The sequence below is a fragment of the Lepidochelys kempii genome, chromosome 12, assembly GCF_965140285.1.
Source record: "Lepidochelys kempii isolate rLepKem1 chromosome 12, rLepKem1.hap1, whole genome shotgun sequence".
Lineage (NCBI taxonomy): Eukaryota > Metazoa > Chordata > Testudines > Cheloniidae > Lepidochelys > Lepidochelys kempii.
In genome coordinates, this window is record NC_136391.1 from 38,310,129 (window position 1) to 39,461,408 (window position 1,151,280).

Consider the following 1,151,280-nt stretch of genomic DNA (forward strand, 5'->3'; position numbering starts at 1 on the left):
TTTTTCAAGCTTCAACAGGCTTCATTGACTTATCCCAGGCCATATCACTTCTCTCTGCCTTCGTTTCCCCATCTGTAAAATGGGGCTCATAATACATAGTTGACAAGGGAGTTAGAGGACAAAGCCTCATGTCTGTGAGGAGCTTTGAGATCTTCTGAATGAAGCTGATACGGAAGTGCAAATTATCTTTGTTATGGTACATTACTATGCCAGCACCCATCTGCAAGCGGAACCCTTGAAAATGCAATTCAGAGGTCCATGTCAGATGACGTCATTAGGTTTGTTTTTGCTTTTTTTAAAAAAAGACAAAGCAGGCAATTTTTTGCAAATAAAAGTTTTCAAGGCAAAGTCCAGCAACAACACTTACAATTAATATTTCTTTGATCAAATAAAAACCAAAATATTTTAATGTAACAGATTTGTTAACCAGAAACAATAAAAGAATTGAGAAATACTAGAGAAAAATAATACATTGCATTAGACATCTCATTTTACAAGGCAATTTGATTAAGTTACTAATGACTGATAGAACAGCACTCTAGGACGATCTTGGAATAACCATATTGACAAGAACGCAAACATTGTAAATAGCTCTTACTGTAGAAATATTAAGACTAAAGATATTTACCCATTAAAGTGAACAGAAAATAATCTAGATCAACCATAAAATTAGTATTTTTTAAAAAAACCAAAAACAACCAGGTGTAACAAAATCCTAACCTATATCTAGATTTTTTTGTTAAGAAAATTAAAACAACAACAAAAAACCTGTATAATCTTTAAAAGAAAAATTTCTAAAAAGTCAGATTATTCACTAGGTGCAAAATTCACCTGTTTTTGTTCAGAGGGCCAGCGCGAGGACTACACAACACTTCAAACTCCCTATTTTAAGGGCTTAAACGGGACTTAAGTCTTCACGCTGTCCTTCTGAACAAACAGGGGTCAAAGTTCTCCCTATACGTGAAATTCATCACAGTGTAGAAGACCCAAAGCCATCTGCATCACTTGGCCCCTCAACATGAGACTGCATATGGCATGCCGGACATTGTGCAGAACCTCTGTACTGGGGTGAATGTCACACTAAGGGAATAATTTAGGTATAAAGTCTCCCTCAGACTTTTCCAATTAAATTCAATATTTAAAAAAATATTTTTTGTATTAAACACTACAACTGGAGGGAGAGACATCCTTTCTAACGCAAGGAACAACAGTGATAAAGAGCAACTAAGGGCAGGACCTGTGAACAGCAGGTCTCTAAAGGGCCATCATCTTACACTAGGGACATCTAAATATTCCTCACTGTTCAAAACAATGGTTCAGCTCTACCAGTATTAGAAACATGGAGAACCCTATTAGATGGGCTGCCAGTTGCCGCTGTTACCTTGAGCACCGTCACTCTGTTCAAAGCAGGTCTGACTGACATCTTGCTTAGACCACCAGCAGCAGCCAGTGCCCATCTACACTACAGCTCCCAATGCTGCAGTGGAGAGAATGGTGAGAAACCCCCCTACCATGGACTGAGCCAGAGTGAGGCTGAACACCTGTCACTCCCAGTGGAGTCAGTGAAAACTGAGAGGAGTTAAGCATCTTTCATGATCAGGCCCCACAAACCCACTTGCTACTGTTCTCATGCAGGCAAAATTCCTATGAAAGTCAAGAGACCAAATTCATCACGGCCACAACTGGGTGTGCAGCCTCCATGAAATATTCAGCAGCCTAGGGAACTTTATAACTTCCATGGGAGTTTCACCTGAAGGAGTGTTGAGGTTTGGCCTGCAGTCAGTATCTTGAACTCCATTGTCCCCACAGGAGGATGCCACTTCCTGCAGCTGAATAAAGCAGATACTATGTGGGCTCCCAGAGTGAATACAAGGCTGTCATTGACTCCAGAGAGTCCTGCTGATGTTAAAAATGTCAGACAGCTCACTGCAAGAGCTTCAGCAAATGTCCTGGAGGAAATTAAAGCCATCTCACTTCTGGCCTGCCTCATTTCAGCTCTAAAAGAGGACTCAAACTTTAAGAACATTGTTTCAATATATTTTTTAAATTAAAAAAAAATTGTAGTTGTTCAACAATTCTTTTAGCCTTCCCTTTGATGTCACTGAAAGGGGAGTTACGCAACCGTGCCTCGTAGTAGCAGCTCTCTGGTGTTTTGTAAATGGTAGCGTTTGGAATTATTACCACTGAATACCATCTGTTTAAGGTTTCAGGGGGGTTTCACAGACAAAAAGGAAAAGACCTCCCAGTGACACCACTAAATAGAAAATGACCCTGTCACGTTCAGACAAACCTAAATATGCATTCCAGAAACATCTTCAAATCATCAGGTACCTTCTTCCTTCCAATCACTGCCAATGGCCAAGTTATTTATTAATCTGTAACTTTGAATAATACACATAAACTGAAAGACCGGAGAGGTGGAACAGGCTATGTCACGATCCAGCAGTGGAGACAAACTGACCCCAAGAAAGCCACACCAAGGAATTTCAGTTATATTCCCATCTCAGCTGTCAGCATTCGCTTGAAGCAGGGAAGAACAACAGAGCAATTTAATTCGGGTTTCAATCAAACTGGATGATCTTTAAAGTTTGCTGGACAGCAACAAGGTATGTTCAGTGGGTGCTACTAAAAATAAAGCTCTGTTTACCACAACATGATATTCGGAAGGGGAAATGCAGCATATACTGCAGGAAGTTTAATCAACCAGGATAACTTTTTTTTTTTAATACACCACCACCTACAGTATTTCACCTGCCCTCCAAAATTAACACTGAAGTCCCAGTTAAACCCCTGACACCATCTCGATGAAATCCCAGCTGGCCTGGTTTCCTTTGCATTATTTTGCCGTGATGGATGTGGGTAGTACCCTGGAAGGATGACGAAGGGCATAGTCTCATTTCAATTAGGGTGGATGTTTATGGGTTAGGGGGACAGAGGAAGAGCCCTATAATGCACTGGGGAACATACCCATTGAATCAAGCACCCCTCTCCCTTACCCTCTAGGTATCAAGGTTGCCATGAACATTCAGTGACAATTATTTCCCTGCAATTAATCCTAAAAACTAGTTGCCATGGTCCCATACACTCTATTCTATTAACACTACAGTAAGTTGTAGCTGTTGGGGTCACAACTGCACAACACTATGCTACAAAATTCATTTATAAGATACTTCCCTCATTGGGGAAATTGACTAAACGGCAACAGCAATTAGTCATTAGTCATTTACAAGTAACAATGACATTTTCACTGTGGTTTCGTTTGAGTGTGTGCAAGGAGAGGGTTAACCTCTCTCTTTTGGGTCACCCAGAACATACAATAGGATGACTGATCATGGGCAAAACCATATCTAGTCTAGATGATTTACATGCAGTCTCTCCAGACCCACTCTCAGCGCCTCATGCCCCCTATCAGCTGGCACATTTCACCCTGCTTTTGATCAGAAAGGCAGCAGAGGTCTTTCACTGGATGTACTCTCTCCTCCCATACCAAAACTTTAGCTTAACAAGTCCAGCCTCAAAGCTGGTATCTCCAAGCTTCTGAATGATAGTTATGGACCTCAGCATTGGGATGTAGATTCTACTGAGAGCATCTATATTTGTAACAGCAATTTCTTCTCGTTGCCCGAACTGCTTTCAACTTTTTTTCTCCCCAAACAAAATTCATTCAGTTTTACCCCTTTACCCATTCCCTCTCAAACCCCCAGAAATACATACATCTAGGCCACCATCCCCTGGATGAAGAGGACTACCTGGGATTCCCTTCCAAGACAATCAGTCTGGTCCCTGAAAGATGAACTTGCACACTGGGAAAACTCAGAATGAGATTTCAACCTTGGCCTACCAGATACTCCTCCTGCATCATCCTGTGATGATACAGCAGTTCTGTTTTTATGATATAGTTATTGCCATAGAAACAATGGTGATGTCACAATGGAGCATTGTGATTTCACCACAGGAGCACGCAGACTGACACAAGAGAAAATTTTTCACCGTTCGCGGATGTCGGGAAGGAAAGTTATTAAAGAGAAGCAAGCAGGTGGAAGTTTTAATTAAGACTTGTTAAAAAAAAAAAAAAACGAACTCCCCAGTGTGAAAATCCTCCTTTACACATAGGTCTTAAAGGTTAAACAAGAGGAAATCCATTTTAATCTATTCTTCACCCCTGAAGCTAGTTCAGAGATGGGTCCAAACCAAGCAACGCCAAAACTCTGGGGAGGTTTGGAGCCGGATCTGAACTTTTTATGGCTTCAGCACAGCTACTAATTTACTTCAGCTTGGGGTGGGAGAGGGATGAAAAACCCTCTCTCCTGCCCCCCCTGATAATTCTGCAGTTGGCTACATGGCACTTAAAGTCCCTGCCAGCCAAGGGGGCTAGAGCCCAAGTCAAGAAATTCAAGCCTGGTACCCCATGTGGCTGGTCCTAAGAACACTAAACCCTAAAAGAAAAGAGAATCTAGCACTAGTGAAAGGAGTCAGATTGCCCGAGGTTTCCCCTTGCTGACCTGCCACAGCACCTCAACCTTGATCTGGAGGAGGAGGAAAAGAGGAGCTCAAATTCCCTGGCCCATGAGTTGTTCACCTGTCCACTGGGAATAGGTCTGAGACCTACCAACTCACTGCACATAGTTCCCCTCAACAGCTATCGGATGTGTCACTACCGACCCAGGCTGGACTGGAACAGGTGAGCTAGCAGTGAGATGTTTTACAGGACAAATGAGCCATCCACTCCTCCACTCGTACTTTCTAAGAACAAGGAGAATTTTTTTTTTTAATGGCAGCAACAGTGCTGTTTATATAACTTGTTGATTTAACTACAACCACCGGTCATTTTCTCCAGATGGTCTTAGGAGATGCTGCTGTCTGGAATTGCTACAAGCTGCCTGCCCTCCTGGCAACACAGCTTCATAAAAGGACAGTGCATCGACTAACAGCTTCAATATGCTTATTGCCTTTCTTTCCAGAAATCTTCCATGCTGACAAAAGAATGCAAAACAAAGCAGAGAGACACCTGACAGAGGCAGAGTTCTACATCCCTAACTCTACAGGGTTACTACTTCAAAACATCTTGCTTTACAAAAAACCAGTACTGCAGGGCACAAGTTTAATTATCTTTTTCTAAGGGATGGGGTGGCCAGGCAAAAGCATAAAGGAGACCCTGGAAGTGACCAGAACAGCTCACATAAGGAAAATATGCTTTTGCTTTTAAAAGAGACCACCACCTTTCACCCAGATGAGTTCAGGGCAATTTGTTACAGAATTTGGGGCCCGTGTCCTGCTAAAGAGACAGATTTTTTTAGGTAAGGAAGCAACACAGTCCTTAACAGAATGACCCTGACTACATGGGAACATAACAGGTTACAGCACTCTGCATGCAAGCATAAGAGTCTATATTCAAGTTGGAATGGGAAAGTTGGCTCCCTATAGTCACCCAGAAAACAGAGAGACAGTCACATGGCCCGTAGAACTGCAGATCCTGGTCAGCATCCAAAGCAGTGCCACCCTCTGGGAGGCAGAACATCCTGGAAAGAAGGTCTAATGCCAGCCAACCAGAATCTGGTGCTGCAGTTTTACGTGAAGGAGCACTTTTCCAGTGCATCGCTTCTAGGAATGGTGAGAGAAACAGAACATCAGTCAAACTGATGGTAGACAGGTAGCAAAGTGACCCCGGAGGCTCCCCCATTTGGGGACACTCATGTTTCTCTCCACGCCAGTCTTACCTAGTCCCATCTCCTCTTAATACACTTCTAGAAGAAATGGTGAATACTGCATTAATAAAGACATCACAGCAGCCAATACACTCACATGCAATCTGTGAGAGTGAGCTAGGAGAATCCATTCCAAACATTCTCTGTATGACTTGTTTAAGAGCAAGCATCAATTACACTGAATGCTGATGGAGTGTGCCACTTGTTGGCATGGCACTCAACTCTGTATGTGCTTGACTCGAACCAGTCTTCAGGATAATGTAGAATGCAGCCATCTCACCACCTGGCCTTCTGCTAATTTTTCAGAAGGCAGCTTAAACTTCCCATGAAACCCTGCCCTTTGGACCCTCACCTGTACACCAGTACTAATTTACAGGAGTAGATGATATGCATTCTGGGTACTCAAGGATAACAATGGGACTAGTGTAACTACAAAAGTAGCCTGGCATGCTGGCCTAATAATCAAGAGAGGGGAACAGCAGAAAACAGGCAACTGAGCATGATCCAGATTGCTCTTTTCAGCATCAGAATGAAATCAAAATACATGTACATGCCCCATGCTCTCAGACATTCATTCTGCTTCACCTGGGCTTTCGCGGATCACTGCCATGGCACCTCACCGGCAAACTCCAAACCATCCTGGAGAATATATTTGTGTGAGTGTGTGTGTGTGTGCATGCGGGTGTCAATTATCAAACAACGCCTCTTGAACAATCTTTGCTTTGCAAACATCTCTAAGAATTTGCTAATATTTATTTTAAGTCAGTAAAAAGCAGAAACACTTGGAGTCCCTGAGTGGGGGGAAAACCCAAAACTATATATATATATTTATATATATCCAATGGATTACAGTTTTAGTATCACTAAAAACAATAATAAAAACAATTCATGGGGGGCAGCGAAGAAGTGCCAGGGATCCAGTTAAAATCAGTGCAAGTCCTTGTTTCATACCAGCAGCGTGACTGTCTCAGTCCATTTCTTTTGTCTAGCTGTGGCCAGGAGTGTTTAGCCTTCTGAAGATCTCGCTTGGTAAGCTGGTTGGGTTTGTTGCATTTGAAAGAAAATGACTGGGAGGACTGTTTTGCAGCCCTGTGGCAGTGTGAAATCCCAGTCCCTTGCACAGGCACATGTGTAACATTGACGGCATTGGAATTTCCGTTTCCTTGAGCAGATTCAGCTGCAGACTCTGTGATGGAGAAACTAAATGCTAACCTTAAATTAAAACAAGACAACAAATAAGCACAAACAGAACTGAAGTCCAGCCATCAGTCACACACACAGACACAGAGAGAGAGTGCCTGATCAGTTTCCCTCTAACTAGACGTGCTGGAGCCTCTTGAGGTTACCAGTAGAAACTCCTCTTCCTAGGCTAAATTCGCACCCCAAGAACTCTTCTTCGAAGTGTTGCTCAGCAGCCTGGCTTGTTGGTGGTGATGAGGCCAGGGAGGGGAAAGCAGGGCATATCAGGGAGTGGGGTCTCAGGGATGCAGCAGCTCTACCAAGGTGCTCAGGGTATCTAGATTTATGAGGGATGAGAAAGGTTTTCTTTTGCGTTGTTTTCAAATAATAATGTGCGTTTCCCCGAGCCGAACGTCTCTGCTTTTCCTCCTTAAGACTCTTGAGGAACCACTTCCATCAGCTTCTGGCACAGGACTGTCACGGAATCTGAATGGGAGGAAACAAGAGCGAGTTAAAGGCACCGGAATGCAAGTTTTACTCATTTCACCCTGGAGAGCTGGTTGCTTGTTTCATGATCCTCTGCCTCAAATGGCCTGACAGGGCAGCCGTCCCACTTTCTTCTTTCAAAGGAGTCTAAGTACTACATAGGTCTTCACTGCAAATCAAATACAGTAAGTCCTCGCTAAACGTTGTAGTTCTGTTCCTGAAAAATGCTACTTTAGCTTATACATGTTATAAGTTTTAAACAAACAATTTAATACTGTACACAGCAGTGATGATTGTGAAGCTTGGTTCAGGTGGTGGAGTCAAAGGGTGGAAGAGGGTAGGATATTTCCCAAGGAATGCCTTACTGCTAAATGATGAACTAGCACTTGGCTGAGCCCTCAAGGGTTAACAAATGGTTGTTAATGTAGCCACACACTCTACAAGACAGCACAGATGGAGGGAGGAAACACAGCATGGCAGAGAGAGACAGAGACACACACTGTGTGTGTGTGTGAGAGAGAGAGATGCATTGGCCCTTTAAGTAGGCTGACCCCACTCTAAGTACATTGCCTTTTTAAGTAGATCAGCAAGTTGAGACAGCTGCCACTGCCAGCAAGCTCAGTCCTCAGCCCTGTCATGTCCGGCCCCTGCTCTGTGGGGATGGGGTACAGGAGTGGGGGAGGGGAGGGGGACACCCTGACATCAGCACCCCTCTTTCCCCCTCTCTGAACAGCAAGCAGGAGGCTCCCAGGAGCAGCTCCAAGGCAGAGGGCAGGAGCAGCACATGGCAGTGGGGGGGGAGGGACAGCTGAACTGCCCGGCAATTGATAGCCTGCTGGGCAGGTGCACAGTGAACTTAGGGGAGCTGCCAGTCCACTCTGGTTCCAAGCCCCCACCAGCTCGCTCCAACGGGCTGCTCTTTCTGCAAGCAGTGGACAAAGCAGGCGGCTGCCAAACAGCATTATAAGGGAGCATTGCGCAACTTTAAACTAGCATGTTCCCTAATTGATCAGCGACATAACAACAAAACAACGTTAACCGGGACGACGTTAAGTGAGGAGTTACTGTACCAAGGCCATACGCTGCCTCAGTCCTTACCCACGACTTCCATCTGAAACAGCAAGAGTTTGTGCATAGAATAAGGGTAAAAATTAACCCGATGGTGGTGTCAGAGTATGTGTATTGACTATGTGTACATTTCTAAATCCAGTCTTATGACCTGCATGCTCATGGGAATTATCAGTTATTACTGAACATATGTGCACATGCCATTTAACACCTGTGCATATAAGTAAGGCCCAGATTTCAGAACTGTACATGCAGTTACTGCGGAGTCAGAGCAACGGTGCCTACACGTTGTGAGACAGCATTTTTGCTTGCATGGTTCTGAGTATCTGATCCTGTTCATGCATTTTCCTTAAGAACACAGCGATGTTGCACTGTCACAAGCAACCAACACAAGGGCAAATCAGAATGTGCAGCCCACTGCTGTGCTTATACACAACTGTGCAACAACAAAAGAGGGGGGCACATGCACAGTGGAGCGGGGAGGAAATTTAATTAGGAAACATTTCAACTGCAAACTTATGAGGGGAGGTATAAATTGTAAGATTTTTTTTTTTTTAAATCATACGTTACCTTGACAGTGTCTTTTTAAAGTGTGTTTCAAATGGTTCTGTGCCCTCACTGCTACACTGAGTGTTCCCTGCACATGAGACAATCTTGGCAGATACAATTAATAGGGATTCTCTTGAGCTGGATCTGATCAGATTATCTACAGCATATTAATACATATGCGGGCATAAGGCTCATGTATGCCTAATTAGACACTTGTCAGATTTCTTATTTTGTGTTCTTGGACTCTTTTCTCTATTCTCTGCTTAAAAGCCTGTCAATTAATATGCTAATTTGCAACTCAGTCGCTGTGGAAATAGTTTTACCCAGACCGAAGCCTGATACTTAGAATTAAAATAAATAAATAAAGTCCTGAGCACTGTTAAAAAGTACTTTTCTTGTTAATAGAAAGCACATAGATAAAGTTTGGCATTTCTGCTTGTGTGCTTTTCTAGGTCAGCCAGCTGTATTAGAGTCTCAGACAGATGGTGGAGTTTAGTTACTTAGACAACACAGCTTGACTTTCTTGAATCAGTTGTTCAGACAGAGAGATTAGGTGGTGCCAGGCAGAGAGCTCTCCCTCCCTGAACACTCGCTGTGGTGTCGACTTTGACAGCGGAGACACACCTATCTTACATGAACACCTTACAAATAAAGCTCCCAAGAGAATCTACCAGGATATTGTCCATTCCCTGGCTGTGCTGTCTTACGCTGATGGTAGGGAGGGCATTGACTGGACCAGGACTCGTCTCCCTTGGCTATGTGAAACAGACAACATGTTGGGGGCTAATTCTGATCTCACCTCCATTAGAATTAGCCTCTCTGCACTCAGATTTTTACACTGTATCTCCATCCCCCTTCCCAGCTCACCCAGCAGGCTATTTTCCTCTGCTAATAAAGCTACGACACTGCAGCTCTTCGGGTGGCATAAGAAAGGCAGCCTCCACAGCTCGCTGGGGATTTATGTCCCAACCCATCATTTCCCTGTTTGCGGGGGGCGGAGCGAGCTTCCTATGTTTGGTCTGTGATTTGCCATGACAACAGGTGGACTATCATTCTGGGTGCCTGGAGCACAAGTTGACCAACCCATTACCAGCTGGATTGTTTAACAGAAACCCATTATAGGCCTTTGCAATATGAATTACAGCCAGTGCTACCTGCCTTAGCATGCTTAGTAAGAAGTGAATCACCATCTATGGAGCCAAAGCCAAAGGTGCACCCTGCAAAGGCTGACGGCTGTGGCTATAACTTACAGATGCTTTGGAGGATCCACTTGGGTTTGTTTTTCCACCAAACCCCAAAGAAGTAAACGGGGATCCCACTGAGGATGATAGCAAAGCCGATAGCACATTCCACTGGTGTCATCCAGAAGGAGACCACGATCAGGAATAAGCAGGCCAGGGTGAAGAAAATGGGCAGCAAGAGGTTAACCTGGACACAGGAAACAAGAAAGGGGTGGGAAGTTAGTCCAGGAGAATCGGAAACAGAGGCCAGTTACTCACAATTGAAGTTTATGTCCCTACAATGTGTGTGCCTGGTTTTGACCTGGGAGGGGAAGTGTTTGGATTCTCAGACAGACCCTGTGCAGATCATACCCCTGACTGCTCACAACTGTGAATGAGAGGTTGTGGATTTTTAGTTTCCCATGGGAGGACAGGATGCTCTTCATCCATCAGTTGTGGCAACACCCTGGATAGCTAGAAGTATTATCACCCCTGGTTTACAGAGGACATAAATAGGGCACTTGGAAGGCTGGCCTGACTTCTGGCCCCTTTCTTCCCTGGCAGAGGTGCCTGGTTTCTAATCTTAGATGAGGAACTTTCTGGACTCCACTCACATCTGCGTCTGAGCTCTTAAGGGGTATAGTAGAGGGACCTGGGCCCACCCTCTCTATCTGGTCCCAGCCCAGGGTCCTCTGTGAAGCAGCACTGGCAGGTTCCTCTGGCAGAGAGTCTAAGTCCACTGATCTGAGCTACTTCCTACTGATGTCCCTTCAGTTTGAGGTGTGGCCCCTATCGTCCAGTCTGTAGTGACTCATCTGGAGTAGCCCGCAGGCCATCAGTGGCATCCTACCACGGCCTCAGGTCCCTCTGGGCATGGGTGGATATAAGTGTAGAAGGGGCCTAGCCTCACAATGTCCTTCCAGTCAAATAGTACAGTTTACTCAGTGCTGGGTGCTTGCCAGTCTTCTCAACGGTCTCTCTCGGTCAGGGACACAGTGCTGCTCCCTGGCGGCTGTCCCGGCCATCAGACTTGTAGTGATGCTCCCCTCACAGAGGGGGGCAGAGTGACCTTCTGCCTCTTCGCCAGTCACCCTGAACTGAACCAGCTTCTCTCCTTTCCTTCCCTCTCCAGTCCTAGAGCTGGCTGCAGGTACAGATGCATGGGGCTAGCAGGTCCCATAGGCTCTCATTAACCCTTTACTGCTGGTGTGACATTTCTCTGCTCCATCACAAAGAGGTGAAGTGACTTGCCTAAAGCCACACAGCAAATCCCTGATACACCTGGAACTGGAACCCAGGAGTTCTTGGCTCTCAGTCCCACACTCAGTCCATCCATTATATATAAAACTATAGAGTATCTCAACTAACAGTCCCGAATGCAGCAGTATGACTAATGTGAGCTGTAGTGATTTAGGTCGTTGCTTTAGAACACCACAGGACTCTTAAAATAAGGGAGCAGACCCCAGCTTTCAGCAGGGAAGCCACTTGCTAAGAGCCATCTTGGGAGCATTGATCTGGGAAGGTCTGGAACGTTTGTTGCTTTTTGGCTGTTGGCGGCTTGGTGGGGATTTGAGTGCACTCAGAAGATGACGGCAGAGAATGCCTTTGAGAAGGGCTGACTGACTCCAGTGCTTGACACGATCTTGGCCTCAAACCAGATGGGCCCATTGTGCTGCCAGGGTAGCCGAGGACAAATCAAATAAAAATATTTGTTTAAAAAACAAGCTACAGGGAAGAGAACTTTTAAGTCAATTTCACGCTGGTACAAAGCGTTCGATTGAGAGCCACACGGGCTGACGTCCTTTACTAATAATCCCCAGAGCAGGTTTAGCACGGAGAGCTTTCCTGTGTGCTGCCCTGCCAAGGTACCTCACCCCTGACACGGAGGGAATTTCCACGACCTGGGTGTCTCAGCCCTGCGCCTCTATACCGATGAGGGAGCCAATGAGATGGAGTTTTGTGCAATGTGGATTCCCACCTACCAGGAACCAGTCTGACACCAGACACTCATTTCACACAGGCCTCTATTCATTCACATCGAACTTGGCTTGCTCTAAAGTTGCACCTCTGCACAGTAAAGCAGCTGGATCTTCCACTCCTCCCTACACAGATTTTCTCACCCTTACTGCTGAGGGGGAAATTTCTATACATGGAAGTCACATCCTAGAACACAAAAGAACTGCCCCTCTCCCGGAAGTGCCGCCATAAAGCCTCCACTCCCACCACCTTCCCACTAGCATCACAGAAGCCTGAGCATGGAGGGGGAAGCTCTGTGTCTGCAGGGCTCCCCACTACGCCGCCAACACCATCCTCACCTTGATGGGCCTTTCCAGCTCTGGCTTCTTGTAGCGGAGCCATATCATGCCAACGATGGCCAGAGCCACGCAGAGCCAGTTGAAGAAGCTGAAGAAGTTGATGACGGAGAAGATGTCATTGGAGAAGGCGTAGAGCACGGTCATGAAGCACTGCGGCCAGAAACAGAAGTCATGAGCAAAGGGATAGGCAGGGGAGAACACCATACGCTACCAAAGACAAGTGTCTGAGAGCAATTGCCTACCATCCAAGAGCAGTGAAGGATTTCCAGACATACGCAGAAGAGGTGGCTTAATTTTTACTAATTTAACCAAGTCTGATCACTGCATGGAATTATTTCAAAGTGAAACTTGCAATCCAGGGGTCTACTATGAGGTTGAGGGCCACATAAACAAAACACAGAAAAAAAGAAGGGTGGGTTTTTTGAGGATGAAAAGGAGGGGAACTTTCTTAGTGCTTAGCAAACCAAGGGTCTGAACGAGTCAGACAGAATCAGCCACATTAGGAACAAGGAGGACCTATGGAACATTTCCCCACACAGCTCTGCTGAATGCACCTCCATTCTGACCCGTGCTACCCCCTGTATTCCCAGCCTGAGTGCCCTCTGTGTGGCTCACCCAATGCATTTCAATCACGACCAGCAGGGCACAGTGCTCTTGCAGTCCTTGATCCCTGCCACAGCTGTACCAGTGCCCCCAAATCCAGTCCTGCAGCACCTGCTCCTCTTTCTGTCTTGGCATGTGCTCTGTGGGGGCCCCCAGTCATGACATCCCCTGCTCCTCCCCCCTCAGCTATTCCCATTGTAGACAGAGAATTTGAAGTGCAGTCAGTCTGACAAGGATGAGTGAGGTGAGATTGAGCTGAAACATGGACTGGATGATTCAGCAGGGATCTCCACTAAACTAACTGAATCTGTGACCATGTGATATTCTATCTGCTCTTCACTTCCTCTTTCACCCAGCCACGCTTCCTCCCAAAGGTTTTTATTTTGAAGTGCAGAGACGCCCACAAAGACTGTAACTACAGCCACTGTTCTACAGCTGTGGGTGCTCTGAGAGCGTCAGGGAACATCCGGAGAACGCAGATCAGCCAGAGGAAAGTTGTGACACCAAAGTGACACACATTTTCCCCAGGGGCCACCCATGGCTTTTCAATTTACTGGGGCTGGTGGCAGTCTGGATTCTCTGCTGCAAAACTTCTCCCCTCCCGCAAGTTCCTAGAACTGTGACTTAACGTACAGTGGTAACAGCTGACATTAATTTACATGCTAAGAAACAGCATATAGCCTCATCAGTGTTGCCTGGCATTTCAGCTTCCTGTGTAGTTCTGCGGTCCCACTAGGATATCCTCACCCCATGCGCTTCATTAAACCTAGAAGGCAGGTGGGGCCTGGGAGGACTACTTCCTATGGCATACTGGCACAAGGAGAAAGAGGAGGTTCACCTTCCACTGGGACAACAAACAGTAATTGCTTATTTGGGTTCAGTGGAGTATCCCACAGTCATTTTCCTGCCACCCCAGGAGGGGCAGGCACTGATGGATCTTGGCTTGCTCCACCTTCTTGACTGGTTGCGTTCTCTCTGCCACGCGTCACCTTAATCTGAAAGCCCATAGGACACTTACTGTGAAGAGAAGAGATGGCACTGGAGTGAGAAGCTTGGGGTGAATCATGGACAGGACAGAGGGCAGGTGACCCTCCCGGGATCCCACGAAGAACAGCCTGAGGGCAACAGAGCAGTTAGTCCACCTGGCACAAGTGTTGGCAGTCACTCACTCAGTCCAGGTTTGCATTCAGTACAAAACACGGTACAACAGCGTGACAGAAGCATAGGCGTTTTGGAGTGAGCCAGGCTGAAATGACACTCTGAACCAACCTCTAGTATGTAAGTATTTCCACACTAGTGGTGCACTGCTATTCCAAGTGGCAATTTTCTGCCACTTGAGCTCCCCACCCCTGCTATTAATTATTTGCATTAGAGTGGCACCAGTTGAGAGCAGGGCCTCAATGTGCAGCTTGCCCTCTACATCGAGAAGGCAGAGTGTGGGAGGAAGAAAGTATTATCTCATCTCCATTTTACAGACGGGGAACCAAATCAGAGTGATTAAGGGCCTTACTGCAGGTCATACAGGGACTCTGTGGCACAGCCGAGATCTGAACCTGGCTCTCCTGGGTGTCAGTCCATTCCCATCCTCTCTCCTCTTTTTGGGGAATCCTCAGTCTTTGTTTTTGAGGCTTTATAAGCATCTGGGTTTACATTAAAAATGCTTTCTTGAGCACTGCTGTTAAAGTCCAAGTCTGTATTTATTAGGGGGACCTGACAGCAAGTGTGAAAAATCGGGATGGGGTGGGAGGTAATAGGCACCGAATATCGGGACTGTCCCTATAAGATCGGGACATCTGGTCACCCTGCTATTTATTTAGTCTGCAGCCGAAGACACCCAATGACTTCAACAGGATTTTGTCCAAAGACCGCGAGACTAAGGCCTCCGCAAGGACCTGGGATTTGGCCTTTGGATGCTATTTAAGGCAACGATACTCCGCTCATGAGCCACGAGTGGCTCTTTACTGTGGCCCCTGCAACCGTCTGCAGCACATGATCTTAAACCACAGTGTGACCTAAGTTGTTAACCAATCAGGATACTTTTACTGTGTTATCAATCAACCGCAGCGGATAAAATAATAGTTGGCCCGTCATTTTGCTCTGAGGATTACATTTATTTATTTTTACAGGCAGCGTGCCTAACCGGTCTTCATTTGGAGCTGTCCTCACAGGAGCGTAGATATAGATAGATACATTATACATTTTAAATGAAACACTGAATTCACACGACTGTGGCTCTTTGGGGTAATGTGGTTCGCTAATTTGGCTCCTCGGGCACTGAGGTTTGAGTATCACTGATTTAAGGCTTTACAGAAAAAATGATCATTCTCCCTCCTTACATAGTGCACGGACCCTTCCCTCTCTGCATCTGTCCAGCGGCAGAACCTCAGAGACCTTGCTCCTGTGAGGACAGCTCCAAACAAAGACAGGTTAGGCACAGTGCCTGTAAATGGGATCTGCAGTACTGAGCAAAAAACATACCGAGAAGAAGTGAAGAGGGATCCATTGACAGACCCAAAACACGATAAGCCAACGAAGATGGGTATGATCCAAGACATCATGCCAAGGTGATAGTTCCCAAAGTCCTAGAAGGAAGCAACATTTCATCAGCAACTTGCCTACAGGGACTTGTATCTATTTACCCAGACAAGTTTTTAACATAAAATGCCCCATTCAGGTTGACTGTACACACACAGACTGCTGAAGATTTTTCATACTGTTTTTTTCACATGTCCAGAACATTTTACGGAATTACATGATAGATAGAAGGCACTTCCCTGACATGCAACCATCTCTGGGGCAGAACATGACATCCATTAGAACAGCTTCAGCAACACCACACAATGGTTTAGGACAGAAAGTCTGGGAAAATACTGGATCCAGCTGCAACAGCAGGACGATTCAGATATGCAAAATGTCAATTTAGTCCAGGACACTGGAGCAGACACCCCTGTTTTGGCAGGAAGTGCCATGTTCTCTTTAATGAGTCTCAGTTTTACATCTCAGCCTGATTCATCTCAGTATTGCTCCAATTTTATGCCAGTGCAATTCCGCTATTTTAGTGGAGTCATGTCAGCATAAACCTGGAGTAATGCAACCAGAGCTGGTATCTCTAGCAGCCACGGCACCACAAAGCACCGTGCTGGTGTCTGGGTTCAACGTTACCCACAGGAGAGAATGCTGCCTGTTGAACTGCCAACACCAATTTATGCAGGGCTGGAGGGTTCCCCTCCAATACGGACCACACCCAGTCTTGCTTAGCTTCCAAGCTCACACAAAGCTGCACACTCTCCATAGGGCCAGGGAGCCGGATTTGTGTGGGTGCTTTAATTTTAACTATTCGAATAATGCTTATTTGTTTTTTAAAAAAAAAATCAAGTGCAGACTGACCCTTGGAGAGATTAGCCTGGTTCAATATTGACGGTGCGACCTTTTCCCATAAATGTCACACTCTGGTAACTGATTGGACAGTTACATGGCCAGTAGCCGGCAGCTAGGGTTATTTATGAACAACAATGCCATTTATTTCCCTCCCCCATCCTTGCTTATTGCTCTGATTAATCCAGCTCAGTGTCATGTGGGGACAACCCTTCCCCACCTCCCACCTACTGTCAAACATCAGCTTCTTGTAAGCAGCCAGGGTCAGTGTTGAATGAATGGGAAGATCCAACTAGAGATAGCACGAGGGATTCAGGCAGCGTAGAGAAATAGATAAGAGCATTTTTGATGTGACTCATCTTACCACGGCCACAGCTTCAGACGACAGCATTTGTTCTGTTGACAGGGTAGTGAAGTAAGCCAAGTTCGTCAACACGTAAACTAAGGTGACTATGGGCAGTGAAATGATGATGGCTAGAGGCAGGTTTCTGGGAGGAAGAGGGAAATCATAAAGTATTAGAATCTGGGGCTCTGAAGATCAGTTGGAGACATAATTCAAGAGACAGCATGCTAGGGAGAGATGCTGCTGTTGCAGAGACCAGCCTTTCTGAATAGGTTTTTGCATTGGCTTAAAGACTGCCCAATTTATTCCGCTTTTCTTTGGTCTTGCAGAGGGTCCAATCTGGACTCCATCCTCCTTGGAGAAGTTGGGGAGAAAATTCCAAAAATAGAAGTAGCCCAGCCTGGGGGCTGGGAGGTAGCAGGAGATGGACTCTTGGGGAGAAGACAGTTTGTGAGTGGACTCTGGCTGAGCAAATGGTTCTTGGGTTCAATGCACAGACTTTCATTTCAAAAGAGCTGACATGGGCCTCCTGCCAGATACCAATGTTAGAACACGCACAACAGTCTGCTGGCCCGAGGATAAGCACTTGTGCTTGTGGCTGTCTAGCAAGGAGACGGGAAGATCAGGGCTATAGCTGGCAGTCACCAGAAAGCTGGCTGGACCCCTGCAGCCCATGGGAACCACGTTCAGCTGTAACCTAAACAAATCCTCAAAGAGAAGCTGGTGCGAAGGCAGATTTGCCCTTCCTGATAGGCTAACTTAGTTTGTGCACACTAATTTAAAAAGGAAATCCTTCTTAATGCAGCAGACAATCTGCCTGTGGAGCTCAAAGCTGCAGGAGGTCAGGGAGTCAGAGTGGCTGCATTCGGAAAGGGAGTGGACAATTACCGTCCACAAAAACATGTGTAATTACACATGTCAAGGAAAGGGTAAATGAATCTCATGCTTCGCAGCATGCTGATCACCACAGGGGTCAGGAATTGGCCTAAAGTGCAGCCAGCGGTGCCGCTGGCAATCACGCACGGTTTGCACCTCCTTGCAGGCATCAGGGATTTGCCAGAGATGTTCTGCTCTGGCGAGATCAATCTCATGTTACCAGATCCCCTCATATAACCCTGACACAGACAAGCTATGGAGAGAAAGGCCCATGCTTTGGGAGGAAAAAAATGCAGAGGTCAAGTGTGCGTGGCAAACAGTAAAACTACATCCTGGCAAGCCCCCTGGCATTTTGGTGAAAATATATATTAGATATAATTATGAAATTGCAATAGAGCAACAAAGAAAACCCCCTTCTGCCAGCAAGTCACAACTGTGAAGGAGCGGCTGCTGAGCCAGGCCAAGGAAATGGGACTTTCAAAAGAGACTAGAGGGGGAAGGTGGTTTAACAAGGGCTCCTCTTAGACAGAGATTTTCTTTTCCCCCTTCCCTGCAGAAAACCCCATCCTTTACTAACGAAGAGCAGTCTCATTATCTAGCATGCATCGCCCTCAGCAGAGGTTTTGTTTGCCCCCAAAGCGAGAGTTTGTTTTACATTCCCTGGGATGGCTAGTGACGACACTTGCTGCACACAAAGGATGGCTTTACGTTAACGGATGGAAGTGGCATTTAGAGGGTGAACAGCTGGTGAGTTTCCCTCTCTAGCCAAGAGCTCACCATGTGGTGCACATACCTGTAGGGGTTTATCATCTCCTCAGTGACAAAATTCAGGTAATTCCTGCAATTTAAAAGACAATGGTAATTCTGGTTACAGAGATCAATGAAGTTAGACAAAGACTCCAACAGCCTAACCCTAACCTCAACATGCATACGCAAGCCCCACTAGAGACACACAAACCAAAGCATGCTCTGCAAAACCGAGGGTGGCCGTGTCTCAAATTTATGGCACAAGGGCTGAGGCTACCTAAAAAACCTTCAAACAGAAGTGTTCTCTGCAGGTCCCAGCATGCAATGCAACCAGCTTGCTTGGAATAAGACGGATCACTGCATGCCGGAGACTTATGGTCAGCTAGCAGCGCCTCTGTATTGCCAGAGGAGGGCCACAATCTGCCTTTATTTTTATTGCAAATAAAGAGAGCCCAGGTTTCTGGGAGCACACATGAGAGTGTGAAGGGATTAATGAAGAAACCTGTAGGAGCTTTGGCTTGGAGTTGTCAATTGGCAGACTGATGGGTCAGAACTGACAGCTGGTGGTCACAGCTGCTGGGCCCACGACCTCTACTTTGACCTTTGCTCCTACACAAGCCACTGGCACGGTTTTGCCAAAATCCAGCCAGTTTGAACCAATGGCCCATATACGGCATATTACCTCTGAGTTCCTGCCCACAATGAGGGATGGAGCCTTCTCAAGCCCAGAGCATGTGATGAATCCTTTCTCCCACGCTGCCTTGGTTAGCTGGAATAGCCTTGCTGTCTCGCTGCACCTAATTGTCCCCTGACTCTTCAAATATCCTTCTCCGTCTGAGACGATTCTGGCCCACCCAGACAATCCCACCTTATTTAGTGTCTCTTGGTTTCCCTGGAGTTCGCTCACCATATAACCTGGGCATTTTACCAGGTTGCCCCTATACTTGCTCCCTGTTTTAAATACTGCCACTGAAACCACTTTCTTGTACTTGCACCCAGGGACTAGGGAGGGGCTGTAAGGATTGAGCATGAAACACGCGAGACAAAAATGAAGCAATTGCACTGTTACCTTGGTGACGAGTAGAGCTAGACTAGAAGTTCTGGGCCGTGCCCTCCCTGCCAACTCTCTCAAAGAGCTGAAGACAAAGAACTAAACTACACTGTCACTGCAATGAGTAATATGCCAGCATCTTACCAGCCTCCATAGGCAAAGAGACCGCTATACAAAGCCAGAACGATGTTCCCCACATCAACATTTGTGCCTTCGAAGGAGTGTTCAGGACTCAGGTTTGACACATCACCTACATAGGGACAACAAACAAACCAGGACAGAATATTAAGATGTGAGAAGCAGACAAAGGCTGAATCCCAGAGACTGTTGCAGGTTGACACAGACAGGAGTTAGGCAGCGAAATGGTCTGGCAACACCTGGGGACAAAAAATCTGCCGATAGGGCATTAGTTGTGTTGATGCAAAGCAGGCTGCGTTAGAAAAGGTGTAGATAGGTTTCTATTGGGCTCATCTCCTACTGCGTTACTCCAGTTTCACATTGTGTGATTCCACTGTACTAAAACTAGGATAAGTGAAATTAACAACTAACTACAGCAAGAGTTCTCACAACTTTCCCACAGCGTGGATCATGCAAACAGAGAAGACCTCCTAGACACCTCCCCTCCCATTCACCGCTGCACAACATCCCATCTGACAACGGCGACGATTGCTTACGTGGGAAAGTCACATGAGGGAGCTAATGTATTTTTAGCTTCTTTTGATGCAAGTTAGCAAGCGGAAATCAGGAGATGAAAGCCCCATGAAAGCAGCCAGCTTTCCTAAGGGCACCTCTGAGCACCTAATCCCCAGCACCAAAGCCCACATGCTGTTTCTCCTGGACTCACCACTGCTGGAACTTGGGCTACACGACAAGTGCTACAGCGGTGCAGCTGCACCGATGCTGTACCGCCCCGGCGAAGACGTTCTACGCTGACGGGAGAGTGCCTCCTGCCAATATGGCGCTGGCTGGCCAGCGTGTAGGTTGCTGTAACTTGCATCTTTTTCACACCCCCGAGCGACGTAAATTAGATTCACTTAAGTTGTAGCGTAGACCTGCCCTAAGACACTTTATGTGCCAATAACAGAGGTTGGGGCCTTGATGCCATTGGCTAAATTCCAAGGGGAACAATTCTATCCTGCCTCCCAAAAGCTCCCCAGCCGTTTCAACCAAATAGGGGATCCTCGCTTATTCCCTGTCCTGAATGGTTGTGCAGAAATGCTGGGTGGCTGTTAAACAGCTGCTCCTTCCATCCCAGCGCTAGCTACATTTGTGCCGCGGTTGAAATGATTCCTGTATTATGCAGCTTGCAAAATGCTTTGGGATCCTTCCGGATGAAAGATGCTCAAAAGACTTTGCTATTATATCATCCTTCCACCAAAGGCTGCTTTTTCTCGATAAAGACCTAGGATTTCTTCTAGTTTCACCAGTGACGCAATAAAGCAGCAGGTTATGGTATCCCCTTTGAATTGTGGGAAGGGAAGTCAGCTATCTTAGGGTCTAAATATCAAAAGTTCCTGTTATTTATCCACTATTGAATTAAAAAGCCATAAAAAGAGGATTTGATTGTAAATTTACTGAAAGCCCTTCCAGCACACCCACAGGGGTTATTTGTTTTGCTTTAAATCTCTCTGAGGTTGTTTTGTTTCATGCTGTTTGATCTGGAGCCTAAACCCAGCCACCTCTCCTTCAATGAAACAAGTGCGCTCCTTTGTGAGGGAGGAAGACAGGGGAGCAGCACAGGATTTGGTGAGGCACCTTAGCATCTGATCAGCTGGGTTGCCTCCCATGTGATTCCTCTTACAGCAGGGATCTGCATTAATCACACAGGCAACTGTTATCACATGGCAATCAGCAGCGCTCCGGGTTAACCCTTCTCCCTTTGGAAGGCTACATTCTACAGATTCATACCAGAGAAGGAAGAAAAGGGGTATTAAAAGCCAAGGCACCACTTTTTGCTTGCGCTGCAAAATTTCAGCTCCCACGCACCACCGGGCTCTCAGCAGCATCACGTTTACCCAGGCTGGCTAGAAAAGGAACACACAAAATAAAGCCGGGTGACAAGGAGACTGCTAGAATCTAGCACATTTTCATCCAGTAGCACTTTCTATCAATGAAAAAGGACAACTATCCCCTGCAATATGATGAGTCTGAGCTGGTTTGCTGGGGTGAGCTCTAAGTAAGTGCCAATGGGAGTTACCCAACTCAATGGCCTGTTTCGATATTTGTCCCTTCCACCTGACCCAATGCCTTTCATCCCACATGGTCTCTCCTTCACTGTCTGTCTCTGCCCTGCTGCCACTGCTCCCTCACCTTCAGCTGGGTTAAACCAATTAAGCCTTTAGCAGGCCCCTAGTGCCAGCAGCAAGTTGTGCCCCCCATTCTCTGAGTCTGCTCCTGCTGAGACCCGTGCTCTGATCGGGACACCTCCTGCATGCTGTGCTTACCATTACGTGTTCCTCTGAATCACACGAGGCAGTCAGAGTTGGCTAAGGAAGCTAGGGCCAAGTGGCTCTCTATCAGATACTCTCACAATTCAGAATTGCCACCAGCTAAGCAGATTCTTCCTTTTGTAAGGAGCGTGGTTGCTTGCATGGTGAGAGTACACAGAACAACGAGATCTCTATGCATGAAAGAAATCAAATAATCCTGGGCCTGATCTCGGGACAAGAACTTGTCAACCCTCAAAGCGATAACTGGAAATTCTTAAGCAATTAACAGAATAAATAAATAATTGATAGATCAGGCTACACTGCAACCTACTCAAGTGCATGTTTCTTTACACCCCAGAACCTTGCCAAGGACGTTGAGTTGATTACCGCGGAAGGACTGTTATACTGATAACAGACTGTTCAGGGCTCCAGCACTTCTTTATTCCCCAACAGTCCATAGATCTCGGTCTGCCTTTCCCCCGGCTGCAGCACACAGTAACTGTCTGTTATCAAGGCCAAGCAGAGCTGCAACTCACAAGCTAGTGGCCAGGAGCACAGAATCCCTGAGTTGCCAGCCAGAAATCTGTGCTGCCAATGCAGGAAATATCCCCCAGCTGGGAACTTTATAGCTTCTGTGCAAAGAGAGTTTGTATAGTTTTAATCCGGATTTGGTGCTGTGTTGTGCTTCACAGATGCCTTGGCTTGGTGTCAGGGAGATTGGCTGCCTCTTCAGGGCACATGATCAAACAGAAGTGAAATGAGCCACAGAATATGTGCTACAGAAGCAGTGTTTAAGCACCACAGGAAAAATAAAGCATAACTTTTCATTATTCCTTGGTTGGGCTGTGTGGGTGTTGGGGTGGGTGAACGGATAGGACATAACACACACACACCCCTGCACTTGCCATAGCATGTACCTAGCCCATGCCTTTGCATCACCGAGCTGCTAGTCAGCAGGGATGGAGTCAAATAATAGCTGTGTAGACGTTGTGGCATGGGCTGGAGCTCAGGCTTTGAAGCCTAGGGAGTGGGGTGGGCTTCAGAGCCCAAGCTCAAGGCTGATCCACAACTTCAAAGTGCCGTCTACACCAGTGGTGGGCAACCTGCGGCCTGCATGCAGCCCATCAGGGTAACCTGACTGCGGGCCGCAAGACATTTTGTTTATGTTGACCGTCCGCAGGCACAGCCCCCCGTAGCTCCCAGTGGTCGCAGTTCGCTGTTCCCGGACAACAGGAGCTGCGGGAAGCGACAGGCCACAGGGACCAACCACTGGTCTACACAGTTATGTTTAGGGCGGTAGCGTGAGCGCAAGTCTGTCGACTGGGCTGGAAGGCTCGATTCCGCAGACGTGCCCTGAGTGGTTTAATGACAGAGCCTGCCTTCCCATTCAGTAGCAAACGTGCTCTGGAGGGCACACCCGCCAGAGCAGACATCTTCTTCCCACCCTGCACCAAAGTTCCATCTCCCCATATCAGGCAGGAGCAGCACATCCCTAGGGACATGCTTAACTGCACCAGCAAAGCCATATTTGTACAGACGCGGCAGCCAACGCGTTACACATTGTGGGACAATAAAGGTCACACCCCAGAAGTCAGTCCAGAAAGGTCTGCAAGTTATTTCTCCCCCACGGGCCAAGCCCTCGAAGCCTCACTGATGAGCCTGTCTGACTTCATCCGCCCGTCTTCAAACAAAGCCGAACAATATTCGCTAAAAAGGGCCCGGCATTTAAGCTGGAGATTCAGGGAATTCTGTTTGACACAGACAAGCATAGCATCTCCCACCCTTTTACCGCACGGCTCACAGTTAAAACTGCTGCACGTGCTCAGGAATCTGTGCAAAGGTACCCGTTCGCAGCTCAGACTGCCAGGGCCCACACATGCTCAATGGTGTCCAATACTCCCACGGAGCAGGATGTTACTATACAGGTGTAGAACACCGGTTACAGTGCTCTGTTTATACCCACTTGCCCTTCCTTCCAGTGGATACCCCCTACTCAAAATACCGTCTGTTAAGAACACTGGCCTCACCTCATAGCAACAAGTGCTATAAAGGCAACATCCTTGCTTCCCCCTGCACTCTGGTTTAACTGGGTTGTACAATTACACTCTGCTCACAAATTAACCACATTAAGGTAACGAGTTCTGACACAATCCCTATTTGACGCCTGTAATTGTACCTGTAACCTCTCTGCCACCTGGGGCCTTCGTACAGAAGGAATCTTTCATTCCACGTGCTGCATGTTCAGACCTTTTCTTGGAAAGCCCTCATAATCGTATCAGGTCATGTCCATTCCCGATTTAATAATGCAGGCTCTTCTATTGAGGTTAGGCAATTCATTGTAATTAAACCTGTATAGCTGGGCTAACTGGCAACGAGAGGGGAATGCAGCCATCGAAGTCGAAGAGCGAAGGGGAGCGATGCATGGTTTTCCAAGTGGGTCTAACTCAGTAATGAAACCGAGCAAAGAGAAACATACACTAGGGAAAGCTCCCAGTGATGAGAGCTACTCAGTTGGGGCAATGGCGGGAGCCCATCAACTGAGTCATTTAAAACAAGATGGGCTGAAGCATTAGTGGGCCTATTGTAGGGAAAGCCATTCTATACTTGCCCCCGCAAGGCAATGGTTTAGATGGGACTCACATGGGTGTTGCTACCTTCTCATTTCTACAATCGGCCTATTCCTAGTGCTGCTGCCGTACGTCTAGCCTTGCCTGCTCTTTGTATGACCACTGCAAGTGAAGGATCCTCATCTCTTCTCCTGAGAGGTGACCGAGCTTGAGAGACTCTATTTCTGGCTCTGAAGGCATGCACTGGGGATTTCAGCAAGAGGCAGAGCTGCCTCGCTGCTTGTCAGTCAGGACTCCTGGGTTCCATTCACGGCGCCTGCCACCGATTGGCGTGGCCTGGGGCAAGTCAGAGCACATTTCTGCATCTCAGCTCCCCCTTCTGTAAAATGTAATAACACTTCCCTCCCCCGAGCGCTGGGAGGGTTAGTTAGCTAATGTTCATAAAGTGCTATTATTAAATTATTATTAATAATCATCATCCTCAAGACCTGGAGGCCCAAAGGGCATTCTGGTTGCCAAATTCCTTCCCCTCTAAGTGCATCATTATCTTCATCACAGAGCTCTGGGCTCTCAGAGGAGTCCAGAGTAGGAAAGAACTACTTGTCCACTCCAGCTCTGCTCCTCTGTAGGCTCATAAACTAGAAGGGGCAAAGGCTGCCTACCATCTGCCTTCCTAACCACTGCATCAAACCACTCATCTGGGTGTGACTCCTGCTAGATCAGGACCAAAATGGTATTCTCTTAGCCTCAGAAAACAACCTTCTTGATAGGTTATTGAAAGCTGCAAAGCCCAAGGAATCCATTTCAACAGCATCTTCCATACACCACCACTGCACACACCACTGTGTACACACAGCTTTGCTCAATTGTTTGTCTCCTTTGCATTTTGTTGCTACCAAGGAAGCATAATCAACCCCTTCCCCTGTGCAACCTGCTTCTGATTTCTTACAACTTTTGTATCCACCAGTGTGGAAGTTGCTCTTAAAAAATACAGAACTATTGGCTCCACACTTATGGGGCCATGTAGGCTGGGTGTCACAGGGCAAGCTTTCTTTGGGAATTAGAGAAAGCAAAGGTGGTGGTTAGAGATTTTAGGGAATGTATCAAGTTACTTCCATTTTTATCTTAGGTGCAGATGGGGTACTTCACAAATAACCCCCACCCCTTTCCCATTAGGGCAGGCTAATGGCAAAATGCAAACTCCAAACAGTCTAATGCATTTCCAGCCATTTCCCACAAGCTTATTTTATTGAGCACAGCAGGTTTAATCCACATCCATAGAAACCTGTAGCGGAGTAGGGGGTGGAGTGTGAAGGGAAGCCAGCCAACTAAGGTCCTGAATAGGGACTGATTTAAGGCCAACCAGCTTGTTCTGTAACAGAACCAACGACCCTTGGGGATGGCATAGCCACCTATCTGTTGCTTGTACTCAGTTTCCAGGATTGCAATTATCAGAAGCCACAGCCTTTAATCATAGCCCCATTTCAGTAAGAAGCTGTGGGGAAAGTACAGGGTAAACAAGAAAAGCTACCGATTGCATTGATCCATCAGTGGTCTGACCTGCTACTGCTACAGTCAAAGGCTGTTTGGAGGTAGACAGAGAAACTGTGCGGGTTGATGTGGAGGAAAAAAGAGCAAAATATGCAAGTTTTTAGTGCCATACAGTTAACAGTATTAGCACGGCTGTATTTTAAAAATGGAACCTTTAATCTGATTTGCTGTTTTGAATCTACCCTAGTGGCCAAAAGTAATTTTTCCTTGGCCAGTTTGCAATGAACTGGTGGGTCCCAAAGCTTAAACACCAACTTTGATGCAGCTAGGAGAATGTAGTGCATTTTGGGTACCTGCAAATAAGCACCACTCAGCTTCTCAAATACAGACAGACAGATGAGCACCCTGAAGAGGTAAACAGCCATAGGCACAAGTGTTTTGCCCATTTAGGGCTTGCAAACATGGTGTAGCCACATGGTGGTGACGATGGATACACAGGGTGTACTACACTGCCTATGATCGCTCCCTTCAAGCAACATTAAAATGTTGAGTCATCGCCTACACCCCCATTGCGGGACAGTCTTCCATGTGCACCATGCATAACTGCAATCACCACACACACAAACGGGCATTTGACCATACAGACCCTATGACTGGAAGAGAAATCACAGCAATTGTGCCTGTATTTTTATGCACGTTAATTTTTTTGCACCGGCAACTGCACATGGGCAAAGTCTAGGGGGTCACTAATCCTGCCCTTGGTCACCAAGAGCTTTAACACAGCAGCTGGCAAGAACAAACTGGCTGGGTAAAAACTAATTATGCCTCCTTTCAAACTAGAGCATGCAAACTGTGCAACACATTAACCTGCCATGCCTACCTGACCTCAGGCAATTGGCATGTGCCTGCATCAACTATGCCCACTTGGCCTCAGACGTTAGCATTCATCTTTGCTTGGAGATTAAATTGGTGGTTAGAGAGCAACAAGCCCATAAAGCAATCCTGCATAATTGTGTTATTCACCCTCCAGTGTGAAATGCCTGATTAAGTCTTCAACCTGTGGCCAGCCCAATATGATTTAGAGCTGCATAGAATACTGTCTGCTTTTCCAGACTCTCCATTCACTCTCCCATTTTGATACCTTCACCCACTTCTCTCTCTCTCTCTCACACACACACACACACACACACACGATGACAAAGAGGAACACTGAAGTTTATCTTGTAACAGCAGTTTTCCTTGAAACCTCAAGTGCTGGTAGAAGGTGACCGACTGACAGCCATGGAAACAGCCTCTCTTCTCATCATACCCACACAACTGGAATAGCATGGGCAACAACAGGGCAAGCTTTCCTTACCCCCATTCCCGTACATGCCTCAAGTGTGATCTGCAGGGCCAAATTCAAAAGATGAGAGGGGAGTTCAGTTTCCATAGCCCTTGGCCTCTCTGCTAAAGATCTGAAAGTGGGGGGAAAGCAGGAGGAAGTTGTGGCGCTGGGTGTTGCCATGTGAGCACCTGTCCACTAGGTATTTGCACTCTGACTCCCAAACTCATTCCAAACTGTCAGGAGTTTGCCACCATTAGATCTGCATAAGTGAGCTTCATGTCCAAGGTCTATGCCCCATTACTGGTCCCCTGAGTCAGCCAGCCAGCCAGCAGGCATTAGAAGAAAAATCTACTGACTGTTGTAACAATGTTAATTGTCTGCTGCTCTCTGAATGATTACGTAGAATTAACTCTGGGTATGGAGTGCAGGGAACATGGACAATGAAAACACTTGTTCAATCTGTGGCCCTATGTATTGTCAGTATCTGTCCGCAGTTTATCCTCTGAGATCCTTCAAGCCTGAGATTTTGTTAAATTACCAGCCAAGCACTGCAAATTTCCCTGTCAATTCAACAGAATATTTCTTAGCTTCTCTTTCATGGGACTCCAGAACAAACCAGACCTCTATAACCTGACCAATCTTTGCTATTCACAAAGGTTTCTTCACTCCATCCCTTGGTCTCATTACAAATTTGTCCTGACAGGCTTTTTCAGTGCATTCAACTGCCATTATTGCCAGGAGAGTGGAAGAGAGTAAACTTTCCCTCCTTCAGATCTGTTCTAATCAGGGGATTTGTCACAAACAAGGCAATTTTCTTTTTCTCCTGCCATGGAATTAGCAAAATGAACCTCACTGAAGGAGGTAGATCAAAAGGGAACTTCCTAGCACAAGGGAAAGAGATTCAATTAAAAATAAAGATACATTTACAAACACAAAGCCAAGATGTTGCCTTGCAACCGGAGTAGGTAGATAATATTTCTACTGGGCTTTTATGGATTTATTCTGTGCTGCTTTGCTTAGTCTCTGAAGGTTTGGCTCTTCAGTGCCTAACTCTTATTTTAAAAAGAGTCCCACGTACAGTGGGAAGTTTGCCAGACACAATCGTTCTTTTAAAGACCGTTTTACCCTGAACAATGAACCAGTCCATGAGGTGGGGGACCCAAGAGTACAGGATTATATAGTTTGCATATGATTAAAGGAAAAAATGAGGTTTGGGGGCTAATCTAAACCCTCCATGGCAAATGTTTGAAATTCAGCCTACCTACGTCTGTCCTTAATTCACCCTGTGTCGGTTCAAAAGCTGCAGCTCTCTGTGTTAGGTCTCTGAGAACACAGTGAAGTGAGTTAAGGACAGAATGGAAGCCTTAATTCTCAGTATTGCCACCACAATTGATTTAAGGCAGTCACTTTGAGGCTCACAGGCAAATGATTTAAAACCAGAATTCAAGAATTTTTTAAAAGTTGTGACCTAACAGAAATCTGAATTTAATTACTCACCCTTCACACATGCACCCCTCCAAAAAAAAAAATTGGTGAGAACAAGTTTTTGGTTTGGGTTTAAGCATGCCACAGCAGTGTCTGTAACCAAATATTGCAGCATTGGGCACAAGAACCAGAAATTGAATGTGACTCTTTTCACCGACCACTTTTTTTTTTTTAACACATTGAATTAAATCACCCAGCATCAATAGAAAAAAGGAAGTTAGGATTTTAAGAATGTTCAGTTTTAATAATTAAGAAATTTAAAAAAAAAATTAAAATCTGGTTTTTGACTTTAGAATGTCCTCTTCATGTTTTCCACGTCTAAATATACCAATGTATTCTTATGTGGTGCCACAGATTAAAGGTGCCAGCTTTAAAACTGCCCCAGTGAAGCTATTATATTTTTTCTTTAAACAAATCCTTACAGTCTGATTTCTTTAAGCAGGCCTTCAATAGAGCTATGGGTCTAAATGCAACAGCTGCAGAACTGCAACGGGAATAATCAGGATACAGTTTATGTGGCTCACTTCCTCGGAGAACTTTATGGCTTTATCAGATCAGATCCAAATCCAAGATCAGAAGGTAGTTCGCAGGCAGTCAAGGCCACCCCAATCCTCTTGGTTTCTCCCTTCAATTTTGCTCCAAAATACTCATCATCCATATAATAACTTTAATTGAAACCATAACAAACCAGAGGTAGACCCAGGAATATAATTCAAGAACCAGCTGCTGCAACTGGTTCCGTATGGTCAAACCCCTGAGCTCCACGGATGACTAGGCAGTCTTCCAGCCAAACAAATCTAGATGCAGACTCTAGCCCCAAGTGTTCAGACTCCCAGCACCTGTTCTAATTGCTAGATCACATTGCCTCTTCACTAGGCAATACCTGGCCAAAAAGCACCTCGACATGCTTGGAGAGAAGGTACTAAGTAAACATTAGCATATCACTAGAAGAGAGAAAAAAGACAGTCTGTAGTAGCAGTGGAGGAAAAACAGGGGTCACATCTATATTAGAACGTTCTCTCCCTTTAACTATATTTATATAGTTTAAACTGGTACAGCATGGATGCAGTTGTGACCTATTCATGTACAGGAAGCAGAATAACTATACTGACATAAGATACCCTTATACTGGCATAAGTGTGTGACACCATGACTCCCCAATATTCACCACTGTCATTAGGATATGTTTTGTACGAAGTATGCCTTGTGAGGTATCATTGTAAAAGTCTTGATCTGCTAGACATTAACCTCTCATTGAATTGTATGTGCTATCATCATATGTGAAGTTATGAAGTTTGGCTATGTAGGTGTTACTGAAACCCATTCTGAGGTTGAACACACCCACAAGCAGCCTTTCAGGTACAACAGTAAAAAGGCCAAACAATGTGAATGGTTTATTGAGAAAATGCACACAAGCACCAGGATTACCCCAGGAACTGTGTAGAACAGAAACCTCTCAGAGATAGCACTACACAATGGGAACTGTTTGACTCAGGTCACAGCAAAAGAGCTTTCCAGCAAGTGGGAAGAAGATCTAAAAGGGGGACAATGACGTCATGATGGTACCTCACTCTCCTCACAACAACACACCTGGAAACACCTGAGGGGCAAGGACTGAACTGGGGAAGTGATGATCCCAGGTTAGAGGGATTTTTAGCCTGTGTATGAAAGCCAATGGAGCTTGTGCCTTAGGAATCTGCCAGCCTGTTTATCACTCAGGGTGAGAATTTGCTAATTCATTTCCTACCTATCTAGTGTGTTAAACTCAGTCTCCAGCTTTGTTTATTTACCAAGATAATCTGCCTTGATCTGTTTGCTATCACTTAAAATCTATCTTTTGTAGTTAATAAACTTGCTAATAAACTGTCTAAAACCAGTGTGTAGAAATCATATTTGGGGCAGAAAGCTGTTGCATATCTTCCTCCATATTGAGGGAGGGGGCGAATTTCATGAGTTTACGCTGTACAGTTCCCTGTGCAGCAGAAGATGGTATAATTCTGGGTTTACACTCAGGGTGGGGGAAGGTGCCTTAGCGACAAGGAGATGCCTTAGCTGAGCCTTCCCATGCAGAGCCAATCTCAGCATCTGTGTGAAGCTGCAGCTGGGTGTATCCCTACCTGTGTGTGTGTGCTGGTGAAAGAGCAAGCTTGGAAAGCTTGGCAACTTATCATAGCACCAAAGTGCAAAAGGGAGCCCAGGCTGGCGGGTCAGGTGGGCTCAGTGGTACCCCAGTTCCAAGTGGCACCCCAGGGGCAATGCATCACAAGTGCATCCACATTAAGGCTTTTACCAGTATAACTATCCAGATTTAAAAAAAACAAACCAAAACATCTCATCCCTTTCTGTCCCATAATAGTAATACTGGTACAACTTTTAAGTGTAAACCAGGCCCTAGGTGTAGGAATGGACTTTTGCTCTCCTTTTGGATCTGCATTAGAGATGTAAACAGAAAGCTCATAAGAAAATGCTATTTTGCAAAGGGTAATATGGTCACATGTTTTCTTTGCCATAAAATTTTATTGCTGTTCTTAATGTAATAAAAACACTTCACAACAGAAAGAAAAGACAGAGCCAAGGACTGGGGGGGAATTGCAGACAGACAGGCTATAAAGTCTCCAAAGTTTCCACATTTGAATACGAGACTACAATATTGTTATTTTCCACTGTTTACTGATCATGTAAATATAAAACAGTCGCAGGAAAAATATTAATGAAAAATAGTTAATTAACTCCATTCAGACACAAAATGAAATGTCATGGGAACATACCAACCCTTCTACCTCCCAGACCTCAGAGCCAGCCAAGTTGCTGCAAAAAATATTTCGAACTTGATGTGTACTTTGCTACAATTGACAGCCAAGGATCAAATTCACGGAGTTCGTACCGCTAAGAGTTCGTTTTGTCCAAAGAGTACAGTGATTGGTCTAAAAGAAAACAGGGACACACAAAATAGAAATGTATTTCCTTTGGAAATAGGATTTATTGTCACCCACCTACTCAGAATTTAACAGGCTTTGAAAAAAATTACCCATTTTAAAGAGCCAGCACTTTATACAGAAGGCCTATTGATATTAGCCTGCAAGAGATCCAGCAACTAGATGTTGTGCAACCTTGTGTGATATGAGCGTACTTCTGTTACTGGAGAAAGAAGAAAAATAGTCCTCTTGCTGTATCATTACTGTAGCAGGCTTAGAGCTCTGTGGTGATATTCGAGGAGAAGTGCTAGCTTTGGGAAGGTGGAAACTAAAATATGAATGGAGGATAAGAAAGGGCACATGAGAGGAATAAGTGAATGTAGCAGACTATCAGTGAGACAGATCACTTGCCTCTTCCATTATGTGGCTGGTGAAAGTAAGTATTAGACAAGGAAGATTTCTCTACCTTGCATTTTGTTAAAGAAAAAACTAAACAAGCAAGAAGCGTAGGTCTCTTCAGTTAGGCCAACTTGTAGATATGGAATGACTGCGAGACTCATCTATTTCAGGGCAAGAGACTCTAAACAAAAGCTGCCTAGAGAAAAAGGCATGTGCAGTTCTACCTCACCACCATGTGAGTAATGAGAGTCTCCTGCCCAAAACCCACCATGAGTTTCAATTGGATAGCTTTATCATCAATTATTTGCACAGTGGTAACAGCCAAAGGTTCCAGTCCTGATTGGGGCCCTATTGTATTGGGTGCTGTATGAATAAAAAGGAAGACATGGTCTCTGCCCTAAAGGGCTTATTTGTCCTATTTGATTCTAATTGCGTTACTCTTCACTTTCTGTCCTAAATGTACTTCAGCAAGAGCTGTTAAATGTGCACTGTATTCCACACCAGAGTGGCCTGCAAAGTGCCTTAGAAATGCAAGATCCCATGGAACTGATCCTGACATGTCTGGGATTTTGCAGGATGTGGGAAGATCAACCCACCAAAAACTGGACATCCACATTTAACATCTTCCATGCAAACAACATCCCAAAATGTATTTACAGAGATAAATATTACCCAATATATTCTTATATTAGCAAACCACCATTTTCATGAAAGAACAAACAAACTGTTTACAATCCAGTCAACCTCTGACCCCTACACCCTGCCCTGTTTTGCATCTCACAGGCACCTGTTAAAGGGGCAGAAAAAAGGAGCATCCAGCTCCAATGAAGAAGACTTTGCTGGAGGGACTGAGATATAAAACACCCCTCATATGTTGGCAGAAATATTGCTTGTTAACACAAGTATGCACTAATGCTGGAGAGAAAAATGAAGAGGCACAGAGACAAGGAAGAAGGGAGGTTTATCAAGTAAGATTGCAAAAGAGACACAGAGTAGAGAGGTGATAAGGAAGATATAGGATGGTTGCTACATGAACAGTGCTAAATTCTACTCTTGGTTACACCTGTGTGTCAGTAGAGTTCATGTGGATTTTACACCTATGTAACCAGGAGCCAAATTTGACTCATACTCTGCAAAAGACCTGAGAGTAAGCTTTGTGTGGAGTAAAAGTGCTCCAAAGACGTACAGCGGTATTGTTATTACGATAATAAATAGAAAATAAAAAACAAAGATTTCACTTGGCCCAGGGTAATTGCTGGGAAATTGGAGGAGAGGGTTTGTTTGTGTTTTTTTCCTTCTTCTAAAGGTGATAAAGTTCAGCAAAGCAGGAAAGGGGAGGGAAATATATTTTGCAACAAAGCCTTGAACAATGTTCCTCTAGAGCGGCAGGCACTGAGTTGAAAGGGGAATCAAATCCTCTGAAAAACCAAGGAATTCTGCAAAGACAGCAGTGTCTCCCAAAGGTCAGGCAAGAATTTAAAAGGCCGGGGGGAGGGGGTGGGGGTGTGTGAATTTGCCAGGACGAAGCTAGGAGGGACAAGTTATAAATATGTTATTGAACAAAAAAAGTGCCTGTATAGCTCCCTGAAAGAAGTTTTTTTTCATAAAACCCAGATTTCAAAATTCTCATCCACTTTTATCTATTCTATGGAAACGCTTTTTATAAGGTTTCAGAGTAACAGCCGTGTTAGTCTGTATTCGCAAAAAGAAAAGGAGGACTTGTGGCACCTTAGAGACTAACCCTCACTTTAGCTCACGAAATCTCATGCTCAAATAAATTGGTTAGTCTCTAAGGTGCCACAAGTCCTCCTTTTCTTTTTGCAAATACAGACTAACACGGCTGTTACTCTGAAACCTCTCCTTACAATGTGTATGATAATCAAGTTGGGCCATTTCCAGCACAAATCCAGGTTTTCTCACCCTCCGCCCCCCCCGCCCCCCCCAAACTCACTCTCCTGCTGGTAACAGCCCATCCAAAGTGACCACTCTCTTTACAATGTGTATGATAATCAAGGTGGGCCATTTCCAGCACAAATCCAGGTTCTCACCCCCCTCCCCCTTTTCCAAAAACCACACACACAAACTCACTCTCCTGCTGGTAATAGCTTATCCAAAGTGACCACTCTCCTTACAATGTGTATGAAAATCAAGGTGGGCCATTGCCAGCACAAATCCAGGTTTTCTCACACACACCCCCACACAAACTCACTCTCCTGCTGGTAATAGCTCATCCAAACTGACCACTCTCCTTACAATGTGTATGATAATCAAGGAGGGCCATTTCCAGCATAAATCCAAGTTAAACCAGAACATCTGGGGGGGGGGGGGGGGTAGGAAAAAACAAGAGGAAACAGACTACCTTGCATAATGACTTAGCCACTCCCAGTCTCTATTTAAGCCTAAATTAATAGTATCCAATTTGCAAATGAATTCCAATTCAGCAGTTTCTCGCTGGAGTCTGGATTTGAATTTTTTTTTGTTTTAAGATAGCGACCTTCATGTCTGTAATGGCGTGACCAGAGAGACTGAAGTGTTCTCCGACTGGTTTATAAATGTTATAATTCTTGACATCTGATTTGTGTCCATTTATTCTTTTACGTAGAGACTGTCCAGTTTGACCAATGTACATGGCAGAGGGGCATTGCTGGCACATGATGGCATATATCACATTGGTGGATGTGCAGGTGAACGAGCCTCTGATCGTGTGGCTGATGTTATTAGGCCCTGTGATGGTGTCCCCTGAATAGATATGTGGGCACAGTTGGCAACGGGCTTTGTTGCAAGGATAGGTTCCTGGGTTAGTGGTTCTGTTGTGTGGTATGTGGTTGTTGGTGAGTCTTTGCTTCAGGTTGCGGGGCTGTCTGTAGGCAAGGACTGGCCTGTCTCCCAAGATTTGTGAGCGTGTTGGGTCATCCTTCAGGATAGGTTGTAGATCCTTAATAATGCGTTGGAGGGGTTTTAGTTGGGGGCTGAAGGTGAGGGTAGGCTTGCTCGCTAATCAAATCTGAGATAAAGCATTTCCCTATCTTTGAGAAAGTTGTAAGTTCACAGGGTAACTATACAAAGAAAAATAAGCAGAATACTTCCTTTGTCTTCTCAAAGAGAAATCTTTTATGCTTTTTAAAGCTGATTTTTTAAAAAAATTTCAATTGATAGAGAGTTTCGTGCTAGTGTCAACTGATTGCACTGGAGACTAAAATCCTCTGATAATTCAGTAAATTAGCACCAGTGCCGTTTATCCCTCCACTGACCAGCCAACATACCCTCAACCCAGTCCTGGAAAAGCCATCTCTGGGGCGACACGATATTCAGTGCCCCATTTAATCCTTACCTTCTCTGCAAAGACTGCCAATAAACGGGCTGAGTACTAACAGTATTACAGTAGTGCCCACTGTGCGCTAGGCACTTTCCATGCACACAAGACGACACAGTCCGGCCAGGATGAGTTTACAATCTGAGTGCACCAGCAACCCATGAAAGGGGGCAGGTGGGCAAGTGAGATAAAACATACAGCCTGAGCATTTTTACAAATCAGCATCAACTACCCCCAAGTGTGCCTACCTATTATTAGTTGGTCAATTTCTTATAGTCATCATACTAGAAATGGGTCTTGGGGAGGGATATGAAGGACGACACGGGAATGGCCTTACAGACTAGTCCAGGGAGAATGTTCCATACAAGAGGGATGATGTAGAGAAAAGTGCACAGACAGTTCTGGGAAGATGACGACAATTATGGGGGTGTTTCTGCCAACGCAGGATACTAGGAAACGGATGGGAACCCACGAACCAGTTACATAAAGGACACAAAAGAGTCATGGCATAGCAATTCTCAATCACTGCAGATCTTGGCTGGTTTCAACCTAGTAACCTAGAAGTGACAGGCCACATGTCCAGCATCAATGAACAGAGTTGCCTGATTCCCCTCCTGCTGACACACATTATACCTCTGCCAAAAAAATCCATTTGATTTTCGATTCTCCAGCAAGCAGGCAAATTGTACACAAGCACCGGGAACAAAAAGCTGGGCACCTGGTTGAACAGTAACTCTCTGTACTGCCATTGGCATTGGATGCCTGGCTCCTTGCTCCCTGTAGCATGGTTCGAGTGTACTGCAGAAGCTACATGTTCAGCTTCTTTGGGAAAAGGAGCCCCGCACTTCTCTTCCAGTAGTCAGTTGTGAGCAACATGGCTGTGCTACAGGCCCTGGGAAAGCTCTGGTCCCATCTGCTCACCCTCTGGTTTGCTTTCAGCCATCAATAGAGGGCACAATCTGATCAGTTACAATTGTCCGTCTATGTTCGTGAAGACCTGCAGGAGCCAGCATTGTAAGGGGTATCCCATTTCTGTCCTGCATACCTCATGGATGCTGAATACACAGACTGGTGGACGATTGTCAATAGACAACTGGGGCAGCTCAGGTCTCCGCACAAAGCCTGCAGTTCACATTTACCACTGCAATGTGCAGTGTGTGACCGACAGCCAACAGCAAACAAAGATAAGGGCTTTGATTAGTTCTTGATGAATGAACATGATGACCCTGTTGGAAACTGTCTTGGCTGCCGAAGGAGTGGTGTGCTCAGGTCACCATTGGGACAGATATTGCAATCTTATGCACTATCTTCTCTGTAACGCTTTTACCTTATAAATAAATGTATTTTGCTTTGTGGAGGCTGGTTGGTAGGTGGTGTACACTGCTGTGAGCCCTGGAGAAAGGATAACCACAGGTGCTGGACCCTGATAGGGAAATCACAGAGAGGAGTAAAGGGACTGCAAGCCTAAATTCCCGGTCTGGAGCAGGAGAGATGTCTCTGCCCGAGAGAGGTGACGACTGGGAGCCTGAAACCAATAAATGTTCCTGCACACATGCTAAAAGATCACCAGGTGTCACCCATCAATCTTATGGAGTCCTAGTAGGCCCTGAGTCAGTTTAAAGTCAGCCTTTTTATGCCAACAGCCCTTAGGTTGTCTGTTGGTCTCTGGAAAATCCGGTTTGAACCAGTATAGGGAAGTCTTCTCAGGGCATGGTACCTCTCTGGGGGTGTTACAACCCCAGTGATTTGCCACAGCCTCTGCAAAGAACTAAACACAGGGGACGGCAATTAAGGCAAATCACTGGGGTTGTAAACACCCCCAGAGAGGTACCACGCCCTGAGAAGGTTTCCCTATACTGGTTCAAACCGGATTTTCCAAAGACCAACAGACAACCTAAGGGCTGCTGGCATAAAAAGGCTGACTTTAAACTGACTCAGGGCCTTCTTTCTGACCCAGCAAATGGACAGGACCAGCTGTCCAACGGGGGGACACCAACCCTGGCGGAAGTGTTTGAAAGACTTTGACCTACTAGGACTCCATAAGATTGATGGGTGACACCTGGTGAGCTTTTAGCATGCATGCAGGAACATTTATTGTTTTTTGTATGTCTTCTCTGTAATGCTTTTACCTTACAAATAAATGTATTTTGCTTTGTGGAGGCTGGTTGGTAGGTGGTGTACACTGCTGTGAGCCCTGGAGAAAGATAACCACAGGTGCTAGACCCCGACAGGGAAATCACAGAGGGGTGTAAAGGGACTGCAAGCCTAAATTCCCGGTTTGGAGCGGGAGAGATGTCTCTGCCCAAGAGAGGTGACAACTGGGAGCCTGAAACCTTAAGTGGATGTCCTTGCAGAAGGCAAGGAGGGGTTCAAAGGTATAGTTAACCTGAAACTGTGAGAGTTATACAGCCCATTTAAGGGAATTTCTGTTCTCTCACGAGCTAAACATGTATCTGGGCAATAGCAGACTCCACACAAACACTGGGGTGGTTTTAAATATTCAAATATATATTTTTAAAAGTCTTGGTGACAGAAAGTTGGCACTTGGTGCAACAATGACCGACAGCAGGTCCCTGCTCAGACAGGAGTGCCCATTTTGCGTACAAGTTGTAAATTAACCAGGATTTTCTATTCCTCTTATTCCAATAAAGTCTCTTCTTATCACTTGCATGGAATTAAAGCAGTGGGTCAATTATCCACATGATCACTAGGATCCCTCTCACACCCTGTCTAACATGTCAGGGCTTACAGAAATATTAGTCTCCTTTAGATGTACCAATCTTTTATCATGGAGACTCTCCCCTGGGCTCTCTGATTTCATTCAGAATTACAGCCTTCCCTTTTCATTAAAGGACAACTTTGTGCAGGCAGTGATCAGGTTACCCAATAACATCAGGCTAAAGAGATCAAGATAAGAAGATGGACAGCCTGTTATTTAATAAATGTTATTTGGGCCCTTAGGTTTTGACAAAATTAACCAGGAAACCAAATTAACCAATGGCTGAATTCAGTGGAAGATACCTTGCATGGTGGAATACTTTGTGTACCATTAATATAAATTCTAGCAATCCCTTTACAGATATAAAATATGGCAGCTCATCCATAAACAAACCCATACACACCCCATCACACACTCACCTGCCTTTATAAAAGGACTTCTGGAAATGTCACTTAAGCTCACAGGAAGAGAACACAAAAAGAAAAGGAGTACTTGTGGCACCTTAGAGACTAACAAATTTATTTGAGCATAAGCTTTCGTGAGCTACAGCTCACCTCATTGAATGCATGCAGTAGAAAAGAGAACAGACTCTTGTAACGCATTTATGATAGCTTTTGAATGCACCTTTGTATAATTTTTTCTGGGGACAAATTCTCTAGAGCAATTCATATTTCTGGACCCATCTGAAGGTCACTTTAGTCTATTATGATTTTTAAAAACACAAAAATATTCTGGAGGGGAGAGCACATTCTGAAAAGCTGTGTAGCTACAATACCCCGCGAGGGAGAGGGGAAGGGGAATTAGACTGGATTATAATATTGCTATTACTATCAATTTATTTTTATTACTGTACTGCCTAGATATATCCTGAAATTTGCGAAACAGCCTTGCAGCCTACAAGCCTGACCCTCAGGACAATGAAAGAAATCCTGAATTTATTTTTAGCATCAGAAAGAGGCTAAACTCAGTCATCAGGATTGAAACAATATGGTGCCTGCAATTTCATGATGTAACAGGGCAAAAATTTTGTTCCACCACTGGTGGAGAATCAACCCCTGATCTTTCCCAAGGTGAGAGGCACAAGTGGCGCCATGTCAGTTATTTGGCAAGAAAACTGATTCAGTCATATTGAGAACGATGGAGAGGAGGAAATAACCTCTCCATATCATCTATAAATCCAGGTGTGAAGGTATCACGGCTTAGCATGTACACTAGGTTGGAGTTGGTGTGTTTATTTTTAAAGACAGTGGAAGGAATTCAGTTAAGGTGGCAACATAGCACGTAATTATTTGTCTCAAAAAAGAGTTTTATGTGCATTACTGATTACATTTATTGACTTAAAAAAAAAAAACCCACCAAGATCACACAAGAAATAAGTGGCAGGGCTAGGAGAATCTAGGAGCCTGAACTTCCACTCCCTGGCTCTAACCACCAATCTGCACTCTCTCCCTCAGCAAAAACAGGAGACATACTCACCCTTCCCAAGCTGCACAAAACCAAGGATGATGATCAAAGCAAGAGCCAGCAGTTTCGCCGCTGCAAAAGCATCCTGGACACGGGTAGCAGCTTTCACGCTGTAACAATTCACCGCTGTGAGAAACACTAAAAACAAAGACATAAGGAGAGACAAATCAGTTTCCACTGCAACAAGTCTTTAGAACACAAAACATACCATGGGACTTCCCACCGGCCTTTGCTTTCTGTTAAAATTTAGTAAACACAAATTGCTTCAAAAGAAAGAAAGAAAGAACGAACGAAAGAACAGAGCTCACAACTGCATCCATCTTAGGACTTTCCTGCTTTCTAAAGACTTGGTAGAAAATCTCTGTATTGGGGTGGGCAAATTTTTTGGGCTGTGGGCCACATCGGGGAGACGAAACTGTATGGAGGCCCAGGTAGGGAAGGTTGTGCCTTCCGAAACAGGCTGGCCCCTGCCCCTATCTTCCCCCTCCCACTTCCCGCCCCTTCACTGCCCCCCCTAAGAACCTCCAACCCAACCAACCTCCCTGTTCCTTGACCGCCCCCTCCTGGCATCCCCTGCCCCTAACCATCCCCCCCCCCGACCCCCTCCCCGCTCCCTGTCCCCTGACCATCTCCCCCCCCCACCCCGACAGGCCCCCCGGGATTCCCACGCCTATCCAACCGCCCTGCTCCCTGACCGATCCCCCCCCATCCCCCAGAACCTTCACCCCATCCAACTGCTCCCTGATAGGCCCCCCAGGACTCCCATGTCTATCAAACCACTCCCCACTCCCTCCCCCCAATCGCCCTTCCCGAACCTCTGCCCCAACCAACCGCCCCCTGCTCCCTGACTGCCCCCCAGGACCCCTTGCCACTTATCTTGTCCCTCCCCCCCGCTTCCTGCCCCCTTACCATGCTGCTCAGAGTGGCAGGACATGCTTATTGGAAAGCCTGGGAGGTGGGCGGGCGCAAGGCTGCGGGGGAGGTAGGACAGTGGGGGAGGGCCCGGGGGCAAGCCTCCCTGGCTGGGAGCTCAAGGGCTGGACAGGACAGTCCCGCGGGACGGATGTGGCCTGGAGGCCGTAGTTTGCCCACCTCTTCTCTATATTATTATTATTAGAGGTTTCAGAGTAACAGCCGTGTTAGTCTGTATTCGCAAAAAGAAAAGGAGTACTTGTGGCACCTTATGCTCTATTTATGCTCAAATAAATTGGTTAGTCTCTAAGGTGCCACAAGTACTCCTTTTCTTTTTATTATTATTAGAGTATATTATATTAAGTAGTAACCCTATGTTATTTAATGTAGTAGAATCCCTCCATATTATCCACAAAGTCAGAGATCTCTAGTCCCTGAGAATACTTATCTGACACTGGGTCTACATACTCCCTGGAGTATATTTTTCCGTATAGTCAAAGGTTACGGGTGAGGGACTAAAAATAAATATTTAAGATATAGTTGTTTTGGGATGAATCCCTCCCCCTTCCTATTTCTTGTCTTCAGATGGTCTCTGCAGATTACAGCTCTCTGGAGCAGAGACACATCATAAAAATAGTACTAACAGTAATTACTTAGAAGTATGACAGGTTTCAGAGGAACAGCCGTGTTAGTCTGTATTCGCAAAAAGAAAAGGAGGACTTGTGGCACCTTAGAGACTAACCAATTTATTTGAGCATGAGCTTTCGTGAGCTACAGCTCACTTCATCAGATGTTTACCGTGGAAACTGCAGCAGACTTTATATACACACAGAAATCATGAAACAATACCTCCTCCCACCCCACTGTCCTGCTGGTAATAGCTTATCTAAAGTGATCATCAGGTGGGCTTCAATACCTCCTAAAGCAACCCCATTACTCCTGTGGTCAAGCCAGCTTACATATAATAACCAAGGAAATACAGACTCCGGGAGCTATTTCTAGCGTTAATATATTACCTGTATTACAAGAGCACCCAATTGAAATTGAGGCCACATTGTGCTAGACACTCTGCAAACCCACAGGAAGAAGACAGTCCTTGCCCTGAGGTGTTTAAAGTCTCAGTAAACAAGACAAATACAGAGAGGGAGGGAAAGGGAAAGGAAAAGGAACTTGTGCAAAGTCACAATGCAGCTCAGAGGCAGAGCTGGGAATAGAAATCAGGTCTCCTGACTCCCCGACCCGCAGTGCACGGTCCACGAGATCACACTGCCTCCATTTTGCCACCTTTAATGTCAAAGAAAGCTGCTCACTAACAAAACCTTTTATTTCCTTTTAAGACAGTAAGGGATCACAACAGTTTTCACCCTGTGGTCACTCTCCGTGTCCAGCTCCCCCATCCTGCTGGGGAGATGGGCAAGTAGTGCCAGGTGAAACCAAGGTTAATGGTATGCCATATAGTGAGCAGGAGCCCACAGTCTGTTCTATAGAACTCTCTTCTGTTTGAACCCAAATCTAAGCACATCACCTCTCCCCAATGCAGAGACACCCTATGCTTGCCCCAGAGCTTGGATCCAGTACTGCACCCAGCTCCCCCCTGCTGGCTGCAGGCCTAGATCCAAGCAGTCACTGAGTTGTCTCTGGGGCAGCTGATCTTGTTGATGTTTTTCTTGAGCCATGATTTTGCAAGCAGGTTAGTTCTGATCTTCTCACATGTGGGCTGTAATGTATATTTTTTTAGTCTTCAGAAGCCTGATGAGTTTTCTAACAAGACAACAGAGGAGAAAGTCAGCCAAGCAGGGTGGTATATGTTCCAGGATGGGTCAAACTAGACCCCAGGCTACTGGACATCCCAATGCATGGCTGTCACCAGTTTACTTTTTGCAACAGGCATCTGCCTACAAATCACAAAGCAACCCCCATCCCCTATCAAACTCCTGTCAACACAACCTGGACTCACAGGATCCTCAGCCAAACACAGCAACACTTCCCCAAGATATGTAATATACAAGTCATTCATTCACTTCCCAGTTACACCTTTCATGCTGTGGGTAGGACTGGTGTGATTTTGGAGGCTGTGGAACAGAAGAGAGTGAGAACGGGCTACAGATTCACACACACCAGCTTCCCCGGCAGTCTGATCAGAAAGAAAAAGAGAGACAACAAACAAGAGTCGCTGTCAGCACCATGTGACAGTCCTGGTCCGGACTGCACTCGGGTTTTCTCTGTGGAAAGTAGGGGAGGGGCAACATGGTATCAAGCGTGCCCAGCTGACTGTCCTGGAAGGAATTAACGGGGGACGTGCCTGTGCAAAGATAGGGTGGATGGCAGAGAGCCATGCAGTCACACCACCAAGGAGAATTATTATATTCTTCTATCCACAGGCAGGGATGAGACAGTCACATTTTTATCTCTTTCCACTTTGTTCTGATGAAATCAAGGCAACACAGCCTACCACGCACAAAGCCTTCCCCAAGGGTCTGGAGGGCTAAGGTGGTCCTACCCCTCCAACTCTACATCTTGCTGACCAGCTCTTCTCCTTCCACCCACCCACTGATGAGGTGCAGTAAAGGGTTCTGTTTCAGAGGTGGGGAGAGCTGATTTGCAGATGGGAAACCCCCAAGCCAGGTGGTACTTTCCACAGAATTTTTAAAGAAAGATGTGATTATTCTCTTAAGTATTCCGCCCACCTCCCCCCAGGCTAGTCAGTGACCCCTCTCAGCTCCCTGCACTCAGCCTGGCCAGAGAAATCCACAGGAGCTGGAGTCCAAGAGCACTGAGAGGCAAGGTCCTATCCAGCACTGCCAGCAGCTGAACTGCTTTATCACTGTATCACAATAGTGCCTAGGCACCCCAAGAAGGGAGCTGAGCCCAATGTGCTAATATCACTATTGTGGATATTAAGAAAAGATGATCCCTTCTTCAAACAGCTGTTTGTGCAGGGCTGTGAAGAGCCTTACTGAGCCTTCTATCCATAACAGGTCAGAGTTTACATTCCAGGTACAGCAGACATAGCATGGGTGAGATGCTTGCGTGCATTGGAGGGGGTTTTTCATTTTCAAATATTGGTGGGGGGCTCATTTCCTTTTCTTTGGGGGGGGGGAAGGAGGGGGAACATAGGGGCTGAGATCTTGAATAGTATAGTCACCCATGGACTTCCAGCCTGAACACTGAAGTGATTAAAAAGCTGATTTTTCTCCTCTGGCCATTTGAAATAGCCACCCCAGGGAGAGCTGTGCAGAAAGTTTAGGCATGTGGAAACTGCTTAGATTGCACAAATTGCTAGACACATTTGTGCAGGCAGTGACTTAGATGGTGCAATCGGGCATGCCATGCAGAATTTGAACAATGCTGAAAACAGAAAAGGAGTACTTGTGGCACCTTAGAGACTAACCAATTTATTTGAGCATGAGCTTTCGTGAGCTACAGCTCACTTCATCGGATGCATAGCTCATGCTCAAATAAATTGGTTAGTCTCTAAAGTGCCACAAGTACTCCTTTTCTTTTTGAGAATACAGACTAACACGGCTGTTACTCTGAATGCTGAAAACCTGAACCTCAGCATTGATGTACCCCAAACTGGCAGAATCACACCACAGAAGCCTCCAAACTGTATTAGTTGATATTCTATAAGCCAGCTGGTAGTAACTTTCCTCCACCTACGGACTAACATCCAAAGGTCTCCAAACAGTTAACTAAGCCTCGCAGCCGCCCTATAAGGCAACAAAGAGAGGAAAAGCTGATAATCTAAGTGGGGTGGAGGAGGGAGCAGAAAACACACACATATACACACACTTAGTATTTTGCTTTTAAATGTTCTAATTTGTTAGTTCCTGACTTGCATCTGATGGGGTCTAAACATCTGATAAAGCTTTGCCTTACTCTTCCTGGGAACATCATATTCAGAAGAAATACCCAGTGGAAGGCAAGTTCGGGGAGTTACATGACTACCATGCTTCCAGAGCTGAGAATATCGTCTGTGGTGAACGTAGGTCTGCTTGCCTAAGGCCGCTCAGTACCTGACTACCATTTCCTGTACATTTGAGGGTGCAGGGACACACTATGCATGTGTGGATCTGACATAAATGGTTAGTGTTGCTCTTAGTGCTTGAATGAATCATCACAGTGAGTGGATTTCCTGGTGACTCAGCACAACTGAGCAAGACGGAACCATGATTGCATCATTCATTCAGACAGTATGAAAAACTCATTGTAGCACACAGCATGGTAAGGATGCTGGTCGTTCTAATGCCCAAGCTCTGCCCACCCAAGGACTGCAACAGAAGCTTGGCAGCAGCTTCAAGGCTGACCCAAATTTGTATAAAGTAGAGCAGATCACAGCCACCACTGTGCAACTTTCTACCGACGGCCGTGGTGAATTTGCCATCACTGGCCTTTTTAAATCAAGACTGGATGTGTTTCTAAAAGCTTTGCTCTAGGAATTATTCCGGGGCAGCTCTCTGGCCTGTGTTATGCAGGAGGTCAGACTAGATTATCACAACAGTCTCTCCTGGCCTGAGGATCTACGAAAGACAACGGGTACTAAAATGAAATGCTCGTTGTTGCAACTCTCTTGACAGTTAGAGGGGTTTCTTTTAAAGCTCCTGTTTCTGGAACCACGTGAATATGTGAGAATTTCAGCATTCATTTAAAAAAAGAATTCTGGCCCTCATGGTTGTAGAGAAAAGCATGAAAGTGTGACCCAATGTAGCCTAAAGGCTCAAAACTAAAAGAACCCAAAACGTTTGTATATATCAGGGGTCAGCAACCTTTCAGAAGTGGCGTGCCGAGTCTTCATTTATTCACTCTAATTTAAGGTTTCGCGTGCCAGTCATACGTTTTAACATTTCTGGAAGGTCTCTCACTATAAGTCTATAATATAGAACTAAACTGTTGTTGCATGTAAAGTAAATAAGATTTTTAAAATGTTTAAGAAGCTTCATTTAAAATTAAATGAAAATGCAGAGCCCCCCTGGACTGGTGGCCAGGACCCTGGCAGTGCGAGTGCCACTGAAAATCAGCTCGCGTGCCGCCTTTGGCGCGTGTGCCATAGGTTGCCTACCCCGATATATATCGTAAATTTTAAGCCCAATCTGGTGGTTTTGGGGGGACACAACCCATAAGTTTGAATGTTGGGGGTTTACAACACAAACGTTCCATCCTGACCCAGAGCTGCTCCATGCAGGACCTAAAGTTTCCCCACATGGTTCCTTTCAGGGCGGATGTAGTTCTGCACTGCATCCTGCATGGGCTGTGCTTTGGCAGACCTGCTTTAATGTTGTCAAGGTTCCTTCCCCACTCTGAACTCTAGGGTACAGATGTGGGGCCTGCATGAAAGACCCCCTAAGCTTATTCTTACCAGCTTTAGGTTAAAGCTTCCCCAAGGCACAGATTTCTTTCTTGCCTTGGGAACCAGGTTAGGTTAAAACCCTGATACGCTGCCACCACCAAGCGATTTAAACAAAGAACAGGGAAAGAGCCCACTTGGAGACATCTTCCCCCAAAATATCCCCCCAAGCCCTACACCCCCTTTCTTGGGGAAGGCTTGATAAAAATCCTCAATTTGTACAGGTGAACACAGACCCAAACCCTTGGATCTTAAGAACAATGAAAAATCAATCAGGTTCTTAAAAGAAGAATTTTACTGAAAGAAAAGGTAAAAGAATCCCCTCTGTAAAATCAGGATGGAAAATACTTTACAGGGTAATCCAATTCAAAACATAGAGAATCCCTCTAGGCAAAACCTTAAGACACAAAAACAGGAATACACATTCCCTCCAGCACAGCAAATTTACAAGCCAAAAAACAAAGAAAACCTAAAGCATTTTCTAGCTAGATTACTTACTAACTCTATAGGAATTGGAGAGCTGGCATCCTTGATCTGTTCCCGGCAAAGGTATCTCACAGACAGACAGGCAAAAGCCTTTTTCCCCCCCTCCAAATCTGAAAGAATCTCATCCCTTCATTGGCCATTTTGGGTCAGATGCAGCGAGGTTACCTTAGCTTCTTAACCCTTCACAGTTGAAAGGATTTTGCCTCTAGCCAGGCGGGATTTTATAGCACTGCATACAGAAAGGTGGTTACCCTTCCCTTTATATTTATGACAAACGTAGAGGAGAGAGCATAGGATTGGGAATGGAAGGCGCTGTAGCAAGCTGAAAAACCCTTCCCCCCGCGGCAATTAAAACCCATATAACACGGCTCCTTTGTTACATATTGGTCAAGGGAGATAAGACATATCCCCGTCCCTCATTACAACACTACCAAGTGGCCTGACTTGGAGGTGATTCAGCAAAAAAAGAAGCAGGCAGCACCATCACAGCTCAGCAGGAGCACGGCCAAGAGACAGAGCACTTATCATAGTGTAACGAGTGAACACACAGCATCTACATCAATGTGTTTTCTCAGAAAGGGCACTGTCAAGTTAGCTGTTCTGCAAAATAGCTCCCTGCCTGGGTAGCTAAGGCAACCTTAGGGTATGTCTACACTAGGGAAAAAGGTGTGTTTAAACATGATCATTAACACACAATAGCTTCCACCTTTTAAACACACAACTCGGTGGTGAATTCTGGGGAGAACCTAGCATTCACCTCAGCTAGCAAATGTGTTAAAATACAACAACTAACCCTGTTTACATGTGGATTTCAAAACATGAGCTAACAAACACCCTTTCTCCCCGAATGTAGACAGGCTCTTGGAGCGTTAACATTCATTTACTCCTATTCATTTAGCCATTTTGTTTCCTTTGCGACATTCCCTTTGGCCTGCACGCTAAACACTGGTCTCTTTTGTGAAAGTAGAATGAATTATATAGAAATTATAATTCATTAAAGAAATGCTACTTGAAGGGTTTGTTGAAATATAGTTGTCAGGAAGAGAAACATTAAGGAGTGTGAGACAATGGGTCCTCAAACTAATTAACTTAGAGCTCCTACTGAGCTAGGAGATTGGTAAACGTTAGTATGCAAATAAGACATGTATGTATATTTGTCAGTTTCTGCTTTCTTTTGTCTCTTATGTTAAATTGGCTTTGGCTTAGCTGTATAAATAAGTTATCTTGAGCCTCAGAGAGGGGCTCACATCTGGGTGCATTAGCAAAGCGGTTTGCTAATAAACAGAGTGGTCTGACAAATTATGTGAGTCCTGAATCTGACTTTGACATTTTCTGATCCCTCTGCATCTCTGGTTGCACCCCAACCAGCGAGGTTGTGCTACAGACTGGAAGGGGCTGCCTAAGAACCCTTCACCTGGTCTTAAACATAAAATGTTGTGGAAGTGTTTGTATTCATCTCATTTTTTAAATTCACCTTAAGTACCACCCGTGATATTGGGCATTAATAGAGAAATGACTTGCATCAGTTCACAGGGCTAAGAATTCCTACAATCTATGCCAGGCTCACACATTTTATGGGCTGGGGCAAGTCAGGACTTCAGTATGCCTCAGTTTCCTCATCTGTGAAACAGGAATAATACTACTTGCCTACCACACAGGGATGCTGCAAAGTTAATGTATGTAAAGTGCTTTCAGTGTTAGAAGTGCTATTCAAAGCGTTAAAGAATACTGTCTCATCTACTAGAGAGATGGATACATCATAGACCCAAGGGTGTGTCTACACTACAAAAAACGCCACCCCAATGGCAGAATCTCTTAGATCCTGGTCAACTGACTCAGGCTCGGAGAGCTAATGCTACATGGCTAAATAGCAAAGTAGATATTCCCGCTGGGGCTGGAGCCTAGAGTCAAGGTCCTCCCCCCCTCACCGGGTTGCACAGGCTAGGTGGACATGTCCACGTTCTTATTTCTAGCCCCGAAGCACAAGCCCTGCAAGTCAGTTGACCTGGCGGCTCTGAGGCTCACTACTGTGGTGTTTTTTCTGCAGTATAGACATACTAAATAGAACAGCACCTGGGCAAGTTTCACTGAGTCTTGAGGACAAATTTCAGTGATGTTCCATTTCTTAGGAGATCTCAAGTGGAAAGGGACAGGATTCTTTAATGCCTAAAGGTTTATTCCTTTGATCTGAGGCACTATGCATTAGAAGCAGGGCTTGAGTGGAAGATATTTACCCAGGGAAATTTCCATTCCCTTTAGTTCCCACTCAGCAAGTCCTAAGCTAATCACTCTATCTGAACCAAGGGGAATGGTGGTTGTCCCTCCATTAAACAGAGTCCTAGCTGACCACTGCTTTAATGGGAACAGGCGTAAAGCAGACAAGGTCATTCTAAAAAGGAGAATTTCAGCCCATGTTCAACATACATAGTGAGCTGATCCATCCTGTCTTGCTGCAAGAGCTTTACCGAACTGGGGTAACAAGAAGCTGCACTGATCTCAAGAGAGGAGACAAAGCAAACTGAAAACATTTTATTGTAAAATCCCCTCAGAGGAGGGTCTGCTCACAAGGATCCATGCACCTCTTCACCCCTTAACATGAGGTTCCTGCATTGTCCCCTCAAGAGATTTTAAGGGCAGCAGATTCCACAACGAACTGGAGGGCAAGAGGCAGAACATCCTAGAGCCCAAGGCTTTCAAGGAGAGACAGAGTGATCTTGTGGTTAAGGCATTAGATTGGGAGTCAAGGGCTATGGATTACATTGCCAGTTTTGCTCCAGTCTCCTAGCACGAACTTGAGCAAGTCACTTAATCTGTGCCTCAGTTATCCAGCTGTACAATGGGGATAACACTTTCTTACCTCACATGAGAGGCTGAGGACAAATTCATTCATGTGTGCGATACTATAGTGATGGGTCTCCCGCACCCCCTGAAGCACTTAGAACTGACCACCACTGGGAACTAGCTTTTGCTAGCCTTCTTGACGTTGCCTATTATCCACCCTCCTTCCCTGCTAAGTAGAGGAACCATACTTTCCTTCTTCTTTCTCATGCTCCTAATGCATTTCTTGCCTTTTATGTCTCTTGCTAGGTGTAACTCATTTTGTGCCTTAGCCTTTCTCATTTTGTCCCTACATGTTTGAACAATTCTTTTGTATTCATCCTGAGCAATTTGCACATTTTCACTTTTTGTTGGATTCCTTTTTGATTTTCAGGCTATTAAAGAGCTCCTGATAGAGCATGTCAGCCTCTTACTATTCTTCCTATCTTTCCTTTGCATCAGGATAAACAAATTCCTTTAAACAGATTCCAAAGGGATTTTATTTTAAACAGGATCACTAGCTGACAGCACCATGAATAAATCCCTTCAAAAAAGGGCCTAAAAAGGGTATTACTGTGCTCAGCCAGCACAGGAGAGCCCATATGGACACAGGCTCTGGGTGTTTGTAGAGCAGAGAATCCGTCCGTCTGTCCGTCCAACCTGCAGAGGTGTGGCCCTGCCCAAAGCAAACATGACATTACTTATACTGGCTTGCAGGCAAACGAGGGCAACTGCATCAGAAACACCATGACACAAACGCACGGCAGCTACAGTGCCACACAACACCTTAGGAATGCAGGAGAGTGAAGGAGTCACACCCAAGAAAATTTACAGTAAATTCTAGTGAACTATGGATACTGGATCTGGGACAGAAAGCCAGAGCAGTTAGGACAACCACAAGGGAATACTCTTAAAAAAACCCAACAACACTAACAAGCAAACAGCAAACCAAGAGCCCTTTGGCTGTTATACTAACCCTGTACATAGGAATGGGGGGCGGGTGTGTGTGTGATCTGATCATGTGCCATCACAGAACAGGTGCCGTAAGGGAATGGGGTTTGCTAAATATGTGCACGTGAAGCATAGAGCACTAATGCCTACCTTTCGTGTCAGGAAATCAATGCTCTTTTAAACGTGAATAAAATCTCCAGACCCTGGGCCAGCGTGTAAATATTGTAACTGCATGTAAAACAGATGGGACGCAGTTACACAGTGACTCAATGGGAGAGCTGAGAGCGGGAAAAGAAAGTCCAGATTCTCACCGGCCTGCTCTGACTTGTACAGTTTACAGAGACTAGACACTGAGTGCACCAGTCACTGCTGAACTCCAGAAATGATGACTATCTGGTTTACTATATAGGTAACCCAGTATGGAGCTATAGCAGTGGTTCTCAAATTTTTTTTTTTTTTTACTGGTGACCACTTTCACATAGCAAGCCTCCAAGTGCGACTCCCTTTAGAAATTAAAAGCACGTTTTAAAATATTTAACACCATTGTAAATGCTGGAGGCAAAGAAGGGTTTGGGGTGGAGGCTGACAGCTGACGACCCCCCCATGTAATAGCCTCATAACCCCTTGAGAGGTCCTGACCCCCAGTGTGAGAACTCCTGAGCTATAGGAAGGAAGCCCCCCCAGCTACTTCTTTCCTCCTCACATTTCATTAGCTGTATGAGTCTCAGTTTTTGGACTGTGGTGGTTACCATAATACCCTACATTTACACTGCGCTCAGGAGCCATACATTGCTTTGAAGATGTAAATTAAATGAATCCTACACTTCCATGAGAGGCGGCCAAATATCCCCATTTTAGAGCTACAGAAAGTAACGTCCTTTTCCGTCCACCTCACCCATCCAGGACCACAGGAACAAGATGTACACATCTGTCAGGTCAGGCAGGGGTACCATACTGTCTCCTTGGAGAGGAAAGGGCCAACTCTGGGTTTATGTGGCGGTGATTTAGGGCAAATCACAGCCTCTCTACCTTAGCTCCCCCATCTGGAACACTACGCAAAGGTGTTGCAAGGATTCACGTTGGAAATGTGCTTTTAGTACTGAGCATTAATTGGAAAGCCACACTTGGTCGTACTCATCTGGTGCTTATATTCATCCTTTGCTACAACTGCTCCTGAAACAGTTCCAACCTGTTTACACACAGCCCCATCCTACAGCGTAGGCTGTTCCTCCTGCTGTTCCCAAGTGTTGATTGAGGCCAAAACCGCTTTACTGGAAGGGATGATGCACCCACGTTCCAAAATACGTAGGAGAGATCAGATGAGTTGAACCAGGAGATGAAGAATGAAGCAGCCAACAGGAAACAACCTGGGAATGAAATGGGACCTGACACTTAGAGAGAACACAGCCTGGAAAGTGCCATGCTGTAAGCCAGGAGGAAAACAGTTGCTACGTGGAAAGGGAGGTTACGTTACCCCACTCCATTTGGGACAAACAGGGGCGGACATTATTCTGTTAAACACAGGGCATGACGTGGTTTGAACCACAGAACACTCAGTCGCAGAACTACCCACTGAAGGTAGAACAACCTGCTGTCCCCTGCAGGGCTCGTCTCAGGCCTAGGTACATAGGGACCCACCACATGAAGTTTAATCCCCATGGCAACAAGATGCATCACCCTGCTGAGCCCTCTCCTAGACACAAGAGAAGCTACTCTCTGACCTCCGATACTAGTAGTGTGGTTATACAGTAATGTAACCCCCGCTAGTCTCCAGTGTCTGTTTCTGGTAGCACCTCCAGCACTGCACAACCGAATTGTTTGTAGGGTCTAACACTATGCTGCTAGGGGTAGGAGCATGACATGAGGTTGGTGTAAGAGGAGACAAGACTAGCGATGAAAGCAGACAGCAGGGAAAGAATGGGGAGAACAGGAGGTGAAGGACAGGGGTAACTCCAATATAAGATTACTCAAGTGAGGGCTAGCACACAGCAAGGTGGTATAATTTCTTGGTGGAAGGTGTGATAGGGAGATTGGCGGGCCGGGAGCACACCCACCCTCCAGCCCCGTACCCCTCTGTTAGGATGGTAAAGGTACATGTTCCTGACCTTAAGCTGGGGATCTTCAGCATTCCAACCACATCTAGGTCTAGGCCCTTAAGGAGCTATAATAAGGAAACCTGGGCCCTCCCTTTCCTGTGTCCCAGCCCAGGGCCCTGTTGGATCTAGGAGTTCTCAGAGGGGGTAGTGGGTGGAGAAGGCACTACCTGTGGGCCTTATCTGCCCTGTAGACCCCTCAGGCTCAACCATCTGTCTAGCTTCCTAAGAAGGATTCCTCTCTGCTGCAGCCTGTCCTCTACACTTTACCTGAGCTTCCTACCTCCTTTTAATCCCCTAGTCAGAGCACACCGGAGGTACCTGGACCAAGTACCGTCTTCTAACCCCTTCCGGCTCAGTATACCCCATCACAGGGGGTCGTAGGAAGAAACGTGAATAAAGAAAGACCCAAGATCTGCAAGCTAGCTCAGGATAGGAAAGTAGAAGACATACCTACACTGTACCAGGTGACTGGAGGGTAGCTAATGTAATGCTGATTTTTTAAAAAGGCTCCAGAGGTGATCCTGGCAGTTATAGGGGGGTAAGCCTAACTTCAGTGCCAAGCAAACTGGTTGAAACTACAGTAAAGAACAGAATTATCAAACACACAGATGAACACGATACACTTGGAAGAGTCAACATAGCTTTTGTAAAGGGAAATCATGCCTCACCCATCTATTAGAATTCACTGAGGGTGTCAACTAATACATAGACAAGGATGATACAATCAGTACTTGGACTTTTAGAAAGCCTTTGCTAAGGTCCCTCACCAAAGACTCTTAAGCAAACTATGCAGTGATGGGATAAGAGGGAAGGTCCTCTCATGGATCAGTAATCGATTAAAAGATAGGGGACAAAGGGTAGGAATGGTCAGTTTTCACAATGGAAAGAGGTAAATAATGCAGTCCCCTAAGGATCTATAGTAGGACTTGTGCTGTCAACATATTCACAAGTGATCTGGAAACAGTGAGGTGGCAAAGTTTGCAGACGATAATTACTCAAGCTCGTTAAGTCCAAAGCTGACTGAAGAATTACAAAACTGGACAACAAAATGTCCAGATGAAATTCAATGTTGGTAAGTGCAAAGCAATGCACACTGGAAAAAATAATCCAAACTATACATATAACATGATGGGGACCAAATGAGCTGTTACCACGCAAGAAAGATCTTGGCGTTATTGTGGACAGTTCTCTGAAAACATCTGCTCAATGTGCAGCGGCCGTCAAAAAAAAGTTAATGTTCGGAACCATTAGGATAGATAATAGAAAATATCATAACGCCACTATATAAATCCATGGTACGCTCACATCTTGAATACTGCATATAGTTCTCGTCACCTTATCTCAAAAAAGCTGTGTGAGGATTGGAAAAGGTAAGAGACGGGCAACAAAAATAATGAGGGGTGTGGGACAGGTTGGGCACGAGGAGAGATTAAAAAGACTGGGACTGTTCATCTTAGAACAGAGACAATGAAGTAGCAACAGGATGTGTGCAGAAAGTGAGCAGGGAACCGTTATTGACCTCTTCACATCACACAAGAACCAGGAGTTACCCCAAATGAAATTAATAGGCAGCAGGCTTACAACAAACAAAATTAAGTACTTCTTCACACAACACACAGTCAGCTGTGAACTTGTTGCCAGATGGTATCGGTTTCCCCTGTGCAGTTCTTGGGTGTCTTGGTGGTGGGGTGGGGGTGTGTGATCGTTGCGGAGCCCTGGAGGGCGGGTGTGTGCGGGGGTCTGGACGCAAGGGGGGGCCGATGCCCTGTTTCCTGGCGGCTGGTGGCCTGGCCCTTCCCCCCGGCAGGGTGGGAGCTGGAGGGTTGGAGAGCGGGGGAGTCAGGTGACCTCCTGGCCCGGGGGGAGATGGGGCCGGGGGAGGGGGGGCTGGCGGGAGTTTCAGTTTGGGGCTGGCTGGAGACGTGGGGTGGGGGGCGGGTGTGGTTATCTGGCTCCCGGCCCCCCCAGGGTGGACCCAGCTGGGGGGTCCGGTTCTCTGCATCTGCGGGCTCTGTTTTGGACCATGTTCCTGTCACCTGGTGGACCTCTGTTTTGCTGGCTGGCTGAGAGTCACGTCTGGCTGCGGGGTTGGGGTGCAGGACCCTCTGGCTTCCCCAGGATCCCGCCTGAGCTCACACAGCTTCCACCTTCCTGGGTCTGACCTTGGAGCATTTAGCATCCTCTGCCCCTCCCTGCGCTTCCCACAGCGAGTCCGCTCGGGCGGGGCTCCTGCGGGGTCCTGCGCCCCAGCTTCACAGTCGGGCATGGCTCTCGGCCGGCCAGTGGAGCAGAGGTTTGTTGGACGACGGGACCATGGTCTAGAGTGGAGCTTGCGGGTGCGGTGGGCAGGGCCCCTTGGCTGGGTCCATTTTGGGGGGCGGTGTGCTGGACGGCCACGTATGCACTTTGCTCCATGTCTCCAGCCAGCCCCGAGCTGACTCTCTCCGGCCCCCCCTCCTCCGGGCTTTGTCCCTTTCCCGGGCGGTCGCCTGGTTCCTTTGTTCTCCGGCCCTTTGACTCTCGCCTTGCGGGGGGGGGGGGGCGGGCCGGGCCGTTGGTTGCCAGGGGGCAGGGTGCTGGCCATTCTCTGTGTCTAGGCCCCTGCACGCGCCTGCCCTCTGGGCTGCTGCGGTGGTCGTGCACCCTTGCCCCACCGCCTGGATGCTTGGGAGCTGCGTGGGGGAGCCCCCGCACTGTTCAGAGGAGGCATTGAGAGCAGTCCCACTTCGTCACACAAGTCATGCCTGACTAATCTAATTGCCTTCTATGACAAGGTAACTGGCTCTGTGGATGAGGGGAAAGCGGTGGATGTGTTGTTCCTTGATTTTAGCAAAGCTTTTGGTACGGTCTCCCACAGCATTCTTGCCAGCAAGTTAAAGAAGTATGGGCTGGATGAATGGACTCTAAGGTGGATAGAAAGTTGGCTAGATTGTCGGGCTCAACGGGTAGCGATCAATGGCTCCATGTCTAGGTGGCAGCCGGTATCAAGCAGAGTGCCCCAAGGGTCGGTCCTCAGGCCGGTTTTGTTCAATATCTTCATAAATGATCTGGAGGATGGTGTGGATTGCACCCTCAGCAAGTTTGCAGATGACACTAAACTGGGAGGAGAGGTAAATACGCTGGAGGGTAGGGATACGATACAGAGGGACCTAGACAAATTAGAGGATTGGGCCAAAAGAAATCTGATGAGGTTCAACAAAGACAAGGGCAGAGTCCTGCACTTACAACGGAAGAATCCCATGCATCGCTACAGACTAGGGACGGAATGGCTCGGCAGCAGTTCTGCAGAAAAGGACCTAAGGGTTACAGTGGATGAGAAGCTGAATATGAGTCAACAGTGTGCCCTTGTCACCAAGAAGGCCCATGGCATTTTGGGATGTATAAGTAGGGGCATTGCCAGCAGATAGAGGGACGTGATCGTTCCCCTCTATTCGACATTGGTGAGGCCTCATCTGGAGTACTGTGTCCAGTTTTGGGCCCCACACTACAAGGATGTGGAAAAATTGGAAAACGTCCAACGGAGGACAACAAAAATGATTAGGGGACTGGAACACATGACTTATGAGGAGAGGCTGAGGGAACTGGGATTGTTTAGTCTGCGGAAGAGAAGAGTGAGGGGGGATTTGATAGCTGCTTTCAACTACCTGAAAGGGGGTTCCAAAGAGCATGGATCTAGACTCTTCTCAGTGGTAGCAGATGACAGGACAAGGAGTAATGGTCTCAAGGTGCAGTGGGGCAGGTTTAGGTTGGATATTAGGAAAAACTTTTTCACAAGGAGGGTGGTGAAGCACTGGAATGGGTTCCCTAGGGGATGGTGGAATCTCCTTCCTTTGAGGTTTTTACGGTCAGGCTTGACAAAGCCCTGGCTGGGATGATTTAGTTGGGGATTGGTCCTGCTCTGAGCAGGGGGTTGGACTAGATGACCTCTTAAGGTCCCTTCCAACCCTGAAATTCTATGATATCATGAAGGCCAAAAGTATAGGTAAGTTCATGCAGAATAGGTCCACCAGTGGCTATTAGCCAAGATGCTCAGGGATGCAACCTCACAGTCTGCTGGTCTCTGAACTCCTGCGTCTCAGAAGCTGGGATTGGAGAGACAAGGTGGGTGATGTAATATCTTTTATTGGACTGACTGGCCTGGATGACGGGCACGGATCACTCAATTTCCCTGTTCTGTTCATTCCCTCTGAAGCACCTGGCACTGGCAACAGTCAGAAGACAGGATTCTGGGCTAGATGGACCATTGGTCTGATCCAATGTGGCCATTCTTATGTAAGAGAGTTGGCAACGATTGTCCTCTTACCCTTCTTTAGGCAGGGAAAATCCGTCTCTGGGGCAGGCAAGCTGGCACCTTTGACCAGAACTCACACAGTTAGGAGAGATAGAGACACCCCACTTTCCCAATCAGGAACAAAGACTCTTGCTTAGTCACAGATGAGAAAGTCTGCCTTCAGCAAAGCTAAATCTTGCATGGGGAGGTAAGAGATGTGATAGGATTGAATCCCTGGAGCTAGCTAAAGAGGACAACGGGAAAAGGGAAAGCATACTCCCTAATAAATGCTGACTGCTCCTTATGTTGCTGCCCAGACACGAGCACTTTAAATTCACAGAGGGAACCTGGCCAGATTGGAATCACAGGCATGAAGGGCAAACCTAGGGTGAGGTGAAAGTGCCAAATGGAGATGGTTTCATACAGATCATCATTTTTTGTAAACATTGGGAAACCTGCTCTCTAAATGAAACCCAGGTCCGGTAAACATGGACACTAGTAAGTCCTCACTTGGATTCATTTCCTGGAGAGCAGTCTGTTGCTCTGTGAAGAGTTTTAGTGTGAGGTGAAAAAAGTGTTGTCATTTAATAGATCTATTCTTTCACCTGGTCAGCTCTGTATGCACTACAGCCAGTGGGGCACTGGTGCTTGTTTAAAAAAAAAAAATAAAATAAAAAAAAAATCCCTGTTAAGTGATTCTATCAACGGTGGGCTTCATGCAGTTTAATTTTTCTTACCCCCTCCATTAATTGTACATAAAAGGAATTTGTTGTTTTTACACCCTAGATGGCACTGACATGGCTTCTATGGAAACAGAGTCCCAACAGACTGGTGTTTAAACAGAAATGGATTCCTGGAGATTCAAACAGGGGTAACCTATGGAAATTATTGACAAATCCTGAGTGAACAGTACACTGGAAAGAGCAACTTTCAGATACTTCAGTTCAGAGGTGATGCACTCAAATCAGAAATGGATCACTGGCTGTGCTTTACCATGAAACCTCCTTGTTAAACACTGTGATGTTCAAAAACAGGCCTCTGTCTCTCATCCAATTGCTCCTCCGTCTGTGAATTCACAAGACCAGATTTGTGATGTCATAATCAATGTAATGGCAACAGACATACATCCTAAAACCAGAAAGACTCAAATTTTTGGTTTAGACACAAAACTGAGGTGGAGGAGGAAAGGACAAGGCATTTAAATGAAACAGAAATGCAACTTTTCTTTTAAAAAAAAGGCAACATGCTGTTTTACTCCAACCAACTGGACATCTTAGTATGTAAACGGACACAGCTCTCACATCAGTGGTACACTTCTACAAGAAGGCAGAGGACCTTTCCAGGCACACTAGCAGCTCGCAAGCAGAACCAAAGGGAACGATGATCAGCAGTTTGTAAATGCAGTTTGTAAATCAATAACGCCTATACGCCCCTCATCCTTCCTGTGCCAAAACTCTTTGGCTTTTTCTAATAATTTATCTAATAGTAAAAATCTGCTCTGTGATTGATTGACTGGGCAGAAACCCAGCTTGCTGTAGACAGTGTAGATTCGTTATGGCGGGCTTAACATGCTCATGAAGAGCCAGCATGAACAGTTTGCTTGGAATGGAAAGCAAAGTGATGCTGTGGTGACTGGAACACACCAGGGCATCACCCTTCCCTTTCCAAAGTGGGAGAATAATCCCACAGCACCAGTCACCGGTAGTTTCTCATGAATCCATACTTCGTTGATAATATGGGTCAGCCTTCCAAGACAGAATCCTCACCATGCTTCATCAACTCAGCAGCTACGCCACGAATACCAGCAGCATGGGCATTCTTGATCTTACAGGCTGCACATCAAACTTCCTCAACTGTAACATCCCCTGAATTACACTGAGGGGTGGTGACTGGACTCTTCACATCCTCCTGGCGCTGCGGATCTGCAGCTCTGATGGGGCAGTTGAGAAGCTCCTGAAAGCATTCTTTCCATCTCTTCAGACATTGGAAAGAGGTCATACCTTCATATTTAAATACACACTACCTAACAGCACTGACAAGAGATGGATCCTAAAACAGAGGACAGAGTAACTCTGACAGCTGCCTTCCAATCTGCATGCTGCAAGTGCTCAGTCACTATTCAAGAATGTATTACACACATGCCCTGTGTAACTGAAAATATCTGCTGATAATTTCTCAGGACACTCACAGATTTCATAATTATGTGAAAAGAAGAAGAAAATATTTCCAGCCTCTTCTGAGCTGGGCAAACCAGCACAGCAAGTGCTCATGCTGCAACAGTCAGCATTTGTGCTGCCGAAGAGAAAAAAAAGTGATCAAGAGTTCTACAGTATATACACAACAAAACTCGCAGAACTGACTATTTGATCTTAGGTGCATTTACAAATGTCTATCGCCATAACATCTAGGAATAGAACAAAAGCAATATAGTATCACAGAAGCATAATATTAGAGTTGATTGATCCTTGTAAAAGGATCACTGCAGTTGCCAACTAGTTTGGCTCATTGGTTAGAGCCAATTTTTTGTTTGTTTGTTTGTTTTTCCAGTGGGTGGTGGTAGGTGATTAAGAGGTGGCCATCCTTAAAGCGGAGTCTGACCCATAAAGGGTGGGGGGGTGGGAGGTGAGGGAGGAAATGCCTCCACACTCACATAACTTGAAAAAAGCAGATCCGATTTCAGTTAAAAGATGAATAATTTTTTTGAAAGTTTAAGTGGTAGATAATACAACTTAGCATTGTTAACAGGGTTTTATACGTACAAAGTGCTCTGTTGGGATTAGCTTCCTGATCCTCAACAAATGTCAAGTAGGTGGGTGAAGCATCAGATGTGCCAAAAAAAAATTATGTTTCATCTGGCATGCAATTTTCACTATTGCCATGAGGAATTCAAGATAGCTGCTTTGGATGCAGACAAGCATTTTGCAATTTCAGACAAAAATATCACTCGTATGCCTTTTTGATTTGTATCGATGTGTACATTCATGGCACGAGAATTTTTGGACAGGTTTGGAAATTCAGCCAGGTGAAGTTTGGATAGAAGAGGGATGGGAGACAAGAAACAATAACTAGACCAAATGAGAAACTTCAGGATTTCATAAAGTTTTACTCAAACTGAATGCTTCCCTCATTCTGACCCCATTCTTAAAAGCACCATTTTTGTTTCCAAAGCTACAAAACCACCTTTATCTTCAAGATTGGGCTACTTCTGATGCATTCTCCAATTTCATTTTCAGCAGCAATCTTTGGGAAGGTGGCTGCACTGTAGCATCAATCAACAAATTCAAGGTTGTGGACTTTATGAAAAATTCCAAACAGGTTTCGGCCTGAATCATGCTACTTAGCTTGCCTTGCAAAGAGCCAGGAATCAGCTCCCTATGCTAGCTGGCAACAGTGTGCTTCATTACGCTCATTTTGACCACGGGACTCTTGGAATGTCTGAAATCCCCCAGTTAAAGTCGCTGAGAGGGATCCTGGTGGGTTTCTCTGGAAAAGTCATTCCAATTCACAAGAAGTTTAGAAATCAAAACTCTGAAGGACTCTGCGGAAAACACAGAGTATTTAAATGCAATAAAATGTAATGGGATATTTTTGTGGAAACCAAGTCACAAAGGCATCAACAAGTGCAAGCTGTGCTACCTGAGTCCTCCCTCTCTTCCCATTTTTGTACCTAGCCCTGTCTAGTCTCAGCTCTGTTGCTGTCAGGAGCTAATATTACTCTTCAAAGCATCAAGCCACCCTTGCAGGGGCAGGTTAATTCTGAACATCAGTGGTGCAGAATAAACCCACCCAAGACGGACCAGCGGAATATTTATTTTGTGCCTGTCCACTGACTGCAAATACCAAATGAGTTTGCAATCCAGCAGACGGTTATTTGGTCTGCTGTTTACAGTGAAGTTAACGAAGCATCACACTTGCATGATATAAACACACCTGTTCCACAGCAAATATAGTTTTCAGCTGAAATGCTGCCATTGAATATTCACCTTCTTATAGGCCTGGACCATGACTCAGCATAGCACTTAAAGCTAACAGGGTGTTTAAATCTTTTGCTGAATCAGGGTTTTTAATAGAATGCTCATTCTTAAGCCCATCTGCGAGGATAGCTGCTAGTAATGTCCATACCTCTCATCTACTCCATGTGTCTTCCCACATGCTCATGAAGAGCCAGCATGAACTATAAACGGACTGCTGCAAATTCTTCAACTATTAGACTCTTTCCAGAAAAAAGACAGATGAAAAGTAATTGATCATTTAACTCGCAGTGATGTGCTTGCATGAGGGATGCCTGCTGCGTTATTTGCAGGGGGAGGAAAGGGAGTTTGAGAAGTCTACATACCAGATGATGACTGCTACAGTTTTGGCAGCGGCAGAGTTTGTCATTGGATTATTAGCAGGAGATTAACATAGGCAATTAATGAGTGACAAAATAATTTAAAAGCTAAAGAAACAGTCACTGTTTTGACACTCAAGGTCAAGAACAAAACAAAAGTCTGTATAAAAGCAGCATCAGCAAAAGAGAAGCGGAACAGAAAATTGTGATTTCAAGTATTTTGTTGAAAATAGTTTAAGTGGAAGTTAAAAGGTTGTTTTACACAACCAGCAATATATAAAGCATATGCAGCAGGCCATATAAACTGGGAATGGAGTTTGTAGAGGACACAAGGGTTCTTCTATTTAGAGCGAAGTTATATGTAAAGTGACTACCTTACACAGGATGTTTAGTGTCTTGACGAGTAACATACCCAACTCCCAATTTAAAACTGTTCCTTGAGTCATCTCCCCTTCAAGCATAGTTTTACCTGCCTCCTTACTCACCACCACTAACATTTGGATTGGGGAGATTCTGGGGGTTCAGAACCAGTATATCAAGGTCCTCCAGCCACAAGTGTGTGAAAGGCCAATTTCACTGCCTGTTGAAAGGCAACCTTTATGAAAAATGAGTTTAAGGTCTTTGAAGCCAACGCAGTTCAAGACCAGTGAATAGGCTTCAGCTCCACAGCAAGACATTACCACTTCAGAACAAGCACCTGGATGCCCATCTTACTTCCCAAGACAACCTATTTGTTAACGTCTCCAACATGTATGTCCGAAGACCAAATTTCTCATATCCTAAACTCTTGAAAAAAAAAATCTCACTGCAACACCAAGCTCTCAGTGCAAACATTTAACAAACTGGCTTGTTAGGAAATCACACAGTAGCTCTCACTTGTTAATTCCTCAGACCAAAATTATAAAACCTACCTTCTGTTATACCTACAGGTTTTGGCACCTTGACGGCAACCAAGCAATTCCAGAAATCAAAGGTGTAGAAACTAGCAGGAGAGAAAAGTTCACTACTAGATGCATTGGATAACAAAGTAATCTTTTAAAGGAAAAAAAAAAAAGACATATGCAAGGATTTAACCCGAAGTATAAACAGAATGGTACCCTAAGGGGAAAATAAAGCTTAACGAAGAACACATGGAAATGATGCAGATCTGTAAAACTAGCAAGTTCTTTCCCATGGCATTTCGTACTAGATGTACAAGACCAAACTCTGCTCCAGGGAAACCATTAGTTCTAATGACTGTGTAAGAACAGTTCGAACACATTAATATTACCGATCAGAGAAGCAAAGCAGGCTAGAGCAGTGGGTCCCAACAAGGGGTATGCAGAGGTCTTCCAGGGAGTACATCAACTCATCTAGATATTTACAACAGGCTACATAAAAAGCAGTAGTGAAGTCAGTACAACCTAAACTTTCATACAGTGATTTGTTTATACTGCTCTACATACTATACACTGAAACGTATGTACAATATTTATATTCCAATTGATTTATTTTATAATTATATGGTAAAAATGAGAAAGTCAGCAATTTTTCAGTAACAATGTGCTGTGACACTTGCGTATTTTTATGTCTGATTTTGTACGCAAGTAGTTCTCACGTGAGGTGAAACTTGGAGTACGTAAGACCAGCTATACTGGGTCAGACCAAAGGTCCATCTAGCTCAGGACCCTGTCTTCCAACTGTGGGCAATGCCAGGTGCCCCAGAGGGAATGAACAGAACAAGTAATCATCAGCTGATCCATCCCGTCACCCATTCCCAGCTTCTGGCAAACAGAGGCTAGAGACACCATCCCTGCCCATCCTGGCTAATAGCCATTGATGGACCTATCCTCCATTAATTTAGCTAGTTCTTTTTTGAACCCTGTTATAGTCATGGCCTTCACAACATCCTCTGGCAAGGGATTCCACAGGTTGACTGTGTTGTGTGGGGAAAAAAATACTTCCTTTTGTTTGTTTTAAACCTGCTGCCTATTCATTTCATTTGGTGACCCCCTAGTTCTTGTGTTATGAGTACGCAAGACAAATCAGACTCCTGAAAGGGATACAGTAATCTGGAAAGGTTGAGAACTACTGGGCTAGAGGATTGGGAGTCAGGTGAGCTTATGTTATCATCCCTGCTCTGTCACTGAACACAGGTTGCAGCTTTGGGCATGTCACTCCTTGCATCTGTTTCCCAATCTGTAAAATGGGGATCGTTACCTTAGATCACAGGGTGCTGGGAGATCTAATTAATGTACAGAGCTTTGAAGATGAGAAATGTTAAGCAGTATTACTACCAGAGTAGGGCTTCTGATTTTAGATTTTAAACAACAAACACGACGACACACCCTCCCCCCCGATTAAAAAAAAAAAATCCCCACAAAATCCGTGTTTACCCAATAAACACCAGAAAAACACCGGCCATGGCTAGTAGTATCTAAGGGCTAGTCTACACTGAGCTGTAAGGTGGACTATGGGGGTGTGATTTCTAAATCAAGATCAGATGTTTTTCTAAAAGATCTGCTCTAGAAATTATTTTGGGAAAGCTCTATGATCTGTGCTACACAGGAGGTCAGATGAGAGACCACAGTGGTCCCTTCTGGCTCTGGAATCTATGAATCAAAAGCACGCCAACATGTTGCCCATTAATTAGCCATGCAGACTCCGCTGGTGTGCGTTAAACTTTCCCTAGTGCACTTTAACATGGTACTATTTGGCACACTATGGAACATTACAAAGAGATTACTCATTACAGCAGGGGTCTCAAACATGCGGCCCTCGGGGTTATTTCCTGCAGCCCGCCAAGCTCGCCCTCCCCCCGCTCCCCGCAGTGTGCCATGTCCCCGCTCCTCTGCCTACCTCCAGGCACTTAGTGCTTTCCAGGAAGGGGAGAGGAGTAGGGAGCCCTGTGCTCAGGGGAGGAGGCAGAGAAGAGGTGGCGCAGGGATTTGGAGAAGGGGTTGGAATAGGGGCAAGGAGGGGGCGGAGTTGGGGTGGGAACTTTGGGGAAGGGGTTGGAAGGGGACAGGAAAGGGGTGGAGTGGAGTGGGAGTGGGGCCGGGGGCAGAGGGTGTCAGTGATGCAGCCCTCGGGCCAATGTACTAATCCTCATGTGGCCCTCCTGGCGATTCGCGTTTGAGATCCCTGCATTACAGTATATATAAAGAGAAAGCCTCGAAAAAACCTCAGCTTTTGGGACAGCTATATAAAAATCAAAAATTGCTAAAAATAACCCCCCAAAAATGAAATTATAAACTCCCAAAAAACAAACCCTGTACACGTTCAGCACTCAACTCTCAGCCCTGCACTGCAGTGATTCAGCACAAGTAATCAAGGAATCTGTATTTACGTTACTCTAAAGCTTGTCATTTTGTGGCAAGCAAATAATTTGAACACAACATACATACACACTCTCGGTGGTATGTATCATTTGCAGCATAAAACATATTGACATCAAGGCCACCAGTGCAAAAGATGCCTGATGCAAGTTTGAGGAAATCAACAGAACTGTTGTCTGAGGCTTCTCATTCTCAAGGAGGTGACACTTTACCTATATTGCCCATGACGTACATACTTCAATCTAAAAAGAAAAGGAGGACTTGTGGCACCTTAGAGACTAACCAATTTATTTGAGCATGAGCTTTCGTGAGCTACAGCTCACTTCATCGGATGCATGCCGTGGAAACTGTAGCAGACTTTATATATACACAGAGAATATGAAAAAATACCTCCTCCCACCCCACTGTCCAGCTGGTAATAGCTTATCTAAAGTGATCATCAGGTGGGCCATTTCCAGCACTGTGCTGGAAATGGCCCACCTGATGATCACTTTAGATAAGCTATTACCAGCTGGACAGTGGGGTGGGAGGAGGTATTTTTTCATATTCTCTGTGTATATATAAAGTCTGCTACAGTTTCCACGGCATGCATCCGATGAAGTGAGCTGTAGCTCACGAAAGCTCATGCTCAAATAAATTGGTTAGTCTCTAAGGTGCCACAAGTCCTCCTTTTCTTTTTGCGAATACAGACTAACACGGCTGTTACTCTAATACTTCAATCTAGTTTATTACAAAATTAGACAGGGGAGGCATGTGGCCATGGCTTCCACTAACCTTGACACTCTTAACAATTTAGCCACCAGCTGAGACACATCAAACGTCGTTCAGACAATGTGAAAAACTGATATGCGCAATCTACAGTCTGGCTTGCCAGCCAAGCCAGTTTTGCAAGGTACTTGTGAAGCAACAAGGCAGCTTGCGCATGAATGAATTCATAGAGACTGTCCCCTCCCATAATGCCCAACTGCTGCACCTTTCAATGGCCAGCGATCCTCAAATGGTACAGGAGTCTAGAAGAAACATGGGCCATTTAGAAACCCCAAATAACTAGAATCCTCTCCAAAACCCTTTAAAAAAAAAAACCAACACACACACAAATAACCCAATTGTAAAGTCAGTCACTCACCTTCGTTTGTAAAGTGCTTTGAGAACTAGAGACGAAAAGCACCATATAAGAACTAGTTTCAGAGTAACAGCCGTGTTAGTCTGTATTCGCAAAAAGAAAAGGAGTACTTGTGGCACCTTAGAGACTAACAAATTTATCTGAGCATAAGCTTTCGCGAGGTACAGCTCACTTCACTGGATGCACGAAAGCTTAAGCTCAAATAAATTTATTAGTCTAAGGTGCCACAAGTACTCCTTTTCTTTTTGCATATAAGAACTAGGTACTATTATTAGACCTAAAAAACCCACATGCAAGAAAAACCTACTCCAAAATAAACCCCAAAATTCCTCTTACTATTAGGAGAGGATCTAGAAGTGAACTAGAGGGTCAAACTCAGATCAAGTGGCAATGGAACGAAGGAGGAAAATGGCCCTAAGTTCAGAGGTATGGAAGTCAGGTTAACATCCCATTTAATGGAGCAAAGATTAGTGTTCCTAGATTTTGGCAAAGCTGCAGACTTCAAGATAGCGGAGGAGGGAAGGAAATGGTCTAGATTTCAGCAGTAGGGCAAACTTTAGGCTTTTAATGTGCATAGCACTGGCCCTAGATTTAGCAGGGCAATGTCAGATATCACCCTTACCACGATGTGCTTTGTCTACCTGAGGAAAAAGCATCCTGTGACAGCGTCAGGTGCAGCTGAGGGAGGTCTACTGGGAGCCAAGGAGGAGTTTAACCACTCTTTCAGAAATAGTGCTGAAAACAGTTTGCTCTTGGCTACATCTGCCACAAAACCACTTTCAGCACCAGTTCAGCTGTACCCAACTGACAGCCCTCCTGGCACAGAGTACCTCAGTGCTTAAATCACTCCATTGCCCAGGGCATAGAAATGCCTTGCCATAATGAATGGATTTTATCCTCACAACGCTCCTAGATGAGACAAAAAACTTCTCACCCCTAGGCACAGATGGGATGTGCACTGCACCTGTTACATGCTGCACTCCAAGGCCATTTCTGAAAGTCATTTCAGAAAGGGGGACGCCAAGGGGTCTGTGTGGTGGCTTTTTCCGTTTAAGCATCTTGATTAGAGCCTGCTGCTCAAACCAGACTGGGGGTTGGTGTCTCTCCACAAAACAGAGAACACAGGGCAGGTGGCCAGGGTGCCAAAAGAGAAGACAGCACAAGTGAGCGCTGGGATGAATTTGTCCCCCAGCGAGCAATGAGATGCAAGAGAAGACCCAGTTAAGCGTAGTGAAGCCACACGGGCGAGTAACAGAGCTCGGGGCAACAGACCGGGAGCTAGCCAGAGAGGGGAGCCAGATGGGCCCACAGAATACAAGGGCAGCTGGCGGCCGGGGGCAGCTTCGGGGCGGCTCTAGAGGGGGCATCCGCAGCCAGAGGCGACCGAGCGGGCCGGAGCGCTGCGGATACTCACGGATGCAGAGACAGGCCACCAGCTTGGCCCCTTGGTCAGGCACCGGGCAGCTGGGGAAGAGCGGCTTGAGCAGGTAGGTGGCGAAGACCAGGGCCACGATGTACTGGGAGGAAGGCCGGATGATGAGCAGCTCGATCCAGAGCTTGAGGAAGGCGGGCAGGGAGCCGTACACCTCCAGCATGTAGGCGTAGTCTCCCCCGGACTTGGAGATGGTGGTGCCCAGCTCGGCGTAGCACAGGGCGCCCACGATGGAGAAGAGCCCGCAGACGGCCCACACCACCAGCGACAGCCCCGGCGAGCCGGCCTCCTTCAGCACCCCGGTGGGGGTGACGAAGATGCCCGAGCCGATGATGGTGCCGACGATGATGGCCACGCCGTTGAGCAGGGTGATGGAGCGCTGCAGCGCCACGCCGCCCCCGCCGCCCGGGGGGCCCAGCTCCCCGCCCGGGCCCCGCGCCCCGGGGCAGCCGTTCTCATGGGCCCCGCCGCCCGGCGCCGGCATCTTCTCCAGCGCCTGCCGCTCCTCCTCCTGCGCCGAGGCGGCCGAGCCCCGCTTCTTCACCCCGCCGCTGCCCGACATGGCCGAGGCCGCTGCGCGCCGGCTGCCGGGGCCCCCCCGGGGCAGCGCGCCGGAGGGATGCTGGGGTCCCCGGGCGAGGCGGGGAGGGCGCCGGGGCCCGGCTGGCGGACCAGCCGCCGGACTCGGGGCGGCGGCGGCGGCCTGGCGGGGAGCGCGCTACCGCGTGGGGCGGACCCGCGGCCGGGGCCGATGCAGGAGGCCGGGGCTGGGGCGGCCGGGGAGACGAGGCCGGGCCGCGCTGCGAGCCGCGGCTGCGGATACCCGGGACTGGCCGCCCCGCGCGCCGCCGGCACCGTTTTGTCCGGTCCCGAGGCGCCGGGAGGCGGACGCAAGATCCGGGCTCGCACGCGGCGGGGAGGAGAGAGGGGCCGGGGGGCGGGGCCGGGACCGCGGGAGCACGTGCGTTTTCCGCCCCGCGGGGCACCGCGCCCGCCCGGCACGGCGGGGGGGGGCGGTAGCTTTACTCACCGGGCCCACTCGGGCCACGGTCCTACTAGCTTATTTGGCCCCATGGCTAGCCTCTGAGCAACTCACAGCCTTTACCAGGCTTCTCCTCACCCCCTGCCTGAGGCCGGGAGAGTGCTCTTATCCCTGCTTTACAGGCGGGGGGCAGAGCGCCTTAGGGTACCCACAGCCTGGGTGGAGAGACTTGCCTCTGGGGGGCTTCTGCGGGCACTCTGGAAAGAGCGGGGCTTTGAAGGTGTAGCTTGGGTTGGCGCTCAGGCTTCAAAGCAAAGGACGGGGTGGGCTTCAGAACTCAGAAGCCAGCCTCGGCCCCTCAAGGAGCTGTCTACACAGCTCTTTTGAGAGTGCTAGCACAAGGTTCACGGCTGCGGGCTGTGTAGACCGACCCTCAGAGAGGAGAAGTAGCTTGTCCAAGGTCAGGCCAGACGCCTGTGGCAGAGCACAGAATTGAACCTTGGTTTCCCAGTACCCTAACCCCTGGAAGATCCCTCTGCTCCTGAGTGTTGTTACACACATGCTTAAGTTTCAGAGTAGCAGCCCTTTCAGTCTGTATTCACAAAAAGAAAAGGAGGACTTGTGGCACCTTAGAGACTAACCAATTTATGTGAGCATGAGCTTTCGTGAGCTACAGCTCACTTCCTCGGATGCATTGGTTAGTCTCTAAGGTGCCACAAGTACTCCTTTTCTACATAGAATCATAGAATCATAGAATATCAGGGTTGGAAGGGTCCTCTGGAGGTCATCTAGTCCAACCCCCTGCTCGAAGCAGGACCAATTCCCAGTTAAATCATCCCAGCCAGGGCTTTGTCAAGCCTGACCTTAAAAACCTCAAAAGAAGGAGATTCCACCACCTCCCTAGGTAACGCATTCCAGTGCTTCGCCACCCTCCTAGTGAAAAAGTTTTTCCTAATATCCAACCTAAACCTCCCCCACTGCAACTTGAGACCATTACTCCTCGTTCTGTCATCTGCTACCATTGAGAACAGTCCAGAGCCATCCTCTTCGGCACCCCCTTTCAGGTAGTTGAAAGCAGCTATCAAATCCCCCCTCATTCTTCTCTTCTGCAGGCTAAACAATCCCAGCTCCCTCAGCCTCTCCTCATAAGTCATGTGTTCCAGTCCCCTAATCAATACATGCTTAAGTGTTGGCAGGAGTGTCAAGGGGCTTGCTTGTAAGATACTAAGTTTAGCTACCACTAAAGTCTACATCTTCCTGGAGAGACTATTTAACTTTTATTTTTAAATAAAACTTCCAACTTTTAACATCAGACTCTCTTAACACTTGTGCGGGTGAGTAACTCCGTTATTGGGACAACTCACATGTATCAAGTTATTTACCTGCACAAATGTTTGCAAGATCTCTCCCTCACATTGTGTTATCGTTTCCCCAGTCATTTTCTTAGAGCGTTTATCTCCACTGGGAACAAGAAACAAAATATTGTTATCAACAGAATGTGCCATCTAGTGGTCTTTGAAACATGAGTATTTTAAAAAGTTTAAATTATTTAAACAAGCATTCACCCACATCTCTGTTTATGCACATATAGAAAAAAAATTAGAAAGACATTACCATTGCACCAGCCAGACTTCTGGAATCATTTAATTTATATGCATCTATCACAATTTGCAGTGAAATTACAGTATTCATGTTAGACCCAACTTTCTGACTGTATACAAAACAGTTACACCAAATTATTTTTTGAAAGAAGGGCAAAGATTTTCAAAGGTGACTTGATTTTGGATGCCTTGATTTTTGGACATGCAACCTGCAACACTTTGCATGGGCTCAATTTCCAGTGAAAGGGTGCACATCACCTTTTGAAAATCAGGTTCTTTCAAGTTGGGTACTCAAAAAATGAGGTATTGAATAGCTACTTTTGAAAATCTTAGTAAAAGTTGAAGAAATCTGGACCAACATTTCCTTAGATTATTAAACAAAGAACTTTAAAATCAAATTTAGTTTTCACTATTTGTGGTGTTTGTTTATTTTTGCACTTCATTATCCTTGGACAATGAAATTAAATTTGCTATTTTTAGTTTTGTTTATAGACACTTTTATGTATGTGTTACCGTAATCATAGAAGACAAACATTTTCACTTTCTAGTTTTCATACAGAAGTAGGATGCTGCAAAAATTGGATTGCAAACACTAGAGAAACATTATTTCTAATAAAAATGGACTGTTCTGAACAATTGAGTGAAGATATTCATACTAATGTTGTTTGTAAAAAATTTGTTTTTAACAAAACCTGAATTGACCTGCACCTTTAAATGAAATATAGATCTACCTAGTGCAGAGGTGGGCAAACTTTTGGGCCCGAGGGCCACATCTGGGTATGAAAATTGTATGGCGGGCTATAAATGCTCAGAAAATTTGGGGTTCGTGTGTGGGAGGGTGTGATGGCTCCGACTGGGGGTGCGGGCTCTGGGGTGGGGGCAGAAATGAGGAGCTCAGCGTGCTGGAGGGGGCTCTGGGCTGGGGCTGGGGTGCGGGTGGGAGGGCTCCGGCTGGGGTTGTGGGCTCTGGGGTGCAGAAGGGTGGGACCGAGGGGTTCGGAGGGTGGGAGGGGAATCAGGCCTAGGGCAGGGGGTTGGGTCACTGGAGGGGTCAAGGGTGCAGGCTCCAGGCAGCGTTTACCTCAAGCAGCTCCCAGAAGCAGCGGCGATGTGGCCAGGCAGCTCTGCACACTGCCCCGTCCGCAGGCACCACCCCCGCAGCTCCCACTGTCCCCGGTTGCTGGCCAATGGGAGCTGCGGGGGCAGCGCTTGTGGCAGAGGCAGCATGCGGAGCCCCCTCTCTGTGCCTACACGTAGGAGCTGGAGGGGGGACAGGATGCTGCTTCCAGGAGCTGCATGGAGCCACGGCACATGTGGAGCGGGGTAAACCACAGACCCCGCTTCCCGGAAGGAGCTTGAGGGCCAGATTAAAACGTCTGAAGGGCCTGATGTGGCCCCTGGGCTGTAGTTTGCACACCCCTGATCTAGTGCATTTAAAATTAGCCAACTTGTGTAGGCATTGGGAAAAATAGAGCAGTTTCTTTACTGAACACTAGGTTTTGAATGCGAAGTATTTCTTGTGTAAGTTTAGACAGGCTATGTGACCCTGGGACCTGCACTGGCGGAGGGCACAGGTGGTGCCTAGAGTTGTACAGGGATCCTGTGGGCTAGATACATGCAGTTCACCAAAGGGTGGCATGTGAGGTCTTTAGCAAGAGATGGACTAGCCCCCTGGTCATCATAATCATTGTGAAATGTATGTACCAATGATATTTAAGAATTATGTAGCAATGCTGAACAGGTTCCTTTCGGGCATGTGAAACAGACCTTTATGTTCCCGTCTGATCATACATGTATTGTCCACCTCATAACGCATGTCTGTTTGCCTACTGAGCCTGATGCTAATCAAGTGATTAAAAATCAACAAGATAAAAGCCACAGGAAGAAGCAATCAGCAGGGCAGTGTCCTGTTTATGAATTAGGACTATGGGTTGTTAAATCATATCTAGGGGTATCAAGAGACACCATGGATCCTTCACTGAGGAGACAAGCTAGCAGTGTGGTTGTCTTAGGAAAAGAGCATCACACCCACCCTGGCACTAACATGGTGTAAGGACTTTGGGTGAGCTAGTTATGACAGTATCTTGTTAATTAAGTCTAGGCTTTATAATGGGTGTTATTTTATATGTAACCATTTGTTTCCAATACTTCCACTGGCTATTGCTTTGAATCTGTTTTGTTAAATAAACCTATTCTTGATTTCACTGTAAACATACCTAAGTGCTGTTTATTAAGCAGAGCAGTGATCTGAGGTAGAACTGGTAAGCTGAGGTGTACCGTTTCTTTGGAAGCAGCAGATCCTGAGAGTGGCCAGTGGAACACGGGCTGGAACACTCCAGGGAGATGCTTGCAGGGCTCAAGGGTGGGGGTGTGCCAATCACTGACCTGCAGAGTGACAGAGAGGCCTGTGAGGCCTAGAGGAGATTGCTTGTGTTGTCTGTGGCCAGTGGATTTGGGGAGGTGACCCCTGGTAGGCACAGCTGACACTTCTTCATGCTAAGGGTGGGTGGTAGCAAGGTGCCTCCCAACCTTGGGTATCCCAGAGAAGCATCACAGATGGAATAGGTTTATTGTGAACATCCACCATTAACTGGATTTGGCATTTTCTTTTAACCCCATCATCATGTGTAAGTGGTGGTTTGCAAATCCAAGTTTAAAAATAAAACACGAAACACTTTCACAGCAAGATCTTATGTGCCAGCTTCTTGCTCCGAGCACAATATTTACAGAACTGCAACCATAGGAGTTTGTGCATGAACTGAACTGCTGTAATAGATACAGCTAATCATAACACACTTCACCAGAAACTAGCAGACAGGATCCAGAATAACTGAGTCAATAAGTCAGATGGCACATCATGTCTTGTAGGGATGTACACATTTAGTTACACAGCTACATAAACAGGACCACTTGTCACTGGATTTATTTTACCATTGGTTTAGACTAAATTCTTACCTTGTGGAGTTAATCCACTTACATTAAAGAGTGCACCTTTTCCCCAAATTTTATGTCCAGTTCATTTGCATCAGTGACATTGTTTGTCCTTTATCCCATTGCCCAAAGCTTTCTTGTGCTTTCAGCGTAGGTTCCGAGAGCTCCTCCTTCATCCAAAATGTGCTCTATTTATTCTATTTCTATACAATCCTGGTCCTCTTTGGTGCACGGGGGACCTTGCTAGCCGCAGCGTAAGGACTACAGCATTTCTCCACCCTGTCAGCTAGGCATACTTATCTCTTCATAAGACCCCAGTGGAATGCTGTAGAGTGACGCTAAAGGCCAGTTCAGAGAGCTTAATACTACATTACACAACGAATTTAATCTAATTACAGAAACTGGAGTATGATATACTTAATTGGAACACTTAATTTAAGTTTACTACATCTGAAGTTGAAAAAACATTTGCTTAATTAAAATGCATTGGCAAACTTATGCTTCATCATCATGTCCCGCATTAATACTTGCCTGTTGTGTAATCAGACTCCTTTAAAAACACTGCAAAACTGGAAACCTGAAAGTATATACGCTGTACTTCCTCTTAAATAAATAGGGCGGGTCTGCTCTCATACCAGTATTTACGTGTCGTTTGGATTTTATGGTTAATTTTGCTGCTGCAAGTGCAGGTTAACAGCTCCCCTCTCTTTAGGTTAGGGATCACATGAGACAAAGTAGACTCGTTCAACAATCACTGTGGCTCACTTTAAAATAGTACCTTTTGTCTCATGGATTCAGAGCTACATAGTTGCCTTATTCCTACTGCACAGGATATTGCCCATTGATTCAGAATGACCATCAGCTTCTCTTCAGGGAAAGGTCTAGTGGGAGAACAGGATCTCCCAACTCTGACATCAGTTCCTTCTGCAAGGCCCCAGTTCAGCAGGCACATGTCAAACTTTAAGCATGCAAGTAGCTTCACGGATTGCAATGGAACTATCCATATTCTTAAAGTTAAGCACATGCTTGAATACCTTTCTGGATCAGAGCCTTAATTCTCCGTAGCTCAGTTTCTTCACCTGTATAATGGGGAGAACACCAACTGCACAGGGGTGGTGTTGGAATTAGTTCATACAATGCTTTGAAGATATAAACCAATATGTAAGGGCTAACTATTTGTATTACTTCTGACTGCTAACTTATTAGGTCTCCAAGTTATTCTGCAGAATCTTTGATGATGATTTGATTAACCAATCAATCCTCCATATGTTAATACTCAGACAGGGTGAGTTTGTCACATCAAAAGGACCTCCATAAGAAAGGCAAATAATGACCTGTACCGCAAGTAAATTGGCCTTTTGGTTATGAACACACAGGTTACTTCTATCAGGAAAACTGCCTTGATCATAAAAATCAGTTAGTCTACTGTAATCAAATAAGCCAATTCTCCAGAAAACATCTTGGATATACAAGTCTATTGTGTCTAATCAATTTCAGGCAGGAACAGTTAACCAGTATCTTAAATTTCCCGCTTTCACATCAACAAATGTATGTTTAACAAAATTAATTCAAATGGGAATCCACAATATCCATATGACATCTGAATCTTAAAGGTGCTATGGTATGGCAGGGTAGGACTGAAATTTCCTCATAGATTTCCTTCACAACTTCAGCTACAACCACCCATTTACTAAACTCTCTCTAGAACACTCCCACACCAGCATCTGTGTCCAGATACCATGCTCAGCTTCAACAATGGAACTCTACAGATAACGATATATAAGAAACCCGTATATCACCACATGTACCTTCACTGATCCAGTAACCACCACAAACAGACTAAGAAATCAGTTATCTACAGTCAGACACTCAGATACTGCAGAATATGCTCTGAGGAGGAAGTCCAGGATATACACCTTGACACAGTTCAAACTACCTTCACCACACAAGGACACTCCACCAGCAAAGTAGATTCCATCATGGAACAGGCCACCCAAATATCCTGAGAGAACTTGCTTCAATACATAAATAAAATCCCCTGATTGTACAGCCCTAGTTGTCACCTACCACCCAACACTGGAGCTCATACGGGCTATGTCAAACAATTACAACCCACACTCGATGGGGATTCCAACCAGAAAAATCTTTCCTGAGCCCCCTCCTTCTGGGCTTTACACAATCCCCCAACCTCGCCATGCTCATCATCCAAAGCAAGCTCCCCACAGACCATGACACTCCATTTCGAAGCACCACCACATCCTGCCAGAACAACAGATGTGAAACGTTAAAACATATCTTCACTGCTACAGTGATCAACACTCCACAGTACACACCTTTCAAGATCCATGGTTCCTACACATGCCAATCACAACATGTGGGGTACCTCATTCAATAGCCTCTATGTGGGTGAAACGAGACAAACACTATGCTCTCGAATGATCACTTTCCTGTGTGAGTTCAAAGACAAGAATATTGTCACCTTTGGGTGAACACTTTTCCTAAAGCAAACACTCTATACCTGACCTCTCCATCCTCATCATCAAAGGAAACCTGCACAACACCTTCAAAAGATGAGCTGGGGAGTTTAAATTCATAATTCTGCTAGACACTAAAAATCATGGACTGAACAGACACACTGGATTTATGGTGTATAACAAACTCCCCCCCCCTGCCATTTTTTTCTCTTTTCTGGCTGGAGAGGAGTTAATAGGGCACTTCACTTTCAATGGTCCTTTGAAATGTGTGTTAACTACTTACACCAATAAACTTGTTAGTCTCTAAGGTGCCACAAGTACTCCTTTTCTTTTTACTTATACTAAACAATCTGTTCCACCCTGTATTTAGCTGTGATACTGGGAGTAAATCTGTCACACGTGAAGAAGAGCTCTGTGTCAGCTCGAAAGCTTGGGTCTCTCACCAACAGAAGTTGGTCCAATACAAGATATCATTTCACCCTCATGGTCTTTCTAATATCCTGGGACCGACAAGTCTACACACCACTGCATATAAAGAACTGCAAAACACAAAATGTGAAGGTCAGGAAATTATGAGCTATAGCAATAATACTTAAGTATGTTCAGTGTTAACAAATATGCAATATTAAAAAAGGAACTTAGCTGACAGTTTCTTTAGGTGATATCTAATAGTAACTGATGAATGAAATAGTAGAGTAAATGGATATTCAAAATGTACAGTCCTCCTTTCACACGGCTCAAGAGGACAATGAACCATCAAATATTCTTCAGTCAGTACTGCTTCTACACAGCCAAGTTCATTGTTTCAGAATTCCAATTCCAATACAGTTCAGTAGTGTCTTTCACAGCTTCACAGATCACAAAATGTTTGACATCTGCTTACACTCTACACATGATGAACCAGTTCATTGTTAGGGAGCAATTACATTATTTTATTGAAAGAAATTTTGCAGAACTGAAAAAAACCTTAGTTACACAAATACACACGCAGATTCTCTTGTACTATTTTATTGTGTATATATGCACGAGTTGAATATTTTCAAAAAATACAGCAGCTAAGAACTTCTTTATATCAGGTAACTAAGAATAAATGCATTTATCCCAGGAGAATAAAACAAGCCTAAAATATTCCATGTTACCAGATGATTCAATAAGTAAATAATAATTATGAGCATAGGATATACTCATACATATGTTAAAATACACAGTGCAATAACTGCCAAGAAAATAAGTACAGATAATGAGGAACATAAGGTTAAAAATGAAGGCTTTCAAACTTGACAGCAAATATGAATATTAAATAAGGAAAACCACTACAATGTTAGTTACATTATCAACACCTAGGATTACCAGGAAAAAAAAGGTCCCTTAACATGAATAATGAAATTCCAGTACTCTGGTAGCAAGCAGACTTTTGAGAGATCAATTTAATCTCCCATATAGGTATGCATTTCAAGGCAAGAAGAATTCTCTTCACCAAGACTTGAGGTCAAAAACAATGCAGCTCAAGTATAAGATAAGTTAATCACACACTGAATAGTGCTCTGAGAATTCTGGAATGTAGCAAATATTTTGTTGCAAATACAGTCATTCTAACATTATGAAGCCACCAAACAGCTAGGTTTTTATCAGAGTGATATTTAACTCACAATAATACTCCCTGTGCTGAGTTTGCCATGTTACTGCGCACAAGTTTGACAGTAAGACTGGACAGGTACTGCCCTGCAGTTACAATCCTCATTTCAGCCTTCCCTATCTTAATACCACTAACTCCAAGGTCATCTTTACCCTGCAGTAAATTAGTGCCACAGAAGTCCCCTCTTCCACCAGTTCCCAGGGGTATAAGCTGCACATTTCCAAAAAAATGCGGAAACTTTTAATTACAGCTGTATTAAGTAACTAAAATGGTCATCATACAAGTCAGAACAGAATTATATATTCACACCCCTTTACACTGTGCCATCTAAAGTAAGTTAAGCCTTAAGATAACTATGTGGACATCTGTCAGACTTAATGCAGCCTTGCAAAGTCATCATGAAATGTAATTACACACTATTAGCTAACACATCAAATCATTTGCTTTTTACCATGATGCTGGAGAAATGAGGGGAAAGGCTGATGTCCCTCTTGCTGCTCCTGAAAGAACAACTCTTCCTGGGTGAACACAATTTTGCAAGGCTGATATAATCACCATACATGTAAAAAATAAAAGTCAAGCTTCTACTAATTGTATGAACATGGGACAATTTACCCTGTAATTTAAATATATATTCTTTCTTTGCCACACAGACACACAAAACCATATGAACATGTAAACACAGATGCAGACACAAGTAGTTGTGAAACTGTAACAGAAAAATCCCTGTAAAAAACTTGTTTATTGTGCTAAGAAAATATAACAAGAGTCTTTAATATTGACATCTGCTTCCAGATATTTTACCCTCATCAGAGCATAGACTATCTAACTGAAATGTACCCCCTGACTGCAGCTTATCATCTGCATAGCTGGCATGTGTGCACGTTTACGATAGACCCCGAAGAACAAAATGTATTTTGCATCTATGTATATTATGAAAGCTGTATCAACTAGTGAAATAATCTTTGCAAATCAAAAGAGAACAAGAACTTGCTAATAACTCATCAAGAAAGCTAAAATGCTTAAATCCTGGGTATGAAATTATCTAAAACCTGCAAAATCCATTCCACTGCCAGTGACTTAAAAAAAAAAATTTAAACCAGTAACTAGTCAGAAAAGTAACTTAGAGAGGCGATTGTGGAGTTCTGACTTATTTCAAACTAATATTCACTCCGTTTTTCTACCATAAGTAACCATTTTACAATCACTTCTCTCCATTATACCCATGTGAATATTTTAGATTAATTTAAGATACATTCAAATAAGATAAATTCATGGAGGATAGGTCCATCAATGGCTGTTAGCCTGGATGGGCAGGGATGGTGTCCCCAGCCTCTGTTTGCCAGAAGCTGGGAATGGGAGACAGGGAATGGATCATTTGAGGTTATGTATTCTGTTCATTCCCTCTGGGGCACCTGGCATTGGCCACTGCCAGATGACAGGCTACTGGGCTAGATGGACCTTTAGTCTGACCCAGTATGGCCGATCTTATGTTCTTAAGATTTATTTACTTATAGAATCCTAGTCATCATTAGCCTTTAAATGTAAAGGCAGCAGCATTAAGATTACAGAATACCGTAGCTGGCAATTTTTAACAGTTTAAATATCACTCCCTTACTGGGAGAGTGGCCGTGATCAGGGAAGGCATAAAAGATACCTTTAAATGACTGATTCAAAGTTACTGTCATCTTCAATGTGGTTCCACTCGGAAAAGTAGTTGTAGGAATGGCATTGCTGAGCTTCATGATCACTTTCAATGAATCCAGGCCAAGCATGCTCAGTTTAAAGAGCAAAGTGATGCTTTTCCTAGCTTGTTTGCACTGTTGTTCTAGCAGTGTTGGTCCTAGGACGAGAGAGACAAGGTGGATGAGGGAATATCTTGTTATTGGACCAACTTCTGTTAGTCAAAGAGACACGCTTTCAAGCTACACTGTGAGTACCTTTCCCAGACCTGACGAGCAGTTCTCGTAGCTCGAAAGCGTGTTTCTCTCACCAACAGAAGCCGGTCCAATAAAAGATATTACCTCATCCACCTTGTCTCACTTTTCCTAGCTGTGAATGCAGCAAACTTCACCTCGTCTCCAAGAGTCACACTGGGATCTTTCATTCTCACGCATAATCATGCATATAAGTTGTTCTACAGACCAAATTATGGCATCAGTTACTCCTTTCAGCCCCATAATATTTAGATGATGCCCTCAGTGACATCTGTGCCAGCCACTGTTTTCAGTTACAGGTGACTGAAAGTTGTTAAACCATGCTGTTGATGATGCACAAGAAGGAATGGAATCCAGCTCAATCCCACCAAGCTGTGGGGGCTCTGAAGGGCTAACAGATGTGAAAACGCTTCAGTGCGCAGATCGGATCTGACTACACACAGGACAGCAGATCTAGGAAACGAGAAGAGCCATTTACACACTCTTGCATTTTAGAATAGACCCACACTTTAAGGCAGATGGGGAAATTTTATTCTCAAGACAAAAAGGCCATCAGCTAGAGGCAGGGTTAATGAAGGAAGCAAGGACAACACTAAGGCACTCAAATTAACTAGGCAAAAGCCCACACTCAAAATAAACAGAGCCTCCCACCCCTCCACCCCACACCAAAGTGTTTTCGAATCAAATATGCAAACCTGAAACTCTGTCATAAGGCTCAAAATTTAGCATTGAAGGGCTAATGTACTGATCTCACTCACACCGAGTGACCTCAGTTATTGGAGTCTTTGCCATTTACTAGCTAAGGTCAAGATTTCTCATTTGTTTTCCAAAATGACTTAAACAAATCTATTCCATATAACTTCTAAGGTCTAAAGACAGACTTAGTTTCCATCAGAAATAAAGTGTTATCCATTTGTACACAAATTTCACCCACATGATGGACATTAAACAAAGTAAAATATACAAAGTAAGTGAAACATGATGAATACAGAGAAAACTATGGCTAGCAGAGGTAGATAAAAAAAGGCCATCTGGACCATACTTTAGGATCAGCACCACATTACTCAAGAAACTGTTTTCAATCTTTACAAAGTGTATCCATTTTCTTTTTGCCTATAGAACGCGGTTTTCCCCTCCTCCCACAAAGTAATCCTACAATGGACATGATCTGTTATCTATGAGAGACTTCTTTTTGTGCCCCCAGTCTGCTAGTGTTGCTCTGTTGGGGTTATTAGTTTGAACAGAAGTCTTTAAGCAAAAGCATTTCATGAGATACAAACTAACCATGACATGGGATAGGGTGGTGAAACCCCACTCCCTTATTTTGCTTTAAATTCTGAAAATAACCCGATACATGCTATGAGTTATTGCTACTTGCTTTAGAAGTTTGGTAAAAAATAAGTATGTACTGCTACAGAAAAGCTGACCCACTGAAGGTGAAATGCCAACCAGTAAATCTCAAATCCCTTCAATGACTGACCATGAAATTCTATAGCATATACACACACTACATACAGAATTTTTAAAAATAAAGTGTCTGTTACTAACTTTTAGATAGTGTAACATGTACTGTCTCTTTTTAGGCTACCCTATGGGCTACGTTGGTGGGCATGTTCGCTGGGTCTTGTTTCAATGTTCAATAGGTGGTGGTTTCGGAAGGATGAACGGACAGTCCGATTCATCAGCGGCTGAAGCGGGCGGAAGTTGTCTACCATCCTCTTTTCTTCCTGCCCAGCTGAGGTAAAGAGCAGCATTCGAAACTCCTCAAGCTGGGAATGAAAAATGGTGAATGAGTGACTTAGCAGTCAGAAGAACAACCGGAGTAAAAGGAATACAGGATCACTCAGGTTTGGAAACTATCAGAGCTCGCACTAAACTCAGGTACGGAGAGGTCTGGGCATTAACTTGCAGCATATCTTCACCACCTGCTGGTAAAGAACATGTTCTCAACTATATCAGTACAAGATATGAACTGCCAATCATCTGTCATCTTCAGGTGAACTACATCTTTATTCACTTTTTATTTCTTGCCAATCACAAAACAGCGACGAGTCCTGTGTATTCCTGGGTTGGATATGCACCACCTTTATATAAATCTTTCTGTACTTCAGCCTTCTTAGATTACATCCTGCCTGCAACTTCTGTTCTCCTAATTCAGAAACACACATGTTGATGCATGGGAAACAGTAAGTCACATGTGTTGCTGCTAGCTCTCAAAACCCAGGCATCCAGCAGATGACGTTTTTAGTAGTTTCTTTAAGCCCATAAGGGAATTAGTGTCCTGTTCTCTGTCATAAAGGATGGGATTTTTAGGGAGCGAAAGGGAAGAGACAATACAGAAGAGTCTGAATTGAAAAAGGGAACACACTACACCTCAAATTAAAGTTTTCTTCTTTGCTCTGTTATACCTTTCTCTTCCTTTCAAGTCACTCTGTAACTCTTGCATTCCCCTTTGTGTAACATAGAGCCATATGCCCATGTATACTCCTATTCTTGACAATTTGGAATTTCTGAATTTATTGTTGGACATTAACTTCCCACGGAGTTTGTATTGGGAACTGACAGTCTTGCCATGTGTCATTGTAAAACCCTCAATAACTTGGTGAAAATGAATGAATTTGCCTTCAGTGCCTCCTAAACTAGGAGGAATTGTCAGGTCAGATCATGTGTCATTCAAATGGCACATTTTCCCATTTTTCCTAGATCTGAAACAAATCACTTTAATTCAGAGTGGTAGCCGTGTTAGTCTGTATCAGCAGAAAGAACGAGGAGTATTTGTGGCACCTTACAGACGAACAAACTGTTACTCACACCTTCTTGTCAACTGTTTGAAATGGGTCATCCTGATTATCACTACAAAAGTTTTTTTTCTCCTGCTGATAATAGCTCATCTTAATCGATTGGTCTTGTTAAGAGTTGGCATGGCAACCCCCATTTTTTCATGTTCTCTGTGTGTGTAAAAATACATCTTCCTACTGTATTTTCCACTGCATGCATCTATCTGATGAAGAGGGCTTTAGCCCACGAAAGCTTATGCTCAGATAAATTTGTTAGTCTCTAAGGTGCCACAAGTCCTCCTCGTTCTTTCTGCAAACACTTTAATGCCAAAATAATTTGGCCATTCTTGATGCATGTTTGTTTGGATGGGTGGAGAATACTGAAGAGTGCCAGCAAAAATTGTAATTTTAGCCTCTTGCTGCTCCTAATCTCTGTGCCTCTCCTGCCAGTTTGGAACTTCTCCACCTCTATTTCATGCCAAAGAGCAGTATTAAACTGGCAACTTGAGGCACTACAACTAACAGCAGCAGGTAATACACAGTGACAAGAACTGGATGAATGTTAGAGCACTCAAGTATAAATATCAACCTAAAACTGCCAAGTTCCTATTTGAAGTGGCTTGTAAATAGTCCACTTGCGGGCACCCCTTTTTTTTTTTTTTCCCCCCAAGACTGTCGCTCTAACCAACTATTAACAAAACAATCCCTCAAAGGGCATTAAAAAAAGCTGATAAGCTTTGAGCTCACTGCACCTTCAGCAGTCAGAAGAAACCAAAAAGCAATTAGGGACTCTCCCCTTTTTTTTTAAAATATATCCTTGGAACCTTGCACAAGGGGAAGGGAAGGAAGGGTGTGTATCCCCAGTGCTCTGTAGAGGATTCTGGAAGTTTATAATACAAGTGCCTGGATTCCATGAGCATGTATAAGCAACGCTCACTGCCACAGGAAGACACTGAGGGCAAGAACTTTGCAAGACTCGTAAAAGAATTAGACATTTCTCTGGATAGTTAACACTATCAAAAAATTTTGAAGAGCTATTAAACGTCATGCTTAAGCCAATTTCTTAGGTCAGGATGAGACCTCTTTATGGGGCAGATTATCCCACATCTGCTACTGTGAGGCTCTTATACCTTACTCTGAAGCATCTGATGCTGGTCCCTGTCAGACACAGGTTACTAGACTAGACAGACCTTGGGCCAGGTGGCAATCTCTATGTCCTCCGCCTTACTGGTAAGTAACTTCTCTTTCTGTGGAGTGTTTATTTCCCCCTCTATCCCAGCCGGCAATAAACCATCTTTATTAAAAAGCAAACTATTAGCATGATAAATACCTGATTTTGATCAACTTCTATTGGTGTCTTCTTAATAATCCAGGTGACAGATTCAGTAAGTGGTGGAGTGGTCAAAGATCCATCATAGGTCCAATAATCTGGGCATGATGGCACCAAACAGGAGGGGTCAAAGACATCAAACTCAACAATTGCATCCTAGAATCCAAGAAAATTCATGTATTAAATATTTTAACTTCTGAAAAAAAACCTAGAGGATATATTTGAAAAATCTAAACAGTGATAAGATTAGGAACAATACAATTTGTTATTATTGATTAAATGCTGTCAATATTATTATTGAGCAACCGTAAAAAAAAAGTTAAGCACTTAAGTCCGCTTTCAAAAGTCCTGAGTGTGCTTTGACTTCAATCACAGGAGCAGAATGCTCAGTCTTTTGGAAATCAGGCCACTTACTTGGGAACCTAAACATAAATACCTATTTTAAAAAATGTCGGCCCAAGATTATTTCAGTTGTATATGCTGAATGTGTATACACTCAGAGTTGAGCATTCTGTAGAATGTTCTTTTCAATGCACTGGAAGTTCTCTCTGAGCATGCTTGGTCAACATTTATTCAGAGGGGCTTTCATGGCATAAAATATATATATAAATATTTTTTTTCTCTGGAGAAAATTCTCTCTTAGAGGGTCTATTACAGGAAGAGATGAGGAGAGATTAATAAGACTGTGACTTTTCAGCTTGGAAAAGAGATGCCTCAGGGGGCATACGATAGAGGTCTATAAAATCAAGACTGGTGTGGAGGAAGTACATAAGGAAATGTTATTTACTCCTTCTCATAACACAAGAACTGGGGGTCACCAAATGAAATTAATAGACCGTAGGTTTAAAACAAACAAAAGGAAGTATTTCTTCCCACAATGCACAGTTAACCTGTGGAACTCCTTGCCGGAGGATGTTGTGAAAGCCAAGACTATAAGAGGGGTAAAAAAAGAACTAGCTAAATTCATGGAGGATAGGTCCATCGATGGCCGATGGCCATTAGCCAGGATGGGCAGGGATGGTGTCCCTAGCCTCTGTTTGCCAGAAGCTGGGAGTGGGCAACAGGGGATGGATCACTTGATGATTACCTGTTCTGTTCATTCCCTCTGGGGCACCTGGCATTCGCCACTGTCGGAAGACAGGATACTGGGCTAGATGGACCTTTGGTCTGACCCCGTATGGCCGTTCTTATGTTCTAAGAGTGATTGCAAGTCATTGGGTTGATATATTTTCAGTACTCTAGGCGGCAGGTCAGGCATGGGTCAACGTAGGCTCAGGTTCAATGACATTTGCAAGAGGGACTGGAAAACTTTCAGTGTTGACACTGCGAGCTCGAAAGGCACAGCTAGCAACATACTACACTGAATCACTGCACTATATCAGAGAATCAAAGAGGTCACTGATAAAACGCGTAAACAGCACAGAGCCAAGAACCAATCCTTGCAGGACCCCACTGGAAACACACCCGCTTAATAAAATCACCCTTAATATCAGCTTCCTGACTGCGAAAGTAGGGGCTGCAGAGACTTCAAAGTTATGTTCAGATAAGAAATCCTGACTGTAGGCTTTGATTAACAAATGTACACAGGAGAAAAATAATGGATACCAGAAAATCTAATATCACAGGCAGTAACCACTGACTGTCTCTCTTTACAGCACTGAGTGATTCTCTGAAAAAATTGGCTTTTAGTTACCATGTGAACATTTTTTAGTAGTTTGGCTTTGTATCAGAGGTCCTCAGCCTTCAGGTAAGGAAAATACTAAGCATGTGTCATGCCCCTCTGCAAAGATACAGTCTACATGCTTTTCTTGATTCAGGCAGATTAGAAAGCGATCACATAAAATCTGAAAGGTTAGTGATTTTCTCTACTTGAATCCAACAACTTTCCCTGTAGTTTCAAAATGCCCTAACCTCAGTCCAGTCCCCAACCCACACACATCAATGACAGTAATAAAGAGTTTATTAATGCCTTGATACTATCAAAATATTCTGTATGTTGATAAACTCACTAACAATAAGGATAGTGAGATGCAGTGGAATATTTAAACATTTAATTTAAAAATATGTATTACCTTGTGTTTAACTGCTGGTAACGCATCTACTAACTTCTGTAGTCCTGCATGATGAGCTCCCAGCTGCATTACACAGATATAAATGTGCAAGTCATCAAGAACACATTACAGAAATACCAACCACAAGAAGTTTAATAAAAAAAAGTATATATATTTATCTGTTTTAATTTTTTAAAATTATATATAAAATGCATCACTACAGATGCAGTAACAGTTTACCTTCAAAAATACTCCTATGACAACCAAACCATTATTCTCCATGATAGCTTCTTCAAAGCTTGTGGACTTGACAGGATTCCAGTGTACTAAATGTAGCTGAAATACAAGTGAATGACAATTTCACACACATACACCAGACAGACAAACAGAATCAAAACAAATGCAGTTTGTCCTGGTCTTTGTCCTACATTTGACCCTTGACAATTTGAGATGTATAGCAGCTACCTTAAAAATCAAAAGCCACACAATGGGAAACAAAAAATATACTTGAAACTAGTATTTGTTTCTTTAGCTGCTTTTTTTTAAAAAAAGAACTAACCTCAGCCCCATACTTTGCATTTCACAGAAGACTGATTTGGTTTGTGGGTGACAGATTACAAGACTGTTATTCAAAGGTGCAGAAGGAAGTTAGCTGCATTAGGCACCTAGCTCCCCTTTGTGCCTTTAAAAATCAAATGGAAAATTTCTCTCATTATAAGAAAGAGATGAGAGATATAGAACAGACAGCTCTCCTAAGGTTAAATCCACCCCAGCCGAAGAGCTAGCCCAGCACAAGACCTATCTGCACAACTTTAAAGTGCCACGTAAGCCTTCTCAATAAGGAACTTAAGTCTTGTGCTAACTCTCTACATGGAGGTTAATTTGACATCTTATTCATAGTCTAGTTTTTAATAAATCTCAAATTACCAAACAAATAAGCAGACCCCACTATGGCATCATCAACTGGGGGGGAAGAAAGAGGAGGAAAGAACCATTTTCAAGTCCATCTCCATTTTCGTTGAATAAAAAGAAAATTATTTTCACATAAGTCACACTTTCCTCTCTGAGCCCAATGGGTATTTTCTCCCCTAGTCCCACCTCCTTTATTCACTGCTCTCTAATCTTAAATTTCAGAGTAGCAGCCGTGTTAGCCTGTATTCGCAAAAAGAAAAGGAGAACTTGTGGCATCTTAGAGACTAACCAATTTATTTGAGCATAAGCTTTCGTGAGCTACAGCTCACTTCATCGGATTGTAGCTCACGAAAGCTCATGCTCAAATAAATTGGTTAGTCTCTAAGGTGCCACAAGTCCTCCTGTTCTAATCTTAAGGCTTGTCTAGACTAGAAAGTAGTACTGCTTGAACTACGCTGATATAGTTAAAACATCTCCCCTCCCACATGGTGGATCCAGTTATACTAGTATAAGAATGGCGTTTACACCAGTTTGTAGGCTGCTGGCCTGTTCACTCAGCCCAGGAACGACTGAAACCATGCCCAGAGGCTGGTTCAGGCCCTTCCGAACAAGAACATTCAATACAATTATCCCTTCCCCACTAACCCATGATCTCCTGAAGGATCCTTACTACTCTCTGTGACGCTCTGTACCTCTGGGGAACACCCTACACCCCCATGTTCATCTTTATAAAATGATTGTGTGGTATCCAATGGAAAGTTTGTCATGTTGGGTGTCTTCGGAAGGCTCATAATGCACTGAGCATGGTTGTTAAATTATTGTTACAGTTATGTTATAATTTAATGTATTTAGTTATGAGGCTGAAAATGTATCCTCAAGGCTTAAAGCGACTGAACCACTGATCAAAGGGGAGAACCTGGCTGAAGAGCAGCTAGCCAGCCTGTGGTGAGAAGCATCTAAGTTTGTAAGGACATTGAAAGTGTTAAGATCAGCTTAGAATGCTTTTATTTCATTTGACCAAATCTGACTTGTTATGCTTTGACCTATAATCACTTAAATCTACCTTTATAGTTAATAAATTGGTTTGTTTATTCTACCTGAAGCAGTGCGTTTGGTTTGCAGTGTGTCAGAGACTCCTCCTACATATCAATTTCTTTGTTAAATTGATGAACTTATATAAGCTTGCAGTGCCCAGTGGGCATAATTGGACACTGCAGGATGGAGGTTCCTAGGGTTGTTTCTGGGACTGGAGATATTGGCTAGTGTCATTCGCTTGCAAGTAGCTGGGAGCAGCTTACATGCCAGATGAATCCGTGACTTCCGTGACCTCCATGACAAATTTGCAGCCTTAGTTATAGTTTATTCCAGTCTGAGAAGCAAAATAAGCTCTACCAGTGTAAAGCACCCTTACACAAGTATAAGTTCATAACAGTATAACCGTCGGTTCAAAAATATCATTCTCAACCATCATAGTTAAATCGGTATAGCTTTTCTAGTGTAGACCAGGTCTTCGTCTCATCCCCTCTATTTTCTCTTCTACCCTTTCCCCTAAATGAGAGTAACACAATTTGGGCAGAGACACAGTCCTGCCATCCAAAGCAGCATGGACAGTAACAGCAGTGACATTTTGTTGCATGCCAAGCGCTCATTCTGTGGCTTTCATTGTCTGCATTCAAAGAGTGCCATGTACCAGAAAAAAAGTGTTACTGGAATTTTCATTCAAGTAGCCAACAACCAATTTTAGGACCATGTGCTTTTCTGGAATGTATGGCAGCTCTCAGCTTATTAATGGGACAATGGCTGAACTTTGCTGCTAACTAGGACGGACAGTTACTGGTAAGCAGCAGTTCTGTACATTGACCACAGCTCAGTACTAGCTTTCTAGGCAGGATTAGGGCTGGAATCACTGAGTTCCAGCCTCCTCCTTGTGCAAATATCAGATAGGAGTACTGTTCAGCATTCCTCCCCGTACCTCGGCTGGGAAGACTTTGCTGTCAACCATGTGCTCTGAGCCCCATTCATTTATGGCTCCCCAGTGAAAGTGGAACTGCTTTAGCCTGTAATGATTTTCCAAGGGTCCTCCCATAATTACTAAAAAAGAAAAAGAAAAAACAGAAAAACAGTTACATTTAGCTGATAACTGATTTAGAACTGCCTCTGTGACATGTGAAAATAATACAGCTTTCTTCTCTCCTTGCATTGTATTTACCCAGGAAAGCTCAGATGCAGCAACTGCTTTACAGTGATGTTTTCCCCTTGGTTAATTTTACAGCTCAGTTCGCTAAAGCATCTAAACAAAATTGCTTGGGGCAAGTGTGAGACTTTAATTAGCCCACAGATGAACTCAAGCTAAAGTTAATTTATGACCTCCCATTTTATACAGTAAACAAAGCTTCTTCACCCAACTCCCTGCAAGGGAAAGAATCTTTACAAGTTCAACCAGGATTTGTCTGGCAGAGTCATGGTGGCTATACAGAACACCTTCTCTGAGCAGGTGCATCAGAAGTGGTTCACTGGGTTTTCACTGAATATTTACAACATCAGGATTGAAAGACAAAAATAGTCTCTCCATCTATGACATGATCAGTGAAACCTGGAATTGTAGGAGATACTGGAATTTCTCAGGTGACAATACAAACCATGAATATCCTCCAAATTCTTATTCTTGTACTAATACAATTAGTACATTTTGACAAACATACAATTTTAAATCTTTTTTAAATGTTACAGAAATTTAGAAAACGTGACTCTGCAAGAACTGTGATAGACACACAATTTTAGCATATCAGTCCAATATTAAACTATTTCCAAAATGCCTGTAAATATGCTGATATTTTGTATGTTGAAAACAATTTGGGTGATGATCAGGAAGAATCGAAACACTGTCTGCATATGTGCAAAAATCCAAAGCTTGTTGAAGTTAGACTGTATTATTTACAAGTGATATTTTGTGACCTTTGGTCACAATTGAATGTAATTCTTCTTAGCCTCATATTTATTAAATTATTAAAATAGCAACTCAGAATTTAGTTTAAGTAGGCGATAGACTTTTTGTAATTGGTATACTCACCAAAACTCAAATTATGTATCTGGTTTTGAATTAACTCCTGATGTTTACCTTTTTTCCTGGTGGGAATGATTCACTGGGTCACTCCAGATTAAAACACAGGATCCTCCTGATTCTAAATCCCTTTTTGCTAGTCACTAGATCATAGCACCTTCTAAATTACTGGTACCAATTACATCTAAAGGACTATTAACTAACATTATTATGTGCTTTACAAACTGATTTACTGATGTTAAATACATAGTACATAATTACTATTTTATATCAAACCACTATATGGATTAATTAATCCTAACCTCACTCTTGGAAGGAGGGGAATTAATTCTTTCCAGAGGAGGAGAAAACTAAGGTAGAGGGATTAAAGCCCAAATTTTCAGAAGTGACCAATGACTTTGGCTGCCCAATTTGTAAAACCCTGGGCCTGCTTTAAGCGAGCACCACAATGCCATATCATCCACTGACCTCAGTTGGAGTCATGAAAGTTCAGCATTTTTGAGAACTTTAGGCAAGTCACTAAAGACAGAGCAGCTGAGCGTCAGAACTTTGATTAGAACTCAGCCATTCTTGGATTTTAGTTCCATGTCCAGTCCACTAGACAATGTTGCTTTTCCAGCCATAGTTAAACCAGCCCAACATCTTGGCCTTGGCCTTCCAGAGTAGGTGTACTCATTTTTCAGAGCAAAATGCAAGACTCCCCCAGCAACCTTTCTATACGCAGGGGGAAGCAACTCTAGAGGTCAGAGTACAGACCAAGAGTCACATGACTCATTTGTGCCAAAGACTGACTATATGACCACTGGCAAGTCACTTGTCCTCTCTGCTGCTCAGTTTCTTCATGTGCATGCTAACACTTGCTCACCTTTATACACCACTAGGATCGGGGGGAATAAAAGGACTATGGTCTTGATCCTTCAGCATGGAAGCCAATGGGAATTTTGTCACTGACTTCAATGGTAGCAGGATCAGACCCTATATAATACAAGGGTGTCATTACTAACAGAGATAGTGATTTGTTCGCCTCCTGGCTAAAGGAAAGACACTTGAAAACAGCTGATGGAGCCATGTCTTTTTAAGAAGAATTTCATGCATTTACCTCAAACTTCCACTCACACTGTAAAATCCTAATTATTTGTTAAAGGAGCAGTATACCACCAAGATGTACAACTTGACATTTAACTCATCCAACACCCCAAGGCTAGTTATCTCAGCTATTTCTTGGCATCAGTGAAAAACTGAACATTAGTTTTAAAATACATTAAAGCTTTCTCTCTTCATTTTTTAAAGAGGTTCAGAGGAGACAGTAAAGCACAGTAAGTATAATGAGAGAAAAAAGAAAAGGAGTACTTGTGGCACCTTAGAGACTAACCAATTTATTTGAGCATGAGCTTTCGTGAGCTACAGCTCACTTCATCAGATGCATATCGTAGAACCTGCAGCAGACTTTATATATACACAGAGAATATGAAACAATACCTCCTCCCACCCCACTGTCCTGCTGGTAATAGCTTATCTAAAGTGATCATCAGGTGGGTCATTTCCAGCACAAATCCAGGTTTTCTCACCCTCCACCCCCCCACACAAATTCACTCTCCTGCTGGTGATAGCCCATCCAAAGTGACAACTCTTTACACAATGTGCATGACAATCAAGTTGGGCTATTTCCTGCACAAATCCAGGTTTTCTCACATCCCCCCCACCCCCATACACACACAAACTCACTCTCCTGCTGGTAATAGCTCATCCAAACTGACCACTCTTCAAGTTTAAATCCAAGTTAAACCAGAACATCTGGGGGGGGGGGGGTAGGAAAAAACAAGAGGAAACAGGCTACCTTGCATAATGACTTAGCCACTCTAAGTCTCTATTTAAGCCTAAATTAATAGTATCCAATTTGCAAATGAATTCCAATTCAGCAGTTTCTCGCTGGAGTCTGGATTTGAAGTTTTTTTGTTTTAAGATAGCGACCTTCATGTCTGTGATTGCGTGACCAGAGAGATTGAAGTGCTCTCCGACTGGTTTATGAATGTTATAATTCTTGACATCTGATTTGTGTCCATTTATTCTTTTACGTAGAGACTGTCCAGTTTGACCAATGTACATGGCAGAGGGGCATTGCTGGCACATGATGGCATATATCACATTGGTGGATGTGCAGGTGAACGAGCCTCTGATAGTGTGGCTGATGTTATTAGGCTCTGTGATGGTGTCCCCTGAATAGATATGTGGGCACAATTGGCAACGGGCTTTGTTGCAAGGATAAGTTCCTGGGTTAGTGGTTCTGTTGTGTGGTATGTGGTTGTTGGTGAGTATTTGCTTCAGGTTGCGGGGCTGTCTGTAGGCAAGGACTGGCCTGTCTCCCAAGATTTGTGAGAGTGTTGGGTCATCCTTTAGGATAGGTTGTAGATCCTTAATAATGCGTTGGAGGGGTTTTAGTTGGGGGCTGAAGGTGACGGCTAGTGGCGTTCTGTTATTTTCTTTGTTAGGCCTGTCCTGTAGTAGGTAACTTCTGGGAACTCTTCTGGCTCTATCAATCTGTTTCTTTACTTCTGCAGGTGGGTATTGTAGTTGTAAGAAAGCTTGACAGAGATCTTGTAGGTGTTTGTCTCTGTCTGAGGGGTTGGAGCAAATGCGGTTGTATCGCAGAGCTTGGCTGTAGACGATGGATCGTGTGGTGTGGTCAGGGTGAAAGCTGGAGGCATGCAGGTAGGAATAGCGGTCAGTAGGTTTCCGGTATAAGGTGGTGTTTATGTGACCATTGTTTATTAGCACTGTAGTGTCCAGGAAGTGGATCTCTTGTGTGGACTGGACCAGGCTGAGGTTGGTGGTGGGATGGAAATTGTTGAAATCATGGTGGAATTCCTCAAGGGCTTCTTTTCCATGGGTCAAGATGAAGATGTCATCAATATAGCGCAAGTAGAGTAGGGGCTTTAGGGGACGAGAGCTGAGGAAGCGTTGTTCTAAATCAGCCATAAAAATGTTGGCATACTGTGGGGCCATGCGGGTACCCATAGCAGTGCCGCTGATCTGAAGGTATACATTGTCCCCAAATGTGAAGTAGTTATGGGTAAGGACAAAGTCACAAAGTTCAGCCACCAGGTTAGCCGTGACATTATCGGGGATAGTGTTCTTGACGGCTTGTAGTCCATCTTTGTGTGGAATGTTGGTGTAGAGGGCTTCTACATCCATAGTGGCCAGGATGGTGTTATTACCAGCTATTGTCCAGCTATTACCAGCAGGACAGTGGGGTGGGAGGAGGTATTGGTTCATATTCTCTGTGTATATATAAAGTCTGCTGCAGGTTCCACGATATGCATCTGATGAAGTGAGCTGTAGCTCACGAAAGCTTATGCTCAAATAAATTGGTTAGTCTCTAAGGTGCCACAAGTACTCCTTTTCTTTTTGCGAATACAGACTAACACGGCTGTTACTCTGAAACCTATAATGAGAGAGCACTGGGGGGGAGGGAATTAAGACCCCACTCCTATAATGACCTCCACACCTGATCCTATTTGTTCATGTGCATCCGTGAGTACTTAGACTCATGCGAATAGCCCCATTCACCTACACAGGTTTACCCACGTGAATGAAGTTACTCACAAGCATGTCTATTTGCAAAATCAGACCCTTATGATGGACATGATAGATAAAGATAATAAACAGGGTTTACAATCCCTTTCCAGTCACTGACACTTTTTGGTTTTTCATGGCCTACAACAATGCTGATTGGTTTCACAACACCACACTTTAAAGGGACTCCCTCTTTTTTTCTAAAGCAGCAGCAGCTTGTCTGAAACTTTTTTTTTTAAACCTAGAAAGACAAGGTGGATGAGATAATATCTTTTACTAGACCAACTTCTGTTGGTGAGAGAGACAAACTTTCAAGCTCAGACAGAGCTGTTCTTTAAACTGACAGGTTTCAGAGTAGCAGCCGTGTTAGTCTGTATCTGCAAAAAGAAAAGGAGTACTTGTGGCACCTTAGAGACTCACAAATTTATTTGAGCATAAGCTTTCGTGAGCTACAGCTCACTTCATCGGATGCATTCAGTGGAAAATACAGTGGAGAGATGTATATACATAGAGAACATGAAACAATGGGTGTTACCATACACACTGTAACGAGAGTGATCACTTAAGGTGAGCTATTACCAGCAGGAGAGCAAATACTCACCAGCAGCCACACACCACACAACAGAACCATTAACCCAGGAACCCATCCTTGCAACAAAGCCCATTGCCAACCGTGTCCACATATCTATTCAGGGGACACCATCATAGAGCCTAATCACATCAGTCACACTATCAGAGGCTCGTTCACCTGCACATCTACCAATGTGATATATGCCTCATGTGCCAGCAATGTCCCTCTGCCATGTACATTGGCCAAACTGGACAGTCTCTACGTAAAAGAATAAATGGACACAAATCAGACGTCAAGAATTAGAACATTCAAAAACCAGTCGGAGAAACGTCAATCTCTTTGGTCACTCAATTACAGACCTAAAAGTTGCAATTCTTCAACAAAAAAACTTCAAAAACAGACTCCAAGGAGAGACTGCTGAATTGGAATTAATTTGCAAACTGGATACAATTAACTTAGGCTGGAATAGAGACTGGGAGTGGGTGGGTGATTACACAAAGTAAAATATTTCCCCTTGTTTATTCCCCTCCCACCCCCCACTGTTCCTCAGATGTTCTTGTCAACTGCTGGAAATGGCCCACCTTGATTATCACTACAAAAGCCCCCCCACCTCGATGGTAATAGCTCACCTTAAGTGATCACTCTCGTTACAGTGTGTACGGTAACACCCATTGTTTCATCTTCTCTGTGTATATAAATCTCCCCACTGTATTTTCCACTGAATGCATCCGATGAAGTGAGCTGTAGCTCACGAAAGCTTATGCTCAAATAACTTTGCTAGTCTCTAAGGTGCCACAAGTACTCCTTTTCTTTCTTTAAACTGAGTAATGTTACAAGTCCATTTCCATCCAATAGATGGCAGTGGTGCATATAAATAACCAGTACATTACATACCTTTCCCACACTCTCCTCCCCCCCCCCCCCCGACTTCTCTTCATTCTCCTGTTCTGCTTGTCTATAGCACCCAATGGCAGAGCTAGTCTCCTCTTTTGCAAGAGGCATGTTTTTGTCTAAGGTCAGGAATTCAGCATTTCTGTTTACCTTGGATATGCCCTTCTGTTTTCATCATTTTTTACTTTTCTTCAACATTTTCAATCTTATTTTTCAACTCCATTGCATTTGTATCCATGTTGCTTTCACCTCTCTCTCTCTATTGCAGCTGAATGATAGAAGCTGGGAGGAAGACTAAGCAGAAAGAGAAACCAAAGATAGAGGAAGAATAAGAGAGTGAAAAGCAGACTGTGGGGGAAAGAGGGAGAGAAGTTTAGAAAGTTGAAAGGTATATAAAAGAAAATCTGCCCAACTAAAAGCAGAACAGGTTAGAGTTTTCGTGCACTAAGTACAATACAATAGGATGGATAATGAACTTGTGCTGCATCTAAATAGTGCAATTATCCTAGACTGCTCCACTGTAACTAGAACACTAATAGAATTACACACTACACTGTAAAAACATGAACGTGCTACAGTGTGATTTCCTTGTTTAATGTAGACCTGGATGATGGATTAATATACAACAATATTACATTTGTGAAATAGTGACATGGGTTGTTATAACTTCAAAGAGGAACCTGGAAAGACACAGGGGTTTCAGAAATGGTGTACAGAAGTTGTAGCAAATGAGGTCTACACACGAAGTAGTTACATGACAGGCATTGCAATTTGGCCTGTAGGAGATGTTTTAGTATGCATAATCAGTTTGGGAGCGACTTTAGGATCTTCTGTTCCCAAAGACAGAAAAAAGGGAGTGATCGTCATCAAATGACATGAGGTGTTAACACTTGCAAATCTCTGCTAATAGCAACAGAAGTGCAATGCACAAATGTTTATGACAATAAGGAGGGGCAGCCAGGTGCTTGACACTCAATTTTGAGGGGAAATGATGGCTCAGAATGACTGGATAAATAGAATTCCCACACTTCCCACCATCAGGAGATCTGTTTCTGTGCTTGTAATAAGTGAGAACAGGGACAGTCTCCACTTCAACATCTGAATCCCAACACTGCAAAAAAGCTTTCTGTAATGCTATTAATTGGGCAAATGTTGAACTTGTAAATCTTCCTTTTCTTGTTAACCTGGGGAATCCAGCATTCAAAGAACCCACAATAACGAATCTTTTTTATAACATTGTTTTCTCAATCCCTCTCCAAACATCAGCCAAAAAAAGTGTTGGTATCATAGAAATAAGATATTTATGAATATAGCATTGGGACACCTTCCCCAGAGTTTTTCTGACAGAAGTATTAAAAGTGTGAACCTCCTAAGCTAGAGATGTTCACAAGCATTTTCTGCCTGCCCCACAAAAGAGTCAAGCCTTTCCTGCACTGGAGAAATACTCATCCCAGACCACCTGTCACTCTAATTGGGAAGGTCTGAACTCATCCAGCTCTAAATATTATCTTTCCACACTGACAATTTGGATAACTACAGTGAATCAAATGCTATCCAATATCTGTGACCAACTGCTACTACTTAACAGAAGTTATTAAATATTCTATTCATACCTAATTGTAATAGAAAACTGCACTAATATGCTTTTGTCAAGTAGATTTTAAGAGGATCAACGATCAAAAACCTTCAGTTTAGCAGTAATATCTTGAATTTAAACTCACTTGAATTTTCAGTCCAAATTTTAAAATGTATCTTGCAGAGATAAAGACAAATTGGAGGAGTGGGCCAAAAGAAATCTGATGAGGTTCAATAAGGATAAGTGCAGGATCCTGCACTTAGGACGGAAGAACCCAATGCACAGCTACAGACTAGGGACCGAATGGCTAGGCAGAAGTTCTGCGGAAAAGGACCTAGGGGTGACAGTGGACGAGAAGCTGGATATGAATCAGCAGTGTGCCCTTGTTGCCAAGAAGGCCAATGGCATTTTGGGATGTATAAGTAGGGGCATACCGAGCAGATCGAGGGATGTGATCGCTCCCCTCTATTCGACATTGGTGAGGCCTCATCTGGAGTACTGTGTCCAGTTTTGGGCCCCACACTACAAGAAGGATGTGGATAAATTGGAGAGAGTCCAGCAAAGGGCAACAAAAATGATTAGGGGACTGGAACACTTGACTTATGAGGAGAGGCTGAGGGAACTGGGATTGTTTAGTCTGCAGAAGAGAAGAATGAGGGGGGATTTGATAGCTGCTTTCAACTACTTGAGAGGTGGTTCCAGAGAGGATGGTTCTAGACTATTCTCAGTGGTAGAAGAGGACAGGACAAGGAGTAATGGTCTCAAGTTGCAGTGGGGGAGGTTTAGGTTGGATATTAGGAAAAACTTTTTCACTAGGAGGGTGGTGAAACACTGGAATGCGTTACCTAGGGAGGTGGTAGAATCTCCTTCCTTAGAAGTTTTTAAGGTCAGGCTTGACAAAGCCCTGGCTGGGATGATTTAATTGGGGATTGGTCCTGCTTTGAGCAGGGGGTTGGACTAGATGACCTCCTGAGGTCCCTTCCAACCCTGATATTCTATGATTCTATGATTTAGCTACTATCTATTGGTAGAGCTTGGAGATTTTTTTTAAAGCAACTTGATCACATGTATTTGCTTACCACATTATCAAATCAGCATTATTTATTTTCCTCAAGAGTTTACTCAGATTAAATAGTTCTAACAGAACAATGTTCTCTTCAAAAAGGAACATGAACCTTGCTGGCTAATTATCTCAAATGCATTACTTTTATGTTAACACAAAGAGATAAACAGCCGAATTATTTCATTAATGTTTAATTCCAGAATTACAATTTTAAAATCAAGTACATTCATGCAAGCACTAGCTAAAAAAGACAATAAGATAAAATCAAAAGGAAGGACATACAGGCTTGTGCAATAAGTGTAGAAGGTTTGCACAAGGCACAGCTGAAGCCCTTAATACAGGGCAGAACCAATGCATTGTGATACTGATTACAATGAATCCTTGCTTAGAGAGAAGCTATTCCGTAAAAAGGGGAGAAAAGGCACCTTCTTTAGAAGAGGGTTATACTCTAACTTGGTTTTCAGCCTTTGTTTTCTGATTCTTACTAAGAGAGAGAGACAGATCTTACAGTATGGCATGGACAGGATTTTTCAGCAGCAGACAGAAATAACACATTAACCTGATCTTGTTGCACTCCTTACCTGATTTGTCTGTGGAATCGTCAAATTCAACCTGGAATGAGTACCCATTATTCCAGATATAGAGACATGTGTCTGGGTCATAGTGGATTTTCAGGGGCTTCAGTTGAGGGTCGTAAACACTGTCTCTCCACTGGATGTTGATTGGAGACTGCCGAGTGCCCCCAGAAACTGAAAACTCGCTCTGCCAAAGCGGATGCACTAAAAGCAGAACCCAGAATCAGTCTCTAATGTGTTGTACAGAATTTATGACAGAATGTTAGATCTTTTTGGCAACAGAAAGTGCCTCAGAATAGCATTTTCAAAGGCTAGATTCACATCAGCTGGTCTATAAGAAAATAAAGAAAACAGTACATTCCCACTTGTATGACTCAGATTTACCCAGAGAAGTGTAGTAACTTGCTTCATAGCTGTATCTGTCACAATAATAAAGCTATTCAAAGCAATTTTGTTTTCTCTCATTTGTCAGGGATAAATTTTTCCTCAATTGTCAATAAATTTACATAGGTCTTCTGTTTCGCTACTTAACCTATATAGAGCTGTGTCATGCCACTTTATTTTTGCTGATGTGTAGGCGTGGCAGGATTCAATTTTAATTTGGAACTATCAATAAAATGTGGATTTCAGGGGACACACTGAAATCAACAACAACAACAACAAAAGTCAGTCAGTAACAATCAGCATACCTGCAGGGATCAGGTATCACCCCTATGCAGGGAGCCCTCTCTAGCCCTGCTGATACAGGAGTAAGTGAGCAGGTCCATGAAAGCAGAACTACAGAGCTATGTTGCCTCAGGGCTGGTAACACCCATTCCTTGCAGGAACAAGGTGTGGGGGAGGCTGTGTTTGGCCTGGCCCAGTGGAGCAGAGACCCCTGGTCAGGACTGCATGGAGGATGAGCCCCCAGTTGTGGGAGAGGCCATCCTGCTGCTGAACAGTTCCTGCCAGGGTGTGGCTCCCACACTCCCAGCTGGTGGGTTAGCGAGTGAGCAGGGGCGGTGACACCCTATCCCTACAGGCACAAGGTGAGGGGAAGGCTGTGATCCTGGCCTGGTGAAGCATTGACTCCCCAGTCCAGAACTGCAAGGAGTAATCAGCGTCGTCATTGTCCCTGGGAGTGGGGAAGGCCACCTTGCTGCTGAATGCCTCAGTCCCCAGGCAGGAACCATTGAACAAAGGGGTGGCCCCATGGCCAGCGAATCCTCCTCCTTGCGGTCTTGGCCAGAGGTTTCTGCTGTCCCCCGCACCTTGTGCCTGTATGGATCTTGTGTCACCAGGCCCAGGCAGAGAGCCCTCAGCAGGTCTGCAATCACCATCCACAAGTGTGGAGCCGACTCTAGGCAGGAACTCTTCAGCAGCAGGTTGACCTCCCCTGTAGCCACGACTTGTCATCCTCCTTACCGTCCTGCCCAGGGTCATTGCTCTGCCAGGCCAGGACTTCTGCAGCCTCCCCCATACTTCGTGTCTCAGTGTTTTGGGCCTCTCCGCTGCACAGGGAGTCCCCTGCAGTCCCATGGTCAGCAATGCACTACCCCATCCCCCACAACTGTAAAAACAAAGTTAAAAATAGAAAAAAAAATTGAAAATTGAAAAAAATCATCACAATTAGAAAAAAAATTGAATTCTGCCAAGCCTCCTTACATACCAGTATGACCAACTGATATCAGCTCAGCTCCAGAGGCAGCAGGTAAACAAGAATATTCTTTGGAGGGCTCCATAAAAACTGGGTCTTTTCTCATCACCCTCCTCTGTTTATGTGGCACATGGCTGGAAATGGATCCCTATTAAGCGCTTTTAAAGCACTTATTACAGCATCATCACTGATCTCACAAGGTGGAATAAAAAGGCAGATCTTTGTGCCTGCAAGGAGCCCCACTAACTGCCTAGGCAGATCAACTCGCAGGATAGGGACCTACGCATGTACTCAATTTCCAGAGAATCAGATTCAACTCATGTAAGGAAATGAGAATCAGGAGCCTGACAAAACCTGCCTGGATCTGGGAAGTTGCACGTGCTAAATGACTGAAGGACAGTGGTTCTCATAGTCGGTGGATCCCTGGAGGTCCACCAACAAATTTCTGGTCATTTACCAATTGGTCTGAAAATGAACCATAAAAATCTTGGAGGTGAGATGGGCTCAGATACTTTATTTAAAAAAATTGTACAAATTTACCTGCCTTATTTTCTTTTCTGTGAAAGGAAAGCTTAAATATTGTAACAGACCATTCATGTGACAGGTGACTACACTGTTTTCCCTCTAGCCTCTCAACAAGAACCTGAGCTCACTGAAGGTCACTGCTGCTGAGGAAGCTTGCAGCGCTGCAGCTCACTTATAGATCAGCCAGTCCCCAATCAGAACCTCACCTCTACAGCAGGGTGGGTTGGGACCCCTCAGAGGGTTGCGAGGTTATTACATGGGGGGGTCGTGAGCTGTCACCCTCCACCCCAAACCCTGCTTTGCCTCCAGCATTTATAATGGTGTTAAATATATTAAAAATATATGTTTTTAACTTATAACTCAGAGACTTGCTGTGTGAAAGGGGTCACCAGTACAAAAGTCTGAGAACCCCAGCTCTAGAGGAAATGCACACATTTTTCTCCTATTATTGTTAACACTGTTTCTGGACACTGTAATCAGGAAAAAGAAAAAGGAGGACCTGTGGCACCTTAGAGACTAACCAATTTATTTGAGCATAAGCTTTCCTGAGCTACACAGCTCACTTCATCGGATGCTCAAATAAATTGGTTAGTCTCTAAGGTGCCACAGGTCCTCCTTTTCTTTTTGGGGATACAGACTAACAGGGCTGCTACTCTGAAACCTGTAATCGGGAAAGTGTAATTAACAAGCTGCTGTAAATCTCAGCCCCTTCTATGTAACTTTTGAAGAACAGTCAGTCTATCAAAAAACGTGGAACTTCAAACGTGAGTTTAAAATTAAACAGAGACAGAAAAAGTGGTGATGTTAAACCAGCCCAATTCTGCAGGAGGAGAAGAATGTTGCTGACAAGGGGGCTGAGCCTGCGGCTGCATCAGCCCAGGATGTGATGGGGGAGCGAGAGACCTGCAGGAGGGAGGCTGACTGCTTCCACCCTGGGTGTCGGGCCGTGCCGAGTGCCCTGGAGACCGCCAGAGAGGGTGCAGGGTGCCCAGGGGAGAGGCCGGGGTGCAGGGGCTGCCCTGGGGCAGAGCGGTTCAGGGGGCCTGGAGGTTTCCAGGGGACAACAAGTGCTGGGTGCCCCCGCAGGCAGAGGCTGCGGCAGGATGCCGGGGGGTTACCGGGCAGCGGGTGCAGGGTGTCTCGGGGGGACGCCCCGCGCACCATCCCGGGGAACGGGGGCCCCCGAGGAGGGACTATCCCGGGCCGAGGGGGGCCGGAGGGCTCTGGGGCGCACGGCCCGGGGGACCCGCGGGTCGGACTCACGGGCGTCGCGGAGGCGGTAGGAGGAGCAGGCGGCCAGGCTGCAGGGCCTCGCCCCGCGCGGCTCGGCGCAGGGGGCGGCGGGCGGGCGGAGGCGCTGGGCCGAGGCCGCCAGGGCCCTTCGCAGCAGCTGCAGCGGCATCTCGGCGGGGCCGACAGGGCCGCGTCCGCCCTGCGCCAATCCCGGCCCCGCCGCCGGCTCCCCGGGGCCTGGCCCTGCCTCCGCCGGGCCCGCCCTCCCCGGGCCTACGCGGCCGCCGGGCCCGCCCGCTCGGCGGGCGGCCAGAGCCGAGGGCGGGGGGCGGAGCTGGCAGCCCCGGGGCCCTGGGTGGGAGCTCGGCGCCCCTCTGGCCTTATCCCCTCTCTGCCTCTCCGCCTTGGCTTGTCCTGCCGGTAGATTGTCCGTCTGTCTGTCTGGCCTGGCCCGTGCACTCTCATTGTCTGTGCCCGGTCTATCTGGCCTTGTCCCGAGACCCTCCGTCTGTCTGTCCCCCCGTCTGTCCGTCCTGCCCCGAGACCCTCCGTCTGTCTGTCCCCCCGTCTGTCCGTCCTGCCCCGAGACCCTCCGTCTGTCCATCCTGCCCCTAGACCCTCCATCTGTCCATCCCCCCGTCTGTCTGTCCTGCACCGAGACCCTCCGTGTGTCCGTCGCCCTGTCTGTCCCCCCTGCCCCAGACCCTCTGTCTGTCTGTCCCCCCATCTGTCCGTCCTGGCGGAGACCCTCCGTCTGTCTGTCTGTCCCCCCGTCTGTCCTGCCCCAGACCCTCCGTCTGTCCATCCTGCCCCTAGACCCTCCATCTGTCCGTCCCTCCGTATGTCTGTCCTGCCCCGAGACCCTCCGTCTGTCTGCCCCCCTGTCTGTCCGTCCTGCCCCTAGACCCTCCGTCTGTCTGTCCCCCCCTCTGTCTGTCCCTGCTGGTAGATTATCTGTACCCCCTGTCTGTCTGTCTCTGGCTTCCTGTCTGTATGTCACTGGCCCGTAGAGTTTCATTGCATGTTCCTCCATCTGTCTGTGCCTTTGATTCTCGCCATGCCTACTCCTGTCCTGTTGTCCCTCCCTTTGACTTTCCCTCTGTCTGTCCTACAGTCTGACTCTGAAATAGAGGTTTTGCACATTGCTGCATCGTCCCCCAGAACGATAATGTTGTGGCAGGTCACATCCCACCGCAGCGCAGTCTTGCTTCAATAGTTGAGATGCTTCCGTGCATGTCACAAGACGAGAAAGTCTGGACAGTCCTGCAAACGGTAGGGCAGGTAGCAGCCTTGCTGTGCCCCACTCCTCCAGCTTTAGATCTCCGGGTGCCTTACTGATGTGAATGAATTAATCCTCATAACTCCCTGTTATCAGAGCAGAAACTAAGTCATAGAGAATGTGATTCATTTGTTCTTAAAATCTCTGTTATATTAGCACTAGTGTAGCCAGGGCGCAGGCGCTTTAATCATGGTGTCTGTGGTGGAATAGGTGCTGCTCTGTAAACATGTATGAGTGCTGTATGTCAGGGGTTCTCAACTTTTTTCTTTGAGTCGATGCCCCCTCCCTCCCCCCCCAACATGCTATAGAAACTCCACGGCCCACCTGTGCCACAATAACTGGTTTTCTGCATATAAAAGCCAGGGAAGGCGTTAGGGGATAGCAAGCAGGGCAATTGACTGGGGCCCCATGCCACAGGGGCCCCCACAAAGCTACATTGCTCAGGCTTTGGCTTCAGCCCTCAGTGGTGGGGCTCAGGGCCCTAGGCTTCAGCAGCATGCGGTGGGGCTTCAACTTTCTACCCTGGGGCAGAGCGAGTCTAATGCTGGTCCTGCTTGGTGGCCCCCCTGAAACCTGCTCATGGCCCCCCAGGGGGCCCCGGACCCCTGGTTGAGAAGCACTGCTGTATGTTGATTGCGGGTATTTACTATGTGAGTATATTGATATAGTTTAGTAGGGAGCTGTAAGGAAAGACAAGCAGGAAGGAAAAAGATGGCTCAAAATAAGCCAGAAAGGTGTAGTTTGGGAGCAACCAGGCTGCAGGAACCAGGAACAGGGACTACACTGGGGTATTTGCAGAAATTAGTAGGGCTGTCGATTAATTGCAGTTAACTCAAGCAATTAACTAAAAAAAATTAATCGCAATTAATCGAACTGTTAAATAATAGACTACCAATTGAAATTTAAAAAATATTTTTGGATGTTTTTCTACATTTTCAAATATATTGATTTCAATTACAGCACAGAATACGAAGTGTGCACCGCTCACTTTATATCATTATTTTTGGTTACTAATATTTGCACTGTAAACATGATAAACAAAAGAAAAAGTATTTTTTAATTCGCCTCATACAAGTACTGTAGCGCAATCTCTTTATCGTGAAAGTACAACTTACAAATGTAGATTTTTTTTGTTACATAACTGCACTCAAAACAATGCAAAACTTTAGAGCCTATAAGTCCACTCAGTCCTACTTCTTGTTCAGCCAATCGCTAAGACAAACAATTTTGTTTACATTTACAGGAGATAATGCTGCCCACTTCTTATTTACAATGTCACCATAAAGTGATAACAAGCGTTTGCATGGGACTTTTGTAGCCGGCACTGCAAGGTATTTACTTGCCAGATATGCTAAACATTTGTACACCCCTTCATGCTTTGGCCACCATTCCAGAGGACGTGCTTCCATGCAGATGACGCTTGTTAAAAAAATAATATGTTAATTAAATTTGGACTGAACTCCTTGGGGGAGAATTGTATGTCTCTGGCTCTGTTTTACCTGCATTCTGCCATATATTTCATGTTATAGTAGTCTTGGATGATGACTTAGCACCTGTTCAATTTAAGAACGCTTTCACTGCAGACTTGACAAAACACAAAGAAGGTACCAATGTGAGATTTCTAAAGATAGCTACAGCACTCAATCCAAGGTTTAAGAATCTGAAGTGCCCTCCAAAATCTGAGAGGGATGAGGTGTGGAGCATGCTTTCAGAAGTCTTAGAAGAGCAACACTCAGATGTGGAAACTACAGAACCTGAACCACCAAAAAAGAAGATCAACCTCCTGGTGGCATCTGACTCAGATGACGAAAATGAACATGCGTTGGTCCGCACTGCTTTCGATTGTTATTGAACAGAACTCATCATCAGCATGGACGCATGTCTTCTGGAATGGTGGTTGAAGCATGAAGGGACATATGAATCCTTAGCACATCTGGCATATAAATATCTTGTGACACCAGCTACAAAAGTGCCATGAGAACACCTGTTCTTGCTTTCAGGTGACGTTGTGAACAAGAAGCGGGCAGCATTATCTCCTGCAAATGTAAACAAACTTGTTTGTCTGAGCGATTGGCTGAAGAAGAAATAGGACTGAATGGACTTGTTGGCTCTGAAGTTTTACATTGTTTTATTTTTGAATGCAGTTATATTTTTGTACATAATTCTACATTTGTAAGTTCAACTTTCACAATAAAGAGTTTGCACTACAGTACTGTTATTAGGTGAACAGAAAAATACTATATCTTTTGTTTTTTATAGTGCAAATATTTGTAATCAAAAATAAATATAAAGTGAGCACTGTATACTTTGTATTCTGTGTTATAATTGAAATCAATATATTTGAAAATGTAGAAAACATCCAAAAATATTTAAAATAGATGGTATTCTATTATTGTTTAACGTTGCGATTAATCGCGATTAATTTTTTTAATCACTTGACAGCCCTAGAAATTAGGCCTGCAAAGGTTATCATCAGGGTAGGTAAGACTTTAGGTAAGGCAGGTATGTACATAGACTGTTGTTTTAAAAAAACCTTTTTCTCTAAATGCTTTGTTTCTAATGCAAAATAAACAATACTTTGTTAAGAAGGCTGTTTTGTCACTGTCAGAGACTCCTGAAGCATTGGTGCCTGAATTCACTTGGATCTGCTGGATAACAACAATTGATGCATAAGGTACTGTAACTCAGGGCCCAGCCTAGGAGTAGGGGAATCGTGGGATTCCACTCCGGAATAAGTAAAGGTATGAAGCTCAATACCAGGAGGGGGTATGCTCAGGCCTAGTTTACACTAAAAATTATGTTGGTTTAACTACGTCAGTCTGGGATGTGAAAAATCCACACCCCTGAGTGGCATTGTTAAGCCAACCTAAGTAAGTAAGACAGAGCTAGGTTGATGGAAGAATTCTTCCATCAACCTAGCTACTACCTTTTGGGGAGGTGGATTACATAGGCCAATGGAGAACCCCTCCCCTCAGCGTAAGTAGTGTCTGCACTGAAGCAGTGTAGCTGTACCGCTGTAGTGTTTTAAGTGTAGACAAGACCTCAGAGAGGCCACAAAGGGGACAGAGGTGCAGCCAGACCTGTAACCATGACAGTGTCATTTAACGCTGCTCAGAGCAGGTCTACATAAAATGGTTTAAAATGTCGGCGGTTGCTGTTGCCTGATCTATATTAGGGTCTTGGGCTGCAGGGCTAAAAATTGCTGTGTAGACATTTGGGTGTGGGCTGGAGCCCGAGCCTGAACATCTACATGGCAGTTTTTTAGCCCTAGGAGCCCAAGCCACATGTGCCGGAATCAGCTGACCCGGGCCAGCTGTGGGTTTTTTAGCCCCGTGTAAAGATACCCCATATGGTTAAACGCTTTGCTTGATCGCAGTGCTCAGCTTTTTGCAGGGTTGAGCCTTGAGTCCTTCTGATGAGACTGCCCTGTTACCAGACCTAGAGAGTTCTATCCCAAGAACCAACTCCAAAAATGCTGTATCAGATAGTCACAAAAATTAAGAAACATAAAAGGCAGAAGCAATTTCTCAAGTAACCAGGTCCCAGGCTATTGTTGGTAACACTGGTTGTGACTAGCACCTAGAATTGCACCCAGAAGCAGAGAGAGCCCATGAACAGAATAGAACTCAGGTGTGATATGCTCACAGTGCCCCAGGTCCCTTCACTCAGAAGGCAGGTAGCAACACTCAGCAACAGATTTAGCTTCAGGGTTCAGCAAAAAGGCAACTTAATCTCTTTCTGAAAGGTATGTGAAATGCTGTACCAAACTTGCCAAACTGGTACCTGTTGTACTGCATTTTTTAAAATACCTTCAGGGCATGACTGAATCTTAGTATGTGTGTGTACATACCTAACCAAGTGGGCCCGAATTGACCCTTATTGGGGACTGGTTTCAGAGTAACAGCCATGTTAGTCTGTATTTGCAAAAAGAAAAGGAGTACTTGTGGCACCTTAGAGACTAACCAATTTATTTGAGCATAAGCTTTCGTGATGCATCCGATGAAGTGAACTGTAGCTCACGAAAGCTTATGCTCAAATAAATGTGTTAGTCTCCAAGGTGCCACAAGTACTCCTTTTCTTTTTGTGAATACAGACTAACACGGCTGCTACTCTGAAACCTGTCGAAGTGAGTCCAAGTCTAGATCTGGGTTCTATTCCTGGCTCTGCCACTGGACTGCTCAAATAAATTGGTTAGTCTCTAAGGTGCCACAAGTACTCCTTTTCTTATTGGGGACTGTGGGCACTAATATACTGCAAACAGTACAAATTAATCAGAATAAATAAATGTATTTGCTGCAATTTTTTAAATGTTATGTCCCACATGGGAATACATACTGCTCAAATGAAAACATAGATTTAAAAATCCTCAGATGTCTATTAATTACCAGTTGTGTCTATGGATGGTATATAGGCTTTAGAAGGCTATGAAGGGGCACCATTCTGCCCTCAGCTATGCCCTTGCAACTCTATCCACTTGAAGGGGCTGATGATATAGGTGCAGCAGATTAGAAGCTGGCCCAAGATACATTGTTTTAATTATTTGTCAATTGTCTTAGAAGTTTTATTCTAATGTAACTAAAAGGGGACACTAAATTCAACAGAATGACTCAGTGAGAAGAGATTAAAAGGACTGGGACTGCTCAGTTTAGAAGTGAGACGACTAAGGGAATATATAAATCATTAGTGGTGTAGAGAATGTGAATCAGGAAGTGTTATTTATCCCTTCACATAACACGAGAACCAGAGCAATTAAATTAATAGCCAAAAGGTTTAAAACAAACAAAAGGAAGTATTTCTTCACACAATGCAGTCAACCTGTAGAACTCGTTGCCAGGGGATATTGTGAAGGCCAAAAGCATAACTGGGTTCAAAAAAGAATTAGATAATTTAATGGAAGATAGGTTCATTGATGGCTATTAGCCAAGATGGTCAGGGATGCAGTGACATGCTTTGGGTGTCCCTAAACCTCTGAATGCCAGAAACTGGGAGAGGATGACAGGATGGATCACTCCATAATTGCCATGTTCCGTTTATTCTGTCCTTTCCCTCCACTCTTTGCTTTGTTTGTTACCTCTTTGTCATGTCTAATGTAGGCCCCAACCCTCCTCCTTGAGGTAGGGTCCTGTCTACCATCTGTCTGTTAAGTACCTACAGTACTATGTTGGTGTAGGAATAATGATGAATATTGTAGACCCAGAAAAGATCTAAATGCAACAGAACAAATCTCCTATATATGTTATACCCTCTGAACAAGTGCAGTGATATTTGATTTAAATTTACTCTGTTATATAAGCATCTTTACTCTCTGGCATCATCATGTCCTAGATTTTTTTCACCTTTGCTGTTTGAGATTGATAGATTAAGACTACCTGAATGGCTTCAAATGTCTTTGAATTGTAATTAGTTGCAGTTGCAGGGATTTTACCAGAGCTCTTTGAAATCACTCTTGAAAAATACATTTGGTGCTGATGTCAGAATCAAAAGCCTTAGGGAAAGCTTCTCACAGACGTTTAGTATCTTCAGAATTTACTAAAGAGGTGGGCTGCAATATTTAGGGTAGGTATTGAGACTGGTGTATTATATTATTCAGACTTTAGGATCGAGAATCAATCATTGGTAAGATCTAATGGGTTCTAGTTTGACAAATTGAAAGCGGAAAAGTTGAAACACTCTTGTTATTTATGTTGAAGTTTGAACTGCCCAGAGCCATGTGTGCTGCCAGACAGTTATTATAACTTATACAAACTTCACAGAAAAGAATTTGAAAGCCTGATTCTAATCACAAGTAGTGCAGTGTAAATCCTTAAATAACTGGATTTACTCCAGATTTATACTGCTGTAACTGTGATTAGAATTGGGCCCTACATCTTTTCAATGATATATCAGAATTTGCTTTTGGCAGAGACAAAATAACTTGCACTTATCTACAGTTTCCTTAGATACTCCTGTGAAGAAGAAAATCAATAAGAATTTGGGTATGAAATTAGAAGAAAGAATATTAAAATTAATCCCCCTGTATTTCAGAGGAGTGAGAGGGTTAAAACGACAATTCCAGTTGGTTCTCAGGTTTATGGGTGGTCAACTTTCTTTATTCAACTGATCTTTTAAAATTGCTTTTTAGTGGACAATCTTGGTTTGTTTCCATGGGGAATCCCTAGAACACACTGTACGCAACTCTGAATCAAAACAGTGGGGACAGGGTACCAAACATTTGGCAAACTAAACATTTTGAGAACCACGCCCAGCTTGAGGGGGAAAAAAAATGCTAATGCTGAGCTGGTGGTGTACTTTCCATGGCAACACCTTCCAAATGGGGGGATCCACAAATAAACATATAACCAAAACAACATAAAGAAACCAAAGAAATGGTGGCTTTGCTTCAACCACTTGGATTGAATGTTAACAGAGAAGTCCAGAATGGGTTGATCTCTTTTTATGGCTCATAAATGTCTAGATTTGCTGGGTGATAGCATTGATTACTTGGCTATGTTCCGTCCCGACAATGTGTTGAAAAGTTTTGTTGAGTTTATGTCAGTTTTGGATTATGTTGCAGGCCAGTTTATTGATGTAAACAGTCTAATGCCTTTACTTTTATCAAATGGTATGTAACGAGTTCTGTAAGCTTGTTAGGAAAGCAGCAGCGGATTGTTAAAGGTTGAGCTTCTCTTTGCTTCCGAAGTGTGTGGTTAAGATAGGAACCTGATAAAAAGCAGGTAATTCCAGCTGGCAGGGTAAAGCTAATATGGACTTAATCTTCACTACAGATACACTGTTACTGAAATCTTCCACTCTTTATCAAGCAGGCTCAAAAACTTGGGGAGGTTTTGGAGCTTGGACTAACACTAGCATGGGTCATTCAACATGTCTTCATAGGTGACTAGTAAAGAAGTTTATTTGTTAATTTATTTTGACTGAGAAGAAATAAAAAGCACCTGCTCACAAGCTCTGGGTGCCCTGCCAATTACAAAAACACAATACAGTGCCATCAGCTGAGCTTTCTCCTCCAGCCGCAGCACCTACTCAAACACTGCCCTCCACCCCGTACAGTGGCCAATACCTGAATTCACCTAGTCTAGACGTGATAAATCGACCCCCGAGCACTCTCCCATCGACTCCTGTACTCTAGCTCCGTGAGAGGTGCAAGCGGAGTCGATGGGGGAGCGGCAGCAGTCGACTCACCGCAGTGAAGACACCAGGGTAAGTTGATCTAAGTATGTCGACTTCAGCTACGTTATTCACATAGCTGAAGTTACGTAACTTAGATCGATCCCCGCCCTTACTGTAGACCAGGGCTAACACATACTTCGGAACATGCTACATATAGTAAATCAATTCACTTAAACTCTTTGAAGACCTAATAATTGATAAGGTCTGATCTTTCTGATTTTAAAATGAACACACCATCACTCTTCTTCAAACAAATGAACAATGCCTTAATCTTTTTTTTAATATATGTTTTTAAATGGAATAAGTCAAGCTTCCTGAACAGTCCTGCAATACAGTAGAAATAAAACTAGCAGGGTAGCAAGTACAAAACTTTTAAACAGACTGTCATCTTGTGCTAAGAAAACATCTAAAAAAGTCAGAAAAGGGAAAAATACTGTCATCTGACTAATTCAAACTGTGCACTAGAAATAAATTACTAGATTTTTTTGTGGATCTTTTTCTACATTAACAAGGTCTGGCGCTAAGCTAGGCTCTGGAGAGAGAAAGTATGCATTTTTTCCAGATTAAAAAGTAAAAGACGTTTTTCAATGCTGGTGAAAGACCTATAGTTACAAGTTGTGCCACTTGTTGAGTGACTTATTCTGTCTGTTCTGAGAGGATTTAGTGCAGCTTTATTCACTGAAGTTTTCAGAACACAATGAACCAACTTTACATTTTCTGTTCTGTGGAGGACAAAGCAAGGAATTGGCTGAAATTAATTCAAATTCATTAGGGTAACATGGCACTTTACATCCTTGTAAAATTATATTATGAATTAATATGGAATTGCTGAGTGACAAAGAGTCTTGCATGTTGTATGTTACATAAGGATTCCATGCTCTGGAAGATTTATACAATACAATAATGCATCACTGCATTTGGAGACCAATCTCACAATAACCGGCTTATTGAAATGCCAAGCAATCAATGGCAGAATATTTATTTTGTGGTTTCAGAGTAGCAGCCGTGTTAGTCTGTATTCGCTAAAAGAAAAGGAGTACTAGTGGCACCTTAGAGACTAACCAATGAGCTCATGCTCAAATAAATTGGTTAGTCTCTAAGGTGCCACTAGTACTCCTTTTCTTATTTTGTGGTGTTACCTGCCAAAATGCATTTATGAATGAGGAACTATTAAAGTCTGCATTCTGCTTTGTTTTCTGCCACCCAGGTAAAATAAGGCTGTTTGGTCATTACGCAGGTGAATATAAAGAGTACTGTTTGATGATTCAATTGAACAAAGTATCACCTTTCTCTATATTCAAACAGGGCCAAAATTGCACTTTTTGAGAAAACTCAACAAAACTAATACATTTACAGAAATGAAAAAAGTATTCTGGATGAAATGCACTTTCTATGTGTAGGGTTTTATTATTTGTTATTACCCTGTGACATGATCTGCATACAAGTGATTAGACGTGCCTACCTCATGAGGAGCCCAGCCGCAAGTCATTTGTAGATATGTTAATAGTATTGTATACCACTAAACCCCTTGTGTCACCCAATCTTATTTTGCATTTTAGTAAGGAATTTAATGTGGATCTTCTATACAGCCCATTTGGGGGCTTTGTGTATTTCTATCAAATTAATAATTTCAGTGTTTAATCTGTATAAGCCTGATCCAGAGCTCTTTGAAGTCAATGGGAATCTTTCCATTTACTTTGATGGGCTTTGGATCAGGCCCTAAAAGTGGTTTCAGTTACATTTACAAATATGGCTTTCATGGAAATCAGTCAGAGCATCAGATAGAAAAAATACTGCTTTTGCACCCTGTGCATGGTTACAATTTAGAATCATAACCAGACCAATGACACCCATTGGCTCTCACTGCACAAATACTGAAGAATGATGTTTTAATCTCACACAACCAGGAGTCAAGGAAATAGTCTAGATATCATCAGGCTTTTCCATCTCCAGTTTCTCTCATTCTGTTATCTTTTGAAATTCTACTTTTGTTTTTTTGCAATCTCTTTTCAAGGTCTCAAGTTCCCTGTGTTGGTCTCTACTGCTGTATTAGAAAGACAGTGAGAGCAAAACTTATTATTCTTATTGTCTGTGCCCCTCTTTGATAGCCCTCACTGTTGCTAACTCATACAGGTGTTCAGGGCACTATTTTAATCAAAATGAAATATACTCACATGCAGCATTCCTGTTTATCTGAGTGCAGGTGACCATGCTGCAGGGTCTTGCTGGCACCAATCGCTGCCCCCGAATAGTTTTCAGCTGCTTGCATAAATGTGCCAGACTAATTACCTTTATGCTGTTCATTAGTACAATCCTGGCACCTTGGTCAGACTTACAGCCAAAACAGCTTTCAAGAGCCTGGCAACCTATCAACACAAAGCAGAGATAAAAAGCTATGCAAGTACAGCTTTAAGATAACCAAGTGATCTCCGATCCTTTTTATAAGCCATTCTAACTGCATGGTACACACCTTTCTTTAGGGGGAAAAGAGACAACCACCCCGAACAAACAGTTAAATTTCAACAGCTCCCTGGTCTGGCTTCCTCATTGGTTGTAAAAAAAAATTTGGGGGGGGCAGGGCTAGTTGATGATTATTCTGCATGTGCTTTTCATGCCTCTTTTTTTGTCTGGCTCTGCAAACACTGCAGATTTGGAGAAATCATTCTTGTCATATGGAAGGAAAGGTTTCTTATTCATAAATATTACAATTGCTTCAAAAATCTTCATGTTCTATTACTTTTGTGGTGTTAAATTGATCTTAATTTTGTTTTTATAAAAATCACAAACATGACAATTGCTTGTTACTCAAGCTGAGCAATTTAGAGAAGGCAGCTGGGGCAGGGGAGATATAAAGCCCTTGCAGGAGAACAGATGGAGAAAATATTTTAATACAACATGCCATGCAGTGCAATCTGATGCATTTCAAAGGCTATGAATTTGTTCTTTAGAATTATCTCGATAAGACATCCCAGGAGAGGAGTAGTTTTGTAGTATCTAGGGACAAGGATGAACTTTCCCAGAATCAAGGAAATCTCCCTCACTGTCCTTTTCATGACAGTTCAACCACTGTATCAGCCAGGCAGTACTGTTTTCATTTGGGGACAGATTTAGGATTTTTCCATCCTGTATTTTTAGGAATAAAAGCACAAACATTCTATTCCCTATTTGCAAAAAGAAAAGGAGGACTTGTGGCACCTTAGAGACTAACCAATTTATTAGAGTTTTTTATTAGAGACTAATAAATTGGTTAGTCTCTAAGGTGCCACAAGTCCTCCTTTTCTTTTTGCGAATACAGACTAACACGGCTGTTACTCTGAAACCTATTCCCTATTTGTATTCTTTCACATATTTTTTCCAAGAACTCTATTGCTTTATATGACATGACTGTATGTAAATCCCTTCCTTTCATTTCTTCATTTCCCCCTCACAATGCTCAATATTATGACATGGCACTTGGCTTCGGAATCTCTCTGGTGGTACTGATACAACAAGTAGCTTCTGGAGCAGGGTTTCATTCAGGCTAGGTATGCAATCTTGGGCAAGCGTTTCACTTGGTAATGGCTATTCATAATGTTATAAAGTAGCAACCAGGCCTGGATAAAGTGAAGCTATTAGAAACTGAACCCCCTAAATGCCTGATGGCACCTTTCATAGTTCTCAAACAAGTGCTTACAGAAATTACATGGTTATGTGCGTATTGTAGGGAGAGTTTCAGGAAGAATGTATTTATAACTGTGTTTAAGGAAGAGGAAAGTTATTTTCTGAGGAAAGTTCCTCAGGGTAAAATAGAGTCATTTATGAATTGGTAGCAACTGTAAGATGTTGATTAAATTGTGAGGTCAAATGTGTGTTGCTTTATTTTGATCTTAGCCCTCAATCCTCCCTATGTTGCTGTATGTTAGAGTCTAATTAGAGGAAGAATGAAGAGGACCTATGTAGGAGACAATAGTCCCTGAGTTCTACCACACTGTACTGCCCCCTCAATTTGTCGATGTGTGAAACTAAAATACCAAATAAACTAAAGTGTCAGTCTTCATCTAATGTAACTTTTTCCCCACAATAGGACCTAACCAATAGGTCAGAGAGCCAATGACTGGCATGGTTCAGGTCAGATCCTCAGCTACTGAAAAATCAACATAATTCCACTGAAGTCCATTGAACATAGCTCCATTGAGGTAGATCTGGCATTTTGTATGGCTGTATAACACAAATGGCCGTGCAGTTTGGATGTTTTGCAAAATCCTATATGTTAGTATCTACTTCTAAGCTTAGAGCTGCCCCCCAAAATGTCCTTGGCTGCAAGACCTGGTCAACAAAGCTTTGGAGCCAAAGCAAGCTTATTTTTGGCTTCAGCCAAATATGGCTTTGGTTAAGTGCACCAGAGTTTCCAATTTATGCTTCCTGCAGTGAGTCTAGTTTAGCAAGTGGGTTTAAAAATATTTGCTGATCTGTCTTTTCAGAGGCTTCTCATTCCAATACCATATTTTAATCTCTTTCCCAATTAATGAGTTAGATTAATTAATGTCTTCAAAGCACTTTGAAGATGGAAAATGCTACATAAGGACTCTTACTATTAATAATTTAAACAAACTTTCTCTACAAAAAGGAATATTAGCAAAAATAATAAACACACATCTGACCTACTTTTTCTTATGTTTGTTTGCAAACTCCATGCAGTTTTAATCCCACAAAACAATTGCTTCAATTAGTACTGTCCACTCATTATTTTATGATTAGTCTCACAAGATTTGGGGTTCTCTTTAAAGCTCCCTCCCCGCTCGAAGTCAGGGGACTACATGAAAATCTCAGCATTAATTTAAATAGAAAGTAAGTTTCTAGCCTTTATGGTTGTAAAATAAAGCTTGGAAAATATGACCACCCCCTGCCCGCGACTCAAAAACAAAAGGCAGATGAAAAGTACTCATAATGTACTGGTAACCAGCTCTTGATTTTTAGGGGCTGACTCACAATTTTTGAATGCTTGGGCTCAGTAATATTTGTTCAATGCCCATTTTTCCCCGTAAACACTGAGGAACTGTATGCTAGGTCAGGCCAATAGCTTACCTATGACAATGCAGATGTAATAGGAACGGCCAAAATCTGCTCTTATTTACCCGAGTGTAAATTTGTAGTATCTTCACTGACATCCACCGAGTGCAAGTGAGAGAAAAATTTGGTTTATATATTTTGAAGCATAGAAATTCATCACAGGAAAATGGAAGTGAGGAATTATGAACTTTCAGACCTAAAAAAAATATTTTTTAATTCACTAAAAGTAAACGTGAAGCGTTTTTTAATGTTCTTTTTAAAATCTGTTGAAGCACCTCCTACTCAGTCTGGCTTCAGGCTAACTAATGCCTCAGTTTCCCCCACTCAGGTCGGATCCCTTGACCTTCCCAGGAAGGATACACTCCCATGCTCAAATTTCCTTCCAGGCACAATTTTATTCTTCTAAACATAAAACTTTGGCAAAACCATCAAAACCGAAATTGTTCTTCTGCCCACCACAGGTTATAGATCCCAGGGACTTTTCCCTTTGCCTCTCTCAAGGCTGAAAGAAAACACCCTTCCTTTCAGTCACAGAATCATAGAATATCAGGGTTGGAAGGGACCTCAGGAGGTCATCTAGTCCAACCCTCTGCTCAAAGCAGGACCAATCCCCAATTAAATCATCCCAGCCAGGGCTTTGTCAAGCCTGACCTTAAAAACTTCAAAGGAAGGAGATTCCACCCCCTCCCTAGGTAACGCATTCCAGTGCTTCACCATCCTCCTAGTGAAAAAGTTTTTCCTAATATCCAACCTAAACCTCCCCCACTGCAACTTGAGACCATTACTCCTTGTTCTGTCATCTGCTGCCACTGAGAACAGTCTAGATCCATCCTCTTTGGAACCCCCTTTCAGGTAGTTGAAAGCAGCTATCAAATCCCCCCTCATTCTTCTCTTCCGCAAACTAAACAATCCCAGTTCCCTCAGCCTCTCCTCATAAGTCAAGTGTTCCAGTCCCCAAATCATTTTTGTTGCCCTCTGCTGGACGCTTTCCAGTTTTTCCACAGCCTTCTTGTAGTGTGGGGCCCAAAACTGGACACAGTACTCCAGATGAGGCCTCACCAATGTCGAATAGAGGGGAAGGATCATGTCCCTTGATCTGCTGGCAGTGCCCCTACATATACATCCCAAAGCGCCATTGGCCTTCTTGGCAACAAGGGCACACTGTTGACTCATATCCAGCTTCTCGTCCACTGTAACCCCTAGGTTCTTTACTGCAGAACTGCTGTCGAGCCATTCGGTCCCTAGCCTGTAGCGGTGCATGGGATTCTTCCGTTGTAAGTGCAGGACTCTGCCCTTGTCCTTGTTGAACCTCATCAGATTTCTTTTGGCCCAATCCTCTAATTTGTCTAGGTCCCTCTGTATCGTATCCCTACCCTCCAGCGTATCTACCTCTCCTCCCAGTTTAGTGTCATCTGCAAACTTGCTGAGGGTGCAGTTCACACCATCCTCCAGATCATTAATGAAGATATTGAACAAAACCAGCCCCAGGACTGACCCTTGGGGCACTCCGCTTGATACCGGCTGCCAACTAGACATGGAGCCATTGATCACTACCCGTTGATAGTGATCAACTATTGATCACTAGCCCGACAATCTAGCCAGCTTTCTATCCACCTTATAGTCCATTCATCCAGCCCATACTTCTTTAACTTGCTGGCAAGAATACTGTGGGAGACCGTGTCAAAAGCTGCATCAGGGCCTAGTACAGGAGCCCATTTCCCCTCCCCAACTCCTCTCAGCTGATAGCCCTCTGTTCTTTACAGGGATCACCTGACACACACCCTCCCCCTTCCCAGCTGGGTCTGATCACTGAAAAGGACTGAATTGACCCACCCCCTTAAAGGTGCAGATCACCTTGTTACAAATTCACTTATAACAAATGTGGTTTTGAATAGGAAATGTCTTTCCTTGCTGAAACTGGTTTTTGTTCATCATGCACATGTACTTCAATTTGTTATTGTAGGGTTCCTCATCATGAATGCAAAGCTGAAGGTGTTGGTTTTATGCCCTTTACTCTCATTTGCTTTTGTGTTCTACTGAAGTTGATTTATCTGTGGTATTTTTCTTTCTAAAACCTACTGCTTAGGGTGAGTTGTCTGCAGGGGTGAAAGTAATTTAAAGGACTTACTGGTATGCCGAAGTCCTGGGCAAGGGGGCGGGGCCTCAACCGGAAGGGGTGGGGCCTTTAAATCCCCAGGGCCTTTAAATCGAGATTTAAAGGGCCTGGGGCTGCGGTAGCAGTGGCTGGGAGCCCCGGGCTCTTTAAATCACCGCCGGAACCCCATGGTAGCGGTAGCGGCCGGGAGCCCCGGGGCTCGGGCAACGATTTAAAGGGCCCGGGGCTGGGAGAGTCCCAGGCTCCTGGCCGCCGCCGTGACCCCAGGGCTCTGGCAGTGATTTAAAGGGCCCGGGGCTCCACTGTGGTAGCAGCTTCCGGAGCCCTGGGCCCTCTAAATTGCCGCCAGAGCCCCGGACCGCCACCGCTACCACGGGGCTCCAGCAGTGGGGCTCTGGCGGCGATTTAAAAGGCCTAGGGCTCTGGCCACTGCCGGGAGCCCTGGGACCTTTAAATTGCCGGCTTGGGGAAGCTGGCCCCTGCCGGTATGGTTGACTATGTACCACCAGACCGGCTTACTTTCACCTCTGGTTGTCTGTTAATACATTGCTTCACTACCCCTTAGCCGCTAGCCTGGAATCAAGGTGCCTACAGGCCACATGAAGTCAATGAGAGTTCTGCCTCCAAAAGGATGGCAAGATCAGGCCTTTAAGCATGCTCACAGTTATGAGTGTTTGAATGCCTGCTGTGTCCCTGAATTGTGCGCAATGGAGACACACTCTTTCTCTTCATGGAAAACTGAAAATCTGTTGTCGTCACTGTCAATTTCACTTTTTCTGGGTGTACTTTTCAGATTGCATCGGGCAAAGCTGATGCAATTAATTAAATATTTGCTTTCTTTCAACATACAACAGGGTAGTGCCATTATGTAAGCCCCGGCCAGCTCCAAACCCATGATATTAGTCAGAGGAAAATAGTGCCCGAATTAGGATTCCACTGGTTTGGAATTGTCCCACTTGGTTTTGGACTGAGAGAGGAAGAAATGTTACGAATATTCTTCTTCATGTACCAGGACTTGGAAACAACAGGTGCCCACCCACAGACCATACCAGCACCTCTCTGAAGCTACTGTCTTTTTCTCACAAGCTCAGCTTTCATTCAGAAAAGAAGATTCAAGCTGTTATGGTCGCAAAGAAAACCTCAAAATAAATGAACTGAGGGCTTGTCTACACTTGAAACGTGACAGCAGTGTAGACCTGGCCTGAGTGTAACAGATACAGAGATGAGTCTGCGGAGAGTCTGGAACAATAGCTCTGCAAGGGCTGAACTGCCCCATTGATATCAACGAGGTGTTAACTCAGATGCTCAGTGGTTATAATTTGAAAGTCAACATCATTGGCTATTTAATTATGCATGAAAGAGAAGAGAGGGTGAGTCACAGATGTGCACAGTTTACTCTGAGTCTCATTTCCATGCCATAAGTGGGTGATGTTGGGGAGGTGCCAACACTCTTTTTCCCTCAGTCAAGAAGGAACCAAACCCAGGAACCCGGGAAAAGCCCAGTGAAACCAAGCAGCACCGACAATTACATTCAGTATATTTGCACAACCTACTGTGAGCCATGTCTCATTAAGGTGATTCTCATGAGTGGAGCTTTCTTGTTCAGTGTGATCCCTGCCATGCAGAGACGACCTGTACCTGCCAATAATGTTGGGGCAGAGTGAGGGCAATGGCTTCAGCAGATGTTACTGAGCATGCTCAGTCTGTGTGAACATGCTCAGTATAAGCCAAGCTGCAACTCTGGGGGAGCACGTGATCTGCCATCATTATTACAGACTGAATTAGTTCTGTTAAAGTAATCCTACTCAATTAGTCCTATTAAAGTAATCCTGAGTCTTCAACTTTCCTACAGAGAGCTGGCAAAGGATGATATAAATTTCATTGTTCACAGCTGTTTCTCTCAGGCCTTGATCCTGCTTGGCATGCAATTGTGAGGGCAAAGATGTTGCACTCCAAACAAGCAGGAGTGGAAGCTAGATGCTGGCACAAGGAAGGGTAACCATGATGCTTAGGTTGTGTCTACACTGCCCCAGTTCAGACTCTGGGGGTGTGAACAGAAGTGTGCCCCAAAGTGCTGCATTGTAACTCGCCCATGTGGATGCTGCTTCGAGATTGGATTGACGTAGTCCTGTTTGAAGAGAATTATGTTAACGTGAACTAGCAAGCTTTTAGTTTGGGCTGCAGCATCCATGCGGGGGAATTACAGGAAGCAGTTTGGAGTACATTGCTGTTCACAACCCTGCAGTCCAAACTGTGGGGCGGCATAGACAAGCCCTCAGTCTTCTGCACTGAAGTCTCAAGCCTTCAGCATACCAGTTTCTTTGTAAGTAAGCAGGGTAAAAAGCTGGTGGAAACAAGGGGCATCCAAAGAGTTTAGCATTTCCTTCATTGGCCTCACCACTATTGCCCGGTAAAAGTAACCTCATGACTCACGTCCTTAACTCCCTATACTAACTTCCCATAGAATTCTGAATCAAGCTCAGGGTCTCAATTCTTATCTTCAAGGTGCTCCATGGCCTGTACCCAGGACACCTAAAAGACCATCTAAAACTCTTGGATTAAGATCGCTCCTCTACCACAATGAAACTTTCCAGAATAACAGTACAGCTGGTCTGTGCAAGAGACAGAACTTTCTCCAGGGCCTATGGGCCATCCCAGACTGGAACGAACCCTCCCAGGAACTGACCACCACAATCCTCTCCATCTTCTGCTCCAAATGCTTTTTCTTTAACATTGCCTTCTCTCACATATCTCTAAAAGCAAATAAATCCATACCTAAACGAGACACTCCACTGCACATGATTCTTCCCGCCCCGGCAAGAGGATGAAAGAACAAACAACACATGACAGATGTTGGTCATATTGCTTAATGCATGACTGGAAGTCCCTCAGAATCCATAGTGATATAAGAGCCTACATAGAATAAAACAGCTGCATATGTTAGCAGTGTCCTCATTAACATGGGATCTGATTCCCCTGTGCTCCCTTCGTGCTCAAGACATTGTTGATTCAAACTCAGCACTTTAGGGAATAGTTACTCGTGAGCAGTTATTTTAAGGGCACAATATTTTACTGTTAGAAAGACAGTTAAAGTGAATGAAATAGACACTTAAAACAATGATCAGAAGAAAAGAAGCAATGGCTGCTCAAACTTGCTGGGTACATTTTAGATCTTAGGATCATAGAAATGTTGGGCTGGAAGGTGACCTTGAGCAGTCATCAAGTCCCGCCCCTTGTGCTGAGGCAGGATCAAATAAACCTAGATCATCTCTGGCAGGGGTTTGTCCCACCTGCTCTTAAAAACCTCCAGTGATGGAGATTTGACAACCTTCTTTGGAAGCCTATTCCAGAGTTAAGCTACTCAGAGGGCACATCTTCACTAGCAACCTTAAAGCACTCTTGTAGCTCTGGGGCACTGTCTACATGGGCACTTTATAAGCACTGAAACTTGCAACACTCAGGGGGGTGCTTTTTCACACCCCTGAGCGAGAAAGTTGCAGTGCTGTAAAGTGCCAGCGTAGACAAGCCCTTACAGTTAAAACGTTTTTCCTAATATCGAACCTACATCTCCCTTGCTGCAGATTAAGCCCATGACTTCTTGTTCTGCCTTCAGTGGACATGAGAACTATTGATTCCTGGCCTCTGCATAACAGCCCTTAACGTATTTGGAGACTGTTCTCAGGTCCCCCCTCTGTCTTCTTTTCTCAAAACTAAACATGCCCAGTTTTTTTAACCTTTCCTCATAGGCATAGGTGCTGACCTTCTAGTGTGCCGGGGTGGGGGGGTGCTCTCCCTGGCTCCACCCGAGCTCCCCCACTCCACTCCTTCCCCAAACCCCACCTCCATCCTGCCTCTTCCCGTCCCCGCTATGCCTCTTTCCACCCCGCCCCTGCCCTGCCTCTTCCTGCCCCCGCCCTGAGCACACCCCACCCTTGCTCCTCCCCCTTCCCCACTGCATACCCAGTGCGTCCTGCGCACCGTGGAACAGCAGATCCATGGCAGGGGGGAGAGGCTGGGGGGAGGAGGAGTCACTGATGGGGAGCTGCCAGTGGGTGCTAAGGACCCACCATTTTTTTTACATTTCTCTGGTACCTGAAATCAAGGGGGCTACTCATGGGCAAACAGTTATGCATGTGCATGTTTGCAAGACTGAGGCCTACGAGACTCAATTGCTGCTTAGAGTAAGGCCATGTCTGCACTCCAAACTTTGGTCCATGCAAGTTACGGTAGCGTACAGCTACCAGAGTTTATACATCGCTCATGTGCATGTATATTTGGCCGCTTGCATTCGTGCTGCACATACTGACCAGGAGTGCTTGTATTGTTGCAAAGTGAGGTGCAAAGTCCAGAGTGACACAAGCTGCCATCTGGTGCAATGCCCTTTGGGAACTTTTCATAATGTGTTGTGGAATAGAAATGACTTGGCCAGGCATCTCTGAGAGCCAGCGATCAAGTTCCCAGCATGCAACTTTCTCCATCCCATAATGCCATCCAAGTCCCATAATTTTAATGCCTTTTTTTTTAATTCCACAAACCCTTGCAGCATTTTTCGGTGTCCCCCACCTCTGACACAAGTATGGAGCCTCCAAAGCGCTGTAGTAGCCTCATTAACCATGCAAATCTGGGACACTTGATTATTCTGTCTTTCCAGACCTTCAAGAAGTACCACAACACCAGAGGACACAACAATTTATTGAAGGACAGTTTGTTGAGGGACATAGTGTGACGGACAGACAGACAGTTTCCTGCAACATCCTGGGCAAACCCTATGGAATTAAGATAAACTTTACTGAACTAAATTAAACCTGATTGAATTAGGTTTAATACTTTTCTGATCCATTGTATTAAAAATACAATTGTGTATGTGCTCGTGTGGAATTGTATGTAACTCCTCTAAGAGGAGGAGGATGCTCATGAAATTTCTCTGGTTATTAGCCCCTTTGAAGCCACCCTCTGGAGAGGTGTGCTTATACTAGTTCAAACTGGATTCTCCAGGGACCAACAAACAAAGAAACGACTAATGGATCAGTAGCCTGGCTTTACACAGTCTGAAGGACTTCTTCCTGATCAAGCAAATGGACAGGATGTCTGGTCCGCAGAGGGCCCCAATCCTTAGGGAAAGGTTGGAAGAAATGGGCCTATTGAGGCCCCACAAGACTGTGTGCGCCTGTTCTGAGCTGAAGCTGTGATGAACTTGAGCCCACAAGGAAACCCATTGGGTGGGGTGTTGAAGAACGGCTCCTGCAAGAGCTCATGTTGGGGTTGGGGTGATCTCTGGTAAGCTTATTAGCATGCATGCAGGTTCTTTTATTGTTTTTAATATGTTTTCTCTGCAGTGCTTGTACCCTAAGAATAAAATGGGCTTGCACAGAAAGAGTTGTGTGGTAACTGTAACTGGGCAGTCACACTATTAACCGTCTCTGTAGAGAAAGCAAGCAGGCCTGCTTGGGCAGCCTGTCTCTGCTGAGAATAACACAGCGATGGCAGGGAACCTGCTCAGCCTGGAGATAATCCAGTCAGAAGGGAGAGCAATACATGTCTCCACCCAAGAGAGGTGATGGCCAGGGGAGCCAGAAGCCTGAGAGTGGGTGTTCTTGGTGGACCAGTGAGGGGAAATACCAGTGTAGTTGCCCTGAACTGGGACACATAATGGAAAACAATTCAAGGTTGTTGGTGGCATTCACAGCAGCTGGAAATGGTGAAGCGCCACTTCTGGGCCCAGGAAGCAAGCACTGACTGGTGGGATCCCATTATAATGCAGGTTTGGGACAATGAGCAGTGGCTGCAGAAATTTCAGATGCGAAAGGTCACATGCCTGGATCTGAGTGCTGAGCTCACCTGCCCTCCCCGCCCTGTATTGTCCTCCTCACTGTTCACAATAGGGGTCTCTGTCTCCTCCAAGGTATCCTTGTTGGTCTGTGGTACTGGTGGGGTCTCTGCCAAGTATGGTATGCAGCTCGTTATAAAAGCAGTAGGTCTGTGGTTCAGTACCAGATCTATTGTTGGCCTTGCTGGCCTTGAGGGATGCATAGCGCGGTTCCTTCACTTTCACGGAACACTGCTGCTGCTCCCTGTCATACCTCTTTGCCTGCATCCCCTGTTCATAGATGCCAGTGTTTCTACATCTGGTCCCTAGCTGTGCTTGCATGGCCACTGCTGCCCACAGGCCCAGGAGATCCAATCAATATCTCTCGTCTACTCCAGGCAGGAGCGTGTCTAGTGCAAGGACCCAGCATGGTCAGTTGGGCAGTTGCACACAACAAAGGAGAGCTGCTAAGTGTGCTCACCAAGGTGGGCAATCAGGAAAAGGCATTTCAAAAACATGTTAAGTGTCTTAAAGGGGGAGAGGGATGGTCTCCACTCCCTGTGAGCCCCCGGGCAGTGGAGTTTAAAATAGTGACCAGTGTCACAGGGAATGGGGCATTGTGGGACAGCTGCTGAAGGATTGACAGGGTCCATGCAGGTCATGCAGTATCTACACTCGCATTGCTTTGACCTCAGTAGGTCAACCGTGGCTCCATGCGATTGGAGAGGCGGTTCTCCTGTGTCACTGAGACATACTTCAGCTTAGACACGTGCGCAAATAGGTCAACGCAAGGTGACTTACCTTAGCCTATTGTAGTGTAGTTTGAGAGTGAAATACATTTAGCAGAGGTGTGGAAGCAGTACTGAAATTGCAGGAGACGCTGCAGGTTGCGATTGAGGTGCACTGACAGATATGACTGTGGGAATCCAGGTTTTCGGTATCATGGATGTTTCAGATCAAACAGATGTGACTTAATAGACAAGGCTTACAAATCTCATTAGCAGTCATAAGATGATATCATTACAGAGCTCTGTTTCAGAAATGCATATTATGTATTTTGTGACATTTTGATTGAACAGCTTTGCTTTTAATGTGCACCATATGTCAGTTCAATGTATTGCGACAGCACAATGCGCCTAGGACCATGTGTATGCTTCTTCCTGGGTGTAAGGTTTATTATCCAGAAACTTAATAAAAAGAAAAGGAGTACTTGTGGCACCTTAGAGACTAACCAATTTGTTTGAGCATGAGCTTTCGTGAGCTACAGCTCAATGAAGTGAGCTGTAGCTCACGAAAGGTCATGCTCAAACAAATTGGTTAGTCTCTAAGGTGCCACAAGTACTCCTTTTCTTTTTGCGAATACAGACTAACACGGCTGTTACTCTGAAACTTAATAAAGTTAACTCAAACAAAAATCTCCAAATATAGGTCATATTCAGATGCCATCAGTGATCCTAACTGCAAGTTCCTGACCACAGATTTTACGCATGGTCAAAGAAAACATCCCTAAGGAGATGTTGTAGCTAATGTTCTGCAGCTGCTCATATTCTCCTATCACCTCTTCTCTTTTCCGCCTATGTTGGGTTTTCATCTGCCCACAAATACCAGTTGTGAATGCCTGTCACTTGTTTAAACAAATGCCCTGGAAGAGTACATCTGTCTCTTTGGCAACCTTTGTTCTCCTCGTGCTGGTATAGTTGCAAAACTGTGTGCACAGAGAGTTAATTTTTTACCTCTGATAGTATGCTAGGCCTTGTGATTTTTTTAAGAGCAAGAAAGGGAAACTGATGAATGAGATACCAACTGGTGCCAGACATGGTGATCCATACTGGAGATGTTAGAATAGCAATTTTCCCAGGAAGTTCTTCTCAAATGAAAGCTAAAACAAGGGGGAAATAAAACAGATGTAATCTGTGAGCAAATGATTTTTAATAGCACTGTAGATAAAAGTTAGCATCTCTCTCTCTCTCTCTCTCTCTCAAAAAAAAAAAAAAAGTGGGCCAAAATTTGGCCTTTTGAGTTCAAATAACAAATCAGGTATCATTATCTGAGTGGGAATAACAAAGCACCTTCTGGTAAGACACATTTGGATCTATATAAATAAAGAATACAATTAATATCCTGAAATTCTCACTCATTTTTCACTCCTGTTGAAGTCTATTGGAATTTGACCCAAGTTAAAAACTGAGATCCAGATCAGGCCCTGTTGATCTGAGCGCAGAGGAGGTCTCCAAGGTGGATTCCCCCCAGCTTGCATGGAGGAAGTGGGAGGATCAGTTACCTCTTCCATGTGTCACCATCTATCACCACTCCTTCCCATACCCTTCAAGGGAATCCCTCTCTGGCTGTGTGGATATATATGAACAGGGAGAGATGTGGGTGCTGAGATGGCAATAGTGAGATGGAGATTGCTGTATGACTGTCTTAACAAAAGCTTTCATAAGAAAAAGCAAATGGGCACTGATGATTATAAAAATCTAAAATAACACTTCCCAGTAAACTGGGCGAAAAACCCTTAATGGAGTTAATATACTTTTATACTACCACCTAGTGGCCACATTTTGTTTTCAATAATAAGAGGTCCTAGATATTTCTTACAAACCCAACGCACAGGGAGGTATACGGGACAACAGAGCCACATTCAGCCAAATGCAGCAAGCTATTGTAACTCATCTGGTAGCTTTGAAGCCAAAATCAACGATGACATAAATGGTGGTATAAACAGGTAGTAAGATGGGTGTTGGGGTAAACTACTGTAACTTGTACAGATTTGGCATTCAGTGGCTGTGCGAAACATGTGGAACTGATAGGCCAAGGGAGGAGCAAAATAACTAACAGGAAGGTGTATGAGGGTGCTGCACAAATACACCTTCTTCAGAGTCTGGCTGTGAGCTTCAATGCTCTTCTCATGCACAACTGTTTCATACTAGACATGCTTATGTGCTATACGGTTACTTTAGAAGAAGCCCTACACCCTAGTACCAGACACTTCTCTTCAAGGCAGTGATCTTGTCAGTTCTCTACCTTCACCCACCACTAGGCCTGTCACACGAGCATCAGCTCCAATCACACCTCGGTACTCCTGGCGCACTGGTGCTACTTTTGGGGCAGCAAACGTTGCGACTGGGCTCTGTGTGATGCCCGCTGCTGTCATCTCTGCTCTTTGGAGCAACTCTTCCAGGGTCCCCCAGCTTGCTTGCTTCCTTCTCCTTATGACTATCCCCAATGATGCCTCACAGGTTTTCTTGCCTGTTGCTGTCTCTAACGTGCAGGTCTGTTGAAGTGCTGCACCTTTCTACCAGGCTAGTGCTGCTCACTTCCTCCAGGATCCTCTTGCTTGAGCAGTGCATTGCCCCAGGTCTCTCTGCTACAATAGTATGTAGAGTGCTGCTAACCCCAGAGCTCTTATTATCACTCTATTTACTATTGTTGCAAAGGGGCAGTGTGCTGCTGAAGAACAGAGCTAAGGATGGAGAGCACTCCCTGGGGCCAGTTCTTTGCTGCACCCTGGTACTTCAGTAGAGCAGGTGAAAACATCCCCTGGGTAACACTCTTCATGCTCAAATAAATTGGTTAGTCTCTAAGGTGCCACAAGTACTCCTTTTCTTTTTACTCCTCATGTGGGTATGCCCCAGCCAGCAGTGAGCTGCTGCAATGGCCATATACTTTCCTCTGCATTCCCAGTCCCTGGTGCAGGGAGAAACCAGACGCAGTAAATGGAGGAAGTACTGGTGACTGGAACACATTGCATTCTTACTCTCCAGGGCTGGTGGATAACTCCTAAAGAGACATTTTTTTATTTTTTTTTACCTGAGCTTAAACGAGAGCAGTCCTGCTGCTTCTCTGACTTATGCCAGAGCCCACCAGGGCCCTCAACAGTTTGAGAATATGGGGAAAACAAAGGTATTTTAAAGCCACCTTTGCCTAATCCCCAATTCATGCTCCAAACACGTGAATGGAGCAATGGAAACCTAAGCCCAGTGTGTTATTTTTGCCAATTCCTACTGGCAGCCTGTCTTTCGGCAACATGTTGAACCTTGCTAAATGCTGCCATTCTGTTGTTTTTCACTCAGCACACAGTCAACCTGTGGAACTCCTTGCCTGAGGAGGTTGTGAAGGCTAGGACTATAACAGGGTTTAAAAGAGAACTGGATAAGTTCATGGAGGTTAAGTCCATTAATGGCTGTTAGCTTCCTGGATGGGTAAGGAATGGTGTTCCTAGCCTCTGTTTGTCAGAGGGTGGAGATGGATGGCAGGAGAGAGATCACTAGATCATTACCTGTTAGGTTCACTCCCTCTGGGGCACCTTGCGTTGGCCACTGTCGGTAGGCAGGATACTGGGCTGGATGGACCTTAGGTCTGACCCAGTATGGCCATTCTTACGTTCTTATTTGTTTGTTTTTTTTTTGAAGCAGCACAAGTTCTGCAAGATCCAATAACCTGCCCACAGGGATGAAAATGTTGGAGTTTCCTTTAAACACACATTAGGATCTGCAGTTGACTTACAATCCACCATTTGGACATGGGTAGACTTCTTAGGGAGACTTGGGAAGGGAGTGATAGAAGGCAATGTGTCAATATGTGACAGGCTTGATGGTGGAGGACCTGTAGTTCTCATAGAGTTAGCCAGCCTGCTGCCAATTTTACAAGCTCAGTCAAGTGGCTCTTTGAATTGACAAATCTGAAGGGGTTTAAAAACACAAGACACAACACTGGGTTTTGCAAAACCCCTGCGATACCAGACCAGGAACAGAAGAAGGGGTACAGTCCAGGTTTCCAGCAATAACCAGACACAGAAGCCCCCGTGTAACTCGGCATTGGTGATTATGCATTAAACCTCACCGAGGTCGTGGGAAAATCTCCCTACTCCACAGCTCAGTGCGAAAGCGCCGCACAACGCGGTGCCAGTGTGTGAAAACATCATAATGCTGCACGATGATGTCACGTCACGTCACGTCATGATGTCATGATGCCCCAGCTCAAGGTGATGAGATTTCATGGACTCCCAAAATTCATCCTTCTGGGGATGTATTCACCCAAGAGTAGTACCTAACGGGCATGAAATGGGGCTAACTACCCGCCCCAGCTTTCACAGAAGACGATCCAGGGCTCCTTTGGACTACAACTCCCAGCAGTTACGGCGACACGCTATGGTACTACACATCCCAGCCTGCCCCACGGGAGCGCCGGCCACAAGGCAGCGCGCTTTGGCTTCTGGGAGTTGTAGTCGACATTGGCCGTGCGGCGGTTAAGGGCGGTTGCGAGGAGGCTTCTCTGGGCGGCTGCGCAGCCTCCCGGGGAGGACGGGGGAAGCAGTGGGAGCGGCGCGGCGGCGCCTGCGCAGTGAGGACGCGGAGATCTCTCGCGAGGAAGGACGCCATTATCGCAGCCGCTCGACAAACACCACGAGAATTCGCCACCACACACGGTAACCGCGGCTTCCCGCGGCCGGATGGCTCGGGCCGGCTGCTGTTGGGCCCGAGGGCCGCGGCCCAGCACGGCTTCCCCGCTGCTCACAGCGTCGGCCAGGCAACCGGGCCGCGAGCGAGAGGCTCAGGGAGGGGCCGAGCCGGGGGGGGGGCTCTGCCCCCGCCCCTACGGTTTGCGGGCGCTGGCGAGTCTCCGCCCCTCCCCCATGGGGCTGCTGGCACCGTGGTGGGGTCTCCCCGGGGGGCTGCAGCCCTCACGTCCGGGGCTCTGGCCGGGGGGGGGGTGTCTCCGCCTTGACCCCCCACCCCCGGCACTAGGCCCCTCACCGCACTGTGGGGGAGGGGCAGTTCTCTGCCTACCCCACTGCTGCCCCCCCCTCAGTCCTACTGGGAAGGGTGGGGCTCAGCCCCCCCAGGCCCATTGGATTGCAAGGCTAGCATTTAGGGGGGAACACCCTACATTTCTCCTTCCCCCATGAGTAGCACTATAATGGGGGAGCTGTTCCCACCCCCGGTTTTGTGATGGTCTTTCTGAGAGAGCTGGTGTGAGGCAGATGTAATCCCACCCCCACTCTCCCAATGTGGCACACACACTGCGTTGCCAGTGAGTTTTTATAAGGAATGCCTGTTTCTCTAGGTGCACCTTCTACCCCAATAATAGATTGTAAATAAAACTAGAGGGGGTGTTGGTGCCCTTTACCCACCCCAGGTATCACTTGTGGACTTCTGTAATGGAAAGGGGTTTGGGCTTGCACATACAAACGATTGCAAAAATTATGTAGCTGGGCATGATGTTCTTCATGCAGGTGAATGACCTTTTCCCCGCTCTCCTCATTTGAGTTGATATTTTCTGAATCAGTCTGCACTTAGCCATCAGACATTTTTTTCCTCTTGTCTTTGGACTATTAAGATGTTTTAAAAGATTTTTTTCTCCTTATATGGTGAAAAGCATGAAACTTATAACCAAATATAGTCAATTAATTCTGCTAGGGGGCTATATAGTTTGTATACTCTTTTATTTTTAGTATTCCCAAGAGAAGAGTTTTGTTTATCTTTTAACAGAAGCACAAATTTAAAGGGGCATTATGAACTTAAAAAAAATCATTTTCTGAAAACTGTTTGCCTACTATTTTTACTGATAACACTTCATATTACTGTAAGGGAAAGTTTAGAGCTTTTTTTTTTTTGGATACTTCTCCAATTAGTTTACTTTGTTTAACCTTCCTTTCTGAATAGTAAATTTCAGTTTAATTATAAAAAGAAAAAGAGTACTTGTGGCACCTTAGAGACTAGCAAATTTATTTGAGCATAAGCTTTCGTGATTAAGTGAGCTGTAGCTCACGAAAGCTTATGCTCAGATAAATTGGTTAGTCTCTAAGGTGCCACAAGTACTCCTTTTCTTTTTGAGAATACAGACTAACATGGGTGCTACTCTGAAACCAGTTTAATTATAGTTTCCCTTCTTTTTTAGGTCTTTCACACAACATACACAGAGAAATACTTAAAAAATGGCTGTAAAACAGTGGTTCTCAAACTTTTGTACTGGTGACCCCTTTCACATTGCAAGTCTCTGAATGTGACCCCCCCCTTATAAATTAAAAACACTTTTTAATATATTTAACACGATTATAAATGCTGGAGGCAAAGCAGGGTTTAGGGCGGAGGCTGACAGCCCGTGACTCCCCATCTAATAATCTCGTGAGCCCCCCCTGAGGGGTCCCAACCCCCAGTTTGAGAACCTCTGTTGTAAAACCATCAAAATATGCAGGGATAAGGGTGGTACTTGAAACTATTTTGAAGTTTTGAACACCAGAACTTAAGTTGAGTGTCCCTTTAATATTTTCTCTGAATAAAACAACCAATAAATTAATTTATTTAAATACATATTAGATTTTACACAACATTCATTTAACAACTAAAAATTCTAATTGATCCTGAAACCATAATAAATAGCAAACTGTATTTTAGCCTAATAACTCAGTTTGCAATAATACATTGGAAGATGACAGGTAGAAGAACTTGATAAATTGTTAGGGCAGTTAAAGATTGAATCCAGTTTTCATAGATGTGAACATCCTGCCTGTTTCAGAAATTGTTGGGCACATTCTGTGGATGTTGCTTTGTCCCAAAATCTAATTTATGGTAACTTACAGGTTTTAACATCTTTATGATCTTGTCAAGTTTAATTCATCAGGTGGCTGCAATACAGACCTAAAATTGTAAGGCTCTTTAAAATACTAGTAATGTTAATGCCTAATAGTATCACACTAATCCAGTGGACATTAGTTTTGGTGTCTGATAATGTTATGTTTGATGATCAGGATTCAACCAGTGCATGTTCTGCTAAATAATTTTTTTGAAATAGTCCTTGCTTATGTTTAAGTCTACGTTTATGTCAAGGAAGTCACGGAATCAGTGACTTCCAGAGACCTGGGTGACATTCTCTGCTTCAGCCCCAGGGGCTGCGGGACTGAGCTGGTAGCCAGCGGGCCCTAGCAGGGTTCCAGCGACAGGCGATAGGGGCCCCCCTGCAAGGTTCCAGCGACAGGTGACAGACTCCTGAGGGGGCCCTCCTCAGGGTTCCAGGGATGGGCAACAGCCTTGTGCGGAAAGGGGAGCGGGGAAGCAGGGTGATGCCTTGGGTGAATGGTTGGGTGTTTATTGTTTTCTCTTTGGGAAATATGGCCCCCCTGCAGCTTCCAGCTGCACTGAGCAGAGGGGGAACCCCATAGCTCCCAGCCACCAGGTGGCAGGGGAAATCATGGAGCCAGAGCAGCAAAAGTCACAGACAGGTCACGGCTTCCGTTAATTTTTGTTTATTGCCCGTGACCAGTCCATGACTTTTACTAAAATTAACCATGACAAAATCTTAGCCTTACTTATGTTCCCTGGACAAAAATCACAGACTTTTCTGTCGTGCACAAGATATGTTTTATACTGGTTTCCATTGATTACCTAAGGAAAGGTTAAATATATGAGATATGGGTCTTCATACCCTAAAAGAGTATTTGGGGTTGTCCTGAGTAAGATCCTGATTCTACAATGAGTGCAGAGTAGGTTCAACCCACATTAACCAAATTTGCATTGACTTATATGTGGATATTGTAGTTCTCTCTACCCCTTTTTTCATGTTGATTCATGTTCACATAGGAAAAAATTAGATGAATTCACAGAACATGTACATTCTCATTTTGTTTATCAGAACTTCCAAGCTCTGATATTTTTTTAATGAGGCATTGCTTGAGTTGGAATTTATGTGGTTCTTGTAAGAAATGTGTACATAAGGCTACTTCTCACAATAAAGTCAACCATTTGTTTTTAATGGGAAGAGATGGGAACTTCTCTGCATACACAGAAGCACATACAAAAATAAGACTATTCTAAAGGTCTGCAGATATTGCAGAAATTGAAGCAGGAATATATGCAAACCTACCAGCCACACATTTTTTGTTGTTTGAAGTAGTTATGCTGTATATACAAAACTCATTTCCAATAAAATCTTTTCTTCATGGGCGTAATTTCCTGGAATTTGGTACTTAGTTGCGATTTTAAATTATTGAAATTACTTATTTTTTATTTGTATTTTAGTTTAAAAAAGTAAAGATTCCATATTTTCATTTCTTAATTTCTGTGTGAAAAAGGAAATAAACAATTTATTTGAATTCAAATGCAGGGCCTGACTCACCACAGTTTAAGATTTTGATAAAGCTACGTCTAAATCCTTAATTTGCTCTGTTGCTGTGTTGCAGAACATATAGTAAGGCACTAGTCAGAATGCGCAATAAGTTTAAATTTCCTTATTTTAAGTACACTTGTATTCTGGTCTATAAATAAGACCATGTTTCGACAAATAAAATCATCCATTGGACAGAACCCTCTAATACCTTTCTGCGAAACAGTCATTTAAGGATCACTTGGAAGTTTGAACTTATTTTACTTTTGTTCTCTTACTGTAAATTAGAGCTTAATTATTTTACAATTAAAAATCAAATACTTCTTTATGTCCAGGGTGTGGATTTGTAGAAATAATAAAAATTAGGACTGGATCTGCTGCATAAACTCACTCATTGAACTTGTCTTCTAAAGATCAGTGAGTAACTTTTGAAAGTACATAAACGTTCATAGGTTTAAAGGCTGTAGCTATCCTCTTTTTTTAGGAAGACTTATGAAGTGGTATAAGCAAAATAGGATTGCCCTAGGAACATGATGTGCAATTCAGAAGCTGAGGAAGAACTTCAGCAGTGTTCTGCTCATGATTATAGATTGTTCTTCAATTTAATTATTTTGAATTATGTATACTCGGCAAGAATTTGAACAATATTCGTTTTCTCCCTGTATCTTAAAGCTCAGTCTGATAGTTACATCAGTTTCCTAAAGCTTGATGCCCTGAATAAACAATTAAACTACTTCCTTTTTGTAGAAATCGAGTGTTAGTTTGCAGGAAGTAAACATCTTAAAACAGGTTTCAGAGTAGCAGCGGTGTTAGTCTGTATTTGCAAAAAGAAAAGGAGTACTTGTGGCACCGTAGAGACTAACCAATTTATTTGAGCATGAGCTTTCGTGAGCTACAGCTCACTTAATCTTAAAACAGTTCTTTTTGAGAATAAGGAAGGGCTTCGATAAATGGAAGTAACTAACTGACTTGTTTTATAGTATATTATACAGGTTCATTACCATACTTTTTCTAAATTAGCTTGCTTGGAAGCTTGTATTAGAATGTTTACTTTTTCTAAATTGCTAGGTCAGAAGACTATTTTAATATAGAAATTTAATAATACATGCTAGAAAGAGAACAAAGTCACATTGCTCTTTCTGGTTGTGATGCATTCTGATTGAGATGAATCACATAAGAATAAAACACATTATTAAACAAATATTTCTCTCTGCTAGATGCAAGTGTATCCAAATCTGAAGTCTCTACAGATTTGTAAGAAGAATAGTCATTTTTATTATAGGCTAGTTTCCTGAGTCAAATAAGACAACCTGAGTCAGTATTTATTACTAGTATAAGTAATGGTGTCTGTCCTCATACTAAATGCCTGCTCTTTGCCTGATATGAACAACATTTCTCAAGGCAGAAACCTCCATGACACCATAATAAAGCAGCTTTACTAGACAGAGAAAGGTTTCAGAGTAACAGCCATGTTAGTCTGTATTCGCAAAAAGAAAAGGAGTACTTGTGGCACCTTAGAGACTAACCAATTTATCTGAGCATAAGCTTTCATGAGCTACAGCTCATACAGTATGCATCCGATGAAGTGAGCTGTAGCTCACGAAAGCTTATGCTCAAATAAATTGGTTAGTCTCTAAGGTGCCACAAGTACTCCTTTTCTTTTAGACAGAGAAAGGAAAACTTAGTATGCAAGCTGAAAGTTTGCAGTACTGTGTGTGGCAGTGAAAAGCCTGAATTAAGTGTTGCATCTTACAAAGCTTCCTGAATGAAGCCAGATTCATGTATGGGTCTTATTCCTGGATGGTGGCTAAGGTCTTTCACTGAAAACACTGTCTGCAGCTCCCTTCAGCCCTACCCTTATAAAATGGCTGGACAAATATAGTTGGTCTGATGGGTCAGAGGGATGCTGACCGTTGAAGCAGCTGTGCCGTAGGCTTTATACATAGGAAGTGAGCTGTAGCTCACAAAAGCTTATGCTCAAATAAATTTGTTAGTCTCTGAGGTGCCACAAGTTCTCCTTTACTTTTTGCGGATACAGACAAACACGGCTGCTACTCTGAAACATAGGACTTTGTGAGTGGTAATTATCACTTCTAATTTTACGAGGAAGGTAACTGAAACTTACTGCAGCTGTTTTCTGCACTAACTAGCGTTTCCCAATGGTCTTCCTAGTTAGCTCAGGAAGGTATTGTTCCAGTTTTCCATCCAGGCATATATATAACCTTGGTGATGACCATCTCTGTAAGGAAAAGGCTTAAACTTTTGATCAGCCAAAGATTAACAAAAGTGTTTCTGGCCACTGTTGTAAGCTGGCAGTGAAAGAAGAGTTGAATTTAGTAAGACCCAAACAGAGATGGAAAGGTAGAGAATAGAACTTTGATTGGTTTTCCTTACGTGCTTTAAAGTTTTCACAAGTGATACTGAGTAGAATTGATCATTTTAACAAAAATATTTTTGAAGAATAATTCAATTTTTGATATTTTTTTGTTTTTTGATGAAAAACTGAAAACTATTTTTTTTTTTTGGAGGGGAGTTCTTTTCTGCAAAAAAACAAAACCCCCACAAAAATATGTCATGGGCAATTTTGATGATTTTTTTCCCCACTAAACTTCTTATAAAACATTATAAGTACCTTTTTTTTAACCAGAACTTAAACTATTGAACCATTGAAACAGCATATACTGTTTTGTAACACCTGTTTTTCAACACGTTTACATAAAACTCCATTTTCCAGGTACTAATAAGCAGTATTTATTGATCTGTGAACCAAGGTAGAATTTTCTTCTACAACATTTATTACTTATTTGGTATTAACTTTAGACTTCTAAGGCAAAGTGGTGAGAGCCTTTGGTCTAAAGCATCCTCTCAGAATCTCATCCATTTACCCCAGTGGGGGCAACCCGTGGGCCCGCACGTGGCCCATCGGAGTAATCCACTGGCAGGCGGTGAGACAGTTTGTTTACACTGATTGTCCACAGGCACAGCTGCCCGCAGCTCCCAATGGCTGTGGTTCGCCATTCCCAGCCAATGGGAGTCGCAGGAAGTGGCGGTCAGCACGTCCCTGCTGCCTGCACCGCTTCCAGCAGCTCTCATTGGCCAGGATCAGCGAACCGTAGCCAATGGGAGCTGTGGGTGGCCGTGCCTGTGGACTGTCAGTGTAAACAAACTGTCTCACGACCTGCAAGTTGCCCACCGCTGATCTACGCCTTTCTCTGTGGAAATAGAGTTAGCTTGCTACCATGACTCTATCCTTCCCTTCCTCTGAATATCACTCTGTAAGGCTGGGGTTCATGTTATAGAAAGGGGTGAAAAATACGGGGTGGTTCATTTTAATGTGGCTGTATTGGAGCAAAGCTGTCTGGGGCAAGGTCTGATGAAGAGGTGCATGACCTCCATGTGTGTTTCATGTCATCACCCATGTTTGGGGGCAGACTGTGCAGCCTTTTGCACTGAGTCAAACCCTGACCTGAACCCTCTCCCCCCAGGATAAAGTTGAGGAGCTCTGCAAGGAAGAGTCCATCTTTAGAGTCCTGTCTTGTGGAGTTTTCCAAAAAGAGGGTGATTGAGCTTTTATAATTAGGTAACAACATTCATTTGAACCAGACAAAAATACTGTCTGTTTAGTTTTCTACTGGACTCAACCTATCACTGTGTTTGTTAAGCTGTATATTGTAAATGCTAAAATATAGAGATTTTTGTGTCAAAATCCGTACTTTGTTGTACTGAAACTGGAGAACGTATGTAGTGGAAATCTGAAATTACATCTGAAGATAATGAAGAATGTGGCAGTGTCTCTAAAACCTCTTCATAGGCACTAGTACAAATACATTCCAATCCAGTACAAAATAAAGTGGTTTAATAAAATATTAAATAAATAGGGATTTTTTGTTCAAAATATCAAAAACAAGGAAAGGCAACAAACAGATGTCATAAAATACCTAAGGTGGTGTGTCAGTTGTGTATTGTTTTTTAGCAATGGGAGCAAAGCATTAGAGGAGAAAATAGGATTTTAAAACAAGCAGCCTACACACACTTGTTGCCTAAAGTCCTACTATCCTTTGGTGCTGAAAGGCAGGTTCAACTTCTCCAGATCAGCAGGTTCTGGTGTCTTTCTGGCTCCCTCCAAACAACTACTGCCTCTTTCTTAGTCCTGCCAGAGTTTTTTGTTTTTCTGTGCTTGGTGGTTCATAAGTAAGGCTGCGTGTCTGTCACAGAAGTCACGGATTCTGTGACGTTCCACAACCTCCGTGACTTCTGCAGTGGCCAGTGTCAAACAAGTTTACTAGAACACCCAGTAGTTGGAGGCTGATATGAAAGAGGAATTGGGGGAGCCCACAAGCAAGGTACAGGAACACCCAGGAACATCATCACTCTATTTACTATTGTGAGAAACCTAGTTGCAACTAACCTACCCCCTGCTGGGAAGGGTGCTGTCCTTATCTTTCATATACAGAACACACATGCACGTCTGCTGGAAGCAAGATTGAACTTTCTCTTTTCCCACACCATTTTGACAGTTCACGCTGTCTTGGCTGTACTGTGGCAGAGGTCTTTACTACTTTTCTTTCTTCCTAGCTGTCTTTAGTGGTAGTGAAACTAATCAGTCTGGTTAATTTCACTCTGCTGTCACAGTACCTAGGAAAGCTGTGAGGTGCTGCAAGAAATGGTATTGGTTATTCAGTAGTGGGCAGTCTTCGTTCAGAATTTATACCAAGCCCATGGCCCAGCAAGATGTTATGAATAAAAGGGTTTTTTTGAGTTATCAGCTTTGCAGTGAGATATAACGTAAAGTTTGTAATTGAAGGTCACATAATCCTTTTCACAAGAGTAAGAGAGTTAGCCGGGGTGTTCTGGCCAAGTTACCTCTGAGAACTGTTTTCCCACCTTATTCATTTTAGAAGTTTAATAATCTTTCCAGAGCTCTTACAGTACTTTTAATCTATACTGCTCAAAGTATCATCCCCATTTTACAGATGGGGAAATTGAGGCACGTATAGGGGAAGTGACTTGTGTAATGTCACTTAGCATTCCAGTGGCAGAGCCAGGAATAGAACCCAGATCTAGACTTGGACTCACTTCGACAGGTTTCAGAGTAGCAGCCGTGTTAGTCTGTATTCTCAAAAAGAAAAGGAGTACTTGTGGCACCTTGGAGACTAACACATTTATTTGAGCATAAGCTTTTGTGAGCTATAGCTCACTTCATCGGATGCATTCTCCCGAGAACCCAGGTCTCCTCTACCAGCTAGGCAATTCTGCTTTCTGCTGTTCTGTTAGTTACATCTGATACTCCTCCTGTGTAGAATTGCTGAACAGCTGTTACATTCCACCCTGCTTATGGCTGGCTTTCATTGGTGGAAATGATCCTTTAGCATTCCTTAACTATCTCAGATAGCTGTTGTGTTTTAAAGCTTAATATTTGTAAAGTGCTTTGAAATCCACTGAGGGTCACCAGAAGTACAAAATATTTTAAAAATAATTTAAATATTTAAACTTACCACTGCTTTTGTTGTATAATTTGTTTACACACATTGCATCAATCAGACGAGTTCAAACAAAGTTTCACTAGGTATATCTTCTAATTCACCTAAAATGGTATTGTGGACAGGGAAGTCCTCTTTGCCATATGTTGTGGTTTACAACAATAAGGCAATAACAATGCAGAATTTGGGCTTAATTATATTAATGTTCCATTATTTGCTGTCTTGTTCCCACTTATTACCTCTGCCAAGAAAAAGTTAGTTTTTTAAAAAAATTGTAGAATTGAATCATCATTTTGTTGGGAATGTATGAGACCAGACCTTTCATGAAAGCAGTCCAAAATAGTATTTGAATTTATATCATGTATTCATGGCAACAAGTGAGACACTGTCTCTTTTGATTCCCTTCTGCCCTGAGACATCTTATGACCACTGAGTTTCAACTGTGTTGTGTGTGTTAAACTGAGGATATTCTTTCCCTGAACACAAACCTCATTGATTTTAATTTAGTTGAATGAAAACATGTTAGTAAGTGGAAATTTTTTTACCTCTCATGCAGTCTGCACTTTGCATTAATCAAAAATGGGTTTAAAATATATATGAACATAAACTTCAAAGCATATGATTCAGATTGGTATAGATACATATGTCAAGCTGTCTAGAGTAGCTCATGAGCATGAGTGCCAACCTCAGGGCAGATTGTCAAGGGACAGGGCACAAATCCCCAACTGTTTGTATGTTCTATAATTAGATTTCATCAACCAAGTAACAAGTGTGAACTCCTAAAGTACTGTAACAATCTTAACGTGGAGTCACAGACAGTCTCCTTGGGCACTCTGGTCTATCTTGCCACCCTGGTATGCCTGTTTTTGTGGTACGTGGTCCCTTACACCAAAAATCACAACAGTTACTTCCAGTTCCAAAGAACCAATGACTTACCCAGGTCAGTTGTCTTTAGTTTGAGATCTGAGGTACAATATTTGTAGACAATCCTATGATACCAACTAAATATTTATTAACTAAGGCCTTGTCTACACTGGCAAGTTTCTGCACAGTAAAGCAGCTTAAGTTCTGACTTCTTACCAGAGGAGGACCATTCTATTAATTGAAAGCAAACAGAGCCCTGCAAAGTAACAGGAAATTTTCTTAAACCTTCATAGTGCATCATCTGCACCAATCACAATCAACTCCTAGCATTACAAGCACTGCACTCCTGAGCATAGCAACAAATATGAATGGCTTTCAGCTTCAAATTGCTGCCTCAAGGCATCCCTGATCTGTATGGCTCCACGCTGCGCCTCTCTAACACAAACCGTTGAAAGATGGTACCAAATCCAGACAGAAGCACAGGGATTTCACGGGGCATTGGGACAGGACCCAGCATGCCCCGCGACCCCCTCTGCCTTCCCACAACTCTTAGCAGCAGAAGAGGAAGAGATGCTCTGTGGGATAGCTGCCCAGAGTGCACCACTCCGAATACCACTGCAAGTGCCGCAAGTGTGAACATGCTATTGCGCAGGCAGCTGACAGTGTGAACACACAACAGCGGTTTCCTTTCAGTGTTCTCTGAGTGGTGCTGTAACTGCCGGTGCTGTAACTCTGCCAGTGTAGACATACCCTTGAGTTATTTACAAGGTTAAAGCAGGTAAACATGCGCGCCCAAATGAGATACAGTCTTACGCTCCAAAATGTAATAGTCGCTGATGTAATACGCCAGCTCCATATGTCCTTTAGAGCTAATCTAAGCCAAACATCTTGGGGGTCCCTTGCTTATGCTTAGAAATTTTCCCTCTCTGAATTCCAAGCAGCATAAGTGATAACAATTCCTCTTTGACAGGGATTTTTATACCCTTCCCTCAGCATTCAGGCTATGATGGGACTAAGGCTTGGGGGGAAGCAATCAACAAAGTCTTTTGTCTACTGATGTCCCACAATGGCTTGTTTGGCATCTATGCCTTCTATTGTTGGGGAGAAGATGACACCTCTTGTGGTTAGTTAGCATTTCACGCTTGGTAATGCTTCTCCATTGGCTGTGGGGATTTTCAATCTTAGCAAACATTTTTATGGTTACAGAGCAAACATTTAAATGTTACCACATAACATGGCATGCATATCTAATAAGCAAGATCTTACAAGCATTTCATAAAGTCTAAACACTAAATTCACTCTTCTAACTCTGTCTGTTTTAACAATACTAACACAAAGGTGAGTCAGACTGCTTTTCAGCTGTGCATTTGTCAATATTCAGTGAGGCCCAGGGGCTTTAGCATTAGCTGGCACCGTTCTGCCAGCATCACTACATACGCACTGTTATTTTCATACCATGCTACAAGTTCCTTTCTGTTGTTTGTTTATAGAGGTAGTCTAAACATCTTGGATAACCGAATTAAAATTTGCCCAGGCTGAACTTGCAGACAGGTTGTTCTTGGACCAGAATTCACGAACGCATTTCTGAATAGGGGATGAATTAATTATGAGTAAGATTTTTTTAAATCTTGGATATTTTCCCCTTTCCATGAACATTTTTTCATATGTGAGTACTTCATTTGGTCAGAACTTTAAGGTATGGTGAATCTCCCCCCCGCTGCCTTGTTGGTATATGCCGCCACCAACTTTTCTCAAAGCAATATTGCTGAAATGTAGCCAACTTTTAACTACCCGTACTTTTATTTTTCATACCCCTACATAAGTACCCACAATGGCAACTACATTTGTTAGCCCAGGATGCCCCTTCAGGCAGCAAAACATTGTTCAGTGTTCTTTGAATGGAAGATAAAATATACTGAAATTGGTCCCTGAGGTGTCCACCTGGAGTAATATCCTTGTCTAGACCGATTTTCTGAAAATTAGGAGCAATTGTCAGTAAAGATTCTCCACCTAGTGGATGCAAGCAATACAACTAAATAACTACATCAAATTCTGTACACTGTATTAACCCTAGGAAGGGCTGTAACTGATGTGGGTGAGTAGCTCTTGTTTCATAGAGGTGGTCGATACAGAAAACTTACATTGGCATAGCTACGTCTCACAGGAATGTGGAAAATCCACACCTCTGAGAGACATAGCTATGCTAACCTAACTCCCAGTGTACTCAGTGCTAGGCCGAGAAGAATTCTGCTGTTGACGTCACGGAGGTGGATTGACCACAGCAATGGGAGAACCTCTCCTATCGCTGTAGAGTGTGTCTACATTGAACTGCTACAGTGGCACAGTTGCGGCCATGCTGCTGTAGAGTTTTAAGTGTGGACAAACTCTTAGGGTGTGGATTTTTCACACCCTTGGGAGATGCAGCTATGGCGATGTAAGTTTTCAGTTTAGACCAGTCCTGATTTGTTATCATCCAGTAATGAAACCTATGGCTGAAGTTAATTAATAGCCAGAATAATTAAGTGTTGCATACTGGCTACGGAACCTCAACGTATGCATAAACTTGGATTAATTTAGGCCTGGTCTAAACCTAAAACTTAGGTTGACCTAGCTATGTCACTCAAGGCTTTGAAAAATTCACGCCCCTGAGGGACATAGTTAAGCCGACCTAATTCATTGTGTAGACACTGCTAGGTTGATGGATGAATTCTTTTGACCCAGCTACGGCCTCTCAGACGGTGGATTAACTACTGCAATGGAAAAGTCCCTTATGTCACTTTAGCAAAGTTTCTATGCTACCATGCCACAGCAGCACAGCTGCAGCATCTGTCTGTAGACAGAAAAGGAGTACTTGTGGCACGTTAGAGACTAACCAATTTATTTGAGCATGAGCTTTCGTGAGCTTATGCATCCGATGAAGTGAGCTGTAGCTCACGAAAGCTTATGCTCAAATAAATTGGTTAGTCTCTAAGGTGCCACAAGTACTCCTTTTCTTTTTGCGAATACAGACTAACACGGCTGTTACTCTGAAACCTGTCTGTAGACAAACCCTTAGACTGATGTCATTCTGCACATACCTATCTCTGGGTATGTCTCCCTTAGAAACACTACTGCGGCACAGCTGCAGCGCTGTAGTGTAGACACGTACTACGCTGACAGAAGGGGTTTTTCCGTTTCTGTAGAAAATCCACCTCTCTGAGAGGTGGTAGCTAGGTCGATGGGAGAATTCTTCTGTTGACCTAGTGCTGTCTACACTGGGGCTTAGGTCGGCTTAACTGAATCTTTCAGATATGTGGATTTTTCACACCTCTGAGTGACATAGTTAGGTTGACCTAATATTTTGATGTAGACCAGCCTTCTTTGTTCAAAGGCCTGGTCTACACCTAAAAATTAGGTTGACCTAGCTACGTTGCTCAGGGATGTGAAAAATTCAGATCCCTGAGAGAGACAGTTAAGCCAATCTAAGCCCCAGAGTAGACAGCACTAGGTTGATGGGAGAATACTTCTGTCTACCTAGTTCCCGCCTTTTGTGGGGGTGGATTAACTACAATGATGGAAAAACCGCTTCCAATGGTGAAGCAAGTGTCTATGCACTGCTATACCTTCAAAGCCACACTTTCTACAGTTTATAAAGGAATAAAACAGTTGTGTATTGTTAATTTTTATACTATAGTTAATTGTAACCTATTGTCATTGTTACTCCATCAGCCGTAGTTATCATGGTGTCAGCTAATGTGACTCTTCACAATGATAGTTAAACATACTAACATTTTGTCATGTAGATGAGCCCTTTCAGTGTTTGGTTTAATAAAAATAAATAAATAAAACAGACATGGACAAATGGAGAAGTATCATGGGAGAGCATCCAAGCAAAGCTTAGTGTTGGGATACTGGGCAAAAGTAGAGTTTGAATGGTTAGTAAGGAGAGAAGGAAAAAGATGACCAAGCAAAACAGAGACTTGTATCAGCTAGGATGCAAAAGAGGGGAAATTATCTGAAAAGAAACAAGACAATGAACCTGAAGAGAACAAGAGTTTCTGTAGATTGTGGAGCTTTTATGGGTTTAAAACTGAATCAGTTTTATTTAAGTTTTTAAGTTCTGACTTCTTACCAGAGGAAGACCAAACTTCCAAGATCCTTTGCTATTAAGGCATCTATTTAATTTTTCCTGTTATCATTCTCAATTTTTGGGATTTGCACTGTAGCTCATCAACACCATGTCCGAGCACCACATAATCAAAGTGATATTTTTAGGTTACCTACTTGTCTTACCTTCACTTTCATGCCAATCGACACGTACATTGGGAGGCCAGATTTCTGTGCTCTGGCTGCAGTAATATGTTTCTATAACCTGCATTCCTCTCTTTTGAGTCTTTTCAATACAGAGGTTGAAAGAATTCTCAATGCCAGCTGTACAATAGTAGCTCATTCTTAAAGGATAAACTGACCAACACCTATGCATGAGGCTGTAATGACTCTCAGTTTGTCCCCCTGTCCCACTCACAGTTGCCAGAAAGACAGAAGAGAAGCATTAAATATAATGATTTTTTTAGTGAACCAAGTCCAGTATTATGATGGTGCCTGGCTTTTTGCCTACAGGATCTTTCAGGGGCATCTCATTACAGACATACATTTTGTTTTATTCTGTATAGGGAAACTGAAAAGTATCTTTGAAATTCTTTAGCACTTTATAAACTTTCATATGTAAGCCCCATAGTCCTCGGTCAGTGGTGCAATATCTTTAGGTATGGCCTAACAGAGTCAAAAGCATTTACATTACAGTTTGGAAACTAAGAACTTCCTAATATCACATGTAATAGAGCTTGTTATAATTCTTATTATACATCGTAATATCCTAGTATTTTTATAATTAAACAGTAACAGTTGTGGTCCAGTTTAGTTACAGAATATAGGGTATAAACAATGAATGTTTTTACTTACCATTTTTGAGTAATGTGGAGTGGGAAGAAGAAAGGTAAAAGTTCAGAAATTTTAAGATGCGTTTTTTTCTCTTCATAGATTACAGTGCAAGTCAATGCAGTGTAAAATCGGACTTTCTATTTAAAATACTTTTGAGGTTTCATATTTCTATTTCCAACATGTTGGTGCATGAAGTCCATAGGAGGCTTGGCAGTTCTTCTGTTTACAATGCATTTGACCTTATACACTATTTAAAAGGCTTCTTTTTATTATGTTATGTTATAGTATGTAGATATATAATGTATTTTGTGAGGGAATTATTCAGTAGTGTAGGAAGACTCAGTTCTGGCTGCCAAATGGAGTGACTCTCGTCTAGACACAGAGCCAGACTTTGGTTTTATAAAGGTTTTGAAAGTCAGAGAGGTGAAAGCCTGCGAAAAGCACTGTTGGGCCCTGATCCAGCAAATATTTATGCACTTGCTTTACTTAACACATGGTGAGTAGTTCCATTGACTTCAACGGGACTGCTCACAGTGTGTAAGGTTAAGCATGTATTTAAGTCTGTAGGACTGAGGCCTAAATCAGTAGTACCCATGCTGGATGCAGGGCAAATAAAGAAGGGGTTGACTGGTGGCATGGAGAAGAAAATATATATTTGCAACAAAAAAATAACTATTTGAAAATGTGTGTTTGTGTTTATCAGTTTTTCCTCTTCATTGGATTTATTCTTGTTTAAAGCAAAAGAAATGTAATTTAAAGTTTGGAGCAGGCAGAGGGGAAGTAAAATGTCACATTTTGGATTCTATGGTAAACTGGAACAAATGTCCTCCTGTTACATACAATTAAAGTATTGTAGCAATCTGGCCACAGTAAAGTAGCACTCAGGAACATCAGCCAATATTTGCAGTCACTGAAACAGGATCAGCTGAAGTATACATTTCATGTATTGAAACTCTACGTTTCTAAATCACCTTATTCATACCCCCCCCCCCAAATTAGTTTTACAAAGTAAAATTATGTTTAATTGATACATGTTTGTATGTTAGAAAGGCTGTTGACCACACACCTGTAACTTGTTTTCCCACAGATTTTAGTATTTTAAATTAAATTTAGCCAGAAAAGATAATGCAGTCATATACATTTACCTATAAATATTTGTGTTCTTAAAGAAACATGGAATGTAAACAAAAATAGTTCTACCCTTGTCAGCTCTACCTGTTTTACACTGGTGCTTGTTTACAGTTCAAACATCACAAATAGGGCTCCATGTATTTGTGAATAAATGCTTTCAGGTAAAAAACAGAGTTACCTCTCTGTGGGGTTTCAGGCAGCTCTCTGTCTTTGCCCCCTTTCCCATTTATGAGTCTGCACGCTTCCTAATCAATTTCACTGTTGGAGTATCAGCAGTGATAGTAATAACGTTAAAAAAGCCCAAAAGCTGTTCTCAGCTCTGTACATGTGCCATCAACGGGCCTCTCTTCCCTCCCCCCCAAAAATTTGTAAACATAAATATTCTATTAAGTTGAAAAAGAAACAAAGTGTGGGAGTCTGGAAGGTAACAATACTTCAGATATTGGCTTCATTAGTATTTATTGTTAACCATACTTGGCTCTGTACAGAACATAGATTAGGTAAGGTCCCTCAAGAAGCCTACAGTCTAGGTATTGTATTTATTTGAATTAGTAAAAATTGTCTCTTCAAGACTCAAGTTATTTTATAGTCAGTCATTCTACATTGATCCAAACCCATTAGATGGAAAAACATCAAGGTGACAATATTCAGAAAACGTGTTAGGCCACGCCCAGAGGGATTAGGGTTGGGGTGGGAGGCTGAGGAGAGAGTGAGTCTTTAGAACTGAGGAACTGCCACAGTTTAGTTAGTTCTTGAACAACAAAAAAATCACTCCAAATAAGATTAAAGCAATGCTTCATTGAACCAATCGAAAAAGGTTGCAACCATTTCTTTTGGTTCAGACTTTGTCTCAGTTTCAAACCTTATACTTTTTTAATTTGAATCTTTATCTCAAGCTCTGTTAAATGAACTTCAGTTTGGTTTTCATAGCCTTTTGCTAAGAAGAGTGTAGAACTGAGGTGAAACCAATGAACTAGGGTACACTGTTTCCACGAAGTAAGCAGATTGGTGTGCATGAGAGAGGGGACTGGCACTCGAGTGTAACAACATAGGGTGTGTGAATTGCTAACCTGCAGAGGGAAAGAGCCCAGAGCAGAGCAGCCAAAAGCCACTAGCTGGAGACAATTTCCTTTAGTGGGCACAGTCAGGGCTCCCTCCTGCTGTAAGCAGGTGGTAGTGATTTACCCCCGATACTTCAGGCAACCCCCGAAAAAGTCACAGCCAGGAGCTCCACTTGCCGCTGTTTCTTTCCACCAGCTCTGCTCCCCTGTTTCTTGCCCCATCCTCCTCACAGATATCCCAAATTTTCCTAGACCTTCTATCGCAGCCCAACATCCCCATGTTTCCTCCATGGCTTCCCTCAACACCCACATTCTAGCTCCTTTCCCCCTTCCTACTCTTCTACCTCATTCAGCTTTTAAACACTGACACATATCAATACTGATTCTTTCCAGATGGCAAGATGAATTCTGATCAGTGTTGATTTCCTCTGGAAGTTGTACCTAACTTTATCAGCCATGCAAAGAAGAAGAAAGGAAAAAAAGAAAGAAAGGAGAGTGGGAGGGGATTGTTCCTCCAGCAATAGATCTACTTCAAACAAACAAAAAACAGTACACATGCTTACTTTGCAAATCTATATTACTACCGATTAGCAAAACCTCCTGGCCTAATGATCCCTTTACAAATTACAGGAGCTATTACATTAACTTCATCCATCTGTATTTTAGAAGGTGGCATTTCAAAAAATACTTGTCTTTGTAGTAGCACTTAGAACATGAATGAGTCACTGAGATGATTAAACCTAAAGATATATACTAGTTCCTTGCCTTCCTGTATCCCAAGAAAAAATTATCCTTCCAAAATTTGGGGAAATGTTCCTAGATTCTGAGAGAGAACTGTTATCATTACAGAGGAGTAACAGACTACTGTATATTTTGATGATGGAAATTTTTAATCCTCTGAAGGTTAATAAATCTTCATCTACCAAAACTTCATAAAGTTAATTTCACTTTAAGTCAATTACAAGTTTAATTTAGAGACTGAACTGTGTTCACTATCCTGTATCACATTTAAAATATCAAAAGGCAGAGAAGGGTGATAAAGAGTTCATGGTGTTCAGATAACTGCTTGCTGAGGCAAAGTTAACAGGTTCAAAAGTACCTGACTGCTTTCTGCCATAGAGAAATACCCCAAACTGTCATCTTGTCAGATCTCATATGCAAAGGCTGCACGAGTGCTTGCAATGGGAGACTTTTAGGCGAAAATAGATGATGTTGCAGCAAACAGTCCTAGTAAATGTGTACATGGGACCTTTTCCTCTTTATCCTATATACCTTTTATTCCTTGTCACCCAACCCCACCTCTCACTTGAGCATCTGTATCTTCCTACTGCTAGTCCCTAGCCTGCCAGTCAGCATAAAGCGTTCAATGTTTGACAGCAACCTAAAATTTTAATTTTGTTTTAATTTTTCCTGGTAGGGTTTGAGCAAAATTCAGTCAGACATTTTTGGATTAGTTAAGTGGGAAGAAACATCTTCTTCTACTATTAAACAATAGGCCATTTTTATGCACAGAAAACTTGAAAACAGACGAACTTAAACATAATGCTATATGTGGTTAACCCTCACTGAGGAACTGTAATTGTTTTCTGGAACTAAAGCATGCGCTTGCTCCCTGCTGGGAAATTGCAAGCACCTTAAACTGAAAATAAGCATTAATTGAAGTGTTTCAAATAGGAGAGTGGATAAAAAGAGATTTTTTATTTTTAATTAAATACAAGTTTCTTTTTTAAAAACAAACCTATTTGAAATTGACAACTTATGTTAAGGCCTAAATTCATTATAATATATATTAAAATCATTTAAATTAAATGCAAAAAATAATATTAATCAGTATATGTCTGCTGGCAAGTTTTAAAGAAAGTCAAACCATTGAACTGGTGGAAGTCACTGACTGAGCACCAACAAATTATGGTTCCAGAAGTGCTAAACCAGCTTTTGAAAGCAGTAGGCTCTTCTGCAGGTGCAGAGAGAATATCTTCTTCGTTTCAGTTTATTCAACTAGTTCAGTTCAATGACTATTGCATTCAAAGTTAAGAAGCCAATTTGGATTTGTAAAAGCAGGAAAGCTTGTTTTCCACTTCCAATCTGTACATTAAAAACTAGATGTAAAAAGATAAGATCTTCTAGTTATAAAATCTTGCAGGACAAGGTGACCAAAAACAATTACTACTTTTGTTTAATAAGGTCTTGTGCACCCTACACAGTTTCTTCAACAAAAGCCAGCTTTTGTCGACACAAAAGAGGATGTATACACACTAAATTTAATGCTCCTCCCACCAACTCCCCTGCTATGCTGACATAATAAAACCACCTCAAGGAGAGGTGTAGGGCTTATGTCGGTGTAGTTAGGGTGATGCATGTTTGTGTAGACACTACGTTTCTTACATCTGCTGTTGGCTGTTGTTCATGTCAATTTCATGGCTCGAGCTCCTGCCTTCTGAGCCAGGCTCCTGCCCGGTCTCCGTTCCAAACCAGGCCGCCACCCAGGCTCCTGGCTTGGGCTGCTGCCAAGGCTCCCCACTCCCTGCCGGGAACATGGCAGTTGACCGGACTCTGGGTGTGGATCTCTGCACTGGAGGCGAGAATCCCTGGGTGGCTTCCCCCGGCTCCCAGCTGGGAATGCGGAGGCCAGAAGCCCAGGGCGGCAGCTGGGCTCCTGGTGGGGAAGTGTGTGGAGCTGAGCCCTGGCTCTCAATCCCCCACACTGCCCCTCTTCATGCCCCTCTTCAGTCAGTGGAAGCACTCCTGGTGAGGACGCACACCACCAGCAGAAGAAGGGTAGTGTGGACATCAGCCACTGCAGCAATTAATGCAATGGCTGTAAGTCAACCTAACATAGGTCAATTTGTCTACACTCTCCTTAGGAAAAAGCAATGAAAACCAAATTAAAGTTTATTTAACAGAGCTTGAGATAAAGATTCAAATAAAAAAAGTATAAGGGCTTGGAAACAAAAGGTTATAATTACAAGAAAAACAAAAAACACAATATATAACCTATACTTATTAACAAGTTACTTTCCTGTCTAGTAAGGTATTTCTCACCCACTGGTTCTTTCAGTGCTCGTCCAAGGAGGTGAGATCCACTGTTCATGAGACAACTCTCACTGGCAGAGTTATTCCTCTGTAATGGATAACTATTTGGGCCATTTCTTCTCGTATACAGTCACAAGCTATTGTCACTTAGCCCAGGAGGCCGCCTCTTCGAAGAACTCTTCTGGGGTTCATTTGTCTTTATAAACCTCCCGTCTGCATCTACTCCAGATGGTAAACATAAGCCCCGTCCATGGATGTTCAATGTCCTTATGTTGATTAGGTCAGCTCTTCGACTTCCCCTTCTCAGGTGATAGGTTTCACTCCCAACAGATTTGAAACATAATTTCCTTCATGTCACATAGCTCTAAAGTTGTTTTCTGTATAAATATTTCTCATTAACCATGACAATTGGCTAGTTCTTAGCTTTTAGCAGATACCACAAGTCACCCTCTTTGGTGAAATATTGAGAAGATAGTCGGACATGGGTAATACACGTGCTTGGGCCTGTCTGCGTTACACTGCTCCCTACCGGCCTGCTCAGGCACTTTTCTCATCATGGTGGCAAATCTTCCCATGCTAGTTGTCATTGTTAAATTGTAACAGTGATTGTAAACAGCACATTCTGTGATCTTGGAGGAGAAAGGAAGTGGGGTAGTAATGGGAAAGGCAAGCAATAATGCTGTTGGGAGCCTTTATGCACCCATGCCATGGGGCAGAGCTACTAGGTTTACCTCCCGCTGCTCCGGGGCCCCTGCACAACCACAAAACCCCAGGGCACTTGCACTTTTCTGCTAAACCATCTTGTCTCTCCAAAGCCCCCCCTTATCCCCTCATGCCACTGTAGGTATCTTTCTCCCCTCTGTTATAGCCCTTTATTCTCTGCTGCCCACTCGGTCTCCTTGGCTTACCAGATGTCTGTATGGAGCACAGCTGGGGATGGGAAATAGGTAGCTGAAGTGTCTGAGTAGTTCATAGATTTTTAAGGCCAGAAGGGACCATTGGATCAGCTAGTCTGACCTTGACCTTCTGTCCACTATTCATTGGGTAGCTCAAAACTTGTTCTGAATAAGAGGAATAACTTCTCTTTTTATGTATATAATTTTTAACGTTTCAGAAATGGATTCAGATTGGGACATTGAAAGAATGTGTGTGACATCTGGAGTTTGTGAGGACTGATTTTTCAACTCAAGGAGTCCAAAGAAATATTGGGAAAACAGCAACATTTAAAAACAGGAGCATTTTAAAATGTTTCCTCTGGAAAAGTTAATTTTACTAGGAAAATTGTGCAGAAAATTCTGTTGTCCACTGAAGACTTATTACGCAAAATTTGTAGACTAAAGGTAGGTTTCCAAAAGTGCTTAGTGCAGGCCTAATTCTTCTCCTATTGAAGTTAATAGGGGTTTTGCCATTTACTTCAGCGGAAGCAAAGTTAGACCAATGTTGAACTCTTCTGAAAACTCTACCCTAAATTTAATCTTTTAAAGCATTTTACTCCAGCTTTAATTTCAAATTTCTGTGCAATTTCTGTCAAGTTACCAGTGCCTCCATAATCCATGTATTGTGTGTGTGTATACAAATAAACACATTTTTCCTTAATGTTTTGATGGAGGTTCTTTCTGAGTCTGGGGGCTCCAGACTCATGTTGTGCTATGCCCGGTGAGAATGTAGAAATGGCAGATTCTTGTTTGTAAAATACTATGCTTCATCATGACCTTGACCAGTTACCTGTACGCAATGTCTGATTTATTGAAAATATGTTTAAAAAAGGTGAAAATTAATAACGTTATGAGGAAATATTACCATATATGTGTGCCATTTTATAAATTACCATATCTTGGCTGTTTTAATCCTTTATATTCATTAACTGCTAAAAGACATCTGTCTAAGCTAGGATAAAGTGGGGCTTTGTGCCTGGAATTGTTTTTGTTTTTTTTTAAACATATGCGAGTATTTCACCAGAACATGACACAAGAAGCTGGGAGTGGAGAAAGGAGGTCAGAAACGGGAAATTGTTTTTCACTTGCACTAAGGGAGGGCTTAACTAACTTGAACTAATTTTGTTATAACAAATGGATTTTGGAAGCGGAAAATGTGTGTATTGTATATCGGACTAAATTGAATTTAAACAAGTGAGTTACAGATCCCTTGAAAGTGATTTATAATATGCTGATGTATTCATAACTAGAACAGCACTGCTGGGCAAGGCTAAAATGAATCATGAAATATTTACTGCTATCTAGTGTTGTAAATACGGTTTTTTAAAAAAATCAAGATTTGACAGTTTGTCCCTTTTCTAATGTGTGGATTGAAAGATGCATCCCTTCAGATTAAGGGCAGGGTTCTGAATAGTACGCAGTTAGTGACATTATGAAACAGTAATTCTAGCACAGCTGTTTTATTATGTTAAGACTGGCCGGTTCCCAGGACTTCTGAGAAATGGCAAATTTAACTTGCCAAAATGGCAACCACATGCACTAACCTATTGCCAGTTTTCTTGGGCACCTTGCCATAGTCTATACAATCCCAACAGTTTTCATAGTGATCAGAATTTCAAATGAGTCAATATTGGCAGCAACATCATTTTGAGTAAACAACTCTGATATTCTGTGGCATCCTCATTCAAAAGATACAGGCTTTTCTAATGAGCAGCTGCTGCTGAGGCCAATCTCAGAAGTCGTTGGTGACACTGTATTGTTTTTGAAAAAATTGCACTCCACCTGCCTGGTTTAATTGCTTTCGTGTGTTCAAGTGGAAGAAGGAAAGAGGAAAATGTTTATGCATAGTTGGATTTGATTCAGTGTCAAGGTTAAGGGATAAATTGCCATTTCCATTGGTAAACCTCAAATTATCCTACTAGTATTCTTTGTGCCAGGTATTAAAAAAGACTGGTCTTCTGGCATGCATTGTCCATCCTTCTATAACTGTGGGGAAACACAGATGTGAACTGTTCCTATGATTTTAATTCAACTTTAGTAACCATATTAAGGAAAATCTTCAGCCTCTAAAGACCTTTGACAGAGAATTCTGCAGGAGCAGGGCTGAAAAATGTTTGGCTCTAGAATCAGGACCATGCTTTGGAAATAGATTTAAGCTTCATCAGCACTGAGCTGTAGAAATGCCAGGCTGAGGTTGGAGCCAAGAGAGTAAAAATTGAACTTTGGTTCAAATTTAGTTTTAATTAGCAGCAGAGAAGTCCCTAATCTCAGTGTGTGTTAACCAAGATTTTTACAGATCCCACAGGAATGTCACAGTTGCAGGGACAATGTCTCTATATATGTTTGTACGGGGCATTGCACAATGGGGGTGCAGTGTTGGTTTGGGTCTTTGGATGCTATTGCAATATAAACATTTAAATAATGTACCTGTTTTAAAAAAGCTTGTAAATGAAAAGAACCCTGCAATTTTGGAATGTTATTCCCTTAGTAAAGAGGCCAAAGTGTCTTCTGTTTTATTTCTTTCTGTAAATGTATGTGTAAGTATTGTTGTTATTTTTAAAAAATAAATTTTAAACAAAAATTATATTTAAAATAAAACACAAACACTTTACCGTGTATTTAGTGTTGGTGAATGGCATTGAAGTGCCAAACTAGGGAGTGAAGGGACTGTCTTTATTCACAGAAGAGATACAGCACATGCACTGGGATAGTGCAGGCTTTCCTCACAGGTCCAGATAGGACCAACTCAGAAGTGACAGGGGTATTTCAGTCTTGGTCCTCCTTGGAGAGCTACCAAACAAAGTGGCAATTAATGGCAGTTGACATTGTAGTTTCTGTGATATGGACATGTGACCGCTAGGAACTGGGCCAGTATTTACCCTATCTATTTCACAAGGATCGCTGAATGTTCATTAGGTGGCCATAACCAAACCAATCTGGATTTGAACCAATGACCTAAAGGTGAAAGGCTCTGATTCTCACTATCAATCCTCTGAGCCACAGCTCCTTTTAAAGAACATGAATAAAGTATTAATTTACTCTGTGTGTTAACATTCTTTTTTTTGCTGCTGTCTTTCAGGGTTGTACGAAGTGGCAGACCTTAGAGTGTGAGTTTGGGGCCTTCCGTGGTATTTGAGCGAATATTGTTGCCTGATTCTGAATGATGTCAGAACAGGATTTGGCAGATGTGGTTCAAATTGCAGTGGAAGACTTGAACCCAGATCATCCAGGTACAGTAGGGGGTAGCATTGACACAAGGAAGAGCAGTAAAATGTTATCTTCTAAACAGGGAATAAAAATCACTGTTGGGCTCATTTTACAAATTCAAAATGGTACAAAAGTTTCCTAGAGAATTTAATTCTGCCTTTAAAAATGAGTTTGTTAACATTACATTCCAGTAACTTTATCAACATGGCCGGAATTTTCCTTCTAGAACAGTTGTTTTTAACATTTTGCATTTAACATCTTTAAAAATAGAGGGCTATATCCTCTCCCTGTTCTTTGTACAGAAGTAGTTTTGTGTAAAAAATCTAGGGTTAAACATTGCCTACAGTAAGTTTTTCTTCTTGCTGAGCATCTTTCTCAGGCTTTCCTCCAAATGAGAATTGCTACCCAACAAGTTATGAACCATAACTTTATAGTTGGTGTTTATTATTTCTTCCTTTACATGATTGAAATTCTTTGTATTGTACCAAAGTGGTAGCAGATTGAAATCACCTCCAAAAGCATTATTGTGACATTCGTTGTTCTTGAGAGTTTGTTTGTTAAAGGAAAATGTCAGTATTGGATGCTAGTTATTGGCCTCAATCTATATATGGAGGTAGTGGGTCTATGTGTATGTGTAAATGTGTGCAGGAACATTTGTAGGATTGTGCCCATAATTTGGGAAGACACTGATGTTAACAAGGCCCCATTCCTGCACTCAGAATCACATGGGTGAACGAACCTCTGCACTAATGAAGAACTCCAATGAAGCTGTTTGGGTTCTGCATGTGTGCAGTGGTTTACCTATATAGTTCTCATAGCAAGACTGGGGACTAGCTTTGGAATGCGGTATTAGATGATATGAGGAAGCAATGAAACACCGAAGACATTGTAAGCCTATTTGGTACACTTTTTTTCTTGTTTTTGTCCAATATATATATTTAGGACATATTACTTGTTTGCGGGGAGCTATGTTATTTATTTAACTTAGGTTTCTGCAAGATTTATTAATGCCAAATGCATCGTCGTGAATAGATGTTAATATCCAAGTGCCTAGATGCTTTGATAGGTACCTTTAAACAACAAATGTAAATAAAGAAAATCTAGAATAAGAGAGGTCACAAAAACGTTATATTGGTACATCAATACTTTTTTGATGAAGTTTTAAAAAAAGGTGAGAGGTGTGTAGTATACAAATGTAATTTATATACTAGTGATTATTTTAATTTATAGTATTAGAGTTTGTTTGCTGTAAAATGCTATATCCATGAAAAAGATCTGGAACATTCTTGAATTTTTTCGAGTAAACATGGTTTTACATCAACATGAGGAAATTCACAGCTGAGTGTAGATCTTAAGAAGGCTGAATATTTAAAATATATTTCTCAAAAAACAGACTACAAATCCCGTAGAAATCATCAAAACATAGGGCTGGAAAGGACCTTGAAAGGACCCTGTGCTGAGGCAGGGCCAGGTATACCTAGACCATCCCTGACAGGTGTTTGTCTATCCTGTTCTTAAAAACCTCCAGTGATGTGGATTCCACAACCTCCCTTAGAACCTTATTCCAGAATTTATACTTAGAAAGTTTTTCCTAGTATCTAATTTAAATCTCCCTTGCTGCAGATTAAGCCCATTACTTCCTTGTTCTGTTTTCAGTGGACATGGAAACCAGTTGATCACCATCCTCTTTATAATGGATCGTACCATATTTGGAGACTGTTATCCGGTCCCATCTCAGTCTTCTTTTCTCAAGACTAAATATGCCCAGTATTTTTAATCTTTCCACATAGTTCAGATTTTCTAAACATTTTGTCATTTTTGTTGCTCTTTTCTGGGCTCTTTCCAATTTATCCACATCTTTCTGAAATTGTGGCACCCAGAAGTGGACATAGTACTCCAGCTAAGATTTCACATTTGCTGAGTAGAGAAGTACAGTTACCTCCGGTGTCTTACATATGACACTCATGTTAATGTATCCCAGACTGATATTGGCCTTTTTTGCAGCTGCATCACATTGTGGACTCATTTTCAATTTGTGATACACTATAACCCCCAGATCCGTCTCATCAGTACTACCACCTAGCCAGTTATTCCTTATTTTGTAGTTGTGCATTTGATTTTTAGCTTCCCTAGTGTAGTACTTTGCACTTATCTTTATTTAATTTCATCTTGTCGAATTCAGATCAATTCTCCAATTTGTCACAGTAATTTTGAATTCTAATCCTGTCCTCCAAAGTGCTTGCAATCCCTCCCAGCTTGGTATCATCTGCAACTTTTATAAACATATGCTCCACACCATTATCCAAGACATTAATGAAAATATTGAATAGTACTGAACCCAGGACAGATCCTGTGGGATGCCACTAGATATGTCTCCCCAGTTTGATAGCGAACCATTGATAACTAGTCTTTGAGTTTGGTCTTTCAACCAATTCCATCTAGAACAACTTTGCTTATGAGGATGTCATGTGGGACTGTCAAAAGCTTTTACTAAAATCAAGATATATCATGACATGCTGCACTCAGCATTTCAATGTTTCTCTTTATGAATACGCCATTAGAATTATTTCATAATTTCTCATAATATTGAGATGATTTTCCTCATTCAAAAGTAAGCGAATTACCAGTATTGCAGTAGTTTCTCTCCCTTGAGATAAGCTCACCATTATTTTTTCTAGATAATTTACATGAGATATTTAAGAAGCTAATATGCAACACATCATACTTAAGTTGTACATGGACATACCAAATATGTACAGTGCTGGATATTTTCATTAGTCCAGGTTATGTATTTTAATACTTAGGACTGACGTTGTTTCAGAGAGAAATATGAGAGCATATAATGGATCAAATAATTGAAATATTCGGTGTTCAAAAGGTGCTTTTCTTATGAAGTGCTAAGTAGAGTGCTTACCCATTGTTATTACATTTTAAAATAAATAAACAAATAACTGCTCTGCATAAAGCTAAGTCAGGCTAGAGCTGTTTTTCTCTGTGCTGCTGGATTCTTTCAGTTAGTCACTTCACTGTCTTCATAATTTATTTTGCCCCCAGAATTGTGGTGTGACCATGCTTACTTTTGCTTGCAGTTGTATTGGAGAATCATGAGGTGACAGATGAAGATGTAGAGCCTGCTCTGAAACGCCAACGGATAGAAATTAACTGCCAGGATCCCTCTATTAAGGTTGTGATAGTATACTTTTCTGTTGTTCAGAAGATCAGATACATGCAATTGCTTTTCTTTGGGGGAAAAAGGACGTTAAAAACAGAGGATGGAAAATAAAATATTAACAGTATATTTAAATGTGAACTGGGAGGGAGGGCGGGTGGTTACCCTTTTTGGAAATGTTTTAGAATTATTATTATTTTAATTATTTATCATTATTTATATGACTACAGTGCTATGAGTTATGGATCAGGACCCCACTGTACGAGGCAGAAAAAACACAGGAAAATAAAAAGGGCTTACAATCTAGGTGGTGGTGTCCGTAGTGATTGAGAAAGCAGGTAGCGGGGAGGCCTTGCGGGGAAGGGGGAGAAGAACTCATTTTAGCTATGTTGAGCTTGAGCTGATTGATAGATATCCTTAAGGAGATCAGAGAGAGAGAGGCCTGGATTCTAGCTGAGACAGATCTGGAGTAGAGAGGTAGATCTGTGAGTCATCAGCATAGAAATGTTAGTTGAATTTGTTTTGTGCGGATGAGATCACCCAGAGATGTGGTGCAGAGGGAAAAGAGAAGGGGACAAGTACGGAGTTCTGTGGATCCCACATGGAAAGCTGTAGAGGGGGATGAGGAAGACCCTCCTAAGGACACAGTGAAGAAGTGATTAGAGGTAGGAAGAGAACCATGAGTGGAAGTCAAAGAAGCCAAGTGAGGACAAGATTTCAAGAATATGTGCATGGTTGACGTGTTGAAAGCAGCTGTGACAGGTCAAGGAGATGAAGATGAAATACTGATTTGAGCTTTAACTAGGAATATATCATTAAAGACTTTGGCGAGAAAAGTTTCAGTGGCACGCAAGGAACGAAAGCCAGATTGGAGAGGGTCTAAAATGGAACTGGAGCGGAACTTCAGACAGTGATTGTAAACAGCACATTCAGGGATCTTAGAGTTGAAAGGGAGAAAGGAAGTGGGGTAGTAATGGGAAAGGCAAGCTGGGTCATGGGTGGGAGTTTTTAAGATGGGAGAGACTGAATACTGCTTGTTTGTATGGGGAAAGAGCCAGAGGAGAGTGAGAGGTGAATGAGAAGAATAAAGGAGGGGATGAGAGTAGGCATGAAGAAGATCAGGAGATGGGATGGGATGAGATGAGGTTACTGGGATTAGCGGAGGAGAGAAGATGAGAACCTTCTGCCTCCCTGACAGGAGAAAAGGAGAGAATTGTAGGAGGGGAAGGAAAGGCAAGCTATGGGGGAGGGGGAAAGTCTCATCAGATTTTGTCAGTTTTCTCTTGGAAGAAATTGGTGTGTGTTTTATTGGTAGTTAGCACAAACGCTCATATGGCTTAAAAGCTGGAGGATGGCTAAGTACCTCATTATCTTCCAGAGCCAAATCAGCTCGGTTACCTTTTAAAAACTCTTTTAAAATTATAGTTTTCTTTGAATCAGGCCAGCCACATTTGACTTGATTTCCCTGTGCTCACAGACCTTCCCCATCTCTCCCACATGTGTTTCTTATTGGTAGTGAGTATTGGTAATGTTTCAGTCTTGAGCACCAACAAACACGTAGATAATATTCTGCTGCTACACAGATTGGCGTATATAGTCTTACCTTCTTAAGATTGCCCTAGAATCTGTGAAGATCAGACAAGTCTTCTCAAATTAAGAGTGCAAGCTGGTCAGCAGCATTATCAAACAGTTCTATACTGCTCATTTTATACAATGTTTTCTGTAAGCTAGGCTAGCTGTGTAAATTTAATTTTAGATGGAGGCCACTAGGTGGCATGCTGGCTGTTTCTTAAAGTCAATTCAAGGCATATTTTATTATCACTAGGGTTGTCAGTTAATTGCAGTTAACTCACGCTATTAACTCAAAAAATTAATTGCAATTAAAAAAATTAATCACTATTAATCACTATTTTAATCACACTGTTAAACAATAGAATACTAATTGAAATTTATTAAATATTTTGAATGTTTTTCTACATTTTCAAATATATTTATTTCAATTACAACACAGAATACGAAGTGTACAGTGCTCACTTTATATTATTTTAATTACAAATACTTGCACTGTAAAAATGATAAACAGAAGAAATAGTATTTTTTCAGTTCACCTCATACAAGTTTCAACTGTTTATTGTGAAGGTGCAATTTACAAACGTAGATTTTTTGTTTGTTTGTTATGTAACTGCACTCAAAAACAAAACGATGTAAAACTTTAGAGCTTACAAGTCCGCTCAGTCCTACTTTTTGTTCAGCCAATTGCTAGGGCAAACAAGTTTGTTTACATTTACAGGAGATAATGCTGCCTGCTTCTTATTTACAATGACACCTGAAACTGAGAACAGGCATTTGCATGGCACTTTTGTAGCCGACATTGCAAGGTAATTACGTGCCAGATAGCTAGACATTCGTATGCCCCTTCATGCTTTGGCCACCGTTCCGGAGGACATGCTTCCATGGTGATGACGCACGTTAAAAAAATACTACGTTAATTAAATTTGTGACTGAACTCCTTGGGGAAGAATTGTATGTCCCCTGCTCTGGGTTTTACCCGCATTCTGAAATATATTTCATGTTATAACAGTCTCTGATGATGACCCAGCATATTGTTCGTTTTAAGAACACTTACAGTGCAGATCTGACAAAATTCAAAGAAGGTATTAATGTGAGATTTCTAAAGATAGCTACAGCACTCAACCCAAGGTTTAAGAATCTGAAGTGCCTTCCAAAATCTAAGAGGGATGAGGTGTGGAGCATGCTTTCAGAAGTGCTCCAGAAACTACAGAACCCGAATCACCAAAAAAGAAAATCAGCCTTCTGCTGATGGCATCTGACTTAGATGATGAAAATGAATATGCATTGGTTTGCACTGCTTTTGATTGTTATTGAGCAGAACCCATCATTAGCATGGACGCATATCCTCTGGAATGGTGGTTGAAGCATGAAGGGACAGATGAATCTGGCCTGTAAATATCTTGCAACCAGACATGCCAAACCCATGAAAAAAATGCAGAAATTGGGCTTGTGTTTGGCTTAATTGGCTTGTGAGTTGCTTGTTGGCCAGTTTTTCACTTGTAGCTTGTTGCTTCTTTTTTTTTGATCGGCTCCCGGCAAGCAGGGGCAAGGGGGCAGGTAAGGAGGGGAGAGAGTTAGGGGTGCATAGCGGGCCCACCACAGTCCCAGACTGCATGCTGGAGGAATCTAGTCACATAGAGTGTTGAGGTTCTTAGGGATTGGCTTGTTTTGGCCTTGTTTTGAAATGGGATTAGCTTGATTTTTGACTTATTATGAATGTTGGGGTGCTTATTTACCACATGAAAGTTGGCAACTGTGCATTGCAACGCCAACTACAACAATGCCATGCGAATGCCTGTTCTCACTTTCAGGTGACATAGTAAGCAAGAGGTGGGCAGCATTATCTCCTGCACACGTAAATAAACTTGTTTGTCTGAGCGATTGGCTGAACAAGACGTCGGACTGAGTGGACTTGTAGGCTCTAAAGTTTGATATTGTTTTATTTTTGAATGCAGTTATTATTTTGTGCATAATTCTACATTTGTAAGTTCAACTTTTCTGATAAATAGATTGCACTACAGTACTTGCATTAAGTGAAATGAAAAAGGCTATTTCTTTTATTTTTACAGTCTAAATATTTATAATAAAAAATAAATATAATGTGAGCACTGTACACTTTGTATTCTGTGTTGAAATTGAAATCAATATATTTAAAAATGTCGTAAACTTCCAAAAATATTTAAATGGTATTTTATTATCGTGTAACAGTGTGATTGTGATTAATTTTTTTAATTGTGCGATTAATTTTTTTAATCGCTTGACAGCCCTAATTATCACGGTTTAATTACATAATTTCCTCCAGAAAAATCTTGCAGAATATGCCTTTCAAAAATGGATATATTTGCTTAGGAAAACAGATCTTGTTTCTTTCTTTGCATATGTCCAAGTTAGCTGTTTGATATAGAATTAAAGTTAGCTACACTTGTTGCCTTTGAGGTTATGTTATTTGTTTTAATGTATTGATATGATCATTCTACACATTTGTAAGCAGCTAACTTTATCTTTTTGGGGAGATCTTATCAAACTTACCCATTCGTGTGTTGAAGCATGTTTATAATCTTTTCTTTTTTATGCATGAGAGCGAGCAAAATGTTTTGGCTTGTCATCTTAAACTTTGGTGTGGCAGGTGAAGTCACCTTAATAAGATGATTAGGTAAAAAATTGTTCAGTTTGGATGCTGTTGGCTTCTAAATGAAGAATTACAGGAAGTCTATGAATGGTAATAATGCTGCTGGATTTCATCAGTTTTAAGGATGGTCAAATTTTGTGACTAGAAAGGTTGATAGTGTCCCTTGAATTGTTTGCCAATCATATTTAGGTGGCTCTTGCTTTACGTATGTTCCTTAAGATACATTTGTAAGTTTCTAAAAATGGCTCTTTTTGCCTTCTCTCCTCCTCAGTCGTTCCTGTATTCCATTAACCAGACAATATGCCTACGACTGGATAGCATTGAGGCAAAGCTGCTGGCACTAGAGGCTACCTGCAAATCGTTGGAAGAGAAATTGGACCTCGTCATGAACAAACAGCATAGCCCTATCCAAGTCCCCATGGTGGCGGGTTCTCCCCTTGGTGCTACACAGACGTGCAATAAAGTGCGATGGTAAGAAAAGAACAGGCCAGTCATCAATAAACCAATGTACCTTTTCAATACTATCCCAAATCCATCTCTCTGGCAATACCAAGCTCTGCAGCTTTATGTATACCTGTCAGGAGCTTGGCATTTTGGTTAGAATGTAGAATTAATTCATCTTGAAGGCAATTGCTGTGCCAGTTCATGACGTTACTTCTGTTTAGACTGAGACTAAACATATCACATTGGTACATGAATGGCTTGGAACTATTTCCACATTTCGTTTTGATTCAGACTGATTGATTCATCCTTCCTTTGGAAAAGTCGCATCAAATATTAGATGTGTTTTTTAAGCTTTTATTTCCTTTATTTTATATTAAAATGTCTAGTTAATGTGTTTATTGATTGTTTAGGCCATATCATTCTAATCACATCTCATTTTACTTTTATCTATTACAAATTAAACAGAATTGCTTAGTTACATGTGGCTGTTCCCTAAAAGTTCTCAGGAGAATAATATCTAGTGTTTATTTCTCAGATAGAATCATAGAGGTTAGAGATGGAAAATACCTATTAAATCATCTGATCCATTTCACTGCAAATGCAGACTTGACCTACAGTATATTGACTTGTGCATTGTCCAGTATGGTTTTAAATGTCTGAAGCATTGGTAGTCCACCCTTCACTTTGAGGATTAGTCCAGTCTAATAGATTTGACTGTCAAAGGGTTTTGTGTAATGATGAGCCTAATTTTTCCCCATTCGTAATTTCATTCAGTTTTCCTAGATATGCTCCCATAAATAATTTGACCTAAATAATTAATCTCTATCCTTGTTTACAACTTTGTAATATTTTTAGAGTGTTTTCATAGTCCATCTCCTCCTTGGTCAATTTGTAGCCAAGATAAACATATTTAACTTTGCTTTCATAAGTCAATTTTTCCAGCCTCTGATCGTTTTCATTACTCTTCTCTGAACTCCGACTAGTTTGTGAATATTTTTCTGACTCATGGTACTCAGAAATAAACACTATGTTCTCGGTGGACTAAAGCATTATATAAAAAAGCTATTACCACCTTGCTTCATACTGTGAGGCCCATGAATGTACAGGTTAAAAAAACAACAACTTTGTCCTTCTTTTACTGTCATGTTGAACTGCAAATATCTGTCCAATTTTCTGGCCACTGTCATGTCTGGTTCCCCTTCAGCATTACTACTTTATAAATAAATATGTCTTTCAGCTTATATTTCCCTCAAGATACACGCTTCCATTTTTGCATTTCTGGCCTGAGGGGTGTTTGCAGCTCACATCAATTTAGTAATGGCAAACAGTTCATTAACATGTTGTTTACACCCTCTCTCAGGTTGTTAATGAAGTTGCTAAACCAGACTGGACGAAATACTGATACCTTAAAAAACCCCCATAGATTCAGATATTTTACAGACAGAAGGAACCATTACAATCATGTGATCATTCTTACTTACTGCATAACACAAGCCATATAATTCTGCCCAGTAATTCCTGCATTCATTGAGCCCAGTAACTTGTGGTGGAAGTAGAGTATATATTTTAGAAAGACATCCAGTCTTGATTTAAAGACTTCAAATGATGGATACCAGTTCCTTGGTAAACTGTTTCAAAGGTTCAAACGCATCTTTATTTCTAGTTTGAATTTGTCTAGGCTTCAACTTCAACTTTAATCTACTACTGGATAGCCTGCTGGTCACACGCAGCCCAACTGACTACTTCGGGAGCAGTTGAGAGCCCAGTACTTTTGAAAACAGGCCGCTTATTTAGATACCTAACTATGAAGTTTGGAATCTAACTTTAGGCACCCTTTTAAAAAAATTTTGGCCTCTCCTGCTTTACTGGCGATAGAAGTTACTCATGGGGGATCCATAATTGTCAGGATTATTCTTTCTTTGAAACAGGTACCTCATAATTGTCTATGATCTTAAGAAATAATTGTCAGCAATAGGTAATTCCCTTAATAGCTAAGCTGCATTTATCAGACTGTGGTCTTGTATGACAGGTGCTGAAATGTTGTATGTTAAAACATTTCAAGTATCCCGTCACCTACCCTTTATCTTTATCTATTGTTACAGGGACTTCCTTTCTTATTATTCAAACTATGTATATACATGTTTCTGTTAAATACAGATTTTTTTAGAAAGAAATTCAGGGTCCTGTATATAATTTAAAACTGTCCCCTTATAATGGGCTTTATACACAAAGCATACATTTAAAAGATTTATTCACAAGTATGTGACCTGGTTAGGAACCTATTGATGGATATCCAGTGAGCATTATCCTTCATCAGTAGGTTTTTCTAATTATACTGTTTTAATTCTCTAATGAATTTAGTGTTCAGCCTGAGGCTGCGTTCTCTCTGTAAGGCCATGCATGTCTGCTGTAGGCATTCCTATGAAGTTTAGCAGTTAATCTCTCACTTTAGGATTTCAGATTTTTGTGTCTGTTTTTCTGGTAGTCTGAAAACATTTTAGGTGATGAGGTCCCTGCTACCCTGCTTCACATATACTTTTCAGAATTATAACTGTGAACTAAATGATCTTAAATAGTTTGTGCATTTGTTATTAAATATTAGAGAAAGTGGATTCCGAATCCAATGATTTCCAGCTAGTGTGTGGCTAGCTAAAAGGTAATAGCTTCTTCGCTGCTCAGGGTAGTAGGTAGGGGGAAGAGATACTTGGTATAGCTGTGTCTGAGTGTGTTTAAAGCATTCAGTTTGGTTTTTCTATTTTGTAGAATTACTTTTGTCCTTTGATTTTAATTAAAGATAGTTAGCATAATACCCTACAAACAGAAGCATTCCCTCCATTAATTATTTTAATGAAATATGAGTGACAGGTATAGTACATCAACTTAAAAAAGTTTTAAATTTTTGACAGCAAGTAATGAATTTTTAGGAACATCTTCAGCTTTGTTGTTAAGAAAACATTGACTTTCCCTGAAATTCAGTTCAATTTCTGGGCTATGTAACCAAAAAGAAAAATAGGAGTATATTCTCAAAGGACACATGTATTTAACTTACAGATCATTTCTGCTTTAACAAATCTTCTGGAGAGTAGGTGAAGAGCTGTCAGCTAAATACCAGAGACTCATTCACTTGGAAAGCATCCAGACCTGGTTCTGAGCCAGCCCAGCTTTGTTAATGGCTGGCTCAGTTTCACTGTGATAGGATGTATCACTAAAGACCCTATCTCTCATCTCAAAGAAACCGGTTCCACTTGTTGATTATTTCTAATTAAAAACCTGCATTCACTGTTCTGTTGTAGGACTCTCTCTTTATGTTCTCCCCCTCCTTAAAACACAGATGGCGGTGGAGAACTTCCAACTTCAGTTGGTATTTCAGACACAGATTTACAGATTCTACACCTGAATGAGATCCTTCAACCCCTGTCTCCTCCTGCCATTACAGTAATACCAGTTCCTCCATTGTAATAAAACCATTGTGTGCCGATAGAAGAGCTATGTCAACCAGATGGTGTTACATTTCACAACAATATCTTAGTTGTGTGCCAGCAACACAGACTTTCCCTTTTCCCCCCAGTAAATTCTTTAAGGTTATGATATCTCCTCTTTCCCCTCAAAGCAACTTTGAATGTTGTTTATGTATTTTATTTGGTGATTAGCTGCTTGTATTAATGTGATACAGATTTGCCAAAATCAAGGTTCATTTGTTACAATATTATATAGTAGAGTGTATAAATTATAAATTCACACATCAATTTTATTGCTCTATGATGTTTTGCTATTTTAAAATACTTGTTATATAAATTCGTTCCCTAAGGTATGTCGGTTTCAAGTGAGTCTAGGCCATCTTGTAATGAGAACAAGGGTGACTTGGACATGAGCAATTTTTTTTTCCTGAGTCACCTTGTGGTGGCATCTGACAACTATAGTGAAGCAGCAGAGTTCATAGCTAAGCATCCTAGATCAGGCCATCCTAGATTATGATTTGGAATGTCATACTACCTGCTTCTGCTGCAGAGACCAGAACAAAATTACACAAGGCTTGTTTATAAGATTGAGTGATATAGTATAATCTGGCTATGCAACTGATGTTTTATAGAGCCAGGAGTCTCACTTATGTAAAAATTGGCAGCTTGAAGCTCAACTTTCTATTGTTTTCCCTTGTAAGCTGAACATGCTGATTTATTGGGATAACTCATGCTTTCCTCCTTTTTTTTTTAATGCCAATGTGTAGTTTCCAAGTTTTAAAAATTCTCATTAGGGAAATGAAGCAGAAGTTTCAAGGAGATTTGTAATAAATCACGGACCTCACTACATTATTAGCTTTCAGAGCAGAAATTTGTTGCATTCTGAATCTGATTTCTATCTTTATTAAGTAGAACTTTTCCAACATTCTTTCTTGGTTTTATTTTTTTGTTTTGTTATTCTTGAAGACTTGCTGACACCTCTTGGGAAAACTACAAAATATTGAAAAATGACTATTTCATGTGCTTTTGATGTTTTCACTAAATACATTGCATAAAAACTGAAGTCTTGTTCCCACAGTTGCTCTGTTCCTCTTGACTCCCACCTGATGACACACCAACTAACTGCAGTGCAGATGGATTTGATGTTACTCTAAAAGATTATAATCTTGGGTAGCAAACAAGCTGCATGAACAGGTGGAGTCTTGAGAAACAAAAAAGATTAATCTTCAGAACACTTAGTAGAAAGGAGCAGATAAAGAAGTCACAGAAAATCTGACACATGAGGAATTCTTTCTAAGCAGAATGTTACTGAGTTTTCCATGAGATGTTGGTAGGTTTTTAAAAAGGGACTTAAAGACAGTAAATACATACAAATAAGGCTTGCAATCATTAAAAATTAATAAAAAAGACTTAGAAAATATTTTCTTAATGCTTAGTGACTGCTGTTTAAAAATATGTGGTTTTCAACCTTATCTATGAAGCCAGGAATTTGATGGTTCCATAATATTACTGTTAATATGAATTAAACCGCCCCCCCATTTTTTTTTTTTTCAAAATTAGTGGAATAGAAAGATGTTCTTAGGCTGTAAACAGAATTGTGTTTAACTGTATAGAGCCTTAAAATAGCCAAGAACAGTACTACAGTAATGTAATAAATATCTTATTAGTAGGAGAATGTGTATTGTTTTGGTTTTCTGAGTCTTGTCTTGTCTGACGTCATTCAGCCTCTAACTCACTCTGTCCAGAATCTGACTGGCTCTCTGTCTCTGCCTTCATCATTTTTCCATAGTATGGCCATCAGCAATCCCTTACTTTTGAGGTAACATGCAACCAAAACTTTCATTAGCTCCCATAAGATTTTGGAGAATTTAAGGTAGTTCCTTCAGTTTGCTGTAGTGCAACACTTGATATCACTTAAACAGAAAGCTGCAAACTTGGAGCATGTTCAGACAGAAGAGAGGTGGTTCATAGATTTACTAACTAAATATACGGAGCTGATAGTGCAATGAAACTCATGTTTGTATATCTTTTAAAACATGTTCCCTGGAAAAATTCAACCTAGATACAGCATTTTTTTTTTTTGGTTAGCACCCTGGTGTTACCCAGTTTTTTCAACTGGACTAATCTAGGTAAAAGCTGTTCAAATGAATGGCTTCCAATCATACAGTGAAAAAAATCAGCCCATAGCTAATTGTAGTTTACCAAGATTTCCTTCTCTTTAAACTGTTACAAAGATGCTGTTCACACTGTAAAACTGAAGTTATATATTACTTTATCCTAGATCATAATGAAAACTGGTATTTGCCACTAACTTGCTACCAATACCTCTTCCCAAACCTCAAAGTATCCAGTCGGTAGATTAGATTGCCCAGCATGTGAGATTGAGCTCTTTGAGTTGGTCAACCCTGTTGCTGTGCACTTGGATGAGAAGTGGAGGAAGTTCTCTGTTCTCTTTGTGGTGGTGGTGGTGAGTCTGATTTGTACCTGGAATTTGGCACACATGTAGACTGGGTGTGGTTGATTCTTTATCATAGGGGCTTCTCGTTAATTGGTTAACTATGCCGACCCCTGATTAAAACTGTAAGGTTGTTATATTTTTCTGTACAGAACATGGACTGCAAGGCTAAATGCATTGCGCACCATTGTCAAAAGATCTCGAGTGACACCCATGAATAGGAAGATTTGCTCATGTTGACAAGGGAAAGGGGGTGGTGTCACCTTTTAAAAATGGAATTATTCTCCATAGTCTCTCCTCCAGCATACTAAGTAGGTAGCGTCTGTGAACTTAATTTTTTTTGTTTCCAAAAAGCAGTGTTTGTAGCATTTGACTAAGGTTGCTAAATAGAAAACAAAAACGGCATGACACAGTTCCACCACTAGGTGGGATTTGCAAACTTGTTTTTATTTTTATATGAGGTGTTGTTTGTCCTCTAATCAAGTAAAATCTGTCAACAGGGTGGGTTAGGTTTTGATTAATAGGATTTATTCTTCTAGTATGTATCTCCAGTGTGCCAACTGGAATGCCTTTTGGCTTTGGATGTCCCCAGTTCAAGGAGTTCAAGAACTATATTTCTGGACAAATGTTTCTTTTTGTTTTCAAGTTGTTTTGCATTCCAGTGATATGGAACATTAAAAGTTAAGAGAAAGGTTAATTTAAATGGATTTGCAAAGCATTGCAGCAAGAAAACAGAATTAGAGTACAGTTGTAATTCAGGAATAAGATAAAAGAATGTAAGATAAATTGCTGCATCGAAGGTCTTTAAGAAAAAACAAAACACGGGGGGGAAAAAGTCCAGTCTATAGAAACAGAATCTACAACTAGAATCCTAGGGAAAAAAGTAATTAAACTATATATAATATGAAAAAAAAATATTTTCTATCAACTACAATAGGAGTAACTAGCCTTACACACATGCTTATGTGCTTTGCTGGACTGGCGCCAGTAGAATCAGTGAACTAAGAAATGCAGCTCCCGGACCTCTGCAGTTCTCTGTCAACAAAACTGGTGTACAAACAAAGCTATTTTAACTTAATTGCGATGGGCCCAAATCTGTAGCTGCAGCCTACACAGAGTTCCTTTTAAAAATCAGTGGGATTTTTACATGAAAATCAGCTCCTGAAACGGCATGATTGTTCAACCCTCATGTGAACATTTCTTAATCACACAAGTCATCCCACTGATGTTAATGCATGGGAAAAGATTGGTTGATTGGGTCTATGATCTGCGCTGAACAAAATCTATCATGTTCATTTTAGGTCTGTTTGCAAAATGGGGGAATAAAACCAGTATTGCAAAATGGAAAAGGACTATCTTCAGTGTGAAAAAATAGATCTCCAAGTTTCCAGAATGTTACAAAAATAAAATGGGAAAAACCTTCAAAACTATATGGAGAATGTCTTGTTCTTGTAAGATAAATTGTATTTTTCATAACGAAGTACACCTTAAAATAATTTTCATATTAAAAAAAATTAAACCTTTAAAAAATACAGTGCAATTTAGACTGGTGAAGGTTAGTAGCATTATTCAGATGACTTTGAAAGAGAAGGAAGTTAGTGATTATGTCCTTAGAATTGCAGCTGTTCCTTGGAGGAGTTTAGTGTATATTTGTTTCTGTGATACTCCATGCCAGGGGAAATACTGTGGCTCCTAATAAAGGGATGGATGAAAATCCAAAGACACTGCAGTAGTAGCACAGTCATTCTTTGGAAGGTGATCGCATATTTGACAGTGCTGTTGGAATGTAAGGAAGGACTATTTTAATTTAATCTTTTTGAAGCTGGTTAACATATCAAAGACTGGAGTGCTGAGAGTAGTCAAGTTGTGTATCTTTCCCCATATCCATGTCACCCAGAATAGTAGAATTTTAGTTTCTCTTGGATTCAGTCTGAATGAATTCTTGGTCTAGTTAGTAAACTTCCTCATTTGTCACACGAACACTTCAGAGACATGTATGAAAAGTTTGATGTTGATTCTTCTTTTGGTGGATCATGGAGTTACAGATTTATATCGATTACCTACCTTGCTGGCCAAGCCACGCTGTGTGTCATGTGTGTGTATTCGTGCTCCAGACGAGGTGGACCTGTATCATTCTTAGTACTTAGATGCAGCACAATTCTGCACTGAAAACCTTTTAGACCAATTCTTCTGTTTTGGTTTTTGATATTTTATCATTCGTGCTAGTTTAAGATGCACAGAAGCACTCTCCTAAACTAGAGTTAGATCCTGATTCTGAATATTAGAGCTGGATACAGGTACTTCTGAATTTAACCTTTTCCATTTCCTTTATTTTAGGTATATGAAGCCTTCATAAATTCAGACTCAGTTTTTGTGTTATGAATTGTTGAACAAATACTGAAATGCTGTGTGCTTTATCATGAGTGTAGATTGCACTTCCTCGAGTGATTGCTCATGTTGATTCCAACTAGGTGTATGCGCACCACATGCACAGTCGCCGGAGGGTTTTTCCCCAGCGGTATCTGTCCGGTCGGCTGTGGAGTCCTCTGGAGTTGCTCCTTCATGGCGATGTATATAGGTCCCTGCTGACCCTTCGCCTCTTCAGTTCCTTTTGCCACCAGTGACGGTAGGTAATTGGAACAGCTCCTCTCTTGCTAACAGCCAGCGATCCCATCGTGGACTTTTTCTCATTACCTGTAAATAGTTAAAAATCTTAGTGTATTAGTTCAAATAGTCTTAGTTAGTTTAGACAAGTTTCGGTTGGGGTGTTCCGCCCCATGTTTCCCTTCCCGGGGACCGGGGCATGCCTTGGTCTCAGGGTTTCAGACCATGCGGGTCCTATCTGAAGCCTATGCCAAAGGGAGACCCACACGACTCCTGTCTGAAGTGCTTGAGGGAAGCTCATCAAACGGATAAGTGTAAGATCTGCAGAGACTTCTGACCCAGGACCAAGAAGGAGAGGGACTTTAGGCTGAAACTATTCCTCATGGAATCAGCCCTTTGTCCCCAGCCGGCATAGGCGACGTCCGACCCCAGGCCCAGCACTTCAGTGCGGAGTGTGGTCAACGACACCCACTATCACTTCACAATCCTCCCCTTTGGCCTCTCGGCAGCTCCTCGGGTGTTCACCAAGTGCATAGTGGTCATGGCAGCCTTCCTGCGGAAGTGGCAAGTGCAAGTATTCCCGTATCTAGACGACTGGCTAATCAAGGGTCGCTCCCGGGTCCAAGTGGAGGACCACATGAGCCTGGTGCGGATGACATTCTACAGACATGGCCTCATTCTGAACATGGAAAAGTCAACCATAACTCCCACTCAGAGGATAGAGTTCATCGGAGCTCTCCTAGACTCCGGTCAGGCCGGGGCATTCCTCCCAGAAGCTCGCTTCCTCACCATGGGTGCCATCATAGAGATTTCTCAGAAGATTCCCCACTACTACAGTGTGAAACTGCCTGAAACTGCTCGGACGTATGCCTACTTGCATATATGTGGTCCAGCATGGCAGGCTGCGACTCCGTGCCCTTCCGTCTTGGCTAGCTAGGTGTACAGGCCAAACTGAGATTGCCTAGACAAATTGGTCACACTCACTCCTCCAGTCCCTCCGGTGGCGGCTCGACCCACAAGCAGTATGTGTGGGAATACCCTTCTCCAGGCGTCAACCATCGCTGTCCCTAGTCACAGATGTGTCAGCGATGGGATGGGGAGCACACCTAGGAAGACTCAGGACCCAAGGTCTCTGGTCCCAGGCAGAACTTTTGCTGCACATCAATGTCAGGGAGCTACATGTGGTTCGCCTTGCTTGCCAGATGTTTCGAACTTATCTACAGGGCAGATGTGTATTGGTATTGATGGACAATACCATAGCAGTGTTCTATATAAACAGACAGAGTGTGCTTACTCCTCTCTCCTGTGTCAGGAAGCCCTCAAGCTTTGGGACTTCTGCATTGCCCACTCCATACATTTGGAGGAATTGTACCTTCCGGGCTTGCAGAACAAACTGGCCAGTCACCTCAACAGGTCCTTTCATGGCTACGAGTGGTCCCTCCACCCAGATGTCGCAATCAACATCTTCCAAAGGTGGGATTTCCCAGATAGACCTGTTCATGACACGGTGCAACAGGAAGTGTCAACAGTTCTGTTCCTTCCTGAATCATAACCTGGGCTTGCTCAGAGATGCCTTTCTTCTCCCTTGGAAGGGGCACCTGCTGTATACATTCCCGCCCTTCCTGCTCATTCACAAGGTCCTGCTGAAGGTCTGATGAGAGGGAGCATCAATAATCTTGATAGCATCAGCATGGCCACGTCAGCACTGGTTCACAACGCTTCTAGACCTGTCAGACACACCTATGACTCGGCCCCTGGTCCTGGCCTTGATGCTGCAGGACCATGGCTGCCTCCAACATCCCAATCTAGAGTCTCTCCACCTCACAACAATGAAACTCCATGGGTGAATCCATTAGAGCTTGTATGCTCAGACTCAGGCTATGTCTACACTTCCGCAGTAAGTCGACCTATGCTATGCAACTCCAGCTACGTGAATAACTTAGCTTAGGTCGAGTTACCCGCGGGGTCTACACTGCAGGGGGTCGACGGAGAAACTTGGCACCGGTCCTGTGACCGATCGGCGGAATGGGATCACCGCTCACCCTCCCGCTGGCACCTGTCACTGAGACGCGAATCCCCTCAATCAGGGAGATTTTACCGAAGATAGGCCCGCTCTGACTCCTGGTTCCCCTCTAGATCTCGGTACAGGTCAAGCAGTGTAAGGCATAGATTGCCGGTCTGTCGACACAGATCTGCAGAATTCTGAAGATCCCCAGGGTTCTGCAGGAGGAACTCGTCCCAATCGGACAGATTGGCGTCGAGGCACAGCGGCTGGCACTGCACTGAGGAGGGCCACCAGGCCAGCTGGTTATGGTCACTCCACAGCGATCACTCTGCGTATGACTCTGGTGCTGATCAGGAGTCCCTGGTTGCAGGACAGGCCCCAGCACCAGTGGTACTGTCGACCTCATTGGCACCGCACCTGACCCCGTGGCCTCTGGGCCAATGGCCGGCAGCGTGGTACCCCTGGAATCCTTGGGGGTTCACCCAGCCTTCCGTGGCCACCCGGTCAGTGGAGGGGGCCTCAGATAAGCCATCGGCTGCAGCATCCTGCCCTCCTCTGGAGGTGGAGGCTCCACATGGGAAGACCTAGGGGAGCAGCCAGTTGGACCACCAGGGGATGTGGTGGATTCCTCGGTGCTGGCTTCATCCACCTCATCGCCGGATAAACCGATTATGGGTCCCCCACATCCAGTTGTGCAAGATGACGCCAAGGCTCATCAGGAGCTTTTGAAGAGGGTTGCCTCTAACCTGGGGCTCCAAGCAGTCGTCGGACTCACTGTTCGACGTTCTTTGCTCCATGGCACCTGCTAGAGTAGCTTAACCCCTACACGAGGGGGTATCGAAAATAATTAATGCCCTATGGAAAACCCCCTCCTTGCTACTACCCATCTCAAAAAGGGGTGAGTGCAAAAATTTTGTGCCAGCTAAAGGCCATGAGTATCTTTATACTCGTCCAGCCCCAAACTCCCTCGTAGTTGAGGCCATTAACCAGAGGGAGAAGCAGGGTCAACCGAGGCCACACCCAAGAAGAAAGACTCGAAGAGACTGGACCTGTTTGAGTGAAAAATGTATTTGTCTTCCAGCCTTCAGTGGTGAGTGACCAACACCAAGCCCTCCTTGGCCGCTATGACTACAATATGTGGCAGTCTATGGCCAAATTCAAGGTCTCACTGCCTGAAGGGTCCAAGAAGGAATTCTGGGCGATGCTTGAAGAGGGCACGGCTGCTGCAAGAGCGACCCTCCCAGCAGCCCTGGACGCAGCAGACTCCACGGCTCACACCAGGGCCTCGGCCATCTCCATGCGAAGGGCGTCCTGGCTGCTCCTTTCGGGTCTGTCAACAGAGGCTCAGCAATTGATGCAAGACCTCCCTTTCGATGGCCAGGCCCTATTTGCAAGCAGATGGACAGTAAACTGCATGGCCTTAAGGACTCCCGCACTACCCTGTAAACTCTGAGGCTGTATGTTCCCAGTCCAGCCCGTAAGCGGTTCAAACCGCAGCAATCTCAGGGACAAAAGAGTCAACCCTGCCAGGAGCCCCCCCTCTCCCCCAAAGAAGAATAGGGGCTACAAGCGCCAGCTGAGATACCTGCCTCCTCTCTCTGCCCAGTTGGGCTTGACCCGCAATAAACAATGGGGCAAGCAAGCGTTTTGAGGGTGTGCTTGAGGGCGACCTACCAGACTTTACTCTGGATCCGTCTGTCCCGCTGTTCTCCAACCACCTTTTCTTTTCTTTTTTCTTCCCTGCATGGACAGCTATAACTTCAGACTGCTGGGTCCTCAATACTGTGATAGAGGGTTATACCCTACAGTTTACTTCTACCCACCCTTCCCACCCCCCTTTCCCATCCCTCTTCAGGGACCCTTCTCACAAGAGTCTCCTTGCACAGGAGGTAAAGGGGTTGCTGCAATTGGGTGCGGTGGAAGAAGTTCCTCTCCAGTACAGGAACAAGGGGTTCTATTCCCGGTACTACTTAATCCCAAAGTCCAAGGGCAGTCTGTGGCCCATCCTGGACCTGAGGGACCTCAACAAATATCTAAAGAAGCTAAAGTTCTGCATGGTCTCCTTGGCTTCTGTCATCCCCTCCCTGGATCTGGGAGACTGGTATGCCGCCCTCGACTTGACACATACTTCCACATAGTGATCTTTCAAGGTCACAGACGCTTCCTCCGGTTTATGGTGGGCCCCCACCCTATCAGTTTGCGGTCCTCCTGTTTGGCCTTGCGACAGCACCCAGAGTGTTTACCAAGAGCATTTCGATGGTGGCTGCTTACCTCAGGTATCAGGATATTCAGATCTACCCGTACCTCGATCAGTGGCGAGTCAAGGGCAACTCCAGGTCTCAGGTCCAAGACGATGTCGCGGTGCTGCAAGCCACATGCCACTTCTTGGGCCTACTGGTGAACAACAAAAAGTCTGTTAGTTCTGGTGCAAAGGATAGAATTCATCGGAGTAGTGCTCAACTTGACCTGTGCCAGAGCATTCCTGCCGCTAGAAGGGTTTCAGACATTGATGGACCTCATCGTGGAAGTCTCCGCTTTCCCCCTAACTACGGCCAGGGTTTGCCAGCACCTGATGGGTCACATGGCAGAATGCACATATGTTGTCTGCCATGTCAGGCTCTGGATGTGGCCCCTGCAGCAATGGCTGGCAACAGTCTATTCCCAGTCCAGAGATCAGCTGGACAAGGTCGTCAGCTGGACAAGGTCGTTCATTCCCCCGAAGGTACTGCGATGGTGGACAGATTGCATGATGGTCCTAGAGGGGGTTCCGTTCGACACCCCCTCCCCCTCATCACTCCATTGAGTTGGTGTCGGATATCTTGGACTTCGGCTGGGGTGCACACCTCGGCGACCTCCAGACCCGGGGCATACGGTCCCCGGAGGAGATGATGTTACACATAAATGTCAAAGAACTCCGGGCAATCTGCTTGACATACGGAGTCTTCCTACCTCACCTGTCGGTCAAGGTGGAGAAAGTCCTGATGGACAACATGGCCTCCATATTCTACATCAGCAGGCAAGGGGGGAGCACATTCATTGACTCTCTGCCAAGAGGCACTCTGTCTCTGGGACTTCTGCATCAGCCACAAAGTCCATCTGGAAGCTTGTCACTTCCCTGGCATCGAGAACACGCTAGCAGATCAGCTCAGCTGGGACTTCTCTCACCACAAGTGGTCGCTCCACCCGGACGTAGCCTGAATGATTTTCCAGAGGCGGGGACCTCCCCAAGTGGACCTTTTCGCCACCAGGCTAAACAGGAAATGCTGGAGGATTGTTCACGGCAAGGCCTGGGCAAGGACTCCCTTTCCGATGCCTTTCTCCTGTCTTGGTCAGGGAACCTGATGTACGTGTTCCCTCTGATTCCTCTCATCAGCAGGGTCCTAGCAAAGATCAAGTGAGACCAAGCATAGGTTATCGTGATCGCCCTGGCATGGCCTTGTCAGCACTGGCTCGGCACGTTCATGAGCCTGGCAGTGGCGTCTCCCTGGCCCCTGCCCAACCGACCGGACCTGCTGTCACAGGACCACGGGCGGCTCCTGCACCCCAACCTCGTGTCCCTCCACCTCTTGGCGTGGATGCTGCTTGGCTGAACCTGGAGGAGCGGAGCTTCTCAGATGAGGTCCAGCAGGTCCTCCTGGGAAGCAGGAAGCTCTCATCCACTTGGCCGGGTAACTCAGTCTGGTTAAGGTTTTGCTGCTGGACGTTCGTGCATTGCATCTCTCCCTTGCGCTCTTCCATACAGTCTATCCTAGACTACCTGCTTCATTTGAGGAACCATGGTCTGGCACACTCTTCCATTAGAACATCTTGCAGCCATCTCCACTTTTCACCTACCAATCCAGGGGCAGACGATGTGTTCTGATATGACGGTCAGATTCTTGAGAGGCCTCGAGAGACTCTTTTCGCAGGTATGGACCCCGTCCCACAGCGGCATCTTAACTTGGTCCCCTCCAGGCTCACAGGCCTGCCTTTTGAGCTGCTAGGTTCCTGCTCCCTTTCCCACCTGTCATGGAAGGTTGCTGTCCTGGTGGTGGTGACATCAGTGAGGGGAGTCTCTGAGATTAAAGCCTTGACCTCAGAACTGCCGTACATGGTATTTTACAAAGACAAGGTCCAGCAGAGGTCTCACCTGGCCTTCTGCAGAAGGTGGTGTCTACTTTCCATATGACATCATCTTCTCAGTGTTCTGTCCTAAGCTGCACAAGACCAGTGAAGAGAAGCGGCTGCACGCCCTGGACATCCGAAGGGGCCTGGCTTTTTACGTAGAATGTACCAAGTCTTTCTGTAACTCTTCATTGCCACAGTGGATAGGATGAAGGGCCTTCCGGTGTCCTCACAGAGTATTTCCAACTTGTTCACCTCTTGCATATGGACATGTTACGATCTTGTGGGGGTCCTGCAGCTGCTGATTGTCAGAGCCTACTTTACTAGAGCTCAGGCATCCTCGGCAGCCTTCTTGGCGCACATCCCTATCCAGGACATCTGTAGAGCCACGACGTGGTCCTCTGTCCACACGTTTACCACTCATTATGCCATCACTCAGCGGGCCAGAGACGATGCTGGGTTCGGCTGAGCTGTGTTGCAATCTACATGTCCGTGAACTCCTATCTGCCTATAGGGGTACTGCTTGGGAGTCAGCTAATATGGAATGGACATGAGCAAGCACTTGGAGATATGTTGCTCATGTCCATTCCCTGACCTGCCCTCCTTCCCCACCCTCGGAGTTTCTGGCAAGAAGGAACAGAGGGTGGGGGAGCTGGCAGTGCCCCTTATACCGCATCATGCGGGCACCACTCCAGAGGGCGCCAGAGCCAGTCCCCTACGGATACTGCTAAGGGAAAAACTTCCGGCACCGGTGCATGTGGTGAACACACACACCTAATATGGAATGGACATGAGCAACACATCTTGAAGAACACCAGTTATGGAAAAGGTAACTGTCTTTTCTACTATTGTTGCACTAAGATGTTAAGGAGCCAAGTATGCAGTAATTAGGTGTCAGGATATCACAAGTCCAGGAAAACATATAACTTCCAATGTAAATGTTTAGTGTTGAGTTTCACAAGGTCAATTAAAATAACCACTTAATAACAAAAAGAAAAGGAGTACTTGTGGCACCTTAAAGACTAACCAATTTATTAGAGCATAAGCTTTCGTGAGCTACAGCTCACTTCATAGGATGCATCCGATGAAGTGAGCTGTAGCTCACGAAAGCTTATGCTCAGATAAATTGGTTAGTCTCTAAGGTGCCACAAGTACTCCTTTTCTTTTTGCGAATACAGACTAACACGGCTGCTACTCTGAAACCTGTCACTTAATAGCAAAATTTCATCTGCATTTAAGAGAGGAATACAATAATTTATACAAATATGTTGCTGAATTCATCTGTCAAAACATTTTGAGAAGAAGACCTGACTGAGATCTGACCTGGGTTGATTCACATTTCCTAAGCCAATTGCTATTAGTTAAATGGTTTCTAATGAAATATTGTGAATGGTTGTTGGATGATTCAGGTGGCAGTTTATTAATGATGGCTTCAAGCATTTGAAAGATTAAAAACTAAGAACAGATTGGAGTTGACATTTTTTATTTTGGGCTTGACTTTTAATCAGGTATAAAACAAAAACCTACTTTTTAAAAGAAGATATTACTTTAATTTTTTTTAATCAAATTTAATACTGTCCAGTGAAACTTTTCAGTAACATGAACTTAACATAAACCCGACTTAATAAAATCTCTGCAAGCTTTAGACTTAGACTGATTTTATTATTTTTTAAAGGAAAAAGAAATCTGAGAAAATAATCTTAACGATAAATAAAGGAATTTACAGAAGCGCAAAGGTCTGTTTTATAATGCAACACACAGATATTTATAATAGTGCACCAAGAAACAACAGAGTGCTGAACACAAACACATAAACAATTGATCTTGACCTCTCAGAAATGAATCTAGTTTGGTTATAAGTGGCCTGAGGATGAAAATCAAGAACAAATGCCTCCAGCTTTCATTAATAAAGGTTTGGTAGTGTGACTGATTTCTAAGAACATACAGTAGAAGTGTAGAGATCAGGGTGCATTTGATTTAAGTCACTACTCAGGAAGACTCGATTTAATCATGGTTTTCTGCATAAAAGTGCATTCTTGTTGGTTCTTATAACCTTAATACATGTTCTTCAGAGCTCAGATAAAGATAGATGTAGATTTCATTTTTAGAAGGTACACACTATGCATTTTTAAACAGTGATTTATTTTGAAAATTTTTCAGATTAGTTTTACAGCTATATCAATAATGGATGATTATTTGGTTATTTCATTTACGACAGGTAATTGAAGCAGATATTTATGAAGTCATTGGGAGGTGAACTATTTCCAATTCAACAGGTTAATCATTAATATTTGGAGGATTTTCTTGCCACGCTGTATTAGGAGGAGAACATCATCAGACAGACATATAAATTGTTTTATTTAACTAAAACAACAATGTTGTGTATTCTGGATTTTTTCTTCAACAGTAAACATATAATATTTTAACAAATCAAGCATATGTCCCTCGCTTCTCACATTTGTCTCCAGACTTCTTCTCCTTGTCCAGATCTATTCTGCCCCCAACAATCTTCTGTTCATTGAACTTTTTGAAACTTTGCACTTTTAGAGAGAGGTAAGGGATTGACACTCTGTACACAGATTTGCAGAGGGATAATAGAGTTGAGGTCTGTTGTTTCTCACTTCTATATATTATTTATTTATTTTAAAACATTTTTGCTGTTAACAGGCATGTTATCTCAGAAGACACAAATCCACAGTTCGAGACCTGCAAAACTAAGCATCTCTGATGGTATCTTCTAGACTGAGCACTGAGTCCCATTGGGTAGATAGAAAGATTAACCTAAATAATCTATACAGAAGCCTGTGGAACCCCATAAGATTGGGTCCCTAATCCATGAACTATTGGAACTCATTTATAAAACTTTTCCTAAAAATTACATGAATATAGTGTCTCATACTGTAGAATTAGAATTTATAATCCCTATTCCATCATGAGATATCTTTGAGCTATAATGTATCTTAATTAAAATTGTCTTTAGATAGGTTTTTTCCTCAAAAGCATTTTATTAAAAAAACCCCGATTTAAATAAAAAAAAAAATCAAATTTTTTTATTTAAAAAAAATTATTGATTTTTATCCACCCTGGTAAAGACATAAAATACTTGGATTACAAAACAAAAGCACAGGATTGGATTAGAGGATTTGTGGGTAAATCCTAGTACCCCCATCAATTATTGGATTCTGTGAATGTTAACAAGTCATGAGTTTAAACACTTACATTAGCCAGGTGTTAGATGTGACTGACTTGGGAGAATAGTTCAAGACAGTCCCCTTCATTTATTAATTTGTTTCTCCCTCTGTCCAAGTAAATAGAAGGAGGAAGTTGTTCAGCCTAGTTAATGTAATTTTTATCTCAACAATATAAACTATTTAGAATAGTGGCTGCAATGCCTGTTATGTAAAATCATCAATAGAAATCGCTTCCTTGAGTATTTCTAAAGTGAAGAAGAGTGACTATTCAAGATAATATTATAACGTAGCCCTAAAAATTGTGATATACATTTGAAAGCAATACAACCATATCTTGGGAGCATATGTTATACACTGGGTATTGATTGATTGGGCTATAATATATTAAGTTTATAATAAACAGAAGGGGGCAGAAAAGCCTTATATATTAATTTGAGCTTCCATCATTGAGAGTTTAGAATGTATTGCCAAACATCTTTATGAAAATGCAGAATCAAGTTAAGAACCAATTTTTAAAAGCAACCTTCCTTGAAATTCATCGTATAAATCAGGGTACTTGCAACTAAGGTACCATAAAAAAAGTGAATCAGAAGAGATCATGTTACCAAATCATGACTGAAGGGGATTAACTTTCATCCCTCTTTGGCGGGCATTAGGTACATAATGTCCAAGTTGTAAATAAATGTGCAAATTATGAATTACACCAGAGTAAGGTGTCTATAACATATGTCACCCATTACAAATATCTGCCAGAAAACGAATGGTCTGATCTCGTAATTTAATTAAAGTAATATTTAAAGTTTAGGTTTCTAAAAAAAAGGAAGAAGTAATATGGCCAAAGACTGTGTCTTTGGTGGATTTCATTTAATTTCTTTGGGAGAAGTGGGTTCAGAACTTTAATGAATAGGGTGAGACAGCACAACTTCAGCAAGGTCTGTACAAGAGATTGGTGTAGTGCCATATGCTTTAGTTGGCAGTTGATGCCATTTTAATGAGACACTACCAAATGTAAAACACAGATTATTTGGAATCTGAAAGACTTTCCAAATAGACTTTTTCCTTTCTGTAGCACTGTGCGTTTTCATACATCTTTATCCCACCCTCTTTGTTCCATACTGAAGGATGAAGTATGAGAAACTGACAGGAAAACTGCACATAACTTCTCTAAAAAGTTATTTTTGTTTTAAAACTGAGTACCTTAAGAGGTAGGTAGGGGTGTGTGTGTGTGTGTGTGTGCGCGTGCACACACATGCGCATGTGTGCTGGAATGGCAGCATAATTAACCATTTTATAAAATGAGGATGATGCATTATCATGGTGCTAACTGTGGATACCTTCATGGTTAAATATGAAAAATAAAGTACCTTCCTATAATAATATCCGGGACTTATGTGGTTAAATTGTCTTTATAAATGCTGCACATATTTGTTATTCCATCTTCATTCTCACACTCTGTCTTCAATTGCTCCACTTTTCCTGGTGCTTTCCTTCGAAGACTACTGTATAAAATTGTTTTTCCCTGGGTAAGTCAGTTGCACGGTGAGCTGTGCAGCAGACATTAAAACCGCCTGGCATGTAATCATACTAATGAGTCACTGAGTAGTATTGAAGCTTTACACAAATCTTTGATCTAGGAGTAAAAATATTCTTCTAAAAATAGAATATATAAAAATATATACCAATGTGAACATAATGTTTAAAGCAAGTACAGTATTCATTGGGCCTTTTGTGTATTACCTTAGTCCAGAGAAACCTCATTAAACAGTTTTGAAGGAACATATTTAAAAATAAGCTCTGGATGTAGTGGGCTCAGGTTGTGCAACTGTTGACTTTTCTTATTTCTTCTCTCCTTGGTGTTTTTTTGAATACAATGGCTCCCTCTGACGATAACAGAGATGTTGGCTAAAAAGCCCTCAAATTGAGGATATTAATGGCATGACAGGAATAAAAATTGTCCAGTTAATGCAATACCATTCACTGAGGCACTGGAAATCTGTGGATAATTTTGAAAAATAAGCACAGATGTAATCAAATTTATGTGAGTATTAGTACCCAAGATAATTTGTCCCTTGATAGGCGTATGTCCTTTTTAGATAGTAAAGTCTGCATTACTTAGAACCATGGCTGTATTTTTTGCCCAGGAGAAGTCTGGGTAGTTAAAGTCTCCCATGAATATTGTAAACTGTAGTTTCAAGATACCTTGAGAATTGGTGCAGGAATTTTTCATTTTCTCTCTTCTACACTCTTGATGAATGATAACTTATATGTTCTGTGTTGCCGCTTCGGTTTCATTCCTTGTTTCCTTACCTGAATAATTTTGCTATCACATTCTGTTTAGTTGTATCTGTCTGACACTGCAGATACTTTTGAAATCTAAGGTGTGTAACCAGCCTTTTGCTTCTTCGCTTTTTTTACTTGTGCAAATGATATGCATCTATGTTGATATTTTGGTTATGTGAATCAGCTGATAGGTTTGTGGCATGCCCATCAGATCACTTTTAGTTCTTGCTGTTTGTTGTACTCCTTGCGTGTGAAGCTCTTTGACGCAGGAACTGCCTTTTTGTTATATGTTGGGCTCATAGCTATAGATTCAAAAATGAGAAAAGGTTAAAAAAACTGGGCATATCTAGTCTTGAGAAAAGTAGACTGAGGAGGGACCTGAAAATATGATAAGGGCTGGTACAAAGAAGATGGTTCTCAATTGTTCTCCATGAGAGAGACAAGATGGGTGAGGGAATGTCTTTTATAGGAGCAACTTCTCTTGGTGAAAGAGACACGCTTTTGAGCTACACGGAGCTTTTCTTTAGGTCTTTGTACAGCTTGAAAGCGTGTCTCTTTCACCCACAGAAGTTGTTCCAATAAAAGATATTACCTCATCCACCTTGTCTCTCTCATAGCTGTGTTTGGGCCCAGGATATAACAACTCTGCAAACAATTGTTCTCCATGTCCACTGAAGGTAGGACAAGAAGTAATGGGCTTAATATGTAGCAAGGGAGATTTAGGTTAGATATCAGCAAAAGCTTTCTAACTATAAGGATAGTTGAGCATTAGAATAGGCTTCCACAGGATGTTGTGGAATCCCTATCATTGGATGATTTTAACAGGTTAGACAAACACCTGTCAGAGATGGTGTAGGTGTACTTGGCTCTCAGTGCAGAGGGTTGGACTAGATGACCTCTTGAGGTTCCTTCCAGCCCTACATTTCTATGATTCTGCGCTACCACAATAAAAACTATACTATTTTGAGGTGGAGACTAGCAAATATAAGCACATCTTCTTTCTCAAAGGTAGTCCAATATTCTGTGAACCTAGAATGCTCCTCTATGCTGGTCTCTCTTGTCAGTCGTTCTTTTCTCTCACTCAGTGAATCAAAGAAGTTCCTCTTCACTGTCCTTGTTTCACTCCAGTTGCCAGATTTCCACTCCATGTCTAGTTGGCAGCCGGTATCAAGTGGAGTGCCCCAAGGGTCGGTCCTGGGGCTGGTTTTGTTCAATATCTTCATAAATGATCTGGAGGATGGTGTGGATTGCACCCTCAGCAAGTTTGCAGATGACACTAAACTGGGAGGAGAGGTAGATACGCTGGAGGGTAGGGATAGGATTCAGAGGGACCTAGACAAATTAGAGGATTGGGCCAAAGGAAATCTGATGAGGTTCAACAAGGACAAGTGCAGAGTCCTGCACTTAGGATGGAAGAATCCCATGCACCGCTACAGACTAGGAACCGAATGGCTCGGCAGCAGTTCTGCAGAAAAGGACCTAGGGGTTACAGTGGACGAGAAGCTGGATATGAGTCAACAGTGTGCCCTTGTTGCCAAGAAGGCCAATGGCATTTTGGGATGTATAAGTAGGGGCATTGCCAGCAGATCTAGGGATGTGTTCCCCTCTATTCGACATTGGTGAGGCCTCATCTGAAGTACTGTGTCCAGTTTTGGGTCCCACATTACAAGAAGGATGTGGAAAAATTGGAAAGAGTCCAGTGGAGGGCAACAAAAATGATTAAGGTACTGAACACATGACTTATGAGGAGAGGCTGAGGGAACTGGGATTGTTTAGTTTGCGGAAGAGAAGAATGAGGGGGGATTTGATAGCTGCTTTCAACTACCTGAAAGGGGGTTCCAAAGAGGATGGATCTAGACTGTTCTCAGTGGTAGCTGATGACAGAACAAGGAGTAATGGTCTCAAGTTGCAGTGCGGGAGGTTTAGGTTGGATATTAGGAAAAACTTTTTCACTAGGAGGGTGGTGAAGCACTGGAATGCGTTACCTAGGGAGGTGGTGGAATCTTCTTCCTTAGATATTTTTAAGGTCAGGTTTGGCAAAGCCCTGGCTGGGATGATTTAGTTGGGGATTGGTCCTGCTTTGAGCAGAGGGTTGGACTAGATGACCTCCTGAGGTTCCTTCCAACCCTGATATTCTATGATTCTATGATCTTGGCCAGATTTACAAAAGCATTTAGCAGATAGGTGCCTAGTGGGATTCATAAAAGTGCCTAACCTGCTATCTGTATCTTCAGGCACCTGAATATGTTTGTAAATTTGCCCTCTTATCCTGTCTTCCTTTTCTTGCCTTTTTTGTTTCCATATGGACTGTAATTTTTGGAAGTCTACCTTCATTCTGCAGTGTCCTCCACTCTTCTTATCATATATTTCCTATTCCAGTACCAGGAGCCAGTATACCATTCTGTACTCTTGATCTGTAATCCAGGTAAGTCTGACCAACTCCTTTCCTATGAAGAATTATGTATACCTCTTCCTTAGTGGGAAAGCTGGTGAGGATGAGATCAACCTTTCTGATCCCTAGTGGCATATGATCTTCAATGGGCTGCATTACCTGGTCATAACTCAGAAATTTAAGGCTCAGGGGATGGTTAACGACCATACATTTCTTTTTATGTTTGGGTCAAAGATTTAGTTACTTTAATTTTTACATTTATATATATAAAAACAGGTTTTGTTCACGTTAAGTTACAAGTTAGTAGTATATATTATTCTATTTTTGTACCCTTTACCTGACTGTGCATAACAGTAGAATGTTAATAGTTAAAGGAGTTAATACAATTTCTGATTGTTTTAAAATAGCCCAGTTTTCTTACACTCTGCCTATGTCAGTTGTAACACTGTCCAGAGCTACTGTTTTTTTTTCTATTTCTCTATATCACCACTCAAGAGCTGAGGCCAAAGGGTTCTTTGGAGACCACATATTGCTGTAAATTTAATTTTCAAAGCACTTCAGTTGTGTTAAAAATAACAGGAGTAATAAAGAAAATGTGTGACAGTTATAGTTATCGACACACAGGTATTTTAAACTCCCTTAAGTAACCAGCCTTTTTTTTTTTGGTGGTGGTAGTAGGATCCTTGGGTCCCTTGCACCATTATCTTACTATGGCTTAGTAGGTAAACATTTTGAAATTTTCATTTATGAGTGGTACAGTGGACCATGACAACGTGTTAAATGGCATCCCTCAGAGAACAATAAACCACAACAGACTTTGTTTAAACAGTTTTCCTCATTGGTTGGTGAAATTTGTCTTGAAACCAGTAAATCATCTCTGTGTGTTTGTCAGCCAGTTCAAAATTAACACCAGCCTTTGTACATAAACTCTGCATAAATGTCTTTTGTAATTTGGAAAATCTCTGGTTCTGACTTATATATTTGAGCTGAAAATATCAGAATGCTTAAAATGTTACATTATGTTTTAATACATGCTGTTTTTTTATTTACCTTTTTGTACTGTCAATTGCCTACACCTTCATAAATCTGTTAAATACATAAGTCGCTCTGGGATGATGGCTGGTGTACTTTGGCCTCTGTCTGTAAAGAACCTAATCATAAATGCTCTTTATAAAGTCTGGCATTCTGTGATACTCCAGATGCTAGGGACCCAAAGATAATTTTCAATGACTGAACCCTTGTTACATTTTATGAATAAAATTATAGTTCTGGATGACAGTCAGGTGTGGCCGGGGGATGAGAGATGTAAATGACAAGAATCAGTTCTGAATGTCTGTCCATATGGAGCTTTTGACACCTCATCTTCTAGACATCAGCCTGATATTTTCCTTTACCTTAGTGCATGATGCATTCATTCTCATGATCTTTCCTCTCTGGGACTTTCGGGACCAGATTTAAAAAAAAAGAATTGAATTTGTTCATTGCTTTGCATCCATCCATACAGTAATGCAAATCCCCAAGTCAGGGATTTCCCCACTCACTGGTAGTTGGGAAATCTCAAGTGCACCTACAATTCCTGTCACAAAGATCAGCCTAGAGTAGAAGGACCCTGTGAATGAAAGCAGTGTTGACCAAGATAAAAAAACCCCCAGTAATCTGCTGATCAGAAGAAGTGAAAAGATCTGTAAGAACAGATATTCTTCTTAAAGATGCACTCGGGTACCAGCGAAAGAAAAAAGATGTAGATAAAGAAAGTTAAATTTTAAAAATGTTTTCTTGTACCTTACTTATTTGTCTGCTTGTGGGTGCAGTTCTCTGATTTATGCATGCATATGTGGGATTGTACATGCAGAGTAGGCTCAAAGAGTCTGTCAAAACATGAGGCTGTGTAAGTCTCCCTCCGCCCATCCTACTTTCCTTACCAGTTGGAGTTGTGCTATAAATATCTCATCAGTCTATATAAGTGTGTCTAAGGATGCAAGAAGAAAAACTGCATGTCTGAAACGTTCCTGTCTCAGTTTTTCCGTAACTCATTTCCATCCATCTGGAGAAACTCTTGATCTTGTACCTTATGGGAGACGAAATGTCAGTTGGTTCCTACTGTTTTATTTTTCTCTCCTAATTAGAATACTGATCTGGGAAGGGGAGGAAACATTGGTTTTGGGGGTACCAAAAGTTATCATCTTTTATTGTCTGCATTCTGTATGACTGAAAGGTGATTGTCCAAGAAAAAACAACAGCTGAGACTGATGGATATGAGTCATACATTTTCCGAGTTAAGAATTACCTTTGGCAGGAACCTTCCTTTACAAAGTATACAAGGTTCTTTTGTGTGTGTGTTCTTTTTTTAAAGTCAGAGACTAAAATATAAATATTTGAAAATAATTATATTACTTGAAAATCATTAATTTTCATGTTCATTACTTGTATAAATAATACTTTGTTGGGAGGTGTCATGGATTGTTGACTTGGTAAATTTTTTTGTTTTTTTTCCCTAATCCATAAATATGTATTTACCTACAGACAATGTATTTTTTTTTTTGAAGGACATTTTTATTGTATTCAGAGCACCCAAAAATAGCTATGAGTATTCTTTTTCCATACTTCCTCAACTCCCTAATCTGTCCCCAGAAGTGTATATGCTGACAATGAGAGTTGTCTCATTCTTCCTATTGCTAGTTGATCTTTCTATATTAACACAGGAATAAACGTCACATTATTATTTGTCTTCATTGATGAATGTGCAGCTTCTGAAAAGCTCTGTCAGTTTCTGCACTGAATATTTAGTCTGTTTATTCTGCTTCCTTCTTAACTATGGAAGAGGAACAATTTTCAGAGGACTATCTAGAGATGAGAGGGAGCAAGAAGAAATTACAAAGAACCTTATAATAAAATGTTATAATATTTTCCTCTCTCAGATCTCCTAAGGCTGGCTGTGCCCAGGATTTTCATAGAATTGTAGGACTGGAAGGGACCTCATGAGGTCTTCTAGTCCAGTTCCCTGCACCCAAGGCAGGAATAAGTATTATCTAGACCCTCTCTGACAGATGTTTGTCTAACCTGCTCTTAAAAATCTCCAATGATGGAGATTCCAGAACTTCCCTAGGCAATTTATTCCAGTGCTTAACCACCCTGACAGGAAGTTTTTCCTAATGTCCAACCTAAACTGCCCTTGCTCCAATTTACACGCATTGCTCCTTGTCCTATCCTCAGAGGTTAAAGAGAACAATATTTCTCCCTTCTCCTTGTAATAACATTTTATGTACATAAAAATTGTTATCATGTCCCTTCTCAGTCTTCTCTTCTCCAGACAAAACAAACCCATTTTTTTTCAATCTTTTGACCTGGTGTAGAGCTTGTTGGTAGTTTTGTAGGTATTGTGCAGACTTCTTCATGTTGTCCCTGAAAACCTTGATCTGAAGGTCCTGTTCTCTTCTAGATTTTTCATTTTTTTTCCCTCTTGCAAGTGCAGAATTGAATCCTCATTGAGAATGGTTCTGTAGATGGCTGTTCAGAATGCTGTGGTATTGTGATTTGTTTATTTTAATAAAAAAGCGATAGCATCTGGGAGGATGGAGGAGTGTTTGTAAAGGGGCTTGATTCCACAAACTGATCTATGAAGGCACACTCTTGTGCCTGTGTAGTTTCCCATGGATTTCAGTGAAACTCCATGCAAGGGGGCCTCCGGTGTGGAGCAACTTGCAGGATTGAGGCCTTGGTGTGTAACTGTTGTCTCTTTAAAAAGTCATTATGCTTGCAGATTGGTAAAGTGGCCTAAATCATAAACTCCTTTATCTCCCAAATAGGTAATTGCTTGGGCTTGAAAACATCAGCCCAGAATAAACTTCATCTGGTATAAAGTACAGCAGCCTACCTCAGCAACATGCATTGCCAAGAGCCCATCAGCCACTCTGGTGGCTGCCCTGTAGGACACTGATCTAAATTTAAGATCTCGATCAAGTTATTTTTGAGGTTCTGAATGGACAGGAACCAGGTTACCTAAAGGACGGCCTCCTCCTCCGGACATGGATTGCCCTCAACAGCTCCGCTCCTCAGGAATGGTAGAATGCATTAAGAATTGTAAACTTCTTCATATTTAGGACCCATGTCAAATTCAATGAGTAATACCAGTGTCTTTGAACTAGTAGATGAAAGGTTTCTGTTTCCATGTTCTCTATCTACCACCAGTATTTCCTGGCACTAGATGGGGAGCTGCCTACTGTTGTTCTGAAACCAGATGTAGCCTCCCCACACCGCTAAATTAGCCAGTTCCAAAGGGTTAATAAATCTGTGTCTGGATTAGTAACCCTGGGTTAAGTGCTTGCAGATAGAGCCTCTTTCTAGCTTTTTTTGTTTGGTTTTGGTTTTGCTGTGACCCAGTTTCCTTCCCAGAGAGACTGTTGTCCCCAGCAATTGTTGAAGCGGAACAACTATTTAGTTCCTAAAGGATAACATAATAGACACAATTTGGCAGCTTCTTGCTTATAAGGTTAATCATGGTAATTGTACATGGTGTCTGTATAAGTCTGTGTGTGCACCGAGATATACAGCACTTTTTCAACAAAAGCATGTTTAGTGGCCATACAAGGAGTATAGTGGCTTAAAATCTGAATCACCGTGCTTTCACCTCACTACTTATATTCCATTTGACCCATTTAGCCAAAATCATCCCTAGTGTAAGACCACTGATTTCATGGGCTTTTACGGGGGATGAATTTGGCCTCAGACAGAATCACTGAATAAAGCAACAATGAGCAGGCTGCGGTGCTATTGCAGAAAAGGTGGGGCAAACAAAAAACTGCAGTGTATTGACAAAGCAAAATTCACTGAGGAGCCAAAACACTGTGTGGCTCTTAAATCCAATGTTAATGGCTTATATCAGGGTGTTTCTGCTCTGTTCATTTTTAAGTTGGCTTATGTTAACTAAATGCCATCAGGCACACTTTAAAATGCTCTTAAAAATGAATTAGTTATTTTTTTTAAAAATGGGTTTTTCCCATTTTAGATCAATTCTGAGTTCTAAGACTTTGGGGTGGTGGGAAGAAAGCCTGAGGACTTCATAAATAGAAGCTTAATTTTACTGCATTTATCTCTATAGCTGCAATTAATTATTCAGCGTATCCATTAAAAATTAAGCCTTGGTAAGTGACACTTTTAAATATGCATTCAAAATTTATTGAAAATGGGGGAAGTGATGATAAAAAGAACAATGTCTAAAAGAAAAATAAAATGTCTTGAAAGAGTCTCAATCTGTTCTTATAAACTTCAAAATATAACCATGTAGTACATATAAAAGATGGGAGAGGAGGGGAACAGAGACCGGAAGCAATGGGAAGGAGTGGGTAGAGCAGGGCTCTAGTGTTGCTAACTTTCATGATTTTATTGAGAGTCTCATGATATTCAGTGCTTTCTTAAAACTGCAGCTGCTGGAATCAAGAGATTACATGAGAATCTGAGTTTTGTTAGATAAAAAAATATTCTAATTACATAGTCAAGGAGAAATGCTTGAAAATGTGACTTGAGTGCACCATAAACATTCAGAACCCAGAAAGCAAATTAAAAAATTTCAAATGCATTATTTAAAACAATCTCATGATTTTAGGCCAGTCTTGTGATCTTTTGAGACCTGACTCATTTTAAACGTTTGGGGTTGGCACATACAAGTTCCAGTACATTCTGTACTTGTTCACAGTTGAATTAAACCCCCTCCAGAGTATGTGAGGTTCACAGGGCTTCAGATCCAACAGATGGTTGTCAATCTATAATGAATCCCATTTGTTATGGGCAACAGATACAATTATACATAGATTACACACACATCCTTTGGCAGTAGAGCTAGAATGCTGTTCTTTTAGCTCATAAATACAGAGCTCCATCATGGAGATGAAGAACAACTCCCTTAATTTACTGTTAGTTCTTGTAGTATGTGGCTTATCGTCTCTGTAGGCCAGTCATGAAAGGGGTGACATCACATGCATATGGAGACATACATATACACACACACATACAATATGTTAGAGCTGAAATAGATAGAATACTGCTGTTATCGGATTGCTCAGGTTATTTCTTTTCTGTGATTGTAATATATGTCAGACTAAAGTTAAGAAAAATGAATAAATATCAGTAATATTTTTCAGATGTTGACCAATAAAAACAATAGAAAAAGTGCGTACAGTGATGAGAAATTATCTAGTCTTCTCCTTGCCACCCCAGCAGGGGAAAATGTGTGTGTGTTTTAAGTGTACTGTTGAGTATAATGAAAACATTTAGTTTTGCACACCAAAACTATCGCGTACTTTTGAAAGATTTTGTAATGGCATGAGAATAATAGGATGATGATAATCTCTGAAACCAATTAAAATAATAAACTGCCTGCCAAATAATTTTATTTACTTTACCTTTATTTTTATATTAACCCAAAATTTTACCCTGTGCATTTTTTGTTTGGATCATGGAATTCTTATCCGTTTTTTTTTTAACATTAAGTGCACACAAACAATGATCTAGTCCCATCAGTAACTAAAATTAGAGTCTTTTCCTTTTTCTCTGTTCTGCCCCCATGTCCTAAAAAAAACCAAACAGATTTGTTAGAAGATCAGGTGTCTTCTCAGTTAAGCCCATCAGCTCAGTTTACAGCAGAATGCTTTCCCCCTCCTTTTCCTTTGGGGGAAATATTCCATTAAAATGTTGCTTTTTATTGTACTGTTGCCGGTTTACCTTATAAAATCTTCACCCTTGTAGTAATTCTCCAAAGCAGAAATTTGAGGGCTCTTAGTAACTTTTGTTTACAGACTTCCTCCTGATTATCTTGAGTTGGTAAATTCTTTATCACCCTGGAAGGGGTAACAGACTGTTAATAATTTCAGTGAAGCAGTCGGTCCCTTGGAACGGTATGGATGTCAAATATGTGGATTACAAGCTGTAGCATTTGATACATAGTAAACAGCTGTGATGTTGGGGATGGGGGAAAAACAAACCCAGAAACAGCCTTTCAGTTTTAGTGTAAGAGTTCATTTAAATACAAAGACTGGGTTAATGTATTAAAAATGGTTTGCTTCTTTACATTCTATTTCTCTCTGTTTTTGTCTTGCAGTGTTGTCCCACAGACTACAGTTATACTGAACAATGATCGGCAGAATTCAATAGTAGCCAAGATGGTTGGGCAGGAAGAGCCATTGAGTAGAACAGCGGATTCTCTGGAAAATATCCTTAGCAAGTTAGTAGCAACAATTGCAATCCTTCCCCTATACTTCATCATTTCTTACAGGAAAGCCAATAGAGGTCTGTCTACTGTAATTACAAGTGCAAAATAAGAACATCCTAGGCAACTGAGCCTGAGGAAAAAATATTCAAAAGTAATGAAAAGGGCCAGATTGACAGCCCTAAAAAACAAAGTCATCTATCAACAGAACAGGTACAGCGCAGTGCCTCAACGTTGATGTGGAGGGAGCATCTCTGAGGGGAAGGGTTAATTCAGTCTCTTTGGCCCACTGAGTCCTTGGCGTCCATGCTGAGCTTTCCAAGGAGGGGGCCCATTGTGTTGGGTTTCGCAATGTGGACTCTTGTCCTCTTTGAACTGTACTGAGACCTACCAACTCATTAACTAAAGGACATTCAGTGGCCATCTGTTGTTATCACTTCTGTTCTGGCCAAGGCTGGATTTGAACTAATTACTTGAAAACAAAGGCTCTGTATTGAAAACTGTTTGAAGTAACAAGCCATGCTAATTTAACAGTTATGTAAAGAAGTTTCTTTATACTTATTGGTTACATGTTGTGTATAGACATTTTGTTGATAACATTTTCAGATAGACTTAAACAGCAAACTACCTTCTGAGTAATTAACATTAGATAGTATCTATAAAGCAAGCCAAACAGCACTTACTTTTAAACAAATATTGACACTTACAAAAGGTTTTCATCTTTTAATGTGTTTAATTTATTTGTGAATCAGTATGTGTAGCTTTTTCATGCAATTTGTATAACGTTAACACATGGAAATTTATTTTAGAAAGCTGGGGTTATTGTTAAAATTTCTGACATCTGTATAAGGACATGTCTCTTTCTATAAACTTTCTTAGCTCTTTTTGGAGGCTGATGGAGTCAGTTGGGATGTCTTCTGTTCATTCTTGCCATACAATTAATAGAATATACATTTTATTTAAAGCTGCTTAACTGAATAGCTAAAAGCAATGGAGGGAAATTAGTCAATTCAGTTTTCTATAGATTGTTCTTCATCTGAACCAGAGGCAAATGGCTTTATTTTTATTTAATGTCCTACAGGGAGAAGAAGAAGAAACAAAATTCTTGTGTAGCCTCTTGTGTATTAATTTTTGTTACTATCAAAATATTTTTGGGTTTTATGTTAACTTAATTTGCAGAAATATAGTATGTATTTCATTACTTGATGTCAAAACACCTGAATGCAAACAGTTTTAGGGTTATTCTGCTACTGTAGTCTTTTCAGCTAGGTAGCTCTTAATCTAGACAGACTAGCTTTTACTAGAAGAGTCATATACTCAGTAAAAAATCAAGTTGTTAGTATTTTTTAATGCACTAGTAACAGTATATTACATTCTTTAAGTCTAGAATCATGCTTTGCCAAACTGTGAATTCTTTTTTTCTTTCTCAGTGCTGTTCCGGGTCGTAGACAGAACACCATTGTGGTGAAGGTGCCAGGGCACGACGACAGCCACAATGAAGATGGAGAGAGCGGGTCTGAGGCCAGTGACTCAGTTTCCAACAGTGGCCAGTTAGGAAGCCAAAGTATTGGGAACAATGTTACTCTTATTACACTGAACTCTGAAGGTATGTGATCAAACTGTAAGGCCATTTGAGCAAAATGAGCAGGGTGGAGGAATGAGCTAAAATTCTATGAGAAGCTCTTGAGGTCATGTCCGCAGTTCAATCCTTAAAGAACTATGAAAAAATGCTGAAGTGGCCTATCCTATAGGAATCATCAGAAAAGACTGAGTAACAAGCCAAAATAATCCAGTTTCCTTTAACTTGCTGTTCATTTTTCTAGGCGGAAGAGCAAATTAAGTGTATTTGTAGTACTTAATAGGTATGCCCCAGAGCGCAGCCCTTGATTTAACAGACTCTGTTGTATTAGCAGTATAAGAACACTTAATTTCAATGTTTTTAAATTTAAAGTTTTGCAAAATGATTACCAAATACTTTGGTCCTATCTCAAAGTTGAAATAGAGAATTGGGGAAATAATTACATTCTCTGGGAAGCATCAAAATGTTCATTGCCTCCTATAACTTATTATGCCATTCCACTGATGCTAAAGTTTTCTGAAAGTAAACAGTTATTTTGGAAACTCTAAACAGTTTTTTAACAGGAAATTTCTATAAAAAATGTATTGTTTCTAGGGTAGTTCTCTCAACAGTTTCACAGTTTTCTACAACCTCTACACAACCCAAAATTTCTGCAAAACAAAGACAGTGGAATATAACACTTTGAAATGTGTCTTCTATAGACAATCTGTTATATCAGTGGTTCTCAAACTAGGGCCGCCGCTTGTTCAGGGAAAGCCCCTGGCGGGCCGGGCTGGTTTGTTTACCTGCCGCGTCCGCAGGTTCAGCCGATCGTGGCTTCCACTGGCCACGGTTCGCCACTCCAGGCCATTGGGGGCTGTGGGAAGCAGCGCAGGCTGAGGGATGTGCTGGCTGCCCTTCCTGCAGCCCCCATTGGCCTGGAGTGGCGAACCGTGGCCAGTGGGAGCCGCGATCGGCCGAACCTGCAAACGTGGCAGGTAAACTGGCCCGGCCCGCCAGGGGCTTTCCCTGGACAAGCGGCGGCCCTAGTTTGAGAACCACTGTGTTATATGTTGTAAGTACTTAGGGTATTAAAATACAAAGTGAATTCTAGCTGCTATATTTTATGCAACCACAAAAATGTTGAAAATATAAAACAATTAGAAAGACGCATGTTTTAGGTGAAAAGTGTCATGTGAGTTTAAAAAATAAAAAAGATCACAATAAATCATAGGTTTTTTATAATTGGCTTGATTAATCATGTCACTAATTTTTAAACAGAGGCCTGTAATTTGAACCTTAGACTATAGAGTCTTTTAATTAAGTTAATTATCCGCTAGCTCTTCTTTTATTGAATTCATAAATGAACCATTCCTTATATTTATTTCATATATGTTAGTGTGTGGTTATATTCATGCACTACAGGGCAATATATTAGTATTTGGGTACTCAGTTTATCATATCTTAATGCCTGATTTTTCAGAAAATGCTGAGCATCCACCCTCTGAAAAACAGGTCCCTTTAAGGTATCTTACACTGAGCACCCAAAACCTGAGGCTCTCAGAATGACTAACAACTTTTGAAAATGTTGGCCCATGCTATTTGGGGCAGGGACTGTACATCTTTTATATATACATAGGTTATGGTCACTACCAGAAATAAATGAATAATGTTTAGACTATTTCTCATGGAGTGCTTCTTGACTCTTCCAACCTCTGACATGCCTCCCGTGACAAAATCTGCTTCCAAAAAGTAGTCTGTATTGGGGGGAAAGGCAGGAGATCCGAATTTTGAAGTGCCCACATTACAAAGTAGGCTGGTTGAAGATAGTTTTGTCATTGCCATTTGAAGGTCTTGTAGCAATGGGATTTGGAATACTTTATTTGTGCAATTGCTGATGTTTTTGGCAATTTATGTATGTATGTATGTATGTGAAGAAATTGAGTTTCACTGTTCTGGTGTCTACAGAGTCAAATTCTTCTCTCAGACACATATGTTCATGTCTTATTGGCTCCCATTGTGAGGACATTTGTTCATACTTTGTGGATAAAATCATGTGGAGTTAGTCCCGAGCTGACTACTTCGTTAGGGTGAGGGAATATCTTACAGGATGAATGCCAAGTCATCTGTTCTCAAGTTTCAGCCAGTGTCACTCTCTGAGATACTAGATGTGTTGTTTCAGAGTATCAGCCATGTTAGTTTGTATCTGCAAAAAGAAAAGGAGTACTTGTGGCAACTTAGAGACTAACAAATTTATTTGAGCATAAGCTTTTGTGAGCTACAGCTCACTTCATCGGATGCATTCAGTGGAAAATACAGTGGGGACATTTATATACATAGAGAACATGAAACAATGGGTGTTACCATACACACTGTAAAGAGAGTGATCACTTAAGGTGAGCTATTACCAGTGGGGCGGGGAGGGGCGAACCTTTTGTAGTGATAACCAAGGTGGGCCATTTCCAGCAGTTGACAAGAACATCTGAGGAACAGTCGGGGGTGTGGAATAAACATGGGGAAATAGTTTTACTTTGTGTAATGACCCATCCACTCCCAGTCTTTATTCAAGCCTAAGTTAATTGTATCCAGTTTGCAAATTAATTCCAATTCAGCAGTCTCTTGTTGGAGTCTGTTTTTGAAGTTTTTTTGTTGAAGAATTGCCACTTTTAGGTCTGTAATCGAGTGGCCAAAGAGATTGAAGTGTTCTCTGACTGGTTTTTGAATGTTCTAATTCTTGACGTCTGATTTGTGTCCATTTATTCTTTTACATAGAGATTGTCCAGTTTGACCAATGTACGTGGCAGAGGGGCATTGCTGGCACATGATGGCATATATCACATTGGTAGATGCGCAGGTGAACGAGCCTCTGATAGTGTGGCTAATGTGATTAGGCCCTATGACGGTGTCCCCTGAATAGATATGTGGACACAGTTGGCAACGGGCTTTGTTGCAAGGTTAGGTTCCTGGGTTAGTGGTTCTGTTGTGTGGTGTGTGGTTGCTGGTGAGTATTTGCTTCAGGTTGGGGGGCTGTCTGTAAGCAAGGACTGGCCTGTCTCCCAAGACCTGTGAGAGTGTTGGATCGTCCTTCAGGATAGGTTGGAGATCTTTGATGATGCGTTGAAGAGGTTTTAGTTGGGGGCTGAAGGTGACGGCTAGTGGCGTTCTGTTATTTTCTTTGTTGGGTCTGTCATGTAGTAGGTCACTTCTGAGTATTCCTCTGGCTCTGTCAGTCTGTTTCTTCACTTTAGCAGGTGGGTATTGTAGTTGTAAGAATGCTTGATAGAGATCTTGTAGGTGTTTGCCTCTGTCTGAGGGGTTGGAGCAAATGCGGTTGTATCGAAGAGCTTGGCTGTAGACAATGGATTGTGTGGTGTGGTCTGGATGAAAGCTGGAGGCATGTAGGTAGGCATAGCGGTTGGTAGGTTTCCGGTACAGATGTGTTGGGTGTACTTCCAAGTTCTGGACACCTGTGTTCTTTCTCGCTGGAAAAAGCCATTGAGAAGGAGGCTCAGTCAGATAAGACTGAGGTTTATATTGGTTAGCTGGGGGAAGCAACTGGAAGATGGGCACTGATGGCATTTGGCCTTCTGATTGCTGTTTTATTGTTTGTTTTCACAATGTGGAATTCTGATTAGATCACTGGCTGCTGCTAGATGATTTGGTAGGAGCAATGGCTAGGAGTGCATTTTCCATTTACCAATGCCTAGGAGGGTTGTGACTATTCAAATGGACGTTGCGACTGTCAGACATGCCTTTGTCACTTTGAGATTAGATTAATGCAGTATGTTGCGCGTGGGGCTACATCTTAAATACATCCAGAAACTAAAGCTGGTGCTGAATTTGGCAGCTCATTTGCTCTAAGCAGCATATGTTAGAGTGAGCATTTTACACCAGTGCTCCATGATCTGCATTGGCTGCCATTTGGTTTCTGGGTGGAGTTTAAGGTCCTGGTTTTGACATAGAAAGCCCTGAATGGCATAGGATCTGCCTACTACTCTCCTCCATGCCACATTTGTGGCCTGCAAAGATATTAAATTTGGAGTTCCTTCAGTATAAAAGATGGGAGCTGCAGACATGGTGTTCTTAATGAGGGCCCCTTTGTATATACCTCCATTGGAGCTGGGGGACTCAAGCTAGCATGCTAAAAATAGCTGTGTGGATGTTGCGGCATCAGCAGAGGCTTGGGATAGCCACCTGGTATCGGACACAGGGAGTAGAGTGAGCTTGAGCTCCAGTGGCTAGATCAGCTTCTGTTGGTGTTGCTGTGTCCACACAGCTTTTAGCATGCTAGCATGAGCTCTGCTGAGACAGGTCTCTCTTCCTGGGCTGGGGGCTTGCTCCCAGCTGCAGTTTAGACATGTGCCTTGACTTTGGAACTCATTTTCAACTCCTCCATCTACTTTTGTCTGAGTCTGTTGACCAGTAGAGTATGCTGCAAACTCTTTGTATTTTCCCTAGCTTCCAGAGAGCAGGGGGGAGGATGATGAGCAAGGGGATTTCTTGCTGTTATTTTTTTACCTGTCTGTAATTTGTTAGGATGAGTTAGGTGCAATTGGTAGAACAGTAAATTATAACAATTGTATTTTTAAATATTGTCAAAGGTCCTAGAGGATGTGCTAAACTTTTATTTTTTAAAACAGAAATTGAAATTAAAAATAAAATAAATATTTATTTATATTACTTAAGATTGTTATGTGTTTGTTTTCTCCTGAAGATGGCCTTTGCAAAAGTCTAATGTAAGTCTGACTAGTTTCTGAGGTGAGAATTTTGACATGCACACTGTTGTCAGAAAAGACAGTTTGTGACATTGTAATGCATTTATAGTTAAATACTTATAACAGCAAAAAAGTATTTAGTAACTCTTTTCTAAACTCTTGTCAGGTGGCACTAAAATGTTGCAAAGACTGTGCACTTTCTGGGAAGAGAGACCCCCTGCAATTTAAATTTCAATAATCTCACGTTTTACTGAAATTGTGCTGATTTGACAACTACTCAGGCTTTCAAGATGGATTTAATTTTCCTGGGTTTAGGGCTTTTTCCTGCAAGGGAATCTATCTACAGGAGAGGCTGATGTTGCTCAGCACCTTGCAAAAACCAGTCCCTTAATCCTCTGCTCCTTTGGAATGGCAAAATTCATCTTTTGGAACTACCACATTTGTATCAGCAAAATACAGACCAAATGGTTTATTTGTTAACATTTCATACAGCTCTGTGTCAGTTATTTGTTGCAGGGACGAAGTTTCTAATACTATGAAAAATATTTGTTGTAATCTGCCCTCTTTGACATGCTTGTTTGGCATAGGTTTGTACAGAGACAGACATTGGCCTTTTATGTGATTGTTTTATATGTAAATGTAGGTGAAACAGCTAATTCATTAATGTGGCACATCCGATTTACTTTGGACCTTTGGTAGAATCATCCCTTAAAAATCTCTCTGAGATTTATGAATGCTTTGAGAAATGGATTAGCAATTCCCCCTCTGTCCCTCCTTCGCTCCAAGATTAGAGAAAGCTTTGCTCAGCTGTAGAGAATACTAAGGAAACGAGTTTACCATATGTCACAGAAATTAAATGATTAATAAGAAAAGTTTTGCAGAATGATAGGTCTGTCTTACAGATTCATTTTCTTTATTGATAAAAGCCAAAAGTTGCAGTTTACTCTTATATTCTGCAAAGAGCAGAATTTTGAATGGCTAAAGTTGTTCAGAGGAATCTTGAATGATCATAAAAATTTGTATTATTTCTTGAGAGGCCAGAATGGCACAGAACAAGTAAGCCTATTGAGTGGCAACTAAAATTATCTAGTCCTGTCTACTTTACAAAAATAACCATGTTTAAACAGGTTTGTGAAGTGTTATGGTTTCTGTCAAAGGATAGTTCCAGTCCTGTAGACGGATCCACGTGGACTGATCCTTGTGGACCTGCACAGTTGTAAGGGTCTGTTATTGCCCGTTTAGATGCCTTTGCAGGAACAGCACCCATATGATAACATTTATATTACATGTCAGTATATACAAAAACCCATGTTATAATCATGTTGAAGAGCCATGCTTTAGCTCTTCTAGATTACTAGACTAAAACATAGTTTTCCAATATGATTGTAACGTGCTTTTTTTCTACCCACAGAGGCAAGAATAAACCATGTTAAACATAGTTTGGCCACAACTGGTTTTGAATATGGTAATTTATGTTGTGACAGTGTGGATAAGGCCAAAATTATGTCAAGACATACCACAGGCTTTCAAGATACATCATACGATAATCCTATCTGGGGGATGTTACTGTGCCTCATTCCTTGTAGTGCTTCATAAACTAACCTGGAAATGATTTCAAGTCACAATACCAAGAAACTCAGCACTATGGACCAGATGCTGTAAGGTGCTGAATGCCTCCTCAGAGGTAAGGGAACTTAGTACCTTGAAGAATCAGGTTCATAGTATTGGATAACCACATATTTAGATGTTTGTTTGCTGTTTACAAAGGCCATTTTCCCCTACCCAATAGTCTTTCTCAGTCTTAGCAACACAATTTGTGCTCCATATCTGGACAATCCAGTTATTACTAGAGGTACACTGAATCAAACCTCCAGATTCAAGAAGCTCCAAATCATGGGAATTTCATAGCTTGTTTTTATTAATAATGATTCAAAATAGTTTTGTATGTGCAGTAAAGGATATTCTTTGTTTCTTAATAAAACAGTCTGCTTTAAAAATACTCATAAAAACCTAAGGTATTTACCCATATTATAAATTCAAATTATTGCCTGCAGAATTTCAGTTTTAAAAATTTAGCAGTAATTTATATGAAAAAAAGCATGTGAAAGTGACACGCTTTTAATTTGTATATGTTAAATTTCACCCCTAAAATGGGCAATGAATGAACACCCCTTAAAATGGGGCTCACAGTGGAAATACAGACAACTTAGTGAAATACAAATGGGACTAGTAATAAAACTGTCTCATATGAAGTAATTATGCTGTATTGAAGATAAAGCTCAACAACATGTGTTTTTTGGAGAACAATATCGGTCAAGAAATTCCCAGTGTGAGTCCGCTTTAAACAGGCTGAAAGGCTTATTTTAAATAATAACCACTACTTTCTCATGTTCTTACATTAATCCCGTATTTTTTGGCATAGAAAATAGCAGGTGCATCCTTAATTAGTCCACGAAGAAATAACATTCTTTATACTGAACTCATATTTTACCCCTCAGCTATTAATAATACTATCAGCAAAGATTAGCCTATTGTCATTTTGAGTGTAGGCTTAATAAAGCGTAGTCTTGTACGGTATAGAATATCTTAGTTACAGCCTGAGTTTATCTCTTGGGAGATCAGAGAAGCGTGGTGTGTGAGGACTGGTTGTGTGAAGAGTACAAGGACATGGCGAAGCATTTTAGATTAAAAACCATGTGTCTGAGAATGGGTGATCAAGTAATGTTGATGCAAGTTGGAAACTTTTGTTCCAGAGTATCTCCTTTGAAGAGACTGCCTCTTCCAGAAATAATATTGTAAAAATAAATGCTGCTGATTTGCTAAGTGATTAAATATGGGTGGTGAATCAACTTAAAAATGGTGCTTTGCTTTGGGCCTTCTATTTTTGGAGTTCTGGGTTTAAGCCTTCATTTAATTCCTAAGTGAAAATAAGTTTGTGCTCACTTTAGTCCACATCAGAAAATCCCCCAGTCAGTTTGGCACCACTAATAGTCTCCAAGTAGAAGGGCTTTAGTTTGGAACAGCAACTGTGGCAGTGCTGATGAGGGGTTAGGCTCACACCTTCGGTTGTGTGTGGAAGATGCACAGAAACTGTTTATGCTAGCCAGTGCCATTAATCTTTTTGCTTCCATGAACATCAAATGTACACATATTTAACTAACAAAAAAGGTTTAAAAACCTCCTTGAATCATTTACACTTATAGCTGCCCAGTAATTTAGTTGGCATTGATGACTGATTCCCCCGACTGGAATGCTATCACTGCTAGACTGAAAGATAGCATGTGTTGGTTCAATAGCACACTGATGAAACAGGCTTGTATTATTGAAGTGCTTCTCTGAGTCCTTGCCATTGATTGAGTGGCAGTATAGCTACTAACTTTTTATTCATACCATTGAAAGGGAGAGAGATTTTAAGCTGAAGAAAAAAGCAGTCTTAGCCTGAGAAAGTACTTCGTCCATATGTCTCCAGACTTTTGTGCAAGCACCTTCAAAATTATAGTAGAGGTCAAAGGAATTATTGCTGAATTGAGAAGCAATGGTGAGATGCAACACCTACCACCTATGCCTAGGAGAAATGAGAAACTTGGATAATCCGAATTTCCTTTTCAGTACCGCTGAAAAGGCAGAAAGCTTTTTGAACAAACATATATAGTGCATCAACCAGAACATCTACTGTAGTGACAACTGTCAGATCTTTAAAGCGGCTAGTAATATTTTTTTTCTTAAAGATGAGACTTGTTGAATATGTGTACCAGTAATTCAAACTTCTCAAGACTTTAATGAGGGTACGTCGTCTACTTTTTAAAGTTTATCATCCATGTGTTCTTTTTTAAGATATATTTTGAGTTGTGTCTGTGTCTTCTCTTGTCTTGGTTATTATTTTGAATAAAAATCCCCAATTAACTCACTACCTTTACATAAAATATTTCTTTTATCAGAAACTGAGGTGCCAGCTAGATTTAGCTGACATGGTTTATCTGAACAGAATATAGTTTTTTTCCCCAATATTTAATCAATCACTTCCAAAGCAAATTAAGCTAAACTGAATTCTAAATGAGTGTGTCCACATAAGGGACAGTTTAATTAATCCACATTAAATTCTCATTTTTAATTCATTTGGATTAATTTTCCGGAGTGTCCCTGTGTAGACATGCCCTAATATATAAGTGAAAACAAGAAACGAAAGTTATGCAAATTTTAAAGCATTGATTACATGTATCTTTAGGAAGACAAAATAAATAATATCAACAATTACTCCATTTGAATAAATGCCAAGAATCATAGCAAAATCTCCAGTGGAATACCAAAAACATGTGATTGAAAGCTGCCTGTCTTTTATCCTGCCTTCTGAGGTTAAATCTTTTACAATCTTTTTATATATTATTTTACACTCCAGGGGGAGCTCTGTGTCAAGTGAACTCAACTAAAACTTTTTTTGATTGCGTCTAGTTTAATTTACAGACTTTTAAAAAAGAAATTAAAATGTTTCATAATGTTTGATGAATTAATATTTGTAGTTGATATTTGTAGTTGACGAGAGAGGGGAACTGAAATATAAACTCTTTTTCTGTATGGTATTTTCTTATTCTTTACGTAATTTTCCTGTAAAATTGAACATACGTTTTAATGAAAGTCCCACTCTGGTTATAATAGATTGAAGTCTTTCTAGATGATATAGGTTAAAACTTCCAGAAATGCTGAAGTGACTTGAACCTAAATCTCATTTTCAAAACAGAGTTAGGCACTTACGGGCTTATGTTTCATTGACAGTTAATGGGACTAAGGCTCCTGAGTGCCTAAAGTCACTTCTGAAAATGGAATTTAGGCTCCTAAAATCAATTAGCTGCTTCTGAAAATGTTACCTATAGACTGAAAGATGTGTGTTAAACGCTCTTTAGATCCATGACAGAGTTTGTTGTTACCCTTTCGTTGTTGAATGTGTGCTCAGGGTAACACAGAGCAGTATTTGGAGGAATCATTGGACTAGAATCGGCTAAACTGCTGGCTCCGTTGTGACTGTTTCGATTTACTTTACAGTTATGATGAGAAAAATGAACTGTTTTAGTCTTTTGCTATATGCATTTCTAGTTCTCAAGGTCATAAATATGAAGATTATATCTTGTGGTGGAAGCACATCAATGGAGTGTCCATCTGCAGTGAAGTGTTTTCATACGAGTGACAAGGTGATAGGTTGAATATTTGTCAAAAGTAGCATTAAATGTTCTTATAAATCCATTTTTTCCCTCTGAAGTATGGCTTTTAGATATTTGATGAGTTACCCGAATGTTTCCATGTGCACACTGTTCCCATCTGCTTCAGAAGTCTTTTGGATAACAGTCATTCTCTGAATATATAGACATTTTTGTTTCAGTACAAATGCTTACTTAAAAAAACATTCTTATGAGTTATAGCATGATCTGTCAAGTATTAAACAAAACATTTTGCCACGCCAGCATTTATCAATTTGAATAGAGACTGGTCTTCTCAAATGTTTTGGTGGATTAAAACCGAGTTAACGTTCATGAAAACCAACTCCCCCCCCACCCACACTTTCTCATCAGGCACTGTCCATTTTTCTTACTTTAAAGGAAACCTGAGTTTAAGTCTGTACATAGAGATCTTTTTCTTTTCACTGTTCTTAATTAAAAGTAACTTTTTTTTGACAGTGCAGATTTTTTAAAGTGCATTTTGTTTTGTTTTTTTTAAAGATGAATGGTTAGGCGGGAGAGATTTTTAGGTTGACATTAGTGATAGATAATGTGCCTTTGTTCTCTGTTTTGTTTAGCAGTCCAATATTATTGTCACATTAACATTTTCTTAATGTTGTTTTGGTGGGCAGCATATTCTCAACCTTTGTTCGACTGTTGCAGCTTTTTTGTCTGAGAACTACTTTAACTAAAAGTTTATAAAAAAAAAAACAAATTAATTGTTCTGAAAATTCTCATTTAAGATTCCGGCACCCACTTTACAGTGTCCCCGTTTATCTTCTAACGATGGGTCAGAGACCCTCACCAACTGTTACTTACGGCCTAGTTGTGCATAGAAATTCCAGCAATATATATTTTTAGGTATATAGTGCATTTACCCACACCCGGGGCCTTTTAGCTTCTATTAGGTAGGGATGGATGTGTGTCTGTTATATTTTGGGAGGGTGTTGGAGTGGCGGGAGCTTAAGGGAAGACTCATTTATCTAGTCTATCTTCTGGAAAGGCCCCCAAAGCATGGAATAAGTTACATTTCCTCTTTCTGAGTTTGTGTATCTTGACTACAGATCTGTGAGTAACTGATATTTTTGACTTGCTGACAGTTCTGAATAATCAGAAAAAAACTGGTTTGGGTTGAACCAAAACTGAAGATTTTCAGAGTTTTTGGCATATTGAAAAAGTCAGGAAAAATTTTTTGGGTTATTTTTAATAAAAGCAAAGGCAGTTTCTGAAGGAGACAGTATTAAAGGCACAACCTCAGATTACCTGATGTGAAGGAAATATAGGAAGAATACTAAGAGGCCAATATTGCCTCATCAGGAGCTCTTTAATGACCTGAATATCCAAAAGGAATCATACAAAAAGTGGAAACATGGATGAATTGCTAAAGAAGAGTACAAAAGAATAGCACAAGTGTCAAGGTTCTTTCCCCTCTCTGAGCTCTAGGGTACAGATGTGAGGACCTGCATGAAAGACCTCCTGAGATTATTCTTACCAGTTTAGGTTAAAAACTTCCCCAAGGTACAAACTTTGCCTTGTCCTTGAACCCTGTGCTGCCATCACCAAGCGTGTTAAACAAAGAACAGGGAAAGAGACTACTTGGAGATGTCTTCCCCCAAAATATCCCCCCAAGGCCTACACCCCCTTTCCTGGGGAAGGCTTGATAAAAATCCTCACCAATTTGTACAGGTGAACACGGGCCCAAACCCTTGGATCTTAAGAACAATGAAAAAACAATCAGGTTCTTAAAAGAAGAGTTTTAATTAAAGAAAAGGTAAAAGAATCCCCTCTGTAAAATCAGGATGGTAAATACCTTACAGGGTAATCCGGTTCAAAACAGAGAGAATCCCTCTAAGCAAAACCGTTCTTTGTAATTTTTCCATTTCTGATATATCTTTTTTGAGATGGGGTGATTAGAACTACATGCAGGATTCAAGGTTTGGGCGTACCATGGATTTATATAGAGGCAATATGATATTTTCTGTCTTTTTATCTATCCCTTTCCTGATGATTCCTCACATTGTTAGCTTTTTTTGACTGCTGCTGCACGTCGAGTGGATGTTTCCAGAGAACTGTCCACAATGACGCCAAGAGCTCGTTCTTGAGTGGTAACAGCCATCTTTTTGGATGTATAGTTGGGATTGTTTTCCAATATGCATTACTTTGCATTTATAATTTCATCTACCGTTTTGTTGTCCAGTCACCCAGTTTTGTGAGATCTCTTTGTGACTCTTCACAGTCTGCTTTGGACATAACGATCTTGAGTAATTTTTTATTATCTGCAAACTTAGCCACCTCACTTTTCACCTGTTTTTCCAGATAATTTATTAATATGTTGAACAGCATTGGTCCCAGTACGGTCCCTGGGGGACACTACAATTTACCTCTCTGCATTCTGAAAACCGACCATTTATTCCTCGCCTTTGTTTCGTGTCTTTTAACTAGTTACTGATATGTGAGAGGACCTTCCCTTTTGTCCCATGGCTGCTTATGTTGTTTAAGAGCCTTTGGTGAAGGACCTTGTCAAAGGCTTTCTGAAAGTCCCAGGTATGCTATATACACTGGATTACCCTTGTCCCCATGTTTGTTGACCTCCCTCAAAGAGTTGTAATAGTTTGGTGAGGCATGATTTCCCTTTACAAAGGTCAAGCTGACTCTTAGCCAACAAATAGTGTTGTTATCTATGTGTCTGATAATTCTGTTCTTTACTATAGTTTCAACCTATTTGCCTGGTACTGAGGTTAAGTTTACTGACCTGTAACTGTCAGTATCACCTCTGGGGCCTTTTTTAAAAATTGGCATCACATTAGCTACTCTCTGGTCATCTGGTACAGAAGCTGATTGAAGTGATAGATTACATACCACAGTTAGTACTGCAGTTTCAGATTTGAGTTCCTTCAGAACTACTGGGGGAATACCATCTGGTCCCGGTGACTTATTACTGTTTAATTTATCTATTTTTTCCAAAACCACCTCTATTGACACCTCAATCTGGGACAGATACTGAAACAAATTATTAATCAATCTATTTGTAAGCACCAAGAAGATACTACGGTTATGAAGAATATCCATCATGAATTTGTCAAAAACAAATTATGCTAAATCAGCCTAATTTCCTTTTTGACTGGGTTAAAGGTCTTGTGATTTCGGGGTGAGAGGAGGAAGTAGTAGACAAGATACATCTTGATTTTGGTAGGGCCTTTGACACAGTGCCACACAACATTCACATAAGCAAACTAGGGAAATGTGATCTAGATGAAATTACCTTAGTGTGGGTGCACAATTAGTTGAAAAACCATACTGAAAGAGTAGTTCTCAATGGTTCTCTGTCAAGCTGGGAGGATGTATAGGACAGGGGTCTGTGCAAAGGTCTGTCTTTGGTCCAGTACTATTCAATATTTTCATTTATGACTTGGATAATGGAGTGGAGAGTATGCTTTTAAAAGTTGCAGATGACACCAAACTGGGAGGGATTGCAAGCACCTTGGAGGATGGGATTAGAATTCAAAATGACTTTGACAAATTGGAGAATTGTTCTGAAATAAACAAGATGAAATTCAATAAAAGCGATAAAAGGTTTAAAAAACCTGATGTATGAGAAAAGGTTAAGAAAACGGGGCATGTTTAATCTTGAGAAAAGAAAACTGATAGGTCTTTGAATATGGTAAGAGCTGTTATAAAGAGGGCTGTGACAATTATTTTCCGTTTCTTAATCTGCAGCAAGGGAGATTTAGGTTAGATATTAGGAAAAAAATTCTAAATGTATTAAGGATAGTTAAGTTCTGAAATAGGCTTCCAAGGAAGATTATAGAATCCCCCTCATTGGAAGTTTTTAAGATCTAGTTGGACAAATGCCTGTCAGGGATGATCTAGGTTTACTTGGTTGTGCCTCAGTGCAGGGGACTGGATTTGATGACCTCTCAGTGTGCCTTCCAGCCCTACATTTCTATGATTTCTAAAATTCTATGAAATGAAGGGCTAGTTTCACAAAAATGGGGAGATGGTGCCTTTCTTATTACCTTTTGTCTCATGGTTAAGGCACTCACCTGGGATGTGGGAGACCAGGTTTTGAATACCTGCTCTAGAGGAGGGACTGGAATCCATGGGTTGCCTCCTCCCAGGTGAGTGCCCGACCAACCAAGCTATAGAGTCAGTCTCACTTTCTCTGATCCAGTGACTATTAAAATATTTGGTACAACTTGAAACAGATTCAACAGGGGAGATTGGGAGGGACATACCCCAGAATACTCAGAGCCGGGGGGTTAGGACACTCACATGGGAGCAGGGAGACCTGAGTTCAAGTGCCTCTAGTGTTCTCACAACAAATTTTTTGATGGCCTTAGAGTGCGGCCACCAACTCTTGCTGGTGGCCGTTATAACAGTTTTTTTAAAAAAACGTAATTGACTTCAGGAAAAGCAAATAAATATGTACATATACATGTCCAAACCATTGTAATTTATTTATGTAGGGTTGTTTTTTTTTTTGCAAATTCGACAACAACAACAACGTACAGTTGTCTCTATTCTTTACTGGACCTAAACAGAATAGAAACACAAATAAGGTGCTTTGCATGTTCTTATCTTTTTTGTTGTTGTTGTTGTTTCTTTTGCTTTTTTGGATGTTGTTTTTTTAATAGAATTGCTAGCAAGTAAGTCTGCTTCTGTGAAAAGTGATATTTGTATGTTTGTTAATATCACTTTTCACAGCAGCAGTCTTGTTAGCTAGCTGGGAGGCAGAGAAAAGCGATATTAACACAATACAAATATAACTTTTCACCCCAGACTTACTCAGCCCTGGCAAGCTGGGGAACAGATTAAGCCTTGGATCGGGGGGTGGTTAGAGAGGCACTGGAGGCCAGGGGCGATGGGGTGGATGGGTCAGGGACTGAAGAAGGCAGCGGGGGCCACAGGCGATCAGGAGGATGGTGAGCCTGAAGCCCAGTGGCTGGAGCCCACCACCATGTGGCTGCAGCTTGCCGCCTGCCAAGCCAGGGCTGAAGTCAGAAGCCTGAACCCCACTGCCCACAGAAAGGTGGGAAACTCACACTGGCTGTCTGCTCCTCCAGCGTTTGTGGCTCCAGAGTGGGGCAGGGCTCAACCCCTCCTTTCAGATCCAGGGGAGGAGCTGCTGTTTTGCCCCTTTCCCCAATCACCACCCAGGAGGCTGTGGCCACTAGAAAAGCCTCTGGTGGCCGCATTTGAGAAATGCTGTTCTAGAAGCAGGGATTTGAGTCTGGATCTCCCATATCCCAGGTCAGTGCACTTACCACAGGCTAAAGGTTATAAGGGGACTATTGCCAATACCTGCCCCTCCAGTGGTTTAATAAATGGAGCCTAAATCCTCTTTTGAATCTAGCCAGAAAAATCAAAATGTTTTGTTTTGATAATCTTGAAATGGTTCATTTTGGCCCTTCAGAATTTTTGGTTATTTTCATTTTGACTGAAGCAATTTGTGGAAATTGACACAAATTTGCCAAATGTTTCAATCGACCTGAATCTGCATTTTTCGTCAAAAAACTTTTGTCCAAAACATTTGTCCAGCTTTAATCTTGACTTCTTGACTTGATGCTGGAGGTGCAAATAGGGCCTGTGAATTCACTGTACTTAAGAATATGCTTAACTTTAAGCATATGAGTAGTCCCCTTGAAGTCATTGGAACTACTTATTTTTAAAGTTATGTGCTCAAGAGCTTTGCTGAACTGGGGCCTTAATTGGGAAGTAAGGTTTTCATTATACTCACGTCAGTCCCAGCTCCAGAGAGCTTACAGTCTGTATCTAATAGAAGGCTGAGAATGGTGTCTAGGATTTTAATGCCAGTACACCATAACCATAGCAGCATGAAGTTTAGTTTTTAAATTTTCAATGTAAAGACCCAAAGCAAACTGCTGGATCTATTCCCTCCCCCACTCCAAATTTTGTGGTGCTCTGGATGCAGGTATTGTGCTTTGGGTCTATTTCGACTGAAAAGATAATTACCTTATTTTAATTGTGGATGTTTACATTTTCATGGTTTGTAGCAGCAGTCATGACCTCTGGGTCAGGGATTTCCTGGCAGTTAAAGATTAGCTGTAAATGAGCCCAAAGCAAAATTAAAGTAGACTTGGATTCTGCACTGTAGCTGATCATTAGCTGACAGAACGTCTGACTTGAAGGTTATTATTGCTTAATTATTTTCTAGTTATCTCTCTGTATGCTTGCATAAGTCTGTTACCACACCTTGGTCATAAGGTCTCTTTTCCTACACGTTGTAAATCAGTCACATTCCATTTATTGTTATTGGGTCATGTCCGGGTTGCATTACTTCCCTCAGGACTTTTATGTCTATCATGGGCCTTTTTCTTTTGCTTATGTGTTGTTTTCACTACTAGATACATGTTTATTTATTGATACATCCTCCCCTTTGGACTGTCTTTACTTTCATCAATATGTAGCTCTCTCCTTATTACTTCCCTCCTTAGACTTGTTTGTTCAGAATCCTTGAAATAGCAATTTAAGATGACTATCGGATGGGGATGGCATATCATAGAACATCAGCAAGTCCCGCTTGACAAGCTAGTTTTTCCAAGTCCTCCTATTGCGTTCTGTAACATATTTTCTGTTTCTATGTGTATGCTCATAGCAACCCTGCACTTGTCACTGGATTTCAGACTAGGAAATTATATGATGGAAAGGGAGGTCTTGTCATGTAACTAAGTGATGGGCTCGTTCTGAGCTGTTCTGCCATTCTCTTTGGTGCTTTTCAGCTATTTTCTTTCTTGCCCTTAATGCCTGGGCAGAGGAGCCTTTAGGTGATTAGTTGTGATTTGGCATCTGATTTTTCTGCTTTTCTAATGTTTTATGTTGTCAAGCTTAGAAGGATCTATGCAGACTCTGAAAACATTTCACCAAGTTGAGAAGATACTATTGATGTTTTTGTATCTCTGCTGCAGCTAATCACAGAATTTATTTTAGCAATTGATTCCTCAGGTTTTCATGAAGTCCTTGCAAGTAGCTGCCAGGTATTTTTCTTCATTCTGATGTTAGTAAATTTGATGGTTTTGGTGTGTGGCAGTAAAGTTTCCAAGGAGTTGTCTTTCTCCTAGTTAAGTTGTAGCATGGCAACAGCAGAAACTTTCAAACTCACCAGTCTGTTCTGCAAATGCATTTGAGAATGTCATGGAAGAACTTCTATAAAACTCATTAATGAGTGAGACGTATTTGTCAGCATGAGGCGAAGCTCCAATATTTAAGAGCAGCTTTTATGTCTTGCATATTCTTTCTGCATAGCATCTGTAAGGTATGGCCTTTCCTTATTCATCCATGCGGCTAAAACTCTCATCCAGGCTCTGATTATTTTGTGTCTCAGTTATTGTAACACCCTTCTCTCTGGCCTTGACAAAAGCAATCTTACCCTATTCAGTTCTGTCCACAATGCTGCAGTAAGGATAATTTTTCTAGTCACCCCTCTCTTTGCATCCCTCTACTGACTTCTTTGTTGCATCAAACGTAAGACACTTGTCTTCACTTTCAAGGCCTTTCACAGTCTGTCCTCACCCTACCTATCGTCTCTCATTCACTGTTCAGATGTCATACCCTGCCTCTGACTGGCCCGTGATATCAGCCTCTGTTGGTTGCTTGTTAAGTTTTCAAACAAGCACCTTTGTGCTTTCTTCCATGCTGCCCCTCACATTTGGGTTCCCAATAAACATCTGCAAAATTAACTTATCTTCCTCCTTCAAAACCCTCATGATAACTCTTTTTCTGTGGTCCCTCCAAAAAGCTTGACAGTGGCTCATCCATTAGGTGTGCTGAGACCACTGCTTATCATGCTAACCAATATTGTCTCATTGTTTTCTTGTGCTCCCCTGTCTGTAGCCATCTGTAGTTTCTTGCATTATAGATATTGATGATAGATTATTAGATAGTAAGTTCTTTGGGGCAGGGAGTGTGTTGGGTTGTGTGGGTTCAGTGCCCGGCACAATAAGATCCTGGGCCATGACTATGGTTTCTAAGTGCTACAGTAATACAAATTAAAAAATATCTCATAAGCTTTTTTGAGATTCTTTTATAGTCTTTCCTTTTTCTCCCTGTTGGAGATAGGAAAAAATCCTATTTTTTTTTGTTTGTTTTTTTAATTCCTTACTGGATTCCTTGTCTTTTTCTGTTTTGTTTCCTTCTTTATTTGTTTATGGATTTAAAACAAAGTAGTCATATAATATTTAACTGGAGTGTATTGTGAGTCTGTGTAACCAGATGTCGACTTTGCAGGGGTGAGGTGGTAGGAAAGGCCTCAGAAGGGCCCTCTGTCCAGCAGTGAACTTCATCCAAATATTGTTCTTTTCCAGCTTGGAGTGTGCTGTCAACCATAGAAATGGGTACTGTAGAAAACATTAGATCCTCGACAGGTTTTAATTACATCATAGTCATAAGCCTAATTGTAAACAACAAACATGATTCAACATTTACTCTAATGTTAAAAACATAAAAGGAAAACTACAAGTGTTAAAAAATGAGGATAAACAGCCTTTTCACAGAGAAAAAATAACCTTAGGGTACAATTGCTCAGTTAATTAAATATTGAAATCTGACCATGGATTTTTGGTTCATATTGCTTCCAGACATAGGGACAAAAATTAATGAGCCAACAATGGTGGCCAACAGTTATCGTATATGTCATGGTTATATGTCATCGTATATGTCTGTCCCCTTTTTAGTTTTTCTGAACGCAGCCCTCAGGTCAGGCCTTGTGCCATTATTCCTTCTGGGGTGATTTTCTGACTTTAGACTGGGCCCTGGGCTACAGTAGTACCCTGTGTATCAACCATTCGTATTCTGCATGTCTGACTGAGTTCTGACACCTGTCATTCTTCCTTTGGGAGTCTGTGACCCATTGTGCACAGTGACAAAACAGCCTTTTAAAACCAAAAATAGTATTTATTTTGCAGTAGGAACAAAGCATTTAGAGAGAAAAGATTTTAAAATTGTACAGTCTACAGTTGTCTATCTTACCTGAAGGCTTATCATCTCAGGATGGTAACCTAGGCAGGCATAATTTCTTCAGACACCCCAACCAGGGTCTTGTGTCTCAGTCTGGTTCCCCCGAACATCTACCCCTTTCCGTGGGAGAGTGTTACTTTTTAAACTGCCAGAGGTCTTTAATCTTTTCCTGTCCTGGCATTGTCTCTTAACAGCCCTCAAGTGTTTGCAGAGAAGTGGCTTATCTTGAGCCAGTCTTTCCTTTCCTGATTGTTTTCTCCAATAGTCCCCTATTAAACTAAACAAATACATTATACCATTACTTCCCAATAACCATACAAATGTATAGTATTAATAAATTATTACAGAACAACTCCAAATCTGTCACAACATAAAGGTGTGTTTGTACAGGTACTGTCACACAGATTTGTTTGTACAGATACTGTCTGTCTGTAGAAAATTCTGGTTTATTTTGGAAGGGTAAAATTTACAGAACCCCACATTGTGGTGGAGGAAAAATATTCCTGACTCAGTCGCTATGGAGATTTTACATCTTTGTAACAAACATCAAAAGTACGACTGGCTGCTCTGTACATACCAATTTTGGTGGAAAAAAGTAAATTACTGAATTAGGAAATTTAGGTAAATTCTGATGACATTTTTAAAAATAATGTAGCAGGACACTACAGATGGATTCACACATCAAGGACTTGATTTTTAGAAATACATGTGTGCAAACAAAGTGTGTCTAATTTAAACATGCAGTTACCGTGGTTGTGTGAACAACTTGGTCAAGTGCACATGCAAGTGGTCAATTCTATAGTTATGGTTATTTGCACTCTCAGTTGTGGCAGCTGCACACAAGTTGGTACTTGAATGCACAAACTATGTTTGTCTATACATTTCTATAAATTTGGCTCAGAAATGAAATACAACTATTAAGGAAACAACATTAGAAAATTATACTCTTGGTTTTAACATAGTTTTCACTTGAAAATTCTTTTTCATACTGAAATTCTGTTTTGGATGTTTTAGGAAGCCTAAGGATTTGGAATGTGTATGTAACATTTTTTGGCTTCATACTATCTTTAGGCTTCTTTAAATTTGTTCAGTGTCAGCAGCTAACTTGCTTCAAACAAATCGAAGGATGTTCTAGCAATTCCAAACAATGCCCTAAAACCAAAGTTGTGAATGTCGCCTTTTCAGATGAGATTGCTCAGGTATAATTCTGGTATTTAACAAATACTAAAACCAGGTTTAGGCCTTGTCTACACTACCAAGTTTTGTCGACAGTAGTGATGTCGATACTCAAAAATCGGCATCATAAAAATCGGAATGTCATATTCACTCTTGCTCCCTCTGTCGGCAGAGCGTGTCCACAGTTGGGGCACTATTATCGACAGTGTGAGCAATGCACTGTGGGTACCTATCCCACAGTCCAGCTCAACATTTTCTATCACTAGGTGTTGTGGGAAAGCGGAGCAGATCGCGGCACATCTTGGGACCGTGCTCAATGTCCTGTGATGCATTGCTTTCTGTCACAGCACTCCATGGGCTTCCGGCTTCCTTTTGCGGGATTTTTCAACAGTCCTTCTTTTCTGTGTGCCCCAGCATCTTTTGTGAGAAGGGATGGATCCTGCACTGCTTTCCTATGCTCTGTTAACTGTCACAAAGACATCACGGATTGCAGTGCAGTTAATCGTGAAGTTCCTAACTGAAGAAGACTCCCAGTTGCCTGATATACTGTGTGATATGGATAAGAGCAACTTTAGATTGCTTTTGGCATTCACAGAACAGCTGCATAGGGCTTTTGGGACGTCGCTTTTGGGCTCAGGAAACAAGCACTGAATGGTGGGATCGTATCATCATGCAGGTCTTGGATGAGGAGCAGTGGCTACAGAACTTTCGGATGTGGAAAGCCACCTTCCTGGAACTGTGTGCTGTGCTCACCCCAGCACTGCAGTGCAAGGACACCAGAACGAGAGCTGACCTATCAGTAGAGAAGCATGTGGCAATTGCTGTGTGAAAGCTGGTGACTCCAGTCTGCTACCAGTCTGTCGTGAATCAATTTGGAGTCAGGAAGTCGACCATTGGGGCTGCGTTCATAGAATCATAGAATATCAGGGTTGGAAGGGATCTCAGGAGGTCATCTAGTCCAACCCCCTGCTCAAAGCAGGACCAATCCCCAGTTAAATCATCCCAGCCAGGGCTTTGTCAAGCCTGACCTTAAAAACTTCGAAGGAAGGAGATTCTACCACCTCCCTAGGTAACGCATTCCAGTGTTTCACCACCCTCCTAGTGAAAAAGTTTTTCCTAATATCCAACCTAAACCTCCCCCACTGCAACTTGAGACCATTACTCCTTGTTCTGTCCTCTTCTACCACTGAGAATAGTCTAGAACCATCCTCTCTGGAACCACCTCTCAGGTAATTGAAAGCAGCTATCAAATCCCCCCTCATTCTTCTCTTCTGCAGACTAAACAATCCCAGTTCCCTCAGCCTCTCCTCATAAGTCATGTGTTTCAGACCCCTCATCATTTTTGTTGCCCTTCGCTGGACTCTCTCCAATTTATCCACATCCTTCTTGTAGTGTGGGGCCCAAAACTGGACACAGTACTCCAGATGAGGCCTCACTAATGTCGAATAGAGGGGGACGATCACGTCCCTCGATCTGCTCGCTATGCCCCTACTTATACATCCCAAAATGCCATTGGCCTTCTTGGCAACAAGGGCACGCTGCTGACTCATATCCAGGTTCTCATCCACTGTCACCCCTAGGTCCTTTTCCGCAGAACTGCTGCCTAGCCATTCGGTCCCTAGTCTGTAGCTGTGCATTGGGTTCTTCCATCCTAAGTGCAGGACCCTGCACTTATTGAACCTCATCAGATTTCTTTTGGCCCAATCCTCCAATTTGTCTAGGTCCCTCTGTATCCTATCCCTGCCCTCCAGCGTATCTATCACTCCTCCTAGTTTAGTATCATCTGCAAATTTGCTGAGAGTGCAATCCACACCATCCTCCAGATCATTTATGAAGATATTGAACAAAACCGGCCCCAGGTCCGACCCCTGGGGCACTCCACTTGACACCGGCTGCCAACTAGCAGTTAATACAACTGCGTTAATACAATTGTGCAGGGAAATCAATTGCATCCTGCTACAAAGGACGATGTCTCTGGGAAATGTGTGTGAAATAGTGGACAGATTTACAGAAATGGGTTTCCCTAACTGTGGAGGAGCAATAGATGGCACACACATTCCAATTTTGGCACCAGACCACCTTGCGATGGAGTATATCAATAGGAAGGGGTATTTCGCCATGTGTTGTAGGTGCTTGTGGATCACCGTGGGCGTTTCACTGACATCAACACGGGGTGGTCCAGGAAGGTGCATTTTGATGCCGTCATCTTCAGGAACACTGGCCTGTATAGAAAACTATAAGCAGGGACTTTCTTTCCAAACCGGAAGATTACAGTGGGAGATATTGAAATGCCCATAGTGATCCTGGGAGACCCGGCGTACCCCTTACAGCCATGGTTCATGAAACCTTATATGGGAAACCTAGACAGCAGTAAGGAGTGATTCAACAACAGACTGAGTAGGTGACAATGGAATGTGCCTTTGGCAGATTAAAGGCATGCTGGCAATGCCTTTATGGTAGGTTAGACTTTAATGAGGATAATAATCCCATGGTCATAGCCGTGTGTTGTACGTGAGTTGTACGTTGCATAATTTTTGTGAAGCTAAGGGTGAAAAGTTTGTTCAGGGGTGGAGTGTTGAGGCAGACCACTTGGCTGCTGATTTTGGGCAGCCAGTCACCAGGGCTATCAGAGGGGCCCAGATAGGGGCAATTCGAATCAGGGAGGCTTTGAGGCAACACTTTGAAAATGAGACCCAATAATGTATATCTCTTTGATTGGTGCAATGTTACATTACATGTAGCTTTCCTAGGAAGTAATGGTGACATTTGGGGCCTTACATTCCAGCGAGCACATGAATAAACTGCCTGTGTATGTATTGGTAGTGCTTGCTATCTCAGTTTGCAGAAAGCAAATGAAGATGAGTTACCATTCAACAACTTTGCTTTTATTGCACAAGAAACAGCACACATGAAGACGCTTGGTGCGAAAGGAGGAACCTGGGAAGGGCAGACTTTCAGAGCTGTCATTATGAAAGTTGTCCAAGGGGGTGGAGTGAAGGGGAAACCAAGAAGTCCCGGCAAGTGGAAAGGATTGTGCAGGTGGAGTTTTGATAGGGGGGTATGGAAAAGAATTCTGAATGTGTTGCAGGGGAGGGCAGGCACACATCTGCTCTGTCTGCAGCATTATTAAGGACTTCAACATCTGCGTTTGCTCCTCCATTACTTTAATCATCCGTTCAGTAGCGTCCTTAAGGAAGTACTGATTTTCTTTTCTGTCCTTTCCACCACTCCTTGCATTCCTTTTTCTCTGTATTGGAGAAGTGCAGTACGTCCCGGAACATGTCTTTCTTTGAGCCGTTTTGGGTGCTTTCTTACCTGGTGTAGATGCTCGGTCGGTGTGTGTGGGGTGCTCCCGAAGGCCACATCTGCCGAAACACAAGGAACAATGCACAGAAGCATGATTGTTAAATTTATGGACAGCATTGAAACATTTCAGTAACATACACGCTTTGTATCATAACAATCACTTTCTCACTGACCCTAGTGAGGCACACATCTCTGCGAACACCCAAAGCATGTATAGCAAGACACACATTTAAAATCACAAGTGTTGGCAACAATGCAAGTTAACTTTCAGCATCTGAGTAGTACTATTGAACTTATTTTGACCTACCTGCATACTTAAAGTAAGGAACATCTGGTTAAGAACCTGGCTGAATCAGAGCCACAACTGGTAGAACTATACTTAGAGAGACTTAAAAGGTATTTGTTGAAAATATATTTATTTTTCAAGCCTAACCCTTTAGAAATTTGAAAATGATCTTTAAAAATGTTATAAATAACTCTATTCTGTATGCACATTTATTTGTTATTGTAGGGTTATTTGTGAGTGTTGGGTTGCTGACGTTGGACCTGATCCAGAGCCCAAAGGAGTCTCCCAACTTGACTACTGTGGGCTTAGGTCAGGCCCATTGACACTTTTTTTTGTTTATTTTATTAGAAAAAATAACACCATTTCCTGTCCTGCTTCTCGTCCCCACCACCATAAATAAATAAATTAAATAAATAAATGTAAAGAATTAGTTAGCAAAGAGATGATTTAAAAAGGACATCTTTATGCTTCCAACCTTGTAAGTGTGTTACTTTAAGAATAATTTCTGAAGAATAGATAGGAAAGCATCTTGACATAACATTATGCATTTGTATCTGGCAAGGTACTTGGAAAACAGCTAATGACTTACAGATTATTAAATATAATAAATAGGATTTAACAGTTAAAATATGAGATTTATTTTCCTACAAGCACAGTAGCTTGACAGGTTTCAGAGTAGCAGCTGTGTTAGTCTGTATTGGCAAAAAGAAAAGGAGTACTTGTGGCACCTTTGAGACTAACCAATTTATTTGAGCATAAGCTTTCGTGAGCTACAGCTCACTTCATCGGATGTGCCACAAGTACTCCTTTTCTAGTAGCTTGGCAGTGTTTTTCGGAATATCTTTTTTTTTTTGTTCCATTTTATTTTTTGTAAGTGTTCTTCCTGCTCCTTCTAATGCAAGGCTTTGATAGATGGTTGGAAAACATAAGAAAGCCTAAAATCAGGAAAAGGCGATAGAGGTCTGTCCTACTTTTTCCCTATTTGTTTTCCACGTACCGCTTTAAAATGGGTACTGACAAATGGATCGTATTGTCCCTAAGCACAGTGGTGCTTCTTTCAGTGGCCCTTCTTGGTAATTTATTCCAGATGTTTAGAACATCTAAAATGAAAATGTTTTTCCAAAAGTATTTGTGTTCCCAGTTTTGTAACGTTGAGATAATTTTCCTTGGGTTTGTTTTCTTGATCGTTTTGAAGAGTTTGTCAGTTTCATAAATCTCTTCATAGTGTAACGTAAAAACAATTAAGTTACGAGAAAATCATTTTTCTTGCAAAAGTCCAACAGCAAAGGAGCCAGTATTACAGTAGATGTTGGAACCAGTGTCGTGTAGAAAATCACAGAAGGGCCTGTGTGTATTGTATGTGGGATAAGTAATAACTAAAGCTAGCTAAAGAATAGGACCTCAAGGTTAATTTTCTTAGAAGTGGCACTTGTGTCATCTTCAGGGTTAGTTGATTGTGCCAAAGAAGGAGCTTGAATTCAAGGCTGAAAAATTGGTTCCAACAATTGGCTGTTTGGTTGGTGCTACTTTGGAGCTGTTTTTGTATCTGATGGTGTCTGGATGAGATATAACTTAATCAAACCACCACCAATATACTTGCAGAGAAGGACTGTTTGTCTCTTTTTGAATACTATATACCATAAACCATGCTGAAAAGAATACCGTACAGTTAGTGAGGGATAGCTAGTATCAATCAAGGTTTACTTGTAAGGCAGTAGCTAAACAGTAACAATCATTAACATTAAAGTTCACATTTGCATAGTCATCTTCTTCCGTGCAACATCCTGGCTATAGCACCTATGAAAATGTTGAACTTTCCATTGTATATCTGCTGCAGAATTGTCTCTGTTTTTGAGAGAGGGAAGCCTCTCCAAATTATTCTGTTTGGAACCTGTAGTAAATTTCCTTTAATTCATATTTCATTTCTGTAGATGTACACACCTATTTCCTGTTTGCTGCTGTGCTACATCTGCATGTTCAGCTAAAAGCATCAAGGACTTTTCCAGAATAATTACCAGTTCCTTTATTTTTCCTCATTACAGTGCTATAGTGCTTTCCGTTTAGTGGATTTATGTATTTTTTCTTTGAATCAGTTCTTCACTTCAGTACAGTTTTACATATATGTCTGCAGAGCTGCTTTTGATGTATAAGACCTCAACTATCCAAATTGTCCAAAATCATCCTTTCTAGCCTGCCATTTTAGACCTCGATCCTGCAAAAACAAACACGCACTTCATTTAAACCATGTGAGTGACCCCACTGAGGTCACTGGGACTACTTATGTAAAGTTCAGCATACATTGAAGTCTTTGCAGGAAATAGAACCATAGAATTTAATCTCACATATGAGACTTTGTCAGATGTATGTTGTATTATCCCTAAAATTAATATCTACACATAATAGGGCAAAGTTAGTGAAGCATGACTTTTCCTTCTGAAACAAAGGTTGCAATACTGTATGCTAGTTAGAGCATGAGACTTGGAGTCAGGATTCCTGATTCTAGTCTTGTCTCTGCTGTGGACTAGCCAGATCTTTCTCCACCTCCATTCATCCTAATAGTAAAGTGGAGATAGTAATTGTGGTGGGTTGGATCACAGAACCCCCCTGGGAGCTGCCACCTGATGTGCCAAGACTACTTCTGCCCCTGTTTTCCTGCCCAGTCAGCTTAGGACTCCAGCATCCTGCCTGGTTTGAGCCAGACCTGCTAGCCTGCTGCAAACCCAGACCCAGGTCTGAACCACGTCCCCCAACAGCTGTAGGCTTAATTGAAAGCAACTTAAGAAGTGTTCCTGCCTTTAACTCTCAGATGCCCAACTCCCAATGGGGTCCAAACCCTACATAAATCTGTTTTACCCTGAATAAAGCTTGTACGAGGTAAACTCATAAATTGTTTGCCCTCTATAACACTGACAGAGAGAGATGCACAGCTGTTCCCCCCCACCCCTTGGGAGCCTTCAAGATTCCAAACCACCATTAATGGCCCACACTTTGCATAACTACAGTAGGCCCTCAGAGTTCTATTTCATATTTCTAGTTTCAGATACAAGAGTGACACATTTATACAACTACAGTGACCACACTCAGTAGATTATAAGCTTTGTAATGATACCTTACAAGAGACCTTTTGTATGAAGCATATTCCAGTTACATCATATTCACACTCATTAGCATATTTTTATAAAATCCTACAGAGTGTGTCACAGTAATACCTACCTAATTTAAGAACTTTCATATCCCTTCCTTAAAAGTATATATATATATATGCTATATAAGTATAAAATGCTGTTATTATATAAACCTTGTTGGTATCCTTAATCAAACAACGTCTACCTACAATTCCTTTGTTTGATCACACAAATTGGGTTTACAGCCTTTCTGGAACCCTCACTTCCACGGAAAACAAATATAAATTAATTAATATGTTAAGAAATGTATTACATACCTTGAGGAAAACAAGCAATCATTTTGTACAAACCTCTCTCATCTCACCTTGCCATCCATTGCATCTAACCTAAAAGATGAACATTCAAACCCTTACTGACCTGAGTAGTTCTGGATTGATCAAAGAGTTCTGCTGACTTCAGTGAGGTTACATGCGTGAGTCAGGATTACTCATGTAAAGAAGAGTTTGCATGACCAGCTCCAAGATTATAAACTTTTTGAAGCTGGTAGCTTTTCTTTGTTCTGTCTATGGAGCGGCAGGAACACTTATGGCACAAACAAAAAATATTAAATAACAGCTTTTGTGTGCCTGATATCAAAACTGATGTGTAGTTGGCTTAGAATCCAAGTCCCTGTATTGACTAATAGCTTTGTAACAACCATTTTCCACTACTTGAGGCACTCTCTTAAACTGAGTGTTCCATTTGTCTACTAAAGCTTTTAGTACTCTAGGATGAGCGTGGGGTTCAAATGTGCAGCCTTGTTAATCATTGGATCGTTTAACTATTTAATCACCTTCTGGTTGGCACTTTCATAATTCTTCATTTTTCATTCTGAACTATTTGATTTAGGAAGATAAATTAAAAAGTGGGGGGAGGAAATATGCAAACTAGCTGCTCTATATCTGTTGTGTTCACTTGTCTCTGAATCCCCAGGCCCTTTCCTCAGAGGATCAATTCTTTTATGTTTGGATGCTCCTGCTGATGTCACTTGTGCTAGTGAGTTTGCTTATTTCCATTTCCCTATTGTATCAAGAGTTTTACTTACTTTCCCCCCCTTTTTAAATTAGTCCCATTCCCTTGCATCTTTTTTTAATTAATTTGATTTCTGTTGGCACTTTAGACCAGGGGTAGGCAACCTATGGCATGCGTGCCAAAGGCGGCAAATGCATGCCAAAGGCAGCACGCGAGCTGATTTTTCAGTGGCACTCACACTGCCCAGATCCTGGCCACCGGTCCCGGGGGCTCTGCTGCTGACCTGGGGTACTGGCCGCCGGCCCCCTGTCAGTCAGGGTTCCGTCTGCCAGCCCCACTTAGCCTGCTGCTGGCCCTGGTTACCAGCCACCGTTCTGGGGGCCTCTGCTGCCGGCCTGGGGTCCTGGCTGCTGGCCCGGGGCAGTGAGGGGAGCAGACGGGGCAAGAGGGGGCACAGCTCAGCACCCCCACCTTAAGAATTGTTCCAGCGCCACTGTACTGGGTTATTTTTAAGTCCTGACTTGCTGCTTACATCACGATCACACCACGTGGAACAGCGCACTGCATTTAACGTTGAGATTAGAATGTACATGCAAGAACTGGAATCAGAATTTTCTGACAGATTTCAAGATTTCCAGAGATTTGGCCCAATGCTTTCTTTTCTAATTAAACCTGAAAAGTTCAACGAAAGCGCTTTGCATTTGTCTGTATATCAGTGGATGGGTGTTGAAGATTTCGAAATGCAGCTCATTCAGTTAAAAAGCTCAGAACTGTGGGCATCAAAGTTTGGAGATCTGCGGAGTGCACTTGAAACTACTGAGAGAGATCATGGGGCCTGTATTCTGACCTGCTGGATGTCTCTGCCAGTGAAATTAAACTGTTTGAAGAAAATTAAGTTTGCAGTGCTTTCAGCATTTGGATCCACATACTTGTGTGAACCGGTATTTTCACACATGAAATCTGTCCTCTGTCCCTCTCGGAGCCAATTAACAGCTGATCACTCAGAAGCCTGTGTGCAGCTTAAAGTATCCAAATACATGCCAGACATTGGAAAACTCAGCAAGGAAAAGCAAGGGCAAGGATCACACTAAACTGATAAGATCAGCATTTTAATTTAATTTTAAATGAAGCTTCTTAAACATTTTTAAAACCTTATTTACTTTACATACAACAATAGTTTAGTTCTATATTATAGACTTATAGAAAGAGACCTTCTAGAAATGTTAAAATGTATTACTGGCACGCGAAACCTTAAATTAGAGTGAATAAATGAAGACTCGGCACGCCACTTCTGAAAGGTTGCCGCCCCCTGCTTTAGACTCTTAGATGTTTTGGAATGAATCTGCTGAAATATTGTTCCTTGCCTAATTGATCCTTAAATGATTTGCCCCAGTATTTTATATAGTTGATTCTTCTTGCCTGTAGAGGGTTTTAATAAACATTCTGCATTCCCTCAGAGTCTGCTCTTTTTAAACACAAAAAATAATACTCCTGTACTTCAGCACTCTTAACACCTACCCTTTTCATTTTTATGATGTAGTTCAGAAGTATGCTATGCAAAATGTTTGTATCAAACCTCAAATACAGTTAGCCTGAGTTTGGGCTTGACGCTTAGTATATTTCTGAATGTGGGCAAAGGTTGTTCGCACCTCCCTTCCTTGGATGAAATCCTGTCCCCATTGAAGCCTATGGGAGTTTTGCCATTGGCTTCAGTGTGGCTAGGATTTCACTCCATTGCTTTTTTCTCTCCAAATCGAATCCCAGTGAGCCCAAAGGCACTTGCCTTCATGTCATGTTCTATTGCTTTCCCCAGTTCTTTGGGGATGTTGGATGGACTGTTTACTATTTGGGAGGCCACTGTGTATGGATCACTACCTTCTTCACATCCTAAAGGGACTTTTCGAGAGAGGCACAAATAGCTTGTCTCCCAATAGTGCAACAGGAGAGGGGCAAACACTCCTATGCCTGTTGCCAGGCTGTTCTAGAGAGCTCAGGGGCATGGTGTCCCTTTGATTTTAGCAGATTTTGTCAAATTTGAATGTCCAGGTGAATACCCTGCAATTCAAATTGTAAGGTTGAATTTGCAAACTAAACCTGCAGGATTCTCAGAGCCTTGGAGTTTTTACAAATTAACTTATTTAACAAACAACCGAACATTTAAAAAAACATCACAGTTGTGACAAAACCTAGCAACCCTGTTCTTAGCTCACAATGCTGTAAGCTCTACTTGTGTGCTTGAGAGAGGGGAGAAGACAAGATAGGGCTGTAGTATTATCTTTAATGCTTTGACAGTTGTGTAGTGTTCTCACTAAGCTGCAGTAGTCTGAGTTCTTGTTAACTTTTATGCAGTGTGGCTGTTAGCCCCAAAATAAGTTCCTAATAAACAGCGATATGTATTGCAGGATGTCAATCCACAGTTCAGTTAGGAAGTAAATAATAATAAAGATGTTTTCAAATACTGTATTCAAAATTTGAGCTGTTGCTTAGTTGCGATTGTTCAGGTAAATCTCTTGCTATTGCTCCATGATTGGATGAACTGCAAATATTAGTGTGTGTAAAGGCTGCATAGGCAGTTCACAGAGTACTATTTCTACTAAGCCTTGAACTCAAACTAATCCCATCTGGAGCTTCAGAATTTTCTCCTATTCGGTCCTCTGTTACTCATAATCTGGTCAGTTCTTATTGTGCAGAGTACATCTGGGCAAATAATGCAAAAAATTGTCCAAAAATATTCATTGTAATTTTTCAACGAATTTTCTTCTGATGTGTTCATGCAACTTTTGTGCATTGCTTTCAGTGAACATTCAAGGCACTGAGTTTTACTTTTAAATATTTTTTTTCCAGGAAATCTCATTGCACAGTTACACGTCTGAGTATTGGCAGAAACGGAAATTTTAATTTGTGTACATATTTGCAGTTCATCCAGTCAAGGAACAGAAATACCATGTGATTTAAATAAGCTGTTGCAACTAAGCAACACTGCTCAAAATTTGAATGTGTGTGAACAAGCCATAGAGTAAAATATTTTAAAATATTATGATTATTATATATTTATCCTCCTATCTCATGGATTTGTGGGAAGGCTATTGGTTAATATTGGTGCAGCACTTTCAAAATCTAAAGGACTATTTAAGTGTTAAGTAATATTATACATACATTATATTTACATACTCTGTTTATGGTGTCTTGAAATATTTAGGTTACTGTGCATAAGCCTATGAAGTAGAGCTGCTGATATCCTTTGTATAGTGAATGTATTCTACATTTGGTAGGGTGCTGCATCATGTCTTTCTTTGAGATCTCTGACAACAAATGGCGTTGTTATTCTTTTTCTAGGATGAAAAAAAAAAGCATGACCTGTTCTGTTTATACCGTAAGATGCCCCATCTTTTAGTCAGTTTCTTCATGCTGGCTTAAAGGCAGTTATTCTTTTAAATGTCTAAGCTAAAGTCGAGACTTTGAATTACCAAGAAACATACTGTCTCAGCTGGTAGAGTCTCAGAGGTATGTGAAGATGCATTTTTAAATTTCAGAGCATTCCACTTATGTGGTTAAAATAAAACTGCAAAATTAGTTGCTTTAGGCTTTTAAGTAAAGCCAGGGGAGTGTGGGATCTGAAGCTTTATTTTCTATGTATTGAGAGACAGATTTACTTTTAAACATTTTTTTGGAATGTGTTATTGACACAAATTTTACAGGGTTAGTAGTAATTAGATATTGATAATACTGCCTGAAGGCAGGTATAGTGTAGGCTGGTATTGTGTAAGTTTTCTTTGCACAGCTCAGTTATTGGGTCTCAGGGCTGTCTTGCAACTAGGGTTAAAAATTATCTTTTTTGGAGGAGAAGAGGGGAATCTGATCCACACAGATTTGTTCAGCACAGTGCAAAAAGTTCTGTTTAAATATAAGTGCTTTATCACAAAAGTGCCTCTGCAACGGTTATCCCTATACTATAACCGGCCAGTGGTGTTCAGAATTTGTCACCTTCAGTTCTGGATACCAACAGCTTATCCAAATTGGAAGGCTGGAGGTTTAGGCTGGTCTGTCCTCAGGATTCTCTTTCACGTCACCAATTTAATTCCCAGTTTTTGAGTCCTACTTGCAGCAATGCTGGTTTTGTAGTGTCAAAGCTCCTTCTGAGCAGAGGCTGACAGTCACAGCAAAATCTGTGCTGATTTTGTGATTTTTAGCAGTGCCCACTGGTAACTTATTAGAGACCTTCAAATTCATTTCACTTGTGATATCAAAATTAAATCTTTATATTAAAATATGAAAGGCTGGTGCACAACGGCATTGCACCACCTAAGCCTTCACATCCTCACCCCAAAATGTTTATTTTTTACATTAAACCCAAGCTATATTATAGTAGACATTAGGATACTGAGCATAGTTCTTGTGAGAACCGTCTTTATTGAACTCCTCAGTGACCTATTAAAGCCAAATAAAACTAAAGAAACAAAACTCTCTAGCCAAATGTTTCTGCTAAATTCCTTCTTGTTTTGAAAAGATTTTTATTTATTTTTCCGATTACAGAGAAATAGAGAAATGAGGCATAATAGTGCTCAGGAGTCTTTCCAGTGTTTAAAATGACCCTAATAATAATGCAGATCCAAGTCAATAAGTGTAAAGTTGGATATAATAAAGGAAAGAGAAACTGGAAAGTGTGCATAACTTAATCAGCTTAGATTGTCTAAGCACATGACATTAAACAGTTTTCTGAGTGTATCTAAATCCACAAATGTTAATATTTTGAATGTTATCCAGGTTTACATCTAAACAATTTTAAATAATGGCTGTTCAAATTACGTTTAAATTCCCTAGCCCACCATGAGCCACTAAGTATGTGTCTCCTCTTTCTGTCCCCAATTCAGCAAGGTACTGAAGCATGTGCCTTATTTTAAGCATGTGAGTAATCCCTTTGACTTTGTGCTTAAAGTTAGGCACACACTTCAATACCTTGCTGAACTTAAGCCTATACAAGTGCTTCGATACTGATGTGCATGTGTTTTTTCCCCTTAATATATGTGGGATCACAAATAAATGTTCAGTGATGGAAAAAATAGATGATGTTTATATACAGTATTCTGAATGGCTCACTTTGTAGTGCAGTCATCTTCCAGCCTGAAGAGTATGGGTTCATTGAAGTATATCGGAGCTATCTACTTCATGTAATTCAATTTTTGGTGCCATCTGTCAGATGAGGCTTCAAACATAGGTCTCTTCTAACTATCTTTTGACATTAAATATATATTTTTCCAAAAGAATACAGGAGAAACCCAAGTGCTGTAGCCAACGTTCCTGTTCTATGAATAAACTTGTTTTATGTTTTTGTGTGTCTCTTTTTGCCTGTCACTTTTTTTGCTTAAATGTCTTTTGGAGAGCATACATTTAAAACTAGTTCTGTTGGGTTCTCTTCTGTAAGGTTCATGTTATGTGACTAGTCCTGGATTTTAACAGTGCTTGTTTTCAGTCTGCGATGCTCAAGCATAAACCTGGTTTTAACTGTGCTAGGATTGGAAGTTAATAAAGTCTGCACTCTAAAGTCTTTCCGTTAATCACTGCCACTTTGAACTCTTGCAGTGGCAAAGGAGTCAGCCTAATTGCTGGAGGTGTTTTTTGTTTTTTTTAAAGTTGACTCTCTTACAAATCTGCCAAAATATTATTTAATTTCTCTGGAGACAGGAGTTTATTTTTGTAGAGTAGGAATTGGTTTATTTTCAGAAGATTAATTCTGCTTTGTGCCTTTGTACTGTAGCTACCAGGCGTTTTCCTCTGGCATAAGTGCCAGAATTGCACCCAGCTTTGTTAGTAAAATAAATAAAACTATTCTGAATAATGGAACAAGTTAATTCTTCAAATATTTACATGGGCAGGTGTTTCACTTTCTTTTTCTTTGTTTTAAAGGGATGATTGATGGCACCTAGCGAGAGAGTGGAACCTAGCTTTGCTTCTAGTCTTATTGCTAATACTCATATATCAAGCTAGTTAAGGGAACGAATCCCAGAAGAAAGAAGTGAGTAACAGTTAAGGGTCAACCATCTCCCTGTGCAGGAAAAACACACATGCACACACATCAGAAAGTATTCTACAGAGGCTGAAACGGCAGCAAACCTTGTCTGTTTTTTGTTCTCTTGACGCAAGCATTTCTCTTTACGAAAAGTTTTAACTCCCCTACTCTGTTTCTACATCAACAAATGTTTGTGCAACAGATCCTAACACCCCTTTCACTCCACCTCTCTCTCTCACACACACACATTCTTTTTGAAGCCAGTAGAGTCTCTGGTCACAGTGAATGGCCAACTGTCTTGTGAGATGAAAGAAATTAACATCATATGGCTAAGAAGGATTTGAGAATGGTATTGAAAAGCAAGCTGCTTTTCTATGCAGTAGAATGGAGCGAAAAGAAAATGTATGATCTTGAAAGAATAGTGAAGAAGAGCTAGAAGTTCTGATCAGTGTCATGAACTGAGCTCCTGAATTAGTGAAGAGAGCAATCCAGACATAAACAGCATGTCTTAAAACTCTGTATTTAAAAGTAGCGATGAGCCTAAAAGTCCAGATCTGAACACCCCCCCCCGCTACACACACCAATATTTTGGAGAAGAGGTTCAGGATCTGAATGTGGATCCAAACCTAAATGTATACACCTAACTGCATGCACACATAACTGCTTTGCCAATATTCAGTTACTGTATGCATCTAACTCCTCTGCCTAGTCTGCTCCACCAGTAATGCCAGCTTTGCCCACCCCTTTGTTACTCTCACTTCAGCCCTTTCTATATGGAACACTCTCCTGGTGTACACATCTGTAAAGCCCCCTCTTCAAGACCCACCTTTGCTGCCAGGCATATAAGACATTAACCAATGAAGAACAGCTAGGTTGAGGGGCAGATGGGGAGAGTTGCCAATGTTTTTGTAAATATATAATTATTTTTAAAAATGTATTTGTATATTTGACTGTGTCCCTGTTCCTATACCCTTTTTGTTTCTTTTATCTTTTAAAATTTGGAGCTCTTAAGGTTAGAGTCGAGGGCTTTATATGTGTTTGTACAGCGCCAGGCATAGGTGGAACCACTGGCTACTCCAATATACACATTAAATAATAATAATTGGTTAATTGCATGTGTAGTTCCTGTAGTTAGAGTGCTGCCAGTGTTGGGAACTGAAAATCTGGCTTTTAATCTAAACTGCCTGCCCCTGTAGTATTTGTGTGCCAGAATCATTCCCCTCTGAACCCCCTCCATTCCAACTCCACTGGCCTTCATTCTTCTTTTGACTACTCCATCCGCTCATTCTTTCTTCCATGCCACTCCATGTGACTGGAACAGACACCTAACTCCCCTATGGCTAGCAACCTCCCTGTCCTCTAATCCTCTCTGAAAACTCCATCGTCTCTATGATTCTTCCACCATTCACCTTTACTCTTACGTTCTCCTCTACCACTTGCATATCAGACCTTGGCAGATGAACTAAATAAAAATAACCAAAATGGATTGAAAACTCCTTGGGGCTGGGACCTTGTCTTATTTTCTATGGGTAAAGTGCCTGTTACATCCATGATACTGTATAAATAATAATGCATATGTGTATAATAATGATACTTAGTAGCTATATAGCCTGCATAAAGTTTGAGTGTAACACAAATGCTAGCTAATTATTCCCCTGATTCTGCAAAGACTTATGCATGAGCTTAATTTAAAGCATGTGAATAGTACCATTGAACTGAAAGATAATTTAAAGTTAACAATGAATTTAAAGGTTTTCAGGATTGGGGCTTAGTATAGCAATATTATATGTATATGTAGCCTAAACTGCAAACTCATATGTGTATCCTGTATCTGAATGGTTGGCAGACCTTTTGAAGTGTCTAGTCAATGTATTTTGTAATGTTAAAGATTACAATATGTGAATTTTTATGTACACTTTTATTAAAGATATAAAGCCCTGAAACACTAAAATAAATTTAAAAAGCACTACAATATTGTAGCAACTTTTTCATAAGATGCTCTGTGGTTCTGAAATAAAATTGTACTTACGGGGATCACTGGTATGAAAATAATAAATATTTTCTATTTTTTTAAAATAAGGAAAGGAAACAACATACGTGTTTTTCTAAGAGAAGGCAGAAAAACCCACAAATGACCTGTTAAGCAACAGAAACTTAAAATATGAATGAAATATAAATGAACAATTCAGATAAAAAGTTTAACAAATTAATACCACAGTTGAATTTCTTATATTATTAAAAAACTGCCCAACCCACAGAGGAAATGCTGGTGATTGATATCATTCTGGGATTTGAATTGTTGTTCAGAATATTATAAGTAACATTATCTGTTGTCACAGATTACAGAAAAAAATTCCACTACGTTATTTGTTTTTCTTTATATTTTGGCATAGTTGTGGAATTTAGATTCAATTACACTTTGGGTAAGTTCTAGTCAAACTTGAAAACACTCCGGCTTTAAGATAATCCTTTCCTAGGTTTTTCTTATATTGTCAGTTTAAAGATAGTATGACATGTTGATTCATCTTTAGATATTTTTGTGTTTTCTGTATCTCCTCTGTGTACTGTAAGTGCATCATATTCAGGAAAAAAAGCTTCTGGATAATTTCTCCTTATAAAAGCAGAAGATACTTCAGTTTCGGTATATTCTGAGATGCAATTTCCCTGTTAATTATTGGGGGTTGAATAAAGGAAAACTAATTACACTGTCAATTTAATTTATTTGCAGAAATACTAGGCTGTTTTAACCCACTGATCTCTCATCACTGGGAGCACTTTGGTACCATTTCCAGATGTCTGTCAGTCTCGCAGAAAGGTTTTCATTTCAAAGGCAGCACTCTAACACAGAGAAATGCAATAGCCTGACACATTCAAGACGATTTTGTTTGGATTGAATCAAAGAATTGCTGTAAACATTGAGTAGAAATGTAAAAGGGCCATTGAAGGTTCCACACAAGCCATTTTTTGTTTGGAGAATTTCACATTTACCAGTCCTCCTGCTATGGGATACAGAGGCAAAGGGAGAATCTATTGTAGTATTCTGAAAGTACAATGTGAATGCAAGAGCTGAAATCATTTTTCAGGGCTTATGGTATAGGTCAGCACAATCAAGTGCTGTATTCTCTTCCAAATTGTAAGCAATAACAGTAGAATTACACATAGTAACTTCTATAATCAGTACTACTAGTAAACTTTCATTATTCTGTGAATGGAAAAAGTCTTTGATTCATATATGCTAAGTTTCAGAGTAGCAGCCGTGTTAGTCTGTATTCGCAAAAAGAAAAGGAGGACTTCACTTCACTTCATCGAAGTGAGCTGTAGCTCACGAAAGCTTATGCTCAAATAAATTGGTTAGTCTCTAAGGTGCCACAAGTCTTCTTTTTCTTTTTATATATGCTAAGATCATTCATTAGCATGGCTGCAGATGGAAAGGTGCTTTATAATTGTTATGAATTATATTATTAGAAATATTTTTAATCATTTGAGCTAAATTGAAATCAGGCAGTAGAGTTCTGATAGCAGTTTATAGAGTAGTTCGCTCAAGTTTGCTAGATTCTCTTGAAAATAAAAACATAGAAGATATATTAGAAAATGAACACAGCCATACAGTCATTTCTCTGCTTTGCCTTCTGTGTCCAGTTTAATCATTAGTAGCAGGATATCTTTTTCTAATATTATTAGATGCCAGGAATAGTTGCATTCTGAACAAGTTATAATCAATCCGAGCAATTGACTTCCCTACCATAACATGCAGATGCCATCTTGCACATTGCAAAGTGTAACTAATGCATTGCAGGCTGGGGGTATGAAAAAAAATGTAAACAAAAACAATTAGGGTTCTTCATTTTTCTAGACCAGTGACAGAAATATAAGAAACAAGCAAATTCATTAGGGAAAATTGGATTTGTCTAAATAAAAAGATAATTAGAACATTACATTGTGCTCACATTTTGATGCTCTACAAAAGTTTGATATTAACATTAATGGTTTATGTGTGGAGGTAAATATTTTCCTTTACTTACAGATATATGGCCATCTGATATTTCTGTATCAATACTGTATAATTTAACATTTATTTCATACTATCACTATTCATTGCAATAAACTTGGATCTGATACTTGCTACATCAGTCAGTCCCAGAGATCTTGTCTCAAAAGCGATCTTTAGAGCATGAGTTTCTTCCTGTGTTAGATTTTATTGCTTGCTTCTTGCACATAATTTAACAGAATGCAGGCTAACACAGTCCAATAGCTGGAAATAAAGATCATGCTTTTTCAGGGGTCACATAAGCCTATTTACCTTGAAAAGTGCTCATTCATCTAAACTTTTTCATGGTTAGCAGATGAATAGGATGATTATGAAAAACAGACATTTGTGACTTTGTGTATACCATAATACTTCACTACATACATGTCTTTAAAAAATAAATCCTATAGTTAAAAGATCTGTTTCATATTCATATCGCTTTCTGAAGATGTGTAAAAAAGCAATACAAGTGCTAGCATGGCATGAATGAATGGCATGAATCCCAACTCAGTCTCTTTTATGCGTTTTACCCCACTAAGCTGTGCGAACATTGAAATTAAATCCAAACAGTCTGTGTCAGTCATTATTGAAATGTTAGGCTTGACCACTGGGTTATTCCCCATATATTGTCAAGATTGTTACAGGAAATTTCATTTTAACTGGAACGAGCAAACAGCCTGGCTTAGCATCTCATCCAAAGGGACTGTACATTTCCTTGCAGCTGCATCCCACACTCCAGGTGTGACTCTGGTGTCCACACTGAACTTGAGTTCAATTTCTGATTTGTGGCTTGAATCCACAGACTTCTGGCACTGCCAACAAAATTTAATTTCCATTACGAATTCAGTGCTTCCCTTAGCTTAAAATGAGTATTTATTTTCCCAAACCATGAGAGGCCAGAGCAAGAGGAAAATCCACGGTCTTCTATTCAGGTATAGTGCTGGCAGCCAGTATAATGAATACATATTCTTCTGCTAATGACCTCACCCTTGACCAGGAGGAAAGAGACACTAGAGAGATGAATGGTGATTCATGCTCAGTGCTGGGGCTGGTCCTTTGGTAAATGACGTGTTTAGGAAATAATGCAGACTACCGTTCAGTAAGTCTGAAACAAAACAAAAAGTTTAATTTGAGATCTTCAGCTACAGTTGAGTGATTGTCCTTGGTAAACCCCTTAAGTAATTAATCAAGGAAATTACCCCTCATCACTAATTATTTATTTTCTCAACTTGTCAGCCTTGCTTAAGCTCATCTTGTTGCATTGCTTAAGGGGAAAATTGTGATTCAAATTTGTGAGGTTGGAGGGACAAGGCTTACCAGAAAAGTGGCTCACTCTAAGATATCAGCTTCCTTACCCCACAGACTTGCCCTTATCCTTATTTTGAGGGGGCTGAATGAGCACGACTAAAGGTCAGAAGATTTTCTGTGTTCTTTTGCTCATTGGCCTCTCTTCAGAGACTGTTTAATTTCATTTGTGAGTTGGACATCTGGACCAAGACCAATTGCTCATTTTTTGGAGGCCACAGAACAGCTGTTCATGGTAACCACTTTTGGTCACTGCTGATGTGAGTTGGATAAACACTCTTTATCCATTACAAATCTTGTGAGCCAGCCAGTCACTATGAGCTTTGAAATAAGTTAAGGGAGAACATAAAGAAAATGGGAAGAGCTGATGATATTTATACATTTTAAATATAACTGTTGCAGCCTGTGCCATCACTTAGAATTTCCTCGTTCTCTGTTTTTAGAGGATTACCCCAATGGGACATGGCTTGGAGATGAAAACAATCCTGAGATGCGAGTCCGTTGCCCCATCACCCCAGCTGACATGCTGCATATCAGCACCAACTGCCGCACAGCTGAGAAGATGGCACTGACGTTGCTAGATTACCTCTTCCACCGGGAAATTCAGGCTATCTCCAACCTTTCAGGGCAAGGGAAGCATGGGAAGAAGCAGCTTGATCCTCTCATGATTTATGGTATTCGCTGTGAGTATAACCCGGAAGTTTCTGATCTTGTGCTGTATAGAGAGATTTCCATCTGCTTTGTCTGACAATTGAGAGCAAAAGAGAAAAGCAGAGCGAAATCTTTAGAACCAAGTGTTCTAAAATGTTCATGCACATTCCTTTTTTGGTTTATTTGTCTCAATATTTTTGGGGAGGCCTTCTCAGTATTGGCTAATGTTATAACCTGCTCAGGTATTTGTATGCATCTCTTGACTCCAATCCTGCCTCTCCTTCTCCTGCTCTCTAGTCTTCTCCCTCCCCCCTCAAAAAACCCCCACAACAACCCATAGTAATTAAAATGTCCTTTGGACATCACACATTAGATACAATGTTCATTGCCCTTTACTGAAATAAGAGTGGGGCCCATTTTATTTATCCTGGTGCCATCTATCTCTCCAATTTATTTAGTCTAATCTCTGTATGAATAACCCTTCCATTGCTGTGGCACCTATGTGCTGTCATTAATTTAGCTAATTACCTCCACTTGCTTGTTGCTCAGATATTTCATTATCTGCTCCATGCTCTGTATTTTTTTGTGGTTCCATTTTGAATCTCACTATAGGAAGTACAATCCCTGAAAGATGATTGGCTGACCTGGTGACATTATTTTAGCCAGCAGCCCAAGCCTAGAAATATGGTCAGGCAGGTCATGCATCAGTCTGACCAACTCCTCCTTTACTCTACAGTTATTTTGGTCTGCACATTTATTTTTAAATAATACATTTTTATGTGGCAAAGAGAGAGTAGCTCTAAAGAACTACAGCACATTATAACAAGTCATGGTCCAACTTCATTTTTCTAATATCTGCATTTTTTTGAAGTGTGGTTCTGCTCTTAAAAAGTAGCTTCATTATGTTACTTCTTGAGTTATTTTTGTATTTTATGCTCACCCCCCATGTAACACTGAGCATACTTTGCAAGGTTTTGATTTAACAGCAGACATTATCTTCCAAATAACTTGCTCTGCTCCCCTCCCCTCTATGGCACCAAACTAGCTAATCCTAGGGAAACCTCGCTAGCAAGCTAAGTGACAGTAGATTCCAGAACTTGCAGTCAGTGGAAGTCCTGGACAAAAAATGCATCATATTCAGAATGTATGTTCAGGCGTCAGCTCAGATGTATTTCCCGTCGGGTGAGTTGTAGACAATGCTCTGCCTCCCTGCTTCTGCCACTCTCACTCTTCAGACAGACAGCTGAATGTAGGTGGCATGGTGGAACATAGAGGATGTTTGAAATTGCTTCTACTGTGGTGTTGAAGTGTGTATTGCACAGTCTTCTTCCAAAGAGCTGGGCTGAGACTGTCCATTTATGTTGGGCCCAATCCTTTTCTCACTGAAATAATTGAAAACACTTGTCTTGACTTCACTGATAGCAGGATTAGGCCAATTATCTTATTTAGAAACATGTTGTCGGTATAGCTCTTATGCTGCTGTAGTGTAGGAGGCAGGTTGGGTCAGTCCTTAGAAACACCGCATCCAAACTACAATGCTTCTTTCCATTTACTGTGGTCAGAAGCATAATGATAGGGTCTGGAAACATAGAGAATTGCAGGTTTTAAAGATTGTTGTTATATCATGACAGTTTTCATTGAGTTTCTCACAGCTCATGGTAAGCTGAGTAGAAAGACATTTATGGGGAATAGTCTTGGTGAATATTCAAACTCTGGGTTTGTTTTTTAAGTCATGAAAACATTAGAAGTAACATTAGAATTGTGCTCAGCTATCCCAAATGATCAAAATAAATTACATTCTGTCAGAGTTGGGTGTGTTTTTTGTTGCCGTTGCCACCAGACAGATGTTTTCTTAGCTTCTATTTATGGGAGGATCCTAAAGGACCAATTTAAATTAGTCTATGGTGGGTGTTTCCTAGAAATCTCTCAGGCTCTCTTTTTGGTTTAGGAAGCCACTCTGAGTTCAAACTAGTTCACAGGTACAGAGCATACCAGATGTAGCACATTTCTAGTTGAGAAATCCCAACCATGGTGGTAACTGAAATAATGAAAAAAATAATAATCAACTTGTTTTTGTTGGAAATATAGATACAGTTCACATTATCAAAATAATATGAGCTTGGATCTCAGTTTTGACCAACTGGAAACAAATGGGGAGTGTGGATTGTCTAGATGGTTAGGGTATAAATTCCAAGTGGAATAAACTCATTTTATTTTTTATCAGTATGTATCATTTCAAAGGGTGGACCTCACTCAAACTGAGATGAAGGAAATTGTAGCAGGCTCGCTGCAGTTCACACAAATGTTTCCCTACTTTAGGGAAAAGTTAAATACCATAAAGCATGTGGTTTCAAGATAGGAACTCTTAGGATGATAAAGAGTTCATATTGTTTCTCCTTGTCTAGATGAGTGTTAGAAGGCTATCACAGGCCTACAAACAGAGTTGCAATATATATTAGGGATATAGTTTTTTCTGTAGGTTTATAGGTAACCAAGACGTGGTGGGAGGTAGATTATGGTACATAAAGTGTCTAAAATGTTCTTAGACGTGTGATGGACAGCCTGACTGTGTGAGTAAGCAGTAGGCACCTTGCTGATATGACACTGTGGTTACTAGCAGCAGATTACTCAACCAATTGTTTGATGACAGCAGCCAAGTTGACTTTATAAGTATAGTTTACAGTTTACATTTCAGGCAAGGGAAACCTGCAAATGCCTTCTGAATAGCTGAAATTCTGACACAAGCCATAACACATATAGGGTACCTTTGCTATCCATACTGTCTAAAGCAGTGGTTTTCAAACTGGGGTACATGTACCCCTAGGAGTGTGTGAGCTCTTGTCAGGGGGTAAGTGAGAAAAATCCTGTAATGGTGGACAATGCATTTAATTTAGTAAGACATGGCAATCTAATCATAGATATATTATGACCCTATTTCAGATGCGGGTACATGGTAGACTACATTATTTGGAAAGGAGTATGCAGCCTAAAAAACTTTGAAAACCACTGATCTTAGGTATACAGAAATAGTAATGTTAACTTGGAATTATATGGGGAACCATTGAGCGACAATGAGCAACAGTCCTGATTGAAACGAGTTTTATAGGCAACAAACTTTGAATTATGCATTCCTGAAATTATTTTATGTAGTTCACCTACAGAGTATTACAGTGGGAATAAATTAATGTACCGGGATATTTTTGTGTGCAGTTATTATTTGGAATGCCAGCTAACTTTAATCTTAACAAAAAACCCCACCAATTAGAGCATGTTTGAATTTTTCTGAGGAATTCAATACTGCATCATTATATTTCTGCTATGGCAATGCAGAGTTACATGGAGAAAGTCTGTGGAAAGTGATTGCTAATGAGCCTGATAGCACTGTTCCTTCTTCAGGAAGGACTGAGTTTGGGAAGTACACTCCTAATGGCCTCATTTTGTTGATGATGTCACCTGACTACTGTGGTGGGGAACAGTGGGCTAAACTAGAAATATCCTGTTGAACTTGCTGCACTGTGGCCTATCATTGGTTCACTCTGTAAGAGAAAGCCTTCAAAGGCTTTCACAGTGTTGTTTGATCATGTATAAAATGCGTTGGTGGCTCTGTAAGGGCTAATAAGACCTACAGATAATTTTGTTCTTGCAAATTTTGGAGACCTCTTCAGATACTTATGTAGTGTAAATGGTACTTTTTAAAGTTACTGAATGTAACACTATTATTTTCACAAGTTTTTATAAGGCTAAATAGGTTTTATTTGAAAATTTGTTCATAAAAAAAAAACAAAAAAAAAAGCAGTGTGCTTGCAAAAAGTGCACATACAACCCCCCAAATTTAGGTGCGCAAGTGGGATTATTGTAGCCCTAAGTGCTGTTCGTGTGTGCAATTACTGGATTTGTATATGCTAAGCAGGCTTTTGAAAATGAGGCTCCTTAAGTGAAAGTGTGTGATCATATTTTGGCAATATACGACTAAGCTGATATAATTTAAAAGGGAGATTCTTTGTAAAAGTAACCCTGATTGAAGTTAGGGGTACTTTACAGCATCTAAAACAGAGGTCTGTTGGCTCCACTCAGTGTCTAGACTAACATGTTGTCTTTGTTCTGCAACAAATCCCCATGCATCCAAAGAAGAATACACTCCCTAAATATAGACAGTTGCAAGAATACCCACATACAGTGTGTTTAGGGAATCTGAAAGTGATTGTATGGTTAATGAGGCTTAAAATAACATAGCCAAGGCATCATAAAATTACTACAGCACTGAATAGGGGTATGGGTGCGGGTGTGGGATGTGGACCTTGGGAGGGAGTTTGGGTGTGGGAGGGCACTCATGGCTGGGGTTGGGGTGCGGGAGGAGGTGCGGGCTTCAGAAGGGATTTTGGGTGTGGGAGGGAGCTCAGGGCTGGGGTTGGCGTTGGGGTTGTGGTGTGGGCTCCAGGAGGGAGTTTGGGTGCAGGAGGGGACTCAGGCCTGGGCTGGGGGTTGGAGTGTGCGAGGAGGCACGGGGTGTGGACTCTGGGAGGGAGTTTGGGTGTGGGAGGGGGCTCAGGGCTGGGGTTGGTGTGCGGGAGGGGGTGTGGGCTCCGGAAGGGAGTTTGGGTGCAGGAGGGGGCTGAGGATGGTGCACGGGTTTGGATTGCGGGAGGGTGTGCGGGCTCCAGAAGGGGGCTCGGGGTGGAGCAGAATGTTCAGGTGCGGGCTCTAGGAGGGAGTTAGGGTGCGGGAGGGGGTTCCGACCTGCAGCGGGGTGGGGTGCAGGAGGAGGTTCAGGGTGTAAGCTCCAACTGAGCGGCACTTACCTCAGGTGGCTCCCTGTCGGCAGTGCAGCGGGGCTAAGGCAAGCTCCCTGCCTGCCCTGGCTCCGTGTGGATCCCAGAAGTGGCTAGCATATCCAGCTCCTAGGCACAGGGGGGCCAGGCGACTCTATGCAATTCGCACTGCCCACACAGGCGCTGTCCCTGCGGTTCCCATTGGCCTCGGTTCCTGGACATGCCGGCTGCTTCCAGGAGCCGCGGGGAGCCAGGGCAGGCAGGGAGGCTGCCTTAGCCCCACTGTGCTGCTGACCGGACTTTTAACAGCCCAGTCAGCGATGCTGACCAGAGCCGCCAAGGTCCCTTTTCGAGTGGGTGTTCCGGTTGAAAACCGAATGTCTAGCAACGCTAGTAATAATTCATAAACTCCCAGGGTGAAACCCTGTTCCTATTGAAGTCAGTGGTAAAACTCCCATTGACTTCAGTGTGGCCAGGATTTCATTCCTACAGTTTATCAATGATGCACTGAAAGAAATGCTAAGCTCTGCAGTGCCATATTCTCTTGGCCTCACCAGTCTGTAGGCCAGCTGTCTTTTATTGCTGATGTGTTGTTCCATAAACTCCAAGAAAAACTAAGTACAGCAGTAGGGTGGGAACTGAATCATATCATTGTCCTCAATATGCAGTTTGCTGCTGCTCCGTGCAGTAATACTGTGCTGCGTTTATTTTAAACTTACATGAAGATCTAATGTCATCAGTTAAGCATATGCCAATCATAGCTAGCAAGTTCAGGTCATCATGGAGATCTTTTTGTTCAAGTTTCATCTTCCAGTTTATCAGTGGAATGCTTTTCCTCCCTTTCTTTTTCTGGGGAAAAAAATAGCCAACCAAATCTGTATTTAATAGAAAATATTTTGAAAAATATAGCATGCAGAAGCTACTTTTTCCCAAATGAAGGCATGTATGTTTATTAAAAATTCTTGATATATTGCATAAGTTCTGCCATAACAGAAAGGCAGAGTTTATCTTTGGAGGTATATATTTTCATTTAATTGTTTGTGGGGTGACAGTGGTAGTGGAGAAAAAGTTTTGGGCAAGTAACCAGAACAGTTTAAATATACTATGGCTTTAAGTAGCTCATTACTTCAGCCCTACCAAAAATGTAGGGATTTTCTGGTGAAACATGATCTAAGAATGTCAGCAGTTAGGACTTTCTTTATTGTAACTGAAAATGTAGGCTTAGCTCTTATGCAGTTTTATGACAGCATCTGCAAACGTGCTTTTTTTTAAAAAAACAAACAAAACCAAACCCTAATTTTTTACTGTAGAAAGCGAGAAATGCAATAAAATGATGGATTGCTGAATTGCTTTACTTGTGATCTTAGAAAATACTATAAAAGAGGGAATTTGTTGTTGGTGATGAGCACTAGTGGAGTAGTAGTAGTGCCTTTATAAGTCACTTTCAATATTTCACAGTTCTTTTAAATTATCAAACAATATAGATAAAGCTGTTAAATGTTAGTTACTGCCTGAATGTGAAAAAGACTTGAGGTTTTGCAATTTTCTAATAATTTTCACATTAGCAAACAAGATAGCTATGAAAAAAATTCTATCATAAAATCCTCTCTCTTCTAGCTTGTAACTTTCTGGAAAATTTCTCTGTGTAGAAAGTTTAAGCAAAATCTACGCAGCCTTTTTCAAGTTCTTTCTGAAAAGAAGTAGAAACTAAATCTGAAAAATGATGAGCAATACCAATGTCGGAAGTAAGGGCATTAGATTAAAAATGTCTGTGTAATTCTGCAGAGAACTTAGTACTGTTCTGCTGAATGTTGCCCTCAGCCTATTACAGCACAAACTGTTGCTGACTTCAGTTCATGGATTAACGTTATTTCATCTTGAATACATCTGTGTAGAGATGTTTAAAATAGCATAGATCTACTGCTAAAATTGAAAACACAGATTATGTGACACTATCAAAATATATGTAGGAAAACAGGCTTCCACATTTTTCATATTATGTTAAAGTCCATCTGAGAATGTCTGATTCAGAGCTATGCTATAAAATGTCTTTTCTTTTTCACTTGGTATGTGGCTGTTAAATTTTTTTTTTTAGGAAGGTCACAATCATACTATAGGAAGAGACTTGGTTACCAAAGTTTAGTCCTTTTGTAGGTCATACTTCTAATACTGGTGAAAGTAGATCTGTCTTTCTTAGTGACCAGATTAGCTCAAAGAGTTGTAAACATAGTGCCTGATAGAAAAATGAACTATAGGTTTGTCTGGTCCAGGAGAACTAGTGTGAATAGCTTAAATAGAATTAAACACCTTACTCCTTTACAAAATTCATTAACGTGACCTTTCTTCTCATGATGCAGAGGCAGATCACCCAAATCTTTGTATTAGGAAATGCATTTGATTCGTGCCTGATTGTGTAATTTGTGCCAGTCTGACCGGTGTATGTGTATAGACATTCATTCACATAACCCAAATATATGTTACAAGTTGTGCTGGTCTGAGCAGCTCATAAAATAAAAATGTATCCTGCCCCAGCTTGCTAGGCCATCCAGTGTGTGGAGAGGCCCTGCAGGTGAATTGTGTGCCAACTGCTTTTGAGAAAAACTGAGCTGTAGCCAATGAACTACACCAATCACTGGACAAAAACTCTGCAGAGGAGAGCACAATGGGCTGAAGCAACTACTAAAACACTAGATGGCTATGTATAAGTGTTCTGCTGCATGAAATGGGGACATCTTCGCTTCTAGCCACCTGCATAATTACCCCCACCAAACCTCTTTACTTGGGCATTGCACAGTTTACAGAGACCTCAAGATGGGAATCTTATAAAAGTGAGGGAAGTGATCAAAGTGATTCCATGTACTGGGATTTTTTTGTTATTTTTTGGCCTTCTCAGGAAATATATTTGAGTATTATAAGCTGTGCATGTGAAGTCGAATATCCAGTTCTATGACTGAGGAGGCTACCCTTTAAATATTAGCATCTTGACTGGGCAACAAGTTGTCATTTAAAATACACAGATCACTATTAATTTATTGTGTCAGCTTCAGCCTCTCTCTTTCTGAGGATTTTGGTCTTAACAATAACGTAAGTCACAAATGTTCCACAGGTCAATTTCATCTTCAGTGGACACTGACCCCATGTAATATCAGAGGAGGAGCAATAGAAAGTGCTGCATTCACAGACCATAAGCCCTAGTACCACTGTGCCAATGTGACTGCTTTATAGGTTACTGCTAGTAGTTGCCATTATTATAATTATTTAATAAAGGGCTATCAAACTTAATTTATAAAATAACAGAAATAGAAAAGATCCCTAACCATTCTCCCTTAGACCTTCTCTTTACTCTCCCATCTTTTTTATGGTTTTTTGCACCCTTTAATTTTTTCCCCTCACCTCTATTTTTATGTTGTCCTTCCCTTTCCATGATTCTGCACTGCACCATGTGTGATGTCTGGACACTGATTCTATGCATTGGATCGGTCTCTGTAGTAGGATGGAATATAACCACAAATAGAGTTTAAAAGCGTTTCGACCAGATAAAACAAATGTAGCCACAAGTCTTTCGTGGGCCCAACACCTGGAGCCGTGCATACGGCACTTGGATTCCATCAGGAGAGGTAGAAACTCAAGCCGTTCTCATTTTGTTTAATATCTTGTTCTAATAAAATCCTCATTAGAGAGCTTAAATGACTCATAGAGCAATCTGTATTTTCATGCCAGATGAACTGTGTAGGGTTATGTAGATGTGAGATAAACTAAAAATCTTGCTCTTTAAAGAGGGTGGGTACTTTAACTGGGGTGGGTTAATACTGTAGGGAGCCCACTGTAGAAGGCCATATCAATTTTGTTTTTAAAAACATCCATCACACTGATTTCATCCGATCCTTAATTCCAAGACAACTGGCAAACTAAAGAGAGTGGGTCCCTATTTCATACTTAAGTTCATAGCTGGGGTATTAGGGAGAATAATAAAGGAGTATTGGAAAAACAACAGTCCAGTGAAAAGATTGGGTACAATTCAAATCCACAGTTTTTATATCTAGGCTCCATTACTTAGGATACATTTTGATGTGATTTCTCCTTTCTTCAACCCGTGGCAATGACTGATCGTTCCTTATTAGCCTCCTGCCTTACTAACAACCCTCTAATGGCTGGCACTACAGTAGAACCGCAGAGTTACGAACTCCAGAGTTATGAACTGGCTGGTCAACCACACACCTCATCTGGAACTGGAAGTATGCAATCAGGCAGCAGCAGAGCCGGAAAAAAAAAAAAAAAAAAGAAATACAGCACAGTGTTAAATGTATACTAATAAAAAAAGTAAAGGGAAAGTATTTGACAAGGTAAGGCAACTGTTTCTGTGCTTGTTTCATTTAAATTAAGGTGGTTAAAAGCAGCATTTGTCTTCTGCACAGTAAAGTTTCAAAGCTGTATTAAGTCAACGTTCAGCTGTAAACTTTTGAAAGAACCGCCATAACGTTTTGTTCAGAGTTATGAATATTTCAGAGTAATGAACAACCTCCATTCCTGAGGTGTTTGTAACTCTGAGGTTCTGCTGTATATAGTATGTGGACATACATAAGGGGCCAAAGTAGGTTTGGACGTGGTACTTTAACTACAGTCAGTTTACTGAGCAGAAATAAACCTGGCAAAAAGGAACAAAGAAATAAAAGATGCACACTTTCTTTTACCAATAACCTTTCCTGTGTTCTAGAGTAGCCCTTTGAATTCAGTCTCTCAAGACTGTGTAATGCAACAAGTGCAGGCAGGAATTGATGTGGATCCAGATGTGGTGCCTCAGGATAACCTTTATGTCTCCCACTGATGTGCGTTGCCTTCAAATATTGTAGTCTCATATTACAGCTACTAGTTTCCCCATATGTCTTGCTCTTAAAGGTGCCACACACAGTAATAATAGTGTGTTTTGTGAGTCTCCGTCTATGCCAGACTCACAGAGTATCTGAATCTGTTACAGCCCCAGCTATAGGGCGTGCGTGTCTGCACTGGTGAGCTGTTTTTAAGGCAGTGGGAAGTGCTTTTAGTGAAAGATTTCTTCTACCAGTAATGCTTTGATCTATGTCTGTTTGAAGACCCACCATTACTTCTGCCTGCCCCCTTCATAGCTTTTGCTGTTGTCAGATACCATAGTCTATCTCTATGGCTGTCAATGTGTTAGGTCATGGCTTTGAGGTAGGGCAGTGCTATTATCTCCATTTTACAGACAGGGGAACTGAGGCACAGAGAGATTAAGGGTTATACAGGAAGTATATGGCAGACGGGGAATTGAACCAGGTCTCCTGAGTCCTAGGTGAGTGCCCTAATGACCACTGCTCTGGTCTCCCTGTCTAACGAACCAGCTCCTTTTGATAGCCTCACAGCACCTGAATCATGGTTCACTCTTGGGTCATGCTCTATGGATTCCCAGTTAGTAGTGGTATTTACTACAAAGGAGGACTTGAAAACAAAGGAACAAGGAGGTGGAGGCAATGATGGCCTTCTCAAATGGAGGAGAGTGCTGGTTAGCTTAGAGCCATCCAACAGATCTTTAAAGAGAAAGAGAAGAGGCACATCTTTATGTTGCCTCTTACCCCCAAACAAATTCCATTATTTTTTGTAGAGTGTCTCAGGGAAGGGGGCTGATGCCACAATGCTGCTTTTTACAAACACATCCCATTCCTTATAAGGAGCTGCAGAAGTGTTGCTTCAGTTCCAAATGGCTCCTCCTTTGTAAATCAGTTAAATGCTGCCACATGGAGGGACGTGATAACCCTTTTTTGGGCTAGGCAAGAATATATGAAAGCATATCAAGTTTATCTCAGCACCACAGTTCTAATAAATGGCACCAGTGCTGGCGTCTGCTTATAGATTTGATCTGAAATACTGTAATTTTATATTGGCTGGTGTTCTCCTCATTTACTTTTCCTGGACAGTTACTGTTTAATAAACTGAAATTAAGGCAGCAATTTCAAGAAATAAATTATTGGCAATGTTTTTTTCTCCCTTTCCCTGTTATTTTTCATTACACTAACGGTGAATTTATTTTCCACATCTGAACACAACTGTTTAGCCAGTCAGTCATGAACATATCTTTTAGCTTGATTGCGCATAATATGCTATCAAGAAGCCATCCGTTCATCGACTTATAGAAACTAGAGATGGAAAAGACCTCTACTGTTTTAGGTCATCTACACCCTCCATTTCCAGCCAATGCAGGATTGTTCCATACCATCTGTTCCGACTCCAGTACTTTGGTCAGTCTAGTTCTAAATATCTCAAGTGCAGGAACTTCCCCCACAGTTCTGCTGGGAGGCTGCTCCTGTTGTAAAAGGCTTCAAACTAGGTTATGAACCTAAAGATAGTTCAGGTTTAGTCCCCCATCCCCCCTCAGATTTTGCGTGTCACTCGTGCATGTACAAGATCAGTTTACAGCAGGGGGAACAAAGACTATTTAGGAAACGCTGATGCCTTTAAACATGAGAATTGGTGCTGCACCTGGATGGCTGAGCTGAAGAGAAGGAGGAGGAGAGTGCTCTTTTTTTTTTAAAATGAAATCCAGGAAGCTCTTGCATTTTTTTTAAGCCCTTGTGTGCAACCCCCTCCTTCACTGCTCTTTGCCCACTGCATACTTGCCATCTCTAATTAACAATATGTAATGTGTTGCATCCAAAGAGCTTCTTTACTATACTGTGAATCTATCCATAGCCACAAAATTACAGATGGAATGGAAGTGTGTTTGTATCACAGTTCTAATCACTAATTGCTTTGCGTTAATTCTTCCATATGTAGAACTTTTCTAGGGTAATGACTATTTGCCTGTTTATTTAGAATGCAGGACAGTTATTAGAGTAAGGGAGTGGCAATGTTGCTTTAGAGTAGTGGTCTCCAACCTTTTTTACGACCAAGATCACTTTTTGAATTTAAGTGCAACCCAGGATCTACCCTGCTCCTTCCCTGAAGCCCCACCCACTCCATTCTCCCCCCTCCCCCCTGCTCTCCCTCACCAACTTTCACGGGGCTGGGGCAGGGGGTTGGGGTTAGGGAGGGGATGCGGGCTCTGGGCTGGGGCAGAGGGGTTTGGAGTGTGGGAAGTGGCTCCGGGCTGAGCCTGGGGCTGGGGGTTGGGGTGCGGGATGGGGGCTCTGAGTGCAAGCTCTGGGAGGGAGTTTAGGTTCGGGGGGGAGGGGCCTCCGGGCTGGGGCACAGTGTGGGGGTGCAGGAGGGGGTGCAGGCTCTGGGAGGGGGTCAGGGCTGGATGGGGTAGTGGGTATGGGGTACAGGAGGGGGCATGGGGTGCTGGCTCTGGGAGGGGCTCAAGGCTGGGGCAGAAGTTTGGGATGCAGGAGGGGGTATGGGGTGCTGGCTCTGGGAGGGGCTCAAGGCTGGGGCAGGAGTTTGGGATGCAGGAGGGGGTATGGGGTGCTGACTCCGGGAGGGGGCTCAGGGCTGGGGGTTGGGGTGAGGGCTCCCACCAGGCGGCACTTACCTTGGGTGGCTCCTAGTCGTCGGCACAGCAGGGCTAAGGCAGGCTCCCTGCCTGCCCCGGCCACATGTTGCTCACAGAAGGGGCCAACGTGCCCCTGTGACTCCTGGGGAAGGCACTTGGCTCCACACACTGCCCTTCTCTGCAGACACTGCTCCCGCAGTTCCCATGGGCCGCAGTTCCCTGTTCCTGGCCAATGGGAGCTGCGGGAGCAGTGCTTGCAAGCAGGAGCCGCGCGTGGAGACCCCTGCCCTCCCTCCTCCCCCTGGGGCTGTCGGGGTGTGCTGGCCCCTTCCGGGAGCAGCATGGGGCCAGGGCAGGCAGGCAGCCTTCCTTAGAGGCAACCCTGCGGCACCACCGGCTTTTAGCAGCCGGAGATCGCGATCGACTGCTTTAGGGCATGATTCTGAGATGTGCTTAGGACTCTCAACCCTCATTGACTTCAGTGGGAGCTGGTGTTTACTCACTATTTCTTTGGCTCAGGCCCTGAATAAGCAAAGTATCCTCACAGTGCTGAATGGATTTCTGGACAAGAAACCTTTCCTTAACTATCAAAGGCCTTGTAAATTATGGAACAATATTTTTATCACAGGGTTTAGAAGACAGAAAGCGTCTGAAAAGATTTAATCCCTATTGTCATGGTGAGAGGAAAAGCTGTCCAGCCACTGAATACAGTTTGTTCAGTTGTGCAAGAATTAATGTACATCTCATATGGAAAATGCATTGCTTCATGCAAGAAAAGTTATGATTTCTTGAAACTCATAGCCATTCCTCTCAGGCTTGGAAACCTACACATTTCCTTTTTGTTTGTTTTTTGTTTTGAAAGGGTTAAACAGTGAACAATGGAGATGCCAAAGGCTGATAGTTCCACTGGTGGTAAAATGTAAATAAATTCATACAGTGTTCAGATTTCTGTCATGCCAGACCTTTCCAAACCCACAAGCTCCTTCGGAAGGGGAGAAATTTTCGTTGTTGATTCATAAGTTAGTTTTTCTTGGCGGCACATATGGTGGCTTTTGCCATCCAGATGGAATTTTGAGACACTGTGGAAAGGGCTTATGTAACAGGATGTCTCAGAAAGGATTTTAAATTATATATATTTTAAAGTGACAGACCTACATTTTTCCATCAGCTTTGCTGCACGTTGTGATATCAGACTAAATTGTGCTGCCTTTTCCAGCATAAACATAACTGTTTTTGTTAATTTATCTTTCAATATGTGGATATCAGAAACTGTATAGAGCATGACTGTTGGCAACAGCTCTTCAGAATCAGAAATATTTATTTTCACAAAGAAAGCACTGTCATTTCTGTTATAGGTGATTCCTCCTACTTAAACATCAGGCTTTAATTTCAAACTGTGGATTGCCCCACACAGCTGTAAAGTCATCAGTTATTTAGTTTTGTTCCAAGGCAAAACAAAATTACATTTGAGGAACTCTGGGGATCTGTTTCTCCATAAAGATCAAATGCAGAAAATTAGCACTTACTCGCCCAGATCACAAATAGATGTTGTGATATTAGTACTTGCAGTTCAGTAAGGTAAATGTAATGACAGCACTTCGGGGGATGGCCTCCTTGAAGAATGCAAGTTCTGGCAGAGAGAGCTATGGTTACTCAATAAGGTGACAATATTTCCTTTTTGCTTGTTTGCTGTTTTAACAGAATATCTGGGGATGGCTAAGGCAAGCAACAGTTGAAGTCCCTTGTGATTCTTAACACTGTTTAAAAACCATTTTAGAGATGAAGACATTTTGAAGATCATTTTCAATCTACCATGAAAATGTTTATGAGCTATTCAGTAAAAGTGGCTTTGGTCTAATATTGTAATTACAATTTATCATTGTTTAGATATAGTATACTAGTGTACTATAGTGGTATACTTGGATGCAGATTTCAGGTAAAAATATATATTTGACAAAAGGAAATGAAATGTGAATCTTTTGTCCATTTAGAGGCAACTTCCATTGTGTGCCATGAATTCTTGGAGCTGCAAGACACATCAGAGCCTGTTTGTGCAGGATGCTGCAAAGGGAAGGGTAGATCTACATGATGGAAGGGAGGGAATTTTTGTGTTTTGTAGGGGATTAAGCTCTGTGGGCTCTTGGGCAAGTGAACTGCTATTTAGTTTTATTTTGGTTCTTGTAACTTTTGTTTGGGGCACCTCAAGCCTTGGATAGATGCTCCTTTTAATTTCTCTGTAAATCAAAATAAATCAATATATTTAAAAAAATTTAACCTATGTTACTAATGAAACCTTGATTCATTGGAAAATTTTTTAGAAACATTCCAACATATTGGGAGTAGTTGGTAGTTTGCCTTTGTTTTATGTTAGATTTTTTTAAAAATGTGGATGCTGGCTCTTTTAATGTGTTAATATGTGTCTGTGCAAGAGTCCAGCAGGAAATGGGCACCAGCATTCGAGTCCAGTGGCTTTGGTTTGTGGTGTTTTGTAGCATAATATACCACTGACAGTGCATTCTAGTCCAGAACTAGGTGCAACTGGCATTTCATCATTTTAAAGGGGGGAGGGAGAGGATTCCCATCTTGGGTTTCATTGCCGTCGCACCACCGCCCCCCCCCCCCGCCTTCCCACTTTTGCTTGTCTAGCTGTGGGCCCACTTTAAGTCAAAGTATTATAGTTTTAATTTATACCGTAGGCAGTTGTCTGGAGGGGGCAAGATTTCTGGCAATTAACTGTAAAGGATGAACAATCTGATGCCCTCATCCTGCAATTTGTTATACCGGGCAGCAGTTGCATTTGCCTGGAGCCTTTTTGACTTGAATGGAGTTCCATGGAGGTGCAGCTTGTCTGTCCTCACATAGCAAATTGCAGCCTCCAAGACTTTAAGATGGCAGAAGAATATGTTCCGATTGAAGCAGTGAAAAATATATATGCTCATTTCATCTAACGTGTGTAGATACATATTTCTGGAATTTTGAAAATTCTTTCTTGATTTGATTAAATAGTTTGGCTTTTATTATAGCTTCAGTGCAGCTTCTTGTGTGATCTTCCAAACTGTTAGAGCTCTGTTTACATAAAATTTTCATCAGTAAATTGTCTGAACTGTCTAACAATTTTTACAAATAGTTGTTAAAACCTGACAGACTATAGTTTAACATTTCATCTGGTTATCTTTAATGTTGGTAGATTAAACCATTCCCTGTTGATCCCCAAGAAATGTTCTGACCAGACAGACATTTGGTTAGAGCTCTGTTTTGTTTTGGGAGTTCAGGCAAGAGAAGATGGTTTCGAGTTAGTTATGTTGAAATGGCTACAATATGTTTTATCCATATTTATTAGAAACTAGCATTTTCATTGTAAAGAGATGGCAGTGAAGGATAGGATGCAATGTCAACCCATCACATTGCTGAATTTAGGGACTTCTCACAGAATAAGGAACAGATGGTGTAAGGACAGTTACAGTTACAGCTGCATTATTGGATTTGGGGGAACAATGAAATAGACTAACAGTTGTATGTTCAAAGCTTTATTTGAAATAGACTAATTTTTCTGCCTTTGTAGCTTTAGGGACATAGTTTCATATCCCATTCCAAACATTTTGTAAAACAAATACAAATATAATGTTTAGGGTTCAAGTCCTTAAAGCTAACGTGCAAATCTGTGTAACCTCTGTAAATGCAGTAGACCAATTACCATAGTATCTGGACGCCAGCAAAATTATGCAAAGCAATATACCATACTCTCAGAAGGACCATAATCTCCACTTTTCCTACACTTAGTCCCCAATTCAGCAAAGTACTTAATCACGTGCTTTGCTTTAAGTCAGTTGACTTCAATGAGCTCACGCAAGTGCTTAAAGTGAAGCACATGATTAAGTGCTTTGTTGAATTGGGGCCTTAATGCTATTTGTGTGTGGGGTTTCTTTTTCTTTTAATGTTGGTTGATTTCTCTTGCTTTTCTCAAGGGAAATGATTCCTGGGTCACTCTGCAATATTTATTGTGGTGAGGATTGTGCAAAGTGATGGACTCTGCGTTTTGCCATGAAGTGACATGGGGACAGGTTCATTGTGTTCTCTAGTGGGATCATTGTGGGGTCTCGGCAGAGGAAGCATTGCCCTGCCAACTGAGAGTTTCCCTTTAAATCACATTTGTGATGCACAGAGGTAATGTAATTCTCCAAATATTGCCTTTTAGAGCTGGTAACCTCCAGTTAGAAAACGTAAAGCCACGTCTGAAGGGAGCATTTAAAATATTTGATTTCATATGCCAGGATTTTTTGGTTTTGGTGTCAGCAACAAAAGGGTTCATAAACCTATCTGTAGCCACGTGATGGCATAGGACTTCCACAGTTTTTGAGACTATATTTTTAAATGGGCCCTGTATACAGTTTTCATTGTAGTGCACACATCTTGCACCCTGTAATAGTCTTTGAATAGTAAGCATGCTTCTTTGTTTGATATCTCTGGGTGTGATGGTTTTAAAAAAGAACCATGGAAATAAAATGGAAAACAAGAATTTTTACTCAGTAGCTGAGTCGTTTTAAAAAGGCCCATCTTCCCCCTTTCTCTCTTTTTGGATGTGGGTTATCTAAAGAATGAGAACACTATTCTGGGACGTGATCACCTGATGTCATAATTGACATTTCCAAAGCATGTGCTATTGGAAACATTGCCACATGTAGGCAGTTCTGCCACCTGGCCAAATACACCAGGCTAGCTTTTCCATGAATGTGCACATTTTTACTCTCTCCTCTTCCCCCCCAAACTTGAACATTTTTGGGTTATTTAAGAGAAATATATTGGCCTCCATGCTGTGGAGATGAAATATGGAATTTACAAAAAATAAAAATCTCAAACAAGCAAACAACGACTCTTCTAAAATTATTTCTGTATGGTCAGTGCATGACCACAGTTACACTTGGAAGAACTGAAACCTAAAGACACGAAACCAACTTCAGAGGTGTTTACTGTTCAGATGTGAAGTATTGCTCAGAATTTAGTTGTCACACACTATTATCAGTGCCAGTGTTAGACTCGTTGGGGCTCAGGGCACAAACCAAGGAGTGAGCCTGCAGACCAAGGCTGAAGCCCAAACCCTGGGCTGGGCCTGAAGCTCGAGCTGCCTGGCATCACTACTCGTCCCTCCAAACGTTCCTCTGCACCACCCTAGGGGAATGCGCCACACAGTTTGAAAACCTTTGCTTTAGTATAACTTATTTCCACTTTTAGAGATTAAATTACAGTAATACTCTCATTACATTTAGCTATAGTGACTCTCTAGATATGGCATAACTTAGCTTCGCTAGGCCCCCTGTGGCATGGGGTCCCGGGTAATTGTCCTTCTTGCTACCCCAACACCAGCCCGGCTATTAGTTTAGTAGAAATGACTCCAAATTTGCCACCTTCTATTAAAAAGAAAAAAGTTTTGTTAGCCAAAGTCTCAAATAATCACCCCACTTCACTGTTCCATGCATGCAGTAATTCAAAGCCTTAAATTGTTTGACTTACAGTTTTCATCTAATTCTGGTCAATATTTTGTTTTTAAAAAATGAAAAAAAATTGTGCCTCTTTTAAATTTCTAGTTTGACAATCTACTTTTCCTTCAGAAGTTGAAAACCATGTTGGAATTGTAAAAAGAAAAGAACACTTGACCTTTATTTATAGATAAAAATATATATTTATTTAAATGAATGAAAATGCAGCTATCTAGTGGTCATGGGATATGTGTATTCATTATATGTAAAAACCCAAAACAAAACAAAAAAGAAATCCCATGGTAACTAGGATCAGTGGGCAGTCAATATGGAATTCTCTCAGATACCTGAATATAATAAAAAGATAAACACTCTTATCTTTATTTTCTAAACTATCCTATATTCAAAGAGCGAAGGTGGTATTCTTAATTGTAAGTATTTATAAATAAGCAGCAAAGGCTTACCAAGAATCCTTCTCATTTTATTATTAGGAAATTAAAGCAGTTGGTATCAAGTTTTGTGTTTTAGGGGATGAAATATTGCATTTCTTCTTTTGATATTGTAATTGTATTCTCCTCCTACATTTGTTCTTAAATATGTTCCTTTCTTTAAAACTTAATGCTTGCTGTGGATTGCTTCCTCTGCTAAATGAATTCTGACTTTTAAAGAAACAAGAGGGCTATTCTTGTGTATGTACTTAAAGAAACAAAAAAAAAAGACTATCCACTTTTCTCAATACACTGCTCATCAGGTTTCTCTAGAACATGAAAGTACATGTTGTTTTTACATGTAGACTGTGTACAGAATTTTTTTTCTTATGTTCATTGCATAGATATTGTCAGGCCATCTATAAAATCTTTCAAAACATTTTTTTCTGACCTACACAAACATGGTAAAGAACAAACCTTCTAGTTTTGGAAATATGTTGAATCCTGTTTCATTTGAGTCATATTTTAACTTTTCCATATATGTACCCCATATTAGAATTCACATTGAATCCCAAATTAGAATTCAAAACCAAACTCGTACTCCAGTCCAGGGTTTCCCCTCAAAGAATTATTAAGAAACGCTTGTTTAGTTTTAGATTTTTTTATTTTATTTCCCGAGACAATTTATTTTCTTTCCTGTCGTTTGTTTAGTGTGATGGGACCATTTGTTTTATAACTTATTGCAAAAAATTGAAGACTGGAGGCAAACCAAATGGCTTTCTCTGTGTGTATTTCCAAGAACCCAGAAGTGCTCTATGAATCCTTTGTGCAGATCCCATGCTGCTCCTGCTGCTATCTGGGCCATAGAAATTGCTCAAGCTCTTAGCTCAGTTTTTTATTAACTTGTATTTTGAGTCTCACATGTATTTTATTTTAGAGAACTTTGTTTAGGAAGTGAGGTTCCCAAAGAAAGCAAACATTGGACCCTTAATGTTTAAAGACAAGCACATCCTTTGTTTGGAAAATTACCATTGACCATTCACAGCCCTAAAAGAAAGGATCTTCTGACAATACTTTCATCTGTCATTAGATAGGCTATATTCTTTACTCCCACTATTGCCTGTATAAGAGCACCTAGCCCCCAAAATACTGTTATTGTATACTCCTTTCCCAAATTGGTGAATTGTAACTGTTTTTCTGTACTTTTCATCAGAATGGTTACATGGTTCCTGCATTTATTCAGAGATGGATTCAGTTGGAATCTGTACTCTTTAGACGCCAGAACGATTATTGTATTGTCTGAGTATTCTCCATGCTGCCTTTGTCTGTAGCTGTTCTGATAGAAGATTTACTGAGTGATCCCCATGCTTTTCTAGTGTGGACTTCGCCAAGTTAGGAATCTCATTTGCAATATCTTATTTTATTCCTTCTGTGCCATTCTCTTTGGAGGGTTGGCATCACAGAGTTGCAGTTTGTATCCACTTGAGGCCCTTGACTAAATGCTGGTCTAGAATGTAGTCAGTTACTGCTTGAGAACAGAACAGAAGATAGTATTGTAGTTTTCTCATGTTATTAATGCTCAAATTGCCATTATCTGTACATGAGTCCCAGTACATCACATCCCTAATTTAAAAAAAGGAGTACTTGTGGCACCTTAGAAACTAACAAATTTATTTGAGCATAAGCTTTCGTGAGCTACAGCTCACTTCATTGGATGCATCCGATGAGGTGAGCTGTAGCTCACGAAAGCTTATGCTCAAATAAATTTGTTAGTTTCTAAGGTGCCACAAGTCCTCCTTTTCTTTTTGCGGATACAGACTAACACGGCTGCTTCTCTGATCCCTAATTTAGTTATAATGAACCTTTTTGTTAGGATGAATTTATCCACTTCTAAAGGATGCCACTGTACTTCTATTTACCATTTAGCTGAATGGTAAAAAATGTTCTTTGAGTGCTTGCTCATGTCGATTCCAGTTAGGTGTGTGTGTGCCGCTTGCACCATCATCGGAAAGCTTTTCCCCCTAGCAGCACCTGTCAGGTTGGCTATGGAGAGCCCTAGAGTCGTCCTCCATGGCGGTGAATATAGGTTCCTGTCGACCCGCTGCCTCTTCAGTTCCTTCTTACCACCAGTGACAGTCGTTGGAACTGCGGTCACTTGCTTCACAAGTGCTTCCCCTAGTCTTTCTTATTCATAGTTGTTAGTCAGTTTGTAGTTTTAATTATTATTAGTTAGTTGTTAGTTAGAATTAGTTTTAGTTGGGGTGGGGTGTTCAGCCCCACCCCAAACCCTTTCTTCTCCTCTTGGGCTTCGGGGCATGCCTAGGTCCCAAGGGTATAAGCCCTGCAGAACCTGCCACAAGCCCATGCCAATGTGACTCTTGCCTTAGGTGTCTGGGGGAGGCGCATCAAACAGAGCGGTGCAAAATCTGTAAAGGGTTTTGGAAGCCCGAGGACGAAAAAGGAGCGAGACTTCAGGCTCAAGCAGATCCTGATGGAAGCAGCAATTTGTCCCTAACTGGCCCCGGGCCAGCAGGATCCGGCACCAAGCACTTCCTTGCAGAGCGCTCCGGCCTCTGTGTGTGAGACAGTGCCGAGGAAGGACTCTGGCCATAGAGACCCTCGGCACTGGTGTTCCCCAGTACTGAAGCCTGTGGAGACGACTCGGCACTGCTCCGACTCCCAGGTTCCCAAAACTCGTGGGTGGACTACCTCAACAGATCCTTACACAACCACAAGTGGTCCATCCGTCCGGATGTAATTCACAGCATTTTCCAGAGGTGGGGAGTTTCCCAGGTTGACCTGTTTGCCACACAAGGCAACAGAAAGGGCACGCAATTCTGCTCCTTCCAGAATCACAGCCTGGGCTCACTTGTGAACGCATTTTTCCTCCCCTGGATGGAACAACTGCAGTATGTGTTCCCACTCATACACAAGGTCCTGCTCAAGATCTGCAGAGACAGGGCGGTGGTCATAATGGTGGTGCTGGTGTGGCCCCACTAACACAGGCACATCACACTCCTGGAGCTGTTAGTGGACACCCCAATCATACTGCCCCACGCCCCAGACCTGATCAACCAAGACCATGGTCGCCTTCATCACCCCGACCTCCAGTCCCTTCATCTCACAGCCTGGAAGCTTCATGGGTTAAACCCCATGGAACTGATGTGCTCCGAGCCTGCTAGGGAGGTCTTGCTCAGTAGCAGGAAGTTCTCCAGCCGGGCCACCTATCTGGCCAAATGAAAAAGATTTGCAATCTGGTGCGCTCAGGGCCGTACACCTCCAATGCAGGGGCCCATACCGCTCATCCTGGATTACCTACTGTACTTGAAATAGCAAGGTCTGGCAGCATCATCTATCAAGGTGCACTTGGCAGCCATTTCTGCTTTCCATCCGGGAGCAGCTAGGCATTCTGTCTTTGCCAACCCCGTGGTTGAGTGTTTTCTGAAAGATCTGGAAAGGCTGTACCCGCAGGTTAGACAACCGGTCCCAGTGTGGTCCCATTTGAACCCCTGGTGACTTGCTTGTATACCTATCATGGAAGGTGGCCTTCCTAGTTGCCCATATGACTGTCTGTCCATACCATTTGTAGGGCTTCCGTCATCATGTTATTTAGGTATGAATTGCATGATCTAACTGCACACATGTGCATGTATGGTTCTGAAAATCTGAGCCACTGTTCTCTCTCCCTAGTTTAAAATTTGCTTCTTGCCTCCTCACTCCCGTTTAGCTTATGAGTGCAGTGGTTTACAAAATTCTGTCTCATCTGTGAGCTATTTCACTCTAAACAGGTGTCCTCATCTTTTTCCAGTGTTTCAATATTACTACCTGTTACATTTCACCATATCATCAGTGTATCCATTATCTATTTGTAACAGAGAGAGGCCTCCTTTCCCTATTCTTCCTCAACATGGCAAATTCTGAGGCATCCTTCGTGTACAGCCCCATTACGCAACATCTGTTCCCATATGCTCTTGGCATGCAAGCACTGACTCCCCTACCATGAGCAGCATGCTGCAGCCCTGAACATCATGTCTCCAACAGCTTATGTTGTTTGATTCCTGTTTGTATAAAGTGACAGTTAGCCTGAGATGTCCCATGAATTACTTCGTAAAACTTAAACCTTGCCCTGCTGTATTATGCTGCCAGTTCCAAATACTGTATACCCTTGCCTCAACCCCAGAATCCACCTGCAATTTGTTGATTTACCTCTACTGGAGGCAGTGTGCGACCTGAAGAAGTGTTTAAATGTATTTATTAATGAAATTTGTACATACTGAAGGGGAATATATGGAAATCCAGGGTTACAAGAGTGATTGCCACAGTATAGTATGTGACAGTGTATCTTATCTGGAAAGCTTTGGCACATAGTGGCAGCTGAGATGTACTCAGAGTTAAAACGCAACTGCTTTTACTGGATGTTGTTGAAAAAAATTATAAACCTATTTCTGTATATACAGCATATTAGTTTGTAGGGCAATAGACGACACTCAGAAAAACGTGGTCTCGGTATTTACAGTACAGAATGTGCTTTCATTTTGCTGACACCTACGGAAAGGAAAATATTATACAGCAACTGATAGTTTCAGTCAATTTTCTGCCTCCTTTCTGAGGCAAAATGTAGTAGTTATAAAATGATCTCAAAAAAGCATATTTTCTTGCTGTCGGTTGCCAGTGAGAACTTGTGGGGCTTGCAGTGCTTCTGTAATGGGCTCTTTGATGCCAATTCTTTCCTGTCTTTAGTTAGTTTGCCTTTGTTCATTTTCTGGTTGCTCTTTGAACAAATATGCAGCTAATTTAGACCATCAATAAACAGAACCAGTCTTAAAAAAACGTAATGGCTTAATGCCTATAATAAACCAAATAGATTATATATAAAAGGTGGTAAGATATGCATATGAATAAATGAAATTCTACAAGAACTTCCATTTATTTAAAAATTAAAAGAAAGCGGCAAACATTATAACGTTTACAGTCTTGTAAATCTAGAATTTTAGCCCTTTCAGCCCCAATCTAGCAAAGCACTTATACACAGGTTTAACTTTAACCACACGAGCAGTCCCCATGATTTCAGTGGGACTACGCGAAAGCTTGAAGTTAAGCACATGTTTAAGTACTTCACAGGATCAGGGTCTTAATGGAACGCTTGATGGTAAAACTAGCTGGTTGTTGAGAAGAGAGACAATTTGTGTCAAGAGAGGGGGCATAGGAAACAACTTTATATTAAAAACCAGAAATTTAGACTCAAAATAATCTTTTACGTGTTGAGCCTATTAGATTGGGATATTCAGTTAAATATATTATTAGCAATCTTTCACTTAGCAAAGCCCTGTGAACAGGCCGATAAAATAAAAAGCACCAAGGAAGCCTAAAGAGAGCTTTATTGGTTAACAAAAATGGTTGTCTTTCCATTCTAGGAATTTTGAGTGACCTCATAGTCAGCTGAGATGAATTGGAAACTCCGTTCTGTGTTGCTGGGCCTATTGATTGGTTTAGCTGAGAAGCAGCCAACTCAATTTTCGATCAGAAATTGGACTAAGTCGTAGTTGTGGGTTTTGTAACATAACTCTTTCATCATTAAGGTAGTTAGATGGGATTTAATTGCAATATTGCCAAACCCAAAAGTTTAATCATGACTCAGCCCCTCAAAATCATGACATTTTAAAGAAAATATACATACCTTTTTTTGCCTTATAGTTTTTGAAACCTTAGGGTTTATTCTTTCAAGCTTTTTGTCTTCAACCGTGAGGGCTAGAAACTTCTTCTTCTTCTTCTTTTTTTTTTTTAATGAAAGCTGAGATTACCATATGATCAGATGACTTCAGGCAACTGGGGCTTAAAGAAAAACAACAAATATTGCAAGACTTGCAATAAAATCATGAGAACTGGCGATGCTGTATTGGGAACTAGTGAAAATGCTGATAATGCCTTATGTATTTCTTTTCCATTATTTTTAACCATACTGTCCTGGAAGCAGAAACCATTTTTGTTACAGTTGAAACACAACCCTATGTTTGGTGCTTGCTTCTTCTGTTTTTCTTGAAACCAGACCCATGTTTACTGCAAAGCTTGTGAACCTGGACTGAGTTTGCAACAAAACCAAACCAATGAGTTTCACTGGAAAATCTTTGTGCAGCTTAACTCACAGGATCCTTTTATTTTTACACAGTGGATGGGGAAACCAAAATACTCTGTTGAAACGGCTATATTAGGAAAGTGTAGAAAAGCTTCCTTAGAATGACCTGACTTGATAGCACTAGGAATACCTTCAAAAGGTCACTTCCTTCATCTTGCAATTCATAGTTAGGTGGTTTTGAAGAATCAGCAGACATGCTCTAGAACATTGGTTTTCAAATTTTTTTCCTCGTGACCCAGTTGAGGAAAATTGTTGATGCCCCGTGACCCAACATAATTTTATCTTTTGACTAGAGTTTTCATAAAATCATAGTACTGCAATACATTCCAGCTTTAGCCCACTTTACATAACTAACATTAGACACTAGCCTAGTATGCCTATGGTAAGGAGTGTGGGAGGTGGCCCAGCGTAGGGCAGAGGGTAGGGTGTGGGGATGAGGTTTCTGTTTGGGGGTGAGGCCTGCAGGGCGGGGCTGGGGCAGAGGGGTTCAGGATGCAGGAGGGGGCTCAGGGCTGGGGCAGAGGGTTGGGATGGGGTGGGGTGAGGGCTCTGGCTGGGGGGTCAGGTTCTGTGGTGGGGCCAGCGATGAGGAATTTGGGGTGCAGGCAGGCTGCCCCAGGGCTGGGGCCAGAGGACTCCCCCCAGCCCTCTCCCTGCCAGCAGCAGCTAGCTCTGGGGGAGGGGCCTCTCTCTCCCTCCGCTGTCAGGAAGCACAGCGTTCTGGGGAAAGGGTCCTTCTCTCTTGGCTGGCAGCAGTGAGCTCTGGGGCCAGGGGAGAGGCTTGCAGCAGCCCTGCAAGCCCCAACTTGCTCCCCTCCCCAGTTCACATCCACCCCCTACCTCTGTTCTCTCCAGGTCCCTGCTGCGCGGCCACGATCGTTATAATTTGAATCAGCAAGGTGACCCAGTGTCTGACATTCTGTGACCCAGTACTGGCTTGTGACCCATACTTTGAAAAACACTGCTCTAGAAGGCTTTTTAAAAAAAAAAGACAGCCCCTCCACTTTAGCTTATATATCAGTCCTGTTAGAGAATTAGTCCTGGCATCTAGTCACCATTAGTTTTATAGAAATTGTGACTGTAGGGGAGGTTAAAATATAGTTTTGTCTACTTTTGGCCAAGGAGCAACTCATCTATCAAATTTTCAGTACTGTGCATCCCAAACTTGATGGTGCCATTTCCACAAATGCGCATGCAAATTGGGAAATTGCATATACTGGTGGCCAGTTAAATACACAACTGATCATTTTGCACACATTCAGTTACTTGATTTGTGTGTGGTAATTTGTGTGATGGTTGCTGTAATTGCACACAACTGCAGTTTTGATAATCTCTGCCATTGAGCATCTCATATTCCTTGAGGTGACTTTGAGCACTTATCAACAGATGCTATTTCATATAATGCCTTCATCTTCTTGAATGTGTGAGAGTCCTTGCAGCCCCCATGTAGATAAGTGCATTTCACACAGAATGTGGATTTATATTGTGTCCTATCCTTTTGTGTGTTTTTTCCTCTTTCTAGGTCACCTCTTCTATAAATTTGGAATTACAGAGTCCGACTGGTACCGGATCAAGCAGAGCATAGACTCCAAATGCCGGACAGCTTGGCGGCGAAAACAGCGAGGCCAGAGTCTTGCGGTGAAAAGTTTTTCCAGGCGAACGCCTTCTTCTTCATCTTATAGTGGCTCAGGTAAAAGAAACATTGGAAAAATGGAAATTTACCCTAAAAAATTCATTTGTCTTTCAAAATACTTGAAAATAAAATTAGCTTCTATTAATCTACATTTACAAGAGGCTCATATGTAGACCCTACAAATTGCAGGATCTTTATGTAGCTATAATGCACTATCTATACTTGAATATAAACTGAGAAAACCGATGATGAAATTTCAAGTGATCATTTTGGAATAAGTCTGTGGCTTGTTGCAGCTTTTCTTGCAAGTAGAGTTTAATGTTGACGAGCAGGTGTGTGTGTGTGTGTGTGTGTTTCTGGCATGAGATGGAGGAAGGGAAGCCATCCACCAAACCATCAATAAATATGTTCTTGTTTTGAAATGAAAATTGTAACCGATTTCAGTAGGTAAGAAACATAATAGTTTCAATGGGTTATAATGTCTCGACTCCTTTCTGCAATAACGTTCTAGTTTGATTGCCCCTTCCCCAACCCCAAACAAAAATGTTGGCTGTTAAATACAAAATCCTCATATACTAATAATTTATATGCAAGTTCATGCCATTATGTAGTATACCCACTACATGGTAACCAATTGTTAAGCTTTTTAAGTAGAGGGGCTGTATATTTATCTGTGATTAAGATTCATAATAAGAATAAAAGAAAAATGAATCTTGTTAAAGAAGTCTTTTTTTCACGGTATGTTCATACAGTTTATTAGGACATGTTTAATTTTGTTCACAAAATATCTACCAGCCATCCTTAAAAATCTAGTAGGGAGTTCTATGTTTCCACATAGATATAGGCATGAACAATAATACAATGAAAAATGTTGACCTAGGAAATATTCTCATGGGGCATTTTTGGCTCATGCGTATATTAAAAGCAGTGTTGTGGGGTGTTCGTACATCATATATTAAAAGCAGCATTTTGGAGGTGAGCCCAAAGAAGAGGAAGTAAGTTTACTTGCCTCCATGAAGTTTCTGGTTGCATGTTAACACTAACCGCTGTATCTTACGCAAAGAATGTCTAAATCTGCTTTCAATGGACAATTTTATATACTGAAACTTGAAATAATTTCCAGAATCCTCAGATTAAAACAACGAATCAGCATAATGATTACCATAAATTATATTTATTGATAGGATTTTATTTTGAGGCTCTCTTTCAAAACTGTTTTCTTTATATAAAATGCAATAGTTGTGGACCTTAGAGTCACGTTAGCATGTACATATTGACTGGTGTTGGAGTTCATTATGGAAAGCTATTACTCATTAATCTGCTCAGTGAAAAAAGGACCAACAGTGAGATATAAAGCCCACAGATGCAGGTTGAGGGCATTTTGTCCTCTGAAAGCCACTATATTAACTCAAGAGGCAGTAGTCTCCTATCTAAACAAAAACTGCACTCTCTCTCTCTTTCCGTTGTAGCCTTTAAAAATGTCTTTTTATCCTGAATGTGATAAAGTTCTACTGAAACATCTGCACATTTAGCTTTCAGGGCAACGAGATTCTCTTTGCCAGTGGTGGGACACAGACAGTAATAGTAGCCTCCACCTTTGATAAATGTGGATGAAATGTTCCATGGGTTTCATGGTTTCTGTGTCTTACGTTTTCCTCAGAACATGGTTGGTCCTATTTCCTGGGATTGTTTGAGGTCCTGTGTGAATCCACCAGGTATCGTCACATCCAGGAACTGTGAAAACACTGTTAACAAAAAGTAGCAAACTCTAGTCAGGCTCTGCTGCTGCTCTGAAAACATTTATGGCATCCCAAGAACAGGTGGGAGCCGTAGTGTTTCACCTGAAGCTTCTCCAGCAGCGATTTGAAAAGAGTGGAAGAGGTATAATGAGAGCAGGAAGGAAGGGATAAGAGGCAGGATGAGAGTATAGGGAAAAGGAAGGAGGAAGGATTTTTTTTTTTAAATTGATTCATGCAGTGTTAGGAGGGGGGAAAAAGATAACTTTTGGATGACAGAGTTGTAATTCCATCTCAGTGTTCAGGTAAATACATGAACCACTTAGGCTTTGCTTTTCTGGTTTGACATTCCTGGAACCCCTCGGTTGAATTACAGGCCCATAATTCATAGGCTTCTGTTTCTTATTATATACACTGTATAATGGATGTGGCAAAATTCCCACTGCCAGCTAGTAGGGAAAATAAATAATATTTTACAGCTCTGAAGTAATCTAAGGTCTGTATTTCACAGTTATGACAACGTAGCTGTCAAATATGGCTTTTTAAAGTGTTACATATGAACCCAGACAACTTTTTATGGTAGCATTTGCTTCAGGGAGCAATGTAAGGTGAGCCTTGAATGGTCTGAAATTCAGCTACTTGAGAAACTCTCTCTTTCCCTATTGTTTGCCCATGCTGTTAAGAGAAGCTTGAGTGTTCCTTTAGTCAGGTCTTAGGATACAACACTATGGGAGAGATTGTAGAGTCTTCTCAATACCTGTCCTTCCCTCACCTATGGAACTCTCTTATTCTGCTTGTTTGCTGGAGCTGGTATATTACTGCTTTCACGTCATACTAAGGTGCACCTGCTTAGACAGGCATTTAGTTTAGAATTTTGTTCTGGGCTGGTCAATGAATGTTGCCGTTGGGCAACAATAACAGTAATGACTGGACTGTCTAGTATAGATGCTTCTGTTTGATTTAATTAAGTTGTAGATACTGTTAGGTGACTAAGTACAATGAGTGATCTATATAAATGGGTATATAATGTGTATTTTAATTAAACATCTACCTTTTAGGTAAAATATGGTAGTTGCTTCACACAGGAGAGGAAGACTATGACTTGCATAAAAAATACATCTCAGGATTAGTCTGCCATCAGAAACCGTTCAGTTTTCTTTCTGTGTTCACTGTGATGTCATCAAAACATTCTGAAGAGTGTGTGGCCTTATAGCTCAGTTTCTTGTGAAGTATTACGGTTGATCTTCCTAAACAGTAATGAACAGGAGTCCTAATATTTGCACAGTCAAGAATAATATTAATTATTATTTTCAATGCACACTTTTGTGCACTCAAATAAGTAACAAAGAGAGTCCAAGTCTGACAGGATGTGATAAGTGAGTGTCATAAACAGACCAGGAAAGTGGGGTGGGAGAGGAAGGACAAAGTTTACAGTAATATCTTACAGTTAATCAATAAGGCATGGTCATATCTACATAGTTTCTTTAAATTAGTTTCTCTGTGTTTCTTTTAATGCTTCATAGGCTTCATAAGACAAGGTGGGTGAGGTAATATGTCTTATTGGACCAGCTTCTGTTGATGAGAGAGACAAGCATTCAAGCTTACACAGAGCTCTTCTTCAGGTCTGGGAAACATAGAGTGCCACAGTTGTCTTGTAAATATTTGAGGCAGGCAGCGATGCCGTCATTGTGAGGGATGTTGGTATATCGGGAAGTGACATCCATGGTGGTGAGGATGGTATTCTGAGGGAGATGGTTAACATTGCAGAGTTTGTGGAAGAAGTCAGTTGTGTCCTGGAGGGAGATGGCCCTTTGTGTAGTGAGTGGTTTGAGGATGGGCTCTATGAGTGCCGATATTTCTTCAGTGAGAGTGCCGTGGCCAGCTATGATGAGTCTGCCTGGGTTCCCTGGTTGAAGGATCTTGGGGTGGGTTTGTGGGGGACGAGTTTGTAGAGTGTTTCTTGGAGTTGTTTGGGGAAAGATTTGATGATATTCTTAAATTCCTGGGTAAATTGTGGTGTGGGGTCTTCTTTGAATTCCATATACTAGATGGTGTCAGACAGTTGTCAGTTGGTCTCATTAATGTAGTCTTCATGGTTGAGCACTATAATGGCACCCCCTTTGTCTGTTGGTTTGATCACTATCTGGTGGTTAGATATCAGGGACTGTAAAGCTGTCCCCTTGGCTTTGTGGCAGAACCGAGCTTTTAGGATGGATGTAAATGAGGTGAGAGAGGTGGCTTGGTTGAATAGGTTTGGGGAGCTTGTCTCATGTTTAGGTGGCAGCACATAGGAAGGTATACGGTATAGTAAAATAATATATAAAACACTACCATTATGGTATTTATCAGTGAAATTATTGTACTGCAGAAATCATAGTTGAACAGTAGCATGGACGTCCAATAGGTGGATGTTATTCTTGACTATATTTTCACTTTAATATGTGTTTAGAGTCCAAGATACTTTTATCTTCCAGCCACAGATCAGTTTCCCATGATGCATACAGAAGACAAGAATGTTCGAGGTACGTATGATGGCCTTGTTGGAATGGAAAACACATTTTTTTAATAACTGTTTGTTTTGTAGATCCCATTCAGCTCTGAAATACAGCTAACTGTCGCCCACCCCAAACTTGGTAGTACTCCAGTCCGTAGTGCAGGATAGCAGTTTAAATCAAATGCATAATTCAACCAATAAATAAAAATAATATTCCAGCTATGTTTTTCTTGATGTGGACTGGAATGTGGTAGAGTCTGATCTGATCTGTCAAGGTTAGCTGTTCATACAGTTCCAAATATTTTTAACATTTTAAGCCTGAATAGCTTATCTCTGTTGTTGATGATGATAACTAGCAAGCCAGCTGTATAAAAAGTCTTTTAGCTAGTGGATTTCTGGAAAGGAAGAACTGAACTTCAAGAATCTCAGCTTATGCTCTAATAAATTTGTTAGTTTCTAAGGTGCCACAAGTACTCCTGTTCTTTTTGCGGATACAGACTAACATGGCTGCTACTCTGAAACCAGTGAATAACACATGTGTTTTAAAAACAAATAGTTTTTAACTGAGAATATCACTGATGTATTTCTTTGCACAATACAAGGCATGTGTTGACAATTGATTTGGATGCACTTCTACCATGGCACATTTTAAAATTAGTTTTAGAATTTTACATATCCTTTTGGCATCTTTTTGTAATTGTCACACTTGTTTTAAAGTTCCTGATAATTTTGAAGGTCAACACATTTTCCTGTTGATCAGATCAGTCAACCTGTGGAACTCTTTGGCAGAGGATCTTGTAAAGGCCAAGACTATAACAGGGTTCAAAAAAGAACTAGATAAGTTCATGGAGGATAGGTCCATCAATGGCTATTAGCCAGGATGGGCAGGGATGGTGTCCCCAGCCTGTGTTGCAAGAAGCTGGGAATGGGTGACAGGGGATGGATCACTTGACGGTTACCTGTTCTGTTCATTCCCTCTGGGGCACCTGGCATTGGCCACTGTCAGAAGACAGGATACTGGGCTAGATGGACCATTGGTCTGACCCAGTATGGCCGTTCTTATGTTCTTAATTAAGCAAAATGAATGAGTTTGGTAAAATGTAGCCAGCTTAAAAGCCACTATCAATTTATTAACGGCTAGACCTTTGCCCTTAGCCCCGAGTGTGGGGTTGTGTGTAACTGTGCTGCCCTAGGAGAAACTCTTTGGCAGAACTGTGACTCCCTTATTGTTCCCATGAGCTTCCAGTTTACTTTGGCTCCTCCCAGTTCATACCTCTCCTCCATCTCTTTTCCATTTACTTGTTTGCATAGGCGGGAGGGAACTAGTAGCCCTATTCAATTTATCTTCCTCCCTGTGCCTAGAGTAGCCATCTGAGCAGGCTGCCCAGTTAGGAGAGTGAGCCTTACAACCCCTTATTCCCCGTACTTCTGCCTTAGGCTGGGCCACAGTGTGGCCCGAAGGCTTTAAAAGCTGAAATGTCTCAAAACTGTTATCTGGGGAGAAATATTCTGCAAGTCTGAATATTTATTTTATTCCAAGTCCATAACACATCTCTATTTCAGTGTGATCACACCAGAGCACAGCATGTACACTGCCTGCCTGAGCTGCTCCTTACTCTGTGTGGGAGCAGCCGTCTAACAAAACACTGTGCATTTTATTCAGAGGAGAAAATAATGAACTGGGCACACAGTAGCAGCACCCTAGTGCAAGTCCCTCCAGAGCTGGGTGTAACCAACCTAGTGTCCTGGAGGAAATAAACTATACAGAAAGCTCCTGTAGTACTCTAGGATGGGGAGCAATATAATGTTTACCAAATAATGAGGGACAAATTGAAACACATTTTCTAAGCTTATAAGAAAGCATTGCAGATAATGGAGAGTGGAAAAACTTTATTGACCCTTTCACCAGGTTCAAGGTGATAAAATAACTGTTGGTTTGTAGCTTTGTTTAAACTCATTGGTTGCCAGATAGTTAATTCTTCTTGATATCCCCTTGGGAAGTGTTAGTGGGGGTTCAGAAAGTATTCTTTTGAAAATGTATTTTCTTTCATATTATTTCTACCAACTGATACGTGAAGTGGACGCACAGTGTCAGTTTGTCTGCATTGCAGCCCAGCTGTTCTGAAAACATCATTTAGAAGCTTAAAAATATTTGTGAGGGCTTGGGGTATGTATGTGTGCATGAGGGTATACTATAGTCTCTGTATTAGCTGTTTTCCTGAGTTTTAGGTTAGTTTTTTTCCCCTCCTGAGATTATTGATGAATCTTTATATGAATACAGTGAATGAAAGGCACTAATGAGGAAAAAGATCTAACGTAGAGCTGAATTACATACCGGTAATTAGCATGCAGTGATGTTTTTAATCACATATCTCTGAGGGCTGATTAATCTCAGAATAGCTTTCAATTATAAATCACAGTGTGTGTGTTTCAGTCAGGGGATGCTTATTAGTACTTTTTTTTAAGTGCTGTAAAACAATGACGTTCTCTTCTGTATGGGACATTTGCGTGCCCTTGTTCAAAACTGGGCAAGCACAAAGCAATAGTTTAATACTTTTATATTTGGGAATGGCAAATATCTAACACGTCTCACCATCATTTAAAACAATGTGTTCTATTAGTCCTGGCATTTCTTTTAAGAACACAGTGAATGAGCTGTTATACAATAGCTTTTGATGAAAATGCAGGCCCTAATTAATTTGTACATTTATAATAACCAACCGTGTGGAAAAGAGCTTAATACATGACTGGGTTAGAATGCTTAACTACATTCTTTTCGGTGGATATGTGTGGTGGACAGGGCCAGCTCCAGGCACCAGCGTTCCAAGCAGGTGCTTGGGGCGGCAGTCAGAAAGGGGCGGCAGAGTTTCCGCAGTGGCGGCAATTCGGCAGTAACTTCTCCGTTCCACCAGCTGCGGTGGCAATTTAGCGGCAGCTTCTTCTCTCTCTCCTGTCGTCCGCGGCGGCAATTCGGCGGCGACAGGTTTTTTCACTGCTTGGGGCGGCAAAAACAGTAGAGCTGGCCCTGGTGGTGGATGTGTTGAACTGCAACCATCCATGTTGATGTAGGTTGTGCTGCTGAATGGCATACTCTGAGGAGGGAGACAAGGATTATACTGAGCGTGTAATTTGTAGGGGAACTGGATGCATGGCTTAGAGGATTAGTAATGGGATCTAACATTTTTTATCTCTCGGTTGCCGGTCTATGTGTAGTTCAGGTTTGTAGTAACCAAAGCTGTTACCATCTGACAGCTGTTCAGTATATTATTTGAAATGAATTTGGTGCAGTCTAGTTCCCAGCAGACAGGTACAAAACTTGTCACTATTGTCCTCCTAGTTGGCAGTTCCAGCAGACTGGCTAAGGACTGGGGTAGCCATGAAGACTGAACTGTTGGTGGGAATGTGGAGAAGCTTACATGGTCACTGCCCTGCAGCATGTCCTATTCTGTGACCCAGTAGATGACTTCAGTCTGCAGAGCTTCTGATCTGGTATTTTTTACCATTACTGTAGTGTATTCACTTCATTTTTTAAAATTTGATTTCCTGAAACCTATCTGGCTGTAACCTGGGTTTCTTTTTTGGGGGTCTGAAGAGCCCATTATGAGAATTGAATTGTTACGTGCGTCCTTGTCAAAATGATCTGGATACATTCACATTTAAGGAGGTTGCATGTGCTTGAGTGGCATTCCTAGATGCTTGTGCTGACTATCATTAGACATGTTAAACTTTATGAGTGAAATGTTCAAACTGAAGTATTTTTCTGCTTGTGCAGTATATGACGTGACTAGCTTTATATCATATATCTTAAAATTAACAAATTTACTCTTGTCTTTTCAGTATATCACAATTAGAAGTTAACTGTGCTGACCCCTAGTCTGTGATGCCTAGGGCAGCATGAGACGGATACTATAGTTCTTAATCAGGCATTGTCAATGGGAGTTTTGCCTGAGTAACTATTGCATCAGGATACTGAAATCTTAAAAGTTCAAAAGTAACTAATCTCTAGACTAAATATGTCTAATGAAGCAGTTAGAAAAAAAATGAACTTATGCCTTTTCACTGCTATTCCCCTCCCCCCCAAGATATTCATTAAGATTGCTCTACGTTTAATTGGCTGTGCAAGTTTACAGCAGTCGCAGGATTTATGGGCTGTGTAAAGTAATTGGAGTAGATTGTTGGGCTCAGGGAGAAGTTGTATTCCCATATTTCATCTGGCACTTCAGTTTGAAAATGTCACCCTTTGTTGTGCTTGAGGTATTAATTGCAGTGGTCTGTCCTGCTCTTTTCCAAGCCAGGCTTTTAGTTCTCAACGTGTGTGTTTTTGTTTCTCGTTTTTTCTGACAAGAGCCATACACATGGCTGCCAGAATAGGTTAAGCAGATATCCTTTTAAAAAACATGCATAGTTGTTGTGGGTTTTTTTTTTGGGGGAGGGGGGGAAGCAAATTGGGTCCATTTTTATTTCTGTGAATTGTCCAGTAGAGGGTGATGTAAGGTGACGTAGCCAGTACTTGGGCCCTTTTTTTGGAAGGGTAGATATCTTTGATTTTAATCTGTTTTTCTTATTCTTCTTTTTCTAAGAAAAGAGTTCAGGCCACCAAAAACCGCCTTCCCATTTGTTAGTAGAGCTCCGATAGTGTTATGTAATAACTGTGAAGTGGAAGCGCACTCTGGATAATAATATGCAAATAAGCAGAGCAAGCGAAAAACCACTTTGCTCCAGAATCCAAACCTCCATCCTTTCTTGCCAAAACAAGGGAGCAGATCCTCAACTCATGTAAATTGTCATAGCTCCATTGATGTCAGTGGAGTTATAACAGTTTATTCCAGCTGTGGCTTTGCCGCCAGAGTTTTTGAAGAGAAGTAGAGATACACTTATGGTTTTTAGCTCCTATTTAAAATCAAATTGGGGTGTGAAGACAAATATCTACCAGTCTATTTTAGGAGACTACTTTAGAAATAAAGATGCAGAAACCCACAGGGAGATTTAAATAGAGATTAATTCAAAGAATGAATGAAGCAAAATGACAGCAGAAAAAATGATATGGGAAATGCCAGAGGTTTTTCCATTGGCATAAGGAATGTTCAAATTGATCTTAGTTGAAAGTTAAATACACACATGCTTGAAACAGTTGTGAATTACATTTGTCAGACAAATCCTATCTTCCTTTCACAACTCCTGAAGAGGATTAACTTTGAAAAATATGCCACAGAAACAAGTGTTTTAGTGGGGTGACTTTCTCAAGTGTTGAGGATTAGCCCATACAGATAAAGACCTTTTAAAGAGAGATTTACCTTTTTTTGGCTCATGAGAACATACAGTAAACACAGATTTTAAAGGGTCTAATTTTCAGTTCATGGAAAAGGAACAAGTCATTTATAACATTTTACCATTTCATAACCCTCCATTTGTGAAAAGGTAAAAGCAGCATCTTTCGTTCAAAGGAGAACTGCGCCGCTATTGCATCTGATCCACCTGAAAAGAAAGATGCTGTGAAAATACCACATTGCTGCCATAACAGCAGCAGTAACTCAACTGTTCAGATGATGTCCAAGCAAATCCTCCATTCTAAAAACGCAGTGGAAAATTTCAACAGGAGAGTTCAGCTGTACAATTTCTCAGAGCCAGGGATTCTCTGTTATGTCAAAGTTGTAAATATGAGGCCAGATAGTTTACATTATAGTGATTTATAACTGTTGACATATTGTCCATTCAAGCTGTGTGCTATTCATGTTTGTGTTTGTTTTTTATGAGGAATATTTAAAAATGGATAAATATTACTTTTGCCTGGTCAGAGCTTTAGAGGGGAAAAAACAATTATACATAAAGGATGTTTTGTTTGTAGACATTGCTGAGTTCTCTTTTCCTTTCTTCCTTTTTTGTTACTAACTCTGGCCATTGCAATGAAGCCAAAGACTGGAGTCTATTTATAAGCAAGTTTGCTTCTTGAGAGATGTACAGTTCTGAATACATTTGACCGCATTCCTCCCACTTCAGATTGAGCTTGGTATATGCAGTTCTGACCAACCCCTGTTTAAGTTTGTTGATGTAAAAATAGTTTTTAACATCTGTAAAGTAACAGCTGGACTACAGCAAATACAGGTCTCTTTGTATTACTCAGTTACAAACAAATTTCAATATTTCTTTAATGGGCTGCAGGCCTTGCTAACTCATGGATACTCTTGAGTTACAGGCTGTTCCTGGTAGGGAAATAAGAACATATTTATAATGGGGGTTTAAGGTTTTCTCTGAAATGTAGTATTTCCCTGATACAATTATCAGTTCCAGGCTATAGGAAATGCACTTTTAAAATGTTGTTGAAGTTATAGGTGAAACATATTTCTTACCCCATCATTCTGTTCCATCTTGAGTCCAACAGTTACTGAATGGAAGACTCAGGACCCAAGTTTCAGAGTAGCAGCCATGTTAGTCTGTATTCGCAAAAAGAAAAGGAGGACTTGTGGCACCTTAGAGATTAACAAATTTATTTGGGCGTAAGCTTTCGTGAGCTACAGCTCACTTCATCGGATGCATTCAGTGGACCCAAGGTGTCTGGTCCCAGGCAGAACTTTCGCTGCACATAAATGTCAGTGAGCTGTATGCAGTTTGCCTTGCTTGCCAGATGTTTCAAACCCATCTACGGGGAGATGGGTGTCAATATTGACAAAAAAGGAGGACTTGTGGCACCTTAGAGACTAACAAATTTATTAGAGCATAAGCTTTCATGAGCTACAGCTCACTTCATCGGATGCATACAGTGGAAAATATAGTGGGGAGATTTTATATACAGAGAGAACATGAAATAGTGGGTGTTACCATACAGACTGGTTTCAGAGTAACAGCCGTGTTAGTCTGTATTCGCAAAAAGAAAAGGAGGACTTGTGGCACCTTAGAGACTAACCAATTTATTAGAGCATAAGCTTTCGTGAGCTACAGCTCACTTCTTCAGATGCATATCGTGGCGATATGCATCTGAAGAAGTGAGCTGTAGCTCACGAAAGCTTATGCTCTAATAAATTGGTTAGTCTCTAAGGTGCCACAAGTCCTCCTTTTCTTTTTACCATACAGACTGTAACAAGAGTGATCAGCAGGAGAGTGGCGGGGGAGGAGGGGGCGGGGACCTTTTCTAGTGATAATCAAGTTGGGCCATTTCCAGCGCTTTACAAGAATAAAGTGCTGGAAGTGGCCCACCTTGATTATCACTACAAAAGGTCCCGTCAACCCCTGCCCGCTCCTGCTGGTAATAGCTCACCTTTCCTGATCACTCTTGTTACAGTCTGTATGGTAACACCCATTTCTTTTTACGGATACAGACTAACATGGCTGCTACTTTGAAACCTGTCAGTATTGACAGACAGTCCCACAGGGATGTTCTATACAAACAGACAGGGTGGTGCTCCCTTCTCTTTCCTGTGTCAGGAAGTCCTCAAACTGTGGGACTTCTGCATTACCCATTTGATACATTATACATAACAGCAGAACCCATTTACTCTGAACAGGGGTATCTGGTATTGGACCTCAGAGTAAATCATATGTTGGGCCTGATCAGTGACATCAAGTACTCCTTTTCATCAAGTACAAAGTCTCTGATCCTTATAACTAGTACAGAGAGATTTTGTTTTTCCTTCAGTGTGGGTCCATTCGGCCCAGGCCAAATATTTGGTCCTGATTCCTGTGAAAAAACTTGTATTACAAGATACAGAAATCACATACCCATGAAACTTCATGAAAATTGTGAGCGAGTATTTAAGCACTGACTTTCTGTGAATTAGGATAATAGTCAGCCATATGGCACACTGACCCAGCCTCCATCAATAGCAGGAATAGAACCACAATTAGAGCAGAATATGCAACAGTTATACATTATTTATTTTTCTCTTTTTGGTAGCTTTACTTGGCTGCTTTATTTATACTTTCTCTTGACTGTCTTTTATGTAATTAAATGTAAAAGTAATTTAAAGCTGCTTATTTGGAGTACAAAAACAAGTACACTTTCCACCAGATAACTAGATTCTAGCTTAGCCATATTGAGTTGGTTTTCAGTTTCCAGACTTAGGTTTAAAAGCACAAATTTGTTGTCTTGCACTAGTCTGTTAATAAAACAATGAGTGTGAGAACAGATACTAATTAAATAAACTATTTTTTCAGCGCATTGCAGCTAAAACATTAGCACATTAGGATAAAGCAGGCTCTAGTAAAAGTAGGGGGTCAGTGAATGCACCTCACATTAAGCAGGACGGGGATGACAACTGTTTACAACACTCTGGCAGTGTAAGGAATCCTCTTGAAGTGGATGTAAATGTAATTTTACACCCACTTTAAAATGTCTTTACTCACCTCTGGCAGTTAAGGAGTAGAGAGAGACAGAGTGATTTTGCTGCAGCTGCAGCTCATAGTGGGGACGCTGACCCAGGGGACCAGAAGAAAGAGGAAGTTATATAAGTAAATGCCGGGCAGGAGAAGCCCTCTTTTACCTGGATCAGGTGGAGCAGCACCCACCCTCCCACCGTTGGAAGTGGTGAAATATCAGGTATGGTCAGGATCCATTCTCAGCATTGCACTAGTCGCTCCTTTCTTGGGGAAGCTGGGAAGGAATTTTCCCCTCACCTCCAGACTGGTCTAAGGAAAGTGTGTGTGTATGTGTGTGTGAGGGCGGGCTGTTTCCTTCCCCCGCTGGTTCAGGGACGGGGGTTAGTTTGGGTGAATGTGGCACAGGAATTAGGCTATGATATCGCAACTCATTATGTTGATTTGGGACGGATGTCCAGTGCAGGTGCTGCTCAGGGAAGGGAGTGAAATCCACATTTCTAAGAATTTCCTGAATGTAAATTTATATGATTTACCAAAATAGCATAGAGAAAGTGGTTACAATCTATCAAGGAAATAAAATGCATTTAAGTTTCTAAATCCATGTTGACATGACTAGATAAATCCCTTATGGTTAACAATACTGTCTATATACATGAGACATTATGGTCTCAGTTAAACTTCAAAAAGTGCCCTCCAAATAATATTCTCACATAAAAGGAAGGAAATTCAGGACTGGTGCTGAATTTTAATCATCCCTGTTGTGTTGGGTATTTTAAGTTTCATCCAAATAGTAGATGATCTGACATACCATGTGTGCTGCAAGAACCATGTGTAACTGAGCTTTAACTAGCTGTGTCTCAGTTTGTGGGTGCACATAAAAACCTTGTCCCCATTCTCTGCCACTCTGCTCCATTCTCTTCTTTCAGAGAAGGATTCTTGACCTTATCAGTATCTCAGTATTGCTAACCCCAAATATTAGAAAATTGAATCAGGCTTCAAAAAAATTGTGATTAGTTAAAAATCATGGAATTAACAAAAATACACTTGCGATTCTTTTTTATTTATCTTCTAGTTTTTAAATTTTAGGATACATTTTTCTCTGCAACCATGAGGTCTAGAAATTTACTTATTTTTTTAATGGAAGTTGAGATTCTCGTGAAATCCTGACTCTAGCAATTGGAGTGTTAAGAAAAATACACAAGACTTGCAATAAAATCACAGGAGTTGGCAACACTTTGCCTGCTTACAAGAACAGAACAGTTTAGTCCTTCATGTTGCAATTCTGAATGCATTGCAGATATAATGTAATCTTCAATAGCTCCAGCCAGGCAATCCAAAGGAACAGCATGATTTGGTATATGTATTACAGAAAAAAGAAAAGGAGTACTTGTGGCACCTTAGAGACTAACAAATTTATTTGAGCATAAGCTTTCGTGAGCTACAGCTCACTTCGTCGGATGCATTCAGTGGAAAATACAGTGGGGAGATTTATATACACAGAGAACATGAAACAATGGGTGTTACTGTACACACTGTAACGAGAGTGATCACTTAAGGTGAGCTATTACCATCGGCGGTGGGGGGGTGGGGAGAGGAACCTTTTGTAGTGATAATCAAGGTGGGCCATTTCCAGCAGTCTGAGGAAAAGGGGGAGAGGGGGTGTGTGGGGTGGGTGGGAGAGGAATAAACAACGGGAAATATTTTACTTTGTGTAATTACCCAGCCACTCCCAGTCTGTATTCCAGCCTAAGTTAATTGTATCCAGTTTTCAAATTAATTCCAATTCAGCAGTCTCTCCTTGGAGTCTGTTTTTGAAGTTTTTTTGTTGAAGAATTGCAACTTTTAGGTCTGTAATCGAGTGACCAAAGAGATTGAAGTGTTCTCCGACTGGTTTTTGAATGTTCTAATTCTTGACGTCTGATTTGTGTCCATTTATTCTTTTACGTAGAGACTGACCAGTTTGGCCAATATACATGGCAGAGGGACATTGCTGGCACATCATGGCATATATCACATTGGTAGATGTGCAGGTGAACGAGCCTCTGATCGTGTGGCTGATGTGTTTAGGCCCTATGATGGTGTCCCCTGAATAGATATGTGGACACAGTTGGCAACGGGCTTTGTTGCAAGGATAGGTTCCTGGGTTAGTGGTTCTGTTGTGTGGTATGTAGTTGCTGGTGAGTATTCGCTTCAGGTTGGGGGGGCTGTCTGTAGGCAAGGACTGGCCTGTCTCCCACGATCTGTGAGAGTGATGGGTCGTCCTTCAGGATAGGTTGTAGATCCTTGATAATGCGTTGGAGAGGTTTTAGTGGGGGGCTGAAGGTGACGGCTAGTGGCGTTCTGTTATTTTCTTTGTTGGGCCGGTCCTGTAGTAGGTCACTTCTGGGTACTCTTCTGGCTCTGTCAATCTGTTTCTTTACTTCTGCAGGAGGGTACTGTAGTTGTAAGAACGCTTGATAGAGATCTTGTAGGTGTTTGTCTCTGTCTGAGGGGTTGGAGCAAATGCGGTTGTATTGTAGAGCTTGGCTATAGACAATGGATCGTGTGGTGTGGTCTGGATGAGAGCTGGAGGCATGTAGGTAGGCATAGTGGTCAGTAGGTTTCCGGTATAGGGTGGTGTTTATGTGACCATCGCTTATTAGCACTGTAGTGTCCAGGAAGTGGGTCTCTTGTGTGGACTGGTCCAGACTGAGGTTGATGGTGGGATGGAAATTGTTAAAATCATGGTGGAATTCCTCAAGGGCTTCTTTTCCATGGGTCAAGATGATGAAGGTGTCATCAGTGTAGAGCAAGTAGAGTAGGGGCATTAGAGGACGAGAGCTGAGGAAGCGTTGTTCTAAGTCAGCCATAAAAATGTTGGCATACTGTGCGGCCATGCGGGTACCCATAGCAGTGCCGCTGATTTGAAGGTATACATTGTCCCCAAATGTGAAGTAGTTATGGGTAAGGACAAAGTCACAAAGTTCAGCCACCAGGTTTGCCGTGACATTATCGGGGATACTGTTCCTGATGGCTTGTAGTCCATCTTTGTGTGGAATGTTGGTGTAGAGGGTTTCTACATCCATAGTGGCCAGGATGGTGTTTTCAGGAAGATCACTGATGGACTGTAGTTTCCTCAGGAAGTCAGTGCTGTCTCGAAGATAGCTGGGATTGCTGGTAGCATAGGGCCTGAGGAGGGAGTCTACATAGCCAGACAATCCTGCTGTCAGAAAGTTGCTTTCAAACCTTGAAGGAAGATGGTGTGCTGGCAGATGCTGAACAGGTGGAATGAGGATTAGAGAAGCTGAGAAAAATTAAAAAATTTGCTACTTCGATGGTCCATTCACCTTCATGACACTGCCTTCTGAGTTTCTTGTTGTAGCATAACTTGCATTTATAGCAAAAATACATGTGTAAATTTGTCATGTTTCAGAGAGTAAGCTATAACAAAAGCCTTTTTATTGTACCTCAATTTGTAACCTGACCTGTAGGCTAGTAATGAAACTGCAGGCAAAGCATAAGGGTAACATAAACATTCTGCATCTGCTTACTCTCTGTTTCTTTGTTAGTTTCCTACCTATCCATTATTGCATGGCAACTGGCATGGAGATGTGCAAATGAAATAAGGTTGGATTTTGTCTTTTCTTTTTCTTTCCAGAGGGTACTCAGAGCACAGTGTCAACATCTAATGAAATCCAGCCGAACCAGCCACAGGCCCTACATTATGCACTGGCTAATGCTCAGCAGGTTCAAATCCACCAAATAGGAGAAGATGGCCAAGTCCAAGTAGTATGTACTCATTCTTCATAATCTCCTCCAGTTTAAAAAGTCCAGAACACTGAACATTTATGTGCCACATAGCTCAGATTCAGCTCTTTCATCAAAAAGATGATTAGCTTATTCTCCACCCCCCCGCCTCTTAATCATGTTTCAAAAAATCCTTCCCTCCAAATAGTAATCCATCCATTTATGATTCACATGTCTTCCTTTTTTTGTAAACTGCATTCAAAACCCTTTTTGGACATCTGTTAGATGAATCCTTTACATGTGTGTTCATTTAAATGTATGTATATAAGCAAACGTTGTAAATATTGACGTTAAATTATAAAAAACCATGTTTTAATTAACTTAACATTTTGACCCAAATCCACAAAAGCCAGGAAATTTAAAAGTTAAGCCAGACACTACTGCAATAAGTCAAGCCATTGTGCTTTTTAAATTAATGGTGTTGGTATACTCTGAGGAAACTTTCCTTGGCTTTTGTAGTTTTATGTCACAATCTTAATGCAAGAACTATTTTGTATGTAATTAAATAATTTTAAAGGAAAAAGCAGAAGTGAGGTAAAAAAGGTATTGGAATATGTCATATTGTGGACCCCTAGCTTTAAAAATTAAGACGTTATTATCTGTATAACTGTGTAGCGCTTAGGAGGCCTAGTAATGGACCAGGACCCCATCATGCAAAGTGCTGTGCAAACAGAAAACAAAAAGTTGATCCCTTCCCCAGAGAGCTTAGTATAAGTATAAACCAAGAGAAGACAAATGGAGACAGACAGACAGAGGAGTACAAGGAAATAATGAGACAAATTTGGTAAGCATGATCGGCAGTGGTAGAGGGTAGTAGAGTGATGCAATGAGCGGGGTGACATGATCAAAGCAATGAGCCGGGAAAATGATCTTTGCAGTAACATTCTGAATGGATATAGTTAAACAAGATTGCATTTGTCAAGGTCAGAGAAAAGGATTTTAGAGTAACTGAGATGTAAGATGATGAAAGCTTGAACAAGACTCGTAACTGTGAAGATGCATAGGAAAGGCCATACCTCAGAGGTGCTACGCACAAAGGATCTTCAATACATAGACATAGCTGGCTGTGAGGACTTCTGAGTTGAAGATGATACCCTGAGTGACAGGCAGGATGGTGCTGTTACCTACTGTAATCAAAAAAGGAAGTATCAGGGAGAGGTTGCGTGGAGGGCAGGAGAGGTAAGCGTAGGAGATTAAGAACTCTGCTTAAGACATATTGAGCTTGATCTGATGCTAGGCATCCATTAAAAGATATCAGAGAGACAGGCCAAGATTTTAGTTTGGAGAGAAGGTCTAGAGTGGAGAAGTAGATCTGTGAGTCATCAGCATAGAAGTGGTGGTTGAATTTGTGTTTGTAGATAAGATTATCTAGACATAAGGTGTAGAAGAAGAAAAGGAGCTAGAGGACCAGAGCCCTCTGGAAACTCCCTCAGAAAGTTGAAAAAGGGATGAGACAGATCAAGGACAAGCTGAAGAAGTGGTTAGACTTAGGAGGAGAACCAGGCAAAGACAGAGTCAAAGAAGTCAAAGGAGGACAAGATTTCAAGAAGAGCAGCATGGTCAATGTAGTCAAAGGCAGCTGACAAGTCAATGAGGCTGAGGATAGAGTACTGATTTTGAGCTTTGGTTAGGAAGAAGTCATTAGAGACTTGGGTGAGAGCGAGTTTAGAGGAGTGAAACTGGTGGAGGCCGAATTAGAGAGGCTTTAGGATAGAATCGGAGGAGAGGCACTCCAAACAGCAGGTTCAGAGATTTTAGAGATGAAAGGGAAAAGGGGTGGTAGTTTGAGAAGAAAATGGTGTTGAGGAGATTTAAGCATGCTTGTAATGTAAGGATAACAAGCCAGAAGAGAGTGAGAGGTTAAGAGGAGGAGTAAGGGAAGGGTATGAGAGAGAGAGAATGAATCCTGGCGCTACGGGTTTGGCTTTAAGAAAAACAGCAGATACCCCGTAAGACTTGCCATAAAATAGCAAGAGTTGGCAACAGTGCATCAAGCAAGTCTTTCAGGCCTAAAGATTAAGGCAGAGCTCATTTTCAGAGGTACTAAAAACTTGCAACACTCATTGATTTGTAGATTATTATATAGGTTATTATATAATTCCATATTTAGTATTGCAACAGTCTGTAGCAATCTGTGTTATTTCTTTACGTAACATCAAGCAACTTTTCCGTGTTGTAGGGGAATTGCCTGGTGAAATAAAGCTGGCATAATCAGGGCCTGAAGTGAACATGCAGTGCACTCTGATTTTTCACGGGCACAAAAGTACCTAGGGACCCATTCTAGCCAACATAAATTAGAGCAACCCCATAGCTACTGGAATTTGTGCCCCAGGATCAGAAGGGGGAAGGAGGTATGGCTCCATGTCTGTCCTCATTTTCTCAGAGGCCCCAAGTGGTGATAAACTGGTATAAACTGTTTTTTTATGATGCGCTGTCCTAACTTGTACAGCATTGCACAATTGGCTTGATGCAATTACGAATTTTCACAGCTTTTCTTGGAGCATCATGCACAATGGATGGCAAATCCTGTATTTCTCTGGAAAGGACTGTTTCCCCCAAACAGCAACGTATCACAGGCTAATTGCTTTCCTTGAGGGTCTGTAGGCTAGATTTCCTATTGGAGTTAGTCTGTAGGCCAAATGATTAAACCTCTGGAATGTGGCAGAGCTGTAAAGAAACTTTCAAAACCAGAGGTATAAACCCTCTTCAGCAGTAAGCTTGTAAAAGAGAAACCTCCCTTTGAAAAGCAGTGTTGTTTAAAAGAACTGGGAGTCAGGGTTATTGGGATCCACTCCCAGCTCTGCCATTGACTAGCTGTGTGATCTTGGGAATTCCTTTGTATCTCAATTTCGCCATCTATTACAATGTATATATTAATTCTTACCTACCTCCCAGAGGTTTTGTGAGGTTTAATAAACGCTTGTAAAGCATGTTTGAGATCCTTGCATGAAGAGCACTCTTGAAATGCAAATTACCATTATAAGATATGTAGACAAAAAGTCTGTAGCAGTAGATGTAAAAGGTAAGGGCATACCAAATAAAACTAAATTTTCATCTATGGAATCAAAGTTTAAATCTAACTTGGAGTTTGGAAAACCTATTGCAATCCCCAGTCAAAATCTAAACATTGCTGCTATAAATCTGGTCCAGTAGGTTCTGTAGAGAGGCCCAGGACCTCACCAGATGGAAACAACATTGCACTTTGTTCTCTGGAAAATGATTTGTGTAGATCAGGCTTCGGGTCATTAGCGGGGCATAATGCATTTGTGGTTACCCGCCCTATACAGTGTGTGTGAATTGCTGATGGCCTTCAGATTTCAGCATTGCCTATGCTTGCACATTCAGACACACACAAATATTTACACGGAAAATGCAAAAACCCAAACCAACAGTGCTGGGACGGTCTGGATGCCCAGGAACTGCAAATGCAAATTTTGTTTGGGCGATAGGACTAAAAATAATAATTTTTTTTTTTTTGTGCTTGAATTGCTTAGGTGGCCATACTAAAATCATTGGCCTTGAAGGTTAACTACGTACCTGCAATGGATGATTGAACAAAGTCAACTTTTTTCTTTATTCTAAAATAATTGCCAAAACTATAAACGCAGCATAATCACACCTTTTTAATTTTCAATGCTCTTCCCTGGGAACCTCTGAGAGCTTGGTGTTAAGAAGGGAAGGCAATTCTTATCTCGACATGGATTGAGTCTATGCTCTAATTTTATATACAGTCCCTATTGTCAGTTTGATACTTTCAGTATGTTTTTTTTTTCTCCCTATAAATAGCGGTTTCCTTTCAAAGGAAATGAAACTGTTTGAAATACAGGGATCTGTGTTTCTTTGAAATTCACATGCAATTGTTCTTGTGTTATAAAATAAGAAAGGCCTTTGACGGTATTCCAAATGGATATCTTTAATCTCAGTTTCATACAGGCATATTAAAATGAAAACAAAGCCTTATAAACTCCAAAGTAGGTTATTTAGAATCCAATTTTATCAGCAGGTAAATTACAGTAGCAAAAGGTTCTTTAGGCCAGTCAGGATACACAAGGAATTCTTTCACTTTCCTCCCCAAATTTTTACCAAATGGAATACTTGATTTCTTCCAGGAGTGGTTGGTAAGGGTCATCAATGTAAAGTATCAACATTATTAAAACCACTTTAGGGCCAGATCCTCAACAGGTGTAAAAGCTTGGCCACTATATATCCCTTTTTGTATTTAGCTCAGCTGTGGCTGCATTTCATCTGTGACAGAAGATTTTTATATTTTACTGATATTATATAAATATTATATATAAAAGATTATATATTATATATAAAATATTTTTCTATTTTACTGATATATCTCAGGCTCTGATCCTGTAGTCTCTCTGAGTTGTTTACAGGTTTGGTCCCATAGTTTGTGGATCAGTTAAAATTGAAAACTGCTCTGATATCTTTTGAGGAGAGAGGCACTCTATAAATGTAATCATTATTCCCATTTGTGTCCTCTCCATCATTGGACGGTTAAATGCTTTCCCCACAAGGCGTTCTGTTCCATCTGAACTTCTGATAAAAGAATGGAGAAATATGGATACACTTAATTTTTATAAGCAATTTTTATACGTTTGTGAGTTTCAGTGAATTATTTCCCTCCATCTCCAAATACATAAAACTATAATGAATCTGAGATAATAGCATCTTCCTCTAGTTTTGATTTTCTTCTGATGCTTCTTGGTGTTTTCTTTTGTTGCGGATCCCACAGGGTCACCTCCACATAGCCCAGGTGCCTCAAGGGGAGCAGGTCCAAATCACACAGGACAGCGAGGTGAGCCAAAATGCCACATGTCATCTGAGTAGATACTGGTCAGAGACTAGGGCTACATTTCTTAAACCACTGTTCTCAGCAATGCTGAAATAAGCGAAAGAACCCGGTGAAAGTGGAACTGAATGCATGTGGTAGAGCCATATTGAAAGATGCCTCAACCTCAGCAAATGTAGCACACTCCTGCTCTGTCTATAGCTTTATTTGGCCAACCAAGGAATGCCATGTGTGTTTTGTATTAGCAAATTGTGGCTTATAGCTGATGTGCTTTTTAATGGGCTTCATGGGAGGCAAAGTACAGTACCTTCAGGGTACCACTATAGCTAGTACAACTTTTGTGCTTAACAAGCGCTGCAGTTCAGCAATAGAGGATTTTAGTAATGCAGCCTGCAGAATATGTCCAAAATATCTAACGGTGTCTTTCACTGAGCTGCAGAACTTACTAGGAGGATTTTTGAGATTCCTGTTAGTGAAAGTATTTAGAGAATGAAGCAGTTTCTAGAAGTCTGGCAGTGACCACATGCCTCAATTACAGTTCTATCAACCTCCTGTCATAAAAATAGTGCAGCGAAAAGAAAACTGATTCTCCAGAGTTATGGCCCCAGCCTTGAAATTATTACACAGGCAAAACTCCCATTGGAGCCAATCTGTCCTATGTATTTTAGAATGCATGAAATAGTATGGTATACTGGGGTCCTTTGGTGAAGGGTATGTTCTGATTCCCTGCTCTGAGCTTAAAATTATTACAGTAAATAGGAGTGAGTTTTAGTGAAAAGAATTCTCCTTTCAGGGGCTGGATGGGGTAAAGAGAAACAAGAATGAATTTTCAAATTCTGTGGCTCTGAACCCAGCTGTGGTCAGGTGGATATTTGTTGTGAAAGAGTCTTCTGTGGGCATGAGGAATCACTTCAGAGACTAAACTCCATTGACCTCAGTGGGAGTTGCCTGCATATAAAGACTCCAGGAAGAAGGCTTACGTTTTAGCCAGGCGGTCTGAAAACATCTGGATTATAATTTATTCAAATATACACTCCTTTGAAAGAAAGTGGAATTGCAGCTAGTCCGGATGGATTGATTTAAATCAAGATGATTTAATTCACCAAGTGGAAAACCTTGATTTAAATAATTGATTTTAATCAACTTTTCCATTTGTTCTTCAGTTATTTTCTAAAGAAAGGTGCATTCTAATTGGTTGATATAACCATTAAAGCATGTTGATTTACAACTAAATACAGCCTTTCCACTAGATTTGTTACATTTTTTTTGCTATCTAGCAGGGTACACGATAACTATGTTTATTTAGGCAATTATATAGCTTAATATTTTTGGATTTCTATTAATTGTACATTTTAGTATATTGGAAAATGGTGAATGATATATTGCTTATTTACTAGATAATTAACTTCTTGTCATGATTTGTGTCAAGCTGCATTAGGATGGTAACTATAATTTAATTAAACACACAAAACAAAGTTTACTTTTATTAAACAAAACAGCCTTAAATGTTTTGGATACATAAACTTTCTGTGTTTCACTTTACAACTAAATGATTTCCTAAACAGAGGGATTAACTGTAGGCAGTAAATTAAACTGATTATTTCAGGTCAGACTGGGAACATTTTCAAATATGCCTAAGTGAAAGTGACTGGAGCTTAAATTCTCTTGAAAATGAGACAGTCACCTAAGTTACTTAGACTGACCGATTGTGCCATATTCATAAAGCTTGGTGTCAAAAGTTAAATGTTTTCTTCCTGATTCTTTCTTTATATAGAAAAGCAGTCTTTAATTCAAAGTTTTTGATATTGGCTCATAGATTCAGCATATTTATTTTTTATTAAAATGTTTTAAGAGATTATAATAAATGAAGGCCTTGACATATTTTGTATTAAATTCAGATTTTATTTTAAACAGGTTTATTTTTAAAGAGAAAAACTTCTTATAATTTAAATAACAAAATAAAAAAATTGTTGATTTTTATCCACTGTGCTGACAGTAGTATAGAGTGTAAAAAAGATGAAAATGAAAGAAATCAGTATGTTTTTCTCACAGATATTTGCCATTTTACCTCTTGTGCACAGAGTGTTTTGGGGAGTTTTTTTCTTGTTTTGTTTTTGTTTCTTTTTCCTTAAACATATTTTTAAAGGACCTTTTAAAGAAATTAAATTGGGGTTTCTTTGTGTAATGAAGTTCCTTCCCTTTTTAATTTTCATAGCTAAAGGTCTTTTGCAAATAGTCTACAGCATTCAGAATCTTTGGTAATACGTGCCTAGGAAATTCCTATAATAGAACTCTTTGTTCACATTTTGGGTTGAGTTTTAATAAAGTAAAAGAAATGGCTGTTAGCACTAATGATAGCTTTGTAACAACAGACATTATATCCATTAGGAATGGCACATACATTTCAGCCAAAGATTTAAAAAATTACTCTACTAATTTTAGGATGACAAATGTTTTGAATTGTGCATGTTTGCAATTTTATAAAAATGAGGGAATATGAGAAGGGAAAATCTACCTCCATAAAAGCCATATAAACAGATTGCTACTTAATCATTTTACTATAACACTCTTTCCCCTCCACCTCCCCGCAAAGAACTGTTGTTTTAAAATGAGAAAATCAGTAAAATAGTACAGGCATCCGTTCTCTGTGGTTAAAGTGCAGGAGCATTGTATTTGTGTTTTACTGCCAAAAAACATAGACCTTCAGAAGAATTTCCTAAACTAATAGATTTCCTCAAATAAATACACATCTCCTTGAGAAGTGCTACTTTATTACTAATTCGCAAGTTCTGTTTCTTATTCTTATTTTACAGGGTAATCTGCAGATACATCAGGTTCATGTCGGTCAAGATGGGCAGGTAGGAACTGATCCTTCTCAGTTTTAGGTAGTGTTGCTGTTCAGTCTTCATAATTAAACGTTACGTATGGATTGACTTCATATTACCAAAAGGTGTTTTAATGACCAAAATGTGCGCAATGTCTTCTATTTAAATCTTTCTGGCATAAACAGAAAAAAATATTAAGCCACCAGTTGGTATTTTGCCTACTTATGATGAAACATTGTTTTCTATTTGACCAGCATTATTTCATCACTCATGCAATAATATACTTCATCCATATGTTTTATAATTTTCTTGTCTTTGGCTTCTTCATTGTTGTGCTAAACTAGACTGATTATCTTGTGCACAGGATGTTCCTTTTCAGGCTTTTGTCATTGACTGTCAGTGTAGCCATATGTGGACCATAAGCTATGCAGACATAAGAAAATTTAAGCAGACATTTTTGTATTGTAGGAATGTCTAGAGAGAGAGAGAGAGAGCGATCTTTCACATCTGGTTGTGTTCTTTTTGATAAGATAGCTTTATTAGGCACTTATGCTATGTGGAACAGGATGAAACTGAGTCTCAAGCTGCAGCAATGACTCTGCGAGATTGTTTGAATTAACATAATTTCCATATCAGGTGGAAGTGAAGTTGCTAACATCTGATCACAGGACATCCGTTACCAAATTATGTTAGGTTAAAATACCCACGGTAAAAAGTACTCATGTAAGGGAAGCTTTCTGTCCAGGCCACTTGAATGAACAACTGTTTTTGTTCATGCTGAATATTATAATACAAGCTGTGTTCAGATCTATGACCAGGGCATGAACTTTGGCAAGACACAGGCCACTTGGACTCTGAACCTCTGCGGAACTATTGGAACTCTCAATCTTTGGCCATTCCTGGCCTTTTGTGTGCTGAAACAACCTAACCTGTTAAAAAAAAAAATCTCTTTAGAAAATTAATTGTATGGATTTTAATCCGAAGTGTCTTGTTGTAGTACTATTGTTAGGCCACTGAAATAGGATAATATGGAAGTCACGTGTTGGAACAGTCTTTTTGGCATTTCACTACTTCCTTTATCCCTCATTGGCCCTTCTGCATGCAACAAAATGCCAAGTAAAGTCGTATGGGAAGAAATAGTGCATATTTAACCCTGGAGCTTTTATTTCTCTTTGATACTAACAAGGTGTGCAGATTATTTGCAATTTTCTGATATTACAAACCTAGCGGTGTTATTTCATACCACATAGGGCACAGTTTATGCCATAGTAAATGTTCTGAATCTCTGCTTCTGTAAATAGCTCCAATGCATGTCAGTTAAAATATTTTTATTATTAAAACAGTGTCAATTTACAAGCAGAAAGATTTGGATGATCACATTTTGCTGATGGTACCTATGCGGTGATGGTTAAGTGAGCCCATTAGAGTAGCATACATCCTGTGTGGCTGTTTCCCATGCTGGAATAAGAAGTTATGATGTGAATATGAGTTTTCAGGGCTGAACTATTTTTGAAAGAGTTCATGAAATTTTGTAGATCTAATAGATGATTTCTAATTGGTGGAAACTTAGAAAGGATAAATAAGAAAAAGTTATATATATTCCAGAATTAGGGTTGTATTACAGAAGAGAAGAAAAATACAGATGAATCAGTTTTGGCTTAATTAACATCAGCAGTTCATGTATACTAGGGGATTTTTCACTGTTACTGGAGTTGAACACCATTGTGTTGGTAGGAACAGTTCTGACCCTGCAGAAGTGATTGTGGCTACAATTGGTTGTAAAACTTCTGCCTACATTTTTTCCCCATTTTCTTATTAGTTTTAGTTGTGAACCACAAATGATAGTATTGCAGACATCATTGACCCTACTTTTCAAACTTCATTTTCACGGTATGTTACAGGATGCAAAACGAATAGTGTAGTCTTTTTATTGTTTTCTTCATGCTGCTTGTATGGAATTCACAAAACTAACTGCTATGCCATGTGAATCACCAGGGGCTTTTGTCATAGGACAGCTTGCATATGTATCAAAGCAAGTACCTTCCCCTAGGCACCAGTATTCAATAACTTTTGCACTTTTGGGAATACTACTTGCTACTTCCTTTTTTCCTGCAATCTTAGAAGTGTGAACAAGTATGCAATGGGTGGGGTGATACTAGCTCCATCCTTAATGAAATTTATGTGCCCCTGACTGTGTGCATATTATCAATGCTTTATTATATAGATTGTAGAAGCATCAAGTGGTCTCAGTGAGGATTGGAGCTCTGTTGTTTCAGGAAGGAAGAATGGCAGCTTCGGGAAAGGTCCTTTTGTAGCATTGTCGATGTACACTGTGCTGTGTAATGGCTGTACCTGACATTTCCTCAGTCCTTTCCCCAAACGTAGTATATTATCTGAAGGTTGAATATGTACAATACAGCCAAACATCAAATGGGAGAAGTAGTAGTGTGTGGTCTCTTCTGCTGGAGTGCTTCTCAGAACATTGTCTGCTGTATTCACCCAACTGTCCAGCACCACTTAGAAAAGTGAATTTATTTTCCCCTTTTTGTTTTTGATCTTTAATGCACCTTACCAGGGGAACTGAAGGACATCAGTAGTGAATAATTTGTCACTTTGATGGCTTTCAAGCAGGTATTGAATATTCTTGCAAACCAAGATTTTATTAGATCTTTTGTTTTGCTGCCAACAATCCCATTGGAGCACCAATCCCAGGCTTCCAGATTCCACCTATTAATGTACACGTCATTAGCACAAAGATGCAGGCAGACCTTCAGTGGGCTATCACCGTTCAGATACCGTTTTGTACTACAGCTTTCCTGATCTAAATTGTCACCCTGATCCTCAGGAAAGGGCTTTTACAGCAATTAGTCCAGGGTACAAAGAATAGGATTGTGCTAGCTCCATATTTACTAAAACAAAACATAGTTTAAATCTACCATTAAATTTTATCTGTGAAACTTTTCCAAACTGATAGCTATATTTCAAACGTTGGAGAAGCTGGCAGTACTAGATCTTTCTGCGTAATGTTGCCAGCTGTTTTTTCTTTTTTGTTTTGTTTAATTTTTTGTTTTTGTTTTTTCCTGTTGAATTTTCTGTCTTGGTCATTGCATTGAATTTGGCTCTTGCTTTTCTGGCATGGCTGTCCATGGAACCAATGAAATCATGCCAGAAAGAACTCTCTACCTACACATGTGTTCTATTAACTCAAAGTTTCATATTTCAGTGGAAGTTTAATAAAAATACCAAACTGCAAAAATAATTAGACTTTGTATTAACTAATAGCTTAAGTCCTCAGACCAATGGGAGTTTTTTTGTATTTGGCAGTGATTGTGGATTACCAGAAGTTTCCTCATTGTCTCTTTCTTTCCCTTGATTCCACCCCTCGACCCCTGCACCCTTCACTGCATTCCCTTTTTCCTTTTGCTGAGCTTTAGGGTGTTCTCGGTCCCTAAAGGTATTAGATGTATACATGCTCCACAACATATGTGAAGATAAGTCAATGGTGTTCAGAAACCCTACCCTATGTGTAGAAGTAGGCAGAAGTATAACACATTCAGCATTTCAATACCCCTTTATTTCATTTTCTAGACTTTTCTTTGTACATCCTAATGCCTTACCAGTTATCCAGTTTAGGAAGTATTTAAAATGACAAATGAGAAATGGTTTTCAGCTAGTGGCTTTTAGTTTACAAACAAAACAAAAAGTTAATGCTGTTTTAAAAGTCAAAATTTGATTGAATTTATTCCTAATGAGCAGGTAGTTTGCTATGTATGTAGGCTCTTCATAGAGGGAGCATACAAGAGGTTAGTTTGCTTCTTTATCTGTGGTGTGTGTGCGCGTGTGTGTGTGTTAGTGGCATCTAGAGAAGTAAGGAGAATCCAAAACAAACTGTAGAATCTGTCACAGGTTTAGTGAAAAGAAAGCTAACTACTATAAATTGCTGTCTATGTAATCTATCTGTTGTGTGTTTGTGTAAAATATGTTGTATACAATATTAAATAAATAAATATAATATTTTTCTACCACCCAAAAATATGCTAGGCACCGCACAGAAACAAGTACCGGCATGGCCCCTGCCCAGAGGAGTTACAATCTGAAACCAAAATAACATGCCAAATGAGGTAGGGAGTGAGAGAACCCTGGTGACATTAAGAACACATAGGTACTCAGTTCAGTGAGGTATGTATACATTGTAGTGGTAGCATTCATTTTTTTTCTGCTCTGTTTTGCCCACCTCAGTCACTCCTCATGGGCTTCAGGATAGCAGTGAGTTTAAAGAGTGGTTGACTGTGGCAAGGGAGGTGGGTCAGCAAACAGGTTTTACAAGAGCACCTCAAGCATAAGGGATGGCATGGAAGTCACAGAGCTGATTTTTGAGAGGCAGAGATGAATCAGTGTCCTTGGTAGAGCAGAGAGGGTGATGGTAGAGTAACGTGAAAGGAGTTCAGAGTTGTAGGGATGAGCTGCCTTCTGGAGGTCAAGTTCAAGAAGAGTGTACATATCTATGTAATACATTTGTGATGTTGAACTGTCAAGTTCGGGTCTGAACATCCCCAGAATGGATATGTGTCTGGTGTGCAGCTCAGACCATTTCTCACACACACTGCATATAGTATCTCAGTGTGCAATACTACACAGATGACAATATGTTAAAATGATACATAGAGATATAGGACCTCACGACCAGATCTGGAACATCCCATGTGTTTTTGTATGATCTGCTTGTTATGGTCTGATGTGAAGGACAATCTGTACATCTTTGTTAGGGGGAATGGAAGTGGCACAGAAGAAGGGGCCCCAAATGTTTAAAAGATATCTAATTTGTCTGCCAGTTGATAGATAGTATACTCCAATGACCATTTATTTCCGCTTAGCTTAAACCAAAAGGTAATTATGCTTGTTTATAAAGGAAATTATTTAGAAACCCAGCTGTTTCTGAGAAAATTGTAACCCAGTCCTGTTAAGATCTACTTTCTGTGTGTCTTTTTCCCTCAGTGCTAATTACTACATGTTAGGTGTCTCTCTTAACATGAAGTAATGGCACCTGTGACAAAGTTCCTCCTCTACCTTGGTGGGTCATGCGCTCATTGACAGATTTGCTCCCCTCGGAGATTCATGGCAGCCCTCAGTTTGGCCGTTTTCATGAACCCACAGTCCAGGTCGACTCCTCCTGTGTCTGACCAGGAATTGGGAGGTTTGGGGGGAACCTGGGCCCACCCTCTACTCCGGGTTCCAGCCCAGGACCCTGTAGAATGCACCTGTCTAGAGTGCCTCCTGGAACAGCTGTGCGACAGCTACAACTCCGTGGGCTACTTCCCCATGTCCTCTTCCCAACACCTTCTTTATCTTCGCCATCTTTATCCTTGCCTTCCTCCTGGTCTCTAATAATACTTGTACTCCTCAGTCCTCCAACAGTCCGCCTTCTCACTCTCAGCTCCTAGTGCCCCTTGCTCCCAGCTCCTCACACGCATGCCACAAACTGAAGTGAGGTCCTTTTTAAACTCAGGTGCCCTGATTAGCCAGTCTTAATTGATTCTAGCAGCTTCTTGATTGGCTGCAGGTGTTCTAATCAGTCTGTCTGTCTTAATTGTTTACAGAAAGTTCCTGATTGTTTTGTAACCTTCCCTGTTGCCAGGGAAAAGGGACCTACTCAACCTGGGGCTAATATATCTGCCTTCTATCACTCTCCTGTAGCCATCTGGCCCGACCCTGTCACACACCATATAACTGATTATTATCTCATTAAGATGCAATTTAACCTGTAACTCCAAGAACAATTTTTAATAATAATACAATTTATATTGATTTAAATTAGACTTTTGCTGAATTTTAGGCTATAGAACAAGTTAAATATAACCAATGAAAATATTGGAAATAACCTTTTACTGTCTGAAAAACATAATCATAGACGAGTAAGTAAATTTTTTTTAAACTATTTTACTAGGACTATTTTGCTAGTTAGATTTTTTTCAGGGCTATGAAAGATCATTATCAGGCAAAATGTCTGATTTATATTGATTATACACAGTATATTGCTGCGAGGAACATAACATTTGCATTGTGTTTGTATGCAGCACCTCATTACCCAGGTAGCTAGCACTATATAAGTTGAATAATGTGTGTGTGTGTTATTTCATAGCAAAATTAATTACAATAAACTGTTCTAATTCTCTTTTCTGAATACTCATTGTAATTGTTCATTTTGATACTGTAGAGCAGATACTGTTAATATGTATTAATAAGGCCTATATAAACATTTTTAATCATGCCTTGTCTTGAACAGCGAAAGAACATGTACACAACAGGTATTGTTTTGTTTCAGATACTGGGAATTAGGCTACTATAAGTTCGTGTTGAAATCTCTACTTCAAGTCCTTTACTATGACATTCTGCTCTTCCTCTGTGCCTCACTTCTGAGCAGCAGAGGGCAGTGCTGTTAAGATCATTGTCAGATGCATGTTTCCTTAGCAAAAGGTTGAGGAAAGGGGGTGGACTTCTGAATTGCAGGCACGGTGCTGCTCTGATATCCCCCTTGTGAACTGTCATACCATGGGACACAGAGACATTCATATTCATGTGGGGTTTTTTTTGCGTATGCCACCGACAGAGAGGAGTGTGAGTGAGTGTGTGTGTGTGTGCGCGCGCAAAGCCCTCAACTTCCATGCCAGCTGTGTAGTAGATTGTTGAAAAAGCTGTTTTCCTGTTTCAGCACATCTGCTTTGAATAATCTACACAGAGAAACAAACAGAATTGTTAGAAGAAAAACAACAAAATGAAAAACGCAATGTTGTACAGCTGGAAATTAGAATCTGTTAGTCTGGTTTTGAAAAAAATATAATGATTCATAACTGGCAATTCTTTGAGAATTGATTGTACAAAGTTCTTGCAGATCTGCTTTGTTCTTCAGAAATGAAGGTAATGAGCAAAGCTCATTTACTTATCTGTGCTTTATACACATTTGAAACAAAAGTGTTAAGTATTTGTGAAAGAAAAATAAGGTTGCTTGAAGTCCTTGATTGTGATAATTTTCATTGTGAAGTGGTTTTTTTGTTTTAGTTTAGCTTGAAGACCATCCCTCATGCATGCATGCGTGTGTATATATGTATATATTTATTGACATTAGTCCACACAGTAGAACAGCTGTTCCCCACATTGGGCACTGCTCTTTCAGGTCCTGTTTACCATCAGCATTCACCGAACTGCTTACATTTGAAACCTTAGCCTAGGCTGGTATAGTGGGATATTATTTTGCTGTGGAGATGAAATTTGGCAGATATTATAGCAAACTAAGACTGGAAAATGAATTTAAAATTAGTTTAATATGAAGATTTTTAGAATATTTTTCCATCTTATTTAAATGTACTGTATATTGTAAGATACAAAGTACCTCCAGAAAAAATAAGCATGGTAATGCATTAAGACCAATATAATCTTTTTTCTAAAGTGAGAAATTGGTAATAAATATCATAGAAATAATAAATTACATCTTTAAATACTGCATTTAAAAGCTATATAAAGCTTAAATATTTAGAAAAAAAAAAGAAAGTTTCTGGAAGTCTGTTTTAATCATTTACATGGAATGATATCAATCACACAACACACAAATAATTTTTCCACAGTTAATAAATGTTGATGAGGCAGGCAGTTAAAATTTGCACACTTGTACCCAGTTTGTAAAAGTTATGCATGTTTTCTATAATGGCAGACAAAGCACCATGAAATAATGTTCTGCGGTATAGTTACTGCTTTGGGATCATAGTCCTGGGCTCTGTATAATGCTCTTTGATATTCAGTTGAGCAAATTCTGATTTGACATGTAAAATGTCAACTACAGGTTATTAAATTTAATTATTGCAGAGCAAACTTATTTGTGCCTTAATAGAGTGGAAAATGTATTATATATCATGATGGCAATCAGCAAGAAAATAAAAAGATGAGTAAAATGTGAAAAAAATAAAGGACGGGAGCTGGTACTGAGGAGATATTAACTAAGCTAGATGGTACAGTATGCACACAAAGATATCAGAGAATGCTTTTGATTTTTGAATGGAAGGTACGGGATGGTATTGACTTACAGGCCAACTACAGAGCATATTTTAATAGGAATCAGAATGGTTGATTCAGTACACTACTAGTGCAGTTTTCACAAGTGCCTCGGTGACTTCAGAGCACCATGTTTGACTGGGCTTCAGCTCATCTTTTGCATTACCATTGTCAGGATGCAACTGGATTCTGAAGTGGTTGTGTAGACAGGACCACACGGAACCATGTCTTACCATATGTAACCGAGTTAGACAATTCTCCTGCCACCCAGGTATCCTTGAGAGAACATCCTAAAGTGTGTTAACAACCAGATTACTTAAAAATGTTTGAGTTCTAATTATACCTTTATAACAATTATCTATAGTAAACATCAGAGGTGGGTTGGTAGACAGGCCAACTTTGCCAGTGGTTACTGCAAGTCTGGGTTTCTCTGGGAAGAGACATCATTCCCAGACTGGCGCTTCTGTTTCTAGTTTCACTGTTTAGAGTCTGGTAATCTGTAAAATATTTTCCTTGTTTTTCTCCTAAATCACTTAAAGAATGCAAAACTTTCTGAAATTCTTGCCAGACCGATACTTTATACTCTGTTACTTTAAAGTTTTGGGTTTTTTTCTGTTTCATTTCAAGAAAGACAAAAGTGTTTGTTTTTTTAATTTTGGTAACAGTTCCATCCCATTAATTTGACCACTCCTAATAATTTCAGTCACTATTTTTCCTGCTTATGAATGTTTTAAAGATGTTTGGGCATGTTTTGGAACTCAGCAGCACTGAGACAATCACTGTTTTTTTTTTTAAAAGAAACCTAGCAATATTCATAACCTGTTTACAGAGGACACCAAAGCAATATTAGTTATAGGGGTTTTTTTTCTGCTCACTATTTCTCTTCTCACTGCACTAGCCCTCTCTTTTTTCTTCTTGTTACTTTCCCTGGAATGCACTACTATGAAGGAGTTAAAGGACTCCTGCTTCATTATACCACATAGTCAGCAAGGTCACACCCTGCAGAACTTTATCATACTGTAACATTGTTTAGCAAACCCAGACTGTCTGCACTTAACTTTTTGCAGAGAGAGTTGCTGGTTTATCACCTTGTTTTCCAAGAAGATCATCCACATCCAGTATGTTCCGATAAGCCACCAAGAACATGCTTAGAGCAGGACAAGAAACACAACTGTCTGCTTCCAATAATTTGGGCCACTCCGTAAGTTGTAGTCATGGACGCACTGATGGCACATCAGGTTACTACTTTTCACTCTGACTCTTTGCTGTTCATCAACAAATATTCCCGTTCCTCCTCCAAGAAACTGCAGGGGTGAATGGGAGCGCTTTGACGTGGCTCAGGTCCCTCTTCAGATCAGACCTATGGAGTCATTATGAGCAACTGTTCCTCCACTTCCAGAGTCCTCACCTGTGAGTCCCACAAAATTCAGCCTTCTTCCTGTGTTATCCAGCTTCTGTCTGAAGCTGTTGGGAGAGTTGGTGAGATAACATGGGCCAACGTGCTGGCAATATGTAGATAACACCCAGCTCTACTTCTCCTTTACTTCAAATATAGGCAGCACAATTTCCCATCTTTTTTGATGCCTAACTGTAATCAGCTGGCTAAAGCTGAATCTTAAGCAAAACAAAGGTCATTCTAGTAGAAAGAAGGAAGGGCTTAGAAGAATCTATCTCCTTTATGGCATCCCCCGTTATCAAGGAGATTTTCTCAGTTGTTTGTCCACAGCCTTAGCACCCTTTGGACTTTTCAGTGTGATTGGATGCCTGCATAGCCATGGCAGTAAAAAATGATCGCTTATATCTGTCATTGGCCAAAAGATGATGCTCCATCTTGTCAGACTTAGGCCTAACCACAGTGACCCATGCATTTGTGATCTCCAGACTTGATAATTGCAACTTGTTATATCTAAGAATGGAGCCATGCACCATGGAAGCTCCAAGTGGTACAAAACAGAAGGGGGAAAATGTTGTCAGGCTACTAAAAAGCATATGTAGAGCTGAGGTGTTTAAAGAATACTAACCTTTTCATGTAGTCTGTATTAAGCACAACAATAAATCTTGATGACTGATGAAAATCAGATCCATCTCTGGTCCACAATAAGGTCTCACTGTGTCGTTTTGTGCAGTGAGAATTTTGTGACATTTCAGCCAGATGTCTTCATATCAAAACCAGAAATCTTCTGCAACTCATTTAAGTGTGTTAAAACTAAAATGCATTTCTTTTTGTCTCCATCTCCCCTAAGACAATTGTTTTCTTGGGGTTTAGATTACATAGGATACAGGAAATACGCTTTTTAAATTTAAAATATAATGTAATATTCTGCACATGAAGAACACACTTATCTTTTAGGAAAGTACTAGGCGATTTGCACTGAGTTTTCAATCCCTTGCCAAATGAGTGTTTAAGATACAGTAAGGTACGGTATGATTAATTGATTGTCTTTCTATCTCTATTGTTCATCTGGCTAATCCTTTTCATAGCTTCTGTTTTTTTAAGCCAGCCACACTAGGACAAAGTACTTATAATACTTTAAATCAGCTGAAAGAACATGCAGTAATTAGGGGAATAAGGTTCACATAGCAGGGCATATCATTTTGTGTTTAACATTATTTTAGAGTTGTAGAAAGAGAAAAATCCATACAGTTTGCAGTAGTGACTTTTAATGCTCTGTTTAGAGCTGTCTCAAGCAGGGACTGACATTCTAGGACTATTAAATTACCAGTAGGTGAGTTATTTTAGACACTGAAATCCCACAGGAACAACATAGAATGTTCTCAGTTCTGATCTCAGATGATATTTTTATTAGATTTTCAAAATCGGTGTGTCTCTTACTCTAAATAAAATTTAGTACGTGTATTTGGAAAAGTTGTCACTCTGGATTGCTCAGGCTCCAAGCCATTCTTTTTTAAGAATTAGTATTCTCTGTACAAAATTCTAGTGTTAAATTGGAAGAAGCATTTTAACTTAAACTTGTTTTGTTTTTTCTCCAGCCTCCAGGGACTATTAGCTTCTGAGCAAGAACTGATCATCTACTAACAGTTCATAATTTGTATGTCTTGAAGCACAGATCAATTTTACTCACAAGGATTCTTTTTTTCTTTGCTACATAGGCTAAGCTCAAAAGAGTCTTGAGTTCTTAATGATCAAGTTTTATAAATCACTTTGTTATTTACATCTATTTTCCTCTGAAACACCTTATTCCATGCTTCTGCTGCTAAGTATTTGTGTTAAAGAGAACAAATGCTACAGAGCACAACAGAAGGAGTAATTAAGTTATTTATCCGGTTGGTGTGATGTTTCAGTTCACTGTTTTGATATTGGGCTCTAGTAAAGACAGTGAAAAAGGGATACTGCAATTCCAAAGTACTAAAACAAAAGGTCCACTGTCTTCAAATCCACTCCATCTGTCCCAGCTTGTGTTGTGCTTTCCAAGACTCCTGGGACTTTACTTCTCTCACTGAGTTGGTACGGCAGTGTTGTTTGCCAAAAATCGGTTGGTTCATTAGGTTGTCTGGTAAAAATGTTGAAGACGCCACAATTTGGTGTAATGCAATAAATTCAGACCTTGGTAAAGTTTTACTGCTACCAGCAAGTAAATATAACTAGTCTTATGAAACTTGAAGCGAGAAGAATACCAGTTAGTAAGTATTTTTAAACTCCAGAACTGCATATTTTTGTTAGGAATGAGAAAAGTATTACATTTCACTTTTATTAAAGTGGGGGAAGAGTGGTACAGCTCAGGGATATGAAAACATTATTGCTCTCTATATGCTGTAAGTGTGAACAAATGAAATGCCGTAGGGGTGGGGAGGGGAATCAACCTAGAGAAATCAGTGAAATTTCAGACACATGTAGCACAAAATGAAGTCACAAAGGCTGAACCAAGAGGCAGTGGTCTAAAGTGAAGTGAATAAGGCTCATGTAAAAATGACACAATAATTCTCCGTTGGAGTTTTGCCATTGACTTCAGTGGGGTCACATTTTGCCTCATAATGAATTTGTTTTATGTTATCTCAATGTGCAGCGATGTACTATACTGGCTTTGCAGTTTCTAGACCTAATGTATATGCTAGTACACACACTATAGTGTTTGAAAATCAGGGGAAGCCTTAGGCTGAGGCTGAGTGCGTGGCTGGTTAGGGCACCATGTCTAAAGATAATAGCAATGGGTCCAAGAGGTCCCAAATTCCTCTGCTTCTCCAATTGTGGAATTTTTGCCTACTTGGTCTTTCCCTCCCTCCTCCATTCAGATATAAAGACTGGTCACCTATAAATTGCAGTTGTGACCCATAATCCTTTGTATTGACAACCACAATGCAAAGGACTGTGAGGTGCCCACCACACATGACTGGGCAGAAGTCCTGTTAGACTGGATGAGGAAATGACGTGACTGGGGGAATAGATGAGTTGCTGAAATGAAGGAAGGGTGGATTTGAGCAAAAGGGTAGGGCCTCGAATCCCAGTTTTGCGTATGGACTCATCACACGTAGGGCTCCAGTGAAAATCAAGCCTCTATCCTTAATCGCCCCCTCCCCAAGCACATGTACTCCTACCTTGTCCATGTATCTCTGTCTCCCTCAAATCCCTACACACTTATCTGTCTCATTCACCCATTGTGAGCTCTCAAGGGCAGGTACTGTATTCTTTATTACTTGTTTGTACAGCACCTAGCCGTGGGGCCTACTCCTTGATTGGGGCCCCTAAGCACTGCTATAATACAAATAATAAATAATTTTAGTATCAACACTAAATGTTCTGTTGTTGCTAAAGACGTGATAGAAACACCATCTCTTTGGAATTTGAAATACAGAGTAACCAAAAAATGATCTCTTTGGAAATAAACAAAGCATGATTAACACTTGAACAATACGGATGGGATTTTCTAAAGCACTAGTAAAAAGAAAAGGAGTACTTGTGGCACCTTAGAGACTAACAGATTTATTTGAGCATAAGCTTTCGTGAGCTACAGCTCACTTCATCGGATGCATTCAGTGGAAAATACAGTGGGGAGATTTATATACATAGAGAACATGAAACAATGGGTGTTACCATACAGACTGTAACGAGAGTGATCACTTAAGGTGAGCTATTACCAGCAGGAGAGTGCGGGGGGGAGAGAGAGGTGGGACCTTTTGTAGTGATAATCAAGGTGGGCCATTTCCAGCAGTTGACAAGAATGTCTGAGGAACGGTGGGGGGTGGGAATAAACATGGGGAAATAGTTTTACTTTGTGTAATGACCTATCCACTCCCAGTCTCTATTCAAGCACTAGTGTTGCCCTAACTCTGCTCCCAGTGAAGGCAGTTGGAATTTTACCATTTAGTTAGTTGGGGCACAGTTAGTTCAATACTGAGCTTGTTTGAAAATCTCACCCTCAAGTCTCCCCAGGAAGAGATGCACTGTGAATTTGAAAGCATATCTTAGACCGTTGCCCCATTTTACAGACAGAATATGCTTAAAGGGGTACAATGCAAAGGAATACATGGCCCCTGCTCCATGGAGTTTTACAGCCTAAAATCACACATCTGTGAGGTTCTGACCAACTCCTTTAGGGTTGTTTAGCTTCTTTTACCTCCACTAGGATGGTAGTTGAGGACACTCCGCATTTTGCCTGATCGAACAGTAAATGGGAAGGTAAAATTATGCAGACTAGACTGGTCTGGAAGGCCAGAGGGGAAGTTAATGCAGTTTTTAAATATACTCTAGGTGTCTAAGAGTCTTTGTTAGTTAACAGAGTAACAGCCGTGTTAGTCTGTATTCGCAAAAAGAAAAGGAGGACTTGTGGCACCTTAGAGACTAACCAATTTATTTGAACATGAGCTTTCGTGAGCTACAGCTCACTTCATCGGATGCATCCGATGAAGTGAGCTGTAGCTCACGAAAGCTCATGCTCAAATAAATTGGTTAGTCTCTAAGGTGCCACAAGTCCTCCTTTTCTTTTTGTTAGTTAAGTCGATTAACACTGTTCTCTTGTTAATGACGCTCAAGATGAGAACTGTATTTTTTCCCTTCTGTGGGAAAATTAAATGAGATTAATCATCACTGAAGAACAAAATAGAATAGAATAAGCTGCTCTTTTTATGTCTAAATTGAATGCTTTTAAGTGTATATGTATTTGCATGGTTAATCATGGTTTGGGTCTAGCTGCACCTTTGACCTCTGCCTTCTTAAAGTGTTGTTTAATCTTAACATTGTCACAGTTTCAGGGTTAACTGCACCTATAGTCTTTCTCTGTGATCCTTTGAGGGCATGCACTCAAGGTTTCAGGCTCCAAGCTACATCCTCTCTTGGGCGCAGACCCGTATCTCTCTCCCTCGTTACCGGGGGTTTTAAGGCTGCACGGCCCTCGGTCATGCACTGTGACAACCCCAGCAAGCCAGTCAGCCTAAAGGCTAGCCCCCTGTGCATTGCTTTCTCTTCAAGAACAGTGACAATATTTTTACCAGTCACCATACAGCTTTTCCAAAGCAAAGGACATGTATTTTTAAGGCAAAAGCATTATGGAGAAAACACAAAAAACAATAAACAGGTTTAAACCCAGAGTAAACATACCGGAAATCACCCATCAATCTTCTAGGACCCGAATAGGCTAAAGTCTTTTGAAACTTTCAGCACAGACTGGGGCCCCCCTATCACCTAAGTCCCTGTCTGTTTATTGAATCAAAAGGAAGGCCCTGAGTCAGTGCAAGCTTATCCTTTTATACCGAAAGCTCTTTCTTTGTTTCTTAGTCTCTGGAAAACTCAGCCTGACATAGTATATGCAATTAACCTTAAGGGCTGGTACTTCTGTGGAGCTGTTTACAATCTCAGGAACTGTAGTAACCACACCCCATTGTTTTTTGGTTCCTGGAGTAGCTGTGCTAACTCTTGCCCAGTGGAGTTGCATACAATCCCCAACCCACAATGATCCATAAAACATTCATAAACGTAATAATATGGTCCCCAAAAATACAGCATGGGATTGCAATGTCTGTCACACACAAGGCGGAACAAGAGAAAAGGGTTTTAAAACAGCAAAAGTGTTACACACACACCTGTCTTACCAGAAGTCTTTTTATCTTCCACATAGGGACCATAATAGGTCTATCTTCCTGCAGACACCCCAACCTCCTGGAGGTCTGCAGTGTTCAGTCTATTCCCAAGACTCACAAAATCTGTCTCCTTCAGGGAGCATGTGTGTCTATAAATGATCCTTAGTCTTTTGATCCCCACCTTCCTGGGAGGGATGGTGGGGGTGATTCAGCCATGGGAAAAGCCTGGCTGGTGGGAGTGGGGAGAAGTGGAGGTAGCATATCACAGTTAATAGTTCTGGGTGTTTGTGGAGGAGCTATCATGTTCCTTCCTGGCTAGTTTCCTGATCACCTGGTAGTTGAATTAACCCACTATGTGCATGTGCATAGTGAACAAACATACCGAATTTCTAGATTATTACAGGCAACTCCAAATCTATCACACATACCAAGGTTTGTGCTGGGGCTGTGGACTTGAACTATGGATCATAGTATTCTTAGGACCCAGTATAGTCCAACCAGCTACCCAGTGACGTATTAACAGTCATCTGAACTAGAAGTTCAACTGTGGGAGAGAACTGATTGGCAAAACTCCAGGGGTCCTGTTTGGTTCCCTGCTTCTGTTTAAACCAAGCAGAGGGACAGGAAGTCATCTGTGCAGCTGGGTTTTCCCTGTTTAGGATGGTCTCTCCTGCCCTTCTTGCTGCCTGACTCTGACCTCCTGGTATACTGGCCTGGTCTGCTTCTGACACCTGCCTCTTGGTCTGCCCTCTGGCTTGTCACAGACTCTGATCTCCTGGTAACCTAACCCAGCCTGCCTCCTGACACCTGCCTGTCTGTCTGTCGTCTGACTTGCCTTAGATTCCAATCTCCTGCTATCCAGACCTGGCCCCACATCTCTTGGCTCCTCACTCCTGTACCGACCACAAGGTCAGACCGCCTGTGTCCTGGTCATGACAGTCTTCAACCTCCTTACACTAAATATTTACTGAAGATATTTACATGGATAATCATCTTTTGTGTGTCAAATATAGGGTGACCAGACAGCAAGTGTGAAAAATCGGGACGGGGGTAGGGGGTAATAGGAGCCTATATAAGAAAAAGACCCAAAAATCGGGACTGTCACTAAAAATTGAGACATCTGGTCATCCTAGTCACATAGCATGTCTTCTCCCTTATTATGGCAAAGGAGTGAAATGTCAACTCAGGGCCACTAGTAGCCATGGTTGAATGCTGCTAGATGGAGTAATTGTAATTTGTTCTTTCACTCCCCAATCCAGCAAAGCTTTGTTTTTCAAGAGAGCTATTACTAAAAGCCATACCAACTCTAATGAAGTCAGAGGAGTAAAAAGAATTCCTAGAATGTCACAGAAAAGCTGACCAAATGGACTATACTGCTTCCTGTTGATATTGTTACTAGTAGTAGCATTAACACATTAATATGTTTCCATTTCTTGGAGCACTTTCAGTTTGCTATGACATGTTAGTTATCCTTTGCTAAAGTAAATATTCTGTTTGCTTTCGGAAATGTTTCTGTGCAGAATTTGGAAGCAAACATATTCTGAAGTGATGTAAGGACGTTCTGCTTTAATGGAGTTTAAAAACTAATAACGCCTGTTCCATTAAATGCTTAAATCTTCTAGATTCATAATCATACTAAGGCAAATTGGTTTTGTTTTCTTAATTTTATGTTTTCCTTTCTCAACCATTTCTCCTTTGTTAAATATAAAGCAGAAGAACCTTCCTTGTAGTATCTTACTGTCTGTCAAAAAAAAAAATAAATCTATAGATAACAAAATTAGGCTACATTTACACTGTCCTGCAGTTCAGACTGCAGGATTGAATAGCAATCTGCACCAACGTGCTGCTCTGTAACTTCCTCCTATGGGCACGAACGAAAAGGTTCCTAATTTGTGTTAACATAGTGCTGTTTGGAGAGAACTTTGTTAACATGAACTACTAACCTTTTTGTTCAGGCCCACAGAGTCCACACGGGGGACTTGCAGCGCAGTAATTTGGTGCAGATTGCTATTCGTACCCTGTAGTCCAAAGTGCAGGGCAGCATCAGTCGTGCTGGAACCGTTCTTATAGTGAGGGGTGCTGAAGGCGGAAACCATTTTATTTGGGTTGTTACTACTTCAAGACGGGGGTGCAGTAGCACCCCCAGCACCTCTAGTTCTAGCAATTATGGGCAGCATGGACAAGCCCCTAGTCTTGAATCCCTGTGTGAAGGGACAGCACAAACTTTGAGTGAAGCATATTTTGACTACCTTGGTTCTCTCTTTTTGTTGCCCCCCTCCCACTCCCAAATTGTTTGCAAATTCCAGAAAACTCTTTATATTTTCTCGGTTCAATGTGCTTTTAATAAAAAAAATAAATCAGCAACCATGTAATAACAAACTAGTATGTACATGCAACAGATGAAAGTATGTTTGAGAAAGAAAATAGATCACTATTCAAAGCATGCCGCGCTTGGAGATTTATTAAATTATTAGGAAAAACCTTGAATATTTTTAACCTGATATTATGAGGTCTGATATACACCTCAGTAAAGGCAATTGAGAAGTAAAAGCTAAGACTCCATTCCTAATTCATTCAGCCTACTGCGATGAGATGATGTCCTATGTAAAGACACATAACATCCATCACCTGTTATTCTGAGCCTTTGTAAAACCTAGAGCTAAGAGAGTCTATGAGAAGCTTCAGCCAGATCAATTAATTCTCTTGCTTTCATTAATTTGAGTCAGAGGCTTACATCTGTGCATCGAGAATATTTATTTTGGATTTTTTGCCAAAATTCATACAAATGCACATATTAACTCCAAAAGCTGAATACGTTAGCCGTGGCATTTTCTGTTAAAAGGAAACGCCTTTTTCTGTATTAAAAATATTTAAAAGATGTTTCTCCTGCTCTGTTGTAACCATTTTTTAACCATGTAGCAGAGTTTGGTGTTGGTTTTATGGTGATATGTCCCAATTAAATAATTAGAGTGGATCAAAAAAGCTATATTTTTTGTGAATTTTGAAATAAATACATTTTAAAAAAATCTAATGGAATTTCTTAGTTTTTCAACATAACAAAATCCCAAAAGGTTTCAGTCTCTCCCCACACACCCAAAAAATCTAACCCCTCAGGTTTTTTCAGTGTTTCAAAACCCAACAATTTTGACCAAAACTAACATTTTTTGTATTCTAGTTATAGAGAAAGGTTGACAAGTCATCTAATTTTACAGTCATCTAATTTTTTTTCACAGTATGTTTCTAACAGGTGAAGAAATAATATTTTAAAAGAAAATTTACAAAATTTCACAGTGTAAAAATGAGTAAGAGATGCCCCTTCTCTGGCTATGATTACGTGGCTCCATCTATCAGTGTGGTTTTATGGTTGATGTGATGTTACCTGCATAGTCACTACTGGAATCTCAAAGGAAGAAAGACTCAGCAATATTAGCAATAAGGCCCTGATTCTGGAAACATGCATATGCTTAACTTTACTATCATCAGCAGTTCCATTGACTTTAATGGGGCTACTCATGGTAGTAAAGTTAAGCAAGTGGTTAAGCGTTAGCAGGATCACAGCCTAAGTACAATTTTAGTAATGCTGTGATGTGACTGAGAGGAAAGAAGGAGAGTTGTGAATTCATAATCCGCTGCTCAATGACCCTTGTAGGCTGACTACCGAGGAGCATTGGTTTCAAGGAATTTTGATAAATTCCTTTGAGCAGGTCACTTTCACAACAATACTTGTTGGATTGTAACAGCTGTGAAGAATGCCAAGTTTCAATGCATTGCCTTTGAGCTATAAACTTCTGAGTGCTGATTAACCACAATGTAGCTATGGGAGCTCTCTAGTAAACTGTTTTTATATTAGATAAGCAGCACTACCAGTCTGTAGACATCTTATTTGAAGGGAGAAATATTTGCATTAACAGATGTGTAAGGAAGAAATGTGCCTCTTTTTGGAGAGCTGAATGAGTATAATTGCTTAAACCAAAAGATAGGGGGTGAGAGAAACACTATCCAAATGTCTCTCAGCTAAGGTGTCGATCAATACTACTGCGGATTGGTGGTGCTACAGGAAATGCAGTGGTTGCAAAATACAAATCAGCTTAAAATCATTTACTTAGAACCATAGATGCTATGAATAGTTTGCAAGCTAAAGGAACATTTTCAAGTCAGTACTGTAGTTTGGAAGTCCTGTCTTTCTACAGTTTCTCAGAAAGAGGTTACGTAGATAAAGAAAGTCTTCTGGTGAACAAAAGTATTTTGTTTCAGTGAACAAGAAGCTTTGCAAGCTAATAACCTTGCCCTCTAGCTTCCTTCTTTGTTTGTTTGTTTGTTTGTTTGTTTCACAGCAGAGTGGCAATTTGAAGAGATCTGAAAAATTTGCACTCCTCAGCTTCTTTTGAAGACACTGGCTGTGATATTATTTTTCCAAACCATAAACCATGGTTCCTAAAGGATGTTATAAAACCATCATCCCCCCAAGAGTGAATGTATCATGACTGAGACCAGACCTTATTACTGATCAAAGAAAAATGTTGTCCCTCCATTCAGAAAATATATAGGAAATATGTTAAACTTAAAAATAAAGAAATTAAAAAAGAATCTTGATGCATTAGAGGTTTTAGCCATAGGAATTAGAACCATGTGTTCTCATTGCAAAAAAAGGTTAAGGTGATTGTTTCAGATTTTCATAAAAATTTGACTATACAAATTGCTTTGTTTTAGTTAATACTTAGCACAAGCAAGACTTTATTTTTTTGTCTAGAATTTAGAGGACGGCAGTATTTTTGTCTCCAGGATCTAAGAGCCTCTGTTAAATTTAATGTGATTTGATCATCTGATTCCCTTACACCCCTTTATAAATCCCAGCCTCAAACCTTAGTGATTTACCTACAAAAGCCAATTTTCATCCCTGTTATTCCAGTGTGTGCAGGAGCAGAGATGTTGGCACAATGCCATAATATGGTCCCAAATCATAATTTCATGCAAAAATTGTGACATTTGAGAGACCTGCAAGTAATATTAAAGATCAGAAAATGCAATGTAGTGTCAAGTTTTCCTGTGTTTTCATTTCCTGTTTATTGTTTTATTGATTCAGTACTCATGTCATCTTGATTTGATTGGCTGTTTCTGACCGTTTTCCTCATCACTATAGTTTGTTTGTAGTCTTTAAAAAAATGGAACAGTTTTGTGCCGTACATTTAGACTCCCCCTTCCTTGGTAACAAAATGAGGACTTAAAATCTTTGCATTTTATGAGGACATAAACATGTCAGGATTCTACTCTCTCAAATTAATCAACCCATAGCATATTCTTGCATAAGAAAACCATATTTTTATTGTACTGTACCATCTGTAAAGATAGCTTTAAAAACATGACTATAACTAATATCGGAAAGAAGACACCAATAATTAGGGTTAATATTTATGATTGTTTTATACCCAGGAAGTTATAAATGCTGACTGTCAAACAAGGCAAGACTGGACTAGTTCTCTTAATTTTTCTTTTGAGCTGATCTTTTAAGTTGAAAGACATAACTCTTCCAGTTGCACAGAACAAGCTACATTGTTTTGCCACCTTGCCCTTTGAATGAAACTTCTCTTTGTGTCCCATTTCCCAGAAGACAATGATTATCTCTGGGTCTCTGCCATTTTCATCTACTTTTATCCTTCTTGCAAGAATCTATAAAGGGGATGATTCTTTAAGTGAAAATTCTTAGTTTCTGTTTTGTTTGCGTGTGGAGCTAAAGTTCCCAGACTGTTGTTAGAATAACTTCAGATAATCTTTATCTTGTATCTCATTATTATGGTGTTTTATATCAATGATACACATCTTTATAGGAAATTGTCTTCCTAAATCTAATACCTGCCACTCACAACAATCTTTTCCAACAAATTATCTCTCTAGCAGATTTTATTCATTAAGCCTGTTTAAGACACAAAACTGACCAGAACATACAGTGTTTCACAACAGAGTAAACAAAGACAAGTTTGTGGTCACAACTATCTGACATGTTCTCTCAGTGATGCTGGGAAGCATTGGATTCATGTTCTTGTTGTTACTGTGGCTTTTAATTCCCATTGCTTTCAGGCTCATTGGAGCAGTCAATGTGAGTATGGAAGACCCCATAAATTTCTCAGCATCTAAAGTTGGAGAGTGAATCATTTCTTTCTTGGAACAACTTTAATAGACCCAACCCAATGAGAAAAATGTGTAAGACCACTTCTTCCTTTATTTGTTCTGTGTTTGAATGTTTTCTCCAAACTGTTTTTATCATGAATGCATGAGTAGTTTGAGAAACACTAGAAACTTTTAGAATTCTAACACTTGCAGAACCACAGAGTAGACTGCAAATCCTCTGCAGCACTTCAAGAAGCATTTCATTGTGAGCAAAGCTGAGCAAGAGCAGGAATTTCTGTCCTATGAGAAGTTATGCATTTCTCTGGGGAAAAAATCCAACTTGGAGCAAAAGTTGAAAATGCAAATTTCTTGAGGAACAGAAGTTTAAAAAAATATATTTTGAGAAAAAATAAAAAATATTTTTTTCAAAAATTCCAGTCTGATCTCCCTGAGGCTGCTAGGGCTCTCCATTCCTTGGCATCCTGCCTGGAAGGTTGCACTGGAGCTGGGAACCTGGAAGCATTTTGTCAAAATTGACATGTTCCTGCAGAATTTTTAGCTTGTGACAAATTGGCATTTTTCAACAGAAAAATGTTCCACTGGAAAATTTCCAACCAGGTGTAGTTATGAGTACTTTAAGAAACAGAATGAAGGTTCAACAAAGTTGAAGAAAAATAATTCGTATCTGTCATATACATAGTTCACGGATGCACACTTGCAAACTAGATATTTTTTACCCAATTTCTGCAGTTTCTGCAGTGCTTAGAAAATACTGGATTCCAGGAGTTTATTATGTATCCTTGTTGGAAAAACATATACAGCATTGTTCCTAGTTTAAAAACAACGAGGAGTCCTTGTGGCACCTTAGAGACTAACAAATTTATTTGGGCATAAGCTTTCGTGGGCTAGAACCCACTTCATCAGATGCATGGAGTGGAAAATACAGGAGCAGGTAGCAATACATGAAAGGATGGGGGTTGCCTTACCAAGTGTGAGGTCAGTCTAACAAGATAAATTCTGCAGCTTCACGTTGGAGAACTGGAATTAATTTGCAAACTGGATACCATCAGATTAGGCCTGAATAAAGACTGGGAGTGGTTGAGTAATTACAAAACCTAAACCTAATTTCCCCAATACTAATTTCTCCCTACTGTTACTCACACCTTCTTGTCAACTGTCTGTAATGGGCCACTCTCATTACCACTTCAGAAGTTATTTTTCCTCCCTTGGTATCCTGCTGTTAATTGATTTATCTCGTTAGACTGACCTCACGCTTGGTATGGCAACCCCCATCCTTTCATGTATTTATACCTCCTCCTGTATTTTCCACTCCATGCATCGAATGAAGTAGATTCTAGCCCACGAAAGCTTATGCCCAGATAAATTTGTTAGTCTCTAAGGTGCCACAAGGGCTCCTTGTTGTTTTTGCTGATGCAGACTAACACGGCTACCACTCTGAAACCTGTTCCTAGTGTATTTAACTAAGAAGTATGTACAGTACAGGAATATTACATGGCAAAAACAAAGTGCAATTTATAACTCTCAGAGGTGACGCAAACAGCTAGTTCACATTCATAGAATCCTAGAATATCAGGGTTGGAAGGGACCTCAGGAGGTCATCTAGTCCAACCCCCTGCTCAAAAGCAGGACCCATCCCCAATTAAATCATCCCAGCCAGGGCTTTGTCAAGCCAGGTTGTATTCCTGCTGCTGCTGCTTTTTCTAAAACATTATAGTGTGTTTCCTTCCATATAGCAGGGAAATGACAATTATATAGCACCTTGCACCTTGATGGATACTTTACAGGGTCCAAAGAGGGACACAGTCAACTCACTGAAGTGCAGTTTAACGATCGAAAGGAAAATTAGTCTGGTCACGCAGGGATGCTGGAACAATGTGTAGAGTGGGGGTACTGAGAGCCATTGAACCAAACTGTAAACCAGTGGTTCTCAGCCTGTTTACCATTGTGGGCCACATCCAATACTACCTGTATGGCCCTGAGGATGTCACATGGGCCTCAGCTGTGTGCTGATTGGGCCAGAAGTGGCCCACAGGCCGCATGTTGAGAACCACTGTAAATCCTGTATATGATAGAAACTACTTCACACCCCTAGCTCCAGGACCTGTGTGGTCGATAATATATCCCTACTGCCATATTCTTATTATTAGAGCATGGAATTACTATCCATTGAGATTCTGTGGTACAGTTCAGTTCATTTAAGATTTTTACTTCATTTGATTCTACGCTTTCTTTCACATATAGTGCCACTCCCCCACCAGCATGACCTGTTCTATCCTTCTAATATATTTTGTATCCTGGTATTACTGTGTTCCATTGATTATCCTCATTCCACCAAGTTTCTGTGATGCCTATTATATCAATATCCTTATTTAATACAAGGCACTCTAATTCACCCATCTTATTATTTAGACTTCTAGCATTTGTATATAAGCACTATAAAAACTTGTCACTTTTTAGCTGTCTGCCATTACATGACATAATTGAATGGGACTCTTTTTCATTTGATTGTTTCTCATCAGATTCCACCCGCATTTTATCATCTTTCACTTACTAGGACATAGAGAATCTCCATTAATAGATCTTCTCCTGAGGGATGTCTCTGTCTGAATCACGTGTTCCTCTGCACCTGTCGGCTTTCTCCAGAGCCCTTAGTTTAAAAACTGCTCTACAACCTTTTTAATGTTAAGTGCCAGCCTTCTGGTTCCATTCTGGTTAAGGTGGAGCCCATTCTTCCTGTATAGGCTCCCCCTTTCCCAAAAGTTTCCCCAGTTCCTAATAAATCTAACTAATTATATTTAACTTTTGAGTAAAGCACTTTTTTCTGAAGTTTTTAATATTAATTTGCATTTGTAAGTGTGTTTAAAAGTTTATTTTGTTTTATATATAAACCATTTACAGGGCCAAACTCCACCCTGGCATAACTTAATTGGATTCAGCAGGTGTTATACTTGGGGATGAACTTGGACCTCTGGATTCATAGTTTAGCTATATTTTCATACTGATTTATGTTTACAGTGTCACGTATTTTTGGTTTGCATTCTTTAACGGGTGTGGTGAATAAGTTTGAATCTGTGTTTTATATAAAACAGTCCAGTATAACAAACATCTTTGCTGGTCTGAAGGAAAGAGACTTTGTGATGTTTGATGGTGTGAAGGAAGGACAATGAGATCAGGAGTCAGAAAGTGTGCATTCTAATCCCATCTGTAATTCTAATCCCAGCCACTTGGTGGTTTTGGGCAAGTCATTTCAGCTCTTGCTTCAGATTTGTTGTGTGTATAATGGGAAAATAACAGTTACCTGCGTCGGGTGTTCTGCAGTGCTTGTAAATATGTAAATATATTTACAATATATTTATATTTATATTTACATTATATTTATATATATTTATCTTAGTATTACTAATATATGACATATATTTTTAGTAAAGAAAAACTAAATTACTGTTATCCAGCGTTTGAGACTAGCAGTGAGATCTCTCAGTTTGAAATCAGTGCGTCCCACTTCTTTCAAGACTTTTTTTTTTAAACAGTATTTATTACAGGGGCCTAAAAATTATACTCCAGTGATAAATCCTTCTTTTTTTTAGACAATTGGCATCAACTGCTGGCTGACTTAGAATGTTTCTTTAATGACAGTGTCTATGATCCAGCAGCGTTTGCTGAACTATTGAATAAACAAAGACAGATAGAAAAATTTGGGGGAGGAAAAGCTATTTTATTTTGTTGTTGTATTACACAACTTGTCTTTAGCGAACTACACGACTGATTTTTAATGCCGTATCTACAAAAATGCACCCAAGTTAAGTCCCTTTGTGGACTCCATACTATTTCTGGAATTTCATCACAGTGTCATCTATCTTATCTAAATTTAGAGGTGTTTAACACATGATAAATAAGTCACATGATGCTTTATGGATGTCTTGACACATCTGAGTGAGTTAAGGATAGAGGGGAAACATTATGCCTCATTTGCATTGCTACTGCTAATTAAGTTTCTCACATCCTGATTTAACATAGTTTTTCTGCATTTCATTTACCGGTTGTTTCAGAGGAAGAAAGGAGAAGTTCCAAGTTCCATAGACAACAGGTGGTAAATTGGCCAAGGCCAATTAGTGCATTTCGATATCATTAGTGAACTGCAAGCTTGTAGCCAAAAGCTAAACTGGCAGCAAATAACACTACTGGCTAAGTATGCATTTTCATACCAGTACATATTTATACCCACACTGCACAGTTTAAAAATCCTTAATACAAGTTTCCCACACCCTGCATCAGCCCTCCAACCCCCTTGATAGTCCTCCAATTTGTGTGCGGTTGGAATATTTATTGAGGGTTAAAGCAATATCTAAGTTTTAGATCATTTCATGCTGCTGTAAACAGTGTATGGTTTTAGATCAGTTGGAGCTGCTTGGTTCTTAGGTTCCTATTTTTGAAAATTTTAACCTAAAGTTAAGCTCCTAAATCCATATCTATGCTCCCAAATAAATAAGCTTGATTTTAAAAAAGTGCTGAGCACGCAGCTGTACTTACTAAAATCTGTTGATCCCCAGCAACTTTTCAAAACAAGACCATTTATTTAGGAGACCAAATATTTGTTTAGGAGCCCATTTTTTAAGGTCCTTCTGTTTGAAATCTTGGCCTAAATTGTTTTAAACTGGAAAATATTTTATCATAACACAGCTTGAGTGGGGGGACAGCAATAGTGATGGCAAGGGTATATTTTCAGCCACAGATGACCTACATCCAGGTTTACAAAGGCTGAAGAAACCTGAATGCAGGGCAACCTGGAAATTGTTGCCTGAGCTGTGGATTGTGTATTAATTATTTTGATTACTTAAGAATTCCCAGCTAACATTCTGAGGTTTGATAGGTTCTTGTCCCAAAATCAGGCCCGGGTATTATTAGAATTACTGTTCAGCTGGAAACCCCAACATGCCTGGTTGCAACACTCATGCTTAGGAAAAAACTTCTGTATTTTGTAATAGGTCCCTCTTAGCAAGTAAGAAGTAAGTCCTGAGAAAGGGATAAGAAGGATCCGAGTGAAGTTGCATAGGTAAGGGAGGATATTCCAGGCAAAAGTAGTTGTCTGAGTGAGAGAAGGGAGGACAACAACGATGGATGGCTTGGAGTCACTGGTGGAAGATGAAGACCAAGGCTCTGATCCAAAGCTCATTGATATCAATAACTGCCTTTCCATTGACTTCAGCGGGCATTGGGTCTGGTCCTTGAGAGTTAACAAGGCAATATGGGTTGATACCATGAGCAGGAAAAAAAAGAGTAAGATGATCTATGGATGTAGGAAGGACTGTACAAGATTTGGAAGATGATTAATTTGAATGTGGAAGGAGATCAGTAGCTAGTGCAGTCATTCAGAGAGGGTTGACATTCCTGGAGCAGCAGGCAAGGAAGACTTTACCTGATGCACCTTGCATAGAGTTGAGGGGTATGATATGAAAAATTGGGAAGGCAAAGAGAGAGAGAGAGAGGTTACAATGCTAAATCTGAGATCGTTACATGATATTTAGTTCCAGCTTCTTCAGAACCAACTTATTTATGAGGGCAACACTGCAAGTAGACCAAAGACCCCCATGGAGTGAGGCGCTCAGGCTTCCTCCTAGCAAACTGTAACTAGCATCAAATCTGCAACATTAAAAAGGAATTTCAGCAAACAACATGGTGCTGCTCTGGCATTACTTATCTCCTCTTATTCATAAAGAGGAGCATTAAAATAGATCAGCCACCATCAGAGCAAGAGACAGTGGGCCAAATTTGGCACTGGCACAAATCCTCTTGTAAAGTTAGGGCAAAATCTGGCACAATATGAGAGACTAAGGACCAGGTAATAGACTGAGTAAATGCCCCTTTCTTTACTTCAGTCTCTTTAGCCACTGGCTTCAAATCCAGGAGCAGTTCAAAAAAGAAAATTAGCATTATGGGCTCATCTTAATTTTCAGTTTCAACATATGGCCCATTGCTACTCACTTAAACACAGTTGGTAGTCAGGTAAACATAGCTGCCAGTACAGAAAGAAACCCACCAGGTCCCTAAACTCTGCAGGGCTTGGTAGCAGCCGGGGGCCGGAGAAACCCCATCGTTATTTCTCTGTAGAAAATATTTATGCAGGACAGAGTCACAACACAAATATTGTGAAAATATTTTTACAGTGAAAACAGCCAGTTGTATGGTATATTTTTAGAAGTCACTGTGTGTCAGAACAAGAAGGCATTTTCAGTGTATGTAAAGTAAATAACCAGCTGTTCTCCAGCTTTTAAATACCACTGTGCTATCAGCAGAAGAGGTTATTTCTACAATATGAAACAATTAGTGTGCCCAACAAAAGCCCGCCAGGAACTTTCTACAATCATAATAATTATGTTTGTCTTGGATTACGATTTATTAGCTTTGAAGGATTTATTTAGATTCTCTTCTGTTTATCTGTTGCCAGAATGTTAAAAAATGGCCTTTCACGTATAATATACTAAGCTTGATGACTTAGTATAACTTTTCCATGGTTCATATTTTCTGTAGCAATAAATAAAACTTAAGAATAAGTTATAAATATTTTAAGAATGTTTTTGTCTTTCGTTAGGTCTTCATGATTTAGACTTTAATGAGCCAGCAAAAGTTTCAGTTGGAGCTCTTCAGTCTAATGTAAAAATGATTATTCAGAATTTTACTGCTGAAAAATAAGGTTGGCACTTTAGAATTAATCTTGTTGACTGCAAAATCCTCATCTATATCAGTGCCAAGGAAAGCATTACATAGACCAAACAAAGTTAGCCAAACTCAGACGCCCAGATTGGGGTTATAGGGTTCAACTGCCCCAAGCCTCCTGACTTCCAGTCCCATGCCCTAGCTACCGGATCAGATGGATTTGTGGTATCACAGTCTCGTGTCTAGCACACAATGGGTACTTTAAGAAATAAACTTTTTTTTTTTTTTTTTTTTACTTCTCATGAATCGAGAAAAGTAACTTTCTGTACTACAGGATGAAAATGAACTCATGCAATTAGCCTCAACTCAAGAGGCTCTTGACATTTTGTTTGAGTTAAATCTGTATTTCATTTGTTGTCTGCTTTTCTTGTAAAATTTGGAAGCTAGTTTTCTGGACCAGAAGAACATGGGTGACAGTTGTAGAAATTAAACGAATGCAATCTGCTTTTACCAGTTTGTTGTTCGAAAAATGTTCTCAGAGACACTCTTATTCTGTGACCAGATGTGAAAACTGAAATGTCACCATAGATGGGATTACTCTAATCTACTGCAGTTGTTTTTTTTAGTTTGCTGTGTGGAGCATGTTATTCTGAAACACTTCCCACTGGAATATATTACTGATGTTTAGTACGTATAATGATTAAAAATATACCACCTAAGACAGTTTTATTACACTCACTAGCAATCAATTATGCAGTCATTGGATTAGTTTCCTACTGTTACCAGTCCAAAAGTAAAAGTGGAAATCTCCCCCTCTAAATCTCTTAATGTTGGCGATTGAATAGAATTTATTGATTTAGATTTCTTGTTAAAGATGGAGACTGAGTAAGACAGCGTGTTTTAAAGTAATGGTAGAATAGATAACAGAATTGTTTATGCACTGTTTTTGTAATCCACTATATACTTTGTTCCTTGGGTGACATTTTCATTGGTGACCTGTTTAATTTGTTGTTCTGAAAAATGCCCCATTACCAGCTGTCTAGAAGGTAATTGATTCAGTGAGATGAGTGTTTTCAATAGGATATTTGTGTAAAACTACATTACTATTTTAATTTTGATTAATATCTTCATATGTAAAAAATGTCCAGACCTATACAAGGCAGAAATAGGGTTTTGCTGAGTCAGTGACTAAATGGATGGCTCGAATAAAAATATTATCTAACTTTCTAGTGTTTTTTACTGATTGATATAGTCTACTTAAAGGATTTAGAGACAGAGATTTCCTATTCCTAATGTAAAACAGATCTTTTTAAAAATGAGATGACAGATTTCTGTTTTGATTAGATTCTGCAAAAGCTTTAAGTACTAGTTTTGGATTTCACAGATCACTAAGTGAGAAGAAATAGAAGTGAAAGAATTTTCTCACTAGATACCTCTGGAGGCTCATCTTAAATTCTTGTTGTTGTTGCAGAGTATGAAGTTCATATACATTAAATCAACCTCGTATAGTACCTTTATATTCTTAAATTTAAGATATTAACTATATGGTGATATATAGTAATTAGAAATTTATTTCTTCTGCTGTACCTGTTAAACAAAACTATTAGCGTGCAGTCTGCTTGCTAGAATTTTTAAACTTTATTTTTAAACCTATTATATATTTCTGTTTTCTGAAAAATATGACCTCTTATAGTGTCTGAGTTGGGCTCCCAACTACAGCTGCTGTATCTCAGTGGGCAATGTTTAAGTCAGTTCAGTATAATATTAACATTATTAATATGTAATTGGAATGAACACCCTGAAAATCTTAGTTAGCCTATAGAAATCTGCTGTGAGGAGGGTGCTCGTTTTTCATCAGGGATGTGTAAAATAAACCCATTTTAGAGAGAGGAATTTTTCCGAGCACTCATCTATATTGTGCTCAAAGACAGGTAAGAGCATGGAATTTGTAAGGCTTCTTATGAACCATTCTGCCATCTGATTTTTTGTTATATCTTTTAATATGGAGTGTATTGTCAATTTCAAACCCCTCCATTTTATTTAAGATGGTGCAAATTTATTTAATTGGCGATGCAAATTTGCAATAACCCTTTTTAAGTTTCAAAATTGGACAATCTGCACCATTTTTTTGTTGTTGCTGTTGCAATAATCCAAGTGGGCTTTGTGTATGTGTTTGTGTGTTCAATATATGCAGTGCTCAGAAACAGTACACAGGAATATTAGTGGATCGTTTTCATTTTATATATTAATGTCTATATAGAGATATGTAATTTTCAGCTATTAAAATGAAATGTGGGCTTAAATTCCACATTCCGGTTCCCCATTTGCAGAATTCTTTCTGATGTTTGGACTCTGGTTGGCCATTTTTCTTAATTCACAACAGCAAAAAAGAAAAGAGTAAGTGGATTGTTTTGGAAACATTTTATATTCATCTCAAATATGGCTTCATTTTTAAAAATATTCTATGCTCTCTGTCAAAACTTTTTTTTCCCCCTCTGACCTCTAGTCTGCTTTGTACTCCGTTCACCCTGCTATGCCTTGGTGTTGCAACAGCAGCTGCTGAGGCAAATGCTGATGTATGGTTTGAAGAGTCCTGCAGTACCTCAGCGCACCAGTGTGAGCTAAGGATGGAATGGTATCCTTAATCAAACATTTCTTAGCTTTGCTTGGTTTAAGATAGTTCCCGAATATTGGAAATTTATGTTATCTAATATATAAAGGGAGGAAATACCTTAAGTATTGACATAATAAGGCATCAGCATTAGTAAAAAAAAATCCTGCAAGAAGCGCGAAGATGAAAAATATCTCATGTTATTCTACACTAAATCAGAGCAATTAATGAAAATAGTTTTTTTCCCAGTATTTTCTTTTGTACAGTCCATAGCAGATATGAAAGGAATGAAATAGCTTTCATTCTTATATATTAATAATTTTATTAATTTTTCCAAGTATAACAAATATACCAAAACACCAGGTTTACCATAGTACAAAACATAAATAAAGAGTCTTAGGATAATTGGTTGGTTGATGATTTGGTTGGTGTTGGTCCTGCTTTGAGCAGGAGGTTGGACTAGATGACCTCCTGAGGTCTCTTCCAACCCTAATCTATGATTCTATAAAGGAAGGCGAGGGGAAGCGACATGTCTATCTTAAGGTCTGTGTTAATCATAAACGTCTAAAAAGTCAGCCCAATAGCTCTGAATTTTTCTGGCATTCCCCTTCTGCAGAATGCCAGTTGTTCTTTAGCTGCAAGGTCAGCCACATTGCTGAGCTGGACATCAGTGCTCAGTGGGGATCAACTTTTCCATTTTTGCAGGATTAATTTTTTCGCGACAAAAGTTGCATGTTGAAACCATGTTGCCTTGTTACCAGGTAACTTCCAAATATCAGGAATATATCCTAGAACAAAACTTAAGGGGCAGGGCTCCAATTTAGCATCCACTATCAAATTGGTCTTTTGACCCATGTGAGAAATTCTCGATACACGGGCACTCCCAAAACATATGAGCTAATCTAGCATCAAGGGAGTTACATTTTCAGCAATGGTCAGCATTTATGAGGCCCATTGCCATTAGCCTATGTGGGGAAAAGTATATTTGAAAAAGTGTCCTTTGGTGAATAAACCATGGTCTCAGGTCTATAGTTGTTTTTTGAACATTAGATACAATTGTGTTTCATTGAGTTGGAGATTGTTGTGTATCCAAATCTCTGTCCCAAGCAACTCTCAAATTATCAATCTTTAGCAAAGATTTTTTGGGCCATAAAATAGTAAAAGGATACTGCTGGCTGAGTAAATCCAGGAAGTTTCCTCCAAAATAATAAAAGTTCTGGAGCTCCTGGAGCTCCCAATACACTCTGCCCAAATACAGTCATAAGTGAATGCTTTAATTGAAGATATTTCCATGCACTGGAGCAGGGCAAGCCACGTTGTTCACCACCTTTGGCTGTCAGGCCTCACCCACTCCTCCATCCATGACCACTTGGCGGCATTCAGTGCCTTCCTCCCCCTGTGGATGGCTCTTCTGTTTTCACTCACCCAACCACCGTCCGCTTCTTTCATGGACTTCCTATCAGTGTGGAAACCTACCTTCTCCTGAGACCTGAATCTTGTCCTCTCTGCCCTCACTAAGCTGCTCTTTGAACCCCTCACAACCTGCTCTCTTGCCCACCTCTCCATGAAGGTGATCTTTTTGGTGGCCGTCACCTCGGTGAGACAGGTTAGTGAACTGGCAGCCACGACGGCCAACCTGCCCTTTACTGCCTTAAGGACAAAGTCCTACAGACTGTGACTTCTTGTGAGTCCTCGCACCCAGCTCCAGGCTGACCACTGCTCGCTACTCTCCCATGTCTGGAATCCATTTAGGGACCATCACTTAAAGAAGAAGGGAAGATTACTTACAATAACTTGAGGATCTTTGAGATGTGTGGCCCCTATTCGGATTCCAGTACCTGCCCACCATTCCTTCTGATGTGGACTCCATCGCTTGCTGGTAAGAGGGACCTGGAGCGGCGTTGACCCCCATAACATCTTAAAGCTGCGGGTGCACTACTTGGCCGACACACAACACACGTGCAGGTCAATGGACACTACTTCAAGCAGTTCCAGCTCCGCAGCATGGCGTGCATGTGCACCCATGTCTGGAATCGAAGTAGGGACCACACATCTGGAAAGAACCTTCAGTTACAGTAAGTTACCTCCCCTCACATCTTTTTACAATACTTTCCTACTTGGATATTAGCTTTATACACTTGTATAGTGCTAGGTCTCTTTTTACACTATATCTTTTTAACTTGAAAATCATATATTGTCTTTAAAACATCTCTGTGTGAAAACACCTGCCAGATGAAGGTGTATCTTATTTATTATTGTAATCCAGCAGAAAGCTGGGCCATTTTTACAGAAACACTTCTCAATATATATTTTCAAACAATTCACAGTCAGCCAGCCAACAATAGCCCTGGCATCTTTCAACTTTAACCTTGTCTTCCTTGAAATTCATTTAACAGCAGCAATGACATCATCATCATCTAATAACTTTTAGAATCTTTCCCATGAAATGATTGCTTTGAAATCCATATGGGGAAAAGATATTAGGAGAGGTGGGAATGTTCATCTACTTCATATTTTATATGAATTTATATGCATAAAGCTCTGTGTGTGTATGTATATATACAGGAAAGTACTGTAAAACAATGCGACAAAAATTCATCCTGTTGCTTCCTACCTCAGGTCAATTAAAATCCATGAGATTACCACATAACCCTCATTCACCCAATGAATTTGACAAAAGATATAAAAATGGGATATGGATTCGAAGGCTGAGGAAGTTCAGATCCAGAGGCTTGGTACGGGCCCATCTCTTCATTAAACTACCAAAATGCTTAATCAAAGCCTTTTAAACAATGATGCAACTCAGTAGTGCAGAGGTCCCCAAACTGTGGGGTGCACCCCCCAGGGGTGTGTGTGTGTGTAGGAACATCTGGGTGGGGGGGAGGAGCCCAGGCCAATCCTCATGGGGGCAGGGAGCACCACCCAGGCCCCGCCAGTGCTGCTCCAGTCCCACCCCCAACCGCGTCCCTGGCTCCTGACCCTGCACCTGGCCCCATTCCCAGCCTCAGCACAGCACTGGTCCTGGCCCCGCCACTGGCCACCGCTCCGTTCCCAGCCTGAGGCTGAGGGCGGGGCCAGGAGCGGAGATGCACGAGGCTGCGGGCCTGGCTGCTGGCCGCCACCGCAGCCCGACTGTGGTTTTGCTCCCGCCCCCAGCCTCAGGACCTGGCTGTGGCCCCACTCCCGGCCCCAGATCCACCCCCAGACTTGGCCCCCTTACCCCCATCCGTCCTGTCCCCCCCATCCCCAACCCGAGGCCTAGCTCCAGCTCTGGGGGAGGGGGGGAAAGCGTGAGGCATGGATACGGGTAAGGGGGGGCATGACCCTCAAAAGTTTGGGGACTGCTGCAGTAGTGCATACTGAGACATCACAACAATGTACCATATTAGTATTTAGGAAGGCACATTGCAATACCAAATTAAATCCATCCCCAGAGAATTATATGGAATACTACTATTACTTTGCTTTTCTAAATATTTTATATTTATACACACTGCAAAAATGTGTGTCCTGTAACCATTTCCAAAAAGTCTTTGACCAGCTTTAATTGTTTGTCTCATATGAATGTAGCCTGATACTTGAATGGCTAATAATTGTATTGGTTGCCAAAATGATACCAATCTAATGAGCTGGGGTCAGTAGGGTTCTAATCCCAGAATCAGACACAACAGAATTAAAACTAATAAGTTCAATATCTTGTGGGGAACCCCAGGGTGTATGGCAAAGACACTCACATTGAGGGCAAAGCAAAGTCTTAGTCACTTTTATTCACACAATCAATAAAGACAAGACAACTCCAAACCATATAAACAAATAGCAGTAATATAGTACTGGGGATTTCTTTGGTATCATTCCTTGCATATGCTCATGTACTTACATACTCACACCTTTCCTTGGGGATCTGATGGTCAGAGATAAAAGACTGGCCCTGGCATGCCAAATGAGTCCAATGATCCAAACCCCAATGCCCAAAGGTTGGTGATAGATAATAACAGTGAAGAGCTGAAGGGTCAAGGATGGAAAGCTTCCCACCCAGCTACATGGTGACCTAGCCTATTATAGGCCTGGCATGAGGATTCAGGTGCCCAGCCTTCCATGTCCATATCTAACTTCCTCACCCTAGTAATGTTGGGGTGCCGTTATCCTGTATTTAGCACATTAATGTTTTTTACCTCATTACCATATATGTCAACTATTGCTAAAGCACGTTTGTGGTTAAACTTCTGCCAATGATTTTATCCTCAAATATCCAAGTCTACTATCAGTTCAGTATTCCTGCAGTTGCCTGGCATCATTATGTACCAACTCCCCTCTTAAACAGGCTATTCCCAGTTCCGCAAAATCTAGGGTAACCGTCAGGCCATTTTACCTATGCTAAGGGTTACAGGCCTGCTTCACTCATTCTAACCTGCTTAAGACAATGTCTTGCAGGATAGAGGGCTGTAGGTTCCTTGTTTTACTGCTAAGTAAAATAAAAGGCTAAGCTAGCTGTATGGGCTACGGGGAGAATAATCTTAATGCAACAGACAAGCACACTCTGTCACTTTTCTTCTAATAAAAACGTTCCTTTCAAGCAAAAATGTTCCTGCATTGTGTGCTAAAGCAAAAACAGAAATCTTGGAGAGTCTAGGTAGCTCAGGGAATTAATCCCTTATGGAAAACCCTTCCCTACCAGAATTAGTGGAAAATATCATTTAAGCCACAAGTGAAATGGGTTTGGTGTTGACTAGTTCCAAGAAGCATCCTATTAAAGTCACAAAAACAACTGTACATCAAGTGCAGGTCAGGCAAAGGGAAATGTGGCCAAAAGAGGCCCATGACAGAATGTGTTAGATAAATATCCACTTTCAAAAATTGATCTCTGCCGGTTGTTGTGCATTGTCTGGCTTATGTTGTTTCTGAATAGGAAATGTGCATTTTTTCCCATCAGTTTTCACTGTTAAATCATATCCCTCCAAATTACGAAATCATAAAGCTTAGAACTTTACAAATATTAACTACTCCTTACAATGTCTCCCTGGAATAGGTGAGGGTTAGCTCTAAAGTGACACCGAGGCAGGAATGTTCAGCAATTTGCCCCAAGTCACAACGAGAGTCAGAATTATAAAAGAGAATTTCCTGGCTGTTAGTTCTTTGCGCAGACCACTAGACCACACCTTTCTCTAAACATAATGGACTTTAACAGTAAAGCTCAGCTGTCAGAGTAGGTGTAGGGTTCAGCAATACGTAGCCACTTCTGCTTTTTTCCATGTAACTTGCTAAAAAAAGTTAGATTTAGCAATTTTCTATGGCCTGGCACATTGAAATCATAGTAGTTTGTTCCAATTTATATGCACCAGGATCTATTTTTAGTGATACCCATCTTTCTTTTGATTTTTTTTTTAGTACAGTGAATTCTAGTTGTTGCTAGCTAAAAGTGTTCCAAGCTAGACACAGAGCCCAAGATATTCCTGGAAAATAATTCTCAGCCAGGAAGGCTTAGTTTTCTTGGAGAAAAGGAAAAACCTGAACATTTAATGACCCTAATTACTAATTAATTTTTAGTAGTTCCTGAGACTGTTGAAAATGTGTAGACATGGCTTGACGGATATGTTAAAATATTCACTACATGAAGCTTTTAGATAGCATGAGGTTTTTAGGTTTGTTCTGGCAACATTTCAAAAGGGTTTGTAATCTGATAAATGGAAAACGTGAGCACTGTTTGTGAAATGTACTTATATTTTACATTAGTACTTGCACTTAAGTGCTCTTGGCTTTCTCTTTGCTTTACACTTGAAAGGATATATTGTCCTTCTGGTACTAATAAAATAATAGAAGGCTTGAGAGCCTGGTGTTTAATATTATATTACCCCATATTGACATACATGTAGGTATTTGTGTACTCCTCTCTCACTGTGATTTATAGAGCAGTGGATTGCTTATTTATGGTTTAGTGACTCTGGTACAAAGCCAAACTCAGCAGTCGTTATGCACTGAATAGGTATCGTTAAGACTGTAAGCCTTTATATTAACACTAATTAGCCTCCAAGGTATTGTTGGAGGAAGGGAGAAACTGGCCTAGATATATACAGTAGTAGTTTATTGTTAACTATCCAATGATTTAATTGCATTTGGTTGAACATACTGTTCAGGGTCTGTGGCAAGTCCGTTAGCTTAACATGAGAGAGTTTTTTCAGTCCAAGCATTTTTAAAAAATACTATGACGTTAAGCCAGCATCTGCCTAAATAAAGAGAGATACAAATGAGAGAATGGCAGCATTCCTCAGCAATGTCTTTGTCTGAGAAAAGACTTCCTGGATCTGAACACCTCTCCAGAATCTCACAGGAATTCTCAGCCACTCCATTTGTTTGTAGAATCATAGATATTGGAGATGGAAGAGACATATGTAGTCAACCTCCTGTTGGTATCGAATTTGTTCTCTTCAGTGTATTCTCAAGAGCATCATTCAGTCCATTTTTCATAGGATGGAGGGTACGTTTTCTCCCTCCAATTATGGTTGCATTTTTGGCACTAGTTTCTACATTTCAAGAACAGGAGTGAGAGGAAAACCCGGAGAGACCTGTTTGGATGGAGTAGAATACAGTACTAATAGAGCTATAGCCAGGACTGGCTAGCTTCCAAGACTGAAAGTGTAAAATCGACTAAGGGGCTAATATTACAAAGGCACTATTAATACCAGTAAGTCACTTTTAGGGAACTCTGAGAGGGGAACAAAATGAAACTAGAGAGCTACCGACAATGGGCAAGAAGATGTGTTACACAACATATTATGTATTCTGATAAAGCAGGACATATAACAACATATGAGAAAAAGTGTTTTGTCTGGGCATTGATAAAAATAATCTTCAAGATGGTCTCCTGTTGAGACAGTTTTATTCCAAAAAGAAACTCTATGTGAGTAATTATTGTGAAATCTGGCACCCATTTGCAGACTTGGAAGAATGACCAATAAACAAGGGCAAATGTGAGATTCATTGTATTTTATGAAGACTGGTGATTCTTGTAAGCACTGAACCTGGACCCAGTAGAGCCGACAACAAAATTTTTGTTTAAAATAGCTGTTGATAAACACAAAGATCAAACAATCTGGATGACTATTACATAACCCTTTAGCATTTGTATTTAAAATCACAATTGATTAATCTGTACAAAAATGTTTGAAATAGTGTCTTTGGGAACTGAGAATTAATACAGGACTGTCTGTCTGAGAACTGAGGGCTTTTTATGAATCCCTGCTGGAGAGAGAGCCATATCACTCTGTGTGTGTTTGTTTGCATAAAAGCAAGACTGGCTAATGGAGAGAGACAAAACAGGAGGTCATGTAGGACAGGAAACAGTTGATAGAGCCCTATATGATACAAAGTTTGTATCCGATCCGCGATCTGCAAAAAATTATGTGCAGATATCAAGTGGACATCTGCATATTTGCAGGGCCCTAATGATTGACCTTTCTAAGGGCCAGTTCTGCACCCATATTCACATTTCAGAGTAACAGCCGTGTTAGTCTGTATTCGCAAAAAGAAAAGGAGTACTTGTGGCACCTTAGACTTATGCTCAAATAAATTGGTTAGTCTCTAAGGTGCCACAAGTCCTCCTTTTCTTTTTGCATATTCACATTGAGTAGTATGTTAAGCTACTCAGTGAATAAGTTTATTCAGTGCTAGTAAGGCAGAACCTATGAAGTAGATATTCAGTAAAGACTTACTGATTTTGGAACATGCAATACTATAGCTGTGAAAGAGGTTACAAATTAGTTTACCTAGAGCAGCACAAACTCCAAAGCCTATGGTTATAGCTTTCTTTTAATTGACCTGTATTTTCAGCTAAACTGGTCACATTCCTTAGTAAAGTTCTGTGAATATCAGTTAGCACTTCATTCTCTTCTCTCTGTCGTAACATGCCCTGTTGTTTCAGGATAGGGCTCATTTCTATTCCCATCAAAGCCAATGGAAATTTTTCTATTGACTTTAATTGACATCAGATTTGGACTTGAAACCTTACACTCCATCTACAGATGCTCATTTGTTTGTTTAATATTTTTTTCTCTTTTGTGTATGCTCAGTAGTTTGCAGTTGGAAATCTTGTATTGTAATTGTTCTACTTAAACTAAATCAATATAAATCTTATTAAAAAATTCCCAGTCAGCTCTCCTTAAAGGAGTTTTCCCATATTTCCCTCTTTCTCTGCAGTTAACAAAGTTCTGCAGTCCTTACAACCATAGCCGCATTCTTTCCTTTCCTTACCTTTCTCCATCAGTTAAAAAAGTTTTAACATTCCCAAATATTATGTGAAAATTCTCATGCAGTCCTTTGCATTTCCTCTCAGGATTCTGAGTCTAGGATGAAATATGTGTGAAGTGCCCTTCGGGTTCTGGGAGGAGGTAGAAACTGGTTCAAATTGGCAAAAGGTGAATGTCTGAGAACATGAGATTTTTTTTTAGAGTAACGTTAAGAGAAATTAAAAGCATGTTGAACTAGTTTACCTAATTGGCCAAGTTAGTGAAATATATATATGTATGCACATAATATAAAAAAGTGAGTACAGTACAGGAAATATTTGTATTCTATGACAAATGTAGCCATTTGTTACTATTTTATCATACTTTGGAACTAGACTATAAAATGACTCCCAGGGCTGGAAGAAATATGGTTGAGAGTCCGATTGTGTCCTACTATTCGCGAACCTGTACTAATTCAGCTATAGAATAAGATGTAATGTCAAACATGTAAGATCACTAATTACACAAAAGATAAAACCTTTTATTCTTATGTAATGTTCTACATGCAGAATGCCACAAAGCACTAAAAAGAGGATGTTGGCTAGAGCAAATACTTTATGAATCTGGATACGGCAAGTCTCAGAGAGACAGCACAGGAGAAATAACATGAAGATAGAACAGAGTTAGATAGGACTGAGATTTACAAGGATGCAGAGAAGTATTTTTACTGGCTAGTTGCTGTGAGGGGAGCAGTAGTAAGAGAAACAAAAGTGATTGAGAGTTAGAGTGAAACGTTTTAAATCAAGCAAAGATTATACATATATAATTGATCTTTTTATTTAATTGCTATGAACTCATTTACATCAAGGCAAATGCTAACCCCTCTTTCCAAAAAACTCTTACTACTGTAGCCTTTCAAAATATTGCCGTATAAACAAAGATTCTGAGTATACACCAACACAGTGTACAATACTCAGTGCATACAACATATGCAGTGAAGAGTATCTTTAAATATTTAGAAAAATGAATGTGTTGTATATGTGGCTGCCTGTCAGTTTTTCTGAATCCTGTCTCCTGGGGTTTTATATTGATTTTTTTATTATTATAATTATTATTTATTTATACCTCATTCATTTTACAACTGTAATTTTAGTCGGTCTACCAGAAAAGCCAGTATTCAGCCACATACAGAATTTGCTTTCAGTGACAGAACGCAGTTCTTAAGTAACTTTGCAAAATGTTTTTGTCAGATTTAAGTCCTGAATAATCCTTGCGAGTGAGTATGAGAAACGTCGTACTGCCAATTTTAAAATGAAAGCGCTCGTTTTTTGTTTAACCGTCTTTGCTTTAAAAACCATTAACAAGTGTGCAATAGTTGCAGCCTCAGCCTCACTGTTCAGCAGTTATTGTAACTCCATCTTTTACATTTTAACAGGCTGGGAGAGAAGACAATGAAAATAAATATGTGGGCTTGTTCCGGGGCCATAATGTCACAACAGTTTATGCACAGTATGAATGGATATGGCAGTTGCCTTTGAATTTGAAAACATTATGCAAGAGCATTAAAACATGCGACCCTCCTTAAAAGTCAGTGTATCACCACAACACTAGTAAAGTGATAATAAACAGCCAAGTTTGTGTGCAACTGGCCTACATTGGCCTGTGCATGGCACCTAAACTTTAAGTTATAATGTGAATAATGCCTAAAACTTATCCTAAACATAACATTAAAAATAATGTCAAGTATCAGGTGGGAGCTGTGTGAGTCTGTATACACAAAAACAACAAGGAGTCCGGTGGCACCTTAAAGGCTAACATTTATTTGGGCATAAGCTTTTGTGGTCTAGAACCCACTTCATCGGATGCATGGAGTGACAGTTACAGCTGCAGGCATTACTATACTGACATATGAAGAAAAGGGAGTTACCTCACAAGTGGAGAACCAGTGTTGACAGGGCCAATTCGATCAGGGTGGATGTAGTCCACTCCCAAGAATAGATAATAATAGGAGGTGTCAGTTCCAGGAGAGGCAAAGCTACTTTTGTAATGAGCCAGCCACTCCCAGTCCCTATTCAGGCCCAAATTAATTCTGTTAAATTTGCAAGTGAATTTTAGTTCTGCTGTTTCTCTTTGAAGTCTGTTTCTGAAGTTTTTTTGTTCAAGAATAGCTACTTTTAAATCTGTTATAGGAATCTTCCTGGACATTCAATAACAGATTTAACAGATAACATCTCTTACAGAACACATCTTCCAAGCCTGTCACACACGTTAACTCTCTTAACATCCTGCAAGGCAGTATTATTAACCTTGTTTTGCATGCTAGGAAATGGAAGCAGTGACTTGTCCAAGGTCACCAGAGGCAGTGGAAGTGCTGGGGTTAGAGCATGGGAATCCTTGGCTCCCTGTGCACTCAAGACATGGCTTTATACCCCTGAATGTTTGGGTAGCTTATTTTCTGCTTCGTGTCGTCAGTTGGTGTAAATTGTCATGGCTCCACTGGAAATCATAAAAACATAGGGCTGGAAGGGACCTCAACAGGTGATCGAGTGCATTCCCCCATGCTAAGGCAGGATTATGTATGCATAGGCCATCCCTGACACAACTTTGTCTGTGGAGGCATGACAATTTGCACCAGCTGAGGATCTGCTCCCATGTGTTTTCCTTACACTTTCTTAAAATAGTATGAGCTTCCAAGACTGATTGTGCAATGTACAAGAAACTTCTCCTTTAGTTCTGCGGTAACCATCAAAGCTTTCAATTTGCCAAAAGATCCTATTGTAAATCAGGAAAGCAGGGCTTCAAGGGAGGTATTCTTCCCCAGGAAAGGAATAAGGCAGTGCCCATTCTTAAAACTCTCCTTATCATTCATATCATTTTTACAGACTGCGCTGTGAATCATGAAGAATCCAATTTAATCTACGGTATTAATAATGAACCTATTACTGTGATATCTAGATTTTGATTTAAGCTTTTGATGGAAGCTCTGCTCCTGGATTTGACTCCATTCTCTGTTGGTCAGAGAGCATATACTACTGAAAATCTCTTCACCTGGCCCTCCCTTGCTCAGGACTAGTACTGGAAAAACTAGTCCCTTCCTCTTGTTGCGTAGGCACCCTCTGTTTAAACACCCCCAATATACACACTTTGCTTTGCTACACTCTCAAAGATACTCCCGAATGGACCAACTCTACATAGTTGAGGCTGCATTAGAAAGCCCTTTAATCACTTGCAATCTATTCATCAGGTCAGGTTTTAGGCAGATTCCTGAATGTCACTGCATTTCCTGGTCCGGAGTGCAGGCGACTTGGAACTATGTTTGACATATGATAATCTGTACTGTGGCATAAAGCACTTTCCTCTGTATCCAAATGTGGTGTGATTTCAGATGGGCCATAAGCATATGGTGGGAAAGTATAATTCAGTAGTTTGTGTTATTTGCTGTTGGGATTGAGGACCTTTACTTTTCTGTGCAATTATTTCAGTATGCCTTGTCTGCCTTTGGTTTGCTGAATGGTCATGTTTCTGACCACTCCATTATGATTCATTATTTTCAAAATGCAACATTTTAAAGAAGGTTTTAAATTAATGGGGAATTTTAAATGACTAGTTTATTCCAAATTTTATATTTATTTTAGGGTTTTTTCTAATAACAGAGCTTGGCAAATGATATCATACACAATTATCTAAAATACAGTACTTAATTAATTATGTCTTGGATTTTCAAAAGCCTAAGGGATTTAGGTACCCAAATCCCACTTAAATGTGTTAGCCAGGCATTTAAAAATGAGCCTATCTGTTTTCAGTACATCTATGGTGATGGGTCTACTTATGAATTATTATTTCTGAGTTTCTTTAGGATTACATTCGCTATTTACTACAAGTAAGTACTGGTAGTTTGAAGGACAATATTTCTACTGAAATACATTTCATTTTACATATCCTCAAAAGTCATACTTTCAACGTGACTGTAATTTCAGTGATATTTATTCCATGTATCATCCTTGCTTTACTATTATAACGTTGTTTTGTCTTTAGGATGTATTTTATTACACACACACATAGATGCACCTGCTGTATTAGGAAGTGCCAGTATTATGGTTGCTCATGCAATTCTGTTATGTGCATCTGCAACAACCTCCCCCACTTTAGTGTTAAGAATTCTTGAAACTTTTTTTAAGACACTTTTGCACCTCTAGTATTTGCTGCAGCCCTTTGTTTGGCTAGAGAGGATGCCTCAAGCTAGGGAAATAGCTTTTCTTTGTTGCAGGGATTTGGCTCAACTTTTGCTAAAATTTAAAGTGTTAAAAATAGCCATTTCCTTTCTCTCATTTGCATACATCACGAAAATGTTGGTAGCCATGCCAAATAATAGCATATTGTTGCCAAAGCATCCACAGCCACTCTACTGGGAACACCTTGGAACAGCCACAATGGGGAGTTGTTACAGTTATATATAACAGAATCTGTTTTACCTTTATTCTTAAGAAGGAAATTGCATATAAAAATTATGTTAAAAGAACATTATTTAGGTTCAAGCTCTGGAAAGTTAGGAAATGCCAGATTTGTGGTTGCCTGGGCAATCTTAATTTTGTCTCCTTGTGTTTCTGCATTATAATACAATATTTAATTACATGATCACATACAATTTTTGCCACAGGACCCCTGCTCCATTCAGTTCCTAGGATGAACACACAATGGGCAAAATTAAAGTTCCACAGGCAGCAGTAAATCTAGTACTTGTAACTTTCAAATGCTTGACTTTGCAACATAATATTATTTTAATGTATTTTAATAAATTGTATATACTGGACTTAACCGCCTCGTGGTGTCTCAGATTGTTTTTGTTAGCAGAGTTTTATGAGGAACAGAAGAGCTTTGATAAAATATATCATTCCCACATACACTCAATATATTACATGTCAGATTGCTCTCAGTTGCTTTATATCTATAGGTGCGGACTCCATGGGTGCTCAGGGGCTCAAGCAGCAACCGAAAAAATAGGGTGTGCTCATTAATCTTTTGAGGGCCCTTGTGCCCAGATCGAAGCCCTGCTCTGCCCTGAAGCCCTGCCCCAAAGCCCCGCCCCTACTCGGTCTCTTCCACCCGGGGCCCCGACTGCCCTGGCATGGGGGTGAAGAGTGGAGAGGAGCTCCCACTGGCAAAAACAAAAGTCAGTGCCTGTGTTTATATCCCTTGTTTCTTGTGCTCAGTTACTCATCCAGTTTCTTTACTTTATTCCGGTAATGTTAACCAAGAGTCAGCAGTAATAGCCCAAAGCCAGCAATTTGTGTCTTTTGATATTGGCTTTTAAGCTTCATAATTGAACTAGAAATATTTGTCTCTCATTAGCTGGCTGCAGAAATATTCTATTCATCTAGTAGTTGCCTAGAGCTGGAATATGAGACAGAGAAAATGAACTTCAAGTGCCATTTGTTTTCAGATAAAATAGATACTTGCTTTCAAAATGTTTTGATTAAAAAATATCAGAGGCAACTTTGGAATATCTTCTCTCTTGTTTTTTTTGCTTTACTCTTTTTCACATAATTAATTTATAAACTAATGAAAAAGGTTATGAACACAAGAAAGCTATGTACTCTGGGCCATAAGTTACAAAGTCTGTAAAAGTAGTTAGCCGTGTTTTGTTAGATATAGATGAGATAAAATGTTTTTGTGGTGTGGGGGAAGAGTGTGATAACTGAGACCCACCTGGAGTTCAGTGCTTGAGTCCAGAAGGGTCTGGATCAAATCTGTCCAAATTCCCATCTTTGCTAGATCCAGGCAGAACAGAGTAAGTTGCTCCTTAGTATCTGTCAGCAGTCTCCAGCTGGAGGATGTAGCTTGGTCAGATATTTCATCAGTTCCTCTTTCAAGGTGTTTTGCTTTTTTGCTAATCCATACAGCTAAAAACGCTCCACCTTTCATAGTCATTAAGAATACCTACTGGCAATTCCATTTGAATAGCTGCTTGAGGCCTGTAGTACCGGAGGCTACAATGAGACCATATTTGTATTTTAAAAACTCCTCTTTTATTGCAAGAAAATGTGATTTGACCTTTCTCCTGACTCTTGCCTTTAAGCAATCTTTGGAAACAAGTTCAACCAGTCTCTTTCTTTCAAAATATTTTGTCAAGGGCCTCATATTCATATGTAACTTTGATGATTTTTTGCTATAACATTTTAAAAGCACTAACAAAATTCTTCACTTTCACAGAAGTATGCTAAACATTTTAGGAATAATAATACATATTACTTATGCATCTTTTAAAAACACACCCGTCTCAGACGATAGGCACATGAGCAAGCAATATTAAATTGAAACATTTCAGATTGGACTTTGATATAATAAACTCTTCCCAGCCCACTGCAAAGTATATTTCAGCTTACTCTTGCCGCCCTAACTCAGTCCCTTCGCATATGCAGCACGACCCCAAAATCAGAAAACTCAATGTTAGACCAGGTTCCATAGTCTTGGACCCTTTGTTGAGAACGTTGTACTGTAAGTCAGCTCCTGTTTAACAAGATACTCTTCAGACATTAACATATTAGCCAGATGAATCAGAATACAGATTTTTTTCAAATGAATATTTATTAAAAATTATAGTTTGCAGTGTTGTTATAGCCATGTTTGTCCCAGGATATTAGAGAAACAAGGTGGGTGAGGTAATACCTTTTATTGGGACCTACTTCTGTTGGTGAGAGACAAGTTTTTGAGCTACACAGAGCTCTTCTTTGATTCAGAACTCCTTATAGCTCAAAAGTGTGTCTCTCACCAGCAGAAGTTGGTCCAATAAAAGATTTTACCTCAACCACCTTTGTGTCTCTATTAACAAGGCCACCTAAAACAACAAAACAAACCCTCTTGGTTTAAGTGAAAACTCCAAAAAAACCTCTTGATTTTAAACTCTTGTTTTTAATAAAAATGAAAAATCGATAACAAAAAGGTGTGAGCAAAGGAGCTAAAGACAGAATTCTTAAGGTCGACCAATTAGGAGTGTCAGTTCAGTCTTAGCCCTTTCTCTTTTTACAAAATCACACATGTGATTCTCTTAGGTACAGTCTCTACGCAAAAGAATAAATGGACACAAATCAGACGTCAAGAATTATAACATTCAAAAACCAGTCGGAGAACACTTCAACCTCCCTGGACACTCAATTACAGACCTAAAAGTGGCAATTCTTCAACAAAAAACCTTGAAAAACAGACTCCAGTGAGAATCTGCAGAACTGGAATTAATTTTCAAACTGGACACCATCAAATTAGGCTTGGAATAAAGACTGGGAGTGGATGGGTCATTACACAAACTAAAAGCTATTTCCCCATGCTAATTTTTCCCCCTGCAGTCACTCACACCTTCTTGTCAACTGTTTGAAATGGGCCATCCTGATTTATCACTACAAAAGTTTTTTTTCTCCTGCTGATAATAGCCCACCTTAATTGATTTGTCTCGTTACAGTTGGTATGGCAACCCCATCTTTTCATGTTTTCGGTGTATATATATATATCTTCCTACTGTATATATATATATATCTTCCTACTGTATTTTCCACTGCATGCATCTGATGAAGTGAGGTTTAGCGCATGAAAGCTTATGCCCAAATAAATTTGTTAGTCTCTAAGGTGCCACAAGTACTCCTCGTTCTTAAGTACTGCTACTCATAGCTAACCAACAGAATCTATAACCTGTTCAAGAATTAAAGCCTTTCTGAAACAGTTCACTTTGTTACAACTGAGTGAATAGCAGGTCTGCAATGGGTAGCAGATTAACATTTTATTAAGATTCATTTCTTTGCCTTTGTATTTTGGTTGTCCATGATGGGTTTTATCTAATGCAATGTCCCAAACTTGGGACACCTCTTGTTCAGGGAAAGACCCTGGCGGGCCGGGCCGGTTTGTTTACCTACCATGTCCGCAGGTTCGGCCGATCGTGGCTCCCACTGGCCGCAATTTGCTGCTCCAGGCCAATGGGGGCTGCGGAAAGCGGCGCGGGCTGAGGGACGTACTGGCCGCCACTTTCCGCAGCCCCCATTGGCCTGGAGCGGGCAAACAAACTGTCCCGGCCCGCTAGGGGCTTTCCCTGAACAAGTGGTGTCCCAGGTTTGGGAAACACTGGTCTAATGAAATAACACCATCCTCATATTCATTTCATTTTTAAATTCCATGAGCCACGCCTTGGCTATTAAACTGTTTTAGCTTCTCCAGTGTTAGATGCTCATTTGGTAAAGCAATATTGTCAGAGTTAAACAACCTAAAATGTAATTATAATGCATTAAAAAAACCACACATTTTTCATTTTGTAACTCTTCTCCATCATAATCCTGTATGTTAGCTCTGCCGAATGAGAATTGCAGCAGTCCCATTTTATTCTACTGGTAATCCAGTAGCCACAAACGTGGAGGGCTAGGTGGTGGTAATCCCATGTCCACTTCATTCTGCCCCTTGTAAGCAGCCAGGGTATTGAAACACATAAACATCCTGCTCTACAAATGCTTTACAGATCTGTATTCTTGTCCGTTCTAATCATCTATCAGCTCACAAACACATAGCCAGAAAGAACAAATTGACAGTAGTCTCAACAAATGGGACTCCTAGAAGTTTGTGGATGAGTTGCCAGCCTTGAATCTGGGTTAACACGATTGGCAACCCTGTCTTTTAGAAGAGCTGATAATGGGAAGAATTACCAGGAGAGCAGTTTACAACAGGAAGGGTCAAATGTAACCATCCTAATGTAACTCCACTGCAGTCAGTGAAGTTAAACCAGGGGTGGGCAAACTACGGCCCCGGGGGCTGCATCTGGACCTTCAGATGTTTTAATCCGCCCTCAAGTTCCCGCCAGGGAGCAGGGTCCGGGGTTTGCCCCGCTTCAGCTGGGGAGCAGGCTCAGAAGTTGGTCCTGCTCTGCGCGTGCTATGGCTCTGCACGGCTCCCGGAAGCATGGGCATGTCCCCCCTCCAACTCCTACGCGTAGGGGCAGCCAGGGGGCTCCGCACGCTACCCCCCGCCCTAAGTGCAGCCCCCACAGCTCCATTTGACCGGGAACCATGGCCAATGAGAGCTGCAGAGCCACGCTTCTGCATAGGAGCTGGAGGGGGGACATGCTGCTTCTTCTGGGAGCTGCTTGTGGTAAGCACTGCCTGGAGCCTGCACCCCTGAGCCACCCCCCTGGACTCCAACTCCCTGCCCCAGCCCCTGATCCTACTCCCACCCTCACCCTCCAAACCCCTCGGTCCCAGTCCAGGGCACCCTCCAAACCCCCAACTCCTCATCCCCACCCCCATCCCAGAGCCCGCACCCTCAACCAGAGCCCTCAGCCCCTCCCACACCCCAACCCCCAATTTCATGAGCATTCATGGCCCGTCATACAATTTCCATATCCAGATGTGGCCCTTGGGCCAAAAAGTTTGCTCACCCCTGTGTTAAACCATAAATGACTTTGCCTTAAAAGCTCAGATACTGGAGTGGGGCATACAGCTGAAGAGGGAACTGTCTGCTCGGGGAGGAGAAGGGGAGGTGTGCATGCACATACAAAGGGGTGACATAAGACTTGATACACTGGATCTCTGCCACCAGAGGATCCTCTTATGCTGCTGGCTATTCTGAAGCTTCTTGAAGGCCAAAATCTGATCGTGCTTCAATACAAAGCAGTCATGGCCCCAGGAGGATCTGGGCCAAAACTTTCAGTGCATGGGAAATTTTGGGTCTGTCAAACTCATGATTGTCTCTTCAGTCACACATAATTCAGCAGCATGATTTGTATCCTTAACATACAGACTGATTACTCTCTCACCCTATGGTTTGGAAGGTCAGGTTAATCGCTTTGTTTTCTTTGGGTGGAAAGCTTGTGCTGTTATCGACCTACGAATAAACAAAAATTCATTTTCAGACATGAGCCCAAATACTTTTTCTTCCTTCTTCAGTTAATAAGCTTATGTTTGAAGCTGAAGTCGAACTGCAAACTGTAGTCAAAATGGGGGAAATATTCTTCACTTTCTCTGTAGTGTAGATGCAGTATTACAATTTTCATACATTTATGCAAAGTACCCACATGGAAGACTTTGTGATCCAACCGTGCTTATATTGTACAGAAAGGTGTTGATGAAGCTGTTAAAACTCAGTGTGAGGATAGAAGGTTTTCCTGCTTCTGTACATCAGTTGTTATAGCCACATCAGCAGTTTCAAGTATGGAACTAAATGTAGCGTCTGGGACTCTAGCTCCCTTTAAATTTTTCTCAATTAAGAAAATATTGAGAACTCACTTTTGTCCTTTTGATTATATAGTTTTAATGGAGCTGGCAGAGGAAATGCAGTGTGCAATTCAAACTGCTCTTAAACTGTCTTACCATCTAGTATTTCATCAACGTCATGCCCATGAACTCTCAAATATTTACCATAAAATAAATTGACTCCATTGTACACTAAACTTATCTTTATGTACAGTAATAAAATTGTTTACAGTGTGTATTGCTTAACTGCAATAACATCATTGCTTGGCAGGAGGGTTTCTGATTGAATTTTTTCTTCGGTGTTGTAGATGATCTACCGCAGTTTCTTTGTAGAGGAGCCTGTTCAGAATCAAACACTCTTGGATTTCTTTTAACTTTCTCCACTTACACGTCTATTCTGAAGTCTGTGATGGATCATCTCTGCCTTTTTTATTAGATGCTTATTTGGATGGTATTCTTTTCAAAAGCTAAATGTACAAATGACTGTTTGAGTACGTGTGAGAGAGACCCCCTCATGTACCTGGGCACATTTTCAGATTTGTGCAGTTACTGCAGTTGTGTGCACAACCTGTACTTTAATGTGTACCATAAGGTACTTTAATAGAATTGCATTTAGTAGTTTGAGATGTCCAAGCATATGAAAACTGCTTTCCCCTCATCAGTTAAGAAATTTCAGACAAGCACACAACTAAAAATCTACTTGTTTTTGAAATCTCATCCTTGCCTTGGATTTAGGCCTCATTGAAGACAAATAAATGCCTTTTACCTGTCTGAAGAATTTTTACTTAGCAGTAACAAAGTTGATAAGTGTATCAAAACATAGCTCTGCTCATTGAAGGCACAAAGCTCCAGATGCAGGCATGCATATGCTTCCTTTGTAATCTACATGGAATGGTGTGCAAGCAGAGAGAGAATAGGTTTCTGGTCTGTTTTATGTTTTGTTCTGTTGCTCAGTAGAGATCCTGAAAACCCCTGTGGGAGCTGTGTCATGTAGCCATTCTGCTGTTTCCTTATACAATGCCTTGATAGCTTAGAAATTCATTTGGAATGTCAGATACTGTAGTTGTGTTTTACATAGTGAAACCCCACTGATTTGTAATGGTTCAAGGAAGTGCATCCATCTGTATGGAACTTGGCTCTACATTCAAAAGGATTCTTTGTAAATAAAGCTTGTAATGGGTATAGAACAGGCCTGCGTGGGCCCCTGCAAAGAACACAGTAAATGTCATAGTAGGCCAGTTCAATTATGTGAACAAAACGACAATATACTTTTACAACAGTGGAAATTAGCACTGTGGCAAATTTTGAACCCAGTACAGAAATATCAAAGGTCATCAAAGGTTCATCCCATACTATTTGCCTTGTTGTAAACATTACTTAAGGCTAACTTTTCCCCTTGCTAGAGAAAAGAGTTGGGTTGCCTCTTGATATTTAAGACCAGGGTAATATTTTCTAATGTACAACATTCAGCAAAAGACCTAGCACAAATCCATGACATATAATCTAGTATGTTGCTAGTCAGAATAATTTTCATACATGTATTCAAAATGCACGTAGGGTTTTGGGAACAGGGAAGGGACCTTAACAGGTGATCGAGTGCTTTCCTCCATGTGAAGGCAGGATTACGTATGCATAGGCCATCCCTGACACAACTTTGTCTGTGGAGGCATGACAGTTTGCACCAGCTGAGGATCTGCTCCATGTGTTTTCCTTACACTTTCTTAAAAAAGTATGTGCTTCCAAGATTGATTGTGCAATGTACAAGAAACTTCTCCTTTTGAACGTTTCATTTGTAGCTTTGAGAGTATATTGAAAAGTGACAAGTACGGGTTTAATATAAATACCTCAAGATGAGTTTGCCATCTGATTCTGGCCTGCCCCCAATAGGGAGGCCCCAAGGAGGAAACCGTTGCATTGAACCATCCTGTGATCCTCAGATCTTTTCTCTCACACTGCACGGGGACACCAGTTCTGCTGTATCTGGCAGATTCCACACTCATGGAGGGTGAGGTGAGATTTGCCCTTTAGGAAGTCCTTTCCAGCTGTCTGTCCGCACACTCAAGCAGGGAAACCCTACACAGTTGTGCTCAGGAGGTTGCAAAGCTAAGGGCTAGGAATTTCCTTAAAACACATTTTGTGGAAAATTTTATCTAAGGGTATGTGTACACGTGGAGGTGGGAGTGTGATTCCCAGCTCTTGCGGATGTATTTGTGCTAGCTCTCTTCAAGCTAGCGTGCTAGAAATAGCAGTATAGCCGAGGTAGCCTGGGCAGCAGCAAATCGTGGCGCAGAGTTTTGGTGCCGGCTAAAAACCCATCTGAGCCCCATGGGCATGGCTAGCCTGTGTCGCCACTTGCCATTACCGTGGCTACACTGCTATTTTTAGCATGCTAGCTTGATTACAGTTAGCACGACTATGTCTACACAAATTGGGAATCACACCCTTAGCTCCAAGTGTAGATATAACATAAGTCTCTCACAAATCTGGGAAAGTTTCCTGTTCACCATGGGCAAGTATGTCCGTCAAGGCCTGCTTGCTGCTGTTGACTTTTAAAGTCCAGTTATTGGCTTGCTATATATACATACAACATTAGCTACAGATGCCATGAGATGTTCAACAGTTTTCACCCCTATAGTGTTTTAGAATTATTCTTCAGTGTGTTATCCTAGCATTTGAAAATATATAGGGGATTGCTGAAGGTTTTTGCTCTGGGTATGAAAGGAAGGAGGAGGCATTTTTAAGTTAATCTTTCCCAAAGTCGTTCTGCTACTTATCTCCTCCCTGCGTTATTGACTTCTCTGTGTAGTTGCTATTCTACATTGAGTGTATGATCTAGTTTCTACGTCAGACCCATGGGATTGATCTCATTACCACTCTATGAAAATTGGTATGTGACAGCTGATTTCAAAAGGTCATGTGTGCTGAGCTCTCTCTCTCAGCGTATGCTTGGAATTTTCAAAATATTTTTGAATTGTTGTGACTTTTGTTACATCCAGTTCATACAAGTAATGAAAATAAAAACTGGATCTAGTAGAGGTCATGAGTTACGTAAACTCATATAAAGTGAAGTTTGGAGTCCTTGCATTTTTATTGCTGTCACAGTTACAACAAGATGTAACCAATTAATTTTCTTCGGGAAGACTTTGGTACATAGGGATAAGATTTGATCCTAGAAATGCTGTCTTATTTGGAAGGAAAGGAAAATGTGTCAAAAATCAGACTTTCCTGGTCCACATCAGACTGCAAACTTAGGGCTAAAATCTACCACTGTTATTCACAGAGAGTAATAATTCACTCCTCCAATAGGCCAAATGATTTCAGTGGCGTAGTTTATGGAGAGAGCATGGTACTTATGTCAAGTAACGGTGGCAGAATCTAGCCCTTCATATTTATTGATTGATTGATTAAGTCCAAAATTGTGTTGTGGTTTTCTACACAGATTTAGCATGTTCTGTGTTATATATGAAGGAAAAATGCTTTCTGTTACCACATGCTATATGGAATCTTCATATTAATAGCATCTTGGCATTTTACATTCCCAAGGCAGTCCCAGAAACCATCTGAGAGCTGCAAATCTGGTTCATAAATACTGTAATTTGTATCAGGACCAGATTTTATCAAGTCCAAATGTTTTTATTTCCAAAATGTTGAATCTATTTTAAGTCTTTATACAAATCTGTAAGAATAGCCCGCCATTCAAGGCCAAATTCGAGGTGATATGTAAAGAGCGTACTGTAAGTTACTATGTGGGTTCTATGTCAATTTTAAATTAAAGTTATTTACACATCAAGGAAGAAAGCGTAAGTTACATCAATTTAGGCTTCCTTAGACTTCCCTCATACCACTTTACATATCACCTCCGAATTTGGCCTTGGGATAATTTCTATATATAGACATATGTTACACTTACTGATAACATTATCAGGTTCCTGCATTTATCATTTTGAAGGCTACACGTTGTGAATCATTCATTTCTGCCTATCAAACGTGAGATTGTGTGTATATGCCAGAGAAGTCTATAGATTCAGTTTTATAAGTTCAATACCTGCTGTTTAGTTCACAGTTTTTCCGTATATGCTTCAATATGCTTAGATTCCTCATAATTAAACTTTTATCAGACATTTGTTCTTCCCACAGTCTGAATGGAAAAAAGTTTCATTCTGGCAGGACAAAAGATTGTCTAACAGCCTGGGGAATGTTACTACAACACACTTTTTTTTTAATCATGAGAAAAACACTCTTTAAATATGTGTGTTATAAAAAGCTTGTGTTCTCGTTGCAATAGTAAAACAAATTAAACATTTTAAAAGCAGGCTGTTTATGCTGCTCTTGTGAGTTTCAGTTTTCGTCTTGGATTGTTTGGCCACACACATGCATGAGGTATAGTTTTGAGTGTGATTTTTTTTTTCAGTTCCTTCTCATTGATATGACCTTTTTGTATGTGGGTAAAATCCTGGTCAGGTTCAACTTAATACGTACAAGTATTCCTGAACAAAAAAAGTGCTTATTGCATTTAATTTTAGGTTATGCACTAGATTTACATGATCCCAGCTGGGTATTAAACTGTGTTACAGAACTGGCAGTATGTTGGGGAAAACCAGATGTGTACTCTAAGAAAACAATAGTTTCAGGTCCAGAGTCTTCATAGAAGTCTGCTTCAAATTCACACCCCATGTTGTTCTCCTTTTCCCTGAAAGAAATTGAATTTTATTCAAAAATGTGGGGGGTGGTGGTTGTTTTTTTAAGTCCAAATGATGATTAGAAAGTTTAACATGCATGCAAATGTTATCTGAATATTGCTTCAGAAAGAAAAGAACTTTGGTTGGCCCAGTGGCTCAGCTGGTAGCGAAATGTCTTGCTCTGTGGGAGACCCTGTTTTAAGTTCAACCACAGGCCAGCAATGGCGTGAAGCTCCACATAGGTGAAGCTCTCAGATCAGCAGCAACGAAGAGATGAACTGTGAGATTGCATTATGGACGGACGTTTCCTATTGACAGGCCACAGAGTAGTCATCAAGCTTGGTTTCCACTGCAGAGGAAAATAAATATAAAAGGTAAATGAGCAAATGGCAGCCCCATTCAAACTGTGTCATATGCTTGGGAAATAAGTGTGTCCTTGATAATAGGCACATGGTTGGAGTCAAATCTGATGAACAAGGGAGAACCAATGCTCAGCTATCTGGGCCAGCTGTTTTCTACCCCATAAAGAAAGAGAGAGAAGAATTGTAAATTGTGAATGTGTTTCCTAAATATGTTTACAATGAATTGAAGTAGTTTTCTAAGATATGCTGGAGGCAAAGTGCGTAAACAATTTATTTCTGCTCTTTTGTATTTAAAGCTTATGTACAGCTAGGTTTCAGTTATCAGTAATGTTACAAATGCCTTACCATTAATTTTAGAACTTCATGGTATAGGCTTATATTGCAGGCAAGCCACAAAACAAACCTGAAAACCCCACCTCAACAAAGATTTCTCTTATTTTCTCGTCATGAAATGTAACTGGGTCTCAACACAGATTTTTAATGGTTTGTATAATTCTTTCATGTCAGATTATTGGCTCCAAGTCGAGGAAACTTGATTAAAAAAAAATGAAAACATCCATTTAATAACCAAGCCCTTCATTTTCAGAAATGGGTAAATATCATCTGTGTAACTGTAACATTTAGAACTTGACATATTCAAACAACCTTACTTTTTGTTAGGATTCATTCTGATTTTATTACTCTAAATAAGAAAGCGTATGTTTGCATCATTACAAAGGCTGGTGTGAAAGAAGCATCAATTCACAGGCTACTCTAGGGTATAATAAACATTTGTCCTGCTATTGCAGTGTCTAAAGGGAAAGCAGATGTGAAATAAAATTCCTGAGCAAGGTTCTCTCCCTGATGGAGAAATTGAATGGAAGTGATAAGGTCCTACCTGAAGAGCAATGTGTGTGTGCTCAGTGAAATCTGAATGGAGTTCAGAGGTTCTAATAAACAGAGAGCAGTGATTCACACTAGCCTTAAGGCGCCATTAAATCCCTCGGGGCGGAGAAAAGCTTCTATAGAAATTACCATTAATACAAGGGGGAACATCCAACTTAAATCAGTGTTTCAAAATTCACTTACTTCAAAACTGCTGTATTTAGATTATTTTTGATGTTCTGAATTTTAAAATGGTAATTTTATTGTAGTGAAATGTACATGGTCAGTTTATTGTAATGAAATACTATTTTCAAATACACACATTTTATATACCCATATATAAATAAAATGTAGGTATTTGCAATATAATCTTAGGGTTTTTTTGCCACCATTGCAAATTGAGTACATTTTCATTGAGCTGTTTACAGTGATACCTTTGTTTTTTTCTTGAGTAGTTACAGATAATTTAGGACCCATCAATGTGTGTAAATAAATAGTTAATTTGGATTACATAGGATTTATTAGCATGAATTTTACTATCGGGCAGTAATCAAGATTAGAGCCAGAGTTAAGCATATAAAGTGTGTCTTCTATGGAACCTTTGTTTTGTCCTATTAGTATTGAAAACCGGCTTAACCTCCCACTTCTATTTCTGAATTACTGGGTTCAATTTCCCCTTTATTTATTCTTCCATTGATCTCTTATAGTCTGCTCTATACGTGTTTTGAGGTATTTTTGCCAGATATTCTTCATTCCATAGGCCATTTGATAAGTGTTTATTTCTGGATTACATTCTGCTACCCTGTACATAGGATCTTAGATTTGTGTTTCCCTTTTTCTCTGAGGATAGACTCAGAACTGTAGCTTTTCTGCTTGCACAAACTGACATTTGTTTTCAACTTTGAGTGCTTTGAAGGTCCAAGAATTTAAGGGCCTCCTGTTTCTGTATAAACTGAGACAGATTGGATCTTTGTAACTGAGAGAATTGAGTTTTGGTCACCCTTAAATCCATTTTACTAAGACCATAACTGTGCCTTGGGTAGAAATAATTCAACCAGTGACCATATGTCCCGTTTTTGGGGACTTTTTCTTACATAGGCGCCTATCACCCTCCACCCTCTGTCCCGTTTTTTCATAGTTGCTATCTGGTAACCCTAACTGTAACAAATGTTTCTCTGAATGGTTACATGGAATCCTTCTCTTTTGCGTTTATAGGGTAGAGGTTGGGGCCTTCTAGAATGTGACCTTGGCCACAAGAATCTCAGTACCATATTTTAGGATATTTTGTTAGGCTTGGTCTTTTTGTAGTCAGGTACCCGTTCAAGTTTTAACTAATGTGATTTAATTCAGAACACAGTAATCTGAATTGTTAGATTTAATGAGCAGAAAACATAATTTTTTAATTGTAAATAGCTCATGAAATTCAGATCCACCACACTAGTTTCTAGGCACTGTGGAATAATTCCACTTTCTTCACCCTTCGCTGCAAATCATGTTTGATTGGTATAAAGGGAATAGTGTTGGCTACCTTTCAAACAACCCTAATTAAGATAACTTGGGTAGTTTTCAAAAGTCCTAAACTATTGTAATGGTTCTTCTAACTCCCAAGTACTTTCTTATGACTTTCTCACACATTAAATAAGATCTCCTGATACTGTGAGTTCATGTTCTGCTGGAGACTGGAGTTAAATTTTTGCGGAGGTATTTCTTTCCACGCTTCTTGTGAAGAAGCCATCAGATGCTTTTGTTTCTATTTAAAATATAAATTGTGCTGAGTACATAAAAAATACAGGAGGCAGTATATTTATTTTCTTTTCCTTTGAACTTACCAGAAACATAGTACAATGACTGTCCTGAGCTTCTGTGTACAGGAGGGTTATGCCACTGTCACATATCGTTTTCTCCACAGTTCTCCCAATTTATTATGAGCCTGCAGCGTGCTGTAGAAACAATGTTTTGTTACCCTGACAACAAAAGCCCAACTTTTGGATGTTATTTTGCTTGTGTTTTTGTAGATGCTGCCACTTATGATGTAAATTAAATATTTGAGGAGTTTACCTCTGCCCCCACCCCCTTTCCATTTTTCTGCTTTTTCGTTCTGGTATCAAAATTAAATCACAGTGCTGAGTGTAGATAGAGTGTTTTAGATTTTTAAAAGCCACATATTGTACGTATGTGATACTGGTAGATATTTGGTGACGAGGGCATGCTAGTTTTAGGCTGCGCATTTGCTACAATTTTTTTTTTTTTGCTTTATTTAAAAGGTATAAGCCCCATTCAACTTAGCCTCTCCTCAGAATTAGGATCCAAAATTCTACGGATAAGAAGTTATTTTCAAAGGGACAGAATATTGTTTCCCATTGAAATTGTCTGAAGATTTTGGCAAATGTCCACACTTCATATTTCTCTTAAAGGGAAGTCCTTCAGCCTGCATCTTGAACTTCTGTTTTTCAGCATAACTAATCTCGTCAGGAATTTGATGACTGGAGGATGAGACCAGCATCTTGACATTTTAGAACCCTATGTACATTTATGGGGTTGGCTGGGACTTGCCATATAAAAAGATAAAGGGAAAAATCCATGACCTTGGAATACTGAGTAATCATCTCCCTCTTGGCTCCCTTACGTCACAACAAAAGATTTCCCACCAGCCAGACACTGTGGTGACACCGTTTATTATTCACTGAAGAACTTTTATCTGTGCTGGGCAGAGAGTATGGGTCACTCTTTTATGGCTTGCTCCTCATGCTTTTGTGTTCAGCAACAGCATCCCGATCAGATTTCTATGAGGTGGAAGTATTTTTCTCTGATATATCCATCTCTTAAGCTAAAACCCTTCTTTAGTACTTCTCAAAATAGGGAGTTATTGTAGAATCATATGTAATGTCTGTTTCTGAAGCCCTTATTTATGTGGGCTGTTCTGTTGATTTTACTAGGTTTACACCCATAAGTAAGTCCTTCAAGGCCAGACCCTTTATCAGAAAATGCTGATGTTATGTGTATAGATTTAGATAATCTTTTCCCCTTTTTAGACTGAATTTATAGAAGGATTACAAGTGCATTAACCGAACCTACATGGCATTGAACTGGAATGCTTGGGTATGGAATTTCTGGAATTTTATTGATACTTTTGCTGAAATGTGTTTGATGTGTGTAAAATTATAGATCGCCTTTTAAAAAAATAAGTTTTAAACTAATTTGAGTCAGCTTCCCTTCTTCCTTATGGCAATGTTCTCATCTTTTCGACTGTTACAACATCTGCATCTCTGATAACCAAGAGAGCATAAATCTTCAGATCAACTTTGACCTTTTGTTCAGGTAGAATATGGCCTCAGGAAGAAGGACGGCCATTAGGGTTGCCAATTTTGGTTGGATGTATTCCTGGAGGTTTCATCACATGACAATCCTGGAGGGTTGGCAGCCCTAATGGTCATGTGGATTGGGAGTCTGCACTCATCACAGACTTTGAGCAGACAATTTTCTGTGCCTAAACTTCCTCCCCTGTAAAATATAAGGGTGAATATACTTCCCTACCTCACAGGGAGTGTCTGAGCCCTATTTTACTAATGTTTGTAATGCACATTGAGATTCTCCAATGCTGTAGAGACCTGATCCAGTGCCCGCTGAAGTCAGTGAGAGTCTTTCAAAAGGCATTGGTTCAGGCCTTGTATATGCAAAGTATTATGACTTTCACCAACAGTCTGGCTGGTGAAATGTCCAGTGCATTACAACACGGCATAAATGCTTTTTTGAGATATTTCCCTCACTGCGGGTGTCTAGTGAGAAAAGTCCATTCCCCCACTAGTATATCAGCAGCAGACAATAAAAAACAAGGTAAACCAGGTTCTCTAAGAATTTGTGATGAGTCAGATGCACAAATATGATTTGATTACAAACTTCTGACCTCAGAATAGCCTCTGTAATTAATTACAGAAAATGAGTCAAGATGAGGCAACTCTTCCTCCAGTAACAAGATAACATCCTAAAATTACAACCTCGCCAAATCACCAATTCATTATAAATAACTTCTTTGAGTTTGTGCCATCTTTATAATCTGATTGGAACTGTAAGTGTTTGTTTTGTCTTGTGTACATTATTGTGTCTGCTGTACTTTTTAGATGTACGGGTTGGATCTAACCCCCATAACAGTTAATGGAAAGACTCCTTTTAACCGATGGGAGTTGGATCGAAGACCAAGCACTTTGAGGAAACGTTTGTTTGTTTGTTTGTTTGTTTTGTTTGGCAGACCTCACCTGTTGTATACATTGTTTGTGGATCTGGTGCTGCCTGACTGCAGTATCTATCAGTCTCTGAATAATAATAAAGAAGTGCATTTGACGCAGATGTGAATTACTCATGCATAAGATTTCTTGTAATCTCTCTGCATTTAGATCGAATGATATAAATCTTGGTTTAGACCATTATTTCATTGCAGTTAGCTTTGAATCCTTTTCAGACACGATAATAGTTCATAGAATATGTTTTCATTATGCTGATTACCCTTGTTCCTCCATAGCATGCAATTCTCCTAGGAGTTATTATTCTGCTCGGAGCTCTCAAGCCTGTACTGCTACAGTACATTTGTCATTTCCGTTGATATAGTGAAAACAGGCACCAAAACATATTTGACTGCCACACCTTTGTTTTGATGCATTTGTTTTAGTTTAGGCATAAAGTACAAGTGGCAGGATGTGTTTTGGTACATTGGGCTGCAGGCTTTAAATGTCCATTATTAAATATTCTATCTCCTATTGTTCTAAATATTTTAGAGATTGGGCCAGATCCTCCAATTCAGCTGATCTCCTCTAGTTCAGTTCCTCAGAGCTAGTTAGAACAGCCTGAGTCCTGGTCTAATTTATGTCAGCTGACCAAAGGAACTGGTATCTGGGGATTACTGGGGCATAGGGATGTGCCCCTTTTCCTTAGATAAGCCCAAGTATCACAGGCTGGGAGAGAGGATGACACAGGTACCACTATGGTGTTACTCTGGTAATGAAGAGCGAAACTTAAGATGGTTTGGAGAGCTACTGTGCACTGCCAGCCCAGCCCAAATCAGCCAGCATGGACCTGGCCCACTGATTGTAACTGAGTTTTGGTAATTTTACTTCTTGATTGCTTTCATAGAATCATAGAATATCAGGGTTGGAAGGGACCTCAGGAGATCATCTAGTCCAACCCCCTGCTCAAAAGCAGGACCCATCTCCAATTAAATCATCCCAGCCAGGGCTTTGTCAAGCCTGACCTTAAAAACGTCTAAGGAAGGAGATACCACCACCTCCCTAGGCAACGCATTCCAGTGTTTCACCACCCTCCTAGTGAAAAAGTTTTTCCTAATATCCAACCTAAACCTCCCCCACTGCAACTTGAGACCATTACTCCTTGTCCTGTCCTCTTCTACCACTGAGAATAGTCTAGAACCATCCTCTCTGGAACCACCTCTCAGGTAGTTGAAAGCAGCTATCAAATCCCCCCTCATTCGTCTCTTCCGCAGACTAAACAATCCCAGTTCCCTCAGCCTCTCCTCATAAGTCATGTGTTCCAGACCCCTAATCATTTTTGTTGCCCTTCGCTGGACTCTCTCCAATTTATCCACATCCTTCTTGTAGTGTGGGGCCCAAAACTGGACACAGTACTCCAGATGAGGCCTCACCAATGTCGAATAGAGGGGGACGATCACGTCCCTCGATCTGCTCGCTATGCCCCTACTTATACATCCCAAAAAGCCATTGGCCTTCTTGGCAACAAGGGCACACTGCTGGCTCATATCCAGCTTCTCGTCCACTGTCACCCCTAGGTCCTTTTCTGCAGAACTGCTGCCTAGCCATTCGGTCCCTAGTCTGTAGCTGTGCATTGGGTTCTTCCATCCTAAGTGCAGGACCCTGCACTTATCCTTATTGAACCTCATCAGATTACAGCTTTGTACAGTCTCTTCTGGTGTTTTCAGGGTGGGAAATTACTGGAACTAGTTTTAATACAAGAAGCCATCATGGGATACTTTCTTGTGTCTTTCAGTGTTGCAAACTCATTTTAACAAGAATCTTGTAATACTAGGTTATTTTTCCTAAAGTTCCAGTCTCCTGGAGTCATGTTATTTCATGAGACATAGTTATTGTTTTTAAAAAAAGTAAATTTGTAGCCTTCATAGTTGCAGAGAAAAGCTTTAAACAAGTCCCCAGGATATGCTACAAGTTCAAAAGCCAGAAATCAAATAAAAAGAACTTCACATTTACTAAATAATTTAAAAATCTCATGATTTGGGGGGCTTGTTTTGTAATTTTTAAATGTTTGTGGTTAGCAATGCCATATGTTACATACAAGTTAATATAGACAAAATGTCCATACTGTAACTTGCACAGAGCCTCTATTGACTGTGGCTAGTAGAGGGTGACAGAACAGTCTCACTGTGTTGCTTGAGGTGCTGTCTTTTGGTTGACGCATAAATTGATGTCCTAGCTGTTAATGGAATGAAATTTTCGAACACAGCTTCTGAAATTGTTGCTATGCAAATGGGTAATTGTATGTCATGCAAATGGTTAATTATTAATTTAACTACACACAGGTTGAAGAGTGTGCACAATTATCATGCACAGATTTATAAGTTGGTGTGTAGACAGCTGAAAATATGACCTAAAGGTCTGGTGGCAGTTTTTGTTATAGTGGAGGTATTAATTTAAGCTTTTTGGGCAAAATCCAATTATCCTGCCTCCCACTAACTTCCTATTTGTTGTTTTAGTTGGCTATTATTCTGTGCTTCCTGTCCAAAACAATTGTGTAGCTTTGTTGCAAACTTTAGAACAATGTTTTTATTCTAAAGTTATGGGTTGTTATCTTACACATTTGAATACAAAATAAAAGTGCTATATGTCCTGTCCAGAAGGTACTGGTACTGCATCAGCCATTCTTCATTTTCAAAACGCAGCTCCTCTCCACATTTATATTCTATTGTTTGAAGCGGGGGGAGGTTAAAAACTACTATGCATTTTCCAGGCAATCATGCAGAATTAACAGGTCACAAAATATTGTTTCAGTTGATTAGAATCAAGAAAAGAAGAAAACAGATTGATAGATAGATGGATCTAATCCAGGGGTGGGCAAACTTTTTGGCCCAAGGGCCACATCCGGGTTGCAAAACTATATGGAGGGCCGGTTAGGGAAGGCTGTGCCTCCCCAAACAGCCTGGCCCTTGCCCCCATCGCCCCCCTCCCACTTCCTGCCCCCTCAGAATCCCCGACGCATCCAAACCCCCTGCTCCTTGTCCCCTGACCGCCCCCTCCTGGGATGTCTGCCCCAACCGCCCGCCCTGAGACCCCACCCCCTATCCAACCCCCCTTCTCCCTGTCCCCTGACTGCCCCAACCCCTATCCACACCCCCGCCCCCTGACAGGCTCCCTGGGACTCCCATGCCTATCCAACTGCCCCCTGTCCCCTGACTTCCCCCTGGGACTCCCCGCTCCCTGCCCCCTTACCATGCTGGAGCCAGCCATGCCGCCGCACTGCCCGGCAGGAGCAGCGGGCCAGAAGGCTGGTGGTGCAGCGAGCTGAGACTGCAGGGGAGGGGCCGGGGGCTAGCCTCCCTGGCTGGGAGATCAGGGGCCAGGCGGGATGGTCCCATGGGCCGGATGTGGCCGCGGGCCATAGTTTGCCCACCTCTGATCTAATCTATCTACAACGTGTGTGTGAGAGAAAGAGATAACATGATAGAGAAATGTGTCTATGCTATTTCTATTTTATTACATTTAGGTTCTGATACCACGCTCATCTCCGTGTTTCATGACTGTTCATGGTATTTTTAAATGAATTATTTTTCTCTCATTTGAATTATTTCCAAGAATATCTTCTTGTTTCTCAGAGTTATGATAGTACTACAATAGAAAAATAGAACAACAAAATACGATAAAATTTGTAAAAAGGCAAACGTGAAAATGGATGAAACCTTACGTTTTGTGTTTAGAGTATATTAATACTTTGAAGGCAGAAACATTATTGAATCAAATCCATATTTTCTTTGGAGCTCTATGCTGTAGCACAGTGTACAGTTTTATGTAAAATAGTTATGGAAAATACCACCTTTGCTAAAAATTGTTGATTTCCAAAATCTGTGCTTGTTTAAAGCTAGATTCCAATAATGAATGAACTCACAAAATGTTAAGAAAAAGATTTTTAGTGTTCCTCTACTGCTATCATTGGATCTTTTTACTCCTTGGGTTGAAAATTAAATGATGTAGTGAATTTGTTGGTTCATTTTTGCTGTGGGGAGCAGTAGCATTTACATGTGGAATATCCCTTATCCCATCAGATCCTGACCATGATGCATGTTAATCTGAATGGAGGTCTAGGGGGTTTCCACCATCCTTTCCCTTCTGAACTGCAGCTAATTCCCCATATCCCATTTCCCTTCTCGCAGGGCTCCATGGAGTATTGCACTGATCTCTGCAGCTCTCCCTGATACCATTAATTGGTATTTTAGATTGGTGGCAATCACTCTGAGTAGTACTCTTACTTCACCAACATAGGCTGAGAACTTTACTTCTGAGATCTCCTAGCCTTGCAGCACAAAGGGCTTAATAATCCATAGGCGTCTGAAACCTGGATCTCATGCAATAAGGTGTGCTACAGATATGTTAATATTCTTTTGAACCAGGAATGGAGTCTTAGAACTTTTAGTAAGTAATCTAGCTAGGTATGTGTTAGATTATGATTTCTTTAAATGGCTGAGAAAAGAATTGTGCTGAATAGAATAACTATTTCTGTCTGTGTATCTTTTTTGTAACTTAAGGTTTTGCCTAGAGGGGTTCTCTATGTTTTTGAATCTAATTACCCTGTAAGATATCTACCATCCTGATTTTACAGGGGGGATTTCTTTATTTCTATTTACTTCTATTTTTATTAAAAGTCTTCTTGTAAGAAAACTGAATGCTTTTTCATTGTTCTCAGATCCAAGGGTTTGGGTCTGTGGTCACCTATGCAAATTGGTGAGGCTTTTTATCCAACATTTCCCAGGAAAAGGGGGGGTGCAAGTGTTGGGAGGATTGTTCATTGTTCTTAAGATCCAAGGGTCTGGGTCTGTAGTCACCTAGGCAAATTGGTGAGGCTTTTTACCAAACCTTGTCCAGGAAGTGGGGTGCAAGGTTTTGGGAAGTATTTGGGGGGAAAAGACGCGTCCAAACAGCTCTTCCCCAGTAACCAGTATTAGTTTGGTGGTGGTAGCGGCCAATCCAAGGACGACGGGTGTAATATTTTGTACCTTGGGGAAGTTTTGACCTAAGCTGGTAAAGATAAGGTTAGGAGGTTTTTCATGCAGGTTCCCACATCTGTACCCTAGAGTTCAGAGTGGGGGATTTAGAACAACGCTTCCTCAGCTCTCGTCCCCTAAAGCCCCTACTCTACTTGCGCTATATTGATGACATCTTCATCATCTGGACCCATGGAAAAGAAGCCCTTGAGGAATTCCACCATGATTTCAACAACTTCCATCCCACCATCAACCTCAGCCTGGTCCAGTCCACACAAGAGATCCACTTCCTGGACACTACAGTGCTAATAAACAATGGTCACATAAACACCACCCTATACCGGAAACCTACTGACCGCTATTCCTACCTACATGCCTCCAGCTTTCACCCTGACCACACCACACGATCCATCGTCTACAGCCAAGCTCTGCGATACAACCGCATTTGCTCCAACCCCTCAGACAGAGACAAACACCTACAAGATCTCTGTCAAGCTTTCTTACAACTACAATACCCACCTGCAGAAGTAAAGAAACAGATTGATAGAGCCAGAAGAGTTCCCAGAAGTTACCTACTACAGGACAGGCCTAACAAAGAAAATAACAGAACGCCACTAGCCGTCACCTTCAGCCCCCAACTAAAACCCCTCCAACGCATTATTAAGGATCTACAACCTATCCTAAAGGATGAACACTCTCACAAATCTTGGGAGACAGGCCAGTCCTTGCCTACAGACAGCCCCGCAACCTGAAGCAAATACTCACCAACAACCACATACCACACAACAGAACCACTAACCCAGGAACTTATCCTTGCAACAGAGCCCGTTGCCAACTGTGCCCACATATCTATTCAGGGGACACCATCACAGGGCCTAATAACATCAGCCACACGATCAGAGGCTCGTTCACCTGCACATCCACCAATGTGATATATGCCATCATGTGCCAGCAATGCCCCTCTGCCATGTACATTGGTCAAACTGGACAGTCTCTACGTAAAAGAATAAATGGACACAAATCAGATGTCAAGAATTATAACATTCATAAACCAGTCGGAGAACACTTCAATCTCTCTGGTCACGCAATCACAGACATGAAGGTCGCTATCTTAAAACAAAAAAACTTCAAATCCAGACTCCAGCGAGAAACTGCTGAATTGGAACTCATTTGCAAATTGGATACTATTAATTTAGGCTTAAATAGAGACTGGGAGTGGCTAAGTCATTATGCAAGGTAGCCTATTTCCCCTTTTTTTTTCCTACCCCCCCCCCCCGACGTTCTGGTTTAACTTGGATTTAAACTTGGAGAGTGGTCAGTTTGGATGAGCTATTGCCAGCAGGAGAGTGAGTTTGTGTGTGTGTGTGTGTGTGTGTGTGTGTGTCCCTGGGGGGAAAAAAAGAGGGGGGGTGAGAAAGCCTGGATTTGTGCTAGACATGGCCCACCTTGATTACCATGCACATTGTAGGGAGAGTGGTCACTTTGGATGAGCTATTACCAGCAGGAGAGTGAATTTGTGTGTGGGGGGGTGGAGGGTGAGAAAACCTGGATTTGTGCTGGAAATGGCCCAACGTGATGATCACTTTAGATAAGCTATTAGCAGCAGGACAGTGGGGTGGGAAGAGGTATTGTTTCATATTCTCTGTGTGTTATAAAGTCTGCTGCAGTTTCCACGGTATGCATCCGATGAAGTGAGCTGTAGCTCACGAAAGCTCATGCTCAAATAAATTGGTTAGTCTCTAAGGTGCCACAAGTCCTCCTTTTCTTTTTGCGAATACAGACTAACACGGCTGTTACTCTGAAATCGGTGAAAATACAGTAAGCCACAACATTCCATGGTTTATCTAACTCAAACAAACTGCATTAGCCAAAAAAATTTGGCATTTTTTGGTTAAATTTGTATCATTAACCACAACAGCTGTGGTGTATGTTCTCTACGCTTCTTCAGTTGTTTGTACAGGCACAATCTCAAAGTAGACATTACAGAATAAATCTATGTTGTAATATATGCTAAAAGTAAAAGCAGATGAGATGGATGTTTTATTATTTGTTATACAAGGAAACTATACAGATAATAAAAATGCACTCGGAATTATTCTTCCCTCCTTTTTCCTCTCGGTAAAGTGGAAATTGGTTTTGGTTTTCATGGCATTTTGATTTGGCAATTCAAGAGTGGAACTCTCACTTAGATTATACTCTACAGGTGTTAGCTAATAAAGTTTTGACAGATTTAAGGTCACTTTTTACGTGGATGGATTCAAGATGCTTAGAAACACACAGCAATGGGAGTTTCTCTCTCCCTGTGTGTTGGACTTTAATGTGCTCAACCTAACTTAATTTCTTATTTCATTGGCTTATGGCATGTAAACAACGAGTTGCAAATTTATGGCCAGATTCTGAAATTGAAATTAAAGAGATTGTTGGTGGAGTGAAGGTGCTACTCTTTGTGAGTAAGATTGTATGATGAATCTGGCCCTTAACTTCCGTAGGATATCCTGATCTTTAAGAGAAGTGTATTGCTGCTATATAAATGTTTCCAGTTCATTTAAATCAAATATAGCTTTCTTGTAAAATACAGACATTTCTTTTAAATTCCCTAAGTGGTTTGGGACCTGGCTTTCTGAGAAACTACTTTTCTCACCATGCAGCACCACCACAATTGAGGTCAGATGGGGTGTTCTTGCTATCAGTCCCTAAGTTTGAATGTCTTAGGCTAGCAACAGGACATTCTCAGCAAAGGGTCCTTGACTTTGGAATTCACTTCCCTGTCACTGATGCCAAAGAGCCTAACTCTCTTACTTATGTGGGGCAGTGGGGTTATTTTTTGGCAGAGTCTTTTGTTGACTTTGGTCAGTGTGTAATGCATTTAGATATTGTTCATGCACTCAGTGAACTTTATCATGGGTACATTTTATAAATTTAATAAGTTTGTGTGAATTTTGGCACTTCAGATAATACAGAAAGTGATTAAAGTGCGATCAGGAAAGAATTAAAGGATGTTAAGAATAATTAATATCAGCCAACATGGTTTTATGGATTAGGTCTTGTCATACAAATTTAATAATTTTTTGATGAGATCACAAGACAGAGTTAAGCAGTGACTTGATTGTGATCTACAAGTACCCATATGGGGAAGAAATTTGACAATAGACAACTCTTTAAGTTAGCAGAAAAAGGCATAACGAGATCCAGTGATTGGAAGCTGAAGCTAGATCTATTCAGATTATAAATGAAGCACAATTTTTAACAGTGAGAGTAATTAATCATTGGAGCAATTTACCAAGGGGTGTGGTGGATTCTCCATCACTTGAAGTCTTTAAATTGAGACTGAATATCTTTCTAAAGGATGTGCTATAGCTCAAACAGAAATTATGGACTTGGTGCAGAGGTTATGGGATGAGGTTCTTTGGCCTGTGTCATGCAGGAAGTCAGACTAGACAATGAAGGGTCCTTTCCGGCCTTAAAATCTATGAATCTGTGAACCCCCTGGAAATACTTTTACCATTGGATAAAAAAACCAATGTTGGGTTTGTACATACGTGTCCGAGGCTGTCGTTTCTTTCCTACAGATGCCAGTTATAGTGGCAATAGTAATGAATGCAACTTCATCTTGAAAAAATAAGGAATTACGATATTTAACTCTTTTGGAGGAAGTGTCGACCTTTCATATTCTACCTGTTTCCTAGGTCTTGGTGTTATCATAATAGTTCAGTCTCTATCTTCATTCACTCCTTTTCTGCTCTGCTGATGCTGCCAAGAGGTCAGTTTTATGGGAAGTGGTCTGTGAAACCACTGAAATGGTTTTGCATCAGACACCAAACAGCCATGAGATAAGAACTTTCAGTCGCTGATGACCTGGGTTGAATCTGAACCAGCGAGGTGGAAGGATGTAACATAGATCCCATTACCAACACCTGGAAACTCTACGCCCTTCTATATTGGGTTTGGTTTTATTGTCATACATTATTCTATGATTGCTCTGCTTTCTCCTTTGGCAAACTAGCAGAACGCATTTCTCCATTGAAGTGAACAAAAAAGAAAAAGAAAGTATTCTTTATGGATGGTAGAGCCTTAGAATTCCTCCCATTTGATTCACAATTGAGTTGACATACTGTGTGTACCCTTCTGGATTCCTGAATTAGTTCTGTATTGTTTGAGAACTAGATTGGACCAGACCTCTGATTTCTTGGAGAAACCGATTAATTTACAATGATAAAATAATAAGTTAATGTTGTAAAAACTGCAGCTTATCAGAATCTGGTTGCTTCAGTTATATTCATCTACCTGCCCAGCAAATCTACTGAATAAACAACGTTTTGCTGGCACCATCTATACTGGATCTTATTAGTCTTAAGGCTCCATGAAGAAAATATTAAGACAGGAAAGAATGTGTTAATGGGTGTAATAAATCTTATTTAAGTGAGTAGATTTATCAGTTCAGCTTATTAATATTTAAAGAAACTACATGTGCTACTTTGAATGCCTTCATATTAGTTTTGCTATCATTGCAGAAGGAAAGTGCATGCCCATCTCAGAAAGATAGGCAGATGTTTCTTAAATATCTGCCTCAAGATTAAATGCAGCTTTCTATGAATCATCTAAACCTATACTTTTCTTCCTATCTTCAGGCCCAAACTGCCCTTTTAAACAAATTATTAATTGGACTGTGTCACTGGGATCTTTCCCTTTTCCTGGGTATGAGTCTTTTCTTTTGTGCAAAATTTGCTGAAACACTTATTTGCCAACAACCAGCATTGTAGTATTTTCAGACATGAATATTCTATAAACCACCACCCTCTCACTGAATCAAGGTCTCATTCTTTAAAGGAACAGCATCTTTTATTGCATTGCAGCATTAGAAATATGAAGAAATGATGGAAAAATACATTGAATTCCTATTGTGTAGGCTATTCCTATACATGTTTGCCCAGGTTAATAACAAAGCACAACACTACAGTAGCAAAAAGAAAAGGAGTACTTGTGGCACCTTAGAGACTAACCAATTTATTTGAGCATAAGCTTTCGTGAGCTACAGCTCACTTCATCGGATGCATACTGTATGAGCTGTAGCTCATGAAAGCTTATGCTCAGATAAATTGGTTAGTCTCTAAGGTGCCACAAGTACTCCTTTTCTTTTTGCGAATACAGACTAACACGGCTGTTACTCTGACTACAGTAGCAAGAATTTGACAGAAATGAGGGTGAGTAACTTGTCTTTTTTGTGGAAACAGACTTTTCCACTTTTTTCCTCTTTTGCAATTCAGGGCTTAGAGAGTAGCTTCATATAGTGTTGCTATCTAGAAGAATAATTTTCAGTGATAAGTATAAATCCTCTGAGAAGGTGATATGTACTGTGCCAAGTTTGGAAACTATGCTGGAATGATTTCAGGAGAAATCAGAAGAAAGGTGCATTTTAATCTTTTTTTTTTTCTTGTCTTGCAGTTGAATTCTAAATTGGAACTATTAGTTATGGACTGAAAGCTGTTTTTAAATGGAAAGGAGGAGAGCAGAGAATGTAGCTGGGTTTTATTATTATTATTATTATTTATTATTATTATTATTATTTTATTTAATTTATTATTTGCAATTATTTATTAATATTATTACATGCATTTGTATGGCAACCATCACCATGTTACCTGGCTCAAAATGAAGTTAAAACTTTTTTCCGAGGTTCACAGAGCTTATACCCTTCACATACCCGGTGCACAGTCAACTTCTGGAACTCATTGCTAGGGGATTCTGTGAAGGCCAAAAGTATAACTGAGTTAAGAAAAATAATTAGATAAGTTCATGCAGAATAGGTCCATCAATGGCTATTGCCAAGATGGTCAGGGACCCAGCCCTATGCTCTGGGTGTCACTAAATCTGTGACTGCCAGAATCTGGGACTAGAAGACAGGGAATGGATTACTCGATAATTGCCCTGCTTTGTTCATTTCCTCTGAAGCATCTGGCACGGGCGACGGTCAGAAGACAGGGTCCTGGGCTAGGTGGACCATTGGTCTGACCCAGTATGGCCATTCTTTTGTTCTTATCCTTCAGCAGCAAGACAGACTTAAAAAGGAAAGAGATGAGAAGAATATTGAGAGAAGACTAGATAAAAAGGAACAAGTGAGGCTGAAATTCAGGTCAAAGAGAGGATAGTGGTATAATACTGAAAAACTCTGTGTCTTTGTTATATTTCTAAGCAGCACACTCCCATAGATTGTTGCTGCTGGGAAAAGGGATAGTGTGGTTTTGTGTGTGTGTGTTTGGGGGGGATCTGTTTGTTTTGTTTTAGTTCATTTTATCTAATCTGCCTGCCTATCTGCCTATTATGTTTATCCCTATGGTATCTAGGTACATACAAAATTAAGTAAAACAATCATTCAGTCAATAAGACTGTATCCTATATTTTCTACCAGCACCAAGAGCATGTGCTTAATTTAAAAAAATAAAAAAGTTTTTCTTTCTGTCACCTTTAGGGTAGTTACTGGGGAAAAATGAATCTATAGAACTGGGTTTTATTTCTTGTTCTGAAGTTGGTGAGATCTTTGCTCTTTCTCATAGTTGGTGGGCGAGAATTCCATAGCTGCTAATCAGCTGTAAGATTCTTATTCTCCTGTCCTTGAGTCTTGTCGTAGGTAAGATCTTCTCCAGCATGGGGGCTCATGGTCACCAGGAGGGAATGGTAATCCCTGAGGTAGCCAGGGTTAGTCCATTGAGGGCCATGAAGAGCTGCGTCAGAGCTTTAAATATCTGTGCATGAAAGCACTGCTAGCTCAGGGGCACACTCACAGAAACATGTGGACCATAACCTGCCTTGGAATACCCACCTGGACTTCTAGTGAGGTGGGCCAACAAAAGGGAGAGACACTGAGGTAGGCCCACTTCCACACTGAATTCCTGCCGCTGGCTGTGGATTTTCTGGTAGGTGCCTGCACACTGTGCTAGCCTGAATTTGACCCCGATATTCAAAAATACTCTTAAAAAGAAGTTTGCTTCAATTAGTTGCAGGAAGAAAGAAAACTTTAAGACTCCAAATTTTTTTTAGCTTAGATAGGATGCTCCTAAAATATCGATAGTGTATTATGGTGATGGGGTCTTTATAAAATTTATGCAGTTATAGTGTGTTAGTGCAGAGCCTACTAATGTCTAATTAACACTGAACATGTTTTGGCATTTAGTTTTATTCCATCATAAAAGCTAAACATTTATGAAGGAAGAATTAAGTTGTAGATGCCCATTGGCAAGCGTACGTTCTGTATGAGATAAGCATTTATAAACACCATGCAATGTTATTTATTTATTTTTCAGTATTTGCTCAAGCATACTGACTGGTTGGTTTCCTTTCTTTGGTAAAAATTACCCCCATAGCTTTTCTGTTGAGGGGGAAAACATGCAGCCATTGTTTTAACTTCATGGAAATAAATTGTGAGGAATGCAACAAACGATTGTTCCAGCTTTCTAATCACTTGTCTTCTCAATCAAAATAACTCTACAGTGATGTCATGTAAGTCATCCTAAGGTCAGTGGCAGGTAAGAATTATAGAATTGAACTGGTAGTCCAGAGATCCTATGAACAGCCAAACAAAGACTGTATTCTTATCATTTGCTAAGGTTTTCACACACAGCTCCTGATATCCTAGGGTTGTATGATTTAAAACCTTCAGTATTTTGTCTCTCTTTTTTAGCATTTGCGACTTTGGTGTGATAATTTTACTTGTTTTATACTTCATCCAGGAATTTCCATGAAATTTGCAAACACGTTAATGTAAAAATCGGGCTGACTGAAGTGTCCAGGCATTAAGATAAATTACTGAACTCAAGCTACTTTAGTTGTTTGTATTAGTGGGGAGCATGATCTATCAGTTAGAGAACAAGACTGGATTTTATTGTCATCTCTGTCACTGACTCTCACTGTGACCCTGGGCAAGTCACTTCACCTCTCTAGACCTTGGTTTCCTCATGTGTAAAATGGGGATAATAATATCCACCTTTGTAAAAAGCACTTTGATTACCTTGTATTAAAAATGCTCTATATGCCTACTCCAAAAGATGGAAAGACTCCCATTGAGTTTAGTGGGCTGTGGATCAGGTCCTTTATTTGCACAGTGTTATTATTACTGTATGTAGCAAGTAGAAAGTCTGAAGATAGTTCTTTTAGTATAAGCTATTTTATAATATCTTTTTAATTTCGGTATTAAGGCAGGGATATACAGTAATATAGCTGTGTAATTTTTTGCCTGTGAATGAAGAATTTTCTGTAATGCCTACATGGAAATTAAATGGGTGTTTGTTTAATATATTTCGTCCAGTTGAGTTTTCCTCTGAAGAGGGACTTTACTTCTCTGATTATTTGCATTGTTTTATGAATACAGTGTGGTGGCTTTTGTTCTGTTTGGTAGGTCCTCTTGTCATTTGATACAAAGAAAGTGTGAAGTCATGTGGAGAGGGGTCAAGTATGCTAGGGTGACCAGATGTCCCGATTTTATAGGGTCAGTCCCGATTTTTGGGTCTTTTTCTTATATAGGCTCCTTTTACCCCCCAACCTCTGCCCTGATTTTTCACGTTTGCTGTCTGGTCACCCTAAAGTATGCTGAACTGTGACTGAATTTGGATTGATCCTCTCTTTGGCTCAACAAATTGAAAATAATATACTGCACCATTAGGGCTGCAGTTCTAGGTTTTATTTCCAAGTTCTTTTTTTAATAAATAGGGTGGGTCAAGTCAGGAATTTTCCATCTCCATTCTCATCCATTCATGTTGTAATCTCAGAAGCAGGGCAGTAGTTTGAATAGAAGTTACAAGAGTTACTTTATTTTATTTAGAATATAATCTGTAAATATTGAAGACATTAAGAACTTTCCCCTCACTCCCCTCTTTGAAGTTCTCAGTCAGCTGGTTTAATTTAGGGTTGGGATTTTTTTTTCTTGTTTTCACTTTTACTCTCTCATTTGTCCAATGGGTGTTTCACATGGTCAGTTACAGCACTTTCAGTAGTTAAGCATGATTTAATCAGATCTAAGACAACAATTAATATAATTTGTGCAGTGGGTGGGGAACATTAATAAATCATTGTCAGCATCTTTAATTCATAAATACCAGACTTGTTTTGAAGTGTTACAAACAAACAAACAAACAGTGGTTGGGCCTGGAATACAAATGTGTAAAAAGGAGCACAAAAGAGTTTTATTCGTTGACTAGTTTTGAAAGAAGGCTGTGGTCTCACTTCCAAATGATAAAATATCCTAGCGAGCCTGACATTGCGTAAGTAGCATGTTGGCACCAGAATTCCCTTTTCTAAACCACAGAATGCACCCACTGTTGCATTTTTTTGACCAAGGCTTTCTTGCACTGTGCCATTCACCTATTCTCATAGCTATTGCAGGAATATATTTCAGGTCATTATTGGTTAAACATATTGTGCACAGTGTATTCTTTTCATCACCAAAATCCTCATTATCTTTGGTGTTGTCTTTGTTACTCTTATCAATGTGGATTAACAATGAGGCTCCTGATTAAATATGATGACAGCAAGAGGTGGGAATTGAACTTAAATGCACTAACTCTATATACTGTGTACAAAAATGAGTTCTGTAATGCAGAAAATCTGAGAAAAATGCAGTTGAATAGGAAAAAGAAAGTTCCACTTAATAAAAAAAATTGTGATGGAAGGTGCATGTATGTGGGTTCCAAAAAAATGAAAATAAAAATAAAATAAAAAAATCAGTGAATGGAAATGTTACAGTATCTTGTTTTAAGTATTTAGATATTTTAATAGGCTAAGATATACACAGAAAGTCATCCAATTCATGCAGATTTACAATAGGTAGTTAACAATGGATTATTACCATCAAGGAAACAATGTCTGTTTCCTTATTTAATACTCCAGAGTGAGACTTTGGAATTTGCATAAAAGTTGAAGTGATAGCTGCCACAGTTTCAGTGGAACTGCACCTGTATTCCTCCTCTGTGGTCCACCAAAGGCACCCCCTTCAGGCTTCCTGGTCCCAGCTGGCACCTCTCTTGGGTGAACACCTGCATCTCCCACCCTTCCCACTGGGGATTTTAAGGTTACACAGCTCCATCCATGCCTTACATGATGATATCCTTAGCAAGCTAAACTGCCTAAAATGGCCAGCCTCTGTGCTTTACTTTACTTTTTTACTTTTACTTTTCATACAAGGGCTATGAGTCTGAGCACTGCATTGCCCATAGTTATAAGTTACCACACAGCTCCTTCCAAGCAAGCACAATTATTTTATGGTAAAAGCTTTACAGAGAAAACATATTAAAACAATAAAGGAACTTACATGCATGCTAAAGAACTTACTAGAGGTCACTCCCAACTCCAGCCTAGGGCTCTATTAGGTTTTAGTCCTTCAAAACCCACAGCTTGGTTTTCCCCATGGTTACAAGTTAATCCATCTTAGATCCAGAGACCAAGTTGGGCAGATCAACTGTTTCTTTATACACCTGAGTCTTTGATTATGGCCTTCTGTAACAGGTAATCAGCAGACAAAGACCCTTTCCTCGTGGTGTAGCTTCACAAGGCTGCATTTTTGCATAAGCAGCATTGGGGAATTTGCATTAACCTCTCCCTAGGGATTCCCAGGGTTGTCCCAAAAGTCCATACTTGTCTGGCACATTTTCAATATAGTGTTTTGAACTCCCAGGCGGCATTGGCAATTTCCTGGGAAAAACTAGTTAAGGGCAGAATGCTGGTAAAATACCAGCTTAAACTGGGAATAATAAAATTATTATTAGAATATACTAATAAAAAGTATTGCAAAATATTTTGCGATTTGACAATACTTTTCCAGTAATATGAACTGTTTAATTTTAGTTAAAAGAAATAAAAGAAGAGCCTCAATCTAAAGCTAAATGCTATTGAGTTGGCTACCTCAAACAGAAACTGAAACTTCTGAATCTGGGAATTCCCCTTCTTTGTTTATCAATGAAAATTTCAAACAAACAAAGAAGGGGAATTCCCAGATCCCAAAGTTTCAGTTTCTGTTTGAGGAAGACTGCCAAACTAACTGTCCAGTCCAGTACTCCGTCTCTTGATGTGGCTGGCTGGAGTGCAGCTGAGCTCATGGAGTACAGTGACTCAAATCCAAATATCTCAACATGAGCTAAGGTAGAAGACCACTTGCCCTAATTCTCAGCTATTTTGAGAAAGTTCACGAAGATGGTAAAGAGAGTGTTAGATGCAGAAATTGCAAAGAAAAAGCGATTGGGAAGGCAGACCATATGAGGAAACATTTTGCAAAGTACAGTGGGAAGAACAAAGGGACACAAGAATCACTGCCTTTGGCAAAACGTATGCAAGTATTAGAATCAGAATCTGAGGATGAAGGTAATGATAATACTGCATTACCATTGCCAACTACACCAAAACAAAGTGAGATTCAGGTCAGCCAAAGACGAAGAGGAGGAATTGTCATGGTTCTTCAACCACAAATAGATATCTTTGTAACAAAAACAACTATAGAACTGAAACAAAGGATAGACTTGAAAAATGCAGAATTTTTATGGTGGTAATATTCTCTTTTCTGCTATTGAGCATACAGTTTTTCAAGCAATGATCAGCTGCCTAGGGCCAGGCTACAAAGCACCCAACCAAAAGCTGGTAGCGGGTGAACTGGTAGACGCGGTTACTGATGGCTTGAGGGTGTAAGTACACAATGAATTACATAGAAAAGCAGTTATACGGATACAAGGTGGCTGAAGTAATATGCACAATGACCCACTAATAGTTAACTTTGTGCAGATAGGGAAAAAAACTGGTTTACTTATCAGCTGTTGATATTGGAAGCAATAAGAAGATTGGAAAGTACTGTGCTACTCTGGCAAGAGAAGTCAAGGCATTACAAATAAACTGTATAGTTATGTTCTTAAGAGCTACCTGACAAACAATTTGGAATTAGATGACGACGCTTTGGTTACGTATGGATGTGTATCACATTGGCTCAACCGACTTGGACAAGACCTTAGACCAAGTACTTTCATGAAACACGTAGATTTACAAAAGCATTTCCATAATCACCATCAACCTGGAGCCTGGTTAAAAGAATGCCTAGGATCTGTAAAACCTAAATTCCTGGTGACACATGATGGAACAGTCAACAAACGTGCCTAGAAACATACATTAAAAATCAGCCCCATTCTCTCAGAATTGTGAGTGATCGTGAGGCAGAACTTGAAAATAAAGTGACCAGTATAATTAATAATCAGGGGATTTACGAAGAAGCAAAGAACTTGATCAGTCAGTTGAAACCAGTTGTTGTGGCACTTGACAAACTCCAAAGGGATGCACCAACAATTGCTGCTGCATGCAAAGTATGGTTGCATCTATTGATAAATGAACTGCTGTAAATGGCCCACCTTGATCATCACTACAAAAGGGTTTTTTTTCCTGTTTTTTTTCTCTCTCCTGCTGGTAATAGCTCATCTTACCTGATCACTCTTGTTATAGTGTGTATGGTAACACCCATTGTTTCATGTTCTCTGTGTATATAAAATCTCCCCACTGTATTTTCCACTGAATGCATCTGATGAAGTGAGCTGTAGCTCACGAAAGCTTATGCTCAAATAAATTTGTTAGTCTCTAAGGTGCCACGAGTACTCCTTTTTGAGGAAAGAAATTCAGCTGCACAAGAAGAAACTGCAAGGCAGTGCTTGCTCATCAAAAATGCTGGCTTTCTGCCATATTTACTTGCATTTAAAGTAGAAGAAGCTCCATATCCAGAATCAATGTTTTCATCCATTATCAGGGAAACAGTATCTGCTTATAACGTGGTTGAAGAATGCTGATATTCCATTTGGCTTCATAGAACTGGTGGTGCAATTGCATCAGTGTCCAGCAACTTCAGCAAGCAAACTTTGGATATCATCAATTCAAAACTGAGGAATAGGCTCGTTCTATTCCACTGCATCCAAGTTAGTCTTCTGTTGCAGAATGCTGCGTGGCCAAATGGACCTGGGCTGGTAGTCTGCAACTCTGCATGCTTCTGATTGCTTAATGCTTCATGCCTACAACTCTGCATTATTGTTGTTTTAATGTACTCAGTTTTTAAATTTTTTCTTTATATAATATTGAACATTGAAATGAGAGTCATGGCACGCGTACCTTCCTTGAGAGAATACCAAGCCAAACTATATACAGACATTCCAATGTTCAGTATTATAATTATATATATTAGTATTACACCGACTGTAGTTTTATTTTTTGTTTGTACAATCCTCAGTTAATTTCTGAATCTACTGCCTTATGTAACCACAATTTGAATATGTAACTAAAACTAAGTGTAATATGGGGTGCATTTAATGAAACAGTTTTTAAAATAAAGAATGCCTTAAACTAGGACTAAGTAGTTTTCCTGGGGTGGTAAAAACTGATTTTTACCTGGTAAAAACCACCTTTGGTAAATACCATGCCATCTCTGCTCCCAGGTCTTACATCTGTCTCCCCCAGAGAGGTTATATACAATCATGGCCCACAATAATACATAAACTTAATAAAATAAAGTCTCTCAAGGATATTGCTGAAAATTGCCATCTCTGTCACAATAGCATCACAGCATTTACACAACAGTGAGACTGAATCAAGGGAAAAATTGTGAAACTGTGTTATTTTCTGAAATGTTGGTTGTTAGCCATTAAAGCTGTTTATCCAGATGTTTTAGAACACTGCTATTTTATGGTTCTGTCTGTGAGATTTTATAACTTGGAAACAAAGGATTTATATGAGTGATTTCCTTAACTTCTGAATTCATGAAGACATTGCACAAATATAGTGCCAGAAGAGAGGAGAAAGTAATTTTTTTTATTTTAGCCATTTATACTGACCTGTATAAAGTGACATTTTAAAAGCCATCATCTTTGGGACAGATATGGGTTGCAGTATTGCATTCTTTTCTATATGAACTGTAAAGAGCTGTCATAGTAACTCATTGGAGGCATAGTTTAATCTTAGTGTAGGAAAAGCTTTTCTGATTTAAATGCTTCTTGTGAAGGGCAGGTATTTGTTGTTATAGTGAGTGGAATCTTTGTCAGCCACGCAGATGGCTGCTGTGTTGTGATAGCCATGTTGGTCCCAAGATATTAGACACACAAGGTGGGTGAAGTAAGAACTTTTGGAAATTGGTCCAATAAAATATATTACCTCACTCACCTTTGTCTCTTTAAGCAGGTGGCTGATATTTATTCTCTGATACACTTAAAAAAAGTAAAAAGAAAAGGAGTACTTGTGGCACCTTAGAGACTAACCAATTTATTTGAGCATGAGCTTTCGTGAGCTACAGCTCACTTCATCAGATGTTTAGGGCTACCTAATCTCAAACAGTACTATTGGTCAGAAAATCTTAGAAGCATTACCTGTGGGATTGGTAACTGGTTAAAAGATAGGAAGCAAAGGGTAGGAAAAAATGGTCAGTTTTCACAAACAAGAGAGGTAAATAGTGGTATCCCCTGGAGGTCTGTACTGGGACCAGTCCTATTCAACATATTCATAAATGATCTGGAAAAAGGGGTAAACAGTGAGGTGGCAAAATTTGCAGATGATACAAGACTATCAAGATAGTTAAGTCCCAAGCAGACTGTGAAGAGCTACAAAAGGATCTCACAAAACTGGGTGACTGGGCAACAAAATGGCAGATGAAATTCAATGTTGATAAGCATAGTAATGTACATTTGAAAACATAATCCTAACTATACATATAAAATGATGGGATCTAAATTAGCTGTTACCACTCAAGAAAGAGATCTTGGAGTCGCTGTGCGTAGTTCTCTGAAAATATCCACTCAGTGTGCAGCTGTAGTCAAAAAAGCATTGGGAATCATTAAGAAAGGGATAGATAATAAGACAGAAAATATCACAGTGCCTCTATATAAATCCATTGTATGCCCACATCTTGAATACTGCATGCAAATATGGTCACCCCATCTCAACAAAGATATATTGGAATTGGAAAAGGTTCAGAAAAGGGCAACAAAAATGATTAGGGGTATTGAACAGCTGCCATATGAGGAGAGAGTAAAAAGACTAGGACTTTTCAGCTTGGAAAAGAGACGACTAAGGGAGGATATGATAGAAGTCTATAACATCATGATTGGTGTGGAGAAAGTAAATAAGGAAGTGTTATTTACTCCTTCTCCTACCACACAAACTAGGGGTCACCAAATGAAATTAATAGGCAGCAGGTTAAAACAAACAAAAGGAAGTATTTTTTCACACAACGCAGTAAACCTGTGGAACTCCTTGCCAGAGGATGTTGTGAAGGCCAAGACTACAACAGGGGTCAAAAAAGAACTAGATAAGTTCCTGGAGGATAGATCCAGGATGGGCAGGGACGGTGTCCCTAGCCTCTGTTTGCCAGAAGCTGAGAATGGGTGACGGGGAATGGATCACTTGATGATTACTTGTTCTGTTCATTCCCTCTGGGGAACCTGGCATTGGCCACTGTCAGAAGACAGGATACTGGGCTAGATGGACCTTTGGTCTGACCCAATATGGCCGTTCTTATGATGGACAATAAAGAAGGCCATTGGATTATTAGTATAGAGCAGACATTGACTCAGATTATAACCTTCTGAGATTCCTTCCTTGGACTAATCAGTGGAACAGCCAAATTGGAAACCATTCTGCAGTTAATAGGACTCTAGGAATTTGGTTTAAAATTAGGGGAAATTAATATGTGCTTTTCTCCCATCTTGACCTCCACTGAGGGAAACAGGCACCTCTGATCCCCCCAGGTTTGCATGAATAGGAGGTGATAAAAAAGGAGATATTTCTGTGTTGTAAACACCTATACCACAATCACATTTTTATCATTCTTGACATGCTAAGAAAGAAACCTTTCCCTTAATGTCTGTTCTTTCAAATTTTGGAAATGAAAAATTGAAAAGAAATAGGTCCCAAGAGAAAAGACTGAATTACAAAGTTACCCAACAGAAAGGTACAACATGAAAAGTCTGTCTCATTACGTACTCTGAGTAAATTCAATACAGAAGGACTCTCTCTCTGTTAAACAGCAAGAAGTATTTCATGTAGGTATTGATATGGAGAAATGGCAGATTGATTTTTAAATCACAAAGCTGTGTTGTTAGTGCCAATAATCTTGTCAAAATTCAGTATAAAATAACATACAGGATTATATCCCCTCCAAACTGTATGCCACTAAAATGAGTACTACTAAAGCTTGCTGGAAGGAATGCAATCACAAGGGTACAGTAGAACATACAACCTGGTACTTTTCTAAACTTTGAATTCTTTTCATGTAATATTTCTATAATATAGATATAATGTAAAAGGGATGTAGCAGTCCAGTCACCCACAGTTATTCTGGGGTTTGGCAGTCAGCGATAACATGTGCAATGTCAGAAATTGTCAAGAATTGTTGCTCTTGGCTGGTAAATACTCATAAATTCAGACCGTGAAGTGCCGCCAGTACAGCATATCACATGGTTACAAAATATAGGGCATGGAGAGGAAATGGATAAATTAACATATTCCTTTAAAAACAAAATCAAGCAGTCTTTTTCATTATGGTCTCCTTTTCTCGACTGCACTTCAGCACACCCAAAATCCCTGTGAGATTCTGAAAATGACCCTTGAGGTCACTCTAGGACAGGGGTTGGCAAACTACGGCCCACAGGCTGGATCCAGCCCGCTAGCCGTTTTAAGCCCGCTGGGTCAGGGCCGCATCGCGCAACTCAGCCCCACTCTGGTGCTCCAGCCGGGGCGCTGTGTCGGGGCTGCACCATGCTTGAGGTAAGCGCCGCTTGGAGCCTGCACCCCTGAGCCTCTCCCCGTGCCCCAACCCCCTGCCCCAGCCCTGATCCCCCTCCCGCTCTCCAAACCCCTCGATCCCAGCCCAGATCATCCTCCTGCACCCCAAACCTCTCATCCCCAGCCCCACCCCAGAGCCCACACCCCCAGCCAGAACCTGCACCCCTTCCTACACCCCAGCCCCAGCCCTGATCCCCCTCCCACCCTCCAAATCCCTCAGTCTCAGCCCGGAGCCCACAACCCCCTCACATACCCTAACCCCAATTTTGTGAGCATTCATGGCCTGCCATGCAGTTTCTATTCCCTGATGTGGCCCTCGGGCCAAAAAGTTTGCCCACCCCTGCTCTAGGAGGTCACTTCCTTTTATCCCCACTCCTCTGTGGCCATCCCCCTGGACACAACTGAGAAATCAAATTTTATAAAAACCTGGGCTAGGATAATTATTTGTTCTTTCTCTGTTGTTGGTTTTTTGTTTGTTTAAATCTGCTGATCGGTGTGGTTTGAAAAGTTTATTGTACAAATTACAGCATATGGAAGCTAATTATTTCAGCATTTGGTATAGGTTTCAAAGAAGAGATTATTGGGGAGACATTATTGATTCAATATGCCCAAAATGTATTCTGACCTCTCACTTCTCCTTATCATAAAAGTACATACTTAAACTGTTCTGTAATGAGTAAGATGGTTTCTGATTGCTCAGAGCCAACAATGAACCTAACCTAAAGCAGTCAGCATGCAGATCTATAATGATTCACTGAGCACAAACATTCATTAGAAATAATCATTAAATCTACACATTTATTATATAGTAGGAACCCAGTGTAACAATATATTGTCAAAAAATTAATGTCTCTGGCTGTGAGAATGAATATCTTGGCTTTGTCTCCTTATTTATGCAGCAGCAAGAGACTATTCTTTTGTAAGAATGTTCTGTTCCGTTGACATTCTCACATAACTCGGCCAACCGATTCAAGGCCTCTACAATAGCCACTACTAGAATTATAACCCCTTCATTAGTTATCACCGCTGACCCAATAAGGTATTACATTCAGCACCAGAGTAATAGCTGTTAAATATTTTTGAAAATGTATATAGATGTAATACACTTCCCTAATTACTAGGGCTGTCAAGCAATTAAAAAAATTAATTGTGATTAATCGCACTGTTAAACAATAATAGAACAGCATTTATTTAAATATTTTTGGATGTTTTTCTACGTTTTCAAATATATTGATTTTAATTACAACACAGAACACAAAGTGTACAGTGTTCACTTTATATTTATTTTTGATTACAAATATTTGTGCTATAAAAACAAAAGAAATCGTATTTTTCAATTCACCTCATACAAGTACTGTAATACAATCTCTTTATCATGAAAGTTGAACTTACAGATATAGAATTATGTACAAAAAATAACTGCATGCAAAAATTAAACAATGTCAAACTTTCGAGCCTACAAGTCCACTCAGTTCTCCTCCTTGTTCCGTCAATTACTCAGACAAACAAGTTTGTTTACATTTGCTGGAGACAATGCTATTCACTTCTTGTTTACAATGTCACCTGGAAGTGAGAACAGGTGTTCACATGGCACTGTTGTAGCTGGCGTCGCAAGATATTTACGTGCCAGATGCACGTAAAGATTTATATGTCCCTTCATGCTTCAACCACCCTCCCAAAGGATATGCGTCCATGCTAATGAGGGGTTGTGCTCGATAACAATCCAAAGTAGTGCAGACCGACGCATTTTCACGATGTTCACTTTCATCATCTGAGTCAGATGCCACCAGCAGAAGGTTGATTTTCTTTTTTGGTCGTTCGAGTTCTGGAGTTTTCACATCAGAGTGTTGCTCTTTTAAGACTTCTGAAGGCATGCTCCACACCTTGTCTCTCTCAGATTTTGGAAGGCACTTCAGATTATTAAACCTTGGGTCAAGTGCTGTATCTATCTTTAGAAATCTCACTTTGGTACCTTCTTTGTGTTTTGTCAAATCTGCAGTGAAAGTGTTTTAAAAACAAACAACATGTGCTGGGTCGTCTTCTGGGATTGCAGTAACATGAAATATATGACAGAATGTAGGTAAAACAGAGCAGGAGACATACTATTCTTCCCCAAGAAGTTCAGTCACAAATTTAATTAACGCATTATTTTTTTAACGAGCATCATCAGCATGGAAGTATGTCCTCTGGAATGGTGGCCAAAGTATGAAGGGGCATACGAATGTTTAGCATATCTGGCACATAAATACCTTGCAATACCGGCTACAAAAGTGCCATGCGAACACCTGTTCTCACTTTCAGGTGACATTGTAAATAAGAAGCCGGCAGCATTATCTCCTGTAAATGTAAACAAATGTGTTTCTTAGTGATTAGCTGAACAAGAAGTAGGACTGAGTGAACTTGTAGGCTCTAAAGTTTTACATTGTTTTGTTTTTGAGTGACATTACGTAACAAAAAACCCCCCAAAATTTGTACGTTGTGCTTTCTCGATAAAGAGCTTGCATTACGGTATCGTATGAAGTGAATTGAAAAATTCTGTTTCTTTTGGGGGCTGCAGGAAGGGCAGCCAGCACATCCCTCGGCCCGTGCTATTTGAGAATAGTTTGAGAATCACTGGTCTATGTTGAGAATGGTTTGAGAATCACTGGTCTATGTTGCAAGTGAAATCAATATATTTGAGAAAATGTACAAAAATATCAAAAATATTTAATACATTTCAATTGGTATTCTATTGTTTAACAGTGCAATTAAAACTGTGATTAATCACAATTAATATTTTTGTGTTAATCGCTTGAGTTAACTGTGATTAATCGACAGCCCTACTAATTATCTTTTCCAAAGTGATTTTAAGAATGTAAAAAATTGCAAATTTTATGAAAATATGGCCTATAGCATTAGCAGTACTGTATATCCTTGTAAGCTAGGGGCATCAGACACCTGGTCCATTAACAAGAGCCAGTCATCCCTTCAAAGCCCTTCTCCTGCCCCATATCATGGGCTTTAGGATACATCTATAATAAGAAATGAAGCCGAAGGTTTTTATGCAAACATAGAGTCTAGCAGAAAAAGCCCCAGCTCTGGTTAATTACAACACAGCACTCTGGTCACTGGCTGCAGGGCTCTAGCTTCTCCTCTCTTCTCACTGAACAGTTTATGTAGAGCTTCTGGGTTTCTTCTGGAGGTGTCCTTGGGACGTTAGTCCCCAGTGCTGCTTTATTACACTTATAGGAGTCCTGGGCAGAGATCTTCCTCTGCCTATTGGGATTAAGGCAGGGCCTCTGATTCTACACCTTGATTCAAAGGCCACTGGAATTAATGGACAGGCTCCCATTGACTTGATTGGGCTTTGTATTAGGGCCACAGAACAGCATGATGTAAACACTAGTGTTCCATTTTGTTTCTCTCCTCAGAATGTTGGTGTAATTCCCACTAGACTAATGGGAATTGGGTGCACTCGTTACAAGGAAAATAGGTTCAGCAGTTAGTTATAGGAAGCAGTGTGTAAGTGCTACATATTATTACCTGTTAGAGGAACAGCCTCATTCTGTTTTTGTTAATCAAAGGTGGTTTTATTTTAATTAAAGAAATGAAACCTGTAGTATTTAGCATAATCCCTCGGGATGGTTTTGTTCTGTCACTAGTGCTGATACATTTTGAATATAGAACTGTTTTGTATCATAAGCAAGGTAAACATTTCCAGCTATGTTGGCTATTAACCCTTTCACTAAAGAACTGAAGGAATCCAGATTTTATAAAGCACAGCAAAATGCTTCTGGCCTAACTGTCCTTCAGTATGAATACCATATTCTCTTGGAAACCCTTGCAATTTAACTTAACCATTATTGGTGGATAGTTTTTTGGTGGGGTTCTTTTGTTATTGTTTTGGTCTCACATCTGTTTTGTAGTTACAGATGTTTCACAATGCCTTTGTAATTATGGTTATTTACAGGATACTTTCTCTGTTGGTTTGTCTGCAGGTGTTACACGGTGCTCAGTTGATAGCTGTTGCCTCTGCAGATCCTGCATCTGGGGGCGTAGATGGATCCCCACTCCAAGGGAGTGATATCCAGGTCCAATACGTCCAGCTGGCACCAGTGACAGACCACGCTGCTACTAATCAAGTACGTATTTTTTCCCATTTGAAAGTACTTAAAAAGATGCAAATGCCTGTCAGCGTAACTATGTTTCTGTCCACAAATATTCTATTCCCTTAGGGTTTAGAATACGCAATTTCTCAACTCTAAAAATGTCTCCTAAAATGAGTGCCTCCATTTATAAACAGCCTTTGACTATTCCTGGCCTTATTCCTATCTCTGAGTCCTTGCTTGAGTGCCCCTAGAGAATAGTCATTTTAGTCATCATCATTTTCCTGAATCAGTAAAAGAGGAACACCAAGCTGATAAGATAAGAGAAAGATTTTTGCCTGGAGTCATATCAGGAAAGCTTCTTTCAGCCTGAGGTTCTCAAGTCCAGTCTTCTTGAAGGGTGCCTGCCCTTCCTGCCTGTAGTTCAATCATTTTGATCTACTGCCTGGATTTCCCACATCAGCTGCAGTGTTAGCAATTATAAGCAAGCACTTGAGGCTTTGTTTTAAAATGGAGGCATTATCCTTCATGCCAACATGAATGTTCGTGTAGCTGGCTATAGAAAACTCTTGTTTTTCTCAGGAAATATAAAGATACTTGCACTTGGCAGTGATCTCAGGCCATCTGACTGCAACCCGACAGTCACTCACCAAGAGTACATGCCTAATATTTCATCCACTCAAAGCAGTGACTGATGCTGACAGCAACAAAATGAGGCTGGTCTCAAACAGTGTCAAATTTTCTAAGGTAGTTGCTTTACTCCCAACACTGCTCGAAGGAGCCCAGAAGGAATGCAAACTGAGCTGCCAGCCGTATCATGTACAGTGTTATGACAGCAGTGCCCCTAGCTGGCTCTAGAGTTAGATTTTGTCACTATTCCTATTGTAAACCCCTATTTTGTGTGGATGTCTAACCTGGCTGCAAAATGGGCAAAAAATTGCTTTATCAGCTCTCTGGGAAAGAAAATGTTGCGTTTTGTAAGTTAAGATGTTCTCCAATATTGTGTATGTGTATTGAAGGTTACCAGTTTGACCGGTGAGTTTTGGACTGTTAAGATTAAAAAATAGTTTCAGTTTATAAACCAAAGTCCTGATTTTTTGAGGGCCTCCTGAGTGTTGCAGAGCATCCCGGACTCAGATTGGAGTGAATGCAAGTTGAGGTTGTGGCAACAAGAGAGTTTTAAATGGCCTGACTTTCACATGAATTTTGAATACAGGGGTGTAATAAGCAAGGTCTGCTGTTGACAGCGTATTTTGTCATGAGTGGAAAGAAACCCTTCCCAGGTGTGCTGGAAGTGTGCATATTCAGAATGATGTGCGAGAGCCATAAGCCTTGACATGTAACCTGAAGCTGGTCTATTGTGTCCAGGAGCTTTCTGGTGTTTTAATGCCACTGGAAAAAAAAATAATAATAGTAATTATGCATTTTTATTTATAGATTCCCCTGTGCCTGAGGGCCTCTGAACGCCAAAAGAATATAGCTAGAACTATGACTTTACAGAGAGGGACTGTATGGCCCAATAAATTATCAAACCAATGTTAGAACAAAATATTCCTGTACATTCTCTACCCATAATGTACAATAAATAAGGACAAAAATAGTGTTTTTACTAATGACCACATGGCTCTTCCAAAGCAAGGTACACTTAATCTTAGGGCAAAAGCGTCACAGAGAAAATATATGAAAACGAAAGGAGGTCCCACACGCTTACTAACCACACCAGAAATTGCCCATATTCCGCATGAGGAGGCTAGTGGTACAATGTCCTTTCCAAGTCTTCAGCAGGGGTTGGGGTCTCCCTTTGTACAGAAGATCCCATCCGTTTGCTCACTCAAAGTGAAGGCCCGGAGTCTGTTTAAACTCAGCCAAACATCTTTCTTTGTCTCTTGGTCTCTGGAAAACCGAGTTTGAACCGGTATATGCAAATCACCTCAGGGCATGGTACCTCTCTGGAGTTATTTACAGTCTTTGGTCTGGTCTACGCTACAGACCTATATCAGCATAGCTATGTCGCTCAGGGACGTGAAAAATCCACCCCCTAAGCAACGTAATTGTAGCCAGCTAACCCTCCGTGTGGACAGCGCTATGTCGGCGGGAGAGCTTCTCCTGCCAACAAACCTACTGCCTCTCAGGGAGGTGGATTAACTAACATCTTCACTGAAACACTGCAGCAGCACAGGTGCACCGATGCAGCATTTTACCTGTAGAAGTGCCCTTAGCAGCTCATCTGAGTCTGTTTTGAGTTCCTGGAGGAGCTGTGATAACCCTTCCCCATGGAGTAGAGCACAATCCTACATAAATCATTCATAAATTTAAAACAACAGTCCCCAAAGATACTGCATGGGATTACAGTGTCTTTCACAAATGTCGCAGACAATAAGCTTCTCAGTACGGGGCTCTTGCCATATTTATTTATTTAAAACCTTTAAAGTGCCATGCACACTTCTGGCTCTATCCAAGTAATAAAATACTGCTGCATCACACATTCAGAGGTGCTTGTTCATAGTAAATTGCCATTCCAGATCTGGGCCCCAGAGGGGTCCCATAAATCACTTCCCACTGAATTTGTTAGGGAGCCATTTTTTTGTGACATTATCATCCCTCTCACCTATTAGATCTGACAGGCAGTTGGTTGTCGAGTCCAGCAGTAAACATAGGCATCTGTCTCCCACACGATTGGCAACCACAAAAGGAGTCACTTTTTTTCAGAGACACTTTGCACTGTGTTAGGTTTTTACATTGTGGCTAACCTCAGAGATTTATACCAAGTTGTAGATAAACTGAAAGGAATGTAAAACAAGAGGGGTATGGAAAGAAATGCAAAAAAGGCTAAAAATAAGTTCACGGTAAATATTTCCTAGTTTACACAGACTAAAAACTAAGGAGCTATAAATGTAAATTAGTAAAACGAACCTAATATTTGCATCACCTTAAAAAGTATGCATTACTTATGAACTCATAAACAAATAACCAGTTTGGCTGAAATGATGGAGTGGTCCTGCATCGCTGGATATGAACTGATTGGATAAAGGCAAAAATATTAAATGCACATTTTAGCTCAGTAATGCAGCAGCAACATGTATTATTTATTTTTCCAGAAAGTTCTATGCAGAGATATTTTCGTGCTCTCAAACATTTTGAATCTGTTTCTGTATCCAAGCTTCTCAAAAGTGGCCCTTTTTGTCCTCCAGAGCCAAAATCCAGCACCCTGCACAAATTCCAAGTTCAAAACATCATATGTGAACACCTACTTCAGGTCTCAGAGTAGCAGCTGTGTTAGTCTGTATTCGCAAAAAGAAAAGGAGGACTTGTGGCACCTTAGAGACTAACCAATTTATTGGAGCATAAGCTTTTGTGAGCTACAGCTCACTTCATCGGATGCATGCTGTAGCTCACGAAAGCTTATGCTCAAATAAATTGGTTAGTCTCTAAGGTGCCACAAGTACTCCTTTTCTTTTTACTTCAGGTCTGAAAATCAGCCTCTAATTTCTCACCTTTGTGCCCTCCAAACTGTGCCTTATTGTTTTTGATGCCAGGTTGCACATGTAAAATTAGAGGCAGAAATGAGGCTCCTTTGAAATTAATCACTCCTTTGAATTGAACTGAAGCAGATACGACTGCCCTGATGTTCAATACTAATTTCAGTTTATTCAAGCACAGTTTTGTACTTGCAAGTTAATTTAAGGCACAAGTGTTAATAACTAGAAGTCTGACTGGTAATTTGTGCTCACAAATCAGGTACTTAGACATCTAACTACTAGTATGTCGGCAGTGCATTGCAGGCACAAAATTGCAACTGCATGTCCAAAGGTCGGGTTGACATCTGGCTGATATTCAGGGCCTAGAAGTAGTTTGCATACTTTCATGTCCTGATTGCATTATTTACTTATAGAAACTCTAATGATTCTTGACATATTATTAATTTGCAAGAACAAAATGTGGTAATATCACATATTATTTTTTTTCACTGAAATCTCCTGATTGGGGGTCAAATTTTGGTTAACACGGGGGGAAAACCACACAATGCAAGCTCACTTGTAAGCCCTTCAAACAGTCTCGTACTTCTGGCCTGATATCCTGAATCCTGGATATATAGTCAGTGCTTGTGGTACAGATATTTTTTCCAGGTGTTTAGGTGGTAGCTTTAAAGCTTAGCGGTTGACAAGCTGTTAGCATTATTCTCCTGATTGGCACTGTTGTATAGGACAAGTAAATAAGCAATCAAATGACTCGTAGAATTCCACAGGAGAAAAAATTGTAGCTACATGTAATTACTAGCAACAGAACACACAAAAGCAGGCAAGAATTAATTTCACAGTGAAACCTTAATTTAAGAAGAAATCTTTGACAAGTTGATCTTCACAGTATTTTTATTTGAATAAGCCACTACCATCCAGCAAAGTGTTTGGGTCGGAAAACCATTAGCTGTGTTTCACTCCTGGTTCCTCTGAAGCCCCATCCCAAGTGTTGACGCTAGTTTTTCCTTATTAGGAGAGAGAGGGCAGTAAATAGGGTGTCAAAAAGTATCTTTTCCTGTAATGGCAGTGTTGCTACTCTATTGCTTTTGCATCCCGTCCTGTTCCCAGAGCATCAGCTAGCTCAAAGGTACAACTTATATGACAATCTAGGTTCGCTTTGCTTCATGCAAATCTCAGGCACAATCCCCTGAGGCTCTCCACATTAGCTACTCATATGGAGGCCTCGCTTGACTGGATCAATATGTGAATAACTCCCATTCTTAACGCAAACATCTTTTTTTCTTTTTCTTTTTAAGAGTAAACTGGTTGTATGGGGTTTTGGTTTGTTTTTCTTTTAATCCTGTTCATACAGGTCTATTTCCTCTCTGTAGGAGTCAAGAATTCTTGGCCTCATTCTAGAGGGAGAAAGTTAATTTCTCAGAAAACACCAGGATTATTTACAGTACTTATATTCTTATTTGACCTTGTTTATTAGGTGTGAATTGTACTTAAATGTGCCTGTCTTGTGTTGTCTGAGAACCCTTGGAGGAGTATATAAAAGGGCCCATTGTACACGGTAAAGGTGGAATGCTACTGCGCTAAAACTTATATAAACTCCCATTTCAATTCCAGTGTAGGCCTGATCCACACACAAGTTTTGGGTTGGTGTAACTATTTTGGTTAGGGGTTTGATTCTTTTTACTGAAATAGTTGTACTGATACAACCTTTAGTGTGGATGGAGTTATACCAGTATAAAGGTGCATTATAACAGTATAGTGTATTCCCCTTTCTGTATGAGCATAAAGTGCCTTCTGCCCATCTTTGGAAAAATAAACTCCTTTAATTTTGGACACATTAGGAAGATCTGGTAATTAATTGAGATTTATATGTGGCCAAAAGGAAGATAATAAAATATTTAGCATGAAAAAAGATACAGTGTTTTAACAACACTTTGCATTTTTATTAGCTTTGTGTTTTTCAAAATGCTCTACAAATGTGTACTCAGCAGTTTTCCCTATACTCCTGTGAGCCAGGTAAGTGACATGATCCCTTTCTCTCAGGTGGGGAGGATGAGACGGTGAAGCAACTGGCATAGAAGGCCACGCAGCAAGTCAGTGGTGGGGCGGGGATTAAAGATCTTGAGTAACTTGCTTTTAGCATCTTCTTTAATGCACTTGCATTAAGAAGTTAATATGAAGTAAAATATTAATTCATTTTTTGTGTGTTTCTTTCCATAGAGCACAGATTCCCTTCAATCAACTATCCAGCCAGAAATGCAGATAGAACACGGAGCAATCCAGATCCAGTAAAACAGGAACTGTGGAAGCTTCATAGATCCAGATGCCAGTGACCACAGTCAGAAGCTAAAGGCTGCCGCCCACGTACAACAACAGGAGAAAGGATGTGACCACCAGACTAACGGACATTTTCATTTACGTCTCCTGTAAATATCACTGTTCTGTTGGTCTGTTTGTTTTTACACACATGGCTAGATCCTCACCTGGTGTAAATCAGTGTAGCTCTGACTTCAGTGGAACTACATCACTTTACACCAGCTGAGGAGTTGGCCCTCTAAATATACAGGTTCATCCCTTAGGTATTTAAGGAAAAATATTCCCTCTATGAGAAAAAGAAAAACATCTAATCAACCAAAACATTAAAACCAAATTAATGTTTTATCCCATCATTTCTTCTGTGAATCATACCACTGAATGTCCGTAGCTCTCTTATCAAACACATTGCTGCTTTGCAGTACGTGCGTTATCACATATAGAAAATCAAGAGCTCAAATATTTTTCATTGTTTAAATGGCTTTTTTATTTGCTAAGGTGTTTATAACAAAAAAGAAAATGTTTAAAAAAAACAAAACAAAACCCATACTGCAAGTATTAGCCTTTTGCTGGTGATTTCTGTTCAGTGTAATGAAAAATTGTATTTGCAAAAGACTAACAATTTTGTTTGTATTGTTGCTTAACTACTTTTCTAAGGAAAAAATGCTATCAAATGCTGTAATTATGCATTTCTAAAGAATCAAATAAATGTGTATTTATGAACAGTGTAGTTTCCCTCTCCCCACAGCCCCCCATTGTATATCCTTAGGTGAGAACACATTTTATGTTGGCTATTTTTATAACACTATAGCTGTGAAATATTTATAGATATCTGCTGTCTGTAGAGTCTGCTGATAGTCTAGTCTAGTACCAAATTCAGAGGTGAGTCTAAGTAAAGTCTACAGGGAAGATGAGGTCTAGTCTTACTTTGGTCCCACCAAATAGGCATGACGCTGTCATTAGCCAAACCCCAGTCTATGGATTTGCAGTGGCATTCCATCATGGGAAAAATTTGGTTTGTTCCAATGTGAAACTTTCTGAGCTTCAGAGTCTGCAAATTGCATCTTACCCACTAAATTTATGAAGCCATTTCAAACCAAACTTTATGAGGGTTCCTCAGAATTTTTCTCCCTGGAGTGACTCCCAACTCCTGCCTCCAGTCCTGTGGGGAATGGTGCACTTTGTACTTTCTGTGAGCAATAGGTAAGTGGATATGAGTTAAACCTGGTTAGATGATTCGTTGTCAAGAATTTAGGCTGGGATTAAGTAAATTGGAGTTGGTCACCCGACTCCTTTAGTCAATCCTCTTTGAAACCCCAGCCTTATTCTGTTCATTTTTGCTCTTTTTATTGACTACATAGTTCCTGGATAGATGTTTTCTACTTAGGAATCTGTTCTGCTGCTGCCACATATGCTTTATGCGATATGAGGGTTGCTTTCTCGGGAGGTGTTGATCTAGTTATTTATTCCAATTACTTTATCTGTGTTGAGCCAGCTGAATAGTGCCCTTTAGATTAAATCATTCTGTAAGATTTGTGATTCAGTAGTTCAGTAATGAGGTCTAATTTGGTAGTATTCATGATCTTGAAATCACTGATCTGTCTCTGTAAGAGACTTTCCTACATCCCTTTTCATTCCTCTGGCACTCTGGGCTTACTCTGCTAAAAGGTTTCAAAAAATAGAGCAGGTCCACAGTTACCTCAAAGGCCACCTCTCCACCTGCCCCACCCCTCCAGAAGTGAAATATTGACCCCATTGAAGTCAATGGGAGTTTTCCCACTGATTTCAACACACCCAGGATTTCACCCCAGATGTGTTTATTTAGTAAGCTAATTTAAAGGGAAGAGATATTGTTTTCAGGACCATTATTGGCTAATAGAGAACAGACCTGCTTGTGCGTTTCAGCCAGTGAGAAAAGTATAGTTGTTTATTTTTGTAACTGAATAAGCTAGGTTCTTATTGACAGATAATATATTATATATCTATTAAAATGTTAGTGAATGAGACATAGCCACAAATTCTATTTGGCTTAACTTAGGAAAACATCCCTCCGGAGCTGTAGGCCTCAACACCCAAGATTTCTTGCAAATATTGTCCCTGGTAAGTAATAAGTTTACTGTAAGTTCACACTTTTCATTAGGATATTTGCTGAGGCACAAGTACAATACATATTACCAGCCAGAATCTGTCAAAACTACATTTACAACAGGTTAAAGAATATGGCTACTAGCCAGTTTCTTTTTTAATAGTGCTTCCCAAACTGGGTGATGTTTAAATAACTTTGCATCCAAAGGGAAGCCTAAAAATACAGTGATTCCTGCATGTTTTAGAGTGGCTGTTTAATAAGAAAACACTATTTGGAAGTGACAGTGAAGAAGCTTGGGAAGGTGAAGCTGCTGGTTATTGAGGATAAAGCTACATAATCCTCCCTTACCATATTCCTGTTGGAGGTAAAACCTTCATGCTCTCCATCAGAAAGTGCTGCCTTTCCCCCCTGCTCTGAGACCTGAGGAGAACAACAAGTGCACATGCTGCATTGTGTAAACGCAACACATACGCATTTAAACCATAGTGTCCTCTCTCTCTCTCTGCATTTTGCAGCTAGAGTACAAGATGGAGCCGATGGCAAAGGCTTGGTGTCAAGTGATTTTTCATTAACCGTTTGAGCACTGCATGCTTTTGGCAGGAGAGGATGAAAGTGATGATAGGTGTGTGTGTGTGTGTGTGTGTGTAGATACCAGTGTGTATCTATATATATCAAAGAAGAACTAGATAAATTCATGGAGGGTAGGTCCATTAATGGCTATTAGCCAGGATGGGCAGGGACGGTGCCCCTACCCTCTGTTTGCCAGAAGCTGGAAATGGGCGACGGGATGGATCACTTGATGATTACCTGCTCTGTTCATTCCCTCTGGGGCACCTGGCATTGGCTGCTGTCTGATCAGGGTGAGTGCAAATCACTTAAAATAAATAGGAAAAGAATATTAAGGTTCTCTTACGGATTCAGATATTTAGATTGTGCACTCCTAGAGGCAGGGACTATATCTTCCCCTGTGATTGGCTAACACGTAACACATTGTAGGCAGTATCACAGTATAAATAATAGTACTTCAGAGAACAAGGGCATCAGTGCTGGATCAGGTTTCAGAGTAGCAGCCGTGTTAGTCTGTGTCCGCAAAAAGAAAAGGAGGACTTGTGGCTCCTTACAGACTAACCAATTTATTTGAGCATGAAGTTAGCTGTAGCTCAGGAAAGCTTATGCTCAAATAAATTGGTTAGTCTCTAAGGTGTCACAATCCTCCTTTTCGTAGTGCTGGATCAGATGCTTCTGTTGGTTGTTCCCCTTCCCCCAGCCTCTGTCTTTAGATTAGCAGGTCGTTGAGGAAGGGCCATCTTTTCTTGAATGTCTAGAAAGCAGCTGGTTCATTGTGGGCCCTACCATATACAAATAATACTAGTCCTGCATAGGAGGACATAGGATTCAATTCTAAACTGATTTCCCCTCCAATGGACCCCTGCATCTGTAAAGAGCTGCAATGGGCCTCTGTGCCGGTGCAGTGGTCTGTCCGTGTAGAGTTCATTGCAGGATTGGGGCCACAGTGATCAAAAACTCTGTGAGGCCTTACAGTTTGCCTGGCTCTGAATGAGGCCAAATTAGCCTTGTTTCACTTTATTTATGTCCAGAGTGGTGGTGGCTTGACCTTTTAAGCAGACCAGTTGGGAATGGAGCTTTCTTGTTATGTCTCCCTCATTATTTTTGGTCTCTGCCTTTTTAATAAGAAAATGGCTCTTTTCCCTTGCAATAAAACGTCTTTAACATCCTAATTTTTTTTTTAAATTGGATTTTTCACCATACTCCTTTTGTTGGGGTTGCAGATATTGATAACATGTGACTGCAGTTATTCATAAAGAGAGAATGTTTATAACAGAGTAAGTCCTAGTCTTGTCAGCAACTCACCTTATGACCGATGGGATAAACAATGTCTGAATAGTGTTGTATTATTTAATAATATTTAGACTTGAAGCTTTTCTGGGCAGAGACTGTGGATGACATCTTGGCCCCTTTGAAGTCAATGGGATTCTTTCCATTGCTATCAAAGGGGCCAGGATTTCACTGCTTCTATTCACACATGTCTAAAATTCCTACCACATTGTTGGTACAATTATCTACAATAATAATGAAAAATGCTTTGAGATCTTTTACCATTGGAGGCCTGGTTCAAAACCCAGCTAAATCAGTGCGTGTCTGTCCATTAACTAATAAGGGCTTCTATGGTCCTCACCCAGCAAAGCATTTAAGCATGTGCTTAACATTAAGTATGTGAGTAATTCCATTGAAGGCAATGGGATTTGTCCTTAAAGTTAAGTGAGTGCTTTTCTGGATCACGGCCTTTTCCAATTCTAATACAACTTTTCTGAGAAGGGGTAACCAGAACTGCATTCAGTAGTCAAGGTGTGGGTGTACAATAGATTTATATAGTAGCATTATGATATTTGGTCTTATTTATCCCTTTCCTAATGGTTCCTAACATTCTGTTGCTTTTTTGACGGCGGCTGCACATTAAGCAAATGTTTTCAGAGAAGTATCCACAGTCACTCCAAGAGCTCTTTCTTGAGTGGTAACAGCTAATTTAGAACCCATCATTTTATATGTATAGATGTGCATTACTATACGCTTATCTATACTGTATTTCATCTGCCATTTTGTTACTCAAACAAAATGGCAGATGAAATACAATATAGATAAGCGTAAAGTAATGCACATCTATACATATAAAATAATGGGTTCTAAACTCTTTATAACTCTCTTTTCAGTCTGCTTTGGACTTAATTATCTTGAGTAATGTTGTATCTTCTGCAAACTTTGCTACATCACTGTTTACCCCCTTTTCCAGATCATTTATGAATATATTGAACAGCACAGGTTCCAATACAGATCCTTAGGGGACCTCGCTATTTACCTCTTTCCATTGTGAAAACTGATAATTTATTCCTAACCTTTGTTTCCCATCACTGCTTGCTTTGCTTAACGGTCTTTGGTGGGGGATCTTGTCAAAGGCTTTCTGAAAGTTTAAGTACATTATATCCACTGGATCACCCTTATTCACGTGCTTGTTGACATCTTCAAAGAGTTCTGATAGATGAGGCATGATATCCCTTTATAAAAAGCCGTGTTGACTCTTCCCCAGCACATTGCTTTCATCTATGTATCTGATCATTCTGTTCTTTACTATAGTTTCAGCAAATTAGCCTGGTACTGAAGTTAGGCTTACTAATATGTAATAGCCAGGATCGTCTCTGGAGCCTTTTTAAAAAATTGGTGTTACATTAGCCATCCCTCCAGTCATCTGGTACAGAGGCTGATTTAAGCAATAGGTTACATTCCACAGGGTGAAATGCTGACTGTATTGAAGTCAACGACAAAACTCCTACTGACCCTTGAGTGGGTCCTAGATTTCATCCCTTCTGTCTGCCTGTTTTAGAGTTTTATACTGCTGCCCATCAGCATAGCTCTGAACACCTTGTATGTAAAACTGAACGCAATAGTGAAATCCGTGGAGGGCTTTGCAAAGTCTGAGAGCCCGTGCAATGTGCAACAGAAGCCAAAGGAACAGGAAAGGTGAGGTAGCTGCATTTAAACTTCCTGCAATAAGTCAAGCTTTTATGGTTTCTAATGGTGCGCTAGCTGAAAGTTCCTACAAGTTGATACAGAACTTAAGCTCAGGGATCAGAGCAGAGAATCATCTCCTGGTATTCTGTAATGCATCACTGTGTAAGTACTGAAGACCAAATGAAAACATCACAAAATGCTTTAAAATATAATAAGTAAAAGGAAGTTTTAGGAATCTTGGGACTGAGGTGAGATCGATCTCCACATCCCAGGACTGCATTTGCTGAGGGACCGGAGCACCTCTGAAGACCTACAATCTTTCTCTCCCCTTGAAGTCAATGACAGTTCAGACCTCTTAGCACTGAAAGCATCAAACCACAAGTGTATTAAAGTTTGATGGACTGGAGCTCAAGTTTAAACTATCTTAAAAAAAAATCTCTTTTTTTGATTTATCGTAGTGTCACTTTGTGCTGCAAAAATAGTAGCGGTAGAATAGACAATGGCTCACCGCGTCTGCTGTAACCCAAACGACAGCTAAATTTGTTCCTTAGGTTTGGTTTTAGGCTATTAATCCTGTTAGAATCCCTTTAAAGTAGGGAATGCTTACCAAACCCCTGGTAAATACTTGTTTCAATCGGGGAGTACCTGAAATGCATCCCTCTGAATCCTGCTTGCTGCATTGGTGACTATCTGGTTCACAGAGCTTCTTGTGAGCTTTGCATTAGGAAGTGCAATGTGGCAACTAGCATTAAAAAAAAAAATCCTTGCAGAATTTGATTTTAGACAATTATTTCTTTGGCAATCTGTGTGCCTCTTGCATTTTTAAATGTCAGACATAATAATGATCTTATATTTATAGAGCTCCCTTTGTCCAAATGGATCCTAAAGCACATTACAAGTTCTGCTGATTTAGACCAGCTATCTGCAGTCAAATTCATTTATTTGGATGAGACTGGGGATGTGAAAGTCATTTAGATACTCTGGGGTTTGGGGTAAATTGAGGCCTTTTCTTTTTTGAATGTAGTGGTACAAGATAAGGTAAGTGATCTCTCAACTAAACACAGTTTGACAGTACGTATATGAAATGCTTGGTGCCCCACAAAAGCACAACTAATTAACAATGAACAACAACAATACATAAGACTTAGGTACAGCGGTAAAGAATCCTGCAACAAGTTGAAATTACAGGGGGAATTTAAGTGGTTGGAATGTAATTACCCATTTACAATTTGGCCAGAACACTGGGGTTAACACCCCTATTCTTTCAAAAAGTACCCTGGGATTTTTGATAATGTTTTCTTCCGCAGCAGGATATATTTGGCTGGAAATGGACAAAAAAGAATTTGCTCTCAGCTGCAGCTTTACATGGGAAATCTTGATCAAGAGCAAATATTACATCTCCTTTGTTTTTTTAAACAAGATGTATTCCAGTTGTGAAAATTTTCTCATGCTTGTTTTCTATGAAAAAGAAAAAAAATGCTTAAAAGAAACTGGCAAAGGAAAATGATTCTCCAATATTGTTTAAACAAATTTGGTTTTTTGAGCTAAATACAGAGAACATGAGAAGAAAACATGCTTAAGGTTTTGCTTATTGTTACAGATACTACAGTTATCCAGTACACTGGAAAAACCCCAGAACCTCATCTAGTTTTCAGGTAAAAAATGCATGTTTTTAAGTGTTTTAACAAACTGTCCAGCAGCCTGGAGTGGGCCTGAATGACTATCCACTAAATAGCCTTCGGTGGAATATTTTCTTTCAAATTTTTAATTCAATTTTTAAACACAACAAAAATCTTTAAATAATCTGGTTGTGAAAGAGATCAACAAAAGCTAGGAAATTCTGAGTTAAACCTGACACCTCTGCACCATTATCCATGGTGTAAACTAACTAAGGAGAGATTATTCACTTTCGCTTTGTGGGTCACAGTCTGAACATCTATGGTATTTAATTTTGAAAACAAAATCACTGCTTACTCCCTGGCTCCCCACTTTTTAAAGCCAAGCTCCCTCTATGAGTCTCATTTGTATTTAGGATTCATTTGCCTTTGCTTCCCAGATTGCCCTATGCGTCATAACGTAGAACCTGGAATTGGAGCAGGGGACTGGAAACCAGAGGGACTTTCCCGTTAACCACTTCCGAAGGGGAAAAAATACCTTTCCTAAACTTATGTCTAAAAATAATCTCATTTTAAACTGTGAACTAGATATAAAATTTACTGCAGGCTTCCTGAAGAAGCGAGGCGAAGTTGGGGAGCTGGCCAGCACCAGCCCGGTGTGTGTGTGAAATATGAATTTGAACTGTCATTTTTTTCAACATACATATAAGCTGCCTAGATGCCTTTGTTGCCTGAATTTGGCACAGCCATGCCTCTCCCTTCAGAACTTCGGATTCCATTTTTAGCTGAACAATGCTGCTTTTTCCCCTCTCTTTGCCTGGATGTTTCTCCCCCTTTCTCAATAATATTTCTTTTTGAATCCAATAAAAAAATAGAACGGTTGTTACTGCATTGATCCTACCAGAGAAGTGAGGTCAACTACTTCAAATTTTAAAAAAATAAATCATAAACCCATGGGCTGCTGGGTGCCAAACAGCTTTTAACAGAGAAAACAGCTGTAGGCTTTACGTTGTGCATGGGGAGTGCTCTCTCTTGCTGCTTGGCATATTTAACAGCCAGGATAAATGTCACAGCTGGAATGTGTGTGTCAGCCATTAATTATTAATATAACCAGTTTTGTATTTCCCCCGAGCTGCCTACTGTAGCAAAATTAAACCTTCGGAGCATCCCTGTTGATAATGAGATGCTGATAAACAGTAAATCACCTTGCACAGAGAAGGCAGCTTATCTCTCAATCTAGGTTCTTAGATGGCAACCAAAATCATGATCTCAGGGATGGTCTTTCTTTCCCACACCCCCCATTTCCACCCTTGCACCTCCCCATCCACCCAACTGTCTTTCTACTCCTAGCTGAGGGTCACGCTCTTAACGACATACAGGAGTCTTAATCAGAGAGCCTGGATCATCCTGGTGCAGAGCTCTATGGTTTTGTCTCCCCTGCCCATCCCCCTAACAGTTCTGAGATTGCCTGCTCTCCGTCTGGTCGTGAGTGTCTGACTTGCATAACTGCTGTTATTTAACAGCAATTTTATTTTTCAATAATGTCACTTTAAATATACAAATATCTCTATTCCAGCCACCCTAATCCTTCTGCTCTGATTAGCTCTGAGTATTTAAGTTTCTCCCTCTCTTTTGGCAGTGACTGAGTCGAGTGAGAGTGTACAACACCTTATAAATATGAGCCGTCTTTGTGCTACAGATATGCACCTGACTAGCAAAGTTTGTTCTGGAATCTCAATTTTCCCAGGATTTGGCGGCATTTGGATCTAAGCCCCTTTGAATCTTTCCTGCATTAATCAGTGTATATTGCAGCACTAGCCTTTAAGGCCAGAGAAGATAATCTGAGAGGCCAGTTACCCTGTTCCATGTCCAGGGAAGCAAATGTAGCAGTAATTGGGACAGAGGAAGATGGTTCCAGTGAGCAGTTAGTGTCTGGGTCCTTTAAGGATCTGATAGCAGGAGTCAGTAGAGTGGTTGGGACAAGGGTCCCCTCTCTCCCAGCCAGCACAGACAGGTGTTAGTGGTTATTAGACCCAGCTGGGAAGTTCAAGAGACTGATTAATTGACCAGGTGCAGGTGGGTGACTCAAAAGGAGGCTCCAAGCTCAGTCAAGGGAGCTGCCAGGAGACTGTTGAAGGAAATGCTCAGTCTGGACACATGCCCAAGAAGGAGGGCTGCGTAACCCCAGCATCCAAGGGGAGAGATTGCAGCCTTGGGGATGGCTAGGCCCCAAGGAGGACGACTGTAAAACCATGAATCTAACAGGGGAGCTCTTGTGGGAGAGCAGAATAAATTAGACTCCGAGAGGGAGGGAATAGTATTTCAACAGCTCTGGGTATAAAGTGAGAGTTTTGCTTTGTTTTTTTAACTTCAGAGGGGAATTGAGGAAGGGTGCTTGCAGGACCATGCCGGGCCACAAGGGAGCACCCTGGGACAGCACCTATCTATGCAATGTACAGTGATCAAGTCCTCAAACACAGGGATAAGTACCGGGTAAGACTCAGAGGCGACTTGATTTAGAGTGTATAAGTATCTTTTTGGGGAGATAATACTGGTGCTGAAGGGCTCTTTCATCTAGCAGAGAAAGGCAGAACAAGAGTTAATGGCAGGAAGCTAAAATCAGACCAGTTCAAATTAGAAACTGAGTGTTAACCACTTAACAAAACTACCAAGGGCAGTGGTGAGAGGTGGTTCTCCATCTCCTGATGTTTCAAACTAAGACTGGATGCCTTTCTGGAGATCTGCTGTAGCCAAACACAAATTGTGCTTTAGTCAAACACAAGTTATTGGGCTTGATACAGGGACAAGGGGGTGAAAAGTAATGGCCTGTGATATACATGTGGCCAGGGTAGATGATCTAATGGTCTTTTCTGGCTTTAAACTCTGTGAGTCTATGAATTTACAGCCCGAGGGATGCTCAGCTCCACTTGTGTGATTAGGCCTTGATATGTGTGCAGCCCAGACAGTTCAGCTTGCGTAGGTTTTGCAGGACTCTTTCCCCTAATTTAGGAGATGGGACGGGACCTCATGTCTTGGGATATGCAGCTCTAGGTTAAGCAAACATGAGATAGCGTCCTGTAGGGAACTGTAGCATGGTACTGGCCCTTTAAGGTTAGAGGAGGTAGTTACTCTGTTCCATCTGTCCAGGGCAAGCAGAGGAAGGCCTTGACTCAGTCATTTGGAGAAAGGAAGTTGGTTTCTGGGAACAGTCTGCATCTGGGAGAACACAGGTGTAGGAAAACCCAGACCACTGTGCCTTTAAGGGCCAGGGCCCAGGAGCCTTGGAGAATGGGCAGAGCAAGGCTCCACTCTCTCCCAGCTGGCCCAGAGAGGGGCTTGGGGTAATTAGACCCACCTGGGAAGGGTCAAGTGTTCAGGTGACTGGGGGCTGGGTTACTCAAAAGAAGGCTGCAAGCCCAACCAGAGAGAATGAGCTATTAAAGCCAGGGTGGGGGAGGAAATCAACCAGGATACAGCTCCAGGCTAGAGACCTGTGTGACCCTCTAAACTGGAAGGGTGAGTTATATGCCAGGGAGGCCAGATCTTAAAGCCACAGTCCCTAGAAGAAGGGCTGTGCAAATCTCTAAGCTTAAGGAGAGAAGAATAGGCTGGGGAGCATAGGTGCCGACTTACTCAGATCCCAGAGGGGGGCAGGGCGGCTGTGTGCTCAACCCCCCGCTCTGCCCCAGATCCCACCACTTCCTCCAAGCCCCCACTGCCACTCCCACCCTGCTTCTTCCTGCCCCCACTCTGCCCCAGGCCCTGCCCCCACTCATATTCTGCCTTTTCCTGCCCCCGCTCCTCCCCCACCCCAGTGCCTCCTGCATGCGGCTGAACAGCTGATCCATAGCGAGCAGGAGGTGCTGATCTGTGGGCTGGCCCATGGGTGCTGAGCATCAGCTATTTTTTTCCATGGGTGCTCCAGAGCACCTATGTTGGGGAGGCTAGTACTTAAAGGGCAGAGTCCCTAAGAGGAAGGCTGTGAAACCCTGAACTTTGGGGGTCGGAATGGGGGCTCTTTTGGGAGCTGGATGGTGTTTAATAAATTAGATCCCCAGAGAGGGGGACTAATCACTTAGAAGACCCTTTGCTGTGAGTAAATTATTTCTGGGACCTTGGAGGGAAACTGAGGCAAGATCCCTCCAGGGCCACTCCAGGCCCCAAGCAGGCTCCCTGGGATAGCACTTGTCTGCAGGGACAATCCTGCATTGGCTGGGAGATGGCCCAGATGATCTAAGAGGCCTCTCTTTACACAAGCCTTGATAATTCCAAAAGGGGAAGGTACAAATTGTAGCTGGGAGGATGCACTCTGCAGCCTCCGCTGTATGACTGCCCTAAGAACCTAGACACCCTTGCTGGATGTTATTCCGCATGGAAGCCACTGAGCTTGTATTCTCCAAATGGCCTGCAGGCTAGGAGCAACCTGTCAGGCTAGGAGGAGCACTGTGATGGGGTATGCAACCACCCCACTGGGTTTGGGAGCTGCTGTCAGCTCCATCGGCTCCACCCTGCTGCACCTGCCCCAGGTGTCAGGCTTGTAGGGGGGGGTTAAAAGTGGGGAGCCCTGCTCACTTGGGAGCTGACTGGGAGGGATGGCAGACTTCCAGCTCTCGCTCTGAGAGAGAGGCCTAGCTGGGGCCAGGAACTGAGTGAGAGATGCTGCCTGCTCGACCGCTCTGGGGGAAGGGGGCCTGGGGAGCGCTGCTGCAGGTAGTGCCCTGCGTGAAGGGGGCAACAGCCAAATAAACACCTTTTCCCTTGTGCACCCGACCGCAAGACACAGCAGGGGTTGGCCATGAGCCCAGGCCCGATTCTGTCACAAGCGCTCGGTGCCTTTTGCCCCCCTGCCAGGCAGGGAGAGGCACTTGGCATGCAGATAAAACCAGACTTTTCTTCATAGGCCCTCCGGATTTGTGGCTTGGCAGCTCTCACTTCCCGAGGACGTCACGGCTTGTCTCGAGACCCTGTGAGGGGTATGGATCCATCCTGGAGGGCTCAGGTCAGTCATCTCTCTAGCACATCAGGTGGCTTTTCAGACTGGTTTACGGAGGCCCCTGCAGGCAGGTGTGGGGGGGAGCACGCCCTGCTGCGCTGCTCGTTCTTTAGGCCCATTTACTGGGACTCTCCCAGCTGCTCAGGAAGATCTCAGAAAACATCCTTCCTAGGAGCTAGCATGTAGCGAACCACCCGTTTAGGTGCTCGGGCCAAAGACACCTGCCTAGGCTCCTGGCTCAGCTTACTTTGTGGCCATCTCAGCTGCAGTATGGCCAGAAGAAGGGGATGGATGGCTAGGCTGCTTTCTTCAGCATGTTCAGTTAGTGCCTATTGAAGTGCTGAATGCCGCTGACTCCGGTGTCTATCCCCTGCCAGGCTAAAGCCTGGGCAGCAGAAGCGCAAAGTTCCCCAGCTCGCCCCCTCCTAATGCTTCTCATCCGTCACTGGGGTTGGGCTGGGAGCAGTTCAGCCTCTGTGTCCTATTCGGTCCATAGCCTTGACTCCAAGCCTGCCCTGGAGAACGGCAGTGAGGGCTGGTGGGGGTGACCTGTGGCAGGTCTCTGGTCGGGGAGGCTGAGAGGTTTTGGGCCTATAGTGGAAGTTCTAGCATTCAGGTTTTTCCTGTAAAGGCAAAATTCACCCAGATGCTCTGGGCATGCACAAGTCCTTCCAGTGGGACTGCAGAGAGGGCCGCTACATGTTGTGTGTTTCGGAAGGGTCTTCTCCCCAGCTCTTAACAGGCTGTTGCAGAAGGGGCCAGTGCAGGGAGCCTGGGTTGTGGGGTTGCCACTAACGGACCCTTTGGCTCCAAACCCAGATGCCGGCAGGCTGGTGACAGCAGCAGCAGCTATCCCGTCCCATCCCACGAAGCATCAGATTGGGGGCTGCGTGGTTCCTAATTGACTAGGGCTGTGTGGGACCAGGGTAAATTTCATCATCAGTGTAAACAGTTAGTGTGATAGGTTTCAGTTCACAGTTGATAGTTTGTGGTGGTCTAGAATGGGAGGAGGGGGTTGGTACAGATTAAGAACAAATAAAACTCAAGACAGAAACAAGCAATAAAAAAAAAAAGTTCCTTGGCATCTGTGATTCTCAATGAACAAAAATCCCTGAAGGTCCAGCATTAAAAAGAGTTTTCTTGAAGCCCAGAGTTAGCAAACGGAGCATCTGTGATCTTCCTTTCCCCGAGAATTCAGCCTTCCTGCTTCCTCTCTTTGCTGTCGCTGTACCCAAGAGTTTTCTGTGGGTGTTCACTCGACACTGCCAGCAGGAGGGAGGGGTAAGTGAGTGGGAAGGGGGTGGAGAGGGAATCCCAGCTTGGAACTTGAGACTTTCCAGCTGAGAAGGAAAGATTCAGAGATGCAGACGTAATTATACAACACTGCAATCAACTCCTGTGTCAAAAGAAGTCAGGAAAAATACATAAATAACTCCACAGCCACATTTAATATAGTGCAGGACATATATCAGTAATGCCACCACTTCCTCCAGGGTAAGTATAGAAAAGCTTCATGTCAAAAACGCTTGCAAATGGTTTGAATACTTTGAACTGGTTCTGTGTAGACTTCAGAAATTGAGGTAGCTTTAAATTCAAGCTTTTCTGGTACCAGCTCAAATAGAAACTCTCTAGCTTAGTGCAAGTTTCAGGCTTGCTTGCAAATAATCTCCAGAACGAAACTCTGATGTGGAAGGAAGACAAAGTGTAATCTATATTGTTTCCTGCTGTAAATTCAAAACTCCAAGTGGAGTGCCAAGAAATTGAAAAGCACACTCATTTAGTAGGAATGCAAATCTGTCTGTGATCTTTTATCTGAAAACATAAGGGCACTTCTTCCTTAATGAATTTACTCCTCGCTGCAGTCAGTTGGATTGGCTCTGGGTACCTTCCTGCTTCAGTGTAATGAGCAGCATAGCATCAGGTAATCCACATGTTAGGATGATCTCTCCTGAAGCTGTCACTTTAAGGCTCTCAAGTGTCCTCCGTAAGTCTGGCGTAAGCAATAAATTTTGCTCTGCTGCATGTATAATGTACGATAGCTTCTGTGATCACTGAGGCAGATTTGTGGTCAGTCCATTTGTCTGAATGATCCATAGGGGTTTTGTTGATGTAGGCAGAATAAAATGGCTGGAAGGAGAGGAGGGATGATTCGAACTAGATTCTCGGCAGGACACTCTCTCCCTTAGTTGGATGATGTTAGGAACAGTGACTTATTGCATGCTGATTAATACCAGTCTTTATAGAATGGCTTTTGATCAGTATGCTTCAGTTCAGAAACAGTTTCATGCTGAGGTATTTGTGTGTGCGTTTTTGTGAAATGCCTGTTTTCCATTATTAAACTGGGAGACAAACTAAGATGACTGTCATATTTTCCTAATATAAATTTCTCTCTCTCTCAAACCTCCTTGAAAACCATTAATTTCAGCAGTGTGTCCTGGTAATGCAGCTGTCAAAAAGCCACATGCTTGGAGGTGGGTTTGCAAGCCCTGTGTTTCCCTGGGTCAGGTCCTCACTGAAGGAAAGGATGGATGCCCAAATGGAAACATGGAAGGGGCGGAAGGGTTGGAAAAGAAGGATGTACAATGTGGGAGGGGAAGAGAGAGGCTCTGATGTTGAGTCTCAGATGATGTAACTCAGGTGGCGGACGGGGATTTTCCGCCCATTTCCAATCCCAAAACAGCATCCCTCTTGTCCTTCTGTTTCCTGCACTGATTGTTCTTGGCTATAAATGCTTGTCAGTTGCAGCTGTCTGGATCTAGGTTGGTTATTGATGTGAAGCAGCAATTTCTTACACCTTAGGACTAGCGCCCAGGGATCCCGGGAACCCAGCTGAATTCGCCTGGGGTCTGCACTCATTAATGAAACCAACATTTAGCCCAGGTCATGGGTCTGAAACCTTGAGCTGGTTTGGCCTAGGTTTACCTACCCCACCCCCAGACCCCTTCCTTTCGACTGTAGTAGACTACTGCTCCCTTATCAATGAAGTCTTCCAGAACCCTGTATCCAACATGCCCATCACTGTGATGTCTGCATACCAATATTCTGCAGGGCCTTCACCTGCAACCCTACTGTCTTCCCACTCTAATATGCTCTCCTCTGTAGGGATTTTCTGTGGCTGCTTCCCTCAATGATGAGTCTTCCGGGGAGCCCTCTGGTGTGACCATCCCCATCCCCCGATCCAGGGAAAGTCTTCAAGTGGCAGGAAGCACTTGCTCCCTTTGCCTCAGCAGTGACAGGAGTAGCAGTATACAGCTTCCTGTACTGAGCCAGGCCCAGAGACCCTCTGAGGTTCCCTGCAACGTTGCTGGGAGAACTCAGACCTACCCTAGCTTCACATTTGGAGCTTTGCGCTGTAGCTGGGGAATCCCTAGGCTGCTGAGATGTTGCTGGGGAAAGCCTTGATGTGCACTTAATGAAGCATCTCTGCACCAGGCCCAGTTCAGGTGTCTTATAGCAGAATTGTCATCTCCTGGATGTTGTCCTGGTTCCAGGGAAGAGTTACCCCTCCAGGCAGCAGCCCTCCACCCCCAAGGATTCTCTGTAGGGGGAAAAGACCAGCTGGCACCCACTGAAACTCTCAGGAGAGTCAGGTTGGAATTGTGGCAGTGGAGGCTGGTGAGTTGGGGTTACAGGCTGGCACAGATGCCAGCCCCAAGAAAACTTCCATGGAAAAGGCCAGGGATCCCAGTTCAGGGTGATAAACACAACCGTGTAATAAAGGAAACAAATCTGTCTTTCCGCCTTGCTCTGGAAGCATGTGGTCTTCTGCTGAGCAGGCCAGAGAGATCTTCAACTCAGATGACCTTATGCTGCAGCAGTGGGATGATGGGTAGTCCTCAGTGCACAGCACCCTCCTGTAGTATATGGCCAGTAAATCCAGTCCCATATAGAAACAGGCATTCTTGTCATTTGTACCCAGGTATGTTTTTTAGCCTAGTAGAATTTGCCACAGATGAGATTAGTCTAGGAAGAAAAAACCTCCCTGTCGTTTTGCGCGGTTGGGTGGTAGTGTGTCCAGAGCTAGTCTGAGCTCTAGTCTTCATGTTTTGGGAGCATTCAAGGCTCCTTTACCACTAGGGTGACCACCTTTTCAAAAGGCAAAAGCAGGATACATGCAGGAGCTCCGTCCCCTCTGTGGCCCCACCCTCTGCTCCTCCTCTTCCCCTGAGGCCCCACCCTCTGGCCAGGCTGGAAGCCAGAGCTGGCCTGCGGTAAGAGCTGCCCAGGGACCCCGGGCTGCTGTGGGGAGTCCTGGACCCTCCACCTTACAGAGGCTCTTATGGAGTTCTCTACCATGGCCTGGCTTGGGTGGGGAGCCTCAAAGGGAAGAGGAGAAGCAGGGGCAGGGCCTCGTGGTGAGGGGGGTCTAAGGCCCACCTCAGCCCCCGCCCCCCCGGAAAGGGGCAAGCGCCACCCCTGCGCCTCGGGCAGGCACGGAGCAGCACCATAGGGAATCCGGGACAAATGCTGTCCCAGAGTCATTCAGCCTGGGACCGGGACTTGAACTCTGCATTTCGGGACTGTCACGGAGCGGGACTCACCCCTGCGGCGCCTCCTGATGGTCGTCCAGGGAATTAGCGTTCCAGCCTCTGGAGCGCCCTCTGCAGGCCGGTGTCCTGTTTGCCGCAGGCCCCGGTGCCCCTTTTATCCAGGGTGCTGCCCTCTGGCAGTACCCCCACAGTCTCTGCGTCTCCCCTCCTCAGGGAACCCCCACCCACTATCACCACCTCTCCCCAGTCTTTGGCTACTGCCAGTCACCATTGAGCCCCCACACGCTGGGGCGGACTGCAGTGTATAAGCCAATCATCACAGGCAAGGGGGGTTTGGACCTGCTGCCTCTGCCTACCTTTGGGCTGCCCCCTGCAACCCCAATACCTATCCGGCCTTACCCTAGGCCTGCAGCCTGGGGGTTTCCAGGCCGGAGCTCCGCAGCTCCGTTGGCCTTCCCCCAGCCCTGCTCCACCTCAAGGTACTCTGGTACACTTCCCAGCAGCCAGGCCCGTCTCCCTCCACAGCTAGAGGAGACTGTCTGCACCTGGCCACTGCCCTCTTAAAAGGGCCAGCTGGGCCCTGATTGGGGCGTGGCCACAGCTGAGCCTGCTTCCCCCAATCAGCCTGGAAACTGCTTGCTCCCAGCCACAGCCCTCTCCTGGGCTGATTTCACGCCCTTCAGGGCAGGAGCGGGTGACCGCCCCGCTACAGGGACTGTCCCGTCCAGTTTGGGCTGGTGGTCACCTTAGTTCGAATTCTGCCCGTACGCTGGAGTTTTGCTATACACCCGCCTATTGAATCGTCTCTGTTCCGTTTACCATGTGTTTTCAGCCTGTGACACCCCCCCCCCACACCCCACCCTTCGGTGTTTTAAATTCAGCTGTTTTTATTCTTGGGGGAGGGGAGGTGGCACAAGACCTAGTACTGGGTCAGTTCTTCACAGTAGCAGTGCTTGAATCGAGGCCTGTGGTGACTAAAGCAGTGACTCACTGGTCTCCCTGAGGTTGTGCATTGGCAGGGTCAATGAGTCACAAGGAAGGATACATTAGAGATGGGGAGGGGGGAAATAAGCAAATGTTTCCTCGTATTTATTGCTTGTATAACAGTGCCCCCCAGAGACCCCAGCTGAGAGCTGGGGCCCATTGGGGTAGGTGCTGCACAGACGCAGGGAGAGACAGTCTCTGCCCTGAATAATTTATAATCTAAATAGACAAGACAAAGGGAATATTACCCTCATTTTACAGATGGGGAGCTGAGGCACGGAGCAATTATGTGATTTACGCTAGGGAGTCTGGTGGAGCCAAGATTTGAACCCAGGTCTCCTGAGACCCAGTCTGGTGCCTTAATCACAATCCCTTCCTTTCTCTCGTTTCAATGTCAGAATTACAAATGGAGAAACCCTGTTAGGGCTCATCTAGTCCATCCTCCTGTGAGTGAAGGATTGTTCCCCGCAGTACATGTTGATAGTGGTTTTGATTGGATTAGTTTTAAATGTTCCCAGGAATGAGTCTTCTACTACCGTTGTAGTCTAGTTGTGCTCAGTTTCAGGAAATCTAGCCAGCTGAAATTCCCTTTCTCAGCTTCATCCCTTGATCCCTAGTTATACCACCTGAAATCCATCATATTCATCATATCCATCATGCTGGAGTTTACTGGTGCCATGATTTTTCATTTAAACGAATTGCTGAACTAACTTACTTAAATGGACAAGTACAGTGAGCTGGGACTCGGGAGATGTGGCTTCTATTCTGGGATCTTCCACTGGCTTGCTGGGTGACTTTGAGCAAGTCACATTACTGCGCTGTGCCTCAGTTTCCCCTTATGTAAAATGAAGATAATGATTCTTATTCTTTTTGTAAAGTTCTTTGAGATCTACACTGAAAAACATTCTAAGATCTAGGTATTATTATATTCTTCTTGTTCCTGAGTGTTATTTTTTCCCTCCTTTAAATCTTCATACAGTGAATGCTTCTAAACACTCCAGCACTCACTAGTTTTGTTCCTGAACTAAAATGTTGGAAAGGCCATTAACTGGGGACAAGATTTTGCACTTAGCCTGACTGTGTGTCTGTTTAGGAGCATGGTGGAAACAGACAACAATTCTCAGCCAAGAAACTGCAGCCTCATTGGACAGACGTTAAATTTGATTGTTGCTCCTGGCCGCAAGGAACCCTTTGTAGAGAAATTCTCTAACAGTAGGTCAGGGATTCTGCAGTAAGTGGGATACATGGCTTGGTGTATGTGGGAAGCGGGGAGAAGGAACTAGCAACAAACAGAACAATTATTCATCCAAATTGGAACCACACTGAGTTATTTTGTATAAATCCTCTGTCACCAGGCCCAGTTTCAGATGTAGGATGCCTTATAAAAGTTTAAATTTAAGGACGCTGTGACGGATGGACCAAAGCTGGCTTCTCTTCACTGCCATCTTGGCAGAGACACGAGGGAGTGGCCAGAGCTAAAAGGATGAGCTTGTGTTAGAGAGTCAGGCTCTGTAGCTGAGGGCTGTAACAGATTCACTTCCTCTGGGTTGGGCACGGGATGTGTGTGTATGTGCAAGACACACTCACCAGTAGGTTACACTAGCACTCTTCAGAGCTGGGATCTTGGAACATGGCTGCTTCTAAACTTTCCAGAGAGAGAGGAAACCTCTAGTTGTTAATGCAGTGTCTTCTCCAAGAGGCTGCTCCAGCTTGAGCCAGCCCAGACTCATCTTTTAAAATAACCCCGGGGATGCTCAGAGCAGAACTCATCATTCTCCAGTACTTGGGCGCTAGTGACTTGGCTGCCAGGTGGCAGCCGGACACTGGAGTGGATTTAGCCAGTTAGCAAATGTCTCCAACCACTCCCCAGACTCACTGTGTCCCCAGACTCATAGCTGAGGCTGACTGGAGACCTTGTGTTCAGCAGGCTGCAAATTCTGCTAGGTGAGCTGATCTCCAGCCAAGCCAAAAGAAAATGTGCCATGATAATCTCGCTTGCAGTGCCTCTTGTCTCAACAGGACCATCCAGCCCTGCCTTGTTCCAGCAGCAAGGGCTGCTGGGACTTGTGGTGTGTGGGCAGTGTTTGGGTGTTATGGAAGCCAACTGCAAGGCATGCTGGGTAGAGAACTCTCTCTCCACAGTTGTGAGGATTTGCCGTTTCCAATAACCACCCTTACATGGGCCAAGAAGCGAGAGATGGAGCCACAGGCAGGTTTTCAACCAAGGGGTGGGGAGAGTGGTGGAACTGGGGGATATGAACTGAATTCAGTCTCAACATCGTCTCACTGCACTTGGCACCAGATGTGGGGAGAGCCTTGGCTGAGGAATCACTGATAGTGCTTTGATTGGTCAGGTTTGTGTGCATGTGTGGCCCAGGGACCCCTTGATGCCAACTGGCAGAGGACACTAAGGGCGAATAGGATTTACAGGGATCCCCTGTGTCAGATATCTGCAGAGCAGTTCTCCAAAGGATGGCATGGGAGGTCTCTACCAAGAGCCAGTAGCCCACTGGTCACCGTCATCATCGCAAGATGTATGTACGGACGTTATTTAAGGAGTGATGTATCTGTATTAAAACTCAGGTTGTTACAGTGTTGGCGTTAAGGCAGGTCACCAGGAGGTGATGTGCCTTGGAAATGTTCCTTTCAGGGACGAGATAACAGGCACTTGTCTTCCTGTCTGGCCTTTTGGGTATTGGATGCCTATTTGCATACTGAGCCAGCTGTCTCTTAGGGTATGTCTGCCCTGCAAGAAAAAGCACCCGCGCAGCGAGTCTCAGAGCCTGGGTCTGCAGTCTCAAGCTTGTGCTACAGTGCTAAAAATAGCAGGGTAGATGTTTCCACTCGGGCTCTGAGAGCCACACCGCTTGCTGGGTCTCCAAGCCCAAGCGGGAACATCTACCCTACTGTTTTTAGTGCCATAGCATCAACCTTTCCAGTGTCAACGTACCCCGAGGGCCCATGGAAGCACAGAGCTGTCGATGGGTCGTGCAGGTCCCATTTGGTGAATGCTGCCACTAGCAAAGTGCTCTGGGTAAAGTAAGAATGGACCTGAATTCTTCCTCAAATCCTTGAATGGAGCTGTTTGTGGCTCAGTTAAATATATATCCACACATCTGTGCACCAGCCCTGAGTGGGAATATCTGAATATCGTGCAGGAGACTATTCTGGCAGCATTTCTTACCTGGCCAGAACAGGAGCTATTGGGAATCTTGGTACGGGGTGATGGATGGACAGGTCCTAGTTGGAAGCTTGGCATATTTTAGCCCAAAGCAGGCATTGGTAATGGATCTAATCCAGGGCTGTGCATCATGTCTAATTTTCACAAGCCATGATTGGCAAGGGTCCTATCCTAGCTTCTTTGGCATGCCTGTGACACCCGTTAAAGCCCAGTGAGTATTTGAGTGTATTTGTGCCCTCAAGTTCTATCACTGTCAGGTTCAGGGCAGACAACCTGAGCGCACCATGTTCAGCACTGCCCTGGACCCCTCCCCTGTAGTTGGTCAGTCAATAATGGTAAATAACGAAGAGGAGAGGTCACAGATTCACAGAGATCTGGATCACCTGGTACACTGGGGGCAGGCAAACAATATGCATTTTAATATGGACTATAAGGTGGATAGAAAGCTGGCTAGATTGTCGGGCTCAATGGGTAGTGATCAATGGCTCCATGTCTAGTTGGCAGCCGGTATCAAGTGGAGTGCTCCAAGGGTCGGTCCTGGGGCCGGTTTTGTTCAATATCTTCATTAATGATCTGGAGGATGGTGTGGATTGCACTCTCAGCAAGTTTGCAGATGACACTAAACTGGGAGGAGAGGTAGATACGCTGGAGGGTAGGGATAGGATATAGAGGGCCCTAGACAAATTAGAGGATTGGACCAAAAGAAATCCGAAGAGGTTCAACAAGGACAAGTGCAGAGTCCTGCACTTAGGACGGAAGAATCCAATGCACCTCTACAGACTAGGGACCGACTGGCTAGGCAGCAGTTCTGCAGAAAAGGACCTAGGGGTTACGGTGGACGAGAAGCTGGATATGAGTCAACAGTGTGCCCTTGTTGCCAAGAAGGCCAATGGCATTTTGGGATATATAGGTAGGGGCATTGCCAGCAGATTGAGGGACGTGATCCTTCCCCTCTATTCGACACTGGTGAGGCCTCATCTGGAGTACTGTGTCCAGTTCTGGGCCCTACACTACAAGAAGGATGTGGGAAAATTGGAAAGCGTCCAGCGGAGGGCAACAAAAATGATTAGGGGACTGGAACACATGACTTATGAGGAGAGGCTGAGGGAACTGGGGATGTTTAGTCTACGGAAGAGAAGAATGAGGGAGGATTTGATAGCTGCTTTCAACTACCTGAAAGGGGGTTCTAAAGAGGATGGCTCTAGACTGTTCTCAGTGGTAGCAGATGACAGAACAAGGAGTAATGGTCTCATGTTGCAGAGGGAGAGATTTAGGTTGGATATTAGGAAAAACTTTTTCACTAGGAGGGTGGTGAAACACTTGAATGCGTTACCTAGGGAGGTGGTGGAATCTCCTTCCTTAGAAGTTTTTAAGGTCAGGCTTGACAAAGCCCTGGCTGGGATGATTTAATTGGGGATCGGCCCTGCTTTGAGCAGGGGGTTGGACTAGATGACCTCCTGAGGTCCCTTCCAACCCTGATATTCTATGATTCTATGGCTAAAGGGATACATCAAGGAACTAAGAATGCCATACTTAAAGGATGGGGGACTCTATCCTGGGAATAGTGACTCTGAAAGTGATTGGAGGGCCGTGATGGATTATCAGCTGAATAAGGACTCCCAGTATGATGCTGTGGCATAGGTGCTGGAAGTAGGGGTGCTGCTGCACCACCTGGCTTGAAGTAGTAATAACAATCCAAATACATGGTTTCTGCCTTCAGCACGCCAACTATAAAAATTGTTCTAGAACTAACTACACTGTGGCCAAAAGAGCTAATGTGATCCTGGAATTCACAAGTGGGAATTTCAAGGAGTAGAGAGGCTATTTTACCTCTGTGTTTGGAACTGGTACGACAGCAGCTGGAATCCTGTGTCCAGTTCTGGTGCCCACAACTCAAGAAGGATGATGATAAACTGGAGAGGGGTCAGAGATGAGTCATGAAAATGATTAGAGGGTTAGAAAACCAACCTTAGAGTGGTAGACTCAGAGCTCCATCTATTTAGCTTAACAAAGAGAAGGTTAAGGGTCGACTTGATTGCAGTCTATAAGTATTTACATGGGATACAAATATTTAATAATGGGCTCTTCAATCTGGCAGAGAAAGGTCTATCATGATCCAATGGCTGGAAGTTGAAGCTAGACAAATTCAGACTGGAAATAAGACGTACATTTTTAATGGTGTTGTGGCAGGGCAGGAGTAAAGCCCCTTGAATGCCCTGCCAAAATGCTGGCTAAACCCTGCTTTCTGGTAGGAAAGCCAGGTGCAGGGGCCCAGGCAGCCAGCAGAGAGCCCAGCTGCAGGCCCTAATGAGGGATGGCTCACAGCAATGACTTGAGCTAAGTAGCAGCAGCTGGGCTGAGGAAGGGAAGGGCTGTAAAAGCCCTGGAGAAAGCTTCATCAGGAGGCTAGCCTGGGAGGGGGATAGGAGGCTTACAGCTCTTTCTCCTCACCAAAGGCGAGGAGCCTTGTGGGCCAGGAGACCCTGGGAAGGGTCTGAAGGGGGATAGCTGTTGGGGGAATTAAAGGGACTACACGGTTGCTCTGTAAATAAAGACACAAGGGTGAAGCACCAAAGAAGGCATTGGGACTCTTTATTTGGCCGGCCAACACAGGGCACAGGCACGAGGAGGTGGAAGCCTGTGCGGAACCTGTGACAGGTGTAAGTAACTAACCATTGGAACAACAAGCGTGGTGGAGTCTCCATCGCTGACAATTTTCAAAGCAAGATGGGATGTTTTTCTAAAAGCTCGGCTCTAGGAATTATTTTGGGCCTGTGTTATACAGGAGGTCAGACTAGATGATCATAATGGTTCATTCTGGCTTTGGAATCTATAAATATGGTGATACTCCGTACATTGAAAACTGCATGACACTGAGCAGTAAATAATAGCTCCTTTATGCTCTATTGCTAGTACTGAAATGTTAAAGTTGCCCATTAGTTTAGGGTTCTTGCACGACAAGCCAGGCGTTCAAAGAAACTGGCATGTGCAAAAGTAGCCAAATCTTGCCTTCCCTTTTTTGTTGGGTTCATTCACTGGCTCAGCTGGAGACCTCTCTAGAGGGTTTGCACAAACAGAGCTGATGCCTGGTGCAATAAGTGGGATTATCAGGCTATTTACCTCCATGATCTCTTTACAACATGAAATGTTTGATGGGTTTGGGCACCAAAGCCGCAGGAATTGAGTTAAATTTTTTTGTCAGCCTTCCACTTGGTTCAACACCTTTTCCCAGTGGCCTGTTTCTCTCCTGTGACTGGTTTTAATTAATGTCCTCTTCCCCATGATGTGAATGGTCTTGGTCAAATTGCTGCCTTCAGATTGCTTCCATTGCCCCTCTCTCGCTAAATGCTCCCCCAAGATTTGCATGGAGTAATAGGGAGAATTTGTTCCAGTGTGGCTGGCTGGGTCATGCCTGCCTGAGTTTTCGTTTGCTTGGCATGATTTCTTGCAGCTGATTCTCTAGTCCTAAATTCTCCTACCAGTGTATTTGATGGTGCAGAATGCTGTAGGATTTGACTGTTTCTATAGCACCTTAGAGATGTGAAATGCTACAGAAGAGCTATGGACTACGCTGGCATTTATCACCTGATTCTATACAGGTCAGAACCCTGTAATCTTACTCGGGTCCGATGACATAAAAATGATGGGGAAAAAACCCTACAAATATTAGTTTTGCTTTTAAAATGAATTTATTTTTGTTGCACTAATGCCCCTCTTTCGCTGACAGACTGTGATTCAGTGTGACCCGAAAGTAAGAAAAGATCCACCTCCAGTGTTTTGAATTTCAAAGTCCCTGCATCTTGGGCCATTGAGTGTTTAAAGACAATTCGGGAACTAACAAAAGCTGCTGCACTTTTCTGCTTTTCATAGAGGTTTTCCCTACAGGAATTTAATCCAGATATCATGCACAGAAATATCCAAAGGCTACTTATACCTATGTACAGGAGAGTAAAATTTTGCACTTTCCCTTCAAAGATCCAATACCATGTTAAAGCCAAAACACACCCGCTGTCTGTAGAGAGTATAGAATATGCATGTGTTACATTACATGCACGAAAAACTCTTACAATCTGCTTTCCTCGCCTCTCTATGTGCCTGAGCAGTGCTTGACCTCGAAGCTCTTCACCCTGAGAACAACCAGTTGGGAAATACCCTACCGAATTTTATAGAAATCTGTCCACTTCCTCTGTTTTTTTAACTCTCATAGAATTGAATAGAGAATCCTTGCTGTCCAGTTCTATAGGATGGTCCCTATACAGAGGATCTCATCTTCTATTAATTTCTATAGAACCCTACTAAGTTTCTACAAATCCCTGTTAAATTTGGTTGGTCTCATTCATGATTGTGTGCTGCCTTAGTGTTGGTGGGGCATTAACTAATGAAACAGGGTAGCAGAGTAGGCTGACTAGAAACGTTTCTGTTGTAGAAAGTTTCTGTGCACAATCACTGGTTGTGGTGATAAAGGAAGTGATGGCTTCTCAACAGGTGTGGCATTAAGGATAAAAGTCCAGGGAGTTAAGGCTGGGGGAGGGGGAATTGAAGGGGGCTCAAATGCAGAGACACTGATTTAGAGTCCCTGAAGTCTCTTCGCTAAGGGCTCAATCTTGCAAGGCACAGATCACCTCTAGGGAGGGGTTGCTTTACTCTCACCTCTCGTTGATCTCAAATGAATTTATGGGTGCTCAGCAGCTCCCAGGAGAAACTCCCCATTTTGCAGGACTGGGGCCAAAGAAGGCCCAGTAGTCATTTGTCAACTTTGCCCACCCATAAATACCCCTCTGATTCGTGATGAATTAGAGAGGAAAAATTCATTCTATAACCATTGCCTCACCAGTGTATGTTACCTTATCTTATCCAGGGTATTCTGCTTCTAAGCAGAGCAGGTTGAAATATGTGAATACATTTTTTTGCAGAAGATTTGGGTATAACTTTCACTCTGCAGTTTTCAAAACGGAATGCATTTTTGTTTTTTTTAAATGCTGAGTTTTGCAAACAAATTCTCTCCCAGTGTTTTGGGGTTTGTTTTTTTGCCTTTTGGTATTTTTCCCTTTCACCCCATTTTGCCACTGAAAAAGGGGGAAAGTAAAACAGGGGAAAATCAAAAATCACTAATAGTCCACAATATTATAAGATTTTTTTTTGTATTTGTCCTTTTTTTAAGCCTTTGGGATTGCAATATCATGTGAAATCACTTTTTTGAAAATAAGTATAATTTGCAACCTAACTTTCACACCAGTAGCCCAATGTATTTAATGTTGTCAGATCAATCTCTCCATCTTTCTTTTTCTCTCTTTCTTTCTCTTTCGCTATCAGAAAACCTTCCAATGCCAGATGAAAGAGAAGCAAGTTTTTTCATTTCTTGTTAGATACATAATTAATGACATACTCTCAAAGTGGGAACATTTAGATCAGTTGGCTTTACCTTAAGTAAACTCTGACTGGAGTAAAAACACCCGTATAGTTGGGAAGAGTATAGTTGTGATTCCTTCTCCTAATGAAGCTACTGTGGGTCCTGCCACTGGGAGTCTGGTAATTAATTACAGTTACATAATTTACAGTTTAGTCAGTGTGAATGCATTCATTGTTTTTCAAAAGACCCATGTGTATATCTATCTATGTCTGTGTATACAAAAAAGTTCAAAATAATGCTTTATCACTTCTTTAAACACTTTGGGCTAGATTCATAAAGTACTTAAGCATTGCAATGCTTAACTTTTAGGTGCCGTACTGCCGAATGGAATTCACAACCTGGAGTTAGGTGCCCAGGCTCCCTGTATAATGCACAGGGAGAGTTAGGCATCCAAAATGGGATTAACAGAAGCCAGCATATTGAGCAGGGAACTAGCCAGTTGGAAATGCCCAGGAAGGGGTGGAGTCTAAGCCCCACCCGTCAAAGGGGAAGTTGATAATGAATAAAAATCAGATGTTAGAAACTGTAGAAAATTGATAAGGGAAGTGAAGGCACACAAGAAGAAATCTATGGCCTGTGGAGATAAACTCCTTATTTTCCTTAAGTTATATTTGGAACAAAAAGAATCTTGACAATTGCATCGATCCATTACTAGACAGAAATGGTTGAATTATCAATAATGGTGCAGAAAAGAGAGAGGTGTTCAATAGATATTTCTGTTGTGTATTGGGGAAAAACAGATCATCTTGTCCCAGCATATGGTGATGGTTACACTCTTTTCATTCCTCTAGTATCTCAGGAGGATGTTAAACAGAAGCTACTTTCAAGTTAGACATTTTTAAATCAGCAGGTCCAGATAACTTGCCTCCAAGAGTTTTCAAAGAGCTCTCCACGGAGCTTGTTGGACCATTAATGTTGCTTTTCAATAAGTCTTGGAGCACTGGGGAAGTTTCAGAAAACTGGATGAAAGCTAATGTGCTAATTTAGAAAAGGGTAAATGGGATTGCCCAGGCTATCATAGGCCAGTCAGTCTGACATGAGTGCAAGGCAGGAAAATGGCGCAGATGATATTGGTCTCAATTAGTGAAGAATTAAAGGAGGGTAATGTAATTAATGCAAATCAATATGGGTTTATGTAAAATAGATCCTGTCAAACTTACTTGATTTTTTTAAAAGATTACCAACTTGGTCAATAAAGGTAATAGTGTTGACAAAATATACTTAAATTTCTGCAAGGCATTTGACTTCGTACCACACGATATTTTGATTAAAAAACTAAAATGATATAAAATTATGTGGCACACATTAAATGGATTAAAAACTGGCTAGCTGGGCTCAAAATGTAACTGTAAATGAGGATTCATAGTTGAGGGGAGTTTTTCTAGTGGGGTCCTGCAGGAATTGGTTCTAAGCCCTATGCTCATAAACATTTTATCAATGACCTGGAAGAAAACATAAAATCATCACGGAAGAAGTTTGCAGATGACATAGAAATTGAGGGAGCGGTAAATAATGAAGAGGGCAGGTCACTGATTCAGAGTGATCTAGATCCCTTTGTAAACTGGGCACAAACAAAAGATATGCATTTTAAAATGGCTAAATGTAAATATGTACATGAAGGAACAAAGAATGTTGGCCATGCTTAGAGGATGGGGGCCTCTATCCTAGGAAGCAGGGACTCTGAAAATGATTTGAGGGTCGTGGTGGAAAATCAGCTGAACAAGTGCTCCCAGTACAATGGGATGGCCAAAAAAGCTAATGAGATCCTGGGATTCATAACCTGGAATTTCGAGGAGGAGGAGTAGAGAGGCTGTTTTACCTCTGTAATTGGGACTTGTGCATTGGTAAAACCCCTGATGTGGACTTGGAAGGTGCATGTAGAGAGCTCTGTGTTACCTTGTGCCTGCCTGCCCTGAGGCTAGGTGGGGACAGCATTGTCAGTTCCTTATTTACAGATTACCCAGGGCTAACCACATTCACCCATATCCTTAAAAAAGAGCAGAGGGCTAGATTGGGTGTTGCCCTGGGTTCGCATCAGTTTGATGGTGTCAGAATCTGGTCCGGAGTCTCTTAATTGGACAGCTATTTGTTCTGCTCCGAGCTGCCTCCCCCTTTACTGGTATTTCCAAAGGCTGGCCTGCTCTCTCCCTTGTGGCAGAGGTTTTCTTGCGGACACGCATTCGCACTAAGCAGATGATGATGAATTTGTTTCTACTTAAGAATTTTTTGTTTCAGTTGACACAACGGCGTACGCACCTTCCAAAGGGAGTTATTAGCTGGCTGTGGGATTTAAATGAAAATGACTTCTAAATGCACGGTTAATCAGAGACAGCTGTTACCAACAGCACCAATGGCCTCACCTCTTTAGCATCAGATTAAAAATCATTAATAATAATCAGGGGAAATCCATGGAGGAAGCCGGCAAATTTCCGCCTTGCCAAACGCTTGCACCAGCTGATCTTGATGGCTTGGGGGGACGGTGGACACCAGTGAGCTATCCCCAGTGACCGGGGCTTGTGAGTTGCAGCCAGGAGCGGGTTTGACTGAGCACACATGGATCTCGCATTCTTCAGGCACTATAAAAAGGAGCGTGAAATGAACAATCTTTGGAAAATGCTAACAGGGATGGAAGTGCAGAGCTAAGCGCTTGGCTTTGGGTTTTTTTCCCCTCCTTACAGAGTGATCTGGATTTCAACAACACAACTGGCAAGTGAGCAAATGCTCTCCCTCTCTCTCAATTCCCTCTGCTTTTTATATTAACCTCCGTCAACTTGTCCAAGTTTGTGAGTAGAACAAAAGCTTTTTTCGTGTAAAGTTATGTGCTCGTTTCCAAATACTCTCTGGGGTCCCTCTGCAGATGCCCTTGCTCCACACACAACATCTCTCACCCGCAGGCTTAAATGGGAACTCCATGCACCAGTCGAGGTCAAGCGTGTGGCGCAGTCATTGCATCCATCCAAGGTTCCCCTCGATCTGATGCTCTCCAAGGAGGCATCTGCTCAGGGCTTGTCCTCACATGGAGTTGTTCCTGAATAACTCCATCGGTGGCAGTCTTATTCCAGAACAAGAGTGCCTTTGAAAATGGATTAAACTAAACAGGCTCAAGGCTCTCTTGTTCCGGAATAAGGGTGTCCACACATGGAGTTATTCAGGAACAGCTATTGCACTTGAAAGTCACAGCTGACCTTAATCGTTGTTAGCTTTCAAGAGTAAACAGAGTGAATGGAGGTGTCTGTAAGGTTTTCTTCGGAAGATGGGATGCTGCTGAGCACCTGACTGTTGGATTCAGTTTGCAAAACAAATTCATTTTATCCAGGTGGCAGCAGTGTATATTGACGAGGAAAGATAGTTTTGTGGTCTCTGCCACAAACTCCCTGAGTGATCTTGGGCAAGTGGCTGAGGGCCAGATGTTTCAAGGTGGTGAAGCGCCTGACTCCCATAGAAATCAATTGGAGCACCATGCCTACATACCTGCTAAACATCTGGCTGTGAGGGCCTGATCCAAAGCCTATTCAAGTCAAAGCGAGCCTCTCCACTGACTACAATTGGCTTTAGACCAGGCCCTCAGTATTTCAGTGCCATCCATAAAATGGGAAGAACAGTACTTTTCTGCACTCCTTCTGTCGTATCAGTTTTAACTAAAGCTCTTTGGGCAGGTACTGCCTCTCGCTACATGTCTGTAAATCCCATGACCTGGATCTCGGTCTGGGCCTCTAGGCCCCACACAAATACAAATAATGATTGAGTGTGTCCTAGCCTGGGGAGATTGCCTTTAGATTCCTGACCCAGACTTTGTGATTACCAAAGAGAGCGAGCCTCAGAGGTCTGATATGGAGCTAGTGCAGGCTCTGTTGATGCCCATACAGTGCAGATGTGATTAGTGAAGCTCAGAGGTATGGCTCGTACTGGTGAGCCTCCGTGCGTTGATTTAAGGTCCTCCCTGTAACCAGAGACTCAACAGCACCCTCTTGTCTTTCCTGAGTTCCCAGAAGCACTGAGAACGTACAGCTTCTACTCTGTGCTCCAGGAAATCAGGCCATAACTTCGAATAGTGCAAGGAACTAAGACCAGATCCTAAAAGGTCCCCTAACTGTGGTTGAAATTGAAGGGAGTTAAGTGCCTACATACCTGTGAGGATCTGAGCCCTAGAGACCAAATGAGTCATTCTCTATCATGTGGAACTAGCTAACACCGCATTCCTTCCCCATTCCGCAGATACCCCCAGCTTCGTTCACTTACCTTGAGCTGAACACATACTGCAGGTGTAGGCTACCAGTTGTGACTCTCCCACATTGTCTGTTTCCCAGACTCCTCTAGCCGGGAGGAATGCAGCTTTGCGCCTAGTTAGCCCAGGGGAAAGAGATGCCGATAATTAGCCCTTCAGCTGCCAAATAATGCTATTATGCAAAACACAGACCTCGTACCATGAACTTCTGCTTAGGAATATCCCTCCCCACAGCTTTAATACGTCATGAATAATATAAAGGAACAGAGCTATTAAACAGCCTCTAGGTGAATTAACAATTCCCATCTCTCTCAATGACATTCCTCCAGGGAGCGAAGTTGCACTTTGTAAATGGCAGTTGCACGGTAGGATCCCATCAAAGAAGCTTGCAAACATTCAGTCCAGAACAGATAGTCCTTTTTTTTTTTGGTGACAAAGACTTCACCTGAAGCGTGTCGCCCTTGAGTGCCCAGATGCTGTCTCTCTCCAGCAGACGTCTGGCAATAAGGTTGTTACCTCTCCAGTCCCATTTCTAATTTGTCCCAGCAGGCAAATGGGAAAAGGCAGGAGGCCATCTGGATCAGCAGCTTTGCAGGCAGCACAATCTGCAGAGCAGAGTGTCTCGAGCAGATGTCTGAACCTGGAAGCAGCATCTGCAGGGATCCTGCTTCCACCGAAGCCAGGGTCGGTCTGCAGAGAACAGACTATTCCTGCGATAGACATGCCCCATGTGTTAGATGTATTTGCACAGATGCTCAACAGAGGGAGCAGGAAGCCAGGTTTCCCACCAGCCCCAGGGGAAATGACAGCCCCACCAGTTATGCTGTGGTAGGGCCAAGTACAGGAGAAGTGATAATGCCAGCTGTTGTTACACATCTCAAAGTGGGTGTGGCGGGTCAGGGGCATGTCCGTAGCCTCACCCTCATTCTGCACAAGCTGATGTTCCAGGTCTTGCCCCAGGAGCGGAGTCCACGCTGCTCTTGCAGGCACTGCCCAAGCTGCGTACAGGCAGATAAAACACCAAGCAAACCTCGGTCCAACCCAGCGAGAGCTCTGCCTAGTTTCAACCCACATTCACTAAGATTTGGAACCCAACCTGGTGAGAGTTGGTCAGGATTCTGCCAGGAACCTCTTGGAGAAAACTTGGCTGGGGCTGCTTAGCAGAACTTGCCTGAATCTGGGATGGACGAAGCGCCCTTTGGGCTGCATATCCGGAGGCAGCCTGTCCCAGAGTCTAGAGCTAACACTCACCCTCTCTGTAGCTTTGGTGTGACTACACCTACCCGATTCAGCTCTCACCACAGCCCTGATCAAAACCTCTCTGTCATGAGCTGCATCTAGGGTGACCAGATATCAACTGTGAAAAATCGGGGGGGGGGGTAATAGGCACCTATATAAGCCCTGAATATCGGGACTCTCCCTATCAAATCAGGACATCTGGTCACCCTAGCCGCATCACAGGCTTTGGGCGTCAAGCTGCTATACACTGATAAAGCTCTTTGCTCCAAGCTGCGGAGTCACTACTCAGCTGTTGACCCTCTTCCCCTGCATTTTGGGGTGAAACAAAGACATCCTTATTTTTGCCTTCCCCTTGGTTCTGCCTCTCTCCCTATTAACTCCTGGCAAAAAACCCCCCAGCCCCGGGCGATCGTGTGCTGGCTAAAGGCGGTGCATGTCGATGTCTGTGCTCGGCTGCTTCTGCCATCTGGAACTGTATGTGTCTCTCTCTTTCTGTCTCCTTCCCAACTAAGCTGAAAACACGTCTGTCCTTCTTTGCCCAGGCTTGTAATTTCTCTCTTCCTCTGCTACTATTTGGCTTCACTTGGTCACTGAAATTTAGGCCCACATGGTCTCTGCTGTTCTAGGAATTACAGCCCAGAAAGTCAAAGGGTGTTTAGGTGCCTAACTTCAATTGAGCCTCACTACTCTGAGGGGCTGGACCTACAACCCGGGAACTATTAACGTGGTGCTACCCACAGATCTCAGGCCACTCAGAGTTTGGGAAGCGTATTTACCCCCATCTTACAAATGAGGAAGGTGAGTCACACAGAGCTGACGGGACCTGCCCGAGGTCACACAGGCTGTCAGTGGTAGAGTCCAGAGTTCAAATCTTTGGATGCCGAATCCCGTCCTAGCCCTGGGACGCCAAATTCGTTCATGCAGGCAAACATTTGGAGGTTCTTTTGTAGCTATAACTCTTTAAAGCAAATTGCCAGGTACTATCTCGTTTCTGGGGATGCAGAGCTGCCCAGTTGTCCAATGTGGCTCATGCTTCCAGAGTAGGGTCCTGAGAAAGGGTGAGTTCCTGCAGCATGCTCTGTTCACAGGGAAAAAGAGGCAGGAGCTCTCCAAATTGCTGCCCCCTCCTCCCCCCCCCCGGCCATCCCAACCCATTCATTTGCCTTCTGGCCCATGATGATTTTGCTGGTTTCGCTCTACAGCTGATGCACCCCTGCAAGGCACCGATCCAAACGTGCCTTCTGTTTTCAAATCTGATGGAGGCAGAACCTAGTGCCTGGCGGGCTGCAGCCTGCTGCTGCAGCCCATCGCAATCTCCCAGTAGGCAGGAAAATATTTAGCTCCCAAAGCAGAGAAACAGAAGGCAGTTTACTGCACATAGCCCTGACCTGTCATCCGTTTCCGAGATACAGATTTCCACGGTGGCTCCAGAACAGTCATAGATGCCTGGATTTTAAAGCTAGAAGGGACCATTATGACTCTTTGATCTGACCTCCCGCCCGACACACCAGAGATGGTCACACACAGATTCCTGCATCAAGCCCATTTCATGTGGACATTCTTTAGCAAGACATTCGCTCTGGGTTTAATGATTTTAAGGGGCAGAGAATCCACCCTATCCCTGGTAACCGACCCGCCTCTTGGAAAGCGGCTCGAGGTGCACAGTGTCTTGTACGGTAGTGCCTCAAGCTGGATAGTTATGGCTCCAAGCACCATACCAGCTGCATACTTCCCAACCCACATGTCCTTGTGGGACCCATGGAGACTCGAGGAACAGAGATGAAGTGACTGGTCTGAAGTCACACAGGGCATCTGTGGCAGCACCAGGAATTGAACCCAAATCTCTGCCTAAGGCATTGACCCAAAGCCCCTCCTTCAAATGCTTGGAGATTTTTCTCCTCCTTGAGGGGGGCAAGGGAAATCACCTTTCATTTTCTCTCTCACCTCCCCCATTCAATCTCTTCCTTGGAAGCCTCCCCCAGGTCTTTAAACAGCCGGAAGATCATGCCCAAATAAACATTTCTTTAAATGCATGGGTGCCTACTCTGTGGGTGCACCGGGGCTCAAGCACCCACCCCCAAAAATAGGGGTGCTCACCACCCTCAGGGCCGGATGAATCTTTTGTGGGTCCGGGTGGCTGGACTGTGGCCCTGCTCTGCCCACGCGCCGCCTTTTCTCCCTGAGGCCCCACCCCTGCTCAGCCTCTTCCCCTCATGGCTGCATCTGCGCTCCGTCCCGAGACCCAGCCCAGCCTCGAGGACCCCCGCTTTATCCTGAGGCCCTGCCCCCACTCAGCCTTGAGGCCTCGCCAACCGCTTGCCCGGGAGAATCAGGGTAGGAGAGGAGCACCCGCCGGCCAAAACGGAAAGTCAGTGCCTGTGTTTAAATGTTTCCAGCATTCTGGGGCCCAGTCCTATGGGGGCTTCTTCCCTTCCTGCTCAGGTTGCAGGGGAAAGAGGCAGCCTGGCCTTGTCTCTCTGCAACCTTGCAAATAAAAAAAAAAATACCCCCCCTTCCAAACCAGGTGCCTGGAGCATTGAGTGATTCTTGAAGCCAACGGTGAAGACAGTAACTGCCTCGAGAGCTGCTTCTAAGCAAAGTCCTCTGAGTAGCTGTGTAGACTGGAGCTCTATCGTTGCTCTAACAGGTTACTGGTAAAAATCCTACCTTTGGCTGCAAATGCACTTTGCTGATTGCCAAGGTCAATGCAATCTTTTAAAGATTAAAATCTTCAACGAGCCACTCACTGTCCCTGCCAACATCAATGCACTTTGCTGAGTGTCACCCCTGGAAGGTTTTCGCTGCTGGTAGGGTAATGGGGAAATGCTCCCCCATATAGCCCTGGGGGCAGTCGCACACTGAACAGTCCGCAAACAGTTTGCTGCCTGAGTGCAGCTTGGAGCTCTGCGCAGAGGAAAGAACTGAATGCAGCCATCTCTCCATTTGTGTTTACCATATGATGTCTCTAGCAATTCATCAGTCTGCACAGTATGAATGGAAACCTATTAACTAGCCTTGCAATCAGCTTTGGCCCAGATCTCTCAAGATCTAGGCCTTTGTGGGAATCACAGATGGTAAAGCTAAGAAAGATGCTAAAGGGATCATGTGGTCCCTCTTCCCAGGGACTAGTATGGGATTGTTCCCTATGGGATGCTTTCTAGTGCTTAGTCCAGTCTACTTTTTGAAATCCCAAGCGATGGGGCTTCAACAAAGCCCCTTGGGAGATCATTTCACCGTCAGGGCACTGGCAAAGGAAATATGCACGTATACGATTAGTCCTTGTGCTTCTATCTCCATGAGTTTGAGCTGAGCCTGAAATAAAATGGAGATAACTTCCTGTAGAACTGCCATTGGTCTAGGCTGGGATTTTGACAGTCTGAGTGCAGCTTGAAAGGTATGGAGGCTGTGATTACACTTGGCTGCTTATCTTGGCTATCAGAACTGCCTGGGTGTGGAAGTCTCCAGAGGGATGACTCTCATGTCACTTCAGCATTTCTGCTTCTCGCCTGAACTGAGACTTGCAAAATAATGAGGTGGGGGAGGAAGCAAACTGTGTGTGATCTCTTATTCTGGGAGAGCGGTAGAACTTTGCCTTTGCTGCTTGTGAGTTCGCAGATGACACTAAGCTGCGGGGAGAGGTAGATATGCTGGATAGGAATAGGGATAGGGTCCAGAGTGACCTAGACAAATTGGAGGATTGGGCCAAAGGAAATCTGATGAGGTTCAACAAGGACAAGTGCAGAGTCCTGCACTTAGGACGGAAGAATCCCATGCACCGCTACAGGTTGGAGACCGACTGGCTAAGCAGCAGTTCTGCAGAAAAGGATCTAGGGATTACAGTGGATGAGAAGCTGGATTTGAGTCAGCAGTGTGCCCTTCTTGCCAAGAAGGCCAATGGCATATTGGGCTGCATTAGTAGGAGCATTGCCAGCAGATCGAGCGCAGTGATTGTTCCCCTCTATTTGGCACTGGTGAGGCCACACCTGGAGTATTGCATCCAGTTTTCGTCCCCGCACTACAGAAGGGATGTGGACAAACTGGAGAGAGTCCAGCAGAGGGCAATGAAAATGATCAGGGGGCTGGGGTGCATGACTTACGAGGAGAGGCTGAAGGAACGGGGCTTGTTTAGTCTGCAGAAGAGAAGAGTGAGGGGGGATTTGATAGCAGCCTTCAGCTATCTGACGGGGAATTCCAAAGAGGCTGGAGCTTGGCTGTTCTCAGTGGTGGCAGATGACAGAACAAGGAGCAATGGTCTCAAGTTGCAGTGGGGGAGGTCTAGGTTGGATATTAGGAAACACTATTTCACTAGGAGGGTGGTGAAGCACTGGAATGCGTTACCTAGGGAGGTGGTGGAATCTCCATCCTTAGAAGTTTTTAAGGCCCGGCTTGACAAAGCCCTGGTTGGGATGATTTAGTTGGTGTTGGTCCTGCTTTGAGCAGGGGGTTGGACTAGATGACCTCCTGAGGTCTCTTCCAACCCTAATCATCTATGATTCTATGAGTTATGTCCCTATCCCTCACTCACGCCGATAACTCTTCTACAGCATTGCACCAGCCGCATACCCAGGATATTACAGAATTGTCCCCTAGACGGCTCTTCCCTTGTCCTGCGTGAAAACAGCTTCAAGTGCACACCTCCTCTTTGCCTGCTGCTCAGGTGGAAGGAGACTTTGGGGAAGAGGATGTGTGTTCTAGTCCTGTCCTCACTGTGAAATTTAACTGATAATCCGAGATAGCTTAATGGCTGCTCTCCTTCCTATATTAAACCCAGCAGGGCTGCATCTGCCGTGACACTCAGAATGGGGAAGCAAGGGCTAAAGGTGGAGAGAATGGCAGGACAGGGGCTGTGAAGGGACAGAATTAGGGAGGCCATCCCAGGTTCTCCTCCCCACTCCAGCAACCATCTTTTTCTACGCTCTCTCTCTCACTTGCAGTCCATGACTGCCTCCAGTACTCTAGTCCCCACACAGGCTTTCCCAGAGCCCCCAGTTCCTTGCAAGCCCCCTGGCTTTCTGAGGCGTGCGACGTGTGGAACACCTCTGTCTCACCACCAATTAAATGTCACCGATGAAGTGCAGAGAACTTAGCACCTGGGAGCCAGGTGTGACTTTAACGGCCATGCAAACGCCGAATCCCTACCCCATCCCCAACAGTCCTGGACTTAGCGCCTGGTCATCAAAACTTACAACACAGCATAAACCTCAACTTCTTCCTAAATCTCTGGAGATTGTTTCCCTCCAGGACCATGCAGGCCCACAGAGCTGTTCTCACCCCTTTCTCTATTGTGGTTGGAGCTAATTGGAGCCATCTGGCAACATGAGCCACGACTAGTTACCCTGTTCCTTAGTGCAGGGGTTAGCACTTGGGCCCAGGCTGACTCCACAGTAGAGTGCAGCGGTTCTCAACACAGAGATCTTCCGGGGGGTACATCAGCTCATCCAGTTATTTGCCTGATTGTACAACAGGCTACATAAAAAGCAGTAGTGAAATGAATACACATTTCATAGGGACAATGCCTTGTTTATACTGCTCTATATACTATACACTGAAATGTAAGTACGATATTTATATTCCAATTGTTTCATTTTATCATTATAGGGTAAAAATGAGAAAGTGAGCAATTTTTCAGTACTAGCGTGCTGTGACACCTGTATTTTTATGGCTGATTTTGTACGCAAGTCGTTTTTTAAGTGAGGTGAAACTGGGGGTGCGCAAGACAAATCAGACTCCTGCAAGAGGTACAGTAATCTGGAAAGATTGAGAACCACTGCTACGAAGGGTGGTCTGTTACCGCCCCTTATTCCCTGTGTGTAATCTTCATGGCTAGTCACCAGCTCGCTGTTCAGTGAGGCTTGCGCAATTAATTAATTTGATATAAGAATGCAATCATGGGCAGTGGGTATTTCAGCCTCCCCTGCCCACGCTCTGCCCTGAGGCCCCCTCCTGCCTCCCACTCTTCCCCCGTGGCCCCAGCCCAGGGTGGGTCCTCTTCCCCGAACCAGGTGGTGGCACTCTGGGGCTGGGGGCACTCCAGCAGGGTGGTTGGTGGGCTGGGCTGGCTGGCGAGCCAGGACTTGGGTCAGCTGTGGCGGGGCTCCTCTGGCCATGGTGGGGGGCTTGGGCGTCCGGTGGAGGAGGGGCGGGGCCGGGGGCTAGCCTCCCCAAACAGGCAGTTTACACGCCGCCGATGAATGCAATGGGCTGGTTTGCGTTGGGTCTCCCTGTCTGCAGAAAACTTGCTAACTTTTTTCCCCTGTGTGCCAGTTGCTCTGTCTGCTGTGGGGAACCACGGTCTGGCTTGGGAGACTTTCCAACAGTCAGAGAACAGGGATGTCTCTGTTGGGGTCTCCCATGGCTTGCAAAGAGCGAGGGGTGAAGATGGGCATCGACTGGGTTCTGAGTGGCTGGATATAAGTGAGGTTGAGCATGCCCTCCCTGCACGGGGGTTAGCGTTTGGCTTTTGCCTTGCAGACAGTACAGTGGGCTGAACACAGGAAAGACAAGGGGGTGGTTTAGGGCTAAAGCATAGAGCAAGGGGTCAAGAGACTTGGATTCTGCTCCCAGCTCTGCTGCAGGCACTGTGTGACCTTGGGTGAGTCAGTTAGGGTCCTATTTTCTTGAAGTAGCTTCTAACTTTTGGTGCCCCTTAGGGCACGCAGGGCCTGATTCTTTCAGAGGTGCTGAGAACCCACTGAATTCCTTTTGAGATGCTGGATGCGTAAGACCTCTCCAAATCATGTGCTAGTTTCTGAAGTTGGGTGCCTCAGAAATTAAAGACCCCCAAATTAGAGGCCACATGGGGCCTTAAGGTCCCTGCACTTCAATTTCCCCAAATGAAAAATGAGATCTGGAGAATGAATTAGTGTTTGTAAAACACCCTGAAGGTCCCACAACAGAAGGGGTTTTATAGTTATTAGAGCTGCAATTAGGCAACATGTGCAGATAAACTTTTGAACTAGCACCTCGGTTTCATGCAAATGTCCCTTAGTAACAAGGGCTCTGATTTTCTATGGAAGCCAAATGAGTTAGGTGCCCAATGCCCACTGTAATTCAGTGGGAATTGTGTGCCCATTTCTCTTAAGCTCTTTGGAAAACCACAGCCAAAATACCCTGGCAGAACCATCTCTAAATGGAATTCTGGTGAAGTCTGCAATGGCACTTTGATCCGGAGGCGATGGGCCTGTTGGAAAGGCCTGAATAGAGAGTCTCAGTCCAGTTCCCCAACAGCCAGTTAATCACAAAACTAGCCACTCCAGCTGGCAAGGAGCGGCCCCAGCAGAGTAGCTAAGGATTGATTGACCACTGGCAGACAGCGGTGTTCTCTCTCAGAGAGGTGTTTGCTCCAGCCAAATGCTGAGGCATGTTGATGGAGCAGGCTTATGCATGCCAACTAGCTCCTGATCCCTCATGTTTGCAGGTGTGGCCGATGGGGGAACTCATACTGGTGCTGCACCTGTTCTTTGGAGCTGGCAGTCTCCTTGGCTGCTGGTCTGGCTCCTTTCACCAACGCTTATCTCCATATGGAAAAAGTGTGCTTTAAAAACGTTCCATTGGTGGCTTTCTACAAGCAGGGCAACTTCCTCCCTTGTTTCTCTGGGGAGTTGTTTCGTGCTTGGTGGACCAGGGACCAGGGTGCCTTATGTTTTGGCCTCTACAGGGTCTCTGCCTGGATGTCTGGTCCCTCCTGGGGCATAGGCCATGCTGAGCACTTGCTATTGCTCAGCTGGGAGAATTGTAAAGGAAGAATTAAGCATTTAAGCAAACAAAACCTGGAAGCTCTGATGGCCTTTGGTCAGAGGAGACACCCTATTGTGGCAGGACACCATGTTTTCGGAGTCCTGGTTGCTTTGCCTGGCTGAAAGATCCTCTAGCACATCTTGGATTTTAGGATAAACTCCTCCTAGCTGGGCATTGAATCTATTTATGTCGAGGGAAGCGATGCTGATTCAGGGCAAACCAGCAAAAGTTTTTTTTTTATTTAAAAACTGGCAATTCTTACGTGCAGCGGGGCAGAGAGTGCTTCAGACATCTCTTCTCTCCTTAGCCCGAACACCCGCTTCCCTTCTGGTCATAGGGTGGCCTGTTCAGCGCACGCCTGTGGACGAGCTGGGAAGGAGCGGGGATGGATTATAACAGAGGTGGGTCCAGGCTGAAAAATCAGGATTTTTGAGCTGCCAAAAGTGCAGGAGCTTTGGTTTGCGTCCCTTCCTTGGGCCCTTAGGACATCTTGTCCTCCCAAGAATGACTGTGGTGCAGCCCCAGATGAGGTTGAATCACCAGCTGAACAACTGTAATTTCGGCTGGGGTTATGGTTTACAGAGAAAGCACCAAGGAGAGAAATCCAGGCCATGCTAGGCCAATTTATCTAATCCCATTGCCCAAGCGGGGGAGCAGTATTGGTGGTCAGTTGTTAGCTTATTCTCCAGTGCCAAGGGTGGAAGATAGATCTACACCTTGAGGACTCCACTGGCTACCCTTGTTACTTGTGTGTGTGACTGGGCTTGCTCCAGGGTTCTTATGACTCTGACCCCTCTCAAGTGACTGAGGTTTGAAAATTAATGATCGGTCTTCAAATACTTGAAAGGCTGCCATAGAAAAGCTGGAGAAAAGTTGTTCTCTTTTGCCACAGAGGACAGGACAAGAGGCAATGCATTCTAACTCCAGCAGAGCAGATTCAGATTTAAATCTCAGGAAAAACTTCCTAATGGTAAGAACAGAAGGACAGTGGAACAGATGCCTCGGGAAGTCATGGAGGCTCCTTAACTGGAGGCTTTCAAAAAGAGGCTGGATTGCCATCTGTCTGGGATGGTTTAGACACAACAAATCCTGTGTCTTGGCAGGGGGTTAGATTAGCTGACCCTTGCGGCCCCTTCTAACCATATGGCTCTATGATTCAGTCTCTTATTACAATGGGTATCTGGGTGGTGGTAGAGTGTTAGGATGGTACTTTTCAGTGGATGAGGTGAAAAGGGCAGGAGTAGACAGCTCAAGGTTGTGTAAGTGGCATGTGTCTGTGTGTCTATGGAGGTGGGGCGGGGGGCTGCCATATTGAATCTGTGCTTCTTCAGGTCAGCATGGCCCAATGGGAAGGGTGCTGGACTGGGAATCTGGAAACCTGGTTTCTAATCTTGTCTTGGTTCTGATTAAGGGCAAGTCACACCCTTCTCTGTGTCTCAGTTTCCCCATCTCTAAAATGGCGATAATGCTACTGACCTTTCTTTGCAAAGTGCTTTGAGATCCACAGCCCCAAAGTGCTGTCCATCAGCAAAGCGTTGTTAATCGTGGTCAGTCCATCCCACCGTTATTTCACCCCTGTACCGAAGGCCAGCCAGCGTGAGAGCCAACAAAAATGAGGCTGCAGCACAGTCACAGACCCAGGGCCTCTGGGAGTCGGGAGGGCAGACGGCCGGGCAGCCTGACAAATGGAGAGAGTTGCATCCCTGTTTTGGCTGCTGTCATTTTGTAGCACCAAAAAGCTGCTCAATGTGTATAGCTTGGCCCTGCTGCAAGCGTAATCTGCAAGCGCTGATGGGTTTAATGGTCCCAGCATGACATGTGAAAGGGGACAAACTGGAAATGAATGTTAATTCTTTACTATCCACCTCTTCGAAAGCACTACATGAATGCCAGAACTAACGAGTCAGCCCTGCCTGCGTCCCATGCCCCCTTAATTGCCTCACTGCGTGCAAACCGAGCTAGTTTCTGTCAGTGAAAGACATTTTGTGCTATCTGCAAAGCATTTTTTAAACCAAGAGGCATGCAAGATAAGAACAGCAAAATATCATCCCTTCCAAGTGCTGTGAAGAAGGAGAGGGGGCTGTGGGTGGGGAAGCAGGGCTGTCTCCCATGCCCAGGGATTGCCAAGTATGTCCTGACTAAACACAGCAAACAACTAGTAAAGGGGAACTGTAGGGCTCTGAGGAATTGGATGCAAAGCCCTTCACCTCTGGATGACTGGATCGCACCCGTCCCCAGTTTGGTAGTGGTCAAGAGATGTCACTATCTGATAAACAAGATGCTGTTTGTGTCTACGGAGCAGGGGTGGCCAAACGGTGGCTCGTGAGCCACGTGCGGCTCTTTTACCATTAAAGTGTGGCTCGTTGAGCCCCCAACATGCCCCCCCCACCTACCAGACTGGGTTGGGAGCTCAGGACCTCTGACTTGCAGCAGCGTGGTGGGGTCTCAGGGCTTCTCCCCAGTGGGGATGCGGGGGGTCTCAGGGCTTCAGGCATGCATTGGCTCTCGAACATCTGAAGATTGTCGCATGCGGATTGGAGGGTCAGTATGTTTGGCCACCCCTGCTTTGTGGTATGGTGCTGGGTGCATTTATAAACACAGTGTTAGATCCTGGAGAGGTCTGTTTTCTGGTTTATGTGAAATTAGTCTGCTGGCCTCAGCCTAGTTCGTACAGGGCAAGTGTCCATTTCACAAAACCCAGCCGGAACTATTAGCACTATTTGGGATCTTTGTTGAAAGCCTCAGCAAACTGGCCAAGGAACATCTGAACGTTGGAGGCTGAACTTTTCATTCATCCTTAGTGGGTTTCTTTCCCCCCCACCCCGGGCTAGAGACGGGCTGGAGTGACAGAGTTTGGATAAGATTCCATTTCCCCAGACTGGGGGATGATTAGATTCCGTGTGGGGATGCAGGTCCAGGGTTGTATGTAGGGAAATGGGCCCTGCATTTGCCCGGGTTGTATCTGCTGGCTCCTCAGAAAGTATCCCAGGCTGTCAATACAGCCTTGTTCACCAGCGCTATATTCACTTAGATTTCTTAAAGGAGACATCTGCTCAGAAAGCTCATGAGCATAAATTTTCTCAGGGGACATCCTGTCTCCAACCAGCCTGAAAATACGCTGAGAATAACTCTTGGGATAAAGTGAGCTGTACCTCACGAAAGCTTACGCTCAAATACATTTGTTAGTCTCTAAGGTGCCACAAGTCCTCCTTTTCTTTTTGCGAATACAGACTAACACAGCTGCTACTCTGAAATATAACAATGAGGGTATCCCAGGAGCTTTTGTCCTCCTATCCCTCCCCACCTTCCATTGCCCCCGTTGCTGTTCCTTGTAGCTAAACTTAGGGCTCTGGCGGCCAGAGTGTCTCTGAAGAGGAGGGCAGTGGGCGACCCGAGGAGGAATTCTGGTTGTTGCAGACAGAGACATGCATGCTGGAGAAGCATCTTCATTGGAGAAGCCGCAGTGTTCACTCCCCTTTGTTGCAGGCCAGCTTCACTGATTGGGAAGGAGGTGTTGGGGTCACGACTCCACCCTCATCCTGCCCTCTCCCTATCTGCTTATAAGCAGCTAGCACCCCTGGAGGCATTAGCAGAGAGGAGTCAGCTTGTGGCATGCGGGTGCAAGAAACTAGGGGAAGCTCCCTGGTTCTTTTTACACTGTCCTTGGGCCATTAGATTGTAAACAATTGTGGGCAGAGACCTGCTATTTCAATGGGTCTGCACAGAACCAGGCTCCCTGGCAGCACTTAGGAAATAATAAATGGCAAAGCACTGCGTATGCTAGTTAGAAATCTTTGCTGTGCATTGAAGATCTCCCTGCTTCTCCCTGCCACCCCAGCACACAGCAGAGCCTTTCCTTCCCCTCCCATTCCCTCCTAGATCTGTCTCTCTTGGAAATCTGTCTCTGATCCTGTGCAGAGACGGCCCCCCACTGGAGTCTTTTATCTGATCCTTCCTGAACGCTGGATAAAATGGAGCCTGGATCAGAGCCGTTGCTGAGTTTGCTCTTTTTTTGCAAAACCACAACCTGACTGATGAAGTTTTGCAACCTCCAGACATCTCCCAGCTGGATGTAGCTAGTTCCTGGGGCCTGTACCTTGCCCATTCCTGCAGCTGTCTCTCAAACCAATTGCAACAGAGCCATCCCAGCTCATCACCTGCATAGGTTGCAGGGGGACAAGAGCTTAATGATGTGACCTGGTCCCTTGTATGAAGACAACACCCGGCAGGCCGAATTCCTGAATGCCCTGTGACTACTTCTCACCAGCTACGTTGGTGCAAAGGGGTTGCAAAGAAGCCACACAGGGCTCCCATGGGATAACCCTGGCAGAGTTCCTGGTGCAGGAGTTGGAGCAGACATAGCCTGAGCGTCCCTATGTTCCAGCTTCTGTAAGGCACAGCTGCAGGGTTGGCCTCATGACGATAAGGGAAGCGCAAGCTGCCTCTCCTTTGTTTCTGTACCAGATTCTGCACCACAAATTGGGCCCAGAGTATGGATTCAGACCTGCTTTTTACCCACCTGGTGCCTAGCAAGTTTTCCACCATCCTCTCCATGCCTTGCTGCAGTGTCCATTTGGTTTGTTCTTTAGAGTCAGTAGCTGGTGGCTGTTGGTGTTAATATCCTGCCAAAGACAGATGGATAAACAAGCCTTTGAGAGCTCTGTGTGTGTTGTCATCACACCCACTGAAGTCAAGGCGTCGGCGATAAACACTGCAGCCTGGCAGAGGAAGAGTCTCCCCTGTCCTATGCACCGTACACATGGGTCTGATTATAAATGTGCTTGCCTGGGTGTTGTGGCTTGGAGAGTGTAACATGCCCCACGCAGACAACCACAGGCTGGAGGAACTGCCTCTGCTGGCAGGTCTGAGGTGCAAAGAGAGGGTGTGTGTGTGGGGAAGATAATCCGTTCCATCAAGCAGAAATTGTGAAGGGGAAGGGGGGAAGATCATAGGGCTGTTTTATTTTAATTTCAACATGGCATCAAAAAACTGTCCCAGGCCCAGCGGTTTGTTCGCAGCTTATCATCATCCCTTTCCTGTCACGTCCTGTAAACAGGCCAAACAGGGAACCAGATGTTGGACAGGGAGTGCTGTGAATGAAACCAGCGAGCCATTCTGCTTTCTCTTTTCAGACTGGATCTGTGTTAGCTAAACTCCCTGGGCCTGACTCCCCATTGACCTGCACTTTGTGCAGTCATTTACACTAGTGCAAAGGATGTGAAAGTGGGTGTAAAATCGGGGGGGGGGGGGGAATCAGTCTCAGCTGATGGCGTTTGAGGGGAGGGAGAGACACTGGTTACGTTTTCAGCCTGGCAGATCAGACTGTTTGGAAGGTGATGGTCCACAGAGCAGGCAGGGAGAATGGGAAGCTGCTTTTTCAAAGAGATTGGACAGTAATGCAAAGCAGGAGGGATGTTTCTGGTGATGACATTTATTTTTACTGGCAAAGACTGTACCACTGACAGCTCTCTACAGCGGTGCTGCTCCGAGTTTCCCACGTGGACAACTGCTATGATATTCTTCTTGCGTGTGTTCTGCTGGAGGCACGTAACCTGTGCGTGGGTGGGAAAGGTTTCGGATTTGCCAAACTTGAGTCGACAAACAGTTCATCTGATCTTGTATCTTTGCCCAGCAACAGCCACTGTAATAGGATTCAGGTGAAGGTGTAACATCCAAATCTTATTACTTTATGATTTATACGTTGTCACAGGAGCTCCCGCCCGATAATGCCAATAAGTGCATAGCACTATATACCACGGAGGAAACCGCTTCTTTGAGGCCAGCCTGCGATCAGCTAGGGTTTGCTTTTAACAAGACCTGAGCATCTGCATCTCCTGCTGAAGGCAACTGGCACTATTTTGAAAATTCAGCTCCCAAGAGTCCAGACTCAAAAGGGTTGATGCACTGTAGAATTTGTATCCTAGCATAATCCCAGAAGCAGAACTGGCTAAAAAAGGGAAGTCACTATGAATGCTTCTGAGGGTATGTCTATACTACCTGCCGGATTGGTGGGTAGCGATCGATCCAGCGGGGGGTCAATTTATCGTGTCTAGTCTACACGCGATAAATTGACCGCCGAGTGCTCTCCCGTCAACTCCGGTACTCCACCAGGGCAAGAGGCATAGGCGGAGTCGACGGGAGAGCGTCAGCCGTTGACTTACCACTGTGAAGACACCATGGTAAGTAAATCTAAGTACGTTGACTTCAGTTACGTTACTGAAGTTGCGTAACTTAGATCGATTCCGCCCCGCTCCCCACAGTGTAGACCAGGCCTGATAATTGATTTTCAAAATTAGCAAATTTCCCCCCCATTGTTAAAACACATTACACTGGGAAAATCCATCTTAGATCTTATTGCGTAGCATCCCCATGCTGCCGCCATTACAGACAAAAAGGGTTGGACTCCAAAAGGACAAGAAAAAGCCAAGTTGTCTTCTTTTTATATTTACATATATATATATTTGTAATGTTGCTAAATTTATCACTCAGACCAAGGTAGCAATTTCTGAGGCCTGAAATAGAGAATCTGGTTCTGTTTTCCTCGAAACATGGCTGCGTTCTGAAAGCCATGACACTCAGTTTGCTCCCTGTATCTGCTCACCTTCACTGCACGTTAACATATGCACAGCAGACCTGCAAGCTCACCCGCAGAATGTGCAGCGTGACCTCAGTTAAGAAAACACTCCGCCTAATCACCTCCAGATCTGCCGCCGTCTTTGATCAGCTTAAATATCAATCTATCTTATGGTATAAATATGTAAAACATCCTTTTGTTTCCACACTGGATGGAAATAAATCATTGCTTAAGTTTATGCAACAGCGAGGGAGTGTGGGGAGGGGTAGCGACGGGCTCATAACTCATGAGAGGTGCAGACTTGAAGGTCATTACTTCATGAATGTTGATGTTTCCTTTTCCACCAAGTCCCCGTTCTGCATTATTTAAATATACCAGATCACCCACCCTAACCGCAGCAATTGTGAACCGTGCTGTCAAATGACATTCATGTGCTCTCCGACTTAACGTTTCGGATGAGCCTGTTTTCAATATTGCCGTGATGCATGGGATTGGCTTGGTTCGTGTGTATGTCACTGCTGCCCCCTGGTGGGAGGAGTATGTCAAGACCTGGTCATGTTTGTTACAAGTTCTCTCTTCACCCAGGGAGGTGGGGCTGCTCCTCTCGATTCCTCTTTTGTTTTTGAAGCTGGTTATGGCACTGGACTTGCCAATGACTGGCTGTGTGACCTTGGCCCAACCACCTCACCCTTTTTTCTCCTTCCCCTTCCCACCCTTGCTCTGTATTATCTGTTTAGATTCTCAGCTCTCCATAGCAGGGACTGTCTCTTGGTACGTACTTGTGCAGCGCCTTGCACAATGGGACCTCGATCTCAGTTGAGGCCTTTACAATGTACGGTGTAATACAAATAACCTGTGCAACAGGCTGCTCACCAAGATGTATGTATATGTACCAAGCATAGTTACATTATAGTCTAGCTTTTGCTTTGGATTCATTTTAATTGTGTGACTGTTGCTAGAGTTTTCCCTACACTTCTATCCCAGGCCCTAAGAAACCCATTCTTATGTCCTGGTTGGAGCCCACTGAATTCCTCTATTAATATTACTCAGCAGAAATTCCAGTGTACCTTCAAGTCGGGTTCAAGCACGTGACAACAGGATGACTCTGCAGAGTAGGCTTAAATCCCCAGAGTCTGCCAAACGTTATGCTGATCTTCGGTTGAAGCACAGAGTTAAGCCCCTCAGCATGCAACAATTCCCGTGTGGTATTAAATCAGCTTATACTAATATCTGGCAGGAAAATGGAGTACAACACAGTCAGCTGTTTGGTGTACTACAAATAAAGCCCTTGTATCAGGACATTGTATCAGGCTCAATGTCCCCACTTTGTTTCTGTCTGTACATAATAATCAGTGACTGTGTGACTAATTAGTCTGTGTCAGCTGACCTCTTCCTTGGATCAGACCCAATACTGATCCAGCAGTGCTGCTGGCTGTTTGATTGGAAATAGCAATTTGTGCTTATTCGTGCCTCTGTTTGTACGTCTTTCATTTTGCAGCCTGTTCCCTTCTAGGAATAAATACACCCTATATTTACCATATCAGAGAATTGAAATCAGTGCCAGGAAGCTCTGTAAAAATATAAATCAACATGATAACTGATGATTAGGGAATCTATTTTAATGCTGATCCATAAACCAGGAAAATAAACAGAAAATCTCTTTCCTGTGTGGGGGAAAACTGAAATCCCTAACCAGGTCACCTAATATTCCATAATATTTTTTCACACGAGAAGGGGCTTCAGGTCTAGTGTTCTGCCTTAATTCTTACTTGTGTCATATATTTTACCTGCGTAAATTCCCCATGCTGTCGCTGGGTGTTCTAAAATCCTTCACTTCCTATCTTAACCTTTAATGAGGCATGCTTGATGTTTTCGACTGGCTGATACAGCCACACACACCCCGCCCCCCGCAAGGGGGCTGCATTCTGGGCAGAGTGATTCCCATATGTAAACTTTGTGAAAAAAGCAACATCAGTAAATAATATTAAACCATATTTCACTGGTGTTATTGTTGCTCTCAGATGTCCTATAAAGAGAGCACAGAGAGCAATACGGAGATAAGATACTGTGCATAGAAGAGTGCAACATGATTAATGAACCTCTTGTCCCAATGAGTGTGATAGGATATCTTGTGCTACTGTCCTGCATCAACAGTATTTATATATCACATTTTTCTTATTATTTTTCTTATTCAAAAGGTATTTGGCTGTCTCTCATGGTTCAAGGACAGATGTGAAGCCTGGTGAGCTGAACACCAAAATCTGACATTTTTCCTGACTGAATTTTATTCTTTGACCACAAAGACCTTTTTCCCCTTCTTGTTTGTTTGTTCCATTTTCTTACCTTTGCCCTGAGCTTGTCTAGGCTTCCAGCGGTGTCCATGACAATTAAAAGCCCAGTTTATCAGCATCTGCTAATATGGCAGCACCAGCAGCTGGCTGCAAAGGGGCTTAGGCCTTTCTGGTTCCAACCGTAAAATGTACCGTAGGGAAAATCTGGTGACACTGGCATTCGGTTCCTTCCCTTGCAAAAAGTCCAAAATGAAATGAAATCCGGTGCAATGGTGCCATTTGACCTCTCCTATTTTCTGGGCATTGAGTTTTATTTGAATGTGTACCTTTTTCTTTCCACTGTTTCCTTGGCTGCTTAGCAGCAAGCTGACAGGTATTTGCCTTTCGTACAAATCCGTCCCACCTCAGGTACAAGCTGCTGCCTTTGAACTGAGCTCGAGAGCCATAAGTAACGGTGTGTTCGTTTCACATCTGTTCCCGACTTCTGTTCTTCTCCACTTGTGATTGGAGTGTGGAGCTGACCGTGCATAGGTCGTGCTTTGTGCTAGCTCCCCCTCTTCCAGGGCGAGGAGGAATTCACCCTTTTTTGGACAGGCTTTTTGTTGATGCTGGTTAATTCTTTTATGGCTGATCCTGTGACACATCGTGCAGCTGCTGGTGCTTTTACATTGTAGAACTAGCACGGAGCCCGGGATAAGAAAGGAGCCTGCCCTGACTTTAATTCCTCTTGCTAGGTCCATGTGCCCTCCAGCCAAAGTGTACAAGAAATGGCTTGTACCAGGCTATATGCAATGATGAGCTGCCAAGATCTTAACAACGGGTTCCCTCCTCACCCCATGACGGGGTCGTTGCCCACCCCCCGGGACTCTGCCCCATCCAACCCCCCTGCGTTCCTTGACGACCCCCCAGGACCCCTGCCCCATGCACCTCCCTCCCCTGTCCCCTGACTGCCCCCAGAACCGGGCAAGAGGGTCTCGTGGGCCACCGTAGTGGGTGCCCACCCCACCCCTAAGAGCCAGAGGGACCTGCTGGGGGGCGAGGTGGGGAGTCCCGGTGGTGCTTACCTGGGACCGCTCCCAGGAAGCAGCCGGCAGGTCCCTCTGGCTCCTAGGGGCGGGGGAAAGTAGCTGGGGGGGGACCAGGGGGAGCGGCTGCTCCCTCCACTGATCACATCAAAAGTGGCACCTTAGGCGCCGACTCCCTGGGTGCTCCGGGGCTGGAGCACCCATGGGGAAAATTTGGTGGGTGCAGAGCATCCACCAGCAGCTCCCCGCCCCGCGCCCGGTCCTAGCTCACCTCCGCTCCACCTCCTCCCCTGAACCCACCACCCTGCTCTGCTTCTCCACGCCCCCCCCCCCCCCCCCCCGGCCAGCTTCCAGCAAATCAGCTGTTTGGCGGGAAGCCAGGGAGGGCTGAGAAGCAAGCCGCGGCTTCCCACTCAGGCTGAGGGTGGCAGAGGTGAGCTGGGGCGGGGAGCAGTTCCCCTGCACGCGCACCCCCCAACCCCACCCCCCGGGTTACCTGTTGCAGCGTGGGTGGCCCTCCTCACACCCGCCCCCCCCCGCCCAACCTCACCTCCGCTCTGCCTCCCTGGGCCTGAGTGGGAAGCCGCGGCCTGCTTCTCAGCCTGCCCCGGCTTCCTGCACGAACAGCTGATTCGCGGGAAGCCTGGGGGGGCGGAGAAGCAGAGCGGGGCGGCGTGTTCACGGGAGGAGTCGGAGGTGGAGCTGAAGTGAGGTGAGCTGGGGCCGGGGGTGGGGTGGGGAGCTGCCGGTGGGTGCTCTGCACCCATCAAATTTTCCCCTTGGGTGCTTGGCTGGAGCACCCATGGAGTCAGCACCTAAGGCACCACTTTTGGCTGGTTAAATTTAGAAGCCCTTTTAGAACCAGTTGTCCCTCGCGGAACAACTGGTTCTAAAAGGGCTTCTAAATTTAACAACCAGTTCTATTGGGGGGAGGGATAGCTCAGTGGTTTGAGCATTGGCCTGCTAAACCCAGGGTTGTGAGTTCAATCCTTGAGGGGGCCATTTAGGAAACTGGGGCAAAAATTGGGGATTGGTCCTGCTTTGAGCAGGGGTTGGACTAGATGACCTCCTGAGGTCTCTTCCAACCCTGATATTCTATGAACTGGCTCCAGCTCACCACTGGCTGTATGCCACCCATTATGGACCCAGCGTGGATAAACCTGAGAAGGTTCACAAGCTTGGGCTGAACCTTTTAAGATGTCTTTCCTCCTTCCTTGCAGAGGAGTCAGTGGGAATTTGCGTGCTCAGGCCCAGAGATCGGTTCCTCCAGCCCATGAGTGTCTGTTTTATGGATGAAATTAATCCCAGGGCAGAGGACCTGCATCAGGTTCTTTGCACCAGCTACACCTCATTTAGAGTGAAATTCACCCGTGCAAAGGAACGACACCACTAGGCCCCACTTAAATCCTCAAAATTGGGCTTAAAAGGAACTTAGCTGATGTGTAGACTGGCTGTTGGCCCCGTACAGAGGGGTGAACTTCAGCCTTCGCATTTAGTGTCGCGCTTACATGTTGCATTGCATTATTTTTCTTGTATGAGCCCTGGGCTGAATTTCACCTTTGACCTTGCACAGGTAAGTCCCTAAATCAGCCCCACATTTCAACAATCAAGCCAAGCCCTTTTCCACCAGCAGATTTTACACCGTGGCATGAAACAATGGAGCCAGTTACTTGAGTTACCCAATCAGCTTGCTGATGTAGGAAACACAACCCAGACTGCCATTACTTGTTCCGCCCTGGGGCGAGAGTCATGGTGGTTGTTTTTTCTTGTTGCTTTTTTTTACATGGAAAAGACAAAATTCTTCCAATATTGTTCTTATCTGTTGGGCAGTTGCAGTGGTTCTGTCGTCACCGCCAGCTCACAAATCTGTGAGCCTTTTCCCTTGCAATCGAGATGTTTGAATACCAGAGATAAATATGTTACCATGTATTTCCTGTGTTGGAAACATTCTACCCAGCTGAGCTGGGCTGAAGAGCCTATTGTTTCATTTAAAGATATCCAGCGATTTGCTAATAGACACATGAACCTCGATAGTGGACTGCAAATGCTATTTGTTTGAGGTTTCCCAGAATTCAGTTTGGAAGGCGTCAGTCTCCAAGCATTTTAACTACTAGCTTAGGGGCCGCAATGGGAACAAGGATGAAGCATTTCATGGCAAAACTTGTTGGCGGGCTGAATCTGATCCTGCAGTGGTTTTACACTAGTTTACACTTCCTTTGACTTCAGGGGCGCTACTTCTCATGTATACCAGCGTACATGAGGTCAGAATTGGTCTGTTAAAGGATCAGAATAATGATGATTTAACTGGGAATTGGTCCTGCTTCGAGCAGGGGGTTGGACTAGATGACCTTCTGGGGTCCCTTCCAACCCTGATATTCTATGATTCTATGATAATAGCTTTTTAGAAAGTTGGTTACTCAGGTAGCAAAAGTGCTTGACTGTGTCCAAAGTCTGTCTCTTGATGGTGACTTGTGGCAGGTCATGTGCCAGGCCTGTATCAGGCTGATGGAGCACTTCAGTTTTCTCAGTATTGAGTGAGAGTTTGAGGCTTCAATAAGCTTGTGCAAAAATGTCCAGTGTGGACTGAAGGTCATTCTCCCGTGTGCATGAGGATGGCACAGTCATCAGCATGCTGAAGATCAGTAATGGATGCCCTGAGGACTCTAGACTTCTAGCGGAGGCATCGAAGATTAAAAAGCACCCCCATCCATTCTGTACTGAATGTCAGCTTCCCTGGGGAGGCAATCTTTAGTGAGGACCAAAATGACCACTAAATAGATGGAGAACAGGGATGGGGAAAAAATCGACAGTGAGATCCAGCATGGCATCCAATGCTCAAGTGCTTCCTTCGGGAAATTGCTCTGATGTGTTTGCACAGACCGTGACCTACAGCAGGACACCAAGATCCAGATCTACAAGACAGTTTTTGTTCCTACACTCCTCTATGGATGCGAAACCTGGGTGACCTATTGACAGCACTTCAAGAGTCTGGAGAGCTACCACCAGCGATGCCTCCGGAAGATCGCTCACACCAAGTCAGAACATCGCTGCACTAACATCAGCGTCCTCACTGAAGCCAATGTCACCAGCATTGAAGCAATGATCCTCCTGCACCAAAAGCGCTGGGCTGGACATCACGTGCAGATGCCAGACTCTCGCCTCCTAAAACAAGCCCTCTACTCTCAGCTCACCTATGGTCAGAGATCCCATGGTTGTCAGAGGAAATGCTACAAAGATAAACAGAAAGCGTATCTCAAGAAAACTGATGTGGACATCACAAGTTGGGAGGAGCAAGCCTCCAACTGACCCCAATGGTGCCACATCCTCCATCAGGCAGTGTCCCGCTTCAAGGAGAAGCACCTTGCCCTTGAAGCTGAAAAGAGAGAAAGAAAAGGAAGGAAAAAGAAAGAACTTTCTCCCAGCTGGCCCACCAGGAAATGTCTGTACCGACTGCAGTTGGATCTGTGGTTCTAGTATTGGACTCCTCAGTCATCTCAGGACCCATATGTAAATCCATGGTAGAGATCATCCTTGAATCAAGGGATCACCGATGATGATGATGAATAGCTTTTTAACAATGTCTGCTGCCTTGAAAAAGGAAGTTAATGCCTAAAAATGAAACTAAACTGAAAAAAAAAGTAGATGTTAGTTTGGGTGACATTGCTAAGCACAGTGGCCTCATTTTCTCCTATCAGGGAAAAACAAGATGAAAGACTGTGAAGCCTGTCTCGTCCAAGCAGCAATTTGAAGTGCAAATCAGAGGAAAGAATCTGCTAGCTCTCTGAGATCCAGAGCACAAGGAGACACCAGAGAACCCAACGCCCATTGACTTCAATAGGAGTTTGCCTCATAAATATCTTTTCAGGATCTCAACCCAGGTTCTTTTTCTCTTTATGGATGGAGACTTCATGCATCTCTTCTAAATCTGAGGACATTGAAGAGGGCTGTAATTAACAGAGGATTCAATTTACCCCTATGCAGAGGCCAGCACAAGACCTGTTCACCACGTAAGCCCTATTTTAATGACTTAAATGGGACTGCATTGGAGTGTAGGCCCTGAATCTGCACAGGGGTGGATTTCACTTGGAAGAAACTATAGGAAGCCCTCTGCCAGTTGCTCCAGAAGGTAATGCTGGAACCATCATTCTGACCCTTGCTAATTTTGGGGAGGTGTTCCAAATACATATCCCTGCAGATTGACCTTTCCAGAAGAGAAACTCACCAGTTCAGATCCTTCTCCTTTGTATTATATTTCAAAATTTCCTTTCACCACTCAAAAATTACACCCAGATGGCGGGTGAGTGGTGCATTAGCTGCCTCTCTGTTTTCCAAGGAGGCGTATCAGTACCGTTCTCCATACGGATACGTTGATCGTCTCCAGGGACCTACTCTTCCTCTCATTGATAATCTCAGATGCACTCTGCCTGGGGATTGCAAAAGTGATTCCCCCCCCCCCCGCCCCTGCAGCTATCTATTATATCTATCTCACTTGTAAGGCACTTGTTGTTTGCATTTTGCAGCCTCGTGCCTTCAGCAGATGTGCTGTTATCACCCACCTTCAAGTGGTGGAGGTTGAATGGCAAATCCTTTTTTTTTTTTTTTTTAATGCTGCTAATTAGAACTCTTGCTTTACGGGTTTTATTGCTCACATGCAAACCTAGACAGGAAAACTATTCTTAGCAAACACCTGCCCAGCTGGCTGGGTTCTCTATGGCATTGGCTGGCCCTGGTGAAGCCTGAGAGCATTACAGCTGCCTCTGCTCCCTTCATTTCTGGTCTACATTCCTCTCTCTGCCACATGGCGTTTCACACGTCCTGTCACTGGCTGCTGCTGTATCTTAACCTATTTGTTACACATTGGAACATAACCAAATTGCTTAGTGCAAAGAGCCCTTCATCCTTGTATCATGGGCAATGGAAGGGGAGTCTGGGCTTGTGCTGCAGTGTTGCATGGGGAAGGGGCATTTTACATGGTCTATGGATGGTAGGTGCTGGCCAAAAATAAGAGAAACTGAAACCTGGGATGGGATCTTTCCCCTTATTGTAGCTGGGCTGGACTGTTGCCATCAATCCTTGCCTTCTCTTCACCTGTCCTAATGATACCATCTCTCCTCTGCATTTTAGGTAACTCTACAGTGGAATATATATATATATATATATATATATATATATATATATAAACTGCTTTCACAACTGACCTAAGGGCTGCGTGATTTTGTGATCAGAGCGAGGGTCAGCGAGTCAAGAATATTGGATTTTGTCTCCTGTCCAGCGACTGATTTGCTGTGTGACCTTGGGCAAGTCTCCTAATCTCTCTGCCTCAGTTTTCCCAAGCTGTAAAACCTGGTTAATATTTGCCTCAATCACAAAGGTGCTGTCAGGGTTCATTAATGTTTGTGCAGCCCTTGGAGATCCTATTATTAGCTGCCTTCCTCCATTTACTATGCTTTGGCTACCTTTGCTCTGCCCTGATCTATTACCCATCATCATCCTCCTGCAATTCCCTCACTACTAGGGAAGTGGCTGGCTGATTTCTGTACAAACTTCTGATCTGCCCATTACAACCCTTGTGCATGCTTAAGGATTGGAGTGCATATGCTCCTCTATCAGAGGATCTAATCATGTGCAGAGGATAGCACGTATCAGGAGTGGACAAAAGATTCAGTTCCACTGGGATAAACACCCTGAAGTTGGAATTCTTACCCAAACCTCTTAGGCCTGCAAAATTTGGGTGGAGGAGGCAGCAAGGTCGAGCATGTAATGTGCAGGACTGGACGTCAGGACCTAAATGTCTCAATGAAACGTGTAACAATTTCCTTTTTAAGAGAGAGATGCTTTAAAATCGTGCCTTAAAATAAATGCAACACGAAAGATTCCCACTCCAGAGGAGAGAGACATGGGCAGCTCTGTCTGCTTCTTGGAATGAGACCAGACTAAATGTGAGGCACTAATTGTCTCGCAGCACTCAAAAGATCACTACATTAGAAAGCTCGTGTAAAAATGAAATACTGACCTGTGCTGGAATAGAGTGACAGGTTCTTGCATTCTCCATGCAGGCAGAAGGAAAGGAGAATTGGATTCCTGCGTGCATAGGGAGTTCAATATTTGTTGCTAAAGGTGAGGTTTCCAAAAGCCTCTGAGAGTTAGGAGCACAATTTCCATTGACTTTCAGTGACACTTGTGCTCCTAATTCTCTTAGGTGCTTTTGAAACAAATCTCCTCCTAAAGGCTTTGACCCAACTGGATAGAAAATTTCAATTAATGGCTGTACAGAGCACACCTATCTCTGGTATGTAAATACTGTGCAAGGTTTAACAGCATGATAACAGCTGCCCCAGCAAGGCCTGTTGGTCTATTTCTCCATATTCTTGTAGTTTTCAGTCCAGGCTGTTGGGTCTGAGTGTGTTATTAGTTCTCTGCCCTGCTCTTGATTCATTCATGAGCTGTTGTTATTGAACACACTCTTGGGGGTTTTTCTGTTCGGTCTCTTTGGGGAGTGCTATGTTGAAGAGGTATTGATTGCACATTAAAATTCAGGCATGACACATTCATGGGAACTGATTTTATTCCATTTATATTGTAGCTGTTTTGATTAAATTTGGACATAAATACTGGTGATTTGCCCCTTTCTTTTTATAAGAAAATATTCAGGTTTCCGTCGTAGATAGAAAGCCTGCAAAAATTCATTTCAGATCAGGAGAGGCTTGGTCTGGACAACTAGACAGGTGCAAAACAAAACTTCAGAGATGCAACCGGAGGAAATGTCTGTCTGTGTGTGTGTCGGTGAAGGCATTATAGAAACATGGATATTTTTAAAAAAAATGTTTTGAAAATTTACTATTGGGCAGAGATTTGTGCTGAGAATTACTTTTTATTATAGCTGATTTATTACCCCGTGAAAATGGGCTTTACTCCTGGAAAAATGTATACTGCGAATACCAGAATAGCGCAATCCAGTTTCCATAGGGCCCTCCAGCATTCATGTAGAGCGTTTTCACAAGGGGTGTCACAGCTGGTTTCCACTGGACCACTTTTTGCTGGGGAAGTAGGAATCTTGGCAGTCGTGATTTTTGTTGCTTCTCCAAAGGCAGACTTGACACCGTTAATGTGCCATGAAAGGTTTCTCCATAGGAATTGCACGTCCTAAATTGAGCTGTGCATATAGGATTGAAGAAGAGCTGTCATCTGCATTTTAAAACGTTTTTCGGTGTGAGGTTCTAGGCTCTGCATCCTGTATTCCCTGCACATGCCCAAATCATTGATGTAGACATTCACAGTCCGAGGAACACAGTGTAACAAAGGCAATAACAAAATAAGCCTGTTTATAACTTTATTGCAGTAAAGATTTAAGATGACTCCTTGCAGATGTGTTAAATGTAAGGGCAATAACTGACACTCAGTGTCTTGAATGCATTAGAAAAGCAACCTGTTCGGTGCCCTCTGATTGGCTCACCAGTTTGGTTAAGAAGTTCATTTCAAATGTAGTAGGTAAGGTTATAAAGGTTGCCTCTTTTTTAGCAAGACAGTATAATCTCCTTGATGAAGATAATATGACTCCAGTGGGACGCTGGTTCTGATATGAGTCCCTGCTTGTATTAATTACTTTTAGGGGTGCCACTCACATGAAGGAATTGATTGTATTTGGGGCAGGGTTAAGATAGACCAAGGTAGCATGGGAAGGACAAAATTATAAAGTGTGTCTAAACTCCCCACCCCTATCTACGCTATGTCTACACTACGTCAACATCTACACTTGGTTACAATACTGATGATCACAGCTTGGATGGACCAGAGAATCTAGGCTGTTATTTTTCTACGTAATGGATCCTGAGAAGCCCAGGACGCATGGGAGAAACTGTTCTTTCTCTCTTCTGGAGTTTGTCAGAAAAGGAACAGGATTCAGCTGAGGCGGAAATGTTCTTAACAGCTGCTGATCGTAAAGGATTTTACAACTGATAAGAGATTAAACTGCTTGTTGCCCAGAAAGTGGAGCGAGGTGGGGAAAGGCACCTCTGTGCATCTGCAGTTGACGTGCAGTGTGGATACGTGAAGAAACCATACTAAGCAGTTTTGTAGCAGAGGGCTGCGTTCCAGCTGCAGAACGAGGCCAGTTCATTTTACGAGTCATAAGTATGGCCTTCCTTGGGAGAGGGTGAACTGTGTCAGTCTTTTTATTGATGAAAAATGGGAGCTGTCTGGCAGGTCCTATGGTGTTACACTATTGCATATAGGTGTGTGCACAAGATATACTTCGCTCTTTTCTAGAGTGGTTGGAAAATTTTGACTTAGTAAAAAATCAAAAAGTAAAATATTTCAATTCAGTAATGCAACTACTGTATGTTATAGGACTTATTGTTTGGATGCTTCCTGCTCCCGTTCTGTTCTGTGGCTGGGCTACCTCTCTCATAATGCACCATGGTCTCCCATATTGGTGAAGGGAAGCTGTGCAGCTTGGGAGAACCTGTTAATGGTGCATCATGGGAGATCTAGTTAGGCTGGGGAGCCCATAGAAAAGAATGGGGACAACTGACCTATAGCTCTCATGAGCCACTGTGGCGGCATAGAAAATAAAACTATTTTGGTTTTTTGCCTGAAAATTGAAAATTTTGGGATTTCAAGCATTTACTTTTTTTTAACAAAAACCTGACATGTTCCACAGAAAGTGGATGCTTTTCAAGAAGAATTTCACTCTACTAAAACCCCAGTTTTTCATCAAAAAAACAATTTCGGCAGAAACTTTCGCCCAGCCCTACTTTTTGATTCCTTTGTAGGTGTCGCTGTGGGCAGGATGGATGGAGGAAATGGGTTTTACATTTCCTTTCAGCATTGCTGAGATCTGCATGCATCCTGATCTCTTCTAGACACGAGTTTCAAATTTCTGGGCCAGTTGCTGAGAAAACCCCATCTCGTGCACACATGAGCCTCATTCTTGAATGCAGTCCATGTGGAATACAGATATCTTGGGAGGTCATAATTGAGGACAGCAGAGTGGCCTGTAGCTTACTAGGGCCAGTCTCATAAAAGTCTTCGAAGGTGAGGACTTTGAATTTGACTAGATATTTAGTGGGAGGGAGGCCGTGCAGAGAGTGGAGCGCTGGGGTGTTGTGTTGGGCAGATGGGTTGCTGGTCTAAACCACCAGTAGCTCTTTTTAAAAGGTCAGTGGTTTCAAACCTACATGTGACCTGGTGTGTCTTTTACTGTTTTAAAAAATAAAGGAAAGCTGCTGATGCTTCATGGAGAATTTGAAAGACGTTTTCTTTTGAGTTGATTCAGCTGTAGACACTTCCATGGAAAGCACAACTTTCTTTATTATGGGTCCTATCTTGGCTTCAGTAGGCACTTGGTCCAAGGGAAGACTACAGGGTTGGAAGCTTATCATAGGAGCTTATCAGGTCATTATGTCCCATGATGTGGATGCCTTGTATCAGAGGTGTTTGCTCGGGAAATGGATATACAGTAACATCACACACCAGAGAATCACATCTTCAGGTGAGAGATAAACTCGATGAGCAGATGGTCATGTAAGAACTAAAGAAGTTGCCTACATACCTGGTAACCTTAGCAATAGAGAACAAGGGAAGAGAAACTCAGAAGGTGAAAGGTACAGTATATCAGCAGGAGTGGTCCTCAACTACAGACTAAGGGCCTGATCCAAGTCTTTCCATTGACTTCAATGAGAGTTGGATTGGACTCTGTGCTGTTTGGTCATGTCAGGGGTCCGGAACAGCGGTAGGCTGGAGACTAGATCTGACAGCCGTCTTAGTTCATAAATTTTTGCAAGACTTTTGCCAGAAGCTGGGAATGAGTGACGGGATGGATCATTTGAGGATGATCTGTTCTTTTCATTCCCTCTGGGGCACCTGGCATTGGCCACTGTCAGAAGAAAGGACACTGGGCTAGATGGACCTTTGGTCTGACCCAGTATGGCTGTTCTTAAATGGCACCTCCCTTTTCTACCAGCTTGAATGATGGAAATATCGAGGGCTCAGCTCTTCTCTTGAGATTTCTGGCTGAATTTGATAAAGTCTAGCCCTTTTTTATGGTTTTGGCTCTGTCCTAGAACCAAAACTGTTGACAGGTTCAGGCCCAGAGACTTGACATTCAGATCTGAGGTCCTGACTCTACTGTGTTCAAAACAGAATGTCTTTCACAAGGCTCCCGTTGTCCCTTTAATGTGCAGAGCAGCAGCAACATAATGTATTTCTTCATAAATGTGCTGTTGGGCTTATCCTTGAGGTTTCATGCACTATACATGACATCTACACTCTTGTACTAGGCCTTGCTTGTTTCATATGGTGCCTTGGGATGTCAGGCATGCAACCCACAGTAAAAATGTTATTGTATTGTATAGAGCAGTCTTTGATTCAACTCTGCTTTGTCCTGTGTGTACAGGGACTCCTCCGATAGAAACTTAACTTTGAATTTGGAGAAACTCTAGCATCTGGGGGAGGGAACTATCACATTCTTTAATTTTTTTCTTAACTGATTGCTTCCCATGCCTCCCCCCACCCCACCATTCCCACCCCCTTAACTCCAGATTAATGATATTTTGTTGTGGGCTCCCGGATATTATGATGAAGTCTTTTCCTATCTGATCTGTAACTTACCTTCTAATATTAAGGACCTGATTCTGAGTGATGCAGCCAGGGGAGGATGACCAGATGTGGTTTTGTGCTGTCTCAATTCTAGCCTGCTCCAGAGGGCAGTGCAATCTGTGGCATAAATTAACCCACTGCTCGATGTTCGTCTAATTTATGGCAGCCTCTTGAGGGCTGGCTGGAGGCTGCGTCACAGCCTAGAATCTCGGTAGCAACATGTACCCCATGCCCACGCAGCGTCTGCACCAGCAGAAACTCTCTCCAGCCCCCTGAGGCATCTTCCTGGTCCCCATGTGTCGCTAGAGCAGAGTATAGGGCTGCATATGGAATCTCTCCCAATGGAAAGTGTGCATGCTCAGAAGCTCTGAAATCCAGGCCTAGCAATGGGAGCAAGTCACCTGTCCCTGGGAGAGCTAGTCAGTGAGGGAATCTGCTGGGGTCAGTTAAGAGCACAAGAGCTGAATGGAGGTGACAGAGTAGTGCCTGGCTTTCTCCTCTTGGCGGTGTGCTTGGCTGACTGCAAGAGCTGGGCTGTGTGCTGCTCCGGAGGGAAGGGATTCTGCGCAAGCTGGCATGCTGGTGCCACTGAGGCTAGCTGAGATGGTGATCTTGTTTCTCACAGTTAATAACTCCCTAGCATATATAAATGAGACACATCTGGGCTGGATGGGCCTTCTGGGATGTCTTGTATTAGTGCCAGCAGGCTGACCAACTGTTCAAGCCACCTGGGGGCTAACTCCTAACTCAAAAAGCAAATTTACCATCTATTTTGTGGCCTGGCACTTCTTACATTAACCTGCAGCATGGAACTTCGGACATATTCCCAGCTATGTAACTCAACTTTTTGACACCAAAGACGTTTACAGAGAACATTGCAGCCTGCTCTGGGGTGTAGCATGGCAATTGTTTAACAGCCCACAAGAACCCCTGTGTGTTTATGTAGGCAGTAAAATAAACCTCAGAGCCTAGCACGATATTGAAGGTTATGGGGGTATTTATTACCCCCCCCCCATTTTACAGATGTGCCCTATGGGGGAGCTAAGGCGAGAGGGTAAAGGATCTACTGAAGGTCATGTGAAGAGTCCTTCTGAGAGTGGGATTTGACATCTATAGACCCTGGCTTCCACTCCTATGCTTAGTCCATACCCTTGTCTGATATTTAGCTAACTGGTCTGCAATTTACTGGTGTATGCGTAAAAAGAAAAGGAGTACTTGTGGCGCCTTAGAAACTAACCAATTTATTTGAGCATATGCTCAAGTCCTCCTTTCTTTTTGTGGATACAGACTATCCCGGCTGCTACTCTGAAACCTGGTGTATGTGTGTATTTTTTAATCTTCTGTTTATTTAAGGAACACTATCTTGCTGGACGCTTCCCAGGTTATTGCATCCAAATTGAGTAACTTTTAGGTTTGCTAAACTTCTCCAATTTCTCCATTAGCTATTGTCTGAAAGCACTGTTTGGTGCCAATCCTTTGGCCCTGGAGCTGTGAATTCTCATCACATAGCCAATTGTGACCCTATTTCAGAGGAATATTCCCTACTTTATTAGCAAAATAGTTATAATTTTTCCACTCTGTTCCTGCAAGAAACTCTCCGAATCCTATGTGTTTTGATGTGGTTTAAAGGTGTCTGTATTTTTCTCCCCACATGTCTCTCTTTAGCTTTCAAATATTGGCAGGTGGACTTGGTGAGCCTCCAAGTTTTATCATTGCCAGATGCCGATATTTATCCTCTTTGTTTTCCCAATCTTGTGTCCCTGTAAATCTGATTTAGGACAACAGCTTTCTTAAACTTAAATAATTATGTAATGTCTCTGCTATGTACCACACTTACCTTCTGCTTCTTTGCTGTCGCTCTGGAGAGGGTCCGCTTTCTTTCACTAACAGTTGTCCATTTTGTATAGCAATAAAACAAAACAAAAATACCACCAAACCCACTATTGCTCCTAGTGAAGACAGGTGGATACTGAACAAAATACACTATCTGTGTCACATGTGTGAAACTTGGTTGACTTGCCCACTCCTGTTTCCCACTCTCTCTCTTGTGGTTGGGAGACAGCGTGATCCATGAAATAAGGCACTGGACTGGGAGCTAGGAAGTCTGAGTTTTCTTCCCAGTTCTGTCGATGATCTGCTGTGTGACCTTAAACAGGTCACATCAGCTGTCAGTGCCTCAGGTTCCCCAAATACAAAATGGGACTGAAATGACCATCTCTCTTTTTGTAAAATCTGTGAGGTCTATGGCTGATAAGTGCTCTATGGGCATGATCCGAACCTCATCCAAGCGAATGGAAAGGGTCCCATTAATTTTTAATGGGGTTTGGAACAGATCCCAGAAGAGGTAAGTATTTTATGAATTCACTCTTTTTATTAGCATGGCTCCAGCTTCCACGCCGGTTTTTGTAGCTGCCCTTGTTTCTGACTGCACTGAAGTGAAACCCCTTGATCAGTTATAAATGAATAGTTTAATGAATTATTTCAGGCTGTCCATCTCAACGCAGTAAAAGTGCTCTAGGCTGACCTTTTACAGTTGTACATTCTTATAGGGATCCTTAATTTTCAGACAATACAACCACACACCAAAGTGGAAGCCACACGCCTAACTGGAGTAAGGGCTCCCCATGGGAGTTAGGCACTTCTGAAAATCCTAACTGGCATCTAGATGCATCTAAATACCTTTAAAAACCTGCCCCAAAGTTCTTTCTGTTTAAGGTTCCTCTGTTGGCCCCAGGGCATCTTTGCAAACCTTCCTTATGGTTTTCTGGAAAGTAGCTGGTGTCAATTTTAATCCATCAAAGTCTTGCTTAATTAAAGTCACCTGATGCAGTTATTTCCCAATCCTTCAGTGTTTCCTTTTAAAAGTACAGGATGCTAGCTCCCTGATCTTGTGCAGTCTAGCAGCTGGAGAACACTAACACTGCAAGTGGAAGCAATTGTTTTTTCATAGGAAACCATGGCAAAGCTCTCCCTAGCTACCTCAAACCATGCACACATTCAAGCTGCCTATGGTATCGTGTCTCAAGTTCCCCTTTCTCTAAAGTTTCCTCAGAGTATAAGAAAGATTGGGCCTTTTTCAATGTGTTATTGTGTCCCTAGCGGCAGCCGCTGTAATGGTGTCCCTAGCCTCTGTTTGCCAGAAGCCGGGAATGGGTGACGGGATGGATCACTTGACGATTACCCGTTCTGTTCATTCCCGCTGGGGCACCTAGCACTGGCCCCTGTTGGAAGACAGGGTACTGAGCTAGATGGACCTTTGGTCTGACCCAGTATGGCGGTTCTTATATGAATTTTTCACTAAACCCATACCAATTTGATAACTAGAGGGCACGTGTTTCCTTCAGAACAACATTCACTTCCTGGTACGCTCTCATTTACTTTGGTCTTGTTTCCATTGTTGGGTTTAGTGTGCAGGTGCTGGCTGGTCATATGCAGGAGGTCAGACTAGATGATCGGGCCTTAAACTCAGACTCTCTAGAGAAAACAAAATCCCCATCTTTGAGGATGGTGCCCAGGGAGGAAGGATGATCTCAGAGCTGATGCACAGGGTTGGGTACTCAGAGAGCTCAAGTGAGTTTTTGCCTCTGTGGAAATGAACAGCCAAACTTCCACTGGTGTCAGTAGGGCCAGGATCTCACCCCTCAGTCCTGCTCCTCGCTCTACCATTGACTGTGAAAGTAAATTGTTTCCCCAGTCTGAGCTTCAGTTTCCCCATCCATAAAGTGGGAACAATAATATGTACCTCCCAGGCACTGGGCAGCCTAAATCATTAAATTCTAACGTACTTAGAGATGACTGGGGGGAAGTGGGTAGAAGTGGAGAGTATTATTAAAAGGGAACAAGGGAAGTAGGAGGGAACAAGAGTAGAATGTCTGAGCCTGTGTGTTAGAGGGTTTGGGCTGGCTGTGAGAATAGACGTTAAAAACCTCAGTAGCACAGTGCATTTATTCCGAGACGCTTGATTTCCGGAACCTGAACCCATAACGTACAGGAGAAAATCCCGCCTGGCCCTAAGAGTGAGACTCTGTAGAGCACAGACAGTGGCGAGACTTTACCTCCCAAACATTCTTTCGGTGTAGCGGTGCGAGACTCACCGCCGTGGTGCCTCCTGCTGGCCATTCTGGGATTAGCTCAAGTCCTTCTGCAGGGCTCCCTCCTCCGGTGATGTCTCTCTCGCTGTTACTCCTGTTTGGCTGTCCCCACCACTCTGGGACCCACGTCGCTCCCCGGACCGTGGCGTCCTCTTCTGGGCACAGCAGGCCAGGGAGAGACTGCCCTCTGCTCTGTTGAGCAGCCCTTTATATATGGCCCCTGCTGGCCCTGACTGGCTGCTGCAACAAACCACCTCCAGATTGGCTCGCTTAGTGAGCTCTCCTCTAATTGGAGGGTTCTACGCAGGCTCCCTCTGGCCTGCTTTAAACCTTCCTCTTCCTGGTGTGAGGCAACTGTCTCACTACAGTGTACATTGTACATCTGCAGTGTGTCCAGAGTCTAAACGGCTTGCTTTCATTCGGCTTCATTCGGCTTTACATTAGAGAGCATGAAAGAAATGTGCAGACCAAATTTGATAAGATTAAGGTCCAACTGTAACATATTAGCATCCATTTTCCATAACGACCTAGGAATGCAATCTCGACGGTGAGATGGAAGTATCAGAATGTCATTTTAATGGACTCTGCAGCTGAGAAGTCACAAAATGATTCTGTTGAAATGGGATTTTAATAGACTTTTTCCCTGATACTCGCCACAAAGGCTTTTCTGCTGCAAAAGGTGCAGCAGTTTGTATGAAGATTGAGCTTTTGTGGGCAGCCTAGTTCACATGTAATTATGCTGTTGACCATTCAGTAAAAACTTGGCTCTAGGAAGCGCCCTTTTAGGAAAGGAGTTTTTTCTTAGAGATGAGAATTGAAATGGAACATTCGATACTTAAATGTCTCTCTGTTCGCTACTCCTTTACCATGCTAGCAACAACAAAAAAGAAAAGCGGATCATTGTTTTCTGTAAGGCCAGGTCATACTAAGTTTTACTAGCTTGTTAATTTCAAGTTGTTAATTTAAAGTGATGCACCCTTCACATGCAATGGTGAAGCTTAGAAATGCTCTTTGTTTGACTTTTGAGACAATTAGCTAATACAGGGAGATTACGATCTCTGGAAAGGATACTGGGTGGGGGAGGTGGGGTGAAATGTACAATAAAAACAAAAATGTGGACATAAAATTGATGCAAATGGGAAAAATAGAAAAGTCCCTGCAAAACACAGGAAATCAGATTTAACTGCTTAATGATCTGCTTTCAAATAGGCAGAGATCTCTGCCGGGCTGTTGAGTGGTGTTCTCATCTGGGAGTTTTTTGTCCTTCAGATATATTGTAGCAGGTGAGCATTGGTTGCTACCACTGGGTAAATGTTTTCTTTGTCCTATTCTGATGCCACAAGAAGCACTAAGGTGAAAACTGTTGGAAATAAAGTTGGAGCAGGTGTGTGAAAAAAACAGGTTTTTTTTGTAAATTTGGTGCCTACTTTTATGTCCGTAGGCATAAAAGAGGGTGTTTGACGGAGCTGGCAGGCATGCATGCAGATAGGTTTATTGTTTTTAAGATTTGTCTTCACAGAAACTCTTTTGTTCTAAATAAATAACATTTGCTTTAAGGAGGTGCCTGGCCACTGCTTACCTCTGTCACTGCTCCAGGAGAAAACAGAGCTACAGATGCTGGAGATAAGTCTGTAAACATGACTGGTGTGGAGAAAGTAAATAAGGAAGTGTTGTTTACTCCTTTACATAACACAAGAACTAGGGGTCACAGGCAGCAGGTTTAAAACAAACAAAAGGAAGTATTTCTTCACACAACGCGCTGTCAACCTGTGGAACTCTTTGCCATAGGTTGTTGTGAAGGCCAAGACTATAACAGGGTTCAAAAAAGAGCTAGATAAATTCATGGAGGGTAGGTCCATCAATGGCTAATACCCAGGTTGGGCTGGGATGGTGTCCCTAGCCTCTGTTTGCCAGAAGCTGGGAATGAGCGACAGGGAATGGATCACTTGATGATTACCTGTTCTGTTCATGCCCTCTGGCACCTGGCATTGACCACTGTTGGAAGATAGGATACTGGGCTAGATGGACCTTCGGTCTGACCCAGTATGACTGTTCCTTTGTTCTTAAGTCAGACCTGTTGAGGTAACCATGGTTAATTACAAGGGGCTCCGGCCCAGGGCTCAGTCTGAGAATGGGAGAATCACGTGATTGCATCCTAAGAGAGGTGATGGCGAGGGCTGTAGGTTTGTCACGGTGGTAAAAATGTCACCATAGCGTGACTTTTCTTTGTCTGCCTGTGTCCATGATTTCAAAGGCCGTGCAGCTAGGCAGAACCCCCCTGGGCTGTGGCCCAAATGCTTTTGTCACCACAGGGCTGCTTTCAGAGGTTCACCTATTGGGGGTAGCAGGTGGTGTTCCCAATACTTTTCAGGTTTACCAGAGGTGTCTGGGGGGAATTTATCCCACCTCCTTGCAGCCTGAGGGAGTCTAGTCTGTGCCCATCAGAGGAGATTCTCGGAAAGCAACCAGCTGAAAGCAACGCAAGCGCTCCACTCTCAGCTCTGCATGCCCTGCTCTGTCCCTGTGTAGACCTCATCTCGTTACAGTCGAGTGCCCAGTTCCTTGTCTTCTGGACACCCGTAACATGCACTGATCTGAGGCTTCTGTGGAAACAGTGTGTCCAGTTTACTCTCTTCACCTCAGTTCAACACAAGGCACTCGGACAAGCTTATAGGAAACCCGAATGGAAGTTTGTTTAACAAAGCTTGAGAAAAAGATTCAAATAAAAGCCAGTAAAAAGGTTAGGAAACAGAAGGTTACAGGTAAAAGAAAAACGTAAAACTCAATCTATAGCCTATACTTATTAACAAGTTACGCTCCTGGCTAATATATTTCATTCAGGCCATACAGTGCTTGTCCAATCCAGAAACTGGGATCTGCTTTTCATGAGACACTGACTAGCAGAGTTTCTCCTCTGTAATGGATAACATCTTGTGCCTTTCCTTTTCCTCTTATACAGTTCCAGGCTTTTTGGCTGTTTTCATAATCAAACTGTTTGATTAACTTCAGCTCAGCCCTGAAGGTCCCCTATTCAGAATAATTTCTCGGGGTTCTCTTGTCTTTATAAAAGCTCAGGCCTGCACCTGGTCCAGACTGTAAACCCAGGGCTGGGCTGGGTTGAAAGATTTTGATTGATCTCACTCTTGAGTGAGTTAGCAGAGATCCCACCTGCGTCCGGTGACTTCATCTCCAACAGGTTGCTTCATCTCCAGCAGTTTTGGAACATAATATTCCATGTTTTGCATATCTATTAAAATATTCCCCACATAAACATCTCACAATAACCATGGCAATCAGCTAGTTTTTAGCTTTCGGCAGAGACAATACTCTTGGCAGTGTAATTTTTTTCATATATCCCTGGATTAAACATGCCAAACTTACTTTAGAGAAAGGGGTGATGTTGATTCTTGGATTCCCATTGCTAGAAATACGAGTATCAAGGGCTTCCTGGGATATCGGGAGGATGATCAGACACAGGTGTAATGTACCGCTGCTTGGGCATGTCTGTGGGTTTTGATGGGAGAGAGCAGCTTTAATTTCCACTGGGGGCTCCATGGGAGAGTCACTGGCAGAGGCTGCAGCTGGGATGTGCTTAATTGGCTCAAACCCTAGCTGGCCACATCACCTTCCCAGTTGCCTGGCCTATTGAGAGAATTTCAAAATGCTTTGTTTGGATTTTTGACCTTTTTAAAACCTTTGTTGCAGTCTAACTCGGTTAAATTTTGAAGCAGTCATTTTGAACTGGAAAATAGGAATTTTTCATTTCAAACATGTTTCATTTTGACAATTTCAAAACTTTTTCCTCAACTCTTTTTCGAGTTGGGAAACAGATTGAGACTGACACTGTTTTGGTTTTGATGCATCAACGTTCGATGAAAAACGATTAAGTCAAATATTTCCCAACCAGCTCTCCTTTTGTGTCTACTGCTAGTATGGTGGGATCTCCTTCCTAAGTAAACCAGTCCTTGACTTCCCTACCTAACCTGGACTTTCCATTGGCACAAAGGTTTTACGGGGATCTGGTTACATGAAAACAAATCCCTACCCAAAACCGGAACAAAACATGATCGTATTTTTTTTTTTTTAAATATATAACTGCAGTTTTGGCCCTTGGAAACCAGCGGCAGGCGGGAGTGATGCAGTAGCATTGACGCTTGGTTGTTAACAATTCTGGAATGTCAAGTGTGGCAGGCAGTGTGGTTCAGTGAGTAGAGCAGGGTTCTGGGATTCCAGACATTTGGGTGCTGTTTTGGCTCTGTCGCTGACCTGATTTGTAGCCTTAGGCCAGTCGTGTCACTTCTCTCTGCTGACCTCCTTTTACAATGCTTTAATGCATACTACACACTGCAACATTTCTTTTTTTATAAGGGTAAAGACAGCCTTGTTTTCCCACATACTTCCGAAGCATGATGGGTTTTTTTGGTTCTTTGATCTTCGAAGAAGTATTGGGTTTGCGAAAGGCAGCAGCTTCCTGTTTCTGTATAAAACACCCCATTCGTCAAAACCCGCTTTGGTAGTGCCATTGAATAATATATCCGTTCCTGTGAGTAGCTGCTGACCAAAATCTTGCTTCAGTTGGTTGGGTGGAGGTTTGACTCTCGCGAGGTTCTGCCTGTTAGCGAAATGGATTTCGAAGCTGTGCAGTCTGTCGAGGTCCCACCCACATCCCAAAAAGCCATTTGTGTTCAAATTTGCTACCAGGCAGTTTTTATCGTACTAGCTGATCATTGCAGGATGTTAGGCTGTGAGCAGTGAGGAGCTTATCAACCATTTTAGGAATGGATGGGCATCTATTAATGAAGGGTATCAGTTTGTCAGATGGTGCTAAAAGACATTGCAGGTGGGGTGCTGTGTGTAAGAAGACGACAAGTGTTTTCTGGGGATGAGCAGATTTTCTGTTGTTGTCTCTTTGAAGTGCAGGTGTTTTAGAAGAAGATCGTAACAGTCATAGGCAGCCGCTTCCTATCTGTTTTATTTGTACTAGGGGAGTGAAATTTAATCCAAAGGACATTTATATTGAATTTCTGGAATATCTTTTACTGGGTGGGACACTCATGGTGTCTAGGGAAGAGTCCTGGCCCTGGAATCTAGGAACAACTGTCTGGAAATTGGACTTGATGCTGTTCTGCACTTACAGAATCTTCCATCTGTAAATCTCAAAGTGCTTTTATTGGAGCATTAAGGAATTAAGCTTCCCGGTGCTTCTCGCCTCTCCACCCTTGAGGTTGATACTGTATTTGTCATTGCGAGCTGTTGGACTGGTTCAAGAGACACAAAACACAGGCAATCAGGAGGGAGGTCCCTGAGACAAGGAGTAATGGAATTTCCCCAGCCCAGTGTCCTACAGCCTTTGTGACTCCTCCACATCTATGTCTTAAGCAGCTGACAAATATTCCTTCCCTTGGGCACCTAGAAGAGGGGAAACTGAGCTAAAGTTAACCCTTTGTTCACTGGGGTTAACCTGAGACCAGGTGCCATCTGCTCATGTATACAGTTAGCAAGAATGCACCCTATTAGGACTGGAAAACTAGAACTGAAATAGTCAACGTGATTTCGCTAGCATTTTTCCACACAGCAGAGCAAAGGGTTACTCAAAGCTCCATGTATCTGTATGTGATTCACCACCATGTGCAATCTCTCTGCCATCAGAACATTATATAAATTGCCTCTTTGAATAGTAAGATTTTCATTGAAGTCTTATTCGTCTTGGATAAAGAACAGTTCAAGCACATTTCTTAAGTCTTGATTTCATTAACATGGTGATGCAGTTCATCAGAACTCATAAATATTTATCTTTAAAAATTCTTTGCACAATTTCAAAAACATTTGCCATATTTTAAGAGGCGGTTTCATGTTCTTTATTGTGCAACAACCTTTTCTTTCCATAGATACACTGACAAATCTCTCTGATGGCCATAATGAATGGGAAGCCATGTTCTCTTCCAGGCATTTCACAAAACCTGGCATCTCATGTTTTCAGAAGCACTCCCAGAGGGGGAGTGACACACAGGGATTCCCCTGGCGCATGTCATGAGTCAAAAGGATTTGCAGTATTGCCAACCACAGCAACGTAAAAATCACGAATCAGGAGCTAAAAATCATGAGGTTTTTTTTTTTTTTTTTAACAAATAAATTTTTGTGGGGGAGTTTTTTTGGTTATTTTATTTGGCTTCTGAGCCTTTAGAGGTGCCCTTGGTTCATGTTTGCAGGCTTTTCTCTGGAGCCATGAGCCTTGGAAACTTATTTATTTTCATGAAGCTGAGATTTCCAACTAATCACATGCCTCCGGACACTCAGGATTTATGAAACACATTGAATATTGTCAGATGCATCCGATGAAGCGAGCTGTAGCTCACGAAAGCTTATGCTCAAATAAATTTGTTAGTCTCTAAGGTGCCACAAGTATTGAATATTGTGAGATTCATGATAAAATCATGAGTTGACCACACTGGGCTTGCTAAACATTGATACATTAGGGCATCCCCCATGATAGATGCAGGGCCTTTCGTTTGGTGCTAGGGACCAGCAGAGAGAAACTGATGGCCCGAAGAACTATTTACAAAGGCATGAAAATAGCAGTGGGGGAATGCACAAAATGTGAGACATTCATTTGGGTTACGAATCCAGACCTTCCTTTTCGGGTACACTACAGCCCCTTTGTATTGCTGGGGCTATTCTGGAAAACCAGGAGCAAATTACAGTTACGCCCACTTACACATCCAGAATATGGAGAGGGGCCTTACTGTAAATGAAACTCAAGCCCCCGATGTTCCGGATGTTTCTTTCAACTCCTCTTGCAATATTCCTGATATTTTCTGATGTTGGCCATGTTAAAAAATAAAATGGAAACAGCCTTTCTTGTGGTTCCTTCGCTTCAGCAGGACACAGAAGGAGCAGAGGCATCATAAAAGTGGGGTAAAAGTTCTTGAAAAGAGATCCATCTGTTATATGTATAGATAGATGTAATTTGAGATATAAATAAATCTATACATTAACCAAACTTTTATTAGTATTAAAATGTTTGATATTTAAGCAAAGTTTTTAGAAAGCTTTGGATTTTACTCCAAATAGGCTGCTCACTTTCATACATGCATACTTTTGTTTTAAAACATAGATTGGGGGGGCAACTGAGTATTTCACATTGTTATAAAAATAGTTTTTTGATTTTTTGTTTTTCACATTATGAAACAGATTCCCTGATTTAAAGAATAATTCAACATGTTATTGAAAAATGGGTAACATTGATCACAAATGGTTCAATGGAAAGTTGTTTGGCAGAGCGGGGCTGGTCACTTTTTATTTTTAATTATTTCCCCCCCACACACACTTTTTTTTTTGTTTTCCTGTCTTAGGTGGCATATTGATTCCAAGCACTGATTCCATCCTGAATGAAGTCTTCTCCAGAAGTCCTGAACCAGGTATTTATTTCTTTCATTTTATTTACATTAAAATGCCAGGACTGATTCTGCTTTCACTTAGCCCAGTGTATCTGCATCAAATTCAGCAGCATTACTCCTGGCCTCGAACCTGATCCAATGCCCATCCAATCAATGGAAGGATTCCTATTGACTTCAATGGACATTGTGTTCGTGGTGTGAGAGAGGTGAACGGAGCCCATTGGTTTGATCCCAATTCTTTATTTGCAATAAAGTGGCCAGTGTATCTGTCTTCCTAGCTGACAATTGCAGGAATTCAGTTATTCTACAAACCCTATTAGTATATTAAAGAGACACCATCAGCCAAACCTATTTGTGTTATATTTTGCTTTTTATTGTGTTCATTAAGCAGGAACCCTTTTATTATTAAATAGTTTGTTCCAATTTGTCATTGTGGCAGGTGGGGTTGCTCTGTAATCCCCACCCTATGGGACCAAATGTGGTACTGCAGGCATCCCCACCTTACTCTGTAAGTTTTGGCCACCCTGACCCTATGCCATCAGCTCGGCGTCATTTTGTTATTCAGTTGTTGAGAGACGAGCAACTCATGATTTGGCTGTCTGAGCCTTTGCATAAAGAAACAAAATCTCAAATGCAAACACTTTCTTATAGTGTTTGGAGGCAAGGCCCTGACCTAGCCTTGGGGTTCTGTCCTAGCACTGATGAACTTCTCTGTTCCATTCTTCCCCAGGTCTGCTCCTGGGGAGATGCAGGCGAGCCTTCTTAACTGTCCTGCTGGCTCTTGATTGGTCAATGTTTCCTCCAGGCCCTTCTATGCCCCTGGAGGACTGTCTTGTTGGCAATCTGGTCTGAGCGGGTTTTCTTTGAGCAGAGGGTGTCGGGGGCACCAATGCCTCCACCAGGGGGCAGGAAGGCCTGATAGACCCTCTCATGGTCATGATTCAGATTAAAATTACCGTGGAGTAGCTTTTTAATCGTTGCAGTAGAAATTGCTCTTTTTATTTTCCTTTGTGATATTGACTGATAAATGCTAGTTTTAAAATAATTTTAGTCAGTTTTAGTCAGTGTTTCATTTTTCAGCTCTCATATAGTATTTCATCTACAGGCCTCAAAGCACTTTACAAAAGAAGGTGAGTATAGTTAACCCCCTTTTAGATGGGGAAAATGAGGCACAGAGGTGAAGTGCATTACAGGAGATCACACAGTAGGTCAGTGTCTGAACCAGGCCCTCCTGTTCCCTGCTCAGTGCTCTGCCCTCTGTACCATAGTGCTAATAATTAACTGCCCTTAAATGGTGCTGACTATACACCTGCAGTGTCACTGAATGGAGCAGGGACAAACTAGCTTTCTCTGCAATGGAAAATAGCGGCACGGTGTGTGCAGGTGAGAGCTAGATTGTCATCATGGAAAATGCCAAAGGGGTGTGGCCTCGGAGCATATCAAGTGCCCCCTCCATCCATCCAGGAGAGCAAGAACGACAGTGTTAATTGATTCATTCAGTGTCAGTGAGACGCGATGAATGTGGGACAGGCCTCGGTGTATCTCCAGAAAAGAATCCTTATTTCCTTATTAACAAGGGTGTCCTTAGAATCTTCTTGTTAGCTTCCAGCACTGTCATATGCCCTAACAGGGGAGCCAGCACTCCTGTCGGCTAGGCACCAGTGGGTTCCCCTGGAGCAGGCTGACTGGGGATATGCAGCTAATTAGCTGATCAGGCTCGGGGGCTGATGAACCAATTAGCATCAGCTAAGGGGTATAAAAGAAGAAACAGGAAGGCAGTGGGGGAGAGTGGACCTGGGCTACCAGAGCACAGTGTGCGCGGAGATCCCAAGGAAGGGAGACCTCCGTTTCTCTCTGGCCATGTGGGAAAGGGCTAAAGGACAGGAAACACTGTAAACACCTTTGCTACACAACACTGTATTGGTGCAGGTGATGGCAATTTCGTGTCAGGAGCGCTGGAGCAATGTGTGCAGTGGGGGTGCTGAGAGCTATGGAACCAAACTGTAAACCCTGGATAGGATGGGAACCACTTCAAGCCAGGGGGTGCGGGAGCACCCCTAGATCCAGCACCTATGTTTCATGTGTGTGTATTTACATTCCCACTTGCTGGAGAGTCTGAGAGATGTCTGGGGCATCAGAGGGTGGCGATGGAGTGTGCCCTGTTACAGGGCCATATAACTCCCTCAGTCCCTGTCTGCTCATTTTGGTCTACTTCTTGCAAGCTGCAGGAATGGTGTCTTGTGCCTGTGCAGAGCCCCATAGACTTCCCAGATGCTGCGTATCATAGATCAAATGTGTGGAAGAGGAAAAGCCCTGCCCGTGTCTCGAGAAATCGAACATTTCTAAAGTATTTGAAATCTTGTTGATTCTTGTCATCCCAGTCCTCAATCTCCTTTCATCCCGTTAAAGTGGGGGCTGGATCACGTTCTCAAGTGACCGCAGAGACCCTGAGAGGCATGGGAAGTTCTGATTGTGCAGTTAAGCCATACTGAAGTACTTCACCTACGCATGTGATAGTTTTCATGTGCCCCTTCCTGGTGTTGTTTTTACTGTACGTTATTTATAACCCTGCTAACATAGAAATAAGTAGAGCAAGCATACAGCAACAAGAAACAATCATCTGGGTAAAATTCGCCCCTTTGCAGAGGGCCAGCATAAGAGCTATGTGTCTCTTTAATGTGGGACATATTTGGTGCACAAGCACTGAGCCATCCATTTGCATAAGAGTCAATGTCACGCTTAGTGAATATTCTTCCACATAGAAACTGCTGATCTGCTTTCCTGGTATGTGCGACTCCCTTTTCTGTGCTTGTTCCCCAATCAATTCAGATGAACAAGTTTGCATGGCAGGAACATTTATGGGAAATCAAAAACACCGAGTGTACTTGTGCAAATAAATATTCACAAGAGGATTTACATTCAAAGTGCTTGCACGACCATTTTGGAAGGCTCTTCTTAGAACTCACCAGATAGATGTGTCGAATGTTTACGAATGTTTGTGGGCAACTAGCAAACAGAAAAAGTCAGGGAGACTCCAAACTGAGTAAGCTTTGATCACCATGGCTGCGAAAGAAATGAAAGTATGTGGCTCAGGTGAGTAACTGGCTGCCATGAATAACAGAGACTTGTAGCAACTAGTTTGTGTTTGTAACAACCACAGTAGCGTTATATTTTTGTAGGTAAATTTCTGTTAAAGCAAATGAGTGGGGAATCATTTCCTCTTTTACTTACATTTCAGGGCTTTGGTCTATGGCTGTGCTTCCCCATCACAAAAATCTAGGGCAGGGTAAGGCAGGCAGCTGCTGTCAACATGTGTAGCTAGAGAAACACAGGAGCCTGAAATTGGGACTTGACAGGTTTAAAAAAAAGTTTTCCAATCCATGATGATTGGGTGAGCTAAAGTGGGGGTGCAAAACATGTGCAGTTTCCACGCTGTGGCAGATGGGGTGTGTCACAGGTAAAACAGCCAGCAGGAACATGTACCTTTTGGGAGCCAAGTCTGATGTTAGTTTTGCTAGAAAAAATCAAAAGTTACTACTCAACTCAGTGAAGTTAGGTGGAATTTAGATTGTTGCAACTCAGATCATAATCTGGCCCTATATTTATTTTCTCTCTGTGTGTCCCTGCTTTGCATTACACCTTCCCGTTAGTTGTTTTTCTTGCTACATCCCTTCCACTCCTTCAGCATTAATTTTTCACACACACTGGATGTTAAATCAGGACGAACTATGCTACTTATTACTGATACCTTTTTTCTGTCCAATTTACAAATTCATCCCTGGTATCATTCCAAGGCCCCTGATTTGTAACATTTGTATCAGTGTTGAATTTGAGGAGAGAGGCTTAGATCAGTTTGGTTAAGAGTCAAATAAGTATTCAAATGTTAGGTTTCTTATCCAGACAGAATCCAATCTCTGAACCTTTTGACATTCTCAGCACCACATGTATAACCACTGGTTTCTGCACGGCTGATTCCTGTAGCAAAATATTGGTTGTAATGCAGAGTTCATTTTATGTCTAAATGCAAGTCAGCTGCAGTGCAGTAATCTTGAAAATGATAATATTGATCATTGTGGTGAAATAAATGGTCTGACTCTGCAAATGGAAATCAGACTGGGAATTGGGATCACTGGAGTGGAGAATTGTTTAAGATATGGAAATGCTGAATTAATTGGCAGCTCTGATTCTAGCAACACAATTAGTTTATCCAGAGAAGGTCTAATTATTTGGGGCTGGCACAAGTATTTTCCCTTGTAGTGCATGATTCACTTGTGTGTGTTATCCCCTCTGCTACAGCATACTGCCCCCTGGTGTCCAGACAAGAGATGATGATTAGAGATAATAGAATCCTTTTCTGTGGTAGAAGCAGTTTTGGAAAGTCAGCAACTCTCTTTGTAAACAAGACAGACCTGTTACTATGAACCACGTGCTGCTTTAAGCTTTTTTCCCAGTCGTTAATAAAGCATAATCACTTTATATAGTATGTGAAAGTCTCTAAATTTGTGCCCCCCAATGTTGAAATACAAACAGATTCTGTCTGTTAAAACGCCAGCAGCTATACTCCGTGGCTCAGGATAGGGGATTATTATTGTTTGGGGATTACAGCTGGGTATATTACAGAGGGGATGCATGTAATCTGTAGCACTTTGGAACAGAGGAACAGTTAGCTTGATAAGGAGAGTCACCATTTGCCTACCTCTAGTTATATTAACCCTTGGTAGTCTCGCCTATTGATATGTAAGTCTTTGGAGATTCTCTCATATGAAATCTCAATTATTTCCAGATCTACAGATATAATGCTACTCATCCTCATAAACCTCAGTTTTGCTGACAGTGTCTGGAAATGGCCTCTCTCATCAAAGTTTTCACAGTGCAAATGGAAAGAAGCCAAATATTTTCAATAGAAAACACTGGCTTTTTTAAAAATTTCCTCTTTTTCATGGTTGTTCCTTGAATATATTTCATGCATTATCTTTAGTCCATCAAAGTACATGTTTAATAAAGGTCTTACATTTCTTCCTGTATCTGACCATCTAATAATGGTTCAGGGTGGCATATCCTCATTTCCATGGCAACAGGCTGTGGTGAAGGTGCAACCCGTGGTGTTTACAGTGAAAGGAAAGGATAAGAAGGAGAAAGAAGGCAGTTTGAGACTAATGCCAGCTATTTGATCCACAATGGAAAAGATATTTAAGAAATAAACTACTATATTTTATATTGCTGACTTCTTCTTGTAACTATATGTTGCATTGCAGTAATGGTAAATAGCACTGTGTTTAAATATATCATGGAATAAGGATGGTCTTGTGGTTAAGGCACTGGACTGGGAATCAGGAGATCTTGGTTGAATTCCTTGTTTTGTCACAGGCTCCCTGCGGGACCCCGGGCAAATAATTTAATCTGTTTGTGCCCCAGTTCCCCATCAGTAAAATGGGGATAACGCTTCTCACCTCGCAAGGGAATTTAAAGATAAATGCATTAATGTACAAAATGCTCATATACTGCAGCAATGGGGTCTGCAACTAAGGGTCTGTCTCCACTGCAGTTAAAAACCCGTGGCTGGCCCCAGTCACTGACTCTGGCTAAGGGGCTGTTTTAATTGCAGTGTAGACATTTGGCTACAGCCTGGGCTCTGGGACCCCACAAGCGGGGCAGGGGTCCTAGAGCTTGGGCTCCAGCCCGAGCCCAAATGTCTACACCACAATTAAACAGCCCTTCAGCCCAAGCCCCGTGAGCCCAAGTCAGTTGACTCAGGCCAGCCGGGGGTGTTTAATTGCAGTGTAGACATATCCTAAACAGACACACATTTTCTAAGCTTTCCCTGGCACTGAAATTGCTGTTGAGCCATTTTTTCATATTTGCATAACAAAGACTCTTAGCCGTTATTCTTAAAAAACAAAACAACCCAACCAAATAACCTATGTACATGTGTCTTTCAAGTCCTCTTTATATCTTCTGCTAAGTAAAATGGATGATCTTCCCAGTCAGTATGAAACATCAGAAATATTCCACTGTGTGCTGGTTGGAAGGAATATAGTTGGGAAAAGCTTTGGAAAAGTAACCAACCAGCCTCTAATCTGTGACAATTTCAGCACTGAATTGTAAAGATGTACAGTAATTTATTCCAGGATTCCAGTGAAGATCAGCTATTTTATGAGTTTGCTGATTTTATGACTAGCGAAGAGCAAATTTCTGGATGCTTGTCTGACTCAAACTTGGCTTTGGTATCTCCATCACTGGCTATAAATTAACAAGTAGACTGGAAGGATAGTTGAGCTTTGTAGCACTATTTGGAATAAAATGCTACCTATCTTTATTTTTAAAAAATGCCAACACACACGGATTAGAAATATCAGAGTGGACTTTGGCTCGTCACATTATGAAAGTTGCTATACATCAGTTCATTTTGGGCAAATTGTGTCAGAGTTGGGTGTGCTTTGGTTATGCCTCGGTGCAATGTACATACATCAGTGTTAGATTGTTGTGCAATGCCATGAAGGTATAGTCTACTGGGTGGGCTTTCCTTTGTGAACATAGTTGGAAATAATTATTCAAGGAGTAGGACTCAGATACCTGCCATGAGAATAATCTTGTTTTGCTGACCCCATCAAAGATTAACTGCTACGAAAGGAGGAGAGAGGATTCCTGTGTTTTTGGAATGCATTAAGGCCATATGTATCTGGCTGGATTTATTTAAGCTTCTATGTGTTGGAAGAATGTATGTAAAGTAAAATAAACATTGACTTGGGCATTTTACAGAGTGTGGTGCAATTTGCCTGATTTTTTGAGAAGGGTGATGCCTTTGGATGGGGGATTATAATAAGCGGACTGGTTCCCTTTGAGTTTACTTCAGTTGCTGAGATTGATGTCCAGAGAGAATGTGCTGAGTTCAACCCAAGAAAGGTGTAAATTAACGAGAATTGTATCTAGCTTCAGGCCTAGTTCACACGGGTGAACGTCCATACCCATGCTGAGTCCCAATGGAGCTCTGCAGGAGCAAGGATCTGCCTATAGTGATCTCATTGAAGGACTGGGGCCATCACCGTAAGTGACTATGTTCTCTTTATTCACTCCCATTTTACCTATAATAGATCTTTTGGCACAAACGAGGGCTCCTGATCTAGCTTGTTATGTTGGAGGGTGTTGGCAGCTGTTATTAAGTGTGTCTTTGATGTACGGACAATCACAGACCTCTCTGAAGCTGATGGGAATGCTAACTACCCTGGATTCTAGCTAAGTAGAAGAAGCAATTAAGCTCCTTTTATGGAATAAGATAGCAGAACCATGGAAGCCACCACCCAAAGCACTGGCCACATGGAAGGCCTGAGGAATAACTAACTCAAGGAGAATAAGAAGGGTTTTTCTGGGAACTGATTGCAAATACAGGGACTGGGCCATTGATAGGATTACAGATGTGTGTCAGAAGCAGAAAACAGCCAGAAAAGTAAGGAGAAAGCCATAGAAGCACTGGTAGCATGGCCCTGAGAGAAAGCCAAGCGAGCAATTCTTTTTTGCAGAGTGCTGGCTGGAAAGGCTGTCTTGGAATTGTGAGCAACGAAACTGCCTGCTGCTGTTTGTCCCTGCTGTGCTAAGGGAAATGGAAAGTTGTGTTCATTCTTTGTAAATAAACAGGATTGCACCAAGCAAATATCAGACTCATGTGAAAAATGTGTTCTCTAAATGAAAACAACCCAGCAACGCTCTGAATGTAGGCTAACTGCTGGGACTAACAGTTTATTTCTGGTATTTATTCCTATAATGTGTCTGAGTGCCTCACACACCGCTGCGATACAGAGGGGAGAGCTGAGATACAAAGAGACTAAGTAACTTGCCCAAGGTCAGACAGGAAATCTGTTGCAGAGCAGGGAACTGAACCTGGCTCTCCTCAGTTCCAGGCTAGCATCCTAACCACGGAGCTGTCCTTCCTCTTTGTCACAACAAACTAGTGTGCAAAACCTAGCCCTCATGATCAGCTATGAATATCCAGTGTGGAAGCACGTACAAGAGGAAAGACCCATTGACTAAAGGGGCTTGAAAAGGGGTAGCTATAATAAACCAGGAGTTTAAAGTGATGGAAAAATATTTTGGGCCTGTTCTTTTGAATGTTGATTTTGCTGGTATGTGGCAGTGGCTGCTGGATGGATGCTCATTTCTCTGGGTTTCTTGTCTCTTGTGGATTAAATGAAGAAATTTAATGTCCCATAGGACATAGTTTTTGTGTTTAAATGCAGTAAAGGCAATGCCATATTAACATAATCAGATTTTAACAAATGAGCGCACACACAGACTAGAGACGCTTCACTGCAATATCGTTTTAATTACTAAGAAAAGAATTACATTTTACAAATTATGATAAATTGAATTTTATTGCAGTTCATGTGAGGACTTATTTTATAGTAAATTACATTAGACACTAACAAAATCCTTTCCCCCTCTAAGGTTTATTTGAAGCTTGTTGAACTTTAACTGGAAAAATGAGCTGTGAATTGACTCCGAGGCTTGCAGAGGCAGTCCAAATGGTGGTTTGTATATACGGTTTAGATTAGTCCAGTTTAATTCCAGATTGCATGCATACATTTCTAACATCTGTGAAATCAAAACCAGACACTTCTGCTTTATTAAAATAAAGCTTCTCATGTGTCCCTGCCCCTAGTTAATTTGTTAGGATTCAAATACTGAGTTGTGCCTCTTTTGTTTTGGAGCAAATGTCTTTCTCCTCCCCTCCCCCCGCCCCTTTATTGGTTCAGTCTAGTTGATAATCTCTGGGCTCTGACAACTCAGACCTAGCTCCTGAGCCTGCTTGCAAGTCCTACAATGAAGTGGGTGGCTTTTGTGATAAGGATGCTGTGTGTTCGGGAAGAACTAGAATGAAACCACGTGGCGATGTTACACATCAAGTTACACATCACCCTCATGCGTCTTGACTCACTACTAGCATGCAGCACATTCCAGCTGGCCAGCAGTGACTTTCCTTTTTTTTTCTCCTGCATCTCCCCATTCCCATTCCCTTGAGCTACCCATTTGTCCCCAAAATCTGTCTTTTAAAAAAAAAAAAATTCTTGTTCCTCCTCTTTTTTTATCGTGGCTGTTCAATTTACTTTGTGACTGGCATTGACCTTTGATTTGTCTTGGGGTGGGGGGAACCCCACCTGCATTTAATAAATAGGTGAAACCTGTCTTGGTTCCGGTCTGACAGGACCAAGTTATCAATTGCTTCAAGGAGGTGGCGTTTAAAAAAAAGAGGGCACAAAGAGTGGACTGAGACTTGGGGGTATGGTGGGGTAGATACTTTGTGGTGATATCTCAAGGCAGTGGGATGCTTAATACAGTGCAATATATAGTCCAATGATCCATAATCCTTAATAATAACCAGATAGCCTCATTACTTAGGTTTTGGGAGGATGTAATTCTCTGTAATGTCTCCCAGGGGAGCAAGGTTGTGAAACTGATCTGTGTCATCTTGGAACTCTTCAGTAACTCATTTTAAAGAGCTTTGCCTATTCTCTGTGATTTACACCACACCATTCCCGAAGGCCCTGATGCAGCAAATCCCTTCGTATGTGCATCAAACTGAGGCCTAGGGCGCTGATTTCCACTGAACAAATACTGAGGATTTGCTTTAACAAACCAGACCGTCGAGACACGGGAGGCTCAGTCTGTTCAGTTTATCGAGATAACTTAATCTTCCTCTGTAAGTATCTCTGTGGCGAGAAAATTTCTGAGAGCAGAGGGCTCTCTGATACAGCAAACAAAGCCATCATAAGATCCAGGGGCTGGAAGCTGAAACTAGATACATTCTGGCTAGCAATAAAGCGTGGATCTTCAAAAGGGAGGGTAATTAACCATTGGGACATATTACCAAGCAATGCAGTGGCATCTCCATCACTTGAAGTCTTTAAATCAAGGCTGATCTTATTTTTAAACAACAGCAACAAAAACCTGACTCGAGCTCAACCACCAGCCATGGGATTGATGCAGGAATTACTGGAAGAAACGCTCTGGCCTGGGTTATGCAGGAGGCTGGACTAGAAAGTTGCCACAATGGTCTCTTCATAGATTTTAAGGCCAGAAATCCAGTATTCTTCCTTAGGCAGTGGCCATTACTGAAGGCTGTAGAGGAAAATGAGCCCCTCCTCACAACCACATGGCAGTGCACTTAACCAACTGTCCAGTGCTGTACCTGAGAGGAAGAGATCCCTCCCTGATACCTGCAAATAATCGGTTTATGCCCTGACGCATAAGATTTGATCACCATTCTAATGCCAGTGGTCTTACAACAAGGGTAACATTACAAGCAGTGGATCATAGAATCATAGGCCTGGAAGGGACCTCAAGAGGTCATCTAGTCCAGTCCCCTGCACTGAAGGCAGGGCTAAGTATGATTTACACCATGCCTGACCGGTCTTTATCCAACCTGCTCTTAAAAATCTCCAATGACATAGATTCCACAACCTCCCTAGGCAATTTATTCCAGTGCTTAACCACCCTGACAGTTAGGAAGTTTTTCCTAACGTCCAACCTAAACCACCCTTGCTGCAATTTATGCCTTTTGCTTCTTGTCCTATCCTCAGAGGTTAACAAGAACATTTTTTTTCTCCTTCCTCCTTGTAACAACCTTTTATGTACTTGAAAACTGTTGATATGTCCCCTCTCAATCTTCTCTTCTCCAGACTAAATAAATGCATTTTTTTCAATTTTCCCTCATAGTCATGTTTTCTAAACCATTAATCCTTTTTGTTGCTCTTTTCTGGACTTTCTCCAATTTGTCCACATCCTTCCTGAAATGTGGTGCCCAGAACAGGACACAGTACTCCAGTTGAGGCCTAATCAGCGTGGAAGAATTACCTGTTGTGTCTTGCTTACAACATTCCTGTAAATACACTCCGAATGATGTTGGGTTTTTTTTTTTCCCTTCTCCAGCAGTGTTACACTGCTGACTCATGTTTAGCTTGTGATCCACTATAACCTCCAGGTACCATTCTATAGTACTTCTTCCGAGGCAGTCATTTCCCATTTTGTATGCATGCAACTGATTGTTCCTTCCTGAATGGAGTACTTTGCATTTGTCCTTATTGAATTTCATCCTGTTTACTTCAGACCATTTCTCCAATTTGTCCTGATCATTTTGAATTTTAATCCTATCCTCCAAAGCACTTGCAACCCCTCCCAGTTTAGATGTTATCTTGGTAGACAATGGGCCAAATTTGCCAGTGGAATTATACTAGGGATGAATTAGGTCTGTTGCAGGAGAGGATCTGCAACTATTTAAGTGTATTCTATTTATCTTAAAGTGTAATTGACAATATTTATGTGCCCTGCACTGATCAAGAGGGAAGAACTAGGTTAAGACAGTCCAGTGTTTCTAATCTTGAACATATTGTGCAGTGTGAATAGACAGCAGGTTTATGCTTCCATTTTAATTGCATTCCCTAAAAAAATGTTGAAAAGAATAAAATAAAATTATAAGCAGTTACAAACATTTTCAAATGCAGTGGCCACATCAAACATACGCTGGAGGGGGGCTGTTTCATATGAGCATAATTGCATATGCACGCAGTCAGCTCAGCCTTCCCTCCAGAATGTTAGAAGACAAGAGTTTGTGTACAATTTATAATAAATTATTCATCCCCTTTTTTATTAGCATCATAATTGTTTTTTGCAGTAGCCCAAGTGAATGCTGAAGCCGTTATGAAAGAACAGAAATTCCATAAATAATTTTTCCAGGGTTTTTTTTTTTTTTCATTTAGTTACTTCCTGGATTTTTCCCGCTCTTTGGATTTGGATGATTTCAGAGAGCAATGCATGTATTGTTTTCTGTTCTGCAGGTAAAAGGCACAAAACATTTTCTCCCCCAGCGTTGTGCACTAATACTTGCAGTGCTGAAGACAGATGAAAACAGTTTTGTCAGAGAGGATGCCAGTCCTTTCCACACTCCCCTGAGAGGAACACCTAACCTGTCAGCAGCTATATCCAGCAGTATTCCAGTGCTCTGTCTCCATCCTGGATTGAAATTCTTAGCAGTAACCTCCTATGCTTTTATGTCAGCAGAGCCGCAGATTTGAGTGTCTCACACTCTATGTGTTTGGCAAACTGTCGTGCCTTAACACTGCTGAGGTCACTATTAAGGGTTTGCATTAGAGCGCAAGTTTGATGAAGTTGGAGTATGTATTGCTTTCGGGCAGCTGCTGCTGATGGAATTGAAAGCCTCATGGAGTGTTAGAGTGTGTAGCTGACAGCATTATACGCAATATGAAGGGGAAAAGGAATGCAAGCCTTTCCCCTTAACTTCTTATTTTCGGGCTTTTCGGGTTTTGGGTGGATGAAGTGTGTCCTGATGCAGTCTTAACTGTCACTAATTAATTTGAGGGGCTCCCATGAGATCACTAGGTCACTTAGACTACATATTAATAATCCTTTAGAACCCTTTCCTTCCCTATCATTTCACAGTAAAGTAATAAACTTGATTTTTATTTAACGTAGGAGGGCAAATCCAACTTCTATGGTTGGCTGCTTAAATTGTAAGTGTAAATGGCAACGTAGAAGTTCAGTTCCTTGTTTTGCATGCTTTGGGGGGGTCCTTTGCTGTGCAGATGGGGGGTTGTGCACACAGTTCTTGCATCGACATTTTTCAATAATGATCTGCCGAAGAGTAAAATTGTAACAAAACCTTGTGCCATTGTGAGTTTGGATCCTATCTGATTCAGCACTTTATTATGTCTCTGGTGCCCCAAATCTAACGTACCCCAATGAAAGTGCTCTCTGTCTTTCAGCATAGAATAAACCAGGAAGGTCTCAGTTAAGCAGTGTACTTAAGCATGTGCCGAACTTAAAGCATGTGCCGAACTTAAAGTGAGTAGCGTATAAGTACCTTGAGGCTAGGATCCATATCAGCTTCTGGCTCTTGCCAGAGCCAGACTGGTGCTTAACAAAGTCCTAATCCTCACCTGTCTCATCTCTCTAGTTTGGGTTGTATGCCGTTTGGAGAAGGGACTGCACTTCCCTCTCCATGTGCGTGCAGCGCTGAGCCCCCTGCCAATGCTCAGTAAATTCAGCATGGGCTTGGGAACATGGTCAGTTTCTGCAAGAGGATCTCCTGCTACCTACATTTCCCAACTGCAGCAGATATGGTATTTCTACTTGTGATTTTCACTGTAGAGGGGTGGAAAGTAATATCCTTTTTTGGAGCTGACCCATCCTTCAGTGAAAGCTCTGGGAGGTCTGTTTATTACCAATGAGTGACATGCTGAAATCCTGACACAAAGTACTTATGTTCCAACGTAATTATTGACTTTCTGCCAGGGAATGTGCATGTCCTCCCAAGAGCTGCTTTCATCCATGCTGTGACAGACACACACAGACACTCTCTCTCTCTCGCTCTCTTTTGAGCTGCCTTTGAAGAAGCAAGAAAGGAAGGGCATAATGTAGGTTGGACCACATTGCAAGAATCATTGCTTAGCCATGCAGCTTGATTTGGATGCAGGCATGCTGACGTTAGGCAGTCCTCTGGCATTTCAGTGGTTCTGTATCAATGCCAGAAGATGGCAGCCCCTGGAGTAGCAAAAGGTCTCCATTCCAGGGCATCCTGGCTTGCCATGAAGTTGCGTCTCCAATATCAATCAGAGCGGGAGAGAACATGTGGGAAAGATGGCAAACCTTAAACTGAGTGATGGAGCCCAACCCTTTCTCTCAGGTGTGGGTAAATGTCCTGGATTATTTGTCAATGGAAATTTTAAAATAAATGTCATCCATATTTGCCTAGAAGCAAAAGGGTTCATGAGTGAAGTGTATTGCTTGTGTAAATCCTGGTGCACCAAAGAAAATGGTGGTGCAAGGGATAGTGGCGACTCCATTAATTATTTATTAAATAAAATATTAATGAAAATAATTAAAAATAAAACAATAATTAAGATAGTGCAGGCTAGCAATATCACCTGTACTTGTTTTATACACCCACCGAATACTGAATCACTGCTCTATTCGTCTTCACCCTTTTTTTTTTTTTTAACCAACAGAACTTGCTTTCTGCATCAGGTGTTGAACATGGGTTGGTCTTGTCTCCACCAGTGGCTAAGCCTGACTGTGTTCTACCATGTTTGGAGGAAGCAGGTAGCTTTGTTTGGCATCACGTTGCAACTATTGACATGGCCTTAGAAGTGGAACATGCAAGGCAGAGTGGTGTGACTTGGCTTTTGGGAAGAAGCAGAGGGAAGCTCAGAATGGATGGAATTCAGTGGTGACACGTGCTAAGTAATCCCACCCCGGAGAAATAATTGAATTGTTCCTACACTTTTCTGTGTTCTAAATGTACTGGATCAACTCAGGAGAAAGCCCTAGATTTCTTTTGTGGACTGCTCTGTGAAGATCTCAGCTCAATGGACAGCAATGGTAGCAGAGGAAAAAGAGGTGAACAGCAATGTTAGGGTTCATTTGGAACAGAACAGAGAATAATAGGGATAATGTTATAATGCCATAATATAAATCAATGGTATATCTTCTGCTGGAATACCGTGCCAGGCTCTGTTCAACTTATCTCAAATGAGATATAGCAGCATTAGAAGGGATTCAGAGATAGGAGATGAAAATAGTTAGAGAGAGGAAAATTGAGGAAGAGCGACGGAACAAATTGGAACTGTTTACTTTAGAGAGGAGGTGGACACGAGGAAGAAAGATAAAAGCATAAAAACAATGAAGGGTCTAGAAAGAGGAGAGCTGAGAAAGGCAGACTAGCAGTTCTCTAATTTAAGAGCAAGGGGACATTCAATGATGCTGAAAACTGGCAAATTCAAAACTGATAAAAGAAAATGCTTTTTCATACAACATGTGATTAACCCGTGGAACTCATTGCCACAAGATATCATTTAGAAAGATTCAAAGAAAGATTAGACATTTATATGGATAATGAGAATGTCTGTGCCCCCGTGAGGTAGGGAAGTATTACCCCTGTGTTAGGTGTGAAAGTTAACCATGAAGCAGTCATGCCAACCAGACCAAAGTCAGGCTAAGAGAGGCTGCTGGGAAAGTCTGAAAGTAGAATGAAGGAATATTTGTTTAAGTTACAGAGAGTGAGAAAGAAGGGGAGGCTTGCATTCCTTTACTTTGTACCAGACCTTGAGATACAGAGGCGCTGTTTTCCACTCCCTGTTCTTGTGTTATGTCTGTTTTAACTCCTCGTCTCCTGGTTGACACCCATACCGATAAGAAAGTTAGTGAAGCATTACGATTTCCTAAAAGTTCTCTGCAATAAGGGGGTAGAAGTGCATGCATAATAAAGAAAGAGGATTTTAACTAACGTGGGGGGCGTGGGCTGCTTTATGAATAAATTTGTGACGCGACGGAACTGTCTATAAAAACCTATTAGTTTACTTAGAGGCGGCTGGTTCTCTTTGGAGACGGTCTATTCTCTCTTGTTGTGTGCACTCTTCAATAAAGAGCTTTGTTCGGACCTTGCTGGTGTTGCCTGTCTCTCTCCGGTCAGACAACGAACCGTGCCGTCTGGGGTTCGAGTCCTCGACACCTATTTTACAGACTGAGGACTAAGGCAGAGGGACTTAGTGACTTGCCCAAAATCATATAGTGTGTCTGTGGTGGTACAAGGACTTGAGCCCAAGTCTTGGACTAGTGCCCTAGCCACTGGCTCTTCCTTCCTAACTGACGGGTGTTAAGAATAAGCTTTGTCTGGGAACAGGTTATCCCACAACTGTCCACCACAGAATGTCTTGCATCTTCCTCTGAAGCGGCTGGTTACTGGCCAGTGTGAGAGAGAGGTTGCTGAACTAGACGGATCTCTGGTCTGATCCAGTCTGGCAATGCTGTGCCCCAGTAGCTGTCCTTCCCTAAAGGGGCATCTCTAGGAAGGAGAATTTAAAACCAAGCAGCTGCAGGAAAAGTTTTTTGATTTATTTACCTGATACATGGCCCTGTAAGTCACTGGGATCAGAACGTGGCTCTGTCTTGCTGCATACTACTGAACAGCCTCTATCGTTCACCTGTTGCTACTTCTTTCCCTCTCTTCCTATTTTCCGTCACCGTTCGTCTGCCTGTACTTAACTGTCCCCATTCTACAGCCAGGTACATACCTCAGAGGTTAATGTATGAGGAAACACAGAACTTCAGAAGAGTTGAAAATCAGTTTGTCCTCTCTCCATGTGCCTGCCATGGCCTGAGTTCAGGGCTGGAGTTTGTCTTCCAACAGTGGACAGTATTGCAGCTACCTACAGTCATCTGTCCTTCACTGTTGAAAGAAAGTTAGCAGCGATGCCCTGGTTCGATTCCAGTTTGGATAATTACATTCAGTCAAACAGGAAGTGTTGATTCTTTGTAAGAGCAGGGAACTGAGAATCAGGTGGTCTAAGATTGAAGTGAAGAGGACGGGAATTCCGGATGCCGGGGTTCCGCTGTTCTCCTTGGTTAGTCTCTCACTGCTATTGAGCTGGACAAGGAGTCTGGTTTTGCAGTTAAATACTCCTTTGTCAAAAGTAATGCCAGTGTGCAAAGTGAAGGACGTCAGTAGTCATCAAGGGCTTGCGTAGTTTCATTAGCTGAGCTGCGTGATAGGCTTTTGCGTTGCCAGCAAACCGTCTTTACTGGTGTTTGGTGTGAAGTTACGTAATATCATCTGCCCTAGTGATATACCGGAAACCATAGAATTATGGGGTTAAATCATGTTGTATACTGACCACCCCATCCCCAATAAAACCATTACGATGTAGATCGAAGTGGGACCTTGAGGTTTTAGATTTCTTAGTATCCAGCTGGTCAATTGTTTAGGTTTTTTTAATTTCAAAATATTTTATTTCTATAGGATGCAGTGAGGCTGAGTGGAGAAGGAGAAATATCCTAAGAAATACGTAGGCACTTGCAACTTGAGATGTGGGGATATTACAAGGATGCATGGTGTGGTGGTAGAGAGAAATCAAATGCCCTTAGTGATTGAATTGCATGTTTGTGTACTAGTAGCAACAAATAACTCCCCTCCCCTCCTTGTAAGGATTAAACGTAGCCAGAGAAATGCCGACCGGTAACAATTAGAGTATGACACGTAGCGGTGGGTGGTAGTTTTGCCACAAACCCTGTGTAGTGGCCAGCGCATAGTTGTGTGGTTCCGGAAACAGGCTGGAATGTTTGATTGAGAAATATGGTTCATAAGCTGCCTGCTGGTGCTGTCTCCACTACAGATTCTGTGCCAGAGCTATACTATCCTCTAGCATTGGAGGTGGCAGATGCAAGACTCCGTCCACCTAGGGCAGGGGAACGTAGCCCCCTCCTGGGAGCTGCCCTCCCCTCCTTGCTGATCCCCACGGTACAGGGCATGCCTTACATGCCATTAACCCTATACGCAGCACACAGGCAGGGGCCTTTACTCTCGCATGTATGATTACATCAAAACATTCAAACCAAGATGCCTGAGCTTAGTCTCCTAAATCTATGTATAGGCACTTACTGGCTGCACTTGTGCTTTTCCTTACCCCTGTTGCATTCTAAGTCAATAACAAATCATTTGACTGGCTGGATTCTGAGAGATTTCCCATATCTGAATGGGACACGGATATCTAGATCTGGCATGTACTTGGACACCTTACTATAGGATTTGGGAACCTATCCTCCAGCAGCCAGATTAGAAAAGACGCCTAAAAGAGAAAAATGCCCCACTGCCATTACATTTCAATGCGACGCGAGTGCCCAACTCCCTTAGGCTCTTTTTGAAAATCCTAACCACAGAGCGTAGGGTGGTGGTGTTCTAAACAGATCAAACCAAAGGATGTGTGTACTTGACTTTCTAACTCTTAAGCACACTGGTTTTTAGCGCTCTAAACTGGTGGCCAGACATGCCAGCTCGGGAAGGTTAAGTAAAGCCTCAAACTCCAGGTCAGTCCAAGTCCCTTTGCTCAAGGCTGGCTTTATTAACACCAAGAAGATTCCAACCCCAGAGCAAAGGAACACACCCCATTTGGTGACAGCCACCAGCTCTGAAAGCTCCCAGCAAGTTGGGAGGGGAGGAACAGGGAACACCTCCCCCTTAGGTAGCAGCTGCTTCACCAGCTCCCTGTTTGCTTTCATAGATGCACATGGGGAGAGGAAAGAATTGAGACAAGAGCCCACTGCATAAGTGCCTCTTGTTGTCCAGCTCAATGGGTAGCCCTGGCAAGACTTCAAAACACTGGACGTGAGTATAGTTCTCTCCACCAAACTGATGAAATTCAAATGGGTCTTCAGGACATTATTTCACTTAGGAGCAGGCAAACCAATGAATAATGCACTAGGGTCATCAAGACAAATATTTGCAGAAGAGCTGCTCTTTACACAACCCAAACACACACTGTGACCAGATGGAAAGGTGGCATGTTATGTCCCGGTATAGCAGGGGTTGACAACCTTTCAGAAGTGTCTTCATTTATTCACTCTAACTTAAGGTTTCGCGTGCCAGTCATACATTTTAACGTTTTTAGAAGGTCTCTTGCTATAAGTCTATATGATAGAACTGAACTATTGTTGTATGTAAAGTAAATAAGGTTTTTAAAATGTTTAAGAAGCTTCATTTAAAATTAAATTAAAATGCAGAGCCCCCCTGGACCGGTGGCCAGGACCCGGGCAGTGTGAGTACCACTGAACATCAGCTTGCGTACCATAGGTTGCCTACCCCTGCAGTATAGTTTCTCTGCTTGGTTTGGTTGCTCCCAATTGAAATGGCATATACTGAAGATGCATTTGAATGTAATACGATTAGGGCTTGGCCTACACTACGGACTTATGTCAGTATAACTGTGTCGCTCGGATTTTCCACGCCGCAGAGTGACACAGTTATACCAGTCGCATCCCTGGTGTCAACAGCGTTGTGTTGATGGGAGAGATTCTCCTGTTGCCATAGCTACTGCCTCTGCAGGAGGTGGAGCACCTATGCCGGTGGGAGAAGCTCTCTTGTCGGCGTAGGAAGTGTCTTCACCAAGCGCTTTCCTGGTGCAACTGCATCGGTGCAGCCTCCGGAGTGGTGCTAGCTAAGATGAAGATCGCAAGTGGAGTTGGTCAGAAAAATGTTGACGGAACATTTTTTCATCAGAATTTGCCAGTTCTTCAAAATTGAAACGTTCTGCAGGACCATGGAGATTCTGATCAAATTCCAGCGCAAACCTGCCTGCGTTCCTGCCAACTCACCCACTTGAGTCCTCAGCAGCCTGCCTGGCTCCCAGGCCTCCTTGGTCCAGTGCAGCCCACCAGACAGCTCCCGCTGGAGCTGGGGCACCCAGTAGAGCTGGGTGGAGAACTGTAACTTGATTTTTATAGAGAATTTTGAAGGTTTTGGTTTCCGTTCTGAACTGGAACTAAACCCGATTTAAGAATCTTAAAATCCTCCATGAACACCAATTACCATTCTCCACCCAGCTCTAATTATGAGGGCTAGCCACCTTCCTGCTTCAGGACATAAGCTTCCGCTGAGCTGAGGAAGAAAAGCCACCTCGGGTTACAGAACTGCAAGCCTAGGGACATCCTGGGGAGATGTCCCTACATATTCTGTTGAAGCATTGTGTGCTGCCCACTCACGAAAACAGGTTACCAGAGTATGGACCATTGGTCAGTTCATAGATTTGAAGGCCAGAAGAGACCATTATGATTATCTAGTCTGTCCTCCCGCACAACATAAGCTGGAGAATTGTGGTTCTTCTGCCTTGACATTTTATGCAGTATTATTTCTCCTTTTGTTCTTTGTTGTTGTGATTGGCTTAAGCCTAGTTTTCTTTTCTTTTTCAATCCAGTAATTTGTCAACATGTCAGTGAATAAGAATAAAATTTACTCAGGGCCAGGACAATACTGGGAGAAATGGCAATGTCAGAAGTTGGGCATCTCTTTTGTTTTAGGGGAAAGGCAGGCTCAGATCCTGAAACTAGTTGTCCTGAACTGGTAATTAATGGGTTGTGATTTACAAAAAGAGATACTAAGTAGGAGGCTCCGAAATGCTTTACTCAGCAAATAATAGGCAGTCTGTCTGTTAGATTTCAGGTGTCCTGGAACAAAAGTTACATTGAAAATTTATTTTTATTTCCATTGTCCTGCTCTGAATGCAACACTGTACCGTTTCTACTTTAAATTAGCTCTCATGCATTTTATGTTTGGGGTTCTGGTCTCATCCAAGTACCAGCATGTTAGCCAGGCTAAAGTTCAGTACCTGAGTTAGGAGTAGGGTGACCAGATGTCCCAATTTTATAGGGACAGTCCCGATTTTTGGGTCTTTTTCTTATATAGGCTTCTATTACCCCCCACCCCCAGTCCTGATTTTTCACACTTGCTGTCTGGTCACCTTAATTAGGAACCAGAGCTAGGGTTTGGTTTGATGGCATGAAATCGCATAAGATTTCTATCATCCTGGATAGTATCCAAGTCAGTTTTGGAAAACCAACCCCTCCTGGTTTGGGGCCTGATCTGGAACCAAAATTGAGAGGGCAGATTTGGAGCTGGGAGTTAAAAAATCTTACAGCGAAGGGAGAAAGGGTTTTGCTGTTGGGTACACTATGGAACTCCACCTCCCCTTCCACCATCATCCAGTGATGACAAACGGGAGTGGAGGAGGGGCTCCCTATTTTTGGGTCCCCAGATCTGCACGTGCCTGTTCAGTTCTTGTCCCAGACAGAAGGGGCATGTTTCCCAGATCTGATTGGGATGCAACGTAGGATGCAGGATATCGTGTATGATTTCAGTACCATTAAACCTGAACCCTAACTCTGGCTGAACTTCTAACCCCAGAACATTGAACCTTGGTTTGGGCCTGCCCCAGCGCTGAAGTCTGCCATCTTAGCCTGTCTCCACTATATACGTTTGATATATGAAAGAAAGAGACCTTTCCAGGCTAGAGGCTATATTGAAGCATACACATGCTTTTACTCCCTTGGCGCTTGTTATGGGAAGAGGGAGGGAGGGTTCTTCAAATAATTCTTCTGATTTTTGCCAGAGTTCCTGCTTGAAAATTACTTAGTGGGACAGATTTTTAAGGACCTGATTGTGACTGGCCCTTGCACAAATGTTCGGGATGGTGGGGGGGACACGAGTAACCTCACCCCTCTAGAATGCCCTGCACAAGTACCAGTCACAATTGCAGTCCCCACACTCAAAGTGCAAGGACACGGATAGTGCAATCTACACTCTGGCCTGTGTGCTGGGTGTCTTGGTGAAGCACTGGTGAGGAGGCATTGCACTTCCCCCTTGTGGGTCAATGCCTAAATGGCAGTGTTTGGCCCAGAAGTGAGTAGAGGATATTTGTGTTGTGGTGGCACCTAGCAGTCCAAGTCCTGGATCAGGTCCCTACAGTGCTAGTTACTGTACAAACACAGAACTCAAACTGTCCCTGCATCCAAGAGCAGCATGTGGACCTGCTGCGTGCATACTTTAGAGCATACAAGCTATGTGCAGACGCAGATAGGTCTCAGAAACCCATTCACTTGTTTGTGTACCTTCTCCATCTCTGCATGCATATCCAGTAAGTGTCCGTAGAAAAGTAGGTGTCGAGATGCATGCACAAACTATGCCCCTGGTGGATAAAAGCCAAGAGTTAGATGTTCGTCCATCCATATTTTATCTGGTCCTGGGTTTCGGAGCACAGGGGCAAGTGCACAAGTTTCTTTAACTGCTGCTGAAGTTTCCCCCCCAGCGACAGCTTTTGTGCTGGTATGTGCGTGGTGGTTACGCAGCCTGTGAGGCAGCCTGTGAATAAATAACAAAAGACGTGCAGCCAAATAGCTAGTTGCATGCCCATGTGGTTTAACTTTTAAAAAGCCGTCCATCTATTCTGGGCTTACCTCCCACTAACATTGGCGTTGTCACTTCCAGAACCCGGTGGCTTATTGCTTCAGCTTGTCTGAGAAGGAGCAAACAGGAGGGTCTCATGCTTAAAGCAACTTCACTAAGGCATAGCAATGCTATTGTTTAACATTATGAAAAATCTGTGGGTGGATAGCTGTCCTTGCTGGCTTTCCCTTTGGGTCTCTGGTATTTTGCCAGTCCATTATAGATGGGTCAGAACTAAAACCAGCACAGGATGCTTACCAGAGAGAGCTGATTGCTTTTATTGGAAAGTGGGTTTATGAAATGGGGAATCTGATTTAGCTGATACCAGGTTTTGATTTTTAGTATTGTGACTTATTTGCATTACAGCAGCACCTAGAGACTCAAACCAAGATCACGGCTCTATTGTGCTAGGCAGCAGCTTTAAAACAAACAAAGGGAAGTACTTCTTCACACAGTGCACAGTCAACCTGTGGAACTCATTGCGAGGGGATGTTGTGATTGCCAAAACTATAAATGGGTTCAAAAAAGTACGAGATAAGTTCATGGAGGATAGGTCCATCAGAGGCTATTAGCCAAGATGGTCAGGGATGCAAACCCATGCTCTGGATGTCCCTGGCCTCTGACTTCCAGAAGCTGGGAGTGAATGATGGGATGGATCAGACAATAATTGCCTGTTCTGTTTATTCCCTCTGTAGCACCTGGCATTGGCCAAAGTTAGAAGACTGCATACTGGGCTAGATGGACAGTGGTCCAACCCAGTGTGGCTGGTCTTAGGTTCTTATATATTCTTATGCTGAACATACCCAAGTAAGACACAGGTTTTATAGTTCAAATAGACAAGTCAAACAAAGGGTTGGGGAGAGGAAAAAATATTATTCCCGCTGTACAGATGGGGAACGAAGAGGCAGACAGATTAAGTGACTGTCCCATGGTCACACAAGGAGTCTGTGGCAGAACCAGGACCTGAACCCAGATCTTCTCAGTCCCATTCCAGTGCCTGAAGTGGGTTCTATTTCAGTTGGCCAAGACGAGTCTGACTGTTAGAATTCCGGGCTGGCTCTGAATTCTCCTGAAGTCTGGTAAGATGTTTGTGATTCCAAGAGTTTGGAGTGATCAAAGCTAATTGTTACCAAAAATGTAACCAGGTTTGACCAAAGCAATGGCACACTTCAAGAAGGGTAGCTTTTAGAGGCTGACCTCGTTCAGTCTCAGTGACATTCATCTTTTGCCTCCCAATGCAGCTGAACCATGTGGGTGTCCCGCTAACTTTACACCTTGTTGTACTTTAATCCTAGACTCATGGAAATGTAGGACTGGAAAGGACATTGAGAGGTCACCTAGCCCAACCCCCTGCCCTGAAGCAGGACCAAGTAAACCCAGACTGTTCCTGACAGGTGTTTGTCCGACCTGTTCTTAAAAAACTCCAGTGATGGGGATTCCACAACCTCCCTTGGAAGCCTGTTCCATCATGGCCAGCCCTGATTCAAGCATTGCCGATGGCTGCTCCATCTCACTATAGGACAACCATTCACTGCTATTGTTGTTTTTCCAGTATAGCTGATTGTAGAAACGACCGACAATTTCATCGTGACTTACATGGGAGATCACTCTCGGAGAGCTGTAGGGCAGAGGAGAGGTATAAAGAACAGCTGAACCTTCCTTGGGGAAAATGTTAGACATTTCAAAGCCATCCTGTACATTGCATCCACTGGAGTTCTCTTCGTCGTGCCTTGTTACAAAGGACATTTTCATGATCAAAGTGTGTCTTGCTTTGCCCTGACTTGCGTACCATACAGCCCCGCTAATGGCAATGGGGAATTACTGGATATAAATCAGGGCTGCATTTCACTCAGGATCTTTGTTTCTTTGGCGTTTCTGCTTATTCCCCACCTGAAGTCATAATCCTCGTCTGTCAGGTTGTCGTCATGTCCTCAGTAACATAATATTTTGATTGTTTTGTGTTGAAATGACTGTGTTGAAATGTTTTGATGTAGTATTCTAGTCTATATTATAATCCAATACAAAATAAAAATGTGTAAATGGAAACTAAATGTTTTGGTTGACCCAGAACATTTTTTCCCCCAGAATTTTCCTTCACAGAGAATTTTGATTTTTTTCCCCATTCTGATTCAGAACAAAGCCAGATTTTGAAATCTTGAAATCTCCTGTGAAACAGAACATCCGTCCTCTAGTCTTTAGCTCTGCATCTGCTTCAGTCTGCATCTTGCTCTGGCTGGTAAGGAGGAGAAGCTGCGAGTGTTTGCAGCTGTATCGGTTCAGGTGGCTGTCTTGTGTCCATTCCACAATTCTGGTTTCAGTTCCAGTGCTGGACACGCATTATTATTAGATTATGCTTGTAACTAGGGACGCCAATGATAGGCCAGGTGCTGGATACACACATAATGAAACGATACTTCCTTGCGCCAAGGAGTTTACAATCTAAGGAGTAGATGCTTCCAGAGTTCCAAAATGAACCGATACACCACAGTTGTAAGGTGCACCGTGTGCGAATGCACCAAAAAGGTTCTGTCTGCAGCAGTATTGTTGTGCAGATGAGCTGAGGGCCTGACCCAAAGCCAAAGGGAGTCTTTCCATTGACTTCAGTCAGTTCTGGATCAGAGTCTAAACCACTGCAAGGACAAGAGAGTTGCTTGCCCTCTGTGTGGAAATGACAGCCCTGCTGTGGTTTCCTGGCTTAGTATCAACACAGCATTTTTATTAGATTAAGGCCCTTGGGAAGGGAAAATTTGAAAGGGTGGGGAAACCTTCGCTTTGGTTCACCAGCTCTATATGCGCTTTTCATCTGGTCTGGTTACGATCATCATCCTGGGGAGTAACTGACCATGATGATTACTCTGTAGCAGCTCCGTCTATGACTCTTCAGTCATGCAGCTGGATCAGACTTACAACAAAAACAACCTCAGTTATCCTGTTTGGATGTAAAAGTGGGAGTGTGTTCCATGAGAAACAGCGATGCCAGAACGTAGAGGTCAATGTTGCTCAGTGTTTCTTGGCAAGCGAAAGCACCGTCATGTGGAAGCAGGTGCCTGGGGATCCACATACGGGATGAGATGAGCTCCAAAACATGACTGGAAATAATGGCACGTGGGAAGGTGACTGAGCCAGAGAAATATCGCAGAGCAGCGCTGGGAGGCAGCCAACTCACCAGCAGTCCCCCAAAACCCATCGGCCACCCTTATGTGCAATGAAGTCATTAGAAGCTACACAACTGTTTCATCGAGTGTGGGTTGCCAGGGAGAGGACAGCTGCCCCTCAAATATGTGAAGGCACCAGTGAGTTTCTGTGGTGCACCAGTGGCCAAGTGTGAAGACAAGTACGTAAGTCTGCTGCTTACATGGACGCTCTCACTACTGAGACCCCAAACACTCTTGGATCAGTATGTAGAGCCAGTGTGTTCCCTTTGTTCCGGCAAAAGGTTTGATCCTGCTTTTCTTGCATGGAGGAAAAAGTCCTTAGTGCCTTCACCCCAGGATTCATGAGGGATCCTACAGTAACAAACCAGTCTGCACAGGGGTGCAGGGAAACATCTCTGTAAAGGAACAGACTTTGGTTTCAGATATTATTATAAATAACAAGTGGAGAAAGTTATGTTCGTAGAAGTATGGAAAACACCATTGGCTGTGTTCTTTCAGACTCATTTTTAACCTCCTTTGATAGTATGATGAGGTCAGGGCACAAAGTTTTGAGTTTGGATTTTCAGTGTCCCAAGGTTCAGGGGTGTTTGGATCATAGGTGGGCTTCTCTTTTAATCTGCAGTGATGGAGGTTTAGGTTGGACATTATGAAAAAGTTCCTAAGTGTCGGGGTACTGAACAAGTTACCTAGGGAGGTTGTAGAATGTCCATCACTGTAGGTTTTTAAGAACAGGTTAGACACACAACTGTCAGGGATGCTCTAGATAATACTTAGACCTTCCTCAGTGCAGGGGACTGCGTTAGATGACCCATTTCAGGAAGGATATGGACAAATTGGAGAAAGTCCAGAGAAGAGCAACCAAAATGATCAGAGAGCTAGAAACCGTGACCTGTGAGGGAAGATTGAAAAATGGGGTTGGTTTAGTCTGGAAACGAGAAGACTGAGGGAGGACATAAGTTTTCAAGTACATAAAAGGTTGCTACAAGGAGGAAGGAAAAAAAATTGTTCTCCTTAACCTCTGACGATAGGGCAAGAAGCAATGGTCTTAAATTGCAGTAAGATAATACTTAGTCCTGCCTCGAGTACAGGGGACTGGTCTAGAAAACCTCTCGAGGTCCCGTTCAGTCCTAGGATTCTATGATTCCCTTAAAGTATAACCTTGTCTCCAAGGGGCAGGACTGGGGGATGAGGGTTGCAAACCTGGACAATAAGTGGAGCTCTTTCTACTCTCCTGGAGCAATCCAGACAGGCTTGCCCTGTTGTCCAAATTGCTGTGGCCCCATGTAATGGCCTGTAATGCAGTTTTGATAAGTTTCACATTTTGCTCTGAGAAATCTGCAGCTTTTCATTGTCACTCTCAAGAACTGGATCCACTCTGAAGTGCAACAATACATGGAAAATGGAATATTTTGCTTATTAAAGTAAGTTGGAGTCCCATTTTAGGGGCTGGCAACCAAAACTCTGAGAGCCTAAGGAGCTGGAGAGCATAATGCCGCGCCCTTCCAAAAGAAACCTCGGTGTGTGCCAGTTCTTTTATTGATATTGTTAAAATAAGTTGAGTACATTAGAAGGTATTATTAAGAGCGCAGAACTTAAAATATATCATTTTTGTTATTAGGCCTTTCTAAGTGAGGTGTCCTACTGCAACCAGATAAGCCGTCCTATTGCTGGATTACATGCTGGAACTTACTGGAAGCTTTTCGCCACAAGAATTTGAGGGAACAGATTATTTTCAAGAAAATAAATGGGAGAAAGAAGAAAATAATATCAAAATACATAACCTCAAACCACACTGGAGAAATTTCCTGACAGAAATTCTGTGTCTCATGACCACCTGATTATTTCTGCTTATATTAGGGGTTTTTACTGATGCCCTGGAGGAATCTCAACTAGCTGGGAAGGGTTTGGGTGGGGGGAAGGGGGTCAGCTGCACCTGGAAGCTTGGAATCTGGAGTCAGTCTCCCCCCTCTTGCATTCCACTCTTTTTTATTTTGCGGGAAAGAAAGCAAGGGAAATCCTGAAGGAGTCCAGACATTTTGAAGAAGTGTAAAGTAATTGACCTTACTGACTGGTCCATAGTATTTAATGTTTCATGATTTGCACCTTGACGTGAACAAATACTGATGTCGGGGAAAAGGACTCCGGTGTACTAGGGGATTTTCTAAATGAAGAAGCAATTAAAATGAGACTAGCCAGCTAAGTATTAAGGCAAGGAGAAGAGAAAGCGGTCGTAGTTAATACAGCTGCCCACAGGATGACTGGATGTCAATGTTGTCGGATACATTGCAGAGGGTAAAGTCTCTGTGCCCCACTGGATACCTGCAGCAGGGAAAATACAAGGGTTACACTTTCAAAGTTGGGTGCGCCCGTACAGGGAGATGTGTGAGCATGTAGCAGGCTTGTGCGCACAATGTATGTCCAGTTTGACACCCAAGTGGCATCTTCACATACATACTTCATGTGTGCGTGTGTATTGGGTGTTTGTGTTCCTGTTCAATAGGCATGAATTTACGTGTGCTGTGGTACATGCCTCACTTTGAAAATGTGGCCTGTTGTTTTGGCATTTGAATATGTGTAGAAAAGAGCGGAGTGTTCATCTTTGAACTGGAAACGGAGAAGGAAAAAAATGTCTGACAGGTTAACAGAGGGAGAAGTGATCCTACCCCCACACACTCCTAGCTTAGGGTAAGAACAGCGTGAAAGGCTGGTTCGCTGAATAGTGCTGCAATACAGAAATACTGTGATACTGTCCGGATGCTGCAAGCACACAGCAGGACATACAGCAAAAGGAGTTGGAGATGAGACTAATTTGATCCAAAAGGAGCGAAAAACATGTAAATGGAAATTACGATTATCCCATTGCAGGGTGCAATCCAGACCAGTGTGGGGTTGTGTTACCACCTTCCCTGCAACTTCACAATGATTTGCTGCTGTAGCTCCCAACCTGGGCCTCACACAGACATCCTAACAGCATGCAGCTCACACCCTTTATCAATTACCATGCCCCACGACTGATGCCACCACGGAAAAGGGTTTGTCTTTCTCCCCTTACAGCTAGTCTCAAATCATGCGCGTTTAGTATCTGTAATTTCTAGACTCAAATATTCCTGACGCCAGACAGAGGTCTCAGTCCTGAGAAGTATCAAAATAAATATCGTAGCAGTGCCCAGCTGTTTTAAGTGAAATACAAAGTGGTGGTTTATAGCTGTATATAAATGGGTTGGGGAAATTTTCAGACCACTTATGTATGAAAAGGTCCAGGAAGTTGTGAACGTAAATTAAAAGCAATGAGCATGTACCTTTAAATGCCTGCTTGTCTACAAAGGTCTATATTTCCACAGAAAGGGTTCATTGACTTTCAGCATTTTTCCGTCAGACCACATCAGACCTGCCTTTGATGCTTTCAGTCCCTGCAGCTTGCCTACAGCAGCGAACAACTATGAAAAGGATGCTCAGAGCCTGCGCAAAGCCACCAGCTGCCAGTGTCTTGCTGGGTCTGCCAAAGGGTGATCAGGCCCTAGAGTGGACTTAACTAATTAGCAGAGTCCCCACGCCTGTGGCTGGGTTTGCCAGTTGTGTTGGTGGCATGTTGCCACAGCTGCATTGCATAGAGCCACCACAAAGGGTCCCCCTATCAGGAGACCCACAAGGGAGTGGCTCGTTTGCCACATGGAGAAGGGCTGTGTTATGTGGGTCTTAGCAGGAAGTTGCTCTTTGCATAGCGTACATTGCTCAGCTCTGTAGCCGAGACAGAAAAATGAAGAGTGGGACTGAAAAGGCAGTGAGCCCAGGGCTATTTTACTTAGCTACGAGACAGAGTGAGTATTGCTGGTGGATGGAGTGAACCAGATGCTACGTCTATGCTACCTTGCAGTTCAGACTCAGGGAGTGTGGCTAGCAGTGTGCATGGAACTCCCCTGTGGGCGCAAACTAAAAGGTTCCTAGTTCACATTAATGTAGTCCGGTTTGAAAAGGATTCCATCAGTGGTTCCCAAATTTGTTCTGCTGCTTGTGCAGGGAAAGCCCCTGGCGGGCCGGGTCGGTTTGTTTACCTGCCGCATCCGCAGGTTTGGCCGATCGCGGCTCCCAGTGGCCGCGGTTCACTGCTCCAGGCCAATGGGAGCTGCTGGAAGCGGCAGCCAGTATGTCCCCTGGCGCGCGCCAAGGAACCTTTTAGCTCATGCCCACAGTGTCCACATGGAGGAATTACAGAGCAGCACTTTGATGTACACTGCTATTCACACCCCAGTAGTCTGAACTATGGGACATTGTGTAGACAAGCCCAGAATTGGTGGATTCGCAAACACAATCAGATTGGTGTGGGGTTTAGATGCTGCTTGTAATTATTAGAACTGGGAGCACTGGCTGTTGGGAGTCTGAATGGGGGGAAGTTGAGGAGGCGGAGTGAGAGCTACCGAGGGTGCAGCAGCAGCTTGGTAAAGAGGTTTCCACTTTAAAAATAAAGTCTTGTTGAAGTTTGTTAGTACCTTGCCCGGTTGCTACAACAATTGGTATGGCCTGCAAGATTTCAAGTGCAGAGAGAATGGTTCCCAAAGAAGACTGTTTATTCTAGTCATGTCCAAAGCATCATGGGCAAACCGTCTGATAACAAAATACTGTCCCCTTGAAAGAGAGTCCAAAAAAGAAAAGATTCATTCAATGAGGGTACCTAGGGTCTGCAGTGTACATATTGTAATTTACCAGATGCGAGGGCAGCTGTTCTCTCTATCATGGCAAAAGAGTCATGTCCTGGGGACATGCATTACTGGGACAATTATGTACATTAAATGCAAGAGCGGGTTGACCAAAAATTGTGTTTCTTTCTCTGTCAGTTTTCAAATCCTATTAAATATTTTGTTCCTAGCAGCTCTTTGCACCCCTTTCTCATTTCTAAAAGGTCTGAGGAGGTCATCTAGTCCAATCCCCTGCTCAAAGCAGGACCAACCCCTACTAAATCATCCCAGCTAGGTCTTTGTCAAGCCAGACCTTAAAAACCTCTAAGGATGGAGATTCCCCCACCTCCCTAGGTAACCCATTCCAGTGCTTCACCACCCTCCTAGTGAAATAGTGTTTCCTAATATCCAACCTAGACCTCCCCCACTGCAACTTGAGACGATTACTCCTTGTTCTATCATCTGGCACCACTGAGAACAGCCAAGCTCCAGCCTCTTTGGAATCCCCCTTCAGATAGCTGAAGGCTGCTATCAAATCCCCCCTCACTCTTCTCTTCTGCAGACTAAATAATCCCAGTTCCCTCAGTCTCTCCTCATAGGTCATGTGCCCCAGCCCCCTAATAATTTTCATTGCCCTCCACTGGACTCTCTCCAATTTGTCCACATCCTTTCTGTAGTGGGGCCCCCAAAACTGGACACAGTACTCCAGATGTGGCCTCACGAGTGCCGAATAGAGAGGAATAATCACTTCCCTCGATCTGCTGGCAATGCTCCTACTAATGCAATCCAATATGCCATTAGCCTTCTTGGCAACAAGGGCACACTGCGGACTCATATCCAGCTTCTCATCCACTGTAATCCCCAGGTCCTTTTCTGCAGAACTGCTGCCTAGCCAGTCAGTCCCCAGCCTGTAGCGGTGCATGGGATTCTTCCTTCCTAAGTGCAGGACTCTGCACTTGTCCTTGTTGAACCTCATCAGATATCGTTTGGCCCAATCCTCCAATTTGTCTAGGTCACTCTGGACCCTATCCCTATCTTCAAGCATATCTACCTCTCCCGCCAGTTTAGTGTCATCCGCGAATTTGCTGAGGGTGCAGTCCATCCCATCACCAGATCATTAATGAAGATGTTGAACAAACAAAGGGGGCTGTGTATGCCATGGCTGCCAGGGGCCTTCATTTAGCAGAGCCTGCGCGATTCAGTTGTGAATCTGGGTATGGGGATGGCTCCGTGGAGCCTGCTGTGGGGTGCATGTACCCTTACGTTCTCCACAGCCAGCTATGTGGCGGGGTTCCTTGTGCCCACGTGCCCCACCCTGCAGAAGAGATTGCCTGGTGGATCCTCTCCCTTGTAGCTCCACCAGTCATTTCCCCAGGTATGGGGTATGCAAGTGGTGGGAGGCTATTCCAGCCTAGAGGCTAGAATAATGGCATGGGAGGAGGGAAGGTTTCCTTCTTCCCAGCCGTTCACCCCCTGAGGAACTCCTCAGCACACAGTCTGACTGCTGGAGCAATCATTGTGGTCAGAGCTTTGGCCTCAGTTATTTCCCACTAAAACGTGCTCAGTTTGCCAGTGGAAAAAAAATCCATTTTTCTAACTATCAAGCCCAAAAGCTCCCCTTGGGCTCAGAAAATCCATCTGTGTCTTCCTGCCTCGGATATCCTCAACAGTCTGTGCAATCAGATCTGATGTCATCTCTGCAAACATGACCATTTCGCTGCTGATGCACAAATGGGAATAGAACCTGGCTTGCTGCATTGGTAGACACATGTAAGGGCAAGTGGCATGGGAAGTTGGGACTCTCATTGGTCTTCCTCTGCAACTTTCTTGTAAACAAATGGATGCTTCGCTTTATTTTTGTCAATTCAGATCTGATGTCATCTCTGCAAACATGACCATTTCGCTGCTGATGCACAAGTGGGAATAGAACCTGGCTTGCTGCATTGGTAGACACATGTAAGGGCAAGTGGCATGGGAAGTTGGGACTCTCATCGGTCTTCCTCTGCAACTTTCTTGTAAACAAATGGATGCTTCGCTTTATTTTTGTCAATTCCTCTAGCCTAGTAGCACAAGAAAAACAAACAAGCGAGGCAGGGAATGTCTTTTGTTCTACATTTGTACAGCCCCTAGCACAACGAGTTTGCATGGTGTCAGTATTTTTTAAAAATATTTTTATAATTCTAAAATGATTAGGCTAATTTTTGAGGGTAGGGAAATAAATTACTCCTGGCTTTGAGGTGAGGGTTTGAACTGGTTCAGAAGGACACTTTGCCACTGGTGTGAGGTAGAATGGCACAAGCAGGGTTAAATTCTCCTGGGGTAAGCAGGTGTGGCTCCATGGACTTTGTTGGAGCTGGAGTTGTTGATGTGGTCATTGTTCCCTGAGACATGAGCCAGTGATCACCTGTGTTCGTTTGGGGCAGGTGCTCAGTCATTATCAGAGTTAAAGATCCTGAAAAAGGGGCTTAGTGTGGCCAAGTTGGGAGGAAGAGAGAAAGGAAAAATAGAGAAGAAGCTTAATTATGTCCTCGATGCACAAGGTAATACTGAGGGGTGTCCCGAGCAGCTCAGAGACAGGGTACCTGCAATACATCTCTTGCAATTACCATGTTTAAGGACTTGTCTACACAGGACGCTCAGGAAGATGAACTTGAATTAACTTTTAATGTGGATTGTTAGACTGCATTAAATGCCTTTGTTCACAGTCTTATTCAGAATTAAAGGGGCCTTAATTTGATTTTGCATGATTTAATTTGGAAGTGAATTAAACTAAATCAAAGGAAAGCCGCTTCCATTCTGAATAAGAGCATCCAGTCAGGGGTTTAATGCAGTTTAACTAATCAGTTTTAAATTCTCACCTTTAGTTCATTTGGATTTACTTTCTCGAATGTCCCAAGCCCTTAGTATAGGATAGAGCCAGGCAAGTAAGCCACCTGCTGTTAGGTCACTCTGTGTAAACTACATAGGAATTGCCTTAGGGGATCAGACCAGTAGTCCATGTAGTCCTGTACCAGATACTTCAGAGGAAGGGGCAATGCCCTTTAACTGCAGGCAATTATGACCTAACCTGCACCCTCCCTTCCCCCGCCCCCAGGGAAAGTTTGTTTGTTTGATTTTTTTTTATCCTGACCTCTATTAGGCAGTTATATCTCTAAGGTACTTATACAACCTCCTTGTGGCACCTTAGAGATTAACAAATTTATTTGAGCATAAGCTTTCGTGAGCTTCAGCTCACTTCATCGGATGCATTCAGTGGAAAATACAGTGGGGAGATTTATATACACAGAGAACATGAAACAATGGGTGTTACCATACACACTGTAACCAGAGTGATCACTTAAGGTGAGCTATTACTGGTGGGGTGGGGGGGAGGAGGGGGGAACCTTTTGCAGTGATAATCAAGGTGGGCCATTCCCAGCAGTTGACAAGAACGTCTGAGGAACAGTGGGGGGCTGGGGAGCGGGGATAAACATGGGGAAATAGTTTTATTTTAATTAATGACCCATCCACTCCCAGTCTCTATTCAAGCCTAAGTTAATTGTATCCAGTTTGCAAATTAATTCCAATTCAGCAGTCTCTTGTTGGAGTCTGTTAGTCACTAAGGTGCCACAAGTCCTCCTTTTCTTTTTGCGAATACAGACTAACACGGCTGCTACTCTGAAACCCGTGGTATCTGAGCAATTCACAATATGTATTTGTCCTCACAGCACTCCTGTGAGGTGTAGGGCATGTATACGTGGGGAAACTGAGGCACACAGCAACTAAGGGACTTGCCTAAGTCACAGGGAGTCTGTAGTGGACAGAAAGTAGGGCTAGCACCGTAATGACTAGAACCATCCTGTGCCCTGATACAAGTGTATTTTCAATCTCTTCTAAAACTCCCATGTTTTTAAAATGCTTTTTATTATAATCCTGGATATCTTCACCATCCATATACATGTCCAGTCCATTTTTGAATTGTGTTAAGCTCTTGGCCTCAGTGATATCCTGGGGCAATGAGTTCCACTGACTAAAAATGTGCATTGTGGGAAAGTTAGAAAAGACTGCATGCAGCCATGAAATTGACATATCTTCCGTGATTAGCCTTGTCAATAGTGCAGACACCACCTTGGATCTTAGTGGTTAAAGAAAGAAGGGCCAGCAGAAAATAAAAGGGCTGTGTCTGTTACTATTTTCATTTCTCTGTGACTGTGTGGTTTAAACTCCTAATCCTTCATATTACAGCTTTGTTTTGTTTCCCTTCTATCCTGATCTAGGGGAAAGCTTTTCTCCTGAGCCAGATTATCAATGAGGAAAAATGAAGATGTTTTCTTAATCATAATGCATTCTCTCCTTATCCCCTGCCAGTTGGGTTCCCTTGCATCGCTGCTGCTGCATATTTCTGGGATGCAGCGAGATTTCTCCTGTTCTTTGAGGTTTGCTGCTATTTGCTTGAATTTCAAACAAGATCTTCAACAAAAATGTGCACACGGATTTAATTGTGAAAAGAGCCAGCACAGAGATGAACTGTCTCTGATTCTGTTTTGTTTATATCCTCAATGCTCTTTGGGAAAAAGCATTCACTCTCATTTGGTGCAATCCGCTTTAGATAAGACTAGATATGTTTTGTCTCTGAACAGTAAGAGACAACACTTTTGTTTCTAATTGCATTTTATGTATTTACCAAACCTAATAAATAAAGGACAAAGAGCTTCAGCATGGAATTCATATTTTTTTCTTAATTTCCTGATCCAGCTGTTTCATTATCAGCTGTTTTGTTCTCTATAGTCCGGGTTCCAGATGTGCTCGGAATTAAAGTGTCAGCTGAATTAGAGTGCAATGCAATCTTATTTTTTGTTGCTATCCACTGCTTGCAGTGAGTGCAGCAATGGTGAAAAGTGCCAGGCAGTACAGCTTCAAGCCTTCTGTTCATCCACAGCGCTGGTACCAGTGGGTCAGCTGCAGTGTAGGCATCCCACATATGCTGCCTCCTGTCAAAGTGCCTCAACCTTGTGCTGGAGGGACTTGTGGTCTCTCTGCCAAGGCATTCCTTGGTCTCTCTGCTGAGAATGCCAGCAAGGGGGGCAGCTTGTGGTGCTGGTTTTAGTACTGTGGGCACCAGTCCACAAGGAACTGGAAAAAAGACTCCCCAGTTCATTGGACATCACCCACCAAACATCAGTCTGATGGTAACAACTTTTGGTTACTACCACTTTGGCTTGGATTTGAGCTGGTGATCGGCTCCAGACTCCATTACCCGTTCTCTGAGCCCGGAAAAACAAATATTTTCTGTGGTAGATCACAGAGGAGAGACTGGGTGGGCTGGGGGCTAGAAACAGCCGTATCAGAGTTCTGATTCCAGTGGTTACACTCATGTTCTGTGTGTCTTTGGAGCAAATCTCTTAACATTGCTGTATGTTGTTCCCCAACTATAAAATGCGGGTAACACTGTAATGTCGCCAGAGTGTTGCAAGGATCAGTTGGTTGGTAAAGTGCTTTAAAGATATAAAGTACAATATAAATGCCAAGTATCCTTAATGACTAGATCAGGGTGTGGGCAACCTGGACTCCGGGATTCTATTTCTGCCTCAGTGAGCTAATGAGTGTTAAGCATTATTATATAACTCTTCACAGAAAAAAAAAACAGATATGCCATAAAAAGGCCAGTATCACTTTCTTTTAAGGAGTTCCATTTTATTATTCATAACACGCAGATCACATGATGGTAATTAAATTTGGTGTTACCAGGAACTTGAGAACATTCGGGTAGCTGCCAACAAGTACATGGCATGCGCTTCAGTGAATTAAACGTTATCAAGACAGGCTGTACTAGGGTAGGCTTTGAAGGCTGCAGTATCTAGTGCAGGCATCATAACTTGGTCAGGACAGTTTAACTCGGGGGAGGAGGGGAAGAAATCCACCCTCTGCCCCCAAAAAACAAGTAGCTTCTTATGGATCCAAATCCCTGCATCCAAACACTCCCATGGCTCCGTGTGTACATCCCAAACTCGATCCAGATCAGAATTTTAGAAAACACTACCAACTTTATTACAGGTTTCAGAGGAACAGCCGTGTTAGTCTGTATTCGCAAAAAGAAAAGGAGTACTTGTGGCACCTTAGAGACTAACCCACAAGTACTCCTTTTCTTTTTACCAACTTTATTGTGGGCCAATCCAAAAACCCTCTCCAAGTTTGGAGCATTCAGAATCTAACTCTGGAAGCATGGGCCACAGGTTTCAGAAGTTTTGAGTTCTAATCCAGATTCTGCCCCTGATCGGCTCTGGCTTTGGTTCACTTCCCCTCTTTCACTTGTCTGTAAAATGGAAATTAGGCTAATGCAATGCTTACTTAGCTACCTCGTGGAGTGTTGTGAGGATTAACTAGCCAGTGGCTGCACTGTGCTCTGAACACACAAAGTGCTACTTAAATGCAAAGTGTTATTACAACCAGCATCGGAATTTCATAGCTTCATCCCATGTTTGCTTTTTCGCACATGATGTTCGAAGCTGGTGGCACATATCTGATGATACCATGCCGACCTGTGTTGGAGAGTAGGAAGTAGCTATAGTGCGGGAATCTCCTGTTAATTTACAGAAGTAACTCTTGTCCTTTCTTTTCCTGTTGCAGTAAAATCATTGTTGTGTTCGGGTGAACAAAGTGTTAAAACTTCTTGGTAAGTGACAGAGGAGTTCACTCCATTGCTTCTTATTTTCCATCTATTTTTCCCAGTTCAGCTGGCTCCTTTGCTCATCACCCCTTTGCTCTCTTATGTCTTTGGGATACAAACTGGACCTTGCTCTAAACAACTTTAAATGCATGATTATTACAAGGTGGAATGAATCATTAGGAGGTGGAATAAAAAACCTTTATCAGGAAGATCTTCCGTGACTCCTGAACCAGGACAGCAAAACTAGTTATCAGTGTCTCCAAATGGACTGATAACTAGTGCTAGTTGGAAAATAGAATTTCCATCCTATGAGAAATTCTGATATTTTGGGGAAGAATCCTCCTGATTCATGATGAAAAGTCAATTTTTTCCCCCCAGAATGAAAATTCTGAAATATTTCCCTTTGGAGACATTGAAAAAATTAATGTTGATGATTTGTAAGCATTATAATAGAATATTACATTCTTCATATACTATATAAATATATTAAAATAATAGTCAACATGAAATGAAAGACTGCTACAACTTTGAATTGAAATGAGAAAGTCAAAATGAACCATTGAAATTGTCATGTTCCCACACAACATTTAGATTTTGATGAAAACTACATTTTCTGACAAAAAAAAAAACAAAACCACCCTGGTTCATCAATTTTTTTGACCAGCTCTATTGATACCCCTAAAATGACATTACACTGAAGTTATGTTACTGACTCTAATACATGGTTAAACAGAATCTTTCTCCCTTTTGTCATTGGTCCTTCGCTTCCTTCCCATTCTCCTCCTAGTCCTGTCTATGGCTTTGGGGCTTTTTTTAATCTATACTCTAATTTCCACAGCCCATGAACTCAATGGTTTGAATTTTAAATTGAGACAAACAAAAGAGGAGATAGGCTTTGGTTTTGCAAAATCTTACTAGCAGACACATCTCTTAGTCCTCTGTCGGCCAGAACTGCCTTTAATCCCTTTATTTACTCCCCCCCTTCCCCCAAGCTCTGATTGCCTCATTTCTGAGGCTGTGAATAAGTGTGTGCCCTGCAAAATTTCCTGCCCTTAATGGAAACTTTCTCTACAGCTTCAGAAATAAATACTGTCTAGTAACTAGTCTAGTAACTGCCACAGTCTTCTGGATAAAGAAAAGGAGGACTTGTGGCACCTTAGAGACTAACCAATTTATTTGAGCATGAGCTTTCGTGAGCTACAGCTCACTTCATCGGATGCATACCGTGGAAACTGCAGCAGACTTTATATACACACAGAGATCATGAAACAATACCTCCTCCCACCCCACTGTCCTGCTGGTAATAGCTTATCTAAAGTGATCATCAAGTTGGGCCATTTCCAGCACAAATCCAGGTTTTCTCACCCTCCACCCCCACACACAAACTCACTCTCCTGCTGGTAATAGCCCATCCAAAGTGACAACTCTCTACACAATGTGCATGATAATCAAGGTGGGCCATTTCCTGCACAAATTCAGGTTCTCTCACCCCCTCAGCCCCCTCCAAAAACCACACACACAAACTCACTATCCTGCTGGTAATAGCTCATCCAAAGTGACCACTTTCCCTACAATGTGCATGATAATCAAGGTGGGCCATTTCCAGCACAAATCCAGGTTTTAAACCTGAATTTGTGCAGGAAATGGCCCACCTTGATTATCATGCACATTGTGTAGAGAGTTGTCACTTTGGATGGGCTATTACCAGCAGGAGAGTGAGTTTGTGTGTGGGGGGGTGGAGAGTGAGAAAACCTGGATTTGTGCTGGAAATGGCCCAACTTGATGATCACTTTAGATAAGCTATTACCAGCAGGACAGTGGGGTGGGAGGAGGTATTGTTTCATGATCTCTGTGTGTATATAAAGTCTGCTGCAGTTTCCACGGTATGCATCCGATGAAGTGAGCTGTAGCTCACGAAAGCTCATGCTCAAATAAATTGGTTAGTCTCTAAGGTGCCACAAGTACTCCTTTTCTTTTTGCGAATACAGACTAACACGGCTGTTACTCTGAAACCAGTCTTCTGGATGTTTCTGGGCCCTTCAAGCTGATCTGCTCTGCTGTCAGTATGTGTGCAGAGAGACAGATGATTCAAACAAAACTCCACATCTCCTTCCCATGGCTACTTCTCCCTTTCTTTGGACTTAAAAAATCAAATGCTGCAGTATAAAGCATGTAGGTTACATTAATAACTATAGTTAACTGATACCTGGTTGTGCCACCTTTTCTGTTTGCCTGACCTAAATGTAGCAACATGGGAATTGGGTGGAGGGAATTAAGAGTTAGGAAGTGGTGTCACAAAATCGGAGAGAAAGGATGACCTAATGGTCAGAGTAGGAGACTGGGAGTCAGGACACCTACGTTCCAACTCTAGCATTGACTCGCTTAATTGCTTTGGACAAGCATCTAGCATTGTGGGGCTCTGGGCACATTCACAATATAAATGATAGAAACAAGAAATGGGCCAGACCACATAACCTGAATCTGAACTTAAGGAAAGCCTGGGTCCACATTTTGCAGATTTGGCTTCTCTCTCTCTCTTGTAAACATTGTGAGCATGGGCATTTTTTGATGCCTCTCAAAACTTCCAGATTGGATAATGCTATCTAGAGAGCCTCTTTTGCAGTATCTCATTATTTCCTGAATCTCACAGACGGGCAGCAGTTTACGAGCACAAAAGTTAATGATTTCTCTACCATCAAAAAATGCGTCTCTTCAGTTGAAATGTTGGCGATAAAGATTTGTAGGGCGGGGGCCAGTTCCTGCTCATCTTAACAAGCTGTCTCCAAATAAAAGATTTGTAATTCTAAGCAATTAAAAAAAAAACCTCTTGAAAAGAATCAAGTGGAGAGCTTCTATATTGCTGTTTTCTTCCAAATAATATGAATTCCCAAGCATTGCTGAAGAATAACAGCATAGCAGATGTGAATAATTTAGATATTGAACAATAAACCTTTGATCTACATATTTGAACGGGACCAACTTTGCTTCTATGGAATGCCTGAGACATATTTACTTCTACCACAGCAGAGTGTTAATACAATAAAATCAGAGGAGAAGATGTAATATTCTGTGACCTTTAGGCATTTTGCATTTCACTAACAAGTGTGAGAAGCATGGCCTTTGGTATAATGCTAGGAGTCACAGAGCTGGGTGGTTCGTTCTGATGTGTTTGATATATGCTACAATACATAGCCCAACACAAAATGGCATCATGACAGTGTCATGGCCGCCATCTTGCCCAACGCTATGGATTGAACAGGAATCCTGCAGAGCTAGTTGCATGAGTTGTTACAGCTTGAGCTAAAGAGCCAGATTCCATAGCTGGAGCCTGTAACAGACTCATATCTTCTGTGGATTTGGTACAGATGGGAGTGTGAAACACATGCTAACTAGCGAGTTACAAAAGTATCTGACATTACAGGCCTGAATTGTCTGCCTCCGGATGCACATGTGTGCATACACCTTGTTCTTCCCTGCTCCGTGGGGTCAGTTCCCTCCACCCCTCATGCACTTCACAAAGTCTTATCCAGAATCTGTGTAGGGAGGGGGCCAGAGACTGGGTGGGATTGAGGCACATGTGAATGAGCCAGGGATGAAGCTGGAGGCAGAACCCCTCTGGTCTCATGGAGATTCCCCAGAAAAGATAAGATAGCTTGGGCTGTTTTATCTTTTCTGCCAAGCCCCAGCAGGGTCCTATGGGTCAATGGCTCCAATGATACAGGGTGGGGCAACCAGAGGGACATGCCAAACTTAAGTCTGACCATTTGACTTCTCCATTTCCGCACCATAGAATGAATTTGGGTATATTTTTGTTAGTGTTCTCACTGACTAATATTGGACTTGTTTTGTAGCTGAGAAAGTACCATAGACTCTTTTGAAAAAGACTCTGACCGTGAATGTATCCCACGTGATTTCTGAGATGTTAGTAATTTTTTGCCTTTACTGTGAAAGATGCAGGAAGCCTGGGGGGAAAAAAAGTTTGCCTTCAAATTTCTCTAAATTTGTTGTTTTCATTGTGTTACCTGCTTAAGCCAACAGCTGCCTCTTCCTAAACGTAATCTGAAATCTTTACGGTTGTTCACCGATATTTTTTTGTTGCCACTTATGGGATTTTGAGGCTAATTTTTGCAGTTTGGGTAATCAGAATGAAAAAAAAAAAGAAAATTAAGCTTTCCTTCATGTTTATATATGGCACATGGTTGGATCTCGTCTAATCCATATGGTAGATGAGATTTGCTCCAAAAATTGTTTCCTTTTATGTCTAGCGCAAACCATAGAGACCAAAATATGAACTTGTGAACTTAACTCTATGAGCATTATTAGAAATCTTGCATAACAAAAAATATACTGAATACCAAATAATACAGTATGTGGTTATCAATCAGTGTATAATGTAAACCATTCTCATGTGTCGCTCCCAGGGATACTTTTAAATTTGCTTTGGATGGTTTTCTTCATTGGAACTAGTTTAAAATGTTGTTTGCACATATGCCAGTCAGCTCCTTAGTGTTTGTAGATGCAAAAAAGATTATGTTAAAAAAGGATTTATTTTATATATAATTTTATGATCTATATAAAAATATCAGTCCACTGCTTTAGAAATAGTTAATGGGAAAGATGTTCAGGTGGGAGTTCAGTTAGCACCCAGGTTTGTCGTCTGTGTCTGTTCAATTTGGCATCACTCAGTAATGAAAGTCAATTTGTGGTCCTATAACTTCTCACTAGTGGACTAGCCCATGTCGCAAAGCCTCGAGAAGTCATAATGCCCCTGATTAGGGTGATGAGGATGGTCTAATAGGAGCAGCACATGCTGGGTCTGATATGTAGTGCAAAAACCAAGATCACTTTAAAGTGAAAGGAATATGTGTGCTGATGGGAGATGGAGGATTGGTAGCCCCAGGGACAGAAGTCTTCTCTTTATTTGCAGAACGGCACTGCGGGCTTCCCCCCTGCTACCTCACCTTTGTGCTTCCATGTGGACTGGGAAGGACCCTGTCTGCTGGACGAAAGAAGAGTTCAGTCTCTGTGGCCCACCCAGACTTTGGCCTCTATGCCAAGACCAGCCAACAAGAGGGCTGAATGTGACTGTGATTTCTCTGATGTGCAGTTGGTAGCTGCCTCTAAGAATCAGCTGGGGGCTATCTCCTTCATCTGAACAACCCTCAGATGGGAACAATGTTTGGTCTGTGCTAAATTTAAGCCAGTGACCTAGATGTGAAGTCCATCACTCCTCCACCATGCACCATCTTCACTCTCTATTCACCTTTTGAGAGAGAAGAGGTGTGTACTCGGATAATTCAGTTTTCCCCTGCTTTTGCACCAGATGCTCGGTTGGTGTAAATCAGTGTCTGAAGTCAAAGGCACTGCACTGCTTAACAAACAGCCCTTTTCAAAAAAAAATCCTGCAGATGGAATTCTCTGTAGCATAAATTTCATTACTTAAAAATTTTGGGCTGTGGTAGATGAATGCTAAATCCAATTACGAAAGAAACCTGGAAAAGTACCCAGCTATCTTTTAATGAAAATCTAACCATTTTGTTAAGCTTTCATCAGACGCTTCAGATTGCACAAGGGACCAGTGAGTCTGCAGCTGAGGGGTTTGGTGGATCAAAGAGAATCCTAGTAAAATTTCCTACGCCCAGCTGTTTATTGTGTTTCTGCTATTGCTTATTAAACCTGAGCTGATTTGATGGGGAAAAGGCAGGCTGAAGATGGTTTAGCTGTTTTAACCGCCTGCATGCTGGTCATTTTAGGAACATCCAATGCCCCTTATGGGCTATTGAAAGGATCAGGTATTTTCTAATGTCTCATTGATGGTAATAGAATGTTAATAGACTGAGAGCAACATAAAATGGGCAATATTCAGCTCGCTTTCCTCTAGTGGTGTTAACCGTACTCATTTGTAAAGTGCTTGGATGAAAGATGCTATTGAGGACCAAAATGCTTTTGCCATTATAAAACTGTTGTCATGTGGGAATTCGGAGTTGTTGATGTGCCTCACAGGCACCTGAGTTAAGAGATTCTTGTTTATTGGTAGCAGTATAGGGCCTATGACATGGTTGTGCAATTAGGATTGTACTGGAGGGCAGTGACGTACATACACCACAGCCACTATGTTTTATTATGAGATGGGCAGGTCCCTCTGGCACGGTAACTTTGGATTACCTTCAGTTGCTGATTGATTAGAACTGAAACATTTCACATTCTTTGTGTTTACAGGTGACTGTCTGTTTTAACTGGAGATGCTCAGAAAATTTAGCAAAAAGCAGAAAATATTTTACATGAACATTTTTGAAAAAAAAAAAAGCTTCCCATTTTCTAGCCAGTTCTAATTTTAACCTCCCATCAGTGCTTCCCTTTCTTCAGCTGACTCCAGTCTTTAGAGAGGGCTTTACCCACTCCCTCTCCTTCCTGGAATGCAGGGTCTTTCTTTGCAGATGGCATTTGTTTGTACTGTGGTTACTGTTTTGAAGAAATTTTAAAAAATAATTCCTTTTTTAGGATTTGGGGGAGGACTTAATATATATCTATTTACACTTTGCATACACTAAAGCCATCACAAGCTATGCACGGCTGTAATCAAATCTCTATTCCAATCAGATAAGAGCTGAGATTTTGAGGAGTAAGTACAGACTTGGTTTTGCTTTGACGAAGGGGAGTTTACAAAGGTATAAACAAAGGAGCATGTCCTGAAAAACGGTAACATATTTCTATACTTTTCAAAAGACCTGAGCCATAACCACACAGGGCCATATTCACAGGGAATGTGTAAGTTACACATCAGTAAGTGTTCAAGTATCTGGAACAGAGTCATTAAATGCAGAGGGACTCGAAGTTAGTGTAAATTAAAGCAGGTGGTGATGAGCCAGAGGTGGGTGTGAAGACCAAAGAGTCTTGACTCTCAGTTTCCTGCTCTAATAGTTTTTCTTGTCAGTGATGTCCCCTCCATGTGAAATTCCTGAACTGCGCTATTTAAAGACTGGCTGTTCCATTCCCTTATGTTGCCAAATGCCTCTTCCCTCTGTTGGTCGTAAGTCTTCGGGCTACGATGGTAAATGGCTGTGGTAAAAAAAGGAGAATGGAATGTTGTTTTGGTCCCTACTGAGTTTTGTCAAAGTCTTGCCAGTTTCACCTCACATCTTATAGAAAACATATGTTTTAGACGTACACAGAGATAGAAATAGAGACAATCCGAACATCAAGCAGTGCATTAGAGATCTCCAGCATATCTAATTAAATAACATTGAGTCGTAGAAATGGAGGACTGAAAGGGGCCTGAATAGGTCGTCTAGTTTCATGACTGATTGAGCAAACTAATGCATTGTATTGAAGCTGCTGTTGGTTTTCAATCTTTTGACCCACAACTTCTGTTTTCTTTTTGGTTGTTTTCCCATATTAGGGGAAATCTGCACTTTTCCTCTCCGGAGGCAGCATCTGGCACAGTTTGCCTCCTGACTTTGCTCTCTTTGAAACCTCAATGTAGAGAAGAGAAACTGGATCAGTTTGGAACCCTGTGTGTTGTATCATAACATGGGGCATCAGAATAGCATTTAAGATCTCTCATTGCCTTGAATAACTCTTGTTTATAATGGCTGCTTCCAGTAGTTCAGAATCTGTTCTTCTCAAGACCTATTGCCAGTGGCAACATTTGTATGCTTTGGCATCTTTTAGTTTGGCATTAATGAAATGCAGCTGCATGGTTGGACTAAATGATGCTTGGCCAGGACTCCGTATGATCAGGCCTCTAGTGCCCTGGACTGTAATGCAAAAGTCACACACTGAACTCCCTGGATGGAGTAGGACTCAGAAAAGGAACAGTAAGCTCTGTTAAACTGCTTTCTTCCCTCCGTCTGTTCGTATCTGCTGGAAAGATAGTCCAGAGTTCAGACAGGATTGGGAGTCAGGAGACTTGCTGGGCCACAGAGTTCATTAGTCACCCTTGGCAGTGTCTCTGTATTTGGATTTTCCCCTCCTGTAAAGCAGAAATGGTACACGACTGCTTCAGAGAGTTGATGTGGAAACAAAATTAACAGAAGTGTGTGTCCAGCACTCTGACCTATAGATTCAGAGATGCAGCGATAAAAACTATAGCTCAGATAGAAGTAATGGGCTTGATGCAGAAATTACTGGGTGAGCTTTCTATGGCCTGTATTATACAGGAGATCAGGCTAGATGATCACAATGGTCTCTTCTGGCCTTAAAGTCTATGAAGCGATGAACCTTCAGTAAAAGAAGAACTTTAGGGATCATAGAGGTGGACTAAGACTAAACGCTATCTGGATTTACTGAATCCAGTCACTGTTTAAGATCAGGCTTCTTTTGAGGAACCCAGTATTTGGCAATAAATTAATAGGAGATCCAGGAATGCACCCAAGAGTCCCTGCAGGAACCATAATGAATCTACCCCTGAATAGCAGCCTTGTACCCTAAAGGCTGGACTCTTAACTCAGTGTAGGAACAAAACTTCCCTATCATTTAAGGTGTGAATGAAGAAAAGGAGGGATGGGATTTACACACCTCAGCAACTGTTTGTTAGGCTTTGGACCAGCCATATCCTGCATTTGATCCATGCATGGACCTTGCCCTGAAAGTGAGGAGCATGGTCTAATGTTTAAAAAAAAAATTGACGGCATAAAGAATAGTGAATGATGCCTGGCCTGGACACTGCATGCACATCGACAGCTAAGAGCATGAGCCCCAGCATTGCCATGCTCATCAAGAGGGACTCATAGAGGGGTGCCCCAGGAAAGAGAACATGAGCAGCTTCTCACCCCAGCCCAGCTATGGCATGGCGAGCCTCGTTCTCCTGAGGCAGTGGGAGGGAACAGAGGGGTTATAAGAAACAGCGGAAGGAGGGTAATGATATTCCATGTACTGGAAGTAGTCTGAAAAAGTAGTCTGGAGAAGAGAAGACTGAGAGGGGACATGATATCTGTTTTCAAGTATATAAAAGGTTGTTACAAGGAAGAGGGAGAAAAAAATGTTCTTCTTAACCTCTGAGGATAGGACAAGAAGCAACGGGCTTAAATTGCAGCAAGGGCAGTTTAGGTTGGTGATTAGGAAAAACTTCCAAACTGTCAGGGTGGTTAAGCACAGGAATAAAATTGCCTAGGGAGATTGTGGAATCTCCATCATTGCAGATTTTTCAGAGCAGGTTGGACAAACACCTGTCAGGGATGGTCTAGATCAATGTTTCCCAAACTAGGGCCGCTGCTTGTGCAGGGAAAGCCCCTGGCGGGCTGGGCCGGTTTGTTTACCTGCCGCGTCTGCAGGTTCGGCCGATCGCGGCTCCCGCTGGCCACGGTTCACTGCTGCAGGAAATGGCATGGGCCAAGGGACATACTGGCCGCCACTTCCCGCACTTCCCATTGGCCTGGAGCGGCAAACCGCGGCAAGTGGGAGCCGCAATCGGCCGAACCTGCAGACGCGGCAGGTAAACAAACCGGCTGGGCCTGCCAGGGACTTTCCCTGAACTAGCGGTGGCCCTAGTTTGGGAAACACTGGTCTAGATAATACTTACTCCTGCCACGAGTGCAGGGGACTGGACTAGAGACCTCTCGAGGTCCCTTCCAGTCCTATGATTCGATGATTCTTCTTCTGACACAGAGGGACTTCCTAGTCCCCATATAGATCCTCATAACCTGCCTCCCACACAGCAGCTGTGCGGCTTTTGCCCCAACTCTTGCATGCCCAGTGCAAGGGACAAGTGCAGCTGTGTCTCAGGGAGTCGGGGGTGGGGGTGGGGGCGGGAGAAAGGTCCTGCTCCAGCACTGGCCTTTTGAAAAAGCCACACAACCTGCAGCTTCTCTTCCTTATCCTGTATACAGAGCATCCCACCTACTCAGAGGCCACGGAGTGAGGGCGCTGGCTCAGGTCAAGGCTCTGTTGTATCAGCCAATAGTATCTGCAAGGCTTTTCCCAAGGGGAGAGGAGAGCGAGAGGGAGTCTGGAAGGCTTTGGCAGTCTTCTGGCTTTTTTTTTTGGTCTTAATGATTTTTCTCTGTTTTGAGCTGGAGTCTTGCCTACAGGTTGTGTCGTCGTTGTTTGTTTGAAGGAGTTAAGAAATCAAAGGGCCTTTGTGCTCCTCGCCCTTGCTGAGAAATGGAAATGTGCATGTGATTTGAAGTTTTGAAATGCCACGAGTGAGCCTCATCCATGTCTGCTTGCTCTTTATTCCAAAGTCACATCTAATTAAGTATTTTTATTGTTTAGTTGAAGGAGAAAGATCAACTTCTGGAAGTGTTTTTCAGACAGATCAAACTGCAAAGTTACCTATTTCTTTTTTCCTCATTCAAACCTTGTCCTGTCTTAATTCACTTCCTGTGTCCCACACTGTAGAACAGAGACCTGAGCCCATACTGTATCTTGTAACCTGTAGCCAATAGCCTTCTCTCCATTTGAGCATCTGAAGATAAATTACTGACAATGAGTCTGATTTGTTGAAGTCATTGAGTTTTCCATTACACACCTTAAGAACTTTATGCATGTGCATAGTCCTGTTGAACTCCATTGGACTATGCATATACATAAAGTTAATTGCATGCCTAAGTGTTTGCAGCATTGGGGCCTTAGTTTCCAAGCATAGTACTGAATGCAGAATCGTTCGTGCATGCAAGAAAGAATATGTGTATGCCAATAGCAATGTGCATGTGATTGTTTGTGCAAATAATCGTGTGTGCAAAACTAAAGGTTTAAATTTAGAGATCAGGTTTAGGGTTCTTTTGAGGACCAGACGTTTGGTAATGATAGTTTTTGAATTAGTGCCCCTATTTACAGCATATTTATATATTCAGAGGTTTACATGGTGAAAGTGGAGGCATAGCCTGCCCTTCAGCGATGGCTCAAGAATAGTGCTACTTACACACAAGGATGGCACCCAGGGATTGTTTTAACTGAATATTGTCTTGGGATGTGTGGTTTGAGACTTGGAGTTTTGTGTAGGAATGATCTTGCTTTTAAAAACATTTTGTGCCTTTATAGAAATGATCTCAGGAAGCAACCGCAGATGACTGGTTTTAGAAGCCAAGAGAGGGATTTAAAATGTGACCAGAGGGCGTAATTCTCTCACCACGTGCTTACTTTGTTACCGTGAATGGCAGTTTTAATGCATTCATGAGGGGTGAATGGACCTCCCCCCCAAACATTAATTTAATTACAATTAATGCCTTGCTATATGCTGTATGTATACTGTATACACCAGATGCTACAATGATGGGTACTTTAGAAACTACATGTAATAATGATGCCACTGTAGCAAACCAAAAAGGATAGGGCCAGATTCTCTCCTCCATTATATCTCTGCATGCCCGTGCCCACAAAATGTTGACTTGATTGTGGTAGGATTGGGAAACTTTGGTGAAAAATGTGAATCTGTTTTAGTTTATTTGTCAGCCATTGCAACACATTGCTCAACATCACCTTACTCTGAGATCAGGCAGAACTATAAGGATGATCCAGAGGACAGGGTGCTAGCCTGAGATTGAGAACATTTCCCTGTTCCCTCACAGACTTCCTGTGTGACCTTGGGCAATGTCTACGCTGCAACTAGATATCCGTGGCTGGCCCCTGTCAGCCGTCTTGGGCTCGGTGGAGCCCAAGCTCTGGGACCCTCCCACCATGCAGGGTCCTAGAGCCCAGGCTCCAATCCGAGCCCGGCCGTCTACACAGCAACGAAACAGCCCTGCAGCCCAAGCCCCATGAGCCTGAGTCAGCTGGCACAGGCCAGCTGTGGGTTTTTCAGTGGTGTGTAGACATATCCTTAGCCTCTCGGTTTGTCATCTGTACAGTGGGATTAATAGCACCATTCTACCTCACAGAGGTACTGGGAGAACACATACATTAAAGGTTGTGAGGCGCTCAGATACTCTGGTGATGTGGGTCAGATAAGTACCTCAGACAGACATAGACCAAGTTGGTTGCTGGCACTCAGGCCATGAAAGGTTGCATCATGCTGGTCTGGACTGATAAATATCTCTTAGTCTATGTCTACACCTGTGGTGGCATGTAGAGTACATACACTGCATGCCTCCCTGCAGCCCGGGTACCCAAAGCAGCGTAGACAGTAAGGCGAGTAGAATAGAGACACGCCTAGGACATATATGCTATATGGCTCTCTGCATGTGCCTCCCATGTCTACACTGCTATGTTGAGTAGTTTAGTGTCCCGCTGCACAGGGCCTTTCTCAGCTACCTCCTCCCTCCTAGAGCCTTTCACTGCAGCACACATCTACACACCGCAATGTGCATGCGGGCTGCTTTTCATTGTGGTGGTCAGCTACACATACCCTATGCACCACCGCAAGTATAGACAAGGCCTTCTACAGCAAACTGAGACTCCACTTAAACCAGTTCATAAGATGGTGACTCTGCAAAGTTCAGATGTTTTAAAACTATGTGTTGTTTTCCCACGGTGAGTTTCTCTCTTCGCTGCTGGTAGCACAGAAGACGTCAGCTGGGTTAGCAGTGAATCAGATAAACTCCATATGGATATGAGTAAGCTTGATGACTTCTCAGTGAATCTCTCCCTCTTTGGAAAAGCTCTGGCCTGGATTAACTTGGTATTTACCATTCTAATGGAAAGGCACTTATCATCCAAGTGTGCCTGTCAACTAGAACTGTTCAAAAAATTTCACGTTTTCAGCATTTTGATGAACACTCTTCACTAAAAATGTTGACAATTTTTCATGGTAACTTTTTGACTCACCCTCCCCCCTTTTATTTTTTTTACCAGCTCTGCTACCATAAATTGCTGTAACAGACTGGCAACACTTGCCTGAAGTGCCCTCTGAGTTGACATTGATCCTGCTGGGAAATGATTAAGTGGGAACTGCTGACCTACTAAGGTAAGTGACTCATCACCCACATGGATATAAGGGAAGTGGGAATGGAAAGAGAGAGGATCTAGGGTGTGGGCTGAGTCATCCTGAATGAGGATCCCTAGAAGAAGCAAGTGCTGGATAGGAAGTTTGAGCTGAACTTGTGTTCCTGTTAATTTCTTTATTAATAAAGATGCACTCCTGGAAGACCTCGTTTTAAGAAATATTGGGAAAGGCACCTGCCTCACAGTTACCTTCCTCTTTACTAGTTCTAATACTTAAGTACCTGGTTTGAGTGCAGAACAGCACTAAAAGATAAGCCCAGTCTATGGTAGGAAAGCTATTTGTGCTTGAAAGTGGTTTTTAAACCACTGATTTAGGGAGAATCTGCACTGCTGTATATAGTGTGCAGAGTTACTGAGAGCTTCTAAAATCATAGAATATCAGGGTTGGAAGGGACCTCAGAAGGTCATCTAGTCCAAGCCCCTGCTCAAAGCAGGACCAATCCCCAACTAAATCATCCCAGCCAGGGCTTTGTCAAGCCTGACCTTAAAAACTTCTAAGGAAGGAGATTCTACCATGTCCGTAGGTAACGCATTCTAGTGTTTCACCACCCTCCTAGTGAAAAAGTTTTTCCTAATATCCAACCTAAACCTCCCCCATGGTTTCAATGCATTAAGGCCATGTCTACATGGGGACACTCAGGAAAGTGAAGTCAATGCACATAAATCAAAACACATTAAACCCCCATGTGGATGGTCTCAAACAGGAATCAAGTGGCTTTAGTTCACTTAATCCCAAGGAGGGTTAACATGGGGTTGCTAATGTGCTTTAATGTATGTGCATTGACTTGACTCCTTTAATTGACTTGACTTACCTTAGCTTTGCTGAGTGTCCTTCTTTAGACAAGTCTCCAGGGTGAAATTCATCCCTGTACACCCTTCCCCCAGGACAACCAAGAGTGAATCTGGTTCTCACCTTGGTTCTGGGATTTGTCTGAAAGCTCTAAAGGGATTAATAGACAGTTAAATGCATTTCTCCTTTTTCAATTCAGTTATTATTCATCTAGGTCCTTTTTCGATTCAGTTATTATTCATCTAGGTCTGGAACACATGACTTATGAGGAGAGGCTGAGGGAACTGGGATTGTTTAGTCTGCAGAAGAGGAGAATGAGGGGGATTTGATAGCTGCTTTCAACTACCTGAGAGGTGGTTCCAGAGAGGATGGTTCTAGACTATTCTCAGTGGTAGAAGAGGACAGGACAAGGAGTAATGGTCTCAAGTTGCAGTGGGGGAGGTTTAGGTTGGATATTAGGAAAAGCTTTTTCACTAGGAGGGTGGTGAAACACTGGAATGCGTTGCCTAGGAAGGTGGTGGAATCTCCTTCCCTAGAAGTTTTTAAGGTCAGGCTTGACAAAGCCCTGGCTGGGATGATTTAATTGGGGATTGGTCCTGCTTTTGAGCAGGGGGTTGGACTAGATGAACTCCTGAGGTCCCTTCCAACCCTGATATTCTATGATTCTATGATTCTAGGCTGCAGCTCACCTGTGCAGAGAGACCCAGCACCAAGCCAGTTCACCATTTAAGCCCCTAAGCAATGCATAGGGGTGAGATCAGCCTGAGTAGCTATTCTCTTCAATGGATGTGTCTACCCTGCTTGGGCATCTGCCCCACCAGCTCCCAGAGTTCTGTCCTAACATGAGAAAGGGCTGGATTCTTTGGGAGCGTCACTTTTTCTGTCACCCCAAAGTCCTGGTTAAGAATCTGACTGCGTTTTTCCCAGCATGTCACACTATATAAAATATGTTTCATTAGGGCCTGGGCTCCACATAAGGGCATATGTGGTGGCTATTCACATGGGGGTGAAATTCATCCTCGATGAATAATAATAATTAGATCAGAAAAGGGAAAACCACATAGAGCTGTTAAGCTCAAATCCCAGAACCACGGGTGACTAATAGATTTGCTCTTCGGCAAGTTGAACATTTTCTATTTTTATTATTTGTTTGGGTGAACCAAAAAAAAAAAAAAAGTACAAAACCCCAGACTGCTCTGTGCCGACTTGAGTCATGAAAACCTTTTGCAATTCCATCCCATTCTCTGGACCCAGCCACCAGAGCCGTGGGCTATAGTGATCCAGGGCTATAGTTTGAAGGAGTTGGGTCATTTCACACTTTTGAGTGGAAACTATGTGGAACATGAGTGAGGGTTTATGTGTTTATGCGCACACACACCACCAAAAAAGGCAAAACTTGATGATTTGTACCAAGTTACTCTTTGAGTTGTTAAGTTTGCTTCCAAGGGAAATTCTAAGGAATTCTAATCTATGTAAACAAAATTTGGACAGAAGACGCATGCAAACTCCAAGGAACCAGAGAAACAGCCCAGGTCTGTACAGGTCAGGGTTTGAGTTTCTCTTTCAAAAGTTGATGTATACCAAGGCTCCAATTCTCCATGCTGGCGGAGTCCTGTTGATTTCTCTGGGACGCTGTGTAGGCATAAGCATCATGAGTGCATCCAAATACAAGCTCAGGGCCCAAATGTGTTCATGAAGAAGGGACAGTTCTTATATTTTTAACAAAATATAATCTCCACTCTGTCCCTCTAATCAAAACAGTTGGGATGAAACCAAATATTGAAATCTCAGAACTTCCTGCAGGATGGAAATTCCATGTTTTCACCAGCTCTGTTAAAAAGCATGTCCTCATTTTTTCCTCCTCAAATATCCCTTAAGTTTCAGATATTGATATATCCAAAATACATATGACCTCCTGAACACCTAACACAGCATAAATAACCCAGCTTCTTATGCTGGTTTAGTTGCTTCCCGTGCTATCAGCAGTTGCAAGAGAAACATGAGCCTTGATCTCAGGGATGGGCAGGTAAACAGTCACTCACTTGACTCTTAAAAATGTCTTTGTTTGTAACACAAGTAGCAGGATTCTATTCTGAACCAGTTATTTGCCTTTCTAAGGAGGCAGTCTGGCATCTGATGAAAAGCACTATGTAAGAGCCAGGTATTATTGTTTCACAGAGAGAATCTGCTCATCCCAACATTGAGCAGACTTCCCGTGGGAAATGCTATGGCAACATTTACACTGAGCCGATTCTTCTTTACTCGAAAGAGTGGGGGGCTTGGATTTTTGTGAACAATTTTTGTTTATTTAAAAAAATTCCAGTTTTTTTCGAAGAGAAACCGAGGAAAATTTCTCCAACAAATGACCCCTTCCCCCTGGGGAAAAAAAAAAAAGAAAAAGAAAAAAAAACTACTTTGTTTTGAAAAAATGAAAGACAAACAGGTTTGAAATTTCCCTAACCTACTTCTGGATTTTGCAACCAGCTTAAGTTCCTTTTCACAGGATTTCCTGCAGCCCCCAGTACTGAAATTCATATAAAGGGTATAGGGTGCTTCTGTTTTCCAGTCAATCTGACCCACTCCCAATGTACCACAGCCCAGCACAATTAAACCCAGTGTTTGCAAATGAGTTGCAATGTTATTACATGCAGTTGCATGACTCAGCCTGGGAATCTTTGATGCAATTGTAGCTATTGCTGTCTGGTTAAAGATGACTGTATGCCCATGGGGTGAAATTTACCTCTTCACAGAGGGCCAGCACAAAGTGCTCCAAGATGTTAATATCCATTTTAAGGGCTTAAGGGCAGTTAAGTGGTGTACAGGGGCCTGTGCTGTATGTGTTCAGTGCTTCTTAAACCTGTGAAGTTCCTCAGTCACCCTGGATTTGTTACATTATTATTATTATTACTTATTTTGAATAAGAGGACAGAGCCTGGGGCAAACTGCCCTGTTTTGATTAGCACAGTGTTCTGGTCCTGGAACATATATCATATGATCTGCGGAATGCACTGTGAAATGCATGTTTATTTATTTATTTACTTTTAAACTAAACTGGGTATTTCTGTGCCTTTATTCTGGGCCTGGGAGCCACCTGGTCATTGGCAAAGCGGACAGTGCTGAGGGTGGGAGGCCTGCCTTGAGATCCTAAACCACTTTCTGACTGCCTTTCACGCTGGCTTCGTATTTTAAAAAGAACAATTTAGTGTTTAATAGTCCCATAAACTCTTTAATGTTGGGAGATTAAAAGTTGTTCTGGCTTTTGTCCAGGAGAGACATCAGATGTGAGCTTGTTTCCTATTTCTGATCCTGGGAGGAACCCATACCGCTGATGTCGTCATCACAGTGCCTTTTGCCACCAGCAGGGGGCTCCAAAATTGTCCCTGATGAACTATTATTTCAGCACAACTCTTTTGTACAACCGTCTTTTGGGTGAGATATAAAACAAAGTGCTCCATACCTTATTAAAAGTCCCCTGCTGCTATTCAGAGAAGCAGGAGTGTTGGTGCTGGTGGGCCAAATTCTGATCTCATTTACGCTGGTGTCACTCTGGAATTGCTCCGATTGACACCAGTGGAGTTGTCTGGGTTCACACTGGTGTAACTGAGATGTGACTCTGGCCCCGTGACCAAATGCCATGTTAAGTGATTACATTCTGCATATGCACAATTTTGATTTGTCTGGGGTATTCTTGTGTGCTTTCTCTCCTATTGTCGCTTTGGTGGTGTTTTTGCATGCTGAGACGCAGCTGCTACATTTCACTCCAGAGATGGCTGCCTTTTATGAAAAGGTGAGCTGATCTGTGTATATTTAGTGGAGGTCTGTGACACTGGGAAAATGGGATGGTAGGCAAAACTGTGACACACAAAGTGTACACTTGGAATTGACAGCCATGAATTGTGAGCTATACCTTCCAAGTATGTAGCTTGGGAAGTGATTTGGCGATCCTTCAGGGTAAAAGATGTGAGATTCTAGCACTGCAAATATAATTTGGTTTCTCCTTGCTCTGAAATAGTTCCCTCTATTTGATCTTTCAGACTGCTTTGCTGAGCAAAATGGGTGAATTTTACTTTGTTTACTCTGTCTCGCCCAAACCTAAAACAAACCCTAGACGTTCATATATATCTCTTTCCAACCACGTGTGCTGTGATGTTCTCCTTTTCCTTTTTTCAATTTACAATTAAATAGAAGTGTGTCCAAAATAAATCTTGGGTGATATTATGTTGCCAGCATGACTCCCTTCTAACAATCATTGCAGGCTCATCAAACAGTCCTCAAGCAGACACATGGTATGTTGGAATGGAACAGTACGAGCTTCTTAGTTATACAGGTGTATTTTTCAGGTGTAACCCAACCAATTACAACGAAACTCCTGAAACCTTTGACAAGATTAGTAAAATAAACTCTCTCTATATCAGCCAGTGGTTTCCTACTGCTAAGTTTGCTTACTACTAAGGAGAGGCATAAAGAGCACCAATGGGTGAACCTCCAGAGATTGTTTGATTTGGATAACAACCCATCAGTTTGGATGACTGTACAAAGCTTATTCAAACTGTCAACCTCTTGTATCTGCAAAGCTGGCCTCGGACTTATGGAATGGCCTGAGTTGCATAGTTCTGATCTGAAGAATTAGAATGCCCCCAAACTTGAAGTGGTGCTGGAGAGCCTGAATTTTGGTTTGGTCTGTGGTAGAGGGCCAACTGGAAAATTGGGCCTTTATGTTTATATCTCCAAGATATTGGGCATGGACCATTGGATGCTTTAGACTTTGTGTGCCCCCAAATTAGACACTCTGAGTGATCATGCTGTTTGTGCACGCAAATAATTGACAGACACAGAGAGGCAGAAATCACATGGGGAGACTGGATCAGGGCTAGAAGTTGAGTTCAAATCTCCTGAATCCCAGTCCAGTGCCTTAACAATGAGGTCGTCCTTCCTCTTAAGTTAGATACCTTTGAGAATTTAATCGGAGTGGATGCAGGACTATAGTATTCAAGCCTGCATGTTAAACACCTAACATTTCTGGAGTGTTTGGAGCCAGAGTTTTAGTTGTGCCTAATACAGACTTAAGGGACAGTTGTTAAATTTGAATCTGAATCTTGGGTTTGGATTTCAGGTCCAGCATGAGAATATTTGGATCTGGGCCTAGGTCTGTCTCCCTTAAAAATGTGGGAAAGTTTGGTGATAGTGCGGGGAAGACATTGACCACGCAGGCACCTGGGTGGAAAGACTGAATGTGTCTTTGGATAATAACTTCTGAGCTTCTATTGGGAGTCTGTTCTTGCAAATCTACATAGAAATATCCCGGCATCTTTCTTGTTTTCATAAACCCCATTGTCAAAATGCCAGAAAAGGTATTTTGGGAATGAGAAGAGTAAATGTTTAAAGTTCAGAGTCAGGCACTAAAGACAAAATTCCCGTTCAGTCCAGTGTTTTCATGTGAAACAGATTATTTAATGTGGGATTCTTGCAAGACTTTCCCCTTCCAAATGCTTGAAAATCCACATTAGTTCAACTCAAAGGAGACAACCTTTGAAGTGTCTGACATTCTGTGCCTGTATTTACCCTGCGAAGGAATGGGCCAGCGCCAGGCAGGTAAGCAAACAACCAGCGTATCGCTTCTAATGGACAGAAAGATGACAAAGATTTCTAGTGGTTTTTTTCCAGTGGCAAAGCTTGTGGCATTTTGTTCTGACTACCGGAGAATTGCCAGCCCCACTGGCTCAGGTTCACAGCACAAGGCCAAAGGGATTTGTCTTTTTTTCAGCTGCACCCAAACCTGCTAGGCAGCATTGGAAATTGCAGCCATATAATCCTAAGAAAGTAACAAAGAGGTGAGTAAAAAGCACCTGTGGGTCGGAGCCCAAACCCCAGCTCCAGACACTTGCAAACGAGGGGAAAGTTTGGGTCCAGAACATCATGCTTCGGTTTGGCTCCTTTGTTTTAAGAAGGCCCACCCATCTGGATAGCAGATTCTCTACTCTCCTTCTTTCACTTGCTTGGGGTTCAGATGAGCTGATGCCGGCCCTCTGCACAGTCATGAATTTGACCCATTGTTAATGGGGCTTTAGATTTCCCTGCAGGTTGGAGGCTTACTTGTAAGCTTTTTCTGAGAGGTATGGCAGAATGGTTCTCTCTCTCATACTACGGGAAAGTGTCCCTTCTTAACTTGAGTTTTCTAGATTCTCTCCCATTCTCAAGTTGATCAGCATACGGTGTTCTGACCTCCAAATCTAACTAATGTGTCAGACCAAGACAAGTTGCTCATGATGCCTTATGGATTTCTAACCCATGAGTCAGTTAATGGAGAACATACACTTCTGCATTGATGGAGCAGTGTTTTAATTGACCACTTGTGTGCGTGCCTGGATGAATGAGCCATAGTGGGAGTCTGGGTTGTTTTTGTTTCTTACTGATTTTTAAATCGTTCACCATTTTTGTGGTGGTCTGGAAGGTTGGGTGGAAAGGCGTCCAAGAGCTGTGCATTCCATTTTGATTCATGAGGACTCTCCAAAGCCCACTCTTTGCAAGGATTTTGAGGCTCCATTTGTCAACATTCAGAGCTCCCATTGATTTGAGCTGGAGTTCTGTGCTTGGCCGGGCCTTCCCATGCATAGGAGACTTGGAAGATCAGCAGTTGTTTTTATCTGTGTTGGGTGGTGGGGTCCTCAGAGGTGGGGCCTGGACAGACTGAGAGGCAAATGAAGAGTTCCTCCAACAAGGGAAAATGTAAAAATTACAAATTGTAGAATCATAGAAGATGAGGGTTGGAAGAGACCTCAGGAGGTCATCTAGTCCAATCCCCTTCTCCAAGCAGGACCAACACCAACTAAATCATCCCAGCCAGGGCTTTGTCAAGCTGGGCCTTAAAAACCTCAAAGGATGGAGATTCCACCACCTCCCTAAGTAACCCATTCCAGTGCTTCACCACCCTCCTAGTGAAATAGTGTTTCCTAATATCCAATCTAGACCTTCCCCACAGCAACTTGAGACCATTACTCCTCGTTCTGTCATCTGCCACCACTGAGAACAGCCGAGCTCTGTCTTCTTTGGAACCCCCTTCAGGTACTTGAAGGCTGCTATCAAATCCTCCCCTAACCCCCCCCCTCCGTTCTCTTTCACAGATTAAATAAATCATCTTTCCTTTGGGGTGGGGAGGCCTTGCCCCCCATTTCCCTGGGAACCCTGTTTTGTGTCTGGCCAGAATCTGGGCAGCCCCAATACGGATATCAGGAAAGCATTTGGATACCCCAGTTGTTGGTGCTGATAAAGAAACCAAATAGAAACTTCCTCCCCCCGCAACCCCACTTATTAGTAAGTAAAGTCACTGAGAAACTTCAGCAAGTGCAGAACATAGCTGCCCACTTACTTAGCAGGATTACTTATAGGGTGTATTGTACTTGTGCTCCATGGACTGCACTGATTTCCAGTTTGTTTCTGGGCTTAAGGTGATGGTTTGCTCTTCATCCTTTCTGTCTCTTGCAGCTTAAAAACCAGCTCTCTATGAGTTGAGATCTGCTGGTCCGCTGAAGGATGACAGTTATTCATCTTGCGGGGTTGGGAAATGGGGTACTAAATAGAAGGGCCCTTGAGTCTGAAATCCTTTCCCTCCTTGTTCCCTACTTAGTTTTACAGAACTAGGGTTTGTTGATGATCGGGTCCCAGAGCAAGAGCTATCTCTGTTCTTAGGCACTTTCTACTGGGAGGCGTGAGGGAGGGGGAATATAGGGAGTTCATTATTATTAATTAATATTGGTTCAGCTCATGAGTATAAGCATGTGGCTTTGATGGTTTTTGGTACATGCTCATTGAAGCCTGTAGAACTGCATTTACATAAACTGGGGAAATAACCAAGGTTTGTATGTATTTTGAAAATAAGGCGCTCTGACATGTCTTGGGAAGTTTTCTCCCTGTGACATATAGCTCAATTTATACAAGAGGTTACTCTTTCTAGAGTTCCCCCAAAGAATCCACAAGCCTTTGGCGTTAGATCCTCAGCTGGGGGAATTCGGGGAGCTCCACTGAAGTGAGCGCACACAATGCCATTCTCTGTTTCCTAGACAAACAATTTTGTTAACTGGTTTTTGTTGGCCACTTGGGTTGTCAGTTGAGACAGGCTTGACTGGATTCACTTTTGTAAACATGCAAAGATCCCTTGGCTCCCTGAACTCGGTTAAAGAAAGGGACTTCTGAGATTTCAAGCATCATAGAAGACACGTAGGTGCCTGGATACTGCAGTGATAAGGCACGTGTGATCAGCCAGGTAGATCAGCATTCTAGACTGTAATAGCATTGCACAAAGTGAATGCTCTCCTCTGTCTGGCGCATGGCATTGTGCAAATAATCGCCCTAAGGTGCAAATAAAACATATGGAAATAATAGGAGAAATGGATCCATCTCAGGTGCAAATTCTGGAGCTAAACCCTGTTTGCCATCATTTACAGTGATTTAGCCCTTTAGTACTTTTGAAGGCAGCCTCTGGAAATTACTGTCTAATCTTAGTGTTTTTGGATGACTTGGGCCAGGAATCCTCCCACCGAAAAGCACTGGGCATGTGTCTCGTGTTTATAGATTCTCAGCATCGCATGCTAAGGAAGGGCTGTGCTGGTTTATAGAATGGTTTCCTAGTCTCCGGAGCGCAAATGGGGAAGTGACAGGTTGATTATTTGCACTCCACGGCAAACAGCTATGTTGAAAAGTTTTTCATGTAGCTGCGAGTAGCTGGGATGGGGGGAATCTTTAACAAGCTCGGTGTCTTAAACATTCCAGCTCAACCAAGGGTTCTATAAACAAATTCCTAAATAACATAACTCCCTCCCCCCACCCCTAGACACACACACACACACACTGCATTACCATGGGGACGTGTAGTTCAAAATGCAATGACATTTCATTTCCCTCTAAATAGATATGACATCTTGTGAATAGTACAAATAATGAAATCATGTGCTTATAGCCAGCTGGTCTGCCTGGACTTCTTATGTCGGAGTCTGTCTGAAATAATATTTACCCTTTGATAGGACTTTGACTCCCTCCTCTAGACTCTCTCTCCCTTTCTCTTTTGGCTCCTCTTTTTCTGGGCGTAGTGCCTTGTGACAATGTGGTCCAGTGAATAGAGCACTAGATTAGAGATCCAGGTTCAAGTCCATCTCTGCCACTGGCCCGCTGGGTGACCTTGGGCAGCTCACTTCAGCTCCCTGTGCCCCAGTTTCCCCATCTGTAAAATGGGGATAATGATACTGAGCTGCTTTGTGAAGGGTTTTGAAAACTGCTGATAAAAAGAACTATGTAACAGCGAGGTGGTATTGTTATTCTGCGGCCCCATCTTTATATTCTACGGCAGCTCAACCTCTGAGGACTGAGAAATATTTCAGTGGTTTCAGTGATTTCCACATTAGGCTGAAGGTGCCTACTTCTTTACTCTATCAAACAACTTCTCTGATTCCCCCAGTTCGGTCAAGGTTGCTAGTGACTGCATCTCTCTTTGTGTGTCTCTTTCCTTGACAGCTGTGTTGTATCTGTCCATGGCTATATGTTTTAAACTCTCCAAGACAAGGGTTTTGTGGTTCAGTTAGTGTATTTTACATGTTGTAAACCACTGCCTACAGTTATCTTTATGGTGTAGAAATAATAATATACAGATATTGCTTCACCTGCCTCTGAAATGTGACGGCCTCTGGAGTGGAGTGTGGCGGCTGCTTAACAGTGCACAGGAAATGAAGAATTCATATGCGATTTTACACATGCTGTCAGATTCAATCTTGAAAACTAAAGCTAGTTGCAGTATTGTCAAGTTTCAGAATCTGAATTTATCAAACAATTTGCAAGAGCCTTTTCACCCCCTCTGGTGTTTGCAAGTCGATGGCTACGGGTGTGATCCTGCACCTAGCTACAGATTTCACAGAGTCCCCTTGTGCAAGAGTAACTATAGGCATGTGCATAGCTCGTTGTAAGATAGCGCCCTAATAGCTTAGGGCCAGATTTTCCAAGGTATTTAGGGACCTGAAGAAGCAGACAAGTGCCTCGTGGCATTTTCAAACGCACCTAAACATCTAACTCAATGGGAGATAGGCATCGAAATACCTTTACAAATCTGATGTTTGGGGCCTGCTCCAAAGCCCATTGACATCAGTGAGACTTCAACCAGCTTTGAATCAGGCCTGCAAGGACCAATCCTGTTCCCACAAAAGTGAATAAGGTTTTTTCCCCCCCACTGGCCACAGGCTCAGGCTCAATGTCATTTCCTAAGAGCTATAGCTTGGCTTGCACCAAAGCCCCGTATCTGAAACCTCTCTCACGTTGGAGTGTTCCAGAGCAGAACATAAATTTTGTAGCTCCGTCCTATTTCCATGCAGAACGTGACAGTAAATTCACCCTACAAACAGAAGCTGCCTTTTCTTTTCTTTATTTCTTGCCTTGCATTCCCTCGCTTTGGTACTGAAATAATAATCGAATGCCTCTAAAATGATTTATTTAGCAAAAGGAGCAGCCCGATTATCTTTGTGTATGTTAGGCAGCAGTGACACCATTTTTACACTCGGCAAAATAATGGTGTTTTTACACCAATCTATCATGCTTAAATGGATATACATGCCCAGTTTTTGTAAATGATTACGGACCATTGTTTTATGGTTCTACAAATTTTTTTGCGTCAAATGGTTTCTTTTTGGTATGAAATAAAATCCCATTAATTAGCAGCAAGCTTGTACCATTCCAGAGCTGGCAAAAAACTTCAGGGCAAAGCCCGGAGCTCATGGGCTTTGGAACTGGCACCAAACAAATAAATAAAAAAGAAGAGAACAACTCCATAGCGAAACATGTGGTTGCGCTTTTGCCTCATTTGTATTGTCAGCCCAGTGATTTACAATGGATCAAATTCGTTCCAGAGCATGAGAGCAGATTAACATGTTTTTTGGAACAGAGGGGAGAGATATTAGACTCTTTTCCTAGAGGTGTGGCACGCCTGCAGTTCACTGAAGAACTGCTTTCCGTGAGGAACGCGTTCTCGCCCTGACCCTGATTTGTGGCTGCTGCAACGTGTGCAGCAGGTTCAGAGTCCGATAAAACTTTGCTGCCGCATCCTGTGCGATTCAAAGTCTGTTTTTTGACTTTGAATGTGCTCTTGGCTGGCCAAAAAGACTCACCAACTTCTGGACAGTCCTTCATTTGCCTATGTTTTTTTAAATAAAACTTGATTTCCACCAATAAGTGGCTGGCCAAAACCATCCTGTGCTGTGAGCCTGGCCCTGCATAGCGCGGCCAAAGGGACAGTTTGGAGAGCTCCCTCTTATTCTAGGCTTCATCATAACTTCAGCCTTTTCCCATGACAGCAGCGCATGCAAGGGGGAGAGAGACACAAACCTCCTGTTCATTCTTTCCTGAGATCCATAAAGATGTGAAAAGAACGGGAGGACTTGTGGCACCTTAGAGACTAACCCATTTATTAGAGCATCAGCTTTCGTGGGCTACAGCCCACTTCATCGGATTCATAAAAGATGGGAGTTATCTTTAAGCGTCACGTCCTGAGGCATGCTGGCAGGGTGTTGTGCGTGTGTCTGTGTGCAGATAGATAAATAGCTATGCATATATGCACACACACAGCACCTACGCTCTTGCTGTAGCATTAACTTATCCAGGATTCTCAAGCTATCTGGGCTAAATTGACTCTGCAATTTTTAAGTGAAAATTGTCTTAAGCAAAACAACCCTTCCAAACAGCTTCCTCCAGAAATGATTGTTTGGAAATCTACAAGTTTCTCTCACATGGGTGAGTCACTAACACTCTCTGAGTCAGGCCCCCTGACGGCTCCATGAACATGACTTCATTGCTGTAGATTTAGACTTACTGATAACTGAAATTTTCCCAAGAAAGAAAAATAATGACAGTGGAAGTCAAAAGAGTGGGAGTTACATATTCATCCCGATGCCAGTGAAACGAAGAGTTGAATAAGTGATTCACATATGGGGGAGAGGAGTGCTAGCGTATATCGTTATGCTCAAAAGGTACATGGGAAAAGAAAAGCACGAATGTGTAAAAAGGATTTGCATAATTCACGGAGACTGTGTTCGTGTGTGTGAGTGCACGCATGCATGTTTGGTTGTTATCCCTTTGTTTAGTAAAATAATGGAGAACTTTGATAATGTGTAGGAGGACAAATTCAGTCATGTGTGAAGGTCCTCAATTCTGGATCTATGACAAGAACATAGGGCTAGTATGAATAGCAGAGCGTGCTTTCTTCAAACTCCAGTACATATAAATGGTGGAATCATGTCTAAGAAGTAGCATTACATCAACCAAGTCATCAGCAGCACTCTGAGCTCCCAAAAGTTCTTCTCATGTCTTCCAACTTCCATGACTGTACTGGTTGCCATTCACCCTCAGAGTCTGGTGATTGCGTTTGGAAGATCAGAAGCTCCGATGCGATTTTTCTTGGAGGATTGGCCTGTCTCACCCAGCCACCCGGTAGCATGACAATGCTTTAGACAATCCTTTCCTTTAGTAGACCTTTTGCTTGGTCATTTCTTTCAAAAATATCTTGAGGCAGGCAAAGCACCTTGACCCAGATAACGCATGTTGCAGATAATCTTTCAAAAGTCTTCTTCTGAACTTGCTAGATGTGCTGAAGAAGTTTCGCAGAGGCTCAGATACCTTCTGAAGAGATAAAGAGAGAGCAAGGGATAAAGAGTAAAATAATGTGGTGGTGAAGGTGTAGAAGGTTTTCAGTCCAGTTCTCCAGGTGGATCTCAGTCCAAATATAATTAGGCACTTGCCTAGATCACGAAAGACACGCATTGTCCCTCTTTATCACGTGTAGATTAAAGGCCAAGGACTGAACTGACCATAGAATCTTAGTGGCTCCTGTTTCTCATAGAAGTGCTTGCACAAAGGGGAGGGCTCACAAAGCACCGTGTGGATACATGTTCAAAGGACAAATGCAGGACTGTGGTCTCCAGGGGTTTCAGTCCCAAAGACTTGCACTCTCCCCAAATTCCTTAAAACAATACTATTAAAAAAACCAATGCAGCGGGTGTAAATAGGATCAATGGAGAGCTTTCTGTTTTCGGACAAAAATGTTGATTGTTCCAGCCCCTTTCTCACTCTGGGGCCTGATTTAAATAAGATACAATCAGTAAAAGGCATAACTGTTAGAGAAGAATTCCTGTTTAATTATAGACTAATACAAATCATACAAAACAAATGAAGTGCAACAGATGAGAACATGTGGCTGCAAAGAGGATCCTGAGATGAAGGTGTTGGTACAATGAATCCTTCTGGATGCCATCAGTGGAGAACACAAAGTGAAGCCAGATGTTAACTATTGTGTCCTGGCTAAATTCCAGCTGTGTGCTTAGTTAACTTTCTGCCTACCTGTAACTCCCCTGGAACAGCTGTTCCAGCGTATTTCGCTATATTTCTCGCTCCAGTCCTTTGAGTTGGCATCACACAGCTGTGATGGGATGTACGTTTTATGGAAGGAGAGGGAAGTTGCCTAGGTCATCAGAGTCAAGCTGAGTTGTTTGTACTTCTGGCTTCGGGGGTTGTTTTTAAATAGCATTATCACCTCTACAGTGAGTGCAAATAGGCTTGGCAGGTGCCATTCCATTGAGAGGAATAAGTGGAAATTCTTGCCCATGTTGGCTTTGCCATTTCACTCTGGGGATTTTTTTCTTTCTTTTTAATGTTAAAATGTATTTGAGGCACTTCAAATTCAAGATATGTCTGAATTATAAGAAGGACAACAAAGTGGAGACCTCTGGATGCTACCCTCACATCCTTAATCCTTATCTCTTTGCTGTCAGTCCATTTAGACCAATAAACTATCACCAGTAATGGGCAGTAGTCAGTTCTTCACCCTGCAGTAGGCAGTTACAGGCAACCTATCCTCAGGGAAGATTCCCTCCTAACCACTCCATAGTTAGAGACTGGCTTGAGTCCTGAAGCATGAGAGTCTATATCCCTTCTCCAATTCCAAACTTTTTTTGTAGCATTTACTATTATAACTCTTGGTATTATCATTCTCCATAGAAATTTCTAATCCATTTTGAATCCTGCTAAGCTATTGGCCTCAGTGATATCTTGTGGTGGTGAGTTCTACAGGCTGATTGTAGCTGTGTGCAAAAATGTTTCCTTTTATCGATTTTGGATTTTTCAGCTTTCAGTTTCTGTGACGGTCCCGTTGTTTTGAATCATCCCACCATGAAACTGGAGAATAGAGGCTATGTGATCAGGTGTACCAGGCATTGTCTGCCCATCAGAGGCCCTGCTGCTTTGGTATATCCTGCCATACAATGGTGTCCTTTTGAAAGAGAAGAGCAGCAAGTTCAGACCTCCAGGGGTTGCATAGGGAGGCCTCTCAGGATCATCTTCTGGCAGAACCAGTAGGAATTGGTCCTCCAGTGGCTAGAAGGGCTAGAAGCAGGCAGTGGCCAATCTGGGCCAAGTAGGCCAGATAAAAAAGGCTGGCTGCTTCTTGCAAGGGCCAGTTCTGGGTGATGTTGGAATAGGAGAAGACTCTCCCTATCTTCATCCAAGAAATCTGGCCTGGTCAGGGGCCTAACTCAAACAGCATTTTGGTTTGCCCACCGACATGCTGTTTGAATTTGCCCAGGTGACCATTTTCAGTTAAGTGTTAACTAATTTTCTGTAAAACTGAGGCCAGCCCCTAACATGCCTCCTGGGCAAATTCAAACTCAGGAACTAATCCACAGTAAGTACTTTATTTGAGGAATTTAGCCTCTTTCTGGTTGTGAATTGCCTATGAGCAGTTAGGATAATTGTGAATAATTATCAGTCTCTTGATAGTTTGCGAGCCATTCATTGTGATTATTGAGAAGTAGAGTGGCATTGGTTGGTGCTGATTGGGCATATAACATCAAATGATATTGTTTCTTTTCCTTGATTGGATGGATCAGATCTGTTTGGTTTTGAGCACGAACACTCACATTGATGAGTCTGAACTTTTTCGTGCTGTGTTCGCTAATATTCTTTTACAGTTTATTATTTCCATAAACATTGCCATCATGAAACACATTCACAGGCAACAAACACAAAGTTACAGTAAGTAGTATTTTATTATTACTAATATTTATATTGCAGTTGCACCTAATGACCACAAGCAATTTGTGCCCCATTGTGCTGGGTGCTGTACAAACATATGACAGTCCCTAATCTTAAATAGTGCCTAGAGGCCCAAACCTGTTCTGGGCTATATTGTGCTCGGCAAAGCATGTGCACATAGTAAGAGACAGTCCCTGCCCTGAAAAGCTTATAAACTAAATAGTCAAGACAGATAAAGGGTGGGAGGAAAAACAGAGGCACAAAGGCGGGTGGCTAGGGCTAGCAGGGGCTCAACACCCCCCAAATCTACCTACCTATCAGCTCATCAGCTGCCAGCCTCCCTGGTACCTATGCCCAGCTCAGTAGGCAGAGCCCTGATGTGCGCCACTTGACACTGCAGTGGGCTCCTTGAGCCTCCTGCTAGTGGTGAGACCCAGTGGGCCGGACTGGGGAGCTGGAACCAGGCCCAAACCGAATCACTGCTGCCTGGGCTTGCTCTCCAACCCCTGGGCCCAACACCATGGGACAGGAGGAGCCAGAGAGAGTGCAGGGCTGGGCAGGCTCGCTCTGCAATCCTCGAGTCTAGTGGGATAGGAGCAAAGTTGCTACTGCCTAGTGTGAATGCAGATTGGTCTCACTCTTCAACCCCCCTGGTGGGGGTAAAGCTGGCCCTACGCGCACCCCCCGGCCCGCCGCAACAATATTTTCATCCACCACCTGTGGGCATAGGGAGGTGAAGTGACTTGCCCAAGGTAACACAGCTGGTTAGTGACAGAGCTGGGACTAGAATCCAGGTCTCCTCGCTCTATCCAGTAGCCTGCACTGCCTCCCGAAGTCAAGGTCCGTTTATTTCAGCAAATGTTGGTGGGAGCTGTTTTGAGGCATTTGCCCTGCTTTCCGGTAAATGTGTTGAGCTTCCTGACAGAGAAGTGTTGCTGTAGCCTGAGGTTCACAGACCGAACTCGCAGGGTCACACGCTCAGGCCCTTTCTGAGGCTACGCCGAGCAGTAGCATCGATGTGGAGGTCTCGTCCTGCTTGGTGGGGGGAATGATGACCAGAGGAGGCTGGAGATCAAAGTGAGGGAAGAGTAGGCAAATCTCCCTAGTTGTGTAGCAGTGCAGTGAATCCCCTGTGGAGCAAGTGGTGCATTGACAACGCATCTTTCCTTGCTTGTGCACAAATCCGTGCTCTAGGAGAAGATACAGGAGACCACTGACGCAGAGAATTCCATCCAGGAATCCAGTGCAAAACATGTATACGTTTGCCATGCTTTAGGGTTGCATTTGCATCCCAATTCTCCTCATAAGGAGCATGTGAGCAGCTTGTAAACTGAATGTATTTACTGGGCAACATTATTCGAGTGCAACACCCCTTGAAGTCCTTGGGGTTCTATCAAGTGTTTCTGAGAGGAAAATTTGGCCTGAAGCGTGTTCATTAGTCAAAAGCTGGCCCGGGCTCTGAAATGTGGTCATTAGCGTTACTAATTCCATGATCAAAAAAAGAGAGAAGAAAGTAGAGTTAGCGTTGGTAATCAGTGTGTGCATTTGCCAGGAGGTTTCATTAAAAGATAACAGATGCTTCAGATTTAACAGTTCTGTGGGATTATTAATTTGTTTTAAATACATCTGCTACCACTGAATACTGTAGGACTACAGGCCCATTCATAACTGTGGCTTCAGTTATGCTAACAAACAGATTATGTATATTTTCCTACTGCTGAAGAATTCACGTGGCCAGGTCCTTGATAACCAGCATGTCCAGGGAATGGATAAAGGACTATGCGTTTCAGTGACTGCCATAGGGTGTTCAGGCCTTTGGAGGCTTATTATTCTGGTCCCAAATCTGATGGCGTGACTGATTCTGTGCCAGTTTCTACGTGGTCAAAGCAACTTCCAGAGAGCTGCTGCATATCCAAAGCCCTGGGTGGGTGCGCTCCTTGATCATTGAGACAAAACTAAATGTCCAATTACACTTTCTCTTTGAGTAGTGAGGGACCAACGTGACTCTTGGTAGTACCCCCACAACTTCTCTTTCTTTGAGGTGTAGGAGAGCAGGCAGGCTGGGAGCTGTAGTCCATTGTGGCAACCCACGTTCAGATTCTTGGCTTCTGGCAAGATGATAATAGGAGGCCACCTGTCTACAGACCAGAGACCTTGAAGGAGCCACTGTCTCTGGATTGCCTTTCCGGGAAGCAATGGGCGTATAAAACAGAAAGACACCAAGTCTATTTTGTAGTTGTTTTTTAAAATGGCTCTGAGAGTATTGGAAGATGCCATGAGACTGTGTAGCTTTCACTCCCTTTCAGAGCTGCTTAGAATAAAGATACCCAGACAAAGGGATTTTTTAAAATATTCATTTATTTATTTACTTCTTGTTAAGACATTCCAAAGACATTACTCTCGGTATGGGGCCTGTGGTGCTACTGTATAAAAGACACAAAAGACACCTGGCTGATTTTCATGGTACTTGGCGTTACCTGCAAGTTAAATTCCCTTTGCAGTTGTTCTTTTACACCATTTTTTTCTTTTACGAAAGGCTTTTTCTCTAACAAACAGCATTTGCCTTTTATGACTGGGGCACAGGTTCTTGCTATGTGGATTTGACAGCTGCTTTTCTAACCTGGGAAACAAATGGGAGAGAGAAACTGATTTTGTGGATCTTTGCTTCCATTGTTCGTGGTCTAGCATTTTTTTTTAGAAGGATGAAAAAAGCGGTGGGGAGTGCTAGCAGATTACAGATATGCCTCAAACCAAACCTGCTGATCTAAACACCTCCAAACACTACTCAGTTTTGACTCACCCCTTTTGCAGACAAATCTCCCATTGGGAGCGATTGGGAGTTGACATACGTTGGTGTAAATCAGGAGTCACTCCTTTGAAGTCAGCCAGAGTTAGAAGTCTGAGTACAAGGGTATGCACTCTGGTTGCTAGCCTGAGCTGAAGCTCTTGCCACCAAGTCTACGCTGCTATTGTTACCAGTGTTAGCTAGATTAAAGCTGACACATTTACACCACCCCGTCCTACAATCACACCTGCCACTTGCAGAGTAGACATGGCCAAGGAGAGAGGTGTGACTGGGGCCAGGAACAGTTTGAGACTGCTGTCTGCCAGAGCCTCCCTGAGGGAAGGTGGGACTCTGGTGGGACTATTGTTTGATTTGTCACCTGTGATGCCTGTGGGCGCTGAGTCCATCTGCTGTAGATGGTGCGCCGTGTGATGGGCATGACAGCTTTCTTCCACCCAACAGGGCACCTGGCGGTAGTTGGTCCTGAGCTCACGGTGACCTGCTCGCAGCTCTGTTATTTCAGTGGAAGTTATTTCGATTGTGGAAACAACTACAGGCTCCAAGCAGGGATCTGGGCTCCATTGGGCTAAGCATTGGACACGCACAATATAAAGTCCCTGCTCCCAAACCTTGCTTTCTAAATGGATGACAAGTGCCAACAAATGGGGTGTGTGTGTGGAATGGGAGGGCAGAGAAGGGTAAAGACAAGGTAGCCATGATCTCATTGCAGCAGGCATAATGAGCAGCGGTTTTGGCTCACTCATTGCCCAACTGTGGTCGCGTGTTATTTGTAGGGATCAGTGTAAGGAATGAAGGGGCTCAGCACTTCTCAGGGTCAGACCATTTTAAAGGGCAAGGGGAACATTTAAAAAAACACTTAGATTCCATTTTCAAAAGTGACTTAAGCACGTAGGGCTAAACTTTCAGATATACTTAAGAGCCTAAATCCCACTAGGCACCTACTCTTATTGAAATCAATGGGAGTTAGGAGCCAGAACACTTTGGAAGATCCCAGTAGGTGCCTGGCTGCACCTTTAGACACCTAAATACCTTTAGGAGTCTGTCTCATTTAAATTCAAAGGCACGGAGGAGCTTAAGTCCCATTTTCAAAAGTAGCTTAGGCCAGGCCTGCAGTACAGACCTAAAACGGTATAATGATGTCGCTCGGGGTGTGAAAAATCCATGCCCCTGAGCGACGTAGTTAGCCTGACCTAACCCCCGGTGTAGACAGCACTACGTTGGCAGGAGAGCTTCTCCCGTTACCATAGCTACCGCCTCTTGCGGAGATGGATTAACTACACCGATGGGAGAAACTCTTCCATCAGCGTAGTAGCGTCTTCACTAAAGCGCTACACCTGTGCTGCTGAAGCATTGTACGTGAAGACAAGCCCTTAGACACTGTTGAAAAATTCCCCCTGAGTCTCATTTAGTTACCTATTCAGCCTGATAATGCATGTTTTTACCAGCAGAAAGATATCCCCACTGCATAAGTCATGAGATATGTTTGGCCACGGCTCATTTTAGTGGAGGCTAACGTGTATTTAGTTGTGGATTTATGGTTTTCAGTTGTATTGCTTCTGTGATATCTCAATGAAAGCAATACCTTCTCAAGAGCATGAAAGGATTAGAATCTTGAAAGTTTTGGTTAAACCCATAAAGAGCTACATCTAATAGGCAGCCAGCACACAGCAGGTACCAGGCACTGGCTGCCAGTTCCCAGCTATAAAAACACGCCACTTGTACAGTTCACGCAACATGCACAGATGCACTGTAAATGGCTGCCAACAGGGAGGAGGAGAAAAGGAGACCATTTGGATGGGAGAGGAGAGGAGTTGTGCATTTCTTCCCAAAACAAAAAAAAAGAGCTCGATATGCAGGCGGAGTTCTTCTGGCAACAATAACATATGGATGGGAAGCACATTAGTAGATTTTCCTAGTCTGGAGCGTGCAGATGTTACTGCGTCCACTGAAATCATGGCAAAAAGCATACAGCATAACTCACCTACTGCACTGGTGCAATTTTGATCTCCCCCTGTGAAATCAAGACGGATTCCATTGAAGTCAATGCAGTTGCACCAGTGTAAGCCAGAATTTAGGCCCTACTTATTCTGGTCTCAGGAGTGGTATTTTGATAGGTAGAATATTAAATGCTGAAGATGGACCTGGATCAAATTTCTGGACTTTATGGAAGTTCAGAACTAAACGCAGACTTTACAGCTGTACCCTATTGTCTCTGAGCCCAATAAAATCCTTGATCTGAACCAACCACAAGCCCAGTGAAAGTTTAGATCTAGATCAGATTTCATGGCTTGGAGCCATCACTATTTAGCACACGCAGTATGGTCCTGACTCTGCTCTCACTCAAACTGGTGTAAATCAGAATTAAATCAGCTGAATTTCCCCAGTGGTATAAAGCTGGTGTAATTGAGAGCAGATTAGGCCCAAAGGATTTCCTGAGGAGGAAATGAACTCTCCTCTAACCCTGACCTAGACTGAAAGGTCATCCTCTTTCAGGAGGAGCTTTGCGGGAGCCTGAGACTCAATTCGGACTGATTACCACGGCACGCTGTTGGGGAGTATGAAGCTGAACGATGGCTAGTTGTGTTTCAGTCTCACCCCGTTCTTGGTTTGTTAGGAGAGCTGATGCAGCGAGGAGTGGAAATCTAGAATGAACTCACACAGGAAAATAAATGATAAAAGCCCAAAGCATGTTATCACCTGGGGGTGAACACTTTTCAGAAAGTGATCACTCTATATCTGACCCATCAGTCGTCATCCTCAAAGGAAATCTGCACAGCACCTTCAAAAGATGAGCCTGGGAGCTTTTTTTTATGAATTTCGCTTGTCTTATGGACTCTGACCCAGTTCTGACCCATGGCCTCTTCCTGGAGCCCAGTTTCAGCACTGCCCTCAGCCCAGTCCCGACTCTACATATAGTTTTGACCCTTGGTACCTGTTCTTGACCACTGCTCCAACCACCAGGTCTGACCACCCAGAGCCTGCTATCTGTGAGGCATCACTGAAGCATTTCTGAATCAAAATTTTTGGTTTTCAGCTGAAATGTTTTGTGCTAAAAAGCCAAAGTTTTGATGAAAATGAATTTTTTTTTCATTTTGATCAATATTTTTCATGGAGGAAACCCCCCACTCTCCCATTTTCCAACCATTCCTTGTGTAAATCTTTGTGAAACATTTATGTTTAAAATCGATTCTGTCTGCAGACAATATACCCTCGTCTCTGACTAGAATGGCTTTCAGTGTTGTCCATGAGTCATCAATGTTCCTTTTACTTTTACCATATATGATAGAAAAAACACTCCTGACTGATCTCAGAAGACACAAACAAACCTGGTATTGCTTAAACACCACCAATAAATATTTGCTTAAGGTTAGAGTTTGGACAACCCATAATAACAAATACAGCCTCCTGTCTCAGGGTTTTGTACCCGTGTCAGTCACTATAGTAACCTCAGGCCTTCTTGCTCTCTATTAGATTGCCAAAGCAAACTCTCTAATGGAATTCTTGGAGTGTCAGACCCTTCTCCCATCCTTGCACGAGCCAGCACACTAGATATGGCTCCTGAGTTGTTGTTTTTTTTAATACTGCGATTTCCTGAAGAATAATCTATTTTTTTCAAATATATTTTCATAAAAAATACTCTCAGGATCAGTGCATTTCAAGTCCTGCCTCCAATGGAACGAACTCCTGGCATTTTCTTGTTGGTTATTTTTGCATGAAATTATTAACGGCGTGTTTGAACTCTCTGCTGTTATTATTTACAGCATCTCTGTGTCTCATCTCTCAATAGCCATCCGTCAACTTGCTCAAAGTTTGCTGCATGTGAATCGATTGATGTAGTTCCATATGCAATAGATCGCTGTGTCCATTTGCTTTTGTTCTTGGACTATGCCAATGGAAATGCTGCTGGAAAAAATTCTCCAGTCGAAAAGAGGTTAGGTGCCTGATTATTGGGATTCTAATTTGCAGGAGTTTCGTTCCACTGGTTTTTTTCTTGGAGATCTTGCTGTTTTCCCAGATGGTGGAAACATTGTGTGGTCAAGCCTGTCAGCCATTAAAAAACCCTTCAGAAACCAAACCAGCGTGGCGCCAGGCGTGCCATAAGCATCTAGTGGGAATCGCTCTGATCTCTATTTATAAAAATTCCCATTATGAAGTACAACAAGGCAGTCTGGTAAAGCAGATACTGTTTCCATAACACTAGCAGCTCCTTGACTAGTAAGTATTGGTTGGTGAGTATTTGGAACTGGTGCCTTCTGTTGGATGGAATCAGACTTGCCCAAGTGTCTAATTGTAACAGCCTTGAAGAATTCTCCTCTGCAGCAGCCTGTGCCTTTTCCTTTTTCTTTTCTGAAGAGTGAGCAAAATATCATCAGTTTTCCTGTCCTCCTCATCAAAATAAGGGTTGGGCAAGTTGATTTTGTGTCTAGGCTCAGTGCTTATATGTTGCTTTGATATGATCAAAGTGCTCTATATGTTCCCCTCCAGTGGCTGGGAGACATTCAGAGACCTATTGGTACTCTAGCTGCTGCGATGGAGATTCTCTTTTAGCTCAGTTACTAGGGGTCTCTGTTTCTGGAGTGGAAGGTCCTGGGTCGTAGCCTTCGTGCCACATGTTTGTACCATCTCTGCCCCAGTTTTCCTACCTGTAAAAATAGGGATGATAATATTTACCTGTGTCATGTTGCGTGGGTCAGTCAGTCAGTGTGTGCCCCGGGCTTTGAACATGTGACGTTCAAAGAGCCGAGTGCTGCCCTTGGATGGACATGTTCTGGCACCTGTTTATTTCAGTGGGAGTGGCACATAGCCAATTAGTGCCTGATCCCATGCCACTGAAGCTTTACCATTGGCTTTAGTGGGCACAGGATCAAGCCCTGAATGTAGAGGGCCAGATATGGATTTTAGTGAATGCCGATGTAAATCTGGAGTAACTCCACTCAGGCTAGAATGTGCTGCTTTGAACTGTACAATTCATTGCACATTAGGACAGTGTCTACGTTTTTTGGTTGAGTCCATGGGATTTCTTATTTCCAAGACAAAGTACTTTGCGTAGTTAAAGTGAGTTCCCTTTGAACAGATGTGGCTAGTTTGCAAGGACTCTTCCTCCCAGAGTTCTGATCCCAGCCTTATATGCTGAGCTGGATTTGAAAGCCCAGGGTTTAGACATTGTTTTATGGCGCCATGAGAAGGTGTGCCATGAAGGCTTCATGATGTTGGTAGGTTGCTGTGCAGTTGGTTAATGTGAGTATCCAATGCTTGAGAAATCAGTGGAAAATAAAAATAGCTTAGTAAATGGCCTTGTAACTATATAGTGTCCAAGTTACATTGCATTAAAACACCATCCATCATGCGAGTTTGTCTCTGAGTATTCCCTGGGCATGCTGTCCAAAAGTCCAAGCAACTCCAGACACAACAAGTAATTCCATCTGCCTGCCGTAAACAGAGTGAAGCAAGCATCTTGGCTTTTAAACGTAACCCATCTTGAAAGAAAGCAAATACAATTGACAGCGTTCTGTGTGACTTGTTAGCCTGTATTTCTGCTGGATTTTTCACTTCTCTAGCAGCTGGGGCGAATGGGAGGAAGTATTTAGTAAAGTCAAAGCGGTGCACTGTTGTGTTTAGGTGTCCTGTGTATCGCACAGGACGGGGGGTCAGGGAGATCTAGATGTTAGTCCCAGCAATAGTGTGAACATAAAAGAGGAGTAAGCAGTTTATTCATAATCACACTTTACGTTCAACAGAGAGTGCCCAGTTATCTCTCTAGGTTACTTATCTTGCCCCCATCACCAGAGTATCTGAGCACCTCACACGCTTTGATGTATTTATCCTCACTACATCCTTGCAGAGTAAGAAAGTGCTATTATCCCTGTTTTACAGATGGGGAAACTGAGGTACAGAGAGACTGAGCGACCTGCCCAAGGTCACACATGGGGTCTGTAGTACAGCAGGGAATTGAACTTAGGTCTCCCAAGCCCCCGTGTTACCAGCTGTGCCTGTTACTTTGGGGTATGCTCATTTATTAGGGTTACTCTTTTGGGGGGGGCGGGGTTCTGTAATTCTATTAATGTTCTGCTTATGCCACTTGTGTGTTCATATGGAGCTCTTCTCCTTCCGTCTGCAAGTCCCTTCCCAATGGAGCTACCCTGCAGGATCAATGTTCCCCAGCACTGGGTTCCTGATGAACACACACACACACACACAACAGAGCAAGTCTGAGCAGACCGGTGAATCAGCACTCTCCAGCTGATTCCCTTATCTGTCCCTGTACTCAATGGGCTGGGTTAAGCAGCACTTTCAGCTGCCCCCCCTTACGTGCCACAGGTTCAGCACGTCCCTGTCCCCACTTTCGTGTCACAATTGTACTGGTCGTAGCCCACTTGATGAGCAAACTCCACAATATTTTTGGGCGCTACAGGGATCTTTAGCTTAGGTAAAAGAAGCATTGCTGCGGAGTAAATGGGGGAAGCTAAAAACACAAAAGAGTAAAATTCAGAGAGAGAGAGAAGCAACCAGCCTAACCATAAAAGTTATTTATTGAATACGAGTACTAACTGCACAAGGAGAGCCTAAACAAACACAACCGTTACATTATTAAAGGTTACTACCTGAGGTAGAAAAGAAAACAGAGCGGGAGAGAGAGAGAGGGATCTCACCCACTCCAGGAGGCTTGAACTGGTCAGGGTTCCCAGGTGATGGTGGTAGCTCAGGGTCCTGAGTGCTGGAGACAGGCAGAGCCCCCAACAGGATCCGTCAGGAGATGGAGTCCCAGTGGAACTGATGCAGAGTTTGTATCCATGCATCAGAACACTGATTGGAGGGTGAGTAGGGATTTTTGTGGAGAAAATACAATGGTTCAAGGGAGAACATTAGATTTGTTTATAGGTAAACTGATGACTTAAGGGTTTCCTTTAGGATAAACAATAGGAGCTGATCACTCTTGGCTATGGGTGGTGTTTTCTTCCAGGGAGCTCACAATGCAACTAGGCTGCTCAGTATTTTGGATATCAGTCAAGGGTTTCAGAGTAACAGCCATGTTAGTCTGTATTCGCAAAAAGAAAAGGAGTACTTGTGGCACCTGAGAGACTAACCAATTTATTTGAGCGTGAGCTTTCGTGAGCTACAGCTCACTTCATCGGATGCATCCGATCAAATCAAATAAATTGGTTAGTCTCTAAGGTGCCACAAGTCCTCCTTTCCTTTTAGTCAAGGATTTATTACTAGAATCGGTCTGATAATTGCTGAGCTGGGTGTGTGCAGGCGTAGGTTCATTAACAGCTGGAGCAGAGATTCCCATGATGCAGTGCATCCCCGCTTTTCTGGTCCCAGACTTCAGTGCGGTCCTCTGTTCTTCATTCTTTATGCTAATCCCTGTCCCATCTTTCATGCAGATGAAGCTAGGGGAGTTCTCTGTTCTTCATTCTGTATGCTAATGGAGATGTCTTAATCTTGTCACCCTTGTCAGGAGGGGTCTAGGTGTGTCTCCCAACGCCCTTCACTGCTCTCTTCAAGCCTTTTCTCTGATCGGTTTTGGCTCAAGCAGAGGCTGGTGGTGGAGGGGTGTCTTTCATGAGTCAGACAGGCTAGATACTGCCCCCTGGTTCCCCAAAAACACAGAGCTGACTGGTATCACCAGACTAGCACCCGTTAACCACTGCATCAAGATGGGATGTGCAGGCCATTTTGGTGTCTCACTGTGTGGCTCTCCAGAGTGTCCCTAGGAGAAGTTCCTATCAAATCAAGCGACTGCTTGGGATTTTAGGGGCTGATTACCAGCCAGGGTGGCGAGAGAGGTAATCCCAGTTTGGAAGTAAAGTGGGGGCAGCTGCGCTGTTCAATCTGAGGACTTTGCAGAGGGGTGGATGAGTTGTAGGGCTCTGAGACATGCGCGGGGCTTGTGCTGACCACAGTCCTGGGCAGGAGCTTCCCTGTTGGGTTTGTGCCTTGGTTTTGTGTGTTTGAGTGTATTGCCCATAACCTGGCTGGGTGGGATCCATGGAGGGAATGCAGCCAGAGAATGCCAAGTTTGGAACAATCTAGGCTAAACGACAACCTTTCCAATAGACACCCCACTTGGAGTGTTCAGCCTTGGGGGTACCCAGTCATGGGTTTAGAGGGACATCAGGAGTACAGCGGCAGCCCTCTCCCACATTCGTCACACCTGTTGTTGGCATTTGTGTATACGCTGTGTATGGGGACAAAGGAAGCTGTGTGGTTCTGCCTCTCCAAATCATTTGGTGGAGCACGTCTGATGGCACTCAGGAAGTTCATCAAGGGCGTATGGCTTATCTACATGTCCATCACCCAAGGATGGGCTGATCTGAGCACTGTGTGAAATCACAGCCTAGATGACCAGGGCATGAGGAATTATTATTTGTCTTTTGGTAACACGCAGTCAGGATTGAGGCCGCCTCCTGCTACGCAGTGTACAGCAAGTTCACATCCTCAGGCACGATTTAGAATTAGCCGGCTATGTATTTATTACTATAATCTCATATTTGTATCACAGTACTCCAAGGTTATGATCAGGATCTGGACCTTGTACTTTACACAGTCCCTGCCCTCAAGAGCTTCCAGTCTAAGGCTCTATATCCTGATTGCAGACATTTGGCTCTGTGACTGCAATGCGCTGCCCTATCCCCTCCATCCGCAAACAATTAGTTTTCCTTCCTGTCACCATTCATTTCAGCATCCAGCCCCTCTTCGTTTATAAAGGCCCTATTAGACTTGCCCTCGGCTGACTCCCTCTGTTCCCTCCACTTGCACTGTCGCCCCTCCTTCCATTCACACCATCTCTCTGCAGCTCCTGCCATCTGGAACGGCTCCTCTGTATCTCACTGTCTCATCAGCTCTCTCTGTTGCTTCACATCTCAGCTGAATGCCAATCTGTTCTCCCCTGTCTGTGCCTCTCCCTTTCTCTGTACCTCAGATAGTCCTACTGAGCACTGCAGCAGTATTGTCTAGCTCTGTAACATGTCTTGTGTGGGTACAGTTGCTCTGAAAGTGCTATGCACAGTGAAGTTGTATTGTACTGTACTTGTATTGTACTGTACTCCAGGTAGAATCAATGACTTGCTGGCAGCCTCTCCCCTGTATTCTACAAGGGGCTGGGTTTCATTGGGGCCCTCGGTCCTGCCTCATCTCACAGGCACACAGTGTTTTTTATGTACATGCACTCTGGGGAACTAACACCTTTAGACTTTGCACACGCAAACCTCCTTTGGACAAGTGGGCTTTGTACCTGACAGTTCCATCACCTGTGCATGCAAGTGTGAGCCTCTGTCAAAGCTCATGTGTTCAAATGGAGGCATGGGCCCAGAAATCAGCCCCCATGTATCTCTTCAAAGAACATAAGAATGGCCATAGCGGGTCAGACCAAAGGTCCATCCACCCCAGCATCCTGTCCTCCCAACAATGGCCAATGCCAGGTGCCCCAGAGGGAATGAAGAGAACAGGTAATCGTCAAGAGTTTATTGGTATCTCAGTGTAACTCTCTGGCATCTTACTGCCATATCTACAGTGGACCATTTATTTTTGGTTAGTGTTGGGCATGTGGAACTAGTGGTGTCATCATAAAAATACAAGTGAATAAACTAGCCTAAACTAAACTCCATATCCCCCAAATGAGAAGTGGGTAAACTCATGTTTACCCTTGACTACATGACTATGTGGAACCACTGGAAGTCCTTTCACACTGTGGCTTTTGTGGGACTCCAGTTAGAACCACCTTCCAGATCTTCTGCACGCTTGTGGTAATTCCGTGCACAAATGACTGTGCATTAATTATCTCCACATGCCAGGTGGATCCACAACTATGATTCTATTTTTGTGCATGCATTTGCACACCTTAAGTACTAGATGCTTATGTAGAAGAGAGAACATTTTAAAGAATAGAATTCTCAGACGCCTGTTTCAGAATGGCTTTGACTTTTCCCGAGTGCAGTGAACACAAACAGATCTCCTCAAAGGCCAGGGTGACTGGGAAATTATTAATTAGGTAGTGAGTGAAAGAGGAGATTGCAGTGTTTGGATTTCCTTTAAAGATCATTATTTTTATCCTATGCTGACATAGCCCAGCACAGCCAAACACAAATTTCCATCTGGGCAGAACAAACACAGAGAGAAAAGTCCTAGAAAGATGGAAAGAAAGGAGATTGTTGCACATTCTGAGAGAGATGATGGTTGATAAAGTTTAATCAAAGTCTGGACACTTATTTTAAAAAACAAAATGAAAACATATTCCCCCCAAAAAGTGAAAAATAGGAATACAAGAAGTGATTTGAGAACAAGAACCAAACTGGACCTCTCCCAAACTCTGGAAGTGAATCCAAGTCAAACTCTTTTTCTGAGGCCACTTCCATTGTCTTTTTTCTATACCCTTCTGCACTTATACATTTCACCCGGAACTGAAAATTCTAAAATCTCCCAGAGTGTACTGGAATTTCTTATGATCTATCCAGCCCTAGTTTGCAAATCAGAGTGTTTTAAGACCCAATCCTGCAAGGTCCAGAGTACCTTTGGCTGCAGTGGACCTCAGTGGTTGTTGAGGACACCTAGAGCATTACAGAAAGTACCTTGCAGAATTGGATTCATAGGTAGTTTGGAGAAACATTCACACTTTGGGGTACTTATCTAAGACAAACATCCCGACTCCTTTGATCTTCACTGATCAATAGTAAAAGTGATAACAAGAAAAGAGATGACTGTCTGGAAATAGGTCCAAGATGCAAAATTAAAATCCATACCTAGACTTCAAATATGCAAGAGTTTTGGATGATCCTTGGGGTTGGTTCATGCCCTTCTCTTTACGTTACCTTGACCATTAAACCAAACCCCGTTGTGTATGTTGTTTCTTTTAGGTGCTCAGGAGGTTTCTGCTGCCATTTGAATCACACTACAAATGATGATGCACTTATGAAAAGAAAAAGTAAATCATCCAGTTGGACTGTGCAACGAGCCCTTAGAAAAAAACTGACTTGAAAGGTATGTGAGGTTTAGAGTCTGGAGAGTACCATAGCATAGCCGCTGAGGAAGTTCATTTCAATTTGGAAGAACTGTTCAGTTCATCCGACGTTTTCCCCTTTTCTGTTCACAACTTTTCCAAGAGTTTGTGTGAGCTGGTATTTGGGGAATGGCTATTCCATACTTACATGCTGGCAAAGTTATGGGTGTGGGAGTATGGATATTTGCCATTCGTGAAAGAAACGCTTGTGCAGTTCTATTACATTTATCATCTAATCAGAGAACAGAAACAACAGCATGTGGCTAAGGTGGCCAATTGTGCACCATGAATAGAAAATAGTGATGTAGCTGAAGTGAACAGTCTGTGAAGAACTCACTGGCTGAGATTTTTTTGCATAAAGGTGTTGGACAAACAATCATGCCTAGTAAATAAATTAGTCAAAATCCAAGCCTGTTAATGGGTAAGTTGTGAAAAGGAAAAAAGGGTAAGACTGGAATAAATTGTTTGCTCCTAGAGATCCTCCCAGCTCTAGTGATGTGCGTTCCTTCTGCACAGTAACAATGTGCCTTCCCCTCCCTAGCCCTTTCATGGCAACCATCCTTCTGGGAGGCTTTCAACCTTCCCCTAATTAGTATCACAATAATGAAGCTTGACTTAGAAAATATTATTTTGTCTTTGACATGCTTTGCAATTTGATATCAGAACAGCCTGACTTCCGGACAAATGAGCTTCTCTAAGGGACAGGCAAGCCAGCTCACTTTGCTGTCCTAGGAGATCGCCAAGTTTAGGGAAAGCTTTGTGTGGAGATTAAAGGATCTGTGGCAAGGAGCCAGCCGTATCCAGGCTTCAGGAATTGCTCATACTGGACATACTGTATTAACGATGCTGGATTATGATTACAAACAAAAATACACTATGAATAGACAATACGTTGCTACCCTCAGGCCTCCACAGGTTAATGCCAGCATTTCCTTCAGCCAAGATTAGTGTGCAGCAGACTAGTAATAATAATAGTTTGCATACATGTAGCCCTTTTTATCTTTTATCTCTAAGGCCAGTTCTTAATTTGTGCCAGGGCTGAGCCCTGTCACCTCTCGGCTTGGCAGTTCATAGCCCTGGCACCTCTCGGCTTGATGCATCAGTTATGAATGTTTGAGCCCCAGCACCTCTTTCATTACAAATTAAGACCCGTCTCAGGCCCTACTTGAATTGCAGGATGATTGTCAAAACCCTGTGGCTGAGTTGTGGACAAGCCATGGAAAATTCCAGAAAAGTAATAATAGACCTCATTATTTGCAGTATTAAAGTCCATTATTATTTTTCTGTAATTTTCTACTGCCTGCTGCCTGGGGCTCAGAGCCGGGGGCTCCCACTGCCGGCCACCCGGGGCTGACAGCGGGGGCTCCCGCTCTCAGACCCAAGGCGGTGAGGGCTCTCCCTGTCAGCAATGCACACGGCAGGGCTCCCGCTGTGAAAACTGTGGTAGAAGCCTAATATTGCAGAATCCACAATATCACAAGTTAAATATGAGCTTAGTTATTTCCGTTTTAAAGATGGGGGTAGCTGGGACCTAGAGAAACAATTTGCTCAAGGTCATCACAGCAAGTCTGTGGTAAAGCGGGGAATAGGAGGGTTATGGTGGATAATCAGTTTCCAGCGTGACACTGTGGTCAAAAGGGCTAATGCAATCCTGGGATGCCTGAGCAGGGCCATCTTGAGTAGGAGCAGACCGGTTATTTTACTTCTGCCTTTGGCACGGGTACAACTGCTTCCAGAATCCTGGGTCCAGTTCTGGTGTTTGCAATTCAGGAAGGATGTTGATAAATTGGAGAGAGTTCAGAGAAGAGCCACAAGGAGGATTAAAGGGTTACAAAACCTGCCTTAGAGTGATAGACTCAAAGAGCTCGATCTGTTTAGCTTCCCAAAGAGAATGTTAAGGGGTGAGATCGGGAACGAACTTTTGAAAAAGGGCTCATCAGTCTAGGCACAGCCTCTTCAGAATGTGGGGTTATCCAAACAGCAGCAAAAAGCTGGTGAGCCCATGTATGACTGCAGCCCTAATTACCATGAAACCGAATCCTGGATTCCTTTGTGTGAGCGTGTGAATGCTTCCCTTTGAGGGATGGCCTTTGTTTCTATAGAAAACACAACGTGGTGAATTATGGCAAGGAAGAGAAAGAGGCCTTTAGTACCTTCTGCAGGAGTTTGCTGGCTTTTGTTTCATTTCAAAGCTTTCCTCTCCTGCAGGGTTGGAGGGAATTTGCCAACATGCAAATCTGGCTGTGGTCCTTGTTGTCTTTCCCCTTTCACACCTTCCCTTGGGCCAAATTCAGAGGTGATGTAAACAGTATGAGTTACATGTCCTGGGGACAGATTCTGATATCTGCTTCAGGCTGTTGGTGTAAATTATATCATAAACTGGCCCAGTGAGTGTAGGTTGCTGTATATAATGAGATAGGGGAAAGCTCAGATTGTTTCAGGAAAAACCACCAGCAGCAGTGTGTTTTTTCTTGTTGACCTCCTTACACTCTCCTGGTGTTTGCATTTCCTGGGCATGTGCATAGGCACTTACCCATGTGTGACTTCCACTGGCACTTACCTTGTCTCTAAACTGTGTGTTCACAGAGATGAACTTTGCAATGGCAAAGTATTTCCCGGAGGTAAATTCATTTTATAGGATAATTTGTGGTTCGTCTTGGTAGCAGGAAACAAGCTCACAAATCCATTGTAGGGAATCACTAGGAAGAAATGTGTCTCCTCTGGGTAGGCAGGGAGATTCTTGTAATCAGACAGCCTTCCTGTTACCCTGTCCACGTACTATTGTCACAATACTTAGCAAAAAAGGACAATTAGTGTGGTGGTATTTATCTTAAAGTCTCAGAAGAGGCAGCTAAGGTGTAAATAATGCAGGTGAAGGCCTGTGGCCATGCAGTGGGAACATCATTCGACACCTATGCTATGAGAACACTTCCTTGTATGCTTTTGAAGCCAACATAAACATGCGCGGATGAGTGATTTGCACAGCTGATGGGAAAATGTCTGGTGTATCAGTAACCTGAGTCACACCCCACTTTGGATCTGCTCCAACTCCCAATCTGGCCAATGGGAGTCTTTCTATTGACTTGAATTGGAGTTGGATCAGGTCCCTAATCCCCACAGGACACTGAGAATTTGAGGTCCTGCCAAGAGCACCAGAATCTTTGTAGAAGTGTGTGTGTGTGTGTGGGGGGGGGGGGGGGCGACCAATGCCAAAGAGTCCCATCCCTCCTTGCAGCTGGCTGCTCCTGCTGTGAACTTCTCTCTTCTGTCACCACAGCAGCCCCTGGTGGGGAAAAGGTGTAATTGCAGTGCCTCCCTGGCAGGATCTATTATTTTGCTGGGGGAAAAAATCTACAGGGGACATGAATTCTGCGCATATGTTTCTTTTGTTAAAAAGGGAGGGAGGGGCATGGCCTCTGACCCCCCTGCTTCTGGTGCCCACGGGGCCTGCTACATAAAGGCCCAAATTTTCAAGAGCAGCCTCTTACTTTGCTCTTGGATAATTGTAAGAGGGTACCAGATGGTTGTGTCTCTAGTGATCAAATATGACAGATTTTTTTTTTCCCAAGGCCAGATGACAAAATGGCCAGAAGAGTGTCTCTCAGCTTTCTGTTGCTTTAATTTCTTGGCACCACATTAGCAGATGTCTAAAACTAGGAATCCTTTTCTCCTCCAGCTGAAAAAGCTTTTACAGCAGGTTAAATGTTGTGTCTAAGCTGCCTTTCAATGGTTTTCTGCAGTATAAAGTGCACGGGAGTGGAGTGGAGTTTAATATGTTTGGTTCCTTTGGAACAGGGAAGCTTTGAATGCATGGACTAGTTACGTATTCCAGAAATGAATTGTATTATCCTGCTGTAGGTTTTTTAAAATAAAAATAGGTTGGCTGAACAATGCTCACCGTTTGAGCGCTTGCTGTATGATGAGCAGTGACTTGAAATATGTTGACTTAACCTACAGTGACAGACTAAAACTTTATTGTTTCTAATTTTAATACATATTTTACATAGGTGAGATGACATTGTTATTAAAAATGAAAACATTTGTTGATCTAAAGCATAAATGGACAGGTTTCAGAGTAGCAGCCGTGTTAGTCTGTATTCGCAAAAAGAAAAGGAGTACTTGTGGCACCTTAGAGACTAACCAATTTATTTGAGCATGAGCTTTCGTGAGCTACAGCTCACTTCATTGTGCTGGAAATGGCCCACCTGATGATCACTTTAGATAAGCTATTACCAGCAGGACAGTGGGGTGGGAGGAGGTATTGTTTCATGATCTCTGTGTGTATATAAGGTCTGCTGCAGTTTCCACGGTATGCATCCGATGAAGTGAGCTGTAGCTCACGAAAGCTCATGCTCAAATAAATTGGTTAGTCTCTAAGGTGCCACAAGTACTCCTTTTCTTTTTGCATAAATGGACTGTAGCCTGAAATCCTTTTAAGTGGTCTATCCTTCTCTTGATGTAATACACGTGAGCTTGTGAGCATAAACAGGGTCCACCGATCCCGTGATATGCATTGGGGCCAAAACCCAATATATAAAATTATCTTAAAAACAAAAAACAACCGAACTTCCTACTTCCTGTTTGTCCTCAGTGCCTGCACTCACTCTGGGGAATAAGCTAGGACCAAGTTTCATAAGTACAAGTTTAATAAGTGCAGCTATAGTCTGACTTGGAAGTGCTGTGCTAGGCAAAGTTAGATTGCTAGGTGTGTTGGTATGGATATATGGCTTAGCTTGAGCAAAAGTTTGAGGTATATCCAAACAGCAATAATTACAGCTCTGAATGAGCCATAGAAAATGAAAAGATGGGAAAAGGGAGAGGTGACGTGTATTAGAGGTTAGCATGAGGTCTAGGGTTTTTTTGTGTGTTGTTTGTATTTCAAGTTCTGCAACAAAAAGATGCCTGCCCAAACCTTTAGATGACCTGCCATACTTTGAATTGCTTACATCATGCAATAAATAAAGCAACCCTCAATCAAGCTTGCCTCTGAGCTATACCAGCTGCAATCGAGTCATACCATAAGCAAGCCAAAACCTCTATCTGCTTCAGACCTCGTCTCTCTTCGCACATTTTGCTGTTAATCGGCTTTCACTGGGAGAGAGGAAGGATAGTCATGCGGCTGAGGGTATTTGGAATCAGATAGGAGTTCCATTCCTGACTTCACTGTATAACGTTGGTCAAGTTACTTCACTGCTCTGTGCCATAGTTTCCCCATCAGTAATAAGAGGATAATGCTTATCTTTCTCAGAAGAGTGTTATGCAGAGAAGTGGCTGGATTTTCAAAGGTGTCAAGAGTTTGCCCCCCTTTTTGACTTTATTGGGCTTTTTGGGTCTCAGCACTTCTGAAGATCGGGACATTATTGTAAAACAACTGGAAATACTCGTGTGGAAGGTCATAGTGCAGCATGGGTAGATATAAGTGCAAAACACATATTGCTGTTGATGGCTAGATGATCTCAGCTGAAGACAATTTGGAAGTGCTCATTTCACCCAACTGACAATACCCAAAAAGCGCCATCAGTTATTTCACAGAGTACAGCAACATGGAACACTCATGGCCATCCCTTCCAATTCCCCGCGGCATGAACATAGCATGGGGCTGAAGCTATAACTCTGTGTCTCTCTCTTTTGCACAAAGTTAGCAGCCTAATGTTGATTGTGGTTTGGAAAACACCTTCGTCAATGATATGGTCCATGGGTTCTCAATGTGTGGGTTACAACCATCCTTCTTTTCTTTATTGCTGGATGAGATGGAGGGGTCAGGGCCCAGAAACAAGGGGAGGAGGATGTGAAAACCTTGTATTATAACGTTGAGTCGTGGTATGGAAAACATTCATAACTGCTGCTTATGGGCAGTATGTCCCTGTTGGACAGACTCCCACAATACTTGGGAATATACATGACTGTATATCAGACGTGTCCCAGATGACTGACATAACAAGGCTCCAGCCCTCCACTTCTCTGAGGGGAATTTGTGATCACGGAACCACTGTAAATATATGACTCTTACTTTTGGCAGCCTCGGCCAAAGAGCACTCTGCATTTATATTTTGAGAGGGTTTTTTCCCTAATGTTCTTCTTTGTGAACTTGTATGAAACACATCCGAGAGCCAGGAAACCTTTTAAGTCTTCTTCCATCTGCTTCTTTAGTCTACAGTACCCTGAGGTGTACAGTTAAAGTGTGGGAAGCATGTGTGCGTATGTCCTGATGTTCCATGATCAAACAAAGAAGTGTTTATTTCTCTATATAGGCCCCACTACATATACACTTGATTACAGTGTACCTTCCCTGTGGAGAACATAGCAAATACTAAAGGGCTCTTTCGTCTAGCATAGAAAGTCAGAACAAGAACCAATAGCTGGAAGCTGAAGGCAGGAAAATTCAGATGAGAAATTAGGCACACATTGTAAGCAGTGAGGGTGATTAACCACTAGAACGAGCTGCCAAGGGAAGCGGTGGATCCTACATCTCTTGATAGTTTCAAATCAACACTGGATGCCTTTTTGGCAGACGTGTTTTAGCCAAAGACCAGCGATCATCCTCCTTTCCTTTTTCTGTTACCACGGTTGGGTAAGGCCAACTTCTGTTGGTTGCTTGGCTTAGTAACGACCACCAGCCACCTCAAGTGTAGGCCCCTTTTACTGATGGGGGATGGAGGCACAGAGGGTACATCTAGTGATGAATCAGCTGACTCGGACTCGCAAGGCTATAAAATTGCAGTGAAGATGTTCAGACTCGCTGGACTCTGAGACTCTGCAGGTGGGTCTCTGAGGGTCTCTGAGCTGAAGCCCGAGCCTCTACACTGCAATTTTATAGACCTGCAGCCCAAGCTTAGGGTGGCCAACTTTTCAAAAGGCAAAAGCGGGAAGCAGGAGCCCCTCTGTCCTCTTTGGCTGCCCCCATCCTACTGCTCTTCCTCCCGAGGCCCTGCCAGAGAACAGCCCCTGGCCTGTGTCCCGGGCTCCCCACAGCAGCCCGGGCTTCCTGGGTGGTTCTTACCACAGCCTGGCTCTGGATTCCAGTCTGGCCGGGGCAGGGGAGCAGGGGGCGAGGCATTGGGGGAAGAGGAGGAACAGGGATGGGGCCTTGTGTTGAGGGGGTGCTAAGGCCCACCTTGGCTCCCCCATCTGGAAGAGGCTGGTGCTGCCCCTGAGCCTCAGGCAGGCATGCAACAGTGCCACAGGGAATCCGGGACAAATGCTATCCTGGAGTCATTCAGCCTGGGACCAGGACTTGGACTTTGTATTTTGGGACTCTCCTGCCCAATTGGGCCTTTCCTGCCCCCCCCAGGAGCACACTCACCCCCACTACTGTCACTGCATGTGATCCTAGGGCCCCTCTCAGGCCCAGGAATCTCCCTGGCCTCCCCCAGGCTGGGTGCTGGGGGGAGCTGCGTGCGCCTCCTCCCCTGCTGTTGCCCCTGACTGTAGCCTCACTGGGGGCGAGGGATGGGGCTGCCCCTTGCCCAGCGTGGGGCAGGAGCGGTGACTGCGGGCGGGGGGGCCCCTGTGCTGGTGGAGGGTCCCGCCGGAAAAGGGAAGGGTCTGAGGTGAAAGGGCAGGCTCAGTCAGTTTGCCCTGGCAGTGAAGTTGGGGGCACTAGGACCCTGCGGCAGCCGTTGCTGCAGGGAGGCAGCAGGGAGCTGCATGGAAGAGGCAGAGGCAGGGATGCTCTTCTCCAGGGGCGGGGAGGGGGCAGCAAGCAGGGGCCGGGGGAGGAATGGGGGGGCTGCAAGTGGGGCCGGGCGGGGCCCCTGGGCTCTGAATATTGCTGGTGCTAAGGCACCACGTGGAGATAGAACTCGCCGCCTCTGGATCTAATGGTCCCTTCTGCCTGAAGCCCTATGAATCTGTGAATCTAGGCCATTTCCAGACTGGCAAACCCTTCATTTTATTTTTAAAGTTGCAAAGGATGAGCAGGAAATGAAGTAAACAAAGGTCACATTTGTGCTGGAAAGGTTAAATGCAGAATGTCGACTGGTTCACTGCAGATATACACACACCACCTGGGCTGCAGCATCACACGGTTAGAAATCAATTGCCATTGTACTTAACTTCACAGCCACTCAGAGCAGCTGTCTGTGGACCTCTGGCCTGCTGTCAGGCATATGGTAGCCGGTGTTGATTTTGGTTGTGGGCAAGTGGATAGGTGTTGGGCTTTTTTTTGCTAGCATAGCTGTAAGGTGGTGATTAAATCACACCAGGCTGTGAGCCCTCAAATATATACCTGTGGAAGTGAGTGCTGTTAAACATCACAAGTCTCCCTGACATTGAAAGCATCTCCCGAGTATTCATATTGGGAGTCTGACCACTGGATGTTGCTGAGCTCTGATCACTGGAGCATGCCTCTTTCTGGCTCATAGTCCAGCAGCGCCCCTGTGCATAGTGAGAGACAATCCCCACAGTGAATTGCTTACAGGCTAAACAGGAATACAGACCCTGGGCAAGAGGGGAAACAGGCACAGAGGAAGCCAAGTGGCTTGGCCAAGGTATCACACAGCAAGATGGTGGCATAACCAGGAATAGAATCCAGGTTTGTGATTCCTATCTGTCTTTGGTATGTATTTGGCCCCCCCTTACCACAGTATCTGTGTACCTCAGAATCTGTCATGTATTTTTCCTCATGAAACCCCTGTGAGATAGGGCAGGGCTATTATGCAGATGGGGGACTGAAATCTGCAGAGGGTACGGGCCACATTTTTCAAAAGGGGCCTACGTGCCTCTTTCCCATTGGTTTCAATGGGAGCTAGGCTCCTCCTCACCTTTGAAAATCCCAGTAGGTGCTTCTTTGTATTTTTAGTGCCTAAATATCTTTAAAACCCTGCCTGTTACTTGCCCAAAATCACATAGGAAGCCTGTGGTACTGCAGAGAACTGAACCAAGTTTCTCAAGTCCTACTCTAATACCCTATCCACTAGACCTATGGTTCTCAAACTTTTTTTTCACGGACCACTCGAAAATTACTGAGGGTCTCGGTGGACCACTTACTGATCTTTCCAAATGTTGTTTGCACCCTTAGCTAACTATTGTAAAGTGCTTTGGATAAAAGCGCTATTTAAAAAAACCTTAATAAAAAAACCTTAATAATAATGAACATTTTTTTGTTCTACAAATAAAAGCACGCAACTCAAATTTTAGTATGAGTCATCTTACCTTTCTAATGCAATGGATGTGCCCTCTCTCCCCAGCTGCAGCAGCCCCCAAGCTGGGGCTGGGAAGGAGGGGGGTCTCTCCCGCACCGCAGCAGCCCCTGAACTGGGGCTGGGGAAGAGGGCCATTTCTCCCCGGTGGCCGCAGCCCTGGAGCTGGGGAAAGTCGCCTCTTTCTCTGGCCACCGCAGCCCTGCACATTGGAAATTCCCCCCACCCCCTCTTCTCACCCCACTGCCCCCTCCCACCTACCCCTTATTCCCCCCAAGGCTACCACCTCACTTTAAATGTGCATCTTCTCCAGTGTCCAGGCACCTAATTAGTGGAGCCACGCCTGCGCGGCTCCACTAATTAGGTGGGTGGCCCTTCATTCTCTCGTGTGCTGCTGCCCAGGTGCACACCTTAAAGGGAACCATCCGCGGACCACCTGAATGGAGCTCGCGGACCACTGGTGGTCCACAGACCACAGTTTGAGAACCTCTGCACTAGACAACACTAACTTTCCCAAAGCTCCCTTTCCCCAACGTTTCCACTCTGTATACATCCCCATGGGCACGTAGGCTGCAATAGAGATCAGGTACAGTTATGCTATGTAACCTAATCAGCATGTATGCAGGCACAGAAGCCTTGCAGTGCTGGGAGGACACATGCCTGCACAGGTGTGATGTGTCGCTGTGCATCTTTCCTTTGAGAATGCACACGCCCGTACCGTGATGCTGCTTATCATCCCATGGGAAGGCATGTTGTGAATCATATAATAATCCTGGAAATATCGCTTTCCTGTTTCTGGGAAAAGTGTAATGTCGATGTAACTTGAGCCTGTGCAGCTATCTGATTGCTCAGGTCTACGTGCGGTAAGGCAGGGATATTTCTAATATTACGTGAGTACCTTGTACATTCTGGTCTGTTAGCAGATATGCCCTTAGAAACACAATGCACATCAAACATTTATTATTGTTGCTGTTCGTCCTTGGTTTGGAAGTAAAACCTTTCTAGCTGTAAGTGACAACACCAAATCTGATTAAAGAGCCTGCAGTTTTCCTCCTGTCAGGTCCCTCATATACTTCCAATGCTTTAGAGTTATCTATTTTCTAATACACTAAGTAACACCGCTAAAACCAGAAAAAGGAAGATATATCGTCCTGTAGGCTGCTTTAATTCCACTTTAGACAAGTGCCTACACTTCCCTGATCATTATAGTTGAAAATGTAGTGATTATTGGCATATGCCTTCTCTATCAACAAGTTCTAGGATTGAAATAATTTAGTTCTCTGGGCCCTTGAGGATCTTTTTCTAAACACTCCTTCCTCTCTAGTTCTCAATCTGAATGATGCTGCCTAATCTAATCTGTAACTAATTACTAAAAAATAAACCAACTTAAATTGTCTCTGCTCACTTGGCCTGTTAGAATTTTGCCAAGATTTCTTTTTTTTATTGGGTGTTGAAATATGTACTTGACTCATTAGAATGTCAGCTCAGATTAGCCTCATACCTTTCAGCTGTGTCTGGTTTGCAGAGATATCTGATTTAAAGGGGATCTGCCAAGCTTTCACAAAAACACAGTTCTTCCAATATTCCAAATCAGTACAGCAACATGGGACAAATCCTGATATCCTTCCGTGTGCACAGCTCCCATTGACTTCAGTGTGTTACTCTCCTAGGCCTCCATTCAACTTTTCTGCCCCTGGGAAAGTACATTCAATATATGGAACTCTTTCCCTGTTATGCTGGGTTGTTTTTGACAGACACCCCTTTGGCGCCGATATCTTCAAGACAGGGATCTGTAGAGGATATTTCCTTTTGGGGGACGGGTAATCATCTCTCTTGATGTTTTTTGAAAGCCTTTTCATGTAGATTTCTGTTCCCCACCATCCAATTTCCATTTGAGAGTTGAGGTGGTACCATGCACTGTAGTATGTTAAAACTACGTCAGAAAAGCCGTGAGCAATGTGCATTGAGGAGATATATGTAACACGGCTTGGTGCTTAGTACAGTGTGTGATGTAGGATGCCCAGGAAAGAAATTATCACAATTACTATTTATCTTTTGGAGGTCTGTAACTGTTTTTGGTTTTAATAAGAAATCCTTATACAGGCAACCCCTTCACCCCGGCCCCTTTTTTCCCCTTGGATTATAAAATAAATAGCATCTCCTGAAAAATTACAGAGAAAACCAAAGAGGTTTGTAACATTTTGCATATTTCTTTAAGTCCTGGAGTGGGATTCAAACCTATGATGATCTGGTCTGGAAGTGTATCCTGCTAACTGAGCTACTGTAATGACTAAACAGATAGCCAGAGCAATCATTTGTTTGCACTAATTAAATGTCACTTGTTTAGCATAGAATTAACATAATACAAAGACTGAGCAAATCACTGGGGATAAAAATGGGGGACTCCTGCGCTTGCAGAGTGGAAATGGACAAATAGAACCCCGTAAAATTTCTTCCATCTCTAATTATCCTTCTAGCTTATTATTTAAAGCCTGTCCATTGGGGTTCTCTAAGAGTGGAGCAGACAAAATTTCAGGCTGTATTTGAACAACAAACTATAAAGTCTCACTTAGTAATTGTTGTCTAGTAAATAAATATATTAGGACCAAGTTTTAAAGTGCAGATACTGGCAAGTGTGCTAAGGAGGCATAATCTAACAACGAAATCTGACCAACAGGCACTGGGGAAAAGGCAAAGCACTTCCTACAAGAGTGCTCATCAGGGAGACAGTCTGTGCATTTGATCAAAGATTGCAGCCGGTGGTGCTGAATCAATGTGAATAGGGTCAGCTAGGAAATGAGAGACAAAACTGAAATCAGAAGCACCGCTCAAGGGTTTTTCAGTTACTTGTACAAGTTTCCATTGATACTTGGCAGTTTCTCTAAAGCATCGCATCTAGAAGATTTAAACAGAGAGTTCCTCCTTATGTGCTTAATATCTGGCTCCTGTTTTACACTGCTGCTGGCCTTGAGGGGAACAAAAGTGCTAAATCACAGGCCGCATGGCAAGTAGCAGCCCTCTTTGTTCCCACTCTGCTGGCCCAATCCCGTTCTGCTCTTCCGCTTCTGGGGGTTTCATCATTCTTTATGGAATTGTTCTTAAAATCTGATAAGCAGACACTTGGCTCAGGGTGTGTTAGTCTGCAGTGTAGCTACCTACTGAGGATCAGCAATGCAATCAGTCTTCTTGGTGTGTTAAGACTAGATTTTATCATAAGAAGACAGGTTCTGGGCTTGCGGAGCATGCAAAAACAGTAGTTGAATTAATGCAGGTAAAGGCTTCTGGTGAACAGATCAATTCATCTTAGCAGCTTTGCTAGTGGAGATGCTCCTTTGTGACTGAACTGACCACCCAAGAGGAATTCATCTGTGCATAAAAATTGTATGTGCTGTGATGTTTTCCCTCTCTCCCCCACCTTTCATGTATCACATGTTGTCTTAGATTGTAACTTTTTCAGGGCAGGAACCATTTCTATCTAAGTTTGTACAGTGACTAGCTCAGTCTTAATTGGGCCCCCTGGGTGTTACCATAATATTAGTAACAAATGACAGTACTAGCTCTCACTGTGCCCCTAAAATGTCTCCATGAAATGCTTTTGGCAGTAGAATTGGGTCAGAGCTAAAAAGTTTAGATTCCAGTCTGGATTGAAACCTCTCCAGAGTTCTAGGCTTCCAGATCTAGGGTTTTCGCTTGGGTTCTAGTTGAGATGACATACTTACCTGAAATTCCTCAAAGTTCAAGTAACTTCACATCTAAACTTAGTCTGGACCTGTCTTTCTTGCCAGGCTGAGTCAGACTATTGGTTTCCTACTGTCGTCGACTCAATGCCAACAGAGGCCAATTGCTGACACTTTGGAGAAAAGTGGAAAGTTGCCATGGTGTACTTGATTGTCACTGAAATGCCACACACATATATATATATATATATAAAATCAGCAACTGCAGGAAAAAAAGGTGTTTTAAAAGATTGATTAAAAGCCTGTTTCAGCTTCACATTGCTGATTTTATTAGAATAACGTAACATTAATAAAAGGAACAGTGCAGCTTCAGACCAAACTGAAGTTGCATTGATCAGATATTCATGCTCTGATAGTTGATAGGAGTTGGGGGGGAGCAAGAATGGGGATTAAAGATGTTTGCTGTTTTCATCAACTTTACGAAGGCATTTGATTTGATTTGGAGGGATGTTTTATGGGAAATAGTAACTTCATATGAAGTGTCAGATAAGATAACTGCAATGATAAAAGCTATGCATGAAGACTCTTGGGCTGCTTTAAGAACTGGTAGAAAATGAAGCAACTGGTTCAAGTCAAAGTTTGGTGCAAGCCAAGGGAGCATGGAATCATCATCACCTTTCATCGTGTTCTTAAACTGGATGTTAAGAATGGTAGATGAGTTGCAGAGAGTGACATTGGATGATCTCAAATTAAGCTACTTAGGTTATGCAGATGTTATTGTACACGTGTCAGAATTTGCTACCTTGGAAAAATGGTGTAGTCGACTTACAATAAATGCCAAGAAGACAAAGTGGTTGCATCTTGTAAAAAGGGCAATAGATGAAATGTTGAAATCCAGAAGCGGTGAGGTCATAGAATACGTAGAATCTTACGTGCGCGGAGGATGCTTGATCAGAACCAATGGTTCCATTGAGGATGAGGTTAAAAGGAGATGTCTCTTAGCCACAAGTGCTGCGCAGAAATTATGGACTAATAAACACATTATGTTTGGTACCAAAGTGAATATTTATCAAAGCATTGAACCACCACTATTACTCTATGGTCTAGAAGCAGCTGCATTAAATGAAACAGACATCAGAAAGTTGGAAGCAGTTCTTGGAAACATGGCAGTGTCAAGTGGAATGATTTTAAGACGAATGAAGTTAGAAGGAGAGTAGGATGTGAAATAACAGAGACTGGCTGCAATCAAAAAGATTCTGATAGCAGAGATACTGCAGAAGACACACACAAGATAGGATTGCCAACTTTCTGATTGCAGAAAACCGAACACCCATGCCCTGCCCCTGCCCAGTCCTGCAATTAGGAAGGCCAAAAAAGAAGTTGAGGAACAGTCAGCCAAAGACTCAAAAAGTAATAGCAAATTTTTTTGAAGTACATCAGAAGCAGGAAGCCTGCCAAACAACCAGTGGGACCACTGGACAATCGAGGTGCTAGAGGAGTGCTCAAGGACGATAAGGTCATTGCGGAGAAACTAAATGAATTCTTTGCATTGGTCTTCACGGCTGAGGATGTGAGGGAGATTCCCAAACCTAAGCCATTCTTTTTAGGTGACAAATCTGAGGAACTGCCCCAGATTGAGGTATCATTTGAGGAGGTTTTGGAACAAATTGATAAATTAAACAGTAATAAATCATCAGGACCAGATGGTATTCACTCATGAGTTCTGAAGGAGCTCAGATGTGAAATTGCAGAACTACTAACTGTAGTCTGTAACCTATCATTTAAATCAGTTTCTGTACCAGATGACTGGAGAATAGCTAATGTGACACCAATTTTTAAAAAGAGCTCCAGAGGTGTTCTCAGCAATTACAGGCTGGTAAGCCTGACTTCAGTACCAGGCAAACTGGTTGAAACTATAACAAAGAACAATATTGTCAGACATATAGATGACATAATTTGTTGAGGAGTCGTCAACATGGTTTTTGTAAAGGGAAATCATGCCTCACCAATCTACTAGAATTCTTTGAGGGGGTCAACAAGCATGTGGACCAAGGGGATCCAGTGGATGTAGTGTATTTAGAGTTTCAGAAAGCCTTTGACAAGGTCCCTCACCAAAGGCTCTTAGGCAAAATAAGCTGCCATGGGATAAGAGGGAAGGTGCTCTCATGGATTGGTAACTGGTTAAAAGATAGGAAACAAAGGGTAGGTATAAATGGTCAGATTTCAGAATGGAGAGAGATAAATAGTGATGTCCCCCAGGGGTCTGTTCTGGGACCAGTTGTATTCAACGTATTCATAAATGATCTGGAAAAAGGGGTAAACAGTGAGGTGGCAAAATTTGCAGATGATACAAAATTACTAAAGATAGTTAACACCCAGGCAGACTGCAAAGAGCTACAAAAGGATCTCTCAAAACAGGGTGACTGGGCAGCAAAATGGCAGATTAAATTTAATGTTGATAAATGCAAAGTAATGCACACTGGAAAGCATAATCCCAACTATACACATAAAATGATGGGGTCTAAATTAGCTGTTACCACTGAAGAAAGAGATCTTGGAGTCATTGCGGAGAGCTCTCTGAAAACATCCACTCAATGTGCAGTGGCAGTCAAAAAAGCAAACAGAACCCTGGGAATAATTAAGAAAGAGATAGATAATAGGACAGAAAATCTCATGTTGCTTCTATATAAATCCACGGTATGCCCACATCTTAAATACTGTGTGCAGATGTGGTCGCCTCCTCTCAAAAAAGATGTATTGGAATTAGAAAAGGTTCAGAATAGGGCAACAAAAATGATTAGGGGTATGGAACAGCTTACATATGAGGAGAGATTAATAAGACTGGGACTTTTCAGCTTGGAAAAGACAACTAAGGAGGGATATGATTGAGGTCTATAAAATCATGACTGGTGTAGAAAAAGTAGATAAGGAAATGTTGTTTACTACTTCTCATAACACAAGAACTAGGGGTCACCAAATGAAATTAACAGGCAGCAGGTCTAAACCAAATAAAAGGAAGTATTTCTTCACACAACGCACAGTCAACTTGTGGACCTCCTTGCCAGAGGATGTTGTGAAGGCCAAGACCATAACAGGGTTAAAAAAAGAACTAGATAAATTCATGGAAGATAGGTTCATCAATGGCTATTAGCCAGGATGGGTAGGAATGGTGTCCCTAGCCTCTGTTTGCCAGAAGCTGGGAATGAGTGACGGGGGATGGATCACTTGATAATTACCTGTTCTGTTCATTCCCTCTGGAGCATCTGGCATTGGCCACTGTCAGAAGACAGGATACTGGGCTAGATGGACCTTTGGTCTGACCCAGTAGGGCCATACTTATGTTCTTATGCCCCACCCCTTCCTTGAGGCTCCACCCCACCACACCCCTCTCCGAGGCCCCTGCCTGCCACTCACTCCATCCCCTCTTTCTCCGTTGCTCGCTCTCCCCCACGCTCGCTCATTTTCTCCGGGCTGGAGCATGTGGCTGGGGTGTGGGAGGGGGTGAACAACAATGGAAACGGTTACGTTAGGGTGAAAGAAGAAGAAAGGAATAGGCTTGCTTTTTTAAGCAATGATTCTCAAAGCATTAGGGGAGCACAGTAACTGTGAGTGCATGTGCAGAGAATGGTGTAGTGGAGCTGGTGGGAAGATGCAGGGGTTTTTTCCATGAACCGATTTTGACTTTTTGTTGAAAAACCAACAAGTTTTTGACCAAAAAACTGAAAAGTTTGGGGGGTTGGAGATTTTTTATTTCTTTATTTTTTGGGTGAAAAGTTGACATTTCTGTGAAAGTGTCCAGTTTCCAGAGGAAAAAAAGTAGTCAAAACCCAGTTTTTCATGTAAAAACTATTTTGACAGTAATTTTTCAACCAATCCTACCACATATATATCTGCAAATACCTGATTTGTGTGCACAAGTTAGACATGCAAATAAACACATGTGTGCCTTAATTTGCAAATTTGGCCCCAGGAGGGACCACCAAAAAAAGCTCAGGTTGACAAGTGGGAATGACTCCAGTAAGGATGGCTGTATATTCTTTAGGAAATAAAATCTCTAGGCGGTCCCTAACAGGCCATTAGGATTGTAGGTATAACCAATCAATCATCTTATTTTCCATAGCTCCCTCACAGCAGTGCAATCGCTCCCATCCACAGAGCACTTTATAGCAACTAACCACTGGAATATAAGTGCAAAGACTGGTGTAGCCATATATTTTACACTGGTGACATTCAATAGACATGGAGGTATCTTCTGCAAATAAAGCTTCTGCTAATAACATGTTGCTCTTCTCTAACACCTTCCATGTAGGAATTTTTAACTATATGACAAATATTAATGGATTTAGCTCAGTAACACTCCTCTTAAGTTATGACCTTTTTACAGGTGAGGAAACTGAGGCACCGAGTGATTAAGTGACTTGCCCAAGGTTGCAGAGGAAGGGGCAAATTCATCCTTATTAAGCAACTTCACTGGTTTCAAGTGGAATTACACTAGGGATGTTTTTGTCCTGAAGTCTGTGGCAGAGTCAGGAATAGAACCCAGAACTTGATCATTAAGGTCAGGACGGAGCTGTCTCTATCTATCTGACTCTCAGTTGCGCACTTTGACATTAATGCTATCAGTCACACTAGTAGAGTGTCAAGTTGCCTGGAAATATTGTATAGCTTTTCAGACTAATAGAACTGTTCAGTTAACTGTTAGCAGTGCATTTGTGGCAGTCACAATCCATTCATGCCCATACCAGCACAGAGATTAGAGTCATTTCCTTTTCTTAGCTGAAGAAACTCTGACCAGATAACTTGAGCACCTGACAAGGATATTTTAGCTCTTTTTCGATGGGGTGAAGAAAAGTGTTCTTCTGGCTATCTGTTAATCAAAGGGAGGCACTGATTTCTCAACATTAACAGAGAGGTGGGAAAAAAAGCGCAAAGGAGATTGATTACTCAAGGAAATGCTGGGAACCCGCTGTACCTAAAAGTCAGAGATCCATAAGCCATGTTACTGCTCTGCTACCATCACGGTGGGGTCCCTGTGAATGTTTATGTGGTGGTTGTTATGCTAGAGGGGCCTTTAAAAAACCTCAGATATCACATTTTTGCAGCAGTTTTCATGACCACTTAGTGTTATTTTTGTCCCGGTGCTCCTAAAAACTGATGAGAACAGCCAGGAATGAAGCTCGGGCTTGTGAGGAATCACAGTCGACAGGGTCTGTGTTTCAGAGGCCCATGCAATGGATGAGATGTGCAAAGTGAACAGCCGCACACCTGTCACATGCGGCTGACTCCTGCATTCGTGACTCCATGTGTGGGGGGTGCATTCTGCATGGCTTCATCTAGGGCAGGGGCCATGGTCACTCCAGGCTAGTACCTGCCTCCAGCACTGTCATATCCACCCACAATCCTTCCCCTTTCCTGACTGACCCAACTGTGCATGGGCTGTGTGTGGTATTCCTTCCTTCCTTCCTGGATCCTGTTCTACAAATCTCTGGCTTATTCCCTGCAGTGTGGGTTGAAATGCAGCATGTCCTCTCCAGTGTCCAAATAGAATTTGGATTTCACTGTCTCTAAACCTCAGTTCCATTGAGTTTTCTTCTTCTTTTTTTTTTTTGGATTAATTATTAGCTTTCTATCCCAAGAGCAATAATACTTGTTCTTGATGGAAGCTCACGGCAGCCAAGTTCTTAATATAGCTCCTCCATAAACATATTCTCCCTACACCTACATTCTGAAGCCTTCCGCTCCCAATCCTGAGTGTTAACAGAATGTTTTTCTACTCTAAAATAAAGAAAAAACGTGCCGCTTTTATCCTGTGGCACACAATCCCTGCCAGTGCATTTGAGCTAGAGACATCCCACTAATACCCATCTCTCCTGCAGAAGGGACCAGGGACAATTGCATCGTGGAAACAATTCTTTGCTCAAAGGCTTGCAGCTGGCTTTAGCCACATGATCAAGGGAAAGGCCCTTTCATTGCAAATTAGTTTGACTGCAAGGCCTGGTATGTGCCTTTGTTGCTTTCCTTGGCATACCACATCGTGTGTGAAGCCAGGCAAGGGCGCTGGGGCAGCCGGGATATGTGCTGGCGCTGAAAGAAGGGAGACCTCTGGGGCTGCACAGGGCATTACTAACCCTGATTGCACAAGCTCTTGGCACACCCACAGGTCAAGATTGCTGGGTTTCTAGCTGTATCGTTCATTTATGGGTTGTAATGACACACATGGAAGAAGAGACTGTTTACAAACAGCAAAGAAACAGTTAGAATCTAGTTTCAGAGTAGCAGCCGTGTTAGTCTGTACCCACAAAAAGAAAAGGAGGACTTGTGGCACCTTAGAGACTAACCAATTTATTTGAGTATAAGCTTTCGTGAGCTACAGCTCACTTCATCGGATGCATTATGCTCAAATAAATTTGTTAGTATCTGAGGTGACACAAGTCCTCCTTTTCTTTTTTAGAATCTAGTGTAACTTTTATATTAGATTTAGGGAAAACAAGGAAGAACAAAAGTAAAGTCTTAGAGAGAGAGAGAGCACGCAGGTGAGCATTCATTCTCTCTCTCTCTCTCTCTTTCTCTCTCTCTCTCTCTCTTTTCTGGAACAGGTTGCAGTAATGCTGAAAAAATATGGCTGCTGCTTCTGAGGCAAAACCAAGTTCTTAGAAATGTATAGTGGTGAGCTAGGGGGTGCTGTCACTTTTTAAGATGTCTCTCCAACTGTGTTGCTGTAACCATTGTTTTCTTTGCATATCTAAACATTAGCCTGCATACTTCTGTCTTCCCGGCCCCTTTTCAGTGATCCTGCAGAGGAAAATGGATAAAGGAGGAGTACCCCTTTAAGACTGGGGCAGGACGGGAACCCATTCTAGGGTGTAAAACAGAAATTGCTCAGTTGGGTGGAGGCTGTGGTAGGGGGAGAGCTTGTGAGAAGTGAAGGGACCTGGAGGCTGCGTGTGTCTGATTTTTGTCTCTTGCTTTTCCTTTGCAGCGTTTATTTTTAATATTAATAAACTCGGATTGAGGTTATGTATTTGCACATCTAAAGTCCTTGCTTTGTTTGCTAAGAGCTCTGGGATCCTGATGACCCCCTGTCACAAGCAGTACACCAAACACCAGTGCATTACAGGCCTAATCCAAAACCCATTGAAATCTAGAGAAGGACTCCCATCACCTCCTCAGGCTTGGGATCAGGCCCTCAGTGCATTACAGGCACACAGCTGCAAGCACAGCACGAAGGGGGATGAGCTGAACACTTCAGACCTGCATCCAAAGTCCTTGTGTTTTCTGGATCTTTCCAGGTTTGTCTCGTGCTAATCCAGAACGTCCGTACGGAAAATATGTAACTTATTACATAGATTTCAGAGTAACAGCCGTGTTAGTCTGTATTCGCAAAAAGAAAAGGAGGACTTGTGGCACCTTAGAGACTAACCAATTTATTTGAGCATAAGCTTTCATGAGCTACAGAAGTGAGCTGTAGCTCACGAAAGCTTATGCTCAAATAAATTGGTTAGTCTCTAAGGTGCCACAAGTCCTCCTTTTCTTTTCATTACATAGAGTCTCTATGCTGCTCAACAGCCGGACGGTGTTCCCAGACACAGTCAGAGAATGTGAGACACCACCTTCAGCATGACTGCCCCCAAAGCCACCCTACCCAAGTTAATCAAGGTTTCCCCATCAGCTGAAAAGTGCTGGCCTTGAAATCACAATTGTGTGTGGCTGGGGTGTTTTGTGACACCTGCAGCTGGTACCATTGACCTACCCCATGGATTTTGTAACTTCCCCAATGAGCTTGTCCCCAGTTCAGCCTCAGACCCACCCTTTTTGGATGCTGCTTAGTGATTTGAAGGTGGTGGTGGGGAGAGCCTTAGAAGGCAATTGGGAGCCACCTCCAAATCTTTTCTTTTCAGCAGGTATTACAGGATGTGATCATATGTAGTGCTCCCAAACACGCCATGTGGCTTGGGGGTCTGGAGGCTTGTAAGTGGAGTTTTGCTCTCATGGTTCTTTATAATAGCCCCAGAATAGAATTTCCTTGGGTGCATTTTGAATTGAGAGGGGGCTATCCTGAAAGGTTTCCATAAGATGTTCTTCTGCCAGCCCCAGGCATTCAAATGCTGTTGTCTTACTGCAGAGCAGCAGCAAGGGGTTACTGCCATTTTGCTGCTTTTGCAGACCAACGCGGGAGACTGTAAATTAATAGGGCTGAAGTTTTGTTACTGAAGACCATTCAGAAGGGTTTTCTCCAAATACTGGGCTGTGGAAGTGACGCAAATGGGCATGATCCAAAGCCCTTTGATGTTAATGGAAAACTCCTATTGACTTAAAGGGCTTTGGATCAGCCCCATGGATGGCATCCAGGACTGTGGTTAGTATTGTAGAATCAAGTGGTGTCGACTCTCTGGTCCGCCAGTGTACCACAGCCCTGTTTTAGAAGGACCTACTGTAAGGGTAAGACAGGAATTCAGTCACTGGCCTCTACTCTCACCCCCAGTAAATCTGCCAGTTGTGAAGCTGTTTTATTGAAATGTGGACTCTTGCCCACCGGGAAATGGAGTGAGAACAATATTGCCCTATGTAGGTCTTGCTCATTTCTGGGAAGCACTCCGTGCTATCTGGTAAATGTGGGGTGTTTGCTGGTTTTGGGGAATGTCACCAATCCCGTTTGAAGGTGACCATTTGGGGCCTGCTCCTGCTCCCATTGAAGTCAGCAGCCAAACTTCCATTGCCTATGATGGTTGTAGGATTGGGTCTGTTGTGAAGGTATTTTAAGGTGTGGGGGGATTCGGAGGGGTTTTGTTGCTCAAGATGGTAATCCTTCCATCTCAAGCTGTGGCCCTGTCACATGTCATAAGTTAAGCAGGGTCGAGCATGCTCTGTTCTTAGATGAGAGAACTCCAAGTAATGCTAGTGACTCTTCTGGTCATTAGTGGATGAATACCCCAGCGTTGGACAGGATGGCACCATGCTCCCAGACAATCCCATCTGTTGCGTAAAACCTAGTACTGAATTGCTGGTCAATCATTAAAAGGCCTTTTTCTCTTGTTGGGTGGAATCATGCTAATAAATTCGCATCTTCTTGAAGTCAGGACTCCCTTAGAATGGGCCACTAGTTCTGAGACCTGGCTTTCTAAGGGTGGTTCTATGTATACCTAGGCAATAAATGCAACGTATGTGATTGTAATCAGGTCTGCTCCTTGGAGGCATAATGGAGACACAAAACTAAATAGCTGGTGCTTTAAATGTAGGTATCCACCATTACTGTTTTGTAGCATCATTGTATTAACAGACCCTTCACAAACATGCATGTATTAATGACTTCAAACATTTTTTAAATGTTCATCAAGATAAATGAAACAAAAAATGCGTGGTTGACAGCTTTAGTAATTCAGTATTTTGAAATGTTTTTTAAAATCTATTTTTAATAACTTTCTTTTTTGAGCCAATAATCCACAGCCCACCCTGTCTGATTCTGCTCCTCTCAGCTTTCTTTCTGTTTAAAATAAAATCAAATCCTCTTCTCTTTTAACAGCTGCAATCTTACTTGGTGTTTTTTATTTTGGAACAGGAGTATTTGCTTCAGATGGGTGGGATTTCACATCAGGAACTCTAAGCATTCCTAGTCCTTCTCACTACATTCAACCCTCTCTTATCTCCTACTGTAGCATTTTGGAATGTGGAACCATGAGGGCAAAATAGGACTGCTGATAATTATCTCAGGTTTTCAGTGCAGAGGTTAAAAGCAAACCTGTGGGATTGTTCTGGATATCTAGGCAATTAGAATTGTTGCTAGGTGATTAGATGCCACCTTTACCAGCAGGGAAAGTTTTCCAAAGGTCTAGGCTAGGATGTGGTGGCAGCCCCGGTGCTTGAGTGATTTAACATTGGACTTGATTATATACCATAGTGAACATTCAAGCCTTGCAGGAGATTGGAGATGATGAGGCCTCTTCCATCTCTAATTTCTGTACCGCTTTGGTATTTGTTTTAATGGCCATTTTATACATGTGCCCTAATCTGCAGTTATGGAGAATGTCACAGAAAGGTTATGTGTGTGTCTGTATGGTAGATGAGACTGATCTTCAAAGTTCTGATCTAGACGTTTACATTTCCTGGTGGTTGGAGATGAGGCATCTGGAAGGTTGGTTTGACCTATTATGAAGAGAATGGTCAGCCATGAGGTTCCTATCCATATCCCGAGATCCAAGGAGCAGGGTGGGTATTTGGTTTGGTCCCATCTCCGCAAAGTGTGTAGAGAGGCATGTGTACATGCAACATGACCAAGCAATGCTTGCTGTGGACCTCTTAGTTACATCGGTGACTGATGAGAAATGGAATTTTGGCAAAGCCCCTTTTGTAATATTAGGGGTCTTTTGAGCCTTTTCACTAGTACCTCCAACATGACAGCCAGGGAAAGGGAAAACTGAAAAGAAAACAGGACTTCAGAAATCTGGCTGAAGCCCAGTCCGTTGTCAAATTCTTACTGCCAGAAAGATTTGGCAATATCTGTGCAAGAAAATAGGCTTTAATTTTGCAACGACGTATCCAGAGTATGGGGGGGACAGTCTGACTTCTGGTTTTCAGGCAGTATTGCTGAAATAACAACACGCACAAAGCAGACCCTCTTGGGCCAATAATCTTCAATGGTAGCTTGAGTGAAAACTGGTATTTGCATATTGGACAGATAGTAGCAGCCACAGGGGTAGATGAATTTTGTCTCTGTGGTGTACTTTGCTCCTAGAGTTGGGGAGTAAATAGGTGTAAATAGTCCAAGAAATGCATGCTTTTCTCATTTGTGATTTTTAAAGCATAGCTACTGGCTGTTGTGTAACAGGGTTACTCTAGATGGAACTGTTCGGATGACTGTTTAGGGCCTCTAAAACATTCTCATCTGGAAATAGAGGAAATTGAAAAAAAATTGATTTAGTTGCAAATGAAATGAAAATACTTTGTTACCGTTCGGCCCTATTGCAGTTGGCATCTCGGGTGCTTTCCTTTACGATGTCCTCTTTGATTTCTCCTGACCTTATTCCTGTTACTTACTCTGAGTTCCTAACTTTGCCTACTTTTGCTGAATGTTTCAGAACCATAAACCTGATTGATTACTATGCTCAGCAAGGTGTTGAATTATTTATGGATCTGCTGGGATCCCCGGACTTGCCAGCAACAGGCATCCAGCCAGTGAGGAAAGGGGCCAAATTGTGAAGGGGAAAGCCTCTGCACACATTGAAATTAACTTGAGGAAAACAGAATGTATGGTAGTTCAGTATTGTTCTCTGCAAGATCTCACGTACACATCCAAATTGGTGTCCTATGCAGTAATGTTCCAATTGCAATGGAAAAGGCCCTAGAAATTCTAACAGTGGTCTTGATCGTGGTAAAACGCTATTAGTGTCCAGGAAGGTCAGGCACTGTGGCATAAGATGAACTTAGTTCTTGATCTTTCAGGTCTAGAAAACGGTGCATAGTCAGGATTGTAGCGTATTGCAGCTACAACCGGCTGTCTCCATTCAGAGGATGCTGCAGGCCAGGACTGAGGTGCATTAGTAGAGCTGTGTGGGAGGGAGACCTCAGATGAAATAGCAGGAGGCTCTCGTAGATCAGGAGTGACGTGCATTGGCAGAGAGGTTCGTATGTTTAGGAAAGAGAAGGAGTACAAAAGGGTCAGATGCATATGAAGAGCGGAAGAGCAGGGAGTGTTTAGGCCCTGGGTGAAATGCTTTGGCAGAACTTCCCATGGAGACGTGCCGGACTGCTTGGACTGGGATTATGTGTGGAGAAAGAGGAACCAGAAGGCTGGGGTGTGGGTCTCTGGACTGGAATAGCATAGAATGCGGCAGGTCAAGCCCAGGGTGCGTTAGGTACAGCAGCTGCCCATTCTTCTGCCTGCCTCGAGCCTGCACTGTCAGGTCTTTGCACCAAATTCCTACAAAACGAAATAAAATAGTGAGAGAAGTATAATGAAAGCAGTTAGAAAATTAGAATAGTGGGTGGCTGGCTTTCCTCAGCTGTTAAAGCCTTTAATTACCCTTTTCGAGTTCTAGTCCTGTTTGGATGCACAGGCTTTGGGAGGAAATGGTGAAATAATAAAAGCCATTCATAAAGTGAGATGGGGCTGCATAATCCCGACTCCATTTGTTATTCCATTTGTTGGAGGGGGGTGGGCATCAGAGCCCGAGTTTTGGCCCGAGTCTGTTGACCCAGGCTGGGAGGCTTGCTGCCGCAGGCTCTGTAGACATATCCATAGATGACTGAAATGAGAACAAGTTGACTAAAGTCTGAAATGGCCACATGAGTTAGGAACAACGGGTCAGATTCTTTCCTATGGTCTAGCCCCTTTGCTCTGAGCTGTCCATTCCAAGGTCCTGGATAGCTGCTAGATCTCCACAGCTAGGGATAAACCCTGCGTGGCAGAATCCCTAGCTAGCGTAGTGCCAGAATAACCAGTACACCTGACACCCCCAGCAGGCCCCCTTGCTGAAGGCGGCCTGGCTGGAGTACTACCGCCCTGTGGCCATTCTCAATCAGTGCAAAGGCTTCTTGGGGTCTTAGCCAGCCAATGTAATTTGGAGCAGACCCCAGGCTGCTCTGAGGAAGGCCAGGGCCAGCCAGAGCTGGCCCCAGAATTAGGCTGTCACAGTTGGCGCCTGTGCAGCATGCCAACTAAGTCATGCCCAGGGGACAATGGACGCGGCTGAGATGCTAGCCCAGTGAAAGGATAAAGGTATCCCATTTAGTCTCTCCAGCCTGATAGTTCTGAGGCTGATTGTTGCTGGGGCATTTTGCCTGGATTCCCTAATTCCAGATGAGAGATTTTAGATAGATTGGAAGCTTCTGGAGCTCCTGCCCTTACGAAGATTTATTATGAGCAATTGCAAAGAAGATTTCTCCTGTTACTGGCCAGGAAGTTAGAATAAAACAGAAAATCTTTGTTTCCACTTTAGATGTTTTAAATTGAAATGTTTAAAAATACTTCATCACTGGAACAAAGCTGTGTGTTGCCTGTTTTTGTTTGTTTCTTTCTTCTTCCTGAGCGAGGCACTGCCCGGAGGATAGACAGCTTAACCAAAAAAATAAAAATAAAATAAAATAAAATCTTTAACATGACATTTTGTACAGGCTGGAATGATCCATTTGTAATTGCTGTTAGCTGCTTGGTTTTGCAGCGTTGCTGGAACAAGGTATGCCTCAAGGTGCCATTTCTACCCCTCCCCCCCATGCACAGAATATATTTTTAGTGTTAGTTACAGTGGTAGATTTCTTGAATTAACATTTTAGTTGAGAACATGAGAGCTATGGTCTAAGGAGACAGTTGTTAGCAATATACATCTGTATTCTCCGTATATCTTGTAATGGAATGGCTAATGTGCATGGACCAATGCCCTCTACTGTATAGAATCTGAAATTCTCCACCCTGTATCAAGGGGCCTTTAGAATTCACAGTCATTTTCCTTCAGATCAAGAGGTTAGAGGCCAGTGCTTTTGAATAGGAAGATCTGAGTTCTATCCCTGCTGTTGCTATAAAGTTTCAAATGGCCTTGGAGTGCAGTACTGCGACAACTTGGAAGGCTTAAATGGCCACAGGTTTGTTACAATACCAATTCAGTTCAGGCTGTGAAAGCTGCCTTGTGGATCATGCATATGGTAAATGATGATAGCTGTCAGATTTGGCTTCAAGGACCAGATAACCTGGAGGGGACTATTTTAGGTCTCCTTTAAGCGGTATTTGGAAATGTGTTGGCCATTTTCAGGTTACTTTAGAAAGCAATAGGTTTCAAATCCCAGTGCAAAGGGGGCTGCGGTGTTGCAGTTAAGGCCACATTAACGTAATAGCTGATAAAGCAAGGGAGCACTTAACATTCCTATACACCTGCCCGTGGGAGCTGGAATTGTAAATGAGCTTCTCTTAAATGATAAAACACATCACAGAATTGTTAATAAAATTCTCACATTAATAATATGCGTTGTGCCTTCATTCATCTTGGTGCCACCATCTTGATTAGCCAGGTTGTTAAGTTAATATTTATTTGTATTAAAGTGGCACCTTGGAACCCTAATCACAGACCATTGTGCTAGGCGCTGTACAAAAATAAGGTCCCTACCCCAAGGGTCTCACAGTCGTCCAACTTTGGTAAGGTGTGAAAAGTCACCTCTTCTTTCCCAGCAGTGTCATCCAAATGCAGTGAACACTCATCCTACTGCAGGCTGTGGCAGTGGGGTAATGAGCTAGCTATTTGCCAGCGGAAGTTTGTAATCCAAACCAAATGGCCAAAAAATGCATACATTGATCAAATGTGAGTGGCAGCAACATTCATTGAGGGTGAGGCCCACTCCACCTACACGAAGCCTGAGTTAGCTGGGCTCGATGCGCGTGAGCAGTTGGGGAGATGAATTCGATCTCCCTTATTCCAGGGCCAGAATCCGGTGCTACTCGGGAACTCTCTTGCAGCTGCTCTTTCAGCCTATATGCTGGAATAGCGACCAGAGTTCCTCTGTACCAGTTGTGTGAGGGTACTGGGGGCAATGATCTGTCGATCTGCATGGATTCACAACCCCTTTCTTCCCTCCTTGTGGCCTTCTGGGTTGCCATGGAGACCCTTTCTGGGGTGTATAGGGTGTGTGTGTAAGCACCCATGGGGGGCTGCTCTGCCATTCATTGTCCCACACAGCCCTTATGCAGAGATTAAGTGGTACAGAGGTAACTGCCCTGGCCCTCCACACCATGTGTGAATTTCACCCTTAAACATCACAAACCCTGCTATGCTAGGTTCCTACGTGTCATTTATTTTAACGCTGCTCCCCAGCAGGGATGGTGTAATTATAAGATTCATATCACCAAAGCTCACTGAAACCACAGGTTCCAGTATCAAGGGAGGTCGACTCAGCCCTTCATCCTTTTGACATACAATAGAATTCCCTGGAGTTTATTCTGTGTGTGTGTCTGTCCTTATCTGTTTCTCTTTTTTTGTCCGTCTGTCTCACTGATGTGAATGTGAAAAACAAGTTTATGTTGCTTACTCTGGACATATTTTATAGGGGCAGGAGTTTGCCCTAATGTCACTGGACAAAATCTCTCCATTGTTGTTTTACAGCGTCCTTTGGATTGATCAGCTATTTCCCTTCCCATAATAGGTGTCTGCATTACTCCGGCATTGAGTGTACAGAGGTTGTGAAGCACTTTAGAATGAGGGGTGGTATAAATCTGTGAATTATGATTGCTAATAAAAGGTCTTTATTAACAATAAATTCCTTTTAAATAAATCAGATGCAGATACAAAATAAGAAACCCAAAGTGGCACATGCCATAAATTATCAGCAAATATTACATGCAGCCTGACAGGCACAAGAGCATAACATGCTTTAAACAGAAAAAATGAATATCTTATAAAGGTGAAAAATAAAGAAGGTTTACTGGGTTATACGCATTTGTGTGACTTCACTTCTTGACTCCTTTCCCATTTACACAGGGTTAGGGATGCTCGTGATTCTTTGCCACTTCTTCCCGTCCATGGCACAAGTTCATAGGTCTTGGAGTTCTAGTCTTTTTCTCTTCAAACTTCGCTTAACAGAGTTTTTCCATTGTATCCAAGTCTTCCATGTCCTTTCTTGCTATCCTCTTTGTCCCACGCTTTCTTTGCTGTTCATTCTTTTGCCATTCTTATCACATGTCCATCTCAAATGTGCGCTCTCCAGTCCATCTATAACTGAGAGTCCCAAGTTCATCTTATCCCTGATTTCTTCCACACACACTCTGTTTATCCTCTACTTCCTACCATTCTCCTCCTTCCAGTTACAGAGAATCCACCATTTACTTTAGTTCAAAGCAGCAAGTGACCCATGCCTCAGGCTGCAGAGGAAGGTCACCTCTTGCCCCCCAGGAGTCTCTACCAGTCTGACCTGGAGGAAAATTCATAGGCAAGGCCCTGTATACTCACAACAAGCTGGACCTGGCTCCTCTTGCAAGGCCCCATAGTGTTTGCATCACCCCAGTACTGATTCCTGGTGCAAGCGCTGAAGAAAGCGTGGGCGTCCCTTTGGGCTTGTGTTTCCTCAGAGGTAGCTCAGGCCTGTCTCTGGGAGGGGACCTGTTTCCTTCTTCCTCTCCATGCTATAGGCAGGGGCAGAGTGACTTGAAATTCTTTGTGGGGCATTGAACTCCTTAGGTCTCCAGCTGCCCCACTGCCCCTGCTTAATGGAAGCTTCGCCTGAGGTAGGACTGGGTAAAAACAGCATCACAGAGTTTCGGGCCAGAGGGATGAGACCTCCTGTGTATCAGAGGCTGCCAACCCCACCCCGCATCCGCACACTAAACTCAGCAACAGAAATGAGACCAAAGTAAATGAGACCCCCAGGAGACTAGACTATTATGTACCACAGGCAGAGAATCGGCAGGACCGAGGTGCACCAGTGCTGGAGGTCCACTGCAATGGCCGGGAAATGTTTGAGCACTTCCGAATTTGGCTCGTAGTTTTTACTGGGAATTTTGCCTGAATAATTCTTGAGTAAGAACTTTGGCATTAGGTCCGTGGGTTGGCTACAGCCAACCAAGCAAACATCCTTTTCAAAGTCAAGGGAAAATTCAGAGATGACTTGCAAAGAGAAAATATTTTTTCATTTCTGCTTTTTGATGTACAAAGGGCAGAACTAAAAATGTCAGTTCTGCTTCTTTCTTTTCACACTAGGAATACCGGTGGGTGTTTTGAATCTTCCCCAGAGAGGTTTTCCCCCAGCTGTGCGGTAGGGGGTTGAATTGAATAGGTGTTGAGAGTTTTAAGAATTCTGACCATAAATTCCTCCCCCTCTCCTAGTTGCTCAGGTTTCAATTTCTTGTGAGGTTATAAACCAACCAGTTCTCCAGTTGTCCATAGAGTTTCAGGCTAGACCAGACTTGTAATTCTAATTTAAAAATGAGCAAACTTAACTCACTTTGGCCTATTTTATACATCATAAAGAAGATAGAAAGGGTCACAAATGCAATTAATTTTCCTTTGTGGGTCAATTTTAACCAAAGCACCATGATAGGAACAAAGATACAACAAGAGTAGCCCCCCCTTTAAAAGCTGTTGAGCCTGAGAATGAAATAGTTAGGTAGTCTGCATTCCTGATCTATTATACCGAGAGAGGCACATTTTTTACCTGGGCTTGGGAGCTGCCAGCTGACATGGTGCCAATTCTAGATGCCTGCCATTAACCTTAAAACAGTCTCACATTGTTGGATTAATGAGTCACCCTTGTATCAACACAGAGACAAGCCAAGCATATTATTTCTTCTCAGGGAAATTACTGGAAAAGACAATTCCTTCCTTTTAAAATCCCACTTCACCTCCAGTTTTGGCATCCGGTAGCCAGCGTCAGCTGTTACTCTGCAGCATGCTTTGGGTTTGGGCAGGGGTTGTTTGAGGGATCGGGAACTAGCCCAAACCTGGGTTGGGGGCGAGTTTGCTTCTTAAAATATATTCTGACGTCATGGTTCCTTGGTAAGGAACACAGTTGATGTCTGGAATGGGAATAGGGCAGGCTGGCACTTCACCCAGAGGAAAATAAACAAAGAGGAGAAGCCTTCTATTGAGTGGGACTCCTAGCCAATTAGAGAGGAATTTGTTTCACGTATCTGCATGTTTTTCTTCTTACCTATATTAAGGTCGAGTTGGTAATCCTCAGCCTCTGGTTGCTTACTATATCTATAGGTAAGGATAGATTAGATAAGATAAATAGATATTTAAGGAACACTAAGACTGGCCAGAATGAGGTTGGGAACCCTAGCAGAAGGATTGTCTTTTGTAAATGCTAGGCACTATTACGCCGTGAGGATGGATTTAAAAAAAATGAATACTTTTGCTAGGCTGGATCTGGAGACAGCAGACGCAGTACTGAGTGACAGGGAAGGAGAATGTCACACATGGCCTGGTTCTTCTAGGTTCTCAGCACCTTTCTGGAAGGTACTGAGCACCCTCAAACCTTGCAGGATTTGGCCCACCGTCTTGCAGGAATGGCCTCTTGTGAGTCAAGGAGCAGCATCCAGCTGTGCCGCTTGGGAGAAGGGTTTCCGTTGGGCAGGGGAAATCAAGATTCCACTCTGAGATGGAAGTGGAGAGGGAGGATCCTAGAAGAAACAGACGGATCTATTTTTTCTTCCACCCCCTCTGCTTGCCAGGTTGGTGTAAGACTAACTCACTACATTATACTGTATCTCATTCCTTCAGTTGTTATGTTAGGGCATAAGCACTACCATCTAGGAACAGACTGATCCTCCCTCTGTCTCAGTTGTCTGTCTCCAAGAGTGGCTGATGCCAAGTGCTTTAAAGGAACATGCAAACCTTCTATAATGCACCTAATTGTGCTATCCAATCCTGTGGGGGGAATTGCTTCCCGACCCCAGCTGGTGCATCTGTAGGCTGTATGCGAACATCATCTTGATCTAATATTCATTTGGAAAAAGCACACGTCTCTGCATGTCCAATAATGAACTCAGAGTAACTTCCCTCATGCATTCACCTTTTGAACATGCTCTCATGTCTTGAATACACTTTCTATGTGTCTCTAGTGTAGCAAAAACAGTGACTTGTCCATGAAATAAACACAAATGGAAACCCTTTCCCGGGAGATCTGGGAAGTGAATGTTGGAATGTTAAGATATGCATCTTATGCACTAAGGATTATATCCTCCTCCACAGGCAAAGTCTCAAAATGAAGTCAACGGTATATTCAAAGTAGCATTGCAACATTTACAATAATTAGAAAAGCACATGCTGAAGGGGTGGGGGTATTGTAATGGGATATCTAGTCTGTCAGCGATAGGTTACTAGTTCAGCTCTCATCTAAGGTTCTAATGCATTTAAACCCAAAGAGTCTAATTTGCAGAGATCTGAGCACACAATCCATCCATTGACTCCAACTAGAGATGGGGGTGTTCTGCCCCTCTGAAAATCAGATCACTTACTTTGGTGCCTGAATGTGGAGTTAGCTGCCTAATTTCAGGCATCAAAGTTCTTACTCCTCCTGCATTTCCATTGGCTTCTTTGGGAGGAAAGCTGCAGTTAAGGGCTTTGGGTTGGACTCTCAAAGGCCCAAAGCGCACTTAGGCTCCCAACTCCCACTGTCTTCCAAGATGCCTTTGAAAATCTCCCCCTTCACCATCTGTCCCTCGGCTGGCGGTGACCAGGTGCTGGTGACTGTTCAACAGCTTGAAAGGAATGGCTGGTGGTGGGGATCCGAGGTCAGATCCTAGTGTGGGAGGGGTCCAAATAACAAAAAAAATTACTAGTCCTGTTGGAAATATCAACAGACATCCAATAGGATGGGAGACTCATCTGTCCATTAAGGGCGTGGTCCCTTCCAAACAGGGACGAGGTAGATTTGCTGGGAGCAGTAGGTGAGAAAAACTTGCAGAACCATTGTCCAGGATGTACCCATTCTGCAGCCAAAGAGAAGTCACACTTTAGGGATGTTAGTTTGGAACAAATTTGACCCACATGTCAGTAAGAGAAAAGACTGGATGAAGTTTCAGGTGGGAAGCAAGAGGGAAGGAAAGTCCCCTTATTGTAGCTGATCTGGTTCACCCACCACCTAGCGTTCATGCTGATTGCTCTATCAATGAAAGACCTGCCATGAAAGAACGTACATCCAATGGCAAAGCAAGCGAGATTTGTTTGCTGACTCATGTGGCCAGCAAGGTCATGGAACTGTATTGTATATCAAAGCAATGTTAATATTAGGAAATTCCATAACAAATCATATTTTCACTTGACCTTTCCGTTTCTGGAAATGTAGACATAATAAACAAATGTGGAAGGGATGAGCTTGTACTGAAATATGAGCATATGGTAGAGTGGAAAATAAAAAAAACAAGGAAGCAATTAAATGCACAATGAAGGGAATTAACCAATATGCAATCCGTTACATATTTATTTATACTCAGGGGCATAGCAAATAATAATAGGGTTTCCACAAGGAAAATGGTCTCTGTTCCTTATTTAAATACCCTTATGGAATCACAGCAGTTACAGATGGAAAAATCCTTTTCTATCTCCTTGTTCATTCGGGGTTCTTCCATGCAGGAGATTTTCTAGTGCTTTTGTCTATGCTTATAGAATGGTTATGGAAATGCAGTTTCTGCAGCATCTTAGATTGTAAGCTCCTTGGGACAGGGTTTGTGTCTTCATATGTGTTTGTACAGCGCCTAGAGGAATAGAATTCTGATGCTGCTTGGAGATTCTGGGCAGTGCCATAATAGAAATATTAAATAACCACAGCTATAAGAATTGGCTAGAGATGGGCAGGAAGGAAAATTGGATTTGCTTTTGCCAGCTCTCACTGATCGGGTTTCAGTTCTTCAAGCACAAATTCAAGGGCCGTTGGGCTCTGTATCCCATGTGTGCACCCATCCTAACATTCGGCAGAGAGAGTTTGGGGAGGTTAAATAGGTTTTGGTCTAGGCCAGTATTTCTCAACCTTTTTTATACCAGGGACTGGCTTGCTGCCAGAGAGACCTCAGAGACCAGCGCCGGTCCACGGACTGGTCATTGAGAAACACTGGTTTAGGCCATCTGTAATTGGCTGATTTGAAATGTAGTCCCCAGATTCAACTCACCACTGCTCATGTGCTTAAAATTAGGCAGCTGCTCGTTGAATTGCGGCCTAAGCGTCTAGGTAGGTAGTCTGATTTTCAGAGGTAGTGAGCACTCGTAGCCTCTGATGACCTTAATGGGAATTTCAGATGCTCAGCTCTAAGACTATTTTTAGGTGCTTAAATATGTGTTTAGTGGTAAACTTGTCAAAAGCTTCCAGTGGGTTCTTAAGTCACTTGGGTGCTTTCAAAAATTTTCCCCCGGGTTTCTAACTTTAGGTACTCAAGTCTGAAACTTTTTGGTCCTTGTCTTTTGACAAGACTGAAGTCCTGCTTTGGAACTGCCCACAGAACCCAGATGTCTCAAAGCTTGGCTCCTCTCAAGGCTGGCTTTGAACTGCTCATGACGCTGGATGTGTTACTTTTTGCTTGCCATTAAAGGCATCTTTTCCATCTTGCTGAGCTGCTTGATGGATTCCAGCCTCAATGTGGTCTTCTCCGATTCTGCTGTTTGTCGTTGGGGGGCTTACGTCTCACACTAAAGGTTGTTCCATGTGTGTGGTTATACATGGAAACATTTCCAAGTCTTTATCCTATTATCTCTGGAGTCCCATAAAGTTTGATTTGAGGACATAGCTTTTTCCCCCATTTATCTCTGGCATTTTGGTTGGCATGGTGCTATTTGTGAGCATGATCTAAATTCTTCTAATCTGGGTGATGCCAATCTAGCATACTGTTTGTTACCGTATAAAAAATGATGGTGATGCAGTTGACATAATTAACGAGTTTGCTGGAGCGGGGTGAGGTCTCCGTAAGGATAGGATATCTGTGCATCTTCTCTTTGTGACTCAGAATTGTTCATTGTTGGCCCTTCTCGGGATGCTAATGGAATGCAGAATTTCCCTTTTACATTTGGGTCTGGATATTATTATACCAAAAAAAATTATGATCCCTAATCTTGGTTTATTTATGGACCTGGCTTCAGCTGTTAAAAACCCTGTTTCAAATGTGATTAGAGCTGCCTTTTGTCAGTGAAAAGCTTTGGCATCCGTCTGTTTCCCTTTGGATGATTCTCCTATGGCCATCATTATCCTGGCTGTTTTGATCTAAATGGGTCTGCACTGCATTTGAGCCTCTGCTTTGTTAATGGGCAGCCACCTTCATTCCTGAAAGGCCAAGGAGACAGCTAGAGAAATGATTTTCAGAATTAGACTGCCTCCCATTTGGAGCCATCTACTAGGAGGCATTTACATTGCTTTGTGGGATTAATTAATTAGTTAGTCTGCACAACATTTTGGAGGTGTAAAATGTTATACAAATGCTAATTGGTGTTAGGTGCTTTTAGTTATTCATCATTTATCTCTAACTATGTATGACTATCTTGCAAATAAACAACAACAACCCACCACCAAACAAACAAATGAAAAAACAAACGGCTTAATGGAATCTTGTGGTTGAAATATCAAACACTGAACATTCGTGAACATATGGGGAGAGTCTGGTGGGGTTTTTTCCTCACTTGCCAGTTACAAAAATGATATTGCTCCAACTTTGATACATTCCCCCCCCCCCACACACACTTTGGGCTCAGACAAAGCATGGAAAACTTCAGGTAGAAAGGCATTTGAGAACATTACGAGAAATTGAAAAGAACGGGGTTAGAACAGAATTTGGAAATCAACCTTAAGTAGAGTGGGTGCTACCCAAAGGCATGCTAGTATAGATTCAAACTTTCTATCTGTCTGAAGTACCAATAGGGCCTCCATCACACTAGTACCTAAGCACCTCACAGTCTTTAGTGTACAGCACTTATCTGAGGCAGGGAAGCACTATTATGCCCATTATACAGAGGGGAAACTGAGGCATAAAGCAGCTAAGTGACTTGCCCAAGGCAGTCTGTGGCAAAGCAGGGCCTTGATCTTCAGTCTCCCCTGTCCCAGGTGAGTCCTTACCCACAGGACCATCCATCCTCTCTGCTTTCCATACAATAAATACCATCAGTGCCCCCTTTGTTCTGCGAGAGAATGTTGCTTCTTAGAGATGCATCAGAACCCAAACCTTGGATCCAAAGATCTTTGAATTTTGGATAAGTCTAGATCCAGATGCCATGGTTGAACCAAAACCTTGGTTCCAAATACCGCTGAACTTTGGTTTGATTGGAATACTTGTCTTCTGAGCCACTTAAAACAGAAATTTACAAAGTTGGGGAGAGGTTGCCTTCATTTTCTGGGGCTTTTCTTTTCTCTGTGTTATGCCACATCACTCCCATTGTGGTAAGTGAGAGCTATGTCTGTGTCAAAGGGAGCAGAGACTCCCACCTGTATGCTAAACATTCCCAGAAGGATGTTCGGGTGCTTTAGTTGCAAATGTTGATTTAGTAATGTGAAGACCTAGCCAACTCAATTGAGTCTTTAACTGTGAGGAACTTATCCCAGACATGCTGTGCAGTTAACAGTGATTCTTGTGGCTGAATGCCCACGATGCTTCTGTGCCCAAATTCTGCATTTTTATTTACTAACCTTAATATCACAGCATATAATTTATCCACGCTCCAGTGCACTGGCATAAAATAGAGATGTCAGCTCAAGCAGTGACTACACAGTCACAAAGGGGCAATGTGGAAAAGGTTCACAGATGGACATGCATTTCCCCATGTGAAAACTTCTTATTTACGCAGTCTGGTGTTGGATCCAAACTGGAGGTATTAGCTTCTTACCTTAGATGGACACACAATGTCACTTTCTCCTCCACGTTCGATTACACCATGATGGCTCAATTGGATGCCTTTGGGAGCATCACAAACCACCAAATGCTTCAGAAGGGGAAGAATTAGTACCCAGGTTCAGGGAACACAGGAGAGTATAGGAGTCTGGTAATGAGGTAGGGAATCTTTCATCGTTATCTTGCTGCTTTGAATTCAGCACAGGTCAGTAGAGATTGAAGAACATTGCCGTCTGATGATGGTTTGGTGGCCTGCATGAAATGAGCTGGTGGCTCTCCCTCCCAGTCCTAGCAGAAAAGGTGTCACATGGCAACTAACTGGCAGCCTCAATAGAGAGGCCAAGGCCTGAATGAGGCCTGGAGACTGAACACATTTCGCATTCTCAAAGGAGGTTCCCCTAGCGTAGGGTCAGCAGGGGGTGAAGAGGGGGGAATACAGAGAGGATGTAACTCAGGCCCTCCCTGTGTTGTTAAATTACCTTTCTCTATTGCCAGGGGTTTTTGTTTTATTCCTCCCATTGTTTAGAAACTTAAAAGTAAAGCTCCTTTCTCTGTGGCCAGTCTTGTTCTATAGGGCAAAGAGCTTTGTGCCCATGTTGATGCAAAGCACCATGGCTTTTATAATACCAGCCGACCCCGGTCATCGGCAGCTGGGATTGAATCTGGGACCTCTGGAGCTTAGTGCATGAACCTCTGCTGCATGAGCTAAAAGCCACGTGGCTCTTAGCTAAGGCTGTAGCAGACTCATTAATCTCTAAGTGGTGTCAGTACATGGGACAGAGCACCACACCCGGGAGGTGTGGGGGTTACACTTTCATTTGTCGACGTGTTTGTTTATACATCACGGCTACAGCTGCTGCTAAGAAGAGTGTGAAGACCTCTGGGACGTATTGTTCCCAGCTCGATGTTGCAGACAGAGCTTGGAAGCATGCATGTTGGGGTGGGGTGGCTTCCTTTTATGATGCTCCCCAAGGGGACAAAAGTTGCTTTTCGGTAACCTGGTGGTGTAATTTCTGTGTCATTTGTTGCCTTGGGAGGTCACGGAGAAAGATATTGTAGCTGGATGTTAAAAGGGGTGGGGGGATTTGTGCCCGTATTTGAGCTTGACATCTGGAGCTATGGTGGTGAGATGGGAAGATAAAATGTCATGCTTCAGGCCAGGAGGTGATTTCCTATAGGTATCAGGAATGAAACTCTCCTGAATGTACAGCATTGTACAATTAGCTAGGGGTATTCTGAAGACATCAGGCATTGGCTACCATTGGAGACTGACCACTGCAGTAGATGCATTGGTGAACTGACCCAATACAGCAAACCATGTGCTCTCACCAGTCTCCTAAACAAAGGGTTCTCGCCATTTGTCCTAGCGTGAACCATCGCCTTTTCCAACAGGGATCAAAGAACTTCCCCAGGGGAGCTGCAGCAATTGCTCACCACTGGAAGTCACGTTAGGAGAGTACGGAATGTAATCTTAGCTGTTTTTAATGCAGTTATTTGGCAGCTGGAAACGAGGAGGCGCCAACACCAGATGATCTCTTGGCAGGCAACTAGCAACTACTCTATGAACCTCTATTTGGGAATTGCTGGTCCAAAAGACATTGTGATATTGTCTCTCTCTAGGGGCATGGGGCGTGTGTGATGCTGTCCTCTATTGGCTGGCCCATGGAGAAGCTGAGAGACTTGGGTCAGCTAAAGGTGATCTTTTAGCTTAGGTAATAGAAACCGATGTGTTGTGACAATGAAGAACCAAAGTGTTAGACTGCTAGTTCCTGCTTTCCAGGGGTGTGTGGTTTATTAACTCATCGGGACTGATTCTCTATTGCCCTATACCTTGTATATTCATTTACGCCCATTTACCACTCTGAGCTGATAAAAAAAAATTACCCATTTTTGCGCTGGTGTTCATGACCATACAAGGAGCCCAGCAGCAGCAAATCAGGCCCCTTTTGGCTGTTGTCTGTTGGATTATTACAAAATCAGCCAGGGAAGCCAAAGAGAATTCATAATCACTCTTTCACCCTTCTCTCTATACCATGGCATGGCACCGATTAGGATCTCCTGCCCCTGAACTACCTGGGCTTAGAATCACCAGGTAAGCAGCAGATTCAACCTCACCTCTCAAGGTGTTCCAGCATGAGCAACCTCAATAGAATGATACAGTTGAACTATCTGGAGCGTGGTGTTCATCAAAGGTGCTCCTTTGGGTCTAGCTTGTCAGCTCCTGTTCTGTTTTGCTTTTCCCTGTGCTCAGTTATTGTCTCCTTGATTTAAAGCGGACAGCGTTAAGTGTTCCTGTCCTCTGGGAGCATACCAGGTAAACAGATCATTCATTTATTTTTGTGACAATGACCCAATATTTTTTTTTACATAATGATTTTTTATGGTCAGGGTTTTGGGTTTTTGTGTGTGGACAGTTTCTTGGCCAGCGTGCTTTGCAGGTGCCCTCATTAGGGGTTAAGCCAAACACAATCTCTTAGATATTCAATATTCCTTCGGGGCTGGAACCCCCGATGGCACGTGCACTAGTGATTGAATCCAAGTACAGCTGTGTAATGCTTTTCAAATGGCAGGCCCTGTAGGAGAGAGCTGCTGAACTCCTCACTAGTGAAGTGACTTCCCTGGCTTCTCACCTAGAGGAGTTGATATAAAGAACAATCCACAAGAAGGCACCATACAGAGTGACTATAGACATCAAAATGACTTCAGTACAGGTGAGCAGTGTCACTTATTGGACAGAGCACTAGGCTGGGACAAAGAAAACTTGCATTCTAGTCCCAGCTCCCCTAGTGAACTGCTGGGTGATCTTGGGCAAGTCACATCACTGCTCTGTGCCTCAGTTATGATTCTAACCTCCTTTGTAAAGTGCTTTGAGATCTACTGATTCTCCATATACTCTATAGAAATATATATATATTTAGGTATTAGTAATATACTTTACATAAGTATGAATTAATTAATCTACTCTGCATAAGCATTAATAATGATATTCTGTATCACAATGTGGGTCGTTAAGTTTTCTCTCCTATTCAAAGTCCCCCTGCAGTTTCAGTTGGATGTCACATTTTTCATCTCCTCCTCTCCCAAGCGGTTGGATAGTCTTGCTATGCGCTGTTAAACAGCTGCCCAGCTCTACCCCAGAGAGGGCTGCGGTTGACCAGTGAGGTGACATGATTCCAGTGTAATCAATAACATAACAGAGAATCTGTACCCATTGGTTTTTAAAAGGATGCTGTCAACCCATCTAGTGAAAAATGGGCCTTATTTTTACATTGTTCTCAGGTGAAGAGGATCATCCTCCAGATTCTAAATACATAATTTTAAGACTAGAAGGGACCATTAGATCATTTTTGTCATTTTAGATCATTTTGCAAGCCATAGAATTTCATCCAGTTATTCCTGTGCTGAGCCCAGATCTCTTGTAAGTTTTATTTAACCTCTCATTATCCCAAATTTATCACAGAGTGCAGTGGGAGCAGAATTAGGCCAACACTGAGTGCTTTTGAAAATCCTACCCATTGTTTTTCTCGACACATCTTGGTTTGTTTGTTTTTTAAGAAGGGTGGGAGGAAGGAGGGAGCCAATTCCTCAGGGAATGGTGGAAGAGTTTCTTAAAGGATCTGCCCTACACACAGAAGTATTCCACTGAAAATGCTGGAGGAAAGGAAACAGAACGCTACCCCCACCTCTTCCCGCCCCTGCTCCACCCTGCCCCCTCTCCACCCCTTCCCCCAGATCACTGCCCCCTGCTCTTCCAACACCCTGCCCCCATTCCACCCCTTCCCCCAAACCCCCGCCCCGGCTCTTCGGGCCCCTGCTCTTCCCATGCCCTGCTCCCATTCCACCCCTTCCCCCAAGCCCCCGCCCTGCCTCTTTCCAGCTTCCACCTCCTCCCCTGAGAGACACCAGGAGCTGGCGGGGTGGATCGGGGTGGGCTGGGGCACGGTCGATCACTGCTGCCAGTGCCAGGCCCCCTGCTAACCCCGCAGGCTGCCCTGGACCCTGTGTCCCTCTAAAGTGCAGGACCCCCCAAAGCACGGGGCCCAGGGTGGCCCCTATGGATGGGACGGCACTGCTTGGACCCGTTCTGGGCACCACCAGAAATTATAGAAAAACCTGGCACCCATGGTCCAGGACTGAGACAAAAGCATTTGCTTAAATAGAGCAACATAACCTTTAGTGGGACAATGATAATGCTAAGCAAACCATCTCCACCTCTCTGTATGATGTGCAGGGAACTAACTGCTGTTTAATATTAACACCCTGAGAGTTACCAAGGGTAATAAAGACTGAAGCTTATGGCATTACACGAGGGAGGAAAACCTTCCTTTTCTATTCAGTCTAAAAACCCCAAAGCTGGGGCGGGATTTTCAAAGGGTACCTCTCCTTAATGTGCCAGAGGGGGGCGCTGGAGAGCCGACAGGATCATTCCTTCCTTCTCCCAGTGACTTGGGATTTAATCACACCTGTCAGAGATGGGCCCACGCCAAAAAATTTCAGGTGCTAACTCTCCAGGGCGCTCAGTTTTGGGGTTTGGTTCAGGCTTTCTCTCTAAACCCCATGACTCTTGTGTGACAATCTGTTCTCAAGGCAATGTTTGTGCTGCTCTACAAGGATTCTCTACAGGCATTTTCACCACTTAGGGGAAAGAGGGGAAAATTGAATCCCCCCCCTCCCCCCCCCGCCAGAATGCTTTTGGCAGAAAACCCATGCACCTTACATGCATCTTATTTGGGCTGATCACCAGTGCCTGTTGTTACTGTGGTTGCTCCCAGATTCCTTTCTCTTTCCAAAGGGGTCATTAACTGGTTCTTTTGCCTGGTCCAGGAATCCATCCAGCTTCATCAGAGTGGAGTAATAGGTAGGCAGGGAAGGGACAAGGCTATGTGTAGGACTGCAGGCTGTCAAATGAGTCAGAAAAGGTATCTTACAATTTTAGGTGGAATCAATTGACCTGATTTTGCTTCTTATTTAATATATTTAGAGGAGGGAAACAGCTTACCTCACATTTTTGTTAATTTTTGAAGCTCTCATTTCTATAGGGCAGATTTTAAATAGCCCCAGCTATTTAAAAAAGAAATTGTACATCGACTAAAAGCCGCATGGTGTTGTGAGTTCCCATAGGTGGCAGACCGGGATGGCTGTACAGCTCCCTAACTTTATTAGTTACCTATGGAGATGCCTTTCCAGTGTTTTGCCTCGTGGGGTGAGTGGCTTATTTAAGCATCCTGCATTCAGAAATGAGGAGTGTTTGCAGCCCTGAACTCCCTTCCCCCAGTGCTCTCTGGGACAATCTCTCGCTCGTAAATTTCCTACTCAGCAGGGCTCATTTGTGCTGTAAACTAATTAGGCAAGTGGTCAAATATCACAAAAACCTTTCCTCCCATTAGAGACCAATAACTGTCCAGAGTGGGCGTTGAAATGCCTTATTAACAATGAACGGGGGGAACCTAAGATTAGTGGGGTCCTGCTCCCCAGGATCTGTGCTAGAAAAACAAAACGTCATCTCAACAATGCAGGAGGTTCTAACCCTAATCTGCTCCGTTGCTAATGTTTTAAGTGCCAGTTAGCTAATCCTGAATTACGCCTGTCTGGATTGTGACTATGCCTGGGACATTGACATGGCAAGAATCGTTTTTGTTTGAAAAGGAAAGGAGGAGTTCTGAGGTTACAGTGAGTGGAGGAGCCTATCCATCTTCCATCAACCTCATACCACCAGTCCTGCAGGCTCCCTTCCATCCTTCCCTCTTACTTCTCCCTTGCCCCCTTCTCCTTCCTCCCCTTCTTTCAGGCCCTCCCTATATTTTTCTTTCCATTTAGCTCTGTTCCAGTCTAGAGGGGTTCTTATACTGCCCTCATCACCACAGTATGAAAGAGCCTTGCGGTAGTGCCTTATGCAAGGTGACTAACATCTGTGGCACAGGGGTTCATCCTCTCTCATCTCCTGCCTTAGAGAGAATTGTGGGTGCAGTGGAGATTTCGCTTTGGTAGGGTTGGGGTTTTGGTTTGTTTTAAACATTCATGCTTCTGCTGTGTGTGTGTTGGCGAAGGCAGGTCGGAGAAATACGCCTGGTGGGCAGGTCCTTAGATAATCCCCTCCCAACGCTCTATGCCTGAAAAAAGATATGGTGGGATTTGCATAACATTTGCAAGCCCTCACTTGGCTTGTTTGTTATATCTCACCCCCCATCCCCTTTGTCTTGTCTATTGAGATAGAAGGCCCCTGTCCCGGAGAGCTTACAATTGCTTGGTTTGTACAGTGCTTAGCACAATGGGTGCTCATTCTGAGCTGGGCCCCCAACACGACTGTAATACAAATAATAATGGTGGAGACTGACATCATTCTGCGACACCAGCTCTGCAGAAGCCCAAGGCCTGAACCTGGGCTCAGTGCCCTTTCCACACTGGTTTATGTAAGCGTGGTAATGTGAGCGGAACGGATATGCTTAAGCCTGGGTACAGGAGCGCTAAAATTCACATATCCTTTGCCTGACCCATAATGCCTCTGTGTAGGATTCCTGCAGATTTGGACGGAAGCCAGAATTGGGGTAGGCAGTTTTTTGCCCCATGACGTCCCTTCTGTCTGCAGCTTTCCAGGGATCTGTCTCTCACAGGGTTCATCTGTGGTCTGCATCGTTGGAAGATGTGGGTGCCGCCCATGAGTTAAGACACGTGCGTAGGCATAGCAAAAACCAGAGTTTGGCTCCCAGTTTCATGTTCCTTTTAAAATTGTTAAAGCAGGGTAGAAATTGGGAACCAGGCTCCGGCCTCGGGTTCTCACAGCAGTGTCACAAAAGAGTGCCACTAGCCAGAAAATCAGAAATGCCAATTGGAATCAGAGACAAGCTGGGTGAGGTGATATCTTTTATTGGACACGCTTACGAACTACACTGAGCTCTTCTTCAGGTCGAGCTCTCTGTAGCTGGAAATCTTTTCTCTCTTCCCGGCAGAAATTGGTCCAATACAAGCTATTACCTCACCCACCCTGTCTCTCTAATATTCTGGGACTGACATGGCTACATGCAACAGTTGGAGTCAAAGACCTAATTCTATCTGGGGACAACTCCAGCGGTATATGCCGCACACTACGGCCATTTACTTTTGGGGGCCAGATTTTCAATACAATGAGCTGTTTAGTGAAAATGCGTTCCTGAGTAATCTACTTATCTTGTTGATTCTCCACCTAACCCCAGAATCCTGTGCTTGCGACATGAAGATATTGCAAGCCGATGTGGGGATTTTGATCAATGGTGCATTAATTTATATGCTAGACACACTTGAACCCTGGCATGATGCAACATCTAGCCGGGGGAGGCGGGTGATTAACCTAAGGTTTTTCTCCAATGCCGTCCTAGCCAATCGCTGACACACTGTTTAAACCAATCAGAAAAGCATGATTTAAAAATAAGGCAGAGGTAAAGCAGTAGTTCTTCTGCCTAGACTTGCCTAGTTAAATACACTTGCCAGCCAAATCACAGAGGCAGAATGCACACACTGCATTCTTTGGATGCCGTCCAAATTGACATGTATGAAAAAGAGACATTATTTACTGCCTAGCCAATAGAGGGTGTGTTTGCTCAGAATCAATATGTCACCTGGATGACTTTTTTGCCTTAAGGAACAAAGCAGAGCAAATGGCAAATTCCTCAAGAAAAGTGGCTTTTTTGGAGGGGTGGGGGCACGTTTCAGATTGCCAGCTGTAGCAACTTCCAGATGTGAGATGATGAGTGACTTATCAGATCTGCAGCCCCTCCCATTTCACGGTCTTTAAATGTTATGCTCCTGCTCTACAGTCCATCCCAGAAGGCTAGTTAACACCTCTGCACAGATGTGGCTGGGTGCTGATGGTCCCTGATTCATTTGCTTTCAAAGCAAAAATGCACTCATGGCTGTCTGAAAAATCAGGGAAAGGTTTTTTTACATGTAATAATAATGTTAAATGGACCAAAAAACCCACCCCCTATAATGGACTTTCTGAACCTTTGCTGATTAACAAACAAATTGATTCAGTCTGTAGTGTGAAATGATCCTTTCAAGGGTTTTAGAGCACAGCCATGTGAAGTAACAGGAGAGTTCGCTGCAGAAGTTAGGTTAACAACCCAGCGATTTGGAGGAGAGAGAAATAGGATGCTCTCCAAGTCGATACAGACGGGTAAATTCATTCAGGATAAGACCTCTTCCCACCTACTTTTCAGTACCATTCCTCACCCTCATGAAAGAGTCTGAAATGTTCCTTTGACTTGTTGACTGTTGTTTGTTTTTACCGTGTCTTAACTCTGCTTTTTCTGGTCATATTGGGACTGGCAGAGCTGCACCAGCACTGCTGAGATTTTTCTTGATTGTTTTCTTTCTCCTCTCCTTTCTAGTCTCACCTTCCCTTCTTGTGTTTGGCTCTTCAGCTCATCTTGGTTGGAAAGCTTTAGGGAGGAGGTGAGTCTTGAATTGGGCTCAGGTTTTGGGCATGCTGGATTCCCTCTGGTATGGTTTCCATCATTTAGAGCGCTCTACCGAGGACTTTCTGACCTCCAGCATTTGAAAGTTTTACCCAGGGCACCATTGCTGTCATGGTGGTAATTCCAGTCTGACCATTGGCACTGACTGCTGCAAATCTCCTTCTGGAAATTTCCAGAATAAGGATTTCCTGCCCCACAGACCCTTTATCACATGGGTATCCCCAACAAAAGCAATTGGACTCACTTGCACGAAAAAGAATTACTCACCTCAGAAGGAATTCTGACTCATGCAAGTAGCCCCATGATCTTCATGGTGATAGTATTCAGGTTTGGACCTTAACGTCACAGACCGACGAGGTCTGGATAAGCTTCAGGTGCTTATCTAAAACACACCAAGATCCAAACCCTCTGCAGTTCACTCAGCACTAGGGATTATCTCTCAAAATCCAGGTTGCTAAGAAAGTCTGCTCCTTCCTCCCCATGAGGATCTAGCCACAGTGATTAGTGTGTCCGTCAGCCTGGATTGCTGAAGCTCCTTGAACGTGGGTGCAATGCAGAGGCTTGTGGAGACTCCAGCTGCCTGCCTCAGCAGGATGAGGTGCCATGAGCATATCTGTCTTGTGCTCTGCTCTCTCTCCACTGGCATCCAGACTCTTCAAAGTCCAAAGCCTTGGTCTTGATCTTCAAAGTCACTAACTTGGCTACACCAGTGACTGCATCTGTGACCTTCCATGTCAGCTTGACTACGGAAGTTCAGAAGCTCTTTGAGATGATGAAACTTACAAAGCTCCAGATGAAATGCATAAAAAGCTCCATCAGTTATGGAATGAACTTTCCAAGGAGGTCCAGGTAAAGAGTCTGACCACTTTCAAGCAGTATGGCAAAACCCTGATATTTGACCAAGCACTCCCATCATAACTGATGTGATGATTTTGTCTATCTGTAAAAAAAACATGTGTGTGGGTGTGAAATATAATACAATTCTTCAAACATAGCTTCTCTATCTAGGGAGGCGAGAGCAGCAAAAAATGCCAGGCAGATTTAACCTATCTAGGAAGCACTGCGATACTAGGCGATGTGTATTAAGAAATCCCTGTAATAAATAAAGAGCTAGATTAGAGATGGGAGAAAGCTGCACAATTCAGGCCTGGATCTGATCTTCTCTGCAGTTCCTGGGTTTTGGGTCAGTCCATTAAAAATATTGGCTCCAGCTGTCCTGTTCAGATCCAGATCAAACTTCCCCAGAGTTATGCAGGATTAGGAGCCATGATTTGGGCTCAGGCCCATCTTTAGTCTTCATTAATAACTTCCATATAAAATCTATTCTGTTTACGAGACACAACAAGATTTTTCTAATTTCCCAATACCGCCAGCTCAACATAATCTGTGAAAGTCCAGCTGTTTGTGATGCTTCGAATCTCTTCTCCAGCACCAGCAATAAAAATTCTGGAATTTGAAGTTGGCTAGTATATTTTGTGGGTGGTGTGTGAAGTAGAACATAATCCAGGTTTCCTCTTCTGCAGTTCTATTGGCTTCTGACAGTAGCAAACACTTTTTGGGTTGGTAAACTGTAAGCAGATGATTCAGGAGACATGCAGGCAACAGCCATGGACAACAGTAATAAAATAAAGGGCTATTTTCAGTCACTTCTGACCATATCCATACTTTAAAGGAACACTGTCCAAGTTAACAGGCTTCAAATCTTTCCCCCCACCTCCCAAAATATCTTCTTTGACAGACTTCTTCCTCTTACACGTTGCATTTCTCCAGAACTGTTCACGCCAAGATTCTAAACTGCTTTGCAAAGCCAGGTAACATAACCAGTCAGTGTTTTTCCCCTTGATAAAAATGAGGGTTTGATGACAAGATTTTCCCCTGAAAAACAAATTCTGTCCAATTTTTTTCATGTTTTAACTAAATTTCTAAACAATTTTTTAACTGGAACTTTCAAATTAATTTGTTTCAGAATTCTGGGGAAACTCTCAACGTTTTGAAAAAAAAAACCTTCCCTTCTATTTTTCACTGCAAAAAGAGGGGAAACCGGTTTTAAATAAAAGGGAGTGAGAAAGATTCTTTGTTTTCTCCGGCTCTTCCACTCCTTTTTCCAGTGGCGGGGATAGGGGGAGGGAGGAATTTAAAAAAAGGAGAGAGAGAGAGACTTTCCCCACCAAAACAAAACAAAATTTGAAATGAAATTTCATTTTCAGATTTTGAACCAAAATATGTCATGAAAAGTCCAAAACAAAATGAAAACGTCCCCTCCCAAAATGTTCATTCAGCAGAACAGTCCTTTTTCACCCAACTCTAGTAAGGCCGCATCCTCTTTATAGACTGTCATTGCTGGCCAGAGAGAGTCACACATCCAACCAGTGGCACTCGAAGGCATATGTTCCTGTTCGGTGCCCTGTCCACTGGACCAGGAGCTTCTCAGCCATCTCTATTATGTAGAGTTGCCACCTTTCCCGTTTTCGGCTTGTGTGTCCGGGTGCCATTTAACAAGCCCGAATGTCCAGGTTTTTTTAATCTGGGGTGGGAGGGGGAAGAGGCGGAGAAGGGGCAGGGCCTGGGGAAGAGATGGAGCAGGGACAAGACCTTGGGGGAAGAGGCAGCGCAGGGGGTGGGGCCTCAGAGGTCTGGTTACCAGCCATTAGAAAGGTGGCAACTCTACCCCTATGGCTGTGTGACAGAGTGCTGAGAGCCAGTAGCTGATCACTTCCTTAAGGATTAATTAGCTCCTCCAGGAAATGCCTGATGGAGAAGAGTACTTAACTGCCTAAGCAGTTGATGGGATTGATGAGCTGAGGAGCTGGTTACCAGCTGCGGAAGCTAGTTAAAAGCACAGGAAGGCAGTGCAAGGGGCGGGCGGGGTGGATATTGAGTCTCGTGGAGCAGGGAGAAAGAAAGGTCATAGGGTGTGAGGATCCTTCCTTTGAGGAAAGGGCTGAGGGTTAGGACAAGCTGTTGCATGGGATTGTGATGGTAGTTTGGTGAAGGTAATAAATAGAACTCGCAGAGGTGATAACCACTGTAAAGGTATCCAACGCTGTTAATGAGGGATCTCAGGCCAGGAGAGAAGCCTGTCTTGTCCAGGCTGTGCTCTTAAAATCCCAGTTGTGAGGATGTACAGTGCAGATAGAACAGAGATTCCAAGGCCAGAAGGGACCACTGGGGTCATCGTGTCTGACCTCCTGGATAGCACAGGCCAGAAAACGGCCCCAAAATAATTGCTAGGGCATCAGCTTCTGGTGCCCTGTGTATGGATTGTAATGGTTGTGTTCCTGTTGCGCTAGTTGAGTCTAGGATCCTGAGCAGATTCAGACTGAGCTGAGTGCACTTGCGGTCGAGCTTGCTTTTTTCTTCAGTGCCCCTTGTCCTCCTGTGTGCTTACCTATCATGATGTGTTCCCCTTGGGCCACCGCCTCATCCCTTCCTCCCTGCCAACTAAATGCCAGATTCTGTCCCTATCCCCCTCTAAAGCTGCTTGTTCTAAGGGGTAGGTTTATAAATGTCCAATTTGCTTCATCTTGGGATCATTCGTTAGCGTGTGTTACTTTTAGGATTTCCTTGAGTCTTCTGCATGTTTTGAGCTTGTTCAGTGCCTGGAACCTCTACTGAGGTTGATGGGACTGCAGTGCGGCTATGGGATGGGACTACGTAGAGTGGCTGCGGGATCAGGCACTAAACATGTCACTGGAATCTGCATACTTCACTCCTGTCAGGAAGGGGCTGGGAGACAAGCAACACTCGGTTAGATTTACAGTTTGGCCACACATGCTGCTGGTTGTGGCTTACAATAATGATTAACGTCACTGCCACAAGATACATTGGCTCTCCACGGTATGTGTCTCAGCTCTAAATCAAAAGGGCTGGAAAGGAGCTGATACAAGATGTCACAGCTTCATTCTGTCTTACGCTGGAGCTGAATTCACAGCTGGTACTTAGGAAGTTCTCCCAGCCGCAGGTGCTCACAGTGATCCATCCAACCTTGATTTTACCTATGCTGATGAATCCTTGGTTAAGGCTCTTGGTTACGCCATGGCTGTTTGTTGGAGAAGTATAACGGCAAATGGGAAGGGAATGATTTTACCCAGGTAGCTCTGTCCTGCAGACCATGCTGTTACCAGGAGTGGGAAAGCAGTGCTTATAAGTACTGTGAGAGGCAGAGTATCTGCATTATAGGCTCACTTACATCACTTTAGTGCTGATGGAAGGTACCTTACTGAGTTAACACCCCTGGAAGCTTGTTCTTTGTTGTTAGCAAGGGCAGCTGCAGGGCAAATTTTTGCTATTCCAAATTTTGTAGAGAGTTTCACACCCGTTTAGTCTGATTTAGTACTACACACAATGTAAAATGTGTGTAGATCACATTTTCCTGTTATATGAGTGAAAACCTGGAGTGACTCCACTTGATTCATGGTACAGATGTGTGTGAAATAAGCATATGCATGTATCTTGGGCCCCTCCCGCTATCCCTACCAGCTCAGAGGTGTCAGTAGAGTTGATCTGGTTTTACATTGGTGTAACAGAAAAGAATTTGGCCCCAGGATTTTACAGTCCCTTTGCAAGATATACCCAGTCTCTCAATTCACTTGTCAGGAGAAATGTCTGTAACAGTAGGGCTTTATATTGTTGTGTAAACCACAGACCAAAATTTTGGTTTTTGTAGGGGGGGATTTTTTCAAAAATAAAAACCTAACAAATAGAAAAGACTTAACGAACAGGACATAAAGAAAACCCAACAGATTCTGGAGATGTCTTACAATGCGCTTCTGTCTTGCTGGAAGCCTGGGTTTCAGGACCTGATCCTGCACCATTGCAGTCAGTGGGAGTTTTGCCATCGAGTTCAGTGGGTGCAGAATCGCGCCCTCAGTAGCACTGAGGTGGTGAATGACAACCGGGAATCAAAACTGACTGAAACCAACAGCGAAGCCGTCTGGTCCAGTTTCACTGCCCAAGCTGGGTAAAAGGCAGAAAGTGAACAGACACCACAAAGGAAGCATGAAGTCAGTTAAACTTGTAAAGTTCTTTCATTCTGAGATGTTTCAGAGTAACAGCCGTGTTAGTCTGTATTCGCAAAAAGAAAAGGAGGACTTGTGGCACCTTAGAGGTGCCATAAGTACTCCTTTTCATTTGGAGATGTTATTAGTAACACAAGGAAGGGGAAATATAACCTGCTGCCAAATTCGGTCAGTTCTGAGGGTACAATAATGGCCCTCAGGTATTTTTTTAACTCAGCAGTATCCCTTTAATTTGGACGGTTGATGAGATTACTTTATTTGTTGCCATCTTTGCTCCTGATGTGCTGCCCTTTGGAGGAGGTGGAGGCTGGTGTTTACTGAAGCAGCTGCCTGTTGGCAGAGGAATCTTATTACTGTGTCTATGCTTGAGGAAAAGACTGTTTATTTTCCCAACATTAATAGTGATCCGGTAGGAGGCACGGGAGGGGAGCTATCCACTGGCCTTTATTAAATCCAACTTTGTGTAAAATACTAATCATTTTGTAATCAACCCTGAGCCTGGTGCTGGAATTGAACAGTTCCCCCAGCATTCTGCAAAGCTGTCTATGCTGTGTCTGTTAGATCATTCGGATAAGGGGAATTTAGATGCCAATGTGAATATCCAGTTGTTGGACGTTCCTTTATTTTTCATACCAGTAATTCTTCAATGACTTCATTCCACGGACTGTGACACTAGAGGGAGATTCTCTCAAGGAACTTTTGTTCTTATTCTGTGGGCCACCAAGAAGATCTCTGTGGTGCACTGGTACTCTATGGGGATTGCAATTTGAGAGCCACTGTATTATATATAAAGGATATATATAAGGATAAATTCTTCTCCTGTATCCTAGTGTAAATGCTGGGTAAGTCTTCTGAAGTCAGTGGAGTGACTGCATTTACACTCAGGCAATTGAGAGCAAAAATTGGCTCAGAAGTGGGTCCAAGCCATCCAGTTTGGATCCAGGTTCAGATTTCCAACACTCTAAAGTTCCATAATGAGGTTTTTATTCAAGCCCTCATAAGCCACTTGCAAAATTGGAATTTGTGTTTGGGTTTGGATTTTGAAATTTTCCTCCTCCCCATAATTCCATGGTGCTCTGATCTGGTATTTTAGTTCAGGCCAGTCTCAGATTAGAGAGTAATAAACTAATATGTTTGTTCAGGTAATTGCATGAGCTGTTGTCTCACATACAAATGGATCAAACGTAGTGCTGGAAGAACTGAGGATCCAGAGGCTCATTTCAGAGCAGCACCCAAATCTTTGCATGTGGAGTTGTTTGAACATCAGAGGTTTTGGTTTGCCATGAGGTACTGTTCTTGTGGGTTTCCACCCCAAGTTTCATTGAAGTTTCCAGTTCAATTGAACCCAAATACTTGACCCACACGAAACAAACCCTTGCTTTTCATGGTTTTAGCAGGAAACCATATAATCCTCTCCTGTACCCCTGGAGAACAGGATGGGATTCATAGGAAATGTGGCCCAAGTTTGCTTGAAAGATTTGTGGTCATCAGCAAAGTTCCTAGAACAATAGTTCATGTGAACAATTCTCCATAATCAAGTTCCCTAAGCAAGTGATGCTGTTCGGTTTCAGAGTAGCAGCCGTGTTAGTCTATATCTGCAAAAAGAAAAGGAGGACTTGTGGCACCTTAGAGACTAACAAATTTATTTGAGCATAAGCTTTCATGAGCTACAGCTCACTTCATCGGATACTGCATGCATCCGATGAAGTGAGCTGTAGCTCACGAAAGCTTATGATCAAATAAATTTGTTAGTCTCTAAGGTGCCACAAGTACTTCTTTTCTTTTTACTGTTGAGTTAGTTACAAAGGTTTGGCCTAGAACCGGTTTTGGACCATGATGCTCAGATCTGGATAGAACTCCTACAAAATGCAAAGTAGCTTGGATCCGAGGTTCTGGTTAAACCTGTTATAGAACCAGGGACCAAGGGCTAAGTCTGAATATGAACTTCTCCACAGTGGATTTGCTCATTGGTCTCTTCTTCCAACCTTCTCCAATGCCCCAGAATCCTGTAAATATGCAAAATCGGGCTGGAAATCTCACAAGAACCAACTTTCTTATGGAGTTTTGAGGGCTCTATTTGGTGCTTCTAGTGAATTTGGAGATACCAGGGAAATAGGATTTTCCTGCATTGATTCAGTGCTTCAGCTTCCAGAGGAACCTGGCAGAACAAAAGATGTGTGAGGGCTTATGGGATCAGAAGAGATCTGGAGAATGTGTCTGAAATCATCTTCTAATTGAATGTGGTTTCTTTGAAAGCCGGGTTAGCCCCTCCACCTTCTCCCCTCCACCCCCAGGCAAATGTGCTACTGCACGAGGAATGCAAGTGAGTACAAGGAATGCATACAGCGTAGGGCTATCTGGAAATGAGGAACGGAAAATAAACAGACACTTGTGGAATATTTTTTCCTCTACGGAATAGGCAGCTGCCAGGCAGAGTTTGATTCTGAAGGCCTGCAGGAGAGATCTATGTGCCTTTTGTTTCTACCTTTTTGAAAGTGTTTCCATTACGACTGCAAGTGAATTAAGTATCCAGCTAACGGCCCATCCGCCTCCTCTGCCACAGCTAATTAGCCATCGGAGCAGAGATTGCTATGGATGTCAGACCCCCAACATGCAGGTTAGTCTGTGCTTTTGAGGAGTTTGGCTCAACTAGAGAGACTGGTTCTCTGTGTCAGGGACACTGTGGTTTCAGGCTGGGCTGTGATTGCTTGGTACTATCCCTGTTTATGTCATTTGCCTCCTTAGGCCTGGGCAGTCACCAGATGGGGCCCAGGTGGAAGGGAGCAGGGGAAAGAACCCTGAAATACTGCAGGGATGTAAAGAACGTCCCTACGCTATAATGTTTCTGAGTGTCTTCAGGCCAAAGGGAATTGTCTCTGAGCAATGACCCTCCCGCTGCCACCGTTTTCCATCACCTCCAGCTTCTCAGCAAAGGCCCACTACTGCTTCCCTGGAAATCCATGGGAGTCAGTGGGCTTTAGACCAGGCCTTAGGTGTTTAGCTCCCTCTCAGGATCAGGGCCTTTGGGGCTCAAACCTGTGCCAAGAAAATGAATAGGGACAGGGGAAGGCTCATGGATCCCAAAGTCATTTATGCTCCATCTTGCCTGCCATGAAGAGTGTCAGCTCTGCTAGGATCACGTAATCTAGGCTGTGCTGTTAATGAGGCTGCATGTTGATTAAGCCTCAGCCTGGAATGTTACCTTGGCTAGGTCTCTCCCCGTGATGGTGAGGGAGCGTTGCCAGAATGACAGCTCCAGGGAAGACCTGGGGGGCTCCGTGTAATGGTTTAAAATAAATACCAGCCTCTCCTGTTCGCAGGAGGGGTGGAGAAAGGCTGATGGCAGATGGCTCTGAATTATTCCACAGCTCCTCCGTGTGAATCTCAAAGGTGTCTCATTTGGCCCAGCTTTGTATCTAAAACCAATCATAAGCTGCAATGAAGGTGGATTGCACTAGAGAGTCCATTGTGGGTAATTGCACAATTAGACTGAAGTGTATAGGAGTGACACGACGTGAGAGCTCCAGGATCAGGGCAATATCAGGAGTGAAAGGGCAAAGGACGAGTCCAGCAGTCAGGCGTGAGAATGGGGACATCCAGTGTTAATCTTAGTGGTACATTTCCTGGCTCTGCAGGGATGCCAGCATAAAGAAAACAGGTGACTTTCAGGACTGTTAAACTTCCTGCTGATTAGGCCTCAACTGGAGTGTTGTGTCCAGTTCTGGGTGCCACATTTCAGGAAAGATGTGGACTAATTGGAGAAAGTCCAGAGAAGAGCAACAAAAATGATTAAAGGTCTAGAAAACCTGACCTACGAGGGAAGAGTGAAAACATTGGGCTTGTTTAGTCTGGAGAAGAGAAGGCAGAGAGGGGACATGATAACAGGTTTGAAGTACATATAACGTTGTTACAAGCAGGAGGGAGAAAAATTGTTCTCTTTAATCTCTGGGGAAAGGACAAGAAGTAAAGGGCTTAAATTGCAGCAAGGGCGGTTTAGGTTGGACATTAGGAAAAACTTCCTAACTGTCAGGGTAGTTAAGCCCAGGGAGGGTGTGAAATGTCCATTACTGGAGATTTTAAAAAACAGGTTAGACAAACATCTGTCAGGGGTGGTCTAGATCCTGCCATGAGTGTAGGGACTGGACTGGAAGACCTCTCGAGGTCCCTTCCAGTCCTATGATTCTATGATTCTCTCTCCCTCCGTCCCTCTGCTCTTCCCCAGTGGCTTTGATCTGTCAGTTCAGCTATACAGAGTTTGGAATATACCTGACACATCTGGCTATTGTCCATTGATTCCAGCCCAAATCCCTTTGATTTGCCAAAGACTGCATATTTTGGCCAATGTGCTGTACCCCAGAGACATCAGAGATGCCTGTCTGTCCGTGTTGGTGGGCTCTGGGAGTACTGAGGTGATGTCTCTCTCTAGCAGTTGAGCTAACCCGAGTGACTATAACAACCTGCTGTGTTCTGCTAATGGTGATCTCTTAGCTCACATGTTAAAGGTTTATGCTGAGTTTGATGCCTGCTGGTGACCATAATGCCTGTAATGTACAGATACCTGGGCAGTGCAGGGTTGAGGCAGGGTTCCCAGGGATCTGTGCCAGGAGAAAAAAGCAGCCAATCTGCATTAGCATCTCGGCAAACACCCCTCATCTGTGAGATGATACAGCAGCCATCTGATAATTGCCTGGGAACTTCTTCAATTCCTTCCACCCTGACTTTGATAAGAGTAATTAGTCATTCCTCACGGGCCATAACAATGATGTAGCAGAGTGACTTGCTTCCTGGTGCGGAACACATGGCTGCAAGAGCCTGCAAGAGCCAACAAGTGCTGGTTTGATCACTTGTGTGGGGGGAGGGGGAGGGGCGGGGAGTGGGGCAGGGGCGGAATGGGTGTGAGTTTTCTTCTAACAGTGAGGTTTAGCTCCTATGCTTTAATTGCTAGGTCGTAGGTAGGAGGGTTTCGTTTCTGGTAGCCGTGGGCCAGGATTTACTAGACTGATGCGCCTCTGGCTTTACTCTCCACTTGTTTTGGCTAATGGCGGATTAGGCAAGCTGCTCTGAAATGGATCCTGTATCCGAACAGGGCATGTTGACGAAGATGAGTGCAAACTTTCCATCTTCTAGCCTTTGTCTGAGGCACTGTGTGGATGGGAAACTAAGCAGGATGTTGAGTAAGTCACTGTGCCCAAACCCTCCACATTCTGTGCAGCTCTGGCTTCTAGGTACACTTAGAGAAGTGTACAAGGATAGGTCCATCAATGGCTATTAGCCAGGATGGGCAGGGATGGTATCCCTAGCCTCTCTTTGCCAGAAGCTGGGAATTGGGTGGCAGAGGATGGATCACTTGATGATTACCTGTTCTGTTCATTCCCTCTGGGGCACCTGGCATTGGCCACAGTCAGAAGACAGGATACTGGGCTAGATGGACCTTTGGTCTGACCCAGTATGGCCATTCTTTTGTTCTTAAGTGACCATATCATAAAGTTCCTCAGAGTTTGGTGTGTTTGTTTCCAGACTTTTGGGGGTGGGATATCCTGGGAAAGAACTGGCAACCAGAAAGAACGTACATGCTTCTAACCTAGGATGAGCCACCCGCTCACTCTGAGACCCCAAGGTGGTTATAGGAAGGACAAGTGATTCCTCAGCTGGAAAACTGGTAATAAACCTAACCTGCCTGGAGAGGCCCAGAGGGTGCATCTCAGTTGAGCTTTCCTAGGAAAAAGAACCCAATGCACTGAGTAAAGTTTTATCACAACCAGCTAATCAAAACATGGGGATTTCACTCAGGCAAGCAAATGAATTGCTAGCACACCATGCGATACTGTGGGACCAAAGCCATTTTTCCAGTGTTTGGGGGATTGCATATTTTTAATCATTCATATTCTGTTTATGGTTCTTGCATTCAGCATTCTTAGTCTATTTAGTATCTAGCCAGGTTATATTGCCTACTTCAAGTCTTTGGAGTTTGAATATCTGTCTAAAGATAACTATTCCCATTGACTCATAAGCATTCACTTGGCTAGTAGTTTAGGACATGCTAGTTCATGTAGTCTTGGATCTCCTGACACAGTAGGAGTTACACACACAAAGCAAAAGTGGTATCTACCCTTTACATCTGCTACCTCTGTGGTTGACATCTCATTCTTCTCTTCAGTGTTGTTCGCCCAGTAGGTGGGAAATCCTTTCCGTGACTAAACCAAAACCTCATCTAGAATATTTAGATCAGCTATTCCCTCCTAGACATGTGGTGAGGAGTTAGTTGTTCTTGTGAGGCTTTGACGGCCCCGGAAACTGAACTAGAAACTAGCCTTTTCTGGCTTGGGCCTTGGACCAGAAATACAAGAAATGACGTCAAATCTGGGAATTTGAATGTGAATCGTCCCAAAATATAAAAGTTTCAATTTCTGAGGATTAGGTTTTGGCCCATTTCAAATTCTGTGGCTGTAACCAGCAATTTTTCGGCGATGTTTGAAGAGAGGGAGCCCCACCCAACCAGGTGGCTGGCTGATCAGTTCTTAGACAGCTGCCTTTTAAAGGAGTGAGTAGGGGATTGACCACCTTTGACTTCCAGTAGATGGCGCTGTCACACTGCCTAGCTCTAGCTGCCCGTGCATCTGTCTGGCTGTTAAAGTCAAGGAGATAATTGGGAAGAGCAGGTTCAGGTCTTGGCATCGTTTCTAATGCTCACAGATGTGCAGCTGCCATCTGTTTCTGCCATGGCCTCTATCCCTGATCCTGCTTCCAAAATAAAAAAATGTTTAAAGATGGTCCCTTCTCCCACCTCTCCCCCCCCCCCCACTGACGTGCAATCAGACAAGCTCATGGGCTCAAAAGCCATCTCAATTTTGTTAATTGCAGAGGAGAAAGCCGAGATACTCTTCATAAACTGACAACTGCTGCAGGAGGCAATTGCTTATATCAGCTCCTTGAAAGGTATTTATGTATCTATTTTATTTCATTTTATTTATTTTAAAAGGACAGTGTGTTGATTTGGCCACGTGCCAACCAGGAAATACCAGAAAGCTGAAGATGGACCCGATACAAACAGACTAACCAGCCTCAGATGTCCCTTTAATATTGGAATATGGAGAGTAATAAAAAGCACATGGGTAAATGATGAGATTAACAACAAATATACAGAAATAAATCTATTTGCACTAGGGAACCCCAATAAGCCACCAGTTTCATACAGAGTCTCTTAATCTCCTCTGAGTGTGTTTTAATGGTGGCATTATGCCGATTATCATGGTTTATAGCTCTGTAATCACTTGTCTGCGTTACACTATACATATGTGTGTTCTGCTGTTTAGATCCTATCAGTCATACACAAGAGGGAGTGGGCAATAGAACAAGGATGGAATTATCTGATGATACATAAACTGGAGGGGGAAGGAAAGGGATGCAGATCTGGGAGGGGAAATGGGAGAACTCAAAGCTCTGAAAGGCAAGTAGCTTTCAAAGGAAGAGAGATGGGAGTGCGAGCAGAATTCACTTCCCTGATCTGCAGATGCTCCTCCTGCAGCTGCTACTTTGGGAGGAAGCTATTTACCAAGGGAGGAAACTACTTAGAAGCAGAGACACTTTGGGAAAAGCACGTAGCCCGAATTTTCAAACCTGGGATACCAAGGTCAGGCTCATCAATCCCTACCTAGGTATCTCAATAAGTAAGTGGTGAGTGGCCGCAGACCCTAGTGAAATTGATGGCAGGTGCTCAGTGTCTTAAAGAATCAGGCTGTTTGTCCTGGTGCCTAAGTGTGGATCAGGGAGCTTAACTTCTGAGCACTCATGTTTGAAAATGTTGGCCAGGTTTTCAATCACTGTGTCTGGGGTGTTGTTCCTTGGGCTGGAAGCATAGGGGAGAGCCTGGGTCGAGAGCTTCTTGCACAGGTGTACAAGGCTCCCGCTAGCTGACTGAGGATGGAGCCGGTCAGTTTTTGTAATGAATGTTCCCCAGGCCCCTTAAATTCAGCCTCCCTCCCGTGCTCTAAAATTTGGGCTGGAAAGTTTCAAGCCAGCCTGAGCTGAGGGAGCTTACTGGAGAGAGAACCCCAGCCATGCGGTTAGTGTGACCGCACTGACACTGTAGAAACTTTTATTCGCAATTTTCCATTGTATCCACAAACTGCCAGGCTCGTTATTACACTTGCGTGCTTCACGCTGTCCTGGAGAACTAGTTCTTCTCTGGGATAGGGCAATCGTTTTCCCATGGCATTAGCTCCGGGGTTTGGAGTGGAACACGGACATAGCAGATACAGTGCAATAGTTCTGCTGCCTTCGGGGGCTGTTCACTTTTGCCTGGTGGTTAAAAATGAAAACAGACTGTAAGAGGCCTGCTGCCGTCGTGGGGTACAAGGAGCAGAGGAGGCCGGTGGATAGTACTGCTATTCTTATGGAATGTACTGCGCTTTTCAGGGGGACCAAGTAACAAGGCATCCCTGGTTACAAAGACTTTATTTTTGCACGGGGATAACTCAACTTGGCCTTGTTGAGGACACTGAGCGCTTGGGATTCTTGAAGAAATTATATTAAGAAATATAGAGAAATGATTGGAAATTATTGTCCCCCCTCGCTAAAGAAATGCCCCCATCACCATGGTATCTAGGTACTTAAAGGTAAGCTCTTAGGGGGAGGGAGTGTCTTTTTGTTCTGTTTGTACAACCCCTGGCACAATGGAATTCCGGTCTGTGACTTTGGGCTCCTAGGTGCTACCAGAGTACAAATATTAAATAAGAATAATAGGTACCGCAGCACCATTCACCAAGCAAACACCTCACTGGGCTCTGACTAAGCTATGCAGCTCTTTCCTGGGCTTGATTTGCCTTGGCTTGAGGGTGAAATGTTGCTTTAATAAAAGTTGCCAAACAAAACATTTAGTGGGGGGGGGAATCACCGCTAGTGCAGGTAGACAGTTCCACCATTCTTGGCTCCTTCTCCAAAAGGAGAAGTCACAGGACAAGACAAGTAGCAAAGAGTCTTTTTCATGATTTATAGAATCCAATGAGTTAGTCAGGTCGCCTTAAGAAATATGTCTTAATTAATGTCAATCCCAACTCCGTTCTATTCCCCACTCTCATCCGACACCCAGCTCTTCCCTCCTTTAGAAATATGGCTTGTGAGTCATCTCTAGAACCATGCTAAACCTTAGAAAGAAAACTCCAAATCCATGTGCCCCGGGGTTTTGTCCCATGCTCAAACCTTGTACCAGGGTTTCCTAAAGGTTCACCGGCTGGTTCAGTGAATTTGGTGTGATGCAAGATTAGATGCTGTTTGACTAAGAGAGGCTGAATGAATGTGTCTCCCTCTTTCCAAAATGTGTCTTTATTAATACTTAAGCCAAGGGGAAATGTGAGCTTCTACTGTACAATGAAAAGGTCACGGTGACGCTGGTCTATGGACACCAGCCTGCTCCCAGAAAAGCGCTTCATGTTTTGTTGCCATCTGGAGAACAAATGTGCCCTGGTGAGGGAACTTTAGTTTGACCTTTACTTGCTTTGTTTAGCAATGAGAACAAGGCAAGTGTGTAACATCTATATGGAGGATCTGACAGTTCAAATAGCAGACCTGGTCTGGAGAGCTCACTCTGATGTCTTATTCATGTGTCACATGTCTCTTTTTCTGGTGAGGACCTGGAAAGATACAGATGATGTGAGGGAAGAGGGAGCTCCCATTTGAGGGCGGGGTTTTTGATCTGTGTTTATGGGCCCCCATGTGAATAGCAAGTCCCACCGTACGCTGAAAGAGGCACACAATGTGCCCGTTCATTGCCGCAGCAAGAGCGTCGCCAGTAGGCGACTGTCTGTGTTATGTGCCCTTTGGTTCATGGCACCCATTGCATGGATCAAGGCCAGCAGTTAGTCTGTTGGTCGGCAGACCGTGAACACTTTGTTGCTTGTCTCGTCCGTTATTAGTGCAGATGGGCCGTGCTTCTTTTGTGACCTCTGGTCCTTGCGCAGTTCAGCAGCCAGCTGGTAGCACCAGCGTACTGTAACTATGGCACTCTGGAGCCAGATCGGTTCGGCAATGCTGCACGAGTGGAGCCTGAGAAATCTTTAGAGGACGCAACAAAGGGGCCTTAGTGTGTGTAAATGAAGCCTGCTGCCCGCAGCCATTTCTGCTTATGAGGTGCCATGTTTGTTTAAAGAGCAAATCCCCAGCCTAGTCTTTTTAAAGGCAGACTGGGGGGAAGAGCTTTTTTGGATTGTGTTCAAAAGAATTAGGAGGGTCTGGTGTCTGCGCTGGCAGAAGGCAAGTCTCCCATAAGGCTGTCCACTGAGCAGACTGATAATGCAGCCAATCTATTGTCCTGCCTCTTGAAGTGGCTGGTACCAGATGGGTCAGAGAATGGTATTAAATCCCTCTAGTGGCCCATCTAGTACAATATCATGTGAGTGTGTGTGTTTGTAGATTATTTCTTGTTGCTCTGGCTTGGGAGCAGTTTATGCTCTGAAGCATGAAGACTGAGCACTTTTCCTTTAGTTTTTTTCTCAATCCTGGTTAGTGTCACTTGCAAATTTCCCTACATCTAGATTCTCTTTCTGATAAATATCGAACCCGTGTCCGTTCCCTCCCTCCTGCCAGCCAGCCTGCCTGGTGAGGTGGGCAAGTTGGAGCTGTGGCCCAGAGCATCTGAAATGGAGTGTACAGGGCTAGCTTGTGACTTGGGCTGTGCATCTGTGGAAGGGAGTCGGTAACGTCCCTTACACATGCCCCCTGGTTCTTGAATGCAGGTGTTTAACAGTCGGGCGGGGGTGGTGGTGTAGAATGGGCAGGGAGTGGGCAGAGCCTTGAGATCCACTTATGTCCCCTTCTGATCCATGTGTTGGTCAGAGTGGCTGGGCCAGCTTGAGGTTGGATGGCACCTTGCTGCTGGTACAGGCCGGGAGTCAGAAGGAAGCCGCCAAGGACCTGTGGCTCCCAGAGGGGGCTCTGAGTCCTAGAGCTGCTGAGGATGGGTCCTAGTCTTGGTCAAAATGTTGCACTGTAAGTGAGAAACATTTTGAATGCTCCATCCTCTGCTGTGTGCAGGCCGGCAAAGTGCTTGTTCAGGCCCTGCTTGTCCCATCCCGCACTGATCACTGAAGCCGCCTCCTCTCTGGCCTTCCCTACACCCCCACTGCCTCCTACAGACACATGCTAAACCCGGCTGCTCGAACCATCTTCCTGGCCTCTTGCTCAGCCCACATCACAGCCCCCTCTGGATCTCTCCACTCACTCCCTCTCCTTCCCCACATCAAGCTCAAGTTCCTTTCCGTAACTTCCAAGGAGCCTTCGCAACCCCTCCCCTCCCTGGTTGCCTCTCTGTCACTGCAGTGCCCTCTACCCCATATATATATGTGTGTGTGTGTATATATCTCTTCTTACTATATGTTCCATTCTATGCATCCGATGAAGTGGGTCGTAGCCCATGAAAGCTTACGTTCAAATAAATTGGTTAGTCTCCAAGGTGCCACAAGTCCTCCTGTTCTTTCTCTCCCTCTCTGCTCCATGGACAGTGCTGGCCTCGTCTGCCTGTGGGTCAGCTGCGCCCACAAACTTCCCTAACCCTTCTTCTGTGCTGCCACTTACATGTGGAATGCCCTCTATGAAGTGCTGCGTATGGTCATTATCTTCTCCTCCTTCAATCCGCTCCCCAAGAAAGACCCATTTCTAACCTGCAGCCTGTAAGAAATGAGCCAGTTAATAACGGCTTGAGGGGGAGATGGTGGAGAATAGGAACTTGCTTTTTTTATAATGGGAAAGAATTATAATATGTTGCAGATGTATCTATGTATTTATTTTGAAATGTTAATATATTTGATTGCACCCATCTCACTACTCTTGTGGTCTGACACACGTCGTCTTAGGTGATATGATGATTAGACTATAAATCCTCTGGACACAGACTCTGTCCTCGTATGTGTCTGTACAACACAGAACACCATCCATGGAGACTTGATCCTGATTGGGGCATCTGGGCACTATTCTGAATCTTAATCCTTCCTGTGCAATCAGATGTCACCGGCATGAACAAAGCTCCGCCATCCCTGTCTATCATGCTGAATGGCTACCGTGTGTTTCTAGAACGTAACTCTTTTACAAGGATAGTTTGTTGGGATATTGCTCAACCCCCACCCTGGAGGACCAATGGATTGCTTTTCATCTGACCCTTATCCTTTGACCTGTCTGGCATCGGTGGCCCAAGCGGGAGTTAAAATTCCCACTGGCACTGCTTGCAGGGTCACTGGAATGCACAAGCCTTTGTACTGTGTCAAAGTGCAATCCCCAGGGAAGGATGGGCACCCTAGCAATATAAAAATTAATAATAATGCCTTTGATGTTATCTCTAAACGGACACCATTAAGATAAAATCATATAATACAAAACCAAATCTATGCCTGAATTAGATGCAAGAATTATGTAAATAAATGTCTTTATTAAACAAATGGCTGGTTTATATTTTTGCCTTACACTCAAGTGCTGATGTTGATCTGACTTCCACTGATTTTTACATAGCTATAACTCCATCAGTTAGCTGGAGACACTCCTGATTTACACCCGCCTAAGCAAGACCAGAATGAAGCTCTTAGGTTGGACAATGAAACTAGACTGATCTGTTTCACTCTGGGTGCCTTGTCAGTTTCACTTGCCAGTTTTTTCCTGCTAACCCAAGAGTTTGGTGCTGATTGGTTTTCCCATAGTGCTGGCCAATGGTTCCATTTTCATAACCAGAAATGGTCATTGACATTTGTTTACAAAGAGCCACGAAAACATTCCTTGTGTATGTTTCATAGGTTTTGTGTTTTTAAAACACAATAATGTTAATTTGGAGCCTAATATTTTCATCACTGTTCTTTTAAATGAAATGTGAATTTAGCAGAAAATTTTTAGAGGCCACGGCTTTTGACTCAAGCAGATGGCTTTAGTTAGGGTAGTTTCAGTGGCAGGTTTCTGGGATGCCAAAAATCAATCTCTCTCTCTCTCTCTGCAGTCAAGAAAGCCATTGAGAGAATCCTTAATAAATAAACAAAAAACATTTTCAACAGACAGTGGGATGGAAAATGACTCATAGGAAAACAGAGTATAAAGTATACTCTAGTATTAGGTATTACATGTGTCAAGTTTCTGTTTTGCATCCAAGAATGCTGTGGTTTTTCTCCAAGGATTATGCCATTGTGGAATAATGTCATTGTGGAGTATTTGGTCAAGATGAGTTGATCGTGTCTGGTGGTTACTTGCAAATAAATATCTATGTGTTTTCCAGAGTTTGGAAAATCTTTGACAAGCAGTTTTCATGAAACGGCAGTCACATTGTTGCCATCACTGTTCCCAGCCTTGCCAAGTACCAGGCAAATTGCTGGAGTCATGCTTTCTTATCGCCTTTTCCACAGCCACACGGGACCTATTTTTCCCTGGGGTTGATACGAACAGTTGGGGCGTGTTTCTTCAGCCTTCACTAGTGTGACTGGACCTAGTAAAGCCAGTGGGACCAACCACATATGTGACGGTAGGAGCGGGCTTCAGTTGTTTGTATTAATGCCAAGTTAATAAAACCCCCACGTTACTGAAATGAGGAGAGGGAGAACTCGATCCTAGCAATTTGCATGGTATTTAGCAGAGCGGGAAACTCTCATTAATGTTAACAAGACTGGTTGTGGGTTACTGGTGGATCCTTTGCAGAATAACCCTCCAATTCCTGGGCTTGGTGAGTATCAAGAATTTCCTGCTCAGGCCTCAGTACACAACCCTGTAATTTATTGTGTCTGTCAGCCAAGGATCTCAAAGTAATGTGCGAACCTTACATATTTAGTCCTTGCACCTCCCCTGTGAGCGTACTTGTTCCCCCTGGTAAAACGTATATCATCGGTGACTTGCCCAAGGTCACGGAGTAAGCCATCGATTGAGTTGAGAAGAGAATGCAGGAGTGCTGACTCCCTGTTCCCTGCTCCAGCTGTTCCTTTTGTCTTGTGTCCACACTTCCAGTGCTACAGTGCCCAGGAATATTGCTTCATCTGTTTCTGGGGTATGTCAGTGGAGTAGCATGCTTTCTCTGGTTATTTAAATCCATTGAAAATTACCCGTTAAATATAAACCTTTTACAGTAAAGTTTGATTTCCAACCTCTCTGTGGGAAAAGCGTACTTGTTGACCATTCCAAATGTTATTTAAATTAACTGTGTAATTGCTTTTAACTGGTTCTCAGATATTCTACCTATACAAATCCATGTTCCACAAAGGCCTGGCCAGGGTTTTGACAGCCCAAGGCCAATACAAGACAGTTAAGAGGTTGTAGTTAAGAGGCATTTAAGTATGTCAAGAAAGTGTTGAAGGACAAACTCTAAGGAAGGGGTTCCTGTGCCAGGTTCTGTCTTTTGTAAGTCAATTAAATACTTTTAGAACAATATACACTATGGGGGACTATCTTTAAAAATTCTGAAATCACAAACACTTGAGGAAAACAAGATCATTTGGATGTAGATGGTCTGGTTTTGGAGGGTCTGCTGGCAAAACGTGGGTACAATTGCAAACTTAAGTTACATGCACGCAGAGACTACGTACACAAATAGGGTAATTGCACACACAAATTGCCATTTCCATTTGCAAAATTATTTTTTATTATTGCCACTCGCACTTTACAAGCCCCAAATGAGACTGGAGCCCCAGTGTGCTGGACGCTGTATCTACACATATCAAGAGACAGCTCATGCCCCAGAGAGCTTAGTCATAATAGACAAAACAGAGCGGAGGAGATGAAACAGAAGCAAGAGGCACGGTGATTTGCCAATGGACACACAATAGGTCAGTGGCAGAGCTAGAAAAACCCATCTCAATTTTCTTTGGATTTTTTGTGGGTGAGTCGTGTCATGAGGGCATCTGGGGACTGGAGTGGGTGGGTGGGTGTGCATTTATGTGTGTGGGGATTTTTGTCTTTTCAGTTGGCTATTTTCTTGTTTTGGGGAAAGCTACTGCAGTTTTTTCTTGTTCAAATATATGTCGAAGGTGCTAGTGCCCAGCACAGGTTCTTGTTTTAATGTTTAGAAAAAAGACATCAAATAAAATGGTGTCTGGAGTTTTGAAAATCAAACATCAAAATGGTACGACTGCTTGCAATTTTGAGAGCTGCTGCCAATCCCGTTAACGCCTTACGTACCTGGGAGAGCTGGCTGAAAAAGAAACGAATACAGTGAAAATTTAGTCGGGTTTTATTGTGCATTTTTGGGAGATCTGGATTCCAGATTTCAATTAAAAATGTCAAACCTTGAAAAATTCTACCCAGTTTTATAGTGGATTGCAAAACCTGGAAAGAAGTCATGAAAAAACCCCACTTTTATTTCCACAAAAACTAGATATTTTTTTTTTTGCAGGGAATGGCAGTGAAACAGCAACTTTGCCAAATATTTTGACCAGCTTTCTGATCTGGACCATTCCTCCTCCGTTCTCTCGCACCCCCACTACCCCAAGTGCTCTCTTCTCCCCTCCCAAATACACGTACTTCACTAATAAAATGCTGAATGCCCTCAACCGTTTTCAGGATAGAACAATACCTGTGTCACAATGGGTCTACCTTGGAGGGGTTTGGGATATAATACGGGTCAAGAGACAGCGGATGAGCCAGTGTATGGTGAAGCATCTTTAGTGACAGTAGATCACTGTGTACAATCAGGAATGCAATATCCTTGCTATAATGCAATTATTCTTCGTAGGTCTGTTGACCTGAAACCAAACGCATTGCAAACTAGAGCTTCCAGGCAAACCTATGTCTATATATACACGTATGGACTGGAAAGAAAATCCAGTTTTCCATCCACTTGGATGTTTTAAGTGGATTAAGCTAAAAAACCACACTGCAGGGCTTTCTTAATTGGAAAATCTGAAGACTTACCTGTAGGGCCTGCTAGAATCCATTTCTGGTTGACTGGAGATTTTGTCCTATTAGCAGTGACAGAAAGTGTGTCCAGTGGTCTGGAAGTGTACCCCATGCTGTCAGAAGAATGATGCTTAGTTTCTTCAACTTGTTCTGAAAGTTCACCCCTGTCTGGTTAGTACAGTACCCAGAGGGAATTTTTGGTCTGTCATATCATCCTTTTATATGCTATCGGTGGATATGCCAGAGGAGGCATCTTAGGTTTTGATGTAGGAGCAGAGAAAGGGATGATATGATAAGACTCTTCAGACGACTTGGGGGGGATACTGATGATCTCTGAAGGGAACTGTGTCAAGCTGTACTTGGTCCATCAGTGGGTCATCCCAATGCATGACTTGCATGTGGGGGAGTGATGAAGGGGGCTAGAGAGGGGATCCAAAAGATGAGATCTGCCTAGGGTGTTTTCTTGGGGGATGATTCCTCATGGGAATATTTTTTTCTCCATCAAACTGATTTGTTGGTCCCCTATTCTATTTTTCTTGAAACATGTACATTTAGTACTAGGACAGTGTTGGCCTCTGTCTATCCAGCACGAGCTGTTTCAGTTCTAGCTTCTCACCACTAAACCTCAACCTGACCTGGAGCAACCACTTCTTGGAAGGGGGTGAGGCACAGCCATTTAAAGCCAAATGGAATGGAGGTTTTGTGGTGGGGACAGCTTCTCACTGGCAACTTTTGGTCTCTACACCTTGGGCTGGATGGGAACCAAAGATCTAGTTGTCTGAGATTCCATGGAGGTCTCTAGAGAGTGGTTGTGCTATGTTTTAGTCTAGACAATTGGCATCAAGCATGAACCTTAGATAGCAAGAGATGTTTGCTCTGCTACTTTGCCTTGATGCTTTCCTTCTAAAAACTTCCTCGGTATTTTCCCAAGTTTTGTTTTTTATCTAGTATCCTAGGATAAAACAATTTAGCGAAAATCAGTGAAAAGTGACACTGGATTCTATGGATTCTTAAATAAAAACCTCTAACAGCTATTTCTTCCTAAAGTTTTCTGGCAGCAGATGACAGACCTGGATCGTGATGTGAGACGTAACATGGATTAGCTCCATGCTGAGACACATGCAAGACTGTATGGCTGCCCATCAGAATGCAGAATAGGTCAAGCAACAGTAAGAAAATGGTTTCGTATTTCCCTTTCATTGGTAAATCCTCTACCACAAATACTATACAGAATGCTTCCTATATGTAGGGCTAACTTAGCTGACATGAGCAGGCCCAAGTTAAGATGCAACAAGCCAGAACAAGTAACTGCTGAACAAGCCCAAACAAGTAATTGCTGAAAGAACTAACTCTCTATATTTTTTCAGCATTCACACACAGACATGAGTTGCTCTCATTGCTAACTATGGTGAATATGTTTATAGTAGATAAAGGAGGCAGAAGCTAACTATTGTGGATATGCAGTGTTATAGCTATGTTAGTCCTAGGATATTTGAGAGACAAGATCAATGAGGTAATATCTTTTATTGGATCAACTTCTGTTGGTCTCTCTCTCCAACAGAAGTTGGTCCAATAAAAGATATTACCTTGCGGTTATGTTTATAATAAACAAAGTAGGCAGACCCCCCCCTACACATTTGCCTTACGCAATCTGCAGAAGGATTGGTCCTTACGTGCAAGAACTGTAGATATTAGTAGCTAGGAAAGATGTAGCTAAACGGCAGTATGTGGCATGAATTAGAATTGTGATATCACCCCCTGTGTCTAAGCCTGGCCAGTATAGGAAAAGAGCTGCTACATGCCTAATAAAGTAACCCGACTGACGAGCTGGAGTTGAACTGAGCGTTTTGGATCCCAAAGAACTGGATGAGGTGTTCTTCCAGAACTGGATGAGGTGTCCTGGAGAAGCCGAATGGAAAGGTCTTGGAGGGAATCCCAACACTATATAGTTCTCTCATGCCCTAAACTGGGCCTTGGTGACTGGAGGAAGCACTTTAATGGTTACATTTTAAAAAAAATTGTTGTTTGAAGGCACCACCCTGTTTTCTTAGAGATTTGTGTTCTGTGCTATCATACAAGAGACCCAGGGTTTCTTAGAGGTCTTTGCTATCATATAGGAGACCCAAGATAGATTCCCGATCTTACCCATTTGGTGGATCCCTCGTAGAACAGATTTTTAAGGTGCCCCAAAACCAGCAAGCTTAATTCATAAATCAAATGGTGATTTCCTTGAGTCAGGTTAGCATATTTCATAGAAATAAATAAGCCCTTCTGTACCAGGGACATATCATCTATTATTAGCTACTCACTAGTTACTGTTAAGGCTGGTGTTTGTAGCAGTTCAGGTATCCTATGATTTTTCTGCATTTTTTGGCTATTAATTTTCAGATTTGTGTCTGAGAGTTTAAGAAGAGTGTGGGGTGGTTTATACCTAACCCATCACCCTACCATACAAAGATCCATAACTGCTGGAGTTAGGGTATTGTATTATGTTACAAACCCCCCAACCTGTTCATTCTCAGACAGGAAGTAATTTAGGCCTAAAGTTCTCAAACTTCCTCTGCAGATATGTGCCTTCATAATTGGTCCATACAGTGCTTTGACGGCATGGAAGTGGGAGGGACAGATCACAAGCTAGATACCTACCTGGACTTCTGCATGTGTACTTGCAAAGATCGTGCAAGAAATCGCAATACATATGCAAGCATATCTATGTACCTTAAAGTTTTATACTGCATTCTATCACCATAGTATCTGAGCTCTTCCCACCTAAAATTAAAAGCAATAGCAAGATCCTTAGTGGAGTAGATGGAGTCACTGACGCTCCCTCTTTACAAGTTCAGGAGTCTTTTTGGAGTAGGTTTGGTGGGGCGTGTTTTGCAAGAGGTTAGGGAAAAAAGAGGTGTTTGAATAGTGTGTCACTTATGGTTGAAAGGTGTACAAACAGAGGAATCCTTTGCCACGTTTCCTAAAGTTGGAAGACTTCCTAAAATTAGCCTTGGGCGTTTCTGTGCATGCAGTTCCAAAAATCTGGGCCCTAACAGGGCTAGGGCTAGGATTAGCATGATGGGTTAGGATTACCGTAAAGTGTCGAGGCTAAATACGTGTGTTTTATTAACAGGCTTAAAAACCAGTGCCCACAGCCCCCTCTGCTGCTTGAAAGTACAGATTGTAGCCTTCCAGTTGTGTTTGTTGCCCGCTTATTTAAAGTTTCAGCACTTTATTTTACATATTTTAAAACACATCAATAAAATAGATTTTAAAAAACCAGAGAACTTAAGACTAGGTTTTCTTTGGCATTTTAAGTTTTAGTATTTATTTCCAGATATGCTGGTGTGATGGTATGTTGCTATTAATGGTTTTAAGCTTTTAATTGCAAAATAAAGGAAATCTTGTTTAAAGTGACATAAAACTAACTTAGTCAGGGACGGTACTTGGAGGTCAGCTGGAACATGAAAGGGGCCTGGCTTTATGGGAGGGGCTTACATGCAAGATTTGGTTGGATCTTTGCCTGGTCAAAAGGCAGCAGACCAACTTCTTTGTTTGGAGGGAAATAGTTTGCTTAAAATGTGTTTAGCTTAGATAATAGGATCTTAGGTGCCAGCCTTTCAGTCCAGGCAGCTTACGGGCCTAATGCTCTTTCACTTGCCTACCATAAATCAGGAATAATTCAATGGAATTATCAGTGTAAAATCGCGTGAAAGCAATAATCATTATTGTTCTGTAAAACACCATGGGCCAGATTTTTAAAGGTATTTAGGCACCTGACTCCAACTGAAAACAGTGGGAATTAGACACCTAAATACCTCTAAAAATCTGTCTCCATATTTGTTGATGACGTAATGCCAATTAATGGGTGAATCACGATTGTACTCCACCTTCCATTCTTGCTGGGCATTCTTTTGTCTGTTATGTCTATAGAAAGGCGAAGCGCACAGCCCATAATTAGGTTCTGCATTCTGATACCATGTTCTGTAATTTGAAAATACCTCAAGCAACATGGAAATATCAGTCATCCAAGTTAATGTTGTGTGTGTGTGCATACACTACATGCTAGTTTGTTTCCACATTTCCTTGGCTTTGTGCCATCCTCCAGATATGCCAAAAACCAAATGCAGGTGCTGAACGAAAGCAGCAAGAGGGAGCACACGTTTAAAAAAAAGAGCCGATCTATTGGTACGTTTGAAAGGATCGTTTTTAATCTGGAGTGTGGCTGAGAGGTAAGAAAGTGAGCAGGTATCAGAAGGAAAGAACAAGCCTGCTGTCCCGGTGGAGCGTGAACCTCTATTTCCCACGTGTGATTCATGGTCTATCTCCCCTCCCCACCCTGTTTTGGTCATAATGGATCGTTGTTGCAGCCCAAAGTTTGACCTACTTTTTCTTTTCTCATGCTATCTCTTTGCAAAATCCCTCATTCTTTGTGTGTGATTTTCCAAAACAAAAGAGTTATTGCTGTTCTTTTCTAAAGAAGAAAAATCAGTCCTAGTAGCTCAGCACTTAGCAGCCTTCCAGTAGAAACCAGTGTTTCCCACTGCTCCCAAGCAACCCACCCAACAATAATAAACCGAAGTGTGCAGCCCAGAATTATTGAATAACCTTGTAACGAGGCAGCCGTCAAAGTTCTTGATCAGCCTTACCATAATAGCCTAGATCTCCTGAGCAACTCTACGACCGCAAACCGGTATGTGAATCTACAAGAGAGCAAAAAAGAAACGTAATACTAAAGAGACAGATTTCACTTTTGAGCTTCTGGGGAGTTGTAAATAATGTGATTTTAAACCTGATTCATTCTATTCTGGTGGTATCATTAATCAAATATAATCATCAAAACATTTTGGGGATGGAGTGGAGAGCAGGGAGCAGACATTTGGATGCACTGTTTTTGATTCCCAGCTAAAACAAATTGCATCAGTATTTTCTTCTATCGAGAGTGAAAAATGTCCAATGTCATGCTTTTTTGGTGACCACCTAAAAACTGCTTTGTAAAGTCGAGGGGGCCCAGTACAGTCTCTGATAGCATTAAGGGCTTAGTGTGGTATTTTCAAAAGAACCCTATAGAGTTAGGTGCCTAACTCCTTTAGGCTTCTTTGAAATTACCAGCCCTTGTTTTTAAAATCTGAGCAAAGCATTTGCAGGGCAGGGCAGGGCATCTCAGGTTTTACTCCAGTCTTGGATGACACTGATAGTGATTTATTTTACTGTTGTCAGAAACCTGTCTGTGGTACTTTATGTAGGAGACCGGCAGTAGTTGTGCATCCATTTGACATACGCTAAACCCTGTATTTGGTCATGCACGGGCGAGGGGACAGGAACTTTTGCATGTCAGGAAATTAACTTCCTCCTGACTCTCCAATATGCAGCTGTCAGTGCGCTTCCCAGCCCAGCAGGAGCAACAAAAGGAGCCCCAGTGAAACATCAGCCCTAACGAGTGTCCAAATAAAGATAGTAAAACGTGGCACATGGGAGGTCGAAAAGTGAGATTCAGAGTATATAGCCATATAGGAGTCCACAGTCAGCACTGCAGGAAATCCGTGTAATCAGTAGCCTTTTTATAGGCTTATACAGATTCCATGGGACATTTGTACAGACCCTAAGGGAATCATACGAGCCTTGGCATGCTTGCCTTAGGGTTTCAGTTCTCCTCCCATGTACGTGCACGCGCACACGCTTTGCAGGGCACGATCCTGTCTCCCAAGCACAGATTCCTGATTATTTGTTTGTATGCTCCCCGCTCCCATTGTGGCAGCTGCCGTACGAGCACAGAACAAAAAGACGCTCCTTGCCCCAAAGCACTTAGAGTCTCAATATAAGACAAGAACAAGGCTAGAGTCCAGCAAGGCAGAGACCAGCAAGAAAACACTGACCAGCATGGTAAGCTGTGATCTCAGCACACCTGCAGCCGACCTGTTGTCAAGTTATTTTTCCTAGACCAAGATGCACCCGATTTCCCCCAATGGAATCCTTAGCTCACCTCTGGGTTTGGACTCTCACCTTCTTTGAGCCCCAGATCAGCCTTGGGTTTCCAAATGGATCAGACTCCAACATCTGACCTTCTCTTGAGGGTGGTTCATGAGCAATCTTCCTCAGATTTTCCTTCTCTTGAACACAACTGGTTTAGTGAGCAGTGGTGGTTCTAGATCAGACGTTCAGGAGGAATAAATATCCATGGCAAAATGTCTGAATTTCAAAAGTTTCATGGACACCCAGCCAAATACTTGCAAATAGCGAACAGTATGGCCCCACAAATCATAGTGCTTTGCAGAAATGTTTGCAAATCGAAGTTGGGTTTTCTTCCTATTTGATCCGTTCAGTGTGTTAATCCAGAAGGGATTTACACAAGGACTGAAAAGTCATTTGGACCTTATGCACTGGTTTTGTGACTGCACATCGAATATGAAATTTATTAGCCAGGGTAGAACCCTGGATCATTTGTGTGAAGAAAGCAGGAACTTACCAACTTGACATAAAGGAGAATCTTAGTGAGGTGCAGCAATATAAAGATTTATATCCTAGAGTTGCAAATGGTTAAGTCTGACGTTCCATCCATCCAAGGGCAGGGATGCCCCATACACACAATATCAACACTCTATCCATGGAGTGTTCAGGCAGCAGTCTGTAGCCAGCCCATGACTGCCGATATAGAAGCATGGCCATCATTTATCCCAACCACAATCAACATTAAAACACCTTATGGTGTAATTGAGACTCCGGTTTCAGTTTAGAATATAATTATTTGTCTTCTCTAGTTTCTTAAAGTGATCCTGTAAATCTTGCCTGCCAGTGATATCACCTACCTAACCGATGTATAACCCCTGCTAATATCCTTGTGAAATGGATACAGATGTCAATGAAACATTAAACTTTGCTTTTTCCACACATTTCCCTCAATCTTTCAGCTAACTTTTGTCTCTTGTAAATGGCAAACTTTATTTCCCCCCTCCCCACCTGTGAGCCAGTTGCTAAATACATTTGAAACCTCAACACTTTGTCTTCTGCTACTTATTTAATTACCTTCTCTTGCTTCCACTTGATTAAGTTCATCTGTCTGTGGGTCTTTTGGTTAGTATTAAGTTTCCTTTATTTCGGGAAGTTGATTTCCACACTGTGTTTTCTCCAAGTTCCTGTAAGTGAGGAGGGTAGTTTTTGGTTCAGGTTTTTCCTCCCTGTTTTGCAGTTCTCCCTTATCTTAAGGGATTTCTTTGAGCACTTTTTCCCAAGCAGACTGACAGTTTCTGATGCTGAAGGCAGAGCACACGGTAGTGAGAATGGCTAGCTAGATGAGGAGCTGAGACTATTGAGAACTATGCAAACTTTGCTTGTATTACTCTTGTCCTCTCGCCCTGCATCCCCCTCCTCCTTCTCTGTTCCACCCATCTGTTATGTCTCCTCATAAACCTAGATTGTGAGCTCTCTGGAGCAGGACTTGCTTTCTTCCTAAGTGTTTTTATAGCTTCTAATTCAGCGAGGTCTTGATCTTCCGCTGGGTCTTGACTGTCATTCAGATCATAAAGAATAATGATGGTGGTAATGTAACTATCATCCAAAATGCTTCAACTGGAGGCAAACCCAAATTAGAGCTCCCATTCCAAGAGCTTCATAACTTTGGAGAGGTTTGGATCAGAATTACAGTATTAACAACATAAGTGCATTTTAAAACGATGCCTCTTTGCTAGATTAGTGGCCAGTGCTGAGAAGGCTGTTGGATGGACTGGCTGAATGAAGTGATCCAATGTGGCCATCCGATGATCAAAAATCTCCCTCGTCTCCAGTGATTTTGTATGTCAATTTTACAATTTGAAAATTGTATGTCAATTTTACTCTAAGTAAAATTAGTATTGAAAATGTGTTGGAAATCACCCCCCAAAATACATAGTCACGGGTCTTACAAGAAGTGCAGGAAATTAATGAAATCGAATGACGCTGAGCAAAAATCTGCTTCTACACAATTCACATGCTCTTAGAGAATTTCTAAAGGTTTGGCTATGAATTTTTACGAACCCAATTAAATTTTGCACACATCTGTTGAAAGTCTGAAAGAACCTGCCTTAACCAATTAATGAGTAGAACACCAGCAACAGGAAGAAAGAGTCCTATCCAAGAGTCACTTGAGTCCAGCTGAGTTTTATGTTCTGTACAATCCTGTTGAATGAGGGACTTTATCAAATATACAGACGTGTTTGTATCTTCGTGCCAAGTCCATAGTTGCTTGTGTGAGCTTATAACCTATTAATATTTCTCTATCATTTAAGCATAGTTCTGCTGAGAGAAAAATCATTACTGCACAGTCACTTCAAATAATATAGGGGGCCAAGATCTAGTCTTCCATATGTATGGCTTATGCACACCTCCCTGGTGATACCTGCGTACAATTTCAGTAATAGTGGATGCAAATGAGGCATATATTTCTTTTGCCCACACAATTGCATGTTTATGTTATGTGAAGACTCTGGCCTTTCAGCTGAGGATGAAATTTGATGAATTTAAGCTGCTGTTATGTATATGTTTAAATCAAACTGGAATACTCCGATATGAAATCTGACTGGCACAGTGGTTACGTCTGAGAGCTGTGTCAATCTTTGAGGCTTGGCCTAAAGTGAGGATTACTGGTAAGGGTCTTTCTGCACTGGTGCAAGTCCAGTGGTGTGAGTGCTAGGACAGAGAGAGAGACGGGACATTTTAACCAGAGCTGGTCAGGAATTTTCAACAAAACTTTTTTTGTTGAAAGAGGTGGTTTTGTCAAAATTGAAAATGTTCATGAGAAAGGGTTGGTTGGAAAAAAGTTTTGAAATTATCAAAATGTCCCTTTTAAAAAATTTTCTAAATGAAAAATGCCAGTTTTCTGCTTCAGAACAACTTTTCCCCCCAAAAGTGTAAGGCAATGAGAGGGAAATAATTTTTAAATGGTCAAAATGAACCAAAACACTTCAAAATTTTGAAATGAACTCTTGCAATTTGACCCAAAACAACACTTTTTTTTTTGTTGACTTTGCGGCTTATGAAAACGTTTCAGGGTTTCAGATTTTCATCCCAGTTCAAACAGGAATATGTTTTGGGAATCTTGAAAAATTTTGCAGGATGGGAAAATTGTTTCCTGCCTAGCTCTAGTTTGTACCACTATGCCAGGGGTTTTCAACCTTTTTTTCATTTGCAGACCCCTAACCAATTTTGAATGGAGGTGCTGACCCCTTTGGAAATCTGAGGCATAGTCTGCAAACCCCAAGGGGTTCACAGACCACAGGTTGAAAACCACTGTTCTATGGTATCGACAGCCTTTCGCAAAACCCTTAGACACGGTCTGCTTACCCCAAAAGGGTCAGTGGACCACAGGCTGAAAACCACTGTACTGTGCTCTGAAAGCTTGCTCTGAGCAGGTTTAGATAAAACTATGATAAAACTCTTGAACTCTGCCCATGCTTATGCCTACCTGTAACGATGTTGGTTCTGGCAGGACCCAACTGAGAGTGCCAGTTCAGAACTAATTGCTTAAAGCAGGGCAGTTACAGACCAAGGCTGGGGTCTCTATTCACACCAAAGCAAACCAAACCAGCCAGACAGAGAGGACTTCGGTTTTACCCCACTGGCTAACCACAAGTCACACAAGCAATTCCCTTAGACACTCCAGTTTCCCAGTAGCACTGCGAGTGCCACTCGTTATGGGGACAAATGGTTATGAAAACCAGTACCCCAGTAAAAGAAAAAAGGTTCACTCGATCCCAAAGGACCAAGCCCCAGACCCAGGTCAATATACAAATCAGATCTAATCCACAAATCACATTGTTGCCAGTCCTTTAGAATCTAAAATCTAAAGGTTTATTCATAAAAGGAAAAAGAGATAGATGAGAGCTAGAATTGGTTAAGTGAAATCAATTACATACAGTGATGGCAAAGTTCTTGGTTCAGGCTTGTAGCAGTGATGGAATAAACTGCAGGTTCAAATCAAGTCTCTGGAGAACATCCACAGCTGGGATGGGTCATTCAGTCCTTTGTTTAGAGCTTCAGTTTGTAGCAAAGTCCCTCCAGAGGTATGAAGCGGGATTAAAGACCATATGGAGGAGCTGCAGCAGCTTTTTCATATTCTCTTGCCATGTGGTCTTTCTTTCTTTGTTCCAGAGATAAGCTGCCCATCACATGGCCTGGAAACACCTCAGAGTTCTGTCCATAGGCAGGTCCCTGCACACCTTGCTGAGTCCCAAGGTGTGTCTGCCTTCTCTCAGTGGGTCAGTTGTAAATCTGATGGTCCTTAATGGACCATCAAGCAGGTTAGGCAGAGCTGACACCAACTTATCTGAGGTGTTCCCCAGAAGCATAGCACAAGTTTGAAATACAGACAATATAGAGCCAATATTCATAACTTTAACTACAAAAATGATACATATATACAGATAGCATAATCATAACCAGCAAACCATAACCTTGTCTTAGACACCTTATTTGACCCCCTTTATACAAGATTTGGGGCCACTACAGGACTTTAGTTGCAACAATGATCTATAGGGTTCCAGTTCATGTCAATAACGTCACACTACCCCACTGCTAAAATCCTTGCACCTGCATTACTGGTATCACTTTCGCCCTGATTCATCAAAACACTTATGCACACGCTTAATTGTAAGCGAGTACTTAAGTCCTTTCCTGTTCAGCAAAGCACTTAAGTACATGCTGTGTAAGTCTGTGGGACTTTAGGAAGTGTCCAGCTAATGCTTAAATGCTTTGCTGAATAGGAGATGTAGTGTAATAAAATTCTATGTTCTAGCGTATACACAGGGCATGTGCCGCACAGACACGACCATTCCCACTCTCCAAATAGGACACTCTTGTTTTCTATTTTTGAGCCAAACTATCCCGACTCATGCAGAGATCAGCATTTAACATATTTAAGTATTTACTGCTATTTCAGAGGACATGAAATTCCTACAGCTGTGTGGGAAGCTCAACGTTAGTTAGACAAAAGGGGTGGGGGGGGGGAAACAAGGCATTCAAAAAACACTTTGCTTGATGCAGGATCTTGGCAGGATGTAATTGCATATAGCACTGGGCTTCCCCTTTTCTGTTGCAAGGTTCTAACAAGACTCATCGTGCTTTTGGAACTTACGGGCCCGGTTGGTCAAGTCCGATCAGTGCAGCTGATAGCACAGTTACAATTGTACTCGGAGCTGACAGCCTGTGCTGTCGCATGAATGAGGCAGTTGGGTCAAGTAATCCACCATCCGTGCAGTCTTCTTCGTACCGCCAATGAAATTGTTGTATGCAAGTTAGCTGTAGAAGAAGGGTGGGAAATGGTTGAGTTACCTCTGATATTGCAATGGTCTAGGACTCTCGGCATGGCACGGATACATGCCTTACTGTAGCCATACACTGCACGAGTGTACTTTGGAAAGTAAAAATGGCTGAGAACTTAAAAACTAGGTGGTAACAGACTGCGAAACCCAATAATGATTGAACCTGGTGGTATTCTGAACAACAAGAGCTCTCAGCTATGCTTGTAGGTGTTTACATTGCTCCATGCTGACTCAACAACTGTTCTAGGCTTCAGAGTGACACACAAAGTGACCATCCTGGAATCTTACGATATAGATACTATCGAAAAGGTACCTCCACAGCTTCTGGCCGATTGCTGAAACTACTGTGACCCTTGGACACCCTGTATGCAGAAGGGTTAGGGTTTATTATAAACAATATATTGGGTAATCATAAAAATCAAGGGACTGGATTCAGATTTCCAAAATTTTCAAGGTTATTGGCAGTGTTTTCCAGCTGGGCTCCAATTCCTTTTGCTGGAGCGCACACGGCTCTTTTATTCTCCTCGCTGTTTCCTGGTGTCTATAATGAGCTGTTGGAAGAGAAGGGCTGGCCCCCTCGGAATCAGGTGTGGACGGGGATTCATTGAAAAGTTATTGTAGCAACCTAACCCCTGCCATCAACTTCCAGAAGAATGGGGCCAACACAGAAGAATCAGAGAACCAAACACAACAGGTTGTTATGGCAACTGGAATGTTTTGGTGACTTATTAGGTCCTGAGAATTTAATAGTTTTGCAGGAGCTCACAAAATACCTTGGCTGGCGTTGCCTGGCTGTGATCCTTTCTGCTGCTTGTGGAGTTCTCTGTTCTAATCCTCAGTCTCTTGAAGTTTGATCTTATGTAGGCCACTGACCCTTTTGGCACCTGAGCAACTGGAATGCTAGCTATTTTGCTTTGCACTTGTCACAGGTAAAGTAGTATCTGCCACAATGCTGACCATTTGAGGAGCAGCTAGAGATGACACCTGGTGCGAAATGCAGTTACCCTGCTTTTGAATGTGAGCAAGTAATGCCCATTGGGAGGCTAAATACTTCAAAGTGTTTGTTAAGCTTTGGGCCATTTAACCAGCCTGTGAGAAGGTAAAAATAAAACCCCAACCAGTCGCTTTTAATCTCCTTTCCTCACAATTTGCTTTAACAACAGAAGAGCCCAAAACAAGAACCATTTGACACAGAGTGCTGGGTGAGTCTGGTGGCACCTTAAAGACTAACAGATTTATTTGGGCATAAGCTTTTGTGGGTAAAATACCCACTTCTTCAGATGCATGGAGGGTGAATGTTGTCCACTCCCAGTAATTGACGAGGAGGTGTCAAAACCAAGAGGTACTGGTACCAAAAAGTACCAAGAGGTGTCAATACCAAGGTCTCTTGGTATTGACACCTCCTCATCAATTATTGGGAGTGGACAACATCCACCCTGACTAAATTGGCCTTCAACATCAGTTCTCCACTTGTAAGGTAACTCCCTTCTCTTCATGTGCCAATATATATTTATGCATGTATCTGTAATTTTCATTCCATTCATCTGAAGAAGTGGGTTTTTTGAGAAGTGGGTTTTTTATCCATAGCATAACACTGCTGATCTCAGTGGGGTTACCCCAGCCTGCAAAGTTCTGGAGTCTGCAAAGCCAGAAGTCTCCTAAAGAACAGGTTTTGCATTAGATTTCGAGGATGTTGTGGTTCTGATGAAGCTGGGAACAGCCTAGTAATAGCCTTTCTGTGCCCAGAAACACAGAGCGGTGTGAAAATTAAACAATGAATCTGGAACTGTATTCCGGCTGTTGGAATCTAGATGCTGAAATTCCGAGAAGAGAGGGAGATTTAAGAAATTAAAATAGCCATGAAATGAGCCACATCCAGTCTACTGGGGTCTTATCTCCCTTCCTGGTCCTGGTAACCACATTCCATGTTGTTCTCTGCTTCTGGATGGAGAACAGTATAAAGAATATTGATGTTTGCGAGCGTTTAATCTCCCTGGGTATTCACCCTGCACAGTTGGATGTTCTTTCCCAAGAACTGCTTTTGAAAATCCTACATAATACAAGGCCAATGAGACAAACACCGTTGAGTTCCAAACTCTCCACCCAAGCACGAAGGAGATACAAAGCTTTGGATGTTTCCAATGCTGATACCGTTCTGCCCAGCCCTCTGTTGCACAACGTAGCTTTAAACTGCAGACAGAACCACAAACTGCTGGAATGCAGTTGCTAGAAAAGCCTCAGTAAGAATTCAGTAATGCATTTTGAATGACAGACAGTATCAGCGAGTCCATCTGAGAGCAGTTTGTAAATCCAAAATGAAGCCTGTCTGTAAAGTAAACCAACTAGCCTGAGATAGCTGTGAACCCAGCTTTATTCAGCATGCTCTTTTAAGGCTTGTCTACACGGCACGGGCAAAGGGGTGTGATTTGTAGAGTACTCTAATGTGTTGTGATCTAACTGCCCCCAGTAGATCCTGCTGGCGCATTCTAAATATTATTAAAGAAATAACTTGTAAAAAATCCCAAATTATGGCTTTTCTGATTGCTCCTTTGAAAGGGAACTGAACCTTTGAAGGCCTGATAATACATTAAGGTTAATTGGGAGTGCTGTACATACTCCTGCGGCCATGGAGCAGATACATATTATGTGCTTATGTGTCCAGTCAAAACTATCCAATATGGTTTAAACTTCAGATAGATAAGATTTAACGTAAGAACATAAGAACAACCATACTGGGTCAGACCAATGGTCCATCTAGCCCAGTATCCTGTCTTCTGACAGTGGCCAGTGCCAGGTACTTCAGAGGGAATGAACAGAACAGGTAATCATCAAGTGATCCATCCCCTGTTACCCATTCCCAGCTTCTGGCAAACAGAGGCTAGGGACACCATCCCTGCCCATCTTGGCTAATAGCCATTGATGGACCTATCCTCCAGGAACTTATCTAGTTCTTTTTTGAACCCTGTTATAGTCTTGGGCTTTACAACATCCTCTGGCAAAAAGTTCCACAGGTGACCCCTAGTTCTTGTGTTATGAGAAAGAGTAAATAACACTTCCTTATTTACTTTCTCCACACCAGTCATGATTTTATAGATCTCTATCATATCCCCCCTTAGCTGTCTCTTTTCCAAGCTGAAAAGTCCCAGTCTTATTAATCTCTCCTCATATGGAAGCCGTTCCATACCCCTAAATCATTTTTTGTTGTCCTTTTCTGTACCTTTTCCAATTCCAATATATCTTTTTTGAGATGGGGCAACCAGATCAGAATGTAGTATTCAAGATGAGGGTGTATCATGGATTTATATAGAGGTAATCTGATATTTTCTGTCTCTTTCCGAATGACCTCTTCACAAACAATCTGCACATCAAGAATTCTTCTCTGAAATTATTTGGTGAATAATTTTGAAGAAATAAATTGGTCTTCAGGGTATGCTCAAAAGTTTTCCTCTTTCTGTAGGAAGGCACATCACTGCTGTTACTGGGTGAATCATCTCTATTATCGTCCCACCAGGAACAGCTGGTAAGAATGAGCAAACACCTTTTTCTGGCTTGATCTACCATCTAAAAATAGATCATGCATAGAAATGGAAGGGATTTAGAAAACTGACAGAGTCTCCGAAGCAGTCAGGTGAAATCTTCTCAGCTACTCCCTGTCTGTTGCTGCCACACTGATGACAGGTTAGATAGTAGCTATTCCTAATAGATGGAATTTTTTCTCCCATTAAAGTTCCCTGGGAGGTCAATGCACTTGAGGGTTTGGGGTTTTTTTTCTTACCCTCCCCAGCTGTAACTTATTTATAGACTCAACCTCAAAACTGCCATGGGACACAAGTCTGTGGCTTACCTTGTAGGGTGACAGGTTTCAGAGTAGCAGCCATGTTAGTCTGTATTCGCAAAAAGAAAAGGAGTACTTGTGGCACCTTAGAGACTAACCAATTTATTTGAGCATAAGCTTTCGTGAGCTACAGCTCACTTCATCGGATGCATCTAGCTCACGAAAGCTTATGCTCAAATAAATTGGTTAGTCTCTAAGGTGCCACAAGTCCTCCTTTTCTTCTTGTAGGGTGAGTTACCATTTGCTCCAAACCCAAAGCCGAGCATTGCATCCATAGCTCATGCATGTCAGTGGGGAGATCCTGGAGCTTTAAACTTTATCAGAGGCTGCCACCTGAAGATATTTTCCCTAAGTAGAGGAATTAAAGTATCGATGGATTACGGTGATGGAAGAGTGATGGCTGCTTGCGTTGTGTATGAAAGCAAAAGTTTGGCCTTCTAGGAATAAGGAAAATTTAGCTCAGAATATTCAGCAGGCTCAGCACCGACCATTCGGCTTTTGAAAAGAACTCAAGCACCCTAAATGTCAGATTTTCAAACGAGCTCACGGTGGAGAATCCCTCCCCTCCAGTTGCATTGAGAGCAGAGGGTGCAGCTGGAGGCTGGGCTCTTTTTGGAAATCTGGCCTTTAGCACTTGTACAGCACTTTTCATCTTCAAAGTTCGTGAATATCACTAATTAACGGAGCCAGTCGGGAGCTTACTGTCAACGTGAAATGTGGTGAAAAGTGGAGGGAAAACGGAGGGTTTTTCCCTCGCTGGTTTCCAAACAGCTTTACAGATCAGCTCCCCTGCGAATTACATACATATCAGTGTCCTTATTTTACAGATGAAGAAAAGAAGGCACAGATAGATTAAATGACTTCCCAAGACCCCCGCCTAAGAGCCAGGATTACATTGTGAGTCCTTGTCCCTCTCTCGTGCTCCTGTCTCCTTCTCAGACCGCACCCCTGTCAGAATTAGCCCTGCTCTACACGATGGATTGATGAGCCATACCCCTTAGCAATGCAATTATATCAACCAAGCTTCCTGTGTAGACAGGGCTATTTCAGCTGGAGGGCTTCTCGCATCGACATAGCTACTGCCTCTCGGGGAGGTGGATTAACTACGCCACCGGGAGACGCCATCGGCGCAGGTGGCGTCTTCACTAACTGCTACAGGGGGGCGCAGTTGCACTGGTGCATCTGCGCTGCTGCAGCGCTGAAGTGTAGACAAGCCTGTAGGCATGCTGGGTAACTTAGGCTCCTAAATCACTTAGGATGTGTCTACACTGCAGTCAGAGGTAGGACTGCAGCACATAGAGACGCACCTGAGCAAGCTCGGGTACCAGTAGCAATGAAGCCAGGGCAAGGCGGACTTCAGCATGGGCTAACTGCCCGAGTGAGAACCCAGGGTCCCAGGTTGTTCAGTCTGCTCTGAAGCCCCTGCAGTCACAGCGTCACTGCTGGCTACGTTGCGTGTGTTGCAATCACACACCCCAACTGCCGTGCAGACGTACTCCATGGGTCTTTTGAAAATATGCCTCACTGTGTTTCAAAAGCACTTATGGCAGAAAGTGCTGTCTAGTGGCTAGAGCAGATAGCTCCAGGACCCCAGGGTCTATTCCTTTCTCTACCACTAACTCGCCGTGTGACACTGGGCAAGTCACTTAATTACTCCTTGTTCCTTGGTGTACGCATCTTTTAAATTATGCTGTTGAGGTTCTTATATTGCATCTACCGACTTGGGATCTGAGCGCCAGCCAGAGTGGAAGATAAAGAAAATAGCTCCCACCTGCCAAGTGCGGTTCCGCTCCATTCCTCCCCCAGGGGAAGAGCTTATCTGTGCATGGGTATTTTTTTATTCCTCTGACTTTGTTAGCTGATATGCATGGGGTGTTGGGGAAGGCAAGGTGAAGAAGTGCAGCGAGACTCAATCATAGTTTATAAAGTACCTTGAGACCCTTAAGTGACAGGTACAATAGACAAGTGAGTTGTTATGGTTTGCATTGATTTGCTTGGCATCAAACTTGAGTTTGAGGGTATGCTGTATAAAGGCAGTGCAACAGAGACAGGCAGTACATTGCATCTCTGTCAGAGATAAGCTGAAGGCTCACAGATACTCCAGCACCTTTTAGAAGGGACCCTTGCTAAACCTGAGTCTTTCCAAGCAGCAACAGGTGTTCTCTTAAGATGAAACAGCCTTAGAGAAGGTTTACGAAGCAGCCAACCAGCCTCACGAAGTCCAGGTGCTTCACTCAATTTATGGATGCTCTCCTGCAACACATTCAGGCATTCATTATCTTCCCAGTCACTCTCAATCAGCTGCAGAGAGCCGAGAGAGGCTTTCATGTTGTTGCTGGCTTTGGCTCCCGAGTAGCTGAGGGGTGATTGACGGCTCTCCGTTTTACCATCATGAAAGCTGCGAGAAGCAGCTGTTTGAGCTCACCAAGCAGTGTGGACTTGCAGGAGAGAACATGTGATTGTGTGAGAGTTTTCCTCCTCGGTGCTCCAGCCGTATATGTGGGCAGCTTGCAAAATACCAGCATACGTGGGACGCCAGCCGGGCAGTGGTTGCTCAGCACAGGCCACTCTACTCTAGCGGTCTGCCCAGTGAGTTGAGAATCGATCTGTTCATTACCTTCTTTGCGTGTAACCCTGAGAAGGAAAATATGTGGCTCCCATGTTTCTCCCGGGATTCACAGCTCCACCTCCCCCACCCCTGCTCAGACTCTCCTCTCCGTCTTGGTTGTCTCCCTGCTCTCAACACCAGCTCGCACTCAGCATGTAAATACTTCTTTTTCCTCCAAAACACTCTCCTACCCTTCTTTTCACTTTAGTTGTCAGCCGTCCCACCATCTTCCCAGCCCCACAGACACAGGAGGCCATAGGTGTCATTCTGACCCGTCTGTCTCTCTTTCCCCCGCTCTCCCATGTGAACACTGATGGTTTTAACTCCATGGCCCATCCTTTCTTCTTTGATCCCATCACCAAAACACTTGTCCAGGCCTCAATCATCTCACTTTCCACCTCCTGCTGCCTCCTGTCTGACCTCTCTGGAGCTCAACTCGGCCCTCTCTGGCTCATCCTACGGTCTCTGATGCTGTATTTAACATGATGCTCCATCTACATTCAGAATCTCCAGAATCCTTTGCTGGCTGTCTATTGTTCATGTTCTCTTCACCAAGTTGCTGCCTGACTTAGCTCCTTCCCATCCCTCTGCTCTTGTCTCTTTTTACACACCTCCCATCTGCCCCCTCCCCGACTCTGTCCCCACTCCGGCTGCGACTGCTCATGTGACCGAGCCTGTCAAGTCATTCTCCTGCTCCTGCATCCCTTCATCTTCTCACACTGTCTGCTGGCCAAGGGAGTGCTGGGCCTGGTCCTCAGGGTTCTCTCTAGGAAACGGACATGATGCATCCGTGCTACTCTCTCTCCTTTATCCACAGTGCCCCCTTTCACCTTTCGGAGCTGGCTGGTCCGTAACCCTTTAGGGTTACCAGTGTCCCAGGGATGAATGATTATAATTATTTACTATTTTTCATTGTTAACATAGGAGATGGTGGCTGAAGGACAGGACGAGGGGGTCTGGACTCCTGGGTTCTATTCCCACTGTGCTTTCCCATAAGCTCTCTGCATAACCTTGCGCAAGTCACTTAGGCTGAGTTTTTCAAAGGAGCCTTAAAAAAATCTTGTCTTCAATCTCTCTCTGCCTCAGTCTTGCAGTCAGAAAGAAGGGGGTAATACCTACTTACCCACCTTTTCTAAAGCTCTCTGAGATCTTTGGATGGAAAGATCTGGAGAAAGGCAAAGTGGAACTATTATACTTAATTTAATTGCTTTCTTATTCCTAATCAGATTAAAACTGTTACATCATTAGTCACAGCAGCCTCATTCACTTGTAAAGCCTGCCAGACTCAAATAAAGTAATGAAAATGGCTCAAAATGATATCAAGTAAGAATCATAGATTCCGAGGCCAGACGGGACCATTGTGATCATCTAGTCTGACCACCTGTTTAACACAGGCTAGAGAACTGCCCCACAATAATTCTCAGAGCAGAGCTTTTAGGACCACATCCAATCTTGATTTAAAAATTGTCAATGCTGGAGAATCGACCATGACCCTTTGTGACTTGTTCCAATGGTTAATTACCTTCACTGTTAAAAATTTATACTTTATTTCCTGTCTGAATTTGTCTAGCTTCAACTTCCAGCCATTGAATCATGTTATCCCTTTCTCTGCTAGATTGAAAAACCCATTATCAAATATTTGCTCCCTATATCGGTATTTCTAAGACATTGGGACGATCCTATTCAGTGTCTATGGGAAGGTGAGTTTAGTCATTCAGCAGAGCTGTCTCAATTACTAATCGTTTGATTTAGAAGTCTAGCTTGCTGAAAGGCACTGTCCACTGGAGCATGGAAATGGCTTCCCAAGAAGTCGTTAAAGCAGAAATATCTGTCTTTGCTTGCCCAAAATGCCACCCCCATGGCCCGCTTTCTCTCCTTTCCAGTACCCTGCTTTTCTCTTTGTCTCTCTGATGTTTAGGGTTGTTTGTACTGTTCTCTGCGTGAGACTCAGTGTGGGTGATATAGTGGAATCAGACATTGAACTAGGAAGCAGGAGATAGAGGTTCTCTACCACTGACCTCGTGTACAACCTTAGGCACATCACTTCATCTCTCGGTGCCTCAGTTTCCCTTCCACCCTTTGTTCTCTCTGTCACGATTGTAAGCCCTTTGAGGCAGGGATGGTTGCTTACTGTGTGTGTACTGCACCTAGTGCAAAGGGTCCCCATCCTCTGCTGGGGACCCGAGGCTCTGCTGTAATCCAATAAATGACACTATCATGCTCTTTTCCCTGCAGCGTTTAACTCTCACAGAGGAGTGTCTGAAGAGATTGGAAGGATTAACATTAATTGCAGTTAGCTGGATAGGTGGAGAACTATAGTTTGCTGTGTCTTGACAATGCAGCATCAGTCATAAATTCCCTACAAGAGGAAGTATGAAACAGGCCACTCATTGGTGTATCCCTTCTTCTGTGGAGTCAGATGCACAGGGGCCTTTTTTGGCATTGTGATGCTTCGACATGGTGATAAAAATTTTGACGTATAAACAACATAATTTTAATGGTTACAGTCTCAAAAACCAACAACTAGGCCATGGTGTTTCATTGTTTTTACTGGATGCTGTAAATCAAAGCTTTTCCCATCAATCTGTTTGGCATGTATTCTTTCCACTCCAGAATGTTGTCTGTTTGATACCAATTCTTGGTGTGAAATTGACACTTAATGCTGCAAGACCAAGGGAGAGATTTTATGGCTCTTGCATGAAGACATTTGATTTGTGTGCTATATGTTTAGTGTAAAAAGAAAAGGAGTACTTGTGGCACCTTAGAGACTAACCAATTTATTTGAGCATGAGCTTTCGTGAGCTACAGCTCAGCTCACGAAAGCTCATGCTCAAATAAATTGGTTAGTACTCCTTTTCTTTTTGCGAATACAGACTAACACGGCTGTTACTCTGAAACCTGTCATTATGTTTAGTGTAGCGGTTCTCAAACCTATTTGATCGCACCCCCCTTCTTTGTGTCTGTTGCAGTTTACGCCCCCCCACCCCCGCTCTCCCCACCACATCAGTCCAGATACCAGTGTGCTTATAAGTACATATACCGACACGGTGGTGGTGCTTCACTTGAATCAGTTTCGGCTTCTTTGTTTTCCACTTTTTTTTTTTCTGTTGCACGAATGAGACAATGATCCATTGTAATAAGAGTCAAAGCAAAACTGCGACTGTGGCCGATGCTTAGAATGAAATGTGCGCACCGCATCATGGCAAACAGATTAACGTACAGATGGCAACAACGTTGTGTAATGCTATGCAGACTTAACAGAAATCCATCAAAACGAACATCGCCATGTAGAGCCAAATGCACAGCGCCATCTGTGGACCTGATATGTCCGACAGCTTAGCTAGTGATTCATTGCTGTGGGTAAAATGTGCCCAGTGAGGGATTTTTCCTAAAGCTTCTCATTCCCTGCCCCAAGAATACATTCCACGTCCCCCAGTTTGAGAACCTTTGGAATCAATGATGAGTTTGATCCTCAGCTCCTGTCAGTGAAGCTCTGCTGGTTTACACCAGTTGAGGATCTAGTCCAGTGGGGGGTGAGATTATATCTGTCTTTCTTTCTCCCATTGATTTCTTTACACACCATACTGATGTGTAGATTTGCACACGTCACACTTAGTCACGTGCTTCCTTTTCATCTTAGCTGTCGATATGAGATCAAGGTGGTGGAAAGGGCAGGGAGCATCCCAAAGCATAGCCCAGCTGCTCAGGTTAAGCTATCGGGCAGCAGAGAGAGAAGGAGCTGTAGCTGTCTGTTATATGCTCGTCATATTTATACAGAACTCTGTTCTACCTCCCGGCTTCCTGTTCAGTGTAGTACTTCACTTGGTCCCCAGTTCAGGAAATCAGTCGTGCACAAACTTAAGCCCATCCCAATTCAGGACAACACTTAAGCACATGCTTAACTTTAAGCACTTCCCTAAATCCAGTTGATTTCAATGGGACTTACTCACGTGCTTAAGTGATATCTTAAATAGGGATGCGTTACTGAATTGGGCCATCCGTGGAAAGGTGCATTGAAATCTTCTGTGTAGTAATTCGACCGGAGCTTATAATGCTTACCCTACCTCCGTTTCTTGGTGGGTCTTGCAAAACTCCTTAAACTTTTTGGAAATGCTCTGACCTTTCTTGCAGTTGGGATTCCCTCCCCCAAGCTGCAGGACACATTAGATTTCCCATGAATAATATATTATCTGAGCTTAAAGTGGAGAAAGTGATGTAACTGGCCAATTCCAACATGCTTCATGGCAAACAGACGGCATCGGCAGCCCTACAAAATGCTTTCTCTCATCCTCATAAAACCGTTGACAAATCGTATGCTTATACTTGACTGTGCTGCTCTGTTTAGATTATTACCAGCCCGGTACATTTTTTAAAGCAAATGAGGTTTCAAAAAGCCTGTTGATAAAGATCTTTCTTGCCCTCAGTGGAGTCATTAATTCAATATGCTGAAATACAATTTTAATTAGTTTGCATGACAGTCCCAGGAGCTATGAAATAGTGCTCTTTATTGTATGAATATGTACCACAGTGTGTATGATCCTATCCTTTATCTCTGTCCACTGTTCTGCATCTTTGGCAAATATTAGTGAACCCTGTCTCATAGCTGTATTCTTTAGGGAGCACGCCAATAGTTTTAAGTTAAATACTCACCATTAAATTAACATAGCATTATAGTTATTACTTAACTGACCCCAACGCCAGGAAAATCAGAGTTTGACTGCCTTTGATTGCTTGTGTTGTGGCCAGCGATTGCAAAAGGCCTAGAATAGTGTATATGATTATCTATCGTTATGCCCTGCAATACCTAGCCTGAGAGGAATGCGTTGAGGATGTAGTTTTTTCTCTCACGCTTTATGCCATTATTTATTACATGTATTGTGGTAGCACCAAGAGGCCTCAGAATTGATCGGGGACCCCATTAGTCCAGGGTCTTTACAAACAGATTGTAAATGACAGCCTGACTTTTGTTTTTGCCGTTGGATCTCTCCTCCCCCTCCCCCCCTCCATGTGCCTCCATGTGAGCGGCAGGTAGGACCTCAGGGGTAGGGTTGCCAGGCATCCGGTTTTCGACAAGAACGCCCAGTCGAAAAGGGACCCTGCTGGCTCTGGTCGGCACCGCCCAACCGGGCCGTTAAAAGTCCAGTTGGCGGCTCAGCGAGGGCCCAGGGCTAAGGCAGGCTCTCTGCCTGCCCTGGCTCTGCATGGCTCCTGGAAGTGGGCGCCAGGTTCCTGTGGCCCGTAGGTGCATGGGTGGCCAGGGTGGCTTCGTGCGCTGCCCCCACCCCGAGTGCTGGCTCCGCAGCTCCCATTGGCCGGGAACCACAACCAATGGTAGATGTGGGGGCGGCTCCTGTGGGCACGAGGGTAGCGCGCAGAGCCTCCCTGGCCATCCATGTGCCTAGGGGTTGCAGGGACCTGGTGGATGCTTCCTGGGAGCCGTGGTAAGTACCACCGGGATCCTGCACCCCGAACCCCCTCCTGCACCCCAACGCTCTGCCCCAGCCCTGATCCCCCTCCTACACCCCAAACCCCTCATCCCCAGCACCACCCCAGAGCCCACCCCCTCAGCCAGAGCCCTCACCCCCACCCAAACACCCCTGCCTCGGCCCGGAGCTCCCTCCTGCACCCCAAACCCCTCACCCCTGGCCCCACCCCACAGCCCTCACCCCCTCCTGCACGCCAAACCCTTTCACCCCTGCCTGGAGCCCCCCCTACACCCCAAGTCCCTCACCCCCCCCAACCAACGCCCTGCCCCAGCCCAGATCCCACACCCCTCATCCCCGGCCCCACCCCAAAGCCCACACCCCCAGCCAGAGCCCTCACTCCCTCCCACACCCTAACCCTCTGCACCCCCCCCATTGCTCGCTTGTCCCCAACCCAAAGTGAGTGAGAGTGGGGACAAGCGAGCAATGGGGGGGGGGTGGAGGAGGGAATGGAGCAAGCAGTGGGCGGGGCCTCGGGAGCAGGGACGTTTGGTTTTGTACAATTAGAAAGTTGGCAACCCTACTCAGGGGGGAAGAGGCTGAGGCCTTGGGGTGAAGTGTGCGTATGGCCAAGTGGGGAAGAGGCCAGGTGGGGATGGGACCTCAGAGTGGAGCATGGGTGGGGCTTCAAGGGGAAGAAGCCGGGCCGAGCCTTGGGGCAGAGCAGGGGACAGGGCCTCGGATGGGAGGGGCAGAGTGGGGCAGAGTGCAGGCCAAGCGGGGGGGGTGGGTGGATGAACACCCCCTATATGGTGCCTATGGATGATAGTCCCCAGTTGAAAGAGCAGAGAAAAGTATTATCCCCATTCTACAGATGGGGAATTGAGCGACAAAGTGATTAAGTGACTTGACCAAGGTCACCCAGGGATTGTGTACCAGAGCCAGGAATTGAACATAAAAAGAGCTTGCATCTACTGTATCTGTCTCTGTAGGTACTTACCTGGCTCCTTCACAATAATATCTAAGCATTTCTCTGCGCTTGTCTACACATGGAAGTTGTGTCGATTTAAGACAGTTTAATTAAAATTGGTGTGACTTTTGCGTGCACACTACTAAATCCTTTACCTTGTGTTAGTGCAGTTATAGGCACAAACTAAATTGACATAACCAGTTTTAAACTAACATAAGACAGTCCACATACAAAAGTTGCAGTAATCTAAATTAAACCAATTAAGTTAAACCAGAATAACTCCTATGTGTAGACAAGCCCTTGAGAAAGGAAAGGGAGCATCACAGATTTGCACTATTTACTGTGAATGACAGCTCATTTTGGTGCTACAATAGGGTGGCATTAAGGAAAGAACCCCACTTCCCTTTTTTCCCCATTTTGATCCCTGCTGATGGGTCAGAGTTAAGGATGTTGTTGGAAATATGTAGCGTGTATCTTCACATGCCAACATTATTAACTTAATGTGAATCTGTAAGTATAATTGAATGTATATGTAAATTATCTTAACTGGTCACTTGCATTTTTGCCAAGGTTTAGAGAGTTTTATTGGGAATGTTCTTGGTATGCATTTTGTGTAATGGTTAAGTCCTTTACTGTAGCAACTTTCACTATAAGTGAACAAAGTCTTTTGTCAAGTATTTTGATACGCTTGAGGATGTATTGCCCTTTTAAGCAACGTCAGTAGAATGTCTAGAGCCTTAGAAAATCCTAAGCCTCAAATTCTTAGTTAAGGTTCCAACACCAGCCTTAACTCTGCCCTTTTATGACCTGTCTCCCATCTGCTTTCCTTTGCCTTTCACTTGGAGCATGGCTGTTACCTTAGGTGTCTTTAATAACTTATTGTTTGAATGGAATGATTTCCTGCTCCAACATTCTAACGGGAAAGGCCAATACTCCCGCAAGGCTGTGACTGGGATAAATGGCTGGACCAGTGGTTTAGAGCACCACTCTAGAATTTAGAAGGCCTGGGTTCAAGTCCCTGTTCAACCCCAGACATCCTGCGTGACCTTGGACAAATCTCTAGAAAATGGGGATAATAGCACTGCTCTACCCCAGAGGTGTATTGTGAAGATAAATACAGTAGATTAAAGATTGTGCAGCATTCACCAGGCTTGGATGAAGTATTCAGCAACACTTTAGGCTTTTAAGCTGTTCTCACATGATGTAGAAAAGCCCTGAACTCACTGTTCTTCCCTGTAAATATCTCCAAAGCAGGGAGTGGTTGGTAAAGTTGGTTCAGTTTCCTCTGTCTGCTGAACAGAACCCTTTGGAATATAATGAAACCTCAATGGATGGCTGCACATGCCAGTTTCTTTATCATAGAATATAATTTGCAAACCATAAAGAGGCTGTTTGTGACTAAATAAGTATGGTTTGTTAGATCATGTAGCATAGGTTCAAAAAAAATTCCAAAGCAAAGTCGCTCCCAGCAGATTACGGGGATGAGACAGATGGAAACCAGAGAAATGGTGACGTAAGCCAGAGTTTACCAAAGTAGGCAAGGGGGTGTCCAAAAGGATGTGATTTACAAGGTACAACTGGACTTCAGCTATCAAAATAATAGGCTGCAAGGGTTCACCCATATGGGTTTATGTGAGTCCAGTACTAGATGCAGAACTGTATAAACCGCATCAGAATGAATATATTGGCTAAAATCCTGACAAATTTTTCAGCCCACATCCTGCGCGAGTCAGTGGGAGCTGAACTGAGTGAGGAGTGCTTTAAGGACCTCACTCACTTTGGTTCTGCTGCACATTCTCCTCTGACTTAAATCAGCTACGCCTTATTAGACAGCTCTATTGCAGACTGCCCCGATAGCATTCGTTCCTGTTAAATAATGACAGTTCTTGGGAGTTTTATATCATTTTGCACCTTCAGAATGCTGTGCAAATGTCAGCAGTAGTAATCCTTGCCAGCCCTTCTGTGGTGTAGTGTCACACCCATTTTATGAAAGGGGAAACTGAGCCACAGATGATCGAGCGGGAAGGATGATTCAGCGATTAGGGTGCCAGTCTGGGACATGAGAGACCCTGGTACAGTTCCCTGCTCTGACAGACTTCCCGTGGGACCTTGAGGAAGTCCTATAGCCTCTCGGTGCCTCAGTTCCCCATCTGTACATAAGAATGGCCAAACTGGGTCAGACCAAAGATCCATCTAGCCCAGTATCCTGTCTTCTGACAGTGGCCAGTGCCAGATGCCCCAAAGGGAATGAACAGAACAGGGAATCATCAAGTGAGCCATCCCCTGTCCCCCATTCCCAGCTTCTGGCAAACAGAGGCTAGGGACACAGTCCCTGCCCATCATGACTAATAACCATTGATGGACCTATCCTCCATGAATTCATCTAGTTCTTTTTTAAACCCTGTTATAACCTTGGTCTTCACAACATCCTCTGGCAAAGAGTTCCATAGATAGGCTGTGCGTTGTGTGAAGAAATACTTCCTTTTGTTTGTTTTAAACCTGCTGCCTATTCATTTCATTTGGTGACCCCTAGTTCTTGTGTTATGAGAAGGAGTAACACTCCCTTATTTACTTTCTCCACACAGTCTTGATTTTATAGACCTCTATTATATACCCCCTTAGTCATCTCTTTTCCAAGCTGAAAAGTCCCAGTCTTATTAATCTCTCCTCATACAGAAGCTGTTCCATACCCTTAATCATTTTTGTTGCTCTTTTCTGTACCTTTTCCAATTCCAATATATCTTTTTTGAGCTGGGGCAACCACATCTGCACGCAGTATTCAAGATGTGGCTGCACCATGGATTTATATAGAGGCAATATGATATTTTCTGTCTTTTTATCTATCCCTTTCTTAATGATTCCCAACGTTCTGTTTGCTTTTTTGACTGTTGCTGCACATTGAGTGGATGTTTTCAGAGAACTCTCCACAGTGACTCCAAGATCTCTTTCTTGAGTGGTAACAGTTAATTTAGACCCCATCGTTTTATATGTATAGTTGGGATTATGTTTTCCAAAGGGGATTTCCAATTATGTTTACAATGGGGATAATATCAGTGCCCTGTGTTGTAGAGGTTTTGTGAGGAAAAATACTGTAAAGATTGTGAGGTGCCCAGATACTACAGCGGCGGGTGTCATGTAAGTACCTTAAATAGACAGACTCGCCTCAGGTCGCGCAGTGAGCCAGGGGAACAGCCAGGGTTCTAGTCTGGTGCTCAGAGAGGAAAGGTGGTCTTGTGATTGAGGTGCTGAACTAGAACTCAGGAGCTCTGACTTCAACTCATGGCTCTGCCACAGACCTCCATCGTAACCTTGGGCAAGTCACTTAAAATCTCTCTGTGCCTCAGCTCCTCCCCTGCAAAATGGGGATAACACCTCCTTCGTCTTGTCTCTTTAGACTGGAACCTTTTGGGCTGTTAGTATGTTCATGTCCAGCTCCAAGCACATTCGAGCCCTGGTTTCAATTGGGCCTCTAGGCGCTATTGCAGTGGCTTCCAAACTTTTCACATTGCGCCCCCCCTTGCCCCTGTGGGTACCCCCTCCCCTGGAGCCGCAGTTGGGAACTGGGGCCCAGAGCAGAGCTGTGGTTCCTGGAGGTGGGGGAACGCAGGCAGGGATAAGGGGGCCGAGGTTGGGGCCAGAGCTGCGGCCAGGCATCAGGGGCCGAGGCCAGGATTGCAGCAGGGGGTGGGGCCGGGAGGGAGCTGTGGCTGGAAGCCTGGGCCACGGCTGGGGGCGAGGTCGAAGCAGAGCTCAGGGCAGAGCTGGATGGTGCTCCCTCCTCGCCCGCTGGTGGGGGCTGGCCTGAGCCCGCCGCACCCCCTGAATGTTCGTCTGCGCCCCCCAAGGTGGAGCATGCCCCACAGTTTGGGGACCACTGTGCTATTGGAATACACACACTAGGCCTCCCTGCTTCTAAAACCCCACTCATATTGCATGGGAAACTCTGAAGAGCTTCTAATTCATATGTTGCCACATAGCTAACACCTGGCACCATGTGTCCCTCTCACTGTTACCCTTGTCCTCCCTCACCCAGCCCTTCTACTTATCTCCTAGACCAGGGGTCTCCAAACTTTCTGAGATGAGGGCCATGTTAGATTTTTGAAGGGGCTTCGCGGGCCGAAGCGACTGTGAAAGAAATGAAACATATGCAAAATTGTTAAAAAAAACACCACTACTCTACTCTGCGTCAGTGTTGCATTAAATTCTAAATCAGGTATAAAAGTTAATCGATGCAAGTACTGTGAAATCCCACAAAATATTTGTCACTACATTAAAAATCATTTCACGTGATTTTTTTTATTTTATTTCTAAAAACTCACCCATTTGTATCATACAAATACACACATTCAAAAATCAAGAAATATTATTTTAGAATTAGTGAGAAGTATGGTCCTGATGTTTTTCTGACAAAATTGCATTTAGCTGTGGTTCCCGATCAGCAAAATCGATTGTAAATGTTCATCAGACAAGGAGATGTAATTAAGCATCTGGCTTGTATTTTTACTCGAAGGCAGGGGTCTGGGCCTCCTTGGCTGCAACAGTGACTCTCCCCTAAGTTGGCTCCCCTTTTGGGGGGACACTGGCTCCCGGGGGCACTCACTCCTCCGCACAGCTCAGCTGAGCTACCCCCCACTCACACACGCGAGCTGCTGCCGGCGGCCCCTCCCCCTGCCTGCTCAGCGTGCCTACTCAGCTGTTCATGGCTTCTCCCCTGTTGGTTGGAGGGCCGGACAAATGGAAGCCCTGGGCCGGATCCGGCCCGCGGGCCGTAATTTGGAGACCCCTATCCTAGACCCATGTGTTTGGACTTGTCTCCACTGAGTCTATAAACTCTTTGGGGCAGGCGGACTGTTTGTGTAGTTCCTAGCACAGGGGAGACCCTGATCCTCACTGGACTGACTTGGGGTATTTCGGCAATATTAATAACAATGTATTCTGTACATCTCTCCTATGGATGGTATGACTAGGGAACCTCCGTTTTCAAAGAGTGAGTCTGCTAGTTCTGCTTAATTCATCCCTTTAAAATCATAGGGCCAAATTCAGTCCTGGAGTAACCTAACTGACATCCGGCACCCACCTCTCCCAGTATCTGATGGTCACCCAATGATTTCAGGTGCAACATATGCAACCGGAACTCTTGAAACCCTTAGGGAAAACCAATCCTATTTTCACGCAAAGAAGGGTCCTTAAAAAACAAGAAGAAAGTACAAAAATAACAAAAGTGGATGCTATTGAAAATCCATCGATAGACAGGCAGAAAAATTGAGGCAGGTTGGTCTTTAAATAGAACCATTATTCTAGTCTCATCTAGTCTATCAAGGTTCTTATATCATGCTCATCCTTAAAGTATCTGAGTGCCTTCCAGTCGCACATTAAGCAACATGACTAACATCTCACATGTGTTTATTTTCTCAGATCCTCCTTGGGGGGAGAAGTATGTGCAGTGGAGTGTTTTTGTTTTGGAATTTTTTAAAAATCTAAGTGCACGTGGATAGTGAGGGGGGACAGACTAAGTGACCTCTTGAGGTCCCTTCCAGCCATGCATTACTATGCTTCTGTGTTGTTATATGGGTATCAGAGAAGGTGAGATCAAAGAAATGAGCCTTGCACTTGGAGTGGAAGGTGGCGAGGTTTATGATGGTTCTTAGTTTCTGGGGGAACTCATTCCATAGTCTTGTGCTGGCCCCTGAGAACGCACTATGTTCTGCACAGATGAGCTTTTCCTCTTGGGCCAAAGGAACAAAGCGGTCGACCTTGGTCTTCATCGCGGAACATTAGTTGATCCTTTAGATACCCTGGGCCCAGACCACTGAGTACGCGGAAGATAAGGACCAAGACCTTGAACTTGATTCGATGTCTGTGTAAGGAGCGGCAGACAGGTCTGACGTGTTTGCATGAGCCAGTGTGCTGAGGAAACGCACTGCAGCATTCGGTACCAGTTGGAGTTTCCTAAAGGCTGAAGGCTTCATGCTAAAGTATATGGCATTGCTGGAGTCCGGTCAAAAGGTGACAAAGTTGTGAGACCGTACATAGAGTATAGCCTGGGCTATATACGGCCCTCGAGTTCATGCTGAGTGGTTTGTATCCTGCAGGGAATGTGGCTATAAACACAGTTTAGGGCTATTGAATTCTAAATTAGTAGCCCAGCTTTGTGCAAGTCCTTCCAATGCATCACGTACCCAAGGTCTATTTGAGTCAATTGGGTGTCACGATTGATCCACAAAAAGTTTATCTTTCAAAAGTTTACAACTGAACATTGACTTAATAGAGCTTTAAAACCTTACTATGCAGAAGAAAAATGCTGCTTTTAACAAGCACAGAAACAGTCGTCTTACCTTGTCAAATATTTTTTGTTTGAACTTTCCTGTTAGTTTTTAGTAATTTACGTTTAACACAGTACTGTACTGCATATACGTTTATTTTTTGTCTCTGCTGCTCCCTGATTGCATACTTCGGCATATTTGGTTCCAAATGAGGTGCATGGTTGACTGGTCAGTCCATAACTCTGGTGTTCGTAACTCTGAGGATCTACCATACTGTATCTAGTCCTTTCCCCAGCAGGGGCAGGGTTGTGACCTACATTCTATATGTGTCTGCAGATATATATTATGTACGCACACATATATAATATAGGGCATTATTATACATTGTGTGTGTTTGTGTATTTAATGTGTGCATGAAATATGTATATATGCACACTGGTGGGTTTGGCCAGTTCAATTTTAAATCACCTAAGGGAGGAGTTTTCGTAATTTCCCTTGGTTTAATAGCTCTCCCCAGACATTTCCCTTTAAATGTCATCAGCTCGCCTTGATGTGCTAGAAGAAAAACTCTGTCCAGATAAACTCAATTTCAAAATTCCCCCACAGAGGCAGGTTAGCATTTCTCACTATGATCCTCTTTTGCAAATTGCCTTGAGAGGTTAAAAGATTTTTTTTTCCTAACGCACATTAAGATCTATTCACGTTTAATTTGTAAAATAGGGTAGGAATAGACAAAGATCTGGGACATTTAAAAAAAATCCAATATCTTTATTCTCTTCAGACATCACCTGAGCCGACAGTTTTGGACATATGCACAGCCTTGCATTTTACTGGCCATTTGCAAAGTAATTAGCGTTATTAGTCTTTAAGTGTACTGCAAAAATTCATGATGGAACGTAACCTACTTTTGTTAATATGGAACAGCAAAGAGATTCTGTTACATAACATAGCCTGTTGCTAACCAGGGAGAGAGGGAACTCTCTGAACTGTTGTTTTTCCAGTAGGATGGCAGCTTTCTTATTACGTTCATTAAGTAATATGAAAAGCATGTGGAAGTGGAAATACCGTTGGGTCATCATGAAGTGATTAAGTTTGTTAGAAAGTGAAGCACACGTGCAGTAATTTCTCATAACCAGTGTTGAAAAGATAATATCCATCCCAGCTTGTCTATATGTCTATCTGTTGTATGTTCATCAGCCCATCCCGTTGGCTTGCACCTTCAAAGCATATTTGCCTTAATTGTTGGCCTTTTCTCTCTGCCAGATGAGAAGCAATCATGATTTTCTTATCTAATAGGGGAAGATTTTAAGAATTTGATCCAGTGTGTTTTGCGCTTTTACCTGTTTTATCCTTTGCAAATCTTTCCTCTACGATTTTGCTGTTTCAGCAAATCTGTCTGCCACCTAATCAAGCTACGGTATCTATCTAATCTAGATAATGCTTCTTATTTTAAACCACTTCCTCCGTTCTGTTTAATCATCTCTGTTTACTCTTTATATGGGCCTTTTGCTTAACGGGGGCCTACGCCAAGCATTTAAACATGCGCTTAACTTTAAGCATGCAGGTAGTTCCTCTGGAGGTCAATAGTGCTTCCCATTCAAGTTTAGCGCTGCTGAATCTGCTGCCTTAGACTGTAGAAGTGTCAACATTATGGGCTGTGATCTCTTCTGATCCCAGACGCTTACCTGGATGAGAGACTGCAGTGACCTTGCTTTGCTGATAAGATCTGATGAGAACTGAACTGTGGCGAGCCGTGTTAGTCTGAGTGGCAGAGTAACAGCCGTGTTAGTCTGTATCCACAAAAAGAAAAGGAGGACGTGTGGCACCTTAGAGACTAACCAATTTATTTGAGCATGAGCTTTCGTGAGCCACAGCTCACTTCATCGGATGTGGCAATTGACAGTGTATCATTAAAGGGGTCATTAGCACTTGCCTATAACCACAGCTCAATAGCAGCACCACAGAGCAAATTGCCTCAGAACATGGCCGCGTTTTATAAGCTCAGACCCTGGGAATGACGTCAATTTTTTGTGTAGCCAAATGGCTTCTGAATTTGCCAGTGTTTTTTAAGCATATACATGTGGTGGCGTCCTGCGACCCGGGTGGAACATAGTAAAATGTCACCCCCCAGGATAGCATAACCTGCGACTCCATTGAAATATAGTCTCACTACAGCCTCCACCAGGTGTTCTAAAATCAACAGAAAATGCTTTAAAACAAGCACAGGACTTCATCCCTGCACAGTAATTGCCCATAATTTCTGTAGTCTTGGGGGATCTTCTGTAGCATAGGTTTGAGGCTTCGACATAGCCAAGGCCAGCACAACTTAACCGGAACAAATATCACCTAATTATCTTTGGCCCTGGCAAGCCTTAGTTATTGGTGTACTAACGAGATGTTTCTATGTAGCTAATTTAAGAGGGAGTGAATTTGTGCCAAGGGGGCAACTATAGGGAATTGCCTGCTGCACTAAGACCTATAATACATTATTCAGTTAAACTGGATCAGCTATTAAATGCTTCTGCGCTGACAGCAAATTAAGCCTCATACATGTTATCAAACCTACAGTCTCCTCCAACTTCTCTCCGGACCCCACCAGATCGAGGGTTATTCCATTTAATCATCCCCCATGTGATGGCAGATTTTAAATTACACATGCCATACACCGTGGCTGAGCCAGGTTTTGCAGCCGGGGCGGCTATGGGTCATTAGTTGTGCCACCTTCAATTATACCGATTGACTTGCTGGTTTCACACATTATCGTGCCTGGGTAGTATGGCCAACAAACTAACGTGCTATTGCAAAGTTCAGTGGCAGATGTAGCCTCCCTCCTCAGTAGGTGCACTCCTCTGCTGCTGCTTCCTTTTCCTTCTTGTCCGCCAAGAGGGCACTGACTACCTGCAGCAACACCCTTTGCCCTGGCTCTGCACCCCTAATCCTGGCCCACTGTGAAGTGGGGGGAGGGATTGGAGAGGAAGCCTGCCCCATGTTTACCTAGCCAGGTGGCTCCTGTCGCACGGGCAGGTCCAGCTCCCCTCTCCAGGCATTGCAATCTGGCACACAGGGTCACAGTGCTGTTAAGCTGTCAGAATGGTGGGGCGGCTGGGCCAAATGTGGTGAGCAGCGTTGTTACATCGCACGACCTTGTGCGCCCTGTCGCAATGCTTGGCGCTGGGAGCCAAGCCGAGCCCTCCAGCACAGGTGCTGCCGTTGCCAACTGAGTGTGAGATTGGCTCACTCTCCAGCTCCCTCACACCCTGGGCCCTCCCCGCCACACTGGGCTGGGGTCGGAGTGTGGTGTGGGGGCGGAGGGGGCTGCTACGGGTGGACAGCACCACCAGGTCGCAATGCCGGAGCGTCTGAAAGCTTGTGTCATACACCTCCTTTTGTCAATTGCATAATATGCTTGAAAAGGCACCAGACACACACCTTGGGACAGGTGCCTCCCTCATCCCTTTTAACTCTGCCACTGGCCATATAGCCAGACCCCACCCACTGTAGCAGAGTACGGGGATTGTCATCTTGCACTGCTAAGTGACTCTCATCCGTTGATGCTCCTCTCAGGTGGACAGAAGATTTGAGGACCGCATTTTTGAAGCCCAGGGCAACACATGCATCCCCGAAACGACACGCACAGCAGTTGTGGGGTGCCTGCATGTCATGTAATTGCGGAGGCAAGCACTCACTTGTGCATGCTCTTGCCTGATTAGAAACCAAAAAATAACGGAGAATAATGCGGGTTTTGAAGGAGCAACGGAGGCACAGATACATTCATAAGGGGCACCCTTGGCAATGGGGCACTTGTGAATATTTTGCCTCAAGCATTAGGCTGTAGTTTTTTGTTTTTAAATGAGCCCCAGCATCTGTTTGTAGAGAAGATCAGATGCTACTTATGTTTCATAGCTGCTGTTCGACCGAATTCTACTTTCCCATCGCTGTCAATAATGTTTTTTCCCCGGTCTCTTGCAGAACTCTTTGAAAATCTCTGACTGTCCCCACCTGCTCCATAGGAAATCCTTGCCCTGTCCCACCCTGTCTCACACACAATGCTCCCCCACTGTGATTCCATTCTAGGTTACACGATGGCTAATCTATAGATTTTAACCTCGTTACTCCCACAGATGTGCAGCTACTTGCACACCCATTCCCATTGAAGTCAGTCGGCCTACTCAAATGAGTAACGGTTCACCCATGGGGTAAGGGATTCACAATGTCCCCTCCCACCCCATAATGAACAGCATAAATCTTCTGCTGAGGAAACCAGTCCAAACTCAGGCCAGATTTGTGCAGAGTTTTGCACTGGTGTGAACAAGGGCTGAGTTCTGAGTGAGCCGGGGCTTATTCACTGCCGTGGGTGCTCACCAGCACTTTTCTTCCTGGTTTAGACTAGAGATGGGCCTGAGCAGAAAGATAGATCCGGATCCAGACTGTGAATGCCCCACAAACACGTGGCTGTTCCAATGAGCCCTCTATAGCAACAGGAGCCAATTGTAAAATTCAGGCCGAGTTTGTGACTCAGTAACCTTTCCTGGAAGAGTCTGGGATCTGGTTTGGGCCCACTAGCAAAACGTTGTATCTTTCCCTAAGTCTCATGACTTATTTATTGGTTTTGGTGAATGTGGGATGGCTATTGAAACCCATACCTCAGGGCACAGATCCAGGAGTGCAAACCCCTGCAAACCAAAGCTGAACTAAAGGTTGGCAGGAACCTCAGGTGACATGGCTGAATTGTGCCCAGGTCTGTCTCTGACCTTCTCCACTCAGCCTGTGAAATTCCTCCTTCCAGCTTACATCTTCCATTATTCATAAGCTGCTCTTGCGTTTTCCACTGATTTACAGCCCCAATTCAGGAAAACACGTAAGCACTTGGCGTCAGGGGGACTTAAGCACTAAGCATGCTTTAAATTAAGCATGTGCTTAGGAGCTTTCCCGAATATGGATGAATTTAAACACATACTTAACTTAAAGCACATTCATAAATCTCATTGGCTTCAAGCGTTTGTGCTTTCCTGAATCAGGGCCTATATTCATAGGTGCCGACTTCTGCTCACACCAGTGTGTGCTCGACCTGACTCCACCCCTGCCCCGCCCCCATTCCAACCCCTTCCCCAAAGTCCCCAGCCCCTCCCTGCCCCTATTCCGACTCCTTCCCCAAATCCTCGCCCTGGCTCTGCCTCTTCCCCACCTCCTCCCCTGAGCGTGCTGCATTCCTGCTCCTCCCCCCTCCCTCCCGGAGCTTGCTACGCCGCCAAACAGCTGCAAGCCCTGGGAGTAGGCAGAGGAGCGGGGACACGGCGTGCTCGGGGGAGGAGGCGGAGGCAGAGGTGAGGTGGGGCAGGGAGGGGAGCTTGGCTGCCAGGGTGCAGAGCACCCACTAATTTTTCCCCGTGGATGCTCCAGTCCCGGAGCACCCACGGAGTTGGCGCCTATGCCTACATTAGGAAGCTGGAAGACTGATGAAGCTCTTCGTCCTTTTTCTCACCTCTAACCTAGTGTAACTGGCTCTGTCCCATTGGTCACTTTTGTTCCCGGCCCGTCTGGTTCCAGGGAACAACGTATAGATTTCTTGCTCTATTTTTTTTCCCCCTGTTGAAGGGAGGAAATAAAACCCAACTCAAATGATGAATGTATAACGTGACCCAGAGCATTACCATATAGACTATTTACTTCAAAGAGTCACCCTTTACCATGGTAACTAGCAGCATAAGGCACAAGCTGTATAAAGGAAAATGTCCTGCTAAAGTAATTCGTGCAGACTACAAGGTCCAGTTACAGTACCTTGTTGTACGGCTGCATGCACCAGCACAATGGGAAGCTTTCCAACAATTCCTCTGCACTAGACTTTTTTCCATAGGAAACTTCTCTCCAAGGCCCAGAGTTCTCTATGAATCGATGATTGCACAACTGCAGAGGCTGCTGCTCCAGTCCAGGAAAGGGAAAGTATTGCTTAAAGAAGCTGCTCCAATTCCGAGTCCTAGTCCTAGCCAGCAACAGCTAAGACCTGGCCTCCCAGACCATGACCCACTGCGATGGCTGTGCTCCACTTGGAAGATGTTGCTGATGGAGGCCAGGGCGAGTTTCTTGGGAGCTGGGGGAACGCCTTCAGCTTTGGAATTCCTTCCTATAGCAGAGGAGATTGAGCCACAGGCCTCACCATCTCCAAAACATGATGCAAAAGCCTTCTACCAACGATGATCCAGCAGTGAGCCAGCATCTAGAGGAGCATGAGGAGAGGGAGTCCGAATGAAAGGAGAAAAGAAACAGCAAAAAGGGTGAACGGGGGAAGGTTGGAGAGTGAAGTCACTTTGGACAGTTTCATCAACCTTTTACTTGATTGAGCTGACATCTGAGTACCACAGGCAGTCTAGAATTTCTGTAGATAGCGAAACATGATGGCCCAGTCATGCTACACTCTTACTCCCAGGCTGTCGGTGACACCACTCATTCCTAGTCATCTCCTTGCAGCTTTGTTTAGTACCTGGCTTTCAAAGGGTATATTTACACAGCCGCTGGGCAGTATAATTCGCAGCGGGGATGGACATACTCACACTAGCGCTGATCAGTCTAGCACGCTAAAAATAGCAGTGTGGCCATGGCAGCATGACATGTAGCTAGGTCAAAATAAATACTGTGTGTTTAGTTAAAGAATGTGTCTGACTCTGTGTGTGTGTGTACACTATTTTTTTAATATAGTTTATTGTGTAACTTCTGTTGTATTATGTGTCATAACAGTTTTTTATAAATGTACCATACTATAATTGTCTAGTGGCCAGAAATCAACTTGTTTTCTGCTATCATGGACTGATGCACTTCAGTGGTTTTTGCGTCCTGGAGGGAAAACCTTCTTAGCTGCATAATTACTAAAATTAGAAAAGAAAAAAAAAGTTTAAAAAATACAGTAGCTTTTATTGGATCAGCCAATGCAATTACAATGTAGCCATCAGGAGATGAGCCAAAAAGAGAAGAAGTCACCTGGGCCATAAATCTGATGGGCTGTTATACCTTTTGCCAGTCTCATTAAAAATGTCACATTATCTACCTTTACCAACATTCTTCCAAATACGGTTAGAAGAGAGGGACAAATGAGCACCAGCAAAGCTAGCGGTATCCAGCAGAGAGAATTACGCTCCAGCTATAGTTCCTCAGAATCAGTTTTCAGCTCACATTCACAGATTTTAAAAGATCACAAAGTGACCTCCAGTCCATGGTTTACGTGTGTGGTTACGTCATCTTCACTGCAAATTTAACGTGACTGATCCACACTAAGGTCTGACCACCAGGTTAACTTAGCCCAAGTGTGAGCAGCCCCACGGCCAAGCCCTACCCAAATTACTATTTTCTCACTAGTGCTGCACTCACCCGTATGTGTCAGTAGGACTCCCATGGTTCTGCACACTGGAGTAAGCTGAGCTACTCTAGGATTCTTTTCCAGTGAATTGTGGAACAATTCTGGGCACAAGAAGGGAACTGTGAGGTAGCACTGGAGGACTATCAGCACTCAACTGATTTATACCTGGTCCTCACTACAAAGAGGACAGTTTACCAGTACTGGGGCACAAACCTATATCCCAAGATGGACCTTTTAAACCTGAGTGTAAAGCACCACTAAACTTGGGTAAGAGGGTTTTGTGTATATGTGGGAGTGGATTTGGGGCAACATCTGGTAAGAAACAGGGCCAACTCTGCAGTGGAGACAGACCCTCTGTGTAGTATCTGAGACTGTAAAAAGTACAGACACTGACTCTTTTACATGCTTTCTTGGTTGAATGGCCAACTCTTCTACCTTTGAAGGACAGATTTCATTTTGACAAGCAGCAGCAAAGTAAATTAAAGAGATACAAGTGGCAGCTTACTTTAGATCCAAAGTATAGGTCTTGTAACAAAAGAATTTTACAAAACCTAATATGAAATAGAAAGGTTTTCCATTACTATTTAATTTCCATTAAAATAAGTTGGGCTTTTGCACTTATTTCAATCAATCCCCTGCAGTTTTAGGAACATAAGCATAGCAGCTTTGTGCTAGGGCATGGAAACTAGAAAGTGAAACTGACTGACAAAGATGGTCAAAAAATGGAAAAACAATTTGGTGAAATCTGGCAACATTTTATAGTTGTTACATTTTAAACCCTGCCAAACAGAAATAATTTTCATTTTTTCAATATATTTTTGTAAAGTTTTTCAGTTTTTTATTTTTACAATTTTTTTTTTCAAATTTTGATACTTTTTTTTTTTGGCCAGTGAATGAAGGTGTGCCCCCCTTTATTTTCATTGATAACTTTTTCGTTTTGCAACAGTGTACCGTTTCAAAACTTCTCCACTGTGAAAAAGTTATAGCATTTAATTTTGCCTTTGCCAATCTATGGCTTTTCCAAAGTTGGAGAAGTTTGAAAAGTTACATTGTGGCAAAATGGAAAAAATATATGAAAAAACAAAGGAAAAAACCCCAACAACTTTAACACCATTCATTTTATTACATTCAGCAGCAAAAAGGAGAAAAGAGGGAAGAAAGGGGCAAAAACAAAAGGTAAATTCAAAATTTTGGTTCTGATGACAAACCAGAACACTTTAAAAAACTAAAAGCTTTTTGTGAAAATTTTGGATGCAACAAAAAGGCCATTTTTTCAATCGAAAATGAAATAAAAAAATTTCAAATGAAATTTCAAATGAATAATTTTGACGAGCTCTACTAAATATTAACAGAAAGAGAAAAGGAGTAGCCTAGTTTCACTGGGCAAAAAAAGTGGAATGCAGAAGGCAAACAAATGGTGAAAAATACCATGTATTCTTAAACTCCTTCACTTTTTAATATTAAATTAGGAGATTTGGGATGAACTGAGCATTTGATCCAGATCCTTGCTGGGGAGGTTTGGAACTGATTCCACATCTGAATGTTGTGATGTGGGCCTATCTCAGGATATTAGTAGATTGAGTGAAATGCTAGTAATAAAATATCATATCAGGCAAAATTCACCTGGTTTGGGGGTTAGTTTCTCATTTAAAATGTAGGTTTTTGTCTCTTCCAAAAGGCAGAATGTCAGCACTTGCTAATGCATTAGATGTGTACTGTATCCCACCTGCTGAATCTTCAGTATAACTTCTAGAAAAAAGAATTTGGGTATTGCTTGGAGGTCTCCCATCCAAGTAATTACTCAACCTCACTCAACTTGTGAAATCTGACAGTATCCTAGCACAAGACAATCTGCTTCCTACTCTTCTCTTGCAGTCACATGGAGGGGAACTTTTCAAAGAACAAGAAGGAACTCAAAAATTACTCAAAAAGAAAAGGAGTACTTGTGGCACCTTAGAGACTAACAAATTCATTTGAGCATAAGCTTTCGTGAGCTGAGCTTATGCTCAAATGAATTTGTTAGTCTCTAAGGTGCCACAAGTACTCCTTTTCTTGTTGCGGATACAGACTAACACGGCTGCTACTCTGAAACCTGTCAAAAATTACTGCAATTCTGAGTGTATTGCTTCTGATCAGTCTATTGAGACCAGGTGGCTCAAATCCATTCGTTGGAATTCCAAGTAGAAGAGTGAATTTGGTTTTAATTGCCCATCTGTTGGGCAAATGGTTGTGTATAAGAGCCAGGTTTCCTGGAAGGTCAATCACCTCTGATACATCAGAATACAACCCCCTGGTGAGTTCTTCTGTCTTGTATCACTTCACCTTATATTTTGTTTAGCTTTTTAATTCACATCACAAATTAATAAAAGCTTGGAAAAGGTACAGAGAATGTTACCAGCTGCATCTGTAAGCAAACACTTATTTTCCAGCTCTGAAGGCAGCTTCAGTGTCTGAAATGGCTACTTAAAAAAAGGCGGGGGGAGAAAATGTGGTGCCAAAATTTTAGAGGATGAATAAAGGGCCTTGTGAAGTGTCGTCTCTCTAATGCTTCGTTTCCACAAGGAGAGCTCTCGGGGGAGCCCAGATCCATCCTCCTTTTGTGTCAATAATTGCCTCCTTATGTAGTACCACTGTCTCTGCCTCTTTTCTTCCTTTTCTGCTTTTCCTATTTATCCCTCCTATCTGAGATCAGCACTTTCACTGGTATTTTCGTAACTCCGGCTGCTATTGTTTGCACGTCCTTGATGTGAGTAGCAGACTGTCTGTGGCCTGCCTGTCTATGGACAGAGTTCATCTTTTCTGGAACTGCTGCAGTTAGGGTGACCAGACGTCCTGATATTATCAGGATCTTCCCGATATTAGGGGTTTTGTCTTATATCCACAACTAGGCACTCCCCCGCCCCCGCAAAAAAAAGTGTCCTGATTTTTTACACTTGCTATCTGGTCACCCTAGCGGCCGTACAGTTACATCAGGGACAAATATGGCCTTGTCTTTCTAAATGGTACAGATATTGACACTGTCTGTGCAGGGGCCTCTTGTCTTAAGAATAAATGGCTGGCGCATCATAGCGTATGCCCTCCCAGGGTCTCAGTGGGCTGTAACATCATTAATTATTTTAATGGTCATTGTAAAATGGGGAGAATGAGACAGAGAGGGTAAGCCTCTTGTCCCAGGCTGCATGGAGATTCGCTGGCAAAGTCAGGAACAAAGGTCAGGGGTCCATAACTCCCAGCCCCCTGCTATAACAAGTAGACCACACGCCTTCGCTGACGTCTTTTGGTAGCAAGAATCTGGCCTGCTTTAGCTCAGTGAATAGTCTAACAATAGAGCCCTCCAGTCTGGTGTGTTCGGTACATGTAACGGTTTAACAGTTTGTGAGCCTCGATGCTTTCCTTTTGCTACCTGGGAACGGTAGGCAAATGGAAGGAAAAGTGAGATTGGGCTCAGGGTTTCCTCCTCCCCCAGTCTGACAGGGTTCTCACACAACTGCTCTTTGTCGGGATATTAATGGTTATTTTGCTTTCTCCCATCTCTTGGCCTCAGTTCCTGCCACTTTTAATAGGTGTCAAATTCCTCGGTGGCTTTTCCAGGCTTTAGGAAATCCGATTGCATATTTCCGTTAGGAAAGAAATGTTTGTCTGCTTTCCTGTTTACAAAAATGTGGATGAATTCAGTGTTTCTAGCAAGGCTAATAGTCCTGGCTTGTGTGCCCCCCAGTTTATGTAGAATCACAGTGAATGGGCACAAATTTGCCTCCATCCAGAACGCCTAAGTATTTGACTTTTTCCCACTAGAGTCTATGGAGACTTATATCCTACTTGGGCCTGGGCATTATGCAAATCTCCTACTGCCAAGGTGGGACACCACTCAGTTTCCAATTGGGTGACTCCTCTCCTAGTGTATGACCCTGGCTAGTTATTTTTTGCTGTAACGAGCTGGCACCATTTCAGTTCCATGTGCCACCGGGTACACTGTATTCCACCTAGTTCTTTGTTTTTGTGGACAGTCAGTTCTGCAGCAAAAATTAGATTTTTTTTTTAAAGAATCGTTAATAGAACACATGAGACAGCCATAAGGCCACTCATCTCTGAATCTTAAGCCTAGCAACAACATTGCTAGTGTTGCTTTTAAACCGTAGTCTGGTGTGATAACTTACAAATCTGGGATCCAGGTTTGGCCATGCTCAGCCTTCCATGTGCCACATCAAATGTCACCTCCATAAAACAAAAAGTTCGCCATTTTTAGAGAAAGAAACTGACACTGCTGCTGTTTTGCGCCACTCCCTCTGTAACAGCTCACCCTCGTAAAACGTGAGTGTGGGCTGCTGGTGTATTCTCAGAAGTTCAGACAGTTTACTCACCATTGCTTTCGCGGCTTCTCACTGTGGTCTCGTACCTCGCTTGTGAACTCCGTTAAGCGTAACACGTGCCAGCCTGTTTCAGCGCTCCAGTTGCTGCTATCGAAAACTGGATTTCCACTTCAGCTGAGGCGTAGTTAAAAGTGCACACTGAGGTTTCTGTATAGGAAATGGATGATCTTTTACAAGTGACACCCACTCACCTATTTGCCTCTTAATATATCAACCATCTGCCTGGGAAACCTGCTTATGAGTGTGTTAAAGAGGTCAGATGCCAGCAGCACCATCATGCCAGGCTTTGGGTTACTGATATTTTCCCTTTCTTTTTATCCAAAAGAAATCTTTAATACACCAGGTGCATTTTGTATGCGCAACTGTGTTATTTTCAACAGTGGTTTAAGTAAAGTTTCCAAAGCACTTTGAATACAAAAAGGGCTAAGGGGCAGATCTGTTCTCCATTATACTGATCTGATTTTCATGGAGTTAATCTAGATTTAGACACTTGCAACTGACACTAGTTGCTTCCAGAGTGTACACACACACACACACACCCTGACCATCCACAGTGCCACTCTTAGCACTCCATCCTATCCACCTGTTCTCCCCTCGCAGTCCTGGGTCACTTGTTCTTTCTTCTTATTCTTCTCCCAGGTCCTCCTTCAAGTCCTTGAAATGATTTCCTTCTGCCTCTCAAGCATCTTCTGTGGTGTCCCCTCTAGTCTTTTCTTGAGGATGTGATGACATGTAGAGTGGATGGGAGAAATACAAGTTAAGCAGCAAAGCGGGGGCCAGAATTGCAAAGGTACTTTGCAAAAAAGGAGTATTGTTACCCTGGTTTTACATTCTACAGAATTTTAAAATGGACAAACGTATTTTTTTCCAGTCTCTCCATATTTAAAAACAAACACCTTCAATTTTCATATGGGAGCAGATGTGTCATGGCTGAGTTAAAAACACTTCTTCAAAGTAAAGGGTCATATCAGGCCCTTTAACCTGGTCTTGCTTATATCAGTTTTACGGCAGTATAATTCCATTGATTTCAACTGGGTTACGGATTCATTGTTTTTTAGGGTCAGCAGGGGCCATTGTGTCATCTAGTTTGAACTCATGCATAACACAGCCCATGGAACCTCATCCATTAATTTCTGCAGCAAGCCCATAATTTGTGTTTGAGCTATAGCATATTATTTAGAAAGATATCTGCTCCTGATTTAGAGACTGCAAGCAATGGAGAATCTACCATGTCTTTTGCTTCACACCAGTGTGAGATCAGAAGCTTTCCCTTTAATGTTAGTGGCACCATCATCTCACTAGAATATCCTGAGGTTTTGAAAGGCATATTTCTTTAGTGCTCTTATTCTGGTATATAATTAATGTAATAATACTCCTGAGCCAGAATTGCTTGAAATCCATTTCTAGGAGTTGGCATTTGTTACTAGGCAATTGTTGAGAACAGCTTTTAAGACATAAGATGATGTAGAGCAAAAATGACATTCTTCTATTTCTTAGAAAAAAAAATAAAATTAACCTCTCCTTTACTAACGCTAAAGTCTCCTGACTACAAAGAGTATTTACATCAGAATGGCCATAAAGGGTCAGATCAATGGTCCACCTAGCCCAGTATCCTGTCTTCCAACAGTGGCTGGTGCCAGATGCTTCAGAGTTAGTGAACCAAACAGGGCAGTTTATCGAGTGATCCAGTCCCAGTTTCTAGTAGTCAGAAGTTTAGGGACACCCCAGAGCATGGGCTTGTGTCCCTGACCATCTTGACTAATAGCCTTTGATGGACCTATCCTCAAACAGACTATGACCCTGTTACCTAAATTATATGCAGGTGTATCTGAGGTTCCACTGAAGTCAGTGGTCCATTTTAAAATTGGGAGAATTGGAATCTTTGTTCTTAAAAGTTTTGGAAAAAGCTGTTTGCATTTTGAGCAGAACGGTTGCCGTCGTGGCTGATTTCCCCTCCACTTGCAGTTGTAACATTGCTGCATGTCACTGATCCTATTTATAGGCCTGTATCAGGCCTATTCCTAGCAGAGAATATTTCCAGCAATTGCTCCTCCCAGCTGCTGGGAGCTGTGGCCGCACTGGGCACAGGAGGAGCAGGAAGGCTACTCCTTTTGTACTCTCCATGGTACTGCCTCTGGTACCCTGGAACGATAGAGGCACAAATTGCACAGGGGACAGGAGCACACCTGTGGGAAGCAGGGACGGAGGGAGGGTAACAGAGGGAGTTGATACCATAATGCATATACACAAGGGGGCCAAATCACAATTGCACGGGCAGCTTTAATTCTGGCATCACCTACATTTTGAGTGCTCGACTTTGCAACCTTTATGTTATTCCACATGGCAGGGAGGGTGTAATAGTTTATATAGCAGTGTAAGTCTCTATAGAGTTTTGGAATTGTTTTGGGATAGAAGGTGCCATACAAAGGCAAGATACTGCTTGATATTTACTATTTCAGATTTTTCACAAAGAGATCCAGCAGTCGTAGAACTGAACCTTTGTGCAATTTGAATGAGCTCTTTATGGGTGGAAATTCTGTCTCTTGAGGCTATGGTTGCTATTTCAAAGGAATCCATTTGGATACTTCTGTGTTCTTTTAATGGAAGGAAAAAAATCTGATCAGACTTGTATGTACCTTGATCTTGATTCCCAAAAGATCAAAAATAACCCTGCCCCCAAAGAAACCACGCTCAAATCCTCATTCTACCCGAGAAGAAACCATGTTGTCATGACGCTGAGTGCAGCATAGCTTGAATAAGTCAAATGTTCAGATGCAGAGCACAAAGGCCCTGCGGTACTGAAGTCCATTAAGAAGAAACAACTCGGGAGGGTTCTCAGCTTATGCTGCTAATGTTTTGAAACCTGTGACCCAGGCAAATGTGTCAACAGTCAGGGGCCTGCAGGACGGTAGAATAGCAGGTGAATCTTCAGTGTAGTGCTGTTCGTGCAGGACCCAATCCTGAGTGGGGCTGAGCACCTGAATCTCTTGGTGTGTGGTCAGTCAGCACTTGCCCAGATTTGGACCTTTAAATAGTATGGTTTCACTTCGCCCCACTTTGCAATGTTCTTTGCCAAAGGGTGAGCTGGAGCTTCTGCTGTTTCTGCTTTTTCCCTTTCTGTGTGTGGGGTTTTTTTTTTTTCTGTTCTTTTTTTAAAATCAGGGACTGATCTTGAATTTACACATTCGTGTAATAATATAATACTCTGGCAAGGGGGCAAAGCTGGAAATAACATAGGAAAGTTCCCGCTTCTCCTGTTTCCATTATTCTTGGAAGGGAGGGTAGTATGAAAGGCAGAGGTTAAGCCACGGAGTGACAGAGCTCATCTCACAGATTTCTGACTGGAGAGCATGAAAAGGGGTTTATTATTTGTTGGCATGAATGTAGCACCGGTGATAGGTACCTGACTGACAGCTCTGGAAGTGAAATCCCTGTAAGCCACAAAACAGATACAGCATGAAGGGAGGTGGTGCCAGTTTCTATGCCTTGTCCCCACCAATATGTCCTCTAGGTGACAAAAGGTGTGGCAATCATTTCAGGCTTCTCTGCTGAGCCTGCCTACAAGGGGAAATCATAATTGCGACATGAAAATATTGTGACATGAAAATCTACCCACCAGGGACTGGACTGAGACATACCAGCTATAGGTGACTAACCAGGATTGGACCCCTCTCCTCCGCCATGTATAATTTCTTTGGATTTGGGTGCATCTGCTGGCTATTCAAATGACTTATATGACAAACTTTTTGAAGCCTGGTGTGTGGATTGTCTCTTCTGTACAGCACCTAACACCTGGAGCCTTAATCTATTTGGGGCTTCTAGACTTTAACACAATAGGTAACAATGAATGTAGAAGAGAGCATTTCACACCCTGAAACCTACAGGCAGTATTGATAGCTCTTGAAGTTTTATGAGGAGTCTCATGATCCTTGGTGTTTTTACTTAAAGCCCCAGCTCCTGGAGTCAAGTGATTTATGTGGAATCTCAGCTTCTGTTTTAAAAAAAAATCATTTCTAGCCCTCCTGGTTGTGACTAAAAGCTTGAAAGATGTGCCTCCTAAAGGCTCAGAAATAAGAGGGCAAATAAAAAGAACCCCAATTTGTTGTTGTTTTTTAAAATCTCATGATTTTTAAGCCAATCTTGTGATTTTGGGGGGATCTAATTTATGATTTTTGAACGTTTGGGGCTGACAGTAAAGGACATGATAGGCAAATGTACGTCTGTGATGGCTCAAAGAATATGGAGCTTAAAAAACCAAACCAATACCTTTGTATTTTCTGTAGCTCCTAATGATCAGCTGCCTGTGTTCAGTGTACGTCTAACTCCCATGCTCTGTGTGCATGACGCCATATGTTAGATATCAAAATTGCCTCCTAGCAAGTCACTGAGTTAAAATTCTTTCATGACCTTGGGTTTATCGCTCCCCTTTCTCGGGCTTGGCGTGTGTCAAGCTGCTAAAAATCCCACATGCCAAGACTAGTTGTGAAAGCCTTTAGGGTAGGGGGAACTAGCGCAGGTGCGATTGGAAACAATGGCCCACGCAGAAGATATTCAAATGAAAATGCATAGCCACAGGCCATAGAAAGTTCAGTGGCACGCAGACTATAAAGGAACAGTTTGGCTGGGAGCCATTGATGACAGCAGCGCTCGCACTTCGTGGAATTACCTGCCCTTCTGAGCTGAGACTTTCCAGTTGTTAGTCCTTGTACTTAGGAAAATTCATCTCTGGCTTTCAAAGCTCTCCTGACCGCACATCAACCTCTCCCTGTCTTCACGGCATTGGGAAATGCAGAGTCTCATCTGCTCCTGTTGACACTTATGGCAACTGGATCTGATAGGTGCATGCCTGGATTTCGGGTGGAGGCAGCATGCATCCCGGTGGACAATTTTTCTAGGGTGATATTTCTTATGGCACTTAAATGGTTTGTTTGCCTATTCATCAGAGCTGTTCCTTATTGCGTCTGGTTTGCTGGCGATCAGATTCTGTAAAAAGAATGGTGACTGTCGTTTTGTTCTGTGTTTGTACATCGTCCAGCACAATGGTCCTTGTGCTCCTTGACTTGTGCCCCTAAGTGCGATGATAAAACAGGTAATAAATAATAATAATGAGCGTGTGGTTAGCCCATAGCACTGGGAGGTTCTATATCCACTGCTTCCATAGACTCCATGTGACCTTGAGCAAGATACCTAGGGGCAGACTTTCAGTGCAAATTCAAAACCACGCCCAAAACTGCAAGCCCAATTTGCATGTGCATTCATGCATGCAGATCTTGTATACGTTATTTGCACATGCAATCACACAACGTGCAAATCTGCCATGAAGTTTGCATGTGCGTTTTTGTTTATGGACAGTTCTGAAAATCATATCCTCTATCCCTGTCTGGAACTCATCATGTAAAATGGAGATAATTCTAACCTCACGAGGTGGTTGTGGCTCTGATCTCATTGCCATCACTACAGAATGCAGAAAACGTTTGACAGAAGGTGCTACCGTAAATATCTGCCAAATGTTGTTATAACATTTCTATCGTACCTGCGAAGATTATGGGGCACAGTGAGTGTATGGTTTTTTGGCGGTTAGCTGTGCCCCAGGTATGGATGATACACATTTACAGATGTGGGGCTGTCAGCAGCAGCGTAATCAACAAGATGACAATCTGGCGATTGTCAAAGGCTTAGAAGGCCTGAACTTTTTCTCACTGCATGCTTCTTGTTGTGTTTGTGTCTCACGTGTTTGTAACTGGGGAAAAATAAAAACGAGTTGCAGCAGTGCCTTGGAATTTGGCTGCAGAATATGGTGCTGTCTCGTAAGTCTCGGGTGTCTCTCTGGGACTTTCACACCCTGGGGTTGACTGGGTCTTCAGAGAATTCCATGGTACATGTAGCCTCTGGCAAAGGAGGAGCTCTGGAAGGGACGAGTCTTTTGAACATATAATAACCGGGCAGCAGAGAGCATGGGAACTGGCCTGAGTTTCAAATAGTACTTTGAATTGATCTGAACCTGGCCATTTATAAGGGACTCTGCCAAGCATGATCCAAGGTGGGTTCTGTTTGTAAAAGGGAACTGACCATACCTCCACACCTCTCTGTCCGAATTGTATTGCTGGCAAGGGTTCCGGTCGGGAGATCTGGCAGGAAAGAGAAGGATCTCTTTGGAGAGGAAGGACTTGGGGGTATGGAGACCTCAGAAGTTTGGAAGCATTTTGGATTCGAGGGCTGCCTTTTCTGGGCAAAGGAGGGAGGACGTGATGGTGGAGATGAGCAGGGAAAAGCACGTTATCCAACCTCCCGGAGAGTTGCTCATCAGGCGTTCACAAGCCCGTCTGCTCTCTCAGCCTTCCTGACATCAGCTTCAATCAACACCACAGCATCAGCCCAGAATGGGGCCATGTGTTCACACTTCCAGCCAGAAGAGACTCTGCATGTGAGTGAAGTGCACAGATGAAGGGAAACATGGAGAAAATGGCCATTAAACTGGACCAGAATGAAGTGATTTTGCCAGAACCAGCCGTCAGGTTTGGGTCCGGCAGCGCTGAGGAAGTCTGGGCTTGTGTATTTCATAGATAGTCAGAAAAGCGAACTAAAAGCAGATTGCGTTGCATGAGGAATTTATTGACAGGGCTGCATGCCACACGAGGGGAAATGTTTCTAGCAGGGGGAACGTTCTGCAGTGCCAGGATCACACAAATAGCTCTTACGGATTCTAAGCTCAATGGACCAAGATGCAAAATTCTAGAAATCATCAAATTCCTTTTGCCTTTGTGGTTAATCAGCCAATAACTGAAATCTTTCACCTTAGTGCTGTTGGTGGGTGAGTGATCACACACATTTTTGGAAGACATTTTCTCCAGTTTGTTCTGGAAGATTCTTCCTTTTCAGCATACGCCAGCCATATGAAATACTGTTTTGTTTTGTTTTAATTCCTTAGGAGGGCTACAATAGTTGAAGGCTTTTTAATGAAATTATACCACCAGTGGGGGAAAAAGGCCAAGTGTATTCTACAGGCACACCAAAGGACTTGAACTGCTGCGGTCTGCATAATACAAATCTCCCATGTTGGCTGATAAACTGTGCATGATTCACACTCTGGCAACATGCATATTATGAGTATAGGTGTCAGTTAAAGTCAGAGCCTTAAAGCTGTTTTAACATTGGAAGGGTTTTTTTTTTCAGTGTCATTTCCTTTGTTTTTAACAGTAGTATGCATAAAAAGCCGCCAAAAAAGACTGAGAAGAAGCCCAGCTCAAATTTTAAAAAAAATAACACTAAGCCATGGCTCTGCCCCAAAATCTGCTTCCATCCAGGTTCTATAGGAGCCTATGATGTGGTGCTCTGAGATGCAGGCATCTGACGCCCTGACGAAGAGCCACTGTATACAGCCATCTGGAATGTTGCTTGTCCCACAGGGGAAGGGTGGGTTAGGTTATTCGCCAGGGCAGCAAGGACCCTGAGAGCCGCTAGGACTGAATTCTTCCCTCGACCTAGCTACCGCCTCTTCGGGAGGTGGGTTATCTACGCCAATGGGAGAACCCCTCCTGTCGCTGTAGTGAGTGACTGTGCTGCAGCTGAGCCGAGGTAGCGTTTCAAGTGTCGACAAGCTCCTAGTGCTCAGAACTGAGTTGCGACCACATGAAGCTTTGTGCGATACATGGACTAGCAGAGTTGGCTCAGATCTAAGAGTATTAGTCACCAACGCCCCAAACCACCAAACCCACGGGTAGGCCTATTAACTTCGGTGGAAATACATGTTTAAAATTATGTACATGCTTAAGTGCTTGGCTAAATTAGGTGCTACATGGCACCATTCTCCCTTTTGCTTTAAACTTTGTGAGCAGATCTGAGAATCCACATGTCAGATGTGATGTATGATCCACCATCCTGATCGCAGACACTTTTAGCAAGAGATGGGTTGATAACCCAGGTCCTGGTCAAATTCCAAACGGACTGATTACTGTCCACCAGCAATTTCACCCGGAGGGAATATCAGTTTTCCTTGCCTGACCTGAATGTGTTCTATCATGCTGCTGTATGCATTTCAGAGATGTCAATAGCCCATATAGCACGTCAAAGATTCCTAGAATTTAAATTCAGTGCTAAACCCTGAAACAATCATTGTGTCTCTCAGCATCAGCCCTCATCCTGCGAACCAAGGGTATGTACTTAGCATTAAGCACTTGAGTGGTCTTGCTGAAGTCAATGAGGTCACTCACATGCTTGAAGTTCAGCATGTGCCTAAGCGCTTAGAGGATGCAGGCCATAGACTGTATGTTTAAATCCCCCAGGTAATTTGAGAGCATTGGGGATGCAAAGGTGTTATACGATTGGAAGTCACTAGACTACCACCATTATTGACAATTCAGGAGATAATTCACAGGCATAAGCCACGATCCTAACTGCACCTTTGTGTTCTTTGCTCTGCTTCATGTCTTCTCCCCAGCTGCAGTTATACTGTGGCAGCTCCCAGAGCTCTCTTTTTGTGCTCCAAACAACCACCTCTCTCCACTGAACGGTACATCCCCCATGAAAGCTTTCAGCTGCAGTCCTCTCAAGAGGCAAATAATCATTTAATTCTTTCTTACTTCACTCTCTGGTTGAAGTCGGACCCCCACCTGGCCAGCTGGCTCTCTGGCACGCTCTGATCTTCAAAGGTGCACAGTTCCTGTTCTCTTCTATTTGAGTTCTTGTATCAAACCTTGCTCCAGCTGGAATGTTCCAAGTGATGGTGCTTCCAACACTGCTCTGCATAAACTATACTAGCTCCAAGCTTCCCTGCGTTACAAATGTGTGGCTAAGGGACGGGCTGATGGTTTTCAGACAGAACTCGGTTATTCTTTTTCTTTCAAAACAGATCTCTCATTTTATGAGGAGGGGGGAAATGCCAATTACTATTGACGTGTGGTTTGCTGATTTGCATTTGATTACCCAGGATGCTCTTTCAGTTCACGGCTGTTAAACAGCAGCTTGTCGATGTCTGAGTCCTGAGAACCCAATGAAATACACTGGCACGATATCCCCAGCAGATGTCATTAATAAAAAATAACATAGCCCTTCTTTTCCATTTCTGTAATGGGGAGGGAGGAAGAGGAAGAAGGATACCCACCCCTGGAAATTAGGCAGCTTGCTATCTTTGGTGAAAAAATCTGCCATTATTGAATTTAAAAATGGCAAAACTGATTTATTTTAAAAGAATAAACTATTCCTCCCTGGGGGCATGCTTTATTTTCTAGATGTGGCCTTGATTCTCATGATACCGGCTCCCCTCCCTAGAGCGAATGGGCCGCATTCCCTCTCTCTCTCACACCCCCAAAGGCCCCTGGAGCAGTGCAGCAGCTGGTCTCGCGTTATTTCGGTCACAGGCATGGCTCCTTCAGTTTGATTGGCAGGTGTAGAGAGTGGGGGAACGTTGCCCATTTGCTGCAGGGCGGGAAGGCCAAGCCAGAGACCAGAGGAATCCGTGCTGTGCTCTGGAAGGGAGTGAGCACCACGTGGGCATGCGAACCAAGAGTCACTTATAACCACTCGTTACCCCGTGGGAACTGGATTCCCAGATTACCTCTCGGTAGCGTGCAGGTTAATGCAAAAAGGACAAGGGCGACTGCCAAAAAGATAGTGAGAAATGCATTCAGTACTCGCCAAGGCCTATTTCCCAGTACAAGCGATGGTCACAGGGATCTCAAAGCTATTGTGACTGCATGGGAGTGGTCTGTCGGCAGTGATGAATGGGACTGGGGGGGGGCTCCTCCCCTCAACTGGAGATGGTCCAGGCGTCCATTTGGTCTCTGACCTAAGGGTTGCACTGACTTGTGCCGGCTGCAGCTTTTCTCAAGGGCTCATTCCAGCAGCCAGGGATTTTTGCTTCCAGTACAGCTTCTATTTTTGGGCTAGTGGGAGAGGCGTGCCATAGCCAGCTCTATACCTCTAGGGCTTCCCTTATGCTGAGGGAATCCCCCATCTGCTGGCTAAGCAAATGGGGCAGGGGCTGGGATGTGGGGTGAAGTGCAGGGACCCCTGCACGAGGGAAATATCGAGGAGTTGTGAAAGCTGATAATCGTGACTATGACGTTCTGTCTGACTCCTGTTGTCCTAATGCGTTTGTGCAACCTCCTCCTTGCTCCCGCATTCTGTCTCACTTGGATATTCGATATTTTCAGTTTCTACCCATGCAGCTTAAAATCTCTCACGTGATTTGCTGCCCAGCTGGTTTCATACATAGTGTTGTGTCACCTCTACCCGACCAGGTGCAATCCAAGAGCTCACTTTTAGAAAGAGGCTACGCCTTTACCTGCTTTTTCCTCCTAGCACCATCTCAACAGAGATGTCAGATGTGCAGCAAAGTAGCAGGCAGGTCCAGGCGGTCAGGACAGTCTGCTCGGCCTTGTTGGACAGCTGGTAAAATCCCTTCTTCTCTCTGCCACTCTGAGGTGTTAGCAGAGGCTGCAGACAACAGCAGTAATATAATAATGGATTGAATCTGTCTCTTCTCTGGGCTTGTTTCCTTTTGGGAGACAAGTGCCGTATCTCCACCTCTGAAGCAGTTTGGCAATATTTCCCATCGGGGTGTTTGCTTCCAAGGCAGCTGTTTATGGCATCTGCACTGCACTCTGTTCTCTCCCATGCTTCTGGGATCGGCCTCTTCTGTTGCACGCCTTCCTCCCCACCCTGCAGGGACGGTATCAGCCAAGCTGAAGTCCAAAGAACGTAGCATCAAAAAGCTTTCTGCCCCACTCTGCGGGCCATTCAGTCCCTCTGCTGCCCTGAATTACTGAACACAGAGATTGTGTCTTTGATGCTGATGGTTTCTCTGGCTCACGACTGCACTAAGGTTGGAGTCACATGCTGGTTATCGAGCCCTCTACAGAGAGGATTGTTTTCGAAACACAGGGTGACTGCCTGGGTGACCCCCTGCTCTATGAATCACGACTGATGTGAATCCTGGGGTCAGGGACTCAATACAGATCCCCTCCTTCTGGGCTCTTTCACATGTGGTAAGAAGTTAGTCACTGCCAGAACTGCTCCTCCTGGATTCGTGTTAGTGGTGGGAAGGGGAGGATGGAAAATGTGTGTGACAATGGGAACTGAAAGATCAGAACATAAGAGAGGCCAGACTGGGTCAGACCAATGTGTCCATCTAGCCCAGTATCCTGTCTTCCATCAGTGCCAGATGTGTCAGAGGGAATGACCAGAACAGTGTATTGAGTAATCCATCCCGTGTCTTCCAGTCCCAGCTTCTGGCATCTAAAGTTCTTGTCTGACTTCTGGAGTTACCAGGCATGGAACTAGAGTACATGGGTTCCAGGCCATGAGGGCGTTTAGCAGCTGCCAGCAGTCAGGGTTTTTAAACCAGATTTTCCTGGAATTCACCAGTTAGGGGACATTAGCAGGAATAATGTCTCCTTGAAACTCCTGGTACCTCTTGTAACTTTGCAAAGATCTTACCCCTTCTGTATTGTTGTTTTTATTTATATAGTGCCAGAAGTGTGTATGGCTCTACACAGGGGAGTCGGGGGAAGGCCAAGTCCTTGTCACAAGGCCTTACAAGTACAGCTGGGTGGGAAACAGGTTTCCCTTTCCACAAAAATATTTGAGAAATTTTTTAAAAAATCCATCCCAAATCAGGACAAAAAGTCCAAGTATTGAACATTTTCACAAACTAACACCCCCCCCCAAAGTTATTGGAGGGGGGGGCAGTAGAAATATTTCATCATTTCAAAATGTTTTATTCAGATTTCAAGCATTTTTTTAAAATGATAATTAGTATAAATTTCCAAAGAAAAACTTACTTCAAACCGGAAAATGGAATATTTTATTTAGAAAATGTTCAGACGTTTTGTTCATCAAAAGTTTATTGAGTACAAAATAGTTTGTCAAAACTGACTCCTTCGCGTGAACAGTTTCGGTTTCAACAAATCGTCAATGTCCGATGAAAGCACGTTTTGTCAGCAAATTCCCAACCAATCTGCTCACAAGCTAAATTAGATGAATGATGACCGCCCAGAGCGAGTTAGAGTGACTGCCTGAGATGCAAGGCAGTGGAGAATCAGGACCAGTTGTCTATACTGGGAAGGAGAATACTGTTCTTTGACAGGGACGTGGGAGGTAGGTTTTGCAGCAACAGCAGGTCATAGGCCATGTCTACACTATCACACACATAACCACAGATGTTGATTAGATTCTCACATTACTCTTGTGCCCTATACAAAGTTCGAAGTGGCTCCATCTTGTTCAGTTGAACCTCCCTGGTCTGTTTGCTGACTTTATGAGCTGGTTCCAAATTACTCTGCTGCTTTCTGTACTGTCCTAATTTCCCTCCCTCCCTTCCACCATCTCCATTCTCTCTGTGCTGGAAGCCAAACATGCTTTTTGCAGTTGTTTGCCAGCCACGTTTCAGAGTCACGCTGCAATGTGCACACCCGGTTTCATGATGACATCTTGTTTGGAGCCTTCACAAATGGGCATCACGTGGCCGGCATGTGCGTGCAATAGGGTGAGGGGACGCTCAGCTAGATGTCGCAGGGGCAAAGCTGTCAGCACGTCCCCTCCTTTTGCTGATTGGGGAAGGGGGATGAGGAGTGGAGGGAGAGAGGGCGGAAACAGTGCAGCACAGGGTGGGATTCTGCTGTCTGTGGTGGATTTCCAAGTGACGGCTGTTCTCTCAGTAAACAACCAGGAGGCATTAGGAGGAGCCAGGGAAATCAGTACAATATGTTGATTAAATCAGAGCCTGTTAAAATGGCACTGTGCAGCCTTGCGACCCACACACTGTTCTTTTCCTCCCTCATTAGTAAGTGCCACTTGCTGGCATTTACCTCCGGCTCTCATGGGCCTAGTGTGATGTGCTTGTCTGTTTTTTCCATGAATGGTGGCAGCATTAAATACTGAATCCTGAATATATGCACTGCTTGCCAGCTGCTGGCTACCACCGATAACCCAGCCCACCATTCTGGGGAGACGGGGGTGTGGGGTAGACTGTGTGTTCCCAGCACGTTGCCTCAGCTGAGAACAGAACACTGAAAGTGTTGTCGTGACACCTTTACCAGTGAGGGAACTGGTTCAGATGTAGCGAGGTGGGAAGCCCTTCCCAAACGACAACCATCCGGCTTTGGCATGGCCCCTGGCAGTGCTGCTGGACGGAGCACAGGGCCCGTTGGTGGGTTCTTCTGCAGCCCTGGCTGCCCTTCTGCCAGGGCGAGAGGAGGAAACAGAGGTGTTGTAGTCATGTGTCCCAGAAAGACAGGATGGCCGTTGAGAGCGAGCGCGAGAGAGCACTGGAAGCTCGTCAACAAGTAGCCTGAGCACTGTTTGCAGCAGTGGGTGGGGAAAAGGAAAGACACATCAAGCCAACTTCCAAAATGCTTGGCCACGTGTTTGCACATGCAGTTTTGAGTGGCTAAATATTTACAGGCCCACAACTCTGACTTTGCAAATGCAGTTTGTGACCACAAATCTGAGCTACAACTTGCCGGTGGACAAACGTTAAGGTTGCTGTCGAACAAGCATCTCCGATCAGTTTACAATAGACCAGTGTTTCCCAAACTTGGGATGCCCCTTGTTCAGGGGAAGCCCCTGGCAGGCTGGGCCAGTTTGTTTACCTGCCGCGTCTGCAGGTTCGGCCGATCATGGCTCCCACTGGCCGCGGTTTGCCGCTGCAGGCCAATGGGGGCTGTGGGAAGTGGCGGTCGGTATGTACAGCGACATTCATTGCTTGTTAAGTAATTGAGCCTTTTCATTCATATGAGAAGATGCTTTGCTGCTTAAGCAAATGGCTCTTTCTGATTTGGAGGGCTGCAGGGGTGAAAGTAATATTAAACTCTTACCGGTTCGGGGGCCCAGCTTTGGAAGGGGCAGGGCATCGGGCAGAAGGGGCGGGGCTGGGGGGGTCAGCCTCCCACAGCCAGCCCAACCGCGCTGCCTGGCCCACGCCACCCGGGGCTCCGGCGGTGATTTAAAAGGGCCTGGGGCTCTGGTTGCTGCCACGGTAGCGGTGGCTGGGAGCCCCGGTCCCTTTTTAAATCGCCGCCCCTGGGGCAGCTGCTTCTTTTGTCCATCCTCCCCCCCCCCCGTCCCATCGATGGGGAGGGGTGTGCAAAAGGGGCAGTGACGTTAAAGCAGTGCCGTGGCAGCACGTCAGCGTTGGGTGCGTACGGGCCGGAACCGGCTTCTTACCGGTGGCTGGCACAGGGTGGTTTTAAATCAAGATTGGATGTTTTTCCAAAAGATCTGCTGCTGTTCAAACAGGAATCAATTCAGGGAAGTTCTCTGGCCTGTGTCACACAAGAGGTCAGACTAGACGATCGCAGTGGTCCCTCCTGGCCATATAACATCTATGAATCTGAGTCTAGTCTGGCCTTTATTATCTCTCTTGGTCTGCCACGAGTTATATAAAGCAAGCGGTGCCCATTTCAGCATTTCCCCCCATTATTTTCTATTGAATAGCATGATCTCCTTAACATTTCTCTATGTTTGTTATTTAAGAAAACATTTTTTAAATTTTTCCCAAGTTGTGTTTTTTATGATTTTTTTTTTTTATGAAATTGTTGTTTTCCTGGGTGGTATAATCCGGGGCGGGGGGGGGGGGGGGTGAGGGCAGGATTGCTGATGTTCATCAGTAAAGAAGAGGTGGCCTTGCTCAGCTCCCCATATTCTGGTGTGTATGTTGCTTTCTCTCTCTTCTGTATTTTGGGGAGCGGGCAGGATCGGGAGGAGTTATTTGTGGCCTGGCCAGCATTGCTGGTTTTGAAATCATAGGGAGCTCTCTCTTTCATCTGTGACCCACCCAGGGGTGAAAGTAATATTAAATTCTTACTGGTAAGGGGGCCAGCCCTCGGGCGGAAGGGGAGGGGCCTCAGGTGGAAGGGGCAGGGCTGGGGGGGGTCAGCTTCCCCCAGCCAGCCCATCCGGGCTGCCTGGCCCCCACCACCCGGGGCTCCGGCGGCGATTTAAAAGGGTCCGGGGCTCCGGCCACTGCCGTGTTAGCAGCAGCCAGGAGCCCCGGGCCCTTTTAAATCTCCGGCCCCTGGGGCAGCTGCCCCTTTTGATTCCCCGTGCCGGCAGCCCGGAAGGGGGGCAAAAGGGGCAATGACATTAAAGTGTTGCGGCAGCCCTTTAACGTTGCTACCCCTTTTGACTCCCCCTGTCGGCGCCCTGCCAGTCGGGTTCCTACTGGGTTCAAGTTGGGCTTCCATTTGGCAAAGGAGCCCAAAGATCTGCTGCTGAGCTGAACGTTCTCCAAGCTATCAGCAACCCCTGACCCTGCTCAGTGGGTCCCCATCCTGAGAAGCACCGAGGGCCCTCAGCTCCCGTTGACTTCAGCACCTTAGAAGAGACACTCGACCAGACATCGTGTGGTTGGGTCATTCCGCAGGAAATCCAGCTAGAGATGCTACAAGGACAGCCTCCTTTGTGGTATGGCTAGATGGAAACACCTCTCTGAACATTTCAGACACTCCACAAAGGTTCCATTTCCACTTGGGTCTGAAAATGGGCCAGGTTTCAGCTGGGCTCCTCTTTTCCACAAAGCAGTTGACCCACCCCTATTCTTAAATGCCTTCCAAGGTGCACGTGACCTCTGGCCTCCTTGGAAATCTGCACTTCTTTGGCCCAATACAGGATTTCTTGTTCCAGTTTATGCCTGACATTTTGCAGCTAGAGTTTGGCTCTGCTTCCTCTCAGGGAAGCCTTAGAAAAGAGAGAAGAAGAATAATTAATAAAAACCAGTTGTTATAACTTCAGCTCCCTTTTTTTTTCCAGAGGGGCCCCCAACTCCCTGTTGTCATAGAAAGTGCTGGGTGAAATGTTTTGGACAATAGTTTGCTGAAAAAGCACAATTTCAGGTAGATCGCAACTGTTTGTGAATTTGGGTCAAATCTGTCAAATCGTTTTGGCTGAAAAAAATGGGGGAAATGCAAAAAAGTTTCATTTCAACTTTTTCTAAATGAAACATTTCAACTTTCCAAAAACAGAACATAGTTTTGAAATGAAATTAGCTAGATTTAATTTTTAAAAAACCCCAAACCAGAACAAAATATTTTGTTTGGGATTGAATGAAAGGGTTCCTTGTACAATTATTCATTCAGCTCTAGACCTGGGCCTATCCATTGGTCTCTCTGTAAGGGCTTTGAAACAGAAATACATTAAAAGGCTCAAGGGCAGTGGTTTTCAACCTGTGGTATGCAGATCCCTGGGGATCAGCAGACTGTGTCTGAGGGGTCCGCCAAAGGTTGTCATGACCACAGAACAATGGTTTTCAACCTGTGGTCCACAGACCCCTGGGGGTTTGCGGACTATGTCTAAGATTTCCAAAGGGGTCTGCACTTCCATTTGAAATTTTTAAGGGGTCCGCAAATGAAAAAAGGTTGAAAATGACCGCACGAGGGAACCTTTAGGGAACAACTTCAGAGTCCACTCTGCCCCTTAGGGTGCAATCGACACAGCCAGCGGCAGCCCACAGCAGGGAGTCTCCAAGCCCGGGTCGACAGACTTGGGCTCACGCTACCATGCTAAAAATAGCTGTGTGGACTGCACTTTTAATGTGCAGCTGTGGATGGAAGTGGGGCTCCGAAGGCCACCCCCCTCCCTAGGCTTCAGTGACCACGCAGCTATTTTTACTGCTGTAGTGCGAACCCACTGACCCAGGCTGGGAGGCTCGCTGCTACGGGCTGTGTAGCCATACCCTAAGAGCGTGGCAGAGTAAATTCACATCTCCGCTTGCCGGGGAGCCAGCGTTCCTATAGACGAGCCCTGCGTTGAACAGACGGGGATGTGTGCAGCTGAGTTTGTGAATCAGGCGAAAAAAATGCAGGTCACCTCCTGTGTGAAGAAATTGACGTTCAGAGACTCATACACTCTTGACTTCATCTTGTTGTGTATGAATCCGGCCTTCAGTTCAGTGAGACCCCACAGCTGCTCAGACTACTGCAGCTTTCTGCTCAGTGATCAAACTGCACATCAGGCTTTTATTAAAAGCTTTTCGGGCCAGTTTCCCCAGTTGCAACGAGAGGGCACTAATTGGATAAGAGCGCGGGTGGGGTTTGCCTTTCTTTTCTTTTCTTTTCCCTGTTAAATTAATCTGGTGACATTTAGTGTTCCCAGAGCGGAGGCTGTAATGGCATTTGTTAAAACCAAGCCAATTCCGAGCAAACATCCCAGTGCACACAGATGCACACAGTTCTAACCTCTGTTTCTTTCTACCCAACCTTGCTAATTCCACTTCTGAGGCTGTCCTCAAGAAGAGACTTGGGCCTGGTCTACACCTAAAAGATAGGTCGACGTACCTGTGTGGCTAGGGAGAGATGTTGCTAAGCTGTCCTCCGCCCTGTTACAGATGCTGCTATGGTATTCTTCCTTTGACCTGGCTACCACCTCTCATGGGGGTGTATTTCCTACAGTGACTGGGGGGAGGGAACCTTCCTTTGCTCCAGCCTAAGTGGCTACACTATGCACTGCAATGGTGTAGCTGCATGCTTTATCTGTAGTGTCTGTAGTGCAGACAAGCCCAGGGACAGGTACCAAACTGAGGGGAAGCACAGCAGTTCAAAGAACTGTACTGAAACTTGGGAGAGTCAAATCCTGCCCTGTGTGACCATGGCCAAGTCACTTGATTGCTCTGGGCCTCAGTTTCCACATCTGTAAAATGGAAATATGTTACTTTCATGACTCCCAGGGATAAACTGAGTAAAGTTTGTGAAGTACTCAGATGCTGTGGTGATGGAGGCCACATAAATAATGATACTTCTGGAATAAGGACAAGATTCATTCTAGGCATTGCCTGAGACCACCACTGCAGTGGTGACCTTTGAGTCCTATGTGTCTTAGTGTGAATGACTAATGAATCAGCTACCTGCACCTCTTAGTTCACTCACTCTGATATTTCTTTCAGTAAAGAATTTTTAAGTATTTCTGTAGGGAGAAAAAAGCTCTTCATCTCAGGACAGTGCAACCGCTAGCATCTTTGCAGTAATTCAATTCGAAAGGTCCTGTGCAATTCAACAAATCGGTTTTGCAGGGGAACATTTTGCCTTTGTTAAGAAGATAAAATTGGAGCTTATTCAGAATATATATTGTGACAATTAACTGCAAACGTCAATAGCATTTATTGCTCTTGGACTGGGGCTCTGTCTGATGCATGCGGCGTGTAGAATTTCTGCTCCTGTTCATCTTTTGTTGCCTCACAGGGCTTTTAATTTCAAAGCCCTGGAGTCAGGAAATAGTTAAGTGCTACAGTATTTTGATTAGCGGAGCCCTAAAGTCAGTAAAAGACAGTCAGAGGAAACTATCAAGAGCATGCTAATGAGGTGAAGTCATCAGCAGACGTTCATGCTTCCTCCACTCAATATAGTGTTGTTGGATGTGAATAACATGAGTACAGGTGGATCATTCCTTTCTCTGTCAGTAAGACAACTGCAACCAAACTGGAGCCCCGTTGCATAGAGCTGGACACTACCGTTGTCTTCTGGAACTTGGATATTGGTGTGGTTTTTTTCTGTGATTTTGGTCTAGCTGGAGCCTAATGATATCCCCAGCTCTGAGAGAGCTGACTGAAGACTGGAGGTGGTGCAGTGAGACTATAAAGACAGCAAAGGGGAGCTGCCATCTCCAAGAGGGAAAGGTGAGGGAGTGCTCTGGACAATCCCTTTGATTTCTCTGCCTCACAAATGGGGGAACTGTGAAATTGCTGGGAGGCTGAGGGGGAGTTTTCAGCCTTTTTGGGTTAGCAGCAATTGGAAACGGCAGCATTTCAAGGTCTCTCTGTCTCTGTGTGCAGAAACTTTCCTCTGTGGGTCTGAAGATGCCCTGACGGTCCTGTAACCTAACCCCTAGTAAGGTAGCGCTGACAGATGTTTTTGGCTAGTGCATGCAGATATTAAAACTTATCGAAAACCGGGGGTGGTGGTGGTTTTCAGCAGAGAACTAATAAAGGAAACAACAGAGAAATACATCAACCTATTTGCCTCTGTTTTGCATAGAGAACTCTCGTCCCTCTTAGAAAAAATATGGAAAATTTACCAGCTGTCAGAAGTAAACTTCCTTGTTTGGGGATTTGAAAAAAAAAATCAAGCTTTTAATCAGTGTGTGTGAGAGAGAGCGTTGGAAATGTGCAGGATCATAACCCATCTCTTCTTTTTAAGAAGAGCTTTAGTGCAATAATGCAGAAAGTTAAAGCAAATAAGATCTTTCATTAAAACAGTTGCCTTAGGGCTGATACACAAGAACACATCTCTTGAGCTTTCATTCAAGCAAAATTCCCACTGATACAGATGATTTGACAATATCACTGAATTTATAAAAAAGTTCCATCCCTCAAAGACTGCATTTATTTGTTGTATCCTAAAGGGGAAAAACTGTACAGAAAAGACTTATTCCTAAATAGTTTGCATTAACCCTTTGGAGACCTGTGAACACACGCAATGATTTGCATAACACCACACATATAGTGCAAAAAGAACAGAGGACTTGTGGCACCTTAGAGACTAACCAATTTATTTGAGCATAAGCTTTCGTGAGCTACAGCTCACTTCATCGGATGCATGTAGCTCATGAAAGCTTATGCTCAAATAAATTGGTTAGTCTCTAAGGTTCCACAAATACTCCTGTTCTTTTTGCAGATACAGACTAACGCGGCTGCTGTTCTGAAACCACACAGATACTGGTTGCTTTACAGTGATACGTTATGGATACACTTATGTCACTGTCCCTGTCCCAGACAGCTGATAGTTAATGGGCTTGATCCTGATTGGTACTGAGCACCCACAATGCGTTGGTTTTAACAGAACTTGTGAGTGCTCATCATGTCTTAAGGTCTGCCCCATATGTAAAAACAAAGGTATCATCATACAAATAGAGAGTGATGCTGTACAGTAATGCATAGGGGGGGGGGGGCAGGTACTGGGAATTCATTTCGTTGTCAGGATCGAAAAATGCCATGGCTCTGAGTTAATATGAGTTCCTCTGATATTTTGGTGTTTATATTTCAAATATCAATTTCCTTTTTTAAAAAAGCCCTTTATTTCAGCCAAGTGAAAATGAGCATTATGAGCAAGTGAATTTTCCTGGGCCACTGCTACCAAAGGCTCCGAGTTGGCTTGGTGACATGTTTAACTTTTCACTTTAGATCCTGAAGTGTTTTTTTTAATTAATTAAATTAAGAAAACATTGACGGATGTTATGGTAAAAGTGGCATCAGTCTATCCAATCTATGCACCTGTCTAATATAGACATCTATACAGAGTGCGTCACGTATAGGCTTGGAATAAGATGCTTCTCCCTGCGATGCCATCCTCTTCCGTAAGGGATCTGCTCCGTGGGAAGTTTTGGTGCTGCTGTTAGAAGGTGCCCTCTCCTTTCCATTTCATTCAGAATCTGTTCACATGCTGCGGAAGCAGCTTCATCCACAGGCGTCATTAGCTAGCGCAGTGACCACTTCCTCCAGGCAGGTTCACTACAGTGGGGTGGGTAGGGCTATGACTGTTTGCCAACATATCTTGGGGGCTGTAACAGCGCCTGGAAGGCTTTGGTCTTCTCGTGTGAGGCTGCTGTAATCGATTAGTTTGATCATGGATTTGGGGAGTTGAGAGCTGTTTCCTAATCCTGATTCCGCTACTGACTTGCTGGGCCTGATTCCCCGCTGCCTTGCACCCTGTGTCATCACTTACACCTTCGGTAGCACTTTGTACAGGTGTAAGTGACACTACAAGGTGCAAGTCTGGTGAGAGATGGACCTGCTGAATGACCTGGGAAAAGTCTCTTCAACTTCGGTACCCTTGTCAGTGTGATAGGGATAAGATGGCTTGCCTTGCTTTGTTAGGCATATTGAGGTCTGTGGATGAAAATTGCTTTGTAAGGCCCAAGTGTTGTTGTTTTTTTTAAATGATTATTATTTTACACCTTAACTCTGGGAAGCGGAATGATTTGCCGTGAGGTTATGATCCATCCTGGAAGCTTGTCAGTAAGGCAGTTTTATGTATTTAATAGCATAAAGGAGCTAACTTCATATTGCCAGTGTCTAGGGTTTTTTAAATGAATAGGTCAATTTTGGTATCTTTCCTCCATAGTATTGTAGAAAGCATTCAATTCTCCGTGCAGACACCGTCTTGCCAAGCATCGGTTACAAAGCAGCCGCTGCTTGCAATCAAACTCTTTTTTGCTGCTTTCGAATGGAGACAGGAAAGCTTTCTGAAGCAGGAATGTACCTCGTCCTATCAAGGAACTGATTTTATTAATCCCCAGAGTCTAATTCCAGTCATCGTAATTGACTGGTTGCATTACTCACACCCAAAACGAAATCTGTCAGTAACTAGCTGCAGCTCTTTGTGCATCATTGCAGTGATTATCACATCAGCTGTGGGACTGTGGCCTCTGGGGATCTGAATGTTTGCTGGGCAGAACTGACTGCAGCTTCTATGCCATTGGCCTTCAAGGATCCTTGAGATGTCCTCCGTATAGTCTGGCTTTTGGTTCCTGGAGTAGAGAGCTGCTCCAGGGCCAGTGCCCCTCCGCGAAGCAACAGTTACCAACAACCTTAAGCAAATAAAATCTGCGAGGCTGAAAACAGGGGACCTGTAGCTGCTTCCAGCATCTGTAACGTGTGAGTTAGCGGTGCGTGTATGTTGCTGCCTGTTTATGACAGCATCCGAACATCAAATCTGTTGGCCCTCAGAAATTAGACAACTCTAATATTTATAGGTTTCAGAGTAACAGCCGTGTTAGTCTGTATTCGCAAAAAGAAAAGGAGGACTTGTGGCACCTTAGAGACTAACAAATTTATTTGAGCATAAGCTTTCGTGAGCTACAGCTCACTTCATCGGATGCATACTGTGGAAAGTATAGAAGACCTTTTATACACACAAAGCATGAAAAAATGGATGTTTACCACTACAAAAGGTTTTCTCTCCCCCCACCCCACTCTCCTGCTGGTAATAGCTTATCTAGAGTGATCACTTTAGATAAGCTCTTACCAGCGGGAGAGTGGGGTGGGGGGAGAGAAAACCTTTTGTAGTGGTAAACACCCATTTTTTCATGCTTTGTATGTATAAGAACATCTTCTGTATTTTCCACAGTATGCATCCAATGAAGTGAGCTGTAGCTCACGAAAGCTTATGCTCAAATAAATTGGTTAGTCTCTAGGGTGCCACAAGTCCTCCTTTTCTTCTAATATTTACGGAGCCTTCAAAATAGCTTCTACTGTACCAGCTATTCTGACAACAAAAACAAGAAGTTGGGATTTTTTTCTTCGCAGTCTTAAGAATATTTTTTAATGTATATTTACAGCAAATTGCAAACCTGGCTTGCTATTTTTAACATGATGCCACCCACTTAGCTCCATTGGGTCATATTATTGCAAAAGAGGTGACGTGAGCCTAGAGACCTGTGAGCCGCTTAAAGATGAAAGCAATTCAGCTGGTGGGCTCGTGAAAGGGCGGGTGTCAGCCCAGTGAATTTACCTGCAAGCGAACTCAAGATCTGACTATTACAGGGACCACGGGTAGGGGGAATAATGACCTAATACATAGCAAATGTTTAACAGCTGTTCCCAGCAAACCTCTCTGATGCAATCATTTAAGTCGAATGCAGTGCTTCCAAGAGAAGTTTTCTCGTGATAGTAAAGTTCACCGCTGAAATTGCAAGCTTAGAAACAGTCACTGGAACACATCTCTTGGAAGGTCCCACTCACCATCATTTATCAGGGCTTGGATATGATACCTCTTCGTAGGACGGATGGAACTAGTGTGGCTAACTCGGGAGCCCCTTGAATCAGACAGCCGAGCAGAGCAGGGAAGTCTTTCTCACCAGCAGCGATAGAATCGGTTCCTTGGTTTGTGTTCAGAGGTGGCACTGCTGCTCATAAAACACAAGAGCACGGGAACCAGGCTTTGCTTAAAACATGAAGAGTCCTGGCATGTTTGCATTCTCAGGTTCCCAGAGAGAAGCATGTGTTTTCTGGTGTGGGCAGTAATATCCAGGGAAATGTCTTACCACCTTGGGAACAAATCTGTGATTTCTCAAGCCCCTCAGTGATATTCGCCACTATGTGAGAGCTAATGGGAAAGAGGGTGTGTATTCTAGTGGTTACGGCGTGGGACTGGGAATCAAGAGTTCTGGGTTCTGTTCTTAGCTCTGACGTTGGCTTGGGTTGTGATTTTAGACAGGACACTTCACCTCTCTGTGCTTCAGCTCCCCCATTGGTAAAAAGAGGGTAATACCACCTGGCAGGGTTGTTGTGAAGGTTAAAGTTGGTAAAAGGCTTTGAATTCCTTGAATCCAAGGCATGGCAGAAGGGCAAAATCTTATTTATCCTTCTAAGAGCAAGTGCCTTTTCCAACCAGCTATTAGGCACAGTTCACAAACATTATAGAATCCAAACTCACCATCTTCCCAGGGTTTGCTTTTATTGACATAGAAATTATCATTAATACAACATAAGGGTCACCGTTAGCCTTCCCAGTCTTTGTTGTTCTTAGGGATCCTCCCTCAACAGTGCTCAGCCCATACTCACAGTCCTCACTGTCCCTCTAGTCATTCAGACCTCCCCTATACCTGGGTGCAGTAATGAGCCACCTGCCTCAGTGAGTCAGGAGATCCCACCAGACCAGCATGATCAACACCTGCTAACAGGATGGGAGAGTTCAGGCAAAAGCTGCCAACCTGTCACACTCTTTCCTGAGACACCATCTGGCCTTCATCTCACCTTGCTCTCCACTGTCTGCATTTAAGAGAGACGAGCCTCTCTGAGTTTCAAAGTGAATGAGGCAAGAGTTGGTTGCTACTGGCAGAGACACATAATAAACCAGCAGGCTGTGGTGGGATAATTGTTTCTCAGTCAGAATTTGGACTAAAGTTATCTACTAAGGCTCAGTAGATCCATTTGGTTATGTTCATGCTCTGCTTTAAAGATTAATTGACATTGTCCCAGTCAGTTTCTGCTTCCCAGCTGGCAAAGGGGTGGGGTAGGGCTTTTGAATGTCCCATTCTAAACCAGCTAATGCCAGACAAAGTGAGAACCAAAGAGAGATGATTTCACTGCAGGAGTCTTATCAGAATGCGAGTCCCTTACAAACCCTAGTTGCCTGTCCCACACAGAGAGAGCTTAGCCGCTGTCTAGCATGACTGCGGTTGGGTTAATTGTGTGCAAAGCTCCCTCTGCTTGATCTTTGCTGGAACTCAGCTCACGTTTGAGGTTGTTATTCCCCCAACCTCACACAAGCCAGTCTAGGGTCTGTTTATACTTAGGACCCAATCCTGCTTCCATCAAAAGTGACTGGCAAAATTCCCATTGACTTTACCAACAATGGGGGAGAGCTCTTGCCATTCAGAGTGGGAACTGAAGAAGCTCATGCCTGAGATACAGGACAGGTCTGAGCTGGGAAGCAAAGCCTTGGGGCTTATGCAGGACCCGTTCAGTCAATCACCCATTTGTTCCATGTCTCCCACATGGCGTCTCCTCCTTTCACATTTCATTCTTCCTTACTGTCTGTTCCAGGCCAGTCTTCCTTGTTTCCCCCCAGTGGGGCAGACTGTGCCAGCATTCAGAGCCTGGTTACATACCGCATGGTGGTAAACCAGTCACTTCCCCATCAGTTTCCCCTCCCACCGATTTGTCTGTTGTCTTTTGTGACTGTAACTTTTTGGGATAGGGGCACCTGGCATGATGGGATCCCTATCTTGGTTGTGACCCCAATGTGTTACTGTGATACAGCTAAATAATAACAATATTCTGTTGGGGCACAATCCTGTGTGTTGCTGAGAGCCTGCTGCCGGGCACCTTGCAGTCTTAACTCCCGCCGACACAGGCTCTGTTCCCATTGAAGTCGGTGGCAAAACTCTAATTGGCTTTGCTGGTAGAGGATCATGTGTGGCACTGGGCATTGAGGGTCCTCAGCCCCTGCCAGGATTAGATCTTTGTTGTTGATGCTCTAGTGCTTGTCAGAAATATGCAAGAAATTGGTTAACAGCAGAAAAACCTACTTTGTTGCCGTGATTTTAATCTCTGTTTCGGACACAAGCCAGTAACGACTTGGCCCCATGCTTTCTCACAGCTTTTGTGCATTAGATCTAGAAGCCACACTGCCTTCCCAAAGGATTCCAATAAAAAAACAACGGTGAAATCTCCCTTCCTTATCCACTTCAAAGTGGTAGGCAAAGGCGTCCTAAAAAGGGATGAACTTTTTTCTTTACAAATGGCCCTTGACTCAGATTAGAAAGGAGGGGAAACAGAGAGAGGCATTAATTCCGAAAGGAAAGAATAGGTTCATTATTTTTTTACCTTTCGCAGTTTATTTTCCAGAGGCCTCGTGCAGAAAACATGGGCCTAGGGAAACTCCTGAATGCAGATTTCTGACAGCAAACCACTTTTCTCCACTGAGGGATAAAGTACCAGAGTGCAACATCGCCACCTGTTTGCCACACGCGATCATACAGCAGCATAAATCACAGATTCAGTCAATGAGGCAAAGAACCTCCCCCTGAAAAAACATTCCAGTCTGATACCAAACACTTGTATGGACTTGTATGAACCTGAGGCAGGACAAGGGCGGGGAGGGAGGGAAGGAGAGAGAGAGAGGAATAGACCATGATGCATTGCACGAGCGAAGAAATCCAACAGAACTGCCAGGGAGCATGGAAGTGGTTACATCTCCAGAAACGAGAGTGGGGCGCCCCGCAGGGTGACTGCTGGGTCAGTGTTGAAAGAGTTAAGCAGGTCATTTCTCCCACGTGTGTGCGATCACTGTCTAGGCCAGGTATAGGTGCTAGGGTAAGACTATGAGAGTATGTAAAATACAGCCAAGAGGGGTGGTGGTTGTAATGGAAAATGGTATAAGTACGTATGTAAACCCATAGCAAAGCTGCTGCTGTTGAAGGATTCTTCCTGTTTGCATCATGACTTTTCCTCACCTTGTTGATGAGAAATGGCCTCTCTGGAATCCTGACATTGAAATCGGTTTCCTTCCTGACATTTCTTTTCCTCCATCACTTGTGGCCATTGGTTGGCTCTTGTGGGGCTGTTGACATGTGCAAGGCTGCCCAGGCTGGTCAGTTATTGCAGGGTCGCTTATGCGAGCTGGGCTGTGCACTCTGCTGTGGTCTTGTAGCATTGCTCGGACTGTTCTCTGTTCACACAGAGCTCTCCTTCCCATGTGTGGGACCTGCCCTGCAGGAGACTCGAAGCCTGGAGCAGGCTTGCTAAATGAGCTAACCAGAGACACCTGGCACAAGGAAGAGCCGTTAAGCAACTGATTCCTTAGAAGGGAGTTCTGGGAGCAGGGGGAAAAGGGGACTGACTGAGAAGCTTCAAGGGGGTCAGCTGGGGCAGGGCAGCTGCAAGGTGATGAGAAAGGCGCTGTGAAAAAAACATTTTCACTCCCCCAGGCTCTGAGGTAAGAGCCAGGCCCTGGAACAGATTTTTGGGACTCTATGAGTGACTGGAGAACATTCCTTTTTTAAGATATTTTGGGACCCTTCTCTCCCCCCAAAATGAGTCCGAATGGGCTGTGTGTTGGTGAAACAAACTTTCATTAAAGTTTCTTGGACTCTTAGAAAAGACAACCAGCTCCCAGATCATCCTGGGAGAGGAGGTCAGGCAGGAAGCAGGCAGGTCACCTCTCCCTCACCCTCATACATTTGGCACCCCAGGTGGGACTTGAACCCTCCATTCCGCCCCCTTGGAGCCATGGAGGAAATCTTGTGATTAATGATACAGCTGCAACTGGCTGAGAAGTAGCAAACACCTCAGCTCCTGGAGGCTTTGCTAGCCACCCACCAGCACATGAAGGAGGACCAGCTGGCCAAACAGGAATGGAATTGGCAGTCCCAAGCTGAGGTGGCCAGGCTGCTTGAGCAAGGTTTGGCCGGCGCTCCCATGAAGGTGTTCCCTGCTTAGGCTCTCCCAGGGTCACCCTATCCAAGTGCTCTTATGCCGAGACCTGCTCCCACTCAGAGCCCTCAAATCTGACAGAACGGTCCAAATCTGGTGCATACAGGGGGAAAGATGTACTTATCCGACTGCTTCTATTAGTGTACAAGTAGCCAACCAAGTGGGGCATCTCCAGGTGGGCGTAGCTGAGCACCTTCCCTGGCCCATAATCCTGGCTTGCGATTGGAGGCATCTCCCTATGCCCTGAATGGAAACTTTATGGCCATTACCCCAGAAAACTCTCAAGGGCCAAGTAAGTCTCGGACCTGTGCTAGGGGTGCATCCAGAGGGCCTAGAAAGAGGCCATCCCAGGAAGAGGGCCCCCTGGCAGGGATCTCCCCACAGTCCCCATCAACCTCTGCCCACAAGCGAGCCAGAGACCCTATCCACCCTAAGCCACGAGCCTCTAGATAACACCTTTGACCTCATCACTTCTCAGCATGAAGATCAGACTCTTGAGAATGTGTCAACCAGGTGGCCATTAATGGGTACGCCACCTCAGAACACTCCACCTAATGCTTTCCCCATTTCCAGTTACATAATTAAATTCTGTACCAGGTGGAGAAATAACCTCACACAGATGAGCCCAGAGTCCAGCTCACTGAGAACTGTTGAGACTAGCTTACTCCATCTGAAGGCCCAGATCCTTCCAGGAGGGGAAGTTGGTGGGAAGGAGACAGGTCACCCCTCCTTCTCTTGGCCTCTTACATAGCCATAGAGTTTAAGGCCAACAGTGGACCATGAGATCATCTCGTCTGACCTGTATGTCCCAGGCCACCAACACCACCTACCACCCGCACTCTAAATCAATGATTAACTCAGACTTCCAGAGTATTAACATACACACACTATCCTCTGCTGAATGGTTCTCAACCTATTTGCCATTGTGGGCCACATATGTGGCCGACAGTGTGTTATGTTGACCACATCCAATACTACCTCTGTAGCCCTGAGGATGTCACATGGGCCAGAGCTCTGTGCTGATTGGGCTGCAAGTGGCCTGCATGCCACAGGTTGAGAACCACTGACTTAACCCAGTAAACCTTGTAAACACTTCATTTTGTTCTTAGTAAGTTTATACCATATTTGCTAAACAATGTGGGGCCTGTGCCACTTAGCTCTGCAACATCAAAATCAAGGCTAGGAAGCATCTATCTTGGCAACATACCCTGCCTTTTTGCTGCAGGAGATGGCTCAGAGACCTCAGGACTTGGGTTGGAAATATGTCGGTTTTGCTTTCAGGGTATGACCATATCGCAGTCGGACCCAATGAGTACCAAGCAGCGTGCTGCGTCTGGGTCTTTGGGATGAGTGTTTAAAAAAAAACCAAGGTCCTTTGCATGGTTATTAAAGATCATGTGGCACTTTGTGTAAAATTAGGGGGTTGCTCTGATGCTCTGTGCCAAAATGTGCTTGTCTCTCTCCGTGGTCACAACCACACACTGTGGGAAGCAGCATCCTGTGTGCTGGATGGCTGCTCGCTGTCACCACTTTATTCCTCGGTGCAGTGTGTGCATGGTCTCTAAATCATGTTGAGATTAAAATGTACTATTATATGCATGTGCGTGACTATTTATTAGGCTCCTGTTTGAAAGAGGCCTGCGAGAAAATTACAGGCCAAAATTGTCGGATGTTTAAAATGTAAAGCACTTAAATCGTTGGGTACCTATATCTGGACATAGGTGTCTACGGCAAGGCCTTTGAGTTTGAAAGTCTTGGCTATTGTGTTTATGAAAGAGGAGTCTGCACCCAGACACTCTTTCCGTATTGGAACGAGCTAACAGGGAACTGGCCAACACTGATTGTCCAATTAATGTGGATTTATGGCACAAATCGGCTCCCTTCTTGGTCAAGGCAAACAGAGGCCAATGGACTTTTAGTGCTGAGAAATCTGGCCCTGAGGCTGTATGATGTTGACATCATGGAGATAAATGTGACTGACTCAGAAAGAGACAAGCCAGATCTCTAGCCCAAGATGAGGAAGAGGATGAGCTCAGAGAGCTGAATTCTGGTTCCTTTTTTACTTCATTTTCTATTTTAAAAGAAACTTTTATGAGGTGACTGTATTCTTCCTTTTCCCTGTACCAGTGTATTTTGGAAGCTGTCTCTGTCCAGTACTTGCTCCAAAAGTTGTGTCAGCATTGAGTGTAAATGTAAACAGTGTTTTCTATCTGCAGCACGGTTTCCTTTTGTAGCTTGGAGATTGCAGTTGGTGGATGGTACACTGTATAATGGTATCATCTGGAGTGAGACCGGCTCTCTTCACTCCAACCCCAAGCAGAGAACTCTGGGTAGCTCACTTCTGTGAGGGGGTCTCTTTTGGGGCTGTAGTTGATTGTCTCAGGGACAGAACATCAGTTAAAAGAGCCTGGGGTTACCTTCAAGTTAAGCACATTGGCCTGGATTCTGATCTCTCACTGATGTAAATCAGGACTCCACTTGAAGTCAATGGGTTAGGCTTATTTAAGTGAGATCAGAATCACCCCTTGCTAGGGCAAGAGGTCCCCTCCCCCATAGAAAGGATGAATCCCAATTGAAGAGGACAAAACACTAGGGAGATGTACAAAGGATGCTGGAAGTCAATGGCGGTTGGGCGCCCAATTCCCATCTCTGCCTTTTGAAATTCTCTGCCCTCTCTTCTCTCCCCAGTTGAAATGACTCCTCATTCATTCGTGGATACACTTCAGAAAAGCTCTCCTTAGTTTTCAAGCCTTTTCAAGCCTTCCAGGAACTTGTTTCAGCCCACTTTGCTGACAAGTCCTCCTCCTCTTCCTTTGCTTTCCGCATCTAGTAGCGTTGGGCCTGTCTCTGTCCTTCCATGCAATCCGGCTAGAGATTTCTCCACTGCAGCTCCCCTCCTTCTCAACGCTATCTACTTTCCAGTCTCACCTTGAGAAAATAAACCTCCTTTCTCCTTCTATGTCAACACTTCTTCCTTTCTTTATCTTCCATTGCTTTTTAAAAAAACTCTTCTTTAATCTATTTATTGGATTCTGTAAAGCATTGTAGGGTGCGGTTTCTGCTGAGGATGCTATGCAAAGTAAGGCTATTGCATTTTTTTCTTCCAGTGAGAGTGTTTAGAAAGCAGATCGAGCGTGCTCCAGCGCCTAGGCACATTGGCGTCTGTCTGGGGACGGGTTTGAGTCTTAACGCTGAATTCCCTTGGATGGGTTTAAGTCAGAAGTGTGACATTGTTGGAATGTGCTTGTTTGTATTTAATATGAATACGGAATTGTTCTCCTTGTACTGTTTGTTATTATGCAAAGGCAAGTCTTAAAATAATATTGAATTTCCTCTCTCATAATTTTGAGGAAAAACACTTATCCGGAATTAAGCAGTGATTGTGGGGTATCCTTTCATCTCAATACATAGGGGAGTTACAGACGTACCTCTCTGTGGGTCTGGATAAGAATATAGCCCCTCTGTGTTAGCTGCAGGGTAGGAATTAATGTTGGCGCTGAACTTGGTAGCACACTAGCATGAAGAATGGTCTGTAAGCTGAGGGACAAGGTCTTATTTTTTATGTATGCGCTGTGTAAAACTGTATAAAAAACTTCTTCTCGTCATGTGAGCAGGCAGAATTCTGACTGAACTGCAGTCAGTACAGCAGTGTTTGTAAGCGGCTCTGTCAGCTATTTCAGCTTTGTAAAATGTGAAAATCATTTACCACGTCTAATACAGACCGACACATCTTCCGTATGTTACAACATGTACAACATTCCTCTGCAGCATTAGAAATTCCCAACCCAGCAGCTTTCAACGACTGCATTGGAGCCAGCGATTTACCATGTCATTGACATTAATCCAGCAAAGCACTTAAGTGGATGCTTAACTTTAAGCATGTGAGTAATAGCATTGCTATCAATGGGACTGCATGCTTGTTTAAAGTTAAGCACATGGTGGCTGGATTGGGGCCTGTTAGAGATTATCAAAAATGGGCTGAAAACAAGTGTGTATTTTCATTGAGGTTTTCCCCTGCTGTTGTTGCAATTCAGATTTTCAACAAAAATTAAAAAATTCCAATCAACTCTATAGCTGGTCAAGAAATAGAAAAATATATTGGGGGAAAAAATGTTCCCCTGTATTTTTGGGTGAAACTTGACATGTTCATCAAAAACTCAAAATATGAACCAACTCGATTGACTATAAGTAAAAAATGACTCTGACTTGCCTAGCTTTACGGTCTGGGCACAAGCCATACGCTAACAGAATGAATGGGTAAAAACAAATAAGATAACATGTTTGTTCTGCAGATCTAATCCTCTTAGTGTTGTTTTCTTAAGCTTTGATTATTCATGGTGGATGAAATAAAAGGAAACCTACAAATAAGCAATTTGGCTCAAAGAATGTATTGGAATTGGTGTCACCAGTGGAAAACCCAAGTTAGCATCCTGCAGGGTATAAAATCATTCTTTACTAATAATACCTCGCTCTTTTCATCAGTAGCTTGCAAAGTGCTTCACAAAGGAAGTCAGTATTGTTATTCCCAGTTTACAGATGGGGAAAACTGAGGTACAAAGAGGGGAAGTGACTTGCCCAAGGTCTCCCAGCAGGCCAGTGGCAGAACTGAGGGTAGACCCCCCCCAGATCTGCTTAGTCCTCATCCAGTGCTTTATTCACTAGAACTCAATAAGAAAACATTAATCCTGTCTCCATTAAGGGTGCCGTTCTTCCTTGTCACATGTGGGAATCTATGTGTGTTAATTCCCTTCCCATCAGTGTCAGCAACAGGCCAATGTAGCTGCATGAGGCCCCCTCTCATAGGATCATAGGACTGGAAGGGACCTTGAGAGGTCATCTAGTCCAGTCCCCTGCACTCATGGCAGGACTAAGTATTATCTAGACCATCCCTGACAGGTGTTTGTCGAACCTGCTCTTAAAAATCCCCAATGGTGGAGATTCCACAACCTCCCTAGGCAATTTATTCCCGTGCTTAACCACCCTGACTGTTAGAAAGTTTTCCCTAATGTCCAACCTAAACCTCCCTTGCTGCAATTTAAGCCCATTGCTTCTTGTCCTATCCTCAGAGGTTAAGGAGAATAATTTTTTCCTCCTCCTTGTAACAACCTTTTACATACTTAAAAACTGTTATCATGTCCCCTCTCAGTCTTCTCTTTTCTAGACTAAACAAACCCAATTTTTTCAATCTTCCCTCATAGGTCATGTTTTCTAGACCTTTAATCATTTCTGTTGCTCTTCTCTGGACTCTGCAATTTGTCCACATCCTTCCTGAAATGTGGTGCCCAGAACTGGACACAATACTCCAGTTGAGGCCTGAGTAGAGCGGGAGAATGACTTCTCTTGTCTTGCTTACAACACTCCTGCTAATACAGCCCAGAACGATGTTCGCTTTTTTTGCAACAAGCCTTACACTGTTGACGCATATTTAGCTTGTGGTCCACTGTGGCCCCCAGATCCCTTTCCACAGGACTCCTTCCTAGGCAGCCATTTCCCATTTTGTACGTGTGCAACTGATGGTTCCTTCCTAAGTGGAGGACTTTGCCTTTGTCCTTACTGAATTTCATCCTGTTCCCTTCCGACCGTTTCTCCTGTTTGTCCAGATCATGGTGCCCGCAATTCACAAACCACAGCTCCCGTGATAGCACTTGCTGCATAGGCTGTTCATCTTCGCTAGTGCCCCAGCCCTTTGCATCTCTATTCCCCGCCCCAGGTTTGGTGCCAACAGCTGCGATGCTGGCGCCAGTCGGGGAATTTGTACCTTGCCTCCCTGCTTGGCAGGTTGTGTTCCTGGAGTGCCAGCTGGCAGCCTGGTACATCCCAGGGCCTTTGTGTGCATGATGGCATAAGTGCAAAGGCTCCCGTTGTGCTCAGATGGCACAGAAGATGACCAGACACATTCAAGCAGCTTGAAAGCCTGGCACTGAAACGCAGTCTGCTGAGTTCCGTGTGGCCTTGACGACAGATGCTCCTTAGCATCAGTTGTTTTCCTTCACAGGAATAGGAAAAGGGTTAGAAGCGTGCAGTAGCCTTTGCACACAGAGCAGCGAGATGCCTAATTTGACATAACCACAATCTTTCTAGATCTAAATATCCGGAAAATTGAGCCCTTAAGATTCACATCCACAAGGTCAAAAGGCTCAATGGGCTTGAATAAACAGTGTGTTTCTATGGGAGACAGGGAAACGTACTCCCTGTGAGCTGATGCAAGTTACCCAGCCGCGGTTCAAGCCCCAGCATACATTGGCAGCAGGGCAATGTGTTCAAGGAAGGTGTGTTCACGTCGGCGTCTGCTGCTAAGAGTCTGGTGGGTGCTGCTCCTCTGGCACCACTTTGGCAGTCTACACCTGGCATTTCTTTCACTGGCAAGGGTAAGTGGGTTCACAGACATTTCACATATTTCCAAATCAAATCAAATATAACCGCGGGTCAGCACAGACATGTATTGGCAAGCTGCATGGGGAGGCTTGGTCTGGAATAGCAGGTCAGAACAGAAGTAATCTGGCCTTGTTTGGATACTAGGGTAGCCAGGGACCCTATAAGTACCCAGATAGAAAACTTACCCTGTCCTACAGTATGCCCGGTTCTAGTCAGTGCTACCACTTCCATTAGCATCAAGTGTCGTTCTGCTTACAGTCAGTTTCGCTTGCAGTTTCTCATGCGTGTTTGGGGCAGGGATTGTCTTTTTGTTCTGTGTTTGTACAGCACCCAGTACGATCGGGGTCTTGGTCCATGGCCGGAGCTCTTAGGCGCTATAGTAATACAAGTAATAAATACGTTGGTCCAATGCTGCAATTGTTGGAGCTGCAAAAATGGCAAGGGTCTGGTTGTTTTAAAGAACTGTTTTTATTGGATTCAGAACGCATACAGCAAAGCAAATATTTCTGCTAGCCTGAGGGGTAATCCAGGCTGTAGTGTAGACGCAGCGTACACCAGCAGCCAAGTGCGTTAGCCAGTATCGTTTATATCAGCAAAAGCACTTTTTTACAAGTATAACTGCATCTACATTTGGGGTTTTGCTGGTATAGAAAAGTCACCACCCTAATCAATTTTGCTATAGCATCAAAAGTTTCTAGTGCAGACCTGGCCTTAGGTTTTATAAAACTCTGTTATTACAAAAAATATGTTTTGGCCCAGATTTTGACCTAACAGTGTCACTGCCAGAGGAATACCATGGCTGAGTCTAATTTGGGACTGCCAGAAGCCCTTGTGTATTTTTCTTGACCTTGACCCTGGATATCCCCTGCAATTCTAGCTTGGAGATTCCCCCCTTGCCTTCACACACTCTATCAGTGCATGTACTACAATACCCCAGTGATTCTGATCCTGGGACTGCCCTGGGTAGTGCTGTCAATCGTACTCAGCTAGTGTTACTGTCCAGAGGGGTTTGGCATGAACTCTGGGAATACATGTATGCACTTGCGTTTAATCCGGCGCTTGGTGTGGAAAGTAACATCCCTTACAGCTTCCTGTGCATTACGCTATATGCAGGTGTGTTGAAATTTGAAACAGCTACTTAGTAACTGTAAGTATTGGTTTGGAGCTCAAAAAAAGCCATAGCGTGGAGGTATGTAGTAGGGACACATGGCAGTGCATGCTCTCTTGTGTACAGAGAGAGAGAGAGCTTTAGAGTCTGGTAATACATGAAATACTTAAAGGAACAAAACCCTGGATCTTAAGCTCCAGAGTTGAGTCCTGATCCCTCTCTTTATCATGAGTCAGATGAAACTCTGATTCTGAACTTGAGGATCCTAGAAATGAATCCACCTTTCTGGCTTTGGGACATCTCAAGGACTAATCAATCTATTGAGAAATCTCAGATTATATATGGCAGGGTTATGAAGGCTGCTTATTTAATATTATTATCAACATTTATTACAAGTGTTATGGTAGCGCCTAGAAGGCCCAATCAAGATCAGGGCCCTGTTGTGCTAGAAACGTTGTGAGAGACAGTCCCCACCTCAGAGAGGTTAGAGTCAAACAGCCGTGGGAGAAGAAACAAGAACGGAAAGCAATTGCCCACCATCACCAGCACAGCTAGGAACGGAAACCATCTTTCCTGAATCCCATGCCAGTGCCTTGCCCCACTACACTACACTGGTCCTCTTAAAAGCTTCTGTTTCCATCCGGATATGCTGCTAGCTATCAACACAGGAAAAGGCACATGCAGGTTTGTTGGTAACGAAACCTGCTGGTGATTGGCCTGAACGTGCTGGCTGTGGTTGCTTTTTGTCCCTTTAACATCCCCCATTAATCCCACATCAAGGGCTCAGCTCCTAAAAATCCCAGGCCCAGCTTTCCGAGGACTGAGTGGCCCCAGCTCCCAGAACCTTCAATGGGAATTGTGGGTGCTCAGCTCTTCTAACAGGGTACGCCTGCATTTGACCTACATTTGCGTGTGCAAATGGTTTTCTATAGAATGGTGTGCACAGGGGAACGTTTTTATGAAATACAAAAAATCAGGTCAGAGATCCCTGTAGTGCTCTGGGGCCTGATCCAGAGCCCGTGGTAGTCCATGAAAATCTTTCCATTTATTTCAACAGATTTTGGTTTAGTCACTAATAACAGTTGACTCTTTTGGGATTTGCAGCTGCTTGACCTCTCTGCAAACTAGGGTCCTGTAGTTTATAAAGCAAAGGAAGTTGTGACGTTGCACTCCATATTTTTATAAAAATATGTTTGTAAATGTGGATATGTTGTAACTGGAATATGCTTTATGCAAAAGGTCTCTTGTAAGATATCATTACAAAGCTTACAGTCTACTGAGTGTGTTCATTCTGTTTGTATGTATGTATTATTTTTGTATCTAAAACTAGAAATATGAAGCTATCTGTGAGGTCCTATTGTAATTATTGAAAGTGTGGGCCACTAATGGTTGCTTAGAATCTTGATGGCTTCCATTAACCAGGACAATTGGTTGTAGATGGCTCTGTTTACTTGTAAGACTTCCTGTATACGTGTGTGCCAGCGAGTGGGTAATGAAGTCTTGCAGGACATGTGATCATGTCACCTGAACTGGAATCCACCTTTAACCTCATGCTTTCCATTTAGAAGGAAGAGGGGGAACCCAGAGGGAGATAAAGGATTCCCACCTTGTGCCAAAGCTATAAAAGGGGGTGAAACAGAACAAAGCAGGCTGCAGTCATGAGAAATTCCCTAGTTACCACCTGAGCTAGAACTAACAGGAACTGTACAAGGGGCAAGGATTGGGCCCAGACTAGGAAGGAGTCTAGTCTGTGAAAGAAACTTATTGGAACATCTTTAAGGGTGAGATTTACCTGTATTCAGTTTCTTAATGTATTAGGCTGAGACTTGCGTGTTTTGTTTATTTTGCTTGGTAACTTAATTTGTTCTGTCTGTTATTACTTGAAACCACTTAAATCCTACTTTTTATACTTAATACAATCACTTTTGTTTATTAATTAATCCAGAATAAGTGATTAATATATGGGGGAGCAAACAGCTGTGCATATCTCTCTATCAGTGTTACAGAGGGCAGACAATTTATGAATTTACCTTGTATAAGCTTTATACAGAGTAAAATGGATTTATCTGGGGATTGGATCTCATTGTGAGCTGGGTGTCTGGGTGCCAGAGACAGGAGCACTTCTTAAGCTGCTTTCAGTTAAGTCTGCAGCTTTGAGGGCGTGCTTCAGGCCCTGGGTCTGTGTTTCAGCAGGCTGGCGTGTCTGGCTCAACAAGGCAGGTTCTGGAAGCCCAAAATGGCAGGGAAAACGGGCTCAGAGGTAGTCTCCGCACATCAGGTGACAGTCCCAAGGGGGTCTCTGTGTCTGAACCCCATCACAGAAGTTGCAGAGGAATATGACTGGGCTTTTTCTTTTCTCCCCCACAAGGAAATAGCCACAACAAACCTGAGGATAGACAGTAAACTGGTCAAGACAAGAGCAGGCGTAAATATGTTGTTATAGCTGAAAGACAGTTTCATTGTAGGAGAGACGAGCAGGGGCAGGAAGTTGAGTAGTTGGAAAGATGTAAACAGAGAAGATTGCAGAGTTTGGGAGAAAGGCGCTGCTCCTGCCCCATGGTGTTTCACTGCAGAAGAAAACGCAGCACCTGTGTTAATTTCACACACAAAGTGGCCAAGTGCAAAGCAAATGTTAGCGTGAAAGGGAACCTGACGTGCAAGAATGGAGCAGGTTGGATGAAGGCACCAACAAAAGTTTAATACCATATGTCTCATATTTGATTATCCTTACTATTCCCCCTGCACCTTGGCATTTGTTCGCTAATTCATTTGGCAACATCCCTGCAAGTGCATCATTCTAACACTGCACTTAAAGTTTCATTGATACCAATCTGTCACACATGGCTAAGCAGCATTTCACTCAGCCACATGCAATAGGGCAAAACTGGCACCAAGTCACTGCTCAGATGGCTGTAGATCAATTTGCGTTAGTGAGAGATTGGATAACACTGTATTCCTGGCATAGCTGTTGCCCAGAAATATGTCCGCTTGTGCAGACCATACTCTCAAGGACCATTTGGCTCTTTTCCTTATGATGACCTATAAGACTAATTTCTGGCTCCTTATCGCTGAGAATCTCAAACATTTCTCCTCTCTAAACATCTGCAATTCCCGTATATAATCAATTCATATAAGTGATACAATTGCTAAGTGTGGGTCAGATGTTAAAAGTTAGGCATGTACATTTGCACAGGCCCAATCTGTGTGCAGTTATCCATTGTTGGGAGTACCTGTCTGGTGCATGTACCTTATTTGCATATGCACAGTGGGTATTTGAATGTGAAAATGTAGGTGTCTGTTGTGATCCGTACAAGCCTGGCCCTATATCTACAGGTAAGTGGTCAGTAAGGAGGGTTAGATCTTTTTAAGTGCATTTCATACTAGACTCATAACTCTTCCATTTCTCCAACACATGGGCCCAGCTTAGAGAGCGGCCGTGCAGCCACTTTGCCTCAACTATCTCTTGGAGAGGCAAATGGACATTTCAGTTTTGATGGCCCATGTGATCCCCAGCCCCTATTACAAAAATTCCAACAAAGAGTGTCAGCTGTGACGAGAAGACCAGCTCACTAAGAATATGGACTGCGATCACCAGCTTGCTTAACGAGGACTGCTAAATATGCCTCAGATTATAACGCTTTTCAGTCATTGCTGACAGTTATGCCAAGGTGAAAGGCTCAGTCTCCAACTACCTCTGCCTCGAGTCACTCCTTCTCTTGTGTACCTAGGATCATTTTGTTTCCCTGAGAACTCTCCATGTGTATTTATCCCATGGCACCTTGGGCAAGCCACTCCACGTGCCTCAGTTTCCCCATCTGTAAAATAGAGGTAATAGCATGTCCCTACCTCCCAGGGATATTGAAAGGATAAATTAACATTAACACTGTGAGGTGATCAGATACTACCGTAATGGGGTCATATAAGTTCTTTAGATCTGTTCTCAACCAGGAGTACATGTACTCTAGGGGTACGCAGAGTTCAGGGGTACATCAACTCAGCTAGATATTTGCCTAGTTTTACAACAGGCTACATAAAAAAGCACCAGGGAAGTCAGTACAAGCTAAAATTTCATACAGACAATCACTTGTTTACACGGCTCTATACACTGATACGTAAGTACAATATTTACATTCCAATTGATTTAGGGTGATATGGTCAAATGAGAAAGTCAGCCATTTTTTCAGTCCTAGTGTGGCTTGACACTTCTGTATTTCTGTGTCTGATTTTGGAAGCAAGTTGTTTTAAAATGAGATGAAACTTGGGGTACACAAGACAAATCAGACTCCTGAAAGGGGTACAGTAGTCTGGAAGGTTGAGAGCCACTGTTTTAAATATCTATCTATCTATCTATCCTCCCTGAACCTGTCAGTGATCTATATGCCTGCTGCTAGATTTTTTGCTCCACTTATTTAGCGAATTTCGACTCCTCCATTCTGGCATAGTTATAAAATTAGCCTGAAAGCTTCCACTCCCTCCCCGCCCCCCCCCCCCGCCCCCCCGCTTCTCTTGAGCTGCACACCCAGGGCATCGTCTCAGCGGGGACGCGCTGCATGGGAAGCAGAATGCCGACATTGTTCTGCCCTGGATGCCCATCAGCGTCACTGCTCCCAGGTTCTGTAAGCGGCTTTAGGCATGCATGTTTGCATATGTTAAAAATATTTAGTCCACTGCTAAAAAAAATATTATGCCCAAGATCTGGGGCCAGCGAAATATAATGCCATCTATGTGTCCAGCTCGCTGGAAGTCCAGAGGCACAGAGGAGTGTTTATGCATTCAAAGGTTTGCCATAGTTGCACGTTTAGCTGTTGGGTGTGAATGAGCGATATTGCTCCCTTAGCAGCTCCACCCTGGATTGCTTTGGGAGGCTTTAGAGAATGACTTGTCTCCCCTCACTCTTTAACTAAACAAATGATAAGCCTGTTATCGTTTGAGGTTAAGACACCCAGCGGGTTTGCCCTCTTAACCCCGGGTGCTAATATTGATGCTCCAGGGTGAGGCCGCAAGTGATGAGTGACAGAAATTATCGCAAGACCTACGTGCAAGTTAATGCCTCTTCCCAGTGACAGGCATTTTCGGCAGGAAAAGCTTTTCACTCTCCAGTGGGTTTGCTGCTGTAGCTTGTTGATTCCACGGGTGGGCTTTCTGATCACTAGCAATGGGACATCTGAGTTATTGCCTGAAGCAACTCACTAAAAAATACCCCTTACAAAGATTCAGAACAAGTCCTGATGGAAAAAAAGAGGTAGAAAGCAAAAAGGGCCCATTCCTGGTTTCCTGGACCCAATCAGGTCCCCTCCCAGGGTGGGTATTCTGGGGTCACCCTTCTGCCTAGTTTGTGTTCTGCCGGCCTTGCATTTCCAAGTTCAAGTCCTACTCCTGTTCCAGACTCTCTAAGTCCAGGCTGCTCAAAGCCATGATGTAGATGGAGTCATTAGCAGTTCCTGATGGGGATCTGAGCCCGCCCCCCCGCCCCCACAGTGTTTGGGTTGGAAGGGGAAAGGGAGAGGTCACATCTTGGGTTTTGCTTTGGTCTGTTGCAGAGCTAGGGAGTCAGCCAAGAGACCTGGAACCAGATCAGCACTTGCTCTGCGTTTGGGGGTATTTGGGTTGGGTTCCACCTCTAATAAATTTTATAGGTGCTCTTTTTTTCATTGCATTTGTGAATGGATTAAGTGGTCATAAAAGTGAGGGACTAATAGGGCTGGCTAGAACCTGGCCCCAGCTCTGATCATGCACCTTAGTCTAGTGCTTCCCATCTTTCCTGACTGTTATACATGGACTGGGCCTATGCTGAGTGGAGGGTACCACATGGGCCCAAAGGACTGGATTGTTCAGTGCTGTGTACAAATGGGGCCAGGATGTGGCTCCTCTACATCTCATCTTCCCTGAAACCTAAGAAGGGTTTGCATGCACATTGACACAGATAGTGGCTAACTGGCTGTGTTGACCTATGGCAACACCATTGCCCGTGCCCTGCCTTTCCTCTTATAGTGGTATAGCATCAATCCAAATGCAGATGGCTCTGATTCAGACTCCATATTGCAGCATTTCAAGGCGGCTGGACCACATATCCCAATCAGAGTTCACTTTCTACTCCCAGAATTGCTGTTTGAGCTCTGCAGTGACATCACTTGGCCCTGGTGACTGATGGCCTCTATTTACCCCCCGTTCACTCTGTGCCTAGAGTGTTGGAAGGTACAGTTATAAAGAAACCCAAATAAATAAATATGATCCCACACACGGGTGCAGCATAGGCAGCAGCTGTGCCAGCTTCCCTCACGCTGCTCGGCCAGTGCGCCTTACCTGATTGGAGCAGTTCACACTGTGTAGCCCATTCAGCCCTTTGTTTCCCAGCTATCTAACCTGCCTCACACCTCCTCCCCATCTGAGGGGAGACTGCCCTGGGCTGTGCACCGAGACACCAACCGCAGGAATTCTGTTGGCTGGCGGTTGCACCTGACAGAAGTCACCTGTAACTTTTGCTCTGCTCCGCGGCTGTCATCTAGCCCGTGGAGGTGAATAAAGCCCGAGGGTTTGCCTAGTGGTGTGTTTTTTTAACGTGGACTCCTGGTTTGGTATTGGACTCGTTCCATATAAGCCACAGCACAACCCTCATACGGTAAAAAATTATGACTATTCCGAACCTAGGCAGGATTCGAACCCTGGGCCTACAGGTTAAAGCACTGCTGATGCTAGAAATAAATTTCTAGAGAATATTTGTGTAAATCATTTCAAACAAATTAGGAGCAGGAGGGGTAAATATTTCATTGGAGCATTATCCCCTAATGAGAGGCAGGAAAGAGAAGTTTGTTCTGGCTGCAATGGGAAGACAAAGGAGAGAAAGGTTAACTTATTTTTGTACCGGAGTATTAAGGAATAATTTCCTCTTCTTTTTATTTTTTTGGACGGGAACGTGAGGGGAGAAAGGTGAAGTAAACTTGGACAGAGAGAGAGTCTGAAGGAATCTTTGGACTTTTTTTTTCTCTCTGAGTGTTTTGAAAGCCGTTAGTATAAAGTAATTCTGTACACTACAGCCATTCATAGCTCAGCTGGGGGTTGGAGAGTGTGTGTATATAGTGTGTGTCTGTGTGTGCCCGCACCGTGCTGGAAAAGAGAATAATTTGTTCACAATATAGTTTGGTGTAAAATAGGCCAGTTGTCTGAATGTGTATTTAGTATAATGTATAAGCGCAAGTATCAATAAGTCTATTTATTAGCTGAGCCTTGCACTAAACAGGCCTCTGAATAAACTATACAGATCCTGCAAAAATGTAAATTTTAGTTATCCCTTAGAGACATAATTACAGGAAAAAATAAAGACAGCGATTTACAGTTTGGGAAGCGGGACTCTTTTACTGCGGTTAGAGATATATTTTTTCTTCCTCTTTTCTTTGTAACTGCCGGTCTGTGCGATTAGCCGCCAGACGTGGCATTCTCCCTGTTCAGCGCACCTCTTCCACCTTCACCCCCGTCTGCTAATTAAAGAGACAAGGCGGGTGGGGTGATACCTTTTGCGGGACAAGCTTTCGAGCTCACACAGCGCTCTTCTTCTGGAGAGCTCAAAAACGTGTCTCTCTCACCGACAGAAGTTGGTCCAGTAAAAGATGCTCCCTCGCCCGCCTTGGCTTTCTAATATCCTGGGACCGACACGGCAACAACAACACTGCTAATTAAAGGAAAGTCATGTCTCCGTATTCCTGTTAATGTATTCCGCTGCTTGTGTTGGTGTACGGAACTCTTGAATTCCTCAACCCTCTGTGCCACTGGCTTTCCCTGGACCACAGTGAAAGGATTCATTCATGACTCCAGTCCTGCCTTCTTGAATTACCACACCCTGGGCCTCCGCTTCTCCGCCTTGCTCTGTTTTCCTTTCATTAACAGGATTCCCATATTGAATGTCTGTGAGAGGCTGGTGAGGGATGCTACATCTTGTTAGCCTAAGGACTGTACAAATCGCTGCCCTGTCACTGTCCTGCAGTTTCCCATAAGGTCTAGGGGGGGCTGGAAAGCCTAAATCCTAATCTCAGGCAGGTTTTTTTTTTTTAAAGAAATAGGAATATAAAACAGATTGAAATTGGAATGTGTTATTTATAGTGACAGTGCGGCCTCTGATTAGGTTGCCAACATTGTATTTCAAAAATAAGGGACTGCTTTCCTAGAACCCCCGGCCCACCTCTCCTCCTGATATTATTATTATTATTATTATTTATTATTTATGTAATAATTAATAAGCAGCACTCACCTACATTCGCCACGGGTATTTCTTGCTGCTTTTGGCACCACTCAGCAACTCCTGATCTTATTGTACAGAGATGAAAAAATAAGGGACCTCCCTTGTAACAAGGGACTGTTGGCAATCCTAGCTCTGACGGGCCTGTTGTTCGCAACTTAAGTGTCAGATAAATGGCTGCTTGAAAGTGCTAGGGAGGGGTACAGGTGTGTGTATAATCAGACCTAGCTCGTATCTCGTGTTTTTCATCCCTAGATCTTAAAGTGCTTTATAAAGGAGGTCAGTATCATTATCCCCATTTTACAGATGGGGAAACTGAAGCACAGAGACGGTACTTGCCCAAGGCCACCCAGCAGCTGGGTGGCAAAGCCAGGAACAGAACCCCCTAGTCCAGCCTAGTGCTCGATACACTGGCCCATGTTGAGCACTCACAGAGCCCGTTGGCTTCTAATGGAGTTGTGGGTGCTCAGCACCCACTGAAAATTACATCCAAGGTGCCTCAAGACAGACACCCCTGAAACTGAGGCCCCTTAAGTTAGTGGCCACTTTGGAACATTTTGGACTTATACGTTTGTGTGTCTGTCTGCATGAGGCTGTATACAATATATGAAAACAGCCTGTGTGTGTGTGTGTATGTGTGTGTGCGGGCGCATTTGAATTTGTGCGTGAGTGTATTACTGTATTGGGTGTGTATGGGACTGTAGGTGTGTTTTGAGTGTAACTGTACCTACATGCGTGTGTGCCTGTGGATAAGCCTTCACAATATACACGCGTGTCCGTCTGTCTGAATGTGCAACACAGAGTGGGTCTTTTCTTTCTATTTGTAGCACGCAAGCTGTAGCCTTTGTTAAAGGGAGATGGAATAGAAGAAAAGCTATTGCAGATTTAGGACCAGTGTTAGTCTGGTACGTCTCGGTGGAATTATATTTCAGCTGGTGTAGCTGTTCTCTTGGATTCAGGCTGAACATCGTGCCTTTCCCAGAGCTAGATTGGGCCAGATTCAGAAAATGAATTTCTAAGAAACCCCCAGTTGGGTGGGGGTAGGAAAGGGTCAGGGTTTGTCAGTTTACTTGGAGAAGAAAGACCAAGAAAATGAGAAGCCTTAGCGGATCCCTGACTGTAGCCATCCTAAAGGAATCAGCATATCAGTTCAGTCTTGTTTCCTTTTTCTTTTCTTTCTTCCACCAACTTGTCGCCTCTTTTATCTGCTCTTCAATTTTATTTCCTGGAGCTGGTCCAAAAAAGGCTCAAATTTTTCAACTAAAATGTCCACAAACATATTGCACGTTTATTTTCTGCACTGCGCTTTAAAATTTCTCAGGAGTCTGCCTGCCAGCTACTTTGTGTGGGAGAAAAAATGCAGCATGTTATGAAGGAGAGAGACACGCACACAGTACTCTCTCTATCTCAGGGACAAGTTACTTTTGTTCTTTCTTGTTTTGTCATTTACCTTCATCTAAAATATCCCTTTGACTGAAAATACATGGCTGCCCACTGTACATGGAAAATCACAGCTCAGGGATCGAAGAGTGACAGTGGAGGTGCTGAGGTGAGGGCTGGAAAGATGGTGACCATATAGGCGATGGGGAAATTGAGATGTTGTCAAGGCTCTGGCAGGGATACAGGGAACACCTTCTGGCATCAAAAGAGAGTGTTATTTGTTAGCTGCTTCAGATCTTGACTGACACTTCTCCACTCCTTCAGACCCTCTAGCCTTCTCCTCATTAGTAATCCCCACACTCACCCTTTCCTCATCTTGCCCTGTCTCTTGTGTTGGTCTTGTCTCCCATAGACTAAAAGCTGATCAGGAGGCAGTCAGTGCCTTCTCTCTCTGTGTTAAGCACTGTGGTAAATTAATGTTGCCATGTAAATGTGTTTTCAATAATAAATGTATTTAATATTTAAATGTCCATCTGACAGTTCCTGTCTGACTTGAAATGCCATGGAAGAAACCTCTGCCATTTTAATTTGCTCTTTCCTTTGGGTGAATGGGACACCCTGTGCCCCAAGTAACCCATTCCTTGTTGATTGATTGAAATGACTGCCCGCAAGCTAGAGGTATGGTGCTGTACAGCAGTTGCAGTTAGTCCATGTGGGTGTGCCAGAATTTCAAATGACTATGGAGCAGACTATCCTGCATCACTGGGCAAATATGGAAATACTGGACTTATGGGTGGATATAGGGTCAATGGTTGGAAGTATTTGTTGTCCTCATCTCTGATTTATAGGTTGTAGTTACTTGGATTGTGGATGTTTGTGTCTGAAGCAAGGAACAATTGAAAGCCAAGTGCTGGTAACATTGGGTACACTGATGTTAAGGGTTCTGAGAATATTGTAATAGGGTCAGCTGCCTTTTGAGCACCCCCTTGTGGCCAGAGATTTCTCTGTGGAACCCTGACTCTGTTTCCCCCTCTTCAGGGCCCCTTAAGAACTTGCACACAGACTTCTCCCTGGGTTAACACCACCTTTGCCTGGGGTAGGTTTAATAAAAGGTTCAAAACAGTCCTCAGGTCCCAAAATAAAGTCCGTCACCGTAATACAAAAGTTCATACTGTGACATCTTCTCTGACAACTAGAGCTCTTTCTTCCGTCAGTCTGTTCTCACAGCCAGTCCTCCCAGGTCTTCCTTGCTGGAGCTCAGCCTTCTGGCTCTGAGCTCCAGGCCCAAACACAGGCAGGATTTCCCGCATTGGGCTCTGGCCTCCAAACTCTCCTTCTATCAGGGTCTTCTCTGCAGGCACCTTTCTCACACTCTGCAGTTTCCTACACTGCCCCTCTCCTTGCAGCTTCCTGCTGCTTCTTAGAGTGGAATCAGATGATCCGTCTTGGCTGTGACTCATTCAGTAATCTGGGGTGATTAGCCCCAGGCCCTCCAGTCCTCAAGGGGCAAGCCACCCTGTTACAGACAGATTTGTACAATGGCCTCCAAGAACCTTCCTTTGGACCTTCTCACTGGGCAGGTAGCTGCTTACCCAACCTGCATGCTCCAGACACCTTGGGCATGTCCAAATCAGAGATGGGTCCCAGCTGAGGAGTTTGGATCAGGATCCAAACGTTCCCCAAATGTGGGATGTTCAGGGCTGAGGTTTGGTTCTGCCACATCACTAGGGCAAAGGTGGGGTTTGTGTTTGCGACACTTCCGGGTGCAATTTTTGAGTCTGTTTTTGAATGTTTGGCCCTGATGCTGAGCCCTAAAGATGGACCCGAGGAGCAGAATGTGGGTCCTGAGCTGGAGTTGGGTTTTGACAATCCCACCATTTGGGATGAGAGCTGGGTTTGGCTCACTTTGAGTCTAGGGGAAATTTACAAAAATCAGAGCTGGGAAATCTCCCCAAAGACTGAGTCTTTGGATCCGGGGCATCGATTTGGGACAATCCGTAAAAAACATGGTGGCCATAGTCTTTCTGACAATGCAGTGAGGGAACTCACATGGTCACTTTTTTCTCCCCCATCTCAGTAATGGCCACTGGTTTCCTAGGAATGACCTCTGCTGTCCTCCTCCAAGTGGCAAGTAAATATCATCAGGTCTTTGAGTCAACAGGCACCCAGCTTGCCAGCCTTCACTTCTGTGTGAGCATCTGGCAGAAGTAAAAGGAAATCAGGAACAAATGAATATTCAATCAGCTGGCACAAACATCTGAGTGCAGAGTGGGACATCTCTGTGCACAGTGGCTGTTTGAGCAGCATTCCATGTGACTGCTCCATCTGCAATTGCCAGACACCAGGCATATAGGTAAATGTGAGTGCAGCGAGCAAAATTTTCACTATCGTAGCCCATGGAGCAGTATGTTAGCCTGCAGTCTGCAGTGCCCAGTAAAAACAAGCAAATGTGTGTTGGGTGTCATGGAATCAATTTAAAGTGTGATAGAACAAGTTTCTTCATTGTTAATATCTAATACCTTAAACAGGTTTAGTTCCAGATGGAAATCAATACCACCTGCAAGTGAAGTGATCATTAGTCATGCATCTTAAAGCAAATGGGATGGATTTTATTTTAATACAGCCATATATTTTCAGCTGTGTTTATTAGCAAAACATTGAATGCAAAGAGATGCACCTGGCTTTGATTTATGTCACATGAGAAATGTCTTGACCAAGGCAAAAGCAAAGAACTTTGAAAGGAAAATGTCATTTTATTGTGTGGAACTAGAATCTCTCTCTGTGACAATGACAAATGTTTTCATGTAAGTGGATGCAAAACAATTATATGAATACAGCCTGTATTATAATATTCATTGTTTTACTGTTGGTCTGCTTTTCCAACAAAGCACAATACATGGGCTAAAAGTTTCATCTCACATCAGCCTAAATTTATTGGCTTCAGTGAAGTTTACTGTGGACTTATACCAATTTTGCCGAAAGCAGGTGACCCTACATTCATTTTACTTCTCACTGTATGTGTATGTCTTTATGCATGTTAACACATGGGCACTGTGCATACACACTATGTGGGCATGCTATTGTGTTTGTGTTTGTTTTAAAAACATAGGTCCTTTCTAAATTTTGCAAAACAGTTGTTAAGACAAGCATGCTAGTGATGTTCTCTAGAGAATATGTGACATACTACCAAGGTGATGCATTGAATATGTTCTCCATGGTATAGAGGTCTATAAAGGAGAGGGGATTATATAGTTTTCCTGTCATATATACTATTGAACTATAATCCCTGAGCCTGCAGAGACTTATGTACATGCTTGACTTTCAGGGAGTACTCACATACTTACAATTAGGCCTATGCAGAAGTTTCCTGGGATGAGGCTGTGGTGTGTAAAGGTGGTAGTTGTCTTGAGGTGTGAGCAGGACACTTGGGTACTGTTCCCACTCTGATTTGCTGTGTGACCTTGGCATGCCACTTCATCTTGCTGTGTTTCCGGTGATCCACCTGTAAAGTGGGCATAACGTAATAGTGCTCATTAGATCGGGCTGGAAAACGGGGAAGTGGGAGAAGAGGGAGATTACAACATTTTTCGAAACTTTAGTTTCTGTTTCTCATCAGAATAGGTTTGTGTTGCACTTTGAGATCCTTTAAAGGAAAGTCACTACAGTAGTGCAAACTAGTGAGTATTATTATATACTGCTTCTCCATAGTATACAGATCTGGAACGAGAGAGAATCTTTATCTTTGTGTCGGGAACTGTAAAGGAGCACGTGATGCGGGTTGTCCACGTTATATAAGACAATAGTACAAAATATGACACAGATTCTCTGTAGTATATAGCAATGACAATACAACTGAGAAATGTTTGGTTGCTTTTGAGGCTTACGTCAAAACCACATGCATTTTATTACCATCAAAGCCAAAAGTCGTTTTAGACCCAGTACTCCAATCTGTTGATCCCCAGGCCATCTTCTCCAAATCATTTTGTAGTTGTTCCCATACACAGTCTAACCATATGCACTTATAAATATTACTGTATCAGAATCAGTTTGGATGGTGTCCAGCCTAAGACTTTTATTGAAATTCCACTTGATTGTCAAGATTAGATGACAAATAATTCCCTACGTTTATGGAGCTACATACCTAATAAGCCTAATTTGAAAAGGAATTTGGTCTTTATGCAGTGGAAATCCAGATTGGCTTCACATGGGGTTTCAAGTGCCCTAACTGCTTCTCCCAACAGAGAATGTGGGGACAATCCTTTTTACCTTTTAATCATTAAAAATGACGAGGAGAGTATTGTTGAAACAAGACGCACCATGGGGCAGCATTCTTCTTTTAGTTACACTGGTGTAAATCAGGAGCAGCTGCAGTGAAGTCAGTGCAAGTAAAGCCTGATGCTGCTCTCAGTTATGCCAGTGTAAATCAGGAGCAGATGCAGTGAAGTCAATGCAAATAGAGCCTGATTCTGCTCTCATGACACCAGTGTAAATCCAGAGCAGCCGCACTGAAGTCGCTGGAGATAGGGCCTGACTCCACTCTGTTACACTGGTGTAAATCAGGAATAATCCCACTGATGCCAAGAGCGTGACTCTGGGTTTACACTGGTGTAACTGAGATTGGGGTGCAGAGGATATGTGTCTTTGATACTGTAACCTAAAATTGGCAGCTTTCCCTTCTCTGGCAGGAGTTTAGAAATGTTGCCATCTGAGATTGTTTTTCAAAAAGGCCCGAAAATGCAGTCTATTATCTGATATTTTGTAGGAGCTTTTTTAATTAAGGTCTTGGCTAAGTTTTGATTAAAGGCGTGTGGTGGGGGTTTTTCCCTTCGGGATTTGGCATGCACCCAGGCCTGTCATCCTACCAATGCTATGGCCCTACTTTTCCCCCTTTGCTATATTTTGAGCTGTGTTTTTTCCTTTTTTCCCCTCTTTTTCTTTCCACCAGAGGTGCAGATAAATCACTATGGTCTCTGCTCAGCTTCTCTCCTGTTCCTGTAGACTAACTTCTGTGTGCTACTGGCTGGTGCAGCTTCGAGGGGGCGTGCGCTGCAAGTCTCCGTGCCTGTGGTCAGTAATGAAGACTTCTCTTTTTATCCACAGATTACTGAGGAACTGCACAGGGCTAGACTGCAGCTCTTAATTCCCTTCCTTTTCCATTGAAACGCCACACAGGAGAACGCAGCCCTTCCATCCCTCAGATTTATAATGAGGTAAGTAAACACCCTTTTGTCATTTAGGGTTGTTCACTGATGGAATGTGAATATTATTTGTGTTTGGCCTGTAGACGAGGAGGGGGAAAATGTGCTATTTGCCGCATGTCAGTGTTCTGGGTTTTTTAATACCTTGGCTCCCAGCATGTGCTTGAGTTATTTCCGAGGGTTCTTGTTTTCTTTAGTAATCTGCTTTGCTACGGGGTCCTGCATTGCACTGAAAAGTACCTTTAACTTAACTTTGTTTTTCCCTCTTCCCTGTTTTCACTCAGTGTCACAATTGCAAGCGTTAAAAACGATGCTTCTCTGCTCTGAGGTATTTCAGCTATTTGTGTCATCCCAGAGCTTTTTTTCAATAATGGCCTTTTATTTTTACAGCTAAAAATTCCTTCTCCCTACCCCCACCCCCCCTTTTTTTTTTTATTAGATGTCAATGTGGTCATGTTTCCGTGGGTTTGGTATTAGTCACGGGAACCCCTAAGATAAACACGGCTTGGCTTCTGCTGTCATTGCTCTGCTGCCTTTTGTAAACTCAAAACTGCTTGCATCAAGAAAATGCTCTGATTTTTCTTTCCCCTGGTGTGTGATAGTCCCTGTGTCTCTGAGAGACAAGGAGTTAATACCGTTATTTCCCCCCCCGAGTTCATCTGGTATTTTTTTTAAAAAAGGATGTGAAGATAGATCTGCTCATCTGCTGTACAGAGAAGTTGCCTTTGATGTGAGTTCTTCCTTGGTTGGTTTTTAAAAAAAAAAATTTAGCCCCTTTCCTCTCGCCTGCTATGTCTGGAGTGCACTTAGGAAACTGCATTCCCCTGCTGGCTACTACTAGGGACAGTTTAATGTGCACTTGCAACGTTTTAGGAATCACCCATGCATTGTGTCACTAATACCTGGCCTGTGAAGCAACCCCATCCCCAGCTGGCTTTTCCTTTGCAGAATGCAACCCTCTGGGGACTCTGTCAGTGTCTCCTGGCTCAGCTACTCAGCGTGTAGAAGACACCTGGACTTGCTAGGATAGTACAAGAAAATGACTCACAATGGCACCTCTCATTGCACAAACCAGTTGTACCTTCGCAGCTGTGCAGATGAACTGCATTCTACTGGGGTTTGCACGGTTTGGTTTGGTTTAGTTTTCCTTTTTCGCTCATAACAAAGAAAATGGATCCTGCCACTTTAAGACAGGAGTCACTTTAAGTGACTTTCCATTTGCCTCTTATGGAGAGCTGAGAATTGTGGTTTCCTATATTTCCTTTGAATCGTGTGCAGTAGTTAGAGTGAGTTTTTAAAAAAAAACAACTACTGTACATTTTGGAAGCTTTTTCTTCTGCAGCAAGGTACAGACGAGAGGGAGGGAGAGGATCCCCTGTATTTGGAGGAGTGAAGAAGTGGAGAGGTTTTTTATTTTTCCGTTACCATTTTATTTTGGCTCCCTCCCATCCCGCCCCCCCCTTTCTCTGTGTGGTGTCTCCATATGATGAATTGTGTAAGAAATAATGTACAATGCCAGATAGGCATTTCCTCAGTACAGTGCGTCCTATTATAATTGGCATCCAGCTTAGACTGGTGGGGTGACAGATCATGGATCTCTGCCGTACCACTGAAATAAACCAGGATTTTTTGAGAAAGGTGGACGCTGCGCATCTTGTGTCAGGCGCAAGTCTGCTGTGTTTGCTTGAACAGCTGTGACGTGATTCCAGGGTTCGTGAACTGATGGAGTTAAAAGCAGGCACCAGCTTGGGGCTGGGGTGGAGGGAGAATCACCGAATTAAATTTTACTTTCTTTGCACAATGTTCACTCTGAAAAAATAAGCAGCAGCCTTGAGGGGGGTTGAGGGAAGGGTTCTGTTTCCTCAATTAACTGGGACTTGCCTTCTTTTGACAAACGGAAGACAGCGCGTTTTAGACTCTGGATTTGTGGAGCTGTCTCAAAGTGCCAAGTCTGGTTATACAGCAACTTTTGAGTGTTTGGTTGAGGAATCTGAGTCACTCTGTGCTACTTAACTCCTTAGAGGCTGGACAGCTTCAGAAACCATTCCCTAGTCATGTAGAATTCAAACACCAATGCTGCCCGGCATCAGGCTGTTGGCGGCTGAAGCCCTTTGAGAAGAATACGCCTCATCTGTTGTAGGTGTCAGTAGCATACCTGTCCAGGTCCTGAATACATGGCAGATGGGCACCGGACGGTACGGGGCATGGGTGAATTTTCCAAAACCAATAATAACAACAATCATAATCCCTTAATTTTATTATCACTGCCACTGTTGTTAATAATATCAATGGGTCAAATGTTAACATTCTGACTCATGCAAAAACTCCCATGCCCTTCAATGGGAGTCTGGAATGAGTAAACACTAAGGATGTAAGTTTTTGCCCAGAGATAATATATGATATGATTGTAGTCCCTTTCCTACAAAGGATCATAAAGCAGTCTACAAACAGCGTAGACAGGGGTCACTTTTCCCACCCTAAAAACGAAGTCACACCTGGGGTGGACCATGACAGCTGCACAACAGGCTGGGACAAGGAGTGGAGGAGGACACCTTAACCATTCGCAGTTGCAGGGGGAATGCTCGTAGGCAGAACGGAGTTTTCTAAAGTGTAATTTGGCCAGAACACTGGGGTTAACATCTCTACATGTATGAAAAGTGACCTGGGGTTTTTAATAATCCAGAGTAGCCAGAACTTCAGTTCTGTGTCCTATCCAAAGAAGGTACCACCAGGGTGGGACGTTGGATTAGTATTGACTCAGTTGGATCACCAATATTTCTTCCTGCAGTGCCTGGTTTGTCCTTCCATGCAAGTCCTGACAAGGCCTAATGCTGCTGCCCCTCAAGAGAGCTGAAGTTTGCATTTGGGCGAAGCAGCATGATTAGGTTAAGAGATTTATTTTTAAACAACCCAAAAGATACCACCAAAATAAAAAGGCTGATTTCTCATTTACACTAGAGCCCCGTTACACCGCTTTGACAGTATAAGGGAGCCTTAATATGAGTGCAAATTATATTTACTTTAAGGCCCTCTTACACTGCAGGTAAATGAGAATTAGGCCCAAAGTTTTCTGCACAGAAGGTTAGCGCATCCAGTTGGAACTGGCTTGATTCACATTTACCCCATGGATACTTTACACCATTTTTGCTGTGTAAAGCGGCCTTTAAAAGGATGCAAATGGAACTTAAATATAATTTAAAATTTCTTACATTGCCAGAGTGGTGTAAAGGGACCTTAATGTAAGCAAGAATCAGGTCCTATGTATATATTCAATTTGGCTGGTGGGTATTCATTCTGCAGAAGACGTCTCAGACTTGCATCTAGGTTTTTTTTTTTTTTTTTTAATAAATCTGGAACCCAGATTGAATGTTAGATATGTGGATGTAAATAAAGTATAAACCAATGGAGTTACTCCTGATTTACAGCAGTGTAAATGAAATCAGAATATGGCCCCTAAGGAGTAGCAGCTACTTGAATAAAGTATATTCTTGGTTTGCAAAGTAGTTTAAAACACATGCCATAAAAACCTGATGTAAATGAACCAACAATGTATCTTTTATCGTTTAAAAACCTGTATCTTACTTTTGTTTTGTTTTGTCTTTTCCTTTGGCCGTTAGAACTTGAAATCTGTGTCATTATTGCCATAACTTCCTGCATTGCTGAAGCACTCCTGGTGGTTTGTTATTGTGGGGTTGCTTCTGAGCGCTGGGTAATACATGCTGGTTTGTTGCTCTAGATTGCTTATGAATATTGGACGTGCATGCAGGCTTTTTATGAATGAGCATGTGCTCACATTCACCTTCATCGCAGGGTAGCTTATGAGAACTGAGATACTAGCGCTCGTGTATTTTAAAAGCACACAGAAGTGCTTGTGGTAGAGGATAAAGGCGTTAACACTTCCATGGAGATTGCTAAGAGATAAGCAGGGGAGGGGGGCTGGATAAATTTAATATCTGAAAATACTGACAGTATTCTCTTAAAGAGCCAGCATTGTGTATTCTACTCTCATGTGTGCCCTGTACATCTTGGATTTTGACATCACTTAAAGGATAGAGTTCATAAAACTGGGCTAATCTAGGAGACGTTTCTGGTAATGCAGCTGCAGGAACACATCCTTCCTTCAGCAGCATGGGAATTTCCTACAAGAGCAAATGTCCTGTGTTTTCTGTATCATACATAGCCTCTTTCCAGTTCTCCTCTAGAAAACATGAGCTATATCTCAACCAAATGTATGCGGGGAGGTAGGTATGGTCCAGTGGACAGGACACAGGACTCTGAGTCAGGATGTTTGAGTTCTGTTCCTGCGTATGCTATGGACTTGCTGCTGTGTGTCATCGGGCAAGTCATTGCCCTTCCGTGTGCCTCAGTTTCCGCATCTGTAAAAAGGGAATGGTGCATTAGCTTTCTAAAGTGCTTTGATGGATGGCAGGCACTGTGTAAGTCCTAAACGGTTATTTATTCTCTCTCTCTCTCTTTGACTGGAGCTCAGCAGGACACAATAGCAGGAGAGTGCAGATGAGTCATCAAGTATGCATTTGATTTTGCTAATGATGTTCCTTGTAGTTTTTACACCCACTCCCTTACTGGTGACTTCCTGGGAAATCTGATAGAGCTCTCACATCTGCTGTTATCTCAAACCAAACAAAGGAGATGCACAGTGTTCTGTGAAAACCCTGCTTCCCTAGCTTCCTGTGGGGTACAAAGCTCAATTTCAGTGTATTAACTCTGGAGACACTATATTTTTGTTCATTGTTTGTTTGTGCTCAACTTTCTACAAGTCACAGGCTTCTACATCAGTTGAGCCCTCGCTGAGGTGTTTCTTCTTTCATCGCCTTAAAACCTGGCTGCCACACCCCAGCAAGCTGCAGTATTTAACGTCTTGATCCCAAAACCGTTAAGCACCTTTCCTCTGGTCTCCTCAATGCTGAGCGCTATTTGTCTCTAATTTACCTTTTCCTCACTCCTCCTGCTTTCTGAGTCATGTATTGATGCCACAGTCCAGCTTTTGTGACATCACCAGTGTTTCAGTGGGGACGTCATCACTGGATTGTCGGACGCGTCTATTTCTCTGATCCCTTGCTTATCAGAAACTATAGGAACAGAAATGCAGGAAAAGTACAGCACTTATAGGTAGTTTAATGGCTTTTGAATCACGCTCTAGGATCCTGGTTATAAGTGAGTCATGAAGCTGTGGGGAGTGTGTAATTTTGCCTGCGTGCACACTTAAATGCACTACTACACAAGTGCCTGCATGTACAGTTGAAAGATTCTCACACCTCTGTGCACAGGTGATAGAACTGTATGAACTCTGGAGTTGCCATTTCCAGGCGGCTGAGGCTTCTGTGTTCCTGAAAGGAGGACCTTGGAAATCTTTCATCAAAAATATTAAGAAGCAGGGGGATGGGCTACTATGGTGATGGAGGGGCCATTGATGCCAGAGACGGATGTTTGCTAATCCTCAGGGGATTCTTATTGGGTGCTGGAATCTTTCACCACTAGGTCACTGGCTTGAACCCAGCCAAGGCATTAGGGGCTGATCTGATAGCCATTGAAGTCAATGGTAAGGCTCCCCTTGACTTCACTGGGATAGGTTCAGTACCTTAGCGACCGACCATTGAAACTGTCTGTTGGCCTATGTGAAACGAGTGCACAATTCTCAGACCTGTTCCCAGAGGGTAGGTGCCATCACCACAGGAGGGCACTGGTTGGCAACCTTTTGGCGAGCTCCAGAAGAAAGTCCAAGGCTGGCGTTAACCCAGATATTTATTTATTGCTGTGGGGTTCTCTTACCTCTACCCGAAGCATCTGGCACTGTCAGAGACAGACAAGGGACTAGATGGTTCTCCAGGACTGTCAGCTAAGCACCTTCCACTCGCACCAAAGTCACTTGATGGAAGTATTTGTTTGGTGCAAGTGAACAGGATGTTTGAAGTGTGTAGTTTGGCTTTGTGATGATATTAAATGTATCGCTGAAGGTGCAGGCCCACTGCAGCTGCTGAGCCATACCAGAAAAATGATCTTCCACAGACTTTCAGTGGCAGCGTGGAAACAGCAGCGCCCAGATGCTTGCATTTCCCACCAGCCGTTTACAAAATACATGAGCAAAATCTGATGGGTAACGACTGGAGCTCTCTCTGTTAAGTGGGTTTTGGTTTGCTTTTTTTTTTAACTCTGCTTCTCCTCTTCCACTAATGGAGTAATGGGTATTATTCTTAATTGTCCTGTGCAATTGGTCTGATCAGTGCACAATTCTGTTTACGCCTCTCGGGATGGAATTTGCTAGTCATTCTGTGTGCCTGGACAGGCATGAGCACAGTTCGTGAATTGCCCTCACAATAACTCCTCCTTTGGAAATGGGAGGGTGTCCCTCGCCTCTGTTTGCCAGAAGCTGGGAATGGGTGACTGGGGATGGATCACTCGATGATGACCTGTCCTGCTCATTCCCTCTGGGGCACCTGGCACTGGCCACTGTCAGAAGACAGGATCCTGGGCTAGATGGACCATTGATCTGACCCAGTAGGGCTGCTCTTATGTTCTTAACCACGTGCGGCCATTGGAGAGAGCTGTTTGGCAAGGATCTATTTCTCTTTTATGGTTGATCGTTCATAGAAATTGTGCTGGCTCCTGAATTTCTAGTGCTGCTGAAGCTGGTGGAGAATGGCTTCTGCAAGCGTAAATGCTCAGGAGTGAATCTTGTGTACGAGTGCCCAATGGCATGGTAGTGAGAGGCCCCAAGGCTGTTACTGCCATCACCTATCTAGCTAACGAGCTAATTTCTAGGGTGCACCTTGGTATCAACATAGCTCTTAATACGGAAGTGAATTGCTTTCTTTTTCCTGTTTTCACCCATTGGAGGGGCTTCCCTACCCGCCTCAGGATCCCGACCCACCCACCCCCAACCTTCTCAGCCTCGTATCATGGCCAGGAGCAGAGTCGGGTTGAACTCCTTTTGGAGCCAGAAAATGCCTCCTTGCTCATCCAGAAGAGTAGCAAGGAGCGATGTGAGGCTCACCCTTTCCCCTGGGGAGTGGGAGGGCTGTCAAATTTATTTTAAAGCATGGCAGCATTTGAACTACAAAACCACGGCTGGAATCAAATTTCTGCGTCCCTCCCATAGATAGCTAGGGATCCGCTTATAAAGACGTGAACAATGTGGCCCAGAGTCAGTGTCCCTTTTAAAAAGAAATCTAAAAAAAAACCCCAAAAGTTTTGCTCTCTGCTTTTGTTTTTGGAGCTGCTGCTTTTTAATTAAGGATACCTGTCTTAGCTCTGTGAGTTGATGGCAAGAGGGAATGTCTCGCCATGCCGGGTGTCAAGAATCATTTCATTCCCCTCCTGTCAACTGTCATCTTTAATTAGCACCCTGTGACTCAACTGCAGCTTAAAACTGCGCTTCAATAACGGGCCACCTGTCGCTCTTGGGGCCTGGCTCGGGGCTTTCCATTCAGAGAAAATACGTCTATGGGAAGTGAGTTTAATGGGACCCAAGTGCTTTGCTCCGTGTTCAACTGAAGGTTTGTTTTTCTTCTTAACCGAAACGTGTCCTTGAAATCCAAGGGAATCTCTGGCTAATGAACCCATTTGCTCTCTCTGCTGTCAGTTCCATGCCAGCACAGCGGCATGGATTTCAGCGCTGCTCCGTTGGGTCACAGGATGGAAGGGGGCTGATCCTGGGCCTAGAACAGGAGCAATAAATAGCCAGTAATGTAACCTAAGGCCTGATTCACCACTGTGTTCTTCCAGGGTTACAGCAGCCTAACTCTACTGACCTCACAACTGGAGTAACAGTAGTACTTTGAGGGGAAAACCCCCTGCTGTTAGTTTTCTTTCCAAAGTCAAGGGCCCGGTTTTAAAGGTGTTTAGGCATTGCTGTGATCAGTGCTGCAATACTGAACTCGCATCTCATTTTCAAAAGGGATTTAGACACCCATGAGCCTAAATCACATTGGCTGCCAATGGGCTTTTGTCTCCTAAGTACTTAAATTACTTTTGAAAATGAGACGTGGGCTCCTAAAACAATGAGCGGCGCAACACTGACTGCGGCAATGCCTAAATACCTTTAAAAATTGGGGCCTAGGTCTGCTCCGATTCTCCTGCTCTTGTTACCTGGAGATGCAGCAAGCCAAGCATGGCATAAAAATCCTGGACTTTAAAAGGAGGTAGACATATGGATGCAGAAAGGACATATGGGATTGCAATGCAGCATGTTGTAGTAGGCCAAGTATCGGACTCGGGACAGGAACTCTCAAGTTCTACACGTGGCTTCTGCTATCAAATCACTGTACAGGCAATGGGGAGCCTCTGCTCCCTATCTGTATGTCCTGTCTGTTATTGCTCACTCACATGGGTTGGTGGTAATTCGCGAGTGCTTGTCAGAAACATAGAAAATTGGACCAAACCCTTCTGCTCTCCTGGTATGTCAGAGTCGAAGAAGCAGATTTTATTTATTTATTTATTTATTTAATTTAATTTATTTATTGTAACTGACAAATAGTGAAGAACGACATTTTACAGGGATGAGAGGAAGCCAACGGTCTATCAGGCATTCTATTAAACTGGAAAAGGAGAACATCCAGACTCCAGCTGGTGGAGTGTAACTGACCTGGCTTGGCCGGCTCAGGACCAATAATTCACTTGTTTTTGTGTTTAATTACAAATGTAAAAACCCCTTTCTTTTAACAACAACAAAGCCTTGAACCACACTTCAAAGTTGGGTTTCTGGGACAGTTGCATACCTTTTAAAAATAGCCTTCTGAGTGGTGCCAAAAGCTAAATGGATTGCAGAGAACAGGTCCTGCACATGGGGCTTTCAAACAGCATGTCAAGTGCTGCTTTGCGATCAGCCGCGCTTTGTGACTCTGCCCAGGATTCTCCAGGAGACGAACTCACAGACTCTGAATATTAACACCAGGGGAGCTGCAGCAGCACCCCTGTATTTCTCAATAGGCTTTGGCTATTATTTCCCTCTCATGTGCTTTTCCCTAGGAGTGGAGGCATTGAAAAGCCACAGGAGACATGAGGGAATGTAATAACAAAGGATGTAATTGACATCTAAAGCCAGTGCCTTAAAGGGATACTGTCAACTTAGCTGTTTTGAAATTGTCTTATTATTATTATTTATATTACAGTAGCACCAAACAGAGATCAGGGCCCCATTGTGTTTAGAGCTCTACAAACACATCATAAGAGACCATCTGGCCTGAACAGATTATAATCTCAATGGACATGACAAAGGGTTGGGAGGGGTGGGGGGAACAGAGTCAAAACAGAACCCAGGTCTCCTTTCCCCTAGTTCAGTTCCCCCTTTTAGATCATCCTGTCTGTCTGTGATGCCAGTCCTAAATCACTACGCAGACCTAGACTAGACTTCTGTTTCTGACACAGCTCCCATTAAATAGTATGTCATGACAGTGGCCTTTAAAATTACTTTTAAAAATAACATTTTTTCTGCTTCCTTGTCTGTGGTTATAAGGGTCTTTTGAGTTAGTTCATCTTTTCATAGATTCCAAGGCCAAAAGGACTGACCTCCTGTATAACACAGGACAGAGAACTGCCCCAAAATAATTCTCAGAGCAGAGCTTTTAGAAAAACATCCCAGCTTGATTAAATTGGCAGTGATGGAGAATCCACCACAACCCTTGGTAAATTGTTCCAGTGGTTAATTACTCTGTGTTAAAAATGTACGGCAGTCTGAATTTGTCTAGCTTCAACTTCCAGCCATTAGATCATGTTAGACCTTTCTCTGCTAGGCTGAAGGGCCTGTTATTAAATATTAGTTCCCCATGTAGATGCTTTCAGACTGTAATCAAATCCCTCCTTACCCTTCTCTTTATTAAGGTACATAGTTGGAGCTCCTTGAGTCTACCACTGTAAGGCAGGTTTTCTAATCCTTTAATCATTCTCGTGGCTCTTGTCTGAACCCTCTTCAATTTATCAGTATCCTTCTTGAATTGTGGTAATCCCTTGTAGCTGACTATGTAGGGAAACAGTGAAACTGAATATGTTGACAAAGTGCTGTCAAATGACCAGAGTAAATACACTGAAAATAGAGACAGAGGTTTTCTCACCAACTGCATTCAGTTATGAGGTTCACTTAGGTAAATGCAAACATTTCAAACAGAATTATGACTCAGTACTTTAAAATCTGCTTTGATTTCACTGGGTAGAGTTTGGGCTGTAGAGGTCAGATATTTAGGCCGCAATTTAGGAAAACACTTAGGCATCTGCGTAAGCCCCTTTGACATCCAGGAGAATTATGCACAGAGTTACAATGTTTTGCTGAGTCGGGGCCAAATTTGATTCAAATCCCCTCAAGAGTCGAGGAGGTATCTGAGTCCAGGGTTTTGACAGGAGCCTGCCTCTTTTCCCAAAGTATAGATGCAGCAGCATATTTGGCGCAGACTTTAAAGAGCAAAGTCAGAGGCTTTAGATGGCTGAGGTCAACCTGTACTGTGCCGTATTTTCAGCTTGAGGCACAATCTGTGTGCCGGTCAAATGTGCACATTCTCGTTGAACCCACGACCTCTGAATTTTGTAAGCACTGATTGGGTAGCTGATACCCGGCAACCTGCTTGCTCCTCAGTTATCCGGCTGCATACATGCAAACAGGAATTATGCATGCAAATCAGATAGCCAACTTCTTCCAAACTATCTGCTTGCTGCTTCCTACTGCAAGCAAGAATTTTCAGCGGACGGTTGTCTTAATTCTGTAGAAATAGTTTTCTGATCTAAGGAATATAAGTTAGAGCTAGAGACTGGGAGTCAGGCTGCTGAAATACTCTTAGTGTTTTGTTTATTTTTGTAAGTGCCCACTTAACTTCGATAACTAATAAACATTTTGGAAAAAGAAAGCTGTCGTTAAAGATTCCACCTTTCCGCGGTGCCTTCAATGAAGATGTTAGAGTTCCTAATATGCATCTCTGAGACCTCCAGGAGGCAAAACTAGGACATATCAGATTTGACTTTCTGGATATTTCTAAAGTAAAAAATAAGTTAGTGTGGGGGAGGAAACTTTTCAGTCTTCTTTATACATCATAAAGCTACCACTCTGGCAAATCACCTTTAGGATGGTTTTAGTGATGAAAATGGTAGTTACCTTTGCAATGAACAATGAATTTCCAGAGCTTTGATTTAGTCAAAGGAAAGTGGCAGTTGTACCATAAAAAAGGTAGAGCAGGATCAGAAATTAAAAGTAAGTCTTATTGTTTCTGCATTGTAATTTAGTGCTTTCAGCCTGTTTTTTTGTCTAATTGTTAAGAGAATCAGATGGCAACCGCTCCACTGTACTCCTGCGTTGCTCAAATGGCCCGATGTATCGTTGACAAAGTCAGGTCCTTCAGCTTAGCCATAGGCTCTTCACGTAGGCTCTGTAATGGGGCTTGTTCAGCTTCTGTGAAGGCAAAGGTTTTCAAGCCATTATGTGCAAGGAGTGGCAGGTCGCTAGTGAAGTTTATTATCTTACGTGGTTTGCATGAAGCCCTGCAAACCAGTGGAAGCAAATGGCTATCTTCCGTAGATGAAACTTGGCTCCCGGGAGAAGCAGGCTGCATTTAACTCTGGGAACAGCTCTCCGTATTTGGAGCGTGCTTTCCTTGGATGTCTATGCTGTATTTATGCAGGCTGGTATGTGGGGAATAATTAGAACCTCATCCCAGCTACTTGAGGAGCATGTTTTCCATTCTTGATGTTGACAGGTCAGGCCATCAGGCTGTCCCTTTGTGCCGAAAAACGTTGATGTTTTATCGTTGCTGAAAACAAAACAAGGGCTAGTGGAGTTCTTGGACCACAGAGGAGGATGCTTGTTATTTATAGAGTGCCAGAGGCGAGCATGATGCTTCTCAATCATGTAAAAATGCCAGGTCTCTGCTCCTAAGTTCGACTTAATATAGTGAGGGAGGATAAACACAGAGCCATTGTGAGAGGCCCTTGTGTGGCCATACAGGGCACACACAACTTGCATGGCTGTATAAGGGCTGCTCACCATATCTGCCGCTGGGAAGAAGGATGCTGAATGAGGGCAGGGTCAAGGTGGGGCCTTGGCTCCCGTCTCCGCTCCTCGCTCAGGACGACAGAGCAGGGCCTGTGCACCACAGGGAACAATCTGCTGCTGGACTGCACTCCCCGGTGCACACTGCGCAGCCCCTGGAGCGACCGTTCCCCGCCTGAAGCGCATGTGTCTCCGGTGCGGCTCCTGGGGCAGCGCAGATCTGCACTGCCTCCTGTTCATGGCACCGGACTGGGGTTCAGAAAGCCTAGGTTCTATTTCCAGTTCTGCTACTAACCTGCTGGGTGACCTTGGGCCAGGCATGTCCCCTGTCTGTGCCTCAGTTTCCCCATCTGTAAAATGGGGGTGACGATGCTGACCCTCCCGCCACCCCCTTTGTAAAGCACTTTGAGACCGTCTGATAAAAATGTGTGGGCCATGTCCAGGATGGAGGTCATCCCTGGAAGGCTTGACAAGCTGTTTGAGGAAGGTTTTGAAGGAAGACCATGAGGTTGCATGGCACATGGGGCCGCTGTTCCGGAAAAGAGGGCTGTTACCATTCATAATTAACCTGTTAAAAATAAATGATAAAGGACTCTTGATCCTTCTGCTTCCTGGGGTATAAGATGATCATGAGCAGAGAAACACCTCCTTCTGCCCAGCCCACGATGGTATTGTACGGCAGTTACGACACGTGCTTTTGGTGTCACTTTACACTTTCCTCTCAAACATTCCTTCTAGGCCACAGCTGAAGACACAATACCAGCTGGGTTGGGTTAGTCATCTGTTCTGGTATGCCTGTTCTTAAGCAAATGTATTAATAAAGGGGAAGGATGTTTTTATAAAGCACTGAACTGGCAGTCAGAAGTTCTGCGTTCCGTGACAGTTTCAAAAGAACTCAGCTCCCGAGAGCTCTCCTTCAGTCAGGCACCTGAAAAAGAGTCCAGCTTTCAATGGGGAGTTGCAGGGTGCTGAGCGCTCTTGCAGATCTGGTCTTCTGTTCCTGGCTCTCTGATGGGCTCTTTGAGCAAGTTACTTAATATCTCGGTGCTTCGGTTCCGATTTATCTGAAGTGGGAATAATACTGACCCAACTGCTGCAAATTTGTAAAGTGCTGTGAGATCCTAGGCTGGCAGGCATGTTATGAGTACAATGAATTATTGATGGGAGTGATCCTGAGAACCTCTGAGCACCCACAGCTCTCAGTTACTTTGATGGGAGTTACCGGGGCTCACCTCCTCTCAGGATCTGGCCCCTCAATAGCACCTTCCAATCAATTCTCCCAGTATCTCTTTATGGGCCTGATCCAAAGCCCATGGAAAGACTCCCATTGACTTCTATGAGGTTTGGATCAGGCCCTATAAGCATTAATGAATTAGTGGTTAAGTGATGGGCACAAGATCATACAGTGAATCAAGTGGCCAAATTGGGGATTGAACCCAGTAATTCCAGGCTCTGCGTGATCCCTGCTCTGACCAGTGGATACCCTGTCTAATAGGTATTTTCCAGGTATAATTATCAGTGACGTTAAAGATGCTGTCATTTTCAGCTCCCGTTACTCAGCATCGAGTTCTCTGTTACAAGCTGTGCTGCTTAAAGGATAGGCTAGAACAGCAGTTCTCAAGCTGTGGGTCCGGAGCCCAAAGGGAGTCGCAGCCCCAGTTTAATGGGCTCACCAGGATTGGCGTTAGACTTGCTGAGGTCTGGGCCTGAAGCCCGAGCCCCACTGCCCAGGGTCAAAGCCGAAGCCTGAGGGCTTCAGCCCTGGGTGGCGCAACTCAGGTTACAGGCTCCTCACCTGGGGCTGAAGCCCTTGGGCTTCAGCTTTGGCCCCACTGGGCTTGGGCTTTACCCCTACTCCCCACCCAGGGCAGCGAGACTTGGGTGGGCTCAGTTTTCAGTCCCCTCTCCTGCGGTCGTGTAGTAGTTTTTGTTGTCAGAAGGGGGTCATGGTGCAGTGAAGTTTGAGAACCCCTGGTGTCGAAGCAACTGGATAGCTTTTCTTCATAACTTCTGCTTTCTGTGCAAAACAGCCATGGCGTGGAACGTTTCTTATTTCCGCTCTACGTTAACGAAGAGGTGAAGTGAAAAGTTTTACACTTACACTGACCTAAACCCTAACTAAACATTCTGCAACAGGAACACAATGGGGAGGCTGTTTTGACCGCTCTGGCACTAGCTGCTCAGGCTCTCGTAACACAATGATGTTTTTATTGGCAGGCTTTCAGAGCAGTAGTAGGGAGAGGGTTACGGGGTGTCACAGTCGGGGATGATTCCCACATATTCCTGGTAAAATTTCTCAACACAATAGCCTCACATTGTTGGGACTGTATGTTCTTCTTATGACCATATCACCCTTGAACACCGGCAACCGCAATAGGATTTCAGTAAGTTTTGAACCAACGCAATAGGTTACTGGAGATGAAAGGAATATTGACAGTTCCTGTTTATAATCTGATAGGTGTGCCAATAGCAAGAGTGATAAATATAGTGATATTATTATATGCTGCTTAATCAGCACTCACTTAAATAGTACAGGAAATTTATTGCGATCTCTCCCTGGGAACCAGTTAGCCAGATGCTAATGAGTGATGTCTAACGCTTGATCGAGATGGTATTAGGTAAAATTCCATTTAATGGGGAAGAGTATTTAGCTAGTGCCAAGGGGTTAATTGGTGTTTAACCAAGTGTGACATTCTAAACTGGTCTCTTAATACAGAAATAGTCACAATAATACTATGAAAAGACTGAAAGAGAAGAAGTGAGGATGCAATGCAGTGAGTACCGTGTTTTATTTCATTTAAAGTCTTTCTGAATGTCTTTTTTTGAATGGCCTCTTCACTGAGCTGGGATGCTAGACCATTCCTTGCACGGTTCTAGTTGAGAGGATTCAGCGGCATTTTTGAGGAATTCAGTAAGAGTGACCGAAGCACACTTTTGATCAGGACAGAGTAACCTGCAGAGTTCATCGGTTGCTGGAATTTTTAGTGGGACTCTTGTTTGATATGGTGTCATCTCTTCTTCAAATAGGGATCTGGAATATGGATAGGCAGTAATAAGTCAAGGTCTCATAGTGCTCTTCATGACATCATGCATCTGCCATATCCATTTAATAATGTATTTTCAATTAGTATTTCACCTGCCTTCAGTCTATACCATGCTTCGATAATCTCCTTGCAATGACCTTCCAGCCATGTGAATGGTATAGATTGTAATCAAATCAGGTACATTGGAGATGGCACGCTGGGTTATTGAGATGAAACGTTGGCCTTTCGGGTCTCTGAAATTGCTTTTCTGTCCTGAGTGAAGCACCTGGTGATCTATAATCCAGATCTCAAAATGACCCCGTTCCCTAGGCATGTGTTCCAACATGCTACACTTGCCAAACTGCTCATGAAGGAAGCAATTATTTGACTGCTACCTATCACCTGTTTATATCAGATAGAGGCAAAAAATAAACTTTCCCAAACCACTGTGCCTTGAAGCCATTGCTTGAAGTCCCACCTCCTGAAGGTAATATTTTGTGGAACAATGTCATACTATAGGTGTCTGGCTGGTGGGTCTTGCCCACATGGGGGGTCTAACTGATCGCCATATTTGGGATCGGGAGGGAATTTTCCCTGGGTTAGATTGGCAGAGATCCTTGGGGGCGGGTTCATCTTCCTCTGCAGTGTGGGGCATGGGTCACTTGCAGGTTTAAACTAGTGTAAATGGTGGATTCTCAGTAACGTGAAGTCTTTATATCGGGGTAGGCAACCTATAGCCCGCGTGCCAAAGGCGGCACGCTAGCTGATTTTCAGTGGCACTCGCACTGCCAGGGTCCTGGCCACCGGTCCAGGGGGGCTCTGCATTTTAATTTAATTTTAAATGAAGCTTCTTAAACATTTTAAAAACCTTATTTACTTTACATGCAACAACAGTTTAGTTCTATATTATAGACTTATAGAAAGAGACCTTCTAAAAACGTTAAAATGTATGACTGGCACGTGAAACCTTAAATTAGAGTGAATAAATGAAGACTCGGCACGCCACTTCTGAAAGGTTACCGACCTCTACTTTATATCATGACTTGAGGATTTCAGTAACTCAACCAGAGGTTAGGGGTCAATTACAGGAGTGGATGGGTGAAGTTCTGTGGCCTACAAGGTGCAAGAGTTCAGACTAGATGATCATGATGGTCCCTTCTGGCCTTAATGTCTATGAGTCTGAGTCTATGAGTCACTTCCACCTTGTAACTTCCTTCTCTGTTGAAGCACCATGGTCCTGTTCCAGAAATGGTGCTTCTGGACATGATATAGTGGTGGAGAATCCACTGTATCCCTTGTTAGATTGTTCTGATGGTTAATTACTTTCACTGTTAAAAACTTGCACCTTATATCCAGTCTGAATTTGTCTAGCTCCAACTTTCCGTCATTGGATCTGGATTTTACATAAAATTAGGAGGATTTCATGAAAAACAGGCCTTGTCAAATAAATCTTGATCTCATTCTTAGACCAGGTTATAAGTCTGATCAATAAAGGTAACTAAGTTGATATAATATATTTGGTCTTCTATAAAGTGTTTGATTTAGTGCCACAATATTCTGATTAAGAAGCAGAATTATATAAAATCCATGTGGTCAATATTACATTAATTGAATGCTGGCTAACTGATAGAACACAAAATGTTGTTGTGTATGGAGAATTTCTCAGCCCACTGCTATTCAATATTTTTTATCAGTGATCTGGAGGAAAATATAAAATCATTAATGATAAAGTTTGCAGATGACACAAAGATTGGCGGGGTGGTAATAACAATAGAGACAAGTCACTGATACACAACTATTTAGATCGCTTGGAAAGCTGGGAGTAATCAAAGCATGTGCATTTTAATACAGGCAAAAGCAAGTTCACAGGAAGATGGGAATTGCTTTACTGGATCAGAGTCATGGTCCATCTAATCCTGTCTCCAAAAGTGGCCACTACCAGATGAATCAGAAAAAGGTGTAAGAAACCTGACAGTGGTCCAACCCCTTCAGTGACATGGGCTCCATAGGCAGCGAGTTATATGGGCCCATGGTGCCCGTGCTCCACCAATATTCAGAAATGTGGGCCTGGCTCCACCAACGTTTGGGCTTATATTTTCAGAGCCGTCCCATCCAAAGGATGGACTGGGGCAACCGCCCCAGGCCCCGCGCTTTGTGGGGCCCCGCGCTTCAAGGGGACGCAGGGTCCAGGACAGCCAGGGGGGGATCGTGGGGGGCCTGGCACTGGTAGCAGCGAGCGACCCAGCCTGCCCTGCCCCGCCCCGCCTCTTCCTGCCTCTCCTCCACCCCTGCCCCGCCCCCACTCCACCCCAAGCCGCCGCCCCATCTCTTTCCAGCTTCTGCCTGCTCCTCCAAGCAACGCCGGGAGCCAGCGGGACGGAGCAGAGCAGGGCGGGCTGGGGCCGGGTCACTCGGTGCTGCTGGCACCAGGTCCCCCGCTAACCTCCCAGGCCTCCCTGTACCCCGCATCCTCCTGAAGCATGGTGCCCCGCAAAGCGCAGGGTCTGGGGCTGTTGCACCAGTCTCTGCTATGAATGGGATGGCTCTGCTTGGACCCGTTCTGGGCACCACCAAACATTATACAAACCAGGCGCCCATGATGGGTTGCGTGTATAATTGTGCAGCACGTCCACAGGCAACATACAGAAACAAAATGGTGTCCTCCATGTAGCGTGGCCTCGCACATCCGCTGCGGGGAAGGTCACACAGAATGGAGGATGCCAGACGGAATCCTATGTCCCTTTCTCCTAACAGCACTTTAAAAATGATGTTGAAAAATTTAAAAGAGTTCAGATAAGAGGTTGAAGAGTGATTTATAGTCAGAAAAATACGCCTAACAATGAGAGACTAAAAGAGCTCAATCTATTTATCTTATTGAAGAGAAGGTTAAGTGGTGACTAGATTACAATCTATAAATACCCATTCAGGGAGGGAATATCTGATACTAGAGGGCTCTCTAATCTGGCAAACAAAGGCATAACAAGATCCAGTGGCTAGAAGTTGAAGTCCGTGAAATTCAAATTGGAAACGAGACATTTTTAACAGAGAGGTTGAGTAACATTGTAACAGATTACCAGGAAAGTGGTAAATTCTTCATCACTTAAGAGTCTTTAAAACAAGATTGGATGTCTTTCTAAAATATCTGCTGGCCTTGATGCAGGAATCAGAGGGTGAGATTCCCCAGCCTGTGGTGTGATGAGGGTCAGGCAGATGATCGTAATGATCCCTTGTGACCTCAAAATCTATAAAATAACAATATCTGAATTTATATCGCACTGTTAATCCCAAAGGACTTTTACAAACCTAACAACCATAACTGCCTACTATGTACGGGATCGTTTCAACCACCAGAAGTAAATGCTGCCCACTCTGGGGTGAAGCAACAACAAAATCTGCTCCACAATTTAGAGCAGATTGTTGTGAAAAGTGTCTTTTCCAACTGAAAGAAATTCTTACCAGGAGCATTTAAGAAAAGAACATATAGGTACCGAAGTTGGAACGTGGGCAAGATAACCCTTGGGTTCCCAGTGAGTCCCATGGAACAGTTACAGAGAACGTGCCATCAAGATCTGTCTTATATCTCCTCTGATTTTACAATTGCATGACAACCATTGGTTTTAGCACACACACACAGAAGAAAAGTGCAGTGGTACTGTAGCACCCAACGGTGGGGTTCTTTTGCAGTCTCCCATCTAAGTACTGAGAGTCTGCTTAGATTATGAGATCTCAAAGGCATCTAGATTGATGGTGTAGATCAGAAATGTTATCATAGAGAAGACAGGAGCAATAGCAATGCAAATAATCATTTTGTAGAGACGAACCAGATTGAAAACCCTGGATTCTAACCCTGGGTCTGGGTCAGGGACTTGTATCTTTCCAAAGGACCCACCCAACCCCCTGGGTCCAAATACAGCCAGGCAGGTGGTTGGAAATCAGGGTCAGATGCAAACCATTCCGAAATCTCCATTATAGGTTTAAGATCAGAACTTTAGATCCATGTTTAAGATCAGAACTTTAGATCCATGTTCAGGCCCATCTCTGTTGCCTTCGAAACCTCCTGCTTGGTTTGCAGCCTGGCCTTCCAGGAAAGCTGGCGTGAAGTGAACTGGAAGAGAACTGGGGCCAAATTTGTCATCGTGTGTCACAGAAAACAGGTAGCAGAGATTTTTATGATCATTTCCATTTCATGTTGGGGGCGGGACTGTTGGCTCTTTATTGAACAATCTGGTTCGGGAGGTCAGAGGGATGAAAGCATCTCTGCGTATCATTCGTCACAGGCCCTCTCCGCCCTGCATCATAGACTTAGAAGCCCCCAGCTCCAGAGTCTTGACTTTGCAGTTTTCAAAGACATGCTTTGTGCAGGCCAGCTCCTGCTTCCTCTAAGGGCTCAACAGTTACGTGAAAAGGTCATTTATAAAACGTGACGCTTTCTTTCATTGTTAATGCCCCAGCTCAGTTTGAAATTAAACTCCACTTTTATTACACTCTGCTCCTATTTGTTTTTCTGATGGATTAGTAAAGTACAGCTGTCACTAAACATTAGAATGGCTTTTTCATCAGCCTTCCCTCCGTTAGCTGACAGTTCATTAAAGCATTTTACCAGAAAGGATCTTGCCACCAGCTCGCTGTCTGAAAAAGCCTTTTCTTAGAAGCCTTGCAAAAGCAGCTGTGGAAATTGCTCAGTAGCTTTGCACAATCTGAAACATCTGTATAAATGCAGCCAGTGATAAGTTAAAACTAACAAAAATAAAGGACTCCCCAGGTAATGACTTCTTATCCAGTTATCATTTCTCTAAAAAACTAATGGAAAACATGAATAATGCACAAGTGTCTGATTATTGGCATTTTTCAGGCTCCATGTCAAATATTTCTCAGAGCCTGGCTACATGGAGTGCTCGTACAATTACATATTTGTGTACCAAGGGATTCCAAACAGTAGCCCCATTTGAAGGAGTCTGTGCCTTTCCGCAAGCCCTAAGTAAACCTCTTGTCCCCCTGTCAGCTTTGATTTGTAACAATATTCGTGGCATCTGTTTTTCATATGATATGTGTAATACAGGAGATGCTGTCTGCTCTTTCTGCTGCCCAAAGCTATTCATCTGGGAGTTGACTAGCGAAAAAATGAAAGTTCAGTGTGACTGGAAGGCGCCGATAATTGAAAAAGATGGAGACGAAAAGGCAACAGCTGCCTCCCTGTGCTTTGAGGCATCAGAGCAAAATAAATATATTACAAAATGGGAGGCGGGCCACATGGGAAAGTTTCCATGGTTTCTAGCAAAGTGTATACCCTTGCTTGAAGGAAGGGGTCTCTGAGACCGGGAGCGTTGTTCCAGCCCTGTCTTAGATTTCGGCACTCTTGTGGTAGCAACCTTGCGTCAGCCCGTTGGAGGTGTAAGGTAATATGACTCGATGTAAGCAGACCAGGCGTGAGCACGGTGGGAAGCAGGAAATTTAAAAGGAGGTGGGTTTCTGGAAAATTACGATTCAGGAAACTCTGTGTGTGCGTTAGGAAAAGATCTAGCGGTTGACAAATTGATCCCAACGTATTAACATACCAGGGCCCTGAATTTTTTCAAGTGGTCCTCCAGTTTTGCTTTCAGAAATAATTGCATGCATAGTTTTACAGCACACAGGCATCTGACAATCAGATTAGTGGGCACCATCTTGTATGTAGGGTGACCAGATGTCCTGATTTTATAGGGACAGTCCCAATATTAGGGGCTTTTTCTTATATAGGTGCCTATTTCCCCCTCCCTCACCACCGGTCTGGATTTTTCACGCTTGCTTTCTTGTCATACTACTTATATGTCAATATGTTTAAAAATACCATGCAGTTATTTGTGCCTACACAAGTGAGTCTGGACCATACTGGCCAAAGTGCAAAGACCCACACATGTGTCACAAGAATCATGCATGAAATGTGCAAGAATCAGAGAATATCAGGGTTGGAAGGGATCTCAGGAGGTCATCTAGTCCAACCCCCTGCTCAAAGCAGGACCAACCCCCAACTAAATCATCCCAGCCAGGGCTTTGTCAAGCCTGACCTTAAAAACCTCAAAGGAAGGAGATTCCACCACCTCCCTAGGTAACGCATTCCAGTGCTTCGCCACCCTCCTAGTGAAAAAGTTTTTCCTAATATCCAACCTAAACCTCCCCCACTGCAACTTGAGACCATTACTCCTCGTTCTGTCATCTGCTACCACTGAGAACAGTCTAGATCCATCCTCTTTGGAACCCCCTTTCAGGTAGTTGAAAGCAGCTATCAAATCCCCCCTCATTCTTCTCTTCTGCAGACTAAACAATCGCAGCTCCCTCAGCCTCTCCTCATAAGTCATGTGTTCCAGTCCCCTAATCATTTTTGTTGCCCTCCGCTGGATGCTTTCCAATTTTTCCACATCCTTCTTGTCGTGTGGGGCCCAAAACTGGACACAATACTCCAGATGAGGCCTCACCAATGTCAAATAGAGGGGAAGGATCACGTCCCTCGATCTGCTGGCAATGCCCCTACATATACATCCCAAAATGCCATTGGCCTTCTTGGCAACAAGGGCACACTGTTGACTCATATCCAGCTTCTCATCCTCTGTAACCCCTAGGTCCTTTTCTGCAGAACTGCTGCCTAGCCATTCGGTCCCTAGTCTGTAGCGGTGCATGGGATTCTTCCATCCTAAGTGCAGGACTCTGCACTTGTCCGTGTTGAACCTCATCAGATTTCTTTTGGCCCAATCCTTTAATTTGTCTAGGGCCCTCTGTATCCTATCCCTACCCTCCAGCATATCTACCTCTCCTCCCAGTTTAGTGTCATCTGCAAACTTGCTGAGGGTGCAGTCCACGCCATCCTCCAGATCATTAATGAAGATGTTGAACAAAAACCTGCCCCAGGACTGACCCTTGGGGCACTCCGCTTGATACCGGCTGCCAACTAGAACCTCCTTAACAAAGCCCAGGTGTGATCTTTTTTGCATGTTCCATGCATGAGACATTAGGCCTGGTCTGATCTTTGTCTTTTTTGCTGCTGTGGGAAGGGGGATTATTTCCAGGTATGAAATCAGAGGCCACGTTTCAATCTTTACTTTTAATCTGTATTATGCTTCTTACAAAACTGGAATGAAAGGAGGATTATGTGCCCCAGTCACAGCACAGCACATAAGTTATGGTCCATGGTGCCATAATTTTTTGTTTTCTTCTTATAGGAAACAACCCTCTTGCTTGACCACATGATTATTATTCGTTATTATTTCTGTTGTGATAGCACTTAATAGCTCCAGTCATGGACCAGCGTGCTAGGCACTGTACAAACACAGAACAAAAAGATGGTCCCTGCCCCAAGCAGCTTACAGTCTTAGCAGCTTACTGCAATCGGAGGTATGACCGCAGAACAAGCTAGCTTCCTGAGCACAAGCCCACTTGAGTACCACCGGGTACGTACTCAGACAGCTGGCCCGTGACGCTGCGTGTGCTGTTATTGTAGCCAGCTTAGGTGTGTCTATGCCTACTGCAGTCACACCTCTGATTACACACACAGCAGTCAAGTGTCAGGGGGTAGCCATGTTAGTCTGGATCTGTAAAAGCGGCAAAGAGTCCAGTGGCACCTTATAGACTAACAGACGTATTGGAGCATAAGCTTTTGTGGGTGAATATCCACTTCGTTGGATGCAGGTAGTGGAAATTTCCAGAGGCAGGTATAAATATGCAAGCAAGAATCAGGCTAGGGATAACGAGGTTAGTTCAATCAGGGAGGATGAGGCCCTCTTCTAGCAGTTGAGGTATGAACACCAAGGGAGGAGAAACGGCTTTTGTCCGTGGTGAGCCAGTCACAGTCTGTGTTTAATCCTGAGCTGATGGTGTCAAATTTGCAAATGAACTGAAGCTCAGCAGTTTCCCTTCGAAGTCTGGTCCTGAAGTTTTTTTGGTGCAGGATGGCCACCTTTACATCTGCTAGTGTGTGTCCAGCGAGGTTGAAGTGTTTTCCTACAGGTTTTTGTATATTGCCATTCCTAATATCTGATTTCTGTCCATTTATCCTTTTATGTAGGGACTGTCTAGTTTGGCCAATGTACAGAGCAGAGGGGCATTGCTGGCACATGATGGTGTATATTACATTGGTGGACGTGCAGGTGAATGAACCGGTGATGGTGTGGCTGATCTGGTTAGGTCCTGTGATGGTGTCTCTGGTGTAGATATGTGGGCAGAGTTGGCATCGAGGTTTGTTGCATGGATTGGTTCCTGAGTTAGAGTTACTATGGTGCGGTGTGTAGTTGCTAGTGAGAATATGCTTCAGGTTGGCAGGTTGTCTGTGGGCGAGGACTGGCCTGCCTCCCAAGGCCTGTGAAAGTGAGGGATCGTTGTCCAGGATGGGTTGTAGATCACTGATAGTGCGTTGGAGAGGTTTTAGCTGAGGACTGTATGTGATGGCCAGTGGAGTTCTGTTGGTTTCTTTCTTGGGCTTGTCTTGCAGCAGGAGGCTTCTGGGTACACATCTGGCTCTGTTGATCTGTTTCCTTATTTCCTCGTGTGGGTATCGTAGTCCCTACGTAAAAGGATAAATGGACAGAAATCAGATATTAGGAATGGCAATATACAAAAACCTGTAGGAGAACAGTTCAACCTCGCTGGACACAGTAGCAGATTTAAAGGCAGCCATCCTGCAGCAAAAAAACTTCAGGACCAGACTTCGCAGGGAAACTGCTGAGCTTCAGTTCATTTGCAAATTCGACACCATCGGCTCAGGATTAAACACAGACTGTGAATGGCTCGCCAATTACAAAAGCCGTTTCTCCTCCCTTGGTGTTCACACCTCAACTGCTAGAAGAGGGCCTCATCCTCCCTGATTGAACTAACCTCATTATCCCTAGCCTGATTCTTGCTTGCATATTTATACCTGCCTCTGGAAATTTCCACTACATGCATCTGACGCCTGGGTGTTCACCCATGAAAGCTTATGCTCCAATATGTCTGTTAGTCAAAAAGGTGCCAGAGGACACATAGTAGTGTAGACACAGCCTGAGTGCCCTGAACTGCTGCAATGCCAGGCTCTCAGTTAGGTGGTATTTCATGAGAAAGTTTGGCTCAGTATGCACAGAGGGTACTAGAAATGTGCAGGTTACCCGTTTGTTATTAAAGGTCTCTCCACTTGTTATCGTCATTGTGATGATGATCCCAGATTAAATTTAGAAAGTGTCTAACGGGATGGATGTGCAAACCACTGTCGGCCTTGCTTGAGTCGGATAACTGGTTGGCACCTATAAAAGGCTTGGGGAGGCTAAGCAACCCCAAAATACAAAAAGGCTGGCCATGTAGGGGGCAAATGCCGGATGCGGGTCATCCTCCTTTGGAGGCGTGCCAGCCCACCGCCTTTGTGCCCTGTGAGCTCTCTAGAAGTGTGGAGGGCTGCTGGTGCCTGGACCGCCCCTGCCCCCGCTCCATCCCTCTCCTCCCCTTATGGGCAAGTGCTGGGGGGGAGGGCGCGGAGAGGAGCGAGCCGCAGGTGGGGTGAGGGCAGGGCCTTGGAGGAAGAGGTGGAATGTGGGAGGAGCGCAGGTGGGGTCATGAGGGGGAGGGGCAGGAGTGTGGGCAGGGCTATGGTCCGTGTGCCAGTGGCTCTCCCATTTCTAGGCAGCTTTCGGCACTCCTGGGAGTAGCCTCCCCAGACAAAAGACTCATGCCCCGCCTGTGGTCGGAAACCCTTGTTGCACGTGCTGCGTGCGTCAGGTTCAGAGGATGTGGGGAAGGGGAAAGTGTTTTTAGCTCTTAGGATTCTTTTCATGCGTCACTTTGGTCCCTTTTCCTTAGCAGAGTTGTGACTGTCTATTTCACCAGGCTTCTCGGTGCTATGTATGTCAGGGAGAAGGAGAAAGCCCTAGCTGGCTTAGGGACTGGTCACCCCCTCCCATTATTGTCATGGAAGGGGAAAGAACATCAGAAAACCCATGAAGATGGCCAAAACGCTGCCGGAGGAAGAGAAGTTGGCATCATCCCCTGCTCCCTCAGCATCACCTCCATGTGACCTCAGTGCACCTGGACCCCCTTAATTTAGGAAGGGTGGCTGGGCAGGAAATGTGCATGGCATTGGGTGCAGGGGAGTCTGTGCAAGCTCAGGCTCCTTGCTGAGAGGGTAGAGGCCAAGAGAAGGCAGGGGGCAGTGACCGTACGTCTACATCTGGAACTGGAAAATCAGGCAGGTCCTTGCCCTTAGCATGAATGCTACAACAGCCACCCCGGCCTAGCGGTGTGTGGATATCCTCCTTGTGCCTCTTGGGACATCCCCAGGCCTCAGAGCTGTGCCCTTCGCTAGGTGTCCCCAAACAGATGATTCCTTTGCCCTGGGGGAGCTCTCAGAATCTCTCTCACCCCCAGGCGTGATTCCTCCCACTTTGCATTTTACAATCAAACTCAGATTCCCTTGCATATTCAGCACCGATTCCTTCCGATCTCTTCTGGCTGGAGTGGATATATACAAGCAGACATACCATGCTGCTGATGTCATGGCCCCAGTGGGATCCCTGCCAGCTGATAATGCCCCAAAGTGGAGAGGATCGCAAACACCCCCCACTCGTATCAGCTGTGTTTGCAACCAAAAACGGTATGGCAGGTGGGAAATTGCCTTATAAAGAGGAATGGGTTTTTTTCCAGGCAATGGTAGGTATGCAGAGCAAGGTGCGTGGGAGTGCTGCGTGCTCTTGGCCCCGCTGTGAAATCTGAGGCGGGGTCCACCCTATTAGCTTCATTCCAATTCTGTTTTTCTTTGGGAACTGCCTAGTCTCTCTCTCTCTCTTCAAGTCAGGGGTGTAGCTGCGAGCCTGAATGTGTATGCACGCTGATCCACTGTCTTCCCCCGTTATCTCCCAAGATAGTCACACCATTACACAAAAGCACTGTAGTTGGATAGAAATCTAGAGGGAAAATATCCCTCCGTGAAGGAGTAAATTACAGTCAGTTATGAAGTGCCCTGCACGTCCCAGCCAGTATCTGCCTCCCCTCCACTCTCAAGTTCTCTGCTGTCTCCCCGCTCTTCTTGCTGTTCCATTTGGCCTACTTGCCCTTCCCCTCCATCACGTTTGTGCTGCATGCTTTCATTTCTCTTGTGATGCATTCTGTATGTGAGCAGGGCGGTGAAACATATTAGCACCAGGTGGCATAGAGCCAGCGTAGCGGTTCAACAGCACACCCCTCCCTGCCCTTTGTACAGAGATCATGGCTGGAGCCCTCTTTTCTCACCCAGCTAATGGAACTGCCCTTTAGAGTGGTGGAAGACAGCTGGGACTTAGAGCAAATCCGTTTGTGCTCTGCCCTCCTCTGGTCCTGCACTGAACAGAGCTTGACCAAGACAAGATGCTGCTGCCCTAAGTGCAAGGCGAGATTTAAAATAGCACCTGAAATCTGCTGCTATCCCTCAGCTCTCCCAGTTGGGCAAATAGTAATATAGGCCAATGAAAGCTATTCGATATTCTTCCCTCCACCCTGCGAAGCCATTAGAGTCATGCTTTGACGTCATCTATCATTTTACTATAATGGTTTAATTTTCATTAACCAACAGCTTGATTTCGGCAGCTAGAAATGCTTTAAAGGAAGTGATTTTATTTTGTCTCTTCCCTCTCTGGACTTCCTGGGATGCGGCCTTTGATTCGGCCTCCTGATGTTATCAAGTAGGAAGCTGCAGCCCTTTGAAGTGAGCTATTACGGGTTTCGTGGTGTGCTTTAAACTTCTGGGGGCTTTATACCCGCCACGCTGCAGGCATTTTGTACAGATAGCCCCTAATTTCGATGCATAAACCGTGATTTTAAAGGAACACACTCAACTGGTTTGGATGCCAATTTTATAGTTTATGGAGGGGGAAAGGGTGTGATGAAAGATTTCCTCCTTTCACATATATTAGTTATACTTAACCTGTTCATCGTGATTTTAATCTTCAAAGATTACAGATGTGGATTGTAACCAAGCCAAAGGGATTTGGGCACCTAAGTATCTTTAAAAGCACCCCCTTTGAAAATCAGAGCCCTCCCTCCTCTCAGATAGAGCTAGGTGAATAGTTAAAGCCCTGATTTGTGAAGGAAAGCAGCTAGTTCATTTTATTGTGATTGATGGGGTTGCTTGTTTGAAACCATTTCTGAATCCTGAAGGTTTCACAAATTTTAGCACAAGCGATCACTTGGCTGAAAATTTGCACCGGAAAGTGCATCTTTCTCTCTTCCTTATTTTCCTGTTTCAAAAAGAATTACTCATCCAGTCATGGGGGAAGAAAGCAAAAGCATGAGACCTAGCTGTCCCCAGGCAAAGAGCGAATTGCTGATGGGGACAGTTTGTGAACAACCCACGACCTAAAATTGTATACGCCTGGATAAAGAGAATTGGGTTCAGCTTACAAATGAATCGTGGACAGGTAAAGAGGCTAAGTAACTAACAAATCGTATTAATGATTAATGATTCAGCCAGCCTGCTTAAAGCAGATGAAATGTTCGACTTGGTTTATACAATGCTTTGAGCTTTAGTTAGTGAAAAAGCCGTGGCTCTATCTATGGAGGACATGATGTGTCCACAATTGTACATGGACATGGATTGCTAACTCTTGTCTTCTCTCTGGCTTGCTGCAGTTTCTTCCAGGCACTGTTTTTTTCCCTCAATTAAATTCCAGTGAAATAGACCCAATTTTGTAAAGCATTTCAATGTTTCACGACTTTTTGTTTCAGTTCGTCTATTTTGTATTTTCTAGTATCTTCGCATGTAATAGCACATTAGTGAAAATTGAGGTTGAAACGTTTCAATTTGATCAAAACAAAAATGTTTCAAATAACCGGAAATTGGGGGGCAGGGGCGGATGGAGAATGGAATTTTCCTTCACAGAAAATGTCGATATTTTCCATCTTTGCTCCAATTCAGAACAAAGCCAGATTTAGAAATCCTTTGCCAAACGAAACTTCCATCCAGCCTTAATTAACAGTGTAGTGTTATTCCTATTGATCAGTATTACTGTGCTCCCTAGGAGCCCAGCCATGAACCAGGACCCCACTGTATTAGGTGCTGTACAAACAGATGAAAAAAAGACAGTCTCTGCCCCAAGGAGCTTACAATGTAATTGTAAGACAAGAGACAACATATAGAGTATAAGGAAACAATGAGACAGCATTGGTCAGCATGATAGACAGTGGCTTGTGCACGGTAGCAGCCTAGTAAAGGATGAAACATAAATCAGGTACTTAATAGTCTTTCCGTTCTAATCGTCGGTGGTGCTATGTAAGATACATAAGAAATGTTTTTCAGGGGCATGTTTTTTATCTAAAGGTCCCTTTTGAGTAACCGTAGCCATGTATTGGTTTCAGAACACAGTGTCTCTTACCCTGGCTTCCCTCCCTTCTGTGTAAGTGCTGGGGGCCTTGTTTGCACTGGTGCTAGGAGAAGAAACTATTTTCAGATGGACTGACTAATAGGGAAATATAAGTCCATTGAAGCAGCCTAACAAATTGCTGTGAGATGGGCAACTGGAGGCTGAAATCAATGCTACTTAACGAGTAAACAATGAAAATAATGGCGGACCCAAGGGGGAAAAAATCAAAGGTAATGCGCAAGTGGCCTAATTCCCTCTGTGTGAACTGCCCCCCGACTGCTTAAGCCAGGAGCTACCTTTGGCACAAGCCGCACGCTCCATTTTGGCAGCCAGAGATTCCTCTTGCTGGCATTGCCGGCATTTTATTAGAAAGACCTCGCATCTGATTGTGGCTGCGGTGGTATGCGCTGCATCTGATTACACAATGCCTGTCCCCCTGCCTGCCTGGCAGAGTGGGCCTGCACACATTGCTGGATGGAAGGGATGGCAGACCGCTGTAAAGCAGTGCATTGGCTGGCTGGGGAGGAACAAACCTTGCCCCAGTGTGATTTCTTTTTCTTTTTCTTTTTTTTTTTTTCCCTTGGTGTGTGGTTCCTCAGAGTGGGTGACCCTGCAAAGGCTGCAGGTCTGGATCAGCCCTGGATAAATATACAAAAATTCAGATACTCCTGTCCAAACCTCAGGGGTGTGTAAAAGGGAATTGGAAACTCACCAGAACAGCCCTCCATAAGGTGTCTCTGAGCTTCCACCTACAGCCCCAGCTGGATGAGACGAGAGTGAAGAAACACTTTCCCATGCAATATTGGTGCTCCTGCCTCAGGATAAGCTTCTTTCTCTGTCTCAGTGGCTCACGGGATTAATAACCCAACCGGCACTAACGGCTCCCTACCCCTGTGTTATCCAAGGACTGAATGGGCCCTGGAAAGTGAACTCCTCTCTCGTCGCTACGAGGCACTCTAGGCCAAGGCTGAGGCATATTGGGGGAAATTTGTGGGGAACATGCTGCCGCTCCCTATAGGTGTTTCTCTTCTGAGGCCAGAGAGAGGCCTTCAGGCTCCTTGCACAGGCATTAAACGTAGCACCAAAGATCCGGAGGGGAAGGTGTGTGACTGCAGTCCCAGGGGAGAGATGTGCTATGTGCTCTGGGTGGATATTCCCCACGGTCCTGTTGGAGGGATCACTGATATGTAGCCAGCACTCTGCTGATTCCAGGAGCTGGTCATGGGCATGGCCGTGCAATCTCTCTGGAGCAAACGCAGCCCTGGGATAGGTAGCCGCAGCTCCCCCTGGAGTTGCTGGGAGTTGTGCCTCTTTATGCTGGGGCTGGATTTGCCCTTCTGCGTTATCTTGGGGAACAGTGTTGCCTGAGTGCCAGCATTATCTCTTGCTAGCATGGCCATCTGCATTCTGAGCCTCTCGCTGGGGAGAACCTTGTGTTTCATTCCACCTGAGGAATTCCCACCACGACTTCTCATAGTTCATCTGCATGTCTGTTCCCGTGGGGTTTAGCCGCACTGCTTGTCACGATCTTTCTCCAGTGGGGGATCACCCCAGGTCATGCTGAGAGTGCAGTTTCTCCAGGACAGTCGCTGTGCGATGGGGAAACAAGATCAGTTTTAGATGAGTTCGTAAGTTCTCAACCAGGGGTCCGTGTACCTCTGCGGGTATTTAGAGCTCTTACAGGCGGAACATCAACTCATCGAGATATTTGCCCAGTTTTACAACAGGCTACCTAAAAAGCACTAGCGAAGTCAGTACAAATGAAAATTTCATACAGACCACGGCTCGTTTACACTGCTCTCTATACTATACATTGAAATGTCAGTACAATATTTATACTACAATTGATTTATAATTATATGGGAAAAAAGAGAAAGTCAGCAATTTTTCAGTAATTGTGCGCTGTGACATTTTGAATTTTTATGTCTGATTTTGTAAGTTTTTAAGTGAGGTGAAACTTGGGGTACACAAGACAAATCAGACTCTTGAAAGGGGTCCAGTAGTCTGGAAAGGTTGAGAACCACTACTCTACATGAAGCAGAATGGAGGTCTTGTACAGTAGCTGAAGTTTTGCTTTTTCTTCTGATGCATCTCCCCATACTGGCTCCCTTGTCGAAGATTGTCTCCTCTTGTTCCTGACACTTTGTGTGACGCCCAGATGGCGCAAAGTGACAGAATCTGGCCCCAACTGGCCAGCGGGGCATTCCGCCTGTATAAAGGAGCTTCAGCCGTAACAAAGTGGTGTGTGTAGGTGGTTCTTAGGCCGACTGCCCACCCACAGGCTTAGGGGATATATTGAGGACAGGAGTGAGTGGGGCAGGGTGTACCTGGGCGCCACTAATTCACAGCTGGTATATGGTCCCACAGAGTCTGTCTCCACAGCCTGCGGGAGAGAGTCTCCCAGCCCGAGTCGACCCACGCGAGCTAGCAGGGCTCACGCTAGATAGTTCTGCAGACAGCACTGTGAATTGGCAGCTCCAGTCCAAGGCACAACTCCAAAGGGCTGTTATTTTTAGAGCACAAGCCCTGCAAGCCCAACTCTGTCAGCCCGGGCTGGGAAGCTCCCTACCCTGGTTGTTGGACTCCAAGTACGTGCAGACATACCTGTAGCGACTGTAGCCAGTTGGTAGAAGTTAGAACACCACCTGGGCTGCTCTGATTTACACTGGGGGGCTGGGGCTGGTGTAAATTTCTCCCTCACATGCGTACACTGATTGCCAGCACTTTGGGGCAAGAACCATCCGTTTTGTTTTGTGCCTAGACAGTGCCTAGCAGGAAAGGGCCCTGGTCCATGGTTTCACGGTCTGTTACTGTCCAGTTCGTAAGTTCTCAGCCATTTTCTCCTTTTTTTACACGTCACAAATTGTACCCATCCAGCAGCCCAGTCTCTCTCCTAGTAGGTAATAACACCACACGCACTGCACTGAGTGATCCTGGCAGTGCGGAGCATGGGGGCCTTTATTTTTAACAGGGCTGGGGCTATCAATAATTTTTGTGTAGCAAGCTCTAAATCCTTTCTAATTCATGACTGCTCCATTAATTAGGTGGTTTCTGCTGTTTCCACTTGTCTCCTGCCTTAGACTTGTCTACATTTCAATCACTGGCCTCATCATCTAATCTCTGTTGGGGGCTTCATAAAAGTTTTAGTCTGTTTTGTTTTGGGGAGGTGGGGATGGGGCAGACGGGGCAGTTTCAGACCCAGGAAAGTGATTTGCACTGGTTTCTGGTTTCTCCTACTTGGGCTGCCCACTTCCCCCCCCCCACCCCACCCCCTTTTGATCTGTCATTGCCTGGTGTGTTTTATGGTCCCCTTTTATTTTAAATGGTGGTGTTACTGGGACACCTGCCACGATCTGGTCCTCATGACTCGGACGTGACACTATTTAAAGCTTCACTCACTCCCATCTTCCCCGTGGCGTGCGTTGAAAGGAAGTGTCTGCTACATGACCTGGTAATTCAGCTGGTATCTTTCTTGGTGGAAATAGGCCATTTGGCCTCACAAGCAGGGCAAAGCCACAACCTCCACGGTTTTATTCCCAACTCTGCCCTGGGCTCACTGTGAGTCTGGTCATCTCTCAGTTTCTCCATGGCCATGATGCTACTGCTCTCCCTCAGAGGATTAATTAACTAGCATCTGCCTGTCGCTTGGGTGTCTAAGTGCTAAGAACTGTGTACTCACTGTCCCTCCTTCCCCCCTGTGCCTTTGGCGGCTGTCTGTCGTCTTCCTTCTCTGGAAAGCCAGGAACGACATGACTGTTCCCCACAGCTTGGACTCCTTCACAGTGAGAGTCTGTTGCAGGCAGAGCTACTGCACTGATGCACTTGCCCTAGCTCCTCTGCCAGTTGTTTAAAAACTATTTCCCACTTCTCCTTTCAAGATTTCTGCCTCCGTGGTAGAATTTGAGTCCGTTCTTTGCCTGGTGACTCCCTCTTCTCTCAGATCCACCTTCCCTGGAGTCCAACAACCCACAGTGCTTTCTCTTGCTATTATTTCAAATATCTAGTAGTACATGGCCCGTTAGCTTCCGAAATACAGGCCTCTACCACTTGAGCTAAGAAAGATTTCTCTTAGGAATAGCAGCTCCCTTGTCCTTTCTGAGGACCAGCCACTAGAGAGCAGTAACACTTAGAGAACCAGCAGAGAGCCAAACTGGGGCAGCATGATTCCTGTGTGGCATGTAGGTTATGCAGTTAATTCAAATGCTCGTAAACGGTGCACGTGGGACATCCGGGTCTAAGCTATAACGAGGGGGTACGTGCAGTCATCTTTCGGTCCCTAGTTTTGTGGGTGTTTCCCCAGGCCAGCAGCTAGTTATCTGGGAGTTCATTTAAGAACCTTTTCTTTGTGGATGGAAGGCTCAGAGGATGGAGGAGTTGTAGAGGCATTCAAAGGAAGGAAATTGGATTAAATTCACTCCAATCCCCACTGCGGCTGAGAGACACAAAGGATGGTGCAGAAGCGGAGAAGGATGAACCCGGTTCACCGTCTCGGCTGATGTTTAGGGGATGTAAGACAACACATTCCCTTACGCAGCGACTCAGCAGAGGAGAGGGGATGGCATGTGCTACCTGCCTGTGAATGAGTGATGAGATCCCCGGGCTTTCAGGGCCACCTCCTGCCGGTGCGTCTCTCACTGGTCTCTTGCACCGGAGCTGTCAAACTGCTGTGTGGGCAGCAAGTGCCTGGCTTATTTTGGCCGAGGCTTTTCATTCAGGACCTTTCCATATGAACACGGCGTGTTGAGTAGGAGCAGCGTTAGCCCTGTGCCCTGCTTTGATTTATATCCTGCTGAAAGAAGAGTCTGCTTGAGAGGATTAAAAAATAAACACCCACGTGCCATTTCCTACCTATTCCTATACCTTCAGCTAGCCTAGGGGCTGGTTTCTCCTGGCTGCTGGGCCCGTGTCTCCTGTGCTGGCATTCAGCTGCATGCTCCTTGCAGCAGGGATTGCTTTTTGTTCTCTGGGGGGGTCATTCTGTAGCACAGTGGGGCCCTGATCTGATCCCTGCTACTGCAATGCACGTAGTAAACCATCACGCCGAGTCAGTACCGTGTCAGGATGATACCAGATGTGTTCACTAGCGCAGGAGTTGCATGTGGCAGTACCGTAGTTGAGGGCAGCTGGTTTGTTCCGTATTACAGGGGGTGATGTCCCTGGCACATTCACCAACTCAGTGAGTGCCCACTTGCCAGATATACTTCTTACCTTCTGCAGCAAAGGAGGTGCACCCTTGTCAGAGGTAACTGGGACATTTTGCACCATGGAAGATGCAGGCCTGCAATGTACACCTGGTACGTCTGACAGCACAGGGGGTGACGTGCAGCCCGTCCAGCAGCCAGGCATCCTCCTACAGTGTGTAATCCAAGCCCATCACTGCAGCTGAGACTCATGGCCCACAGGCAGCATTTGTCTCTTTAAATGGACCTAAATAGCACCATCCCCTGGCGGCGCTGCTCGGAGCTGTGCTGAGTGAGTCTCGGCCAGCTGTTTCTCCTGGCAGGCCTTATAATCAACCCCCTGGTAAAATGGAGATGATCCATTTCCTCAACCCTGATGGACCACGCAGTATCTGAGCCATCCTCATGCAGGCAGGCAGTCAGCATTCATCAAGAATGGCTTTCTCCGCTTCCACATCCCAGGAGCTTCCAGAGATGAACTTTTGCACTGCGAACAAAAGCAGCTTTTGATTGTGCAGCTGAGGCCACCGTAGAGTGGATGGTACCCGTCGCTTGACAGGTCACAAGGAAGATGGAAAACAGGCCCTTAATTCCTTAAGAATTTTCCACAGTTGTCCCTTCTCCACCCCCCGTCTCCGTCCCACGAACTTTTAAGCTCATCCAGAAGGCTCTGCTTTTGGGTATATACGTTGATCAGAGGACAGATGAAGTCACAGCTTTGCCAGCAATGCAGGATTTCCATTGAGATATAAGTGGAAGCAAATGGTTTAAAAGGAAATGAAATTTATAGCTCTCTCAAAAATGCATTTGGTTGCTTTGCCACTGTCATTCCATAGAGGCAGGGAGACAAAGACATGCTTTGCATTTGTTCCTCGTCTCGGAGCCCCGAGGCAAAGAAGAACAAACCCACCAATCACACAACTGGGACATCCAAGCTCATCCAAGATCCTGAGCCTGGCTTCATGAAAGTCAATAGCAAAATTTCCACTGACTTCCAGGAGAGATAAATCTGAAACCTTTGGGGTATTATCCAGGGACCCACTAGTTGCTCTGCTTCACTGGGGGCTGAATGATCTGCTATGTCCCATCCTTTGGAAAGCCTTGCTCACGCACTCTGGCAGGGAAACCTGGGTCCAGTACCCTGAGCAAGGATCTGCTTCCAGTTTGCTCCCTGTTTTGTAGGACAGACACATGTATGCAAATACTCTGGCTGCAGGGTCCAAGACCAAAGTCCAGGGGAAAATAGGGAGGCAGGATTGCTAAAAGAGGGAATGTGTTTGTGGGTTTCTGGGTAACTGACACTGGGTGGCAAACTGACAAGAGGCCTTCTTCCGTGCAAACACAAGGGGTCAGATCCTCAGCTGGTGGAAATCAGCACTGCTCTATGGAAGTCAATGAAGCTGATTTACACCAGCTAGGATCTGGCCTATGAGCTCACAAGTTTGAAAGCCAGAACTGTTTTGATGTTTTCCAAAACCAAAAAGGCAACTTCCATTGATGGGAATTTACCTGGGGCAAATGCACTAAAACCAAGAACCCACCACTGCAAACGTTTAAGCACATGAGCAACTTTATTCACAGTAGGTGGACACAGATCAGACGTTGGGAATTATAGCATTCGGGGACCGGTTGGAGAGCACTTCGATCTCTTTGGTCACTCAATTACAGACCTAAAAGTTGCAGTTCTTCAGCAAGGAAACTTTGAGAACGGACTCCAGTGAGAGACTGCTGAGCTGGAGTTGATTTGCAGACTGGATGCAATTGACTTGGGCTTGAGTGGAGACTGGGAGTGGATGAGTCATTGCACAGAGTAAAACTATTTCCCCATGTTTATTCCCCCTCCCCACCCCCACTGTTCCTCAGACGTTCTTGTCAACTGGAGATGGTCCACTTTGATTGTCACTGCAGAGGGTTCCCCCCCCCCCGCCCCCTGCTCTCCTGCTGGTAATGGCTCACCTTAAGTGATCACTCTCGTTACAGTGTGTATGGTAACACCCATTGTTTCATGTTCTCTATGGATATAAATCTCCCACTGTATTTTCCACTGAATGCATCCAATGAAGTGAGCTGTAGCTCACGAAAGCTTATGCTCAAATAAATTTGTTAGTCTCTAAGGTGTCACAAGTCCTCCTTTTCTTTTTGCGAATACAGACTAACACGGCTGCTACTCTGAAACCTGTCTTTATTCACAGAGCAAGTCCCCTTTAACTTAATGGAGCTGCTCACACAAACAAAGTTACGCATATTCTTACATGTTTGCAGGATCCGGCCCTACATTTTTTCCTGCAGGGTAGAATCTGTCTGCCAGAAGAAACACCACTTCATTCGAACTAAAATCGCGGCGCATCGCAGTGGTGTCCCTTTGCATCTATGAACATGCGTGCTGTGCAAATGGTGACTTAGTGACTGAGAAATGTGCAACAAGCCCCTGTGGTTTATTAATTGATCTCCTCCACATGTCTTTAATGTGCCTGTAGATGCACTGAGAATAAATTACAATAAATCATTTGCTTTAAACATCTAACCAGTGTGAGAAATTCTAAAACGGGAATCAGAAAAGAACTAGAGAAGAGGCTATGCCTTAAGGTTTACCCAAGTTAACAAAGGGTTGGCCAAAACACTGGGCCTTCCACATGTGCTCTGAAAGCCAACAAAGTCCAGCCCACCAGAGAGAACAAATTCCAGTTTGGGGCCCTCCACCGAGAACCCCAGGGTGAAATCTTGGCCCCCTTTGAAACAAATGGCAAAACTCCCATTATTTTCAGCAGGGCCAGAATTTCACCGCCAGTCTCCAAATGTTCATCAGCACCTGCACCTTCCGACAGAATATACCTAAATGCCTCGAGTGTATTTCGAAGGACTGTCAGAAAAATAAAATTTTGCTGTTGTGTTGATGCGCTGGGAAATAGGTGGTCTACCAAATAGCTAGGTGTCAAACCATATTGGTCTTTACCTGGTGCCTAGAAGTGCACCCAGAAGCAGATGGGGGCAAATGTATAGGGCATTTATGGTGGCCTGCTCCGCTAAGGAGATGGGCTGCTGTATTGTTCGTCATGCCTTTGCCTTAATACATCTGCCAGCTCTAAGCATTTCTACCTCACTCATCAGTAACCTTGGAGTGCCACCCCCTGGCCGTGTCGCAACAGTGCAGAGCGGCGAGGTAGCCTCCTGGGGTGAAGATGGCTACCCATACTGTGGTGACACCATTCTGCTGGGACAATGTCGGCAGGATGTGATGATGTTGACAGTGCCTCACGGGGCAGATACTAAAAACTGCTGCCCAGCCTTCCTGTTGGGAAGATGAGATACAGCAGTGCATTCCCTAGCTGGCTGGGCAGGGGAGGTCCCTGCACAACTGTGGACGTGGCCATAAACCTCCAAGAGCCCTGTGCTAACAGAGACGTGGCATTGTCATTCTGCGTTCCATGGCCATAGGTTGACTTACCAGAAGTTCTCCCTTCCGGGGCTTGTGCAATCAGACAGGACCGACCGGGGAGTCGACTGGGGAGACATGTTGTTCCTATTGACCTAATTTGCTCCTAATGAGCTGGGAAGTTCAACCAATCCCCTTGACGGAGGAAGGGGACGTCTGCGGGGCTTTTTCCCAGGAAGCTCATGCAAGTTAGACGGAGGTTTGCTTATTCCAGTTCTGCCTGAGCTACAAAGCCAGTTTGTGGAGCCGGTTGGCTTGCTGTCCTCCCAGCTGTGTCAACAGACAAGGAAGAAAAGTGCTCTTTATTTGTGTTTAGTTTTTGAAGAGGAGGACAAGCTGATGGCAGCTGTTGTGTTGTGACACTTGCTGCTCGGGACAGGCGTAGGCTGGCGCTGGCCAGGCTATCTGTATCCTTCTGGGAGCCGTTTCACAACGGGGAGGTAACGGAAGGACATCCGTAAAAGCTCTACGTGCATGTCTTTCCTGTAACTTTATTGTGACGAGAAATCAGAACACTGAAGGAAGACGGGCATAGGATGTTGCCTCTCCCACCTTCCCAGCTCAACCAGGAGCTGCAATTCAGTGCTATGTGAGGAGCACACTGCATGCCACAATCCTCTTGCTTTGGCTCGGACGGTCTTGTATTGACTCAATTTGGGTTCTTATACCACGGTATCTGAGGGACTGTCCATTTTTCTCCCTTGGCTAAGGCAGGGGCACAGGCCAAGCCATTCTCTCTGCTCCTTCCTCTATTCTGACTGTTCCAGGGCTTCTGTCCTCCCGCGGCTCCTCTTTCGGTGCATTTCTGGGGCACGCATCTTAGGCTAAGGATTCTGCAATAATGTGGCATCTTCCCAGATGTTGTAGGCCATTGGCATTCTCTCTTGCAGCGTGTCGCTGGGGAACTAGCAAACCTGGGAAGTGCTGCTCATTCCCATGGAAGCGTACGGCAACAGAGCAGGCGGTGCCAGGTGTCGGCAGTGGGGTATTTAGCGTGTCCGTGGTTCACAAGGGAAGGGGCGACAGGGCGCCCATGGACCAGGTTTTAGTTAACTTTTCCAAAGCAAATTCCTCTGATTTTTTTTTTATTCTGATTTTATCTGGCAGCCTCTGATGGACCCCTGTAGATTACAAAGATTTCCCAATAGATCTTTCCTGCCAGTTCCCTTGCAAATGTGTTACCTGTAGTTTCCGTCTCTCACACCTGTGCGAAGGGGACCCTGGGAGGCAGAAGATGGAGGGAGGGTGGACTTTTACTTTAGTTCCACCCGCAGTCCCAAGCTCCACCCACAGCTGCAAAACGGCTCAGTGTTTCAGCTAAAATTATGGGAAATATTTAGGCTGTCATCATGAGTCTTCAGAGTTGAAACCCCTTTAGAGATGATTGAGGCAGCTTGTACCTTTTCCAGTACTAATATTTCAGAGTGTGTGCCTGCCAGCTCAAGAAAGAGCAGGGCTTTGGGTATGTCTACACTGCCAAAAGAAGGTATGTCCCTAGCTCAGATTAGCTGACCCTGGTTAAACTAGCAGTAAAGACATAGGAACTCGGCCTTTAACACAGGCTAACAATTCAGGGGTAACCAGGCTGCTCCTTTGGCTTTCGCTCATGCTGCTAACCCACGTTAAAAGCTGAATTGTCCTGTCTTCACTGCTATTTTAACCCAAGTGAGTTCACCCCAGTTATGAACACACCTTTTACTGTACTCTGACAGTGCATCAGCTCTGATTAGGACCATGTCCTTTGCAACCATCAGAACAAGTCAAGACTTTATTTTTCCAACGTGAAAGCTCTAAATGCTTTAGAAAGTGAGGAGCCAGCAGAGAAGTGCTGATACGGCATAAGTACCCCATACCGATTCAATCCATCATTGCCAGCATGTGCCAAGACACCCACCAGGAATGCTCCCTCTTTACAAACAATTGCAGGTGCAGAGAACTACTGCAAACAGCTGTAGTTTGACCCTCTAATGCATTTCCTCTTCGGTGTATCTACATTACACCATATCCAGAACTGCCATCAGCTGTGAAAATAATAGGAATTGCCTTCCTACATAATGCATGTTATGCAAACACCTCCTCAGTGAGTCAAATATCTGGATGTGCCAGTAGAAAAGAACAGACTCTCGCAAGGAAAGTCCCTTTTGGCTGCAGTAAGGAGACCCCGTGCTTCGCCTATAACCTCTGTTACAGCAGGAGAAATGGACTGGCATGCCAGTCCCTGAGCTACAGCCCTGTGAAATGAACTGGTAAGCTTGGCACGTGTTAGACTGGTGTGCTGAGATGACTGCTTATCATGGTGCCCAAGGTTGTCTCATTGTTTCCTTGTGCTCCCCCATCGGTCTTTCTCCTTCTGGTGTCTCTTCTCCTATACTTAGATAGTAAACAGTTTTTGTTGTGTGTTTGTACGGTGCCTGGCCCTATTCCTGATCCATGGCCGTGGCTCCTAAGTGTTACAGTAATAATGCACTGAAGCAGACATTTTGCACACCGTCCACGCTGCGCTTTTTGTGTCGGCAGCAGGCGTCCTCCCCAGAAGCGCTTGCACTGATTGAACTGACCGTGTGGGCACTGAGGGATGGTGTCTGAAAGGCAGCAACGGTTGATGTCAGCAATGAGGTGTCTACACTGGCACTGCGTCAACCTAACGACATTGACCTAAGTGCTCTGCCTCTTCCGGAGAGGCAGTTAAGTGGGTGTAGTGGGCAAGTCACATCGGTGGGAGCTACATTTTAGAGTAGACGCTTACAGTGTTTGGCCTAACTCCATAGAGTAGTCCAGGCCTGAGCCCTAGCATCTCCAGGGACTGCTACTGCCATGGGGGCAGTTCACACATCATACCTTGCTCAGAGCTGGGGCTAGCATCACAGTCCAGCCCTGATCTTGTGAACTGTAACAACTTTGCACACAGGTCACTGAATTTATTATAGGGCTGTCAAAGGAAACGGGATGTGTATCATCTATCCACCCAGGTGGGAAACATTTCTAATTAACGCAGGGCATGACAGACCACCCGTGCAATATCTCTCCACTCTGTGTTAGCTGAACATAATCACGGGTCAACGGTGGGGTTTCTACTCCCAACAAAAACCAGAAGGGACGCAACAAAATCTAGTGGTTAGAACCGGAGACCATGAGTCAGGACACCTGAGATCTCTTACCAAGTCTGCCCCTGACTGTGAACTAGGGAGCAAGTTGTGTTATCACTGTATCTCAGTTTCCTTGCCTATAAAATGGGAATTGGGGGTAGTAATGCTTTTTGCAAAATGCTTTGAGATCTTTCAACGAGCGGTACAAGGGATCGTTGTTATTATTTATCACTGTCCCTCTTTACCAAGACTCTGGAGATGACGAGGATGAGTCACACTGGAGAGGAGATAAAGCGAAGTTTATAAGTGCTACTTTGATTCGTGCTTTTCCAGGAAAAGCAGCAGATTTACGTTTGCCGTTTTCATGGGCAGCATGATAGAAATCAGCAACTCTCTTATGTCATTTCCATTCTGGCTGCTGACTCCCACACATCTATCCATTTTAATCTCCAGTTTGACAGGGAGAAATCCTTCTCTGGTGACTAGGTGAACAGCTAGGGTGCCTTGGGCAGAGGCGGGGGAATCCCAGAGCAAGGGGAAGAATTTTGTAGAAAAGTATCTTTCATCAATTAGGTAAATATTTTTAGATGGCTACTTCTTCCCCTTGCCCCCCTCCCCTTGCTGCCAGTTTGGCTCCGGTATATTTGGAGAAGGGGATATCGCATGCATGTGGGGGTGGAGGGTGCATACTGGTGTGCGTATGCCTATTGCCCGTCTTTGTGTATGGGGGCATATGTGCATTAGGGCATGCGTGTGTGAGTGTGTGCCTGCCCGTCCGTGTGTGCACCTCTCTGGATGTGTGTCTGTGCAGTGCGTGCTTACACATGTGCCTCTGTGTCCGCATCTTAACCTGTGTGCATGAAACCCAAACTAACCCGAGGTCACTGCCTTGCTCTAGTGGGTAGACCCCAGATAGAGATTTATGAGCCTGCTGCTGCTGCCTTTGAACATGGCTCTGGTCCTTTAGCTCAAATAGCAGCGGCTTATGCCCTTAGCTCTGCAGATTCCGGAGTCCATCCTTCCCAACAACCTGCCTAGGTGCATTATTACATGTGCATTGCACGCATGGGTTTGTGCGTGCGCAGTGAGTGTGATTCCGTCTCTCTGAAAGCCAGCGCGGCCGGGTTTGGCAGTAACTCTCCTGTTGATAAACTGATTGTTGGCAACTGTAGTGGTGGTGAGGAAAACAATAAGCAATCGTGCTGCAATTAAACTTCCTCCTAATTGCAGTGCTACATAGCGCACTTCCTCTGCTTTCTAAGTTTGGTGGTGTAATTACAGCACCAGGGTTAAGACGGCATCTGTGTTCCCTCTGCGCTAAACCCTGTCTTTCAGGAATTTTTGACTTGACTGTCTAAATCCTGCGGAAACTTGGCATCCAATAAAAGAAAAAACGATTCATTGGCTTGGCCATTGTAAAACTCTAAGGGCAGAATCCTCCTCTGTGTCTTGAGCTGTGGATCTCCAGCGTGCTTCCTGAGTGCATTCTGTGTGAGTACAGCTCGCAGCAGCGTGCGTAGGTGGGAGTGCAGTGTGGGGAGCATGATATGCTTGAGGCGTCTTAAGAGGGGAGAGGATTTGTCTTCAAATTGGGGGGGGGATATTTAAAATGCACGTGTGTGAGGGAGAGGGCATGCCTTGGCATGGGTGTACGTGTGAGACTGCATGCCTTGGTGTGGGTGTACATGAGAGAGACAGCATACCTTGGCATGGGTGTACGTGTGTGACTGCATGCCGTGGCATGTGTGTACGTGTGAGAGTGCGTGCCTTGTCGTATATGTATGTGTAAGAGAAGACATACCTTGGCGTGTGTGCACGTGTGACTGCATGCCTTGGCGTGTGTTTCCATGTGTGAGTGCATGCCGTGGCATGTGTGTACGTGTGAGAGTGCGTGCCTTGTCGTATATGTATGTGTAAGAGAAGACATACCTTGGTGTGTGTGCACGTGTGACTGCATGCCTTGGCGTGTGTGCACGTGTGACTGCATGCCGTGGCGTGTGTTTCCATGTGTGAGTGCATGCCGTGGCATGCGTGTATGCGCGTGAGAGAGGACATGCTTTGGCGTGTGTCTGCGTGTGTGACTACAAGCCTTGGTGTGTGAGTGCATGTGAGTGCATGCCGTGGCGTGTGCGTAGGTGTGTGAGTGCGTGTCTTGGCGTGCATGAGGCACTAGCCTTGGACTCGGGAGACCTGGCTTCAAGTCGCTGCTCTGCCTCCATCACAGGCTCCTTGTGGGACTTACGGCAAGTCACTCAGGGCTTGTCTATGCAAATGTTTAGATCACAGCAAGCTGGGGTGTGAGTGTGGCCCGCGCGAGCCTGCTGCGGTCTAACTGTCCATGTGCACCCAGCTCTGATCTAGTCATCTTTGAAAAGGGATCAGAGCACTCCGATGAACTTCAGTGTGTTACAGCTGGGCGCGCGTGGACTGTTAGACCGTGGCAGGCTAGTGAGGCCTGGAGTCACGCCCCGGTTTGCCGCGCTCTCATTGTTTGTGCAGACGAGCCTTAGCCTCCCTGGGCCTCAGTTGCCCGTCTGTACAATGGGGATAAGAGCCTTGCCCTGCCACTGAGGATAAATTCATGAAAGACTGTGAAGTGCTTAGACACTACAGAAATAGGGGCCATAGAAGTACCTGAGGTGGGTATTGTGTACACTTGAGAGCGTGTGTTGTGCAAGAAAGCACCATTATAGAACTTCATATACTATTTTCCAAAAGGGTTTCCTCAGCTCCCGGGCCTAATCCCCAGGTTACGTCGACGCCGTGAGCTTGGGATGGGATTCCCTGGCTTCACGCACCCGCGCGCACGGCAGCGCTCAGTGAGCGAGTAGAAGTAGCAGAGTCGCGCAGGAAGCAGCGGCGGAGGAGACAGGGCTCAACCCTGTACCCATCAATTCCAGGCAGGTTTGCACTCGGCATGGCGCAGCCGTGCGGCCGCTGCCCATCCTACCGCAGCGATTCATGCTCGTGCTAGCTCTCACCCAGCGAGCGTGCGTACGTGTGCACGAGCTCAGGAATCCCCCGGTAGACGTACCCGCTAATGCGCTTCCAAAAGGTGTTTGAGAGCACATCTCCCCCCCGCCGTAATTAATACTCCAGCCCTCTGCAGAGTGCTTTGTTAGCAACAGCCCACCAGCCCTGGGAGCTTGATCAGCATTATCCTCCTTCGGCACTGGTCGTTGCAGGCCTGGATTCTACAAGACCAAGGAGCCCCGGGGCTGTGCAGTTACCACAGTTGCGTGAGCATATTAGGGAATGCCACGCCGCAGCCAGTGAGGGTGATTGCGGCACGTGTAGCCGTGTCTGAGCTCACTCGAGTACCGCCATCGGTGAAGCTGTGGCAGTTCCAAAGCCTCCCCCCCCGGGACCCCGGCAATAACTCGTCTCGCTAGCCCATGCTGAAGCCTTTGCTGCCACGGCTGCGCGGGTATTGGTACGTGAGTGAGCGGGATGAATGCTAGCTCAGGTATGTCGACCTGTGCTGAATGCAGTGTAGACGTATCCTTAGTGTAACAAATGACATGCACGCCGCCTGGGCCTGGCACTGGGGTTGTTTAACCCGAGGAAGAAGGACTCTACCCCTTGAGCTAAAGGTGCTGTCCCGTAAGTGGTACTAATGGTACGTCCTTTATCCTCTGTGGGGCCAGCCCCTAATGGAGAACAACATTGACTAGCCACTGTCTCTCCCCCTCCCCACCCCCACCAAATACACCAGATTTGACCTTCCCTGATTTTGGCTGTTTGTGTTCTAGTCTGACTGTAACTGAAATGTATATATATATGTTTAGGGGGAAGGGGTTGTTTGGTAATTCGTTAACTATCAGCTGGGAAGTCGTCAACTTTTAGAAGTGAAACGATGATCTCTCTAACCTCGAGCTAGAGGCAGGGAGAAAAGTTTGCTGCCTTTTGAAATCTGTTTAAAAATGGATCTGCTTTGGTTGATCTCTGTAATTCTGCATTTAGAACCATGTGGGGAGGAAGATTAGAGGGTGGTGTATGTCGAGGTTAGAGCGAGAGATTGGGTGTCAGGACGCTTGGGTTCTATTTCTGACCCTGCAACGGACACACTGTGTGAGTGAGTCGCCTAATCTCTGCCTGCCCCAGTTCTCCCCGATAATACTTTCTTCTCTTGGGAGTTGAAAAGGTTAATTGAGTTAGGTCTTTGAAGTGCTCCTGACTGCTTGCGCTAGCTGGCTGTTCCAGGGTCGCTGGTGAGGGCTTATGCACACTTGTTTGTTATGGTAGCAGTGCCCGTGGAGGGCTGGCCGTACAAGCTTGTTTGTTATTGCACAGCTGTTCTGCGGGAGCGAGGCAGGAGAGAGAGAAGCCCCACTGAATTTCTTATTGTAGGGTTGGTCATGAGGGCCCCTCCTGCTGTTTGTTTGTTTACACAGAAGAGCACTGGAAGCATTTCGTTTGGGAAAGGGGGAAAGATGCAGTGTAAAAATCTATGCGGCAAACGAGAACAGAAAAAGCAGTTACTGATGGCTGGGTTCAGGGACTGGTGAGACCAACGGCCAGGCAGTGTCCTAGCAAAGAGCTATAGGGGTTCTCTGTCGAGTTCCTCGTTAGAGACTTGCGGTCCAACCCTGATCCCAGTGATGTCCATTGACTTCACTGAGAGCCAGCTCCGACTCCTAGTATGTACATCTGTCGTTAACGCTTGGCCTGCTGGCTTGTCAAGCAGCTGCTCCTGCGGACTCCACCTAGCCGTGCAGGCTGTGTGCTGTGGGTTTGGACATCTGTTGAGTTGATGAAATCACTTTAGAGGAGTCCCCCAAGGAACATGACCTATTTAGGGAGTGAGCTGGCTAGAAATAGGAGGTTGTCTGTGCACAGGGAGAGAGGATAAACCGGGCCTGCCTTTTAGCACCGACTGATCCACCCAGTTGGTCACTACTCTCCTGATTTACCCTGCTCAAAGTGAGTGACATCTGCCCCCGCATGGAGGAGCCAGTGTAACGCCCACAGACCCCGATCATCAGCGGGTGGGATTGAACCTGGGACCTCTGGAGCTTAGTGCATGAGCTTATACTGCATGAGCTAAAAGCTATATGGCTGTTAGCTAAGGCTGTAGAGCAGACTCATTAATCTGTCTCTCTCAGTGGTCTCGGTGCCACCAGATGGGACAGAACACCACACCCAGGAGGTGTGTGGGTTACACCAGCACTAGGTCTAGGCAGCACTGAACCCCCATGAGGCAAATTTAACCCAGCGTCCTCAGGGTTCAGGCCATGCAGGAAGGGGATGGTTGCAAGTTCCAGACACACGACTGTTCAGAGTGATGGCGCTAAGGTGGATACTGAGGGGATTCCAAATGATTCTCCCCCTCCCACTCATTGTGAGAAATGTAACCATTGATGAGCTGTGCCATTGCGGGTCTGCTGGGCAGGGAGCATGGCAGGGTTTGCGAGGACCGTGTCAGGCAAGAGCACCACCTGCATGCTGCAGAATCCACCTCTGAACAGGCTCCTTCCCTGCCACTAATCAGCAGGTATGTAGGAGGCCAGGCTGGTGGAGCCATCGCTTTGCAGATCCACAGACTGTGCCCCCTCAAAGCGGAGGGTGCAAAAGGCTGCTCGGCCCTGTCGTAGCAACCTGGAGCAGCTCCATTGCATCAGAATGGCAGAATTCCTTCCTCAGCCTAGCTGTTGGTGTGTGCTGGGGCCAGGATAAGGCCTGTCTTTCAGCATGTATCTGGGCTGTTTCAGGCTGTTGGCCTCCAGATTCAGGAACAAGAAGACCCAGCTGCGGTCCGGTTAGATTCGCGGCCAGTAGATTTCCCTTGCAACATAAGAGATGGAAGCTGAGTGAAAGCTCTAAATGAAAGCTTAGAATCTGCAGGAGTTGATGGGTAAGCCTGGCGTAAAGCTGCTTCCTGTCTACAGGTTTGTGGGCAAGTAGATTTCTCAGGCCCTGGATATAGCAAAGAGGTAAAATGTGAGTGGAAGAAAAATCTCTGTCTTTGTAATCTGTGACCTTAAAGCATAGACTAGATCTGCAGGAGGGAGAGTGGAAGAAAAAGCTGTCGGATGCACCATCTACTGGATTTTGAGGGTATGGGCAAGGATTCAGGTCTGCTGGGACCTATGCAGACAAATACATGCTCAAAGGATAAACCAGGGCTTAACTCCTGCTCCTGGTGAAATTAGCAGGAGTTTTGCCATTGGCTCGGGAGCATGATCAGTCACTAAATCTGTTAGAAGAATTAGCCTGCCTGGGACTCTCCGGACAGCGGAGGAAGCAGACATCCACAGTACATGCCGTGATGGGGAAGGAGGTGTGTCTGTTTATGGAGCACAAAGGGCTTGTGCCATTCTGCTGTGGTATGAGGTACCATAACACCGCTGAATGGTGTAAGATCATTGGCACAGCGTGGCTTCTCTGCTCGCATCTAGGGAGTCTAGTCACCCAACTGCAATAAATCCTATGAACAGAGAGGGAAGAAATCACTCTGGAGTCTAATGCCATCCAGCCTACATTTAAAGGGACTCAGAAGCAGTTTTACTAAATGACTTCTTTGCTCACTGCTGTTCAGCGTAATCCCTTGGATCCTTGGAAATGAACCGTCTTCTTATCCAGCGGCATCTGGAGGGGCTCAGAAAATTCACCCGCACTCAGAGATAAATGCATGACAACCTTGTTATTATTCTTTCTTTATATTGCAGTAGCACCCAGGATCGAGGCCCCACTGTGCAAGATGCTATATAAATACATAGAAAGATGCCCTGCTTGATCTTATAAGCTATTAAATTATCTCTCACTACATTGGTTTTTTTTTAACCAAACCCCTTTAGCCTGGAAGTATTCCAGATACCAAACTCGCATTCAGACCCCAAAACCTTGGCAAATCAGTGCTGAGCTGAAAAATATTTAAGACACAGCTTAGCCTGAAGGGTGAGGGTGTAAATGGCCATAGCTCTATTGCTGATTTCCCCCAGCTGAGGATATGGCAGAAAGAGTCTTTCAAAGCACAGGGATCTCTGAAAAGCACCATTTTTGCACCGATACAGGTGTTCAGAAAGGCGATTTGTTCAGTTTGTCCAGCAGATGTTACTGGGCAGCTGCCAAGCTTTCACCCCATGAGATATTGATTACAAGGCTGTTGAAAGCACGGGAGCAGACGTTGCTGGAGCAATATATATAATGTGGGTTTAAGGAATCTTGAGATAAATGCTACTTTTTATATTAAAAGGACGACGTCTTGGAAGGCTCGGAGGGGAAGCTGAATTGCAACCTGTGTTTGAGTGGAAACGTGTCTAGGATGCAGAATGGTTTCCATAACACAGGCCGGTTTGTGTGGGTTCACCTGGGCAGGAAGTTCTGGGGTAAAGTGATACCCCACAAAGCACAGGGATTCTTCTCCGACACCCCCTTTCCTAAATCTGATAGCTGCAGGCGATTGGTAATGAGATAAACATCCACTTTGCAGCAGCTCTTGTGTGCAGGCAACATGTGCGAAAATGATCAGCTGTGACATTTCGGCGGAAAGTGCAAGAAGCATAATGGGCCAAATCCTGCTCGCTGTGCAAAGCCAGAGTCACTGCACACACTTCATAAGAGTTGCTCTGGGTTTGCACCAGTGTCACTGGGCACCGAATTTGCCTCTTCATGCTCTTTTTTAGCTTCCACTGAAACGTCGTGTTTTGACACTTCCAGCTTTGTTCCCAGTGAGAATCACCAAATGCAGATGCACACAGAACTAGTGCTCTGGAACAGCTACTAGTGGTATGAAACCATGATCTAATGAGAGACCCCACTGCCAACCCTCCGGACCACCCAGGCCCCTAATAATTTCTTACTATATGTTCAGGACCTGATTTTCAAACACTAGGCTCCATTTCTCCAGGTGCAAGTAACTGCAGCTGCAGTTTTGTGCTCCCATACACCAGCATATACTCACCTATAGATCTATGGGCCTAATCCAGTGCGCACTGAGTTCATAAGATTCCCAGTGACTCCAGTGAACATGGGATCAGGCCCCAACCAGCAAATCATGGATTTAAACATCTCAGTGTCCAAATTTGTAGGTGCAAAAAGACACCCATATATGTTTTGCTCCTAATGTTGTATCCCCAAAAATAGAGGCTAGGTGAGGCCAGGCTGAAAACTTGGTTCTTAATAGCACCCTTTGAAACAACCCCAAGACAATGGGAGTTGAGGACATTCAGCCCGTTGTAGGGCTGGAAAATGTAACAACACATTTTGCTTTTTATGGGAAATAATCTAAATCCCAGCCCTTGTTACTTCCCATCTCCCAGCAGTCTGAGGTAGTGTGACATTTCTGAGTAAGTCCATCCACTGGAGTCAGAGACATGCCCAGGGGTAAACTTTGTGTATTGTGTAATCGTTGGTGTCTCAGCAAGTAGACATGTCCTCATGGCTAATACTTGCAGTGACTGCTCGACTGGGTCACTTGCTTCTCAAAGATGGTTGTGCCAAATTTAAACATCATTGGATTTCCAGGTGAGGTAACAACCACATTGTTCTGTGAATTCATTGTCAGACTATGCAGGATTTAATGTGATCCTAAATTCATGCTGATGCAGCAGTGCTAAGCAGCTGGCCGATATAAACAGTTTCTGGTGTTCATCTGATTCGGGATTGTCTGGGATGCTTTCTTCGGGGAAGGGAAACCACCCTAAGTGCGTGTTTATGTCCATTGCAAGTAGATGCTTTCCTTTTTCACAGCTCTGCCAATGCCACTGAACAATGATTTGCAGCATTGTATTGTGTGTAATGGTGGGATCTCCCCTAATGCTGTGTCATGGTGGGGTCTCCCCGAACCAGAGATCACTGCTCATGCTGTGATTAGAGCTGGATGAAACCTCTGAATGAATGTTCTTCATTGAAAACCAGTCTTTTCCCCCAAAACCCAGAAATCTTCATGAGAAAATTTTACATTTTGGAAATTCTTCATTTTTCTGACAAAACCTGAAAACATAAAAAAAAAATTAACTTTTCCATAGGTTTGGGGGGTTTTTTTTCTATCTTCCGCTGTCTCCTTCTTTTCAGCGGCAAACGGGAAATGGGGGAGAAAAGGGAGGAAAAACCCTGAAGAAGAAACATTTTGAAAACTTGGTGAATAAACCTAAAATTGATACTTGTTTGAAACCTGTGGAATTAAAATTAGCAGCCTGAATTCTTTGCAATTTCGCCATCAGCTCTAGCAGTGATGTGAGTGGCAAGGACAAATGTCCTCTTGGAACTTGTCAGAGACCACCATTCTCCGATTCTTTTTTAGGTCATCTCGGGTCGTCTTGTCATCTGAGATTCTAATAATTGGATGCATGTGTTTCTTTAGTGGAGTGGAAATCTTGGCAAGCCTGTGAGAAGTTAGTACTCCCTTTTACTTAGGCAATTCCAAGCATCAGTGTTCGTCGGGTGACATCTGCACAAGGACCAACAGCCTTCTCGGATACTCAGTATGGAAGGGGTGCTGCAGAAAACCTTGTTCTGTTCTCTTGCGTCCTTACGGCCTTTCTGGATGAGGCAAAGCAGTTACATTTATTGTGAATGTGCTGTAGCTATGTCCTGACTAGGAAGGCATTGTAAGGACTGGAGGCTGGCAGAGGGGGCTGGTGATGCATTAAAGAGCCTTTCATCTCTCAGTCACTGGTTCATAGCCAGTCTCCACAAGCATCAAGAATGACTGTGGGGGGGTTGTGAAGTAGCCTGGGTTGTAGGTCTCTGTCTAGTTCTCTGTGGACAAATGTCCATCTTATTATGCCTCTGGTGCTAATTGGCCTCCTTGCTGTTGGCCTTAGCAGAGATTTGAAAGGATTGTGGAGGCTTTCTCACTCCTAGCTGAGTGCCCACCAGAAAAGGGCTGGAATATATTTGTAGGGGGCATGGGGAATCTTGTGCTGCTGCCCAGCACTGTATATGTGCTAAGGATAGCGGAGGTCAGTCTCCAGGGATGTCAGTCTAACACCGGAGGAGCCGAAGCTGTGTAGAGACTGCTCCTTTCAGTGCTGGAGGCCCCAGGTTCAATTCCCAGGGCTGGCCAACCTAAAGCCTGTCCCATTGTACACCATGTGGTGGCTGTTCTTGAGGAGCGCGGGTTGGCTTCCAGATCCCTTTTGTTGGTGGGGGGCTGGTGGTTTCCCTTTTTGATGCTGCCAGAGGCTGAACCTGGCCAGCTGACTGGCACGGGACTCCCTTCGTGGGGATCGAGGAGCCCCTCCCAGTGGCCGCTTTTGCCCATCCCGAAGGCCTGTGGCATTGCCACGAAGCCAACCCGCGAGGTTGATCCAAAGAGAGGGAGACTTCCAAGACCAGCGAGTTGCCATAACCACATAGGCAGATGGCAGTCTCCAGTTGGAAGGAAATGAGGGGGATTGAATGTCGGCAGCCGTTACAGGCATTACAGCAGTGTCTTTAGCTCAGAACTGATCTTACTCAATCAATTTCTTTAGACGCTCCTGTCCCTGCCTGAAGAATAATACTCTGAGGGAGTAGGAACTTCCCAGTCCTCTCTTGGCTAGAGGATATATTCTGGGAATATTTTAAGATGAGTAACGTTCTGCTTGACCTGGGACAGTGATCTTTAGCATGGCACCTCCATCCCAGCTGGGGTTCGTTGTCCTTGTGTACAGCTCAGCATTCTGGAGCAGAGAGACGTCGCTGCATCCGAAATACTTTTCCACCTCACACAGCAGCGGCGAAAGGAAAATATTTTCACGGTGCCTTTCTTCAGCCCCCTGAAATATCCCATTTTAATTTTTTTGAACCGATGAAAGAAAAGTACATAGGAGTGGGAAGGGGATTTTTATCCCGTGGCATTTCTCTGGAGAAACGACCTCCTAACCAGACAGAGGCCGGGCTTGTCTAGTGGATGAATATTGGCATTATTCAATTACATTTACTCACGGATGGGGCCTGTTTAAAAAAAAAAAAAAATACAAGCATCCACTGAGTTTCCCTCACCCAGGGTTCGTGGGGCCGGGTTGTCTTGTAACCTGCCATTGTTGGGAGATAGTGATCTTATGAAAGGCCTGGTCTATGCTTGGCCTGGCTGGGACCTGGCAGCCCTCACAGTTTATGAAGTGTGTGTTCTTTCTGCGGTTGCCGTTGCTGTGAGAGATGTTTTCCTAGGCACATCTGCCGTCCACGCTTTCTGTCACTGAAGAATGAGGCAAGAAAGGTGAGCAGAATCCTTCCCCCAAAGGGTTTAGGAGGCTGGCCTAATTACCACCCGTGCGCCTGCCTGTCCTGTTTGCCGGTGGAGACATTGGCTGCCTTTCTGGTATCGACTGGGATTCGTGCACTGGGAATCAGCTAAGGGGCAGGTGGGAGCCCTGTAGCGCTCTTCATGTGACAGCGGCCGTGCCTTCCTTACTCCCCCGTGGTTTATTACAGAAGCAGGTCCGTCCCACTGTATCGTGATGGGCCAAAGTCATGGCTGTTAGGCGTTTTCAGGGTTAATTTGCCATTGCCAAGTACAAAAGATACTTCTCCCCATTCCCACTGACTTAATTCATCTCCATATATCTACGTGGTGGGAGGGGAAGAGACTGTAAATGTCCGGCAGCCGTTACTAGGTGAGGTTCGTTTTCCAGTTGACTGTTCACCTCTTTTGAAGTGCTGAGCTATCACTTACTAATGCAGCCAGCATTACGTTATGCATATACCTTAAATACACCGGCTTGCTGCCAGCCACCTCTGTGTTGTTCTCATGATGTTCCGGTCTGAAACTTGATGACGGAGAGAGCAGTTTCCCCCTCCATAGTGTGTCTACCCCACTGTTTCTCCAGGGGGGCACATCCCAACCCCACCTCTTTGCACAAACTAAAGCATTTTAGCCCTAACAGCACCCACTGTAAAATCGAAGAGTCTTCAGAATGTCCATGGGAACAGGGAACAATTCACCAGGGTGGAGAGTTTCCACAGCATGCTTTCTGTCTTGGGGTCTTGTGACTGTGATGTGCCGGGTAAATTGTAGGCTTCCTGGAACGACGTTTTCTGTTCGGAGGCAGTGTTGTCTAGTGGATAGAGCATGGGGCTGGCACTCAGACATCTGCCTCTGCCACTGACCTGCTGGGTGACCTTGGCCTAGTCCCTTCCTCTCTCTCTGACTTTTTTAATCTTCTGCCTTATTCCTGTCTTGTCTGCTGGGGAAGGATTTTGTCTTACTATGTGTATGTACAGGGCTTCGCACAGTGAGGTCCCGATCTCCGTCAGGGGCTCAAGATAACACCATACCATGAGTAGTGGAAGTACACAGTACAATAGTAACAGTTATTTACAGCAGGTGTCGCTCTGACTAGAGATGGGCAAAAGGGTCTGCTGAGAAAAGCAAGAGGGGGCTGGCAGCCCCCCCTCCCCGAACAGGTTGTCTCGTGGGATTTCTGGAACCGCCATACCTGCTTCTGGTTATGCCAGGAGTGCAGTGAGACCCACCTTCCCTGAGAGATTTAGGCATTGACTGTTGAAGATGGGACAAGAAGGTGCAGGAGCCACCTGTGAAAATGAAACGGAGCTGTTCTGAACCTGCAATGAGGTTTGTGTTGGGGTCTGGCAAACAGGGGAAAGTTTGGGGCTATCCTTATAGGCTTCCCTATAACGGGTTCCCTCATTCCTCGTTTCTAACCTGCGCGGTACGTGGTGCTGTCTTGATGCCTTTTCATTTGATCGGTTGCAGTGAAGTAGATAGGGTGTTGATGCTCAGCTAGCCCCTCCTGGATAAAATCCGAACTGCCCGCCAGTGTCCCATAGACCCTGTACTGCTAATAGCTCGTTCTTTAGTCAGGCAATTAGGGTCCAGGCTCTTGCGGTGGTGGGATCTGGGTTTTAGCCTCAGTGTCACCATGAAGTTCTGAGTGACCGTGCCCGGCAGTCCGCTGATAATCACAAAGTCCCAGGTAGCCTCAGGTGTGTTATAATGGAGTCAAACTCTGGTAATTTGGAGAGAGAAACTACAGGTGACTCGGCCTATTTATCATGTTTCTCCTGTGGAAAAGAAGTGTTTCTTGAGATACTCCTGAGAAACAAGGGCCCTGCTAGTGAGAACCCGCCACCTGGGACCTTTTCTTTAGGTTCTGCCTCCTGGCATGAGGCCACAGCAGCTGTTATCAGCAGAAGTGCCTGCGTGGCTAGTCTCCTTGCTTACACGCTCAGTCTGCCACACCCTGGTTTTGCAGCCCTTCCCGGACAGATTGGGGGGGGCGGGGAATGTGCTGACTCAGGGGCCAGTGGGGATGGCTGGGAACAGTTCGGTGCTAGCATAAAGCCAATTAGTACGTGCTTTCGCTTTGTTGCTGTTTGACGTTTTATGCATGTGCATGATCCATTATTAGGGCCTTTAAACAAATTTAAATAACTAGTTCTCGGTGCTGAGCCGAGCCGGGTGCTTCACGCAGGGAGGTGTTGCTTCCTTGGTGTATGGCTCTGGGGCTCCTGAACGGCTCTGTTCCTGCCTGGGAATCCCATTACCACAGAGAGATTGACTGAGTGATTGGCAGAGCTTGGACAAAAGCAGGAAAGGGAGAAATGTTGGCTGACTGATTGGCAGAGCTTGGAAAAAAGCAGGAAAGGTTGGAAAAAAGCAGGAAAGAGATGTTGGCTGAAACCCTTCCTGGCAGCGAAATCTAGTCTTTCCACTGGAACCGCGGGGGGAAGCACCATGAGATGGCATCTTTAAAACTAATGTGGATAAAACACCAGTGAGTGCATGATAGCGAAACAATCCTACATCGACCGGGAGGGACTGGGTAAACCTCAGCCAGCCCATGAAGCACAGAGGGGGTTTTAAAAAAGCCTAGATGAGTTAGAAACCCAACTTCTATTGAATTTCCCTGGGACGTCTAACCTCCTACAGCACCAAGATTTTTACCACATGATGCACTTCCATGTCAAACAGATGGAGAGCTTCACGTTTCGTAGCTTTCTTAGGGCTGGGAGGAGGTGAAGGACCTGCTGCTACATATTAGGTTGTGCTAGCAGGGGTTCTTACGCTCAGGGAGATGACCCACAATTCTGAGGAATGGAGGAAATCCCATCATTACATGCTACACTTGGGCAGAGCAATGGGCGGTTTGAAGAGTTGCGTTCCCACCCCACCACAGTCCGCTCTTGTCTTTCAGCATTGGCAGGAAACACCAGGGAGGAGCTGCCTTGTGCTAGAGTAAAATGGAATGGTTGCCCAGTTGGCATCAGTCAAGGCCATTCCCAGGTCTGCAACACGAGGGAGTTTCCTCAGCATAAATGAGTGAGTAGAGCTTAAAAACAAGGGCACAGATGACAGGTGCAAGGCAAGCTACCATTGCTGAGTGCTCATGGGGTCTGATTTGCTAGACAGATACTTTAAATCAGGGAAGATGGTGATATAAGAGGCCTATGAGGTCACCTTGAGATGCCCAGACCAGTGCAAGATTGTTTCCTACTTTATATTGCTTAGTGTTTAGTCTGGTTTCAGATTCTCAAGTAGTGGGGCTGGTACCATCAGGAAAGTCTGAGCTGCAGAGATTCCCATCCTGGGAGTTAGTGATGGGTAAGGATTTTGTTTAACCAGCTGGTCCATCCACGGCCACGACAGGATGGTTTGCTACAGGACATTTTCTCTAGTGCTTTGTCCCACCTAATAGTAAACCCCTCCCTCTGCCATACACCAGTGGATGTCAGAATGAGTCTGTTTCCTACCCTTTCTCTTCTCTGTATTTCTGGGTAAGGGGTTCTCTGCCCTGACACTGTCAGGTCCCATTCAAGAAGATCAAGGGAAGCTTTCCAGCTGAAGCTGAATCTCTATAGGAAAGCCCAGAATGCACTAGAGTGAGGACTGGAAGCCACTGGCCAGTGTTTATGTCCCCACAACTATATGGAGTGGGCCTCAGAGAGGCTTTTTAAGAGAGACTTCACCCTGAAATAAAATTTACAGCCCTTGAGTTAGAAAGAGGAGAGACTTGCAAAGACTTCTGGGAGGACACAGGGCTATACAAGCGGGCTTTGGGGATGGTTAGTGGATGCAGAACTCCAGGACACAGACCCAAAAGCTGCCAAATCTCCAGTTTAGCAGAGAAACCTGAGGGCAGGACAAACCCTGTCTCAGAGCTGCAGGGAGCCCACGCTGACGGATCAGTCTAGGGAGCTGAAATTTAACAAATGTGGGGCCTGAGGTCTGCACTAGAGCCTTGTAGTGGGGCTGCTGCTGATGGCTGAGCACACTGAGTTCTTCCATTTCTGACTTCCGCGTGGCAAGTTTTCCGGACGGCGTGTTTCCATGGCATCATGACATCGCATTGCATCATGACGCGCACGCAGGGTTAGGTCTGGATCCAAGCTAAATTCAGTATATTTGTGGGAGGTTTAACTTTGCAGGAGGAGGTGATGGGGCCATGACAGAGGGAGCGGGTGGCAGCCCTCAGGGAAACATGAGTAGTCCATACGCAGCAGCCATTTCCGAGGCACCACTTTGCAACACAACAAATCAGTGTGTTGACGCCGCCGGCAGAGAGCCAATGGGTGACACAGCCCAAGGATCCAGCTCTCTCTGAAGAGCAAAAGGCTGTGGAACAAAAGCAAGCAGGGATGATAAAAGCTGGTGTCTTATCAAGCCAGGTGTTATGGAGCCAGTCCTTGCTGCTAATGGTTATTTCTTAACTCTCCCGCCTATAAAATGCTGTGAATCCAGTAGGGAATATTACTTAACATGCTGGAGAGGATGCTGTCTGAGCTATTTACCAAGGGAAATTTTTCTTCAAACAAAGGGGCCAATTCTTAGCAGAAAGCCAAACCTGGTGGTTGTTTGAGTTGCCAGTGAGAAGCCCTGGGCCATAAGGAGGAGGTACTGCCTATTGCACTTCATCAGAGAGAATTCCCTTTGTTCGAGGGCACGTTCGCCTCTTCGGATGATGAGGTTGCTGCAGGTACATCCTTCCCTTTTAACCCAGTGCTTCACACACAGAATATCCCACATTTTGTCCAAAATATCCCTGAATATCGTCCAAAATGATCGCTAGCTCCTCCTGGTCTCCAGTACACCTAGGAATCCTGCAAACCTGCCATGCCATTCTTGTACCTATTTACCCCAAAGTTCAAGACCATGCAACTGGCTGCATCTCATTCCCTTTGGAGTTGGAGATGGTGTTGTAGGAAACTGGAGGCCTTGCTGTGGACAAGCAGCATTGGCAGAACAAGAGGGAAATGTTTCAATACGTATATAAACTGGGGAAATAGGGAATGGGGTCCTATTTTAAACAAAAATTTAATAGAGAAAATCATTTAAAGGAGTAAAATACACAGTAAATTAAGTGTCCAGACAGAAGCAGCTTTAAAAACCTCTCTCTGCAAGCTGTGAAAGTTGGCAAGAGTCCCCGTTTTCCAGCAATGACGTGTGTGGGTTGCTGTATTTGGGTGGGGGGAGGAGTGGGTTGTGAGTGTGGGTTTTTTTATTTTATCAAAATGTCTGTGTTCCAGTTACAAGTCACTGAGAGTCTAGGCTGTCTGGGAGAGCAGCGGGTCTCTCTCTTCTCTATCTCCTCTCCTCCAGCCATATGCTGGAGTCATCCTGGTTCCTGCAGCAGGGGAAAGAGATTTCATCATTTTTATCTAAATACAGTGGGCTAGAAAAGAGACTAATACCTGCCTCGCCTGTTACTCTCTGCCCTGCTCCAGGAGCAAAAAGCTGCTTTTTTTCCCCATAAACTCTGATAAGTACTTTTGTGCCATTTTCTCAAATTCCAATGTGTGAAGTCGGGAGAGTTAGGCTGGTGTACGTTTGTAAGAGAAGAGTTGTACCCCATAATATATATTGAACATGCACAGGCTTCTTGGTATCTATCACAGATCAAGGCTCCATTGTGCCATGAGTTGTATAAATACACAGTAAGAGACAGTCCCTACCTCAAATTGTTTACAGTCTAAGCAGACAAGACAGACGCGGCGGGTGTAGAAAACAAAGGGTAAGTGTCTTGCCCTGGGGGCACATAGGATATTAGCAGCAAAGCCTGGAACAGGAGCTGTGTCTCTTGAATTAAAGTCCAGCATGCTCTCCACTGCAATGTTTCTCGACCTTTTTGATAACAGGGACCAGCTTGCTGTCTTCCTAAGCTGCCTCTGGGAGATTTCCAAGGGCCGGTCGTTGAGAAACACTGCACTAGACCACACTGCCTCCCCAAGCTGTCTAATCTCTGTAATATTTCTGCTTTGAGCAGGGGGTTGGACTAGATGACCTCCTGAGGTCCCTTCCAACCCTGATATTCTAGGATTCTATGAATCTACCCTGTCGCTAAGACACCCCTCCCCGTGGGATCTGGGCCCTAGCAGTTAAACAGATAGATACATGAATACAGTGACACTTGAATCTAGTCTAGCACCATCTACTCAGCTTCCAAAGTAACTTACTTTCTTTCCCCTCTTAGGCCAGTTTGAGCTATGCAGTTGGAACCATGGTGGCTCTTGAATGGAAGGGTTGAGATCTACCCGTCTCCATCAGGCCTGACCCCACTTTGGGTCTTGACATCGATTCAGAGGGTACCCAGCGAAATCTGAATTCATGAGTCATTGGTATAATGCAGTCAGTGGGAACCGAGGAACCCTTTTAAAATGCAGACTGCAGACCCGACAGCCAGCTGCTATGGATTTATCATGTGCTTCCTCCTCCGTTCGTGGGCCGCTGACATGGTACGCAGCTCTGCGTTGCTGCTGTCTGGACACGCTAAGGGCTAGCCTACACTAGAGAGCAGCACCGACGCTGTTGCGTGGCTAGTGCAGATGCTCTAAAGCGAGAGGAGAGAGTTCTCCCGCCAACTTAATTACTCCAGCCCCCGCGAGCAGCAGGGGCTGTTGGCAGGAGAAGCGCTTCTGCCAACATAGCGCTGTCCATACCAGCGCTTAGGTGAGTGTAACTTACGTCGCTCAGGGGGTGACTTATTCACACCTCTATGCAACATAAATTGTACTGATATAAGTGGTCGTGTGTACAAGCCCCAAGTGCTCTCCCAGGCTCCTCAGGAAGTTTTAATTGTTTGTTTATTGGGAAGCTGCTGCTAGTTAGAAAGGAGGTGGCTTGGATCAGGAGTGTAAGGAGCAATCTGAAGCTTGTATGCACAGCCCACAGCATCCCATAATCTCACAGGCCCTTCATGCCGATAGGCATAACCATAGCTCGCTCTTATGTCATGCTTTTCATCCATAGAGCGCAAAGCACTTTCCAAAGGAGGTCAATATAGTTATCCCTATTTTACAGATGGGGAAACTGAGGCATGGAGAGGCTGAAGTGACTTGCCCAGGATCACCCAGCAGGCCAGTGGCAGAGCTGGGACTAGAACACAGCTCTCCTGAGGTCCTGTCTAGGGGACTCATTCCTCTAGGTCACACTGCAGTCACTCACAGAGAAGATGCAGCGAGGTAAATCTAGCCATGTATCAATCAGAGGCCCAACAAACCTGCTTGTTCCAATAAGAAATGGTGCACCTGAGTAATTAAAAACTGTCCTCCAATGTGACCTATGTCACCTACTGCACACCCCTAGCTGCATTCTTTCCATTCCCCCCTTCCTCCCATCTTAGTTTGTGTTATACAGTAACAGGCAGCAAAACAGTAGCCTTTTGAAAAGGGCCAGTGTAATCTAGAGATTAAAGCTGCGGATGAGGGGGTCAGGACTCTTGGGGTACATCTACACTGCAAAGAAAAGCCTGCGGCACTGAGCCTCAGAGCCCAGATCCATTGTAAAACTAGCAGTGTAGATGACGTTCCCTCTCGAACTCGAGCCTGCGCTCTGAAACCTAGCAAGGAGGGAGGGTCTATGTCTACACTGCTGTTTTTAGCCCCATGAGTCAGTTGACCCAGGCTCTGAGACTTGGCACCGCGTGCTTTTCTTTGTAGTGTAGACAAACCCTTGGATTCAATTCCTGGCTCTTCCACTAGCTTGCTGTGTAATTTGGTGCGAGCCCCTCTTACTCCTGGGTAACGTGGGGGTAATAGGATCTATCTCATGGGGAAGATGCATGGTTCCTAATTAGCATTTGCACCACACATGGAGATCATCTGACAGAAGGTGCTGGGAAAGTGTAACCCGAGGGACTTTCACTCCTGGATCCTAAACGTGGGCATTTTTAAGACTCAATCTGAGCAGCTTTCTCCAGCCTAGAGAGAACTGTTACAACTATGTATACACAATGTGCATGATAATAAAGTTGTGTAAAGAGTTGTCACTTTGGATGGGCTATCACCAGCAGGAGAGTGAATTTGTGTCGGGGGGTGGAGGGTGAGAAAACCTGGATTTGTGCTGGAAATGGCCCAACCTGATGATCACTTTAGATAAGCTATTACCAGCAGGACAGTGGGGTGGGAGGAGGTATTTTTTCATATTCTCTGTGTATAAATAAAGTCTGCTGCAGTTTCCACGGCATGCATCCGATGAAGTGAGCTGTAGCTCACGAAAGCTCATGCTCAAATAAATTGGTTAGTCTCTAAGGTGCCACAAGTCCTCCTTTTCTTTTTGCAATTCCCTTTAGATTGACAGAATTTAGAGCCCATTTAATCTCAACGGCTTGAAATTAAGGAAGAGGCTAGCTCCTGAGAGAAGGTACCCATTTGAGGAAAGGCACAGGATCCTGTTTGCAAGGGTATTTACGCAGGTCATTGGCCCTCTCCCTTAGGAAGCACCTAGTGGCTCCTATACAATCTCCTCCTTACATTTCATCCCTTTATTAAGTTAAGGCTAAAGAGAGGACTCCATATTTAGACAGCTTTGGCTCCCTCTTCGGGAAGTCTGAATAAACAGCATCACACTCCGTCTGTGCATTTATTTGTACCACCACCTGGATTTGGTGTTGGAACTTAATGAGTAGAAGGGAGCGGTTGTGAGGGGAGCATCAAGTGTATGTTTGTATAGTTGAAATCGGAATGGTCTGTTCTGCAGGGGCCACTGGTTAGTTTTATCTCAGTCGTTCTACTATTATACTTAATCAGGAAGGGATTTTTATTTTTTTTTAAATCTACTTTTCTTTTACATAGAACCAAATTATAATCACTTTTAATTGAAAAAAAACCCCTGATAATATTCTGAACCAAATTTCTGGGAGATTAATTAACAGTGCAATAAATCCCCAAAGGAAATGCTCATTAATCTTGCTTTCAGAAGCAAATTTCGGAAGAGAGCTGATTTAAAACATTGCTAATAATTAGAGGAAAGTTGACAACTGAACCCCCTACCCCGCCCCAAATCTGGCAAAAGTCTCCTCCTATCAGATCATGACTTAAACTAGTTCACGCTAAAATAAGTGTCTTTGTCGCTGGTGGTGGAAATCTTATGATCAGAGAGGGAGAAGATGCAAGGCATCTTTGGCAGAAACTGTGCAACTAGATCAGGAACAAAACAGGGGATCTCAGGCTTGTTTATTCCTGGGTGGCTCATCACGGGGGTCTGTGAGGGCCTAGGACAGCCCCCCTTTGGAGCAGGACTTTGGAACAAGCAAAGGAGAAACAATTGTCCCCCCAGATCAGGAGCCCTGCCTGGGCATGCTGGGAAGGGCATTATAGGACCGTGCTCTCCGCACGTTGCAGACGTCCAGCCCAGGTGGGTGCATTCCCTGTTGCCGCTAGTTCTGTACCAGGATACAGAATCTTACTGTGTTAATTAAAGATCCCTGCTGACCTAAGGTATGATGGGAGTTATAAGTACTTATTGAGACCCACTGCTGCTTTGTAAAGCACTGGTATTTCCATCTGACCCATGTCCATTCATCCTTTGGGCCCATATGTAGCTCTAGACAGCCCCAGCAGGCAATCTGCATTAAATCAGCTACTTCCCTTTTTGGGGGGCATCGGTCGGCAGTGCACCAGTTACATGTGTCATTGGAGGAACCAGGACAGCTCTGTGTGTGTGGCTTGGGAAAGGGGCTTTGCACTGGTCTAGTCCATTGCCTGGTGATTGCAAAGCGGCAGCTCTCCTTCCCAAGCTGAGCCAGCTACTGTGTCAGTCCAGAATCTTTGCATCAGTTATCTCTGCTGTCATGCTGGTCCAGCCATCTCCCAGCATCAGAGTATCACAGGCTGGTTTGATTTAATGGAAATGTTGCTATTTAAACAATGACGATATTGGAACTGGAAATCAACAACTTTGCTGTCATCACAGCGGTCTGAGCTATCTACCTACCCACCAATCCATCCAGCCATCATTATAGTACCGGGGCACCTTCCACTTAAAATCAATTTCAATAGCAAAATCTCCAGTGGACTTCATGGATCTCTGACACTTCTCCCTGTCTGGGGTCAAAACGCTGTTTTGCTTCTGCTTTGTCATTGCATTAATTTCTTCTACCTTTTTGTTGTTGGTCGAGGTTTTCAGGTAGAAGGGGCTGTCAGTGGAGGATGACTGTAGCATTTTAACTGAGCTGCCCGGACCATCTGGACTAGCGTCCAAAGCACAGATTGATTTCTCTTACATCTGGTCTATTGTGTCCTAAGGAGTCTGGGATGAGCAAACTGCCCCCGGGTGCCAAAGGGCCATGCACAGCCAGAGAGACCCACGTTTGCATCCTTTCTAACATGTCTCCAGCCGACATTGAAATGAAACTCCATTCAAAGCTTTGGACTGTATGAATCGCAACGAGCCAATTAACTTCAGTCAGAGATATGGCTGTATCGGTCCAAGGGCACAATTTGACCAAATTAATATGGAAAGAGTCTGATCTTTGTTACTCCAGCTCTTGATTTCCGTGGAGTTACTCTGGGTTTACATCGGGGGAAAGTGAGATAAGAATTAGTCCTTTGGCATTTGTGTGTGGTTGACACACTGTGGGCTAAACCATGCTGCCTGTGACACTGGCATAAATCAAGAATAACTCAACCGATTTCAATAGAGTTGCTTTGTGGTTACTGCACCATGGTCTAAGTGAGAACAGGGTTTGCTCATGGGTCTTCATTTTAGTTTCCTATAGTGTGGTGTTTTAACCCAAATACACACTGCAGTGTGTTCCCTAGATATAAACTATTCGGATGGACACGAGTGAAAAACATGAACAAATCATTTTACTGCCATTTTCCTTTGCTCTGATTTAGCATCTTTCCCTGGTCAGTAGGACCCTGCTGGAACTTCCAAACTCTTCCTAACCCAGTAGTTCTCAGAGTAGCAGCCGTGTTAGTCTGTATTCGCAAAAAGAAAAGGAGGACTTGTGGCACCTTAGAGACTAACCAGTTTCTGCTGCCTCTCTGTTTGATAGCAAACCAGAGCTTTGTCTTTGGGGCTGCGCAGGTGACCTGCATTAGGTTTCTGTGCTGGAGGCAGCTGGGTTTTTTCTCCTCTCTGTGTGGTGGTGATGTGGGATTTATTACTGTGGAAATGGGGTCAGGGCATTAGTGAGCCTGAAAGTAGACAAACATGCACAGTGGTGACATTGTCAGGGGAGCTTCAGATTGAGTCAGGAGGGGGGACATGCTATTTGAAGGATGCTAGAGCCAAACTGTTTCATCAACAGGGAGAGGAGGAAATGCTGTCTGTGGGTGACGGGCAAAGGAAGGGAGAGCCGTGGGCAAAAATGGTGTGATCCTACCCGCCGAAGTCCAGTGCAGAGCAAAGCACAAAGAATAGGAGCAGCTCCCTGTTTGTTTTCCTTGCTCATCAGTGAGTCTCCTCCTGCTGCTGTCGATCATTTATTATTATGGTTGTAGAAAATTACCGATCCAGGTTTGCAATCAGCGTGATAATCTCACAGCAAATTTCGGTTATTGTCCCGAGCAGCACACCGGCTGGTTCTCCGAACTCCTCCAGAGCCAGCCCCAAAGCTGGCTTAGCTGGTCAGGCAGCATCAAGGTGATCTTACAGAGGCACAGAGCCAGCCACTCTCCCCACCCAGCTGCTGGTAAAGCAGGAAAAAGGAGCCATGGCTGGGAGTCCATATGGCAGGCGGATCCTTGTCTCCGTTTCAGGCCTCCCGTGACTGTTATTCTGCAGCGCAGGAGGACTGGATCTGCACAGAGCAGAAGCAGGATCGGGGGAGGGCAAAAGTGAGCACCAAACCACTGTGTGCTCCCAGCACCGCCCAGAATAGGCTGTGGAGTAACTGGCTAAGCTACCCTCAGTCTCCTGAAGCAATTCTCCATTTCCTTTACTTCCCAAAGGCAAGGTGATATCATTCGTGTGCTGGTCTGTGCTGGGGTGATGCAGGGCTTCACTGCCCCAGCAGGGTCGTGGGGCAAAATGCCTTCTAGAGATGCCCATTGTACGCTGGAAATGCACCCACGGTCATCCCTTAGGACGGTGTAACCTGCTTCTCTCTCCTCTCCTGGATAGTATAAGCAGGAAGCTGGGCATTGCTACAAAGCAGGGCTTAAATTCAGCTGGAGCTGTCTGGAGCAGAGCTCTGGTAAATATTTTCAAACCCGCAGGAGTCCGTCCATCCCCAGCACTACCCACGAGGCTGAAGTCCCGAGCCCCAGGGCTCCGGGAAATGCTCAGTGAGAATTTAAACCCTTCTGCCAAGGTTTATGAGATTGCAGGGGGAGCCTGGGAAGTGGGGTAGGAGACATAGACTTAGTGAGGGCCAGGGACTGGTAAGGCCTGCAGTTGCGAAGTGGTGAGGGAGACGGGCTAGTTAGCCAGGGAGGCAGCGCTGGAGGGCAGAATCAAGGTCCAATAGCTTTACTGGCCAAAACCAAACCAGTTCTGTCTAGCAAGCCCAGTAACTCTGAGCGGTTTTTTCCATAGGGCTCTTCTGTAGGCTCCAAACCTGCATGGTGTTTCAGGTTTGCAATGCTTAAGCGCATGACTAGAGAGAGGCCTGAGAAAAGGATTCAGTGCTCTGGGAAATGTCCAGAAAGAGCAGTGTTTCAATCTCTTCTTACTGTTGTTGTTTGTTTATTTATTTAGCTGTAGTGCTGAAGTGTCATGACCCCTGGCTCTCGAACCCAGGTCTGCAGGGTTTATGGGACCAGCCACATTCCAACCCACCGCCTGGGACCAAGGAAGGCCAGTCCCAGTGTGAGGCTCCGCCCCTGAAGTCTGATTGGCCGGGCTCCAGAGCGGCTGATAGGCTTACTGGTCCTACTTAAGCCAGCAGCAGGTGCAGAAAGCTGACTGAACAACTGGGCTCTAGCCTGCTGTAAGCTGTGCACCTCCTGCTCCAGGCATCTGACTTGTGGTTCCAGGCCACCAATGTGTTTCCTGCCTCTGACCTCCTGCTATCCTGACCCAGCCTCACTCCTGTCTCATGACTGTGGGCTCTGGCTCTGACTGCTAGGTCTTGCTGCCCATGACCCAGCCATGATGCTAGGAGACCCAGTCATGGACCATAACCCCATTGTGCGAGGTGTTGTACAAACACAGCGAGCAAAGACAGTCCCTGAATGGGACAGAGCTCACAATCCAAGACAAGAGACAACCACTGGACACAGCCTGATGGCAGAGTACAAGGAAATGATGGTCTGCTACTGGTTGGCATGATGAGCTGTGGTCTCAGCAGGCCGCCCCACAAAAGGCCCTGCAAATATTAAAGGTACCTAGGGGTGAAAGTGCCTCCCTCCATTTTGAAATACCCCACGTTCGACAGTGGGTTGTGTTAACTGAGGGCTGGGTACCCCATTTTAAATGTGATGGTGCAATGGAGCTTTCACTTGGGGGTCCACATTCACTGCCTCCCACCTCTAGAACGAGGCACCAGTCCAACAAAAGGGGTGGCTGGGTGCAGAAATCAGCTGGCTCAATCTGCAATGGTGTTCCCTACCCCCGAAGGCCGGGGGGGGGAGGGGCAGTTTGTTAATGGAAGCTTGAGAAATGTGCTTGTTCGTTGCACGTTCTCTGTACATCCGTGTCCCTACATGACCAGAACTTAAACTAAGAACAGAGGGGGAGGCAGCCTGGGACGGACCCAGACTCAGGCAGACAGAAGGAAGGAAATGTGATACTGGTCTGGGAATCATTCCACTGGTTTTTTTAGGCCAGGAGATAATCGGAGGGAAGCGTGTGTCAAAACGGGAACGTGGGACAGCAGCTGATACGGCAACAAAAACAACAACGAAATAACCCGGTGCCGTATTCAGCCCCTTGGCTGTTTCAGCTACAGCCCTCTTACCCCGCCCCCCTGTAGCACGGGTTTGGTTTTGCTGTCAATAACATGGCAACACAAACAAATGACCTCACTTGGCATCACTATCAAACGCTGTGGCTGCATCTCCTCCTTCACCTCGACATCAAAAAATGTAACAGCCTGCGTGAGTGAGGAGTTAGCTGCTGACCCGTGACCCTGCAGTGACTCACTTGAGAGCTGTATTTAGGTCAGCTAGCGTGTGTTGTTTTTCCACCATGATATTAAAGGGAAAGGTTTGGGAAAGAGAAGCTGCCTATGAAATCAAAGGGCTGAGTGTAGCTCCAGGCCTTACATTAAAGGAACAAGGGTTCCATGCTGCCCCAAAGTCTCATCCATTCACCCGGGTTGTCCTTATGATGATACTTAGGGGGTATGTTACCACAATCTGCCCTTCAGGCTTGGATCATTATTCATTATTATTTGTATTAGCATAGTGCCTATGAGCCCTGGTCGTGAACCAGGACCTTGTTGTGCCAGGTGCTGGACAAACATAGTACCTGCCCCACATCAATTACAAGCTAAGTAAAGGAAGAGAGACAACAAAATGGATACAGATAGACACAGTGGAGGAAACCACTAGAAGAGCTGATGTGATCTTGGGATGCATGAACGGGAGACTGGCAAGTCACAGAGAGGTTACTTTACCTCTCTATCGGGCACTGGTGCGACTGCTGCTGGAACACTGCGTCGATTTCCTACAATTCATGAAGGATGTTGACAAATTGGAGAGGGTTCAGAGAAGAGTCATGAGGATAATAAAAGGACTGGAAAACCTGCCTTATCATGATAGACTCAAGGAGCTCAATCTATTTATCTTAGTGAAGAGAAGGTGAAGGGGTGACTTGATTTAGTTGGTGGTGGTCCTGCTTTGAGCAGGAGATTAGACTAGATGACCTCCTGAGGTCTCTTCCAGCCCTAATATTCTATGATTCCAGTGTATAAGTATGTACCTGGGGGAATAATATTTAATAATGGGCTCTTCAGTCTAGCAGAGAAAGGTCTAACCCGATCCAGAGGCTGGAAGTTGAAGGTAGACAAATTCAGACTGGAAATAAGGTGTAAATTTTTAATGATGAAAGTAATTAACCATTGGAAGAATTTACCAAGGGTTGTGGTGGATTCTCCATCGCTGGCAGTTTAATGAAGATGTGATGTTTTTCTAAAAGTTCTACTTTAGGAATTATTTTGGGGTAGTTCTCTGGCCTGTGTTCTATAGGAGGTCAGACTAGATGATCATGATGGTCCCTTCTGGCCTGGGAATTTATGAAACAATGAGACACTATTGGTCAGTGTGACAGGCAGTGGTCTCAGCTGCCTAACTGTTGTCAATTTTTTTTTGCCCACAGAGCCTAACTCAAAGCCCATCGAAGGCAATGGGATTCTTTCCCACTTATTTCAGTGGGTAATGTTAAGAAGAAGCAACACCATAGCAATGATCTATAGAGACGTACATGCATACACAGTGACTGACTTCACAGAATCATAGGAGTGAGAGATGGGAAAGACCCATGTGGCCATCCAGTCTATCTCCCTGCTGGGGCACCATTGTTTCCCAGTGCACCTGTATCAGTGACAGACCCCGGTCATCAGCAGGCGGGATCAAACCTGGGACCTCTGGAGCTAAATGCATGAGCCTCTACACATGAGCTAAAAGCTATGTGGCCCTTTGCTAAGGCTATAGAGCAGACTCATTAATCTCTCTCTCTAAGTGGTCTCGGTGCCACTAGATAGGACAAAACACCACACCCAGGAGGTGTGTGGGTTACACACCCCCAGTACACTTTCACTTCTACTACTGTCTCACCCGGTCTATAAATAAAAATCCAAAGCAGCGGGGCATCCATCCCCTCATTTGAGAGACTTTTCGACACATTCTGCATCTCCCAGTCTGGAGTGAGTTCCTGATGTTCCTCATAAATATTCCCTTTCTTAATTTCATGCCATGCCTCCTAATTGTCTCTCCTCCTTGTGCCATACCAAATAATTGCTCCTCCTCGTGGTGTCATGGTCCCTTCAAATATCCGTAGACAGATGGCATGACCCACCTCCCCAGACCCAGCCAAATCCGACCATATGATTTCATAGAATCATAGAATAATAGGGTTAGAATAACCAGAGGGTTATTTGCATGTATTTGCTTCCATGTCCAGAGTTTTGCAAGCGCAAAGAAACTAGAAGCCACTTTAGAAACTTTGGCCTGTTCCATTTAACTCCATTATGATAAAGAAACTTCTCAGATGACACAGACCTGGATAGATTAAGAGACCTCACAGCATCAACAATATTTAATGCCTCTCCAAAGCCCCAGTTCACCAAAGCATTTTAGCATGTGCTTAAGTCCATCTCTCTGCAGCAGAATGCTTAAGAATGTGCTTATCTTTAAGCAAGTGCCTAAGTCTCATTGAAGTTGTGGGACTCATAAAGCTGTGAACCAAAAAAGCAAGTAGTCAATGGGACTTAAGCAGAGATGTTTAACCGGACGGTCAGCAGAAGAATCTGTTCTGCAAGTGTAAGGCATGGAACCTGCTTCCAAGTATAAATTCTCGGGGTTATTTTTAGGACATTCATAGAAATACATAAAATACCTTTGTTCTTGCCAAACAATAGCATCCTTGTGTGATGTAGCAACCTGGTGAAAACTCTAGCAGGGTGGCGGGGGTTAGAATTCCTGGCTTTGTCCTGTAATATGAAGTAGGCAGTTCTTGGTTTGCCTTCGGCACTTGGGAAAATGCTTTGCTTGCTGGAGTGTGAGTGAGAGAGTTTAAAAGGATGGCTCCTGCAAACAGAGGAAGCTGCTTATTATCCTCTACTATTGACACTGAGGGTCGCTTGGCAGCAAACATGTCTAATTAGCCTGAATGAAGGTCTGGTTCCACACCACTATCTAATTGCAGGTCATGGCAGCTGCTGCTGGGTGAGCTCACTGTACCCACAGCCAGTAGAAGCAGGTCAGGCAAGCTGTGTGGGGGCACACACGATCTAGAGAGAGACCTCAAAAGCTGGAGTGTTTCATTGCTAATCGAATTGCCTCTCAGCTGCCTGCAAGCATGTGTGACTTTAAATGGCAGGGCCCTATAACTGACTTTGGTTGTGAAAATATGAGACATTATCTGTAATATTCATGGCTCCACATAATGAGCCAATCTTTGTCTTTCAGTCAGGGAAACCTATCCAGCTTGGCTGAGGCAGTGGAGTCTAGTAGTTAGAGCAGGAGACTGGGCGCCGGGACTCCTGGGTTTTAGCCTCAGCTCTGGGGAGGAGGGCAGTCTGTTAGTTAACACAAGGGGACTAGGAGTCAGGACACCTGGGAACTAGGCCTCCCTTTACCACTGACTCACAAGATTGTGGGCAAGTCATGTCACGTCCCTGTACATCATTTCACCCACGTATCGAATGGGGATGTTGATGCATCCTGAACAGGCAGAAAGGTTAGGAGGCCTATGTCATTAATGAATGTAAAGCACTTTGAGATCCTCAGTTGAAACGGGGTCAGACCGTCCCCATAGTTGTCACCAAAACAGACTTGCCATCAGGAAGCCAGGAGATGGAGCTTCCGCTTTAATCCTATAATCATTGGAGATTGTAATTAAGGAGTTGTTTATTTTCTTTTTACAGTGCTACAGTGGAAAATGTACACCCCGGTTCTATACTGAGCTGCTTGTATATCGCTCTTGTGAACGGTGCTGACTCAATGGCAAATCTGCTGCTTTGCGAACCCCAGAGGTTCCTCTGTCCCTCTCTGCCTGTTTTTTGTCCTTTGTAAACCATCATTTTCATTAGGAAGCCTGCTCGCTGCCTTCTTGCCCCATGTTCCTTTTATCTCTGTTCTGTTAAATGATCTCAAATATGCGATATGATAAAGACAAACAAACACCCGTTCAATTTAGTTCGCCCTAATGCCAGACTCTACTTTTACCAAAGTAATTAAGATTAATGCAGTTGATAATTTGGGAAGCATTCTTAAATGTACCCTTCTGGCAGTATCTAACATATAATTTTACCTTAGAAGATTTATCGGAGCACTCAGGTAACAGATAGTTCCTTAGCAAACAGGAGCATTTAGCAGCAACATGAACGATTAATATTTCTTAAATAAGTCATTTTTTATTACAATCCCACAAAGATCCTGCTGTCAATCCCAGGCCCTCTGATTCATGTAGGAGATTAAAACCACTGCAGGCTTGGGGGGTTTTTTAGAGCAATTTTTGTACAATTTTAAGTATATTTCATGCTGTTGAAAAGGTGCCAGATTGAGAGCCCTGAAAGTGAAGTCTTCTGCTTATGCACTATGAAATGGACCCCAACCAGATCCTGGACCTGAACAACCCTAAACTTCAGGAGTGTTTGAAATCTGAATTCAGAATCAAATCGAGCCCCTCTCTTTATAATGGGACATCCCTGGATATGTCACTTCCCCAGCTCTGGGATGGGCCTAAATTCTGCTGCATGTTCCATCTCTAATCCACCAGTCACAGGCAGAAGCAGCATGAGTTTCCCACATGCTCTCCTGCTGATTGTCATGCTCCTGGTCATTCAGTTTCCATGACCCATTCCAGCCAGCCAGCCATCTAGGGCCCATTGTGGCCCCCATCAGTAAAATATCTGAGCACCTCCCATGAGTAAAAACCAACAACAATATTCCTCTCTCCATTCCCTGCTGACAAGAAGCAGGCTTGGTCCTTCCATGTTGTTTTTCTATTGGGGCATATATGTAAGAACACCCGTCAGGGCACTGCCCGCAGGAAAGCCTGGGTGTGGAGGTGGGTATCATTCCCAGGATCTGCAGCAAAGAGCACTGGCAGTGATGATGGCTCTTGTGATATTGGCTTGTGTCCCACTAGCAAGTGAGACCCTCCCCCAAAATTGTCTTCCCTCCAGTTACTGCACTGTTCCTATGCTGTGCAGTCCAGTCTGCCTCCTTTCAGGAGCACCACACCTCTTCTAAATGTGATATTCATCCACATGAATGTATACTGGGGACTAAGCAAAATGTAGTGCCTCTGGAATGAGGAGATGCAACTGATGGCCACGTGCAGAACTCCATTCTCAAAGCCATGGTCTGGAGTCATCCATCCCCAATGTGACTTCCATTGACTTCAAGGGAATTGGTATGAAGTTGATCTCTTCCACCTTGGCCAGTTAAAGTTAGTTCTCATCTTGTTCTGTGCCAGTCCATCCCAGTGGTTCCTGGCCCGGCGTATGCCCACTCGGCAGATTTCAAATCTATTTCTGATTGCTACCATGGGCAAGAAAGAATCTAAAAAACTGGCCATCTCCATTATCTTACTTATCGGCCTGATGGCCTATTTTTATTTCCTGGGAAAAATCTCAAATAAAGTTGGCTGACACTTGAGATATGACCAGAGTGAATGTCTGTGGCTGATTTTTCCCCAATGTCACGGTGCTTTGACTCTGAGCTGTCCCAAAAGTAAATTATGGGAATTATAGGATTTGCCTTCCCAAGTCACCTTGAGCAATGCAATCATTTTAAATTGGGTATCTGGATGGGTAACTTTTAGAGTTGGTGGGAGCCACATTCCATGTCTTCCTCCCATTTCCACCATTACCGACAACCTCCCTCTCGTTCCCTGAAAATCATGGCTTGTCCTAGAAAGTACGGCTAAAGCCACAATTTGGGCTCATTTTATCAGCCAGGTGCCTCTCTCACGAAGATCACACGAGCTGGAGCGAGGAGCAAAGCTCAGAATGTTTGGATGATCACCCAAAAGTGCAGATTCTTCTCTCACCTGTCTCTGGACTACCCCAGTCTCTTGGAGTTGGAAACACACAAGTGCTAGAGCTAGGCCCAAGCGACAGAATAGAGATCCAGATTTCAGACACCTGATGGGCAAACGTTCTCTCATAATAAGAAAAGGAGTACTTGTGGCACCTTAGAGACTAACCAATTTATTTGAGCATGAGCTTTCGTGAGCTACAGCTCACTTCATCGGATGCATACCGTGGAAACTGCAGCAGACTTTATATACACACAGAGACCATGAAACAATACCCCCTCCCACCCCACTGTCCTGCTGGTAATAGCTTATCTAAAGTGATCATCAGGTTGGGCCATTTCCAGCACAAATCCAGGTTTTCTCACCCTCCGCCCCTCCCCTCCCACATACACACACAAACTCACTCTCCTGCTGGTAATAGCCCATCCAAAGTGACCACTCTCTTCACAATGTGTATGATAATCAAGGTGGGCCATTTCCTGCACAAATACAGGTTCTCTCACCCCCTCACCCCCCTCTAAAAACCACACACACAAACTCAATCTCCTGCTGGTAATAGCTTATCCAAAGTGACCACTTTCCCTACAATGTGCATGATAATCAAGGTGGGCCATTTCCAGCAAAAATCCAGGTTTTCTCCCCCCCCCCCCCCATACACACACAAACTCACTCTCCTGCTGGTAATAGCTCATCCAAAGTGACCACTCTCCCTACAATGTGCAAGGTGCCACAAGTACTCCTTTTCTTTTTGCAAAGACAGACTAACACGGCTGTTACTCTGAAATCTCTCATAATAGTTACAGTTGAAGCTGAGCTTCCCTGTGGAAGCCTGATAAAGATAAATACCGTGGGCAAAACCCAAATTTGGATTCCAAATGTGTCATAAGCCAGGACCATCACTAGCAAGAAGTGACCAACCCTCACTAGCAAGAATCCCGTGGGAACAGCCCTTCTGCTCCCAGGAGTGGTCGGAAGCAGCCCAAGCAAAAAACCAAACAAACCATGAAACACCTTTTTCAGACCTCCTCAAATGGTTCTGTTCAAGCTTTAGGAGTGAGGCTCGACTTCATTGGTGTTATGTGCAGCCAATGTATCACCCATCCCTAGTACCGGTCAAAAGCAGCATGTTATTTCTATTCCTTCCCAGTGAGAGACGGGGTCCAATTTTAAAGCCTTTATCATTTATTTTCTCCTTCCCAGGTGATTCCCACAATGTACAATTGCTTACTAGTTCCCAGCCAGAGCTCAGCACTGCCTGGCTTAGAGAACCTGTCTTGCTTTCTCAACTCAATCCGTTTTGGGTACATTACCAGACTGAGGTGCATGTCCCGCCCCCACCAGTGGTAATTTGGAAACTGTGCAAGTTACAGCCTATATCTACCTGAGGCTCTGAAGTGTTTCTCCCCCATCCATTGCCCCCTGGGAGTGGGAGAGGGTAGTTTTGAAATATACTTTCCAGGAGAAGCCCTTTGCTTCTCTGCATGGAGGCAGGAGAAAGGATTTATCAAAGCTCTAATTGTTAAACGCTATCCTTGGTTTTTTTGGTCCCAGACTGGGCTTTCTCTGAACTCCACTTTTCAAAGGGTGATGCAGAGGCCAGATGCTCCCATTCTGCTTTTTATTTATTTGACCAGGAAATGGATTAATGTCAGAAAGGGATTAAGAAATGTTTCTGGGTTTGACCATGCGATTATTAAACTTCTGGGAAACTCAAATGCCTCTTATCTCTTTGCAGGAGAAATTTAGAGCTAGAGAAGTGTCATCAGTCTCTCAGGAATGATGATAATAATTTTATAAAACCACCTTGCCTTTTGAACGGCGGCTTGCTTCCCAACTAATTCCAAGGGGCTTTGCAAGCTAGTGTACACTGGAATTGCTTCATCCACCACTGAAATGCAGCCAGTTCAGGGGTGGTATGTGGTGGCTGTTTAACAGCACGCAACAATGCAACCCTGCCATGCAAGACGGGAAATGAAGAATAAGCCTGTACAGAATTGAAATTAAAAAGGAATGTCAGTAGCTAGACTGGAGTTACCCAAACGGGAATTTAGCCAGGACACCAGAATTAACACCTCCACTCTTTTGAAACCTACCATTGGATCTTTACTGGGGATCTCGGTTTCAAGTCTCATCTAAAGACAGCATCTGCAGTAGCATAGTGCCTGCTGGCACTGTGCCAGGCATTGACTTGGTACTGTCTTGGAAGTAGACTGCTACCTATTGAATCACTAACTTCCTTCAGCAGCCTGGGTTCTTCTTTTTGGTCGTCTTCCATCCAAATACTGGCCAGACCTGCTTAGCTTCTGAGGTCTGGTAAGATCACAGCATGAGAGAGTCTGGCTGCAAGATGACAGCCGTATCTCCTCCACCATGCAAGGAGGATGGACTGGATGATCCAGAAGAGACCTCTTCCAACCCCAGTTTTTCTATGGGTCTCTGAATGATAGGAGCCCAGCTGCTGGAGATGTCGTAATTCAGGGGTCTATGAAGTTGTGAACGCTAAACAGCCTTCAAGTGATGGTTGTACTCTAATTTCTGGCCACAGTTAACAGTGGAGCTCAGTACTGACCGTACAGATGGGCCAGTCCCCTGTTGTTGGAGTTCCCACTGTTTTCAGTATAAGAAGTTTAGAAGTAAAGGCCTGAGGGGTTGTTCTGAGGATTAAAGTTCTTCATTGCCCTGTGGGAGACTTGAATTCTACGACCAGCCCTGTCATCCAGCCCCCACGCAGTGGTGGTGGCTAGAATGTCGCTGCAGAAGAGCCCCAGGAAGGAATAACACACCTGGGAGTGAAGGAGAAATACTTGAGATGTGGGGCTCAAAAAGGATATTGCGAATGCCGTGCAGTAGATGTGAAGAGTGTCTGCACAGCTGGGGTCTGATCTCCCCATGAAGGGTGTGTGTGTGTGTGTGTGTGTGGGGTCTGATCTCCCCATGAAGGGGGTGTGTGTGTGTGTGAGCTCCAGCTGCACATGTCCACCAAGAGCTGAACCACCCGCCCTGTGGCACACTAAACTCACCAGCTAACGGAGAGCTGACATGGCTCAGGGAAATTTTTGAGCTCCAGCTGCGGGAGGACATGGGCCTGATCCGAGCTGTATTGAAAACTACTGGTTTGAAAAACCTCTTTGAAATCAGCATTTTGCAGGAGTAGATCAGGAATATGGATCCTCCATGGCGGGAGTCCTACAGCTGGGGCGAGGCTAGAAACAAGACGTAGTTGGTATTTTATTTGAAAAAATAGCAAAACACAAGAAGGGAAACCTTCTCCCTTGTGCTGATTAAAGTCAACATGCAGCTTTTGGAGTTAAAGTTCTCCCCATCACACTGCATTGTCTTTGTATCTCTCTTTCCATCCCCGTAGGCACCCCTATATCTGTCTGTACCCATACACACCCCTCTGTCCATCTCTCTATCCCCATTCACACCACTCTTCTGTCTGTCTACCTTTTCATCCCCATGTACACCACCCCTTTGTCTGTCTACCTATCGCCACCTACCAAAATAACAGTAACAGTCTCTCTCACTTCTTTCCTTCCCAGCCTGTAGGAGAAACTGCTTGATTGATTTTCACAGGTTTGGGTTTTATGCTCGTGTGACTGGGGGGGTGTTGGTTGTTTGCAGAAGTTACCGAGGGAAAGCTCAGCTGAAGAAGTGAGTTTAGTGGACTTCAGCTGGCACGTGGAGTGGGTGCATGGCTGGCGGGATGATGCTGAATGAAGTCTAGTCTGGGTCGCAAACTAAGCTTCTTTCTCCCCAATCCAGCAGTAGCAGGGAGTTCTGGGAAGGCAGCAATTTAGCCCCCTGAGATGGGGCTTCTCCTGACCCTCTCTGGAGTGGCGTCAGTGGACTCAGGAGAGAGTCACACATCCTGCCCTCCTTGTCTCCGATGTGAAACTGACGTGGGGCCTTCAAGAGGGGAAAGGAAAACTGAGGCTGCAGGCAGCTCTGATCTGGAGCTGGACTGTGGCTGGCTTTGATTAACCCAGGTTGCTGAGAAGGCAGAATAACCCAGGGCAAGGTACTGGGCTGGGATGGCACTGTTAGGGCTCTTTCTAACCCCAGGAAGGAGATAATTATGGAGAGTTTCTTAGCTTTTTGGGACCCTTGAAGTCAGGAACCATTCATCACACACTGTAAGATCTTGAATCCTGAAAAGGGAACCCCGGTGCCCACGGGTCAGCCTGCCCTACATCCATGTGTTGCTGTGGACAGAAATGAGCAAACGGTCCTGTAAGAAGTTCTCCTTCGGGCTCCTTAGCACCCCTGCAGCAGATTGGCTGCTGCCATGGGAAAGATATGGTTTGGGCTTCTCTCCTCCCATCTCACTTTTAAGCCTTTATTCCATCTTGAACCTCACTTTTTCCTACCGAGTCTCCCTCTAGCTAGTCTCTTTCCAACCTCTTAGCAGCGATGCCCTGGGTTTTAATCCCTCAGGCCCTTCGACGATCACATTAGTCTCATAAAGAAAGAGGAGCTGTATTTTGAGCTCAGTACCAGGAATGTAAACCTGGAGCAACTCAACAGAGTTACTCCAAATTTACATCGACGCAGCTGAGATCAGAATCTGGCCTGTGGGATTTCTGCAACAATACCGTCAACAGCATGGGAGCAGAGAATTGGAGACAGGACTCCTGGGTCCTATTCCTGCTTCTACCACTGCGATGTGGAGCAAGCCTCTTTGCTTACCTGTGCCTCAGCTTCCCCACCTGTGGAACGGGGATCGTGCTCCCGGCCTATGGTGCCTCCGAGAGTGTTGCAGGGATTAATTAGTTAACGCTTGCCCAGTTAACGAGTTGCTTAGGATATTCTCAAAGCGTTAACTAGTTAACTATGTCAGTGCTGAGTATTGTTGTTGTTTGGCAAAGGTCCAACTAATGCCACAAAACTGAAAAGCTGCGTGAAAGGGCTTTAAGTTTTTACAGCCGGTGACTTGCTGGCAGCCCCTGGGAAAGTCCAGTGTCTCTGGCCCACTACCCGGAGCTTGCACATGAAACCGGCTCACTTGAGTCATTCAGAGGCGGTGGTGGAGGCTGTCTGTACATTAGTCCCGTGGGAGCCCCCGCTCTCCGCCTGTCCAGCAGCACGGCGTACCTCGCCGCGGACGGAGAGCACTCCCTGCACGTCAAAGCCCGGCTCAGACGCCTGGAGGCTGTGATCCACCGTGCCGGCCGCCAAGCCAAACACACATTCCTGACATATTTTTCACTTTCTTTTCAGCCAAGACATTCACATTTCATGGGAGGTTAGACTGAGCCCCGGCAGTAGCTGAGCGACGACAAGTTTCCAAGGTATGGCCAGCTGACAAGGCGGGATTTGGGGCTAGCTCTGCAATCCAGACATTCTGCTCTTTCTCCCCTGACAGGCTGCAGTGATGCCTCTCCTCCCTGCTCCCCCCTTGGGCTGGTTCCCTTTGCTTTCCAGGATGCCCCAGCAAACAGACCCCCACCCCCCCACCCCAGCACACCACCTACCCTCCCCTGCTGTTGACCTTTGTTGCCACTTTAAGTGGAGTCGCCAGCTCCCTCGTGGGCTTAGGAGTTTCACGCTAAGCTGCAGCCTCGCAAGAAGAGACAGAAACTTCGCACAGTCCCGGCTTTGAGAAAGGGCCAGTTGACAAGAGGAAGTGATTTTTCACAGCCCCAGCCAAGGACTTGGCTTCAGAGACTTCTGTTTAACCTGCTGGAGTATCATTTAAATCTGTAAGCCTCTCGTTAAAGCACCTTCTGTATATTCACGGTAGACAAAATAGAAGTGTTTTCATCACCACCCTCTTTCTCACGGAGCTCGTTTAAAACTAATAAACAAGGCCGGGGGAGTGAGTCCAGCGGCTGCTTTTCTGACTGTAGCCCAATTCTTCCTGCACTCTCGTTGATACCCCTTCCTTTCTCCGGAGGGATGCTAGTGGGTCCTGCTTCCCTGCATGCAGAGGAAAGCGCTCTGAGGCCTGCTGACAAACCATACGGCTTAGCTCATATTTTCGGCATTTCTCTTGCCCTCATCAGTAAATGGGATTGGCCTGAAAAACCCCACGGGATCTTTTTTTCATCCGCTCTCTCTGTATATTCCTCATCTGGAGCAATTATGTGTTTTGTGGCTGGAGTTACCGAAAATGATCAGGTCATCCCTGGTGGCTGATCAGATCTACATGCTCAGATAAGGGTAATTGAACTCAGGATGATTGTGTGTATTATGGTAGCACCTAGAGGCCCTGACCGAGTGCTGTTTTCAGCACTGTCCAGACCCTAATTGAGATCAAGGCCCCGTTGTGTTGGGCGTTGTATGTACATATAGTGAGAACAGCCCCTGCCTTGATGAACTAATGGGCTAAATAAGCGAAACAAAGAAAAGACAGGAGAAAGGAAATAGTATTATCCCTGTTTCACAGATGGAGAACCGAGTCACAAAGCGATTCAAATGAGGTCACTGCACAAGGTCAAGGGAGTCTGTGACTCAGCCAAAAATTGAACTAGGTCTCCTGAGTCCCAGCCCAGTGATTTAACCACAACACCAGGTTTCAGATGAAGTGAGCTGTAGCTCACGAAAGCTTATGCTCAAATAAATTGGTTAGTCTCTAAGGTGCCACAAGTACTCCTTTTCTTTTAACCACAATACCATTCATCAGGCTTACGTTCGCTTTGGCAGAAAGGAAGGAATTTTTTCCTCTACATGTACGTATAGTATGGCACAACTGGCCGGGGCAGCATGATGGGAACAGGGTGGGAAACTGTCCAAAATTGCAAGAGAAAAACCACAATGTGTTTCTTTTTCGGGAAAAATATGTCTCCTCCCCCGAGCCTCTCCACCTTGCTTCAGAAGCTGTCTGAATATGTTTGCACAACCGTTTGTGACATCACAATCATTTCTACCACAATCAGCTGTGTGCAGCTGGAAGATCCTGGTTTGGGGCAGCGAATGAGCAGCAGGAGGGATTCTCGACTGGGACTGAATATAGCTGCATTTTAACACCTGATCACCTGTTGCCCAGAGGCTGCACTGGCAGAAGCAGGAATGGCCTAATTGGTCTTTGTCTGTCCCTAGGTACTAGGATCTTGTGATCTAGCAGTGGAGAGCCTGCTTTCATGCAGGTGGGACTAAAGAATGAGGGAGAGAGAGAGGGAAAATGTATGAAAAACCAGCAGAATGGTTTCTAAAACCAGAATGAGCCAAATGTCTGCACTGCAATAAAACACCCGCAGCTGTCCCAGCTCAGCTGACTCATGCTGAAGGCCTATAAAATTGAAGTGTAGACATTTGAGCTCAGGCTGGAGTCGAAGCCCAAATGAGACCCAACACGGGAGGAGGGTCCCAGAGGCCAGGGTGCAGCCCCCAAGCGTCTTCTTTGCTAGTTTTAGCCCCACAGCCTGGGCCAGCTGACCCAGGCCAGCCCTGGTGTTTGATTGCAGTGTAGGCATGCCCTTATACTAGCTTTGACCTGCTTCCAGCTGGGGTCGCAACATGTGCAGGAATTTGAACTTACACGCTGAAGAGCTGCCTGGAGCTGTAAGTGAAAGTAGGGGATGGCCCTGCCTTGCCCCTCATCCCCTGCTGGAGTGGCTTTTCTTGCTGCATAGATCTCTGTAGGCCCCTGGGTTTGTGAGTGACATGAGTGACAGGTCCAGTTAGTAAGTTGCACATTGGTAAGGGGGTGAGAGTCCCAGCGAGCCTAAGGGGTCTGTGCTGGTATTACACGTGGGCTGGAAGAAGGGGTCAGGCTCCCTAAGACTCCACTCCGAACTTGGCCAAATGCATCAGTGTGCCAGTAGAAATTGGCAGAAGCTCCTTAAAGTCACCCCGTGTTACAGAGCTCCTCGAAAAGGGGCTTTCATCTCAGAAGTGAGACAAAGCTGCGAGCGTCTCCAGTAAAGAAAGGGATCCTACTTCCCTGCCTCTAACACCCAGACCAATGGCACAAGCCACCCAGGAAGTGGGGCCAGACCTGTCTCCATGCATGTGTGGAGTATTGAATGGAACCCAATGGGGCGTGTGAGCTGCGGGGCCCCTGCAGGACTGACCCACAGGGGACATGAGTTATTAAAGCCCCTAAGCAGAGAGTGGTGGCTCTTTAGTTCAAGTTGTAGCAGCTCACAAACTTAGCTCTGGAGGTCCCCAGTGGTGGTCATCTTGTGTTCGCCAAGGGGCTGATAGCACAGCCCTTGCAGTTTGGAGCACTCCTCCGAGCCATGCCATGGAAGGCACACAAGCTAGGTTGCCCTAAGTTTTAGGTGTAGACCAGGCCTCAGAAACAATCACTTGTGGTAGTCACCTGAGAAGCAAGAAATGAAATTGACTGTAAACAGGAAGTGAAGCAGACCAGCCCGGTCCCAGCTGAGCGAAATGTAAAAGAGCAAACAAACAGTATGGGTGGTTATAAGCATTTTCTTAGAAAATCTTCCCATTTCCATTTAATTCTGTTTTCAGTAACACAGGAGGTGATTTTTATTTCAAGCTGGTTTTTGTCGTGTATCACCAGACACTGCAGCACTGAGTGTGAACAGTTGCTTCGAAAGCGTCCCTTTAAAACAAAACACCCAACTTTTTCAAATGTCCCATCAGGAAAATGTTGGAAGGGCCTATTCCTAAACCGTGTCCCTGCAGTGCTCATCTGTCTGTCGCCACTGTGCAAACAAATCCAGCAACTGCGTGTGCAAGGAGAGTTAGTTGCATAGACTGGCCATTTTCATCCAAAATGCCCCCCCCCCCAGCAAGTGCCCTCCCTCCCCCCTTGGGAGCAGGCTGCATGTGTTATGTGCTGGGACCTTCCTGGACATACAGGACTTCAGCTTCTGGAGGTTCCAATCTCTAGCATCTAGATTAGCTTTTAAAATAAAATCCAAAGTGATTGGAGGACTGGCTAGAGCACCCTAATGCTTGTTGAAATCATGGAAGTGTCTAGAGGTTCCAGTGAGATCCAGGACCCAGTGGGCTGGGCACTGTACGGACACATAAGAAGAGACAGTCACTTCCCTTACGAGCTTACAATCTAAATCAGTGGCTCTCAGACTTTCCAGGCTATTGTACCCCTGAGGCCGGAGCCCCGCCTCCTGGGACTGAAGCATGTAACTTAGCTTCGCCGGGCCCCCTGTGGCGCAGGGCCCCGGGCAATTGTCCTGCTTGCAACCCCTAATGCTGGCCCTGCACTTGCGACCCCCCTAAACCTGTCCCGGGACACCCGTGGGAGTCGCAACCCCCAGGTTGACAAACACTGATCTAGATGAGTTGACATACCCCCTGGAAGACCTCTGTGTATTCCTAGACCTAACTAGACAAGACAGGCAAAGGATGTATTATTATTCTATTGTACAGATGGGAAACTGAGGCACAGAGAGACCTAAGTGACTTGCCCAAGGTCACACAAAAAGATTGAGCTAGAAATTAAATCCAGCTCTCTTGGGTCCCACTCCAGCCCCTTACCCACAAGCCTATCCTCCTCCTGCGATGGGGCAGCATCTTGTCTCAGGTCCCTTGCAAACACACTGTTTCCATGGTAGCTTTAAGCACATCATTTCTGTGGGTTTTTTCCTTTATTAATAGGACAGTTCCACACCCCACTGGCTTTGTTTATTTTTAAACTGCTGGACTTTTGAGCCATGCTTCCCGGGCAGGAAGTTTGGCAGTTATTTATACTGGCTCCCAGCAATAATGCAACAATTAATTCAGGCCCCTGTGATGCAAATGTTGCAGTTTTTAGGATACGCAAGTGAGCTTTCCTTCAAAAATGGCTCCTTTATGTGGCTGACTGAGCACGACTGTGATAATGTAACTAGTTCTGGCCTTGGTTATTTTCTCTTGGCAAGGAGCCTTTGCAAATTTAAACAGCAGTAAACAGGCTTTACGGCTGTGGCTTGAGTCAGCATAAGTGGAGCATTGTTGTGAATGCTGAAGGGCCGTGTGTTAACTTTGGCTAGTTCAGCAGGGGCAGGAGCGATAGGGCTCTGGCCGTATCAATCTGAGATTCATTTTGCTTAGCAGAGCGTGAACCCACAGAGAAATTCTAGAATGGCAGTGTCCATTGGCAGCAGCTGGATAGATAGGCAGGTAGATAAACAGATGGATCGTAAAGCCAAGCAGTCGGTAGTGAGGAGCAACCCACCTCTGCAAGCCTCGGTGAAGCCTCCCCCAGCTACGTGGTCGACTAGTTCTCTCGTCCTTGGCGAAGCAAGTCACTGTCTTGTGCCTGATCACTTGGCTGCCCTTTGAAGCAGTCTTAATTGGGCTGCTGCTTTGCACACCTATGGCACCTTCTGTCCTAGGAGCTCAAAGTGCCTCTGAAAAGAATTCCACATGTGACCATGAGTGCACACCAGCCTCTCTGTCAGCAGGCACAGCTCTCAATGGGGGTCAAAAAGGATCTGGCCCTACAACCCTGTCTCCTTGGCATCAGCCCCGAACAAGACTGCTCCACAAGAACAAGACTCCCTCCACCATTCCCTGTGAAGACTGGGCATGATCTTAGGTTACTTCCTCTTAGCAGGATTGTTCTCTAATGCGACGAGCTGGAGGAGATGTTGTGGGGTATTCCCCCTCCCCATAAGTCTGTGCACACCTGCAGGCCACAGGGCTAGGCTGAGGGGGAATTGTGCTTGTGGAGTTTAGTGCTGCTGCAGATCCACATACATCCCCAGGTGGTAAATATCCTGGGAAGGCTGCTGGCCTCGACTGCTCTTACACCCTGGGTTCTGAGCCACGTGTGGGATCTTGGCAACCGGGCGCTTGAATTCTAGAGGACAAGCTCTGCTCCTCTTTGGGGCAGCCAGGGTGTATTCAGTGCAGGACTTGGTCACAGGAGGACAGGAGCACTGAGGGACAGACCCGGTTTGTGCTAAAAGGTGATGGGCATTGGAGATCATAGAAGATTAGGGCTGGAAGAGACCTCGAGATCAGCTAGTCCAACCCCATGCTCAAAGCAGGACCAACCCCAACTAAATCATCCCAGCCAGGGCTTTGTCAAGCCGGGCCTTAAAACCCTCTAAGGATGGAGATTCCATCCGCGCCCTAGGGAACCCATTCCAGCGCTTCACCACCCTCCTAGTGAACTAGCGTTTCCTAATATCCAACCAAGACCTTCCCCACTGTAACTTGAGACATTGCTCCTTGTTCTGTCATCTGCCACCACTGAGAACAGGCGAGCGCCATCCCCTCTGGAACCCCCCCTTCAGGTAGTTGAAAGCAGCTATCAAATCCCCCGTCACTCTTCTGCAGACTAAATAAGCCCAGTTCCCTCAGCCTCTCCTCGTAAGTCATGTGCCCCAGCCCCCCCCCCCAATCATTTTCGTTGCCCTCCGCTGGAGTCTCTCCAATGAGAGATGCTGGAGTGAAGTGAGAGCGTGCCTATCCTGCAAGCAGAGGGGTGACTGCAGCCTGTGTGGACATCCCCGAGCTAGCTTTGACTGGGGTAGCCCACTAAACATAGCAGTGAACAGGCTAGCAGTCCCAGTACAAACCCACCCGAGCCCCTGCTGCTAGCCTGTTCCACCGCTTCAAACGCTGCAGCTTCACCGCTGTTTTTAGCGAGGTAGCTCATTGAGAGCTGACTCGGGTCTGCCTCCGCGTGCTGCGATCTGCCTCCCGAACACAGTGCTGACCTTCCCGGAGTCCCACCTCAGTAGCATGCTTATTGTTAATTTGCACTAAGATGGCACTTAAGAGTCCCAGTTATGGACCAGGACCCCATTGTGCTAGCAGCTGTACGTGCAAAACTTCTTCCTCTTCCTTGATGGAAGAGTCCCTGTCGAATTGAATAGGGATAAAACCAACAGAGTTCAATAGAAATGACTCTAAAAACCCTATCAAAACTGAAATTCCCTCCAGGAGGTTGTTTTGACCCACAGAACAAATAGAATTCTATCCTAGGATTATTTATAATTCATAGATTTTAAGAGCGGAAGAGACTACTCTGATCATCTAGTCCAGGGATCGGCAACCTTTGGCACACAGCCCACCTGGGAAATCTGCGGGTGGGCTGGGACGGTTTGTTTACCTGTAGCGTCCGCAGGTTCGGCTGATCGCGGCTCCCACTGGCTATGGTTCACCGTACCAGGCCAATGGGGGCTGCAGGAAGCATTGGCCAGCACATCCCTCGGCCCACGGTGCTTACCGGAGCCCTCATTGGCTGGGAACAGTGAACCGCAGCCAGTGGGAGCCACGATTGGCCGAACCTGCGGACACTGCAGGTAAACAAACCGTCCCGGTCCGCCAGCGGATTTCCCTGACGGGCCGTGTGCCAAAGGTTGCCGATCCCTGATCTAGTCTGACCTCATGCAGAACATAGGCCGTAGAACTTCACCCAGTGATTCTTGTATCTAGCCCATCATTTTTGGTTGAGTTTAGAGTATATCCTCTAGAAGGACTTCCAATCTCCATTTGAAATCTTCAAGTGATGGAGTGGGTATAGCTGTTCCAAGGGTTAATTACCCTCACTGTTAAAATGTGCACCCTTATCTCCAGGTTGTTTCAATTAAACTAATTATGATGGTCTAAAGATGCTGCAGAAGTTCTCATTTTCTATTCAAATCTCTTCCATACAGGATTGCCTATTTAATGCCTTAGAGGGGAAAGCTACATGATTCAGTGGCATATAGGAATCCTGTGAAGTCAAATCAAAAGATTTTAAACATCTAATCTCCTCACCAATGTTATAATTAACATCTTGGGTTATTAAATTTGAAAGAACATTAATCGGCTACTTTACTTTTCAGTAATTTTTGGTTTCTTTTTGTTCCCTTGGCCAATGACTGTAAACTGATCAATTTCACTACCACCCTCTTCCCATCTCCATCCAGTTTCTAGTCAGTTTCCCTTTAGGGATTCCATGCACTGTCCCAACGTTGCAATGTTTGCAAAGACTGCAAAGGAATGTTTATTTTTAAAAACATTGCTTTCCATGGGATTTTAAAAGAAAGAATTGGAAATAACTGTGTTGAAATGACTGTGCACGCTTGTTTTTACAACACTTAAATTTGGGGCCCAATTGAGCTGACAGTTTCGTTTTAAAAAATTTGTGTTTGATTTCTGTTTCATGTTTAGTGGCTTGAAATTCTGTATTGTGTGTCATCTGGTGAATTCTTTACTCATTTCTGCGGATCTCACTTACTCAACTAAAGGGTAGGAGGTGGCCCTAAAACCTTAAAAACTCGACTGGGAAATTGGCCCTTTGTGACGGCGAGAAGAGCTGACATAGGAGAGAGATTGCTGCCAAAGTCAAATCCTGGTTTCAGATACCGGGGCAAGGAGCAAGCTATGACATATAAGCACATAGCCTTGCCAGACACCTGTCTTATATGCATTCATTCTGTCCCCAAGTCTGAAGGATGGGCAGCAGGATAAAAGGGCCTATACAAGTAAAAAAAAACCTGGAAACTCAGAATGAAATGTTTACTGAGTTACACTCAAATCAGAAGACATTCCTGGAACCGTGGCAAGGCTGCCATGGAGACAGAAGCCCTCTTCTGGCTGGTTGGTGTAATTGCATGTAGACATGAAAGATGCTGATGTGAACCTCTACATGCCTGTTGCCTGTTGGCTAGTTGGTGGGTTGATTGGCTGGTCTTTCTGGGAAAAAGCTTTACTCATATGTCACGCCCCTTCCACTGCAAACAAACACTTGAAATGTAGTTGGATTCATTCTGGGCTCCCTTTCCAAGAGACCATTTGGGAGGCCGGGTGAATCAAATCTGGGCGGGCAAGGGAGGTGGGATAGAATCATAGAATATCAGGGTTGGAAGGGACCTCAGGAGGTCATCTAGTCCAACCCCCTGCTCAAAGCAGGACTGATCCCCAACTAAATCATCCCAGTCAGGGCTTTGTCAAGCCTGACCTTAAAAACTTCTAAGGAAGGAGACTCCACCACCGCCCTAGGTAACGCATTCCATCTGGGTATTTCACCACCCTCCTAGTGAAAAAGTTTTTCCTAATATCCAACCTAAATCTCCCGCACTGCAACTTGATTGCAGGCTAAAGGAGACAAATGGAACCCCTTCAAAAAATATAAATAAAAAAATATAAAAGGGGTAAAACTGCAACCTTCAGTTCAAAGCCTTTGGGAATCCAAAGTAGCCTAATTCGCTGTTCTCCCTGGCAAATATAATGGGCCTTGCCACTCAGAAGCGATCAGTGATCTTTAGTGTTATATATTATTTAGACAGTATAGGCTCTTTCCAGCCACATCTAAAGATGCAGTCCCTGCTGCACAGAGCATACAGTCTGCAGGAGAAAGGAGTGAAGACTGATATGGGCCCCAGGTCCATATCACAAACGCTCGCTGCCGTGTGCTCCGCTCACCACGTGACCAAGGCCAGGTCTATGCTACAAGCTTCAGCCCACATAGCTTGTCAGCCAGGGGTGTGATGAGGTATCGTCCTGAGCGACATAGCTGTGCCGGCAGAATCCCCTTGTGCAGATGCAGTGGGTTCATGGTGTGTGGTTTTACAATCCAGGTCCCACCAGTGTAGCTGTGTCCTCACAAGAGGTGCTTTGCCAGTACAACGAGAGCCCTGTGTTTTTTGCAAATCCGAAATAACCCTAAATAAAACTCAAAAGAATGCATAAAATAATATAAAATGAGACACTCACCCCACAGTGGCATCTGACACTGCTCCTGTCTCCCCATTCTGGCTTTGTGACCTGGTGCACAGAGCCACAGCGCTGTTCACTCAGATTTGATCTGGCTGCCCCTCTGTTGTCCTGTCAGAAGAGTGGCCACGCCAAACTGGAGCAGTGCTGTGTCCCTATGCACCAGGTCTCAACACCCAGAATGGGGAGCTGGGCCCAGACCCATGGGACAGGAGCTACTGCCTTGGGGTGAGTGCAGGGTGGGCTCACCCTGCACCCCCCAGGGGCAGGATAAAATGAAGTAACACAAATTCCTTCCTCCTGCAGTGGAAAAATATAAAAAATAAAGAGAATGTCATGGGACTGTAAGTGCAGTATGCTGGTATTCCCATCCCCGTAAAGCACTCCTAGTATAGACATAGCCTGAGGCTCTTCATGCCCCCGAGTGACATGGAGAAGTCTGTAGTGTAGACCTGGCCTTAAGAGAGTCTAGGTGCTGGTTTTTCAGTTCAGTGGGTGTTTTGCTTTGTTCTGGGTTTTTTGCCTTCCTCTGGCATCAGGAATTGGTGACTGCTAGGGACAGGATACTGGCCTGGCTGGTCCAGAGCTCTGATCTGGCTTGGCAAATCCTCTATTCCGAAATGGATCCGGCTCTAATCAGGTGCTTGTCCCTTCAGAGCAATCTCATACCTGGTCCTTATTCTGAGAGCAAAGGGCTGCCCTGCTTCAGCCATCTTCGTCAGACCAAAGTCGTCGTATCTTTGCTCAGCATGTATCATAACTTCATGGCCTTTGTCCCCTGAGCATGGGGAGAAGCCCTCTGTGCCATCTGCGGTGGCCCCAGACACATGTTTCCTGGTTGTGGGATTGGTTTTTTATCTGCCACCTTATCCAAAATCTCTGACCACATCTTTTGGTGGTACTCATGCTGGCTGTGCTGTGACAGACAGTAACGTCGCGTTGTGGTTTCCTAGGCCTGAGGGACATAACTTTATTTAGTTACCTAGTTCTCATAAATACATCTCCTGTATTTGTCTGTCCATGTATCTCCCAAATTTTCAAACCCACATGCATCCCCTTTTGAAGATTTGGGCCAAGATTCCTAGGATCCTACCTCTGGGGTAAATAGGTATGTTTTACAATTGAGTTCACTTAACTTGGGCTTGTCTTCTCTATAGCTCTTTATCTCAAGTGAATTTCAGTTCACTTGAGGCAGTAAACACCTTTGTAAAGGTGTGTGTGGACACTGCCCAAGTGGGTTTTTTTTTAACCATGTTACGCTAATTGCACTGACCTAAATTGATTGGAAAATGCACCCTTTTTATCCATGGAGCAAGTGATTCTGTCATTCGCAGCAGTGCAAATGCAGAATTGCAGGCTTGCTTCCCTCCCACCGTGGACTTTGTGCAGCCAAACACAGAGCATGGAACATGCCACCAATCACAATCCTCCGCTCACCAGGGTGGCAGCGTGGCACACCCACTCCAGAGAGGTGTAACCCAGGACACAAGGTGTGAAGCAGGGGAGTTGCTCTGGATTGACATGGGGCTAACTCAGGCCATGTGGCTTGTATTATTCAGTCAGTTTCAGAGGTTCAGTCTTGCTGATTGGGAACCTCCTTTCCTAATTGAAGCGTTCGTGGGTGGGGGAGCCACTGCAACAACTGAATTCCTTCTGCACTGAATGTGCGGGGATTCCCAACTGTTGGGAGGACTGTTTAATAGCGAGCAGAGACCCATGGCAGTGAATCTCAAAGCCTGGGTCTACAGGCGTACATGGGGCGGCTAGCCCCGCCCACCACTTGTGCCATCATGGCTATCCTGCTATTTTTAGCACGCTAATTCAACCAGAGCTAGTACAGGTATGTCTCCGGGAGCTGGAAATTACACCTCAAGTTCCAGTGCAGACAGGCCTTAAATTGCGCCTTCGGACTGAGCCAGTGCCTGCAGGTCATGGGGGGCATTTGTCTGGCTGTGGTCGCTAGGCACTACTGCAGCGTCAGTGTGATATCAGAAGAGTGAGTCAAGCCCTGAGGTAAAGCACTCCAGAAATCTGCCGACCAGTGAGTCACCGAAAGCAGTGTTTGGACTCCGGAAGACCATAGTTTGCCTGAGATGGTAATCGACACCCCCAGAGCCTTGCTAACCTCCCTTGCTTTCCTAGAGATTTCTCCAGCAGGTGAAGCAGAGCCCTGGGCATGTTGGTCATTGTGACACAGAACGCTTCATTCTAGATGTTTATTTTGACTTGACCGGCGATAAGAGATTTTTTCTCCCTTGTAACATTGCGTACCAGCCTCACTAGCTCTCCTAAGCTAAGCAAGGACAGAGCTGGCCAGTGCTTGCATGGGAGAGCACCGCGGTAAAGCTGGGGGTGCTGCTTCGAGTGTGTTTCGCTCGGAGTCAGTACTGAACTCAGTGCCTCAGCGTGATGCTAGGGGACACTGTGCTGTGGGAGGGATCGTTTTTCCTACGAGATGTTACTTGGGGTCATTAAAAATCCCAGGGGGCTTTTTGCAAGAGCAGGGGTGATAAAGGGTGGCCAAATTTCAACTGCCTCATTTCTGCCTGCAGCTTCAATGGGTTCCAGCATTCTTTCCTTCATGTCCTTTGCTGTTAAGTGGTGCTGTGTGCTGTTGAACTATTGTGTTCTACCCCACAAGTGGCTGCATTTCATAGACTGATAGACTTTAAGCCCAGAAGGGACCCTCACGATCCCCTAGTCTAGCATTTCTTGACCATTTCGATGCCAGGGACCAGCTTGCTGCCTTCCTGAACTGTGTCAGGGAGATCTCGGGGATCGGCACCGGTCCACGGACCAGTCGTTGAGAAACACTGATCTAGTCCACAGTGGGTGAAACAATTTTGGTATAAAGCACAACATACAGTTGGTAAAGTGTTTTTAGGATGCTTTGGAAGAAATGGCCCTGTAATGTAGTGCATCCTGTTATCATTAAATGGTTCTCACCTTAGCAGAAGCCAGAAACCATGGTCATTCAGTGGGGTTCTTGTGTTAATTTTTTTGAAATGGTCCCTCCCAGCTCCGTTATAGTAAGTGTCAATGCACTGATCTACCTAGTCTGGGGAGCGCTGAACTAAAGAGCTGAAACGGGGGGAGCAGCGTGGGCAGCAGGTATAAGAGGCCAGGGGAGGCTAAGCCTCCCCAAACAGCCGGCCTGCGGTCTCATCTGTGCTCCACGCCGAGGCCCTGCCCTCACTCCGCCTCTTCCCATCACTGCTCCGCCCGCATGGGGGCCTCGGGGAGGGGGTGAAGAGGTACGCGCGAGCAGTGAGCGACTGGTGGACGGGCGGGCAGGCGGGGGGGGAAGGGCCAAGTGGGGGCAGGCCTCGGGGCAGGGCCACAGTCCAGGCACACCCAGCCTCCCCAAATGGAGGAATCACGCACCGCCCATGGGGAGCAGAGGTGGCTCCCCCCGTGATATGATCACCGCTCTTAGGGGAACCCAAAGCTCCTGTCTGAAAGGCTGGGGTAGCAGTGGAGAGAAGGGGGTGGGATGGGCATAGAGAAAGGTGGGTTGTTCTTTTTCCAGGACATCACTCAAAGGAATGCCAAAGGACAGAGCCTGCCCCTGCCCATCATGGCCAGTCATCCATAGGTGGAGTTCTTCTCTCATCTTTTTCTGCTTACATTGCTAATAAGCGCACAGAAATAGCTTCCAAGGGAAGAAAAAAATGCCTCCCTTAGCATGCTTTGCCAAAAATGCTTCTAACGTGCTCTGCAAAGCTGCATGTTTGAGGGGCTTTTGCAATTGGAGAGAGAAGCCTGTCAGAGGAATTTCTCTGAAATCGTTTGTGAGGTTCTTCTCCATGCCCATGTTCTGATCACTCTGCTCCCAGGTGGCGACAGGGAAAGGAGCCAAACTGCTTTCTTCTGTCGTAGAAATGTCTTCCCTCTCCGGTTAGCTAGAAGTCAGGCTGCCCAAAAACTGCCCTGGAAAGATACATGTGAAATACACTCCCCGAGGGGCCTGATCCATCCTTGTGCCATTATTCACATCTGTGCAGGGGGCGAGGTTCAAACACTGACAAATCAGGATAGTAGCGTTCAACGCTCACTCTGTGCCAAGGTGTAGCTGACTCCGTGGGGCGTGGGACGGGAGAATCCAGACCCCCAGCTGAGCTGTGGCTTCCTCTTGCTCCATGCTGTTAGACGTGGCCATGTCCTTTGTCCCCGTAAGACTCATTGGGGTTTTTCTCTATTGTAGGTCCTATCCGGAAGCATGAGGCGAATCCCAGGTGCTCTTTACCAGCAAGACCTGCCCAGTAACCAGGATAGATGTGGGAGCAGGGTACCACTGCCTATTTAACTAAGCCTCATCCTAGCCGCCTAACAACGAGAGACCATGCTCGTGAAGGAAGGATCTAATCCCACAGATGTAAGGGAAACAATAGCCTTCTAGCCCTGCCCCTCGGTATCATGACAGGAGAGACCCAGTTTGTTTATGCCGTCAGTGATACTGAGTCCAGCTCCAAAGATCAAGACAAAGACTTTGCCTTAGAACATTTCAGTGGGAAAGGGGGGGGGGAGTTTAACGGCAGCTCCCTGGACACCTCGGAGCTGTGTTTGCACAACGGGACCGAGAGCGGGTCCCACTTCCCCAGCGTCAAGGACAAAGAGCCCCACAGCCAACGGGAAGCTGTGATCAGGCCGCAGCAAGCAGGCAAGATCGACTTCAAGTCCCTTCACAACAAGCCCAAGTTTTCCAGCGATGGCCCGTGGGGCAGCGTCAAGGGGAGCCCACAGTCTCCCACGGGGAAGAGCCGAGTGCGGGATAAGAGCAGGCGCGCTGGGAAAGGGGAGCGCAGTCACCACCAGCTCTACAGGCTCACCATTAGCAACTCTCGGTCCAACCCCACCATTGGCATCGCCTACCCCCAGCAGAAGGTCACCCCGCCCAAGAAGCCAGAAGTCAGCCGAGGACCCAGCTCAGGAAGCTACCGATTCCACGTGCCCAGCATCCCCGAGAGGGAGGCAGAGCTCGAGCAAGAGGACCTGAGCTTCAACCAGTGCTTCCCGGAGGTCTCCTCCAGCCTTACCTCCGGCAACTATACCTCACACACGCCAGCCGCCACACGCCAGAACCACAGCGGGAAAGGACAGCCATCGGCTGGCCTCCCCCACAAAAGCCCTGGCACTAACGGGCAGTTACACTATTTAGAGTTCCAGGCAAATGGGAATAAGTCTTGGCCTTCACCGGACAAAAGCTTCCTGGGTGCTAGCTATGGTATCTCTGCTCAGAAACCATGCCCCTTCCCTGAAAGTGGCAAAGCCAGCACGCACTGTCTGGGCTCCTTGCCATTCCAATACCCCTTCCAGCCGCTGCATGACGTAGCAAAGGATCCTTTCCGTAATGACACTACCAGCCAAGATTATATGGATGTTTCACTGGCAACTAACCAGGTGATTCATGGTGCTTTCGGCTTTCATTCTTCCTCCAGGGACTGGCAAGAGGAGGCTCTGAGCAACGGCTCCTACGAAACCGTAGCCCCAGAGGGAAGGACATATGGCCTGTCTTCTCAGCCAGCTCCGTTCCTACGTTCGCCGGCCCCAGGGGTCCAGCAGCAGTCCCCTCTGCCTTGCTACAAAGGAAGGAATGAGCATTCCGGTGAGCTCAATGGTGCTCTCTCTTCTTCTGGTGCTATCGACCAAACTCCAAGCACTTTCCAAGAAAACCAATCCGTTTTCCCACCTAGTTTACATGCGACTAGTATGCCAAAGCCAGTGAGTAAGGGGCAGCCTTCACTGAAAGACAATGGACCTAGTCAAAGGATACTGACCCAAGGTAGCTCTCTTCGAAGGAATATGCCACAGAACTCTCTACCCCAAGTGCACTTTCAGAACAAAGTTTATTGCGGTTCCCCGGCGAGCGGCGTAAGCCCAGGATCGGTGCCTTTTGAGAAAACCATGCCCAGTACACCTCAAGCCCACCCCCGGCTCTTGCAAGCCTGGGATGGAGCCCATAAGGCGTTCTCTCCCGCGGACCAGACTTCAGCACCTTATTCAAACCCTCTTGGAAGTCAGTTCTCATTCGAGTGCCAGTCCAGCCCTGAGCAGAGGCAGCACGTGCAGAAAAACTCCAGGATGCCTTGGCAGCAAATCCACCTCACCTCCGCAGTGCCCAGCCAGAACAGGATAGAGCTATCCAGGCAGCTCACCAGCCAGAAGTTCCCATTCCTCCTGGGCACCTCACAATGGAAAGGGGGCAGCAGTCTGCAGAAAGGCACCCCCAGGTATCACAGCCAAAAGCTCCTGGCAGGGGAGGGTCTCATGGTGCAAAGGAGGGACCCCACCCGGCAGAGCTGTGGCTCAGCGAACGCTTTCTCCTTTGAAGGTGGGAAGGACACCGGGTCTCCCGCATGCGACTCCAGGAGCAAACCCCTCTTCTTCGGCATAAACCAAACAGTGCCGCCAGCCAGCTCCAGGAGCCCTCCCAATCCACCGTTGGCTCTGCCGCCGTCGGCCTTGGTGACGGCTTCACCGGGCGAGTCTCCGCTCCCGTCGCCTGTCCCCAACCCCACCTGCAACAGCACGTGTTCTTCTCTCTCGCCTATGTCCAGCAGCCCAGTCACCCACAGCTTCGAAGACAGCCAGCTGCCTGCCACACTTACCCCAGCACCCCTCTTTCCCCATCCCTGCCACCCCTCGGACATCCTGAACTCCAGCTCACTCCACTACCACCCGCCAGACTCCATCAAGCCCTTCCACTTCCCCCTGGACGCCCCAAAGGACGAGCACCTTCTCAAATGCCTCCCGGAGACCCAGTTCCACAAGCCAGATGTCGACATGGGCAAGGGCTGCCTGGATGCCTTCGAGGGGGAGCTGCCTCCCCCACCTTACTCCTCCCATCACCTGCTGGCGAACTCGCTGAGCAGCGCAAGCCTGGACCAGCTGGACGTGCTGCTGACCTGCAAACAGTGTGACCAGAACTACAGCAACCTTTCCTCCTTCCTGGAGCACCGCCAGTTCTGTGGCTCGCACGCAGCTTTCCAGGGAGAGATGAGAGATGCTCCCAGGGGGGCTGAGGCCAGGAAGCAGCTCCCCCCAGAGTCCACGAAACACTCCCAAGCCAGGCCAGGGCCGTCGCTTTCTCCCGACACCCATTCGCACCTGCTTGCGATAAACAAGCCTGTCAGTTTCCTGTTAGATGGGGAAGGCAGAGGGGAGGCAAAGGAGGACCCACTGAAAGGCCATATATTTAATGGGCTAACCACAAATTCCTTGCCACTTACTGCTTCCGACTTAGGAATCGATGATGCCAAGCTGGACAGTCTGATCACGGAAGCACTGAATGGGCTGGAGTATCAGTCCGATAACCCCGAGATTGACAGTAGCTTCATAGATGTGTTTGCTGATGAGGAACTCACGTCGGTGAAGGGCACAGGCAACGGGGTGCCGCACAAGGTGAAGGATGGCCCAGCCTCGGCGAACAAACTGAAGCACGCGGAGAAGGACGAGAAGCCAACGAGTCAGTCAAAAGCCGTCTGTTACTACGAAGAGGATCATCCCAGCGGAGAGCAGGCTCAGAGCAGAGTGTCGGGGACACAGCATGTTCCTAAGAGGAGACTGGCAGGCAAGTTCACAGACCGGGAGAACAAGAGGCTGGAGAAATCCAGCATCATGGAGCTGGCACAGAGCAAAGCTGCAAATCAGGTGATGACTGATAAAGCACAGCCTGACAAGAATACCAAGCTGAAGGCGGGGAGGAAGGGTGATGGCGGCTCTCTTACTCCAGGGACTATAACCAAACCTGACTCTGATAAAAACCAGCCCAGAAGCCTTAGTGAAGATGCTTATCTGAAGAGCGAAATCAGGCCCAGTGGTACCACCCAAGGCCCTGCCAGTAAGAACCCCAAGCTGCTGCGGTACTCGATGAAGGATGTGAAAAAGCGGAAGCCAAGGAGCGGCACGTGGAGTAAGGAGCTCATTCATAAAATCGTGCAGCAGAAAAACAAGCTGCACAAGCTGCATGCGAAGAGCGAGAAGAACGCGCCAGGCTCCAGAGCCGCCGAGAGGCGGCTGCCAGCAGCCCAGGACAGTAAATTCGGCGAGTACGAGTACATTTCGGATTCCGATGCTGAAGGGGTGGCGAATGCCACGCTGCACGGCAGAAAGAAGCCGGGGTCAGCGTTGAATGGGAGGGCCAAGCACAGCTTCAGCAGGAGGTGCTCAGGGAGAGGTGAGAGGGCCAAAGAGAGAGAGCCAGCCTGGCCCTACAGCCAGAAGAGAGGAGGTCAGGAGCACAGGCGGGCCCCAAGCAATGAAGCAATAAAGAAAGATGGCGTTGCAGCCAGAATCCGAAGGCGAAGCAGCCGATCGTCCACCGGCAGCAATCACAGCACTAGCCTGTCCAGTGAAACCAGCGCTAGCCCCCCAAGCACTGAAAGGGCCGACTCCGACAATGAGAAGGAAAGTGTCCAGAACAGAGGATACCCAGAGAATTCTGAGCACATCACACGACTTCCAAGGAACCCGCTGAGCCTTCTTGACAAAGAGTCTCTAAAGACGAGCAATAAAACCAAAGCGAGCTTTTCCAGAGGGACAAGGAGGTTTGGGTCAGCCAAATTTTTGCTGACTGGCTCCACGACACATCACAGCGATAGGTCACACATTTCTCCAGCAGGTTATAGGAACAAGGAAAGCTCACCAGAAAGCAAAGAAAAAGAACATCACAGCAAAGACACCTTCAACAAGAGTCCCGTCAGACTTTACTGTAAGGAGGACGCAGAAGAGCAGAAAGGAGCCATTAGCCATGCAGCTGAGATAGCGAGACCTATGCCAGACGCTCGAGATTCCACTGATTTGACAATGACCAGTCAAAGGCATCCGTTTGCTGCTTATAATGAGGACACCCTCGCTTACCATACAGAAGAGTTAATTCCTCCCTCTCACATTGATGCCAGCCCTGGACATGTGAGTGCTACCTATTCGCCTGCTGGACTCAAGTACTTAAAGGAACATGGACTTTGCGATGACCAGAAAGATTATGCTGCTCCAGTCGGCTGTTACAATGGGGATCCTGTTGGAATGATGCTAGCCATCAAAGGACCCGATACCTATGTGAGCACTGACGACACACTTTACGACCACAAAGACCTGTCCAGTCGCTACGATCCTCACCTTTTCTCAAAGCCCCCAGCCGTGGGGGCCTCGCACATTGACGATATGTACTTATGCCAGGGTGACATTAGCACCAGTTCATTTGAGCAGAAGCACTCTGATTTCACCCCCTTTGCATCAGAAAATCATCAGACCAAAGTGTCTTCCCCTCTTAGCTTTGACTCCTCTTCAATGTTCGGGGAACTTCCAGGAGCTGAGTTTGATAATCCATTATACGACAGCGTCGCCACAAGTAAGGACACTTTTGTCCCATTTGGATGCAATCCACCCAGCAAAGCCATGCCGTTTGAGCAGCAGTATCCTCCGTTTCTTCAAGAGAAGGACTGGGATCTAATGGAGGAAGTGTCTCCAATTTTGTCAGAAGACATTGGTCAGTTTCATACCCTTACGGTGGAAAAGCCATTAGCTAAGAAATTCCCAGATGAGGCAGCCATAACACCCAATCAAATGTCTTTACCTTTGTCAGACAGGATTGGAGATTATAATGTAGCTTTTATTAACAATATATCAGATGATGAACTGGAGATCAAGCGATTAGTTACAGAACTGGAAAGTCAGCTGCAAACCAGCAAATTAAACAGTGAGGCATCCAACGTCCATCAGAAATCTGAGCAACACATCAGCACACAGCTGAGAAAAGCAACTGACCAGTTTTCGCCTATACACATGGATCAAGAGACAGGGAATGAAAAGAGTTTGTTCTTGACAGATGCTCTTGGGAATACAAACCTTCTTCCCACAAAAGTCTGCGTGGGCCAAAGTTTAGTGAATGAGAAGCCTACAGTTCCCAACATCGATGGCAACTATAAGAACCACCAGGATTCTTGGCCCTGCCCAGCGGAGTTTAATTCTTTAGAATCAAACATGTGTACACCAGCTGCTGAAGATTCAATCTCTATAGATCATTTCTGTTCCAAAGAGGCCTGCGATCAGTTCCCAGAAGCTCTGAAGGATGCTGAAACTTCCAAGGAAAGTGACTCCAGAGAGATGGAGAATGAACCTACCCAGGTTATCCCTGATTCATGCATGCCAGACAAATTAGAGGCTCCAATCTACACAAACCATATGATAAAAAGCCCTGCCATTGTTACTGATTCCTTGTTCCCTAAAACTCTAGAGGCAGCTGAACTAAATAAACATGATATTTTTCCGTCCCTGCCAAGTAAACACGGAGCTGAGGGGTTTTCCGAGCCAGGGAAAATGGATAAAACCTTTGATGATCCTCCAGAGCTGGAATCTTTCAGCAGCCACGTTCCAAATCTGAAATGTGAATTTGGGTTTCGGGAAGATCGGGTCCCCACCTTGGATCTCGCTTTGTCTTCTCATGCCAAAAATGACATGGACTCAGAAGAAAGACCTTTAGACAAAGCCGAGTCACCGAAAGTGCTAAAATGCTCAGTGCACTTCGAAGGTGATGACAATGAACCTGTTTTATTGGAAGAGACTGAAGAAAGTAAGGATCCTGCAGTCTACCAAACCCCAGGGCCCTTTCACAAGGCTAGCAACCGGAAAGCTTTATTATTCGATATACTGAGTGTGTCCAAAGAGACTGGTTGTGGTACAGAAAAGGTGCTAGCCTCCCAAGAAACTACCGCAAACCCATTACAGCAGCTCCAAATGTTTGTTGCCCGGACAGTCAAGAATAATGAAGAAGAGCTGATGGTGCCATGCTTCCCAGTACTGCTCTCTGCCAACCACCAACCTTCAAATGCCAATCTCCAGTCTGAGCAGGAAGAGGAAGGCCTGGGCAGCTTGGAAGGTGAGAATTCAGCATGTCATCATGCGTCTATAGAGGGGAACGAGCCCATGGGAGGAGAGGCAGAGAGCATGGCTACCACATCAGAAGCACCTGGAGTTTTTCCAGAGGCAGGTGAACAGCTGGAATCGTTCAACGAAACAGACACCTACACTGCAGAGCAATCCACATTTGCGAACCACAAGCTGCACAATAATGTAACAGAGCTGCAGCACTTAGCAGATGAATGTTCAGAGCCGAGTGACGTTAATATCTGTGCAGATGGTGTATCGCAAGAGCATAATAACCTCTCACCATGCGGCAGTGCAATGGTAACCCCATTGCTAGGGCAGGTAAAGAAAGCTGATCAGATTGTGGAGGAGCAGGAGCAAGATAAAAACAAAGCAACCTTGGCATTTAAAAACCACAGAGAATCCTATTTAAGCCATAGTTTGTTTGAGAAAGAAACATTAGGCAATGCACTGACAGAGACACTAAAAGTAAACACTGTTGAATGTAATGCTTGGTCTGATAGAGCTAGTCATCGTATGCAGTTGTCATGCACCGTAAAAAACAAACGCATAGGGTCAACCAACAACCACGTAGGACATGAGACACAGCTTCCTTGCAGTGTGTCTTTGGGTCCTGCTAGCTCTTTGAATCCTTCTGAAGATCTTCACCAGGAATATAATTTGTTGCATGAAACTAACATCTATTCAGTAAATGCTCAGCTTCCTGAAGACGGCAGTGGAAAGAAAAAGCAGGCCCTTGATGCTTGTCGCTCTAAAGAGGACTCTCTGGCCAGTTTGCCTTTACAGACTAGCTTTTCTCGCCACAAATATTTGCAGAACAGTAATAATGAAAATGTAGAGTTCTCTGACTTCAGTGTGCAGCTCTCGGAAGAGGATAGATACACTGCCCCTGTGCTTAACACAGAGACTCAGTCAAGTTCATTTACTGTAAAAAGGTTCAACTCTGATTTGGAGAAAAATCTAGTTTGCTGTCCCACACAAAATCCTTTAGAGCAAGGAAAATGGAAAGACACACATGTCTTTCCACCCACTCTTCCGCAATGCAACAACACTGCTCCCACACCTTTGGATGCTATTGGAAACATTCGTCAATGTCTTGCCGAAGACATTCTAAATAATTTTGGGCAGTCTGAAAAAGAAGGACCAGCAAAACCTCATGTTCCACAATGCCCCGGCGAGTTGGCAGTTTCTGCTTTGGAGATGGAAAGCCCCCAGAAATTGCAAATGAACGACTGTATTCTTCCCTGCGTGCCACCTCTGGATCAAAAAGACACTGATGATGGGCCGCCAGAAAGCACTTGTGCTGAGCCATTATGCCCTCTTTATAAAGGAAGGAAGACATGCACCACCACAGACATGATTATTAATTCTCAGTCAATGCCTCTGCAGAGCATCCATGCTTGTCAGCCCACACCAGAAACCAAAGATTACTCAACGCAGCCCACTAATCTTTCACCAGTTGGAGAAAGAGACGGAGAGGTAAAGTTAAATCAAGAAGAGGAGCATAAAAAGTGCCATTATAACGGAAATAAACATCAAAAGGAGCCAGAGTCCTCATGCAATAGCTTTGTCATTCAACAGATCCCAACAGTTGTAAATATTGCCTTTGGAAGGACAGCAGATTCTGGCCCTGTTGATCAAAAGGGCCACCAGTTTACAGATGTGCCGGAGACAAGACCTAGTGACCCCTCCAAAAATGCAGCTAATAGAGAAAATAATTCAAAAGGAGATGACTTGGAAAGCCATGGGGCTGAGAGTCCTGGAGGAGGCAGCAGTTGTACGGTAAATAACATGGAGCAAGAAGAGGAGAGTGGCATGTTTAAAAATATCCCAAATGCATCCAGAAACGGGCACCTGAAAGAAAAGAAACAAAATGGCCTCCAAGTCACTTGTGATATTTGTTCAGCATCTTTTAGATCCAAACCAGGGCTGACCAGGCACAAAGCTGTAAAGCATCGGACGAAAAACGACAGCACGTTGCTGCCAAGCAAAACTTCAAAGTTCAGTTTGAATCTGCTGGAGAAAACATCTAAAATGTCCAAGAAAGTCTCTCGGAAAAGCATAAAGACCACTGCCAAAGAGAGAATGAATAACACCCAAATGCCAACCAGCGCCGTTGGACACGTCTCCAAGAAAACCTGTGTGGGTCAAGAGAAGGAGCCCAATGCACAAATGCAAGAAGTAGTTAGTCGGGTGCTCAGTGACCTCAGTGTCATATCGCTTGAAGTGTGCCATGAACGTCATCACACAGATATTCTGAGTAAAGAAACAAAGACAAAATCGCATAGCTCAGAGACAGGGGGATTGGATGAATCAGTGACAGAAAAGCCCTGTCCTAGAAAGCAACCAGATAAACAGGGAAAAGGTAGAAGAAGCCAAAGCAAAGATCCTGGGGGGTTAAGTAGAAATTTAGAGAAGAAACTAAGTAGAAAAGCAAGAAGAAGGAAAGTAAAGATGTTTCCCAATGAAAGTGAAGTCAATGAATTGTCTGACCTGGAGAAGAATGCTATTGATGGTCCTTCCAATGTTGTTTCCAGTAGAATCAACTCCAGTCTGTTAAATGTGATTGAAGACCTGGCTGAGCCAAGCAGCTGCATCTCAGCAGAGGAACAAGACAGGCCATGCTCACCCCAGCAGTCTCACACAGCAAAACAGTCACCTTGCATAATTAAGCATTCTGATGAAGTGGGTGATTGGGTAGTCTCTTCCAAGGAGACAGGCAGACAGGAATCACTAAAGGTCCCTGTGAGCTGTCAAAAGCAGATGGAAGATCCAAGTCAAGGAGAAAAGGCACAGGCCAAAGGGAAATGGGCAAGTGGGTTCATGAAGCAAGTGGAGAAGGGGTTGAGCAAGGTGTGCAAAGAACAGCAGGATGATGGTGGTGGCACAAATGTGAAGGAATGTGAGAATTCCTTGGGAAAGAGCCATCCTGGGAATCATAGTAGTGCCTTCAGGCATCCCTTGAGTCCTGCCAGAGCAGATCTGTCTTTAGAAACCTGTGAATCTGAAACGGCCAACAAGGATCCCACTAAAGGCATGTTGGAAAACGCTTCTGATGACAGCCCTTGTTCTGCAGAGTCAAAGCCCTGGGGAAAGGGAGAGTTGCTACAGAGCAAGGAGTCCTGCACTGGTGATGCAACTGAGCCGGACCTGCAGGGTTTATTTGATGATGACATCACATTCTCACAGCTGTTTCCAAGGGACAACCAGTTCACCCGGAGGAAGTGCACACGCGTGTACGGGAAACGAACCAAGAAACCCAAACCTGTCACTGATGCAAATGTCGGGCCAGTGGGTACCATAGACTTCTTTCCCATCCGGCTGGCTTCAGACCTCAGTGAAACCAGCTCTTTCTGTGTCACCAGGGACGATCCTTGTGAATATGAAACCATCTCCATTGACGATGCCTTGATGCTAAACATGTGTCACAGCAGTAAGCCAAAGGGGTGTGATGCCAGCTCCACCGCTTCCACAAATATTGCACTGCAGCCAGATTATGAGAGAAACAGCCAAAGGAAGGAGGTCATTGACCTGGAGGATGATAACATGTTAACCTTCCTATGCCAAAACAACCAGATGGAAAACATTCCGAACTTGAACATTTGGGAAAGTCTTGAAAAGGAGGCAGAAAATGTTCCTGCTGATGAAATACTGTTCAAGTCCCCTATGGAGCTTGCAAATGAACATTCAATAGCAGAAACTAGTCCAGAACCCCCAGAGCTGGAAGAGGAACCCCTCAACAGTAAGATAAATGAGGACCAAGGCTCACCTGAGTTTCATACGATTGACATTGAGATGTTGAATGCGAAGTTCAAGATGCAGGACATGTGCTTTTTTAGCCCTTGCAAAGATAATCCTGGCCATTTGGATGAAAGCATGGTGAGTTTCAAGCAGAAGCCAAGCCAGCATAGCAAACACAGCAAAAATAAGCTAGAAGATGGGAAACCAGGCAAAAATCGCAATGATATGAACATCAAGACTAAGGATAAACAATACAAATGCAAAGTGTGTTTCCAGTGGTTTCTCACCTTAGGGGAGCTGGACTTTCACAAACTCACCCATAACCCTTCCCCTCCACCTACCTGCTATATGTGTGTCCAGCGCAAATTCAGCTCAAGGGAGCAATTGAGGGACCATTTAAAAGAGAAGCATGCAAAAAACAAAGCTGGCCTGTGGGCCTGTGGAATGTGCCTGAAGGAGATTTCCGATGTCTGGATGTACAATGAGCATCTCAGAGAGCATGCCACGCAGTTCGCTCGGAAAGGTCAGGCTCAGAAATCAGCGATGGGTCTGCCCACCTGCTTCAGCGAGGCCAACGCTGCAGTCACTCACTTCCTGCACACCATCATGTATCGGAAACCAAACAAGTCATCCAAGCTGGTGGATTCTACCAGCAAACACCTTGCCAGCAAAGAGAACAAGAGCCCAAAAGAGCCACCCCAAGACCAAGAGGCAAAGGTAACTAAAGATGCCTTGGAAGGCAGTATCAGAATTAAACCAGCTTCCTCCGCCTCCAGCTCTTCCAAAGGGTCTGCCAGTCCATCTCCAGACAATACGCCAAAAGGTGAAAGCAGTCAAAAAGCTGTCCCCATGCATCCGGACTGCAAGGATCCTTCCAGAGATTGCCATCACTGTGGAAAACAATTTCCCAAGCCCTTCAAGCTCCAGCGCCACTTAGTGGTGCACAGCTTACAGAAGATTTACTTGTGCCACAAATGCCCGATGTTCTACCCGGAAACCAAAGAGCTTCGAAGCCACCTGAGTCAAGATCATGGGATAGCAGAGGAACCAGAGATCAAGCACACCACGCTGTATGCGTGTGAGCTCTGCGCGGACGTCATGCACGTCATCAAAAAGTCATTCATATGCAGCATGTGCAACTACACCTTCTCTAAGAAAGAACAGTATGACAGGCATATGGAGAAGCACCTGGCAGGAAGCAACAAGACTTTCAAATTCAGAGGGGTCATGAGGCCCGGCATCTCCTCCAAGGGCGGCAATGAGAAAATCAAAGAGGAAAACTGTCCAAGGGAGGACACGCCACCACGCAAGAAAAGGAAGATCACACACCATGGCAACTTGGATCCATGCAACTCACCTGTGCACCTTGACCATAGTAATGACCTACAGCTAGCTGATGTGCCTTCACCACCTCCCAGTGAGTCCTGCCCTGCAACAGGCGGTGGTCGTGGAGCAACTGTGCCCCAAACCTCTGTGAAAACGGAAGACCTCGTGGGTGACTTCTCAGACCTCCTGGCTAAAATGGAAAAATCTCAGTTCGATACCCTCCCGCCGCCCCCTTGCCTGTCTCCCTCTCTGCCCCAGGCGGTCGTGGGTGATCCAGAGCTCAGTTACACCACGACATTTTCCATCGAAGAACTAGACAAAGGAGCCTTTGATGGGAAGCCTCTTCCTTTCCTGGACTCTTCTGAATTTCGTATGGACCTTGCTAGTTTAGCTCATAACCAGGCAACGGATGGAAAGCTATCTCCACCTCATCTCACTGAGAAACATGGGCATGCAGATGGCCAAGAAAAGCCAAACCTGGGCAATCAAAGAGAACCTGCGGTGGGGCTATTGGACAGTCCCAGTTCACGAGAAGAGCCTGTCGACGAGATCCCTTGCCTCAAACTAGCTAAGAAAATCCCAGAAATTCCTGCACCAAAAGTAGAAGCTCCACAGGCCAAGGACACTCATAAAACGTTGTGGAGCAGCCTGAATGTAGATGATGTAGCCCCTAGGGAAATTGCATCCAAGCCCAATTATTCAGAGTCCACCTACCCCTCTCTGCCTCTGAAGGACAAGACAGCATCACCTGTTCTAAACAGGGCTGCCAAAGATTCAGCCCCTCCGAAGAAAACCACAGGCACTCAAGTGAACGGCGAAGCTGCCTCCGCTGCAACGGGTACTCTGGGCAGCACAGAGGAGATCCAGAAACCCTGCTCCCTAAAAGACAAAGCCATGCCTGAGATAGGTGTCTGTGCCAAAGACAGCAACGCCAGTGCCGGTGTCAGAGAAATAGGATGCAATCAAAACAAACCCTTAAGTCAACTCAAAGCTGAAGGAGTGGCCAACCCTGTGAAACACAGCCACTCGGATCCAGGTAAATCCTTGGACAAGCCAGCTCTGAACGGGCCTGGAAAGCTGCACCCAAAGAAGCGAAAAGAGCACAAGTCTTCGAGTCACAAAGGCAGCTCGGCCTCCAGGGAGAACATTGAGGGACATGGGAAGAAGAAGAAAGCCCGAACACCGGGCCCGGGGAGGAATGACGGGGCTGGAGAGCTCAAAAGAGCCGAATGGACTAACAACGAGGCTTCTGCCCTTTCCCCCGGGAAGAGGGAAACGCACTGCAACAAACTGATCCCCAGGCCCAGAATGTCAGGAGTTGGCAACCAGCTGAAAAAGATGGCACTGGACACCTACAATCAGAAGAAGGTGACGAACCGTCATTCCAATGGAGACCTGAAACGTAAGAAGGACATCCTGGGGAAAACCTTTCACCATCTTCTCGCCAAAGGCCCCGCCACGTCCCTACACAGCTCTTTAAACAGGCACAGAGCTGTCCAAGGTGCTAAACCTGCTGACTCTCACAATTACAGGACAGCCGAATCCCAGAACAATCTCCTAAGCCAACTGTTTGGACAGAAATTAACGAGCTTTAAAATTCCTTTAAGAAGAGATACTTCAGAGTAATTTATGAAAGTGACTTATGGTGATCCTCAGCTGCTTTCATGGGGTTTGCAAGGGAAAAATTATCAAAGCATTAAATTCGTTTGTGTAGCGTGATTTTTCTGTCTAGTTTAAATGAACTTGCACTGCAGCCCCTGTGAAATAGTTTGCTTTGTGTCTACTAATCTACTTTAATTCACCTGATTTATCATGCAAATGCTAGAACTTTGATGTTGCTGATGATTTTCATGAACTGAAATTGTAATCGCTTTGGGCAGACTGAATCGTCAAGAGCAATTGCTTTATTGCAGAAGTGCTGAGGTTATAAGGATACTTGCAAATCTCAGACCCTTTTGAGACTGCTTCTGTGTTATCTTTGTACAAAGTACTTGAAGAGATGAACTTCATTCCATGGACGTCTTATTCAGAAGGTGCAGTACACTGTAGAAAGCAATTTTTTTAAAGATTTTGCACAAATAATCCTGTACAATTCACTCAATTGGGAACTGGCCTACGACACGATAAATTAAAAAAAAATTAAATTAAGAATCAAATGCCACCTTTTTTGACAGCCATTCCTAAGAATTTGTTTCTCCATTGCCAAGAAAATAATGAACTAGCTTGCTTGCTGCGTGGGCCTATTAGAGTGTTTCAAACTTTGGTGCCATTATTTGACCACTGTAGATTATGTAAATGCATGAAAAATGAGAATAACGCTAGCGAACTGCACCCTGACATTTGTGACAAACTTTTTTTGTTCCACAGATAAAACTGTCCCAAGTTACCAGACCAGAATAGTACTGTCCAAGTGACCGTAATGGTATAACTTCTAAACTATCTTACTGTATTGACTTAGTAGCTATATAGGTATCAGCTTTTTACTATGCAGTTACTGGTGCTATTTTTATTTTGTAATGTGAATACAGACTTCCTTGATTTAAAAATAAAAGGGAACAGATAGGAAGTAGCAGTGACCTGTAAAAGAAATCAAAGCAGGAAAATAAAACGTTTTATAACATCCTGTATGCTGGTACTCCGTAGTGTTAAAAAGGTTATGTCATGTTATTGAGCAGGTATACAACTGAACTTTGAACCAGAAAGAAATCTCAGGTGCAAATGAGGACATGGAAGATACTTAAATACTATTGAAATACTCCCAAGTCAAGGAGGTGAAGTAATGCACTGATGTGATATGAACAAATAGAGTACTTTGCGTCTGTCCTGCAAAAAAAAAATGTTTTTAGTTTTAAAAGGGGAAAAAGTGGCTTTTTCCTGTTAATATGTATCTTTACTGTCCTTTGTATTGTATAAAAACTATTGTAGGTAATTTACCTTGGGTGCAATGTGTTATGTCAAAAGTTTTTATTTTGATATTTTGTCAGAGAGGAAAGAGAGAGCAAGAAATGCCTTTTTATTATGTCGTATGTGTCCTATTAAAGTGCCTCTTTAATATTGTTAAATAAAGTATGAGATGAAAATATGGGGTGGTACTGTAAAATCATACCTAATTAATCCTTTCAAATATATTCCAATATTTTCACAGAAACTCCCAGACTCTGTGGAATTTGTCAGATGTTTTTCTTTCTTTGGTCTTCTTCCCCGCACTGCATACGCACACCCACGCCCCAGTTTTGCTGGGAGTTTGAAGCCAGGGACTGTTTATTACTCTGTGTGTGCACGCACGTCCATGCACATGTACGGGTAGGGGTACACACACACTAGGCTCTGGTGTGGTCTTATAACCACTACAATAATAATAAAGAATAACTTGCTAGCTTAGGTGACTTCTATCCATCGAAGGTACTTAGATGGCCCCATTACCACAGTAACTGTCCTCACAGCACCCCTTTGTGGTAAGATACTGCCATTATCCCCCTTTAACAGATGGTGAAACTAAGGCCTAGAGAGATGAGTGACTTGTCTAAGAACACAAGGCATTGTAGGGTGGAGCATGGAGTTGAACCTGGGTCTCTCAGGCTCCAAGCCCCTAACCACTAGGCCATCATTCCTCTTGTTGCTGGATGGGAGTGTTTCAATAACACTTATCTCACCTATTGTGCTTTTCATCCAGACCTCTCAAAGCACTCTTCCCAGAAATGGTAAGTGTCAGTTATCCTCATGCTGCACACAGGGAAACAAAGGGACAGAGACTTACCCAGGGTCATACCCTGTAGGTCAGTGCCAGAGCTGGGACTAGGAGCCAGCCAGCTTAGTGCACTGTCCACTGGGCCATGCTGCCTGGGCCCTAATAGCACCATCACTGCCAGGATTCAAGATGAGGTTCGATAAGATGTGCTGGGAAGCAGGCAGTGAGAAAGTGAAGGCGGCCGATCCAAAGCGGCCTTTCTGGCTGGTGAGGAGAGGACCCTCTCTGAGAGTGATGGCTTATTGGCTGGAGATTAGTGGGGATTGGGTTAAAGAGCTATAAAATTTGCCCCAACTTTAAAAGAGTCCGTGTAGCGTGACAGGCCTGTGTGACACACTCCGGGCAAGAAGCCTAGCTCCGAGAGAGGTGGCTGTAGATTTCAAAGATGGAGGTTAGTCGGGAAGCTTGCCTTACGCAAAAGCCTGCTCCAGTGATTTAGTGTAACCTGAGAAAGCTTGGTTTTAGGCAGAGCCCGCTATCAGCCTAAGAAGATTTCCTTTAATTGGACAAAGGCTTGTTCTAGTTCTGGGGGTTTTGCTTTAGCTGGCAACTATATTATTGTCAAGTGATGCCCTAAATTATTGCCATTTTTGTGGGACGTAAAATTAAAAGAGTCTATTTTGTCCTATGTTTTTAATGCTCCTGTGTCTTTTTTCTACCTCCTTCACCTTCACTGTACCTGAGTCTGCAGCCCACAGTTTACATGCACTAAATCACTGTGTGACATGGCCCCATTTATCTATGTAGGTTTATATACCCCCCATTCATGACCATGGTATCCATGAGTCCAGTAACTAGAACTGTGGAACTGCTACACCAGAGCGGATCAATGGTTCATCTAGTTTGATAGCTTATTTCTAGCAATGGCAGGTGCTTCAGGAAAAATCCCCCATAATGCACCTGTGTCTGAAATACCAGAAGGGGCACAAGAGAATTTCTACCTGACCCATAGCTTATGCCCTGACGCATGAGGCTTTTGACTGCCCTTGTCGTTTTTGCAGGTGGCCAAACTGGTTTAGATCAGATAAGTGGGGACAGTTAACTTTTGTCTCATTATTTTTTCACTTTCACACTCCACTGCCCTTTTAGTAGTATCAAGGATCTGACCTGCAGCAAGAAGAGAGTACGATCCCACAGGTCACCCAGCTGCACTGCCGGAAGTAGGCGCTTGGAATCTTGTGAGACCACATGATTATCCCAGGCCAGATTTGCAGCCCCAGTAAGTTAGACTATGCAGCATCTAAACTTCTGCATGCTTATCTCAAACAAAAACAACCCTTCTGAGGTTCAGCCCTCGCTAGTCATTGTATCCTAGTGGGTATCATTGCACTGGCCCCTCCTCCAGCCCCACCTCCAGCCGTTGCTCAGCCTGGTCACCCAGAACGATGTGCGAGAAGCCCTAAGGGGTAATGGAGCTGCAGCAGAGCCATGTCGCTCCCAGCTATGACAGCTAGCAGAGAACAATTCCTAACAGAAAGGATCAGTACCGCCTTCCGAGAAGTGACCCTGTTTGAGAAACCCACCTGATCCTCTAAAGCCAATGCTTGGTGCAGAAAAGCTCTCCCACTGTTGCCTAGTATCAGTCCTCCCATTCCTAGGCCAAGTCATTCAGAAAGGTGTGTCAACCAATGTGACAACAATGTGTGACAGCGACCAGCATCCTGGATGCCTCACAATCAGGTTTCAGACCGGCTCAGCCTTCGACAGCCAAGACAGCCTCCTCATGACAATGGATGGAGGCCACAGCTCAGTGCTTATCCTACTTGAGTTTCGACCACAACGTACTGCTGCCCGACTTACGTGATGTAGCTGGAGTACTACACTGGCTTGAGTCATTCCATCACGACCCCAAAGTGTGGTGATGGGCAACTGCTTTTCACCCCTGAAGTCCTTCATCTGCAGAGTGCAATGGAGCGTTACGGTCTGCTTCAATAGCCACATAAGATCACTGGGCATCTCGCTATCTCTCCATGGACTCTTCTGCCAGCAGTGCACCTATCTCACCCAGCTGAGTGTCTCTTCTTCCATGGATGCAACCAACACCATCACAAGGAAGTCACACTGCCCAAAGGAGATAGCTACCTGGATAAAAAGCAGCTGGCTTAAAGGCAACCCAGGCAAGACCAAAGTAATAGGAAACTTTGTGTAATGGGAAATTTGGAATAATTGGCCAGGTCATTGTCCTCCCCTTCCCTTGAGGATGCCTGCTCCCCCTTTGTCTAAGTGATGCAACGCCCCAGCATCCTGCTTGAGTCAGCACTTAGCTTAGATGGTCAAATATCCTTCATGATTAAAAAAAATATATATATATACCTTCTTCCACGTCCGGCTGGCTTGGGAACATCTGCCCTTCCTCCGGGATGGGGATTTGGCCACAGTGAGCCAGGCACTCATCACCTCTGGACCAGGTTAGTGTAACTCACTGTAACGGGGGCTACCGCTTGCCCAGAAAGTCGCAGCCAGCGTCCTTATTGGGGCAGGCTGCTGTGAGTCCATCATCCCTGTGCTCGATGCTGCCACTGGCATCCAGTCCACTTCCACCTGTCTGTCCTCATCTCCAAAGCCTGGAGCAGGTCAGGACACAGCCCCTGCAGTGATCACCTCTCCAGCCACGAGCCTGTTCTGGAGCAGTGCAGCTCCCCAAACTCGGGGATAGGGGTGCGAAACAAATCATCGGTGGGTGAGCAGGGTCTGCCTATGGGTTGAGCCTTTCCACCACAGCTGAATGAATAAGGGAGAGGGAAAGACAAGACAGAGACGTGTCTGTCCCGGACAGAGCCTCTCTACCAGGAAGAGGAAAAGAGCAGAAGATTCCTTCAGTCCAGTAGGGACCTCAGGGAGCAGCCTTAATTTGCCTGGTAATGAATTCTGTAGAAAATCCTCCCCTCGGTAGTATGGAGGTGAATCAGCTCTGTAGCTGACCCCAGGGCTGGAATAGCAAGGGGGTTGCAGGTCAAGATTGAGGGGCATCTGCAGAGCTGAGAAAGGAGGGGGCCAGGTCTGGAATGGCAGAGGGGGCTGTTGGTCAGGAATGAGGTGAACTGGCAGTGCTGGGTGGGTGACTGCAATAGTGAGCAGTAGAGGGGAGCGGAGGTTCCAGGTCATGGTTGGACGGAAATAGCAGTGGGGCTGAAGGGCAGAAGGATTAAGTGCCTCGTCCCAGATCATGCAGCAAGTCACTGGAAGAGCCAGGAGCATTACCCAATCTCCTGACTTCCGGCTGTCTTGCTCTAACCATTGTGCCATGCCTCTCCTGATATTGGAGTGCCATGAGCCCCGAGTGTTCAGTACTGTGACCCCTGCAGCCCCAGGGAACAGGCTGCGAGTGGAATTCAAGGACATGCAGTCATGCTGATGTTCCCACCACTTGGAGGTATCACTGGGAGCTGTCCAAGAAACAGGAGAGATGGTAGCTACCAGACGGATAGTTCACATCAGTTAACGTTCAGCCCGATCCCCAACATGAATTGGTGTTGCCAGCATTTTTCCTAAAATGGGGAGGGAGCCTCAGAGAAACGTTGGTTCCTAAGACGACTGGAACAGTGTCTAGTTGATGGCATGACACACTGTTCATATAGGCGGGTTCCCCAGAGCCCAGAGAGTAGGGCTTATGATGCATGAAGTCTTCAAAGCTGCCTACTGGATTTAGAGGCGCAGGTCCCATTGAAACTGATAATGCAGTGAACAGTCGCAGCTGTACGGGTCCATGATCAGCTCAGCGAATGATCACATCTCCCCAGAGACAACCATGGTGCACGTGACACTTAGAGGAACCAGCTGGTGCCAGGCCAGTTTGCACAAGGACGGGTAGGGAGAAGAAAGGGGGTTGAGGTAACCTGCTGCCTCAAATGCAGAAAAAAATAGACGTGGAACAAAACCAGATCTCTGACTCTGGGCTTCAGATCTCTGTCAGGGCCAAATCAAAGCCCACGTGAATGCCACCAAGCTTGGGGGACTCAATCCATATGGAAAGGACCTATGTGCCTCATGTGTGCTATCTTATCAGGTATGTAAGTTACATATATGTGTATGGAATGATCACACATGAGATCATACATAGTCATGTATGATTCATACAAGTCCAATATATAACAACGTTACTTAGATGGCAGTTAGAGAGATATTGTCTATTGTTACTTAACAATAGGTTTTGGACCGCTGGGCCATATTACCACCAGGTTCCGGAATACTGGCCCATATCTGAGCCTCAGGTTTGGTCCTTATACTAACACCAAGCTGGGGAATCCTGACCTTGTGTGGGGCTGGCCAGCAGTGGCCTTTAAACTTCATCAGTAAGACGTCCCAGGGGAGTTTGGTGCTATTTCCCTGCTTGTGCAGCACGCCCTCACTAAAGACTCGGACGCGCACTGCAAATGAATGAATTTGGCACATTAACAAGCAGGTCAACAAAAACAACACAATGAGCCAGGGCTATGCATCTTAGCACCCCTTTGTTCATTTCATTTGGTCAAGTGCACTTTAGTTTGAATGTCTGATGCTGTCATTGTGGAAATGTAAAGAAACCTGAGTCACTCTCCTATCTACTGGGAGGTGGTAGATTTTCTCCAACTCTGGAGGTCTTAAAATCTAGACTGGTTGCCTTTCTGGAAGATACATTTCAGGCAAACTCACATTATTGGGCTCAGTGCAGGGGTAACGGGATAAAATTCTCTGGCTTCTGTTATACAGGAGATCAGACTAGATAATCCCACAAGCTGATTTGGCTTTAAAATCTCTGAACGGTTTGCAAAGAGCCCCCCAATGTTTTTGCATAGTTTATGAGGTTTAGTGATGTGCAGATCAACAAGCTGCTACTGCATTTCAGAGCTTGGAAGGGAATGACATGGAATGATGCTGGTGTCTTGTCCGTGAGGGAGAGGGACGCATCTGGCATAATTTGGTCAGTATCAGTTTGTCCTCAAGGTGACCTCTGCCGGCACAGCACTGAGGTCTGAAGGTAGGAGGCTGGCACAAAGCGTGAGCATATTATATTCTTTAATTATTGTTGCAATCATAACATTTAAACGCTGTCAGTGAGAGATAGCTCATAACCGCAGGCTAGAATCCCTGCCACTTGGGGCTTGTAACGAAAACTGCAGGATTAATTTGATTAATTGATAGAATTATTTTCCAAACTACTCTTTTGTTTATGGAGGCTTAAAATGCTTGCCGCCTGCACCCTCCTGGTGTGTTGCAGAGTGGAGATAAAGCCGGCTGAAAATAATTAGTATGGCTTAATTTAAGGGAAAAATAACCTCAGAAGAATTTTGCAGAAAATTTAGAGCATCACGTTTTAGTTGTTTTGGCAGGAAATATTATAGAGTTGGAAATAGGATCTTTATGCTTTGTCTCGACTATATTTCACCAGGGCTACAAACCCTCCAGAGAGAGGAATATTTCATTCCTGTTTGCTCTTGCATTTTTCTTCCTCCTCCAGATTCATTATGGCAGTGCCTCAAAAACAGCTCGGCGGAAAGCAACAGGTTTAGCTGCAGGGCACGGAAACGTCGGGGTTTTATGCGGTTGGTCAGTTGTTCTGATTGTCTTAATATACTGGAGCCGGCCCCCGTCCTACCTGGGCAGAGGAGTCTGTCTATGCTATAAGACTGGAGTCTGCCTCTGGGGGTGGGGAGGGATGGGGCGTGTGACAATGCCCTCCGGTGACTGCCCCACAACAAGGGTGAGTGACCTAGGCCCCGATTTTCAAAGATATTGAGGTGTTGCTGCAGTCAGCATTGCAATGCCTAAGTGATTTAGGAGCCCAAGTCTCATTTTCAATGGGGTTTGAGGTGCTTAAGAGCCAACGTCTCATTGACAGTGGATGGGATCGAATCACTTCTGAAAATGAGAGTTAGGCTCCTAAATCAGTTAGGCATTGCATCGCTGACCGCTGCAACTCCTAAACTCTTAAAACCCCTGGACCCTGGCAGCATGGCCCAGGAACAGGGTGCTCCTTTAGTTCCAGTGGCAGGTGCCTGCGGGTTCTGGCGCTCAAGGCCCAGTGTTCTAGTCCTGTCCTCTCAGTTGTGTGTGATTCATCTGGTACTAACTGTACCTGTCATCTGCAGCTCAGGATTTCATTGCAGGGTGTAACTGAGAGCAAAACTGTGCCCAGTGTGTCTAGATCCGGACCACTATTAACTTTCATTCAGGATAGCATTAGCAGCATGTGAATCTGATCTGTCTGACTCCTCCCTCCCATAACTCTGACCCCTGCCATGCCCCAGGGACAGCAAACCTCTGATGCTAGTGTAGGCTTTGGTTCTGTGGTTTTGGGCAGGAGACAAGGAAATATTTACAGATGGGGAGATACTTGATTTTCTACTTTCCCTTTTGCAGGCAAAATGTGTCATTTTTATCTCCTCTGAGCCGTGCAACCTGAGCGCCCCTCACATTTCAGCTCAGAAAATGGCTTGTGCATAATAAGCAGCACGACAGGACCCCTGCTGGAGCAGGGGAGCCTCCCAGATCGGAGCTCTTGCCTGGGAAAAAGAACCCCCCCATCCATCAGTCAGACTCAGCTCCCTGAAGCCCTTGAGTTTGCTGAGACCTGCATTATCACCGAGCGGCTCTGGTGCATTTGACACTTAGAAGATTGCAGGCCTCCACCAACATAATTCCAATGAGAAAGGAAAAGCTGGTTTGCTTTTTGCAGCGAAAGATTAACTCTAGTTGTGCAGCGGCTACCCGGGAGAAGAGAGACTTGTGTCGGGGGAGGCAGGGGGAGAGGCTGTGTGTGGGAAGAGCTGCAATAGGTGTAACTAGGAGGTCAGATGAGGTTCAGATCTGAGCAGACATAGGAGACGCTGACCCGACGCTATCTGTAACTAGGGACAGAGGGGCAGGTCCTCAGCTGGTGTCAATCAGTGGAGTTTCATTGATCCTCCGCTGGTGTCAATTGATGGAGCTCCATTGACTCCGGCGGAACCCTGCTAACTTACACTGCTGGGGATCCGGCCCATTGACTAAAACAGGAGCTGCGCCGATTCATCCTCGCTAGGGATCTGCCCCCCACCCCCAACTCCACTGGCACTCTCCTGATTTACACCAGTGGAGCATCCAGCCCAGGATTTTGCATCCTGTATTGTTTTGGAATTTGGGATCAAAAGGCAGGTGAGATGATGCGCCAGCAGACATGCCAAACCTGTGCAAAAAACGCAGAAATTGGGCTTGATTTTGGCTTAATTGGCTTGTGAGTGGCTTGTTGGCTAGTTTTTGGCTTGTTGTGGCTTGTTGCTTCTTTTTTTTGATCAGCTCCCGGCAAGCAGGGGCAAGGAGGGGAGAGAGTCAGGGGTGCACAGCGGGCCCGCCACAGGCCCAGACTGCACGCCAGGGGGATCTAGTCACACGGAGTCTTGGGGTTCTTAGGGATTGGCTTGTTTTGGCCTTGTTGTGAAATGGGATTCGCTTGGTTTTTGGCTTATTGCGAAAGTCGGGGTGCTTATTTACTGCGGGAAAGTTGGCAACCATGCGCACCAGTACTAAGGGGGAAAGGGCTGTGCCACATTGTTCTCTTAGTGGGTTTTTCCCACTTCGGAAACTTTATGAATTTGCACTTGAAGCCTTTCCTTGCCATCCTCCTGTCTGGGGAGGTCGGTGGGGGTGCCACCCTCTCCAGGCCCTACAGGGCCAGGGATTCAGGCCGATTTTCCTAAGACTGAGCAAAGCCCAGTTCTGTCTGGAGAAGCCCTGTACCTCCACATTGCCACAACCCCTCCCCGGCCCCTCTAGTCCTGAGTGAGCCCGGCAGCCATGATCTTCCCTAAATACCACTGCTACTCAAACCCCGGCACGGGGAGGGGGAATTGTAGTGCGCAGAGGTGGGGAGCTTGCATAAGTTAATGCTGCCCCAGTCAGCACTAGCTTGAGTTGGGATTTCCCCTGGCACTGGTGAGGATGCACAGCTGTAGATAATGGCCTTTGCAGTGCTTGATCGCTGGAGGGCACACACAGAGGATGGCATGTAGCCAGCATTCTCAGTGCCCCTGGGCCAAGATCCATCTCTCTTGCAGGGCATTTGAACCCCTCTCTTCCTTTTTAGACGACAAATGGAAACGAATGCTCTCAAATGTTATGTTCATTGCATAGAGAACTCAAGAAAGCAACTGGAAAAGTTTTATGCCCAAGCAAATTATGCACAGCAAATAATTGAATTGACCAGTGCAGCCCGCTTTTCTGTCCACAACCTGACTGTGATCTTTACGGGGGGGGGGGGGGTTGTTGCTGTTCACAACCATTGTGCCAAATATTTCACACAAGTGAACACTAGCTTCTGGTTCAGTTGTGAACTGCTCAGTGTTCAGTTGCACTGTGCGATTGGTCACCCATGGCATGTGACGTTACGTATATGTTATTTGATATGTTTAGCCTCTGGGGACAAAAACAAACAGGGAGGGCCCTTTTCCTGTTCACACGTCATCAGCCAACGTTCAGAATGGGCGACAGAGCTATTGTGCAGAGCAAAAAAGAAAAAGAGAGAGAGAGAGATGTCAAAACGGCTGTCTGAACGTTTTGGGTGCAATATGTTCACGTTGCTTTTCCTTTCCACAGCCATTCTCATGCATAACGCCTTGCTCGGCGCAGCCAAATGCTTGCAAACCTGTGAATAAAAAGCCCTATGAGTAGCACCCAAGCAGGCTGGCTAGGATTGAACTGTGAGAATCTCTGTTATTTGCTCAGCTCTATTCCTTTGCAAATCCAGTACTTCCCACAGCAGCTGTTTGCTCCCAAAAGTGCACACAGAATTCAGCTGACCTGGCTTCTAAGCCGCACGCCTAACTCTTCTAGCTTTAGGGCTTTAAGCTCCTCCACAATGCGTTGGGTATGACGAGAGGTACCATGGGCGTGAAGCTGCCATCAAAGGCTAAAGGGGTTTTATTTTAGGAGACTAAATATATTCTAGAGTTAAAAATGGGCCTTCATTCCAAATTAGTCATGGTTAATCTATCTCCCACTCCCCCTACACACACTTTACTGACAAAGAAAACCAGGGCTAGCCATCACTGGCCATTTATAGCTGACCTAAGCCATGGGAGTGAGCACCCATAACTCCCATTAGCATCAATGGAAATCACCAACCCTCCGCACCTTTGACTATCCTGCCAAGAAAGACTTAGTGCCTGGACTTGAATAGCATCACTTGACTCTCGGGATGAGCCTGTCTCTTCCATCTCTGGCATCTACAGTATGACTCTATGATCATAGTAATAAATCACCTCCAAGACAAAAGGCATCCAGCCGCACGTCCTGTACGTCTCCAGGCTGTGGAGCTAAACGTCAGTAACAGCAAACTACACATGCGTGCGTGCACGCACCCACACACACACACACAGATTCTAAGTCCAGAAGGCACCACTGTGATTGTTTAGTCTTCCCCCCCACCCCTCCACACACACACACACACTTGTATGGCACGGGCCATGGACCTGCTCCAAAATAATTCCTGGAGCAGATCTTTTAGTAAAACATCCCATCTTGATTTAAAACTGTCAGTGATGGAGAATCCACCATGACCCTTGGTAAATTGTTCCAGTGATTAATTACGCTCGTACTCGTAGGGGAACACGTCTCACCTCATTGTTGCTAATGCATCTTCATTTAACGTACAGGGAGATGTCACTGAGGTTGCACCAGGAGAGGAGAATGTTGTTTGCGAGGATTGCAAGAGAAGGGGGGTAGTTGTTGGGCAGAATATGAGAGAGAGCGAGAGTTGCCTTTGGTGATCACAGCATTTAGAAGCGAAGGGACAATCTGCTGTTGGGCAGAAATGCCTGCAAATCCCTCCAGGAATCAGCTAGCGGAAGGCGGCTCCCAGGGAATACCATTGCTGCACATTGGTGCTACAGAAGATCTCAGGAAGAAAGAGTGAGATAAAGAAGAAAACATGAAAGCTATGGCACTCCCCGTGTATGTTGGTTGTAGCCGATCCTCAGCCACGCCACCTCCAGCTGTGATCTCAGCAGATCGCGCATCAGGTCTGGTCTGGTCAGTAGCTGGATTGGAGACAACAAAGGAAGCCTCGGTGTTGCGGGAAGTGGTGTCACTTTGGCCTCTGAGTCCGTTGTGAACTCCTGTCCCCGAAGAACATCAGGAGACACTGCGCTGGTGGACTCGCCAGCTTTTGCAGATGGCAATAACCTGAGACCATTGAATGTGGTCATGAAAGAACCCCTGGCACTTTCCCCCCAAAGTTAGAGCTGTTACCCCTGTTTCCTGGTCAAATTCCAGTAGGGTAACAGGCTGCCAACCTAGATGTCGGTGTTGTTTAGTCCAGATTTACGCTGGGGCAAATGAGAGCAGGACCAAGCTTTCCCCGTAGAAGCAGTGAAAAGCAGCCCAAGTATTCCATGGGGCTGGCAGGCTGGTATTACAGAGGCCTTGCTGGCACACAGGTTTGTACTGACTTAGTTGAAACAGCATCACCCTCCCATGTGGACTCGGCTACACAACGTTGTGTTGCCATTTTAGCTTGTGTCAGAACATTAACCACGGGGATGTAGATGCTGCCACTGCTCTTTTAATACAGGCCAGAGTCATCTGCATTGCTGTTTTTTGGTTTACCTGAAACCTTTCTGGTTTCTTACGATCATAGACCAGCACAGCACCCAGCGGATGTTTGTAAGTGGGGTATGTTACAACACCAGGGAGGGATTGGGTGTTTTTCCCCCTAGGATGAATTAGCTTATTATAAATAAAGATGTTGCAGCAGAGGGCATAGCCACCAATCAGGACTGGGTCCCCATTATGCTGGGTACTTTATAAACTTATAAGATGACACGGCTCTGGTCAAGGAACCTACCATCTCTTGTCTCTGCAGAGCGTCCCTTTGGCCTCGGTACTGACACAGCCATGCCTTTCTTTGGGCTGCGTTTGTCACGAGGAGAGGCGCACGTGGCACCAATTCGTGCACAGGTGAGAAAAGGCGTTTGAGGCAGTCACTGCAAATTCAGATTAAACCGCTTGAAAAGCCTCTGAACTACCATTAAGGGTTTGGCAGGGAATTGTCCAGCCTTTAGGAACAAACCAAGGCCCTGGGATGAATCTCACACACGAGTGAAAATTGGCCTGGCCAGAAGGTGGCAGCACGTTCTACATCACTCTCTGGCAGCGAATTGAGTGTGTGTGTGTGTGTGAGTGTGAGTCTGCAGCTTCAGAGCGAATGGGCAGAATCCTTGGGGGCGGGGGGAGACTGTTCTCGTGACTTCACTGCATATTCACCGAGACGGTTCTGCACGGGTGAGGCCTGCCCCATGCCCCCATGTTATGAGGGCCCCGTTGGGTCCGACCAAACTCAGTGCAGGTCAGCGTTCCAAAATACACCCAGGGCTCGCCGCGTGGCCCTGCCCGCACCCCCCGCTGAAGCGCAGCCGCGGCTGGCCTTTCCCGTTACATTCTTCCATCAACACAGTCTCGCTCGCTCGCTCTGTCTCTCTAATAATATCACTACAGATTAATGGGCACTAATACAAATGTACACAGCTCCATAAAAAGATGTCACCTCCCGCACAACGGGAATCAGGGCTGCTGGCAAATTATCTCTGCACTGCAGGCGTGTAATTCACTCCTCTGGAAAACATTCTGTTTATTCTGTTACATGAGAACAGTCGCTCTGCAAACACGACTTGAGCAGGGAAAAGCACAAACACGCACACACACACTCACACTTGCACACAGAGGCCGTGCAGCTAGCCTTGCTGTCAGAACCATTATCTGTGGTTCATGTCCCTAGTGAATGTGCAGCACCAAAGTCTGCAAGATCAGCCGCACCTCGATGAAGGTAACTGGAACCGATTGGCTGCTATGGCCCATTGGCAGGATTGGGCCGCCCGCTGCGGAGATTACAAAGCCTGAGCCCCATTTGGTGCAGGGAGTAAGAGGGGTTTGGGAACACAAGGGGCTGGAGGGCGTCTATCACAATCATGCAGAAACCCCAGGATTTGGTCTTTGGTGAGACGCACTTGTCCAAAGCAGCTGCAGCTTCGTAGGCCTTGGGGATCTGACAGGCCTTGGTGTAATGCCAAAAGTGAGCTGGGCCAATTAAAAGGACCCTGGCAAGGAATGTACAATTCTAAGGAATAAAACCTGTTTCATTCTGTCAGGGTGTGTTTTCCGTCCCAATGCATGCTCACTGGTTTGGTATTGCAGGGTTGCTCTCAGGAGTATCAGGCTACATGCTCTGGTTTGTCATTGTTGGGTTGCTTGCGAGTACTGGGATGTAGTCACACTGGCTGAGGATTTGAGGACTGCTTTGTTATTGTCGGGTCGCCCACAGGCACGGGGCAGTGCATGTTGACTCACAATTACAGGATTGGTCACGCATGCTGGGTTCCACATTGCGCTTTGTTTTTGTAGGGATGCTGCTGATGGCAGAGCTCTGTGGGCTGTTTTGTTGTTACAGGGCTGCTCATCAATACAGTTGCCATTGATTTAAAACAAGGAACAAGCCCCCAACAATAACAAGGAAGTGGTGATTTTTGGAAAGAAACGCAACAATGCATGGGTTTTGAAAACAGAATGATGATTTAGTTGGGGATTGGTCCTGCTTTGAGCAGGGGGTTGGAGTTGATGACCTCCTGAGGTCCCTTCCAACCCTGATATTCTATGATTCATTGAGCTGGAGGGCAAATGTTTGTCCTACCAACCTCCATTTAATATACACTCATGGGCGAGAAGGCAGTAAGGCCCCAATCCTGCAAAGACATGCTTAACTTCACTACCATGAGTGAAATCAATGGGCCTACTCCAAGTAGTAAAGCTAAACATGTGCCCAAGTCTTTGCAGGATCCGGGCCAAAATAACAGTAGAAGGTATAATGGAAACCCAGTCTTACCATCACCTTCAACCCTCAGCTGCTCCTCCCTTTGCTCACGGCTGGTAGAAATAGGCCCATGCTGTGACAGTCCAAACAACACAGATTCCTTGAAGCCATTTATTCCTGCATTTCTGCCCCAGAGCCAGCACTTGGTATCTGATTAGCCTCAGCCTTGTCCTCACCCTTGGTTAAGGTCGCTCGTGTTCTCTCAGGTTGTTGTGACTGAACCAAAACAGTTGCAAACATGGATGAGTTTCGTGTCTAAGTGAAAAGGAAAATATTGATAAGCGACACACTTTCCGCGATCACTTTGCACTGTCACACTGTGGAGTCACACTGCATTTACACCAGGGTGTGTACTGAATTTGGTCCCTGGGCTACATGCATTTGCTGTATTGTCTGTGGGACCCCTGACTTTTCCCCAGTTGCTAAAGGCACCTCCCCTGTCTTTCTCTCGCTCTCTCTGTCTCACACTGCTGCGGTATGAGCACAAACCTCAGCAGCTGCGTGGTTTTTGTTTCTGTTGTAGTCAACCAAGCAATTTCTCTCGTTGTCTGTCAAGGGAGACACATGCGTAAGCAACCAGGCGAGGTGCTCAGTAAATAGTGTTACCGTTGTGCATTTATTTCTGAAATTATCTCAATGTATATGGAAATTGGCCACAGCCAATTGGGCTTCCATCCTGCCAGTAAGCTCCTTACTGTCATAATGGTGCTCCGAAGGTCTGACACCCGCGGCTATAGAGAGATTCTAGCCCCTTCTGATACAAAGTAAAGATGCTAAATAGAATTTTCTAAAGAGGATGGACGTGATTCTCCTCTCCCTTTCGCCATTGTACCTCCCGCTCCCACCTTCGACGGAGTTATGCCTGATTGATCATGAGCTGGTGCAGAGGACAGTCGAGCTCCACGTGTGAGAAACTCCCATGGGCCCCAGTCTTGCACGGATTTACACACGTGCTCAATTCGACACACGTGGGTAGTCCCGCTGCTGGGTGTAAGTCGGGGCAGGATCGAGACCACAGCGCCTGCGTGAACTGGAAGGAGATCTGTCGGCCCTGCAGTTTAATGTGAACCTACAACCAGCAAGACTAGAAGCTGAATTGAAATGTGCAGAAGGATAAAGACAAACACTGACTATGTGCTACCCAGGCTGCTTCGGGTGACTGGCCCCGACCAATTTGGTAGCAGAATTTGACAACTGCAGTGACAGTGAACCATTTCCCACAGCAAGATCTCTCTCCGCCCCTTGGAACTCTTCCTAATCCCTAACTTAATTCATTCTGACATCCTCATGGCGAGTCTGACCTCTTTACTGGAATCATGTGGTGCTTAAAACTCATGATTGAAACAGGATGTTAATTAAAAACCCTTAAAAAAAGAAAAGAAAAGAAAAGAGGAGCGTTGATCAATGTCAGCAAGTCTTGCCGTGCTGAGCATTTGCCTGCTGCACTGGAGACAGCAGTGCCTACAGTCTTTCAGTCTTTCTCCGATGATGGCAGGAATCCACATACCCTGTTATCTGCTTGCAAGATTACCATTGTGCCCATAACGGTACCATATATACCCCAAAAGCCAGGAGACAACCTCACTGATGGTTGAAGTGATGACTCCGAAAAGGCCCTTGAAGCACGTCTGTGGAATATGCTGAATTTGTCTCCCGTTCAAAGGCTGCTTGCAAGCAGCAATGCTGGGGACGGAGATTTCAAAGGAAAATGGGATGCACTGGGTGCTCATTTGCATGCCCGTTACACAGAATGCTCTCTCACCTAGCTCACAGCTATTTCCGGACAGCACTGGCATCTGAGCTGTGGGAACAAACTAACATATGGGCTCAGCCTGCAGTTACTTTGTTGTGTGTTTTAGGAGGTTATTGGTCACTTTCCCTTTGTGCATCCTGTTGCAACACAAGGCTCACACAATGAGCAGACCCTGATGATTTTTTGCCCTGTACAATAGGACTTTATTTTTGGTGTATTTGGGGTCGTTGGCAGAGAGACACAGAAAGCTGAAAAGGGTAGTTGCTGGTATGGGAATAATCAGAAAAGGATAGGGGATGTAGGCAGTGGCTGGACTGAATTTTTTTTAAATGTGGTTTTAAATTGTATTGTATAGAGATGCTTAGGGCCTTGGGGCCCTTCTCATTTCATAGACTCACAGAAATGTCGGGCTGGAAGGGACCTTGAGAGTTCATCAAGTCCAGCCCCTGGTGCTGAGGCAGGACCAAGTAAACCTAGATCATCCCTGACAGGTGTTTGTCCCACCTGTTTTTAAAATCCTCCAATGATGGGGATTCCACAGCCTCCCTCAGAAGCCTATTCCAGAGCATAACTATCTTTATAGCTAGAAAGTTTGTCCTAACATCTAACCTAAATCTCCCTTGCTGCAATTAAGCCCATTACTTCTTGTCCTACCTCAGTGGACCTCTGAACAATTGATCACAGCCCTCTTTAGAACAGCCCGTAATATATTTGAAGTCTCTTATGAGGGTCTGCCCGCAGTCTTCTTTTCTCAAGACTAAACATACTGAGGTTTTTTTAACCTTTCCTTTTCTAAAGTTAAGTGAGTTTTATAAAATAGGGTTTCCTATTTGCTGGGCTAAAACCTCACTTGATCAAGCTGTTTGATCAGGGCCTGGGAGTCAGAATTCTTGCATTTTGTTCCCACCTATGTCACTGACTCACTGTGTGACTTTGAACAAGTGACATTGCCTCTCTGTGCCTCAGTTTCCCATGTGTAAAATGAAAGCAATAGTGCTTCCTTACCTCCCATGACTATTGCGAGGATCAAGCTGTGGGAGAGGCACAGACAAGCCTACAGTAGTTCTCTGCCCTTAAGGCTTGGATTCTGAACAGTGGCAGATAAACAACAGATCTGAGACAAAAACGGCCCAGTCTGCAAAGGAGGGACAGATGGAGAACAAACTCTTGGCAGACTCGTCCTTGGCAATGTCAGAAAGCAGCACTACTGCTGAGAATTCAGAGCTCCCGCAGCATTGCAGCCCTGGCAGCTTTCTGCTTCTAAAGCAAAATGTTTAGAGAGAGAAAATAAGATTGTCAAAAATCTGAGGGATTTAAGGAGTTTGAAGCTGAACAGTCTAGGAACAGTGGGCCAAGCCCAGCCTCCCCATCTGTGGAACCCCACTGGTTTCAGTAAGATTGCACAAGGATAACTGAGAGCAGAATTTGGCTGGCGTGGTTCACCTTTGATTCCACAAATGTTCTACCCTCCTTGAACATTAACTGCTCCTAGTCACCCAACTGCCCAACTTTTATGACTGTAACCACGGCTGAAAAGTTAGCCCCAAGGACCAGCATTGGTTGGATGCTCCGTCCAGTTCCTCACTCCAGGAGCCAAAGGGGTAAAAGGCCAAAGAGCAAAGGATGACTCCCATTAGCTACAACGAGGTGACTTCCTCCTTCCTCAATGGATGGCTCTGAAGTGCTTTTGACTGGCCATTTCTCTAGGCCTGTGGGTCTAAACCCCATCTGAATTTATAGCAACCTGTGCTAGGAAAACAAGAGACAAAGCTACATCCTGGGAGGGGTAGAGGAGATAGATGATGTATGTATGTTGTAACCAGAGAGGTAGCAAAAGAGAAAGTATTGAGTGGTGCATAGGCCATAATGATGAAATCAAGGGATTAGGTCCAAGAAGTGTTGCCGGCTTCCCATATCAGAACCACAGGTTCTCTTATACTCCCCTTTTGACTTCCCTTTTCCTCTGTATTCTGTCCTGTTGGAATGCTGGACTAAGCAAAACGAGTGCAGTTCTCCATCACTATAACCTGTTACCAGCCCATGCCTGAGTGCAGCACCCTTTAGTCTTGTTTTGGTTCTCACTTTACAGTATACGCAGAAAAGGTGGGGTCCAATGGACCGGGATCCAAGAACTGCTGCGTTCTTATCCCAGCGTTGACCCTGACTTTCTCTATAGGCTTGGGCAAACCACTTCACTTTTCTATGCCTCAGTTTCGCCGCTGGTGAAAAACGATACGGACCTACCTCATGGCAGGGTTATTAGGTTTGTGGTGAAGTGCTCTAGAGGTGAAAAGCTAAGCAAATAATTATTTTATGCAGCCCACCGGAGTGCTAGGTGTGTCAGAGAGGACAAAGATAGACATAGGTGTAAATAGCTTCTGGGCCTATCTCCCATTGATGTAAATGGAATCTGGGCCACAGGACTTACTGCAAAGAACTGACAATCCGAATATTAGATGAGAGAGGAGGATGAGCCCGGAAGAGGGGACAGGGAGAGAGCTGAGGGGTTATAACAAGATGGGGGGATTTATTTATTCTTTTGTGTACAGAAATAAGGAAACTCACTCAGCTGGTGCCAATTACTTCAGGCATCCCAGACTACCTCACCCTTGCTGTTAAACTCCCCTGTCATTGATGGGGGGGAACACCCCGAAACTCCCCTCCCCGGCCCCCCAACATTCCCCTGCCGGGGGGCACCCGCGGCTTCCTAGCCTAGGAACCCAACCCGCTTTCTCGCAGGGCTCAGACTTGCCCTGCTCCGCCACCCCTCCGCCCGTTTCTCCCGGCTCCGCTCCACTGGAGCATCCCTCAGCTCCGGCCCCAGGACTCCCCCTTTGCCCCGCCCCGGAGCCCGCCGCCGCCGCCGCGGCGTGTCCGCCTCATCCGGTGGGCGCGGCCAGCCGGAGGGCGGCGGCCTATGGGCGGCCGCCGTTCCGAGCGGCCGGGGAAAGCCCCGCCCCGAATGGAACGTTCAGCGGGTTTGTTACATTTCAGGTTCCATTGAGAAAAATCCGAGTCGGACCCTAGTGGCCGCCGGCGGGAGCCCGGGTCCCCCCCTCCCAGCCCGCGGGACGGAGCCGCGCCACAGCTGGGAGCCCGGGGCCCGTCTCCCCGCGCCGGGGCTCCGAACCCTCCCTCCCCAGCCCTGGGAGCGCCTGGCGGGCATGAGAGCCGGGTGCCTGCCGCCCTCCCGAGTTGCCAGCGACCGGGCACGCTGACTGCCGAGCAATGTCCAGGAGGAAACAGAGCAACCCCAGGCAGATCAAACGTGAGTGCCAAACTTTGCGCCCTCCCCTCCGCAGGGAGAGGGAGCCTGAGTCCCAGCGCCCTGCCCCCCCCCCCCGCCCGCCCGGTTTGTGCCCCTGGGTCGCCCCTTCCCCTCCCGCCCAGTCACCAGCTGTTAGTGTCCCTGGGCCGCCCCTCCCCCCAGTCACCAGCTGTCAGTACACCCGGATCCTTCCCAATCCCTGGCAAAGGGAATCCTAGTCCAGAGCCTTCCCCCCCCCAGCCGCCGCCACTCCTAGCACCAGCTGTTCCTGCCCGTGGATCTCTCTTCCCACCGCTGCTCTGTTTCCCAGCTACAGTCAGTCCAGACTCTCTCCCTCCTACACGGACAGTGCCCCTGATCCGCCTCCCTGGGCAAAGGGAGCCTGTCCTCCTCCTGCCCCGTGCGGAGCTGGTGGGGGCTGTGTTTGGGGTGGTTAAACCACGAGCTTTCCAAGCCTCCAGCAAGCGGAGCGGCTTCAGCCCGGACAGTCAGGAGGCGAATTTAGGAGAGGCAGCTCCGGGGTGGCGGGTCCCTAGTGCGTCTCGCAGGCAGCTGCTCGGGTCTTGTGTTTGTCACTTTCCTCCCCTCCCCTGGTGCCTTTTTCTGGGCGTCCTGCGTTCTCCACATCACCTCTTGCCTCCCCTCCCTGGGCTCTGTTGGGGAGCTGCGGGGCTGGCTGCTTGCACAGGGACCTGTAATCTAATATCCACACCGGGCAGAGCTGTTGTGTGCGCGCGCGTGCTGGTACCGCAAGGTCCAATTAGGCTGCTCAGGATTTCTGCATGCGGTTGCAGAAGTTTGTGTCCGGCTTGCCTATTTATTTTCTTTCAGTGCTCCCCCTCCCCCCCCTTCTCCTTCCCCTCTCTCTCCTTCCACAGAGATGTTTCAGCCTGATACAGCCTCCTCTGATCAGAGCTGAGATAAAGCTTTAACATATTCCATTCAGCAAGCCCCATCCTGATAAGATCGCTCTGTCGGGACGGTCTGAAATTGTGATCTTATCTATGTTTGACTCCCATCCATGGCGTTAAAAAAGCCTCATCCAGGGGGACTTTTGAAAAACGTGATGCGAAGTGTTTGGAGATCTTTAAGTGGGATCATCTTATCGCAGATCTGCTCACTGTGCTGTGCATATTGCTTTTTAAAAACTCCTTTGCAGACCTTGTAACCAAAATGTGCCCTGGTTATTTCCCGCCCCCCCCCCGTCCCTTTTATTGTGGGGAGCTCCTGTCCATCTCACCTCACTCTGCAAGCACACTCAGATTTGGGAGAACTGATAAAGTGTTGTGATAAAAGCCGGGTAGAGACTGCCATTGGATTACTTTGTTTTTCTGGCTCTGTCCAAGTTTCCCCTGGCTGATGCTAATGCCTCTGGATTATCATTCTTTCCGTGATCCCAATTGATCAACCAAGGAAAATCTGATTTCAGGTCTGGCAAAGATGAAAGAGATTATTGTTGCATATTCTTGGGAAGTTCTATAGACTGCTGGAACTCTTCCAGTGACTGGTTTAGCAACGTTTTTCTTTTCTCCTGATCTCAACTGGTGATAAAGCAGAGATGTTGGGGATAAAATTGGCCACCATGCGATAATATTGCTTTATCTTTCTTTTGAAATAATTGCAATACTGCATTGCATCTACCTGTTTGCCTGCCTGGGGTGATTCTGCTGATAAGACTGAACCAGACCTTTACAGCTTGGGAAGTTAAAAATAGTTACTTTCAACTTCAGTCTGCCTTTTACAAAAAAGTTTCATCCAACTTCTGCTGCTTTCTTTTTGCAGTGTCATGGCAAACATTGCTGGTCAAGAAATATCACCTTCTTGGTGGCCCTGAGCAAATGGCTGGGCTCCTGTGTAACCGTCCCATCTTAATTAGCTGAAGTGACTATAGAAGCTGGTGGCAGCATCTCTGCATTGAACACTCAGCTGCTGAAATAACAATGCTGATCTTTTTCTTGATAAGTATTTCAGTGTGTGGGATCCGCACTCGTTTGTGACAGGAAGTAAGTGCCCTTCAGGTCTGCCAAGGCTCCACTGAGGAGGGTACATATTAATAGCACGCAAATTTGTCCTCCAGCATAGATCTGTTGCCAGACTTTATTTTAAACTTTCCATCCAGTTTGTCTGCATGAGTTGCTAGGTCTCGGTGAACCACTGTTGTGCATTTGTTCTCAGCTCCTTCCTTGTCACCTCTGCAAGACGTACTCTGCTTAATAAAGGAGTAAAAGGTGATCTTGAGATGGATTGTGATGTTTGCCAGGATGGGCAGCATTCTGAATGCATTAGCTGTACTGAAGGCTGCTCTGTCTCCTTCCTCTTCTGCTTTCTTCAGAGATATGAAGAAATGATAAAGTGGGAGGCTGATCTCAGGCTGATGGTGATGGCCAAAACTGATTAAAAGCTGAAAGCTTGGAACCCTTCCTGTATGTGTCAACATAAAAACAGTCATTAGAGATATATAGTGCTGCGAGAGCAGCTTTCTGCTGTCTGTACTGCACTCTCCTGAGAAGGGAAAAGTGGGCATGAATCAGGGGTCTGGTAACTATACTCCTATAATGTACAAATGGGACCTGTTTCCATAAAGTCTATACTTACATCGTCTCAGCTGAAGCATTAAAACCTCCCCAGATTCTTATCTGCTTATTTTATTTTTCCTCTGTGCTTCTCTGTTCTGCTTTTTTCAGCTTGATGTGAAATGCAGATAGCTCAGAAGGGAGATCTCGGGGAGCGCATGTGATTGCCAAAAGTGATAAGACAAAGATCAGATGCTGGATTATATTTAACCAACTGTTGTTTATTTTTAATGCTGAATGCTTTTTAATTTAACAAGCTCCTTAAATCCTAAAATGCAAACAACTGGGCCCTGGGCCTGCCAGTCCAGAGTTGACAGGAAGGGCCAAAATACTACAACCCCTTGGCTTGCAGCAGAACGTTTTGGGAAGAGCGAGCTAGTGGCATGCACCCTGTGAAGCATCAGTTAGAATTGCTCTACAAGGGGCATCAGAAAAAGGTGCTAGCAATGTCTGCTTTCGTTATTCCCCATGGTAGTTTTGGCCTGGCTTATGCTTAGCTTTTTTTAATGCCTGAACTCCACATGTCATCTGATTGTAACTAGGCACTGATGGTAGTTCAGATAGTTGATGACAATGCCCGGTGCATTATATGTTTAATTTGATAGAGAATCCTTCTGTTGAGTGCTGCTTGAGTTGCTGGCCCTCTGTGCCTGTCACTGCTCGATTTTGGGGTGGGTGGCAACAGATCAGGTAATTAATCTGATTCCATTAGTGATGAAGGCTGTATTTGTCTCCCTCCCCCGCCATCAGTATTTATCAAAGGCTATGAAAATACAGCAAGCTCAGATGCAGCTGCCTGCTCGCTCTTTTCTGTGTGTCTTTTGTTCTGCTGTTAGATAGATGTGAATGGCTGATAAGAAGCAGGGAGCTGATCTCAAACCTAGATAGCCTGTTACATTTATTAACTTCAAACATGGGAGTGTGGGCACATATATAAAATGAGTGAACCTTTTGGCAGCTGCATGTTCATGTAGTTACAGTTCTGGCTTTTTAGATGAGGGAAATTGATAAACAAGGAGATTGATCTCATGTTGCTGATGTGGCTGTGTGTGTCTTTTTATTATATATATATAATTTTTTACATTAACTTGAAGTGAAAATTCTCACAGTCGTTACATGGGCCTGCCTGTTTTTTCCCTTTCTGGGTTTGCTCTCAGCTACGGTAGATCTGAATTCCTGATAAGTTCTGGGGCCTGATCTCCATACTGATAAAGATTGCCAAGTGAGATAAGGGCTTCTTATCTGTACCAACCAGACTGGAGCAGGATTCGCTACAATAACAAACACTGAAAAGAGAAGGCGAAAGGGCTCCAACAATTTGTTCCATTGCAAATATGATTAAGGCAGGCCTTTTAATTATCTGATTGGAGTGGGGGAGGGAGGGCAGCCTGCATTTACACTTATTTTTTTCCACACAAGCACTCCATAAAATAAGTTGAATTTAGAAGATTTCTCTTTGGTGTCTTTTATAAGTTACAGATGTTGCATGAGTTTGAAGAAGGCTGACTTACTTTTTCTTTTTGATCACTATCTCCCAGGCTGCTATGTGTAGCAAAAATGTTAAAAGGAAAAAAATAGAGCACAATCATATATATTTTTGTGGATATTCTTTAATTGCTAATAGATGGTGCCAGATAGCAAGTGTGCTCTACATTGTTTAGACTGAGCCTGTTCTGGGCTGAGTGTTTTGTGTGTGTGTTTCATTTGTTTGGCCTAGATATCTTTATAATTCATGAGCCTGATTCTGCAGACCCTTACGCAAGTAAGGAACGATGCAAGTAGCTCTACTGACTTCAGTGGGATACGAATAAGTGCTCGACCCGTGAGTAAAGCTTGTGGAATTGGGCCCCAATCAGAACTCTGTTAGTGGTGGAAAGTGGTGTGATCTGGTGGGGTTTTTTTATTTGATGGGGGAGCATTGGTGTAATGGAGAATAAGGGCCTTCTTTACTCATAAGGGTCCCTGTGGCCCCAGACAAGTTACCCTGCTGAAGTGGGTGTGATTACTGGAACAGGAGTGGGTTCTTACTACACAATAGTCTTGACAGTAGTCCTTCACTTGCATGGGGAAAGATTTCTCATATTACTCCTATGAGCAAGGTTTTATAGGATTGGGCCTTCCCCAATAAACACATTCACATGTACTATAGCTAGTTCTGGAAAATGGAAGCGAACTGCTTGTAACAGTCACAGTAGCCAGACTGGAGTCTAATTTTAGTTCTACTGCTTTAACCCCATGGCTTTTGATCCTCCCGTCCGCTTCTCTTACTCTGTCTGTTTGTTTTCTGACTGAGCTAGTGTGTTCAGTAATATGCAAGTGGCTAATGCCCCGAGTTCTTGTGCTTCTCTGACGCTTTGACACTTCTAAGCCATTCTGGTGGCCCCAATTAGCAAGGCATTGTGTGACTAATGCAGGGGACACCTGGGTTCTTTCCCCCACTCTGCCCCTGGTTTGCTGTATGATCTTGGGTAAATTGCTTTTCCTCTGTGCCTCATTTTCCCCTGTTTACAAATGGGGCAAATCAAACCCAATCGCCCTGGCGGCTTTTGTGAGGCTTACTGAATGCTTGCAAAGCATTCTGGGACCCTCTGCTGGGTATTATGTAAGTAGCATTACTTCGTTTACAGTGTGTAACTGAGTGTAAAGGCTAAAAATGGCCACTGGCGTAAATGAAAACTGTCCGCCGTGAGTTCTTTGATTACTGTTAGGTAATGGAAGCCCCCCTCCCATCTTGTTTTCTTTGTCTCCCCATCAAATAACTCTGAGCCAGGACTTCAGTTGGTGTGAATCAGCATTATACCAAGACAAGGTTGGTAGACAAGGAGGTGCTAGGGCCCTTGTCTTGTGAAACATAAATACTCTGCCCTCTCCTGTAACTCCTCTTCTGCAGGGACCTTGAGGCTTTGTTTGTGCCACTTGCTTCATGGCTGCCGGGGGAGGTGAGTAGGCCGTGGTGTGATGTGTGACCTGGAACACCGCAAGTGAGAGGCACCATTGCTAACAGAACCCAGGCGCCCTGCCGTTGCCACGAGACCTCCATGCCATGCTGTGCCTGTAATCTGTGCCTTCCCTTGAGATTGCACACCCGTCCCTGCCAGTCCGTCCAAAATGCAGCCATGAAAACGTTCTCCTAAGCCTGGCAGTCCCGCAATCGCTGCCTCCCTTTCTCTGCGGCGTCGAAGTTCACTCTTCGCCCGCCTCCCTCAGACCCATCTGAACCCCTCTGTTGTTCCGTCACTCTGAGCTGCCTCTGCTTCCCGATGATGCCAGCCCCATGGACTGCTCCCACAGGTGGGTCTCCCCCTTCTTTCATGCCGGCCCCGCCCCCCGTGTTTCAGTCCCTTTTGTGCCCCTGCAGGAAGTGACCCAATAGCTGGTGGGGAGGGATTTTCCAAAGGCGCTGAGCCCTGGCCTCGCTCGGCTCCTCGTGTGGGTAAAACCCCTGCTGGCTGCAGTGGGAGCGGCACGAGGCGATGCGCACTCCTGGAAAATCCCACCCCTGCTAGCTTCTAGTAAAGACAACGCACATGACAGAACCTCTTTGTCTTGCCTGCGTCTGAACGGGGAACTCCATAGCTCCCATTGCTGTTCCTCTTGCCCGCCAGTCGTCCCCCTGTGCCTGGAACTTGGGCTGTTTGTGTACAAAGCAGAGGCTGCCTCTGTAATGTGGCCTCATGGGCACTTTAAAATCACCCATCTAATCGCTCTTCTCTCCACACGCAACTTGGTGCATCTCAGTGCAGATCATCCCTTCACCGTCTCCCCCCCCCCCCCCCCCAGGCCTTGTTGCTGCCTGGGGAAGAGGGTGGTAAAAAGAGGTTTAAAGGGGAGGAAGGCCTGGACCGGATCGCCATGTCCTTGACTACACAACTATCCTGCCATTTCTATGGCAGCAAGATGGTCCCAGTGCCGTTGATGGCACCTGTCAGACCCCTAAACGCTACGACCCATCTGCCCCGGAAAAGAATCGTCCTTGTGCAAACCGTCGGTGGCTGTTTCCCGCCGATGAATCCATTCCACCTCATGCTTTTCTCACCCTGTCTCCAGGCGGTACCCTCTGCCTGCCTGCCCCCTCCACCCTAGAGTACCCAGTGCCAGCACATGCTCGTCTCTCAAATTCCCCCCTCGTGTCTTCCGCAGGAACTCGCCACCCTTGGTAACCTGCCGTTGCCCATTTGTGATATTAAAAGGCATGAGGGAGGGTCGTCTTGTGATTAAGCTAGTGGACTGGGACTTGAGGGGTCTGGATTCAAATTCCCTGTTCTGCCACAGATTCCTTGTGTGATGTTGAGCAAATCTTTAGTCTCCCTGCACATCCCTTCTCCATCTATAATAGGGGGGATGCTAATCCAGCCTTCGATTGCAAACTCTCCAGAGCAAGGCCTGTGTATGTGCGTATGTATACTCATAGTGTCCAGCATCAGGGGGCTTTGATTTCTCTTTGAACCCTCTAGGTGCTGTAAAACAAACCCACCAATGACAGGGAGCATTTCCCTCCAAGTTTCTTGGAGTGTTTATGTTCATCTGCCCAGATTATCTACTCCTCTAGCCAGGTGGTATCTTTCCATCTCCGACAGCTGGTGTGCTGCAGATCACACTGATCCATCAGAACATGTCCCCCTAGTGTCCTTGCTGGGTTGCTCCACTGCCATGTTTTATGAATGGATTTTTTTCTAGGGCTCTCAAGCGATTAAAAAAATTTTAAATAATAATAGAATACCATTTGTTTAAATATTTTTTTGTGTTTTCCACATTTTCAAATATATGGATTTCAGTTACAACATGGAATACAAGGTGTACAGTGCTCACTCTATATTTATTTTTATTACAAATTTTTGCACTGTAAAAAACAAAAGAAATTATATTTTTCAATTCACCTAATACAAGTACTGTAGTGCAATCTTTTTATCATTAAAGTTGAACTTACAAATGTAGAATTTTGTACAAAAAATAACTGCATTCAAAAATAAAACAATGTAAAACTTTAGAGCCTGCAAGTCCACTTAGTCCTACTTCTTGTTCAGCCAATCGCTCAGACAAACAAGTTTGTTTACATTTGCAGGAAATAATGCTGCCCGCTTCTTGTTCACAAGGTCACCTGAAAGTGAGAACAGGTGTTATCATGGCACTGTTGTAGCTGATGTCGCAAGATATTTACATGCCAGTTGCATTAAAGATTCATATGGCCCTTCAACCACCATTCCAGGGTACATGTGTCCATGCTGATGACGGGTTCTGCTCGATAACAATCCGAAGCAGAGATGACTGACGCGTGTTCATTTTTATTATCTGAGTCAAATGCCACCAGCAGAAGGTTGATTTTCTTTTTTGGTGGTTTGGGTTCTGGAGTTTCTGCATTGGAGTTTTGCTCTTTTAGGCTTCTGAAAGCATGCTCCACACCTCGTCCCTCTCAGATTTTGGAAGGTGTTTCAGATTCTTAAACCTTGGGTCGGCTGCTGTAGCTATCTTTAGAAATCTCACATTGGTATCTTCTTTGTGTTTTGTCAAATCTGCAGCGAAAGTGTTCTTAAAATGAACAATGTGCTGGGTCATCATCCAAGACTGCTATAACATGAAATACATGGCAGAATGTGGGTAAAACAGAGCAGGGGACATATAATTCTCCCCCAAGGAGTTCAGTCACAAATTTAATTGACACATTAATTTTTAACTAGCATCATCAGCATGGAAGCATGTCCTCTGGAATGGTGGCCAAAGCATGAAGGTGCATATAAATATTCAGCATATCTGGCATGTAAATAAATACCTTGTAATGCTGGCTACAAAAGTCCCATGCAAATGCCTGTTCTCACTTTCTGGTGACATAAATAAGAAGAGGGCAGCATTTTCTCCCGTAAATCGGCTGAACGTGAAGTAGGACTGAGTGGACTTGTGGGCTCTAAAGTTTTATTATTTTGTTTTTGAGTGCAGTTATGTAACCCAAAATCTACATTTGTAAGTTACACTTTCATGATAAAGAGATGGCACTAGAATATTTGTATGAGGTGAATTGAAAAATACTTCTTCTTTTATCATTTTTACAGTGCAAATATTTATCATCAAAATAATAATATAAGGTGAGCACTGTACACTTTGTATTCTGTGTTGTTACTGAAATCCATATATTTGAAAATGTAGAAAAACACCCAAAAATATTTAATAAATTTCAGTTGGTATTCTATTGTTTAACTGTGCGATTGAAACTGCCATTAATCATGGTTAATTTTCATGTGTTAATCAAGTGATTAACTGCGATTAATCGACAGCCCTAATTTTTTCCCATTGGCACCAGTGCAAGTTAGCAGCCTGTGTTGGGCCTTTTGGTTTTACGCACTGCCCCGCTCATGGTGCTCGGCATGGCCTGTCCGGGATGTCTCTGTCTGAAGAGGAAATATTCTCCTCCGCTTGAGCACATTAATAAAATTGGCAATGGCTTAGTTCGGCCTAAGAAACCACTAGAGCAACTCGGGAGCATAGCAGACCAGGTGTTGGACTCTCCTCCTCTCTTAACTTCACAGTTATATCGGTGATGTGCCTCTATTATGCCCATCCGGTGTTTACTTAGTTACACTGAAACGGGAAGAAAGTGACTGCAATTGGGCACAGCCCATTTCTTCACGCAGGGCTTTGGCCATGCGGTGCCGGTGGCAGAATCTGTTTTGTGGAATGCCAAAGCACGTGTCCTTTTTTGGTTCCATGGCAGGAGCTCTGCAGGGACGATACAGGAGAGGTGGCATTTCATATAATTTGGCGAGTTAGAGCAGCAGATCTGGCATTTGGCGGCTTCCAGGGCCCATGGGGAGGACGTCTGAACTCCCCTGATGATCACCAGAGGGGTTCTCAAACTATACTCTAGCTCCGCCCTACTGCACTGTGCAGCCTTCCATCTCCAGGGCCGGCGGAAGGAGGCCTCTCATTCTCTCACCTGCCCCCTATATCTTTCACGTCCCATAAAGAATTTCTCACTTACTTGTCTTGCATCTAAAGCAGGGGGCCTAAGTGGTGCGACACTGTTAGCAGCTTGCTGGGGGACAAAGAGTTGCAGTGGACTTGCACCTACAAACACACCCAGTGGTGCTTTCCCTCTTAAACCAAATGCCCACAGTCGTAATAGTTGCTTGTCATTTTCTCCCTTGAGAGATCAAGATAAATCCCTTGTCATTGAGTTCACCAGCCATTGGCAAGGAGCAATAGTCGGCTTGCGCTCTGGGCGGTTAGATCCCTTAGTCGTGGCAGACTGCCCTCGGGATGAACTGGAGGGCCACTGCGGGCCAAAATTAAAGGTTCTGTTGCCCCAGATCCAAAGCCCATTGGCATTGCTGGATGAGGCCTTGGTGATATTTCCCCCCAGGACGTTGCAGTCCTGATTATGCAGAGAAGGTAACTTGATGATACAGGCTATTCCAGCTCTCTGCAAAGAGAGGGCATGAATGGATTAATTCTCCTAACACCCCTGTGAGGTCAGGAATTATAATCCCCATTTGGCACATAGGGACTTGCCCCGTTCCATGAAGGCAGTTACTTGCAGAGCTGGGAACAGACCAGAGCTCCCCAGCCTGATGCCTGAGTGCACAGAAACTAGGCTCGACAAAAATCGAAGCACTAAAATAAGCAAGGGACGAGGGAAGTCTGATCCAATTCAGACTGCGTCAGTGCAGGTGGCAGGCTGCCTCTGTTTCGTAGAGCCCCAGCAGCTTGTGTATGTGATCGCTGATTGCAAACAAGAACACCATTTAATCACAACTTTGTTTTCTGATTCAGTGAACCTTCTGGAGTGGGAGGGGCTCGCAGATAGTCTGGAAAGATAAAACTTCCAGAACCTCAAAAATGGGACTAAATTGGCTAACAAACCTCACTGGAAGAATCAAACTGCTCCTTTTTCTACGTGTTGAATGAGGCACTGTTGGGTCAATTTTGGCTTAAAACGTAGGCTTTTTTTAAGCTACAAAATGAAATATAAAGATTATCTACCTGTTGAAAATTTAGGACCCTTTTAGGCATCATGAATTGGGTACACCAAGTGACTCCTCGCTTCTGAAAACCTTGGTCCTTGGGAAGCTTTGTTTAAAGCTTTTCTACCATGTATGAGAGCCAAATATTACAGCCTGGGGGCTAGTGCCTCAGACTTTGAAACTGAAATTGACTAGAAACTGACGAGTCTGTCTGAATTGTCTATGAGAGGAGAACTGAAAAAGGAAGCAAACAGCATAGATAATGAAAAACAGCAATTTAATGGGGAAACATTAGTAGGGAAACTTTGTTGGTTCTCTTCACTGGCCTGATTTAAAACCAAATCAAACTGTTGTCCTTCCCCTGCCCCCACCCCCGCCACCGCCTTTAAAAAAAAAAAAGAAAAGAAAAAAGAAAACTGTAAAATTTATTGTGTTTCTTGGAGCTGTTTTCCAAGGGCTTTCCTCTGTGTTGAGGTGTTTTTAGTTAACCAGGCTGCGTGGGAGACCTTGACTCCAAAACCAGTGTTGCCAACTCTCATGATATTTGGTGTGTCATCTTGAAGCCCCAGCTCCTGGAATCCTGTCATCATACAAGCCTCGTAGCTTTCGCTTATAAGTTTCTCACCCTTATGGTGGTGGAGGAAAGCTTGAAAATGTGCCCTGGGTGTAACCTGAAGACTCCAAAATCAAGAGGCAATTAAAAAAGACCCCCACGTTTATCACTGTTTTAAAAACATTTTACTGTACTTATGGTTTTTGAACACTGGAGACTGACAAGACAGACCTCCTGATTTATATTTCTCTTGAGTTCAAGTGTTTCCGTGGTAATGAAGTTCCGCCTTTGGCTCACTGCAGCAGTAAAGACTCCTCGTTGTTCCTGCAGCAACATGTTTTTTTGGACGGGATGAAATGCTGAAAGGAATGTAACTGCTGACCTTGGGCTGAAATAGGGTTAAGGAGTGTATATGTGAGTCACTTCAGATAACAGCCTTCCCCTGCTTTTTTTTCCTCCAAAATAATTCGTTATCTCCTCGCTCTCACATCAACATATTTCTGTGGCATCTCCCATTCGCCAGTGCATAAAGGAAATGTTTCTCTCATTTGTTAATCTGATACGTTATTTTTTAAATCTCGCATGGCCAGCCCATCGATTGTTTGTTTGTTTTTTAATTAAAAAGAAATGGGTCACCCCCCCCCCACCAAAGTGAGAATTGCTTTGAGTTATGAATCAAAATTCCTGTAACAAACTGGCTAACGTGTACGTGTAGCACTGGCCATGACTGGCTGGAATGAGAGCTGGGTCATATACCCCGTACTGCGAGTAGAGGTTTTCCTTCACCTGGTGCGGCAGGGGAATGTGTTACTGGAGCAAAAAATTCAGAGCTCTTGCCCCACAGCGGTGACGTTGTTGAGGGTAGCAACAGCCACCAAGATTTATTTAACATTATTATTATTATTTATTATTCATTTATTATAACCATGGATTTGCTGAGACCGCAAGTTGCGGGGAACCTGGCTACAGAGAAACCCTGTCAGCAGGCAGCTTCCTGGATCATCTTGATGCCTTGTGGCATGTGTGCTACCTTTTAGTGGGGAGGTGGGCGGTTAATTCTAAATAAGGGCAGCTTTTCTGCACTTTTTTGGATCTTCAAATCTCTCTCCAGCCAGCTTCTTGCGGTGCACGTTCGGTTCTGATGGCTGGCCAGTGGGCCTGTGTGCCATGGATTTGGTCTTGGTTCAGTTCCCAGCGAGCAAGTTCCTCTCGTAATTCTGCCAACCGCAGCTGAAGCTGCTAACAAGGGGCCCAGTTCAACATCAAGTGGGGGATGTAGGACTGGATGAGTCTCCGGGGCTGAACTCCCCCCTCATCCCAGAGGAGGTCAAAGTTGAGACATGCCGTTGGGGCCTGGAGGAAGGAAGCTCCTGCCCATGCTGTATTTGTCTAATGGGTAAACAGAGCAGGGTTGTAAATCTGGCATCTTTCACCGACACAGAGACCTTAAATTTTCACTCGGGAGGAGAGGTGCTGATGGGGGCCAGTGCAAGCATCCGGGTGAAGTGGTGGCCTGGCACGCACACGCAGCGTTGTCGCTCGTGGGTGCTGTTTTGGTGAGTGTACGATCACAAATGGCATGCAGGGATTCCCAGCGAAATCTCCAGCTCATGGCTTGGATGTTTCCCATGCAGGGTGCAATTCTGAGTCACCAAGAAGGCCTCTGGTGATGTGTGCACCTCGAATGAATTCACACGTCTCTCTTTCTTTCTGTCCCACCCCTTTACAAATGTTTGTGGAAGTCAGTTTTCATAGGAACCTCTGAGGAAGTCAGGCCCGCCTGTGCTTACACCTGTCCTGTCCTTCTCTTACCCTAGTCTCACTTCTCTCTGTCCCCGGTTCCCAACCTGACTGCTTCCCTTCCTGCAAGGGCCAGTGAGAACAGCCGCGCATTTGGTGACCTCTCCCATCCTTCCCTCCCTTATTCTTTTCTCCTTCAGCTGCAGTTCCCTTCTACTCTTCAGACTGTAACTCTGCTCCGCTTTACGGCAGCCCTGCTCCTTCCTGTTTGGTGCCGTGCAAACATGCAACACCAAAGTGGTCCCTGCCCCGCGGTCTAAGGCTGGTCAACAGATCTTGGGTTCTGATTTCAGCCAGGGCTCAGGAGGGCTCTCAAACTGTAGCCCCGTTAGAAAGAAGCTTCCCGTTGCTCTCCTGCCACATGCCGAGGGCCTGCCACTTGGTTAGGCACCTCTGCTCAAGCTGGCTTGCATAAGTTATTAGCTGTCTGACCAGGGTGGACTTTAGATGGAGTCTTTCAGATCTCTCCTTCCAGAAACCAAACCCACACAATCGTGTCTTGCTCACCCGGGCTTGGCTTCCTTGCCCAGTTTACATGGTCTGTTCTGCCTGTAGCCTTTCAACCTGCTCCTCTTTAATTCTGCTTTTGAATTGATTCATCTGGCTTTTTCTTCCCTCCCTCCAGCTCCCCCCCCCGCGCTTTTAAAATGTGGAGTTCAGCCGCTTACTCACTTTTCTGTCTCCCAGCTGAGGCCTCTCATGCAGGTTTCAGCTCCTATGATAATGCGGAAAGTTGAACTGGCCCCATTACTGCGTTGAGATGGTTGAATTGATAACAGCTTGATAATGGTGGAGATAGCCCACGCTCAGTAGCCAATAGCTCTCCCTCTTCTCCCATTAACATTCCCCACCACGGATCGGCTGGGAGCTGCCTATCTGCTCTCCATTTCCACTCCTCCACTAGATAAGAATGGAAATACTGACTTCATAGCTCACTGATTAAAGTGTCTGGATTTCTTGATAATACACAGATAAATTATGTTTTTCAAAAAGAAGGTAGGGAAGGGAGTGCGAGGGGGGGGGGGGGGAACCGTTCAGTCCATTTTTATTTTTTCTCTTTCTCACTGTGCCCCACGCTTTCTGCTGTGGAAAGCTCCAGCCCTTCCGGAATAGGGGTTTTTCCTGCTAGAATGCATCCCGCCCATCAAAGATTTGCATTTGTGTTTAGATTCCGATGCCATTTAAACACTGGTGCTGTGAAGGGAGGGGAAAGTGGATACTAGTTGGCACCTTTTATTGAGGGGAAAGGCGAGCTCTAGATGCCAGTTTCGCGTGGGTGAGACGGGAAGCCAGGGGCTGATCGTTCTCAAACTGTACAAGGGATCCATTCATACCCCAGGCTCTGTTTGCCACGCAGCCCAGGCAGGACGCTCTGTGTATATTAAATTGTAACTTGAATATGCCTTAGCTATGGCACCTGGGGTCAGGAGCCACTTAAAACCAAGCAACACACTAAATGCTGGTAGACAGCACAAATAATTCCCTCTGCCCTAACACAAATCCCGTTCCAAAGCCTCCCAAGTAGTGACCCATGCTAGGACGAACATGGGCGCAGGAAGAGGTGCCTACGGTCAAGATCCGAACCGCAGAGTTAATCCCATTGTCAGCTGTAATGTTTTGGGCCGTTGCTGCTGTATTTTTTTATACTGTAAGGGCATTGTCGGTTGGTCAGTAACCTGACCCTGGTGGCCTGCTTGTGTAAGCAACGCTGCGTGAATAGTGACTACGCAATGTGCGTGTAATATAGATCTTCCGCAGCCCCTGCGGGGTGTGCATGACTCTGATGAATCTAGGCCATTTCCAGCAGGGATTTGTCAAGCCAGAGCTTTGAAGATTTCAAAGCTTTCTGATTCTCTCCTCCGCCCCAATTTCAATGTAGTCTCTGACCCATCAAGATTCCCCATCAGGGGGGTTTGCCTTTGTCAAGAGATTTTCTTTTTCGTGCACATGGTGTGTGTGTGTGGGGGGGGGAGCGGAAAGAGGAGCTGTCAAGCAGGGAGAATCTCATGAGAAGAATAAGTTGATTTGCCAGCTAAATCCCTGCCCCTTTACCCAGTGGCAATCAAACCTACTTCTGTAGCCATTGAGCTTTCATCCTGGGATCTGGTGGCAGAAAGCACTTCCCCCAGCTTGCTGCTAAACTGTGCCATCCTCTTCTCCTTCCAAGGGTGGAAGAGAACTTCCCCGCAGGGAATGAGCATAGGATTCACAGGGAGTCCTTGTCTATGGCTGGCTCTGGGGCTTCCCAGTAGGATCTTCCTCTGTGCCATGTTTAAGATGTGCCCAGCAGTGCTACTGGAGAGGAAGTGGAAAGCACAGGATCCAAGTGACACATCCGAACTGGAATTTGTCTAGAACGCTGGAGCTACTGCTACGGGGTGGCAGAGGGTTAGGAATTGTCATGGCCAGTGATAACTGGTTGGAAAGCCTGTGTTTTAGGTGTCCTCCGAAATCAGACCCACCAGTAGATGCAGAAGGGGACTGCACGTGCAGAGGCGTTGGTGGCCCAGGGACAGGACACCTGAGTGGAAGCTGTTGTTTCACTATGACCTTGGGAAAATCCCTTAACCCCTCGGTGCCTCTCTGAATAGGGATAAGCCATACAGACCTCTTGCAAAGCACGTTGCAGTCAGCAGATGAAGCATTACGTGAGTATAAAAAACGCCCACGTGGACTCAGGAGATAGAATGACCCATTCTGAAACTCCATCAGTACTTCCTGCTGTACCTTGGGCTTTCCTTCAGGGTCTCCCACGTAGGTCTGCATCAAGCCAACCCTGCCTAGCTTCTAAGGTCTGTTGGAATCACAGCTCATGGTTCTGTGGCTGCAGGTCATAACACTGATGCAAAGCTGCTTGGTGGAGAACTGAACTGGAATGGGCAAATTTAGGTTTAAAAACCCCATTCCTGTACTGATAGCTTTTTAACTTGCTGCCTATTCCCAAGTCACAGCATGGTCTAGTGGTTAGAGCCGAGAGACAGGGTCAGGAGGTCTTGATCCTAGTACTGCTTTTGACGCTGACGCCCTGTGTGATCTTGGGCAGCTTGCTACTCTGCCTCAGTTTCCTGATTTGTAAATGCAGATAACAATTAATACCGGCCTCCTGGAAGGGTTGAGGCTTAGTCTGTTAGTGGCTGTCCAAGGCTCTGAGACTTTCAAATGAAAGTAGGTTTACAGATGCCAAGTATTAATATGATATCAATGCCTCTCTTACCCACTTTGTTATGAAGTGACTGGCTGTCCTGTTGTTTACTTGTCGTGGAGTAGTTCTAGAGACCCTGGCTGAGATCAGGACCCTGAGAGATGCCTTGTGAGAGACCATCCCTGCCTCAAAGGGCTTAGGCCGTGTCTACGCTACAAAATGGAGTCGGCCTAACTTACATCAGCACACAGCCACTGCCGTGGTTACATTGCTCGAGCGCGTCTACACTTGGCTCTTTGTGTCGGTGGTGTGCGTCCTCACCAGGAGCGCTCGTATCAATTGTAGTGTTAGCGTGGGGCATTGTGGGAAGGCTCCTCAAAGCCAGTAACAGCTGACGTAAGCAATGCCGCATCTCTACTGATGCTGCGTCGACCTAACTACGTTGACCGTGACTCTACGCCACTCATGGAGGTGGCGTTATTAAGTCGGTGTAGCGGGACGGTGACGTTGGTGCGACTGACATTTAAGTGTAGGCTCTTTTTTTCCATAGGTAGGTTGACGTAAGCTACCTTGTGTTGACTTAACTATGTAGTATTGACCAGGCCGTAGTCTGAACAGGCCAAGTGTAGGAGACGAAACAGGTACAGCGAGATGAAGTGATTTGCCCAGGATCACATGGCGGATCTGTGGCAGAGGTGGGATTAGAACGCATTTGTCCTGAGTCGCACTCCAGTCCAAGCACTGGACCCCGCTGCCCCTCCTTTCAAGTGCTCTGTGTCCCACTGAAGGAAAGGTTTTCCTTTCCAGCCTTGAGGACGATGCAGTCTGCTCCCAACAAAAGCCGCTGCTGGGAAAATACTCTGCCTCCCACTGAGGGAGTATTATCTCAGCAAGTGTATTCGGAGCTTGACTGATTTGTTAATGCAGTCAGGGTTTGTATTGTTTGCATCACACCACCCTACAGTGGCATCTGCCACAGCAGTGTATATGTTCTGAACAGGGCCCGACCAAATTCACAGTCCATTTTGGTCAATTTCATGGTCATAGGATTTTTAAAATTGTAAATTTCATGGTTTCGGATATTGAAATCTGAAGTTTCATGATATTGAAACCATGGGGGTCCTGACCCATGTGGGGGAGGGGGGGTCGCAAGGCTATTGTATGCGGGGGGCTGCGGGACTGCTATCCTTACTTTTGCACTGCTGCTGGCAGCAGCGCTGCCTTCAGAGCTGGGTGGCCGGAGAGCAGCGGCTGCTGGACAGGAGCCCAGCTCTGAAGGCAGAGCCGCCGCCCGCAGCAGCGCAGACGTGAGGCTGGCCTGGTCTGGGGTGGGTTGACACTTTCGGGGCAAGGGGACAAGGCCAGCCTTACGGGTGAGCAATCACCCAGGATGCTGTAGTCGGGGAGCACCGTGATCACCCCCTAGACACACAGCCAGCCCAACGCTCCTTTAGCCCCCAAGTGTTGGGCTTGGAGCCGGAGAGGGCAGGGTTGGGAGAACCCCAGCCAAGGGCTCCCATTGTTCACCGAGCTCCGTGCTCCCGTCCCCAGGAACCTCTGCCAGCCGCAGGAAGCCGCTGCTCTCCGGCCGCCCAGCTCCGAAGGCAGCACGGCCGCCAGCAGCAGCGCAGAAGTAAGTGTGACAGTCCTAATGACTCATTCCTGCCTATTTGGCATTTTCTTAGACAAATTTGTTGAATAATGACCAGAATTAAAATGGAGGCTCTTAAAAAAATTTATACACGGCGCTTAATTTATCATGAACTTTCCTTATCTTGCAACTGAATTTATTTCCAAGTGTCTTTGCTGTGTCCATGACAGCATAGTCATTTTCCACCCACAATATCCAGATTTCACGATCCGTGATGCTTTTTCCACGACTAAATTTGGTAGGGCCCTAGTTATCCGCTTCCCAGCAGGGAGCACTGCTTACAGATATATAGATGTGGCAGGTCAACCCCAGATTTACCTCCCTTTTCTGCTCATGCCTGTCTGTAAAAAATCTCTGATCAAACTGTTCCATCTTCACTTTCACAGTGAAGTCCCAATAGCTTGCCGCTGGAGAGCTACCCTTCGCTAACACACTGCTCTATGCAACCTGCCTGAAGCTGGCAACCCTGCGATGCCTAACCAAGAAATCTGTTTCCAGCTTTCACACGGAGGTCACGAACAACAGTGTGCTTGGAATGCCGAGTGCCAAGAGCGGATGCCCGTGGTAACCCAGGTGAAGGTCTGGACTCTGTTTTGAGCCAAAGGTGGGGCTGGATATCTATAAATTGTAACCTTCATTTTCCTCGCTAATGTTCCCTCCGCACCTCTGAGTGGTGGTCCTGGTTTTTAATTTGTACCGCCACTGTTGGCTGCATTCACTGCACTGTCAGGAGCCAAGCTCACCATCTATCTTAGGTACTTGCCTGGCACCAATCCCTGTAGGGTCTGAGCGGCTTACAATCTTTACTGTATTTATCCTCACTGCACCCCTATGAGGCTGGGCAGTGCTGTGATCCCCATTGTACGTATGTGGGAACTGACGCCACAGAGAGACTAAGTGACTTACAGACTTCTCCTGGGACCGTGGGTAGCAGAGCAGGGAATTGAAACCGGGCCTGCAAAGTCCTAGGCTTGTGGATTATCCTTTCTTCACACTGCCAAAATGTCCTAGAGCAGCTTCTTCCTTTGGCCTGTAACTGAGTCTGGGGCAAGTTAAGGCAGCAAGTGGGGCACAGAGTCTGCGAACAGCTGCTTTTATGCAGAGCTGAGAGGTAGGTGAGTGAGCTTGAAGGGATGCTGGGTTCTGCAGAACATAGTCTGCTAAATTCTGTGGTGCATAAAAACACATGGCTTGGATCTGGATCCTCTTTTATCTGACTCGTATTCCACTCTGCTTCCCCTGAAATTTCTGGGGATCCCACCCTGCCTGCACTTACTACAGATTGTAATGCTAGTTACCTGGACTTCCTGGTAGATTGTTCCTTGAATTTCGTGGTAGCTACTGCAAGTAATTCCGTTGACTTCACGATAGCAAGCACTGTTTCAGTCTGCCGGACTGGAGCTGCTCATCACTTACAATGCCACATTTTTAGAGTAGTGATGAGACATGCTGTCATCACTGGCCAACCGATAATAAAAATAAAGACCCAAACTTTCTTGAACTTGGTTGCCTAAAGTTAGGTTCTTAAACCCATAATTGGGCACCTAGAATTGGGTCTCCCCCCGATCCCCCAGTGCAGAATGTACAAATCCTCAAAAAGCCAATAGGGCATATGCTCGGTACCGTTTGAAAATCAAGTCACTCTTAGGTTCTTAAATCTATATTTAGGCCACCTGCTTTTTGGTGTGAATGTGGAGGGGGAGCCTCTGGCTTCCAGACTTTCAGCTTCTTGCGCTGGGAAGGTATCGACTGAAAATCTAAGTTTGCTTCATCTAAATGTAAAACTAAAGAGCAAACAGTATAAAGTTCATTTTTAATGTGCTGCCCCATTCCGGTTGGGCTGTTTTCTTTTTTTCTTCTTTTTTTTTTTTAAAGGAACTGTGATAAAAAGCAGCGATAAAGCCGGGACTGTTTTGTGTAGGAGTTGGTATCTGCGTTATCTATCTCCCTCTTTCACTCTCTGAGCAGATCTGTTGTTTTTTACTCTTATCTCGCTCCACCAAAATGCCAAGACCCAAAAAAAAAAAAAAAAGCGGGCACACACAAGCTCCAGTGCCTCGATAATTCATGGACCTGGTGATACAATGTTACAATTTTAATTTAAGGGTAGGTTTTATTTTCATTTTGCAAACAAAGTGAAAATGCAACAAGGCAGTGGTGCTGTACTCCCCAGAGCTCACCTCTCTTGCCATTCTCCCCTTCTTTCGTCACATCATAATCTGGGGTGATCTGAGCGGCTAGAGAGAGAGGCCTTGTTATGTGCTTCGCTCTCTTTGCCCGGGGGTTGAAGCAGTGATTGCTGCTTCTGGCTGCACTAACTGGCTTCGGTGGAAGGTGAAAGCTGCTGCCACTTCAACTTGCAAGATCATTCCGTGCTTGTACCTAGGACTCTGCCCATGCACAAAACTCCTGGAGCAAGGGTGGTACCTTGTGCTGCGCTCCGTAGCTCATGAGCAAAGCAAGACTGGGCCAGAACTCCCGGGTGCTGTAGGAAGTGGTGGCAGTGACTCACGAGGGGGCACCTTCCCTTTGGGTGAGCCCTGTCCCGGTGTGGGCTTGCAGGGCAGGCTGTATGGCTGGAGGTGTGATCCTTAGGGTGAGCGTTAAAGCAGGGGCCATGACGTTCAGCTACCCCGTGGCACTTTCTGTGAGGTGAGATAAGGTGTGTTTACGTCAGCATCCCACCTGTTCAACAGCTGCCACATGCCAACCCAGAGGTGGCTGCATTTCAGCAATTATTTTTGCTGTTCGTAGCTCTGTCACAGCACCTTTAAGGCTCCCCTGCCATTTGTAAAATGCTCGGAGGTCCTTTGGCCTAGCAGGGCCTAGTGTTTTACTGTTATGTTAACGCCTGTGACACTTTCGCTGGAAATAAGACCTTTTGAAAGAGCCTAGGAATTTCCCCCTGAGCGTTTCTGCAACGTTGTAAGCAAGAAGACAGCATTATGTAAATGAACTTGTCAGCTGCATGCTGATTGGCGGAGTTACCTGTGACATCACAACACCACCTCCACAGAAAACTGTTTCCTCTGTTTCTCTCCCTTTCTTGCTTTGCTCCCAGCATGTGCCACCGGCAGCCTTCGGGGCTGAGCTGGAGGGAAAGAAGAGGGGGGGCTCCTGCTTCCCTGCTCAGGATCGGTTTCCTGATCAGTGTGACTGGTTGCTTTAAATTCTTTACAAAATGAAGTTGCTGGGGAATCCTGGGTGTCCCAAACTTTGACTTGGCCCAGTTGACTTCTGCTGCTGCATCTGTTCCCAGGCTCTTTCTGGAAATGACTGACTGATCTGGGGCCTGTTTCTTAGCTTCCCACTCCGAGTCCAGGGTGGGAGAGGCACCCAGACTCCCATGGGGGGGAGGTGTGTGTGTCTGGCTTTGGAGTGTGATGCATGGAGTGGAAACCAGACAAGATGTTTGGTTTCCTATAAGCGTGTTCGATTCCTGGGTGGTTATTTTATTTGTATTCCAGTAGTGCCTAGACGTCCCCATCTGAGCTGAAGGCCTCATTGCGCTAGGTATGGTACAGTCACAACCCTGAAACGCTGGTCATGACCCTGGAGTCCCAGCTGGCAACGCCATTGTAATTCTGTGTGTATCGTTCTTGGCGTGCTCTGTGCCAAGGCTTCGTCAAGATGCAACAGCTGTCCTGACTTATCTAAAACCTCTTTATAAACCGACCGAACGGACACAGGTGCTAGCCACTATGTGGACACACACATGTCTAGTTAGTGCCTGTGTATTTACCAAAGCAACTAAACTGAATAAGCCAGTCCTAAAGCCAAGTGGCTAGACATAAACCTACACTAGATCAGGTTAAACTGGTGCCAGGTTGCTTGTCCACCAGGCCTTGTGGTAAAGTGTTGCCCTTCCCCAGCGACTTGTGGTGGGGGAGAAGGCGATGGAGAAATGGGTTCCTGTGCCCCCCAGTGGCTGGGGGATGGGAATCATTTTGCACTCCCACTACTTCACCCCGGGGCCGTGTGTGTTGCTCCAGCGGTGCCTTCCAAGCGAGGCTGTTGCCCACCGTGGTATCTAGATGAATATGTAACGCTGTATTTGGATACCTGCTGTATATTGCAGGATCCTGCCTTGCTTTGCTTGGAAATCATTCTGGCTGTCGAATATTCGTCTAGAACCCAGCCTCTCTTTGGCCCGAGGTTTCGGGTATCCTGGGAGACTCTGCGAAGCTGGGACCCATTGGGCATCGCTTGGCCATTCTGACTAGAAAGACTCAAGTAGCTCCTCCAGATATTGGAAGGCCTTGAGCTTTAGATTTCTGTAACACAGACCTGACAAACAGCTCTGTGTAAGCTTAAAAGCTTCTCTTTCTCACCAACTGAAGTTGGTCCAGTAAAAGGTATCACCTCGCCCACCTTGCCCCTCTAATATCCTGGGTCCAATGCAGCTACCATGACACTGCAACTATCTTTGGAGCAGTAATTTGTCGTAGATTAGCCAGACGGTCCTCCAATTTGACCTAAGACCTCAATATCCCCTGGTATTGATGATCTCCTTATGGGTAACAGGCTGGCACAAGGATCTAATGTCTTTATGGACTGGCTAGTATTTCTCTCCAGTGATGAGGTGCCCTAAGGAAACTCTGGGCAGAACTCTTCTTTCTAGGCCTGATTTGATTTTTTTTTTCTTTATTTAGAATCTTAGTGATATATTCCCCAAGGGCCGGTGTAGCTGGGTCCTCCCCTCCAACCCCACCCTAGCCTGCCCCTTTCCTTCTGTCTGAGCAAGACCCTGCTGCCTTTGAAGGGAAAGTGGCAGGCATAGTTAGTAGTACACCTGGGATGTGCCTCACTCATCAGCATCCAGTGTCTGGTCCCCCAAAGTTTGACCAGGAGGACGCATGACCTGCGTCCAGGTAAAGGACTCTCGAACCGACTAACCAGTTACCTAGGTGGCTCTCCTTGCTTCCTAGGCAGGGCCGGTGTCCGTCTCACATGCAGGAGCATTGGGAATATACAGGTGGTGGATCCTGACGACTCCTCCATGAGTGGCGCAGGCCACGGGCAGGCGCTCCTTGGCCAAGACCTTTCTCCTGGACGTCTTTGCTCCAGCCTGGTGCGGCTTTGCAAAAGCATTTTTGGAACAGGGCTCCCCTTGTGGGGACTTGCCAAAGCTTGGGTATGTGTCTTGGGCTGAAGGGGCCATAAGTTGGGCCTCAGCCTAGTAGCAATGGCGGGGAATGTGTAGGGCCATCCAGAGTCTGAGACAGCGAGAGGCGAGCGGAAGTAGCTTCCCCTTTTGAAAAGCAACAGCTCAAATTCCAGAATAAGCTCAACCAAGTGGCCCTCACTCTGATTCTGAGGGAGGGTGTGTGTCAGCAGATCGCTGTCAGCACTCATCCTGGCTCCCCAGGTAGGAGCTTCAGGGTTTTCAAATGAGATCTCCAGCCCCTTGCAGCATGGCATCTCCTGACTGCTTAATCCTGCAGTGATGTCACCTTATGGTAACTGACATCATCCCCTGTTGCTGCAGGAAGAGCTGTGATGTTAGCAAGTTTGGGTTATGGGGAGTCCCTTTGAGCCTGGCAACTGGCAGATTTAGAGCGTGTGCGCGCGTGTGCAATAAATCTCTTCTGATCTTCTGGAATTTCTCCCCTTGTGTGAAAGTTCCTTTTCAAAATAACTTCCTTCCCCACTCCAGGACCAGTCTGTATCTGGCTGTGTAATCATAAAGAAACACCTCTCTGCTTCACTGAGCCATAGCAAGGACAGTCCTGCGTAGTGGCTCCCTCTGCTGCAGTGGGACCTCAGACGGGGGAGGAGGGGAGAACTTGTAGAAGTTAGGGGGAGAGAGAACCAAGGCATGTTCCAAGCAAGCTTTGCAAGCAGATTGCTAGCTGCAGCAGGGACGGAGGAGCTGCAGAGGAGAACTTGCAGAGATGACAAGGCTGGTGGAAGATGAAAGGAGAGTGTCTGAGGTCCTGTCACTACTGCTGTATTGAGCTTTCTTCCCCCCTCACCCCCACCTTGAAAGTTGTGATCATCTTTTAAAAGTGACTCCTTCAGCCTCTCTGCCCCTCCTTCAGCCAGCTGAAGTCCCAGGTCCTGGTGACCCCTGCAGCTCTTTGCAGGGTAGCGAGGCTGGCAACCAGCTGGAAGAAATGATTGAACAGATCCTGTCACTCCAGCAGGGACAGAACTTTCCCCTCCCTTCCGGGCAGAAGCCTGTAAGTTCTGTGTGTCTCCTCGAGCCAAACCTGCAGGCAGGAAGCAGAGAGACTTGCTGAGCATCCCTGGGACTAAAACCCAGTGATCAGAACCTAAAGCCCAAACAGCTTCTTTAATGAGCAGTCAGCTGCTTTTGCGGGGAATTCTTCCCAGCTGCTGTAATGGCAGGGAAGTGTTTACAATCTCTCTGGTGCCGCTTACATCATGTGTCGGGGGAAATGCCTGCATTTGGTCTGAACTGCCACCTGAGGAAACCACAGAAGCCGTCTTCCAAGGAACAGACCCTTTCCTCTCCGCTGGAGACTCTGCGGGCAGGAGCCATGGTGCTTGCCCCACACGGTGCGAGCAGGCAGCCCCGGGGGGGGGGACTCCCACTGAATGTATGGGAGATTTTCTGAGCTCGGGCAATGGAGGGGCCCAATCATCTGACCTTGTTCCTGCCTTCCGTCCCCCCTCTCCATGTAAATCAAGAGTAACTCCATCAAAGTCCGGGGACATGGAATGTGAATCAAGAGCAGAATCTGCTTCTGTCTCCATTTCCCTCTCTGCTCCCCTGCCATGTGGGAGTGAAACTCCCTGTCCTCCCCTCCTGTCCCAAGACGGCTGGCTTGGAGGCTGCTGTTAGTGGGAGAGGAGGCTCTGTGCCATCTCCAGCACACCTGAGGCTCGGCTGCATTGGGTCCATGCCTGCTCTGTGTAAAGAAAACCCTGGGAGATGAGCAGGCTGCTGGACGCTGGGCAGGGCTGGTCTCTGCCAGTCCTGTGCTTCCTTTTCCCCACTGAGGATGGGGAAGGAGGGGATGGACCTACTACGGGCTCCGGCCGCCTGGGTGTAGTAGGACCGGAGGAGAGGCAGCTGCTTGCCCAGATGGATTTTTCTTGCCCACAAGTGAACAAAAGTGGCTTCTTTACACTCCCGCAGCAGCTGTGGCCTCAGACAAACCTGCCCTGGCTGGGGGGGAGAGAACATGGAGAGGCTGGATCCGTGGGGACAGGGAAGGGGATAAAGACCTGTCCGGATCCCCTTCCAACTTCCACCCTTACCCCCCACTCGGTTCTGGGTCCACCCTGCAGGCACCCCCAGCAACACTCCACTAACTGAGCAAACCCCTACCCCAGGGGAATCCTGTGCCAAACGCAGTTGCTGTGCCCTGGCAGGGAAGTCCTGTAGTGTTCCTCAAACCTGCCCATCGCAGATCTCTCCCTCTGGTCCTCCCTGCCCTGCCAGAAGCTGGGGGAGCTGTTCCTAAGGGCTGCATCTGGTGAGCAAATATTTGCCGGCTTATTCTAGCTTGGAAGAAAAAAGTAAAGTCTCTCTAGCAGTAGAAACGTAGGAATCCCGATACGCAGCCAGCCAATGCTCCATCTTGTCTGTTATCCCTTCTCAGCCAGGATGCAATAACACTGGCTTCAGACAGAAGCGTAAATCCCCTGCAATGGACAACTGTGCCCTGACTTACTCAGAGGGAAAATTTCTTCCCAGTCTCTGGCAGTGAGTAGCTGACTCATGTCCTGAAGCATGAGAGTGCATATCCCTGAAGCTCTTTTTCTCCTAGTTAATGCGTGGTGGTAATATTCCGATGTTACTGGCTAGGGGTGAAGCTGCTTCCCTGCTGGGGCCGTATAGAGCCGTGGGACAGCATTACTGCACCTTGTGTCCGAGCATCTCAAAGCGGTTTACGCTCACTGAGAAAACCGCCCACCTTGCAGGGTTGAGGACTGAATGAGCCTCCTCTCTGATAGAGAAGCGGAGGCACCGGGTATGTGAAATGACTCGCTCGTGTGGGACACCGAGGTGGGAGTAAGACCCAGGTGTCCTGGCTCCTTTACCTTTTGCTCCAACCTCAAAATCACGTGACTTCCCATTAAGCCACAAATAGGACTAAGTTGGCAGATTCCCAACTCCACAGGCACCCATCTCCCCTGCTGGTCCCAGAATCCTCCTCTGCCTTTGTCAGCGACACTCAGCAGCTGGTGTGTCAGAGATGCCAGCAAAGTAACTTTTCAAGAGTTCAAAGGTCTAAGGCTCCAGGTCTTACTGGATGCTGCCTGAGCCATTTGTTGCTTTGTTTCCCCCCTTGGATCTCCAGCTGTCTAGACTCCCTCTCCGTCATGGCGTGCTTGATGGAGGGAGTTAATAACGTTCTAATGATGGAGTGGTCTAGAGTGCCACGGGAACCCTTCCTGAGACCTATACTCTCCAGGCCTCATTCTCTGCTCCATGTTGGTGTGTGCAATTGCATGAACGTTTACTGGAGTGATTTGCTCCCCTCCCCCCAGGCTGCAGAAGCAGCCGCTGATGGTCAGTGGGCAGGCACAGCTGCTGCACCCATTTCCTTGCAGAGGCTTGGATCTGAATCTGCTCAGGTATCTATAAAACCGTGGACTTTGGGGGGCAGGAAGGGAACGGATCCTTCCAATTGCTCTGCTCTACATAGCTCCCAGTGAGCCAGTGGGTGGGGCGGCTCTGAGATCCCGATAGGAAGGCAGCAGGAGTGGGACTTTGCTACTGGATAAAGGAGTCGGTTCAGGGGGAACAGAGGTGGGCCTTGAGTTGCGTGGGGCTTGGCGCAGAGACTGCCTCCTCCCTTCTCTCTACTGCCAGCCACGCTGGGTATTTGAAAGCTCCATCTTTGGAGATGACCTGGAGCATCTGACTTCCCTGGGCATGTGAAACCATTTGAAGCATGACTCCTGACTCCCTGCTGTTGACGGACAACTGTGCCAGCATGCCAGCCCAGCACGCATACCCCAACATCCTCTTTACCCACCGCTGCAAACAGAGGCCCTGGGAGCTCTTACTCATTGCAGATCCCTTTTTGCAATAGGACCGATATCCTGGTCCATCCCACTCAGGATAACTACTGTGCGTTCTGCGTAAAACGTGTCAGTTGGAGGTGGTGGTTATTCACTTCCTGTCCTAAACAAGTGGCGGCGTGCACTGCTAAACTCAAAGCTGGCTGAGGAGACAAAATATACGTCCCCATGCCGGGCATAGCTTGTTTGCCCCCGGGATTCTTCAGAGTGCCGAGAGCTGTAAGAACTGAAATCTCCTCCTTGGATTTAAAAGGGAAAACTTACCACTGGGTTAGACTTGTGCTATTCGTCTCCCGTTCAGCAGAGCCTCTGAGAGCTTGCTTACGTTCATCCTTCTTCAGCAAAGCACTTAACCATGTGCTCGACTTGAAGTACACGGTTCTGGCCCGTTACTTCAACAGAACGTAAGTACGTGCTGAATTTTGAGCACGTGCTGAATTTTGAGCACGTGCTTCTGTGCTTTGCTGGGTAGGGATGGGCTATTGCAACAGGCCCTTAATGAGCCCATGCTTTTGGGGTGACTAAAAACCAGGAAGGGGTGAAAGCAGCTGACTTTACATTAGTATGGAATCGAGAGAGTGGGGTTTTATTTCTAGCCACGGCTGATTGCTTCCCCTTTGCCTCAGTTTTCCCATCTGAAAAGTGACATCCATGTTACTGTCTGAGCCTCTGGATGGAAGGTGCCCTAGAAGCCCAAACTCAAGCCAAAGCCCCTTTATGTCTGGCCCAGTGTGGGTGTAATTTTAAACACTTTTCCCTTCCATTTACAGTTCCTCTCCCCCTCCCTCCTTCCTTCCTCCTCCTCTATCAGATGAAAAGCCAGGATTGCATTAAAAGTCGCATCCCCTTTTGTGAAGCAATCTGTTTCTATCCATCTGATGTGTCTGAGGGCTGGGGATGGCTCTATTAGAATCTTTCCTCCCTTAAAATCTATCAGTGCTTTATCGGCCCTATCTGAAACGTAAAGTCACTTCATTGCCATTGTTCCTGTATCTTCTTTCTCATTATTTTCCTCTTCCCCCTCCCCCACCCCAGCACCCCCCTGCCTCGTTGGCTGTTCGATATGATGTGGGCTCTCTTACTATTCCTATTCGTAATCCCGTCCCCTGAAGTGAAACAATCTCCTGTAATCTATCAGTGGTTTATCTGGCCTATCTGAGAGCTGAGAACGGCCGGGCCCTCCGATGGCGCCATGCTTGGGAGCTGATAAAGTTACAGAGTTCAGCCAGTGATGAATGTTAAGTAACTGCACCCCGGTTAGATAGGGTATGGACTTGGCAGAGGGAGCAGCTCCGTCTGAAACCAATCTCTCTGATATCAGCAGGGCTGTTTTTTCTCAGGCTCTGGCTCTCCTTGTCTCTCTCTCTCTCTCTCCCCCCCCCCGCCCTCTCTTTTTTGGGGCCTGAGCCGCAAAGTTCAGATCCAGCCTCCCCCAGAGCTTTTGAGGCCGAGCGGGGGGGCCCATTTCTGTTCTGGGGAGAAGACCTTCTGCTAGTAAAATGAGCAGGGAGCAGCAGCTGTTCACAATGGGAGGGCAGGGTTTGTTCCCTCTCTTTCCCCCACATGCTGCTCCGAGTGTGGCTGATGTGGGGGGGGGCACTACACCTCCTGTGCCCTCTGCTGCTAGCCTGGCCCACTTCCCCCACCCTCGGTGTGTCCTGCCCAGAGGATTTCCTTTCCCAGGGTGAGGCGAGGCCGGGGGTGGCACCTTGCTGGGGCTAGCTGTTTGCACTGGGATGGGAGACCTCGGCTCTGAGGGTCTCTTTGCATGGTGCTGGCCCTCCGTGGCCAGGCTGGGAGAAGTCCTGCAGAGGGGGGGCCCCGGGGATAGTCTGTGATTTATGGGGCCTGTTTCCTCTAGGCTGCTCGCTCAAATCCAGGCCTGTAGTGATGGGAAGCTCCCATCCAGCAAGTGTTCACATGGGGGCAAACCAGGCTCCCCAGAGAGACTCTCTGACTTGACAGGGTCTTGGGGACTTGGTTCCCTTTTTCATCCCCCGCCCTTAGCTCAGGGTTGCGACTTGCTGGCCAGGCCCCGGGTGGGGGGGCACCTCGCCTGTAGTTGCCTGGCTATCGCTGCTCTCTTGCCAAAACGGAGCGCTTCCTGAGCGCCGCCCCGCACCGGCTCTGGCCAGCATCACGTCGCAGCCCCCGCACCCCCCCCCGGTAACCCTGCCGGCCCCCTACCCCATGCACGGCTGTGCCCTGGCACAGAAAGTCGCTAAGCCCCGGCCCAGCGCCGCGAACGAAGCTGCTCCAGCAGCCGGCGGGGGTGCCAGGCTGAGTGGGTGCCCCGCTTTTGGGAAAAGGCCAGTGGTGCAGGGGCCGCTGGGCAGGGCAGGGCGCGCGGGTTGGGAGGCGCATCCGAGTCTGGAGGTGGGAGGGTGGAAACCAGCAGACGAGGAGGGGGCTGCGTCGCTACGTCGGCTGAACGGGCTGGTCAGGACACGAGCGGGACTCGGCGAGCAAGTGCCGGTGGGGCCGGCTTTGTGTATCACGCTCGATTCCAGTCCTCCGCCTGCCAGAGCTGCCTGACTTATCGCCGCTCAGCATCTCCTCTCTCCGTCCCCGCCCCACTATCTCCCCCCACCCCCCCGCCCCCGCCTTAATGGGTTTAATCGTTGGGGGAGGGGCGGATAATGTGGAGAGGGCACCCGCGTTGCCATGGAGACCATCGGGAAAGGTCAGGCCGAGTTTATCTCGGCGTGATAGAGAAGGGCTCCTAATTGGCGATAGGTACCACTCTAGCGCGGGGCTGGGCCAGGCCCGGACGTGATCCGCTACCCGCACCCGACTGATATTAAAACGTATCTGGGAAGAGCGGGGAGCCCAGCCCCTGAGATGCCCTTTATACCTGACGCTGGGCTGAGGGGGGCTGCCTTCTCCCTCTTCGCAGGGTTTCCCAGGTAGGAAAAGACCCAGTCGGCCCCTTCAGATGCGTCCCCCTCGGTGGCTGGCTTGTCTCTTTTCAAACTGGTGTCGGTGTTGGCACGGGCAAAGGTCAGAAGGACGCCGTGCCTCTGTTTTGACTTGGGGAGCGCTTCCCAGGGACGTGGTGAGCGCAAGCCGGCCCCAGAGCCTCTGAAGTTTGGGTCTGGCTCTGTGCTCTGTTCCTTCGGGGCGTTAGCGCTGGAGAGGGATGTGCCGGCAGAAACATCCAGCTGTCACCCCTAAGAGCCACTGCTGGGAAGAGACTCGCTTTCCATCAATCTTAAATCACAGCTCAGGGAAGTAAGTTACAAGGGCCTCTCTGCATTGGGAAGGAGATGCTCCTTTTCCCGCTTCATTGACTTCCCCTTCCCCCCCCGCCCCTCCAGATCCTGGGCAGGGGGAACCGACGCCCGCCAAAGGATTTCTGATCTGCAGGGGAACGGAGCGATCTCGGGGACCCCTTCTCTCTGTGCTGTGCGTCTGGCCAAGAGCTGCCCTCCTCTTTTATAATAGCAGATTATCTCCCCAGCATCTTCTCCTGCAGTATCCGCAGTTATCAGCACATTCACCCATCCTTTCTGGAGGAGATAGGCGTCTGAAAACAGCCGACGGCATTGCGCGCTTGCTTGTGCCCGGCCGCAGTTCCACTCTTGTAATGTCCCAGGCCTCGAGCGAGGTGGGCGAGCAAACTCTCTCCCCCACCCCTTTGGTCTGAGGACGTTCGTGTGGGTGAGGTCTGACTCAGGAGCTGGCTTCTCCTCTGGCTGAACCAGGCGGTGAGTCAGCCAGGGTGGCTGGAGAACGCTATGCATATCCCACTGGGCTCTCTGCCTTTCCTGAAGAGCAGAGCCGGGGCCTCGGATCAAAGAGGTGCTGAGGTGCTTCGATGATGGCGGTGGCTTTTTCTTGTGCCCCACTCGGAGCTTTAAACTGGGGAGCAGCAGCCACCAAAGCTGTGAAAGGGGTGTCTGACTGCTGAGACTGGCAATACCATGCCTGTGAGGCACAGATGCAAAACTTACGGCTTCTGATACAGTGTTAGCTTGGCCAGAACTCTCTGTGTGTCAGGATGGGGGTTGGGTAGCTATTTAACTACCCATGGATAAGAAAGGAAAAATAGCCGAGTGGTCAGGGCCCTTGCCTGATACTTGCAAGACCTGTGTTCAAGTCACCACTCTGCCACAGACTCTGTGGGTAGTCGTTTTAATATCTGCCTCAGTTTCCCTTCTGTGCGATGGGGTAATAGCACTGCCCTGCCTCCCAAGGGTGTGTGAGGGTAAATGCTTTTGAGACAGAGGCGCCAAGAGACTGCGGTGACGAAGGGTGGGCATTACACATACCACAGGTGATAATACAGCAAGCTTCAGTCTAACAAAGAAAACGCCGGTGGCAAATGCTTCATGCGGGCAGCTGTTTCAATCCCGTGAGGATGTTCGTGTGGGCGAGGTCTGACTCAGGAGCTGGCTTCTCGTCTGGCTGAACCAGGCGGTGAGTCAGCCAGGGTGGCTGGAGAACGCTATGCATATCCCACTGGGCTCTCTGCCTTTCCCGAAGAGCAGAGCCAGGGCCTCGGATCAAAGAGGTGCTGAGGTGCTTCGATGATGGCGGTGGGCTCTCCTGACTCCTGAACCCTAATGCCTCACCCTGAAGGTTCGGCGGATGTTAGTGCGGGCGAAGTTGCTTCGGGGTTTTTTGCTCTTGTGAATACAAAGAGCAGCATTCCCCGATGGCTGTACGACTTCTACATCTCTTTCACTAAGGCCCTGAGTCTACACGACTGGGACTGTAGCAGCCTATGGTGATGGAAGGGGGCTCTCTTTCTGTCGGGAGCTACGTTGGTGGAAACCTACTTTCCTGTGTCTCCACCAGGGATATCCCTGACCCCTCTAGCTATCTCCACCTCCGTTTTAAGTATAGACCAGGCCTCAGAAAATGGGGTGGGAGGGAAGTAAAAACAAGGACAAAGAGAGAGAGCTCAAATCCTTCTTCAAAATGCCTGTAGCGGTGGAGAGCAATGGGTTGCCCCGTCTGCGGCGCTGTGGCTTTCCACCCGCTTGCTCCCAACAACGGCTTCCTCTCTGCGGCACTCTCTGGTGTAACAAGTCATCTGTTGATGCTGGCTATGGCAAGCACGACTGTCCGGTCAATGGCTCTGGCATATCACAATAGGAACCTCCCTGGAGTTCCTGTGCACTAGGGCAGTGCTATTAACCCCATTGTACAGATGGGGGAACTGAGGCCCAGAGAAGCTAAGTGATCTACCCATGGTCACACAGGAACTCTGTGGCGGAGCAGGGAATTGAATTCAGGTTTCCAAAGCTAGAGCCCTAGCCACTGGGCTATTCTTCCCCTGCCGTGTGTGCATGCAACTCCTAAAGGAGAGACCCTAACAAAGCTTCGTGAAGAGATGGGGGAAATGGAGGAGCCTGGATGATTGGCCAAATCTGTTATACACCCAGTGACTTGTCGGTCACGTGCAGGTGGGGAAGCTCCCATCTCAGGTGCGCCTGGTCCCTGCCCTCCGGGTATGGTGCTCGGAGACAAATGGTGAGGAGGCAAAAGGCTGTCCCGCATTCAGGGAAGGCAGCTCCCGGCTTGGCTTACTGAGCAAAGTTAGTTGCTTGTCCCCGCTCCCTTAGCTGAATCGCTGGTCGGATTGGTCCAGAGCAGGAAAGCCCTGGGGAGGGTGGGGAAGACTCTCTTCTGGGCTGGAGGAAGAGACTGGTACAGGGAAGCGTGGTAGCTAGAGTGAGGCCTTCGCCTGCCTTGGCACTCTTGGGGCCGAGTCAACAGGGGAGTTTGGAGTGTTTTCAAGCCCAGGTAATAACTGGTCTCCCTGCTTCCTAATTGCCAGGTGACTGGTGGACGTCATGCCCGTGTTTTACAAGCTGGCAGAGTCTCTTTCAGCTCCCTGGGGCCTGGTGGGAAGCATCCGTCTGCCGACTCCAGTCTCCGTTCTATATATTTCTTTTTAATTTGAAGATGAATTCAGGGTCAGCGACTGGATAAGAGCCTGAAGGACGCTGCAGAGACAAAGAACCATTATCTGCTTTCTATCAAGCTCGCTGACTTTGCAGGAGAACCTGGATTCACCCCCAGCTCCTTGTGCATGGCCCTCTCATTCCAGCACGGTCACTCCTCCTGCTCTCCTCAGGGTCAAGTTCTCTCAGAGCCTGGCACTGCTTGCATGTTAACGCTTTCCAGGAATGGCCAGCTCAAGGCATCTGGGCTGGCTCCCGGCAGATGCTATGTGTGCAGGGCCTTTCTCTGTGTGTGCGCACTCCTGGCTCCAGTTGGCTAGCTTGGAGCATCTCCTCTCTCCTGTTGAGGGAAAGCTTTGCTAGGGGTGGGCATGCCAAGGGTCTCCCCAGACTTTGTGCTGTCCCCTGCAGAGGGAAGGTAAAGGCCACGGGAGAAGAAATAATCGGGAAGAATTGCGCATCCTGCCGTGTACCTCTCCTGTCCCCCGTCCCGTCCCCCCAAGCATTCTTGAATTGCCCAGCTGCTTGCAGCGCCTCCAGCCACATGCAGTGTGGCGGCTTTGGAGGTCACCCAGGGGGTGGTGATGTGAACGAACAGAGGCCAGCTCGAACCTTCCCATTGCTGAAAGCACAGAGCTTGCCCCAAAAGATGCCTCCAAATTCCTAACAAAGCATCAGCACCTCCGTCTAGTAATAGCTGAGCCTGGTGGAATGGACACCTGATCTAAGTTGGGAGGGAGCTGTGTGTGGCGGGGTGGGGTGGGTATCTCTGGGGTGGCAGAGCCCCTGATTCAGGAGGGGTTTGGGAGATGATGGTGGGAGCTGGAGATGGTTTTTTGGCATCTTCCCCTCTAATTTTTTTTATTTGCCGCGGTGCTTTGCCTTTCCCAGCTTGGCTTGTGTTTCCTGTGTGTGCTCTCCAGGCTGTGCTGATCAGCCTTGCAATGCTCCCGCTGTTAGGGGTCTCTGTCTGGAGCGATGCATCCTATTTACCTCTGTCCTGCTGGCCGGGGGACGGTGCATCCTGTTGGGAGTACATAGGTGGCAGAGACCTTAGTTTGGGAGAGGGGTGGTGTTAACTTTGATTAGTCCCCAGATGTAGCTGTTGTGAGTGGGGAGGATTTATTAAAACCGGTGTCTGTCCAGAAGCTCTCTAAGGGTTTGTCTACACAGCAAAAGCTGTGCACCGGCTGGCCTACCTGAGCAAGCTTGAATCCAGCTGCTGTGGGTAACAGTGGCAGTGAAGGTGGCCCAGTGCTGGTGGCACGGACCCTGGGTTGTCTTCACGGCTGCTGGTCCCTTGCGCTCGCTGGATTTGGTCTCACTCAGAGGTGAGTAGGCTAGCCTGGGCACGCGCTTTGCTATGTAGACATAGCCACGGGCACAGAATGCCTGTATCGATGTCACTGGGAGTTTATTGCCTACCTGAGCGGGGTCGGGATTCCAGCCCGATGTGGCCCCATTGAAGTAACCAGTGTCTGAACAGACCCATTCTGTTCTCCAGACCCTGCCTCCTCTGCCGGGGTACCGGGGACCCAGACCCTGGGCGAGGGCCCCTCACCACCTCAAAGCAAATGCATGCTTTTAGGGTGCACAATCAGGGGACCCTCAAACTCCTCTGGCATCGTTAGGAGCCCTCTAAAACCAGGGCTTGTTGGATGACCTGGTCTATGCCCAGCTGCTGGTATGGTGGTTCTGTTCCCTCCCGTGCATTCTGCAGGGCTGGGAGTGCCCTGGGCTTGCATGGGGAGCCCTAAGCATCCGGTCTGCCTAGGTGTGTGATCTGTGGTGGGAACGACCTCAGCTGCCTTCAGAGGAGCAGGAATTCTCCCTAGCGATGGGGGTTTATCTAGCTCTTCCGTGGGTGCCGATCTCCTCCTCCTATCTTTGTCCCCCTGTGTTCCTTACACAAACAGGGATTGCCAAGGGTGGGAGGACAGGGAAAGACTCCAGCTACGTTATCCGGTCTCCATCCTGTGAATCCCAACCCCTTTTGCTCCTCTTGTTAGGTGGGAGAGGAAGCAGCAAGCTCACCCGACACCAGCTGTGCGCTCCAGTGGATCTAGGGCTGGAGGGTGTGCAGCTGGAGGTAGAGGAGGCTGTTAAGGTCCTGGACAGAGCTGACAGGCAGAACTCAATACACTGCTTAATTTGTATTGGTCTTACGGTAGCACCTGGGGGCCCCCAATGCGATCAGGGCCTTGTTGTGCTAGGTGCTGTACAGAGAAGGAGAGGGACAGTCTCTAACCCAAAGAGCTTATTGTCTGAATAGACGCGACAGGCAAAAGAGGGAGGTTGAGGGGACAATAACTTGCCCAACAGGCCCAAACTGTTGGTACGGAAGGAAAGATTCCACCCCATTTCTCTACTGACTTAGAGCCACTTCTGGATCACCCTTAAGTCCATGGCAGGCCTGTCGGGCTGTCTGACTCACGCATGTGCCTGCCCTATGAGTTTGCATTCAGCATCTGCCCGTGTAGCATTTAAGCTGTTCAGAACCTCTGTAAACCAGCGAAACCTCTCTATGGAGATGGCGTCGCCAGCTCGCCTGAGCCTGGAGAGTTGGTGGTTTTTTATCAGTGCCTCAGCCCCTGGAGTCCTTTGACTGCGTGAGAACCTGTCCTTTCATTTAAAAAAAAAAAATAATAAAAATAATAAAGTGTGTGTCTAGCCCTGGCTGCTCCAGAGAGGAGCTTGGGAATATGGGCCCCAAGGCAGGTAAGGAGACCCCCAAACTGAAAATCTCATGATTGGTTTCATAAAAATCTAACTGGTTTTGCAGGGAGAAGAATAAATTTGTGGATTTTGTTATTTTTAAAGGCTTAGGGGTTGGCAACACTGGGGTCCCTACCCTGTGGCAGTGCAGAACTGTCCTGGAGGATCAAACATATTTTAGCTGAAGATATGAGCCTGTTTGTCTTGTCGTTGTCTCCCCTTCCCCCCACCCCCCCCACATTGGGAGGGCGATGGACGGAGAACAGATTGTCATTTGCCCCGTGGAATCGCCTCCTCCCCTGATTTCCAAGCCGGTGGGAAAGTCTGAATCTGTTGCTATTTTCTATCTGTTATCAAGGCCTCTTATCGCTTCGCTCTTGTCTGCATGCCTGCTTTCGGATAGTCCAGGGTCTCTCTCTTGGCAGCCTGGAAACAAACTTTTTTTTTCTAAATTTGCTGGATAAATGAGAAGGATCAAGAAAAGGTTTATTGTTCAGATGCTGAAAGAAGTTTAATTGGAGTGAAATGATCAAATAATTACCTGTGTAATGACAGTTTTGCTGACCCGCACCCTCTTTGCTTCCTGACTGTGAAAACTGCGTCAGTCTCTTGGTGTTAGCACTGATCACAGGAAAGCACTTCATTTTGTCTAGTACCATGTACACAAACTACAGTCTGGTATCTAGGAACTTAGTATGGCAAGCAGGGAGGAGGAGTGGCCAAACTATTGCTACACAACATTATACTTACTAAATGGATTTACCTTCCAGGGCCACGTGAGCTGTGGAGAAGCGCGCCCTTATCTAGCCCCCCACCCCGCTCTGATCTTCTGGTAATGAACGAGTGGCCTTCTTAGGTAGTAGTTAGACTTGTGGGGAGATGGATGTGCTTAATATCCCGACTCTGCAGATGAAATGAAGCAACTTGCCTGCAATCAGCACAGGAAATCTGTCACCGGGCCAGGGATTGAACCTGGGCCTCTTCAATCCAGGACCTTTGCTCTTAGACCACCCTTCCTCCCCATATATTAATTTTTCAGGCTGCTTGCTAGGGCTGGAAAATAAAAACCTGTTTGCAAATAACTTGTTGTTGTTCACGTTTTCTAAGCGGCTCTGCTGTCTGCCGACTCAGGCAGACGTTGCTACGTGTATTGCGCTTGGTTTATGTGTTAAAGATTTTTCTTTGTGATTGGGGACGGTGGCTAGACATATTTATTTTGTTTTTAATGGAAGCATCAGAACCTGGAGTACAGCTGAGGAGTGAATCCCACAGACAGGAGGGATGCCACAGCGCAGCTGGTAGAATCTTTAAGCGGCCATCGTCCTCCCTTATGCTTCTTACCCGGCTCTGCAAAGTGTTCTTTTGAGCATCCTCTTGGCCTGTGGCAAACAAAGCTATGGGGTCAGGCAGCGTGGGGCAATTCTGCAGAAGGGTTAAGAAACTGGGAGGGCAGTTTTGAAGTGAACCGGAACCAGGGAGCAGGAGGGCTGGGCGGGGTAAGTGGGGTGGAAGTGGTCCTGCTTCTTTGTATTCCTGGGGAGGCAGGAGGCAGCATCTTGAACCTGCTGGTGAGCTGATGCCTGGTGCTGCCACTGGATGTGCCATTTTCCCTTTCAAAGCTCAGCTTGGCCGTTTCTGTTCCTGTGCTGGTAGCTGCTAACTGTCCTTATCCACCCCCTGCTGTAATCCTCCGGTAATGAACGAGTGGCCTTCGTAGGTAGTAATTAGGCTCTGTGGGGAGACTGATGGGCTAAATATGAGCCTGTCGTCCTCCTCAAAGTGGGCATTTTAAGGACTCGTCAGGAGATTATCTTGGCTGTCCTGATCCTGAAAGGGATGATTGACAGCCCAGACAGCTTGGTTTGTCACTCACGCTTTCTCTCGCGGTGTGTCTCCAAATAAAATGAAGTAAACCCAAAATACGGCCGCTCCAGCCCACTGCCGTTGTTGCTGGAGAAGGGAGAGGGCCAGAGCCTGGCTCCGGCCTGGAGTCTCGGCATTTCCAGCCGCTAGCAGGAGCCTTGCTGAGCCAATGGGGTTGGGTGCATCTAAGAAAGGGGGAGTAGAGGTGGAACTCTCCCTGCAGCAGCTCACATGGAGACCAGTGAGCAGCTTGTTGCAGGAGGGTTGACGCACAGGCCAAGATTTTCAGAAGCCGCCGGTGACTTTGGGCACCTCCATTATTGGGGTGCCCAACTTGACACCTAAAAGGGGCCTGATATTTTTTTCAGAAGGTGGGTGCTACATACTGTCTAGAAAACTGGCTCCTTTGGTGTGTGTCAGATTGGGACAGCCCTCTGCCCAATAAGTGACGCCCCAAATCGCCAGTCACTTCTGGAGTTGCTGGGTGTGTAAATGTATCCATGAATCCCTGGTCTGGTTAACACGGTGCTTCTGCCCAATCCCCTGACACGTAAGAGTCTTGTGTCTGAACTCAAATTCTAATCCACGCCGCTTCTCATCTCCAGCAGGCTTGGCAGTTAGCCCCTCACACATCCCCTGGGAAGCAGGGGTTATTGTCCCAGTCTCACAGACTGGGAACCTGAGGCTCAAATAGAAGAGACTTGACTGAGGCCACAGTGTACCAGCAGAGGTTGGAGTTGGTGGGTGCTGATCCACGTGTAGCAGATACACGCTTTCTATGATCGCGTCTGGGAAAGAGAGAGCTGTCGCTTAGCAACTTTCCCATGTCCCATTTGTAGGACAAGAGTGAGAGCCTGCATCCGACCCAGAGTTTGTGAAGGCCCCACGCCTCCTAATCCGATGGGAGAGTGGAGCCCCTGGAATTCAGTGAGGAAACGAGCTGGAGCTTCAAACCCTAGGCCACCGATTGTGCAGCACTCTTAGGAACATCGGCTCAGAAGCCCTTATGTGTAGAAGGGTGAAGAGTGGGGTAGCCCATCTTAATGATCAACTCCTGAAGGCCAGGGGGATGGTGCCTGGGAAGAGGTGGGGGAGACCTCACTCTGCTAAGTTCTTCCCAAAGGTTGGGGGGTTGCTTTGGGTGGGTGGGGAAATAAGCATTTGTTGGAGGGTTGCTGGTGGTGGAGAAACGTTGCCCTCAAAAATAAAACTCTCAAATTCTCCTGCCAATGCCTCTCTTGACATGCGAGTAGCTTTCGCTGCAAGGTGGGAATTGGTGGCAACTTAGTACATGAAAGAGGGCTGTTCAAGCCCCTCGATCCTGCAGAGCTGTTTACCTGGGAAAGTTTCTTGCCAATTATACCAGTAAATTGATCTAATTATCCTGGTATAGCCCCTTCCAAATAGACATAAACTAACCCCTCCCTGCCCCGCCCCACCCCCGCAAAACTATGTCTTTTATACCAGACAAAGTGTCCACATGAAGACCTGAACTAATAATTATACCAGTATGAATTCACACATTGGCTTATACCGGTGTAACTTCCCCAGTGTAGACAAGCCCTGAGCTTTTGTTAAACGTATTGGTTTCTAGTCCTTGTGGTTTGATGTAAGTCTTCCAGACCTGAACTGAGTGCACCACTGCACGGCAAGGCTGCCGCGGCTGATCAGAGATCTAAGCTGCCAAAGAACAAAACCTGACTAGGCAGTTTTCATTGCTGCTTCCTAGGGAGCCCAGCCATGTGAAACTGACAGCCCAGGTCATTTTCTCGCTTGCAGCCTTGGAAAGAGCTGAGAACAAGGGTGATCCAGAGCTGCCCTCTGGGGAACGGGGACCCAAAAGAGAGCGAAGCAGGCGAGACCTCTGCACCCCAGCAGCAGCTGAGAAACTGATAGAGGGACAGAGGTGGCATCCCTAAGCAGGATTGAGGTACCTGATGGGTATCCCAGCACCCTTTTGCCCTTCTGCTTCTCCAATAACTACGTGGAGGCAGGTGGCTTCTCACTTGGCCATTGCCCCTGGATTGAGGAGCTTCTTGTCCTAGTTTAATATTGTGGCTATGAGGTTTCTGGTCATTTCAGACCCTATGGGAGGAGGGGGCAGCAGGCAAAGGAACAATATTGGGATAAGTTAAAGCAATGGAAGCGGTGTGTGTGGGGAGGGGGGCGAGGGGGATAAGTGTAAATAGGTTTTGGGAAAAGGGCAAAGACAAAAATGATCAGGAAGAAGGGGGGGGTGGGTGTGTCTCTCTCTCACTCACACACACAGTCATGGAGGGAAAAAAAAACACACCATGATTTGTGACAGGAAAGAAAGGTATGAAAAAGTGGGGCAAGCCAGGAATGGAAAGACAGTAAAACGACAAGAGAGGAGATGTACTAAGCTACACTGCCTACAATTTATCGAGTACAAGGCTGATGGTAGATGGCTACAGTGAACAACACACAATTGTTACATTCCTTTAAATTACAGGATGGGGGGGTATAGCTTCAGGGTGGGGGGAACACAGGTAATTGGGCTAATAGGTTTTTCCCAAGTCTTGTCTATGACCAGTCCTAGTATGCTGCCCCTTGCACCCTGAGATACGATGGGCTTGTTCTGTAGGATATTTGGTTTTCTGGAACTTTTAACTACCCCTTCCCATCCTGCCAAGCAAAAATGTTCTACCCTTTCTTCCCACCACCAGCCAAACCGTATATTAATGGCCCTGATCTCATCCGGGGCCGGCCTTCACATAGTTAACTTTGTCACATCATCTCAGATTAATGCAAGTTTTTACAATCGCTGTAATTTAAAAAAGAAATCCTTCCTTGTTATCAAAAAAAAAAAAAAAGAGAGAGAGAGAGAGAGAGGAGGAGGGAGGGGGATGGAGAATAGTTAATCGTCTAAGCGGAGTATCTTGGAATGGAGCATTTTTTGGCTCATCACCTCTCTGTAAAGCCAGCCTCAGTAATTCAGTTTTAAAGCATGAAAAAAGGGAGTTGATGAAATTCCACTATCAGCACTGAACCAATATGCAAAATATCTCGCCGAAAATCAAATAGCTATTATGTTTTCATTTCCATTTCAGCGTATTTGCTTAATGAAGAATAGACAGATCAGGCAAGCTGAGGGAGTCTGCGTGAGGTGATAACCGTGCAAGGCTTCCAGCAATCCCAGAGAAATGACGCTCCACTTGCTGCTTTCGTCTTTTAAAATATCCAGTAGCTCATTTAACCCACGCAGCTGGGAACATTGTTGCTCCTGGCACATTGCAGGCAGAGCGAGGGGTGCAAAGTTGCCAGAGGATGTGGGAGGTGTTGGAGAGCGTATCTGCGAGCCAGATGGGGCACGATAGCTTGACCTTGTGTGCCAAGAATGGGGGGGCTATGGTTGTGGCACCTTAAAGCATCATTGATGGAGATACAAAAATATTTTAGCTTCTGCCCCAGCGCCGCCTGGGCACAGCAGAGATTGGGAGTCACAGTTTTCCTTGAACACCTGCACGTGCATTTTTTGGGTGCACAGGCCCCTGGATTGAACCCCGGGATCCTGAGCGCTAGCTACTGAGTGGATGACTTTACTGTCCCTGAAATGCGGCCGTGTCTTGGCCCGGCACAGGGAAGCACTGCCAAGACACCCGTTGCGTTCCGTGACGCTAGACACAGCAGGGACTTCTGTTGTTAAAGTGCCGGGCTTCCCAAAACCACTGCTGTGATCCTGGGTCCCGTTGTGCCAGATCTGAACTATTTAATGCTTGGCACCAATCCAAAAAAGCTTGGTGCATTGGTGTCTGAGAAGCACCTTTTCCACTGGAAGAGGATCTCATGAAGGAGAGAGATGGACCTAAAGTTCAACAAGACCAACGCATGCGGGGGGCCCTCCACCCTACCCCCCTTCCTTTGTAAGAGTGAATTTGGTGCTAATAGGTCGCAGATTGACTGACTTCCCTGGAGACCGGCATCCATTTGTTTTCAGAACAAACACAGTACATGCAACAACACTACAACCTACCTCCACACTGCCCCACTGATGAGCCCTAGAGATGGCCACTCTGGAGTTAGATGGAGATGTTCCATGGCTCATTCGGTCTTTGGGGTCTCTCTTTAACCGGGGCCTAGCTGTGGGGGTGAGGATGCACCTTACAATGTTGGTGTCCATCTCCTGGTGATGTGGCTGGATGCCTAATCCTGATCTGGGGCCTGGCGGTGGAAGGGGCCTGGTCCCTTTTTCAATCTACCGAGCTATCTTGTTTTTGCCTCTCATCAGGATTAATGAGCCTGATTCAGAATAAGGAGTGGAAGGCCCCAGTATATTCCATCTGGCAAGAGGGGTTCAAGGAAGCCCCTGTCTGAATAGATTCCTGTTCTGTCAGGCTAGATTAATATGATTTTGTATTATGGTAACACCCAGAGGCCCAGGTCAAGATCGGGGCCGTGTTGCAAAAGGAGCTGTCAAAACCCCGAGTGACAGTCCATCTAGGAGGGCAAGGATTCTCCGAACAGGATTCCTGCCTTTTGCTGGAGCCCAGAATTTCAGCCGTGTGACATCTGAGGGCGAGGTTGGGTGGTCAGTGCTGAGTACAAGCAGCCCTGGCCTACCTTGGGCATGACAGTAACAGCTGAATAGATAGAGGCCAAGTGAGCGAGTGTCTACGTCTACGCTATGAGCTAGGGGTGTGATGTCCCTGCTCGTGCTAGCTCAATGGGTAGAAACAGCTGCATAGCCTCAGTAGCACAGAGCGGCTGACCCATGCAGAGTATGCACCCACTGGAAACCAGCTCAGCCGTGTTTCTGCCCCCCCTACCTGTGTTACTGCAGGTACTCGTGGTAGCTCGAAGAGAGCTAGCAGGAGTATGTGTTTGTGAGCAGGGGAACCACAATCCTAGCTTGTAGTGTGTACGTCGCTTGTGTCCCGTCCCCCCCTGCATCTGCTCTCCTCTGGTAAGGACTGGCCTTTCCTGCCCACAGAGCAGGGATGGAGGAGAGGGGAAGAAGGAGAGAATCGGGTTAACTTTATCAGACGCCCAAGAGCCGTGAAGGCGTGAAAGAAAAAATTAGCCTAACAATGTTTCATTTACCGCGAGAGAAACGATTTGTTAGCCGGCAATTGTTTCTGAATATTATCAGAGTCTTTTTAATTGTGCTGGAACTGAAATTAGCAGAATTAGAATAAATTGCCTTCCCTTCTCCAGCAGCCTCTTTATTCACGCTTATTGTTGTCTGCTTTGTATAGATTATGGGCCCTTTGTTCTCCCGGTGTAAATATACATGCCTGGAGTCACAGAGAGTGGCTGAGGTCTGGAGAAATGCGCTGTGCGGTTTTATCCCCCTTCCCCTTTTTGGCGGGAGCTGCTTGCCATATTTGGAGGCTGGAGATTCCAAGCCCGGTTGGGCTTGGAGGATGTGATGGTCTGTTCCCAGGGAATCGGTTTGATCGTGTTTTTGTGTTTGATCTTTCTCTGTGCTGGAGAGCTCATTATCACAGCAGCATTCCCTTCGGCGGCTCCATCATTAGAAGCAGGGTTCTCTTTTTTAAGTGGCTACGGTTTTATTTCTGAACCTGGCTGATCAAATCTGCAGTCTGCAAGTAGTCTAACGGGTGGGTGACCTGCCAGGCAGCGCCTCCTTGGTATGGTGGGACTCATCCTGCTACTCCTGAGTACAATGGAAGTCCCCCTCTCAGCTGCATGGTGTGGGGAGGGGTTTCAATAGGACAGTGGTTTTCAACCTTTTTTCATTTGTGAACCCCCTTAAAAATTTTCAAATGGAGGTGCAGGACAGAACGGCCACACTGGGTCAGACCAAAGGTCCATCCCGCCCAGGATCCTGTCTTCTGACAGTGGCCAGTGCCAGGTGCCCCAGCGGGCATGGGAAAGGGAAAGGGGTGCCAACCCTTTTGGAAATCTTAGACCTTGCCTGTGGACCCCAGGCTGAAAGCCACTGCACTAGCATGTCCAAACCTCCCCGTGTGGTCTCCAGGCTCCCATGCCAGCTGTGCCCTGAGCATTCTGGGTAACAGCACGCACACGAGTTGGCCAAGAGTCCTGGTCTGGAATTTCTGTCTCCAGTGCTAGCAGCACTGGATTTGCCCTGAGTTAGCCGTGCCTGTCGCAACCGCTCGACGTGGGCCTGTCTGCTGTGAACCGGGTGCTTTTCGAGAGGAGGCCGACTAATCCCTGAGGGGTTGGTCCTGCTGGAGCTAGTCTACGTGGCACAGCCTGAGGTTGGCTGAGGTTAGAAACACGACGCCACCCACGCTCCGGTCTGGAGGCTGCAAGGGCAAAGCCTTCTCCAGCTCTGGGGTGAGCTTGGCGTACACGTGACCCACTGAGGTGTATGCGTTCTGCGTCCCCTCTTGGTGCCCGATCAGCAGAGGATGGGAGTTTACCACCCTAGCTAGAAAGGCCTCTGGCTCCTAGCTCTGGAGGCCCCTGCTTCAAGCCCCAATCTGTGGCATCATTGCATAGACGCATGGCCCAGCCGTGTTAGACTCTCTGCTCCAAGGAATTCAGCCTGTCTTCGTTTATGATTGCACAGAAAATGAGGGCAGAGGATATCCGTCACACTTTGAGGAGCCCAGTCCCTTAAGGAGCCAGCATTGTTCTCCCTTGATTTGCCATGCCATGGCTTAGCTGTCAGTCAAATGGAATGATGAAAATCCAGAGGAATGTTTCAAACCTGAATTCACTGATGTCTGTAAAGGGCTTTAAGGTCCTCCGGAAGATGCCATGGAAAAACATAATGTTTAGTAGTGGCTTCCAGAAGCTAGGAATGGGCGACAGGGGATGGATCTCTTGATGATTCCCTGTTCTGTTCATTCCCTCTGGGGCACTGGGCACTGGCCACTGTCGGAAGACAGGACACTGGGCTGGATGGACCTTTGGTCTGACCCAGTCTAGCCGTTCTTATGTATTTGCGAACATTTCAGTAGTGCCCCATGCAGCCTGCGGCCTTGTTGGTGAGATGAAGGCAGCCTCACCCCAGAGTAACATGAGTGGGGAAAGCTTCCTTCAACCCCTGCACCATCCACTTCCCAAGGGGCGTGTCAAAATGATCCTTTCTCTCCTCTGCCCCCCGTCCCCCTCCCAATGGGCCCCAGATGCCAGCGCGGGAATCAGTCTGGCTGCTCCTATCCCTACAGACATTGTGAAACAAAGGCTTTGTGAGTACCAGGAGAGGCCCGTTCCGTTGTCACGGTCCGCCTGGTGCCCAGCTGTGGGAGATCGTGCCGTCTCATGGGTGGCTCGTTGGGATGTCTGCGAAACACGTGGAGAGGGTTTCAGCCCAGTTCCCTGCACTCCTTTAACATGGCAAGAGACATCCTCACCCCTGGGCCCCGTGTCAGCAGTGTGAGACCAAAGCACTTGCCAGATGTGTAGGAGGCAAACCCCACACAGGTGAAGCCACGGTGCCCCTTGGACTTCTAACTCTGGATGGGCAGGGCTGGGGGGTGGGGAAGGGACCCCTCTCCTTTCTGTCCCACCAGGTAGGAAGTAGAATACCCCCCTGCCCGAGATAACTGAGCTCCCCGCCTCCAGGAGCGGATCGGTTCAAACAAGCCGTGTGATTGTGAGTAGAACCTAGAAGGAACTAAAAGCAGCTCCTATCTAGCCGTGGCCTCGGCCCCTCTTCCTTTCCTGCCTTACTGGTGGACGCATGTTTGGAGAGCACCATTTACAAGGCGGAGAGACATTTATAGCGTTAATATATTTCCTTCAATACCGTGTGACTGCAGCAGCCAGCAGAGCTTATAAAAGTGACAGTAAAACTAGCCTGGCTTTGTGTTGGCTGGCGCAAGGTGAGCCTGCTAGCCAGGATGGGGCAGAGAGCTCTGGAGGGGCTGGGGCTGAGCTGTATCCGGGTCCCTCAGTGAAGGAAACGGCCTTCACCCCGGCAGCTAAATGTGTTGAGTGCTGCGATGGAGTGCCCTGGAGACCTGACCCTGGGCATCGTTCGTTTCATATTGGTCCCTTTCTGGGCGGCTGCTTGCGGACTCTGCCTGCGGGTCAACGCTGCCAGTGGTCTGATCAGTGCTGGGGGTGGTGAGCATGGAAAATGCTGGAGTCTGCCCTGGGAAGCGCTTCTCAGCTGTTGAATTCCTTTTGCACATAGAGCTGAGTGAATCCTAACTGGTATAAACCCTGCTCCTCCTCCCCCAGAAAAAATCCACCCTGGCACTCAGTGTCTCTCCCCCAGCCATAGTAATGGACCAGTTCATGGGGAGGAAACATGGCTAGTCTATCAGGACGCCCTCAGTGTACTCTGCGATTGGCATGTGTGTGGCTTTGAAATCCGTGTTCTTGCAGTAGGGTTTATGGAAGAACCCATTCCATCTGCCCAGAACAGTGAGTGTGTTGGGGCTGGGAGTATCTAACATCTGGAGCGCAGCGTGTCACTGGAGCATCTTCCTTATTATGCTCCTAGCAGGAAGGAGAGGACAGAGGAACATATCTCTAAAAAATTAGCATGTGTCTGTCTGCTTCTTTCCCTGGAAGTGGAAGAGGTGGGAAACCTTGGGGGGAACACTTTTTGGGGGGTGGCTCTCCAAGCCCTGATGAGAACAAGGCACTTTATCAGCCTTGTGTCATGAAATGCCCCCTGTGGAGAGGGCTTCTTGACTATGGATGCTTCAGAGTTTGCAACAGGTAGCTTCCCATCTTCCCTCCCCAGCAAAGGAAGGATGAGAATCTGCCTGATTGGAACTGATAACCGGGCCTTTCACTGTGCCGGGCGCCTGCCTGGACATGTGGCCCAACGGCTCTGCCTTCTCATCACTTACCTGTCGGACTCCTCTTGTGTTTTGAAGGTTCCTTTGGAGAGATGGAGGAAGGTGATGACGCCACGGCGGAGGAGAACAGCCAAGCTGAGACAGAGGGTGCTGCATCAGCCCAAAACGGATCTGCAGAGTGTGATGCCTCAAGCCCTCCTGGCAGTGAAGGTAAGTCCCGCTCTGGTGGCTCGTGGCTGTGGAGTTACTGCTCTGCTTGCATGGGCTCTCGTGTAAAGCCGCATATGGTGAGAGAAGCTTCCCGCCCAAGGGCGTCAGTAGCCTTCCACTTAATGGGGGAGCAGGGAGCGGTAAGGTAAGCAGCAGAAGTGCAAGCCCACCAGGTCGCCCCCTGGCCAGTGTGCTTCAACTCTGTTCCGGAGACAATACCCGGATTGCTTATTCTCCAAGGCCTGTCCACTGCTTGGCCTCTAAGACCCCCTTCGAGGAAGCTAGTGAGTGTTGATTGTGATTATCCAGTAGGCATCTGAGCGGTGGCTTTCCAGGGCAGGGTGTTAGGCAAACGAGGTGGAGTCACTCACAGGCAGCTCTGTCTTCGAGGAGCTGGAGTTCCTCTTGGCTCTCTAGTGGTTGGATCGCTGCCTTTGTTGGAGGGCTGGCTCCCCCGGCCTTTACCAGGCCACAGAAATGGTGTGGGAAAAGAAGAGCATTGTGGTCTCGACATGTGCTGCTCCTGGACACCCTGTGGCTGAGGAGCGACCAGTCTGGCCTCTCGCTGGGGCTGTATCTGGTGTTACAAGACTGGCAGAATGATGCCATCAAAACTGTCATCTGCAGATCTGCGAGCGCCATGCTCAGCCCATCCCTGACCCGCTCCCCTCTGGCTCTGCATAAGGAGACTCCTCCCTGATGTCGGGGGAGCTGCTGGCTGGGCCAGGGGACATCTCTCGTGGCTCATTGACCACTTTCTCCCTCCAGGCCTCTGCCCCGCAGGGTTCACAACTCCACGCAAATGTGGCGGGTGTTCGGCTCTCTGTTTGGCGATCAGCCTGGGAGGAGCAACTTCCATGGGGCCTGAGATCTGGCAAAAGGTACCCAGGCCTCCACCTCGAAATGCTTCCTAACCTGACCCTCCCATCGGAAGGTGCCCTGGCACAGTAATTCTGACTTTGGTCCAGCCGGTGCCCCTTTGCCCCAACTTTCACTAGTGCAGCCAGCGGAAGGAGGAGATGGGCTCTTCCTGTGTTCACTGGAGGGCCGTTTCTTGACCCGTCTCTCTCTGGCAGCCCCTTTGCTTGACAGTCTGGTGGAGGCAACCTGAGCTTGTATGGGGGGAGGGTACTGGGAGCCAGAAGCAGGAGCGTGGAAACTTGAGGTGTGATACGGACACCGAGCTGACTGCTAATTGCCTCATGGCTGCATGTCCGTTTCAGCTCCTCTAACCCTCCCTGTGTAGTGATCTGAGGACAGCCCTCCCCTCGAGCGCACGAGCCCAGAGTAGGCATACATCTCCAAGGGAGTGCGGGGGATGCAGGAGTGGGTGATCCGGTAGGTACAGGGCTGCATTGCACCTCTTTAAATGGGCCAGTGCAGTCTGGTGACATTGGCTAGCAGGTACAAAGTGACCCATAAAGTGGAGCCATCCTGCAGCCGCTAAGGATCGTGGATCAGGGTCGTGGATAGCTGTCTCTCTCTCCCCAGTGGAAACGTGCACATGATGTTGCATGGGTGTCATGGTGATGTCACTGGAGGAAGTTGCCCCGGTTAGGCATGGATCCAGTGGCGTGATGCTTGCTACCTGGTCATTTGTTTCCTGTCCAAACAATCATGCAGCATCCCTGGCTGGCACGCAGCAATAATCCGCAGCCACACTGCACCCCATCCTGGGAGGTGACTGCATTTCATGCCGGCGCAAAGCGATCCTAGCTATATTGGGGAGGGGGTGCGAAGTGTAATCAGTTAATGTTTGCAGTGCCCTTTGAGATCAGTGGTGCCAAAACAAAGCCAGGTGATCTTAATAAACCCAGTCGTGCCCAGGTGTGAGGGGTACCAGAGTCTTAGATCTGATGCACATTTTGGAGAGGGTTAGTTTCTTTCCCCTGCCTGGAGCTGAAACACTCTCTTATCCCATGCGCGGTGCAGATCATAGACACACCCCTTCCTGGGCCGGACCCCACCAGGTGGCTCTTGCAGTCAGATTCCACAATCGCCATGTGCTGGTGTTATTTCCTTGCAGGCACCCACCCTCCGTCAAAGTCCGAGACCTGCCATGATAGCAAAGTTTTCCAGAGATCGATGCCACCAGAAGATTCTGGCCTCTGACTTGGCAGTCAATAAACCCGAGCACTTGCCCCATAGATAAAGGGAAGGAAAGCTCCCCGGGGAGGAGGCCTTGAGCAAAGGGAGCAGAATGTTAAATCTCCTGATAATCTTCCCAGATAAGGGACAGCTAGCATGGTAGGAGAGCATGAGCTCCTCCAAGCCAGAGTCTTGTCCGTGACCCTCTGTATCTCTTCCCCTCGACCCCGTCCCCGCTGAATGTGGCCCTGAGTCATCCACCAAGCGCGATGGTGGTTGAGGTGGTCTTGGGGGGTGGGGTTGTTGAAGGAGGCTCCTTTTGAGGCGAAGTGGTTTGTTGCTGGCAGACTTTGCTCCCCGCTGGGCTGGGCTGACAGAGGAAGCGAGTGGCTCTTTATCTGATTGGGGAGCTCGGTGTAGTTCCGAGGTTGGGGGGTTAGGGAGGTGGAAATGCAGCCGGAGAGCTGCACCTGGCACTAGGCTGCTTTGATAAAAAGGTGATAATGCAGATACCGCCGAGCGGCACTAACGGCCGCGAGAGCTTTCAGCGAGATGGATAAAAATCAATATGCCAGGCACTTTGATTTATAGCCAAAAATAATAGGGCTTTTATGCCCAGGGATTGATTTATTTGATGTTAATCATCCCGCTTATCACCTGTATTAATATTGCCAATGCTGGTGACGTCACCCAGGGGCGTTCTTTATGGCGCCGATCGATCTGGGCTTTGCAGTGGTTATCCGCCCTGGACGTGAAGACAAACATGCACTTTGGGCGCTAATCTGTCGCACTGTCATATGCAGATAGGCTTATCGGCACCATCTTTAACAGCAGTTAATGGAGAAAATAATTGTTATCAAGTTGCTATGTAGATACCACAAAGAGAGCCATGCCGGGAGCTGTATTTCAACAGGCTCCCTGACATGGGGCCCTTGGTGGGAGGAAAGGCAAGGAGGTTCCTTTCCACAGGTTCCCTCAGGCTTTTGAATGTTAATGAGAACTTCCAAGTCCATAGAGAAGGAGAGAGGGGTCTCTGCCTGGTTCTGAACTGGCAACTCCTGCTCTGGGAACTCGGGGGGGAAGGTGCTGAAATCTGCACAGCCATCCATCCAGATGCTCACCCACTCTTGGTTTGCTCTCGGGCGTATAGTGTCAGTCTCTGCTCTCTTTGCATGTGTCACGTGCTTGAATGCTTCTCTGGCGTGATCAGGGTGGACATGAAATTTACAAACACCGGCACGTCAGACAATCCCTCTCCTTTAGCTGAAGGTCTTGCTCCCACCTGGTTAGTGTTGTGCGATATCCCTCTGCCCGGGGCAGCTGGCAGGAGACCGAGGGTCAGGTGTTGGCCCCATGCCGTTACACAGTTGCGTTAGTGGGCAGTAGCTCGCTGGTTGCATGTGTGCAACTGATCACCATTCCTGGAGCATGTTTTGCTAATGCAATTCTAAAAATCTGCCCGAGTTGCTCTTAAATCCACAAATGCCAATTCTTCCCGCCCTGCTACGCCCCACTGCCCCCCACACCCATCCCGTCTCGCTTTCTCCCGTGTTGGCAATGCTGTTCTCTGGATCGACAGGGAAGTTCCCTTCCGTGCGTGGATAATACGAGTCCATACCAGGTCCTTTCCCATTCGATCGGCCAGCGCACATCAGTCCTGACCCCGCCCCCTGCTGGTGCACAACCCCCACTTGTTACTCTAATCCTATCTCCCAGGCTGCTGCTCACCACCCCGCTTTGCCAGTACTCCTCTGACCTGGGTCCAGCCCTCCGTTGTGTTCTAGTCACAAGGCCCCATTTCACTTGCCCCATACACGAGCATGCTGCTACGTCAGTGGATGCTGCCCTTGCAGGACTTTCCCGGAACCCCTAAGTGTTGACCTGGGGCACGTCCGCTGTTCAAGTGGTTGGCTGTGCCCGCAGCAGGAACTACCAGCCACGTCGATTTGCACAGCAGTGGGGTTGCATATGGACTAATACCCGCTTAAGAAGGGTTTCAAGATGGCTGCTATTCCCTTGTTCACGGTTAGGAACCCAGGAGTCCTGGATGGAAAGGCTCCCTCCTGCTCGCTTGCACTGGGAACACCTGCAGAGTAGACAGGAAGGACTGGGCATTTTATTAGTATTGGCGGTATCTTAATGCCTAGGAGATCTCCATGGATCAGACGCTAGGTGCTTTACAAATGCAGAAGAAAGACAGTTCATGCCCAAGCAGCTTCCAATCCAAGTACAAGGCAAGAGGCGACCGATGGGGACGGACCAATGGGGGAGCACAAGGAAGCCAGAATGACAGGCTGTGATCTCAGCGCCCCAGCTGCCTAACCATTGTTGAGGTTTCTTGTAGGCTTCACTGCAGAGAGCAGAGGCTTGAGGAGAGATTTGAAGGGAGAGGATGAGATGGCTTTGCAGGTGTTTACAGGACGCCCTCCCCAGGCGCAGAGGGCAGCCTGGGAGAAAGGACGGAGGGGTTTGTTTGAAAAGGTAGCAACTGGGCGATGGAGGCTGGCATCATGGGCTGATCGGGATTGAGCTTGGAGGTTTGGGAAGTGAACGAGAGATGAGAAAGGTGGGGAAAGGCCGTGGAGTTCTACTCGGTGAAGAACATCCTCGGGCATCACTTGCTATTGTGTCCCGTTTGTGATGGCCCTTTTCCGCTGGGCTTTTGGGCTGGCTGAGGAGTCCCCAGCATGGTGGGAAGTTGTAGCTGACGTTCCTCTTGAGCTTGTGCGACACGGTAACCGGCCGTTTCTTCCGTTCCAGAAGCAGAGTCCAGAGAAGCCTCGGAAAGTCCCAAGGAGTCAAAAAAGCAGGAGCCTGGAGAAAATCTGCAGGAGCTGAATCCATGGAACGGGCCAGGTAAATCCCCCCCCCGATCCCCAAAACATGTCCTCTGCCCCATCCTGAACCCTGCTGGGACACCCTGCACCCTCGAGGAGGGAGGGCTCAGCAGCGCGTAGTGCCACGTTTCGGCCCCTGTGCTCTCCCTGTGAGGAGCATGTCCTCCGCCGTCTTCCAGCTGAACAGTGCTGTGGCTCGACCTCGGATGGAGGCAGCGGCCAGCCTGGCTGCCGGGTTTCATGGCTTTGACTTTTCTCTCATGCTGCTCATTGTCTCTGGGCTCTTCCTTGGTTGGCCAGTCATGTATGACCAGGCAGATACGAACGTCTTGAATGTCAGTGTCTTCCCGGGCCGCTTGCCTTTCAAAGGGCTCCGTGGAGGCGGCTGGGAGTAGCTCGGCCGGCAAGTGACCTTTTGAGAAGAATGGGCGCCAATGTCTCCGGAGGTCTGGTCACACAGTGACGCTGGGGTGACAGCTGGAGGGCGTGGGGAAGCGGGTGAGCAGTCTCCTGATGTCAACAAGGAAACCTGAATAATGCTCCATGGGGAGGAAACCCAACCCCTCCAGCCTCCTCCGACACACACGGATTTAGCAATGAGCGGGGCAAGTTACAAACTACTTGAATGTGTGGCCCAAGAAATGGGGGCGTTGAGAGAAATACACCGTCAATGGTGTATTTAGCCATTGTAGGCAGCAGAGACTCAGGATCCGAGCACCCCCAGACTTCCTGCATCTGAAGGAGGGGAGAGGGTTGGAATCTGAATTCCAAATCCGAATGCCACATTTGTCATGTCCCCCCACCCCCTAATATTCCTAAATTCCAAGGCCAGAAGGGACCACTGTGATCAGAAAGTCTGATCTCCTGCAGAACGCAGGCCAGAGAACAAAGGAAGCACAGCTGGTGGCCTAAACCTGGGATTGAAGCAGGAGCTGCATTCGCTCCCCTGTTCTGTACCTTCAACTCATTTGTGGTGTGGCTTGCAGGCTTTGTTGCCTCCAGCCTCAAAACAGGTGTCTTTGATCCTAAAAGAGGCTCAGAGCAGGGTAACAAAGGAGATCGGGGTCTGGTAGGACTTGTGCATGATTGAATATTACAAACCTCAGGATTTAGCCAGGAGAAAGGAAAGAGCCAGAGGGGACACAGGTCCTGTCCCTTAACAGAAGAGTATGGGGTCATTTGATGACATGGTGAAGGACAGTATATTTACCACTAATAGGACTAGATGTAAACTTGCAGCCAACCTGTGGAACTCACTGTTGCAGGAGAGCAGAGTCAGATACTGTTGCAGGAGCCGATACTGTTGCAGGAGCCAATACTGCAGCTGGATTTCTTTTGAAAGGACTTGAATAGCTATTAATTGTTTATTTGTATTAATGTTGTGCCTGGGTTATAACTGCATGCTGATATCACGCTGAAGATGCTTCAGGGTGAGAGCTAGGTAGCATGTGGTGTCAGGAAGGAGGAGTTGTCGATAGACAACGTTGCACGCGAGGCAAGGTGATCCAGGGATGATGTTTTTTTCCCTTCCTCTGGAAAAAATCACCCAGCGCTGACCGCTACATGACTGGATTTGCGATGCCAGCTCTGGCCATTGGTCTATGTTCCTACACAGTCACAGTGGGGCTTTGATAGCATCATGGCAACCACAAGAAGAGAGCTAGAGTGGTTAGTGATGTTATCAAAACCCCAAGAAGTGTCTATAGCCGTATATCGCCGTCTTCCTGTCTTGTCATCTCTGTTTTTTGAGTCTGAATGTCTTTGCGTGATGCCTGCCAGACAGTACAGTGCTGTGCACGCTATCTGGGCCCTTGGTGGGCCTATCGCTGTGGTATCTAGAAACCAAGCGGAAGACACAGTCTCTTCCCAAGGAGCTTACGGTCTTGGCTTGGTAACGTTTGGCCATGGTGCCCAGGTGGAAGGTCCCCTCCCCCAAATCTGGGCGAGGATCGCTGTAGACCTGGCACTTTAACAGATGTGCAGTGTGTGTGTATATCCTCCTTGCGACTCAGAGGACCATTGGGCTGTCCTCTTCGTAGGTGAAGATGCTCCAAACGTCCGTTTAGGTCTCCCTTATACTCCCCAGTGTGTCACACTCCTATCTAGTGGAGCTGCATGGGATGGGATGGGGGTAGGGCGAGGGAAGGGCTGGGGGGAGAGCTGCATGGGATGGGATGGGGGTAGGGCGAGGGAAGGGCTAGGGGGAGAGCTGCGGAAAGAGAGATGTTAGGTTGGGTTTTTAAAAAAAGAAGAACTGGGTTTCCCTCCCCTCTCTGCTCGAGCCCTCGTTGCATGCTGGGAAGGGGTGACCTTGGGGCTCGATTGCTATCGGTTTGACTTTGGACCTCTGGGGAGAAGGGCCCGTGAAGCTCTCGGCTCTGTGGCTTTGCCTGCGTGTGCCTTATCGATCAGGCCCTTCCTCCCTTCCCTAGGTGCCACCCATGGCAAAGACCACCTGACGAAAGACTGGCCTCTGGCCCCTGCTTAGGGCTGCCTGGCTAAGGCGGGGCCTGTCGGTCACATTGGAGATTGTCCCGGCTCTGCTATTGAAGCAGCTGGGAAACGTCGAGTGCCAGGGCACACGTGCAGCTCCCATGACCCCGTCTCCAGCGGCTTTGCCTCATCTGGTGAAATACCCACTGGCGACAAGCTCCGTGGCACTGAGCAGGCCCCATGCCATGGCTAGCCCTGCCTATCCTCCTAGGGGGCAGACGTTTCTCTTGGTGCAAAGCGACCAGGAGTGTGAGTGGTGGGGTGGCGCTGTGGCAAGTCTGGGGATCAGTCCTGCCACCTTCCCTATGGGGCCATGCCCATTGGGGATAGGAAGGGCCTGGCAAAGCGCTGAGCCCGTCCCTTGGCTGGGGCAGGAGAGTTAACCAGCCTCCTCCCCCCCATGAATCTCTCTGCTGTTTGCTGCTGATACTGTCAGTGGTCCCCTCCCTCCCCCCCTTCCCCCGTTTAAACTCATCAAGGAAGGGAAATGTGCTCCAGTTGATATCCCTGGCCCTTCCTGGATGCGTTGGCAGGAAGTATCTGTGCGGCTTCCACCTCGCCAATCTCTTCTTTATCGGCTCCCTCCCACCCCGGCCCTTTGCCCTAGTGACCACGGAGGGAGGCGGAGGAGAGGTGACGTGATGTGTTCTTTTTCTCCGATCTCTCATCCTCATTAGCCTAATTGCTAATAAGCGGCCTCAGCCCAGGCTGTTCTGCCTCTTCCTTTTACAGCACTGCTTTCCAGCCAAGCAGCTTCCCCGCTTCCTATCCCCCATATTCAGATCCGCTCTCCTCTGGCTGACTGGTCACCTGGTGGAATGAATTGGACGGGGGAGGTCAAGGGGTTGTGGGGCGGGGGAAGCAGCATGATCAGGACCCCTCCAAGCCAGGGAATAAAAAGCAAGGTATTCCTACTCCACCCACATCCCAGCAGTTGGCAATGCCAGGGGAGATCATTAAGGGGTTGGATACTTAATTTAATTGGGTTATTGTCATCGTATTTTCCACAATACCTTCAGCAGCTTTGTCTCACTGCTCAGCACCTCTTAGGAAGCTGGGAGGTCAAATCTCCCGTGTAATTTTCCTCCACAACATGCCCTGGGCAAGCTGGTCAGGTTCCCCGCGAGTGCCATCCTGGGAACGCTGTTTTGCGACGAGGTTGCTGGCTGGTGCTGAGCCACTCACCTTGGGTTTGTTTTTGTAGGGTTGCTTCTGAGTCCTGAGCAGAGTTTGGGGCTCAGCAGCGTGTGTCCACACACACGCTTGGCGTTAGGGGCTAGAGCGCTTGTCACTTTTAAGCTGGGAGGAGAATGATCCACAGTGTGATGGGGCTGCCTGTTCTGGCACGGGAAATCCCTTCTGGTCCTATGTCCCTAATGACACTGCATACAAACGGATCTAAAAGGAGTGGGGGAGAGAGTTCCACGCTTGGCCCCAGCATCCCTCTCCAGCTGCCCGAGAGGCCGAAGCAGCAGTGAAATAGGAGAGGCTCGGAGCCGCCCTGCATGTCGTCTTTCAGTCGGCTGAAGGTGTGCGTGGAAAGTGGCACCGGTTTCTCGTCTCCCTCCCCCGCCCTCGCCAGAGTGAGTTATTTGCATTCTTTATGTAAAAGAGATTTTATTATCACCTTCTCCCAGCCCATCTCTATTCTGGTAATTGGAGCGATATTAATTTCTGTGTGGCTGGGAGTTGATGGCAGTCCGGCGATGCTGGAGCGATAGGGTGTTCCTTTCGAGCTAACCGCCGCGATAGGCCGTCTATCAGCCTCCGTGCAGGCACTGCCCTTATCAGGAATAGAACTGGCAAAAAGGGAAACTTTGAGCAGCCTGAATTTTCTTTTTATCTGGCAGGATCCGCCACATGTCAGCAATGGCAGCTGTGAAGATGCAGTGTGAAGGGGGAGCGGGGGAGCGGCTCTGCTCCCAGCCGCCTTTCTTTGTGCCTCTCTGGATCTCACTTCTCATCTGCTCCGTGTGCGCTTCCTCTGGGACTTGTGGGGCTTGGCGGGGGAGGGGAGAGGTGTCTCCCGGGATTGCCTCTTGCGCCAGGCTGAGCTGCGCCCGGGCACTTGCCGTAGCAGCATCACTTTCCTCTCTGGGATTGTCACGAAGGAGAGCGGCAAAGGGGCGAGGTAGCTCGCCGTCATGCCCCGCTTGCTGACCCCTCGGCCGCCTCTCCGTGACAGAGGAGAGGTTGCCTGCGATGCTAAGTCCTGGGGGACGGCCGGAGGATGAAGTTATTTTGAAGGAGGCCGCATAACGGAATGACTCCTTTAAAGGAGATGCTGGCGGGTGACTCCAAATTGCTGAATGCGACTGAGCTTCGCTCGGGAAGCCCCCTGAAGGACCTATTTCCAGGATTGTTTTAAACATACCGGTTCATGGCTTGTGTCGCTTGGGAGGGGGAAAGCAACATGTTTTTGTAGGGCCTACAGAAATGGCTTCCACTTTGCTCTGGGCACAAACAGCTGGCTAATGAAGCGTCCACGTTTTAACCAGTGGCCCCCTTGCGTAGGGTCATGGAATCCTGCTGGGATGGGCCCCTGGGTGAGGGAAAGGGCTCCTTCTGCGTGGCTATTGGTCACTGATTGCGGAGAAGAGACGGCTTTGCCCTGCCGCAACCTTGTTGGGAGTGTCTCAGCTCCACCCCCTAGGCTGGCTAGATCTTGCGGCCTCCATACACTGGCAGAACTCCCCGTCTGCCTGGGAGGGTTTCTCCTCCCACCCCTGTTGGCTTCCAGACCTGGGCCTCTTGCATAGATGGCCACCAGGTGACAGCCCCCTCCTCTCCCCTCTAACATGCAACAAGGGCTTTTTGAGCAAAGGTGGGCTGCGAGCCTACATATAAGGGCTATACTTTGTAGCTGGACCCCTCCGCCCCCATCTGCCTGGGCAGCTAATGTCACCTGTGAAACTGGTCACACCCCCATTCTGCGGGGGCCAGTCTTGCTGGAGATGCAAAGGTTTGGACCCCCACTTACTTGACTGGCACATGCCAAAGGGGGGCATGGTCCAGCTCAACTCAAATTTGGGAGTGAGTGTGAGTGTTAAACTTTGGCTGCAGAGTTGGGATCTGAACTCCCAGCATGCAGGGCAGATCAGATCTTTCACCTAAAGAGAGCAAGCATGGACACTTATCTGCATGCCCTTCACCCCCTTCTTCCCCCTTCCCCCCCATTTCTATGTAAAGTTTGCCCCTCGTTAGGAATTCACAATTGCCACTGTGGTAGCACCCAAGTTGCCCGAGGCGATACACAGACTTGTGAAGACATAATCAGTATCGCCATCCAGTAGCATTTAAAAGCGATCCCCTTAAAATCATGAGATGGGCTTTAAAATCAAGATCAGTTTTTTAAAGGGGGTTCCTTTGATCTCCCTTCTGATTTTGGTCCTTTGGGGTGCGCTTGAGGGACATTTTTAAGCTTCTCTATGAAACCATGAGACCTGGAAACTTGTCCTCTCTTTTAAATGAAAGCTGGGCTTGCCAGAGACATAGGGGTGGAAGGGACCTCCTGGGCCATGAAGTCCAGTCCCTGCTATCTCAGATAATCCTGTTCATAAACTTATCAAACTCCATCATCAAGCCAGGCCGGGGTTGTCTGGGAAACTGTTCCAGAACCTCACTCCTCTGAGGGTTAGAAGCCTTCTAATTTCCTGCCTAAATTCATTCATGGCCAGTTTATCCCCATTTGTTCTTGTGCCAACATTGTCCTTTAGCTTCCAGGGTTGTTGTTCCTCCCTAGTGTTTACCCCCTGCTGTATTTATAGAGCACAATCCGATCCCCTTTCAAACTGTGTCTAGCTAGGCTAAACAAGCCAAGCTCTCTTAGCGTATGTCTAGGCCACATGAAAACACCTGCAGCAAATGAGTCTCCAAGCCCAGGTCCACAGACTCAGGCTCGCACTAGAGCACAAAAAATGGTGGTTTCTGTATTCCTGCTTCATCTCTGAAGCCCGGCGAGAGGGGTGGGTCTCCGAGCCCAAGCAGGAAGATCTAGCAAGCTATTTTTAGCATTGTAGCACGAGTCCCACAAGCCCGAGTCTGTAGACCTGGGCCCTGAGACTCGCTGCTGTGGGGTGTTTTTGCAGTGTCGACGTCCCCAAAGTCTCCTCCCATACGATCGGCTCTCCATTCCCCTGGTCACCGTAGCAGCCCTTCTCTGCACCTGCTCCAGTTTGTGTTCCCTCTTTCCTGAACATGGCTGGCCGGATTAGTACCCATTTTCCACATGAGGGATGGATTTAAAGCCTTGGCGCTCGGAGAGATGTAAAACCCTAAATATCACAAATATCGTGATAGAATCGCGAGAGTGGGCGACTCTGTTCTCCCAGCTTCATAAGGGTGGATTTTGCCCCACAGCTGTTCAAGTGTCCCGGAGATCCCATTTGAAGGGGCCGTGTCAATTCATTGGATCACTCAGTTTGAAAGTGTTTGAAACACCCAGCATGCTTTCCCCCGTTGGTGTTTACGCTGTTTGTTCACCTCGCCTGTATCTCTTTGCTCCACACCTGGAGCGAGACTGGTCAGTTTCACTTCCTGGTTCTGGTGCACTAGGCATAACTGTTTCCAGCTCTGCGGGGGTTAAGCTTGCTACTGTCCCTTTTAGCTTTTTCCCCTTCCCCCTCTGCCAGCTGCTCATGTGGGTCCATTTTTGTTTATGAAGCAGTGCAGCTGCCAGCAGAGGGGAAGCCTGGCATCTGACCTGGTGCAGCTGCCTCTGAAGTCCATAGAAGTTCTCCATTGAGGCCTCACAGGATCAGTCCCATATATCCCCTTCCTCAGGTGACCCAACAGGTTCGTTTCTTGCAGGCCTCCCTCCTGCTAGGGAGAAGGGGTCCCCTTCCCTCCCACAGCTCGCACACACACTCAGCATTGGCTGGCGGGGATGTAGACTTTTCCTTCCTGGAAAGCTGATCCAGGGCCCATTCCTCGACTCAGGTGGCCATGCTCCATATGGTCAGTTTCCTATGGCTCTAGGGACCTGCGGCTCATCCATGAGCCTAGATCTTCCCTGTTCTTCATTCCTCTGTGTCTAGGCAGTGCCCCTCTCCCATGCCCCCATTTGGATTTCTCCCGTTCTGCTCCTCCCGTCGTCTTTCTGATGTTCCCCCCCACACACACACACCCTCCCCCGTTTAATTTCTCTAACCCGGTAGCAGGTTGGATACCCCCCTCCCATCCACTTCCCCTGGGCTGATGGAACGCCTCGCACTGGGTTGTAGAGTTCCCTGTGCACTGGGGGGACCCCTTCCCATGTCTCCTTGGTAATCTCTCGCACGGGCTGTGTGACATGCTGACTGAACGTGAAAGGCAGGGGAGAAGGAATATTTTTATCTTTGAAATGACCTTGTTCACTGGAGGTGGCTGGCTGCTTAAAATTCTGATATGCAAATAGCTGATAGCTATAATCTATAATCCTCAACTGGGGAGCGTTTACAGAGGTACTGTGCCATTTCATTTTCCTCCTATTTTATAGGCTGGCTCTTGTGCTGACCCGTAGTGCTCCCTACTCAAGTCCTGACTGGCCAGCCAGTTTGTTGCCCATTTCAAAAGGAGACCCTCCTCCTTCACGGTGGGAGGATTCTGCTAAGAGGAGTGGGGCAGGAAAGTAGTTCCTACCTGGGATGGGCAAGTGACTTCACAAATTGCTGCCTTCAGTCGCTAAGGCTTAATCTCTAGACTGACTTCGCTCCTTGTTAAAAATAGCTTCTAGCCAATCCTGGGAGAGAATAAGGTGCACGGGTCTGTTTTATGCTGATTTTCAGATTCAGTAGCCCCCTTCCAAAGGATCAGATGCTCTCACCCTTCCCTTCCCTTCCTTCCTACCCTAGTCCTCTGAGGCACCGTGCCCAAGACTGCCCCCTTGCAGAGGCTGGTTTTTTAATTTCTTAATACCCCAGAAGGAGGCACCATTCAGAGATTTGAGGTGCTGGAGAGACAACCCCCATCTCTCAGGCTTTATCTAAGTTGTGTGTGTATATTTCAGCATGAACGCATCAGGTTGGCGTTCCACTGGGGCTCGCCTAGCGGTTCAAGGATGGAGATGCAGTCCTCGTGCATCCATAGCTGTAGCTAGATGCTGATCCAGGCACTGCATCCAGTTGGCCAGAACTTGAAACCCTTCTGGTTCTGGGAGATCCGGTGCAGTAATGATCAGACCCCAGAGCAGGCCGGCCCGTAAGCATCTCATCCCTTTCCTTGGTCCATGAGCATGTACTGTCACATAATGGAGCACCATTAATGACCCCATAATCAGCGGTGTAGCTAGCTTGAGACCTCCATTCTCACTGCACCCAGCTTCCTGAAATCTTTGACTGTTTGTGGTTGGCTAAGAATAGTGCACAGTGGTACTCATCGCTAGCACACCCTGCTTCTGTCGCCCAGTTCTCTCCCGGCTTCTAGTCTTTTCATCTCCACCTGTCGTCTTTTATCTTCCGGACTCTTCTCTCTTTGGGGCTGGAGCTGCCCTTTACGATGGGGGGGGGGTCACTGAGTCTCGTCCCTCCCCCCAGTGTCTGGTTAATCTGGGTTGTGATCTCATCTGAATTGGATACTTGTCAGAAATGGCATTGTTCTGCCACAGAGTGCGGGTAGCTGTACCTCATTGGAACCAATGATACCGGGACTTTAGTGTGAAAAACTAAGGCAATTCCTAGACGCCAAACCTTTCAAGATCAGTGTAAATTCACATCCTTGATTACACCCAAAAGCCTCACTGGCAAATTGCTAGTAATTGCAGGGCATTCATGGTTTTTAAGTTGCCACAAACAGCCTTACTCTGACTCTGTAACGCCATCTGCCTCTTCCACCCTGTGTATAGCCGTTTTAATAGCCCCAGATGACCTTCCCCTTCATCTTTTGATGCACACTGGGTACCACACGAGACTAACTACCCCATTCCCTTCCTGCAAGGATTCAGAAACTGCACTGTGAGGTGGCTTCTAGAACCAAACCTCCAGGTACCTTTCTCAGGGGAAGTGGGTGAGAGTTAAGGTTGTTTATGGAACTGGTTCAGGCATCAAGGTTGCGGAGAAGTAATGAGTTCTTCCCCCTCATTCATCACCAGGCTAAGCTCTTTACTGGCAGTCTTGTGCAACGCAGGCTAGCTCGGTGTCCAAGTATGGTAGATTTACTGTAACAATGGCTCTGCTGCCCCATTCAGGTCTGGTCTGTATCGACTGCACTAAAGACTGCGAAGACATAATAGTAATTTAGGGATGGTGAGTGTCTCGGTGATGGGAAGGGCTCCGTGCTCTATAATTAGCCTGAACAGCCGAGAGATGGCCACGTACGATCCCTTGCTTCACTGGCGCTTGGCTAAAAGGACGCTGTTGCCATGACAAGTCATACTGGGAGACCCCCAAATTCATACTGGAGTTTCTGAAATGGCTTTCGACCATACTGATTAAACTGCCCAGACACACAGTTGCACACAGCCGTGCAATGGAAGCGTGTGCGTGGAATTACCAGAGACGCACATGCAACCTGGGTAGTTGCATGTCCAAAATGGCAGGGGAGCTACCTAATTGGCCCTTTGCACACCTCGAGTACACACTCTGTCGACCCAGTCCTGGTAGTTCCTGTTTGCACATGCAAATGAATTCACTTTTGAAACCCCGCCCCTTCATCTCTCGAAATCCTTCCACGTTTAACTTGTGCGTGCAAACTTTTTCTTTTTAAAATTTTTTGCAGGGCGCCCAGCTTGGGCAGTGGAATTAAACTCCTTGCTGCTTGTGCCCTAGTTCATCGTGGGTGTGATGGGGACGACTTTCCCTGCCCCCCACACTATCTCCCCTCCACTCGCCCCACGTTATTTTTAGTTCCACTTTTAAAATCTCAAATGCACTATTTATTTGGGGAGGGAGGTTAACAAACCTTTTCCCTCCCCCCACCCTTTTTTTAAAGTGCTCTAAATCTGAGTCTTAAATAGTTCGGTAGTGTCTCTTTAAGGGACTTGGCATCCACCACCACCCCCGGCAAGTTCTCTTGGCTGGGTGGTGAGTAATCTGGAAGGCAAGCTGGCCCCTCTGCGGAGGGGGGCACAGGGGAAGTGTGTCCAGCAGTGCAGATGAGAAATAGGGGAGGGAGATTTAAGTGTGCCAATGTCCCAGGCTGCTGTCTCCCAGGTGTTGAGTGGGGTGGTCCCGTAGCCCAGACTCTAGCTCGAAGTCTCTCCAACAGCTGGACAGGGAGAGGCCTCTGGGAAGTGGAACCCTATGGCCTAATGCTCTGCCATCTTCACTGGCTTCCTGAGTGTTAAGCACTCTTCCCTGTCTCCTTTGCTCCTTCCCCAGGTGTGGATGGGAGGAGAGGCCGGGGGGCTCCTACTGCCCTCTCCGCTGCAGAGGGGCCAGGCAGCAGCTAGGAAGGAATCTTCCTGGCTCAGCCCCCAGCAGAGCGTCTTCAGGCTTGAGAGGTGGCTGGAGGGTGGGAAGAGGGTGGAGACCGGCATCGGGTCGGGGCACACGTGGAGCAGGCAGGGGGCTGGGAGAAGAGGGAGGGGGAGCAGGTTGCCATAAGCTTGAGGCCTCTCCCAGGAAAGCCATGGCACGCCCCCTTTCCCTGCACTGCCTGGGGTGTCCTCGTGGCTGCCAGCTGCTGCACAGGAGCAATTCATTTGAGGCTATTACGGGAATGTCTCCGATGCAGGGCCGATCGATACTCTATCCTTCCGCAGAATAATGGGTGCGCTCTGCAGATAGATCAAGCTACCTGCCCCATTCACATGCGTGCAGCCTCTGGCCCCTTCATCATGGCAGCCGCTCGAACCACACAAATACCAATCAGCCCTGTAAAAAGGGAGAAGTAATTGAAAATCTCAACCTCCCCTTCCCCCCCCCCCGCCCCGAGCTGTAACTCTCCCTATTCTTTATTGTCCCGCTTCCACTTTATGGGCTCTTGTCTTTCAGTTTGTTCCCCATCAAAGATTTAAGTATATCTGCAGCCTTTGGGCCTTTTAACGCTGGCTCATTTATTTGGTTTTATTTGCCTCTGTCCGGGGGTGCGCAGTAAAGATTATTCACTCTTAGTTATGGAGAGTTGGGGTGGCACATTCCCCAGTGCAGCTCCTTGGGAGTTGGTCAGCTAGGGGCCAGCCGGGGCAGCTCGTTTCCAGATGCCAGAATTTATTTCTGCCTCCCAAAGGTTGACCTGGAATTAGCAGGTCTGTGTGTCTGAGAACTTTCAGGCAGAAGGTTGGAAATGCAGCCACTTCTGGGGTGGAACGCGGGAGCAATTTGAAAGCGCACAGCGACACCGTGGAACAGTGCAGGACGGGAAGTGAAGGAGAAGATCGTATCAGACTGAACGTGCAAGCAGACAGAGTGGGATTGGGGTGGAAAAGCAGGGTCTGTGAAAACTGCCACAATGGTAAGTAGTTATTTGTGGCTCAGTTTTACATCTCACTTGGAAGCAAGCCCCTACCCTGCTGTGGTACTCCTCTTGCCAAGCTAGGGCCTTTAGATCAGCATGGACACAGAGCGAGTTGCGTGTTCCTTTCCCCCCCACAACCCACTCTGGGAATCAGAGCAGTTTCCTTCATCTCTTTGAAAGGCTCCCAGGGACCCAGCCCAACCTCAGTTAGCTTCTGTTCTCAGGCCGATCCCATCCTCACGATTAGAGGAGGGTCTGTCCTTCGCAGTGCCAGCTTCTTGGCTAGGTGGGGAGCTAGTCCCCAGAGCCATCCCATTTCTGTGCCTGCCGGAAGCCTGTGTCTCTTGCCATCTGCCCACAGACTCAGGTGGTACGGAGCATGGCAGTGTCTGCCTCTGCCCGGAGGGGGTAAAAAAAATCCCTTCTGGGCTGGGATGTTCTAACATCTCCGAGCAGCCCCAAAGCTGAGGGGGGGTCCAGTGACAGGGGTTGCCGGCTGCTCCCAGAGGAAGGGGGTTTGACTCTGCATCGCCCAGGGGCTCTCAAAGCACAGGTCTGAATGGCAGCTGCTAGCCCAGGGCGGCCCATGCTTCGAGGAGCACCTGAGAACATGTGTCCATCTGTGTCTCTCTGACTTTCATGCCCGTGGGAGGAGCAGGGCTGTCCGCCCTGGAGAGCGAATGGTGCCCACGGAACCCGCTGGGTTTGGACGGCTTTGTCCACCCCTTCAGCCTGCCCCGAAAGAGTTCAGAATCCCAGGCCTGTATGCTCCTTGGCGTCTGAGGGGCTCTACACCCCAGAAGCTGTGCCCAGGCCAGCCCACCCCAGTTAGTTCTCGGCACATTCCCTGCATAGGCACTAAGTTCCCTCGCCCACATTCCCCTGTCTTCGGTGCCCTTCGTTATCCACGCTCGCTGCATCGGGTCTGGCGCGGGTCGGCTAGCCCGGGCCCAGCTTGTGCTGTGTCGACATCCCATCTGGGGCTGGGACAAGGCTCACGCCATGGGGCTGAGGGAGGGGCACAAGCTGGGGAGTTGCCCAGCTCGCTCTGCAAAGGGCAGCCCTTCGCTGGCTGGTAGTTGCTGTGGGTGGTGGTCGGCCTAGAGCCAGTGATCCTGAGCAGTCTCGCTGGAGCACTTTACGTAAAGCCCCCTGCCCCTGTAGTGTCCCGACCTCTCCTGCGGCCTTCCCTTTCCTATTGCTGCTGGCTGTGTTTACAGCGATGGCTCTCAGCTGCCCGCCACCACCTCCCCACCCCCGCTGGATTCATTCCTGCTGCCCTGAGCCCAGCCCCATGCAATACCAATCCCTCAGCCCAGCTACGTCACCTCTTTATCACAGGATCGCCAAGCCCTTGCCAGATGCTTCTGAGCCTCACCCCACCTGCCAGGGCATAATATCCTCCCATTGCAGGGACGGTAAATAAAATGAATCAACAGGTGCTGACTTGGTCAGCATCAGGGAGCAGGCGGGAAACCTTGCTAGAAATGGAACCCAGGAGTCCTGCCTGACTCCTAGCCCCCTGCTCTAACCCCTGAATCCCACTGCCTTCAGCACAGAGCAGAGGAAGCGTGTGTGTAGGGGGTGGAATAGCCATGTTCCCATTTACAGAACCCCTAAACATGGGAAGCTCTGACCCCTCCCTCCCCCAATGAAGCTTTCCGGTTTCCCATAGCCCCCTGGTCCCTCGCTGTGCGTGGAAGGTGGGGTCACTTGTCTCTAATTAAAACTGCAAACTCTTTTTCGCCCCCCTCCCCTTTTTCTCCACTCTCTTGTTCAGTTGTGTTTATCTGCACTGTGACTCCTGTCTGTATAATCTCTCTCAGCCTGGAGTCTGTGTGCAAACCTCAAGGTTTATTATCGGGCCGAGCAGGGCCCGGGGAGGCGGGACGGCCTGTGCTGACGGACAGGGCCGGGAGAGATCCTAATGATTAGTGTGCCGTGTGTGTGTTTGTGTGTTTTCCCTTCCCTTTGGTATGTGTGGGTGGGAAAAATTATTCCAGCGATTTTTCTTTATCGCTTTCAGCTGAGTTTAACACCAACTCGTTCTATTTGTTTTAGATTAACTGGCTTTGGGGGTGGCGGGAGGCAGCACCTGATCATCTGGAACTCGCCTGGATCCAACAAGCACATGGGCCACGTGCATCCCTCCACCCGTGGCCTCTGGTGCTGCCCTGCTGAGTCCCCCGCACCCTTGATAACTCTGCTTGCTGCTCTGGCTCTGTGCTGGTGACTCAGTAGGGGGCACTCTTGTGTCTAGGGGGCGCTGTGCACTAGGGGGCATTGGGGGGGCTGTGCAGCTGGAAGTGTGCTCCTTCGTCTGAGTTCCCAGCCCTTGGGGGCTCATGAAAGACTCATAAGAACCGTAACTCCCAAGGCGCATCGGTATTTGGCCCTATTAACCTGACTCAATCCCAGCCCTGGTTATTACATTCACCTTCCATGATCTGAGCCAGAGCTGCTAAACTTCCCTCTTGGCAGCATCCAGCCCCGAGTCGTTGTGTAGTCTGGCCGTGCTCTGTGAAGCAGCTGCCACGTTCCAATCCAGAGGTGGCTGCAAAGTGATGGTGGGTGAGATGGTTCTTCCCTGCTGTCTGGGTTTGTGGGGCACTTTGGAGGTGCTATGGGGGAATGGCAGAGGTGACTCGGGAGCTCTTAGTGGTTAGAACTGGGGCAGGAGTCACTATATGTGTCTGACTGTGGGGGGTGAACCAATAGACCTCCGGCTCGCATTCCCATGTGAAACCCAGGGACAGCGCGGGCAGATCCTGGGGGCAAAGGGGGAGAGACGTGAGATGGGGCAGGGTGCTGAGAGGACTGGCTAGGGGCTTCCCCTCCTGAGATTCCCCTGGCTGCTTGTGTGTTCTGGTAGCAGACCGAGGTCAAGTCCCCATGGTGCCTGGTGCTGCACAGACAAACAGTGGGAGAGGGAGTACCAATCCCAGAGTGCTTCCAGTCTAAATAGACAAGACTGATAGATGGAGGGAAGGGAAACTGAGGCACAAAGCAATCATTTGTCTTGCCAAATGTCACCCAACGGGTCAGTGGTAGAGCCAGGAATAGAGCCCAGGTGTCCTGGCTCCCAGGTGTGGTGTGTTACCTACTGGACTGGACTGCACTGCCTCTTTGATAATGCTTGCCGCTGGATATCTGTCTGCTACCCCTCTCCTGGAGTAGCCTGGGATGGGGAGGGCGGCTACGGAGCTTCCTTTGCCAATTCCCTGCCCGTCTATACCAAACAGGGAAGCTCTCGTCTCCCATTTTACCCTGCATAGCAGGTCACTGCCCCAGCACCTCCCTGTCGGGGGTGGGGGAGTGCCCCGGCACAGCTGGAATGACCTTCCCTGCCCCCATGAAGGTATGTAGTGGCATTGTGGTGCCCTCTGTGGGGCCAGCTGGGAGGGCCCAGATCAGGTTTTCACCATGTACCAGCAGGGATGTCATTCAAGCCGCTGCCAAGATCCCAGGTGCGGGAGACCAGGGGAGTCCAAAGGGCTGTTGCCCTCCCTCCGCGCACACACTTTTTAAAAGGGGAGGCCATGCCCCCCGCCCTTTTGAAACTCTGAACTTGGCAGCGCTGAGGGGGCAGCCCCCCTTGGCCCCACCCGGAGCTGGGTGGCAAAACGGCCGAGCCCCCTTCCCTGCTGGCATGACGGAGGAGCGGCTGGCCCCAAACGTGGCCTGTTCGGGTTGCTTCCCCCGCTCCCGGGTCTGCAGTCCTTGCGATGCCAAGACACAATTGCACGCGGGTGCAAGGGGCTGGGGGGATTCGGTGCCAGTGTGCAGGGTCTGGCGATCGGAGCATCACAGCAGCTCTCTGTAGTGTTGTGCTGGGGGGAGGTAGGAGGTTGGCTGCAGGGCTCTATGGAGCCCCTGGAGAGCTGCACCAGCCCTCCTCCCTGCCCACGTGCCCCAAGGCCTGCCCATGGGCCTGGCCCCTGCCCGGCAGGAGCTGCCTTGGTGGCCCAGGGGAGATCGGTCTGGATCTGGTGGCCCAGGTGCTTCTGGGGCTGCTGCTGAGACTACAAGGTGAGGGAGGGGGCGGACGCTCTGGCCTGGCCTGAGCCCTGCTCCGAGCTCCTGGAGCTGGGGTGGGGCGAGGGCACTGCAGCAAAGGCCTGGAGTCGTGCAGTGGGTGCAGGATGAAGCCGGCAGGGAGGGAGGGTTGTGGGGCGCCCCGGGTGGTCTGAGCTGGAGGCCCCTGTCTCCTCCTCAACATAGGCTGCCGCAGTCCTTTGTGACTGTCCTGACCCTGCAGGCACCTCCACCACCCCTTGTCTGTCCTCCGCTGCCCCCAGGCCCTGGGGGCTGAGTGGGCTCTGCTGCCCAGGGAGTCAGACTCAGAGACTCGAAGGCCAGCAGGGACCATTGTGATGATCTAGTCTGACCTGCACCTTGCACAGAACCTCCCCTGCCCACTCCTCTAATAGCCCCCTGGCTGAAGGCCTCAAATCATGGTTTCAAGACTTCAAGTGACAGAGAATCCACTATTTACACTAGTTCAAACCATCAAGTGACCCATGCCCCATGCTGCAGAGGAAGGAGAAACCCCCCCGAGGGTCTCTGCCAATCTGACCCAGATACGGCGATCAGTTAGACCCCGAGCATGAGGGTGAGACCCACCCTCCAGACCCTCCTTGCCCTTTAGCTGGTTTCTCCACCTTGGCCGTTTCCAGCCATGAGAGCCCAGGCTTTGGGCCTGGCTCCCAGTTCCCAGCCAGCTCGGGGCTGTGAGTGCCCCACAGGCAGGATCTCTGTCATGCCCAGCGGCAGCTCGTGGCTCTCAACTCCGCTTCCTCCTCCTCCCCTCGCTTCCTGAGAATGGGCCCTGGCTCCCTGGCCCGGCTGCTGGGCTGCAACAGGGAGATCCCCCCCTGCAGCTCTGCCAGTGCCCATCAGCCCTGACCCCCAGCCTCACCGGCTATTCCAGCCCTGGGCTTCCCTTTCCCCCCTTCCCCGCATCAGCTCAGCTCTGCCTAGAATGGAGTAGGTCGCATTTTTTTACTGGTTTCAGAGTAGCAGCCATGTTAGTCTGTATCTGTAAAAAGAATAGGAATACTTGTGGCACCTTAGAGACTAACCAATTTATTAGAGCATAAGCTTTTGTGAGCTACAGCTCATTACTTTAACCCAAATACGGAGGCGTGGTGGGAGAACAGGGGCAGGTGCTTCAGCAGAGCAGGACAGCATGGCCCGTGGGAGCTGTCACACTACTGTTCAAGGCTTCTTCTGATGGCGTCAGTCTGTGTAGAAGTTGGGGATGGGCTGCGGGGGTCACCCTCTCCCTACCCACTCCCCAGAACGGCTGAGACAGACCCCTTTTCGTGGCTAGATCTCCTGCTCCGTCTACAGTTCCGTCCCTCCAATGCAGCCAGCTGGGCAGGGGAGGCCGGCAGCTTCTGGGAGCCTTAAAGTTTCCTTCTTTCCGGGGAAGGATTTTTCTAATTTATTTCTAATTTTTTTTTTTCTTAAAGCATTTCCCATTCAGCTGGCCCTGGCCGGCCGGCCCCGATACCATCACAGCGCGGGAGGTGGGACAAAGGGAAGGGTCTGATCATATCCTGGCTGGAAGGGCATACATTCAGGCCTGAAATGAACTGCGATGGTATCTCCCGCCAGGGTTATGGTTATTGTCTGCAATAAAAGGGTGGGCTCTTTTCTTCTCTTTGGAGCTACCCTTTTATCTTCTCCGACGCCAGCCCCGCGCTTTCCGCCAGCGTTCATTTCCCCGCCGGGGACGGGGAGGGCTGTGGGACCGGAGGGGAGAGCAAGGTCTAGGTGATGGCAGCTCCAGCTCTTCAACTGGGGTCCATCTACATTGGGAACGCTGCAGCGGCACGTAAGAGTGTGGACGCTGACGACAGCGACGGGAGGGGTTCTTCTGATGATGTGGAAAATCCACCTCTCCGAGAGGCCGTAGCTAGCTGGGCGGAAGAATTCTTCCAGCGACCTAGTACCGTCTACACTGGGGCTTTGGCTGGCTTAATGGCATCACCCAGAGCGTGGCGTTTTTCACAGCCCTGAGCGGCGGAGTTACACCGACTGAACTTTGCCGGGCCTAAGAAACCGAGGTGCCGGTGTGTACGGTGGACACTTCTCCAACAGCCAGCAGCCACCACTGCCACAGCATCAGAGACACCTTCTGTGCAAATCTCCCTCGGAGGAGTCGGGGTCGGCTGGGTGCTTATCTGTGCACATCCTGTGTGGGCAGGGAAGCCCTGGCAGGGGTGCTAAGGAGCACACCTGTCAGCTGAGTGCCAGCCAGGGCAGTGGGTGCCAAGACGGTGTAGCCAGCCGAGGTCGTGTTCTGCAGGATGGGGGTGAGGGGAGCCTGCACTGGAGGTAGTGGGAGCAGAGATGGAGAAATCCTGCTGGAACTTGGAGTCCTTCCTTCCTTCCCCCACCCCCATTCCCATCCACAAGCAGCCAAGCGCAGGGCTGAATGCTCACCCCGACCCTCTGGGACAGGCGTAGAGCCTTGCAAACCCCAGTGGGACCTGAAGGCAGCCATCAGGACGGTTCCTCTCCTTTGAGCCTCCGGGAGTTCTCCAGGATCTTCTTCCGGGGTCTGCCAGCCGTCAGTGTCACGTGTTGACAGGGCAATCTCCGCGCTGGGTCCCTGGAGCAGGTGTTGTGCTGAGCTCCCCACACCTGCTCTGGGGCGCTCTGCGGCTGTTTCATCCCCACGCACCTGCTGGGGTGCCTGGGGCGGGAGGCCAAGATGGAGTCAAACCCTTTAATAAGCAAAGGGAAGAGAGACTGGATCCATTCTGCCACGCTCTGTGTTGGGGATCTCTGCTGACACAGAACACCCGGTGGTGGGGAGTTCCAGAGGCCAGGCGCGTGAAGCCTATGGCTTTGTAAAGCCCTGAGGATGGGCGTGGACTCTGGATAGGAGCAGCATCTTCAGTGACCCCAGCTAGGCCCTTGTGTGCATGGGTTGGTTACACTGGTCCTAGCCATGAGCATACCCGTTGCATAGATGGGGAAACTTTTCTAGGCCACACTTGATGTCTAGGGCAGCCTAGCCTGGTTCCAAGCGGCAACATGTTCCCTCTGTGAGGACAGTTTTTCCTAGCATCCCGAAGGCACCGCACCAGTTCAGCCACGTCAGCGGCTGCATCCTTGGGGGTGATAAAACCAGAGATACAATGACCAAGCCGTGGTGCATCAGGGCTGGAGCTGTATCAATGCAGTGCAGTACTCACGGAGCATCCGTGACGGGACGCAGGCAGGCTACCGGTCTGGTTGGAGCTATGGATCTCTGCAGAGCTGGATCCTATGACCCTGGGCACTGAAATGTTACCCTGCCCCTGCTATAAAATATGGGGCGCCCCAGCTTGCCTAGTGCGGACTTCCCCCATGCTGTATGAGGGGTAGGGAGCAATGTTCCCTCTAATTTTTGACAGGCCGTGTGCACAAAAAAAATTTTTCTGTGCAAATTGTTGTGCTTCTGTGCAAAGTTTTATGCGTGCGGTGTTTCGCCGTGTGCGTGGGGTTTAGGATCTGTGTGCACACGCGCACGGCTTAGAGGGAACGGTGGTAGGGGGTGCTCAGCCCCGATCTGTAGCCGTGGAGTAACTGACAGGCCCTCTGATCTGGCAGTGGGGATATGCAGACTACACCTCCGTAAAATCACACCCGCTGCCTCTCTCCCCTCATCTCTTCCCGCCTGGGCTGGCTCAGTGCAGGATCAACGCCGGCGAGGGGCTGGGAGGCAGGCCGGGCAGATTGGCCCATATTGCTATTCAGGGTAGGTAAGAGTTCCTCCATTAAGCGGGGTCAGGGTTCAGTACGATAAAGATTTGCTGTTGTACTGTGTCAAAAAATCAATAACTCCCAAGTGATGCTGGGAAGTGATAGCGAGGAGAAATCCCCCAAACCCGGCTCGTGGGGGAGGGGCTGTGTCTAGATTGGCTCCTGGCCGGAGGGGAAAGGAGGGCTCATCTTGAAAAGGGGGTCTGGGAAGATGGGAGTGGGTGGGGGGGAGCAGAGGGGAGGGGACGTTTTCTCTTCCCCTGTAGAGGATACCGCAGTCCCCATATCCAGCATTAAAGGGATATTTTCCTGCCAGGGTATGTGGTCTGTGAGGGGGGCAGAGAGGCACAGAGCCAGAAGAGGGGAGCAGTGCTGGGGAGGGACTGGGCAAGTCTCAGTGGCAGGGGGCGGGTCAGGGAGCTCAGAGACAGACCCCACAGTCGTGTGTGTCAAGACCCCTGGGCGGGAGTGCCAGTCTTGCCCTGCCCGCTATCCAGTGGTAGAACGCTGTGCTCCAACGGGGCCTGGGGGCTGAGACGGGGTCTGGGGGGCACCTTTCCGAGAGCCACCCTGTGTCCTGCCAGGGTCAGCCCCCCGCCCTCATCCTCTCCATTCGCCCTCCCTTCTCAGTGCAACGGCCCAGCTGCCTAGCTCCCCTTTGCTGCACTCCGTCCTCTGCTGCCCCTGTGCCTGCCTGAACCCGGATCTACCCCAGCCCCAATCTAACCAGCTGGCATGGCTGGGGGCCACCTGTGGGAGTGGGCTTGGAGAACCCACAAAGAGCAAACTGGGAGGCTGCAGGGCCCTCTGCTGGCTGCTGCTGGGAGCGCGCGCATTCTTCCTTCTCTCTGGCACCCCCCAGCCCTCCTTCCTTCCCTGGGGGTGGAGGGTGGATGCTGGGGGGTGCATTCCAAAGTGTTTCAGGAGATGGAGCAGCAGCCAATGCTGGCATGGGCCTGTGGATCTGAGATGTGCCAAAGATCTTTGCCACCATACCCCCCTTTTCCACTGCAGATTCCTACTAAAACTTCCTCTTTGTACTACCCGAGGCACACCCATCCAGCATAACAATGTGCCGTGGGGGGGGGGGCAGCAGAGGGATTTTGGGGTCCCCTGTAAATGTGGCAGAACAGCAGCCTGCCCCTGCCTCGAACGCCCCCCACCCCTGTCGCCCACTCTAATTGAAGGCCTGCTCACTCCCTTGTGTTCCCAAGGCGCCCTGATTACTTGAGCACCCAGGACGGCAAAGCTGGGATAATCTCCTTAGCCCCTTTGGAGTGATTTCCTTTTGTGAGAGAAGGTGAAGAGCGAAGATGCTGCTTGTATGTAGCTTAAGACTCTCCCAATCGCCCGCCTCCATCTTATCGGCCCGGCACCATCGCCTCGCTAGTAGAGTTGTCAGGATTTACTCTTTCCGTCTGCCGGGAGCAGCTGCTCGAAGCCCCAGGCTCTGGCGTGGGTCTCGCCCAGAGACCTGCACGAAGCCGGGGAGCTCAGCCTGGAGAACTGGGCACCTCCGGACAGCTGCCGTCACAAGTGCAGCTGTGCTGGACTGCAGGGCCCACCCCCGGGGCAGCTACTTGCAGGGGGGTACGGAGTGGGGAGATATGGGCTGGAATGAAGGGCGTGGGGGTAGCCGTGGGGAAAAGGAGGGTTCCCCACGTTGGGTGTTCAGCCTCCGAGCCTGGGCTGTGGTGGCGGACGGAGCTGCAAGAATTGTAGGGATTCTTTGATGCGTGCGGGTGCCGCATCTCGAGGGGCAGGAACATGCCGGGCGGCCAGGGTTCAAACGGCTCCTCAGTTGCAGCTGGGAACGGACAGTAACTAAGGGACCAGCTGGCTGTGGCTTGTGTTTTCTTGTTACTAGCCTGTGACATCATTAGTGACAAAGGCACCGACTGCTTGGAGACCCTAGGCCCTAGATTTTCCCAAGGGCCCGGCAGCTCCCACTGAGATCTACGGGGCCCAAGTCCCATTGAAAGCCACTGGGACAAGTGCTGCTAAGTCATGTGGGGCGAGGATTTCAAAAGGACCTAGGTGTCTACAAGGGAACTGAGTTGTCTGGAAAATTGAGTCCCAGCTGTGGTGCCCTTGGAAATCTGGCTGTGATGAGGATTAGCCCTCTGGTGAGTGGGCAAGGTGCACACGCTGCAAATGCAAGAGTTCTCTCCGACCTGGACTCTCTCAGAGAAGGAAAGAACTTCCCAGACATTGGGTAGGGGAGTATGGCTTAATGGTTAAGCATGGGGCCAGGGAGCAGAAGCCCTGGACACTCTTTCTGGCCATGTTAGCAACTCCGTTTGTAACCACGGGGCAAGGCACCAAACCCTGTGCCCAGCTCCCAGGCTCTCAGTAGAGCAGGTTGACATTTCCTGACTCCAAAAAACGTCCCCATCGGCAAATGCGGCTTTGTCGCCATTTGAAATGTTCCCCCGTGAAAACGTCACTTCCGCGGACGGCCTGGAATCATCTCGGCGGGAGACTCGGAATGGAGCGTTTTGTGCTGAAATGTCCATTCAGAACTTTCAAAGCGAGTGCTCACCCCTGGGAAGCTTTTCAGAGTTCGACTTTTCATTCCGATATTGTCCCCTCACACCCCCCCCCCAAAAAAAAATAATTGTGAAATGTTGGCATTTCCTGCCAAAAGGAGAACTCGGTCTTTTGAACAGCGGAGGGTTGTTAATAACCAGCATGTGTACAATGCATTAAATCCTCAGAGTGACTTATAAGCATTTAACTGCCTCATCCTGCCAACCTCAGTGGATTAGGGCAGGAAGCACAGAGGCTGGGGTGCCCCTGATAGCAGTATTTATCCAGATGCTTTCTGAGAAGCTCCAAACATGCTAAAGTCTTCAAATAAAACCTACTGCATACGGGCAGATTTTTTTCACTATGCCATGTTTTATTAAAGGGTGAGGTAAAGTGGGGTCATGTGGAGGAAAAATCTCTCTCCTCTTCCACCCCAGCAAGGTGGGATTTCCCAGCCTTCTGCTCTTGCACAGACGGGGCATTGAAAGGTTGGGGAAGGGGGAAACTGCAGATGAAGAGGTGCTGCTCGTGCTAAGAGCAGTGATCTTCTCCATGGGGGTTATAGTCTGTCGCCTCCCTGCAGCCTTTTGGGTCTGGGGTGCCCCCCCCCTTCTCCTGCCTTTGGACTTCGACTGTGTGTGTGAACGTCCAGAAATGCTCCCCTATTCACAGTGCTGTTCGGAGTGGGGAAATAAACAGGCTGGCTCCGGCTCCGGCCACCGCTGCCGGGATCAATGCGGATATGTCAGATATCCACCCCCCCTCTCCCGTGTTGCTACCACTTGAACCGGAAAGAATTTTCAAATCTCGTTTGTGTTTCCCCTGTTGGTGCTTGGCCCTGTGAATCTAGGCTGGACAGTTACTCTTTTTTGTTCGGTCAGTTTCACTTTCTCATGTTTCTGCCTCCCCCCAGCCCTCTCTGACGCTGCAGGGGAAAGTTAGCAGGTTTCTTTGATTGTGTTTGGGGTTTTTTTTAAGCCATGAAAGCATTTCCATTCGTACTTTTTGTGCAAATCCAATCTTGTAAAACCTGTTTGGGGCAAGCACGGTCTTCTTTCGAGGTTTGTACAACACCCAGGACAGTAGGTCCCCGAGAGGCATTCCTATGCGCAACCACAATATAAATAATCCTCAAACATTCTCACTTCTGCTTCCTGCTTTTTACAGCCCTACAGATTCCCACACTAGAGACTATTAACTGCAAGTACTTGGCACAGGAACCAAGATTTACACTTGGTTTTAGTTTTTCCCTCTCCCTGTGGTTGTAAGATCCTTTTTCGAAAGCTGGAAACTGAAAATGCCCTTTCACCGGTAAGTTTTCCATTTGGGTAACTATTGGTATTTCCCACAGCCCTGCCCCTGTGTTCCTTATGAAGTTTGAACCTATGCAGCCCCTTTGATTCGCTTCTTTGTGCGCAGCAGTGTGGATAGCACTGGGATAGTGGTTTTTGGGTATTGGACATACAAGAAGGAGCACTGGAGTATGGCAAGGTGTATGTTTTAAGGGTGAGAGCCCTGGATTTGACTGGAAGGCAGAGCTCTGGTTCAATTCCAGACTCAGCAGTTGCGTCACTTTGGTATTGCCTGCACTGAGTTTACTCTTCAAAGTCCTCTGATGACACTGCACCACGGCTACAGCGATAGCAGGAGATGCTCTGTGTAGACACAGCCCATGGGCCAGTAGGTGTGTTGTGCCTCAGTTTCCCCTTATATAGAAGACGTTATATCCTTCCCCTGTCCACAGGGGAATAGCGCGGCTTAATGGATGAATGCTTGAAAAGATTTTTGAAATCTTCTGATGAAAGGAGCTACCTACGTGTAACATTTGTCTAGGTCCTACATAAACAATGTAGTATGGATATTTGCAAGCTGGAAGATTGGGGACTAGTTATTTGAAGGCAGGTGAAATCTTGCTCCGTTAAGTTGTAATTGTCTTTGTAATTAACAGTGGGTGTGTCTGGAGCAGTGCTGGAGCTCTGAAAGCTTTCAGGTGAGCAGTCTGGCTCTGAATTCTTACACGGGGGCTTACACAGTTTTGTATGTTTTGTATCTTTCCTTATCTGATCCTGGCTCAATCCCACTAGGGCACTGGTTTTATTTGTATGGCTTTGGGTGGCAACTGCATTCTTTAAAATGAATTTATCCGCCGAAAAATTACAGCGTTGTGACAATGAGATTCGGTTTTGCTCTCCATCTTCCACACAGGCTAATCCTTTGAAACCTTTGGCTGAAAAGATCAGTGCCAAGCATGTCACGTAGGTGGGTAAATATAGTGCTCCCTGTGGGGAAACTGAGGCAGGGAGACATGGAAATGATTGTACCGATGTGTCAATGGCAGAGTTGCCGTTAGATGCCATGTGCTTCAGTGGCTCATCGTGTGCTGTAATCCCCACTCCATTTCGGGCAAGCTGTCCTTCGTACGTTCTCCACCTCCAGCCCCAAACTCTCTGAGACTTTAACGTTGCAGCCTGCTTGGGGTGAGACAAGAGGTTTGTGTACCCCTAAGAATAAAAAAGGTAAGTTCCAACCAGGGACATGGTTACATTTTAAAAACCCCTCTGCCTCCGACTGTCAGCCAGGAGCCTGAAATGGCCTCATCTTTACCCCTGTCAAAGAAATATGGGGGGGGAAGCACACACCCCTGGTACACAATGGAGAAAAGCGATAAAGATTTTCAAGCTGCCGATTAATCAGTGCTAAAAACCCTGGGAGGATTGCCCTTGAACTAGTGTGTGTGTCTGTCACTGACACATGCTGGGTTTTTCAGAGATCCAAAATCTCTGGGTTTGGCTTCATTCAGGTCACTTTTTAATTGAATCTCCGCTGCCGCCCCCCCCCACACACACACGTATGCACTCACGCTCCTCCCAACCCCTGCCCACCCAAATACACACCATCCACACAACACGCACGGCCAGAGGAAACCTGGGTTCGGCCCCTTTCCGCAATGCGTGTATGCTCTGACTGCAGCCGTGCTGCGTGGGCTATGGCCTGGTGCGATCGCACCAGCTAAGAAGCCGTGTTGTCATGGGAGGCCCCCCGGATAGAAGCCTGGGTGCTGCAAAGCGTGGCGGTGTTGAGATTGTAGGGGGAGCTCTGCCCTTCGAGACTGTAACAAAGCAAGGCCCCACGGTGGCATTAGCAGGTGGCTTCTCGCTGCAGAAGACTCAGCAGAGCCATTGACTTGAATTTTCATGGAAGGAGTATTGGCCTCTGTCCTGGCTGATGCACCATGTAGTCCCCGTGGAGGCTGTTTACTGGCTTCGCTAGCAAGGTGATGCTGCAAGTTACAGCAAAAGCCCTGGAGATCCCAGAGGCCCTGCAATCCCAACGCCCCAGTGTCTGCTCCCTCTTCGGCATTTTGCTTTCTGCTGTCCCCGGGTCGGGCCTGCCCATTCTCCTGCACCCTCCGGCCTGGTTTAGGGGGTGAACAGGGCAGCAAGGCCTGCAGTGGCAGGAGGTACACGGGACGGATCCAACCGGCTGCCCTGTGTTCTGTGGGTGGGGGGTTGGATGAGGCATTGGAAGCCTTGACAATGTTGATTTTAAGCTTAGTTTGACTCCATAAATCCCCACTCCCACCCCCTTCCCCCAGGAACTCGCGCTGCTGCCTCGTCGAAGCAGGGCAGGCGTAACCGATGGAAAGGTGCTGGATGTGCCAACCCTCCTCCTTGCTGCCCGCCGATATTTCCCCTTTCCCACGGTTCGCCCACGGCGATGGGCCCCTGGGCAGCAGCGTGGCTCCCGGGGGGGGGGGAGGTGGCTGAGACCGTGATGGGGCATGGCAGTGCCAGCAGGGTTCTGATCCTCCCCACCCATCTCCGGTGCCGCGAAGTCGATGGGCTGTTATGTCGGAGGGCAGGGTGACAGACTTCCCCCGCTGGAGCAGGCAGGCTGGGAGGGGCGAGAGCCCTTCCTGAGTCATAGGTGTCTGCAGCGAGGGCGAAGGCAAAGGAGGGAGGGCCTGGCCATGGGCCTGCTTTTCAGAAGCCTTTTTCTGTTGTTGCCCTGGCGGGATCAGCGCTCGGATGGGCTCCCGCTAGCCCCAGATGTTAAGGAACAATCTCCCAAACCCTTGCCCTTGGGGAGAGGCGGTGGGGGGGGCCCTGAGGCCGTGCCAGTGGGGGAGGTCCCTAGGCCTCGTGGGGCCGCATTACAGCAGAGTTGAGAGCTGCAGGTGTCTCGGCGTTAACAGTTTCTCCAGCCTGGGGCTGGAACCAGAATCTCAAGTGTGCGCCCAGGCGGTGGTGTCCTGCGGCAGTGCTGTAGCCTGTGTGTTTCCGTAGTCCATGGGGCGCCCGCTCTGGGGCCTCTGTGCTTCCTCTCGCGTCCCTGCTGCGGCAGGTAGGGGTCTGTGCGCGCGGGAGGGGGCACGGCTAACAAAGACCCCCATTGCTGCAGCAAAAGGCATTTTATCAAGAAGCCCGTCCGGGAAGCGGCTGCTGTCGGTCCGTGCCGGGAGCATGGGTCCCTCAGGGCCAGAGCTCTCTGGTGCCCTTGCTGGTGCCAGTCAGCAGAACGAGTTTCCTGTTTTGCGCTGCTGCCCTTTTGCCAGGTTAATGTTTAACGCCCGTGTCGCTGGCTGGCTGAGGTCCGCGTGTGCTGTTTGGTATGCTGGCTGGAAGAGCCGGGAAGCCCCTGCCAGATGTTTATAGCCGGCGCTGAATGTGTAAGTGGCTGTGAAATGGCACATCCTCGCTTCCTGCCTTGCGCTAAAGGAAACGCAGGCAGCATTGAGTGCCAAAGGCCGTAATCGCCTCCCCCGGCTGAGTGCACGGCGACACTTGGCTCCGTTATCTCATCCGAGGTGGGCTGCGGCTGGAGCCGGCGTGGTCTGTTGTCTAGCTGGAGCGAGCCGGACGCAGAGAGAGCCCGGGGGGTCATGGGCACGCAGCGCGGAGTCAGCGGGTGCAGTCTGCTAATCTGGCCTGTCCCCGGTGCGGAGCGCTCTGGAAGGAAAGGCGCTGTGGGTTGGTGTGGTTGTAGCACCCCACTGGGGAGCCGGCTATGATACAGAAGCCGGGGAAGTGTCCCCTGCCGTTCGCTGGCTGCGCTGGCCCGGTCACCTCCTGAAGCCTGGTATTGTACCTCTGCAGCTGCTAATAGCTGACCCTTCCAAGGGAGGGAGGATGTAATGTCCCTTGGGAGGAATGGGATGCTCTCCAGTGAGATAACAGCGTAGGCTGGTGCTGCTTCCAGGGAGATGCTTCGCCGGTGTCGTGCCCCTGTGCATTGCCTACGCCAGGGTCCCGTTTCCCTTTTGGCTCATGGTGAGTGAGCCAGGGCACGTTGCACTAGCCCTTCTTGCAAATGATGCAGACCCTCCACAGGAGAGCCTGAACACACCTGGCCCACGGGGCTGTCTCTGTGCAGTCTTCCCCGCTCCTTGCTTGACACGTGCCAGGCTGAGCTCATCCCCGCCGGAGTCAGTTGTGCTTTCAGGGTCCCCACCTGTAACTGGCCTACTGCAATTTCCCTGTTCCTCCCTGGGCCTCCCTGGCCTCCCAGAAGGGTTGTGAGCCACAGAGAGACTGTTTTGTTGAAGGAGTGAGGGCACATGGGATTTCCTGCTCCCCCTCCCACTCCTCCAGGGGGCTGCTTTGGCAGGTGAAATTCAACGAGGCCAAACCTTGCTGACTGTCCGTTTTTTTCTTTCTCCCCCCGCCCCTCCCCCAGCAGCCTTTTGTATTTTATTTTTTATCCAAAGCAAACAGCCCGATTTGGTTTATGATCCTGGAGATAGGAATTATTCCGATAATTTCCAGACCAGCTGGCTGGTGGGAGCCAATCGGATACCGGCTTTGCCAGGAAACTGATGGAGATAAGATAAGTGGGAATTGTATTAACCTGCAGGGTGGTGAAACTGAGAGCCAGCGCCTCAGATCCTGAGATTACGGGCAGAGAGAGAGAGACACACACACACAGGGAGAGAGAATGGACTTTGTCCCTTGCGATAATCAGAGAGATTGTTTTGGCTATTAGCTAGCAAGGTCCGGCTCTTAATGACATGCACGATTGTCCCTGACTTGATTTGTTTTCAGCTGCCGGGGCGCTTGTGCGTTCGGCCGGGGGACAGATGTGCCAGAGCCCATATTAACCTGAGGGATGGCATGGTGCTCGCCATGTGAAATCCCTTCCACTCTCTGTTCTCTGCACTTTGCAGATTTCCTGAAACCTCGTGGCTTTGTTCTCTTGCTGGCGATTCTGCAGGTGTCTCTGAGCAGTAAAGCCCTCCACGGTGATGGTCTCCTTCCCAGCTACCCGGGATCTGTCTGGGATCCCCTGACACCTGTTAGCAGCCCGCTGGTCTCCCCAATTGCAAACCCCTACTCTATATGCAGCCACCCCCTATAGTGCCAAGAAGTCAGGATATTGCATAAATCATCATACGTAAGGCTAAGATTTAGTTGCGGGTATTGTTAGTAAAAGGCATGGACAGGTCACGGGCAATACACAAAAATTCACAGCCTGTGACCTGTCCATGATGTTTACTATAAACACCCCTGACTAAATCTTTGCTGCCCTGGGGTGCCGCTGCTCTGGGGGTCCCCGGGGCCAGCCCTACTGGCTGCTCCTCAGGCGGTCCCGGGAGCCAGCTGCACCAGCCGCTGCTCCAGCCGCCCCCGGGGCCAATAAGCAGTGGGTTGATGCGGCTGGCTCCATGGCCGTGGCTGGCCCTGTGGCCACCTGCTGCAGCTGCGGAGTTTCACAGAGGTCGCGGAAAGTCATGGACTCCATGATTTCTGTGACCTCTGTGGCAGACTCGCAGCGTTAATCAGAGGGCAACGTGCACTCCCTGTGCATCACTGAGGGGCCGGGGGAGATTCTGTGCAGGAGAGCTCTAAGGCTGCATGCACGTGGCCAGGTTGTGCATCCTTGTCCACGCTGGTGAACGGTTGCTCACGTGCGTAGTCCCTGTGAATGCTCAAGAGGAGTGAGATGAGAGGATACTGTCCTGAAACCTGAGGGCTGGATGTCAGAAGCTATGGAACCTGTATTCTGATCTGGTAGGAAAGCTACTTCTCCCCTAGATTTGGCTACCCATGGACACATGCCGCACCCTACTCTGGAATAGCACCTTGACCTTTCTACAGCCAGGCTGGTTAGTTCTCCCAGCGCCTCGGCGGTGGGCTGTTGTCCCCATTTCACAGATGAGCAGGTAGGTCAAGCTGGTGCCAGGGCTGGGGTTTAGTGCTCAGGAGTTCCTAACGCCTGATCAGCTGTTTGCCAGCTCAACCCCAAGCGGCCTGGGTTTGCTGAGCCGTGCATACAATGCAGGGCGATCTTCCCACAGGGCCTTCACTGCATGGCCGGCACTCAGATTGGCTAATGGACTTTGCACCCCCAGAATGGCATGCCTGGTTATTTGGAGATGTCGCCGAAGCGGCTGTGATGCCCTCCGAGCACAGGAGGGAGGGAGGGAGGGTGGGGGGGGGTTACACCTTGGTCATGGTTTCCTTCTTTTACACACCTGAAGTGTATGTAGATACAAACCCACTTTCCTCTTTTTTTTGAAGGCTCTCTAGCGTTAGGCTGACGGCAGCCCCATGCAGCCACCTCCCCCTCCTCTGGGAAGAACCTGAGCAGAACCTGGCTTTCCAGTCCCACTGCAAGTGCAGCTTGTGGTATTGTGATGTGGCAGAGCTGAGCAGAACTCTTGCTCCTTTCCATCCCCTCGCGCCTTACCAGGCCAGCAAACAAAATGTCCTCTCCATGAGGGACCTAACTTTCCATTTCCCAGCCTTGGCTGGTGCCTGTCATTAAAGAACAAGTGGCATAATGCCCCTCTTGGTTTCACTTCTGCTAGTTGGTTGGATCGGGGTCGGATTAGGGGAGCCGCTTGCCTGAGAGGAGAAACGTGTCCCAGCCCCAGAAGGGATACAGTGTAAAGTTCCCTCTATCTCCGGATTCCAGGAGGGAATTCATTAGCAGATTTCTTTTTGAGGCCTAAGAATATAAATGCGCAGAATCTGAAAGGTCTTGTTTTTTCCTCTGCCGTGCTGGAGGGGAAGAAATGGAATCCCAGATGCAGCGTGTTCTGGAAGTAACGTAATACAGCATTGTTTGCCTGCGTTTTATGGATACTTCCTCTGGTGCTGTTTGCATAGCAGAGCTCAGGCAGCTGCAAAGCCGTGTGGTGTGAACGAGAACCGTGGGGAAATGGTTCTTCGCAGAGGCCAGACATATGCCTGTGAGTCTGACATGGCCAAGAAGGAGTGGGGATCCCAGCCATTCCGAAACACTAGAGGGGGGTGCGGTCTGAGCGCCGGCCTGGGAGTTCCCTGCCATTCACTGTGTGATCTTGGGAGGAGAGCTACTGCTTTTCTGTGCCTCAGTTTCCCCATCTCTGACATGGGGGTTGGTACTGCTCTGCCTCACAGGAGGCTGGGAGGAGAAGTGAGCTAGTGTTTGGAAAGTGAAACGTTACCAGCCAAAAACCCTTTGTCACTAAACCAAGCCCAGGTTGCTAAGTGACCGCAGAGCAATTACCCGCCGCGTCACTTCTCAAACCCACGCACCTAAGTGACTGAAGACAAAGCCAAATGCATCTGAATCCAGCTCAGCACCGGGCAAGCACCCTAGAATAGTCCTATAGACACCCACTCTCCTTCCTATACTTACACCTAGAATGGATCCCCCCCGGTGATGGCTGACTCGTACCAGCAGGCCACGGTGGGAGAAGCTGGGGCATGCTGGGCACTGTTGTGCTGGGTTCCTGGCACTGCCAGGGCTTTTGTTGGCGAGGGACAAGTTGTGGCACAGTTCTGCTTCAAATCCCCGGAACTTTGTGGCTGCAGCCTGAGATTCCTCCCACTGATCCAACCCTGAATTTGCAATAACTACAGACTAGAACAAAGTGATCAGAGCTGCTAATGACTTCGGAGGCGCTAATCCCTCGGGTGCTGCTCCGGCACGACTGCACCTGGAATATTTCATATGTTTCCAGCTGCTGCGCTGCCATGAGGATTCTGACAAACTGGCCAGAGCTCAGAGAAGTGCGATAAAATGACCCTGCAGCTGGAGGGAGGGACTGCAGTGAAATCTGTACAGCCTGGCTCCAAGATGGCTAAAATGGGGGAGAGGCTAAGACCATTCTTCAAATATTAGCAGGGTGGGGAGGAATTATTGAGTGGTGGATTGGGGTGGGGCTAGGGGATCGGGGGTGAGTCTGAGGCTTTGTCTTCACTGCCAAGAAAAGGCCTGGCTGCTATCTTTTGTACTCATCCGGCGCCCATCACCGTGGGATCTGAGCCTCACTATATTTCGTGGATTTATTCTCACCGCAGCCAAGGGGAGTCAGGGCAGTTATCCCCCTTGTACAGATGGGGAACTGAGGGATGAAGTGACCCTGCCCTAGAGTCACATGGGAGAGCAAAGACTTGAAGATGGGTTTTCCAGGTAACCACTGGACCAGCCTTCCACGCCTTGTCTCTGCTTAGATTTTACCCAAGGGAAGTGATGGAAGCCCCATTCCTTAGACCACTCGTAAACTAGGCACTGCTACCAAGTGGAGCAGAGCTGAGCTGGGGATCAGGAGAGTTGGGTTCTCATCCTGGCTCTGGCAGTGACCTTGGGCAAATCGTTTTGCCTCTGTTTCCCTTCCCACCTCCTGTCTGTTTGTACTGGCAGCTCTTTGGGGCAGGGACTGTCTCCTACCATGTCTCCTACAACCCCCAGCATTCAGGGGCCCTGCTCTCTCTTAGGGCACTACCATAATACAAATAAACAGAGAGGGCCAACCACTCAGGGAATGCGTGCTCAGAAGTAGGCCTGGCCTGGCGGGGGCATGGTGGAGATTCAAGCAGCTCGTTCCATCTCTGATTTACATGGTTCTTCTCTGTAGCTGCCTCCAGCCAAAAATCTTAAAGGTGACTTTTAATCCACAATTAACTTTCCCAAGCCAGGTCTTCTGCAGGCCTCCGTGGCTGCGTCACGTGAGAGCATGGGGGCTGAGCATCTTTGCAGGTACCGTTAAGGAGGCCTGCTTGACACGTGGCTTGGAGGCGGAGGCTGGGAACTGCTTGGTTTCGGACTCCGGGGAGAGGGCAGGCGAACTTTGTTTCAGGCTGCTCCCAAGTCTGTCGTCGTCTCTCCTTCCTTCCTTCCTTTCTCCTCTCTTCATGCTGCCTCCCACCTTTCTCGCGCCTCCTGCATTTCCACGACGCTCCAGTGAGCTGCTGCGGGATCTGGACAGCTGTGCCTTGCCCTGGCACTTCCGATGCCGGCCCGTCGCGCCCGGCCTTTCGGCTCTGTCAGCCGGGAGTGAGCGGGCCTGGATTTCTAGTCTCCACCCCGGCTCGCTGTGGGCAAGCTTACAGTATGGCTTGACCTGAGCTAGGTGAGGGACAGCCCTTGAGTTCTCGCTCGAGCTAACAGTGCCGTGAAGAGAAGCCCGCTGAGACACTTGGGTGGCGAGTCTTCATTCCTCAGTGGTCGTCGTCGTCGTCTCGGTTTTGCTTCTGGGATTTGCTGTGAATTTCAGGCACCCTTCGTCCTGGGTGCGTGAACCTGGCGCATGAGTTAGCAGTGTCGTTAACGCCCCCCGCCCCGCTGCCCAAGCCGGGAATGCGCCTTGCCTGTGCAAACGGAGGGGCAGGCAGAGCTCCTAATGCGCAGCTCTGCATTGGCGGTCAGTGGCCCAGAGCACATCGCTGGTCTCGGCCATATGCCCGCGTGGCCATCGCTCTGTGGCAACCAACCACCACCCTGCAGGGAAGGAGCAGGACACATGGGACCCACAGGCCATGGGCAGTTGGGGATAATGGTCCCTGGTAGAGGGAAATATTGACCTGGCTGTGGCATGAACTCCAGCGTTCCTGCGTGCATCTCACACCACTTTGCTGCGGCCGTCAGCACGTCTGGCCTGCCTGCTTGCCCGCTAATTGGCGAGCTGCGTGCAGGGTCATCCGCTCGCGCCCCTGCACCCCCAGTTGCCATTGGCAAGGGCAGACGGTGCGCGGCCGGCTGGTGCAGGCTGCACTATTTTCGTCCCTTGTGTCTGGAACGGTTGCCTTTTATCAGTGGCTGTGTGTTTTCTCTGCTGGGGATTGATACACAGAAGATGGAGTGCTCTGACATGGAAAGTGTCAGGCCGGCGCTCTTATCTCAGAGACATGGTCTCCTGACCCAAACACCACTGATTAGCCCGTGAGACGTGGGGACAGGCTGGGGGAAAAGAAGGAGAGAGGCTGGTGGGGGTGGGGGCCAAGGAAGGGAGGTGGCTGTTGGGCACCAAATCAGCTCCTTTTCCAAACTGGCCAGGAATGCTGCATAACCCCCGGGCCCGTCCAAGCTGTCTAGGTGTCACCGATTTCCCCTGAAGTTTCCTACAGGAGGAAGCTGCTCGAATGAGAAAAGTACGCAAGGAACCAACTCCCCCCATCCCGGCCTGAAAAATACAGCGCCACCTTATCGCTGCAGGGATTCCTGTCTGCAGCTGGGCCAGCAAAAGGCAAGCTCCTTGGGCAAACCATCGGGGCCGTACTGGCAGCCAGATCCCTGCACCCCAGAGCTCCTCAGCAGGGGTCCCTCCCACAGGAGGCCCCGTCCCAGCCTCCCTCCACAGCGTGTTGTTCCTTCGCTCCTGCTGGAAGCCCAAGGACTCTCTCCGGAGCTCAGGGGCGGAGGGCATGGCAGGAGCATGCCTGAGTTAAAGACTCCAGGGTTTAAACCCGGGGGTATCTCTAATGAGCAGGGTAGCTGCTCTCTGGCTGGCCCCTGGGAGGTTGACTGGAGAAATGGGCTCACGGTCCTGTCGGGTGTCCTGACCCTGTATACAGCAGCTCCACTTGTTGGGATTTTTAACAGCTTCAGGCCTGGCCCTGGGGTTTGGATTTTGGCAGTATCAGGCTATTAACCCTTGTCTTTTGGACAAATTCCTACAAGCCTGGGAAACACAGGGCTCAGTGGGCATGCCAGCCCTTTCTGTACGAGTAGGGATTCACGGCAGTGCCAGGTGCTGTGTACGAGCTGTGGGCCAGCTTCTGTAACGTGTTGGGAATCATTTCAGGGGGAAGATGCCATACAAATGTGAGTCGTTCTTTGGGTAACAAAGTCCAAGGGCTGAAGTAGGCGGAAAGTCCAGATACCCGGCACTGGGCTCAGCCCTTGGTGATGCCTTCAGTGGAAGAGCCGAGCGAAATCTGCCGGGAGGCTCAGTGTATGTTCTCCATCGCCTTCAGTGCCGTGCTTTCCAGCTGCCGTCTCAGGCAGTGCCTAGTTTGGAGGGACCGCCAGGTCAGCCACCTGCTCTCTGAGCTGCAGACCTCACCCTTGGAACAGGGCCTCTGCCCCTCCAGAGCCAGGCAAGGTTGCGCTCTTGTTGCCCCGGGAATAGTCACACGAGAGTGACGCTGTCCCTTTCCCAGAGCTAGGGGTGCTCTCTGGAGCACAGCCAGCCCTTCTGGAGCCCCACAGCAGGGCCTGGGCCCTCTTGGGCTGGTGCCTCCGTTCAGCACCCTGCCCCGTAGCTCAAACGCTGCACGTCTCTGCAATGATCCTCTTAACTCGGGGCTTGCGGCTGGCTCAGAGAATTCCCTGCGTAGCGGCAGGTCTCGTGCCGGGGCAGAGCGGGCAAGTCCCCTGCATGCACTGGGGCAGGCCCTTCCTGGGGGGGCGGGGGAGGTTCACTTTGTACGCTGGGAAATGGGAACTCTGAGCCCAGCTCTGTTGCTCCAGGGCAGTAACAGAAGCTGCTGGTGCAGCATCACTCTGTGCCCACATGCCCCTGAGAAATGCAAATCTTGCCACCAAAGGGAAGTGGGGCTGGGGGCAGGGAGGCCGGCAGGGTGGGCTTGGACGCTCTCAGAGAGGACGTGAGGGAGAAAGGGGATGGGACTGATTGGAGGAAAGAGACATATGCTTGGCTGCTGTTTTCTCATCAGAGTCCATAAGGTTTAATGGAGGAGACCCTAGGGAAGGTGGCCATTGAGTAATCCCCAATCAGGCCCTGTTCTGTCCAGTTTTATAGGCAGTGTCCTGGCAGCGGGTTTCGTTTGGGAGCTGATAGGGTGTCTAACCCCCCCAACCACCCCTTTATTCCTCACCCGTGGCTTTTCAGTTATCTCAGCATGACCTCTTCTCCCCCCCGGTGCTGGCTGCATTTTGCCCTCTCCACAGTGGTACCCAAAAGTCAAACTGGTCAGGAATTAGTCGACAACCCTTCCCCATCCACCCCCGGGGCTGAAAATACTGAGCCATCAAAACTGAAACGTTTCCCAGGAATGTCTCTGTTGAGACCAAACTTTTGGTGGGAAGCTTTCTCACGTCCAGGTCAAAACAAGAGAGACCCCAGAACCGCGGCATAGTCTTGTGCTCTCTGGCCCAAGGAAAGTTTAATTATTTATACAAAGCAGAACAGCTTGAAACTGAGAGTGCTGCTGAATCAGGCAGAGCAGGGATTGGAGCTGGGTCTCTCCCACATCCCCTGCAAATGCCCTAACTGCCAGCCTGTCGGTGGGGCTCTTCCATTGCCAGCCCTGGGGTGTTTCTCTGCTGCATACCTCTGAGCTGGTTCGACAGGTGCAGAATTTCTTTGCTTAATCTGACCTTGGCACCCAAGCTCACTCCATTGATGTAAGAGGGGCTCTTTCTGGCCTGCCCAGAGCATGAGGGGACCAGTGCGCGGCTGGTGGTTCATCTCCAGTGAATCAAGGGTACGGTGTGAGGAGCAGAAGCTCTGCCTTTAGGACAGCGTCATAGGCAGGTATACTGCACCTTTCACCCTGTGCATTTTCCTCTGCTGGGAAACTTGTAGAAGATCTGCCCTGATGGGCCGGAGCCAGTGCTGTGTCCCTCCCCCTCCCCCCACACGCCCCCCACACGCTCCAAGTCTTTTCTTCAAGGGGGAGCACGTTCACGTTTGCTTCTCTGGATGCGAACCCTGCCCCTGCTTTCTGGCCGGGATTGGATCAGCGAAGGGAAGGGTCCTGGCTCTGCCAGACCGGGTTTGCTGTGTTTCCAGATGGCAGAAATCTTGTGAGACCATCCGATTCCCCTCCACCCCCAAAGATTTCCACCATTTGGGGTCTGCAGCACAGGGGTTTCAGTCCTGCCAACCCCTAGGTATGATTCTGGCTGGAACCCAAGCCCCAGCCCTTAGCCTGATCCAAATGGGTTCAGAGTCTCCCCCGCCCCCCCCTCCTCCCTCGCCCCGCTCCTTGGCCCATCTCTGATTGGAAGGGACAGTGGATTCGGTTGCTTTTCCCTCCTTGTTCCTGCTGGGTTTTGTTCCCTTTTCTCAGTATCCCAGTACTGTAGAGGGGGAGAAGGGTATGTGGGAGGAGTAGCTCCCACTGTACATAGCATCTGCCCTTCAGAGTCCTTCATGCTCCTCTGGGAGCCAGGGATTAGATGGGCGGGTAGCTGCCGCCTCCGCCCTTCTCACCTTCAAGAGCAGGGAAATAAAGCAGGGTTTGTGTCAAAGCAGCAAATCCAATTGAGCTTTTCAAAGGCTCATTAAAAGCAAGGGGTCCCCTGTGGCCGGTGGCTCCCGGGGGAGGAGAGGCCAGGAAATCTGCTTCCTCTGCTCTCCCCCCTTGTCCTTCTGCCTCTTCTTACCAGAGAGATGTGGCCTTGTTCTGTCCCCCCCAATCCTCTTGTCCCAGAGTGAGGCTGGTTTGTAATGGTACCTAAGGAGGCCCAGTGTGCAGGGACATGGGACGGGCAGCACCATCACTGTGTTAATTTCCAAAGTCAGGATAAAGCCTAAGATACAAATGTAGCCTGTGTCCCTTTGGTTTCTAGGAGGATAATGTTTGAAAGAAGCATTAGCTAGTCGTGCACAGAACAGAGTCAGGACTCCTGGGTCCTATACCCACCACTGCCAGCCACGTTGTGTGAGCTGAAGCAATGGACCGTCCTGCACTGAACTATGGAGGAAACAAGCGAGGGTCTGGCTTAGGACCTGTCTGGCATCTCTGCTGACATCACCTCTTCTGCCAACGGCTTGCGGGTAGAGGGTGTTCGGCTCGCGCCTTCTGGGCTGATCCCATGCTTCAGAGGGAGAGAGATCTCTCGGATCAGAGCCACCCTCGGGGAGAAAAGTGGAGAGAGCAGACCTAGAAGATTCTCTGACAACTACAGGAAAGATGCTTCTGACCCCCCAGCCCCACCCCAAAAGAGGAGCCAATCAGCCAGTCACCCCCATGCTGGAGGCTATATTTAACCCCACCCCCAGAAAGCAAAGTCACACCCAGCCATAAAGCATCTGAAGAGGGGCTTCCTTCTGCTAAAGCTCACTCCTAGTCAGCGGTCAGAGCAGAAGGGAGCAGGGGTGGGGTGATTTAGGGAGGTAGCCCCACATGGACTGGGGGCTGCGAAATAGAACTGGGGGTGGTTTTCTTGTCACAGGCTCCAGTGGCTGGCCAGGAAGGCAGCTTTGGACTGATTTGATCCATGGGAGCACAAGCCAAAGGGCCAGCCTAGGCACCAGGGACCTCACCGAGCAATCACATTGAAAGGACACACCAGTGGTGACGGCATGGGAGCTGCCTGGTGGCTGCTGCTGCCCTTGAGGCCTGGAGGAGTGGGAGCCCAAAGACCCTGCACCATGGGAGGTGCTGAACCACCTTCCCATACAGTGGGGATGGCGATACCGCCCTCCCAGCAGCACTGTGTGCGAGGTTCTCGGACACCACAATGGTTAGAGCCCGGGTAGGCCCCAGGCGGAAACAGCACCTCTGCTCTTTTGCAAGGTTTGTAGATCACAGAGATGAAACCTAGAAGGAGGCAGCTGAGTCTGGTGCGGACCGAGGACCAGCTGAGGTTAATCAGCCCCTCCTAGCCAGGCATTCCCTCATGGGTGATGCCCCGTGCTGCCATAATTCTCCTGAAATAACCCCAGCACTGAGGATACAGACATTGAGCTGCCAACACCCTGAGTGCAGAGAGGCCCGCTGGGTAATAAACCCCTCGTCAGGCTCTGAGCTGTCCAGCCGGCATATTATTTTTACCTCATGGTGTTTCTAATTCTAAAGCAACTTGCCTTCAGACAAGCACTGCCTCCTCCCCTTGGCCTGCCAGATCCCATGGCTGGGCTGAATTTCCAGTGGGGCGGATGATGCCATCAAAAGACATGATAGATTGGAGAGGGAGAGGCAGAGCCAGGCAGGAAGAGGAGCTGGAAGGTAACGGAGACCTCCCCAACACTGAGTGTCTTTTAATAGCTGAGAGGGAGCACAGACAAATCTCGGTCCAGAATGTTTCAACGTTCAACTCTGCATTAGGCCGATCCAGGGCCAGAACACCAAGGCCAGGTTGTGGGAGTTGGGCATACAAACACCTGACGTGGGTTTACAAGTGGCTCTGAGTGTGTGTTAGTGCTGTATTTGCATATGCAAATTAGGTATGCCTAAATGTATGTATAATTGCGAGTCCCTAACTTTGAAAATCCGGCCAACGTGGTCTATGGAGTCTCTGTGATTCCCCCCCTCCCCCCCCCCCTCGGGTTTATTGCAATTGGAAAGTCCCTCTTTACTGAGTGTAAAGCCCGTTTTAGGAAAGCAGGAGGTGAAGAGTACATTGCTGCCAGCAGTGACTGGAGTTTCTCCCTTAGCTCAAACAATACAGGCTTAGATTTTCATCTCTGAAGATCAGAGGTTTCAAACCCAGCTGAGGGCCCAGCCATGAAGAGGGGGCTGGGATCAGTCTAAATAAATGATAAATCGTGGGAAGATTCCTGGTAGCAGCGAGGAATACGAGTTTCTCTGCATTGTGCACACCGTGATGCTACCCTCCCAGGAAGATGACCTTATTGTTCTATTCTCTTTGGTGGGCGCTCAACTTTGGGTATCTTCTTCAGGCCGTCCTGATCCCACGGACAATATAGCAGAGCTGTTCTGTACCACTCCTGACATAGTAAGTGTTCAGAGGCCGGAATCACTGCCTTTCCTCCCACCACCTCCTGGATAATGTGCATGGGTGTTCAGAGTGAAATGAGCGATTTGATTTCACTGACAGTCACCAGCCCATGTCACGGACAGGCCAGGCTGGGCTGCAGCCAGGTCAGCTTCACGAGAGGGCAGCCTGCATGTACAGCAGTCTTTTCAATAAGCCTTGGGACACCGGGGACGTTTCTGAAGAAAGCAAAAGTTGTGCCAATGTTTAAAAAGAGTAAACAGGATGCCCCGGATAATTATAGGCCTGTCAGCCTGACATTGATCCGTGCAAGATAATGGAGCAGCTGATATGGGACTCAATTCCCATAAAGAATTAAAGGAAGGAATGCCAATCAACATGGGTTTGGGGAAAATAGATCCTGTCCAACTGGATATCTTTTTTTTGAAGAGATTACAAGTATGATTGATAAAGACATAGTGGTGATGTAATGTACTTAGAGTTCTGTAAGGCATTCGACTTGGTACCCAGGACATTTTGAAAAAACAGGAACGATCTGAAATTAACATGGCATAGATTAAATAGACTAAAAACTGCGAAGTGTAATTATAAACAAGGAAATATCGAGAATGGGTGTGTTGCTAGTGGAGTCCTGCAGGGATTGGTGCTTGGCTACTTAACATTTTTATCAGTGACCTGGAAGAAAACAAAAAATCATCACTGATAAAGTTTGCAGTGGTAAATAACGAAGAGGACAGGCCACTGATGAAGAGCGATTTGGATCGCTTGCTAAGCTGGGCTCAGGCAAACAATAGGTGTTTTAATACGGGTAAATGTCAATGTCCACATCTAGGAACAAAGGGTGTTGGCCATACTTACGGGGTTGGGGACTTTATCCTGGGAAGCAGTGACTCCGAAAAAGAGTTGGAAGTCATAGTGAATAATCTGCTGAATGTGTGGTGCTGTGGCCAAAAGAGCGAATGCGATCCTTGAAGGTATAAACAGGGGAATCTCGAGAAGGAGCAGAGAGGTTATGTTACCGTTCTATTGGGCGCTGGTGCAACGGCTGCTGGAACACTCTGTCCAGTTCTGGTGCTCACCGTTCAAGAAGGACATTGTTAAATTGGAGAGGGTTCAGAGAAGAGCCACAAGAATGATTACAGGAGTTAGCTTAACAAAGAGAAGGTGAAGGGGTGACTTGATGACCGTCTGTAAGTACCTACGTAGGGAACAAATATATGATAATAGGCTCTTCAGTCTAGCAGAGAAAGGTCTAACAGGCTCCAACTGTTGGAAGTTGAAGCCAGACAAATTTAGACTGGAAATAAGGTGTACATTTTTAACAGTGAAAGTAACAGTAAAGTCTTTGGAACAACTTACCAAGAGTCGTGGTGGATTCTCCATCGCTGGCCATTTTTAAAACCAGATCGGCTGTTTTTCTAAAAGCTCGGCTCTGGGAATTATTTTGGGAAGGTTCTGTGGCCTGTGCTTGGCAGGAAGTCAGACTAGATGATCACAATGGTCCCGTCTGGCCTTGGACTCTATGAATCTCTCTCTGGTTCTCTCTGCAGGTTTTCTGGGGATGCAATAGCTGTCTCCTTTCCACTGGCGTCTTCGCTTTAACCCTGCTGAGTGGGGTGATGGGGCCGCCATTTAGCACACATTTGAGTGTTGGTTCGCTGCCATCTTATCTGCACTTGGAAAGACAAAAGCGCAGTTAAAACATTTTAGAGCAGCCTTCATAGTGTATTTAAATGTTATCTAACGCATTAAACCTAGAAGCTTATCAGATCATCAAGGCCATTAAGCCCTGAAGCTGCCTCGACTTAGGGTTCCCGGAAGTGAAGTGGCTGCTACAGCCTTCCTTGTGATGGAATGCCGGTGCGTGATGGAAGAGGCTTTTCACTCCATGCTCTGCCATGGATGCAGAGACATGAGCACCTGGGCACAGCCTCTTTCATGGTGAGAGGCATCGACTTAGTGCAAATCAATGTGCTCTGTGGAGTTAGATTTGAAGGATGCTGTCAAAAAACAGGCCGATAGGAGAGACCGAGTCCCACCAAGAACCGTGCCCCAGGTGGAAATGATTTCATAGAGACAGAAAAAATGTCAGGCTGGAAGGGGCCTAGAGAGGTCATCAAGTCCAGCCCCCTGCGTTGAGGCAGGACCAAGTAAACTTAGACCATCCCTGGCAGGTGTCTGTCCAACCAGTTCTTAAAAACCTCCAATGATGGGGATTCCCCAGCCTCCCTTGGAAGCCTGTTCCAGAGCTTAACTCCCCTTAGAGTTAGAAAGGTTTTCCTGATATGTAACCTAAATCTCCCTTACTGCAAATTAAGCCCATTACTTCTTGCCCTGCCTTCCGTGGACCCGGGGAACAACTGGTCCCTGTCCACTGCATAACAGCCCTTACGGTATTTGGAGACTGTTCTCAGGTCCCCACTCCGTCCTCTTTTCCCGAGACTAAACTTGCCCAGTTTTTTAAACCTTTCTTCAGAGGTGCTCAGGGTTTCCAAATCTTTTATTATTTTTGTTGCTCTCCTCTGGACTCTCCAATTTGTCCACATCTTTGCTCAAGTCAGGCACCCAGAACTGGACACAGGACTCCAGCTGAGGCCTCCCCAGTGCCAAGTAGAGTAGGACCATCACCTCCCATGACTTACATACAACATGCCTGGTAATACACCCCAGAATGATAGTAGCCTTTTTTCACAACGGCATCACCTTGTTGACTGGTATTCAATTTATAATTCACTGTAACCCCCAGATCCTTTCCAGCAGTATTCCTGCCTGGCCAGTTAGCCCCCATTTTGTTGGTGTGCGTTTGATTTTTTCCTTCCTAAGTGAAGTACTTTGCACTTTTCTGTAGTACGTTTCATCCGGTTGATTTTGGACCAATTTTCTTATTTGTCCAGGTCATTTTGAACTCTAATCCTGTCCTCCAAAGTGCTAGCAACCCCTCCCACCTTGGTGTCAGCTGCAGATTTTATAAGTTGTATTCTCCACTCTGTTATCGAAGTCATGAATGAAAATACTGAATAGTACCACATCCAGCACTGACCCCTGCAGGACCCCAACCCCAAATATGTACTGATCAGTCTGATCCGCTGCATGTAAGCATGAGTCCCTGCATTTACACATATAATCCCTCCCTAGAACCTGGGCTGCCTCCTGAATTTAAAGCAGTTCCCTGCTGTCGCCCTGAGTGGAAAGATGTTTCTGGTTCTCTTCTTCCTGCCCATCACTGGCTGGAGCAGCCGTGGAAGCACTCGGGAAGAGGCCTGGCTACATAGCACTGTTTGCCTTGGGCTGGTACTAGACCGAGAATTATTACAGCTCTGCCATTATTGTGCTAGCAAAGACGGGGGCACTGCCGTAGACTGGCCTCAGGTGTCCTTACCGCCGGGTGACGTCGTCCTGCTCACGTCTGCACACCACAGTGGTTAAAAATGCCAATCGCCCGTCTGCACTAGGGGCCACCCTGGCTAGCGCCAACTGGCTCAAAAGTCGCACTGTCGACCAGGCCTTTCGGACCTGACCTTGCCTGATGCTTTGTGCCCTGGCAGCAGCACCGGGCTGAGCTGTGCACACCTGGTGCGGCTGCTGACGAGACAACGAAACTACTTAAAGAGTTTTGACTTCTGCATCGACGCACCTTCCGCTGTTGCCCACCACTACACCCCCAGCTCCTATCCTCCAGTGCTGCCACTTATCTGCGTCCACCCCTGCTCATCTCGTCGTGCTTTCCTGTGTGCGTTCAGCCTTCGCTTGAATCCCTTGATTTCAGCTCCACCCTCCCCATGTGTGTGCGATCTCTCCCTCTTTCAAAGTCATCCTGGTCCCTGTGACCAACCCAGTCCCCTCCGCTCCAGCTGCTGAATTGCAAAGGGCAGTTTGCCTTGGACCCAGAGGATATTTCTGTCCCCGTCTGCCCCCAGCTGTGCAGAACGCAAGCACTGTTGGGTTTTGTGCATTTCTATTTGTAGCAGCTGCGTATCCACGTGACACTCGTTGCCTCCCTCAGCCACACCTAGTTAGTCCCTAGACCTTTCCCGAGGGAATTGATATGTCGCTCAGATTGAAAGAGTACGCAGTGCCTGGTAAACAGGAAGTGCGGCTGGGTCCGTGCAGCAAAGCACCCAAAAGTTGATCCTTCTCTGAACCAGCAGAGAATCTCTTGACTCCACCAAACTGACCTGGAAATCTCCTGCAAACAGGCTCTGACGCTCACCTGCTTCCTGATGGGCTGCAGATCCCATGAGAAGTCAGTTACTTGTGTGTTTTTAAATCGGCGAGCAAAGGTCTGACTTTGTTCCTGTTTAACTGGGACCATTTGTAGTCTGGAAGGCGTGCAGCGCTCTTAGGTTGGGCTTGGCTTTGACGGGTTACTGCCATGCCCTTTGAATGCTGCCGGCTGTCGTGGGGCAGCAGGGTGAATCCAGGCCCCTCGTTCACCCTCCTCTTGTCCTCTCTCTCCCTAGATGAGCTGGAGCTGGTCGTGCTGGAGGGGGAGAGCAGAGTGCGTGCTAGGCGGAGCCTGCCAGAGGGATTGTCCTGGGGGCCGTACGCAGGGAATATCCACAGCGAGCCGGCTTCTCTGGGGCAGAGCGAGACGGTAAGAACCACTCTGTGCTCCCATTGTTTGGGTCCCATGCAGCCAGTTTGGGCAAGGTCTTCCAGGGCCTCTGTCCCTACCAAGAAGGACTAGCTCTGTCCCCTCCATGGAAGAACCACCCCTCGCGGCCCTACAGCACTCCAGGGGTTTCCTTTTCCCCCCTTCCCTAAACAAAAAATCCCATGAAACATTGTCTTACCCATGAACAGTCTCTGCATGGCTGTCGTCAATCTCACATGCTGTAATTCCGGGTTTCAGCCAATGGGAACTTTCAATCATTGTTTTAATTTTTTTTTTTTTTAATCAAACACTTTTCCCCACCAAGAAATCTAGGAAAAGCCAGCTCTGCCCAAGAGCTCCTGGCAGCTCCCCATTCTGCATGCAGTCCGCTAGACCCTCTCTAGGGAGAGGCCATTGTAACTGTCAATACGCCGTCAGCTAAGGGGTGCCAGCGAATTCTCTCCTGTTTGCTTATTTAAAATGGTGGTGGAAATGGGATGTAATTGGGACGTAAATCTCTTCCAAAGAGGAGGGGTCGGAAGGGAAAAGAGTGAGAGTTACAGGCAGGAGGAGTTAGTTGGCTCCAGATCTAGACTCTGGCAGGAATTTCCCTCCCTACCACAATTTATGCACTGGGGATGTGATGTTCCTCAGTGACTGACTCCGCTGGTATCTCCCTCCGCTCACACGCGCACACCCATCCCTTGGAGAAGCAACGTGGCTGATTTGCGCTTCAGTCTTCTGTGGTGATGGACAGTGCCTGGAAGATGTCTTCTTGTGGGGCATCGGTCGCCTCTTTGGAAGCCTTTCTTGCAAGGTTTAGTGCTAGCTGGGGCTGGCCAGCAATGTGGCCGTGGCAATGAGATTACTTGTCACTCACTTTGGCAGGCTCTTGAGAATTGCTCTGTCCCTCTGTGAGTGACCTAAAGGGGTTAACTTCTCATGCACGCACACCCCTTGAGAAAAGGCCTGGCCCAGTGCACAGGTCCGGTCAAGATGATGGATGGGGTGCGTTTGTTCTTGCTGATAAACCGTTACCACAAAGCCCTCCTGGTTCCGACCCCAAGCTGCAGTTTGGCACAAGGCCTAAAGTTTGCTTTTCCCACCGCACCGGCTGTCTCCGAGGCTTGTGCCTGCCTGAATCCCTTTTTCCCCAGTCCCTTCCAAACACCTTGGTGTAATTATAACACAAAGCCGAGGCCCCAGTTCCCTGGTGCCGAAATGTGGCCGTCCATGTGTGGGACGTGAGCTGCCATCTCTCCTGTTCTGTTCATCTCATTAATGCAGGGCTATATCACAGCAGCACCAGGCTTTAGAAGTGCGTTGATTAACAGACCTGTGATCTCTTTTGAAATCCCCGCTGGAGCTTCCTACCTACTGGGCTTAATTTCTGAATCCACCACTGTCAGTTGTACAGAGACCCAAGCCAAGCTTGCTCCGCCCTGTTGTCTCTCACTGTGCGTCATCCCCGCCCGTCCCCTCCACCCATTGTACTAACCCTCATCACAGACGTACTGTGAGGGAGCATTTCTTCTCTCTGCCCTTTGCTCTGCAGTACTCTTGGTCGGACGAGTGACGTTGTGATCATCCTGGCCAATTCCATAGGATGGTAGATCTTCCAGCCACGGCACAAACTTTTAGTAGTCTGCTTGGAAGCTCTGTCCGCACTTGCAGAATATGCCAAAGGCTTCCTTTAGGGTCTTGGGGACATCGGGGAAGGAAAGGCCCCAGGATCAGAGCAGCGCCCTGGGATTCGCCGGCTCCTGCAGATGACCACTATCCGTTGTTGCCTCCCATTCTTCAGCACGGGTCCAGATTCTGCAGGTGCCCTTGGCGCTTCGTAGGCTGGTAAACCTACAGATCCCTGCCCCCAGGAACCTACGCCTGTCTAGACCTGGGGGAATGTTGCAGAAGTGGCTCCCCAGCGCTCATTCACCTTTTCAAGGGCTGTGGCTGTCTCGGCCCCTGGTGCTCTCGCTCTCCGAGAGTCACCACTGGTAGGCGTGTGCGCTGCCTTCTCACACCAGGCTGCCACAGATGCAGGGAGAGGGGGGACCAGCCGGAGGGACACACCGGGAAACGTATCTGGCATTGGTGTGTGCCCGGAGGGAGCCAGGGGACCGGTGGGTGGGAGCTTCCTCTGCAGGTTTTCCCCTCCTGCTCTTTTAAAATGCCCCGGGCAAAGCTGCACAACAGGGCACCCACCCAGAATTCCCAAAGGGCTCGGTGATCGGCACACAGCTCCCAGTGAGGGTGCCACGGTGCGTCCCCGCAGCAGGGCTCTCAGCAGCACACGGCCCATTCACCGTGTCGGGCCTCTCTGCACACTTGGGCGCATCGGCCACCCCAGCCCTGCAAATACGCAATTGCGAGGTACTCGAAGTTCCGTTCATCCAATCAGGAAACTGAAACAGTGCCGTGTGACCTACGGCCGGGCGGAACTGTTCCCATTTCAAATAGCGACTGCTGGAGCCTCGCAGTGAAGTTTGTGAGACGATGTGGTTTTTCCATTGGACATGTGTCCAGTAGCTGCCAGTGAAGCTCATGGGAGCTGAGCCAGGCAATTCACACAAAAAATGGAGGGCCAAAGTCAACAAAGAGATTGCCCCATTCTGGCCCAGGGGAGGCTGGGAGCAGCAGGGATGACTGTAGGAGAACCTGGGATGCTTTGGTAACATACTCTTCTTGTCTCGTATATGGAATCTCGTGGTCCATATTTTCAAGCAAATGCATGCATAGCTGCCGGTTGAAGTTGCACATCCACCGTCTATTATTGTGTGTGCATTGTCGTGGTGCACATCTCTGACAGCGCAGGGCTTCTCTTCCCATCTGATGGAGCCAAGAGAGCCAGCGTTGAAAGGTTACTGGGGAGAGGGATGATCCTAATAAAGACCGCGGGCGCTACACAAAGATCAGTCTAAACTCCAAACAGTGTTTCTGCACAGAACTAGTACAAACACAGAGTTTGGAACCCAGTTGCCACTGGAAAATAAAGGAGCCAGACTCCCGACAGTGATGCCTTTCAGGAGGGCAGTCGTGGTGTCTCAGTTCCCAGGGGGCTGAAGGGACACGGGCCTTTGGGCTCGGGCTTGGTGTCCTACTTGATAGAGTGCAGGGATGCAGAGCAGCTTCACGCACTCTGTGGGTGTGGGCTGCAAATTCTAATCCTGACCCTGCCACTGACTCAGAGGGTGACCTCGGTTATGTCACTTCTCTGCCTCAGTTTCCCCAGGACTAATATTGAGATGATGCCCTTGACCTGCCCACATCAGGGTGCAATGTCTGAAGCTTTATGTATAGCTCCATGGATGGACGGTGCAACGAGTGTGTAAGGTATCATAAATACACATGGTGTGTGAGATGCGGGGGAGGGCGAGAGAGTCTCTGTAGCAGTTACGTGCTTTAATTAACCAAGCCAGGCTCCCTGGCTGTTAGTTACGAGGCTGAGCTGGGGAGCCTGTGGCTGTCGCGGTCCCCGTGGTACCCGTGTGCCCGGCCAGACTCTGCCCACTTTAGTGGACTGGCAGAGCCACCTGCCCAGCTCGCGCAGTACTAGAGGTGCCTTTCTGCTGTGGGGGGTTGATTCTGGTCGCCCCGGGAGAGCCGAGCCCTGCACTGGGCGCATGGCGAGGAGCAGCACAGAACCGCCGATGGGGGGCGGGTAGGAACATCCCAGTGAGTCACAGGCGGCTGCATCAACCAGTCGGGGGCAGCACTGGTGACTCCAGGGGGGCCGTGTTCCCCTCTCCTCTCTGGAAGATGGATCTGCAGCTTTGACCATTAGGCCGGGGAAGGCTGGTGGTTGGGAGACACAAATGGGAGCAGATTGGCAGACCTGGCATAAAGCCAGTGCCTCCAGGCCCCTGTCCCGAGTGTGCTCCATTCAGCCACTCATTATTTTGCCTGCATGGTGCCCACCATCTGCCAGGAGCTTACAGGCTCTGGGGGCTGGCAGCCTAAGAAGTATCAGCCTTTCTCCATGGACTGGGAGGACCAGGGGACAAGCCAGCTTGGAAGTGGGGTGCACAGTAGTGGATAAGCTAGCAGGGGTGGCTTGGCTTTCCCCCACCCCAGCCTCCTCTGATCCAGACAAGCTGCTGTGACGAGATGCCCTTGCTGCGGGATTGGGAGCCTGCTCCCAAGCCCGGGTGAAACCTGCCCAGCGAGCTGCCTGGCAGTGCCGTCTGTGCCCAGCCTGGCTCACTGGCAGCTCAGCCACTCCTCCGCGGGGAGGCGGATTCCCAGCTTACAGAGACAGCGCCATCTCCAGCAGGATGGGCTGAGGCGACAGCTGTGCCCTCGATGGATTTCCCTCCCAGCCCTGGCCCGACGCTGCGGGGGCTTGGCCAGGCCCCAGCTGAACTTGTAGCCCGACTATATCTTCAGAAGCTGGGAGGGGGCAGCGGGATCGTCCAGAACTTTAAGGTTCTTGCAAGAAATATTGGGACAAAGCGTCTTGGCTGTGTCTTTCTCTCTCTCTCTCTCTCTTTTTTAGCTCAGGCCCTGTTTATCTTTGCTGAATTAAATCCTTGATTAACCCTTATCTCTCCATTTCAGCGGCTATCTCTCCTTTGGCGCCGTATGTCCAGACACCCGGTACAGGATGATTGATTCCTTAAAGATATGCGCGGCTTTTCGGATACTTCATTTATTGTCTAAATATTTTTGCTCCCATTTCAGCAGCTCCCTTATCGAGCCGTGTTGATGATTTCCAGCCCTGCTTTTCTCTGCCGCTCGCCTCCCTTCCTATCTCTGCCCAGAGAACTGAGGAAGGAATCGCAGCTCCATCCCTGATAGCAACTATCGCCCTTCAGTCACTTTTCCTTTGTTGTTTTTGAGGAGGGGGGAGGAAGAATAAGGCATGGCCTCCCCGGAGCATCTGGTTACAGGCTGCCATCCTGCCCAGGGACAAGCCGCGGGGCCTGGCTTGTCCGTCGGGCTCTGATTGTGGTGCCCGACCTGCGGGAAGGCTGCTGGGATGACATCACCAAGGGGCGCCTTTGCTGGAGTGCACTTCCACAGGTTTCTTTGACCGATGGGCCTTGGGAACTCCAGGCCAGCCACGTTTCTGGGGCAGCCTGTGCTGATCCTTGAACTGACATCCAAACAGCAAGCGCTCTTAAGAAGGACTCCCTGATCCCCTCTCCTTGCTGCTGGAGGTGCACCACAAGCCGTCTCCACCGGCACCATCGCTGGCCAGGGCCGTCCGCTCAAGCTGTGCAAAGTGCAGCCCGGGCCAGCCCAACTTTCCACCTAATAATACGAACACCGAGCTGTGCTACGGACACGGGGCTTTTTGCCTGTCGATCTCCAGCCGCTGTACAAAGGAGGTCAGCGACAGCTGTAAAATGGGGAAACTGAGGCACAGAACAGGGCAGTGACTTCTCCAGAATCGGCCAGTGGCAGTGCTGGGACTAGAACCCAGTTCCCCGGAGTCCCAGGCCAGTGCTCAATCCACTAGGTGACACTGCCTCACCTCCGGCGCTAACGGGACGGGGCTCTCCCTTAGCAGGGCAAAGTGAAGTCCTGTGCCTTGTCACTGCCAAGTAACCAGCCTGGCTCACAGCCCCCCTGGAGAGGAACCCAGCTAGGGAGGGGTGGCCCGCTACCCCCATAGATAAAAGCCCTGGCATGTCTCCACTGCTCGAGTTATTCCTCTGCCTGGAGGCACAAGGAATCCAGGTGTCCCACACTGCTTATGACCCCTGTGCAGCAGCCCTGCAGGGCCAGCTCATGGGCCACCTCTATTCAGGCAAGAGGTCTGCATCACGGTGCCACCCAGCCGTCTGAGTCTAGCAGGGGGTTGGATCTAAGCCTGGACTCTGCTCCCCCACCAGGCAATGGGGGCACGGACTCCCAGGGACCCCCGAGAATGTTGCTGGCCCTGTTGGGCACAGGGGTGTCGTGACTATTGCCTGGACCAGTGCCCGTGAACCACAGAGCTGCCCAGCCCAGCTTTGAGGGCTCACCGGGCTGCTTGCTGTAACAGGGCCTGGGCCGGCCTCGCCTGCATCTTTATTCTCCTCTTCCTCCCCCACCCAGCTGCCTCCGTGCCCCAAAGCCCTGGGCAGCCTCCACCCAAAGTTAATGGCTAACTGGCGGGGCCGGTCCCTGCCCCCGGGGTGCCTTCTGGTGTCTGAGTGGCGGAGCAAGGGGTCGGTGCTGCCCCAGATAAAGCTCTGCGAGCGGATGCAGCGCAGATAGGGTTTCTGATGGTTATCGGGGCCGGTTCAGAATCTAGACACTGATCTCATTGTTAAGAGAAAAACAAGGAGGGTTGTGAGAGCCACTGGGCAGCTGGGGGGGGGACCGAGACACAGCATGGCGCTGTGACGGGGGTAGGGTGACCAGATGTCCTGATTTTATAGGGACAGTCCCAATATTTGGGGCTTTTTCTTATCTAGGTGCCTATTACCCCCACCCCCTGTCCCAATTATTCACCCTTGCTATCTGGTCACCCTAGACGGGGGCATGTGAAGGGGGAGCCATGCCAGGTGGCCAGCACTTATCAGTCAGAGGGGACTTGGGGCCTCGCTCCTCCCCGATCCCTCCCCAGCATTGTGCCAGGACATAAAGGGAGACCGGGCCTGGGCTGAGCCCTGCTGAATTTGTGGGGATGGGGGTGCAGGAAGGGGATGAGCCATTGAATTTGGCTGCAGTTCGACCAAACCAGTGTAAATATGGGGGCGGACTTCTCACAGGCAGGGGCTGCTCCTTGAACTAGCCCGTTCCCCTCGGTTCTGTATGTGCATGGCTGGTGCTTGGTCCCTCGGCAGCGGGGGTCACTTTGTGTGGGAGTATGGGGAGTAGTTCGTTATTGTAGGGTTACTTGGGAGCCGGGGTCGGAGGCTTACTGGGCTGGGCCACAGGGGTTGGTTTGGGGTCACTGGGCCGGGCTGTAAGGGACGGTTTGGGGTCAGAGGGTCACGGAGCCAGTTTGGGGAGGAGGGTGGCCCAGGTCACGGGGGCCAGAGGGGGGCTGGGCTGGGTCCTGGGGGCCAATTTGGGGTTGCTGGGCTGGGCTTCAGGGATCAGTTTGCGGTTGAAGGGTTGCTGGGCCAGGCCACAGGGGCTGGTTTGGGGTTGGATGGTCGCTGGGCCAGGCCGAGGGTGCTGGTTTGGGTCAGAGGGTTCCTGGGCTGGGCCGTGGGGGCCGGTTTGGGATCGGAGGGTCGCTGAGCCAGGCTGTGGGGGCCTAAGTGGGGTCAGAGGGATAGCTCAGTGGTTTGAGCATTGGCCCGCTAAACCCAGGGTTGTGAGTTCAATCCTTGAGGGGGCCGTGTAGGGATCTGGGGCAAAAATTGGGGATTAGTCCTGCTTTGAGCAGGGGGTTGGACTAGTGACCTCCTGAGGTCCTTTCTAACCCTCAGATTCTATGAATCCGTTGCCCAATACTGGCGGTGACCCCCCCCCCCATTTCCATACCCCGACCCGCCTCTCTGACCTTGGATTGCTCCAGGCATTACTTCTTTTTTTTTTTTTGGAAAAATATATGCAAAAAATTAGGATCCTTTCTGCACCATCAGCAAAAACCGTGTGTGCGTGTCTGTGTGTGTGTGTTTTTATCACGCTGGGAGCACTCTGCTCCTTGCGGTGATAAGGCCCAAACCGACCCAGCCTGTCAGTCGGAGTGTAAGGGTTTAGAAATATTGGGACGAATAATTAGATTTCATATCGTTACCGCAGCAGCCATCGAAGGATCAGGCAGATTTATTTTTTTCCCCCTCCTCTGCTTATTAATATTCATTAGAGACGCATGAAGGCAGAGCTGGTCTGAGGCCAGTCCCGAGCGGGGAGTGGGAGGCGGATACTGCTGAAGCCCTGACGCTTCTCCAGAGGGGGTGCACCCCAGGTGCTCGGGCCTCTTTCTTTCCCCTTCCAGAGGAGCTCCCCTTCTCTTTGTGAGCCCCCCGCCCTTCCCCAAGGGACACGACTCTTGCGGTGTGTGTTTGTGCTCTTCCCCTCCTGCACTGTCCTGGTGCTCACGCCACCGGTGGCCCAGCGTGGGAGCCAGCCAACCGGGTCCGGGACGATGCCACGAACCGGTCACCTGGGAGAAGCTGGTGTGTAACTGGTGGGGTGAATAAAGCTGGACTGGAAACTTGTGGGTCACTGGAGATGGGGCATCCCTGTGTCCCTCTGCCCATGCCTGACCCTGCTTTAACCCCACTGTCATGGGTGGGAGGGCGCTCCTTGGAACACTGCCAACTAGCTCTGGGGGTAGGGGGTCCCACATGTCCTGCTGGGCCTTGTTTCTGTGCACAGAGGTGGTGTCTTGGGCATGTTTAATCAGCGAGGGGTCAGCGTGACCCAACCACGTCTCCCCCATGCCCATGATGGCAGGGGGCGGGTTCTACAAGGCAGATGGCTGCCCCCCTGTCACAGCAGAGGGGAGGCATCGGCCCCGGTGCTTCATGGTCTGCTGTTGCCACCACGTGGTCTGTGCAAACGTTATCTCTCCCCCATCAGATTTACAAGGCCACGGCACTGCGTGGCATGTGAACCCGGTGCCCGTCGCTGTCTCCACAGGGATGCGGAGTTCTCTGTGCTGCCCACCCCTGCTAGCATCCTGCTAACACCAGGACAAGCGAAGACAATCCCTCCCTTCTCCATTCCCCTTCCTCCCTGCCCCCGTCACTGGCGCTCCGCCGAGGCCAGGGGTGATGCGAGTGTTTCCTGCGCAGGGGGCATGCGGGATTGTTAGACCCCGAGTTAAGCAGGAGAGGAAATAACATGCTTGTCAGTGCGAATGCAGAGCCCGCCAGCAGCATGTGGGGCCCGAGGGGCGGCTGGCCAGCGGCCTGGCCGGCACACCGCCGTATTGCTGATGCCGTAATGGCAATGGGCCAGGGGGAGGGGTTGATGTGTATCCATGTGCAGCACAGCTGGGTCATGCACGGACATACGTGAAGAGCTTTGAGGCCCCGGGCTCGCCTCGTGGGACAATCAGCAGGGCTGGCTCTGGGGAACGGAGCTGAGGTCGATCAAAGGGGAGGGGTTCCCCTGCCGCTCTGTGGGGAGGGCGCTGCTGGGAGCTGAGCCAGGAGAGCGGGGCCGAGAGGAGCCTGCTGACCGAGTGGAACGAGGGCGCAGGTGGGGGACTCGGGGCGGGGGCTCCACCCTTCAGTGCTGGGGCTGTCCTGATCCAATGCTCTGAGGCTCCTGCAACACGAGAGGACCCCAAGGGCTCTCAGGCCCCGCACATCTGTCCCTGTGTGATGCTGCGGCAGCGACTGGCCGATGCAAATGCTGCGCCGTTGCTGAGTGGTGACCTGGGCTGGTGCCTGGCTGCATCTTCGTGCCCAGAATGGCTTCAGACCCAGCTACTCGGGGCAGGGCGGGGTGGGGATCCCAAAGGTCTGGAGAACGGAGGGGCCTGGGTCAGGAGTGACTCTCGGGGATCGGTGCCATTCGGCCCCCAGACAAGAGGAGCTCGGTGGGGGGCAGCGTGCATGCGACAGCTCATCCTAGGGCTGAGTTCTGCGGCAAGTGGTGCGTACACGGGGCACGCGGGGGTGTCTTGCATGTACATGCGTGCGTGTATCCAAGCATGCCCATACCCTACCGTAAATACTCTTGTAGACGCTGAAATGTTTGACGCAAACAAGTCCAATTTTGAGTGGGTCATCTGGGCAAGTCAGTGCCCCCTCCCGACCGTCTCCTCCCCCAGCCTGTCTCCTCTTTACCCACCCCCAAGGCGTGGCCTTGTCCTGCTGCTCCGCACCCCCAGCTGCCTGGGGCTGAGCTTCCCTGGCAGTGTTACAGTGATGCTGGCAGGTCTCTGCATGCAGAGCTCTCCAGCTCCCTATGCTGGCCTGGCCAGTAGCTCTTTCTCCCCCACATCGATCTCCACAGAGCCCCTGAGTGCCTCTTCCCACACCTAGGCACCCCAGGAGGACTTGTGACAGCAGTTCCCACGTACAGCCTTGCAGTGCCCAGATCCTGCCAATCTCAACGCGAGACCTATGCTCCGCTCCTGGGGCCCTTCCCTCCTTCCTTGTGTCCCCCACTCCCAAGACCCCCGTGGCTGGGCTCTTACCACTGGGGCCCAGGCGAGTGGGTACCCCACAGAGGTAGCTGGGTCAGGGCTTGTTTTGCTCCATGCTGGGATGGATCAGCGACAGCCCTGCATTCATTCGCGTCTTCTCTCCTGTGTTTCCACTGTTGACAGAGTCCACTCGTGACACTGATGCTGGAAGACGAGCGCTGCTGGCTGTCCAGGCTGCCCCTGGTGTCCGGAGAAGCCGACGCCAACTCGGTGATCTACAGGAAGGGTTGGTATTATATTCACTGGGTAGCAAGCCACCTGGCCTCTTCTTGCACCTACCACATCCTGTCCACTGCGGACCTTTTGCGTTTAAAGGGCCAACATCACCCTGAAAATCAGATTTATTCCTCCCCACAAACACAGTCCTTCAGGCCAGGCTGCAGAAAGTAATTGGGGCTACTGCTAATCACGTCCTGCCCATGGCTTGGCTCAGGCAGGCAAATGAGCCCCCGTCAGTTTCACGCTCTGGTTCTGGTCACTGGCTGGTTCCCTGCTCCAGTCCACTCTCTGCCTGCGCAGGTTCGGGCTCTGTGCAGGAGGGCGTCAGCGGCAGAAAGCTGGCTGAGAGTGGAACTACTGATCCGTGCTATCGCAGCCCTGCTCACTAGGCTGTGCCACCGGTAGCCCAGCCCGGGCTCTGAGCGGCCCCAACGCAGCGTCCAGCGTGGGCAGGGAGCACGGCTCAGCTGTGCCCAGGGCGGCTGTGTGTGGTGCCAGCCACATGGCCACCGTCCTCTTTTACAGAGCCAAGGAGCTCGCTGACGCGCGGCCTGAGCGCGGCTGGGACGGAAGGCTCCTGGGATGAGAGGCGGCTCGTCTGTACAAGTTAGGGAGGGGACAGAGCTATTAGCTCCCATCTAGTCACCGTCCCATCTCTCCCCCATGCCCTACATCAGTCTCCCCCACTGTCTGTATTCTCCACTCCACGGCTAGAAGTCCTGGCGTCCGGGCAACTGTTCCCCTGGAGAGAGCCCTTCCTGATGGCTCCCTTGCATTAATGCCACCCCTTGGTCTGCAGGCTCTAGCCCGGCCGTCAGGCCATTAGAGGCTGGGCAGGGAGAAGTTCCGCCTGAAGTGTGAATAGGCCACTGACATCAGCTCAGCCTCAGCACGTGCTGACATTGCCACCTCCAGGCAATTGTGGGTATTACGAGCTACTGTACAAAGGCCGCCAAAACCCTTGGCGTCGGTGAACTCACCTCTCAGCGCTCGGCAATTTGTCTTGTGCGGACGGGATCAGAGGGTAGAACTGTTTTCCCAGAGCCCGTGCCTTGTGCTGGGGAGGCAGCTGTTTTGCGCCTTTAAAACAATCTGGCGTCCCTCATTTGCACGTCGTTATCCAGAGGGCTTTGCAGCCCCCGGCTCCTGCTTCATGGGCTCGCTGGCATTGGAGCTCCGAGCACACAGAGCTGGAGCAGCTTTGGGGGTGCCCACCCTGTTGGGGTCAGGCAGCCCCTGCAGTCACACTCGCCAAAAGAAGCTTGTTGGGGGCATCCATCCTCATGCTTCAGGGCATAAGTAGATCATCAGGTGGAGTCAGGAAGAAGTGTCCTCTCCTTGCACAGTGCTACACAGTAAGGTGCTATATGTGCTGGATTTACCCTTTCCTCTGGGGCATGCATTGTGTGCTACATTGGCCAGGCTCTCACAGTCATTGCACCATTGATCTGCCCCTAGGTGGAGAGGTTTTCTCTGTGCTCGTCTCAAGAGCGCACATCCCTTCCCGGCACTGAGGCAGAGGGCACTGGGGCGGGGCGATGATGCTCGGTGCCCCTGTAACCAAAGCTTTGCCTTCTAGGTGAATTGATCTGGTGCAAAACCACCCAGGCCATTGAGGAGAAGGAGCTGCTGAGCACCTTCGTTATGGCCGAGCCGCAGGGCCTGCCGAACCACACAGTGAAATCAGAACCCGGGGACTCCACCTACCCAGCCACGCTGCATTCGGACATACAGCTTCTGCCCCAGCAGGCAGGCATGGCAGCCATCTTGGCCACAGCTGTTGTTAACAGTAAGTCAGCAGCTGCCACCAGGCAACCCTGCGGGAAACGATCGGTCCTCGGCCTGGCTCCCGGCAGACGCCTGTCTGCATCACAGAATTCACCACCCCTGGAAAGGGGCTGTGGAGGGAGAAGGCCAGCAATATGGGGAAACAGATCATCCCCCAGCTTCATGCCATGAGCAGGGTCTGCTCTGGGTGCTGTTCCTAGCTCTGCCCTGGGCGATGCTTCCCCTAACACATGCTCAGGGTTTAGCTGATCGCCATATTTGGGGTCCGGAAGGAATTTTCCTCCGGGGCAGATTGGCAGAGGCCCTGGGGGGTTTTCGCCTTCCTCTGCGGCATGGGGCACGGGTCACTTGCTGGAGGATTCTCTGCACCTTGAAGTCTTTCAACCACGATTTGAGGACTTCGATAGCTCAGACCTAGGTCAGGGGTTTGTTACAGGAGTCGGTGGGTGAGATTCTGTGGCCTGCGTTGTGCAGGTCAGACTGGACGATCATAATGGTCCCTTCTGACCTTAAAGTCTATGACTGTAACTGGGCCTCAGTTTCCCTATCTCTAAAACTGGGTGGCACCTACCTCCCAGGGTTGGGGGTTGAATAGGGTCTGGGCAGGGCTCTGAGGCTGGGGGAGGCTAGAGAAGTACCTGCTTGTGTGAAGTAGCATTTATTTAACCCTTTCCACTAACTCCCGTCGGAAGGAGCGTGTCCCAGGGAGACGCACAGCCAGCCCTGACGCTGGGCTGTTCCCTAGGCAGGCTGCTCCATGACCCTGCTGGGCCCACCATGGCCAGGATCTGCCCTGGGCTCGGGGAAGGGGCCTAGTGATCACCCCTGCCCTGCTCCCCTGGTTTGTGGTAACGCAGTTTCCCCTGGCAGAGGACGTCTTCCCCTGCAAGGACTGCGGCATCTGGTACCGGAGTGAGCGGAACCTGCAGGCCCACCTCATGTACTACTGCGCCAGCCGCCAGAACTCCAGCTCGCCCTCGGTGGACGAGAAGCCCAAGGAGGCGTACCCCAACGAGCGCGTCTGCCCCTTCCCGCAGTGCAAGAAGAGCTGCCCCAGCGCCAGCTCCCTGGAGATCCACATGCGTAGTCACAGCGGTAAGGGCACCCCCTGGCAAGGGAGATGGGAGCTTCAATCCAGGCCGGGGGCCTGTGAGGCTATGGAAAGCCTTTAGCCTCCGGATCGTTGCGGGCAGGATCAAAGCGCAGGTCTGCGGGCCGTGAATTCTCCTGTTCCGCCTCCTGCTTTGCTCCCTAGCAGGGAGAGAGAGAGACCCATGTCAACCCATCGCAGCCCGTGCTGTCACTCATCCTCCCAGCCGTCGGCTGGCGGTGGCTCTAGCCGTTCCCAGCCCTGGCTGGGCGTGAGGGGTGGGCAGAGCCCTCCCTCCGGGGGGAAGAGGTGCCATGCTAGCGTCGCATGCCAAGCGTGCCGAAGCCCCGTGGAGCTGGGTGGAGCCCCGTCATCCCCGTTCTCAGAGGATTATGCTGAGATTTGGAAATTCTCTGCAAGCCAGAATTGTCCTTTCCCGTCCCCCGGCTGTGTGACGGCAGCCTCTGGCCAGGGGTGAGGGCAGCCAGCCCGTGACCCCTCTGCGCCCCCAGTGACAGCTTCCAGGGCTTGGCTCCCACATGCAGCCAAATAAGCAGCGAACCCATCGCATCCTCCAGGGGCAGGGTGGGGCGGCCCCACTGGGGAGCTGTCAGTAAGCTCTCTGGAGATGCCCCACCACTGCACGGCTGTGTGTCCATCTTTAAGACTGGGACCTCCCAGTCGTCCCCCTCAAAGCCCTGAGACCCACACGCCCGCAGTCCCCCTGCTCCCATTCTCTCCCTGGCCGAGCAGGCTGCACTGCATTGCAGCTCCCCGCTGGGCTGGGTTCTCCGTGCTCAGGCTCCGGCTCCGATGGGGGCAGGGGGGCAGCGCCTGGTCTCACGCCCATCCCTCTGCCTTTCAGGGGAGAGGCCGTTCGTGTGCCTGATCTGCCTCTCCGCCTTCACCACGAAAGCCAACTGCGAGCGTCACCTGAAGGTGCACACGGACACTCTGAACGGTGGGTCCCTCGGCCGGGCTCCAGGGCGCGGTGTCCCCAGTGGCCGGCTCGCCGCGGCTCCATCACCATGCAGCAGGGAGCGGCACGCTGAGGCTCTGCTTACCGACGGGCTGGGGAGGGAGCCCAGCTTGGTGGGAGCAGGGTGTCTCCCGTTCAGACCGGGACTCTCCCCAGCTGGAAAGACGGACAGTACGGTTCCCCTGCCCCGGGGCTCGAGCCATGCTGAGTGCCAGTGGGAATGTCGACCCTGCAGACAGACCCCAGCTAGCAGGGAGCCCGGGTACGTGCTCGAGCGGCTCGCTTAGGCTGTGCCTTCGGAGCGAGCTCGCCCCAAGGCGCGCTGCCATCACGCCCCCTAGCTGCAGCACGGCCAGACCCCCGGGCACGCTCGCGGCTGCTGTGAAGCTCGCTGGCAGCGATGGCCTTCACAGTTCTTCCTCTCGCTGTCGTTCCGGTGACTGCAGGCATCTGCCACAGCTGCGGCTTTATCTCGACCACCCGGGACATCCTGTACAGCCACTTGGTAACCAACCACATGATCTGCCAGCCAGGCTCCAAGGGCGAGGTGTACTCCCCTGGGCCCGGGCTCCCAGCTGCCAAGCCGCTGACACCAGGTGAGTCCCCCCGGGCTGTGTCGCCCCTCTTGTGCCGGGCCCTGGCATGCCCAAGGGTGGCAGAGCTGGCCTTGGTCTGCCAGGGATGGGGAGCCCAGAGGCATTGATGGGCATCAGTGCTGCTGTTAAACTGCCTGGTCCCTAGCCAGCCTCTTCTCCAGCTCTTCCCCAACTCTCTGGGAGTAAGGCTGCTGTCTGGTTGTGTCAGTTGTACCCAGGGCCGCTGGAGCTTCTGGCTTGGGCTGGGGTTCCCAGGCTGGAATTGCCTTGTTTGCTCCATGCCAGTGGGGACAAAGGGCTGGCCCCAAACTGGATCGAAAGTGCATCTGTGATCACCCCAGATGGTGGGGGTTGTTTGTGCAGAACCTCTCTGAAATTGAAACTGACTAGCGAAGCAAACGATCCACACAGGTGGCCCTGGGAAATGGCCCCTGCCCTGCCCTGCCCTTGTGATTCCCTACAGAGGCTTCCAGGGGACAGGAGATCTGGGACTGGTGTCTCAGCTGCCAGACGCATTTAACTGCAGGGCTGACACAGACTCACAGGGCTCGAGTCACCTACTGCTGGCACAGGGGGTCATTTGCCCCTGCCCCACCCCCCCAGGTCCATGGGAACTCTGGCGCCCTGAGGCAGCGTTGGCCCTGGGGCAGGGCAGACGTTTGCCATCCAGACAGGCGCGTCCCACAGGCCCCCTGCTTGTGCCCCTTGCCAGGCAGAGCTGTCCGCTCCAGGCCCCCAGCACGTAGGGCTGGGTCACTGAGCGCCGGGCACTCGCTCCAGATGGGATCCGGCAGGGTGGGAGGGAAAGGGGTGAGGGAGGAGACTCTCCTGGCCCTAAGAAATGCTGCTGTGTGGGCTGGGCCTGTGGTTCCTGCCCTCTGAGGGGGCTTGGGCAGGGCATGGGGCCTGTTCTGCCTGGCCAGGCCCTGTGACCACACTGATGCCCCCCATTCCCTCCCCGCCGACAGGTCCAAGCCAGCCGAGCGGGACCCCCATCCTGAAGTGCAGCCTCTGCGGCTCCGTGACCGACAGCCTGGCCAGCCTCCGGCAGCACATGGTCCTGCATGGCCCCCTGCCCGCTGTCCTGGGAGGGGCAGAGCCCACACCAGCCCTGGCACAGCCGGAGTCCCCTGCCAACGCCCCGGCGGCAAAGCCGTGCCCGGCGGACGAGCTGGAGAACGGCGAGGCCAGGCCCCCGCACACAGAAGGCTGCCCCTCAGCCTCGTCTTCCTCGGGCGAGGCGGCACCACCCCTCAGGATCAAGGAGGAGCCCACGGACGGCCCCGGAGGGGAGGTGGAGGCGGCCAAAGGCAACCCCCTGGCGGAGCCGGCTGCCAGTCCCAGGTCGGAGCCAGAAGCCTCCTCTAGGGCCTCGTCCCCGCACAGCCTGCCCTCGGTGAAGGTGAAGTCGGAGATCGCCAGCCCCACGCCAGGGTCTAGCCCGGTGCCCAGCGAGCCAGGGGTGGGCGCAGCCGGCGGCAACGTCTTCCTGCCCCAGTACATGTTCGGCCCCGAGGCCGCCGTCGTGCCCCAGGCCTCCGAGATCCTGGCCAAGATGTCGGAACTGGTGCACAGCCGGCTCAAGCAGGGCCACGGCACGGCGCCCCTGGCCCTGTACCCCAGCACCCCGCTGCCCAAGGGCGCCACCTGCTTCGAGTGCGAGATCACCTTCAACAACATCAACAACTACTACGTGCATAAGCGGCTCTACTGTTCCAGCCGCCGTGTGGCCGAGGGCAGCCCGCCCGGCGCCCGCAAGGCCAAAGCCACGCCCGCCACGCCCCAGGGCCCGGCCACGCCCGGGGCTCTGCTCTCAGCCCAGCCCCCCGCTGCCGTCGAAGGCCCGGGGCCGGCCCCGCAGGAAGGGGAAGCCGAGAGGGACGCCAGCCCGCCTGCCCCTGCCGCGGAGGCCAAGCCGGAGATCAAGGTGGAGGAGGGCTCCCCCGAGGCGGATGGGGCGGGCCGGGCCAGCGAGGACAGCCAGAGCCCCAGCAGCTCGGTGGACGACGCGGACGACGACCCCAGCAAGACGGTGTGCGAGGCGTGCAACATCCGCTTCAGCCGCCACGAGACCTACACGGTGCACAAACGCTTCTACTGCGCCTCGCGCCACGACCCCCCCCTGCGCCGGCCCAGCGCCCCCAAGGTGCCCTTCCTGCACCAGCCCGTCCGCACCCGCAAGCGCCGCAAGCTCTACGAAATCCACGGCGCTGCCAGCCCTGCCCTGGGACCGGCCCACCCCCTGGCTGAGCAGCTGGCGGGGGGCACCCGGCCCGAGGTCCCGCCCATGCTGTCAGCTCTCATCTCTGTGGCTAAGGTCCAGGGCGCTGCCCCCTCCCCCAGCTCCAGCCCCGATGCCGACGGCCCCATTGACTTGAGCAAGAAGCCACGGCTGCACGGCGAGGTGCTGCCCGCCTCGCTCCTGCCCCTGGCGGACTACCACGAGTGCACAGCCTGCCGCATCAGCTTCAACAGCCTGGACAGCTACCTGGCCCACAAGAAATACTACTGCCCCGCCGTGCCCCTCCAGGCCGGCACCCTGGAGCAGCTGCACAAGATCAAGGGGGCCGTGCCACCCCCCTTGAAAGGCCGGGGCAGTGGAGCCCCTGAGAATCCGGACATGCCGGGCGAGGAGCCCGATGGGGTGCGGGTCAAGGTGGAGAAGGCGGTGTCGTCGGTGAGCCCCGGGGTCCTGGTGGCCAAACCGCTGGCCCTGCCGGCCACGTACCCCTGTGCCTCCGGCGTGGACTCCGTGCAGCGCTACGGCACCGCCAAAGCCCTCCACCTCTCGGGGGCCAAGGTCCCGTTGGCCGTCTGCCCCTACTGCCCACTCAATGGGGCCGTCAAGGGAGACCTGATCGAGCACTTCCGTAACACCCACGGGCTCTTTGGAGCCAAGCCAGGGGCAGGCCCCGGACTGCCAGAGGCCGTGGCCCAAGCTGCCGCCAGGACACAGGCCGGCTGCGCTCCAGAGAGCAGCCTGCCGCCTCTGCCCACGGCCTCCCCGCCCCAGCCCCTCACCAGGCTCCGCAAGGACAGCTTAAACGGCAAGGAGCCCACCGCTTCCTCAGCCTCCAACGGCAGCCCCCGGCCCGCCGGCTCCCCCCGGCCCAGCCTGCCCCTCTCGCCCGCCGCCCCTTTGACCATGTCACCGGCGCCCGCGGCTCCGAGAGAGCCTGGGCCCACGCCCGCCGCCCCGCCCGGCTCCACGGACAAGAGCGTGCAGACCGCGCCCAGCAAGGCCCTGCCCAGCCCCAGCCCCAACGGCAACCACAGATACTGTCGCCTTTGCAACATCAAGTTCAGCAGCCTGTCCACCTTCATCGCCCACAAGAAGTATTACTGCTCCTCCCACGCTGCCGAGCACGTCAAGTGAGCCCTGCCCCAGCCCAGCTCGGCAGCCTGGCAGGACGCCCCGCGGCCGTCACCCGCCGCTCACGCCCCGCGGCCGCTGGCTGCGGCCCAGCGATGGGTTCGAAAGCAGGACTCGCCCCAAGCCAGGGCCCTGCAGGAGGCTGGAATGGGGAGGGGGGGGGTGATTGCACAATGGGTACAAGTCAAACGGCTCTTCTGAAAGTGTCCCCTGAGGCTGAGAGAGGGACACACCCGGCCTGCGCTGGACCCTTGCCCATGGCTACCCACTGCCCCCCGTATGTTACAGAAGCTGGAGGGAGGGAGTGTTCCCTGCTACCGTATTTTTGTGCTCTGGGTTGTATATGTCTAAAGGCAGCCCCCCCTCGCCCACCTTCTCCCCCACACACCCGCCCACAGCAGGGGTCTCGTTCTGGCTCGGTGCTGGTTCTGCAGCATGGGCTGCCTCCCTGCTCCCCAGCCCTGGCCGATGCGATTTTCTAGGTTTGGGGGCAAATTTGCAGAAATTCAATTCTCTCCTCTTCCCTCCCCTCCCCCGGTCCCAGGCTTTGCTCCAGCCTCTCACAATCAGCATCCAACAGGCGGTTTGGCACTTCGGTTTGGAGATGGGGAAACTGAGGCACAGATCCTCTCCCAAGGTCACGCAGGGAGCTGGTGTTACAGCCGGGAGGCAGCCCAGCTCCCCTGACTCCCAGCCCTGTGCTGAGACCTCCTGGCCAGTCCGGCTCGTAAATAGCCTGTTGGAATAGCAGGGGGTGTTGGCAGCACAGGGCAAGGGGGTTTGAGCAGAAAACCCTATGCCAGCTTGTGTCCCTCGGGCCCAGAAACCCTTATGGGGAGCACCAGCCTCATTCTCCCCTTTGCCAATCCCTTGGCCGCTGGCTGAGAGCCTTGCGCCAGCATGGGCAGCTCAGGGAGGCTGCCTGGCACCTTTAGAACAGCACTGGGCATCCCCAGGTGCCAACTTCTTCCACATCCACCTGAATGCCTCTACCGGTGCCCAGTTGCTCACCCACTCTGTGTGCAGCCTTGGTCCCCGGGCTGTGCCCCTGGGCATGGGGGCAGTCCTAGGGCACGTCCCCGTTGGCGGTGGAATCCTGCCCCAGCTGCCCTTGGGGCCCCAGTGGAGTTGGTGGAAGTTTTGCCCGGGCAGAACTAAGGCCTAGGATGGGGCTGGAGGTATTGACGGCTCTTAGCGCCTGCTGGGGTGAGGGCAGGCTGGTGAGAGCGCTAGGCCGGTCTCTCAGAGCTAGCAGGAGAGAACAGGAGTCTGGGCAAATATCCCCCTCCCCACCTGCCTGCAAACTCCCTCCCTTCTGTAAGGGGCTGCCCTGGCCAATGCCACCTGCACAGCACGGCCCAAGCAGTGGTGCCTGGATTCTCCTTTCCGGGAGCCCGGACAAGGCCATCCAAGGATGGTGGCTCACAGACCCCTCCGGCCAGGCACAATTCCTCTTTGGATCCACCCTCTGGGTCTTTTCTCCAGAGCTCCCTGCATCATGTGTGCGCCCCTCTCTCATCCCCCATCGAGCCTGGGCCCCGGGGGGCGTATGTCAAACCGACGGGGACTGGAACAAGAAACAAGACAGCACTGAAGTTGAGAATGAAGCCTACACATGGGAACTTGTGTGTATAAGCGTGTACATAAATAAATATGTCTAATGAACCCGTGTCCACCTGTGTGTGTCCAGAGGGGCTCGGACAGCGTGCTCATGGATCACCTCCTGGGCCATGTGCGTTGCCCGAATCGTTTGGTGTCTGAGCCAGAGCGACAGAGGTCAAAGCAGGGCTTGGCTCTTGTGTTTTTAGCTGGAGTAGCCCCTGGTTCGGTCCCCAGTGTGTTGGCCAAGCAGGCAGCTGTCACACCTGCCTGTAGAAGTGCCCCGGGTGGTGTCCATACCTGGAGCAAGGCTGCCCTCAAACCCAGACGGGGGCTGTCTAACATGCCTGCTCTTTGCACATATATAGGTGGGGAGCATTGATCACGTGACACTAACTCTTCACCATGTGAGCGGTGCTGGTTACCCCACAGCACTCGAACCAGGATGGAGGAGGGGGAGCTTCAGAGCCCCGGTGAGTGGCTGCCACTGGGGAGGGAAGGGGCTGCAACATCAGCAGGGATGGGAGGGCAGAAAGCACCTACATCCCCAGCCTTCCAGCAGTTAAAGGAGGAGGCCCGATGGTTTAGATCCCTTTGAAAGGCATTTGATCACGGTTGCTGGGATCCTTCTGCCGGCTTAGCAGTAACGGGTAGAGCTGCTGGCAGGGGCAATTGTATGCACTCCCCTCCAGTGCTGGAACGCCAAGGCACTGGATGAGGCGGGGTTGGGGGAACCAGACAGCGATACTGATGTGAAACAGGCAGGATGAAACTGACTAGGGTAGGGTGGCTGGCCCAGATGCTAAATGGGGAGGACCTTAGAATCCTCAAAATGTGCCAGCAGAACCCCAAAGCCGGGCAGGCAAAGCATCCTCCTCTGAGTCCAGATGGGATCTCCCTTCCTCCTCCAGCTGACTCTAGGGGTTAGCTGCATTGCCAGCAAGAATGCGCTTTTTTCATTTTTGCAGCTACAGCCTGATTTGTTTGTGCAGCACTGTCCGCCTTCAGGGCCTGTTTTATGGGGTGAGGGATTGCTGGGCTGGACGCCGCCCCTTCCAAACCAGCTCATGCCCCTGCACAGCCTGCCAGGACTGGGCCAGAAGCTGCCCTTGCTGGAACGTCCCTTCCACAAGCTCGCTCTGCTATGACCATGGCCAGGGCTGTGCCCGCTCAAGCCATTGTGCCCAGTAGCAGTTCACACTTCTGGCCACAGGGTGGCAGTTAAGTCATGCCCGCAGGAGGGCTGGGGGCATGCTGGCGTGGTCGTAGCTGGGGCGCGTTTCCTTATCCCCCCATCCAGCGGGCGCAGGGCCTGCAGGATGGTGCCTCAGGTGGGGGTCAGGCCCACTATGGCTCGCGTGCATAGGTAGGGCAGCATAAGTGGCCTTAGCTAGACCTCGGCGCTCTGCTGCAGCAGCCAGGGGAAGGGGCGGCTGGCCACCCTCGCAGCCCATTGCCTCTTGAGATGCTGTCCCCTGCCAGGAGGCGGGCTCGGCCCTGGGCTGTCTTGGAGTCTGTGCTGCAAGCCCGGGTGCCAGGGCAGATGCAAGGCCCTGCAAGGAATGGGGCAGGGGTGACCTGCACATACGTGCTCCCGCCTTGCTCGCTGACCAAAGGGAGTCTTTTGGGCACAGCTTCCCACGAAGGGCGAGCGACAGGAGAGGGCAAATGCTGCTCAGGGCGCAGCTCAGACGGCTGGAGGAGAGGTGGCTGAGAGAGAAACAGGTGGCTCTTCTAGCTGGTGAGGCTGCGGGGAAGCAGGCTGCTGGGGAGGGACAGAATCGGCTGGTGCAAGGGAGCTGAACAGAGACAATGGCTGGAGACTGGGGTCGTGCAAACCTAGCACACCTGCTCAGAGTGCAGCTCAGCGCCAAAGCAGGGAGGACTATATTGGTGCCTCAGCCGTAACCAACCTCCTCCCTGGGCTGAGGGGGGCCTGGCGCCATAGCACAGGGGTTAGAGCAGTGGTCTCAGAATTCAGGGGTCGCAGGTTTGAATCTTGCTGGGGCCACTGCATGAGTGCAGCTCTCTGGCAGGGCTGCAAAGAGGTGACGCTTGCCCAGCAGCGGTCCTGACGGATTAGCGGGGTTCTCAAACAGGGGATTGCCCCCCTCAGGGGTCGTGAGCTGTTACATGGGAGGTCGCGCTCAGGGCCTTGCTGTGTGAAAGGGGTCACCAATGCAAAAAGTTGGAAAACCACTGGATTAGACCCAGGGTGCTGCAGACCTGGGACTGCTAGAGGGAGCCGTGGGCTGGGATCTTGGAGAGCAGGAAGAGCTGGTTTTCCAGCTGGCAGGTGCTGAACTGGGAGCTGCGTGCTCTTGACCATCTAACCCAAAGGATCCAGCCGAGTCCTCAGCCCACTGCATGGGCCTGCTCACAAGGGCCATTGCAACAGGCCTCTGGAGAGCAGCTGTTCCACACGGGGAATCACCCCAGGGCTGATTAGCCAGCACTCGCTCCCCCCCCCCCGTGAATAGGCTTTTGTGGTAAAGAGCAGGGCACCACAATACACTTCCCCTTCACACACACAGGCGGAGGGAGGGCTGAGTGGCAAAGGCAGGGGGGAGGGAGAGGAATTCTGAGCCCCTGCAGGGCAACTTGTGCAGGTGCTCTGGGTTTGTGCCCATCCGCCCGCACGGCCGCCAGAGAGGGGTTTGCATTTGGATGGTAATGGAGCACTAATCAAGGAGCGGGGAAGAGGCAGGGGAGATAAGAGGGGCTCAGCCCCAGAGGGAGGTGCAAAGGTCCACTGCCCTGCTCTGGGGCAGCCCACCTCTGCGTGGACTCGCTTTTGCCCACCACCGCCTGCCCCAGGAGGTGCTGCCCGCGAAGCAGTAACTGCTCCCAAGAGGTGCTGCTGGTTAGGGGCTCTCACTGGGATTTTAGCCCCAGCCCCAGGTGGAAGGAATGAGTACCAGGGTCATGGCTGAGGGCACAGGAGATCAGGATCCAGGCCTGTTGGTGGAGACGGGGGCAGCCAGGGGGAGGGAGACTAGATGTGGGCATGGGGGGGGGGGTCTGTTAAAAAGTAGGGGACCAGCCAGGAAACAGCCAGCGGCATGGCCTGGCCAGGACAGGCCAGGCCATAGGATGAGCCCCTAGGAAGGGAAGTCAGGGCTGGTTGAGTCACAGGCCAGCTGGTCCCAGGGCTGGACGCAGGTAGGAGATGATGGGTGCAGGTTCCCCTCACGGCTGCACCCTTGTGAGGTGGGGCAGTCACCCTGTCACCAGGGAAGGGCCTGGTTGGGGTCCAGAAGGGCTGGAAGCCAAACCCAGGAGAAGGGGTGAAGAGGCCATGAAATGAGGACAACCATTGCGGGGAGGGCTGTGCCCGGTGAGACCCAGGGAGAAGAAGACTGGCCTTTCGGACTCTACCAACGCCAAGGCCTTTGCCAAAGGGCTCCTTGTCCTAACGATGCTGAGAGCTGGAGGGCCGCGGTGGGAGGGGAGCCAGTGAATTGACTGGGGGGAAACTGAGGCAGCAGATGGGCCCAAAGCCAGACCAGGCCGTTCCCCACCACAGGGCCAAAAGCAAAACCTGCCACCATATTGTTCCACTCCGTGGTGTGGGTACAACAGCCGAGGGACGGGCGTGGTGCTAAAACCCTCTCCCTTATGCTGTGATAACGTCCATGGGGGGGCGGTTGGGTCTTTGCCGGGGGTGGGGTGGGGGACAAGTAATTTGATTTAATGGCAATATGAAGTAGCAAGGCATGGCCGGACACCACCCGTGCGTGTCCTGTCCGTGGCTGGGTGGGCCAGCAGCCCAGGTCCAGGCCCCGGGTGGCAGGGCCGGCCCGCCCGCCCGTGGTGAGGGCTCAGGTACGCTAGCAGGGCAGCGTACGCGTCTCCCATCCCCGTGGAGCTGCCAGTGCACCACAAGGGTCGCACGACAGGGCAGGGGAGCAAAATCCCCCAGGCTGCGACTCGACCGGACAGCACCACGCATCCGCTCGCAGGCAGAGCAGCCAAGGGTGGAACAGGGACGGGGCCGGCTTGGCAGCCAAGGTAAGTGGCCAAGAGCTGGTGAGCGCACCGGCCATCTTGTTGCATGGATTTAAGAAAATATTACACCTCTTTATTACAATGGTGCCTCCGCCCCCCCCGCCCCGCTGTGTGAGACACTGTGTTTGTGCCATGCATTAGACAGCCCCTGCCTTCAAGAGCGGCCGATCCCAGCCCCCAGGGTGGGGAAAGGGGGCGTGCACACCAGCAGCGTGAACCATGGGATGGCAGCCAAGCGCGTGGTCCCCCCCGTGAGCTTTGGGGGGTGGGTTTCGGTGGGAGGGGCTGGCGAAATGGCGAGGAAAGTGAAGGGCGCGGGGACCGGGAAGGGACGAGGGCGAGGTTCAGAGGAGAGACGCTGGGATGGAGGGAGGGGGCTGGAGCAAGCTGCTGATCGGCCCCGGGCAGCGAAAGGGGAGTTTGCCGAATGGCGGAAGGGCCCTGACGTACTGGATTACGGAGCCGTGGCAGCAGTGAATCGGAGGCAGCGTCGCTGCTGAATCGACCTGCGTGCACTCTGAGCGCTCAGCGGCCTAGGTGGCACCCGTGGTCTGTGCCCGTGGCCCGCGGGGAAGCGTGGGGGTCATGGCATCCACTGCCGCCTAACGGGGACAGAAGGCAAGGCCTGAATAGCACCACTTTCCCGACGCCAAACACACGGGCTGCCCCCCACATCCCATTGCGGTGCCTCGCTGGCTCCAGTTAGCAGGGGGATGAGCTGAGGCCAGAGGCGGGGGGGGGAATATGCCCATGCAGGTCATTGACGGAGCTGGAGTAGACCCCAGGCTTCCTGAGCCGGTCCCCCACGCTAACCACTAGGAGAGCACTGGGCGGAGGCAGCCCGGCAGTTACTGCCCATCGCTGTTCCGGCGGGACCCTTGGCCCCTGCTGGCCCAGGTGACAAGGCCCCTAGGCAGCCTGGCGCTGATGTCACAGGGATCTGGTTCTAGAAGAGCGGGCCATTGGGAGACACTGGCTGGACTGGGAGGGGAAGGAAGCCGCTCCCAAAGACTGGGAAAGGGCAGATGTTATAGGGACTGGATTGCCCCACGACTAGCTGCTGTCACTGCCCCCCCGGCGGGGGGGGCATGTGCTGGTAAGACCCAGCTGCTCCCATATCCCAAGCCACAAACTCCCCTCCAGCCTGGAAGCGGGAGGGGAGCGAAGCAGAGGGGAGAAGGAGCCCCCAAGGAAGACGTGGCTCTGGCTGGTCGCGCCTGGCTAGAGCTGGGGGTGGCTGGTTTGGGGCTAGTCAGTCCCGTCCTCATTGCCCCCGGGAGATGGCGAGGCAGGAGCGCAAAGCCCCGCTGGCTCGAAGGGCAGAGGCTGGCAAAATGCAACCAGGCGCCAATCTTCCTGCCCCGGGAGCGTCTGCCCCAAAACCCACCTAAAACGCATCATCCGGTCACCGAGGGGCAACCACACTGCCAGCACCTGCACCCGGAGCCAGGAATGGCTGCAAAGCAACGGGGGTGTCCTCGGGGCCGACTGGGATCCCTCTGTGGAGGAGGAAGGCTTGTGTACGGCAGGTTCTCTGACCCCAGCCCGCCAGCTTCTTGCAGGGTGGCCACACCACCCTCCCCAAACCCTCGCTCTGCAGCAGAACCGCCCCCGCTCCACTGCCCAGGCCTCCCGTCGCAGAGATGGGAGCAGCCCAACCCAGGCGCTTCCCACGGGGCTAGGTCCCCGTGCGCACTCCCACCGGGTGCTAATCTCTGTCCATGAGGGTGTGTAGAGACTTGGAACACCCTGCCGCCGGCACTGGGTTCCCCTGTCCCCACCCTGTCCGTGGCAGGGAATCTCCCACTGCCAGCGGGGACCTGCCTGGCTGGAGTCCAACCCAACAGCCAATGAATGGTTTTCAGTTAGGGCTGAAGGCAGCTCCATCTCATCAGCCCATGAACATTCACCCTAGGGCTCTTAGGCCCTTAGAGAGCTGGTGGGTTTGACCGATCCTTCGGCGTTCAGGAGCAGGCAAGGGGAGATGGGCCATGTACCCGTAGGGCAGAGTGGATGATCCCGCTCAGTCTCTGTTCTGTTTCCTAGGGGTGAAACAGCGCCCCCATGGAGCAGAGCATCACGGCGAGGCTGGGCTGCGTTCAGGGCCAGATCCACGTGGCCAGGGCCAGGCTGAAAGCCAGCCACGAGCAGGCTCAAGTTGAGCTGGCAGCTGCGCAGGCCGAGCTGGTGGCTGTCCTGAATGAGGTGAGTCCCTCACAGGACCTGGGGATGAAGGCCACACGGGATGTGGCGAGGGAGAAGCAAAACCGGGGTGGCTTTGGGCCCAGCCAAGTGGCCAAATCCACAGACAAGCTCCAGGGCAAGGGGGTGAGGCCGCTACACGATGGCGCAGGCGAGCCACAGCAGGACCAGACCACGCCTGTGAAACGTCCCCTGTGGGACCAGCTGCAGGCCCCACAGGAGCAGCTGGAGGTTTGGGGCATGGCTGTGGGGAGGCAAAGCTTCCCTGGGCCCCGAGGACCAAGAAGATTGGCTGGAAGACCAGGAAGCTGGGCTGGAAGACCAGCTAGTTGCCCAGGAAGGAAAAGAAGGGGCAGTGGGAGCATTGTAATGCTAGACACTATTAGAGAAGGAGCAGCCAGGTGCACAGGAAGGGCTACCAGGGACCAGGAGATAATATGACCTGCCGGTTGGACTCCTTACAAATAAACAAGCTGTTCAGATAGGCATCGCCACCGACTGTCCAGGCTGGCTCCCTTCCATTTTCTTTCGAGTCTAGTGCTTGTTAATTGACTCTCTCTCCTCCTTTCTTCTGTGCTCAGCACCTCACTAGCTGAGCTCAAGAAGCAACTCTTATTTCAAGCTTCACAAGCCACTGTTTGTAAAAATCCAGCTCTCGATGCCTCCCCTGCTCTGCAGCATCTCCTGGCCCTCACTTTGCTGTAGGGGGACTGTTGTCCTGGGTGCAGCAGCTTTCCCCTTGCCCCACTCTGGGGCACCTTCCGCCACCATGGCTACCGCCGGGGGCGGGGGCTGGGGCTGAGCCGAGGCTGTCTGTTTTTAATGCCAGTTTAGTTGCTTTTTAGAACCAGATGCACTGAGACTGGAATTTCTGAAGAGCCCTGGGGTCTCCTCACTGCCTGGCTCTCAGACGTGGGATGGACAGACCCCCCCCCACCTTACGGGTTTACTGTCATGCAAGTCTCAATTGCATTCCAAGGGAGCATTGGGCCGAGTTTGCTGGCAGTGGCTCACCTGTCAGCGTGGCCAAGGACTAGCGCTCAGGATTGTCGGCGTGTCCACCTTCCTGCCAGCAGAGCCGACCCCACAGTGGCTCTTGTCTGCGCTGTCGGCTAACTGCACCCCTCCGATTGTGCGTAACAGTGACCCTCCCGATGCAGACCAACCCCCTCTGTGTAATTCCCAGGCACGGGCAATAAAACCCCGCCTGGTTCATTCTCCTCCTTCTCCCGGAAAGGCGGGGGTGGGGGTTGCCCCCAGACTCGAACAGACGCTGCTAAGCCAGAGGAAGGAAGTTAAGGAGCCTCACCCCCTCCATTTTCATTCTATTCTCTCTGCTAGGGGTGGAGAAAGGTTCCCTTAGGCCAGATCAGAGCCCCTGGGGACCAGAGCATCGGAGATCGCCTGGATCATATTCAGGCCGAGGTGCAGCGACAATCCGAGCTGAAGGCTGCTTGGGACGAGGTGAGGGCTGGCTGGGACGAGGTGCAGGCAGCGTGGGAAGAGGTGGTGACTGACACCCAGGTGAAGGCCACGGCGTGGGCCCCCGCCAGGTTTCTGCAGGTCCCAGCCAACACCACGCAGACCCTCTTCCATCTTCCGCAGATCCTCATGCACGTGGCCTGGCTCCAGGCCCGGTCTGCACAGATCCAAGCCAGCGCTGCAGAAGCCCAGCTGAAGGCTTTGCAGGTCCAGGGAGAGGACCAGCCGAAGGATGCCCGCAAGCCGGCCCAAGCCCAGGTGGTGTCCGGGCCCTTCCTGAAGCAGGTGTATGAGCAAGTGGCTGCGGCTGTTCACCGTATCCTGGTGCTGGCCCTGCAGGGTCTGGAGAGGGCGAAGCAGGCCCAGAGGCTCCCCATACTAAGCCAGCTGGCAAGGGCTGTGCATGGCCAGGTGGAAGTGGCTCTGCGGCGTATCCTAGCAAAGGCTGTACGGGCGGTGGCAGCAGCCGATCGGGTCGAGCTGGCCGAGGCGCTGTGCAGCCAGGTGGAGAAGGCGGTGCAAGACGTCATTGTGAAGACGGAGCGGGACTGGGGGAGGCCCAGGGGGGGCCGCGCCAAGAGGGAGCGAGGGCTGGGGTGGAGCCCAGCCAGGTGGAGAAGCCGCGCCGTGATGGGAAAGGTGGGCGCTCAGGAGGGCTGGCCGGGGGAAGAAGGCTGCCTGGAGGAGGAGGAAAGCTCTGGTGGAGCAGAGGCAGGTGAGCCAAGGTGGGGCTGACACAGTCGCTGGCTGACACGGTTACTTGGGCTCCCTTAAATCAATTCGCCAAATAAATCCAGCCGCTTTCAGCCCCACCACTGCCCTCGGTGCTCCCCGCCTGCTTCCTGGCCCCTGCTGAGCTTCATTCTCATTCCTCCCACGTTCCTCCCTCCGGGAGCTCAGCGCCTCGGCAGGGAAACATGGCAGGGAAACATCGGCCGTGAATTCCCCCAAGAGCTAGTCGTGTTCTGAGCCTGCACTTGCCTCCTCCCCGCCTCCCGCTTCCGCTACACGGGGACTGCTGTCCTGGGCACAGTGACTTTCCCTTTGCCCTGCTCTGGGTCCCCTCCCGCCAACGCGGCCGGGTCTGGCCTTCGGCTGATTGCTGTTGTTTGATTATCGTAACCCAGCTGCGATGAGTCGGGAATCCCGGGGAGATCCTGGCATCCCCTTTCCTCCCGACTAGCCCCTCTTTGCTTGGCAGTCACAGCTCCCACGAGCTGGGGTGCTCCCAGTTAGAGCCAGCAAACCCTGGGAGCACAGAAGAGTGCAGACTCCTTGATTTGGCTCAGGGTCAGGGAGCAGGGAATGGGTTGGCCTAGGGCTCAGACAGCCAATGGTGCAGAGGTGCATTGGCAGAGATGGGGGGGAAGCAGCGAGAGAGGCAGGATGGGAGTAGCGGGGGGTGCTGGGCAGAGCCTCATGGTGGACAGCAGGCACAGACCCTCGAGCATGCTGCACGTCCCTCACTTTCATGAGTCTTCAAGCGGGAAAAGGTGCAGAGAGGGTTGCATGGGAAGCAGAGCACAGGGCCTCCAGGCTGGCTTCCCTGGCAGAGCGGACAGGGCAAGGGGTGGCGCAACAAGAAACCATGGCAGAGCTCTGTGGGGCTTGGAAAGTGTCGATTCCTCCACCCCTCCCTCCTGCTGGTACCGAAGAGCTAGAACCCGGGCACGGGGGGGACCCTTTCAAAAGGGAGTTCAGCGCTTTGACTTTCCGTGGGAATCCAGTGCCCACGTCACTTGGGTGTTGAGCTGCCCATGCCCTGAGCTGGAGGAGCAGCGGGTCGCCCGGGTCAGCTGATCCCAGCCCGTGTCACTCCAGACGCTCCGTTCATTCATGGCAATGCCTAATCCTCCACTTAACCTGCAGCCACCGCCTCAGGGAGGCCCTGAGCTGCAGACAGGTTACCTCGAGGGGTTTGCACTGCCTGGAAGGTGCTCAGATACCATGGTGATGGGCACAGTATAAGCACCGGAATAGAAGAGAGGCGGGAATGCTCTCGCACGGGTACGTGCGTCCTGCCCGCCTCGGCCTCCCCATCAGACGCGGGGGAAGGTGCGCAAGACTCATCCGTAACCTACTGTTTCAAAATAGCCGTGGTGCTGGCAGCAGATCGGCTGGGAGCCGGTTTTGTGCTAAATCCGCTCGCTCGCGCGACCAATGAACCACCAACCAGCTGGCAGCAGCTGAAGGAGAGGAGAGAACTTTGGCAGGCTGACAAAACACCGTCAGCTCCGCAGCTTCTCTGCCAGCTGGGCACCGGCAGCTCACGGGAACAGCCTGGCACGCCAGAGACTTCACACGGCTCGGCTTGTGCTCGGCCGGCACAGCCCGTGGTGCACCTCCCACCGCGACCCCTGGGCCACCTCTGGCTCTGGCTGCCCCCTGCCGGGGTTCCAGGCTGTCCCTTCGTGAGCAGCTCAGACGTGGGAGCCACTGGAGGAAACAGCAGATCCAAGGCGCGTCCCAGGACAACACGTGCTCCTTGCCATGTGATGGCCGCCCTCTTAGCCACCAGCGGGGATTGAATCTGGGCCGGCCAGAGCGGGAAACGTGAGCCTCTGGAGCGGCCTGTGGGCAGAGGTCGTGGCCACTGAGTTCTCGGCCTGTGACAGAGGGGAGAGCCACACCGTGCGCTCTCATGGGGACTTGACCTTTGTTCTTTCTTAAAGCTGTCTTTAAGCTACAAATCTGGCAGAGTGGAGCTCTGGGGCTGTTCTCTGTTTATGGAGCGACATAGCAGGCTGGCTGGTTGGTACTGCACGGTGGGGTGCTGGAGGCTGAATTGGACCAGGCCAGGGGGAAATGCAGCCAGGTCAACATTCAGGGACAGCCACTCTGGGACTGGATGCGCCTGTCAGAGCCTTTTGAAGCCAAGAAAGATGAGCCCAGCAGGGGGTCTATAGTGATTACTCTGAAACCTACTGAGCTCAATTGAGCATTCTCCCCAGTTTTCAAAGCACTCTACAGCCACCCACACCACGGCAGCACAAGTCCCCCCGCTCCAGCAAACTTCACCAGCCTCTCACCCCTCCTGATCTTTTTTGATTCACAATCCACAAAATGGCTACAACCTTGTCCTGTGACCCAAGCCCACTGTCCTTTGCACCCACCAAGGCTTGTGGGAAGGGGTCGGCTGAAGGAGGACGTTCTGCCCAGGGTGGGGGCGTGAGCTGAAAAGAGGGTGACACTCCTTGCAGTAAGGGGATCCTTCCGGTGGGGTTTGGACCACCCTGTAGAACTATAATGGTGGGGGGGTCTCGTTTTCGAGTCACTTCCGGGAGCTGTTTAACTAAACACCCCCTCAGCCCGTTCTGCTTCTCGCTCTGGAATCTGGCAGGGCGGTTTCTTTTCCAAACAGCAGCACGTCCACGGTTTGTTATTTCATTTGTTCATGCGCACGGAGCCTCTTGGAGCATGCAAAGCACTGCCCACGCACTACACAGAGCGACCCCAGCTGTTCTGCTACAGGCAGGCAGGCCTCCTAGACCCGGCCTTAGCCAGGCGGGCGTCCACGCACAGACACTCCCCAACAAGACCCTGGGTGGTGAAAAGCCCACAGGCCCTTCCTTTCCAGTGAACAATGGGAGGCCGCGGGAGCCCTGCTGACCTCAATTATTTTCAGTGACATTGTTGCGACTGATGCACCAGCCATCTCTGGGATGCTCTGATTGCACATTAATTGCCTGGCTAATGAACAGCTCCGGAATAACTCCCGTTTCAGGAGAGCTGCATTGAGTGCCGCCGGGCCGGTAGCCAGGCCACAGGCTGCCGCTCCCCGAGGGGGTTTGCAGCTGGGCTCTGATTAAGCCTGGCAATTGGAATTTCACAGTTCCCTTTCCTGGACTAGCAGAGCAGGCAGGAGTACGCCAGCAGAACAAGAACGGGGTTAAAACCCTTCTCTGAGCCACCCTGAGGCTTGACACTCCGCAAACCCTTCCACCTGCTTCCCTGAGCCTTGTGTTGTGCAGTAGGGCAAAGCCAGGCGCCATCTCATCGCGTGCCCACAGCCAAGCATCTGCTCAATACTGGGGCCAAAACTCGGCCCCCCAGCTCCAAGGCCTCCCACCCACCGACACGTTGGAGAGGATCTGCCCTGAATCCAGGCCTTGCCATGAGAGGCACCTGCCCAGATACGGCTGCCCTGCAGCCCCTTGCCCCATCCATGGTGGGAGGGCACTCGGTGACCACATTGCTGGGCCTTCACTCCCTTTTCGTTGCGGTGCGCCCTTGCCGGCTACGTGCCGCGAGGAGCCCAGGCTGGCCGACGGAAGGTGCAGCGTGCTGAGTGGCTGAGGGCTGGATGGGGAACCCTTCCCCAGGCTGGGGAGCAGTTCCTGGCCCGTGACACGAGCCAGGAGCTATGGGAGTGAGCAGCTGCTCCCCAGTGCAAGCAAAGGGGTCCTAGGCTGCCCCCAAACCAGGGAATTGCTGATCAGGTCTGGCTGACAGAGTGTGCGTGGGCCCCTCCAGAGCGATCTCATTCCTGGGAGGAGGCTGCACCCCCAGCTAGCCCAGGGCTGGCCTCCCAAGGGCGTGACACCTTTCTACTGCACAGGGCTGCTTTTCTCTTCCCTTCCTCCCGGTCAGGTGCATTCAGCTGGAGGATTGTGACTCATGACAGGGCCGGGGGAGGCAGGGAATTGCAGCAGACGAGCACTGGAGCAAGGGTCAAGCGGAAGCTGCGATCACTTGGCGCAGCTCCAGCGGGTTCGGCCTCGTCTGGAAGAGCTGCTATTAAAATGCTCCTGGGTTCCTGGCCTGCCGCAAGGGCCCATCCCAGAAATACGCTTGATCCTGCGTGGTGCTGAGCTACCCCTGGACGTGCTGAGCAGCTGTTCCTAGTGTTGCTAGGGCCCCATTGGGGCAGGATTGGGGTGGGTGTCATGGTTCCAGCAGAAGTGGTCTTGACAGCGTGGTGTTGGGAGTAGCAGCCCTGGGGCTTGTGAGCAATGGTGATCGGGTACCGTGATTCACAGCGCCCCCTAAGGGCAGAGCTTATTTAACAGGCAGCTACGAAACAAGGAAAGCAACATACCCTCAGCTGGCCAGCATCTAAGCAAATCTGGCTTGTCCCGGGGGCTTGGTTCACCTGATTGCTGCCCTGCTACACACATGCAATCAGTTATCCCCGACAAGCCTGCCAACCGGGGCAAGCTGCTTTAGTGCACAGAGCTGAATTCTCCTTGGGCTTCTGAAATGTATCTTCTGCTGGCCCCTAGGCAGCCTGGCAACAAAGAGTTTAATCCCGGGGAACAAGAAAGTCACAGCCTGTCATTGCCCCTCCTGGCTCTGGAAGCTGAAGGGGCAAATGCACCAGCCTGTCTGGCTCTTAGGTGTAAGCGGTATTGCTCCTTCCCAATGCTGGAGCTCCGCTCAAGGGACACAGTGGCCTGGAAGTGGTGTGGAGAGGATGCTGTGCCAAAGCCAGAGGAAGAGAAGCTCCGTGGAAGCGGCCAGGAGAGGTAAGTCAGTTACTCTGCACAGCCCAGAGTGGACGGGGGAGGTTGCTGGTTCATATCTGAAGTGGGGTCCAGGGTGACGTGGGGTCCGTGCTTCCTGCTGTCCTGGGGAGCCTCTTCCAAAGATCAAAAGCTGGGGGAGCTGAGCTGTTACCGTTTCAAGCCCCTCTCCCCAAAATGGAGGAGGAGAGAGGGATTATGAAACTAGGGTCTTATGCTGACCTGGCCCTGTGGTGTCCGAGTGACGTTCACATGGTGCTTCTCCCCTTCACTGGTCTGTAAGATGGGCCGGGCGGGGTTACAGAAAACATGTGGTGGTCTCCCGCCACACTCCAGCCCAGCCCAGCCCAGCCCCACCCTGCCCCATGGCCGTTTGCCTGGCTTTGTCTGGTCTGAACACTGCAGGAAGCAAGCTCAACACTGCTGCTATGTACTGGATGAGAGCAAAATGGCTTGACCCCATAGTGTGATAAAACCCTTGAGAGGAAAGGGCGTGACCTGTTAAGCACTTGCCCTGCCCTCTTTATGGGAGGCAGCATGGCCTAATGGGAGTTGGGAGACCTGGGTGCTAGTCCTACCTCTGACACTGTCTCCTTGTGAGGGTGTAGCCTCTCCGTGCCTCAGTTTCCCATCTGTAAAACAGTCATATTAATGCTGACCTGCCTAAATACCTAACTTGCAGGGCTGCTGATGTGAATGTCATTTTGAACTCTTGCTCCTGGAGCCAAAGCTTCCTTTAAATCACACACACACACACACCCCACACACATACACACCTACCTCCTCCACCAGAAATAATCTGATTGAGGTCTCACAGCATCTGCCAGCTGAGCCTGAGTGCCTGCCTGACATATGGATGGGGAAACTGAGGCCCAGAGAGGCTCAGGGACTCACTCAGTGGTAGACTTGGAACTTCAGAACCCAGCTGTCCTGACTCCCTGTCCCCTGCCCTCACCACTAGCCTGGCCCACCCCTCCTGGATACCCTAAGCAGTTGAAAGCATACTGACTCTAGAGATGGGCCCAACCCCAAACCCTTTCTCCAGACACTGTGAACGCAGGGGGAGGTGAGAGGTGAAATCAGGATCTGGCCCAGGCCTAAGTCTGTCGCTTGGCAGCTAGTTAAGGCGGGAGATGCGGCACTTCGGGCACACGTCGAAACCCACGTGAGTGGCAGCGTGTGGCAGAAGGGACAGGGGGAACAGCCAGTGCGGACTGAGGGGCGTTGTAGGAAGAAACGCGGGGCTGTAATAGCAAAAGAGGTGCTGCCGGCTGATTGAGATGCATCAGCAGAGCTGGTCCACGCTGTGCTAGCCGGCCTTATTATCCGTGCCCTCTCTTGCCTGCTGTACTTCACCTAACGACGCGTGGGTAGAGCCTGGGCGTGCTTGAAATGGGTGGCTGCTCCTCAAGTGGTGATGCTGAGCCTAAGGCAGAAGAGGCAGCCCGCGCTGCTGGAGTCCTCACTTGGGGTGACTGTCGGACCCCAGGGCTCATCCTGTGTGATTAGAAGGTGGAGAGGGGCACACGGAGGGTCCTGTGTATTTATGCCCAAGGCCCGACTGCTGAGCAGCGTGCTGAACGGATAAGTCCTGCTCTGAGCATTGGACCCTCCTAACGTCAATGCCCAGCGGTAGGAGAGGGAGGGAGTGCATTTAATTTCACTGGACTTCATTTCCACGTGCATTTGTATCAGTTAGATTTATATAAACACCCACAAAAGATCCCAGGGCCCAGGCACCTTTGCCATCACTTAAAAACCATTCCAATATAAAAGAACAGCACTTTCCCCTCTGAACCTCCAACATGTGCAACCACTAAGCAGCAAATCAAGATGAAGCCAGTCAAAATCCCCCTGGCTCCTGGAGGCTGCTCAAAGAGATGGATTTTTTCAGCATGCCCTGCAAGCCAATATGTCTGGGCCAATTAGGTCCATGGGGAGTGAATTCCAAAGCTGAGGGCTCATCCTCATGGAGAGCTCTGTGCCCCCAAATTCTGGATTTAGAGCAAAGTTTGAGCCACTCCAAGTGTCTGCCTTTTGCAAAAAGCAATCTCTGAACTGCTGCCTGGCTCTTACTTTGCAGAGCCAGAGGCTGAGCAAAAATGTCTTTTAAGTGAGAATTTTCGTTTGTATGGCAACAGCTTCCTTAGAGCATCCATCTGCTGTAGGAGATCAAGTGGATTTCCCTTCCTTCCTGAACCATGGGGAGAGCAGAATTGCCTGCAATGCTCTCAGTGTGCTTCATAACTCTTGCAACTCTGCATTAAAACAATGACTGTAATCAAATCTCATGCTCAGGTAGGTTCTGTCGCACCCCCAAGGCACAATTGGCCTGATGTATTCTAGGGCGCTTTTTGTTTTCACCTTCCTCTGATGCATCTGAGATTCTACACAGCTGTAGACAGGACATTGAATGAGGCGAACCAGTCTCAGGGGTGGAACAGAAAATCTTCTTCCTAACAAGCCAGTGATATGTCTTGCTGGCATGCTAACTGATCACCAGATTTGGGGTCAGGAAAGAATTTTCCCCCAGGTTAGATTAGCAGGGATCATGTGGGTGGGGGGGTTTACCTTTCTCCGCAGCATGAAGTGTGGATCAGCTCCTGGGATCATGTAGGCATGTCTGACCTACTCTATCAATGGCAGGGGTTTCCAGGGGTCTCTCCTGTTCTTTGCCTGTGGCACAGAACGGTTTTGTCTGCTGAGGACCAAAATGCTTTAGCCTAGCTGAAGTCATTGGACTCAATAAAGCAGTAACTGGGCGAGATGTGATGGCTTGTTCTATAGAGGAGGTCACACCAGTTCGTCCTTTCTCGCCCTAAACTCTATGAAATCTAAATATATCAAATCTATTTCCCTCCTGTAGATCAGGCTGCAAGAAGCATGTGCTTGCTGAGGCCACGACCAGCAAAGGCAGCCTCTCCCCACCATAGATCGCTCCCACTGAGGCAGCCCCTGGAAGCCAAGCCCCCGGAGAGAGAGTGGGACAGAGAATGTAGGGCAATGCTCAATGATTTGGGGCACAGATGGTGGTTAGTGCACTGAAGACAGATGGAGACATATATGGAGGGTTTGTTACCTTTCCCTTAAAAAAGGGAGTGTAACTAAGGGGAAGAGGGGATTATTTCACAACTCCAAACTTGATTATAATTACTTTTCTGTAGCACTGCAAGCACCAAGAAATCCTCGCCCTGCATTTCTTCTGTGTCTGTATTTGGAATGTTTTTTTATCCATTCGATTCCCAACCCAGCCGTGCCCCGTCTCCTCTCTCTCTCTCCTCGTACTCCACATTGCAGGCCTTCCTCCCACACATCCGCGCCCCGGTATTCAGATCGGTGGGGAAGCTTTACGCCATAGCGACTAGCTCAATTTTCCATTTACTGATGGTTTCTGCTGTGCAGCCTCCAAATGCAAAATCTTTGACACTCACTGATGCCTCATGGGAAAGCTTAAAAAGCATTCTACTTAAAGACAATTCAGCCTCACTGTCATGTTAACTCATTTTGTTTTCCTGCTTTCATTCGTGTTCTTCTTATTATTAGGGATAAATGCATAAAAGATCCGTCAGGGCACATTTTCAAAAGGCCCCCAACCCGGTCTCTAATTTTACATTGCAATTGCATGCCCATCCATAGATGTGTGCAGTTCTGAGCACTCCCAGCTCATGGTGGAAACGGCACACCCAAATGGTATTTTCATGAGGTTGGCAAATAAAGCGAGTAATCTTGATTTTTTTATAGCCGGGTGCAAATTTGTGCATGCAAAAATTCAAGTGTGTGTGCGTGCTTCTTTTGCATACGCCACTAGCCAGTGAGCTGTGTTACGGGTTGTTTGGATGCACAAGTACTGTGATTGCACACGTCATTTAAATATGCAGGTATTTAGCTGCAAAGAGTTATCAAAATCTGGCTACATGGGCCAGTTCTGTGCGTTGGGGGCAAATGGCTGTTTGTGCAGAAAAGCGTGTGTGTGCATGTTTACACACATGTGTGCAAAAATAGAGGCCATGTTTTAAAAAAAATAATATAAAGGCCATCCGTTCATGCTGCTTCACCTGAGTTTATTGCACCAAACAAAGATCTTGTTTTAGCGAATGATCTTTGCTAACTGGGGAAAGACGGGACAATGGCAAATGTTGAAGCAGCGCAGTCTCCAAACTGCAGGGGCTTTAAAGTGTCAGTGGCCCATTAAGGTTCAAGAAGCAACCTCTACCCAGCGGCTATCACCAAACAAGCCCCTCTGATCCATCCAACAAGACCAGCTGATTACAGCATTCCCAGGCCTTTGGAAGCCACTTTACAGGAGGACGGATGTGCTGTAGTTGGGAAGAGGAAAGTCCACCCTAGGAATGTTCCCCATCGTTGTACGGCTGGTGATGAATCGAGACTGGGGGGTGGCAGATGGGTTTGATGATGGAATTGTCACCCGGTTCTGCTACGGAAATAGCTCTTGTCAGTTTCCAGGAGCTGGAGAATTTGAGGAGAATCTCATCTTGAGGGCACGATTGCTTCGTCAGATAAACCTCCAGAAAGTTCCGCGTTCACTTACCCACTTCTCTCTCCCCCTCTATGCTAGCTTAATCACAGTGCTGCTGGATGGCCTTGACAGAACTGAAACGTAGCTCGCTTTTGTCTTCTCTGGAGAGGTCAACGTCACCAGCGACAGCTGCCGCCTTGTGTCATGCATGACTGCGGCTGTGATTTTAAACCCGCCAACAAGTAAGGTGGAGGCTGATGGCATTTTCAAATGACTTTTTGTACCAGGGCATGTACACTTTTAATCAAAGACCTGTTGAAAGCAAAAGCAATTCTGCTTGATTTGTTTGGCTAGGTTGGCATCGTTATTAACCTTAGCAGAGGAGCTATTGCTCCTGACAACGCCAGCTCTCCAGGGCTTTAATTCGATTCGGTCTCTTTGCTGCAAGTGAGGGAAAAGGCGAGTTCTTTGCCTGAGAGTTCTCTGGGCTCCGTTTGCACGTGGTTGATAGTGGCTCCCGAAGAAATAAGAACCTGGATTTAAGGAAGTTAGTAGAGTTCGCCACAATTTAAGCTGTAGTGGAGTCAGAGGGTGGAGGTGGAGGAAGGAGAGAGATCACTAGATCATTACCTGTTAGGTTCACTTCCTCTGGGGCACTTGGCATTGGTCACTGTCGGCAGACAGGACACTGGGCTGGATGGACCTTTGGTCTGACCCAGTCTGGCCATTCTTATGTTTTTAGTGTGTCATCTGCATCATGCCTTTGCAAGGGGCATCTCCAGGTGCCACCTCATCCCACTGAAGCAGTGGTTCTCCACCTCCTCCTTACCGGGCCCATTTGGCTGGGGACTCACTCAGATCCTCATCCCAGTTAGCCATACAGGAGAAGAGGGGTTGTGACCCCAAGACACCTGTTCATGACATCCCAGGATGTTGCAATTCCTGTTTCGAAGTGGGGTAGCTCAAAGTGCAGTAGGGAACTTTTAGTGTACGACAGCAGGGTCCACACGGACCACTAGCATGCGGCAGGCTTGTGAGTGGCAGGCTTACACCCCAGCTTGCTGCGACCTAAGCGTTCATACGGACAAGCCCTGTCTGCCCAGAAGAGACCGTTCACTTGCTGTCCACCCACACGCCCCTCCCAAAATACTCATGGGAAGCATCAATAAAATAAAAAGCAGATTGTGAAAGATGTGAAGCAGCTAAACTGTTCTCTTTTAGCCCCATGGAAGCACACTGGCTTCAGATAGCTCCTAAAGTAGCTACGTGCTGCAGACACTTCTCGGCACGGTGTGATGGATCACAGGCCCCACGCTGACCAAGGAGGTCCCCGTCTGCCCCAGCTGAAATTGGCCTGCTTTTATTCTCACTTCCCCTGGGAAGACTCTTCACAGAGAGGGGGCCGACCGCAATGCGGACGTGGATCTTTCCAACCTTCGGATGCAAAGGGCTGCACTGCTGTAGCACTTCAGTGAAGCAGCTCTGCGCCGAGAGGAGCGAGCGCTCCCGTCGGGATAGTTCCTCTGCCCCCGCCAGAGCAGGTAGGTGCAGCGGCAGGAGAAGCTGTCACAGCTCTGTCCACAGAGGGGGTTGGGTCGCTGTATCGGTGTCACTCGGGGCGTGGGGTTTTCACACCCCTGAGCGACCTCGTTATACCAAAGTAATTCCGCAGCGTAGACCTGCCCCAGGCCATATTTCTTCAGGCTCTAATTCTTGATGTGTTGCTCAGCGATCACTCCTGGGCCATGTCTAGCCTTGGAAATCAGCTGCGTTTCAAAGCTTGTTAGCCAACGCCTTTTAACCAACACGATTGTGCCTCGCACTGGGACATTGTACCAACTGTTGACAGCGGAAGTCCCGTTTAAACACCTGTTAGCTGGTCCCGGTTAACCCCAGGGGACTTTGTCTACATTTGGTGCTAAGTGATGGCTAACAAGCTAAGCAACCCATTGCTAATGTGACGCATTACCTCAGGATAGACAGCGCCTCTGCCAAGCTCTGTGTAGCCAAACTTCCAGATCAGCCCCCGATCGTTTCTATCATTGGCACGCCTGGAGCCAAGCCCGGAATTATTGCATTATTCCGGGTGCGGCTGCAAGACACCACGGCAGGGCTGTGTGCTTACAGCCAGATTGCTAGGCTGGCCCAGTGTCTGGATTACTTATAACGATGTATCGGTCTCTCTCTTCGAGGCACCGTGGAGCGCAGCAGGGGCTGTGCCAACAGGGTCGTGCAGGCCTCCATTAATTTCCCATTGCTCCTTTAATACCTTCCTCAGATTCTGGCGCCAGTTAGAAAGAAGTGGCAAAAATTACAGGCACCCTTCTATAATCATTTGGAGACAGTCAAGGCCTGCTCCCAAACAGCCCGTACAGCACCAGACACCCCCCCCTAGCCCTTAATGAAGACAAACTTGCTTTGCCTGCCTCTTCCCTGCTCATCAGGTGCCGAATCTCAGAAGGTTAATTGGCAGAGCGTCTGAAGAGCAGCCAGGCAGGGGCAGCAGGATCCTGTGCTGGGGAGAGGCAAACCCTGTTCCTGGACTCTTGGGAAGTTCCTGGGTTGAGGAAGAGCCTGAAGACAGAGCTGTAGTCGCCCGAGGGAGGCTGTTAAACTGGTCTGTGACATCCAGAACCAACTGCTGTATCTTCTGGCTAGCCGGTGCCACGGTTACAGGGCACCTCCACTCCTTCTGGGTACGTCCACACAGCAAAACCAAACCTGTGGCCCCGAGTCACAGAGCCCAGGTCAGTTGACTCAGACTCATGGGCTCTGAGACCCTCCTTCCTCACGCACTCTCCCAGCCTGGAACTCAGCCTGAGTCAGGTGACCAGATGTCTCGTTTTTAAAGCAACAGACCCGTTTTGGGGGCCTTTTTCTGATATAGGCGCCTATTACCCCTCACCCCCCATCCCGATTATTCACAGCTGCTGTCTGGTCACCCTCAACCTGGGCCCGAACGTCTACACTGCAATTTTTAGCTCCACAGGGCACAGCCTGAACCTGTGAGCCCAACTCGGCAGCCCATGTCCCGGGCCTTTTATTGCAGTGTAGACGGACCTTGAGTGTCAGGGCTCAGGTCTTCCCCCCGCTTGGGGGGACATCCCATGACTCTCCCACTCATAGGCTGGGCCCTGGGCTACAGCACCCTGTGTGTCAACCTTACCCAGCTGCTCCAACTGGGTTTGACATCTGCCTGGGTTCTCCCCTTTGCGGGTCTGGGACCAGTGGGGAATACCACGGCCAGCCGGCCTGCTGTTAAAGCAAAGTGTCACTTGTTTGAACAATAAGAATAAAGCCGTTAGAGAAAAAGTATTTTAAAACCACAGTATACGTGCATGTCTATCTTACCTAAAGCCCTGTCTAGCTCTCCAACAACTAACCCCTCTTGGGAGATTGCATGGCCAGGAGGAGAAGCGTCCAACTCCCTAAAGATGAGGATGATGGCACGTGGAAGAGGGGAAATGATTGAGCAGAGCCCCATGCTCTGGGTGTCCCTAAACCTCTGACTGCCAGAAGCTGGAACTGGACGACAGGGGACGGATCACGCGATAATTGCCCTGTTCTGTTCTTTCCCTCTGAAGCACCTGGCATTGGCCACTGTCAGAAGAAAGGATTCTGGGCTGGATAGACCACTGGTCTGACCCAGTATGGCCAGTCGCATGTCCTTTGCAGGAAGAGATGGGGAGCAGTAATGCAGCCTGCCCATTTTGGCCTCAGCTTGACCAGGGCTGGGAAACCATTCAAATCCATGCATCTCTTCCCGTCCCAAAGTGGGAGAGGAAATTCGGTGCTTCATAAAACATGCAGCCGATATGATTGTTGCCTACTGTAATAGCTGGGCTCTCTGTTTATCGAGTGCAACGTGGCCTCCCCAACCCACACGTCACAGCAAAAACAGACCGGCAGAAGGATGCTGCTCCCTTGGTGGGTGGGGGAGGTAGCACATCATCAACCGGGAGCAGAATCACAGCAGCTGTCCAAATCCTCGCCAAAAGGCCACCCTTTCTGTCTGTCTCAGTGAAAGATTTGCACTGCACGTGTGCCCGCGGCTGCTGGCCTGTCATTTCTAGATACGCCTCTTCTACAGCGAGAACAAGGGTTTCCCTAAGCCGGCAGCCTGCTCTGCTGTTATCCCCGCCTGCCACCGGCTCTGTGCCCATCAGCAGTTGTTCTGGTGGCCAGAGATTAAGCCAGCGCCCTTCACTTGTATTGTGGCTCATTGATTTGCTGGGGCAACACATCAGGTTGCTGGGATGATTAATTAGGATTAACTAGTTAATGTTTGCACTGAGCTTTGACTACGTAAACTATGCTGTTCTCATCCCATGCTTCCTGGCTAACTCCTTTCAGCTGTCAGGGGAGGAACCTTGTTCACAGATTCCCTTTTTTCATGGTCGGATAGGAGTGTCTGGTCTGGTCTGGCCTGTTTAGGCGGTGGGTGACTTCCATAAGAAAAAGCCTATAGAACTTAATACAGCATGCTCAACGGGATACTGAATTTTTAAACCAGCCTTTAGAATACTACGGCAGGGATATTCTATTTATTATTATCAAGATAAGTGCAAAGTACTGCACTAAGGAAGTTAAAATCAAATCCACCCCTACAGAATGGGGAATAACTGCCCAGGCGGTAGTACCGCTGAAAAGAATCTGCGGGTTAGCCTGGATCACAAATCAAATATGAGTCATCAGTGTGATGTGGTTGCAAAACCGGCTAATGTTCTGGGGTGTATTAACAGGAGTGTTGTATGTAAGACACAGGACGTAATAGTCCTGCTCTGCTCGGCACTGGTGAGGCCTCAGCTGGAGTCCTGTGTCTGGTTCTGGTTGCCACGCTTTAAGAAATATGTGGACAGAGTCCAGAGGAGCGGAACGAACACAATAAAAGGTTTTTCAAAACCTTTTATGTTTAGTCTTGAAAAAAGAAGACCAAGAAAGGACCTGATAAGTCTTCAAATCTGTGAAGGCCTGTTTAAGAGGACAGAGATCAGTTGTTCTCCATGTCCACTGAAGGTAGGGCAAGACATGAGGGGCTTAATCTGCAGCAAAGGAAATTTAGGTTGGATATTAGGGAAAACTTGCTAACACTAAGGGGAGTTAAACTCTGGAATAAGCTTCCCAGGGAGGCTGTGGAATCTCTGTCCTTGGAGATTTTTAAGAACAGGTTCAACAAACCGCTGTCAAGGGTGATCTAGGGTTACTTGATCCTGCCTCAGCCTAGGGGGCTGGACTAGATAACTTCTCAAGGGTCTTCCAGCCCAATGTTTCTAGGATTCTATTCACTAATAAATGTTACTATTAATATTGGTATTAAGAATGATTGCGGTAAATATAGAAGTGATGCAGGGGGTTATTTATTTAGTTATTGAGCAGCCCACTGTTTAAATCATATCAAGGTGTATAGGGCCTGTTTCATAAGAGTGATGCTGGACCCATACTGCTCTATATGTAGTGGAGAAGGTGTACCCACCTGGCATTTTATAGGTGGTACATAGTGGTGCCAGCTGTGTTTTGTGACAGCTGGGGTTTTTCCTAAATCCCCAGCTCCTGGAGTCATGTGACTATATCTGAAAATCTTGGCTTTCATTTAAGAAAAGATTTCTACCCCTGCTGGTTGCAGAGAAAAGCTTCAAAACATAATCCACAGGCACCCTGAAGGCTCAGAAGCCCGAAAGGAAAGGAAAAGAATCCACAATTATTTTTTCTTTTTAAAGCTTTTGGGGCCTGACTCATGATTTTCCAAATGCGTGGCGTTGGCAACACGGTGTTCACAAGGAGCAGCCGGGTCCTTTCAGTCTCAGCAACACCCAGCAGGAAAGAGCAAAAGTGAAGTCCCCCCAGGTAGCCGTCCCGCTCTGTAATGGTTACATGCTGCAGCTGCCTCTAGTCTGCAGCCAGCAGGGGTTTTAGCAATTGAAAGGTGCAGTACACAGGAAACAAGATCCTCAGGTGCAAAGCTGCCTTGGGCTTGGCTCATTGCCCCAGAGATGTTGGGTTCCGGGGCAATCAGTCGCCGGTGTCTGAACTGCCAGAACTGATAGGGCTTCATTCCCTGCAGTTTGTCTTGAGGGGCAGCTTGCACAGTCTCTGTCTGGCTTCCGCCCCTCGGCTCGGCTTTGAACCTGAACTCCCAGGGTTTGATTTCCATTTTCATTCTATTACAAGCACCAGGCCCAGGCTGTCTTGGCAGAAGGCCAGGTCGCTGCTTTGGGATCTGCAATTTATTTATTCCCAGGGGCTTGACCAGGCTAGTTATAAAATCCTCTCCCAGATGCTGCAGACAGGGTGCTACTAACCAGGTGCAGGCAGAGAGGATTAGATAAAGCTTGATTGATGGGCATTTATATCACTAACCGGCTAAGCACCAACAAGTGACGGAGTGAATTTTATTGCCAATGGGCAGCCAGAAGCAATTGCATTGATCGTCTCCTCCAACTCTGGCGGAGGAAGATATAGGGCTGTCTCAAGTGCCCCCTCTTGGCCAATTATTTGTAGAGGGCCCAACGGATCTGGTTGTGTGCACCAACCTCTCAGCCCAAGGTGGTGCCGCCAAAGTGTTGACTTGCAGGGGTGTGAGGAAAAGGCCCCGGTTCTGGGCTTGTACCAGTCCAGCCGTGCATCTGTTCCCATGCACCTGCAGAGAAACCGAGCCGTGTGCATTAGAACCAGATCAGCATGCCCCTTCTCTCCAGTTGCAGCAGGCCAATGCCAGGCCTGACTGAGGCCCCTGGGGAGGGTGGGGGGGAGAGGCTCAGCAGGTGAGAGCGTAGCTAGGACAAATCTCTTCCCCCCCCCCCGCAGCTGTGGCTGACATTAAAAAGGAGCCCTTCCTGTTGATTTCAACATATCTCAGTGTAGCACTGTACTCCAGGAGTACCATAACATCACAAAACCACTCATGGGGGAGGAGCCGCTGCATTGGCTGGTGAAACTAAGGCGCTTGACGCTAGACAAATCCTATGAAAACTCAGTCCCCCGCCCAAGTTTACAGTCAAACAGAGAAGCGGCAGGAGACGAAGGGCAGGAGTTTGAAAAACAAAACCCACCCTTGATATTTTGTAAGTAGAAGGAATTTGCTGCTGTAGGCCTGATGGTAGGACTAAGGCTGTACAGCACCTAGTGTAATGGAGCCCTGGTTGCAACCCCTGTATGCTACCCAATGCAAACAATTATAACAGGAGGCATGTGACAGGAGAGGGTGGTGCCCATGTGATACAGGATGGAGACTGCATAAGTATTTTCCGATCAAGCAGCAATTTACTGTGCGTCTCTCACACACTTGGAAAGTGTCCTCAGACAGACCGTGGGCCAGGTTGCCAGCACCAGCCAGCCTTCTGCTGTTGGGCTATCCACCAGGGAGACAGCGGGGAGTCTGGCCAGTGGAGTTTAAAATGCAACAACAGGCCCAAGTGCTCCATTGTTAGCCCCCCGGAACCACCTTGTGGGTTTGGGACTGGAGTTATGAAGCTGACACACAAGCACCTTAACTATTTGCTGCTGCTCTGAGTAACATGCTAATTTATTCCCCCCTTGCTCCCCTTCCTCCTGCCAACATCGCTACAGAGGGGCTAGAAAGGTTCCATTCGGCCTGGCTCAGTGAGCGAATTGCCAGTTATGCCTGGAATCCAGACACTCAGCATCAGGCATGAATATCATGGAGTGAATAATGATGATTCACGAGCAGACAGAAGAAGGGAAAGCAGCCAAATTTAAAGCTGTTTTTTAAAAAAAAAAAAAAAAAAAAAAAAAAAAACTTTGAGCAGATTTCCTCCCAGAGTCTATATACTGGGTTGTTTTTTATTCCTGGGCTTGACTGTGAAAAGTCTGCTACAAGTTGTCTGAGGTGTTAGCTCGCTTGTGAGGGGTCAGCTCTGTCCCAGGCTGAAGGGGATGAGTGTAGGATACAAGGCTGGCCTTTTGGTAGGGTTCCTTTCCTGACTTACCATCGTTAACTAGGAGTTAAGTCTCCCAGGTAATGCAGGGATTCAGGCTGTTGTATGAGCCATACCATGTATCTTCCCTTAGCATACCCAGTCCAGAATGAGGTTTTGCAGGTAAATCTATTAATAAAGTTAAAGAACCCTTTAAAGAGATTTAAGATGCTGCAAGATATTGTGCCCCAGTGCTGTCCGCACCAAGCTTCACCTGAGGTTAAAACTCACTGAAATCTTGTGTAAACTCCATCTGCAGTGTTTGAATTAGTGATCAGTTCTCTCCCTCCTGCTGTTTCTTCTTCTTCCACTAACCTTTCCCCCTGCTGCAAGCACTGAGGAAGAGTTTATTCCCCCTCCACTCCTCAGACATTCTTGTCAACTGCTGGAAATGGCCCACCTTGATTATCACTACAAAAGGTTTTTTCCCCCCCACTCTCCTGCTGGCAATAGCTCATCTTACCGGATTACTCTCATTACAGTGTGTACGGTAACACCCATTGTTTCATGTTCTGTGTATATAAATCTCCCCATTGTATTTTCCACTGAATGCATCTGAAGTGAGCTGTAGCTCACAAAAGCTTATGCTCAAATAAAGTTTAGTCTAAGGTGCCACAAGTCCTCCTTTTCTTTGTGCTAGAATAGTGCATTGAACCTTACCTTCTTTCAAAATAGCTGCCCCAGCCCCTTGGCAATAAGACTGCAACTGCCTCACTGGGGGAAGCATTTTGGAAAGGGTATGTCTCCTCCTTGTCCATGGCACCCTGCTGCTCAGTGTCCTCTGTGGAGAGGGGCAAGCTGAGGAGAGATATGGCTTCCCTAGAACAATGGGTGAGGGCCATTCTCTGACAATCCTTTGCTATTTTGTCCTAGGTGACAGTTTATCAAAATAGATTTTTTTAAAGCTGCTCCCTCCCCTATGCGTCAAATCTACTCAATGATTAGGTGGGGGAAGATGAGCCTTTGCATTTACAATGAGGGAAAGAGGCAGGTGTCTTCAGTCTATTTTCCACTGTGTACATCTAATGAAGTGAGCTATAGCTCACTAAAGCTTATGCTCAAATAAATGTTAGTCTCTACAGTGTCACAAGTACGCCTTTTCCACGCTAAATTGGCAAAACAGAGTTGCATGTCTGTCAATGAGGCCTCTATGCTCCTGTGCCTTTCCAAGGCAGGATGAGGCACCCACAACTCCAGCCATAAATTGTTTTGGAGTTGAAGTTGGAGGGAGAGAGGGTCTTCCTATCTTCAAGGAATTAGGAGTGACACCTGGTAACCTTCTCCTTGTGTTTGTTCATTGTGGAATTTCAGGGCTCTCCCAGCCCATAAGCTATGATACATGGGAGTATAATAGTTATGGATGGGTGCTGCAGTTGTCCCCAGACCCAGAGTTAGGGTAACCTGTTTGGATTTCTTTGAAGCTCTGGCTAGTCACAGCTAAAGCTGCCAGCCCCCCTTGATGCTGCACTGCTATTCCAGGCAGCAGAAGGAAGTGTTTTAAGATGCTCTTTAATCTAGTTCCACTCCCCCTAAGAGCTCCCCTCCCCTATGGTAGCACAGGATAGGGTTATGGGTCCTGCTAGAGGCAGAGCTCTGTTGATCACCTCCACGTTCTTCCTCATGGAGGCTTCAGCCCATGCCATAATCCAGCCCCATAGCAACACCCTGCAGAAGGTTCCACTAAGGCATCTTCATGCCTCTAGAGATAACATGGGAATCATTTGTTCAGGTAACCCACCCCACTGGGGCACTGCAGGCTACCAAAAGAGAAATTAAACTACAGCTTCTGCCATTGCTAACCCAAATTAGATACAGTGTAGCTACCGCCTCAGAGTGGGGAGGGTCTGTAGCACCTAGTGCTAGGAAGCCTTGTAGTGCAAGGGCATAGGGCTAGGATAAGGCTGCTGAACACTATTAGAGTTCCCCAGAGACATCTGGGCACCAGCCTATGCCCCATGCAGCTTCTGCCCCTCACACCTTCCCTCTCTGCACTCACCTTCCAGGAGAGGGGAGGGATTCACCTGGGCTGGTCCCTCTCCTGCTGCCTTGCACACAGACCTGGCTCAGGTTGCAGACTCCAGGGGCAGTGACTGCAGCTCCTGGATTCATGCACTGCTGGTCAGGTTAGCAGTGAAGTGCCCCGTCCCTGCCCTGTGTTGCTGAAGCCAGGATCTACTGTGCAGGCGAGAGGCAGCCCTTGTCACCTCAGAGCTTAATCTGCTTTGATGAGGAAGCAAGGGGAATGGCTTAACAAGCCCCAGGTCTCCCCCTGCCTGCTCACTTCAGAGCTTCCCTAAGCTCAGGAGGGCATTTTAGGTCTGGCTGAGGGGAGATCAGAGATCACAACCCCTGCATAGTGGTGGGATGGTGATGGGACAGGAGGCTGCAGACACCACAGAGATAGGGGTGTATGAACAAGCAGGAGTCTGGAGGCTTTAATAGACTATCTTTAATGTGAATAAATATATTTACAGGGAGTAGCAGACAGTGCCAAGGCTGAGTGAGTGCCATGAGGCAGCAACAAGACAGGTGAGAGCGAGGCCAGCTCAGGGTGTGGAAGGAAACTACTCCAGGTAAGTCAGCAGCTGCAGGCTGGCTTGAGCTGAAGCAGAGCAGATTCAGGCAGAAGGCAAAGAGGTCCTGGGCTTCCAGCACAGAGCCCAAGGGAGCCTGCCCTGGGGAGCTGGGGCCCTCCTAGCTGGTGCAGTGCTGACCTCCCACTCTCCACCTCACGCTCCCAGGCGGATGCGGCAATGGGAGAGGGATGTGGTGATCACAGTAGAGTCCAGGCGCTCGCAAGGGCAGAGACCTCACTGAAGCATTTTCCTGCAGTGAAGGGGCTGGAGGCTCCGCAGAGATGAAGCCTCTTCTTTCTGCTCCTCTGTAGCATCCAGCAGCTGGTGCATGTAGCAAGAGGTGCCGAGCAGCACATGGCCTGTGGCCTGCATGGTGAAGAGGGTCCAGCGCAGGGCTTCCCTGGGGCAGGAGGAGAGCACTGTTAGGGTCAGAAGATGAGCCGAGTGGCAGGCTAGAGGTAGTGAGCTGTACAAGAGGCCGGCACCTGCCTGGAGAACACCCTGCTCCACCCTCCAGCATGAGGCAGCTGAGATGGAATCATGGGTTTAATCCCTTTGTGTAGCACCTGCCCCCAAGACCCAGTAGCTCCCAGAATGGTGTGTGGTGGTGGGGGGGGTCATCTGGACATGCCAGGCTGGTAGAGGGGGCTCAGATCTGGGCAGCCCAGCCCTTAGACTCTGGTTGGTAGTGTGGCTCTGACTTTCCCAGCACCCCAGCTTAGGTCGCAGGGATCTCTCCCTCCCTGCTACATCTGCCCAGCACTCACTTCATGAGCCTCTTTGCCCCATAGCACCGCAGGTCATAGGACATGCTGTATGTGCCATAGAGTGTGGCCTTGACATTCAAGCAGCCCAAGTCCTGGGGGTTGGTCTTGTACAGGTCAAAAGTCACACAGGCCACATCAATCCTCCGGCGGGGCTTGCGGGAGAGAGACAGCTGGTACCCTGCCACCTGCAAGAGACCAGCCCAGTGTCAGGAAGCAGCAGCCACCACCTCCCCTATATGAGCACCACTGGAACTCCCTGTTGGACAGTCCCAGCTCTGGCCTCATGGACCTTTGCAGGGCTAGCAGTGAGTCAGGAGGCCATCGGCCAGTGCACCCCATGCAGGGGCCAGGCCAACATGGAGCTGTAGGGAGAAGCAGGGAGCAGTTGGCTGCCCAGGACCCATCTGGCAGGGCAGGAAGGCTGTACCTGGACCCTTCCCATAGAGGGCCTATCTTCCCCAGACTGCCCACACTTGTCTCAATGAGGGGAAGGGCAGAGCACCCTGGGAAAGGTGCCCAGGAGATGGAACTAAGCCCTGATCCACGCACTGATGGAATGGCACCTCACTGGGGCCCTTCTTAGCACCCATACTCCTGGCTTATCGTGTGGGATGCACAGTGGTAGGCTGGGCAGACTAGACTATCTCTGGGCACCCCAGAAGATCAGGTCCCTGGTACAGGGATGTGGGAGGGTCCCTAATGCCTGGCAGACAGGATCCAGCCCCCCTTCCTAGTACAAGGCACTGCAGGTCAGTGGACTGTGATAGCCCAGGCCTGGCTCCATCCCAAGGAGCCTGGTCCAGCATTGGGGGAGTGACCTCAAGACCCTGACTCCCTGGATCAGTGGGGGGAGGTCATGCCAGGGTCCCATTGCTCACCTTGGCTGCACGCCACGTCTGCCCACTGCCTAGTACCATGAACACTGTGCCCTCCTCCAGCGTCTGGAAGAACTCTTCTGTCTCCACACTGGTGCCATCCTCATCCAGGACCAGTGAGATGGTGCCCACCATCAGCAGCGTGGCACGGATCTGGAAGGCGAGGCCACCGGTGAGGAGAGGCCAGAGAGACAGGCAGGACAGGACACCCCCAGGACCAGCTCCCCGCCCATGCTCACCTTGTCAAGCAGGTCCCTCAGGCTCTCTGCCACAAGGCCCTTGCGGATGCTACGGTCCCAGTTGCAGATGCGATAGGGCCGGGCCCTGGGGACAGGACTGGACAGCAGCTGCTGGGTCATGGAGGCACTGACAGAAACACACCTGGGACAGAGGGAGGGATCAGGAAGGGATCTGCCCCACCAGCCCTCCCCAGCTAAGCAGGGACCACCACACCCCACAAGAGAGATCAGCCACCCACTCAAAGCAGAGGAAGAGGAGCCAGTTGAGGACTCTCTACCCCTGTGGCTAGACTAGCCACATCCCCCACAGTGACACAGGGATCATGGAGTGACAGCACAGGGCCAGTAAGCTCAGCCTGTAATCAGCCATGGGACCTGCCCCTTCCCTCTGCACTCCAGCCCTACAGTGAGTCCCCAGGCTTTCAGCCAGCTGTCCCACCCAGGGCTCACCCTGGGGGAGTGTCTCAGCCCACTGACACTTACCTGGAGAGGGAACTTGGGGACAGCAGGCCTAGCGACTTCTTGGCATAGTCCATCTTGGTGATCAGCAGTCTGGTCTGTAGAAAGGGGATTTGCTCAGTACCAAGGCTGTGGCTCCCACCACCCGCTCTGCCCCTTCCAGCACAGCCCCCACGCACTGCCAGGAACCCACTCAGCCTCTTGGGCACCACTCTGGGCATCATCACACCCACCAGCTACCACATCTAGGCTAGAGACACCCAATGTGACGGGACCTTTAATCCTTCACTGACCTGCCCCCCAAATCAGCATCACCCCCTCCAGATAGCCTCACTCCCCCCCAGCACAGACCCCCCCCTTCTCAAGGTCAGCCTCAGCTACCCCTCTGCACCCCAGAACCTTGTGCTTCGGCTGTCCCATAGCCAGGCAGCCTCCTCCAGAGAGGGCTCTGCCTATGGTCCTCACCACACCCTGACCCATAAGGGCCCCAGTGCAGGAAATGCTGAGCCACGCCCTTTGGCCAGGGAAGGGCTGGGGACAGGCTGCTCTTAGGACACAGGCTGCCTGCCAGCTCAGCTGTTGCACAAGGCAGCACGTGGGAAAGCCACTCAGCAGCACAGGGAGCCAAGGTCCCCGGTCACTCCCAGCTCACACTGCTTTCCCCTTGCAGGGGAACTGCTTTCATTAACACCCTACCTCCCCCAGCAGCATGTTGACCCCACTAGCCCCCCAGCACCTGCTGCAGGGCTGCCCTGGGCCTAGCACTCACATTGTCCCCCCCACCTGTACTCAGCTGGGGCTGCCCTTTGCCCCAGGCCACCCCCTCCCCAGACACCAAAGGCTGCCATCTCTTCCAGGGAGCAGGAGGGACCCCCAGGAAGTGCCACCCCCACCCAAGGCCATGCTCTTTTAGTATAGACCCCTGTACTCCTGGCCATAAAGAATCTGCTCACCCCTCCTGAGTCCCCCCACAGCAGCAGAGACCATCCTCCTCCCCCCACCCCCAAACACCCCAGCCCTCAAGCAAGCAGGGCCACCACCAAGGAACCCTCCTCCCACACCTTGGGTGGGGGGGGAGATATCCAGGAACATGCAGCTAAGTGGGAGTAGAAGAGGAATCCTCCCCATATGGGCCACACTTAAGGCAGGGTGTCTGGTGGGGACCCTCCCCCCATGTCTTACCAGAGACCACCACAGCCCTCCCCAACATGGACCAGGAAAATTATTCAGGACTGGGGCTTTTCAGCAGTTTAGTGCTGTGGAGGAGCTGGAGGCAGAGCAGCCAGCACCCCTCAAGCAGCCACCTCCAGCTTCCTGGATTCACCCTCAAATTGCTGCCCTACTCCCATCTTCAGGTCATCCATCCTGCTGCCCCTTACAGCTGGGCCTCCCTCAGACACAGGGCTAGGGAGAGGCTGCCAGGGGCCTCAGCTCTCCCCCAGAGAGATTAGAGATAGCAAGCTACTCATTAGTGCTATAGGAGCAGACATCAGTAATTGCCCTGCAAAGGGGCAAAGCACCCTTTGCCCCACTCTGGGGTGGGCAGAGCCCCACACCTTCAGCCTCTGCCCTTTCTCCCCCACATCATCCATCTAGCAAGAAGCACAAACCCACAGCCAAAACAGGCACCTTACCTGGAACAGACACTTGCTACCCAGCCAGAAAACCTCTACAGCTTTACTGCCTCTGGCTCAGCTTATATCCTGACCACAACCAAACTCCTCCCTCACCCCCTGCCTCGTTAGCCAATCCCCACGCAGACAGGCAGGGGGGCGGACCTGCAGCCTCTGCCTTGCAGGCTCCTGGGAGCCCCGGGCATTTCCAGGAGGGGTGCCAATGATGGAATTCCCTCTGGGCGAGGAATCCCTCTGCCCACCACCTGCACCCCACAGGCACTGAGTGGGGTGGGCAGCTTGTGCCATTGTTTCTGCGCCTTGTCAGTGTGCCGCCCTGCACCTGACCGTTCCCGGGCACCTCAGTCCCCAGGCTGAGCGCCCTGTTCTGTCGCCCTGGGAGGGGCCTTGGTGGGCTGCACCTAGCGCTGGCTCTAGCCTATTGGGGGTCCTAAGTAAGCAGGAACATTTTGGGGGGCCCACCCACATACAACACATACTAATAATTAATAGGGGGCCCCTTGAGCTGCTCAGGGCCCTCAGAATAGCTTAGTCTGTTTATGCCTAGCACCAGCTCTGGCTGCCCCCTGCGGCCCCGTGTGACTCTCCACCAGCAGGGCCAGAGAGCATCAGATCTTTTACTTTGCCCCTTATCATCTCAGTAGCAGAAGGGCACAGATGCTTCAGACGTGCCCCGTAGTTAAAGCTCACTGAGATCTAGTGCAGGGGGCTAGGCGAGAAGAGAGACTACTGGTCATTGTTTCCTATTATTCTTCATAACTGAGCATTTCTTCCTCAGCGGGGGCTGATCAATAATGACATTAGACCAAAGCGCATGATTAGGATTGAGGCTCGTGGGTATGTAGGAAACCACATTAGATTAAACTAAGTCTTCAAGTATTTTTCATTTTCTCCTCATGGTGTCCCTGCAGGGCCGTCCAGGTTTCTGGTGAAAGAGGAACCGTCGGGTCTAAACAATAACGGGGGCGAAACAATTATTAATCCCATAAAAAATCTTATTCAGATCTAGCCAATGAACAATATTGCAGTGAGTTTTAACTCTATGGGAAGTCTGTGACAGGCGGAGTTGAGGTGGTTTGTGTGTGCCTCAGACCTTAACAGGTTCAGATCACTTTTAAATTGAACCGTGTCTGAATTTCCTGGGTTTATAAGGCTTAGTTTGGGGAGAATTGCACCATCCCTGTCATATAAATTGCTGAGGTGTACACGCACCCATAACTCCATCTTAACATAGGGCTTGTCTGGGAATTTAATACAGTGTGGTAAGCATGCATGGGGCTTTATAGACAAATATGACACAGTCCCTGCCCCAAAGCCCTTTGAGCTAACGACCTGATCCTTCAGGCAGGCTGGGTCTTGGAGCTTGCCAGTCGCCCCCTCCTCTCGCTCACATCTGCACGGACTGTCCTCGGGCAGCTTGGCTGCAACAAGTGATGCTGGAGTTTCCCCTCCACGCAGGGCAGGCGCGAGCAACCAGCATGTGCTTCTGCTGTGCAGAGTGCAGCAGCGATTCTGGGTTCCACTGGGCTTGGGACAGACAGGGCCAGCTGGAAGGGACCCTCCGGGCAGCCACGGCCAGGGCAAAAGGCTCCGGCGGCGGGTTCGTGTCGTGGTGGGTCGGCCGGGGCAGCAAACCAGACCTGGGAGAGGTGGCTCGGACCCGGAGCAAGCAGCTGCCCTTAGTTGGAAGCTGTCTGAGGACTCCACCATCTGGCTGTTGGTGATGCCTGGGAGCCGGCAGCTCCAAAGTCACAGGCCCTGCTTTGCCATTGCCTAGCCATTGGCCCCGATCCTCAGAGGTGTTTAGGCTCCTTGAAATCAGAGGACGTTAGGAGCTGAAGTATCTTTGAGGAGCCGGGCGATCCACTCTCTGTCTCATTTCCCCCGTTGCTGAAAGAGGGCTAGCGTCCACCTGACCACTGTGAGGGCTAAGGACTATCAGCAGGGCAGCGCCTGATTCCCCTTGAGCACCCATCGCCACATCATTGCCAACAACCCTCCACCGCAGCCTCTTGTACCGAGTGGGCCCCGGTGCGAATCGCTGGCCTGGCAGCTAATGTCATTCCCTGCCCATGGTGCCCTCAGCCGAACAGCTTGAGGTCTTGGGGGCTGTGGACACGTGAGTATTAAAGGGGATTTTCGCTAATGCTCCTGATTGTGCAGCACATTGCAGCTGCTTTGTGCCTGGGGCTATTTCCGTAGAGGAGGAAAGCTCTGCAGTAGAGCTGGGAGGCTGCCATGGGGAGAGAGAAGCTCCCTCCTTCTGTCTCAGCTGTCAGCGGTAAGAAGGTGAGGAGATGCTTAAGCAATCAGCAACTATTATGGGCAACTGCACCTTGGGTTAAATCAACCTCTGAAGAGAGGAAAATAATAGATGGCTTTGTTATTTCCAGGCGAGGCAAAGAGTGGTCAAGGGGCCTAGCGGTTAGTGCTTTTGGCCCATCCACCTCTTTGAAAAGCAGCTCCCAGAGGTTTCAGTTGCTGCAGCGGGGGCTGGCAGGGAGTGGGGAAGGCTTGTGTGAGGAGAGAAGGGAAGGAGCTCCTGTGGAGGGGAAGGGTTTGAGGCACAGGCACAGGGAGAAAGGGTTCAGACTGAGTTGCCAGGCAGGCCGGGAGAAAGGGAGCTGCGGCCGGGAGCCTGAAGGCTCAAAGGAATCCTTTCACCACAGGGCACCGTGGTAGTGAGAGGTGCTAGTATCCAACCTCTGGTGCCCCCTCACCTCGCCAGGTGACGGTGCAATAGGACAGCCTGATTCTCAGAGTGCAAATGCCTGTGCAAAACATACCCTTAGTTTGCAAACCCAGACCCAGGAACGACAGGGGGCAAGTGAATAAGGAGCTGTATCGACGTGGGCAGCTCCCCAGGCTGCATGCGTCGCACGCGGGGGGGAACTGTGCAAACAAACCAGGCCTGCCGCTGAGCGCCCGAAAACCAGGCCCCAGGAGAGCTGTTGTATGGCAGAGGAAAAGCAGGGGCTGGCCAGAGGTGACCGAAAAGCAGCTTCCATTGCTCCCAGAAGGCTCCGCACACAGCATTGGCCAGGCCTCTGCTGGCACCTGAGCAGCGTTGCCATGCCAGTGGGTGCTGCCATGTGGCGTAGCTATTTCAGTCGTGGCCCAGGGACTGGAAACCCGCTCGCCTCAGGACTGGGGCCCGAATCCACAACGGTATTTAGGCTCCTAACTTCCCTTTGTTTCAGTGGGAGCTAAACACCTAAATAGCCTTGGGGATCTAGGCCTCAGTGCTTCAGGTTCCCTGGTAATTCACCCCCTGTGGGGTCCTTCAAAAGGAAGAGCTGGCCCTGGCCTCAGACATCAGCGTGCCCAGCCAGGCCAGCCGTCGTTCAGTGCTGCACAAGAGCTCGTCTCATTGATGTGGCTGGCTAATTACTGCCCCAGTCACAGGTAGCTGCAGTAGCCCCTTGCTCCCTGGGCTCGTTATGCTTTCAGCCCAGGGAAGTGATGGGAGCAGGGCTGCATGACCACTCTGCCCATCCCATATTGCTACTGGGGGGGATGTCCTGACTGGGGGTAGGGAGTTCTGTTGGGGTCCTGGTATGGCAAAAAGGGTGACAACATGGAAAAGTCTGAAAAGCACTGTCCTAGCATTGGGCTGGCCCTTTAAGGGATTTGGGTTCAGTCCCATCTGTGCCTTGTTATCCACTTCCAAGTAATGGGTTTGGGGCTGTGGTCAAGGGCAAGGTGACTAGGCATCATGTGATGGAAATACAGGGGGCTAGGAGACTGCAGCTATGTTTAGACAGATTGTCTGGGGGGGGGTGAGGTGCCCCTTTAGTGGGAGAAGCTGTCTAGGTCTGGAGGCCGAGAAGAGACCCCTGAGTAAGGAAGAGGATTTAAAGACCTGCTGAGATGAAGAATGTGTGAGTTTGTATTATGTTGATTTGGATTAATTAAGAGGGGGGTACTGAACTGGGTTTGGGGCCTAGAGGGCTGGTATGAGCTGGAGGATTAGGAAAACTTGACCCCAAGAAGGGACTATGTGAACTGTTGTTAAACTGAGTTCTTAAAAGGGGGTGGGGAGAGTAGGAACACAAGCAGGGTACTTTGGAGGCATCTCTGGCCATGATGGGGTGTTTGGAGGTCAATCAGTGACCACTCCATTGCAGTGAGGAAGGGGAGACTAGCAGGCTGGGGCCTCAAGTTGTGGAGTTGCTGTGTTGTGTAATGCCTTGCTGTGGAATCAGGTATTTGCTGTCAGGGCTGTTGCCCGTCTCTTCCCAGCCCAGGCATGGGTTTCTCGTGGTCCCCTCTTCAAGAGGAAACACCTTGGGACATGTTAGGATAAAGATATTCAGGCCTGTCTGCAAAGGCCTGTTCTTTAAGAATTTAGGTGTATTCTTATCACTTGGCTAGTTCTAGAGGTATAAAAGAAGAATCAAAATCACTGTCTGCTGGTGTAAGGGCCTTCTCTTACTGTGACAGTCTGAGGCCCTGTTCTTAGGCTAAGGCCTTTGGCTAAGCAGCAGAGGCAGCCATAAGCTAGGAAGCGAACAGTCACATCCTCACATTCCAAACCAGTCACGTTGAAATAAGGTACTATTGGGCTGTTAGGCACTATCAGGACAGGATTGTATTCCTATCACCTCCAGAGAAAGGGAAGTGCCTAGAAAATGTAAAAGGAAACTTAGTTTGATAGCATCCTGTCTGTCACTTATCAATAGCTGGGATGTGAAATCCTCACTTCTGTATTGTTTTGTCATTATAGTTCCCACTTTGCTGTTGTTTGTCTGTATAATCTCTGTCTGGTTCTGTGATTGTTCCTGTCTGCTGTATAATTAATTTTGCTGGGTGTAAACTAATTAAGGTGGTGGGATATAACTGGGTACATAATCATGTTACAATATGTTAGGATTGGTTAGTTAAATTTCAGGAACATGATTGGTTAAGGTATAGCGAAGCAGAACTCAAGTTTTACTATATAGTCTGCAGGTTTCAGAGTAACAGCCGTGTTAGTCTGTATTCGCAAAAAGAAAAGGAGTACTTGTGGCACCTTAGAGACTAACCAATTTATTAGAGCATAAGCTTTCGTGAGCTACAGCTCACTTCCTCAGATGCAGTCAATCAGGAAGTAGGGGGGTGGGCATGTGGGTGAGGGAAATGGGAACAGGGAATGGGGGTAAGAAAATTGGAATCACATTTTGCTAAAGGGGGAAATGGGAACAGGGAATGGGAGTAAGGAAGTTGGAATCATGTTTGGCTAAGGGCAGGAATGGGAACAGGGACACAGGTGTAAGGCTCTGTGGTGTCAGAGCTGGGAAGGAGGATACTAAGGAAGGAAACTGGAATCATGCTTGCTGGAAGTTCACCCTAATAAACATCGAATTGTTTGCACCTTTGCACTTCGGGTATTGTTGCTCTCTGTTCATGCGAGAAGGACCAGGGAAGTAAGTGGGTGAAGGAATAAGCCCCCTAACAGGACAGTGGGCTCAGGGCTGGTTAAAGTCCAGCGTAACCAGTCGGACCATATTTCTTTGGGGCAGTGAAGCAGGGAAGATCCTGAGCAGCAGACCAAAGACACCAGCTGTTGATCTGGTGAAGTGATCTGATGAAGTGAGCTGTAGCTCACGAAAGCTTATGCTCTAATAAATTGGCTAGTCTCTAAGGTGCCACAAGTACTCCTTTTCTTTTTGCGAATACAGACTAACACGGCTGTTACTCTGAAACCAGCTGTTGATACTAGTCTTCAAAACACACTGCAGGCTGGATGGGCTTGGGGAAGACTCAGAGGCATGCTGGAGGCCTTGGGCTTTCATGCTTTTGTAGCAGGGGTATCCTGTCTAGCTGCAGGACCAGCCACGGTGAAAGGAAGGCTGCTGAAGGAGAGCGAGAATCTGTTATTTGGAAGAGATGCCCTTGTGTTGGAGGGGGACTGTAGACCAAGAATCTGCCCTGAGCCATTGCCCTGCCCTGGTGAGGAAATACAGGCAGGGAAGCATATGCAGATGTGCTTCTCACGTTGTCCAGTGTGGAGTAACTGTCTAAACCCCTGTGCAAAATCTGTGTCTGCTTTCACTGTCACGAGCCCCTGAAGAGAGGCACTGCACATCCTGAGTGCTCATATGGCTGGAGTTCTGGAAAAGCCCTCAGGCAGTCGGAGGGGGCCGTGCTAGTCCCAGAGCTAGGCAGTTAGGCTGCAGGTCTCCGCCAGTTACGTAGTCGAGGGTAAACTCGGGCAAACCATTCCCCCACTTCTCGTCTGGGGAATATGGAGCCTAGTTTAGGGTAGTGTGACCTAGTCACACCCTGCACGCTACTGCACTAATATCTGTACAGAGTGTGCCTTGTGAGGTATCATGAACACTAATAACACACTAGTTATCCCTGTAAAATGCATGTGTTAATGGTATATGGGAAGTTATGGGCTCCCTTGGTTTGATGTTTCTGAACAGCCTAGCCTAGGTGAAGGTGATGAACGAGTCTGCCCCAGACAGAGGAATGTGGGTTCACCTCCATTTACATATAATGGTTAACCAAAGCCATGGAGCTAAACAACCGGGGCTTATCCTGCTCCTGAGCTTGACAGCGAATTAACAGGACTCCTGCACCGCAGAGAGACACCGGAGACTGAATCCCCCAGAGTCCTTCCTGCCTTGTAAGACAAAAACAATCCTTTGGGGCATGTGAGTAACAGAGAGAGAATCCATCTTTATCTGTCACCTTAGGAGGTGAAGAAATAGTCTTTAGTCCAGATGGTATCTTGCTAGATTAACCTTTAGACTTTTAGATGAATCTTCACTTTTATTTGCTTGTAACAATCTCTGTCTTTATCTCTCTTCTATTTTTTTAAAAATAAATTGTTTGGCTTTTCATTACACAGCACTGATTTATAAGTTCATTAAAGCACCAGCATCTAGAAAGCTAGCAGTTTGCAGTGTGTTCTGCCTCTGTAAAGGCAGCAAACCTAACTCTTTCTCTGTGAGGGTCCAGTGAGAGGGACTGGTCCCCGCAGTAGGGTGATTTTCGGGGGAGGGCAGATTTGGGCTGGAAGGGTAAGAACATAATGGCCATACTGGGTCAGACCAATGGTCCATCTAGCCCAGTATCCTGTCTACAGACAGTGGCCAATGCCAGGTGCCCCAGAGGGAATGAACAGAACTGGCAATTATTAAGTGATCCATCCCCAGTCATCCACTCCCTGCTTCTGGCAGTCAGAGGCTAGGGACACTCAGAGCATGGGGTTGCATTCCTGACCATCTTGGCTAATAGCAATTGATGGACCTATCCTCCATGAACTTATCTGATTTTTTTCTTGAACCCCATTATAGTTTTAGCCTTCACTATATACCCTGGCAATGAGTTCCACAGGTTGATTGTGTGCATTATGTGAAGAGGTACTTCCTTATGTGTTTTAAACCTGCTGTCTATTAATTTCATCAGATGACCCCTGGTTCTCGTGTTATGTGAAGGGGTAAATAATGATTCCTTATTCACTTTCTCCACCCCAGGCATGATTTTATAGAACTCTGTCATCCCCCTTTACTCCTCTCTTTTCAAAGCGGGACTGTCCCACTCTTTTTAATCTCTCAAGAGACCTGGGTTCTATTCCCTATTCTGCCACTGTCTAGCTTATAGAAGTCGCTTCACCACCCTGTACCTCAGTTTCCCCATCTGTAAAATGGGACTAATGCTACTGACCACCTTTGTAAACAGCCTAAGGAGTGCCCAGCCACGGGAACAATTACACTGTGTCTCACAGCCCTGGACTGTGGTGTTAACCCAGCCCTATTTCATGCAAAGGCTGGGTGAGAATGCAGGGCAGCTCTCTGTGTCTGAGACATGTCACATTCACAATCCACACTCAGACCTGAGAAACTGGAGCTAAAAAATACCTACTAGGTTCCATCCGGTCCAGAGTCCCAGTACAGTATTGTTGTCAAGTTTAGTCTTAAAATCTGCCAAGCCCGAGGACTCCCACCCCTTCCCTTGCGTGACTGTTGCACCGAACAGCCGCCTGTTGGGGGTAAGACTTCCAAATTCTCAGCAGTTTAACAAACCTTCCTGCTCTGCCTCGACAGCAAAACCATGAGCTCATCAACAGAACACTCGTCTGCCCGATTCTTTACAAGTATTAACTGATTCGCCCTCCAATCCCTCTCAGGATGGAGCTTGCCTCATCTTGCAGGTGAGGCAGAGAGAAGTTAAGGGACTTCTCTGAGACCATAGAGGGGAGCCAGTTGTCTGAGCAGGGATTAAGCTTCAGGGGTTCCCAACTCTCAGTCCTGGCTTATTTCACTAGCCCTTACCTCTTTGCATGGCTTCTGCAGGGCATTTCCCCCAGTCTCTGTCAGCTGTTCATAATTTGAGGGTTTTTGTCTTTCTATTAAAATATAAACTGAGCCCTAGCAAGCTCATTGCATGTTACTATGGGAAGCTAAGTAGGTTAGAAATCATGGTTCTGGGATGCAGAGACCCACCAGCCACGCAAAGCACCAGCTAAGAGTTTTGCTCAGAAAGACAGTGCTTTCCTTCAACAAAAGAGCCGCAACATACAGACAAGGGGTGCACTTATATGCCTGAAAGATACAATCTGTTGACCTGTAGCTTACGAAAGCTTATGCTCAAATGAATGTGTTAGTCTCTAAGGTGCCACTAGTACTCCTTTTCTTTTTGCGAATACAGACTAACACGGCTGCTACTCTGAATCCAAATATGTGTGTCTCAAGAGCATTACTGCTGTTGTGAAAACGAAGGAAATTTGTTGCATATGCCGTTCGGTAAGTGCATGGATGTAGGAGTATTTAAGTGCTGGGCTTTAGAGCTGTAACTGGTTTCAGAGGAACAGCCGTGTTAGTCTGTATTCGCAAAAAGAAAAGGAGTACTTGTGGCACCTTAGAGACTAACCAATTTATTTGAGCATGAGCTTTCGTGAGCTACAGCTCACTTGTATTTCTCACACTGTGTCGGGGAAGCTGCAATCCTGTTACACCGCCAGTATTGATGAAGACAGCAGAAAGGGATGAAAGAGCCAGTCATGCTTATTGCATGATTATTCTCAGCTCTATCCTACCGACAGCCTCCATTTCTCTGATAGCAAATGATTGTTTCCTTTAAAGCTGTGGGTAGGGTGAATCCAGCTCTCTTCTATGAGGGTTGAAGTCTGTCGGTTTTTTCTTTCATAACCCGCTATGAAGCCAGAAAAGGCTTCTCTGATGGCTTTCACCTCATCTGGCCCTCCAAAGCAGCCGGTGACCCATCACTGATTTTAAGCAACACTTGTTTTTTTGTTCTGTGTTTTGGTTTCTGATATAAACAACCTTCCCCCCCGAGGGTCTGCCTTGCTCCCTTCCTGGGGTTGCAGGTAGCTAGCCAAGATCGAGGGGTTCTCAAAGTGTCATCTTGGCAACAGCCGCAAAGGCGGTTGACCTGAAGCTAAGAGGAGAAAGGTTTAGATTAGGCAGCAGCAAGAAGTTGCTTTGGCCCTTGGAAGTGGCTGCATGTTTTTCCATTGAGTTCAGTGAGCTCCAGCCAAAGTCTCTTAAACGCAGCTGGGCGAAGAGAGAAGGCAGCCCTACTCCCTCCCTGGGGAGTGGTCACAGCCCAGGGTCAAGAGGAAGGTAGAGGCGATGCTACGGGGGGTGCAGCCTCAGACTACTTGACTCAAGTGGACTGCCCTGGCCTTACTGTCCCTAGGGTTTGATCCCAGGAGGTGCTGACAGATATCCATTGCCATTGACTGAGAACCCTGCAGTATCAGACCCTTGGTTTCTCTGATGATGGACCAAATCCAGTGAGCTTACACCAGGCTAACTTGGTGTGAGCTGGTGTGGGGAGGAGATTGCTATAGCTCTAGGGATTGGTACCAGCGGCGTATCTGCCCCTTGTGACTTGACGACGGGTAGCAGCAGATCTGCAGCCGCGGGGCCTCTGGAGCAGTGTTCAGTCACTGACTGTGCTTTCTCCTGACGACTGTGAAAACCCAACTCAACAGCATGTGGGTCAGGCTGCTCCACTGGACCCCCCTCCCCTTCTGGCTCCCTTCCAAGCTGCCAACTTCCAGCCTCCCCAGCGCCCACCCTGCAAAGGGAAGAGAAGCTGCCTGGGATCACATGCTGCCCCTTCCCCATCAAAATTGGCCAAAAGCCGCAGATCTGCACCCCCCCGCAGAGTCCTGCATGTGACGCTCCAGCTGCCTCCTTCCTAGCCTGAGCCCAGGCTGTACCCGCAGACCGGTGCCCTCAGACCGGTCGGAGCTGCGTGCACAGGCCTCAGGGCAGGAGCAGGCCCAAGCTGTTTGCTGCTTTTTCAAAAGGTCCAGAGAAGCCGTTAAAAGTGGGAGATGCAGCAAGAGAGGCCCCAGCTAGTGCAGGCACAAGCTGCCTGCGTGAGGGGGGCGGGGGGCTGCTGTGGGGAGCAGCTGTAGGGATAAGGGAAAATGAGCTGGGCAGAGAGACACCCCAAAGAAGGCTCCGAAAAGCCAGTCAGACTGTGGTAAGAGCAGGAAGAAGTGTTCTGGGGGGCAGGTCTCAGCTCGGGGCCGGGGCCTCTTGCGCCCAAAGCCACTTTGTATCCCTGAGTTGTCTCCGTTGGGTGCTTTGTGTAAGTCTAGCTGTTTCCCGGGCTCCCATCCCGTTCTCCCTGTCACCCCCATGCCCAGCCTCAGGGCCAGGAACTGCCGCCTTCTCATGCCACATCCTGTTTCCTCCCGCACCCCAACGCTTTCCTGATAGAGAACAGACAATACGTGGCCAGAGTGCCGGGATTTCCTCCTCCTGACCCTGCAGGAGCTGAGCGCTGCTGTCCAGCTCCGAGCACTTGTGCCTCTTTGGATGGGGGTAGGGAGTGACACATGCACCTACCTCCCCACCTCCTGGAGTAAGGTGCTGACTGGCCATAAATCAGTCACAAGTGTTAGGAGCTGAGCAGTCGGTCTCTTGGGGGCCCCCAGGATCTAGCTGGGCCCTAACGGGCAAAGATCCTGTCTTAGTGCAAACAGCCTTCCCAAGAGAGGGCCAAGGCTCCAGCAAGTGCGGGGCTGATCAGAACTGCATCAACCTCTTCCACGTGGGGGCAGCAGCTGCTCTCTGAGGCTCCCCCATCCCGCCCTGGGGCTCTGAGCAGCTCTGTTCTGTGGTCCAAAGGGTGCTGCTGGGATCGGTAGGTCGGCCTGCCCGCGGAGCGCTCGCCGGAGCGCTGACATCCCCTTCCCAGCGCTGCATCCTCACCTGTCAGCTGGCTACCCCACCGTTCCTGCCTGCCCAGCCAGGACGGCTCCGGCAAGCGTCCTCCAAGGATTGCGCTGAGGGCCTCTTGCGCTGCCTGGCAGTCAGCTCAAGCTGATGGAGAACAGCCGCCTGCAGGGGCTGGCCCCCCCTCCCTGACCATGCCACAGTGAAGGAATTCCTTGGTATTTATTCTGCTGTATATTCAGAGTAGCCCCCAGCGGCTGGGATTGCACACCTGGCCTCCCCCACTCCAGCTAGTGTGACAGCTCCAGACCGGGCTGGGGACCTGCTTCTGTTGGCAGCTGGGTGCGGTTTGTAATGAGCAGGGCTGGGGTGGGCCTGACCTCCCAGGAGGGGGTTCTTGACTCATCCATCCCTGCCCCGCCCCGGCCTGAGCAGAGGCAGCTGGCCTGGTGTGGCCTGCCCGAGCTCGGAGTAGGATTCAGTGAGGTGCTGGGGATCTGCAATCAAAATGCAGTGGCAAGGGAAAGCCCTTTCCCAACACTCTTCTTCCCCACCCCCAGCAATCGCTGCTGGGGCGAGCAAGTCTGATAGCTTCAGAGGGAGGATGGAGATGGAGGCTGGCTGCAGGAGCCGTGAAGGGCGCTGGGGCATTCGCTCTAGCTGCTGGATCCACTGGCTACCTCCCGAGTGCAGACCCCAGATCTCTACCCTCAGCCCCATGCACCCGGAGGGGCAAGGCAGGTAGGTCCTGCCCCCCTTCTTTCCCTAATGGTGTGGGCCTGGGCTTTCAGAAAGGCTGACTCTGGCCCCAGGAATCTTGCAGTGCTCTGAGTCTGGCGCTAAAGAGCCGTGTCTGGGACTCTGAAGCCAGGCTGCTGGAGTGTGGGTTTCCTGGAGTGTTGCCCGGTGGGTGGGCTGATGGCTGTGCCGGGTGCACAAGGGGGAGAGGAGCATAGGTGCTAGAACTAGGGAGGCTGCTGCACCCCCAGGCTTGAAGTGGTTTCCATTATATCCAGGGTTTGCAGTTTGGTTCATGGCTCGCAGCACCCCCACTGTACACATTGTTCCAGCCCCCCCTGGAAAGGAGGGGGCAGGGCTGAGTGGTCAGGATAAGGCCACACCCTGTGGCAGGTGGCTGTCAGGGCTGGAGCGGTGTGCAGGGCATGACCTGGGCTCTGCTGGGCCTCGGCAGCCTGTGCCAAACGGGCCGTTCAGCCTGGAGCATCATCTTCCCCCATAAAGTATCGGTTGGCCTGGAGTCTCACTAACCCTGTCCCGCATCCAGCTCGTTCAGCGGGGGGAGGGGTTGACCCTCCATCTTGGTGGCAGGTTGCTCAAATATCTGGCAATTAGCCTGGGTTGTGACTCTCCATCGCCTGTCAGATTAGTTTAGGTCCAGGCTCGGTGACACTAATTACTGCCGGAGGCCTCCGTTGCTGCTGCAGGAGCATTGGCGTGGCCTTCAGGGTTCATTAGCAATGCTGCAGACCCGGGGGGTGCAGAGAAACTGCCCAACAGCTGGGGGGAAGGGGCTGCCGGGTCAGGGGCATCCTCAGCCCAGGCTACCCTTGGCTTTAGGGGGCTCGATCTGTTACAGCTCCCTACAGAGCATATGAATCTGTTCCAGTCACAATGTCAGCGGCTTGGCTATCTAACTCAAGCTGTAGCAGCTCATGCTTCTAGCTCTGGAGGTCCCTGGCATGCCAGCCAAGAGGGCAGCTGTCCATCCCGTCCCCCCACCCCCCAATCACCAGGCCTGGGTTTCTCTTTGTTTTCTCAATTGCATTTAGTGCTGGGGAGGGAAGGGCTGGAAGATCATACTGGGAAGGTCCTAATGCCATCCCAGAAAGCAGTGGGATGCCCTCGCCTGCAGTAGCGAATTTGGCTGTTGTTCCCCTCCATCCTCGAGAGGATGGAGCTTGACAGTGAAAATTGTTAGGTGCAGAGAGACTGCTGTGTGAGGAGTGAGTGACAGGAGCAGGATTCCTGGGAAAGGGGACGGAGAAGGGATTGTGATAGCAGTATATCCAATAGTCCAGGGTAGGAGGAAGATCCCCACCATCCCCATCTCATAATACAAAGGCAAGGGCAAAAGTGTTTTCAGTGTGCTACCCCTCCTTCTCAACACAATGCACAATTAGCCAGTGGAACTCACTGTCACAAGTTCACACTCAGCCCACAAGGTTAGCAGCCTTTAGAGAAGGAGTTGACTGTGGTGAGGATAATGAGAGCGTGTATAGTTTTTTAGATGGGATTCAGAACAATGCAGAAGGTGTTTCATAGCTCTTCTGCTAGCAGGGAGGTAAGGAGGGGGAGACATTTTACCCTGGGGCAGATTATGCCATAATTGTCCATTGTTGGGTTTCTTGCGTCTCCCTCTACAGCAGCAGGGGTTGGGGCTGCATTGTACTGACTTGGGAGAGTAAAGGTGAGATCCTCAGCTGAGCTAAACTGTCAGCATGTGATTGACCTCCTCTGACCATTTTGACACGTTGTGACTCTGGCCCCAAGAATCTTGCCGTGCTCTGAGTCTGGCGCTAAAGGGGATGGCCTGTACTAGCTCCCAGGCAGCCACCTCTATGCCAGCTCCCTTTGTCAGAGCAGGGGGGGCCTCTCAGCCCCTGCTCTAAGGGAGTTCCTCAGATGAGCAGGAAGCTCCAAAAAAGGATGGAGGCAGTGCCGGTGCTAGGCATCAGCAGACTAGACAATTGCTTGGGGGGCCCCCTATTTGCTTATTATTAAGGCTACCAGTCAGTCATGGATTCCATGATTTTATGTGATCTCCTTGACTTCAGCCCTGGGCAGCAGGGCTTGGGCTTAGTGAGGGGGGGGCAAAATATTCCTGCTTAGGGCCCCCAACAGGCCAGCTCTGCCACTGGATGGAGAGAGAGACTGTCTGCCCCAGAGGGGGACACCAAATATGGCAGAGGTGGCATTGTGCTATGGAGTGACAGGGCAGGAATGGACAAGTGGACAAGGTTCAAAGCCAAGCACAGCATGGAGCCCTATCCTGGCCCAGTCGGACCTGCCTCTGCCCAATACCTGAGGGCTCTTCCTCCTTGGCCCGTTTTGGAAACTCCTTGAGCTGGTCATGCCAACACGGTCGTGTTGAATTGAGCTGGGAGGCCACACAGCCCAAGTGGTTCCAGAAGTTAGTAAGCTCACTGGAGGCTTTGATTTGCTTCGATACATTTGCTAGAATTAAAGCTATAGTAACCTGGCTGTGATAGCGGGTGAGAGGAAAGGCCAGCTTCTGGCGTTCTCCCTTGGGAAGTGTCCCTGCTCCATGGTGCCAAATACAACTGTGTTTGAATTTTGGGGAGAGGTCTAATAACGGAGCCGGCTCTCTTGATCCGAATACATAAGCGCACACAGACATACATGCGGCATGCTGCAATGCACATGCTCTGTCATGCTTGCAGTCATGGCATTGCACACACAAGCACCCTGTAGTCAGATGCAGTGCCCAATCTCTCTCTCTCACACAAACACACGCCAAACTCGCATGCAATGCATTGCCCAGCTCCCACTCAGTCCCTCCCAGCTCAGGACCCTCTCCCAGTCCACTGCTGCAGGAGAGGGGGGTGGGTAGCCCCACACCCCAGTGGAGCTGCTGCTCCTTGGGGAGTTGAGCAGTCGGGGCAAGTGGCTGTGGGCTTGTTGCCAGCCCCACTGACGAGTTCGGTGTTGTCAGGAAATAGGATTCAGTGGGACGCAGCTACCCGGGTGCAGACACACAAGCCTGACCTAGTTGGACTGAGCAGCACTAACATCGTGGTGTGATTGTGCTGGTGAGGTTACCCCTACCAAGGAGGGGGTGGGAGAAAACATGAGAGTGTTTGAGTGTCCGGAGTTGAAAAGAAAAACTTGTTCATTTACATTTCCTTTGCAGGAGTAAAAACCGTTTCTTGCCTGGCTCTAGTTTCAGAGGGCAGGGGGAAAGGGGATTAGCCTGGGAGAATCTGTAGGGCATAAAGGCTAGGGACCAGCCCTCAGCTACCGGTTCTCTCCGCCGCTGGTTCTGTGTGTCATTTCCCCCCCTCTGCCCAAGGATCAATGGCTCTGCAGCTGGGGTGGGTAAGGGCGAGAGGAGGGAGCCTGGCCCCTAACGGCAGCTGCAAGGGTCTTGGTGCCCTTGTTCGTTCAGGCCTGGGGGCAGCTCCCCGTGGCGCTGTGGAGCTTTGCTGGTGCTGCTCCGGTGTTGGCTGCACTAGGGGAGAAGGCAGCGTGTTGAGTCAGCTGACCTCTGGGTTGGCCATAAAGGCCCCGGGCTCGGTTCTGGGGTAAAGACGCTCGGCCAGCTTTATGGCTGATGAAGCATGGTCCTGGCACCCTATAGGAGCTCCAGGGACACTAACGTGTGTGTGCTGGCCACAAGGTCCAAGTTCATCACCCACCAGGCTGCTGTCCCCTAGACCAGCACAAAGACGCCCCTCCTATTACTTCTCCTTTAGACGTTGATACCAGCAAGAGGGGGTTAGTTACCGGCCTTGTGCCTGCCAGGTCGAACAAACCATCCTCATCTGTTATCCTGTCATCCCAACCTCCCCTTATGAGGGGTCAGTGTGGGCTGGTACCGTCTCTTGGGAAAAAGAAAAGGAGGACTTGTGGCACCTTAGAGACTAACCAATTTATTTGAGCATGAGCTTTCGTGAGCTACAGCTCACTTCATCGGATGCATACCGTGGAAACTGCAGCAGACTTTATATACACACAGAGAATATGAAACAATACCTCCTCCCACCCCACTGTCCTGCTGGTAATAGCTTATCTAAAGTGATCATCAGGTTGGGCCATTTCCAGCACAAATCCAGGTTTTCTCACCCTCCACCACCCCCTCCCAAATTCACTCTCCTGCTGGTGATAGCCCATCCAAAGTGACAACTCTTTACACAATGTGCATGATAATCAAGTTGGGCCATTTCCTGCACAAATCCAGGTTCTCTCACCCCCTCTCCCCCCTCCCAAAAACCACACACACAAACTCACTATCCTGCTGGTAATAGCTCATCCAAAGTGACCACTCTCCCTACAATGTGCATGATAATCAAGGTGGGCCATTTCTAGCACAAATCCAGGTTTTCTCACACACACCCCACCCCCATACACACACAAACTCACTCTCCTGCTGGTAATAGCTCATCCAAAGTGACCACTCTCCAAGTTTAAATCCAAGTTAAACCAGAACATCTGGGGGAGGGGGGGTAGGAAAAAACAAGGGGAAATAGGCTACCTTGCATAATGACTTAGCCACTCCCAGTCTCTATTTAAGCCTAAATTAATAGTATCCAATTTGCAAATGAATTCCAATTCAGCAGTTTCTCTCTGGAGTCTGGATTTGAAGTTTTTCTGTTTTAAGATAGCGACCTTCATGTCTGTGATTGCGTGACCAGAGAGATTGAAGTGTTCTCCGACTGGTTTATGAATGTTATAATTCTTGACATCTGATTTGTCTCTTGGGAAGTTGTTCAGAGTTACTTGAGAGCTCTGGGTGTCCCTCTACCATCCTCTCCGGCCAGCAATGTACCTGCTTGGTCAGCTGGCACCTCGTCTGTTACTGTTCTGCCAGGCCCACTTGGGTTCACCGTGTCAGCTGTGCCGAGGGCTCCTACGGGCCACCCTGGGGGTTCTGGGGCCACAGGCTCCACATCCACCAGGAACCGAAGCCATGCTGACAATTTCCTGCTACGTCTAATCAGCTTTGACTTTCAGTGACCCTGATTGCTCAGCTACACTAACCGGTCTCCCACCCACCTCCATCTCTCTGCAAGCCCCCTCCCCCGATGAAACACCCCTGGAGGCAAGTCTAGGGGTGTATTAAAATGTCCCCTCAGAACTGTGCCATGGGTTCTGAAAATAAACGAAGAATTGCCTCTGGAGGGAACTGTTCTCCAGCACCTGGAAGGTGTAAATGCAATTTCAGACACTGCTGTCCAGATTATTAGGGGCCCACTTGATAAGCACCTCGCCCTTCGTTATGGAAATGAGCTTTGCCATAAGCCAAACTGCTCCACCTCACCCCCCAAATCTATTAATTGGGATAAACCTGGGCTGTAGTTTTCCCTGGCTGGCAATCGCTAATTGTAGCTTTCATCCACATAGGAATGCCAGCCAAAGAGCTTAATCGGGTTTTCAGAGCCATTTCAACTGTGCCTCTCTCATCGCATTTGATTACAAATAAAGGGTGGCAAAGTTGGTTGTCTAGGCCCCCTGCCCCTGCTTTGACATACAATCTGCTTTGATAGGTAAGCAGGCAGGGAACATGCAGCTTTGTGGAGTTAAACACTGCAGCCAGGGCCCACAACTAACAGCCGAGGGAGAGATGCAGTGTAGATGTGAGGGGGAGATGCTCTCAGAGCAGACTGGAAGAGGGGAGGAGCAGAGGTCACCTGGAGAGGGTTGTTCCAGCTTGTGGAGCTGCGGTGGAGAAGGCTCTTGCACCAAGATTAGGCTGGGACAGAGAGGAGGCCAGGATAGAAAAGCCGAGAGGGATGGGCAGAGGGGCCTATGGGGCTGGGGAGGAGGTGGACTCGGACACACATCCAAGTGAGACCTTTCTCTGTGCACCAGACAAACTTGGTTTGTAGAAGCCCACTCTCCCTACCGAGCACCTCCAGGTGTTCTGGCTCCTTTGAGGATGCCACAGTGCTTCTTGGCATGCGGTTGTTTTTATCACTCCCTGCGGAGGGCCAAAGCAAGTACACAGCCATGAGGAATATCGGGGGGTCAGTGAACTACTAGCCCTGAACGATTCAGCCAGCAAATTTCTGCCCGCCTCTGTCCCCGAGCATGTTTTGCCAAACCTAGCTGCTTCCCTCTCTATGTACCCAACACCCACCCTTGCACACCCTCCCATTAGCTGAAACATTGCCTGGACCTTGGTGAGCCCCTCCTTGCTACTCCCAGGTCTCCCCGTTTCCCAGCCCAGCTCCCTCCAGCCCAGTCAGAAAGCAACAGACAAAATGCCGCTCTCTGCCGACTGCTGGAACCGAGCTATTCCTTCTTCAGCCCCCTTCCACTTGCTCCCTGGCCCCATCCATCTTTGTGCTTATCTCTCCCCTGCCCTTGCTCCAACAGCTGGTGTTGCATCTAGCTGCGGTTCTCTTTCCTGTATGTTCCACCTTTTGGCCTGTAGGAAGCTTGCTGGCCAGAGCTGGGAGGGCAATTCCCCAAGTGGCAGGCTGTCATGGAGATTTTTCTGTTTGTTCGTTCTTCTTTCCCTTCGCCTAAAAAAAGCCAGGTAGGCAGAGAGTGTGAGCCCTTCGCCTTGTGGAGTGCCCACGCTTATCCAGTTTGGCTCACAGGTAGCAGGGGAAGTTTGCAACATTCACAAGTCAAGCAGAAAAATCTCATGATTGTTTTTTAAATCTCATGATTTAAGACAAACCGTGGGGCATTCCTTTTCTTTGATTTCTGATTTATGTGAGAATGTCGAATGCCCCTGGGTCACGTTTTCAAGCCTTTCTCCATCATCAGGAATGCTGGAAACTTCCTTTTTCTTTAAAAGAAAACTGAGATTCTCACAAAATAAACCCCTGGCACCTGTAACTGAGCTAAGATAAAACTACAAGAACTGCCCCCCGTGTTTGCAGGGTGGGGAGTTGGTGGGCAGCAGGAGGAATCTCTTAATTGTAAACTGATCATATGCAATGTGGCCTCGCTAAGAGACACTCCCCCCGATGCTGTTTTTCTCTTTTCTGAGCAGAGCTGCACTCTGCAGTAATTGCAGCAAATAGCCCTGTGTCATCCTCTGAAACCAATTCTGGTTTTCGTACAATGTGCCATAAAATTCCAAGAACTGGCAGCATCTTTCCCCAGAATGACCCACAGGCGCTGAGAGGCTGGGCAGTTTCGGTGCCACCACACAAAGGGAGAGGTGTAGCCAGGAGGCCGGTATCGCAAAAGCGAGAAGAGGCCCCCAGCAGGAGAGATGCCAGCTTCTCCTGCATTTGTATGATCTCTTCTAGAGATCAAGCTTTCTCCTCCCTCTATCTGTGGTAGTTCCAGGCTGATAAAATAATGAGTTAATGGGGTTCATTCCTGGAACTGGGCCTCAGGAGTCCAGGTCCTGGCTTGGCCACTGACCTTTTGTGTGAGGCTGGGCAAGGTGGATTTTCAGAAGAGCTCAGCACCCAACGGGGAGCAGGTGGCTGATTGTTTGAGCAGTTCCACCCTCTGGTCTTGGCCTTGCCCATTTCAAATCAATTCTGAACTAGCTTAGACCGGCTGGGAGCTGGTTTGGTGACACCTAGAGCATTTGACCTGATTGAAATCGCCGGTAAGGACTGAGGAACGTGTCACTCAATGCAGAGACTCGCTCACCGTCTGCAAAGCTCTCAAGAATTCCCTGGCGACTAAACTGTTGCTATGCAATTAACAGCTGGGGGGGCCAGGGCTGCCCATTCCTGCACTATGGTTTGCTTATCAAACATCCTTATGATGGCCCCTTCTCCATCCTGCTCATTTGACGGCCCTTCGCTTAGCCTGGACAGTTAAACTGGAGCGATTGGCTTCACTCTCCAGTTCATGGCACAACCCTGGATCTGGGTTCCTTGGCATGGGGAACAAGTCTCTCCAGAAGCGTTTCCACTGGCAAGAATGCTCCCAGGAAATCTATTCAGTTTGGGACTGTCAATGTCAGGCCTGACTTAAGCTCTGCAGCATTTACCTAGTGTGGGGTGTTCCTGAGGGCTGGAGTGGGGAGGGGTGAATTTGGCCATGAACCTACTGAAAATCAGAGAAATGTGAAGCTGGAATGAACCGTGAGAGGTCATCCACTCCTCCCCCCTGCATTGATGCAGGACCATTTCATCCTCACAATGTCTTGGGAGGTCGGCAACTCCCATTAGTCCTATTTCTCAGATGGGGAAACTGAGGAACAGAGGGGAAGGGACTTGATGAAGAGTCTTTGAAGTCCTCAGCAGTGCTTCCATCTCCCTGTGGGAATGAGACCATAGCAAGGCTGCTATTGATTTCAGTGGGACTTCAGCACCTGCTTGAAGTTAAGCACTTGCTCAAGGGCTCTCCAAATTCCAGGCCTTTAGGAAATGGTTCCCTAAGAGAATGCTGAGCCTGCCGAGGCCCAGATGTCTGGGACACAGTGTGACCAAGACCCAGAATGAGGGATGTGAAAATCATTCAGGCCGGACCCTTAAAATGCTGTGGGGTCCGTGTAAGCAGCACTCGTGCTTGCTCTCCGGATAGTTCCATGGTTACTGCTGATTATAAATAATTTTCAGCAGTAAAATGAGGGGACACCAGATGTATTGGCTCAGACTTTAAGGCTAGAAGGGACCATCTTGATCTAGTCTGACCTCCTGCACCTTGCAGGCCACAGAACCTCACCCACCCATTCCTGTAATAGACCCCGACCTCTGGCTGAAGGCCTCAAATCATGGTTTACTGCAAGTTACAGAGAATTCACCATTTACACTAGTTTAAACCTGCAAGTGACCATGCTGCAAACCATGCTGCAGAGGAAGGCAGATTTAAAAAAAGTCTGCCAATCTGACCCAGGGGAAATTCTTTCCTGACCCCAAATACGGCGATCAGTTAGACCCTGAGCATGTGGCTAAGACCCAACCGCTAGACACCCGGGAAATAATTCTCTGTAGTAACTCGGAGTCCTCCCCATCTGGTGTCCCATCACCGGCCATTGGGAATTTTTGTTACTGGCAGTCGCCGATGGCCTGCGTGCCATTGTAGGCAGTTCCGTCACACTATTCCCTCATAAACTTATCAAGCTCAGTCTTAAAGCCAGTTTCGTTTTTGCCCCCGCTGCTCCCCTTGGAAGGCTGTTCCAGATTTGTGTGGAATGTAACCCTGTAACTAAAGGGCGTGTGCTCCCTGGACGGGAGGGACTGAGAGACGTGATGGGACTATAGCTATTCAGTCATGATTGCCAGATGTCTGGTTTTATTTGGGAAAATTGCTGCCGGTGGGAAAGCTTTGGGGCTCTGCCTTTTGTCACCGATCAGGTTAAATCCACAGTCTCTCTGTCCTCTTCCTGGCTAGGTGCTGGCTGCTTTCTTCAAGTCCCTTCCCCCATGCCTCAGTTTCCCCATCAGCAAAATGTGGGAAATGAGAGTTCCCTACTGCCCAGGCTGTCCTGAGGAGGAATGGATTTGTGCTGGGGAGGCTCTATCAGATCCTGTGCTGGGAGGCGCTAGAGAAGGATGTGAGATTATTAGCAGCAGCAACAGGGACAGGAAACATGCCAGGTGAAGCTGCCCACGGGCTTACTGGGGCAGCACGTGGAGCTAGAGCTGCCTCACCCCCCGCAGGAGATAAGCCAGCTTTGTCCTGCTGTGACAGGACATGCAAGAACTGGGGGGGGGCACCAACTTCTCTGCTGAAAGCTACATAGCTTTGGAGACACCAGGCCAGGGTGATTTGTGACCGGACAGCAGGGCCTTGAGCAACTTGCTGGGTGGGACGTGCGGGTCAGAAAGTTATGGGGCCAAGCGCTGCTGCAGGCCAGCTCGTTGCCAGTGGCAGGCAATGTGGGATTTGTGCATTCTCTGGCACCAGCCGGCGACAGCCTTGGACACCTGTCTGGGATAACACGAGCGGACACTGCGGTGAGATGGCGTTTGGGCAGAAATGGGGGGAGAATGCTGCTGTTGGGGAGTCTACAGCTGTCTCCCCATCCAGTGTGTCTTGCAAACAGTCAGTGGTTGGTCTCCACAGGGGTGAGACGATCAGAAAGCTCGCAGTGGTGCCCAAGCATGGTGTGGCAGGAGCTCCTTCAATCCAAGGCACTGGGGCTGCCCAGGCAGGTGCAGAACCCTGAGCTCTGAGGGTGTTTGCACCCATGGGCATCCATTCCCAAAGCCCTGTCCCAGCCTGCACTGGGCTCAGCAGAAAACACAGAGTGGGCGCTCTTGGGAGTGCCCTCACCTTTTGGTTGTTCCAGAGATATGGTCAGGATTTGGAAGGTGCTCTCTCCAGGGGGTAAGAATAATGCCCAGCTTCTATCTAGTGCTTTTAATTGGAAGCTGGCAATGCTTTGGTCAGCATTGTTAGCTCCATTTTAGAGACACTAACAGAAAGTAAATACGAGTGGACCCTATCTTGGGGTGCACCTCAAAGGTTTGTGCTGGTATATTTGCAGGGCAAAGAGGACACCCTGGCATCCTTCACCTCGCAAGTAACCAGAGAGTGAGTTTGCTGCCTGAAAACCCTGGAGAGAACTTTGGGTGAGACGCTCCTTTGGTCACCTGCTAGTGAAAGTGAGTCTCGACAAAGCTGAGTACGATTTTGTGTTGCATGTAACCAGCTGAATCCAATCTGAGCGCTCGCTATCCCTCCAATCTCTTGTTTTCACTGGCGCTGTATCCAAATGCTGTGTGTTTGGCAGAGCTGTGTTCCAAGGTATGGCTACTACGCTGGAACAGCCGGCCGGGTGATTCTGGGAGTCCAGTGAAGACTCCAGGGAACTCTCAGAGGACTTGGGGGGTGGGTAAGCGCCTCGTGCTACCTGTACAGAGAGAGTGAGGTCTGCGGAGGGCAGGCGTCGTGCTGCCAGAGGCTGGTGGTTTCAGGGAGTTGATCCACAGCGGGCTCAGACAAGACTTCCTCACGCTAAGGGCAGGTGGTGGTGGTGTGGTGCCTCCTGACACTGGGCGCCCCTGGGAAGTGTCTCTTGCACCCACACACTTAGTCTGAGGGTGTCCAGATCTGGGGTGGGGTGGTGGGAGGAGAAGTGTGCGCAGAGCTCAGGGTGGGGTTTAGCTTTCAAATCCCCTGGCGCCTGGGGAGGTCGGGATCAGGGATGCTGGTTCAGGCCTATCCCTTCGTGTGGATGCAGCCCTGTGATCAGGGGCCTGCACCAGAGCTTTGTACCAGGTAAGCCCACCTCGCAGACCTTCTGTCATATTTGCCTTAGCCTCTAAGCTCTTGGGGGGCAGGACCCACACCTTCATCGTCCCATGTTTGTGCAGCACTGAGCACAATGTAGCTTGGATCCTGAAGGGTGGCAGAAGTGTATGCAGGGGGGAGAAGGTCCTCTGGGTGCTGCTGTAATGCAAACTCTTCGTCATCACAGTCCTCACTAGCCCCAACCTCCTGTGGTGTGACCGATCCAGCCTGCAACTGGAAATGAGAGATTGTGCTGGGAACATTCACTAAACCCTGATCAATTTTTTTTTAAGCCCTGTATCTGAATTCCCATTACAAGCTGTAGCCCACGAAATCTTATGCTCTAATAAATTGGTTAGTCTCTAAGGTGCCACAAGTCCTCCTTTTCTTTTTATGGATACAGACTAACACGGCTGCTACTCTGAAAGCTGTCAGTTTGCAATGAGGTGGCCTAAAGGCTAGGAGAGGAGATCTGGGCAGCCCAGCAAAGTCTCTCTTGGAGAGCGGCGGAATAATCTCCGGAGATGAAGGGATCAATAGAACCGAGATCTGTGCAGGAAGAATTCACAACTCAAAGCTAAGGAGTACTTGTGGCACCTTAGAGACTAACAAATTTAGTTTGTTTCTAAGGTGCCACAAGTCCTCCTTTTCTTTTTGCGAATACAGACGAACACGGCTCCTCTGAAACCTGTCAGCTCAAAGCTGTGAGAGAAGCTTATTCCTTCCTTCAAAGACTTCCTGCAAACTGGAGGAGGTGGGGTGGGAAAGAGCCTTACAGAAGATAAGCCACTCGGCTGAATTAAGGTTTAGCAGTTTAAACAGGAGCTCGCTTAGTGTTTTCATTTGGAGCAGGATGCATTGAGGCAGTACCTGCTAGGATGTGACAAGAGGCGTGAGATTAACCTGCCTGCATAAAGATGAAATTCAGCCCTCCTGTCTCTGATGCTCGTGCTGGCCTCAGGGTTAGGGCTGCCAACTTTCTAACTGCAGAAAACCAAACACCCCTGCCCCTTCCCCGATGCCCCGCCCCTGTCCTGCCCCTTCTCCAAGGCCCCACCCCCGATCACTCTCCCCCCAACCCTCGCTCGCTCACTCATTTTCACCGGGCTGGGAGAGGGGGTTGGGGTGTGGGCTCTGGCTGGGGGTGGGAGCTCTGGGGAGGGGCTGGGGATGAGGGGTTGGGGTGCAGGAGGGGGCTCCGGGCTGGGGGGTGTGGCTGAGGGGTTTGGAATGTGGGAGGGGGCTCTGGGCTGAGTCAGAGGGTTGAGGTGTGGGAGCTCATTCTCCAGCCCCTGCCCATAATCCGCTGCAAAAAGGAATTTTGACGGGTATCTTTGGAGACTATATTCATTATTCAGTCTTTTTTTTTTTTTTATGGCCTCTCTGGGTTTTTAGCGGACATGAATCATTTTGGCTACAATAACCAAGATGAAATAGCTTTATAAATATCCAATTAAAAGAGAATCTCTGTGAATGGAGAATGGAAAATTACGCTAAATGGGAGAATCCATCCTCATTTTATTCTGATCCGAGGGTGGCATAAACCAGTGATTTCTGGCTTCATTCGGAGTTTACTGAGTAAATGATGTCTGGAGAAAATAAATCTCCCCTCGTGCCCTCTATGAGGGGAGAAATTGCACACTGGCTGAGACAATCAAATTGGCTGAGGCATCGCTGGAATGAAACCTACAGAGATGTCTGCTGTGCAGCTCTCGTCTGCTCACACAGAACAAGCAACAGGCTGGGTTGGAGAGGGTCAGGGGGTTACAGCATCCTTTGGCAGAGGTGGGGAGTGGTAGATTGGGGTGTCCCAGAAGTTTGGACATGAAAGGGGAACAATGTTCCAAGACTGTTCATGTTCCAAGGCGGACAGGGGCCTCCTTACTGGTTGGAACCAGATTTTTAAAGATTTTTGGGACCCCCAAGCTGTCTCCATCCCAAAGACTCCAGCTGTGGGGAGGCTCCCCTATCTACCAGGAGCCGTTAGCAGTCCGCTTGGGAGCAGGATGCCTGGAAGGTGATACGCATGTTACTGCGGCATGCTCTCAGATGTGCAAAGGATTTCAGGCACCCTCTTCAGTCAAGTCACTCCCAGGTTCCTTAGCGGTGGCTAGAAGATGGGCAGCTGTACCACCTGTGGGCTGAAGGAATGAGCGGGAGGGGCTGTGACTACTTTGGAGATGGACCGTGTTGCCAAGCCCAGCCTGTGCTGCTCCAGGGGTTTGGTTCAGCCCATTCCCGAGAGAAGGGGCAGTTTTGACGCTTGGATCCGGCTCGGACATTTCCTAAGGTTCAGGGATGTTTGGCTCAGGTCCCCCTGGACCGCGTGTGCGGAATAGATATTTCTGTGCAAGGGAGGGCCCTCTCCCGGAAAGATGGCTAGAATCCTTTTGATTATCTTTCCATGTCACTTATAAGCTCTGTTTTCAAGGCCAGGGAGCCGTTTTTCCCTGATCGCCTTTCTCCTAAATGTTTAACACTTCCCCATACAGGTGACTAATCCAAAATGCCAGCATAGCCACTGTTACAACCCCTAGGGGCAACACGATCAATGGAGACCCACTAAGAAGCCAGGCAGCCATCGTGGGCTCTCCACAGGGAGGGCAAAGCATCTGCCAGAAAGCCCATACATCAGTTGTTTTTCTCTTGTAAATGTCATCTCATCTACCAGATGTCACTCACGTTTTTATTTAGCATTGATATATGGCTCAAAAGGACAGGAGGAGGTTTAAATTAAAAGAATACCACGCGCTGCTGTAACACTGATATGCCTCAAAGGATCAGACAGGAAAGGTTTTAAAAACCTAATTTTGCTTTTTGTCCCCAGTTCTGTGTATTACTCTCTTGCCCTTCAGTCAGATGGGGCATTTTAGTCAGGCTGGTCGGTTTCATAATCATTTCTTGTGCCCCTCTCCCTGCCCCTTCTCACACCCACCCATGAGGTCCAGCACCTGGGACCCTACCCCTACAAAGCAGGTGCCATGGTTGGCTCCTTATTGAGCCTGATCCTTAGTTATGCCCAGGGCCAACTTTACCAAAGCGGTCTGTGATTTGAATGCATCTGATTCTGGGGGGCTGATCACCAGGGGGGCTGCGTGGCCACAGCTCACATCCACCTGAATGAGGACCAAGTGGAAGGACTGCAGGATTTGCTTCAGGATTTGCAACAAGCTGCTGTACCATTTTGGGGTGCGATCCAGACCAGTGAGAGGTGGTCACCACTTGTCCTGTAACCGGATGCTCTCAGCCAGCATACAAGCATGCAGTGAGTGTCTGTGTCTAAGTCTAGGTCAGCAGCTCTGACTCCAGCTGCCTGTTTGACCATGCCATGCCCACGTTCCGATCTCAGCCAGCCTTGGTTACCACTAGCCAAGTGACCGCAAAGCAGCCCTGAACTTCCCCAAAACAGTCTGCCCTGAAAATCCAGCCCTCGCCTGGGCCATTGCTCCTTTACAGAGACAAAAGCACAGCTGCTTGTTGCTTTAACCCGAGGTGATAATCCACTTTAAGTCAAGTTCCATTCTGGGTTGATTTAGAATAAAAGTAAAACAAGTTTGTTTAACCGGCTGGAGAGAGGTTTTAAGTAAGGTCCAGCATAAGGAGTAAAGATAGAAATCAAGTCAGCAAACAAAAGTGAAATGTGCTTGATAGTGGCTAAGACTTAACTCAACATGCGACAGCCTTGCTTCAAGGTAGGGTTCTTCCCAGCCCTGGCTGACTTTCTCTCAGTCAGGACCTTCCATGGAAGCACAAGGGGCTGGTTTTCCTTGTCTTCCTAGCTGGAAGATCTTGGTCTAAGCAGATTTCTCACCTATATTCAGTTCCTAGAGACTGTAGGCCGCCTTTGCTGAAGGACCCATCTGTCTCAGCTTGTAAGAGCTCCAGCCCCTTGTCTGTCCTTGTTCTCTTAGTACGCCCTGACCCGCTGTTTCTGGGAGGGAAGTGAATTCTTGTTGCAGGAATAATTGTCAGCAGTTAGAAGGGACTGGGGGGTGGGTGTTTGCGCTTGCTCAAAGTGCCATAGGCTGAAGAGCCAGGAGGCCGTGATGTGACCATTGGAAAGCAGTGGTCTCATAGGAAATCTGTATGGCTGCTGACGGAGAGGTCGGGAGCATGGCTCCAGCTGCATGGCCACAATGCCGCACCAATTTGGCTGGGCCAGATGGTGCTGTGACCTGGGGCCCAGGGAGCCTGTTCCTGAACGCAGGGAAATCCCTGGAGCACAGGGGAATCCCTGGAGAATCTGATTTCAGGTGGTACCAGCTGATGCACTGTGTGAATAAATGAGAGGGCAGATTCCCTGGCCAACGGAGACCTGGGGTCACTGCAGGGGAGTGGGAGGGATGAGCGGGGACCACATAGCAGGGCCCCTGGTGGGGGGACGGGACCAGAATTCCCTCTGCCCCAAGAAATATCTGACTTGACAGCACCAGTCAGTCTCCTGTAGCGTGAGGTACCTCGTTTCCAGAAGTGCCCCTGAAACCTGTAATGACACAGCCAATTACTGAGGCCAGGTGTGCTCTGTTCTGTTTCTGCTAATTAAAAAAACAGGAGCTGGTATTTCTGTCTTTTCCTTGAGATTCCTTATGAAGCGGCTGCTTGCCGGTAGTGCAGCTCTGCTAGTGGCCCCGGCTGCTGCGCCAGCCTTTGATCCTGGCAGCCGAGACGGGCGGCAGGCGAGGGCTTGCTCTCCCGGGCAGGGGTGGAGAGGGCGCTCCGGCTCTCGGAGGACAGAGAGCGAGCGTAATTAGAACTCGCTACAACGAGAGAGAACAAGGGACGGGAGCCTCTTCCCCATTCCACTTGATTATTTGGGGAATGGGTCTGGGGGGGAGGGGGAAAGCAGCGGCGGGCAGGAGGTGCTGTAACCGGGGGTGGCGTCACTTTTGTAGGGCCGCTTCCCCAGCACTGCCCATTACACTGTACTGGTCCAACTCGGGCTTTGGGGACCGCTCCGGGGCTAGCCTGGATTTCTCTGCTGTCACAACACCGTGATCCGCAGTCGCTCAGAACGTCATGGCAGCCCTGGGGCCCGAGCCCAGCAGCTGCCCCTTCACCCCCAAGCTGCAGTGATGTTGGCGGCGGCAGCAGGATCAGGGTCACAGCTGGCAAATGTCCCTGTATTATTGTAGGTCCATCCTCCACGCCGCTCCCCGCTTGCTAGCTAAACAAAGGTGAAAGTTACAAGGCAGCAAAAATCTGATCACTGATTTGGAGGGGGAAATCCCTCTGCCACCCAGAAGCAAAGGGCAGGACTGGATGCTCCGGCTGCTGCAGGGCTGGTATTTTACCCCGACTCAGAAACCTCCTGCTGGAGAAGTCAGAGATGAGCCTGAGTCAAACACCCCAGAGCTTGGGCCCCGGAATTGGGCTCCAAATTTCATGCTGTGAGGCTGTCTCTGATCGATACTGAGGACCAGAAACCATCTGAGCTGTGCAGGGTGTGGCTAAGTGAACTCCGGGGCCTTATCTAATCCTTTTCTAGCCCCAAACTCACTCCTGGCAGCTCTTCCCCTCCCCAGCAGCACTCGGCTGCCTGAGGACGGAACAAAACCCTTTCAGGGGTTCTCCAGCAGGCCTGACAAACCCTCGGGAGGCTGAATGGTCCAGTCTGAAGGGCCCCTTTGCACGGCCCCCCTGGGGCCTGTGCATAGCTCTGGAGCCAAAAGACTGGTCTTGTGACAACCGTGTTCTCTCTGTCACTCTCCCGATGCTTGTGAGGGGGTGTCTCTTCCTGCGGGAAGCCAGGGTGACCCAGCTGGGGTTGGGGCAAGCCAGATGATGACTTGGGTTGGATTTGCCTCCCGAGGGGGTGCAGGGGATGCGGGGAGGCTCAGATTTGCCTGCAGGAAGTGGCCGTCCACCAACACGGAGGACTAACCTGTTAGTGGCTCATCACCTGCTGCCCCGGCCGTCCAGTGCGATCAATGGACAGGTGGTGCGCAGAGTGGACTGGCAGGTGCACCCCACCTGGGCGGGGCTGGTATGTTCCAGAGCCGCTGGGCAGATCTAAAAGAAAGGAGTGGACCTGAAGCCTACCACCAAGGGGGCATCGGTGGGGCTCTGCCGGCCAGCCAGCAGCCTGGGTTTGCATGTTGATGTAGCTTGTGCTGCAACTGCCAAGTGGTGGCCGGGCAGCAGAGTGTAGCTGTGGTGTGGGGAGGGTGTCCTATGAAGTGAACCGAGGCAGAAATTGTACCTCACACAACTGGGCCCTTGACGAGTCAGTGCTGGGACCGCTGAATAACTTCAGGAGACGGCAGCGCCATTGGGGTACCCAAGCACCTACCCCAAATTCTGCCCCCCCTCCCCCCGGGTCTGGCCGAGGGAGGCCGGAGGCGCCCTTCCCTCTACCTGGTGCAGGGGTCTGGAGCGGTTGTTGGAAAACCTATAAGGGGCTGCCTTCTCCCGGGGCCGAGGGAGTTGTCCCTGCTCCTACCCCCAGCCAGCCTTCAGAGTGAGCTGTGAGCTTGGGCCAGGCCTGGCACCCCCAGAGCTCACTAACTCTGTCTCAGGCTATGCGGCACCGTTTAACACACCCTCCCAAGCCCTGTGCCCCCCATCTCCCCGCCATCCCCATCATCTGTCTCTCCCAGAAGCAGCTGGTACCTGCTCTGCTTGACAGCTCTCTCCCCCCCGCCTATCTCCCTTCCATTAATCTTCCTTTCACATTTGTTTCCCTCGTGTGGGCCAGCATCTGACAGCTCTGGACTGAGAGACTCGGCAGGAATCTCCTGCGCTTTGCGGCTCGCTGAAGCTCGGGACGAAGACACCAGCTCCCCAGCTGCAGCCTGTCAGGTTCAGAAGCTACAGGTTGTCTCAACCACGCGCAGGGAGAAGAGGCGACACGGAAAACGTGAGATGAGGGGAGGGATGGAGGAGATGGTGGGCAGGGCCCCTCCCTGGGTAGAAGCATCAGGCTGGGGTCTCTAGCATCACCTTGCACCTGCCTCCTGAGCATCCTGTTTGCTGTCCCCCTAGACATGATCTATTTAATATATTCGGCAGCCCCCCAGCCCACTGGGCTCAAAGGTTTCTGCCATCTGCTTGTGTCTGTTCTAGGATAGGAAGGATGGTCCAATGGTTAGAGCCCTTGCTTGGAACCCGGGAGACCTGTGATCAAGTCTCTGCGCTACCACAGATTCCTCGGGTGAGTCTCCCTGTGCCTCAGTTTCCCATCTATACACTCTGCATAAGAGCCCTGCCCTGCCTTCCAGGGGAGTGGCGAGGAGAAATGGCCACCCCTGGAGTGAGTGTCAAGCCTGTGGGAAGGGGCGAGCTCGCTCAGTTCTGGCTAGCTGGCAAGGAGAGCAGCCCAGAGGGCGAGTGGAATGGCAGCCTCAGGGCGGCAGAGAACTGTGACCTGGCTGGAGGGCTGAGCCATAGGCTAGCCGAGTGGGCTAGAAACAGTGGGGAGGAAACTGAGCAGCTGCCGTCGCGGGGTGGGGCTCAGCGTCTGGCTTGGCTGCTCACCCAGCCAACCAGGGAAGGTCTCTGAGGCAGAGCCCTGGGAAGCGAGTGAAGAGATGCGCACCCCGAAGTCGTCCTTTGGCCAGTCGCCACTCCCACTCCCTGGGTTTGACCGGACGCCTTGAGGTGCAGTCGAGTAAGTGGGTAGCAGGGCCTGTTCCTGGTTTCGCTGGTGTCTGCTATAACCCAGCTCACCACACTTCACCCCCTGCCCCGCCCTGCGTTGTACCTGGAAAGGGAACTGCCCCAGGTCAGCTCGAGGGGGAAAGGAACAGCAGGGCCCACGCGCCAGGGCTCTGGGAGCTGCTGTGTGGCCGCCTGTGACCAGCAGGGCTTAATAAACCGGACACATTGCTCGACTAACAAAGCGGGGAAGGTAATTGAGTCATAAACCGACCCACGCTGGCAACCACAATTGCTTTGCGGTTCCCCAATAGCTAATTAGGGACCTAATGAGGGGGAGAGTGGAGGAACCTGCCAGCGGTTCCCCCAGGGAAGGTGAGGAAGGCCTGGCCATGGTGCTGAGGCAGCACCTGCAGCCTGGGTGGCCCAGACTGAACTCTGGAGCGTTCCACGTGGGGCCGAACGGGGTGCAGCGGAGCACCAACCACCTGTGACTGGATGCTGCTTTCGCTGCTCCCCTCCACTGGCCCTGGCTGCTAGGGCAGAGCCTACAGCTTTCCTCCACCCTGCCGCTTCGGGCCTTTGCACAAGCTGTTCCTAGGTTCGTTATTTCCTCCCCAAACCCCACAGAGGGAAGGCCTCTGGCTCTCCCTTCCCTGAGCCCGATTCTCGTCTCGTGCCGGTGGGAGTCGGCGTAACTCGGCTGCGGTCAATGGTGTTACAGTGGCAAAGGCAAGGGGAGGGAGGAGAATCAGCTCATTCTCCTCTGGTGACTGGCAGGTGCTGATCTTCAGGGTTCCAGCCTCGCTCTTCACTTGGCCTTACACGGGAATGGCCATCCTGGGTCAGCCCAATGGTTCCCCTAGCCCAGTACTGTGTCTCAGACAGGGACCGGTGCCAGACGCTTCAGGGGGAATGAACAGAACGGGGCAATTTATTGAGTGATCCATCCCTGGTTGTCCACTCCCAGCTTCTGGTATAGGGACACCCAGAGCACGGGGTTGCGTCCCTGACCATCTTGGCTATTAGCTATTGATGGATCTATCCTCCGTGAACTCATCTAATTCTTTCTTGAACCCAGTTATAGTTTTGGCCTTCACAACATCCCCTGGCAAGGAGTTCCACAGGTTCACTGTGAATTGTGTGAAGTAGTACTGCCTTTTGTCTGTTTTAAGCCAGCTGCCTGTTAATTTCAATGGGTGACCCCTGTTTTTTGGGTTATGGGAAGGAGTAAATAACACTTCCTGATTCACTTTCTCCACCCCAGTCATGATTTCATAGACCTCGATCATCTCCCCCCTTAGTCGTCTCTTTTCCAAGCTGAACAGTCCCAGTCTTATTAATCTCTCCTCATACGGAAGCTGTTCCAGCCCCCTCATCACTTTTGTTACCCTTCTCTGAACCTTTTCCAACTCCAGTATCTTTTTTGAGATAGGGCGACTAGAACTGCACGCAGCATTCCAGGTGTGGGCGGACCAAGGATGTACATAGTGGCATTACGATACTTTCTGTGTTCTCTCTCCCTTGACGTAGGGGCTGCTTTGCTGCCTCGTGGGTGCTCGGAGGCGCTAACGCTTCTCAGCTTGCCAAGCGCTGCAGGGAAACAAGCTAGTAAAACGTGGGCTGAACTGGGAGCACCTGGCGTGTTTCCAACCTGCCTTTGGTAAATGATCCCCCCCACACACGCTGCTGGGTGTTGGCATCTTACAGGAGGCTGAGAAAGGGAAATCCTGGCTCGTGGTGGGGAACAGATCCTCCTTGGGAATGCGGGTGGCTCAGAGAGGGAGATTGTCACGTGCCCCATGCTGGGGCTGCGGTGACTCACAGTCCCTGCTAGACAATGGGTCCTTGGCGTATGAGAAACGAGTCGCTCTGAGTCCAGGTCCTAGCTGACAGATGCCCTCCACTGGCAAGAAACACAACCACTCTTCACCCCTTCCTTGGCTTCATGGCCAAGGGCATGCAGGCTGAGTCGCCCTCTTCCCAATCCAGGTAGCTGCTGTGGGCAGGGCCTGCCATGCCCCTTAGGGCTGGCACATTGAGGAGCTGGCTCAGATACTTGCTCCTGGGCAGACAGAGGATTTGCTCCCCCAGGCGGTCACATGGAGCAAGAATAGCCATCAGCCCCTGCATGGTTCTGGCACCGTCTAGCTCCAGTACGTTCTGATGAGCAACTTGTTGCGTTCATAACTAGGGAAGTTGCCCTAAGGGCAGAGAGCGAGCAGGGGAAGAGAGGAGGGCGCCGAGTCTATTAATTAAAAAGACAATGCGAGAGGAAAGAGTGACTCGGCTCACAGGTTGTATTCACGCACCTCACACTTCACTCCTCTGAAGCCTGGTGCGAACATACACGCGCACTGCTTGTGTGTGACGCTGCAGGAGATCCTGTGCTAGCAACCGGGGGAGGAACACAGAAGCTGGGCTGGGTGGAGCGTTAGAGGGAAGTGGCAGGTTTCTGCACAGCCCCCCCAGATGCTTTGGATAGGCCTCTACCATGGGGCAAGGGAAAGGGGGCTGAATTTTCAGCTCTCTCCCACCACCACCCCCAGTCCAGGCAAAGTGGCCTTGGGCTTGGAATTCACATTTCCTTATATGTACTGCCAATTGCCTGCCACGCCCTCTCTTGGATGATATCAGTGCTCAACTGTATGCTAGACCCTGTACTGCTAACAACAGATAGAGATTCTCCTTCAGCCACTGCTGGAGTCCTTAAAAGAGAAGAGCTGGAACACAGGGCTGTCGAAGGGAGCAGAGGACACTGAGAGGATGATAGGGGGAGCTGGTGAAGGCCCAGGGGAGCAGGCAGTGATTTGCCCCAGAGCCCATCCCATCCCTGCCTCCCCCCACCTGTGCCCAGCTCCTACTCCCAGCGGAGGGCGCCAATGTCTGGGGAGCCCTGCTACCCGGCTCCCCACATCACCTGGCTCCAACAATGGCTCTGCCCCAGGTTCCCAACAGCTCCCCGTCCGCTCCCACCTGCAGCATCCCTGGCTCCCACTGCTGGCACCAGCAGCTACCAATGTCGAGGACGTGGGGCGGAAAAGGGACTGGCAGAAGCCCTGAAATGCTGTTCCAGCTCCTAAAAGAAGCACTGGAATGGTGTAGAGGAGTGTTCTGGCAGAACGCGAGCGCGGCCTGTCACCAGGGGAAAGGGGGCTACGCCCTGGCCGATTTCTCTCTTCGCGGCTGTTGGGAAGTTCTGAGCAGCCCTGGGAGGAGGAGAGCCCAGAGCATGAAATCCAAAGTAGTCATAGGTTTGTCACTAGCCAGCTGACACCGCTGCACGGGTGACTGCAGGGATCTGCTTTGTGATGAAACGGGGCCGCTTTCGTGTGGGGAGGGAGTGGGCGTGTGACAGTGCAGAGATGAATCTGAAAACTCAGCCCTTTGAGTAGCGAGACAGATTCAGCTGCATGAGGGACTGGGAGTTCCTGCTTTGATAGGTGTCAGAGCTCCCTGGCCTCTGCTGCTGGCTGACTGGTGATGCCGGGGGCAGGACGCTGTTCCCTGCCGACTCCTGAAAGCATTGGCCCCCCTGTCATGCGACAGGGAAAGTGAGGCATGACTTGCCTAGGCTCTGAGAGGGAAACCGGGTCAAAGCCAGGACTAGAATTCCCAAGGAACTGCCAGAGTGGCTCGGCCCTCTGGTCTGTCTAGTCCAGGATCCTAACTCCGCCGGTGGCCTGTACCTGATACTTCAATTCAGTTTAAGCCCTGAAGCAGGAGGGTTACCTCCTTTCCCAAGCACTCGGTTTGCTCTAAATCTGTATTATTGTCCCTCTGGCTGTCCAGACCTTTTTTTTAAAATTCCACTGACCTCTTGGCTTCCAGGAAACTTTGTGGCAATGGGTTCCCTAGGGTAATCAGGCCTTGTGCAAAAAAGTATTTCCTTTCTAGCTTCTTTAAACATGCTTCCCTTCCATGTCACTGAACATCCCCCGGCTCTCATATTGAGAAGCTGTTCCTGGCTCCAGTAAACCAGCTCAGGGTACTAAAACTCACCTCTTTCCTTATGACCTTTTGGCCTCTCTCTAGCTAAGCAGGTTCACGAGCATCTTTCCTCCTCTCATCCATCCATCTATCTGTGTGTATAGAAATCTAGGATTGGGCCAGACCAAAGCCTGGGCTCCTAACCCCTATGCAGTTTGCAGGGGCGGAGGGAGGTGTTGGAGTCTCAAAGCAGCTCAAGTACTGCAGACGTTTTGTACATCTCTATAATCGGCCCAAGCAGAACCCCTGATCTAAACCGCCCTGCGCTAGGGGCTGCTCATCGCTCCGTGTTCTAGGCCGTGAACATCTACATAATGAACAAGAGGGAGAGAGTTTCTGAATGAACGATTTATTCTTCGAGAACGTTACAAGTAATTTACAATGAGAGGCTAATGCCTTCTGCTGCTGGCTTGCTTGGCCCAGGTTCCTTCGCCTCCTGGAGCCACAGCTGGGGCTGAAACCCACGATCTAGCTACCTTCCAGCATTTCCCCCCATCCAGCGAGTGCAGCCATGGTATTATTTACTCAGGCCAGAGGCCAGCTCAGGGCTACACCCCACATTGGCGGGGAAAGCAGCCAGCTGTGCAGCCCCAGCCCCTCCCCCTTATGGGGCAATTCTCTGCTGTTCAGCAAGAAGGGGAGGAAGCCCCAAAGCAAGCAGTTGTAGACTGAGTAAACTGGGCTCTGCAAGTACCCAGCGGAGACCAGGCCTCGGGTTATACTCACCCCTACAAATGGCTTCTCAGGGCGCCGAAGAAAAACAAACACAAATACCGATAAACACAAAGGCTTGAAATACAAAGGGCGACAGGGTTTTAGTTCTGCAAATCCAGGCATGAATTAAAACAACAGCTCCCTGGGTTTATGCTGAGCTATACAAACTCACGTGGATACAAACATCACCCCCTGTGTGGCGGCATGGGGCTTTGTGTTCATGCTGGAGAGGCTCTGGCAGTTGGAGCACATCCTGCTCGTAGGCCCATGCTTTGGTCAGAAATAAATCTGGAGCGAGGCCAGGACCAGAGCATCTAGGAATTCTGCAGGGGTTTGAGATGTGGGCTGGATCCCAATTTTGCAAATGGCTCGCTGTTCATAATGGGCTGAACCAGAACACTGGATCCAAATACTCCCGATCTTTGCATCCAGATCCAAAATTTGTGGCTGCAGCCCCTCTCTAGTAAAACCAGATCAATCATACAGGCAGTAAGTATGTATGTGGGGGTAAAGTCTAGCTAGTCTAGCTACTCTGTCTTCCCCGCTCGCGGGCCCAGGACAACTTAAACTCCGCTCACAGCATTAGCTGCCCTCGTCTCACCCCAGTTCTCACCTTCAGATGGCCCTTTGCCAAAGAGCTGTTCTGAGGAGGGAGGGTGGAGCTCTGCAAGCAGCTCTTCGCTCCCCACGACTGTCTGGACAAACGGGCCACCAAGCCAACTCTGCCCGCATCGGCAACCTTTGGTCTCATGCTAGCTCTCTGGGACAGGAGTTTCTCCTGGAGGCTTTCCCCTCATTTAGGAGAGGGTGGAGAGATTCTCTAGTGCATTCATTGATCTGGAAAATGCCAGCATTCTAAGGGTTAACTAGCCAGCAAGAGCCCCGCTCTCTTTTCTGTGCAGTGCTCAGTGATCTCCGATGAGACCCACATGAAACCTGCAGCTGCCTTGCCGGGGCGTTGATGCTGGCTGCGACACAGTGTCTGGTGAGCACAGCCCTGGCTGGTCAGACACTGGGCTGTTTGCTGCCTTGTGATTGGGACCTCTGCCCATGAGCGAATCCAACCAAAGATGCTCTAAAGAGGCACCTGGTGCTGAGGAACCAATTCCGACTGCTCTTCCCGCCAGGCAGCATCTTCCCTGCACACCCACTCCTCTTGCCTGGTTAATTCGAGCCAGGTGGAAACACCTCCCTGATGCAAAGGGCACGTAGGCTAAACTGTTCAGTGGTACACAGGATTTGCCAGACTGGATCAGACCCCAGAACCATTTGGTCTGGTAGCTTGCCTCTGGCAGTGGCCACTGCCATATGCTTCAGAGGACGGTGTAGGAACCCCCACGGTAGTAACTCTTTATATTCCTGTTATCCATACCCAGTCTCTTTTTGAATCTTACGTTCTTCACCTCAGTGACTTCATGTGGCAGTGAGTTCCACAGTCATCATGAGAAAAGGGACTTCCTTTTATCCATTTTGAATTTCCCACCTTTCAGTTTCATTGAGTGTCTCCTTGTTTCCATGTTACAAGACAGGGAGAACAGAAATTCCCCATCTACCTCCTCTGGAGCACGGCTGCTGGTTTGTTAACTGCCTGCTGTTTGGTTGTGAAGTTGTATGGATTTTTTTTCCCCATCCAGCGTCAGGACTTCCTCCAAGGCTGGACACAGGAAGCCAAGCTCCACTGATGAGCTCAGAGCTCAGTGCCCCAGCCTTCCAAGAGATGCTAGCAAACCCTCGGGAAAACAAGGGAGTCTATTTCGGGATCTGTGATCCCTGCCTGGGACTGGCTGCCTCCCCATCAGGCTGCAGTGGTGGGAACCAAGCCACGTCAGAGCATCTACGCACAAAGTGGGGGCTGGTTTGATTCCCCTGGATCACCTTTGTGCTCCCTGAACTTTCGCTCACCCACGTGTGCTCTGTGAGAGCCAGCGCTGGACACTGATGCAGAACGGATCTGGATTTTGAGCCCAGCCTCCCCTGTGTATGGGGCACGTCTGTATACGGAGACAGGGGAACCATGGAGCTGGGTGGGAGGGGATCTACACCACACTGAAGTAGAGCTCGTCCCCGTTCTCTCCCTTGCTCCGTGGCGGTGGCTGCTGCCGCTTGGGGAGAGCCATGTTGCTCACCGGTGGAGGCTGTTTGTCTTCCTTGTGGTCCTGGAGCTGGGGGGTGGGCGGCAGGGGCTCCCTCGCCAGGCTGTAGCTGGCCGTGGCCATGTACAGGCTGGGGGGTGGCGGCTCCCCCCCGCACTTGCACAGCCGCTTGAAGGCGGCCCGGAACTTCTGGGACATGAGGTTGTAGACGATGGGGTTGATGGCGCTGTTGGCGTAGACGCAGAGCCGGCAGAAGAGGACGAACCACGGGTTCAGGAAGGGGTTGTCCATGAAGGAGTTCACCAGCACCAGCGTCCGGTAGGGCATCCAGAGCAGGGCGAAAAGGATCACCACCACCGCCAGCATCTTGGTGACCTGCAAAAGGCACACGGGGGGAGTCACTGGTGCCCTAGATGTGTCACCATGGGGACATTTCACCTCCCTTGGAGACCAATTCCCAGACCCCAGTCTCATCACAAAGCCCGTGGGCCGGCAGCCCCAGCTCAGTTGACTCGCCGTAGCTGAAGCGCTCTCTGGGCAGGTCCCCGTAGTCACAGTCACCAGGGTCAGGCCTGGAGCCACGTCACACCCTCCCCAACCCAGCCCATGGCTGTTGGGCCTGCAGGACCTGCTGGCTCAAAGCTGTGAGGGCAGGGAAGGACAGGGGTGGGATTCAGCATCCTCCCATGGCTTTGTGTTGTCTGGGGAGCTGACAGAGCAGGGCCGCGGGCTTTGCACTGACTGCTCGGCACCCAGCTTGCTGGCTGCAGCCAGCGCTCTTGCTTTCATAGAGCCAGGAGGTGGGAACCCAGCCGGGCATCCCGAGGCATGCAGGCATCTCTGAATGTCCCCGTGCCAAGGCGTGGGGGACCTGCCTGAATCCGGCAGGCGGAGCAAGCTGCCTCCTCCGGTCTCCCACAGGTGCACAGCAGGGAGGAATTAAACCAGCACTGGTGACTGACAGCCCCCTCTGAGCATTCCCAGGAGCTCTCTGGAGGCAGCTGAGAGAGAGCCCCCCAGCCAGTGACCAGAGGGCTGGGCTGTACACAGGCCTTCGGGGGCGGGAGGCGTCTCACCTAGAGTGGGGAAGCAGACCGGCCAGGGAGGCCTGCCAGCTGCCCCAGCACCATCCCTAGGGACACAGCAGCACTGTCTTCAGGATAGGCAGCTCCGGCACCGGACCGGACAGGAGCGCTGGGGCGGGGGGTGGATTGGCTGAAGCGTCTCTTGACGCTATGAGCTACTGAAATCAGCCCGATGCAGGGAGGGCCAAGTGAAGGCTGGTTTTCTATGACTCACTTCCAGAGAGCCACAGGTTCCACGCCCAGCACAGCTCTGCCAGCGTTGGGGCAGGGGAGGGCAAACTACAGCCCGCGGGATTGCCAGCCCCATGGCGCAACGGGGCTAAGGCAGGCTCCCTGCCGGCCCTGGCCCCCGCTCCACTCGCTGAAGTGGCCAGCACCACATCCCTGCGGCCCCTGGGGAGAGCAGAGGGGCCCCCCCCCGCAGCTCACATTGGCCGGGAATGGGGAACCTTGGCCAATGGGAGCTTTCGGGGTGGTACCTGCAGGCGAGGGCAGCATGTGGTGGAGACGCCTGCCCCACCCCACCCCACCCCCAGGAGCCATGACCGGACATGGTGGCCACTTTCGGGAGCGGTGAGGAGTCAGGGCAGGCAGGGAGCCTGCCTTAGCCCCGCTGCGTGCTGCTGCCACCCTGGAGACACTCGAGGTAAGCGGCGCCGGGCCGGAGCCCACACCCCAAAGCCTCCTGCACCCTGTGCCCCAATCCCCTGCCCTGAGCCCCCTCCAGCACCCCACACCCCAATCTCCTGCCCTGAGCCCCCTCCAGCACCCCACACCCCAATCCCCTGCCCTAAGCCCCCTCCAGCACCCCGCACCCCAATCCCCTGCCCTGAGCCCCCTCCAGCACCCCAATCCCCTGCCCTGAGCCCCTTCCTGCACCCCGCACCCCAATCCCCTGCCCTGAGCCCCCTCCTGCACCCCACACCCCAATCCCCTGCCCTGAGCCCCTTCCTGCACACTGCACCGCTTCCCACCCCCACACTCCCTCCCACACCCCAACCCCCTGCCCCAGCCCTACATTCATGGCCCTGCATACAATTTCCCCACCCAGATGTGGTCCTCAGGCCAAATAGTTTGCCCATCCCTGCATTAGGGGCTGGCTGGAGCACAGCTGTGGTCTGGGGTCAGTGATCCCCTGAAAATCCATCTTTCCCTGAGCATAGGCTGGGCGAAACCCAGCTGAGAGCCTGGCAGCTGCCCACCGCAGGCAGGACCAGGCCAAACCAGAGAGAGCCGGTAGCACACGGGAGACAACGCCGATCTCAGGGCCCCTTCTTCTCACAGCCCCTTGTTTCCTCAGCTTCTCTTCTCCGCTTTGAGCACCTGGGAAACGGAGTGTTTGGGGAGGTGAAGGATTAATAGCCAGGGTTGGTGTGTGCGCAGGTTCTGGTCCAGGGTCCCCACCCTCACCCTCACTTTGCCAGAACGAGTCACATTCCTGAACTGCAGCGCTCTTTATTATCCCAGTCCCCAAAACCCACCCTACCCTACCTTCCCACCACCCCTAAACTCCTGCCTGTGCCCCTCGATCCCACCCTGCAGCCCCCTGCTAGCCCAGCCCTGGGCTCCTCCGTCTCTCCCACACTCGCTTTTGCTAGTGCACATGTGTCCTGATTTGTAAAAATCCTCCAACCGTCCGCTTCCCTAGAATGAGTCTATGAGGTGCTGGTTTATTTCAGCCCTTTTTCGCAACATCCCCCATGGTCCTAATGTTATTCATGGGCTCCAGAAAGACAATCCCATCTCTGAGAGGATGATTAAATCCCTGCGGCACACCGGCCTGGATTCGCTCACTATTCATTGTGTTGGGCCTGAATAATTTCCTGTCAGCCGCAGTTAGGTTATCAGAGATGCATATCCCCCATTAGCAGATTTGATGGCTTGTTTTATAGTGAGTGGAGTCACAGGGGAGGGAGAGAGAGCAGAGCAGAGCCCGCATGTGGGGTTCAAAACAGAACTGGGTAAGTCCATGGAGAATAGATCCATCAATGGCTATTAGCCAGGCTGGGCAGGGACGCAATGCCACAGTCTGCATCTCCCCAGCCCCTGACTGTCAGAAGCTGGGATTGGACGACAGAGGATGGATCACATGATGGTTGCCCTGTTCTAGTCATTCCCTCTGAAGCACCTGGCATTGGCCACTGTCGGAAGACAGGACACTGGGCTAGATGGACCATTGCTCGGACCCAGTATGGCCATTCTTATGTGGAACATCTGTGTCTTCTACTAAGGTGGTGACAGCCCCTCCCCAAAGTACCATCTCAGTAGGAAGGACTCTCCTGTATTCCTGGCTCTGGCTCATTAACATTGCCCAGTGGCCACAGGGTTGCCCAGATTGCTCACATCGCCACAGGGTTGGCATGTGAGAACATCTGAGGTGATTTCCCCCCACCGGGCATCCTGCCATGGCAGGGCATGTGCTGTGGGACCGCAGCTGGCAGGGGAAGACCACACTGAGAACAGACCCAGCAGGGCTGGCTTTGGGTAGCCCATAGGGAAGGAGCCCTCTGGGGTCCGCCGAGGCCTTGCAAACTCCAGCATTCCCCAGCACTTTCCGATTGTTGGTCAGTGACGGTGAGACCTGATCCCGAGACCTGATCCCACTGTCCTGAACACCCAGGACTGCTTAGTGACTTCCAGGCAGGTTCAGGACTCAAGCATGGAATCGCTGGCTGATTTTAAAGCGGGGCTACCACCAAGGGCAGCTGACTCTGCTCCCCCCGCCTTCTGAATTGAAACCTGCCAGTCGGTCACAGCTGCACAGGGAGAGAGTTGAGTCCAATCTCCCTTGTCTGGTGGTGGCCGCTCACTAGCTATGAGGTGACTCCAGCATCTCTGGCTGGTGGTGATGACCGCGAAGCAGGGTGCTCTGTCACTGGGCTGGGCTTGCAGCATTGCCAGTTAGAAAAACACCCGCTCCTTTGCTTTGCCAATAGCATTCAACTGATCTGGTCATCGCTGAGGAAGAATAACTGTCAAGGCTCAGCCAACAGGGACCCTTTGCGTCTCTGTAGCAATGCAGGCAACGACAGAAGCAGCAGGCTCAGTGCAAAACATGGGGATTTGGCAAATGAACGACAGAGCCAGAGAGTTGCTTCTAAAGCCACTCGTGGGGCTTTCGTTCCCCCCAAGGCACCTGGGAGCCTGTAACTTGATTTTTAAGCACACGAGGTGCGTAGCTCCTGGGCAGCAGATAATTGCATGTGCAAATGCTCATCGCCTCTTGTGCCTGGAGTCACTGGATCTCTCCGTGCAACTGTGTCAGCAAAGCAGGCATGCAAATGTGCAACTGATTTCTTGGGCAATTGCACGTTTAAAAATCAACCCCTGAATATGCAGCTCTGGGCACTGGAAAATGGGCCGTAGCAGGCAAGGAAAATCCATTAACTGCCTCCCGAGATCACTCCAGGAAGTGGGAAAGGCAATAGCCATGGATGTGTCTCTGAAGGGTGCTAGCACCCAGGAGGGAGACCCAATTAGGGACTGACCCAAGAAGCTAGACTGACTCTGAGGTGTGACTGGAGGATAGAAACATTTAGGAAGCTTTGTGACAGTGAAATCTCCTAGGGAACCATGTCCCAAGAGGAGGGATGGGAGCCTATGGCTTGGAACATTTAAAACGGGAGCAGCCAGAGACCTCCCTGATAGACGTGCTCTGGCCACAGGGCAGTGCTTGAGGAGTAAATGACCTAATGGGTCCTGTCTCCACCACTCTTCTTCACCGACCGTAGGGTATGCTTCCCGCCCCTGGTCCAGCTCCCTGCACGCTGCCTGGGTGCCACACTCAGCGTTTCGCTGGCCGCTGCCTAGTCCTGCCCACCTGGGTTACAAATTGGGTAGCTGGGCATTATTAGCAGGAGCAGAAACTCGAGCTGCCCCTTGCATGCTGAGACTGTCCCCTGTTCATTGCATATGTCCACACACACGCACACACGCACCCCCCTCCCTCCTAAGTTTCAATGCAGAAAAGAAGCGTTTGTTCGGTTGCCTCGCTGGGCCCTTTGGCTCGGCTGCAATGGGCTGCCCGGGAACGGGGCCATGGTGACCCTGGAGGCGGAGGTCTCCGAACCGGGATTGACTGAGGAGCTGTCCAAAGTCAGATTGACAGCCCCCTTCATGCCACAGCAGCAACACCAGTCCCAGAGCTAAGTTTCTTGCCAGCCTGCTGGCCCTGAGCAGAAAGAAGTTCAGTGGGTGGCGGCCAGACGGGGGGTGGGTGTGTGTGTTTGTGTGTGTCAGGGCACCAGTGTAAATCAAGTCATGTCCTTAATCTCACCATGGGCTTGACCCTGCGTGCCTATGCCAAGGGAGGCTGGGGGTGATGGGCAGAGTCCTAAACCAGGTGTCCTGTGGTCACTAAACCACTAGGGCAGAGATCCGCAAACTGTGGAGTGAGCCCTCCTACGGGGGGCCACGGAGGAACATTCAGGGGGGGCGCGGTCAGGCCCAGGCCAGCCCCCATAGGTGAGGGGGGAGGGAGTGCCACCCAGCTCTGCTCCTGGCCCCATCCCCAGCTGCTGGCCCCAGCCTTGACCTCCTTACCTCTGTCTGCATCTCCCCACCCAGAGCCATGGCCCCACTCCCGGCCCAGTACCGTTTCCACTCCAGCCTCCTTTATCCCAGCACTTGCCATCTTCCCCTTTGGTCTCCCGACAGTCTGACACACGGCCACCTGCCTGTAATGTCCCCCTGGCCAAGCCTGTCTGCCTCCAGGTCCCTGGGCATGGGGGGTGGAGAAGGCTGACCCATGGTGGCATTAGGAGGATGCTGTCAGACAAAGGACAATGGCTGGGAGTTTGCCCCATTACCTGCCCCCACCTCATGTCCAGCCCCTCAGAGCCCATCACTGTCACCAGTGTAAAGCGAGATGTGCCCCCTCCCTCATCCCCAAGGCTCAGCATGCGGTGTGGGGCATGCACGTTGCCAGGGGAGTTGGAAATCCCCGGCCCCCTCAGGGCCCAGCAAAAGGCCAATGCCTGAGGCTTAAGTCGGGCAGAGTCTGGCACCGGACTAGGAGGCCTTGTGCTGGGCTCCTCCAGAGGGCTGCTCTTCCCCTTGAGAGTCCAGCCAGACCGGTTCCCCTCCTGTGGCTGGCTGTGCTCAGCTAGACCCTCAGGAGTGGCCGGGCATGTCCGTCGGTACAGAGGGTGCCTCCTAGCCCATCCCAGCCTGGCCGTACCGGGCAGTGTCTTCCTCCTTTCAATAAAGATGCTCAGGTCGCCTTTCCCGGGGGCCGCCACCCCACGGTTTGCATGCACACCGTCCGGTTTTCCCCGGGCAGCATTTACCACGCGTGGGTCAGGACCCTGCTGTGAACCTGGTTACGCTCGCCACCCGGGGAGCTCTCCATACCTGCTTCCGGGAGGACAGAGCCCCTCTGGTCCTGGAGCGGCTGCTGGGCTTGCTCTCCCGTGTGTCCACTCCGTTCTTCTCCCTCCCGCTCCTCTCCCTCCAGGGCTTGGCGGTGGAGTCAGCTTGGTGGGGGATGGGGCTGGCGAAGAGGATTCTCCCGATCAGCCCGTAGAGCATGGTGGCCACAACCAAGGGGGTGACAAAGAAGAGGGCAAAGTCGAGTAGGTAGATGGGCAGGTAGAGGTTGCGGGAGACCTTGTAGCCACACTCCAGGTGCTGGCTCTTGTTGACATTGATGTCGACCAGGAAGAACCAGAGCATGCAGTAGATGGAGGTGCAGATCCAAACGAAGGCAATGATGCGCTTGGCCCGGGATACTGTGCACATGGTGTGGGCGCGCATTGGGTGGCAAATGGCGATGTACCTGGGGACGGGAAGGATAGAGCCATGACACTGGCCAGGAGGAAAGAGCTAGGCAGGCAGGGTGGGGCAGAGATGACTTGTGGCAGGCAGGAAGGGGACACAGAGGCCTCCTACAGCAGACTCACCTGGAACCACCTGCATGTTCATACTCGTGCTGCAATTACACCTTTCACCTCCCCAGGGGCTGCTGTGGGCACCAGAAGAGAGGGCAGCTGGAGGAGCACCCAGCCATGGAGAGGGAGGGGGCACTTTGGCCTCCCCACACAAAGGGTCCAGTGCCCTTGTTTTGAATATAAGCTCTTGGGGGGAAGGACTTGTCTCTTACTATGTATTTTTGTTAGAGCACCCAGCACCATGGCACCCCGATCTAGGGCCGAGCCTTTAGGTGCTGCTGCTGTACGAATGTCCCATGTCCCTTTTCGCTCCTGGGGCCATTTAAAGGCGTGCTAAATGAAGGGGGGGGCGGTAGCTCCCTTTTATGGACACCCAGCCAGCCAGTTAGCTGTAAAGTCCCTCTTGGTGGCTGTTCTCTGCTTGCTTTACCTGTAAAGGGTTAACAAAGTCCCCCAGGTAAAGGAAAGGGTGTGGGCACCTGACCAAAAGAGCCAATGGGAAGGCTAGAACTTTTTAAAAATGGGGAAAAAAGCTTTCCCTGTGTGTCTGGGTTGTTCTCTCTGAGCGGAAGAGATGGGGGCAGCAGGAATGCTGTGTAACCAGGTATGAAAAATTATCTTCCATGCCTAGAAGGAGTTGTTGGGACAGGGAATGTTTAGATAGACGTGATCAGGTTCATTTCTTTGTTTTGTCTCGTGGAGTCCCCCGTGCTAAGCTCAGGTATTTTTGTTTTTCTTTTGTAACGTTAAGCTGGACCCCAGGGAGCCATTCCTGATGTTTAAGCCCTTTTCAGTTGCTCTATAAAATCTAGCAATAGCCTGAATTTCCAGATGTTTCCTTTCTCCTTTTTTTTTAAATAAAATTTACCTTTTTTAAAAACCTGATTGGTTTTGTGTCTTAAAAGTTCTGTGCATATGTTTTTCCATTAGCTGGTGGTAACAGCTGGGTTTCCCTCTTGTTTGTTTTCTTTCTCAGCTTCCCTGAGGGAGAGGTGGAAAAGCCGAGGGGCCTCAGGGAAACCTTCCCAAGTGAGTTCTTCCAGGATTTGCAAGAGGCAGTTTTTTCACTTGGGTGGTGGCAGCGTTTACCAAGCCAAGGTCAGAGAGAAGCTGTAACCTTGGGAGTTTACTACTAGCCTGGAGTGGCCAGTATTAAATTTTAGAATCCTTGCGGGCCCCCACCTTCTGCACTCAAAGGGCCAGAGTGGGGAATCAGCCCTGACAAAAGGCTTACAGCTGGACTTTCCCGCCCCCCGTCGGCCCAATGGAAAGAGCTCCCTGAAATGCTCCTGGGGCACTATTTGACTCACATTCAGCAACAAAATAACAAAGGCAATAAGCAAAGCACAGGGCTGCTGGGAGGCGGTTTTCTTGGCACTTACTAAAACACGATCTGTATGCTGATCTTTCCTAACCAGGACCTGGCAGCCATGTGGGGAGAGCAAGGCTGATTTTGAGCGGGGCTAACTCCAGCCCCGTGGGGGGGAGGGCGGGGCGGGTCTGGCCTTTTGTGTGCGCTCTCCTGCTTGTGCATACACCCGAACAGCTCTCACACCAGCCTGCCCGCTCTGGCACTGTGCTCCGGGCAGTCGGATTTGCGTGCCCGAAACCCGTGTGTCCCAATGGTCAGGTGGAGCGGGCAAAGAAAGAGCCTAGCCATTGGAACGGGGCGCCTTTCAATGCCTAGTGACTGATCCCCCCTTTGACCCAGGCTGGGAACGCCTAAGAGTTGCTACCGTTCACTGGTGGGTGAGCAGCCTCTGAGAGGCTGTGGTGAGCTGGGTCTAGTTAACATTCGAGTGATTAGATCCCTTCCAGGGTGTCTCACCAGAGAGGCCAAGAACTGACTAGGCACCAGAGACAGAACTACTGTCCCGTCCCTAGAGGGGGTCTGCCCACATGAGGATGAGGGGCAGGGAGTGGCTTAGGGGAAGCTTGCCCTGCCCTGTGGGCAGAGGGCTCTGGTCCCCAGGGCTGCCAATCCAGCACCAAGAGCAAAGGGGCAGGCCGCATCCTCTCCCACCTCTCCACGGTGAAGGCCGTGATGGAGCAGGAGGAGACGTTGATGCCCAGATACTGGAAGTAGGTTATCCCAAGGCAGCCGGTGTGCCCATAGATCCATGTTCCCGCCAGGCTGTCGGAGATGTTGGGCAAGCCAGCAGCCACCAGGACCATCAGGTCAGCCACTGCCAGGCTAACCAGGTAGCAGTTGGTGGGCGTCTTCATCTCCCGGGTGGTGAGGACCACCAGCACCACCATGACGTTGCCCACGATCCCCACCCCACAGATCACCAGCACCAGGAAGACAGAGATGGCTTTGTATTCGATCATGTCAAAGACGGCGTCACTGCTGGCCAGAGAGATGTTTGCGAGGCTGTCGAACTTGCTGCTGTTCTCCATGGCTGTGGGCAGGTAGGCTGAGGGCACCACTGCCTTCCTACGTGCTTCCAGATGGCGCAGGTCTATAGAGAACTGGAAGGGGCAGGTCCGTGTCCCCAGACACCAAGACGCGGCCTTTGGCCTTCTGCCCCAGTCAGACGCTCTGAAGCTTCATCAGACCAAACCGGCTCAGCTTCGTTTGCTGCAAGAAAAGCACAAAGTGAATTATTATGTGCCTCACCCCTGGCAAACCACCTCTCCAATTCCTCCACTCCTCCAAGGGCTGAGCCTGGCACACCTCAAAGGGTGATTGATTTCTCATTGGCTCTGTGGGCATTGACCCAGCCGCTGAGGAGGGCAACACACCGTCTATTGCCTGTCGTTCTTTATCCAGCATAACCCTGTCCGCGAAGCGTGATGAGATCTGAAGCAGCAGGACTGGAAGGGTGTGGGCATCCCAGGGAAAACTTGGTGGGGAGGGCTCTAGATCTGTATCCAGTGTTTTGAATCATAGTCGGAAGGGGACTGAAGGGGGCTGGGGGGAGATATTTATACATTTAGTTTGGTATTATTTTTATATCCAGTGCTTGTTAGAGGGTTATGCTGTTCCTCGGGGCTGGTAGGTGGGTGGTAGGAACATGGGTGGTAGGGCATCTGGTCCATTGCAAAGTACTCCTCAACAGCTCAGCTCCCCTTTTCCTTCAACTCTCTTAAATCACCCCCTTCCTCCACTTCAGCTGTGGCTTTTAATTTGATTCCATCATAGGGGGATGATCGGGCCTATCAGTTTAAAAAAAATATCAATGGAGTTTGCTCATTGAAGTCTTGCACCTGCGTGGCTGTGGAGTATAACCGAGGGCTTTGCAGAAACGGCATAAACCACATTTTCCTCTAAAAATGCATAATTCAACATATGGCTGAACACTTCTCCTTTATTCCTCTCTCATTAAAACTTTGTACAGTTATTTAATGGCTATTTAGAAATGGACTAAATGCATAAAATATATTTCTTTTAAAATGAGAAATGCATGTTATATATAAAGACTTTATTCTGTCATCCCCCCAAAAAAATTTAAATTATTATCTAACTTTATTAGGGTTAAAACTACTGTACTGACTGTTCTCTGCTGCTCCCTTGTCCTGCTTCCTGCGCACACAGGGCCATAAGTGCTGGAACGAGGAGTGCAGGGGCGCTGCCGCACCCCCTGGCTTGAAGTGGTTCCCATCCTATCCAGGGTTTACAGTGTGGTTCAGTGGCTCTCAGCACCCCCACTGCACACATTGCTCCAGCGCCCCTGCCCAGTGCCACTTGCTGCAAGGCCTCTGTTCCTTGCTGGGGGAGCTTTCTGGGGCAGGGACGGCCTTTGTCATGTGTCTGTACAGTCCCCAGCCCAGGGCGGCCCTGGCTGCAATCGCATTGGCCATAATAATGCCCAGACAGAGCCCTACGCTGGGCTGGGGGGGAGATGGTGTCAGTGCGGTTAAGGGTTGCAGGGAGGTTGTAACGACCCTGTCCCCAGCCCAGGGAATTCACGGGTAAGGACGAACCCCAGCCCTGCGCCCCTCTGGCAAGGCCCCGTGAGCGCCCCCAGCCAGGGCGGACTGTGCAACGAAAGAGGTGCTGCAACTCAAGCAATTTGTTTACATTCACAACTGATACTGCAGGCCCGGAGGTGCCCGGAGTCTGAGCTGCCAGGCCCGGAGGTGCCCAGAGTCTGAGCTGCCAGGCCCGGAGGTGCCCGGAGTCTGAGCTGCCAGGCCCGGAGGTGCCCGGAGTCTGAGCTGCCAGGCCTGGAGGTGCCGGGGCTAGGAGCTGCCAGGCCCAGAGGTGCCCGGAGTCTGAGCTGCCAGGCCCGGAGGTGCCCGGAGTCTGAGCTGCCAGGCCCGGAGGTGCCCGGAGTCTGAGCTGCCAGGCCCGGAGGTGCCGGGGCTAGGAGCTGCCAGGCCTACAGGTGCGGGGGGTCAGCCTTGGCCCACGTTAAGCCCTGCCCCAAACCCACCTTGGCTCTGCCCTGGAGGGACCCGTTGGGATTGATTCGAGCCAGGCGCACCATCAGCACCCCTGCCCCCGGGCCTGGCTGGCTCTGTGTTCGCCTCCATCCAGCCCCTGTGCATCACCCTAGTAACAGCTCCCCCTCTCCCCTCCCTCAGTCTCGGAGACTGGGGCAAATTCCAAAACCCCTCTGTGGGGCTGAGTCCCCGCTCTCCCCCCATCGCTCTCCGGCCCTGGGGGCCCTGCCTCTCCCGTTACCAACGCGCAGAGCCCCTCCACGCAGAACCCAGGTGTCCTGCAGTCCTGTTCCTTGCCTGGTGCGTCGGCAGCTTCCCCAGCTCCGGCGCTGCCCGGTGTTTGCAGCGCAAAGGTCTGGGGGCCTCAGGGCCTGGGGCTCGCTCGCTCTCTAGTTCCCCGGTTCAGCCCTCTCCGGCAGGGCCAGGCTGGAGTTCAGCAAGGGCCTGATCCGGCCGCGTGCTGAGCCCTCTCAGCCACCTCCGAAGCGAGGGGAGTTGGGGGCAAGCAGCACGATCGCACCCGACATGCTCATGCGTTAAGGGGCCTGAGCGGGTGACAGTGGCTGGCTTAGGGGAGGGGTGTGAACACTCCCCACTAGGGAATCTCCCCAGCTCATGGTCAGTCATGTCCAGCGGTCACTGAGCCCCCTTCAACCACAGAAGTTACAGCTGGGTTCGTTCACCGAGCCCCTCCCTCCCTGCCAATGCAGAGTCCTCCCCCACAGCGCATCTCCTGGGGCTTAGCGAGGCTGGCTGGGAGCCCACCACGCCAGGATGGTCCCAGGGGGCGTTTCCCAGCGCTCACTCCCAGGGCAAGCTAAGCCCGCACCCCGATGTCTGAGCCGGTGCAAAGGGAAGGGTGGGAGTGTGGAGGATCGGAGGCTGGAAAAGGGGTGGTTAGTTTCACGGGGCGGCTTGGGTGGCTTTTTGGTGGTGGTGGTTGGAGGGAGGGGGAGAGAGTTTGGAAGCCGCTCTGGTGATCTGCTTGCCCGCTCCGGTGATGGGAATGCCCGCCGAACCAACCCGCTGACTCCGTGTTCACACGGGTGTGGCTGGGAGCACACGCTGCAGGACCAGCCCGCTCGCTTCCACCCGTGTTCTCGCCCGCCAGCGCTTCGGTGATTCCCCGCCGACGCCGGCAGGTCGGGAGAGGTGAGCTCCGTACTGGGGCCAGGGATCGCCAAGCGGAACCCCGCCGCCCCCTGCACCCCTCTGCTCCAGGGACGAACTGCGGAGTGCGGCTGGCTGGGAAAACCGGGGCAAGGCAGCGCGCTCGGAAGGGGACCGCGGCGCGTCAACTCCGCCGGAATTTCCCGCTGGATCAAACCCAAAGAGCCAGCGCGGTTCCCAGGTCCCGCGGGGGCCTCGGCAGCTCGGGCTCTTCGTTGTGATTTTGAACGGATTTTCGGGCTGCCTTGTTTTAGTCCGGAGGATCGTCCAACGCTTGCGCAGGGGGATGGTCCAATCCCTCCCAAACGATCGAGTCCCCTCGGCGGGGAATTGCAAAAGGCTTGCGGGGGGGGGGTCTGTTCTCACTGGCAACGACCCCAGATCTCGCCCCCCTGCCGCCAGCGGGCTCTCCCTCCCCTGCCCGGCTCTTCGTCTCGGACTCCTGGTTCCGCCTCGTCCGACCGCCCTGCGGGGAGCCCCGGCGGGGTCTCGCTGCTCTTCCTGCCGATGCGAAACACCCGCAGCTTTTGGGCCCCGAAAGCTGCGGTCCCCCGAAGGCGAATGGACCCAGCTGAGCCAACCCGCCCAGGCTTGGGAACGCCAGCCGGCTGGGCCAGGCGGACGGGGATCGTCGGGCCGGTCTGGTCCTTCCAGACTCCAGGCTGCAGCCCCCCGGCAAGGCACCACCCCCCGGGGGGTTCTAGGAGCTGCGGGCTCGGCGGGCGCTCGGCCAGCTGGCGGCACCGGGTCACTTCCAAGCTGCTTCGCCACTTAGCAGTTGCCCCGGCCCCGCTCCGCCGCCCGAGGAGCCCTGCGGAGAAGGACTCTGGTTCTTGCCCTCCAGTCAGATGCGAGACCCTCGCTGACAGCCCGTTGGCTCGCCTGGCTCTGTCCATCAGACCCGCCCAGCCCCCCGCTCTCCCCTTCCCCTTCCCCGCCTTCCCTGCACGATCCCCGCCAGCCGCTCCAAAGCCCCAAAGAAACTTCCCCGCAGAACTTACCTTGACATGCATTTCCTTCCTCCTAGGATCTCAGCTGGAGGCCTGAGCTCCCCCAGGGCGGGGACCCAGCCTCGCCTGGGTGGGGTGGTCCCTTCCCCGCCAGACAGCAGCCCATCTCCCTCCCTCTCTCGGTTCTGCGTGGCTGGGGCCGCTGGCTCACCGATATAAGAGGGCTCCCCATCAGCTGATACAGCTCCTCACTCCCCGGCTAACCTATGAGAGAGACGCGTCCCCGCCGCCTCGCTGACAGCAAGAGAGAATCAGGAGTGTCTAGCGTGACAGAAGCCCATTGAGGGCAACTCGCAGGTGCCCCCTCATGCTGGCCCTCCTGCGCCGGACTGAGGCCTTCATTCCCCATGCTTACAGGTGTGTGCAGGTGAACAGGCCTGGCCCTCTGGGCTCAGATCCCCACAGGCCACGCCTGTCAAACAGGGAAGCCCAGACATGCCTCCTTGAATGCCCTAGGGCCGGTCACTAGCTCCCGGTGCTCAGGGCTGGGCAGGGTTTCTCTGTACCTCACTGTATGGCCTGGGGGGCTGGAACAGTTTGTACAGGGGGGGGTGCTGGGAGCCATTGAACCAAACTGTAAACCCTGCATATGATGGAAACCACTGGGGGGGGCAGCGGCTCCCCCAGCGGGCCTGGCTCCCCCAGCGGGCCTGGCTCCAGCACCATGTTTATGGCCCTGGCCAGAAGCAGTCCCTCCCCTGGATGCACTGAGGGGTGCTGAACAGAGAGTTCCCTGGTTCCGCTGTCCACAGGGCTCCGGTGCTGAAAGTGACCGGCCAGAGCGCGGGCACAGAGCATGCTGCTCCTTCGCCTCTGGAAGGGAGAGGTGCGTTATATGCCCCGGACAGGGCAATGCTGAGCTACCGTGGTGAGGGGCCCAACAGGGACTGAGAGAGTAAAGGCAGAACTTGATGATTCCCTGTTGTGTCCATTCCCTGGGGGCACCTGGCACTCGCCACTGTCTGAAGTCAGGACAGAGCTGGATGGACCTTTGGTCTGACCCAGGATGGCCGTTCTTATGCTTTGCATGGGAAACGGGGTCTCTCCACCAGCCGATTGCACCCCTGGTTTCCAGTGGAGTCAATCAGGGCTTCAGGCCGGGTAAGGGCCACCCCAGAGAGCCTCTCTCTCTGCCAGGGGCCCTCCTGCAGCGTGGAATGAGGAGAATGTCTCTGGCTGGGGAGGGGTGATGGCCAATGGCTGAAGCTCATCCCCAGCCAGTCTCCACCAGTGGGGACCCTAGGATGCCCCCCAGGGGTAATGGAATCTGCCCTCCCCATTGGAGCTCTCAAGGGAGGGATAGCTCAGTGGTTTGAGCATTGGCCTGCTAAACCCAGGGTTGTGAGTTCAATCCTTGAGGGAGCCATTTGGGATCTGGGGCAAAAATTGGGGATTGGTCCTGCTTTGAGCAGGGGGTTGGACTAGATGACCTCCTGAGGTCCCTTCCAACCCTGATATTCTATGATTCTATGAAAGGCAGGGCACAGGTGTCACTCCTCATGGGGGAACAGAGGGCTTTGCTGCAGCCACTGGGTCTCCAGCCCCTGTGCTAGTTAGGGGGAACCTGGCTCAGTGGGTGTTTGTTTGACTAGGACACTGGCTGCTAGCAAACGGCAGAAGCACCAAGGAATCTCAGCTGGTGGCAGGTGGGCCAGGGAGCCCTGTATCAGGACAGAGGCTTTGCAGGTCCGAGGCCAGTATCTGGGGTAACTTTCACAGCCCACGGTGGAATGGCAGCATGGGATGGATTGGGCATGGCCATGCCCTAAAGGGGGGGGTGACCCAGCTCCAACAGTGACACTCTCAGCATCCCCCCTCCCTAGCCAGAGATGTTCTCCTTGGGCAAGCCCCGTAAGCTCACTCTGTACCTCAGTGTCTCCATCTGTACAATGGGGGTGTTGGTGCTTCCCTACCTCAGGTGGCAGTCAGGTGGGGGATTAGTTAATTAGCTCATGGTTGCAGAATGCTCAGGAAATTCAAGTGCCCCCTTGTCGTCTGTATTCCTGGTGCTGTGAGCACTGGGTGGGGATCCAGCCAGTTGAGCCGTGGGACATTGAACAATGGCCTGTTTCAACTAATTCAAGAGAAATCAGTGTTGGGACAAGAACAAGGATCTCACCATCCAGGCCCATTGGTAATCTGGCTTGATCAGCGAGTTATGGACACTTCCTTTCCCCTTTCTCTGGATAAGGCCTTCACAGTGGTGTCTCGCGACCCCATCCCCGGGGAACTGAGCCCTAGAGAGGCCAGGCCACACGTTCTACAGCTCTGGACATCCTTTCCTAGGCGGGGATTCTCCTCCCCTGGAAGCAGAGGGGAACAATCAGTGATTTCACTCTGTCGTTGCTCCTCTGTATGTGGCTAAGAACTCAAGCTGCTGTGTGACTGAACAATGATGGGGCCAAAGGGCACCCGATGAAGCCAAAGACAGGAGGCCTGGAAGGCTGAGTTGCTGTTTGTTTGCTGACTGATATAAAGCTCAGCATGGTGCATGTTAGACTCTCCGGAGCCCACAGAGTGGGAGGAAAGGATCAGACCCATTTCTCTGTTGCATGCAGCTGTCTGAGAACAGGAGAGCGGTTCCAGCCAGGAGCGGAGTGGAGAGAGTGGGAGGCAGAGCAAGGTGGATGATTCACAACACATCATTCATTCAAGGATTTTGCTGCGTCTCTCGGGCCGCTGGTGAGCAGAAGATCACGATGTTCCTTAATGTGTTTGCTGGGGAAGATGATTTGCCAGTTCACTTACACAGCCCCAGCGTTGGCACGGCCAGGGGCAGCATGCCACCTGGACTGGGTGTCGGGAATGCCAGTTGTGTCGGTTGGGCCTAACGCTACGCACAGCTCACACGTGTGGCTGGTTCTGATCCCAGCAGGGGAGAGTGCCACTTTTCAAAGCAGGGTTCTGCTGTGATCATCATGGCTGGGGATTCAGAAGTCCCCTTCCCTGAAAGTTCTCTGGGAGACTCACTATTCCCACCCATGTTCCTGTCAGGAGGCTGTGGGGTGGGATAGGCCAGAAGGTGAGGTAAGCTAGGGAGCAGATAAAGTCCCAAACTCTGGGTCAGTCTGACTCCCTTTGCCCAGGGCCAGGAGCAAAGGAACTCACCTCCTGGGAACTCCTCCAGCTCCCAGCAAGCAGAGAGGGAGAAGGCCCACCTTTCTCCAGAGACCAGCTGGCACAGCACCCCCCACTTTGATTGCATAGCCCCTCCCAGATCAGCCATGGGCTAGGCAGGGAGCTGGGCTCTCCTTGGGAACAAGCTCACCCCCCACTGGGATGGCAAGGAGCACCTTCCCACTTTGTCCCATGAGGATGCAAGAACCCAGTGGAAACTGATTCGGTTCACAATGGGAGCGAATATTCCCAATGGCATTGTGCACGTGCCCCCTGGCTCTAGACAACACGAGGGAGCCTCATCCAGACATCGTTTCTCAGCACCCTTTGCCCTTCTCCAGCCACTGCCACTGAGGACATCCAAGGGGTTTAATGCTCATCACCCCAGCACTGCAGGGAGTGAGGTGGGGGAGGTGGGGTGGCGTGATTCCCCCAGGTCGCAGGGCCTGCTCACTCCCAGCCAGTGATCACTGTTCGTACAGTGTCACATACATGCACAGTTCCGAATGGGCCCATCCTGGCTCTGCCCAGTCCCCTGGGGAGAGCCAGATCTGCCTCAAGATGTTTAAGGAGACAAGTGGCCAGATCCTCAGCTGGTGTGACTCAGCATTGACTTCGCTGGAACTCCACCAGTTCACACCAGCCGAGGATCAGGCCCCTTGTGGATCAGGCCCGTCAGCTTTGCAGCAGTTGCCCGCCCTCCCCATGCTAACCAAGCAGTCGAAAGGGGAATTGCAGCCAAAGTGGAGCCAGCGCTGCCTACTCTCCTGGAGAATGCAGGGCCACGGTGAGTCCAGAGCTGAATAAAACAGTTCAAGGAAGGCCCTGGGCCTGTGCTTTGCTGGATGGGTGCCTGAGCAGCGCCGAAAACTACTTTACATACAGCAGTCGCACTGGCTAGAAAGTGGAAACTGACATGGTGGAACAGCCCAAGGATCTGTCTAGTGATGTGCCAGAAGCAGGACTCTCAGGAGCCCACCCCTGCCTGCACGGACAGTTGGGGAGATTTCCCTGCCTCCTGGAGAGTTTTTCTCTACCTCCCCCTTCCCCCATGCATATACATATATATCATGGATGCTAAACATCCTTCCTGCCTGTGGTGACAGCCTGGGATCCATAAACATGTAGGTGGAAACTCAGAGCCAATGTTTAGCCTTTGGATTGCCCCAGGACAGGGATAGTTTAAAAATCCTAGGGCACCCCGAACCTGATGACTGACCTGTCTGATGACTGCACTCCGGGGAGCACCGTGTGGTGCTATATGGTCTGTACGCTGCATGGAGGGCCGCACTGCGCTATACAGTCCATATGCTCTGTGCAAGGAGACACTGTGCTCTATGGGCCTCAGCTTTGCACAGGGCATTGCTGTGCTCCAGGGGCCAGGCATGCCGCGTTGGGCCAGGCTGGGCTTTCCACACAGGGTGACTGCGACGGGGTGTTCAAACCCCCTGCCAGGCAAGGAAAGGTTAAAACAGCTTTGGGCTCTGGCAGCCCCGCCCTGCCACACCTGCTAGGCATGCCAGTCTTAAAGGTGGAGCCTTGAAAGGGAGGCGCTAAATTCAGTAGGGCCCAGGTTGGGAGGTGAACAGACCCCTCCACTTTAGCACCCACCCAGCCAGGAGTGCTGCAGGGGATGGGGCTGCCTGGGGGTCCTGTGAACCCTGAGACACTGCACTGGGCCATGGCTCATCAGGTATCTCCCAAGGGGAGGAGGCCAGGGACAAGTTTGGACTATTTTTGTGTTGTGCTTTTCCTTTGGTACCTTTCCTCCAAGGCCTCGCAGGGTCCTGGGAAAGAAGGCCTGAGGCAGGCTGCAGTAGGACATAGCCCAGGGAAGAAGCAGGAGGTCTGAAGAAACAGACCTTCATCACCTGCTACAGGGGCCCTGGGCAGGAACCCAGGGCAGGGGCGCTGGAGCAATGTGTATCCTGAGGGTGCCGAGAGCCATTGAACCAAACTGTAACCCCGGTATGTGATGGAGGCCACTTCAAGCTGGGGGGGGGCGTGGCAACACCCCCAGAACCCCTAGTTCTAGCACCTACAACCCAGAGTAGAGGGAGGGGCTGGGTTCCCCTCCAGACCACCATGGAATGGCTGGGAGATGCCCCAGACAGCGCTCAGAAGGGGTAAGTCTATGCAGCATGAGTGTCAGAGCCCAGGAGATTCAGAGACCACCCTCCCTGCCCCTTCCTGGGGTCTCTGTGCCCCGGCTCTAGCCTGAGCTCAAACCAGTTTTAGCCCCACAGCCCGAGTCGGCTGAGTCGGGCCAGCCAGGGCCGTGCCATGGGTCTCTTAGAGCAGTGTAGACGTACCCAATAACAAGTGGGCCTCGAGTTGGGCTGGAGACCAGGCACTGGGCTGCTGCTCTGTTACCGAACTGGCCTCTGACTTCTCCCGAACCATCAGGACTGAGTGTGACCGGCCCTTCCAGACGCCCGCAGCGTGGCCTGGCACACAGGAGCCACTCCGGGGAGCGGAGATACGCTGCCCTGTTCCCTGAAAGCCTGGCAAATGCCTCCCCTTTGGATGGGGTTGGAGCTCCCTCTTGTGGCAGATTGGATACATACCAGGGTCTGTGTGGTGGGGAGAACGTATGAACTGTGGGATGTGCATAGAGCAGTGGGTCTCAACCTGTTTATTATTGTGGGCCGCAGGCTGAGAACCGCAGCGCCCCCCCAAACCCCTCAACAATCCCCTATGCCTAGTGCCCCTGCCCAGAGCTGGGCCAGGAGCAGAGCCTGGGTGCTGGGCTGGGTAGCCGGCACCCAGACCCCCACGTGGGACGGGGCAGCTGGACCTTGGACCCTGCAGCAGGGCCAGACACCAGACCCCAGGACCCCACCGGACGGGGCTGGGCAGCCAGACCCAACCCCTGGATAGCAGCCCCACCTAAAACCTGGAGGTGCTGCCGCACCCTAGCAAAACTCTAGAACCCAGAGCCTCCCCGCACCCACACTCCCGCCCCCATGCACACTCACCACCCCCTTTCTGGCAGGAGCGCTCCTGCAGGCTGCCTTACTCTCTCTTCCCCTCAGCCAGCCCCGCCCCCTGCCTGACCAGCGCCCCAAAATTTGAATTTTTTTTTTTAGCACACAGCTGGGCCACATGCGCACTGGCTGAGAACCGCTGGGATAGAACCTGCGTTAGCCAACCTGGTGCAAAACTGGGCCTATTCTGGGCACAGGGAGCATGATTTACCCAAATAGTGCAATCACAGCAGCCCCTAATGTGGATGCAGTTCTAGCCATACAGAAGAGCCTTCTATTAGTAACCCTACCCTTACAGGAACAAGCCATGCTGGTATAAATGAGTCCACGCCAGGGGGTTGTACCATCCCTCTATAGTGAAAGTGATGCCACTTCAGGGGGCAGACAAATGAGTGCGGATAGCCAGGAGTTGGGAGCAGAAAGAGATGGGATTCGGTCGAGGAAGGTCTGCTAAGGAAACTAAGCTGTCACTGGGTGAGAGGCAAAGTATTGTCATGTCTCAAATGGGCTGGGAGACAGACAGCAAAGAGCAGGGTTAAATGGTCCCTTTTCACCTGGGCAAAGGAGTTACCAGCACGGCCTCCAGGTTCCAGGCTAGGTCTCATGGTGGTTAATAGGTTCATTAGTGATCTGGCCAGGGGAGGGATCCGGGAGCCAGGAAAATGTCCCAAAGACACCAAGTGATTTGAGTTAGTCGGTGCCAGGGAAGCATGAGAGGAACGTCAGAGAGACCTGAGAAGCCAGGCAGTGAGCAACAGGATGGCAAATGCAGCCTGGTTGAGGAATTCCCAGCTGACCAAGGCCAGTGCGGAGGGGCAGCTGAACGGGGCCAGGAAAGCTCAGAGAATCAAGCTCAGGGTCGCCATAGCGAGCGCAGGGCTCCCTTCTTTGTTTCCTCTGCAGGTGCCTGGCTGTCGGGCTCCCATATGCCATTTCCACTGAGCTTCTGGCCCCAACATTTCTGGGGTTTGATGCCTCTCTGGGCAGCCACAGCAGGGCCCCAGCTGCCAGGTACCTCGTCCTGCACATCCCCGAACACAGTGCAGTCGGGCTCCTCTTTCACGACTTGTACCCAGCTGGCTGTGCTTACAGGTGCCAACACGAAGGCAGGGGCAGCTGTTGGGGAAACGCAGGCAGACACAAGTGTTAGGTCTCAGCTGGCTTGTGCTGCACTCCAGGGTAAGGGAAGGGGGCATCCCCAGTCAGACCCAGGGGCTTCTGCAGGCCAGAGCTCCTCCCTTCCCTGCAGCTTTACCCCTTGCCTGGTGGTTGAGGCCTCCAGGCCTGTGTGTGGCCAGCCCAGCTGTAATTAGCAGCTTCACAGCTTGTTCGCCCCTTCATTAGAAAATGTAAATGCAGTGAAACAGGAGCAGAACCCAGCCCCTTCCATTCGGCTCTGCTGCAGAGGGATCCCTTCCTGTGAGTAGAGCCCTGCAAATGCGGGTATCCACTTTATATTCATTGATTGCCACATGCACGGGTGCGAGTATCCATGGACCATTTCTATGGAGAGCAGAGTGGGTGCGGATACAAATTTTGTACCCAGGGCTCTGACGGTAAGAGCCGCATGGGCAACTCTGAGGAACCAGGGCACAGACTCTCCACCTGCCCTGGACGGAGGGCCAGGGAGGTAAGGACAGGGGCCAGGGACTGCTCAGGCCCCCCACCCAGGGCAGGTGGAGGGTCCTCTGTGGCTCCCCTCAGCTCCCGCCCTGCTCTTACCATGGCCGGGCTGCAGCTCCGAACCGCTTCCGACCCCCACTGGAGCCGTGTTGGGGAGAGCTGCGCTGGCAGCTGTGGGGAGCCTGGGTCCCTCCACCTGCCCTGGGCAGAAGATCTGGGGGACAGGGACACTGGTGCAGGGGCTGGGGAGCAGGGGCACAGGTTGGTGGGGAGGGTGGCTCAGAGCCGCAGCCTGGCCATGGTAAGAGCCAGGCGGGCAGCTGTGAGGAGCCACTGTGGACCCTCCACCTGCCCAGGGCAAGGGGGCCTGAGCAGTTCCCAGCCAGCTTCACAGATCACCCCCCTTCCCCCTGCCAGGCCAGCACGGAGCCCAGCTGGGGAGCTGCAGTGGACCCTCCAGCTGCCTGCAATGCGTGCAGGGGGGAGGCAGAGAGCAGCCCCCAGCTGTGTCCCCACTCCCCAGGGTCCCCACCCAGCTGAGAGCAAGTGGAGGGTCCATGACTCCGCGTGGATCCCCACAGCTGCACGCGTGACTCTCCCTGACGGGGCTTCAGCGGGAGGGTGCCTCAGAGCTGCACCCCGGCCTCAGTAAGTAGAGCCCTGCAAATCCATGGGTACCTGCGTATCACGGATAGGGTGTCAATACACATTATTGTATCCGCTCAGGGCTCCGCCTGTCGGAAGTACAGGTGAGTGAGTGGATGGGTGGATAGGTGTGGGGGGTAGACAGCTGGGTGGAGGCGAGGGGATGATGGGGGTAGGGGTAGATGGCTGGGTGGAGGCGAGGGGATGATGGGGGTAGGGGTAGACGGCTGGGTGGAGGCGAGGGGATGATGGGGGTAGGGGTAGATGGCTGGGTGGAGGCGAGGGGATGATGGGGGTAGGGGTAGATGGCTGGGTGGAGGCGAGGGGATGATGGGGGTAGGGGTAGATGGCTGGGTGGAGGCGAGGGGATGATGGGGGTAGGGGTAGATGGCTGGGTGGAGGCGAGGGGATGATGGGGGTAGGGGTAGATGGCTGGGTGGAGGTGAGGGGATGATGGGGGTAGGGGTAGATGGCTGGGTGGAGGTGAGGGGATGATGGGGGTAGGGGTAGATGGCTGGGTGGAGGCGAGGGGATGATGGGGGTAGGGGTAGATGGCTGGGTGGAGGCGAGGGGATGATGGGGGTAGGGGTAGATGGCTGGGTGGAGGCGAGGGGATGATGGGGGTAGGGGTAGATGGCTGGGTGGAGGCGAGGGGATGATGGGGGTAGGGGTAGATGGCTGGGTGGAGGTGAGGGGATGATGGGGGTAGGGGTAGATGGCTGGGTGGAGGCGAGGGGATGATGGGGGTAGGGGTAGATGGCTGGGTGGAGGCGAGGGGATGATGGGGGTAGGGGTAGATGGCTGGGTGGAGGCGAGGGGATGATGGGGGTAGGGGTAGATGGCTGGGTGGAGGCGAGGGGATGATGGGGGTAGGGGTAGATGGCTGGGTGGAGGCGAGGGGATGATGGGGGTAGGGGTAGATGGCTGGGTGGAGGCGAGGGGATGATGGGGGTAGGGGTAGATGGCTGGGTGGAGGCGAGGGGATGATGGGGGTAGGGGTAGATGGCTGGGTGGAGGCGAGGGGATGATGGGGGTAGGGGTAGATGGCTGGGTGGAGGTGAGGGGATGATGGGGGTAGGGGTAGATGGCTGGGTGGAGGTGAGGGGATGATGGGGGTAGGGGTAGATGGCTGGGTGGAGGTGAGGGGATGATGGGGGTAGGGGTAGATGGCTGGGTGGAGGCGAGGGGATGATGGGGGTAGGGGTAGATGGCTGGGTGGAGGCGAGGGGATGATGGGGGTAGGGGTAGATGGCTGGGTGGAGGCGAGGGGATGATGGGGGTAGGGGTAGATGGCTGGGTGGAGGCGAGGGGATGATGGGGGTAGGGGTAGATGGCTGGGTGGAGGTGAGGGGATGATGGGGGTAGGGGTAGATGGCTGGGTGGAGGCGAGGGGATGATGGGGGTAGGGGTAGATGGCTGGGTGGAGGTGAGGGGATGATGGGGGTAGGGGTAGATGGCTGGGTGGAGGCGAGGGGATGATGGGGGTAGGGGTAGATGGCTGGGTGGAGGCGAGGGGATGATGGGGGTAGGGGTAGATGGCTGGGTGGAGGTGAGGGGATGATGGGGGTAGGGGTAGATGGCTGGGTGGAGGTGAGGGGATGATGGGGGTAGGGGTAGATGGCTGGGTGGAGGCGAGGGGATGATGGGGGTAGGGGTAGATGGCTGGGTGGAGGTGAGGGGATGATGGGGGTAGGGGTAGATGGCTGGGTGGAGGTGAGGGGATGATGGGGGTAGGGGTAGATGGCTGGGTGGAGGTGAGGGGATGATGGGGGTAGGGGTAGATGGCTGGGTGGAGGTGAGGGGATGGTGGGTGGATGGGGGTGGGGGGCAGATGGCTGGGGTTGGGGATGGAGTTTTCACCTGTCTTTGATCTCCCTACTTAAAGATGCCATGTTGCAAACAGTATCAATTTGCCTCAATGTCTGACACTCTCCTTCCCCTGCCTGTTAGCGTGGAGTCATGCCCCACCCCCCCACTCCTCCCAGGCCAGTTCTCAAAGAGCCTGGGTAACTAGCTGCCCTTCCAAACCTCACACCCCAGCCTTCGGTGAAATGCAGAAGGCCGGGTCTTACTTGCCATTTCTTCTCCCCGTTTCTCAGAGAGTAGCTCATCCAGGTGCCACCCTAAACCCATTGTCTCCCGCCCCTGGGGCAGCCCCCCACCTGCCCGCTGCATGGCTTCTCAACTGTCCACCCAGTTCAGTGGGCTTGGTACGTGCACCATGCCTGGGACAGATGCAGAGCCATGAGGTTCCTCATGTAATAGTCCTTGGCCTCCCGTCTCATCAAGGGTCCTGACTGCACCTGGTGGCAGGCTCACAGGGTCAGCAGAGGAGCATGGCACCATGCCCCAGGGTGCATTTTAGAAGCTGCATTAGAAGACGGACTCAGCTGCTCCAGTGCCTTGTTGGAGTCCCCAGCAGCCAGATCCATGCGCAAAACACACCTTCACCTGAGCACGGTGTTGCCACCTGCAGCTGGAAGGAAGAAAGACCCAGTCGAAGGGAGAGAGATCCACGCTTAGGTCCTTCACATGCCTAGCAGCAGAAAGGCTGCCCTGTGGGGGGCCCAGGGCTGGCTGGGGCAGAGAGATGCACTGATTCAAAGCCATTCCCAGGAACCCCCATGCTGGTAGAAATCCAAAGACACCCTGGCAAGGGGGTCAGCGTTCTGTATTCGCAGGGGTGGAGGCTGGCATATGGAATATCAGAGCTGAGTCTTAGGGGAGCCCAGAGCAGCTCAGAGTCTGTGTCCCGTCTGCACCACGGGTTGGATTTTCTTGGGGTGATCCCGTGGGCCCAAGCAAATCATGGGGCTGTTGCTTGTAGAATCCTTGACAGAGTCTTCCGGCGTCAAGTTCCTCCGCCTGGAAAGAGAGACCTTAATTTTGCAAAGGGAAGCCACAGGCTAACCCTAAAAGGCCCAATTAGAAAGAGCGAGGCTGAGGATATTGACTCCCTGAGGCCTAGATCCACCCCTCGGGCTGGAAGGGAGGTGGTGCTGTCAGGGACCAGCCCAGCGCTCAGCACTGGTTGGAAAATCCCTCAAGCTGAGGAACAGCGAAGGTGAAGGGACCCCCCAACTACACCTCCTCTTTCCCTGACGGGCCCCCCACTCCTCCTGATCTTCCCTGGCATAGCACGTGTGAGGGGGGCTTGTGAGAGGGGGAAGAGGTTCCCTGTGCTGGTAATTATCCCTGCAGGTTCACACCTGCTTTATGGCCCTTTTCACAGGCAGAGCCGGCACAGAGAAATCTCAGAGCAAGGATGAATTGGGCCCACTGGAGCAAACCAGGCCTTTTCTGTGATTCTCACCCCTGGTACTGTGGGTGCCGGTCAGTGTCTCAGTGCAGAGAGTCTTCTAATGCTCAGAATTAAGCTCAGTAAAAAATATTAATGTCTAATCAATTTCTGTTGGCTTGTAAATTACAGACCCTGACTGCCCTTTAAATACCACCCGAACATCCAGGCCTGTCCCGGAGCTCCTCAGACCTCTGGGATGCTGTAACAAGGACGGAGAATGGCCAGACCAGAGCATACGTCGTAGAAGGTGGAATAAGGGAAACAAAACCCAGGCTGTTTCCCCTGAAACAAAACACTGCCGGCTGTTCCTCTATGGGAAACTCCAGTCGTAAATGGTGCACTAACCACGAACCACCGGCACTTCCGAACAGAGCGGCACCCGAGGGCTTTATCGTCAAACTCTTCAGGGGCCACTTTGCAAAAATTCAATGTGAACAGAGGCAGAAGAACTGAACAGCTCACAGTGAACCAAACCAAGAGATTCTGTTCCTCTACCAGGCCTCTTCTACACAGGGGTTTCGGCCCCCGGGATAGCTACACCAGTGCAAACCCCTCATGTTGACATAAGTTGCAGTGGCATAAACCGTGTCTGCACTAAGGGTTTTCCCAATGCAGCTACCTGATGGGCAAAACCTCAGGGCCAAATTCTCTGCTGATGTAAACTGGCACAGCTCTATTTGGATTCAGCCCCCAGCGTCAACAAGGCCTCACACAGAGTTGAGCCTGGACACCAATGATCAGATCTGGATCAGGAGATGCCTAACCCCAAGACTGGGAGTCTTTGGATCTGGATTATGGAGTTTGACTTTCTTTTGTATCAAAGAAGATAAAGGTGGAGAGGATCCTGTTGCAGGCACCAAGGGAAAACACCCTCCTGTGCCACATTCCCTGCCTTTGGGTGCATCACTCTTCACGCCATCTATCCATCCATTCCCACTCGGATCTGATCCTTCTCAAGGGTGAAATTTGAGTTCTCAGCTTTACAGGGAACACTTTTAAAATAAACACACAGTGACAGGCAGTCCTTGACACTGTGCATAACAATAAGATAGCACCAAGGGACTGAGCTGGTGTGGTCTCAGGACAACCCGGTAACTAGCCAATGGGTTAATAAACTCAGAAGGGCCCTGACCTACCACATCCTGCTGCAGTCTCTCATAGCTGGGTTTCTTGGATCTAAGCGTCGCCCCAGGCTGGAGTTCCATCAGGGGAGATGGAGAGTGTGAGTAAAGCCATGGTAAAAGTGTCAGAAATCTCACCCAAGACCTGACATGCAGCATCACCTCAAATTCCAGTTCCGGGCATCCCAAACCACACATCCCAGTCCTGAGCTACAGCCCCCTCGGCTATTCTCAATCACTGGTGGGAGAATTTGCCAACGGTTAGAGCCGGGGCAGGGAGTCAGGTGAGCTGGGTTTTATCCCTGGCCATGTCACTGACCCGCTGGGTGGCCTATCCAAGTTTCTTAACCTCTGTCTCCTTCAGTTTTCCCATCTGTAAATACAGGCATTTGCTGTACCTGTGTTAACTCCGCCCCCTACAGATGGTATCCTGCCATCTTTCCCTCTTTGCACACAGCATATAGAAAATATGCCCCAGCACATTGCTTTTATAACTTAGTGCGTGCATGTCTCCACTACCATGTGCTGCTTTAACACCACACGTACCTTCTCTCTTTTCAAACACAAGGATACTGCAATATGCTAGCTCTGGGTCTAACAATCCACAGAGAATTGGTGGCCACGTGGAATCATAAGGCCAGATTCTGTGAGGTGCTAAGCATAAACTGATCACCTGGCACATTCAGGACTTTAATGATGAACGGGGGTGGGGAGGCGTGTGATTACCTTGTCTACTCAGGAATTTGTAAAATCCTTGTTTCCATGGTGTGCCTGACTGGAAAGCAGGCCCACCACTACACAACTGTCAGTGAGACATTCTTGGGTTTGTGATCCCTAACAGAATGAAGCCCTGTCTTATGATAAGATGATGCCAACTGCCTTTCCGGCTTTCCTAGGGCTATCGTGACAGAGGCAGAGTTAAGGTGATTTGGGTTCTTTGCTTGATAACTGCATTTAACTTTAACTCTGCATTTCCATGGGTTGCTTTTTGGTTTTTGTTTTGTTTTAACTTTAACATTCTTGAAAGACAATATACACACAGACTTCTGCTCTGGGCCTACAGTCTGTGTGCGCCTGGCACCTGCCGTTGTGCTGTATAAGCATTGGGTTTCATTGTTGCATTGACCCCTATGCGTTGTGGTGTGCTGCATTGCCTTGCCTCGCCTTTCAGTGCCTGGTAGGGGGATCAGGGCGGTGTTGTGTAGCACTGAGCTCTCTGGCAATAGAGCTGGATGCAGGGCACCATCGTGTGTGTTGTGTCACTCTGTGAGCGAATGAATGGCTCATACACACACTGCCCACCCCCCCCCGCCTGCTACACACACACTGCCCGCCCCCCCCAGCCTCCTACACACACACACACACTGCCCGCCCCCCCCAGCCTCCTACACACACACACACACTGCCCGTCCCCCCAGCCTGCTACACACACACACACACACTGCCCGCCCCCCAGCCTGCTACACACACACACACACACAGCCCGCCCCCCCCAGCCTGCTACACACACACACACACTGCCCGCCCCCCCAACCTGCTACACACACACACACACTGCCCGCCCCCCCAACCTGCTACACACACACACTGCCCGTCCCCCCAGCCTGCTACACACACACACACACACACTGCCCGTCCCCCCCAGCCTGCTACACACACACACACTGCCCACCCCCCCAGCCTGCTACACACACACACACACACTGCCCGCCCCCCCAGCCTGCTACACACACACACACACTGCCCGACCCCCGCCTGCTACACACACACACACACTGCCCGCCCCCCCAGCCTGCTACACACACACACACTGCCCGCCCCCCCAGCCTGCTACACACACACACTGCCCCTCCCCCCCAGCCTGCTACACACACACACACTGCCCCTCCCCCCCAGCCTGCTACACACACACACACACACACACTGCCCCTCCCCCCCAGCCTGCTACACACACACACACACTGCCCGCCCCCCCAGCCTGCTACACACACACACACACACTGCCCGCCCCCCCAGCCTGCTACACACACACACACTGCCCGCCCCCCCCAGCCTGCTACACACACAAACACTGCCCGCCCCCCCAGCCTGCTACACACACACACACACACTGCCCGCCCCCCCAGCCTGCTACACACACACACACACTGCCCGCCCCCCCAGCCTGCTACACACACACACACTGCCCGCCCCCCCAGCCTGCTACACACACACACTGCCCGCCCCCCAGCCTGCTACACACACACACACTGCCCGTCCCCCCCAGCCTGCTACACACACACACACACTGCCCGCCCCCCCAGCCTGCTACACACACACACACACACTGCCCGTCCCCCCCAGCCTGCTACACACACACACACACACTGCCCGTCCCCCCCAGCCTGCTACACACACACACACACTGCCCGCCCCCCCCAGCCTGCTACACACACACACACACACTGCCTGCCTCCCAGCACATAAACACACAGCCTGACACCCCCCTCCACACATACCCCCCCAGCTTGCGACGCACACAGCCCCCCGCGGCCTGGTGCCGCTGGCCCTTTAAGGCCGGCCGGGTGCGGGCGGGGCGGCCCCGCTCCGGGAGGCTGTCGCGTTCCGATGATGTCACACAATGGCCGCCCTGCGCCGCCGCCGCGAGTAGAGGCCCCGTCCCGCGCCGCCCGCGCTGAGAGCCGGAGCCGCCTCCCCCACCCGCCTCCGAGGCGCTGCCGCCCCCCCGCCCCCGCCCCGCGCGAGCCGCCCGCCCCCGCCCAGGTGAGAAGCCGCGGGGCGGCCTAGCCGCCGGGGGGGGCCCCAGGGAGCCGGGCGCCTGGGGGGGCCGCGCCGGGCTCCGGCCCCGGGCCGCGGGAGGGGCTGGGCCCTCGGCGCGGGGCGGGCCCGACTCCCAGGATGGAGGGCGGGGCGAGGGCCTGGCCCCACGTGGGGATGGCGGGGGCGCCGGAGGGGCTGGGGGGAGCCTGACCCTGAGGTGGGGGCCGCAGGGGGGCTCTGCCCCCCGGGCTGGGAGCCGGGCGGCAATGGGGGGGGCCCTCCTCCCGCACGGGCGAGGGACAGCGGAGCGGATCTGGCCCCCCTGCCCAGGCCGGGGTCGAAGGGAGGAAGCTGTGTGGAGAAGCGGGGGCCTGCGGGGTGGAGAGGGATGGGGCATTGGGGGGCTGCAGCAGGGCCGGCCTAGGGTGGGGTCGCAGGCAGCTCTCACCGTGGGTGGGCAGTGGCAGGGCAGGGCTGTGCTGCATGTCCGGGGTTCTCAACTTTTTTCTCTCTGAACCCACCCACCCCCCCACACACACACCCCCAGCCTGCCCCAACGTGCTGTAAAAACTCCACAGCCCCCCTGTGCCACAGTCACTGGTTTTCTGCAGAAAAAAAGCCAGGGCCAGAGTTAAGAGGTAGCAGGCAGGATATTTGCCTGCAGCCCCGAAAAACTACATAGCTCAGGCGTTGGCTTTAGCCTTGGGTGGCAGGGCTCCGGGCTTGAGCTCCATACCGTGGGGCTTTGGCTTTCTACCCTGGCCCCCAGCAAGTCTAATGCGGGCCCTGCTTGGTGGCCCCCCCGAAACCTGCTTGCCCCCCGCCTCTTCTTCCCAGGGAGCCCCGGACTCCTGGTTGAGAACCCCAACTGTACCGTGAGCTGCCCCAAGTGGCTAGGTGCAGGTGGTATCTGGAGAAGGTGAGGGTCTGAGCTAGTATGCCCACTGGTAAATATATGGGGAGATGATGGATTATTTAAACTGGACAGTTTGTTCAGAATTGTGGATAGATGCAAAGTGCCCTTAAGAGAGGCAACAGGAAAAATTTTACTGATGAAAACCCTTCAGGGCTGTCTGGAAAACATGCACTCTGGAAATCCAGATGCTGCTCTCTATGCTTTTAATGCATAATGTTTTACAGCTAAACTTGTTTTTCTCTTGTCGCTTCTAGTGACATTGCATATGTGGATTTGTTTTAGAATGAGTTTTGCATATTAGGAATATAGGTGTTGTGTTATTGAACTCATAAATTAGATGCTCTAACCCTTTTGTTTAGAAAGGTAGTCTTTGCAATATAGATATCTATGCCCTGTTGGGTTGTTTCATCTGGACAGTGAAACAGTAACACTAAAGCCTCTCCATGGTATAGCTGTAGCCATGTTAGCAGCAGCTATATTTCAAAACTCTAGTTTCTCGGTTGAGTTCCCTGAGCAGTGTGGACAGGGTTTTTTCCTCAGAATTGTGCTGCAGTTGCTCACTGACTTGATTTTCAGACAAATCTGTCAGCAGTGGTTCAACTGTTTCAAAAAACAATTGTTACTAGCACTATTCCAGCAGTAGCATGAACTAGGGCAAATGTGTGAATTCTTTCTCCTGATCTTTATAGGGTTTGTCCAGAGTGTGGAAAGAGGTTAAGATCTTTTCCTAGTGTAAACAAACCCTTAACAACCATCTCACTCAACTTATTTTAATGCAGTTTAACTCTGAAACCGAATTATTAATGAATAATGTACTTGTTAAGCTAAAAAAATTCATTTATTCTCTGTAGTTAGACTAATGTGCCAATAGTTTAAAGTGGGAATTCCACAGATTACAGATACTAGAAAAGCTTTGCATGGTCTAATAGTAGCAGCTACAAGGTTATGGGAGAGGTAAACTAAAGGAGAACCCTAACAATTGTTTCAGCAGCCAGGGGGCTACCTCTCCCACAACCTCCTAGCTGTACTGAGGAGGGGTGTCTTCTAATTGTTTCTCACTCAACTTCTGTGTTATAAGGTGTCCTTTTCTCCAGGGCCTGCCTCTGTTGCTCAGAGCTCTCTGAAGTCCCCAAAATGAAATTGACCTGTTGCTCTGATGGCTCATGGAATTGCAATATTGAAATTGACAATACTCTAATCAGTTTCCACTTTGCTGTAGTTCAGAGAGCCTGAGCAGTTGCAGAGATGCTGGAGCTGAGGGAGGAATTACTTCATGGGCTCATACTTTGTTCATGTTTGGACGATTTTCTTTTCAATCATGATGGTTAACCCCCCCCCCTTTTTTTTTCTTTTCAATGAAAGCTTAGGTTTTGTGGAAATTGATGACATTTGCCCAAGAAAGCTTTTCTATTAGTCCTGGGAGACTGGATTTTTCAAATCTTTGCATAAATAGATTTTAGTGTATCTAGGACAAAATCATTTTCAGCATGGTTACAGAAAGAAGCATTCTTCAGACCTGATGATAACAAGTTACTGTTTTCAGCACCAGTTCAGTGGACTTACTGCTAACAGATTGTTTTCAGCAACTGGTCAGTTTGCTATTGTAGGCAGAGCTTAACTATCTGTAGATTTAATTGAACATACTACTTAAATAGTTGTGCCTTTTAACCAGTTTCTGTCCAATACGCTCAAATAGTGGAATTTTCCTTCTGCAGAAAGAGAGCTCTAGCGACAGATTTTGATTAACACCTATTTTAAGACTGCTTGTCCAAATAAGAAACATACATCTCCAGCTATTTAAAACATCTTTGTTAAAACTGGATAAATTCTGCCCTTAGGGTCATGTGCACAGCTCCTGTTGATTTCACTGAGATATACATAGAGCAAGAGAGGACAGAATTTAGCACTATTTCTTGTAAAAGGCATTGGCAAGGGCCCTGAGCCCAGAATACTAAGCTACCTTAAATTCCATTGCTTTTATTTTCTCTCTGAACTGTTTCCCATATATATTTCTGTCTAAACTATTTCCCTTATACACTTGTTAACTCCACACAATGAGGGCAACAGTGTTAGTTAGAATCCAGCCCCTCTGTTCAGTGTACTTGTCAAACTGTGCTGCAGTAACTCAAGAACGTGAGTACTAACCTCAGGGCAGTCTGTTAAGAAGTGGGTCACAAACCCCAAATTGGATGAGAATTCTATACTCAGTTTTCCCCAACCATTTATTAAGTGTAAACTCCTCAGGCACCATAATAACCTAACCATGAAGTCACACACAGTCCCCTTGGGTATTCTGATCTATCTTACCATCCAGGTATCCTTGCCCTTGTGGTAGATAGTCTCTTGCATCAAAATTTACAACAATATTCAGCGTTGTATTCAGGTCCCAGGATATTAGAGAGACAAGGTGGATGAGGTAATATATTTTATTGGACCAACTTTTGTTGGTGAGAGGGACAAATTGAACTCTTGTAAGCTCGAAAGCATGTCTCTGTCACCAACAGAAGTTGGTCCAATAGAAGATATTACTGCACCTGCCTTGTCTCTCCTTCGACAATGTTACTTTTCCAGACAATAGAAGTTGAACATAGTCTTGAGCACAGGACCAGAAGCTTGGAATTCCTGAGTTCTCATCTAGGCTCTTTGCCTTGGGCAAGTCAAAGAGTGCTTCTCAGGTTAAAAATTATGTTTCAAAAAATAACATTCTTATATTATGAACAGTACTTTGACTGATAAAAATGGAAATAATTTTTAAAATCTCTTAATTAGTTAAGCTGTTTTTTATTGCATTTGTTTCCATTTCCAAATTTCATTGTGAAATTTCTCATGCATAGCTCCAATGCTGTCTTGTTTAACTTGCAAAAGTGCAGAAGAATACTTTTGTATTTAAAAAAACCTGTTAAAATGTGTTTTGTTTTTTGGGTTCTTCTAAGAACATTTTTATTGGTCTTTGGTTTGGTACAAGTTTATTTTAACATAACCCGAAGAGGGATAAATATGAACAGGCTGCCCTTTTCACCTCTCCTCAGTAAGCAGATCCAATTTATGTACTGTAAAAATGAGGATAACTTAAATACCTGGCAGTGATGGCATGAGGATTAGTTCATATTTACATCCAAAAACCTACATTAAAACAAACTGAGTTTGCAAAGTCAAACACTCAAAAGTTAGGAAATGCCAGAACTCAGGTTGTCTGTGCAACCTTCATTTTGCCACATCATGCATCTGCATTATGTTAGTCTTTTATAGTCATAGAATCATAGAATATCAGGGTTGGAAGGGACCTCAGGAGGTCATCTAGTCCAACCCCCTGCTCAAAGCAGGACCAATCCCCAATTAAATCATCCCAGCCAGGGCTTTGTCAACTTCTAAGGAAGGAGATTCTATCACCTCCCTAGGTAACGCATTCCAGTGTTTCACCGCCCTCCTAGTGAAAAAGTTTTTCCTAATATCCAACCTAAACCTCCCCCACTGCAACTTGAGACCATTACTCTTTGTCCTGTCCTCTTCTACCACTGAGAATAGTCTAGAACCATCCTCTCTGGAACCACCTCTCAGGTAGTTGAAAGCAGCTATCAAATCCCCCCTCATTCTTCTCTTCTGCAGCCTAAACAATCCCAGTTCCCTCAGCCTCTCCTCATAAGTCATGTGTTCCAGACCCCTAATCATTTTTGTTGCCCTTCACTGGACTCTCTCCAATTTATCCACATCCTTCTTGTAGTGTGGGGCCCAAAACTGGACACAGTACTCCAGATGAGGCCTCACCAATGTCGAACAGAGGGGAACGGTCACGTCCCTCGATCTGCTCGCTATGCCCCTACTTATACATCCCAAAATGCCATTGGCCTTCTTGGCAACAAGGGTACACTGCTGACTCATATCCAGCTTCTTGTCCACTGTCACCCCTAGGTCCTTTTCTGCAGAACTGCTGCCTAGCCATTCGGTCCCTAGTCTGTAGCTGTGCATTGGGTTCTTCCGTCCTAAGTGCAGGACCCTGCACTTATCCTTATTGAACCTCATCAGATTTTTTTTGGCCCAATCCTCCAATTTGTCTAGGTCCCTCTGTATCCTATCCCTGCCCTCCAGCGTATCTACCACTCCTCCAGTTTAGTATCATCCGCAAATTTGCTGAGAGTGCAATCCATACCATCCTCCAGATCATTTATGAAGATATTGAACAAAACCGGCCCCAGGACCGACCCCTGGGGCACTCCACTTGACACCGGCTGCCAACTAGACATGGAGCCATTGATCACTACCCGTTGAGCCCGACAATCTAGCCAACTTTCTACCCACCTTATAGTGCATTCATCCAGCCCATACTTCTTTAACTTGCTGACAAGAATACTGTGGGAGACCATGTCAAAAGCTTTGCTAAAGTCAAGTCTTTTATGATCACATTCTGTTTTCTTTCCTCAGGATATCTGCCTCATTCAGTGTGCACAGGATGGGCCCGCTCTGGGGATGAATCAGAACTGTGTAGTGAATGAGGCTTTTTGTCTTTAGCACCCCTGCCTCCTGTGTCACAGATCTGGAACATGTATAGTGAATGAGGCAGGGGATTGCAGGAAAAGAAGAATGTCACTGTAGCGAATTGGATTCTATCACTGTCTCTGCCACAGAATTCCTATGTGATAGGCAACTCACTTAAACCAAAGTTTCCATAAGTAGCCATTGTGTGTTCCTCGTTTTCTGGGTACCCAACAAGAGACACTTAGGGTCAAAGTTGCGGAAATGCTGAGCACTCACAGTTGCAGCTAAGGTCACTGGGAGCTCTGCTCTGAATAGGCAGACCCTTGGCATCTCAAATTGGGGACCCTACATTAGTGTCACACTTTTGACTTCACCCTTCTGCAGTCAGGTCAGCCGGTTTCCTCCTTTATGTTGCGTGGCGTGGAGGGAGGAAAGCAGAGGCTTTGAAAGCACAGGAGAGACAGTCTCCCTGCTTTCAGTTCTGGTGTCACGACCGTTGGCAGCAAGGGAGGTGCAATTGCAGGGAAGGTCCTGCTCAGCTCCTGCAGCCTTGCGAAGGAACACGTTCAGTTGGTCTGTGGGGATAACACACGCACAGTCCAGTCACATGTAGAATCTGTGAAGGGATGCAGAATGCTCAGTAAAGGCAGAATCTTAGGAGAATTTAGCTACCAAAGTCTAGCAAGTCTCAACTGAGCATATGTGAACTAGATTTTTTTCAAAGGCTTATAACGTGGCCAAATGTAGGTGAATTTTCATGAGGACAGCAAAAGGTACAACCTTGTCTGCCAAATTTAAAATCCCAGATCCAATGCATGAAGGCATTTTTTTAACTTGAGTGAAACCAACATTTTTCTATAATCCCATTCTCAGAAACAACTGAAATGTTTTAGATGAAACTTTCAGAAGAAAAAAAAAACCCAGCCTGGTTAAGGAACTGATTCAGGTTAAAGTTTGGCAAAGTTACAGGCAACTGAAAACAGGGTTTTCTATTGGAAAAAGTCAGGCAACCTTAAACAGAGGTGGCCCCACCCATAAATTATAAAGTGGTTTTGAAGTGCTGTCAATTGAAGGTAGTGTTTATTAATTGGTTTATTGCCACGTAACTCTAGGTTATAAGTCCTGTAGCATTATATGTGGATTGGTAGTTCTCAAAAAAAAAAATTCCATTTGTATTTCTCACAAATTTGCCTTTAACCCGGTATAAGTGGGGCCAATTTTGTAGGTCAGAGTTATTCCTTTTCTTTGAACAGATTTGTTTAGTTCACCTTCACTATATCAGCAAGGCTCTCAGGCAGTCACAATGCGTCTCTTCCTGTCCTATCATACTTCTGAAATAGTGCTCCAAATAAAGCTGTTGTGGTGTTAACACAGCTTCCTCGCTTGCTTTCCCTCCAGTCCTCTGGACCTGTTTGGGGAATCTGAGACCTCAGAGACAAGTGTGTCTTCTGGGGCCTAGGCATCTCCACGCCAGCCAGGGCAGGACTGATTGATTGCTGTGGTAAGGTGGTAAATGCTGTCAGTCTAAACTTCTTGGAATAAAAATTGGGCTGGGATTTTCACTAGCCTTCCTTTCACTGAAAGAACAACAGTTAGTGGCCTACAAGGAGAATGGTGGCCACTGCTGTCCCCATGTTAGTATAAAAAATTGTCACACCATTTTTATCTCCCCACTTTTTTCCTGGTTCTAGTTCCACCTTGTGATTCTTACGGTGGGTTTTCTTGATTTCCACATAGTTGCTTGTAGCATAATAATCACAGCATTCCTTCGTCTTGGCGTAGTTTTTCTATTGTACTGGTGAACTGAGGCAGAGTGATGGCCATGGAGATTGACCAGCTGGCTGAACTGAGCGCCCTCTGCGTATCCACGTAACAGCAGGCAGTGCAAGCTTCCCATGTGCGCTGCCTCATCAAAGTAGCTTTAGAAATGACCCAACAGAGGAGGTCTGAGGCCTGTTGCTGAGGATCGGTATGGGGAAACTTGCAATGCTGTTGCTGGGAAGCAGGAAATATGTAATGAACTAACATGAACAGTCGCCTTTGTGGATGTGATCATTAAAGATAGCACTGGTTTTATACACATTTGTCCCCTTCCGTCACTTCTTAGTGGAGCTCAACAGAGGAGAGAGATGTACCAGGACTAGACTGTGTCCCTGTTGTAGTTTTAGTAACAGCCAGCAGAGGTGAACGTTTATACTCAGCAGCTAAATTGATCAAATGAGCACAAGCACATTTTCTCCCAGTCCCTTCACATCCCCTAATCTGCATCCTCTTTTTAAACAACGTATTTGCAGTAGGTCAGAAAACAAATAAATTCCCCTAACTCATCTTTGCTTGACAGTTTGTACATTTCTCCAGGCTTGTTAATGTTGACCTTTTATGTGAGATGTAACAAATTGTAAGTAAATTGCCATGCATGTGCTGGAAAGGGTAATTTCGAAGGCAGTTAGATCATTAAAATGGTCATAGAACTGTTCTTATAGAAAGTAACAATTTGTGGCTGACATTTGAGTTCAGCATCAACCTTTAAATGTTTTTAAAGGCACAATTTATTTGAAATCTGCCCCATAATGTACTTAACTGCCCAGAGCTGCAATTAGCAGGAAGAAATTAGCTATGTTATTATTGATCTTTTAATTTCTTAATAAAATCACAAAGTTGGTCATTTGAGGAAGCTGTGTGTGCTGAGAAACACTAGAAGCTACTGCTAGGGCTAAAATGTGTCTTTACCATAATCTCAGTGGTAAACTGGGCTGACTGGGGGTGACAGCGATCCATGCAGGACAGGGGGGGCTGCTGGAAGAAGGCACAAAAACAAAAGTGGGAGAAAATTAAGCCTCTCTTGGTCCTGTTTTTAACAGATGAGTAAACTGAGAAACCCAAGCTAAGCAACGTGCCCAAGCCAACACAGCAAATCAGTAGCAAGGATTGGAATTCCAGAGTTCCTGGTTTCCTACCCTGGGCTCTAACTACTAACCCATGTTGCCTGTAACACCCTTCCTGTCCCATTTCAGAGCTGAGATCCCAAATTCCATAATAATCAGCCAGGATCTGGTGTTTCAAATTCTGAGACTTGTTGTAGCTTTTTTCCGTCTTAAAATCTATTTAGATTTCATGGCAGTATGCTTGATCACCGGAGACCTAGCATGCCCCTGTCATAGTCTATTGCCTACTCCTAAGGTAAATGGCAGCCTTTTTTGCTACGGTCCGGGTCAAAGAAACTCAGTAGGGAAGAGTGAGTGAGCCAGTTGTGGATCAGGAGAGTAGAAAATACTGCTCAGCTGACTGCTGGCGGTAACTCTTTTTTCACACAGAAGTAGAATTAATGGATACAAACTGTTTGAAGGAGACATGGGTGGTCTCCTTAGAGAAGCTCCCTTCTGCCTGGTTCAATATAATATTTTGTATATGTAGCATCTTTCATCTAAAGAGTTTAAATGTAATCAGTGAAAGTCTGGTACTTTATGCAGCTCTCAACTGCAGTTGTTCCACAAAGTGAACAAGCTTTCAGGGATCTATAATGGAGAAGACTCAATTGAGTGAAGCATGATACATATTTTGGGGGATGGAATCGGTCTGTGAGAGGAATTTAATAAAACTGATTTCAATCCCATGATTTTTCTTTCAGCCATAAAGCTACCTTAACAAGCCCAGTACCAGTATTCCTCTTGACGTCTAAACTCTGCCTCCTGCCCTCCCAAACCTCCATGATTACAGAACACTTTCACAAAGACAAGTCAGACTATGTGTGCGTGTGTGTGTGTGTGTGTGTACATATATATTTTAAAAAATTAATGGTGAAGTGAGTACTTTGGAAGAGCGTCAGATTGACAGTGCTGGGAATTGAAGGCCTCTGTTTAATCATCCCATAGGTACAGGACGGAGAACTACAGTACACACTTCCTCATGCTACACCATTAGTTTGCCTCTCCAGCGTTCTGGAGGAGTAACCTCTATACCCTGTTTAGACCCATGCCCATTCAGTCCTTGGCTTCTTCTGAGACTGCCAACTGGTGCCAGTTATTGTGATCTGTCTGGTGATATGTACTTTGTTCTGAGGGTTGAGGTAACTGCATAGAGTACCAAACAGCTATCAGATGGTAACAACTGTACTTGGAGGTCAGAGGACTTATACCTCATTACCAGTTCCCTGGGCCATCCAGTCCCCTATAAAGTCAGCCTTCTCCTTTGTGGAACACAAATGCGTTTGATGTATTACTTCTGAAATACCTTCTGCCTTGCCTCTTGTCATTACTGTACTTATCTTTTCTATCATAAGCAGAGACCTAATTTTTAAATGTTCTTATGGACCATACAAAAAAGACACGATAGAGCACATGGACATATTTGAAATAGAAATGTTTACTTAAAGATATTTTAGATACAGTGTTACTATGTAGAGAGGGGGGTGCTTAGTCATAGTTTTGCATTCTAAATTTAATTATATTCAAAATTTCTTAATAATTTAAATCAGTCACACACACATACAGTTTTTGTTTTGTATTTGCTCTGGCCAGTATATATAGCTGCTTTTGCCAAAGTTCATAACCTGGAACACAGCTTGTAATCGGAGGAGCTGCACCATCCATTGCTCCCATTTACTTCAGATAGATTTTTGGGAACTGAACACTTCTGAAATCAGACCCTGTTTATACAGCGCTCACCAACCTCTTGATGAAATACAGCTACCTCTGGGGTGGAACGCAGCAGCCATTTTACACCAGCAGTACTGTCTGCCGCTTTTAGAAGGAGATGTGAAAAATGACTTACGCAGTTGAAATGAGAGGGGAATTACTTTGTGGACAGAATGTGATTATCTTGGATCTTTAACCATGTCTGGTTAGGTCTTGTATTTTACATGTCATCCTAAAGCTGCGGCATATCACCATGCTGAGGTTCTAGTGAAGTATTGTCCTCTAGGGAAGAGTACCACACTGTTTCATGCAGCATCTGGAATTTTTTGGGGAAGTCGCCTATCCAAGTAGTGATTTGGCCTGACCCTGTGTAGCTTGGAAAAGCAGGTGAAATCCTTATCCAAGATTGTATCTGTGCATACACAAGGTGTAGCATCCCATTTAACTAGTCAGTCTGGGACAATACTGAAATAAACAATTTAAGCTGTTTGGATATTTAAACTTCTTTTGTTCTGTGGAGTAAGCTGAGACCATACATTCAAGCAACACCTCCTCCAGTAGAAAGATACAAGCTGTATTCCTGTATTTTATGAGGACAAGGTTTTTGTTCCACATACTAAACGTACTGTGTTTGCCCTTAGCAGACTACCAAGTACTGATGGATGTTTCCGACAGTCCTGAGCAACACCCCTGCTCTCCCGAGGAGGAGGACCAGCAACTCTCAGACGACGAAATCCTGAAAGAGAGTGGCTCAGATCGGGAACTGGATGGAGAGGGTCATGGCAACATTCTGGAGGAAGAGGAGGATGCAGTCAGGGGACTGAGTCAGGGCGAAGAGGAGAACCACTCGGATGAGGAGGACCACTTAAGTGAAACCAAGTCCCAGGACTCTGACAGTAATGAGCAGAGCAGGGAGCTGAAGAGCTCCCCGTGTCTCAGGGAGGAGGAAGACCAGACAAATGACCTTGGAGACGAAGCATCCTCTGTCACCCGGGAACTGGATGAGCATGAATTGGACTATGATGAGGAAGTTCCCGAGGAGCCAAGTGCGGCTGTTCCAGAGGATGAGGCCGAGAAGGTGGGGGGTGAGGATGACGAGGAGGAGGAGAAGGGAGACGATGCACCTGAGGATGAGAAGAAATCCAACAGTAAAAGCGATGATGAAAAGGATGGCCAGGATCCTCTCAAAGAGAAGAAGAAAGAGGAAGATGATGGAGAAATTGATGATGGCGAGATTGATGTAAGTTTGAGTTATCCTTAGACGGGGACGGAATTCAACAAGCCTCTGTGGGTTGGGGAAATCTGTTGTTCTGCCCTTGGATTCAAAATTAGCTGGCTCTTAGGCTGTCGTGCCCTGAACATCTGTCATATTTGATGTGAATATCTTCAGTAGCTTTTTTTGGGTCTAATTTATGGCCTATAACTACTGTGGGCTCTCAAACTGTCCATCACTGCCCATCCCTCAGGTTATGCCCCAGCATATATATGAGGTGCACACTTCTGAAAAGGAAGGTCTGCTGTGTACTTAATTGTGACTTCCGTTGCTGTGTACTCTGGAAAACCCTGTTGCGCACAACATCTGTAAAGATCTCAAGTAAACGTGGTCCTGATCAGTGCACAGGGTCTCCAGAGCTTCAGCTTTCTACCTTTGCTCACAAAGGACTTTTGGGTAATGCTAGCACCTAGTTAGCCAGCCACATGCTAGGCGCTTACAAGCTATGTCATCACTTGTACATTGTTAACCTACCAGGCTCTAATGGCTCCTGCGGATGGGATGTCTGGCATGTGTGGCAAACCCATGTGCTTAAAATAGATTGTATTGTTTATATGCAATAGTGCCTTAAAACCCTAGTCATGGGTCAGGACCCCATTGTGCTAGGCACTGTATAAACACATAAAAGAGCTGACAATCAAAGTAAGTTGTTGTCTGACATTTTGGTGATTCACACTTCCTGTGGTGACCTATCCGAGTTTGTACTCAGAAAGGCAAAGTGACTGATCCCATTAGGAATTGTGGTCAGTAGTGCTTACTTAGTACTTTGTGCCTGGATTGCTGTATAGCAGCACTCATCAGTCACCGTGTGCAATATTAGTGCCATTTTACAGGTGGAGGAGAATGAGTTGGTGGTGAAATGACTTTCTCAGTACCACAGATCAGGGACTAGAACCCTTCCTATGGGCTCCCAGTCTTGAGTTTCGACCACACTTCACTCTGACTACTGGGAATGTAAGACAGCATTTAAAATATAAAAGCCAAGTGGTTAGCATTAATTCCTCTCTGTCAGAGATCCAAGTGCAATTTCTTGGCTCTGTTTCTTGTTCCCCATGCAAGAGGTGCAACTGGGCAGGGAAAGTTTGTCACTGCAGCACCTCTCGATAATCAAGCAAGGAAGCAATGGCTTTGGGAAGGAGTCATTTCTAGTCCTACTCAGCCAAGGAAGGTTACCCAAATCTGAGAGCTAGGAGGGCAGGGTAGAAAAGTAAGAGGTTCTTCACTGACGATTAAGGGAGAGGAAGTTAATTGGAGGAGACGTGCAAAATAATCGTCTGTCATTTCAGTTTCTTTCCCAGTTGGGCTGCAGCTGGCAGTGCTGTTTTCTAAAAGAGGTTCATAGCTGAGTGGAAACTGTAGTAGACCGGCGTTGGCTGAAGTTAGCGTAGAACCCAAATTATGCATTGATGTCTGGCTGAACTACCTCTACTGTGGTAAAACGTTAAGGAAACTGGGGTGAATGACAGAGGATTTAGCTTATTAGGGCTTTTTCAAAGAAACCTCAAGTCCTTTTGTAATCCAGTAGAAGTGTGTCCTAAATCTTGTAGGTAGAATACAGTAACAAAATTGATCTGTCCTGCATTGACCACCTGTTTTCATGTTTAATCACATGATGCTTTGGCTAACTCAGTGGTCAGGATCACAAGTTTCCTCTTATGTTCTGCTCACTGTGGAAGGTGATCTGATAAAATACATTCTATATTTTCAAATGACTCAAACGTTCTGACTCAATTTCAATACAGGTTAGACATGGGGTGGGCAAAATACGGCCCACGGGCTGGATCCGGCCCATCGAACATTTCTGTCTGGCCCACCAGGCTCTTTGGCTGCCCCCTCGTGATCTCTGGGCGGCTAAAAGTCCCGTGGCGTAGCGGGGCGCTCAGGCAGGCTGTCTGCCTGTTGTGACCTCACGCCGCTCCTGGAAGCGGCCGGCTGCTGCTAGCGTGTCTTTGCGTGCCCCTGGCGGGAGGGGGAAGCAGCTCCATGCGCTGCCCCCACCCCCAGCACCATCCTCAAAGCTCCCATTGGCCGGAAACTGGCCAATAGGTGCTGCGGGGGGTGGTGCTTGTGGGCGCAGGGAGCGAACAGAGACCCACTGTTCTCCTCCCCCCAAGGGGCATGCAGAGACGTGCCAGCAGCAGCCTGCCGCAGCCGATTCTGGAAGTGGGTGGGACCATGGCATGCACGCAGCCTGCCTGAGCCCGGCAGTGTCGCCGGCTGGGAGCTGCCTGTGGTAAGCGCCTCCCGGCCAGAGCCTACACCTTGCACTCCCTCCTGGACCCCAACCCCCTACCCCAGGTCAGAATCCCCTCCTGCACCCAAACTGCCTCCCAAACCCCACAGCCCCTCCTGCACCCCTGCCCCAGCCTGGAGCCCCCTCCTGCACCAAACTCCCTCCCAGAGTCCACACCCGTCACCCTCTCCTGAACCCCAACATGCTGCACCAGCCCGGAGCCCCCTCCTGCACCCAAACTCCCTCCCAGACCCCACACCCGCTCCATTAATATGGTAGAAATGTGCGGCACATGATGACTTACCAAAATCATTGGAGTGATCCCCCTGCGAAAATTATTGCCCACCCCTGGATTAGACATTTCTGTGTTACCTGAAATCCTTGTGGTGGGAGAACCCAAGCAATTTAAATTTAGTGGATCCCTAAAATCATTTCAGAATAACTTTAACATGCATCTTGATACAACACTAAAGCGACTGGCTCACTACAAAAGCAATTTTCCCTCTGTTGGTATTGACACTTCCTCATCAATTATTGGGAGTGGACCGCATCCACCCTGGCTGAAATGGCCTTCTTAACACTGGTTCTCCACCTGTAGGTAATTCCCTTCTCTTCAGGTGTCAGTATATTTATGCCTGCATCTGTAATTTTCACTCCATGCATCTGAAGAAGTGGATTTTTTACCCACGAAAGCTTATGCCCAAATAAATCTAAAAAAGAAAAGGAGTACTTGTGGCACCTTAGAGACTAACCAATTTATGAGCTTTCGTGAGCTACACGAAAGCTCATGCTCAAATAAATTGGTTAGTCTCTAAGGTGCCACAAGTACTCCTTTTCTTTTTGCAAATACAGACTAACACGGCTGTTACTCTGAAACCAAATAAATCTGTTAGTCTTTAAGGTGCCACCAGACTCCTCGTTGTTCATACTAAAGCATTCCTCCCAATTGCTAGGGGTTCCTGGGAATGCTGTCCACACTAATATGCAAGATGAATTTGCATTCTGAATGGCTTTCATACATTAGCTTATAATGAAGATCCCAGCTGTCTGATTCTCGTTAGACCGCACAGAATTAAATACTCTTTTGTTCAAGCACCAGGTTATCAAAGATTTCACACAGTTCTATTGAAAGGAGCTGTGTTAAGCTGGCTCTACCATTCACATTATGTTGAATGCAAGACCCATCTTTTTGGGGGGGAGATGTTAATTTGTCTGCAATTTATGCTGTTTGCAGACATTTTTAGCTTGATGGGGAAGAAAAACTAGCACAAGATTTAAATATGTACACATTTGCAGGCATTTTTAAAAAGCTCTGGCCCAAGAGAATCTTGGAAGGAATATAGTGAAAGAGATATTAAACAGTGGGTCCCTGGAGAGCTGGGTTATCCAGAGCCAAGTGGACATTTCTCCTAGTTTCCAGCTATTACGTTGATAAAAATACATAAAACGCTTTCTTCATATAACTTTTCCATGGATGTAATCACTGTAGTTGCTACAGGGATGTCACGATTGCCAGTGAGAGGGAAGGTGTCCACAAGACACTCTCTCTATTAAGATGTGTTCCACAGACAGTAGGGAAATATTTGCATCTCTGAGGTAGAGAAGCTGAGAGAGGCAAGATAAGGTTCCAGCACCTTTTTGGGTACATCTACACTGCACATCTACACTGTGCTTCCCAGAATGGGTAGACAGACACACACTAGCTCTGCTTGAGCTAGCATGCTACAAATAGCAGTGTAGCCAGGGGTCGCATGGGCAGCAGCTTGGGCTTGTTGATGGAGTATATACTCAGGATGTCCAGATGTGTTTGTGAGCAGGTGGCTTAGCCTGAGCCACTGCCCATGCAACTGCTGGCTACGCTGTTGTTTTTAGCATGCTACCTTGAGGAGAGCCAGCACATGTCCATTTGCCCAAGCCGGGAAGCATGCTCACAGCTGCATTGTAGACATACCCTTAGTCGGAACAGCTGTCATTCTTGCCCCTAGTGCCTTTGATGTCGCTTGTCACATGCATATTTTCTCTCCACTGGACCCCTTTTAAAAAAACCCTCCCTTTGACCTGACAAATCCAAGTGGCTGAAAGCTTTTTCCGAAAGGGTTTCCTTTGAGAACAAAAGCAAAGGCCTGCTCTGTGAAGCTACACTTGTTTTATTCTGTGGACATACATTTCTTTTCATAAATCATATTTTGATGTCTAATCTTCCAGGATGACTAATCTTGAAGGCAATTTAGAGAGCTTCTACGCGCTCCTTCTTCCTGAGTTTCTCCCTGTGCTGTATCATGGCTCTCAGTTTATGCCAAGTTCCATTATAAGCCATGCTGGTTTGTGAGTCAACACTGAACTCTTGAGCAGTGTTAAAAAATAAAAGGGTAGGAATGGTGGAGAAGGGAGTGTGATTTAACTGCTGCAACAGGGGACTATGAAAACAACAGACCTAACTTCCTCCCTGAAAGGCTGTTCAAGAGATTCTGTCACTACACATGATAAAGAGGCATATTCAAATGGGTGTTATAACACAGCAGTTGTCCTCCAGAACTTAATAGGTAGGTTCCCAACATCTGTCTCAGCTTTCCTCACCAGTCAGTCTTTCGGGCTGGTCTGTATACAAGAGTCACAGCATTGTAATTAAACGTGCATTTTTAAATTGATAAACCAAAGGAGGGACTCAAGATAAATCAGTTGATTTCAGAGTATCCACTTGGGTTTGCCCCAGTTTAACTAAAACTATTTTAAAACATGGAAAATGGGTGCATCTTAGAATCTGAAGCCTTGTCTAGGTACTAAGAAGCTCTTGATTCTTGCAGGATTTCCAGTCTCCCCTGGAACACTAGAATTAATACCCTCCCTACCCTTTCTTAGGCATGGGAAGGTCCACAGTGCATATCCCACTGTTATGTTCCCAGTTGCCCCACGACACACATTCCCAGTAACTTTGGAGTTGCTGGCTTTGATTTTACTGTGAAAGAGTCTGTGGTTTTCATGATGACTTGACTCTTTTAAGCATCTGTCCTTCTGTGCCTTGCAGGATGATGATCTGGAGGAGGGAGAAGTTAAAGATCCCAGTGATAGGAAAGTGAGGCCGCGTCCCACCTGCCGATTCTTCATGAAAGGTAACAATATACTACAGCAGAGGGAGTGAATCGAGCACTCTGTGGCTTCTCTTGTTCAGTTGTGCAACTGTTATACTAGTCACATGAGGCATGTTGTCCCAGACATGGCTCAGTATCACCTTTCTTTTCCATGGTGGCCAAGTGCTGATTTTACGCAAGGCCAACATGCAAAATATGTAAAAATTGTTCTGTCTTAAGTGCAGAATTCCTCAAATAAAGGATGACTTACCACACCTTGAAATAAAATTATTTTCAGACATCCTCTTAATAATTAAATATTGCTTAAAATGTTTTTAAAATATTACATTTTGTACAAATTAGAGATGGAAAATACTCATTTGTTCTTGTCTAGTTCATGCCCTGCTTTAACAGAATTGTTCCCTGCACTCCAGTATCCAGGTTACTTCTATAAATCTCAAACAATAGGATTCCACTTCTTCCTTTGAGACATTTATTGAAATGTCTTTTATTGAAGACAAGGCTAGAAATAATGTTGCATTTCGCTGTAAATGTTAACTTGGTGTGTCATGTTCCTTTCCTTGCAGCTCCACCAACACAGATCTGCTCTGTATTGCATTTGACTAATAGTGTCTGCCTTTTCTACCAAGCAGTGTGTTGCGTGTAAATGTACTGTTCTGAAATGCAGAACATTTTTAGAAACTGTCCATAAAGAGTTCCAAAGAAGCCCAGTGTTAAAGGCAGACGTAGCATCGGAATTGATTGATTAGGTGAGGAATGGTGGTGTCCCTTTTAGCACAAAACACTGGATTCAGACTGAGTAGGCTACTAGCATAGTCTAGGAAGAGAAGCTTTTTCCCTCAGTGTAGAACATCAAAAGTGTGAGCCCTATTAAAGTATGTGATACAATACAATCTGGATTAATGAAATTTTAGGTCTTTATGGTCTTCATGATAACAGATCATAATGGCAGAGTCCTCACTGAAGGTGATGACACTAAACGATGGTGGAGGGATTACTGTGACAATCTGTAAGCCTCATTGGAGCCACGTAAAATACAGGACAGCGGAAAAGAGAGTGTGGAACGGGAGCCATGAATCCTGCAGCAGGAAGTAGTGCATGCTATTATATTTAAAAAAAAAAAAAAAAAAAAAGCCTGGTAAAACACTGGGGGTAGATAATGTATCAGCATAATTGTTAAAAGAGATTGATGACCACATATTGATCTCATGTGGAAAATTTGCAGTGATGTATGGATGATTAGAAACTGACCAAATGACTGGCCGAATGAAATCTTTCTGCCTTTATCAGAGAAAGAAGACATAACAGAGTGTAGTAACAATCATATTATCTCCCTATTATCGCACCCGGGCGAAATTCTGCTCTGTGTAATCTAGGATTGAATGAAGGAATGGTAGAAACAGAAACCACTATAACAAGCCGGTTTCAGAGAGGGACGAGGCACACATGATCAGATCACGAGCATCACATATAAAATGATAGGGTCTAAATTAGGTGGGGTCTAAATTTCCACTCAAGAAAGATCTTGGAGTCATTGTGGATAGTTCTCTGAGAACATCCACTCAATGTGCAACGGCTGTCAAAAAAGCGAACAATGTTAGAAATCATTAAGAAAGGGATAGATAATAAAACAGAAAATATCGTATTGCCTCTATAAATCCATGGTACGCCCATATCTTGAATACTGCTTGCAGATGTGGTCGCCCCATCTCAAAAAAGTTATACTGTATTGGAATGGGAAAAGGTTCAGAAAAGGGCAACAAAAATGAGCAGCTTCCTTATGAGGAGCGATTAATACGACTGGGACTTTTCAGCTTGGAAAAGAGACGACTAAGGGGAGATATGAGAGAGGTCTATAAAATCATGACTGGTGTGGAGAAAGTAAATAAGGGAGTGTTGTTTACTCCTTCTCATAACACAAGAACTAGGGGGTCACCCAATGAAATGAATAGGCAGAAGGTTTAAAACAAAAGGAAATGTTTTTTCATACAACGCACAGTCTGTGGAACTCCTTGCCAGAGGACGTTGTGAAGGCCAAATTATCACAGGATTCAAAAAGAACTAGTTAAGTTCCTGGAGGATAGGTCCATCAATCGCTATTAGCCAGGATGGGCAGGGATGGTGTCTCTAGCCTCTGTTTGCCAGAAGCTGGGAATGAGCAACAGGGCATGGATCACTTGATGACTACCTGTTCTGTTCATTCCTTCTTGGGCACCAGGCTTTGGCCACTGCCGGAAGACAGGATACTGGGCTAGATGGACTTTTGGTCTGACCCAGTATGGCCAATCTTATGTTCTTATCCATTATATCATTGAAAAATGCAAGGAGTTTAATCACCTATTGATCATGTATTTCATTGACTACTCAAAACCATTGATACCTTCTGACGTGACTGTCTTTGGAGGACCCTGGCAGACCTGTGGATTCCAAAACATCTCCCTGAACTCATCACAAGTCTCCACTGTCAGTAACAGACCACGGTGCAAACAGCAGCAGGTGATAGCAACTGCTTTTCCACTGGGTGAGACGAGGGATTATTCTGTCCCCAAGCCTTTTCAACATGTGTGCAGAATTAGTTACGAGACAAGCCCTGGAAGGTTTTGACAAAGTGGAAGGAGCTGGGATTTCGTTAACGGACACCTTTTAACCAGCCTCGGATAGCAGTGCTCTTTGCTACAGCCACTGAGGGAAGGCACCATATGTTGGTGTCTGTTTGACTATCCCTGAATGAGGTGAAAATGAAATGCATGCACATGGACATGATTAACAGAAACAGAATACTCGGACAGTACGGTTACGTCAGGTTGTAGAGGCCGTAGAGTAATTTTCTGGGCTCATGCATACCAACCAAGGCGGCTGTTCCAAAGAAATCAGAACATGACTAGGAATGGCTCATCAGCAATGGCCTCCCTTACAAAAGTTTGGAAACACTGTGGTATCTCAACATGTACAAAGGTACTATTGGTGAACAGCTTATTTTTTCCATAGTGACTTATGGATGTGAATTGTGGGAAACTAATTCTGCTGACAAGAAGAAAATTCAAGCCTTTGAGATGTGGTGCTGGCAAAGACTCTTGCATATTTCCTGAATGGGGGGGGGGGAAAAAAGACACATGCTTATGTTAGAAATATTATTGGAGACCAGCAGACCCTGCTGTCAGAAATCAATAGGCACAAACTTATGCACATTGGTCCCATCAGGCGCAGAGATGGAAGTAACCTCAAAAGTGGCAGATTATCATAGTAGAGGATGACCAGCGAGTAGATGGATAAATGATTTGTGGCAGATCAATCAGAGTTCAGCCGCTGAGTGTTCAAAGCTAGCTATAGATCGAAGGCGTCCAAAAATTCTGCTACAATGTCACCAATATTCAGATGTGAATAAATGGATTTTACTTACTTAGGTCTTTATGGACTGGGATTAAAGAGGAGTGCTATTGAGTGAAAAATCATATTTTACTCAACAAATGTTCTTGCCTTTGTTACACACAACACCTGAGATTTGTAAAACAAAGGTTTAAAAACTAACCTGTTTGTGCTTTCTGTTCGCGTTTTGCATTTTCTCCATCTTGATCATTGGAAATAAACTAACCAGTTTCACTTTCAAGGTCTCGTATGCTAGCACATTGTTGCAAAGACTGTGGAGAATGTTTAAAAAAAAAAATCTGTTTCCATGGAATTTCTTCAAAACATGTGGAGACTTGGTTTTGTAAAGCCTTGTTTTTAACTGAATTTAATATGGACCATATTAGACTGAGTTCCTTCAACTTCCCCTTAAAGTTGTGTTCACCCAAATGCTTTTGTTTTAATAGAAATTATAAATGAAATAAACTAACTAAAATAAAGCTAGAAAGTGGGGAGTGGGAAGACTTGCTTTCTCTGCTGTGTTGAACAACGACTACAGAGGGATTTGTTTAGGATTTTTCCAAGAGCTGAGCATTAAGTGTCGCTTGCCTGTTTTATTGAGTGGCTTCCTGTATCTAATTGTTTGTTTCCTGTCATGAGTTTGGTAGTGATATCGCTGGAAGGGGTGTGTTCCTCTGTTTGAACCAGGTGAGTTTTCCCTAGGTGGGGTTGTTTGTTCCTTCATTCTTAGTGTTGTTCAATCATATTACATCACAATGCGTCACAGAATTATTGTGATCACCAGTCCCTTATCTCAGCGTGTGAAAAGTTCAGATTGAATCACGTCAAGCTCTTTTGCCAAAGATACAATCCTTTGGTTTCAGCTTTGTTTAAGTGACCTTGATTTCATCTCTGTCTTCCCCGGTACAGGAGGTCTATAAGAATATTGCCATCCAGGAGCCAAGCTAAAAGCATCATTGTGGGACCTCTGATGCTCAAATTCTAGTCTCCGCTCTTTCTGAGGAATTAATTGCTAAGTGTCATGTCATGTGGCCACATCAGTCCATTTTGATAACTATAACTGATTCTGTGAAATAATGTATGTTTATAACCTATCCTAGTGGAACACCTAATTTGTAGCTATTCTACCACATGCACAAGGGCCTCTTACTTGCCAGGAGTAAGTCTTGCACTTGACATATTTCAACAAGAAATAAAAAATGGTCTGTGTAGAGTCTTATTAATAGTCCTAGCATTCAACTTCCAAACCCTTTACACCTTTACTGGAGATTAGAGCTGTCAATTAATCACAGTTAACTCACGTGATTAACTCAAAAAAATTAATCGCGATTAAAAAATTAATTGTGATTAAAAAAATTAATCACGATTAATGGCAGTTTCAATCGCACTGTTAAACAATCGAATACCAATTGAAATGTATGAAATATTTTGGATGTTTTTCTACATTTTCATACACATTGTATTCTGTGTTGTAATTGAAATCAAAGTGTGTATTTTTTATTACAAATATTTGCACTGTAAAAATGATAAAAGAAATAGTATTTTTCAATTCACCTCACACAAGTACTGTAGTGCAATCTTTGTCGTGAAAGTGTTATTTACAAATGTAGATTTTTTTTTGTTACATAACTGCACTCAAAAACAAAACCATGTAAAACTTCAGTGCCTACAAGTCCACTCAGTCCTACTTCTTGTTCACCCAGTCACTAAGACAAACAAGTTGGTTTACATTTACAGGAGATAATGCTGCTCCCTTCTTGTTTACAATGTCCTCTGAAAGTGAGAACAGATGTTCACATGGCACTTTTGTAGCCGGCATTGCACAGTATTTACGTGCCAGATATGCTAAACATTTGTATGCTGATGACGCTTGTTAAAAAAAAAAATGCGTTAATTAAATTTGTGACTGAACTGCTGGGGGGGAGAATTGTGTGTCTCCTGCTCTGTTTTATCTGCATTCTGCCATATATTTCATGTTCTAGCAGTCTCGGATGATGACCCAGCACATGTTGTTCATTTTAAGAACACTTTCACTGCAGATTTGACAAAACGCAAAGAAGATACCAATGTGAGATTTCTAAAGATAGCTACAGCAGCCGACCCAAGGTTTAAGAATCTGAAACGCCTTCCAAAATGTGAGATGGACGAGGTATAGAGCATGCTTTCAGACGTCTTAAAAGAGCAACACTCCAATGTGGAAACTACAGAACCTGAACCACAAAAAAGGAAAATTAACCTTCTGCTGGTGGCATCTAACTCAGATAATGAAAATGAACGTGCGTCAGTCCACACTACTTTGGATTGTTATCAAGCAGAACCCGTCATCAACATGGACGCATGTCCCCTGGCGTGGTGGCTGAAGCATGAAGGGATAAGTGAATCTTCAGCACATCTGGCACATAAATATCTTGCGACGCCAGCTACAACAGTGCCATGAGAAAGCCTGTTCTCACTTTCAGGTGACGTAAACAAGAAGCATTATCTCCTGCAAATGTAAATAAACTTGTTTGTCTAAGCGATTGGCTGAACAAGAAGAAGGACTGAGTGGATTTGCAGGCTCTAAAATTTTACATGGTTTTATTTTTGAATGCCGCTTTTCTTGTACATAATTCAGCATTTGTAAGTTCAATTTTCATGATAAAGAGATTGCACTACAGTACTTGTATTAGGTGAATTGAAAAATACTATTTCTTTTGGTTTTTTTACAGTGCAAATACTTGTAATCAAAAATAAATATAAAGTGAGGACTGTACACTTTGTATTTTGTGTTGTAATTGAAATCAATATATTTGAAAATGTAGAAAACATCCAAAATATTTAAATAAATGGTATTCTATTGTTTAACAGTGTGATTAAACACAATTAATTTTTTTAATCGCTTGACAGCCCTACTGGAAATATTCAAATATATTATCCTCTCTTAATGAGTGAAGTCAGTTTTATAAAGTTCCTGAAGGGGGCACACTAACCCTCTTAGAAAACATGAAAGTACCAAATGACTCAGGTTAACTTACTCAGTGTTATCTTTGATCACATATAAAGCTCACAGTTAACTTAGTGTCCTGGCAATGGACAGCCTTGGAGACCGAATTCCCCGTTAGCACAGAATTGATACAACACAGACAGTGTCAAAGTAACTTTCCTTTGTGTGTTGTCCTGCCAATGTGTCTCCACCTTGACTTGGAGGGACCACCTTTAGGGGTGAGAATGTGGTTAAATTTCTGTGTTCTGTTAACTTTTCATCGCTGATGCTGAGACTGCCAATCAAGGTTGCAGTTATAGCAGTGGTTGTGTGACACAGACACCTATCAGGATCTCTACTGAAGGTCCATCAAATGATTTCATGTGAGCAGCTAAAGGGAAAAGCAAGTTCTGTTACCTACTAACCTGAGCTAAATTTAGACCAGGAAGTAGCCCATATCCCATTACAAACACCTGAGTTCCCCATGGGTACGATAACTTCACCTAATCCACTGAAGCATCGTAAGTGGACTTTCAGCGGAGCCGATGTGAAACTTTGTCTCTGGCCCCCTGAGAATGTTTCTCCTGCTCCTGTGCAGAATCAGCTATTAGACGCGCTTGGGTTATATTTTTCCTCCCTATCACCAGACTGTGTATTTAACTCAGACTGATGCCTTTAAACTTCTTGCTCGGTTATTTAGTTTTGAGCTATAAAAGTTCCTAACTATGCTCTATGCACTTTTTACTTATAAAAGTGCACACACAACTCTCTGGATCACTACCCACATAAACAGCCCTCCCACCCTACCAGAGTAAGTGTCTTGGGTTTTTGCTCACACATGATCCCAACTGAATTCATCTCGCAGGGAAAGCCCAGGCAAAAAGGCTTTGCGGGGTGCCCTGAAAGTAAGTGACGGTGGACCAATGTGGGGAGCAGAAAGGTCATGGCTCTGAAAATCAGAGATGTTCTCTCCTGGAAGACTTCAGATAGTTCTGGAGCTGAACAAGATACCAGAGCTTCCAGGTATTTGACTATTCTGTACAGCATTTTAATGAGATTTCTGTGCTTTTTCACAGGTCACTGTACTTGGGGAATGAACTGTAGGTTTATCCATCCTGGTGTGAACGATAAAGGGAACTACTCCTTGATCTCCAAACCAGACCCTTTCTCACCCAACGGCGCTCCTCCCATTGGCCCTCACCCACTGATGCCAGCAAACCCTTGGGTATGAACACACCGGTTTGCATTTGTTGCTTCTGCATTTTTTGCTTGTTTAGATCTGCAGATACATTGCAGGCGTTGAAGGATTTGTTTTATTTGGGCTGTTAACTTAGCAAAATCAAATGTTCTTCTGGGATGCATAATTCTTAAGAAGGCCCTTTTTACAACCTCTAGTAAATGCTAATAACTTTTCAAGTGTCTCCCTACCGATGTTTCGCCTGGATATTCGCTAACGTTCACAAAGCACCATTTTCCAATTCTAATATCAGCCTGTGTCTTTTTCCCTTTCCTTCTCATTTTTCTAACAGGGTGCACCTGTAGTTGATGAAATTTTGCCCCCACCCCCTCCAGACCCTCCAACAGAAAGTGCCTGGGAGAGAGGACTCCGGCATGCTAAAGAGGTAAAGCTTTCTGATTCATCTTTGTGAGCTAACAGGATAATGACATATTACATGTTTTGTTTCAAGTAGATATCCAAACCCTAACTGTTCATGAGAATTGAACAGAAGAGGGACAGGTTAATTAGGAAGCAGATCCCTCACTAGTGCTGATGTGCTATTAGTAAGCTGAACTTTGCCCTCCATGCCTCAAAATTGTTGCTTCCTTAAAAAGCTTTTCATTGTGCCTTGTGACAGGTATTAAAAAAGGCAACAATGAGAAAAGAACAAGAGCCTGATTTTGAGGAGAAGCGGTTTACGGTGACCATTGGAGAAGACGAACGTGAATTCGACAAAGAGAATGAATTTTTCCGGGACTGGAATTATCGCATCACTAGAGATGTCCGAGATCCAGCGTAAGATGTGGCTTTGTGCATGTATCCTTGCTTTTTGGAGTAGATGAGTGGGAAGTAATCCCTGAATGTCTGTTTGCAGTTAACCTTTCAGTCCAATTGTGTAGAAATACACAGCCCTCTGAAGATTAGCCAAATGTATGTAACAACATCAGAAACATGCCAGCAAAAACTGATAGGCCCTACTGTTACTTGGCACGCCTCAGCTTGGTCCTAGTTCAAAACCAGTTTTCCTTCTATGCTTTTTTAACTTTATTCCTTCAGAGTACTTTGCTCTTGTTTCTTCAGAGCCTGATATGCCAATTTGATTGTCGTCTTGCATGTTGCATTTGTCATGTTAGTTTGGGCTACTGATTTGTGTTCCTTTTGGTATTTACACAACTCAAACATACACTAAAAAGTGAATATCGTGTGTGTACACACCAATACCCTGCATCACCAGAGCAGCAGTGACACCATCTTGACTGGGTTAATGCTCACTGTAAGTCTAAGGGCAGCAATCATGGTTGGCATGGCACTAGATCAGCCTCTGACATCTTAGTCAGCCCTTGATTAATCATTTGATAGGTCACCAACCAGAAGACTTAACCTACATGCAGTCAGGACTTGCAGAGTGGGAAGATTTTGGGAATGGGAAATGTCTGAAACATCAAACCTGCAGGATTTTTGTGAGGTAAAACTAAGTGGGAGTGATGGAAACATCAGTCAGCACCCTGCTTTGGGGACTGGAAGCAGTTCACGGCTCTCCAGTGTTTCTGGCTGGCTGTAGACTCCGGCAGGCAATATGACACCAGTTACCTTTAGGAGTTGGTTTTCTGGGTCTTTTTTAAGTCATATGGACTAGAAAATAATTTAAAAACATTAAGGCATAAGTTCTGCAGGAACTAAAGGGTAAGCCCTGGTGTGTGTAGACACCACACCCACCCACCCACCCACACACACACACCCCCTACAAGAATGCATTTGCCAAGCCTTGGTTGCAGCTAGTTTGAAGGTGGAGGAAATGAAAACATAAGAGGGGCAAATGAAACTGTTTGGTTGTTAGGTGCAGATTTGCCCTGGAATTAAATATAATTCCTTTTCCACATTTTCACCATGAGAGGGACCATGCACCCAATTCTGCAGGTGGTTGCAGAACAGTAACTCCCTATATACAGTAAAAGCTAACATCAGTCATTCTGTAACCTGCTTTTATTTGATTCTCATCTTAGCATATCTGCAACATTCCTCAAGTGGCATGTGACCAGGATTCATCACCAAATTTGGTCCGCTGGTTGGATCATTAGGTTTCCCGGCCCAGGACGGGTACTGACAGGGTGCACAACATGAACAACTGATCCATGCCCCTCTATTTGATTCTGAAAAACTTCCACACGTAACCAGTACATGTTGTCCCTAATATTAACAGGTTAACTACAACGCCGGTATTACAATTCTTAAATATCTACGTAGTCAAAGCCTGGATCAATAATTTCAGCCTGGGTTTTAACATTGTGTAAAACCTGTCCTCTTAAACCTACAAATAGTCAGGTTATTATTTTACAGTATTGAAGTAGTACTCAGCAGAGACCCTGTCAAGAACAGTGCCCCATTTTGCTAGGCACTTGTACTCTCCTTAAATAGTTAGTTTAACCTTTTACTTGTGTGCAGCAGAGTTGAACAGAATTCATAAAACTATAATGAATTGAGTGCTGAAAAAGTGATCATCCGATTCATTCGGGAAATTCAAGAGGAACAGTTCTGTCTAACCAGATTGATATAGGACATAACTTTTTCTCCTTAGTAATCTTTGTATGTTGAGCCATTAAATTTAACTTGGAAAATGTCAGCAATTTTTAAGCCCTTAATCATTGCAAGAGCAAAGTAACATATCGCAGCAAATCCTAACTATTGAATATTTGGATCATCATGTTGATAGCTTGATTGTTTTGTGACATACAAAGATGGCTAAATAGTTCATGAATTTTTTTTTCTCTTTTGAAAAATTATAGGGAGGTGGACGTCAAAGAAAACGTTAACTATGGGTAAGTGGTGGTTTGCTGATTTCAATACTGTACCAACATTTTCTGTAAGAAAATGAAAATGTTCCCTTAATTTTTCGTTTCACTTTTTCAAATTTCCTAGGCTACAGGCGATTGTCACAAGGTTGGTTGCAGCTGATCAATTGTTTGTGTATATTTCATTTTTGGATACTGCCACCTGTTGGCAGCAGACTATAAAATTTGAAGTTATGTCCTTAATTTTTATAAATACACCTAGAAGGTAAAACAATTGTGTGTGTTTCTATAACTACAACTTTACATAAATACCTTATAGGGAAGGGAGTGGAGAACAATGGGGGAGGGCTGGGTTAAAAAGTCAATTTTTCCCTTTAAAATTCCGTTCCTGAACACCAGGAGTCACTGAACCTGTTCTCTGCTAGCGGTGCAAGAATCTACAACTGAATTCAGTACCTGGTACCTGTAATTTGGAGCTGTATTATAAGTCGTCAGCATCTTCAGGCAGAAAAGTGAAAATCTTAGCCTATGTAAAAGTGTTGAAATAAATACATATAATAACTTGGCACCCAGGATAGCACTCAGATCTCACTCTGCCCTAGCTTTTTGGCCACTTATATTCTACGGAGGGGTGGTAGTGGTGCTGTTACCCTTCCTATCTTTCAGGATGGGCTACTGAACTGAATATGGGATTGGAAGACAGGAGCTCTTGATTTCTAATCTTGGCTTTGCCACTGACTCCTGTGGCCTTGGAAGTTACTTGAACCCTTATGCCTGGGGGAATTCGGCACTAAAAAATTTAAAATTCGGTGTATAATATGTTAAAATTCTGTGTGTCTTATTTGCCAAAATAACACAATATAATCACATCAGTTTCGATTATTTTTATGATTTATTGCAAAATATCTGTCAGCATGTATGTCTGTAACAGCAAAAAAGATTTAAGAAATATTTTTTGACAGTTTCCTTACTAGGCATATTATAACAGAACTTTTAGAAGTAATTCATTTAAAGTACAGTACAGAACTGTATTTCCTGCGCCCCACAGAAGCAGTGCAAAGGCTGGGGGGATTCGGGGTAACGGAGGAGCTGAGGGAGAGGGAAGTAATTGCTGGGCAGGAGTCTGGGAGTGAACCTGGAGGGTTTTTGGGGGTGGCTGGGAGAAAGGGGGACAGGGGAGGAGGAATTGTTAGGGAGGTGGCCCTCCCCCTGGCCTCTCCCATTCAGTCAGGCACATCCGTCCAGTCCCCATGCACTCCCACTCAGCCGCTCCTCTCCCCCCTTTTACTATGTGACTGTGCATCCCCACTCCTGTTCAGTCCCTGGCTCAGTTCTGTCACCCCACTAGTTCCTGTGCCCCTGCCCCAATCTGTCTCCCTCACTCCCTTCTGAACTCCAGTCTATATGACCCCCAGCAGCCCCGTGTGTCCTGCGCTGTCTCTTCTCCACCTGCCGTGCCTCCTCACCTGGCCCTGCGGGCAGGGTGCCATGAGGAAAGCGGCCTCTCCTCCTCTCTTTCCATGGCTGGCTGTTCTGGCCCTGAGTCAGCTGCCCTTTCTTCTGGTGCCACAGCAGCCCCTGGTGTGTGAAAGGTGTAATTGCAGCACCTCCCTAGCAGATTGTGTTTTGTGAAAAGAAAATTTGCAGGGGACCATAAATTCTGCGCGTGCACAGTGGCACAGAATTCCCCCTGAAGTGAACTCTGTACCCATTTTCCGATCTGTAAAATAAGTATCATACTGGCTACCTGCCATCTGATTTGCAAGGATTAGTTATTATTGGGTACATGCCATAAAGATACCAGGTAGTATTAGTAAAGCTGTTCTAACGAAGGAAGCTTTGCATACTAGAAGACTGGTGGCTTTTAGACACTTTGCCCCATAAGAAAAATGTCTGCGTGTGGCATATTTTTCTCTCACTAGAAAGCTCTGCCAACATGCTTGTTCATGGTATGTTCACAAGTGTCATAGACACATCACATCTGCGGACACAGCAGTAGGAGACTCCAGGGTCTGTTCTACTTTCCATGTCCCTGGGTAACCTCCCTTGATGGGAGCTGCACATGTGCACTGAGGAGAAAATATGCTAAACCCTAAATGGGGTGGGGTGGGAAGTGTGCTCTGTTACACCAACATAAATATACGAAATAACCTTTGTAGAAATCAAATGAAGTTACTCTAGATTCACCCCAATTGAACTGAGAGCAGAATTTGACCTGTAGAGTTATGTATGTTTGAGAACATGCTTTTCTAAGTTTTGTTTTATTGTAATATTTAGAAGCTTTCTGAACCTCTTCCCAGATGCATATAAGTTAATCTCTGAATATTTTTCCCTGTCAATATGCTTAGCGTTTTCATTTATAAATGCAACAGTTTTCCTAATGTGCAGATGATATTTACCTATTTAATCTTCTCCCTTTTCTCAATGTAGGCTTGATTCCTATACAGATCCCTATTATGATTATGAAATAGAACGGTTCTGGCGTGGTGGGCAATATGAGAACTTTCGGGTACAATACACAGACCCAGACCCATATCGTAACTACAGAGTAAGTAAGGTAACATGCACCCTTTCCTAAGCTTTGCATTCTCTCTTCCTCCAGGTACTTCACGTACGTTTGTTTTAAATTACAATATAGGAAGTATGTTAGCATTAGATTTTTTTCCTCTTTTGGCAGACTGTGTAGACAAGACTTTTCCTTAATCTCTAAAAAGATTCAATCATTAATTATTTATCTAAGTTCTGTCAATGTGCAGAGTACTGTACAAGACAAATATACTGGCCCTGTCCTGCTGAGTTCACACTCTGCCTTTTCGATAAGGCCGAACTCAGTGGCACAAACCCCATCTGAATGTGTGTGTTCGATATCCTTTGTCATTTACATTTGGGGGTGGAGAAGGCATTTGACAGATGGGGGTAGTATTTGGGGGCCTTGCAAAGCAGTGAGTTTAAAAGAGGGATTTGAATGAAGACCAGTCTGCATGAACATTGTCCACTGGGACAGAAAAAGAAGGATGGATTTGGCTGTGTGTGTTGTCTACACAAGTAGACTCTCACCAGGATAAATGGGTATTTAAGAAATGTAATATCCATTACTATAATTGGGCATTGCGTACAGCTGTCACTTTGCATTGAGATGAGGGAGACAGCAGCTTTCACTGGTCTGCTGCTAGAATCCAGGGGGCATCTCCTTGTTACATTGTTGCACCCGACTTGCTCGCAGAATGAAAGCTCAGAGTGTTTTCATTGAAAATGTTCTTATTTCCATTCCATATTCCAAAGGCTGTATTGGCACTTGTTGCCAGGCCACAGAGTGCAGTGCCGTGGGACGCATTGGTAACGAGAACTAATTTTGCCCAACGCTAAGCTTTTCCGCTGTATTTGTTATACAAAAGAACAGCAGTAGCTGTTTTTTTCCTGTAAACTTAAATAATAACTTTTCTAAATCTGAACATCTCGGAAGTCTGAAAGTGGCCAGTCCGCAGTGCAGTTTTTGGTGCTATGTCATCCGGTTATTTCTATTATGCTTATTTGCAAAATTCAGGAATTGCTAATGGGTCAGTGTAGCAACTTGATGCAGTGATCTTCTCCCTAAGATAGGTGAACAGCCACATACATATTACTTTCTTCTCAAGGGAAGCCTTCTAGATAATGGACCATGGTCATCTTTGATGACTCTGTTGCCTTTATTGAAGTTAGATGAACCTGATGCTGTGTTTTATGTCTCTTTGTTCTGAAACATTATGGCAAACACAAACACCATTTGTCCCCCTGATGCCCTGCTGTAACTTTGGCGAGCTAGTATAATTCTTTCCAATTTGAGACTTTAAAACCTCACACTTTCATTAGTGAGGAGATGTAACCATGGAAATGATGTAAAAGTGTCTTTTGTTTTTTTATACAAGGAAAGAGAGAGAGAACGGGAAAGGGAAAGAGAGAACCGGCAGAGAGAGCGGGAACGGGAACGAGAGAGAGAACGGGAGCGGGAGCGACGACAGAGAGAGAGAGAACGAGAGAGGGAACGGGAGCGTGACAAGGAACGCCAGCGAAGGAAAGAAGAGTGGGAGAGAGAGAGGGAGCGAGTGAAGAGAGATGAAAAAGACAGACAACACAGAGACCGGGACAGAGATCGGGACCGGGACAGAGAGAGGGAACGTGAAAAGGAAAAAGAAAAACCAAAGCCTAGATCACCGCAGCCACCGAGGTATGTGCTCCTCTACTGATGCGTGGTTTTGTTTGGTACTGTTTTAACTGTGGATTAACCAGAGACACACCAAACAGGGAGAGGGGATGTATGCTCTTTGGATCTCTATCGTCTGCTGCCCGAAGTGGGAAAAGCAGTCGTTCCAAGGGATGTGCGCTAACCATAGGGAATATGCTTTGCCAGCCCATAAATGGAGCTAAAGCAACGTCCGATTAGAGCTTCAAGGGCGTTCACCATTGCTGGCTGTACAGAGAGAAGAGACCTTCTGGGTGGAGGTGTTCAGGGTGTCTTTGGTGCGTACCCGGGAGGAGTCTAGACTGTGTAGAGCTGTGGAATCCAGAGCCATGGCAACGGAGTTTTGTGAGCCTCTCGGAAGTCTAGCTGGCTGCGCACAGGACATGGAAGCATTGACATCGGCTCCTTCTGTGGCCTTGGCAAATGACTCTTGGCAAGAATCCAGGATGGATTGGGCATTTTTATAGATAACAAAAATATCCAGTGTTCTAGTTAATACTAAAAACAGAAAGGGGATTGGAAGGCATGTAAAGCCTCAATTTTCAGGGATTAAGCCAATCTCTGTTATGAATTAGGATGAGATTTCCTGGTGCGGGGGAGGGGGCTACTCAGATTGGCCAGTTGCAGGGTTTCTTGCACCTTCCTCTGAAACCTCTAGTGCTAGCCACAGTCAGAGTACTAGATCCTGCATGGGAATTCCTATGTTCCTGTTTCCCAATCTGTCAACTAAATTACTGCCTACAATAACTCACAAGTGGGTTTGGATTAATTGTAAAGCACTTTCTGTAAATATTAGAGCTGATTGGGGAAAAATATAGAATTTTCATCCCTTGGGAAATTCTGATATTGCAACACCTGTTTTCATCCTATGTCAGAGAAAAAATAAAATATCAAAACCTTTTGCAAAATTAAAAGTTCAGTAAAACTTCAATTAAAAAATGTTGAAATATTTGGGAAATGGGTGGGAGATGTAGTCAAGGAGCAAGGCCCATGGGGGAAATGCATGCCTGAGGGACCCAGAACTGCATCTCCTGCGATGCACATGTGGCTGAGCCACAATGGTGCCTCAGTCATAGAGACTGCAGTGCATCATGGAAGAGTTAGTCCATCTGAGGAGCTGGGCCTCTAGGGATGAATTGAGACCATGAGTGACCCAGAACTACAACTCCCACGTAGTGCTGCTCTGCTTCAAGTAAGTGCAGAGATTAATGTCGACCCAACCCAAAATGAAACACTTTTAGATTTTCCTGATAGAAAATTCTGATGTATTTTTAAATGAAATCCCATTTTCCAACAGGAAAACATTTTATTAAGAATCTTTCTACTATCCCTAATAAATACTAAGTGTTCCAGTATGTTATCAATATGGTTATATTAATGTAAAAAACTGCAGTTAAAACACAGATGTTAGAAGTAACGAATATAAATATGCCGTTTAATTACCTCAGTTGCCACTCGTTCATCTTAGGCTGCTGGTTCACATTCGCGCTAGGTCAGTGATAGCCAAGATCTTGTTATCTGTAATTGTTCGACTCATGATGCAAGTTGATTACCTCACTTCTAAAATGCTAGTGTTAGTCTGGTTTGTCGTGACTGATCTTATGACCATGCCCATGGGCACAGATGTGAGACTACAGACTGAATGGTGCCATGGAGACTAAACTACCTTCTGTGGCACTAGAGGTAGTTCTGCCCCAAGTCAGGGGTAGGATGCCCAAGGACTTGCTGGGGATAACTATGGCACTCTTCACCAATCTTAAATTCAATTACCGCCTCCTCCTCAAAACCGTTCATGGGTCTGAATAGTGGACGCTATCACCATAGCAGGAAGGTTAGGCTCATGGTCTTGCGGTACTCTTCTTGATCTTTACACGCTTTATGGATTTGATTTTTCCCAGCGAACAACCTCTCCTGATTCACAGTGATCTGTGAACTACATATCAACTCCCTAAACCAGATTTCTTCAAGATAGGTCTGTGTCTGATAAAGAAAGAAATACACCAGGGGAAGCTGTGTGTGTTCCTGGCCTTATTTTCATCTGATACAAAGCACACTGATCCAAACGGTTCCAATAATCTGATTGCTTTTGGCTCAATATCTGCTATTTCTAGGAACTGTTGATTGACAAATCTACTCATTCATACCCATTCCTGTCTCAGCCAGTAATTACAAGAAATAGATAAAGGTCAAGCAAAGCTTCGCTCAGAAGTTACGGGGAAAACCAAACAGGAACTTGTTTTGGCTTCCTTTGTAGGTTGGTTTAAAACAAAAAACAAAAACAAATCACCTCTCCAAATGCTAGAAATGAGGTGGCTATTGTGCTGTTTTCAGCGCTAGCATTGTTGCACATAGTATAGATGTAAAATTTAATGCTTTAAAATCTGACACAAACCCTTAAATGAAGGGTTATAACTGTTTTATAAGGTAACAGATATGGAGTGAAGCAATAGGAATATTTAACAGTAAGCTGCTGTCTGAGAATCTCTTTATCTTGTTTCCAATGGAGATGATGCTCCAATTGAAGACTCCTGCAGGTTAGAAGTACTCTTATGTAAGCAGTCAAATCCCCAGTTTCTGCTGTTTGGACTCTCCTCTTGATCCACTCGCTCTGTTACATGTACGAGGGTTTGGGTTTATTGGCAGTAGAAAGAGAAATGCAGGAAAGCAAATAAAATAAAGGAAGCTGCAGGTTAAATCCTAGGGATTCTTTACACAGGAGATTGCTGCACGGCAAGCCAGTGTGCGACTACAGCACAGTAGCTTGCCGTGCAGTAACATCCCATGTGGATGCTGCTACAGTGTTCTCAAAGTTCGGTAATGTGCTTTGACATGCTGCTGTTTGCAATGCACATTTAAAGTGTGGTTGTAATCTGAAACACGAGCATATTTATATAAATTTGCTCTTACACATTTTTGCCAGCCCTTTAAATTCCACCTAGCATGTAGTGATCCTGCCCCAATAAGAATTCAACCAACTCCCTACCTCCATTACATACAAATAACTCAGCACTATTTATAGAACTGAGTTCTGATTTTGCTATTCTCTGAATAAACCATTTACAAAGTTTAATACATAACATCTTAGCAATTGCTTCATTTTTAACCTTCATGCCTCTCCCTCATAGGGGAAGTAATTCTGTGCTCTTAGTTTATTTATAGACTCTTGTGCTTTCCCTAATGTGTTAAATCACAACCTGTTGGCAATTCCAGCCTCTTTCGTAGTTCTTGGCTGCTGATATTCAATGCCTCCCTGTCACGTGACTTTTTGACGTTGAAGACTATTGGCGTTCCAAGCTCATATGAAATTCCTCAGGCAGGCAGTCATCAGGTAGCACTCTGGCAGGCACTGCGGCAGTGAAGCCGGACATTGCATAATAAACAGATTCCCATTTCCAGCTGGAATGTGAATAATTCTCCTTGGCTCATTCGTGACTAAAGAGCTCTGAAAGCCCAGTTCCACAGAGACCATGCCAAAAGCATGATGCAACTACTGAAATATTAAGGATCTTTGCCGTTGGTGTACCAAGGACAACTATAATTACTAGTAAATGGCATTCAGTGCATTAACACAGGAGTTTCCCCAAAGGAAGTTAATAGAACAGAAACTATGACCAGCAAAATGTAAGATGGAAATTGAGAGGGATGGAAGAGGATTTGAAGATCAAATACCCAGAAACGTAAAAACAAATCTGACGCTTCAAGTATTTGGAGTCTGGTGCAGTGGCCCCCCTGGCAGCAAAGGGAGTGGTTGAGAATGGTGATGCTGCTAAGAATCGTTACATTGGTCTTCACCATGGGGGATAGTTATAACCCTTTTTCTAAAATGGATAGTAAAAGCGAATATTGAATGATGTCCTCTTAGAGTCCAGGGCACCAGAAGGGGCCATTGTGATCATCCAGTCTGATCTCCTCTACAGCACAGGTCAGATAACTGCCCCAAAATAATTCCTAGAGCAGAGCGATTAGATGTTTTTCTAAAATTGATTTAAAAGTTGCCACTGATGGAGAATCTGCCATGACCGTTGGTAAATTGTTCCAATGGTTAATAATTCTCACCATTAAAATAGTCACACCTTATTTCTAGTCTGAATTTGTCTAGCTTCAACTTCCAGCCATTGGATCATGTTATACCTTTCTCTGCTAGACTGAAGATCCCATTATTAAATACTTTAATTTGATATTAAATCAAGTCACCCCTTAACCTTCTCTTTGTTAAGCTAAATAGATAGACTTAAGGAGCTTAATCACTATAAGGCAGGTTTTCTAATGCTTTAATCATTCGTGTGGCTCTTCTCTGAACCCTCTCTAATTTATCAACATCCTTCTTGAAATCTGGACCCCAGAACTGGACACAGGATTCCAGCAGCAGTCACACCAGTGCCAAATACAGAGGTCAAATAACCTCTCTGCTCCTTCTCAAGATCCCCCTTTTTATGCATCCAAAGATTGCTGTAGCTCTTTTGGCCACAGCGTGTCACACTGGTGTCACACATGTTCAGCTGATCATCCAACACAACTCCCAGATCTTTGTCAGAGTCACTACTTCCCAGGATAGAGTCCCCCATCCTGTAAGTATGGCCTATATTCTTTGTTCCCTGATGTAGACGTTTTACGTTTAACTGTATTAAAACATATACTGTTTGTTTGACCCCATCTTACCAGCGGTTCAGATCACGCTGTACCAGTGACCTGTCCTCTTCATTGTTTACCAGTCCTCCAGTTTTTGTGTCATCTGCAAACTTGAGCAGTGATGATTTTGTTTCCTTCCAGGTCATTAATATAAATGTTAAATAGCATAGGGCCAAGAACCAGTCCCTGTGGGACCCCATTAGAAATACCTGTTCAATGATGACTCCCCATTTACAGTTATGTTTTGAGACCAATCAGTTAGCGAACTTCTAATCCATGTAGTGTGTGCCACGTTCATTTTATGTCTTTCTAATTTTTAATTAAAATGTCATCCACTATCAAATCAAATGCCTTACAGAAGTATCAGCACTGTTACCTTTATCAACCAAACTTGTAATCTCATAAAAGAAATCAAGTTAGTTTGACAAAATCCATTTTCCATAACCCATGTTGACTGGCATTAATTATATTACCCTTCTTTAGTTCTTTATTAATCAAGTCCTGTGTCACCTGCTCCATTATCTTTCCCGGGATCAACATCAGGCTGACAGGCCTATAATTACACAAGATTATCCTGTTCACTCTTTTTAATTATTAGCTTTCTTCCAGTCTTCTGACACTTCCCCTGGTTCCAGACTTACTGAAAATCAACATTAACAGTCCAGCAAGCTCCCCAGCCAGCTCTTTTAAAACTCCTGAATGCAAGTTATCTGGACCTGCTGATTTAAAAATGTCTTACTCGTGTAGCTGCTGTTTAACATCCTACCGAGATACTAGTGGACTGGAAAGAGTGTCATCGTATATGACATGACTATATCGTCTGGTTTTTTTCCAAATACAGAACAGAAATATTTATTGAACACTTCTGCCTTTTCTGCATTATTATGATGATTCTGCCATTTCCATCTAGTAATGACCCAATACCATTGTCAGGATTCTTTTAGTTTCTAGAATCTTTAAAAACTCCGTATTGACCTTAATTCTGCTGGCCATAGATTTCTCCTGGTGTCCTTTTGCTGCTTATATCAATTTTCTCAGTACCGCAGGACCAAAAATTAAGTCCTCCACCCAGCTTCCCAGACAACTCCCTCCAAAAAAAAATCCCTGCTAGATTTTCAGTATCACCCCAAAAAAATACAAATGTATTTGTACGTTTATGGAAATCTTGAGCTACTTTGTGATCCGAGATGAAAATAACTTGTATCGTGACAGTTACTCTCTGTGGTGGGTGCATTAGAGAATAGTGTAACTTTCTGAGTTTAGAACCAACCAGTGCAGTTGCATCTGGTCACCCACAGTGTGCAAACTGGAAAGTGTTAGAATAGGCTGATCCCAGAAGAAAGTGGTTCAAAATAAGGCAATGCAAACTGAGCGTGATTCACAACTGTGAGACACATGCTGTTGCAACCTGTCAGAGCTGGCATTCAGCAAGAAGAGTTCATAATTTTTAGTGCTCCTCGGTCAGTGTTGTCTTTCCTAGTAGGTCTTGGTTAACCACCTCTGCATTGCTGTTTGATTTCAATTGCTTTTGTGTCCTTTCTGGGTAGATACTGTGTATTCTAGCAGCTGGTATTATCTCAGAAATGCAGCACAATATTCTATTGTAGTCAGTAACAGGATTTCATCCTAATATACAAAATTGTGTGACGGGCTGGGGTTTGCATCTAACATCCCTTTTTGTTTTGTGAGTAATCTTAGCTGTCGTGTTGAAGCATTGCTAGATTAAAAACTTCTAAACATTCCATTTTAAAAATCTCACATTTTTGACAAACGTAGACTGTTAATGATGATGTAGAAAATGTTTCCTTGTTCCTATTTGTTTTCTCTGACACTTTATATTTTAGCCTAGGCACGGAAGATTGGCTAGTCAGTGTCAGTTCTATTAAGTCTGCCTCAAAGTCAAGTTCATGGACTAGCACACCGCTGCAATGTTGCTGCAGAGAAATGATTTTTTTAGAATTAATGGAACTTTTAAAAGGTTTCAGTGAAAACGCTTCCATTGACGGTAGCTTTTGTTAAAGTTTAGCATCCCTGTAAAGACTTCCTACCTATACAGGCTTGTCCACTACTTTCACAATAAAAACGAAAGATTTTTGTGAACATAAGCTGGGATCAGCAAGTGGCTTGTGTGACTTGAATGTGGACCAAAGGGAGTACCTAAGAGGACCTTCTCTTAGTAGCCGTTCAAAGCTGGAATTACTAGAAAGAATGTGTGCCGCTCTTATAAAATTACTGTAAAGAATGAGGCAGAGTGACTAGACACTTTCACTTGTACCCCCGCAACGGAGAAGGCTGTAGCTCTAAAGTGTCAAATACCCAGCCCGCAAGACAGGTCCCGTTTCCTAAATATATTTATACCAGTCTCGGTGATAGATTCCGATTCTACAGCATGAAAGCGTTTGCTTTATTGAATTTTAGAGTTTGTCCTTTGTGGTTTTGAAGAAAAGCTTCCAGACACGATGGACATAGTTCTGTCTTGGCCTGAAATGCTCCAAGAGATGCAAACTGTTCCCATCCATTTCAGTGGCACATTAACATTTATAATTGATAGCACTGCAAGGAACAGATTTTCACACCTGTGCCCAAACTGGGTAATTGCACATGCAAATGACCAAATTTGAAGTCATTAATCTCCCATAGCATACTAAGAGACTTAAAAATCTGGTAATACACATCTATACAGAGCTTAATTTTATATATAAGTGACTGTTTTATATATATATAAAAACATATTTTTATGTGTTTTTATATCTATAAAAACATATTTATATATGTTTTAAGTGACTAAACCTTAATGGCTGTTCAGACAAACACTTCCAAACATTCCTTGGTTTTTATTTCCTGCTGTAAAATTCCATTGTACGTTGCTGGAGAATGTGTGCTGATATCAATGCACTTTAAAAGTTTACCTTCCTGCTAGAAAATAATTATTTTCAAATAATAAAGATGGAGTTTCCTCTTTCAAAAATGGAAATGTAGGTACACTTCAGAACAATAGCCCTGAAGCTTTTGACATCCCTTGGTATTGTTGTGTGATAAGATTGCATTACCTGTGGTAGACTGATGTCATGTGTGGGGGAGGGGAAGGAAGCACTTTCTCTAAGTTATTTTCCTGGCCTTAGATTAGAAATGCTTACAGTAATTTGCATAAATACATTGGGGGGAGAACTTGGGGCACGAGGTCAGACTTCCTCTTTTAATTTCCTCATGGATTTAAATGACATGCTTCAACAAAGTCCTAGAATTGGATTGTTTGAGAGCTGCAGATTAAGCTGTGTGCAGTGGTGATCGGCAGTCTGACCGCATTTCCAGCATGGTTAGCTTTATTCCGTGTTCTTTCCCTGGCAAAAACAAGCTCAGCCTGACGCCTTTTCTTGATCACCACAATTTGAAATTCCAAATTAATGTGTCTTCCGTTTTCTACAACTGACGTCTAGTCACTTTAGGGATTAATCGAAATTAGAGATGGGAAGGACCTATTAAGCCATCTGGTTCTAGTCCATCCCCCAGGCAGTGCAGGATTGTTCCCTGTTGTGATTTAATTCTCTGAATGTAGTTGGGCGGTAAACTCCAAACAGGTGACTCTGACTGCTACTTAGGTTCACAAATGCTCCACAAAACCAATGATATACCTGAGAGACGTCAATGATATTTTCATCCTCTGGACCAGCGACGTAAACTCCCTCATAGATTTCCACCACAGATTCAACAACCACCACCCTTCCATTCAACTCTCTCTGGAACACTGCCACACCAGCATCAACTTCCTGAACAACGCAATAGGCTTCAACAATGGAACTCTACAGACAGCTACATACAACAAACCCGCGATCACCACATCTGCTTTCATAGATCCAGTAACCACCCTAAACGCACCAAGAAATCTGTTATCTACAGCCAGGCACTCCAAGGAGAAAGTCCGAGATATACCTAAACACACTCAAAACCGCCTTCACCAAACAGGGACACTCGACCAGAGAAGTTGATCACATCATGCAACAGGCCATCCAGATATCCCAAGAGAACGTGCTTCAATTCAGAAATAAAACCTCTTCCAACTGCACATCCATAGTTGTCACCCACCCCACCCCCCACACACACACTGGAACCCGTACGGGGTATCATCAAACTACTATAACCCATACTCGATGGAGTCCCCATCCTGAAAGAAATCTTCCCTAAGCCCCCTCTTCTGGCCTTCAAACAAGCCCCCAACCTCTCCAAGCTCATCATCACAAGCAAGCTCCCCACAGACCAGGACACACCAACTCAAAGTGCCACCAGACCCTGCCAGAACAACAGCTGCAAAACCTGCAGGCATATCTCCACTGCTACAATAATCAACACACACACCCCACAGCACCTTTCAAGATCTGTGAGTCCTGCACATACCTATCACAACTTGTGGTGTACCTCATCCAGTGCACTAAATGCCCCAATAGCAACTAGGTGGGTGAAGCCAGACAATCACTATGCACTCAGTTGAACTCATACTGAAAAATAAGACAAGACGCAAACACCATATCACCCCCGAGGCTTGGTTTACGCTACCAACTTAACTACATCGCTCAGGGGCATGGAAAATCCACACCCCTGAGCGATGTAGTTACAGCAACCTAACCCCTGGTGTAGAAAGTGGTATGTCCATGGGAGGGCTACTCCCATCAACGTAGCTACCACCTCTCAAGGAGGTCGAGTCCCTACGCCAACAAAAGAACTTCTCCAGTTGGTGTAGATACCATCTTCGCTACTCACTACAGCGTGGCAGCTGTGCCCCTGCAGCACTGTAAGTGTAGGCGAGCCCTGAGCGATGTAGTTGTACCAGCCTAAGTTTGTAGTGTAGACCAGGGCCAACACCCGAAGAAGAGCTCTGTGTAAGCTTGAAAGCTTGTCTCTCACCACCAAAACAAAATACTACTTCCCCCACCTTGTCTGACTTACATTCACCTGTTTCTCAGCCCTTGTCTTCCCCAGACAGCTGTCCTAATTTAACTCTGTTTAGAAATTGATTTAGTTAAATCTGGGCAGCCGCCTTGTATAAACACTCTTACATTGGTTGGAGTGCCTGATACCAATTTACCAGAAGTAATTCCTAAGTGAAAAAGAATGAAGGGGCCTTCTAATATGTACATTGAGGCTTCCCTGGGTGTTTCTTTACTTAGAGGTTTCATATTTCAGGTCAGTGGAAACTTGAGGCCCTCGCTACTTGAGGTCACTCAAGATTTTAGGGTGCTTTTTTGCAAAAGAAGGGTTTTTCCTTTTATGTCCTGACCAAATTCCAATTTGGTTAATTATGTTCTGGTTCCTTAATAACCTCATGCGGCATCAGTTGGAACAGACTTCTTAAATTGAGCTGTACAGTCACTTGGCTGTGTGCTTCTAACAGGGCCGGCTCTAGGTTTTTTGCCACTCCAAGCTCCGAGAGCACAACTGCCCAAGCAACAACAAAAAAAGCGGGGGTGGCCGGAATGCCGCCCTTGGAATTGTGCCGCCCCAGGAATTGTCACCCCAAGCATGTACTTGCTTTGCTGGTGCCTAAAGCCAGTCCTGGCTTCTAAACAATCACTGCGTTCCACCTCAGCTGTAGCTTCACTTCAGCAGGGGGTGAATAGATTCTTTTGAATGTTTATATTGATGAATAAATCCTATTTTTATTAAATTCTACAAACTGGAAGATGAGGAGCTCATGTAACTACAGGATGATCCATGTGCTATAAATGCAAATGACGTACATTCTGCTTTTCATTTTGAATAGGGCAAATCTGAGGGAATCCACAGGTTGATAAATGGGCTAACTGAATTATGGCTTAATAAGTATGAGCCATCCTCCTTTGTCTTTCACCCTATCCCCAGCACAAAACAGCAAGACGGAGCATTAATAGTTAGCACGCAGATTTCCATTGGAGCAGAACAAACCTCATCATGAAAGTCTCTTGATAGTGGAACAGAAGTATTGCCATGCTGGATATTTCAGTAGTGAACACATTAATGTCCCCCTGTCTAGGATATACAGCGACTTCATATACACAGAGCACCTTATGTGGCTGGTATCCTGGAGAGAGGAGTTACTATCAGAGTGCATGGTCAAGGTTCATGCTGACTACTTTACTGCAAGCAGACTTGTAGTTCCCATTCTGTGTGGTATCTCTGTGCTCTATGAGGCATAAAGCTGCAAGACACGCTGAAGTTTAGATCAAATATGCCTAAAATCCCATGCAAGCTACCCTGTCTCTGATTACTTTCTCTCCATTCACCATTCACTGTGCACCTAGAGTCTTTCCCTGCTGTGACCATCTTTCCTCACATCATGAGCCAGCAGCAGTCTGAGATGAGTCAGCAACCCTCTTGAAGCCACAAAGAGCTGGCTTCTTTTATTTCTCTTCACTGCCTACATGCCAACACTACCATGGAGTACATGGTGTCTTGTATGTGTGTAAATCCACTTGAAAACACAGCAGGGTAGGTTGCATGGGCTACTAGCCTCAATAACTGGAATGGCTTTCATTTAAAGAAAGACTGGGTGTAGTTGAGATGTAGCTGTTGAACAAGTGTAGGCTGAAGTAGACCTGAGAAAAAGGAGTGTCCTTAGTCTGGTAAGAATTTTTGTAGCCTGTTAGCATAGTTTTGAATGCTGGCTGTCAGATATCCCTGCAGGATATTAACTGGACCAGAGCCAGGACTAGTTGATGATAGAGAGTTGAACCAGTTTGCTGGGTGTTACTATACGTTGAGTAAGCAGGTAGCTCTTGAGGAAAGACTAACCATGGAAATGCCCACACAGAAGCATCATTTCCCCCTTGGTGTTCACCTGGCTGTATGCTCACTGCTGAGTCAATAACAGAAGCATATATGGAAACCAGGCTTCCTGTTGTGATTTTTTTTTTTCCAGGCAAAAATCCTCTCCAGGAAGTGTAAGCAGGGAGAAAGCACTGTATCAAACTAGGCCATAGGTGTATGCAGCAGGTTTGCTTTCTTGGGCTTACTCAGTCCAAGCTCGTGCTCAGTGTGGACGATGTGCTGTCTCTGATGAATCAGAACCTGGAGTCAGTGACTTCGTGTCTTTTGAGAATTCAGTGGGTGGTTTCTTTCAAAAAGCTCTTGAGAGTGAGGGTTAGAGTGCTGTAGAAGGGTGAAACACCCTTGAGTTGAGATCTTTGGTAATCTTGGCACCTTGGCCTCTGAGATCTAGCAGTCCCTGGACAGTTTAAAATAAGATTCTCAGTAGACTAAATTCAGTTATGAAGTGGTAGATCTGGCACTGCAGATTACACGCACCCAGCATCACCTTGCTATCTCCCCAAGCCACCTGGGGAACAACTGGGCCAACAGACCACGTGGGACCCTGGGGCAAATCACTTTAGGTGTGTCTACACTTCGATTAGACACCCGCGGCCGGTCCATGCCAGCTGACTCAGGCTGCAGCCAGAACTCTGGGATCCTCCCACCTTGTTGGTCCTAGAGTCTGGGCTCCAGCCTGAGCCCGGACATTTACACTGCAGTTAAACAGCCCCGCAGCCTGAGCCCCATGAGCCCAAGTCAGCTGGCACGGGCCAGCCACGGGATTTTAATTACAGTGTAGCCATACCCTTTGTGCCTCTATGTCCCATCTGTAAAAAGAGGATAATGCTTCCTTTCTATTGTCCTCTGATTTGTTGGTTTAGACTGTAAGCTCTTTGGAGCAAGGACTGATTCATACTATGCATCTGTACTAGACCTAACAAAATGGCAACTCAGTTCCTAACAGTACCAGCCAGGGCTATCAAAATACAAATAACAGGCCCTGCAGTGGTCAGCTAGGTCTCGGGAATAAATGCAGAGAGTCACGGTCAGATGCTCAGATATGGTTATGGACGCAGTGTGAAAACCTAGGTCAAGTCATGGTTTATCACCATGTCCACCACTCACCTTGCATTAAATAGCGTATATCAAAGAGTGGCATTGGAAACGGACAGTAATGCTATATGGAGGGATGGAACAAAAGCCTAATACTGCTCTGCATACCTGTCCTAAATGATCTGCGTTCTGTGTAAATGCTGTACAAAAGTCCTGTCGGACTGAGCCTGGGGCTGCAACCGTGAAACAGATGAACATGAGAAATGAATGTCTCCCTTGCCATCAAGTTTTACGTTGTATTACCACTTGGAAGATATTTATACATGTGAGAGAATGCCAGGTAGTTAAAAACATATGTATTTTCCAGCCGTCAACCTGAGCCACCAAAGAAGGAAAAGGAGACAACTACAACCACCAGCTCTCAGTCCAAGAGAGCAGATGAATGGAAAGACCCATGGCGCCGATCCAAGTCGCCCAAGAAGAAACTTGGAATGTCTGCCTCTCCCAGCCGTGCACGCAGACGCCGGAAACCCTCTGCGTCATCAGCATCTGCCTCTGGTTCTTCCAGGTAAATGGAAGCAGGGGAGACGGAGGGAGAGCGAACACGTGAGCCTCCCTTGGATTATTCCTGTGATATGGTTACCTGTCCAATAGAGCAGCCATTTCGACGGGCACTTGCAAGTCTTGCTGGTCTGTTAGAGCACAATTGAATATTTCCATGTACCATTCCTAGACCTGTATAGCAGTGGGAATGGGGTGCAAGCAGGTGGTAACAGGAGGAGATGAGGCTTGGAGCACTGGTAATTGTAAACACTGGTGTGGGACACATTGGTTTACAGCTTAGTGGGTTGCAACAGTGAACTGTCATTGGGAGCAAGAGGAAGTCTTCCAAGAAGCAGCTGTAGGTAGTGGACTACCCCAGAAAATTAGAACTTGAGTGAAGTTCAGCTCTAGTCACTAATCCTTGCAACAGCTGCTGGGGGGTGGGGTATGTGGCCCATATAAATCAACCTAGCTCACTCCAGGGGTAGCAGCGGGAGGGTTGGTGATAGGAAGGGTGTGCTCTGAGTGCTGAAGGAGAGTCTGGTAAAAGCTGGGAGCATGGAGACTGTGGAGCCCAGGAGCCAGGTCGAATAGAGCCATAGAGGACAGAACAGCCCCGTGGAAAGCAGGTACTGAATCAGGGAGAATTTGGACACAGGCTTGAGCCTAACTCCCTTTACAGATTTGAACTTTGGGTTTCCAAAAAGAAAAAGGACCTCAAGCGAACTTGAGATACACAGAGCACGCCAAACTGATATGATTTGGCTCTGAAACGGGTATAAAACACTGATAAGATAAATCCCAACATACCTTTATCTTAAGAACTGCTGCATTCTCTGGATTCCTCCCCCCACTCAGATCAGCAGTGGTCAGGCCATCCTGGCCCACCGGGGAACAAGCTGGTGGTGACGTGGTTGAAGATCATATAGAAGAGCTGGATTCTGAGCTGCCCTTTCCCAAAAAGGGATGGAGAGTCACTCGGGCAGAGGAAGGTGGTCAGCCTGTTCCAGATGGCTGGTGTGGTGGTTGCAAGAGAGCCCTCTTCATCGAAGCAGGAAATGAGGGGCGTGGGGTGCAGGGAGAGAGATTATAGATCTATAGGGTAATATGTCCCTGGATTGGTCTTGAAGATGGGGGTGGGAGGTTTGAATGATGTTCAGGAGAGTCCCTGAAACTAAACAGTGAAAATGAGAAATTTTGTTTTCCCCAAAATGAGTTGTTAATCTTTTTCTTCCAGGTCGTCTTCTCGCTCATCCTCCTATTCTGGTTCTGGTTCTTCACGATCTCGTTCCAGATCCTCTTCCTACAGCTCCTACTCTAGTCACTCTTCCAGACACAGTTCTTTCTCAGGCAGCAGGTCAAGGTACTGTTTCTTTGGCTTCTAATGCAACAGCTGCAACTTTCTTCTACTCACCAAAATAAATAAATAGGGTGCTTAGTTTTAAAATCTTTTCTTTGTGTTTCTCAGATATTAAAAGCAGATACAAAACCAGTATCTGAAACAAAAATAGTCAAACCAACGATGATCTTAAACAGCAAGATCAGCGTATAAAGATAATTACTGGGAACTAAAATACTGGAATAATTACAGACCATGCACTGCCTCTATTTCAAAACAGTGTTTAAAATTTTCTCACCAAACAGCTCCATTCAGTGGACGGGCCTACTGCTCTCTCTGTGGACGCTGTTGTTCGTTGCTTCTTTCCCACTGATACTTTCTGTACCTCCTGTTCATACACAGTAGGTCTGAAAGAATCATCTTCACTGTTTAAAAGACCTGGAAATGAAAGTCTTGCAAAGTTGTTAACTAAATTCTGTAATTTTTTAATGTTAGTTGGTTGAGTTACTGTTTAAGTGCCAGTCCAGGAAATAACTTCTGCACTTGGCTCTCTCGGCTTTGCTATACTCTGCTTGATTGTTCCCCTCACGTTTCAGGAAATCGCAAGAGCTTAATCCGTTCCCCAGTCTTTTTGCTCCTATCTAAGTGACTGTAGATTGCATTTGGAGTGTCTCGGCCAGAGCAGGAATACATGGGACTTGAAATAGAATTCACACTTGCAAGCATGATCTCATCTCTAGTTTCTCTCTCAATAAAAACCCATTTGGTGTGCCTGCCTGTGGACCTGAAGCCTGAAATGGAGTATGGAGGACTTGGACCCAAGCATTAAGATGGAATAGCTGAGAGCTAGTCACTTTCTGGCTAACATCCAATTTGTGCCTCAGAATTCCTATCTCCCATACTGGCATCTAGAGCAGAGGGCAGGTAGGACACTAAGAGAACAAGTTTTGTCCCACTAAAAGTAGTCCGTGCAATATAGCCACTTAACCCAGGGAAGGAGAAGGTACAAATAAGAAGAGGGTACTCCCCACACCTGAAAGGCCTGGAGACCACAAGTGAGAGAACCTTTCTGCGATCCCGGGGACTGAGTTGAATGATGTACACCTTCTCTTCCGCCCAGAGCTAATCTTTTTTTATTTAATTGCCCAGGTCGCGATCCTTCTCATCTTCCCCTTCACCTTCCCCAACGCCATCTCCACACAAAGCGCTTGTGAAAGCTAAAGGGGAGCCTGCACCACCTGCTGGAAAAGGGTAAGACTTCTTGTCTACTTGGAAGAGATGGTGTAGGAGAGCCCTCAAACTGTAGTTTCACCTTGGCCCTTAAAGGGTCCCGGGATACGATTCTGACTTTTGGTTCTGAAATCACCCACCCTACTGAAAACTGTAAATACAGAACGTTATTTGTATCGATTGACACTTGCATTTAAGTCTTTGATTAATTGTATTCCCTTAATTGTATTATAGTTCATGTACACAAGCTACACATATGGGTATATGTAAATGGTCCATATGTACACACAGACTGATTTGTAAATTGGGTGTGTACAGATACGAAATCTGAATGACACTCTTGTAGAAGGGTTTCTGTGATATAAAGCATGTGACTAAAGCTAGTGTGTATTACACATATCATTAAACTAGCGAGCAGAAATATAGCTGTATACAGTTAGGGTGTGTCTGTTTGCAAATTCTTGGGTATGAATTAACACAAGTACAATAGCTCTGTAAACGTAAAATATTTGTTTAGTAGCTTATGTCACCCCTTGTGCTTTTTTTAATAGGCCTATATTTCATATTTCACCCACTTCTGTCACACTAACATAGTACACGTGGTTATCCTGGGGAATGTTTCTCTGCTATATGCTGAGGTCATTGTTTTTAAAGGTGATATGGAAATTTTTCCAAAAGTTACAACTTGGAGGTCAGGCTGAATGCTCCAGCAGGGCACATGACTACTTCAGCCCATTTCTAATTCAGTATTTACTCACTTTCCTGAGCCCATGGCGTGCCTTCTGATGGATTGAGTCCCATGTGGAGTGATGCCTTTATATGTTCTCTTCTGGTAATATTGCATCTACTGCAGAACAGCATTGCAACCCCACAGCTGCCTAAAATGGCGCGTTTTCTTTTCCTGGTCAAACATAGCACGTATTTAATATTTGTGTTCTGCAGGTTATAAAATAAGAATATGAAATAGGTAGCAAAAGGGAGAAACTAACAGCCTTTGCAGCCAGCCAGCTCCGCTGCTGGTTAATAATGGGTGTGACATCACTATCACAGTGAACGCTGGACAATTGCCAACTATTATGTAAGTGATTGGCTCATCGTGGGCCTGAAGAGGAGTAATGCTGGAAATGTGCTGAAATGACCCCTTTCCTATTTGGTATGTTCAGTATAAAAGCTTAAAGGCAATGCACACGTCTGCTATTTACTGCACACTGTAAAGTGCAAGATTAAAAGTCTAGGATCAGAGTTTCAAAATGAGGCATGCACAAATCGATGCATACATTTGCACGCAACCTTAGCATGCAAACGTCCAGTACGGGTAAGCGAACCGGTTATTTGCACACAAATTAGTTCTGTGTGTCTAAAGTCTGACCCACAACTTGTAAGCAGACGTTTGTTTCAGATACCTGTGTATCATAAGTAACCAATTCCAAGGGGAACTTGTGGAACTGTAAACTGCTGGAGTACGTTGTCGCCGTAACACTGCCTGTTTATATAATAGCTGATCTCTTTAAAAATCTTTCATGTTAGAATGCAATAAACTGCCCTTGTTAAGGGGCTTTGTAGTGTCCGAGTGTTTCTGTGAAATATGGTTTACGTTGACTTTTCCAAAAGGCTATGGTAACAGGAATTGTATAATGTTTCAGCAGTGGGAAATACGTTGCTCCTGAAAATCCCCGTGTTACATGCCCATGGTGTTTGATCATACACGAGAGTATCAAAACTCCATTTTAACTTTGCAGTGAGAAATCTGTGAAGAAAGTAGGTGCCCTTCCAGTCCCACCACCATTGACTAAAGTTGCAACAGTTGCACCAGAGCCAGCCAAACCGGGGGATAACAGAGAGGCCAGAAGGAAGGAACGTCAAACGAGGACTCCACCCAGGAGGTAGGAGAACCTGGGCAGATGGGGTTTGATCATGCATAGAAATGAAGAGCCGGTAATTGCTAATTGAGGAATTAACCAAGAACTCGCTCTGACTTAGAGGAGAAATCTGTCCCCTGGGATAGCAGGGGAACCAAAAAAGGGGCAGAATGTATTACTTGCATGCAATAAAAAAAAACCCAGGCCGATCTCTCTAGAGACCTGTTGAATGAGAACAGCAGGTGGAATCCTTGAATTGTACCAATAGGAAACGCTCATATTATAGGGTAAGCACACATTTTAGAGCAACTGATTGGTTAGTCCAGCCATTGAGGAAGCAAAGGAAGCTCAGAGCTACGTTGAATTCAGAGGGTCATGCTCCATAATGAAGTAAAGGGAGGGAAGGACTCGGGGCTGCAGAGTTGGGTGCTGGCCTGCATCTGATGCTTAATAAATTAAAGAGAAGATTTCTACTGTGCCAACTCAGAAGGAAATGTGACTTCAAAAATGTGGAACTTCCCTCAGACCTAGCTAAATTGATGTGCCCTTTGAGGGCAAACAACAGTTTCCTTAGATCCTGGTGTTTTAAATCAATAAAAATAAAGTTCTATGCCATAATTCTATTTTCCTTTCAATGCCAAGCTTCCTAGGTCAATTCTTAGCTTTGAATGGAGCTGTTCCCCTTGTTCCTTAATAGTGACTAGAGAACAGTACTGGAAACCTTGAGTTACTTCTGTCTCTGGTTGCTGGGATTCCTCTCCCCTTAGAAAAGTGGGTTATGGTTCCTTTACTGGAACAGGTTACTCTTAGGAGTCCTTAGACGCTGCATGATCCCTTACATGACTGTTATGGGTGTCAGTGTTCGCAGAAGGAAAAGGAAATAAACCGTCCCTAATGTGAAAATTTAGAAGATCGGTACCAGTTAGCTTGTCACCCCAAACTTTAAGTAGCGAGTGGCGAGTTTGATATTTCTATAGTCCACGCTACAAGTCAGCCCCACAATCTTGTGCAGTTGACACTTTTTTGTTAGGAAATATTCGCTACTGATGCAATAGGACAGGACAGAGGTGCTGTTCTGTGTCCTGCTCCACCCAGCACCATTCAGTCTCTCACGAAATATCTGCTGTTCGGAAGCGGGGATGCATGGCCAGGACAGGGAAATCTGTTTGACTGACAAAACAGAATTCTCTGCTGTATTGTCGAGTGTCAGTCAATGTATGTAAATAACTGCATTGGAAGCCTCTTGAAATGCACAAAAAGCAGCCCTGCTTTATTGCTGAGTAGAATCAGATGAGAATGGCTTCTTTTGCTCTCTTGCAGGCGGACTGTAAGTGGCAGCATCAGTGGCAGTGCCAGCAGCTATAGCGGCTCCAGTTCCCGATCTAGGTCCTTGTCTCGGTCTCTCTCCCGGTCTCATTCCCGGTCGACGTCTGCCTCAGTTTCCCCCTCCCCATCTGGGTCCAGAAAATCCAGGTAAAGCACTGTCACTTTCAGTTTCACACTTGCTCATAACGGTTAACCGACCCAGGTTATGTGCCGGTGTTGTACTGGACACGTTTGAGAGCTCACAGTGCAGGAAACCACCTTCCTAGCAGGTGTGTGCAGTACAAGGAAAGATGCCTTTGCCCAGAGTATATAAATGAGTCTTAAATTTTGAAAAATGAAAACAATGTTAACAGCTGCCATGTTGCTTATTCTAGGAAATAATGAAATTATTGTCAATGTGCCCTGAATTATCCATTTTCACTCTAATTTGGGGCTGAAGCCTCTCTTCCCCCTGTTTTCAAATCTTAATTGAACGTTTACCTTGCTGTTGTAAATACAAATTCCAGGGTGTTTGTTTTTCTACGGCAATAGGCATTCATCTTACACAATGCTGCTATTCTAAACTTTTCTCTAAATCTCACTGTTGGATCTCTTTAGGGCTGATGCCTGGTATGTCAGCACCGCTTATCAGAAAGCATCTAATAGATCTGGCTCGTGGTGGTGCTTTGCGCTGTTAATGGCAAATAAGGTTGCAAGAATGGTTCCCGTTGCACGTTTTGCCCCAAGACACCATTCATTTCTTTGACATGAATGGGTGTGCTGTGTCTGGCTCCCTCCAAAGCCCAGTGACTGACAAATTCTGATAGTCCTGAAATGAGTCCCCTTCAAAAGCATATTTAGATTAACTTGTGAAACCTGTTCATACACAAGAGTGTTTCTGCAACCCCATAAGCAGCTGCTCCGTTTTTTCTATCTAAAGTTCTTAAGCCCTTGGGTAGTATGGTCGGTGTGGTCTATACAATGGAGCAGAATGTGGTTCAAATCAGAGCCAATTCGCACCTTTGTGCACTGCAGAGCCACACGGTTGAATGGCTACATTTTTTTTCCAGGAATGTAAGCATGTTTATTAAATGTTGGTCTGATTCATTAGGCCCTCCAAAGGCTGATATGAGAGGCTAGGGGTGAGTCTGCCTCTCAGATGCTCTCTTTTTAACTTAACCCCACTGTAAAGTTTATGTTTAGGATTTCAGATGTCTACTTCTTTAGTTGTTACTTACACCGCACCAAATGATGAGCCTGCTGCTTTGCAGGTATTTGCAAGTAAGATCCCTGCCTTGTGACACTTACTGTAGACAGCACAGATATGGTGTGAGGGCAGAGATGGACAGGGAGTGCTGGTGTTCCTGCTGAAACATAAACAGAGCTGGCTTAATATTTGCTACTGCGCTGCTTTCCCCAGCAGTGTGCAAACAGTGTGTGCCTGACACGGTCAGAGCACCGGGCCCACTCATACTCCAGGACCAAAGCACTTTTTGAACACAGGAAATAATGTACTGAATGTACTCAAACCAAAACAGACTACTGACACAATTCTGTAGCCACGTCCTCCTTTGGAGACGAAATTCTATCCCTGGGTTCCTGGGATACCAAGTCATCACCCTCTCCTCTAACAACTCACTTCTGTCATGGTACTGTTGAGTTGTGAGCTTGTGATTTGTTTTAAAGTGATGTGCCCTCCCCTGAATTTCCCTGCGATAGATCAAAGGTTTGGGGTCGGGCACTATCTTATCTTTATCTGGTCCAGTGCAAAGTACAAAGTCTGTATCAAAAAAATACAGTAGTCGTTCTCCAGCATTTTAATTGTGCGGAACATGTCATCAGACAGCATCCATCTTGTGAGCCATCTTCCCCTCTGCCTGTGCTGTTCTCTCCGTCTCTGTGGTCTTGTGGCCCTTCAAAAAGGGAACCTTATGGCCTCTGGAATGTAGCTCTTGAATCGCGAGCTTGGAGAATCCATGTCTTTTAAAGCTTCCTTGGTAAATAAGTATCAGGCAACTTGTGCATCAGGCAGAGTGAATGATATGGGGACACTCTTGACCTGAACTATATCCCTGAAACGTGTAGTCCAGGGCTTACCCTAGTTCTTGCTTTATTGATATCTCTGGATGAATAAGCTGTATACGTGTCTCTGAGTATAATATTACAACAGTCTTATCTTGTCCTGAGTGCCACTCGCCTTTGCAGCCCTTGTGACCGCTCCTCGGTGCGGCGTGAGAATGAGCGAGCAGGCGCGTGTGTGAATTCGAGAGGCCCTCGTGGCGGTCTCCGCGGGCGGAGGTGGTGAGTGTGCCTGTCTCTTTTCCAGGTCCCTGAGCGTGAGCAGCGTCTCCTCTGTCTCTAGTGCCTCCTCCAGTAGCAGTTCCATACGCAGTGCAGACTCGGAAGACATGTACGCCGACCTGGCCAGTCCAGTGTCCTCAGCCAGCTCCCGATCCTTGACCCCAGCCCAGCAGAAGAAAGGTAGAAGTATCCAGTTCTGAGAATGAGGGAAGGGGGTGGGGCAAGATCTGCAGAGAGCTCACTTGGTGATATGGCAAACAGCATGGAACCCATTACACAGAGGTAAATGAAAGTGTGGGGAGCAACTGAGGTTTGATATAGATTGGGAGAGTCCAAAGGCTTCACCCTGGATGGCTGCTGAGAAGGCAGAGGTGATGAGCTTGAGCGGGAAGACTTATGCATCATTTCTGTACTGTTGTCTGTGTCTGCTTGGCTGCCTGTCTGAGAAGGGGTCTTCCTTTCCTCACAAACCCTGTATGTGCTTTGGTGCACGTTCCCCCAGCATCCTTCCATTGCTCATCCTCTTTTCACTCTCGCTCCCCTGAGATGATGAGCCAGTGCAGCTCTCTCTTCCTGGGGGGACTAGTATTTCCTCTCATAAACTCCCCATTTGCTCATTTGAGACCCCATCACGGTCTGTTGCAAGAGCTTCTCATTCCTTGTCTGCTAATATGTTAACTATTCTCCCCTGGGGAATTCTGGCTTCCCACCGGTTTTAATCCGGGCGCTGTAGGCTTTGCTAACCAGCATGGGTCCCTGCAGCACCTTCCATCCTTTGAGCCTTTCTTTTTAAAAGGCAGGGCAGGATTTATTGCGCATCGCTGACACTAGAATTCTGGTTTCAGCAGGAAAATCGAAAAAAGAAGACAGTGTTAAAGAGGAGAAACGGAAACGGGAGGTGCCTGCCCAGCCCCTGAAATCAACAAAACCCACACAAGCGAGTAAATCGCAGCAGCTGCTCCCACCCCAGCAGCCCCCACTGCCCCAGCCTCAGCAGGGGGGGTTCAGTGCCCACAAAGAGATCAAATTGACGCTGTTGAATAAGGTGAGAGGTGGGGTGATGGCTCTCGGAGGGCTTTTCAGAGCAGGGGGAGGAAGGGGCCATTGCTGGCTCTCTGGCCCGTGGAGGAGAGTTTGCTGCCCTCTTGCTGAGGAGAGCTCTGCTGGGAATGTGTGCAGTTGCTTCTGAAGTTCTCATGATTATGGAAAGCGGTCAAATGACAGAACCTGTTAGGCAGCGTACACTATGTCTTGACTTCTGGCTGTGCTGGAAGCTTCCCTGGGGCACATTCCTCCTGCCCCATCAGGGGCTGTTGCCCGCTTTCCCTGAGCCACATTCTTTAGGCCTGTGGCCATATAGCACCTTGGCCTGAGATCTCAGCGTGAGAGCCTCCTGAGCTAGGCAGGGTCACACGCGGTGCCTTTCACTGCAGATTCTCCTGCCTCCGTCTGAGCCTCGCCAACCTGCAGCCATATGGAAGCGTGATCTCTACGAGCTTGACTCGTGTTGCATAAGGGTGCTGAGCCTGCCTTGGGAATGAGCTCTCCTTAGCCTGGCTGGCTCTAAAAGTGATCACTGAAAGAGATTAAAATGGGTCAGTGCATGAATGTGGAGACCCCAAAGGACTGTCCTGCAGAAGGTGGAGTTGGTGTCTTATTAGGTGTGACTCCCTCGTAGTTAGTGCTGGGCCTGATACCCCAGCATGCCGTTAGGAGAAAATATGCTCCTAGAGTTTGCCATCCTTTGGCTGAGAAGCTCGGTCAAGATCCCGACCGCATGTGGTGGTTCACCCTCATGGGGCTTCATGCTGGAGGAGGGCGTTACCCAAATGACCTGGATAATTTCAGTTGGAGTGGTCATTTCCTGCTACCCTGAATTCTGCTTGCGACATTCTCCCGACTTCTCCTCCCTCGACTGCAGTGAGGAGTGTTCTGTGTGTGATGGGATTCCGACAGCTCGCTTGTTAAGCAAGTTAGGCTCCTCTCTGGTGAAGGGGACATGATAAATGACTTACTAAATGTTACACGGACCCTGCCATAATGTGGTGGTAGAATCCCCTTTCCCTTGTATTGGGGCGTGTTCTAGAGAAAAACATGGCCCTGTAGACCTTGTTAGTACTCGTGTCATCATCCTGAGCCAAGCCAAAAGAGACCAGACAAAATGCAGCTTTTTACTTCCTGTGATTCGATGTAAAATGCCCCGTTAGCAGAAACGCAGTCTGACCTCTAAGAGCTGTTCCCGATCATTGTAATGGCACATGACTCCAAGGGATCACTTTGCTGTTCAAGTGGCTTGTACCCGGGAAAGCAGTTTACCAGCCTGCTGCAAGGAAACCTCCTTAAGTACTGGGGCAGTGTGTTCCACTGGTATGGAAGCATTGCGATGCCCATGACAAAGGAACAGCGCCCAGCTGCGTCAGTTTCCTCCCTACGGGATATATATGTATCCGAATCTATCATCTGTTTCCTTCCATTTCAGGCGGCTGACAAAGGAAGCAGGAAGAGATATGAGCCAGCAGACAAAGACAGACAGGGCTCTCCTCCAGCCAAACGGGTTAACCTGTCACCTGACAGAGGTGAGGAATCTGAGAGATGCAGTGATAGGGTAAATGCTCTCTGGCATGGCCTGAATGCAGCTCTGCGGGCAGCAGTTTAACTGCTAGGGGAGGTCATTTGGTCATGAGGCGGTCAGCAGGTTAGATTCCAAGGGATCGCTGCCTCTGCCTTCCATTAGCTGGAAGGGTGTGTGCCAGAAGTTCATTTCTCCAAACCAGGGCTGCGTCTTCTCCAATAAAAACAGGGGTGTTTGTCATGCTCTCCTGCTGGCGAAACATGGTGGGGAGGAGGAACTTTCATTTACTGTGAGGTCAACCCCAGGGGGCGAGTATAGCACTGGCCTCCCCGGCTACCTTGTGGCTATCAGTGCCTGGTCTCCACTTTAGATTTTACAGCAAGATAATTATCTTGCCTCAGTTACTTGCTGTACAATCCCCCACCTTCCTGTACTATGCTTTAGTCTCCTGGGAGTCCTGGGGAAACCTTCATCGCATGCAGGCCTGCTGTCCACTCGCTGCCTGTTACTGATGCAGCTGTTCGAGTCAGCAGGTTTTAGAAACCCCCACATCTCCAGCTCTCTCCCCGCTCGTGGTGTTGCCCTTTGCTTTAAAGGCATATGAGGGGAGCACAGAAGGTTGAGGGGCCAGAACATAATATTAACCCTGCTTAATTCCTGTGAAACAGATACTTCCATACACTTGTGTGTGACAAAATCTGGGCTGGGACTGTAATAAAAATACACCATGACTCCAGTCTTTTTCCTTTCTCTTGTAACTTGTTAGCACTGAATCCTAGCTATTTGCAAACTCGTCCATTAGCACCTTTATAGTGGTTAGGGCCCTGTAGATGCAACCTGTCGGAGAACCAGCTATTACCCTGCTTTCTTTCAGCCTTGGCTGTTGCTAATGAAAAACAAAGAAGCAGGCAATGGTGGAGGTGTTGCAGCTTTGCCTTGAGTGTTGTACAGAAGCTGGCTGTGACACGTGATGGTGTTTTCCCTAATCTCTCACTGTAGGCATATTACATTGGCTGTGGCCTGGAGCCAGCAAAAATCCTTAGAGTGCTCATAACCCTGTCCCATCCCACTGCTGAAACGGTGACTTGGAGAATTCGGCTAGATTTAAAATCACTAGGACTCAGTGAAACAGTGTAGCTAGACCAGATATTCATGCCTTCAGCCAGCTGGGAAGTAAAGACAGCCGTTTTATCCTAGTTCTTGGATTGCTGGATGGACATGGGAAAGGCGGGCTAAGAAGCACGGCTGTTCTCATCCTCCCAGTGCCTGACTGCCCGTGAAGGAGAATGCACCGAACATACTGCCTGAATACAGCAAACCTGTGTTGCTTCACCTCTCCTCACGATTCATGTGTGCCTGGCAGTTCATGGGCAAATATAAAGGTGTCCCAGGGGCTTGCGAGCCAGTGGAAAGATCCCTCTGGAAGGCACAGGGTATAGCGCTCCATGCAGTTCCCGGCGGAGGGCGAGAGAGCAACACATTGTGCATCACACACTCCTAGGTTACTCTTATTCCTCACAAGTGCAGTGTCTCTGCAGAGCTGAGGGAGTTTCTCAAAGTGCTGCAGCTGGATCTTTCCTTTCCTGATGCAGCCTGGCCCATCTAGGGAACGGCTGTGTTTAAAGTGGCGAAATGGTACTGTGTGCTCTGGTAACACACCATGGCTTATGCAAGGGCTAAAACCTTTTGTCTTTACGTTCTGCAATAGGTCCTCGCGATAGGAAACCTGCTGGGAGAATCTCTTCACCCAAACAAGATCGGCAGAGAGGCCAGAACCCTAAACCATCTCCTGCTCAGACAGACAGGTCAGTGCGTATCCCGCCATCCACTCCCACCTGTGACTTGTTATCTCTTGGCCATCATGGTTTGCAGAAGAGCAAAATCCTTGGCTTGTTGGCTAGGGAAAGAGCTGTTTGGCCAAAGACCTGTGGAGGAAGACCTCTCTTTCCCTTCTCTAGCAGTCTACCACAGAGAGACGTAAGAGCCTCACTCATGGTTCGTTGAAAACTGGGAGGATAGGGATGTAATTGGACGGTAGAGTGGCTTAAGGTAGTACTGAGAAGCAAGGAATTCTCTGCCACTGCCCTGACACCAGTTGCTTCACCCATGACTCAGTTTCCCTGCCTCTGAAATGGGTTTAATTCAGACGTCTCATGTAGTGCACATTGAGATCCTTGGATAAAAGGTGCTGTGGACATGCAAAGTACTAGCAGTGAAGATCTTAACTATATACAACTACTTCAGTGTGAACTGCAGCCGGTGGAGTTTGCTGGGCAGAGCTCAGATTGCATGGAAGCCAGTGGGCTCCCTGTGCCAGCTGTCCCATTGTGGGGTCAGTCCTAGCTACAGGTGCTGGTTGTGACCTCGTCTCTCCTGGCCGGTGTGCATCATTCCATGTCTCTTGGCTAATCTTGCACAAGCTGAGCCACTTAAAAACCAGAGCAGGCTGCCAAGATGTGGCTTCTGGTAGGAGTTAAAGTGAATGACCCTGATTCCATCTACGCCCATCCAGGCCTTGGTCTCTGGTGCCAGCTTTTTCTCCTTCCTGTAGTATTTCAACTGAAACAGAGCAAATGCCACCTTCGTTGCATAGCAGAACCCAAAATGCGATGCCAGGGGCCTCGTTGCCTTAGTGAGCAAGGACCACGCTGTGTCAGCATGGTTTCTGTTGGAGTGCCTTGCTCAGCGAAATAGGGAGTGTTGTCTCTGGTACAGCTGAGATGGCCTCTGTCCAACTTGATGCTGGTAGGAGCCGGGTAGGGTGACCAAACAGCAAGTGTGAAAGATCGGGACGGTGGTGGGGGGTAATAGGAGCCTATATAAGAAAAGGGACCCAAAAATCGGGACATCTGGTCACCCGAGAGCCAGGTAACACTGCTTTGCATTTCTCTAGCAACTTCCCTCAGAGATCTCTGTGGACATTGAGCCAGTCTTGTCCAATGCCTTGCCTTCCTATGACATGGGGTCTTTGCCGATTGGGACACCGAGGCACAGAGAAATTGTAGCTTGTCCAGTGCGCCACAGGAAGTGGGACAGAGCCTGAAATAGAACCCAGGTCTCTCACTGCTCAGTCCTCAAGCCCGGCCTTCCTCCTTAGACTACCAGGAGGTTATATTTCTAAGCTGTAATGGGGAACCTGAGCATTGTTACCTGCTTTTTCTGGAGCTGGCATTGCTAGCTCCTAACCCTCTTCCACCTGCTCTTGTTTGAGGGTTTAGTAACAGTATATGCTGGGCAAGGGAATCACAAGAACCCTGAGCTTGGGGACTGGCCGGGGTAAAGGAGAGGCAGGCAGAGCTCTCCCGGAGCTTAGTTTTGAGGTTTTAAATGCTTTTCAGTTCACATTTGAACAGCCTGCCCCTTGCTCAGGGATTAATATCAAAGGGCGTCAAGTGAGGAGTTGCTGGGTTTAAGGAGAAGGATTACCAGGCTGTCTCTGTAACCTGGGCTGTTGAGTCTTACCACTCATGTGACATGCCGTCAGATTGCCAGAAGCAGCTACACAAACGGTCACAGATCAGTCCCAAGTGGCACTAGTATGACCCCACGTGACAGCTGCCAGAAAGAGGGAGGTGAGGCTCAAATTGCACCCCTCCCGCTGAGCTTGGGCACTGCAGTCAGCTGCACGTTGTGCAATTCCGAGGACTATAGACGCTGTTCGGCAATCCCTGCGAGGGGGGGCGTGGGAGGGTTGACAGCATTTCCTGGCTTCTGGCTGTCATCACTGCCTTACCTAATGGCTGGGGGTTTCCTCTGGATTTTTATGGCCCCAGTAGGTGGGAGCAGGGAGGGAGGTGGAGTGCAGTCCATAAAACAGCAAGCGTGTGACTCGCCTCTTTGAACTCCAGCTCTGCCAGGTCATCTGGAAAAAGCCAGGCAGTGTGGATGGTTAGGTGGGGCAGCTGCTGGGACAGCCGAGTTCATTCAGCACGGGGATTCTTTGGAGCCACCAAGCTGTGCAGTATTTAACCATGTGATTTCCCCACCTCCCCCTCTTTTTTTGGTACAGTCATGTGTTGTCCCTTATCTCAAAGCAGCTTGTAAATTCCTTGCGGGAGGGACCATGTCTTCCTGTGTGTCTGTCCCGTCCTAGCATGCTGGAGCGCTAACCTAGGCCTCTGGGTTGCTACTGCATGAGTGCGGTGGATTTAACTCCACCGTTCCTCAGGTACTTTTCAGCTGGGCTTGCCACTCCAATCCTAAAACTCGTTCATTTCAGCCAGCCTTTAAAGCAGTGGAGCAACTTCCTCCAGCAAAGAGCTGACTGCTTCATTAGTGTTTCTGCAGCACGGGGAAACGTGCTGTGCTATTGAACCCCTGCTGCTGTTCGAAAACCTCTTGATCTCGGAGCTGCACGTGCAGGAGCCCCCTCTGTTACCAATCCGTCCCCCTTACCGCGTTGTGGCTTTTTCTCTCCCCCACCCTATAGGAAACGCCAGCTGTCGCCCCAGTCCAAGAGTTCCAGCAAAGTCACAAGTGTACCAGGCAAAGCAACCGAGCCAGGCCCAACAGCTGCAAGTGCGAAATCGGGCAAGTCCAGCACGCTGTCGCGGCGGGAGGAGCTCCTGAAGCAGCTGAAAGCCGTGGAAGACGCCATTGCTCGTAAACGGGCCAAAATCCCTGGGAAAGTATAGTCCAATGTGTGCAGAGCTCTGTCTCCACCTGGATTCGAGACTCTTCCATGTTTTTATAAATAGTATACAAGCGGCCACTCTGGATTTTGCAGTTCTGTCTGATTTTGGCTGCAATTCTTTTTAAAAATTTAAAAAAAAAAAAAAAAAAGTTTGTCAGCTGAAAAATCCCACAGACGAGACGACTCACTCTGGCTCCTAACCCGTACGGTGGAGAGTCGGGGGGTAATCCCCTCTCTGCATCAGCCATGCAAGACAGACCGAGCCGGCACCGAGATGGAGGCCCACACCGCCACGTTTTCCCTGTAAATTATGCACAGAGGACTCCAAATTCCAGCCCTGTTGGATACTTTCACTTTCTCTCTCTCTCTCTGCCCTGCCCTGCCCTCCCCTCTTCGCTAGCCATAAGTTGTATTCTTCTAGTTAGCCTAGCTGTGTGTTGAGTGTCTTCAGCAATGCAGTTCTATATACTGTGTAATGAGAGAACCGAAAACCGCTGTGAACTACTGGCAACATCATCTTCTCTCCCCTGTCCCTCCCTCCCCCAGGAACAAAAAAAATATATATATATTCTTGACTAAAGTCTGATTGGGAACTATGACCTGTCTTTTATTTTAAGCATCAGATTGTTTTAGTTGATTTAAAAAAAAAAAAAAAAAAAAAGCCAAGGTATTGTTGGGATGTCTGTCTGAGGAGGGTCTTTTTTTGAGGGGTCTCCCTGAAATAAAGTATTTTGATAAACAGTTCTTCCTATCTATTTTGTTCTCTTAACGATCCCAGTGTGGATCCCTCACTGTGGTCTCTGGGCACCTGCCCTCTTCTCTTTGGGTGTTTCTTCCCTCTGTCTGTAAGCTCTTCAGCCAGGTTGACTTCCCTGTGTAGTATAGTGCGGTCAGGTGACAGAGCCATTTAATCTTCCAGTGTTGGCATTGCTGTCGCCAAGGTTTGTCTGAATGTGAGCTCCTGTCATGGCGGGCTGCTGCTTAATGTTACATTAACATCCTAGTGCTGGCACATCTTGTGCTCTGGAGCTGTTTCTGGAGGCTCCTAATGCCTTATAAACACTGAGCTCCAGCCAGAACTTCCGTTGAAGACCAGCTGCGTTGTTTAACCATGGCAGAACTCCCATCAGGAAGGTAGCACTATCCCCATTTTCCAGAGGAGGAAACTGAGGCACAGGCGCAAAGTGAAATCCCCAAGTTCACAATAGCAAATCCGTGGTAGAGCTTTAAGTGCATCCCAGACCTGATGGTGCTTTGGCCAGTCCTTTAACCTCCAGATTGTGCTTCCTCTCCTGACCCGCTTCGAGAGCTAATTTGATGTTACGAACTTAGCATTGTCGGTGTTTGCTGCACGATCAAATAAGGGGTGAAGGACGTCAGACGAGGGAGAAGCCACCACTACTTCTAGTGGTGAGCAGGGATCCTAGGACTCCATTTGCCAAGGAAAAAGGCAGAATTTGCATTTTTACAGGGAATTTTTTATTTTTACATTTTGTGACAAAACATACCCTAGAACCCCGTTTATCCAAGCCTCCATTATCCGGCTCTCCGTATTAACTGAACCACCAGCAGCCCAGATCTGACCAGGGGTGGGGCTGACCAGCCGAGGCCGGTTCAGTTAATACAGAAAGCCGGATAATGGAGGCTCCGATTACCAGGGTTCTGCTGTCTGTCAACAAAAGGTGTTCAACAGATACCTCTCTCTAAACTTTCAGTGTTTCATTTTAAATGTGGGAAAACATGGATTTTCATGGTTTTTATAGGAGAATTTTGTTCTCTCAGAAAACTAGGATCCCTGGTGGTGAGCTGTGATGTAATGGCAAGTCAAAGGTGAGGGGCCTTTACATCCAAGGCCCTAGTACAGCAATACCTAGGTTTCATTGTGAGATGAAACTCAGAGCTCAGCCGCGCACAGATCCAAAAGAACACACAGGCCAGGAGCAATAATTCAATCACTGGATAGCCCTTCAGCTGGGAAGTGAGAGTCTCCTGCACGTCTGCCACTTTCACCTGACTCTCAGCACTTGTACTAATGACAATAACAAGTATCTTCACAGCAGCGAGATTTGGGGGGAGACACCAGCCTTCTGGAATCAACTCCTGGTTTTCCCACCTTCCCCAGCCCTACGTTAGAGGGTTTGGGAAGTAGGCCTTGCCAAAAAGAAAAGGCCTGACTTGGTGCTTGGGTATCTTGCCTGGTCGTGCCACTGGGAGGGGAGCATGTTCCCGAAGCTGGTGGTGACTGGTGTTAAAGGCATGGGGCTGCACCTTTCCCTGTATCTTCAGCCATGGCTGGGAGGCCTGGCTCGCTGGACCAATGACCTCTTTCCCCAGAACAACTGCCGCATTCTTAAACTTCCAGTAGCATTGCTCTACCTTGACTTTCCTAACCTAGGGGCGGGAGCGCATATTTCTGACAGAGTTAGCTGCTGAAACCTTGCCATTTCCTGGGGACGGTAGCAGCCTGGCTTGGGTCAGCAGTGACCTGTCCAAGGGCCACTTATTTAGAGGTCATGAACCTGCTGGTTTAAAAAGGGTTAAGTACAAAAAATGTGCACGCTTTGCAAAATGGAGCATGCTGGTGGCATGAGCTGGATGACTATTTGGGCTTGAGAGTCCCAAGTAAAACGCCTGGTAAGGGTGCACCCCACCTTTGCAACCTGGAATTGCTGCTAAATAGCTCTCTGCTGTGGGCACTGCCGTTTAGAGGCCCTTGTACTCATTTTCATTTGCTCTACGCTGCCTGTCTCCTGGGATCTGGCAATGCAGTCTAACCCCCAGATAAGCCTCCGAGGGGACCAGCTACAAGGATCACTTTGGATTCGTTTCTCCGTCAGCTTGATTCCGTGTGCATGCCCCTAAGGCTTGGTAATGCTTTCTAGCCCTTGCTCCCACGGCACTTTAGAAAGGTGAGCGCACATCCTTCCAAAGCACAGACATCAATGCCCTTCCCCTCCTCCCAGAGCTGGAACTGGACCACGCGGTCTGCAGAGTCTCTCTCCCCCCGATGGTATGTAATGGCTGTAAGACATGGAGTCTAACGGTGCAGAAGTCAGTGAGCGGGCGGGCGCGGGGGGTTGCTTGGCCAGAGTGCTGAGAAGCAAGCAGCTGCAACCAGCCAGGCGAAGGTTTGCCGGCCTCTCTGGATAGGCAAGTCCCTTTGTTGGGGTGCAGACGTGGGCCCTTCGCTCCCAGGCATTTCAGAGCAAGGTTCGGAGAGCAGAGGGGGCGGCAAACCCTCTCCCCCAGGAAAGCGGGAGATGCTTGTTTGGGTATCGCCTCCTGAAATGGGGGCTGGGACAAAGCGGAGCAGCTCCACCCCGCCGTTCAGGAGAGGCCGGCTCCCAGGGGTGGCCCTGGGCCCAGAGACCTCGTGTCTGAGCAGCCTGAGTCTATTGATGCTAAGCCTGAAACTCCCAGGGATACTAGGGGCGCCAAACCCTCGCTGTGTCTCCCACAGCGCTCGCTCCTTGGTGTAGCCCCAGCCATTTAAAGGCAGGGTTCGGCCTTGTCTCTAGGGCACCCAGCTAGCGCGTGAATCCAGCCAGGCGATGGCCCAGGGAGCAGCCCACACGGCGATGCCCCTCCGTCAAGAGAGCTGCAGCCTGGATGACCTCAGCATGGTTCCCCCCCCCTCTCTCCCCCATCCTCGCTCCCCGTTCGAAAACCTCTGCTCCCACATTAGGTGAGATCCCAATCTCAGAGCCCCCCCGGCCCCCCTCCTGCCCACAGAACTCCCTTCTCTTCCCCCTAGTGCCCCTTCAGGCCGTGTTTGACATGTAACGCCTGGAGTGGCTGGCTCCAGCCTCCCGCGCCAGGGCATGTCAGCCAGGAAGTTCCTGAGCTAGCGGCCGCCTCAAAGGCAAGTTTCGCATTCTTTCCATGCTGCGTTTGTTTCATGCCTGCACTGAGCCTTGCCAAAGGGCCGGGGGCCTCGTGACGGCGGAGGTGTGTCTGCCCCTGGCCCTGAGGTCGGGGGGGCAAGCCACTGACTTGTGTTTTAATGTTTGCTCCGATGCGGGCCCTGCTCGATGCCCAGGCCGCTGGGTCCCTGGCCCCTCAGCAGCTGCAGCCGCTCTCAAACCCACGCCCGCCAGGCCGGCCTTTCACATGTGCGTGGGCGAAAGGTATCACCTGTCAGCCCTTTCCTGTGTTACCCAACTTGGGACTTCTCACCTTGCTTCAGCTCCCCACCTCAGCAGCCACCGAGAAATGGGCCACTTGTTACATGGGGCGGTGACGTCCTTCGCCGCAAGGGGGCCGGGGCCTCCGGCTCGCTCTGATTAGCTCGGTGCCGCTGGGACGTGGGCGAGGGGCCAGCTCTCTGCCCGCCAAGCCCCACGCTGCTGCCAGCTGGAGGTGCCAGGGCTTATACTCTGCTCCTGCCTGTGGTCACCTGCTGCCTCTCTCCCCAACTGGGGGTGCTGCATTTATTCCTGTAAACAATTCACCTGCACACACAGCATGGAGTGGACACAGACCGGGGACAGGCCCCTTCCCTGCTGGCACCCAGGGCTGGAAGCTCGCTGGGAAGCACAGACTCCATTTGGCACCAAGCAGCTGTCTTTGGCCCAGGGGGCGGGTGTGCTCAGTGGGCAGGTTAATGAGAGTTGCCCGCCCCCCCGTCACTCTGCTGTTCTCTCCCTTTCCATTCAGTCAGGGGCCCCAGGGCGTCCCTGCAAGGAGCCGTGGCCAGCACGGGTGCTGGGCAGTGCTTTGCAAAAATTCCTAGGCTGCTTCCCCTGCAGAAGTCAGGGGGAGGGGGAGGAATCTTCAACGCCAGGGGCTGGATCTCGCCTCTGCTGTGGGGCTGGAAATAGTCCGGCTGTCTCAGCCCTGCTCGGGGGTAAGGGAAGAGTCGTAAGGACACATCAGCTTGGGGAGGGGGGAGTGCAAACAAAGCCGCAGGCTTATCCCCACAGGGTCTGAGATATGGGGTCGTGGGAGGAGCTGGACAGAAGGGCAACTGCCTGCCCCTTCCCCTGCTAGTGCTGCCCCCCGCTTCACCCTCCAGCCATGGAACTGGGGGTTGGTGCTGCCTGGCAGGGAGACCAAGAGAGAGGCATTAGGAGGCGCCGAGGGAAGGCCTGGGAGTCATGCCTCACTGTTCCCGATGCCAAAGGCTGCATTTCAATATGCAGCCCTGGCCCCAGGACAGCCCTGCAGTCACCGGCCCGGGCGTGCGCAGAGAGCCCCAGGCCTGCGCTGAGTGAACCTGACGGCGGGCGCAAGGGCAAGGGACTGCTCCCTCCCTGTCTGAACCCGTGGGTGCTGGCCCGGTACCTGGAAACCCTGGTTGCCCAGCCCCACTCTCCGGGCAGCGCATGGCCTTGGGGCTCCGGCCGAGTCCTGCCCCCATCACCACGCAGCGGGGCAGGGGGCCGGGCTCAGCCACGCAGCGAGGCTCCAGGCCAGATTGCCTCCCAGCCGTTGGTGGCATCGGGGCCGGTCCCAGCAAGCTGCAGTTGCCCCGCCGGGCGTGGCCCAGCGAGCTGCAGTGCGGCATGGGGGTTTCCCCTTAATCCCGGGCCAAGCCGGCAGGAGCACGTGACAGCCACGGTGAATGAGTGACTCCAGCGCATGGCAGCAAGGAGCAGCGCCTGGTAAGGCCGGTTTGCAGGGAACCCGTGATCCAGCCAAAAGTTCAGAGCCTGCTTTGCGGGTTGACGTTTCACCCAGTTGTGGCTGCATGTTAACCCTTCCACGGCTGCTCGGTGGGGGGGGGGGAAGGCACCCCATCTCTCCGGCATCTCCCGGTGCTGCCCAAGTGCCCCCTCGATCAGGCAGCCCGCACGTGTCCAACGCTGCCAGTGCGACGTGGTCAGGCCTCGGGGCGTTATCTTTGGGGAGGGGGCTTGACTGAAGAGATGGGGCCTGTTCCAGACGCGGGTTAAGGGCACCTTTGAGGCCTGTGCCAGGTGCCCTTGGACAAGTCACTGCTCTGTGCCTCAGTTTCCCCAGATATGCGGTGCTTTGAACGTCCCGGATGTGGACTGTACAGCGGCATTAGCTGACTGGCTCCCTTTGCCAACTCTGACGCCTACCGCGTGGCTGAGAGTGTTGCCCCAGGGAGGGATTACAGCTGAGAACGAACCGGCAGACCCAGTGCAAAGGAGCTACTGCTAGCTTTTTAATGCCAAGAGCGTTCCCCTCGGGCACGTCTCTTCCTGGAGCGGTGTAAGATGAGCAGATCCTGCATCATCTCATCCTTGAGGCAAGTGTGCCACCCAAACAGGCACCCGCCCACACAAACCCAGACCCCTCTGCTCTGGGCGCCCACCAGCCCTAGCAGAGCGTCAGCCAGCTCGTCCCAAGTGGCAGTCTCCAAAGCCAAGGGGGGACTGAGTTGTGGGACACACACACACCCCGCAAGCTCAGCTGGGGCATATCTTCCTCTGCCTCCCGAATCAAACACATGGTCCCTGGGTCAAGCTCCAGAGGGAGCCACATGTGGGGAACAGCAGGGAGATGGCAGCCTGTAAAAAGGACTCCCCCACATTCCCCCAGCTCCCTGCCCCGGGCCACCTCGCCCCTAAAGTGCTGAGCCAATGATTAACAGATTGCAGAATAAAGGAAGAGAGACTCTTACAATCAATTAGCCACTGTCCTGCTCCTGCCCAAGAGGAAGTAGCCGAGGTAAAATGGGAGGAGGAAGAGAGGTTGAGTGTTTGGAGTTTCCAGGTGTGTGTACATCACCTACACGGTCACTATATAAACTCAGGCAGCCAGAGACCTGGCCAGAGAACACCTGTCACTGCACCTACCACCCCTGAGGGCAGGAGCAGCCAGCCTAGGGAGAGCCACAGAAGAGAGCAGACGCTCTGCAGCCTGAGGACGCATCACCTGCTCCAAGCCACTTGGTCTTCCCCCTCCTCCATGGACTCAGCCAGCGTGGTAAGGCGGCTGCCTCGGCCAGCTCTTCGCCAAGGGATTCCCAGCACCTGGGCTGGCTCGGCACCCATGCCAGTGCGGCCCTCCTGGCACGCTGTGTGTGAGGCAATGGCCAGGAAGGCTGAGTGGCAAAGGGGGTCAGCAGTTAAGCAGAATAAGGGTGGGTGGGCAGGTCCATAGCTGGCAATCTCATACTGTAGGGTTGTGTAGAGCGGTGTGTGTACATATGTATAGATATATACACTGTGTGGGTACATATAGAAGCTCTGTGTGTGTGCATGGTGGGGGGGTGTACCTATATACACACCCTGTTTGTGTAGAGCAGTGTGGATACATATATATGCTTTGTGTGTGTGTGTACATATATACACACACACTATGTGGAGAGGTGTGTGGATACACATATAAGCTGTGTGTTTGTGTGGGAAGGGGGTGTATAGACCTACACACTGTATGTTTGTAGAGGCCTGGGGGGAATATGCACAGTCCATTGTGTGACTGTGTGTGTAGATAAAATGCAATGGCAGCTGTGACTGTTCTCCGGGCCTGCGGGGTGGGGTGGGACTGTATTGCCCCAGGACTCAGGCTCATGGGAAAGCCGGCAATGATTGCAGAGGGGAGGGCGTTTTCTGGAGGTGTCCCCCGGGCTGTCACGGGACGTCCCTCCTGGGAAGGCTGCTCGTCTGCAGGCACTTATCTCCCCCCCCCTGTCTCTGTACATCAGGGGGTGCTGTGCGCCCTGCTCCTTCTCTCGCTGTCGGCCGGCCAAGCCCAGGGGCGGTCAAGGGACCGCCGCAATCACCACCACCACTGCTTCAGCCAGGAGGAGCTGCAGGCCGGGGAGCTGCCCACCCACTTTGTGAGCAGGACCATGAAGTGGGACCGCTACGCCCCCGTGCAGCTGGTGCCACACCTGGAAAAGCTGCAGCAGGACGGAGGCCAGAGACGCAAGCGCCAAGTAGATGGTTGCCCGGCTCTGCAGCTCCAGGCTACCATCAACAGCGAGCCCAACGAGCGCTCCCTCTCTCCCTGGAGATACCGGTAGGCCTGGGCCGCCCCTGGGTGGGCAGGGTTTGCATGGGGAGGAACCTTAGACAGTGAGACCTGGCAGCATTCTGTGCCTAGCAGGCTTGAGTCGGGGTTGCACGGCCTAGTGATCGCAGCTCTCCTGGGCTCGAGGCTCAGCTCTGACCCCGCCACCCAGCGTGACCTTGGTACACCTCTTCCCCTGGCTGTGCCTCGGTTTCCTCTCTTGGGGAGCGGGCTGACGCTAGCTGTCCCTCGCTAGCGTTCGCGCAGCCCCACGAACGCACCGGATGCCGTCTGAGCATGGCTGTCGCTGGTCCTTTTTATTTGAAGACCAACCGGCTCCGTATGAAAATCCCCAGTAGGGAGCGAGGGCTGACAGGTGGAAAGGTTCCCGCGGCAGAACAAGGGTTGTGGGTTCTCCCCCACACAAAGCAGGAGCAAAACACTCCAGTCCCACTGCTCCCCAGCCAGGGAGCCACAAAGGAACAGACAGTTGCTAAGGAACTACTGATCTGTGGACTCCCCGGGGAGTCATAGGAACCCCCGGTTCAGTGAGAGACACACAGGGGATCTCTGAGAGAAAAAGACCACTGTGGCCCTAGAGCAAATCTCCCCAGCTGGTAAATCTCTGCAAGAGAATTGCAGAACAGAAGACCTGTTGATTGTTTACACCTTGTCCATCCCCTGCAGCCAGGGCAGGCTTGGACCCCTCTCCTGGAGCTTAGCGCTGATGCACCATGAACTACTGTCTCCCTTCCTGCCCTGGGAGGGAGGTATTACTGTCCCCATTTCATAGATGGGGAAACTGAGTGCCCAAATGCTCATCGAAACTGTTTCCTTGGGTCCATCCAGTGGAAACAGGCCTTAAATAGACCCCGAACGAATCTCCAGATGGTGCAGCAATATGGAACTATCTACTGAAGGTACTTCCATGGCCCTATCCCCAGCGCAGCTCATGTATTTATCCTCCCGCACCCCTGTGAGAGATTATCCGCATCATACAGGAGGGCCACTGAGAAGCTAAGTGATTTGCCCAAGGGCACGCAGGATGTCTGGGGCAGAGCTGGGTGAATGGAGACACTTGGAAACATGGCATTGGGACTGGACACCCGCAGCTCTCACTGACATCCATGGGGGATGGAGCGTGGCCAGCTCCTGTGCCCCCCAGGTCACACAGGGGAGTTTCAAGTGTTCAGATGCCAGCTGAGCTCTGAGCATGGCGAGGCTGCTGCCAGTGGGAGCTGGGGCTGCATGAGCTCTGCCTCTCCCAGAGCGTGGCGTGACCCTTCTCCTCTCCCGCAGCATCGATGAGGATGAGAACCGCTACCCGCGGAAGCTGGCCTTCGCCGAGTGCCTGTGTACCGGCTGCATTGACGCCAAGACAGGCCGGGAGACGGCCTCGCTCAACTCCGTGCCCATGCGCCAGACCATGATGGTGCTTCGCCGCAAGCCATGCCCGCACAGTGCCAGCCCTGGGACCTTTGCCTTCGAGATGGACTACATCAAGGTGCCGGTCGGCTGCACCTGTGTCCTCCCCAGGTCCAGCGGCTGAACACATGTGACAGATGCTGGAGCAGCCGAGCTCCTGTGGAGGCAGCTGGTTTCCAGCATGTTAACCCCAGACCCGCAGTGTGACCATGTCACACAGACCAGTATGTTTGTTTTAAAGCACTTACTTACTATTTATTTCAATTGTAGGCCCTATGGAACCAGTTCCCTGTTATTAGCGAGACCAACCCCAACCAGCTAGCTGTCCTGGGATCTGGATTCCAGCTTGCCACCTGGTGATCCTGAAATCCAAACCGTCAGCTGCCCAGGTTGAGCTGCAGGTGCTTTGCAAGCTGGAAATGCAATGAAAAGAGCTGTGAATCCTCATGCTTCAGGGCACCACCTGACTGCCAGCTAGAGGGGCCAGGAAGGAATTTTCTCCTTGCTAGAGTTTTGCACAATTAGGTGCATCTCTTGGGAGGCGAGCGGGAATGTATTTCTTCCTCTGAAGCAACTGGCATTAGCCACAGGCCACTAGCCTGTTGGAGGGCTCATTCTAATGCTCTTGTGTTTATTACAGACCTCATGCCTGGCTGGCCCTGCCTCCTTCCCCAAGGTAGATAGAGGGTGCATGTGACAGGAGGAGGAGGGGTGTTATGGAGGTAGGCGAGCACACCCGCCTTGCTGATTGCACACATTGTGCCAGGCACTGCCTCCGGGTGCTCGCTAACAGAGAGCATGCCAGGGCTCTTCTTTGTGTGGCTACATTTGTCTTTAAAAAAAAAACCCCAAAACATATGAAATTCCAGCCAGAAAAACCTGACAGTAAAGGCTGCACAATGAAGCAATGGCAAAGCTGGGGTTGCCTCCATAGCCTTAACTCTGCCCTGCAGAAAGCAGTGCATACCGACGAGCATTGTCCTTGCTGCTTTACTTTGCAGCCTTAAGATGCTCTGTGGGCTGGGGTCTCACATATACTTTCCTAGCAAACCCAAGCACGTTGACTGGCCAGCAAGCTGTGAAGTGGGGTGATCAGCCTGTGCTCTGCGCATTCCCAGCCCCTTGGGAGACCTGCAATACCCTGCAGCCGTCCTTGACGCTGCAACGCAGGGAACCATGGGCTATTACAAGGCTGTGTCCAGCCCAGATGGCCCCCAGCTGGGCCGACAGGGGTCGGGGCCAGCCAGCCTTGATGCTGATTTGTTCTGTGTATTTATTGATTATTTATTTATTTCTATTTGATGGGAGATGCTGTCCCCAGAGATGAAGGTGCTGGCTCCCTTGTTACCGAGAAACATTTTCTTTGGAAAAACACTGAGACAGATCCAATCCCCTGGCCTGTCTCATACTAGCCACAGCCTGAAGTCTTGCATTGGAAATCAGGCCTGCCAAGTGGGACACCAATGAGCTGTTCTGGCCATGCTGACGGGAGGCTGCCGGCTCTGGGCAGTGCTTATAGTCCCTCATGAGCTTCAAAATGCCCCTGCAAAGCAATCCCTGTGGCTCGCGGCTTGTAAAGCGTAAACCAAGTGGCCGCATGTGTGCTCAGTGCACCAGGCCAGCCCAGCACCCAGCTGGACCCAAGACTACACACCAGCAGGGCCATTTCCTTTGCAGCAGCTGCTGTTGTTGTTTTTGAACATGGCTCGGGGGGCACGCTCTCCCCAGGGCCAGCCCTCCAAGCTCCACAGCTACCGGGGAAAATCTATTTATTTAAGCTCCATGTGTCCTTATTGTGAATTCTGGTGAGTGTGTGATAATGCCTAATTATTATTATTATTTATGCCAAGCCATTGTTATTTATTGTGTCCCTGTTAAGCCACCCTATTTAATATTGCCTGGATTTGAATGTTGCTGATTTGTTGAAAGCATCTGTTGTTCCTGGGATGTAATTTCTCTGGTGTGGAAGTGGGAGAAGTGCCAGCAAATAAAGTTTTATGTCGCTATGGAAAGCGTCCAGGGCTCAGCCTTGTTTGTTACACGACTCTTTGGCCAGTGAGGTTTGGGGTGAGTTGGAGAACTGCTGTTATCATTTTGGGGGGAGGCGGGGGTCTTGCAACTCTACCCAGGTTGTGAGCTCAGCCGCTGGAACGTGCTTCTGGCTGCAACACCCTGTGCCAGTGAGTGGAAAGGCAGGGGTCTGAAAAGCAGAGAGACGGCTCAGGCCTAACAAAAGGGGCGACTGAGGCAAGCCAAGGGCCGTGCCTGATGAACAAGGAGAGGAATGGGCCCAGCTTGGTGTGCTGGAAACCCAGCCTAATTAGGGAATGAGCTAGAGGATGGGCTATTCCACCCAGTGCGAGACGGGGGTGGGCAAAAGAGTGATCCGGACTCCCGGGCTAGTCTCCGGCAAGGGCAGCAGGCCTCTGGGTCAGCCTGTCCTTCATCGGTGCATTGAGCCCACAGCCCAGCACTGACCCCACCTGATACATGTGAGCACCTGCTCTGGCTTCCCCTCCCTCGTTTGCTCCCGTCCAAGCCCCCTGTTGTCCTCCTGGCCTACCTTGCTCCCTCGACCGGTTGCTTGACCCCTGCGCCCAGTGGCACCACTTGGCACCAGCATGGCATCGTGGCAGATTTTTGTTTCCAATTTTCCTGGGGCCACAGTTGATCATGCTGGGGCCACAGGGTTTTTTGGGGAAGAGAGGACACAACACACCAAGTGTTTACAGTTTAAAGCTTTATGAATAAAATCATAAAAGAACAGCAGAGAGTGTTAGGAATGCGGCCACGTTACTTAAGGGAAGAAAGTAAGCATTAATGCCCCAAGCCCTAACCCACTTCTTTTCTCACACACGCACGACCCAGACTGGCCAGGTCTGAGTGTCATGTCAGAAGAAGGCGGGCGGGGAAGGTGGGCAGGAGTGCTGTCCTGGGCCCAGGCCATCCAAGGATCTGCTGTGCTCTCCGAATTGCTCCAGCTTTTAGTAGGGTTATAAGTCCTGGGCTTCTTGGGGGGGGGGGGGGGGGTTATTCCATGACCTTTGTTCCTGGTGCTCTTTGTGCCAGTCTAAACCAGCTTCTTGTGGGTTTTTTTTTTTAACACCTTGGCTTTAGGGACACCTGGCTTGCCCCCTCCCCGCCCTGCCCCTTGTTGTTGTGTTTGTGTTTTCAGACTCTGCAACCCTGGGCTTTGTTTTCTTGTTTGCTGGCTTTGCTGTTTGAAAGTGCATGTCTGTGCAGTTAAATTTTCTTTTTTTATGGCTGCTTGGGCAACTTTAAAGCCCCCGCCTTTCTCGGCTTGCAGCCAAAAGTCGGCTGCAAACTGCGACCTTGGACTGGCTGGGGCCAGCGTTTTATTTTCAAATTAAGCTAACTAAACTATTTAATTAGCTTTTTTTTTGGCCTTTTATACCCTGTAAAAAAACTTCCACTCCCCACGTGCACATCTTTCACCTTGCAATAGCTTTAGCAATATATACTGCTAATGTGCCTTCCCAGGGAACTTCCTAAAGGGAGGGGAGGCATTTGGGCTATAACAACATGGCCCAGCCGGAGGGTGGGACTACAGAGTTAGGGCACCGAAAGGGTGCGTACGTCACCCTAGTTATGGCCATGTCCACTGCGATGGTGCGCCTGCCGAAGTAAGCAGCCCGTTACCCCGACATCATGATGCCCCCCCCCCCCCCGCCACGAGGGGTGTAGCGCTCACCGTGGGTCTGTGTAGACCCTGCATGACTTACATCGGCTGTTGGCGGCCAGTCCCAAAAGGGCTGACCTCCCATCCCCAAGTCCTGGGACTGACAGCCCAAGCTGTCAGCGGGGTACAGGAGTCACAGCTCCCCCAGTCCCAGCCCCTGCTACTGCTTCCCAGTGAGGGATGGGGGCAGGGAACAGCCCCGGCCAGGCTGTGGGTCTCTTCCCCCACCATGAGACTTCCCTGGCAGGTAGCTGGGCTCCTGGCTGTCAGCCCCAGCAGAGGGGCTCACAGCAGGATCTTCCCCTTCCCAGCGCTGGTTCTGACAGCCCAGCTGTGACCCTGCACTGGGCTCAGTTTCACAGGGAGGGGGTCTGCCAGCTGTGAAATTGACAAGAATGTCAGTTTCACAGCTGCTATTATTTCACATTACCTCTCTGGCTCCCAAGGGTGGGAGCCCAAGGAACGGAGCCCTCACCTCCCCCCTGGGGCCAGCTGACAGCCTGAGCCGGAGCCGAAATGTGGAATAATACACTCCCTGCTGTGAAATGGAAGCCCATGAGGCCTCATCGCTGGGCTGTCAGCACTGGGCCAGGGCAAGCAGGGGCAAGTGGGGAGCTGGGGGAGGAAGGGAGAAGGGCTCAGGCTGTTGGGGTGGGCGGGCCCAGTTATGAGCTGGTGCCCACCTGACAGCTTTGTAGGGTGACCAGACAGCAAGTGTGACAAATCGGGCCTGGGGTGGGGGGGATAAGAGGAGCCAATATAAGAAAAAGACCCAAAAATTGGGACTGTCCCTATAAAATCAGGATATCTGGTCACCCTACAGCTTTAGGGGGGAGGGGCAGGGAGGGAAACCAGCGGAGAGCTCAGTGCCTACAGCCGAGGCTATCAGTCCCTGGGCTGCCAGGCTCCAGCGGTCAGCCCCCCTCCCCCCACCACTGCCCCACGTCAGTCGGTGGCAGCGTTCCTGGTGAGGCCGCACACTGCCACCAGAAGGAACAAGTGTGGCTGTGACCCACCACGGTAATTACTGCCGTGGCTGTACGGTGACGTACTTTAGCTAAGCCCCGAGCCGGCGATCCATACCGGGACGTGTCAGGGTCCAGAGCAACAGCTGGCGTGGCTGACCTGCCAGCCCGGAGCTGCCATCCAGAACTGCCCAGTATCACGAGCACCTCAACAAACACCACAATCCCCCCCCCCTTCGTGGCCCGTGCGTTTGGCCCAAGCAGGACGTGTACCCAGCATGCCACCGGGCGCTCACGAACACGCAGACCCAGTCTTTCCCGCGAAGGAGGCGGGCAGGCTGGGATCAGCACCTCGGGCGGCCAGCCGTGCGCTATAAAAATGAGACGTGTTTTGTAGCTCCACGCAGTTTCCACAGGCTCTGGGTTTTGTTTCTGCTTGGGCAGCTGACGCAGAATGGGGCCAGACTGCGGCAGGCCTGGGCGCGCCGTTCCCCGAAACAGGTCACGGGCCCGCCTCGCACCCACCGGGCCCTTTCGGCTGGCGTGGTTTACACACCGGCCCATGTGCTTTGACGTGTCTGCTGGCGATGGCCCCAAAACCCGGTGTGGTGCTGGCCTTCGTGACGGTTGGGGGTGGGGGGGGAGGTGATAGGACAGACCACGCAGCACCAGCCGCTTTGCCCGGGATGTCCTCGTGCCCGGCTTTCAGGTGCTGCTGGGGGCCTTGGGCAAGCGTCACTGTCATGCCGAACCAGGTTTTTCTTGTTCAGGCTAGAGGCCCAGAGAGCATTCAGTGCCCGACACCTCAGTGTCTAAATCCCAGAATCAGGCCCCACTGGGCTTCGCAAACCCCCCGCTCAGCAGCCACTGCACATCGTAGGCCCCCTAAAGCCACAGGGCTCCGCCGGGTCTGTCTCGGCACGTGTGCGACGCAGCCTCATGCCCAGCTGGCCGGACATGAAGCCCGAGGATGGATCCCCCCCCCCCCACACACACACACGAGTCACCCATGGGGCCCTGAGCTGCTATCTGCGCTCATAGCTCACCTACAGGCATGGGCTCCCACAGCTGCAGGCCCGCTGGCGGGCGGGAGCAGCCTCCCCCGTGACTCAACCCAGGGTTAGGGTCCGCAGCTGGGTCTCATGCCCACCCCCTCGATGTGAAGGGGAGGAAGGGTTTGACGTGGCCTCTGAGCCCCCCCCCCCCCCCCCCGGCCCCACTGCCCCAGTACAATAGCTGCAAGGGGGCGGCCTGGCGGAGCCGCAGGGCAGCACACCCCCGATGCCAGCGGGTAGGGCACCAACTGCAGATGGGGGAGCTGATCCCGTCTGGCGGGGAGGGGAGTTAACCGGGGTGCTCCCACCGTACACCCCACCCACTGGGCTAAATGCTAAGAGGCTGGTGCTGGTGTGGCAAAGGAGGAGAGTGCCCTCGGCACTACGCGAGGGGGCAGCCCGCACCCCAATCTCCCAGAGAGCAGCAGGGCTTCGCACCCACCCCGCTATCACCCCCCCCACGGCTGGCTCAGGCAGCTCCCCACTCAGCGCGCTGGTTTTTGCGACTCACTCTATGAGCCCCGTCTCTCCCCAATCCTTCTGCAGGCACCTAGGCCCCTCACTCTGGCGTCGTGCACGTCAGCGATCGTCTAGGCGCATCCCTGGGCCCAGTGGCCTTTGCAACACAGCCCAGGACCAGCCACGAGCAGCCCCCACTGTCCTAGGACGCTGTACAGACAGTAGCAGACAGCTCCCCCCACCCCGCAACTGCTGACCTGTTAACTAAGCCCAGTGTCTACGCGTGTGACTCTGAGGCAGGTACAGGTACCCCCCAGGCCAGAGCCAACAGTGCCGCGGCACCGTGGCTGGGTGCGTAGCCAGTCCACAGTGCCGGGGCAGCGCTGCGTGGGTCACAGGCCAAACCCCTGGCCCCCCAGGCTCTGTCACACCACCTGCTGCGTGAGCCCTTCCTGGCACGGTCCGGGCCGCGACGGAACAGACATGGTGCAATCACGACACGCACAACGGTGCAACTTGAGCATGGAGGGCTGGCACACCTGGAAGCAGGGGCGAGCGGGCTGAGGTCAGGAATGGGGTACACAACTGCTGCAGGCCAGCCCTGCCTGGGCAAGGGGAGGACAGGCTAGGCCAGGGAGGGAGCCCGGGGTGATTCATGTCTCGGGCCCTGATTGACGCAAGGAGAGGAGACACTAGCTGCCTTGGGGGAAAGGAGAAACCCGGCTCATTTCCTCCTGGGCCACGGTGCTGTTCACCTTCCGGACACCGGTGCCGACCCAGGGTCTGGGTGGGGGAATCCACTGCCCCCAGCCCGATGTGCCCAAGGCGGCTGCGACGTGCCAGCCATTCAGTGCCCCGTCTGAACGTAGCAACCACGGACAACCAGCAACTATGCCCTTGCAAACACTAGCCCCACATGGGTGCAAACTGGCCCTTGGGGGCCATGGGCTGGCTGCCCTCCCCTCCATGGCTCCTATTGCCTGTCCACCATCCATCCTGGGCCCAGAGGACATCAGCCAGCCCCTCACCCCAGCACCCTCACTGCCCACATGGGATGGGGGCAATCCTACCACCTGCCCACCCCACCCCGCCCCAGGGCTGCCCCTGCCCTCACAGCTGGAGCTGCCCTGGCTGAATAGCACCAGCAAGCGCACAGCGCCCCCTGCAGTCCAGAACCACAAATTCAGCCAGACTCTGACCCTACCCACGACTCAGCCCCAGCAAGCACCTGGGATTGGGGGACCCCCCCCCCAGCTCAGGCCCCAGGGGAAGCTCAGCTGCCTCTGGCGCTCACCTCTCAGGGGGCTGAGGAAGGACCCCTTCCTCCCTGGACCTGACTCTTTGACCCCCATCCCAGCACCGGCCCCCACCCAACTCTCTGCCTCCCCACCCACCCCCAGCCCCATCAGGCAGCCAGCAGAGGAGGAGGGTGAGCCTGGGGTCCCCAGCCAGCACTGGAGCTGGGTGGTAGAGACACCCCCTGCAGGAACCACTCAACCTCCTCACAGCACCCCCTGCCCCACCCAGAGATCCCCTTGGATGCTGGCTTCCCCCAGCAGCCAGACGATGGCAGCGGTCCACACCGTGTCCCTGCTCCTGCCCCAGGGATCTTGCCCCCCGGAGCTGCCCTGGCAGGCTGAAAAGGGCTCTCCTTGTAACCAATCCTTTGAGGCTAGCCATGCTGAGAGAGGCTGGTGCCTGAGAAGATGTAGACGAGGCGTGGACGGGATGCCCTGGTACCAGAGGGGGATGGGGCAGGGTCCAGGCATCTCAGCACTGGCAGAACAACATGGCAAGGTGGAAAATGCAAGGCCTGGGGGATCCTGCCTGCTTGCACCCCCTCTCCCAGCCAGCCACAGCCCCCTCCCGTGCAGTGAGATCAGAGATCGCGTCACTCGTTTTATTACAGTATCAAAAGGAGACAATCCACTGAAGTGCTGCCCTTCAGCACGACCACGCACCCATACAGGGGAGGGGCCCAGCAGGAGACAGCTGCCCCCCCACCCCCACATGGGCAGAGTGGGCCCCACAGCCCTCCACCGTGCAAAAGAACACCGAGGCTGCCGGGCTCTGTGACACTGGGGGGTCCTGAGCGGGCTCTAGTGTGAAGGGGTGATGGGGCTCTAGAGCTGGGAGGGGGGGGAACTGGCTGTCCAGGGGGATGGGGAGCAGGCTGGACCCCGGGAGGGAGCATCGGTGAAGGGGGCAACAGGCTACGGAGCTGGCAGTGGGGGCGCCCGGCTGCAGACAGAGCGTGCTCAGCGCCCGACTCCCCCGACCTCAATGGTGACCGGGATGGGATTTTCCTGGCTGGCCTCCTCCGCGGGCTGCTTCTTGCGCGTTTCTGGGGGCGGCCGCGGCGGGGGCATGGTGGGGGGCTGCTTGATGGTGCCTCCTCCCACCTGTGGCCGCTCCTGGGGCTTCTGCTCGATGGGGTTCCACTCCTCGCCGCGGATCGCAGCCTGCAAAGCAGCCCCCACAGGGCAGTGAGAGCCGAGTCACCCCTTTCCCAGCCAGCCCTCCCCTCCAGAGGGCCTCCCTCAGGCCCAGGGCAGAAGAAATGATGTTAGGAACCCGTCCACACAGCTATCACCCCCACCATCTCCCATTCACACAACGGGCGCTTCTGCTGGCCAGCCTAACTCTAGATGGACCCTGGAGGTGTTTAGGGATCCAGAGTGCTCAGCATTCAAGTTAGCCAGCAGGGGGCACTCAGCACCTGGCAGAGAAACGTCTCTGTCAGACCGAGGGAAAGCAAAGGAGGCGGTGGCCTTGGGGTTGTATTACACATGACACCCTGCCAGCTCTGTACAAATATTAACTAATTAACCCCTTGTGGGGGACTGTAGCTAAACACCATCCAGTTTGTTGATGGAGAAACCGAGGCACACACCGATCAGGTGGGAAAGCAGTGGCAGCTAGGACGCGAACCCAGGAGTCCCAGTCCCCTGCTCTAAACACTAGACCCAGAAATGGAACCCAGGAGTCCTGCCTCTCTCATGCTCTAACCACTAGACTATACCATTGGGGGGCAAATAAATTCCTGTCAACTATATCCATGGTTAAAGCAGAAGCAAACAAAAGGTGATAAAGGCATCACGCAGGGTGAGTAGAAAGGCAGATGCTGCCTGGTGCCATTCTCAGAAAACCAATCCACCAAGCGCCTGATCTGTAGAAATAAGGCCCGAGGGAGCTAACAAGGTCAGTGAGTTGACAGCACTGGGCACTTACCAATAAATAGATGGCACTTGCTATGCCCAAACACGCCGTGCCCAGAATAGTGGATAACAGGAAACCCGCCGGCACTGCAAGACTGAGACAGAGAGAGATTTAGCTCCAACAGAAACCTTTGCCGACAAGCCTCCAAATAAATTAGGAGCAAAGGCCTGTGGGCAATGCGCGGGGGAAGCGGGTTCTCTCTGTGGCTTCTGATGCGTTCTGCAGAATCCAGGCTTTCATTTACCCAGAAATCAAACGTTTCCTCAGCTGGCGAGTCAAATCCCTGGTTCTCTCTGTGGCTGGCCAGACAAAAAGAGCCTGTCTGCCATGGGGGAGATGGTGCGGGGCACAGGGACAGGCTGGGTAAGGTGCCAACCCCAAAACTCCAGTGTGGGTTTAGCAGGAACAGTTCGCTGCCCACTCCTGGCTTCTCCCTGCTGCAACCTTTGGGGGATGGGAGCAGACTCTCCTCCACGGGCTCAGAACCAAACCCGAGGCCAGACAGCTGCCAAGCCCCGCAGGCAACCTGGGAGAATTCCCGAGCGGGCAGAGCAGGCCGTTTACACATAAACTCCCTGTGAACTGAAGCTGGGGAGACACCCGCCGTTGACATCCAGGAGGCAGGAATGGATACGGAAACCAGCCCCTGCTGAGAGCAAAGGCTGGCTTCCCATCGCCAAATCAATGAAACCGTCTCACGCGTCCCATTCTGAAGCCTTGCAGAGCACATCGCAAACTCCATGCAACGCACACAGCCCCCCTGAAATGCAGCCACCTCTGGGGTGGAGGGAAGCAGCCCACGGGGGCACTCTGTGCTGTGTAACAGCAGGGGAAAGGGAAAACTTTGGGCCAGATCCCAGGGGGAATCCTGCTTGAAAACAAAAAGCGTTTTTGGCCAGGGCAAACAGGCACTCATTCACTCAGAGCAGTCGTGGGCTCGGATCGATGTTGGAAGGGTGAGGGTTACACTGACCCTATGGGGATCTCACCCCATGGTGAGCGGGGATTAGGGATTTCAAACCTGGTGCTTACGGAGTGAAACCATCCCCTCTGGCTACGCACACCCCCTCAGCCCGAGCCGGGCTGGGCCTCACTCGGGATCAGGGATGTGTGTATTGAGACATGGTTAAACGTAACCCCGGGTAGGAGCTGGCAGCGGCTGCGGTTTGCGTCTGGGATCAGACTAAGGGATAAAGCAGGGAGCACTCGCTCAGCAGAGATCACACACACACCCCCTGGGATGCCAGCCAGACTTACGCAGCATGCAGGATGGCCCGGACGTAGTAATTCCTAGTGACCGGCCCAAAAACCTTCACCACAGCTGTCAGGTACTTCTGGCCACTGCATTGGGTGGAGAGAGAGAGCAGGGGGGGGGGAGGGGTCAGAAAGGCATGGGATTCCTACAGAGGATGGGGCACATGACACAGAAGGGCACCCTCCCTCCACTCCCGATCACATGCCCCAATCTGCCCTGCGCCTCACCCCTCCCTCTCCCCCTCTATCCTGATCAGGATCTAACATGCTCACCCAGGCAGTGGAAAACATTGTGGGAGCGCAGAAGTCTCCCCCGACCTGATCACCAACGACTAGTGAACAGGGCAGTGACCAGCGGTCCCTGGCACTCTGGGGATCTGAACTGCAACAGGACAGGCAGCCAGACAAGGCAGAGAAAACTCTGCTGCTATGGAGGGGGTCAGCACCCTGGACACGAGGCTGCAATACCCAGAGACCCGAGCCCAGTTCGGCCACTCCAGCTCCCTTACGACTTCTCCAAAAGAGTCCCTCCAGCTATGAATTTCAGGGCCACGGCTGCATTTTGGGCTTTTTAACCCCAGCCAAGCCATGCATCACTGCCATGGAAACGCCCCACTGCTGGCAGGGTGAGACCTTATCTAGCACGCCATCCTGCTGGTGGAATAAAGCTGTTCAGCCATGTGTCATAACCCCCACACTGCTCGGAGATTCTCCTGTAATTCAGTCTGGAGACATGGGCTGTTGGAGCAGGAAGAGGCATGTTTTGGCCCTTCTAGGCCTGAAGAACAAAGCAATTGCCAGACTGGATCTGATCAGAGGAACAATAACCTGTCTTCCACCAACACCAACTGCTTCAGAGGAAGGGATGAGAAACTCCATTGTGGGCATTAAGGATCACCCCATTCATAGGGGAGAGTTCCTTCCTAACTCTTGTCAGTGAGTTGCTGGCCAGTGCCCTGAAGCATGAGGATTTATCGGGTTTTATCCAATCTAATCTAGCCATGGATACTCCTTTCAAGCCTGCCCATGTCAAAATCCCTTTTTAGGACCCTGCTAAGATGTTGGCCTTAATATCATGTTGCAGTGAGTTCCACAGATTACTTATCCATGGCTTAAGACACCATCTCTTTTCCTTAGCTTTGAGCACATTGCCTCCGCTCTCCATGCCATTTCATTGCCAGGAGGGGCTGCAACACGAGGGGTCAATTTGGGCCTGGACTGAAAGCCAAAAAATCCCCTTTGCGAGGGGAGAGGGAGGGGGAGGGATAGCTCAGTGCTTTGAGCATTGGCCTGCTAAACGCAGGGTTGTGAGTTCAATCCTTGAGGGAGCCATTTAAGGATCTGGGGCAAAAATTGGGGATTAGTCCTGCTCTGAGCAGGGCGTTGGACTAGATGACCTTCTGAGGTCCCTTCCAACCCTGATATTCTATGATCAACCCCGCCACACACGCAGCTGGAGGTGAAGGCAGGGGAGTACTTACCATCTCTCCATGGTGGAGCCCTTTTTCCGCTTCCCCCGGGGGTACTCCAGCAAGCAGATGAAGACCCCGGCCACTCTAAGAGGACCAGTCAAGGAAAATAGCTTCCCAATGCCCCCACCCCCTTGGTCTATGCAGCACAGACCCACGAGGTCAGGAGAAGCCTTTTTCAGACTCCCTCTGGCATTCGCTGCCTGGATGGGACCTTGACTCCAGCATCCACCCTGGGGAGCTTCTGCTGCCAGCTGCAGCAGCCTAGGGCTGGCCGGTGCAGATCAGCCCATCAAATCCAGGATCCCACCTGTGGCCATGGACAATGCCTGATGTTCCAGAGGGAGACAAGAAAAAGCCCATAATGTTAGCCAGCTAAGCAATGCCAGGCAGAGGGTAACAACAGCTGACTGACCCCAGCAGGGGGCAGGGAAGGGAGAGAGGAGAGGCGTTTGCCCCTGCCAAGGTGAGGATTGGATACCCCTGCTCTAGCATACAGAGCCGCAGAGGTTATTAACCCGCAGACAAGTTCCCAGCCTCATTACAAACCCAGCCACAGCAGCTGGGCACTTCATCACTTAGACTGCGGAACTCGGCCAGTAAGTTTCACTGTTTGTTTATAGTAAGGTCCACTTCCGGGTTCCAATACACTGGCCCCCAAATGGCTGCTTTTGGGTTTCTAGTCCCTGAGGGGGGAGGGGCTGAAATGCCCCTTCCCAGGCTCTTCATTTTGACTTTGTGACGTTGCGAAAGCTTTTCCAGCGACTCTCAACCTCCCGACAGCCGAGCCGTTTGTCGGCACCCTTTTAAACCACAGCTGTGCTGAGCAAAGCCAGGAAGCGGCAGCCTCCGGAGATCTTCGCCAGCCAGACGCCTGGGGACAGACGGCGGTTCTGGAAGAGGATACATGGCGTAGGCAGCAAACTGCCACCCTTTGAACTGAGCAGCCACGGCTACAGTCCCTCCCGTCACTAGAACTAGGAGGCAAGGGAGAGAGAGAGGAGGTTACTAAACCCGAGTGAACATCCCCACACTCTCTCCGAGTGGTACCCAAGAGCTGATCTCCCCTGAGCCCGGAACAGGCTCTGACCCCATGTTCCTCTGCTCCAGAGCGATAGTTAATCCCAGGTCTAGCCATGCACTGAGCACCCCACACGCCCTGGCGGGTAGTTTCTGTCTATTTATAGAGACACAGTTCTCATGCAGGAGAGAAACCCCCCCCACACACCGTACAACCTCAAACCACCCCCGCTGCTGCTCCCCGCCCAGCCAGTATCACGCCACAGACGGAGCCTGGGTAAGATTTTAAATCAAAGCCTCTCCCTGGGAGGTAAGAGCTGGAAACAGGCTCCAGCCTGCAATTCACACAGCGAGAGCACAGACAACCCCTCCCAGCGAGGGCACACCTGCCCTGTCACAGCAGCTGGCACCTGAATCTGCCAGATAGCAGCAGCCTGGCCGGGCATTTTCACATTGCCCTAAAGCAGAGCCAGTGTTGCAGGCGTGGTCCCCTGTGAAGGGCAAGCGCCCACCGGCAAGCTGACCGGTGATGCAGCTCTCACTCTGGCCAAGCCAGCCCAGAGGCGGCTTTTTAAAAACCACAGCTAGTGCACCTGTGACGCCCATCTTGCACTTTCCCATCAGCCAGGACAGGAGTGGGAGCAGAGGGACAGAAGTTGCCTGGCTCTTTAGTCACTGGATTAGACAACGGCCAGCATATTTGGCGTGAAAGCCCAGAGCCAGCCAGAGAGGAGGGTTTAGGTCTAAGGGAGGTCATGCTACTCTCAGAGGCAGGCCCAAAGTTAAGAAACTTCCTTGTTTCCAGCGCAGCCCGTCATATTCTTTCCTTGCTTAAAAACCCCCCACAAATGCAGCCTTGACATTCTCGAAGCAGAGGCGATTAACCCTGAAGCACAGCATCTGCTGCAGCGAGAGATTTCTAGCTGACCAAAGCAAACAGCCCCGCTGCCAGGATCCGTTCACTGGATTCGGTTCCTTTAGACTAACAGACGCCTCGGGACTTTCCGTGTCCAAACAGGAAAAAATAAGCCCAAAGGGTCCAAGGCTCAATAAGTAGCTTCATCTACCCCTACCCCCATCTTCAACCCTCTCTCACCCACCCCAAGACATGGCCCGACTTGTGAGCCTTAAATGCAATGCCCCCCATTGCCTGTTTTGGGGCCTTTCTTTTAACTCTTTAGGCATGTCTAATTTACCACAGTTACCACAGCAAATCCCACAACTCAGATAATGACATGCACACATCGCTAATTAGGCGCCAGCCACTAATTAGGCACACTGCCATGCATAATTACCCAGATAGCAGGTGTAAGGATTAAAAGCCAAGTGCTCTAACCATGCCTGCTTCAGGCTGTAAACCAAATCCTAAGTGATGGGTGGAGAAGCAGCCTTCCCTGCAGACAGGCTAGTCCCTCACTGCCTGCTACAAGTCACCTAGGACCTTGTGTTGAAGCATCCGGGGCTGGCCACTGCCAGAGACAGGTTCCCAGACCAGCTGGACCCTGCGTTTGACCCAGACTGGCAATTCCTACGTGCCAGGCCCACAAGACGTGTATTTTGCATGCAGCATTGCACATTTGCATTTATAAACTGGCCACTTGTGGGTTTGAGTTCCAGGCTGGTGCTGGCCTGGCAGCTCCCAGCTCCTTCATTTATCCACAGCTACCTTGCTCTTCATTCACGTCCCCATCAGCACAAGCTGGAGGCACCAGCCATGGAAGTGGCAGGAAACACAGGGTACACCTACCCCCCAATCGGGAGGTGGACTGCAGCGTGCGTAGGCAGAACTGAGCTATCTTAGATGGAGCCAGCTCACTAAAACTAGCAGTGTGGCAGCGGCATGGGGTAGATGCCCCAGTACGTACCCAGGCAGGACAGTACGTGGGTGGCTAGCCCATGATACCACCCCCCGTTTCCCCCCCCGCCCCAGACACACTGCTAGTTTTAGCAAGCTAGCTCAGGTCTGCCTACCCTCTCAACTGCAGGGAAGACCTACCCTGAAGGTGAAATCCCAGAGCCAGCAAAGTCGGCAGGAGTTCTGCCACTGACTTCAATGGGCCCAGAATTTCACACCCAGAGGCCAGTCTTTCCAGCTATTGGTTTTAAGCCTCACTGCCAGGATGGGTGCCAGACTGACAGTGGATTTCGTGATGACCAACTGTCCACGGGAACTAGACCGTAATGAAACTTGGTGGCTACAATCACCTGATGGTAACAACATCCTGTAACCAAGAAGCAAAAGGCTCCCCCGTCTCATCCCTCTCTTCCAACCGGCCCTCCTGGCCACTCACTCGCTCTCTACTTCCAGTGAGTTCCCCAACTACCGAAGGGGCTCAGTGGTGCCATGATGTAGTTAGGTTCTTCTCTCTGGACGGCAGCTAAGCAAAGTTCGCAGTCAAGTCATGGCTGGGGGCTAAGAAGCTGAGGTGCCAGCAGGGCAGATCGAGATAATTTAGACACTGGAGCAGTGGTTCTCAACCTGCGGCCTGTGGGCCACTTGTAGCCCAGTCAGCACACAGCTGCGGCCCATGTGACGCCCTCAGGGCCATACAGGTCATATTGGATGCGGCCCGCAATGATAAATAGGTTGAGAACCGCTGCCCTGGAGGGATCCCAAATCCTAGCTCAAGAACACTTTGGAAGAGAAAAACCCCTGTACAAACTCTCTTCCCACAGGACTCAGCCCCACGTCATGTGTCAAACGGAGGCCTGGCTCCACTTCGAAACGTTACCACATCCCTGTGTTGGCGAGGGGGGTCGTCCCAGGATAAAGGTGCTGGAGCAGTAGGGTGATTTATTTCCCTTCCTGCCCAGGACAGCGATTCCGGTTTCAAGCGCCTTTATCCTGGGATAACTGCATTCAGGTTAGGGGGCTGAACGGCAGCTCTCTCATATGAGCAAGTCCCCAGAGAAACCCAGTTTACTCGGGTCTCTATAGAGAAGTGAAGTTGGTGGCGCAGGCCCTGTACCCACCCTGCAGTGGGAGTTTTCATGAGATGCTAATCAGGCCAATGGAAGAGACTCGTTAAGCAAGAGGAGAAGAGAAGAAAAACAGCCCAGCTGCTTCCTTCCCCTTTTTATTTTCTTTTCACTTCCTCAACCTCAGCCCCAGCCACTGGGGATGCCTAGAGCTGCAGGGTGATGGGTGCTAGCCCAGGCCCCCTGAGGCTGGTACTGTGGGGGGGAGGAGGCTGGGTCCCCAGTGAGGAACAGCCGTTTGGGAAATGCAAGGACGAGGAGTGGGCTTTGCTCACAGACCCTGCAGGGCACAGAGGCTCCCCCCACCCCCAGGAATGACCCTGGGGTAAGGCAGCCACTTCAGATCTTCTCTTAAACCCTACGTCCCCCCTAGCCCCACAGCTCCCTGCCCACTGCCAGCCCTATCCTCCCATACCCCCCTTCCTACCCCCTTCTCCACCCCACCCCCAGCTCCCCTTAGCCCAGTTCTCACCCCCAGATCCCACCTACTCTCCGTCTCCCCCCAGCTCAGCTCCCCTAACCCCCAACTGCCCCCTCCTCCAACCCCCGATCAATCCCCACCCAACTCCCCCCAATCACCCTCCAGCTCCCTTCTCCGCCCCCCCCACTGCCCCCACCCCGCTCCCCTCCCGCAGCCCCCCGGTGGCCCCCAGCGCCCCGCCCGGAGCGGCGCCCCCGCCCGACTCACTGAGCCCGGAGGCCAGCGCCTGCTCGTTGGCCCACATGGCCCACTCGATGCGCCCCATGGCTGCGCTGCTGCCGGCCGGGGACACACTGCGCCCCACCGCCGGGGCCCGGGCCCGCCCCCGCCGCTGGCCACACCCGCCGGGGCCGGGGCAGGGACCGGCCCGCCCCCAGCCCAGCCGCGGGCGGGGGCGGTCCGGCTCTCGGGCCCTGGCCCGGCGGGGGAGCCCGGCGCGTCGCTGCCCGCTGCCTCGGAGGCTTTAAAACCCGCGTTCAAAGGAAGGAGCGGGCCCGGGGAGGCGCCAGCGGCGGGCCCCCGGCTCCGCAAACAGCCCGGCACCCGCCCCCAGCGCGGGGAAGGGCAGGGCTCAGCCAGCCCCCGGCCACACCGGGGAAACTGAGGCACAGACGTGAAGCGACTGCAGGCTTTCAGCCAGCCACCTGCAGGGGGTCTGGAAGGGATTCCCCCCCCCTTCCGGGTTTTGGGGTTTTTATTTTTAATCTCCTTCCTCTGAAGCATCAGAGATTGCCAGGTCTGGAGACGGGACCACAGGACGGGGAGGGCCAGGGCTGGAGAGGGACCACGGGGCGAGAAAGGCCAGGGCTAGAGAGGGACCAGGGGGTGGGAAGGGCCAGGGCTAGAGAGGGACCAGGGGGTGGGGAGGGCCAGGGCTGGAGAGGGACCAGGGGGCGGGGAGGGCCAGGGCTGGAGACGGGACCACGGGGCGGGGAGGGCCAGGGCTGGAGACGGGACCACGGGGCGGGGAGGGCCAGGGCTGGAGACGGGACCACGGGGCGGGGAGGGCCAGGGCTGGAGAGGGACCACGGGGTGGGGAGGGCTAAGGCTGGAGACGGGACCACAGGGCGGGGAGGGCCCCGGTCAGACTGGTGGTGTTTTTACCTTCCTCTGCAACATGTGGGTGCAAGTCACTTGCCAGAATTATCTAGGTGTATCACATCTTCCTGCTCCTGGGGAGGCCTCGGGCACTAGTGCACCTCGCTCACTCCCAGATTGTCTCCCCCCCCCCAGTACACGGGTCCATTTTGGTTGTTGCATTTAGGATGTGGGTGCGGGCAGTGGTCCCTTCGGGCATGAAACGCTGTGACTGTATGACCCAGCATCACTCGTGGAGCCAGTGCTAGGACTGGGCCCGGATCCAGCCCTCTGGACTCATCTAACCTTTAGGTCAACCTTCCTCAGGTAGGGAGCAACGGGGGAAAGCAGGTTGCTTAAAGGGAACATTCCTTGTTACAGGAGCTTAAAAGGCCCTTGTGCTCTTTGCATTCATCAGAAACTGGGTGCAGCTTAGGAGCTGTGACCCTAAGGGCTGGACAGCTTGGCAGAAGGACAAGGATGCAGGGCTATCTACCGCACTCCTATGGAGCTTTTCATGAGGAGATCTTGCAGCACTTGACCTAAGGAGGTTAAAGCTAGGGAAACTGAGGCACAGAGAGGCAAAGGGACCTGCCCTCACTCACAAAGCATGGCAGTGGCAGAGCAGGGACTGAACTCGGGTTCTCTGCAGGCCCAGCCCTGCTCACCCAAAGCAGCTGGGGGAGAATCGCTTCAGTCAGGCCCTGACAGCTGCGATACACTTCGCAAGAGAGCCATGCAACCCAGGGGAGTTAACAGAGGCTGTGGAATCATGGCAAGCAGAGGCAACTGCTGCCCTGTTCCCCTTCTCCAGATGGGTGGGGAATGAGAGGAAGGCTGCTGCGTGGCCAGACCCTGCTCCTGCTCTGTGGGTCAGGCACCAGGCAGGACCCTTGAGCCCACCCTGAAATGCTTTCACTCAAGTCTCTGGCTACAGAGCCCAGCCTAGGCTCTGCAAGCCACAGCTGAAGGAGTCCCGGCTGCAATCAGTCAGTGAGGAACCTGACAAAGGCAGTTCCTCCTTGCCCCCCAGCCGGCAAAGGCCATCTGACCCCCATGCTTCCTTTGTTTTATCCCCCAACCCCTGATTTACAGCAAACATTTCCTGTCTCCTCCCTTCTTAGATCACCCAATTTCCTCCCAGGCCACCAAGATTGCCGCTGCCCCAGGCCTTCGAGATACCCCCATACAAAGGCATCAGGCAAAGCTCTATGGTCTACACACATTTCTGGGCCTGTCCCTTCAACTTTTACTCTAACCCAGGAGGTGACGCAACCCCCCTCAAACATTACCCCATTGACATCCCAAGTCCCCCTGAACTTCTGAATGAGCAACCCTATTTCTATAGCAACCCTCCCCGCAGAGCTTCCGCCAACGGGGGTATTTCATCAGGGTCAAATAGGTCTCAAGCACAGCAGAGAAGAGCAACCAAGGTGCTGGAATGAACTATGACAAAGGGCTTTAAAAAACAAAATGAAAACCAACCAACCAGGTCGCCTGTAGCCAAATTCCTCATGAGTAAGCGGGCTCTGCCAGACAGCAGAAGGGTCTCTGGGAGGAGGAGCTATGGGACGTTTGGAAAAGATTCTGAACAATAAAGCTGCTCGAACTGTTGGATAGGACCTGCCTTCCAGTTCAAGTGCAGTGTTGGCTGTCCCTGCACTAGTGATCACTCACCCACCTCTGAAATGCAGCTGCCTCGGGGTGGAACACTGCAGCTGCTGAGCAGCACACAACACCAGCATGTGGGGGGGTGGGGGGAGTGTGTTTTTAAGAGGGGAAGTGAAGAATAACTCCTACAAGTGGACCTGCAGAAGGGAATAGGAGGGTAGCCAAAAAGTAACCAGAATTTGCCCCAGATATCAGGGCTCTTATTCCAAACATTTGCTAAAGTAGCTGTGGAATCACAATGGAAAGAAACGAGCCTACATGCATGGTGGGACTGGACTGGTTAGGGCTGCTAATGTAATGTAGGAATTTAATCTACCCGCTTCATTTCCGGCCTCTTCTTGGACAACACCCTCTCCCCCATCCCTCTGGGTGTCTCCCGCTGGATCTTAACAAGTCGAAGGGAAAGCGGGGTGGGGGGGGAGGAGAGAAGAATGTAAAAAACTGAGCAGACACACTCCTGGGTTCAGAAAGTGATATTCATGGACATTTACACTTAAAACCAAAAACAAGGAAGTAGGGACATTTCAAGATTGCTCCATTTTTAAAACCCAGCTTCCCAGTTAGCGTAGAGTGGGATGGGGTGATCTGGGGAGGGAACTCCATGCCTGCCGGGGAGCAGCACCAGCTGGCTAAGGGGATGGGTAAGTGAGCCCTTCATCTCTAGGTCAGTCCAGATCAGGCCCCACCAGAAAGGAGTCCAGGGCAGCTGGCACCAGGAGCTGTTCCCATCTGGAAGCAGTTTGCTGTGGAGTCAATCCTTTTCCTAGCAGACGAGCAGCCTCATCACAACTGCCCTCCTTTGCTGGCAGAATTGGCCTGGAGATGGGACCCTCCTTTCCTGAGGGGTCCTGGCCCATGGGGGGAGAAGCACCCTGGCTGGGCAGTGTGGGGACACTAGCCCTGCCACTGGCCAGGTGGCGTGTGTTCTGCAAGGGGGCTTTGGTCAGCAGCGCTCTTCCCCAGCATTAAATCCCCCAAGAGGGAGCAGCAGGACCTGAAAACCTTCTCCCAGACTGTACCTCACTGGCAATCCCCAAGCTTTGCTGGGATCGATCCCCCAAGGCCACTCCCCGAACGCCTCTCTGCTCTCCTGAGAGCCAGCGACTGAAACAGCATCGCCACCATCCACATTCCCCACTCCCCGCGGGCTGGAAGCGTCTTTGCTCAGCGTGTATCCCTGAGGCTGAAGGGTGCCGGGTGGCTGCTCTGCAGGGGGCTGCTCAGGCACTGAGGCGGGGAAGCCCATCTGCTCCCAGCAGATGGAGGTTGGGATCGTCCAGAGGCTGAGGCCCCGGCCCCGGCTACAAGAAGAACAAAGCCACACATTACAGAGGGGAGCTGGAGAGGGCTGCTGGGACCCCTTGGGTACTACGGGTGAGAGACCCAGACACGTACGCAGCAGAGGGTTTAGAGAGCACCAAACAGCCGACTGGGTGCCCTGCCGGGGGGGGGGGGGGGTTGAAGAAAGCCCCCTTTGAGCATGCCATTGCATGATCTGTGAACCTCACAGTCCAATCTGGGATGACTAAGTCTTCACCAGCAGCCTGCCCCCCATCCAATGCCTCCTCCATCCTGCTCTTAACCGGATGCTTGCCCCAGGTCTCTCCTCCGCACTCTGGTGGGTACGTTGGATTTAACCCTGTGATGCCAGGGGACACCTTGCATCACACGCTGCTTTCCTCTCACACCAGCACTGGCCAAACCCACGGCTGGGAGCCACATGGCTCCTCCAGGCCCTGATTCCACGTGGCCGACGTGCTAGGGGACCGCTGGGTCACAGAGAAAGAGGAAGCAGGTGCTGGGATGGGGCGGGGCCAGCTGCCGGGAAAGAACTCAGGGTCTGTCCTCACTAGCAATGTTAAAGTGCTGCACCAGTGCTGGGGGAGAGCTCTCCCCGCGCTGCAAAAAACCCACCCCCTCGAGGGGCGCAGCTCCCAGCACTGGGGCACTGTCTACACTGGCACGTCACAGCACTGAAACTTGCAGCGCTCGGGGGGGGTTTTGTCACTCCCCTGAGCGAGAAAGTGGCAGTGTAGACAAGGCCTCGACGAGCACTCAGCCCCACCCAAGGAACTGGCTCCACAATCTCGGGGCGCTCCCCCATGGCACAGGGCTCTTGTCCTTACAAAGGGCCAGGCTTAAAGACGGCCTTTGCAATGGGGATGGGGGGGAGGACTTAAGCCCCCCTCCCCGCCCCTAATTCAGACTCTGGGGTTCGGAGCGTGGCCAGAGACCCAGAGGGGAGTCAAACAGACCTGCGCCCCTCTCGTTACCCACTCCAGGCTGCGCAAACATGGTTTCTTTCTGCCGCTGCAGACAGTCAACCCCAGGGCCCAGCCATGTTTGAGCTCCCCAGTGTGGATGGGCCCGGGTCTGCAACAGCACCCCACACCTGCCTCGGGCCCAGCCCCACGCCGTACCTCGGTGAGGAGGATGTACCGGATCGCCCCAGGAACAGGCTCCAGCACCACCGTGGAGAGCAGCTCCTCCGAGAGCAAGGCGGGCCCGGCCGGCAGCCCCCTCAGGAACCTGCAGGGGCACAAAGGGGATATCGGCAGGGGTACGTGGGGCACACCCCAAGAGAGGGGAGATGGGCGGGTGGTCAAATGGGGCTAGGAGTCGCTGCCCTCCCAGTCATCCCCCCCTGCGCCGGGTCACTTCGGGCTGCCCCTCATCTGCTCCAGACTGGCTCTTTCTCACCAATGCCCTCTCCAGGCCCCCAGGCCTAGCTCCTAGAGCTCCCGCCTTAGTCCGTCGCGGGCAGACCCCACTAGTGCTGCCTGACAGCCTCAAACCCTCTGGCCGCTGCAGGCCCTGGGCCCCGGGAAATGCTCGCCTGGAGCAGACCCTGGCACCAGGGCTGAGAGCAGCCGCTAGAGACCCTGGACGGACCAGAATCAAACGGGCCGGGCAGAGGGAACAGCCCTGCTGCCAACTTTCTCCTGCTGCCCCACTGCACCTCCACCCCAAGCACTGCCAATGTCCCTCAATCCCAGCCTGCAGCCCCCTCCCCTGGGAGCCCTCAGCTCTACCGATACCCCTCAATCCTGACCAGCATTTCCCTCCCCCGACCTACGCCCCTCTGCTGGTGCCCCTCAGTCCCGACTTGCAGCCCCTGCTACCCCAGTCCCCAGCACACCGCGCTGGCTGAACAGGGCGGCTGGGACTTACTGGCCTCCATTAGACTCAGGAGGGAAGCTGCACTTCACCACTTCCACAAACTCATCCACCGTGTCCGCCAGGGTGAAGACCACGGCGTTGGGGCCAGCGTCAAAGGTGTAGGCCACCTACAACAGAGCGGACGTGGTCAGCACAGCACGCGGAGCAGGGCTGCCTGTCGCCCGCGGGCTCCAGCGCCCGGCATCCCGAACACTCGCCCAGCCCCATAGCCGCAGCCTTTGCTGGCCCAGGGCACGTCTCCACACTCCGGTGCCCTGCGGCACACTGGCACCAGAGCAGGGAGCTCAGGGGGCAGGTGAATGGGGCTGACCAGAGAGAAACACCTGCTCGAGGAAGGCAGCAAGAAGAGCAGCAGCTGCTTCCTGTTTCATCTGCCCCCTATGAGATGCACATCCCTTCCTCCGCCACGCCACGGGGCCGATGCTAGCACGGCCAGGTGGGCAAACAGATCCTGCCCAGCGGTCCATGAGTTCTAGTATTCATGGGCAACACCCGGTGCTGCAGAATGAACCAACCCCCTCATCCCCCGACAGCTGCATCTGGGGTGGGGATCCCTCCCTGAGCCCTGCAGAGAGCAGTGGGGCCCCTGAAGCGTGCGAGCCGACTGCACCTCGTCCTCACATCCACCAACTGCTCGACTCCATCACGCCCCAGGGATCGGGGCCGCGGGATCCCACACATTTCCCACAAACAGTCAGGGGCGTGTGATGGAGATGTGCTGAAGGTTAGTCACTGGGGAAGGGGGGTAGGTGCTGCAGGGTGGGTGGCAGAAGCCGGGAAGGATAGATCACTCACACAGGGAGGTCGATTTTAGTTGGTTTCCTAGGGGCAGGTCGTCTGGGGCAGCAAGGATCCTTTCGTCACACACCGGAGCCCTCTATGGGGGAAATCGCTCCACTAGGAAGTTACCTCCCGCGTAGCGGTTACAAGTCAGTGCAGCCCTACACCGGTTTGCTGTCCTGCCCCGGCACCCTGACTGCGCTGCCCTCAGTTAGGTGGGAAGCAGCGTCTCCTGGACACATACCCCAGAGCTCCCAGTGCCACTCCAAGCTGCAGCGCATGGTAGACAATTGCACATGGTTGGGGGGGGGCCCTCTTGGGTGCCAGGGGAGAAGGTGGTAAAAGTCTCCCAACTCCCACAATCTTCCTGGGGAAATCCCAAGATTCCCTAGGACCTGCTTGAGCACACGTGCTCAGTGAGTGACTGTAGCGCCCGGCACAGCAGATCGGCCCCCGGGAGATCTCAAAGGGGTGGCCAATGGCTCATGTTCTGAGCAGACAGACACTACCCTCCGATCACGGGGCTCTGACACTCGCTCCCCTGGCCCCTGTCGCCTTGGTGAAAGGACAGCCGCTCTCTGAACCAGGAGGCCCTGCCCGAAGTGCCATGCTGTGCACCCCTGATGCCAGTCCAGGTATCCCACTCTGAGCCCACCTTGGTCTTGCCGTGGTGCGCGTTGAATCGGTGGGCCAGGGCGATGATGCGCCGGGAGATGTCGTTGAGGTAGAAGATGGGAGGGAAGGTGTCCAGGCAGGTGGCATGGAACTGGTTGCTGTCCTTCATGGTCAGCTGGCCAAAGCCCTCAAAGTCTCGCTGCCGGATGAACTGGATCATCTGGGCCATGCGCTCCGGCACCACCGCCTCTGCGCGATGCTGCAATGGGGCAACAGGGACAGTTACACTGGGGGGGGCCCCACTGCATTGGGATGGGGAGACCCACAAAGTCTCATTACTATTTTGGGCACCTGTGCCATCTCCTTGGCACCATCGTCCAGTGGGGGCACCTCATCACAGCACGAGGGATGGACTGCACCATCTCTAACCCTGGGCCCCACACAATCATCGGGAGGGGCTGCTCCCAGCAAGGCCCTACCCACCAACAATGCCCCTACAAAGGTGGGAAAAGAGCCAGGAGAGCTGGAGGAGTCATAGAATCATAGAACTGGAAGGGACCTCAAGAGGACATCTAGTCCAGTCCCCTGCACTCATGGCAGGACTAAGTATTGTCTAGAGTCCATCCTTGACCGGTGTTTGTCCAGCCTGCTCTTAAAAATCCCCAATGATGGAGATTCCACAACCTCCCTAGGCAATTTATTCCAGCGCTTAACCACCCTGACAGTTAGGAAATTTTTCCTAAACCACTCTTGCTGCAATTTAAGCCCACTGCTTCTTGTGCTTCCTCAGAGGTTAAAGAGAACAATATTTCCCCTCCTCCTTGTAACAACCTTTTACATACATGAAAACTGTTATGTCCCCTCTCAGTGGTCTCTTCTTCAGACTAAACAAACCCAATTTTTTCAATCTTCCTTCATAGTTCAGGTTTGCTAGACCTTTAATCATTTTTGTTGCTCTTCTCTGGACTTTCTCCAATTTGTCCACATCCTTCCTGAAATGTGGCACCCAGAACTGGACACAAAGCTCCAGTTGAGGCCTAATCAGCGCGGAGTAGAGCGGAAGAATTACTTCTTGTGTCTTGCTTACAACACTCCTGCTAATACAGCCCAGAACGATGTTTGATTTTTTCACAACAATGTTACACTGTTGACTCATATTTAGCTTGTGGTCCACTATGACCCCCAGATCCCTTTCCGCAGTACTCCTTCCTAAGCCGTCATTTCCCATTTTGTATGTGTGCAACCGATTGTTCCTTCCTAAGTGGAGTACTTTGCCTTTGTCCTTATTGAATTTCATCCGATTTACTTCAGACCATTTCTCCTGCTTGTCCAGACCATTTTGAATTTTAATCCCATCCTCCAAAGCACTTGCAACCCCCCCAGCTTGGTATCGTTTGCAAACTGTATAAGTGTACTCTCTATGTCATTCTCTAAATCATTGATGAAGATATTGAACAGAACCAGACCCAGAACTGATCCCTGTGGGACCCCACTCCTTATGCCCTTCCAGCCTGACCGTGAACCACTGATAACAGTCCCTGCCCACCAGGAGTCAGTGCACAGCTGCTCCCCACTGGCTGTGGAGGGCTGTTTTGTCCTGTTTTGAAGGGGATGTCAGGCGGGAGGGCTCCCAAATCTCCCTCCCACCCTCTGGATAGAATTAGTGCTTCAGCTACGAAGGGTCTCCCCAGACGCCCTCAGTCACATCACAACGCGGCAGCTGGCTGAGTTGTTAACACAGTCAGGGATGTTCCAGCAGCTGGCTGAAAACTCGGCCCATGGCCACTTGGGTAGAGCCTGCTCACCCCCGAGTAAAACCTCCCCAACGCGCAGGCAATACCCTCGGATCCAGCAGCCCCCGCAGGAAGAGACTCGGAGCTAAAGGGCCTCAGTGTCTCCAGCCGCATAGCGTTACAGCCTGCAAGCAATGAGCTGGTTCCCCGAGTGCATTCAAAGGTGCTCAGTCACTGTAGTGACCAGAGCCCGAGTAACACTGACATGGATCCGTTGTGCTGGAAGGAGTTGGAAAAACACCACCAAATGCACTCAGAGGTCCAGCAGATTTTGCAAGGGAGCACGGCATCAGGCCCAGCAGCCCTGCAGACAGCATGGACGGAATAACCTGCCTGTTCCCGGCCACCATTAGCTAGAGGTCAGCTCAGGCCCTGAAGCAGGAGAGTTTGGATTCCACCAAATTCCACATTTCCAGTCTCTGGGGTCAGGAGTCAAACACGCCCCCCAGCAGGGCTCCAGGGGCAGGTGCTGGAGCACAGGGGAAGTGGGAAGTTAGCATCAGGCCCCCTTTGCTATGGGATTTGAGTGAGTGATTTGGGGGTTATTCCAAACGCCAGCGCCCCCGTCCGCCCAAGCAGCATTGCAGGGACAGCTAGATCAAACGTGAGCAAGAGAAACACCTGCCCCCACACAGCTGAGAACAGGGCTCCAGCCTCAAACCTTCAGCAAGCGGCTGGTGTCCACGCTTGTCTGCATCCCAGCCGTGCTGCCCACCGGTTTCTTCTCAGCGCTTACCTGTGGTGGGGGGGGAGAGGAAGAAAGCTCTTCACATCAACATCCCCAAGGGCTCTCCCCACCCAGAGGAAGGTGCAGCAGCCCCCAGATGCTTGGGGAACAGATCTCACCACCTGGGGCCAGTCAGCTGCCCCACCCCAACTGGGACATTCTTGGGAGTATCTAACCCCTAAACCCTCAGGACCACTCTGACTCCACGCGCCCCAGCACACCAGGAACAGACACCGCTCTCCCTCCCAAGTGAGGACGCAGCAAACCCCAGAGCCCAGGTCTGGGTCGATAGGTTCTCAGTCTCGGAGAGCGACTGTCTGCAAGAGCCCTACTAGCCAGAATCCCATCTGGAACATACCCCCGCGGATGACCCTCCAGCCCCTTTGGGAGGCAGGCCCGGGACTGCAGGGGAAGTGATCCACAGGGAGTGGGAGTGACTGCCCAAGGTCTAGTATGTGGGAGAGGCTGGCACAGAACCGAAGAGTCCTGATGCCAAGGTCCCTGCTCTAAGCACTAGCCCACACCTCCCTTCCAGAGCTGGGAACAGAACCCAGGAGTCCTAGCTCCCAGGGCAGAACCAGCCCTAGGTCTCACTCTCTCCACACCATCCCATAATGCTTTTCCTGCCCCACCCTCAGGCTGGATGGATGCCGTGACCTAGGGGTACCAGACCCGCTGGGTCGCCCCCCGGTTCTCACTCACCACCAGGATGAGCACTCTGAGCTCCGGCCAGTGTGTCTCTGGCGCCACCTGCTGGGCAACGCTGTCCTTGCCGTCGGGCCGCTCCCCCATCAGCCACTGCACGAAGCCCCCAAGCATGCTCCTGCAGGCGCTGCCCGATCCCTGGCGGGCGACGTCGGAGAGCTCGCCCTCCACGCCATACAGCCGGGCCAGGGTGTGCACTGGGACAGGAGACGGGGTGAGGTCAGCGCGGCTGGGGGACTCGCTCCCCACCCATGGGGCCTGGCCCCAGGGCTCTGGCCAGCTGGATCCTCCTCCACCAGCATCCAGCCCCCTGGGCCGATCCTAGGGTCGCTCGTCCCCAGACAGCCCCCCCCAGGCTTCTCCCCGAACCTCACTACAGCACGGCCCAGCCACGGGGGAGGAAGGGGACAGCCCAGCAGCCCAGTGCAGGGCATTTGGGAGGGGAGGGGGACGAGAGGAGAGAGAGACACATGGAAAGCCCACCCTCCATTCCCTGGAGAGCCGGGGACAGTGTGTGTGTGGGGGGGAAGGGACAGCCCGGCACCCTCTCTCAAGAGCCAGGAGCAGGGACAACCCAGCGCATGCACACCACCCACTCCCCCCTCCCGAGAGCCGAGGGCAGGGTGTGGGGGCAAAGGGGGGGGGACAGGAGCTGGGGCAGGGCTCACACCCATGCACTCACCCAGGCAGGCATACCCCGCTGCTGAAGACGCCAGGCCGGCCGCCGTGGGAAAGTTGTTCACCGAGGCAACGTGCACTTTGTAGGACAGACTGAGGGGGGCCGCGGCCCCAGCACTGCCGCCCCTGCGCTTCCTGGCCAGGCGGCGCACTGCAGGACAGAGCAGAGCGGGGCTTAGATGTCCAGAGGCATCTGACCTGCCCCAGTGGGTTCCACGGGGTCTGGACTGGGGGCAGCAGGTCCATGGTTAGCACCTAACACCCCCCCTCCCTTTTGGGTGCTGGAGAGAAGACAATGAGCAAGGCAGCAGCAGCAGGGCCATGGTGCCAGCCACAGAGGTATCTGCCTGCCCCTCCTCGCTCTCCTGGATGGGTTCTGGGCAGGACAGGAGAGGGCCTGCACTGGGGTAGCACAAGGGACTTTTAGGGAGCGGGGTACGTCCCAGAGAAGCAGCCTCCACCCCGCAATCTGCAAGGGTCCCAAAGCACTTCACAAGCTTTAAATACAGCCCTTCAAACCCCAAAGAACACGGGGGAGGTTTTACAGAGAGGGAAACTGAGGCACAGAGCAGGGCGGCGACCTGTGCAGGGTCACGTGGGGAACCACTGGCATGGCTGGGAATGGACCCCAGGAGTCCCACCTGCAGCTTGCATATGGCCTTGTGGGGAGGTACTGAGCGCGCCCAGTGGGGATCATGCTCGCAGCAAGTTGGAAGTATATGGGCAACCCAAGGGACTGAGACAGACCTTGACCGCAGGGAAAGCTGGGGGCTCAAACTGGGGCCTGCCCCTTGGCAATTCCAGCTGCTCACCACCAGCCCACCTGGCTGTGCCTGCCCTGCCCCCAGCCAGGATACTCACTCTCCCGCAGGCAGGACTGCAGCCGCGGGTGCCCCACGTTGGCCTCTTCCCCGTTCAGCCAGAGCCGGTCCTCTTTGAAGTCTCTGCTGATGACGGCCGTGGTGGTGGTTTTAAGCTGGGAGGGAGAGATCAGAGTGCGCTGAGCTGCAACCAGGGCTAGGCAGGGGCGTTCCAGCGACGTGCAAGCACATGGTTAGATTTAGCTCCAGGGATTAGTGCTGAGCCCCGCCCCGTGGCAGTGGCCACTGTGTTCCACCCACGGGGCCACACGAAGCCCCCATCCCCATCTCAGAGGGGGCCGTGGATCAAGTTCTATTTATGACGAGGAAGAACAAAAGCCCAAAATTATTCTAATGTATCACGATTGCTCTCTATCACGGTAGCACCCAAAGGCCCCCATTGTGCTAGGTGCTGTATACAGGCAGAGTGACACAATCCCCTGAAGAGCTGACACAGGTGGAAGAGGGAAGAGACTTGCCCAAGGTCAGCAGAGGTCAGTGGCAGAGGTGGGACTAGAACCATGGTCTTCCAACTCCTAGCCCAGCACCCTGCCCACTGGTCACCCCCTCCCCCTCCATTCAGAGGCTGCTACCCGGCTTTGCTGAATGTGTGAACAGCTTCTGTGCAAAGTTTACTTTGTTTTACAGAGCGGCTCCTCTCTAACCGCAAGTGTACGCAGAGCAAAAGCTAAGTGCCCCCAACCCCTTGTTCCCAGGGGGCAGCGGCTTGCACATTTTGCTAGGATAATAATAAAAGGTTTCTATTTATACCACCACTTACCTGTGAACTCACAGCTGCATAACCCCCGCTGGTAGGTAAATACTATCATCTCCCACTTTACACATGGGGAAAACAAGGCAGAGTTGGGAAGTGACTGGCCCAAGGCCACACACAGCAAGCCAGTGGCAGATGTGGGAAGAGAACCCAGGTGTTCCTGCCACCAGGCAATACTCCCTCCAATGTGAGCACTTCTAAAATGGGAAGAGACATCGCCAACAGGCTGGCACCTCTCACCTTTATGAGAGCCAGACTGGGCATGACCTTCCCAAGGCCCTAGAAGTGCAGTTTAAACTAGGTGTCTCTTTGGGGCTGAGGGGCAACAAGTCACCCGAGACGAGGCAGCATTTCAGCACAGGCCACGGGCCAACCAGAGATCCCTTCGGATCCCAAGCCCCCACCTTTTCACCAGGCTGCACCCACCTCGCCCTGCGGGGAAGCGCTGAGCTAATACGTGGCTGATACATGTCTCCAAGCACACGTGCCAGTTCAAACACTGCAGAGGGACAGATCACAGTGCACAGGGATCTACAAATGAAGGGCAAAAGGGAACTCCATTGAATTTCCGGGAGTTAATGATTACACCAAGGGATAGACTGGGCCAAATGAGATTAAAATAAGAAAGGGGGAAATTTTGGCTAAATATCAGGGAAATAAGTCCCAACGCTGTGACCCAGGAGGCTGTGTAATATTGTCCCAAGGGAAGGGACAGGAGCCACAGGGGACAATCATGTACTGGTCCTTGGGGAATGCACTGGAATGATGATAACATAGAAAGTAGAGAGAGGAAAGATTTCTATGACACGCTGACAGTGGGGTTTATAGCAAACCACACTTTAGGCAGATGTTTCTCCCACAGTGGCCCATCATTTCCAAGCCCTTTGGGAAGAAAGTTACCACCTGTTTCCTTGAACATTTGCCTGATTGTTCCCAGAAGAAGAGTGGCTGCTGTTGTTTCACTCTCAAATGAAACCCCCCTCTCTGCTCCAGTCCAACCGCTAACAATCTCTCTTCTCTACCAGCCTCAGCTCCGAGTCACTCCCGAGAAGCATCTTTCCTGGGCTTTTATTACAAGTTCATACCAACCTGATCCTGGTGCAGGGTGACGCTCAGAGAGGAATTGATGGGTAAAATCAGCTCTTCATCTCGCTTCCCCCCTGGAAGAGATTAGATGGCAAAATCAGCATGGAGAGTCCCCAGTCATTAGTACGGGGCTGGGGTTCTCATCAGACAGTTAATCACTCAGGTTCCTGCCTCAGCAGTTGCTCTCAGGCACGTGGAGACCCATCAGAGGAGCCCAATAATGCAATAAAAGAGAGAGACCCAAGTCACTTCCAAATAATCCTCATCAGTCCACAGCGAACTGGCTACAAGAAACAGGTCTGACGAGATCAGGCTACAGAATTCATTCTGCTTGCCTCACCCAGTCCTGGTTAGATACCAGGGCCTCTGTTTTAATTTATTAAATCCTACAGCGTGTGCTGCCACGACAGCTGGAGGTGCTTCTGATGCAGAGCCTGAGACAACCAAGGAGGGCAAAATCTGCAAACCCAGGAACAGAGAACAAGCCAAAGTCAGCCCCATTAAAGACAGGCCTGATGGCCCGCCCTGCAGGGGACATGGGGCAGAACAGGGTGCCAAGAGCCCCCCCAGAGACCTTTGCCCCAGTGATGGCGAGAGCCTTTCCCCTAGCTGTGCCCCCGTCCCGCAGTGCTCTCTGTTCCAGTCCTGTTAGACTGGAAGGGGACCTCACCGGGGTCACAGGGTTTGGTAACTTTCAGCTCCTCCAAGACTGCCAGACTCAATGAGATAGGCTTTGACAGGGCTCTTCTCCCGGCCCAGACCCGCTCCGCTGCCCTTGATGAAAGGCGCCATCTGGAGGGGCCGCGGGGGGGGGGCGCGGGGGGGCGGGGGGAGGGGCCGGGGGGGGCGCGCGGGGGGGCCCCCGCTGGACGACGCAGCCCCTGCCCCGAGGAGGTTACACAGTCTAACAGACACGGGCGTTTGCTCGCTCAGGCCGACCCCAGGGCCTTCCTGGGGGATACGCGCCCCCCTCTGGGGCGCTGCCCTGGGACCGGGGGGGGCCAGGCCCGGGGGGGGGGCCCGGCCCGGGGGGGGGCGTGCCCGGGGGGGGGGCAGGGGATACTCACAGTACTTGACGACAGCGATGTTGACAGGGGCTGTGCAGGTCACCACGGTGAGGGGCGCCTCCTCAGCCATGCCGGGGGCTGCAGAGGCCCAGGGAGGGAGCCCAGGGGCGCCCCAGCGCGGAGCCCAGCTCTGGCTGCCCGGCCAGGCAGCTGCCCTCCCACACGTGCCTGCCCCGCGCGACGCCCCCGCCCCCCCCATCAGCTGGCGGGAGCGGATTGGCTAGCGGACCAGCAGCTGCTACAGCCGCTTCCAATCAGCACCGGCCCCCCCGCCCGCGGCTGGCTCCGTCAACCAATGGGAGGGATCGGAAGATGGGAGCCGGCCGCTCCCTCCGCACCCAGCAGGGGGGGGACCCTGGCGGCGCCGGGTGCACGTTACCACCCGGAGGCTTTGAGCTGGCACACGAAGAGGGGACTGTTGCTACGGTCGCACCAGGTGCCATATTCCAGAGTGGAACAGCATGCACATGCGCAGTCTATACAACTAGCGTCCCCGTCATTCAGGCCCGAGCGTTCCAGCGTCGGCCATGACACTATAGGCAAATGCAAGGGAGAGGTGCGGGCTGGGGCGGCCAGAATTAGGGACTGATCCTGCAGCTGAGCAGCCTGGGGGGGCTGATCCTGGGGTCACTGACACCAGACTACCCAGGGTGCCAGGTCTTGCAACGTTATATGGCGGCTTATGTGACTTTGGGAGGGTTTTGGGGATATTTGCAACATTTGGGGGGGCTGGAGGGATATTTGGGGATCTTCAGGGGAGGGCCACTATAGCCAAGCTGGAGACTCTCTTACTGTTTAACAACTGACTTGTCCAAGCGCTGTAAAAATCTATGTACCTCCGCAGATTTTGGAAAGCCCCAGCTTCTGGAGTCAGGGGATCGCCTGCGAAATCACAGCTTTCATTTTAAACTAGTAAGTTTCTAGCCTTTGTGGTTGCCGAGGAAAGCTTAAAACTATCCTTCCCCCTTCCCCCCAATGGCTCAGACACCAGCAGGCAAATAAAAAGAACCAGGCATTTGTTATTTTTATAACTCTTGTGATTTTTAATCCAATCTTCTGATTTTGGGGAGGCCTTTTTAACATTTGAGGTTGGCAGCGCCCCATTCGTGTGTAGCCAACCAGGGTGTCACTCCTGATTTACACCAATGAAAGAGGAGATTCAGCCCTGGTTCCCTATGTTTTCCTGCAAAGTACTGCACATCCCTCAGGGGCTGTGTAACTGCCTGTAATGGGGCCCTTCCAGCAATGTCAGCCAGTGGCATGACGTGGACAGTTCAAAGAGATTTGAGGAAGCAGCCTGTGTGTAAGTTGGGTCACAAGAGTTTAGACACTAGGGGATTTGTAACCAGAGTTCGTTGAAGTAACATTCAGCCTGGCTTTTTAGTTCCTCTTCTTTCTCCTGCCAAGCATGGGTCAGCCCTGGTGGCCAGGCAGATCCTGTGAACATGGCTGCCTGGCTCTGGTGCTGGTTCTGAGCCTCATACACCTGGATGCATTTGTTCTACAGGCAGCTGTGGCAAGAAGGGTGGACTTGGGCAGGTCCATGTGTCATCCTCGCTATGTATTAAAGCCAGCTGATTTCCACCCCTTCTTTGGACCAGGCTCTTTAACCCTTCATTGCATTGCTGCTTGCTGACTCTGGAGACATTAAGACACTGTCGATGGCCCTTTGCACTCTGACCCAGATCCTTTGCCTCCAGTGGGAGTTAGGCCACTTAATACCTTTGAGGATCTGGGCCTCTGCTCATGCAGCATGGGCGGCAGCAGGGTGAGCTTCCCACATAGGCCAGCGTCTCCCATTCACTTCTTGGCCGCTTTGCTGCAACTCATAGACATTAAGATCAGAAGGAACCATTATGATCATCTAGTCTGACCTCCTGCACAATGCAGGCCACAGAATCTCACCCACCCACTCCTGCCAGCAAAGGGACAGATTGGTGCCTTGTGGAATGATCTGTCTGCTACAGAGGCCTGTGAACTGGGCAGGGATCCAGGCCTCATTTCATTAGGGTGACCAGGTGTCCAGTTTTCGACTGGAACACCTGGTTGGAAAAGCGCAGCCGACTGGGACGTTAAAAGTCCAGTTCGCGGTGCTGCGGAGCTAAGGCAGGCTAGTCCCAAACTGTCGTGGCTCCGTGCTGCACCCCGGAAGCGGCCAGCAAGTCCAGCTCCTTGGCGGGGGACAGGGGGCCCATGGGGCTCCACGTGCTGCCCCCAACCTGAGCACCAGCTCCGCACTCCCATTGGCAAGGAACCACGGCCAATGGGCGTTGTGGGGGTGGTGTCAGCAGGCAAGACCAGTGAGTGGAGCCTCCTGCTGCACCTCTGCCTAGGAGCTGGACCTCTGTCTGCTTCTGGGGCACAGTGCAGAGCCAGGGCAGGTGGGAAGCCTGCCTTAGTAACCCCTCTGCTGACAGGGAGCCACTGGAGATAAGCCTGTGCCACAACCCCCAGCCCTGAGCACCTCCCCAACCCAAAGCCCCCTCCTGCACCCCATATCCCTCATCCCCATCCCCACTCCAGAGCCAGCACCCCCAGATGGAGCCCTTACCCACCCTGCACCCCAACCCTTTGCCCCAGCCCAGAGCCCCCTCCCACACCCTGAACTCCTCTGCCCCAACCCTTAGCTGGAGCCCTCACCCTCACCCACTCCCACTCCCGCACCCATACCCCCTGCCCCAGCCCACAGCCCCTTCCAGCACCGCAACCCCTGGCCCCACCCCGGAGCCCACACCCCCAGTTAGAGCCCTCCTGCACCACAACCCCCTGGCCCTAGCCCAGTGAAAGTGAGTGAGGGTGGGGGAGAGCAAGTCACTGAGGGAGGGGGAAATGTAGTGAGCAGGGGTAGGGCCTCGGGAAGGAGCAGGGCAGGGGCATGGCCTCAGGGAAGGGGCAGGGCTAGGGTGTTCTGTTGGCAACCCTACATTGCATAGAGGCAGCCAAATGGTCACCAGATGAAAAGGTTTTAGGTTAGTACCAGCTTGGTTTGAATGGGTCATCGAGAGACAAGAGGGTCTGCAGCCCATTGCCAAGGCCCTGAACCAGCCAGTGCCCTGCTGGTTTGTTCTCATGGTTTGCAGTAATTACCTAAATTTCAGAAGGCGGCTCTTGATTCCACTGGCCAGTATCCTCCAAGCAGGCAGCCTGGAGCTGCTTTAGATTCCAGCCCCAGAGCCTGAGGATCCGGCTGGGACCCTCAAATGGGGTGAGCTGAGATTTAAGGCTCGCTCCTGCTCCATCAAAGTCAATTGCAAAACATTCCGTGGGCATGTTGGAAATTAACAAGGTGTAAAACTGAGCAAAGGGAGGTTGAGGCTGGCGAGCAGGGAGTGTTCCTGCCAGGCGCAATGGATTTGTCTGTCTACTGTTCCAATCTGATCATCTCCCAAGAGAAATGGGGAAAATCCGGTCACCGGCCTGTCTACAGAGACTGATCAGCAGCCGGACAATTAGTGCCGCTGTAATTTCTGTGTGTGGAGTCTGCCGGGAACTGGACTTGATGTGCCAATCCATGGCACGGGGGCCACTGACCAACCCTCAGATGGTAACAGCTTCACTCACCTCTGACCAGTGGCCTAGGCAGGAATGAACAATGACCAGTTCCTCCCCGAACTGTTTTTGAAGATAGAGAGAGCTCCTGTTTGTTTTTGATGTCACGTAGCTTCGGCTTTGAGCAAGTGACAGGCCTTATGTTTTCCTTGGCTAGAGGAATCATTCTGCCAGATACAGGAGGCCTTTCTTTTCTCTTGAATTAATGCTAGGATTGCCTTGTTGTTTTCATCAAACCAGTCTTGGTGCCGATGAGTGGAATATCCTTTGGTTTCAGCACATTCATTGTGAGGGGTAAAACAGCTCTGGTGGGACTTGAACCCACAACCTTTGAATGACTCCATCTGTCATCAGTCTAGAAGTCCAATGCACTATCCATTGTGCCACAGAGCCCTTGTCACATGTGGGGAAAATCTGCAGCACATGAATTGGGCTCCTCAGGCACCTAAACCCCCTTGGTAGATATGATCCTCGCATGGCGGTACAGCCGAAGTAAAAGAAGAACGAGATCCTGGTGGAGGTTTGGACTCTGCCAGCCTTGATGTATTTCTTCAGCAGGACTCATTTGGCAGGAGGCTGGGCGACGGAAGTCAGGGACACCCCGTTTCTTAGATGCATGCTTTGCACCTGTCTAGCACCTGCCATTGCAGGGTCTCAAAGGGCTTTACAGACATTAAGGAGCTCACTGGGAGGCAGGTGCCCCTGGGAGGCAGGTCACTAGCATTATCCTCATTTTACAGATGGGGAAACTGAGGCACAGAGCTGTGATCCTGCTCACGCAATGAGCTGGAAATACAACCCAGATCTCCTGGCTCCTGTTAACCACAGGAAGGCTCTGAGCTGAGCTGCTGGTTCCCTTCCTTACAGTAGTGGCGTAACATGCCTCAGAGGGCCCTGGTGCAAGACTAGGCTATGGGCCCCCTTCCTGATTCTGAAAGCTAAAATGTTGCTTACTCTCGACATCATGGTCCCCTGGCCTACCCCACCATCCCCAACCCCTCAGCCTGCTGCCCTCCCAGTACGCTCCACTCACTCCATAGCCCACTAGCAACTTGCCCACAGGCCTGGGACCTTCCTGGCCAGTCACCAGCACTGCCTCCGCTCCCCGCCCTCCCGCTCAGCGTGCCGTTCGCCTCCCTGCCTATGGGGCCTCTTCCCAATCCCGGCTACTCAGCAGCTCCGCTTGCTCCCATCACCCGCCCCACGCTCACACAACACAAGCCAAATCTGAGAGATGGTGCCAAGGTCGCGCTGCTGGTCAGGTTTGACCCGCCATCCCCCCGCTTCCATCAAGACAGAGGTGCGATGGAGCCAAATGAGAGCGAGTGGCGTCGTGACCCCACGGGCCAGGAGACATGCCGCAGCATTGCTCCAGGTGGTGGGGCCCCCGTAACCTCGTGGGCCCTGGTACGCCTGCACCACTTGCCCCGTTGCAGCTACACCACTGCCTTACAGGTCCCCGCTGCCCTCCACTGCAGCACCTCTGGGGAGGTGGCTGCACTCAGGAGGGCTGTTTCTGATGGCGCTTTGACTATCAGACGCTGCCTTGTATCAAATACACGGTCACCGCTGGGGCCAAGGCAGCTTGGTACTGGGGGCAGCATGACGGGGATTGCCCAGCAGGTGGCGGCGTAGGCCCAGCTTTCGCTGTGAACCAGGGATGTTTTCCGGCCGAGAGCGGGCCAAGAATCCTCCCTTCCATCCCCCAGCACCTTCCCAGTCACCCTCTAATCTCCACAGCGTCACCCCTCTGGTTCCTTCCCGCCAGCCAAGTGGGCAAGGCCCCACCAGCCCCCCTGGGACACGGGGAGCGCTCATGTCGGGCAGGGGCCCGGAGGAAGAGAAGTGCTAAGCAGAATTCTCCTGGCTGGTTTGCTGGGGGATTTCCCTGCCTTGGGCTGGGCCGGCCCAGATCATGGCCTTGGGCCGGGGCGTGAAGTCAGAGCCCCGACGGGGCTGGCTCTCCGCGCCTAATGGCGATCCCAGGGAATCATAGAATATCAGGGTTGGAAGGGACCTCAGGAGGTATCTAGTCCAACCCCCTGCTCAAAGCAGGACCAATCCCCAATTAAATCATCCCAGCCAGGGCTTGGTCAAGCCTGACCTTAAAAACCTCAAAGGATGGAGATTCTACCACCTCCCTAGGGAACCCAGTCCAGTGCTTCACCACCCTCCTAGTGAAAAAAATAGGAGCTGAAGGGGAAGAGTTGGAGAGGCCAGAACGACAGTACAGGAGGTCACAGGGTTTGCAAGGAGCAGGGCCCGACCCACTCAGTTTGCCCCTCCTTTGTACCCTGCCCCTCCAAAAGGTCAACCACCCTTCCTTGCACTGCCCGGCCTCTCTGTGCCTGTACTGGGCACAGAGGCAGGCGGGAGCTTTGCGAGGGTCTCCCAGCCTCATCAACAGCCCCCAGCAGGGCTCTAATGAGCTCCCATTCTCTGCGCAGCTGAGCCCTGTCCACGGCCGCCTATCACCCCTGAACAGCCCCGCTCATCTCGCCAGCACCACAAAGATCCGGGGAGGGGCACGAATGGGCGCGGCAGCCAGGCCCTGTTTTCCGGGCCTCAAGCACCTGCCAGCCAGGCCGCCTGGGGGCAGGGGCTGAGCGAGGAGCAGAGCGAATGCACAGCTGCCCCCAGTACGGACACAATGGTCCCCCTCCAGCACCACCCTAGGGGGCCCACCAACATCACTGGGGCTGCCCGTTCCCTGGAGAGCTTAGAGTCAGTTCATCTCCCTTGTCTGAGGGCCCTGGTGTGGGTAACACAGTATGCAGGGGGTCCCAGCCCAGCATTCTTGGAGCCCTGGTGCCTGCAGCCGGCCCCCCGGCTCCCTCCCCGGCAGGCTCAGCATTGCACCTACACAGCCAGGCCAGGACCTCGTTCATGTCTGCCCAGGGGCGGGTTCTGCACAGCCGAGCCCAGCGCCCGCCGGCGAGATGCGAAGGTGGAACCCGGACCCCTGGGGATGGCGCCCAGATGAGCGATCGCTCCTGCGGGCAAAGAAACCCAGTGACGCCCCCCCAAAAACCGTCCCTGGGGGGATGGAAACGGAGCCAGATGCAAGGGATGGCAGGGCTGGGGGAGGGACCCTCGCGAGCCAGCCCAGGGACAGACCCACGGACAGCGGACACCATATTCCCCACCTTTCAGGACGAAACCGACCAGGGTGATTTCGGAGATTTCCCCCTTCCGTCTCCTGGGGAGGGGGGGCTGCCTGGAACAGGCTTTCCCCAGCAGGGCCCAACAGCTGACATCTCACATCCCCCGCAGCCCCAGCAGGGTGGAGCAAATCTGCAGCGGAAGCAGCACGGCTCAGGCCTATTGCAGCCTCCAGCCCTGGGCAGTCTGCAGCCAAAGCACTTCCAGGCAGTGTCCCCTCCTCCCTGGCCTGGCACCAGCCCCTCCATTCCCCCTTCGTAGGCAGCTTTGCGGCGGGGCATCTCCTTCCTTCATTTGCTGAACTCTGCAGGAGCCCCAAACTTACCTACCCCTTTTGCATCAGGCTACTCTGTTGCCATTTATACCCACTCACCAGAATGCACCTGCTCTGTTCAGGGCCTCCCTGGGATGTCCAGGCAGCACTCCCCGACCCTGCTGCTGGAAGTGCCCAGCCACAGCTAGAGAGGAGACACCGGCCATGCCGCTGGCCACGAGCCGTGCACGAGACACTGGCCAGGCCGCTGGCCGCGAGCCGTGCACAAGACACTGGCCATGCCGCTGGCCACGAGCCGTGCACGAGACACTGGCCATGCCGCTGGCCGCACGCCGTGCACGAGACACGGGCCATGCCGCTGGCCGCACACGGTGCACGAGACACGGGCCATGCCGCTGGCCACGAGCCGTGCATGTGACACTGGCCATGCGGCTGGCCACGAGCCGTGCACGAGACACTGGCCATGCCGCTGGCCGCACACGGTGCACGAGACACTGGCCATGCCGCTGGCCACGAGCCGTGCATGTGACACTGGCCATGCCGCTGGCCACGAGCCGTGCACGAGACACTGGCCATGCCGCTGGCCGCACGCCGTGCACGAGACACGGGCCATGCTGCTGGCCGCACACGGTGCACGAGACACGGGCCATGCCGCTGGCCACGAGCCGTGCATGTGACACTGGCCATGCCGCTGGCCGCGAGCCGTGCACGAGACACTGGCCATGCCGCTGGCCGCACACGGTGCACGAGACACTGGCCATGCGGCTGGCCACGAGCCGTGCATGAGACACTGGCCATGCCGCTGGCTGCGAGCTGTGCACGAGACACTGGCCATGCGGCTGGCCACACGCCGTGCATGTGACACTGGCCATGCCGCTGGCCGCACACGGTGCACAAGACACTGGCCATGCCGCTGGCCACGAGCCGTGCACGAGACACTGGCCATGCCGCTGGCCACGAGCCGTGCACGAGACACTGGCCATGCCGCTGGCCGCGAGCCGTGCACGAGACACGGGCCATGCTGCTGGCCGCACACGGTGCACGAGACACGGGCCATGCCGCTGGCCGCACACGGTGCACGAGACACTGGCCATGCCGCTGGCCACGAGCCGTGCATGTGACACTGGCCATGCTGCTGGCTGCACACGGTGCACGAGACACTGGCCATGCCGCTGGCCGCACACGGTGCACAAGACACTGGCCATGCTGCTGGCCACGAGCCGTGCACAAGACACTGGCCAGGCCGCTGGCCGCGAGCCGTGCACGAGACACTGGCCATGCCACTGGACGGCCCAGGCATACCCAGGGAGGTGACGCCTGCTGCACTGCCGGTACCGGGCCCGCCTGACATGCCATGGATGGGAGTGGAATGCTGAGAGACGCGAGCCGCCCAGGTGGGGAAGCAGCAGCAGCAAAGACGCTAATCGTTTCTCCAACAGCATTGCAGACAGCGATGCCCACTGGTTAGAGCGCCTCCACTTTGCGGGGAATTGTTCTTTGCTGGGTCTGCCCACATACTCTGCTGCGCCCCTAGAAGGAGCACAGCTCGCCCCTTGGGGGGCCAGCGCAGGGCACGGGCTGCTAAGCTCTCGGGGGGGGCCGCTGCTCCTTGACGAACCAGCTGCCGTATTTATTTATGCACTTTAAATACCTACCCAGCTCTCTGGATTCCGGGCATAGTTCTCACCCGATCACGCCACCGGCAAAGGGAATGACACTCGAATGGGGTGTGGAGGACGGGGGTGAGCGCTGGGGGTCCCGAGGCGCATCCTTAACCTCACACCCACTGCGTGCGCACACGCACACTCACTCACTCACAGTCACACTCACACACACAGTCCTCTCCTCAGCTTTGTCACCGCTCCAGGAAGCAGGTGCCTGCCCATTAGCCCCAGACACCTACTAAGTCCAGGGCTTCCTTGATAACAAATGCTCCCTCTTCTCTCAGTCCTGCAGCCCCAAAGGTCCCATCTCACTCTCCTTCCTGGGGCAGGGGGGCAGGGTTCTTCCTTCCCAGCTCAGAATCTTGACCCCCATCAGCTCAGCTACACGGGTGAGCTTTGCCCCTCCTGAATTCCGGCCTGCTGCAGGGGTCAAGGGCCAGGGCCAGGAGCTGCTCTAACTTGTGACGGCCTCCCATAGGTGCAGCAGGGCCAAGCTGCAGCCCAGAACAGAAGCAGCACAGACCCACCCTTCCTTTCCTCCACCCTCTCTCATCCCTGGCCCCATCCCTGGACTGGGAGCTGCTGGAGGGGGACAGCTTAGAACCTTTTCTGCGCAACACCGGGGACTTCCCCTGACACTGGGGTAATTCCCGGTGAGACAATCCATTGGCTTGATAGTCTCTATATGAACAGACCCAATGTTCAGAGTCCACAGCAAAGCACAGACCCGAGCCCCAGCCTCCCCTCCATTTGCTGGGGGTGCTAATAATTATCCATAAATCATTTTGGGGGCAGGGGGATGGATCCCGGCCACTCTAGCCCTTGTTCCCTGCTGTCTGATCTCCAAGGCTCTGTCCAGGCCTGTGGGGAGAGTTCTGAGTGATGGTGAATATTACTATCATATTTTCCTTTTTTCCAATGTCCCATCACAGCCGGCTACCCGTAGGCCTGGGCTGACGTGAGTAATGGGACACGGCACGGCCTCATTTCTTGGGAGACCGAACGAGGGAGGTCAATGGAAGCGGAACGTCTGTATGAGCTAAGATAAAGGGGGACACCCACGGACCCCCTTACAGGGGATCACATAAGTTTGGCATGTGAGATGAGGCGCAGAGTAAGGCGTGCACAGCCCGTGCGGGAACAGAGCATGCTGCCCCGGGTCTGGTCCCTACAAGGGACCGCGCCAATCCCGACACGTGGGATGCAGTGTACAGCAGATGCAATGTGATGTGCACGTGCATATGAAGGAAGAGGTTTGCTGTGTAACTCTGGCTGCGTGGGGTAGCCTGTACTCACCATACACTGAGTCTGATCAACTCAGCGTAGCATTGCTGTATGCCAGATCCAGGGACCCGAGCATGGGTGGTGGGTATCGTAGGCTGGGGAGGCTAAGACTCCCTAACCCAGGCCTGTGGCCCTGCCCACCCTCCGCCCACCCTCGCTCTCCCTCTCCCCTGAAGCTGGCAGGGGTTCTGCTCCAGCTGGTGGCTGGGTACTCGGGCCGGTTGGTGTGGGCCGGCTGGTGCTCCTCCGGCCATGGGGCTCCTCCGGCTGCAGGGAGGGAGGCTCGGGGCTCCTCCAGCCATGGGGGCAGGGCCTCAGGGTTCCAGGGGGCAGGGCTCAGGTGGAAGGAGGGGGGCCAGGGGATAGCCTCCCTAAAGCAGGGGTTCACCTGCCACCCATGGACCAGAGTGAGGAGACTGGTGTCAGACTGACTTCTTGGGGAACTGATGGCTCGGAGGAATCCCCAGCAGCCTGTCCCTTAGACCAAGCTAGCCCTGCTCTGCCCCTGCAGCTCCCAGGGTTATCTCATGCCCCTTGCAGTCACCATCTGGCCAGGCCACACAGGATCATTTGATTCTGCCTTCATCTCTTCGGCATCTTTTAGTTGCTTTCTGAATTCCCTTGACCTTTGCAACATCTTCCTGGCACTGAGGAACACGGGATTCCAGCTGCCATCTGATCAGTGCTAGATGGAAGATTATTAGGGGACTAGCTCCAAATTTCCCCCTCCTCGCCCCCCAGAAAGAGCAGATGCCCCATCCCCTGGGCAACAGCTGAAATTCAGTCCTTGCGCCCCCTTTAACAAAGACAGCTCCCTCGCCATGTGGGGGGGGGGCAAATTGCCCCTGCCACCTTCTGAGGAGCCCGGCTTGCTCTGCATCCTTAACGAATTTCCAAAACAAGCAGCTACAAACTTTTGCCCCTGTATTTACATGAACCTAGCAGAGAAATGCAGGTAACAAGTGCATGTAAAGCCTCATTCACCCAGCCAGCCCCCGGGGGGGGTGGAGGGGTATTTTTATCCTCCAGTCCTTCACAGTGGAAAGTATTCAGCAAATCCCAGCCCTAGGAGAGACACACACACATGCACCCAACCCCCAGGATAAATATATCCCAGCCTTGATTCACTGGGTCTGGCTAAAAATAGCAGCCTTGCTTAGCGCACACCTGCTTGGTGGGTTAATAGCTGGAGCACGTTAGAGCTGATCCCCCTCAGGCAGAATGGGAAACCCTGGCATAGGTGGTAAAACAACCACTGAAGAAGCAAAGCTGGTCCCAGCAGAGCCCTGCAGTTAGCTCCACATCCCTCCAGACTGATGCCCTGTTGTCCTGCAGTTTAGGCAGAGCCGGGCGTGCCAAGGAAACCTGCGGCTCTGCCCCTTGAGTGCCTTGAGGGTGACTCATTCACAGGGTTCTCCGCTGCCCTTCTTATCAGAACGTATGGAACTTAGGAACCGCCAGAGCGGATCAGAGCCAAGTTGCATCTGATCCAGTGTCTCGTCCCCAACAGCAGCCAGTACCAGAGGCAGGTGACGCAGCCGCAGACGTGGGATAATCTGGTCTCTGATAGTTAGAAATCGGCTCAAGCCCCGGAACGGGAGATGTAATCTCCCTGCCAGCATTATCATCACTCATCATAACAACTCTGGCTAGTCTATTCCCGAGAGCTGTACACATGGCCAGGCTAAATTCTTGGCCTCAGCTCCCTGTGGCGGTGAGTTCCACAGCCTAATTCCGTGTCGTGTGAAAAAGCATTCCCTGGGACGGGTTCTGAATCTGCCACCTTGGCCGTTCATTTCTTGTCCTCACCTGGACCCCATTACCTTTGGTCACCACAACTCCGGATTTGCAGTTAAGGGTGGATCCACCAACCTCTCACTGGCCTGGGGCACAGGAGCTATGACCGTCACTGTGCGCTGAGTTATGGCTGGGCTCGGCCTCAGCTCAGTCCCGAAAGTGCAAGCCCATCACCATGGCGTCTGAGCACCGAAGAGTTCCAGAAACGTGGGCTCACTTCTGGTGCTGAACTAAGCCTCCTCCCCAGCCGGTGAGTCCAAAGCGACAGAACTGTGTGTGCTCACTAGGATTCAAGGGGCTGTCAGTGTCCCATCTCAGCCTGCCCCCTTCGAGAGCCATGGGCTGATGTAAATCACCATAGCTTTCAGTGGAGCCATGCAATTTACCCCAGCTGGGGAGCTGGCCCTGTGCCTCTCTGAAAGGCTCCTCCTCCCCATACAGGCTGGGCGGGGGCTTGAGTGGAGAACCCCCAGCCCTTGCCCTGTGCTCTCCCAGCTAACCCATCAGCTTTGCAGCAGCCTCAGTCACGCTCCAGCTGCAACCCGCCCGGCAGATGCTGCTGATCCATGCAATGGGGGAGAGGGATTTCTATGTCTTGGGGAGGGGGTGAAGGGCTGCTGCTCCCTGCAGGCACTAGGGCTGGCCCAGCCTCACACCCCGTGGCTTTGCCGAGGGGCGTTCTAGGCTCAGCCCTGACTCACGGAATAAAAGCCACCTGTGGCACCCAGCTAGCGAGGTCAGTTTCTCTATTAGGCTCAAATTCAGCCCCAGCGTCAGCAATGTAGACACCCTCTGCCCCACACACACACACACTGAAATCAGTGACAGTTGTGGCTTGTCCCATATGCCCTTGTTGCCTTAGGCTTTCGGGGTTAGCTTTTGGAGAAGCCGCAGGTGGGCAATGGGAAGCAGGCCTGACTCAGACCTGGGCACCTGGTACCCGTCCAGATTGAATCTGATGAAGAACTGCTGACAGACTGGGCCAATCCGTGATCCAGCCCTCCCTGCCACCACGTGGGCTCTGGCCCCGGGAAGCTCCGACCCAATTGCCCCGGGAACGATCCCAGATCGAACACGCGCAACTTGCAAACCAAGAGGCTGTTGCCCCAGGCTCTGGGAATCCAGCCGGCTCCCTGCTGCCCGTCACACTAGACAGCAGCAGGAGTTCCCAGCGGCGGGGACGCCTGCTGCCCTGCACAGCGTGGGGGTGCGGAGCCCGCCGCTGTGATCCAGCTCAAACCACCCAGCACCAGCCAGCGATTGCCTCACCAGCTCCTAGGTGCCCTCCCTGGCATCTGAGCCGCTTCCACTAACGTGCTAACAGAGCCTTGGAAACTTGTGTGGTTCCAGAGGGGCCTGCCAGCTGCTTATAGATAGTAAGTGGAGGGCAGGCCCAGCCCAGGGCAGCTGGCAATAGCTAGGAACCACGCGGCTATTTTCAGACAGGTCGTCACACTCACCAGAGGGGCCCCTCCCTCCCTCTGCCAGGCTCCACTGCAGGGGATATTGATCGAGGGGCTGGTGCTTTGGGGAGCAAAGGAGCGAACCGTGCTGCATCTCCAACCGTCACAACCCTGTGCCAGTCCCTCCCCGGCCCACACCTTGATCCGATCATTTCCAACTTGCCCAGAGCCGGCGAGCGAGGACGTGACTTTGGCCTTCCCCTCATAGATTGGGTTTAAGGGCCGAAGGGACCATGAGCTCCACCCCACCGCCCTCCTGGGTAACCACAGAGCTCCCCCCAGTTACCCTGGTCCTGATCCCGGCAACCTGGGCTTGGCTGCAGCATCATGTCCCAGAAGGCAGCCAGGCTTAAAGCCAGCAAGTGATGGAGGAGGATCCATCCGACCATCTGAAAGAGTTTGGCAGGTGCTTGCGGATCTGCCTCTCCCACCCCTGCTCTCACAGTCCCCATTTCACAGACCCCGCATGCCAGAGCCAAGGAGAGCCATGGGCTCCCAGTCCCAGGCTTTAGCCACTATCCCGCTCCCCCACCCATATGTGTATAGAGGGGCAGGAGGTACGGCCAGAGAATGGCGTGAAAGGCAAGGGGGAAGGGGCGCTGGGGTCTGGCGCACTCAGCTAGGGCCTGGGCTGTGCTGGAGACCGAACACCCCGCTTCCCCACTGCTTTGCCCCTTCCAGCTCACCAGGGCTCTCCACCCAGCATTACGCTCGTCAAATAACACCAGCACCTTAGATCGCAAGGCACCTGGGAGAGGCAATTTAAACAGACACGCGCCAATCCACTGGTGCAGAGCCAGGAGGGAGATGCTATTCTCACCTCCTAGAGCCATGAACCCTTCCCTCTAGATCCCAAACACTCAGTCTGAACCCATGGCAGTTCAGCGCCGTGTCAACGGGGCAGCGTCACCATCACTAGAGCACCCCAAAAACTAGCCACCCCCTTAATGGGACAGTAATAGGATTGTTTCTCATGTGTAAATTAAATACCAGCTCTTACGGGCAGATTTACTGAACTCTGACAAGAGTGAGGCAGACAGACGGGTGCGGTTCCCCAGCCACTCTCCCCCAGGAGAGAGGATCTGCACAAGCAATTAGTGCATAATTTACAGGCAGCAGTTGTAATTCTGCACTCTGGTGCAAGATGCCAGGGGCCAGACTTCCCCCTAGACACAACGCACTCCCGTTTGGTTATTTCAAGACAGGTTGCTGCAGTTTAGGCCACACCCTCCCTGGGGAGAGTCTACCAGAGTGGGAGAAATCTGTTTTCACCCCCTGTTGCACGACAGCTCTGTGGATGATGAGCAGAAGCCTGATTTGCAAACACGGCCCTCAGTCTGGATGTGACGTTGTTCACTGGGCCGTAGTGAGCAACTGTACTGTGAGGACCTTGAAAGTGTCAGGGGGTCGGGTAGCAAGGTGCATTACTCTTCATTCTTCTGGTAAGAAAGTTTCACTCCTCTGCTAAGGGACCTCCTGTGCCCAAGCCCCAGAAATCAACACAGGCTGCTCCTCACGGAGCACATGGGCTGTCCGTTATTCTCAAACAGCGAACATTCCTGGGTTGTTTGAATCAGAATCCTTCCCGCACCGTCAGATGTCACTGGAGGCACAAACAGGGCTCACCTTTCCTGCCTATCCCAGGCTGCTCTTTGTACCTTCTCTGTGTTAAGTCCCACAAGTTCTCCCTCTGAGCACTGTTTGGCAGCTGGATTCTTTCGGCCACCCCTTTTGCACATTCCTCCGGATGCCCCTGGCACAACTGCTCTGGCTTGATTCTTTAGAGATAAGGAGCCGTTGAACTCTGACCAATCTTGGCATTTGCTATAAAGTCATTCCATTTGATAGCGAGTGTTTTCCTAAGACATTTGCCGCTGAAGGCATTCCGAGATTTGTCTGGATCTTTGGTGGATTTCCGGCTTTCACCTCCACAGGGTAAGGTGGAGATAAACCCTGGACTGGAAGGTTTGTAGCTTGGTCTTAAAAGTGTAGCTTGTTAACAACCAAATCTTCTTTAAGCTGGTGAGTGCAGCTGCCACCTTGCCAGTTTGTGACTTTGATTCCTTCTGGGCAGCCCCACTGGTTTGCCAGTTCCTGCCACGACACATAAATTAACTCCCTTCTTGTATTCCTTTGCTTCCTAAAACAGTGCGGCCGTGGGCAATTGCTTTGAGAAGCTGCAGAAACCTGTAAACGTGCCGAACATCCACCGCCAGTTAAAACCCTGAGCAGGACGGGCGCCTGGTGTGTTGGGGGCGTGAAATGGGCCAGGCAGGTTGTCCAACTATAAAACGCAGAGAAATGGCTCCATGCTATCCGTGACCAGTGCTCCCAGCCCCCCGAACAATGGGCTCTGCTCCTGATTAATGTGCACATGCCAGATCCGGCTCTGACGAGTCGTGCATGCATCCATAGGTGCACCAGCTCATGGGGAGGTCACTCCTTGCACTGGACGAGCCAGCCCTGGTTCATTCCCCTTCCCACCCGTATCATGAGACGGTCGCCGCTCTGCCGCTGTGGGGAAGGGAGAAGGCCCGAGCCAGACACATGCAGCGCCCTCGAAAGCAGAACTATGTTCCTGGTGACCTCACTCAGGAAATGTCTCAGAGCTGCTGGCTTTCTGTCTGCAGGCCGCAAGCTTCTTCTCTCTCCCCTCGCGCACGCACAAGCTGCGAGCCCAGCAGCCTCCCCCTAGCAATCAGCCGGTGGCCTGTACTGAAGGGGAGATCAGCCTGGTTTGGGAGTGATGGAAAGGAGAACCCCTGCCACGCTTGCGCCTCGGCACAAAGACCACCCCATCCATTGGCTCCGTGCAGCACAGCCATTTCACTGCTAGCACATCAGTGCAAGGCATCGCTTTTCTAACGGGGATTGTGGGGCTTGGAAATGGGCTGGGCAGGGAAGGAGATTCCTGACTCCTTCTGTGTGTGCCCCTTCTGAGGCCAGGCTGTGCCTCAGTTTCCCCAGCTGTCAGATGGGGAAAGTAGGGGCCGCGTGGGCGCACCGATGGGGAAGCAGGTATAAAGTGCTGAGCGTCCCACTACGGCTCCTGCAGCCATGGGCTCTGGTAAATTTTGGTCCCTGGGCTCTGTGGCTCCCATGGGTGGTCCCAGGCTCTGCTAGGCCGGCTGGCACAGGCCCAGCATCTCCCACCCAGCCTCTGTACAAGGAGAGGGAACCCCCAGGAGGGTGGATTTTGTCCTCTCAGAGGGAAGTGCAGAGGCGCTGACCCACATGGCCCAGCTAGGCACTGCCCTTCCAAGCCCCGAGGAAGGTAAAGGGGCCCAGCTGCCTGGGGTGGAGGGCAGATAGCCCAGAGGAAAGAGGCAATAGAGGGGAACAGAGAAGGGGGCGGGGGGCCCTGTAGGCCCCGTGGGGAGGATGGGCTGGGTGTGCAGGAGGCCCAGAGATGATGGGGGGAGAAGGCCCCACACGCTGTTTACAGCTTCAGCCTAACCACCGCAGAGTGGAAAATCTCATTCATTCATTCCGATCCTGCTCTCCCTTGTTGCACCCAGGGCTGGCTGGCTGCCAGGGTCCCCGTCTGCTCCTCTCCCCCCAGCCCGGGGATATATTTATACGTATTTTCCATGCACCGTTAGGAGAAGGGAAAACATTCGGGTTTATTTTAGAGCCTGTAAGATTCTTTCCCCCACTGCCCCGCTTGGCGACAGGTGCAATGGACATATTTAGACATGGGGCGCTAGGAATAGAATGCAATTCACAATATAGCTTCCTTTAGGCCTCTGGGCTCTATTTATAACCCCCCACTCAAGCCGCCTGGTGCCCAAAATATACATATTAGCTCTGCTTTGCCTTTCTGCTGGGCCAGGAAAGTGACATCAGCAGCCCCCACACCGCCGCTCACCCAGACACACTGCCATCTCCACTAAGGAAACACACGCGGGCTCTTTCATACGGAGCTTTCCATAGCCGCTAAAGGGGGGGACGCGGGGTTCTACACTGAGAAGCATCCCATGACGACATGGCCCTGAGCTGAGCTGTTTCACGGCTCCCTGCGTTGCTTCCCCTCCCCGCAGCCCTGAGTTCCCTTTGTCACGGCGCTTGTTGGCTCCTTGGGGCAGGGTTTGCCCTTTGGAGAGTCCGTACAGCGCCTAGCGCACAGGCCCTGGCTGTACAACAGAAAAGGCCCCTGGAGACAAGCTGCCCACTCTACAGCTGGTACTGGGCAGGTCTCATACCTATTCTCTGCCACCAGCAGAGCAAATGGGTCAGGGAACAGCCCAGACCCATGAAAATACAGAAGCAGCTTCCCCCCTGTGCCAAAGTCTTGTCTCTCCACTCACACAGCTAGGGATGAGTAGCTGAGATCTCTGATGTGTGCAGGGTGGGGGGAAAACACCTCTCTGGCACGACATGCCCTTTGGGGCAAGGACTTCCACTGCACATTGTATGAGGTGCCTGGCCCATTGCTCTCTGTGCTGAAACAACATAACCCGGCCCCCTGTTCTTCAAAGCGCTTGGGGTGGTGGCTTGCCTGGCTCAGATCGTCCACCCACAGCATCTTGAAGGGGCTGTCCACATCACACTGCCAAACCACCACTGGTTCACCCAGCTGCAAAATGGAGACCTGATCCCTCAGGTGAGGGCAGGCAGAGGTGGGTGGACGTGAGGCTGGCCTCATGACTCGCTCGTTGGCTATGAAACTGACATACCTTAACTGCATCAGCCCCATGAGCCGTTGTCTTGGGGGAACTTTGACTAAGATCACCACGGGTCTGGAAGTTTAACCAGCTGCACAGGGCTCCGAAACCAGCAGCAGTCAGCACGGACACAGTCAGCTGTGTCCAACACAAGCAGAGTCCTGCCCCGCAGAGCTTAGAGCTACACCAGGGAAGAGGAGGAGCAGGCAGACAGGCTAGGAGCAGGGATACAGAGAGATTCGCCCTCCCTAGCCCCCGGGGAGAAGGGGGGGGAAGCTTGCCCTGACCTGCTCAAGGGGTAGATAGGTAACTTCCAGAGCCAAATGCCTGCTCATCTCTAAGACCCCAGAAGGGAAGGGGGCATTCCCACAGCCCCCCCCCGAAATCCGACAGGGCTGCAGCCCTGCCTCATGCTGCCCCCACTGAGCAGGATGCGAGGAGGAGCTGAAAGCCACAAAACACATGAGGCCACAAATGGGGCCAGGGGCCCAATGCACACAATGTAGGGCCCCGTCACTGCCCTTTCCCCACAGCCCTTCCCCAACTCGGAGTGGCCGTGGCAACAGTCACCGCTCCCTTTGCTCCCAGACAGACTGGGCCAGTAGCATGTGGCCCCCTTGTCCCACAGAAGTGGCAGCAGGGGGTCCCCTGCCCATCGTCAGAGAGGCAAGAGGGACAGCAGGGGAGCCCCAGTACATCCCCCAGCAGTCAAGGTGTATCTGTAGAGGGTGGGCGGAGCCTGCTGTAACCATCTGCTGCCACATGGAGAGGACTTGGTGTGAACACCCATCCATATGCACAGGGCAGGCAGCAGCTCTCAGAGCTATCGGTTCAGGCTCTCAGCAGACACAGGCAGACATCACTGCTTTGGTTACCCCCAGACTCCCCTTTCAAGTGTTTCTTTGCAACCACAAGACAGAGACGCTTTAAAAAAACAAACAAAAAAAAATGAAATCCCAAGCTGCAATCCTGACTCCAGGAGCTGGGGTCCTGAGTAGCAATCTAGGGCCTCGGCCTTCATCCAGCCCAGGAACGTGAGCAGCAACTGTGACAGCACCCTGTTTGGGGTAGGGCAGAGGGGCACGTGCAGTTTGGGAGAAAAGAAAACCAGGCCAGGAATCTGATATGTGAGAGCCCTGCCCACTGAAATTACATTCAGCGATCAGCAAAAATAAATACCCCTGCTTCTATTTATACTGCCTGCATGGAAGCAGCCTCAGGTCCAGGCCCTCTGCTTCCTGTTTAAAAAATTAAGAGATGAAGACATAACACTGAATAGGGCAAAACAAGATAATGCATTCAAATTCCACGTGCCATCCCTGGTGCAGAGCTGCAGCAAATCCCTCCCTGCCTAGGACCCATTCCCCCCTCCCCAATCGGTAAAATTTTATACCAAATTACACTCACATGATGGCTGACCCCTGACAGCCCCTCTGGAAATGCAGAGAGTTTAGCTGAAGAATTTACACCCGATCATTCATTCCCTCGCTCGCTCCTCCCCGAGGGAAGGGCTCAAGTGCTTAAGTCAGAGGGAGAGACAGGAAAATTGATCCAAAAGATAGAGCCCCAGCCCCTTTGAGGGGTTCCTCCAGCACTCCTGGCTTTAGGATTTCTTTCCAAGAAAAGATCAGAGAACACTGAAGGTTAAGGGCAGATTTTTCAAGATCGCTCTGGGTGCAGAAGCTCTCAGACAGATCTGGCTATAAAAGCATCGCAACAAGAGCGGAGCAGCATGGAAAGATAGGGCCGGTTGTGGGCACCGAGCCCTTGGAAATCTGGCCCTATAGGCACAAAAAGAGGTAAAAGGGAGTGAGCCCCTCCCTCATCATGGTAGTTGCGGTGTGGTGCCAGGTTGGCTGTGGCTGGGACCAGAGCACACCCAGATAGGCAACGAGGAGATGTGGGGGCCTGGTCCCATGGGTCTTCTGCTACCTCCGAGCACAGCTGTGAATGCAGCACGACTGCCAGTGAAGCAAAAGCAGGGGTGCATGACACACTGGCGTAGGCCTACGTAAACAAGGTCCTTAAAGAACAAAGCCTACACAAACAGCAGAGATTTCAGACCTGAGAGCTGTCCTTCCAGCAGCTGCTAACAATGCAAGACACCGTATGTTTTGGGGCTGGAGGACATGTCTGTGTCCAAGTGGTGAAGGTGAGTGAAACTGTGCCACGAATGGGGAGAAGCAGATGCCTGGGAGAGAGGTAAGAGAGTGTCTGAAAGCCAAAGAGCACAGAAGCAGTTCCTCTGCTATGACTACGCACAGCCCTGGAGACTTCTGCCAATCAATGTCTCATTGTTTCTTCTATTCTGTCTCTATCCTCCATTGCCCCTTGTCTGATACTTAAGACTGTAACTCCTTGGGGCAGGGACCATTTTCTGTTCTGTGTTTCAGAGGCTAGCACACTGGGATCCTGGCCCATGGCTAGGGTTCTGGGTGCTACTGCAATACAAGTAACCCCGATCAGATAAGTGCTGAGGCTGGGGGGGAGCAATGCATCGTGAAACAAGGCTAGGAGGGTGTGTCACCAAGGTGGGGCAGCAAGCAACCTGCGCCCTCGCAGTGAGAAGTCGCTGGCCCCATCCTCTTTTGGGCAATAAGACAAGTTCATTTTGCAGACTGTCAGTTTTATTTTTTATTAGACACCAGGCAATCAAACTGAACCCATGTGCAACAACAGATCCCACAGGGGCAGCCACGGAGCAGTGGCAGCATGCAGGTGGGGAATGGACAGCTCCCACTGGCTGCAGGTAACCTGACGTCCCAGCCCCTAATGAGGGAGGTGGAGACTCTTGGATGCAAAGGATGGGAGAGGGGCAGAAATGACTAGAGGCTATTCCTCCGGCGCGGCTGTGCTTGAAGCACCGTTCAGGCAGCCCAGCTGAATGGGTGCAGACAAACATACTTCCAAGGCAGGTGAGTAGAGTGGATGCAGCTTGGGGCTTTGGGGGCGATCCAGTTCACCCCTAGAGAGCCAGAGCTCAAGGCAAGGAGCTCAAAGCTAGCCTGGAACGCAGTCTCCACTCCCCTTCCTCACGTGCAAACTGAAGGGCATTGCCTGCATGGAGACAGAACCAAGCCATTCCTGCAATGCGTTTGCCAGGCCTCCAGCACTGCCCTCTGCAAAGCTGGTGCCATTCAGCTGAAGACACAAAGCTGGAAGATGGGTATAGATCTCCACCACCACCAGGAACCGGAGCCTTCTCCCCCGGTAGCACACATCCACCCGCACCCTCCACAGCGTGGCAGGATGCCAGGAGCTCCCACGGAGATGCCCAGGTCTACAGTGGGTTTCCTTGTTCTGACCGCTTGGTGCGGCCCTGGGCAGCGGGCGTCAGGATGCAGGGCAGCAGCCAGCCTCCTCGTGCCGGGAGAGCAGAGACACCCGGGAGAAGGTTTTGGAGCAGCCCCGGCACTGGTACTTCTTGACGTCCGAGTGCGTCTGCAGGTGGGCGCGGAGGTTGGAGCGGTCGGCGAAGGCGCGGCTGCAGTGCGAGCAGCTGTAGGGCTTTTCACCTGGGGGGGAGCAAAGACAACACTGTCAGAGAGAACCGCCCCCACTCAAGCAGCTCCAGCTGGACAAGGCCCCGGGCCCGGGGCACCAGCCTGGCTTGGCCGGGTCGGGGGAGGGACCGGTCCCGCCTCTGGTCTGGTTTGTACAGTTGTCCTTTGAGATCCGAGCAGCCTGGGGTCCCAGAAATAGCAGTAAATTCCACACAACTCTTCTATCCTGGCTCCCCCTTGAAATCAGTGGGGTGCAGCGGCCAGGCCGAATGGCAGGCAATCGCCATGGGTTGCTAGGCGCTCAGGTGGGTTAGGGGGTTTCCAGGGAGTAGGAGGGAGGGAGTGTTGTGAACATCCCAGTGGCTGCCCAGCCCGCTGCCCGTTGTAACCAGGGGAATGCTCCGCTTCCCTGCCATGTGGAAGGGGGCTGTACAGCAGGAAGAAAGAGCGGAGACTGGAGCCAGGTGGACAGACAGCCCAAGAGACCTGGAATCTCATTTCCAGCAGCTGACTGCACACGTAAATGTCAGAAGCGTTCCACCATGGGGGGAGCATGGACTTGCCAGCTGGAAGCCTTTCACCTGAGCATATCGTAGCAGCAGGGGTGGGACACAGCACCCAGGGGAGTCAGGATCTTGTATTCCCTCCAAGCCAAGCCAGGTGACTCTTCCCAGCCACCCCCCTAGCCTCTGCTGCAGAAGCCAGCACAGGCCAGACAGTTTGGCTTGAAATTCACAATCTAAGGACTCCCTTTCGACGTAGAAGTTGGAGATGGAAAAGCCCCATCAGACCCTCTCCCCAGGGCGAGGCCCAGATCATTCCCCTCCCAGCACCATTTGCCAGCCATGGGGCTTACAACACTCGCCTGGGGAGAATATTCCACACCCCAAGGCAGCTCACTGCCAGGTTTGCCCTGCTTCAACCTAATCACCCCACTACCACCCTTTATTATCCCTCTATATACCACACTGAGTAGCCCCTCACTTCCTCTGCTCCCACCCTTAGGTGCTGCTTAGCCAGGCTAGGTGCATGCAGCTTTTTCAGTCTTTCCTTGTAAATCAATCCTGCCAGGCTGCTGATCGGTCACTCTTCTCAGAACTCCCTGCAATTTGTCCATATTTTCCTGCGATCCTGGTGCCCAGAACCAGGGGCAATATTCCAGGTGCCGTGCCCAGAGCCCTGTACAAAGGAACCAGGACTGGCCCTGCTCCGGAGCCCAAGAGTCACACACGCTAACCTTTGCTTTGCAACCGGATCCTATTACCTGCTCATGTCCGATGGGCTGTCTGCTTAAGGGGACACTGGTGAGTCAGCCTCCAGCCCGCCCCCAGCCTCTCTTGCGGGGAGACAAACATCAGCTTATTGTGTATCCTCTGCAGGAGCACTGCTGCTCACGCACAGCTCTGGGCTAGGTTCGTACATGGGATATGGAGGGGGATATGTGCATTGGGCACTGGTATTGTGTTTCCTGTTTACCACCTCTATTTTAAGCGTGCAGGGAGGGGGGAAATCGCAAGTCTCCCACTTCGGAACAACCAGCTTTGTAACTGGATTTCTCAGCCTACATGGCATGAGCACTTCCTATTACAAGAGGAACTTTCCCACAACAGCAAATCTGGCAAGAGACTGTTTAGGCAGAAGAAATGTACTCGACCAGTGCTCCTCTGCCACTTTCTTTGCTGACAGCACTAAAATCTTCAAAGCACTTTATCAGCACTAACCAACCCTCACAACCCACCTGGAGATAGGTAAGTATTACCCATGTTTCACAATGGGGAAACTGAGGCAACATGCCCAAGGCCATAGTACGTGAGCCAAGAGGGGGCAAACCAAGACTGTAAAGGCACCACAACAATCTTACAATAAACACACCATGAGTAAATAGAATTAGGGCTAATCTGGATGGAGTAGAGAACATCTTTTTAAAAGGAGAGGGGAATTTCCCCTCCCTTCCCCCAATCCGTAATACCTAAGATTATTAAAACCAGAAGAATTCTCTTTTAAATCATTTACTTCTCACTAGTTGCATTTGCTCTGGATGTTGTTCTCATCTGGCATAACGGAACAAAGCTAGTCAGTCTGATTTTTGGTTACTTCGCTGCTAGTCAATTTGACTTGAGTTATCCAATTTCTAAGGGAATAGGTAGGAAATACTGCAAATATTTCTACTAAAGGGACACAATCAAGGTAAATGGTGACAAAAATATTAGTTTTGCTAAAACAAGCTTTTATGAAACCTAAACCCAACAGGGCAAGATTTCCATACTTTAAAAAAATTCATTCCCATGAAAACAGTTGTTTTTAAACATTCATCTGCAGTGTCTGTAACCCAGACATTACAGCACCAAGAGTTATAAATTGAAACTCACAGGGGGAAAACTAAGTTCATTGAGTTTGCATTGTCCAAACAAATAGAAATGCAAAGGGCAAACAAAGAGCAAAACAGGGCCGAGCAAATGGGATTCTGAGGATCTACTTACTTACTCTAAGGGGTTAGATTCTTCTTCCAAGATCCTGGCATGATTTATGCACTTGTTTAACTTCCTGCATGCAGGTAGAGCCATTGAAGCCAATGGGATTATTTGGGTGCATAAAGGTAAAGTCTGTGCAGGATGCCTTAGGGCTGGTCATCTCTGCACTGTTGGCCGGAGCTAGAGCTCAAACGTTGCCCGTTGCCCCTACCCTGACTCCCGTCCACACTTTAAACTCCACCTAGCTGGCGCACCACCAAGGGGGAGTTGAAGCTCCAGGGGGGATGCAGCCACTCAGATTACAACAACTCATCAACTGTGGCCCCTGGAGCGAGCAGTGAGAGGAGCTCCAGTGTACTAAAACAAGCCCTTGGCCTGTAAACTCCTCAAGGCAGGGACTGCGGTATCCTGGGTCTCTGTACAGCGCCTAACGCCAAAGGCTCACTCTGATCTAAATGGAGCCTTTAGGTGCTACTGGGATACAGATACAGAGTATTAGTGTCCCAGGTACAGAGGTTGGTCTGCAGCGTTTGATCTTTTACTCTTGGGATCTGCAAAAAATCTCCATACAAAATACAAGCATTTTGAACCCAACTGGGCCTGGCAGGCTGTTTTGTGAATGCCACATTAAAAGGCCGATCCGCCAGTCAAGCCTGGGGACAACAACAGATTAGCCATTTTCTCCCAACCCGCCCTCCACTACCGCCCGCTATGCACCTGCGAGCCAACTAGACCAGCTTGTTGTGCAAAGTTACTGGCCAGGCAGAGCCCTGTAAACACAGGAAAGGTGCTTCCCTCCCTGTGCAGCCCTGCGCTGTTACCCCGAGGACTCGCCCCGGCACTGCACCCCACCTGTGTGCGTTCGGATATGTCCCTGGAGCAGCCAAGGCCTGGAGAAGGCTTTGCCGCAGATCTTGCAGACGCATGGTAGTGTATGGGTGCGGATGTGCATCTTGAGCGCTCCCAGGCTCCCGTACTCCTTGTCACAGTACTTGCAGGTGAAATACTTCCTGGCCTGCAGCACGCAGCGCTGCTGGCGGTGTTTGGCCAGCCCGGAGAAGGTGTGGTAGGACTTGTGGCAGTCAAAGCACTCAAATCTCTCCAGGGGCTCAGCTGCCCTGCCCCGTGCCCCTTGCAGTTTGTCCTGGGCTCCCCTGTGCCCCTCTGCTGGGCTCCCCGGGTCGGGTGGCCTCCTTTGGGGCAGGCTGAGGACGGGGGGCAGGTTGAGGTTGTTCTGGTTGTCTTTGAGAGGGGAGCCCGGCGCTCGGCCCGTTAACGTGTCCACCAGGCTGATCTCCAGGTTGTGGGGGCTTGTGCTGGGAGTCCTTTTGGTATCCCCATCCAGTGGGAGAGGCAAGGAGAAGCGGGCGAGGATGGAGCTGCCGGCCCAGGGCGCGGAAGGGGCGCCGTCATTCGGGATGAGGATGGGGATGACCAGCCCCCCGCAGGCGTGGCACGCGCCATCGATTTCTGGGGAGAAGCAAGAGGCAGGTGAACACGGAACCATGGACATTGTCTAGTGGCTCCCACCCGCATGCCCTGCAGGCGCGCCTAGCCAGGAGCTGTGCACCGGGGAGAGCAGCACGGCAGAGCTGAAGGCCAGTTCCCCCCGTGTGTCCATTAACCAAAGTCCGCTCCGCCTACACACTGTGTACACACCAGGCCCTGCATCACGGTCACCCCAACTCCTCCACCCCCTGCGGGTTTGTTCTGCTCGGCCCTTACGCACTGTGTGGAGAGAAGCCGGGGACCGCTTTGGGGCAGGGGCTGCTATTGGGGCAGTGCTATTTACAGGCTGAGCACCAGGATGTTGGGCTGGCCCCAGCACTCCCTGCTAGCTCCAAGGTCCACCCATCTAACTCCCCACAATGATCCCCCTTCTCTAGGGAAGGGAAGCCTCAGTGCAGAAGCCAGAGCCTTGTTCTACCTGATGGAATTGGCCACCTTTCCTGCTGCTGCTGCCCCAGTCTCCTAGGTCCTGGACCTGTGAAGGGAACTGGCTCCAGCAGTTGCTAAGGCTCCCATCCGGTGGCATCCTGCCCCAGCCAAGGGGCCCCTGCTGGGAAGACGGCCCAGGCCATCTATCCATGGGTGAATCAGGCCCACCATGGTGCTCAGTGGAGCGCGCTGGACTTTCCAGGAGGTCCAAGAGGGAAGTTAATCACAACACGGCCAGTGTCAGCCCTTGTGCCTCCATCCTGGGGAGATTTCTGACCTCCCCCGCCGGAGCAGACTGGAAATACTCCCTCCCCCCCTCCTGCTGGACTCGGATGAGATGACAGCAGTGGGTCTATCGGGAGGGTCCCCCTGTCTGAAGGGGGGCCCCCCACTGGGACCGCCTGTTTGAACTGCTTGGGAGCCCCTCTCCGCAGCTCCCCCGGCCCGAAGACCCCCCTGCAGAAGGAAGCGAGGTTACTTTGCAGTCGCACCCCCGCGCTGCTTTGCTCCAGCCCGCCCCCAGCCGCCGGGGCAGCCCCACGGCAGGACCGGGCCACCGCTTCCCCCGCCCGCGGGCCGCCGCGCTGCGCTGCGCGGGGCGCAGGGGGGAGCCGACCCCTGCCCGGCGTGACGCTCGTTCCTCCCGGCGGTGCAGAGCCGGGCCGCCAGCCCCAGAGCCCGGGAAGCGGTGGGGCTGGCTCGCTGGGGCGGGGAGACCCTCGCCGTCACCCCCAGGAGGCGCCCCGCTGCCGGAGGCGAGGCGCAGGGGAACCTGCCCGCCGCGGGAGCCTGCGCCCCGGGACAGCGCCCGCGGGAAGCCGGGAGACCGGGCGGGGTGGGAAGGGGAGCAGCCCGGGCGCGCAGGGAAGTCGCGGTCCGGCAGCAGGGTGACCCCCAGCAGGACCCGCACCCCGCGACGGGTCCCAGAGCCGGGGGGCCCCCCTGGGGGCCCTGCCCCGGGGCGCGGCGCGCCCTCACCTTGCCGCGACTCCAGCTGCCCGTAGTTGGGGACGCGGGTGCTGGAGGGTTTCTTCACCAGGAAGGAGCGCGGCATGGCCGGGCGGGCAGCGGCTCTGCGCCCGGAGCCCGCCGGCAGGTGCCCTAAGGCGCCCGGCTCATTAGCATGGGCCGCCCGCCGGGCCAACCGCAGGGCGAGGGGCGGGGCGGGGCGGGGCGGGGCGGGGCCGCCTCCCCCGGGGCCGCCCCCCCGCTACAGGTGCTGGCGGGGGGGGGGAGACACGGCGGGACGTGCTGCGCGGCCGCCCCCCCACACCCCGCCCGAGCACCCCCAAACCGCCCCCCAGTATCCCCTACCCAGCCCTAACCAGCCCCACCCCCTGCACTGCCCCCAGCTCCTCCAGCACCCCTCTGCTGCCCCCAGCACCCCCATAAACCGCCCCCAGTATCCCCCTACCCAGCCCTAGCCCCTGCACTGCCCCCAGCTCCTCCAGCACCCCTCTGCTGCCCCCAGCACCCCCATAAACCGCCCCCAGTATCCCCCTACCCAGCCCTAGCCCCTGCACTGCCCCCAGCTCCTCCAGCACCCCTCTGCTGCCCCCAGCACCCCCATAAACCGCCCCCCAGTATCCCCCTACCCAGCCCTAACCAGCCCCACCCCCTGTACTGCCCCCCAGCTCCTCCAGCACCCTCTCCACCACTCTGCTCCCCCCAGCACCCCCATAAACCGCCCCCCAGTATCCCCCTACCCAGCCCTAACCAGCCCCACCCCCTGCACTGCCCCCCAGCTCCTCCAGCACCCTCTTCACCCCTCTGCTGCCCCCAGCACCCCCATAAACCACCCCCAGTATCCCCCTACCCAGCCCTAACCAGCCCCACCCCCTGCACTGCCCCCCAGCTCCTCCAGCACCCTCTCCACCACTCTGCTCCCCCCAGCACCCCCATAAACCGCCCCCCCGTATCCCCCTACCCAGCCCTAACCAGCCCCACCCCCTGCACTGCCCCCAGCTCCTCCAGCACCCCTCTGCTGCCCCCAGCACCCCCATAAACCGCCCCCCAGTATCCCCCTACCCAGCCCTAACCAGCCCCACCCCCTGCACTGCCCCCCAGCTCCTCCAGCACCCCTCTGCTGCCCCCAGCACCCCCATAAACCGCCCCCCAGTATCCCCCTACCCAGCCCTAACCAGCCCCACCCCCTGCACTGCCCCCCAGCTCCTCCAGCACCCCTCTGCTGCCCCCAGCACCCCCATAAACCGCCCCCCAGTATCCCCCTACCCAGCCCTAACCAGCCCCAGCCCCTGTACTGCCCCCCAGCTCCTCCAGCACCCTCTCCACCACTCTGCTCCCCCCAGCACCCCCATAAACCGCCCCCCAGTATCCCCCTACCCAGCCCTAACCAGCCCCACCCCCTGCACTGCCCCCCAGCTCCTCCAGCACCCTCTCCACCCCTCTGCTGCCCCCAGCACCCCCATAAACCACCCCCAGTATCCCCCTACCCAGCCCTAACCAGCCCCACCCCCTGCACTGCCCCCCAGCTCCTCCAGCACCCTCTCCACCACTCTGCTCCCCCCAGCACCCCCATAAACCGCCCCCCCGTATCCCCCTACCCAGCCCTAACCAGCCCCACCCCCTGCACTGCCCCCAGCTCCTCCAGCACCCCTCTGCTGCCCCCAGCACCCCCATAAACCGCCCCCCAGTATCCCCCTACCCAGCCCTAACCAGCCCCACCCCCTGCACTGCCCCCCAGCTCCTCCAGCACCCCTCTGCTGCCCCCAGCACCCCCATAAACCGCCCCCCAGTATCCCCCTACCCAGCCCTAACCAGCCCCACCCCCTGCACTGCCCCCCAGCTCCTCCAGCACCCTCTCCACCCCTCTGCTGCCCCCAGCACCCCCATAAACCACCCCCAGTATCCCCCTACCCAGCCCTAACCAGCCCCACCCCCTGCACTGCCCCCAGCTCCTCCAGCACCCCTCTGCTGCCCCCAGCACCCCCATAAACCGCCCCCCAGTATCCCCCTACCCAGCCCTAACCAGCCCCAGCCCCTGTACTGCCCCCCAGCTCCTCCAGCACCCTCTCCACCACTCTGCTCCCCCCAGCACCCCCATAAACCACCCCCCAGTATCCCCCTACCCAGCCCTAACCAGCCCCACCCCCTGCACTGCCCCCCAGCTCCTCCAGCACCCTCTCCACCCCTCTGCTGCCCCCAGCACCCCCATAAACCGCCCCCCAGTATTCCCCTACCCAGCCCTAACCAGCCCCACCCCCTGCACTGCGCCCCAGCTCCTCCAGCACCCCTCTGCTGCCCCCAGCACCCCCATAAACCGCCCCCCAGTATCCCCCTAACCAGCCCTAACCAGCCCCAGCCCCTGTACTGCCCCCCAGCTCCTCCAGCACCCTCTCCACCCCTCTGCTGCCCCCAGCACCCCCATAAACCGCCCCCCAGTATCCCCCTACCCAGCCCTAACCAGCCCCACCCCCTGCACTGCCCCCAGCTCCTCCAGCACCCTCTCCACCCCTCTGCTCCCCCCAGCACCCCCATAAACCGCCCCCCAGTATCCCCCTACCCAGCCCTAACCAGCCCCACCCCCTGCACTGCCCCCAGCTCCTCCAGCACCCTCTCCACCCCTCTGCTGGCCCCAGCACCCCCATAAACCGCCCCCCAGTATCCCCCTACCCAGCCCTAACCAGCCCCACCCCCTGTACTGCCCCCAGCTCCTCCAGCACCCCTCTGCTGCCCCCACCACCCTCATAAACCGCCCCCCAGTATCCCCCTACCCAGCCCTAACCAGCCCCAGCCCCTGTACTGCCCCCAGCTCCTCCAGCACCCCTCTGCTGCCCCCAGCACCCCCATAAACCGCCCCCCAGTATCCCCCTACCCAGCCCTAACCATCCCCACCCCCTACACTGCCCCCAGCATGCCTCTCCACCACTCTGCTCCCCCCAGTCCCCCCATAAACAGCCCCCCAGTATCCCCCTACCCGCTCTAACCACCCCCACCCCCCTGCACTGCACCACTCTGCTCCCCCCAGCACCCCCATAAACCAGCTCTAGTATCCCCCTACCCAGCCCATACCACCCCCACCCCCCTGCCTGCCCCCGCTCCTCCCCACACCACCTCTGCTCCCCCAGTATCCACACCCACCACCCAGTGTGTCCCGATTCACACACCCTATCCCCCCCAGTACCCCCATACACAGCCCTGACCCCCCCCAGGGCACCCAGAGCACTCCCCAGCACTCCCTAAACCGCTCCTGCTCTCCCTCAGTGTCCTCCTACACATCCTAACCATACCCCACTCCCCCTCTACACTGATCCTGCTTCCCCCAGCACTCCTCTACACCACCTCTGCTCCCCCAGCATCCACACACACCCCTTCTTCCCTCCAGCACCCCGACCCCCCCAGGACGCACCCTACACTACCCCTACTCCCCCCCAGCACTTCTCTACACCACCCTGCTCCCACCTACACAGCACTGACCCCCCAGGGCACCCAGAGTACCCCCTACGCTACACCTGATCCCCCATACACAGCCCTGACCCTCACCATCACCCAGAGTAACCTGCTACACAACCGCTGCTCTCCCCTTGCCCCCAGACACCACCCAAAACCCCACCGTACACATCCCCTGCTCCGCTCACCATTTACCCCACACCTTCCAGCATACCCCCATACACCACCAGACTATCCCCAGCCACCACCCACAACCCCCCTGTACACAGCCCCTCCCCCTTCTACGAACACATACCCAACCCCCTCTTGCTCCCCCAACACACCCCACCCTACACAGTCCCTCCTCAGCACCCTCCTGCTCACCCACACGCCACACCCATCCTTGCCCCAGCACCCTCACGTCTTCCCATCACACAACCCCCTCCCCCTCTGCAGCCCTGCCTCAAACACACAGGCCTCCCCCAGCACCCTGCCAAAGTAATCCAGCAGCTGCTCCCGCAAAATACAACCCCCCGCATAATCCTCCTGCACTTCTCCCTTGGCACTGCCAGCCTAGCAAGGTTTGCACCCACCCTACACACTGCACCACCCAGGGGTGGAGGATTAGGAATAATGCAAGTGCAGACTGTCCGTGTCTCAGTTTCCCCCGCTGCAAAATCGGGATCAGACTTCTCCACTTCCCCAGGGTGGTGTAGGACACACCCCTTAATGTAAGGGCCCAGAGAGGGAGATAGATGTACTGATAGGCATGCACACCCATGCGAAGAGGGGGTGGTCTGAGCATCTTGGGAGCCAAGAACTGGAGTCTAATGCCAACCAGCTCTGCCCCTCACTCACTTAGCGAGCCGCTCTCAATTTCCTCATCTGTCTAACCAGGATAGCCACCATTACCTCACCGGGAGATCTGAGGCTAAGGGGATGTTTGGAGAATACTTTGAAGCAACAGGATGCTAGATAAGAGTTATTCTTCAGTGTTGTCAGAGCCCCAGACAGTATGCCCATTCACCTGGCAATTGTTTCTCAGAATTCTTACTGCCACATTTGTGAATAGCTGGAGATAATTTATGTTCTAACAGGGTCTTTGCACCTTCCTGGCCTGTCTCCTCTTACACACGATCCTCTTGTGAAATCCGAAAACTGAATTTGACACACCCGTGATGGCTGCAGTTGCAGATCGGCATCACAGTCTCCAAGGTTATAGAACAGCAGGCAGCAAGAGAAGCCAGGGCTGGGACAGAGCTCATTGCTTTTATTCAGGCATCATTTCTATTTTACAGAGGGTCTTACACCACCTTCCTCCCCGTAGCGGCTGGGCACCTTTTGCTAATGCATTAAGCGACAGCATTCACATCTGGCCTGGGTTATGCAGGAGGTCAGACTAGATGATCACCACAGTCTCTTCTGGCCTTGGCCTCGAGGAATCCATTACAGGTGGTTCATTCTCGGTCTGACGCTGGGTGCAGCGTTTAATTAGGGCAGGGGGTTGATTTTTTGAGCAGGCACGCTGTGCTGCGTTTGTCAGAGAAGGTGGGTAGAAGCAGCATGCCTGGCCCCTACGGTGGAAGGTGAGCAAGAGTCTGTCTTAGCCCTTGAGAAAATGGTTTGTTACCTTTATAGCGGCTCAGATTTTCCCTACCCCTCATTGCAGCTAAGACACAGGATGAGCACCCAAAGGAACTGCTTTGCCACCACTACAGAAGTGCCCCATCAAGCTGAAGGCAGAGACTGCCCATTGTCTCCGCCTTGGCAGTGCCCATGTTTAACCACACACAGTTAGACACACCACCCTCGGGCCTCTCCTGCCCAGCACGTCTTTGACAACCAGCACTTGCATGTCTGGAGTGAAATCGGAGCCTGGAATTTGGAGTTGGACAAGCCCTCCTGGGTCAGCCTGCCCTTCGCCCAGGGCAGGATTTCAGAGACGTTAGCCACTGACTCAAAAGCCCCACTCCGTGTGTGAAAACCCTTGTGTCATGAATCTAGGCTAGAAACTCTTCAGCAAGCCCATGGCTGGTTCTGAACCAACAGAGCAAAGACCCCCAAACCCATCGGATTAGCAGGAAATGAGTGTTTATGACAATGACACACAGCAAATATTGGCCAAGACTGAAGGGACGGGAACTGCCCAGGCACTAACCCCTATTCTCCGAAGGTGCATTGTCCACAGAGACAGGTGTACAGTGCGTGGGGAGGAAGGAGTCCCTCCCTCACAGTCAGTGGAGGCAGCGTCGGAGACGGGGGAGCAGTGGAAGACAGGGTGGGAATCACAAGGGGGGGGCCTAGCAGAGACCAGTAAGGGCCTGGGGTTTGGGCCGAGCGGTCAGAGGCAGCAGCAAGGTGAAGAAAAAGAGGGGGAACTTCAGGCATCAGAGCATGCTGGAGAGGAGAGCAAGGCTGGAGAAAACCGTGGTTAAGCCCAGGCAGTAACCGAGCAGTTAATAGCTTTGCTCACAAAAGTAGTGGGTGCCGAACATGCCTAGCTCCTTTCTTAGCCCCTAGGCTCTCCAGGGGATCTGCACTTGGCCTTCCACACCTCAGGAGTGCCAGCAGAACTGTGCGCTGCAAGGCACCCAGCCAGCAGGATCAAATAGTGCTGTTCAGAGGCACCACACTGTGGTACTAAAGCAGGAGGATCCAAATGCACCAGCAGCCACTTGCTTGGTGTCAGACAGCTAGCGGACACTCCCTGATAGTTCCAGACTGGGCACGCCCATACCAGAGGAGTGTTTAGGCTTATAAGCCAATTGTCCTTCAGCAGCATTTTCTATCAGACTCTCCAAGCCCTTTGCAAACACTAGTGAATAAAAGCTCACAAACCACCTGTAGGTTAGGAAATAGTCTCCCTTTTATAGCTAGGGGAAACTGAGGCAGCGCTGTTAAATGGTTTACCCAACATCTCACAGCAAGTCTGTAGCAGAACAGAGCCCCCAGATTTCAAGTTCTGGTCCTGTACTTTAAACCTCAAGAAGCTTGCTCTCCACAGGATAGCCAAGCCAGGTCCTGTAACGTTCAGGAAAGAACCCCTCCTGGAGCTTTGGAAAGCCTAAAGCCAAGATAGCCCACCACTAACTTCCCACCGTTAGAAGTGGTTTAGTCAGTGCTACTTAGCCCTCTAGAGTAGCTCGCTGCATTTAAACTACGCTGCTGGTTCTGAGACTGTAGGCTAAACTCAGAGTTAGTGCAAGCTAGGCTGCTTCACACACAACCCCTTGCACACAACATCTGCCCATGTGCAAGGGGTCCTGGGCTGGTATAACCCTCATGCTGAGGAACCAAGGGACAATATAAAAGTTAAGCACAGATATCACCTCTAAAGTGGCGCACAGCAGCACCCTGGCCAAAAAGCAGCTGGGGCTCCTGGAAACTGTCAGGAAATGCTATTACCAGCAGGAGAGTGGGGTGGGAGGAGGTATTGTTTCATGGTCTCTGTGTATATAATGTCTTCTGCAGTTTCCACAGTATGCATCCGATGAAGTGAGCTGTAGCTCACGAAAGCTTATGCTCAAATAAATTGGTTAGTCTCTAAGGTGCCACAAGTCCTCCTTTTCTTTTTGCGAATACAGACTAACACGGCTGTTACTCTGAAACCTGTCAGGAAATGGTGTTTACTGCTTGCACATTGCCTCCCAATGCCCCAGTTCTGTGAAGAAGGCCCTGTCAATACTCCAGAGAGAGGCTATGCTATTGTTAAAGATGGCTCAGCGGGCATGGCTTTGCCCCATAGCTGATCACAGCAGGCCACGGGAAGTATTTAAATCAAGTTATGTCCCATCCACGTAGGGGCAAAGTCATGCCTGCTGAAATAGTTCTTCCCACCACGCTCCGAAGCATAGACTGGGCCAGTCCATTGCAAAGGCATCTGCTGATTCTCTACCCAGTGGGAGGCCATGAGACACTGAGGAAGCAGCCGCAAAGGAACTGATCATGCTTATCCTCCACTCACCAGACTGGGAAGGGGAAACCCCAGGTTCTTTGCAGCCTAGACAGTAGGTGGGGGGGGGGGGGGCCCACATGACAGACTGAATTAGCCCAGGATCCATCCTAGACAAAGTAGGGGGCAGCCCGAGAACAATGACAGTATGAAGCACCTTGACACCCCTGTTTAATGCTGCTTAATATCATCAGGCATTTAAATGGGCTGAGAGATTAATGCTTCCTCAGCACAGGGAGTATACTCCGGGCATCCCCAGGACTCTCCATTCCCACCCCTGCAGGCAGATTTCATCCTGCTTGCGTAGTTCTTCCCCAGTTGGGGCACAGGTGCTGCTCCCACTCACCTGAGCCTGCCAGGGAAGCAGGGTCCCCCACTCTGAGAAGCAGAGAGAGTCAGGCTACAGGGGAGAATGCCGCAGAAGTCTCTCAGCACCTGCCTTGCTCAGGACAGTGTTCAGAGTATCATGTTCTACAAACGATTTTTCAAATCCTGAGAAATTGGAATGGGAGCAAACAGAGATCCACACCCCCCCCCCGCCCTCTGGTGCTTACAATTAAGATGATTTATAGGTGCTTTTCAAGTCCCATCTGGTATGTGCTCCGGAGAACAGGGGCTCCGCAGTAACCTTGAAAAGAGGCTGTTACTTCCCACCCACAAGGCCTAGCAACTAAGGCAGCAAAAATCTAGCAGCTTTGTAAGTGACTCTAGAAACACAGCCCCACGTGTGTGCATGTCCTGGAAAATGATCTGGGCATCTCATCATCCAGCCAGTAGTGCTAGATAACTCTGGTCTCCAGCAATGCTCATCACCAAAAACCTACAAGCACTTTATAAAACGGTGAGGAGCTATTACCCTCCTCATTTTATCAACTTAAGGGCTGATCTACACTTAAAACTTAGATGGACCTATCTATGTTGCTCTGGGTTGCGAGAAATTTCATGTCTCGAATAGGTCAACTGAACCCCTGGTATAGCTGAGGCAAGAATTCCTCCATCGACGTAGCTACAGTCTCTTGGAGAGGTGGATTAACTATATTGATGGAAAACGCAATTCTGCTGATGTAGGAAGCATCTCTGCTATGGTGCTGCAGCTGTGCCCCTGCAGTGTAGACGTGGCCTGAGACGCTGAGGCCTGAGAGGTTAAGTGACTTGACTGAGGTTACACAGGAAGTCAGTGGCAGAGCAGGAAACAACTCAACTTACCAACTCCCAATCTCATCTCTCACCCAGCGAGCATCCCCAATCGTCTGTCTCCATAGCAATTCCCCCAGTTTCAGAGCAGCATCTTAGCAGTTGACAGCATAAGACGGCATTGGGGGCACTGATACACACACGGCCTGCATCTGGAAGGGTGCGCTAGCGTACATACAGTGCCTAGCACCCTGGGGTCCAGGTCCATGACTAGGCTCTTAGGTGTTACAGCAATATATATATAAAAAAATCAAATCAGTAATGGCCAATATCAATGCCCGCATTGTGGCCTCCTCTGTGGGAGCAGCCCAGCGAGCTCACCTTGGATAACAATACAGTGCTTAGGCAAACTCACCTTTCTGGCTTGGCACCAGTTTCCTGGCTTCATACCAGACGACCCTTCGTGGGTCAGCACAAAAGCCGCTCCTGTCCTCAGTTCTGCAGCAGATTTTGGACCTGAGAGCAAGAATTATTCCACATAAGCCTACTGAGTACCACCCTTTGGACTTGGCCCAGTCGAGAGGCCACTGGGCAACCGCTATGTGCAATTCATGCAACAAGCCACTTTGCTCTGGTAGATGGGTAGTGCAAGGTGCTCTGCAGCTTCTGAACTGGATTCACGCTCAGTGACTATTCCTTAGTGCAGCTGCAAGGAAAGGGGGACAGGTGCTGGGCTCAGACTACCCATGAGCCCCAGCTTCCTTGTTGACTTGCCCCTCTGTGGCAAGATCTCCAGTGATTATAGTGAACCTAGTGTCATTTAGTGAGCACTACCCAATAAAGGCGAGGGTCTTTGCGTGTGCAGAAAATGTGGTGTATTTTGTATGATTTATTATACTTATATTTCAATATAAATGCACTTTAAAAATATTCTCCCTCTGGCATCTAAAAGGCATAAACGAGCCATGAAATCATGTAACCCTTTGCAGTCAAAGGCAGACACAATCATGCATACAGGATGGGGAGGTGAGATTGGACTGTAGCCAGAGTGGGTCACAGAAATCTCCTGGCATTGCCTGGCATTTGGAACTTGTCCCATAATGCAAGGAAGGGACCAAGAGAACCATATTCTCCTTAAAAAGAAAAGGAGTACTTGTGGCACCTTAGAGACTAACCAATTTATTTGAGCATGAGCTTTCGTGAGCTACAGCTCACTGTAGCTCACGAAAGCTCATGCTCAAATAAATTGGTTAGTCTCTAAGGTGCCACAAGTACTCCTTTTCTTTTTGCGAATACAGACTAACACGGCTGTTACTCTGAAACCTGTCATATTCTCCTTAATAACCCTTGGGGGTATGTCAGTCACACAGAAGGGTAGATGAGGGGTCCTGGAGCCGTGGGCAGCCATTGCTACTAAAACAGCTCCCAAATCATCCATGGAGGGACCTGTGAGCTGTGCCAATTACAACACGGAATACAGACATGGAACCCTTCCTATGGGGTTCAGTCTTTTTAGAGCTGCCCGCTTCTGGTCCTGTAGAAATAATCAAAGGCTGCTATTCAGTCTGACATTCAAATCAAGTGCCAGCCCATGGCACTTCAGCAGCCAGGGTCGTTACCTGCTGCCCAGTTAATGCAGCACAAGAGCAGTTACACACCCACGCTCCAACCTGGACCCCCACACAGGCAGGACTGGGGAGAAGTCAGCACACCGCTAAAGCACTATGGAATGTTCAACCCAGGCACGGCTGTGTGGGGGAAAAAAAATCCACAACCCCACCCCAATTTCTAGGGTTTTAGAGTACCCAGGATTCCCAAAGCTAGGAGCTTCCCTGTCCTCATCTTCCAAGGCACAGCCACACCCTTGCTTACACTATCCAGTCACAACAGCACAGAGAAGCTAATCCCAGAGTAAGAGACTTCCTAGAGCTATGGAAGAGGGATACAGAGCTCCATCAACCTATGCCATGCATTAGGCTCCTGCTCTTGAGAGCGAAGAAGTGCCGTTAACCTGTAAAAAAGCATCCCCTTTGCTTTCAGCAATGGATTGCTGAGACCAGACGGGAGCAGTCGACTCAGAAAGTGCATAGCTTTATGCAAGATTTCAGGTTGCTAGGAGTAGGGGGCACTTTTTGCCCTGACCGCCAACTGCTCAGTGTGTTTGCAGGAGATGCTGTCTGAGCTCACTGTAACTGCATTCCCTGTACAGAATTTTGTCACTGGACTTTTCCTTCAGCTCAGCAATCCTTGTGCAAGCATGAGGCATGGGGGAATTCACCAACGAAAAGTGCAGCTAAATTAGGCCACTTGAGAAGCATAAGGCAGGCTCTGAAGAAAGACAGTAGTTATGATCACCCTTCTTTGGGTTTTTGTTTTAAATCCACACTTAAATCCACT

The 1,151,280-nt window shown here is 46.8% G+C and overlaps 12 protein-coding genes, 3 long non-coding RNA genes and 1 other non-coding gene across 40 annotated transcripts; 7 read left to right on the plus strand and 9 right to left on the minus strand.

Annotated features, from left to right (window-relative positions):
* Nucleotides 1-375: 375 nt before the first annotated feature.
* Nucleotides 376-67,589, minus strand: SLC7A5 (solute carrier family 7 member 5). The gene is made up of 10 exons (XM_073308149.2): nucleotides 66,687-67,589; nucleotides 39,639-39,764; nucleotides 19,662-19,767; nucleotides 18,513-18,557; nucleotides 16,865-16,988; nucleotides 15,604-15,707; nucleotides 14,144-14,240; nucleotides 12,523-12,672; nucleotides 10,238-10,415; nucleotides 376-7,370 (listed from the first exon to the last, which is right to left on the minus strand). The coding sequence occupies exons 1-10, from the start codon at nucleotides 67,264-67,266 to the stop codon at nucleotides 7,315-7,317; spliced, it is 1,566 nt and encodes a 521-aa protein (XP_073164250.1). The 5' UTR covers nucleotides 67,267-67,589; the 3' UTR covers nucleotides 376-7,314.
* An 8,095-nt stretch (nucleotides 67,590-75,684) lies between these two features.
* On the minus strand, nucleotides 75,685-100,303 carry CA5A (carbonic anhydrase 5A). 5 transcript variants are annotated; one of them, XM_073308152.2, is made up of 8 exons: nucleotides 100,070-100,303; nucleotides 96,652-96,849; nucleotides 87,308-87,426; nucleotides 84,664-84,759; nucleotides 84,445-84,507; nucleotides 82,373-82,528; nucleotides 79,814-80,034; nucleotides 75,685-78,171 (listed from the first exon to the last, which is right to left on the minus strand). In XM_073308152.2, the coding sequence occupies exons 1-7, from the start codon at nucleotides 100,206-100,208 to the stop codon at nucleotides 79,855-79,857; spliced, it is 951 nt and encodes a 316-aa protein (XP_073164253.1). In that variant the 5' UTR covers nucleotides 100,209-100,303; the 3' UTR covers nucleotides 75,685-78,171; nucleotides 79,814-79,854. The 5 variants fall into 5 exon arrangements, with proteins under 5 accessions (XP_073164253.1, XP_073164252.1, XP_073164256.1 ...); XM_073308151.2 differs by having other exon boundaries at nucleotides 75,685-78,718; XM_073308155.2 differs by adding an exon at nucleotides 98,050-98,194 and having other exon boundaries at nucleotides 75,685-80,034; nucleotides 100,070-100,140.
* A 79-nt stretch (nucleotides 100,304-100,382) lies between these two features.
* LOC140896557 (uncharacterized) lies at nucleotides 100,383-120,946 on the plus strand. Its single transcript, XR_012154574.1, has 3 exons — nucleotides 100,383-101,311; nucleotides 103,927-103,992; nucleotides 120,302-120,946. It is a non-coding gene; the product is annotated as an uncharacterized LOC140896557 (long non-coding RNA).
* Nucleotides 120,947-126,704: 5,758 nt separating this feature from the next.
* On the plus strand, nucleotides 126,705-371,288 carry BANP (BTG3 associated nuclear protein). Of its 8 annotated transcripts, XM_073308163.2 has the most exons (15): nucleotides 126,705-126,884; nucleotides 151,062-151,212; nucleotides 154,279-154,373; nucleotides 158,831-159,030; nucleotides 188,586-188,708; nucleotides 190,124-190,299; nucleotides 229,833-230,072; nucleotides 255,811-255,978; nucleotides 260,132-260,179; nucleotides 272,099-272,229; nucleotides 276,992-277,054; nucleotides 279,862-279,906; nucleotides 364,669-364,812; nucleotides 369,626-369,696; nucleotides 370,473-370,538. In XM_073308163.2, exons 2-14 carry the CDS (start codon nucleotides 151,143-151,145, stop codon nucleotides 369,665-369,667), a joined length of 1,545 nt encoding a protein of 514 aa, XP_073164264.1. In that variant the 5' UTR covers nucleotides 126,705-126,884; nucleotides 151,062-151,142; the 3' UTR covers nucleotides 369,668-369,696; nucleotides 370,473-370,538. The 8 variants fall into 8 exon arrangements, 7 of the variants coding, with proteins under 7 accessions (XP_073164264.1, XP_073164263.1, XP_073164267.1 ...); XM_073308162.2 differs by lacking the exon at nucleotides 369,626-369,696 and having other exon boundaries at nucleotides 370,473-371,288; XM_073308166.2 differs by lacking the exons at nucleotides 364,669-364,812; nucleotides 369,626-369,696; nucleotides 370,473-370,538 and adding an exon at nucleotides 323,510-323,706.
* A 148-nt stretch (nucleotides 371,289-371,436) lies between these two features.
* On the plus strand, nucleotides 371,437-783,102 carry ZNF469 (zinc finger protein 469). Of its 2 annotated transcripts, XM_078848136.1 has the most exons (12): nucleotides 371,437-372,665; nucleotides 377,777-380,285; nucleotides 382,693-382,791; nucleotides 418,824-418,867; nucleotides 441,981-442,046; nucleotides 491,001-491,112; nucleotides 520,654-520,777; nucleotides 577,218-577,292; nucleotides 587,250-587,371; nucleotides 677,355-677,464; nucleotides 753,463-753,533; nucleotides 767,018-783,102. In XM_078848136.1, the coding sequence occupies exon 12, from the start codon at nucleotides 767,230-767,232 to the stop codon at nucleotides 780,388-780,390; it is 13,161 nt and encodes a 4,386-aa protein (XP_078704262.1). In that variant the 5' UTR covers nucleotides 371,437-372,665; nucleotides 377,777-380,285; nucleotides 382,693-382,791; nucleotides 418,824-418,867; nucleotides 441,981-442,046; nucleotides 491,001-491,112; nucleotides 520,654-520,777; nucleotides 577,218-577,292; nucleotides 587,250-587,371; nucleotides 677,355-677,464; nucleotides 753,463-753,533; nucleotides 767,018-767,229; the 3' UTR covers nucleotides 780,391-783,102. The 2 variants fall into 2 exon arrangements, with proteins under 2 accessions (XP_078704262.1, XP_073164259.2); XM_073308158.2 differs by lacking the exons at nucleotides 371,437-372,665; nucleotides 377,777-380,285; nucleotides 382,693-382,791; ... (5 more) ...; nucleotides 587,250-587,371; nucleotides 677,355-677,464 and adding an exon at nucleotides 741,697-741,916.
* Nucleotides 392,937-402,447, minus strand: LOC140896407 (uncharacterized). 3 transcript variants are annotated; one of them, XR_012154541.1, is made up of 3 exons: nucleotides 402,172-402,447; nucleotides 401,090-401,190; nucleotides 392,937-399,426 (listed from the first exon to the last, which is right to left on the minus strand). It is a non-coding gene; the product is annotated as an uncharacterized LOC140896407 (long non-coding RNA). The 3 variants fall into 3 exon arrangements; XR_012154544.1 differs by lacking the exon at nucleotides 402,172-402,447 and adding an exon at nucleotides 401,996-402,165; XR_012154542.1 differs by lacking the exon at nucleotides 402,172-402,447 and adding an exon at nucleotides 401,521-401,989.
* Nucleotides 783,103-787,463: 4,361 nt separating the features above from the next.
* ZFPM1 (zinc finger protein, FOG family member 1) lies at nucleotides 787,464-914,718 on the plus strand. 6 transcript variants are annotated; one of them, XM_073308173.2, is made up of 10 exons: nucleotides 787,464-787,489; nucleotides 846,301-846,432; nucleotides 851,281-851,376; nucleotides 894,827-894,960; nucleotides 905,132-905,234; nucleotides 906,807-907,016; nucleotides 907,886-908,110; nucleotides 908,971-909,066; nucleotides 909,531-909,680; nucleotides 910,649-914,718. In XM_073308173.2, exons 2-10 carry the CDS (start codon nucleotides 846,315-846,317, stop codon nucleotides 913,054-913,056), a joined length of 3,540 nt encoding a protein of 1,179 aa, XP_073164274.1. In that variant the 5' UTR covers nucleotides 787,464-787,489; nucleotides 846,301-846,314; the 3' UTR covers nucleotides 913,057-914,718. The 6 variants fall into 6 exon arrangements, with proteins under 6 accessions (XP_073164274.1, XP_073164271.1, XP_073164272.1 ...); XM_073308170.2 differs by lacking the exon at nucleotides 787,464-787,489 and adding an exon at nucleotides 800,049-800,350; XM_073308171.2 differs by lacking the exon at nucleotides 787,464-787,489 and adding an exon at nucleotides 800,049-800,350 and having other exon boundaries at nucleotides 851,284-851,376.
* Nucleotides 914,719-942,667: 27,949 nt separating this feature from the next.
* Nucleotides 942,668-946,840, minus strand: CIDEC (cell death inducing DFFA like effector c). Of its 2 annotated transcripts, XM_073308484.1 has the most exons (6): nucleotides 946,768-946,840; nucleotides 945,158-945,231; nucleotides 944,675-944,816; nucleotides 944,439-944,588; nucleotides 943,561-943,745; nucleotides 942,668-943,193 (listed from the first exon to the last, which is right to left on the minus strand). In XM_073308484.1, exons 2-6 carry the CDS (start codon nucleotides 945,208-945,210, stop codon nucleotides 943,028-943,030), a joined length of 696 nt encoding a protein of 231 aa, XP_073164585.1. In that variant the 5' UTR covers nucleotides 945,211-945,231; nucleotides 946,768-946,840; the 3' UTR covers nucleotides 942,668-943,027. The 2 variants fall into 2 exon arrangements, with proteins under 2 accessions (XP_073164585.1, XP_073164583.1); XM_073308482.1 differs by lacking the exon at nucleotides 946,768-946,840 and having other exon boundaries at nucleotides 945,158-945,409.
* A 34,849-nt stretch (nucleotides 946,841-981,689) lies between these two features.
* Nucleotides 981,690-998,036, minus strand: LOC140896409 (thyrotropin-releasing hormone receptor). Its single transcript, XM_073308176.2, has 4 exons — nucleotides 997,697-998,036; nucleotides 993,160-993,717; nucleotides 990,601-991,024; nucleotides 981,690-984,538 (listed from the first exon to the last, which is right to left on the minus strand). Exons 2-4 carry the CDS (start codon nucleotides 993,534-993,536, stop codon nucleotides 984,107-984,109), a joined length of 1,233 nt encoding a protein of 410 aa, XP_073164277.1. The 5' UTR covers nucleotides 993,537-993,717; nucleotides 997,697-998,036; the 3' UTR covers nucleotides 981,690-984,106.
* Nucleotides 998,037-1,013,093: 15,057 nt separating this feature from the next.
* On the plus strand, nucleotides 1,013,094-1,073,417 carry ZC3H18 (zinc finger CCCH-type containing 18). Of its 4 annotated transcripts, XM_073308178.1 has the most exons (19): nucleotides 1,013,094-1,013,262; nucleotides 1,023,924-1,024,522; nucleotides 1,029,814-1,029,898; nucleotides 1,037,282-1,037,430; nucleotides 1,037,735-1,037,827; nucleotides 1,038,062-1,038,219; nucleotides 1,040,208-1,040,240; nucleotides 1,042,644-1,042,761; nucleotides 1,044,119-1,044,417; nucleotides 1,057,262-1,057,462; nucleotides 1,058,675-1,058,800; nucleotides 1,059,926-1,060,027; nucleotides 1,061,746-1,061,889; nucleotides 1,063,186-1,063,338; nucleotides 1,065,497-1,065,651; nucleotides 1,066,317-1,066,516; nucleotides 1,067,951-1,068,047; nucleotides 1,069,752-1,069,848; nucleotides 1,072,473-1,073,417. In XM_073308178.1, exons 2-19 carry the CDS (start codon nucleotides 1,023,941-1,023,943, stop codon nucleotides 1,072,675-1,072,677), a joined length of 2,997 nt encoding a protein of 998 aa, XP_073164279.1. In that variant the 5' UTR covers nucleotides 1,013,094-1,013,262; nucleotides 1,023,924-1,023,940; the 3' UTR covers nucleotides 1,072,678-1,073,417. The 4 variants fall into 4 exon arrangements, with proteins under 4 accessions (XP_073164279.1, XP_073164278.1, XP_073164280.1 ...); XM_073308177.1 differs by lacking the exon at nucleotides 1,013,094-1,013,262 and having other exon boundaries at nucleotides 1,066,320-1,066,516; XM_073308179.1 differs by lacking the exons at nucleotides 1,013,094-1,013,262; nucleotides 1,063,186-1,063,338.
* Nucleotides 1,073,418-1,079,381: 5,964 nt separating this feature from the next.
* On the plus strand, nucleotides 1,079,382-1,084,039 carry IL17C (interleukin 17C). Its single transcript, XM_073308181.1, has 3 exons — nucleotides 1,079,382-1,079,570; nucleotides 1,080,292-1,080,608; nucleotides 1,081,899-1,084,039. The coding sequence occupies exons 1-3, from the start codon at nucleotides 1,079,553-1,079,555 to the stop codon at nucleotides 1,082,146-1,082,148; spliced, it is 585 nt and encodes a 194-aa protein (XP_073164282.1). The 5' UTR covers nucleotides 1,079,382-1,079,552; the 3' UTR covers nucleotides 1,082,149-1,084,039.
* A 6,050-nt stretch (nucleotides 1,084,040-1,090,089) lies between these two features.
* CYBA (cytochrome b-245 alpha chain) lies at nucleotides 1,090,090-1,098,979 on the minus strand. Its single transcript, XM_073308183.2, has 6 exons — nucleotides 1,098,833-1,098,979; nucleotides 1,095,053-1,095,122; nucleotides 1,094,158-1,094,232; nucleotides 1,092,680-1,092,763; nucleotides 1,091,435-1,091,516; nucleotides 1,090,090-1,090,665 (listed from the first exon to the last, which is right to left on the minus strand). The coding sequence occupies exons 1-6, from the start codon at nucleotides 1,098,888-1,098,890 to the stop codon at nucleotides 1,090,462-1,090,464; spliced, it is 573 nt and encodes a 190-aa protein (XP_073164284.1). The 5' UTR covers nucleotides 1,098,891-1,098,979; the 3' UTR covers nucleotides 1,090,090-1,090,461.
* A 36-nt stretch (nucleotides 1,098,980-1,099,015) lies between these two features.
* Nucleotides 1,099,016-1,101,917, plus strand: LOC140896414 (uncharacterized). The gene is made up of 3 exons (XR_012154545.2): nucleotides 1,099,016-1,099,361; nucleotides 1,099,890-1,100,029; nucleotides 1,100,827-1,101,917. It is a non-coding gene; the product is annotated as an uncharacterized LOC140896414 (long non-coding RNA).
* On the minus strand, nucleotides 1,101,832-1,113,854 carry MVD (mevalonate diphosphate decarboxylase). Of its 2 annotated transcripts, XM_073308182.2 has the most exons (10): nucleotides 1,113,640-1,113,847; nucleotides 1,112,576-1,112,646; nucleotides 1,110,713-1,110,827; nucleotides 1,109,856-1,110,002; nucleotides 1,109,171-1,109,370; nucleotides 1,108,403-1,108,477; nucleotides 1,105,989-1,106,207; nucleotides 1,104,545-1,104,660; nucleotides 1,103,794-1,103,902; nucleotides 1,101,832-1,102,674 (listed from the first exon to the last, which is right to left on the minus strand). In XM_073308182.2, exons 1-10 carry the CDS (start codon nucleotides 1,113,836-1,113,838, stop codon nucleotides 1,102,594-1,102,596), a joined length of 1,332 nt encoding a protein of 443 aa, XP_073164283.2. In that variant the 5' UTR covers nucleotides 1,113,839-1,113,847; the 3' UTR covers nucleotides 1,101,832-1,102,593. The 2 variants fall into 2 exon arrangements, 1 of the variants encoding a protein (XP_073164283.2); XR_013634501.1 differs by lacking the exons at nucleotides 1,101,832-1,102,674; nucleotides 1,103,794-1,103,902 and adding an exon at nucleotides 1,105,349-1,105,603 and having other exon boundaries at nucleotides 1,104,570-1,104,660; nucleotides 1,113,640-1,113,854.
* Nucleotides 1,113,855-1,117,488: 3,634 nt separating this feature from the next.
* On the minus strand, nucleotides 1,117,489-1,117,581 carry TRNAR-UCU (transfer RNA arginine (anticodon UCU)). Its single transcript has 2 exons — nucleotides 1,117,545-1,117,581; nucleotides 1,117,489-1,117,524 (listed from the first exon to the last, which is right to left on the minus strand). It is a non-coding gene; the product is annotated as a tRNA-Arg (tRNA).
* Nucleotides 1,117,582-1,134,121: 16,540 nt separating this feature from the next.
* SNAI3 (snail family transcriptional repressor 3) lies at nucleotides 1,134,122-1,140,495 on the minus strand. Its single transcript, XM_073308488.1, has 3 exons — nucleotides 1,140,387-1,140,495; nucleotides 1,138,323-1,138,940; nucleotides 1,134,122-1,135,011 (listed from the first exon to the last, which is right to left on the minus strand). The coding sequence occupies exons 1-3, from the start codon at nucleotides 1,140,460-1,140,462 to the stop codon at nucleotides 1,134,830-1,134,832; spliced, it is 876 nt and encodes a 291-aa protein (XP_073164589.1). The 5' UTR covers nucleotides 1,140,463-1,140,495; the 3' UTR covers nucleotides 1,134,122-1,134,829.
* Nucleotides 1,140,496-1,151,280: the final 10,785 nt, after the last annotated feature.

What these genes read in the sequence shown, in the direction of transcription:
- SLC7A5 (XM_073308149.2), bottom strand. Translation starts at nt 67,266, where the DNA reads ATGTCGGGCAGCGGCGGGGTGAAGAAGCGGGGCTCGGCCGCCTCGGCG. An exon ending in TCCCTCTTCACTTCTTCTCG is followed by an intron (nt 14,241 to 15,603) that starts GTATGTTTTTTG and finishes TGTTGCCCTCAG; the next exon opens with GCTGTTCTTCGTGGGATCCC. An exon ending in TGCCATCTCTTCTCTTCACA is followed by an intron (nt 12,673 to 14,143) that starts GTAAGTGTCCTA and finishes TTCTGGCCGCAG; the next exon opens with TGCTTCATGACCGTGCTCTA.
- CA5A (XM_073308152.2), bottom strand. Translation starts at nt 100,208, where the DNA reads ATGCCGCTGCAGCTGCTGCGAAGGGCCCTGGCGGCCTCGGCCCAGCGC. An exon ending in CTACCGCCTCCGCGACGCCC is followed by an intron (nt 96,850 to 100,069) that starts GTGAGTCCGACC and finishes TTCTGCTTTTAG; the next exon opens with TGCATCCGCTTTGGCAGAGC. An exon ending in CGATTCCACAGACAAATCAG is followed by an intron (nt 87,427 to 96,651) that starts GTAAGGAGTGCA and finishes TTTCTTTTTTAG; the next exon opens with TAATTATGGGAGGACCCTTG.
- BANP (XM_073308162.2), top strand. Translation starts at nt 151,143, where the DNA reads ATGATGTCAGAACAGGATTTGGCAGATGTGGTTCAAATTGCAGTGGAA. An exon ending in CTTGAACCCAGATCATCCAG is followed by an intron (nt 151,213 to 154,278) that starts GTACAGTAGGGG and finishes TTTTGCTTGCAG; the next exon opens with TTGTATTGGAGAATCATGAG. An exon ending in ACGTGCAATAAAGTGCGATG is followed by an intron (nt 159,031 to 188,585) that starts GTAAGAAAAGAA and finishes TTTGTCTTGCAG; the next exon opens with TGTTGTCCCACAGACTACAG.
- ZNF469 (XM_078848136.1), top strand. Translation starts at nt 767,230, where the DNA reads ATGACAGGAGAGACCCAGTTTGTTTATGCCGTCAGTGATACTGAGTCC.
- ZFPM1 (XM_073308170.2), top strand. Translation starts at nt 800,311, where the DNA reads ATGTCCAGGAGGAAACAGAGCAACCCCAGGCAGATCAAAC. An exon ending in CTCTGGGGCAGAGCGAGACG is followed by an intron (nt 894,961 to 905,131) that starts GTAAGAACCACT and finishes CACTGTTGACAG; the next exon opens with AGTCCACTCGTGACACTGAT. An exon ending in CCACATGCGTAGTCACAGCG is followed by an intron (nt 908,111 to 908,970) that starts GTAAGGGCACCC and finishes TCTGCCTTTCAG; the next exon opens with GGGAGAGGCCGTTCGTGTGC.
- CIDEC (XM_073308482.1), bottom strand. Translation starts at nt 945,357, where the DNA reads ATGATGCCCAGAGTGGTGCCCAAGAGGCTGAGTGGGTTCCTGGCAGTG. An exon ending in TCCCCAAGTTCCCTCTCCAG is followed by an intron (nt 944,817 to 945,157) that starts GTAAGTGTCAGT and finishes CCTCTGTCCCAG; the next exon opens with GTGTGTTTCTGTCAGTGCCT. An exon ending in TGAGGGACCTGCTTGACAAG is followed by an intron (nt 944,589 to 944,674) that starts GTGAGCATGGGC and finishes CTCGCCTTCCAG; the next exon opens with ATCCGTGCCACGCTGCTGAT.
- LOC140896409 (XM_073308176.2), bottom strand. Translation starts at nt 993,536, where the DNA reads ATGGAGAACAGCAGCAAGTTCGACAGCCTCGCAAACATCTCTCTGGCC. An exon ending in ACGGCCTTCACCGTGGAGAG is followed by an intron (nt 991,025 to 993,159) that starts GTGGGAGAGGAT and finishes TCCCGTCCCCAG; the next exon opens with GTACATCGCCATTTGCCACC. An exon ending in CTCTGTCCTCCCGGAAGCAG is followed by an intron (nt 984,539 to 990,600) that starts GTATGGAGAGCT and finishes TGCCTTTTGCAG; the next exon opens with GTCACCAAGATGCTGGCGGT.
- ZC3H18 (XM_073308178.1), top strand. Translation starts at nt 1,023,941, where the DNA reads ATGGATGTTTCCGACAGTCCTGAGCAACACCCCTGCTCTCCCGAGGAG. An exon ending in AGATCACCGCAGCCACCGAG is followed by an intron (nt 1,044,418 to 1,057,261) that starts GTATGTGCTCCT and finishes TGTATTTTCCAG; the next exon opens with CCGTCAACCTGAGCCACCAA. An exon ending in TTCTCAGGCAGCAGGTCAAG is followed by an intron (nt 1,058,801 to 1,059,925) that starts GTACTGTTTCTT and finishes TTAATTGCCCAG; the next exon opens with GTCGCGATCCTTCTCATCTT.
- IL17C (XM_073308181.1), top strand. An exon ending in CTCTCTCCCTGGAGATACCG is followed by an intron (nt 1,080,609 to 1,081,898) that starts GTAGGCCTGGGC and finishes CCTCTCCCGCAG; the next exon opens with CATCGATGAGGATGAGAACC.
- CYBA (XM_073308183.2), bottom strand. Translation starts at nt 1,098,890, where the DNA reads ATGGGGCGCATCGAGTGGGCCATGTGGGCCAACGAGCAGGCGCTGGCC. An exon ending in GGCGCTGGCCTCCGGGCTCA is followed by an intron (nt 1,095,123 to 1,098,832) that starts GTGAGTCGGGCG and finishes CTTGCCTCCTAG; the next exon opens with TTCTAGTGACGGGAGGGACT. An exon ending in CAGTTTGCTGCCTACGCCAT is followed by an intron (nt 1,094,233 to 1,095,052) that starts GTATCCTCTTCC and finishes TGGTCCTCTTAG; the next exon opens with AGTGGCCGGGGTCTTCATCT.
- MVD (XM_073308182.2), bottom strand. Translation starts at nt 1,113,838, where the DNA reads ATGGGGGGGGCGGGGGCGTCGCGCGGGGCAGGCACGTGTGGGAGGGCA. An exon ending in AGCGGGGTATGCCTGCCTGG is followed by an intron (nt 1,109,371 to 1,109,855) that starts GTGAGTGCATGG and finishes CTCCTGTCCCAG; the next exon opens with TGCACACCCTGGCCCGGCTG. An exon ending in TCAGAGTGCTCATCCTGGTG is followed by an intron (nt 1,108,478 to 1,109,170) that starts GTGAGTGAGAAC and finishes CCCCCACCACAG; the next exon opens with GTAAGCGCTGAGAAGAAACC.
- SNAI3 (XM_073308488.1), bottom strand. Translation starts at nt 1,140,462, where the DNA reads ATGCCGCGCTCCTTCCTGGTGAAGAAACCCTCCAGCACCCGCGTCCCC. An exon ending in GCAGCTGGAGTCGCGGCAAG is followed by an intron (nt 1,138,941 to 1,140,386) that starts GTGAGGGCGCGC and finishes GCTTCTCCCCAG; the next exon opens with AAATCGATGGCGCGTGCCAC. An exon ending in ACATATCCGAACGCACACAG is followed by an intron (nt 1,135,012 to 1,138,322) that starts GTGGGGTGCAGT and finishes GCTCCCCCCCAG; the next exon opens with GTGAAAAGCCCTACAGCTGC.